Source organism: Pleurodeles waltl, chromosome 9, assembly GCF_031143425.1.
Source record: "Pleurodeles waltl isolate 20211129_DDA chromosome 9, aPleWal1.hap1.20221129, whole genome shotgun sequence".
Taxonomy (NCBI): domain Eukaryota; kingdom Metazoa; phylum Chordata; class Amphibia; order Caudata; family Salamandridae; genus Pleurodeles; species Pleurodeles waltl.
The window spans coordinates 889,002,712-890,156,144 of NC_090448.1; the positions used below are offsets into that span (position 1 = coordinate 889,002,712).

Sequence of the window (1,153,433 nt, forward strand, 5' to 3'; positions counted from 1 at the left end):
TTTTTAAACAACAGAGAAACCACTAACTAATTATGAATAAGTACAAAACTACAAAGACAAAAGCTCCAACTGACTACATGACAGTTATGCCAACTGTGAAACTGAACATATGAAAATATAAAACGGGCAGTTTTCGCTCAAGGTATTTCCCAATAATATTTTTGAGTGTGGTAGCTCCTGAAACAGCCACCCACACAAAACCCAGGCATTGAAGGACAATCGGGGCAGTACATACGAGTCTCCCTCCGAATACCTTTTTGAGTACAGACTCTACATTTCTTAGCGGGAATGTCTTTTTTGGGCGTGGGAGGGATGTGCTCAGCAAAGTGGGATCTTTCAATCTAGCCACATCCTCCACCACTGCTTCTCTAGGAACTATTGCCTGTTCCACCACAATAAGGCTCTATATCAAATCAAATCAAATCAAATCATTAACATTTATAAAGCGCGCTACTCACCCGTGCGGGTCTCAAGGCGCTAGGGGGGAAAGGGGGGGGTTATCGCTGCTCGAACAGCCAAGTCTTTAGGAGTCTCCGGAAAGCGGAGTGGTCCTGGGTGGTCCTGAGGCTGGTGGGGAGGGAGTTCCAGGTCTTGGCCGCCAGGAAGGAGAAAGATCTCCCACCCGCCGTGGAGCGGCGGGTGCGAGGGACGGCAGCAAGTGCGAGGCCAGCGGAGCGGAGGGGGCGGGTGGGGACGTAGAAGCTGAGGCGTCTGTTGAGGTATTCCGGTCCCTTGTTGTGGAGGGCTTTGTGTGCGTGGGTGAGAAGACGGAAGGTGATCCTTTTGCTGACTGGGAGCCAATGCAGGTGTCTCAGGTGTGCGGAGATGTGGCTGTTGCGGGGTACGTCGAGGATGAGGCGGGCCGAGGCGTTTTGGATGCGTTGCAGGCGGTTTTGGAGTTTGGCTGTGGTCCCGGCGTAGAGGGTGTTGCCGTAGTCCAGGCGGCTCGTGACGAGGGCGTGGGTCACGGTTTTTCTGGTGTCGGCGGGGATCCAGCGGAAGATCTTACGGAGCATGCGGAGAGTGAGGAAGCAGACGGAGGACACGGCGTTGACTTGCTACACTGACTCCTGAAATTTCACAAATCTCATCTTTGACTCTGGAGAACTCTCTTTGAATACAATGAAAGCAATAATAGTTTCTAAGTGGAACAGGTGAATCGCTCACTTTTTAAACCAAACGTAAAACTTAAGAACAGCAGTATAAGGTTCCAATCTCTGATCAACTCTATCTACACCTCCCATGTGCTTATTATAATCTGAAATGCACACAGGTGTGCACACTTCGGCAACCTGACCCCAAAAAGTCACAGGGGATGTATTCTCACCATGGATGGTAGTAAGCATGTAGACATCCCTCCTGTCTTTAAATTTCAGAGCTAGCAGCTCTTCATTCCGCAAGGCACTGCACTGTCCCTTCTCAAGATTTTTACAGACAAGCTCCCTTGGATAGCCTTTCCGGTTAGAATGGACTGTGCCACAAGCAACAGTGTCCACTTTAAACAATTCCTTGAACAACTGCACTCCAGTGTAGATGTTATCTAGGTACAAATGGTACTCTTTGTTAAACAGTTGTCTACCAAGTTCCCACACAATTTTCTCACTAACTCCAAAAGTGGGCAGACAACCAGGGGGGTCAATACTGGAACCCCTACCAGTGTAGCCCCGGAAATTATACACAAATCCTGTACTACATTCAGACAGCATATACATTTTAGTTCCATACCGTGCCCTCTTGCTAGGAATGTACTGCCTAAAAACCAAACAACCCTTGAACAGGACCAAAGACTCATCCACAGATATATCTTTGCCTGGAACATAGACCTCTGAAAACCGATATACAAAATGATCAAGGACAGGCCTAATCTTAGTCAGAATCAGGGTGATCTAGTGACAAGGCTAAAGCATTGTCAGCAAAATGCAGCATCCTAGGAAGAAGTAAATACCGATTACGACTCATGGTTGCAGGAAATATAGCTGCTGCCATCAAGGGACTAGTAGACCAATAAGAAGCCAGTGATGGCTTCCTTATTAACCCCATCAAAAAAGTCAAACCCAAGAAAATTTTCATTTGTTCCAAATTTGTGGGAATCCACTGGGTGGCTCTAGAGTGTGGCCTAAGTCTGGCAGCGTTGTCCCTCAAATACTGCTCCGCATACAAATTAGTCTGCTCAACAATCTCTTCCAATAATACATAGTCTATAAACAACTGAAAGAAATTGACAGGTAGAAAGTTTTCCGTATTGACTACACCCTGGGAGAACCAGTAAAGGCAGGCAACTCTAGCTGCTCCATGTTTGGGGCAACCCAGAGTTCAGGTCTTCCAATGGGAAACCTTTCAGCCCCAGGCTGCTGCACTATTGGCACATGAGTGTCCTCCTCTAAAACAGGCCCTTCGTCTACACTGAGAGGGGCATCATCATCAGAAGATTCCTCTCAGACAGAAAATTCACTGCCAGAATCTGTTACTTCCTCCTCTGCCTCAGATGCAGAGTCAGTCTCATAATCATGATCAGACGATGGCTCAAAAAGCATACCAACAACCTGCTGAGAGGTCATCCTGCGCTAACCATGATCCTTCCTACGAAAAGTAACTGGACAAATGCACCACCAATCACCAGCACTGTGTAAGATAAGTAATAAACAAAGTAAGGCTTTATCACAAAGAGTTACGTACTCAAAAACTATACCACTTACTTGCCTGAAAAAGCTAGACTCACCAGCAGCTACTCTGCACAGACACAACAATCAGCAATGATATCCCACTAAAAGGAAAAAAGAAAAGCAAATTAGAGATAAGACAACACAAATATCATTGTGGACAAACCTAAGGACAATTTCAACCGTAATACTGCATTTAGTATACCACCTACAAACATGTCATTCATGCATGGCAACAATACTCCTTTGGAGTAAATTATTTTTACTTACCTAAAACATGCAACTACGCAAACCGCAGGTCAGCCACTGCAAAAAACGCAAAGAGCCACAGCAAAGTAAGTGAAAGCTTTGAACTACAACAAAAAGGAGAAATACACTGTTATAATCACAAATGCAAATACTTCACCAGTTGGCAAACACCCCACCACCAAGCATTTAGAAATTTTCCTTGGTGCCTAAGTGGATTCTGCCCCCCTTGGGGGCAGATGGGCCTTCAAATAATAGACCACTCTGCTCCCAAGTGGGGCAGAAATGGCCAACATTTCTGTGCTCCCTTGGGGGGGGGGGCAACCCTTGCCCAAGGGGCGGCCACCCTACACACAAAAACCCAAACTAAAACAATCCCTGGTGTCTTTGTGGCTCCTCCCCCCGTGGGGGCAGATGGGCCTAAAATGAATAGGCTGATCTGCCCCCAAGGGGGGCACAAATGGCCATTAGTAATGTGCCCCCATGGGGAGCGACCCTTGCCAAAGAGGCTGCCCCCACAAACAAAAGACACACTCATACACGATCCCTGGTGCCTAAGTGGCTTCTGCCCCCCCGGAGCCAGATGGGCCTACAAAAAATCGGCCGATCTGCCCACAGGGGGAGCAGAAACAGCAAACAGTTCTGTGCTACCTTTGGTGAGTAACCGTTGCCCAAGGGGGGCACCCACACACAAAACTAAAACAATCCCTGGTATCTTTGTGGCTTCTGCCCTCCTTGGGGGCAGATGGCTCAAAAATAATAGGCCGAACTGCCCCAAAGTGGGGCAGAAATGGCCATCAGTAATGTGCCCCAATGGGGAGCGACTCTTGCCCAAGGGGCCAGCCCCCCAAACAAAAAACACACACACACTATCCCTGGTGCCTAAGTGGTTACTGCCCCCCTTGGGGGCAGATGGGCTTAAAAAAATAGGACAATCTGCCTCCAATGGGGGATGAAATGACCAACAGTTCTATGCCCCCCTTGAGGGGGCGACCCTTGCCCAAGGGGCCGCCCCCTCACAGAAGAAAAACAAAGAAATAAATCCCTGGTGTTCCAGTGGCTTCTGCCCCCCTTGCTAACAGATCAGCCAATAAATGGCCATAAATAATATACCCCCCTAAGGGGAGCGACCCTTGCCTAAGGGGCCGCTCCCACGTAATGAAATAAACAAAAAAAGAAAATCCTTAGTGTCTAGTGGGCAATCGGGCAGCAGAAATGCTAAAAGAGACATCAAAGGAAAGGAAAACCTCTTCCTTTCCCTCGATACCTCTTTTATAGCAAGCCCCCACCCCCCCGGCTGGAGAAGAAACTCACCCCCTTCTCTGATGTCACGCTGGAAGGAAATGGCATCCAGCGCGACCAGCATCAACTGATGATTTTAGCGTGCAATTGTGCGCTGACGTCATTAGATTGAGGGGGGTCAGGGGTGGAAGGGGAAGTGCTTCCCCTTCCATCCCTGCCCTGAGGGGGGTGGAGGGGAGGCCCACAGGGAGCACTAGGTTACGTCCTCGGCACAGGAGCACTGTGCAGCGGGACGTAACCATTACGTCCCCAGCACAGAAGCAGTTAAGGCATTTGGTAGGTCAGACAAAAGTATTGCAAACAACAGTGGGGCCAAGACGCAACCTTGTTGCATCCCATTCTTTATATGGAACTTCTTTGATAGCCATCCATCAACATCTAGGATCACTTGGGCCCAGTTTTGGAAATAATAGGTCAGAATCGACCCCGAGCCGCTTCAACATTTCCCATAACAGGCTCCGGTCCACCAAATCAAAAGCGGCTCGAAAGTTGACAAAACAGCAAAATAGGTGCCCTCGTACCTCTATTGACTTTTTTGCCAACGCCCAAAGACTAAAACAATGGTCTATTGTTGAGTGACCTTCTTTGAAACCACCTTGTTCTATTGGAATCAAATTATTTAACTCTACTCAGTCTTTAATTTGGCTTAACAGTAGCTTTGCGAAAAAAAGTTTCACCCACATCCAGCAGGCGGATTGGGCGATAATTTTTTGGTTGTGTAGGATCATCGTTCATGTAGATTGGCCTTATTATTGCACCTTTCCTGTTCTCGGGGAAGCATCCGGAATCCAGGATTTTGGTAAAAGTAACATAGAAAAGTCTAGCTCACCAATCAACATGATTTTTTATTATGTTTGCTGGAAGGTTATTTGGTCCAGCTGCTTTAGTTACCTTAAGAGCCACTATTATTTCTTTTATCTTTTGCAGGGAGACCGATGACCTTCGGGGTCCACCTACATCAATTTTATTTGCTTGGTATATTCCCATATCCTTCCCTCCGTACAGAATGCCCAGATGCTTAGTCCAATCATCTTCTACCACTAAACACTGCATATTCCTAGTGACTTTTCCCTCCCTCACCAACTGCCAGAACCCCTTGATATTATGGGTTCCTATCACCTCTAACATGACTTTCCAGTTTCTATTTATATACTCCCATTTCCTCTTCCTCACTGTGTTTTTATAAGCTTGCTTTGCCGAATTAAGCTTCAGCTCTGTACCTTTACTATGCCATTTCTTAAATTCCCTTTCTAACTTCGCACCTTCTGCTCCTGAGTCCTACACTCTTTATTATACCAGGAATTTTTATGATTCCTTCTGGCTTGTCCCTGGTCTTTATTCTCCTGTGTTAGTCTTAATTTTACTTTCAGGCAATCTACTACTAGTTCAACTGCCCTTTCATATTCCATAAATATATCATTGAGGTACCCCAGGATGCAGGCACTCAATATTAAGTCATACAGGAGTTTACAGGGCACAGGGTGCAAAGGCAAAGGTGGTGGGCATGACCACGGTAACAGCAAATTATTATGTCTTTCTCCAGTAGTGTAGGGTATCAATAATTTCCAGGTTAACTACCGGTAGTTCAAATAATGTAGAGTCATGTAAATTAATGTCAAAATAATATGGAAAATGAGGTATAAGCCACTTACTCCTGGCTGCGATGAGTGCCAGAAAATCCTCTTCTTCTCCTTCTCCTCTTCTCCTGGGGGTTCCTTACTTGGCATGTGGGCGTAATCCTTTGTGGGCTGAGTTGTCACTGAAAAAGTTAATACCTACAGCTCTTCCCAAGCCTCTATACTTTCTGTGGCCCAGAGGTAATCCAGAAGAAGGACTGCCTTGATAGTACCTCTCTTCTCCTTTTTTTTTTCTTTTCCTTCTTTTCCTTCCTAACCGGCAGCAGCACAACACAGCCCGTCCAATCCAGCCGTCATGGGCCCCCAAGTGTTCAAGGCACCCTGACTCCTGGTGTAAAAGACTGTCCCCCGCAACCCCTACCACCCGTGACAAGGCTCCGTGCGAGTCACAGGTGTCAGGCAGCTGACTCTCCTCCGGTCAGTCGGCTCGGCTCTTCCAGCTCTCCCCGTTCAGGTCCCGGGACCAGGGAGAGCCACAGTAAACCAGGGAGGATATGGTCTGGTGCGGTCCAACAGGGCCGAGGGCCAGAGCACCCCAAAGAAGATGAAAAAGCAAAGGCATATGTCCATCCATCCGCCCGGCCGGCCTCTGCGGCTGGCTGCAGGATGGCTGCTGCGTCGATAGCTGCTGATAGCAAGGGCGGACTCCACAATCCTTCTGCTTGAGCTCCAGCCAAACCATTCACTTAGGCTTCAGTTTGGATGGAGGGATCCATGAAATGAGCGACACTGCCAGAATGGATCATGAGCTTCTTGGGAGAGGTCACAGTTTTGTGCAAAATGACAACCAACTTAAAATGTATAGTGCATATTCTACACTACAGCTGCATAAATGACCCTGAGGTAAAGTCTGCAGTGACCTTGCATGTCTATAATTTTGGCATGTGATTGTTCCTCAAGCATTTTCATACTGATAAGATGAATCCTCATGTGCTAAAAATAACGAGGCTACGAATACTGCAATTACCACAAAGCAAGGGTACTTCTGGTAAATGTAATTGTTCCTCGAGTGTCTTTTTACTGAAATCTGTGATTAATCCTTGTTCTACTGCTGCTGTGGATGGCAGGGGAGGGGGAAGCCTCAATGCCCCCCATGGTCCCTGCCGACTCCCCTCATCCAGTGGGAGCTGCTATTGCTTCCACACGCAGGAACAGCAAAATAATGCAGTTCCCGGCATGCAGGAGCAATCCTTTCATCTGTTTTCCTGCCTTCTGTCAAAGGTTTTCCTGCTCCCACCACTGGGTGCGGACTTACAGTTTTCTCTTGATTCGCGGGAGCTGTGATGCCTCCCGTCAAGTGACAGCAAACTACTATGTCCTGAGCGTGGGCATCTGGGAACATAGAGAGCCAGTCCTGGGGGATGGCAGTCCCCATTGCTATTAATGGCTGCAGGAGGGGGCCAAGCAGCCCCATCCTTCATTTTGCATAGGACCAGTCCTAGGGAGGTGGTAGTCCAAGGGCCGAAAAGGGCCGTTACAACTTTTATATTGCCATGCTCAGGAGAGTTGGTGGTCCCTGGGGCCCAATATGACCCAGGAGGGGGGTGGTAGGCAGCCCCTCTCTCTCTTTTTACTTATACTGTGCCGTGGAGGTGGTGGTCCCCAGGGTCATTTTTGAAAAAGAAGGGGGGTGCGCACAGCCCCCTTCTTATTTACTTGGTAAGCCCCGGGATGGTTTAAAGGCCTACAGAGGGGGTGCTGCATGGCCCCCTCCTCCCTTTTTAAAATTTAAAGAAGCGGGGGAGGTTGGTGGCCCCCAGGATCCAAACTGGCCCTGGGGAGGGGGGCCACATGCACCCCTTCCCCATTTCTTATAATTATATATGCCCCCAGAACATGGCCCACCCAGGGCTGATGAGAAACAAGCGTGGGATACCACGCTTAGTTTTTTAAAACATTTTTTCCCAAGATCTGTGGATTCTCTGTGGTTGTGCTGGAAATGTTTTTTATAAGTGCTTTTTGCCCTGGTGGGCTTCCTGGGGAACCCCAGCAACAGCCTAGGGGGTTAGGATATTCCTACCCTGCCCCCTATTTTTAAGTTTATTTTGGGGACTCGGCTGAGACAGAGTCCCAAAATGGCTGCCAACACTTCCTGGTTGAAGTTTTGGCAGCCAATCAGATATCAGCACAGGTACTGTTGGATCCCCTGAGGATCCGCATCCCTAGATTTCTGTATTTCTTTCCCTTTAGTAGCTCCAAAACTACTGATCAGATTTACACCAAATTGCAAAAAAGCTCACTTTCTCGACCAAAATCTAGCTTTCTGGCAAATTTGGTGTAATTCAGTCCAGTGATTCAGGCTGCAGTTGTGTGTTAAAATCCCTATGGAAATGGCATAGGGTAAAAGAGTTTTAGGACCCCCACTTTTCCATGGTCCCCGCTTGAGGAATCACCCAAAACTTTCAAGACAACAACTGAATTGGGTGACGTAATAGTTTTGAAAATTTTGCGGCAATTCGTCAAATGGCACCAAAGTTATTGACATAAAAAAAAGCTTTTCCCTATGGATACTAGGTCCTAGGTATGACTACCTGCTGGTGATGCATTTTTTGCTCCAGATTCGTAAAGAAATGTTGTTGTTCCGGCGTCATTGTAAACGCTGTTTCCCAGTTCTCTCTGTTAAGCAGGTGCATTTGGCAGTTTGCTGAGATGCTCCCGTGGTGAAATAGGTTTTTATTGCTGTTGGGGTGGATGAAGCACTTTAAAGGGGAGGGTGGGAGTTAGTTGATACTGGCAGAAGGCAGGAAGTTAAAGGTTCACAGTTATAGGACGTTGAAGTTAGTTTGGGAGGTAGAGAGTAAGTACAGTAACAGACTATCTGGCTAGAATAATAGTCGCAGCCCAAGCTGACTGCAAGGGGCAGGGAGGCGCGCACAAGACGGGGGGGTTGGGGGATAGAATTACATTAAACACAAAACATTTTTTTTTTTAAAACACTTACCCTTCGCTCCTGTGCCGTGCCACTCCTCTGCATCCTCCCGTCTCACTGGTGCGGCAAGGACAGGCTCTGCGCCACAACGTCAGGATTGGCTTCGAGCGCCCTCGCTGGGCGCTCCCAGGCAGACTGGGAGCCTGTGCAGGTTCTCTTCAGCCCAGCAACTGTGCCATTGCTCCACTTCATATGCCCCCTTGGACAATGCACCTGTGATACAAATAGACTGGACTCTACCATGGACCTTCCTCCACCATCACCCCAGCCACTTAAACATATCCCTACACTTATTAGCACCTAAATAAACACCCTTGAAACAAATACCAATCTGGAGTCAGTCTGATGATTCACAAATGTATTAGTACAACATAAGCAAAGCATTGCAAGGTATATGTTCAGTTACTCATACCAATGTATGACAGTTGTTGGGCAGCAGTACACATAGCAGAAGCCAGAAAGGGGTACACAAATCTGCAAAAAGGAAACCCAAAGGAAACAGTCAGTGTCCATAGACAGAGGGTAAGAGGCTGCCATGTACAATGTCCTAAAGTAGACTGAAATGTGCAGAGGAGTTACAGGCCCATATTTATACTTTTTTAGCGCTGCATTTGCGCCACTTTTTGACGCAAAAATGGCGCAAATGTACAAAATACAATTGTATTTTGTAAGTTTGTTCAGTTTTTTCGTTAAAAAGCGGCGCAAATGCGGCGCTAAAAAAGTATAAATATGGGCCACAGTCTCTTACCTGTGTGTCACTGGAAGTACTGCAGGATAATGTTTGTTCTGTTGTCAACATCTTCTTCCTCTGCCTCCTCTTCTTCACTGTCCACAGGCTCCACCGCTGCCACAAGGCCATCACCGGGCTCATCCTCCAGCAGAAAAGGCACCTGGCGTCTCAATGCCAGGTTGTGCAACATACACCATGCCACAAAGATCTGGCACACCTTCTTGGGTGAGTAGTACAGGGATCCTCTTCTCAGATGGAGGCACCAGAATCTGGCTTTCAGGAGGCCGAATGTACTCTCAATAATCTTCCTAGTTTGCCCATGTGCCTCATTGTAATGTTCCTCTGCCCTTGTCCTGGCATTCCTCAGCCATGACACGTTGGGGTAACTAGAGTCACCTGTAATTATCAAGGGACAATTGTGAGACACACACTAACCCTTAGGGACAACCCCATACCCAGACACCTACTCATACTGTGTGGGGACCTTGGCCAAACCCGGTGCCTCTGGAGTTGGCCCATCACATAAGGGATGCTGCTATTTCACAAGATATAGGTGTTATGCACAGAGCCGGAATATTTGCTATTCACATGGGATATGTACTGGTCCGCCAAACACACCATCTGCACATTCATGGAATGATAGCTTTTTCTATTTCTGTACACCTGTTCATTTCTGTGTGGGAGTACAAATGCCACATGTGTACCATCAATGGCACCAATGATGTTGGGATATGTCCCAGGGCATAGAAGTCAGCTTTGCCTGTGGGCAAATCCTCCACCTGGGGGAACACAATGTAGCTGCGCATATGTTTCAGCAGGGCAGACAACACTCTGGACAACACGTTAGAGAACATTGGCTGAGACAGCCCTGATGCCATGGCCACTGTAGTTTGGAAGGAGCCACTTGCCAGGAAATGGAACACCGACAGGACCTGCATTAGAGGGGGATACCTGTGGGCTGGCGGATAGCTGACATCAGGTATGGCTCCAATTGGGCACACAGTTCTTGGATTGTGGCACAATCAAATCTGTACGTAATTATGATGTGTCTGTCCTCCATTGTCGACAGGTCCACCAGGGGTCTGTACACCAGAGGATGCCGCCATCCCATCATCTGCCTCAGCTGTAGTACCCTATGGAGGAGAACGGTGAGCAGAAGTTCCTTTACCACTGCTGCCCTCAGTGAGGAGGCGATTGACCTCCGAGATCCCTCACTGTTGGGCAGTCAACCATTCTGAATGCCATCCAGGGTGTCAAGAGGCATTTGCAACAAACAAATGCATACCTGGAGGGCATTCATTCTGGTTTGGCAGCCCAACGGAGAGTATTTCAGGCTCTGGCCTCAGCACTGATGGCAGCCATTGTCCCTGTGTCCAGCCTCCCCCCTCCAACTACCTCTACCCAGTCCCAATCCTCTCAACCCCAGCCTATCCCAAGCACACCTTCAGACCAGCATGCGCACACATCAACACACAAAAGTGGATCAGGCAAACATAAACACCACACATCACACAGGCACTCACACAAGCACCATACCCATGCACACATACCAAGATCCACTGCCTCCACTGTGTCCCCCTCCTCCTCTTCCTCCACCTCCCTCCCAGTATCGTCTTCACTCACACATGCATGCACTACATCATCAGCCACTGCCTCCATCACCAGCATGCCCAACACAACACACCCCTCACGTGCAATTACCACCCCCACAACCATTCACACATCCCCTGTGTACTCTCCTAGTGTGTCTGTGAGCCCTCCTCCTAAAGTACACAAACGTAGGCACACACCCACTCAACAGCCATCCACCTCACAACAGCCTCCAGCCCATGCACCTTAACCCAAACTCAGCAGACGTACACCTCCTACAACCACTACCTCTTCCTCCACTCCCACCCCCCTCCATCTTCCCGTCCCAGTGTGTCAAAAAAACGATTCCTAGCTAACGTTGACCTCTTCCCTACGCCTCCCCTCCCCCGTCCTTCCCCTAGGGCCAGGATTTCTAAATCCCAGCCCAGCACCTCAGCCACCAAATCCACGTCCGCTGTGGTCTCTGCAATTCTGGGAGGATCGAAGGGGGCACCTGTCAGGGCTGCCAGCGTGCCACCTACAGATGCTAAGGACCACCCGATTCTGCCACCTGCAAGGTGAAGAAGGGGCCGGCATGCAGCAGGGAAAAGCCGCACCACCCACCCAGCAAGGCCTCATCCAAACCCAAAGAAGACAGTGCCAAGGTCCCAGCAGCGACTACCAAGGTAGGGAAGGGACACAATGGGCAAGTCACCTCAGGGCACGAAGACTCCTGGTGAGGGGCTGGTGACCACCATTTCCCCAGACCGGCCAGCTACCTGTACCACGGTCAGCACCGCCACAACGACCGCCACATGTCCGCCAACTGCACCGCCACCCGGCCCACCATCTGCACAACCCCCTGCACCGCCGCTGCCAAGACAGTCACCAGCATCCTCTGCAGTGATCAGCTGTCTGAGGCTGTCGGAGACGGTCTGGTGTCTCCCTTCACTACTACAGACACCTGCACCACGGGCAGCACCAGTAGCATCTCCGCCGCAGCCACCGCCACAGCTACCGCCATCTGCACTGCCACATGCCCAGCCGGTGCCACAACATCGGACATCAGCAGCATCCCCAGTGGGCAGCCGTCCGAGGCTGCAGGTGACGTCCTGGACCCTGCACACACCACATGAGGCAGCACCACCTCACTGGCACTACCAGCAGTTTGCAGCCTAAGTCGCTGCAGGATGGAGTGTGGCTCTGCCTCCATGGAGTATCATGCTACCTGTTCCCTGCACATCTCGTGGCTGAGACACCTTGGTGAGGAAATGGAAACTGCCACACCCCAGGTTCAGCATTGTTGGGCACAAAGCCCCCTACAGAACCATTGGAGATTTGCATCCACTCACCCAATCCTTGTCAGGATGGAGCACTCTGAGGCACAAAGCCCCCTCCAGAACCAGTGTAGATATGCATCCACTCCCCCAATCCTTGGCAGGATGAAGCACTCTGGGCACCAAGCCCCCTCCAGAACCAGTGGATAAGCCATCGACTAGAGAGACTGTGGCTTTGCACTCCCCAGGAGCAAGCAGTGGGCAAACCACCCACTAGAGAGACTTGAGAGACTGTGGCTTTGCACTCCCCAGGACAAGCAGTGGGAAACCACCCACTAGAGAGACTTGAGAGACTGTGGCTTTGCACTCCCCAGGACTTCACTGGGGCATGGAGCCCCCTCGAGGAGCAGTGGCGTAGTACCATTTTCCGGCTGAGGTGCCCCCCCTCCCCTTCCCCCTGAGGTGCCTGAGTTTTTCAACCTGATGCCCCTGCAGTGTTCTCTCCGTTTTGAGGCAGGTGTCATGTGTGGACTTTGCCCATGATTTTTGGGACCACTGGTCCACAGACATTTACAAAGGACAGTGTACGGCCTTCTGTACATCATGTAAATATTTGTATATACTGATTTATTTTTATTCGTTTGCTATATCTGATGGTTCAAAAATCTCACTGGTTGAACTAATTTCCTTTTGTCCTTGCGTCTTCAAGGGGGTGATGGGGTGTATATGTCATGTTGTTGTATGTGTGTATGGTGTTGTAGGTGAGGGTGAGGGTGAGGGTGGGGGTGTTGCGTGCCGCGCGCGCGCGTGTGTGTGTGTGTGTGTAACTCTCTTTTACCTCCCCTGTGTGCTAGGTGCAATACTAACCGTTGTCATCGCCGCCGCCTTCTTTCTAGTTCCTGGTGTATTAGTAGATACACCAACATGGGGAGGACCTGCAATTTGGGCTCCATGGCGTCCTGGTTCTTCGTGGAGTGTCGGAAGGTGAGTGGTTCCCCTTCAGTGTACTGTTTCCGCCATGCTTTTGATGTCGTTGGTACCGCCCCGGAAAAGGTGGCGGATTGGCCTCTCATAACAGGGTGGGCGGTACATTGTCTTCCGCCTGTCTGTTGGTGGTGACCGCCGAGGTGTTTGTTGCTACCGCCCTGGCGGTCGGATGGTTAAAGTGGCTGTCTATGTTGGCGGTTTCGGACATGGTCGTAATCCCATTTTGTTTTGCTGACGGCCTGTTGGCGGTGTTATTGCCGCTTTAACACCAACCGCCAGGGTTGTAATGAGAGCCTGAGTATGCAGCTTTACTGGCAACTGGAGTTCCCATTAGAAATGCTGCTTGTCAGTCTTTAAATTGTCATTGCAGTGGTCAAAGTTCACTTCTCAGATAGGCTGTTGCTAAGGCACAGACCAGGGAGCTCTATATATAAAAGATGATAGATGTCCTTCTAAGTTTCACTGAGTCAGATACACAGTTACAGAGTATTATCCTCACTTATATATGCTGTGTCTAAGTCATACGGCAACTCATATAGCTAATAACAAAAGGCTAGAGCCACTGACACATCCAGTCACTGAGTGAGCTTCTTATACATGCATGCACACACCCAGACACCACTTATGTTCCCAATAGTATTGGAGCCAGTTGCACTCACATTTACATATCACTGTGGGCAGCATATCTACTAAAACATCTGGTGGCACACCCATAAAGGAACTCATAAATGCACTCAGATATATAGCCAGATTTACCTAAATATATGATGGAACACTGATAGATGCACCGCTACACTCTCTTAGATATGTGGAGAAATATTGACTGATCCTACACACCTATCTAAACAAATACTACTTAAGACATGAGTCAGGCCAACTAAAGCAGAATGTAATTGTGCACTTTTAGTGTGAGGTAGACTTCCCATTATAAAGGCTTCTTGACAATCGTCAAAGTATCATTTTACTAAACAAAACAGAGCACTCAGCTACTATGTAGGTAGATGATACAGCAGGAAGATTACTGTTTTAAAAATTATACATATCCTTCCACGTCTCACTGACTTACAGATACACTTGCAGAGTCCTGTGCACAGTTAAAAATGCAGTGTGGAGGCTATTGAAGTAATTATATAGCTATTAACAAAAGGACAGATAAACTGACACACCCACTGAAACACACCAGAGACACACTCTAACACCCACTCTCACACCCAGAAATACCACCTCACATAAACTCTCAGAGACATACCCACAAAAGCAGCATCATACCCAGACAGACACTGTTTCACCCACTCTCACATATATAACGACCATCTCTTACTAACTTTCACACCTAGGCAGACACTCTCTGTTAGAAACTTGGTCTTTGGTTGGCAGTCAGGTTACCCCCTGTCCAAGCAAGGACCCTCACTCTAGTCAGGGTAAAAGAGAATCACCCTCAGCTAACCACTGCTTACCCCCTTGGTAGCTTGGCACGAGCAGTAGGCTTAACTTCAGAGTGCTAGGTGTAAAGCATTTGTACCAACACACACAGTAACTCAGTAAAAACACTACAAAATGACACAACACAGGTTTAGAAAAATAGGAATATTTATCTAAATAAAACAAGACCAAAATGACAAAAATCCAACATACATAAATCCAGTTATCAATTAAAATGTAAAGAGAGTCTTCATGTACTTTTAAACACAACGCTAGCGCTGCTAGTGTGAAAAATTTACCTGGTGTGCATCAAAAATAACCCCGAGCGAGTGTGTGTAAAAAAGGGCTAGCGATGCATCGATTTCACTCACGAGCGAGACCTTGCGCTGTTTCTCCTTCAGTCGAGTCGATGTGCGTCGTTTCTTCTCTCTGCAGGAGAGCGATGCATCAATCAGGTTAGCACTCTTGGGTCCGGGCAGGCCTTGCATTGTTTTTACACACCCAGCGGTGTTTGAATCAGAAATACAGCTGCATTATGGTCCGAAAACCACGCAGTGCTGGTTTCGATCTCACCAGCCTCCGTCAGCGATGCTGCGTGTCGTTTCCCCAGCTCCGGGCATTGATCTTCTGGTCGCGTTGCAGGCGAGTGTCGATTTTCAGCCACGAAGCCGTCGGCACATCGACTTTTCAGCCACAGATCGGAGTCACGTTGAACGTTTCCCCGCACATCGGTCGATGCGTGGATTTCTCACTCTTGGGCTGCCAGCTTCTCTTATCAGGGCCCCAGGAACTGGATGGGCACCACTTGGAAGAGGAGGAGTCTCTCCAGAGGCTCCAGGTGCTGGCAGAGAGAAGTCTTTGCCATCCCTGAGACTTCAAACAACAGGAGGAAGCTCTAAATCAAGCCCTTCACAAGAAGGAAGGCAACACAAAGTCCAGTCCACTAGCACAGGCAGAAACAGCAACTGCAGGATAGCTCCACAAAGCGCAGTCACAGGCAGGACAGCTCCTCTTCCTCAGCTCTTCAGCTGGTTTCCAGGCAGAGGTTTCTCTTGGTTTCCAGAAGTGTTCTAAAGTCTGTGGTTTTGGGTGCCCTTCTTATACCCATTTTGCGATCTGAAGTAGGCTTACTTCAAAGAAAAGTCTCTCTTGTTTGTGAAATCCTGCCTTGCCCAGGCCAGGCCCCAGACACACACCAGGGGGTTGGAGACTGCATTGTGTGAGGGCAGGCACAGCCCTTTCAGGTGTGAGTGACTACTCCTCCCCTACCTCCTAGCACAGATGGCTCATCAGGAAAAGCAGACTACACCCCAGCTCCCTTTTGCGTCACTTTCTAGTGAGAGGTGCAACCAGCTGAACTGTCAAACCGACCCAGACAGGGAATCCACAAACAGGCAGAATAACAGAAATGGTTTAAGCAAGAAAATGCCCACTTTCTAAAAGTGGCATTTTCAAGCACACAATCTTAAAATCAACTTTACTAAAAGATGTATTTTTAAATTGTGAGCTCAGAGACCCCTAACTCCACATGTCTATCCGCTCCTAAAGGGAATCTACGCTTTAATCATATTTAAAGGTAGCCCCCATGTTAACCTATGAGAGGCACAGGCCTTGCAACAGTAAAAAACAAATTTAGCAATATTTCAGTGTCAGGACATATAAAACGCAGTACTATGGCCCTTATTACAGCCCTGGTGTTCGGTGTTAAAGCGGCGGTCACCGCCAACAGACAGGCAGAAGCCAGTGTACAGCCCACCCCATTTACAACCCGCCAATCCGCCAGCTTTTCCGGGGCGGTACCAACGCCATCAAAAGCACGGCGGAAACAATGTTTGGAAGGGAAATCACTCACCTCTCGACACTCAACGAAGAACCAGGATGCCATGGAGCCCGAGTTACAGGTCCTCCCCATGCTGGTGTACCTCCTCATACACCAGGAATATCAAAGGCGGCAGTGACGACCACGGTGAGTACTGCACCTAGCACACAGGGGAGGGGGGAGGAAAAAGAGAGTGACACACACATGCAACACGCAACACCCCCACCCCCACCCTCACCCACAACACCATACAGACAAACACATGCAGCAACATAACATATACCCCTCGTAACCCTTTGGAAGAACACAAGGACAAAAGGAATTGAGTTAAAAAGTGATATTTTAGAAATAGTCAGATATACGTAACGATTCAAAAAACAGTATTTACAAAAATATACAATATGTACATAAGGTCGTACATTGCCTTTTGCAAATGTCCGTGGGCCACTGGGCCAAAAATCATGGGCCAAGCCCACACTTGGCTCCTGCCTCAATACGGATAGAACACTGCAGGGACCTCAAGGGGATGGGAAAGGGGGGCACCTCAGCCGGAAGATGGAATAACGCCACTGCTCCTTGAGGGGGCTCCATGCCCACTGCTTGGTCCTGGGGAGTGCAAAGCCACAGTCTCTCTAGTGGGTGGTTTGCCCACTGCTTGGTCCTTGGGAGTGCAAGGCCACAGTCTCTCAAGTGGGTGGTTTTCCCACTGCTTGGTCCTGGGGAGTGCAAGGCCACAGTCTCTCAAGTGGGTGGTTTGCCCACTGCTTGGTCCTGGGGAGTGGAGTGCAAGGCCACAGTCTCTCAAGTGGATACCTGTCTCCATAGGTTCTGGAGGGGGCTTGGTGCCCAGTGTGCTTCATCCTGCCAAGGATAGGGTGATTGGATGCCTTTCTCCACAGGTTCTGGAGGGGGCATTGTGCCCAGTCTGCTTCATCCTGCCAAGGATTGGGTGAGTGGATGCCTTTCTCCACAGGTTCTGGAGGGGCATTGTACCCAGTCTGCTTCATCCTGCCAAGGATTGGGTGAGTGGATGCCTTTCTCCACAGGTTCTGGAGGGGGCGTTGTGCCCAGTGATGCAGTACATGGGGTGTGGCAGTTCACATTCCCTCACCTGGGTGTCTGAGGCACCGGATTTGCAGGGAACAGGTAGCAGGAAAGTCTATGGAGGCAGGGCCAGACTCCATCCTGCGGCAACTAATGCTGCAAACTGGTGGTTGTTGCGGTGCTGGTGGGGGTGCTGCCAGTGGTGGTGGGAGGCTCCAGGCCATCTCCTGCAGCCCCAGACGGACGCATACTGGGGCTGCTGCTGCTGTTAGTGGTCCTACTGTCAGCGGTGCAGGTGGTGGTGCTTGCTGCAGGGATGCTGGCGGTGCTGGCTGTGGTGCAGGTGCCGGTGCTGCTAGTGGTGGAGGGAGGCACCAGCCCATCTCCTGCAGCCTCGGACGGCTGGCCACTCGGGATGCTGCTGCTGACAGTAGTGATGGCAGCGGCGGTGCTTGCGGCGGTGCTTGCGGCGGTGCTTGCGGCGGGTATGCTGGTGGTGCTGGCCGCAGTGCAGGTGGCGGAGCTGTTGGTTCTGATGGTGGCCACCAGGCCCCCACCTGCAGGCTCCAATGCCTGAGGTGCCTTGCTTTGGCTTTTCTGCCCCTTCTTCACCTTGGCAGCTGCTCTTGGGACCTCGGCTCTGGAAGCTGCAGTTTTGGAGGAGGCCTTACTGGGTGGGTTGTGCTCCTTGCCCTTGGTGCATGCTATTCCCTTCTTCACCTTGGCAGGTGGCTGTATGGTATGGTCCTTTGCAGGGGTCGGTGGCACACTGGCTGGCCTGACGGGTGCCCCCTTGAAGCCCCTGGGAGTTGCAGGTACCACAGCGGACGCCGACTTGGTAGCTGAGGTGCTGGCCTGGGTTCTGGACACCCTTGCCTGAGGGGAAGGACGGGAGGAAGGGTAGGGACTAGGTCAATGTTTGCCAGGAAAAGTTTTTTAGACACACTGTGGGAGGAAGATGGAGAGGGCTTGGGAGTGGAGGAAGAGGGAGTGGTTGTAGGAGGTGTTTTTCTGCTGAGTTTGGGTGAAGGTGCATGGGCTGGATACTGCTATGAGGTGGATGGCTGTTGGGTGGGTGGGTGCTTTTGTTTGTGTACTTTGGGAGGACGGGGTCACAGACACACTGGGAGAGGACACAGGGGACGTGTGCATGGTTGTGGGGGTGGTGACTGCCAGTGAGAGGTGTGTTGTGATGGGCGTGCTGGTGATGGAGGTTCTGGATGAGGATGTAGTGCATGCAGGTTTGAGTGGAGATGCTACTTGGAAGGAGGAGGACGAAGTAGAGGAGGGGGACACAGTGGAGGCAGTGGATGTTGGTGTGTCTGCATGGGTATGGTGCTAGTGTGAGTGCCTGTGAGATGAAGTGTGGTGCTTATGTTTGCCTGAGCCACCTTTGTGTGCTGAATTGGGTGAATGCTGGTCCGAAGGTGTGCCTGGGATAGGCTGGGGTTGAGGGGATTGCGTCTGGGTAGAGGAAGTTGGAGGGGGAGGCTAGACACAGGGACAAGGGCTGCCATCAGTGCTGAGGCCAGAGCCTGAAATGCTCTCTGTTGGGCCGCCACGCCAGAGTGTATGCCCTCCAGGTATGCATTTGTTTGTTGCAAATGCCCTGCTACACCCTGGATGGCATTCAGTATGGTTCACTGCCGAATAGTGACAGATCTCAGGAGCTCAATAGTCTCCTCACTGAGGGCAGCAGGGCTGACTGGGATAGGGCCTGAGGTGCCTGGGGCGTAGGAGATGCCCACCCTTCTGGGTGAGCAGGCATAGGAAACATGCTGAGGGGCTGCTGGGAGGGCAGTGCTGCTAGGGGGGGTGGTGGCTGTATCTGTCATTGGGGTGGGCACAGAGGTGTCTGCTATCACCAGGGAGCTTCCATCGGAGGAGGAGTCACTGTCTGTGGTGTCCCCTCCTGTCCCTGTGGTGGTGCTCTCCTCGCCCTCACCCTACTGGTGCCCTCCCCCTGAGTGGATTCAGCCTCATGGGCCATGTGGGATGCAGCTCCCTCCATGGCCGGTGCCTCTGCTCCTCCGCCAGATGATGCTAATGCACACAAGGACAGGGTGACAAAACAAAAAAGGGGGGAGGCAGAGGATACACTTGCTCAATGTTAGCAACACCACTACCATTGGTGTACACAACACACAGGGAGCAGACCTATGCACTGGGCCATGCCCAACCATTTACTAAGACAGTCACCAGCCCATAGGGTTCAATGCCTAACGCGATTAGCTGCACGCCTGAAAGCCACGGGACCTTGCCCAGGAGTAGATGGCCACCAACACTATTGGGGTAGGAGTGATACTGAGCCTGCCCAACAAGGGACCTACCCTGTCATGTTCGCCCTGGCCTAGGGGCACCTACAGCCCACATCCCCCACCCAGGTACCTCCTAACGCACGCAAAGTCATGTTTCAGATTCTGTACTCACCCCCTCGTGGCTGCTGTGATGCCTTCAGGCGCCCATCCAACCCCAGATAGGCCACCGCCAGGATGTGGAACATCAGGGGGGTCATGGTGCGACGGTAACCCCTTCCTCGTTGGGAGGCCAGCACAAGCTTGGCCTCCGCCGTCTTCTTTGCCCAACGGCGTAGGTCCTCCCACCTCTTGCGGCAGTGGGTGCTCCGCCTGTCAAAGAGCCACAGGGTCCGCACCTCCTTGGCGATGGCATGCCAAATACCTTTTTTCTAGTGGGCGCTGACCTGCAGGGAAAAGACAGCAGAAAAGGGAATTATTCACCCGTTCGGACCGTCATACTCATCGCCCACCAGATCCCACACATCCCCTGACGCACATACATTGACCACCTTACATGTTGCACTCTGGCCAAGACCCCTCTGCCCCCCCACATGTGGCTTACAGTCACAGCAGTCCATACATTCATGGCCCACACATCATGTTCACAGTGTGCTCACCTGTTTGTCTGGAGGACCGTAGAGTAACGTGTACTGGGGTAGGACCCCATCCACCAGTTTCTCCAACTCCTCTGCAGTGAAGGCAGGGGCCCTTTCCCTAGACACATGAGCCATTGTCGCTTCCAGACAGCGGTTACAGCAGCACTTGGAGTATAGGTCCTCTCTTGTTGAAGGCCAGGTAGCAATTGAGTGATTAGGTAGAAAATGGCGGTGACATCCGTGCGTACAGTCACTGCCGGCGTACATCGCCATTGGCTCCTGGAACCCATAGGGCCCAATGATAACCAATGCAAATTTGCGTGGTGGGTATTGACCGCCTACCGCAACGGTACACAATGCCAGCGCAATTACCTTATTTCCACTTGTCCCTCCTCACAGGTCAGGCATCCGTCATTTCAGGGGGGCACAGGGCATGGCACCTAACTGCGTCCCAGCAGACATTGGCAGATCAACAGACTCTCGAGTTCACATACTGTTTCTGTAAAGTCAACAAGTCATCATTAGTGCAATATAAGTGTGAATATGACCCTCTGCTCACTGTTCTCTTCCATAGGCTTCAACCGCTGAGGCAGATTATGAGATGGCGGCATCCTCTGGTGTACAGACCCCTGGCGGACCTAGCAACAATGGAGGGCAGACACATTATCATTAGCTACAGACTTGATCGTGCCACAATCCAAGAACTGTGTGCCCAATTGGAGCCAGACCTGATGTCTGCTATCCGCCAACCCACAGGTATCCCCCCTCTAGTACAGGTCCTGTCAGTGCTCTATTTCCTGGCAAGTGGTTCCTTCCAAACAACAGTGGCCATGGCATCAGGGATGTCTCAGCCAATGTCCTCTTACGTGTTGAGCAGAGTGTTGTCTGCCCTGCTGGACCACATGCGCAGCTACATCGTGTTACCCGCGTGGAGGATTTGGCCATAGTGAAAGCTGACTTTTATGCCCTGGGACATATCCCCAGTATCATTGGTGCCATTGATGGTACACATGTGGCATTTGTCCCCCTCGGGAGAAATGAACAAGTTTACAGGAATAGAAAAAGCTATCACTCAATGAATGTGCAGATGGTGTGTTTGGCGGACCAGTACATCTCCCATGTGAATGCAAAATTTCCTGGCTCTGTGCATGACACCTATTTCTTGAGGAATAACAGCATCCCATATGTGATGGGCCAACTCCAGAGGCACGGGTGTGGCTAATAGGTGAGCCAAAGGTCCCCACACAGTATGAGGAGGTGCCTGGGTATGGGGTTGTCCCTAAGGGTTAGTGTGTGTCTAACAGTTGTCCCTCAATGTTTTCAGGTTACTCTGGTTACCCCAACCTCTCATGGCTTCTAACCCCAGTGAGGAATGCCAGGACAAGGGCAGAGGAACGTTACAATGAGGCACATGGGCGTACAAGAAGGATTATAGAAAGAACCTTCGGCCTCCTGAAGGCCAGTTTCCGGTGCCTCCATCTGACAGGTGGATCCCTGTACTACTCACCCAAGAAGGTGTGCCAGATCATCGTAGAATGTTGCACAACCTGGACTTGAGACGCCAGGTGCCTTTTCTGCAGGAGGATGAGCCTGGAGATGGTCTTGTGGCAGCGGTGGAGCTTCTGGACAGTGAGGAAGAGGAGGCAGAGGAAGAAGATGTTGACATCAGAACCAATATTATTCTGCAGTACTTCCAGTGACACACAGGTAAGACACTGTAACTTCACTTAACATTTCAGTTATCTGTTGGGCATTGTACAAGGCAGTCTGTTTCCCTATGTCTATGGCCACTGACTGTACCCTTTGCCATCTCCATTTTCAGATCTCTGTGCCCCACTCTGGCTCCTGCTATGTGTACTGCTGCCCACCAGAGGCCACCCTAAAGTATATTTCATTGTACTTTTGATTTGCAATGCTTTGATAATGTTGTACAAATACATATTTTAATTATTTGACAGACTCCAGATTAGTATTTGTTCCAAGGGTGTTTATTTAGGTGCTCATCAGCAGAGGGGGTGGTGCAATTGGCTGGGCTGATGGTGGACGGAAGTTCAGGTAGAGTCCAGTCTCTTGGTATCACAGGTGCATTGTCCATTGGGGCATAGGAAGGGGAGTAATGGCAGGGTGACAGTGTGGGACAGAAGGGTGACAATCAGGAGAGTCTTATTTCCTCACAGGGGTCTTGACAATGTTCTCTGTCTTCTGCCTGGTTTGCAGGGACCGATTGCGGGGTGGTTCTCCTTCTTCAGGGGGTGGGGTGCTGGTGGCCTTTTTGTCCTGTGGCGGGGCCTCCTGTCCACTAGCACCGGCGGAGGTGGAAGGCTGTTCCTCAGTTTGGCTAGTGTCAGGCGCCCGTTGTTGTGCCACTGCCTCCCTCATGGTCTTGCCCATGTCTGTCAGCACCCCTGCAATGGTGACCAGGATGGTGTATATTTTTGTTAGATCCTCCATGATCCCCAGGTACTGTCCTTCCTGCAGCTGCTGGGTCTCCTGCAGCTTGGCCAGTATCTGGCCCATCGTCTCTTGGGAATGGTGGTATGCTCCCATGATGTTGGAAAGTGCCTCGTGGAGAGTGGGTTCCCTGGGCCTGTCCTCCCCCTGTTGCACAGCAGTGCTCCCAGCTTCCCTGTTGTCCTGTGCCTCTGTCCCCTGAACCGTGTACCCACTGACCCCAGGTCCATGGTCGTCCTGGGTTTGTGGGGTTGCCTGGGGTCCCTGTAGTGGTGGACACACTGCTGATTGACGTGTCCTGGGGACAGTGGCATGGGCGCGCTGGGTGGGTGCTGTGCTGGTGTTTCCTGAGGGGTGAGGCTCTGTGGTGGATTGGGACTGTGCCTGGGTACCCGACTGTCCAGAGGTCCCGGATGGGCCAGGTCGGTCATCGAGATCCAGGCGTGCAGAGCTGCTGTTGTCACTGTGGGCCTCTTCTGTGGGGGGACTGGATGTAGCTGGCACCTCCTCGCCAGGAACGTTGACTATGGGCCCTGTGGGGATGCAAATGCAGTGTTATTGTATCTGCATGTGCCATCTTGCGCATGGGTGTGTTTCCCTCTTTGATTGTGATTTCCCTGTCAGCTTGGCCTTGTGTGAGTGGTGATTTACTGGGCATGCTGTGGTGTTGGGTGTCCATGCAGGTCTGTGATGGGGGTCCATGCATTGGGGTTGCATGCAGGGCTTGGTATTGGGATGGGTGGGTTGTGATGGTGGGGTATATGTGAGGTGCGGGGGTGAGGGTAGGGGTAGGAGTTTGTGATGGCATACAGGTGGGGGAGGGAGAAAGTAGTAAGGATTTGACTTACCAGAGTCCAGCCCTCCTGCTACTCCTTTGAGGCCCTCAGGATGCATGATTGCCAAGACTTGCTCCTCCCATGTTGTTCGTTGTGGGGGAGGAGGTGGGGGTCCACCGCCAGTCCTCTGTACGGCTACCTGGTGTCTTGCAACCACGGAACTCACCTTCCCCGTAGGTCGTTCCACCTCTTCCTGATGTCATCCTTTGTTCTGGGGTTCTGTCCCATGGCGTTTACCCTGTCCAATACTCTCCGCCATAGCTCCATCTTCCTAGCTATGGACGTTTGCTGCACCTGTGATCCGAAAAGCTGTGACTGTACCCAGATGATTTCCTCCACCATGACCCTTAGCTCCTCCTCTGAGAACCTGGGGTGTCTTTGGGGTGCCATGGATGTGGTGTGCGTGACATGTGTGAGATTGTGTGGGGTGATGTGTTGGGTGATGTGTTGTGGTGTATACTGTGATGTGCCTGGATGGTGTATGAGTGATGGTGTTCTGTACCTCTGATTGAGTGGGTGCTCCTGGCTTGTGTCTGTCTGTGTGCTATCGTTTTTTTCACTGTAAGGGTTTGTAGGTAATGTGGGTGGGTGTTTTATAGTGGTGTGGGTGTGTGGGCGTGGTGTGTGTATATGTGTCAGGTGTGTGTAGTTTGAATTGTCCAATGTGGTGGTGTATTGTAAATGTGTGTGTATTTTCAGCGCGGCGATGTAAACTGCCAATGGTTTACCGCGTTTGAAAGACCGCTGCAGTGATTCGTGGGTTGTGATACTGTGGGTGTATTCCTGTTGGCGTAACGGTGTGGGTTTTGCTATCGCCAGTTTATCACTGACCTTTGGTGTGGTGGACTTGTGTGGGTGTCTGTATAGTGGCTGATATCTCGGTGCGGGTCATAATACCCGTAGCGGAATACCATCACTGTATGTTGGCGCCCGTCAGCACGGCGGTAGGTGGCATTTACTGCCAATGTAATGAGGGCCAATATGTCCTAGCTTAACCATACACTGCACCCTGCCCTCTGGGCTACCTAGGGCCTACCTTAGGGGTGCCTTACATTTAAGAAAGGGGAAGATTTAGGCCTGGCAAGTGGGTACACTTTGCCAAGTAGAATTTACAGTTAAAACTGCACACACAGACACTGCAGTGGCAGGTCTGAGACATGATTACGTAGCTACTTAGGTGGGTGGCACAACCAGTGCTGCAGACCCACTAGTAGCATTTGGTTTCAGGCCCTGGGTACCTCTAGTGCACTTTACGAGGGACTTACTAATAAATCAAATATGCCAATCAAGGAGAAACCAATTACATACACATTTTGTATAGGAGAACTTACACTTTAGCACTGGTTAGCAGAGGTAGAGTGCCCAGAGTAACAAGAACAGCAAAAACAGAGTCCAGCACACATCAACAACCTGGGAAACAGAGGGAAAAAGTTAAGGGATACCACGCCAAGGATGAAAAGTCTAACACTCTCACAACCACTTTCACACTGACACAAACACTCAAACACCGATTGTTACACCTAAAGAAAGACTGTCACACCCAGTCTCAGACTCAGATGCTCTTACATCCAGTTTCACATCCATACAGAGTCAAACACAAACTGTCACACCCAGACACACACTTTCACACTCACTCTCACATCCAGACAGACACTCCTACACCCATTCGCACACCTAGACACTCTCACGCTCAGTTTCATACCAAAACAAGAGGCTTGTACAGCCACTCCCACAGCCATAAAGTCTTCAGCCACTCTCACAGCCAGATAGACACTCTCACACCTATTCTCATACCAATGCCCACACCGAGACACTGCCACACCCAGACAAACACTGTCACACCCAGGCACAGACTCATGCAGACATTGAAACACCCAAGCACAGATTTATGCATAAACTGACACCCAGTCACACACTAATGTACACACTGAAACACCCAAGCATACACTGACACACCCATGGTCACACTGATGTATGCACCGGCACATCCAGTCACACGCCGAAGCATACACTGGCACATTTAGGCACACACTGATATATACACTGACATATCCAATCACGCCTGATACATACACTGAGACAACCAGGCTCACACTGATGCATACACTGTCACACCCAGGCACACACTGATGTATACACTGATATAGGCACACACTGATGCATGCACTACCACACCCAGAGACACACTGATTCACACACTGACACACCCAGGCACACACTGATGCACACACTGACACACCCAGACACACCCTAATGCATGCACTGACACAATCAGGCACAGAATGAGACATGCATTGACACAGTTATGCATACACTGACACACCAGGGGCACATTGATGCATACACTTACACACCTAGGCACACATTAATACATACATTGACACACTCAGGCAACACTGGCGCACCCAGTGACACACCCAGGGAGACACTGATGCATATACGGACACACCCATGGACATGCGTATGCATACACTGACATACCCAGGTACGCTCAGGCACATGCACTAACACACAGAGGTACACAGTGCTGCATCCACTAACTCATTCACACAGTCACTCATATACACACTAACATAACCTGGTACACATGAACCCATACCCTAACACAACTACATACAGACTTTTTTTACATACCAAACACCATACACACAAAAATAAAAAAGAATAATAAAGAGTCAAGCACAGCACTTTCTTTGATTCAATGGTAGTTCTAAGAAGAACCGATCTTTTTTTGTGAAAAACTTTTTTTTCAAAACAATTTGAAAACATTTGAGAACCCTAAATGCAAAACATTTGCATTTTGAAAGCACAATGGTGCTGTAGATTGCTTACTTAACCCCTTCGCTGCCAGGCCTTTTCCCCCTCAGGTGCCAGGCCTTTTTTTGGCTATTTGGAGCAGTTTGCGCTTAGGCCCTCATAACGTTTTCTCCAAATAAGCTACCCACGCCAAATTTGCATCCTTTTTTCCAACATTCTAGGGATTCTAGAGGTACCCAGAGTTTATAGGTTCACCTGAAGGAGCCCAAGAAATTAGCCAAAATACAGCAAAGATTTCGTTTTTTCCAAAGAAATGGGAAAAGGGGCTGCAGAAGAAGGCTTGTGGTTTTTCCCTGAAAGTGACATCAACAAACTGATTTGTCGTGTTAAAATCACCAGCTTTCCAGCTTTCAGGAACAGCAGACTTAAATCAGAAAACCACAATTTTCAACACAATTTTGGCATTTTACTGGGACATACCCCATTTTTACTATTTTTTGTGCTTTTAGCCTCCTTCCAGTTAGTGACAAAAATGGGTGTGAAACCAATGCTGGATCCCAGAAAGCTAAACATTTCTGAAAAGTAGATATAATTCTGAATTCAGCAAGGGGTCATTTGTGTAGATCTTACAAGGTTTTCCTACAGAAAATAACAGCTGAAAAATATTGAAATTGAGGTGAAAAAAACAAACATTTTTCTTCACATTTTACTCTCTAACTTTTTACTGCAATGTCATATTTTTTAAAGCAATATACCATTAAGTCTGTTGGACTATTCTTGTTGTGGGGATATAGAGGGCTTGTAGGTTCATCAAGAACCCTAGGTACCCAGAGCCAATAAATGAGCTGCACCTTGCAATGAGTTTTCATTCTGTACCGGGTATACAGCAATTCATTTGGTGAAATATAAAGGGCCGTATTTGTACGGCCCTAGCGCCACAGTAGCGTCACTTTTTGTGACGCTCCTGTGGCACTAAGCACAGCGCCGTATTTACAAGGTGGCATTAAGCCACTATTTGTGGCTTAACGCCACCCTGAAATCCTTTCCCACGCAGCACTGTGCATGAAAGGGGCGTGCCATGGGTGTTGCTGTGGGCGTGTCACAGCAACACCCATAGCATTTTGGTTCTGCCTCAGATTTATGAAATCATTTAAACCTGAGGCAGCATCAAAATCTAACACCACCCCCAGGGGTGGCATTAGCAGGGCGCAACGAGGAGGAATACTTTTATTCCTCCTCATTTTTTGCTTTTTCTATGTGTGCTTCATTCTGCCACATGCATAGAAAAATCAAAATGCCAGAAATTACTGTTTATGTGGGGGAAGGTGTCCCTTCCTGCACATATACAATCATTTGAAAGTGACGCTTTGGCACTTCTGTGTGTGCTGCATTGTGCAGCACACACAAAAGTGCCAAAGCGCCATTAGTGGTTGTTTATGTGCAGGAAGGGACATCTTCCTGCACATAAACAATCACACCCCTCAACACAGACATCCTTGCACAAAAGTGCAAGGATGCCTGCGTTGGGGCTGACAGCTAAATCTAGCGCCAGTGCACGGGGACACACAGGGATGCACCGTATTCAGTTAAATATTGCGCATCCCTGCATTTCTAAAGTGACGTAGCGTGGCGCTGTCAATTTTGGCGCAGCACCGCGTTTTGCCACTTTTCAATAAATCTAGCCCAAAGAGTGAAAAATAGATATTTGTATTTCCAAAATGGGCACAAGATAAGGTGTTGAGAAGCAGTGGTTATTTGAACATCTCTAAATTCTGGGGTCCCCATACTAGCATGTGAAATATAGGGCATTTCTCAAATAGACTTCTTTTTTACACACTGGCTTACATTTGGAAGGAAAAAATGTAGAGAAACACAAGGGGCAATAACCCTTGTTCTGCTACTATTCTGTGTTCCCCCAAGCCTCCTGATAAAAATAGTACCTCACTTGCGTGGGTAGGCCTAATGCCCCCGAGAGGAAACGCAACATGGTCACATCACATTTTCCCAAAGAAAACTGATGTGTTTTTTGGAAAGTGCCTAGCTGTGGATTTTGGCCTCTAGCTCAGCCGGTACCTAGGAAACCTACCAAACCTGTGCATTTTTTAAAACTAGACACCTAGGGGAATCCAAGATGGGGTTACTTGTGGGGCTCTCACCAGGTTCTGTTGCCCAGAATCCTTTGCAAACCTCAACATTTGGCCAAAAAAACACTTTTTCCCTTACATTTCGGTGACAGAAAGTTCTGGAATCCGAGAGGAGCCACAAATTTCCTTCTACCCAGCATTCCCCCAAACCTCCCAATAAAAATGGTATCTCACTTGTGTGGGTAGGCTTAGTGCCCGCAAAAGGAAATCCCCCAAAACACTATGTGGTCACATCAAAATTTTCAAATAATAAACTACCTGTTTTTTTGTGGGGGACCTGCGCTTTTGGTCCTGGGCTCAGCAGCCATATAGGGAAACCTACTGAACCCAAACATTTCTGAAAACTAGACACCCGAGGGAATCCAGGGAGGTGTGACTTGCGTGGATCCCCTAATGTTTTCTTACCCAGAACCCTCAGCAAACCTCAAATTTAGCTAATAAATCAAATTTTTCCCACATTTCTGTGTGGGATCACCGCACCGGGACAAATTTCCTACCACCCCACGCCCCCCTCAGTCTTCCGGTAAAAATGATACCTCACTTGTGTAGGTGGGCCAAGTGTCTGTGACAGGGAAGGGCCAAAAACATGTCGCAAATGAGGGGTAACCAAAGCGGGTCCAAAAGGGCAGTTAGAAAAACAACATTTTTAGGCTGACAAGTGGGGCAGAATTTTTATCGGTATAGATGAAACAATGCTGGGTGATAGGAATTTTGTGGATTCCTGCAGATTCCGGAAGGTTCCAACACAAAAATGAGGGAAAAATGTGTGATTTCCGGCAAAGTTGGAGGTTTGAAGGGCATTGTGGATAAGAAAATGGTGTGGGTGCATTTGAAGCACACCACCCTGGAATCACCCAGATGTTTCGTTTTCAGATGTGTCTAGGTCTTGTGGGTTTTTCTACATGGCAGCGTCCCAAAGTCCAAAAAGTGCAGCTCTCACCATTCCAAGTGGGACGATTTTGAGAGTTAGCCAAGCTCTCATGGCCCAAATGTAAAACCAAAACCAAAAAGAATCAAACGTCCTTTTGTATGCTGTGGAATAAGGTGTTTTAGTGTGCCCTTCAATTGGGGTGGGGGCAAAAGCAGGCCCATACTGGTTGGTAGCCACCACCCCACTATGTTTAGTTTTTTTAAATTCCCTGGCATCTAGTAGACTTTCTGCCACCCTCGGGGTGTGGATCAGGGGTAATTGCCCCATCAGTCCACAGGTGGGCAGAACAACTTTGCCCCAATTATTTGGGGTGGGGGTATGGCCATGCCCCTACCCGCTTATTTAAAAAAAAAAAAAAAGCTTCCATGGTTTCTGGTGTGCTTTGGCCTCCAAAAAAAGGCAACATTATTGTGCCCCCAGGGGAACAACCCTTCCCTGAGGCAAGGGCCTGCCCCCTCCAAACAAAACACACACATACACACACACCAATCCCTGGTGCCTAAGTGGTTTCTGCCCCCCCTCCCCAGGCAGATTGGCCTAATCGAAATAGGCAGATCTGCCCCCAAGGGGAGCAGAAAAGGTCCAAAAAATAAATCCCCCCCCCCCCAGGGGAGCGATCCTTCTCTAAGGGGTCACTACCCTTGCGTAAAATTGATGCAAAAAAATAAAAAACACTGGTGTCTAGTGGTTTCTGCCCTCCTTGGGGGCAGATTGGCCTAATAAAAAATAGGCGATCTGCCCCCAAGTGGGGCAGAAATGGCCTAAAGACTATTTGCCCCCCCAGGGGAGCGACCCTTGCCTAAGGGGTCGCTCCCCACATATAAAAATATAAAATAAACAAAACAAAATCCCTGGTGTCTAGGGTTTTCTGCCCCCCTCCCCCGGGGGCGGATTGGCCTAATTACAATAGGTTGATCTGTCCCCAAGGGGGGCAGAAATGGCCTACAACAAATTTGCCTCCCAAGGGAGCGACCCTTGCCTAAGGTGTCGCTCCCCTCACATGAAACCGACAAAAAAAAATCCCTGGTGTCTAGTGGTTTCCGCCCCCCTTGGGGGCAGATTGGCCTAATAAAAATAGGGGGCCAGAAATGGCCTAAATACAATTTCCCCCCTGGAGAGCGGCCCTTGCCCAGGGGGCCACCCCCTCTTATGCATAAATATATATTTTTAAAATCCCTGGTACCTAGTGGGCATTTCTGCCTCTGCCTGCACCCTCCTCCTGAGCGGAAGAGAAATGCTTAGCATTTCTCTTCGGCATCGTGCTCGAAGCATGCTTCCAGCACAATGGGAGGTGACCTTTGATGAGGTCAGCACGCGATTGCGTGCTGATGTAATCAGACGTCACTGGGGGTGGAATTGGGGGGTGGAAGAGGAAGCGACTCCTCTTCCATCCCTGATGGGGGGGTGTGGGTGGGAGGCCCACGGGGCAGACTAGCGCTCCCCCCATGGGCCAGGTGCACAATGAGCTGGGCTCGTCCTCGGCACACGGCAACCGTGGCCGAGCCCAGCTTGTCCCAGGGACCCAAGGGGTGAAAACCATAAACTTGCAAAAAAACATAGCAACTGACCTTCTTTTCCTAGGAAAAAAATCATTAACATCTTCAAATTTTGTGAAAAGCTTGTAGGAGATGGCTCAGGATATAACTAGTACATGTGGCATCCATAGTGATGGTTGCAGAAGGGGCACGGCCAGAAGAAGATGAGCCAGCTTCAGTAGTTAAATCTCTTTCTCGCTTCCTTATCATTCAGCGAGACTTGCGTTCAAGTAATATGCACACATGCTTTTGCAAGCTAGAAGTCTAGTGGCTATACTTTTTTGATGTCCCATCAGACAATTCCTTGCCATTCAACTTGCATTTACTGAATCGGGCCGTAACTTTTTCTCTGCTGAAGATATGGTAAATAATTGCCATACCTCGCTCTCCTTTCGTGCACCTGGAGGGGTGTGTTCTTCCTCCTCTTCATCTTCACCATGCAAACCTTAGGCAGTTGGTGGTGCAGCAGTGCCTTCAGTCATCATAAACAGTTTTTAGAAGAAGATTTCCAAAAATCACCTTCATCTTCCAACAGCACGAGTAATACTAACTGTTTTAGGTAGTGATCCTTTTCAAAACTAGGTGTGGGCCAAAAACAACCAATCAAATAAGATCTGAGGTTCCCTTCGTTATAAGGTAAATATTATATACTTACTGTTAGAAATGGGGTCTTCAGTTGGCAGTCAGGTTACCCCCTGTCCAAGCAAGGACCCTCACTCCAGTCAGGGTAAAAGAGAATCACCCTCAACTAACCCCTGCTTATCCCCTTGGTAGCTTGGCATGAGCAGTAGACTTAACTTCAGAGTGCTAGGTGTAAAGTATTTGTACCAACACACACAGGGCCATATTTATACTTTTTGACGCAAAACTGCGCTAACGCAGTTTTGCGTCAAATAAATTAGCGCCGGCTAACGCCATTCTGAAGCGCCATGCGGGCGCCGTATTTATTGAATGACGTTAGCCGGCGTTAGCCGCCGGCGCTGTCTGGTGTGTGTTAAAAAAAATGACGTACACCAGGCAGCGCCGGCGTAGGGGAAAATGGAGCTTGGCCGCCAAAAAATGGGGCAAGTCAGGCTGAGGCAAAATTTGCACCGCAACCCGATTTGCGCCATTTTTTTTTTACTCCCAACCCCCATTGACATGACTCCTGTCTTAGCAAAGACAGGAGTCATGCCCCCTTGCCCAATGGCCATGCCCAGGGGACTTCTGTCCCCTGGGCATGGTCATTGGGCATAGTGGCATGTAGGGGGGCACAAATCAGGCCCCCCTATGCCACAAAAAAAAAAAAAAAACGACTTACCTGAACTTACCTTAATGTCCCTGGGATGGGTCCCTCCAGCCTTGGGTGTCCTCCTGGGGTGGACAAGGGTGGCAGAGGGGGTCCCGGGGGGCATGGGAGGGCACCTCTGGGCTCCTTCAGAGCCCACAGGTCCCTTAACGCCTGCCTTTTGCAGGCGCTAAAAAACGGCGCAAAAGCGGGCGTACGTCATTTTTTTGGACCCGCCCACTCCCGGGCGTGAATTTTGCCCGGGAGTGTAAATACGGCGCACATGCCGCGGAGTCACTTTTTTAGACGGGAACGCCTACTTTGCATATAATTAACGCAAAGTAGGTGTCCACGCTAAAAAAGGACGCAAACTCCATGGACTTTGGCGCAAGACGCGTCTAACGCCAAAGTATAAATATGGAGTTACTTTTGCGTCGGAATTGCATCAAAAAAAACAACGCAATTCCGGCGCAAACGGAGTATAAATATGCCCCACAGTAACTTAATGAAAACACTACAAAATGACACAACACAGGTTTAGAAAAATAGATAATATTTATCTAAATAAAACTGGACCAAAACGACAAAAATCCAAAATACACAAGTCAAGTTATTAATTAAGAAGCAAAAAGAGTCCTCATGTAATTTTAAACACACACTAACACTGTTAGGGTGAAAATGTACCTTGGGTGCGTCAAAAATAACCCTGTTCGGGCAAGTGTGGGTCAAAAAGGGCTTGCGATGTGTCTATTCCACTAACTAACGGGACCTTGTGTTGTTTCTCCTTTCGTTAGGTCAGGTGCCTCATTTTTTCTCTCCGCAGGAGAGCGATGCATTGATCCAGTCAACACTCTTGGGTCCCGGCAGGCCTTGCGTTGTTTTTACACGCCCAGCGGTACTTGCGTCGGAAATCCAGCCGCACGATGATCCGAAAACCACGCAGCGCGGGTTGTGATCTCACTAGCCTCCATCAGCGATGCTGTGCGTCGTTTCTCCAGCTCAGTGTGTCGATTCTTCAGTCGCATTGCAGGCGAGCGTCGATTTTGACCCGCGAAGCCAGTGGCATGTCGATTTTTCAGTTGCAGATCGGAGTAGCGTCAATCTTTTCCCTGCACGGCGTTCTGTGCGTGGATTTCTTCCTCTTAGGCTGCTAGCTTCTCCTTTCAGGGTCCCAGGAACTGGATGGGCACCACTTGACAGAGTAGGAGTCTCTCCAGAGACTCCAGGTGCTGGCAGAGAGAAGTCTTTGCTGCCCCTGAGACTTCAAACAACAGGAGGCAAGCTCTAAATCAAGCCCTTGGAGAGTTCTTCACAAGATGGAAGGCACACAAAGTCCAGTCTTTGCCCTCTTACTCTGGCAGAAGCAGCAACTGCAGGATAGCTCCACAAAGCAAAGGTAGGGCAGCCCTTCATCCTCCGCTTTTCAGCTCTTCTTCAGGCAGAGGTTCCTCTCGGTTTCCAGAACTGTTCTAAAGTCTGTGGTTTTGGGTGTCCTTTTTATAGCCAATTTCTCCTTTGAAGTAGGCCTACTTCAAAGCAAAGTCTCTCTTGAATGTGAAATCCTGCCTTGCCCAGGCCAGGCCCCAGACACTCACCAGGGGGTTCGGGACTGCACTGTGTGAGGGCAGGCACAGCCCTTTCAGGTGTAAGTGACCACTCCTCCCCTCCCTCCTAGCACAGATGGCTCTTCAGGAAATGCAGACTATACCCCAGCTCCCTTTGTGTCACTGTCTAGTTTGAGGTGCAACCAGCCCAACTGTCAAACTGACCCAGACAGGGAACCTACAAACAGGCAGAGTCACACAAATGGTATAACCAGGAAAATCCTCACTTTCAAAAAGTGGCATTTTCAAACACACAATCTTAAAATCTACTTTACTAAAAGATGTATTTTTAAATTGTGAGCTCAGAGACCCTAAACTCCACATGTCCATCCGTTCCCCAAGGGAATCTACACTTTAATCAGATTTAAAGGTAGCCCCTGTGTTAACATGGTGAGAGGGACAGGTCTTGCAACAGTGAAAAACAAATTTAGCAATATTTCACTGTCAGGACATATAAAACTGATTACTATATGTCCTACCTTAACCATACACTGCACCCTACCCTTGGGGCTACCTACGGCCTACCTTAGGAGATCCTTACATGTAAGAAAAGGGAAGGTTTAGGCGTGGCAAGTGGGTACACTTGCCAAGTCGAATTTAAAGTTAAAACTGCACACACAGACACTGCAGTGGCAGGTCTGAGACATGATTACATAGCTACTTATGTGGGTGGCACAACCAGTGCTGCAAGCCCACTAGTGGCATTTGATTTACAGGCCCTAGGCAACTCTAGTGCACTGTACTAGGGACTTTCTAATAAATCAAATATGCCAATCATGGATAAGCCAATTACATACACATTTTGTATCGGAGCACTTGCACTTTAGCACTGGTTAGCAGTGGTAAAGTGCTCAGAGTAACAAAAACAGCAAAATCAGAGTTCAGCATACATCAACAACCTGGGAAACAGAGGCAAAATGTTAAGGGAGACCACACCAAGCATGAAAAGTCTAACACGTGTGTCCCCTAGCTGAAAGTAGGGAGCAACTACCCAACCTCATGGGAGTTCTCATCACTAAGGCAGAAGAACCTGGACAGACCATCAGCATTGGCGTGTCCTGTACCAGGACGGTGCTCCACAGTAAAGTCCATCCCCTGTAGGGAAATGGACCACCTCAACAGTTTTGGATTCTCACCCCTCATCTGCATCAACCATCTGAGGGGCCTGTGGTCCGTCTGAACTCAGAAGTGAGTCCCAAACAAGTAGGGTCTTAGCTTCTTTAGTGCCCAGACCACAGCAAATGCTTCATGTTCCATGGCACTCCACCTACGTTCCCTGGGAAATAACCTCCTGCTAATGAAGGCTACGGGTTGATCAAGGCCCTCTTCATTAAGCTGTCAGAGTACTGCTCCAGTATCATGCTCTGAGGCGTCTGTTTGCACAACAAACTCCTTGGAGTAGTCAGGTGCCTTCAGCACAGGTGCTGTGCACATGGCAGCCTTCAGGGCATCAAAAGCGGTCTGGCAAGCCTCTGTGCAGATCAACTTCCTGGGTTGCTTCTTCGAAGTCAACTCAGTCAAGGGGGTAACAATGGTACCATACCTCCTGACAAATCTCCTGTAGTATCCTGTGAGACCTAAAAAGGCTCTCACTTCAGTCTGGGTCTTGGGAGGCTCCCAAGCCAGAATTGTGTCAATATTAGGCTGTAGGGGTGCCACCTGGCCACTCCCCACCTGGTGTCCTAAATACACCACAGAACCCTGCCCTATTTGGCACTTGCTTGACTTACTAGTGAGGCCTGCCTCCTGCAGGGCCTCTAACACTCACCAGAGGTGTTGCAGGTGTTTCTCCCATGTGGAACTAAACACAGCAATGTCATCCAGATAGGCGGCACTGAACTCATCTAGCCCAGCAAACACCTGGTTGACCAACCTCTGAAAGGTGGCAGTGGCATGGGCATTCTTCATCCCAAATGGCATGACTTTAAATTGAAAGTGTCCATCTGGGGTAGAGAATGCTGACCTCTCCTTTGCCCCCTCAGTTAAGGCAATCTGCCAGTACCCAGATGTGAAGTCAAATGTACTGAAGTACTTGGCAGTTCCTAACCAGTCAATGAGCTCATCAGCTCGGGCATGGGATGTGCGTCAGTCTTGCTGACCACATTGAGTCCCCAGTAATCCAAACAGAACCGGAGTTATGGATTGGCACCAGGTGCAGCAGCCTTTGGGATTAGACCATTACCACTGGGCTGGCCCAAGGACTGCTGGAGTGCTCAATAACGCCTAGGGTAAGCATTTTGGATACCTCATCCTTAATGCATGCCCTGACCCTGTCAGTCACCCTGTAAAGTTTTTGTTTAATAGGTGTACTGTTCCCAGTGTCCACATCATGTGTGCACAAGTGTGTGACTCCTGGGATCAGGGAAAACAGTGAGGCAAACTGTCCCAACAGGTAGCAACAGTCACCCTGCTGCTCCTCAGTCAGGCAGGGGGAGAGGATCACTCCCTCCACTGACCCATCTTTTTCTCCTGCAGACAAGAGGTCAGGAAGAGGCTCACTCTCCTCCTCCACCCCATCATCTGTCACAAGGAGCATGGACAGTTCAGTCCGCTCAAAGTGAGGTTTGAGATGGCTGACATGCAGGACACTGAGAGGGTTCCTTGGAGATTGCAAGTCCACCAGGTAGGTGACTTCACTCTTACGCTCCACCACCTCAAGTGGCCCAGTCCCCTTATCCTGGACACCCTAGGGTCTACCCACACTTTCTGACCAGATTGAAACTCGACCAGAGTGGCATTCCGGTCGTACCACCATTTCATATCTTCCTTTCTTGCTTCTAGATTCTCCTGTTCGAGACTCCTGAAGCATGCAGTCTGGTTTCTCAATGCCAGCATGTAGCTAAATACATCCTGGGCGGGTTTACTAGGAACTTTCTCCAAAGCCACCTTCACTAGAGTCAAAGGTCCCCTCACAGGGTGGCCATAAATCAGCTCAAAGGAACTAAACCCAAGTCCCTTTTGAGGCACCTCCCTGTAGGCGAACAGAAGGCATGGCAAGAAGACGTCCCACTTCCGCCTCAAGGGCTCTGACAGGCCCTGAATCATGCCTTTCAAGGTGCGGTTGAATCTCTCAACCAGCACATTACTATGGGGGTGGTTCGGTATGGTGAACTTATAGGTTACCCCACACACTTTCCACAGAGATTTCCTATACGTGGATATGAAGTTGGTACCCCTATCAGATATCACTTCCTTGGGGAACCCTATGCGGGTAAAACCCCCCATCAGTGCACGACCCACCACAGGGGAAGTGACTGACCTCAGAGGAATGGCTTCTGGGTACCGGGTGGCATGGTCCACCAAGACCAGGATGAACCTGTTGCCCATGGCTGTCTTGGGGTCCAGAGTCCCCACAATGTCAATACCTACCCTCTCAAAGGGAGTACTAACCACAGGTAAAGGTTGGAGGGGAGCCTTACATTTCCCCCCACTCTTGCCATTTGCCTGGCAAGTCTGACAAGACCTGCAATGTGCATCTGAGTGCCTGTGCATTAGGGGTCAGTAAAAGTGTGTGACAAGCCCCTCAAAAGGTCTTGTCCTCCCCCAAATGTCCAGCTAAAGGCACATCATGAGCCAACCCCTGTAGGAAGGCCCTGAAGCACTGGGGTACCACCAGCACACAGGCTGATCCAGGCTCAGGAACCTTAGGTTCGTTATACAGGAGGTCATCCTCCCAAAAATCAGGTGTGATACTAGATCCTTGCCAGCCTCCTGGTCTGCAGCCTGCTGCCGCAAGCCCTCTAGAGTAGGGCATGTCTTCTGTGCTGCACAAAATGCGTCCCTGGTGAACCCCCACTTCCTGCTGCCACTGCAACAGCTCAGGGACCTCCCCCAGTTCAGCCACCTGTTCCCCTGTAGGCTCCGGGGCGTCACCCTCAGGTTCCACCTCCTCCTGCACTGTGGGTACTTTCTGGGTACGGTTTCCCGTGCCCCCTGCCCTTACTCTTCTTGGCAGTCCCCTGGGCCACTGTTTCAGGCTCAAGGGGCTCTTGAATACCCTGACAGGCTGCCATTGACTGGGTGGGTATGCATACCCACCCAGGCAGACCCAACATCTCCAAGACCTGTGTTCCATCTCCTTCCAAGGGGAATCCTCCAGGCCATTGCCTAGCAAACAATCAACAGGCATGGTTGGACTCACAGCTACCTTCAAGGAACCTGAGACCCCCCTCATTCAAAGGGAACCTGCGCCACTCTGCACAGGTGCTCTGAGTTGTCCACTGCAACTACTTGGTGAAGTACCCGGGAAACAATCTGCTCTTCAGACACCAAGTGACTCCTCACTGTAGTCACACTAGTTCCTGTGTCTCTCAGAGCCTCCTCCCTCTGTCCATTGATGGTCACCCACTGCCTGTACTTCTTAGTGTTCTCAGGCATGAGGGTTCTCTGGACCATCTCACTGTCCCCTAGTGAGACAAGGGTCATCTCAGCTGGCTCCCACCCACCTGGAACCAACTCCTCCCCAAGTGCTATACTGGCCAGACCCTGGGACGGCGCACCGGTGGGTGCCGGTGTACTTTTGGGGCATTTGGGGTCCCCCCTCACATGACCCACCTGGTCACATGCATAGCATTTACGTGGGGGACCACCTGCCACTGGCTTCCCTTTGGAGAACCATGGCTTCTTCTCACTGGGCGGTTGGGAATCCTTACCTTGGGAATCAGTTTGGGGCCCTTTAGAGAACGCCCCCTGTTTACCCTTACCCCCCCTTTCTTCTGAGAGGGACCCTGCCCACCCTTGGTGTGGTCTCCACCATACCTCTTCTGGACCCTGGTGCTCTCCCAGTGGTCCGCTTCCTGCGCAAGCTTCCTGGGGTCAGTCAGCTTGCTGTCAATCAGGTGCTGGCACAGCTCTGGAAAACATAAACTGTGCAAGTGCCCCCAAGCAATCAGATTGTAAAGCCCCTCATAAGTAGTTATCTTACTACCCTTCACCTAACCATCCAGTGACCTGCAATAAGAATCAACCCATTCCAACCATGTTTGGGATTCCTTCTTCTTGTAGGATCTAAACTTATCCTTGTACTGCTCAGGGGTGAGACCATACCTTGTGAGTAGGGCATCCTTCATGCTAGAGTAGGTGAGATTCTGAGCATCCCCTAGGGATGTCAGTGTATCCCTCCCATCTACCTCAAAGTGCTTCCACAGACCCACCCCCCAAAGAGCTTCAGGGACCAGATTCATATGGAGAGCAGACTCATACCCCTTAAACCACAAGTATATGTCATCCTCCCTTTTATAATCCTTCACAAGATCTTTAGGAACGTGCACCCTCCTTTCAGGCTGCACTGTGATGTGGCTGCCAACATCCCTACTAGACTGGCTCCTCTGATCCAGCTCCCTCAAGCTGAGCTCATAAGCCAACAACAACTTTTTCTCTTCAATGGCCATCCTCATTTTCTCCAACTCCCTCTGGTGCTCCCTCTCTGCCTGCCTGTCCTGCAATTCTTCAGGGGTCAGACCCTTAGATGAGACACTGCTACCTGCCCTGGAGACCCTCTCCCTGTACATAACAGGTCCACCCACAATACTATTGTGTATGGAATGCCCTTCCTCCTCCTCATCCTCTGTGTGCCCTTCAGTGCTCTTGGCTGTCACCCAGGCCCTCAGCGCCTTTTGCAGCTCCTCCTTCTTGGAAGAGCTCTTAATGGGACAGTCAAAACTTTTACACAACTGCTTTAACTGAGCCTTGGTATAGCTATCCAATTTCACTAGGTCAAAAGCAGCTCCAACTAATACAACTCCAGATTTATACATGATGAAAAGTCAACAAAAGTGCAAAGTTCCAAAAAGTAGAAAACAAATTCCCAAATGAAGTTCAGAAGTCAATCAAAGATTACCACAAAAATGGATGTAGGGAAAAATCCAAGCAAATGAGAAAAATCAAAGGTCACAAGACAAGCAGTATGTGGTCAGGTAGTGGTCTGCACTCAAAACAGTAGTGTACACTTAATCACTGTATGTCAAGTACAAATACAAGTCCAATCCCAACCGCTGATCACCAATTTTAGAAATTAGGTCTTTGGTTGGCAGTCAGGTTACCCCTTGTCCAAGCAAGGACCCTCACTGTAGATAGGGTAAAAGAGAATCACCTTCAGCTAGCCCCTGCTTACCCCCTTGGTAGCTTGGCACGAGCTGTAGGATTAATTTCAGAGTGCTAGGTGTAAAGTATTTGTACCAACACACACAGTAACTTAATGAAAACACTACAAAATGACACAACACAGGTTTAGACAAAAAGAGAATATCTAAATAAAACAAGACCAAAATGACAAAAATCCAGAATACACAAGTCAAGTTATTAATTAAAAAGCAAAAAGAGTCTTCATGTAGTTTTAAACACACACTAACACTGTTAGCGTGAAAATGTAGCTTGGGTGTGTCAAAAATAACCCTGCGCAGATGAGTGTGCGTCAAAAAGGGCTTTCAATGCGTCGATTTCACTCACGAGCGGGACCTTGCGTCGTTTCTCCTTTTGTCGGGTCGGGTGTGTTGTTTCTTTTCTCTGCAGGAGAGTGATGCGTCGATCTGGTCAACACTCTCGGGTCCGGGCAGGCCTTGCGTTGTTTTTACACACCCAGCGGTACTTACGTCGGAAATCCAGCTCCACGATGATCCGAAAACCACGCAAGATAGCTCCACAAAGCACAGTCACAGGCAGGGCAGCTCTTCTTCTTCAGCTCTTATCCAGGCAGAGGTTCCTCTTGTTTCCAGAAGTGTTTATAAAGTCTGTGGTTTTGGGTGCCCTTCTTATATCCAATTTCTCCTTTGAAGTAAGCCTACTTCAAAGCAAAGTCTCTCTTGAATGTGAATTCCTACGTTGCCCAGGCCGGGCCCCAGACACTTCCCAGGGGGATGGAGACTGCATTGCGTGAGGGCATGAACAGCCCTTTCAGGTGTAAGTGACCACTCCTCCCCTCCCTCCTAGCACATCAGGAAATGCAGACTACACCCCAGCTCCCTTTGTGTCACTGTCTAGTGTGAGGTGCAACCAGCCCAACTGCCAAACTGACCCAGACAGGGAATCCACAAACAGGCAGAGTCACAGCAATGGTATAAGCAAGAAAATGCTCACTTTCTAAAAGTGGCATTTTCAAACACACAATCTTAAAATCAACTTTACTAAAAGATGAATTTTTAAATTGTGAGCTCAGAGACCCCAAACTCCACACGTCCATTCACTCCCAAAGAGAATCTACACTTTAATCAGATTTAAAGATAGCCCCTATGTTAACCTATGAGAGGGACAGGCCTTGCAACAGTGAAAAACGAATTTAGCAATATTTCACTGTCAGGACATATAAAACACATTACTATATGTCCTACCTTAACCATACACTGCACCCTGCCCTTGGGGCTACCTAGGGCCTACCTTAGGGGTGACTTACATGTAAGAAAAGGGACGGTTTAGGCCTGGCAAGTGGGTACACTTGACAAGTCGAATTTACAGTTAAAAACTGCACACACAGACACTGCAGTGGCAGGTCTGAGACATGATTACAGAGCTACTTATGTGGGTGGCACAACCAGTGCTGCAGGCCCACTAGTAGCATTTGATTTACAGGCCCTGGGCACCTCTAGTGCACTGTTCTAGGGACTTACTAATAAATCAAATATGCCAATCATGGATAAGCCAATTACATACACATTTTGTATCGGAGCACTTGCACTTTAGCACCGGATAGCAGTGGTGAAGTGCCCAGAGTAACAAAAACAGCAAAATCAGAGTCCAGCATGCATCAACCACTTGGGAAACAGAGGCAAAAAGTTAAGAGAGACCACGCTTTTCAAGGATGAAAAGTCAAACACTAACATATAGGTGCACCCTGGTTCCAATGTAATAGGCAGATGCTCGTATACTAAAACTAACCTTCTAAAAAAAATTGTGGGGTCTGCAGATCCGTCACTTGATCAGACCAGAAACCATAGACTAGGACTCTCCATGGTTTTTTGGCTCTGCAGAGGATCCGGGAGCCAGAAAATGTAAAAAAAAAAAAAAAAAATACACTATATATTGTTATATTTATTTAAATTATGAATACTTTCTTTTTGTTTTATCAAACTTTTCTTCTCTTTTTAAATTCTAATCCTTATTTTCTTTGTCATCATTACTTTCTCCTACTTTGTATTTCTTTTCCCTTTTTTAACCATAATTTAAAACTATTGAGCTTTCCACAATTATGAAATACCAATACTGTAGAAATGTGCCCACAAAACTGTCCATAAACCAGGTCCTGTTGATTGCATCCAGCTACATTTAAAAAACCCTAGAAATTCACTGAAAAAAACAAAGGTTACAGGGATGTTATAATTAGGAAATATAGTCCCTCATTTCAACCCTGGCTGACGGTGTTAAGTTGGAGGTAGCACCGCCAACAGGCTGGCGGTAATTACTGCCATATTATGACATTGGCGGTTTAGCACATGCCAAACTGCCAATGTACCACACCATCAGTCACGGCGGTAATGACCGCCAGGCTGGAGACAACGGTCTCCAGCCCGGCGGCCGTCACTAGTCCGTCTGCGGGGGCCACCTCCCCTGCCCCCCAAACTCCATGGGCCCCCCAGTCATACCTCCCACCCCCCCACTTACGCACTCACACAACACTCACACACCAACACGCGCACACACATGCACACACATACACGATACATCCCCCCAACACACACCACACCCCCGCATACATAAACGCACTCACACAACCTCTAAACACTCACAGTCACACCCCCATTCACGCACACACTACACAACAGCCCGCCAACCCCCCCGTCAGACGATCACCTTACCTGCCTCGGTGGACGTCCGGGAGGGAATAGGTTCCATGGGGCCTGCTCTGCCACCAGCACCCCATCACCAGAACACCGCCACGCCGAATACTGAATCGTAATTGAGTGGGCGGTGTTCTGATGACGTGGCGGTTGCGGAGGAGCAACCTCCACTGCACCGCCGACCGCCAGTATGGCTCCTGGCGGCTCTCTGACCAAAATATGGCAGAGCGTCGCAAGCAGTCCTAATATGGTTGGTGGAAGACCGCCAACACTGGCGGTCTTCGGTCTGGCGGAACCTCGGCGATCTTCCCTGAAGACCGCCGAGGTCATAATGAAGGCCATAGTTTGAAAAAATTTACAAATTCACTGAAAAAACACAATGGTTACCGGACATTATAGTTAGGTTCACATTTCACGTGTACAAAACTAGTGAAATTCAGCAGTTATAGTTACCTCTGCTAACTATAACTTGCACCCACCTAAAGCACTGCTTATGACCTCACATATTACATCACTCATGACATGGTCAATGATATCACTGATAACATCATCCAGAGAAAAAGCTGAGACATACAGTCATACCTCCATACAATTGTACATCCACACACACACACCTACTCACATACTCGTTCATATATCTATAAGACTACTGACACACACGCACTCACTCTCTCACTCACTCACAGAGCCACTAACATGACTCACTCACTCATACATTACTAAGTCAGCAAGTCATACACTTACACAGCTACCCATTCACACACTCATATAGCCACTCAGACATGAAGTCATACATCTGTACAACCACTCACAAAAAACAAATAACATTCCCACACAGCCACAAATATACCCACTTAGTTACTCATACAAGCATTCACACACCCACACACTCAGCTATCTAGTCACAGACATGGTTACTCACTCTCCGATACAGACACGTACACACAAAGTAACTCAGCTGTAAAACAACCATGATACCAAATCACTCACCCATACAATCACTGACACACCCAGTCACTCACCCATGCAGGCACTAACACACCAACTCACTCACTGATATAGGTACTCACACATCCACTTACTCTCCCATACATTCACTGATACAGCCTGGCACCTAAGTGTAGTCACTCAAGCACCCAGTCACACATGCAGTCACTTACTCGCTCGCTCACTCACTCACCGATACAATCACTAACACACCCACTCACTTATCCATACAAGCACTCACACACCTACTCACTCACCCATGCAGCAACTCATACACCCACTCAACAATACAGATGCTGACACACCCAGTGACTAACCGATACAGCTACTCCCACATCTACTCACTTTCCCATAAAGCCACTGACATCAACACACTTATGCATAAATTCACTGATACATACCTCAGTCACCCATGCACTCACTGACTCACCCACTCACTCACATCACAAACACATTCTGTCACTCACCCATATGAGGACATACACACCCACTCACTGGTACACCACTCACGCTCCCAGTCACACATCCAGACAAACACTTACACTCCCTGGATGTCTCCTCCAGTGATGTCATTAGTGATGTAATTTGAGATATCATCAGTGATGTCACTGACATGTCATGAGTGATGTAATATGTGAGGTCATAAGCAGTGCATTATGGTGGACGCAAGTTATAGTTAGCTGAGGTAACTATAACTGCTGAATTTCACTGGTTGTCTAGGTGTGAAATGTCCCTGTAACCTTTGTTTTTTCAGTGAATTTGTAATTTTTTAATTCTATTTCCTAACTATAACATCCCTGTAACCTTTGGGTTTTTTTCAGTGATATATATATATATTGTTTGCAGTTTAATGTCCCTGTAACCTTTGTTTTTTCAGTGAATTTGTAATTTTTTAATTCTATTTCCTAACTATAACATCCCTGTAACCTTTGGTTTTTTTTCAGTGATATATATATATATTGTTTGCAGTTTTATATAGCGTGAACTCGACCCTAAGGTATTCATAAGCACCAGTTACATTACACAAGGACACATTCATGTTTAAGCATGTTATATTCGTGTTTATAGATAGCTAATAAATAAAATATTAACCCCAAAACACGTGATGTTTGGTGTTCCATATCCACCAGTGTATGGCTTTGCAACTGGAGCGACCGTCCGCTTACACAGAGATATGGTAACAGATGCACAGATGTTTGTCTTCCAAAGAAATTGGTAACACATCAAATCTACACAGAAATCGCGGTGTCCTTTTTTGGGGTGACCTGCAGCCTCCCCTGCCCCCTCTTGCTGAACGCACACTGTGTATAGATGTTGAGCATTAGATGGTAGCTGCCAGCTGTGCACCGTGAAGGGTAATATATGCAGCATTTGAGGGGGGGTCTCTCTGCTGATGCTGCTGCTGACGCTGCTGCCATCGCCATTCTGCTTGCCTCATCCTGTGCATGGAGGAGACAGTGCCCAGCTCTGGTGCAGCCCATTCTGCTGCTAATCAGATCTTTCTGTCGTCGCTCATTTCCTCTCCCTCGCCGGCCGCCCGGGTGAGAGGCAGCTGGCGGACGTCAGAGGGTCTCGTGCTGCTGCTGCAGGGACCGTCCTTGAGCCCGGCGCCCGCGCCTCCCCGGGTGCACCCCTGGCTGCAGCTGATGCCAGAGCCCGGGCCGGGGCTGCTGCTCCCGCCGCCCCCGCGGGGCCTCCTCCCAGACAGAGCCGCGCCGCAGGCGAGGGCCGGACACCCGGAGCCATCACGGATTCAAGTGGGAGACGGTTCTACCTGGACGCAATGTCCACCAAGGCGGAGCAGTGTGAGTGCGGGGAGAGGGTGAAGGAACAGTGGCAGGTGGCTAAGGCAGGGGCGGGCACAGGGAGAGGGAAGCGGAGAGATGCAGGGGCGGGGAGGTGATGGGAAAGGGCGCTAGTGGATGGTGGCGGGTGAAAGGGTGCAAGGAGTCAGAGGCGGCCGTGGGGAGCAAGGAGAAGGCGGAAGAGTGAGTGCGTGTGTAGTGAATGTAGCGCCTAGCGGTAATAGTAGAAGAGCATGGAGGACTGCGAGAGACTGGGGAGGGAATGGGCAGGTGATCTGGGGCCAGATGGGGCACAACGCGAGAATGCCATGGGGCATTGGAGAGTAAACATGATCTGACAAGGAACGGGGAGCTGGGAGTGGGGAGTAGATGAGGCAGGGATGTGCATGTAATGATGCAGGCGAGGGAGATGGGGGTGAGGCCTTGGGTGGGGGTCGAAGGGCATTGGAAAGGAGAGAGGCACAAAATTGAACAGGGGATTGTGACAGAGAATGTAGAAGAGGGTAATATGAGGGGATAGGAGGTGATAGAAGGGGCAGCTTGGGCTAAGTGTAGCACACAGGGTGTGAGGAGAGCTTGAGGGATAGAGGATGGGGCAGAGGATGGGGGTGCAGGAGATACGGGAAGAGTGTAGGTTGGAGGGAATGGAAGGGGCTAGAAACTGGCGTAGTTCAGTTGTTTGCAGGGGTAACTAAAGGAATAAAGAATTGGTTTGTGGGGAGAAGACGGGGCAGTGAGAGGAGAAAGTGATAGTTTAGGGGGCAGAGGAGGTGCGAGAGAAAAGCGCTGGACCGAGTTAAAAAAGGAGCGATAGAGCGGGAATGGCATAGAAGGGAGGAGGCAGTTGAAGGCGAGGGGGCTGGTCAAAGGGTTACAGCAGTGAAGAGGCGGGGACAACGACTGAGAGTCACAAGGGCCTTGCTATGTGAACGAGAGGTTAGGATGCCTGTAATGCGAGCCCTGTACCTCAGTGTAAGAATGCCGATTACAGGGGCCATTTTATGTTTACCGCACGCCTCAATGCCGAGGGAGGCCCACACCGCGCGGTAAAACTGGCGAACACCGTGGAATTCTGCATGATCCAACCCCACGATCCAGAGCAAGGGCTGATCTATGGACCCGCCCACTTTAATGGAAGGAAAAACACAGAAGGGGCTGCTGGGAATAGAATGTCAGTTTATGCCTGGACGTGGATCCTGCTGACTAATAAATGGTGGGTTCTAAGATGAAGTCCCTCTGGGGGAATCAGTGCACAGGGCTCTGCTGGATGGAGTTCCTTTGGAACCTATGGGCTCAGTTGGGAAGCTACTTGGGGTAGGTAGCTCGGGGATGCACTTGGGGGCTTTTTGGAAAGGGCCTGGGGAACATGGCGCCTGAGTTCACTTAAGGATTCATTAGCGTACTTGGGCTAGGTGGACGGGTCGCCTGAGCACCCCTGGGCTCGTTAAAAGGGGCCCCTGAGGATACCTGTTCTCGATAGAGGGGCCATTGAGGACACCTGTGCTTGGTTGATTTCACTGCAGCTGGAACCTGGGCATGATGGGCGGCCTCCTGAGCGCACCTGGGATAGGTAAAAGAGACTCCCGGAGCGCACGCGGAGTCTGTGGGGTGTTACCGGAACTCCTTTGAAGGGATTCCACTGCGCGCAAGGGCTCGGTAGAAGGGTCTTCTGATCAAACCTGGACTCGTTAGTAAGGACTCCCCAGCACACCTGGGTCGGTGGGGGAGCTATTGAGGACACCGGGGCAATTGAATGAGACTCCTAGCCGCACCTGGAGTATGTAGAAAGGACTCCTGCGCAAACCTGTTCTCGGTGGACGGGACTCCTGAGTGCACTTGAGCTTGGTGGACGGACTCCCGAGCACCCAAGGGCTCGGTAGAAAGGATTCCAGAGCATACCTGGGATCAGTGGCGGGACTATTGAGAACACCTGGGCTCAGTGAATGAGACTGCTGTTTGCACCCGGCTTGATGGACGGACTCTTGAGCACACCTGAGCTCGTTGAATGGGGCTCCTATTAGTACCCAAGGTCTCGGTAGAAGATATACCTGGGCTTGGTGGTTGGTCTTCAGAGATCACCCGTGCTAGATGGGCAGGTTTCCTGAACGCACCTGGTGTGGTCGAAGGGGCTTGTAAGCACACCCAGGCTTGGTGGTCAGAGTTTCTTCCTGGGCCCACATCGGGATAGGTAAAAGGGACTCGGAAGAGCGCGAGAGGTCTGTGGAGGGTCTCCTGAGCGCCCTGGGTTCGGTAGAAGGGACTTCTGGGCCCACGTGGACTCGGTGGGCACCTCGTAACTGCGAATCTTTAGGCCTTCAGAAATCCTCACGCTTGCAGTACCGGGGGTGCAGATGCACCATTTTGAAGTTAAGATAGAGACAGAGTGGTGAACCGACCCTCTTTGTTCATCTGACCATGTCAACCATGGAGCTGGGATCAGTTCCCGAATTCCGTGAACGTTTTGACAGCACTCTCTCATTAACTCATTCACTGACGTACTCATGCATGCATTCAGGCACTGAATCACTGTTGTACTCACTCACTCGTTGGCCCATATTTTGGGCGCAGAACGATGGTCCCTTGAACCCCAGAGAAGGAATCATGTATTTTATACTTGTTGCTAAGACTATATCCTTCAGCCTGCACTATCTGGTTCAGAATAAAGGCTCCGAAACCCTCAGCAAAGCCCCCTTCTCTAACTCAGCTGTCCATGGTGCTGACTGCGACTTTCGGAGGTCAGGACAGGCGGAGTTTCCGAGGGCCATACAGTATCGGTGGTACTGAATGAGAACTGCAGGGACGCCCATCACTCCCTCAGCCCTTCCTGCCCCTCTAAACTGCTCAGTCGTTCCCTAAGGCCAAAAGCCCCTCCTGTCCCTTATTCTCTGTGGACTGGATGAAAGAGGTGGATGCAGTGGTTATTTTGTAAATAAAAACGTGCTGGTGCCCAAAGCCCTCATCTTAACACGCGGCTGCTGCAATTAAATATGGGAACACGGAATACTGAGGCGGCGTAATCTTGAAGCTATCTCATGCCTCGTCAATCCATTTAAAGCCACTTCCTGCCCCTTCAGGTCACTCCAGCAGCTTTCTACTTTCTCCCTTTGTGACGCTTTATCGTTTTTTCCTTCCTCCGTCTTTCCCATATGCGTCTTTTGCTCGCAGCAAATGCTCGAGGCAAAAGAATAAGCGTGGTCCTCAAAAATAAGTGCCGGTGCTCAGCACCGGAAACAACGAGCACAAATTAAGCACTGGGTGGATGATTCTTTACAACCTGCCAGAACCCCTTCCTGATCATTGCTCTTAATAAGCGTGGGATGCAACTCGGCAGGCCATGGCATCAGCTTCAGAAATTTCTAAGCAGACTTTAGGTCACAGTTTTTAGTCAGAGTGGGGACTACTGAGCAGGTCTTGCTTCCCCAGTGAATGAAATGTCTGCAACCAGCTAGACAATAACCTTAAACACCTAGTTTTCCCGGACTTGCCGTTCAACGGCCCCGATTGGCTGGGTGTGCGTTAGATGAACCTCGCGTCACCCACAGTTAAACATTTAGTGAGGCTCACGTGACCTTCCTGTGGTTGTATCTAGAGTGAGAGCTGGTAAGTGGGCCCTTTCAAGTCACTACTGAAGCTTGGCATGAGTGAGCCTCCCAGCTGCACCACTGCACCCTTCACCACACCAAACAGAAGGCTTACGCAGCGTCACCGAAGACACATAAATACACAAACATTAGCTAAATGGATTAATCCGCTTGGAACCCTAATACACAAATTTTGTACTAGACCAAAAACACAGTGAACATTCGTTAGTTTAATTTCACTTTAAAGAAGTAGCAAAAAATAAGTAACAACTGGTATTTGCACAAGGGCAAGCAATCACGGCACGGAATCGTTTACGTTACTTTTGCTCTAATTACATCTTCAAATATGAATGATGCTAGAAGGTTAGCGCAAATTAAGTTACATTGTTTCTTGCAGCAACTTGCAGATCTCATGTCGCATCGTGGCTCTGCCGTATCAGTCTGCACTCGGAAGTTCACTGACTGAGCACTGTCAGTTTAGGCCTAACGACATCTGCCGTTTATAGCGCCAGCAAGTCGCAAGATACCAAAGACTAGAGGAGCAACGGCGCTCCTCACCAAGCCTTAGGGTCGCTGTCCATGGTCCTGAGCTGGCCGTTCTTTTCCACTCTCCCACACTCTTCCATGTGAGAGTTCAATGCTTGACATAGAAAGCGTACTTAGGGCCATATTTATACTTTTTGACGCTAAACTGCGCTAACGCAGTTTAGCGTCAAAAAATTTAGCGCCGTCTAACGCCATTCTGAAGCGCCATGCGGGCGCCGTATTTATGGAATGGCGTTAGCCGGCGCAAGCAGACCGGCGCTGCCTGGTGTGCGTGGAAAAAAACCACGTAGACCAGGCAGCGCCGGCGTTGGGAAAAAATGACGTTAGGGCGTCTTAAAATGGGGCAAGTCAGGTTGAGGCAAAAAAATCGTCTTAACCCGACTTGCGCCATTTTTTAACGACGCCCATCCCCCATCAACATGACTCCTATCATTGTAAAGATAGGAGTCATGCCCCCTTGCCCAATGGCCATGCCCAGGGGACTTCTGTCCCCTGGACATGGTCATTGGGCATAGTGGCATGTAGGGTGCACAAATCAGGCCCCCCTATGCCACAAAAAAAAAAAAAAAAAAATACTTACCTGAACTTACCTTAATGTCCATGGGATGGGTCCCTCCGTCCTTGGGTGTCCTCCTGGGGTGGGCAAGGGTGGCAGGGGGGGTCCCTGGGGGCAGGGGAGGGCACTCTGGGCTCATTTTGAGCCCACTTGTCCCTTAACGCCATGCCTGACCCAGGCGTTAAAAAGCGGCGCAAATGCGCCGTTTTTGGCCACGCCCACTCCCGGGCGTCATTTTTGCCCGGGAGTATAAATACCACGTAAAGGCCTGGGAGTCATTTTTTAAGACGGGAACGCCTCCCTTGCATATCATTAACGCAAGGAAGGGGTTCACGCTAAAAAATGACGCACACTCCGGGCACTTTGGCGCCCGAAGCGTCTAACGCCATAGTATAAATATGGCGTTAGTTGGCGTTAGTTTAGCGTCGAATTTGCGTCGAAAAAAACGACGCAAATTCGGCGCAACCAGAGTATAAATACGGCCCTTAATGTTGGGAGCTGGGACACAGGCCTCGAGGACAGTGCTTTACACGAGAGAAGCAGGCCAAAGGCCGGTCTAGTTGTGCGTTGTACAGTCGCCGGGGAAATAAAGTGAGTTTTGGGTGAACATGGACATCAGTTACTCTATAAAATGAAAGTGATAATTTCGTTGGTCACCAAAGAGCATCTTGTCACTTTACCACTCGCTTGCAGGTCTCTACATTCTGGGTGGTAAATTCTCGCATGTGAGATATGCGTTATAGTCCTGGCCTATAATCGTGACTAAGTTGGGTGAGCCTGGGCACAGCTTTTTTACTGATGAGGATAACATTTCCAATATATACCTCGCTCTTTGCTTTTGACAGGGTTCAGTTTGGAGCCCAGTTCCACAGGACGCCTTGTCATCTACTGCCTTGAGGCACAGGTAAGGTAGCTCACTAGGTTAACATATAAACTGAAGAAATTTGCGTCCAATTTGGAGATTACAGTTTCGAATCCTTGAATGAACAAATTCGCCTGTCACCCGAAGACACTGACACTTGGTATTATTAAGATGGCTCATAACAATGCCTTTTTTATTGCTCTTCAGAGCTGCAAGCAAGTGCCAATTTCATAATAAGCTACTGCTTAATGGTCTGGTTCTGAAGAAAACCAGGGCTCTGTGGACACTGTGTACAGTGCAAGGTGCTGGCCCCATCCTCCCTTCATGCGGTGGGTACACAGTGACATGGCCTTCCTCAGACCAGGACTTTCGATATGGCAACACGTGGGGGATTGAGACATACTTGACTAGTGCAATAAATACTAGATAGCTAAAATAAGAGGAAAAGGGCCTCGTTTGGAGATAAACAGCAACAGGGAGATGTCCCTTGTGCCCACCTCTAGTTCCTCTGCCTGATTTAGAGATCAGGGGAGAATGGTCTTCCTGGTGGAGGAGCATCTGCTGGCTTTACTGTCAGTCCCCACAAATCTCGGAGAAGACCCCCACTAGGCGGGGGGCATTGATTATGTCATTATTGAATATGAATCTTCACTTTTGGGGAGTGGCCCTCTTCAAGCATTACAGAAGTGCTGAAACGTCCACTACGTCACATGGAATGATGACCTGCCACCACTGTTTTCCTCAAATGAAGCAACTCCCACCAGGGAAGCCTTTGGATGGCAAAAAGCCAGGAGCCCAGTGGTACAATCTATGTGATGGTGACTCTACTGCCCTTGCCATTCAGCAGAAGGCCTGTAAACTTAACATGGACACCACAAAGTCAATCGAGTTCACACCTCGTCCAATTGATAGCACTGCTGCAAATATTAAGCTAACTATACTTTGGAAAGTGTAGGTACATAATCATGAAAAGTCTATTAAGGTTCATCATGTTATAGTTAGTTATTTCCTAGCTATGGCCTGTTTGTACTGCCACATCGTTTTTAAAGTTATGTTCCCTGCAAAGCACATAATGGTCATTGCTAGTAGAGGCCATGGATAACACCCTTACCTTGTACAATGTTCTTACAGTACAGGTCTGCAGGCCATACCTTGTTTGTTCTGTGCATTTGGCAATGCTGCAGGCTATGCCCTAGGTTTACTGAGCACAGGCCATGGCCCAAGGATGCTGAACAGTCTCCAAAGACGTGCAAACAGATTTGGAGGGTGCAGCTTGACAATGTAGTGTTTGTTCACTTCAGAGGTCTGACTGCCCCTGGCTTCTCACCCTATCCAGGAATCTGTGTTTGTTAAGCCTCCCTTCACTGGATATGTGATTTAAACTCTTACCTAATCTTTTATGTAACACAATCCCTTTCTGCTTATTTATTTTTTCAAACATATTTTTTTTCAACCCTAAACATTTTCAAGAGTGTTATTTTTTCAAAATACATTTAATTGTCAGGCACCTGTCTCTTGCGCCTACTTGATTCAGCAAGAAACCGTTTTGTTGCTGAAAGCAGAAGATGAAAGTTCCTGATGTGCTGGGAGTAGTCTCCTTACATGTCAGGGAGTTTTTCACATTTCCCTTGCTGGGATCACTGTAACGCATGTGGTGGTCACAGGAAGAAGAAAATCAGTGATAGTAGCTCCTCCCTAAATGTGTCAGTTCTTTGACTGATTGAATGGAGGGTCTAGGGTTTGTGTTCGAGAAGCTGGCTGAGGATCTAGCTGCAGAAACCCTCCAGTCCCTCACTTATCATTTGGTTTGGGGAACTATAAGGTATGAGGACGGACATCTGACATCTTTTGGCTGATGCCCTATATCCACCAACCTCCAAATTGCATCCTGAGTGAGTGAATACATTTATAGTGTACTTTGATTGTTCAGTACAACCTAGAAATTAAAGGTTTCTTATTTTGAAAAATGCACATTTCGACCTTCTTACTTCACCTTTTCAACAGATTAATTTATTTTCGAAGGAACCTTTATGTGTAGACTTAGGTAACAGATTTCACAATGCATTTTCTCACATTCACGTCTGAAGCCCTAGGGACATTCAGGTTTACGATGTCCGATTAGGGTGTAAAGCTTGCAAGGACTCAAACAACTCTTCCCCACGTTTGTTGGAATTTTATTATGCTCATTAGAGAAAAATCCTGGGAGCAAATGCCTTAAAGTCATCGAAAACACCATCTATACACCCAGGTAATATTTTAATGTCAAGTAAGTAGAATGCATATCCTCTACTAATCAGCTAATATGTGCCTGTTAAGTGAGGTCATAAGAAAAGAGTTTCTGCAGTTCATTTTATAATTCTCTGCGCATTCACGTACAAAGCTTTCTGTTCCTTTTGGGCCGCAATATTCTCAATTGCTTTAAGTACCTGATGTTGTCAGATAAGTGCCTGGTACCCTATTTGTGCATTTTTTTTGTTATTTCTTTTTATTGAAAAATGAGGAACAAAAAAGAACAAAGTGTTGTTCAAAAAGTGTTTCCAGAAACAACATTTATAATAATATCCATCCCAGTTGCTTCTCTACAGTCATCTATAGCCAGTATTTTCTATAAATATTAATACGTTCCTGCTTACTTATTTTTTTTTTAACTATTTCGTATATTTACCAAATCACTCTCTGTTCTCTTTCTTTTCTTCTTGTAATAGAGGTTGTTCAATAAATGTCCCCAGAATTTCGATGATGGTTGCCTTATGATTTTGTATTTTGTAGGTGATTTTCTTGTATGCTGTTAAGACAGTACTTTTCTCCATTCCTCTTTCCTCTTTTGGCGCTACGGTCGTTGTTCAATGCATGAACAGTTCTCATTCTTCTCCAAATTATCAACTTCTGTCCTCCAAAGGTTTTTAGAAAGTCATATTCTTCTCAGCGGAGGTTTCAGCTTTCCAATTTCTGGTAGCATGATTGTTTGCTGTCTCCAACTGTTTTTCTCTGAGCCTGCAAGAATCTGTTGATGATCAACTTGCATTGACAGACTGGGCAGCCGGCCACCTTACCCTTCACAGGGGCTGAGAGCTAGCTCCGGGAACCCTCCTCACAGGTGCAGACATCAAATAGGTCTATCAAATCTGCCTATTGGCCTGGTTTCTGCAAAACATTGTTACCAACTCTGTACTTGCTTTAACTTTTTGGCCATCAAGTATTGTTTGGCTATTTTTGAGAAACCACTGTTCTGGAAGTTTGTCTTGTGCCTTCCCATGCCACTAATGCTGCTGTCATACAAGCAATAGTCAGATCATTAATTCATAACAGGGGTCTTCTGATCTTCCATATATGTATTTCAATGCCAGAGTTAACTGGCATATTCAACCACCCTTTTCTGTCTTGTTATCATCATATTACCCTTCTTACAACTGGGTAACTTATGGTGTACCAAAATGATCTAGGAACAGGTGGAGATGCATATAGTTTGATGCAAAGGTGAGAGCTTTCCAAGACTGTTCCTCCGTCAGCTCACTCCAGAAAGTAACTGTCACAGAACACAAGGCACACCGAAGGCTAAACGTTTTCTATTTGAATACACATCATCCAATAAGCATTAGGCCTTAGTAAAGTACTTATACCCACCAGAAAACAGACTTACAAACACTACAAGATATGACACAGCTCTCTACCAACTTTTTTATCTGCACATGAAAAATTGAAGTTCTTTTTCAAAACCAGTCAATAGCATTTTGTCCACTACACATTCCAGATGGTTTTATCACTGTGAAAAATGTGTCTGATTGATTTCTTGTCAACCACGTTTATTGTCTTGGGCTTTATCACTTACCAAAATATTCCCAATGAGGCCAAAGTTGTGTGAAATAAAGGTATTGCCTGTGTCTGCCCCTGCTTGAGTTGAAAGTCCACGCTTCATACCAGAAAGACTTCAGTCTCTGGCATTGATGGCCACTCCCATGAATGGCTCTGTGCTCCAGAAGTTATAAATGTGCTCTCTGACGTCAATGACCGCACACTCCAACAATTCCTGCCATCTCCCACCAAATGCGTAATTTTGGCCCAGCTCCTAGATTGCTGTTGATGTTACAATTGTTCCTAGTCAACTTTCCGGTATTCAAGGAGTTCTTCGTGTCACCCATTGTTCACAATTATAGTTCTGCGCTGCATGCGTTCACAGTATCTTTCACCGACTTGCCTAGTGAGTGTGTCTACCAAAGGTTCTTGACCACTTCTAGAACGTACGGTATCCTGTGATATGTCAGTGTATTCTACGCTGCCAGTTAAGAAGTTTCACTCCAGCAGAAACTAGCATCTCCCACTTCTCAAGCCAGCAGCCCCATGCTGTGTTAGGTCTCAATATATTACGACTCTTCCACACGATAGGCTCATGATCCTGCCTTCAGAGAACTCAGCATCTTCACCAACCAGGTCAGTGCCTTGTGGGTCGACAAGTCACCAAAATCCCCACTGCTGAAGCCAATGGTCACCTGCTATGAAAGAGTCCTGACATCTCCCACACCTCATTCAGACTGATCTACGTCCTGGAATGTGCTGTCATTGATAGCCTTCTTCTCTGACAACTCCTAGCATGCTTAAGCAATCATTTTCAAATTTATGTCGTGTGTCTGTTCTTTTGTTTTTTCAACTTCTGCATTGTTGCCTTCCCTATAAGTGGCTTCTAAACTGCCATGGGGCCAGTAACAGAAATTAACTGCCACACTAGAATTATGAGGCATACAGGAACATTGCAAATCTGTCTACTTCCACACAGATTTCAGCTGCAGTGGAAAAATCTAGGAGAAATTAGGAATTGCTGAGAGAAACAGATGAGGGGTTAAAAATGTTCTGGTAATTCCTTATTTCGATGGAGACTCCCAGGGTCCCACTTGTAGCCACCTCGTAACTTGAGTCATCTGAGGTTACCCCTACCGCCAGTGGTGGTAACTCTGTTGGGGGAACTGAGGATACAAGGAAGATTAGTGGACCACTCGTATTGAGGGCCTCAGTTAGTGCTCTTATACACTTTGGTGATACATGGACTTCTACAATCTATGTAATTGTAATGAAAAGGAAATGATATAAATGCAATCAACAAAAAATGGAGGAATCAACAGCCATTTTGTACATTTTGTATTCTACCTAATGTATAGACGTGTATGTAAAAACACTTTCAGGTTAGAGATGTTTCTAACAAAAGTATGAAGATGCAAGGCGTTTTCTTATCCTTTTGGTTTATAGGCTCTCTTAACTATTAAAATGGAGCACGATGCAGCGATCCTTTTATACCAGGAGCCGGTCAATGCAGCATGAAAGGCTAGGGATCCACTGGCCACCAACTTGAATAAGAGGGTACTTGTTGAGTAAGGCGCAGCGCCCAGTAACAAGTACCCTGCGCATATTCTGATTCGAGAGTGTCCTCGTTACCCCCAATCTGAACTACCACGAGACGAGTGACCTGTTTTCATCAAGTGGGAAAAAGAATCAACGTGAAACTAAAATAAAAAACTAAAATAAAAAAACAGACACTCGAAGAACCCAGTTCTTGTGACGGATCTCTTAAAAGGATTCCATCACTCAAGGAGCAGCGTGATACGCTCTTTGATTAAAAAACCAGCGCGAAGACCAATGGTGTATTAATGGAAGAGAAGCTGTGAATTGTATTCATAGTCAGCTCTCAAAGTGTTTCTGGGCTTTAAAAATAGCAGACTTTGCATGTATCTGTTTTAGTAGCAGAGCAAATGGTGGAGGGGAAACATTTGCCAGCAACCCCCCCCCCCTCGCCCCCCACACACAAAAAACGTGCAGTTGTTAAAATGTCGGGAGCAATCCCCGATCTCCCCCTTGCACTCTTCACCACTTGTCTAGCCTGATCGGGCCTTCATTAACTCTTTATCCTTCTGACGTCGATGAAATGAGCACCACTGAGGTGATGAGCTGTTGCTTACATGTCTATGGCATGGCTAAAGCCTGGCTGTGTTAATAATATTTTATTAAATTCGTTATTATTTTTCTTAAAAATTAAGAAATGTCAGTTGTTCGTAGCAGTGCGCATTCATGTTCCTTTTTCCAAAACACTAAGATTTTAGTTTTTTTATGTATAGATTCAAATACAGAGTTTCTTCTATGTGCTTTAGCCTCTAAAGGTGATCAGGAAAAATTTGCCTCCTGTTCAATTTGAATCCTGGAAAACTATTGTCTAGTATCTCACACCTTCCAGACTGGACTTTTGCAACTCTTTGTATCTAAACTTGCCTTTCTGTCTGCTCCAGAAACTCTGTATGGTTCAGAATTTAGCTGCTAGCCCCATCCTTGGTTTAAATCTCTTCATTGGCTCATGAAATAGCATTGCTTTTATTTAAGGCAGTTCATTATATAGCTTCTTCCTACATTCAGAAGCTATTCCCTAAATAGCACCCGATCACCTTCCTCGGTTATCTTCAGATAATCTGATTAGTATTCCTAAATCTGGGAGAGCCAGGTTAGCCGGCATCCTTTGCCTCTATCACAGTTCAAGCTTAGAGTATTCAGCCAACTTTTTCCTTAGTTTCCGGAAGGAATTGAAAACATTCCTCCTTAAGTCACTCCACCTTTTCTGGTTCTTCTTCAGCCACTGACAGCAAATCCGATTTTTGGATACTTGTGCATTTTAAATCCATCTCTCTATAAAAATAGTTACTATTTTCACCACTATTAATTAAGAGATATTTGACTCCTTGGAGAGGACCCTCATGGAAAGGCCTTGTTGTGGGGGAACAGATGCGAAACCCTTTCATAATTTGTGACATCAGCTAATTGTTGTCAATGTCAAAATGCCACGTACAACAGAGTGCCTGCCTGAACTCATCCCCCGCCACTCTTCTTAAATCTTTGTTGCCCGATCTAATGTGGCAGACCCATTTAAAATTCCGTTTATTGAAAGAATGCCCATTTATTGTGACATAAGGAACTTAGAGCCAGATGTATGACCATTTAATTTTCGAGTCACTATTAGAGAGTTGCAAAATGAAATGTACAAATGTCTCTCAGACACATTTAGGGGGTCATTTTAACCCTGGCGGTCGGAGACCGCCAGGGCTAAAGTGGCGTCCGTACCGCCAACAGGCTGGCGGTACGGAGACCCATATTATGACCGCGGTCGCACCGCCGGGTCCGGCGGTTTCCCACCGTTTTAGCCCCGGCGGTGATAATCCGCCAGGGCAGCGCTGCAAGCAGCGCTGCCCTGGGGATTATGACTCCCCTACCGCCAGCCTGTTTCTGGTGGTTTGCACCGCCAGGAAGAGGCTGGCGGTAAGGGGAGTCCTGGGGCCCCTGGGGGCCCCTGCACTGCCCATGCCACTGGCATGAGCAGTGCAGGGGCCCCCTAACAGGGCCCCGTGCAGCTTTTCACTGTCTGCATAGCAGACAGTGAAAAGCGCGACGGGTGCTACTGCACCCGTCGCACGGCCGCAACACCGCCGGCTCCATTAGCAGCCGGCTCCTATGTTGCGGCCGCATCCCCGCTGGGCCGGCGGGCGTAAACTAGGTTTGCGCCCGCCGGCCCACCAGGTATGTTGTAATGGGGACCGCGGGAGTGCGGCCGCATTGTAATGACCCCCATAGTGTTTCGGAATGGGGTCGCAAAGATCTGCCTCAACAGTATTCATGAGATAAGTCACACTTTGCGACACCATTAGGAATGGCAGCACTCACAGGGATGGTGGCCTGCTAGGGACAGCAGAGCACCATGTCTGTGACTGCTTTTTAAATAAAGCATTTTTTAAAAATGCAGCCCGTTTTCGTTAAAAGAAAATGGGATGCATTTCAAACAAAAAAATGAAAAGTTTTTTTTTTGCTCAGAAAAAATATTTTCACTTCCATTCACAAAGATGAAGGGTTCCCTTGGGTATCCCTTTCCATTTGCGAATGGGTTAACACCAATTGGAAATTGTTGTTAACTGTGATTGTTTTGCAACCGCATTCACAGTCACAAAACAATCATACATACCACTGCGACTCACAGTTAGGAAGGGACGCCCTTGGACTGCTCCTTTCTAATTGCGACTCGCAAACCCTCTTTGTGATTCGGAGACTAGAGTACCAAATCGCAAATTTGGCTTTGTACATTTGGAAAAGCTTTTTTTCTTGTGGCAAATGGCCCTATTCAGCTATTTGGGATGTTTGCAACAAGAATAAAGCATGGTACATCTGGCCGTAAGACTCTGTACAAATACACACTTTCTTGCATATTACAAATATGCAATAATCCCAACAGGAAGTCGAGGTTGGCTATGCGCTTCCTTATTCTCAGATGTAGGAGAATACAAATGGATGGATTACAAACTATAATAACCCCACAGTTTTATAAACACAGCACCCATGTCTGTAGATGAGCCGATTCAGGGGAGACCCGCATGGAAGACCTCTTAAAATGATTCGTTGTTTGCTAATTTTGTAGCGGATTAGGAAGCAGGGCTCACTTCACAGTATTAAAAAGAGGAAATGCCAGACCAGATGCAATTATCTCATGAAAATGCCCCTTTGCAAAAAACACTTTACTATATTGAAATCGCTTAGTGATTTTGCAACATCGCTGAACTTTTTTTCAACAGCAAATGTATTTTTCACTGCTGGATTTTTTTTTTAGAATAATGTTTGAGCTAAAATGTTAAAGATCTTCAACTACAAAATAGATGTAAGCATTATTGCATAAAATGGCTACAACGTATTTGGCAGTGCACATGCCACTAACCCAAATACTACACATTAGATTTAGTAAGACCTCCAGCCACACCTTGTGAACATTATTCCTCAAACACACTTTTAACATAAAGGGTGTGATTTTGAGTTTTGTGGACCAGGTACTAAATGTAACGGACCCTGTCCACCAAACTTAATGGTCTTCCCGCTCTATTCTGAGTAGGGCGAACTGTCAGTTTTCCAACTGTGGTGCCTCCGCTTTTAAAAAACTTACTTCGATGGCCTGATGGAGTAGGGGTTGCCAGAGATCATCAGATCACCCACTCTATTTAGAGCAGACGGTCCGATGGTTTTTTATTTTGTCATCGCCATGCGAGAAAACCTGGAGGTCACTGACAGAAAAAACATAATGATTCCCACACCCTGGGTGTGGGAGCTTTTGTGTTTTTTGAGGAGCAAGCTTGCACTTCTGAAGTTTGTTTCTGAAAGGCAAAAACATTTGGTGAATGGCAGCCTAACAGACAAGTTTAGTGGTGCACACAAAACTTGTAGTGCCTTCAAAGGAAGCACCATGATGCTAGGGGCCAGATGTAGCAAAGGTTTTTACCCATTCTATGTGTATGGGAAAAAGTGTTCGTACATATGGCCCTAGATCCTGTGAAGGCACAAAGATCATGGCTGGGCCGGTGGTGATCTCTTAAGTTTGGAGGATGATAAGTCATCATGGCGGTGGACATAATGCCCTCCCCCACCCTGACGGACGGCATGCCACCCACCAAACAATAGACCAGGCCCTATGTCATATGTACTGAAAACAGCAAAGGAACCACATTTATACTACTGATGGTATATCTAATAAAAGGTAATTAGAATTGCATCTGCAATGGAATCCTGGACTCCATGGATTAAAGTTACATGATCTCTGACAGTATATTTACATACCATAATACAACACAACTTTCTATTTGTGAGATGACTACGGAGAGAGCAAGATGTGTGTTGAGATGAAAAGAAAGCAATAACTAGCAGAAAAATGTAGGTCATGTTGCCAATCGACATATCTCCTACAGTGTTGCATCCTATCGAGAAGTCACTTCTCTGGAATAAAGATTGAAGGCAGCCAAGTGACTGGTAGCCCAAATGGACCGTGATTTAAATTGAAAGCTACATGAGGAGTGATTCCAGAATTCAAAAATGTCCAAAGTGACTGAAATGAAGGTTGGAGCATATGAGAAGAGTAGTCAAATTTCTAAGGGAAGAAATTTGGCACAAAGGCAAACTTTTTCCAGTGAAAAAGTAATGATAGAACTAATGGTGGTCTGTGATTTTTAATTTTTTTTGTTATATCATAGCTTACCAATTGGTCAAAAATAGCATTGATATAATTTGAAAAACTAAATAGATAGCATGCAAAGAAGATTATGGCCCACAAACTATCACAGAGGGAAAACAACTTGTAGATACGCATCTTGTAGGGGACCTGTAGATCTCAGTTTGCATGTGACTTCGGATGTAAGTTACACATCCATTGTGTGAGAGCGTTAATCAAGAAAGACTGCCCACCTTCTTGATAAAATATTTTATGTACAAATAGACCATCACCCAGGGTACTTCACAGCAGAATGTAGAACATACTCCTGACAGTTTCAAAGAACATCACAGATGGTTGGAAGCAGACTCATAATGTTATGTGTAATATCTGCACATCACTCATAACAAGCATTTTATGGTACGAGGAAGAACCTCACCTGACCTTCTGAGCAATAGCATTCAGTTCTGCATGTAGCTTTCTCGCATTCTTACAAAAGCAATGACTTCTGACGCCATGTCTAGAGTTGTCAGTCACACAGTGACAGTAGGCACTATACAGAAGCTGGAAGAGCACCAGGCAAGCCAGATATAGCCCTTCTCTTGGGCCACGGATTGCTTGTGAGGTGAATTAAGACCCAGATTTTCAAAACCCACAATTATTAGACATTTAGAAGCACATAGCAATCAAGGTAGCTCCATATTTGCTCCTTGCATTTGATTTTGGGAGAAGGCACAGAACATTCATCTTGGCATAATTATCCAGGAGCTCTTGCTGATCTTCTGGACAACAGAGTCACCACAGATCAAGCACAGCAGGGCAATTAGCGGGCTCGAATAGTCCAATGAATCCACGTGATGTTGGAAAATGGGATGCAATGCTTGGGAGAGCAGGGGTCAGCCTTTGGTGCTTTTGGTGACATGGTTTGGGATTCTTCTTCCATTCAGAAGTCAGAGTGCCTTTTAGTCCAGGCATGACACACAGTAACAAAGAGATCTCTGAACTTTATATAGGGGAAAAATGGACCAAATACTGATACATTTCAAACAGAACCTTTTAGGAGTAGGACCTAAGGAATAGGGTCCTAATAGAATGTAAGGAAGAGTTGCCTTTTTAAACATCAGACATCTATGTTGCATTGTCTAAGAAAATTCAGACCTTGTATATGAGTGCTATATTCCTTTGTCTTGGAGGCACCTTTCCCATAAAAGGGATTCAGGGGAAAGATCTGGAGTACAAGCTATGGACCCCATGCTAATCCTGCTTCCACAAAACCTGGACTGTTCCCTGAACTGCCAAGTAAGTGCCATCCACTCTTCAAGGTGAAATAATTCTGAAGAGTAATCCGACTGGTGTTAAAAGTTCCTTTGTCTAATCTTTCTAAGAACATCAACATTGATGCAAACTCCCAGACAAGATCCAGACCTATGCTTAAATATAGTAAAAGGATTGGACACTTTTTTATATTAAATCTCAAAAGTGTACATTGGAGAGGATGGATTGAGGAGGGAAGGATGGCTCTGATTCATTTTTTTCCAAAATAAATTGTCTAAACCAATATCTCAGTATCTTCGGTATCGCTGACAGCCACCAAACTCATTCTATGAATAAATGAATTTAAGATAGCCTTATAGCTCACTGCTGAGGGCTATACCAGTTTTAAAAGGCAGTGAATCTGAGTTATAGCCACAGGTGAGGCTCTACAACAAGGCAGAGGGCTTTTAACAACCGGTATAGACCGAGGGAGAAAGGCCATCAAGCTATTACAGCATTCCACCCACTAAGGGTAGAATGTTCTAAATTCAAAAAGGGAGAATCAGAAAGACCCCTGAGCCACTTCATTGTCTTCAATGGATCTTCCAACATTTGCCTGTGGTTTGGGTTTATATTCCGGTTTCAGGACCTTTAACAAATGTAGACCCCTTGGCAGTGGGCTATAGTGCGCACTTAGTATCAAAAACAAAGTTTCTATGTACTCAGCAGCAAACTAGGGCACCTATGAGAGATAGGGCACACTTTCCATGCTTGGGCCACTGCACATCTTAAAGCAGGTGCGCCAGGTGTAAACATGGAAAATGTGCCTGTTAGACCTGACAGCCTTAGGGTGGTCACCGTCAACTTTTTGCTTGCCTCCCTCCACCTTTTGACACTGTTTTTGCTGGTTCTAGGACTCTGCACACTTTACCACTGCTAACCAGTGCTAAAGTGCAAATGCTCTCTCCCTTAATACATAGTGACTCTGGCTCATACCCAATTGGCTTATTTAATTTACTTATAAGTCCCTAGAAAAAGTGCACTACATGTGCCCAAGGTCTGTAGATTAAATGCTACTAGTGGGCCTGCAACACTGATTGTGCCACCCACATAAGTAGCCCCTTAACCATGTCTCAGGCCTACTATTGCAAGGCCTATGTGTACATTTTCACTGCCAATTCGACTTGGAATTTAAAAGTACTTGCCAAGCCTTAAAACTCCCATTTTTCTACATATAAGTCACCCATAAGGTAGGCCCTAGGTATCCCATAGGGCAAGGTGTTATGTAGATAAAAGGCAGGACATATACCTGTGTAGTTTATATGTCTTGGTAGTGCAAAACTCCTGAATTCGTTTTTCACTGCTGTGAGGCCTGCTCCTTTCATAGGCTAACATTAGAGGTAACCTTATATACTGTTTGAGTGGTAGATTCTGATCTGAAAGGAGTAACATGGTCATATTTAGTTTGGCCAGAATGGTAGTACAAAATCCTGCTGACTGGTGAAGTTGGATTTAATATTACTGTTTTAGAAATGCCACTTTTAGAAAGTGAGCATTTCTCTGCACTTAAATCCTTCTGTGCCTTACAATTCACATCTGGCTAGCTTAGTTGACAGCTCCCGTGTGCATTTCACTCAGACAACCCCAAACACAGGATCCTCAGTTCCACCTGCACACATCTGCATAATGAATGGGTCTTTCTGGGCTAGGAGGGTGGGCACTTACATGTCAAAGGACAATGGCCTGCCCTCACACAATGGACTGCCAAACCCCCTACTGGGCCCCGGGCAGACAGGATGGAACTGAAAGGGGACCTTATTCACTTCTAAGCCACTCTTTGAAGTCTCCCCCACTTCAAATGCACATTTGGGTATTTAACCCGGGTCTCTGACCCTACCAACTCAGACACTTCTTGACAAGATACCTACTGGGAAAAGAACTCTGAAACAGAATCTGCAACCTGCTAAGAGAAGCTGTCTGGCTGCCCAAAGGACCTACCTGACTGCTTTTCTGCAAAGGACTGTTGCCTTGCTGATGCCCTGCTGCCTTGCTGCCCTCTGGCTCTGCTGAGAAGTGCTCTCCAAGGGTTTGGATTTAGCTTGCCTCCTGTTGTCTGAAGTCTCAGGGTCAAAAATACTTAATCTCTGCAAAGAACTCCTTGTGTGGCGAAAATCGACGCACAGCCTGCCCTGTAGTTAGAAAATCACTGCATCAAGAACCAGAATGACACAGCACGGCTCCCCGATTGGAGACCGACGTAGCGCCAGCATTGCGACTGGAATTTCGATGCACGGCCCACTGGATTGACGCATTGCCGAGCCGGAGCAACTCAGCCCCACTTCCTGCGAGAGGAACCGACACAGTGCCTGCCGTGCGACAGAAATTTCCAACACATTCCCCACCGGATCGACGCAGCTCCTGTGACTTCATCCTGCACTCCCAGGATTTCTCCGCATCGTCCCCTGGGAGTCCATATACACCGCAACCCGAAGAGGATCCAAGTCTGCGTGCCGGAAATCGACGCAAAGCCCTTGCTGCATGGAAAAGCATTGATGCATTGTCTGAGTGCACCCGGAGAAACCGATGCACACCTCCCCGTTTTACACGTATCCCCTCCTCTGCGGATTCATGCAGATAATTTAGACACAAACCAGGTACTTTGCGCTCGCAAGAGACCATTGTTGTTTTTAAGAACTATAAGATTCTATAATTACAAAAGTGATATTTCAACTTGTATTAATCAAAACTTGATCGTTTTGACCTTAATCTACTCAGATAAAGATTCTATATTTTTCTAAACCTGTGTGGTGTATTTTTGTGGTGTTATACTGTGGTATTGCATGATATATTGCACAAATACTTTACACATTGCCTTCTAAGTTAATCCTGACTGCTCAGTGCCAAGCTACCGTAGGGTGGGCACAGGATAATTTGGATTGTGTGTGACTTACCCTGACTAGAATGAAGGTCCTTGCTTGGGCAGGGGGTAACCTGACTGCCAACCAAAGACCCCATTTCCAACAGTACCCTATTAGAACATGCTGCCAACAAGGCAGCCGAGAGCTCGTGCTAGCCCCAGGGCAGTGCATTCAAGAGAAATATGGAGCAGCTGTTCAAAAGCTGCTCCGTGTTTCTATGTGCAGGCAGCAACCCACCTGCACTTTTCAGAGAGATTAGAGACCCCCTTGCAGGCCGGTGCAGTTAGTCACTTCACCCACATGCAGGGGGATGTCTAGAGGGGTAGATAGGTCCCCTTTCCAGCCCTTTAGAGGGCTGCCTTTAGAAGGTGCACTGAACGTGTACCACCTTTTTGTGGTGCACCTTCATTGTGCCTTCTAAAGGCAAGTTTGCTTCTGCGCCCATGTCGATAAAAAGATATGGGTGCTGAGGCATAGAGATTCCCTCATTAGCATGGGGCCATGCCTCTAATAATAGCTCTGGTGCTATATGTACACCAGTGCCATCTGTATCACAGAAGGGGGGTGCACACACCTTTGTGGCCCCTTCTGTAATACCAAAGTACCCTGGGATGCACAAACAACCATCTAGCCCCTGGGGCACAAGTGTAATATGGGCCCTGGCTGGCATAATCTACTTCACACTCTCAGACCAATGTGCTGATTACAAGTACAAAAGGTTTCATCATTTTATCTTTCTGTCTCAACGGCCTCCGTACATTAGATGTCTCAAATCTAAGTAGAATCTAAAAATAGGGTATCGAAAAGGCAAAAGGTTTAGGGACTGATAATAAAATGGGTGGAATTCCGGAAGGTCAGACGAGATTGTGATGGGATGATTGAACAAGGGTGTAAACAAGTGTCATGAACATGGAGTATGTGATGAGGTGGGCGGGACTCTAGGGCCAGCATTGATTGTGGTCGCCTTGGAGGTGATGTGTGGAGGAATGTGACGTGACATGCAGTCACGAGCGGTTTATAAAGGAAACATACTTGAAATCTTTCTTACACTACTTAGATCATCAGTACACACTTTGTTCTCTTTATCGCCAGAGACAGTTTTGCCCCAAAATGCTTTCTTTTCCCACCAGTCTTTGTGGGTTATTTGTTATGCACACGATGTAGCTGAGGCACTCTGGGTTTTAAACGCAGGGACATGCCAGATAATGCAGACACTAATTTAAAACAGTCAGGGAAGTGATTGGGTCCTTGTACTCTCATGCTCAAGGCACAACCTTGCCACACATACATGCATCAGACACACACTGTTAATGATTGGTGGGCTTAAAGCCAACTGCATCACACAAACACACACACTGATTTGCGGGTATAAAGGAACAAAAGTATGTATATCCTTTGAAAATCTGAACTGTGACCATGAGTGTGGTGGGAATTAAGTGGAGAGAGCGTGGAGGAAGACATGAGTAGAACAGTAGTTGTGTTTTATTTTGGCTGCTGCCGAAGCAGCATCATTGTTTAGATGCTTCATACGACAGCATGAGAAGAAATAGATATTTAGTTGTAAGGGCAATCCCAAATATAATTGCAAAAAGAGAAAGGCTTTAACTGCAAGAAGATCTGTAGACTTGTAAAAACATTTGTAGATTAGTGAAAATATTGTACAACAAAAATGATAGAAGTGAAGCTAAATTCCTGTTCACTTTGTAATCTGCTTGTAGGGATATGGGAAGCATAGACTTGCAAATGCTGAAACCTTTGTGGCTACTTTGTTACTCTTTCAGATTTCTCATTTGGATAGAATATGCCCATGTAGGACACACGCTGAAAAATAATTTTCTTCGATCTGTGTTTTCTTCTCAGTTGCGTCCAAGATTCGGTACTTGCAAGAGTATCACAACCGGGTCCTTCACAACATTTATCCAGTGCCATCTGGAACAGACATAGCCAACACCTTGAAGTACTTTTCCCAGACATTATTAAGGTGAGCTTCAGAACTCTCTCGAATACTCAGAAAGTCTGTGCACTGCTCTATAAGTATTTGCATTCTATGCTAGGTTTACGTTTCATTAGTGCTCTGCCAGACAGACAGTCATGGAATTCAAAACATACAAATCAGCTAAGAAAAAAACTTTCTGCTCCCCAGTGACTAATACTTTAAAATTACAAGACTTCCGTTTTTTTCTGTGTGGTTAGTCTGGTAAGAACAGTCAATAACTGCAAGCCCTATTCCAAGTGGTTCATCTGGGTCTGTTTTTGTTTGCATTCTGGTACTTTTCTTATTTCTTTATGTTATGAAAACAGACTGAAAGTATCGAAAGTGAAACTCAGATCTGGAAGGACTGATCATGCCTGACACTGAACATATTGCGACCCCTGGTTAAAATGTACAGCTTCAAACACAGATTTTGTCTTCAGTCACATACTCTTTCCCTTCTGTGGTGCATTAAGCCCCCTGTGGTTCAACTAGTGTCTTAGATCTCATTACAGTTATCTGTTTTGAAGGCCCTACAAGCAAATTGATAACATTTAAGTCCCAGATTGAGGCATAGTGGCCAGGTACATTTACGTCTGGGTACGAGGTACCTGGGACAAAAGAAAAAAATGTTCTTGGTCCTTAAGTTTGTTACAATCTTTTTTTGCCCAACGGAGGGAGACAAGCCCCAGAGGACAATTTAGAAGTGAAAGTGTTTAAAGGTAATATACAAAATCTAAATTTAATAAAAAGAGATTTCCTAAGGGGAGGGTAAATGTCATCTAGATTCACTTCAAATCTTGGAGAAGGCTTGTGGGATAAAAAAAAAATGGTCTGAAAGAGAACCAATAATATTTGATTAAAATGCATGTGGTATTTGGTGTAATTGAAGACGTTGTGGTATATAAGGTCTGGAGACCCATCTTAGAGAACTGTGTCTTTATGTGTGAGAGCCACTTGGTCTTAATGTTTAATTCTAAACTTTTTACTTAGTAGTACCAATCTGTATGGGTCCAATTCCTGATGGAACCAAAGCCTCACCAAATATAAAAAAGGCTTTAGAGCAGCAAGATGATCAACACATTTGAGCACAGTATAATAAGTTATTGGTACAACGGACAGCTAAATGGGAGATTTAGTAATGATTTGAGGAAACAAAGTTCTTTGGTCACCATGATACTTATATTGGAGTTGCCCCATAACTCAGCTCCATACAGCGTGACTGACTGTGCTTTAGGACTATGGGGGTTATTCTAACTTTGGAGGAGTGTTAATCCGTCCCAAAAGTGACGGTAAAGTGACGGATATACCACCAGCCGTATTACGAGTTCCATAGGATATAATGGACTCGTAATACGGCTGGTGGTAAATCCGTCACTTTTCCGTCACTTTTGGGACGGATTAACACCTCCTCCAAAGTTAGAATAACCCCCTATGTACCTTTAGGCAGTTGTGACTGCTTTAACTTGTGAGGAGCTATTCATTTTAAAATAGCAGCAGCTCTGTGGTGTATTATAACTCTGCTTTTGGGTATCTGAGGGGACCATGAGAGTGAATTACTAACCGTTAGACCAAGGTAGTCAAAGGTCTTGACTAAATCATCAGGAGCATTTTCCAACTGGGATTTGCTCAAGCTGTTTTTATGAGGTCTGTATATCATGTATGTAGTCTTTTGGATGGTAATTTTCAGCCCTCTTTCACTAAAAACTACAATGATCTTGGACTATAAGTAAAAGGTTTCGAAGGCCAGAAGGAGTTCTTGACAAAAGCAAGGTATCATCTATAAACAATAAGTGCAGGTACATTTTTACCACACATATTGGGGGCATCAGAGCTACCACAATTAAGTTAATCAGTAACCCTGTTGATGTATAATGAAAATAAGGTTGGGGCCAAGACAAAACCCTGGCCAACACCCCTACAGGCTGGTATGGGATCAATCAATTCTCTAGAGTTAGGCCCATCTAACTTGGACGTAAATTGATTAGTGAAGCCTGATCATGGTTTCTAAAATGCGGTAAGGGACTCCCATTGCTCTGACAACTTTCCAGAGGGTGCTTCAGGGGACAATGGCAAAGGCTGCTCTGAAATCCACAAAAGTGGTCTTTTTGCAGAGTTATATATTCCCACATAATGTGAGAAAATAAGATCTGGCCTATGGTGCTGATGTTCTGGCGAAAACCGGCTTGCAATGGGGAAACAATTTTAACATCATCCACCCAATCCTACAATTTATTGAGTAGCTGGGAACAGAAGATTTTTTGTAAATTGAAGGCTGATTGGTCCATAATTCCTACCACCATTTCAAGCGGCTTTTTTCGTAAATTTGAATAATATGGGCCCCAGCCCAAGTAGCTGGCAATTTAGCACCCTTTAAGATCCCATTGGATACGTGATTTACATAGGGAGCGCAAGTGTCACATTCTGATTTGTAGAGTTCACCAGGAACCTCATTGGGATCTGGGGCCTTTCCAGGATGAAGAGACGCTATGGCCGTGCTAGTGCATTGAGAAAGCTAAGCAAACAACTTCAGGAATTACTTGATGCATAGTAGTTAAATTGGTGTCTACTTGGTATATATACTCTAGGATATTTTCAGTGTATATCTGTGTGAAATGCTTCATCCAACTAGACGGTGGAATGAAATGGTCATTATAGATACTAGCACCAAGAGATCCATGAGCTATTATTCGCCAGAATGCTGTATCATTTCTATTTTGGGCAGCCACCAAAAGGTCCGGTCAGTTAGCATCATCCCAAGTTATTTCTTTTTACCCTAATGTTTGCTTATATAATTGCCTAAGTTCTCTCAGAGCAAGAAAGTTGACAGACTTAATAACCTGTAGTAGGTTGGTTTTGACCTGGCAGCATTCGTTATCAAACCAAGGAATAGTTTTGGGTCTTTTATTGAGGATTTGCCTAGTAGGTCTAGTAAAAAGATATTTTTGGCAAGAAAAAAGAATGTTATGACTGTTTGTCACCAACAACTCCTTGTTAGAGAGATCTTTGAAATGGGTCAAAATAGACAAAAATACTGTATAGATTTTAGTCAGTAGTGTGTGGTGACCGGCTTTACATGTCCTCTGTTACAAATGGGGTCTCTAGTTGGCAGAGGTATACACCCTTGTCCAAGTAGGGACCACCATTCTAGTCCGGGTAAGTCACACACAATCCAAATTAGCCTGTGCTCACCCTCTAGTATCTTGGCACTGAGCAGTCAGGCTTAACTTAGAAGGCAACATGTAAAGTATTTGCACAATAAATTATACAGTAACACAGTGAAAACACCAAAAAAATACACCATACAGGTTTAGAAAAATAGATATTTATCTGAATAAAATAAGGTAAAAATGACAAAGATCCAATAAGGAAAAGTTGAAATATCACTTTTAAAAGGTTTAAAAGAGTCTTAATCCTTAGAAATAAACAGTTGTCTCTTTGTTACACACAGTACCTGATATGCGCCAAAAATAATGAAGCACGGAAACTGCAGAGGAGGAGATGCGTGGAAAAATACGGTGTGCATCAAATTTTCCATAGCGGCAAAGACGATGCGTTGTTTCTTTCCACTCTGCAAGGGGTTTGCATCGTTTTTGGGGCGCAGTCTTGGTGCCTCAATGCAGTGTAGGAATATTTTGACTCCCAGGGACCATGCGGGAAAATCCTTGATGCACTGGAAGAAGGCATGGGCGTTGTGTCAATCCGGTAGGCGATGAGTTGAATTTTCCATCGCAAGGTAGGCGCTGCATTGAATTTCCAGTCGGGACTCCATCGTTCAGGTTGGCTGTGACGTGATTTCTCGGTTGCAATGCAGGCTTCGCGTTGATTTCGGCAGGTGGGGCGACGATTTTCGATGCACAAGTTTTCTGAAGAGATTAAGGGCCTGATTCTAACTTTGGAGGACGGTGTTAAACCGTCCCAAAAGTGGCGGATATACCACCTACCGTATTACGAGTTCCATAGGATATAATGGACTCGTAATACGGTAGGTGGTATATCCGCCACTTTTGGGACGGTTTAACACCGTCCTCCAAAGTTAGAATCAGGCCCTAAGTCTTTTTGGCCCTGCGAGTTCAGAAAATAGGAGGCAAGCTCAACTCAAACCCTTGGAGAGCACTTTTGGGGAAGGCAGAGGCTTTCTCAGCAAAGTCAGCGGCCAGCAGGGCAGCAGGGCAACAGCAGTCTAGTCCTGCCTACCAGGGTCCTAGAGGTGAAAGGGGGATTGATCAGTCTATTGTGTGAGGGCAGGCCATTGGCCTTTGAAATGTTAGTGACAGGCCCTCCTCCTTTCCAGCCCAGGAAGACCCATTCAGTGTGCAGATGAATGCAGATGTGACTGAGTGTCCTGTGTTTGTGGTTGTCTGGGTGAAATGCACAAGGGAGCTATCAACCAGCACAGACCAGACATTGATTGGAGGCAGGCTGTAAGGCACAGATGGTTTTCAGTGCAGAGAAATGCTCCCTTTCTAAAAGTGGCATTTCTAAAATAGTAATATTAAATCCAACCTCACAAATAAGCAGGATTTTCTATTACCATTCTCGCCATACTAAACATGGCCGGTTAACCCTTTCAGATCAGAACCTACCACTCAAAAAGTATATGAGGGCAGCCCTAATGCTAGTCTATGAAAGGAGCATGCCTCACAGTAGTGGAAAACGAATTTAGGAGTTTTCCACTACCAGAACATAAAAAACACACATGTACATGTCCTGACTTTTACCTACATAGCATCCTCCCCTATGGGTTACCTAGGGCCTACACTAGGGGTGACTTATATGTAGAAAAAGGGGAGTTTAAGGCTTGGCAAGTACTTGTAAATGTCAAGTCGAAGTGGCAGCGAAACTGCACACACAGGCCTTGCAATGGTAGCCTGAGACATGGTTATGGGGCTACTTATGTGGCTGGCACAATCAGTACTGCAGGCCTCCTAGTAGTATGTAATGTACAGGCCCTGGGCACATGTCCTGCACAAAAACAATCCTTCCAACAACACAAACACCCTTGGCACATGGTGCAAGTGTGTCTGCATTGGTGTTAGACACCAAATTGTGTGCCAACAGAAAGGACAGGACTGTGGCGCATCTTGTAAAAATGGTGCATTCCTGCCCTTTAAAACTTGCGTGGGGGAGCATGGCAAAAATTCTTGCAGTGCTGCCCCACACCAATTTTTTGTAAATATGTCCTCATGTTTTGAAGAATATTATATTTGAACTGAAGAGAAGACCCTGATAGAGGAACAGAGCTAACATCCATGTTCATTTAGTCCTCTGCATTCTGGTGAGTAAGTTGTAATTGAATGTGATATAATGGGTTAGAATGAAGCATTATACACTAGGCAAAAAGGATATCAGAACGAATAAGTGATAAACAAACCCTCCGAGACCTAATCCAGTAGATGATATCATGAGCCTTTTCCCTATCTTCTGGGACGTTAACCTTAAGAACAGTATAATCCTTCCTTCTCTGGCAGGAAATATTTTTGTGATGATGCAGTAATGATCAGTCTCAATGCTATAGGGGATAATATACAAAAGGGCTTTCTACCTATAGCCTGGCTCACTTCAGGGGAGGTGGGGCAGTTAAAGAATGAGTATTCACTTGCCAGAGTAGCTTTTGGATCCCAACCTCCTTCTGTGCGAACGGCGACAGGTCATATGGCAATGCAGCGGGATTAGGGAATTTTCTAGTAAAGGGCACAAAAGGAGAATCTGTCACAGTAGATTGATCCACTAGAATTTTAGAAGCGCAGATGCCCCCACCAGTTGGGGGCACCCTTAGATAAGTGGTTCTGCACCTTCTAGGAAAGTTGGAGACTGCAGAGTTTAGCTGCCCTATCTTATTTTGTGAGTGTATTCATGGCCTGTATGATTTTTCTAACAAAAGACAAGTCTTTGACAATGGGTTCTTCATCAGCTGGAGGATCTAGGGAGGTTTGTGGGTTCTCTGTCTGTGTATCCACATGGTTTTCTGTCATGGGGAACCTATTAGTGCAAGGGAGGGGACGTTTACATGAATCACAAGTATTAGACTACTGTAGAAGAACAATTGATAGAGTTCCCCCAGGGGATTTACCATCAGGGAGCTGGGTTAAAGGAGGAAATGGAGCAGGTGAAGCACATTTATCGTATTGTGTAAAGAAATGTGTGATCTTGGATACAACCGTGCCACCCTTCTGGTACTTGCCCTCATTAATAAGTGATTCTACTTCTTCTATAAGAGTGTCTATTTCGTTAGCAGTGCAATTTTCTGCGGCATGTCTTAATGGATTTTTAATCTTACTAGAGCCAGAAGGGACCTCCTCTGCCTTTCTCTTCCCCACAGACACTAAATAAAATGGACTTCAGAACGATTATCAAGTATAAGCACAACACAACATACTTATCAAACTGATACACACATTTAAACAAAAAAAAAAAGATATTTAGAAGCAAAGGTCGATCTGGCCGAGTTGCAGGTGAAACAATGTCCTTCAACTTCTCTAGGAAAATCCTCCTGGTGAAAAAGCAAAAACTCCTGAGGAACATAAAAGGAGAGAAAACAGAGAAAAGAGAAACCCAAGAGAGGTGGCCCAGCCCAGCCTCTTCGGAGGATGACTGTCACAAGACGGGCCTACCCTTGGCCTGGGCACTGCCTGGGCGCAGCTCGCGCACGTCCTGCGCAGTGGGTGTTAAAGATTAATTTTATAGCACAAAGAGTTATGGGGCTGGGAGTCCCCTTGTGGCGTCAGTGCAATAGTCATTTTACTGCTTGAGGAAGGGTGATGCTATGAATCAAATGTGACGTGTTTTATGGACACTGGACTGTCTGCTGGTACAGCTGAGTAATAAAGAGGCTTTTCATTTCTCTCCTTTTAAATAAAGCCTATTTCTAAGTGTTTTCAGTGTCACAAATGTTTAGCAGCATTGTTCAATTTGCTCATATTGGAAAATCAGGAGTAGAATTAAAGCCTCAATTTAGACTTTTGTAGAGGGAGGTGGCTGTCTTCCATCGCAAAGCCTCACCCACCAACCATCGAGCTACAAGTTAGAAGCTGGTGGGAGATGTAGGGATAACGCCAGTCAGATGACGGTATTCCAGCTCCCACCCCTCCAGCAGCCAGATAAAAATTATTACATTTGATCAAATGGAGGTGTTATTTGCTACTTAATTTTTACATGGCCTGACAGTGGGGCAGGATTATGGTGTGGCCAGCTCCTGCAGGCATGTCAGTAGCACTGCATTTCCCAGCTACAAGGTGTCAGGCAATCCCATGGGATTTTTCCAACCCTGCTGTACATGCATGAATGGCGGTGTGAGGGAAACCTATGTATTTCCTTCTGCTCACAGCTCTCCGCCAAGTGATGTTTCTACCAGTTGGCCCTACAGGTGTAACGAGTCGACTAAGGGCATGACCATAGCAGTGCATACCACCAACCCACTATTTTCACACCATTGCTCTGGCAACCATGTAATCAAAGTAAATTAGCACCTGTGCATTGACAAAGGGAATGGTGGAGTAGTGGTAGGGTTTAGGCTTGGGTGGAGAAAGTGCCTTAGCCCATGTATGTAAAATGCTTCTGTGACATACACAACAAGACTACATTTCCTTGACTGGTATGAATGTTTCCTGGTAGTGGCGTCACTGAAATATCCTCTCCATCCCACTTATATTATATAAATGGTAAAAATATTGCATCAGCTACAAGGGCGCATATGTACTACATTCTATGATAAGTAGATGTGGTGTACATGTATGCAGAGGCATCTGCGTAAGGTGATGGTCTAGGGAATACGGTGGGGAGTAGGAAAGGTAGGGGGCAGAAAAGACCTGCAGGGGGAAGCATTGATTTCTCTCCGTATCAGAAGAAAAAGGGGGACAAGGCTTGTCAGCTACTGCAGAGAAAGCATCGTGACATTTAACCAGGCAGAACTAGACTCGTTAGAGAAAGTTTACACATTTCGCCTGTTTTTTTTTCTTACTTGTAAATGGGGGGGCTTAGTAATGGGGAACAACGTACTACATGGAAGTGCTTCGGTGGGCCTCTTAGCCTGTTGTGTACCTAAGACCAAGAGCTTTCTGATTCTAATGCATCTCATCACCCGAAGTGGACAAGCTCATACAATCGAAATGGAGCTACTCCTCCACATGCAGTGACCTTGCCGGACTTGATGCAGTCCTCAGAGGACACAAGAATCTACCCACGTCTTATTGAATATTTCACTTGAATATTGAAGATTATAATGTTTTTACACAATACACACGCATAGATGTAGCAGTTGAATTCCAGACTAAAGTCTGCTGGCATGGGTACTGAGAAACAAACAAAATTGTAATATAATGTGAATCTGGCACAAAGAGGGGGAATGTGCATTTTAGGGCAGCAGCTGTGTTAATAAATTATACTTAAGAAGCAAGAAGCCCCTCTGTTACTGGGCTTGGTTCTTATTGTCATGTGTACAGTTGGACTAGCAAGGAAGTGCAAAGAAACATGTTTTGTAGTAACTGTGGACATTATGGACGTCGTTCAAAGTTTAACATGAAACAAATGTATTTGTGTGTGTTGTTATAATCCAGCGCCAGCATGAAGTGATGAATAACCATTTACTGATTAGTTAGTCTTATTTTGGGCAACAAAGTAATGTATGAAACGGAACCTTTAGCTCAGCTTTGTTATTGGAGGTACAACGTTTTTGATATTAAAATGAGCTGAATAAGCAAATAATGCTAGAGAGGTTTACAAATCATTTAGTAAAACCGATAGCTGGTTAATATTTAGACTTTCCAATTATTCCCACTAAACGTTTTTTTGTTTAAAATTATCTTTCCTTTAGTTTGTAGCCATTTTGTTCAGTAATAATGTAAGTAGCACAGTGATGTATGGTTAACCTCTTATGTATAGTTAAATTAAAAACGAGTATTGCTTGCTCAGCCCTTAACTTACAAAATTCGGAGGTACTGTAATGGTTTACCAAAATAGTGTTTCTATTCGAAAAATTAAAAAAAAAAAAAGAATTGTTTCTTCCCCAAACATGGACAAAAACTAAAATAAAGCACATACACAGCCATTACCATTAGCTCACAAACATATGCTAAACGTCATTTCCTATATATTATTTTTTAGCTTTTCCAAACGTAGTTTAGTTAACATTTTAGAAATATATATTATTTCTAAATCCATGTGCCTGTTTGAACTTCATTACCTCCCAATGATACTGACGGAACGTCATGAGACAGTATCATAAACTACATACAGACATTATTTTGATGCAATAAACATGTGATTTTTAAGAGTGTCTTAACAAACACACATGTTTATTCCTGGCTAAAACATGTTTCTGCAAGTGCCACACCTATATTTTACAGGTTTCTATTAAAGGAATTAAAGCGAGATTGTGCTAAAAGAGAAAATGGATATTCTTCCGCCAATATAAGTGAAAAAAATCTCCGATTTGAAAGTGCCTTCCACTTCCTACCGCGAGTGCCTCTTTACACCGGTTGACCTGACTGTAAAACATGGGTTTGGCACTGAAACATGTGTTTTTATATTTTTGCTCCTTATTAACCAGATAACACATGGGATGCAATGAGAATTTTCATAAAGACACAATTTTAATTTCCTATTTCGAAGCATGGTTGAGAATGGCTGCTGGATTGGTAGACACTGCATTGGTAGACATTGCATCTTATGTGGGATGTATCTGGTCTCTTATTATTTGTTTTATAGTGTCATTTCAATGTAATGTGCTGTTTTTTGTGTCTTTGTTGTCTCTTTTTTTTCTTTGTCCCTCCAACAGCATTTTGTCCCGCTCAGGGAAGAAGGAGAATCAAGATGCCTCCAATTTGACAGTGCCCATGACCATGTGTCTCTTTCCTGTGCCATTCCCACTCACCCCATCTTTAAGACCGCAGGTCAGTTCCATCAACCCCACTGTTACTCGCTCCCTCCTTTACAGCGTCCTGCGAGATGCTCCGTCAGATCGAGGTCAGCAAAGCCGCGACGCTCAGTTATCAGAGTACCCATCCCTGGATTATCAGGGCCTCTACGTCACACTGGTGACTCTGCTGGATCTAGTCCCCTTGCTACAGCACGGTCAGCACGGTAAGCAAACCCGTTCTTTGGCAAATTTCTTAAATACATTTCTCATGGCTTTTGGATTTTAAAAATGTATCTTATTGGTGTGGGCTCTGTAGAGAATAGTCAAACGTATTTGAAGTAACATGGAAAAGTTTATATTGTTGTTATATGGATTACAAAGCTAAATAAAACAGATAAAGCATAGAGAAAGTGGTGGAAATATAAAATACCAAATGAACGACAAAACTGGTCAGCAAGCCCAACTAGACAAATGTTAAAATGTGAGCTTCACCATTGAACAATCTTACTGACATCAAGATCTCCATAAGTAAAACACTTTGCATTAGCCAAAATTCTGACAAACCTCTCTGTAGCAAAACCTGCACATTGCAATCACACCCCCAATGCTTACAGATACCTCTGAACCCAAGTTAGAACACAGGAATCAGCCACTTCCTGTTTTCAGTAATTGTTTTTGTTATTTTTATAATAATGCTATTCTACAATGTCATGTTAATTTAATTTACTAAAACAAAATGAAGGATACTACGACAATGTTTCATTACACCACGCACTACCTACCTCAGAAGCCAGTTCTAAAATTAGTCTGTTTTCAGAATGGTTGCTGAAGCCCATCCTTCAACTATGGTCGCCATTATTAGAGATGTAATTAAAAGCTCTATGTGCCCACTTATGTCTTTACATCTCAATCTAGGTTTTATTGTGCTGGTACTGAAGCAACCTCCTATTTATCCACTTTGTCACCCCAATTATTAATCGATAACTGTTGGAAAATGGGTTATTGGTAAGGGCAGGTAGGTACCTACACCTAGCAACAAGCCACTAACCTCCACCTAGGTACAGTTAGGTCTCAGTAAATTAATCCCAGCTCAACCCTTGGTAGCTTGGCAACGAGCGTCAAGGCTTAACTTAGGAGACAGTGTGTAAAGCATTCAAATATCACAAAACAGTAATTAAATAAAACACAGGAAACAGTTTAAAAATCCAAAACCAATTTATAAAAATAGTTTATATTTTTATCTTTAAAATGACACAAAAACGATTAAAATCGGTTCAGGGGAACCGGAGATATGAATTTTTAAAGTATTATTATTTTTCTAGCGCTTAGAAACAATAAGCGCCAACCGGGTCATCTGGTTGCACCAGGACCGGGACAAAGTCAAAGTTTCAGGCCGACCGCGATGGAGCCCTGCTCGGCTACAAGTCGCGGGAGGCCTCGGTTGAAAAGTTACCTTCTGACTTAGTCTTTCTTTTGAAGTTTTTTCTTCACCGGGACGAACCTGCCAGTTGAATCCGACCTCCTGGAGCCCTTGTCCGGATACGCGATGTGGGTTTCCTCGGTGGTGATTTCTACCTTCGGACTGAGGGCCAGATGTAGGAAGGTTCCCTTTTGCGAGGTGCAAATTGCAAGTCCCTGCGACTTGCAATTTGCACCTCGCAAAAGCGAATGCAGAAAGGTGTCTCAGACACCTTCTGCGACTCGCTATGGGGTCGCAAAGACCCACCTCATAAATATTTATGAGGTGGGTCGCAGTTTGCGACCCCATAGCGAGTCTAGGCACTCACGGGGATGGTGGCCTGCTGGAGACAGCAGACCTCCATGTCCGTGACTGCTTTGCAATAAAGCAGTTTTTTTTTTTCTCTTTGCAGCCCGTTTTCCTTAAAGGAAAACGAGCTGCAAATAGAAAAAATACCGAAACCTTTTAGTTTCGGTTTTTTTCAGAGTAGGCAGTGGTCCATAGGACCACTGCCTGCTCTGAAAAAATATTCTTGTGAGCATTCACAAAGGGGAAGGGGTCCCATGGGGACCCCTTCCCATTTGCGAATGAGTTACCATCCACTTCAAGTGGATGGTAACTGCGAGTTGATTTGCGACCGTTTTCGCGGTCACAAATCAACTTACATTGCGGTGCGACTCGCAAATAGGTAGGGAACACCCCTTCCTATTTGCGAGTCTGAAACACATTTTGCGAGTCGGTACCGACTCGCAATATGTGTTTCTGCATCGCGTGAGGGCATTAGCGCCTCGCAAACGGCTTTTTTTGCCCTTTGCGAGGCGCTAATGCCTTCCTACATCTGGCCCTTAGTCGTTTTTTTTAGATTAAAATCCTTCGACCGGGGTAAACCTGGATCTTGATCCGACGTCCGTGGAGCCCTTCTCGGATACGATGGCTGGGAGGTCCCGGTCAACTTTTTACGTTCGGACTTAGTCTCTTTTTCGGATGTTTTTCTTTACCGGGACGAACCACGAAGTCAGGCCGGGTCACGGTTGAGGCAAGCCGGCTAGAATTTCCGCGGCGGGTCGGTCCCTCTCTGGAGCTTTTTTAAAAAAATTCTCAAATCTTTTCCAAACTTCTGGGGCTTCACCCAGATGTTCTTTTAAGGTTCTTTTGGGGTCCACAGCTCACCCCAAGGGTCCAGAAGTTCTGTGATGGTCCTTGGGGGGTGCGGACTTCAACTCCCAGAATGCACCTGGCGCAAACTCCTTTTTGGCCACTGGGCAGTGGTCAACTGGTCTCTTTTTTAGGAGTTGGTGCAGGGGACTCTGGATAGCAATTTTTCACCTGTAGCAAACAGGGAGTCCCTCCTTGAACCAGTTGAAGCCAGGCAAAGTCCTTCTTGTGGTGAAGCCCAAGTGTGCAGCTGGTGCAGTCCTTCTGAGTGCAGGGTCCAGGTGCAGGCCAGGGGTCCAGCAGGGCAGTCCTTCTTCTCCTTAAGTTCCTTCTTCTTGAAAGTTGGCGGGGATCTGAGGTGTGGGGGCAGGTCTGCCAGTTTTATTCTTGCTCCTGGGTGAAAAGCAGGGGGGCCCTGGTTCTCCAATCAGGTACAGGGTCGTCCCCCTGTGATGACCACTTCCTGGGAAGTGTGGCAAAAATCCATCCCAAAAGGCAACAGTCTCTAAAAATCCAACATGGCTGAATCTGATTTTTGGAGGTTACATCTGGCTGAGCCCACCCACTGGTGTGGCTAAAAATCATAAACACACCTCTCTCCTGCCCTCTCCTAATCTAATCAAGGGGGCACCTAGCTGTCTGGGGTTGCAGGATGTGGGGGTGTGCTGGGTGCTCCAGATGTCCTTCTCTGCCTTTGAAGACCAGTTTGGCAGCCCTCCCCCTTCCTGCCTCACCATCTGCTGAGGGGAGATTCTCTCCCCCAAGCACATTCCTTTGTGTGAAGCCAGGCCACTTCACACCTCATCAAAGTAGCCTGGCAGAAGCTGCTGCAGGCTGGCCAATCAGAGCACAGCAGCAAAAACAATGCAGAGCTGAAATTGGCAACTTTTTAGGTAAAGTCTAAACTTTTTACCTGAACAAGTTATATTAAATCCCACAACTGGAAGTTGTGGGATTTATTACAACAATTAATGTGATACCAAATTCTTGGTATGTAACATTTAAGGAGACTTTAAAATTTAAAATAAAGTCTGCCCATTCTAGCCTATGAAGGCCATTTACTTCAATGAGGGAAAAACGAATTTGGCTGTTTTTACCTCACCAGGGCTTATAAATCTATTTTTATAAAGTCCCTGCTTATAGTTACATGGCACCCAGCCCTAGGGGCACATAGGGCACACCTTAGGGGTGACATATGTAAAAATAAGGTAGTTTAAGACTTTGGAAGTACCTTTAATTCCAAAGTCGAATTTGCATATAACTTTAATTTAAAAGCAGCCAGCAAGGCAGGCTTGCTTTTAAAATGACACTGGGCACCTCAGCAGTGCACCTAGGTGTGCACCACCTATGCTGTGGTCCCTAAACCTACATGCCCTACCATATACTAGGGACTTATAGGTAGGTTAACTTAGCCAATTATAATTAGCCTAATTTGCATATCCATTTTACACAGAGCACAGGCCCTGGGACTGGTTAGCAGTACCCAGGGCACAGCCAAGAGTCAGTAACCACCAGTACCTATCCAAAAAGAGTGGGGGTGATCAGGCAAAAAAAGAGGACTTTCCTACACTGCCTCCCCCCAGATGAAAGGTGATGGGTACTAACCTACACCCTGGTAGTCCTCATCAGCTAAGTGGAAAAACCTGGAAAGGCCATCTGCATTGGCATGGGCAGTCCCAGGTCTGTGCTCCACTGTGAAGTCCATCCCCTGTAGGGAAATGGACCACCTTAACAGTTTTGGGTTTTCCCCCCTCATCTGCATCAACCATCTGAGAGGTCTGTGGTCAGTTTGTACACGGAAGTGAGTGCCAAACAAGTAAGGCCTCAACTTCTTCAGGGACCAGACCACAGCAAAGGCCTCCCTCTCAATGGCACTCCATTTTTTCTCTCTGGGGAGTAGTCGCCTGCTGATGAAGGCAACTGGGTGATCATGGCCCTCTTCATTAACTTGTGCTAACACTGCCCCAATCCCTTCCTCTGAAGCATCTGTTTGTACTACAAACTCCTTGCTATAGTCAGGGGCCAGTAACACTGGTGCTGAACACATAGCCTGTTTTAGGGTGTCAAAAGCTTTGTGACACTCTGGGGTCCAAATGACCTTCTTGGGCTGTTTCTTGGAGGTAAGCTCAGTCAGAGGGGCCACTATGGTCCCAAAATTCTTAACAAACCTCCTGTAGTACCCAGTCAGGCCAAGAAAGGCCCTGACCTGAGTCTGGGTTTTTGGAGCCTCCCAATCCAGGATAGTCTGGATCTTGGGCTGGAGAGGTTGTACATGGCCTCCACCAACAAGGTGGCCCAGGTACACAACAGAGCTTTGCCCTATCTGGCACTTGCTTGCCTTGATAGTCAGGCCTGCTTGAAGCAGGGCCTGAAGCACTTCCTTCAGGTGGACCAGGTGGTCCTTCCAGGTGGAACTAAATATAGCTATATCATCCAGATAAGCTGCACTGAAAGATTCCAACCCAGATAGGACTCTGTTCACCAACCGTTGGAAGGTGGCAGGAGCATTTTTCATGCCAAAGGGCATTACCTTGAACTGAAAGTGGCCCTCTGGTGTGGAAAATGCTGACCTCTCCTTAGCTCTTGGACTTAAGGCAATCTGCCAATATCCTGAGGTCAGATCAAATGTGCTCAGGAATTTGGCAGCCCCCAGCCTGTCAATGAGCTCATCAGCTCTAGGTATGGGGTGAGCATCAGTCCTAGTGACTGCGTTTAGACCTCTGTATTCCACACAGAATCTCAATTCTTTCTTCCCACCTTGGGGATTAGCTTTGGGCACCAGTACCACTGGACTGGACCAAGGACTATCAGAGGGCTCAATTACCTTGAGGTCCAACATCTTAGCCACTTCAGCTTTGATGTTGGCCTTGACCTGGTCAGACAGCCTGTACAGCTTGTTCTTGACAGGCAAGCTGTCACCAGTGTCAACATCATGGACACACCAATTGGTGAGTCCTGGGGTCAGGGAGAACAGACTAGCAAACTGTCCCAAAACTTGCTTACAGTCTTTTTGTTGCTGGTCTGTCAATTTGGGAGAGAGTACCACTCCCTCCACTGAACCATCTTTTGCCTTTGAGGACAGGAGGTCTGGCAGAGGCTCACCCTCCTCCTCCTTCCCTTCATCAGTGACCATTAGCATGGTCATGTCTGCCCTGTCCTGGTGGGGTTTCATCCTGTTAACATGCAGGATCCTGTGAGGATTCCTGGGGGTGCCAAGGTCCACCAAGTATGTGACCTCACCTTTTTTCTCCAGAATTGGATAGGGCCCAGTCCACTTGGCCTGTAGTGCCCTAGGAGCCATGGGCTCCAAAACCCACACCAGCTGTCCTGGGTGATACTCAGGCAGGGTAGCCTTTTGATCATGCCAGAGCTTCATGAGCTCCTGGCTGGCCTCCAGGTTTCTGCTTGCCTTCTTCATATACTCAGCCATGCGTGACCGCAGGCCCAGTACATAATCTAGCACATTCTCCTTGGATTCTTTGAGAGGCTTTTCCCAAGACTCTCTCACCAAGCACAATGGGCCTCTTACAGGGTGCCCAAACAGTAACTCAAAGGGGCTGAATCCAACCCCCTTCTGTGGCACCTCTCTGTAGGCAAACAGCAGGCATGGGAGGAGGACATCCCATCTCCTCCTGAGTTTGTCAGACAAACCCATGATCATGCCCTTCAGGGTCTTATTAAATCTTTCCACAAGACCATTGGTCTGTGGGTGGTAGGGGGTAGTGAACTTATAAGTAACACCACACTCATCCCACATGGCTTTCAGATAGGCTGACATAAAGTTTGTGCCCATATCTGAGACCACCTCCTTTGGGAATCCCACTCTGGTGAACACACCAAGTAGGGCCCTAGCCACTGTGGGAGCAGTGACTGTCCGGAGGGGTATTGCCTCAGGGTACCTGGTGGCATGGTCCACTACCACCACAATGTACCTGTTACCTGAAGCAGTTGGTGGGTCTAGGGGACCAACAATGTCAATCCCCACCCGCTCAAAGGGAGTCCCAACCACTGGCAGTGGTATCAGGGGAGCCTTTGGTTTGCCTCCTGTCTTGCCACTGGCTTGACAGGTGACACAGGAGCTGCAAAACTCCCTGACTTTTTCTGACATTTGGGGCCAATAAAAATGGTTGACCAGCCTGTTCCAGGTCTTGGTCTGTCCCAAATGGCCAGCTAAGGGGATATCATGGCTTAAGGTAAGGAGGAATTCTCTATACTTCTGGGGGACCACTACTCTCCTAGTAGCCCCTGGTTTGAGGACCCTTGCCTCAGTGTAGAGAACTCCATCCTCCCAGTAAACCTTGTGGGACCCACTGGTATCCCCTTGTTCTTGCCTGGCAGCAGTCTGCCTCGGGCTCTCAAGAGTGGGACACTCTCTTTGTCCCTGGCACAAATCTTCTCTGGTGGGCCCACCTGCCCCTTGCAGTTCTGCCAAGTCAGGCATAGTTTGCAGGGAAAGTGTCCCTCCCTCAGAGTTCAGATCCTCCCCCTCAGGGTTGGATTCTTCCTGACCCTCTGTACTTGTTGGGGCTGGCAATCCAGACCCAGTGCCCTTTCTCTTTTTCTTGGAGGCTTGGCCCATTGTTCCAGGGTCCAAGTGTCCAGCATTTCCCTGTTGTGCTGCCTGTGACCTGGTCACAGCACACACCCATTCAGGGAGGTCCAGCATCTGTGCATGGACCCTTCTCTCCACTTCTGACCATTCAGATGCTTCAAGATCATTTCCCAGCAGACACTCTACTGGGAGGGCAGGAGCTACAGCTACCTTTTTAGGGCCAGTCACACCTCCCCATTCCAGACTCACCATAGCCATGGGATGGAGTTTGGTTCTGGTATCTGCATAAGTCACCTGGTGGAAGACACCAGGTAAGACCTGCTCTGGAGAAACCAGCTTTTCTGTGACCATTGTCACACTGGCTCCTGTATCTCTCAGAGCTTCCACTTCAGTCCCATTGACTTTAGGCCTCTGCCTATACCTCTCCATGATGGGAGGTAAGGTGGCCATAGTTGCAATGTCCACCCCACCCACGGATACTAAGGTGACTTCAGTGTACCCTGATTCCACCCCTGGGCCAACTTCCACCCCCAACCCTACACTAGCAATCCCCTGGGATTGCCCACCAGTGGGGGGCTTCTTGGAGCAGATAGCATCTCCTCTTTTATGTCCAGGTTGATGACAATCAAAACACTTGCCGGCCTTAGCAAGCTCCTGAAACCTTCCTGCTTTAGCAGGATCAAAATTCTTTCCCTGATACCCTTTCCCTTTAAAAGTGAATTGGCTCGGGGCTCCCCCTCCCTGAGAAGTTTTTGGGGACTCTTGTGAGGACTCTTTGGGCTTTTTATCATCTTTCCCCTGGTTCTTCCCCTGAGAAGAACCATGTCCTCCCTTTTTCTGATCACCCCCTGGGGGTTTCTGGTTAACCCTAGTTCTTAACCAGTCATCTGCTGCCTCCCCCAGCTCTCTGGGGTTGGTCAACCTAGAGTCTACTAGATACTGGCGGAGCCTCTCTTGGACACAATTAGTTAGAAGGTGCTCCCTCATAATCAAATTGGACAGCCCCTCAAAGGTACTTACCCTGTTGCCCTGTATCCAGCCCTCCAGTGCCTTTACTGAAATGTCCACAAAGTCCACCCAGGACTGGGTGCTTGTCTTTTGGGTGTCCCTAAACTTGAGCCTATACTGCTCTGGGGTCAGACCAAACTTTTTAGTCAAGCAACTCTTCATACTGGGGTATGAGTCTGCATCCTCCCCACTCATGGTTAGGAGCCTATCCCTCCCAGAGTTGGGGACTAACTCCCAAAGAAGTGAACCCCAGTACTGAGGCTTGACTTTCCTCATCTGGAGGGCCCTCTCAAAGGCCCCCAGCCACTTATCTATGTCATCCCCCTCTACATAGGCAGGAACCACCCCTTTGGGTAATCTGGGGGCAAAACCCCCACCCAGGGACACCTCAGCCTCTTTATCGCTGCCACCATCTCTTTTCTCTTTGCTTGCCCACTTTTTCTTTTCTAGGGCCAGCTTCTCTGCTTCCAAAGCTATGTATGCTAGCTAGGCCTCCAGCTCTCTTTCTCTGATGGATGGGTTCTCTCCTCCTGAAGGGACCCCCTTCCTACCACTAGCTTTGGTCCTGCCCCTAGTGACTGTATCTACTGAGGACCGTTCTTCCTCTTCCTCACTTAGGCTCGGATGCCTTCCCTCCCCTGAGTGGTTAGAGTTAGCATCTTCCCCTTTTTCTTCCTCCTCTGGAGCTTCCTCTGTCTCTACCTCTTGGGCCTCAGCCCATGCTGTCAGGGATTTAATCAGGATTTGCTTCCTGAGATCAGTGGTTGCAGGCAACCCTCTCTCAATACACAACCCCCTAAGCTGGACTACTGTCAGTGTGGGTAGGCTAGCCAGATCAAGCTCCATGGTTCCCTAGTTTTGTGTCAACAAAAACTTTTTGCAAAAATTGGAAACAAGAATTTAGAAAAATTACAAAAATTCAATAATTGAAATTAATCCAAATTAATAATTAATAAAAAAATTAAAAATTAAAAAAAATAATTTTTGCACTAACACAATTTAAAGGATTTTTAATTAGTTTTACTTAAACTGTAACATGATACTGAACACAAGTACAGGATCCCACCGCTGCCACCAAAAATGTTGGAAAATGGGTTATTGGTAAGGGCAGGTAGGTACCTACACCTAGCAACAAGCCACTAACCTCCACCTAGGTACAGTTAGGTCTCAGTAAATTAATCCCAGCTCAACCCTTGGTAGCTTGGCAACGAGCGTCAAGGCTTAACTTAGGAGACAGTGTGTAAAGCATTCAAATATCACAAAACAGTAATTAAATAAAACACAGGAAACAGTTTAAAAATCCAAAACCAATTTATAAAAATAGTTTATATTTTTATCTTTAAAATGACACAAAAACGATTAAAATCGGTTCAGGGGAACCGGAGATATGAATTTTTAAAGTATTATTATTTTTCTAGCGCTTAGAAACAATAAGCGCCAATCGGGTCATCTGGTTGCACCAGGACCGGGACAAAGTCAAAGTTTCAGGCCGACCGCGATGGAGCCCTGCTCGGCTACAAGTCGCGGGAGGCCTCGGTTGAAAAGTTACCTTCTGACTTAGTCTTTCTTTTGAAGTTTTTTCTTCACCGGGACGAACCTGCCAGTTGAATCCGACCTCCTGGAGCCCTTGTCCGGATACGCGATGTGGGTTTCCTCGGTGGTGATTTCTACCTTCGGACTTAGTCATTTTTTTTAGATGAAAATCCTTCGACCGGGGTAAACCTGGATCTTGATCCGACGTCCGTGGAGCCCTTCTCGGATACGATGGCTGGGAGGTCCCGGTCAACTTTTTACGTTCGGACTTAGTCTCTTTTTCGGATGTTTTTCTTTACCGGGACGAACCACGAAGTCAGGCCGGGTCACGGTTGAGGCAAGCCGGCTAGAATTTCCGCGGCGGGTCGGTCCCTCTCTGGAGCTTTTTAAAAAAAATTCTCAAATCTTTTCCAAACTTCTGGGGCTTCACCCAGATGTTCTTTTAAGGTTCTTTTGGGGTCCACAGCTCACCCCAAGGGTCCAGAAGTTCTGTGATGGTCCTTGGGGGGGTGCGGACTTCAACTCCCAGAATGCACCTGGCGCAAACTCCTTTTTGGCCACTGGGCAGTGGTCAACTGGTCTCTTTTTGAGGAGTTGGTGCAGGGGACTCTGGATAGCAATTTTTCACCTGTAGCAAACAGGGAGTCCCTCCTTGAACCAGTTGAAGCCAGGCAAAGTCCTTCTTGTGGTGAAGCCCAAGTGTGCAGCTGGTGCAGTCCTTCTGAGTGCAGGGTCCAGGTGCAGGCCAGGGGTCCAGCAGGGCAGTCCTTCTTCTCCTTAAGTTCCTTCTTCTTGAAAGTTGGCGGGGATCTGAGGTGTGGGGGCAGGTCTGCCAGTTTTATTCTTGCTCCTGGGTGAAAAGCAGGGGGGCCCTGGTTCTCCAATCAGGTACAGGGTCGTCCCCCTGTGATGACCACTTCCTGGGAAGTGTGGCAAAAATCCATCCCAAAAGGCAACAGTCTCTAAAAATCCAACATGGCTGAATCTGATTTTTGGAGGTTACATCTGGCTGAGCCCACCCACTGGTGTGGCTAAAAATCATAAACACACCCCTCTCCTGCCCTCTCCTAATCTAATCAAGGGGGCACCTAGTTTGTCTGGGGTTGCAGGATGTGGGGGTGTGCTGGGTGCTCCAGATGTCCTTCTCTGCCTTTGAAGACCAGTTTGGCAGCCCTCCCCCTTCCTGCCTCACCATCTGCTGAGGGGAGATTCTCTCCCCCAAGCACATTCCTTTGTGTGAAGCCAGGCCACTTCACACCTCATCAAAGTAGCCTGGCAGAAGCTGCTGCAGGCTGGCCAATCAGAGCACAGCAGCAAAAACAATGCAGAGCTGAAATTGGCAACTTTTTAGGTAAAGTCTAAACTTTTTACCTGAACAAGTTATATTAAATCCAACAACTGGAAGTTGTGGGATTTATTACAACAATTAATTTGATACCAAATTCTTGGTATGTAACATTTAAGGAGACTTTAAAATTTAAAATAAAGTCTGCCCATTCTAGCCTATGAAGGCCATTTACTTCAATGAGGGAAAAACGAATTTGGCTGTTTTTAACTCACCAGGGCTTATAAATCTATTTTTATAAAGTCCCTGCTTATAGTTACATGGCACCCAGCCCTAGGGGCACATAGGGCACACCTTAGGGGTGACATATGTAAAAATAAGGTAGTTTAAGACTTTGGAAGTACCTTTAATTCCAAAGTCGAATTTGCATATAACTTTAATTTAAAAGCAGCCAGCAAGGCAGGCTTGCTTTTAAAATGACACTGGGCACCTCAGCAGTGCACCTAGGTGTGCACCACCTATGCTGTGGTCCCTAAACCTACATGCCCTACCATATACTAGGGACTTATAGGTAGGTTAACTTAGCCAATTATAATTAGCCTAATTTGCATATCCATTTTACACAGAGCACAGGCCCTGGGACTGGTTAGCAGTACCCAGGGCACAGCCAAGAGTCAGTAACCACCAGTACCTATCCAAAAAGAGTGGGGGTGATCAGGCAAAAAAGGAGGACTTTCCTACAATAACCAAATGTTATGCCACAACAAAAACAATTGATATGACAATCACAAAAACAGACAGGGATACACTCCTTTACCAAGCTGAGGCAACACAATGCCTTGACTAAGTGGTAAAACTTGATGTCATGTATTGGCAATTGTCTGATGACCATAGTCACGAGTAGTCTATGTCTGCTATTATCAGTAAATATTTTGTCACATTTCATTAAATGCACCACCCATTCTGAACAGAGAGATTGCAAATGACTGACTGAAAGAATTTTTAGCGCTCACCCTACCAAACATGCTTATTTGGATCAATCCATAGAATTGAGTAAAACTTTGCTCCTGTAAAGAGCACAGAAGAAAATCGGGGATCATCAGTCCCTTGAAATGTGTGATATCTCGCTACTGCCCCTCCTGAGGATGACCATTAGTACTCAGCTAAACACATAATCCTTTGCTGACCACGCTCAGGTGTATCTTGCTGTCGACAAAAGAGCTACCTAAATATAATAGTGTGATAAACTGCAATGGACATATTATCAACTGCTTGAAGGACAACTAACATTAATTAAATGCTTGCAAAGCATAGGTCATCTTGATGGCCTGTAAAAACTTTGACAGAACTAGCAAAATGTGACCAGAATGGCCCCACAGAAATGTGAGGTTTTAAGTCTAGGAATTGTGATAGATGGAAACAGTTTCTTTAAATCATGCAAGGACCCTGTCCATCAAAGACATTGAGTACGAAATTGTATTCCCTGGATCACAGTCATAAGTAGGCATATCCTAGTATTCACAGCTGTCAACAGTAGGTTTGATTACTCTATCTAGCTCTGTGTGACCCTATAATGAAGGGTTTAATTTAGTGTCACTAAATGTACAAATGAAAATCTAAAAAGCAAGCTCATGGCTACTAGGTGATAACTTAATTTGCTCCCTGTGAAGAAGTGGGTCACATTCGAGTAATTCTCTCTCTCCACCCGAGATGCATTTTTAACTTGACAAGACATAGTCAATACTCCAGCATTCAAAGTGACTACTAATGGACAACTCATCTTCTCTAGTATTACTCCTGCACACTGAGAAAAACTACCAACAACCTTCCACCTGAGGAGCCAGCCTCATGGCTTTGGGAAAGTCTTGAAACTAGTTATTTTGGAAAACCTTGCTACTGTTTTAATTTCCAGCAATGCTAAGGAGGTTGGTCCCAAAAGGCTCATTATCATGCAATGTGCTTTACACACGTGAACATTCTTTCACTGACTTGGTCTTCAAACACATTTTTACACATAGTATGTAGATCAGCTACCTTCTCTGCTTGCTTGTGTCTAAGAGGTCAGTGGTGTGCTGTGAGCAGTACTCTTTGCTCTCTTCCTGTCTCCTGAATGCTCTGGAACGTGGATGAGGTACTTTTTAAATTAAATCTTATCTGCTTTCATCCACACACCCTAGCTGGGGCGACAATGTAAGTGGTGGGGTGAGAGTAAAGCCTGGACGTAGGCTACCGTGCTCTAGGAGCATGGTTGACTAGCCATGTTACAAAGCATTCTTACGTACCATAGGACATTCAGGTAGTCCGTAATCGTGACTAAGTCCGAAACACTAATAGCTCTAAAAAAACACTGACAACCCTCCCACCAGTCACCCCTGGACGGAAAATGAACTATGCAGCTGCATGGAAAGGAGTAGGAGCGACTTTATGTTGCTTATCCCTTCTCCAGAGTGGAAGCTTTTCAAGCATCAGGGTCTCAACCATGGAGCAAAATGTGAATTAACCTTTTTTTCCGCTAAGTCCAATTTGCCTTTAAAAGCACAGTGTCTTCCAGGAACCTTAGCCTAGTCCCTTATGTGTATTTTTTCATTTTACATCACAAGTTATTCGTCTCCCAATGTTCAATCACTTTAGAACCAATAGGAAGAATACGGAAAAATAGATTTTGTTTCCGCTTGAATATGTGCATAGTTTCCATTCCAATTGCTTGGTTACTTTAGAGACACAACATCCCCGTGGATTATGTCCAGATGAGGACTGAAGGCCTTACATATCCTTGTTGATACGTACATGTGAATGTGCATACCAACAGCAACCTCTAGAATGACAGGACTCAAACATTACCTTATTGCCCTCGAATAACACTTCACTACCATTCAGGTCTGCCTCCGCACAAAGCTCTACTCCTCAGTCACAATTTAACCATGCACAAAACCCAACAAACACAGCCAACAATAGCAAACACACCGACACAAGCAGTTTCATTGCACACAGAAGCTGCCTATACTGTATATCAATGTTCTTTGATTGTCTGCCATAAAATCGCCCTCTATCCACTCCTACGCCTTCAAACACATGACTAGACTCACTGCTGTCATTGTCACTCGGTTCAACACTTCTCATCCCACCGCCTGCAATCTTTCCACATCCCATAAATTCGCCTCTGCCACCTCCCACGTTGTCTCAACATTAGAATGACACCATTCTTGTTCCTATCCTAAATATCGCCTTCACAAATATCCCTCTGTTGGAGCTAGTAACGAAAAATACATAGCCAATTGGATGATACTTTTGTAAAATATATTTAGGACATAATATTATTATCAGAAAATATTTCTGACAGTGATACTCTGACAGACAACCAACCAATAATAGCAAATACATAAATACCCATTGGAATCAGGCTTTGTTAGAAAAAGAGATTACAAAAATCCTTCTCCACCTTTACAAATAATATGAACAATCTCTGTAGCCACATGACCAAGGTCTTCCGTGCACAGAATTATGTGTAATATGCCAACTGCACACAAGACCATTTCCATGGTCAGACAGGGACAGAAAATAGGTCTGAGCACCAAAATAAAAATTGCGCCCACTACTGAATTAGATAGCAAAAAAAGTGGCATGTGTTTGCAAATTGGGCAGATTTGAACCTTTAATCACAAGTGAGTTATGGATGACTGCATGGAATTGAGCATGTTACAGGCAATGTTTGTTTTTAATATCGGGAAATAGTGATGTGCACTTACATTTATGTATCTATCTCTTTGTAATACACCTGTAATGTCATCTACCCATCTATCTATCTATCTATCTATCTATCTGTCTATCTATCTATCTATCTATCTTTAATTTTTTCCTTCACATCTCTTTCACTCACTTTTTACATCTCTCCTTCTCTCTTTCGTTTTCTCTTTTCTTCTATTTTTGTTAATTCTCTCTCTCATGTCCTCCATCATTCCCCCACCAAGAGCGGAAAACATTGCACATTATTTTATTTTTATACTTGATTTAAATATTATGCTGTTCGCCCAGGGTAGCCCAAAATGAAACATGTGTAATCTAAAATGAAAAATGAAGATTAAATTTACGTTAGCACAACACAACACTGTTAACTCTGATTTAAACATCTTTTTTCACAGATTTGGGACAGTCCATATTTTATACTACAACGTGTTTGTTGCCCTTTCTCAGCGACGATATCCTCAGCACTTTACCCTACACCATGATCTCAACCCTCGCCACATTCCCACCGTTTCTGCACAAGGATATTATTGAATATCTCAGCACGTCTTTCCTACCTATGGCCATACGTAAGTCATTTCAGTTACAAACTTACATTTTTCTACCCTTAGGGTAATTTGTTTTTGGATGCATTGAACGGAAATATCTATGTTTATCCTTAGATTCTGCTTTTTGGTTGGGAAGATGCTTGGATTTTATTTGAAGGGACAAGCACACGTTGGGATGCACTTTTAAGGCATTTCATTTTTTTAAGCGTGGGAGATGGGGAAAGGTTAAGACAAATCCCTTGATTCAGGAAAGAGTGCAACAAACAACCATTTAGCTGAAGTGGTCCAATATACAAGTAAATGAATCCCGAAAAGCCAGGACAGGTAAAGGGGAAGGACAGTTTTTGAGCTCGCATGGTTGATGTTTGTAATGAACAGACAAAAGTCCCTTATCCAGCTTGATCATGGCAGTTTTGATTGAAAGGGGTGCAGTTACGAAACTTCAATGCCATTGCTTTATAGGTGATGCATGGATTGTGTGCAAGTTTTGGCTGTATTGAATGTCATAGCTGAAATTAATATGTGGAAATAGACCAACCAAAGGCATCTTCAAGGATATAAGACATTGCACAGAAAAGGTCCATCAGAGCTAAAAGTTAAGGGCCTCTATTCTTTCTCAAGTGATCCCGCAGGCCTCAGCTGACTAGTGTTTTGATTACCTTTCAAAATCTGGGAACTTCCTTCATGGTTTGCATTAAAGGTCAGGATGTAGTCCAGAGCCTCTCGGGAATGGCTGCTCTTACCATCTCCTGGGTGTTGGTGGTAGGATATTTCTTTCACTCTCTCGCCATTTAAATCCAGAGACAAGCTGACCTCGGCCTGAGCAGTGTCTGCTGCACATCAGGCCCATGTGGATAAGTTCCATGGACCTCTCGACCCGCTCTCAGTAACCTAGAGGTGACAGCATGGTAACAAATGTATTTTAGCTGTTCATTTTGCCAAAATAATAGCATGAGACCTATTGCCCGCTAAAGTGAACAGAAGTTAATTCCCGTAGACAAATGTAATTAACAAAGCCCAAGTTGGTGATGAGGCAAATGTGTCAGTCTATGATGAGCAATCTCTCAAATTGTACAGGGTTCATCTAGAAATCTATAGCAAATAGTGCTCAAAATGGTTGATGGGAAGAAGTGGGGGTGTGGGCTGTTACTTGAACTTTTAAAGCCTGTCATTTTTAACTTGGATTTTCGAGGTAGAAAGGCACATCCGTTCTTCATTGTCCTCTACTTCACATATGACTTGCCAGTTGAGTGCAATCCCCTCACCCCCGGATTCTTATTCTGAATGTGTTAATCTCATTAAAACAGTTGCAGGGGGATTTGATGTTCTAGTAACAGCTCTCTCCAATGATACAAATCCTAAGCCTTCTCCAGTAAAGGCTGAGCTTGCTGTAGTGTCAAATAATTTCACTTGGAAATATCTCATGCATGTGCTCACCAACAGCATACCTGAATTTAAATTCTTCAATTGTCCAATCGATGGAGCATAAAGTTGTTGTACCAAACATTGGCGTGGAGAAACATAATACCCCTAAAATTCATGTTTCCAGGATCTACTGTCCCTGCCGACTATATTCCTGATTTCATTCCAGACTATGGGCCCAATACACAAAAGGTAAATTTAGACTTGCAGTCTAAGTTTAGACCAAATGTCTAAGTTTACAACTTTTCGGTATTCACAAAGGTAAGTTCTTTATGCCAGCACTGGGGGTGGAATCTCCGCACTGGGAGCGGAGATCTGCTCAAGTGCAGAGATTCCACTCCAGATGCGGAGGGTGCACTCCGGGTGCGGAGATTACACGCTGTGTGCGGAGTGGAATCTCCTCACTTGGGGCAGAGGTTCTGCCCCAAATGCTGAGATTCCGCCCCGAGTGCAGATGTAAAGATATTACTTGTAACTTACCTTTCAATACCGAAAAGTGGTGAACTTGAACTTTTGGTCTAAGCTTAGACCAAAAGTCTAAGTTTACCTTTGTGAATCGAGCCCTAGGTTTCTGAAGGTCAGTTCAACACCTTAAGTTATCAAAATGTCTTGAAGATCTTGCCACTGTTTCAAAACACTAAACACTTATCTTCGTCAGACCCCAGGAATGTAAGGCTCATCCATAGGTTCACTACCTATGTTGAAGTAAACCGTAAAACCTCGTTATCAGCGAAAATTGAATAAAAGATTTGGAGAAGGAAATCTGAGCTAGCTGATTAGGGTATAATTTTCAGGAAACAGTCTCCTGTAAAATAGTCACATGTATTGCATGAACTTTCACAAGGGGATAAACTGTCTGAACGTGATCCAAAGAACACTCAATAGATAATTGGTGTTAAGAATTAATCTAAATACAAAAATCTGTTTATTAATATCAGAAAGACCCTGAAATGTGATTGACAGGTCAGGCTATCAAGTCCTGTTGATCAGCACGCCATGACTTTTCCCTCAGCTTACACATAACCACAATGCAATAAGATCTCAAACAGATAACCCCAAGCTGCTGTGCTTCTAGAAGAATGCTGGAATTGACTATCACATTGAATTTAGCTGCAGCAATTTAACAACATTTCTTTATACTCATATATAACTTACTTGCATGTAACCTCAAAGCTGAAACCATATAGGTTCTCAAACTACCTGGATATGAAGTTTTGGATAAAAAAATCACACTGCGGCATCGAAGCGTAAGACTTCTGACATTACTAGACAACGCCACCAAGTTAAGCTCAGTTAGGATAACAGCCTAAACTGATAATATTTTAGGAGTCTTCATTGGGTGTTAAAAGGGTAATCAATTACTAATTCTGAACGTTTATTATCCCCCAATGCTCTCAAGGAAGACATCCTTATTTTGGCATTGGTAGGTGACCTGGAAAATATCTTAAAGTAACATGGATCAGTCCCTGTAATTATCACAGGAGGTTTTAACAACAACCTCTTTTTTCCATGTGGAAAAGAGACTACATCTGAAGATTACCTGTAAACTGCTTTTAATGTAAAATCCCCTCAGGTACCTGTCTGAATTAAAAACTGACAAGCACCATGGAGTCTTATTCCTAAATTACTGTATGAGCTAGGATTCCACTTTCTAAACAACGTATTTTGTGTCACCCAACCCGCCCAACTGACGTTTATCACCTCAACGCAAAAGAATAATAGACTTCACATTTATTCACATGTACAATTTTGCATTATGTAGAAATTTTAGGATTATACCAAGGCCAGAAAGTGGCCATAACCAACAAATCTCATTACCTTGCAAATATGGTGTTTGCTCTACTGCTAAATATCTTAACATATCCATGAGTGGGAAAAAACAAAAAACACTGAAGTGGGACATGTCTGTGAACTTGAAAATCTCCTCGTTTAGGGATGCTTTTGTCTCTTCATAACTAAATAAAGGCATGATGAGTGCTCATCCACCATTTAGTTGGAACCAGATCTGGGAACAATTCCTAAATTCAGTAGTTACCTGTATATCATCCAATTAATTCTCTGGAACCAGACTAAATCTACAAACCAGAGTTACACTGTTAAACACTGAAAAAACAGAACTCGTTGTGCTGGCTGAAATCTTCCAAATATAACATTAGTGTACATGACAAATCATTCAGGGAGGACAAAAATGTCAAATACGGATAATGCGTCACGAAGAAGCATGGTCCTAACTGTGTTTTACTATAAAATCAAAGGACACAAAATCATTTTGGCAGTTAGATGGCATGGAAGGGGATCTCTCAGCGCTGCCTCTGACTTTCATATACCATTTAAAACTTGGTTCTCCCACATCACCTGCGTATATGCAAGCAACACAGGGACGGGTTTACAGTTTGATGAACAAGGGCGCTAGAGGTAACAAGGGGGTATAATTGCTCACTGATCAAAAAGTGGCTCAATGGAATTCCAATGAATATATTTGAATCGGACCCTGGGCTCCAGAGACAATTACTATTAACTTGATTCACCAAAGTACTCCAGACACGCCAAATTCCATCAGCCTGGGAAGGATCAATTATGCATCCACTTTAAAAAAAGCTATTGTTGCACTGCATTATTGTGTGCTGAAGGGAATATATTTTAAACATGTCTGTTAAAATATATGTTTGACTGGGCCCTTAATAGTATATTACTATAGTTTATATCACATTAAACAACACTGTGGCATTGAATTTTTTGGTCATTCACACCTTAACAAAAAGCTGCCATTATACTTATTATTCTTCAGCTTTTGACAAAGTTAATCAGTCCAAACTCAGGGAAAAATTAAGAACTTGGGAATTTACCATTCCTGGTTGCATTACATGACAACAACTGACTACAAGTCAACCTTTCAGAGAAACCCCTCTCTTCAGATAAAAACCTTCAATTGGCTTAAGCAAGGTTGAACCCTGGTGCTCCTACGTTTTCTGTTTTATATTTCTGGTCTGCCTTTATACCTCAACGATCTGAAGGGGCTACCTCCCAAGTTAGTTAGAAAATACATCTCATATGTAGCATATGAAGATGATATTATAATTTTCTTATAATTTTAGTTACAAAAACTGAAAGAACTTAATAATATCAATGATTCAAAGGTCAGTCTGGCAGAAACTAAAATTAAGTAATTTGGTAACCATAAAAGTCACTTCAGAGGAGGAAACGTTAACAATAATATAGAACAAGTCAGCAAATATGTCGAAGCAAATACGGCCCTGACCAAAACTTATATGAACGGGACCAGATTCCTATGAAGTCTTCAGCCATGTACACCTCATAGTACATTATGCCTCAAGCTTGGACTTCCGTCCTTATCTACTTTCTGTGCAGGTGCCTTGATTAATTTTGTCTGTGACTGGGTCTTGGAAAATAAAACTCAATTAAAAAGATATCTAATTAATTAATCAATTTTAGAAATGCCTCAAAGAAAGTCAGTCTTATGCAGGTTGACAATCTCATAAAAATGAATAATCTACCTCCTCTTGCTGATATGCTATCCATCTCCTATCTCATACTCAATGTCCTATTAAAGAAGTACTGGAGAACCAACAGTAAATTAGAGGGTCGTTTGCTCATACAGTCCTATAAGCATGTGGGATACACAATGGACTCTTAGTACAGGGTAAAACAGGGCTACCTTGTCTTCCTTTCTGGAACCTGCTGGAAAAATAGTTCCTATGTTTTCGTCTCTTTTACATTCATTTTTTTCAATTTGCTTGCATATGGAATGCTCAGTGCTCTTGCACCTATAAACTCTATGGGTATAGGGATGACTTAAGTGAACATCTGATATGTATATGACCTGCTCTTTTAGATTTAATAAGAAAATACCTCAAAGAAGCTTTTATAAAAGCCAACATCAGGACAATTAAACAGGATTTTACTTTTTTTTTTTATCAGAAGATTGCTGTTTATTGGCAAACTGATGAAAGTTTTAGAATTTGCATACTCCTGGTGACCCTAATATTGAAACTTAATTGGCAGTATATGCTTCGAATTACCTATTTTATATTTATGCATACAGTAAAAAAGGTAGTTACTTACAGTGCACATGCACATGCGCACACACACACACACACACACACAGACACCCATACACGCAACACTGGCACCAGGGTTGAGAGTTCCTTTTTTGTTTCTTCCACTTCCATGGAGGTGCTTTCTCTCTGCAATCCCAGACCACTGTTAACTTACTTGATTAAATGTGATTCCAGGGATCTTTCAGCCCAATTCACTGAACAACAAAAATCTATAAAAATACACAGCTTCTTTTTTCAGACTCTACACACGAATAGGTGACAGAAAACTGACAATAACTCAACACATGCTATGGGGTCTTTTTTTTTCTCAGCGCAGCTTGTGATAAACAGAAGGGAAAACAAGCATAAACTATGGACCGTCTTTGGTTTTGTCTCTGACTCACACCATCTGCTTGATTTGCCCTGAGTTACGAATTAAGAATATCCCCTTGAGATACCATTGGATAGATGGCATTTATCGTTAAATGCAAGCAAAGTCTACTAAACAAACAGCCCTTTTATTTGTTTTCATTCTAATATGTGTTCAGTACCTTGATATGGATAAAAACATTTATAAAAACCCACAAATAAATCAAATGTTTTATCAGAATTGGATTGTCTTTTCTGGGTCTTGGACATTTGGAATTTACTGAAGGGATTTAGGGCCAGATGTAGGTAGGTATGAAATTGCGACTTGCAATTTGCGAGACATAGCGACTCGCAAATTGCAACTCGCCATACGAGATGCAGAAAGGTGTCTCAGACACCTTCTGCGACTCGCTATGGGGTCGCAAAGACCCACCTCATGAATATTAATGAGGTGGGTCGCAGTTTGCTCACAGGGATGGTGTCCTGCTGGAGACAGTAGACCTCCATGTGGACCCCTTCCCTTTTGCGAATGAGTTACCATCTACTTCAAGTGGATGGTAACTGCGAGTTGGTTTGCGACCGCATTCGCGGTCCCAAAGCAACTCTGCATGGCGATGCGGTCGCAATTAGGAAGGGAACACCCCTTCCTATTTGCGAGTCACAGCCTCAAATTGCGAGTCGGTACCGACTCGCAATTTGAGGTTGTGAATCGCGTTAGGACTTTTGCGCCTCGCAAACGGCGTTTTTCGCAGTTTGCGAGGCGCAAAAGGCTTGCCACATCTGGCCCATAGACATTTCAATTCCCCCACTCCCCCAGGCCCCCCAATAAGCTAGCAGGGCTCGGTGGCAGTGAGCATGCTAGTATTTCGCCACAAACTTATAGTAAACATGGTGTGACACATTATTTGAGGTAATAGTAACTGAAAGGCTGGAGGCCAATATTCATTTTGAGTATATGCTCAATTATGGGCATTTGTATAGCACAACGTGTGTAATTAGTAAGGCCTCCTAGTGCTATGGCTGCCCAGAGAAGCGTTTCCACATATTACTGAACACTTCCTTTCAGGAGCCTGAGTCGTCCAATCATATGTTTTGAGTACTAGCTTCTCATCCAGCCATAAGACGCTGTAGTATAGTTTGTGTGGTATAAAGTTGAGCGTTACACCATTATACAAAAGGATCACCTGCAGTGGATGGCTGCATATCAAGGCCTTATTAACTGAATGGGATGTGTATAGTTGTTGTCTCGGAGAGGTGTTGTCCCGGAACTTTGCTGTTTACTAACACAGCTATTACATCAGTAACATACCTATTGGCCACTGGTTAGAGAACAGTCTTAACTTGACTCGTTCGGTTGTATGTCTGATCCGTTTTGGGCCTGTGTATGTGGTGCTCTGTCTAAAGTGTTCCACTGTGGTTGTTTGTGGCATTTGACAGTGGCAAATGCTGAAAGTAATGATGTGGTAGCCACCTGCACAGCACATCATTACGAGCTTGGATGCATGTGAAAATTATGTGATAAGTGGTCTCTAGCAAAAAATAAGTGAGAGGTTTAATACATTGTATTGTGTATAGTGCAGTTCTGAGATTTGTTGTCACTTCCCATATGGAAGATCTGAGCGTTGTTGGAAGTCTGTGAGATATGTAAACCTCATGTGTAATGTTTCTTAATACATCAATATTGAGTGAATTTGCATCCATTGCATCAAGCGCAAAGCATAAAAGTCCCTTCATCCGTTAAATAATCTGAGCATGCAGCAACAAATAAGCTAAAGCTGTTTGTCCTGATTTTCTAGCTTGATGTAAGAGGCCAGGCCTTTCTCAAATTCAGTACACAGAAGCTTCTCTTCCACGGCAGTGCAGAGAGAGATCTCCATGGTTTGCATTAAGGCATTCCCCAGGCAATTGAAAGAACGTGTTGTAGACCCGACATACGTCCATTTACATACATGCCCTGGGCTATCTGCTTAAGAAGGGCTACCATGGTATGACAATCTACAGCGTGTGTAAAACACAAAGATGCTGGGTGGAATGCATTCAAATAGTGTCAGCCACCGGCCATTGGCTTAAGTAGCTTGGCATTTCATCATTGTATCGTTCACGATTCTACTCCAGAGAAATCTACAATTTGTGCTCTGCAGAGGGACATTTGTAAGGGGATCAGGAGGAATCCTTAGGGCCCCATTGGGCCTGAGCTTCCGAGTGACATACAATCACAGATTGCTCCTGCCAGCTGGGGGTGGGGTCATGGTCCCCTGCAAGAGGAGGCTGGGTGTCTTTGGGCAAGTCAAAGAGAAACAGTTGTAGCTGTCGCTAATCTGTACCTTCCTTGCCAAATGAATAGAATCCTAACCATACAGAGCATTTCACAATGTTCTATGCAGCTATGAGTACAGTAATCAAAGAATTGCACCTCGGAGCAAAGAAAATATGCACAAATCAGACCAGTGTAGATCTAAGAACGTGTGTCTTTGCTTCAGTAGGCTCCAGCAGAAGAGAAGGAGTAACTGCACACGTCAACCTGTCTGCCTCATCCATGCTCATGATCGCAATGCAGTACACATCAAATCCTGGTATGTATGTCACTCTAGTTAACCAATTTCTCACTTATTTTTCTTTAAATCGACTTTTACTGACTTTACAATACCTTTTCCTGCTAGCCTCTAGCCTATCATAATCTGTGGCTGTCCATTCAAAGTTATTCGGCAAGCTCCACTCTCTCCTACTCTACTGTATTTTCTGTTTTCTACTTTATACGTTGCTACTAACTTCAATTTTCCTTTACTCTCAGGAACTACTCTATGAAATCCCATTATGTTTTCCTTCATTTTGCTCTGATCTATTCTGTTCTCTTCTTTTTTCAACTATAAGTTTATTCCCTTCCAAATGTGCTGCCCTGTTTAATGGATGTAACTATACTCTTCTCACTTCCACTTATCTCTCCTCTACCAACCACGTTATACTCTTCTCTACTCTATATATCAAACTCCAGTATAAAGTGCCTATCCAAATGTACCTAATTCTACTCTGACCTATATCCAATTATTCTACTCCTTTACCAATTACTGTACTCTACTTCATTCTTTGCTACACCATCCCACATCTTTCCCTGTTATGCTATTATTTCCCGCTACACTTCATGCTGTTATGCTGTGCTTTACCGCAAACTACTCTACTTTATTCTCTTACACTCTAACCTCCGCACCTGTAACCTATTCAAATTATTTCTACTTTGTTCAACTGTATTCTAACCTGCTTTATTATATCCTACCATTCTTTTGAACTCTAAATATAAATTGCTTCATACTGCATAGTGTTACATTTGCCAAAAATATAAGTGCAAGGCCCTAACTATCTCTTAAATGGCTGTCATGCCAAAGCTGATGTCATCCAAAATAAATGCACTAATGCAAGTAAATTGTTGTGTCTTGCACTTACATTCCTCCGTGTTATTCTTATGGATCCCAATAGCAATGAGTAACAAGCCATCGTTCCTCAGCAAGGTATAGGCTACAAATGCATTCAGGGCATACTTTGCTATTTGTTCGCAAGAGCTGCATTTAAAGTTAATGCAGTGATGGATGTCAAGTTATCACATATCAGGCATAAGCAACTTCTCCATTCCTATTTTTTCTTCACATTCTGGCAATTGCAAACAAGACAGAATTTCTGGTATTGGCCAAAAACCACGAACAGTTATAGTACAATCCTGGCTTAATGACAAGAACCTTGAGTATTTCAACCCCCAACTTTCTCTGAATGCCAGGTAACTTGGATTCACCCTGGAAATGAACATCACCCTCAAGGAACACATTATCAAAAAAAAAAGTCAGTCTGGTACCATGTACTCTTTACTAAAGAAAGTCATACCATTTCTTTTAGAAAGCGACTTCAGAACTGCCATCAAACCCTTGTAGTCTCGCATTACGATTGAAATAATGCTCTACTCCATGACCTCCCAAACTCAATACTGGCACTCCATCAGGGCATACTACACTCTGCAGCGTGTCATATGCACCATCTTCAAAAAGAGCTACAGCATTTACAAAGTCCTCACAAACAGCACCTGTTTATCTTGCACACAAGCTCACTATCTCTGGTGGACCTTGGCACGCTGCAGCTAGGACACCATCAGGACAGCATCCCTGTACCAAACAGGACCACTCCAATGCTGCTACAATATAGGAAAGCATTGAAGACTCACCTCTTCAATGAACACTGCATCACAACGCATTAATCACCGTCAACCAGGCTTCCTCTCCTCTTACTCGTTGAATTTAAGCTTGTCTTTGACCATGCACAGTGACCACTGCCTTTTGGCTAAGATCACTCTATAGAAATATAATATGCATACATATATACAGGCATACAATTGCTGGCCACTGGGCTGATTTAAGGCATGGAGGACAGTAGGGTATTTTGATGGGATGGTGAAGGACATTGTCCTCACCATCCCAAGAGGACCTCCGCCTACCAAATCTAGAGATATGCATCAGCCCAACTGACAAATGTTAACATTGACAGGAACTGCAGTCATATTGCATTCCTGTTAATGTTGTGAATGTTTGATGAGCAGCCTCATCAAACAGGACAGGCTCCCATTAAACATCTACACAGGTTTTCATTTTTTTTTAAAAAAAGCTCCTATGCTGGTTTCCCACCTACTGTCTGAGCCTGAGACAATTGGAGAACCTCTATCTTACTATCTGCTTGTACTATACTACTCTGCACTAAGTTTTCTGTCCGCCGCATACTCGATTATATACCACTTTACATTATCACACTGCATCCATACCTTACTGTCCTCCATCTTATCCTTTTCTTTGGAGCTATGGACTGATGTGTCCTAAGCCACTTCGTTTTACTTCTTTTTGTCCTTCTGTCCTTGATTCTGTTACCTTTATTCAGTATTATAATTCTCTACCAAGTTGTGTGCTATCCTATCATTCATTATCATTACTAACTTATTCATTCTTTACAAATAATCCTATTTCTGAGAAGTAGTCTTCAGGTAGACTATAATTACTCACACTAAATCCACAGTAACATACATATTGAAATGCAAAATGAAATAATGAAAGTTTCTCACTTTCCTTTTCATAATTACCTTGGATAACTTGTGGAAGGCAATCATTTACAACCTGCCATTTCATTCAACAGTTAAAGACCAACACCGTTAAGACAATGTTGTACCCTTAAATAGTCCTAAGGTTCGACAGAGTAGGAGAGTGGCTCAGTAGGATTAACATCAAGCAATGGACATTCCATTCTACTTATTTTAACCATGCAATGCCTTTCTACCTTGTTCTGTTTGGTATCCAGAAATTGTGCATGACACAGTGCCATATTCTTGAGTATGGTTTCCATTGAACTCTGTTAACATGAATCAAGGTTTCCAATGTATTTTATTCACTCTGGTGGCATCACAGTAGCCTTGCTTGCTAATTTATGCAGTAGAAAATGCTTGTCTACTCAGTCTTTCCCAGTTATTCTCATTTCATAAGCCTTGCCTGGGCCTCCAGAAATCAGAGGGAAGTGTTGAAGTGGTGCTTTCGCCTGGCTACCGATAGCTTCAACACAACCAGTGGAATAGCAGCCCTCTCCTCTCGCTATACACCTCCTCCACCCCTTTACCCTCTCCCCCTCTTCTTATCTCAACCACTACCCCTGCTCCTCTCCTGCCCTTTTCCCTTCCCTCCCCATCCTCCCTTCTCAACTTTTAGACTACACACTCCAATCGAATATATTCTCAAAAGACAAGACTCTTATTTGAATGCATCTCATCATGTTCTTATTCTTATTCCTCTTAGTTTATCACTGTCAGTTGCTTGAATGCCTTATGAAATACAAGCAAGAAGTTTGGAAGGTAAGTCAACATGGCAAGTTGTTTTCAATTGTGCATTTAAAATGACAAACTCCATGCCAAAATTATGCATTAGCTCTGCAGTGTACACCTCATCCTCAATATTTTGCAAACTGAGACCAGCCTCTGAAACAGCAGAAAGATGACTGGCTAGGAATGGTCATGATCCTTTTACCTACCTAAAACTTTCATACAATTGAGTGATTTTCAGGTAAGGGTTGATTGGTTGGGATCTCATGTTTTTTACCTAGGTCATTCTGTTCATGGGAACCCAGAACACTGCACGTTCTGCATCTGTGTGTTTCCCCTATTAAAACACACCACCATGGTTGTGCAGTGTAATTGTGTCATATTCATCTGCTACTCAAAGGCATGTCGGGAGCAGGCATTATTTGGATATAGGTTCCCTAGGTCCCAGAAGACCGTTCACATGGTCATAAAACCTAGAATAATCATTTGTTGGTCTAGGAGCTAGTAGACAGACTCCAGGACAGAAGTAAAATAGAGCTGCTTTTTAATGTTCATAGACATCAGAGCCACCCTGTTATGTATCTTCTGAGGTCTTGGTCAGACTGATGAAAATGGCGTTGCCGCATCCCAGTCTAGACAAAAATTAAGGATCTGACTTGTTCCACCCAGTCACCAACCTGAAGTATTGCGATCATTTTCCTTAGCATTGACATCAAGGGTTGATCTTTAACCACCACCATTATATAGTTTTTCTTAAAGCAATATTAAAACCTGAAACTATAAAACAAATAGACTGATATTGGAGTGGGACAGTTTTAGGAAAGGCACCATGCCTGGATAAAAAGGGTGTCAGTAGTGTGAGGAATATTCTTGCTATTAAATTTAGTTACTCTACGTTTTTACATGCATTAATGATTAGGGCAAAGATTATGACAACAGCTTGATACAAGGCTATAAATAAAGGTAAACATAGATTTTAATAAAGCCTTTGCATTTACATTTATCAGGCATTAGGATCCCTGAAGGTATAATTTCATTGGTGATAAAGTGCAAGTGAAAGAAGTGGAGCACATGTAGGGAAGGAACATCCCCATGAGTGGCAAAAAGAAATCAAACATAAATGGAAAACACAGAGCACATAGCATTATTTATATAAAGAACATTCAGGTGTAATCATTGCCAGAAGTTGCTACAGATGTTGGACAGCAGAAGGAACCATATAGAAAGAAAACGAGGTAGAACTATTATTAAACTTCATTAGTGAGGAAGAAAATGCATTAAGCAAGTACAAGCATATAGGGTGCCACATATGATAAGATAAAAGGCACATCAACAAATACCACTGACTCAAAGGCCAAAACAAAGGAAATGCCATATTAGGTGAGGAGTAAGACGTGAAAAACCACAACATGGCAACTGTAAAGCCAAAAAGATACTCCTGAATTAGTGGCAAGTGCAATACAAATGAATCTTCATTGCCGAGCAGGGAGGCACCCAACGTAACTCCAGAGGATCACCTGAATTCCTTATTTACTAACAGTGTAAGCTCTTGATGACTACATCTAAGCAGTACATAAGAAGCAAGATTAGAGGAGAAATCGGAAGACTATCCAATAGATTATATATAGAATTATTTATGGGTAACAGTGAATTGCAAGGATTTTTTTCCATGAGGGGGTTCTCAGTGACAACAAATAGAAATCATGAAAGAAGCTCCATTTGTCTGCGATGTCACTCAGAATCCTGAGGAGGAAAATATCCCTGTTATTTACTTTTTACCCATCTATAATTTTATGTTTTGTCTGGTCTCCAAACTCATCTGCCCCTGCTTTCAAGTGGTATGCAGGGGCAGGGGAGTAATGGGGGAGCCATTCATTATCCAAATGTGAACAAACATACCTTACCTGTGATCCTAAACCAAACCTCACTACCTTCCCTGCATTTCATTTCCCTCCTGCAGCTATGCTTTCTGCTTTCAGTCAAAGCAGGCAAGCAGTGCTTCTCTGAGAGGCTCTCAGAGAGCCCTGTCGGCCTGACCTGGCCTTTATGACACAGCAACAAGGGTTAACAAGTTTTGTTATCAACTGTTGCTATGTAATAACAGTGAGTTACCAGATTTAGAATCTGGGGCACAGGATAGAGGCTTTCTATGGAAGCCATGCAAAACAAGAGGGTACAATACACACATAGAAAGCTGCACATGAAGGATGAAACACAACAACTAATGCAACCACTGATCAAGGGACCAGAGGTACAAACAGGTTGCTCCATAATCCCAAAAGTTGAATAAAGCAAAGGCCCCTGTGTCTTTTAGCAGACAACGCTTGCCAGAGTTATTGAATATAAATGCTTATCTACTGTTGTACATGCAAAGGGTACTTCAATTTCATGAAAGTTGCCAAAGGAAGGAATAATCCTAAAGCCTATATTATGACATTCTGTATCCCATCTGATGTGTTATTTCTGAATGGGATACAGTTTTGGGGCATCAGAGGTAGGCTGTGTCCCTGGTTCAGATTATTCTGGGTCCGGAGACACTGCATCCAGCTTCACCATGTATGGATTTAAACCCTGTGAAACCGCAGCAAGGGCAGCAGCCGGGGATCCTGTCGGGAGCACAACCCATCACCCATCCTTCAACACTGTAGCGAGAGCATAGAATGCTCCACCATGACTTTCCTAACCCTGCTGGAAAACATTAGGTTGAAATTGACATTGGAGTTGTCTCTGGCATTGGAGAACACCCATTCCAGAGACAACACTCATATTAGCCAGATTTTGGTGCATGAGTACCAACACAAAGCTGAGCTCCTAATCCCATGGTATCACTATGCTACAATTTGTGTAACTAATTAGACTGTTCATATAACACTATCTAGCTATAATTAGACTAAATAAATCTATCAAGAAGCAGTGGAACAATTCCCATTGGTTTGTAGTAGGTACAAGATAGTTTTTCTGATCACGTCTTTAAGACCAAAACTAAGACAAGGCAAATGCTTAAATTGTGCTTGTATCTATGTAAATGGGCCATTAAATTAAGGCCTTTGCTGCCAGCAATGAAGCCAGGGACTTCTGTCTGTCCCATGCTGCTAAACCATGTAACACTCCTCATATACTATAATTGATTTCATATCTATAACAAGTATTTCAAAATAAGTTTAAGTGTTGATTATCCTTTTGATCATTGTTCCTGTTCCACATTCAAATAATGCAGTTTCTCACTGATATTAGCTCCTGTTTTGACCAATTTCAGGGTTATGGGATGTATTTAGATGAAAATGAAGGAATGACCTGAAATACTTTCAATATAATCCAGAGACTTACTGCTCTTCATTGCTAGGAAATTTTCTTAAATAGTTTACCTCCATTATTTTTTAATGTTCCTTAATAGGTACTTTGGGCCTGATTTCGAATTTTGCAGAAGAGTTACTCCATGACAAACATGTTGGATATCTTGTTTCACTTTTAACAAGTGTATTATATCTCATGGCACTTATAATAAAATGCAGATGTCATATCCGTCACATTGTGATGGAGTATCACATCCGCCAAACTCTGAAGTAGGCCCTTTGTCTCAATTTGCCTCCTCCCATTGCCTCCTTAGCTGCAGTGTGCAATTTTGACTGTCCTTCATCAATGGGTGCCCCTTGCTCCACACCATTCATGTCTGTAATAATGGAAACATCATTGACAAGTCGTTCACTCAAGTGTGTTTCAATCAGCTTAAACTACTCAACATGTTTTTCCCTTCATGAAGTCTACAACTCACTCTTGAATGGTCATAGTCCTGGTCAGTTCATGACTAGACTACAGCAATAGTGTACAACTAGGCTCCTCAGTCAAAATACTGCAGAAACTGCAGCTTATTCAAAAATGCTTCAGCCAGAGTTATCACAGACCAGAGGCAATAGAATCACATCTCACCCATGCTTCATAGACTGCACTGGCCCATGGTGAAGGAAATGATTGGCTTTAAACCTATTTTCTCAGCATCTACCTCCTTTTTGGCCTTTAAAATCAATTGCTTCATTCTCATGCCTGCGCTTAGGTCATCCTGTCTTAATGTTAACAATTTCAATTAACCAAAAGGTAAGTTTAGAGTCAATGCCTTTTCAGTCATCATTGCCAGTTTTGGATCATGCTAGCCTAACTCTCTGCTTTCAGGCATCCCTGCCATTATTAAATTCAGGAAACACATGCTCAGGAAATTAGAATGTCTAGGTTGCGCAAGATAATGTCATGAAGCTTAGGTATCCTATCCTAGGTAGCAAGGGCCCCAGCTCCCACTTACCTTGACTTGTCCTCTGACCAGCCTAAGGCCCCTCCTGACGCTCTCTCCTCGCGATCTTCCTCTTGCTCCCTCAACATCTTTCAATCTCTCTCCTACCTCTTCTTCAGGCTTTTCCCCTTTCTCCCCGTTGTGCTTTTGCCTCCTCTTTCTGCCTTTCTTACCATTTGTTTGCCTCTCTGTTTGCCTTTTTGACTTTCTGCTTTTTGCTCCTCACCTCCCTCTCTGCCTTTTGTGCCTCCTTTTTCCATTTGCCTTGTCCCCTTATGTGCTTTTGCCTCATTTTGTGCCTTTTTTATTGCAGTTTTTTTTTGCTTTTGCCTCATCTTTTCTGCCTTTAATGTATTTTTGTGCCATACTGCCTCTCTTGCTTTTGTGTTCTTTTCCTGACCTTCCCTCCTGCCTCCCCCTCCCACACTCTCCCATTTCCCTCCTCCTCCTGATTCCTAGCTGTTTCTCCTGCATCTTCATTGTGCTTCTTCTATTTCTTGCTTGTCCCTAGCCCAGTCCCCCATGCTACTGCCCCTTCCAAGACCTATTTAATGGTGGGCGTTGCATGACTGCACAGTGGGCATGCCAATGGGAAGCCTGTCTGTTCCCATCTACACCAGAGCCATGCCCAGTGCCACAGACCCTAGTCCACTTGACCACCACCGCTACACTCACTCCGACCTGTTGGCTCTCAACATCAGACACCTATATGACAACTGCCTCTGTGCCATGCCCCTCTCCATGGGTGGACCTTTCTCCTGTGCACACTGCCACTTATTCTATAACAACACTCCTACTCCTCCTGCCACACTTGACTCTCCCTTCACCACATGCATGTTCCTCAACCCCAGATCCCTTCCCAAGCATTCCACAGAAGTATAGGACCTCCTAGACACCCACTCACCTGAAGTGCTGTTTCTCACAGAAACGTAGCTCTCCACAACCTCCACCCCTGACATTGCCGCAGTTGTCCCTCCAGAATATAAGATCCCCACCAGGACAGGCTACATAAGCCCTGAGGAGGTCTCACAATACTTCACAAGGAGACCTTCACCTTCACCACATCCACTGAAGCAGACACCACCTTCATGGAGCACCTCCACTTCCACCTACAAGTCAGCCACACAGAGACTATCACCCTCGCTTACCGTGCACCACCTTCAGCAAGCTTCTCATTGGACTCAACCAAATTGTCAAAGGCCCTACACACCATGCAGAACACACTCTCAACCCCATCTTCACTGCCAGTGACAAAGACACTTTCAGCCACCTCACCCCGCCTACCTGGATTGACCACTCAATCATACACTTCCACATCAATGCACGCCACTCCAGAACAACCAAGTTCACCATCAACCTCAGACACAAGAGGAGAAGGATAGTGGAAAAAGACTGGACCTTCACCCTGAGATTGAACAGCCCAGCCCTCACTGGCAACCTACAGACCAACATAACTCCCTTCAATAACAGGATCTCTGACTGCACTGATGCACAATCTCACCCTAGGGCGGTCAGACAAGCATTACGCACAGAATGGAACCCCCTCATGAAAGAAAATACCAACAAAATCGTGAAGCCATCCACTCTGGAGCACCCACAGATCCTTGCCCACACCATATCTACAACCTATAAAGAACCCCGATCAGCAACTTCCTCATCTCCATCATGAATACATCTATCCACAGCGACATCTTCCCCGACAGCTGAGAACACTCTGAGGTCAAAGCCCTCTTGAAGAAACTTTCAGCTGACCTCGAAGAACTCAGCAACTACAGACTAATCTTTCTCTTGTCTTTACCATCCAAACTCATGAAGAAAGCAATCAAAATGCAGCTCGTCACCCACCTTGAACAGAACCACCTCCTAGACATTACTCAGTTGGGATTCTGTAGCAACTACACATGTAAACCACCCTCTTAGCAGCTACCAATGACATCAGGACCACCATGAACAGGCGGGAAGCCACTGCCCTCATCCACCTACACCTCTCAGCAGCATTCAACATCGTATCTCATGCCTGCATGACTTTGGAATTCAAGGCCCTTCTCTCAGACTGATTTCCTCCTTCCTCTCCAACAGAACCCAACGGGTCAGACTAACCCCCTCCATCTTGGAACCCAAGCAGCTCATCTGTAGAGTCCCCTAGAAATCTTCCCTCAGCTTGACCCCTTTCAATATTTACATGACATCCCTTGCATGTATCACCAGAGCCCACAAGATCAACATAATCTCCTACACTGATGACACACAGCTTATCCTCTACCTCACTGAGAAAAACAACACCACTAAGACTAATTTCACAATCTGTAAGATCAACGTTGCCAACTGGAACTATCTGAAATGCAACACAGACAAGACAGAAATCCTGACATTCAGAAATAAGAGTTCCCCATGGGACTCCTTTTGGTGGCTGGCAGAACTAGGACCCACAAACCACACAAGAAACCTCAGAATCATCCTAGACAACAAACTCAAAATGACCAAGCAAATAAATGCCATGTCCTCATCCTGTTGCCTGTGTCATTACTTAGAATGCTCCACAAGGTCCTCAAGTGGCTCCCCATGCACACAAGACGAACTGTCACCCAAGCCCTGTAACCAGCAGATTTGACTACAGCAACACACTCTATGTCTGCATCTCCAACTAACTCATTCAATAGTTCCAAACAACCCAGAACACCACCGCCCAACTCATCCTGGACATCCCCTGCAGAAGTTTGTAAACACAAATCATCATGTTAAAAAAATAAACAGTAAGTTGTCACAAACATATAGCCCAATATTTGTCCTCTGTATTTGAAGCACAGACACATATAAATATAAAGATAAATATCGAATTTAAAGGCTTCTTACTTAACATTGGTTTATGGGTAAGATGCACACTATGTATAATTTAGCCCAAAAATACTTATGCATAGAAAAATCGTAGTACCTTATTTTTGCCCATTGTTTGCATCAGCTTTCATTTTTCAGGATTTTATGCAAATTCAGGCAGTGCTACTTGAGTTGATCTGGTTTTGCTTGGAATCCTAGAGGGTTTATACTTTACCCACCCAGTTATGTCAACTTTCAATACATTACCAGGACTTTGAAGCTACACAGTGCAAAGCAGCTTTAAATAACTTTTGCTCAGGAAAGTTGATCAACACTGTTGTCTGTGCCAGCTTGCATCTTGCGGTGCTGGCACAAAACAATAGTAAATCTGGGACTACGTATAGAAAAACAGCAACATTCTACAAATGAATCAGACTGGTTATCTATCAAATATGCAAACATAGTCTAAATAACCATTTCCCTTTATCCTGAAAAAACTAATATTCTCCCTGCTATTTTTCTCTATACACAATGTGTTGGCATTCACTTTTCAAAGGCTGTAAAGCCTACTTTAGTTGTAAGAAACCTTTTCCTTGGGGCTATTTGAAAACCCCAAATCCAAGATATATAGGGAATCGAAAACAAATGTAGGAAGATCACAAGAAGCACTGAATTCTGTAATAATCTCTTCAAAGGTATGCAATCCTAAAGTCATAGCAAGTAGCTTACATTATTTTTTTTGAAGGACTGATAAATGTGTATGAGGAAAACAATTCTTACCAAAAATCAATGCCACCATATCTGCAAGTTACTGTTTGAATTTCATTTTAAACTATCCCAAATGAAAACTTACTTATACGTCCTTTGTCTTGGTCTAAAGAAAGTTCATAACATATCTACATGCCATTTTTGGATGCTAAAACTATTTCCATAGCAAAAGAACAATTGCAGTAAACATACGAAAACTGCTAACTAAAGGCTGAAGAAATAAAGCTTTTTCTCTCCTGCAAAATCCAATTTGTAGTTTCAGGAGAAGGCACTAGCAACACATTTTACAATGATGTAACAGAAAATATGTAGGAAATGCTTGAGATGTAGTCCTTACAAAGGTCAATCCTTGAGCACAATAGTAAAGTCATCAAAGAGGTAAGGAAGAATTATCATTTTTAATGCATTCATTATTTTATAAATCAATAACATAATTTTCCAACTCTTCTACTTCAGTCTTTGAGTGTGCAATCATTTGTTTCGCATTCATGGTGATACATCTAATAGGATTGTTGGCCATCTTGCTATTCAAATATTTTGTAAAATGTGACTTCCCATTTAGTTCCCACTTTTGGGATTTGTCAGCGGAGGGCTCCTTTGAAATTTGGATAAGACTAAGCTTTCCACGGGTGACTGTACAAATGGAAATGCTACTATTAAGTTCTATGAAACTGAAAAGACCATTCGTGTTTTCATCAGGTTGTGAAAGGACTGTTTGTCAAAATGATGTCTCCATAAGGCAATAATACCATAATTCCATTTGCAAGCCATAATGGTGGTAATTGGCGATGTCAATCATAAGGGTCTTTTAAGGCAGTTGGTGTTTCCTGTGATAAATCTTAACATTACACCAAAGTTCCTTTAGCGAAAATGTATTTGTAAGGTATTGACTTTCGGTATCACTTTTTTATGTATAAAATCAACAGTAGTAGGCTTTTGTGAAAAAGAACAGTCCTTTTTCGGTATCACCCTGAGGAATGCTGTGCACCCCTAATCCCACGCCAGCCTTTACGTTTTCTGCCACCATCACTAAAATTGAGTTTTGTGAAAAGTGCAATGAATGTTCTCTAACTTTAGAGAAATTAATATTCTCTGACTTTATACAAAATGTAAAACCTTTTAAGACTTAACAACATTATTTAAGCCATTCACATGTCAAGATGCTTTTGTAGACTGTTACACTTTATTTTCCATCATATACAGTAACTTCTAAGAAGAAAAATGTAAAAAAATAAACATAGCCAATAAAGTTACAAATCATTATCCATTGGTATAACTTATTTAAAATAAAAAGGGCAAGTAAATGAACAGAGAGGAAGTGAATGGGAAAACACAATTATAGGTACAAAATTAGAGTGCATGTTTTACTACAATCACAATTGGTAGAGAATAGTAAAAGTTGTAGTTTGAAGCCATAAGATATTAAACACCACATAACAAGAGAAATGTGACATGCGAGTCAAAAGAATGGAGCCCAGCCTTAATAACAAAACCAGAAAACAGTTGGGTAAAGAGTACATCTTTGTATATGTAATTAAGGATATCAAAGAAAGAGTACTGGATGTGATTAATAATTGATTTGTGACTCTTTTTATCCTAGGACCTCCTCTATGTCATAGCCTATGGACCTTCTCAAGTAAAACCTCCTGCTGTTCAGATGCTCTTTCATTACTGGCCCAATTTAAAACCTCCAGGTGCAATAAGTGAATACAGAGGACTGCAGTACACAGGTAAGGCCATGGTAGAAATATATAAGTTTCCTGTACAAATGTACAGTCCCTAATATAGCCATCAATACAAAACTTTAATAATTTCAATACGATTCCGTTTTTGTAAGCATTTTTGATTTATTGATTGAAAACATAAAGAGGAACACAAAACGAATCAGTCCAAAATGTTAAGTGCTAAGAAGAACTTACAATATGGAGAGACGGACTTGAGCAAAAAATAGACATGAAAAATGTCTTCGTATTAGCAAATGCAAATAAAAATAGGTAAATAAAAACTTTAAACAAGAAAGGGAAGGTTGTAAATAATATTTGAATCGTGTTAGGTAGAATAGAAACATTTAAGAACCTTTTGGGCTAGGAAAAGCGAATCATCATGCCCTTGCACAGTGATCCACCATACCATGAGCAATAGGACAGCGTTCCCATACATTGAACTCACACAGTTATAGGAGAGGGGCACCTGAGGCAAGGCATTTAGTAGGGCTGGTAGTGGGGTAAAGGAGGGTAGAGGCTCAGCACAGCCTGCCTTGCAGGGCCTTGGCTGAAGCCCGTGAGGCTGTCCCTCAGTGCCTCCACCTCCTCACTCTTACAGCAGGTGGCGAGCAAAAGTGCCCCCATGCACCAAACCACCATTGGAAGAACAGTAGCACTGTGCTGCTTTGGGCTGCTGAATGTAGTGGTCGCTGTCATCTGCAAGAAGGGTCAGGCTGCGGGCCATGTGGCCAAAGGTAAAAATTTCCACAAATACTTAGGCACACAAGACGTTTCCAGCCTAGAGACATAAAATATATTAGTTGATCAGCCCAGCGTGGTTAAAAAGGGAAGGTGTGTTTTGCCCAGGCAGTGAGGATTTAGGATTTCCTCACAACATGCCTGCAAAAACATTACAAAGCGCAGTTTACCTTATTTTTCATCTTTAAAATCTTTCACTTCACTTCTTTTTGGTGCTTTTCAGTGTTTCTTTTAAATGTCATGTTTTTAAGTTATTGTTTTTACTTGTGTCTGTAAAACACAGCCTAAAAACGCACATCTTGACTGAAGCATTTGGACTTGAATGACTTACCGTTTGTGTTGATTCTTCCCCCTTGTCAAATCTGTCTATCCTGTGCCCTTTAACTTCCATTGGTGGTGTTAGCATTTTACAAAACATTTAATTAAAATAAGCATTAAAAAAGTGGCAACACATTTATGCTTCAATTTGATTTAAATGGAGAGAGCTTCACATGTTCTGGGGATGATATTTAGGGCCTGATTTAGAACTTGGCGGACGGAATACTCCATCACAAACATGACGGAAATCCCATCCGCATTATTACGATCTCCATGGACATGATGGGATCGTAATAAGGCGGGCGGGATATCCGTCACATTTGTTACTGAGTATTCCCCTTCGCCAAGTTTAGTTTATTTTCGTTTCGCAGATTTATAGAGCGCTTGGCTACCCGGAGGCATCCCAGCGCTAAAAGGAAGACGGTAGAACCAGAAACGTAACTATGCTGAGAAAAAAAGGGTCTTCAGTTTTCGACGGAAGGAAAGTTAGAAGTTGTCCTGTCAGAGTGCTGGGGGAAGGAAGTTCCATATTTTAGCTGCTCTAAACACAAAGGATCTACCTCCCCATCTAGCTTTCCTAACAGAACAAATACTAATTAATGCAGCAGATGAAGATCTAAGAGATCTCCGAGGAGTGTAAGGTGTAATAATTCGTCAAAGAAAGGCTGGACCCTTGACATGAGGAGCTCAGTGCATGATACACATAGCTTTAAAATTGATCCTTTGCTGGATAGGATGCCAGTGGAGGAAGGCTAAGGCTGGTTTGGCAGATAACTGTCTAGGGATGTTCATAAGAAGGAGGGCTGCTGCGTTTTGAACTACCTGCAATCTCTTTAATACTAGGTAGGCGAGCTCAAGAACAGAACATTTTCATAGTCCAAACAGGATAATATCAGGGCCTGAGTGATGAGTCTTCTAGCAAGAAAAGGTAGAAATTTGAAATTTTCCTAAGGATTCTTAGAAAATTAAAGCAAGTGGCCGCAAGTTTTTTTGCATGATGTTCCATTGTAAGGTGAGAGTCTAACCAGACACCTAAACTTTTTATAGTTTCCTTTGGTGGGAGGGGGGGAGATAATTCAATCCTTCTGGGATAGAGATAGGGGATTTGAGTAGGGAGAAATTCCTGACCAACATCACCTCAGTTTTTTCATCATTTAGTTTAAGCTTACTGTCTGTCATCCAACTGGCAACCTCTGAAAGGCAGGAAGATAGAGAGGCCTGATCAGAGTTTGCATTGGTGGAGAAGGGATAAACTAACTGGGTGTTGTCAGCATATGATATTACAGAGAGGCCATGGGGTTCTACATTTTTAGCCAGAGGAGACATGTAGATGTTAAAAAGAGTGGGGCTCAGGGAAGAACCCTGAGGAACTCCACAGTTTAGAGGAAAAATATTGGAAAAGAAAGACCTATCCAAGACTTGGAAGGACCTAGCTTCCAAAAAAGAGGAGAGCCAATTAAAAGTAGTCCTCTCAAATCCTGCTTGGGTAATTCTTTGAAGAAGAATTTTGTGATCCACTGTATCAAACGCAGCGCCCAAATCTAATAGAATGATTGCTGCATAGCCACCTGCATCTAGATGTTGTCGAGTGTCTTCTGTCACTGCCAAAAGGGCAGTTTCCGTGCTATGTTGAGGTCTAAAGCACATCTGGGTGGAATGAAGAAGCTTATGCTCTTCCAAGAAGCCTGTTACTTGTTTTTGACATATTTTTCCACTATTTTGGATGTTATAGGAAGGAGAGCAATAGGTCGGTAATTGCTAAGTAGAGAAGCATCCAGCATAGGTTTTTTCAATAAAGGTTTAATGATAGCGTGTTTCCAAATTTGTGGTAGCTTACCAGCTGTGAGAGAGTCATTAAGAATATTAGTTAGAACAGGCACTATGATATCCACTCTTTGGGCTAGAGTGGATGGAGGAGCATGATCTAAAGGGGATCCTGATTTTATTTTTGACAAATAATCCCCAAGTAATTCTCCAGTCTTTGGTTGAAAGACTGAGAGAGTGGGTCTGGGAGAGTGATATTTGAGCGGGGTGTTAATATAGGCTCTAGAGATGGATTATTAGGAAAGGTAGCCTGAATGTCAAGGATTTTCTTTCGGAAAAAACACGCAAGATTATTACTATGTTCTTTAGATGCTTCTATTAAATTGGTAGAAACAGGTTCATTAATTAATTCCTTGAATCTAGAGAAGATCTCCTTAGGGGAGTTGGAGGATTGTTCTATTCTGGAGGCATTATAAGCTACCTGAACAGATTTAATTTCCATATGGTAAAACGTAATTGCTTTCCTATATTCAAGTTTGGAGGCATTATCGTAGGTTTTCCTCCATTTCCTCTGCAGGTTTTTACACTCCTTTTTTTGGTGCCACAGCTGAGGGGAGAACCAGGGTGATTTACTCTGCACAGTGTCATCTTAGTTGGTAGTATAATATCTAAGGAGTTGGAGATCCAATTATTAAATTTTTCTGCTGAACAGGATCCCATAAAGGAAGAAAAGGTGCAGGTATGTTTTAATGTGTCTAACCAGTCCCTGCAATTCAGTTTTGACCACTGACGTCAAGTCAGCTTCCTAGGTGGTTGGGAAGTTGAAGTAGATGATGTAAGCGAGAGCAGGAGTGGAATTAAAAAATGGACAGACCAGACCAGGGGGAGAGAAGGCTGTGCAGCTAGAATTCTGAGATTACTAAATACTAGGTCAATAGTATGACCTTTAATATGGGTGGGGCCAGTAATCAACTGTACGCGATCTAAGGCTGCCAGATCCATGAGAAGTGTTTTACCAGCTGTAATATTGACCTCGTCAGTGTGAATATTAAAGTCACCCAAGATGGTAAAGTTAGGGTGTCTGCAGGCGAAGTCCTCAGCCAATTCTGGTAGGGCCTGTAAGAATTTCCCATATGGGCCAGTGGGACGATATAGCAATATTCCAGAGAAAGTGAACGTAGCGTTGATTGCTAAGGTAAAAAACAAATTTGCACTATCAGGTAGAGCACTGGTTGGGTGGGACAGTTGATCGAATTTTTATAGATGATTGCAACACCTCCGCCCTTAGAATGGGGCCTATCTAAGTGATGTATTAAGTAATCTTGGGGTAGAGCCATGGCTACATCTGGGGAATATTCCTCAGATAGCCATGCTTCGGTTAAAAATAAAACTTCGGGCCCAGTCACTCAGCAATGAGTGAATGTGTAGTTTATGAGCAGGTAAAGACCAGTAATCGACTAAGATGAATTTACCAACATACTGTGAATTCTTCCCATGATTAGGAGGAAATTGGAGCTGAGGGGACCAATGACAAAAATCACATCTTCTAATAAGAGAGTCAGGGTTAACAAAGTGCTGACAGGGATTCATAGAATGATTCCTAATAGCTAAGAGGTGGATTAGTCGGATAAATCAGCATCCCTGATTCTAAAAGAGTAAGCTTTCTGGCCCCTGGACCTGTTGGGGTGCAGACGGGCACAGACAGGCTTGCCTTTGGTGCGCCTTTGGTGAGCCAGCGGCGCGCCCGCTGCTCGTCCGTCTCATTAGGCCTTTTATAATGGGCCTGGGAGGAGGAGAAACAACTAGAGCGCCTCCCAAAATGGCGCCTCAAAAAGGCCCCAAATAAGAGGGAAAAATGGTGATCCTGATAAGCAGCAAGATAAGGTGAAACAATGTATATTGCGTTAAATGACTTCAGAGCGTGGCCATGAAGAGCAAATCAGTGAGTAATTATAACGCCCTGTTAAAAAATTTAAAATGAATAAACCTATCAGATGCCACTGAACACAGGCATCATGATAGGTATGATAAAAATTCGAAGCATTTAATCTATTTTAGTAGAATGAGAGCTGTAATATTACAAGCATCGGAAATGTCAAATAAAAGTACCCGTGTTTGTCAGCAATAGATGGCCAGTATTACAGTTCACCTGGCCCACTGCGTGTCCGGCTCAATAGGCCTTTTATAATGGGCCAGGGAGTTCTAAATCAGGATCAGTGTTTCAAGAGGAATGTCACTGCCTGCTCTTACCCTCTCTGTCCTTTGTAGTATTCTGATTGTAACAGTTTTCAAGAACCACACGTTAATCAAAGCTCTTGTTATTAACGTCTAAGACCCTATTTAGAAAGTTGACCAGAATTTATTGTGGGACACCAGGAGTCCAGAATCTGTAATTCCGGCCAGGGCCAATGCACCAAATTCCGGCTATTCTGAATTGTATACTGAGAATGCAAAATAACTGCATCCCACTTGGAAATATTTGGTCCCTTACCATGCATTTTTCCCCATTTTGGGAGAAAACCACGTACCTTTCCCACCTGCTTTGAACCAGATGACAGTGTCAGTGGGAGGGCTGCAGTGGCTTGGATGCTGGGGTGGGGCTCTGGCTGTTCAGGACAGGCTTCTGTGAAGTTCCTGCAGTAGCAAAGTTACATCCGGTGTTTCTGGTCCCGGAATTATCCGATTTGGAGTTTCCAGAACTAATAATTCTGGGCCCTAAGACACTTGTATTTGTTGATGCTGTAATTCCGCACAGAGGTATTGCTCAGGGTGAAATTGCACACTTGAAATGATGGCCTAAGGAGGCATTCAAGACATTTAATATCAGCAAATACAGTACTGTGTTTTTTTTAACTAGACGTAAACAAATTGGGCAACTTGTTACTAAAAACAGCAAAGAAATCAGAGTAAGGCTATGAAAATAACCTATTTAAAGTAAAAAAATTAGGAACTAAGTGGTCATGGATAGTCCTCTGATTACTGTAAGAAGTGCTTCCAGCAGTGGGATTTCTTCCATCATTCTACAGCTGTCATGGAGGAAATTCCACTAGTGTATTCTCCTTTAAATTTAGCAGTAAAAGGATTTTCTAAGCCCACCCAACTTTAAATCAGAGCCTTATATTAGTGTGTCTTTATTCACAGACATTGTACAGCACCACAGCCATAATACTAGGAATCACTTTATCCATATTGCTCACACCTTTTATAACTTTGTAAATATGCAGTATGTTTTGGGCTTATTGACACAAAATAGGGATCTCACCAACACCATCAGCACCAACTGTCTCTTGGGGTAGAGAAAAATATTGTGCCAGGTATCTCCCCAATGTTGTACCACGTATCAGTTTCACTGTGTCTCTGAGGGTGCTGTGTGACTAGAGAACCTATTTTCATATGTGGCATCTCCACTGTGGGAGAATATTTAGTACCTTTTCTTCTATTGATGCAGGAGGCAATGATGGCAACTATTCATGTAACAGGACATCACTTATCACATGTATCCCTGGGATAAAGGCCAACAAAATTCAACCCAGATGCCCAGACAAAACTCAGGCAGAGGATGTAAGGGAGTGGGCAATGGACAGAATGAAAGTGAATGGTACACAGGGGCAGAGTAGGACATTGTCTGGACAGAGAGTGCTCAACATGACACACAATTTGCATATGTCCGAAAAAGGATTATGTTCTCTAGGGGAAGGTGAAGAGAAGACACACAGTATTTAGGGTGCTAAATGGAGCTAGGTAGGGGGTGAGGAATATCTGAGCACCATGGCTGAAGAGGGTACAGTAGAAGACTGGTGATGAATGAGTGGGAAGGGACTTGGGACCAGATGTAGCAAGGTATTAGCGCCTCGCAAACGGCGAAAAACACCATTTGCGAGGCGCTAATACCTGCTCGCGATGCAGAAACACATTTTGCGAGTCGGAACCGACTCGCAAAATGTGTTTCAGACTCGCAAATAGGAAGGGGTGTTCCCTTCCTATTTGCGACTCGCACCGGTCGCAAATCAACTCGCAGTTACCATCCACTTGAAGTGGATGTTAACTCATTTGCAAACGGGAAGGGGTCCCCATGGGACCCCTTCCCCTTTGTGAATGATCACAAAATTATTTTTTCAGACCAGGCAGTGGTCCTATGGACCACTGCCCGCTCTGAAAAAAACCGAAACAAAAGTTTTCAGTATTTTTTTCTAAGTGCAGCTCGTTTTCCTTTAAGGAAAACGGGCTGCAGATAGAAAAAAAAAACTGCTTTATTTAAAAGCAGTCACGGACATGGTGGTCTGCTGTCTCCAGCAGGCCACCATCCCCGTGAGTGCCCAGACTCGCTATGGGGTCGCAAACTGCGACCCACCTCATTAATATTAATGAGGTGGGTCTTTGCGACCCCATAGCGAGTCGCAGAAGGTGTCTGGGACACCTTTCTGCATAGCAAATTGCGAGTTGCAATTTGCGAGTGTGAAGGACTCGCAAATTGCAACTCGCAATTTGCTTTCTACTTACATCTGCCCCTTAATCACTAAATTCTCCCTGAAAAGTATAGATTAATGTGATGTTCTGGTTACAAAACAAAACTGAAAAAAACATAGAAGTTCACCCGCTATGTTTACTTGTGCAATCTCTGAGTTTCACAACACCAATGCAAACCTTGTGTACCAAATGCAGTGTCTATGACTTTGATGATATAGATGCTATTACAAATGGCATTAATTACCTTACAGGTAAGATTACATATCACATTAGCATTAACATCATATATGGTATTAATTATTCGTTTTAGGTTGCATTCTTCTTAATGATGTTGTGCTTTCGGGTGTTAGTTATTGGTATTAGTATTGTAAAATTGTAAACATTGCATATAGAATGTAAAAAAAGGGACTGGAAAAGGATGTATCATGTTTTAACTTGATGTTGGGCTTAATGTCTGTATTTTGCTTTTAACAAAAGTTCTAACTGTACTAGTCACACATTCATATTTGCTCAAGCATAGGATTAGACTGGGCCCTGAAGTAGGGAGGAGTGGTGCTGGGGTTATGTCTTATTGTGGGCAGTGTCGGTAAGGGGATCTACCATACATGGTCACACAGTCACCCTTCCACTTACCTATTTGGTGCTGGTACGAAGGAGACAAGCATTTGGAAGTTGAGTTGCATTTGTCGACCCAAGTGGGAAGAGTATGCCCAGACACGGGTCCCGTGCTCACTGCGCCACTGGATTCAAGCTAGCCTAGCTGATGAAGGGTGATACCCTGAAACCGGTCCTAGGGTGCTTGTTTCTGATCCAAGGAGGACCTGGCTTGGCAGTTCGGGTTGGACTGTTCACATGAGGAACAGGGTCAAGACTAATTTGCCTATGGCTGGGTCCAAGCTGGGGTGGCCTGGTGAGCAAAAAAATGATGGATTAAACCCAGGTCTTTGTGACTGGGGGTGAATGTTTGCATTGTTCAGCATTCCGTCCGCAAGCTGTTCTTTTTGCATCCAAATCATAGGCCTCTCCCCATAATAAATATTGTTCTCCGACGCTTTATGGTGACCCTCATTTTTAATCACACCCAAAGCATCAATATCAACTATGTAGACCACACAGGCAAGTAATGTAGTAAAAGATGGTCCTTAAATGAAGTAAGGAAATAGGGCCTCATGTCCCTAGTGGGTACTAGAAGCCGTATTTGGATTGACGTGAGCCACTCATTCTCATGGTCCACACTGCCACTGTACGTGCTGTACCACTGATCCCCTATCCTCCGACACAGTGACTTGTTAATCAGAAAGGGGGCACATGAGCAGATAGAGGCAGTGGCTGAGTTACAGTGAGTCAGTTGCTGGGTCAATTAACTCGCCCATTACCACTGTATACAAACCAAACACAGGAGCAGGCACAAGATGCTCGTATCTTCTAATGCACCCATTTTGACACTAGCTCTGAGGTCTATATGCAATGCTTAATTTGAGATGAGTGTTGCAGGTGAGGCCAACCTACACTTATTTTCCCCTCATCCAGCAAGACAGAGAAGAGCACAAAAGAGGGAAAGAAGAAAGAAGAGAAAAACGTCTGAAAATAGTGACAAAGGGAGAAAGCAGAGGTTTTTTATTGCCTCAAGAGGCTATAACCCCTAGTGGGTTGGGCTGTGTCTCACATATGTATTGTACCTCCTGCCTCTTGTTACAGATGAGGACTAAAATAAAAAAGTACTCTGCTGTTGTGTGTTGTGTATTACTTTCAGACAGTGAGAGAAAGGCAGCCTGTGTGTGAGGACAGAGACTTCCTGACAGGATGGCTGGGGGCGGGTTATACACTGCGCTCAGAGGGCGCTGCCCAAGGCACACAGAAAGGAACCTGATACCAGGCCTGCCCTTTCAAATGCTGCTGCTGGCCTCTGCCGTTGTGGATCCTGATGCCCAAGAGGTGCTCCCCACATCCTTGACCCTTGACTGGCATCAGAAGGACTGTTCCTGAAGTAAATGGGGATGTTACAGAAGTTTGGGCTTCTCGCGACTGATATATGATCTCTTTGCACTAAGAATTGACCACCAGTGATGACCACCAACACAGAGATCCAGCGAGACCTGCTCTTCACACCAACAAACATCTGCAACAACTTGCAATGCCAGACCTGCCCCTTGCCCCAACAGTGACTGCCCACGATGATGCACCAACGCAAGGCTCCAGCGATGAATGGCTTTTTGCACTACTGCAACAATCGCCTGCAACACTCGCCCTGCTCCTTGCCCTGACAGCCTTATGCTCACCCCCAGTGCAAATTGAACTCTTTGTGACACACTTGAGTAGACAACTCTTCAACTGGACTAACCTAGTCTAGATCCAACACGCATTTTATCGCAGTCAGCATGATCTTGCGACTTTCCCCTTTTCTACCACAACCATATAACTGTAAGTGACACCATGTGCTTCTTGCCCCTATTTTAACAAAAACATTAAAAGAACTCATAACTCAGGTTCTACTGACTGGATTTTTATTGTTTCACTGCCATTTAGTTTATTAAAAGTGACTACATACATGTTGCCTCTAAGTTAACCCTGTCTGCTTTTGTGCCAAGCTACCAGAGAGTTAGGCACAGGCTAATTTAGTGACTTTTGTGGTTCACTCTGATAAGAATTGTGTTTGTTATTTGAGTGGCGCTTAAACCCCTCTCAACTAATAACCCAATTTCTTTCACACTGTCTACATGACCCTGTAAGGGTCTGATTAGGATGAACCTCAGTTCTCATTTTGGGACCATACTCGAGTTTATGGCCAAAGCAAGTCTGCAAATCAAGCATAAATCATGAGTGTTTGCTCTTGCAGTTCGCAGCAGGTAAACCTAACACAAGTTGCAGGGCCAAATATATCGCATGCATGGTTTGCACACATTGGAATGGCAAGTCATTTCGCATCCCAAGGTTTCTTACTCAGAATCAGGTGCATATTACACACCAGGTAATTGGCGATCCTCTGCAAATTAACGGGTTCGCAATTCGCAACCACGTTTTCTGCGTCCATCTTCATCGAGCCCGTAATGTGAATTTTGCTCTTGCAGTCGATGCTGATCCGGTTTTGAAAATGGGACTCGGGTTGCCCCTTTCCTTCCGGGAAGCCAGCTCTACTCGGCCCTATTACGCTGTCGACAGTATCGTAAAACAACCATTGCTTTTATTAATGGGGAGCCTGGTGGAAGTGTGTTTCCTTGTCTCTGACCTTGATGGAAGCTCGTTGCTATGGCAACCAGGCTTTATTTACAGTGCAATGCTCACCAGTGAGGTAAAGCAGGGTATTCAGCCTATCAGCAAACACTGCAGCATTACCAAGAAAAAATCCTGCTGGTTTACAAGTGTTCAATAATAGCCACACGGTGCTCCTATTTCAGTTCAATAGCCAGACACCTCGGAGTGATGTGTGACTGCTGCCAAGCTCGGGGTAGCTAAGCAAAGCCTGATATAGATATATCCTGCTGTTATCTTTTGTTTCCCGTGAACAAGAACTCACACGAACCGACAAACGTTTAAAATAAAAATGTGTGATTTACAGCTCTTTAATTTACTTAAAATAATGCAATATCGTCAAAGAATCTCCCAGAATAAAGAACCCAGCAGTACAACTCGAGGAAAGATGGTCTCCCTCATTTTAGAACAAGGGTCAGCGTTGAATTCCCTATTGAAAGAACTTCTGCACGATTCAGTTTTAAGAGTGTTTTAAAAGGGTCAAACAGGAAAAATATAGATTAAAGGGTCATGTCTAGGTCCCCAGTAGGGGTGGGCACAACTCCCGTAATTCCGTGTAGTGCAATTACGCGGAATTAACCATAAATTCCACGAGTTTATGCAGATTTACATGAAAAGAGTAACTGTGCATTTAGCACTATTTTCTTAGCGCAAAAATGTTACAGCTAGTATGAATTTTCTGATAAGAAATAGTGTTAATTGGAACAGAAGATGAATAGTAAGCACAAACAGCTGCTCGTGCTTGCTAAATGTGCACTTTGTTTTGGCGTTGACCCCAACATACTGCTGGCATTAGCACTATTTTGTTAGCACAGAATCCACCCTTGCATCCAAAAATGATAGAAAAAAGCATTTTATGCTAAGAAAATAGCATTAGATGCAACAGAGCATAAACAGCAGCACGGGAAGCTCCTTTTATTTTCTAAATATGCTCTCACAGTAGGATCCCCTCAAATCATTTTTAAGTACGTCCATGGGCGTAATTGCATTATTATCATTAAATTACTCCAATTACTCCGGCATAATTTAAATTCTGCCGAGGGCCAGACCCAAGTGGACCGTGGGTTGTGTGCCACAATGTGCTGTTTATGGCAGCAGGTTCCTACATGGGTGTATTCAGGATATTTTATGCAGAAATATTATTTGGCAGATATACTGTGTCCTAAAGATCATATACAATAATATTGTTTAATTGGTGTAGAGTTTCTATTATGAACTCCAATCCAACAATATTTTTGAAACTGATTGTCAGGATGAACTATTTTTCTCACAAGAAATTCTGACAATGACATTTTCATAGAATACCCCCTTATATTGTACCCTTGAACTCCTGATTGCACCTCAAAGGGGGCTGCCCTCAGCACGCAGAAAGGAACCTGATACCAGGCCTGCCCGTTCAAATGCTTCTGCTGAACTCTGCCATTGCAGAACTTGATGCTCAAGAGGTGCCCCCCCACATCCTTGACCCTTGATTGGCATTAGTAAGAACTCCTCCTGAAGTAAATGGGGATGTTACAGAAGTTTGGGCTTCTCGCGACTGCAGTGTGATCTCTTTGCACAAAAAATTGACCACCAGTGATGACCGCCAACACAAAGCTCCAGGAGGACCTGCTCTTCACACCAACAAACATCTGCAACAACCGGCAAAAGTAATGAAAGTAGTTATATGACTGAACTTCACAATTCTCATAAACATGTATTCCTCATGTGCAGGTGGTGCATATTAATCAAGAAGGCTTTGTCCAGCTCAGTGATGTTTACATGGCAAGTGCGCTGGAAGCTAAGAATGTGAAGTATGGAGCCCTGACATCTTGTGAAATCACACTGATGGACTCCACTACCTCAGAGCACATTTACTTGTATAGGTCTTGTATGATGAGAATTATATAAATTTAATTTCACAGATCATGATAACTACAAGGGTCGACAGGTTTGGCAAAGTGAACTAATGCCAAATTGTTAATGAATTAAACTAAACTCTTCCAAAGATCTCCTAAAATGAGCTAGCACATTTTGAAAACCTACACCACACTGCAAAGATGTATAATATCTCAAAATATTCCCCAAAATAATGACAAGAATGTCACTAGTGACTAAATTATATTGTGCCACATTCTTCTCACATAAATTACCTTTCTGATATCCAAGTTACAGTCTTTGAAGAAAATGTATGAGTTGTCTTCCTGCTATGGCCGGACTCTGTGAACTTTCAGTTTTCATCTGGTACCTGTGCCTTTTCATACACAGAAAAAAATCATGGGTAAAAGAGTTAATATTAAATTACTAAAATTCACCCCTAAGAGCCAGCTACTGGGCTCGCAACAATCTGGCTCCAGACCTGGTCGTAGCATTGACACCTCTATGCTCAAAATATAGATGACTTACTGAGAATCTTTTATGCAGGCAACCATTTTTCATGCTATTAATCCTTTATCTGTCGGCTACCATTGACTACCATTAATCAAAATAACTGTCTCCCTATTATGCAGAAGAGAATGGACACTGGTACTAAAAATTTGCAGGTTAACCTCTGGCCTCAAAACTCTAAAATGTCTCACTCTTGAAATTTGATTTACCAATATAACTGCAGATATCACCTATAAGGACGTACACCACAATTACCCTCACCTCAAATCAAACTGTTTTTATTTTGTGAAAAACAGATCTTTATAAAGCTTAAATTCTCTCTACCTCAACACAACGTTTCAAAAACATTTCCACCACCAAATTCTATTTTTCAGATAATGCTCTCAACATATGGAATGTAATCCCTAACACAGGCTCCCAAATTTCCGGGTTTAAAATATAAGCCTGAATACAATTGACTTAATCAGTCCTAAACTTGCATAGTTTTGTTTGATTTTACCTAATTCCTTACTTATTTGTTTCATGGTCCTAAATTTTGACTTAAGTACAGTTGACCTACGTTTTGTCTAACTTGTCTCCAAACCTGCTGCATAACACTGCAATTTACATGGTTTAAATAGTGTGTCTCCAGCAAGTGGCCTACGTATAGAAACTGTCCTGACCAACTGGTAGGCACTATTTATATTTAGCTTCAGATACAGTATTTGTGAAAGGCAGGAGTTCAGAGAGAAAATATTTTTTAGACTCTCTCTGAGTACCATGGCAAACCCTGAGTACACATGAATCTTGACACTGATTTGGCATTACAGGATGTGCACAAAGAGACACAGAGTGCCTCATTACGAGGCTGGCGGTCTTCAGACCGTGAGCCCTGCAGTAGCAGTCAGGACCGCTGCTGGTGTGGCGGTCTGACTGCCACATAAAGGCCCTGGCGGTCGGACTGCCAGGGTTCCGTAAGCACCACCAGGATCGCCAGGATCCCTGATCCCGACAGGCTGGCGGAGTTCGTAATCCGCCAGGACAGCGCAGCCCTGCGGATTATGACCTCCTTTTCTGCCAGCCTTTTCATGCTGGTTTCAATGCCATGAAAAGGCTGTCGGGGAACAGGTGTACGGGGCCACAGGGGGACCCCTGCATTGCCCATGCACTTGGCATGGACCGTGCAGCGGTCCCCCTGCCCAGCACCGTTGCAGTGTTCACTGTCTGCCTAGCAGACTGTGAACATTGCGTAATTGCTGGTGCACCCTGCGGGCTACAGAATTTCCTCCAGCTCTATTACGAGCCAAAGACAATGCTGTAGCCTGTTTCCCACTAGGCTGGCAGGTGGAAACCTCGGTTTCCACCCATCACCATAGCGGAAACTCCTAATAGGTCCTGTGGGGTGGTCGCCACAAAGGCGGTGGCCACCCTGTTGGGAGTTTTGTGGCCAGACTTTCCCATCCGCCAAACTCAAAATGAGGCCCAGAGTCTTTTCCTCACAGAAATTTCACCAGGTAAAGCAATACTCTGGGGTCTGTAGCTCGCAATAGGGGGGAAAATAAGCTGCAGTGCTGCACTATTCGCTGTTCTGACCTGCAGAACTCAAATGATGTGGTAAAACCACACATGGTAAAGAATGAACCCCGCTGCATTGGTACTTACTACATCCCTTTATGAGGGCACGTGGAATACCCCCTGTTTAATGAGATTTCGATGTAGGAGTAAATACAAAGCATGTTCTGGTAATTTAAATGTTCCGTTTTTCTCTGATGTACATGGTTCGTGCCTTTGCACAATTAGAAAGCTGCAGATAATAACTTCGATAAAATATCTATCCATTAATTTAGGTGGTTAAAATAGAACATCGTCTTCATGTTACTTGGTTGAATAAAATGACAGTGAAAAAGTTCACGACATAATGATTAATGGCTGACTTCATGTGTCCCGTTCACAGATTGTGAATTCACATACCGCACCATTTCTTAATGTCCGTATGTCCGACCACATCTTTGTGAATTCTGTAGCAATAGCAATTTTTCTGATTTCTGGAGAAAATATCAACATGGGAGGAACACCACCGGTGCAATTAACTTCACCATACCGATAGTGTGTGGGGTGGGGGGAATGACTGTTAATTCTCAACCGACCAACCGACTTTATCTTTTTCTCAAGAAATCAGAGGGGTTTCTATTCTCACAAAGTTCGATATCATCCTTCCGTCTTTTTTATTTTATTTTAGCATAGCGATTTATAGAGAACAAGCATGCTTTTTACCCCACCTCTCTGCCTCTCCTCTCTCTCGGACACTGTTGATAGGTCCTCTCAGTAGGAGGTTTTGTTAATATCCTTCGACGTATCTGCCTGACCCCTAACTCTAAAATAACTCTGGGGCTTGGGTCGTCTTCCTGGGTGAAGCTACACTTCTTTCTATGTGGGACCTTAACCATGCCGCCATTCGCCGTTCTCCTACGTCTACATTCTGATACCCTGAAGAGGATGCTGCGTCATAATGTGCGTGCTGAGGCTGTGTGGACTTCCGTCATCACAGGCCCTGAAGAGGAGAGGGGCCGGAGGCAACAGGCCAGGAGAAGGTCAGAAGAAAGAGCGGTGAGGTGAATAGTGGCAGAGAAAGGGTGAGAGAGATAAGTGCCAGGGAACATGTCGGGAACAGTAATGGGATATATAATATATTATTACGGATGGAATAACCACATTTTAAGGAGAGAGTGATGGGCCTGGTAGGAGAAACGGGGGTGGAACCGAGGAAATGGGGTCAATTTGCCAACCTAACATTTTAGGCGTTAATTGACCTCGGAAGATTTGGCGCATCACTACTTGTCAAAACAGCCTCATTTTTGTCTCAGACTGCCAAGGCAAACTATCGCGGTCTTTCCCTCTACTGCCACAAACATAAAGAGACTAACATATGTTTTTCTGACAGGATGTTGCTAAAACGCATGCTTTCTGACAACCGCATTTATGTGTACAATTTGTATTGCGTTTAGCAGCCAGTCAACTGTATATTTTCTGATACTTTGTTCAGAGACCCAAAGTTGTTGTTGCTGCACTCACAAATGGCTCAGAAGCATTTAGCTTTGTGTTGATGCAGCAGCTATTCCAAGACGTGGAAGAAAGCAGAATTAAACGTGTTCGTATGCTTTTCCTGGATATGATTATTCGGACTGATGCATACTCTTGTTTTTCAGCCTGGAATCCCATTCACTGTCAACACATTGAATGCCACAATGCTATCAACAAACCAGCTGTGAAGGTACACCTTTTCTTTACTCTAGACTTCAATAAAACCTTAATGTTTATAGCCATGAAACTCCTAAACAGTGGAATATGTGGATATGCACGCTATAGTGTTAAGACAGAATTCGTTTAGATTAAACCCTTAATGTATGTTAAAAGCAGTCGGCAGCGAAGCATGTACATTATCACACCCTGGTTTTCCAGATGGGTTCTCGACTGATCGAAAATGTGATTCCGATTTTCTGGAGGACAGTCTTTAGCACTTTTTCTGTAAACACATTCATTGTTTTTACTACAGGGATGTGGCACAATATAATGTAGTCACAAGACAGGAGCATTCTTGTCATCCTCTTTTGGAATATTTCGAGAGATATTACATATTTGCAGTGTGGTGCAGGTTTTCAAAATGTTTTGACGCATTTTAGGAGATGTTAGGAAGAGTTTAGTGTAAATCATTAACAATTTGGCTTTAGTTCACTTCGCCAAATCTGTTGACTCTTGTGGTTATCATGATGTGTGAAATTAATTTAGTAAGATATTTTCAAGTTCAAGCGGAATTTGCACTGAACATCACAGCCGGGCTTCTCCAAGAAGTTAATCATAGTAAATGTTGCACTAAACTAAAATATATTATGAACTGTTAGAAATGGGGTTTTTGGTTGGCACTCAGGTTACCCTCTGTCCAAGCATGAACCCTCACTCTAGTCAGGGTAAGTCACACACAATCCAAATTATTCTGTGCCCACCCTCTGGTATCTTGGCACTGAGCAGTCAGGCTTAACTTAGAAGGCAATGTGTAAAGTATTTGTGCAATAAATCATACAATAACACAATATAGCACCACAAAAATACACCACACAGTGTTTAGAAAAATATATAATATTTATCTGGATAATTGCAGGTCAAAACGAATAAAGATGCATTGTGAATTTGTAGAGATATCACTGAAAAGTGATATTAAGTGTCTTAAGTCTTTAAAAAGCAAACAAAGGCAGTCATTCTGACCGCGGCGGTCGCCGCCCGCCAAGCGGTTCCCGCCGAAAGACCGCTCTGCGGTCAAAAGACCGCGGCGGCCATTCCGGCTTTCCCGCTGGGCCGGCGGGCGACCGCCAGAAGACCGCCGGCCGGCCCAGCGGGAAAAGCCCCTTCAACAATGAAGCCGGCTCGGAATGGAGCCGGCGGAGTTGCAGGGGTGCGACGGGTGCAGTGGCACCCGTCGCGATTTTCACTGTCTGCAAAGCAGACAGTGAAAATCTTTGTGGGGCCCTGTTAGGGGGCCCCTGCACTGCCCATGCCAGTGGCATGGGCAGTGCAGGGGCCCCCAGGGGCCACACAGCACCCGTTCCCACCATCCTGGTTCTGGCGGTGGACACCGCCAGAAACAGGCTGGCGGGAAGGCGGTCGGAATCCCCATGGCGGTGCTGCAAGCAGCGCCGCCATGGCGGATTCCCTGGGCCAGCGGGAAACCGGCGGGAAACCGCCGGCTCCCCTTTTCTGACTGCGGCTTTACCGCCGCGGTCAGAATCGCCCAGGAAGCACCGCCAGCCTGTTGGCGGTGCTTCCGCCGCCCTCCGCCATGGCGGTCATGGACCGCCAGGGTCAGAATGACCCCCAAAGTCTCTTTCAAGCACAAAGTACCTGGTTTAAAGTGGAAACTTTCCGCCAAGGGCCGCAGAAGAAGAGATACGTGGAAAAAATGGTGTGTGTGTCGATTTCTCCCCTGCACACACGTACTTGCGTAGTTATTTTTCACGCGGGTGAGTCGTGCGTCGTTTTCCGGCACGCGGACAGTCTCTTTCTGTGGTTCGCGGGATTACCAGATGTCCCGGGGTCTGTGCGTGGATTCTTCGGCATGTTTTCCGGCTGCGCCTCGTTCCGGGAGGCTGTGCGTGGAATTTTCGTTCTCACGGCAGGCGTCGTGTCGATTTCCCCTCTGAAAGTCGGGCGGCGTTGTCCTTGCGAGGCCGTGCGTCGAAGTTCCGGTCAACCCGAAGGCGTCGTTCAGCATCGGTGTGTGGCGATTTTCTCGCCACAGAGCAAGCTGTGCGTCAACATTTTCGGAGCACGAAGAGGACAGGAGGCAAGCTCTATCCAAGCCCTTGGAGAGCACTTTTACAGCCAGACAAGAGTTCAGCAAGGCAGCAGGCCAACAGCAAGGCAACAGTCCTTTGTAGAAAGCAGACAGGTGAGTCCTTTGAGCAGCCAGGCAGTTCTTCTTGGCAGGTGTAGTTTCTGGTTCAGGTTTCTTCTCCAGCAAGTGTCTGAGGTGGTAGGGCAGAGGCCCTGTTTTATACCCAGATGTGCCTTTGAAGTGGGGGAGACTTCAAAGAGTGCCTTAGAAGTGCACCAGGTCCTCTTTCAGTTCAATCCTGTCTGCCAGGGTCCCAGTAGGGGGTGTGGCAGTCCTTTGTGTCAGAGCAGGCCCTCCACCCTCCAAGCCCAGGAAGACCCATTCAAAATGCAGATGTAGGCAAGTGAGGATGCGTATCCTGTGTTTGGGGGGTGTCTGAGTGAATGCACAAGGAGCTGTCATCTAAACCTAGCCAGACGTGGATTGTAAGGCACAGAAAGAATTAAGTGCAGAGAAATGCTCACTTTTTAAAAGTGGCATTTCTAAAATAGTAATATTAAATCCAACTTCACCAGTCAGCAGGATTTTGTATAACCATTCTGGCCATACTAAATATGACCTTCCTACTCCATTCAGAAGAGCAGCTGCCACCTCAACAATGTGTGAGGGCAGCCCCAATGTTAGCCTATAAAGGGAGCAGGCCTCACAGTAGTGTAAAAACAAATTTAGTAGTTTTACACTACCAGGACATGTAAACTACACAGGTACATGTCCTGCCTTTTACCCACACAGCACCCTGCTCTAGGGGTTACCTAGGGCACACATTAGAGGTGACTTATGTGTAGAAAAAGGGGAGTTTGAGGCTTGGAAAGTACTTTTAAATGCGAAGGCGAAGTGGAAGTGAAACTGCACACACAGGCCTTGCAATGGCAGGCCTGGGACAAGGTAAAGGGGCTACTTGAGTGGGTGGCACAACCAGTGCTGCAGGCCCACTAGTAGAATTTAATCTACAGGCCCTAGGCACATACAGTGCACATTACTAGGGACTTATAAGTATACTAAATAGTCCAATTGGGTATGATCCAAAGTTACCATGTTTAAAGGGAGAGAGCATATGCACTTTAGCACTGGTTAGCAGTGGTAAAGTGCGCAGAGTCTAAGAGCCAGCAAAAACAGAGTCCAAAAAGTGGAGGGAGGCAGGCAAAAAGTTAGGGGTGACCACCCTAAAGCATGTCAGGTCTAACATGAACTGTACAGGTTTAATGCGGAAGATTGCTTGACCAGACAAAACACATCCAGATGGAAAACAAAGAACATATTAGGCACAGCCTGGCATTTATTTAATGTGCCACATTGAAGGAAGACTGTAGGAGCATGGCAGTGTGTGCACCCAATGCACAATGATTAAGACACAGAGCAACTGTCTGAATGCTGGGACTGAGCGTAAGGGAACACTCTTTCTCTAGCATAGGTGGCAAGCTGTAGCTGAGGGCAGATTCTTCCAGACTGAGAATGTCGTATGGCAAGATGTATATTAGAGTGGGGAAAAAAGCTAGAGGAATTTCTTGAAGTGTTGGAAAATTGAACAGTAGATAGGCTAGTCTGGTTTCTAGATCCACTACAGGGAAATAACACCAGACTGAGGGGCAGGCAGGCTGGAGTCTGAGTAGGAGCTGTCGGTTCTCTGCCATTTAGAGAACTGCTGAAAACTGCATCAAGCAGAGAGCTAGGAGCCTACTTATAGAGATGAGATTTGGGAGTATTCGAGGAAGAGAGAGGTTAAACAGGGATGGCTCAGTGTCAAGGAACGATGAGCAGTTAATATTAAGGATGGAAAAAGCTACAGGTAAGGGATTCAAAATTGACAGCTTCATTGTACCCTAAATCCAAGAAGTTTGGATGAAAATACATTGTAAGGACGTTCTAGAATGTGAACAAGAAAACTTCTAGAAGCTGGAATGAGGAGCACACTAACAATTGGATCCTATCTGTAAAATGGTCCTATTGGCTGAATGGAAGCAGAAAGCTTATGATAAAATTATCTGGTAGCTAGATTCCTGGCAATATGAAAGCTTGAGCAAGATGGTGAATATGGAGGCTGTACCGTAGACCAAAGGCAAACGCTCCTCTCAGACACAGTAGAAGGCTGATAGTATGTTTTGCAGAACATGTGTGGCAAATATAATGTGGCTAGTGAATCCATAAACTGGTTAGGAAGTGGTTAGGGTAGGAATTTACTTTTGTAGACCTGCTGGAAGCTATGTTCAAAAACATTCTGGTAGGTAAATCAAAAAAAAACTTGAATCATTTTTGGAGAGTAATCTGGAATTTGTATCTAGGGCCAGCTTGGAGATCCATCCAGGAATTGTTGGAATCTTCATCTTGGATTGTGATGAAAGCAGGGGTGGGTGAAAAATTCTGCTCCACAGGTAGAGTTCATAGAGTTTTGCCTTCTCCGCACTCTGCTTGGAGTGCGGAGTTCCAGAAAAATTCTGCCCACAGCTGCATGGCAGAGTTTTTTCTCTTGCGCAGCTCGTCAACGTTAATTTGGCTAGCACAAGAGAGAATTTGCGTCCCCTAGCTCAGAAGCTATAACGCTTCTCAGCTAGATTTATCAGCATGGGCGGCCACAGCTGATCATGACCATTCATGTTGAGAAAGCTGCTGCTCAAGCACAAAATATACTCAAGGTCATAAAGAAGCAGTGCCCTTTGGTGCACCAATTGGTGCAGTAGACACTGATTTTACAGTGTGAAAAAAGTTTCCAGTGCTAAAAATCAGCACGAGTAGTGCGACGTGCCTGACTCTGTGGAATTTTGCAGAGTTTTTCTGTAACTCTGCAGAAGTCCGTGGAGTGATACTCCATAAGTTTCGCCCAGGACTAGATGAAAGCTAGATCCAGAGGGCAAGTCGGAGGTAGTGGCAGGTTATAGTTGAACGTAATGGCCAAACTGGGAAGAGAGGTAAGCTACAAAATGAAAATGAGTTACAATCTGAAGCAAGCAACTACCTTTAACAGCATAATTAGCTAAAATATTGTGTCATAATAGTTTTTTGGGATCTGCACAACATGTGCATTAAATCCCAGAATAACATATTTAATATTTTTGTTAAGATTTTTGTTACTTTTGTGTAAGTCAGCACATGGTGCCACTGTCTGATGTGTTTAGTCTACTTCTCTTTTTTTTTTTTAAAGAGTGTCAGGAATAAAAGATTACACATTCATTGTAATTGTGATTCAGACAGTAATTGGAGTTACCAGAGGGATCTGGGTTGCATGGTGTGCATAAACTCTGTAGGCCTTTAATGTTTCACCCAGAGACCCATCCTGTTAATGCTGGTGTAGCCTCTAGGCGACAACCAAGGTAAAACAAATGATTGGGGGAAGTGGGAACAAAATTATACATTCTCCTGGTAATTCCCAAATTCTTATGGGACCATTAGGATCCCTCTCATAATCCCCATTAACTCCACCTCCCACTGTTAGTTGACTTCTGCTGTCAGTAGCTCCAAGAGCAGAGTTAAATGGGGATGTAACGGAGACATTTTAAAAAGACCTAAGTGTTTTTTGTGATGAAAAGACCACAATTTGCAAAATCATATACTTTGGGACCATGAAACCAGAAATCACAATATTTAAAAGACACACAAAGGGGCTGATTATGAGTTTGTCGGACGATTCACATCATCTGCCGAATTTCAGATGGGGAGGTTGCCCCCATACAGGCTACTTCCCCGCTGGCCCCATTAAGAGTTTCCCGCTAGGTCAGCGGGTGGAAACCTGAGTTTTCACCCACTGGCCTAGCGGGAAACAGTCTACAGCATTACCTTTGGCTCGTAATTGAGCCAGCAGCAATGCTGTAGAGCGCAGGGTGCAACAGCACCCTTGCAATGTTTACTGTCTGCAAAGCAGACAGTGAACATTGCGATGGTGCTGGCCAGGGAGGCCCCTGTACTGCCAATGCCAAGTGCATGGGCAGTGCACGGGCCCCCCTGGGGCCACCTGCACCAATTCTCCACCAGCATTTTCATGGCAGTAGTACCACCATGAAACTGCTGGCGGAGAAGGGGGTTGTAATCCCCAGGGCAGGGCTGCGGATTAGGACTGCCATCACCTCCAGACGCAAGAGACTCGTAATGAGGCCCAAAATCTTTTTGACACACACTGTGCAGTTGCTACTTATTGTGATAAGGAAAGGGAAGGTGGCATGAACGTCCCCTCCTTTTGAATCGTAAATCGTGGTTGCACACCATTGATTGAATACCAGACACCCGAAAGTGGGTGGTATCCATTTGCAAAGGAGAGGCTTCCCCCCAACAACAGTTTCCAACTTATTAATATGGGCTGTCGGCACTGAGGGAGGCAGACAGCTTTGCGGGGTACCGCTGCATGCTACCCCTGTATCATTTGCATAATGCCTAATTGATTTTTTGATTGCACTTCCCTTACCCGTAACAGGTCTCCAAAAAGTAGCCATTCTGCGCATGTAGAATGCAGATCTGATGTTCATTGCTGGTCTCCAGCTCTGCATTTATAGTCCATGTGGTGGGCTGCATCATTAATATTGATGGGGGAGGATGCTACACATCCCTTGTAGTGGTCATTTTGCACTTTGAAGGAGCTTAACATCTACTGCAGCACAAAAAGAACATTGCTGTGCATAAAATGTGACTCCTTTGCAGCGTTTCACTAAGCTTCTAGGACATAAAACAAGTGCAGTGAGTTTGTTTCTCCTCTCTAATGTTAGGCAAGGCAAACTAAAGAAGCCCTGTATACCAGCATACAACTGCCTGAGGTTCCCAATTTATTTTAATTGAAATGAGATAGCATTTCCTGAGTGTACAATGACTTCATAATAATATTGTACATCAGAATATATTGTGGCAAATCAGTTAAACTGCATGTAGGAAGTTGGCTCTGTATATACTATTTCAAAGTAAGGAATAGTGTGCACAGAGTCCAAGGGTTCCCCTTAGAGGTAAGATAGTGGCAAAAGTAGATAATTCTAATGCTCTATTTTGTGGTAGTGTGGTCGAGCAGAAGGCTTATCAGAGGGTAGTATTAAGCATTTGTTGTACACACACAGGCAATAAATGAGGAACACACACTCAAAGACTTACTCCAGGCCAATAGGTTTTTAAAGTGAAAAATATATTTTCTTAGTTTATTTTAAGAACCACAGGTTCAAGATTTACAGTTAATACTTTAAATGTAAGGTACTTCACTTAGATACTTTAGGAACTTTGAATGAAAGCAATATCACATACAGTCTTTGTAAAAATGGCAATAAGCTATTTTCAAAGTGGACACAGTGCAAACATCAACAGTTCCTGGGGGAGGTAAGTAAAGGTTAGATTAGGAGGTAAGTAAAACACTTACAAGTCTCAGTCCTGGGGCATAGGCAGCCCACCATTGGGGGTTTAAGGCAACCCCAAAGTTACCACACCAGTAGGTCAAGGCAGGTCAGGTGCAGAGGTCAAAGAGGTGCCCAAAACACATAGGCGCCTATGGAGAACAGGGGTGCTCCGGTTCCAGTCTGTCAGCAGGTAAGTACCTGCGTCCTCGGGGAGCAGACCAGGGGGATTTTGTAGAGCACCGGGGGGGACACGAGAAGGCACACAAAGTACACCCTCAGCGGCCCTGGAGCGGCCGGGTGCAGTGAACAAAGCAGGCGTCGGGTTTTGTATAGGTTTCATTGGAGGGACCTGGGGGTCACTCTAGCGGTGCAGGCAGGTACAGGGGGGTTTCTCGGGACAGCCACCACCTGGGCAAGGCAGAGGGTCACCTGGGGGGTCACTCCTGCATCGAAGTTCGGTTCCTTCAGGTCGTGGGGGCAGCGGGTGCAGTGTTGGTTCCAGGCGTCGGGTCCCTTGTTACAGGCAGTCGCGGTCAGGGGGAGCCTCTGGATTCTCTTTGCAGGCGTCGCTGTGGGGGCTCAGGGGGGTCATCTCTGGTTACTCACAGGCTTGCAGTCGCCAGGGAGTCCTCCCTGAAGTGTTGGTTTTCTGCGGGTCGAGCCGGGGCGTCGGGTGAAGAGTGTAGAGTCTCACGCTTCCGGCGGGAAACGTGAAGTCCTTGGAAGTTGCTTCTTTGTTGCAAAGAAGTTGCAGGTTTTGAATAGGGCCGCTGTTCATGGGAGTTTCTTGGTCCTGTAGTCCAGGGCAGTCCTCTGAGGCTTCAGAGGTCACTGGTCCCTGTCGGATGCGTCGCTGGAGCAGGTTTTTGAAGTTGGAGACAGGCCGGTAGGGTTGGGGCCAAAGCAGTTGTCGTCTTCCTCCTTCTCTGCAGGCTTGTAGGTCAGCAGTCCTTCTTGTTTCTTCAGGTTGCAGGAATCTGATTTCCTGGGATCTGGGGAGCCCCTAAATACTGATTTTAGGGGTGTGTTTAGGTCTGGGAGGGCAGTAGCCAATGGCTACTGTCCTTGAGGGTGGCTGCCCTCTTTGTGCCTCCTCCCTGTGGGAGGGGGGCACATCCCTAATCCTATTGGGGGAATCCTCCAAACTCAAGATGGAGGATTTCTCAAGGCAGGGGTCTCTTCAGCTCAGGACACCTTAGGGGCTGCCCTGACTGGTGGGTGACTCCTCCTTGTTTTTCTCATTATCTCCTCCAGCCTTGCGCCAAAAGTGGGGGCAGTGGCCAGAGGGGCGGGCATATCCACTAGCTGGGATGCCCTAGGGTGCTGTAACAAAAGGGGTGAGCCTTTGAGGCTCACCTCCAGGTGTTACAGTTCCTGTAGGGGGAGGTGAGAAGCACCTCCACCCAGTACAGGCTTTGTTCCTGGCCACAGGGTGACAAAGGCACTCTCCCCATGTGGCCAGCAACATGTCTGGTGTGTGGCAGGCTGGCAGGAACTGGTCAGCCTACATTAGAAGTCAGGCACGTATTCAGGGGGCATCTTCTAAGATGCCCTCTGGGTGTATTTTACAATAAATTGTACACTGGCATCAGTGTGCATTTATTGTGCTGAGAAGTTTCATACCAAACTTCCCAGTTTTCAGTGTAGCCATTATGGAACTGTGGAGTTCGTGTTTGACAAACTCCCAGACCATATATTCTTATGGCTACCCTGCACTTACAATGTCTAAGGTTTTGCTTAGACACTGTAGGGGCATAGTGCTCATGCACATATGCCCTCACCTGTAGTATAGTGCACCCTGCCTTAGGGCTGTAAGGCCTGCTAGAGGGGTGACTTACCTATGCCACAGGCAGTGTGAGGTTGGCATGGCACTCTGAGGGGAGTGCCATGTCGACTTAGTCATTTTCTCCCCACCAGCACACTCAAGCTGTGAGGCAGTGTGCATGGGCTGAGTGAGGGGTCTCTAGGGTGGCATAAGACATGCTGCAGCCCTTAGAGACCTTCCCTGGCATCAGGGCCCTTGGTACCAGGGGTACCAGTTACAAGGGACTTACCTGAGTGCCAGGGTTGTGCCAATTGTGGAGACAAAGGTACAGTTTAGGGAAAGAACACTGGTGCTGGGGCCTGGTTAGCAGGGTCCCAGCACACTTTCAAATCATAACTTAGCATCAGCAAAGGTAAAAAGTTAGGGGGTAACCATGCCAAGGAGGCATTTCCTTACACTGCAGCATCCATTGCACTCAATGTTATAAATACATTTTGAGGTAGATACCCAATGGTAGCACTGTATGCTCAGGTAACCACCTGATTTTTTTAGAGAAATAGAAATCCCTTTTTTCTTAACCACTACTGACCCAATTCGCAAAGCTATTTGTGCAAATAACGTAATCATAAACACACATCTATGTGAGTTTTTGAATGCAAATTGATTTCTGATTCACAGAATCAGGAATACAGGGATTTTCATAGCAAATGGAGTTCCCTCAGATAGAAAATCTACTTCTATAATGGTATGTCTGCATGCACAAGTCTTGTTTAATCTATGTTTTTTGTGCTTTTCTGAGGGGTGGACACAAACAAGCTGACAAGCAGCTACTAAGTTGCATATGCGGGTTTTCACCAAACATTTGCAGGTTCCTCCCCACTCTGAAAAAACTCCTAAATTTATTCTGTCAAGGGCTAGAGTTGAAAGCACTTTTAGGATAGAAATGGAGACGAAACATTCAAAATTGATCATATATAGGGGTGGGAGTTTAACATAGGAAGAATACCTCCTCTGACGTTGTCGCATAGTTTCTCATTATGCTAATGAGGCTACTGGATTCGGGCGGCAGAATCGCATGGATTGTGGGGTACTAAGTACAATTCCACACCATGTGACACCTGTCGGCCTAATCCGTGGTTTCTGGCTAACTAGCAGCGCCTCATCTCCACCCAAGGGCTGTTAGGCCATTCGCAAATAAGTGTGCAGTAAGGGACGGTTGCATATTTACTGTAATTATCACCCGTTGCAGGTTCGCCATGTTAAACGGTAAAATATGTGTTCAGAGATAAGGACACCCACTGGGGATGGATCATTTTAAGGCTCAAGCTTGAACAACCTACAACTTTAGATAGGAACAACCTACAACTTTAGAGAGGTACTGCCTATTTAGCTGAGGAGGAAATACTCAATACCACAGACATCTCTGTATATAGTCTCGAGGTGTCTTTAGCCTTTAGAGAGACAGAGATACTTAGGAGGATTTGAAAATTAGTGTCTGACCAAACGTTGGCAGCGCCATGTTGTGTAGGTTCTCATTATGCTAACGAGACTTCTGGATTCAGGTGGCAGCATTGCATAGATTGTGGGGTACTAAGTGCAATTCCACACCATGCTATACCTGTCGGCCTAATCTGGGGTTTCTGGCTAACTAGCAGCGCCTCATTTCCACCCAATAGCAGGGATGATTGTGGCAACCGGGCGCATGACAAGGAAAACTCCCCAGGAGGATTGTGGTCAATCAGATCTCGTCCCTTTCTCTCAGTTACATTAGTCTCACACAGGCAAAGATAACAGAGGTAGAATATAGTTCAATAAGGTTTAATGAAGTAACTGTATCTTAGCAAAAATAGCATGTATTGCAATAACTAGGATGGTAAATCACAACAAAAGAAAGAGGGTGACAAGGAGAGTGAACCACTAAAACAGTCCCACCATACTGTCACTGGGTGTGATATATAGTTCTCCTACATGCTATGTTTCATTCACAGCATAATAAGTTTAATACGCCCTTCAGGTTTCCCCATGGGAAAGCATCATCCCTCATACCTGAGTAAGGAAGCCTGTAGTCTAGAAAGACACCGTCCCATGTAGGTCAAGGGTTCGGCAGTCTAGGCAAGAAATTGTAGCGGGCAATCAGTATGCAGTCGTGGTCATCTGGCTGGAATCTCCCTCTAACGTGTATGGGACAAAGGAGTGTTTTTTTAATAAAACAGTTGACATTCCCCACGTATGAGTGTGTTTCTGTGAATGTTGGAGACACAGCGTACCAGATTGGCGGCAACCCTGTCTGACTGTAGCCTTGAAGAAAGCACAAAGTGAAATTAATGTCCTACTGAAAACGTATTGCTTTCCTAGGCGAAAGAACAATTAGAGAGAAATAAAACAACACCGGAAATGAGGCTATTGCTATAAAAATAAAGCAATACCGAATAAAATGTAACTGGGCTAAAGTGCACAATGGCAGGCCTAGTTTGCTAAATTAACGTGTCTAAAATATGGCTAAAATAGCTATACAACAAGGTGAACATGCAAAAGTTAACAAGTGCATATACAATCTTGTGTCACATGTCTGCATGGTGTAACATACTCCTGATACATTTCCATGTGCAGAAATAGTTGTGCATAAAAGTAATTTTTGGAATGGATGACTGATTACCGAGTCCCACAAGTAAAGCAAGAATTCTTTCTCTTTACCGAGAGGTTGTGTGAATTAGGTCTTACTTCAGTTTAGTAACAAAGCTCTCAATACAAACCAATTTTTGTCCTGTTACAAACTCTGGCCATGTACTTTAAGAGTAGTTGTAGGGTCACATAACCTAGCCTCTTGACAGTACTTATAGAATTCTTTAGAATTATCATCATGTTACACTGACAATATTTGTAATCCTTAGAGTTTCAGCTGATTTTGAACACTTAAACTACCTCATATTGCATCACACTGCCATCTGCAAACAACATTTCCATCACTTTCCCATCACTGTGGTTCCTACAAAACTGCTGCAACTCTGCACTTCAAGTTAAGCAGACCACTGAACACATCAAACACAGCTATCTTAAACCTAGTGACTTTGATGTGGCAATGGTGTGAACAGTGCAGGAGTTCCTCAGCCCAGCACCCTTGAAATGCACATTGTCTGCTGTGCAGTGGGGGCGGTGGCAGAGAAAATCACAGAAGTTTGGACGCCTGGTGGGTGGGAGGTGTGGGAAACACAGCATATAGTGCTCCAATGCAATTACATAAAATAGGCCTGGGGAGAGCTCTGAGCCCGGGGATTGGTAAAGTCATGAAAACATGGGAGACCGTGTGTGTGGGCCCCTGCGCCAAGAAGATTTTCATCCCTGGGAACCCAGTCCCCAGGGCACTGACATGAGCAAACTGTTCCAGATGCTCCCATTTCTCTGGGATAGAGAAATTGTAGCACCACCCCACTCCTAGGAAGGTCAGACCTCAGGATCACCCTATTGTGCCTCTTCTCACTTCCCATGCCCAGTACACATGTCATGGAGGAGTGGGGTGCATGCTAATAAGATCACCTGTCCACGGGATGTAGGTAAAAAAAGTGAGATGCTAACTCACGAGAACAGATCAGTGTCAGAGAGGCAGGAAGCTGTCAGGACTGCACCAGAAGTGGGTTCCTGTTGGGGGCCCCAGATGAGCACAATCACTCGGTGCTCCATTAAAGGGATAATGACACCTGCCATTCAACAAAAAAAGGAAAATATGCAGATTGTGGCCTCTTTGCTAAAATATGGTGCAGCGCCATTTGACATTTGATCAGTTTCGAAACTGTAGGTATTTTCTTTTTTTTTTTTGCACAAAGGCTCTGGAAAGTAGGGGCCCCTGCTGATTGGTCTTAAAGCTGCAGTGGCAGCATAATAAAAGAAGAAGACAGACTTGTGTACACTTTTAAGTTTAATTAGCAATGCTTTATTGACAGTGACAGAACTAAAAAGGACGTTCTACAGTTTAATTAAGACCATGAAAAAAGCTTCCTTGTCAGGCCCAGAGTTAACAGTAAAACATTCCATATTTTAATGAAGAGCACTGGAATGTTTTAGAATGCTTTATTGACAATTACAAGGCTAACACTGATTCATGACAGGCCTTGATGAATATCATTGTAAGATGTGCTACCCATAGTGATTTTTAATAGTGTTGCATTAGCTTTGTTATGCTTATTGCTGCTTTTATTAAGATGGTGATATCTCGACGCAGGCCTGCCTTTTGATAACAACAGACTCCTTATATTGGGGCTGATTATGAATAAGGCGGGATTCCCCACTGTGTTCATGCTGGCGGTCTAAACATAAACCGCCAGCCCCTTTGAGACCCCGCTGGCCGTATAATCAACATTCCGCTGGGCCGGCGGGTGGAAACAGTGTTTCCGCCAGCCGGCCCAGCGGAATGCTGGGCCAGGACATTGCAGACGGCTCCACATGGACCCGTCATCAATGCTGCAGTGCGGCGGGTGCAGCAGCACCTGTTGCGCAATTCACTGCCCGTAAATCGGGCATTGACTTGCGCGACGGGGCTGTGCACGGGGGCCCCTGCACTGCCCATGCCAAGTGCAAGGGCAGTGCAGGAGACCGCGGGGGGCCCCGGAGCACCCCTTCCACCAGCCTTTTTCCTTGCGGGTGAAACCACCAGGAAATGGCTGGCGGAATACAGGTTCTTTACTCGGAGGGCAGCGCTGCTTGCAGTGCTGCCCTGTCGGATGAAGAATTCTGCCATCGTCAGGCTGCCTGGCGGCGGTAGCCTGGCAGTGGTGGAAGGCCACCTGTGGCGGTCCTCCATGTGTTAATGATGTGGCGGTCGAGACCGCCATGCCGGTGGAGGTCTCGACCGCTGTGTTCATAATGACCCCCATTGTGTCTAGTAGAGGTTGGGGACATTGTAGTTATAGGTTCAATGCTCACCAGGGATGTGAACTATTGGGAATGTGTCACCAAAGGATTTTCTATCTACCTGCTTGTATATATTTTTCGATTAATGCATTGCATTCAGTAGTGTATGAGTAATAAAGCACAATTCTCTGTTATAAGAAAAAACACTGACTGGGCAATGCTTTATTAGATATTGTTTGCTGCCTATTAGTGAAATGGATGACTAGCCCACACCACCTCCCCTGAGTAGACCTTTGGCTGCTCTAGTTCACTGCCCTGACAGAGTCAAGTGCTACATAGGGTACTTTGTTCACAATAAATTGAAGGTTGCAGACTTATTTTACTTGTAAAGGACTCACATACTTGACAACTAATAACCTGTGTTCTTATGCTCTGAAACACACTCCTCACCCACACATAATCAATGAAACGTCCTTGATGTTATACAGCTATTAGACACATTAACCTACTCAGTCTTTATTGAATCATCTTCTTTCAACCATGCTATTGTAAAATTGTGCTCATTATCCCTTCTGCCCCCACCAATTGCCTCCTGCCCACATTAAAAAGGATAAATTTGCCTGGCACCCTCTCAGCTTTCCTCTACTACATTCACAATGTTCTTTCTCCCCAGCTTCACTGCAAATCTTTTGACCTATTTAATAAGATCCTGAAACAAGAGTTTGACTCTCAATACCCCCTACTAGCTTTCTTCCCATTTGTCCCTTGCCCACAGCCTTGCATCCTACCTAACAGTCACTCCATGAAGAAAAAGATGAGAGCATCTCTCCACAAATCGTGACATAACCCAGAATTATGGGGCGGACCCGCAGAATGTGATGAGGCCCTGAGTCCTCAATATCTTACATATATTAATTGCTCCTGGGTTTAATGGACCCCCCCCTCCCTCCCCCCGGAGGACTTGGGGTCCCCAAGTAGGGCTGGTGGCCCCTGGGCATCAGGGGCTGTAGGGGCCTGTCCCTCACCTCTGTAAATGTTATAAAAGTCAGTCACTCAATCCCATGACCTACAACCAGGAATTAGACACCATATCTCATGCCCTGAAAAATACAAAACCATGATCTATCAAACCTTTATCAACCCATCTCAACCCCACCCTCAGCGACTAGCATGCGCTATGAACAGCATGTTTTTGCCAACATACACAACACTTCCCATGTTAATGGCCAGTTTACCACCAGAACTTGGCCTTATAATCAACTCAGGAACTCCATCTTGTGCTTCATCTAATCCTTTTAGTTTATGCAACAACACAATTTGATCTCTTTCTGAGGTTCTCCATTCTCTCTCTTCTATGTTGGTTTTTGTCATGTGCCTAAACTTACAGTTGGTTCACAATCAGTGTGATTCCCCCCCACCCCTGAGGGCACTCCTTGAAAGGGGGATCTCCTAGGTATTCCCCCTGCAGGCAGGTGCAGTCACTCTCTGCACCAGTCTGTATGGGCATCTCTGCACTTCTTTTAGATGAAGGCTGGGTTGCCACCTGCACAGTGAAAGGCAGATGTGTGGCTTCAAAGAACCATTCTGTCTTTCACTACTGTTCCTGTGAGTATCACATATAATGTGTTACAGTGGCGTTTCTCACAATGTGCCTGGCTCACAGACTTAAATTTGTGCTGTGGCACAAATTGGGACAGTGAGCTTTATCCATAATACAGCCCCTGATATAGACCCCTTTTAGGAGCCTATTATCATCTGAACGGTCATTATTTGTCTGTCTCCCTTGCATTATGATATTATGTTTAGGTAGCTAACTCTAGGCTTTGTGTTCATGCTGTAGTTATGCTTAGCTGCACTCCTCTTTCCAGTAAAATGACACAGATACATCCCAATCTTGCAAATATAGGGTATTAAATTGGACCCCAGATTGGTAGTAAACAGTAGTTATCATTGTTTTAAAGACCCAACCCCAGTAATCCCTTCTGAAGTCTTCTTGTAGAAATGTCTAAATTAAGTGGACATGTACTGGAAGGGAGTTAGACCTGGCATCCTTAATGTGGTGTTACCCCAAACATTTGCCTTTACCTCCAGTTTTGTTGCTGTAACATTTTGTTGGCATTAAGAATCTGAGCACTTCAACACTGCCAACCAGTGCTAAAGTGGATCTGCTTCTCTCCTAAACATGGTAACATTGGTGTATCCATGATTGGCATATTTAATTAACATGTAAGTCCATTGTAAAGTGGTATACCATTTCCCTAGGGCCTGAAAATTAAAAACTGCAAGAGGGCCTGCAGCACTGATTGTGCCACCCACTAAAGTAGCCCCGTAAACATGTCTCAGGCCTGTCACTGCAGAGCATGTGGGTGCAGTATCACTGCCACCTTGACTTGGCATTCAAAACCTCTTGCAAAGCCTTAAACCTCCCCTTTTTACATATTTCACCCCATGGTAAGTCCTAGGTAGCACAAAGTGCAGGGTTTCATGCAAGGACATGGCAGGACATGTATGTTTAAGCTCTAAATGTCCTGGTAAAGAAAAATTCCCAAATTCTTTTTTCATTATTGTGCGGCCTGCTTTTCTCAAAGGCCAGAATAGGAAATTCCCTAGAATACTTTTAAACTGTAATTCCTGATCAGAGAGGAGTAGTTGTAATATGTTTAGTATCATTGGAATGGTAATGATAAATCCTCTCTACTGGTAAAGTCAGATTTATTATTACCATTTTAGAAATGCCACTTTTAGAAAGTGGGCATTTCTCTACACTCACTGCCTTGTGTGCCAAAAGCCTGACTCCAATACTCGTCTGGCCTGGGCTGTGTGACAGCTACACTTGTGCATTCCCTTCAGATACCCACCATACAGGTTACTCGGCTGCATCTGCATTCATCTGTATACTGATGGGTCTTTCTGGGAAAGCGCTCCCACGTGCATTTCAAAGGGTAGTGACCAGAGCCCACAAAAGAGGATGACTACCTCCCACTGATAGTCTGGAGCCGGGGCTGGGCTGAAAGGGGGACTTGAGCACTTCAGAGAAACCTTTTGAAGTCACCCCCCACACCAAAGGAACGTTTTTGTATTTTGTAGTCGGGTCTCTGACACCCTGGACCTGAAAGAATCTATGTTGGATTAAAGGCTGCTCTTCTAAAGGACTGCTATCTTGTTAGGCTTGACTATTCTTAGGGGCTGCTCCTCTGCCAGGATGGAGCTGCCCTGCTGTCCTCTGCCCAATTGCAGAAATCAAGAACTATCCTCCAGAGCAACTCCAAGGGCTTGCTGGCTTGTTCCCTGTTCTCCCTGACGTCTCAGGGACATCAAAGGCCTTGTGAGCGGCGCTCCATCCTAGCCTGTGCCGCTCTGCTGAAGTGGAACATTGTTAAAGGGCTATTCTAATGAGCATGGTGCCTCATTGTAATCCATGCTGGTCTGCCACAGTGGTGTTTGCTGTGCAAGGATGTCACCTACCAGCAAGAGTGGTGTTTCTGCATAATACTGCATCGCTTGGCTGGAGTGGTGTCGACCATCAAGGAGGAGCCAGATGTGGAACTTCACCTCAGGACTTCCCTGGGTAAGCACAGTATTCCCCCATCGGCCCTACTGAAGCAACGCTGTCTCTTGTGGGGCTGTTCTGACCTGTGTGAAGCTTCCCCGTAACCTCAGCCCCAATCCACCAGTGAGAGCCAATCTTGTGGGACCCGCCTCTCCCCCTGAGAGGAGCGCTTTCCTCACCTTTACCTCAGAGCTGAATCGTCGCAATATTCGCGAGGCAGCAGCTCCTCTTGTTCACCCTAACACCTGTCATTACTAGGATTCGTAGTGGCCCATGAGACACCCTGAACAGTTGTGACATTTAGGCCCTCCTGTAATCGCAGAGGGGTGATGCAGAGCAGACAGGCACGCTATGCGCCTGTGAAGAGACAATACTGTATTCTCAGTAATCAGAGCACTATTGATTCTTACAGCACTACTTTTACATTTAATAATTTAAAAAATACCTCATAACATACTGATTGGGTTGTTGTTGTTGCTACCAGAGGTTGAGCATAGGTTAATTTAGGTTGTGTATTTGACTTACCCTAACTAGGATTGTGATCCATACTTGAACAAAGTGCATACCTCTGCCAACTAGAGCCCCAGTTTCTAAGAAAGGGCCACTTTATAAAAGGTCACATACATAGTGCATAGCTTTAGATGGCAATTAGCTGTCTAGGAAGATTTAAATCTTGTAAAGGGAAAACTGAAAAGGACACTGACAGTAAGACCCTTTGCTTTGTTTTTCAGATGTGTTTAGATGCCTCTTTGTCAGTTGCACTGGGTGATAAACCACCTCCACTCTACCTATGCGAAGAATGCAGCCAGAGGATAACTGGGTGAGTATGTGATTGATGCTCCAGATATATTCACCAGATGAACTAAGGGCCTGATTATGGGGCTTGCGGTCTGAAGACCGCCAGGCTTGCTGTGGCTGTCTGACTGCCACAGCTGTGGTGGTTTGACCACCACATTACGAGGTTGGCGGGCAGACATGCCAATCTACCGCCGTCCCCACCAGGATCTTAGATCCTGAGGGGCTGACGAAGATGCAGGTTGTAATCATCCTGGGCGGTACTGAACTTAAAACCGCCCTGCTGATTACAATCTTGTTCTCCGCCAGCCTTTTCATGGCGGTTGAACCGCTATGAAAAGGCTGGTGGAGAACAAGTGCAGGGGGTCATAGGGAGGCCCTTGCACAGCCCGCGCTGATGGCATGTTCAGTGCAGGGGTCCCTGTGCCCAGCACCCTTGAAATGCGCACTGTGTGTTGTACATACAGTGCACATTTCGAGGGTGCTGGTGCCCCCTGCGTGCAACAGCATTGCTGCAAGCTCTCTTAGGAGCCGGTGGCAATGCTGCTGCACCTTTCTCACTGGGCTGACTGGCAGAAACCAAGGTTTCCGCCAGTCAGCCCAGTGGGAAAGTCGTAATGGGGCCGGCGGGGAGGTCGCCAGTATGGTGGCAACCACCTCATGGGAGTTTGGCAGACGGGTGTTTCCATCTGCCAAACTCCTAATCTGTACCATAGTCTGATTTCAGGAGCAGTAGCAACACTCTTAAGTAAGGCCCTTGCGAAGAGCTATGATACATCCTGTGCATTGATAAGAGCTCTGAATGTTACACCTGTAAACAATGTGACTGGTGTTTGAACAAAATATTGAGTTTGAAATATCGGAACTCGAAAACACAGTGAAGAAATATTGTGATAAAGAAATATTGTAGTATACAATATCTTTGTCAAACATATATATTTTTTGCTAAGTAACATCATTTTTAAAAAAGATTGTTGCTTTTGATATCATTATCAGTAAAATAGTGGTAAAAATATGTGCTTTAATTATTTTATTGAGTTTTAAGAATTATCTTAATTTTAATAACCATTGTTAGTTTAATTGCTATTAAGTTTTAAAAAGTTTTTTTAAATTTTAAGTGTTTTTAAAAATGTTTTATTGTTATTCGTGATTGATAGTGTCAAAGTGGGTTTCTGGGTTTAACGGGGCTGGGTGGGAAGGTAATACATTATCAATGTTTAAGTTATTGTTAATTTATTTTTCATTTGTTTTCATTTTTTGAATTGATTATTAATTATGCAAATTTTTAGTGTTCTAGTATGGTTTACATTTATTATTCAAATTTTAATTTTAGTTTAGTTTTATTATTAGTTATATTTTAGTAGCGGGTTGTTTGTTTTTGTAGAATATAGGGTGGGAAGACAATTAAGTTATACGGACTAAAGTTTTTTAATAGTTACTTTTTAATTGTTAATTATATAATTCATTGTAAACTGTGTAAATACTTTATTACCTATTATTTTAAGTTATACATTAGTAGCATAATGTTGGGTTTGTAAGTGTGTAGGGTGGGTTTATTTTTAAGTTTTAAAGAATATGAAATGAATAATAATTCATTTGTAATGGTTAACTATTTAATTGATTGTTAATTATGTAAATTATTGAGTGCTGGGTTATTTAAGTTATATTTTAGTTGTGGGTTGCTGGGTTTGTAGGAGAATATGGTGAGTAGTTGAATTAAATTAAATGTTTTTTAATTTAATGTTATCTATTATAAAATAAATTTTTATTTGATTATTATACATGCATGTTAATCAGTTTCTTAGTTATTGGTTAATTATTGTAATGTTTTATTTATTTCAATATGTTTTTGCTTTTATATGTTTATTGAATATTTATTTTTTATACTATTATTTGTTATGTGAGTAGGTTACTTAGAAATACTTTTTATTTTATTTTATATATGTATTTAATCTATTAATTGGAAATTAATTATGTATAATGCTTTATGCTTTTAAAAAAATGTATATAAATTGATTAAATGAAAAGTGCTTGTGAGAATTTGTTTCTCAGATGATATATGTTTATAAAAAATATAGGCCCTCATTATGAGTCTGACGGGATCGCCGCACTCCAGGCAGCCCGACCTTCATATTGTGACCAATGTTCCCTGTAAGGCGCGCGCACGCACCTTTCCTTCCCCGATCGCGCAGGCCCCTTTGGCAAGCGCGCACGTTGTGCTGTTATCAAATGTTCCACCATTTCTACACTTTGTGGTAGTTTATATGCGTTATCACTTTCTAAGCCTAAATAAGCCTTTTAGAGCGATCTACGTGCTCCCCTAAGGCAGATAATGCTCATATTTTAATCTGGATTGAAGTCCATGAAAACAGCGTTTAAATGCCGCAAGGAGCATTTTAAACATAATTTGGCCTACATTAGCATACAAGCGGGCAAGTGATATTTGTCTTGAAAATCAATGGTTCATGAGCTAGGAAATGCTTCAGAACAGTAGAAAATGTGCTGTTATCAAATGTTCCACCATTCCTATACTTTGTGGTAGTTTATATGCGTTATCACTTTCTAAGCTTAAATAAGCCTTTTTGAGCAATATATGTGCTCCCCTAAGGCAGATAATGCTTATATTTGAATCTGGATTAAAGTCAATGAAAACAGCTTTTAAATACCGCAGGGAGTGTTTTAAACATCTTTTGGCGTGCTTTAGCATACAAGCGGGCAAGTGATATTTGTCTTGAAAATCAATGGTTCATGAGCTAGGAAATGCTTCAGAACAGTAGAAAATGTGCTGTTATCAAATGTTCCACCATTCCTATACTTTGTGGCAGTTTATATGCATTATCACTTTCTAAGCTTAAATAAGCCTTTTTGAGCGATATAAGTGCTCCCCTAAGGCAGATAATGCTTATATTTGAATCTGGATTAAAGTCAATGAAAACAGCTTTTAAATACCGCGGGGAGTGTTTTAAACATCATTTGGCGTGCTTTAGCATACAAGCGGGCACGTGATATTTGTCTTGAAAATCAATGGTTCATGAGCTAGGAAATGCTTCAGAACAGTAGAAAATGTGCTGTTATCAAATGTTCCACCATTCCTATACTTGGTGGTAGTTTATATGCGTTATCACTTTCTAAGCTTAAATAAGCCTTTTTGAGCGATGTACGTGCTCCCCTAAGGCAGATAATGCTTATATTTGAATCTGGATTAAAGTCAATAAAACAGCTTTTAAATACCGCGGGGAGTGTTTTAAACATCATTTGGCGTGCTTTAGCATACAATCGGGCAAGTGATATTTGTCTTGAAAATCAATGGTTCATGAGCTAGGAAATGCTTCAGAACAGTAGAAAATGTGCTGTTATCAAATGTTCCACCATTCCTATACTTTGTGGTAGTTTATATGCGTTATCACTTTCTAAGCTTAAATAAGCCTTTTTGAGCGATATATGTGCTCCCCTAAGGCAGATAATGCTTATATTTGAATCTGGATTAAAGTCAATGAAAACAGCTTTTAAATACCGCGGGGAGTGTTTTAAACATCAGTTGGCGTGCTTTAGCATACAAGCGGGCAAGTGATATTTGTCTTGAAAATCAATGGTTCATGAGCTAGGAAATGCTTCAGAACAGAAGAAAATATGCTGTTATCAAATGTTCCACCATTCCTATACTTTGTGGTAGTTTATATGCGTTATCACTTTCTAAGCCTAAGTAAGCCTTTTAGAGCGATATACGTGTTCCTGTAAGGCAGATAATGCTCATATTTGAATCTGGATTGAAGTCAATGAAAACAGCGTTTAAATGCCACGGGGAGTGTTTTAAACATCATTTGGCGTACTTTAGCATACAAGCGAGCAAGTGATATTTGTCTTGGAAATTAATGGTTAATGAGCTAGGAAATGCTTCAGAACAGTAGAAAATGTGCTGTTATCAAATGTTCCACCATTCCTATACTTTGTGGTAGTTTATATGCGTTATCACTTTCTAAGCTTAAATAAGAATTTTTGAGCGATATACGTGCTCCCCTAAGGCAGATAATGCTTATATTTGAATCTGGATTAAAGTCAATGAAAACAGCTTTTAAATACCGCAGGGAGTGTTTTAAACATCATTTGGCGTGCTTTAGCATACAAGCGGGCAACTGATATTTGTCTTGAAAATCAATGGTTCATGAGCTAGGAAATGCTTCAGAACAGTAGAAAATGTTCTGTTATCAAATGTTCCACCATTCCTATACTTTGTGGTAGTTTATATGCGTTATCACTTTCTAAGCCTAAATAAGCCTTTTAGAGCAATATACGTGCTCCCCTAACAGGTCATGTCCTTGGGGTGTGCAACCAGGTCACAAAACTGCCTTGATGCCCTATCGCATGGAGCAATTATATCCCTTTTTTGCTTTAGTGGTATGGAGACGCTAATGCCAAAGATCTTGGCTAGTTATGCGCTGCGCGCGCCTGAATGGTCAATTTCTTGGCGCACGTATCCTTGGCTGCAGCGCACAGAGACCGCACACTGCCGCACACAGTGGAAAAAAATTAGAGGGAACATTGATTGTGACCCTGGCGTTCTGACAGCCAGGGCACCGCCGTCACTGCTGGGAACATGGATCCTGATGGGCTGACGGTGGTCGGATTTGTGGTCAGCCATGGCGGTGCTGAACTCAACACCACCGTGCTGATCACAACTCCTGTTTCTGCTAGCCTTTCCATGGCTGGACCCTGCCATGGAAAGGCTGGCAGAATCCCAGTTCTGGAGGCCACAGGGGCCTTAGCACTGTCCATGCCCCTAGCATGGGCAGTGCAGGGAACCCTCTGCCCAGCACCCTTAGAAAGCACACTGTCTGCTACGGCAGACAGTGTGTATTCCGAGGGCCTCTGTGTGATGACATTGGCCTTGGCTCCATTAGGAGCTGAGGCCAATGCCGCTTCATAGTTTCCCTGGGCTGACTGGCATAAACCTCAGTTTTCTGAGGTTTCGGCCGGTCAGCCCAGTGGAAACCTTGTAATTGGCCCGAGGGGCGGGGGGCACCATCTCTGCAGTGGTCTCCTCTCCACGGAGCTGGCGGGCCGATGGTCGGTCCGCCAACCTCGTAATGAGGCCCAAAATTGTGATTTATTATTGAGTTATTTTTTGTTGTTAGTGAAGTTGATAATATTATATGTAATTTTCTTTTTATTTGTTTATTTTAAAACATATCTTACCTTTTTTAAATAAAAAATATATTTTTCTGTATTCTCATAATGTCTTGTACTCAGTGTTCAAAATATTTTAATAATTTAATATGATTTGTTTTTGTACTTTCCGTACTGTTCCTTAGGATGGAGTAGAAATAGTAAACCTAACCCCTCCGAAGTTTGATGCTTTCCCTGCTGTTGCTTAGGCTGGAGTGGGAATAGCAAATCTAACCCTTCCGAAGTCTATCTGTTTCCTTATTGTTAGTTAGCCTTAAGTAAATTTAACCCCTTCAATGGCCAACACTTTCCCTACTGCTGCACTAACTGGAGAAGGAACAGTAAATCTAACCCCTCCAAACTCCAACTCTTTCTCTGCTATTTTGGTGACTGGAGTAGGAATTCAGGGGTATGGAATTCAATAAAATATTTACTCGTCTTTGGGACAGGTTGTTTTATAAATCTGTTTGTCTTGTAAAATAAATCCAATTGTCCCTTTGGTGCCATGTAGTGTGGTGACGAAAAGTGGCAGCAATCTCATTACATAAGAGCTCTGATAATAGCTTCTCTGATTATGCCAGGGCTCAAAATATAGTAGGGTTTGATTACTAGCAATTCACTTCTTTTGCCACTTTCTGCAGGTCTACATACTGGGGCTGGAGGTAGTGGTAAACAATAGTTCAAGGGTTGGAATGCCCTTTTGAGTCTGTGCAAACTTACTAACTGGCATGTTTTAGGGGTTTTCACCAGTTATTCTATAATCTTTTACTGAGAAAGACTGGAACTTTACTCCTGACAAGGTCAGAAGTAAATCTTCTTCTGGGGTTGGGTAAAAAAAGGGGTTGGAGGGAAAGTAACATTTTAAACATTCAACAGATTTTTGCATGAGCAATTCTACACATGCATATTTGCTCATACTAAAATGCAGTTCACAAATATTTTCTAAGAGTGCCATTTCCTGGCCTAATTCTGTAAATGTTTGTGAATTCTCGAAAGCTGTAAATCTGCACATATGCATGAACATATAACAGAGGTGCACTTTTGTGACTTTCTTTAAGAAATGGGTCCCTAATTAGGTCAGGTGTTAACCAAGACCTTTTGTTTTAATTAAATTCTGTCTCACTAGCTATCTGTTGGATGGTTTCGCTGTGAGTGACAGCAATGTGCTCTTTCACAAGGAGCATATCAGCACACAACTTAGTTTTGCTCAGTTCCAGGAACTATTGTGGCAATGTGTTATTTTTTAGACCAAAAAATGTTTTTGCTTTTTACCAATGTTAGTTATAATGATGAGGGCTCAATAGGTCCCACAACAATAAAGTTTTGAAAACCATGTCAAAACAAGACACGCATTGACAAAACCAAAAGACAGACAACCAATGACAGATCTATTTGCTTTGCCAATGCTTGTCAAGCTTGTTAAAACTAGTTACACTGATTTTCCATTATGATTATTCTTTGGAAGTATTGAGATGCATCAACTCATTTTACTAGAAATGGTATCTAAAATTTCACAGGAGTTTGCCTAGGAAAATATTTTTTTTCCTAGTTGAAATTGTTTCAGAACATTTTATTTTGATAGCAAAGAACGATCAATATTGCTTTCAAGCTTCTGCAAATATTTGCAATTGAATGAATGAATTAATCTTTATTGCCTGATTAATTAATCATTTCAACATGTTTAAAATAATAAAATAAAAGAAATAAAATAGGCAGTAAGAGATACCCTTCCAGTGCCAAGAGAGATGCCTGGTCATGCCACCTTCTATGGAATGCTGTAAAGCACTATAGCACCCAGAAAATTGCCCCAACCTTGGGTCCCCAGATGTTAACCACAGGCTGTTTACACAAGTAAATACCCATAATACAACCTTCTGCGAACATCAGCCAATTGTTCGCATGTTGACCCAGACCCGTTTCCAGTATCCAAGGCCATTAGGTGACAGGGGAAGATGACTTGGGCGGCATGAGCCATCTCGTCAGAGCCGTTTCTTTGAGGCTCCCCCGCCCTCCACAGGTACCCTTGCTAGTTTGGCTCCTTGCCTGATGTAAGGCTGAACACAGCTTATGGAAGAATTTTCCAAAACTGGCCTGTTCCATGGGGACTGCTGTGGTAAAGATAAGGCTTAGGGCTTCGTAGCATGTTCTCACCCCATGTTTCAAGAACAGAGTTTTTAACAGGAGGTGCCCTTCAGGCGCCAAACAGGGGCAACAATATACAAGATGTTTTATTGATTCAGTGTGGTATTTACACATCATGCATTCGTGCATGTGCCCTTGTGCAGTTTTCCACTTCCGGCGATATTCCCAGGCAGGTAAGGTTAAAAGGCGCATCTGAAGCATGTAATGGAACGCTCGTTCTCCTAGTGGGGCTTTTAGATAAGGCTGGCCTTTGAAGGTTGCATACGATTCCTGCAGGCCGTCAGCTCCACGTATGTCCCTGACTGTTAAGATATCTTTGGCTCTAGAAGCCTGCACACCGAGCACTTTCAGTTTTTTCTTCAGAACCGCTTTCGTGATGGCAGGGTCTGTAGAGTAGGAAGGGGCCAGGTTGAACTGTTCCTCCACCTTTGCTTGATAGATGGCCCAGATGCTTGTTTTATTTTTGAAAATTACTTTCAAAGCCCCCCTGAGGCTACAATCCTCTGCCCTGCTGACACTTTGATAAACCTTTATCATATCTATTTTGCATAACAGATCCATACATATTACATCATGTTCCAACAGTATCCCTGCATGCCTTGTCGATCTGGGGATCTTAAGGATCCTTTTGTAGGCTCTCATTTGGGCATTCTCTAGAGTCACTGTCAATTTGCCCGGAAAAGCCAGATGGCCATAAGTAATTGAAGGTAATAGTTTTGCTCATATCATCCACCCTAGGGATTCGAATGTGGGTGCCTTAATCTGCTGATGGAGTTTTGCTAATGCGTGTGAGATTTTTACTTCTTTAGAGGACAGTGCCGCTGCCTGATGTGTTATTCTCCCCGTATTTGATAACCAGACCCCCAAGTAGTGATATTTATCTTCCAGCTCTACACTTAGAGGACTGAGTTTCCATCTTCTATACACATTTTTTGACTGACGGCTAAAATCCAGAACTTTCGTTTTTTCTGCATTTGCTTTTAAAGCATTTCTTTCATTGTAGTCATGCAGTATATCAAGGGCCCTTATGAGCCCAATCCGGGTTTGTGCAAGTAAAACCATGTCGTCCGCATATTGTATTATGGGGAGAGCCAATTGCCCCAACCTCGGAGGAAACGTATTACCTCTGAGCAACTCAGCATCCAGGTCAGCTGTATATAAATTAAAGAGAGTGGGCTCTATGACACAGCCCTGTTTTAGGCCTTTGTTGGTAAAAATCTTCCTAGTCACGTGTGATTTTGTGATTTTTATTCTCACCCAGGTGTCCGTGTATAGGGCCCTTATTGAAGCTAGCAATTTCCTTGGAATCCCCCAGGACGCTAGTTTCTTCCACAGGGTGTGCCGCACCACCCCGATGAAAGCCGGACTATAATCAATAAAGCATGCAAAAAGCGGTGGAGACATTGGTTTTAGTGCTTCTTGTCCAAGCTATGAAAGTGCCAGGACATTATCTAACGTAGAGGAACTAGGTCTAAAACCTGTTTGATAAGGTTGAATTATGCCATTTGCTGAGATCCATTCTTCCAGCTCTTGTAGTAAAACCCTTGCATAAGCTTTACCATCTACATCCAATACGGCTATCAGCCTCTAGTTTTCAGGGCAAGTAATGCCCCCATTTTTAAAGATGGGTTGAAGTATTGATCCCTTCCATGCCACCGGGACCACTGAAAAACGTAAGCAGTCGTTGAATAAAGCAGTCAGGGGTGCGTCCCAGTAGGCTTGGTCATCTCAGAAGATGCTCCCAGGCAGGCCATTAGGTCAAGGGGCCCCATCTTGCCTCATTTTGCCAAGGATAGTTTGCACAGTTTTAATGGTGATGGGGCCAATTTTGTCGTCTAATACATCCAATTCATTAAGGCCAGCGCTGTGAGCTTGATCCCCTACATATCATATTTGCAATTAAGGAATTCCAAACCCCCACAGGAACAGGAAAGTAACCCCTCCAATAGTCCAACACTTGCCCCACTGTTGCACACACTGGAGATGAGATAATATATTTAATATTCTTAGACTCCAATAGTTTTCATATTATTGGTCAAATAGATTTTATAGTGTTTCTTTATATGTAATATTATATTTTATTTCTTTTATTTTTATTTTTAAATGTATTTGAATGCTTACAGTAGTTTTAGAAATTTTGATATTCGAGGTTTTAAATTTTTAACATTTATTTAATGACCAAAGTAATTAATCTAGTTTATTATTGAATTGTTTATATTTTTCATAGTTTTGTGTATGTATTTTGTGCATGTATATATATATATATATATATATATATATATATAGATACACACATATATGTATATATCTATATGTGCATGTGTGTTAATTAATTCTGTACACTATGGGCCTCATTACGAGGCCGGTGGTCTTGAGATTTACTTGTAATGATTCACATTGCCATACAACACTCCTTTAAAGCCAGACCTTTTGTCATTGCCAATGCTTGTTACTGTTGATTTCCTTGATATTAAAGTAAGGATTGCCTTCAGCAAGCTAAAATCCATGAAGTCTTCCATGCTTTGTGAAACACTTGTCCAGCGTGTGTTCACAAATTCAAAATTACCCCAATTTGCCAACATGCTCCCCTTTTTAGCTTTCTAATTCACTAATGGGGACAACTTTTATTTTGGCGCACAGGCCTATTTTTCCCCAGTCCGAACTTGTCCATCTATGTATTGTGGCATAATCTAATCTTTTGTATGTTTTGTGTTCATGTATCTCGTTTTGAAATCCAAAACGCTTTCCAAATTGAGAAAGGAGAGTAATAATTGATAACTGTGGGGTAAATAACTCTTGAACATAGGGATCTTAAGTTTGCCAGAGAAAGGGTGGAAAATTGTATTTTGCGATATGAAATGTGATGGTAGTTCCATATTTTGGCTGACTGAACCGCCAACACTAGTCCTGTGGCCTTAGATTGTTTTTAGTATGAGTGTCAGTCATAATTTGAATGTTGGGTGTTACTGAATCTGTTCTTCAAATTTGCCGAGACCTTCCAATGTAAACACATCTGCCAACCAGTTGTGGCCAACCTTCCAAAGTCAAAATTCTGTGACCTAGCAATTAGCAGGGGCTGCTTTGACCAATTATGCAAGTCTACCATGTCATAGTGGCATAGCAGACGTCAGTGTTTCTTTTACTTTCGGAAGCCAGACTTCCCAAAGCAGTGTTTTGTCTTTGGAAATCTTTGGAGTATCTGATGCACTAGAAGTTTCCTTGTTGGGTTTTCTCCCAGCATGTGGAGGGAACACCTGCATCTGTAGAGCCCTGCATTGCCACAGTGTGCATGCACGACTCAGACACCAGGTCTGTGTTCAGATGGCTGAGAGGAAGATAGTGCTGTGTCAACTGGGCAGTTAGGAAAACCACCATCCTTTTACCTCTAGAACAGGCAGGAAGGCCAGGACATCCAACAATTTTTGGCAGATGTCCTGTTGACGCCAGTCTTCAATGACCCATTTATTCTTTTCAAAGTCACCTAAAATAAATATTGAATTGTTGCCTGATTTGGTTACTCTGTGATTGCATCCTACGGGTTCTAGCAAAGACAATTTGCAAAGTGCAAAGTGTTTGAGAGTGATTGGTGAGTTCTCTGATGTAATGCTATCATATACAGTGGCTGTTTTCTGAATTTTGTTTTTGGTAGCTATCAGAAGGACTTCAGCATTTGACTGTTGAGGTTTTGTCATTTATTGTCTAGGTATGCTTTAATGGCTGTGAATTCGTCGTTGAGAGCGGAGCAATTCAAAGAATGTTCCTTGACATCTTGAACAAAAAAACTCAACTCAATCATTGGTATTACTTCCTAACTCCTCAACAGCAACTGAGAAAAGTTGTTCTTTGATATTTATAATTGTCCTCCCTTCAATGTTCTCTAGTGAGAATCCAGGTTTCACCTTCTAGGTTGAGTAACTGTAAGCGTGACACAAGCTGGATTTTTGCTACTCCTTAAGCGATTTTGACTAGAAACTGAACATTACCGTCCAGATGGTGGTTAGATGCATTACGCATGTGAAGGTTTGGTATGTTCAAAAGTGTTGTGATCCACATATGCATTAGAGATTATGAGAAATGGCCCAGAGAAAACAAGTTGCTGCTGGTGTTAATTATAATTGTCAAATACTAGCACTAACCTTTTTTGTCTGAAAATATTTAATGGGAAATCAGGAAAGAAACAAATCCAGTATTTTAAACCTAGCCCTCATTGGCCTACGATTCATTACCAGATTGTGAGTTCAGCCCCATTCAACCTAAGCTCTTCAGATCCAGAACCTCATCGAACTAGTTCACTTGGAAATGTCAGGATTTTTACACTAAAATCTCATAGAAAATTAGGAAGATCTAATCATTTCAGAAAAAATGTATACAGCAGGAAGACAGAAAAGGGCATTTTTTAAAGTGAATAATATTAAATGGACTTGCAAAAATGTGTGTGTTTTTAAACACACACTCTGACATTTTCCCTTAACCTTAGACATAACTAATCATATATTACAAATATACTATTTCTCATTCACTGCAGCGTAGCACAGAATTATCAGAACTATTTTCATGCCGCCATTTCTTAAACACAGTCAGCATTTACGATGACTGAAAAGTCAGCTCTCCACCCAAAAGCTATGGTTCTACAAATATCCTTCCATCCGGATATAATCAACAGGGGTGAACTTGCCTCCAAATCACTGCTACAAAAAATGCTACAAGGTTAATCACTTTAAAAGCAACTGACATCGGTGGCGTGATTAGGTGTGCTGAGAAGATGGCGGCTTTATTGAGAGCTCCTCAGAGCCTCCGGCATTCTTGTCAGTCTGGATGTCTCGTGGCCAATAACAAAAACTTCTACATGCGGTGGAACCTGAGCTGAGCAGTGAAATGTGAGTGCAAGCCCTTTTTTTTTCTCTAATTCGTCTATTAAGGGTGAATATTCCTGCAACTCGCGTTCCCCAAGATGCCGGTGACCCATCTCCTCGACGGCCTACATCATGCCCCATTTTTGAGAAATATGAAAGGAGCACCAGTCTTTTAGTATGCTCAAGAACCTGTAGGCGAATCGATAGTAAGACCGCAATAATAATATCTCTAAATTGTGCCCTGCTCTGCCTTCCTGCTGCAGCCCTTACTCTATATATACACATAATCATACCTGTGATTTATCAGACCATGCTCACATATCTGGACAGTGATTGCACGCTGTAACATCCTTACTTCTCATCTCTTTAGCTCACTCTAACTTTTGGAATCGTATTCACAGGGCATGCACCCCTTTCTTTCAATGCCTGCCATTTGTCAACCGGACCACTACCTCACAGAATAATTTTCTTTTCTGGCCAAAAGGCTTCCACATTCATGAAAATGATGGTGAATAACTGGGCCTAGATCAGTGGCTTTTCTACACGCAGCTGCTCATTTTCAAGCCATGTCTTCTGCCTCCTTACATGTTGGTGCCACTATTCTTTTGAAATTATTTACACCCAGCTCATCGTCCGCTTTGCGTTCTCAATGCCTATCCTGAATTGTTCAAATGAAAGTCAATTAAAGAGTAGTACAACACATGGAATTCTGTGGCATGATGATAGAAACCACACAACGATAGTGCAACTCTGCTGCATTTCCGATACTTGGTGGTTATTAGGTTGGTGTGGCGTTTTATATACCACATACTGCACGCACCTCATTTGAATGCAAGGAAGGTTGATTTCTGTACTTTCACTTGAACTTTGATAGCTATAACTGTATAAGGGGCTGCCCTCCAAGGCCTAATTACATGAGACTCTTCTTGTTAGGTGAGATCTCAACCACTGTGCCTTCCTATACCCGCTGAGCTATATTACGACTCCTCTTCTGTCAGAATTATCGTAATATTGCAAATACCAATAATCTTTCTAAGCTTCCTCAATGCACCAGCTTCTAACAGCAAAATTCTCCAAGGTTGTGCTGTTGCCAAATATCAGCCTCATCTGTGCAGTGAATTCCTGTAATATCTATGCAAAACCAGTTGCAATTTTGTGCTCTCTTTCATGATAATGTCTCCCTTTGAGAAGTTACTTCTACAATCAGGTACTGGTTTTTGGCACACTCAAGATTCTATGACAAGATAGACTTCAATTCACAGAATCACAGCGTCCAATCAGTAGACTGGAAAAGACGTCGGACAACAGAGATGGAAACAGAGAAAGGGAGGCAAAGGCAAACCTAAAGCTTTCTAAGCATTCACCCCTGATTCAGGAATCTCCGGTGAAAGGTAGTCCTGAATCTGCCTCTGCCTTAGAGACCATACTCCATAAACTCAATTCTGTGCATGATATAGAGCAGAGCACCAAAACAAATACTGACCTGCTCCAAGTTGAAGTGGCTAGTATGTGCAAAGACCTCAAAGACTTAACCATTCAAATTTCTAATGCTGAGACAAGAATACATATGATAGAGGACTTTACAAATGGGCAAGCTAAACAACTACAAATCTTTGAATGATCCATCTTGTCACTAAAACGAGAAGTAAAGGAACAAGACTGGAATCGAAGGAGCAACCTCTGTATTTTTGGTTTGCCTGAAGACATTGAGAACTATGCCAACTCAGCAGCTGATTTCCTAATCTTCTGGAAATTTTCAAAATGTCCTTCACCAAACATTTTGAGATCGAAAGAACCCACAGGGTTCCAACTTTTTTACCTAAAAACATGACTAGTCCAAGACCTATGATCCTCAAACCTTAACACCATCAAAACACTGAACAAATATTTGCACATATGCAGAACTTATGTACAATTAAATGTCAGGAACATAAGAGCTCCATCTTGCAGGATTATGCTAGAGATACCGTGATTCATCATAAAGACTTTTTAAGCCTGAGGAAATGTCTTATAGACATGGAGATCCCATTCTCATTTTCTTGCCCTTCAAAATTCTGAATTACATTCAAAGGCCAGACAAACATCTTCTCTGACCTGTCTGACTTGGCAACCTTCCTAGACAACAAACCGTAACCACATATAGACTCTACCTCTCTGTCTGGTACGTCAACAAATCTTCACTCAGCTGGCTCACCCTGTCTGTGAACCTATGTCATAGTTGACAGTTTACAAATATCCTTTTTCTGTGATAATTACCTCCCCTTTATTCGAGGATAATTGTTTCAGATTCCAGATCCTGACATCTGACCTCCACTAGCCTTCATTGGCCCACACTTCACAGAGCTTGCTACATGTATATATGTTGTCATCCTTGTGTGCTCTGCTAGGGTTGTTTAAGCACACAGTCATATATACAAGGTCTCTTAGGATCATTTATAATCAGCCTTCACTAGCCTTTACTGGCCTTCACTTCACAGAGTTTGCTATATGTTTATATGTTGTCCTGCTTGAGTGCCCTGCTAGGTTTGTTTAAACGCACATGATCATATATACAAGGTTTCTTAGGATTGTTTATAATCAGCAACTTCCTCCTATATGCAAGATAAAACCTCATTTTCTATTCAATTATTGTCTGCCCTATGAGTAATACAGTTCTTATTTGTACTCACAGGTACCTCCAATTTAAGACCACCCATCCTGCTTCGCTCACAAACACTTTGAGCTGCTATCAATGGCTTTGGCACTGCTCATATTTTTCCCTTCTATAATTGTGTTTCTACTCACCCACAACACTAGATCACATCTATATGTCAGGCCTACTATTTACACCATAGCTCTCGTAGGTAGTTGCACCATTAGTTCTACTGAAATTAACTCATTGACATCACTGGTTAATTACATGGCATGTAAAACAGAAGGCTCTATCTAGCTGAAGGATCCATGCACACTTGTGTGTTTCAACACTAGATTATTGGTCCATATATTGCCTACTTGTGTATATCAGATATTCATGTATTTCCTTTTCTGGTTCATTCCACAACACTAGATCGCCTATATAGGTCAAGCCTATTATATACACTATAGGCTTCGTAGGTAGATCTGCGATTAGGTCTACTGGAATTAACTCATTAACATCACTGGTTAATTGCTTGGTATCTAAAACAGAAGCCTCTATCTAGCCAAAGGATCAATGGACATTTGTCGGTTCACACACTGGACTACTTGTGTATATCAGATATTCATGAATTTCCTTTTTTAGGTTCCATGCTTATGCAAGGACTCTGTGTTGAATTTGGTTCTCCAACAGTTTTTTGAGGGTTCTGCCCCTTAACTTTATCTGCAATTTTCATATTCAGCTTACCTGTGTGGGGCTGATCTATTATAGTGTGTTTTGGTTCTGACATAGCTCTTTATAGGCGTGTATAGATTTCAAAGTTCCTGTTACTAGTGTCACTTAGCTCATTAAGTTATTGGGTTTCTTTTTATCGTTCCCTGCTAGATCCCGAATTAGGATTTTTCCTCCTCATCCTTAGTATTCCACACATGTACCTTTTATCTGGCCAGCTATCTTTGCCAAGCTTACTTGCTACATCTGTGATCGACTATGTCTTTCCCCATGTTCTGTCTGCTACAGACATCCCCTGGTGGGAAGAAGTCATATTCTGTATCTGTACTCCTCTGAAGCCTATTGGAGTCCCCCAGGTTTTCAGTTGTTTACCCCCAACTCTCCTATTTTCTCTCTCGATTGAGTTATCTGGTACCCAGTGAGAAACTTAAATTCCTTCAAGGCCTCTTCCATGCCCCCTACACCTGAGAAAATCACCAAATGTCTTTACTACATGTAGTTTTCTTGAACACTAAGGGGCTGAATCACCCTGTTAAAAGAACCAAAATCTCAGATTACCATGAGGATTTAGCTGGAGATATGACAGTACTCCAAGAAACTAAGATCAGCTTCAAAGAAGTTCTTCTATTGAGGAAAGGTTGGGTCTCTGATGTAACTTGTTCTCATGCTTCTGGGAAGAAGAACGGGGTTCTCACCCTAATCTCCAAACAAATCTAAGATAACTGTTTTAGCTTCAGAATGTGGTTTCTTATCAGATTGAATAACTGATCTTATGATCTTTATATTGTGAAAATTGATGCCTCAAATAAATATGACCCATCATTCTGGAGTTCAGTCATAAAAAAATTAACAGACATTCATCAAGATTCTAAAATGATAGTGGGTGAGGATATCAATCTTCCAATGGACCCCATCTTATATCGGCAATCTACTTACAAATTTCAAACCCCCATGGCATATAAATAAATGCTCAATCTTTGTTTGTCACACCATCTTCACCCCAAAGATAATGATTTTGCTTTTTTCTTCTCACCTCACTCTAGTTTTTCACACATTGACTAATTATTTGTTATAGACATCTCACTTCCGAAAGCAACTGTAGATGCTAAGATCCACCATATTCTCGTTTCTAATAATGAGCGATTTCAATGTCCATCCATATTCTCCCTGAAAACAGCGAGAACAAAATTTGGCGCTTAAGCACATTATTACTAAACAATGACCTGGACATTGCAGACCTTAAGCTTGAAATAGATCACTTTTTTAGACAAAATGAACACTGTCAATTCTCTGGTAACTCTGTGGGACGCATTCAAATATGCCATCAAAGGGCATAATATTAAATGTATGTTGATAAAAAATGGTGAAATTATAAAAAACACTGCACTCTTCAGGTGCTGAAATCAAAAGTAAAAAGAAGAGTTTAGACATTCTAACAATAAAGCCCTACCTAACGTATCAAAAAAATAAAATTATTTATATAACTCTTTTGTGAGTAAAAGGGCAAATCTTAGGGGGTTATTCCAACTTTGGAGGAGGTGTTAATCCGTCCCAAAAGTGACGGATTTACCACCAGCCGTATTACGAGTCCATTATATCCTATGGAACTCGTAATACGGCTGGTGGTATATCCGTCACTTTACCGTCACTTTTGGGACGGATTAACACCTCCTCCAAAGTTGGAATAACCCCCTTAGTGTCTTCATACACAAAAATCAAGGCAGCTCCTTTTTTGCAACAAAGCTGGGAAACAACTTGCCATCAGTCTTAAATCTATCAACTTCAGTAACCAAAACTCACATATATAAGCCCAAGATGGATCCCAGAAATTCAAAACTAAGGAGATACTTGAGATTTTTAAAAACTTCTATGAAAAACTTTACACTTCACAATCAGTAGGTGCCAAATCAGAGTGCCTAGAGTTTCTTAACTGTCTTTCCTTGGCCTCGATTTCGGATGCACAGAGGATATGTTTGTGTTACGAACTGCGCTGGACTTATAGAATAGTTAGCCAGGACTGGGTCATCTGCAGAAACCAGAGGAGTCGCCCAAGCAAGCGCTGGACCAGACAAGGCGCTGATCAGATAGCCCACCTTAGCCTTATCCGAAGAAAACTGGAGTGGACGAAAGGCAAAGAAAACCATCAGGGCGTCCAAATATTCCTTCATCTTTAAAGGATCTCCGGAATCTCGAGGAGTAGTAGCAGATACGGGTGGTATGTCCATTGATCGGGAAGACAAGACCTGTTGTAGCGCAGTGTTCTCTGCCCGTAACTGTTGTAACTCTTGGGCTTGTTGTTGGACAGTCTGTAACATGGCTTGAGCATTTTCTGACGCCTCTCCCTGTGGATCTTCCATGGCGCTCTCGCAACGCAGAATCTTTTGGCGTTGCAATCTGTTACGAACTGCGCTGGACTTCTCACCTCTGGATTTCGGATTCGCGAATAGACCAAGTCTTCTACAGGTCCTGGATACTCCCAGATAAGGGCGACCCCTTCTAGTAGCCACGGTGCCGCTTGACAGGCTACGCCAAAGCAGACCGTACCCTCCAGAAGGAGTCCCAGAGGGAAAAAACCCCAACACTGGGGAAAAAACCTCTAACAGGAACTCCTGAAGGAAAACAAAAAAAAACAGGACTTGACAACAGGAAACAAAAATAGGCAATATCCAGGGTAAAAGGCAGGAAAAAAGGAACAGGCAAAAATATCCCAAGGCAAAAGCAGGAACAAAGAACAGGCAAAAATCTCCCAAGGCAAAAAGGCAGGAACAAAGAACAGGAACGAACAGCACAACCAGAAGGAAGTGTTTGCAACGCAAGGAGGAACAAGACTGACTGACTTATATACTGAGAAAAGGGAAGTGACATCACAGGAAAAGGAAATACCACCATCTTGGATTGGGAAAAGCCCATAGACCAGTATAGGAAAAAGAAAGTAGTATAAAAGAAAAACAGAGCATGCTGGGACAAAAACACGAAGAAGACAAGATGGACACAACATGGATAGAGACAGGCAAAAGGACCAACAAAAACCCACCAACAAAAACAAACGAAGAAAAAAGGGCTACAAGTAAGTGTAGCGCGACCGGGAGCGAAATATATGCTTCCCAGAAAGCATAGTCAAAAAACGCGGGGAACGGCGCTCCGAATATGGGTAGCGCGTTCCACCCGCGAGGACAGAAAGAGACGCCGCGTCAGAGCGCGGCGTTACAGTTTGAGCCAACCAAAAGAAATGGAATTAATTAGTAAGGCAATAAAATCAATCAGGTCCAGGAAAGTACCTGGTCCTGATGGCTTTCTTATTATCTTTTACAAAGTTTTTCCATCCTCGATCATCAAGCATCTATAAAAAACAATCACTTTGCCCTCCAGGGTAAGGTCTCTGGCATGGCTTCTGAGGCCATAATAGTGGCTATTCCTAAAGAAGGAAAAGATCACTCACACCCTAAAAACTTCCGCCCCATTTCACTTTTAAATATGGAAGCAAAACCTTTTGCCAAAATGTTAGCCATAAGACTAGAAAATCACATACCCAAACTTATTCACAACTCCAAAACAGGCCTTGTCAAAGGTTGCCTTGCCAGAGATGATATCCGTACATTCTGTCATATAATAGAAAAATTATGTCTCTCCTCGATCCCGACAGTGGCAATTGCACTTGATGCCGAAAAGGCATTCAATAAAGTATCTGGCCTTTTCTTCATGCTGTTCTTGAGACTCATAACCTCAGCAACTCATTCATTAAAGTGATGGCATTATATGCAATGTCCAAAGCAAATATTAGGATTAATGGCACCACCTCCTCAAACGTTGATCTACACCAAGGTACAAGAGAGGGCTGCCCCCTCTCCCCTTTGCTCTTCTCACTGGCCGTTGACCCCTTGCTTAAATTAATCAAAGGTGCATTAAGGCCTTCAATTTGGATCTAAAATGTATAAAGTTGTGGCTTATGCAGATGATATCCTTATCTTCAAAGAAGACACCGAGATTGCAATCCCAAGTATTTCCAATATCATCCATATGTTTTTAAGAGTCTCTGGATATACCCTAAATAAAGATAAAACAGAGGTCTTTACTCTGAATAACCTGTGCTTTCCCTCACACCTGGGTGACTTAGGACTTAAATGGCAGCCCAAACATCTTAAATATCTTGGTATTTGGTTCTGCAGTGATCAAACTGAAACTGTACAGTACGATGAGTCACAGACTATCTCCAAAGTTAAATACTTGTTGGCAGCATAAGTACATCTCTTCGGAGGGCAGGCTTCAACTCTCAAGATGAAGATTACCCCAATAATATATTTTCTTCTATGCTACCACTTAATCTTTCCTTCTCCTTTCAGGAAATCGAAAAAATAACCTCAAAATTCTGCTGGAGTGATAAAAGAGCAGGGATCTCATACAAATTGCTTAGAAGGAGTTTTCCTCATGGTGGGTGTAATTTTCCAGTTTGGAACCTTTATCAAACTGCCTTCTTAGCAGCCCAAGGTGCTGTTTGGCTACTCCCAGTAACACCTAATACTCCCAGATGGTTGGACATAGAACCTCCTTTAGTCCCTGCTCTTTTATTACAATGTTTAAATTCTTGCCACCCCGTGCCCAGCGAATATTTACAGATAATGCGAATGCTCTTAAACTACTCGACAAAACTTGCCAGTGCCTATCCATAACTCCAGATGGGCTTCATTTTGGCTTAATCCTATAATTAAGACAGAAGTTACAACACAGTTTACAGCCGAGTGGGCCGCCAAAGGTGTTAGATTAATCAAAGATCTATATGATAATAGTGACGATCCTCACCTTTTTTCGTTGTTAGCCAGTACATATGCCCTTTCAAATCTAAACTTTTACAGTTTTCTTAAAATAAAAGTGAAACTGTCAAAGCTTACAGTTACCAAACACCTGTCCTTACCGTCCCGACTTGTGTCATGGCAATATTCAGGCATATTGCCTCAAAGATTTGCAAATTGTTATCTGACCCAGGATTGACACAACCTTTTGTTTAGCTCACTGAATGGACTAAATACTTCAATGCAGAGATATTTAACCACATCTCTGTTGAAAATTGGCAAAAAATTGCCAAATCATAACTAGGTAACAAAATTGCCCCTTCCCTCATACAGTTCAATTTTATGTTTACAATACATCTGCTACATTGGATGCCATCTAGACTGCATAAAATATGCCTACGAGATAATGATATATATTGGAACTGTAACCTAAAGTCTGGCTCTCAAGAACACATGTTCTTTGGGTGCAACCTTTTAGAACCATATTGGCATTCGATACAGAATTAATTATCAAGTATATTTGATTTGATATATTAAGTATCACGTTAAACTTTCCAGTAGCAGCTCTTGGTCCCTGGGCCTCGGTAACTGCAGCGAACCTTAACACCAGTGATATTGCTTTAGACCATTGCAGTTAAAGTCATCCTGTCCAAATGAAAGTAATTTATTCTCCTATCTCATCACACCTGGTGGCCTTGGATTTCATATCTCAGAGGAGCTTGCACTGTACAGTCTAAAATACAGTCTGCGCCCCACATATCCAGTGCAATATGGCACTCTCTAGACATATATGTACGTATATAGGGAAGAATTCCACAAAGGGGACAATGTCTCCTATGCCAGACTCTGGATCATGAACAAACTCAATATCAGACTCCGGATACCTCACTCATTTACGTCTGTCTGATGTTATGGCCTTGTACTAAATGCAATAAAACTCTTTGAACAAAAAAAAAACTCTGACATCAAAATTAGCCAAACAGTGTGACTTTGTATTGCTTTTCTTCCCTTTTGGACACTGTGCATCCAAAACATGATCAACTAACCCCACACTACTGTCATGTAACTGCCAGCGAAGCCGATCCATAATGTTTATGGTCGTCAACTTGGGGTTCTTATCAGTTTGGGAGTGACAATGATGATGAACCATTAGGGAAGCCATCCTCGCAAACAAGTTGTAGCAGATATTCCTAGACTGAAAATGTTTTTTTTACATGGCGGGACTAAAAGGGATATTGCCAGAGTGTGCTAGTAATCGTACCATGTGGAGAGACAGATAACGGGTGTGGATTGCTAAATGAAAATGGATAAATTAGTTTATGTGGGTCCCGCCCATGCCCATCGGTGCCAGAAGGAGCCTGGACTGGGCCACCCCTTTAACATCTATCACCAAGCAGGCCTTGTTGGTACTCTACATTACATTATATTGTATTGCTGTATTCTTCCGCTTGGTTCTATTGCACTTAAGTCAAAATGGGCAAAAGAAAGGTGAGCACTATGACTTCCTCTAAAGATACTAACCTCACAGCTTCCATAGTATCATACCTTACCATGGCCATTTCTGCACTAAACACTGAAATTGAATTGGTCGAAGAAAAACTGGGTTATCAAGGAAAAAAACCTGTTTCCCCGCCCCCTCCCATGTCCAAGACAAGTAACACCGTAACTATGGGAGGGGAGGATGGCGGGGCCCCCCTGGAGGCTAGTAAGGCAAAGAAAGGGTGCAAGATATCAAGCATACAAAAGGGGTGTATCCTGCAGGATGAACTAAACATCTCTTCAGGTAGGGAAGATGACCTGTCCATTAAAGATAAAGACGCCATGGTGTGTGTGTGTAAGATACTGCTTCTCCCCCTATAAAACGGAAGAAGTCCACCCCCTAGAATTCGAGCATGTCCAAGCCAAAAGCCTCCAAATCTAACGGGTCTAAGTGGGGCAATTCCTTGGCCTGTAAGCCATCTATAGCTGGGAAAAACAGAGGGTGGAACCTGTGGGTCCCCAAGATCCTGAGGCTAATTGTGGGGACAAAGCCTACATGTTATCCAGAAAGCCCTTAAACCTCTAGTAAACTTGCTGCAGAGTATAGGCTCCACACTAAAATACTTACTAGAATCCACAAAGTGTAGCCTTATCCTTACCCCGAACACGGAGCCGGACACAGTGGTCTGTCCCTCAGGCCCAGCACCAGAATATTGTGCTGCGGTACGTCATAAGGGCCAACCTTCTAGATTAGGAGGACCGAATAAGCTGATAAGCACTCCTATGGAGCAGGCCGCCAATTGCAGTAGAATTCCAGCTAAATCCCTATCTCCACCTCTAGGGAAAAATTGGAAGAGGACAGGCCCCTGGGAGTACAAGGCTGATGGAGTTTAAAGTACACAATTCGCCTACGGGAAAAAAACTACAAATTCTCCAACTTCCACCTCAATGTACCCCTTATGTAATCGTGTTGAAAAATGTCCCACCCCTGTCACTCAATACTAACGAGCAGGATGACCAAATCAAAAATAAAGTAGTCCATAGGCTAAACAAAACACTGGGGGGGACAGTGAGTGCCTTTGGATTGGTATTATTGGAGTAAGGAGGGTACTTTGGCTGGGTAACAGTAGGAAAAGCCCGCCAGGTGATTGTGTGGTAGTAAATTTTAAAAATCCACAGCAGGTAGAATGCATATTCAAGCAGTGTGAAAACCACGCAGGAAAGTAATGTCAACATCCAGGCTGTACCGTTAGGCTATTTTTATCAGTCACCTAAGGGTGTCGACAGCAACCCTGGTAATGCCTCTAAATTTTCTGTCCCCACTCACAACCGATATAGTTCTCTGCGTCATTATCTAGATGAAGTTGATTGACTTAGAGAGAGTGACAGGCCTTTGACTTTGACCCATTCGCTCACTCTGACACAAATAATGAATGCAGACATAGCCAATCATAACTGTAGTCACCCTCAAAATAGTCCTCATAGTGGGGGCATGAGTGAACACAAATTTAGAAAGGAAAACCCTCTCAACCAGAATTTGGAAGTTGAGAGTTTTGATATACAGGGGCAAACTTCCATATTGCAGCATGCGGGGGCTGAAAGATCTTCCACACAGCACTGGCAGACACTTTTTTGGAACGTAGCAGGTATTGGGGAGAAATACCACAGTAATGATTGGCTCGCCTTGTTAGAAAACAAGCAGGTGGTTTACCCCCAAGAAACATGAGCCAATAGCGCGATTTATATCAATGGGTTTCAGTCAGTCACAAACTTGGCTACACAAAAACCTGTTGGCCGCAGCAGTTGGGGGGCTGATGACGCTGATCAACATCACCTCAGGCGCTAAGGTAACTAAATGTAGAACTGACTCCCCTTACTATCAACTAGTGTTGCTGTCCATGAAGGGCAGCCCGTTAATGCTCCTGGTCAATTCTTAGCATATTAATTTTGTGAGATCTAACGTTGATATTATACACGTCCTAGAGAAGGCCATTGAGGAAATGGTTTGTTGTTTGGATAAGGATTTCATAATTATACGGGGTTGGGATTTCAATGACTCCCTTTGTTCCATGAGAGGATCTGTGGATTAAATGATGAAGATAATTGCAACAATTTCCACTTTACCCACAACCCCTGTGGGGACAAGCTAAATAATCTTATGAGAGCTCATGATTTAGTGTTGGCATGTGGCATCTCACTGACCTTTACTCTCCCCAATATTACTTTCATTGGGAGGAGGGGGCAGGTCTCTAATTGATCATGTAATGATATCAAGGTCTGGCGGGACAAACTGGGTGTTTTTAAGGTTGTGCCAAGTGGCCTCAGCGATCATTATCCGTTGGTCCTATTGTTCCAGTATGGTTCCAAAAAAACAGTCTGCAGAAAATGGGAGGCCCTGTGGAATACCATAGGAATGAAGGTGTGCTATGTAAATGGCAACAAATGGCCAAAAACACTCTCTTAAGTAGGGTTGTGGGCAAATATTTGGACACCTTTGAAACCTACCTAAACACTGAGCTACCCACCGTCCCAGGTCCTGGGAGCTTTCGCAGACATCTGCATGGCACTTGGGGCACATTTAACTCTACCTACACAATCTCCCAAAATCAAACTTGTAAAGTGGTTTAATAAATCAACAACTGACGCCCATTTGAATCTCATATGGGTGTTAAAATCCACTCCGAGAAACAAATCATCAGAGGTCATAAATGCAGGGTTCAATACAAGAAGGCAGCTTCAGCTGGGCAGAAAGTCATAAGAGAAGAAGCATGGGAGAAATTGATCATTGCCTCAGCTATTAATGACGGGGCGCAATTCTGGAAAGTTGTCAATCCCCCTTTTTTTTAGCTCTGATACCAACAAAGGTGTTGAGGTACACATCCCAGAGCAGAGATGGGCCAGTCAGTTTACAGAGCTGCATGAAGGTCGATTGGATGACTATGAAATGGCTGTCGTAAATGCCCCTGCCATGCTTGACATTGAGGAACTGGATATTCACCTGAATGATGTCATACTAGCTATTAAGGGCTCAGTGCCAGATAAGGCCCCAGGGCCAGATGGGGTCCCAGTTGATCTCTTTAAGTATAACATTTATCTTTGGGCTCCAATTTTGGTAAACGTTTTCAGAGCTGCGTCAACCTCTGTCCTTCCTCCTTCATTGAACAGTGCTATTATTCTCCCGATTTTTAAGGAGGGAGACCATAGTGATCCTGCTTGTTATCGTCCAATTTCTCTGATGGACGCCACTGCAAAGATTTTTGGGAGAATTCTCCTGGATCATTTGGAAGCCTGGGCTCTTGACAATAACATAATTTCCAAGTCTCAGTTTGGTTTCAGGAAGGCGGTGGGGACAGTCGACCAATGTTTGAACCTCCACCTGATCCGAGAAAAGTATGTGGGGACGAAGCAAGGGTGTCTTTATTTTGCATTTATGGATCTAACGGCAGCTTTTGATAACATGGACAGAAGCAAATTATGGGCGATGCTAACTTATAAAGGTGATAATCCAAAAATAGTGCCCCTGTTGGCCAAACTTCACAATGATGTGGAATCTAAGGTCAGATTTGGGCAAGAGGGGCAATGCACCAGACCCTTTAAGGTTAGGAAAGGGGTAAGGCAGGGTTGTGTTCTTGCACCCTTCCTCTTCACATTCTATATAAATGGTCTAGAGAAGCTCTGATTGATGAAAAGGCAGATCCCCCTAAGATTGCCGACAGACCAGAATCGGTAATGTATGCCGATGATAGTGTCCTGATGGCACGAACTGGAAAGGGGCCTTCAAAAACATTTAAACAGAATTGTGGAATTCATGATGGCCTTGGGATTGTCCACAAAAAAAACAAAATCATATACTATGATCTGTGGCCTCCCAAGAACAAGAGCCCCCCCCCCAGTTTTATATTGAAGGCATCCAACTGAGCAGGTTAATACCTTCACATATTTGGGGATTCCCTTTGATAACGGGTCTACCTGGAAGCACCTTAGAGAAATTAGGGTCACACAATACAACCAAGCAGTGCCAGCTTTATGCAAATTCATTATCAAAGTAGGCTGCACACCACTAAAGCCCATCACCTCCATCTATAAGGCAAGGCCTACTTCGATTGTCAGATATGCATCATCACTGCAAATAAGAGAAAGCAAATTTCTGAGAAGTTTACTCTCAGTCTCACAGAGCGTCCCCGCTACAATTCCACATGCAGAATTAGGTCTCCCTTTTCTGGAGGACTTGATTAAGTTAGCCCCTTTAGCCCTCTGGATGTCTGTTTGGACTAGACCAGAAGCAGCTCTTACTCAGACACTGCTTATGGACTGCATGAGGCTGTATGGAGTACAGAGATGTCCCTGGGTTATGTACATTACAGAGTTCATGAGCAGCCTTAACAGATCAGCCTTAATCTTTAGCCCTGGGGCCATAGTCAAGCAGGACATCCCAGTAGTAAAAATTGAATTTCAAGAGAAATTGGCTACTGATAGAGAGAGGCACGATTTGGGGAAAGGCATAGTGATAGCTTATCTTCCCTAATGTACCACATACAAAATTGAACCCTATCTTTTAACTGTCCCACGGCACCATAGATTTTTTCTGACAAGGTTTCTTCTGGGCCTGGAACATTTTTTAGTTGCTTATCCCCCTAAGGTGTACCGCAATAGGGACCTAATACCCTGTCCATGTGATATGCGCACAGAACAATCACAAATGCATATGTTTTTATTCTGTAAGCAATACAAAGAGCAGAGGAAGGCCTTTTTAATGCCACTTCTTAAATCACTAAATATCATGAGGTGTAAAGTAACTATTTTTCATCTGCAGTTACTCCAGTCTGATTTGATATGTGTGGTTATTTATTGTTTTATTACTGCAGGGATAAAAGAAAGGAAATATCTTGAATCAATCTGTTAAGCACTTTGCTATAAATTTGCACAGTTCGAAAAATAATATTTTAGATGATCAAATGACTATCCGATCAGGTATGCAAATTTTAAGAGGTTCTAATTATTTTACTGATCATCTTATGTACATACATCCCATTTGCTATTATTTTGAGGCACAGTTCGGCAAATAATATTTTAGATGAGGTGTTTTCTGATTAGACTGTTCTTTGATATTCGTTGTATGGGCATTTATGCAGGACCCGCTGCATTGTGTAACCATAGCCATGAAGTATGGGCTTTCTCTCTACTACATTGTCCCTCAGTGACTAATCATTCGATCCAGGAATCAGGTCATCACCAATGTGGTTTGTAAAACACCTACTTGCTTTTTATTTGTTGACAGAAACTCAGTGAAATATGTTTACAAGAATGTTTGTGATCCCTCCCCTCCTTTTTGTCTTTTCCACTTCCACTTGTTACTCCTATTACCTAGAGAAGTTTGAATTGAGCTGCATTTTGCAATAAGGTCAAAATCCGTTCACATCCAGCAACCATAGACTGTATTCTGTGAGATCTGATTGCTTACCATGCTCAACCTTTAAAACGATGCCCTAATCAGCCTTGATGATGTGACATTTATAAAAGACAAAAAGCCTTCATGATAATTATATGATCAGATATCCAGCCCAAAAGCCAGGTTTTCAAGCCCATTGTTATTTTCATGAAATTATTTTCAGCTTGTAAATTATGAGGCAACAAATTCCGCAATTTGGGAGAAATTAATGGGAAAGCACAATCACCTAATCGCACGCTTTGTATATAAAGGACTGCTAATAACCGCGTTTCTGGGGAGCATGGTAGTCATCCTGATTAACAACAAACCAGCCTAAATTGAATAAATAGCAATCTTGTTTTGAAAGATGCCTTATGACAGCTCCTGAGCTGTAGAATGTAAGCATTGCTAATTCAGAAGGCAGTGAAGATTTTTGAGGTGAACAGAAGTGTGGCCTAGGGATGGGTGACTGTTTGGGCAACTTTAGACTTAGTAATACCTGAGCTGCAACATTCTGAACTTGTTGGATAATCTGGATAACGCTCTTGGGAATCCAAATGAGTCAATATGCAGTAAAATAATAGCGTAGAGCACATATGTCGTGAACCCTCAGCAGGAGAGGCAGTACTTTTCAAAGCATCCGCAAAGAGTAAAAGTGTGAGGATGCTTTGGTATTAATTTGCCTAATGAAAATTAAGGAAGCATCCATGATGACACCTGTGTTTTTACCACTTCTTTAGGAGTCATTAACTGAGCCCAATTTACTTGGTCCCTAATCAGGGGACCAATACAAGTATGCTTCTCTGAATAGTAGCAGTTCTGCTTGTGTGGCTGATCATTGTAAATCAACCTTTGATCTTACTTCTGATCAATAAGTATTCAGCCTTTGAGATTAACTACAAAGATTGCACCTATCTACAAGTCAAGAGTTAGGTTAGGGGTAAACTAACCCCCAGTACTTGGCCAAGGACTGGGTGACAAAGAAGTTTCCATCATCTTTGATCATGGCAGGGCTATAACCAAACACCCTCTGCACTTGGGAAGTTCTAGGAAAAAAGGGGAATCACAAATGGCAGTTCAAAGGGATTTGGTACCTTTTACCCACCTGGTAGTCGACCACTTGGGTACTAGTAGGTGAGATAACACTACACTGCAGTATTTGTTAGCTGCCTCAGTGTCAATTAATGATTTCCACCTTTGGGCAATAACTCTTTCCAGCAGTTAGGTAATGTAAAGGGGTCGTTAAACGAATTCCGTTGCATTTAGGCAAGGTGAATGGGTCTTTTTGGTAAAGGAGTGTGGGACCTATTATTCCTGGTTTTATATGATTTTTTAGAAGGACAATTTCATGGTATACCATTACTGAGAAACCATTTCACCTACACTGTTTAATGAACATTGTCTGAATGGAAGGCACTTGCCATTTCATACAAATTGACTTTTACATGCTTTTTTAAGGTGTAAATTCAATGGCTGCTGGTCTCACTTTCAGAAACATTTTTGTCGTAGGTATTTATTTCAGTGCTTTACTTCAAGGGACATTATTTCAATTTTTATTTTTTTATATTCTTAAATAATTACTGATGCTTTTAATTCACTCACCCCTAAACACATCCATCCCTCACCCCCGCACCATCAATTCCTGCCTCCTAAAAACACTCACCGCACCTAAACCGCGCCCATTACTGAACCCTAAAAGCCCTTTCTAACCTGAAACTCCACCCATCCAGTAAACCTAAAACTCATCACTACACCCAAACTGCACCCATCCTTGTACCCTAAGATCTTTCTAACCCTACACTCCACCCATCTTGGCACCATAAATCCACCATCTACCCCTGAACTCCACCAATACTTGAAGCCTAAAACCCCCTTTCCATGCCTAAGCACAACAAATTTTGACCCTTCAATCTCCCACCACACCCAAACTCCATCGCCTCTATGCTCTACCCATCAATGAACCCTAAAACCCCACAATGCCTCGACACTTAATCCATCCCTGAACCCTTAAAACATCTCACACCCCAAAACTCCACTCATTCATGAATCCTTAAATCCCCTCCTCTCCCTCAAACTCCACCCATTCATGCTACTTAAAAACACTCACACCCATCCATAGCCCTTAAAACCCCTTTCTATTCCAGAACTCCACCAATTCCTGACCCATAAAAACACTCATCATCCCTAAACATTACCCATCCCTGAATCCAAAAACCCATCACTGGTTTTAAACCCAGCCCAAGTTTAATGTAATTTTATACATTTCTTTAAAAATACCTTTCTTTTAAAATGTTGCATTTAATTTTCGATTCATTTGTATATCCTAAACATTTGTCTTCCCATGATTTGGTTTCTTTTAATGTGGTTTCTCAGTTTTCGTTTTTCCATTAATTCACATACATCAATTATTCCTCCCTGGCTGCCCTTTGTGGCTATAGATCTTTTCCATTCTGACAGTGCTGGGATGTATGTGGATCCACCACCTTTTCTGCCAAGTCAGGTAGTGTAAGGGTAAACATTTCTTTTCTTTTTCTATCTCTCCTCAGACTGCAAGACAGGTCAGTGAGATATCCATGTGAGTTGAGCCTGCAAGTCACAGACCCTCCCAAGTATCTATTTTGCACCATTGCCTGTCCCACTGAGCCTATGCATAAAGATAAGCAAACCTAAACATTCTAATTCCAATACATGCCCGTTGTCAGCTAAACCTTTAAGCAAACGATTTCAAAACTATCACTATTCTACAGACAGAAGATGGTTTTTACAATGCAAATGGTTCGGTTTTCTAAAATTATATATTAGCTACATGGTAAGTATTGTTCTCTTATGTGTACTGAAGATGACCAAAGAGTATGGTTCAGTATTTCTTTTATTATTTTGCACAAATATTTCCGTTTGAAAAAGCACTTTTTAAGCTAACTAATCCAAAATAAATATGTGATATAAAAAGACATAACTGTTAAAATGGTACATTCTGTTTTGTCTCTGAATCTGTTTTTCCTCACAAATTGGGATGTTTTCGGACATTTAGAATTATATCCTTGAAGTTTCACTAAGACTCCCACTGGGACTTATCACACTGGCCCTGATTACAAGTGCCCTAGAGGAAGGTGCTATTTATCGCAATTTATAAAATGTGATGTTCCATGGTCTGGAATTTATTATGTGTGGTAAATTGCACACATTCCAAGTTTTTTGGGGGAAAATTTGCAATTTGGTTCCCAAACTCTGCATGTCACAGTACATACCATAGTCCTTTCCATTGTTAAATTCCGGTAGGTTAGACCTGTCGTAAATTTAACAAAGGGTGCAGACTTTACTGCACCTGGTTTACCTAGAATAAAAATTGTGGTAAAATCCACAACAGGGCTTAGCAAAGGGTTGGCCCTAAGGTCCTATGGATTCATCAAGCGTATTGTGGAAAATCTTTTTATGCTATTCCTGGAGCATCACAGCAATTCGAACCTCACTGCCCCTTGCATTAGATCAAAGGTTTTGTTTCATTATGCTCAACTTGTTTACTGCACTTTTACCTAAGAGGGAATAACATCTCTCCATGCAAACGTATTGCTTAATGATTCTTGGTGTGTATTAGTGAGAATAAAAAATAAGCCTAATATTTGTTAGTGAAAATATACAGTTAAAACATAAAATGTGCATTGAAAAACCCAATAATGTGTACCCTTGCTTATTTTTAGGGATCACAGTGAATGGCTGATAGACGTTCTTCTGCCTCAAGGTAAGTTTAAAGCCAAAATAGGTGGCTATAAGTCAAGTGAAAATTAAAATTCAATATCCATGACATTTATGTTATGATGGGTACCAGTTTCCTTAAAGATGCTAGGACACGGTGGACACTGTCTTAATTTTCATAAAAATAAGCATGGGAAATTGTACTTCATTTAATGTCAATTTAACACAAAACTATTCCATAGGAATTATTTCCCACCCACAATAAAGTGTACCTTAGAAGGTTTTGCTGATAACTGTAAAAAGGCATTCGCTTCTACAGAACTGTGTTGCCCATGAACTCAAAAGAAGCCATCATGAATGTCTTGTGGAACTTTGGGGCCGATTGTAGTGGTTATTTTACAAAAACCTTGCACTGGTGCAAGAAACGCAGGCAAATGCATATGCAACATTTTTGCTGCATGTATATATAGTACGGAATGGAGAAAACATGGCACAGAGGGATTTTTCTCAACATTAATGTGTTTCTTCAAATCATAGAAAGTGGACTTCTTATGGGCACTTTTCAAATGTGAAAGGAGAACTATGTTTATTATAAAACTAGTTTGTTCTAATGCTTTATTGCCTGGGCACACAAACATTGCAAGATCATATTGTTTTGGTTTTGTTTTAACAAAGGATAGGTCATGAACTAAGATTTTTTGTTCAAATTAACTTGACATATTTAAAACACTTAAGACTATATATGGCTACTAAATATAGTTAACAAATTTGGTTTCATCCATATATTAGTGCATAACTCTATCTGTATTATCAACTACAGCAAATTAAATTGCACAACTTTGTATTACACAAGCAGTGCAAGCGATGCACAATTATTTATGATGCATTAGTTCCATATTTCTGGAAGTTACTTCTGTCCTCAGATGTTTGTATCACCCTCAGCACTGTAGGTACAATTCCAGAGAACCTGGAGTTTCTTAATGCAGCTGTAAAGTTAGCCTGGTCACCTGTTGAAGAAATTCACTAAAATGTCTCCAGCAACAAATCAAATTGGCCAGTAGAGTATCTGAGAAGCTTATTGTTACCCCAAGCTGTATAGGACAAACTTTAGGCTACAACTGGCATCTTCAAAAATGTGCCCTAAAACTCTTTCTGAAATATAACAGAAGCGGTCTGTCCAAAGCCCAAGATGATCCTTACAGCTCTTAGTTTTTCTAGGGTAACTATGGCTGTAAAGAATCTTAAAAGATGCTTGAAGATTATGGAGAATAGGTTAGTTTGAATCCTCCACAAATCTGAGATCTTCCTATCTAAAATAAAATGCACTTTGTCCCTCATGAGTATCTGAGTTGTGCTACACGTGCATATAAGCCTCCTTTGAGCCTAGAAGCCAGAAAAGGCAAAATCCAGCATACTCCTAGAAGTGCCTGATTCTTGATAAAGTAACAAGGTAGCGATGTAAGTTGAATTTGAATACAATGGTCCTGACTATGAGTGGGTCAAGGTTTATTGACTTTTGCACACACCCCTGTGTATGAGGAGGTTGAAACTCTGAGTTGGGAGAAATTTACTGAGCCTTGTGGTATAAAGACTTCATCCTTCATACAATTTTGACATGTCAAACTTACTGGAAGTTAAACGGGAAAACGTGTATGGTATCTAAAGTGACATTTAGATTATTGTATGGTAAGCACCAAAATCCATCTGTTATTCCCACAAAACCCGGAATATGTGAACACGTAATACATTCTGAATCACGAGGAGTATGATTTTATGGAGTGTGATAAATTGTACCTTCCCTTTTACTCACTTATATTCAGGGTCAGTGAATCTTAGTGGACATCATTGATGTAGTTGGTAGCTATGCTGAAATTTTTTTATACATCCAGTCCTCTTGGACCTCTTTTGGAATCTTATGATCTCAAAGTATCTTTCCATAAACATTCCAAAAGCATTAAAAACAAGAAGGTCATCATAGAAAACTGGAATATTGAACTATGGGAGCAGTCTCCATGCAACCTGTGGCAGACCACCCACCAATCAGACTGATCCATTCCTATTAATTTAAACAGGTTTGTGTGAGGAATCCATGATACATGGGCATAGGGACCAAGTCCTGCCCCAGAGAAAATTACATGTGGTACCTGTACAGTGACACCAGAATAACATTGCAGTTAGTAAAGAAACAAACTAAACATACAAAATCAAGTTAATAAATATGAATCAAATGTAGTGAATAGACTGACACATAAAAGGAAAAAACCTGAAAAGTTGATTAGGGAAAAATCTGAAGTACAAATCAAAGTATGTCAAAGGGGTGTAGTTTTCAGGTACCTAGGTGACCTTTGAGGCCTTATAGCAAGGAAGGATACAGGTTGTTGAGTTCAAGAGCTATGGAGGACCACAACGTAGGTACCCTTTGAGGCTGACCATCAATGGAGAAATATAGTGCAAGAATATGCAGATCATACCACTCAGACGGTGCCTTCTCACTCACGAACTTTTTCTGTAGTAACTGTGCACTCAGTGGTTAAAAGCTGCAAAAAAGGGAAGACAAGAAAACAAAGCTGTGAAGGTTGCGTCATTTTTTGGTGAACTTGACATCTTGCTACAGTCATACAAAGATGACAATTTTTTTAATCTAAGATTTTAAAAGAAGTTGTGTAACTTCTTCCCTGGTACTCCCAGAGTCTCTAAACTGCCTGGCCTGGAAAGACCTCTTTCACAACAGGCCACATGTCCACATTGTAAAATGGCTTCTCTCAACTCTACAGCAACATTTCCAGTTGCAGCTGGGTTTCTTTAATATAGATGCTGCTTTCTCTGTCTCCAGGGACTTCTATGCTCTCCCGCTTTAGGAGATAAATTCCTACTCCAACTATGCTTTCCTCATGAGTTCTTGAACCTTTGTCCATGTGGGTCAGCAAAAGACTGTCTGAGCAGCTTTCCAGGTCCAGAGGTTTCGGGGAAAGCAGGAGACACTCTCTGAAGTCCATCACAAAGCAGATGGAGTTTCATGTACGAGTAGCAGGCAGTCATAATTTCTTCTGATTTAGTTAGTTCTTTTCCTTTCAGTGCAAAAGCCGAACTCATCTAGAAATAGTGTTAACCCCCAAGTGTTCTTTGTTTCCCTCCTAGGATTCACTACAGTGTGACCCAGTTCCTGCCTCACAAAGGTGGCTTACAGTTAAAACAATTCAATAGTGCTATGACAAATAAAGCCATCCCTTAGTCATCCTCAAGCTTCTCTAGAGCGCAATCTAATGTCCTTCCAAGTGTAGCCTACTCCTGCCTCCAGGGGATTAAACAAAAAACTTCCCTCTGTTGGACACCTATCTTCCACCTCACATTGAGACTTGATTTACAGAAACTTTGGAACATTCATTATTCATAATGAGAGCAAATGTCATTACTTGTATTTGCACGGAGAGGCCTGAGTGTTTGTGCTGCCTGGAAGCCCGATGTGATATGCACTTTTGAAGTTTCAGAATGGCAAAACCAAAGCTTGATGAGGAAGTCTGACTAGCGGCAATTATATCTGAGCCACAGAATGCTATGCACAAGGAAAGAGATTAGGGCATTTGCTCACATAACCCTAGTTTTAGACATTTGACAACTTTTAAAAACGTATATTATCAGTGTCAGTAACCACAATCCAATGTTTTCTTTGCTGTTTCCATTATGTTGTTATACTTATTTAGCTTAAATGCCTTTTAACTGGAAAAAGGTCTTAATTTTCATTTTTGACATAAGCCTCAGAGTTATATTTTGTTATACATACAAGCAAAGGAGATTATCTCGTGCAGGCCTATAGCTAAGATTTGACCTTTACAAACCTTGCAGATGTTTTGCATATAATAAAGTTGACTTATGGTTGTCTAAAATATACAAATGTGATAATCTAGTAATTTTCCTTTTTAGACAAGTGTACATGCAGATGCTCTTGGGTCAGAATTCTAGTTGTCCATAGTCCAACAATAAAACAAATCAGGGGAAAATGACAAAAATAATTTTCTATAGCTATCCTCCTAAAGCTATTACTTCAGGTCCCAATTTACTTCCATTCAGTATTAGAGGTTTTAAGGGTTTATTTGCTCATTGGTCTGCTGGGGGAATTTTCTTCTAGAAGTGGGTGTTGCTCCTATGGGTTTTCTCGCATTATGAAAATACATATTAACAGTGTGCAAGTCCTTTTTGATTATTTCTCTCATTCATTTCTTGAATCAGTGTACCAATTTAAAACAGTTTTGCTGACAACGGAAATTCTGTTCACTTTTCAAAGCAAGTCTCATTACGCAGTGAGGAACAATTCCTGTCTGTAAAAGAAATAAATGTGTCATTATTTAAACATATTTATATGAGCATAATCATGCATATGAGGAAACTAGAGGAGTGCGAAATTCACATAATTTTCATTTGCATAATAACGTGAAATTTCGGGATAATTAAGCAAATTTAAGTGAACACACACGTGGTCCTTTTTGCTACACTAGTGTGAAGTGCATCCTTGGGTCAATTTTGGACATAAGGGTGCCTTATGATCTAAAAAGAAGCACAAAAAAACACCATCCAGCGAACAAGAGCATCGTGGGTTCACAATGTTTGCGTAATTCTGGCGCTCCCATAATTTTAACTGAATTACCCCCAATTAGACCATGTGGCATAATAGTGTACCTGCGGAATTTCACATAAAAAGAATAATGCAGAATGACAGAAATTATGCAAATTACGCTGGCCAACTTAAATTTTGCCTGAGCTAGATGTAAAGAAAATTTGCAGCTATGAAAAAAAATCTTCTACATACTTAAGCCCACCTTCAAAGCTGGGTAACAGGGGTTTTCAGATGCACAAAATGTTAACACTTATGAAAAATAAGGCTGATTTTTTTTTAAGCCTGCTGGTTTACCTTCAATAACACTAGTACACACTACTGAACATCACCCTAGATAGGAAGGGTTTTCAAAGGCAAATACACTCCTCATACATTGTAAACTGTGCAGGAAATTATTCCTAGTAATCAGCAGAGTTTACTTAATGTGGATTCCCCTGGCAAATAGCAGGTTTCTTGAAGGGTGTACAGGAGGGGTACTTCTTTTGTTTACAGTCACAAAACTGTGTGGACAGTAACAGTAAAGTGCCAAATCATCCAGCGCTCACCTCTGCTTGGCATCTTGGTGGTCAAGAGGGCAGCAGATAACCCCTTGCATATGACTGACCATAGGAGATGCGTTCAGAAACAATCTATTTGTATAATACACCGGACAGTTATTTTCAGGATAGTTACACTTTTGTTTCAATAACTACATTACATTAAAATGACCAAATATCTTTAATAAATTTCTGCTTTAGGGAGAGGTGCATCTTAGAGAACGGGAGTAGAACCCTTTTGTCAATCTCTAACTTAGAAGTAGGCTGTCTACAAAAATGCTCATGCTTGAATTAGTACATGCTTTTCTAACTGAATTTCCAGTTGTCCATTGAAGGATTTACTGGGAGGGGAAGGAACAATGTCCATGCCATTCTGCCCAAAAGTGGAAGACAAATAATAATCACAGACTGGTATCCACTTGCACCTCAAATGTAAGTGCAATAGGACCACATTACACCGTTTGCATTGATTTTGCATCACTGCAAGGCAGGACACATCAAATTTGCACTATTTTGTTCTTTTTGCAATGGGAACTAGATCAAACTCATATTACTTCATTGTTTACGTATTTCTGATTTATGATGGACTTACACCTGTAAATGGGAGTAACTGATGCCAAGTTAAAAAAACTGGTGTAAGTCATGAAATAAGGGTGCATAAGTTAAGTTACGTGTGTGCAGGTTAGGGCCTGATTTAGAGTTTGGAGGAAGGGTACTCAGTCAGAAACGTGACGGATATTCTGTCCATCCTATTACAAGTACCACAGGATATAATACACTCGTAATAAGGCAGAGATATCCATCCTGTTTATGATGAAGTAGCCTGTCAGCCAAACTCTGAATCACGCACATAGGCACTCTTCATTTTTTTAAGAGTCACAGATAGGCATCTCCACAGCTGTGCTCAGAGAAATCCCTTGACCTGCGGCAATCACTCTTTGAGCAGTAACAATTTTAGCTATTTTCCAACATTTGTAATTGCATTTCTCACACCTATCTGCACACTTTAGTTACAACTGGAAAACCCTGATATCACTGCTGCAGTAAGTGAAGGACAGAGCACTAACCAAACGGGGTGAGACAGATGAATAAAGGACATAATATGGAAAATATTTTGCCTGAGAGAAGAAATAATTTCTAAAGTTAATTTGAAAATGTGTCAAATTAAATAACTCTGAAATTGTGTATTTTACTAAATAGGTGAAATATACAAACATAAGGCCAGGAAAACCGTTTCAAGTGACACCGTTAGTCAGTGTACTACAATTACGTCTGTTCCTTAGGACAGATCTATTGTATACCTGTTGGGAAAGAGAAGGCTTATATTTAACCGCAACAAAAGTGATATAAGAACAGATGTAAATGAAATGTATAGGAGTTGTAAGTTATACCTATTTGAATTAATCTGGACTTTTGTTATTTGGAAAGCACAGAGAAACCATTGTTCTGTATATGTAAACATTCTTGGATTTTAGGCCCTTAATTTTGGACATCGGGCCAAATTGTATGTTATTGCAACTATCCAACCTAATTTCAGCCTTTAATTGTTGCTACAGTTGCAGGTTTTGTGTAAAAAATATTTTTACTCTTCAAAATTTACCCCATGCGGGTGCACCCATCACACTTTTATGCCTCTAAGTAAAACAATAAGATTGCCTCACTGAGGTTGAGATATTTTACATTATGCTGTTGTGAATAACAGCTAATTACTACAGCGTTTTATTGAAAAACAAAAATCACCAAGAAATTCAGAATCCATGCAGAAAAGATTAAAGAGCTAGTCAGAATTATATTGAGTAAATTTACAGAGGAAAAATGTGCGGGCACCTAGCTGATTATTATAGATAATAATATTGCGCTTATGGACTTCCTTAAGTTCACTAGCTGTCCTTGCAGGTGGGTAGTAGTGGAATGTTTGATGTTTTTATGTGCCTTCCCCTTACAGCTGAAATTTCTGCTATCTGTCAGAAGAAGGTAAGGGCAAGCCAATCCATGTGCTCGTGGTGGGAACATGCCTGTGGACATGACTTGGTGTGCAGTCCTGTATTTGTGTACATCTTCCACTCATCTCTCAGAAGCTCATTGTTGGTTGTGGTGGCTTTCTAGTACTCATCGCTGCAAAGGAGGAACATGTGATTATAGCTTGCAAGATTTACCATGGATAAGCATGTTAGTCCATATACTCATACAGATGTCTTCAACACCACCTTCTGCAGTTGTCTGTCACATAACATATTGTCACTTGTTGAATCACATTCATCATTTACCATGGACACTAGTGATGGATGTGAAACCTCCTTTGAAATATACGGGGGGCGCCTGCTCAGATGACAGTACATTTATTGGCCTAAACACTTGCAAATTATAGATTTATGAAGTGTGATACCTTTTATTGGGCCTACAAGAAATAAAATCCATTAAAGAGCATTTAAATGTAATGTTGGTGTTTGTGGTCCAATTGAAGATACCATAACTTCTAACAAATAGAATTTGGTTTTGAACCAACATGGATACAAACAATGCAACTCATTGTATCTTATGTCAATAAAAAAATGAAAGACTTTACTTTTTCAACTGCGTGGAGGGCAGTGTTAAGACTACTGTATGGAAGGTAATCATATCATATCAATATGAAATCATTTTCAATATATTTACATGTTTGTGGCCTCAAGTTTGGTGAACATTTCATTTTTTTAGCGGTTTAAGATTCAACACAGTCTTTTGTGAGCTCTCGGATTCCGAGTGTATATGATTAAACAACATATGATCATATTTTTGGTTTTACAAAGCAGTTAGATATATTCCAGCTGTTGTCAAATTGCGCATTTCTTTGAACTAAAATGACCTACTGGTCCTATTCTGTAAGCCGATTAAAGCTAACAAATCTTATGGGTTTTCCATATTTCTTAATTTTTCTGAGATCAGCACAATAGATATTGGAGAACTCGATATGGACATTTTCCTCTTCATTTTCTTTTCATATAAGAACAATGCAGTCTGAAAGGTAGTGGCAGAAGGGATGTGATTCAAGGAATAACCTCTTGCTTCAAATAGGATAAGTGGCTCCCAGGTGATACCGGTGGGATTCCCAAATGGCAGATCAGTACCTGCAGACACCCACAGTGCTTGCTGATATGATTTCCCACCATGTCACTTTTCACCCAGGCTTAAGCTTCTCCCAACTTCCCTCTCAGAACAACTGCCCTGCCATAAAACGGGCAATAGTGCCCCTCCTCTGTCCCCACACACCAGAGACCCAGGGAAGGGGCCAGTCTGCCTGCCTTCGACCCTCTGTTCTGTCCTTTTAGCATGCTTCCATCCTGACCCAATGGCAAACAGGCAACTATTGGTACTGATCAGGTGCACAAATCCAGATGAACCAATCCTGGCAAATGTCAGGCCACTCCTCACATTTATCATTTTTAAGTATACAGTGTGTGTTGTTGAGAAGTAGATAGATTCTAGATCTGCTTTCTGGTAACACCAATCAACCAGTCAGCACAAACCTTACCCGAGACCCAAACCCTAAGGTGTTACGATGAGCTTTCATTGAACAACTCGGGCCTGACTTGCCATCTCCGGAGGACAGGCACAGGGGGGCAATTTTTTTTATCCATCAACCACAATATCCAATAACAGCCGTGAAATACTGCAATGACAACTAAAGGGAACCTAAAATGTTCACAAAGACCCTCCTCTCAGTCATTTACATTGTTTTGAAGGCAGGAATAATTACAACTGATTTCCTTACATTTAGAAGCGTAGTGGAAACATTGCGAATATTCTTGTCATTCTGACAAGCTTAGAAATCAAAGCTAGTGACAGAATTGCCATGGCTCTCGTAAAAATTAAAATTTAACTCACTGTAACAGTGATGAAGGAACCTTCCACAAACAAAACAATACTGAATCTTTGAAGCCTTTGAATTTCGATACACACCCGCTTGCTTTGACGTACCTAGAAGGCAATGCAAAGGGATATTGAATTGATTAATCAGTAGAGTAAACGGCAACAGTTAAACTCATCAATTCCTTAAAAGGAAATAAATAATTGAAAACTATTTCCAAAGAACATTAAGAACACAATAAAATGTGGAGGGCGAGAGAAATGAATGTGAGAGGGAAAAAGGGATTGGATCCTTAGAGTAACTCCCGAGTGATAATTCGAAAAGCAAGTGAAACACATAATCCAGAGACAGGACATGGGAAGGGAAGGGGAGGGACGGGAAAATAGATTTAAGCAAACTTTGTAGGAGAACCAAAGGAAATGGACGATTTTCATTATAATTTACATCTACACCTTAAATAATTGTCTAGAAGCCATTGTATTAATTGATTTCTACTAAATGGTAAATGCCACTCATCTTGGACATTTTGATTAACCTATTTAGGTAAAATTGCTTTCCAGAACCAGTATTCTATGAATTTGTTTTGTTCCAACATAACAAACAACTACCATTTTGATATTTGGGAAAAAGTCAGCTGTTGGAGTTTCTGCTGCTAAACTGAAAACAAGGTTTTGAACACCACTGCCTTTAGCAAGGGCTACTGTGCTCTTGAAAATAGGTCTGTTTTAAGTGGCTTAAACACTTTGGCCCATATTTATGTGCTTTTGGAGCGGGTCAGCTTGCTGAGCTGCCCTGCGTCAAAATGAAATGTCTGAAATGTGCTGTATCTGTGCAATATGGCGCATTCCTGTCCTTTCCCGTTTTGGCTGCCCAATGCCAACGCAGGAACCCTTGCACCATGGTGCAAGGGTGTCTGCTTTATAGGCAGGATTGTTTTTGTGTGGGAAGGGGCCCTTTCTGCACAAAAACAATCCTCGGAGTATTTTTTCTTTCAATGAATGCTGTAGAAGGCAGCACATATAGAAAGAAGAAAAAACAAGAAGAAATAAATATATTTTTCCTTGTTGCCCCTCCTTTGGAGAGGCGTAAGGTTTTGGCACATCCCGAGGTTTACAAGCTCCAGTAAATATGGGGATGTGTAAAAATCCATGGGTGTTGTGTGGGAACACCTACCGCTTTGCTCATGAAACTCCTGCCAAACGCAGATTAATGCAACACAGTGATTTGTGATACCTTGCCTTACTCCATATCAATGAGGCCATTCAAAGCCATGCAAAGTGGCTTTGGGTGGCCTCATATATATGGTTGAAAGGTTTTTCACTAAAAGTGATGCAAGGGCATTGCAAGCCTCTCATAAATATGCTCCGGTTTGTTTATTGCAAGCTGTTGACTCCAGAATAGATAATTAAGTTGCTCAATAGTTCGACACTTGTCATGGGACAAGAGCAGCTTTAATTGCACTATCGTATCAAAAGGTCAAGAAAAGCGAACAATAAAATCTGTCATAGACTTGCATTCAGAGGAATCACGTTGTCAAGTGCAGCAGGAGCAATCGACTGGAACATCACCCATAACTATAACTTACATAGTCAGTTACAAGTAAACATGAGTCATATCAAAGGTTTTAGTGTATAACAATCTATTTAATAACGGATTGTGTTAAATAACAGAGAGTATGTATATTTAAGTATATATTCAGGATCTGGACATTCTAGTAACTTCCAACATCCTCGTCAACTCTGCCTTTGTCAAAACACAGACTCGTTTACCATATTTCATTGCTCAAACGTTTTCACTGAAAATATGCTAACCTCTCTGCGATCACTGACAGAAGTAATTTACTACTCTGCTCTGATGAAGTAAGAGGCGGCTTGAATTAGCCAGTTTACTTTTGCAGGGGAACCTGAAATTGAAATTCACTGCATCTTCTCAAACCAATGTTACATTTTAGTCACAGCCCTGTGGTTTTCCTGTGGCTAGTGGGCCAAATAGACTCGCAATCATATTCTGAGAAAACAACATCCTTTAGCACCGGAAGCTACGTTGAGAAAGGTGCTAAAGTGTGTGCGCCCCAACACACACACACACTTACACAATTTTTTGTGCTTAGTGTTAAAGTCTCAGCAATAATAGGGAGAGACTCAGACTTCCCTGGACTACATTTTTGAGTTACGCAGCAAAGTCTAGTGTTACTTGTAACAGTCGGTCTTCCAGTGGCGGTTCATGGGGTGCAGAAGGGGCATGGCGGCGCGCACGGTGGGGGAGGGGGGGAGATAAAAATTAAATTAAATAAGAAAATAAATAAAAAACTCCATCATCTTCTTGGTGCAGGCCCAGGCTCCGAGCCTGCCATGTGGCCAATACTGACGTTGCTCAGAGCAGCGTCAGGATTGGCTGGGAGCACCCAGCCAGGGCTCTCCCAGGCAGACTGTGAGCCTGTGCAGGCTCTCTCCAGTTGCTGGCCCAAGACAGCTGGCCAAACATACATGTGCAGTGAGGGGGAGTGCTGTGCACTCCCCTTCAGTGCACTTCACCCCCATGGCCCGCCCCTTTCAAAGAAAGGTTCTGCTCCTCTGCCCATAAGGATGAGCTCCCCCTGGGGTTTTCGAGTAAGACTTAAAATCGCAGCTCAGATCTCCCTTATTTCTAAAAACATCTCATTGAAGATTGCGGCCCTTTCCACAAAGCTCTTTCTTGGAATAGATGTGTTTCACTTCTGTCTTAAGGATAGAATTGAACCTTAGTAGCCGGTTTTCATTCATAAAGCCTTTTCTGTGAGTGGCCCTGTCTTACTCCAGCATTAAACATTTCAAGAAGTGAAAGTGCGTATTCACAGAAAAATATATATTTTTGTTTTTCATACCTTTCCCTGTCCTCACACTGAGACTTTCTGCAAAGTCGGGTAGCAGCAACCTGGCGTCAGCCTTGACTCATCACCACATTTTCTGTCTCTCTTTAAGACATATTCCTCTTCTTGTCCCTTTTCCATTCATTTTCTACCCCTAGTTCTTACAAGTTAAAACAGATCTGATTTGGAATGGTTTTGATAATCCAAAGCTGCAAGGCCGAAAATGTTTGATAAAATAGGTGACTACAAATTAAAGACCAGCCCTGGGGCTCTGTTCTCTTTCATTAAAGGCAGAGAGAAGAAATATAGTCAGTCTACCCACTCATGGTCCATTGGGCCTTGCGCTGTGGCCTCTAACTTGGGAAGCTGCGTTTTGGACATCCTCCCCTTCATGTGCAGGCAGAGGCGGAGGCCGTTTGATCTCAACAGGGCTACCAGGAACCGTATGGACACTGGCTGTGGCACAGTAGGTGCCTCCATCTGCTCCCTGCATCCAGGGCTTCTGTTGCAACTGTGTAGAAAGAAGGCTTTGGGGAGGCCTTCCATGTTCGAGGACATCATCTTGTGAGGAGTTCGTCTGAAGCAATCTTCAGATAAATACTTATATAGAGCCAAAACCTGAAAAGTCATTTTAAGTGCTCTTGGTGACACGCTGTGGCTGTTTGTGGAACTGCACCAGATTTTACACTTTTCACCCTCAACTACAACATTCCCTTTTCCCAGGGTGCATTTCCCCTCCGAGTAATCACACAGAATATTTGTTTTTCTGTGGATTAAGAATCGCTCTATTGAATCTATTTAAGGCGTTTATCCAGTTCTTACATATATATATATATATTATATATTGTTTGTTTATACTCCATTTAGAATACGCCTTTCATCGATATCCATTTGAAAACATGCCTGCTCACTCATCCCCTCACACGCTGTCTCATAGTTATTCATCTGTTTACTCGTTCACTCATTCTGCTTTGTGAAACATAATGCAGTGTTTCATTTGAAAAAGTGTAAATTACTTGTCAGTGACAGGAAAGAGCAGGTTCTCTCAGTGGGAGAAGGGATGTGATCGATGTAAATCTATCAGGCAACTCTATTGTGTGTGGGATAAGGGGGGGTAAATTTGTAATTTGTAACATTGGCATCCATCATAAGTGTATGAGAGGCAATGTAATTCAATGTGTATGTGAACAGAGGGGCGGGCACTACAGATCAATAGGTAAATGTACGCACTGGTGGATATTGTTGGCATTGATCTATGGAAGAATAAGGGAGACAATGTAAGTGTATGAGAGGATGAGATTCACGGAAGATGAGAGGAGGGGCAGCAAAACACGGGGGCAAAAACATCTCGTTAAATAATGAGTTGTAAGAAAGAATGACATTCAAGAAACGAAAAAAGTAGGTCAATTAGGCAACCTTTGTGACACAAGCTAAGCTATGCTCTAGATGTTTCAAGACAATGTGGTGTGTTTAATAATGTAAACACCCAAACCTGTCTAAGATAGCAAGAATATAACAGAATGGTGTAGAGTTCAGAGAGTTTCTTTTTAATTGCAAATACTATATGCTTGCTTCCAGAATTGCAGCTCGCATGTGAGGAGAGCAGTTGTAACATGCTTCTCAGCCGAATGCTGTGATCGCCATGGAAACAGGCCGGTACGGTACTGTAAAAGATGCCACTCCTACCACCACAGCAACGAGGTGGGAGCAGCAGCCACATCAACCACAGAGACTCACCTTTACCAGACATCTCCTCCCCCTATAAATACGCGGGAGTGCGGCGCCGAGGAACTTGTCTGTGCAGTGGAAGCTGTCATCAGGTAATGTGATCAACAGTAAAAAGGGTAAGAATACAAATTATAGCTCTTCATTCATTCCGAGTGGGAAGATAAATGCAGTGCTACAGGTAACTAAAAGGCTAAGGGCCGTATTTTTAGGCCCCTTGCGCCACAGGAGCATCACTTTTTGTGACGCTCCTGTGGCGCTAAGCACTGCGCCGTATTTACAAGATGGCGCTAAGCCACTTTTTGTGGCTTAACGCCACCTTGTAAATACGGCCCCTTCTCACGCAGCACTGTACGTGGAAGGGGCGTGCAATGGGTGTTGCTGTGGGCGTGCCACAGCAAAATCCATTGCATTTTGATGCTGCCTCAGATTTATGAAATTTCGTAAATCTGAGGCAGAGCCAAAATCTAACGCCACCACCAGGGGTGGCGTTAGCAGGGCGAAGCGAGGAGGAATACTTTTATTCCTCCTCGTTTTCTGCTTTTTTCTGCAGCACGCATAGAAAGAGCAAAATGCCAGAAATGATTGTTTATGTGCAGGAAGGTGTCCCTTCTTGCACATAAACAATCATTTGAAAATTATGCTTTGGCACTTCTTTTAGTGAGAACCCACCTCAGATAGTATTCACAATCCTCGTCAGGGTGTAGCACAAAAGCCACAAAATAAACTGTGTAACCTTCTGGTATATAGCCACATGGTAGCCAGGGTTTAATTTGGAGGACATGTTTAAAGTATTTATGTAGTACTCTAACAATAATAAAGTGAAAAAACAAAACAAGTAAACAATCCACTACGATTTAGAAAAATAGAGTACATTTTAATAAATAAAATACCACAAAACAACAAAAAAACAATCAGTAGAATAGGAGATATGCATTTATAAAGTTTGAATGAAAAATGGTGCCAAACAGCACATGGTTATGTAGGTTTCGTTTGCTTACCTCATAAAGCCTTATACAGTACTGAACTCAATGGCTTGGCCGGCTTATTCGGATGGTACCAACCAGTCAGAAAATTGAGATAATCTGCATTGCTTTACGTGAAGGTTCCCAGGATAAATAACGTTTCCTGGGGTGAGTGCAGCTTTGTTTACATCACCTGTCAGCTGTGGAATAAACTGCCATTTAATCGTAGAAATGAATCCAATCTTGTTACATTTTGGAAACAGCTGAAATCATGACTTTTTCTTTGCTCCTTTAAGATGTGCTGCCTAGTGGTTTCTTCCATTTGTGTATCAGTTTTCAGCACCGAGGGGTGATCGCATGCTTTATAAAACCTGCTTATTCAATCAATCATTCATTAGACTAAGTCAAAGTCAAAATCAAAAGTTAGGTTGCATGTAAGATGCAGGATCCAGGTTTGTCACAGTGGAAAGCTTGCTTTCAGACTAAGAAACTTTTATGGCAAAAAAGTGGTAATCGACGAGTCCTTTGCAGGACAAACTGATCTGAAGCAGGACCTGAGGAGGGCAGTTTGCTGGAGAGTTAGGTCCCAATGTGGTGTCGACAAACATGGGAAAGCTGTGAGTGGGCGAAGTGTGAAGTCTGTGCCCAGGATGTCCTTGACGTTGATGTGATGGTGCTCAGCATGTGTCCAGATGAAACCCTTTATGTTCGGACTTTGGAAGTTAAACCTCCTTCAACGGGGCAAACCAGCAAGCTGAGGCTGACTGCTGATTTAACATTGATGGCTATGGCTTTGATAGCAGTCCCGCTCTGAATCAATTCTCCTGGCAGAAAGCTGGCAAAACGTTTTTAAGTACCAGTTTTAGCAGTGTGGACAGGAGGAGTACACTAACCCCAGCCAAGGGTCGAGGAGCTGAGGGACACCAGCTAGTGGTTGAGACACACTCCAACAGATACCAGCAGAAGGATCCAGGCAGGTTCAGTTGGAATGTGCTAGCTAGGCAGAGGCAGAGAGAGAGAGTCCTCTAGAAGCTAGTTGTGTTCCTGTGTTCATGGGTACTTGCAAAATGTTTCCCGGGGGCCACAACATAAGGTATGACCTGTGTGTGCCCGAGGGCTACATTGATATCAGCATGGTGGCAGAGGGGCTTTTTGTTATGCTATAACTGAGTCTCAAGCCCTCTACTGCACCTTGGGGTAAGCCTTTTTTGCTTGCTATTACTACCTTGGGAGAGTCAAGTGTAAAAAGGAAGAAACTTAATCATTGAATTGTCCAAAGTGTGCCCCTTCCTCCTTGGAGCACTATAGTATGCATAAGAAATATGTAGAATAATGTTTATGGAATTGTAGTTGTGCACAACACAGATACCCTGCCGCCTAGTGTTATATATTATTTTATTAAATTAAATTGCACAATGTGAAACCCTAAAATCTGGGATAGTTCATGCCTTCCCCACTTAACCAAATTGTGTGATCCTAGGCAATTATCTAATTTCACTTTGTCTCCTTTTTCTTCAATTTGGCATACAAGACCACCTTGAAATACACGTGGCCAAGATATACACTGTATAAAACGTTCTCTTGTGTTTGACTTTTTAAACTATAATGTTGTCCATCAATAATAACAACCCAGACCACCCAGAGGGGTCCTCGTTATAAATGACTAGCTGACTACAAACACCACGAACCCAACACCCCAAGCAACACCCACCTCCTCCACACCTGGACCCCCATCAACAAAGAAGACATCACCAACACCATGGCCTCCATCTACTCCGGATCACAATCGGACCCCTGCCCACACCATATCTTCAATAAAGCAAATATCATCATCGCTCCCCACCTCTGCAACACCATCAACAGCTCCTTCAAATCAGCCACCTTCCGAGAAAGCTGGAAGCACGCAGAAGTCAACGCCCTGCTGAAAAAAACCAAGGCTGACCCAGACGACCCTAATAACTACCGACTGATCTCCCTCCTCCCATTCCCAGCCAAAGACATCGAAAAAATCGTGAACAGCCAATTATCCCGATTCCTGGAAGACAGCAAGGCACTCAACACCTCCCAATCCGGATTCCGCAAACACCACAGCACTGAGACCGCACTCATTGCTGCCACAGACGACATCAGGACCTTGCTCGACGAAGGAGAAACAGCAGCACTCATCCTCCTGGACTTCTCCGCAGCCTTCGACACGGTATGTCATCACACTCTCCGCACACGCCTCCATAACGCTAGAATCCGCGATAAAGCACTCGACTGGATCTCATCATTTCTTTCAGGCAGAAGCCAGAGAGTCCGCCTTCCACCGTTCCTATCAGAAGCCTCCAGAATCCTCTGTGGCATCCCCCAAGGCTCGTCACTCAGTCCTACGCTCTTCAACATGTACATGGCCCCACTCGCCAACATCGCATGAACACACGACATCAACATAATTTCCTACGCAGACGACACTCAGCTAATCCTCTCCCTCACGAAAGACCCTACAGCTGCAAAAAACAACCTCCACAACGGACTTCAAGCCATCGCCAGCTGAAAGGAGTCAAGCCGCCTCAAATTAAACACAGACAAGACAGAGATCCTCATATTCGGAGCCAACCCCTCAGCATGGAAGGACTCCTGGTGGCCCACCTCACTAGGATCCGCACCATCTCCCACCACCCATGCACGTAACCTGGGATTCATCTTGGATTCCACACTCAGCATGACTCAGCAGGTCAACGCCATCTCCTCTTCTTGCTACACCACCCAACGCATGCTCCGCAAAATCTTCAAGTGGATTCCCGTCAAAACCAGGAAAACTGTCACCCACGCCCTGGTCAGCAGCGGACTGGACTACGGAAACGCCCTATATGCAGGAACAACAACCAAACTCCAAACAAAGCTGCAAAGAATCCAGAATGCATCCGCCCGACTCATTCTTGAAGTCCCACGCCGCAACCACATCACCCCCCACCTCAGACACTTACACTGGCTACAAATACCAAAGAGGATCACCTTCAAACTCCTCATCCACACACACAAGGCCCTCCACAACACAGGCCCAGCCTACCTCAACGACAGACTCACCTTCCACACCCCCACCCGCAACCTCCGCTCCGCCAGCGTCGCCCTCGCCTCCGTTCCCTGCATCCGCCGCACCACCGCCGGAGGAAGATCCTTCTCCCACCTGGCCGCCAAGACCTGGAACTCCCTACCACTCTATCTTCGCCAGACCCAAGACCTCTTAACTTTCAGGAAACGCCTACAGACATGGCTCTACGACCAGTAGCTTCCCCCCCCCCCCCAGCGCCTTGAGACCCTAACGGGTGATTAGTGCGCTTTATAAATCTTATGATTGATTGACTTGACTCTTAGTTGAGTATTGGTATTTATGCCAGATTAGGAGGAGGCATGACCATTTCTATGTTAATTTTGAAAACTGTCACTTTAAAAAAATATATTTCTCAAAGCACTTTTATAATCTGATGTAGTAAAGTGAAAAGCATGTTTATGAAATAAACTTTTTAAAAAAAATTTCAAGAAACTTTATTTTAAACATTTGTTGAAAAGTGTTTTAAAATGAATGTGTTCCTAAAGTTAAATGGTGCAGGACACCTTATTTGCTTCTTTTCTTTTATTTCAGTTGGTGTAAATAAATGCTTGCCGGTTCAATGAACATCTCTATGAATGTTAGTGCTCTCAGCAGCCATGTGGGGTAATTCAGCTGGGGCTGTATCTGAAGGCCGGGAGGGACGCATGTGGCCCCCTGGCCTTATGTTGAGTATCCCAGCTGTAGTACAAACGGGGCAGCCAACTCACTCTTGTAATCGCTTTAGGGGTCCTGGGTTCAAGGCTAGCAGGTCCACTCTTTCATCAGGTTCTTCAGACAGCAGGGCAGTCCTTCTTCTGACTCTCCCCAGGACTAGGAGTGTCCTTTCATCAGGGTCCTGGAAATGCTGCATTTATGCCTAGTGCCAGCCTGTGGGTGCGGTAAACTCCTGTCTACTCCCTAACCAATGAGTTAGAACTTCCATACGGTGACCCTACCCACTTTTGAAGCACTTTGTGTGTTTTTAATGTAAACTATTCCACAATGCCCCTCTCTACCTACGTTCAATATGGCAAAACCATTCTTCTCCTAGTCAGAGCTCCCTGGCCCACCCAGAAGTGTGGCTACGTTAATGGGCAAACATTGCCTTGTGGTCACTCCAAACCAATTCTGAAGCAGCTCCCCCCCATCCCACTGGGTGTAGAGCCAAGCTGACTACAAACACAAAAGGGAGGAAGGCCTAGGTGTGAGCTACATCAACCAGTGACAGGGTAGACATCCTTTGTAGCTTAGGAAGGGACTGGGCAGAGCCCCCAGGCCATCCTGTTCAAGGAAGAAAAGCACCTCTCAACATCTAACCTTTTGTCCAGTGTTTGGACGCAATCCACATTTTACCAGAGGGGAGAATTCAGCAGTCAGGTAACACTGGGAATGGACAGAAAGCTCCTATTTTTCTTAAGAAGGAAAATGACACATATCTAAAAGTGTAATTTCCAAAATAGGAGTAGAAATGTGACTATAAACAGACTTGATCATTAAGTTGGATTTTAGGTTACTATTAAAATTAATCATTGAATCATTCTTCTAGCTGATTTCAAACTGAAGTGAAACACAATGGTGGGCACTTGTCAACGGGGGTGGTGGGGTGGGGGGGATGAAAAAAAAAAAAATAGTACCTCTATGTTGGGAGAGAACTTTCAATCTCTCCTTCCGTCCTCTTTGGACTCCCGGAAGCACAAGGCTTTCATTCTCCTCTCCAGTCATGACACTGCAGTCAACAGCATGGCAGCAGCATTGTGATTGGTCTGAGCGCCCTGCTTCGGCGCTCAGACAGGGAGTAGGGCCCTATGCACTTTCTCCTCCCGGCTGTTCAATACAGTCAGGTGGAGAAATGCATAGTGTGCATGACATGTTTGGCCGGCCGAACATGGCTGACAAAAGCGTCATGCGCACTTATGTGCACTCACCACTTTGCCTACAGCCCTCTTCCTCCTCCAGCCCCACCCCGCCCTAACCTGGCTCCCTGAGGAAATATAAAATGATAATAACATTATGTTATTATCATTTAATTTTTCCATTTTGCCCACTGCATAAAGCAGTGAGGCTATGCTCTTCCGCTTTAGCAGAGGAGCCACAGCTGAAGAAACACTATGAATTCTTATAATGTAACCCAGTATTTTCCTATGGAAGGACCAGCCCTACTACTGTGAAAAACATCTTTGGAGGTTTTGTTCACTGCAAGGGCATGTAAAACATTAAGGCGGTCATTCTGACGCGGCGGTCGGCGCCCGCCAAGCAGTTCCCGCCGAAAGACCGCACCGCGGTCAAAAGACCGCGCCGATCATTCCAGCTTTCCCGCTGGGCCGGCGGGCGACTGCCAGAAGACCGCCGGCCGGGCCAGCGGGACAGCCCCTTCAACAATGAAGCCGGCTCGGAATGGAGCCGGCGGAGTTGAAGGTGTGCGACGGGTGCAGTGGCACCCGTCGCGATTTTCACTGTCTGCTAGGCAGACAGTGAAAATCTCTGTGGGGCCCTGTTAGGGGGCCCCATGGCACCCGTTCCCGCCATCCTGGTTCCGGCGGTGGGCACCGCCAAAAACAGGCTGGCGGTAAGGGGGTCGGAATCCCCATGGCGGTGCTGCAAGCAGCGCCGCCATGGCGGGTTCCCTGGGCCAGCGGGAAACCGGCGGGAAACCGCAGGCTCCCCTTTTCCGACCGCGGCTTTACCGCCGCGGTCAGAATCGCCCAGGAAGCACCGCCAGCCTGTTGGCGGTGCTTCCGCCGCACTCCGCCATGGCGGTCATGGACCGCCAAGGTCAGAATGACCCCCTAAAAGTGCATGTCCTATTTTTCAATAATGAGCTCCCTGCCCAATGGGCATTTAGGGCTTAACTTAGGGGTGACTTATAAGTATTAAAAAGTGAGGATTAGGCTTGGAAAAAAGTTGGTTTGCCAGATCAAAATGGCAGTTTAAAACTGCATTCCCAGGCTGCATTGGCAGTTTTACTGTGCTACTTTAGTGAGTGGCACAATATGAGTTACAGCACAGTAGTTGCATTTAATTTACCAGCCTTGTGTAAATGTAGTACCATATACTAGGGATTTGTAAGTAAATATTAGGTATATTCCAATCGTACCATGTTTAAAATGGAGAGCATCAGCACCTTATTACTGGTTAGTTGAAGTAAAGTGAGCAGAGTCCTGTGGCCAACATAAATGGGTTCAGCAAAAGGAGGCAAAACTTCTGGGTGAATGCTATGAAAAAGATGGTAATTTCCAATAGTACCAGTAGAAATCCTTTAACGTATGATTAATTAAAATCTTCACAATAAAAAGAAGACAATACAATATTAAAAAAAGAATTCACAGAAGGACAGTTGTGTTAAAAAAGATAAAAGTTCACATTATTCACACGCTGCTCTATTGTGCCCGTTACTGGCACCACCACTCTTAAGTGCACTAACCTGTAAGTCAAATAAACATAAAGCTGGTTTGTTCCTGTAATAGAGTGCAAGAAGGCACTGAATATAGTGGTCATATGTAACCAACCAATCCATAATAATAGTCAGTGGCTCCAAAGAGCATAATTTTCGAACTTTGTAGTACGGTCACCCAATGCAAACCCTTAATTAAACATATGACCCACTGTACAAGATATAAGTGTCCTCAAAAGTGCAAGTATATTATCAAACAACGTTTCTGTGACCACCTAATGCAGATACTTGATTAATTCCCTGACCCTTATTGCAAGAAGAAAAAAGATAAAGTGCAAGGTTTATTCTAAAATAATAACAATAGCATTTAAGCCAAGGGGCAGACAAATGTGAATACATTTCAGCCGTATTTGAGGACCATACAAAACTGCAGTGTGTCTAGATGAAAGTCATTTGAGGCAGCATCTTCGGACTGGTACAAAAATGTGTATGACTGCCTAATGCAAATACTAAAGCCTTATACAGTACTAAACTCAACAGATTGGCTGGCTAATTCGGATAGTACCAACCAGCCAGAAAAGTAAGATAATCTGCATCGCTTTACGTGAAGGTCCCCTGGATAAATAAAGTAAACTGGGGTAGGTGCAGCTTTGTTCACACCACCTGTCAGCTGTTGAATAAACTGCCATTTCATCGTAGAAATCAAACCAATCTTGTTACATTTCAGAAACAGCTGAAATCATGGCTTTTTCTTTCCCCCTTTTAAGATGCGCTGTCTGGCGGTTTCTTTCATTTGTGTATCAGTTTTCAGCACCAAGACACCCTCGGGTGATTGCACGCGTTTTAAAACCTGTTCATTCAATCATTCATTCATTAGACTAAGTCAAAGTCAAAAGTTAGGTCGCATGTTGGATACAGGAACCAGGTTTGTCCCAGGTGAAAGCTTGCTTTCAGACTAAGGAACTTTTATGGAGAATAGTGGTCATTCACGAGTCCTCTGCAGGATAAGCTGGATCCAAGGCAGGACTTGAGGACTGAGCTCAGTCTTTCATTGGGAAAAGCAAAAATGTGTCCCAGTTTATAGCAAATCCCAAGTGAACCCCGACTACATGGATAATATCCTGTACCCTATCCAGTGTGAAGGCCACATTCAATAGATACAATAAGATAGTATCAGCAGACAGTGAAATGCACTCATCTTTACCACCAGCTCCCAGCCAGCCCCACACCTGTGCACTCACTCGCACCCATTCCACTAAGACTACCATTGCCTGGGCGAATAAGATCAATAAACATGGACACCCTTGTCATGTGCCATTGGCATTCTAAATTGTTGTGAAGTGTGGCCATTTATCCGCACTCTGGATTAGGTTGATCATATAATAGTTTGACCCACCTGATACATCTGGGGTCAAACACCATATTAGCCAGTACCCCAAAGAGGTAAGCCCATTCTACCAAGCTGAAGGCGTTATTTCCGTCCAGTGCAGCATCACCTTTCCGACTGGTGAAGTCCCCACTGCCTCCAAATTGTTATGAAGTTGTCTCAGGTTCAACCTGGTCGAACGACCCAGCATAAATCCATTCTGATCCAGGTGTACCAGCTCTGTCACTACCACCTTTAATTTGGTTGCTAAGAGTTTGGCTAGAATCTTGATATCTGTATTTAAAAGTGATATAGGTCGGTATGAATTGCATCTATCTGGGGGATTTACTTCCTTTGGAAAAAGTACTACCATTGCTGAATGTTTGTCATCTGGTTGCTCTCCCTCCTGAAACATTTTCACAAAGGCAGCATGAAGAGTGGCAGTGGACCACCTCCACAATTTTCTAAACATTTCAACTGGGAACCCATCCGGTTCTGGACTTTCACGGATTGCATTTGACCCATGGCAGAGGATACTTCTCCAATGTAATGTCCTCCTACAGGTTGCTTGCGTGGTCCTCACTCAACTGCCTCATGGGGCAGTCATTTACAAAGAACAGAACTTTTTGTTCAGGGCTCGGAAATGGGAGATATAAAAGATGTCTAGATGCCTAGCAAATTCCTCTGCTATTTCACCACTTCCTCTCACTGTGGTGCCGTAGTCTACCATTAATTCTCTAATGTATGAGCTATCCCTTTCCCTACTACTAATACAGGCAAGCAGTTTTCCTTTTTTGTCCCCTCTTTTCGTATATCCATTTCTGCTTTGCTAGATAGAACGGTTTGGCCTCACTTTTAGCAATTGGCTGGTATTCAGCTCTCTTTAGATCCATGACCATCTTGCCAGGGCTGGTTAGAGTCTCCACGTATTCCCTCTCCAACTGAGTCAATTTCCCTTTCAAGGTAGCCATTCTAGTGTGCCTCTCCCTTCTGTCCCCTATCTCCCCTGCAATGATGACTCCCCTAATCGTGACCTCGTATGCCTCCCACAATGTAGCTGTGCTCTTCACTAAGTCCTTATTTTCTGCAAAATAATGTGTGGATGCTTTACCTAGGCATTTAACTTCCTGCTCATTAGACAGGCACCAATTTTCCATTTTCCACATCCCTTCTGGTTTCGACACTTTAATGTTCAGCATCACTTGCAAAGGGGAGTGGTCTCTAAAACCCCTAGCCAGGTATGTAGCTTTGCAATACCTGGGGAATGAGTCACCTGTGGTAAAAATATATTTGAGTCTTGAATACTTATTGCGTACCCCAGAGAAGAATGAGTACCTTCTCTCATCTCCAAATGTTGTACAATCCCAGTACCTGCACAAAGCCTTCTAATTTCCCTTTGGTTGCCTCCACCCCTGACACTGGCTTCCCACCCCTCATCCTATCCCTATTCGTATCAAATACCAGATTAAAGTTTCCACCCAGCACCACCAATGCCAGGGGATGGGAGGGGGGTTAGGTGGAGTTTCCAGTAGAATAGTTACCACTTTCTTTAGTGTATCAGATTGAAGTCTGGGTGGACATAGACATTGACCAACAACACTACTTCTCCCTCATGTTCTCCTGTGGTCGCACACACACAGCCAAAGGACAGATGCCTGAGTAGGGGGGGAGGAATGGCATTGGGACGGGGGGGGACGGATTGCCACTCTTGTTCCCCTTAGTGGTGGGGGAACTCTTAGGGGGATGAACAGGAGTGGAATGAGAGCTGGAGGGACTGGGCTGGGGGAAGGAGACTTTCCTGTTACGGGCAGGACAGGGGGAGGGGTAGGGAAGAGGTCAAGGTGGGAAAGGAAAAGCTTCTTAGGACCAGTGGGGTGGGATGTGGGAGGAGGAATGGGAGTGGAGGTAGAGAAAGTGGTAGGAGGAGGAGGTCTGCCAGACTTTAGTGCAGGTGCATGGACAGTGTGCGTGTGTGAGGTGGATGGCTGTTGGGTGTCTGAGTGGGAGCGTTTATGTGTCTTTGTGGGGGGGGCAGACAGGGTAGGGGAGGACAAACAGGACGTGTGGATGTATGTTGTAATGGTGTCTGCAAGTGAGGTGGGTGTGCTGCATGAGGTGGTGATGGTGGTGGTGATTGCGCATGTGGTGTGTGGGGTGCATGTCTGCGGGTCTGCTGTTGTGGTGACTGTCGTCATGGCTCTATAGATTGCAGGATCTGCGACTGTTGATTCAGTGCATGCAGGTGTGAGTGTTGATGTGACTGTGAGGGAGGAGGAGGAGGATGGGGAGACAGGGGACGCAGTGGCTGTTGTTTGTGCATCTGTGTTTTGGCTGTGTGTGTGCTTGTGGAGTGAAGTGTGGTGCCTGTGTTTGTCTTTTCGAGTCCTGTCTGTTGTTTTGGGTGCATGCTTGGCAGAATGTGTGCGTGGGATGGGTTGGGGGAGAGAAGACAGGGACTGGGAAGAGGTATTTGGAGGGGGACCGAAGAAACAGGGATACTGGCTGCCGTCAGAGAGGAGGCCAGAGCCTGAAATGATCTCTTTATGGCCGTTAAGCCACTGTGAATACCCTACAGAAAGGTATTGAATTGCTGCATCTTGCATGCCAGCCCCTGGATGGCATTCACTATGGTTGACTGCCCTACAGAGATGGATCTCAGGAGGTCAATCGTCTCCTCTCTGAGGGCAGCAAGGCTGACAGGGGCAGGGTCTGAGGTGCCTGGGGCGAAAGAGACACCCATCCTCCTGGGTGAGTGGGCAACTGGGTGGGGGGCTACTGGAGGGTGGTGCTGGTATGGGGTGATGGAAGATCTTGTAGCTGGGGTGGTCCCAGAGGCGTCCATCACCACCAGGGAGCTTCGATCGGAGGAGGAATCAGAGTCTGTAGTATCAGCTCCATTCTCCCCCGTGGTGCCCCCCTTGCCCTCCAACCCACTGGTCCCCTTGGCGTCGGTGGACTCTGCCTCCTGGGTCCCGTGGGCTGCAGCTCCCTCACTCACCGGTGCCCCTGCTCCTTTGCCAGATGGTGCTAATGCACACATGGACAGGATGACAAAAGGAGAGAAGGTGGGGGAGAAAGAAAGGGAGCACAGGGTCAATCACATCAACAACAGCACAGGTGGCATACACGTCACAATCACTCCCTGGGACTTACATTGTGCAGTATGGACCACAGTGACAAACCATTGCCTAGGTACTACAGCAACAAGGAACCCGAACACTACCATCTGCAAACCTACTGGGACCAACTAAGCCCTGTCCGCCATGGCATGCTAGCTACCTTTCAATACCAAAAAATTCATACCACTCTATATAGCTAAGCAGGACCATGTAGGAATGGCTAAACAATGGATGTTGTGCTGTCCTCAAGGGGCCATCCAACTCAGGATTGGCCACCGCCAGTATGAGGGCCATTAGGGGGGTCAGGCTCCGACGGGCACCCCTCCCTCGTTGGGAGGCCGTCCCCATCTGGGCCTCTGCGGTCTTCCGGGCCCAGCATCTCAGGTCCTCCAACCGTTTCCTGCAGTGGATGCTCCACCGGCTATGGACCTCCAGGGTCCACACATCCTTGGTGATGGCACACCACAACCCCTTCTTCTGATGTGTGCTGACCTGCAGAGGAAACACAAACAGAAGGACACCATGAACCATACAATCCAGCCTGTCACACAAATGGCTCACATACTGCATTTGCCCCTCATCAAGCACACACTTGACCCGTACCTCTGCATTCACATTGCCTGCAGCCATACCTCACCAAATGACACACTGCTAGCACACACATTCATCAACATGCAGCCATGTCGCAAGCAACGTATCCATGAGGTACCCACCTGTTGGTCTGGACGCCCATACAACTGCCCATACAGGGGAAGGACCCTATCCATGAGCTGTTCCAACTCCTCTGACGTGAAGGCTGGGGCCCTTTCCGATGTGGCACGAGCATGCCAGGTTCCAGACACAGGCCACAGCAGCACATACAGCGGAGATGTATTACTGTGGAAAGTCAGGAATCAAGTGAAGTTGTAGAAAGAAAATGGCGGTTACGTCCGCGGCGGTGAACACCATCACTGTGGACATTGATCATTATTGGTTCCTGTACTCCATAGAGCCCCATGTTAACCAATGAGGAATAGCACGGCGGTGCAGACAGCCTACCGCCATGACATCTAATGCTGGTGGAGTGCGGTCACTTTCACCTGTCCCTGCACACAGGACAGGGAGTTGGCATTTCCTAATGCTGGTACTCATATTTTGAATTTATATGTGCGTCATTAGAATTGACTGTAGACACTTAGACAAATCTGATGTCCTACATACATACCTACATGCTCTGTGTACTATGATGTTGTGTGTCCATAGGTCCTGTTGTCACACCCTTATTACTTTTGGTTCACTTAGATACCAACCACTGCAGAGGAATAGGAGGAGGAGGCAAGCACCCGTGTACAAACCCCTTTGTGGACTTGGCTACACTAAAGGACCGGCACATCATACTCACCTATCGTCTGGACAGGGCCACAATCACAGAGATGTGTGCACCATAGGAGCATGATCTGATACCTGCTATCCATAGCACCAAGGCAAGACCCATATTGCCTTAGTCCCTCCCAAGGCAAATGAACAGGTGTACAGGAATAGAAAGAGTTTCTACTCTCTCAATGTCCAGATGGTGCGCCATCACTTGCCAAATCCCTCCCTCTCCCCTCTGACGACACCAACACAGCAGCATGCAGTCTCTACGTATGGATCACCGAATATGCTGACACTCTAGCCCCTATCCGGCAGACAATGGCCAAACGTGTACCTAAGAAGGCCAGTTGGTTCACCACCGAACTCCAAGAATCAAAGCGTACCAACAGACGTTTAGAGAAAAAATGGAGGAACAGCCAATTCACCTAAGACCTTGCCTCATTCAGAGTCCCAACTGCCGCCCACCGATGAAAAATCTGGAACGCAAGGAAGGACGCACTCCAGAAGTGCATCAACTCCTCTGCACACAACTCGAAGGAATTCTTCTCAGTCATCAACGAGTTCACAGATCCCCCCTCCAAAGCTACCAGCATCCCTCCGTCGCAGGACCTCCGTGACAAACTTGCCTCCATTTTCCACCACAAGGTCCAGGACATTTATGACAGCTTCCTGTCACCTGGCCTCGGAACCTGCGACCGCCCCCCCCAAGAGCCCAACCAGACCACCCATGACTGGTCCACGCTCACCACAGAGGAAACAGTCAACATCATGAACCGCACCCACTCCGGAGCCCCCTCAGGCCCCTGCCCGCACAACATATATATCAGAGCCAGCACATCCATCGCCCCGAGCTTCGTAACACAATCAACTGCTCCATCAGCATAGGCACCTTACCTGAGGACTGGAAACATGGCGAAATACGCCCTCTCCTGAAGTAACCTTCGACCGACCCATCAGAACTAAAGAATTTCCAGCCCATCCCACTGCTACCCTACCGCGCCAAAGTACTAGAGAAAGCAATCAACGCACAACTAGGGAATTTCATTGAGGCCAACAACTCCACGGACAGCTCTCAGTCCAGCTTCCGCAGCAATCACAGCATGGAGACAGCACTCCTGGCAGCCACCAATGACATCCGATTATTCCTAGACCGCGGCCACACTGCAGCACTCATACTCCTCGACCTCTCATCAGCTTTCAACAATGTCTCCCACAGCACTCTGCTCACCGGACTCCCAGACATAGGAATCCGTGGGAGAGCCCTGAAATGGATCCACTCCTTCCTCTCCAGGAGGATGCAGAGGGTCAGACTCCTGCCCTACACCTCCAGACCCACAGGAGTCAACTCCGGAGTCCCCCAAGGATCCTCACGGAGGCCCTCACTGTTCAACGTATACATAGGCCCTCTTGCTACCATCGTCAAAAGCCATGGTGTGAACATCGAGTCATATGCCGATGACACACAACTCATCATTTCCCTCACCGAAGACCTGGACACGGGCAAAAGGACTTTCATGCAGCAATGGAAGCCGTAGCCACCTGGATGAGAGAAAGCTGCCTCAAGCTCAACTCCGATAAGACAGAGCTCTTCATCTTCGGAAAAGCCACCTCAGCTTGGGACGACTCCTAGTGGCCCACATCCCCCAGCACCCCCTCCTGCACCGAACAAGCACGCCCACAACTTAGGAATCATCCTCGACTCCTTTCTATCCATGACCCGCGAGGTAAACTCTGTCACCTACTCCTGCTGGCACACACTCTGCAAACTCCGGAAGATCATCAGATGGATCCCAGCAGACTGTCGCAGGACCCACGCCTTAGTCACGGGCAGGCTTGACTACGGCAATGCCCTCTATGCCAGCACCTCAACTAGGAACATCAAAAAACTTAAACTCATCCAGAACGCCACCGCCAGACTTATTCTGGACATCCCTCACCGATAACACATCTCTCAACACCTGAGGACCCTCCACTTGCTACCGGTCGAGGAGCGAATCACCTTCAAGCTTCTCACCCACACATACAAGGGCATACACAACGCAGGACCATCCTACCTGAACCACCACGTCTCCATCCACACCCCGCCAGATCCCTCTGCTCTGCCCAGATGGCCCTGCCACGTTCCTCGCATCTGCAAAACCACTGCCGGAGGACGATCTTTCACCTACACTGCAGCGAAGAGCTGTAACAACCTCCCTCTGCACCCCAGACAAAGCCCGTCGCTCACCATCTTCAGGAAGAACCTCAAGACGTGGCTCTTCGGATGAGGCCCCTCCCCCCCAGCACCTTGAGACCCTCAGGGGTGAGTAGCTGTGCTTTACAAATACTGACTGATAGATTGCTGACCAGTACATCTTCCACGCCACTGCCAAGTATTGTGGATCTGTGCATGATGCCTCTGTCTTGAGGAATAGCAGCGTCCAACAGGTGATGGCACGACTACAGAGGCACAGAGTGTGGCTTATAGGTGAGCTTGAGTCCCCACCCAATGTATGTCAGTGTATGCCTCCTAGAGTCATGCCCCATGCCATTGTGCATGGCTGATGTGTGTCCCTCACTTCTTCCAGGTGACTCCGGCTACCCAAATCTGTCCTGGCTGTTTACCCCTGTTAGGAATCTGCAGCTAATGTGGAGGGCTGGTGGAAGGGGCACGCTGGTGTGTTGGGTGCTCACTCATGATGTTCGCCATGTCACTCAGCACCCCTCCAATGGAGGCCATGGTAGTATTCATGGCCTGCAATTGTTGCATGACCTCCTGGTGGTGCTCCCCCTGCAGCAGCTGGTTCTCCTGCATGATGTTGATCACCTGACCCAACCTGTCCTGGGATTGTTGGTATGCCCCAGGACATTTGTGAGTGCCTCCTGGGCAGTCGGTTCCCGACGGCTGGCCATCCCTTGGTGCATAGCTGTCCTCTGACTGTCCCTGGCCCCCTGTGCCTGTGTCCCCTGAATGGTGTGCCCACTCCCACTTACACCAGGACCTTTATTGTCTTGCCTGTGTGGTGTGGACTCTGGTCCCTGTACAGGTGAGCACACTATTGATTGACGTGTCCTGGGGACAGAGGTTTGGGGGCGTTGGCTGGCTGCTGTAGTGTTTGAGTCTGATAGGGGTCCTGTGGTGGACTGGCTGTGGGATGTGGTAGCCAACTGACCTGTGGTCCCAGATGGGCCAGCGAGTTAATCCATTTAAGTCCTTTCAGAGTTGCTGTTATCACTGAGGGCATCTTCTGGTGAGGGACTGGGTTGCCGTGGTATCTCCTCGCTGCTGACATTGGCTGGTGCACATGTGGGGATGTAAGTGATTTGTTAGGGTTATTGTCTGTTAAATATTCCATATTTCTACATTTCCCAATGATATTGGTGTTGTCCTCCCACCTTTTGTAGTGTATGGTGATTGATTGTAGGATTGGTAGCTCTACCTGCTGTCCATGCAGTGCTGGTGGGTGTGCATGCAGAGCTGGGAGGGATGTTCTTGCAGTAGGTATGGCATGCAGGGGTAGACATTTAGGTGTGGTAATTGGGGTGGTGCACTATGTGGGATGGAGTGGGGTGAAGAGCGTCAGGATGAGGGGGTGACATGGCATGCAGGTATGGGTGGTGGTGAGTTGGTAATGGTGACTCACCAGTGTCAAGTCCTCCAGGTACTCCAGTGAGGCCCCCAGAATGCAGTATTGCCAAGACTTTCTCCTCCCATTCTGTCAACTGTGGGGGAGGAGGTGGAGGTCCACCGCCAGTCCTCCTGATGGTGAGCTGGTGCCTTGCTGAAATGGAACACACCTTCCCCCGTAGACCGTTCCACCTCTTCCTTATGTCGTCCCTTGTGGGTGGGTTTGTTCCCATGGCATCACCCTATCCTTTGCCATAGCTCCATCTTCCTGGTAATGGAGATCTGCTGTACCTGTACTCCAAACAACTGTAACTCTACCATGACTATTTCCTCCACCATCACCTGCAACTCTTCATCACAGAAACGGGGGTGCCTTTTTGGGGACATGTGTGTTGTGTGATATGGTGGGGTGTGTGGTGTGTGGTGCATGATGGATGAATGGGTAGTTGTAGTGTGTGTGCAGTTATCGCTGGGATTAGCGTGGCAAGGTCAAATGTTTGTGGGTGGGTGTTTTATAGTGCTGTTGGTGAGTGTGTGGGGTTTGTGTATTTGTGTCAGGTGTGGGTTTTTTGGACTGGCCAATGTTGTCTTGTTTTGTTTTTAGGTGGCCATTTCTGCCGCGGCGATGTGCACCGCCAATGGTTTACGGCCGTTGAATGTCTGCTGTGGTGTTTTGTGAGTCATTATTTGGAGGTTGTTGTTTTGGTGGCATAACGGTATGGGTGCTAGTTCCGACAGTTTATTGCGCTCGTTGGGTATGGCGGATTTGTGGTTGTGGCTGGTTTCTGTTGGTTTTGTGTGTGTATGTCATAATCTGGCAGACGGATGTTATCCTCCGCGGAGGTATGTTGGTGGTTGGCTTTCACCACAGCGGTATTCGGAATTTACCGCCAATGTCATATATCTCTTATGTATGATTTTAAATTTGCTTTTAGATTTTTTGTTTAGACCATTTTTAGACATTGGATTTTGCACCCTTGTTTCGTCAATAGGGTAGGGTGTTGTGAGTCCATTTTAGTTTACCTGGGTACAGTAATTTAGTCTAACTTCGGCTTGCACACCTCCACTCTTTTACCTAGATCAACATGTTCTGTCTTTGTATTCAGTTTTATTCATTTTAGCATTGTTTGCAGTTTTTCCATTTTAGGAGAATTTTTTTTATTTTATAATCGACCGCCATTCCATGAAAGCGTTATTATCAGTAATGTACGTATTGGATTGTCATCATGTCCCTTTGCTTCACTTTAGACAAGAACAGAATGTGAACATGCCAGGCATTTTTGTTATGATATTGCTGGTCCAAGTTTGTGCACACAATCTAATGCTTAGGTAGGTACCCATGTCAGGATGTCTGAACCGACAATAACATGCGTCTTATAAAAACTTTCAGTGAGACCAAGGGCATTAGTTCAGATTCCACCCAGGATATTCCATCCATACTGCAAGTCACATTGCAGCAGACCTGTGTCTCTACACCGCCTGATTTGGAGACTGAAGGCCAACCTTGTTCTAAGGTAAAGGGAATTGGGGTGCTTCTCATGGACATGTCTTGGGCAGATTAGGTTTATCATGCCTTGCTCTCTTTAGGGTAGCCAGTACGCTTTAGGGAGGAATTTGTGTATTCATGTTTTTTGCAAAATGTTGGGATTGTTCATATTCACATTGCTAATCTTCACAGTACTGGTTTTGTCTTATGTCATTACCCTGAACATTGCAGCTCATGTATTTTATTGTAGATTTAAGTCTTTTAAATAAATGTATTGAAAACTATCCTGCATCTCTTTTTTTACCTGTGTACGTGTAGGAGACCTATTGCTAACAAGGGAAAAGGGTACAACTTGTTCAACCATGATTTTTCCCTGAGAAAATTTCAGACTCTATGTGATAGGCTGCCAGCAATCACCTTTACTATCTGTGTGCTGCTAGAAAGTCAGAAGGGTTGGGTCGACAGCTGTTAACTGTTATGGGAGTGACTAAGGCCCTCATTATGACATTGGCGGTAAAAACCTCCTACAGCTGTGGTGACGACCACCAAAAGACCGTTGCCGCGGCTACCAACCGTCCGCCGTATTATGACCATAGCCAGATTTCTTCCAAAATAATGGCGGAAATCCAGCTGTGGCCATGCCGGTGGATGGCGGTAAGGTGGTGCTGCTGCCAGCAGCAGCGCCATGCCACTAGACTGCCGGCAGTCTTATTATGACCTAAAATACGGCCTGGCGGTATTCTGCTGGTGGATGCTGCTTTTGACAGCAGCGCCCGTTCGGTCACCTGCGGAGGACACCCTGAACACAGGTAAGTGGGTGCTCCGACAGGGGAGGGGGGATAGGGGGTGTTGTGTGTGTGGGGGTGTGTGTGCATGTTTGTGCGTGCGTGTATGCGGGTGTGTGTTCCGTGTTGAATGTGCATGCATGTACGGATGAGTGAGTGCGTGTATGTTGTGTTCTGTGAATGCGTGTCTGAGTGTATGTATGAAAGTGTGTGCGAATGTGTGTGTGTGAGTGGATGTATGCATGGGTGCATGCATGTTGGAATGAGTGTGTGTATGCATGTGTGTGTGTGTGTGTGTGAAGGGGCGTGAATGTAGGGGGGGTTTGGAGAGGAAGGGGGTTAGGGGGCTAGTGGAGAGGGGGGTGGAGTTGGGGAAGACCTCTATCAGAGACAGGGAAGGGATTCCCTGTCACTGATAGTGCCTACCGCCATGGTTTTCGTGGCGGTAAGGAAGCCAGGGAAACCATGGCGGTACAGTGATGGCTGCCGGGCTGGAGATCAATATCTCCAGCCCGGTGGCTGTTACCTCCGTGGCGGTCAGTGTGGTTCATTGGTGGTTTGGCTTCAGCCAAACCGCCAATGTCATAATATGGTGGAAAGTACCGCCAGCATGTTGGCAGTACTTTCCACCATATTACTGCCAACCGCCAGGGTCATAACGAGGGCCTAAGTCATCTACAATCAGAGGTGCTGCTGCCCCTAATCCAGCAGTTTCATTGCGATACAAGAGTCCTTATGACATGCTCTGCCGTCTGATTCAGCATAGCAGCAGTGACCCCTCTCTCACCACCTCCGCACCCCCATGTGACCCCAAACCTGCTCCATATCATGCATCTGAACATGTGTGCAACAGCCTCAGCCGAGGGGGGGTGGGTGGTGGAGGGGTTCACACTCTCCCGCAAGTTATGGTGCACACTTTCTCACCAGCCCCGCAGGCACAATCTTTCTGAAGGGAGGGGAAATCAGCCAAAATCAATGCCAGGCGATTTCTGAGCCACTTTCCGGTTACTTCTGCAAGGGAGAATCAAGAATGCCTTGTAGGCCTCATTCACCCCACCAGGGCCTGCCCAAGCATAGCATCTGCCCCATGGGAGTGGTGGAGGGAGAAGTCCAATACAAGTTGCTTGAGTAACCCCAAAGTCTCATAATCTTGGGGGGGGTATTGTGGAAGAGGGGGGCTGTACTTCATGGACCGCAGGCTGCTTGTCCACCAGGCTCGCCCCGGCATTATTCCCCCGTTTGAGATTTTCCCCCTGCTGCTAAATCTCTCAATCAGATCAGCTCCAATTTTGTCGGTGCAGTTCCTGATGGCCGACTCTCACCTTTACATATGGCACATTACAAGAACATGTGCTGCTGCTGTTGCACATTGGCTCCAAATCTCTCACCGCTACGGGCACACTCCCTATTGTCTGAGGGCACTGCAGCGCGGTATCAGGGTGCCTCAATTTGGCTTCCCCTCTTCTCACCTTAGTTTTCTGGGGCCCATCTTCTCTGCGGCCATCAAGGCTACACCGGGTGCTTCCATCAATCCGGGGGGTGGGGGAGCCTTGGATCAGGCCATCACTTTACCTCTGCACACGCACCACTGTCGATGATCATGGGCAGCCCCCAGAACCCAGAAGCTCTTCAGCACTCTCAGGCTGCTCAGCCCCTGGGCAGGTGCCATTTTGTGTGAGATTTCACCCTTTTGTTTGCTCCACGGTGAGACTCTGGTACTTTGTCAGTTTTGGAGAAGCTCCTGGTCCTTTGCTGTTTCCGACGCACACCCTATTGTCCTAGAGCTCTGCAGCGTGATAAATGGCGGTCCCCGACTCAGCTTCCAACACCTTTGCCTTAATTATCTGGCTGGCCCCACAGTCATCAAGGCCCCACTATATTCCCTGCTGGGCACTTTTCTACTTTCCTCAGTCCTCGGGGGCTTGGATTAGGACACAACTTTGTTGCCACACCCTCACATTGGCTGATGTTCATGGGCAGTTCCCAGCAGCTTTTCATCGCTCTCTTTCTCCGCTGTGTCATCTGAGGGGGACACTCGGACCCCAAATCTCTTCCTCAAAGGCTCCCGAGTGTGCTACCCCCTCGGCCAGTTGCGCAAGCAATTTACCTGGGCTGCTGATGGGCACATGAGCTCCGGGGAATCACGTCGTACTGCATGGACGGTCAGGTCACGCCCTTTAGTATAATTGTTAGGGCTGTCCTGCCCTATGGTGCCTTCATATATTGCTGGTGGACTGCTGCCTCAGACCATTGAAGCAAGTCTGGGGTCCCCAAAGTATGCATTACTTCCTGCTAGTCAAGTGTTTCAGGCAGTTGCCTTCCTTTTGTTTTTAAAATGTATTTTATTTGGTGTTGAGGGTGGTCTGCATGCATTTGACCATGGGATTGATTCTTTTTTTTAAATGTCCTCCAATACACATTTCATTGTACCTTCTTTTGCAGAGGCATCCTGATGGTACTATTTTACAATAGCAATTGTGCACTCTGTGTCCTGGCTCAGCAACTCAATCTCCAGGTGCAATAGGGTAGGCCATGTGTGTTTCAGCAGATCATAAATCTTCTGGCATGTAGCTGAAACATGCTGCTCAAGGATATTCAGTTGTATTCCGTGAAAGGTGAGATGCCCATAGTTTAAAGCGGGCAGAAGATGAGTCCGGATTGCTATTCAAATCTGTGCAAGTTGATATGGAGGCTTGCCGGTGCAAATGTGGTTTTTGCTGCCTTTTCCTCTAGTGCCCTGGACTGTAAAAACAGTTTACTTGTGTCGGACAGCCATACGTCCAAATAATTATATTTGTTTGTTGTTACTATATTGAGCAGCTCCAGGTTCCATCGCTGTTGTTATTTTTTGTGTGCTGCCCAAAGATCAGAACCTTAGTTTTTATAGAGTTACTTGTTAGGCGGTTTTTGGTGTTGTATGAATACAATGTATTTAATGCCCTCTGTATCTCAATGAGGGTGTGATACAAGATGGCAGGGTCATTGGCATATTGGATAATGAGTAGTTTTGTGACCTTTTTTTTGGTGGAAACAAGTTTAGTTTTGTGCCAGCCCTAAACCAGCAGTTAAATGCTAAACAGCTATTAAGCAACCCTGTTTTAATCCTTTATGTTTATTTTTGCAGAAGACTGGGTTTGGGACAGTTTGATTTGGACCCAAGTATCCATGTCTAAAGCAACTATTGCATTTCATAGATTTTTTGGTATCACCCACTTTGCGAGCTTTGGCCATAGAATATTGGGATCAGAGCCATAAAATGTTGCTCTATAGTCTAAAAGGCATGTATCTAATAACTTTGATCTTTTTTTCACGAATCTGTTCGCCAAAAAGAACAGGGCAATTATGTTGTCCATGGTTGATGCCTTTGGGGGAAAATGTCTGATAACAGTACTGGGTAATACTGTTGTATGTTACCCAATCCTCCAGTTCACAAAATGGGACTTTTGCAAGGCTTTCCACTCCATGTCCAATAGGGCTATTAGCCTGTAGCGGTCCTGTTTTGAACAGTCACCTTTTCTGAGAATTGGATGCAGAAGGCAACCTCTCCATGATGCAGGAATTTTAGAAGACAGAATGTATACTTGGACAAATCATTAATTTGTGGTGCCCAGAAATGTGTCTCTTCGCTAAAGATGCTCCCAGGTAGGCCATTTGGCCCGGGCAAGCAATTTGTGCATATTGATTGGAGTATTGTTTTTGTTCACCTCCACTGTTAGGTGGTTTGGCTCTTCTACACGGTCTCATGGTTTATTTGCACTTTCCAGGGTGCGAAAGATAGTTCAGGCCAACATACAAAGATGTAGAATAATTTGTCCAATGATACACGGAAACAGCATTTACTTTACTGGTGGGTTTGTTACTGAGGCCAATGACATATTCCCTTGATATGGTGGGTGCTAATAAAGAGACTACATTCTTCCATTCCTTCTCTAGTTTTTTTTGTTTTAGAGCCCAAACAAGTGTTTTATGTTTTACCCTTTCCCTTTTTTCACTCCCTTTCAGTGAGAGCTCATTTCCAACTGTAATGAAGCCAGCCCTTGGTGGGGGTTGTGGATAGTGCTTAATATTCTTTTATGTAACCTGGAACTAAGAGAATAAAGTACCATCCTCCGTAAGGGATGGCAAGTTCTTCATCACTCAAGTATTTGGGTGGATTGAGTGCATGCTGCTGAGATCTACATGCAACTTTGCAAGCCAACATTTTGAATTAAAATGGGACAACTCAGTTTTTCATCTTTCTGAAAAGGGAGAGCCATCTCGTTGATGTTTTTAGTAGCTGTTGTGCACAGTGCATTATACCTGCCGGTTCGTGCCATTAAATGGATTAAGAAAACCTCATTATTTAAGTGAACTAATCAGTTTCTTGTTTCCTCTTTTCTTATTCTGCCTCACGTGTGTCCTTTCATGGCAGTTTGCTGAAAGAAGCGGAGTTTCATGCCGAGCAGAGAGAGTACGAGATGAACCGCAGAAGACAGATGGGCCTCTCCTCCTCTCACCACTCGCTGGACAACACAGATTTCGACAACAAGGATGATGACAAGCACGACCAGCGGCTTCTCAGCCAGTTTGGGATCTGGTTCTTGGTGAGACATTGTCTGCACTGCACTGTTTTCCTTTCCAAAACAATGTGTTTCTATAGGTGACAAGATGAAAATGGAAAATTTGAAGTTTTTCCAGCTCTCCTGAGCCTCTGAAAGGCTGTCAAGAATGGGACGAGCCAGTCACATGTCAGGAAAAAAGCTCACTGGCTCTGCCTAGCTTGTGTTTCAGAAGCACTGTCCTAGTAGGGGATCCTACCAGTTCCCTATTAGCCATTCTGCTTCTTCTTTATCAAAATAAACTTCACCACATCTCATGGATTAAATTTTACCAAAATGCCTTGGGTAGTGGGAGTAAGATAAGGCATCATTTGATTCCCTGATGACATCACTGTGTTAAGACCTTTTCCCACTCTTAGTCCCACAACAACCTTCTGTTTGCTACTGAGGAGTTAGGGGAAGCAAAATAAAAAGAAACTAGTAAGTAAAGAAGGTTAAGACCAAAAGTAGTTAGGGCAGTGTGTTAGAAATTGTGTCTCTAGTTGGGAGAGGTGTACACCCTGTCCAAGTATGGAACGCAATCCTAGTCAGGGTAAGTCAAAACACATCCTTAGTTATCCTGTGCTCACCCTCTGCTAGGTTGGCAATGAGCCATCAGGCTTAACATAAGAGGTAATGTGTAAAGTATGTGTGCGCTACATAAACAATAACACAGTGAAACCATCACCAAAAGACTCCACACAGGTCTAGGACACTAAATTATTATATTCTGAACAAACCAAGATAAAAATGACAAAAATCCATAAGTAGGAGTCGAGATATGAATTTTAGAAGAAAGAGTTTTAGGTCTTAGAAGCAAGTAGCACTCTAGGGTCTACTTAAGGTTGCGCTGGACTGGGACAAAGTCAAGAGTTCAGGCCACCTGCGATGGAGTGTAGGCAGGCTCTAGGACCCACGCAGGGCCCACTGAGCAAAGTACCTTAATCCTGGTTGCAGTCACAATATGCGTCGATTTTCCTCACGCAGTTCTGGTAATGCATTGATTCCAAAGGCGAAGCACCAGTGCTGTGATACGTAGGTTCTGAAGCCGATGCACCTGGTTTCTTCACGCAGTGAAGGGATGTACTAATCTTCCTTTAGCAGTGGCGGTGATGCAGCAGATCCGTTGTGGGGACTAAATGATGGTGAATCGCTGGTTCTGAATGCAATGCGCTGATTCTGCACTGGCAACAGCGGCGATGCCTTGGTTCTACATCTTGCAATAGGAGATATGTTGATTCTCCCTGGAGCAAGTATCTGGGTCCACTTCTACTGAACCCGGCACAGGAGCTGTGGCAGATACTTTAATATCCTTGAGTCTCAAGCAACAGGAGGCAAGCCAACAAGCCCTTGGAAATCAATTTGGGGTGCATGGCAGAGTCTAGCTGTCACTCAGGAAGGTAAGAGAGCGGCAGACACCAGGTCAGCACAGCAGAAAAGCAGTTCTTCAAGGTCAGCAGTCCAGCAGAGCAACAGTCCGTTCTTCTGACAGAGTCCAGTTATAGATCCAGAAGTGTCTGATTTTTTGGGGTCCGAGACCCTATACTTCTACCCGTTTGTGCCTTTGAAGTTGGGGAAACTTCAAAGAAGGGTCTTTGAAGTGGACAGAGATCTTTTCTTCCCAGCCCTGACTCCAGACTATTAGTAGGGGGTAATCAGCTGATGGAGCATTTTTTATGTGGTTAAAAGATCTTTTTCCCTGCATAAGGATTAACCATGAAGTTAGGTAATAAATCAATCATCAAACATTTACAGTGTAACCAATTTGGCCACACAATGAGAACTCAAAATCAGAAATATAGTGAAAGAATTTTATTACAAATGAACATTTAGGTTGATATAAACAAATTAAAAAAAATATACTGAAGAGCTACAGAATAACCATAGGATTGCCAAATCACCTGAAGAAATTTAGACAAGTTAGCATAAGGCAAACCAAAAGCTCAGTAGCAAAGATAGAGAATATCAAAAGCAAAATGTGGTGCTTAGAAAATAATCCTCGATTTTCCCTCTTACATATGATTGCAAGTCAAAATCATCTATCTAAGTTAATCTGGAAAGGGTAGTGGAAATCTCAAATTCGAAAGGCTATGGCAAAAAGGGAAATTTTAAGAGGCATAGGGACAAAAACTAGAATTGGAAAGTGAAGGTGAAGGTGTCAGCATTTTAGAAGCTTGGGCAAGAGTATTCTTGTAGAATTAGGTTCAAGCCTAAGCCACACTCAGCACAGCATAGGGACAAAGGGAAAGTCAGAGGTCTTTACCTCCCAAAGTCCAAGAAAAGTCTGAATACAATTATTCAGTGTAACTCCTAGTTAATACTGCAAATTAGATCAGGTAATACCCTCAATCATGCCATCACATGCTCCATTGTATTCTCCTGTCTAATGGTGTAACTTGCAACCTCAGCTTTTTTCTCTGAGCAGTCCTGAGAACGCTGCTGTCCTTGGTTCTCTGGACATCGTTTGCAACATACATGAATAACGGTCAGTCATCTTCGCACTTAGGGGATCATTTTGACCTCGGCGGTCTTTTTTAAAGACAGCTGAGGGACCGCCGTGCGGAAGACCGCCAGTACAGGCGGTTTGCCGCTCGGCCTATTATGACCGTTGTCAGCTCTCCGTCCTTTTTCTGACGGAGAGCTGCCAACAGCCATACAGGCGGGAGGCGGGGAAGTGGAGGTTGCTCCACCTCCACCGCCACGCCAACAGAACACCGCCCAGTGAATCACGTCCTGTGATTCGCCGTGGCGGTGTTCTGTTGGTGGTGTGGTCTCGGCAGAGCTGCCCCCATGGCTCCCGTCCCCTCCCGGAGGATCGACGGAACAGGTAAGTCGATCGTCCGTTAGGGGAGGGGGGGGGTGTTGGGTGCGTGCATGGGTGTGTGCGCCTGAGTGTGTAGAGGGGGTGTGTGAGTGCGTGTATGCTTGTGGGGGTGATGCATGTTTGGGAATGAGTGTGTGTATTTCTGTGGGTATGTCTGTATGGATGTGTGCGTGTATGTATGAATGTGGGTCTGCATGTCTGAGTGTGTGTGTGGATGTAGGCATGTATGTCGGTGTGTGTGTTGGTGGTGCCTGCATGCGTGTCGGGTGTGTGTGAGGTATGTGATGTTGGGGGTCGGGGTGGGGAGGGGGGCCCTGCCACCTCTGGGGGGTGGCAGGGGTGGTGGGGGGTGTAGGGGAGGGAGTCGGGATGGGGGTGGGGGGTGAGGGAGACCCCTATCAGTGCCAAGGAAGGAATTCCCTGGCACTGATAGTGCTTACCGCCATGGATTTCATGGCGGTTCAAACCGCTGGAAATCCACGGCGGTAAGCCGGATCCAAATACCGCCGGCGGTATTGTGACGGCCGCCGGGCTGGAGACCCAGGTCTCCAGCCCGGCGGGCGGAACGGAGAACCGGTGGATGACCATGGCGGTAACCGCCATGGTCATAATCCCACAAGGTAAAACCGCCAGCCTGTTGGCGGTCTTACCGCCGGTTCTCCGCCTTCCGCCAGGGTCGTAATGACCCCCTTAGTGTCTTTGTATTCTTTCCTCAAGGGTTTCCTCCTAGACTCTCTATTAGTAAACAATAGCACATCTATTTTCAAACTAACATTTAATGTGCCACACCTTCAATGAAATGACACGTTAGCAAAAAATTGAATCGTTTCTCATGTTAAAAGAAATTCAGGCCTAGTTTAGTCAAGCTAGAACATTATTCACTAATGCACATTTAATTTCATGTTATACTGTGCACACAGTTTCTACATCAATTCAATTTCACTTCATGTTACAGTTAATATAAAGGCCTAAATTGTAAATATATGAGTTGAAACGTAGCCATGAACCACATTTTCAACATTAACTTCAAAACATTAGTGTACACTGTAGTAAATGAAGATGCAGAGGTAAACAGTACTATAGGTGAAACAGGATAAGATTTATTCACAAGGTAGGAGTCTCAGGTTACAGGTAGAAGATGATGTTATGAAGGTAGCAGAAAGGAGCCACTGGGAGCAGCATCCTTGCTGCTTAGCCCACGCATTCCCACTGACACTCACTCAAACCATGCACACCACAGCATTCTGCTACTTCACAGTCACACTGGCTGAGTTGCAGGGGACATATAACTAGGGAGAAAATGCATGGCGTAGAAATGAGGATACCACACACCTCCCTTCTTTACAGAAACAATATAAAATAACAGTGCAGATAAGCAGGAATACTAAACCTCATAGAAAGAAGACAGATGATGGAAGAACATATTCAATCACACAATACATAAAATACATGTACCAGAGAAGGAAATAATGATAACACAAGATTAGAAAAAATAATCACATAGCCTAACAGTGCTAAATGGGAATTCTAAGGACAGGGGAACAAACCATATGGGAGAACCACCCACACTCTCTCCCTTCAGCAGAAAATAAAATATTGAGGTGCAAAATTAGTGCCACCCCAAACTAGAGATGTAGACTCTATATTTTTGCACAAAGGTGCAATACATGTGCCCCAAACAGATGTAATACACCAGCCCCATCAACCAACCAAACAGGTAGATGCAATAAAGTGCACAAACATATGCCCCTGCGTGTGCAAGACACATTCCTCAAAGAAAAGGTTTGACTGCAAAAAAAATGCCCCCAACTCCAGCAATAGTAAGTAGTAGAAATGTAAGTATATTGTTTGGGTTGCAACTAACAGGCCCATCACAAAGCAACATCTGGGTGCAAATACTATCCCTCACATGCTCAACAGAAAATATGGTATTGGCGCAATGTATATGCCCCAGCAACAGTAACAGTAAGCAACATCTGGGTCCATTTACTATGCCCCAACACATGTAACAATTAGTACGGTTTGGGTGCAACACAAGTGCCCCATCAACAGTAACAGTAAGTAATTTCCAGTGTAACCCAGTACAAGTAAAAGCAAGTATGATTTGGGCACAATGCAAATGCCCATCACCAGCAATATGAATGTAAGTACGGCTTGGGTTGCAGGATCACTGCCTCATCACTAGAAACTGTAAGATCAAGTAAAAGTAAGAAACGTATGGGCAAAAAACATAATCCCCACTAAAAGTAACATTAGCATCAGCTGCAGCACTCACACAGTTTAACGCTTAACGCACAAGCAGCACACAGGGGTTTACTCCTTAGAGTACAGAGTTGTCAAGTAAAAATGGTAAACTCAGACCACAGCTAAATACAATTATCAGACATAACATCAGTAAATGCAGTACACAGTAAATGCAGACCAGGATAGATCATACCAAAGGACAGAAAATTAACCACAGTATAAACTAATAGGTAGAAAAAAAAAGAACCATATCCAGCAATAATAAAAGTTCCTGATGCGCAAACTCTCACCTGAAATTGTTTAAGTGTTAATTGTTTAAGACACCTCACAGAATCACAGAACAACAGGAATAATAAAGATCCCTATTTACTATAGAGGTGATAGTCCTTTGTTGATGTTGAGAATGCTGGAGACAATAGTCCTACTTCACTTTCAGTGGTATGTTGTGGAGGTACTGAAGTCCTTTATTACTGTTGATAAGGGTAGTACAGGAAGAGATGAAGTAAATAAAGAAGTAGGAGTCTGAACAGTGAGGATAGGTTCGAGTAAAACAGGTCAACTGCACGCTTGCCAAAGGTTCAGTGATCACCAAAATTAATAAAATTAAAGTCTTTAAGAAAATGGCTGGAAACACTGCTGGGAGGTTGATCAGCAGCGCTGCACCTGGCTTCTGGGATGAACTGTGTTCGAATAAAATTCAGCAGGCCAATTCTTTGTTGTTTGCCAACCCTTAAGTGTAAATACAGCATTCAGTAAAAACAGGTCCAATCAGGCAAGCAGGCACGCACTTCTAACTTATTTAGACTGCAGGCAGTCAGAAGTGCTGTCCATCTCCTGCTTTGATAAAGATGTCAGAAGGCTCGCGATAAAATTGATGAAAAGAAACCTAAACGCCCCAAACTATGGGCTGTCAGCTGTTAAAGACACCTGTGGGGCCCTTAGGGCGTTTCAATTCCTTCAGGTTGCACTTGTATAAGTTCAGTTTTAGTATTAGGTCTCTTGTATAGTTTGAGGTAATCATCAGTTTTAATCTTCTCTCCTCTCATGTTCCTGCAGTTGCGGTGTAGTCTTCACACTAGGTCTTTTTACAGCTCGTTGACACTGTGGTAATTAAAGATGCAGAGGTAAACAGTAGTATAGGTGAAACAGGATAAGATTTATTCACAAGGTAGGAGTCTCAGGTTACAGGTAGAAGATGTTATGAAGGTAGCATAAAGGCTCCACTGAGAGCAGCATCCTTGCTGCTTAGCCCACACATTTCAACTGACACTCACTCAAACCATGCACACATCAACATTCTGTTACTGCACAGTCACACTGGCTGAGCTGCAGGGGACATATAACTAGGGAGAAAATGCATGGCATAGAAATGAGGATACCAAACATACATTACATAAATTGTTATTGTTTCTAGTACAAATACATCTGCATAACATGAGGATGGTTATGAAGTTTCATTCAATGATTATATTTCATTTAATAAGGTTAAGCACTCTGAATACATTTTTTCCTAATACTACCGAGAATACACTTCATTATTGAATTCGAGCGCACCACTTTACATTAGTAAAATATTAAAACACACATTTTATGCCATATCATGGGTACGTGTATAAATCATGATTGTAATGTCAGGGGTTGCAACAAATCTATGCTGCTACACAGCCCTTTGTGTGGAAATAGGCACTGCTTATTCAGGTGTAAGTGTCAGCCCTATACTCTCTTTCTGCCTAGGAAGAGCCATCAGAATGCAGATAAGTGCCCAGACACACCTATCCTTTCTGTGTTTGTGGCTGTCTGGAGTAGCTGTTACCCACTCAGACGTGTATTAGAGACATGCTGCATGCACAGAGCTGTAAAGGCTGAAAATGTCCACTTTCTAAAAGTGCCATTTCTAAAATAGTAGTGTCATATCAAACTTTACCGGTAAAGAGGATTTATCATTACCATTCCAATGGTATGAAACTTGATAGAGCAACTCCTCAATCAGGTGTTTCAGCCTAAAAGTCTAATAAGAAATTCCCAATGTTGACCTATGAGAGGGGGTAGGCCTCACAATAGTGAAAAACGAATTTTGGGGAGTTTTCACTACCAGGACATGCAAAACTTAAAAGTACATTTCCTACCTTTTACTTACACAGCACCCTGCCCTGTGGTCTACCCAGGGACTAACTTAGGGGTGACTTATGTGTAATGAAAGGGGAGTTTAAAACTTAGCAAAAGGTGGCACAAAACTGCACAGAGGTTCTGCAATGGCAAGCCTGAGCCATGGTTAAGGGCCTGTTGGAATGGGTGGCACAATGAGTGCTGAATGCCCATTAGCAGCATTCAATGCAGTGCACTTTACTAGGGACTTATAAGTAAATTAAATATGTTAATTAGGGTTAGGCCTATATTACCATGATTTAGGGGAGTGAGCACAAGCACTTTACCATTGGTTAGCAGTTGTAAAGTGCACAGAGTCATAAAACCAGCAAAAACAAGGTCAGAAAAGGGAGGCAGGCAGGAGAAAGTTTTGGGGGAAGACCACCCTGAGGCTGTCAGGACTAGAACAGTGTCAATGATACCAACGGGAAAGTCAGGAGCAGCATCTACCACTCCTGACAACCCCCCAAATTGTTGCCCATGCACAAAGTACCTCACCACCTTGTCCAAAGGTGGTGAGGGTTCCTAGTGGGTTTGTTGATGGATAAGGGGGAATTGTGTTTAGGCTATCACACAGAAGTCCAGGACTGGAAACAGTGTCTTTAATGGCCTGAAAGGAGGTCATCACCCTATTTGAGTTGTGTTGTGTCCTTACCAACCTCATGCTTTGCCTCTAATTTGAGTATAGGGTGACCACCTCACACCCAGTCATTACAGATACTGTCTCCACCCCTGAACTTTTCTCTATAAAGTGTTTATTTTGACGTGTGGAAGTCTAAATCGTTCAAAGGGTGCAAACAAGACTACATCACTCAAAATGTGTGATTTAGACTAGCACACAGAAGTCCAGAACTGAAAAAAAGTGTATTTAATGACCTGGAGGGAGGTCAGAACACTTTCTAAATTACTTAATTGGCGAAAAAGAGGGTTCACAGTGACAGTCACAAGACTAAGAACCTACCAGACATCCCCTAACATAAAATATTTTCATGTCACCTTTAAGGTCTGTATTTCCTAATAACACAGTGAGTTTCATCATTTCAATTTTTTAACGGACTAAGGGCCGGATGTAGTTAGGTTCCGATTTGCGACTCGCAATTTGCATCAAAATCATTAAGTTGCACATATGATGATTTTAGGAACTTGAAATTTATGTAGAAAAGTAATAAGAAAACACAACAAAGTCTATTAAAAATAGGAAACATGATTGTGTATTGGCAAGTTAAGCAACACTGTTTATATTAGCTGTTATAATTACCTAACTCAGTGGTACACTGTTTGGCAACCTCATAAGGATGGAAATCTGTTCCGCAGCGAGAGTTTAATTTGTGATCTTCTGGTTGCCTAAAAAAGTCCTCACTAGGATCCGTAACCCCTGTAATGGTGTAATGGGTTCATATGTTGGCCCTTTTATCATTGTTCTGATTGTGACAAAATGAGCACGATTGGGGTATTTGTAAATGACACCTTTTATTAGTGTCATAAAATATTTAGGTTAGATTTGTGTTTTTACATGTATATTTATTCACGCAATTATTCACCTGAACGTCCAATGTTGTGCATTTAAAAGTTCTCATATTTTCTGTGTCTAACCTGAAGACAGGATCCAGCATATTTTAAGGTTTTCTTTACTGTCTCTTTCTCAAATGAACTCAATTTGTTCACTTTTATGTGAAGCCGTGTTTGCCTTTTCAGAGGTCTTAAGCAAGGATATTACTTTCATATCTCTGTTCGGATCTTTGTTGGCTTCTGAACTGAAGCAGAGTGATTTGTCAGACAGAGTCAAATGTGGTTCAGTTCCATTGCTCTCTAACCTCCACACCCATTCAGGACAATTAAGGACACAAAATGAAGCTGACCAATCGTGTTAGCTATCTAAGATCAAGTCAGTGATTACAGCAAAGGCTCAGTGCTTTTTCACTTTTCCTTAGTTGATTGATTACAGTGGAAACTCCCGGCAGGGTACCCTCACACAGAGAGAGGAGATAAGTGTCCCTGCGTTAGTTTCACCAGGTGTGGGCCCCTGCTCCACCCCTCCAGGAGCTGCCCCTAGGTGGGTGACCACTCTGCCTGCACTAGAAGTAGGCTTGCTTGTCGCTGATGCCAATCCAGGTTTGTCTTTTGTGGATTGTAACATGTTACAAGCACTGACTCTTTAGGAAAGACTGTACAAACCTGCTAGTGACTCCTATTTAAATGCGTGTGTTATGTATACTGACTATAAACAGGACATAAGAGCCCTGAGACACAAGGAGACAGGGTTGTCCGCCACAGATCACACCACTTAGACATGTGGAAGAGGCTATATGAATTCATTTTTCTTGTGCCCTGGAAAAGCAAAATAGGGCAAGATGTACAAAGGTTTTTTGATGTTGTAAACAGACCGATTCATAGAATTGAGCTGTTTGCGACCGCAAAAAAGCTTTTTTTAATAAACAAACACCACATTGCGATTTGCCAACTTGTTACTGAATCACAATTTGCGTTTTTGACCCAGTTCTGATTCAGTATTTGGAAAGGGCGTGTTTAGGGCATCTCTCCCAAATACCCAGTCGCATTGCTATGTATTAATGTATTGCGACCAAATTGCAGTTGCAAAAGAGTAATACTTTACCACCAATTCAAAAATATGCAGGGGAGAATGTTAAACAGAATATTTTTAAGAGCAGACAGTGGTCCTTTCGGACCACTGTCTGCTCTTAAAAATTGAAATGTTATTGTTTCATTTTATTTTTTGAAACACAGACTGGTTCCCTTTAAGAATAATGAGCTGCATTTAAGAAAAATATCTTATTAAAAAGCAATCACAGACATGGTGGTTTGCTGACCTGAGCAGGCCACCATCCCTGTGATGGTGGCGATTCTTAGTGGGTCACAAATTGCGACATACCTCATTAGTATTCATGAGCTAGGTCTATTTGCGACTCACTAGAAATTGCTATTTTAAAACTTTAAAAAATCATACATTAGGCATATTGATTTCCTAATTGCAGTTCGGATATAATCACAATTAGGAAATCACTATTTCTAATGTATGAAACTTTGTAATCTGGCCCATAGTCACTAGAGAATATATAATCCGACAAGTAGCAGATTCTGCTCACATTCAGGTAGACAGGATCCTTACTCCAGAGTGTTCAATGCTGTTTGTGTGCTTGAGAAGTGATTGGCTTTCATGCCTGAGGCAGCATGCACAGTGATTGGACAGTATGATTGTTGATGTCACAGAGGAATGTATGTTATGTAACCTTGTGAAGAAAATCCAAGCGATTCTAATCGAGAAGGCCGAGAGTATCAGAAGACCTAATGTGGGGGCCCAGACAGAAGTTGTAGATGGCGTATTTCTTTCATTGGAGTCTGTGACAGGCATCGCGTTGGCAGACACCTCTCAGTGGGAAAGACATCTGAAGAGTAAAACATTTTAAGAAGGGTCTCAGGCTTTAACCTTCTCTGGCCTTGTGCCCAGATTGGCTCCCATCCAGCATCATGACGCAGGGAAACTGTTTCCTCCCTAAGAACCATAAATTGTGATTCATCCGAGGCTTGCATAAAGTAAGTGATTTTCGTTGTTTCTAATACGCATTGCAGGTAGCAGGAATTTTGGTCAGAGGGTGCTATTTTATAGACCACAAAAAGGTATTTCTGGCTTATTTTGGATTGTATCTTTGCTTTTAAATCATTTTCCAAGTCTCCCATCCTCCTTCCCCAGCATCAGTGCAAGAACAAGCAAGTCTGGTCTTTTCAAGGCATACTGAACCCCAAGATTTGTTTTGAATTTGGGTGAAACGGTTCTCATTACAGCATAGTTTTCCAAATAGGACTGAAAAGCTATCGGTTTTTAAATCACATATGGAAAGGACTTAATTACATCTTCAGTATCAGGCACCGTAAGCAGTGTCCTTATTTCTCCACAACAGCAATATCATGGTAGCTCTCTTGACACTACTTTCTCTTAACTGCCACGAAGTGGGTGAATAGTCACATTCTGCACTATGCTAAAACAAGTAACATTACACTCAACCAGAAAGTGGGTGGAGAGGGCATAGAGGAGAGTGTAAGCTGACGAGTGTGTCTCTGATTATTCAGGCTCTAACACGATCATTAAAATAAATTACTTGAGAAGCATCTGCCCTCCGGATTTTATTTACAATTGGAACACTAAAAGGAAAAGAAACAGCAGGACATGGGTCACAAGTCGAGGGTACACGCAGGTAGATGGCGTCTACCCACTCTTTTCACAAGGTGGACAACATCTACCCTGCCATGATTTGGGGCCCCCACAGAAATATGCTAAACTTGTCCTGGTGTAATTTTAAGACACCAGACCACATTCAGCAGCTCCTGCACGTTGTCTGCTTTCCTTTGGAGTAGCAGCATGCAAGCGAGGGGAGGTCTTATCAGATTACAGCAAGGTCCATAACAATGCCAAAGTTAAGGGGCCATCACGCCTCCTTTTGATGGAGCATCCTGGCTGGGAGCTTTTCAGAGCCTGACACCTAAATGCAATGGAGGGAAACAAGGGTGCACATCTTTTCACTTTATAGGTACTTAGGAAAGGCAGGCTTTTGACTTTGTTCAGACCCCTGTGCATAAGCGAAATGCAGAAGGTCATATGTGTTAGTTCGTCCCAGGATTTACACAAACCGCAATTTTAATATCACTATTTTGTTTTATCTCCTTCATAGCACTGTAGTGCTATTCATCCCAATGTAGGGTGTCACAGAGCTTTATATCACATGTACATATTATACATTGACAATAATCATGTGTGAAAATCAATATGTATGATGTGTTACATAAGACAGTGATGGTTACAATGTGTAGGAGCCACATTTTCCTCATAGTTTAATGTGCTATATTAGAAGGAATACTATTTATGAACTGCAAGTAACAAAAGGCTCTCTATGTTAAAAGAAGTAACCCACTAAAAAATTTACATAAAATAAACTTCTGTCCTCTGTGTGTTACATAATGTGCTTTGCAAGATATTAACTCCCTATGCCACTTTGATTCAAAACTGGGAATAGACAAAACACAGATCTTTCAAGCAAATATGTTACCCTCCAGAGTTATCTTACCATTATTATTATTATTATTCCCTAAGATTTATTTGGTAGACAAAGATCTCTGCAGCAGGTGATTTAATCCCAAAAGATATTTTAAAATGCAGACTTTGCAACCAATTAAGCAGAATAGATTTACTGCCATGTTTTTCCTTGTTGCCAATTTCTTAGTGACAGGGTTTGAATAACTAAATGATTGAGAGACCTAGATTTTCCATCAGGATTGCATCACATTTTTTGGGCACAACACTATGCAAAATCTTATTTGTTAAGTATTGTAATTCACTGAAAAGTACTCATGAAAGACCTGCTAAACATATTTGTGAGGGCTAAAGATCTGATGTCTCTTCTTGTGATGTAATTTCCTGTAAGGTACTAGGTTGTGATGCCATTTCCTCTGTTGCCACGTGCAGTGTCAGGCACAGTGCTGTCACGTGGCATGACGTAATTTGCGTAATGCCTAACTTGGTTAGTTCCCCACCTTCTTTTTTAGGACTTGTGCCCTGAGAAACAGGTAAACAACCCATTGAAAACCACAGTAAACGAGGAAAAATCGAGGGAAAGGGCATACTGATAGTTAAATATTAGACCTTTATGAGTCTTAAACTCGAAATAAAGCAAAGCCCAAATCACATGAATTAACAGCATCTCAAGAGAAGGATGTACAGATATATTGTCCTCTGCTTTGTCCACTGTTCAGGTGAGCCTTTGTACACCTAGTGAGAACACACCGACGGAGAGCCTCGCCAGGCTGGTCAGCATGGTGTTCCAGTGGTTCCACTCCACGGCCTACATGATGGACGATGAGGTTGGAAGCCTAGTGGAGAAGCTGAAGCCCCAGTTTGTCACCAAGTGGCTAAAGACAGTGTGTGACATCCGCTTTGATGTCATGGTTATGTGCCTGCTCCCCAAGCCAATGGAATTTGCCAGGGTAAGCAAGACCACCTAAGGCTATTTTTCCTTAGTCTAATTGACATTCACACATTGTGTACATCACACCAATGGATACCCTAGAGAAGCAAAGGTAGCCTACTTTGGTTTCAATAGAATATGCACCTATTTATAAACTAATAATGCCTGGGGTTTTCCAAAGGGTAATTTGAGCAGGTGGGAACATTCAGGTCCACTACAGATTGTTCATACGCAGTGATATTCGGTGCATCAGACAAATTCCCTGCAGCGCGCAATCAATGGATGTACCCCAGAATCAAGGTGCAAGGTGGAGTTGTGTCCCATGCCACTGCTTCGTTGGGAAAATTCCACATTGCATTAGATATTTCTAAAATATTTATATGTGTAAAAGGAACGTTGTTGTACGTCATCCTTTATATCTTTACACTTAAAACATGTTTACCATGTTGTAATAAAGAGCCGAAAACAGAGTGCGAGTGGTCTTTGTAGCAGGGAAAGGTTTGAGCAATATGTTTTATGAAAAAAATTTCACCGACAGCCTTGTAAGCCTGCCTTGAGATCAAACCTCTAGTCTGAGATTTCAATCATTGAAGATAACGCATGAGTGTTTCACTCTGAAATCGCATACTCAGCTTCTGCTCGTATACTCTTATGTATAGAGTTCTATCTGCCAAAGTTGCCAGCGTCAAATGGTTGTGGTCCCTTGCAAATGCCAGAGCAGTTTGAGAAAGGTTAGAAAAACATATTTCAATTTAGAAACACTTCTTTGCTTTTGGGCTACTACTTTCCGCACTAGGTGAAGCTCCTGCACGGTTTCAAACAGAATTTTGCATAGTCGAAGGGATCAGTCCAAACTAACGACTCTTCAGAAGTGGTCGCAAACCATTGCTTTTCCGACTTGCAAAATCGATTTAATGTAAAGAAAAAAGTGATTTTGCGGCTGCAGACCCTATTATTTTGCCGTAAGCATGGCTTGTGATCGCCATTTTCCACTTTCACCTGATTTAAGACTGCTTGGGTCATTCCCACGTACCCTTTAATTGCACCCATGCTCAATAAAATAGTAATTTCAAGTAACTGACCGGTGATCTTTTGATTTTTTCTTTTTTCTAATAACACAAAAAACGTAGGTCGGAGGCTACTGGGATAAATCTTGCAGCAAGGTGACACAACTCAAGGAAGGTCTGAATCGCATTTTGTGCCTGATTCCGTACAACGTCATAAACCAGCCGGTCTGGGAGTGCATCATGCCGGAGTGGCTGGAAGCTATCCGGATAGAAGTGCCGGATAACCACCTAAAAGAGTTCAGGGAAGTTTTAAGGTAAGCCTAAATGATCTGGCACCGCAGTGCTAAAAGGTGCAGTTATCCTCATTTGTTCTTTCATTACTTGCTAGGCCAAATATGATATTTGCAAATCACAGATAGGCGACGAGAGAGAAGGAAGTGAAAATTCAGGTAGAAAAAGAGAGAGTTGATGAAAGAGATTAAGATGACGAGAGAGAAAGGGGCAGAAAAAGAGAGGGTAGTGTGGTAGAAGGAAGCAGAGGGGAAGTGGAGATTTAGAGAGGGATTAGTTAGTGGAAAAAGGGAGAGAGGGTTTATAGGGCAAGTGAGGACAAGCCAGGGGCAACTGGAGAGACAGACTTCTATGGTACCTTTGGTAGGGGTTAGATGTGTTCCTGTGATGTGTTGACTTTGAGTTCCCAGCTCAGGGAACTGACCTCACCCTCCTGCCACCACCTGGGAGTCAGTAATCACCCTAGAGTTAGTTGCACCCTTCTATATCTTGCAACCTTCGAGTCGATTCAGTGGTATTTTGAGGTGTAATCAGAAAGTTGATTTAGCCAATAACATTTAATTGATAACTGCAAATCTGGCCAAATCCTTCCCGGTTTTTGATAATGAGGAGTTCGGCTCATCATTTGTTATATTACTTAGTCAAACAGCTTCAATACAGTTACTCCTCATTTCCTTCACAGTTGAATAATCTGGGTACCCGACAACCCTGTTTAATTTGTCACACACTACACAGTATGTTGTAGGTGGCTGGCCTGGCTTATAGTGGGTACTAATGGTACTTACACCTTGTGCCAGGCCCAGTTATCCCTCATTAGTAGAGTAGTAGTGTTGTAGCAGCATAGGCTGATAGAGGTAGCTATAGCAGAGCAGCCAAGGCTGAACTAGGAGACATGCAAAGCTCATGCAATACCACTTATATCATATAGGTACTATATCATAAGAAAGACAATACTTAGTGTTACCAAACAATAAAGGTACTTTATTTTAGTGACAATGTGCCAAAAATATCTCAGAGGATACACTCCCTCAGGAGGTAAGTAAAATACACAAAATATACACTATAGACCAAATCAGGTAAGTAAAACAGTCAGAAAGTAGTGCAAACAATGTAGAATACAATAAGATGCAATAGGCCTAGGGGCACCACAAACCATATACTAAGAAAATGGAATGTGAGCCACAAATGGACCCCTAGGCTACTGTAGTGTGTAGAGGGTTGCTGGGAGTGTAAGAAAACACTAAGGGTGTCCAAGATACCCCACCCAAAGTCCCTGGAAAGTAGGAGTAAAGTACTACTCTTTCCCCAGAAACACACTAAAGTCGTGATAAAGGATTTTGCAAGGACCACAACAGACTGCAAAGCACTAAAGATGGATTCCTGGACCTGAAGACCTGCAAAGGAAGGGGACCAAGTCCAAGAGTCGCTAAAGTGTCCGGGGGGGAAGGAACCCACTAAACCCCGGATGAAGGTGCAAAATGGCTGCCTCCGGATGGAAGAAGCTGAAGAATCTGCAACAACGAAAGGTGCTAGGAACTTCTCCTTTGTGCAGAAGATGTCCCATGGCGTGCTGGAGGATGCAGAGTTGTTTCCTTGGCAAAATACCAAAAACAACCCTTGTTAGCTGCAAGAGTCACCGTTAGAGAAAAAGGGTGCTGCCCGGGCCCAGGAAGGACCAGGATGTCGCCAGTTGGGAGAGGAGACAGAGGGAGCCCTCAGCAATGTAGAGAGCCCATGCACAAGCAGGAAGCACCGCAGCAGTCCTTGTACACAGGTTCAAGAAGTCTGAACACAGCGGTCATCTCAACACTGCAAAAGGAGGTCTCACAACACCGGAGATCAACTCAGGGAGCTGAGCATCGCAGGACAGAGTGCTGGGGACCTAGGCTCAGCTGTGCATGCAGGATTTAGTGGAAATGTGCACAGAAGCCCTTGTAGTTGCAGTTCACGTGGTGCACAGGATTACTGTCTGGAGAGGGGAGGCAAGAACTTACCGCCTCCAAATTTAGACAGTTGGACCACTGGACAGTCTGGGTCACTTGTGTCCACCACCTGTGTTCCAGGGGCCACGCTCGTCAGGATGAGAGGGGTCCCAGAGTACTGGTGAAGCTGAAGTTTGGTGCCTGCTGAAGCAGGGGGAAGATTCCATCGATCCACGGGAGAGTTCTTCGTGGCTTCCAGTGCAGGGTAAAGGCAGGCAGCCCCCAGAGCATGCACCACCAGGAAACAGTCAAGAAAGCCAGTATGATTAGGCGCTACAATGTCTTCTGGCTACATTGTTGCAGTTTTTTTAGGTGTACTGGAGCAGTCAGCGGTTGATCCTTGGCAGAAGTCGAAGAGAGAGGTGCAGAGGAACTCTGGTGAATTCTTGTAAGTCATTATCTGAGGAAAAGCCCACTGCAGAGACCCTAAATAGCCCTCAGAGGAGGATTGGCCACCTAGTCAGGTAAGCACCGTAAGAGGGCCCCACCATGATTTTCAGTGTCTGCCATGCAGACACTGAAAATCGCGACGGGTGCAACTGCACCCGTCGCACCCCTTCCACTCCGCCGGCTCCATTCGGAGCCGGCATCCTTGTGGAAGGGTGTTTCCCGCTGGGCTGGCGGGCGGCCTTCTGGCGGTCGCCCGCCAGCCCAGCGGGAAACCCAGAATACCCTTGGCGGTCTTGTGACCGCGCAGCGGTATTCTGGCGGCTCCCGCCGGCCCTGCGGATACCGCGGCCGGCGGGAGTCAGAATGACCCCCTTAGTCTTTTGAACCAAAGCACATTTCTGATAAAGTTGAGTAGATTTTGTTTGGGAGACAAAATTAGGCATTCAGGGGTGTTGGGTATTACTTAATTATTTAGATGTATTGATAGTTTTTTCTAGTGCACTCCTTCAGGACAAAACCCTTTGGTCTATTACTATGGTGCGTTGATTTGTGTTTTCAACTTTAAGGGCCCAGTAACACTGTGCTAAAACAAGCTGGTGCAAACTCTTAGTTTGCCTTTGCATATATCACTTGATATTCAAGAATCACTCACATTTGTTTAAACTGTTTAAAAAGGAAACCTAATCTTAATTCTTTGGTAAGTTATTGTATCGTCTCAAAGCTAATACCTTTATTTGGTGATATCGGATTTCCTACGGAGCAAGAGAGGGGGCAGGGATTCCTTCCTTCTGCAAGTGCAGAGTGAAGTACCTGTTGGGGGTCCTCTAAAATGTAATCATACATAATAAAAGTAAGTACTCATGCATCTGCTCCTTGATGGGTGACCAAAATGATAGTAAAGAGAGAATATTATCATTTAATTTAAAGCTCGGAAGTTAATAAAATAGAAACAAATCCATAAGAAACAATAGCAACCAAAATCCTATGTGAGTCAATGGAGTGCAGTTGACTGGAACCAGGGCATCCTCTATGCCATCCTGCGATGAAGCAAGGTTAGATACACGCTGTTTGTTCAAATCAACAAAAGTTTTATATAGGCTGTTAGATACCAATTAGGGCCTACTAACAACAGATCAAAGTCAGAGGGCATATAGCCTTGTGCATAGTTGGTTTTACAAAGAATGTTTCCTTATTGGACCTCCAGTGATATCAATTTCAAAGTTGCGGCTTTCAGGGAAAGTTCTGTAACTTCTTTCTTGGTGCTCCTGAAGTAAAAAAAAAAATCGGGGAAGGCTTCTTAGACATTTCACCCCAGGTGTAAGTTGTACACACTTCTAGTTAGGTACACCAATGCATGTCCTGTTGTCACTGGTTTTCTACTTTTCTTCCAGGCAGACACATCTGCCTCTGTCTTCTGGATCTTTCATATTATTTCAAAGGAGGACAGAATTTCCACAGCATCAGTGACCCCTTATTAGAACGTGGATATATGGATATACTTCTAATTTGTCAGCAGGAGATTAACTTCCCTTGTCCGTGGGACAGTTTCCGGGTCTAGATATACAGAGCAAATCGTCTTCCATCAAATAGCAGATTATCATAGGTTTTTATTCTAAATATAGATGACGTCAACATCTCTACAGTGTTACTTTTTGAATTTGACTTTAGGGTAAGTCGTGCCACCCTTGAATCCATTAGGCCTTACTCACAAAAAACTCTCACATGCTCGTTTTATTGCAAACGTTTTCAAGTTTTATTAAAGAACACACACAGCTGTGAACTGTGTAGGCCTCCGACTCCCCAGATGTCCGAACATCACTTAGCCAACATCCAAAAACAAAATAATTTAGGCAAAATATGGCGCATATATGGATTTCCGACGGGTGCCATAAAGGGAGCGTGAGGTTCACATATGTTTCCAGCTGATTCACATTTCTGTAGTAACAGCTGCAGGTGACATCACTCTTGCTCATTCTTACTTAGCTCACTCCGGCACAGTGTACCATCATTAGGACAACATTTGAAGTATTCGGGTGGTACATACGGATCAAAGAAAAGAAAGACATATCCCTTGACGTACATGACCAGGTCCCTGAATCAATAATCCAAAAACATTTTTCTTGACTGGCCTCCCTGGCAAAGTCCACTCCCCAGAAATATCAAATACCTTTAAGCATTAATCGAGCCCGACCTTAAGTGAGCGCTCAGGTTGACTGGTGCAGAACAGTATAATTTTAAATCTGTAAATTTACATAATGTTTTTTCACGTTCCTGTTAAACTATCCGCATTAAGGGCCAGATGTAGCAACCCTTTTGCGAGTCGCAAACGGCGAAAATCGCCGTTTGCGACTCGCAAACGTGGGTTTGCAATGCACAAATGCATATTGCGAGTCGTTACCGACTCGCAATATGCATGTGCGACTCGCAAATAGGAAGGGGTGTTCCCTTCCTATTTGCGACTCGCAATGGTATGCAATACCATTTGCGACTGCATATGCGGTCGCAAATGGCATCGCAGTTACCATCCACTTCAAGTGGATGGTAACACAATCGCAAATTGGAAGGGATCCCCATGGGACCCCTTCCAGTTTGTGATTGCACCCAAAAATAGTTTTTCAGGGCAGGGAGTGGTCCAAGGGACCACTCCCTGCCCTGAAAAAACCGAAACAAAAGGTTTCGGATTTTTTTAAAATGCAGCTCGTTTTCCCTTAGGGAAAACGGGCTACATTTAAAAAAAAAAAAAACTGCTTTATTGAGCAGCAGGTCGCTAACATGGAGGCCTGCTGACGTCAGCAGGCCTCCATGTTAGCGAGTGCCCATAGTCGCTATGGGGCCGCAATTTGCGACCCACCTCATTAATATTAATGAGGTGGGTCTTTGCGACCCCATAAGGACTTGCAGAAGGTGTCTGAGACACCTTTCTGCATCCCAAATTGCGACTTGCAATTTGCGAGTCGCAGAGACTCGCAAATTGCAAATCGCAATTTGGTTTTTTCGTACATCTGGCCCTAAGAATCTACTAAATATACGAAATAAGTTGCTGTCTAAAAACACTGATAAACATTTTCATCTATATTCTACTCGGGTACAGCTATTCTTCGTCTGTCAGATTCATCAATTAACTCCCGTTTTTATTGTCAATAGTGGTGGGATTCAAAATACCAAGGCATATATCTGCAAACTGAAATGAACGATATGATCCAAAAAGTACTGTAGTGCATAATATGTTGTAATTGCACAGTGCAATATTGAGTTCTGCTTGTTACTACGCAAGAAAAACTTGCACTGTGCAAACAGTGAGGTTTGTGACTGCTCAGTGTTGAAGAGGTGGGGATCACCATCCACACTAAGGTCAAGTAATTTCATCGAACGTATAGCATGATGAGGAGTGGCTTGACATGGATAAGGACAGGAATAGATAATGTCCACATACATATTTTTCTGAGTATATGTGGAATAGTGATGAAATATATATTGGAATTGTCAAAGCCCCTTTCAAAGGGCCACGGGTCATGCATGGGTTACTGGGCCCAACAACAGGGGTTGAGGTATTTTACTCCTGATGCCCCAGAGCCCGTCCTGCAACCCATCCTGAGCAAGAGAGCCAAGTGCTCCTTCTGCACATGACTCTCAGTGGTAGCTATGGTCAGGCAGTCTGAGACTCCCTTGAGGAGAAGTGTAGATGCAGGTCAGGGAACACAACTCAAAACTCAAAGAGCATGAAGCAATATCAATACATTATTATTCAGCCAAATGCTTATTTTTATTTTAAAAAGAAGTATTTTATTTCTAACTCTATATATTCAAAGGCGTACTACAACAGCGCTCCCCAATGGGGCAGTGAGGTCGGCCCTCGTGTTCCCTATCTTTTCCCAGCAATGTGGCACTGTAGTCTTGGCATCTTTCTCAGTCAGCGGGACGGATTGGGGCTGGTCCTTCATGCTTCTTTCGACCCACGGGTCATAGCTTTCAGTTATCTGGGCGGCGGTCCAAATGTCACAAATTGGTTGGTATCAGGAGCCCCCTCCTGGCATACAAGGTTGCCGCAGTACCTGAACACAAGGCACTGGTCTTCTCTGCACCCCCTCCTGGCAAATGGGGTCACTGCAATGAGGTAGTATGGTTTCACTCTCCCTGCATGACATACAGCTCACAGCTATTTTCAAGGTGGCCCTCTCCAGGCATACGAGTGTTGCTTACCTGATTCTGCAAACGGACATTGATCTATTCTGTGCAGCAACAGTTTCCTCTGACCTTGCACTGGGAGTCCTCTCGACAAGGATCCCTCCAATGCTCTCCTCTTCCGCATTGAGTACACTGGTCTTGGCAAGAAGGAAGGCACAGGTGTTTTGGCCTCCCGAGCAGGTGATCTTGGTTTCCCTGGGTGATTACCATCAGGGAGACTAACAGGCCTCAGCCCGCAGTCAGGGTCACAGGCAGAAGTCTATCAGAGCTTTGCCTCCTCACACAGCCCATCTGGCTACTTGGCAGATGACAAATTGTTGGAGTCTCTGCCTCCCCTTCGGATAGTCCATTTTCAGACACCAAATGTAATTTAGGGTCTGGCTCTTTTAATTTATATGTTGAGGTTCCGCTTCTTTTGAGGTGTACATTCTTCCTCTCCCTCCCCGCTTCCTCCTGAAAGGCTAGCTGTCACCACAGGAGAGACTCCAAAGCTATGTGCATCAAAAAGAGCATCCCGGGCTCCCAGCCCTACTCTTTATGATTCTCTGATCGGCCCCATCTCCTTCCTGAGATGTGTCCAGGCCCTTTCGTTGGGATCTCTCTCTGAGTCAAAGACCTCCCTTTGAAGAGTACAGGGAGAGTATCTCTCTTCCTTCTCCAGTGTTTCCCATACAGCTCACAGGAATGCAGCAATGCACAAATCTGTCTGGGGGATTCCTCTACTCATGTCTCCAACATGCAGACCTGGGTCTCGTATAACAACCGAAGTGCCCTCTATATAATATACCATTGCAGGCACACTCATTGTACATATACAGCACACACTGTCCAGTACTGTTACCACCAAGTATTATACCACACTATGAGCACCTACATTCAGCAGACATATTCAATATGCATGCACTGGTCAGTACTGTAGCCTTTCTGTATTGTACATGGTGTGCTACATGCAAACACATCTACTGCTAGCATACACAGTCACCAAGCGCACACTGCACAGCACTTCATATATTGTACTTCTCGCAAGCACACATACACCCAGCACATGCTTTCACTGCACATTTTTAGGCAAAGAGAGAAAAGAAGCTGAGGAGAAATCTCCATAAGGTGATCAGCAGACAGGCACTAGAAGGGTCCTCCTAAAGAGGACAAAGAGAGAGTAAGCAGACCTCTGGAACGTGCCACAACATGTGAGTTTTTTTCGAGTGTTAGAGGGAAGAAATAAGACATGACTTAAGTCAGTCTGGCTCAGAAGAGAGGTCTTTTCCAATGTCTCTCTAAAATGCCATTTAGAATCATCCTAAAATGCTGCATAGGAGTTGTGCAGCCTGTTGGCTACTCAAGGGCACACTAGTCATTGGTTGAGGGGTGATGTGGCATCTCAGGCCTGGGTATAGACTCCCATCTCCTAGAATTCTCCACCGCCATTTTTAAACCTCTGTATAACGAGAAGAGGAGAAACATACGATGATCTTCTGGAGTGAAAGGACTCTCTCTGTGGATTGTATCTTTGACTTTTGTTGGACTCTAGAGATAGGTACACTAGCTCTGAACCTCAATCAAAAGGCCACAAGAAGCTGTATTTGTTTGGGACCTTGACAGAAATGGGTGTCTTTGGACTTTAGTTGGCTGGTCTTGTCTGTGCATGCCCTAGCAGTAGCTACTACAGGCTGATGCTGCACATATGTTCCTGCAAATGGTGGAAGATTGTGTGTGCTTGTGGAGTGCAGGCAGAGTGGTCTGCTTTGGGATGCTACTGCAGGAATATCCTAAGTCATGAATCTACCAATGCCTGGCTAGGAGGAACGGTTCAAAGATATTTTACTGTTGTCACAAAAGAAGAAGTGCAAAGGTGCTGTAAAACATCTGTACCTTCAAGAAAGTAACATTAAAAATCAATGGTCCAGTAATCTCACCAGGAAAACTCCTGGTGGATGGAGTGCACCACCAGGAAAGAAGTGCATCACATCCCATTTAAATTGGCAAATTGACAGAGATATCCACAAAAGAATCAGCCACTGAGGTGTGACATTATTTAAGTTTGCTGAGAGTGCTTTCTGACTGATGGCACCTGCAGTAGCTGAGATATCACATGACGGATTTTCTAATTCCCTTTGGGACCTCATGCTTTACACCTTGCTCCTGTAATCAGAGCCATTGTGCAGGAGCCTGAAGAGAGAAGGGAGGCAGAGGTTGGAACAACATCTCCCCTATTGGCACAGGGAACAGCTTGCAGGGCAGGAGGGAATCCAACTTAGAAGGTGTAAGTCCTGGAGTCCCATGATTTCAGTGTGTGGGTGCCCCACTTGGACAGGGTCATTTGTTGATGAAAAATGAAACATGGAGGGGAGGCAACGCAGAAAAAACAAGGCAGAAAAAATGTACAGGGCTTAACGGCTGCCCCAATTGACCAGCTGCAGTATAGAGAAGTGGCCCATAACACCTGACATGCTGAACAAAAATGTGCATACTGTTTCACTGTGATGCATCAGAAGAACAGGGGCACTACCAACAAAATCCTATTGTATTTGAGGGCTGCCAGGAGTGAGGCAGGCCCCAACAAGAGACTGCAGAGCTGTGTTGCAAATTTGTACCCTAGCTCTCCCAGGGTTGGCGATTGATGATGCTTGGGAGAAGTTTTAATGTTTTTCAAAATCTCCTTGGGCTGCCCTTTCTGTGTGTTTTACCAGTCATGTACCTATTATATTTCTTTGCCCTCTCTTGTTCTAAGTGAATACAGGGCCTGATTTTGACTTTGGCAGACAGATTACCATCACCACAACTGAGTACTTTACTCTCGTCATGGTGAGGGTACTTTGGCTCAGCATATATCTCTTGCATCTACAGGAATTGCCATCATGGCGGTTCCAGTGAATGCTTTGAAAGTTTGAGGTGTAGCTCCATCAATGTGATGGAACCATCTGTCAACATTTTCTTTTATTTTCAGACACGAAATCCCAAAGCAGGATTTTGTTGTTGGAAATATAAAAAGAAATTAGACCCTGGCTATGGGAATCTTCTCTCATGCCACGGGGGTAATTTTGCATTTTACACTGCACCTACCAATAGGTTTTACCAGGCAGTGAAGGACGCTTAAAAACTGGCCATGTGTTTGCCTACTCTAAATAGGGTGGGCGGACACATGGCCAAACCTCAGGCAGCTCCTACTTCGCCAGGCCACCTGAGGTATAAAGGAGCCAGAGTAGTTTCCACTGTCTACATACTGAAGTGCCACCCGACTCTAAATGAGGTGAATAGTACTTCGCTTTGGTGACCAGGGTACTCCATTGCCGTTGTAACCTCTCCACTGAAGTCTAAATCAGGCTCTTAGTTCAATTGTAAAATTGTGTCTTTCACTAAAATCGTTTACTGTTTTGTAAAGAGATGGCTTATTTAAGTCAAATATCTTGCAATGGTTCTTCATATTGAAAGGTCTATGTTCTTACTGATAACTTATGAATACACCCAGTAGCTCTAGCTTTTTTGTAACTACGTATACAATGTCTGTTAAATGCATATATTGGCTTCTTGTAGTTTTAGGATTTAGGATCCGCTGCTGCTCAAGCCATCAAAGATGTCTCAGACCTATGGGGTCTATTCCACATTTATGAGGGTATTTGACTTCTGTGACCTTTCCTCAGTGTGCACCTCTTGAATGTTGCAAAACCCTTCAGAGGATATTTCCATTGTTTTCCCCTTTAAATATTGTACATGTAATTTTGTGCACAGTTTTAGGCTTGTATGTATTAAAGTACTTTTTAAAGATAAAGAACTGACTGAACATGCATTTTTGAGTGTTAATTATTGTGTTGCAGAGTTCTGAATTTCTAGTCCACAGCACCTCCCTGATCAAAACGTGGGCTGCTCTTCAGTGCTATCCCGAGTGTTAAGTGCTAGAATGGAACCCAGTTTAAGGGTCATGTATGAACCACTCAAGATATACCTTAAGCAAAACACCTTGGTTGTCATAATTGGTGCCCAGGAATTTCTAATTGCTCCTGGTCCACCCTTCCTGGATTTGACACAGAGTCCCTAACATATACTTGAAACAATATTCATCCAGCTCCTTTATATTGATGTAATGAATGATTCCCTTGCTAAGGGTAGTGCACTTGTCTTGTAGCTAAGTTCATACTATATACGTCCTCTTACATATATAAATTCATAGCTATATAAGGAAGGCAGACCAAAAAGTGGTAGAATCAATACAAATAGCTGTATGATACTTAACTAATCAATAAAAGTCACTCCAGAGTCAGTGTACCTAAACCATTCATCATCAGTAAAAGCCTTCATGTGGTTATTTCTTGTACCCAACATCACCCCATGATGTCTCTTTACCTTTGTGTCCTCCGTGTCTCACTCTTAAATCACTGTCTGCTATTATCCTCTTGCAGAATTGTTTTATCCTTGTTCAGACCCATGCTATAGGAACACCTCTGTGCTATTGGCCAGAGAGGATATGGAAGACAATAAGTCACCTTTGAGGAGAGATTACTGTTGAATTGATAAATACAAGCCATTCAGTTGCTTCTCTCAGCCCTTAATTCTGAGTTTATCAGAATCCAGGTGCTTTGTATTGCATCAGATAAATAACAATACCCTGGTGCAGTAAACAGCACCAGTTATAAGTTTCTGGAGAATAAGAGGTGGATTATACTGCCTACCTCACCACAATCCAAAGGTCATGGTAAGTATGGTACACTATTCACCTGTTAATTTTGGAATGTTTGACCTGCTGACAGTATGGCAGCTAGAGTCAGAGTGGGGCATTGTTGGAAGTGGTCCTTGCTGCAGAGTCATCCCCAGACCTTTTGCCTTTCACCTCCCCCTTCTTTTTGCTGAATTTGTTTTTGTTGGCCACAGAAATCTGCGCTTTACCACTGCTAACCAGCGCTAAAGTGCTTGTGCTCTTTCCTTAAAACATTATAATATTGACACATACCCAACTGGCGTATTTAATTTGCTTATAAATTCCTAGTAAAGTACACTACATGTGCCCAGGGCTTGTAAATTAAATGTTACTAGTGGGCCTGCAGTACTGTGCTACCCACTTAATTAGCCCTTTAAACATGTCTCAGGCCTGTTATTTCAGAACCTCTGTCTACAGTGTAAACTGCCATGTCGACCTGACAATATAAACTTTTGCCAGGTCCAAACCTTCCCTTTTAGTACATATGTCATCCCTAGGGTAGGCCCTGGACAGCCCAGAGGGAAGGGTGCAATGTCTTTAAAATGTAGGACCTGTATGTTTTAGTTTTACATATCTTGCTGGTGAAAAACTCTTAAATTAATTTTTCACCACTGCAGGGCCAATCACTCCCATAGGTTAACATTGGAGTTGCCTTATTACATTCTATAAGTGTAACTTCTAAATGGGATGAGATAACCCCTTTATGTTTGATGTCACTGGATTTGCAATTTAAAATCCTAATTCATGGTGAAGTCGGATTTTAACTTGCAGTTTTCAAAATACCACTTTTAGAAAGTTAGCATTTTCTTGCTTTAGCCATTTGGTACCTGCATCCTGTTTCTGATCACATGACTAGGTGCAGTTGGCAGTTGGGCTTTGTGTATTCCTCCTAAATAGCCACATGCAATGGAATCTTAGGTGTGACCTAATGGGCCATCCTGGGCAGGATGGGAGAGATTAGCTGGATACAGCCTCACTTACACCTGAATAGACTGTTCATCCACAAAGGCTTAACAACCTGATTTCTCACTCCAGCCAGCTTGGAGCCAGGGCAGGTGAGACAGGGATTCCCTGGTACTTCAAGGCTACTGTCTAGAAGTTTATTTCACCTTCCAGTGAAAGGCAACCAGGGTATAAATACTGGACCTCAGATACAACCACTTTAGTACACTTCTGGACCTGTGGACCTGTGGATACTCTGCCAGGAAGAAGGACTGCTGTGCTGCTGAAAGGACTGCTACTCTTCTGGTCTGCTACTCTGAAGGAGCTGCTGCCTTGCTGTGCTAACCTGCTGCCCTCTTGTCGGAAGAGGAAGAACTGGACCTGGACCCCATCTTGAAACCAAGACCCCAGAGGGACTCAAAGGACTAATCTGCTGGCCTCCTGATCTGAGCCTCAGGGATATAACAGGCTCTCCACAGTTCCTAAACCTACCTTAAATGAGGAGCTTCTGACCCCCAGAGGAGGAGTCTGTCAGCTCCTGGGGCCTTGGAAGTGGTCTTTTTGCTCTTTAAGTCAGTGTTTGGGCTCCTCACGAATCGAACCGGCCTGTCTCCAGAACCTCGTCACTCACCCAGAAATACAGCGTGAGCAGCCACAAGTTCACCTCTTCACACAGCAAGTATCACCACCCGCGACCGCAAGGCTCCAGGTTGTCTGTCCATGATGCCTGGCCTGCTCCTCGCACCCCAATGACCATTGCCAGCAATGCATTCCTTGTTCATAGCAAACTTCTTCTTGATGAACGGAAGTCCTGGCACAATTCTTGAGACGATAAAACTTCAGCGGGACTAATCTGAGACTGTATCCCACCCACGCTTCATCACAGTCAGCTTGAACTTTTGACTTTGACCAGGTCCCTTATGACCAGATGGCCGCAGTTAGAACTTTATGCTTTGAGGTGCGACATTGCAGTTTATTCTTTAACAATTCTTATCTCCGGTTCTGGTGATTGGATTTTTGTTGTTTTAGTAATGTTTTATTACATTTTACTCTATTCTCCCAACCTGGTGTGCTATCTTTTTGTGTGTTTTCAATGTTTCACTATTTGAAGTGTTGCAAAAATACTTTGTTCTCTGCCTCGAAGTTAAGCCTGACTGCTCTATGCTTAGTTATCAGAGAGTGAGCATAGGTTAATTTAGGGTTTGCTTGAGCCTTACCCTGACTAAGATTGTGGTTGCTGCTTGACCAGGGCTCACACCCCAATCGACCAACAACCCAATTTCTAACAGGTGTGAATTGCCAGAAACGAAGTCTGGGTTCCATAACATACCATGTACACTAGGTATGTAGCAAAGTGCCCTCTGCATCCCTGAACCTACACCTGATGTTAAATGGACTGAGCCAGGTTGATTTTTAATTTTATAGTATGTGTAGCCTTCTGATTAAAGCCTTGTGGGCCAATTAAGAGCTAGACAGTAATCTGTCCAACTCCTAGCTTCCCCATCTCTGTTAGTGGAGCTACAGGTCTGACATTGGTCACAAACTGTGTGCTGCTCAGGCACCAGATAACCACTGGAAATATGGCACCTGAAGCCATGATGCATTATGCCAGTCTATCAGTGCCATGTCCATATAGGTTTTTGCTTCCTTGGACCATGATGACTGCACTGGGCAGAAAATACTTTTCCCCCACCAGTGAGGGAAAAGTTCTATTGGATTGATTTTAAATTTTCCAGTAACGACTGCCTGTTTTTAGGTGTTGTCTTTGGAAAATAAAAAAAACATTTAATCTAGTACACCATTTTGCCAAGGTGGGGCAGCCGGCCAGTGCTTATTTTGTTGAAACAATAAGTGTCAGGGCTCTCTTGAGGAGGCCACTGCAGCTTGCGCCACCCACTACCCCTGCTAGCACTGCCAAATGACAATACCAATACAGCTACTAACCATTACACTCCTATAGTTGTGACAATTCTGACCATTTCAGGCACTCACAGCTATACCAATGGCTTGGGGTGGCATACATTAGTCATTTCTAATGTATATTTAATTAATTGTATGCTTATCTCTAAATTAGACAAACCGCGCCACTTGTCGGACTGTCACAAAGTATTCAGCCAAAGTGCTTTGGAAAGATGGTTTATGCAAGCAGTAAACCCAGAATTTGGCAGTGTGGATGCTGGTGGGCCACCTGATCCAGCTGCATCATAGTACTGAAACACAGTAATGTGGTCAGGAGCCATATCACAAAAGTGATGCAGTTTGGGTAAAGAGAGCAAGATTTGTTTTCAGGAATTTTATGTGTATATAAAATAGCAATCTGTGCAGAATATGTCTACTATTATTGACATTTTATTGAGCTCTTTTGACTTCTGCAACAGTTGACATATTGTAGAGTGTTTGCTTGACAGTGTTTAGTAAACCATTTGTTTCTTTTCTTTATAGCAAAATGTTTGATATTGAGTTGTGTCCGCTTCCGTTCACCATGGAAGAGATGTTTGGGTTTATTAGCTGTCGCTTCACTGGCTATCCCTCCTCCGTGCAAGAGCAGGCTTTGCTCTGGCTTCATGTAAGTATACGCAGGGGTTCGTGAGAACCTGTTTACTATTACTGCTACTTTAATAATAATATTTGTATGTGTGTAGTATTTATATATCACACACCTAACCAAAGGCAGCGGGTTGCTAATATACAAATACTAAATAATAATCTACAAGTTTAGAAATGCGTGTGTGTCACTTTCAAGGATGCCTAAATGCCAAGAGTTTCTTTTAGCGACGCTAAATGTCACGAATTAGCATTTAACTTTTTTTCTTCTGAAGAATACACAATTATAAAGCTTAGTACAGTCACAACATCCCCACAGGCAGATGTGCTACAGGCAGACACCAACTACTTAATGTTAACCTTCATTACTCCGAGGCCAGGTCTTCCGTGTCACAGTCCCTACTCCATGAGTTGACTTCTGTCCTCACAGATTTTTTTACATAGCCAGCCAAAGCTACACCTAATATGGTGCCCAGATTCCCAGAATGCCACAAAAGTGGATCTCACCCAGGTGTCTTCCTGTAAATCACCAAGCAAAGCAATATATACACAGAATTCAAATAAAATGATACAGGGAACCAGGGAGGGAGTGGATTCAGGGCTGGGACGATGAAGACCTAGACTTGGAATAATATTACCAGTAAGAAACTGGACCATTACTTCTTTGTCTGTCTTCCTCATACAGTTCTTACTCCAATAATAAATACCCATGCAGAAAAAAATGTTTTTGATTCTTCAGGAGAAAGTAGGAAGCCTCCCAAAATATGATGCTAAACCCCTTGTTTACTATGGCAAAAATAAAGAATACTATAGCATTCATACGACAAGCACTTCAGACAAAATGTGTGATCCAAATCTTGTAGCGGATGGGCCTCCAACCTGCAGCCAATAATGACACATAGCAGTGTGGGTGATGGGCTACGTCACTACACAGGAGAAATCTTAAAGTGAGGCACACTTAAAAGCAGTTCATGGGGTTGCTGTACCTCTTGTGCATTTACCATGGACCTCAGCAGGCAACTCCCAATCTGCCAGTTCGTAAAATCAACAAAATGGCAAACTTAACCCAAAGAAACAATAGATATGGAATCCTGACACTGGAAAGCTAGAATTACTACCCACTGCTTCCATATTGTTAAGTCTGCAACACCCAGTAAACATCTGTCCCTCAGAAAATCCAAAATCCTACTATGTTGCCAGGAATGAGGAGCGAGACCCTTAGTTCCACACCAGAATTCACATTATTTCCAGTGTCCACATAAGCCTTTAGGGTTAAAGGATTTCTGAATTGCTACATGTCACTTTAAACCTCCGTAGACCAAAACCATGCAAAATGAGCCTTACCCTTTCAAATACTAGAACTCCCGGCAGAGACATCTCTGAGATGTTAGAAACACAAGGGGTCAGATGAAGAGGTAAATTCCAATAGTAACTCAGATTGATACTTGGAAAACATCGGAAGGGTGGAAAGCAGTAAAGAAGAACAGTTGACCAAGGGATCAAGAATGCATCCATCACCCATGCTTTCTGAGTTTATAAACTAAAGGACGGAAGCAGATAATTCTCCTCTGTGACGAAGAGATCAAGCCATAGGGTGCCCAATCTGCGTGTAATCTGTTTAAATAGATGCAGACAGAGGCAGAGGGACACCGAGAAGGGGACCAGTCAACTTAGGAGGTCTGCGGGCCCTTTCTCCTTCGCCACATGATAAACTGCTGAGAAAGAGAGGAGATTCCTCTCCGCCTAAGGGCATATCTTCTATGTAAGAAGAGCCAGACTCAGTGAACTCATCCCCCGTAGTTTATATTTGACCTTAAGGACTGATTATTGGTCTGTACACACATCACCTGAGAATCAATTAGATAAAAAAAGGAAAAAGCCATGTGAACAGCTTCTGCCTCTCTCCCATGGGAGGCCTGGGCTAACTCTGAAAAGTCCATCTCCCTGGAGCTGAGATAACGCTGACAATTCACCCAACCTCTCTTGCTGGCATCGGTTGTTCGGTTTATGTAGGGAGGAAAGCTCAAAATATGATTGTTGTCCAGGTTTGATGTGATCGGCTACTATTAGAGCAACGCTTTGCCTTCAGGTGTTAATAAAATAGACACCTCATAATCCTCTGGCGTTGAATAAAACAAAATGGAGCCGATGACAGACTAAAGGATACAAATGGAGATGGCGCCACAAGATAATGGCTAAAATGGACTACATCTCAGCCTGACTTCTGGATGAAGCCCTCACTGAAGCGTTTGTCCTTGATAGTAGAGATGAAAGGTGAGATATCAATTTCTGTTTCCTCTCTTCTGTCATGACCAGAAGAGACTACTCTGAGGAATTGCAGTCTCTGATTTGATGTTAAGTGTGACATTTTGAAATTCAGCATTAATCCGTGTTGTTGAAGGATCTTGCAGACCTACTGAATGTCCCTCCAACATGGAAAAAGAGGAAGAAGCTATTAGTCACTTGTAAGGGTATCCTGAATAAAAGAGGAGTCCAGAATACCCACCGGAGGTGCTAGGAGCTTTGTGAATACTCTGGAAGCAGACAAGAGTCCAAAGGGTAGAATCCGAAAGTGGTAATGGGTGTGTGAGAAATTAGATTGTTGGTTGAGGTGGTGAAATTTTACTCAAGCAACCGCTATAATCCCTGTGAGGGTGAACCACAAAAAGTCACTAAATAAATCTGTGCTTAACAGTGTAAAGTATTTATCCAGCACTTAAAAACTTAAAAAACAATAAAGTCAAAACACAACACAAGAAAAATCCATCATGAATTCGGAAACCGAGAGTACATTTAATTAACTATTTGACACTAAAATGACAAAACTCCAATCAGTACAACTAGATTTATGAAATTTTAAATATTGGAGTAGAAAATAGCACCTAAAAGATCAAAGCACTATCTGTAAACAACTAGCCGTGCAAGACAGGGACAAAGTCAAAAGTTATGGGCGACCATGATGGAGCGCAGTCCATCTACACAAAGAAGATTAGGCCGAGTCTCTGCTTACCATCGAACTCAGAAGAAATTGTGACGCAAACTGTTTGAGTAGATAAAGTTCAGCAGTGCACAGCAGCCAGCAGTGTCCGAGGGCGAGGCAGTTTCATTGTCAGGGAGTCAATAGACGAAACTGCAGTTAAGATTTCTACATTTGCAATTAGTCTCTTTTTTAAAAGTTGAAAATCTCCAGAGGGAGAAAGCTGGGGGCTGTAGCCAACGAGGGCTTTACAAAGCCAAATACCCCTTCTGTGAGGAACCTTTGCACATGATTTGCTGTTGCAGAGAAGAACGTAGCAGGAGCTACTGCGAAGTTAGGCCGACTGGTGATGCTCTTTGGGTGGGTTGATGAGTAGGTAGGTCCCAATCTCTTCTCACTTCTCAGGGCACTTTTTGGCTGAAAATTATCCCAAGTTATCTACTTGAGGTATCTGGGCACCTTTAGCACTACTACCAAGGGACCATGACTAGAGGGGCCTCACTTGGAGGGTCAGGACTCACTCAGGCTGGGTTTAGGTGCAGGTTCAAGATGATTGAAGCTTTCTCAATCCCTGAGGCTCCGATTAGGAGGCCAGCCAACTAGTCCTTTGATCACTGTGGAAGTTCTGGGCTCAACTAGAAAATCAGGCCTCAATCAGCAGAGCAGTTCTCTTAGGGCACAAGGCAGGCTTCAGCCAGCACAACACCTATTACCAACTTGCATAATTGGGTTTGTGATTCACTTTTAGGAAGGGGCATGCCAAGGGTGTCCCTTCCTAATAGCAAGTCGCAGGGGGATTGAATTATTGTTTTGCGACCAGGAATGCAGGAGCAAAGCAATTGCAGGAACCACAAATTTCAAATTGGTGGCAACCCATTCGCAAATGGGAAGGGGTCCCACGGACCACTGCCTGCTCTGAAAAAATGAAAAGGAAACTTTTCTTTTTTTTGCTGTAATGTATCCTGTTTTCCTTTAAGGAAAAAGGGCTGCATTAAAAAAAACTGCTTTATTTAAAAAGTAGTCACAGACATGATGGTCCACTGACCCCAGCAGGCCACCATCCTTGTGAATGCTGGCCATTCCTAAATGGATTGCAAATTGTGACCTCCCTCATGAATATTAATGAGGCAGGTCACTTGCAACCCATTTGTGAATCGCAAAGTGTCTGAGACACTGTTGTACAGCTTCACTAAAAATCACAATTTGAGAGACATAAAACTTGAGTGTTGTACATCTGGCCCTGGAACTTACATCTGGTGCCGGCTTTAAAGTGAAAGAAACTTTTGGAGTTTTCAACCCACAGAAGTGTCTGGAATTTCTTGCCTCGTTGCCGTGGTCCCAGGATGTCTAGAGGCTAGTGTTATGTTCCTTGCGTGTGTGCTGAGGCATGGTCTTTGAGGTCTAATTGGTACCTTGCACAGCCCTCCTACCCATCCTGCTAGGATGGTGCATCCTGCCAACATCAAGTCCCTCTATTGTGTGGCTGTTTTGGAGGAACACACAAAGGCAAACTGCCAACTATGCCTAGTCATTTCACCCAGGAAACAGGCAGCAGGCAACAAATGGTTAGGAGAAGAAAATGCCTACTTTTCTAAAAGTGAAATTTTCAGAATTATGATTTAAGATGCAGATTTACCATTAAAAGGGATTTTAAATTACAAACTCTTTAGACACCAAATAAGATATTCCTACCTGTTCCCAAACAAACGTTATCACTTGTTAAATGTGGTTAGGTAACCCAATGTTATCCAATGGGAGAGGGAGGCCTCACAGTAGTGAAAATGAAATTTGAGAGGTATTCACTACCAATAAAATGTAATCATATGTCTAACTTTTTTAATACAATGCATCCTGCCCTATAAGCTGTTTAGGGCCTACCCTAGAGGTGACCTATATATATATATCACAAAAGGGGGTTTTAGGCCTGGCAAAAGGTCTACTTCGCCAAGCTGAATTGGCAGTGTAGAACTGCCCTCAGGCTGCAATGGCAGCCCTGAGATATGTTTAGAAGCGCTACTTAAGTGGGTGGCACAATCAGTGCTGCCTGCCAACAATACCATTTAATTTACCAGCCCTGGGTATATGGTATACTACTTTACTAGAGGCTTATATGTAAATCAATATGCCAATGGGGTGTAAGCTAATTTTACCATGTTGTTGGGAGTGAGCACAAGCACTTTAGCACTGGTTAGCAGTGATAAAGTGCACAGAGTCCTAAGGACAACAAAAACGGATTTAGCAAAATAGGAGGGAAGAAGGCAAAACATTGTTAGAAAGACCACCCTAAGGCAAACTGGTCTCACAGGTTCCATCCAATGCAAAGCAGAGATTCTTTTGGAAACTTTGGTGCAACGCGGCCTGCAGATAAGCATCAAACATGGTGATATAACATAAAACATCCCCTTGGTTGAACAGTAGCATGGCATGATTGCCTGTAGAGGCAGCATCTTGAACGCCTGATGTGGTATGAATCGGTTTACAAACTTTAAGACCAAATCTGTGAGAAAGACCTCTGAAGCATTCTGCACCAGGAAAAATATTAATTACTATCCTTGATATTCCTCTTCATGAGGAACTCGAATAATGGACGCTTTATCCAGAAGGATCAGGTTCCTTGAAGAATGCCTTAATGACAAATAGATCAGTGGTGTATATGTGCCTGGCAACAATAGTGAAAAGGAGGATTTAGAAATGGTACTAGCAACCCTGTTGAGATGATCTCTAGAGCACATGCATCCATTACTGAATGCTGCCAAAACTCATTGAACAAGAGTAGTCTTTTTCCAACTGGAAACACATTGACATAGTCAGGCTTTTGAAGATGAGGGGAAGTTTGTGGATGTTGATGGAGACTGAAACCAGGATTTATTGTTTATAGGGGCTCCCTGGCCATTAACCCTCCCATGAAAGGGGTGACCAATTCCTCTGATTGTTCTCATAGCCAAGCCACGACCTCTGGAAAAAAGATTGTGCAGGTTGTTCTTTATAAACCTTTTAACTAAGTCCTCTAGCTCTTGACCCATTACCTTTAAGCCAGTAAAGGTAAGCTTCACCAGGACAGCCTTTTGAGAGGCATCATTCTTCCACGAGTGCATCCATATGTGCCTATGAACCTCAAGTGCTGCACCAGAAGTGGCCGCTGAGGCACTCAAGTTATGAAAAGAGATGTCTCAAAGAAAATGGGCCTGCTTTTTCCATCATTGCCAGGATTGTGGAGCAGTCTCCCGCCTCCGCCATCTGGCTTGCTATGGTTTTGAAATCTTTAATTAGAGAATAGACTGTGTAAGTAGTATGAACATTGGCTTGGACAGCAAATTTGATGATGAGTAAGTCCTCTTGATAGCATCCTTGATTTTCTTGTCTACTGCACCCACTGGAAAGGCACCTTTTGAGATGAGTTATTAACCATTATGGTGGCTGGACAGTCCTTTGCAAAGTACTCCAAAGGATAGTATTTGGTCAGAAATCTTTGGAAGGACTGTTTCTCTAAGTCCTTCCATTTGTGAAGAAGGACTCTGCATACAGTACTGTGAAGTGGGAGGGCACTGTGCACTGGTATTGAGAAAATAAATTCTCATTTGATATGGGCACAGGAGAACAAACACCTAAATTACCCCTCAGGTGCTGTCAAATCTCAGCTAAATCCATTGCTTGGATAAAGCAACCTCTGACATCATCATTCTCAGAATCAGCATCATTATCACCAGCCTGTAATCTCAGCATCTTCGGTGATATAGGTGCTTCTCTGGCCTTGAATGCTGCATTGTGGCACACAAGAAGATAACCCTGCACTCTTCTGAGGCAAGGTGCAAGTCGAACTGCCTTCTCCCTCCATTGCACAGCACTTTGGAAGCTGACAGTGATTTCTGTTTGACCCTGGTTACCAAGGGTACAAACTCCCACGTCTTACAAGAAGAATCCAGGGCGCCATCTTTGGACCAGGCAGAAAGAGGAAGAAGACAGTAAAGCTGAGTCCTCAATAATTAATGCTTGGTCAATACTAATCATTTCCCTAAATATGATTTATAAAATTCACAATACCAGAAAATTGGAAATACCCCAACTCTGAATGACTACCACGTGAGTCTTGAGAACGAAGATATCAGTCCACACTTCCCAGCAGCTGGTCAGACTGCTACCTCAGATATGAAGCAGCTGTAGCTAGCCTCCCACATAAGAGGAAAAGAAAGGTGTTAAAAAGTGTATAATGTAAAAAAAAGAAAAAAGGTAGAAATAAATACTCCTCAGCTGGGACAGCAAATATCGACTGCTTCACAGAAGAAAAAAACAGGATGTGACTGATTTAGTTCCTCTTTTGTGGTGTAATTTCCCCTGGCCTAGGTAATAAATATCTGTGAACAATAAAGTCAACTCATGCAATATGAATTGTGAAGAGGAAGATGAATGAGGAGGTAATGATAAATTCATAATTTCCACATGTATATCTGTGCAGCAAAGATGTGTCATGTAAATAGATACCAATGCAGGTACATTATGAGGGATGAAGGACTTTGGTGTATTCATCCCGCAATGTAATTGTGTGTCAGGGTGAGAATCTTGTTGATATGTTTCATAGAGTAATGATCACCTCACCAATCAGGTGATTCTCAGCAGGGGAAATTGGAGGCTCGAATTGGATCCTCCACATATATTCCACTCCAGAACCTGCTACCGCTGCAACATCATAAGCTGTACCATTTCCAACCAGACCACCAATCACAGTTACAAGGTGAGCACCAGCCACAGCTGTCCGACACCTCAACGTAAAAGAAAGCGAGATAAGGTCTACCCAGCAGCAGAAGTTAGAACAGAGGTGCCAAGGATGATCCATCTTTCAGTCTAAGAACTATCTGAAGGCCTTAATCCGGACTATCAACAGCCAGCAGGTTGAGGACAAAACTGCAACAGGGAATACCTGTAGTGCTTAAAAGCTTTGTCATGGGAATGCCATGGTCATGCTACCTGGGCACTCATAACAGACCCTCAGTGGCACGGAACACTTCACTGGATGGACAACAGAAAAACCTTCTCTGTCCCTTCAACATCCTCCCAATTCTCCAAGTTTCTCATTACTAGCCAAGGCGACAGTCCACCAATTCTGCTTCACGGGAACAGGCACCACCCACCCCCAAAAAGGAGTAGAGCACATGGGGGCTGATGGGGTTAGGGTGGTTGGGCGGGTAGTGCATCTATAGGTTAGGACAGGTGAGGTTAGTGTGTTTAGAGGAGAGCTGACAAGGCATGGTGGAACATTTTCTTAAATCTCTTCTTTTCACTCATTTTATTGTGTGCTGTATGTTATGTGTGAGCACATTTTAATACCTTCATGACTGCGCACCCATAGGGTGCCTTCACAGTCACCGTAGTTACGAGAGGTAGTGCTGAGTTCCGAAAAGATTATGCCCAGTAGTACTATACCTCTGTGTGTTGTATAGCTGTTATTCGGCACGAAAATTTGTTTTTTTCCATCTTTCTTACTTTTTTGCAACAAGCTAAGTCTCATCATAATTCAGGTCTAGCACCCCTTATAGTAAATTGATGGTCCGTTTTTTTAAATGTTTACATTTCACTAATATTTGTTTTCACGTTTCCCTGATTACATTTGTTCAATTCAAAGTAACCTTTTGTATGTCAGATTGTTGCTGTACTATTACTTTTCTGTCTTTTAAATTTGCCACAGGTATTGTCAGAACTAGACATCGTGGTACCTCTCGAGCTTCTTGTCAGCATGTTTTCCGACGGGGTCAATTCAGTCAAAGAACTGGCGAATCAGAGGAAGTCTCGCGTTACTGAACTGGCGGGAAATCTCCCAGCTCGAAGAGTAAGTGTTAATGATACTCACATTAGTCACTAGCATTATTCTTGGCATCTGCTATAACCGTTTTTAAAAACTCACCACTTGGCTATAATCATGTGTTTTTACAGACAATTGGGCATGAACCCTGTGGTCAGTATGAAGAGATCATTAATGCCTTGTTAATTATTGAAGGAAGCACCTAAACCCATCAAAACACTGACCACTTTAAACCTCTTGTTATTCTTATGACTACGAAGCCCCTCTCAGCCGAGTTGGGAAAACAACCGAAGTGAGATCTGTATGTGTATGTATTTTTGTAGTTATGTAGAGGGCTTGTGTCAGTGTGGCCGCTTAACATCGGTTGCCCGTCCATACGCAGTCCTACTTAAGTCGGTCTGGAGAAGAACAGAAATTATTCCATTAATAGTATGCTTCCCGTTATTTACAGACTATTGTGGTGAAGCCTGGATACATTTGCGCCTCAAAGTACTTTACAAAGTGTCTGAATGCCAGACACCACTGACCCATAGTTTTTGGAGATCCTCAGGTTATTTTGACTTTGGTTGGTGGGCCGTCAAAACGCTGGGGTGTCAGAACGCCCCCCCACCCCACCACAACAACAGTACTGCAGCAGCTCACCTTTCCGTTGCCTGCCACCCTGATGGGGAACGTTTGATGAAAGTGCCTCTGCCAACATATAATGATCTCTTTTCAGCAAACTTGTAATGGCAGTTGTGCTGCTGTCCTGCTGACCATTTTCTTCCTGCAGAAGAATAATGTTTTTTTAGGCTGTGGGAGTTTTCTAGAAGTGCTTGGGTGTCATGTCTTTAGACTACCATGGTTTACAATGGCAACCCTAAGCGTGATAAAAATAGGCCTGAAGGGCCACTCTGAGTATGGTGGGCGCTCTGAAACATTATTGCTAGCCATCCTGTCACCTTTTGTTGCTGTCAAATAATTGTTTCTCATTAGCAGCTGGGACTAATTCATTAGAAACTCAGCCATTCGCCCCTACTAAATGAGGCAGGAACCAGAGGTGTGAGGAACAAGTCAGCCCTCTAACTGCTGTACCATAAAATTACATTGATAATTCCTTGGTACCTGCCAAAGCAAGAATATATCAAATAAGCATCGCAGAAAGAACAAAAACATTCTATTTTAAATTTTTAATTGCCAATGAATTGTAGCTCTTGTTCAAGAGTTCTGGTCGTCTAAGAATGAAATTCTGATGTTAGGGCCTCCAAGCCTGGGTTCGGGATGGAATAGCATAGAAGACTAAACTCTGGGATTCCGACCATTCCTCTTTCCCTCATTTTGAGAGACCGCAGTGTTAGTTTGGAAGTAGACAGATAGTAATACTTTAATAATCAAGAAGGGTTGCATGATGAAATATCACCAGAAAAACTATCGACAACAGAAATATAGCAAAAAAAATAAACAACACACAATATTATTTTAAAAAACAACACTATAATTGATAAAAAATATCGTTTATACAAAAAATAAAACATAACTAATAATATCAAAAATTTATAATAATTAAATAATTAGCAATTTCAAAGTTCTTAATTACACAACAAAAAATAATGACCTTATTTTTAAATGATCTATAACATATTTAAAAATACATAACTGATTATCCAATTAACAAATTAAAACGTATAAAACATTTTATAATCATTTAAAAAATGAATATTTAAAAAACTAACCACCATGCTACCCTACAAACACAGTCCATCAAAAAACACTCACTAAAAATAAAAACATTAAAATATGTTACAGAATGTCCCACGATATTTTTGATATCACAATATTTTGTACATGACATTTGAATCAATTGCACACAACACACACACTATTTTGGTGGAAAAGCCCAAGGAGTGAGGGTTTATTGCACTAATACTGCTTTATGTGTCTCCTAATTTTGAAGTGCTACCTTTTGCTGTCTGCTTCTCTGATTGCTTGAAGATAAAAATGTAGCTGCTGCAACCTTGCTGGCTTTATCTCGTAAAACTCTTGGAGAGTTGTTGTTTTCTGTACAGTTCCAACTACTTCCTCTATATTTACCCGAGACACTAATTTCGCAAGACAAGCTAACATATTGAGCCACCTTAGTCCACCAGTCTTTACTGATACTATATTAAGGTTCTTTAAGAAACTTATGAGGAAACGTGTGCAGCATTTAGATTTTTACCTGGTCTGCATGGCTTCACCGGGTGGGGCGGGGTTATCCCTAAAACGGTGATGTTTTTTAGGAAATGCATCTGCACTTGCCTTAGCTGTCCCATCTTCTCTCTGTGAGAGCACCCAACCGGGCCCCTGTCTGTAGGCCGGCCTTAGCGCTACATAAATACTCCTCTTTCCCCACATCCTGATCATGCTTATGAACAGCATTACGAGTCAAAAACACCCCACGCCGGCGAAATCAGAAATCAGAAAGACATAGCACGAGTAACAAAGCATTTCATTGGAGTAGGACAGAATTATGCAAAACAGGCTGGTAAATCTTACAGCCAGTTCTCCATTCATAATTGTCAATAATGAATGTGTAAATTCTGCAACGCCTGTGGATTGTTGCAGTTGTGCCACTTAGAATAGGAGTACTTGCTTTTCGCCGGGATACAACTGAGCTGTGCACCCGAAGAGTGTGACTTCTGAGAATATTCCAAACGTTGCCTTTCCCTCGCTCTCTGCACTTCTCAACAAATGAACCAGATTTAAGTGGTTGACACAGTAAACTGCACAAATACACCTCTTTTTTCAATGCTGCTGATGGCTTGACATGGAAAAATGTTTTCTAAGTGAAATGAAAGCTGAAAGAAACTCATCATCGAAGCGGAATACGTGTAATCTTAAATTTAATGGTAAATCCTTTTGTGTGCATTGGCATATGGCTTCCATCTGAATATTTTTGACTACTTTATGCTTGGATCCATTTGTCTTTAAATGCACTTCTTTTCGTATTTTCAAAGGTGCATAGGGATACCCCTATCACAAAATGCTATTTACTACCCGGGAAGTGGACGTGAAAAGAACAAAAGAGGAGGGCCTAAGGGCCAGTAGTATACATTCTGCAGGGGACTATACATTAATACTACGAAACTGTTTTGAATCCCAATAGAGGTGTATCTTCATGTCATCTTCCTTAGTTTGATAAAAAGAAGAATACTGGGGTCACTAATAGGAATATTTTTATTTAAATATATTCTGAAACAACAAAAGATGCTGTACCAAGTGCTAAAGCACGTTATCTAGATATATTTTTGGTGAAAAAATAAAGGTTCAGTGGGAGACAACCACATAAGAGAGAACATTTCAGGAGTACAACAGAGTGCTGCATGAAAATGATCTAAAATCTCTGAAATTCTATACTACAGTTTCACTTCATATATGCAATCACAAATGCACACCAGAAAGGTATTCCAAATATGCAGGACGAAAGTTAAAGATTTCATAGCTTAGCCCAAAAAGGATTCTGAATGCCTCATGGAAACTCTAACACACACTTCGCTATATTGGCTCTATTGCACTACTGTGATACTATGGGCCACATGTACGTAGCATTTTGCACATCGCAAATGGCGAATCAGGCCGTTTACGATGTGCCGAATGCACTTTGGGATGTACAGACCCATTTTTGCAATTCGGTAAACTATTTACCGAATCGCAGAAAGGGTTTGCGAGTCACAATTAGGAAGGGGTGTTCCCTTCCTAATTGCGAGTCGCAATCCCATGTATGATTGTTTGGTGACCGCGAATGCAGTCACAAAACAATCGCAGTTAGCACCATTTTCAAACTGGTGCTAACCCATTCACAAAGGGTTCTGTTCTGTTGCTCTGACTCGCAATTTGCGACTCACAAATCCTATATTTCATACATGTGGCCCCATAATAGTTTGTGTGTTAAAAGGGAGGTTATAAAATGGGCAAGTATGTATTATAAGTCAATGTGACAGTGTAAAACCCAGCTTCACAAAGTGCTAAGCTTGGAACATTTAAAAAAAAACAAGAAAGGCCTTATTAAATTTCAAAATCAGGTCCACAGTAACTCTTCTTCTCCCTGGAAGGGCCATGTACCTTTTCGTCTTCGATGCTGGAATTTCCATTGCGGGACTTCCGGCTGTACAGATGGGAATGTATGTAACTTATAAGTAGGCAGCTATTGTGGTACCCTGCTGTCAATCATGACTGACAACCCCAAGTGACAGTGACGAAAACAATTCCCTGCAGCCAGATGTTCCTCTGGCCTTTCTTCTGCATGAGATAGGATTGGATAGAATGCAATAGTGCAAAACTACCTCCTTAATTTTATGTACATGTGTTTTTTTGACTTAATACTCAACCTTGCAGTTGTAAATGTCATCAGAACTCAATGACATGTTACACATTGATTTGTTGTAATACATGTGCTTTGAAGCAAGACAATGAATATTTGGTTTAGTACTACATAATCTCTTCTGTATATGGTAGTAATATATACTGCTTTGCAGGGGAGGGCTTGTGAATAGTTTAAATCAAATCCACTACGTAATAAGGATGCCGGTTTGATGATGCTGGAAGGGAAAAATCTGTTATTTAGCTTGTAGAAAAAGACAGACTGTCACAAGAGGAGGCGAATATGATGAAGAATTAAAACGGGGGGATCAAATATGAACGTGAATTTGTTACCTGGTGTGTACGTTGAGTGTGGTTGTGAAAGGGAAAAGTTGCTCATAACCAGATGGAACTCATTCATACTGTAGAGGGTGTCACAGTCCTTCCCCCCACTGGTTCACCTTCTCCCCATCCTACACTCAACCTTTCCATAACCGACAAAAAAGAGGGATCTGAGAATCCCCGTATTTCTCCCCGCCCTCCTCCAGCGCCTTATGTTCGAGATGATTTCACCTCCCTGATTTGGACATAGACTTGTGTAGGAGATACGGGCATCAGGATTGCAGCATGGAGGTGGAGATGGGGAGTTCCCGGATTAGGGCGGCACCCATGGGGTTGCAGCTTTTTAGCAGCACTCCCTCAGAGTCCTCACCTTTGAAATCCCATATATCCAGAACGCCAAACCTAGAAGCAAGGGATTACCGATTATTTCATCCATCCAAGGAAGAGATGACAGTTTTAGTCTCTCCACTGTGTCTAGAAAGGCTTTTGTCCTCAATTTTAAAGTTGTTAGAAACATTGTTTGGGGGCTCAGATTCTGTTCTGTTTAATTAGTTACAAAAGCGACCCAAATGTCCTTTTGAATCTGGGTTAGTATCTAAAAATAGCACAGATTCACATGAAACTCATTAAAAATTCTTGTACACCAAGGCAGTTCCTTCAACTGAATGAATCACCAAACCAACTCTTTCATCTGGACAGTTTTTATTCTGTCAAAGTTATCACAAAAATATATTATGCCACCAGTACTAAAATGCACAGAAGACATTTATTATAAATCTCCTTGAGAATCAAACAGATTGTTTTAAAAAAACACTGACACAGTGCATAAAAGTGCTCCCCAATTGAATAGAAACTACAAAAAAACAGTAAATTAGGAAAATCACTGTTGTTTAACATTCATTTGTGTGTTAATATATAATCATACAGACAGCCTCCATATAGTTATTTACAAATATATCCATAGGGCAGTTTATCTATGGAATGAAAGGAACGCAAAGTCTGTCTTGTTGATTGTCAACGACTTTTCGACCCTTGCAAGGAATAATAGGGATTCAGTAGGACACACAGTGACCTGGGGAATGGTTGCAGTAAAACGGTAATGCACTGATGCAATAGGAAATTATGCTGCATCTCAGTCTAAATTATATTTAAGGATACTCTATAGGAAGTAAGTTGAATGAAGGGGTAGTTATGGATGCTTCCAAAAGGCCTCTTGTTGCTACTATGCAGCCTAATTGTTCTTGTGGCACTTCTCAAAATCAGAAATGTCTATGGCTTCAAATTCACTCATTCTCCCAATCAGAGAAACATAGACACAGTTACAGAAATCTTAAAGGAGCTTGTAAGCAGCCAATCAGAAAAGGCCCCAAGCCCAGATGTTGCAGGGGAACTAGATGGGGCTTGAAGCCAAGTACGCGATATACCCAGAAAGGGTCTGTCTGTCAAATATTTTTTTCATCGCAGGCTGGTAAACCACTTTCTAAGAAGTCTATGGCAAATGCACCAGGTACGGAGAGTCCCGTGGATTCTATAAGATTTATCTTTAATTCCCCCTCCCCTAGAAAGAATCTGATTGGGGATGGAGAGGGAGTTGTTCAGGACATGTTTCCCATATTTAAATTAGGGTCCATATCGGTAGCAAGTGCAGGTGAGTTGGTTGTTTCACAGGTTGAGGAGGGAAACGGAAAGGAAAATCTGAGAAGGAAGAAGGAAAAATACCCTCTGGAGACTTTCCAAAAAGGGTCACAGGAAGCTTTGCTTCAGAGAGGGTACGATTGTAACACAGACCGAAGATGGTAGAACTTGTCCCTCACAAGCACCCCGTCTAATGTTACATTCTGCTCCCAGGTCTGCTTAAGGAAGGATGGAGGATGGGGATGACAGAGCCTTTAGGAGAAAACAGGGCATCGTCCTTGAACCCAATGGCTTCCTCTTTCACAGAGATGAGATTGAAAAGGAGCTTTCCACCTCCTGATGGGCCTGATCCCCTATGGCGCTTTGTGGATTCTCTCAGGGTAGATTTCATTCCCCCTGTTCAATACAGATTTAATTTTAAATAGGCACTCATTGCTCAAATGTTTATCTGAGATTGTAAATTTAAAACCTATTAATGGCAGTGACGTTGACCTGATCTCTCTAATACCCTCTGAAGCCGGTTTTAAAGCAAGGGTTACTTTATACTGCAAACTCATAGCAAATACGGTTTTAAGATACTCTGAATGCTTGCAAAGGAGATGGATTGATCTAATTCCAGTATTTGAAGAGGACAGGTTGCATGCACCAAGCAATAGCCTTTTACTGGGCACCTCCTAGGCTCTTGTCGGGAGGTGGGAACATGACCGTAGGGGCCTGAAAATCCATCTGGATAAGTGGGGTAGACAGGTATCCATTAGTGTACTGCCCACATCCCCCGCCCGGGGAATGCTAAAAGAGGACCCTTCTAAATGGAATTGGTTGCCTGGTGAATTATCCAGTGTTACGCATAGTAGTTTCTCTCAACAGCCTTCCTATTAGCAATGCATTAAGAATCATATCATGGAATGTTGCTGTCAAAAAGAGTAGCCGGGAGACGTTGCATTATTTGTGCTCTTTGGAGGTGGATATTGTTTCTCTCCAGGAGACAGGGTGTACTGAGGATTTGGTTTGGGAGGATTTTATCATCTTAGATTGCAAAGCATCCCTGTCAAGGAGGGGTCCTGCAAAGGGTGGGGTGGCATGTCTTTTGTAACATTAAATGCCATGGACCCTAGTGATCTTTTCTGGCAGTATCTTTGTTTAAAGGTAGAGGTAATCGGAAAATCCTACTGTTATTGTTGCTCAATGCTTATATTTCACTGGAGGCTCTTTACAGTGCTGTTTTAGGGAAGTCTTCTTTTTTATTAGGAAAGAGACAGATAAGGAACGTCCCCCACATATAATTATTGTGGGGGATTTGAATTGTAAAGTTTTTAATTTTGTGTTGGATCAGTTGCAGGACCCTGAAAAAGATGATACCCTGCAGATACCCACCCCCAGTTATTTTTCCTCCTAAAATAAAAACCAACAACAGAGGGAAAACTCTGGTGACTCTGTTGGAAGAGGGAGAGTGTTTGATAGCGAACAGGAGGCGCCCTTCTGAATCCTCCGCTTCATATAGCCATAAAGCACCGGAGGGGAGGGAGGATCAATTTTGGATTATGTAGTGATGGGTTGTACCTCCTTTTCTTTGCAAAGTGATTTAAAAGTTCTCAAATCCTCCCTCAGTGACCATAATCCCCTTATTCTTTTGGCAAATTTTAGTAAGTCGTCTGTTGGTTCTTGGAGGTTTGATGGAGATGCCGTGAAGTTTAGCAGGAAAACCGGAAGGACGTTCTGGGACTTCAAGGCAATTTCAGGCTTGAGAGTCCTCCTAGAGGCTACCCTTGAAGACTCCCAGATTGGGTAGAGATAGGATTAGAGCGTTTAACTATTATTATGCAGTTGCTAACTAAAGCTCGTAAGCTAATGTCTTCAGTTGTGAGACCAAAGGGGATTCCCAGAGCCCTCCTGTGTCTGAATCAGGAAGTAAATTCCCTAGTGAGAGAGAAATATTGGGTTCCCATTCCAGAGAGGCAAGCTAAAGTGCAGCTTTTAGAAAGGAGGAGGAGTCAGATGAGGCTGCACCTAAAAATAGAAGAGGAGGATAGATTTTCGATAAAACTTAAAGAAGTGCTTTTCAAAGGTCAGACGAGGTCTTTTTTGTCAATCGTCGCGGAGGGGTGCGGTACAAAGGCTAGATCCTTCCCTGTTGCTGTTGATTAATCCAGATGGGTCACTTTTATTCAGGGACTGTACGTGGCACATAAGGGAGTCATCAATATTTGTAGAATATTGAAGGATACTTCATTGTTGGGCCCTCCAACTCAGAAAGAGATTGAACTAATAAACCCACTTTTTGAGGATTAATATATCCAAAAGCAAAGTCATGTGTGTCCATGGGAGGAGAAAACTTGGATATGGAAACTATGCATGGTTCCAAGGGGGTCATACATTAGAATTTGTAAAGCAATATACCTTCCTGGGGAAGATTGTTTGTAGTAATCTAAGTGTCAAAGCCCATATGAAAAATAACATTTAAAGCAATATCCCAGGTTAAGGGTTTGGGCTCCCTTTATAGGGCCACAGGGAGGAGAAATTTCACACTTCTATTGCAGGTCTTTCGAGCTTTGAAACCTGCTTCTCTTCTGTATGGCACTGAACTGCTCAAAATTTCTAACTGGGGGTTTCCAAATAGAATTAAGGTAGAGCCCTCAGAAGCTTGTCCTCTGTTAACTCAGGACATTCAGTGACAGTTCTAAGATTAGAATTTGGGCTGAGATGTGCATATGTTTAGGGCCTTGAGGGATGGTGCGCTGGATTGCGTGCCTATTAAGGGGTGATTACGACACATCAAGGTATTGGTTAAGGAAAGAGGTTTTAGAGGGCTTAAAAGAGAAATCAACACTTTATAGAAACTTTATTGTTGCTGCAATTACATTCCTCCTTGATTTCTTCCTTTTCCAGTCAGCAATTAAACATTTGTTTAAAACAAGCAACTTGAGCTTTGAGCTTTAACTCAGATAGGGAGGCTTGCTCCCTAATGAAGGGAATCCATGATTGATTCCTGTACAATTAATACAGTACAAATTTACATTTCCTGGAATCTACTTCTTAGGGAACATCGTTTTTGGCTCCTTCAAAGGCACGGTATGCTCCCTTTGAACACCCTCTTAGCTTAATGGTATGGTTCCTCAGCAATGTGTAATCTGTATAATAATGGTCTCCAGGATCTCAAACATGTTCCATTTGTCTGGCAGGCACTCTTGCAGTACCAGAGGATCTGGTTAAGGCCGATTTGAAACAGTTGTCCATTTATTCCGGCTCTGTTTTACTAAAGTCACTTTTTGCTCCCACAAATGACATTTTTTGTTACAAAATTTGAAACTTTTTTAAGGGTTTTTAAAAACTTTATTAGCGAGATATTAGTGGTATATTTGTAATGGATTTAAGAAATTCTTAATCGAAATACTGCAAAAAGTTTTTCCTCTTAAGCACAGACCAAAATTGTAATATAGGGAGTAAAATGGTGTTTGTTTTCAATAGCTTGAATTGATAATGAATAGATGATTAGTCAATTTTTTATTTTTTAATCATACTAAGTCACTTTAGATGACTAATTGTGGTATTTTGTTATTGTGTTTGTAACTTTTTAAGAGTATAGGTCTTACTTTTACATGTATTGACTCATTTGGTATTTATGGTATATGTTGAGGTTATGTATTCCCTAATTTGTTCTAAGAACCTAATTGAAATATTATCTCTATGTATACTGAATATTCCACTTGACTGTGTGGTTGCTTCTTGATGGAATGGTATATCTTTAGCGTATTTTCAACTGTCCAAACTTGAAGGAAATCTATTTTAAAGATCGATCAGAAATAACTATTGTTTTTATGTACTTTGATGTCGCTACGTGGGGTGCGTGGTTTTAGTTTGCTTAAAATTGTACTATATATTTGTATGTATTTGGATTTATATGTGGACCTCTATGGAGTTCTATAACATAATAAGAATAAACTTGAAACTTGACTCAAAATGTTGATAATGATAAATCCAACAACTTGCCACTGTTGAATTTATCATGATAAATACAGAAAATAATCTACATGACTTTCTTTTTTGTAAGTCAAAATCCAGCCTGCTGGTAGCCTCTCCTAATTGGTCAGCCTTAACAGAATTAGACAGGCTACTTTGATGAGGTGATAAGTGACCTGTACTGAGAAGAAGTTATCGGATAGGGGAGGTCTGCAGCTGCAGAGGCCAGGCCAGGAAGGGGGCTGGGTAAATCAAACTGAGCGTCAAAAGAAGCTGGGCAAAAAGGAATACCAGCCAGGCCTGCCCTCTCACTCTGTACCTCACAGATAGATAGCAGGCTCAGGAAAGGAATTTGCAGATGTTCTGGAGGTGGGGTTTTAATGGAAATGAGCCACACCAGTAGGTTGGTTTAACCAGGTATTGCTCCTCTGATCAGAAATTGTCCATCATGCATCTTAGATTAAAGTGCATTGATTTATGAGACAAGAAAATGCCACAGTTTGGAGGAAGCTGTCATGTTTTTGTGTGGCACCATGCATCTCATTGGACGGGGTACCCCCTGCTTGTCCCCAGGATGATTGAATAAATGTAGTTGAGCTGCATTGCAACTCAGATCTGCTGCCTGAAACCACCAAGAAAAGAAGGACTGTCCTGATGGAACCCTGGTCTGCAACCCCAAGTAGATCACTCTGAAGTATTGCTCCTATTGCACACTGGAACAACAGCCCCAAATACTTTGCCTTGCTTCAAAAAGGACTCAGGACTGGACTTCCTTAAAGCAACGGGTTAACAGAGCTTGCCTGCACCAACTGTCGTAAAAGTTCCCAGCCTGGTGTGTGTTCAGTGGCCTTTTAAGGATCTGGCCAGATGCATTGTGGGAATTGTAGTCCTAAACTTCCAAGGACTATGTCAGAGCTTCTTGACCATTGGATTGATGTTTTGGACACTTTGCACCCTCAAGAGGAACTTCAGGAGGAAGTTCCAGAAGCTTGGAGACGTTTGGAGCAACCTTTGGAAAAAGTTCAATAAGTGGACCGACCCGGTGTTGTGAGTCAAGCTGTCTACCTTCAATTGCGACCCGGCCAGGATTTCAGGTTTGTTCCACTGAGAGCTCTGGAGCTCTAGACTTCCAGGATTTGACTGGAGCCTCGCGGAAAAGCAGTTGGACAACGTTGCATCGAAATCGGCTTGCTGAAGAGGACCACGCAACATTGAGAGAAGTACAATGGTAAACTTATGACCAGGCCTCCCGTTTAGTGTATCTGAGCAGGGATCCATTGCGGTCTGCCTCTAACTTTGACTTTATCCTGGTCAAGCACAAACAGATGGCACTATTGATTTCTAAGCACTAGAAATCAATTTTCTTTCATGTTATCTTTAAAAATTCCTAACTCCGGTTCCCTATATTGGATTTTTGTAATTTGGTGACATTTTAAAGATATCATTTTTATAAATTGGTGTGGGATTTTTATTTTGTGTTGTGTTTTACTTATTTACTGTATTGGTGTATTTAAATGCTTTACATACCTGTCTTCTAAGTTAAGCCTGCCTGCTCGTTGCCAAGCTACCAGGGGTTGAGCCAGGGCCTGATGGTTTGAGACCTTGACTGGACCTAACATTGTCATTGTCATGGGGGTCTTTGCTAGTGGTAGGTGTGCACTTACCTCTACTCATAGAGCCTCCAACAATGCTCATAACCAATGTTTGGCATAACTTACAAAATGAATGGCAGAGCACCTGATGCTTAGTTCTGTGTACATTCTATATTAAAAACTTTGAATACAGAAAAGGATAACTTTCTAATTTATCTTTCCAATCAGTAAAGTGATAATAATTAATAAAAAAAATGTTGTTCATGAGTGTTAGACTTGGCATCCTTGGTGTGGTCTCCCCTAACTTCTTGCCTCTGTTTCCCAGGTTGTTGATGTGGGCTGGACTCTGTTTTTGCTGTTTCTGTTACTCTGGAAAAGTTATCACTGCTATCCAGTGCCAAAGTGCAAGGGCTCCTATGTAAAATGTATGTGTAATTGGATTTCCATGATTGGCATATTTGATTTACTGGTAAGTCCTAGTACAGTGCACTAGAGGTGCCCAGGGCATGTAAATCAAATGCTACTAGTGGGCCTCCAGCACTGGTTGTGCCACCCACATTAGTAGCCCCAGTAAACATGGCTCAGATCTGCCACTGCAGTGTCTGTGTGTGCCGTTTTAAACTACCAGTTCGACTTGGCAAGTGTACCCACCTACCAGGCCTAAACCTTCCCTTTTCTTACACGTAAGACGCCCCTAAGGTAGGCCCTAGGTAGCCCCATGAGCAGGCTGCAGCGTATGGTTAAGGTAGGACATATACTAATGTGTTTTATATGTCCTGACAGTGAAATACTGCCAAATTCGGTTTTCAGTGTCGCAAGGCCTATCTCTATCATAGGTTAACATGGGGTCTGCCTGTAAAAATGATGAAAGTGTAGATTCCCTTTGGGAGCAGATGGACATGTGGAGTTTGGGGTCTCTGAACTCACAATTTAAAAATACATCTTTTAGTAAAGTTGGTTTTGAGATTGTGTGTTTGCAAATGCCACTTTTAGAAAGTAAGCATTTTGTTGCTTAAACTATTCTGTGACTCTGCCTGTTTGTGGATTCCCAGTCTGGGTCAGTTTGACAGTTGGGCTGTTTGCACCTCTCTCTAGACAGTGACACAAAGGGAGCTGGAGTGTAGCCTGCATGTCCTGATGAACCATCTGTGCTAGGAGGAAGGGGAGGAGTGGTCACTTACACCTGAAAGGGATTTGCCTGCCCACACACATTTTGTACTGTCTTCACTGAGTTACTGTGTGTCTGTACACCTAGACTCTGAAGTTAAGCCTGCCTGTTTGTGCCAAGCTACCAAGGGTGTAAACAGGGGTTAACTGAGGGTTATCCTGACTAGAGTGAGGGTCCTTGCTTGGACAGGGGGGTAACCTGACTGCCAACCAAAAAACCCATTTCTAACAGTGAGTCTATGGTTTAGTGGTAATTGTTATTCTGAACATTTAATACTAGTTTACGAAGCTGTCTATTAATGTGTGCCTTGAAACCCAGAGATATTGAGGGTGCACTGAGAGTGCACTAGGCATGTCTGTAAATATGATTCCATTTGATCATTGTAAGATATCTGTCTCTTTCTTTGACACAGGGGAGCATTGCTTCAGACCCTGGACGCAGAGCCCAGCATAGTATGCTGAGCCCTTTTCCAAGCCCATTCCAGAGCCCATTCCGGAGCCCCATGCGGAGTCCTTTCCGGAGTCCCTTGAAGAACTACAGCCATGGTGCTGGCAGGACAATTGACTTTGACTGCGATGAAGAAGAGATGAACCTAAACTGCTTCATCCTCATGTTTGATCTCATTCTAAAGCAGGTATGCATGGGACTGATATTTGTGCCATATTAATGTCCACTCTAGTGTTTACACAGCACTAGAGATGGTAGAACATCAGCATAATCATTCCATTTTTAATTGTTCCATTAGGAAGTGCCCAAGGTGTACTAAGTACAGAAGCTGAGATGAACATATTTCGGAGTAAGTGTGGTTCCAGGTCATGGCACAAGAGTTGTTGGGGAAACTAAGAAGTAAGGGAGTGTAAAAACATGGATCACCTTGTAAGTGGACAGACCAAAGGACATTTAGTGCCACCTTGCTGCAGCACAGTTCAGGGTCTGGAGGCCGTATTTAGGAGGCACAATCTTCAGACTAACTCATTCAACATTGAATAAAAGCCTTAAGCCTGATTTTCTTCATTTACCAAACAGTAGACCAAAACCTAAATACGATGAACTGCGCGCGGCGCGAGCCGAGAGCTCGACTCAAGCCGGGCGTTCGGCTCAGGCCGCGCACCGCGTTGCTGGGACGCGGCACGCCCCCAGCCTCTCCTGCGCATTTCGAGGCCCCAGACTTGCATGGGGCCTCGTTCTACCTTCTGCTTTCCACTATACTAGGGGTCTATGACCCCTCTTACCTGTTTTTTCGTTCTTTCCCTTTTTTCATCTTTTCTTCTTTTCTGCAGTCTTTTGTTGTGCCTTTCTTTATGTCTTTTCCCCCTTCCCAGATTCCTGTTCTTTCCCAGCATTCCTTGTTTCCTATTCTCTATGGTTCCTGTTCTATTCTGTTCTATGTGTTGTTTCCCTGTCTAAGATGGTGTCCTTTTACTTCCTGTGGGTCACTTCCTGTTTTTTAGTATATAAGGGCTGTGTTTTCTTCTTTCTTTGCGCTGCAACACTTTCTGCTCAGTTAGTGTCTTCGCTCCTGATTTCCTCACCTTTTGGCTCTGGATTTCAGCATTCTGTGTTTCCTGACTTTTGCTCCTTTTGGATTCCTGTTTGTTTGTTCTTGTTTTTTCCAGGAATCTTCCTGTTTGGAGGTTTTTCCCCTTTTGCTAAGGGTTTTTTTAGCTCTGGCGCTATTTTCTGAAGGGCACGGTCTGTTCTTGGCGTCTCCATTGCCTACAGCACCGTGGCTACCAGAAAGAGTCGCCCCTTTTTGGGCCAAAGTCGAACATTGAAGATCCACGCCACCAGATCTGCAAATTCCAGGCGCCAGCAGCACGTGAGTCGTGACAGATTGCAGCGCCTAACCATTCCGACGTCCTCAAACACCATGGATGACACAGTGGCGGCTGCTGCAGATCCGGAACAATCTCTTTTGACCACGATTCAGCAACAAGCTCAGGAATTGCAACAACTACGCAATGAAAATGCTACGTTACGACAGGCTTTGGCTCTCCGCACCAGTGATGTTCCAACTATCTCCGCTTCTACCCCTTGTTTCTCTGGTGAACCAACCAGGCTTTGCGAGTTCCTGGATGCATTAACAGTGTACTTCGCCTTCCGACCTACCCAATCCTCCCACGACAGGACCAAGGTGGGTTATCTTATCAGTGCCTTAACCGGTCCAGCCTTGGCCTGGGCAACCCCGATGGTGTCCTCCAACGACCCTGTATTGTCGGACTATTCCACCTTTGTGAGTCGCTTCAAACAGATGTTTAGCCGTCCTGGATTGGAAGCCTCTGCTGAAGAAGCCCTATGTGACATCCAACAAGGCTCTCAAGACGTCCTGCAATATATAACCCGTTTTCGTCAGCTGGCGGCAGAGACCACTTGGGTGGAACGTACTCTGGTAACTTTATTTCGTAGAGGACTCAAAGAAGAAATAAAGGATGAACTAGTACATTCTACCAGAGCGGAAGATCTTCGTGGCCTGATGGATCAAGCACTGTCCATCGAATATCGTCTTCAGGAACGGAGATCGGAAAAGAAAAGGAGTAGAGGGTTTTCCCAGCCAAGTAGCTCACGAGCTTGCCTGCAGCGTTCTGAGGAACCTCGCACTCCTGCTAGAGACATCGAAGGGGAACCCATGCAGGTGGATGCTACCCGAGGTCCGCTCTCTGCTAGTGAACGAGAAGACAGACGCAAGAGAGGGTTGTGCCTGTACTGTGGTTCTGCTGGTCACATGCTTCGTACCTGTCCTGTACGTCCGCCCAGGCCTTCGGGAAACGCCACTTCCCGTCCTCTGTAAGAAGGGATGGGACGGGATTTACAGCTATACCTTCCATCAGCTCCTTTAATGACAATACAACCGCCTTGTTCATTTTTCCTGTCCTGTTACAACTTCCTGACGGTCGTCAAGAAAAGACTATGGCATTACTAGACTGTGGTGCTAGTGGTATATACATGGACAAGACATGGGCTGCTGCTCACCAAGTTCCTACACAAGCAAAAGAAGTACCCGAACAGGTACACACCGTGGATGGATCCTTGATATCTTCGGGTCCTGTAGTCACTACTACCCTGATGTTAAGTCTACAGGTGGGAAATCATCAAGAACACATTTCCTTCGATCTTATCACGTCCCCCAACCATACCATCATTCTTGGAATTCCGTGGTTCATCAGACATAACCCGTATATAAATTGGGTAACCCGGACAGTTTCTTTGTCTTCGCAATTTTGTCATGAGAACTGTTTTACTTCCGACAAGTATTGGTCTCCGAAAAGATCCTTAGATACTGAAGGTGCCACTGGTATGTCCATTAATACGGTCCAAGGGGTCCCAGACCACTATTTGGCGTTTCAGGATGTTTTCCAAAAACCGTTGAAACCTGTGCTACCTCCACATCGAGAATATGATTGTGCTATTCCATTGGAACCCGGCACAATTGTTCCTTTTGGGAGGATGTACTCTCTCACGGAACCCGAAAGGGAAGTTCTAAAAGAGTATCTGGACGAAAATATACAGAGTGGTCTTATTGTTCCATCGTTGTCTCCGGCTGGGGCCCCTCTCTTTTTTGTGCCCAAGAAGACAAAGGATCTTCGTCCTTGCCTGGATTTTCGAGGTCTGAATAAAATAACAATTAAAGATCGTTATCCTTTGCCTCTCATCAGGGACATACTAGAAGCTATCAGAGGGGCTCAACGTTTTACTAAATTAGATTTACGAGGAGCTTACCACCTTTTACGCATAAAAGAAGGCGACGAATGGAAGACAGCTTTCAGGACTCCATTTGGCCATTTTGAATATAGGGTTATGCCGTTTGGTCTCACTAACGCCCCCGCAATCTTCCAGAGATTTATGGACTCAGTGTTTTCAGACCTTCTGAATCAGACAGTCGTGATCTACCTAGATGATATTCTTATTTATTCTAGAAATCCTGAACTCCATTCTTCCCATGTGAAACAAGTTCTTCAAAGACTTCGTGCTCATCAACTATTTTGCAAACCAGAAAAATGTGAGTTCGACATGACAGAAGTCAAATATCTGGGCTATCATTTAAGTCCCACCGGCATAACTATGGATCAAGAAAAGGTACAAGCTATCCTAGAGTGGCCTTCTCCTTCTTCCATAAAAGAAACACAATGTTTCCTAGGGTTATCAAACTTCTATCGACAATTCATTCTAGACTTTGCCAGACTGACTAGCCACATAACTCACACCTTAAAAAAGGAAAATTTAAAGAAAGGGTTTGTCTGGACTGAAGCGGCTGAAGCAGCCTTTCAAGAATTAAAGAGAGCCTTCACCCAAGCCCCCATCTTGAGACATCCAGATACCACCAAACAATTTATAGTCGTAACTGATGCTTCTGAGAGAGCCATCGGAGCTGTCTTACTCCAACGACAAGAGGATGATGGTCTTGAACATCCTGTTTTCTACTTGTCTCATATCCTTTCCACAGCTGAACAACACTATTCTGTACTGGAAAGGGAATTATTGGCTCTGAAAACAGCCTGCCTTGAGTGGAGACAGTTTCTGATGGGTTCCAAGGAACCATTTGAGGTGAGGACAGACCACCGTAACCTACAATGTTTACGAAATTTTGTATGCCAGAATAGTCGTCAGGCCCGCTGGGCCTTTTTCTTCAGTCAGTACGATTTTTTCATCACATATATTCCTGGATCTCAAAACATTCTGGCTGATGCTCTGTCTCGCCGATATCCAGAGTGTACTCCTTCCTCATCTCAGTATCTTCTGGAACCCAGTAAGATCGTTGGAGTGGCTCAGTCTTTCCTGGAAGAAGTACAACTGGAATACGCCAACCTATCGGACCACGACATAGAAGAACTAAGACCATTATTACATAAGAAACAAGGATATTTTTATTATCAAAACCTGATATTCCTCCCTACTAACAAGGTGCAAGAAAAGGCATTACAAATGTGCCATGATTCACCTGTAGCTGGTCATAGAGGCATCAAGGCCACACAAGAACTTCTTTCACGATTTTTCTGGTGGCCTACCTGGAAGCTGGATGTGGAAAGATACGTTCAAGCCTGGCCCATATGTGCCCAAATCAAGATACCCCATACCAGACCGGCAGGATTACTACAGCCTTTGCCTGTTCCACCGGCCCCATGGCATACCATCTCTACGGATTTTATGTGTTCACTCCCACCATCAGCAGGAAACCGGGTCATCATGGTCACTGTGGATTCTTTCACGAAGATGGCTCATTTCACTGCCCTGAAAAGGCTACCTACTTCTCAAGAACTAAGTCAAATATTCATTGATCATATCTTCCGTCTCCATGGACTTCCACATACCATAATATCTGATAGAGGCCCTCAGTACATTTCCCGATTTTGGAGGCATTTTTGTAAAACACTAAATATTAATAGAGCCCTGTCTTCAGGGTTCCATCCTCAGACCAACGGCCAGACCGAGCGTCTGAACCAAGGACCAGAGCAATATCTTCGATGCTTTTGCAATTCTACCCAAAGTAACTGGAACACTTACCTCTCTATAGCTGAATTTTCCTACAATAACTCAGTCCATAGTGCCTCCAAGGTCACTCCCTTTTTCTGTTCTTATGGTTTTCATCCTACCTCTTTTCCTACTTCTCCACAATCCAACTCTCCTTTACCCGCTATTACCTATTTCTCCAAACGCCTTCTCCAAATCCATAGACTAATTCGATCTAATTTGTTACATACCAAGAGATATATGAAGAAGGCTGCAGACAAGAGACGTGCAACCAATCCAGACTATCATCCGCAAGATAAAGTCTGGCTCTCCTCCAAATTCTTACCCTCACGTCTTTCTCAAAATAAATTCACACCTCGTTACTATGGGCCTTTCCGTATTCTTCAGTTGGTCAATCCTGTCACTGTCCGTCTTCACTTACCTCATACATGGAAGATTCATCCGGTCTTTCATGTTTCTCAGCTTAAACCTTATGTGCCTGACCCTTACTCACGTCAGTTTCCTTGTCCACCTCCTGTACTCGTGGATGATGTTCCTGAATATGAAATACAGGAAATTTGTGACTCTCGTCTTTTTCACAAACGCCTTCAGTATCTGATTCATTGGAAGGGTTATCCTCTCAGTGAATGCTCTTGGGAAGATGCATCTTCCGTTCACGCACCTCTCCTGATTCAACGCTTTCACTGTTTATTTCCTCTCAAACCTGGACCTTCGGGAGGGGGACCTACTGTCGCGCCGCGCGGTGCGGCGCGAGCCGAGAGCTCGACTCAAGCCGGGCGTTCGGCTCGGGCCGCGCACCGCGTTGCTAGCACGCGGCGCGCCCCCAGCCTCCTGCGCATTTCGAGGCCCCAGACTTGCATGGGGCCTCGTTCTACCTTCTGCTTTCCACTATACTAGGGGTCTATGACCCCTCTTACCTGTTTTTTCGTTTCTTTCCCTTTTTTCTTCTTTTCTTCTTTTCTGCAGTCTTTTGTTGTGCCTTTCTTTATGTCTTTTCCCCCTTCCCAGATTCCTGTTCTTTCCCAGCATTCCTTGTTTCCTATTCTCTATGGTTCCTGTTCTATTCTGTTCTATGTGTTGTTTCCCTGTCTAAGATGGTGTCCTTTTACTTCCTGTGGGTCACTTCCTGTTTTTTAGTATATAAGGGCTGTGTTTTCTTCTTTCTTTGCGCTGCAACACTTTCTGCTCAGTTAGTGTCTTTGCTCCTGATTTCCTCACCTTTTGGCTCTGGATTTCAGCATTCTGTGTTTCCTGACTTTTGCTCCTTTTGGATTCCTGTTTGTTTGTTCTTGTTTTTTCCAGGAATCTTCCTGTTTGGAGGTTTTTCCCCTTTTTCTAAGGGTTTTTTTCCCTCTGGCGCTATTTTCTGAAGGGCACGGTCTGTTCTTGGCGTCTCCATTGCCTACAGCACCGTGGCTACCAGAAAGAGTCGCCCCTTTTTGGGCCAAAGTCGAACATTGAAGATCCACGCCACCAGATCTGCAAATTCCAGGCGCCAGGAGCACGTGAGTCGTGACATGAACAGCAGCGCAACAAAAAATGCAATTTCAAAGCAAGTGGATGAGAGGCTTGCTACTGCAGCATAACAAAAGCAAAATTTCTAATTTATGACCTAATCATGTTGATTAGGGGCAGGATCCTGAAGTGGCCTTGGGAATTATGCAGTATGGATTGATCTTCTCTTTGCCATTTACATGGATATATTTGAGCAAGAATTGAGGGTGGTGGAAGCAACAGTGATGGCACTGCCCCTTGCTGAAAAGTGCATCATGATAGACAGTGCCATCTCCTGTTGCATCAGGAGCTTTTCCAGGCCGTCAAATGTTGAACAAATGGACACAGGACCTGTCACCATCTTGTGATTCAGTGTTAGTATCAATGTGGGCAGGTGATTCAGACTTCAGATGTTTGAGCAGGTGAAGGCAACTTGTTCAGCTCAGTTATGCTGTGTTGACTGGCTCACCTGTCTCATATGCACCACCTTCCACTGGAAGGTGTCCCTGATCTCATTGAGGGGAGACTGGCATTGTGCTGGTTTTCCATATGTTGCCATAAAAGTTGGACATGCACTGACTCTACTCCTGCAGAATCAGAATTATGTATGTATGCGGCTGTGCCATAATGCTGCAACATTGTTTGGCATATTGTGCTTGAATTAGCAGAAAATGGTCAATAAAAGTCAATAGTTTTAAAAGTGGACCCCCATGAATTTGTTGCTCAGGGCCACAAAAAGCTCTAAAATGACACTGCATGACTGCAGTGGAGGGTTCAGTCTCGGCTGCATTGCTAGGTGCTGTAGATGCACCTTGTGTTGCATTGGTCCAAGAGGTCTTTCATCTCTAAAGTCTTCACTGAGTGGATCACAGGAGGAAATGTCCATGAGTGAATGGCGCTTGTTAATATATTATCATTAACTTATCCTGTGATAAATAAATGATATTCAGGGGAACTAATCTTCCTTGACATGGACAACCCTGAAAGTGATGACAGCGTGCATGTGTGTGGGTCTGGAGGATGTGTTTAACTTCAGGATTAGTAAAGTGATCTGCCCTGACACTGTTGTTCCATTGTTTTGCGTCCTTTCTCAGATACCATCACTATCAGTTCAACAGAAGGCCACCACTAATTTGTTCACCAAGGCAATCATGCTTATTGCATTCACACTGTCATACCTACATGTTTGTATATATTCCTACTGAAATACTCTTTCTCAAGAATGATTTTACACCTTGTACCAAACTGTATGTAAAGCAGTCCTCTAAAATGTGTGCAATGTACATTTTCCTGGGCGTCCTCTATGGACCATTTCCACACTGTCAATTCCCAAGTAACGTGTCCCCTGGCTGGCAGTGAGCATGGCTTACTGGAATGTTAATTTGTCCTTCATTGCTCTTTGCATACATTTCCTCCTTGTATGGAATTGTAGTTGATGTAGAAACTGTTTTCCAATTTGAAGGCATGTTACTATTCAGATATAGGAAAATGGTGCAGTGCAGTGTCTGTCATATGCAGTCTTACACAAGACACCCACACACACCCAACCCATGTAAGGCAGTAGATATTGTGGTCACCCCTCTCCATCCCTTCATATTCACTATTGCACTTAGTCAGATAAATGACAGCCATTCACATGCATTAACCAGTTATTCTAAAGGTATAATACTGAATCCATTTATGTAAACAACTGGGGCCTCTAAACTCCCCTCCTCCGTGGATACCTTTGACTCCCAACATATCTTGGGTTGCGAGCACAATCAAATTCCTCAGCTTCGGAGGGAGATATACTATTATATGTCAAAGATAAGAGGTCATACAAATCTTACAGAGTGGAATTAATGGTGCACATGTGACATTCATTTTCTCCAGTATTGGAACTTTCATAGATTCACATGCTTGAATCATTCCCCGTCGTCGAGATGGGAGTCCAGGTACAATTTTCATAAGTAATGTTAAAACATATAAAGAGAAAAAGGCCCTAGGCCTCTTCAATTTCATAGTCTATCAGAGTCATTTTGTGAAAAGGACCAATCCTGATCCTCCACCAATCAGGCGACAGCACCCTTCAGAACCTCCTGAGAGAAGCTCTAGCACCTCAGATTTTCTACCGCACGTCGTGCTAGGGAGTCTCCTCAGAGCTCTGCTCTGTTTTCACACCTTTATTACAGCTCTTTTTCTCTCAGAGAAACTCATTTATTTGGATTTGTCAGATATTTTTCAACTATGTCTGACAAAGAAAAAAAAAGTCTCTTTAGAGACTGCAAGACTTGTGGGAAGAAAAGACTTCATTCTGAAGATCCTCATCAAGACTGCATTTACTGCCTGTACCCAGATCATTCAGCCAAAGACTGTAAGATTTGCCGTACTTTTTCTTCTAAGACCTTAAAGGATGGAGAAGGCAGATTATTAATATGGCTGCAGAAACTGAAGCATAGGAAGGATCCAGTTTCTGATTCTGAGAGTTAGGAATCATCAACATCCAAGAGATCAACTAAAAGGGCAAGATCACGCTCTAGATCACCCTCACAAATCTCAAGGAAAGCCCTCAAAAAGACTGCTTCAGGGTCTTATAAGGGTCGCAGCCCATCTTCTTCCCCAACTAAACTCTCAAGTAAAGAGGGGAAAAGACATGCTTCCAGTTCTGAGAGGTACAGGAAATCCTCATCTGTTCCACCATCTGTGCCTTTCAAAAAGCCATCCTCTGTGACTGGAAAAAAGGCCTCGTCGACGGATTCCCCGTCGACGGCACCGTCGGTGGGCGCATTGCCGACGACAACAGCTACTTCAGGTTTTCCATCGTCAACGGCTCAGTCGGCGACATCGTCGACGAGAACAAGTACACCACCGTCGACGAGAACTGCAACGACGACATCAGCGTCGACGACCGTCTACACCTCGTCATCGTCGACGGCGCTGATGTCAGTGTCAGCCCTACCGTCGTCGATTTCTGCTATTAAAATAACGGTGCATCCAGCGTCGACGGCACCGTCCACGACAAAGTCAATCTACACGTCGTTGACGACACCGTCGACGAGGGAAAAACATCAAAAAAGAACAGAAAAGTTAACTCCAACCCACACTTCACCTAGTAAGGTATCCTCCCTGGTACCAGTACATCTTTTGGAGGGAGATGAAGATTCAGATGAAGATGGGCCTTTTGGAACAGCCCACAGCCCCTCTGAATTGAATGTAAAATACCAGGAAGAGGAGGAATATGAGGAAGCTTATGATCCCCAGGCTTGCTCGGAGCATCAGCAGTATCAGCAGGGAACGTATATTCCTTCTGACCTGCTTACTGGCCTTACAGCGATGTTAGTGGATTACAACAGAAGGTTTCCTCCACAAGGAGAACAGCCTCCTCCATCGCCCATTTCTGGTCTTTCTACTCCACATCAAAGACCAACGTCTTTGCATCTCACAGATGTGGCCACCCCGGACATGACAATTCCCCAAGACACTGACATTTCAGAAGGAGATCAGGAGGAAGGAGAGCTCATAGATACTCACTCAGAGTGGGACGAGTATATTATTCCTGCTCCATCTTCTCCTTCGCATTCGAAGGTGGAGTCCCCACCTGAAGACATTGGAGGTTTTCACAATCTCCTAGAGAGGGCAGCCAAGCGTTTTGCTTTACCGCTACCTACGAAGCAAACAGATTGTTTCCTTTATGATTTTAAAGAGCCCTTCCAGAAGTCTGTGCGCTCTATCCCGATGGTGAACTACCTGTGGGAAGAAGGCCTTAAAGTCATGACTAATCCGGCAACAGTCACAGCAGTTTTACCACGTCTGGATAAGAAATACAAAGCTCCTGATGATGCACCAACATGCTTGACAGGACATCCTCCTCCAGATTCAGTAGTAGCTCAGGCGGCTCAAAGAAGATCAAAAAATCCTTCTGCTCCGATTTCTGCGCCCCCAGATAAGGAGGGTAGAAGGCTAGATAACAGAGGGAAAAGATTTTCATCTATGGCCAGCCTAGTGCTTAGAGCTGCCAACTCCTTGGCTATTTTGTCTCGATACGACAGACAGCTTTGGGCGGATATTGCACCGTTTATTAATCAACTGCCAGAAGACGTAAAATCAGAGGCAAATAAGACTGTACAAGAGGGTCAACGCACGTCTGCAGAGCTTATAGACTGTGCAATGGATATAGCGACCACTGCTTTCAGACAGCTTGCAGGTGCTGGTGTATTAAGAAGACAGGGCTGGCTCAAAGCCACCTCATTTCGCCCAGAAGTCCAGAATAAGATCCTAGACTTACCCTTTGATGGCCAAGCGCTATTTGGGAAACATGTGGACGAAGCCCTACAGTCAATTAAAACGGACACAGACACGGCAAGGTCATTAGGGACCCTGCAATATCAAAGATAGTCCTTTCGTCCTAGGGGGCGTGGCCAGTGTAAATGGAAAAGATTCTGTGCCTGGTGTCATCAGCGTCAAATCGACCCTCTACTTTCACCACCAGAAGAGATATTGCCGTATCTCTTACAGTTAGCTCGATCTGGCCTAGCACACTCGTCCATTAAAGTTCATGTAGCAGCCATAGCTGCATACAGACGTTCAGATGAGACACCCTCGCTCTTCTCTTCTCGGCTGATTAAGAGATTTCTGAAGGGGCTGTTCAGGGTTTACCCTCCTTTCAGACCGCCACCGCCTTCGTGGAATTTGAATATTGTTTTGGCACAACTGATGAAGCATCCATTTGAACCGATCCACCGTGCTTCCCTCAAATACTTGTCGTGGAAGGTCGCCTTATTGATAGCTCTTACATCAGCTAGGTGGGTCAGTGAGGTGCAAGCGCTGTCCATCCAAGATCCATTCCTGCAGCTTAAACAAGATAGACTACTAATGCGCACTAACCCTCATTTTATTCCAAAGGTTCCGTCAGACTTTCACATGAACGAACCTTTGGTCTTCAAGTCTTTTTTCCCTCATCCATCTACTCCAGGGGAGAGGGCATTACACTCTTTAGACGTGAAAAGATGCGTTAAATTTTATTTGGACAGGACTAAAGCTTTTCGGCACTCTAATCAGCTATTTGTGGCATACAGTGCTCCTAGGAAGGGGTACCCGCTATCAAAGCAGATTATTTCTAGATGGATCGCCTCTGCTATTCGCTTCTGCCATCAGGCAGCGGGCAAACCTTTGCAGTCATCTGTGCATGCTCACTCGATGAGAAAAGTCTCATCGTCAGCGGCACTGTTTGCCGGAGTGCCACTACAAGACATATGTAGGGCAGCAACATGGAAGAGCTGAAATACCTTCACTAAGCACTATTGCTTGGAGTCCCTCTCGCACGGAGAGGTAGCAGTGGGCCAGGTGGTTCTCAGGAATCTCTTCAGGTGAAGGTGAGCCATTTCTCCTCCATCCCTCCATCCTAGAAAAGGTATGCACATTAAAAAAATAAAATAAAAAAATAAAAAGAAATGCATCTAAAGATAAGAGAACGCTATCATAATCCCATAAGTAAGTGGGTTTTCAGACATTGATCATGTTACAGTAGTGTCTTATGATGTTTTATTACTTGTTTGTTATTCAAATTTCATCATGTATCTTCACAGGTATATCTCTATATATATTAGAGATAAGGAGATACTTATATTTATATACATATATATATATATATATATATATATATAGAGAGAGAGAGACATATGTCAGTACACTCATATACTTCATCAATTTATGCATGATGATAAGAAGGGTTTGTGGTTTAAGATAATTTGTTTATTAAAGATGTTGTCATTTTCCAATGTGCATAGTTATTGCTTTCTACTCTGATTCAAGCATGTGAATCTATGAAAGTTCCAATACTGGAGTAAGAAAATAAGTTACTTACCTGTAACTATAGTTCTCCAGTATTGGAATCTTTCATAGATTCACATGCGACCCACCCGCCTCCCCGGAGAAGCTCACTTCACCTCTTTCTTTCTATTTATACATATATTCAACATAATATAAGCACTTGTGCTTCGAAAATCTGAGGTGCTAGAGCTTCTCTCAGGAGGTTCTGAAGGGTGCTGTCGCCTGATTGGTGGAGGATCAGGTTTGGTCCTTTTCACAAAATGACTCTGATAGACTATGAAATTGAAGAGGCCTAGGGCCTTTTTCTCTTCAATATGTTTTAACATTACTTATGAAAATTGTACCGGGACTCCCATCTCGACGACTGGGAATGATTCAAGCATGTGAATATATGAAAGATACCAATACTGGAGAACTATAGTTACAGGTAAGTAACTTATTTTCTTCTGAGTCTGGCTTTACTTCCTTGTGCCTCTTCTACATGTTTCTGTTACTGAAACGATCCACCCTGCAATGACACTGAGAGTATCCATATTACAATGTAACTGAGATTATCCACCCTACAATGGCTGGATAGTTATTCCAAGCACTTGATCTCTCACACACACTCTTTGATACATAACATCCTCATGATACAGAGTAACTACTCTTATTTGTCACTTTTTCGTGAGCCACACATTCAGTGGAATATTGTCACTTCTTCCATTGTGTTAAACTCATAAGGAATTCAACAGTTCCATCATATCACCACATAGTCTCTTTCCTTCCAGGCTGTCCATATATATTTTTTGCACGATTGTTCACAGGACATCTGAAGCAGATCTTTCATCATCTTGATAACATTGTCTGTGATGTCTTTCTGTGAAACAGAAGATATACAGCTTATTTGGTGCCATGCCAGTGATCTACTGCTTTCTACTAGAGAGAATGACTCTGCAATGCAATTTTCAGTATGCCATATTTGTACTGTACCTGCCAATTAGGTTACTGGCCAATTTAAAAATGCATCAGCAGTTCCACCTGCAAACAGTCATCTGCTAATGTACAATTCTTGCTCTTTCTCTCGTCATTCTAATTTGCAGATGGAGTTACAGGATGACGGGATCACAATGGGTCTGGAGAACAACCTTTCCAAAGACATCATTTCCATTATAAACAATGTGTTCCAGGCACCCTGGGGTGGCTCTCACACATGCCAGAAAGACGAGAAAGCAGTGGAATGCAACCTATGCCAGTCTAGCATACTCTGCTATCAGCTGGCGTGTGAGCTGTTGGAGCGACTGGCACCAAAAATAGAAATCAGATTAGTGGTAGGTATTTAAAAAACTGTTATTGGGGCCTTTGAGAAGATTTTGGAAGGAGGTTTACAGAGATGGTTATTGATATAGACCAGGGGTCTCCAGCATTTTCTGTTGTCAGAATTACTTCTGATCAGTGAAAATCATTGTGAGCCACTGAAGGCTAAACAACTTACGCATTGTTACCAGGCACCCCCACACCCAGCTTCATTTACATTAATCCTAATGTCCATAGAGACAGATACTATGGTTTGAGCCAAATACTATGACTAAGGGGATTGTAAAAGGACTACCATGTGTGTCAGTGAGAGTGCGTTCTTTTGGGATCTTTGAACATACGTGTGTATGACTGGGACATATTTGTACGGGTGACTGAGAGCCTGTGTCATATGTACTTACAGCACGGAATATACCTATCGCCATATATGGAACCAGTACATGTATAAAACAAACATACAATTATTTTAAACTGGGAGAAATTTAAAGTGCAGAAAAATATTCTGCAAAAAAGTTCATAATGTGGACCATTTTTCTGCATTTTTCATTACTCTCATTTTAACAAAAATTTTGTATTTTTGAGTTATACTTATGGCACAGTGTCTACTGACCACTGGTAGTAAGGGGCTTACTGCTTCTTAATGCAATACTTAAAAATGGGAGAAAATTGAAATGCAGAGTTAACTTGATCATTAAGATCACTTTCCATTTTAATTTTCTGACATTTAAAAACATTCAGAAACATCATTTTGTTCACAGCTCCTATACTGAGTTGACAAATACTTTTATTTAGGAGTTCATTACCTCAGTGGTTCAGTTGTTAACCACTGTGACCCAGTCCCAGCCTGGGTCATAAATCTGACTGAACACTGCTCATTACCAGGCCCTGCTTTCTGATGATAATAATGTAAAATGAACACAGCGTTCCATTAATTTGAAAATGAAGATTTGACCTTGTGCTTATTTAAAATTGAACTCAAGGATGTGAGATAATCTGAAGGTGTCTGTGAGCTACTGGTAGCTCCTATTCAACTAGTCTGAGCCACCTTATATAGATTCTTAGACATGAAGACGTTTTTCAATTGGGTAGCGTGTGATTCAGGAGAAAAATACAATTATGGAACCTGCTTTGGAGGAACATTCTCCAAGAACATATTTCCTCTACTTTTTCTCAAATTAATCATATTCCTACCATGTGAAAAACATCTTGATGAATGCCCTTCATGCTGCAAACATTTCCTGCAGTCCCTTCTTTCAGGATCATCTAGATCCCATGTTTCTGCATTGTAGGTTTCTCACTGAAGTCGTAAACACAGAATATTCCTACGCACACTTAAGGACCTAAGAACACTTCTTTCTTAATATAACCGAATCAATCTCTGGTTGGATGGAGGGACCTCAATGTTAACAGCCTAGATACCTCCTTGAATAGGTAAACAGACTAGCATTTATGATTTTCATTTCCTTGTGTAAAAAACTTCCTTTGGTATCACAATAAAACCACATTGTGGCACCATGCGATAAAACATGTTCTGTTCCGTTATGTTATGCTACGTGTATTTGTAGAGCACTATCACCCGGCCTTCTCATTTATTTCTGTGTATGGGTGGGATGTGTGCAAGTAAGAGTCCAGCATATCGGAGGTTTCTAGGTGATTGGCGGAAGGAGATGCTGCTCCTCAGGTAGATGAGGCCTATGTTGTGTAATGTCTTGAATTTGCGAGTGAGGACTTTAGTGGAGCTCCCTGTTGTGATGTGTGCTTTTTATGAGAGGGTGAGGATGAGTCAGACTACTGAGTTTTGGATGGTTTGTAGTCTTCTGTAGAGCTCCTTGGTGATTCTGATGTAGATGTTTTCCCCTGGTCCACCTCGTTGTTGATGTGAACATGAATGACGTTTTTTCCGGTGGTACTTGAGAGCCATTTGAAAATCTTCCTCAACATCTTCAGGGTGTGGAAGCTGGATATGGTGATGGCATTGACTTGTGTAGTCATTACCAGTTTCTTCTCAGTGATGATCCCGATGTTCTTGGTGTGTGTGCTTGGGTGGGTGTGGGTCCAAAGTCGGCCTTCCATGAGGTGGAGTCCCATGCTGATGTGTTCTTGCCAAAGACCACTAAGTCTATGTTGTTTGTGTTGCACTTCATCCAGTTGGTGACTTCTGTCATGCAGGTGCTGAACTTGTTCCTTATATTGCCTGAGAGGGAGAGAATGAGGAGTGTGTCTGTGACATAGGAGAGGATGTTGATGATGTGTGTACGGATGACATTGGACAGAGAGTTCATGCATATGTTGAAGATGCTTGGGCTGAGGGATGAACCTTGAGGCTCTCCACACATGAGTTTGTGGGCTTTGCTAAAGTTTGGTGGCAGCCTGGCAGCTTCAGTTTTGTCTGTCCAAAAGGAACTTAGGCAGAGAAAAGTGGCTCTTTTGATGTTGATCTAGTGGAGGGGACTGATGAAAATGGTGTCCAGATGTCTAGTAGGATGAGTGCTGCAGTGTCTCGTTTGTCTATGATCATGCAAACGTTGTATGAGAGGTGATGAGTGCTGCATTAGTAGTGAGTTTGGGCCTGAAGCCAGACTGTGCCGTCAAGAAGTTGGTAGTTGGTGAGGTGATCGGTGAGGTGCATGAACAGAGCATGTTTATAACCAAATTTTCCTTCATTTTGTCTTTAAGATTGGTAGAATTTTGAATTTCATTCAACGTTTTAACATCTTTGATGTCTTTGCAGCCTTGACCTTCTCCCAGGCCCATATTGCTGTTGGTCCCATGATTTGCAGAGTTATCTTAAGAGAGGTTCCTTACTCCAGCTGCAGTAAAGTCAGCAACTCCACAACTCCTTAAAAAATACAAACCATATGAACATTGCCTATTTGAGACAAGACCCTACATCAGACCTGGTTATAGTCTCAGCAGTCAGGAAAAGACAAGCTTCTGCACGAGAGACATCAGTATGACCAGAAAAAGAAAAGACTGAATGCTTTGGGAAGAAATGTTTATGGGATTGCAGTTGTGGCTTGTAAACCAACCACAATGTGGTGGATGAAATGCTTGAATTAAGCTCAGCCACTGACAATCACTCTGACACAATTTTTGCCCAATATGCCATTCTATTCAAAGGCCCTGCCTTACGCAAATCAGTAGCGAAATCTGCTCCTCATGGAAACATCTGATTGAAACTGCAAGGCAAGGTCCCCTCCAGAAGGGAGCATAAGCACCCCACAACAGTTTCGGGGCCTTTTCAGCAGGTTGTAGCTTGCGTCCTATGGCACAGTGAGCATAGTGCCTAAATCTAGACACACTTGTTTTACTGAAGCCATTAAGAATAACAAGCTCATAGATGTAATGCTTGAATTAATCCCAGTCACTGGCAGTCGCTCAGGCCACATTCCAGTTCATCATTTTGACCCACCACCATGCAACTCTAGACAAAGAGACATCATATGCAAATTAGGACTGAACTTGCTCTTTATGGGACAGCCTGTCCCAATCTGCCAAGTGAAACTCCTATAGAAGGAACCACAAGCAAACCCTGACTGTTTTAGCACTAAGTGGGGCTTGTCAGTAGGGTGTAGCTAGAGTCCTGTGGCACACTGAGCATGGGACCCATGTCTGGACATACCTTTCATACCAAGGACATCAACTGCAACAAGATCAAGGTAGTGGATGCAATGCTTGAATCCATTTTTGCTGCTGGCAATTGCTTGGGCCACATTATTGTGCCCACCATGCAGCTTTAGATAAAGGCTCACTTTATGCAAATTAGTACAGGCCCTGCTCCTCATAGGAACACTCTGTCCCATTGTACCATTTGAGGCCCACCAGAAGGGACCGCAAGCAAACCCAGACCGGTTTTGCCTTACCTGGGGCTCATCAGTAGGGTATAGCTTGAGTACTATAGCATAGGACTCACATGAATTGGAACTTCCTTGAGAAATATACTTATTTATTTACTATTAACTTTGTTGCTGTTTGCTGAATCTGCACACATTTTGACTCAAGTTGGGCAAATCTAGCTCATATTCTTCATTTCAAGTTCCGTGCAGATTGGTAAAGGCAGCAAAAAGTTATTTAGGGGATTCGATAGTAGCATTTCCTATAGAAATCCAACATGGATATTTGCTGACTGATATGACAAATTTAACTGAATGCAATTACCCCAATGTTGACATTAAGAGGAAACATTTATTCAAACTAGACCCTGTAGGAGGCTGGCCTGGCTTATAGTGTGTACCTTGTGGTACTTACACCTTGTGCCAGGTCCAGTTATCTCTTATTAGTAGAATAAAGGTGTTTCTAGCAGCTTAGGCTGCGCAAAGCATCTTAGGCTGAACTAGGAGACATGCAAAGCTCCTACTATACCACTTATATCATATAGCACCATATCATAAGAAAACACACTACTCAGAGTTACTAAAAATAAAGGTATTTTGTTTTAGTGACAATATGCCAAAGGTCTTACAGAGGATACCCTCACTTAGGAGGTAAGTAATATACACAAATTATATGTACACAAACCCAAAACAGGTAAGTAACAGTAAGAAAAGGAGTGCAAACAATGTAGAATCACAATAGGATGCAATAGGTAGACATAGGCCTAGGGGCAACACAAACCATATACTCCAAAAGTGGAATGCGAATGGACCCCAGGCCTATGGAAAGTGGCAGAGGGTTGCTGGGACTGTAAAAAACAGAAAGGGTGTCCAAAATACCCCACCCCAAGACCCTGAAAAGCAGGAGTAAAGTTACCCTACGACCCCAGAAAGACAGTATAGTTGAGATAGGGGATTCTGCAAGAACTACAAGCACCAGCAAAACACTGAAGACGGATTTCTGGACCTGAGGACCTGTAAAGGAAGGGGACCAAGTCCAAGAGTCACGAAAGTGTCCAGGGGGGGCAGGAGCCCACTAAACCCCAGATAAAGGTGCAAAAGGGCTGCCTCCGTGTGGAAGAAGCCAAAGATTCTGTAACAACGAAAAGGGCTAGGAACTTTTCATTGGATGGAAGATGTCCCACGGCGTGCTGGAGGTTGCAGAAGTGTTTCCAGGCAGAAATACTGTAAACAAGCCTTGCTAGCTGCAAGAATTGTAGTTGAGGTTTTTGGGTGCTGTTGGGGACCAGAAAGGACCAGGATGTCGCCCCTTGGAGGAGGAGACAGAGGGGGCGCTCAGCAACTCAGAGAGCCCCCGCAGGAGCAGGCTGCACCCGCAGAAGTACCAGAACAGGCACTTAGAAGATCTGAGGACAGCGGTTGACTCAGAGTCACAAAGGAGGGTTCCACGACTTTGGAGTCCAACTCAGCAAGTTGGGCAATGCAGGACAGAGTGCTGGGGACCCAGGCTAGGCTGTACACAAAGGAATCCTTGGAAAAGTGCACAGAAGCCGGAGCAGCTGCAAATCACGCAGTACACAGGTTTGCTGCCTGGCGTGGGGAGGCAAGGACTTACCTCCACCAACTTTGGACAGAAGGGCCACTGGACTCTGGGAGACACTTAGACCCAGCTCCTGTGTTCCAGGGACCACGCTCGCCAGGATGAGAGGGGACCCAGAGGACCGGTGATGCAGAGGTTTGGTGCCTGTGTTGGCAGGGGGAAGATTCCGTCGACCCACAGGAGATTTCTTCTTGGCTTCCAGTGCAGGGTGAAGGCGGACAGCCCTCAAAGCATGCACCACCAGGAAACAGTCGAGAAAGCCGGCAGGATGAGGCGCTACAATGTTGCTGGTAATTATCTTGCTACTTTGTTGCGGTTTTGCAGGTGTCTTGGAGTAGTCAGCGGTTGATCCTTGGCAGAAGTCGAAGAGGGAAGTGCAGAGGAACTCTGGTGAGCTCTTGCATTCGTTATCTGAGGAATAGCCCAGAGGAGAGACCCTAAATAGCCAGAAAAGGAGGTTTGGCTATTAAGAAAGGAGGCTTGGCTGCTGAAAGAGGTAAGCACCTATCAGGAGGGGTCTCTGACATCACCTGCTGGCACTGGACACTCAGAGCAGTCCATTCACCTCTGAATCCACGATGGCAGAGGTCTGGGACTCTCTGGAGGAGCTCTGGGCACCTCCCCTGAGAGGTACTGGTCAGGGGAGTGGTCACTCCCCTTTCCTTTGTCCAGTTTCGTGCCAGAGCAGGACTGGGGATCCCTGAACCGGTGTAAACTGGTTTATGCAGAGATGGGCAACTTCTGTGCCCATCAAAGCATTTCCAGAGGCTGGGGGAGGCTACTCCTCCCCAGCCCTTCACACCTATTTCCAAAGGGAGAGGGTGTAACACCCTCTATCAGAGGAAATGCTTTGTTCTGCCTTCCTGGGACTGGGCTGCCTAGACCCCAGGGGGGCAGAAACCTGTCTGAGGGGTTGGCAGCAGCAGCAGCTGCAGTGGAAACCCAGGAAAGGCAGTTTGGCAGTACCCGGGTTCTGTGCTAGAGACCTGGGGATGCATGGAATTGTCCCCCCAATACCAGAATGGTGTTGGGGGGACAATTCCATGATCCTAGACATGTTACATGGCAATGTTCGGAGTTACCATTGTGTTGCTACACATAGGTAGTGACCTATGTGTAGTGCACGTGTGTAATGGTGTCCCTGCACCCACAAAGTCCGGGGAATTTGCCCTGAACAATGTGGGGGCACTTTGGCTAGTGCCAGGATGCCCACACACTAAGTAACTTTGCCCATAACCTTCACCAAGTGAGGGTTAGACATATAGGTGACTTATAAGTTACTTATGTGCAGTGAAAAATGGCTGTGAAATAACGTGGACGTTATTTCACTCAGGCTGCAGTGGCAGTCCTGTGTAAGAATTGTCTGAGCTCCCTATGGGTGGCAAAAGAAATGCTGCAACCCATAGGGATCTCCTAGAACCCCAATACCCTGGGTACCTAGGTACCATATACAAGGGAATTATAAGGGTGTTCCAGTGTGGCAATGAGAATTGGTGAAGATAGTCACTAGCCTGCAGTGACAATTGTGAAAAGCAGAGAGAGCATAAACACTGAGGTTCTGGTTAGCAGAGCCTCATTGATACAGTTAGGCACCACACAGGGAACTCATACAGTGCATACAATATGAGCACAGGATCCCAGTGACACATGGGCAAAAACAAACATACATACAGTGAAAATGGGGGTAACATGCCAGGCAAGATGGTGCTTTCCTACAGACCCCTTTGTAGTTTGGTGTAAACTTGTTGAGGAGTTTTTGAGATATGTGTTACAAAAATGTGTTGGGGGGGGGCTTCAAATAGATAATGTACTGTTTATTTTCACATTTGGAATTGAGAATCATTTGTGTACCACATTCAATTTAAAAAACAAATCTGGTTCGCCTAAGCCACAAATAGTTCCTGAACTGCAAACTGTTGTTTAGATTTGCTTGTTCTCAAATGAAAATTTTGCTCCATGCACCTTTAGATGTTGCCAGCAATTTCCAAAGTTTTTTTAAACACGCATTTGGAATAATATCTTGCCGAAAAGCATGGGCAAGGACCCTCCTAATAGGGTTGTAATATCCTTAATTGGAAAGGAAAATGCTTAAATTGTCAGGCTTGTTTCTCAAACTAATTAGAGCTCTGCTGCCAGCTCACATTGTATAGTCCCCATTTAAACGGAATAATTATATAGAAATATATCGAGGACTGTACACGATGAAGGTTGTTTCCTTCTGTAAGTTTAATTCTTCCTTCAGCTGATTGTAGAACACTCCGGGTGTCCGCAACTGCAGAATTTCCAGGCTCTGCGAGTGGCATCTAGCAACTTGAGTAGGTGATATGCGTGGAGCCTCACTCTCTCCGTGGAACGCCTCTGGTGAGCTCTCAGCACAGATGTGACTTAGAAGGCCAGGGCATTGCCAGTTTCCATTGCTGGCAATACATTTCCTGTAAGTGAGGACAATCATCTGTTGAAAATGACAGCAATATGGTTCTCACAGCTATTTATATAGTGAGTACTTCAATAGCAAGCCTGTCTTCATTGAGCACTTATGTAAAAGTAGCAGGAGCACATGTAATTGCTTCTTTCAACACTTTGCAATGCATTTCTTAAATTGATTATGATCATTTACATCACAAATACCCTTAATAAGACACATTTACATACAATACATAGGCGTTTAGCAGTGGAGACCATATCAGCCTTTTCCAGGTCCAGTAGATCACATTTAATTACTGTAAGTGATTGTGCTCATGCTTATCATTTATATAACAAAACACTCCAACAGCAAGTCTTTAATCAGTTGAATATGTGCTTGCAGAAAGGTGCAGCACACGTCATTGCCTGTTTCACAAAAAATAGAACCTCTAGAAAATTCAGGGGCATATTTACATGGGGCTCTCTGCCTGACGTTGGGTGTTGTAGTCTTGCCAGTGGACACTGGTAGTGGGCTAGACTCCTGTCTTTACTAAGACAGGAGTCATGTTTGACGTCGGAAAATGTCGCTAGGCTGGTTGGTGGCATATTTATTGCTGCTAACCAGCCTAGCATAATTTCTGACCCACTAACGCCTTTTACCCTCTCACCCCACCCCCGCGGCTAGTGTCTTTTCTTTAGATGCTACCCTGTCTTTTGCACCACCGTTCACCATTCCATAAATATGGCACCTGGCTGGCGCTATGGAATGGTGCTAGCAAGCGCTATGGATTTTGCTGAAAAAATACGTTAGCACAGTTTTGTGGCAAAATTCATAAATATAGGCCCTAATGATTGTACAACTAATTCAATGCATTCACATTTTGAATAGACTGTGTGCTTTGCTGTTCTTGAGCATTAAAAATCAGAGAGCAGGTTTAAGTTTGTAAATTGTGTTGGGTATTCTTAATCATCTAACGGATATATTCACATATGAGCATTCCTTTGACGGAGTTATGTTTTTTAGTGTCTCCAAAATAGCTGGGCAGAATGCATCAGCCAAGAAAATGGTACCAAAGCATAGTGCAGTGAGCCTCTTCAGTCTTGTGTACATTTTTTTGTTTGTTAGAGAGAACATTTCTAATTTTTTGGGGGGAAGTTCCATACAAATTACACTTTTTAATCCCTTTATAACAAAAGGGGGGAGGGGGGGGGGTGCAAAACCTGGTGTGTAAAGTTTGGTGCAGACTGGCCAAGGAGAAATAAAGTTACAAATAGGATCCAAAAATATATTTTCTTTGGAAACCACATTTCAAGTAGGGTATGAGTGTTCCTCCTTTTGCTGATGCTGTTGCATTATGCCACGTCGAGTAATTGAGGTTTTGTTTGGGTAAAAATCATATCACAGGAGTAGAGGAACAGTGCAAATGAAGAGAACTGCTTTTTCACACCACCTGCGATTCTGTGCTTTTCCTAGAGTGACACGCAATCAGGCATGATGCATTTTGACATAAAAAGTAGTGCTGGTCCAGCATTTTTATGTAATCTCAGCTGATGAAATTATACAAATTATACAAATTTCACCAAGGCCTATTCCTGACATTATCTGAATTTCCTTCTCATTGCTAACATACAACAAGAGGAATGGGCTTTTTATGATCTTAATGAAAAATCCCATAATTGAGAACTAGCGTTACAAGTAAACTGCTTTCCTTTTTGCTGCATGGGATTTTCATAGATATCTAAAAGCACTGAATAGAGTATGAAGGCCCACTTCAGCAAAGACTTATAGGAAAAGCCCCAGAAAACTAACACCAAGCTATTAGGAATTAACCACTAACATCATTCAAGTAGGCCTGACCCTCTTGGCTTACCGGTCCAATTGAAAAGGTCCTTCTTCTGCCCACCTCCGTAACCCCAAAATGTCACACCTCTTCCCTTACTAGCAATTCTGTTTTATCCACTGTTCTCCATTCCATTTATGAGTTATATATACATTAACTGTGCTGCTTGTTTGACTAATTGTAGACTGCGTGCCACCTGAACTTTCTCTGAGAAAAGCCTTTCTGTCTGTCCCAGGATATCAAGAATGAAGCACTGATTAATAACAGAAACCAGTTTACCTTTCGGGGTGGGGGGAGGGTTAAATTATTTGGATCAAGTTGGAGCTGAATCCAAGATCACATCACCATTGTAGCCATTTTCTTCCATATCTTAACGTTCCGATTCCTTACCACAATGGTGACAATTTGACTTGCTTTTCATTTGCTGTTTCTATGGTACTCCAATATTGGTATTGTGATAGTTTGTTTTGCAACCTTGGCTATGAACTACTGGGTCTACAATAAGAACTATGGGCCACATATACAAACCGTTTTGCATGGCGCAAACTGCTAAATTCGCAGTTTGCGCCACGCAAAACGTCCATCGCAATGCACATTCCCATTTTGCGAGTCGGTTCCGACTCGCAAAATGGGAATGCGACTCGCAAATAGGAAGGGGTGTTCCCTTCCTATTTGTGACTCGCACCGCGATGCAGAATTGCTTTTCGCGTTCGCAAAGCAATTCGCAGTTAGCACCCACGTGAAGTGGGTGCTAACTCATTCGCAAAAGGGAAGTGGTCCCCGTGGAACCCCTTCCCCTTTGTGAATGTCGCAAAAAAAATTTTTCAGAGCAGGCAGTGGTCCAATGGACCACTGCCTACTCTGAAAAAACGAAACCAAATGGTTTCATTTTTATTTTGTATTGCAACTCGTTTTCCTTTAAGGAAAACGGGCTGCAACACAAAAAAAAAAAACTGCTTTATTGAAAAAGCAGTCACAGACATGGAGGTCTGCTGTCTCCAGCAGGCCACAAACCCTGTGAGTGCATGGAAACGCAAGGGGGTCGCAGATTGCGACCCACCTCCTTAATATTAATGAGGTGGGTCTTTGCGATTCGCAGAAGGTGTCTGAGACACCATTCTGCATATGCTTTTGCAAAAGCATATCTTGCTACATCTGGCCCTATGTGTTCTACTTCGAAAAAAAGCAACATACACTGCCCATAAAAACATACTCTCTGCTTTTCTTTCAGCCAGGCACTGCTCTCAAAGGTGCCTATGCCGTTACAGTAAATGCACGTTTACATCACATCCACTGTGAAGGACTATTTACATTATGCACCAACGACATCAGAAAATACCATGTAAAAGTGCAATATCAAAACTCAAACAGACATGCATTACTTCTTCCCAACAACCAAATGCAAAGTTTGCAAGTTTGCATTTCAGCACCACTGACGTCTTGTATACGTGATAGAGGTTACAAGACATCTAAACCTAAAAATCATACAGTAAATACAAGCCTGAAACTAACAAGGCATAGCCTTTATTCCTTCCCACTGCTGTCTCGTTCTCTCACCTTATGCTAATGCCAGTTTTGTGCATCATTCGATCTTCCAGGAAGTGCATCCATTGGAATGCATGAGGGACTATTCCACATCTGAAACGTACACGGAAACTTCACACTGTTCTGTCACATTTGTTGTTGTATCTTCTATAAGCATTCTGTACAGGCAACAATCATTTTGCTTTTTCTTAGTATTGGCAAAGCCAATAGAGCAGGATTTAATGTGATAAACAGAATTTGCGAATGCAATACATGTAAGCACCTGTGTTTACATGTGTTGGCACATTAAGGTGATATCTATTGGCTTTGCCAATGCTTGTTGACTTTCCCTACTTATTCCTACTCTTCCCATAACAACACACTCCACCCACACTTGCTAGTATGACCTTTTAATCATCTGTGAGATATGTTCCTTTCTTATTTTCAGTCCACTAAACCATCATTCTCATTGTTTCCTTTTGTATTAATGTCCCTCGCTTTGGATTTGTAACCCTGTGTTTGCTAATCTTCTACAGTTGATCGATACATCGCAACAGCCACGCATGACTGTCAGCCTGGATTTGACCTGAAAGAGCAATCTGGAAACAGAAAGCCCTAAAACAGTGGTTCCCAACCTGTATTCCGGGGACCCCTGTGGGTCTGCGAGGCCTCGTCAGGGGTCCGCGAATGCTTAGAAAATTAAATAATATTAACAGATCATGTCCCCATCTTTCAGTAATGACTCAGTGGAGGGGTCCCCAGATTCCAATAATAAATCCGTGGGGGTCCCTGGGTTCCAGTGAGGATAAAGTGAGGGTCCACAGAAGCCAAAAGGCTCTAAAACATGATGTTTAATTAGATCATTTCGTGCAGCATGAGATGATAGTGTGTTACAGAAGTGACCTAAGATGCACTGATTTGGAAGTTGATCATATTTCCATGGCTGTTCTTCCTGAATTTATTTAATGAGAATTGCAGTTCTGAGGAAAATATTGCAACACTGAAAACCCAAAACAATTCTCCTGGTTTTGGAAACTCTCAAATTGCTCATTTTGAATCCCTGCATAGAAATTCGAAAGTTCAAAATGCATATTTCAACTCTTTTTTAACCCACATGCATGTATTGAATATTTATTTTAATCTTACCCCTTCAGGAGCCCACTGATAGCCTTGAGGAAGGGCTTCTATTTACCAGACCTGAGTTTACCATAGGAGCCGAAGGTGAAGAGGAGGAGAATTCAACAGCAAAACATGGAGAAAACCCAGGGAACCACTCTGCTGTGCCAGAAAACACTGGTATGTGCTGTTTCTGAAAACAAGAAACAGGGAAGACCTGGACAAACTTATTTTCTCCTTATAGGTTGTAACAACGACTAAGCGTTTGTAACAATAGAATGCATTTATAGCAATAGAATGTTATAAATGTGCTGCATCTCAAATACTTTGTAGGTTTAAATACTATTTAAATAAGTACTAGAAAAATAAGTTTAATTCAATTCCAATTTTAAGGGCTGAATTAGAGTGTGGACAATGGTTTTTACTCCATAAGGGGGAATGGAGTAAAATAATTTGTCGTCTCAAGAGAGCATCTGTCCTCCTCATTTAGAGTTGTCCGTTGGGCCTGCAGATATCTCTAGTCATTGGTAGAAACAACAGCTTTTGGCAACGTGTTAATAGGTAGGCGGACAGTACTGTCAAATTGATGGATGTTGGCTAATCCTTTATCATGTTTTTGTTTTTTCAAAAACTATTTCCCAATGTTGGAGGAGTTTGTTTCTGAAAAACTAAAAACTAATGTCCCTTACATCATGGGAGTTTTCTCCGATATTGTGCAGGTCGTTTAAATGTTCTCACTGTACCAGTGGGCGGCTGGTAATTTGAGCAAGTGATGGTCGGATGGGCCATTCACTCACATACATACTGAAACACCCATCTACATACACACTAACTCACTCACACGCATACATGGTCACTCAAATACACCCACCATTCATAAGCACATATACACGCATGCACCCATTCACAGCATGCACTAATGAACATACATTCATACATACTTGCATGGATGAATGCCCCAAACGAGCTGCAGTGGTGACCTCAGTGGTGGAAGGGAAGCCTCTTAAGATCCAGGAGGGGTGGGACTACTGCCTCATCTCATTGGCTGACCATAGGTGAGCCAATGAGAGGCTGACCCTGTGTCAGCCAATGGGAGGAGACAGAAGTCCCTTGCCCATCACAGAGCGGGATGGGGTCAGGGAGAGTGCCGACCCAACCCAACTCTGTGATGAGGCGTCTCTGATGGACACAGCCCAGGGTACTTCAGGCATAAAACTGAAGCACCCTGTTCCAAGTCTGTCACAATGGAGAGCCTTGAAGTGCTTTTCCAGTCTATAAAGGTCACGGCCATAGGGCTGTGAAATCTCAGTCTAGCAAAGTTTAGCTCAGGCAGCAAGGTGCCTGCACAATTAGGCCCATATTTCAGAAAAAGTGGTGGGTTATCTATGATGTGCCACTTTTCTTGCACTCCTCAATCGGCACATAACGACACCATGGTTGTGCTGTATTTATAATATAGTGCACCATGGTGGTTGTTAGCACAATAGCATCAAAATCTTTGATGCTATTGTGGCGCTTTGCCACACTAGTGTCAAAAATGTTGACACTAGTGCAGCCAAGTGCAGGGAGGCCCATAGGTTACTAAGGGTGCGTCATTTTAACACCTGCTCTGAGCAGGCAGGAAAAATAGCACAAAAAATGGCACAGTGAAATCTTTTAACTTTCACTGCGCTATTTTTGCAGGCCTCCAAGTGCCAGAACGCCCCCCTTGCATACATTATACATGGTGCAGGCATAATGTGGCGCAAGTGGTTACAAAGTGGCACAATGCATGCATTGCGCCACTTTGTAAATATGACACAGCAGAAAAGTCACTTTAGTGCTGCCCTAGCATAAAAACACAACTCAATGGCTGTGCTAAGGTGGCGCTACGGCTCCTAAATATGTTTTTTTGAGCATATATAGTGCCTGGCTGCCTGACCTGAACATGAAGAGTGTCTTATAAGCTGACTTCTGCTTAGCCTGACAGACACTCTTCGTGTTTCTAAAAAGGTGGTAAGGTGGGGTCCCTCCACCCTCAAGGATAGGTCACTCCTGCACTGTACCTTATTTCCAGGTTTTACCCAGCAGTAATGGACTGTGAAAATTGTCTTTTCGACTGGCCACTCTAAATTGGGCTAGTGGTCCAATTGCCAAAGCACTGACGACCAGACGGAGTACTTTGTTGTGCAGATACCGAAGATCCGTCCACCTGTAAATCAGGTGGGTGGACCAAGGGTTTGGCAGAGACAGTCTGGCAGATAGTCTAAAATCATTTTCATGCCAACAATCATTTAAAATCTGTTTCTTTCTGGCCGAGATGCAGGTCTTCAAGCCACACAATAATGAGCCTTGTCAAGGACAGCAGCGCAGACTTGTATAGGGGAAATATATCTGCAAGCTTCATGAAGACACTCATGGCAGATGCAGCATGTGTGTTCACAAACAAAACATCATATATTATAAACAGGTAGATAGAGAGGTATATAGACAGATGGACAGGTCGATAGATAGGCAAATAAGTAGCTAGACAGACAGAGAGGAGAATAGGTAGGTAGACAGTTGGCAGATAGACAACAGACAGGTGGTTAAACAGACAGGCAGATAGATAGGTATATATATATATTGACAGGAAGATTAGATAGATAGATAAAGCACTGCTTCGCTTAATGATATGAATCAAGAGTCTTTTTACGCACAACATACAAGAGCACTAAAAGCAAATTAGAAAGACATTTGAGTAGGACACCCAGACTAAATTAGTTTATAAGTATGACTGTAGTCCTCAAAGTATATACTAGCATAACAGAGCAGTGCGGTTATGAATGCAGTTCACTGTGTGAATGCTACGAAGAGGATAAGTTCATAAAGACGGTTTCAAATGGACACAATGTGGTATGCTATGAAATAGCAGCAGTCAGATAAAACTGCCTGCTCTTATGTAGAGACAGACTTTTCTGTGGGTCTCTCCATTCTACACCCTCACTTTATAGGCAAATGAGTGCTGGTACATTTTGTAAACCATGTCCCACTTCCCGTTTTTTCACACTGTTAAAAACCTAGACATGAAAGAAAATTAGAAACGGCTCTTAGGGTGCCCATTTGATTTCTTCTATGTCGAATCTCCTGACCTGCCCTATCATAGGACACCGGAGCCTGGCAGTGTTGAGAAAAGAGAAGTCCTTCTGGCCAAATTGCTGCAGCAGCCATTCATTTAGTCAGGTCTAACCAGGTTATTCAATGTAGCCAGCAACTTGGAAATAGGACTGAGGAACAAGAGCAAGGTGGCTGGATGTTATATTTATGTCAGTAGACTGTGTAATACACCCCGCACATTCATAAACAAGCCTATATCCAAGAAAGTATAATCATACTTGAGTGCAGAGAAATGGATAGTGTTATATTAATTAGATTGGGAAGATTCACGCCACGTTAGCAGTTTTACATATACCTAGAGGAATTGTTATTCCATGCTGGAGGATGCCTGCGGCCTGTTCTAAGAGGGTGATGCACGCTTTCCCAATAAGTAGGGCTAATAACCTTCTAAAAAACTGAAACAAAACTATTTCTCTTAGCTGTGTTTACGTATAGAGATCGTTCTCTGGCTAATTAATGAATCATTCACCAATGCAGAATGACCATATAAAGAACGGGCTTTATGTGTCATAAAGCTGTGTTTTTGTTCATTATGTTATTTTGTTTTCTGAGGTCTTTTTTATTGTCAAGTTGGCAATAGAAGATAAAAGTAGAGAACATGACATTGGAAACTTAGGAACACATGAAAGATACAACAAGTCACAATGACTTGCCATCATGGACTGTTTCCCACTTAGGTTTTTAGTGTGCAAGGGATGACTTTGCCTTCAGGGCTACTGTCTGTGACTATAAGTAAACACCTTAGTTATTGATGTTTAGCTATTTGAACAAGACACGTGACACAAAACATTGTGTAAATTTACTTACCATTGAAAAAGCCTACGTGTGCAGGCAAACCTGATAAATAATACCTCCATCTACGGACCTCCACATTGTGTATCTTCCTAATTTATGATATTTTGTTGCCCAGTTACACAGCTACGTTGACATCTGTACCTGAGATATTGACTTTCATTCTCATTATCGTTTTGGCAGCAGTAAAGAATGACACTGAAAGAAAGTTTTGTTACCAGCAGCTACCGGTCACATTGAAGCTGATCTATACAATTTTACAGGTAGACTTTTGTTTCCAGTTATGTTTTTATCTGTATCAACACATGTGTAGATTGCATGATAACGCATTAACATGTACTACTACCCTTGTAGGAAATGGCTAGGTTTGAGGAGCCAGATATTCTCTTCAATATGCTGAACTGCCTGAAGATTCTTTGCCTTCATGGAGAGTGCCTCTATATGGCCAAGAAGGACCACCCTCAATTTCTCGCCTATATCCAAGACCATTTGCTGATTGCCAGGTACAGATCTCAGTCTTCTATTGAAGTCACACATTGATAATAGTGGAGCAAGTAATTGTAAAATGACCAGGCATCCAGTACAAGACAACTACACATGTCCTCAATACAGGCAACACTAGAAACATTGGTTCTACATTGGTCCCAGTTATCATATAAAAACACCTGATTGGGCTCTGTTCATGGGAACCTGAGAAGGCATTAGGGTGTCCCTTTTTATGTTAAAGACTTAAGCCAAAGTGGCACAGTGCGGTGCTGTGCCAAAACAGCAGCACTGCGCTGCACCACTTTTGAAATGCAGGGATGTGCTGTATTTACAGCCCTGCGGTTCCACCTGTGCTATAAAAAGCTGCCTGTGCCAGCACACGCTTCCTTGCACCATAGTGCAAGGATGTCTTCTTTAAGGGGATAGATTGTTTATGTGCAGTAAGGTGTACCTCCCTGAACATAAACAATCTATTATGGTGATTAGCACTTCTATATGTGATGCATAGAAGTACCAAGGCATCAGTTTGGAATGATTGTTTATGTGCAGGAAGGATCATACACAGTAAAAGCAAAAAACGAGGAGGAATAAAATCATTCCATTTTTGGCGCTGCCTCAGGTTTACAACAGTTCGTAAATCTGAGGCAGTTTCAAAAGCAATGGGTATTGAGGTGTAACACCCACTGCAACACCCATTGCACGTCCCTCTGACACAGAAAACTGTGTCAGAGGATGCCATATTTACAGGAAGGCATAACGCCACAAAAAGTGGCATTACACCTCCTTGTAAATATGGAGCAATGGTTGGCTCTGTGGGCGTGTGTAGCCTTATATTTCTTTTGATAATTTATGTTTAAGGTGACAGGTATAGGGTAACCATCAATTACCCTTAGAGGTTGACACAGATCTTTGGAATCAGATAGGAGTGAGATGGTTAACAACAATGAAATCAACTCAATAAACATCACCTTTCATATTGAAGTCAGTAACATATACACACACCATGACCCCTGTGGCCATGAAGCACCCCAATTCAGTAAAGTTCAAACATTCAGTGCCCTTTAGATTAACCCCTTCGCTGCCAGGCCTTTCCCCCTCAGATGCCAGGCTTTTTTTGACTATTTGGGGCAGTTCGCGCTTAGGCCCTCATAACTTTTTGTCTGCATAAGCTACCCACGCCAAATTTGCGTCCTTTTTTTCCAACGTCCTAGTGATTTCCGATGTACCCATAGAGTGTGTGTTCCCCTGAAGGGGACCAAGAAATTAGCCAAAATACAGCAAAAATGTTTTGTTTTGTTAAACAATTGGGGAAAAAGGGCTGCAAAAGAAGGCTGATGGTTTTTTCCCTTAAAAAGACATCAACAAAGGGTTTGTGGCTCTAGAATCACCAACTTCCCAGCTTTCAGGAACAGGCAGACTTGAATCAGAAAACCCAATTTTTTAACACAATTTTGGCATTTTACTGGGACACACTCCATTTCTACTATTTTTGGTGCTTTCAGCCTCCTTCCACTTACTGATAGAAATGGGTGTGAATCCAATGCTGGATCCCAGAAACATAAACATTTCTGAAAAGTAGACAAAATTCTAAATTCAGCAAGAGATCATTTGTGTAGATCCTACAAGGTTTTCCTTAACAAGGTTTTAACAAGGTTAACAAGGTTTTCCTTAACAGCTGAAATAAAAAATATTAAAATTGAGGTGAAAAAAACAGCAATTTTTCTCAATGTTTTACTCTGTAACTTTTTCCTACGATGCCAGATTTTTTAAAACAATATACCGTTATGTCTGCTGGACTCTTCTGGTTGCGAGGATATATAGGGCTTGTAGTTTCATCAAGAACCCTAGGTACCCAGAGCCAATAAATGAGCTGCACCTTGCAATGGGTTTTCATTCTATACCGGGTATACAGCAATTCATTTGGTGAAATATAAAGACTGAAAAATAGGTATCAAGGAAACCTTTGTATTTCCAAAATGGGCACAATAGAAGGTGTTGAGAAGCAGTGGTCATTTGCACATCTCTGAATTCCGGGGTGCCCATACGAGCATGTGAATTACAGGGCATTTCTCAAATAGACGTCTTTTTTACACACTGTCTTACATTTGGAAGGAAAATATGTAGGGAAAGACAAGGGGCAATGACACTTGTTTTTCTATTCTGTGTTCCCACAAGTCTCACAATAAAAATGGTACCTCGCTTGCATGGGGAGGCCTAATGCTCACAACATGAAACGCAGCATGGACACATCACATTTTTACATTGAAATCTGATGTGTTTTTTGCAAAGTGCCTAGCTGTAGATTTTGGCCTCTAGCTCAGCCGGGAGCTAGGTAAACCTACCAAAACTGCACACTTTTGAAAACTAGACACGTAGGGGAATATAAGATGGGGTGACTTGTGGGGCTCTCACCAGGTTATGTTACCCAGAATTCTCTGCAAACCTCAAAATTTGGCCAAAAAAGCACTTTTTCCTCTCATTTAATTCACAGAAAGTTCTGGAATCTGAGAGGAGCTACACATTTCCTTCCACCCAGCATTCCCCTAAGTCTCCCGATAAAAATGTACCTTACTTGTATGGGTAGGCCTAGCGCCCGCGACAGGAAATGTCCCAAAACGCAACGTGGGCACCTCACATTTTCCCAAAGAAAACAGAGCTGTTTTTTCCAAAGTGCCTAGCTGTGGATTTTGGCCCCTAGGTCAGCTGGCACCTAGGGAAACCTTCCAAACCTGCACATTTTTGATAACTAGACACCTAGGGGAATCCAATATGGGGTGACTTGTGGGGCTATCACCAGGTTATGTTACCCAGAATCCTTTGCAAACATCAAAATTTGGCCAAAAAAACCACTTTTTCCTCTCATTTCGGTGACAAAAAGTTCTGGAATCTGAGAGGAGACACAAAAGTCTCCCGCTAAAAATGGTACCTCACTTGTGTGGGTAGGCCTAGCGCCCGCGACAGGAAATGCCCCAAAACACAACGTGGACACATCACATTTTCACAAAGAAAACAGAGCTGTTTTTTGCAAAGTGCCTAGCTGTGGATTTTGGCCTCTAGCTCAGCTGGCACCTAGGGAAACCTACCAAACCTGCACATTTTTGAAAACTAGACACCTAGGGGAATCCAAGATGGAGTGACTTGGGGGGCGCTCACCAGGTTCTGTTACCCAGAATCCTTTGAAACCTCAAAATTTGGCCCAAAAAATACTTTTTCCTCTCATTTTGGCGACAGAAAGTTCTGGAATCTGAGAGGACCCACAACATTCCTTCCACCCAGTATTCCCCCAAGTCTCCCGATAAAAATGGTACCTTACTTGTGTGGGTAGGCCTAGCGCCGGCGACAGGAAATGCTCCAAAACACGACGTGGACACATCACATTTTCCCAAAGAAAACAGAGCTGTTTTTTGCAAAGTGCCTAGCTGTGGATTTTGGCCTCCAGCTCAGCCGGCACCTAGGGAAACCTACCAAACCTGTGCATTTTTTAAAACTAGACACCTAGGGGAATCCAAGATGGGGTGACTTGTGGGGCTCTCACTAGGTTATGTTACCCAGAATCCTTTGCAAACATCAAAATTAGGCCAAAAAAACACCTTTTCCACACATTTCGGTGACAGAAAGTTCTGGAATCTGAGAGGAGCCACAAATTTCCTTCCGCCCAGCATTCCCCCAAGTCTCCCGATAAAAATGGTACCTCACATGTGTGGGTAGGCCTAGTGCCCGCAAAAGGAAATGTCCCAAAACTGGGACACATCAAAATTATCAAATGCAAAACTACCTGTTTTTGCAGGGGGCATCTGTGTTTTTGGTACTGGGCTCAGCAGCCATCTAGGGAAACTTACCAAACCCAGTCATTTCTGAAAACTAGACACCCAAGGGAGTCCAGGGAGGTGTGACTTGCGTGGATCACCCAATGTATTCTTACCCAGAATCCTCAGCAAACGTCAAATTTAGCTAAAAAATCAAAGTTTTGCCATATTTCTGTGTGGGATCACCGCAACAGGACACATTTCCTACCACCCAACGACCCTCTCAGTCTCCCAGTAAAAATGATACCTCACTTGTGTAGGTGGGCCAAGTGCCTGTGACAGGGAAGAGCCAAAAACATGTAGAAATTGAGGGACAACCAAAGCGGGTCCAAAAGGGCAATTTGAAAAAAACTTTTTTAGGCTGACAAGTGCAACAGAATTTGTACCGGTATAAATGAGACATTGCTGGGTGGTAGGAATTTTGTGGGTTCATGCAGATTCTGAAAGGTTCCATAACAAAAATATTGGAAAAATGTGTGATTTCCAGCAAAGTTGAAGGTTTGCAGGGAATTGTGGGTAAGAAAATAGTGCGGGTGCATGTGAAGCACACCACCCTGGAATCACCCAGATGTTTAGTTTTCAGATGTGTTTAGGTCTTGTGGATTTTTCTACATGGCAGCGTCCCAAAGTCCAAAAGGTGCAGCCCTCATCATTCCAAGTGGGACGATATTGAGAGTAAGCCAAGCTCTCATGGCCCAAATGTTAAACCAAAACCCAAAATAATCAAATGTCCTCTTGCTTGCCATGGGATAAGGGGGGTCATTACAACATTGGCGGGCGGCAACTGCCGCCTGCCAAGTTGTAACCGCCGTGCGGCCGCCAATGCAGCCGCACTCCTGCGGTGCCCATTATTACATCCCCACTGGGCAGGCGGGCGGAAACAGAGTTTCCGCCCGCCTGCCCAGTGGGGATGTCGGCCGCAACATGGGAACCGGCTCCAAATGGAGCGGCGGTGTTGCGGCCGTGCGACGGGTGCAGTTGCACCCGTCGCGCTTTTCACTGTCTGCAGAGTAGACAGTGAAAAGCCGCATGGGGCCCTGTCAGGGGGCCTCTGCACTGCCCATGCACTGCCATGCCAGGGGCCCCGCGACTCCCCGTACCGCCAGCCTTTTCCTGGCGGTTCAAACTGCCAGGAAAAGGCTGGCGGTAGGGGGACTTGTAATCCCCTGCCCTGGCGGATTACTACTGCCGGAACCATTGTGGCAGGAAACCGCCGGCCCCGGCGGTGCGGCCCCGGCGGTGCGACCGCAGCGGGAGCACCGCCAGCCTGTTGGCGGTGTGTTAGAAATGGGGTTTTTGGTTGGCAGTCAGGTTACCCTCTGTCCAAGCAAAAGCCCTCACTCTAGTCAGGGTAAGTCACACACTATCCAAGATTATCCTGTGCCCACCCTCTGGTAGCTTGGCACGAGCAGTCAGGCTTAACTTAGAAGGCAATGTGTAAAGTATTTGTGCAATAAATCATACAATACCACCATATAGCACCACAAAAATACACCACACAGTGTTTAGAAAAATATATAATATTTATCAAGATAATTGTAGGTCAAAAAGAATAAAGATGCAATGGAAATTTGTAGAACTATCACAGGAAAGTGATATAAAGGGTCTTAAGTCTTTAGAATGTAATAAAGTGTCTTTCAAGCACAAAGTACCTGGTTTCTGGTGGAAAATCTCCTCAGAGGGCCACAGGTGAAGAGATGCGTGGAAAAAGGAGGGGTGTGCGTCGATTTCCTCTCAGCACACACCGACTTGCGTCGTTCTTTTCCACGCGGGGAAGTCGGGTGTCGTTTTCCGGCGCGCAGACAGTCTCTTTTTGTGGATCGCGGGGATTACCAGATGTCCCGGGTCTGTGCGTGGATTCTCCTGCTTGTTTTCCGGCTGCGCGTCGTTCTGCGGGGCTGCGCGTCGAAGTTTCGATCTCACGGTAGGCGTCGCGTCGATTTCTCCTTGGAAGTCGGGCGGCGTTGTCCTTGCGAGGCCGTGCGTCGAAAGTTTGGTCTCACGGCAGGCGTCGCGTCGATTTCTCCTTGGAAGTCGGGCGGCGTTGTCCTTGCGAGGCCGTGCGTCAAAGTTTCGCACTCACGGTAGGCGTCGCGTCGATTTCTCCTGGAAAGTCGGGCGGCTTTGTCCTTGCGAGGTTGTGCGTCGAAGTCTCGATCGTCCCGAGGGCGTCGCGTCGATCAGCGTCGGTGTGCCGCGTTTTTCTCGCCGCGAAACAAGCTGTGCGTCGAAATTTTCGGCGCACGGAGCGTCCAAGTGAAAGGAAGAAGTCTTTTTGGTCCTGAGACTTCAGGGAACAGGAGGCAAGCTCTATCCAAGCCCTTGGAGAGCACTTTCACAGCCAGACAAGAGTTCAGCAAGGCAGCAGGGCAACAGCAAGACAGCAGTCCTTTGTAGAAAGCAGACAGGTGAGTCCTTTGAGCAGCCAGGCAGTTCTTCTTGGCAGGATGTAGTTTCTGGTTCAGGTTTCTTCTCCAGCAAGTGTCTGATGAGGTAGGGCAGAGGCCCTGTTTTATACCCAAATGTGCCTTTGAAGTGGGGGAGACTTCAAAGAGGGGCTAAGAAGTGCACCAGGTCCCCTTTCAGTTCAATCCTGTCTGCCAGGGTCCCAGTAGGGGGTGTGGCAGTCCTTTGTGTGAGGGTAGGCCCTCCACCCTCCCAGCCCAGGAAGACCCATTCAAAATGCAGATGTATGCAAGTGAGGCTGAGTACCCTGTGTTTGGGGTGTGTCTGAGTGAATGCACAGGGAGCTGTCAACTAAACCTAGCCAGACGTGGATTGTAAGGCACAGAAGGATTTAAGTGCAAAGAAATGCTCACTTTCTAAAAGTGGCATTTCTAGGATAGTAATATTAAATCCGACTTCACCAGTCAGTAGGATTTTGTATTACCATTCTGGCCATACTAAATATGACCTCCCTGCTCCTTTCAGATCAGCAGCTGCCACTTCAACAGTGTATGAGGGCAGCCCTAATGTTAGCCTATGAAGGGAGCAGGTCTCACAGCAGTGCAAAAACGAATTGAGGGTTTTTTACACTACCAGGACATATAACTACACAGGTACATGTCCTGCCTTTTACCTACACAGCACCCTGCTCTAGGGGATACCCAGGGCACACATTAAGGGTGACTTATATGTAGAAAAAGGGGAGCTCTATGCTTGGCAGGTACTTTTAAATGCCAAGTCGAGGTGGCAGTGAAACTGCCCACACAGGCCTAGCAATGGTAGGCCTGAGACAAGGAAAAGGGGCTACTGAAGTGGGTGGCACAATCCGTGCTGCAGGTCCACTAGTAGCATTTAATCTATAGGCCCTAGGCACCTGGAGTGCACATTACTGGGGACTTATAAGTAGATTAAATAGTTCAATCAGGTATGATCCAAAGTTACCATGTTTACAGAGAGAGAGCATATGCACTTTAGCACTGGTTAGCAGTGGTAAAGTGCGCAGAGTCTAAAAACCAGCAAAAACAGTATCCACAAAGTGGAGGGAGGCAGGCAAAAAGTTAGGGGTGACTACCCTAAGGCTGTCAGGTCTAACATGTGTCCCCCCCAGCTGAAAGTGGGGAGAGCTACCCGACCTCTTGGGAGCTCTCATCGCTAAGGCGGAAGTACCTGGAGAGACCATCAGCATTGGCGTGGTCAACCCCTGGGCGATGTTCCACCGTAAAGTCCATCCCCTGTAGGGAAATGGACCACCTCAAGAGTTTTGGATTCTCACCCCTCATCTGCATGAGCCATCTGAGGGGCCTGTGGTCTGTCTGAACTAGGAAGTGAGTCCCAAACAGGTAGGGTCTCAGCTTCTTCAGTGCCCAGACCACAGCAAAAGCTTCTCTTTCAATAGCACTCCACCTCTGTTCCCGTGGTAATAGTCTTCTGCTAATAAAGACTACCGGTTGATCTCTGCCCTCCTCATTTAGCTGTGCTAGAACTGCCCCTATGCCATGCTCTGAAGCGTCTGTCTGCACGATAAATTCCTGGGAGTAGTCAGGGGCCTTGAGCACGGGGGCCGTGCACATGGCTTCCTTCAGGGCGTCAAAGGCTTTCTGACAAGCCTCTGTCCAATTCACCAACCTAGGTTGCTTCTTGGACGTGAGTTCTGTCAAGGGGGACACAATGGTACCATAGCCCTTGACAAACCTGCGGTAGTATCCGGTGAGGCCTAAAAAGGCTCTCACCTCAGTCTGGGTTCGAGGTGGTTGCCAGGCCTTGATAGTTTCGATCTTGGCCTGGAGTGGCTGCACCTTGCCACCTCCTACTAGGTGTCCCAAGTACACCACGGAACCCTGCCCAATCTGGCACTTACTAGCCTTGATGGTCAGGCCTGCCTGTTGCAGGGCCTGAAGCACCTCCTTGAGGTGGAGCAGGTGTTCCTCCCAGCTGGAACTGTAGACAGCTATGTCATCCAGGTAGGCTGCACAGAAGGCATCCTTGCCAGCCAGGACCCCGTTAACCAACCGTTGGAAGGTAGCGGGGGCATTTTTCAATCCAAACGGCATCACCCGGAACTGGTAATGGCCGTCAGGGGTGGAAAAGGCGGATCTTTCCTTAGCCCCCTCAGTCAGGGCGATCTGCCAGTACCCTGAAGTAAGATCAAACGTACTCAGGAACTTGGCAGCGCCTAGCCTGTCCACGAGCTCATCAGCTCGGGGGATGGGGTGAGCATCAGTCCGTGTGACTGAGTTGAGACCCCGGTAGTCCACGCAGAACCGGAGTTCTGGCTTCGCGCCTGGGGCAGTAGCCTTAGGGACCAACACCACTGGGCTGGCCCAGGGACTACTGGACTTCTCAATAACCCCTAGCGTCAACATCTTGGAGACCTCCTCCTTGATGCTGGCCTTCACCTTATCTGACAACCTGTAAATTTTGTTCTTCACAGGGAGACTGTCACCGGTGTCAATATCATGAACACAGAGGTGGGTCAGTCCAGGAGTAAGGGAGAAGAGGGGGGAGAACTGCTCCAACAGCTCATAGCAGTCTCCTTTCTGGTTTAGAGTCAGGGAGTCAGACAGAATGACCCCGCTTACGGACCCATCACCTTCTTGGGCAGAGAGGAGGTCAGGGAGAGGTTCACTCTCCTCTTCCATTCCTTCATCTGTGACCAGAAGCATGTTGATCTCCGACCTCTCAAAATGAGCTTTTAGTCGGTTCACGTGGAGCACCCTTAGGGGGTTCCTAGGGGTTTGGAGGTCCACTAGGTAAGTGGCCTCCCCTTTCCGCTCCTTTATTTCAAATGGGCCAGACCAGCGGTCCTGGAGAGCTCTGGGCTCTACTGGCTCCATTACCCACACTTTGTCTCCAGGTTGAAACTCTACCAGAGTGGCCTTCTGGTCATACCATTGTTTCATCACCTCTTGACTGGCCTCCAGGTTACTTTGGGCCTCTTTCCAGAAGCGGGTCATCTGATTGCGGAGGGCCAACATGTAGCTGACCTCGTCCTGAGGGGGTGTCTTTGGAGCGTTCTCCAATCCCTCCTTGACAATGCTTAAGGGTCCCCTGACGGGGTACCCATAGAGAAGCTCAAAGGGACTGAACCCTACCCCCCTCTGGGGGACCTCTCTGTAAGCAAAGAGAAGGCATGGTAAGAGGACGTCCCATTTACGCCTCATGGCCTCAGGGAGGCCACCAATCATGCCTTTCAGGGTCTTGTTGAATCTCTCCACAAGCCCATTAGACTGGGGGTGATAGGGTGTGGTGAACTTGTAGGTTACACCACACGCATCCCACAGATGCTTCATGTACGCGGACATGAAGTTAGTGCCTCTGTCAGACACTATCTCCTTGGGGAATCCCACACGGGTAAATATCCCCATCAGGGTTCTGGCTACCACCGATGCAGTTACGGTCCTCAGAGGGATTGCCTCTGGGTACCGGGTGGCATGGTCCACCAAAACCAGGATAAACCTGTTGCCTAAGGCAGTTTTGGGGTCCAAGGGTCCAACAATGTCGACGCCCACCCTTTCAAAGGGGGTGCCAACGACAGGAAGTGGAATCAGGGGGGTTTTAACCCTCTTTCCTGCTTTACCACTAGCCTGGCAGGTAGGACAAGCCCTGCAGAATTTGTCTGAGTGTGTCCTCATTTTGGGCCAGTGAAAGTGGGTGACAAGCCTGTTGAAGGTCTTGTCTTGTCCCAAATGTCCTGCCAGGGGAATGTCGTGAGCCAGACCCAGTAGGAAGGCTCGGTAACATTGGGGGACCACCAGCACACGTGCTGCCCCAAAGACCGGAACCCTAGGCTCACTGTAGAGGAGATCATTCTCCCAATATAGGTGGTGATTGCCAGAGGCGTCACCTGCTGCCTGGTTTAAGGCTTGTTTCCTCAACCCTTCTAGAGTGGGACACTCTTTCTGCGCCTTGCAGAATTCCTCCCTGGTGGGTCCACCCTCAACTTGCCAGCCAGCAAGCTCAGGTAAGTCACCTAGGGTGGCAATGTCTTCCCCAGTTGGCTCGGGATTCTCCTCCTCAGGAGCCCCGTCAGCCACTGTGGGAACTTCTGGGGCCGGTTTCCCGCGCCCCTCGTCCCTCCTCTTGGCAGCTCTCTGGGCCATCGTTCCAGGCTCCAGATGCCCTTGACTTCCCTCTCGGTCAGCCATGGACCGGGTGGTCATGCAGACCCACTCAGGTAACCCTAACATCTCCAGGTGAGATCTGAGCTCTACTTCTTTCCAAGCAGTATGCTCTAGATCATTGCCTAACAGACAATCTACAGGCATGGCAGGACTCACAGCTACTTTCAGAGTACCAGAGACCCCCCCCCCACTCAAAGGGAACCCGAGCCACCGGTAGGTGACTCTCGCGATTGTCAGCGACTATGACCTGGTGGAATGTATTAGGGATTATCTGCTCTGTGGACACCAGCTGACTCTTGATAGTAGTCATACTGGCTCCTGTGTCACGCAGAGCCTCCACCTTCTGCCCATCAATGAGGACCCACTGCCGGTACTTGGAAGTATTTTTAGGCATGTGGACCTTGGACATCATTTCTCCTTCTCCCAGGGACACTAGGGAAATCTCTACCTGTCCCCCACAGCTATCTGGGTCCATCTCCCCCCGAGCGCTACACTAGTCAACCCAGGGACCTGTCCAGTAGTGGACGGTGCCCTCTTGGGGCACTGGGGATCGCCTTTGTAGTGACCATATTGGTAACACTCCATGCATTTGGGGCTAGATTTTCCTGACCTGTCAAATGTCCCTGGCTTTTTCCCAAATTTGGAAAAGGAAGGGTTGCCACCCCCTCCCGGGGAATTCTTTTGGGGGCCTTTAGAGAGTTCCTTATCTGTAAGTTTATCTCCCCCCTCTTTCTTCTGTTGGGAACCCTGACCACCTTTGTGGGAGTCCCCCCCAGGTACCTTCTTGGACACTCTGGTGCTAACCCAGAGGTCCGCCTCCTCAGCAAGCTTCCTGGGATCAGTCAGCTTACTATCCACTAGGTGCTGGCGCAAATCGGTATAAGTAACATTAAGCATATGCTCTCTCAGGATCAAGTCATATAAACCTTTATAATCTGCTACTTTGTTGCCCCGCACCCATCCATTCAGTGCCTTACTAGAGAAATCAAAGAAATCTACCCATGTTTGTGTGGTTTGTTTGGTGCTGTCCCTGAACCTCTGACGGTATCCCTCAGGGGTCAGCCCAAACTTGGCAAGTAAAGTGGCTTTCTGGAGTGGGTATGTGTTTTGATCCGGTGGATCCAATGTGAGAAGTGTGTCCCTCCCCAATGGCGGCACATAACCCCACATAGCTACCCCCCATTGCCCTTCAGGAACCTCATGAGCCCTTAGTGCAACTTCATAAGCAGCTAACCATTTATCTATGTCATCTCCCACCACAAAACTGGGCACCACATTTTTGGGTATACGAACCTTCTTTTCTCCAGCAGGTCCTGTCTGTATGCTTCCACCATTATTGCTGGATTCAGACTGTCTTGCCTTGATCTCCAGCTCCTTGAGACTCAGTTCATGAGCCAACAATAGTTTCTTTTCAGCCAACGCTCTTTCAGCTTCCACTTGTTTGGCTGCTCTTTCAGCTTCTGCTTGTTTGGCTGCCCTTTCAGCTTCAATCTGTTTGGCTGCTCTTTCAGCCTCAGCTTGTTTGGCTGCCCTTTCAGCTTCAATCTGTTTGGCTGCTCTTTCAGCCTCAGCTTGTTTGGCTTCTCTTTCTGCCCTCCTCTCCTCCTGTTGTGCCTCAATTTTCAGTTTTGCCATTTGCAATTGGAACTCCCTTTCCTCTCTCCTTTCCTCTGCGGTCAGGCTTTGCATGGAGACACTGCTCCCTGGTCTGGAAGGGTGCACAATTGCAGTGGTAACACCATCCATAGATAGTGAAAATCCTTCTGAGGGGCCATTTTCTGGCTCCTCTTCCTCATCATCCTCTAAATGGGCTTCTGCCCAGGCCCTCAGTGCCACTTGAAAGTCCTCCTTTCTGGAGGCCCCTTGGGTGGGTACCCTTAATGCCCTGCAGAATCCTCTTAGTTGTTTGACCGTGTATGTATCCAACTGGACTAGGTCAAAGTCCCCTGTCTGAGACCCAGTCAGAGACATGTTGAGTGAGGATTTAGTTTTTGAAAATTGTCAGGAAAAAAACGGATTTTCAAAAAGAGATAAAAACCTAAGTTGACCTTCAACTGTGGGTAGGTAGTGAAATACTTAGCTACTGTATGTCACTGCACAAATACAAGTCCTATCCTCACCGCTGATCACCAATGTTAGAAATGGGGTTTTTGGTTGGCAGTCAGGTTACCCTCTGTCCAAGCAAAAGCCCTCACTCTAGTCAGGGTAAGTCACACACTATCCAAGATTATCCTGTGCCCACCCTCTGGTAGCTTGGCACGAGCAGTCAGGCTTAACTTAGAAGGCAATGTGTAAAGTATTTGTGCAATAAATCATACAATACCACCATATAGCACCACAAAAATACACCACACAGTGTTTAGAAAAATATATAATATTTATCAAGATAATTGTAGGTCAAAAAGAATAAAGATGCAATGGAAATTTGTAGAACTATCACAGGAAAGTGATATAAAGGGTCTTACGTCTTTAGAATGTAATAAAGTGTCTTTCAAGCACAAAGTACCTGGTTTCTGGTGGAAAATCTCCTCAGAGGGCCACAGGTGAAGAGATGCGTGGAAAAAGGGGGGGTGTGCGTCGATTTCCTCTCAGCACACACCGACTTGCGTCGTTCTTTTCCACGCGGGGAAGTCGGGCGTCGTTTTCCGGCGCGCAGACAGTCTCTTTTTGTGGATCGCGGGGATTACCAGATGTCCCGGGTCTGTGCGTGGATTCTCCTGCTTGTTTTCCGGCTGCGCGTCGTTCTGCGGGGCTGCGCGTCGAAGTTTCGATCTCACGGTAGGCGTCGCGTCGATTTCTCCTTGGAAGTCAGGCGGCGTTGTCCTTGCGAGGCCGTGCGTCGAAAGTTTGGTCTCACGGCAGGCGTCGCGTCGATTTCTCCTTGGAAGTCGGGCGGCGTTGTCCTTGCGAGGCCGTGCGTCAAAGTTTCGCACTCACGGTAGGCGTCGCGTCGATTTCTCCTGGAAAGTCGGGCGGCTTTGTCCTTGCGAGGTTGTGCGTCGAAGTCTCGATCGTCCCGAGGGCGTCGCGTCGATCAGCGTCGGTGTGCGGCGTTTTTCTCGCCGCGAAAGAAGCTGTGCGTCGAAATTTTCGGCGCACGGAGCGTCCAAGTGAAAGGAAGAAGTCTTTTTGGTCCTGAGACTTCAGGGAACAGGAGGCAAGCTCTATCCAAGCCCTTGGAGAGCACTTTCACAGCCAGACAAGAGTTCAGCAAGGCAGCAGGGCAACAGCAAGACAGCAGTGCTTTGTAGAAAGCAGACAGGTGAGTCCTTTGAGCAGCCAGGCAGTTCTTCTTGGCAGGATGTAGTTTCTGGTTCAGGTTTCTTCTCCAGCAAGTGTCTGATGAGGTAGGGCAGAGGCCCTGTTTTATACCCAAATGTGCCTTTGAAGTGGGGGAGACTTCAAAGAGGGGCTAAGAAGTGCACCAGGTCCCCTTTCAGTTCAATCCTGTCTGCCAGGGTCCCAGTAGGGGGTGTGGCAGTCCTTTGTGTGAGGGTAGGCCCTCCACCCTCCCAGCCCAGGAAGACCCATTCAAAATGCAGATGTATGCAAGTGAGGCTGAGTACCCTGTGTTTGGGGTGTGTCTGAGTGAATGCACAGGGAGCTGTCAACTAAACCTAGCCAGACGTGGATTGTAAGGCACAGAAGGATTTAAGTGCAAAGAAATGCTCACTTTCTAAAAGTGGCATTTCTAGGATAGTAATATTAAATCCGACTTCACCAGTCAGTAGGATTTTGTATTACCATTCTGGCCATACTAAATATGACCTCCCTGCTCCTTTCAGATCAGCAGCTGCCACTTCAACAGTGTATGAGGGCAGCCCTAATGTTAGCCTATGAAGGGAGCAGGTCTCACAGCAGTGCAAAAACGAATTGAGGGTTTTTTACACTACCAGGACATATAACTACACAGGTACATGTCCTGCCTTTTACCTACACAGCACCCTGCTCTAGGGGATACCCAGGGCACACATTAAGGGTGACTTATATGTAGAAAAAGGGGAGCTCTATGCTTGGCAGGTACTTTTAAATGCCAAGTCGAGGTGGCAGTGAAACTGCCCACACAGGCCTAGCAATGGTAGGCCTGAGACAAGGAAAAGGGGCTACTGAAGTGGGTGGCACAATCCGTGCTGCAGGTCCACTAGTAGCATTTAATCTATAGGCCCTAGGCACCTGGAGTGCACATTACTGGGGACTTATAAGTAGATTAAATAGTTCAATCAGGTATGATCCAAAGTTACCATGTTTACAGAGAGAGAGCATATGCACTTTAGCACTGGTTAGCAGTGGTAAAGTGCGCAGAGTCTAAAAACCAGCAAAAACAGTATCCACAAAGTGGAGGGAGGCAGGCAAAAAGTTAGGGGTGACTACCCTAAGGCTGTCAGGTCTAACACGGTGCTTCCGTCATTTCAGCCCTGGCGGTCCTGTACCGCCAGGGTTGTAATGACCCCCAAGATGTTTTCGTGTGCGGGGGAGACTGAAAGACTATTACCCCCTTCAGTTGGGGTGGGGGCATAACCAGGCTCATACTGGTTGGTAGCCACCACCCCACTATTTTTTTTTTTTATTCCCTGGCATCTAGTAGACTTTCTGCCCTCCCCCGGGTGTGGATCGGAGGTAATTGCCCCATCTGCCCAAACTTTGGCCCCATTTATTTGGGGTAGGGGTATGGCCATATCCCCACCCTCTTATTTTGAAAAAAAAATCTTCCCTGTTCTCTGGTGGGCTTTCTGCCCCCCTTGGGGGTAGATGGGCCTTCTAAAAATAAGCCGATCTGCCCCTAAGGGGGGCAGATATGGCCAACAGTAATGTGCCCCCATGGGGAGCAACCCTTGTCCCCCCAAACAAAACACACACATACATCCACACCAATCCCTGGTGCCTAAGTGGTTCTCCCCCCCCCCCCCCCGGGGCAGATCAGCCTAATAGAAAGGCCGTTCTGCCCCCAAGGGGGGCAGAAATGGCCTAAAATAAATTTGTCCCCCAAGGGAACGACCTCACCTAAGGGGTCGCTCCCCTTGCATGAAATTGATGCAAAAAAAATTAAAATCCCTGGTGCCTAGTGGTTTCTGCCCCCATTGGCCTAACAGAAATAGGCCAATCTGCTCCCAAGGGGGGCGGAAATGGCCTAAATACAATTTGCCCCCTAGGGGAGCGACCCTTGCCTAAGCGGCATAAAAACATAAAGTAAATAAAAATATAAATATATATCCCTGGTGTCTAAAGGTTTCTGCCCCCCCAGGGGCAGATCAACCTAATTATAATAGGCTGATCTGCCCCCGGGGAGGCACGAAAGGCCTAAAAATATTTTACCCCCCTGGGGAGAGGCCCTTGTCCAAGTGGCCCCTCCACATATGTGCAAGTATTAAAAAAAAATCCCTGGTGTTTAGTGGTTTCTGCATCCCTTGGGGGAGATTGGCCTAATAGAAATAAGCTGATCTGCCCCAAGGGGGGGGCAGAAATGGCCTAAATACAATTTGCCCCCAGTGAAGCGATGCCTGCTTAAGGGATCACTCCCCATACATAAAAACATAAAGTAAATAAAAAATATATATATCCCTGGTGTCTAGAGGTTTCTGCCCCCCCCGGAGGCAGATCGGCCTAATTGTAATAGGCCGATCTGCCCCCAGGGGGGCAGAAATGGCCTACAAATATTTTGCCCCCCTGAGGAGTGGCCTTTACCCAAGGTACCGCTCCCCTTATGCGTAAGTATAAAAAAAAAATCACTGGTGTCTAGTGGTTTCTGTCCCCCCTGGGGGCAGATCAGCCTTATTATATTAGGCCAATCTGCCCCCAGGGGGGGCAGAAATGGCCTAAGAATAATTTGGCCCCCCGGGGAGCGACCCTTGCCTAAGGGGTCACTCCCCACATATTAAAAAATTAAATAAACAAAAAAATATATATTCCTTGTGTCTAGGGGGTGGCCTAAAAATAATTTGGCCCCCGGGGGGCGACCCTTGCCTAAGGGGTCGCTCCCCACATATAAAAAAAAATAAACAACAAAAAAATGTCCCTAGTGTCTAGGGGTTTTCTGCCCACCCTAGTGGCAGATCGGCCTAATTATATTAGGCGATCTGCCTCCAGAGGTGGGCAGAAATGGCCTAAAAATAATATGGTCCCCTAGGGAGCGACCCTTGTCTAAGGGGCCTCTCCCCTTATTGAAATATATAAAAAGAAATCCCTGGTGTCTAGTGGGCATGTGATCGGGCAGCAGAAATGCTGAGAGAGACATGAAAGGAAAGGAAACGTCTTTCCTTTCCTTTCATGCCTCTCCCGTCCCACCTCCCGATCGGAAGAGAAATGCTTCTGCATTACTCTCCTGGGATTGCGCTGGAAGCATGCTTCCTGTGCGATCGAAGGGCGATCTCTGATGAGGTCAGCGCGTGCTTTGCTCGCTGCCATCATCAGACGTCACTGGGGGGGTGGGGTTCAGGCATGGAAGGGGAAGCGATTCCCCTGTCATCTTTGCCCTGGGGGGGTAGGTGGGAGACCCATAGGGGGGAGTACTAACACTCCCCCTGTGGGCTGGGTGCAGGACGAGCTGGTCTTGTCCCAGGCACACAGGAACCATGTGCCAGGACGAGACCAGCTCGCCCCAGGCACCCTGGAAGTGTTACCTATGCTAAGGTCACGTAAACCAAATGTAAGACCAAATGATAAAAGTCCATGAATAATACAGGCTGACCAAACTTTTGGAAGAATCTCAGTCTAGACAGAATATTTATCATTAAGCATTCAAGAACCACCATACAGAATAACAACAATAGCAAATAAATGATTGATACATAATACATTTAGTTATTGCAGATTAATTGTTAAAATTCCAAAAATTAATTTGGAAAACCTCTGACTATGGCACTAACCAAGAATAGAGGTTGGTTTTCCAAGGAAAGAACATAAAAAATCAACAAGAAAGACAAATGCACAATTTGGTTATACCTCTCCTAAATGGATCAGCAGGCAGCAATGTCTTCATCAGTGGAGCACCTTCTAGTCATCTTCATTGGTCAGTGACAATATACAAAACAGTTCAGCAATGTTTGACCTTAATGCATCTGAACTGTCAGTGGCACAAAGCTAAAGCACAGCACATTATTACACTAGCAATAATAAATGCACATCTGAACCCAGCAAAGATCAGCGAGGAACTGCCCCTTACCTCACCTAATTCTGTTATATTAAACTCCTAGAAAGCGACTAGCTAAAACTCTATTGGTCAGTCTATATGGTGGTTGAGTCAAAAGCCAATTGAACTCACTCCATGTTCTCTGTTGTAGCCTAGTCATTTTCTGTGTTCACCATTACTCAATTCTTTCTCCATGCAGTCACCAGTTTCCGCAGCAAAATACAAATGTTGCAAATTAGACACAACCCTATTCATAAACTCAGTACACTTTTGTTCCCCCGAGTACATGTTATCTTCTGTATACCAGACAAATGTTGAAACATAAGAACGTAACCTTCCTACTGCCAGCAAAGAACATGTCAAAGGATGCTTAGAAAAACATTTCAGCTGCATTTCTAACATGGGGCCTTTTTAAAATGAATGCTAAATTATACAGAGGTAAACATTTTATAATTTTCAAACCATGAATTCTTTAGTAAATTTCATTATGCACCCACTAAATATATTTTTTTAGACAGTTATTTTATTATTATTATGTCAAACTAGATTTATGGCTGCCACCAGAGTGCTCGCGCACATTTTTCTAAAACACTCTTTTCAGCATTACACATTTTAAACATGTTATTTCATTTCATTTTAGTAGGGCACTTTTATTGATGATGTTTACGCTCCAGCAACCTCTCCTCTGATGACTATATGTGTAGTCACAAAATATACTTATTAATATTTATATTAATGTCAGTTCAAAGTTTAGTCCGTCTACATTATGTTTCTCGGTTTTCCCCAGTTTTCAGTTTGTCTCGAATCATGAAAATATCTGCTTCTCATTTTCTCTAGTTTCCTCTGTTAATTTTTCATCTTTTGTCTTTTAATCAGTATGTACAATTTGTAAACTCTGGTCGTACAGATAACACATACAACCACAATTAATATTGATTTCAATTTGTTTTTCCCACAATACCCTTTCCACGATTACCCATCCATTTCTTCACTTTTGTAACACTTTTGCCAACATTTTCCCAAACCGCTAGCTCTTCCAGATCTTTTAAATCTGAATTTTAATCCGTCAGGTTCTTAATAAAATTTCTAATTCCTTTACTATTGTCTGGAATATAAGTACAACAATGTTTCAATTTCAGCATCCAGCAGACTCCTCCCTTCTTTGCTAAAAGGATGTCTAAAGTAAGTCTATTCTGAAGAACCATTGATCTGACTGCAGCCATTTCAGTATCCATTAAAATTACAGCTCCAGAGCAATCAGTTACCAATTTATCCACAATAGTAGATAACTTTCTAATTTTCAGAGCATTCAGAGCAACTCCTACAGAAGGAATAATTGCTCCAAATATATCTGCAGTTATTTCAGAATAAGTTTCTCTTTTCGATCTTTGTTTCTGCAATTCATTCGAGTTATGTGTGTCATCTATATTGTCAAACTGTTAAATGTTCGGGAATACAACTCCGAAATGACAAGTCCCCTACCATCCCCTTGGGAGACGATAATAAGCATTCCTTCCACGGATGTAATATACCCCGGTAATAACAGGTTCCTGTCCATTTAACATAAAGTTCCATGTAGTCTTAAAAATAAATACATGTCTGGACCCACTTGTTTCCAAAAAAATAGTATCAGCTCTGGATTGAGGTCTATAAATACACATTTTCCATACATATTTAAAGTTTAGAACTAGCTTCCTTTGGGTTTTAGTTTCACTAAATGCATCATCATTTTTAAATGTCCTTTTCACTAACCCTTTCTCTGTTTTCTCCTTCAATGCCTTTCTCCTGTCATCAGTTTGATCTAGAGAATATTTTTCTACTGGTGAAAGCAAGTGTTATTTCTGTGAGCGTAAGCTGTGCCAAATGTTAGTGTAGACTCAAAGAAACCTTAAACTATATCTATATTCTTCTCTTTAGCTATGTTACTCAAATGCTGGTTAATCGGAACAAAAGAAAATGTAACATCTAGGTTAGAATAAAAATATTGTATGTACTCTTGGTTATAAATAATTGTTAGTAAAATCCTACAACTAATTCCATATGTTAATGACAAGATATGGGAAGCAACTCCTTCTTCTACTGATAAAGGAATCTGCGTACAAACATAACATTCTCTCACATTCATTGTCTTAACATTTTCATGCAGTGATAGAAAACATTGGAAGAAAGATCTCATTGTGAGTTGTCTAAGTGTAAATATTTCTCATCCCTGTTAAACCTTTAGAACTTTGAAAGTGTAATAGTCTCTAAAGAACTAATGTAACTATTTTCAGGTGTATGATGAACATTCATACTCACTATCAACACCAAACATACTAGAATACATACAGCTCCCAAAGCAATACACAGACACTTGCAACACCTATTCTTTTTAACTCGATTATGATTGCTATCTATGACCTACAAAGAAGCAGAAAGTGGAAGATAAAGAAAATATTTGACTATGCAGCCAAAAAAAAAATCAACAACAAAAATAATTTTCAATCTTATTTTGCAGTTATTTACAGTTTTCAGACTTTTCCCCAGAACTTTTGTCAAAAATCGGTTTAGCAACTTTTCAAAAATCAGTTTTCAAAGTCTCTTTCAGTACAGTAGAACATAGTCTATTGGACAGTGATTATCAATTGTAGCATGTAATGTCTCTCTTGTTCAGCTGGCAATGTAGATTCAAATTTCAGTTTGAAAGTAATTTCAGGTTCCAAAATATTGATCTGGACATTTACGATCAAAACAAAAGGACAAAAATTCATGTTGCCACTCATCGGTAATCAAACATGCCCATTCAGGACCTGAGTATCTTTGACTTGCAACTCTTTTTCTCTTTGATCTACGATTTGCTCTTATTTCTTCTTCACTCAGATCTTCATCTGTATCTGCTCTTGTTGTTGTGTCTAGCTCTTCATTTATGGGTCGACAATATATCTCAAACCCTCTCACTTGTCTGCAATTTAGGCCACTTGTCTTCTTTCACAGTTTTCTTTGACAGTGTCATTTGCAAAACTGGACTTACAACTCTTTTTGATTCGGCAGGATTTTGACCTTGACTTGATGTACCTGCACCATGAGATAATTCAGGAGGAGTCAAATCTACTTTACTTTGATTCAACTGAACACCCTCCTCAGCTGCTTCAGGAAACGTGATCTGTTTCAACTGATCTTCCCAATCGTCTGCTTCTGGGAGAGTTCTCCCCTGACTTAACTCTCCTGCTACAATTGCTGATGATTGAGCAACTTCAGGTACCTCTAGTTCATCTCTAAGAGGCATGTTAATCTTGTCTCTTAGAGGAGTACCTGGATCTTCACCAGTTTGCACTGTCTCTATTTCTGTTTCCCGTCTCTCTTCTTGCTCCTTGAGACTGTGTAATAGTTATTGGTACTCTCAAAAACTCTTCTTCACCTTCCAGTGGCTAGGGCACTTTTCGAGTGTGGCTGGGGTGAATCCAGTTTGGAATTCCAGCGCACTTCACAGCAGTTGTCATAACCAGTACAACCTGGAACGGGCCCTTCCACCTAGGTTCCATCACGTACATCTTACCCACCACCCAATCACCAGATCCCAGACTATGACACTGGTCTTGGGATGGCTGCACGCTTGTAACTTCCACCTGGTGAGAGAAAGAGTTAACCACATCAGCCATACTCTTGCAGTAATCCAGCACCATATCATCTGTTATATTTACAAGAGCATTTGCAGGAACAGCTGGCAATCTCATTACTCTGCCCATGAGGATCTCATGAGGAAATAGTCCAGTCTTTCTATTGGGTGTGTTTCTAATGCTTATCAAAACCAAAGGCAATGCATCTGGCCATTTCAGATTCGTAGATGCACACATTTTTGCAAGTCGTGCCTTCAGAGTACCATTCATTTGCTCTAATAATCCAGATGGTTCAGGTCAATAGCTACATTGCAAAGTCTGTTCAATGTTTAAGACTGAACATAGTAATTTTATCACTTTGTTATTGAAGTGACTTCCTTTATCTGATTCTAAAGAGGCCGGGAACCCAAAGCGAGGTATCAACTCCCTAAGTAAAAGCTTTGCTACTGTGAGACTATCATTTCTCCGTGTAGGGTAGGCTTCAATCCAGTGACTAACAATACAGACAATCACCAACATGTATCTCAGACCACCACACACAGGCATCTCAATCAAATCCATCTGCGTTCTGTTAAATGGACCTCCTGCTTTTCCAGTGTGACTCAAATTTACAACTGTTCTTTTTCCCACATTCATTTGTTGACATGTAACCAATCTGTGACAAACTGCTTCAGCAACCGGTCTAAACTTTGGATTGATCCAGGATTGCTTAAATGTTCAAATCATTGCATCTCTGCCAATGTGTGCTTGACCATGGTATAGTCAGTTGACAGTTTTGCAAAACCACCTGCCCTTGATTTGTGACCCATTAGCCATCCGCATTCCTTTGAACACATTTTAATTGTATCCAGGTCTTTCTTTCATCTTCAGTAGCCTTTTCCTGCACATTTCTAATTTCATCCCATGTCGCAATTGCTGTTAACATGTAATTTGCATTTACTGTATCATATTTTAGTTCTTCCATTTCCCTATTAAAAGATATGCAGTTCAATGCGCAAAGTTTTGCGACTTGATCCGCATAAGCATTTCCCATTGAAACAAAATCATTTGATTTCTGGTGTGCACTGCATTTAACCACAGCAATCATCTCAGGTATTTGTAGGGCTTGTAACAAATCTTTAATTCTATCACCATTTCTAATTGGTGAGCCAGAAGAGGTCATGAAACCTCTCTTTGACCATAGCTGACCAAAATCACGGACTACTCCAAATCCATACTGGCTTTCGATAAAAATTGTAACTTTAAGCTGTGCACAAATACAGCATGCTCTAGTAAGAGCCACCAATTTAGCCACTTCTGCAGAAAATACACTTTGAAGCCATGAAGCTTCGAGTATACCAGAAATTGTGCACACAGCATATCCAGATTTCAATGTTTGCACATTATCTCTTTTACAGGAACCATCAACGAAAACAATTTGATCGCTTTCATCTAGCAGAGTATCTTGAATATCAGGTCTGGGTTTGGTGCACAATTCAGTAACCTACAGACAGTCATGTCCAACTTCTTTCAATTTTTCATTTTCAACATTTCCTACTGGGAGCAAGGTTGTTGGGTTAAGCACTGCACACCTTTTTCCAAATAACATTTGAAGAACCTAAAATTAGCAATTCATACTTTGTCAGCCTGGCATTTGTTAGGGATTGAGTTTTTGTTTAGTGAGCAAAACTTCCACTGAGTGAGGACCAAAACAGTTAAAGAATGTCCCATCACAATACTTCCACATTGAGCTAATGACTGGATCCAAAGTAGCAGAAAAATATACTACTTGGCGATTTACACCTCCATTTACCTGGGTCAGGACAGAAAGAACACAAAAATCTCGTTCATGACAAAACAGCATGTTAGACTTGGCATCCTTGGCGTGGTCTCCCCTAACATTTTGCCTCTGTTTCCCTGGTTGCTGATGTGTGCTGGACTCTGTTTTTGATGCTCTGGGCACGTTACCACTGCTATCCAGTGCTTAAGTGCAAGTGCTCCTATGTAAAATGTATGTATAATTGGCTTTCCATAATTGGCATATTTGATTTACTAGTAAGTCCCTAGCACAGTGCACTAGAGGTGCCCAGGGCCTATAAATCAAATGCTACTAGTGGGCCTTTAGCACTAGTTGTGCCACCCACATGAGTAGCCCTGTAAACATGGCTCAGACCTGCCACTGCAGTGTCTGTGTGTGCAGTTTTAAACTGCAATTCGACTTGGCAAGTGCACCTACTTGCAAGGCCTAAACCTTCCCTTTTCATACATGTAAGGCATCTCTAAGGTAGGCCCTAGGTAGCCCCAAGGACAGGGTGCAGTGTTGTCACGGTCTGCATGTCTCTTACTACTGTAGGCTGCAGTACTTGGAAGGACGCACGGTTTCTTACTGGTTCTAGACTGGCCAAGATAAGGGCGACCCCTTCTAGTAGCCACGGTGCTGCTGAGTAGAAAATGTGCCAAGGCAGACCGTACTCCGGAAGGAGTCCCAAAGGAAAAACCCAAGTAATGGGAAAAAACACTCTATCATGGGAACTCCTAAACAAAAGAGTAAAAAACAATGAAAAAAGACAAAAATAGAAGTCAAATCCACAGGGAAAAATAACCAGGAGCGAGAAGAAAACTGGAAACAGGAGCGAGGAGCACCACCAAGATGGAAGTGTTTGCAATGGAAGGATGGAATTGCAGTGCTTATATACCATGAAACAGGAAGTGACAAAACAGGAAGAACGTATGACACCATCTTGGATGGGGGAAAAGCCACATAGAAATGAATGAGAAAAAAAACAAGTAGAAAAGGAAAAAGGCATGCTGGGAAGACAACCACCACAGAAGAAGACAAAATGGACAACCAAGAAGAAATAAGACTTGAAGAAAGAAGAAAAAGAAGAAAAAAAGGAAAAGGACCCATGTATAGTAAGTGGAAAGGGAAAGTCAGGGAGGCTGCCAGGGGAATTGGAAAGATTCCTATACTGGAGAACTATAGTGACAGGTGAGTAACTTATTTTCTTTCCTAACAATAACTTAGCTTTAACCTTTGTTTTTTACATTACAATTTAAATGTTTTTATTTTTCAATAAAAATATGTTTCAAATAACAGTGTTGATTGTCACTTAATTGAGTATTCTTAAATGCGGTGTCGTAAACTATAGCAAAGGACAGTGTTGTACAGTGTAGTGTTATAGAGTCTAGTGTGGTGGAGTGGAATACAGGGAAGTAGAGTGGAGTGGTGCTGCATATAGTGGAGTAAGGTGATGCATAGTGGATTGATGTGTTGTGTAGTGAAATGGAGTACTGTAGAGTGTAGTGGCATGTTGTACAGTGAGGTGTCACGTACTGTACAGTTGAGTGTTGTGCAGTGGAGTATCATTGACTGCAGTGTTGTGTCATTGAGTGGCATAGAGTTGAATAGAGTGTTGTAGAACGGCATAGAGTAGAGTAGAGTGTACAGTGCAGTGTAGGGGAGTACAGTGTAGTACGGTGCTGTACAGAGCCATAAAGTTTAGTCGAGTGTTGTAGAGGGCTGTTTCATCCAATTAAGTAGAGTGTTGAGAAGTCGAGTGGTCTACATTGGAATGATGTACACTAGGCTAAACCTTCACTCAGTGTAATCGAGCAGAGTGGTGTAGCATGGAGTGGACTAAAGTGTCATATTAGGGGAACACACTTCCCCTCAAGCTCAGGCAGACCGCATCACTGAAGCAGTTCAGAAAGGACCTCAAGACCTGGCTCTTTGACTGAGCAGCATGCCTTCATTCAGCGCCTTGAGACCCTTTGGGTGATTAGCTGCGCTTTACAAGTCCTGATTGATTGATTGATTGGAATAGTGGAGTGGTGTCTCAAACAGTACAGTGCAGTGAAGTGTAGTACACTGTAGTGGCATAGCATAGAGTGTAGCAAAGTATTATGGAGTGGAGTATCATTCAGTGGAGCACTATGCTGTGTTGTAGAGTGTGTGAAATTGTTGTAGAGTGGAGTACAGTGTAGTGGCATAGCAAGGAGTACAGTGTTGTACAGTGGAGTGAGGATGAGTGGACTAGAGTGTGGTACAGTTGAGTGGCATATAGTGTTGTACAATGTAGTAGCAAAAGGTGTCATTGAGTGGAGCAGCATACAGTGGAGTGGCATTATAGTGGAATAGTGTAAAATGGAGTGGCGTCCAATGGAGTATCATACAATGGAGTGGCCTGCGCTAGAGTGGTGTACAGTTGAGTGTTGTGCAGTGGAGTATCATTGACTGTGGTGCTGCATATAGTGGAGTAAGGTGATGCATAGTGGATTGATGTGTTGTGTAGTGAAATGGAGTACTGTAGAGTGTAGTGGCATGTTGTACAGAGAGGTGTCACGTTGTACTGTACAGTTGAGTGTTGTGCAGTGGAGTATCATTGACTGTAGTGTTGTGTCATTGAGTGGCATAGAGTTGAATAGAGTGTTGTAGAATGGCATAGAGTAGAGTAGAGTGTACAGTGCAGTGTAGGGGAGTACAGTGTAGTACGGTGCTGTACAGAGCCATAAAGTTTAGTTGAGTGTTGTAGAGGGCTGTTTTATCCAATTAAGTAGAGTGTTGAGAAGTTGAGTGGTCTACATTGGAATGATGTACACTAGGCTAAACCTTCACTCAGTGTAATCAAGCAGAGTGGTGTAGCATGGAGTGGACTAAAGTGTCATATTAGGGGAACACAATTCCCCTCAAGCTCATGCAGACCGCATCGCTGTATTATGGAGTGGAGTATCATACAGTGGAGCACTATGCTGGATTGTAGAGTGTGTGAAGTTGTTGTAGAGTGGAGTATAGTGTAGTGGCATAGCAAGGAGTACAGTGGCGTCCAATGGAGTAGAATACAATGGAGTGGCCTGCGCTAGAGTGGTGTACAGTGTAGTATCTTATGGTGGAGTTGGTTACAGTGGAGTGTCATTGGCTACCTTGGCACACAGAAGAGTTGAATAGAGTGAAATAGTATACAGTGGAGGAGGGTACAACAACAAGCATCTTGGGGAGTTCAATAGAGTGGAATTGTGTATATTGGAGTCCCATAGAACAGCATGGCACACAGTAGACTAGCATAGATTGGAGTGTCATACAGTGCACTGCAGTAGAGAGGAGTAGTGTGCAGACGACTTGTGTACACAGTAGTGGCATATGCTGGAATGGCATACAGTATCGTGAAATAGCATAGAGTGGAGCTGCTTGGAGTGGAGTTGCATACAGTGAAATAGCATAGAGAAGATTGGTGTAGAGTGGAGTAGTGTATAGTTGAGTATTGTAGACTGGAATGGCGTACAGTTGATTAGTATACAGTGGATTGTTATAGAGTGGAATGACGTAAAGTGTAGGGGCTTTCAGTGGAGTAGCATAGAGTGGAGTGGAGTGGCATAGAGTGGAGAGAGAGGTAGAATATAGAGGTATAGAGTGGAATAGTGTACACTGGGGTGGCGTACAGGGGAATGGATTGGCATACAGAGAATAGCATACAGTAGACTAGCACACTCTGAAATACCATGCAATGAAGTGGCATACAGAGGAGTGATGTACACTAGAGTGACGTAGATTGGAATGGCGTACAGTAGAGTGTCATAGAGGACTGTAGCATACAGTGAAGTTTAGTGTGGTACATTGGAGTAGCATACAGTGGAGTGGGGTACAGTAGAGTAGAGTTGTTTGGAGTGGATTGGTGTACAGTCTAGTGGTGTAAATTGGAATGGCGTACAGATGAGTGTAGTAGAGTGTAGTGGTGTACAGTGAAGTTGTGGAAAGTGAAGTGGAGTAGAAAGGAGTGTGGTGGAGTTTAATAGCCTAGAGTGGAGTAGCACAGAGTGCAGTTGCATAGAGTGAAGTGAAGTAGAGTGTAGGGACATACAGTACAGTGGAATAGCAAAGATTTGAGTGGGATACAGTGGAGTGGCATACACAAAGTGACATAGGTTGGAATAGCGTACAGTGGAGTGGAGTACAGTGGAGTACCATACAATGGAATATTTTACAGTGGAATGCCATCCTGAGGAGTGGGGTAGAGGGGAGTGGGATAGAGTCAAATAGCATATAGTTGAGTGGCATTGAATGTAGTTGTGTACACTGAAATAGTGTATATTTGAGTTGCTTAGAGTAGAATGGAGTGGCATAGAGTGTAGAGGTGTAGAGTGGAGTGACGTATAGTGGAGTGTGATAATTTAAATAGACATAGGGGGTCATTCTGACCCCGGCGGGCGGCGGGAGCCGCCCGCCTGGAGGGAACCGCCAGAAGACCGTACCGCGGTCAAAAGACCGCGGCGGTCATTCTGGGTTTCCCACTGGGCTGGCGGGCGACCGCCAAAAGGCCGCCCGCCAGCACAGTGGGAAACAGCCCTCCATGAGGATGCCGGCTCCGAATGGAGCCGGCGGAGTGGAGGATGTGCGACGGGTGCAGTGGCACCCGTCGCGTATTTCAGTGTCTGCAATGCAGACACTGAAATACAAAGTGGGGCCCTCTTACGGGGGCCCCTGCAGTGCCCATGCCATTGGCATGGGCACTGCAGGGGCCCCCAGGGGCCCCACGACACCCCTCACCGCCATCCTGTTCCTGGCGGGCGGAACCACCAGGAACAGGATGGCGGTGAGGGGGTCGGAATCCCCCATGGCGGCGCAGCAAGCTGCGCCGCCATGGGGGATTCCCAGGGCAGCGGAAAACCGGCGGGAGACCGCCGGTTTTCCTGTTCTGACCGCGGCCGAACCGCCGCGGTCAGAATGCCCAAGGGAGCACCGCCAGCCTGTTGGCGGTGCTCCCGCGGTCCCCGGCCCTGGCGGTATTTACCGCCAGGGTCGGAATGACCCCCATAGTGTGAAAGGGTGTGAACGGATTAGATGCAATGTGTCAGGAATATATATAATTGCGTGTAAATGGTCATTTCTGGTGGTATGTGTGAATAGTGTAAGTAATGTTAAAGTTGTAATTTTTAAAATACTTAGGGCCTGATTTAGATGCTGGAGGAGGTGTTGCTCCATCACAATAGTGATGGCTATCCCGCCACCAATGTCTAAATCCCATTGGATATAATGGAATTTAAATATTGGCGGACTGGATACCCGTCACTGTTTTGACAGAGTAACTCCTCTGCCGATATCTAAATCAGGCCCTTAGTTATATACTGCTCTGTGGTATACCACAGTAGGTTTGCGGCATCCCCAGTTTATGTTGGATATTATACTTGTTGTAGGAAGAAGTCTAAGAAAGGTAAATGAATATATATATCTCTGATAAAATCTGCATTGGCTGAGCTGAAAACCTATGTGTGAAGAACAAACAATTTTGAAGATTCAACATAATGGCTCCTGTGTATTAACTGACTAAAATAAGGATCTTCCATTTTGACGGATTGATTTGCGTAATTTTGACAACTATGAGATTTTATCATTAATGCTTCATGTGACATTATGTAGCAGTCCACAGTTTGTTGATACATTTAGAAAAAACTAAGGTGGTGCATTATCCATCACAATATTTCCAAGTAACATATATAAACACTGTTTTTATACATAGACAACGCATTTTTACTGGCTAGTATCATATATACAAAAAGCAACATATAGAGAGCAGTTTCTATTAACCCAATCTGCTAATTTATTTAATTATTAAATCACATATGCAAATATAGGTCAAGTTTCGGCTCTTTATTCAGAATTAGGAACCCTCCTTAGGACTTCATAAATGATGATGTTCAGAACACAGTGTATTCTTTGTTATAAATATCTCATTATTGGTATATTTTATACATCCTACTCATTGCCTATAGATTGTTTTTAAAGACAACGTATGACCTTGGGGCTTTTCTTCATGTCATACAAAATGCAGTTGATTGGCTCATACTCAGCTTGGACTTGTATCAATTTCATGTATCTGCATATTGTATATGTGATTTAGCCAAGCACCACAAATGCTTTATACATAAAGAAACTAAAACAGACTTATGCATGTATTTTTCTTCAATAGGCCAGGCTCAACCTTGAACACAACATCAATTTAAGGACTTCAATGTTAGGAAAAAATAAATAAATATGTGAGCATATGCTTTGTTGCTCATCGCTAGTTTTGTCCAGTAACTCCCATGCCACATACTTCCTCTGGCTTGTCAGTTGATTCCCTCATCTGAGAGAGATTTCTTGCCTTTGAATTCTCCCCAGGTGTCAGACTGGATAAGGCATTACTGAAGGTAAGTAACTTGTCCTTCAGTTCTCCCTGCATGTTTAACAGCATATGCCTCCTTTCAGCAATGCAATGTTATTATTAACAGGGAAATTTCACACACTGTCTGACATCCAGTTAAGTGTGCATTCCGTTTGTGTGGTGTCCCCTAAGCCTATTTAATCTTATTGGTTTGCAGTTTGTGGAAAGTTCTGAAGTCGGACTTCTCACAGCTGTCGTCACTGGGTGTGCCACTCCTGCTTCATGCCCTCTCCTTGCCATACGGTGCGGATATCTTCTGGACCATCATTAACACCAACTTCAACAGCAAAGATTGGAAAATGAGATTTGAAGCAGGTAATGTTATTGATGAGGAATATTTCTTAGATGTCGCAAAAAGTGAACAAACTATTTCTAAGCTACTGAATCCTTAAGTAAATGTATTCAGGCCTATGTAGCAATGTATATTATTTTTATTATCACTATTATTAATATTATTATTAGTATTAGCATTAGTAGTAGTAGAAGGAAGAGGAGTGACAGTAGTAGAAGTAGTAGTAGTAATAATAATATTAATAACTGTTAGTATGCAGCAGTTTTATTAGTATTTAGGCTACAATTGCAATTCAAGTTTTTATCATGTCCTACTTCTGAAGTGTTGCTTGGTTTGAATAGTCCTCACTCGTATTGAGGTGAACTTTCTGGTGCACCCTAGAAAACATTAAGACCCTTGTATTACATTACATTTATTCCAGTCCCCGAGATTAGTATATAAAATGTAACTGATGACTCATGCATGTCTGCAGCTCCCCTTTACACTGCACCTGACTGGTGCTCTAATATCTAGTTTATTTCAGGCTACCCTCTGTAATTGAATAATGGGATTCTGGCTATTACCTGTTCATTAGTAGTAAATGAGTACCTGACTCCTTCCATTTCAGATAATTTTCTGTATCCAAATGGTGGCTTAGTCCCCATCTCAATCTTCCAATTCAGGATCTTGCCTCTTCTTTTCTAGTGACCGAGTGCTTTTCCTACAGTTTGTTGGATGGGATACTCTGACAAAATGCGATAGCTATCCCGCCTGCCGTAATACAAGTGCCATCAGATTGTAAAGCCCTTGTAATACAGTGAAGGGACATCCACCACGTTTGTGACAGAGATATGCTGTCGACTAAACTCCAGAAAAGACACTTGAACTCCTGGCACCATTCCATTTCTAGTCATTCACGGTCCCTGATTGTTAGATGAATACTTCTTTCTATTTCCTATTGTTCTCTGCACCTGAATTGCAGCTTAGTCGCTCCCTATCCTTTTCCATTTCAGATTAGACTCTGTGACTGATTGGTGATTAAATACGGTGCTTTTGATTTCAAGTTATTCTCTGTACCTGGTGCTGTGCTGTTGGTGGATGAGTCTTTAACTCTAACCATTTCATGTTACCCTCTGTCCAGCGCTGCTATCTGGGCAGCTCTTTAACCCATATAGCTCTTCTATTGGCTGATAATTCACCATTGGTAGATAAATCATTGCCAGCGAAAGAAGTGCTGGTGTAGGCATTTACATGATGTTTTCATTTATAAATTAAAACGGATGTTACAGATAATATCCAATGTTGTGTTTTGCTAAATGACTAGAGCAATGTCTTGTGGTGATTGGCTTGTTGCCCAGGAGCATCAGATATTGTCACCAACAGTGCCTCTGATGCCTTCTAAGACCTGTCTTCAATGGGTTCCCCCCCACACATGCAGAGAGGTTACTGCAGTCCTACTCCCAGGCCTCTCCTACGTTGAGAATCTCTTTACTTCATCCCTTGTGTTGCCTTGTGTTTTTTTTGCTGGTATCATGCCTTCATTTCATTTTACTACCTTGTTTTTTCTGGCCACTACAAACTGTAGTCTGAATTATCAACATATATTGGCAATGCCCATAAATAGGCTTCCGCTGCAAAGTTTATACTTGAGCCTTTAAAAATAAACATTGGTACGTTGTGACTCCATTCCACAGAGGATATGTGCTCCGGCCCTTGGTTTTTAGTTAACAAACTCATGTATTTTGGGAGATGTAGTTGTAGTTTACTTCACTTGATCCAATGGAAGCACCGCACCTGAAGAAAATAAGTTATAAATAAAAAGCTAAGGACTGGAGCAATGGTTCTTTGTTGGCAAGAGGTCTGCTAGTACCTCAAAACAGCGACTTATTGAAAAGAAAAACACGTCTTCTTACTCAATCTTATTTCATCAACCATAACTAATATTGAAGGTTCCCTTAATTTGATGATATCTTCATGGGTTGTATAACCTACTATGACATCACATGATTCACTATATTGTCTCCTAGAGAACAGCAAACATACAAGGTGCCACTAAGCTGTGATGCCCTAATAACAAGCCTCAGCTGTACATTGGCTGCCGTTAGAAGACTGAAGTTCCCATGAAGAGCAGGGTCAAGACTAATTTGCATATGGCTGAGTACAAACTGGAGACGTGTGGTTAGCAATAAAAGATTGATTTAGGCCCAGATTTGTGACTAGGGATGAATTTTTGACATTGTTCAGCATTCCGTCCAAAATCTGTCATTTTTGCATTTGTCAGCCTAAGCTGGAAGGGTATGCCCAGACGTGGGTCCTGTGCTCGCAATGCCACTGGATTCAAGATAGCCTGGCTGGTGTGGGGTGATATCCCGAAACCTGTTCCAGGATGCTTGTTTCTGGTCCATGGTGGGACTGGGCTGGTAGTTCAGGCTGGACTGTTCCCATGGGGAGCAGGTCCAAGGCTGATTTGCATGTGGCTGGTTCCAACCTGGAATTATGTGGCAAGCAAAAGAAAACAATGGATTCAAGCTCAGATATGTTACTGGGGGTGAACGTTTGACATTGTTCAGCATTCTGTCCATCATCTCTTCTTTTCTTTAAAAGTCTCCAAATAATCCTTTCACACAGACTTTCCACCTCCTATTACTAGATCAACCCTGGTGTACATTAAACCCTCAATGTTCCACAGCTAGAGGGTTGTATACAATTAAATTAATCTGCTTGTCTGCAAATATCTGCCCTTTTTCCTCGAGAGTGTGATGCCTATGCAGATGTGTCTTTATGCAGGGATCGCAATTTACAAGGACACTTGGAATCGGGACCTTAGTGTGTGGCAGCGAGATTTGCTCCTGTATCCATTAAGAACCCTTCTTGAGAAAAGGGACAGACTGACAGGCAGCGTAGATGATTCCAGGCAATCTCGTGCCTCAGATGACTGGTACTGGCTTTTTGGAGGCAGTCCCCTGATTGGTGCTGTCCCATATGAATTGTGGTGCTATTTTGCACCATCATACATTTCGTAAAGGTGTGCAACTTCGCCCATTTTTGTGGGATCTAACACTGTTTTGCAGTAGAAAACGGCTTTTCTCAAATCGTCTGAAACGGAGAAACACGAACTCTCAATTTTGATGGTGCAAAATAGCGTCCATCCAAACAAACAAAATATATAAAATAATCTAAATAGCTCTGTGCCATTTTTTGCCACAAGTTCCACATTGCAAAAGTGCGCCAACGTTCAGCTTTACTATGCTGTAGTAAATAGAAAAGTGAAAATCAATGTATTTTGTCTAAATTTATCAAATGCAAACATTATTTTTTTTCCTGCCTCAAAATTAACACCCACTGCTGCAAAAACAAATTATGCAAAATAGCACACCGATGTAGTAGATAATATGGTACTAAATACCACCGATATGCCAATACTTCCAGTTCTGGAGATTGTCTCTCAGTCCTTTCCACCTGAGTTGTCACCTGATTAGTTCCTATAGTCATATCCTGTTGGGGCTCATAGGACCAAATAACCCTGTGTGTATGCGACATCATAACTTGTTTTATTCTCTTGAATTATAGTGGAGAAAGTAGCTGTCCTGTGCCGTTTCCTTGACATCCACTCTGTCACCAAGAATCATTTGCTGAAGTATTCGCTGGCTCATGCCTTCTGTTGTTTTTTGACTGCGGTGGAAGACGTAAATCCGGCGGTGGCCACAAGAGCTGGACTTTTGCTGGACACCATCAAAAGGCCGGCTTTGCAGGTGAGTGCATAGAATACTGGTGCAAGTGAAGGGTTTTGAGGTGTGGGATTGTTGTGGCAAAAAGCAGAAACATGTCTAAGGTTGGGCCTCATATAAAGGAAATCGATTGTGTCTGGGATTGCTAGTTACATAAAGACACAGGTCCGGTCCAAGGATTGCTCAGCATTGCTGTGTGTTTTTAAATGTACTGAAGTCACTGTGCAGTTCTGCTCCCAGTGCCTCTCGGGATTTTTTTTCATATATTATTTTCAGTTTTCACTTATTTCAAACTTCTTTAATTACTGGCGGCTGTAAGCATTAAGTAAAGAAATGTAAGCAAAATAGAAAGCCCGTGTTAAAAGCTGTGTGTGTAGTTGCTGGTATTACCAAGGTAATAAATAGAATGTGATTGCATGCGTCTCAAATAGGGAGGCTCCCTAGCCAGGCAAGCAGGGAGGTGGTGTATTTCCTTGCCTCAAGATATCGGGGTGGGTCCGCCCATGTGTTAAATCTTCCTGGAGACAGTGAAAGGGCTTTAGATGACTGTTTTATATGTTAGAGTGCTTTATATGACGTTTAAAAGGAATGATAGTAATCATTTTACAATAACAAATAAAATATATCACAACCCCCCTTTTGTATTTAGGGCCTGATTTATGAAAGGTTAGTGCCGCCTTTTCGTCATTTTTCGACGCAAAAGCGGTGCAAACTTTCAACATATAATTGATTTTGTAAGTTTGCACCGCTTTCCGTCATTTTTCGACGCAAAACTTTCAACATATAATTGATTTTGTAAATTTGCACCGCTTTCCGTCATTTTTCGACGCAAAACCGGCGCAAACTTACAAAATATAATTGATTTTGTAAGTTTGCACCGCTTTTGCGTCAAAAAATGACGGAAAGGCGGCACTAGCCTTTCTTTCATAAATCAGGCCCTTAGTTACTGTGCATTGATATCATCCACTGTTCTCAATTTGCAATTCAAGCTAAAGGCCAGTAGATGGTACTACAAGCCCGTGGAAATTTGTCTCCGCAGCGAGAGGTGTAATCAAACGTTGGGCTTGCAGCCTCCTCTCTTCCGCTATGGGTCTGTTATATAATTCATATTTGTTTTCGCCCACTATAGCATGCAGCATTGGGCAATTAGTCAGGCTGCTTAAGCTAATGGTTAACCTCATTTTGAGTGACTGCATGCAGTGTCAGCTTTAGGGTGATGCAACCTTGTGGCCGCACTGAGCGCTGACCTGGAGGCGGGCACTGACGTCAGGAGGGCGCTGTGTTTAGCAATATATTAAAATTTAATAGCAGCTACAGCAGAGTTCCTTGTGCCTCCAGCTTTCACACAGCAGTAAAATTTCAAGTGAACTCTTGAGATGAATGTCCTTGCTAGAGAGCGATCAGAGTCTTGTCTAGGGGCAGTTTTGACTCGACATAAAGTAGTGCAGAGGGTATGTATGCCTGCTCCAAATAACAGATCTGTATTCTTTTATGTGGATAGTTGAGTGGATTAGTAAAGCCAGCCTTTACTGGCGCTTTAAAACAAAAATTCTTGTTTCTTATGGAGCTTTTTCCTTTTCTGACTGCTGCTATTTCACAGCATATCAGATCAGATTGTGTCCATTTGAACCTGCTTTACATTGTTATCCTCTTTTTTACCTTTTGCTTTCTCTCCCTCTTTCCTAATATCTTTTCTGCCTTATTTTTCTTTCTTTTTTCTTTCTCATTCTTTCTTCTCTTTCCTTTTCACTTTCTTTGTCTTTCCTGTTCCTTTTTTTCTTTCCTTCTCTCTTTCCATCTCTTTCATTTGTTCTTTCTCTTTCCTGCTCTCTTTTTATTTCTATTTCCTTCCATTTTACTTTCACTTTCCTCCTTTCTTACTTTCACTTAACTTCTTTCTTTCCTTTTCTTTCCTTTTCTCTTCACATCTTCTTTCTCTCCTGTTCCCTCTTCCTTTCTTTTACTTACACTTTTCATCCTTCTTTCTATCCTTTTTTCTTGTCTTCTTTCCTTCTTTCTGAAAGGCAAGCTTGCCTTCGCCTCGTCCCTTTTTCTTGTCTTCTTTCTCAAAGGCAAGAGGCTAACAGCCAATGCCAGACTGATTGACCTTTTTGGGTCTGTGTTAGTCACGACTTTCTAATTTTACTAAAATTATATGTATAACATAGTTACTCATAGGTATTTCAGCCAGACATCGTCTATTAGTCTGTGGTTGGTGTCATTCACATTTTTCTTGCACGCACTCCAGCATGCATTAAAGGGCAATGTATCAGCCCACTTCAGCCATTGGCTAACTTCACAATGAGTTATGGCATGCTGCCCTTTCGCAAGAAACATATCCACACACAAAGTAGTTCCCTTCAATGCCAGGGAGTACTAAGTTAATGCCTGCTTTATTTTAGCCCAACACTTTTTTGCCTATAGCAAATGATTTTTTTTAGACTGATGAAGGCCCAATATATTCCCCAGCAAAGCTTTCCAAACACTATGACAAACCAAAACAAGAATTGCCAGAAGTCTGGTGGCCAACACCACTCCTATTGGTTTTGCAAGTGCTTGTTTTTAGAATGGGATTCTGCTAATGTTTTTCATAAATCACCAGAGATGGGTTTATTATGCATCTTAGAATATTTGCTTCATATCTTTTACTTTTCTATTTTTGCACACTGTTATTCTGTGCCATCATGTTAATCTCACCGAAGTTAGAAGGCAGTACTTTCATTTCTCCTTCAGTGCATCACTTTGTTTGGCCCCTAAAGAACTAATTTTTGATTTTCAAATTAACTGTTTTTGATTTTCCATTCAATTTTCAAAGTTTTCATTGCATTCAGTAAGGTTAGATTAATATCTTCCTTTTTTGTTGTGCTCTATATCATGCAAGTCTCAGATTTGTGGGCCTAGTAAAGTTTACTAGGCAGTGGCAGAACAGTGTGTATCTCTAGATGGTGTAGCGAAATGTTGTTTGTCTCTCTGAACAGCTGAATCATTATTTGTTGTTTCTCTGTTTTTGTGCTTTGATTAAGACATGTGATTTTATGCTTGAGAGTTTGGTTTAGATAACTATTTAAATGTAACTTTCCGGTTTGGTTAGGATTTACTCTAGACCATTTTAGGATACATTCTTAGCTGGCATAAATTTGATTTGTGTGTTGTATGTATTTCAGATAGTTTATTTTGTGTATATGTGAGTGAGACTTGCAAAGTTTTATGGGCTACTTGTATGTATTTAATTTTACTCCAGTATTGGAACTTTCATAGATTCACATGCTTGAATCATTCCCCGTCGTCGAGATGGGATTCCCGGTACAATTTTCACAAGTAATGTTAAAACATATTGAAGAGAAAAAGGCCCTAGGCCTCTTCAATTTCATAGTATATCAGAGTCATTTTGTGAAAAGGACCAAACCTGATCCTCCACCAATCAGACGACAGCACCCTTCAGAACCTCCTGAGAGAAGCTCTAGCACCTCAAATTTTCTACCGCACGTCGTGCTAGGGAATCTCCTCAGAGCTCTGCTCTGTCTTCACACCTCTATTCAGCAATTTTTCTCTCAGAGAAACTCATTTATTTGGATTTGTCAGCTATTTTTCAACTATGTCTGACAAGGAAAAGAAGAGTCTCTTCAGAGACTGCAAGACTTGTGGGAAGAAAAGACTTCACTCTGAAGACCCTCATCAAGACTGCATTTACTCCCTGTACCCAGATCATTCAGCCAAAGACTAAGATTTGCCGTACTTTTTCTCCTAAGACCTTAAAAGATAGAGAGGGCAGATTATTAATATGGCTGCAGAAACTAAAACATAGGAAAGATCCAGTTTCTGGTTCTGACAGTGAGGAGTCCTCAACATCTAAGAGATCAGCTAAAAGGGCAAGATCACGCTCTAGATCTCCCTCACAAATCTCAAGGAAAGCCCTCAAAAAGACTGCTTCAGGGTCTTATAATGGTCGCAGCCCATATTCTTCCCCAACTAGACTCTCAAGTAAATAGGGGAAAAGACATTCTTCCAGTTCTGAGAGGCACAGGAAATCTTCATCTGTTCCACCATCTGTGCCTTTCAAAAAGCCACCCTCTGTGACTGGAAAAAAGACCTCGTCAACGGATTCCCCGTCGACGGCACCGTCGATGAGTGGATTGCCGACGACAACAGCTACTTCGGGATTTCCATCGTCAACGGCTCCGCCGGCCACATCGTCGACGAGAACAAGTACACCACCGTCGACGAGAGCTGCAACGACGACATCAGCGTCGACGACTGTCTACACCACGTCATCGTCGACGGCGCTGATGTCAGTGTCAGCCCTACCGTCGTCGACGACTTCGTCGACGGTAGACTCGTCGGCGACGCTTTCTGCTATTAAAATAACTGTGCGTCCAGCGTCGACGGCACCGTCCATGACAAAGTCGATTTACACGTCATCGATGACACCGTAGACGAGGGAAAAACATAAAAAAAGAGGAGAAAAGTTAACTCCAACCCACACATCACCTAGTAAGGTATCCTCCCTGGTGCCAGTACATCTTTTGGAGGGAGATGAAGATTCAGATGAAGACGGGCCTTTTGAACAGCCCACAGTCCTTCTGAATTGAATGTAAATTACCAGGAAGAGGAGGACTATGAGGGAGGTTATGATCCCCAGGCTTACTCGGAGCATCACCAATATCAACAGGGAGCGTATATTCCTTCCGACCTGCTTACTGGCCTTAGAGCGATGTTAGTGGATTACAACAGAAGGTTTCCTCCTCAAGGAGAACAGCCTCCTCCATCGCCTATTTCTGGTGTTTCTACTCCACATCAAAGACCAACGTCTTTGCATCTCACAGATGTGGCCACTCCGGACTTTACAATTCCCCAAGACACCGACATCTCAGAAGGGGATCAGGAAGAAGGAGAGCTCATAGACACTCACTCAGAGTGGGACGAGTACATTATCCCTGCTCCATCTTCTCCTTCTCATTCGAAGGTGGAATCCCCACCTGAAGACATTGGAGGTTTTCACAATCTCCTAGAGAGGGCAGCCAAGCGTTTTGCTTTACCGCTACCTACGAAGCAAACAGACTGTTTCCTATATGATTTTAAAGAGCCCTTTCAAAAGTCTGTGCGCTCTATCCCAATGACGAACTACCTGTGGGAAGAGGGCCTTAAAGTCATGAATAATCCGGCAACAGTCACGGCAATTTTGCCACGTCTGGATAAAAAATACAAGGCTCCTGATGATGCACCAACATGCTTAACAGGAAATCCTCCTCCGGATTCAGTAGTAGCTCAGGCAGCTCAGAGAAGATCAAAAAATCCTTCTGCCCTGATTTCCGCACCGCCAGACAATGAGGGTAGGCGGCTAGACGACATAGGAAAAAGATTTTCGTCTATGGCCAGCCTAGTGCTTAGAGCTGCCAACTCCTTGGCTATTTTGTCTCGATACGACAGACAGCTTTGGGCGGATATTGCACCTTTTATTAACCAACTGCCAGAAGACGCAAAATCGGAGGCAAATAAAACTGTACAAGAAGGTCAACGCACGTCTGCAGAGCTTATAGATTGCGCAATGGATATAGCGACCACTGCTTTTAGACAGCTTGCAGGTGCAGCCGTATTAAGAAGACAGGGCTGGCTTAAAGCCACCTCATTTCGGCTAGAAGTCCAGAATAAAATCCTAGACTTACCCTTTGATGGCCTAGCGCTATTTGGGAAACATGTGGATGAAGCCCTACAGTCAATCAAGACGGACACGGACACGGCAAGGTCATTAGAGACCCTGCAATATCGAAGATCGTCCTTTCGTCCTAGGGGGCGTGGCCAACCCTCTTATAGAGTGGGATATCAACAACAGAGATATTCTTCCTATCCATCATCATCACAACAGTATTGTCCATACTACTCCCAAAGGCAACCAACTCAACCAGCCTATAGTAGACCGGCAGGCTGTGGACGTTCAACCCGCCCGGCCAAAGATTCAGCTCGTAGAACCTGATGTTTTCGAGGCGCCGGCTACGCTCAGTCCTCCTCCTATCACCCTGGGCGGGAGAATTTCCTTATTCCTCAGTCAGTGGCAAACCATTACGTCAGACAAGTGGGTCCTACAATTAGTGGAACGGGGCCATACTTTAGAATTTATCCAGATACCTCCCTCCAACCCTCCCCGCAGGACTCCTTCAAGATATCCTCAGCAACTCAAAGAAGAGGTCGACAAGCTGCTTCTCAAGGGAGCTTTAGAGAAGGTGCCTCAGGCTCAACGAGGAACAGGATTTTATTCCAGGTTCTTCATCATTCGAAAAAAGTGGAAGGATAGGAGGCCGATCCTCGATTTAAGGCAACTAAATGTATACCTAAAAAAGCAATCGTTTCGAATTATCAGCCTGCGAGACGTCCTTCTACGTCTCAATCAAAGAGATTTTATGTCATCATTAGACCTCAAGGACGCATACTTCCACATACCCATACACCCAGCCCACAGAAAGTATTTGAGATTCACCGTAGCCGGGAGCCATTATCAATACCGCGTCCTTCCCTTTGGACTCAAATCAGCCCCAAGAATATTTACCAAATGCCTAGCACCAGTCGCAGCCTTTCTCAGGAGAAGAAAGCACCAGGTTTTTCCATACTTAGATGACTGGTTAATAAAGGCAAAGACGTACACAGGAGCACACAAGTCAACAAGAAAGTGCGTTTCCTTACTGACCAATCTCTGATTCACAATCAACTGGGAGAAGTCCAACCCTCTACCAGTACGCAATATTACTTTTCTGGGAGCAAAACTGAACACAGAATCCGGCATGGCATGTCCCACGTTAGAGAGACAACAAAGATTACTGACCCTAGTGAGTTCCATACAGAGAAAACAAAAGGTTACTGTTCGTCTCTTCAAATCACTGTTGGGCATGATGTCTTCATGCACACCTCTTATCCCTCTGTGTCGGCTAAAAATGCTCCACTTGCAGGAGCAGCTAAATCGTCAATGGCTCCAAGTATCAGGCACTTTCAAAGACCAGGTACAAATAACTCCGATAATGATCAAAACTCTCAAATGGTGGTCTCAAAAGCATCATCTGTCAATCGGCCTCTCGTTTCTTCAACAGCCAGCCCCGTGGACTATAACAACGGATGCCTCACTGGAAGGCTGGGGCGCAGTGTTACAGGACCTGAAAATAAGTGGCAAATGGCCAATCCATCTGGCATCAATGCATATCAATTGGCTAGAACTCAGGGCAGTGCACCTGGCCTTACAAGCGTTTCTCCCAACAATCTCAGGATCGCGAGTGGTGATAAGAACGGACAACACCACTACGATGCACTATCTCAACAAACAAGGAGGTACAAGATCTCTCACCCTCTCCAGGGAAGCCCAAGCAATCTGGAACTGGGCCTCGCAGCAAGGCATCACACTATCAGCGGTACACTTGCCGGGAATAAACAACAAGACAGCAGATGCACTCAGCAGGCAGAAATCGGACTGCCACGAGTGGGAGCTAGATCAGACAATTTTGAACCAGATTTTTTCCCAGTGGGGAACACCAACAGTGGATCTGTTTGCGAAGAAGGACAATGCCAAATGCCGGTTCTTCGCAAGTTGGCATCACTAAAAGGGATCTTGGGGGAATGCGTTTTCGATAGTCTGGTCAGACATCTTTGCTTACGCCTTTCCTCCCATTCCGTTGATCCCAAGGGTCCTCACGAAGATAAAAACAGAACCGTGCACTCTCATACTAATAGCCCCGTACTGGCCCGCCAACATTGGTTCACAGAGCTCCTCATTCTGTCAGTCAAACCTCATATTCCATTGGAGCCGTTACCTCATTTACTAACAATGAACAACGGCCAGGTTCGGCGCCCCGATCCGCAGTCAATGCGGTTATCAGCATGGCTCCTCACGACAGAGAGTTTGCGCATTTGAACATCCCGCAGGACTACAGGGATATTTTGTCAAAGGCCAGAGCGGATAGCACTAACAAGACGTATCAGTGTAAATGGAAAAGATTCTGTGCCTGGTGTCATCAACGACAGATCGACCCTCTACTCTCACCACCAGAAGAAATATTGCTGTATCTCTTACAGTTAGCTCAATCTGGCCTAGCACATTCGACCATTAAAGTTCATGTAGCAGCTATAGCTGCATACAGACGTTCAGATGACACACCCTCGCTCTTCTCTTCTCGGCTGATTAAGAGATTTTTAAAGGGGCTTTTCAGGGTTTACCCTCCTTTCAGACCACCACCTCCTTCGTGGAATCTAAATATTGTTTTGGCACAACTGATGAAGCATCCATTTGAACCGATCCACCGTGCTTCCCTCAAACACTTGTCGTGGAAGGTTGCCTTATTGATAGCTCTTACATCAGCTAGGCGGGTCAGTGAGGTGCAAGCGCTGTCCATCCAAGAGCCATTCCTGCAGCTTTAACACAATAGACTATTAATGCGCACTAACCCGCATTTTATTCCAAAGGTTCCGTCAGACTTTCACATGAACAAACCTTTAGTCTTCAAGTCTTTTTTCCCTCATCCATCTTCTCCGGTGGAGAGGGCATTACACTCTTTAGACGTTAAAAGATGCGTTCAATTTTATTTGGACAGGACTAAGGGCCTCATTCCGACCCTGGCGGTCATGGACCGCCAGGGCCGGGGACGGAGGAAGCACCGCCAACAGGCTGGCGGTGCTTCTGGGGCAATTCTGACCGCAGCGGTAAAGCCGCGGTCAGAAAAGGGGAACCAGTGGTTTCCCGCCGGTTTTCCCCTGCCCCAGGGAATCCTCCACGGCGGCGCTGCAAGCAGTGCCGCCATGGGGATTCCGACCCCCTTCTCGCCAGCCTGTTCCTGGCGGTTTACACCGCCAGGAAGAGGCTGGCGGGAATGCGTGTCGTGGGGCCCCTGGGGGCCCCTGCAGTGCCCATGCCACTGGCCACTGGCATGGGCACTGCAGGGGCCCCCTAACAGGGCCCCATTCTGATTTTCAGTGCCTGCAAAGCAGACACTGAAAATTGCGATGGGTGCCACTGCACCCGTCGCACACCAGCAACTCCGCCGGCTCCATTCGGAGCCGGCTTCATCGTTGCTGGGGCTTTCCTGCTGGGCAGGCGGGCGGCCTTTTGGCGGTCGCCCGCCCGGCGGGAAAGTCAGAATGACCGCCGCGGTCATTTGACCGCGGTGCGGTCTTTTGGCGGTCTCCGCCCGGCGGGCGGCACCCGCCGGGGTCGGAATGACCCCCTAAATCTTTTCGGCGCTCTAATCAATTATTTGTAGCGTACAGTGCCCCTAGGAAGGGGTGCCCACTATCCAAGCAGAGTATTTCTAGATGGATCGCCTCTGCCATTCGATTTTGCCATCAGGCAGCGGGCAAACCTTTGCAGTCATCTGTCCATGCTCACTCGACGAGAAAAGTATCATCGTCAGCGGCACTGTTTGCCGGAGTGCCACTACAAGACATATGTAGGGCAGCAACATGGAAGAGCTGTCATACCTTCACTAAGCACTATTGCTTGGAGTCCCTCTCTCACGGAGAGGTAGCAGTGGGCCAGGCGGTTCTCAGGAATCTCTTCAGGTGAAGGTGAGCCATTTCTCCTCCATCCCTCCATCCTAGAACAGGTATGCACATTGTTTAATTAAAAAAAAAAAAAAAATGTATATAAGGATAAGAGAACGCTATCACAATCACATAAGTAAGCAGGTTTACAGACATTAATCATATTTCAGTAGTGTCTTATGATAATTTCTATTACTGTTTTCTTCTTCGAATTTCATCATGTATCTTCACAGGTATATCTGTATATATTAGAGATAAGTAGATAGATATCTTTATATGTGTATATATATATATATATATATATATATATATATGGGATGTCCTACTGCCATGCCTCCCTTTTGCCTACAGGGAGGTACCCGAAAAGGGAGAGGGCTATATCTCCTTTGAACTCATTTTGGACACCCTGCTAGGGGTCCACTTGCACCTGTCAAAGAGGGGTGGGAGCAACCCTTGAAGCCCCCTAAGACATTATGAATTATGTGCTTGGCCTAAGATCAATAATGGCTGAGTACATGATAAAGGCCTCTAAAAACCTTCAGGCAAGCCATGAGCTACAAAAGCAATGGCATGATCAGAAGGCTGTCCTGACGGAGTACCATCCAGGACAGAAGGTATGGGTATTGGAGCCTGTGGCACCAAGAGCATTCCAGGACAAATGGAGTGGACCACATCTCATAGTGGAGAAGAAGGGTGAGGTCACTTATCTGGTGGACCTAGGCACTCCCAGAAGTCCTCTAAGAGTACTTCATGTGAACCACCTCAAATCCAACCGTGATAGGGCAGACTTTACCCTACTTATGGCCACTGACGAGGGGCAGGAAGAAGAGAGTGACCCTCTCCCTGACCTCTTCTCCAACACCGCAACTGATGGCTCAGTGGAGGGAGTTATCCTTGCAGACTGTCTTACAGCAGAGCAAAAGGGGGACTGCAGGAACCTCCTAAGCCAATTCTCTGAACTCTTTTCACTTACACTTGGCCAGACCACTTGATGTGAGCATACCATTGATACTGGAGACAGTTTACCTGTCAAAAGTAAGATTTATAGGCAGCCTGACCATGTCAGAGACTGTATTAAGTCTGAGGTCCAGAAGATGTTGGACCTAGGAGTGACTGAGCACTGAGATAGCCCATGGGCCAGCCAAGTGGTGCTAGTGCCAAAGCCTCATTCTCAGAATGGGAAAAAGGAAATTAGGTTTTGTGTGGGTTATGCAGGGCTCAACACAGTCACCAAGACTGATGCTCACCCTATACCCAGGGCTGATGAGCTGATAGATACACTGGCATCTCCCAAGTATCTGAGCACTTTTTATTTGACTGCAGGGCATTGGAAGCTCAAGCTATCAGAAGATTCTAAACCTTAAACTGCATTCTCAACTATTGGAAGGCATTACCAATTTACAGGTATGCCCTTTTTCCTAAAGAATGCACCTGCCACTTTCCAAAGGCTGGTGAATAGTGTCCTCCTAAGGTCTGGAAGCTTTCAGTGCAGCATATCTAGATGATATTGCTGTATTTAGCTCCACCTGGGATGACCACCTGGTCCAGCTGTGGAACGTTTTGGAGGTCCTGCAAAAGGCAGGCCTCACTACCAAGGCTTCAAAATGCCAGATAGGGCAGGGAAACATGGTTTATCTGAGACACCCAGTTGGTGGGGAACAGATTGAACCATTACAAGGGAAGATACAGACTATTTTAGACTGGTCTCCCCCTACTATTCAGACCCAGGTCAGAGCCTTTCTTGGTCTCACTGGGTATTACAGGAGGTTCATTAAGAACTATGGCTCCACTGTAGCCCCTCTTAATGACCTTATTTCAAAGAAAATGCCCAAGAATGTATTATGGACAGCCAGCTGTGAAAAAGCTTTTGAAGAGCTTAAGCAGGCTATGTGTACTGTACCTGTCCTGAAAAGCCCAAACTTTTCTAAGAAGTTCATTGTCTAGACAGATGCTTCTGAGGTAGGGGTAGGGCAGTGGTATCACAACTTAATTCAGAGGGTCAGGATCAATCTGTTGCTTTTATTAATAGAAGGCTGATCTCTAGAGAAAAGCGTTGGTCCGTCATAGAGATGGAGGCCTTTGCTGTGGTCTGGGCCCTGAAGAAGCTAAGACACAACTTGTTTGGGACTCACTTCATAGTTCAGACAGACCACAAACCTCTCTTATGGTTAAAACAGATGAAAGGAGAAAAACCTCTCTTATGGTCAAGGAGAAAAACCCTAAATTGTTGAGGTGGTCCACTTCCCTACAGGGTTTGGACTTTACAGTGGAACATAGACCTGCGAGTAACCACTCCAATGCAGATGGACTCTCCAGATATTTCCACTTAGACAATGAAGACTCTTCTGGGCAAGGTTAGCCTTATTGTCCCTCGTTTGGGGGGGGGTGAAAGAAAGTACCCTCTTTTTGGCATGTTACCCCCAATTTCTGCCTGATGTCAGCGTGTTTTTGACTGTGTCACTGGGATCCTGCTAGTCAGGACACCAGTGCTTATGGTTTATGGCCTTCTTGTCATTGTGTTCCACTGTTTTCTAAATTGTCACTGGAGTCCTGCTAATCAGTACTCCAGTGCTCATGCTGTCTTGTTTCTAAATTTGTCACTACATACTAGTGACTCTGTATTTCATTCAAAATCTGCAGACTGGACCCCCCTTATAAGTCCTTAGTATATGGTACATTGGGGTTCCAGGGAAACCTTATGGGCTGCAGCATTTCATTTGCCACCCATAATGAGACCATACAAAGACTTCTTCAGGACTGCCATTGCAGCCTGTGTAAAATAGCGCATGCACAATTTCACAGCCATTTTCACTACACCAGGTCACTTATAAGTCACCTATATATCAGGTCTTCCAACCCTAAAGACTGGGTGCAAAGTAGCTGTGTGTGAGGGCACCCTTGCACTAGCAGAGGTGCCCCCACGTCATCCAGGCCCAATTTCCCAGACTTTGTGAGTGCGAGGACTCCATTTTAAGTGTGCACTGTACATAGGTCAATACCTATGCACAGCTTCTCAATGGTAACCCCAAATATGGCCAAGTAAGGTGTCCAGCAACTGGGAATTGTATCCGAATACTGATTCCAGTATTGGTTGCACAATCCCATGTACTCTGGGGACTCCATAGGGGACCCCCAGTACTGCCATACCAGCCTTCTGAGGTTTCCACTGCAGCCCCAGCTGCTGCTACCTCACAGACAGGCTTCTGTCCTCCTGGGGCTTGAGCAGCTCAATCCCAGGAAGGCAGAACAATGCATTTTCTTTAGGAAAGGGGTGTTACACCCTCTTCATTGGGAAATAGGTGTTACAGGTATGGAAGGGGTATCCTCCCAGAGCCTCTGGAAATGCTTTGAAGGGCACAGATGGCGCCCTCCTTGCATAATCCAGTCTACACCGGTTCAAGGTCCCTGCTCTGGCGTGAAACTGGACAAAGTAAAGGGGAGTGACCAGTCCCCTGTCCATCACCACCCCAGGAGTGGTGCCCAGAGCTCCTCCAAAGTGTCCCTGGGTTCTGCCATCTTGTTCTCAGGATGGTCAGGGATCTCTGGGAGCATCTGAGCCGCCAGTGCCAGCAGTTGACGTCAGAGACCCCTCCTGATAGCTGCTTACCTGGTTAGGTGACCAATCCCCCCTCTCAGGGCTATTTAGGGTCTCTCCTCTAGGTGTTTCCTCAGATTTGGATTGCAACACTCCATCAAGAATCGTCTGCATCCTTTACTTCATTTTCTACCGATGGATCAACGTCTAACTGCTCCAGGAAGTCTACAAAACTGCAACAAAGAAGCTAAGACAACTTCTGCAACATTGTTTCTTCTGCTCCTGACAGCAACAGTTTCCAAGTCTTGCATCCTCCGAGGACTGCCTGTCTTCAACTTGCACCAGAAGAACCAAAGGAATCCACACTGGAGTGACGGAGTCATTCCCCTGCTTCAGCAAGCACCTCTCTGCAGCGACGACCAGTGGCTTGGGTCCCCTCTCCAGATGACAGGCATGGATCCAGTGACACGGGTGGTGGACTAAAGTGACTCGGACAGTCCCAACGTCCAGCTGTCCAAATTTGGTGGAGGTAAGAGCTTGCCTTCCCATGGAAGACAGTACCCCCGTGCACTGCATGACTTGCAGTTGCCTAGGTTTTGTGCGACCTTCCAAGAAGTTCTTCATGCACAGCACTTCATCCTGCAATGCACAGCTTCCTGAATGATTCTCCGGCGGCGGCAGAATCTTTGTGTCATGCTAAGTGTGCCTCCATTTGCAACTCCTTTGGCCCTGTGATATTTCCTGTGCGTGCTGCCTGGTCTTATGAGGGCTCTCTGAGTTGCTGAGAGCCCCCTCTGTCTCCTCCTTCTGGATAGAGGCCGCCAGGTCCCTCCTGGACCCCGGCAGTGCCATTTTCCGCTAACCGTGAGCTTTGGGTTTACCAAGGCTTGTTGGCGGAATCAAGTGATGCAAACCAGACGGCATTCATCCATCTTGCGTGGGACATCTTCTGCCCTAAACAGGAATCCTCATCTGTCTTCTTTGGTGCAATACTGACTCTCACCAGTGGTTCTTCTTTTGCACCCTCATCCGGGTTAGCAGGGGCTCCGGTTCTCTATGGACTCTTTAGTACTTCTTGGACTTGGTCCCCTTCTTCCACAAGACTTCAGGTCCAGGAATCCATTGTTGGTGTCTTGCAGTCTCTTCTGGTGCCTGCACTATGTTCTATCACAACTTCTAGTGTGTTTTAGGAAACTTGCTGTGTTTTACTCCTGCTTTCCTGGGCTCTGGGGTGGGGTATTTTACTTACCTTTGGTGTTTTCTTACTCTCCCAGCACCCCTTTACACACTACACTTGCCTATTTGGGAAACCGACTGTCGCATTTCACTATTTTAGTATATGGTTTGTGTTTCCCCTAGGCCATTGCAACTTATTGTGATTTTCACTGTTTGCACTATTTTCTGACTATTTACTTACCTGTTTTTGGTTACTAGTGTATATATTGTGTAATTTATTTACCTCCTAAGGGAGTATAGTCTCCAAAGTATTTTTGGCATTGTGCGACTAAAAGTGTACCTTTATTTTTGTAACACTGAGTATTGTCTTTCATGTGTGTAAGTACTGTGTGACTACAGCGGTATTGCAAGAGCTTTGCATGTCTCCTAGTTCAGCCTTGGCTGCTCTGCCTACAGCTACCTCTAGACAACCTGGCTTCTAGGCACTGACTACATTTCACGAATAAGGGATAACTGGACATGGTATAAGGTGTAAGTTCCTTTGGTACCAATTACAAATCAGGCCAGCCTATATTTCACGAATAAGGGATAACTGGACCTGGTATAAGGTGTAAGTCCCTTTGGTACCCATTACAAATCAGGCCAGCCTGCTACATTTAGCTGTTCACCAATTACATTTGTGCATTAACAACAATGTGTAGGCTTACATGTAAAGAGGGAGTGGAGCCGTGGAGCCTAATTTATAAGTGTAAAATTATTGCATGTAACTTTTCTCAGCAAGCAGAGATTTCCACCACTGTGGTGTAGATTTTCCTGTGGTGAAGTACAGGCAAACATTTTAAAATTTATTAAAGTTTTAAGAAATTCTAAAACGATTTTTGAGGTAAATATCAATGTAATTTTGTTTAAAAAATGTATTTTAAATGTAGGACAATATAAAACATTGCTACAGCATTAATAACTTGAATTTTAAATTCAATATTCTTTTTTTCTAAAATGTAATTAAATACATTTTTGTCTGAAGATATAAAAATACATAAAATGTATCTATTTATTATGTAGGAAAAATAAATGATGTGAACAGAAGTTATTTAAATTTAATTTAGCTATAGATCCTATGGGCTTTTATTTTAGGTCCTTGTCTTCATTATTTTCTATCAGTAGCAGTGCCAGTGATTGACCAAGTGTCGTGCTTGGCTTAGTCCAGCTCTGGGAGTACATTTACAACTGTTTTGGGCCCTTTTGTGTTATAGTAAATATAGAAGTGCAGTTTCTCAAAACTAATGGGCTTACTATTTTCTGGATTGGTGCATGTCCCTGGCTAAACCCTTCCTTCACCCTCCCTAAAACTCTCTTTGCTCTCCCTTAAGTCCTCCAATTTATTTGTAAGTGTTCTGTATATTCCTGCCCCTCCCCCTGTCCTTTCCAAATTTGATACCAATACGCATATTGCAGACATATCTGCAGCGTGAGATAGTTCTCAGCACATAAAAATAGGAAAGGTGGAAGCATAGACCTCTGCATGTAGCTGTGTGAATAGTTTTTGGAGGTAAGTTATTAATACTACTGTAGTAGTATTAGAGATACTACAAAATGCAATTTGTGAATCGGTCCTTATTTTTTTTCTGCAAGAACAAATCCTTCACTGGGTTAAGGCTGAACACTGTATCTGACAAACTCACCTCAAACTTGGATACGCCTTGCATAAGGTTCCACTGAAGCAGTTGGTTTTGGTGAGAAAAGCCCTGAGCATGGACATTTAAAATGTGCACCTTTTACAGTCCTTTGGTCACCCATATATTTTCTTAGGACTTAGCCTCTTTGTTGGAGCTCTAAAATCTCCTGCAGGAGTTGCTTGCAAGTCGTAGCCAGGCATTGTGCACTGAAGCTTGATACCTTTTTTTTTGGACAGGGAAAACACTGAGCACACCGAGTCTGATTTTCTTGCTCACCGAGGATGTACGTTGATCTCATTGCCCTGGTGGTTAGACCTGGTATTTCAGAGCTTGAAACATTTCTAAATTCCAACTTTTTCATGGAGCAGTAGCTCTGGGTCACTTCTGTGGCTCCCATGATCTCAGCGACAACACTTAGAGAACAAGTATCACTCGAACAGAGCACAGTCCAGTCAGAGTCTACTTGCCACTGGCCAACTGGTCACTTCCTGGAAATGCCTCATGCAACTTGTTGTGTCCCTGTAGCCACACAGGAGGTCAGCCAACTGACACTTAGAGCCCACTTCTCTGTCCTGGGCACAAGTGGTATCAGGGCCAGCCCTTCCAGCCTCCTCACAAGTCACAGACACCGGTTATCTTTCTCTTCTGTCCTTTTATAGGTCCAGAGGGGTTCTGAATAGCTGATGGAAGGGTGACACTTTTGTGCAGTGCACTAGCCAGTGGGTGAGGATGAATCTTGGGCATTTGCTAACCAATGGGTAAAAAGATCTTAAGGATAAACCTTTCCCTTTTTCAACACTCCAGTTTGCCTTATTGAAACCTATCCCACAGTGCACAATTTTCATGGAGAATCAAGATTGTGGAAGCTTTTTTCTCCTGACAGGAGTTTGTGGGCCACCCACAGGTGTTGACATTGTAATGAACAGTTCTCTCCTACTCATCCACCCAAAACTGGTTCTGGCACTAGCTTCCCTTCCCTGCGATCAAAAGGCCCCTGTTCCCTGGTTTGGAGTCTCTAGTTGACAGAGTATACCTCTGAAAACTCATACCCTGTCCAAGTAAGGACAACAATCCCTGTCAGGTTAAGTCACACCAAACCTAAATTATCCTGTGCTCACCTTCCAGTAGCTTGGCACAGAGCAGGCAGGCTTAGCTTAGAAGACAATGGTGGTCTTTACAACCCTGGTGGACGGTGTAAAGTGGCGGTAAGACCGCCAACAGGCCGGCGGTAAAAAAATTGGAATTACGACTGTGGCGGAAACCGCCACCAAAGACAGCCACTTTAACACACCGACTGCCACGGCGATACAGACAAACAGCTTGGCGGTCACCACCAACAGACAGGCGGAAGACAATGTACCACCCACAGTATCACAACCTACCAATCCGCCACCTTTTCTGGGGCGGATTCCCTGCAGACAAAAACACGGCGGAAACAGGACTTCGAAGGGAAAACGCTCACCTCTACATACCCCACGAGGAATCTGGACGCCATGGAACCCGAGCTGCACATCCTGCCGGCCCTCATCTTCTTGCTCCTCTACCAGGAGCACGAACGCCGGCGGCGAAGACAACGGTGAGTACTGCACCTACGACACAGGGGAGGAGGGAGGGAAAAACAGGGACACACACACGCAACACCCCCATACCCACCCTCACCCACTACAACACACACACTAATACATATTTATACATTATAGTTACACCACCTAAGCCCCCCAGAAGAATGCAAAGACAAAAGGAAATTAGTGTAACCATTGTAATATATTAAAATCAAGTAAGCAAAAATATATATATATACACCATAAACAAAATATACACCAAGCTTAGTAGTCCAGGTAGTGCTCCAATGAAGTCCGTGGAACACTGGGCTCACACGGTATGGGCGAGGCCCACACAAGATCCCTCACCATGACGGAGAGAACACTGCAGGGGCATCAGAGAGCAAGAAAACAGGCATCTCAGGGGGAGGGAAAGGGGGTACACCTCAGCCGGTTGAGTGCATGACGCCAAATCCACGAGGGGGCCACATGCCCACTGTTCCATCCTGGGGAGTGCAAAGCCACAGTCTCTCAAGTCTCTACAGTGGGTGGGTTGCCCACTGTTCAATCCTGGGGAGTGCAAAGCCATAGTCTCTCGTCTATACAGTGGGTGGGTTGCCCACTGTGCCATCCTGGGCAGTGCAAAGCCACAGTCTCTCAAGTTGATGACAGTCTCCACTGGTTCTGGAGGGGGCATGGTGCCCAGAGTGCTTCATCCTGCTAAGGACAGAGGTAGTGGATGCCTTATTCCACTAGTTCTGGAGGGGGCATGGTGCCCAGAGTGTTTCATCCTGCTAAGGACAGAGGTAGTGGATGACAGTCTCCACTGGTTCTGGAGGGGGCATGGTGCCCAGAGTGCTTCATCCTGCTAAGGACAGAGGTAGTGGATGACAGTCTCCACTGGTTCTGGAGGGGGCATGGTGCCTAGAGTGCTTCATCCTGCTAAGGACAGAGGTAGTGGATGCCTCTCTCCACTGGTTCTGGAGGGGGCATGGTGCCCAGAGTGCTTCATCCTGCTAAGGACAGAGGTAGTGGATGCCTCTCTCCACTGGTTCTGGAGGGGGCATGGTGCCAAGAGTGCTTCATCCTGCTAAGGACAGAGGTAGTGGATGGGAATATCCACTGGTTCTGGAGGGGGCTCTGTGCCCAGAGTGCTTCATCCTGCTCGTGACGGACTCAGTAGCGTCAGTGCCCTTGGCGCTCATGGGGCAGCGGTGCTAGTAGTGGCGGTGCCCTGTTCAGCGGTGCTTGTAGCGGTGGTGCCCTGTTCAGCGGTGCTTGTAGCGGCGGCACCCTGTTCAGCGGTGCTTGTAGCGGCAGCACCCTGTTCAGCGGTGCATGAAGCGGCGGTGCCCTGTTCAGCCGTGCTTGTAGCGGCGGTGCCCTGTTCAGTGGTGCTTGTAGCGGCGGTGTCCTGTTCAGCGGTGCTTGTTGCGGCGGTGCCCTGTTCAGTGGTGCTTGTAGAGGAGGTGCCCTGTTCAGCTGTGCATGAGGCGGCGGTGCCCTGTTCAGCGGTGCTTGAGGTGGCGGCCTCCTTTGCAGTGACTCAGCTGCTGGCAGTCCTCTCTGTCCCAGAGGGGCTTGTGCTGGCAGTCCTCTCTGTCCCAGCGGAGCTTGTGCTGGCGGTCCTCTCTGTCCCAGCGGGGCTTGTGCTGGCGGTCCTCTCTAGCCCAGCGGGCTTGTGCTGGCGGTGGCTTACGGGGCAGCAGGGCAGGTGCTGGCTGTGGCCTCATGGGCAGCGGGATGATGACGGTGGCCTCCTGGACAGCGGGGATGATGGCGGTGGCCTCCTGGGCAGCAGGGATGATGGCGGTGGCCTCCTGGGCAGCGGGGATGATGGTGGTGGCCTACTGGGCAGCGGGGATGATGGCGGTCTCCTCCGCCGTGCTGCTCTTCCCAGACTTTCTGGGTTTCTTGTGGCCCTTCCTCTCCTTGGAAGGTGTCGCAGCTGACTCCACACTCCCACCGGGACCACTGGGAGCCACTTTGGTGGCTGGAGCCTCCCCCTCTCCCGCCAGGCACTGGCCAACTTTAGATGCTTGACAGGTGGGGGACTGTCCGTGCTGTGGCTCGATGCCACACTGGCTGCCCTGGTGGCCGGTGCACTCCAGATTCCGGTGACTACAAGCACCACTGGTCCCGGAGATGTTGTGGCTGAGGTGCTAGGTTGGGACCTGGAGAGTCGGGCCCCAGGACACGGACGGGGTGGACGAGGTGTAGGAAAGAGGTCAAGGTTGGACAGGAAAAGTTTTTGGGAGACACTGGGACGGGTAGCTGGAGGGGGTTTGGGAGTGGAGGAAGAGGTTGTGGTTGTAGGAGGTGTTCATTTGGTGACTTTTGGTGAAGGTGCATGCGCTGGAGGCTGTCATGAGGTGGATGGCTGTTGGGTGGGTGTGTGCCTGCGTTTGTGTATCTTGGGAGGTGGCGTCACGGACACACTGGGAGAGGACACGGGACGTGTGAATGGTAGTGGGGGTGGTGACTGCACATGAACGGGGTGTGGTGGTGGGTGTGCTGGTGATGGCAGTAGTGGCTATAGATGTAGTGCATGCAGGAGTGAGTGTAGATGAGACTGGGAGGGAGGAGGGAGACGAGGAGGAGGGGGACACTGGAGGCAGTGGATGTTGGTGTGTCTGAATGTGTCTGATGCTTGCGTGAGTACCTGTGGGATGTGTGGTGCTTATGTTTGCTTGAGCTTCCCTTGTGTGTTGACGTGTGTGCATGCTGGTTTGAAGGTGTGCTTGGGATAGGCTGGGGTACAGGGGATTGGGTCTGGGTGAAGGAAGTTGGAGGGGGGAGGCTAGGGACAATGGCTGCCATCAGTGCTGAGGCCAGAGTCTGAAAAGCTTGCTGAAGGGCCGCCTGACCAGAATGAGTGCCCTCCAGGAATGCATTTGTTTGTTGCAACTGCCTTTCGACACCCTGGATGGCTTTCAAAATGGTAGACTGCCCAACAGTGATGGACCTGAGGAGGTCAATGGCCTCCTCACTGAGGGCAGCAGGGGTGACTGGGGCAGGGGCTGAGGTGCCTGGGGCGAAGGTGATCGGGCATGGGGGAAAGGCTGAGGGGCTGCTGGGAGGGCGGTGCTGGTAGGGGGGGTGGCGGCTGTACCTGTAGATGTGGGGGCACAGATGTTGCCGCCACCACAAGGGAGCTCCCATCAGAGGACGAGTCCGTGTCGCTGGTCTCAGCTCCTGTCCCTGCCGTGGAGCTCCCCTCACCCTCCGTCCCACTAGTGAATTCAGACTTGGTAGTGTCGCCCTCCAGGGCCATGTGGGATGCAGCTCCCTCGTGCTCCGGTGCCACTGCTCCTCCGCCTGATGATGCTAATGCACACAAGAACAGGGAGACCACAAAAAGGGGGGGGCGACAGAAGAAAGACATGTTCAGTGCATGCATTACCGCTACCGTTGGCGGACACGCGGGCACGCCAAATATCTTTTTCTGGTGGGCGCTGAACTACATGAATTGTACATGGGGAAAAGAAAAGTTATTACCAACTGCACTGTCACAGTCATTGGTCCCCATCCTTACCCTTACCATGTGGCACATGCACTCACCGTCGTTTCATGCACGCCGCAATCTCCCCCGCTTCTTACATCCACCCCACTCCACACAGGCATAGCCCATACAGCATGCTCCCAGTGTACTTACCTGTTTGTCGGGAGGACCGTAGAGTAGCGTGTACTGGGGGAGGACCATGTCCACGAGTTTCTCCAACTCCTCTGATGTGAAGGCAGGGGCCCTTTCCCCAGACACTCGAGCCATTGTCTCTTCCAGACCGAGCTCACAGCAGCACTTGCAGTGTAGGTCCTCTCCTGTCGAAGATCAGGTATTGAGTGATTGAACAGATAGAAAATGTCGGTTACGTCCGTGGGGGTGCGTACCATCACTGCCGGCGTACATCGTCTTTGGCTCCTGGGACCCATAGGGTCCAATGTTAACCAATGCAGCATTGCGCCGCGGTCTTCGACCGCCTACCGCGACGGTGTACAATGCCATCGCAGTTACCTCACATCCCATTGTCCCACTTTAGAGGTCAGGCAGCCGCCATTTCAGGGGCCCACATGGCTTAATTTTTAAGTGCGTCACACATACCTAGGCCTAGACTCAACACACATACAGACCACTTTTCGGATTAGGATTTGTGTTCTGTGTAAGCTGTGGGTACGTACCTCTGAGTTGTTTGACTCTTTGCTCGCTGTTGGACATGTGAGGAGATAGCGGCATTCTCCGGTGTACAGACCACTGGTGGACCTGTCGACAATGGAGGAAAGACATGTGATCATTCCATACAGGCTTGACCGTGCCACAATTCAGGAACTGTGTACCCAGCTGGAGCCAGACCTGATGTCAGCTATCCGCCATCCCACAGGAATCCCCCCTCAAGTGCAGGTGCTGTCAGTGCTCCATTTCCTTGCAAGTGGGTCATTTCAAACAACAGTGGCCATATCATCAGGGATGTCCCAGCTCATGTTTTCAAACGTGTTGTTCAGAGTGTTGTCTGCCCTGCTGAAACACATGCGGAGCTACATCGTTTTCCCTCAGGTGGAGGACTTGCCTACAGTGAAAGGTGATTTATATCCCCTGGGACATATCCCCAACATCATGGGTGCCAATGATGGGACCGATGTGGCTTTGGTCCCCCCCACAGGAGTGAACAGGTGTACAAGAACCGGAAGAGTTATCATTCCATGAATGTGCAGATGGTGTGTTTGGCAGACCAGTACATCTCCCATGTGAATGCCAAGTTCCCTGACTAAGTGCATGACGCCTATATCCTGAGGAATAGCAGCATCCCCTATGTGTGTGGCTATTAGGTGAGCACCTGGAAGCAAGATAGTGGGAATGGTTGTCTGGGTCTGGGGTTATCCCTACAGGTTAGTGTGTGTCTAACAGTTGTCCCTCGCCATTTGCAGGTGACTCTGGTTACCCCAACCTGTCATGGCTACTGACCCCAGTGAGGAATCCCAGGACAAGGGCAGAGGAACGCTACAATGAGGGCCATGGGTGAACACGGCGGATAATCGAGCGGACTTTTGGCCTCCTGAAGGCCAGGTTCAGGTGCTTCCATATGACAGGTGGATCCCTATTCTACTCACCAAAGAAGGTGTGCCAGATTATCGTGGCCTGCTGTATGCTTCACAACTTGGCTTTGCGACGACAGGTGCCTTTTCTGCAGGAGGCTGGTCCAGATGGCGGAGTTGTTGCAGCTGTGGAGCCTGTGGACAGTGAAGATGAGGAAGCAGAAGAAGAGGACATGGACAACAGGGACTCGGTGATCCTGCAATATTTCCAGTGAGACACAGGTAAGAATACAAACCTACCTACTACATGTACTTTAACACTACTAGCTCTCTACTGTCTGTAGTTTTCACCCAGTGTATGGTCACTGAGTTGTCACTTTCCCTTATGATTTCACAGGTGTGGGTCCCACTGTGTGACATCTGCTTTGATTCCTCATGGACTAGAGCTGTGTGACATAGGTATGTTGACATTACAATTGAAAGAGCATTTTGCCACACTAATTGCTAATACACTATTCCGAAATCACAGACTGACTCCGGATTGTTTTGTGCTTCAAGGGTGTTTATTTAAGTGCAAAATATTGGGGGGGGGTTGCAAAATGGTGAGGGGTGATGGTGGAGGAATGTCCATGGCAGAGTCCAGTCTATTAGTCTCACGGGTGCATTGCCCAAATGGGCATAGGAAGTGGAGCTGGGGCAGTTTAAGGATGGACAGGGTAACAAAGTGGGACAGAAGGATGACATTCAGGGTGGTCTCATTTCTTGGCGGCGGTCTTGACATAGTTCTCTGTCTTTGTCCTGGATCTCAGGGACCGTTTGCGGGGTGGTTCTCCCTCTGCAGGGGGTGGGGTGCTGGTGTGGTGGTCCTGTGGCGGTGCCTCCTGTCCACTAGCGCCGGCGGAGGTGGTGAGCAGTTTATCATCCATGCTAGTGTCATGGGCCCCTTGTTGTGCCACAGTGTCCCTCTTGGTGTTGAGTACTTCCCTCAGCACCCCTACGATGGTGCCCAGGGTGGAATTGATGGATCTGAGTTCCTCCCTGAAGCCCAAATACTGCTCCTCCTGCAGGCGCTGGGTCTCCTGAAACTTGACCAGTACCGTTGCCATCGTCTCCTGGGAGTGGTGGTAGGCTCCCATGATGGAGGAGAGGGCCTCGTGGAGAGTGGGTTCCCTTGGCCTGTCCTCCCCGTGTCGCACAGCAGCCCTCCCAGTTCCCCTGTGTTCCTGGGCCTCTGTCCCCTGGACTGTGTGCCCACTGCCACTGCCCCCAGGTCCCTGTTGTTTTTGGGGTGGTGGGTTAGCCTGGGTTCTCTGTAGTGGTGGACACACTGCTGATTGACGTGTCCTGGGGACAGAGGTATGGGCCCGCTGGGTGGGTGCTGTGCTGATGTTTCCAAAGGGGGGAAGCTCTGTGGTGGCCTGTGACTGTATCAGGGGAACCGACTGTCCCAAGGTCCCCGATGGGCCGGGCTGGTCATCTAGATCCAGTTGGACAGAGCTGCTGTCATCAGTGTGTGCCTCTTCTGTTGGTGGTGTGGGCATGTGTGGACCCTCCTGTCCGATGACGTTGGGTAGGTGTCCTGCAGGGGTATACAAGGATGTTTATTACATCTGTGTGTGTCATGGTGTGCAATGGGTGGGTGACCGTGTACCCCAGTGCTTGCATTCCTGTGTGGGACCTTGTGTGATGATGGTTTAGGGGGGTGTATGGGCTCGTGCAGTGGGCATGCTTTGGTGGTGGGTGTCCATGCTTTGGTGTTGCATGCAGGGCTTGGTGTTGGGATGTGTGGTTTGTGATAGTGGGACATCTGTGAGGAGTTGGAGTGATGGGGGTGAGGGTGAGGGTGGGAGTATGTGATGGCATGCAGGTAGGGTGGGGGATGTAATAGTTAAGATTTGATTTACCAGAGTCTAGTCCACCATCTACTCCTGCGAGGCCCTCAGGATGCAGAATCGCCAAGACCTGCTCCTCCCATGTTGTTAGTTGTGGAGGAGGAGGTGGGGGTCTGCCGCCAGTCTGCTGAACTGCAAGGTGGTGTCTTGAGACCACGGAACGCACCTTCCCCCTTAGGTCGTTCCACCTCTTCCTGATGTCATACCGATTTCTTGGGTGCTGTCCCACTGCGTTGACCCTGTCCACTATTCTTCGCCATAGATCCATCTTCCTTGCAATGGAGGTGTGCTGCACCTGTGATCCGAATAGCTGTGGCTCTTCCCAGACTATTTCCTCCACCATGACCCTGAGCTCCTCCTCCGAGAACCTGGGGTGTCTTTGCCATGCCATGGGGTGGTGTGGGTGATGTGTGGGGTGGTGTGTGTGGTGATATGTGTGCTGATATGTAGTGGGGTGTTGTGTGAGGTGCGTGGAAGTTATGTGGGTGATGGTGTTGTGGGCCTGTGGATGCTAGTATTGTTGATGGTGGTTTCTCTCTCTGTGCTTCTTTCTCAATTGTTGTCGTAGGGGTTTGTGGGTGATGTGGGTGTGTGTTTTATATTGTATTGGGTGTGAGGGAGTGGTGTGTGTATTTCGATTTGTCCAATGTGGCTGTGTTTTGTATGTGTGTGTTTATATTGAGCGCGGCAGTGTGTAGCGCCAATGGAATACCATGGTTGAAAGACCGCCGCGTGGATTCGTGTGTCGTGATTGTGTGGGCGTATTTCTGTTGGCGTGATGATGGAGGTTCTGTTTTCGCCAGTTTATCACTGACCTTTGGTGTGGCGGACTTGTGTGGGTGTCTGAATTTTGGCGGATTCCGTGCTGTGGGTTATAATAGCTGTGGTGGATTTCATGGCGGTAAGCGGCTTTTACCGCCATTGTTGTAATGAGGGCCTATGTGTAAAGTATTTGTGCAATAAGTCAAGCAGTAACACAGTGAAAGCACCTCAAAAAGTACTCCATACCAGTTTAAAGAAATAGATAATATTTATCTGAATAAAATAAGACCAAAATGACAAAAATCCAATATGCACAAGTCAAGATATCACTTTTAAAAGGTTTAGATGAGTCTCAATCTTTAAGAATATTGAATGTATCCTTTTAACCCATAGTACCTGCGATGCATCAAAAATAACAACGCAGAGGGGTACAGAGGAGGAGATACACCAAAAAATAAAGCAATACATTGATTTTTTTCTTCACGGCAAAGAAGATGCATCTTTTCTTTCCATGCTGTTAGATGATGTTTCGGGTTCTGAGAGTGCAGCTTTGGTTCCACACTGCAATATGGGGATATTTTGATGCCCAGAGACAATGCATAGAAAATCCAGAACGTGTTGTGAAGAGGCAACAGGTGCAGTGTCGATCTGGCAGGCGATGAAGTGATACTTCAGCCGCAAGAGAGTCACTGTGTCGATCCGGCATGTTACATCGAATTTTGCAGGTGTTACATTTTCTGACGTGCTTGATTTTCTTCTCTTTGGTGAAGTCTTTGATAGCCCTGAGACTTCAGAACAGGAGGCAAGCTCAATCCAAGCCCTTGGAGAGCACTGGTGGAGGAAGACAGAGTCCTTCCAGCGGAGTCAGGGGTCAGTAGGCAGAAGGGCAAGAAGCAGGCCAGCAGTTCTTCCAGCAAAGTAGTCCAAATGAGTCTTTTGGGCAGCCAACCCAGTTGTAGGTCTAGAAGTGTCTGAGTTGGTGAGACAGATACAGATACAGTATATTTACCAAAAAGTGCTTTTGAAGGGGAGAAAACGTCAAAGAGTGGTTTTGAAGTGCACAAGTTCCCCTGGGGGATCTCATTTCTTTGTGTAAGGGCAGGCCACTGGCCTTTGAAGTCAAAGTGAGAGCCCCTCCACCCTTCCTGCCCAGGAAGACCCATTAGTATGCAGATGAATGCAGATGTAACTGAGTTTCTTGTGTTTATGGCTCTCTGTATGGAATGCACAAGGGAAGCTGTCAACCAGCACAGACCAGATGTAGATTGGAGATAGGTTATAAGACACAGAGGGCAGTAAGTGTAGATACATGCCTACTTTCTAATAGTGGCATTTCTGAAATAGTAATATAGAATCCAACTTCACCAGTAAGTAGGATTTCGCACTATCATTCCAACCATACCAAGCATGACAATTCTATTCCTCTCAGATCAGAAATTACCACTTAAAAGCATATAAGGGAACTTCTAATGCTGGCCTATGAAGCGAGCAGGCTTCACAGTAGTGAAAAACAACTGTGGGGGGTTTTCACTACCAGGACATGTAAAACTTATAAGAAGATGTCCTGCCTTTTACTTACATAGCACCCTGCCCTATAGGTTACCTAGGGCCTGCCCTGGGGGTGACTTTTATGTTAGAAAAGGGGAGTTTAAGGCTTGGCAAGTAGTTTTAAATGCCATGTCAGAATGGCAGTGAAACTGCACACAGAGGCCTGGCAATGGCAGACCTGAGGCATGGTTAAGGGGCTATTTATGTGGGTGGCACAATCAGTGCTGGAGGCCCACTAGTAACATTCAATTTACTGGCCCTGGGCAGATCTAGTGCACTTTCCTAGGGACTTATAGGTACATTAAATATGCCAATTGGGTATGAAACAATGTTACCATGTTTAGGGGAGAGAACACAAGCACTTTAGCAATGGTCAGCAGTGGTAAAGTGCACAGAGTCCTAAAACCAACAAAAATAAAATCAGAAAAATAGAGGGAGGCAGGCACAAATTTGGGGGAAGGCCACCCTAAGGCTGCCAGTTCTAACACCTGAGTATTACTTATCACGTAACTGTGAGTAGGCAGGACTCATCCTGGTCCCTTTCAAGTTAATGTAGGTGGTGGACCCTTCCAAGTGACCCTTCCTGAGATAAGCTGCCAAGTGTTTCAAGCTTTTATCTCCACCTTGAGAGCAGTTTAACACCTAATCAGCGTTGAAGTACAGGCAAGGAGGGCGGACATTGCAAACTAATGCTGATTGGCCCACTGGAGCTCTGGGCAAGAAAAGTATATCTTTCTGAAAGCACCTTTTCTGAATATTTATGAAAACTCCAACTGAGGAATTTAACTGAATTTTCAATAAATATAAAAAAGAATGGTTAAATAAACTCTGTATCTTTTTGTAAGCCAGAGTTACAAAAGTAGCATTTTAATTGTAGTTTAGAAATAGCTTTCCACGGCTAATCAGTGTAGGAACTTGCAACCCCTAAATTCTTAGATGGTTCACTCTAACTTACTAGGTAGCCTATCTTGTATGCTGCAAGATCTACAAAGGGGTGACTTACTTAATATTTAAAAGTAGGTTTTGCTTTTATCAAATATGTTTACTTTACTCGAAATTTAAATCTGCCAATCACCAGTTAGCCAATTCTATCATATTATAGGGGTCTGAGGACATAAACTGGGGACTTGGGAAGCAGTGTCCCAGTTCGCAGAGACCAAATACCATCAAAATTGGTTAAAAAATTTGAGTGGACACTCAAAAATAGGCAATATCTATTTGTAACTATTTTAGGTCATTTTATGTAAATCTGAATTTTTTTGCAGCTTTGGCTTCATAATATGGTTCTGTTTTCACCTGGTTTCTTTGGTTATATCTTTTTCTGTGTCTTTTTGATCTAGTTTGGGCTTGTGTGCTACATTTATTTTTACTGGTGTTTTATTTGTATTTTCTGGATTAATTTGGATATGTGTTGTGTCTTTACACATTTGGAATATGCATGTGAGTATTGATGTGTTTCTGTTTTTTGTATGGAGCTAATGTGTTTCAAATATATTTTTGAATATTTATTTGTAATTATCTTTTGGCTTAGATTGTGTTAGTATGTATTGTAGCTGGATTGTTTGGATATGTTTTTTGCACTTGCTGCTTTGGGTGCCTACGTGTTTTTTGTTTGACTGTGTTTGTGCATTTCTGTGCATATATTAACTGGTTTGATATTAATTTATGTTTCTTCTTTTTGCCCCTGATTTGAATATATTTTACGTGGTTTGAATGGTAGTATGTGATTCTGGTTGGAACTGTATTTAAGGAACCCTGCTCCAGAGAAAGTTTCTCTGGGAACCAGTTTCCTCAATTTTTTCCACTTAGTTTCAAAAATCTCATGTTGAAAGTGAATGTTTGCTAACTTTAGTGAAAAATGACTTTTTAAAAGTGTACTTGATGTTGTCTTAGACAAAATTGGTTTAGAACTAGCTTTGCCTCCTAGGTCACACCAGATGTTCAATACATATTCCTGGTTCAGAGTTAATGACTCTGCTGCCAGAGTACAAGACTTGGCCTCTGGGCCTAGGAAGGCAGGAATGTTGTCAACAACTGACCTCATAGCAGGGTTTAGCTGTCCAGGATGGGACAGGAACCGTTGACAGAGCAAAATACAGCCTTCAGTCTTCCTCTTTTGACTTTGAGACTCCAAATAAATCAGGCCGGGTAGTCTCCTATTCAATTCCAGAGCCATTCATGACATTCTGACTCTATTCCCATCAGGAAGAAAAATAGTTTTGACTGATATGGAGAGGGCACCTCATCTAAATAGAGGAGGAGTTTAGGGAGAGCCAAATCCTCATTTGATGCATGAAGGGGATAGACATTTTTGATTCAGAGCTTCTGTGAATGTAGACAGGATGGAGGAAAGGGGTAGAAAATTCTCTAATTACCAGCTAGCATACATGATATGGCTAACACCTCGCCCCACTACCTCCTCAGGATATTCCTTGACCTGGTAAGACAACAACTGAAGAATGAATACCCTTTTGGAAGAAAATAAGTCTGCGACTTCTAGGTCCTACTGCCACCCAGGGACTGCAGTGGTTCTCCGAGGATCCTGTGATTGGCCTCCTGACTGTGACAGAGACGAAAAAGCAGTGGGACTCCTGACTTTTAGAGGGTCCATCGAATTGCAAAGAATTGGGCCCTGGAGGTGCCTTGGGTGGGAAGGGGCCTGGTGTTAAGGAGTGGACGCTCTGAAGGTCTGTTAAATTTACTTCTTCAATATACAAGGAAAGGGCAACTCCTCCCAATAGCCAAGGTTCCACCCTGCACTTAATAGTACATGTGAAAGGTGTCAAGTGTCTCCTTGAGATGCTACCTCTTAGGTGGGATAAGCAACAAGGGGCAAAGACCTGTCTTGGAAAACTTGTTCCTCTTTAATGAAGATGAAGATTATTCAGGAGTAGATAAGCAAGACACCATACTGTCTTTGGCATCAGGGAAGAGGAAAGAATCAAGCAAATCAAGCAGTCAATCAATCAGGATTTGTATAGTGCTAATCATCTTTGAGGGTATCCAAGATCTGGGTCCAGCTGTTCAGAGTTTCAGTCAAAGAGCCAGGTCTTGAGCCGCCTTCTGAATTCCTGGAGGCGGGGTGCTGTTCTGAGGTGGATGTGCCAGTATTTTGTGGCGAGATAGGAGAATGAGCAGACTCCACTATTGCAGCGGAAGGTGTGGAGGGTGTGGGTGAAGGAGAGGGAGGTGAAGCGCAGGGTACCGGAGGGGAGGTGGAAGCTGAGGCAGTGGTTGTGGTATGAGGCCTTTGGTTAGGAAGGGCTTTGTAGGTGTCAGTCAGCATCTTGAATTTGCATCATTTGTGTACGTGGAGCCAGTGGAGTTTCCACAAGTGGGGAAAGTGATGTGGGTCCTTCTGGGGAGGTTCAGGATGAGTCTGGCTGCTGAGGTCTGTATAATTTGTAGTCTCTTTGTGAGTTTTGATGTGATTCCGGCGTCCAAAGCTTGTTTGATGGTGCAGTGAATCTGTTGGAAACTGGGAGCCACTTGAATATCTTGCGTAGCATGCGGAGGGTGAGAAAGCAAGCAGACGAGACTGCATTGATGGGGCTTGTCATGGTGAGTTTGTTGTCCAGGATAATGCAGAGGTTACAGGCTTGGACCTTGGGGGTGGGGTCCCAGGGTGACGGGCCACCAGGAGTCCTTCCAGGGTGAGCTGATGCTTCCAAAGAACATGACTTCAGTTTTGTCTGCATTGAGTCTGAGGCAATTGTCTTGTATCCAGCTGGCAATACTGGTCATGCAGAGGTGGAGGTCGACAAGTGTTTGGCAGAGGTCTTAGGAGCGGAAGATGCTGTTTTCCAAAGCATAGGGATTGGAGAATTCCTTGACAGTACTAAATAGTTCTTTGCTGTGGTTGGAGCTGGCTTGGATTCGGTTGGCTAAGACCTTCCTTTTGCTGTCTTCAGGAGTCTGTGGTACCGGCTGAGTGAGTTCATGTAGTTGGTTTGATCGGTGGGCTCCTTGGTGGTGCTCCATCTCCTTTCCAGTTGTTTGCAGTTGCATTTCGAGGTGCTTAGTTCCTGGGTGTACCAGCTGGCTTGTTTAGAGTGTCTGCTGGATTTGTGGGTTTTGCTGGGGGCAACTCTGTCATAGCTTTCAGAGATCAAAGAGGTGACGTTTTTGACGTCTTGTTGGAAATCCGAGGAGGTATCGGAGGGAGAGGAGTTGAGGATGTCAGTCCATTGACTTTCAAATATTTTATTCCAACTGTGGTGAGAGATGCTGGTTGGTGTGGTGGCTAGGTAGGGGGCCGGTGTGTAGGTGAAATGGACAATGGTGTGGTCTGTCCAGGTGAGCTTAGTGGTGTGGCTGTATTTGATTCCATTGCTGGCTGTCAAGACAGGGTCTGGCATGTGTCCTACGATGTGCTTAGGGTCGGTGACTATCTGAGTTAGGTCGATGTTGTTCATACTTTCCACTAGGTTGGTGGAGTTGGCATTGCTTGTGTCATCAACGTGGAAATAGAGGTTTCCGAGACAGATGTATTGTTCGGTGTTGATGGCTTGGGGGGCAATGAAATCAGGGATGGCAACACAGAAACTAGAGCCGGATCCTGGTGGTCTGTAAGTGAGAGTACCTTTTATGGTGTTTTTGTCGTCTAATTTGCGCTTGAAATGCAGGTGTTCCATGATAGGTGAGAGGTCGTCCTTCGTAGTAGAGCAGTGGATGGATTCTTTGTGGATGATGGTGATTCCACCGTGTGTTTGTTTATGTGCTTGCGGCGAATGATCTTGTGGCCGGTGGGTTGGCTGTGGCCATGTTGGTGCAGAGGCAGTGTTGAGCCAGGTTTCTGTTAGGAAGACGATGTTGGGAGGCAGGATGGCGATGGTGTTCCATATCTCAGTTGCATGCTTGCAGAGGTATAGGATGTTGAGCATGTGGCAGTGGAGTTGGCAGGGGGAGGTGGAAGCTGGAGGGGTGGCGGCAGTAGGTTGCGCTGCTGTGTTTGTGATGCAGGAGATGCAGCAGTGGCAGCAAGTGAAAGGTCCTGTTGTGGAGCGAGGGAAGGTGTGGCATCAGTTCTTATTTTGGTTTCTGGAGTCCAGGGCGGTGAATTCAGCTCTGGAGTAGTGGTCGATGGAGGGAGAGCCAGGGTTCCTAGCGGGCACAGATAGGCTTGCCTTTGGTGCGCCTTCATGCGCCAGCTGCCCAGCTGCACAGCAGCCTCCATAAGCAGTCCTGGGGGGATGAGGCCAGCAGGGAGGCAGGAGGGCGGATAGAGGGATGTAGGGAAAAACTGGCAGAAAAATCTGATGTGAAACGGGGGCAAGCAAGAGCCAAGCTAAGACTTCCAGTAGGTAAATAGAACAAAAATCAGGAACAAAAATAGTATTAAGTAGACAACGAAGATGATAAAAATAAGAGAACAAATACATTGTGAGGCATCTATCAATTGTTAATGCCTCACTCATATATGGCATTGCAGGAAAATACTCAATTTCATCTTTTATTGGGAAGCTCAGGCAGAAATCTCTGGACCAACTACCATCTTGAAAAGAAATTCATAAGCGTAAACCACACTCCTCTCTGCTAACACATGGAGTCAAGTAAGAATGCAAAGAAGAAACACAAGTTTGACATGTTTCATCTGGTGCAGATCTTTGCAGTCTCACTCCTGTCTTTTCCATCTGGTACTCCCTGTGTGCCTCAGGACACACATCATCACAATCATACAATTGCTGGTGTGGTGTAGACCAGAAGACACCCAGCCACGTGATAAGAACAGCACTCTGCAACACACTACCTAACTGCGCAATGAATGTATTGTCTTCCTTTGGAGGCTAACCACCTCTGGTCTGCTCTGGGTGTGGATGCAACACCTGGTGCCTAGAAGCCAGCCCTGGGATGTTAGGGACACTCATAGTGACTAAAACAAATTTTCCCAGCACCTCATGAGTACTGGGACAAGGAGCTGATGCTTTCCCAGGGAAGGTGTTCCATAGGTAGGCAAGAACAACAGGTTTGTCCCTCTCTGAGCTGATTGAGCTTTTTGTTACACTGAAAACAGGTTCAGTGGGACCTCAGGATAAAGATATGCAACCTTATGGAGTACTGCCTGGCTGCATCTTTCAGGCTCGCCCCACTGGTGGCTTGAGAACCAAAAAGTGATTAGGTAAGAAGGCAAATCCCCGGCTGGGAAGGCGGCAAATCTGTCCCAGCGGTGAAGAGCTATGGTGGGTATGAAATGTAGCTGTGTCCCACTCTGAGCTTTTGGCACCAAAACCAATGGCTTCAGCTGTAGCTTGATGGCATAGCGGACTTCTAGGGCTTGCACCTTTGTGAGACTCTGAACTCTGAAAAAGTGCCTAAGCCTCAAGGTTAAAAGGTTGAGTGGTATATCCGCCATCCAGTAAATCATGATACAACCTGAAATTGCACCAAGGTCCAGTGAACCTTAAACTGATATTTTTCAACACTTTTTCACTTGAAAACTACAAAAGCATATTTTTGATTTCCCCTATCTGATTTTGATGTTTCCTTAAAGTGGTTTGGGAATATTTGTGTGTTATTTTCTTTGAAGTTGTTGATACTATCGGAACATATCACACGCTTCTCTGGTAAATTGCCTGCTGCCAATGCCACAGCTAACAGAGGGTGAGCTGAGCTTCTCTAAGAACTATGTTTTAGCCTAACCAGACTAGTTGGTAAACTTCCACCTCTCACATATTAATTAATCAATTTCTGACAATCATCATACTTCATGGCTAAATTGGTGGATCTCCCCCGTTTGATAGCTTCATATTGTATTTGCTTTCCTTCTTCTCTGCAGGGCCTGTGCCTGTGCCTTGACTTTCAGTTCGATACAGTTGTCAAAGACAGACCCACCATCTTGAGCAAGCTGCTGTTGCTTCATTTCCTGAAGCAAGACATTCCAGCCCTGAGTTGGGAGTTCTTTGTCAATCGGTTTGAGACACTGTCCCTCGAGGCACAGCTTCACCTGGACTGCAACAAGGAGTTCCCTTTCCCTACAAGTAAGGAGTTCCCTTTCCCTTCAAGTAAGCAGGACAATCATACAAGTCTCATGTACATAAAAGACAACACTGAGTCATTTAACATTTGGTACACAGCAGTAGAGGGGTATCTCTAATTCCATCTATCCCTGTCGTAATATGTTGTCAAACAGATTTTGAATGCCCAGTCATTTTTAGTGTTTGTTGGGGTATGCTAGTTGGACAAGCAGGGGACGGTATGACTTTGCCTAAATGAAAACCATATGAAAACCATATGTATGTAGTCTTGAATGCCACAGTCTTTTATTTTTAATTCTGTAAATGCAAACTGAACTGTAAACATTGTGTTAATCCTCCTGTAGCTTTAACTTTAAGAGAAAGAATGGCACAGGAGAGTAATCTGTAGGACTGGCTATTTTACTTACATATTAATCTATAGAGGCTTTGCCTCTTGTCAATGACTTGTATGCAATAGAATGAAAGCCCACCCACCTAGCTCCACAGTTGGACATCTATCCAACCTTGAAATAATATGGAGGATGGCCCTGACACATGCTTCCCAAATTCTGATTTTCTTCAGTTTACACCATATGAACATATGTACAAACAAGCTTCTAGTCCTCCAATGTGGGCAGCATAGGACAGAGTAAGTCCAATCACTCTTCTCCTTGCCTCTCTCAGATTGGCGGTGGGTCCTCATTGAATTACTGAGAGCACACCGCTCTTTACAGGTTTTGGCCTTGTAGTTTATGGGAATTATAAAACGACGACTTCAGCACATGTGAAAGAACAGCCTGTTAGTATTTAGCTTAGATATGACAGTTTGGCAGATTCACATCAAGCAAATATTGTGCTTAAAATCTCAAGCTGAATTTAAAGAGAGCATACAAGGAAATTCAAGTTAGGTTGTCTCTGGCCCCTCTTGAAAGAATGAGTAAATGCTCCTTTACTCATGACCCTGCATCAATGGAGTGGCATAGCTTTGTGGCTAGTTGTGCCATTGAACAATCACCCAGTGTACCTGTCTTTTAGCCCTAGGACCTGTGGTTCAGTAGCTAATTAAAGTATTCCCACCTATGTTGACCACAAGGTCACTGTCAGTCACAGAACTGTAGCTTGAGGAGGGACTGGGAGAGGAGAACGTTGGGTTGCCATTCCCTACATAAGTCTGTTTCCAGTGGAGGCACCATCTACACTATTAGTTCCTTGCTTCTATACTCCTGCACCATATGTTATCAGTGCCTTGGCTGTACATCCAAACCTGGCTAGACAGCAGTAGTCCTTAATGGACACACATAGGGATTTAGGAATGTGTTGATTTCACACATATTAAGTTTATGCATGCATGCTTGCAAGTTGAGTTTAAGTGATTGTGGCAAAAGAAGATTAATTGATTTTTCCCACACATTGGATGAAGTGGATGAGCTTCAACGTGAGTTCACAACTTTCTGACTCCAAAACCAATGCATTTAGAGCTGATCATTTTCCTGCCAAAGTATCCTTTCTGAAAATCTTGTTGAATGTTTTAGCCACCCTGTAGTAGCTTCCACATTTACAGTATTAAAACCCAGAGGGCAAAGTGATTCATAAAAGAATATCTTGCATGGTTGAAAGATTTGTTTTTTTTCTCCAGTTTTGTGACTTCTAATTAACCCACTTCCATTTTACTTGTAAAGCGATCACTGCTGTCCGGACTAACGTCGCCAACCTGAGTGATGCAGCCATGTGGAAGATCAAAAGGGCTCGCTTTGCGCGGAACCGTCAGAAGAGTGTGCGCTCCCTCAGGGATAGTGTAAAGGGGCCTCTGGAGGCAAAGAGAGCCCTTTCCCTCCCAGAAACCCTCAACACCAAAATCCGTTGAGTATACCTTTCTTTTTAACTTGAAATATGTAACCATTTTTAGAAATATATGTACTGTGTAGCACAAATAATGTGCATTTTTTATGTCAAACTCTCCACTAATACCATCTGCACAAACCTTCTGTTACAAAATGGACCCTATCAAGGACTGTTTGGCACCTGTAAGCCTGAGTTTTAGGTAAATGTGTTTTTTCCAGATTAACCATCTGAACTTTTTTTAACAAAAACAAACCTAAGCCCATCACTTTCTAGGAGTGATACATACCAGAAATATCAGCACCTCTCACCGGGTCTACAAGTAACACTGTGCCTTTATTGGCAAGCCATTGACCTTGTCATCTTATAAGAATCACACACATCATCAATCATAAGCTATTACAATATCATAACATATTTGAAAGGTTATTAGTCTCCTCAAAATATACAATCATATATGTCAGTATGCAATCCCTTAATGGACTTGCCTTTTAGCCATCCTGACTCCTAAATGGTAAGTACATCTGCCCTTTTGTATTGATGTCTTCACCTGTAAACTAGTGTCCAACATCAGAAGTCAAGTCAAAAGTCAATCCATCTCGTAAGGGTCATTAATATTAGACATATCCCCTTACGAGGGGCTTTTAGCAGTTATCTTTTCACCCTTCTTTTAGGAGTAAAGATCACCCACTCTTAAGGATCAACAGCAGCACCCAACCCATTGCCCTAATCATCAGCCCACCCTTCTATTAAATTAAATTTTCTGGTGCATCAGCCACCCAGTCTATTGAGGTTTATGTATTCCAGCCTTACCATTACATAAAGCTCATGTACATTATCAGCCTTTCTGTCCCTTAAGATTAATGTAAGTTGGCCTGCTTATATATAAAAGGCATTTTGCATCATTAATGTTGTCATTTAGTGAGTACAGGATCACATCTCCTAACAGTTTTATTATATATATATATATATGTATATATATATGTATATATATATATATATATATATATATATATATGTGTGTGTGTGTGTGTACTGTAAAATCACCTAATTGCCACGGTTCTAAACCTTTTTTTTCTCTCTACAGGCACACCATGCCATGCTTATTACAATCTCACACCCCAAAGGGCATCCTAATTGACATAATTATAGGCATGCCTATATGCACCATCACCTTATACTGGACACTATTTAAGTACCTAGATGCAGGGCCCTCACCTTTACCCACACACTTACGAATCTACATAATTTCCTACGTGCAGGCCGAACTAACCTTTCCCCACTATGCAATGGGCTAGGGGCCTTTCAGAGCAGGCTACCATAACTGTCCTATGCTTCCATGGCCCAATCTACTGACAACCTCCCACAGTGCAAGTCTACATTCAGCATGTTTACTGGGACTAATTTTAGCTCCAGACTTAGCCCCACCTAAGTGTAATTGAACCAGTAATCTCTTTTCTGAATGACCATGGCCATCTGTCTCTACCCTTCAGATGACAACAACCATTTCCTTGGGTTTTTATACATAGTGAATTGCTTTGGGTATTCATTAATCAGGGGCCAAGGAGACACAACCTCTCTCATAGGAGACCTGCTACCACAACTATAGTACACAAACTCTGAGTGTGAATGGCACTGGAAATAGTGGATTACACTACTTTTTTTCTCCTCTTAATGGGAAAGTGACCTAAACTCTGATTTGAATGACAGAAAGTACTGATTAAATAAAAGACAACAACCTTTGGCATTGGTCTCCTCACCTTCTGGCATAATCACAAATGACCACATGAATGCACCACACTGTATCAGAGGGACACAAAAAGTATTTTTTCCTAGTGCAAGAGTAGTAGAATGGCAACATTTGCCACAACCTGTGACTAGACAACTTCAATTTAGTTACATGTAGAACGGCTGAAGGTATTTACAAATATTCACTAGGCTTTTCATGTTTACATTAGTACATTCATTGGAAATCAAATGAAAACAAGATGGCATAGAGAAATTAGAATGTTTGTCTTTGCCAAAACTGAAGAAGAGAGAATGCTTTAATTTTCTGAATTCTTTGGCTCATAGATGGATATTGTGGTCATTCTCAACAAACTGATGTGCAAATAATCTGAGAGGATACCATTCTACATTTCAGGGAATAAAACAGAATGTAAACTGCTGGTTACTGTGGATAGTCCAGGGCATTAAAGCACTATTTGCTGCTATTTATTTAGCTAAATAGTTCTAAAGTTAGTATGCCATTGCGTTACTATGTTAATTTCGCAATTACTACTTATTTAATTGTATTCTCTCTCTTCACAGCTGTAAGGCTGACAAGAAATGAGCAGTCTGCACCAGCTTTAGGAGAAACATCAGATCAAACACCAGGTGGGACTACTTGGTGCTAATATTAGGGGGAACCATGGGCTATCATACATTTTTACAAAGTGGAAATCTATTATTTCAAATGAAAAGTAAATTGTGGCAGATTTGTAGATATGTTAGATGCAGTATGATATTTATTCCCACAATTATCATGAATGTATTCATTTTCAGCTATTATTATGTAACATTGACTACCGTTGTTACTTATTCGTGTATAATACAGATATGCCTGATTATTATTCCTTTCATCATGGATTAATTTGATGAGTTAAAGAGAAGAAGGAAAGCTTAACAGGAAAATTGTTATCCTATGAGTCATACAAGGACATGGCCAGGCTTGCCATCATATACCAAAACAAACGCATGACCACCCTCTCTGCTATATCACAAGTAGAAGCACCAAACCCTATTAGGGCTATGTTGCGGCTGCTACTGCTACATCACATTGGCACTAGGGCATTCATAAGGTGAGGGATTCACATAGTGTGTTGTTCATGAAAATAGCAAGCTTTTGTTTGAGCTGTTGAGTTTAGTTACTGTATAGCTACTCATTGAAAAAAGTGAATATTAATATAAAAAGATAAGCTGGTGTTTAATGACAATATGATTATGATTTTGAAATATACTTCAAATTTCAATTGTGGTTTTACTTAATAAGCAGTTTGGGAAATACAGTGCAGATGTTGTTTTCTCAGTGCAAAAGGGCACTAACGGGTTCGCATTTCATGCCCCCGGTGGAGTCATTCAATCTTCTAATTTGAAAGACCGTTTCGTAAAAGCTCATTAATACTGTGTAAAGTATTGGCCCAGTCTGTACGACTGGTGTTACTTGTTTTTTATCTGTACCTGTTAAGGCCTCTATATTATGAGTCTGTTGTATCTATCTGTCTCTGCTCTCTATGACTTGATATGAAATCCATGTAGAAAGTGGGAGTTTGAAGTCAGATTGGTGAACCACATCACCCCTGAAATTGGTCAGGCTTCCTTGGTACTCTATAAAAGTATTGTGATGATGATGAAGGTGAGATATGTTGCTTTCTGTTATCCAGAAAGAAAGTGCCCAATAATATTTTATGGGTGTTCTTGAATGACCTATGGCTTTATAGCTAATTTATGTGAACCCCATAAAGTAAAAATAAGCAATTTGGCCTAATCATTTCAATGTTTTCTTGGGGAAAGACTCCCTCCTCTCTGTACTCCTTGGAGGTCATTCTTTTTTCTTACTTTGGTTGCTCACTTGGTGCAATTTCAGAACATTAGTTTCAGCCTCACCTCTTTGAAGGTACACCAAGTGTCAGACAAGAGATGCTGTTAGGCATGCAGAAGAACACACCCAAGCACAAACACACAATATGTACAGAACTTAGGTTGTCAAGGAGTTATAGTTTAGTGGCTAAGAACCTGCAGTGTCAATCAGTAGAAATCATAGCAGGACAGCAAAGAAATCTATCAATCCTTCAGGTCACTACCATCTCTTCAAGTTGTAATGAAGAGTTAAAGATGTTGCAAGTTTTAAAACCATATGAGGCAATCTTTGTACATTGTTGAAAGTGGAATGAGAAGGAATATTAAAAATCACATAACAATCTAGTAAAATTTCTAAAAGTACTAGGGAACAACAGTTAACTGTAAAATACCTCAAAGCCCAATTTGTCCCACTCAGCTGAAACCTACATTACTCAAAGCCGGGCAAGATACATCTACAAACCCAAGAGCCCACTTAGCTGAACATGGGTGTTAAAAGAATTTCTAATACTCCATAAATTCATGTACTCCAGGTTGACTATTCACAAGAATGCAGCCTTGGTGAGTCAGTCAAACTATGCTCACATCATCTGTAGCAGCATTACCTAATTAGTCCACCATTGTGTGTATATTAGTAGAATCAGGGTCATCCAATTTTGCAGAGGCTGTATCCAAATGAAGTGGAAAGGGATACTGCAGATTCAGTCTGTCATACCTCTTATTAGTATTATTATACATTTACCCTAACGTTACCGAAAAAATGACAGTATCACCTAACATCTTTTAATGTTCTCATTTTGTAAATGGATTTCATGTCCTTTTAATTAAAATCCATGAAATAATTTGTTCAGTGCCAGGAAGAGTTCTGGTGCTGAACAAACATGGGCGACTAACATGGTCATTTGTTTTCATGAGTTTTTAGAGCAGCAGTATTGAATGCCTCTGCAATGAGTATCGTACTTTGGGCGAATTTTGATGATATGGCTTGAAAAAGCAATGTCATTCTGAAAATGCTGTTGTTTGAAATGCATAATTATCCTTTATGAAGCATTGAATTTAATTAAATACAAGAACATTATAAGGTCTCACATGATGTTGTGTATTCAATATTCTCTAAGTAGTTTCATAAGGATCATAAGGAGATTTGTGTGGACTTTAATGTTGTAGAGGCAACACCTACCTGATTCCTAATATATTAATAAATACACTGCTGGGATGTGCTGTAATCAATTAGAGGTCTCAATAAATGCTGAGCTAGTTTTCTCTGTTTTCTCCCTCACTGGTTCACAATAAGCTACTAAAGCTCTGCATCCCCATTAGTGGTATCGGTGGAAAAACCTGGACAAGATTAAAGCAGCTTGCTAAGTAAAACCTCCAAAGTCTATGTAAACACGCAAGCAATCAAGTCACGATACAGGCTTGAACTTTGCAAAGCATGCATGTTTGACACTGACATATGGTCAGTCAATGACAATGGGAAGGGGAATCAGACATATAAAACATTCCTTTTTGGATACAGATGTAACCATCTGCCTTAAGTATTCATTTTTGTGTGGGCTGATCATTTAGCAAAGACCCTTTGCAACTGCCTTGTCTATTTACTCCTCTGACTTTCATCTCTACTACTGGTGTATTACTGACCGGGAAACCTGTTCAGAAGTTTGTTCAAAGTGGTACACATTCTTTCTAATGCATTGTGCTTCATGATTGGCAGACACAGTCATTTCCCATGTCTTCTTCCAGACCTGCGCATCTAGCCATATTTTTTTCCTGAATGATGTGAGATGTGTCATATCGGTTCAGGTCCTCCGCCTTTTGCTGCTACTATTGCCATACTATGTCTTCTCATACTGCAGACCAACAGTAAGGCCATGACATGGCTGGGGTGACTGTTGCCTCCTTGAGTCTTCACTCTAAAGACTTGGATTATTGATCAGTAAAAAAACATCTTAAAAGTTATTGGACATATAATATGCATGTACTCCTCATTAGTAAAGAAAATAACAGTTTTGTCTAATTTTAAGTAATTGGCATGCTCAGCAATGCAGTGGGCTTGGATCATAGGTCTCTAGCCTGCCTGCCTTCGTCCTTCACTCTGTTTCAGTTGGAAGATTGTTATACAATGATTAATCAACAGGCAGATGGCATTGTGGCAAGTAAAATGTGTTACCCTTTGGTGGTCTTTCAACCTATTCCATGTTCTCTCTTTGAAGTCATTCCCAGCTTTACAATTCTTATTGAATGTTGGCTGATGCTGAAATCTTCAATCTATAAAGTTTCTTAGATCGTTCAACATTGTAGGAAGGAGTGTCAATACAAAAGTTACATAACAATGTGAAATATGTGCCAAAAGCAATAGTTAACAATAAACCTGAAGGATCTCAAAAGCCTTTTTAACCCACTGTGCTAAATGAATACTTAGCACAACCCTGTGTATTATATTAGATACATGAGCCTAAGGCCACCAAAGCTGGGCAAGAGACTCCATAAACACTTGGAACCAAATAGGCAGGACAGGATAGCCACAGTGTGTCACAGGACAGAGGTTCTTAACCTTTTGATGTCTGTGGCTCCCTATGTCATCATTACTGGAAACCTAGGGACCCCCCCACGGATATCTTGATGGAATCCCTGATGTCCCACTGAGTCTTTACCAGAATCTTGGAACCCCCCCAATGTATGCACTTTCACTGATTTGAACTGCAAAAAATACCCAACTGATATAGGCATTCATCAAACATATACACAAATGACAAAACATTATATTTAATTTACAAACAAATATAAAATCAAAGTTTTGATAAGAAGGTTGGAAATTTTCTAATTTCATTTGAAGCCACTCATTGTTTATGCTATATTCTGTTTGATTCACATGCACTGCTCCCACCATTCAAACCGAGGATATTAATTACCTTTCTATCTTCCAATTTCAAATTCCTTCATATTTACAGAACGTGTTAAAATGTTGAATTGTACATTTTGCTTCTTCATTTATATAAACTTTATTAATCTGTTAATATTTAATTTTCTAAGCAGCCATGGGCCCCCTGAGTAGGTTTAGTGGACCCATAGGGGGCCGTGACCACAGGTTAAAAACTATAGTCATAGGAGGCTATGTATTGAGCAACATCAAAAACTGTAGGTACATTATTACTTTCCTAAATATTATTATACTAATACTTACGTGGAATCTCAAATGCTGAAATTGGGGCAATATAAACCCCAAGGCAGACTCAGTACTGATTGGCACTAAATGTTAGCTCAGTGCTTTAGTATCCCCAAGGATAACTAATTCTGTCTCTATAAATGATTCATGTCATATGATCCCTAAATGTGACAGGTTCTCAAGAACAGATTCAGTGCTGTTAGAGTTCCATGACTGCCTCAGTGTTACCAAATTACTAGGCTGACATAGGGTGGCAGATTTTTTAAGTCTATTGATACTATCAGATTCCTATGCCTGGGTCAGTGTTGGTGAAATCATAAGCTGACTTCAAGCTGTGCCTATTATAAGACAGATCTACATAGTAAATACATTTTAAGGCATGGACAAAGTGGGCTAGTACTCAGGGCCATCACTGCCCAAGGGGGCCACTGGGATAGTTACATTTCTTTTTAACTTACTGTGTATTTCTGTATTTCAGTGTTTAACGCATCACTCAATATTGTTAGGCAACATAGGGCTTGAATTAGCAAAAAATAATATTAAAATTCAATGTTATTACGAATAGTGGCCCCCAAAATATTTCTTGCCCGGGGCCCCCAAACTCTTCAAAATATCATTGCCACTTGTTGCAATATGGTGATCCATACACAGCATGAGAGTAGTCGAAAGAGTTTACTTAGCACAGAATAAATTGGAAATTTGAAATGAGCTGGATTTAAAACATCCAGAAAGACAGTTTTTTAGTAGTAGAAACACTAAGCCTAATTTCAAGGTCAAGGGGCCAGATGTGCTGCTTACTGGTTGCACAATTACTGGTTGCAATTTGAGACCAGTATTTTTGCAACTAATAAATATTTTTCTGAAGGGTCACAATTTGTAATCTGACCTACCTCTTTAAGATTCATGAGGTAAGTAGCAACTTGTTTGTCTGTGATTGCCTTTTAATAAAGTAAACATTTTTAATGCAATCTATTTCCCATGAAGGAAATGGGACTGTGTTTAAAAGGAAAAGATGACTTATTTTTAAAATTTGTTTGAGGGGTGGCAACAGACCTTTTTTAAACTATTCGCAAAGGGAAAGGTGGTCTCAAAGGGAACCCTTCCGTTTTGCTAATGGGTTAGTTCCCCGCCTTGGGTGGCTGGTACCGGTTCAATACTTTATGACTGCTATTACAGCTATAAATCATTGATACAAATGAGCAGAAAACACTGTTTGGAAGGGACTCCTACAATATGCTCCTACCAAATAGGGATTCCTTATCCTTTTCTTAATCCATTTTAGGAGTTAGAAAAAACAGTTACTGTGTCCTAAAATGGGTTCAATACCTTCCAAAAAGTATTTTTGCAGTCGTAAACTACAAAAATGCTTTGTACCTCTGGCCAAAGAGGTATGCAGGGAAGGTCAAACTAAGGCTGACATTGGTTTGAATCAAGGACAACGTGGACTCAGCACTCTCCTTAATTAGGACATCCGGATGGAATTAACTTTGTTGCCAATAATATTTTTTATAGAAGCTTGGCCAATAATCCCCATGCTGCAGTGACATTAACTCTGTTAGACAATATGACATAATTATTACATGGCATAGGAATGTTAGTTGTTTGATGGTTAAGCACTATTTAAACTTCAACAGCCAAAATATATCTTCTGTCCATCAAAACATTTTTGTCCCCTCATTAAAACAGACAAATAACAAAAAATTTTGTAATCATAGGTCAGCAATCCCCAGAAGATGATAACATGATAAAAGACCTTCTGCCGGAGGATGCTGGGATTGATCACCAGACTGTTCACCAACTAATCATGGTCTTGATGAAGTTTATGGCAAAGGACCAGAGCAGCGCAGAGGCCGACATTAGCAGCGCAAAAGCTTTCAACACAGTCAAACGCCATTTGTATGTGCTACTTGGTTACGATCAGCAGGAAGGATGCTTCATGATTGCACCCCAAAAAATGCGTGTCTCAACATGCTTCAATGCATTTATTGCTGGAGTAGCTCAAGTAAGCACAAATCAACGCATATATTAACATTTGCCATTGCCTCTGTAATTTAAAAGTACTATTTGAAGCTGTTGAAATATATCTTTTATTAATGTTATTAAATTTTTCAAATTTTTTAATATTTTGAATCAAATAACACATTTTTGTTGTAGATTAATTAATTTTGGGTCTGATTTAGAGCTTGATGGACAGATGCCCTGTACTCCTTATTAGAAGTGCATTATACCCTAATGCAGTGGTTCTTAACCTGTGGTGCTAGGACCCCTGGAGGTCTGCAGGGCCTACTCAGGGGGACCGTGACTGATTTACAAAATCAAATAATATAAAAAATTATACATTAAATGTAATATTGTATATACAAAAAAAAAAGCAAAATTGAAAATGTGAAAACGTTTTCTGTATTTAATTGTGATATTTTAGAAATTATGTGGTGTATACTTGTTGTTAGACTTGGCATCCTTGGTGTGGTCTCCCCTAACGTTTTGCCTCTGTTTCCCAGGTTGTTGATGTGTGCTGGACTCTGTTATTGCTGTTTTTTATACTCGGGGTTCTTTACCACTGCTATCCAGTGCTAAAGGGCAAGTGCTCCTATGTAAAATGTATGTGTAATTGGCTTTCCATGATTGGCATATTTCATTTACTAGTAAGTCCCTAGTACAGTGCACTAGAGGTGCTCAGGGCATGTAAATCAAATGCTACTTGTGGGCCTGCAGCACCGGTTGTGCAACCCACATAAGTAGCCCTGTAAACATGGCTCAGACCTGCCACTGCAGTGTCCGTGTGTGCAGTTTTAAACCGCCAATTCAACTTGGCAAGTGTACCCACTTGCCAGGCTGAAAACCTTCCCTTTTCTTACATGTAAGGCACCCCTAAGGTAGACCCTAGGTAGCCCCATAGGCAGGGTGCAGTGTATGTTTAAGGTAGGACATATACTAATGTGTGTTATATGTCCTGGCAGTGAAATACTGCCATATTCGGTTTTCACTGTGCAAGGCCTATCTCTCTCATAGGTTAACATGGGGTCTGCCTTTAAATAATATTAAAGCTCAGACTCCCTTTGGGAGTAGATAGAAATAGGAAGTTTAGGGTCTCTGAGCTCGCAATTTAAAAATACATCTTTTAGTAAAGTTTGTTTTTAGATTGTGTATTTGAAAATGCTAGTTTTAGAAAGTAGGCATTTTCATGCTTAAACCATTCTGTGACTCTGCTTGTTTGTGGATTCCCTGTCTGGGTCAGTTTGACAGCTGGGCTGTTTGCACCTCTCCTCTAGACAGTGACCCAAAGGGAGTTGGGGTGTAGCCTGCATATCCTGATGGGCCACCTGGGCTGAGGGGAGAGCAGGAGTGGTCACTTTCACCTGTAAGGGCTGTGCATTCCCTCACACAATGCAGCCTCCAACTTCCTGGTGTGTATTGGGTGCCTGGCCTGGACAAGGTAGGATCCTGAAAACAACAGAGGCTTCTCTTTGAAGTAGGCCTACTTCAAATGTAGAAAGGGGTATAAGAAGACACCCGAAAACTCCTGAAAATTTGATAAACTTCTGGCTTCAAGAGGAACCTCTGCCAAGGAGAAGAGCTGAAGAGCTGAGGAGAAGTGCTACCCCTGCCTGTGAATGTGCTTTGTTGGGCTATCCCGCAGTTGCTGCTTCTGCCTGTGAGAGGGGACAAAGACTGGACTTTGAGGTGCATTCCTGCTTGAGAAGATTCTCTAAGGGCTTGAACTGAGCTTGCCTCCTGTTGTTGAAGTCTCAGGGCCATCAAAGACTTCCCATGCCAGTCTCTGCTGAGACTCCTGTCCTGCCAAGTGGTGCCCTATCCAGTCCGTGGGCCCTTGAGATGTGAAGCTGGTGCTAAGAACTGAAAATCCATGAAAAAACTGCTGTGCAGGGAAACTTTTGACGCACCACCCACCTCGCGGCTGCTAAACGATGGTCCGCCGGCCTCACGGCTAAAATCAACGCTCCACCTGCATCGCAACTGGAAGATCAACGCAACACAGCTGGAGAAATGATGCACAACACCCGCTGTTAAGGACGCAAGCCCCACTACAGCGCGGTTTCTTGACACTGTGCGACTGGATTTCAATGCAACATTACTGGGCACGGAAAATCAATGCAAAGCCTGCCTGGACCTGAGGTGCCCATCTGGATCAACGCATCGATCTCTAGTGGGAGATAAGAAATGATACACGCTGACCTGGCCGAAGGAGGAATGGCGCACGTTCTCGCTTGCAGGTGAGAAATCGATGCATCACTGGCCTTTTTCGACGCACACTCACCTGTTTTCTAAGGACTAAGACTCTTATTCTTTTAAAAAACATATCTTGACTTGTGTATGTTGAATTTTTGTTGTTTTGGTCTTGTTTGGTTTAGATATTTATTACCTATTTTTGTAAACCTGTCTTGTGACATTCTGTAGCATTTTCACTGAGTTACTGTGTGTGTTGGTACAAACACTTCACACATTGCTTCTGAGGTTAAGCCTGCCTGCTCGTGCCAAGCTATGAAGGGGGTGATCAATGTTTAACTGAGGGTGATTCTCGTTTACCCTGACTAGAGTGAAGGTCCTTGCTTGGATGGGGGTAACCTGACTGCCAACCAAAGACCCCATTTCTAACACTTGTTTTTGTATTTTTGTGCATTGTTTTGAAGTTCAAATCATAAGATTTGCTTAAATCAATGGTCCTCCGGTTCCATTAATGGCTCAGTGGTGATCCACTAAGTAACCTGCCTACCAAACTCTAAATCAATCCCTTTGTCTTCATCATCGTTTGCACGATTTGCTCACTTCTAGAGTGGAGCAACACAATAAGGTATTCCTAAAATAAAAGTGCTCAGTTCTTGTAAAGAGACAAAGATAAAATTTTCTCTCCTGAAGTCTGAGTATTGTTAAGCTATGGATCAACCATTGCTTTTTACACTGTTGGATACACGTACCAAGTCCTGGAAAGATTTCCACTGTGAAGTCTATTGCTGACATATGGTGTTGTAAAATAACAGGCCGAAGGGTGTAAGTATCGCACTGGAAACTGCCTGCTGAAAAAAGGCCTGTCCTGGACAAAAACCTTCCATAATGAGGGACATTGTAGAGCATCTCAACTGCCTTGCCAAGTGAGCCTGAATGCTCTTGCCAATTAGCAGGTATTCCGTTCTACGTCTCCATGACTGCTGATTAACTCGTGGGGGTCATGCACAGCCATTAACTATAGGAAAACAAATCAATATGGCCAATACTTTTACTGACGAAAAAAGGTATTCATGCTAATTGATGCAACACCTTTGGTACATTTTACGGCACTGAAACATATCACCATTTGCTAATGGGATGCAGTGCAATGCAATGATAATTTCTAATAAATCACAGCTCCCTACTTTGCCGTTTGCCAACTTGACTGTCAAAAAACCCTTTGTGTACTTGTTCCCAGATCTCCTTCATAATTTACTTTATAACTGACTCTCTATTTTTTATTTTCCCTTGCTGCTACCTCCTCTGTAACTTTCTGAGCACAAGCTTTTCAATGTTTTCCTTTTGTGTGTTGTAGCAGACTTTCATCCAGTTCATGGCTATACCATATCCCCCTACCTTTCTGGAGAAAATATACCCTGAAATAAATATGGGGATGTCTGAAGCATAGAAGAGATAGCAGCTCTTTGTGACCCTTAGCTCAACCACTGATGGGGATACTCATTAGTAAAACCTGGGTAGGGATCTTCCTAAGATATATATGGGTTGCTAAGAATGGCAAACACTGTAGAGTCATAAAACACATAAAAGGTGATAGGAAAATGCTTGCAAGTTATCTTGCCACTGGTAATTGCTCAGGTAGCGTTCCAACCCATAATTCTTTTGCCCACCATGCCACCTCAGTTTGGACCCAGCATATGCAAATCAGTCTTGGTCCTGCTCCAATAGGAACAGTCCAGTCAGGTCCTCAGACTGGAACACAAGCAACCTAAGACCAATTTCACCCTGATTGGGTCTTTGCAATCAGGTGTGGGTTGGTTCCAGTGACACTGTGAGCATGGGACACATGTATTTAGCATACCCTTGCATCTTAAGGTGATTTCTCAAGCACATGAAAAGTGTTGGGAGGAGTTCTTGCAATTTTTCTAACCACTGACAATTACTGGAGGTAGCATTTCAACCCATTGTTCTTTTGCCCACCAGGCCACATCGGCTTTGACCCAGCCATATTCAAATCAGCCTTGACCCTTCACTAGTAGGGATAGTCCAGCCCGAAGTGCCAGGCCAGGTGTTCCCAAATACGATTCCACCCTCATTCAGTTAAGTTTAGCCTGGCTCCAGTGGCACAGTGAACATGTGGGAAAGCTCTTTCCCCTCAGTGTGGTACATCAAATACACAAAATATGATGGGAGGAATGGTTGCAATTTGCAAGATGTGGGAGAGGCTCCAAAACATCTTGTAGCCTAGCACCACAAATAATTTCCTTCTGCTAGTATGAATAATTTTTACACCAAGGACACATACAGTTTGACTGGCAGGCTTCTAGTATTAGTGAACCTGAAACACAGTTTCTGTGACATTCTAAGCAAATACATATTAAATATGCTTGCTGGTGTCCATAAACTTAATCGCTACAATGAAATACACAATAGCATTGTCTTAGCCACCACATTGTTTGAGTTGTTCTGTGATCCAACTGAGCAGCAAATGATTTTGCTAGATAGTTAAGCACTCTGACAAATTAGATTAATTTAAAATTCTGTTATATCTTGAATATGGGAGACTTGTATTTTGTGCATTGTAGTGCATAATTATTAGACCTGCCAGCCTTAGGGTGGTCTTCCCCCAAACATTTTGCCTTCATCCTCCATTTCTGCTGGCCTTAGGTCTCTGTACACTTTACCACTGCTAACCAGTGCTAAAGTGCATGTGGTTACTCCTTAAAACATGGTAACATTGTTTTATCCCCAAATGGCATATTTAATGTACTTTCAAGTCCCTAGTAAAGTGGTATTAAAAGTACCCAAGGCTTGTAAATTAAATGCTACAAGTGTGCTGCAGCACTTATTGTGCCACTTACTTAAGTAGTTCTTTAAACATGTCTAAGGCCTACCATTGCAGCGTGTGTGTGCAGTTTTAAACTGCCATTTTGACCTAGCAAATTAAACCTTTTACCAGGCTCAAACCTTCCTTTTTAATGCATGTAAGCCACCCCTACTCTAGACCCTGTACATTCCAGAGGGAAGGGTGCATTGTATTTAAAATGTTGGACCTGTACTTATGTGTTTTACACATCCTGGTAGTAAAAAACTCTAACATTTGTTTTCACTACTTCAATGCCCACCTCTCCCATAAAATAGCATTGGAAGTTATCTTTTTACATTTTATAAGTATAATTTCCAAATGGGAATTGGTAACCAGTTCATGTTTGGTGTCTTTGGATTTGTGATGAAAAATCCTCTGTTATTGTGCGGTCAGATTTTAAATTACAGTTTTGAAAATTTGACTTTTAGAAATTTGGCCTTTTCATGTTTTAGCCATTTGGTGCCTACGGCCTATCTCTGGGTCATGGTGCTGGGTGTAGTTGACAGTTGGGCTTTCTGTATGCCTCCTAGACAGCCACACTCAACAGAGAGCTTAGGTTTGCTAGGATGGCCATCGGTGGCAGAATGGGAGGGAGGAGCTGGCCACAGCCCTAGGTGCACTTGAATGGGCTGTGTTCTACCTCCACACAAAGAGTTTCATACCCCCTGTAGTTAGTCAGGGACAGGAAGGCAAGACACATGTGGACTTCAACGGGAAACCTCTAGAAGCTTCCCCTACTTCAAAGGCAGAACTGGGTATAAGTATTGGACCTCAGACCCCAACTCTTCAGTACAATACTGAACCAGTGCAAGACTCTGCAAGGAAAAAAGACTGCTGTGCTGCTGAAAGAACTGCAACTCTGCTGCACTGCTTCCCTGAAGGACTGTTGCCTACAGTGCTGACCTGCTGCCTACTGCCCTCTTGCCTGTGACAGAAGAACTGGGCCTGCAACCTGAACCTAGGGTCACCAGAGTTAATCCAAGGGCTATTCTCTTGTAATCAGCACCTGGACTCTACAACTGTGAGTTCTACCCTGCCAGGTGGTGCCACCCCAGTCTTGAACCCTTGAAAGTGGGCCTCAAGGTACCCTGCCAGCCCATCTGAAGATCCAGCAAAACCGATGCATCTCCCCTGTTGTGTACCGTATCCCTGTGCAGAACTGACTCATCAACTCTGTTGCAAAGATTCTCCCAGTGTAAGGACTCTGCATTGACCTTGCAACCTGCATTGCAACCGCCACTGTGCGAAGCTTCAAAGATTCAGGCTTTCTCATCGTAAATCTCTTGTTGACGGCAGTTTTATAACAATGTATGTTCTTGCATTCCACCCGAATAGGTCTCCCGAACCGACACATTCCCTTGTACGCCGCACTTCGCAATGCTCCACAATCTGGATTTAAGATACTTTAAGGTACTCTATTCAGCAGGCCTAAATAGGTCCCCATAGCACTTATGCTCCATTGTGGCCGACCTAATCTAGTGACTTTGTCCTGGTATGATGTGACCAGATAAGCACAGTTGGCTCTTCGTTCATTTTGGTGCTGTTTCCACTACAATCTTTAAACTTGCATATCTGTGGTTCTACTGATTGCATCTTGGTCGTTTTGGTCTACTTTGTTTTTCTAAATTGGTGTGGGATTCTTTTTGTGGCGTGTTTTCATTTTATTATTGTTTGAAGTGTGGCTCAATGCCTCTAAGTCAAGTGTGACTGCTCTGTGTCAAGCTACCAGAGGGTTGAGCACCAGTTAATTTGGGGTTTGCTTGTGACTTCAGCCTGGCATGAATTGTGGTTGCTACTTGAGTGGGGTTTTAACCGCCTCAACCAGTAGCCTAATTTCTTACAGTAATCAATATGACTGATCAGTCTGTCCCAAATCCTCATTTCGGTTAATGATTGACAATATGCATGGAACAGGAAAATCTTTGCATGTCTGTCACTGCTTTGTAATGTTGTGAGTTTTCACAATAAGTGTAACCACCCTGTTTTTGCAACAATTATCCCTTTTTTTAGTAGAGGGATCCATTAGGAAGGGCCAACCACAGTAGAATTTAAGAGCTTTGAATATTGTTTGTGAGTTTTCACAATGTTTGATCATAGGTGTGATACGCATTAAAAAGAGGTTTTAATGTTTTGATTAGCATTAAATAAATAGTCAACATCTGTATTTGATATATCATGTTTATGTGAGCTGATTTTCATTTGTACAAACTGTCCTCCTGTTATTGCAAACCTCAACACGTACGTGTCTGGAGCCCTTACAAAGTTTTAGAAATGAACTTATCCAAGTTACTTCGACCCAGTTTATATTTCATAATGGGGCTTTTTCACAAACATTCAAAGATAGACTGTAGGGACCCCATGAGGTGAACCTCAATAATCATAGTGTTGAAAACCTATAGACATTCTTGGACTCTGGCTTCTACAGCATTTCGGATGAATTCGGGAATGGGGGTATGCTACACAGATATATTTTATTCTAATGTAAGACATCACATGTTGCATTTTCAGCCAGTGGGATCTGTGTTCAGTGTGCAGAGGAAATAGTCGATTCAGAAAACCATGTAAGAGTACAGAATTAGTAATGAGAGTAATATTTACGTACTCTAACATGCTGTTGTAAATCAGCTCCCGAAACATCCAAACCCAGAACAGTAAACCTGCATAGTCATTTTTAGTTGTACTCTTTTACACACTGCAACATGAACTTGTGTATAGATCCCAAAGTATTTTTCACGGAAATCGAGGTTTGTTTTTTTCACTGTTCCTTTTGCACAATTTGGTAAACCTTACGCCTTCTGCAGAGGAGAGGAAGAACCTACAAGTCACACCTAAACGTAACTGCTAAAAAGGAAAACATTTACTGCAGGTACTGTTGAATTTTGCCTGGAAAGAATTTGTATTCGCCATGCTGAAATATAATTGTATTTATACTGTATAGCGCTTACTACCGGCTTGCTACTCTCGAACCCACGGTCAGTGGGTAAATATGTAAAATGTTAGTAATCTGTGCTTCCTTTTCCTAGTAAATAAGTTGTTCAGTTTGTGATCTTGAGTTCTCATTAATTTACTTTAGTGGTCTGAATAGGGGTAGATCAATTGAAGTTGATTACTAAAGGAAATATGTGAGATGTTATTGAGAGTGGTGGACATGTGTGCTTGTTAGTGGGGTGGGCCACAAAAGCATGTTTAAGAATTCATAGTAGACAGAAAGTTTTGGGTGATGGGAGGATACAGAAGGCCTGATTTAGAGTTTGACGGAGGGGTTTACTCCTTCATAAACTTGACCGATATCTCAACTGCTGTATTACAATTGCTTTATAGCCTATGGAACTTGTATTATGGCAGACAGGATATCTGTAATATTTGTGACAGAATAGCCCCTCTGCCAAACCCTAAATCAGGCCCAGAGAGTGGAGAGAAGGAATATGTGTGTAATTGCTATTAGACCTTACAGCCTTAGGGTTGTCTTTCCCTAGCTTTTTTGCCTGCCTCCATCATTTTTGCTGGTTTTAGGACTCTACCACTGCTGACCAGCGCTAAAGTGATTGTGCTCTCTCCCCTAAACATGATAACATTGGCTCTTACCCCAACTGGCATATTTAATTTACCTGTAAGTCCCTTGTAAAGTGCAATACGTGTGCCTGGGGCCTGTATATTAAATGCTACTAGTGGGCCAGCAGCTTTGATTGTGCCACCCACCTAAGTTGCCCTTTACCCATGTCTCAGTTCTGCCATTGCAAGGCCTGTGTGTGCAGTTTTACTGTCACTTCAACCTGGCATTTAAAACTGCTAAGCCTTAATTCCTCCTTTTTGTACATATAAGTCACCCCTAGAGTAGGCCATAGGTAACCCACAGGGCAAGGTGCTATGTAAGTAAAAGGCACAACATGTACTTAAACGTTTTAGATGTCCTGGTAGTGAAAAACTCCCAAAGTCGTTTTTCACTGCTGTGAAGCCTGCACCTTTCATAGGCCAGCATTAGAAATTCCCATATATGCTTTTAAGTGGCACATTCTAATCTGAGAGGAATAGACTTGTCATGTTTGTTATGGTTGGAATGGAAGTGAGAAATCCTATTTACTGGTGAAATTGGATTCTACAATACTATTTTAGTAATGCCACTTCTAGAAAGTAGGCATTTCTCTGCAATTATTGTTCTCTGTGCCTTACAGCCTGTCTCCAAACCACATATGGTCTGTGCTGGTTGACAGCTTCCCTTGTCATGCCACCCAGATAGCCATAAAGACAGGACACTAATCTGCATCTGCATTCATCTGCATGCTTATGGGTCTTCCTGGCAGGTTAGGTGGAGGGGGTCTCTTTTATACTTCAAAGGCCAGTGGCCTGCCCTAGCACAAAGGACTGATAACCACCCAAAAGTGATGCATCACCTTATAGCATGGAAAGAAACAATGCATCGCCTTTGCCATGCCAGAAAAATTGACATATCGCTTTGCATTTCAACACTTCTCCTCCCCTGCGGCCCTCAACGTTGTTATTTTTTATGCATCCCAGGTATTGTGTGTTAAAAGGATATAACCACTGATTCTTAAGTATTGAGACTCATCTAAACCTTTAAAAAGTGATATCTTGGCTTGTGCATATTGGATGTTTGTCAATTTGGTGTTATTTTATTCAGATAATATTATCTATTTTTGTAAACTGCTGTGGAGTACTTTTTGCGGTGTTTTCACTGTTACTGTTTGTGTTTTGCACTTCTAAGTTAAGCCTGCCTGTTCTGTGCCAAGCTACCAGAGTGTGAGCACAGGATAATTTAGGTTGTGTTGTGACTTACCTTGACTAGGATTGTGGTCTCTACTTGGGCAGGGTGCATACCTCTGCCAGCTAGAGACCCAATTTCTTACAATTCCTATACAAGGCTTGAATATGTACACATATAGAATCAGAATCAGAATCAAGAAACTATGGGCCTGATTTAGAACTGGGAGGGTGGGTTACTCTGTCACAGCATTGACAGATATCTCATCTGCTGAAATCTGAATCCCATAGGATAGAATGGTCAACTGTTGTGATGGAGTAACCCATCCGCCCAGTTCTAAATTGGGCCCTTTATTTAGTTGCAAAACAACCATAAAAGTGACAAATGCATTAAAAAGAAGAATTGGCATGCATATCCATCTTCTCTTTTACATTTTCATGAATATGTCATGCAGGTGCAAAAGTGTGATAAGGAAGAAAGACAATTGTGCATATACATCTTTGAAGCTCCATCCTTTGGCAAACAACATGCAAATAAAATACACAATAGACATCAGATTGAAAATATGCAGAAATATTAAAAATATAGAAAGTACAAACATGTAGAAGCAAATTTATTTCAAGTGCATTGTGTCCCCAGATCGCACTGCTGCATGAAGGAAAGAGCTTACATAAAAACAATTCTCATCATTGCAGGCTTTGATACAATACCGAAAGGTTCTAGATTTCATAAGAGGGACTAAAAACATTTTGGTAAATCTTTTCTAAAAACCACAAAAAAGGTAGAATGTAACATCAACTGGCTGAAAACATAATTACTTGGGCAAAAATCAAGGTTAATCTGACAACTAAATAGGAAGCAGAGAAAGGTTTTATTTGTGTCTGCTCTGAAAATAGAACAGTAACAACTGTTCTCTGCTCCCCCTGATATTCAACAGATAACTGGTAGGAGCATTCTCAGGGCTTAGGTGTAAATGGGCCGTGTCAGTTGACTTTGATTTTTCTACACTTAACCTATTTGCTTGTGCCTGATCTTTTAATAAAGCTTGCACTTGCTTGCTACCACTGAGAATGTGAGCTACACAATAAAAAAAAGAGTTGAGTTCCATTCAAATGAGTTTTTCACATAAGCAAACCAAGGAATGGAGAGAACTCTGTCACAAGAAAATAAATTGTTAATTATGTCCCTTGTGAGTGAGGGCTTTTCTGTTTTTCAGCTAAGTAACTATAATAAAGGAGGTCGAGATTAAATACGATCACTCAGATAGGTTAAGCCCAGCTCCTTATGGCAGATAAGATGAGAAGTAGATTAGGGCACAGACAGCAGAAATCAGTTCCTCAGATCTCAGCCCCATAAGTTGCTATCAGGACATACATATACTGATGTTCAAGCAAGACTTCCAGACTGCACACTTCATAGCTCAACATACCACTACTGACAGGCACCTTTGCTGTGCACACTACAACTCTCCAGATAATGATTATGAAGAACGAACAAGACACCCAGGCATAGCACACCAGCACAAGAAAAACAGTCAGGGTGAATACACGTATTCCGCTCAACATATTGCTACTGATGGACAGACATATGTGAGGTAAAACCTCGGCTGGGATTACTCATTCCTGCTCTCAAAAGTTAATAAACTGACAAAGAAACCTGGCTGACATTTCATCTCTGAAATCAGATTCAAGGTCATCCATACTAAAAACAGTACAGTGTCTAACGGGCCAGTTATGGACCGTAAGGGAAAGAATGAGAAATCCAGGCTAACATCACACATTACAGCACTTTATATATAGAACATTTGTACCACACCAAAATTCAAGTGAAATGAACACTTTCGAGCACCCACTGCAAAAGCCACTGTTGGACTTGGCCCTTTTTGCAAGGTCATCCCAAACGTTTTGCCTCCTTCCTCTTATTTTTTCTGACCAGTTCTTGCTGGCTGTAGGACTCAGGGCATTTTACCAATGCTAACCAGTGCTAAAGTGCATATGGTCTCTGTCTAAATTGTATTGGTGATTGGTTTATCCATGATTGGCATATTTAATTTACTGCTAAGTCCCTACGAAGGTGCACAGAGGGGGCTGGGCCTGTAAGTCAAATGCTACTAGTGGTCCTGCAACACCAGTTGTGCCACCCACATGAGTAGCCCTGTAAACATGCCTCAGACCTCCCACTGTAGTGTGTGTGGGCAGTTTTGCTTTACCAGTTTGACCTGGCAAGTGTACCCACTTGCCAGGCCTAAACCTTCCCTTTTACTACATGGATGTCACCCCTAAGGTAGACCCTAGGTAGCCCCATAGACAGGGTGCAGTGTATATAAAAGATAGAACATGTACAGGTGTTTTTTACATGTCTTGATAGTGAAATACTGCCAAATTTGTTTTTCACTATTGTAAGGCCTTTCTCTCCCGTAGGATAACATGGGGACTACCTTTAAATATCTTTTCAGTGTAGTTTCCCCTTGGGAACAGATTGAGATGTAGAGTTTGGGGTCTCTGAACTCACAATTTAAAAATACATCTTTTGTTAAAGTTGGTTTTTAGATTGTCAGTTTGAAATTACCACTTTCAGAAAGTGGAAATTTTCTTGCTTAACCATTCAGTGCCTCTGCCTGCTTGTGGAATCCACGTCTTGCTCAGACTGACAGTTGGGCTGTTTGTGAATTCCCTGTCGACAGTGACACAAAGGGAGCTGAGGAGTGGCTTGCATATCCTGATGAGCCTCCTAGGCCAGAGTGAAAGGGCTGTGCCTGTCCTCACCCAATGCAGTCTGCAACCCTCTGGTTTGTTGTTGAGCCCAGAGGCTTTCCTTTGAAGTTTGCCTACTTCAAAGGCAGAAATGGGTATAAGTAGTGGACCCAAAACCCCAGACTTTCAGATTACTTCTGGATCAGGAGGAACCTCTGCCAAGGAGAAGAGCTGAAGAGCTGGAGGAGGATTACTGCCTCTTTGCCTGTGAGTGTGCTTTGCTGGGTTGCCATGCAGTTGCTGCTTCGACCTTAGAGAGAACAAAGACTGAACTTTGCTGTGTTTTCCTTCTTGTGAAGTGTCTCCAAGGGCTTGGACTGAGCTTGTGCCCTGTTTTGAAGTCTCTGGGCCATCAAAGTCTCCCTCTGCCAGCACCTGGACTCTCTTGCTGAGACTCCTAGCCTGCCAAGTGGTGCCCTATACAGTCCTTGGGCCCTTGAAAGGAGAAGCTTGTGGAACTAAGGCTGAAATCCACTCACCAGAGCCAAGTGGGAGAAAAATCAATGCAGCACCTGCATCGTGGCTGGAAAATCGACACAACACCCTCTTGTGGCTGCTGAAATCTACGTATCACCCGTGCAGCGCAGTTCTTCACCATCGTGCGTCAGGATTTTGCATGCATCATTGCTGGGCTTCAAAACCACAGGAAACCTGCACAGATCGGAGGCTACCCATCCCAAAATTGACGCATTGCTTTTCTGCAGCAGAGAGAAACAATGCATTGCCTACCTGGCTGGAGAAGAATCAATGCATATCCTCACTTGCAAGTCACAAATCAATGCATCACTTACTTTTCCGACACGCGCTCACCCGTGCAGCTTTATTTTGACGCATGCAAGGTACTTTGTGTTAAAACTAAGCATCCATTGATTTCTATGGATTAGGACTCTTTTTTAATTTAAAATTCATATCTTTGCTTGTTTATGTTGGATTTTTGTCATTTTGGTCTTGTTTTATTTAGATAAAGATTGGCCTCAGCCAGGCCATCTTGGACATCCTCTTCTGCGACCATATTTCCTGTCACCTGAGAGACCTTCACTGGCTCCAGATCAAACAAAAGAATCACCTTTAAGATCCTCATGCATGCATACAAGGTCCTCCTCAATATTAGACCCGCATACCTCAACCACCCACTTACCTTCCACACGCCCATCAGACACCTCCACTCCGCCCAACTGGCCCTCACCACAACCCCAAGCATACGCAGGAACTCAGCTGGAGGAACATTCTGTCACGGATGTCACTGCCCGATTTAGGGGCAGTGATATGCGCGACGTGTGCTACTGCACCTGCCGCACTGCTACTTTGCCGCCGGCTCCATGTGTAGCCAGTGTCAATGTACAGGCCCTGCATTCAGCTGGGCCAGCTGGCGGAATCACTGTTTCCACCCGCCGGTCCAGCTGAATATTCATAATGTGGCCAGCGGGGTCTTCAATGTGCTGGCAGTCTTTTGTAGACCGCCAACTCTGAACTCAGCAGGTTTTCCTGCCGAGTTCATAATGAGGGCCTTAAGCCCTCAGACATGTGGAGTCTGAGTGAAAGTTTGGTGGTTGGTTATGGTGCTGGAGTCATCTCCTATTATTTTTAGGTCTTGCAGTCAGATAGCTTAGCTGTCTTTTGCAAACAGTCCTATTGTATCCCCTATAATTTTAGTTGTTATATATAGCATAACCATCCTATGCATATGGTTTGATTTCTTTTTTGTTTTTCTCAGATTCTTCCTCTTGGTTCAGTGGCTTTCCTCCTTCTTCTTGTCTTTGCACACGCAAGACACATTTCAGTCTCAATGTGTTTTTATTGGATGATTTGTATCCTTACACTGCTGATGTCACAACCTTGCGTTGCAGTACACGAGAGACAATTTTCTCTCTCTTTCTGCTCTTCCCTACTTTGTACCCCACTTTCATTATTAAGTTTTAGTCCTCCCATATCCCACTTATCTCAAGAACCTCTTGTTCTCACACCATCTCCCAATCTTGCATCACTGGACCATTATTAAATGAGTTTAAAACTATTTTGAGATGGCTGCTGCACATCCGTATACTCGAGTAGCAGTCATCTTGATGTCGTTTTTGCTAAAACAAAAGAAAAATCATTCTAACATATGTTCATATTCACATACAGTGGATATCTGATGGGAGAAATAACCATTGGTAAAGCCAATAGGAGTTACAGAAGAAACCTTTTGGCTTGACAATTCTTTTTGTAATGGACTGGGACCCTCGTATGTGATTTTGCTCATTACACTTCTTACGTTTGAATTGCTGCTTTGTATTTTGGTGTTTTGTTTTGAAGTTACTGTAAGAAAAAGTTTTAGTGGTAAATTTGTTCACAATTTGTAATTGGAAAACGGTCTTTTTTTAACAAAAATTTTTCTGCTACAATACATTTGCCTTTTTCTCAATTTAAGAGAATATAGGGTGTTGTTTTTATATTTTGATTAAAAGGGGCCATAATATAGAAAGTTCCGCAGGGGCACTCTTTGCTTTTGCTCCTGGATTGTGAAGCCCTGGGGCACTTTAAGAGCTTTGACTATTGTTTGGGAGTTTTCACAGTGTTTGGTTATATGTCTGCTAGGCTTTGTTAAGAGGTTTTAATGCTTTGATGAGGATTAAATAAATTACAGAAAACATTTTAACTCATATTGGTTGATTGTTGAGTATTACAGAAAGTGCCACAGACTCTTGCATGGCCCCGTCTGTAATATGATCATGCCAACGCTGAATGTGGGCCATCGAGATCTCAAGGATGCGTTCCCTCATTTGCAGGTGGTGTGTCCCAATGTTAATGAGGGCATTCTTTGCTCCCAGGCTATGTCACAAATGCAAGAGTGTGGTGTTCCATGTCCCTCTGGAAACTCTCCCCTTGCATTGCATACAATATTCTTGACAGTTACATTGGTTATATTACCTGCCTTCCCCTTAAAACTGCCTTGTTGATGAATGACTCTGGGGGTGATTCTAACCCCGGCGGTCTTAGACCGCCGGGGCCAGGGTCGGCGGGAGCACCGCCGACAGACCGGCGGTGCCCCGCAGGGCATTCTGACCGCGGCGCTTTGGCCGCGGTCAGTGCAGGAAAACCGGCGGTCTCCCGCCGGTTTTCCGCTGCCCGTTGGAATCCTCCAAGGCGGCGCAGCTTGCTGCGCCGCCGAGGGGATTCCGACCCCCCCTACCGCCATCCAGTTCCCGGCGGTCCGCCCGCCGGGAACCGGATGGCGGTAGGGGGGGTCGCGGGGCCCCTGGGGGCCCCTGCAGTGCCCATGCCACTGGCATGGGCACTGCAGGGGCCTCCGTAAGAGGGCCCCTAAATGTATTTCACTGTCTGCTGCGCAGACAGTGAAATACGCGACGGGTGCAACTGCACCCGTCGCACAGCTTCCACTCCGCCGGCTCGATTCCGAGCCGGCTTCATCGTGGAAGCCTCTTTCCCGCTGGGCTGGCGGGCGGCCTGAAGGCGGCCGCCCGCCAGCCCAGCGGGAATGTCAGAATTACCGCCGCGGTCTTTCGACCGCGGAACGGTAACCTGACGGCGGGACTTTGGCGGGCGGCCTCCGCCGCCCGCCAAGGTCAGGATGAGGGCCTCTGTGTCTTAATTGGACATCGGTCAAGAAATGTAATTACCTTGACCACATTTATTTATAAACTTAATAACTTAAAGAGCATAATTGTGTAAATTCAAATGCACTCCATGCAACATTGGATTTACAATACCAAAAGTTGCGTGTTATTTGCCCCACATTATTTGGATCTAATCTCCTGGTGACTTTTTACAATAAACAATATATATCAGTATACACATAGGCCCTCATTACAACCCTGGCGGTCAGTGTTAGAGTGGCAGTAATACCGCCAACAGGCTGGCGGTAAAAAACTGGAATCACGACCACGGCGGATACCGCCATCATACACATCCACTTTAACACTCCGACCGCCACTGCAGTAGCAACAAACACTGTGACGGTCACTGCCAGCAGACAGGCGGAAGACAATGTACCGCCCACCCTATCACAACCTGCCAGTCCACCAGCTTTTCCAGGGCGGTACCATCGCCATCAAAAGCATGGCGGAAACAGTGTTCTGAAGAGAAGCCACGAACCTTTCGACATTCAACGAAGAACCAGGACGCCATGGAGCCCGAACTACAGGCCCTGGCAATGCTGGTGTATCTGCTAATCCACCAGGAACACCAAAGACGGCGGCAGCGGCGACGACCACAGTGAGTACTGCACCTAGCACACAGGGGAGGGGGGAGGAAAATAGAGTGACACACACGCGCAACACCCCCACCCTCACCCACAACACCATACACACAAACACATGCAGCAACAGTAGATTTGCACCCCGTAATCCCTTGGAAGAACGCAAGGACAAAAGGAATTTGGTCAAATCTTTCCTATATTGGAAATAGGCAGATAACGTAAACAATTGGAAAAACCAGTATATACAAATATTACCAATATGTACAGAAGGTCGTACACTGTCCTTTGCAAATAATGGGGGAAGCCCACACTTGACTCCTGCCTCAAAACGGAGGGAACACTGCAAGGGCATCAGGTCGAAAACACACAGGCACCTCAGGGAGAAGGGGGTGGGGGCACCTCAGCCGGAAGATGGTACAACGCCACTGCTCCTGGAGGGAACTCCATGCCCACAGCGATGTCCTGGGGAGTGCAAAGCCACAGTCTTTCAAGTGGGTGGTTTGCCCACTGCTTGGTCCTGGGAAGTGCAAAGCCACAGTCTCTCAAGTGGGTGGTTTGCTCACTGCTTGGTCCTGGGGAGTGCAAGGCCACAGTCTCTCTAGTGGGTGGTTTGCCCACTGCTTGGTCCTGGGGATTGCAAGGCCACAGTCTCTCTAGTGGGTGGTTTGCCCACTGCTTGGTCCTGGGGAATGCAAAGCCACAGTCTCTCAAGTCGGTGGTTTGCCCACTGCTTGGTCCTCGGGAGTGCAAAGCCACAGTCTCTCAAGTGGATGTCTTCTCCACTGGTTCAGGAGGGGGCGTTGTGCGCAGTGTGCCTCATCCTGCCAAGGAAAGTAAAAGTGGATGCATATCTCCACTTGTTTTGGAGGGGGCTTTGTTCCCAGCGTTCTTCACCCTGCCAAGGAAAGTGATAGTCGATGCATATCTCCAATGGTTCTGGAGGGGGCTTTGTGCCCAGTGTGCTTCATCCTGCAAAGGAGGGGGTGAGTGGATGACTTTCTCCACTGGTCTGGAGGGGGCCTTGTGCCCAGTGATGCTGCATCTGGGGTTTGCCAGTTCCCATTCCCTCACTTGGGTGTCTGAGGCACGAGATGTGCAGGGAATAGGTAGCATGATTCTTCATGGAGGCAGAGCCACACTCCATCCTGCGGCGACTAAGGCTGCAAACTGCTGGTAGTGCTGGTGCTGGTGCTTCAAGTGGTGGCGGTAGGGTCCAGGCTGCCTCCTGCATCCCGGACGGCCGCCCACTGGGAATGCTGCTGATGACAGATGTGGTGGCACTGGCTGGGCATGTGGCGGTGTAGGTGGCGGTGCTTGTGGCGGTGTCTGCGGCGGAGATGCTGCTGGCCGTGGTGCAGGTACTGGCAGTGGTGGAGGGAGACACCAGGTGGCAGAGCAGATGGCGGTGCAGGTGGCGGTGCAGGTGGCAGTGCCTGTGGCTGTGCTTTCCGCGGTGCAGGTTGCGGGGCTGACGGTACTGATGGTGGGTACCAGTCCCTCTCCTGGAGGATCCGAGGCCTGAAGGGCCTTGCCTTGTGTTTTCTTCCCCTTCCCCACCTTGGCAGATGCTTCGAGGACCTTGCCACTGGTAAAAGCAGTTTTGGAGGCTGCCTTGCTGGGTGGGTCATGCATCTTGGCAGGTCTGCATGCTGGCCCCTTCTTCACCTTGGCAGGTGGCGGAATGGGTTGGTCCTTTGCAGGGGTCGGTGGCACACTGGTTGCCCTGAAGGGTGCCCCCTTTGATCCCCTGGGACTTGCTGGTACCACAGCGTCTGCCGACTTGGTGCTGAGGTGCTGGCCTGGGATCTTGACACCCTGGCCCGAGGGGAAGGACGGGGGGAGGGAGGTGTAGGGAAGAGGAAAAGTTTTTTAGACACACTGGGATGGGAGGATGGAGAGGGTGTGGGAGTGGAGGAAGAGGGAGTGGTTGTAGGAGGTCTACATCTGCTGAGTTTGTTGAAGGTGCATGGGATGGATGCTGTTGTGAGGTGGATGGCTGTTGGGTGGGTGGGTGCTTGCGTTTGTGTACTTTGGGAGGGGGTCACAGACACACTCGGAGAAGACATAGGGGACGTGTGCATTGTTGTAGGGGTGGTGACTGCACGTGAGGGCTGTGTTGTGATGGGCATGCTGGTGATGGAGGTAGTGGATGAAGATGAAGTGCATGCAGGTGTGAGTGGAGACAGTACTGGGAGGGGAGTGGACGACGAGGAGTGAGTGCCTGTGAGATGAAGTGTGGTGCTCGTGTTTGCCTGAGCCACTTCTTTGTGTTGATTTGTATGATTGCTGGTCTGCAGGTGTGCTTGGGATAGGCTGGGGTTCAGGGGATTTATACTGGGTAGAGGAAGTTGGAGGGGGGAGGCTGGATACAGGGACAATGGCTGTCATAAGTGCTGAGGCCAGAGCCGGAAATGCTCTCTGTTGGGCCGCCTTACCAGAGTGAATTCCCTCCAGGTATGCATTTGTTTGTTGCAATTACCTCTCAACACCCTGGATGGCATTCTCAACACCATGGAGGGCACTGACTGCACAACAGTGAGGGATCTCAGGAGGTCGATAGCCTCCTCACTGAGGCAAGCAGGGCTGACTGGGGCAGGGCCTGAGGTGCCTTGGGTGAAGAAGATGCCCACCCTCCTGGGTGAGTGGGCACGGGAAACATGCTGAGGGGCTGCTGGGAGGGCCGTGCTGGTAGGGAGGGTGGCGGCTGTACCTGTTGTTGGGGTGGGCACAGAGGTGTCCGCCACCACCAGAGAGCTTCTATCGGAGGAGGAGTCGCTGTCACTGGTCTCCCCTCCTGTCCCCGTCGTGGAACTCCCCTCGCCCTCCGTCCCACTGGTGCCTTCAGCCTCAGTGGATTCGGCCTCCAGGCCCATATGGGATGCAGCTCCCTCCGTCGCCAGTGCCTCTGCTCCTCCGCCAGATGATGCTAATGCACACAAGGACAGGGTAACAAAACAAAAAGGGGGGAGGGACAGAGGATACACATGGTCAATGCCAGCAACAACACTACCGTTGGCGTACACAACACACAGCTGTACATAGCTGCCCTATGCACTAGGCCATGCCCAAACTCGCACTAAAGAAGTCACCAGCCCATGGGAAACAATGCCTAACGCCAGCATCTGCACACCTGACACCCACAGGACCTTGCCCAGTAGTAGATGCCCACTAACACCATTGGGTTTGGAGTGCTTCAGAGCCTGCACACAAGGGACCTACCCTGCCATGATTGCCCTGGCCTAGGGACACCCACAGCCCACATCCCCCACCCAGCTAGCTCCTAAAGCATGCAAAGTCAGGATTCAGAATGTGTACTCACCGCCTTGTGGCTGCTGTGATGCCCTCAAGCGCCCATCCAACTCCGGATAGGCCACCGCCAGGATGCGGAACATCAGGGGGGTCATGGTGCGATGGGCACCCCTTCCACGTTGGGAGGCCAGCCCCAGCTGGGCCTCTGCCGTTTCCTTGCTCCAGCGGCGCAGGTCCTCCCATCTCTTGCGGCAGTGGGTGATCCGCCTGTGATAGACCCCCAGGGTCCGCACCTCCTTGGCGATGGCATGCCAAAGACCCTTTTTCTGGTGGGCTCTGGCCTAGACAGAAAAGACAGCAGAAAAGGAAATTACTCACCAGTCCGGACTGGCATACTCATTGCCCCCCAGTTCCCACCCATGTCCTGACGCACATACACTGACCGCCTCTTGTGCAGCACTCAGGCCAGGAAGCCTCAGCACCCCCCAACATGTGGCTTACATCCACACCATTCCAAACATGCATTGCCCACACATCATGCTCACAGTATACTCACCTGTTTGTCTGGAGGACCGTAGAGTAATGTGTACTGGGGTAGGACCCCATCCACCAGTTTCTACAACTCCTCCGCAGTGAAGGCAGGGGCTTTTTCCCCAGACACTCTAGCCATTGTCGCTTCCAGACTCAGGTCACAGCAGCACTTGCAGTGTAGGTCCTCTCCTGTTGACAGTAAGGTAGCAAGTGAGTGAGTAGTTAGAAAATGGCAGTGACGCCCGTGGCGATGTGTACCGTCACTGCCGTTGGCTCCTGGAACCCATAGGGCCCAATGATAACCAATGCGAAGTTGAACGGCGGTCATCGACCGCCTACCGCGACGGTGCACAAAGCCAGCGCACTTACTTCATTTCAACTTGTCCCTCCTCACAGGTTCACAGGTCAGGCAGCCACCATTTCAGGGGGGCACATGGCACGGCACCTAACTGCCTCACAGCAGACATTGGCTCATCAACTGACTCTCGACTTCACATACTGCTTCTGTGACCTAATTTCAGCAACAGTTGTGCAGTCTATGTGGAAATATGACCTTCTGCTCACCGGTCTCCTCCATAGGCTACAACCGCTGAGGCAGATGATGAGATTACGGCATCCTCCCGTGTACAGACCCCTGGTGGACCTGTCGACAATGGAGGACAGACACATTATCATCACATACAGACTTGATTGTGCCACAATCCAAGTACTGTGCGCCCAATTGGAACCAGACCTGACATCGGCTAACTGCGAGCCCACAGGAATACCCCCTCTAGTGCAAGTTCTGCCAGTGCTGAATTTCCTGGCAAGTGGTTCCTTTCAAACTACAATGGCCACGGCATCAGGGATGTCCCAGCTAATGTTCTCCATGGTGTTGTCCAGAGTGTTGTCTGCCCTGCTGAAGCACATGCGCAGCTTCATCGTGTTCCCCCAGGTGGATGATTTGGCCACAGTGAAAGATTACTTTTATGCCCTGGGACATATCCCCAACATCATTGGTGCCATTGATGGTACACATGCGGCATTTGCCCCCCCTCCCCAGAGAAATTAACAGGTTTACAGGAATAGAAAAAGCTATCACTCGATGAATGTGCAGATGGTGTGTTTGGCGGACCAGTACATCTCCCATGTGAATGCCAAATATCCTGGCTCTGTGCATGATGCCTATATCTTGAGGAATAGCAGCATCCCTTATGTGATGGGTCAACTCCAGAGGCACCGGGTGTGGCTAATAGGTGAGCTCAAGGTCCCTACCCAGTATAAGTAGGTATCTGGGTATGGGGTTGTCCCTAAGGGTTAGTGTGTGCCTAACAGTTGTCCCTCGATATTTACAGGTGATTCTGGTTACCCCAACTTCTAATGGCTACTGACTCCAGTGAGGAATCCCAGGACAAGGACAGAGGAACGTTACAATGAGGCACATGGGCGTACAAGGAGGATTATTGAAAGGACCTTCGGCCTCCTGAAGGCCAGGTTGCGGTGCCTCCATCTGACAGGTGGATCCCTGTACTACTCACCGAAGAAGGTGTGCCAGATCATCGTGGCATGCTATATGTTGCACAACCTGGCCTTAAGACGTCAGGTGCCTTTTCTGCACAAGGATGAGCCTGGAGATGGTCTTGTGGCAGCGGTGGAGCCTGTGGACATTGAGGAAGAGGAGGCAGATGAAGAAGATGTGGACAACAGAACAAACATTATACAGCAGTACTTCCAGTGACACACAGGTAAGAGACTGTAGCTCAACTTTACTTTTCAGTAATGTTTTGGACATTGTACATGGCAGCCTCTTACCCTCTGTCTATGGACACTGACTGTACCCTTTGGATTATCTATTTTCAGATCTGTGTGCCCCATTCTGGCTCCTGCTATAGGTACTGCTGCCCACCAAAGGCCATCCTGTAGTATATTTCACTGAACATATACGTTGCAATGCTTTGATAATGTACTAATAAATTTTTCGAATCATTACACTGACTCCAGTATGGTATTTGTTTCAAGGGTGTTTATTTTTGTGCCAATAAGTATTGGGATATGTGCAAGGGGCTGGGGTGATGGTGGAGGAATGTCCAGTTAGAGTCCAGTCTCTTGGTATCACAAGTGCATTGTCCAATGGGGCATAGGAAGGGGAATAATGGCAGTTCAAGGTGGACAGGGTGACAGAGTGGGACAGATTGGTGACAATCAGGAGAGTCTTATCTCCTGGTGGGGGTCTTGGTAATGTTCTCTGTCTTCTGCCTTGATCGCAGGGACCGTTTGCGGGGTGGTTCTCCTTCTGCAGGGGGTAGGGTGCTGGTGGCCTGTTGGTCCTGTGGTGGTGCCTCCTGTCCACTAGCGCCTGCGGAGGTGGAAGACTGTTCCTCAGTGTGGCTAGTGTCAGGTGCCCTTTGTTGTGCCACTGCCTCCCTCCTGGTCTTGCCCATGTCAGTCAGCACTCCTGCAATGGTGACCAGGATGGTGTAACTTTTTGTTAGGTCCTCCCTGATCCCCAGGTACTGTCCCTCCTGCAGCCGCTGGGTCTCCTGTAACTTGGCCAGTACCTGGCCCATGGTCTCCTGGGAATGGTGGTATGCTCCCATGATGTTTGAAAGTGCCTGGTCGGTTCCCTTGGCCTGTCCTCCCCCTGTCGCACAGCAGTCCTCCCAGCTTCCCTGTTGTCCTGTGCACTGTCCCCTGAACCGTATGCCCACTGCCACTGACCCCAGGTCCCTGATCGTCCTGTGTTTGCGGGGTTGCCTAGGGTCCCTGTAGTGGTGGACACACTGCTGATTGACGTGTCCTGGGGACAGAGGTATGGGCCCGCTGGGTTGGGGCTGTGCTGGTGTTTCCTGAGGAGGAAGCTCTGTGGTGGGTTGGGACTGTGGCAGGGAACCGACTGTCCAGAGGTCCCTGATGGGCCAGGTTGGTCATCCAGATCCAGGCGTGCAGAGCTGCTGTCATCATTGTGTATGTATACATGTGAGTATATTTATAAAGCGCATTCCGGCTCACAAAGAGCATTGAAGCACTAACAAAGGTAAAAACGTCACTACACTCATTAGGAGACCCCAACTCGCAGAAAGAAAAAAAAGCAAGGATTAGTTAGGGAAGAGCCAAGTTTTAATCATTTTTCTACACCGTAGATAACATGTTTCAGCCCTGATGTTTAGAGGGAGGGAATTCCAGCGCTTGGTTGCAGCCACAGTAAAGGCTTTATCACCCCACTTCACTCTATTAGTACGGGGGACATGAAGGTAGTGAGCTGACAATGATCTAAGATGCCTCTTAGGTTTATACCAACCTAATTTAGCGAACAGATATTTTGAACCCTGGCCATGCACAGCTTTGAAAGACAAGCAAAGAGATTTAAAAACAATCCGTTGGGCCACCGGAAGCCAGTGCAGTTGTCTGAGACTACTTCTGACAGAGGTCCAACGTGAGAGATTAAGAACTGCTCTGGCGGCTAAGTTCTGAATCAGTTGCAGCCTATTAAGAAGGCCTTTATCTAGGTTGAGAAGCAAGGCATTGCAATAATCCTCTTTAGACATTACCAAGGCTAAAGTGGCGGCAACTCTCCATTTATGCTGAAGAAAAGAAAAAACTTTCCCTAACATTTTAATCAACCATAAACCAGTTTTAAGCATGTGGTTTACCTGATATTTGAAGGACAGTTGATTATCAAACATAATACCCAGATTTTTGCTGACATTGGAAGGGGTAGGAAGGGGACCACAGTCTGATGGCCACCAGCGTGGATTCCGATATTTAACACCAGATCCAAAACAGAGAATTACAGTCTTGGAAGCATTCAATTTCAACCAGTTGGACCCCATCCAGTTGCTAACCTCCTTCATACAAAGGTTAAAGCGATCCGCCACCTCCTCCCAGTTTTTATTAACCGGAATAATAAGCTGTGTGTCATCTGCATATGAAGTGGGGATAAAGCCAAAAGATCGAACCAAGTTGGCTAGCCGGGCAACATAGATATTAAACAAGGTAGGGCTCAATAAGGAACCCTGTGGAGTTCCACAAGGAAGTAGGTAAGGTGTGGAATCAAAATCACCACATCTTACTGTGGTCCATCTATTAGTTAAAAAGGATTCTAACGAATTGTGGACCTCATTGTGGACCTCTTCGGGGGGGCTGGATGTAGCTGGCACCTCCTGTCCAGTGACGTTGGGTAGGGGTCGTGTTGGGATGCAAATGCATTGTTAATGTATCTGCATGTGCCATCTTGTGCATGGGTGTGTTTCCCTCTATGATTGTGCTTTCCCTGTCGGCTTGGCCTTGTGTGAGTGGTGATTTTGTGGGCTTGGTGATTCTCTCTATTGGGCATGCTGGGGTGATGGGTGCCCATGCAGGTCTGTGATGGGTGTCCATGCTTTGTTGTTGCATGCAGGGATTGGTATTGGAATGGGTGGGTTGTGATAGTGGGGTTTTTGTTAGATGTTTGAGTGATGGGGGTGAGGGTAGGAGTAGGAGTGTGTGATGGCATGCAGGTAGGGTGGGGGGGGATGAAGTAGTTAAGATTTGACTTACCAGAATCCAGTCCTCCTGCTACTCCTGCGAGGCCCTCAGGATGCATGATCTCCAAGACTTGCTCCTTCCATGTTGTTAGTTGTGGGGTAGGAGGTGGGCGTCCACCGCCAGTCCTCTGTACAGCAATCTGGTGTCTTGAAACCACGGAACGCACCTTCCCAAGTAGGTCGTTCCACCTCTTCCTGATGTCATCCCTGGTCCTTGGGTGCTGTCCCACGGCGTTGACCCTGTCTACGATTCTCTGCCATAGCTCCATCTTCCTTGCAATGGACGTCTGCTGCACTTGTGATCTGAATAGCTGTGGCTCTACCCAGGTGATTTCCTCCATCATGACCCCTAGCTCTTCCTCAGAAAACCTGGGGTGTCTTTGGGGTGCCATGGATGTGGTGTAAGTGATATGGGTGAGGATGTGGGGGGTGATGTGGTGTGGTGTATGCTGTGATGTGCGTGAATGGTGTATGGGTGATGGTGTTCTGTGCCTCTGATTGTGTGGGTGCTTCTGGCTTGTCTCTCTCAGTTGGCTATCTTTTTTTTCATTGTAAGGGGTTGTGGGTAATGTGGGTGTGTGTTTTATGGTGGTGTGAGTGTGTGGTGTGTGTATGTGTGCCAGGTGTGTGTATTTTGAATTGTCCAATGTGGTGTAGTTATGTTTGAGTGTGAGTATTTTGAGCGCGGCAGTTTGTACCGCCAATGTTTTACCGCGGTTGAAAGACCGCCACGTTGATTCGTGGGACGTGATACTGTGGGCGTATTCCTATTGGCGTAATGATGTGGGTTTTGCTATTGCCAGTTTATCACTGACCTTTGGTCTGGCGGACTTGTGTGGGTGTCTGTATTGTGGTGGTATTCTATGTGTGGGTCATAATACCCATGGCGGATTACCACCACGCTCATCGTATGTTGGCGCCGTCAGCACGGCGGTAGGTGGCATTTACTGCCAGGGTTGTAAGGAGGGCCATAAACTCCTAAAATCCCTTCAGTGTTTACCAGAATATTCCACTATTGTGAGTGTTTTTTATAAAATCATCTTAATCATCCACATACATTTAGAATGTTTCTAAACTACATCTGTATTACATTTTGTAACATTTCTGCCAGTGTTGTAACAGTCTTGAGTTTTCCACAAAAATAGTCCACTGCTGTACCCTGCTCTTCATGACCCTCAATGTGTAGCATCGAAATGGGTTGTAACTACTAATTATCTTACAATTCAAGGCTTCTATCTCGACTTTTCAGGTCGCCTTGATGTAGTTTCTGTGTCCCACAACTCCCTAGTGCATCAAGGTCAACACATTTCAAACTTGTGATTCCAGGGTCTCCTCAGGACCACAAATGGATTGTACAGAATAGATGAGATAGAGAACAAAGAAAATGAAAATTACATTTTCATTAAAGGCTACATTGTTACGAAACCATGCAGCTGAATCAACTCCATGCCCCTCTGATCACTACAGTAACCTATTCGATGCCAAAAATAAATGTGGTCAGGGTAATGAAGTTTCTTGACTGATGCCAAATTAAGTTACAGAGTCATTCATCAACTAGGTATTTATGATATTTGTTTAAATATATGTAGTCTAACCTGGTTGAGATTATTGGCCCAAACCCTCCTGTTAATATACAAAATTCTACTTAAGACTGGCATGGACTAATCATTTGCATTAAGAGGATGCATCTAGATGGCAGTAATTCAAGATGTCTAATTGTTGACCTCTGTGTTTATGTCTTTCAGGTAATGGACTACAACATCAACCTAGGAAAGCATCTGCTGCCTCTTGTCGTTCAGGTGTTAAAGTATTGCACCTGTCCTCAGCTACGACATCACTTTCAACAGCCGCCTCGATGTTCCCTCTGGTCATTGAAACCTCACATTCGGCAGATGTGGCTAAAGGCCCTACTCGTTATACTTTATAAGGTAGGTTGGCATGCCAGTGTGCTGTATCATTCTGGTATCATTTCAAAGAGATGACATGATTGACATGTTGGCTATTATCCTGAAATATTAACATGCTGAGGCAATTATCCTGAAATATTAACATGCTGAATATGGCTATTGTCCCTAATGACCCCCCTATGGCGACTGAAATCTCGCATTTGGCAGATGTGGCTAATGGCCTTACTTGTTACCCTTCATAAGACAGCTAGGTTTGACAGTGTTTCAATTTGTATATGCAAAGTTATCTTTCGAAGAGTGACTGAGTTCCTCAGGACAAAAAGTCAGAGAACAGTTCAAATAAAGTTGTTAGTTATTGGTTAGAGCACTGTCTAGTTCAGCTGATGGTGACTTTACGAGGGCATGGCCAGATATATTTGGCTAGTGACACTTTTCCTCTTTGAGAAACCCAGTAGAATGAAGAACATTTTGGATGAGATAGATTTTCAAAGCTCATTTTGAAGAGAGCTACAATACTTAACATATTCAGCTCAGAATGAATTTTCCACTCACTATATTGTTATGCATATTATTAGTAACCTACCTTTACATATTTGTTAGACATCAGAACCTTATGCTTGTTTACACATTAAGCAGAGAGTAGAATATATGTTGCACTATAACACAAACCTATATCATATACATAGTAATTGGGTCACAATAAACCAGTAGCAAGTAAAGTGATCATTTGTCAAGTTCCATTTATTATTCAAAGAGGTTATGCATCTGTCTGTTTGGAGTGTTTTGTGTTATTATACATTTTGCCTATATCTTCATCTATTAAGTATGAAGTTGAAAGATTCCCTTGGATTGGAAGCAATATAAAAACTAAAAATAAAAGAAACTGAAGATGAATGTGATGATGCTGGTGGTAAAGTTACCATATTTCATTAGATGTTTAAGGGCTGGCACACCGTGGTTGTTATAAGTTATTTAGCCTTTGTGAATGAATGTTTTTCTTTTTATTGAGCAGTACCCCTATATGGATCCTGAACTCGGCAAGATTATGCTGCACCTGATCTACATCACGGTTAACACCTTGAATGCCCAGTATCATAGTTGCAAACCCCATGCCTCTGCTGGTCCACTCTACAGTGACAATAGCAACATCAGTCGATATAGTGAGAAGGAAAAAGGTATGTACTGATCAATCTTGAATCCACACACTAAAGTTGATAAAGTCCTCATATAGAATTTTAAAGACTAGAAATAAAAGTAAAATGATGGCTTTATGCTATGAACACAGTATGCATTTATGTTTTGCAGCTTACATACATGTATTGGAGGAAACCTTAAGCATCTGAGGAATGTATTTTTCTACACACAGGACTATCTGTAGGAAAGCCACTGTTGATTTGAAGATAATTAGGTCATAACTTGAAAAGCATTTTGTATGCAATAGTTAAATCATTCAGTTCTGAGCAATGCCTGTCCAGTTTTACACTGACTTTTTATTACCTACACTTTTAGTTGAGAGGTCGTGATACATTAACACCCAGATCAGCCACAAGTCTCTTGTGACAGTGGGGTATTTTTAATCCTGTTCCTTAATAACTCATGTGCTCTGTCTGAAATGAAATCTTGCAGAGCCAAATGGTGTTACTTGGTCCGTGGGAAAGGCTCAGATTGACACTCTGTATCTGCACAGTTTGTCTTTGCATAGGGAATCAGCTGGGGCAAACATGTGGGATAAGTGTATGCTGTCACGGACAGAGTACGGCATGGCCATTCATCTGCACACACACATCTGTTCTGATAACCCTATGGTAACCTTATTTGCTCTGTATTAATTGGCACAGAAAATATCCAGAACCATATACAGTAAAGTCACAGCATGTTATGGTGGATGTTAAATATACTGCAATCCAACTTATAAATACTGTTAACTTTCAAGTTTCAAAATTTGAGACACTTTATGCGAAAAAGACATTATTAGTCTCAGTTTATAATCATGAGACACAAGGGCAGATACTGAAGGACACTTAAATGGCGATATGCTAGGATAGTGGATAATTCAGTTTCCTTATTCACCTGCTAGAATTAATATACCTGTTCTTCATCCCATCCATGAGTTCACATGAAAGAATTGCCTCCAGTTACAATCATAGAGTGAACTACTCATCCGTATGGTGAAAGACCCAGAGCATCTCAGTGTGAGATGTCCAGTTACCCAAAAGGTAAGAATGGTTCTATCAGGTGACTTCACTGATGCCACACTTCCTGGGTTGAGGCAAATTAATTACTACTGAGTCTAGAGTTCTTATGTGTGTGATGGGTGGGGTGCTTTCTCCAGTGAGCCAGTTAAACACAATACTCTTGAATACCAAGTGTACCATTTAATATTTGATGTAGTGGGAGCCCTCCTATACACTGGTAGGTCTCCTACTCTGCCAAATCAGTGATTCCCCTGCCTCATATAGAGGTGGGAAAGCACACGTTTATACCAGTATATACTGATGACTTGTCAGTCTGTTTTCCACTTATCCACCTGATCATATTGAAGTCAACATGACCAACTTGGGTGAGGCACTGGTCACAAGATTTCCCTGGCCAGAACCACCATGTGAACCATGACAGTCCCAGGCAGGGAATTTAGCCAATGACCCAGATTTGCAAGGATAGTACTCCCTGAAAGTAAGGGTCCCGTTGTATGATGTCAATTGCAGATAAAACAATATTTTCTGATGGATACAACTACCTGTGGATTCCTCACCTAAAGAATTTTCCCCACGCGCCAGCATTCAACAGAAAGTTTCTTCTAGCTCTGCACGTCGACGATAAATTCACAATTGCCCGACTCCCACATGATGCCGTATGACATAATGCAGGCAATAAGAGGTCCTTGTCGACGTGCAGACGTCATTTCCCTTTTTTCTGTGCCTTCGAGTAATATTTTTTTCTTTGAGGCTACCAGGGAGCTACTGTTTCACTTCGTGTGTAACAATGTCTCAGCTAAGGAAGTCGGGTTTTAAACCCTGTAGGGAGTGCGGAGGTTGAATGTCCGTCACAGACCCACACAAGAATTGTTTGTGGTGTCTGAGCTCTGACCATGAGGTCGATGCATGCGGTTCATGTCAGTGCATGAATCCGAAGGCTCTCAAGGAACAGGAGGCCAAGTTGTTCCTGCCAAGGTCTAAGAAGAAGGAGAACCATCATCGTTGTGAGTCTTCTTCCAAGTCATCGAAATCTCACAGGCGACATCGAGACTCCCGACGCCGGCATGATTCACGGCGCCGGTCAAGTAAGGACCGTTCCCGTTCGAGGTCGCCGTCGGCTCTGTGACACCTCCGCCTCGGACGACTCCTACTTCTCCGATGTCTCCGCTGTCGGTCTTCGAAGTCGATCCTCACCAGGAGCCAGCGCAGACGGAGTTGCCCGAGCCAATGCCGGCTTCGCCTCATGCACCGGCTTCGCAAAGTTATCCAGCGTTCCCGGCGCCAGGCAAAAACCCTGCCGCATTTCTTAATGCAATGTTCAACATCTTTGCCACCATGACTCCAGGAGGTGGTCATTCGGGACCTTCGGGTCCATTGGCCTATGACATGGGTGTTCGACTTCATACAGACCGACGCCCTTCATTCCTTTCCTTCCTTCCGGAAGTGCTGGTTTGGCGCTGGTACCAATGGCGTCGCCTAGAAGACCTGTGATGCCATCGATATCTACTGCCCCGGCACCGATGAGTTCGGCGCAGCTTTCATCTACTCTAAAGAAGCCTACGGCGCCGATGGAACCGGTGTCGGATAAATCCGAAGGTCGACGCCGTCCGAGTTCTTCGCCGTTGACAGATGCCTTATCGACCCCGAGGATTGAATCCAGGCTCCGCTCCAGGAGGGTGGCTCTGAGGCTGCTAGAGGAGAAAGAGTATGAGAAGCAGCTCTTGGAAGAGGGTGAGATTGTGGAGCCACTTGGAGACCTGCAAGGCCTGGACACAGCTAGTGGTTTGGACACTTCCCCAGAGTGGGACTTGGCATCTCCGGGGGAGTACACTGAGGAGGCTGCCTCTTTCCATTCGGTGGTCAGGAAAGCGGCGGATTTTCTTGAACTTCCTCTTCCAGCTGCGGCTGTTAAGACAAACATTCTCACTGAGGTTTCGCATCCTTCTTCAGCTGTGGCAGAGCCGCTTCTTCCATTTAATGAGGCGCTTATTGAACCGATAATGGAGGTGTGGAAGAAGCCTGTGACTTCGACAGCAGTAAATAGGTCTGTGGCGAGGAGGTATCGGGTGGCTTCTGGAGATCCAGCGTTCTTGTCCAGACACCCGACTCCCGGGGAGTTTGGTAGTGCAGGCTTCATGCTCCTCACGCTCTGCTCTGGGATCTTTTCCAGGGGTTCCCGCGGACAGGGAGTCCAAGAGAATGGACCAATCGGCTAAGAAGGCGTTCTCTTCGTGTAGCATGGCCCTCAAGTCAACGAATGCTACCTGTATCCTGGAAAGGTACATTTATGCTCTCATGGACGAGGCCAAGACACACTCTGCATTGCCTCAGGAGGTGCTTAACCTTATGGCGGGCGCTCAGGCTGCGGCAACCCAGGTTATCCAGTCTGGGCTTAACACAGCAGACTCTGTGGCCAGGGCTATGGGCACGTCCATAGCGACAAGACGACATGCCTGGCTACTGTCTTCAGGATTCTCTCCCGATGTGCAGACAACCCTACTCGACCTGCCCTTTGATGGGAATAAACTATCTGGGGCAAAAGCTGACTCTGCCTTGGAGCGGTTCAAGGAGAGTAGGGCCACAGCAAGATCCTTAGGCCTGCAAGCATCCACCTCCACTTCCTTGAGATCGTTTAGGAGGTTTAGGGGGTTTGGGCGTGGCTCTTCCTTTTGAGAGAGATTCCAGGCAGTAGGACAGCAACCTTTGACAGCTCACCCTTATAGATCATTCAGGGGCAGGGGTAGAGTTCGTACTAGAGGGGCCACCCAGCAGCACTCTGCCTCTTCCTCTTCCTCTGGAGGGGTGCAGCAGGGAAAGCAGCCTTAGACCTCCATCACTCCCTTTCCATGCATCGCCTGTAGGGGGAGACTGTCTCAATTTCTTCACATGTGGGAGTCAATACCATCGGACTCCTGGGTCACCGATATTGTGGGGAAAGGTCATACTCTTCCCTTTCGGGAGTTTCCACCTCCCATCCCTCCCCACCCATCTTCTTTTACTATAACAGGAAGTGCTAATCCTTTTGTCGAAAGGTGCAGTAGAGTTAGTTACAGAGCAGGAGAGGGGTCAGGACTGTTATTCAAGATATTTCCTGATCCCCAAAAAGGATGGTTGGTTGAGGCCAATCCTGGACCTGAGGATTTTGAATTGGTTCCACAAGCAGGAGAAGTTCAAAATGCTGACCCTAGCACAGGTTCTTTTGGCGTTGAACGAAGGAGATTGGATGGTGTCTGTCGACTTGCAGGATGCTTACTTTCATATCCCGATCCTCAAGTCGCACAGGAAGTATCTCCGGTTTGTGGTGGGGTCGCAACACTATCAGTTTGTGGTCCTTCCGTTTGGTCTTACTTCGGCAGCTCGAGTCTTCACGAAGGTGATGGCGGTGGTTGCAGCAGAGCTCAGAAGAAGGGGGATAGCAGTATTCCCTTATCTGGACGATTGGTTGATCAAAGCCAAGGCTCCAGAGCTCCTGCGGCGTCACCTGCAGTCAACAACTCAGTTGTTGTTCAATCTGGGCTTTTCGGTGAACGTGCCCAAATCTCACCTGGAGCCCTCTCAGCACCTCCTGTTCATAGGGGAAGTACTGGACACAACATTGAATTGGGCCCTTCCTCCGCCGCAGCGGATTCAGGACATTCAGGCGTTGATTCCAATGTTCCAGAATGGAGCGGTTGTTCAAGTCTGCAAGGTCCTTCGTCTGCTCGGTCTGTTCGCTTCTTGCAATCTGCTGGCCACTCATGCAAGCTGGCACATAAGGGCTCTTCCGTGGTGCATCCGCAGGCAGTGGTTTCAACACAAAGGAGATGTTGAGGAATCGATAAAGATCTCCAGAGATGCTGCAGCGGATCTTCAATGGTGGGCTGCGGACGGCACCCTTTCCCAAGGAAAGCCGTTCTCGCTTCCACCTCTGGTGGTCACAGTGACAAAGGATGCCTCCACTCTAGGGTGGGGTGCTCATCTGGGGGACCTGGAGGTCAAAGGTCAAAGGTCAAAGGTCATTGGTCTCCAGTGGAACCGAGGTTTCACATCAAACTGTTGGAATTGCGGGCGATCTGTCTGGCTCTCGAGGCCTTCCTCCCTTCCCTTCGCGGTCGGTTCAAGTCCTAAAGAACAACACTACCGTGATGTGGTATATAAACAAGCAGGGAGGAGTGGGATCGTATCTTCTCTGCAGAGAAGCTCTACGGCTCTGGTCCCAGGTTCAGGACCATCGGATTTGCTTGGTAGCAAACCATTTGGCCGGAGTTCTGAACGTGCGTGCGGATGGTCTCAACCGATCACGAGTGGCATCTTCATCCAGACCTGGTCCTTTACATCTTCCAGGTGTGGGGGTATCCACAGATAGATCTGTTTGCCACTCTGGAGAACACGCACCGCCCGTCATTCTGCAGCCTCCAGTATCCGGTGCAAGGAGCTTTGGGGGCCGCGTTTCAGATGTCCTGGAAGGGTCATTTGCTTTACGCATTTCCCCCTATACCCTTGATTCCTCGGGTCCTGAGGAAAATCTGCCAAGTCCGGGCCAAAGTCCTCTTAATAGCTCCTGATTGGCCAAGAAGGGTGTGGTATTCGGACCACCTCCAACTCTCTCTGTGCCCTCTGCTCCATCTCCCTTACAGTGCAGACCTCCTCTCGCAGTCGCAGGGGCAGGTTCTACACCCCCACCTCCAGAGCCTGCACCTACATGCCTGGAGATTGAACGGGGCAATCTGAGTACTTTTTCTCTCCCACCTGAGGTGGTGGAAGTTATATTATAGGCCAGGCGACATTCCACCAAATCTAGCTATGCAAGCAGGTGGGTTACATTTGTGATTTGGTGTGGAGAGAATCAAATTGATCCCTTGCATGCCCACTTATCTGACATACTGTCGTTTGCGTTATCCTTGGCACAGAGAGGTTGTGCAGTTGCTACTGTTAAGGGTTATTTATCCACGCTGTCGGCCTTTCTGTGCCTTCCAGACCAACCCTCCTTGTTTAAGTCCCCAATTGTTTTGAGGTTCATTAAAGGTCTCACTAATCACTTTCAGCCCACTCCAGTCGTTATGCCACAGTAGGATCTGAACTTAGTGTTGACCATTCTTATGGGTTCACCGTTTGAACCGATGCATTCTTGTCCCTTGAGGCTTTTGGTTTTAAAAACTGTTTTTCTAGTTGCCATTACATCTGCTAGACGAGTGAGTGAGCTCCAGCCTCTTAGTGTGGAACCCCCCATATACTTCCTTTTACAAGGACAAAGTGGTGTTAAGGACCAAGGCGCCTTTCATTTAGCGCAGTCCATCACTCTTTCTTCCTTCTATCCTCCACCTCATCCATCAAAGGAGGAAGAGAGGCTTCACTGACTTGACCCAAGAAGAGCGTTGAGCTTCTTTGTCGACAGGACGAGGTAGTTCAGACAGGACGATCAGCTCTTCGTCGGTTACGTGGGGAAGAGGAGAGGCAAAGCTGTCCACAAGAGAACGCTTTCCAGGTGGGTCATTCTTTGCATCAAATTGTGTTATTCTTTAGCAAAGAAGGAACCTCCTGTGGGGCTATGAGCCCATTCCACCAGGGCTAAGGCGGCTTCATCGGCCTTAGCTAGAGGTGTTCCTGTGGTTGATATCTGCAAGGCGGCAACTTGGGCATCCCTCCACACTTTTGCCAAGCATTATTGTTTGGACTCTGAAGTTAGGAGGGATGGCCACTTTGCACGCTCAGTGCTGCAGGATTTCTTGGTTTGACCATTCAGGCACCCACCACCGAGTGCGGTACTGCTTTGGGACTCTATTCTTTAGGTGAGGAATCCACAGGTAGTTGTATCCATCAGAAGAACAAGTTAGCTACCTGTGGATTCTTCATGGTCCCACCCGCCTCCCTGTTGCCTGGCTGGTCTTACCAAGATTTCCTTGGGTGAGTACCTGTAGGTTGTTCATATGTATATACTGATGCAATGATTTATATATGTGTATATATTTGTTTATGTATATATATATATTTAAAAAAAATAAAAAAGGACATGTGTATATATGTATATATTTATGCATTTATTTTGTATTGTAGGATTGTATGCAGTGGATTGTTTATTTCTATTGGTTAAGTTTCATATTAGTGGAAATAAATGTTGGTATATAAGTTTGATTGATGTGTTCATATCACATCTGTAGTGTCAATGTTCTCCTGTTTGCCTCAAAAGCATGTAAAAAATGGTGATAACTGACATCTGCACATCGACGAGGACCTCTTATTGCCTGGATGACGTCATACGGCATCGCGTGGGAGTCGGGCAATTGTGACGTCATCGTCGACGTGCAGAGCTAGATGAAAATTTCCGTTGAATGCTGGCGCATGGGGAAAATTCTTTAGGTGAGGAATCCACAGGTTGCTAATGTATCCACCAGAAAAGGCATTACCAAAGGTAAGTAACTTGTTCATTTAAGGTGTAAATACTGTTGGACAAAGTGTTCATACCATTATTTACAGCAGCTAGAGTTTTTCTTGATCTATTTGTCTGAACAAGGCGGCAGCTTCTTTTTGTGAAAGTTTCCAAATTTCATTACATAGTGCATATAAATATGTTCAATATATATTGCATATAAGAAGCTCTTTTTGCATGGTTTTCTTGGACACAACAAGGAATCTTGTAAGTCTGTGTTTTCTGATAGGAGACTAAGGTGTACTTTAATGGCTGCTAGTGTGGAATATTTAAACCATTGTTGACATAATTTGCCCACGCTATATGTGGTGATGATATCAGAGTGTTGTTATTATATGTAACAAGGGTGGTCTACTCACTCTAAAAACCCCTGTGGAGTGTGCATGACAACCATATGTGCCCACTGGCCACAATAACCAGCTATTCGGACCTGAAAGTGGAAAATTAAATGTTCCATTTTAGATCCACCCGTCGAGCCGTTCTGCGGTGACATTTAAAATATTTTGCCATTCGTCAAATTTAGCTGGTGACAGAATACTGGGTACATTTAGGGCCAGATGTAGGTATATTCCAATTTGCGACTTGCAAATTGCGAGTCAGAGCGACTCGCAATTTGCGAGTCGCAAATTGGAATGTAGGATGGTGTCCCTGACACCATCTGCGACTCGCAAGGGGGTCGCAAAGGCCCACCTCATTAATATTAATGAGGTGGGTCGCAATTTGCGACCCCCTTGAGACTTGCTGCACTCGCAGGTATGGTGGCCTGCTGGAGAAAGCAGACCACCATGTCTGTGACTGCTTTTAAATAAAGCATTTTTTTTTTTGTAATGCAGCCCGTTTGTCTTAAAGGAAAACGAGATGCATTACAAAACTAAAAAATGAAATGTTTTTGTTTCATTTTTTCAGAGCAGGTTGTGGTCCATAGGACCACTGCCTGCTGTGAAAAAATGTTTGCAGTTCCATTCACAAAGGGGAAGGGGTCCATAGGGACCCCTTCCCTTTTGCGAATGGGTTACCACCCATTTCAAATGGGTGCAAACTGTGATTGCTTTGCGACCGCATTCGCAATCACAAAAGCAATCTGGCATTGCACTGCGACTCGCAATTAGGAAGGGGACTCCCCTTCCTAATTGCGACTCGCAAATCCGTTTTGCGATTCAGGAACCAGGTTACCGAATCGCAAAAGGGGTTTTGTGCATTGCAAACTGCAGTTTGCACGTGGGAAACAGCGAAATTCGCTGTTTGTGACGTGCAAACTGTTTGCTACATCTGGCCCATAGTTCCTTAATCTTTGCTAAGCCTAAATAACTTGTTTGTTGTGCAGTTTCATTTAAAAATATAATTTGCAACCGATACGACATGCTCTAAATAAAGCTTCCCTTCCCTCTATTTACCAATTTCTAGTTCTCCACACACTCTTTAAGTCAATAGACTTCAACCAATGTTCATAGCCTTCAATAGCCAACATGGAAACAAAGGAATGAGAATAGATTAACTTAGCGTCTGTTAACAGGACATTCTTGAATTCTATAGGAGGCATTTTAAATAATAAGACTCTTTTTAACATCATGGCCAGTTAAATATGAAAACTTTTCTACATATGTTTTAGAACTCCTCACTGGCAGAATTGGACAATGTTCCCATTGTGTGTAATTGTAAACAGTCCTCAGGTGCAGGCTTTATGTATAAAGTGGTGGCTGAAAGGAGGGTAACAGAACATTTCCCCATAATTTTCTGTTTGGTAAACATCTTCACTTTCAAACACAGTATAGTATTTGAGTTCAGAAAGCAAAGAATCAATTGTTTTCACATCCCAATCATTAGAAACCACTCCAGGTGTTACTATATAATTTGTTGAAACATTAAATATATATGGAAGTCTCAACACTGTTGTTTACATTTTGAAGAGGCACATCATGACTGGCAGTGAGAGGGGTTCGGGAACTGCTTAAGAGTCCTTGTGGTCTACTATGTAGGACTGGCCACATGGTGTAACTTGACATTGTCAGTTGACACAAATGGGTTTCTTTGGAACCAGGCAGCAGTGGTAGAATGCCAGTCTGGTACCATGTATTCACATGACTGGAACATGTACTCTTTATGCAGAGCCAAATTAATTTTTCACAGCAATCTTTTCATGCACTAGATGCCCAACTTTTGGAATCCAGTTAGTGGATGATGTTGGTGAATCCCTCATTTCCAAGGTGGGGGGACATGCAGATGAGTTTTCATCACATAACTGTTGTAATTCCTGCAAGACAGTGACACGCTCATTTATGTCAAAAGGTGTGTCTGACGCCACTGCGCCAGGGCCATCATGATCTGGGGCATATGTAGTTATGTCGAACAGAACCTCATATGGGATGCGCTCTCCCAAGGACCTTCTTGTTTATCAGATTATTTAGTGCTCCCTGGATTCCATATAGGTAGTTAAGCCAACTACGACCTGTTCATAGTACTCTTGCTTTTAAGGATTGCTTTAAGTTTCATTTTGTCTGCTCCACCACCACGTTTCTCTCAGGATGATAGAAAGATGAGAAATGGAGTTGGGCACCCATCATTGCCAGTGTGTCCCTGAATGCCCTGGAGGCAAAGGCAGGGCCCTGGTCTGAATGCAATACTACAACTGCATTGGTCTCGATGAAGACTTGCAAATCTTTAGTAACAGTTTGAGCATCAGCTAATCATTGTGGCCATACCCATGGAAATCTGGAGCAAGAATCAACACCGTCTAAGAAGTATTTGTATGCACTATCAGGTGTTGAGGGACCACTATGGTCGAGGTACACACATTGCAGTGGTTTGTTGGAAATTAGGAGGCATATCTGCTGTGGACGTTTCTCGTGGACCCACTTATTTGGTGGCAGATGTCACAACAAAGGGCTGTTCTGTTTGTATAGACCAGGCCACCATAGCGTTTTTACAATAATGAAATTGTAGCTGCCACACCTGCATGGGCAGAAGCAACTCCTGATCTTTGCATTGGTAGGGGGTCACACAATCACTCACTCCTGGTATTGTTATGAATGCAACATTTTGGGCAATTAGATGGTAGGAATATTTGGCGGGATATGCCTTTGGTAAGGGCTTGCTGTCAGCCGAAGTTTTCACAGTAGCCAGTTTCTCATCATCCAGCCTCATCCTACAATGAGTAATTACAGCAACAGAAGCGGTAGCTACTGCTGACTTGGATGTTTCATCAGCCAAAGTGTTTCCTGCAATGTGTATTCCTACACGTTGATGGCCCATTGTATGTACTACATGAGTATTTGGTAGCATCTCCTTTAGAACAGCTACTTTCCCCTACAAAAGTCTGTGTTTGATGGTATTCCCTTTTGAATCTCTGGACCCATTCTGGCACCAGCAATGCAGGTATTCATTAAACGACTAGACACAATAATACGAATGACAGACAATCAGTGTTAGAAGGTTGGGATCCATGTGTTCCAGTGCCAATAATAGAGCCTTAAGCTCTGCTAATTGTGCAGTGCAATCCCATAAGGTCTGTGTGTATGTCTTTTGGGGGTGGAACTTGCCATCCCTCACGTACTTGCTCACAGCCACACAAGAGTATTGCTGCTTGGTGCCCACCACTGGTTGTGCTGAGCCATCAGTGTAAATAATCATTTGTTATTGATCAAGAGGCAAAATGTTTGTAGATGTTGAGTATTCAAGTTCATATTGAGGGAATTCGTGTATCTTAAGTTTTAAATCAAAAACATAATCAACATCAGTGGCAGTCAGAGAGGTGGCCCCATGAATCCAGCGTGGATGTAATGGTTTCGCGTTTGAAATGCTGGTTTTTGTCACAACCTCTAAGGCTGGTATTGGGGTCATGACATCAATACATTCCCTCTTAGCTGGTGGTGTCTCTTTTATGACAACCATCTGAACAGCAGTCAAAATTCTCTCAGTGGGAGCAAAGCGTTGTCCAGTCATGGAATATAAATGTGATTTATATGCTTCTGGAAGTGTATCACCTCCATTGAATGTTACATAGGCGAACCCAATGGCACCAACAATTACTCTGATGGCCAAGTTTGCTTTGCTATCACGTGTATGTAAGTGTTTTGCTTCAAGCATATCCTGCTGTAATGCTCTGAGAATGAGTGTGTGTTCAACCGTCTTATATTTACTCGAAAAGACTGGATGTATCAAGTCATAAAGTGGTTTTATGGGCTGTGCATACACCAGAATGTAAGTTCTGCCAACATTTTAAAAATGACCAATAATGATTGTAGCTTTTTGATAGTATTTGGTGGTTGTGCATACTTCTCTAGAAAGTAGGGCGCTTGTCTCTTTCCTTCATCTGATAACTCGTATCCCAAAAACAGGACACTAAGGGGGTTATTCTAACTTTGGAGGAGTGTTAATCCGTCCCAAAAGTGACGGTAAAGTGACGGATATACCACCAGCCGTATTACGAGTTCCATAGGATATAATGGACTCGTAATACGGCTGGTGGTAAATCCGTCACTTTTCCGTCACTTTTGGGACGGATTAACACCTCCTCCAAAGTTAGAATAACCCCCTAAGAAAGGAAATTTTTGTTTCTTTGAAATTAAATTTGTAGCCTATTTCAGGGAAACCCGCCACAATGCGGTCCGCCAGGCATGTGACCTGGTGATCATCTGTCAGGTAGATGTCATCTACAAAGGACAATGCCTCAGGGTCAATGTTGTCTAATACAGATGTTGCACATGCTGATAAGAATCCAGGACTGGTCTTATGCTCTTTTGGGAGTCAACTAAATTTTCTTTGCAAGGCTAGCACGCTGAAGGCAGTCAGATTCCTGCTTTCAAGTGCTATATTTTGGCAGAAAAAATCTATGGAAATATCCAAGGTTGTTTTGTATTTTCAGTGCATTAGATTGTTGATAAGTGCTGTGCGATCTGTATAGCAAATGTGCATGTGATGTGTGACTGTGTAAGTGTCTCTTGTCTAAGACTATTCTGTATGGATGGTCCGACTTACCTACGGGGAACAAAGGATTGTTCATTGGTAAAATGCAGGGTTCTATTACACCCTAGTACTCAAGCTGTGTGAGTATTTCTCTCACTGGTGCTTTAGACCCATGATTAATGGGGTATTGTGGCTGTGGAAGTGGTGTCGATCTTACCTTTATTGTGTGGTAGAGGGAGTCTTTGAGCCATCCAACTTGGTTGCAATACAGCACCAGGGCTTGTGCCAGTGCTCAATCCACTGCTTAAGCTTGTCTTAATTCTTCATGAACAAGGAAAGAGAAAGATGGCTTAGTGACATCTTCCCCTAGTAGGAGTTTATGGACAAATTCTGGTAGCCAATCTATTTCTGCCAATAGAATGTCATAACATAGCGTTAGTTTTCCCCAGAATATAAACTTAAATGTGCGCTCTTTGTCTCTCTCAATTTGTATTTTCACTTTGGAAACCCCATCTGGGGGGAGACTTGCATGTCTGCAGTTTTGACTTCTAAAATGTCATTAGTTGCTATCACTTCCAGAAGCTCCGGAAGATTCCGGCAAACTATTCTGAGCTCTGCTGCACAGCCTAGCAGAGTCAATGCCCAAGTCCTGTTCTTCAGTAAAGCTCTCATTATGTGTGGTATTTCTAGCCAAAATTGCTGCCACTTTTATTTATTTTTTTAAATTGTGTTTTCTATTGGGAAGTTTATCTTCCTTTTTTATGAAAGGTTCAGATTAACGTTGTGAATCTTTTCCTGGTTTCCTGGTTGTTGTTTGGAACACCCACCTTTCTCACTGCGTTTATCTGTTGAGTCCTCAAAGGAACGAGATTGGCCTGTGTCAATATATTGGTATTTATCAGGAGTTTTTGAACTATCCTTATGTCTCAAATTAGCGTTTCTCAAAGGTCTCAGAACGCGTAGATTCCCCTCTTTGATTTACATTATCTTTATTTTATTTTTGTTTATCCCAGAGGACCCTAAACTGTTTGCTAGGTAGAATTCTTAATGTATTTACCTTGTAATTATGGTTACCTGGTCTGGCTCGCAGACTATCCTGATCTATACTGCTATAGGTTTTGGAGATAACCTTTGGTAGTTCACATTCTTGATCCTGTAAAGGAACATCCCAGAGCCACTGGCATACTGCCAATGCTACCGCTTCCCCCTTAAGGTTACTTAATATTATTGAGGATACTGCGGCAAAGTTTTCCAATAATAGCATCCCCAAATCTAGGGACGGGGCAGCCCCATATTCAAATTTGAATTTGTTTTAACACTTCTGGAAGATTCACAAGTGCTGTGTGCTAAAGTGTAGAGTGCAGCATACACTGCACCCTTAGTGATGCAATTTTCCACTGAGGGAACCATCCAAATGGCAAGCACATTGTGAAAATTCTATGTTTACCTTGGGGTCCGTATGGGAAAACTGCATTCATTTTTTGTGCTAACCAAAATGGAATCTCTTCACTTTTTGTGGGTACTTTATCCATAATTGAATGCACAGTAGAAGGATTGATGCCTGCTGTGGTCACATGTGGTTGCACAGGAGCAGCCCTTGCTGGGGCGGTGTTTAAAGTCTGCATTACAAATTGTATTGTCTATATATTTCTACTAAATTAGTGTATAGGCGGCGTACGTCTTCTACCACTATTGTACCTATATTAGAGTGTGGTGTATAGCTAGCCGGTTCTGGCCATGTAGGTCAGCAATTACTTAAAGGACCTAATGTAACATTCTGTGGATTGTATGGTAGGGCACCACCGAGGCAGTTTTAATATTCTTGATAAGATAGTGGTATTTCTAAATATACTTAAGGTCTATATTGTGCGGCTGCATTTGCTGTAGTGAAGTGATGAAATGTATGTGTGTTTCCATCTGCTACTGAAAAGGTAATCCAAGAGTAAAAAAAATTCTGATCTGTATGTGTCATGAGCCTCAATGACAAATGCAACTTCTCCTCCCTCTTCTGTGAGGCACTTATTTCTTAAGTGTATTGTGTGGGGGAGACATATATTAGCTGTAATTACGACCCTGTTTTGGTCCGCTATTTTTTAAAGTGGAATTGAATTGTTCAGAGATGGAAACCCCAATTGGGGAGTTCCTTCAAGTTTGAATCTTGAAAATCTACAGCATCAAATAGATATTACCTATCTAGCTGAGGAGGATATTCCCTAATACCATGGTCTCCGTATTGGGTAATTAGGGTGCCTTTTGCATGTAATGAGACAGAGATAAATGGGAGATGCATAAAGTCAGCGTCTAACCTACGTTGGTAGTGTTATGTTGTAGGACTCCCGTTGGCATAACAAGTCTGCTGGATTTTGTGCGGCAGCACCACCAAACGTGTGTCACAGGCTACTCGTCGTTTATGTCTTTGGCCCACTGGAACTGCAGAGAGGTCTTGATTTTTGCAGGTTCTGCCTTGAACCAAGTAGGGGCGGCCCTTTCTGGTAGCCATGGTGCTGCTGACGGAGGAACGCCAAAAGCAGTCCGTGCCCTCCAGAAGAGGTCCCAGAGAAAAAAAAACAAAGGGAAAAACCTCTAAGCAGGAACTCCCTGGAACAAAAAGAAGCATAAAGGGTAAGTCTTTCCAAAAGGAAAAATAATACTGAGAAAAGCTGGAACAGGCAAGGAAAAAATATAACTGGTGAATAAAGTAGCAGGAGCGAAGATCACCACCAAAGGAAGTGTTGCAGCGCAAGGAGAACAAGAATCATTCACCTTGTATACCCAAGAACAGGAAATGACCACAGGAAGTCTAACGTCATCATATTGGATTGGGAACAAAACATAGGAACATATAGAGAAAAAACACCATGTTGAAAAAGGTTCATATGGCATGCAGGGAGAAAGAAGGTATTCTGGGAAGAAGAAAGAACATGGCAGCTGGAGAAGTGCATAAATACAGGAGGAAAGGAAGAAAAAGAAAAGAAGGAAGGATAAAAAGGATAGGCTCATGAGGTAAGTGAGGGGTGTGGGGGGAGGTATCCAGGAAAATACTGATGGCATGCCCAATTTGGGGCCTCAAGAAAAATAGAGTATAGCAGGGGCGCGGCACGCCCGGCCACCATGGATCGCGGTCATGCCCGAGCAGAATGCTCGGCTCACGCCGCGGTCCGCCGCGGCGCAACAGCTTGGGGGTCTGAGTCTGACCCACACCTTTGGACAGCTGTTGGCCTAACCTTTCCGGATCGCTAGCAGCACTTTACCAGTACCAGAGGTAGAGGTGATTTGTGGCAGCGTATCGCATGACACTCAGACTCCTCAGGGGACTCGTGGTAGAACAGATTATACCCCTTTCTCTCAGTTAAACAAGTCTAATACATGCAAAGACTAAACAGAAGCAGGATCTTAGGGCCAGATGTAGCACGCCGTTTGCATGGCGCAAACTGCGAAAAACGCAGTTTGCGCCATGCAAACGGCCGAACGCGATGCACATTTTGGGAATGCGACTCGCAAATAGGAAGGGGTGTTCCCTTCCTATTTGCGACTCGCATCGCAATTCAGAGTTGCTTTGTGACGGCGAATGCGGTCGCAAACCAACTCGCAGTTACCACCAGTGTCACACTGGTGGTAACACATTCGCATGGGACCCCTTCCCCTTTGTGAATGTCGAAAAAAATGTCTAAAAAAATCCGAAAAAAACGAAACCAAATGGTTTCGGTTTATTTTTCATTTTGCAACTCGTTTTCCTTTTCCTACAGCAGGCCACCATCCCTGTGAGTGCAGGGTCTCGCTATGGGGTCGCAAAATGCGACCCACCTCATGAATATTGATGAGGTGGGTCTTTGCGACCCCATAGTCTCACTGACTCGCAATTTGCGAGTCGCAATTCATGGATTTCCTACATCTGGCCCTTAGTTCAATAGGTTTAATTGAAGCAGCTGTATTCTATGTAAAAAGGCATGAATTGCAATTATGAGGAGGATGAAAAACAACACTATTAGAGCAGTGACCAGGAAAGTGGAACACAGGAAGAGTCCCACCATATTATCACAATGGTGTGTCTAACATCCCTACCTACATTACTACGTTTCTACATGAAAGCAAAAAGCTGTGGTATCCCTAATCTGCCCTTCTGGTCTCAGTACGGAAGCCCAATTCCCATACCTGTGTTCAGAGGTAAAGAAGAGATCTGTTAGTCTGCTGGGAGTCCTCCCACGTAGACAAAGAGGAAGTGCGAATTTTCAGAAGAAACTGCGACAACGTGCAGCACGAGATGGCAGGCTGGCTGGAATGTGCCATCTAAGCTGGTGGAGGCAGCATGTTTTTTTATGATCAAAACATTTTGTTGTTCTGAGAACTGCCCTGATGTGACAACACATATTTTCTGTGTAAGGTAGACATTGTACTCTCTGGACCGGCAATACCCAGTAAACATTTGTGTACAGGCTTGAAGCGAGCACAGGATGAAATGTTGTGCAAAGAAACAAATAATAAATTCTGCATGGAAGGGCAACTGATAAAAATAATAAAACTAAAATAAAGCCTAGCTAAAATAATAAGAGAAATAACATGACAAGTGACTAAGTGAAAGGGCACAGCCCTCAGACCTAAGCTAAAATGAATGAGCCTACTTAAACGCTAAAATAACCTCACAGCAGTATTTTATTTCCAAGAAATAACTCCTGATATGAGAGTGTTTCCTGAAAATAAACATCCTTGGTAAGCATATGCAAAGACATAATGCTCACTCAGCAATGTTCAGTGCCTTAAATGATGGAGCTGCCTGCCCAACGGAGATATGCAAATTTGGCAAGTGGTCTTCATGTGAGGAACAGAAATCCCATCCTTTGCCAACATGCAGGCTGGTGTAAGTGTCTGAAGCTACAAGGCAAATTGAGGAAAGTAAGATATTTCACATGCATGTTACTACGTATGTTAGTTTTGGTGAACTGTTTGTGACTTTTTGTTCCAAGGGAGCAATAGTTGTGGGTGTATTATTGGTTTGTTGGTAGTCCCGTGAAGTACTTTAAAATAATTCAACCTGTGTACCAGGAATTCGTTGAATCAGTACATTGTATAAGTGGCAGGCTCTTTTCCAATGGGCTGATTTGACATGTGAGCCTAATCAAATTAAGACTTTACCACTAAAATGAGAATTTTCAGAAGTTATATATCAGTTAGATATTAAGAAGGAATTACATCTTGTTTAGAGCCTTCATCTGAATGACACCCCTGTATACTTTGGCCGCAGCTTGGTACAGTGAAAAAGAACTGTCCCACCCCATGCTTTTTCTTCTACAGTGGGGGAAACCAAATCAGAATCTAAGGCACTGCACCTTTCTTTAGATTTTATCTAATTTTGCAAGGCAACAATGATAGGGACACAGTGCCAACCTTGGATACATACACCCAACATTAAAACCTCTGTCCTACCAGTGGTGTGCTCATGTATCAAACCTATATTTCATTCCAGAGAAAATGAAAGAGGGCGCTAAGATCTTACAATTGAATGCACTAGATGGCTTGGAGGTGAGCACCACAGGTGTTTCAGAAAAAGGAGATGGTAAGCATTCTGAAGAGCATCCAAACAGACAGAACCCCTAGCCCTAATGGCCTGCCAAGGAGTATCTTTAAGGGTGATTGGGCATTTTGGGCACCCCACATGCATAGATGATTCAACTAATGCATCCTATTATCGATCATTCCAGAATCATGGTAAGGCTCTATCCTTTATCCTATACACAAAAAAGGAGACAGCACCGCACCTGAGAACTATAGGCTAATTGTCTTATTAGACATAGATGGCAAGGTCTTCGCGAAGGTTTTATTGCATGAGCTGGAGGCCTGGATCAACGAGAACAATTTTATCCCACATTACCAGACAGATTTTAGGCCAAATTCCTCGACCATGGATAATGTGATCACCCTTTCGTACCTGGGGAACAAGACCGCTGAAGCGAGCATACCCCTCTCTGTTCCTGTTTTATTGACTATTAGGCCATGCTTGATGGAACTGATCATCACATTCTTTGGTCTAAACTTGCAAAGTGGGGTATACCAAAGCAACTTTTGGTGGCAATCATAGCACTGTATACCGACACATGGGTTCGGATTAGGATTAAAAACAATCACACAACTGGAAAAATCTATACAAACATAGGGCCAGATGTAGCAACCAGTTTGCGACTCGCAAACGGCAAAAATTGCCGTTTGCGAGTCGCAAACCGGAGTTTGCTATGCAGAAATGCATTTTGCGAATCGGGAACGACTCGCAAAATGCATTTCCGACTCGCAAATAGGAAGGGGTGTTCCCTTCCTATTTGCGACTCGCAGTGGTATGCAATTCCATTTGCGACCGCATACGCGGTCGCAAATGGAGTCGCAGTTACCATCCACTTGAAGTGGATGGTAACCCACTCGCAAATTGGAAGGGGTCCCCATGGGACCCCTTCCCCTTTGTGAATGGACCCTAAAATATTTTTTCAGGGCAGGTAGTGGTCCAAGGGACCACTACCTGCCCTGAAAAAATTCCAAAACAAAAGGTTTCGGATTTTCTTTTAAGTGCAGCTCGTTTTCCTTTAAGGAAAACGGGCTACACTTGAAAAAAAAAAAACTGCTTTATTAACAAGCAGTCACGGACATGGAGGTCTGCTGACTACAGCAGGCCTCCATGTCAGTGAGTGCCCATAGTCGCTATGGGGCCGCAATTTGCGACCCACCTCATTAATTTTAATGAGGTGGGTCTTTGCGACCCCATAGCGACTCGCAGACGGTGTCTGAGACACCGTTCTGCAAAGTACCTACATCTGGCCCAAGGTTCTTAAGCAGGGCTGTGTTATCGCCCCCACTTTGATTAATTTATACACTGCCAACCTAGGGGCAGAGCCTTTGAAGAGGAACATTTTCCCATTGAAATTAGGTCAATTCAAACTACCCCTTATTCAGTATGCAGATGACCTGGTATTATTGGATCATACACTCATTGGCCTGGAGAGAGCTTTGGTTTTACTCCACTTATACAACACAAGGAACGCTTTACAGGCAAATGCCACAAAATGTAAAGTCCTGGTGTTTGGCCAAAGAGCGAAAAAAGGAAGTTAGACCCCTAAGAGTAAGCACAATCTGCACATATAGATATCTTGGCGTTTGGCTGTCAGACTCCGGCAAATTCAACGTATAAACCGAAGCTATAGCAGAGAAGACCGCAAAAACAATGTACACACTGTGTAAACTACACCATAATTTACATAGTCATTCAGTGGAGGGGATCCTAAGAGTGTTACAGGCAAATTTATTTCCCACCATAAAATATGGCCACCTTGCCTTCCATGACATGCTCACCGAGCCACCAGAATGCTGCCACACATCTGCATAGAGGAAATTTTTTAGCATCCCTGAAGCCACTCAAGGCACTTTGAATTGCCTAGAATTTGGGCTTGTAAAAATGGACATCGATTGTAAAAAAGATATAATTACATACCATCACTAGTTGTCTAGGGTGGACCTGGAATCGACGAGAGGTGCTTTGTGCACAATATTTCAAGACAAAAAGAGCAGCTGGCTAAGATACCTTGATTGTGCTGGAGAATCTGCCCTAGAGGAAATAAATAACCCTTACATAACAATAGAGTCCCTAAAGAGGACATTAAAAGAGCAATGCAAGCACAAATCCAGGGAAGAGGACATTTGTGAAATTAGGAGTATTCCGGGAGCAATGGGCCTAGATATAGCACATGAAGCCGTCCCATCTCAGCCATACGTAAAAGCAGCCTTGGGGAGACAAGGTTTAAGGGATATTTTGATGACATCGCCATTAACCTTGCCCCTAAATCAATATAGGTCTCACTGGAAGAACAAATCCAGATGTAGTCAGAAGTGCTGACTATGTGAATTTTCCTCTGAATTGGCAATGTCCAACATTGCTTGCTCAGAGGCAGGTTTACATAACAGTATAAGATCATGCATACCAACCATGACATACATCTATACATCTGATGTTCCAACAGACTTGGACCGGATTAGCAAGTTTATGGCTGCTGCAGATGTATTTTATAAGAAGTCTGCCCACCTCCAGCAACAGTGACCTGCCAGGACCAATGTACGAACACAACAACCCCCCGTGAAAGATCCTATAATTTGTTCCATGATAGACTTTGCTCTGGTACCAGGCTCCTTAGTGAATGGTCCTATGGATCTAGAGAGATGGCACATGGATCCCTATGGCACATGGCCCCCCACATTTCCCAGCTCTTGTTGGGTTCGAACAAACAAGCCCCACAATGCTCAGCATGAACTTGCACATTGCAGTTTAGTGAATGGCCCTTCAAGTTTAGAGATCTTGCACTCTGACTCAATGAACAAGCCCTATATTATTTGGCATGAATTTGTATACTGCACTTCTGTGAATGGCCCTACAAGTCTAGAGAATTTGCTTTTTGTATACTGTAACGTAAGCTAGGTTACATTAGCCCTTGATGCTGATCTGCCCTACAGCCACTAAAAGTTTCAATTGTTGACAAAAGTATTTTAATTCCACCTTGGGCTTCCCCCTTTAGTGATGCTGTAGCCTATGACCTGGAGCAAAGACTCCAGGTCTGAGTGGATTTTATCCTTGATGGTGCATTGTTGTTACCTTCTTGTTTTAAGGTCAAATGTTTTATTTGTATTTTATCTCGAATATGTTTTGAATTAATTGCAAAGATTTTAAGTAAACATACTACCTCCATTTTATACCAATCTTTTAAGCTGCAAATTCTGAGTGCTTGAAGATGTCTTAGCATACATCTTTAAAGGGAGCAGCCATGACCTCCAGCACAATAGGATGCGTTTATCCAAATGGCATGTTGGGTTCGGTTGGATTGTAACCTACCTACTTCCAGGGTCAGAAGCCATTTAATACATATTGTTGTGTGTTCTTCATGGCATTCTCTTTGTTACACTGAAATGGGAAATGAAGGAAGATTGAACAAGAATGTGGAGGGAAAATTCCTTATGAAGCCGCTGAAATAATTTACCAGACATTGGCCCTCATTATGTCCCTGGCAGATGGCGGTATTTTGGAGAAAGGTACTGCCAACAGACTGGCTGCATCTTTCCCCAAAATATGACATTCTCCACAGGCAGCCCTCACTGTCCCACCCCTCCCCCTCCTGACCCCCCACGACATACACGCACATTCACGCACCAACATCCACACGCATACACACACTCATACCAACATTCACCCTCTCATGCATACATTCATTCACACACACATCAACACACACTGACATACATTCTAGCACACACGCATTCACACCACACAACAAACATGCACTCTCACACCCATGCATGCACACACGCATTCCACGTGCCACACACCCGCTTGCACGCACACAATCACATACACACACACGTCCACGCACACACACAACACCCAACCACACACTCCCCTGTCACAGCACCCGACTTACCTGCTTGCAGGGGGTCCTCCGGCAGGAGAGGGAACACGACACTGCTGCCAGCAGCAGCGTCTGCCAGCAGAACACCGCCAGGCCATATCATGGATCATGATACGGTCTGCGGTGGTCTACTGGCATGGCACTGCTGCCGTCTGCCGCCATGACCGTAGCCAGAATTCTGCCAGCCTTCTGGCGGAATTCTGGCTAAGGTCATAATATAGCAGACGGTAGGTAACGGCAGTGACGGTGTTTTGGCGGCCGCCGCCGCGGCGGTAGGCAATCATTACCGCCAATGTCTTAATGAGGGCCATTATTTTATGTCCTGTGGCTGGTTTGTACATTTTCTTCACCTGCATGTTACCTGACATTTTCCATGTATAATGCTCTGCTGATGTGTTGGCTAGTTGTGTGCTATATAAATACCAAATACATAAATATATACATGTATATCTTATATTCTTTAGCAGCATGTTATTTAGCATTTTCAGTACTGAGTCGAATGGTCAGAATGAATTTTGTAATGTTGGTAAAAATGTAGATAGTATTATCTCAGCTTTAAGGTATACTTGTACCTTATTTCAGCAGAGGAAGACAGCGTGTTTGATGAGTCTGACATACATGATACTCCCACTGGCGCTGGCAACAAGGAGTCCCAAACGTTCTTTGCAAGACTGAAAAGAATAGGAGGCAGCAAAATGGTGAAATACCAGCAGGTGGACATGAATGCACAGAGAAGTATGAATGCTTAAAGTCTTAAAAATGTATGTCTCCTATTTTACTTTATTAATAATATCAAAAGTTGACATTGACAAAAGGTGCTAAATATGGATTCTATTCAGAGATTCTTATTTCATGTGCTAGGCGCCAGATTTATTTTCAAGATACTTAAATTTAATACATATTCCAATACAGATTAATCTTAAAGTGTTGAAGGTTCTTGCATTTCTCTGGTATTTTAACTACGGGCCACCGCACATTGTGCCATGGATATTTAGCTTTGTCATCACCATATTGAATTAATGCCCAATCCTGAAAAAAGATCATCTCCACCCAAATCCTCTTCGCTGAGTTTGTCAAAGATAGATTAAATACATATCTTGTGAGTGAGCCACATTTATGATGCAAAATTAGGCATATGTGAATCATTATGTCAGAACTATACCAGAACCTTCATCTTTGCCATATAAATACATCACCTTTTGGATGCAAGAAATGTCTGATGGCTCATCCTGCAGACGTATAGATGCTGATACTTGTGTGCTAGGATAGTAACAGAACGATTGAATAGAAGAGAAGAGAAAGTGGATTGTCTTGTGAAATTCTGATAAGGTGATGCAGAAGCCATCGCCATATTGATGTGCTTAACATTTTATCAATGTTATATTTTACATCTTGCATTTAATTAATCTCAATTCCTCCAAAGATTTCTTTTTTTAAATTTTAGAAATGCATCATTGTCATTCAATTTCAATTTCATGGACTTTAATCCAATACTTTTTAATGTTTGTTACACTAAACGCTATCCGACCTTACTTAGGGTTTGTGGAGCAGGACATCCACAAAAAGGAGTGGATGTCCTTTCTACATAAAGTGCCATTGTTGGCAGATCTTTCTTAATAAGGGGAACGGGACATCTACCACTCAGAAGCCCTGCATCCTCCAAACTTTCAATCATTTCTTAAATTCTTGTTGTTTTCACTCCCCTTAATATTTTCTTAAATGGTTTTAACTCCACACAGGCCTTATTAGGCTCATTCGCAACTGCATTTCACAAAAATTGTATTTACTATCACAAATTTAAACGCCATGACTGTTTGTTGCCAAATTTTCTCCTTATGGAAGTCTTAACACTTATTCACTATAATAGTTTTTGTGGAATCTTGAGATGATAGCTTAATAATGAATTGCAATCATAAGTTGAATTGCCATGACATAGTTAATTTGTTAAAACATTACTTTCACGATTCTTTTCATATTTTGGTTTAACAAGATATTTTAGAAAGTTTTGCAGCATTTTCAGTGTGAAAGCAGTCATTATAATTTACAGTGATCTAGTGATCCATCATAGTTTTACAACACAGCATCCAGTGTCTCCATCTGTACTGGCTGTTCTTCGGTTGATAAAACTCTTTCTCTCGTAGGGGATTTCCATGTATAGTCATAAGCACTGAATAGTTCCGCGCGCCTGCGGGGACCCCGGAGCACTGTTGTGTAGTATATTCTTAAGTGCAATCATCAGCTCCTTGACAAAAAGGTCTGTGAAAAACACTTAAGAATAACAATGTGCAGCCTATGTGAACAGCTACACAGGCCAAATTGTTAGAAGAAAAAAAAAAACAGTTGTAGTGTAAATTTCACGTTTAAACCTCTATTTATTCTATAAATACATAAATAAATACATTCTCATATTTTATTTACACCTCTCATGAGAATAAAACAATGTAGGGCAGTGTAGCCCATAGGCTGCCATTATACAGAATGAAAATAGAGCTGTGCCTTTAAGAAAGTAAAGTCTTCCTGTTTCCCATCATGCACAGCAAAAGGCAGTTGCCTCAGTTCTTTTTTCCGGCTCCTTTCTGACAGGACCCTGAAGCATTGAGCTCTACCTCACAAAATCCTTTTGTGACAGAAATTCATTTAAAATCTTTTGAATTTCATTTTCACTCGACGTTTTTAACATTGAGTGATAATTTTCTGTTTTTTTCTGTTAGATTCTGACAGAATTTTGAGGTTTTTCTACTTCAGAAATGCCTTCACTGTTTGACAAATGTCCTTCTTGTGGCAGAAAAAAGGCCAAAACAGATCCACATCGGGTCTGCATAATTTGCCTTCCATCCAGCCACAAACCGGAGTCGTGTGACATCTGCAAAACCTTCTCCAGAAGGACCCTTCGTGACAGGGAGAAGATCCGACTCCAGGCGAAAGAGGACAGGAGGAAAAGTGGTCATTCTACCACAGAGCGAGGAGAAGGTCAGTCTTCTACCAGGGCTCACACTGGTTCCTCTATAACTCCGACCAGACCGGCTCAAAAACGGCACAGGTCTCCGACGACGTCGAGGGCGTCGACGTCGAGGCAAGGAACGGCGCCAACATGCTCGCCGTCGAGGAGTGGTTCGCCGGCGAGAAAGAGACATCGCTCGCCGTCGACGACGATTTCGCCGTCGAGACGGCGTGGACTTTCGCCGTCGAGATCTGGGTCACCGTCGACACGGCGAGGACGTTCCACGTCGAGGAGATCTGAATCCGGTTCGCCGTCGAAACGGCGAGATCGATCAACGTCGAGGGGTGCTCGACGTCGTAGACGTTCACCGTCATCACGGCGACGTCGAGGGTCGTCGTCGAGAGATTCTCAACGGCGAGAAGAATCGACGGCGAAGGACACTCGCCGTCACCGTACTTCGACGTCGAGGAGTGTATCGACGTCGAGACAATCAAAAAGACCTAGGAGGGTTTATACAACCTCAGAATCCTCGGCTTCAATCATCCTCCTTCCAGCGTCTCCACAACTCTCTCCTCGACAATCACCATTGCCACAGACGCCGGTAACACCTACGGCGCCTCTTCCGGCTCCGCCTGTAGAGTCTGTTTTGAGGACTCCAACGCGGTCTGTAAGACGTTCGGGACATTCCTCTAGACGCTCTTCTTCCTCTCGACACCGTCATGACCCACAGAGATCTCAGCATTCACATCACAGGCGTTCTTCTTCGTCTACACGGGACTACTCTCCAACCCTATCGGACTCACCGTCCCCGAGAGTGTCCCCCATAGATGATGTGAATACGTTCCAGGAGGTCTTAGTACGAGGGGCAACCAAGCTGAACATCCCGCTGGCGGTACCTGCCCCATCGACGTCAGTGATCTTCGAGACCTTGCATCACAGGACATCTTCCAGACCTTTGCTTCCACTGGTTCCAGGTCTCCTTGAACCAGCAATGGATATTTTCCTTGCACCGGCCGCAACAAAGTCTGCTCCTTCCAGACTTATTAAAAAATATCGTCCACCAGAACAAGATCCTCTATTCTTGAGGTCGGACCCAGTTCCTGATTCGGTGGTCATAGTAGCGGCAAAGAAACTGCATTCAACCTCACCATCTTCTTCTTCACCTCCAGATAAAGAGAGCAGAAAGATAGATGCTGCAGGACGAAAAGTATGCTCTACTGCAGCCGTCACGATGAAGGCAGCCAGCGCTACTGCGTTATTAGGGCGGTACGATCGTGCCCTCTGGGACTCTTTAATACAGTTTGCGGAACATCTTCCTAAGGATAAAAGGGAAGATTTCCTGGAGGTCGTGGGTGAGGGATCCATGGTGTCTAACCAAATTATAAGTGCTGCAGCTGACTCTTCGGTGCTATCCGCACACAATTATGCACACGGGATAGCGCTCAGAAGGCATGCATGGTTGAGACTTACATCACTCAAACCTGAAGCGCAGCAGAGAATACAAAACCTGCCTTTCTCGGGCTCCACCTTGTTCGGTTCTCATGCCGATGACGAGATGGCTAGAATGAAAGCTGAACTAGATACCTTGAAAGCGGTAGGGATGGAAAGACCGAAAGAACAAAGAAAGGTTTTCCGGCCATATCAACGACGACTTTTCACCCACCGGTATCAGTCGCCACACTGGATGTCTTCGCGCCCCCAGCAACAGCAACAACAGCAGTATCAAAGGGGTTTCTCTACTCAGCGAAGGTCGACAAGGGGTCGTTCAACACCTCAAACTCAGGCAACTCGACAGGCTCCCACGTCTAAGCCCTGAATCTTTGCTTCCCCCTCCTCCGTTATCCACTCCGGTAGGGGGAAGTATCTCAAATCATCTGGACGAGTGGCTACGCATCACAACAGACGCCTGGGTATTGAATATTGTGAGACATGGTTACGCTCTCAGATTCACCAGTCCTCCACCATCTGTTCCACCCAAAACAGCCAACCGCCATCTCGAAGCTCTACAGTTAGAGGTCAATATCCTATTGCAAAAAAGAGCCATAGAACCCGTTCCCATCAGCCAGCAAGGGAAGGGGATTTATTCGAGATATTTCCTTGTACCGAAAAAAGACAAACAAGAGTTTCGTCCCATCTTAGATCTGAGGACAGCAAACAAATGGATTCGCAAAGAAAAATTCAGGATGTTAGCCTTACACCAAATTTATCCACATCTACGTCAGGGCGACTGGCTATGTGCGATAGATCTTTGCGACGCTTACTTTCACATCCCAGTAACCAAGAAACATCGAAAATTCCTAAGGTTCACTGTCGGAAAACGCCATTACCAATTTGCAGTTCTACCTTTCGGCCTAAAATCAGCGCCAAGAACTTTTTCCAAATGCATGGCGGTAGTAGCCGCCCACTTGAGGAAACAGCGAATATTCGTCTACCCCTATCTAGACGATTGGCTCATAAAGGCCTCCAGTTGTCTCGAGACACAGCAACATTTCGAATGGACTCTACAACTGCTGCAAAAACTTGGTCTTCAAGTCAATCTCCTGAAATCTACGGCAACACCTGTTCAGAGGTTGCATTACTTAGGGGCCATTGTAGATACCAGGCTAGGAAAGGTGTTTCCTTCGGAGGAACGACGGTTATCGATTCTCCAGAAGTGCAAACAACTGCAGGAAAGACCTCAAGCCACTGCAAGAATAATAGCTTCTCTACTGGGCTCGATGGCGTCTTGTATCCATCTGGTTCCCAATGCTCGCCTCCATATGAGACCATTGCAGGAAAACCTGGAGGATCAGTGGTGTCAACTGAGGGACGATTGGGAGAACAAAGTCCTTCTTTCTCCTCACACCCTACAATCCCTCAAGTGGTGGTGTTTACCCAGCAATCTCTTGGTGGGGATTCCGTTCCAACAACGGCCCCCATCTCAAACCATCGTAACAGATGCGTCACTGATCGGATGGGGGGCGCACATGGAACATCTTCGAGTCCAAGGCGAGTGGTCACAGAGAGAGAGTCTCTATCACATCAACCTGCTGGAACTTCGCGCAGTCCACCTTGCGCTCAAAGCCTTCCTTCCCTCTCTGAGAACGGAAACTCTCCTTCTCCAGACAGACAACGTGGCCACTATGTACTACGTGAACAAACAAGGAGGCACCAGGTCCAGAATTTTATCCAGAGAGGCTCAGACAATCTGGCATTGGCTTCTAGCCAGGAACCTGTCACTAGTGGCAACTCACCTGCCCGGCATCCAGAATGTTCAAGCGGATGCCCTCAGTCGGGTAATGGACGAGAACCACGAATGGGTACTACACGACGACGTCGTTCATTCCATTTTCGCACTCTGGGGTACCCCCTCTACAGACCTATTCGCAACCCCAGAAAACAAAAAATGCCAAAACTTCGCCTCCAGATATTACCATCCAGGGACACTGGGGAATGCCCTGTGGATAAGCTGGTCAGGAGCATTTCTTTACGCCTTTCCACCGCTTCCCCTGATTCCGGCGGTCCTCCAGAAGCTGTCCAATGTTCAGACCAAAATGATCCTAATTGCTCCGGAGTGGCCACGCCAGTGGTGGTTCCCAGACCTTCTTCACCGGTCACTCAAACCACACATCAGGCTACCATATCGTCCGGACCTTCTCACGAAGTTCAGAGGGCAGATATCTCATCCCAACCCCTCATCGTTGAGTTTGGCAGCATGGCTCCTGAGCTAGTGCAATATGGACACTTGAACCTACCTCAGGATTGTATGGAAATTCTGAAGGAAGCAAAGCGCCCTTCCACACGATCAGCCTATGCAAGCAAGTGGAAGAGATTCTGCATTTGGTGTTTACACAACAACATTGACCCGGTTTCCTGTGGAGAACAATCTATCCTGCCATACTTGTTAAGTTTGGCAAAATCGGGCTTACAACTGTCGTCAATAAAAGTTCACTTGGCGGCTGTCACAGCATACAGAAAGAGTCCTTCACAAACTTCCTTTTTTCGGATTCCGATTATTAAGGATTTCCTAGAAGGTTTAAAGAAGGTTTTTCCCCCCATTAGAAAGCCTTCTCCTCCATGGGAACTGAACGTTGTCTTATCACGTCTGATGCTGCCGCCATTCGAGCCAATACATAAGGCATCGCTGCAACATCTCACATGGAAAGCTGCTTTTCTGGTGGCAATCACTTCAGCGCGTAGGGTCAGCGAAATCCAGGCCCTTTGCGCTCAGGAACCCTACACGGTTTTTCATTCTGCAAAAGTGGTAATGAGAACTCATCCAAAATTTTTACCTAAGGTAGTCTCCGACTTCCATGTGAACCAAACAATTTCATTACCGACTTTCTTTCAGAATCCAGCTGCTCCTGCTGAGAGAACTCTGCACTCTCTGGATGTAAAGAGAGTATTGAAATTTTACTTGGACAGGACAAAAAGCTTACGAAAATCACAACAGCTTTTTATTAACTATGGCCCAATCAGAACAGGTTTGGGTACATCTAAACAATCTTTATCCAGGTGGATTGTTTCATGTATAATGTTATGTTATCAGTTAGCAAACAAATCCCTTGGTGGTAGGCCAAAAGCCCACTCTACCAGAGGGAAAGCAGCTACTGTAGCCTTGATGAGAAATGTCCCTTTGGCAGAAATATGCAAGGCTGCCACTTGGAGGTCGGTCCATACCTTTACTAAGCATTACTGCCTTGATACAGACGCTAGGGCAGATGCTCAGGTTGGGCAGGCTTTGCTCAAGAATTTGTTTGCATGATTCATGTTTTTCTCAGTATTCTTATATCTACTCCACCGCGGTTATGGGGATGGGCTTGCTACTCTATTCAGTGCTTATGACTATACATGGAAATCCCCTACGAGAGAAGAAATGGTTTCTTACCTGTAACTCCAGTTCTCTCGTAGGGGTATTTCCATGATAGTCATAAGCAACCCTCCCTCCTCCCCGGTGGAGTTGACATAGAACATGAATATTATGGAGGTTGGTACTCCAACAAATGTTTTGTTTTTTCTTCATGTCAGGTTAATAGCCTCCAAAAAAGAACTGAGGCAACTGCCTTTTGCTGTGCATGATGGGAAACAGGAAGACTTTACTTTCTTAAAGGCACAGCTCTATTTTCATTCTGTATAATGGCAGCCTATGGGCTACACTGCCCTACATTGTTTTATTCTCATGAGAGGTGTAAATAAAATATGAGAATGTATTTATTTATGTATTTATAGAATAAATAGAGGTTTAAACGTGAAATTTACACTACAACTGTTTTTTTTTTTCTTCTAACAATTTGGCCTGTGTAGCTGTTCACATAGGCTGCACATTGTTATTCTTAAGTGTTTTTCACAGACCTTTTTGTCAAGGAGCTGATGATTGCACTTAAGAATATACTACACAACAGTGCTCCGGGGTCCCCGCAGGCGCGCGGAACTATTCAGTGCTTATGACTATCATGGAAATACCCCTACGAGAGAACTGGAGTTACAGGTAAGAAACCATTTCTTACTGCTGTTTTTGTTTTTACTGCTGAATTGTGACTCATCTGCTATTACTCTCATTCTTTTATTCAAGAAGATTCACTTCTAAACATTTTCTTTTTTGCATCTGTGAATCTCAGTGCTGTCCAGTCTCAGACAGGGGCCGCTCCTCCGCAATGGTGGAGGGGTGTTGCTCTCCTGGCTAAGAGCCAGCTGCAGAAAAATAAAACAATATTTCTTTATTGTTTCATTTTTCTGTTGCTGGCTCAGCCAGCATGTGAAAGAAGGGGCAGGGCTGGGCCTCTGGAGGTGGGAGGAGTGATGAGGATAGAGGGCATTAAGTGCGCATGTGTGTTTGGCTGGCTGACTTAGGCTGGCCAAACACACATGCTCCCTTAGGTTTCTCCAGTCCTGCTGTGTTTAACAGCCAGGCTGGAGAAACTGCACAGGTCCCAGGGTTGTGTCTGAGCGTCAGTCCAAGTCGCTCAGACCTATCCTGGTGCTGCTTTCTGCTAGCTTTAGCATAAAAGCAGCACCAGGCTTGCTGGGGAGCCTCTTCTGGTGTCCCAGTGAATGCTGGGGCAACAGAACAGGAAAGGAGCAACGAGCGAGGTGGCAAGAGATGGTGGCGGCAGCCGAAACGGTAAGTCTTTTTCAAAAATGTAATTTTATTACTCCGCCCCCACCGTTGTCCAAACCCCCTGCCCCTCCCCTTGATATTTGCTGCAGCCGCTGCTGCTCAGAAGCACTGTCGTCCATGAGTAAGTTCGCATCAGACAGTATGGGAATAAAAATAAAAATTAGTTGGTTATGTATGCCTTCGTAAAAAAGTGCTGATATAAGTCTTTCTTTTTGAAGTAGGTGAAATTGAATTGGCTGAAAACAGAGAAAGTGGAACTCTGCAAGACAGTATTCTACGGTGTGTTCGGGAAGAAAGTATTCAGAAGAAGAGGCTGCGGTCACTCAAACAAAAATCACTTGACATTGGGAATTCTGACTCTCTTTTATTCAGCTTAGATGAACATCGTAGAAAATCGTGTATTGATCGCTGTGACCTTGTTCATCCTAATCCAGCTTCTTATTCCACCCATAGACTAAATGATTATGACCAATCGAGACAGAACTCTACCAACAAGATTGAACACACAGAAATACAGGCAAACCCTCCGCCCGGGGAGAGTTTTCAGGAGACAAGGAGGCCAATAATACCAGAAGTTAGGTTAAGCTGCATGGAGACATTTGAAGTCAAAATTGACTCTCCAGTGAAAACTTCAACTCATCAGGAAGATATGGACCTGATCGACTTATCCTCTGATTCAACATCAGGACCCGAAAAGCAGTCAGTTGTTTCAACATCAGACAGTGACTCCTTGGTTTTTGAACCACTTCCTCCGCTCAGAATAGTTGAAAGTGATGATGAGGACTTTGATGTCATAAGCCAATTGAATGATGGAATATCTGTCAAAATGATCTTATCATCTCCTGCAAGTCCCATAAGTGCCTCCGCTCTCAGCTTGAGCTTGACACCCCTTGTACATGTAAGCATCGAAGATTGCTCCAAAGAATTCACGTCCAAGGATATAAGCCATAATCTTGCAACAGGAAAAGAAGTAATTCCTTTACATGCTTCGGAAAAACAACCAGACTTTGAAGAATTGGCCAAACCAGAAGATATTCAAGACCTTCCCATTGGAAGTCCATTAACACTGAAGCAAAAAAGAGATCAGTTACGAAAGTCAACTGCTCTTCATGACACATCCATTGATGATGATGATTGTGAATTAGAGGAAAGCAAGACTCCAGATGAAGAAGGTTCAGATGCTGATGCAAAAGCTGCTCCACCCGAAGTGCCTGAAGAGCCTGAAAACCAAACAGACAGTGAAAAGCCTGATGCCGGCACAGAGTCGGATGCAGAGCAAACTGCTGAGCAGAAAGAAGAAACAGAGGAATCAGAATTTAAGATTCAGATTGTTCCCAGACAGCGTAAGCAGAGGAAGATTGCTGTAAGTGCCATCCAAAGAGAGTACTTGGACATAACGTTCAATATCTTAGACAAACTAGGAGAACAAAAAGAAGTAGGTAAGTGTTAAAGAAGGGCCAATTTCATTTTGTGTTTACTGTATGGAAATGTGTTTAATGGATGCAAACATTGAGATAATTTAAGAGCTATTCTGTGTTTGTAGATAAATGGAAAGCATGCTGTCATGGGCTGTGGGACTGGCATATCAAGTTTTAAATATTGTGCTACCAAAACAAAGTAGCAAAAATATTGATAAAAATTTGAGCAAGGTTAAGAACAAATTAGCTAGATACAGATTTACTATATTTAACTCCATCTTTCTGTACCTTGACAATATATTCAAAGTATAAATATGTGAAGGTAAGTATAATACATCTATACTTACCTAATTATACTTAAGGTGCCAGTATTTTGGTGGTGTATATTTGTGCTATGATAGTTTGGGACACAATATTTAAAACTTGATAATCTGACATACAACCCTTGGACAGGGCCCAATGGACTTCAAGTTAGATATTAATAAAAGAAAAATAGTGAACGTTTGTCATCACATTCTCTGGTCATGGTTGAGGTAAAATAGCATACAAACACAAAGGTGTATGGGGCACACTGAAAATTTGGAACAATTATTTTTGTTCCGTGTTGGCTACTGTAGGCTATGAAACCAGATCAAGTACTGGATAAAGAAGCCTCACCCATGTAATATGGCATGCATCACCATCAGCTTCCTACCCCAGCCTGGTCAGCTGATAGTACCAGGGTGGCTCAACCTCCATTTTGTAAAGGAGTACTTCAAACAAGTATGATAGCTGGATAGAGCGGGGATCAAAATATTAAAAATACCTCAGGATAAATCTGAGGAAATTCTCTTTATTGAGGGGTACCCCATGTATGCATCACATTTTAAAAACAAAAAGGGGATTATGGGTACAATGGCCAATACTTACAATTTATTACCAACATGTTTCTACCCCTAACTGATGCCTATGGTAGGTCCAGGGCTTCATCAGGTTGATTAAGATTTAGGATCCCCAAACAATTGTTGAGCACATTTCTGTTAGAAATTGGGTCTCTAGTTGGCAGAGGTATACATCCTTGTCCAAGTAGGGTAAGTCATTACACAACCTAAATTATCCTGTGCTCACCCTCTGGTAGCTTGGCACAGAGCAGAGGCAGGCTTAACTTAGAAGGCAATGTGTATAGTATTTGCACAATAACTCATGCATTAACGCAGTGAAAACACCACAAAAAGTATTCCACACCAGTTTAGAAAAATAGATTATATTTATCTCAGCAAATAAGACCAAAACGACAAAAGTCCAATATGCAGAAATCATGTTATCACTTTTTAAAGGTTTGAAGGAGTTTCAATCCTTAAGAATCAGTGGCTGTATCCTTTTAACACACACTACCTGGAATGCTTCAAAACTAACAATGCACGGTGGCGCGGAGAAGGGGATGTGTTGAAAATTAAGATGCTGTCAGGTTTTCCTGCGTGACACAGAAAATGCATTGTTTCTTTCCACGCTGCAAGGTGGTCCATCGATTTCCAATAGCGCATCCTTGGTTCCTCACTGTGATGCAGGAATATTTTGATGCCCAGGACAATGCATTGAAAATCCTTGATGCGCTGGTAAGAAGGCGCAGGTGCTCATTCGATCCGGTAGGCGATGCAGCAATTTTTTAGCTGCAAGGCAGGCACTGAGTCCATTTCTGCAGATGCTGTGTCAATTTTCGGATGCACTGGGATTTTCTTCTGTTGAAGTCATTGTGGCCCTCAATCCAAGCCCTTGGAGAGCACTTGTGGGAAAGGCAGAGTCCTTCCAGCCTAGTCAGGGACCAGCAGGCAGCAGGGCAACAAGCAGGGCTGCAGTCCTTCAAGCAAAGCAGTCCAGATGAGTCCTTTGGGCAGCCAGGCAGTCCCTCTGACAGAGTCCAGTTGTAGATCCAGAAGTGTCTGATTTGGTGAGGTCAGAGACCCAGTATATATCCAGCCAAAAGTGCCTTTGAAGCGCACAGCCCTACAAACCCTTTAAACCCAGCCCTCTCTGCCAGTAGCCTTGTGGGGGTTATCAGTCCTTTGTTTAGGGCAGGCCACTGGCCTTTGAAGTGTAAGTGAGAGCTCTTCCTGCCCAGGAAGATCCATCAGTATGCAGATGAATGCAGATGCAGATGACTGTCCTGTCTTTATGGCTGTCTGGTTGGAATGCACAAAGGGAGCTGTCAACCAGAACAGACCAGATGTGGATCGGAGACAGGTTGCAAGGTACAGAGAACAGTTAGTGCAGAGAAATGCCTACTTACTAAAAGTGGCATTTCTGAAATAGTAATGTAAAATCCGACTTCACCAGAAAGTAGGATTTCTCGCTACCATTCCAACCATACCAAACATGACAAGGCTATTCCTCTTAGATCAGGCAAAACAGGGAAAAGGGGAATTTAAGGCTTGGCAAGTACTTTTAAATGTCCAGTGGAAGTGGCAGTGAAACTGCACACACGGGCCTAGCAATTGCAGACCTGAAACATGGTTAAGGGGTTATCTATGTGGGTGGCAAAATCAGTGCTGCACGTCAAATAGTAGCATTTAATTTACAGGGCATGGGCACATGTAGTAGGGACCTACCAGTAAAATAAATATGCCAATTGGGGATGAGTCAATGTTACCATGTTTTAGAAAGAGCCACATGGACTTTAGAACTGGTTAGCAGTGGTAAAGTGCCCAGAGTCCTAAAGCCAACAAAAACGAGGTCACAAAAAGACGAGGAGGAAGGCAAAAGGTTTGGGGTGACCCCTCAGAGAGGGTCAATGTCCAACAATCTCCATGGAAGCGAAAGAAGGATTGCTTTTTCACACCATGCAAAGGTGGTAGTCTGGGGTGGAGAATCATATCACATAATCATTATGACAGAGCTCTTTCTCTGTGAGATAAAACATAGTCAGCACACATGTTCCTCAATGGCGACACAGCAAACAAAAAGCTACACATGTAAAAAAAAAAGTGATTCTGTGTAAATAAAGCAAAGTCATGCATGCATTTATGCGTCCTGACTCACCCAACTGTGGTCTGGTGCTTACAACATGGTCAGAACCACAGAATCATTTATTTCACAGAATATAGAGTGGAGGACCATACAGCCTCTAAATCCTCTACATTATATGTAAAAGCTTGCATAACTTCTGACTCATTTTTGGACAATATACAGTGCTTCCATATCCAGTTCAACTCAGCTTTTGACAACAAAAGCCTTCTCAATGTGATGCCCTTTCAAAAATATAGTAGGTGTTTATGATGACCACAATTTGACTTAGGTTTGTTTATTGGCTTATAAAAGATTCAATATATCCCCTAAACTGAAAGAATATATGATAAAGTTATCCCTGCATTTTCTGTGTCCATTAAAAAAAGGTGCATTTTAAGAACCACAAGTAGATTTGCAACATGAACTACACCTGTTTTAATATTCACCTTTAATCACTATCCTAAACAATAACCTTTTTTAATGGATTAACAGAGATAGATGAACATAAAATAAAAAAGAAATATTATGATGGTAGCAGTTTAAAAATATACATTTGGCCTTTAATATGTTTACAATTGTACTTGATTTTGTTTTGCAGAAATTTTAGGAGAGTTAATATGTTTCATATATTGAAAAAGCTGTTAAGAAATAAGTTAAACGTTTCTCTGTTTTTAAGGGTCATGCGTTTGGGACAAAGAAGTGCATCTTAAGACCACAAATAGGTTTTTGTGGATGATGCTAAGTCTGTGGTCTCTGCAGACTATGGGCCAGGTGTAATTACTCTATGAAGGATACGTGTAACTATGAGTCTGCAAAATGGCACAAAATGGCACTTCTTTAGAAGCTACACCACTACTATTGGCACTGGATTTCTTTGTAATAGCACTACCAATTAACCCCTTAGCTGCTGGGCCTCCCCCCCCCCCAAGTGCTGAGCCCTTTTTTGACTATTTGGGGTAGTTCGCACTTAGGCCTTCATAAGTTTTGTCCACATAAGCTATCCACACAAAATTTGTGTCCTTTTTTCCAACATCCTAGAGATTTTAAAGGCACCCAGAGTTAGTGGGTTCCCCTGGAGGAGGCCAAGAGATTAGCCAAAATACAGCTAACATTTCGTTTTTTCCAGAAAAAATTGAAAAAAGGTCCGCTGAAGAAAGCATGTGGTTTCTTCCCTGCAAATGGCATCAACAAAGTGTTTATGGTGCTAAAATAACTACCTTCCCAGCTTTCAGGAACATGCAGACTTGAATCAAAAAAGCACATTTTTCAACACAGTTGTGGCATTTTACTGGGACATACCCCATTTTTACTATTTTCTGTGCTTTCAGCCTCCTTCCAGTTGGTGGCAGAAATGGGTGTGAAACCAATGCTAGATCCTGGACAACTAAACATTTCTGAAAAGTAGACAAAATTCTGAATTCAGCAAGGGGTCATTTGTGTAGATCCTTCAAAGAAAGTACAGCTAAAATAAAACTATATTGAAATTGAGGAGAAAAAAAAGAGCCATTTCCGGCACGTTTTCTTCTTTAACTTTTACCAATATACCGTTACATCTGCTGGACTCTTCTGGTTGCAGGAATATATAGGACTTGTAGGTTTATCAAGAACCCTAGGTATCAAGAGCCAATAAATGAGCTGCACCTTCAATGGGTTTTCATTGTATACCGGGAATACAGCAATTAATTTGGTGAAATATAAAGACTGAAAAATAGGTATCAAGGAAGCCATTGTAGTTCCAAAATAGGCACAAGATAAGGTGTTGAAAAGCAGTGGTTATTTGCACATTTCTGAATTCCAGGGTCCCCATACTAGAATGTGAATTACAAGGCATTTCTCAAATGGACTTCTTTTTTTACACATTGCCTTACATTTGGAAGGAAAACATGTAGAGAAAGACAAGGGACAATAACACTTGTTATGCTAGCCTGTGTTCCCCCAAGTCTCCTGATAAAAATGGTACCTAACTTGTGTGGGTAGGCCTACTGCCCGCCACAGGACACATCACATTTTTACATTGAAATCTGACGTGTTTTTTAGAAAGTGCCTAGCTGTGGTCTTTGGCGTCTAGCTCAGCCGGCACCTAGGTAAACCTACCAAACCTGTACATTTTTTAAAAATAGACACCTAGGGGAATCCAGGATGGGGTGACTTGTGGGGCTCTCACTAGGTTCTGTTACCCAGAATCCTTTACAAACCTCAAAAGATGGCAGATAAAACACTTTTCCCTCACATTTCGGTGCTGCAAAGTTCTGGAATCTGAGAGGAGCCTCAAACTTCCTTCTACCCAGCACTACCCCAAGTCTCCCGATAAAAATGTTACCGCACCTGTGTGGGTAAGCCTAGTGCCCGCGACAGGAAATGCCCCAAAACAAAACGTGGACACATCACATTTTTCCAATGAAAACGGACGTGTTTTTTGCAAAGTGCCTAGCTGTGGATTGTGGCGTCTAGCTCAGCTGGCACGTAGGGAAACCTAGCAAACCTATATATTTTTAAAAACTAGACACCAAGGGGAATTCAGAATGCGGTGACTTGTGGGGCTCTCACCAGGTTCTGTTACCCATAATCCTTTGCGAACCTCAAAAGTTAGCAAAACAAATACTTTTTCCTCAGATTTCGGTGCTGCAAAGTTCTGCAATCTGAGAGGAGCCACAAACTTCCTTCCACCCAGCATTCCCCCAAGTTTCCTGATGAAAATGGCACCTTACTTGTGTGGGTAGGCCTAGTGCCAGTGACAGGAAATGCTCCAAAATACAACTTGGACACATCACATTTTCCTAAAGAAGACTAACCTGTTTTTTTCAAAGTGCCTAGCTGTGGTCTTTGGCCTCTAACTCAACCGGCACCTAGGGAAACCTAGCAAACCTATACATTTTTGAAAACTAGACATCTGGGGGAATTCAGAATGGGATGATTTGTGGGGCTTTCACAAGGTTCTGTTACCAAGAATCCTGTGCAAACCTACATATTTGGCAAAAAAGATACTTTTTCCTCCGATTTCAGTGCTGCAAAGTTCTGGAATCTGAGAGGAGCCACAAACTTCCTTCCACCCAGCATTCCCCCAAATCTCGTGATAAAAATGGTACCTCACTTGTGTGGGTAGGCCTAGTGTCCACGACAGGAAATGCCCCAAAACACAATGTGAACACATCACATTTTCCCCCAAAAAAGTAACCTGTTTTTTGCAAAGTGCCTAGCTGTGGATTTCGGTCTCTAGTTCAGCCAGTACCCACGAAAATCTACCAAACCTGTGCATTTTTTTAAACTAGACACCTAGGGGAACAAATTGTCATTTTACAGCTCAGCAAGGTTGTCATTGTGTCAAACCTATGCTTAAAGACTTTGCTGTATAAATGGCAAAAGACTATGGCCCTGATTCTAAGCTTGGCGGGCGGCGGTAGCCGCCAGCCAAGCGGGAACCGCCAGAAGACCGTACCGCGGTCAAAAGACCGCGGCGGTCATTCTGGGTTTCCCACTGGGCTGGCGGGCGACCGCCGAAAGTCCGCCCGCCAGCCCAGCGGGAAACACCCTTCCCACGAGGACTCCGGCTCAGAATGGAGCCGGCGGAGTGGGAAGGTGCGACGGGTGCAGTTGCACCCGTCGCGAATTTCAGTGTCTGCAAAGCAGACACTGAAATTCTTTGTGGGGCCCTCTTACAAGGGCCCCTGCAGTGCCCATGCCATTGGCATGGGCATTGCAGGGGCCCCCAGGGGCCCCATGGCACCCCATACCGCCATCCTGTTCCTGGCGGGCGAACCGCCAGGAACAGGATGGCGGTATGGGGTGTCAGAATCCCCATGGCGGCGCAGCAAGCTGCGCCGCATGGCGGATTCCCATGGGCAGCGGAAAGTCGGCGGTACACCGCCGGCTTTCCGCTTCTGGCCGCGGCTGTACCGCCGCGGTCAGAATGCCCGGCGGAGCACCGCCAGCCTGTTGGCGGTGCTACCGCCAACCTCCGCCCTGGCGGTATTTACCGCCAGGGTCAGAATGACCCCCTTTGTCACTATCTAACTCGGCGTGGATAGCACTGTGCTGAACCAATGCTGAAAAACTTTGCTAGATAAACAGGCATTTGAGGTGAGCAAATCTAGAGTGTCGCTGGTGTTGCAGAGTGCTCCTTACTAGAGCTGCTCTCCACCTAAACTTGGGAACTACCCAGAGCTCTTTATTCTTTTTTGCATATATATATATATATATATATATATATATATATATATATATATATATATATATATATATTTTTTCTTTTTTTTCTTTTTCTTTTTTATAGTCCATCTCTGAATTAAAAGAATCAGAATTTACTTCATAAAAATCATCAGAACCACGATTGAATATCAAATTGCAGAATAACACTAATTAATTTACCTTTTTTTTGTACATAATTAACACACGAGAATAGAATTGTAAGCAAATAATTATGGAGACATAAGGTTGGGGTTTATTTAATCATGAATCAAATGAAATGGCTGATTATTGTAGAATTATTATTTATACATTTGATTCTTTCTCTAACTCATGATAATCAAATCTTTTTTAGTTCAAAAATATATTTTTTGTACCATAAATAATTTCATTTCATGGGATTACAAATTTTGATTTGATGAAATTTAGTATAAAATCAGTGAAATGTTGTATTATGTAATTGAACTATCATAGGCCTTTTACCCCCATAAAGCTGCACCAGGCTTCAAGGGGGTGACAATGACATCCAGAGATTTTCCTAGGGCTCAGATGCCAACTGATTTCCAGCCAAGTTGCAATCCTGCCTCGCCCACACTCTCCGAAAACGATTGACTATCACACATGACTTTTCTTAATTCCCGAGGTTCAAGCAACTGGAACAAAAACTACCCAATAGCTGGGAAAAATGAAACTCATAAAACAGGGCAAATCAATTGTGGGGCCGAATATACTCCCATTAGCAACACTAGTGAGTCTACTCTAACCCCCGCTCTCGCCCAGTCAGACTATCTTAAAAGCTCTGAAATCCATATCGGGGGAACAGATAAGGAGCGCTGGGTGATTGAGATTAATTTAGCTACAGACCCACTAGATCACAGCAAATCCTCAAACCCACCTCTACTCCAGGTATCTGATTGGCTTAGACCACCCCCTGTCCTAGATGGGGCTGGAAGCACCCTAGACACGACCAAGAAGGGCATATTGCTTCCACACGGTACACTAGCCCCGAGAGAGAATCCCGTGGCTGAAGCTCCCCATAACAAACCAGATGGCTTAGATACCATCCTCAGTTGGAACATTGCCGGGTTGGAGAGTAAAATGAACAACCCTGAATGGGGAAAATTCATAGACAAACATAAAGTATGTCTCTTCCAAGAAACATGGGCGCTGGAGCCTAAATATAGATTCGGTTACAAAAGCTACTGGGTTCCAGCAAATAAGGTGAATTCAGGGAGACCCTCAGGTGGCCTGCTAATATGGCTCAGCTGTTCTCTCAAATGCCAAATTGAACCGATTGACTTGGGCTGCCCTGATCTAATGGGTCTATCAATACCATCCCTTATAGAGAAACCACTTTTAATAATTAACATCTATAATAGGAGCCTGGGCAATAAATATGAGTCCAACGCACTGACTATTTTAGACAATTTTCTCACCGATAAATCTCCCTCTCATTTTATTCTCATTGCCAGAGATTTTAACACCACTTTTGAACCCTACTCACTGGCCCAGGAACTATATAAAGATGAAGATGCTCATTGGGGCATCCCCCAGCTGGTGTCAAGCAAAAGACCTAAAATCAACAGACTATCATACCAGCTCATGGACATTACATTGGCACACGGTCTCCGGGCTTGCAATGGCCGTTCCCGTTCGGATCTTAACCTTCACCCCACATTTAAACGTGGGTTGCAGAAGAGCCAGATTGATTACATCTTGCTCGACATCCGCCTTTGGGGTCACATGGTCGATATGAACATCACAGAACATGAGGAAAGCGACCATGAACCATTGACTTTATCACTCAGGAACCTACTACCCCTACTTGAGGCCTCCTGCTTCAAGTCCTATAGTCAGCAGCTCGCACTGACCAACAACAGGCGAAATGTTAGATGGAAATCCCTGAACACTGACATAACCACTTTGGCAAAAGTGTACTGGCAGCTGGCGGATCATATGGAATATATACTTCAACCCACGAAAGATAGTGGTGGGCTTATAGCAGCCCATACACTGTTTTTTAACTCTTTAAAAACTCTACTTACTAAAGAGTCGGCAACAGAGCCTAAACAGAATTCTAACGCAAGATGGTTCAACACTGCATGCAGAGAAGCACAGCATAAGTTGCTGAGAGCCCTAAGAGGTGGCCAGATGGATTATATAAGGGAAGCTAGAAAAGACTACAAAAAGGAACAAGGTAGAGCCCGTAGGGAATGGGATGAATCAAGATGGGTCCTCCTCCTGGAATCCGCTAAAACAAACGACACCACGAAATTTTGGAAATTGGTAGCTGATGCCAGCAATGAACCACACCGTTCGCCTGGTGCCTCAATACTCCCTGCAGAATGGTCCGACCATTTTTCCCAATTATACCTGGGGACCACTGATGCTGCTTCCCGGGATCTGATCCATATCATGACCCCCGAGACCCCCAAAATTGAATTCACTTTGGCAGATACCAAGGCTGCGATTGCCTCAATGAAATGGGGAAAGGCCCCCGGCCTTGATAAAATACCAGGACACCTTTACAAGACAAATCCAGATGTTTGGGCCCCATACCTAAACCTCATCTCAAATGAGATAGCTGCTGGAGCACCTGTTCCGAGCTCCTGGTTGGGAGCAGAGATAGTCCCCATTTTTAAGAAAGGCGACCCCTCTAACCCTGCCAACTATCGCCCAATCTCCTTACTCGACAACTTCCAAAAAATCTTTGCAAAGCAAATTTTGTCCTGTCTAGAAGACTGGATTTTAGAAACAAACGCCATCTCTGATCTACAAGCAGGGTTCAGACCAGCAGTCAGTACTATAGATCAGGTACTAAGATTTTTAACAATAAAATGGAAAACTGTAGAAATAGGAAGGGGTAACCTTTACGTAGTTTTTATTGATCTCAGAGCCGCGTTCGACCTGGTCCCCAGAAACCAGTTATGGCTGACGCTAGCCAATATGGGTGTCCCGCATGGCCTTCTGAAACTTATTATCCGCCTACATGAAAATACCTACGCCCAAATCAGGAACGGCAAGAAGGGTGATCTCACAGAACCAGTGGCTATTGAGAGGGGAGTTAGACAGGGGTGCGTCCTGGCCCCAACTCTCTTCCTATTATACATAAACAACTGCATCAAGTACTTAGCAAACTGCACAAATGATTCTCCCAAGCAGGCTGGAACCAAAGTCCCCTGCCTACTCTACGCAGATGACACTATTCTTTTGTCTAAATCACCCATGGGAATTCAAAACTTGGTAAATCAGTTTGGTGTTTACTGCAGAAATTATGGATTAGACATAAACCATAAGAAAACCAAACTTATGATATACAGCGCCCCGAACAAGAAGCTCAGCGCAAACATAAAGATGGATTTAACTCCCCTGGAGAGAGTAATGGAATATGACTACTTGGGCATTAGACTATCCGACAAGGGCAGCTGGGAGCCAGCCATAAGGAAAGGGGCACTAACAATTAGCCAAAGATGTGGAGTAATAGGACGCAAAGCTAGCACTGCCACAAGCCCCCCTCTGATCCTTATCTCTGAAATATATAAAGCACAAATCCGTGCTGCGGCCCTATATGGAGCAGAACTTTGGGGATTACATAGACAGATGGATACTCTCCAAACCAAAGAAAACAACTTCCTCAGACACATATCTAGACTGGGGAGGGGCACGCCAATGCTCCCCCTCAGACTGGACCTGGGCTTAAATAGTATCAAAGATATAGCCTATCTAAGACCACTCCTGTATTGGGTCAGACTATGGAAAACAGACGAACTTGAACCCTACAGGGCAGCAGTTAAAGAACTATTACCACCTCATCACGGATGGGAAAAGGTACGGTGGCTCAGGGAGATGAAAGTGGCATGGACCAAACTGAGACTATCCCAATACTGGGAGAACCCCGAGATGATTCCTGGCAGTGCTAAACGCCTGATCAAAGAACATTATTGGGCAAAAATCAACGAGGAATCTCTCGGTTCACATGTGTCAGGTCGGCTGACAGCTGAATTCCTGCTGGTCAAACACGTTCCCTTCCCTGAAAGCTCCCTGGATCTACCCATACCAGCCCGTGCTCGCTCGCTACTACTCCAGCTCAGGTACGGGACATTGGCGGTTAATAGCTACACGGCTGGTTGGTCGACTAACAGTTCCCCATCGGACAAATGCATAAATTGTCATTTATGCAAGGAAACAGCTGAACACATCCTATTTTTCTGCCCTCTGTACAAAGGTCCCCGAGGGAAGTGGATTATTCCCTTGTGCAGAACACTCCAACCACTATCCCGCAACAGTCTATTCAGAATATGTAAATACGACACTTCCATACTGATAATCAGCGCTGTTTCTAAATATCTGGCAGCAGCATGGAAAATTCGTAATAGGACTATTCTAGATTTTAACTCACTGTTTGAAGAGCTGTCTTGAAAACAGTAAATCAGCATCCTGTCATATCAGCCTTGGGCTCTAATTGTAAACCGCGACTTATTGAGCACAAAAAAACCGTATCTCTGAATAAGTGCTATATTGAGTTATTTTAACTAAAGTGTTTTATAAATTTAAAATTATACTTAATTTTATAATTGTCAAGATGCAATTTATTGGATTAATTAACTCAAAAAACTAATTAACCTAGAGCATCAGCCACCACTGACTGACTTCTTAAATTTTTTAACCAGTTTTACTGTCTGGAGTTTCAATGCCTGATTTTATATAGAGATGTGCCACACCACAGCTTTTACGTTATCATTATTCTACTGTTCAGGGTTATGTACAGGGTAAGATCCAGAGACTATTCCGAGCACCTCTTTCACCCCTCCTATTTATGTAATCTTTCTCAGGCAGCTACTGGACCCCTACTTTTTTTTACTATTGTTCCTTTTATTGTGTACTGGTTTATGGTTTTTATCTTACTGTACGTATGTATATATTTTTAAATCTTTTAAATGGCCCAAATTTGGACCGAATAAACCATTGATTGATTGAACTATCATGACCAGAATGCATTGGATTGGTATGTAAAATAGATAGTATAAATTGATCTGTTAGAGAAAGGACTGCAGAACTAAGAAGAAGACTGCATAGTCGAAACGCGTTGTTCTCTTTTTTCTGCACCGAAGAAACCACTTAAACTTATTTTGTGACTGAGCAGAGTGCGTGGCAATAATTTCCTTGTTTTTATATATATATATATATATATATATATATATATATATATATATATATAGATCTATATATGTGTATATAGATCTATATATTTTTTTAACAGCTGTATGGTTTCCTCGGGGGCCATAGTGGCTCAAGGGCAAGCCCCTGTCAATTTCATAGTTTTTTCTCATTGTTTTTTTTTTTAACACCCCTGGGGGCGTGATTGGGTGAACCTACCTTTTCGAAAACAGTTTGCCCCCGGGCAGCCCGTTTTCCGAGGGGGCCAACCCCCCAAGTGAAATCCCTGGTGTCTAATGGGGGTTTCCTGGCCCTCGATCGCAGTGAATGTCGGGATGGCCGGTTGGGCCTGTTTTCCCCACCAGAGCAGAAAGCGGTCGGAAGGCCGCTTCCTGCTCCGGTGGGGAAAACAGATAGTGACGTCAGCACACCTTGCGGCGTTGACGTCACAAAGGGGTGGGGGGAGACACGGAAAATCTTCTGTGTCACCCGGGTTTAAAAAAAAAAAAAAAAGAAAATCTTCTAATGCAACGCATCAGAGGATTTTTAACACCTCCCTGGTGTCGCCGACTGGTCGTGCCCCGCAACAGGGAGGTACTGCGGGCGTCTGCCAGTGGCCGACGCCTGCATTAAAGCGGTTAGGACAGTACATATGCCACATTATCATGATGGGAAAGCTTAACTTCCTACCTGAAGTAAAATGTTTGCAAACATCTCTTAGAAAGCCAGAAATGTATCACAGCGCACTTGAATCTCTTCTTTCTATATCTTCAAAAATATATGGAATGAATAAATGCCACAAGCAAAATTGTTTATTGTAATTGAATAAACTTCAGGCTGCAAGTCTGTCAGACTTTTGGCAGAATATTATTTTTGTGACCAGGAACACCTTTTATAAATGAATGTAGGTTGCTCTGAAATGTTTCTGCAACAGATCAGTACTTCACCTAAAACAATAATGAGGGCCTTTGTGTACTAAAGATTTTAGCATTGGCAAGCCCTCTTATTCAGTACACCAGAGGGTTTGTGAACTCTAAAAGCCTTTCTTACAAGTACAAAGTCTATTGAACGATTGCGAAAATGTTTTTAGGAATCGTTTAGTGGGATTGGGAAACCATTGCGAATTAGTATTTTGAGGGATTGGGTTAAGTGTGTGTGGGTTTGTTGTAGTGTATATTGTTTTGCGACCAGAATCTGGACGCAACACATTCATATTTTACCACCACCTCAAAAGTTGGTAACCCATTTGCAAATACTCCTTACCCTTTATGAGTATTTAAAACACCTTTCTTTTTAGAAGTAGGCAGTGGCACATGAGACCACTGCTTATGAGTAAAACATGATTGTAAAACATTTAATTTTTTTTAAAACACATACCATTTCCCATTCAAGAAAACGGGCTTTGTTTAAAAAAAAAAAAAAAGTTAACTTTTTAGAAAACAGTCACAGACATGATGGTCTGCTGACCCCAGCTGACCACATTGCTTGCTTGTGATTGTAGCCAATCATAGTGGGTCGCTGTTAGAAATTGGTTTTCTGGTTGGCAGAGGTATGCACTCTGTGAAAGCAGGAACAACAATCCTAGTCAGGGTAAGTCAGAAAAACACCACAAATTAACTCGTGCTCACCCTCTGGTAGCTTGGCACAGGGCAGCCAGGGTTAACTTAAGAGAAAATGCGTAAAGTATTTGTGCAAGACTTCATACAGTAACAAAACATCACCAAATCGACAAAATCCAATAAGTAGAAGTTGAGGGATGAATTTTAAAGAATAAACGTAGGTGTTCTGCTTAGAAGCATAAAGCTCCAACCAGGGATATCAGGTCACCATGGACTGTGCTAAATCTGAAAAGTCAGACCAACTCTGGTGGAGTGCGGGGCGGATACAGGTACCAGCCTTGGCCAGCTGAAACAGTAGCTTGGTTCTGAGTTGCGTGATGTCAAGAACGAGGGACCAAGAGCAAAGGAGGCGATGCATTGGCATCGATCCCGACGATGTAGGCTATGCATTGGCTTTGAGCCACGGAAAGTCACAGAAGCTAATGCATCGCTTAGTGAGCAATGCAGTGCTCCTGGTCCTTGCAGCAGCAGCAATGCGTTGATGTCGATGACGATGTGACAGTTCCGATTCATGCAATTTTGTTGATTCACAGGTCCTGACAGTTGCAGCACTTAATACCCACTTCCAAGGGCTCAGGGCCATGTTGGCACTTCTTGGCAGGGCAAGCAAGCAATGACAAGGTGCTGTGGCAGAATGACGGGAAGTCTTGGATGTCCATGAGACTTAGAACAGAAGTCAAGCCAACATGGCCTTGGAGTCACTCTGGGTCCAAGTGAGATGGGTCCAGTTCTTCCTCTGCAGGACAGAGGGCAGCAGGTAGCAGTGTAGCACAACAGAAAAGCAGTTCTTCCACAGTAGCAGCCCAGAGTGGCCTTCCTTGGAGAAGCACAGCAGTCCTTCCTTCTAGCAGAGTTCTTCACAGGGCCAGTAGTTTACTGAGTTGGTAGGGTCAGAGGTCCTGTACTTATACCCAATTGTGCCTTTGAAGTGGGGGTGACTTCAAGGAGTGGCCTTTGAAGTGCACAGAGGTCCTGTCATCCTGCCCTGGCTTTAGATTCCCTACAAGGGGGTGTGCAGCCCTTTGTGTGGGACAGGACACTCCCCATTCAGGTGTAAGCTCCTCCCTCCCATCCTTCCCAGGATGGCCCATCAGGATGTTCATGGACCATGACCTTTTGTGTGTGACTGTCTAGAGGGAATTCACAATGTTCGGCTGTCACTCAGCCTGGGGTGTATTGGAGACAGGATGCAGGCACCCAGGGCAAATTACTAAAAGTGGAATTTTCAAAATTATAATAATAAACCTGACCTTACCATGAAAGAGTATTTCTTATTACAGTTCCATATGTACTAAACATGTCATATCCAATCCTCATTCAGGAATTACAGCTTACTAAATGTAACAAGGAAACCGCAATGTTAACCTAAGAAAGGGGTGGGCCTCACAGTACTGAAAAACAAGTTTGGGAGTTTTTCACTACCAGGACATGTAAAACTTTGAGGAATATGACCTGCCTTTTAATTATGTAGCACCCTGTCCCCTGGGCTACTTAGGTCCTACCTTAAGGATTAAGTCTATGTAATAATAGGGGAGTTCATGGCTTGGCAAGAAGTTTAAATCCCATATCGACATAGCAGTGTAAACTGTACATATAGGCTCTGCATTGGCGGGCCTGAGAAGTGTTTAGAGCGACTTGAGTGTGTAGCACAAGCAATGCTGTAGTCTCACTAGTAGCACTAAATTTACAGGCCCTGGGTACTGGTAGTGGCCTTTACTCTTGACTTATAAGTAAATTAAGTATGCCAATTGTAGATGCACCAGACAAACCATGTTTAGGGATGTGACCAAATGCACTTTAGCAATGGTCAGCAGTGGTAAAGTGCTCAGAGTCCTAAGGCCAACAAAAACAAAGCTGCAAAATATGAGGCAAGTAGGTAATCATTTGGGGGAAGACTCCCCTAAGTCTGACAGGTCTATCAGTCTCTATTTGAGAACTACCTCATTAATAGTTATGAGATTAATCATGACCAACTACAATTCTGTATTTTGTGAACCGACCTGGTAAGGCATAGCTCAGTTTGCAAACTACTAGTGCATTTAGTAAAAGTCAGCGTGCAAATTACAATCCATTTTACTGAATGCGTTTTTAGCACAAGTCTCAGTATCTCAGGCGCAGTCAGTCATGTAACTCTTCTGAAACTATACTGATATTTTAGAAGCATCAGTCTGGGGGTAATCTCGTTGTTCCCTGCAGATCAGCCTGTCTCTTCTTGTGGAACCTTCTGGTTGCTGTGTGGAGGTTGAGAAGGAATAACATCCTGAAAGATTAAAATTTAACTACTTGTGAAATACGTGGCTAAACAGTACCCCTGTTATGTTATGCTGTTTATCTACATTAAAAAGGATTACTTTTAGTGGTGCATACAGGAAAAGTGAAATAGGTCCTGGGGTGAACAACAGCATGTAAAATACTAGAGGTGTAAACATAAAGAGAGCTAAATATCTTTGTTGGTTTGCTGCAACCTATATATATTCTTACTTACAGACCCAGTCGAGAAGAGCCTTGCAATCTTGGAAATGCCTAGGGAATCTTCATCTGCTCCAACTTTAGAAGCGGGTATACCTGAAACGAGCAGCCACTCATCTCTTACCAGTAAGATACCCCTGAAATTGTCAATATCAAGTGTATTATAAGAGTTTTGTTTTGGTTTCAGAGCAATGTTGTCTTAAGCACATCCGTTTTTAGGACACTCACAGCATACATTTGTTCCTTGCTCTATTACAATATGAAAGGGTGTTGAATGTACGAATTATAAAATGGTTTTGGTAAAAAACAAAAAGTGCTATATTCCAGTAACGTGATCTAACTTTTCTCACGGAGCACAATTCTGGACATGCATTTCTTGGTTTGTCATATCATTACATGCAGAGTGGAGGTCATTATCGACAATAGCTCATATTTGTTCCACTTTTATCACAGATTTAACCTCACTTTTATATTTTCATGACACTGTGAATAAAGTCCTGCATGTTTATCTCTGTTTTTCTGGAGGCCGGCCCAGAAAAACAGGCCGGCCTTTTTGATGCTAAACTGTGCTAGTGCAGTTTAGCGTAAAAAACTATACCGCCGGCTAGCACTATCCCAAGACGCCGGCCGGGCATCATATTTATGGGATGATGGTAGCCGGTGGTAAGGCCCGGCTAGCGTTATAAAAAATTACGCTAGAGCTGGGTGGGGGAAGCGTAGGGGGACCAGAGGGTTAAGCTTCAAAGGATGACGCTAGTATGGCCAGAGGCATAAATAATGCCTCTAATCAGACTAGCATCATTTTCTGACATTAATACCCAATGGACATGACTCCTGTCTTAGCTAAGACAGGACTCATGCCCACCGCCCCAACGGCCATGCCTAGGGGACTTATGTCCCCTGGGCATGGCCATTGGGCACAGTGCCATGTAGGGGGGCCAAGTTAGGCCCCCATGGCACTTAAAAAAATATATACTCACCTCTACTTACCTCTACTTACCTGGGATGGGGTCCCCCAATCTTTAGGTGTCTTTTTAGTATGGGTGGGTGTGTCCCTGGGGCCAGGGAAAGGCACCTGTGGGCTCTTTCCATGGTCTCTGACCATGGAAATAGCCACAGGTCCCCTAACGCCTGCCCATACCCAGGCATTAAATAATGGCATTAAGCAAGCTTAGCGCCGTTATTTAAGGCCCCCATCCCCCTGTGCATGATTTTAGTGTGGGGAGATAAATATGGTGCAAGGGCCATAGCGTTGTTTTTTTGCACAGGTTTGCCTACCTTACATCTCCTTGAAGCAAGGTAAGTTTCCACGTCCAGAAATGGTTGACTCCATAACTTTGGCGCTAGATTTGTCTATCGCCAAAATATAGATATGGAGTTAGGTTTGCGATGAATTAGTGGAAAAAAAATTACCCAAGCCAAGAAAAAATATTCCCCTATGTATCTAATGCTAAGAGACCTAAAACGAAACCTGTGTCCATGAAGACGTGATGGCTGAAAGTGATCTATCTGCCAATTTATAGACCCAGGGATGTGGAATTCCTATCGCCCAACGCCCGGGACATCTTGTTTGGGGTCAAGGGCAACAAGTTTTTATGTTTACTTTGTCCTTGGGACAAGTAGGCCCAACCCCCTGCAGCACAAACCCTTTGGCTGCCCGATTACAGAGAGTGGAACTCTCTGCAGTTGAGGTAATGTGTTTCCAAAAGATAATGCTGTTCGAACTTGTATTTATGGTTCATTATTTGAAAGCCTTCATTATTAGGGTGAGTGCTGTAAATAAATGTTTTAAGGTCACACTTCACTACTGACGTTGGTTCCAGTACCCAAAAAAAAAAACGTGTATGTACATGTTTGAAAAGTTTAGGCTATGAGGCTAAGTATAATGCTCCCAGAATGCTCTCTGATTATATGCAAATGAAGTGTCATTTAGTAAAATGTGTTGATGCATGCTAGTATTTCCCAAAAATATTTCTAATGGAAAATCAGTGTAACCATTTTCAACACGATTATGGGAAGCATGAAAATAAACAAACACTGACAAAGCCAACTGATCTGACATATTTTTATACGTTTTTTAGTTTCATCAATGCGTGTCTTGTTTTGACATGGCTTTTGTAACACTTTATTGTTGTGGGAGCTACCAGGCCCTCAACATTGTAACAAACACTGGCAACCCCCCCCCCCCCCCCAAAAAAAGTTTTTGAACTCTCTAAAAGCACACCAGCGGCATAACAAAGGCCCCGCAGCCGCCCTCCAGGGGGCCCCTTCAGCACAGCACCTGCCCTGAGTGAGTCTGGAGAGGGGGCTCCTCCATGTTCTTTACAAAGGGGCACCCTCCAGTTTAGTTACGTCACTGATTGCCACTGTAGTACCTGACACTGAACAAAACTACTTTGTGTGACAATATGCTCCTTGTGGAAGAGCAGAATGCGATCACTCACAGTAAAGCCGGCCAAAAGAGAGAGAAATAGAAGTTTAATAAAAACAAAATGTCTTTGTTAACACCAGACCTAATTAGGGACCATGACCCACATGTAGGTAGCTTTTTGCATGTCGCAAACAGCGACTTTCGCTGTTTGCGACATGCAAAAAGCACACTGCGATGCACAAACCCAGTTTTGCGATTCGGTAACCTGGTTACCGAATCGCAAAACAGGTTTGCGACTCGCAATTAGTAAGGGGTATTCCCTTCCTAATTGCGACTCGCAGTGCAATGTAGGATTGTTTTGTGACCGCGAACGCGGGCGCAAACCAATCGCAGTTTGCACCCATTTCAAATGGGTGCTAACACTTTCGCAAAAGGGAAGGGATCTCCATGGGACCCCTTCCCCATTGTGAATGTCACTGTAAACATTTTTTCAGAGCAGGCAGTGGTCCTGAGGACCACTGCCTGCTCTGAAAAAATGAAACAAAAACGTTTCATTTTTCATTTTTGTTATGCATCTCGTTTTCCTTTAAGGAAAACGGGCTGCATTACAAAAAAAAAACTGCTTTATTGAAAAGCAGTCACAGACATGGTGGTCTGCTGTCTCCAGCAGGCCACCATCCCTGTGGAGGGCCGCCATTCGCGAGGGGGTCGCAAATTGCGACCCACCTCATGATTATTCATGAGGTGGGCATTTGCGAAGCCCTTGCGAATCACAGATGGTGTCAGGGACACCATCCTACATTCGGATTTGTGACTCGCAATTTGCAGGTCGCAAATCTGAACCTACCTACATGTGGCCCCAAATTCTTAAAGAAAGTCACAAAAGTGCACCCATGGTATATGTCGTACCCTATAAAATATTTGTGGACTGTATTTTAGCATGGGTAAATACGATGTGTAGATTTGCTCATGTAAAAATCTGTTGAGCATTTGCAAGTTAATTTTCCCTCCAGCCACTTTCTTCCCAACCCTGGAAGAAGTTCTAATTCTGCCATTGTCAGGAGTAAATGTCCAACCTTTCTTATTATGGGAAAATATTAGAGAGAAGCTGGTAAAAATCTTTAAAACATGCAGGTTAGTAGGTTTGCAGACTCAAAGGCATTCCAGCCCTAGAACTATTGCTTACTGCTTCCTCCAGCCTCAGTATGCAGATCTGCAGAAAGGTGGCAAAATAAGGAAATTGCTACAGTAGGGATTGAAACTGCAAGTATTCAAGCCCTACTATGGTAGTAGCCCTGGCATAATCAGAGAGGCTATTATCAGAGCACTTACATAATGAGATTGCTGCCATAATTTGTCGCCACACTACATGGCACCAAAGGGACAAGTAGATCTTTTTACAGGACAAGTAGATTTGAGAAGCAACCTGTCCACTGGACAAGTAGATATTTTAATAAATTCCACACCCCTGTAGACCCCTAGTTAGTCATTGTCTTGTGACTTGTTATACATCCTTGGACATAGGTGTCCAGACCACCAATGGTTACGAATGTCTTCTATATAGTATTGGTAGCAGAGAGTCAATGAATTTGGAATCTGATCCCATATTCGTTGACATGTGGCACTGCAGAGCATTTTTTATGAGCATTGAATAGACCAGCGTCTAGTGTGGTAAATGCTTACTGATGATCTACCTACAGAAATGGAATGATAACAAAATATTGTTTTTGTATTGTCAATCATAAATGCTTTATTAATGTATAATTTCCGAGTGTGACTCTGAAACTTCAGAGAAGTATAACAGTATAAACAGTTCAGGAGGCCCGACCCTATGCTTATAAAATGGTAAATGATTTGAGTTGTAATGGTCAAAGTCTGAAGTTGATGCACATATGCTTTTTGTTTCTTCACTTTTGTTAAATGTTGGAAATTGTTTCTTTTGTTTAGACTTGTTAATTTTGAAGACAATATTTGTATTCCTTTCCGGGGTTATTGGTTCTGAAATAAAGAACCACAAACATCTCAAACTGTAGATTTTTGTCACAATTATACCTAACACCAACACCCTTCCAAATAGTATGCCAATGGAGGCCTCTCTGTCTCCACCACTCAGTTTGTCCTGGGGCAGTACTAGTTATCCCAGAGACAGAGATGTTTCTGCCACCCCATCTTCACTGCCAGGTTCTTTCCCCTAGTGTTGTGGTGTTAGTCCTGGGAAGGGCTGTAATGGAAAGTGTGGCAAAACTTATTGGAAAGGTGAGTTTTGAGGTCTCATCCTTCTAGGAGTCACTCCTGGGACAAGTTCGAGAGGAAAAGTATGTGCGTACTGACAATCCAATTACTCTTTCGGGGTACAATTCCAGTGCCTATATTTGTGGTGGAAATTAAATTTTGAAACCTCAGCTTTTGTCCCAATTTACAGACTGCATTTTGTAGTACATAAAGAAGTACTACAGTAGTAGTACTAAAAAATTGCTATTCACAAACCTACAAGTGGAAATCTCCACCTCTGTCTCTCTTATCTTTTCTGTGTGGCCATGTCCGTTCCAATGTTGGAAATCTCTGTACTCATAACTATACCATTTTTTTAGTAAATGTGGGAGGGACCTAGAGGAGTGGTGGGAAAATATGGATTGATTACTCCAAAGATTGGTGGGGTTTAGGTAAGAATAAGGTGGGATTTGGGAGGGGTATGCTACTACAAAACACACCCTTACAAAAGAGTAAGACCATTACAATTTGAAATTCGAAAAAACACACTTCTAGAGTTACTGCAGCCCTAATGGTGTCAAAACAGGCTTTAATGTACTCCTGCCTAGCCAGAGTGTACGTCATGCACCACACATGGCCAACCAATAGTACTGCAACACACTCCTAAAGAAAACAAGGGAGGCAGGGATTTAAACAGCCCATATGAATTAATGGTAAATGAATTAAATTCATTCTACATTTAAAATATATACATTGTAATACTTTACTTTAAGAAACAAACGTTTTAACTTATTTTTTTAAAACATAAAACATATTTAAATTAATTAAATACCTAATGTTTAACCAAGTGTACTAAAAATAAATAAAAATGTTAATAAGCATGTTTTAAAAAAAAAATGTTTAGAATGTAATATTTACATATGAAGTTATTGGTAACTCTGGTAGTGTGTTCTTTCAAAAACCCTTGTCTCTTGCACTTATTTTTGTTTACATATTAAGCACTGGTACCACCTAAATGCAAGCTGCAGATGCAACAGGTAGGTATTCAATCCTCAAGTACTCCCATGCGATACACCCAAATGTAAGATGTTAAGGAAGCAGAGAATTAGTAAGGTCTCAAAAACTCCTGTCAGGTTCACACCAAATGTGAAATGCCAAGGTGGCTTAGAATAGCCCAAGAATCGACCACAAAAATCATGTTTATTCCATGTGCAATGTCAAGCCTATGAATTTCTCAGGCCATGGAGTACTGCCGACAAGTGTACGGAATAGTGAGTTACCCCAGACAGGTTAATTCATCCGTGAGCTACCAGTTTACTCATTTTCAGAATCATATGCCTCCTATTATTTTGTATTTCCTCAAATAGTTATATGAGCAACTCCTCCCTCTTCTCCAACATGGTCTCAGGAGCAGCCCATTTTGCAGTAACAGCGTCTTCCAGCTGTCATAATCAAAGCAACAATTGCACCACCAACAAAAACCTAATTAGATATCTAGCTATTACCACATTTACTGACTATCTAAACCCTTCCCTGCAAGGACAATTCCAAGTCCTGCCATTTCAAAATATCAACTTAATTTATATCTGTTCACCCAGTAGTTCTATATTAGGCAGAGACATATTCCCCACACTCTGTTGTTTTCCATCCTGTGACTTTGGTTTCTTTTTGTGACACAAAAAGATTCTATTGCCTTGGCCTGTTACACAGAGTCTAAATATTTTGCCCAGAAAACACAGATCCTTCTTAGAATGTCTGTATTAACTTGCTCTGGCTATTCAGATCAAAGAGCTTCATAGGAATATTGTCCACTTATAAGAGTGCTCTAATTTCCCTGGTACATCCTAATGTCAACCAATGGCTAAATTCAACTGAGTCTTACATGGAGTCCTATTCGACTTGACTAGTTGCCTTCATCACATGTAGCAGTTTGATGTTTATGAGGGCTTATTACCCACAATCTTCAAATATGTGTAAAAGTCCATTGCCTGTGAAAGATATCTGTTTGATTAATTATATACTCTTCTCTGGGTTTGGGATCAGAGTACATATTATCTATAGCTAGGCTATCCTGTTTTCAATGTTTATCTTGTGTGGATCATAGTGGTGTTTCTCAGTGTTTTTCAACCCTCCTTAAATTAGTACTTATTCAGCTGCCTACCCCACAAATAGCCACATACTGTGTTTTTTCTGGTGTTTGCAGAACTTGCTGTTTTTTGCAGTGATGGTATGAAGTCATGCAGAGTATGTAGTGTCTTCCCTTTGGCTGTGTAACTAATGAACTTAGGTTAGACTGTTTTAAGTTTAGAAAGTCTGTGCATTGTTCTCTGACTCACTCACTTTTCATTACCCTCTCTCTTATCCAGTTATCTCTCACATCCAATGATGTCACACATTCTCTGTGGCAAGACTATCAATGGATTAAAGAACTAAGAGTGCTATAGTCAAATGTTTAAATAAACACATTCTTGGACACACCTTCGGGTCTTTCACCTACTCTCTTCTGAATAGTATGGTATTCTAGGTGTGGTCAGCCCTTCCAATAGCACAGTAGCTTGTGAAACATTTACAATTTTCAATTGCATCAGGTTAATTTGTAGTGTGCATTTGAAAACTATTATAACAAATTATACTATAAGCATGATCACAGCTGCTTTTAAGTCCTATTTGCCAGACTACATTGAGGTAGTGGTGCTGTTGTATGGATATTCATAGATGCCATTGAAAATATCTCATTTTAAGTCAGTCCTGATAGTTTACCAGGCATCACTTTGCATTCTGAGATTTGACATTTTGGTATTAACATTGTAACTATGGGCTCAACAACCCCAGCAGTAAAGTGCAGTTTGGTTAAAACTTAAGATTAGAGGAAGGTGTCACACATAACAATGTCACAGCTTGAAGCTATGAATTTTGTTGGTATAATCTTGTGCCATGTTTTCATAACTATCCTGTGTGCCCAGTGAGAGCAGTTTTCCACTGGTACCAGTCGCTACACATTGCATTCATTGTTTAATGCCTGAGGTGTTTCACAGTTGATCTGCTATCAATAATACTGACTTGTTAGAAAAGGAGGCTGATGTTTATCAATTCTGTGTCTGTGGGTAGTAAATATTGGCCAAGATTCTTACGTCAGTCATTTCACCAATGAATGAAACAAACTGCCCAAAGATCAAATATGATTTTAATATTTCTAGATTCTCTACAGTGTATAAAATAATTATGTCAGACCTCAAACATACTTCTGACTCCTGTTTGTTTAATCCATTCACACAAAACTGGAGGAAATAAAAAGAAGAAATATTATTTTGGAGGCACCCCTAAGCAACAAACATTAAGCCAAATAATCTTAGACCAATCTTTCTTGCCTCTAACTTGTATAACAAAGTTACATTTTTTTGGCCCCTTTAGGAAGAAATAAAAATGACTTATTTTCACTCATATTGCTTTCCTTGAATTGCATTATAGTTTGTGGTTGTTCAGGTGATTATCAGTGTTTATATGTTTACACTGATAAGGGCTGTTCCCTTTGAGCTGATTTTTCACAGTTATTATAGGTTTAAAGCTAAACCAGGATAGCCTAGAGAAAATACTTTATACTTAAAATATATTTTAAACATTTTATTTGTTTTTGTTCGGTGCATGTCTCACATTTTATTAGTCTATTTATGTGTTGCTTCTACATCAATGTTTTTGTTTTTCAATTTCCTTTGAGGTTATTTATCCTGCTCCTTCTCCTTGCAGCTTCCCTAAACATTTATTCTTCCATTTATTCACTATGTGTAGGCCCCACTGCTCCTGTTAGCTTTACAAGTCCATTATTTCTATTAACGCTACTGCATCCCATTGAGTCTTCATTTGTCAAAGGATTTACAATGTGGCTTTCAATTATCCTCCCCTAATTGATTAGTTCATCTGTTCATCCATGTCTTATGAGTTATCTTCATGTGCACTTACACATTTCTACTTAACTTCCATCATGAAGAGATGTGCTTGCCACTTTAGATGACCTTAATTTCTTGTTGGGTACATTACGTTTTTGTGTTGTTTTCAATCATCCGGTTCATGCAGATAAATGGTGCACCCATTCACCATGTTGATGTATGAGTTATCTCTGTTGGAAGTATTTTTCTCTTTACCCCTGAACATAGAGATGATTTTAGGAAGGCTTCACCCATGACACTTTAACATGGTTTCTTACCTATTTTCTTGCAAAGGTTATGTTATTTGGTAGCACAGTCTGCCTTCCCTCAATAAACTGTATGCTGTAATGTGCAGCACCATTTCTAGTTGGGCTTGGTCCTGCTTCCATCACAGACCACTAAGGTACTTTGCAATGTCTTCTCTGCGTGCGCAGTCTCTGCGGTATAAGGTTCCCCTTTGATGGGTTCATCTAAATCTGTTCATTGGGCGATGTCGGTTTATTGACTTTTATTGTAATACTGCCAGGTCACAAACCCTTCTCTGCTACTGTAAATATTATGTTTTCACTCCAATAGCAGTGATTTGTGTGTGTTCACATCCTATCCTTTGAGCCACTGGCTTGGTCTCACTATCCATTTACTTTCTTCAGTCGTGGACACTGGTTAACCACCATATCTCTATATGAACGAAGAAGTACCACTTCTTTGCTGGATTAATTGCTCCTGTGTCGCTTGTTTCCAGGTCTATTGAACTCTGGGATTAGATGAATTATGTTATTAGCTGCAATAGCAGCAATACATGGAACAACTCCTGGTGACCATCAGACCTAGGACCCGCACCCACTCCCTGTGACCATGCCAGAAACCTTGGAATCATCATTGACAACAAGCTCACCATGAAATCACAGATCAACGCTGTCTCCTTAGCTTGCTTCCTCACTTTGTACATGCTATGTAAGATTTTCAAGGGGTACCGTCTGGACTACATCAACACTCTACGTAGGAATCGCTATGCACCTCCTAAAGAGACTTCAGACCATTTAGTATGCCCCAGCCAGACTCATTCTCGGCCTTCCCCGACGAGCCTGCATACCAACCCACCTCAGGCAACTCCAATGGCTCCCTGTACAGAAGAGATGCCAATTCAAGTTGCTGACCCACACACTCAAGGCCCTACACAACCAAGGACCTGCGTACATTGACCAACACCTTAACTTTCACCAGCCATCGAGAAGACTACTCTCTGCCTCCCTTTCACTTGCCCATATTCCTCGCATCTATTGAAGCAGAAGTGGCGGACGCTCCTCTCACATCGCAGCATAAACCTAGAACAGTCTCCACACGCACCTTCGGACCATCACCTCACTTCTGGAATTCCAAATGGCCCTCAAGACCTGGCTGTTTGAATAAGCCTCAGGGACCTGCAAGTGCCTGGATAAACTAATGGGTGATTAGCCCTGCTTTATAAATCCTGATTGATTGGTTGATTGATAAGCTACTTCAGGATGCAGTTAAACTATCTGGGTTCATTATTTGAATGCCTAGAGCTAGTAGCTGACTGTGATATGCTTTGTTTCTGATGGATACAACTACCTGTGGATTCCTCACCTAATGAATACTCCCATGGCGCCAGCATTCAACGGAAATCTTCTTCCTAGTCTCTACACGTCGACGAGGACGTCACTCTAGCCCACGCGACGCCGTCTGACGTCATACAGACAATAAGAGGTCCTCGACGACGTGCCGACGTCAGTTCCCTTTTTTCCGTGCATTCGAAACGGTTATCTTCGAGGGAGCTACTGTTACTTTAGTGGTTACAGTGTGTTTTCTGCTGCGTAGTTCTTCTCTGCGGTAACAATGTCTCAGAGAAAGTCGGGTTTCAAGCCCTGTCGAGAGTGTGGGGGCAAGATGTCCGTTACAGATCCTCACTCCGACTGTCTCTGGTGCTTGAGCTCCGATCACGACGTTGTGACTTGCGATTCATGTCAGCACATGAATCCGAAGGCCCTCAAGGAACGTGAGGCTAAATTATTCCTGGCGAAGTCGAAGAGAAAGGAAAAACATCAAGGTCAGTCCCACGGTCACGCCGCATCCATTGACGCCGTTGCCCTCTCCGGCGTCACCGACTTCGCCTGGACAAGCGTCTGTGGTTGAGGTGATGCAGCCTCTTGTGATGTCTCCGGCGTCGCGGACGTCGAGGCCGGCGTCGGGGTCGCCTTCGATCCAGGCACCCCAGGCACCCCAGTTTCCGGCTTTTCCAGCCCCTGGAGCCGATAGTACCGCATTTCTGAATGCGATGTATACCATCTTTCAGCAGATGGCTCCAGGAGGTGCTCCGGCTGGTCCTTCGGGGCCTTTGGCCTTTTCATTGGGTGATCCTGTGCCTCTTCGGCCGGCACCCTTTATGCCCTTTCTCCCTTTTGGGAATGTGGGCTCGGCGCCGGTGTCGGCGCCGGTGGCCGCTCCGGCGGCTTCAGAGGGATTGGCTCCGGATGTTTCCATCCCGTCGACGTCGGGATTTCGTCCTATGACTCCGGTGGGTCCACGGCTCCAAGATCCCTTTGTCCTGTTCCTTCATCGGCGCCGAAGCTGTCTGTGGCGCCGGATGCGGCGTCGGATGCTTCTGGAGATCGGCGCCGATCTTCGACTTCGGCAGAGGCCATGTCGACTCCGCGCATTGAGCAGAGACTACATTCAAGGAGGCGTGCTCTCCGTCTGTTGGAAGAGCAGGAGTACCAGCGAGTCCTGGAGGAAGGAGAGGTTGAGGACTCGGGTGATGGACTGCATGGTCTGGATACGGCCAGTGGGCTGGATACTTCCCCTGAGTGGGACCTTTCATCTCCAGGGGAGTATACGGAGGAGGCTGCTTCCTTTCACGCGGTGGTGAGGAAGGCGGCTAATTTTCTGGGCCTGCCTTTGCCGGTGGCAGAGGCGAAGCAGAATTTATTAACGGAGGTGCTGCATCCGGCCTCTGCTGCAGCGGAGCCTCTCTTGCCGTTTAATGAGGCTTTGCTTGATCCGGTGTTGGAGGTGTGGAAGAAGCCTGTATCTTCCTCTGCAGTTCATAGGGCTGTGGCCAGGAGATATCGGACTGCACCATCTGATCCTGGCTTTCTTTCAAGACACCCTACGCCGGAGAGCTTGGTGGTACAAGCCTCCTGTTCTTCAAAATCAGCGCCTGGATCCTTCCCGACGGTGCCAGGAGACAGGGACTCCAAAAAACTGGATGCGCAATCCAAGAAAATATTTTCTTCTTGCAGTTTGGCGTTGAAGGCCACCAACGCAACTTGCATTCTGGGGAGATATGTCCATGCTCTTATGGATGATATTTCATCTTCTTTTACGGAGCTCCCCCAGGGACTCTTGGATTTTGTCTCAGACGCCCAGGCTGCCGCAACCCAGATTATCCAGTCTGGACTGGACACGACCGACTCGGTGGCTAGGGCGATGGGCACGGCTGTGGTGGCAAGGAGACAGGCCTGGCTCCGTAATTCAGGGTTTTCTGCGGATGTACAGTCGACCCTATTAGACCTCCCGTTTGATGGGGACAAACTGTTTGGAGCAAAGGCAGATTCGGCCTTGGAGCGATTTAAAGAGAGCAGGGCCACAGCCAAATCGTTAGGGCTGCAAGCTCCTTCTTCCTCTGCCTCTTCCGATTTTTCAGGAGGTTTCGTGGATTTGGGCGTGGCTCTTCCTCCTCTTCCTTTCGGGGGAGGTTCCAGCAAGCCGCCTCCTCTCACCCCTATAGATCATTTAGAGGGAGAGGTAGGGCCCGCACCAGAGGAGCCTCTCAACAGCACTCTGCCTCTTCCTCGTCCTCTGGAGGGGTGCAGCAGGGAAAGCAGCCTTAGGCTTCCACCATTTCCCACTCACTCCTCTCCTGTAGGGGGAAGATTACGGCATTTTCTCCACAAGTGGGAGACTATTACAACGGACACTTGGGTTATCAGTATTGTGGAGAAAGGCTACACCCTTCCCTTTCGGGAGTTTCCGCCCCCTCTCCCGCCCCGCCCATCTTATTGTTCAGAAGAACACCTCCTGTTGCTAGAACAGGAGGTTCAAGTCCTCCTTTCAAAGGGCGCAGTGGAGTTGGTTCCAGAGCAGGAAAGGGGTCAAGGTTGTTACTCAAGGTACTTCCTGATTCCCAAGAAAGATGGTCGGTTGAGACCGATCCTGGATCTGAGGATCTTGAATTGGTTCCTCAATCAGGAAAAGTTCAAGATGCTGACCCTAGCACAGGTGCTTTTGGCGTTGAACAAAGAAGATTGGATGGTGTCTGTCGACTTGCAGGATGCTTATTTTCATATCCCGATACTCAAGTCGCACAGGAAGTATCTCCGGTTTGTGGTAGGGTCGCAGCACTATCAGTTTGCGGTCCTCCCGTTTGGTCTTACTTCAGCACCTCGAGTCTTCACGAAGGTGATGTCAGTGGTTGCGGCAGAGCTCAGAAGGAAGGGGATAGCAGTATTCCCTTACTTGGACGACTGGTTGATCAAAGCCAAGTCCCCGGAGCTTGTGTCGTATCATCTGCAGTCAACAACCCAGTTGTTGTTCGACCTGGGCTTTTCGGTGAACGTGCCCAAATCTCACCTGGAGCCCTCTCGGCGCCTCCTGTTCATAGGGGCAGTACTGGATACAACATTGAATCGAGCCTTTCCTCCGCCTCAGCGGGTTCAAGATATACAGGAATTGGTTCCAATGTTTCGAAATGGAGCGGTAGTTCCAGTCCTCAAGGTCCTTCGTCTGCTCGGTCTGTTTGCCTCCTGCATACTGTTGGTCACGCATGCTCGCTGGCACATGAGGGCTCTTCAGTGGTGCCTCCGAAGGCAGTGGTCTCAACACAAGGGAGATCTAGAAGGTGCGGTCAAGATCTCCAGAGATGCTGCTGTGGACTTGAAGTGGTGGATTGCGAGCAACAATCTTTCACAAGGAAAGCCGTTCGCGCACTCGCCACCAGTGGCCACGGTCATAACGGATGCTTCCACTCTAGGGTGGGGAGCTCATCTGGGGGATCTGGAGATCAAAGGACTTTGGTCTCCAGAGGAACAGATGTTTCATATCAATCTGTTAGAGTTACGGGCTGTACGTCTGGCTCTCAAGGCCTTCCTCCCTTCCCTTCGTGGTCAGTCGGTACAGACGGACAATACTACCACGATGTGGTACATAAACAAACAGGGAGGAGTAGGGTCGTACCTTCTCTGCAGAGAAGCTCTTCGACTATGGTCCTGGGCAAAGGACCATCAGATTTGCTTGGTAGCAAATCATCTGGCCGGGGTCTTGAATGTACGTGCGGACAGTCTCAGTCGCCAATTCTCGGCCGACCACGAGTGGCGTCTCCATCCAGATCAAGTCTGTTTAATCTTCCAGATGTGGGGGTTTCCTCGGATAGATCTGTTTGCCACTCGGGAGAACGCGCATTGTCCGTTATTCTGCAGCCTCCAGTATCCGGTGCAGGGAGCATTGGGGGACGCGTTTCTGATAACCTGGTGCGACCAGTTGCTTTACGCGTTTCCCCCCATACCCTTGATTCCTCGAGTGTTGAGGAAGATTCGCCAAGACGGGGCTCAAGTCATCTTAATAGCTCCGGATTGGCCAAGGAGGGTGTGGTACTCCGACCTTCTCCAACTCTCGCTGTGCCCTCCGCTCCGTCTCCCTTTCAGGGCAGACCTCCTCTCGCAGTCGCAGGGGCAGGTTTTACACCCCAACCTCCAGAGTCTACACCTACATGCCTGGAGATTGAACGGGGCAACCTGAGTTCCTTCTCTCTCCTGCCTGATGTAGTGGATGTTATATTAGCGGCCAGGCGACACTCCACTAAATCTATCTACGCTAATAGGTGGTCTAAATTTGTTATATGGTGTGGAGAGAGACAGATTGATCCCTTACATGCTCATCTATCGGACGTTTTGTCTTTTGCTCTGTCTCTAGCGCAGAAAGGTTGTGCAGTGGCTATCATTAAAGGTTATTTGTCTGCCCTGTCAGCCTTCATTTGTCTTCCAGATCAACCATCGTTATTTAAATCCCCTATTGTTCTCAGATTCTTGAAAGGTCTTCTAAATAAATATCCTCCAAAACCATTTGTGATGCCTCAATGGGATTTGTCCTTGGTCCTCACTTTCCTTATGGGGTCCCCTTTTGAGCCTATGCATTCTTGCCCATTAAGGTATTTGGTTATTAAAACAGTCTTCCTGGTGGCTATAACATCTGCAAGGAGAGTGAGTGAGTTGCAAGCCTTATCGGTAAAACCCCCTTATACAACTTTTTATGGGGATAAGGTGGTGTTGAGGACCAAGGCTGCTTTCCTCCCGAAGGTTGTTTCACCCTTCCATTTGGCCCAGACAATTACTTTGTCCACGTTCTATCCTCCGCCTCATCCTTCAAAGGAGGAAGAGAGACTACATCGATTGGACCCAACGAGGGCGTTGAGCTTCTTCATTGATAGAACAAGGGATTTCAGGCTGGAGGATCAGCTGTTCATCGGATACGTGGGCAAGAGGAGAGGAAAGGCAGTCCACAAGAGAACACTCTCCAGGTGGGTTGTTCTTTGCATTAAAATCTGTTACTCTTTGGCAAAGAAGGATCCTCCTGATGGCATTAGAGCTCATTCCACCAGAGCTAAGTCGGCCACTACGGCCTTGGCCAGAGGTGTTCCTGTGGTCGACATCTGCAAGGCCGCAACTTGGTCGTCCCTTCACACTTTTGCGAAACATTACTGTTTGGACTCTGAGGTCAGAAGGGACTGCCATTTTGCACGGTCAGTGCTGCAGGATTCCTTGGTTTGACCATACAGGCACCCTCCACCGGGAGTGGTACTGCTTTGGGACTCTATTCATTAGGTGAGGAATCCACAGGTAGTTGTATCCATCAGAAGAACGAGTTACTTACCTTCGGTAACGACTTTTCTGGTGGATACATTAGCTACCTGTGGATTCCTCACGGTCCCACCCGCCTCCCCATTGCCTTTCTGGTCTTACCAAGTAATCCTTGAGTGCGCTCCTCTTGGTATTCAAGGTTGCAATAGATGTTGTATATATGGATACTTGTGTATATTTATATGTATATATATATATCTTTGTGTATATACATGATTTGCATATATTTGTTGGTTTAAAAAAAAAAAAAAAAAAAAGAGAGTTATATTAAATTTACAGCCATTTTATTGCAATGTTGTGTATTTTACAATGTTATGGGATGTTGCCTTGCTCTTTCATTGCATTGGGTTGTTGTTCTCATGCACGTAAAAAAAAAAATGTTGGTACTGACGTCGGCACGTCGTCGAGGACCTCTTATTGTCTGTATGACGTCAGACGGCGTCGTGTGGGCTAGAGTGACGTCCTCGTCGACGTGCAGAGACTAGGAAGAAGATTTCCGTTGAATGCTGGCGCCATGGGAGTATTCATTAGGTGAGGAATCCACAGGTAGCTAATGTATCCACCAGAAAAGTCGTTACCGAAGGTAAGTAACTCGTTCTTTCGGGGTTCAACTGTTCTAAAAAGTGCTCCAAAAACAATAAGGGGCAGGAGGTCCCAAGAGCCCTATGTCAAAAGTCATGTAACTCACTGCCCCTCTTTTGAATGCATAGAAGCAAACTGGCTTTTGATTTCCAGTGGGAAAATGTGGCTGAGAGAAAGACACACATACACAGACACCCCACACAGACACACACCACACACTCTCTTAGTGCCAGTGGATCGAACAATCATATTAATTGAAGCTCCTTTCTATATGATGTAAACAAGCAGATGTCCTGTTAAGATCATTTTGTTTGAGAACAATCAATTTCTTATATTGACTTCCTTCCGTCTAGTGGAGAAGGCCACAGAAACTGATTAGTACATTACGGTGCTTGGTTTGGATTCAATTAGAAAGCAATTAAATTTAGGTTGGAAGATCCTCTTTGTTTTGCGATATCCTAGATCGAGCTGACCTTGAGGTGCTGTTGGATTAGGAACTGTTTGTACTAAATGGCCTCCTCATCAGAATGCAGGTCATCTAAATAAAAAGACATGCAGCGAAACTTTAATTACAGTAATGGACTCTAGATGGAGAGTCGAAGATAAATTACTTGAGCATGTCAGAGGCATGAAATAAATTGCTGTTGTCCAAGTTACAGAGCGGCTAATCCGATAAAGCATCTACCTAAAATCCTCCTAAAGTGCTTCTGCCTAGCCCACACTTTCCTTTTGAATTTGCTGATAGCCTACTTTTGAACCTGTAAACATCACATATTGAATTGAAGCACATTTTAGGTCTGGTCTAGAAACAGCTTTAGTTGTTTTAGCAGCCTTTTGTGATAAAAAAGAATCTAATTAAAAATACACTCCTAAATGATTTTTTAGTCAGACCTCTTCATCCATGTGTCTGTTCAAATGCCAGTAAAATGTTGCTTCCTCCCACCACAGCATATAGCATGGGACAGCGTGTGAGCCCACTTCAGGTACTGGTTCTCCTGTTCGCAAGTGCACATCCAACTAAAAAAAGTGCACTTAAGTGCCAAGTCTGATATCCAGTACTTTACTTTGTAATACTTACACTTTCTACTATTTTTTTATTTTTTTTAAATTTTCTTAGCCATTCTTTTGTTTTTGAACAAAATTTTCAGGTTACTGTAATTCAAAGCCAATAGTATATTCACTTTGAGCTGATAAGCATTATATTTTACTGTGCATTACGGTGAAACTAAAAAACGTTTCTATAGCTTTTTTAAGTGCACTTGCCTCCTATGAATCACCCATACAATTATATTAAACTCTGTACAAAGCTTCATTTTTATTGCAGGCATATGGACACATTTACGTCAGAACTTTTTTTTATTCTTTCGTTTTGGTACATTTGCTCGCAATAAAAAAATGAAACATTTCTTACTCATAACCAGCTTGCCAAGACCAGACCGGTTGGCTTTGTCAAGAATACAGCATAGGCATAGTATAGAAGTTAAGTGGCAGTACATTCCTCTGGCCATAGTGAAATACTATGCATTGGGAATTATTTAGTTCTGAAAGGTCTTGACGCATTAGCCAAACCACTGGCTAAACCATATACAGCAATGAATTGGACTGGGTGTCCAACCTAGGCTGATGACTGCTGATTCTTTGCAAACAAAAAACGTAACTAAGTAAATGAGTTCCAGTTACGTTCATTGGATTTAAATATATTTTACTTTAATATATTAGACTTCTGGCATGGCTCCATTGTTCCTGGAGCTACGTAGGACACCATTCGTTTTGACAAAGGCACTGTAACATAAACAGTGTTTCAGCGATCTGGCACTCCATGTCCTAAGGAGTCAGTTTGTTATGCATTCCTTGTGTTGTGAAACACCATTTAATTTTGTACTGAGACTCATGACTAATCATTCACTACACAAAATACCCATTCACGGGAAGACTCAAAAACTCCAGGCTCGTTAATATTTACGAGACTGATTTCCTTCTGCGAATGGCTGCAAGTGCAGGGTTGGAGGCCTGACTGCGTCCGGGTGCGGGGCCGGCTTTAGGGTGGTGCGACCGGTACATTGACTTTGGTGCGGCGCTGTGTTTAAAAATAATTTATGGGTTTAGAAGCCCTGAACTTGCTCATGCTTCCATCAGTTTTCAGCTATCAATAATGTTACCGCTGGTGGGAGATCCGAATTTTGTCCAGTAGCAGTTTTTACTCCTCATAAAGTAGCCGACGAGGGTAATGTGCCTGCTGCAAAGAACGTGTACAATGCAGATCACAAAACAGTGAGCAAACTATGGCCCATATTTATGCTTTTTTAGCGCCTCATTTGCGCCGCTTTTTAACACAAAAGCGGCGCAAACTTACAAAATACAATTGTATTTTGTGCGTTTGCGCCGCTTTTGCGTCAAAAAAATGACGCAAATGCGGCGCTAGAAAAGTATAAATATGGGCCTATGAGTAGTGCGTCAAAAAAGAAATATATGTCAGACACGGGCTATGGAGAGGTGAGAGGCACTGTTGGAGGGCGGTAGTGAGGGAATTAGAGGAGAAGGAGGTCATGGGGGTGCCTAAAAAGACTGCCTCACCAGGAGCCACCAGCGCTAAAGATGGCCTTGCGTCGGGGCCCCACTTCACGTAATTCGCATGGGGTGCCCTCACATTTAATTGCGCCACTGGTTACACCTAGGGCAGAGAGCTGCTGGACTCACAGGCACAACTGATGTGTGAGTTGATGTGTGAGCTTACTGCCCCAACCTCACGAAACAACACTACAGGGGTCCTCTTTGTTCTCGAAGAAAAAGTCAAGGATTGCACTGCCCCTTTGTTTCTCCATTTGTTACTTTGTGCGCAGCTTCCATTCTGCGTATGGCACTCACTATTTTATACTTAAAAGATCTTTACAATTATCTAAAAATAATCCTAATGACAAGTGTACCAAAAGCAGTATCAGTGTGCAATCTGTTTTAATCCTGATGTTTGAGATTCTCCATCATGAAAACCTAATGGGAATATATATGAGGCAAAACAGCCATCCACAAAGTGCTTGATGGCCAGCTCATCCAACTAACGGTAAAGAATGAAGAGCTCTTGAAAATCAATGGCAGAAGGGGCAGGCACAACCCATTCCCGTTCTTCACTTCTTGTTGAACTATTTTGTAGAAGTGATTACTTGAGTCAGATTTTAAAATATGGCACGGTAGTCCCACTGCGTTAATGGTTGGAGACTTTCATCTTTAAAATACGATGTTCTGCCCCATACTGCAGCGCTTTAAAATATTAATCGTTTTTAAATTAGAGTTTTAATTTCTCTCATTTTCCCAAAACGTTCCTAAATCTAGGCAACTAAAGAAGGTCTGTAAATGTATCAATGACATAGCCATTGTCACTGGCCACAGTGAAAGAAAATAAATGGGTCTCCGGAATGCTATTTCAACTCAGAAATACAGCAGTAATCGGCGTTCAGGGGACGCCCTAGGCCTCTGGGCCCCGGTGCCACTGCACATGCTATGCGAATGGAAGCTAGGCTCCTAGCTAGTATGGAAGTAACCGCGTCAGATTATAAACACTACACTATTAATATAAAGCAGGACATAGAAACAAACATGTTAGACTCTAAAACCTGCACTACATGTGTCATGTGGCTGGAGCAGCCAGACAGAACCATAGGCTGTTAGCACTGCTTTATTTTATCATACGATTAATATTTGGTTTGCACATGCAGACACCACGTGGTAAATTAATTCCCTTTTTTGTGTGAAATGTGGATTTGCATGTGAGAGAGGCCCTTCTCATGGTATCAGGCTGCCTTAAAGGTTTCGTTGACAATGTGCGGCGCGTTGAGGTATTTAAACAAACACAATATTTAAAACAAGCATTTGCAATGCAACGGGTCTCGTGTTTGCTCGTGTTAGAGCTACTAGCGTTGTAAACTCCTAACCGGCCTTTTCACTCGTAATGAAACCTATCAGCAAAAGTGCAATTATATACGTAACCGGGAAAAGTGCAATTAACTGTGTAACAGGGTCGATATTATGCGAAGCGCTCTACTTCTGCCAAGCGAGATCGCGCTGCGAAAATAGAGAAAAAGTAGTCCACGAACCGGACGGAAAACAGCGAGCCTCGTATGTTTTCTGTACTTGGTCGATGCGCTCAAGGAGGGCTAACCACCGGAAAAGGCATGACGTATGCGTGCCGTCCACTAATGATATCAAGCAGATTCCAACAGGCTAGCCCACGAACCAATGAAAGACACTGATGTGAGGGGAACGGGGCTCTGAGCCCTTTTCAATTCCTAAAGCGTCTCGCTAGCGAAACGCATGCGCAAGCGCATGTAACGCAGGCTCAACCCTAAAAATGACAGCAACCCCCATGTTTGCTTTCAGCAATACTCTCTCACCTGTCTATAAAATAAAATGTTGTCATGTATGTGCTTTAAAATAAGCTGCCCACAAACACATTACCACCATAAAGTTTGGTCCTACACAAAAATCAGAGCTTGCACCCTCATATTCACGATAACCAACAACCGTTGTCTCTCCACCTTTACAAAAGCAACAACAACTAGATTCTCTCCCTTTGCTGCTTCCTCACCACCCAGTGGGCTTAAATTCTAGGTCTCCCCTTCATCATTTTTCTGTGAGATCTCCCTCATCTATTCTGAGATGCAAATCTGAAGAACGACCTTGAAGTACACCATGAGATAAGAAGACGCAATCACAAACATAAGTTGCATTACTGGTACTTCCTGCCTATCGCAGGCATGCAACCCCAGGTGTGCCCCCGGAGAGAGTTAAAGTATGTACTACTCACTAAGCAATACTCCCTAACCCAATCAATTCATGTACCTACCTGCCAAGTCGCCAGCCCATTGTATTTGATTGATGCTGTACAGCGTTTTTCGTTGAGATGCTCTATTCCTGTCCAAAAAACACTACCCCTTGATTTACAAGTCGTTATTTTTCTCTCTTATGTAAAAGTATTAGTGCAATCGTGTTTCTGATTACATTACTTTTGCTGTGAGGTTTAGGGGGATGGCCAATTCAAGAAGCAATATTTTACAGGCCTGCCTTCACAGCGTTACTACCTTAGTTTAGGAAACAAACTGTTGCAACATTCCTTCCGCCCTCAACATACGGTTTTGAGACCCTATACACGGGGCACGTGATCTAGGTTGTACACCATTTTGACTGCTCTTTTCTAGACCTTGCCTGTTTCATCTCAATTCACAAATGAAATACAGGCAGAGCAAAGGGGCAACAACTTCCTTCTTCACCCGATATAGTCTCTCTCTGATGTACTCATCTCCCAAACTGCAGGCCTTCAGATATGGACCCGTGTGCTTTTTAAACACGAACACACTTGCTCACTCTGTAAAATGCAATCGTATTTCTTTATGCTTATTCCTTTAACTGTGTGTCCAATATACATCATCTTACAAAACCCAACAGACGCCCATTAAGTACACCAAAATTACCCCAGAAGTCTGATTTCTCAGTTTCCTCTCAAGGTTCAGGTTGGTATTAATAACAGTTGCCAGGGCCGGGCATTAGAACTGCTACCTATTTACAATTGTCCAAACAGAGTTGACAGCTCAATGGCAGCATAAATCTATGAGGCTGCAAGCCCAGAGGAAACATCAACAGAATCGTGTTCGCCTGCTTTCAAATCACAGATTAACCCTCCTCTTCCCCAAGCATTAACATTGAAAGGAGAGCCGGGTAAGGAGGTGCCTCCATGGAAGGCTCACGAAGATTCTGGACAAACCAGCAGAAACAATAAGGCACAGGCAGGGGAGAATAATGAAGCTAATCAATAAAAACACTACAAAATGCCCCTCATCCTGCGGCAGTGTGAGCTTTCTTCAACGTTTTAGCGGCAGACTTTCGAGCTCAGAAGTGGTCCTACCCCCGAACTCATGCGCTTCTAGGGTGGAAAGCTTACCCACCCCCCGTAAAATAAGGACAGGCCCGTTCAGCTGTGCGTGAGGCACAGGAAGAATAATGAACTGCTGAGCCCGGTTATTGTGCGCCCCTGAAATCTCTCGACCCCTCCCCCAGTGTGGTGTTCAAGCTGCTCCGGAAGAGGCACTGATCCCAGACCAAGAATGATGGGCAGCCAAGGACATACGGACAAGGTTTAGGAGAAAAGACATGAGAAAGAAACGGAAGCCATTCCCCTCCCCCACCATGCTGCTGTCTGGAGCAGCTCTCTGTACACAAGGCCAGAAACCGCTTCTCTTCACAATTCAAACCAACCCTACATTAACCCCTTAGCTGCTGGGCCTTTTCCCCCCCAGTGCTGAGCCCTTTTTGGACTATTTGGGATAGTTCGCCCTTAGGGCTTCATAACTTTTTGTCCACATAAGCTAACCACGCCAAATTTGCGTCCTTTTTTTCCAACATCCTAGGGATTCTAATGGTACCCAGAGTTTGTGGTTTCCCCTGGAGGAGACCAAGAAAATAGCCAAAATACAGTGAAAATTTCGTTTTTTCCCAAAAAATGGGAAAAAAGGGCTGCCGAAGAAGGCTTGTGTTTTTTTCCCTGAAAATGCCATCAACAAAGGGTTTCTGGTGCTGAAATCACTATCTTCCCACCTTTCAGGAACGGGCAGACTTGAATCAGAAAACCACATTTTCCAACACAAATTTGGTATTTTACTGGGACATACCCCATTTTTACTATTTTTGGTGCTTTCAACCTCCTTCCAGATAGTGACAGGAAAGGGTGTGAAACCAATGCTGGATCCCGGACAGCTAAACATTTCTGAAAACTAGACAAAATTCTGAATTCAGCAAGGGGTCATTTGTGTAGATCCTACAAGGTTTTCCTACAGAAAATAACAGCTGAAATAAAAAAATATTGAAATTGAGCTGAAAACAACAGCCATTTTTCTTTATGTTTTACTCTGTAACTTTTTCCTGCGATGTCAGATTTCTGAAAGCAATATATCGTTTTGTCTGCTGGACTCTTCTGGTTGCGGGGATATAAAGGGCTTGTAGGTTCATCAAGAACCTTAGGTACCCAGAGCCAATAAATGACCTGCACCCTGCAGTTGGTTTTCATTCTATACTGGGTATACAGTAATTCATTTGCTGAAATATGAAGAGTGAAAAAGAGGTATCAAGAAAACCTTTGCATTTCCAAAATGGGATCAAGATAAGGTTTTGAGGAGCAGTGGTTATTTGCACATCTCTGAATTCCGAGGTGCCCATACTAGCATGTGAATTGCAGGGCATTTCTCAAATAGACGTCTTTTTTACACACTCTCTTATATTTGGAAGGAAAAAATGTAGAGAAAGATAAGGAGCAATAACACTTGTTTTGCTATTCTATGTTCCCCCAAGTCTCCCGATAAAAATGATACCTCACTTGTGTGGGTAGGCCTAGCGCCCTCGATAGGAAATGCCCCAAAACACAACGTGGACACATCCCATTTTTTGACAAAATACAGAGCTGTTTTTTGCAAAGTGCCTACCTGTAGATTTTGGCCTCTAGCTCAGCCGGCACATAGGGAAACCTACCAAACCTGTGCATTTCTGAAAACTAGAGACCTAGGGGAATCCAAGATGGGGTGACTCGTGGGGCTCTGACCAGGTTCTGTTACCCAGAATCCTTTGCCAACCTCAAAAAGTGGCTAAAAAAACAAGTTTTCCCTCACATTTCGGTGACAGAAAGTTCTGAAATCTGAGAGGAGCCACAAATTTCCTTCCACCCAGCGTTCCCCCAAGTCTCCCGATAAAAGTGATACCTCACTTGTGTGGGTAGGCCTAGCGCCCGCGACAGAAAATGCCCCAAAACACAACGTGGACACATCCCATTTTTTGACAAAATACAGAGCTGTTTTTTGCAAAGTGCCTACCTATAGATTTTGACCTCTAACTCAGCCGGCACATAGGGAAACCTACCAAACCTGTGCATTTTTGAAAACTAGAGACCTAGGGGAATCCAAGATGGGGTGACTCGTGGGGCTCTGACCAGGTTCTGTTACCCAGAATCCTTTGCAAACCTCAAAAAGTGGCTAAAAAAACAAGTTTTCCTCACATTTTGGTGACAGAAAGTCCTGGAATCTCAGAGGAGCCACAAATTTCCTTCCACCCAGCGTTCCCCCAAGTCTCCCGATAAAAATGATACCTCACTTGTGTGGGTAGGCCTAGCGCCCACGACAGGAAATGCCCCAAAACACAACGTGGACACATCCCATTTTTTGACAAAATACAGAGCTGTTTTTTGCAAAGTGCCTACCTGTAGATTTTGACCTCTAGCTCAGCTGGCACATAGGGAAACCTACCAAACCTGTGCATTTTTGAAAACTAGTGTCCTAGGGGAATCCAAGATGGGGTGACTCGTGGGGCTCTGACCAGGTTCTGTTACCCAGAATCCTTTGCAAACCTCAAAAAGTGGCTAAAAAAACAAGTTTTCCTCACATTTCGGTGACAGAAAGTTCTGGAATCTGAAAAGAGCCACAAATTTCCTTCCACCCAGCGTTCCCCCAAGTCTCCCGATAAAAATGATACCTCACTTGTGTGGGTAGGCCTAGCGGCCGCCACAGAAAATGCCCCAAAACACAACGTGGACACATCCCATTTTTTGACAAAATACAGAGCTGTTTTTTGCAAAGTGCCTACCTGTAGATTTTGGCCTCTAGCTCAGCCTGCACATAGGGAAACCTACCAAACCTGTGCATTTTTGAAAACTAGAGACCTAGGGGAATCCAAGATGGGGTGACTCGTGGGGCTCTGACCAGGTCCTGTTACCCAGAATCCTTTGCAAACCTCAAAAAGTGGCTAAAAAAACAAGTTTTCCTCACATTTCGGTGACAGAAAGTTCTGAAATCTGAGAGGAGCCACAAATTTCCTTCCACCCAAAGTTCCCCCAAGTCTCCCGATAAAAGTGATACCTCACTTGTGTGGGTAGGCCTAGCGCCCGCAACAGAAAATGCCCCAAAACACAACGTGGACACATCCCATTGTTTGACAAAATACAGAGCTGTTTTTTGCAAAGTGCCTACCTGTAGATTTTGACCTCTAGCTCAGCCGGCACATAGGGAAACCTAACAAACCTGTGCATTTTTAAAAACTAGAGACCTAGGGGAATCCAAGATGGGGTGACTCGTGGGGCTCTGACCAGGTTCTGTTACCCAGAATCCTTTGCAAACCTCAAAAAGTGGCTAAAAAAACAAGTTTTCCTCACATTTTGGTGACAGAAAGTTCTGGAATCTCAGAGGAGCCACAAAGTTCCTTCCGCCCAGCGTTCCCCCAAGTCTCCCGATAAAAATGATACCTCACTTGTGTGGGTAGGCCTAGCACCTGCGACAGGAAATGCCCCAAAACACAACGTGGACACATCCCATTTTTTGACAAAATACAGAGCTGTTTTTTGCAAAGTGCCTACCTGTAGATTTTGACCTCTAGCTCAGCCGGCACATAGGGAAACCTACCAAACCTGTGCATTTTTGAAAACTAGAGACCTAGGGGAATCCAAGATGGGGTGACTCGTGGGGCTCTGACCAGGTTCTGTTACCCAGAATCCTTTGCAAACCTCAAAAAGTGGCTAAAAAAACAAGTTTTCCTCACATTTTGGTGACAGAAAGTTCTGGAATCTCAGAGGAGCCACAAATTTCCTTCCAGCCAGCGTTCCCCCAAGTCTCCCGATAAAAATGATACCTCACTTGTGTGGGTAGGCCTAGCGCCCGCGACAGGAAATGCCCCAAAACACAACGTGGACACATCCCATTTTTTGACAAAATACAGAGCTGTTTTTTGCAAAGTGCCTACCTGTAGATTTTGACCTCTAGCTCAGCTGGCACATAGGGAAACCTACCAAACCTGTGCATTTTTTAAAACTAGAGACCTAGGGGAATCCAAGATGAGGTGACTCATGGGGCTCTGACCAGGTTCTGTTACCCAGAATCCTTTGCATACCTCAAAAAGTGGCTAAAAAAACAAGTTTTCCTCACATTTCGGTGACAGAAAGTTCTGGAATCTGAAAGGAGCCACAAATAGCCTTCCACCCAGCGTTCCCCCAAGTCTCCCGATAAAAATGATACCTCACTTGTGTGGGTAGGCCTAGCGCCCGCCACAGGAAATGCCCCAAAACACAACGTGGACACATCCCATTTTTTGACAAAATACAGAGCTGTTTTTTGCAAAGTGCCTACCTGTAGATTTTGGCCTCTAGCTCAGCCGGCACATAGGGAAACCTACCAAACCTGTGCATTTTTTAAAACTAGAGACCTAGGGGAATCCAAGATGGGGTGACTCGTGGGGCTCTGACCAGGGTCTGTTACCCAGAATCCTTTGCAAACCTCAAAAAGTGGCTAAAAAAACAAGTTTTCCTCACATTTCGGTGACAGAAAGTTCTGAAATCTGAGAGGAGCCACAAATTTCCTTCCACCCAGCGTTCCCCCAAGTCTCCCGATAAAAGTGATACCTCACTTGTGTGGGTAGGCCTAGCGCCCGCGACAGAAAATGCCCCAAAACACAACGTGGAAACATCCCATTTTTTGACAAAATACAGAGCTGTTTTTTGCAAAGTGCCTACCTGTAGATTTTGGCCTCTAGCTCAGCCTGCACATAGTGAAACCTAATAAACCTGTGCATTTTTGAAAACTAGAGACCTAGGGAATCCAAGATGGGGTGACTCGTGGGGCTCTCACCAGGTTCTGTTACCCAGAATCCTTTGCAAACCTCAAAAAGTGGCTAAAAAAAACAAGTTTTCCTCACATTTCGGTGACAGAAAGTTCCGGAATCTGAGAGGAGCCACAAATGTCCTTCCACCCAGCGTTCCCCCAAGTCTCCCGATAAAAATGATACCTCACTTGTGTGGGTAGGCCTAGCGCCTGCGACAGGACATGCCCCAAAACACAACGTGGACACATCCCATTTTTTGACAAAATACAGAGCTGTTTTTTGCAAAGTGCCTACCTGTAGATTTTGACCTCTAGCTCAGCCGGCACATAGGGAAACCTACCAAACCTGTGCATTTTTGAAAACTAGAGACCTAGGGGAATCCAAGATGGGTGACTCGTGGGGCTCTGACCAGGTTCTGTTACCCAGAATCCTTTGCAAACCTCAAAAAGTGGCTAAAAAAACAAGTTTTCCTCACATTTTGGTGACAGAAAGTTCTGGAATCTCAGAGGAGCCACAAATTTCCTTCCACCCAGCGTTCCCCCAAGTCTCCCGATAAAAATGATACCTCACTTGTGTGGGTAGGCCTAGCGCCCGCGACAGGAAATGCCCCAAAACACAACGTGGACACATCCTATTTTTTGACAAAATACAGAGCTGTTTTTTGCAAAGTGCCTACCTGTAGATTTTGACCTCTAGCTCAGCTGGCACATAGGGAAACCTACCAAACCTGTGCATTTTTGAAAACTAGAGACCTAGGGGAATCCAAGATGAGGTGACTCGTGGGGCTCTGACCAGGTTCTGTTACCCAGAATCCTTTGCAAACCTCAAAAAGTGGCTAAAAAAACAAGTTTTCCTCACATTTCGGTGACAGAAAGTTCTGGAATCTGAAAGGAGCCACAAATTTCCTTCCACCCAGCGTTCCCCCAAGTCTCCCGATAAAAATGATACCTCACTTGTGTGGGTAGGCCTAGCGCCCGCGACAGGAAATGCCCCAAAACACAACGTGGACACATCCCATTTTTTGACAAAATACAGAGCTGTTTTTTGCAAAGTGCCTACCTGTAGATTTTGGCCTCTAGCTCAGCCGGCACATAGGGAAACCTACCAAACCTGTGCATTTCTGAAAACTAGAGACCTAGGGGAATCCAAGATGGGGTGACTCGTGGGGCTCTGACCAGGTTCTGTTACCCAGAATCCTTTGCCAACCTCAAAAAGTGGCTAAAAAAAACAAGTTTTCCCTCACATTTCGGTGACAGAAAGTTCTGAAATCTGAGAGGAGCCACAAATTTCCTTCCACCCAGCGTTCCCCCAAGTCTCCCGATAAAAGTGATACCTCACTTGTGTGGGTAGGCCTAGCGCCCGCGACAGAAAATGCCCCAAAACACAACGTGGACACATCCCATTTTTTGACAAAATACAGAGCTGTTTTTTGCAAAGTGCCTACCTGTAGATTTTGGCCTCTAGCTCAGCCGGCACATAGGGAAACCTACCAAACCTGTGCATTTTTTAAAACTAGAGACCTAGGGGAATCCAAGATGGGGTGACTCGTGGGGCTCTGACCAGGGTCTGTTACCCAGAATCCTTTGCAAACCTCAAAAAGTGGCTAAAAAAACAAGTTTTCCTCACATTTCGGTGACAGAAAGTTCTGAAATCTGAGAGGAGCCACAAATTTCCTTCCACCCAGCGTTCCCCCAAGTCTCCCGATAAAAGTGATACCTCACTTGTGTGGGTAGGCCTAGCGCCCGCGACAGAAAATGCCCCAAAACACAACGTGGAAACATCCCATTTTTTGACAAAATACAGAGCTGTTTTTTGCAAAGTGCCTACCTGTAGATTTTGGCCTCTAGCTCAGCCTGCACATAGTGAAACCTAATAAACCTGTGCATTTTTGAAAACTAGAGACCTAGGGAATCCAAGATGGGGTGACTCGTGGGGCTCTCACCAGGTTCTGTTACCCAGAATCCTTTGCAAACCTCAAAAAGTGGCTAAAAAAAACAAGTTTTCCTCACATTTCGGTGACAGAAAGTTCCGGAATCTGAGAGGAGCCACAAATGTCCTTCCACCCAGCGTTCCCCCAAGTCTCCCGATAAAAATGATACCTCACTTGTGTGGGTAGGCCTAGCGCCTGCGACAGGACATGCCCCAAAACACAACGTGGACACATCCCATTTTTTGACAAAATACAGAGCTGTTTTTTGCAAAGTGCCTACCTGTAGATTTTGACCTCTAGCTCAGCCGGCACATAGGGAAACCTACCAAACCTGTGCATTTTTGAAAACTAGAGACCTAGGGGAATCCAAGATGGGGTGACTCGTGGGGCTCTGACCAGGTTCTGTTACCCAGAATCCTTTGCAAACCTCAAAAAGTGGCTAAAAAAACAAGTTTTCCTCACATTTTGGTGACAGAAAGTTCTGGAATCTCAGAGGAGCCACAAATTTCCTTCCACCCAGCGTTCCCCCAAGTCTCCCGATAAAAATGATACCTCACTTGTGTGGGTAGGCCTAGCGCCCGCGACAGGAAATGCCCCAAAACACAACGTGGACACATCCTATTTTTTGACAAAATACAGAGCTGTTTTTTGCAAAGTGCCTACCTGTAGATTTTGACCTCTAGCTCAGCTGGCACATAGGGAAACCTACCAAACCTGTGCATTTTTGAAAACTAGAGACCTAGGGGAATCCAAGATGAGGTGACTCGTGGGGCTCTGACCAGGTTCTGTTACCCAGAATCCTTTGCAAACCTCAAAAAGTGGCTAAAAAAACAAGTTTTCCTCACATTTCGGTGACAGAAAGTTCTGGAATCTGAAAGGAGCCACAAATTTCCTTCCACCCAGCGTTCCCCCAAGTCTCCCGATAAAAATGATACCTCACTTGTGTGGGTAGGCCTAGCGCCCGCGACAGGAAATGCCCCAAAACACAACGTGGACACATCCCATTTTTTGACAAAATACAGAGCTGTTTTTTGCAAAGTGCCTACCTGTAGATTTTGACCTCTAGCTCAGCCGGCACATAGGGAAACCTACCAAACCTGTGCATTTTTGAAAACTAGAGACCTAGGGGAATCCAAGATGGGGTGACTCGTGGGGCTCTGACCAGGTTCTGTTACCCAGAATCCTTTGCAAACCTCAAAAAGTGGCTAAAAAAACAAGTTTTCCTCACATTTCGGTGACAGAAAGTTCTGGAATCTGAAAGGAGCCACAAATTTCCTTCCACCCAGCGTTCCCCCTAGTCTCCCGATAAAAATGATACCTCACTTGTGTGGGTAGGCCTAGCGCCCGCCACAGGAAATGCCCCAAAACACAACGTGGAAACATCCCATTTTTGGACAAAATACAGAGCTGTTTTTTGCAAAGTGCCTAACTGTAGATTTTGACCTCTAGCTCAGCTGGCACATAGGGAAACCTACCAAACCTGTGCATTTTTAAAAACTAGAGACCTAGGGGAATCCAAGATGGGGTGACTCGTGGGGCTCTGATCAGGTTCTGTTACCCAGAATCCTTTGCAAACCTCAAAAAGTGGCTAAAAAAACAAGTTTTCCTCACATTTCGGTGACAGAAAGTTCCGGAATCTGAGAGGAACCACAAATTTCCTTCCGCCCAACGTTCCCCCCAAGTCTCCCGATAAAAATGATACCTCACTTGTGTGGGTAGGCCTAGCGGCCGCCACAGGTAGTGCCCCAAAACACAACGTGGACACATCCCATTTTTTGACAAAATACAGAGCTGTTTTTTGCAAAGTGCCTACCTGTAGATTTTGGCCTCTAGCTTAGCCGGCACATAGGGAAACCTAAGAAACCTGTGCATTTTTGAAAACTAGAGACCTAGGGGAATCCAAGATGGGGTGACTCGTGGGGCTCTCACCAGGTTCTGTTACCCAGAATCCTTTGCAAACCTCAAAAAATGGCTAAAAAAAACAAGTTTTCCTCACATTTCGGTGACAGAAAGTTCCGGAATCTGAGAGGAGCCACAAATTTCCTTCCGCCCAACGTTCCCCCAAGTCTCCCGATAAAAATTATACCTCACTTGTGTGGGTAGGCCTAGCGCCCGCGACAGGAAATGCCCCAAAACACAACGTGGACACATCCCATTTTTTGACAAAATACAGAGCTGTTTTTTGCAAAGTGCCTACCTGTAGATTTTGACCTCTAGCTCAGCCGGCACATAGGGAAACCTACCAAACCTGTGCATTTTTGAAAACTAGAGACCTAGGGGAATCTAAGATGGGGTGACTCGTGGGGCTCTGACCAGGTTCTGTTACCCAGAATCCTTTGCAAACCTCAAAAAGTGGCTAAAAAAACAAGTTTTCCTCACATTTTGGTGACAGAAAGTTCTGGAATCTCAGAGGAGCCACAAATTTCCTTCCACCCAGCATTCCCCCAAGTCTCCCGATAAAAATGATACCTCACTTGTGTGGGTAGGCCTAGCGCCCGCGACAGGAAATGCCCCAAAACACAACGTGGACACATCCCATTTTTTGACAAAATACAGAGCTGTTTTTTGCAAAGTGCCTACCTGTAGATTTTGACCTCTAGCTCAGCTGGCACATAGGGAAACCTACCAAACCAGTGCATTTTTGAAAACTAGAGTCCTAGGTGAATCCAAGATGGGGTGACTTGTGGGGCTCTGACCAGGTTCTGTTACCCAGAATCCTTTGCAAACCTCAAAAAGTGGCTAAAAAAACAAGTTTTCCTCACATTTCGGTGACAGAAAGTTCCGGAATCTGAGAGGAACCACAAATTTCCTTCCGCCCAACGTTCCCCCAAGTCTCCCGATAAAAATGATACCTCACTTGTGTGGGTAGGCCTAGCGGCCGCCACAGGTAATGCCCCAAAACACAACGTGGACACATCCCATTTTTTGACAAAATACAGAGCTGTTTTTTGCAAAGTGCCTACCTGTAGATTTTGGCCTCTAGCTCAGCCGGCACATAGGGAAACCTACCAAACCTGTGCATTTTTGAAAACTAGAGACCTGAGGGAATCCAAGATGGGGTGACTCGTGGGGCTCTCACCAGGTTCTGTTACCCAGAATCCTTTGCAAACCTCAAAAAGTGGCTAAAAAAACAAGTTTTCCTCACATTTCGGTGACAGAAAGTTCCGGAATCTGAGAGGAGCCACAAATTTCCTTCCGCCCAACGTTCCCCCAAGTCTCCCGATAAAAATGATACCTCACTTGTGTGGGTAGGCCTAGCGCCCGCGACAGGAAATGCCCCAAAACACAACGTGGACACATCCCATTTTTTGACAAAATACAGAGCTGTTTTTTGCAAAGTGCCTTCCTGTAGATTTTGACCTCTAGCTCAGCCGGCACATAGGGAAACCTACCAAACCTGTGCATTTTTGAAAACTAGAGACCTAGGGGAATCCAAGATGGGGTGACTCGTGGGGCTCTCACCAGGTTCTGTTACCCAGAATCCTTTGCAAACCTCAAAAAGTGGCTAAAAAAACAAGTTTTCCTCACATTTTGGTGACAGAAAGTCCTGGAATCTCAGAGGAGCCACAAATTTCCTTCCACCCAGCGTTCCCCCAAGTCTCCCGATAAAAATGATACCTCACTTGTGTGGGTAGGCCTAGCGCCCGCGACAGGAAATGCCCCAAAACACAACGTGGACACATCCCATTTTTTGACAAAATACAGAGCTGTTTTTTGCAAAGTGCCTACCTGTAGATTTTGACCTCTAGCTCAGCTGGCACATAGGGAAACCTACCAAACCTGTGCATTTTTGAAAACTAGTGACCTAGGGGAATCCAAGATGGGGTGACTCGTGGGGCTCTGACCAGGTTCTGTTACCCAGAATCCTTTGCAAACCTCAAAAAGTGGCTAAAAAAACAAGTTTTCCTCACATTTCGGTGACAGAAAGTTCTGGAATCTGAAAAGAGCCACAAATTTCCTTCCACCCAGCGTTCCCCCAAGTCTCCCGATAAAAATGATACCTCACTTGTGTGGGTAGGCCTAGCGGCCGCCACAGAAAATGCCCCAAAACACAACGTGGACACATCCCATTTTTTGACAAAATACAGAGCTGTTTTTTGCAAAGTGCCTACCTGTAGATTTTGGCCTCTAGCTCAGCCGGCACATAGGGAAACCTACCAAACCTGTGCATTTTTTAAAACTAGAGACCTAGGGGAATCCAAGATGGGGTGACTCGTGGGGCTCTGACCAGGTCCTGTTACCCCAGAATCCTTTGCAAACCTCAAAAAGTGGCTAAAAAAACAAGTTTTCCTCACATTTCGGTGACAGAAAGTTCTGAAATCTGAGAGGAGCCACAAATTTCCTTCCACCCAGAGTTCCCCCCAAGTCTCCCGATAAAAGTGATACCTCACTTGTGTGGGGTAGGCCTAGCGCCCGCAACAGAAAATGCCCCAAAACACAACGTGGACACATCCCATTGTTGGACAAAATACAGAGCTGTTTTTTGCAAAGTGGCTACCTGTAGATTTTGACCTCTAGCTCAGCCGGCACATAGGGAAACCTAACAAACCTGTGCATTTTTAAAAACTAGAGACCTAGGGGAATCCAAGATGGGGTGACTCGTGGGCTCTGACCAGGTTCTGTTACCCAGAATCCTTTGCAAACCTCAAAAAGTGGCTAAAAAAACAAGTTTTCCTCACATTTTGGTGACAGAAAGTTCTGGAATCTCAGAGGAGCCACAAAGTTCCTTCCGCCCAGCGTTCCCCCAAGTCTCCCGATAAAAATGATACCTCACTTGTGTGGGTAGGCCTAGCACCTGCGACAGGAAATGCCCCAAAACACAACGTGGACACATCCCATTTTTTGACAAAATACAGAGCTGTTTTTTGCAAAGTGCCTACCTGTAGATTTTGACCTCTAGCTCAGCCGGCACATAGGGAAACCTACCAAACCTGTGCATTTTTGAAAACTAGAGACCTAGGGGAATCCAAGATGGGGTGACTCGTGGGGCTCTGACCAGGTTCTGTTACCCAGAATCCTTTGCAAACCTCAAAAAGTGGCTAAAAAAACAAGTTTTCCTCACATTTTGGTGACAGAAAGTTCTGGAATCTCAGAGGAGCCACAAATTTCCTTCCAGCCAGCGTTCCCCCAAGTCTCCCGATAAAAATGATACCTCACTTGTGTGGGTAGGCCTAGCGCCCGCGACAGGAAATGCCCCAAAACACAACGTGGACACATCCCATTTTTTGACAAAATACAGAGCTGTTTTTTGCAAAGTGCCTACCTGTAGATTTTGACCTCTAGCTCAGCTGGCACATAGGGAAACCTACCCAAACCTGTGCATTTTTTAAAACTAGAGACCTAGGGGAATCCAAGATGAGGTGACTCATGGGGCTCTGACCAGGTTCTGTTACCCAGAATCCTTTGCATACCTCAAAAAGTGGCTAAAAAAAACAAGTTTTCCTCACATTTCGGTGACAGAAAGTTCTGGAATCTGAAAGGAGCCACAAATAGCCTTCCACCCAGCGTTCCCCCAAGTCTCCCGATAAAAATGATACCTCACTTGTGTGGGTAGGCCTAGCGCCCCGCCACAGGAAATGCCCCAAAACACAACGTGGACACATCCCATTTTTTGACAAAATACAGAGCTGTTTTTTTGCAAAGTGCCTACCTGTAGATTTTGGCCTCTAGCTCAGCCGGCACATAGGGAAAACCTACCAAACCTGTGCATTTTTTAAAACTAGAGACCTAGGGGAATCCAAGATGGGGGTGACTCGTGGGGCTCTGACCAGGGTCTGTTACCCAGAATCCTTTGCAAACCTCAAAAAGTGGCTAAAAAAAACAAGTTTTCCTCACATTTCGGTGACAGAAAGTTCTGAAATCTGAGAGGAGCCACACAAATTTCCTTCCACCCAGCGTTCCCCCAAGTCTCCCGATAAAAGTGATACCTCACTTGTGTGGGTAGGCCTAGCGCCCGCGACAGAAAATGCCCCAAAACACAACGTGGACACATCCCATTTTTTGACAAAATACAGAGCTGTTTTTTGCAAAGTGCCTACCTGTAGATTTTGGCCTCTAGCTCAGCCTGCACATAGGGAAACCTAATAAAACCTGTGCATTTTTGAAACTAGAGACCTAGGAATCCAAGATGGGGTGACTCGTGGGGCTCTCACCAGGTTCTGTTACCCAGAATCCTTTGCAAACCTCAAAAAGTGGCTAAAAAAACAAGTTTTCCTCACATTTCGGTGACAGAAAGTTCCGGAATCTGAGAGGAGCCACAAATGTCCTTCCACCCAGCGTTCCCCCAAGTCTCCCGATAAAAATGATACCTCACTTGTGTGGGTAGGCCTAGCCACAGGAAATGCCCCAAAACACAACGTGGACACATCCCATTTTTTGACAAAATACAGAGCTGTTTTTTGCAAAGTGCCTACCTGTAGATTTTGGCCTCTAGCTCAGCCGGCACATAGGGAAACCTACCAAACCTGTGCATTTTTTAAAACTAGAGACCTAGGGGAATCCAAGATGGGGTGACTCGTGGGGCTCTGACCAGGGTCTGTTACCCAGAATCCTTTGCAAACCTCAAAAAGTGGCTAAAAAAACAAGTTTTCCTCACATTTCGGTGACAGAAAGTTCTGAAATCTGAGAGGAGCCACAAATTTCCTTCCACCCAGCGTTCCCCCAAGTCTCCCGATAAAAGTGATACCTCACTTGTGTGGGTAGGCCTAGCGCCCGCGACAGAAAATGCCCCAAAACACAACGTGGACACATCCCATTTTTTGACAAAATACAGAGCTGTTTTTTGCAAAGTGCCTACCTGTAGATTTTGGCCTCTAGCTCAGCCTGCACATAGGGAAACCTAATAAACCTGTGCATTTTTGAAAACTAGAGACCTAGGGAATCCAAGATGGGGTGACTCGTGGGGCTCTCACCAGGTTCTGTTACCCAGAATCCTTTGCAAACCTCAAAAAGTGGCTAAAAAAACAAGTTTTCCTCACATTTCGGTGACAGAAAGTTCCGGAATCTGAGAGGAGCCACAAATGTCCTTCCACCCAGCGTTCCCCCAAGTCTCCCGATAAAAATGATACCTCACTTGTGTGGGTAGGCCTAGCGCCCGCCACAGGAAATGCCCCAAAACACAACGTGGACACATCCCATTTTTTGACAAAATACAGAGCTGTTTTTTGCAAAGTGCCTACCTGTAGATTTTGGCCTCTAGCTCAGCCGGCACATAGGGAAACCTACCAAACCTGTGCATTTTTTAAAACTAGAGACCTAGGGGAATCCAAGATGGGGTGACTCGTGGGGCTCTGACCAGGGTCTGTTACCCAGAATCCTTTGCAAACCTCAAAAAGTGGCTAAAAAAACAAGTTTTCCTCACATTTCGGTGACAGAAAGTTCTGAAATCTGAGAGGAGCCACAAATTTCCTTCCACCCAGCGTTCCCCCAAGTCTCCCGATAAAAGTGATACCTCACTTGTGTGGGTAGGCCTAGCGCCCGCGACAGAAAATGCCCCAAAACACAACGTGGACACATCCCATTTTTTGACAAAATACAGAGCTGTTTTTTGCAAAGTGCCTACCTGTAGATTTTGGCCTCTAGCTCAGCCTGCACATAGGGAAACCTAATAAACCTGTGCATTTTTGAAAACTAGAGACCTAGGGAATCCAAGATGGGGTGACTCGTGGGGCTCTCACCAGGTTCTGTTACCCAGAATCCTTTGCAAACCTCAAAAAGTGGCTAAAAAAACAAGTTTTCCTCACATTTCGGTGACAGAAAGTTCCGGAATCTGAGAGGAGCCACAAATGTCCTTCCACCCAGCGTTCCCCCAAGTCTCCCGATAAAAATGATACCTCACTTGTGTGGGTAGGCCTAGCGCCCGCGACAGGAAATGCCCCAAAACACAACGTGGACACATCCCATTTTTTGACAAAATACAGAGCTGTTTTTTGCAAAGTGCCTACCTGTAGATTTTGACCTCTAGCTCAGCCGGCACATAGGGAAACCTACCAAACCTGTGCATTTTTGAAAACTAGAGACCTAGGGGAATCCAAGATGGGGTGACTCGTGGGGCTCTGACCAGGTTCTGTTACCCAGAATCCTTTGCAAACCTCAAAAAGTGGCTAAAAAAACAAGTTTTCCTCACATTTTGGTGACAGAAAGTTCTGGAATCTCAGAGGAGCCACAAATTTCCTTCCACCCAGCGTTCCCCCAAGTCTCCCGATAAAAATGATACCTCACTTGTGTGGGTAGGCCTAGCGCCCGCGACAGGAAATGCCCCAAAACACAACGTGGACACATCCCATTTTTTGACAAAATACAGAGCTGTTTTTTGCAAAGTGCCTACCTGTAGATTTTGACCTCTAGCTCAGCTGGCACATAGGGAAACCTACCAAACCTGTGCATTTTTGAAAACTAGAGACCTAGGGGAATCCAAGATGGGGTGACTCGTGGGGCTCTGATCAGGTTCTGTTACCCAGAATCCTTTGCAAACCTCAAAAAGTGGCTAAAAAAACAAGTTTTCCTCACATTTCGGTGACAGAAAGTTCCGGAATCTGAGAGGAACCACAAATTTCCTTCCGCCCAACGTTCCCCCAAGTCTCCCGATAAAAATGATACCTCACTTGTGTGAGTAGGCCTAGCGGCCGCCACAGGTAATGCCCCAAAACACAACGTGGACACATCCCATTTTTTGACAAAATACAGAGCTGTTTTTTGCAAAGTGCCTACCTGTAGATTTTGGCCTCTAGCTCAGCCGGCACATAGGGAAACCTAAGAAACCTGTGCATTTTTGAAAACTAGAGACCTAGGGGAATCCAAGATGGGGTGACTCGTGGGGCTCTCACCAGGTTCTGTTACCCAGAATCCTTTGCAAACCTCAAAAAATGGCTAAAAAAACAAGTTTTCCTCACATTTCGGTGACAGAAAGTTCCGGAATCTGAGAGGAGCCACAAATTTCCTTCCGCCCAACGTTCCCCCAAGTCTCCCGATAAAAATTATACCTCACTTGTGTGGGTAGGCCTAGCGCCCGCGACAGGAAATGCCCCAAAACACAACGTGGACACATCCCATTTTTTGACAAAATACAGAGCTGTTTTTTGCAAAGTGCCTACCTGTAGATTTTGGCCTCTAGCTCAGCCTGCACATAGGGAAACCTAATAAACCTGTGCATTTTTGAAAACTAGAGACCTAGGGAATCCAAGATGGGGTGACTCGTGGGGCTCTCACCAGGTTCTGTTACCCAGAATCCTTTGCAAACCTCAAAAAGTGGCTAAAAAAACAAGTTTTCCTCACATTTCGGTGACAGAAAGTTCCGGAATCTGAGAGGAGCCACAAATGTCCTTCCACCCAGCGTTCCCCCAAGTCTCCCGATAAAAATGATACCTCACTTGTGTGGGTAGGCCTAGCGCCCGCCACAGGAAATGCCCCAAAACACAACGTGGACACATCCCATTTTTTGACAAAATACAGAGCTGTTTTTTGCAAAGTGCCTACCTGTAGATTTTGGCCTCTAGCTCAGCCGGCACATAGGGAAACCTACCAAACCTGTGCATTTTTTAAAACTAGAGACCTAGGGGAATCCAAGATGGGGTGACTCGTGGGGCTCTGACCAGGGTCTGTTACCCAGAATCCTTTGCAAACCTCAAAAAGTGGCTAAAAAAACAAGTTTTCCTCACATTTCGGTGACAGAAAGTTCTGAAATCTGAGAGGAGCCACAAATTTCCTTCCACCCAGCGTTCCCCCAAGTCTCCCGATAAAAGTGATACCTCACTTGTGTGGGTAGGCCTAGCGCCCGCGACAGAAAATGCCCCAAAACACAACGTGGACACATCCCATTTTTTGACAAAATACAGAGCTGTTTTTTGCAAAGTGCCTACCTGTAGATTTTGGCCTCTAGCTCAGCCTGCACATAGGGAAACCTAATAAACCTGTGCATTTTTGAAAACTAGAGACCTAGGGAATCCAAGATGGGGTGACTCGTGGGGCTCTCACCAGGTTCTGTTACCCAGAATCCTTTGCAAACCTCAAAAAGTGGCTAAAAAAACAAGTTTTCCTCACATTTCGGTGACAGAAAGTTCCGGAATCTGAGAGGAGCCACAAATGTCCTTCCACCCAGCGTTCCCCCAAGTCTCCCGATAAAAATGATACCTCACTTGTGTGGGTAGGCCTAGCGCCTGCGACAGGAAATGCCCCAAAACACAACGTGGACACATCCCATTTTTTGACAAAATACAGAGCTGTTTTTTGCAAAGTGCCTACCTGTAGATTTTGACCTCTAGCTCAGCCGGCACATAGGGAAACCTACCAAACCTGTGCATTTTTGAAAACTAGAGACCTAGGGGAATCCAAGATGGGGTGACTCGTGGGGCTCTGACCAGGTTCTGTTACCCAGAATCCTTTGCAAACCTCAAAAAGTGGCTAAAAAAACAAGTTTTCCTCACATTTTGGTGACAGAAAGTTCTGGAATCTCAGAGGAGCCACAAATTTCCTTCCACCCAGCGTTCCCCCAAGTCTCCCGATAAAAATGATACCTCACTTGTGTGGGTAGGCCTAGCGCCCGCGACAGGAAATGCCCCAAAACACAACGTGGACACATCCCATTTTTTGACAAAATACAGAGCTGTTTTTTGCAAAGTGCCTACCTGTAGATTTTGACCTCTAGCTCAGCTGGCACATAGGGAAACCTACCAAACCTGTGCATTTTTGAAAACTAGAGACCTAGGGGAATCCAAGATGGGGTGACTCGTGGGGCTCTGATCAGGTTCTGTTACCCAGAATCCTTTGCAAACCTCAAAAAGTGGCTAAAAAAACAAGTTTTCCTCACATTTCGGTGACAGAAAGTTCCGGAATCTGAGAGGAACCACAAATTTCCTTCCGCCCAACGTTCCCCCAAGTCTCCCGATAAAAATGATACCTCACTTGTGTGGGTAGGCCTAGCGGCCGCCACAGGTAATGCCCCAAAACACAACGTGGACACATCCCATTTTTTGACAAAATACAGAGCTGTTTTTTGCAAAGTGCCTACCTGTAGATTTTGATCTCTAGCTCAGCTGGCACATAGGGAAACCTACCAAACCTGTGCATTTTTGAAAACTAGAGACCTAGGGGAATCCAAGATGGGGTGACTCGTGGGGCTCTGATCAGGTTCTGTTACCCAGAATCCTTTGCAAACCTCAAAAAGTGGCTAAAAAAACAAGTTTTCCTCACATTTCGGTGACAGAAAGTTCCGGAATCTGAGAGGAACCACAAATTTCCTTCCGCCCAACGTTCCCCCAAGTCTCCCGATAAAAATGATACCTCACTTGTGTGGGTAGGCCTAGCGGCCGCCACAGGTAATGCCCCAAAACACAACGTGGACACATCCCATTTTTTGACAAAATACAGAGCTGTTTTTTGCAAAGTGCCTACCTGTAGATTTTGACCTCTAGCTCAGCTGGCACATAGGGAAACCTACCAAACCTGTGCATTTTTGAAAACTAGAGACCTAGGGGAATCCAAGATGGGGTGACTCGTGGGGCTCTGATCAGGTTCTGTTACCCAGAATCCTTTGCAAACCTCAAAAAGTGGCTAAAAAAACAAGTTTTCCTCACATTTCGGTGACAGAAAGTTCCGGAATCTGAGAGGAACCACAAATTTCCTTCCGCCCAACGTTCCCCCAAGTCTCCCGATAAAAATGATACCTCACTTGTGTGGGTAGGCCTAGCGGCCGCCACAGGTAATGCCCCAAAACACAACGTGGACACATCCCATTTTTTGACAAAATACAGAGCTGTTTTTTGCAAAGTGCCTACCTGTAGATTTTGGCCTCTAGCTCAGCCGGCACATAGGGAAACCTAAGAAACCTGTGCATTTTTGAAAACTAGAGACCTAGGGGAATCCAAGATGGGGTGACTCGTGGGGCTCTCACCAGGTTCTGTTACCCAGAATCCTTTGCAAACCTCAAAAAATGGCTAAAAAAACAAGTTTTCCTCACATTTCGGTGACAGAAAGTTCCGGAATCTGAGAGGAGCCACAAATTTCCTTCCGCCCAACGTTCCCCCAAGTCTCCCGATAAAAATTATACCTCACTTGTGTGGGTAGGCCTAGCGCCCGCGACAGGAAATGCCCCAAAACACAACGTGGACACATCCCATTTTTTGACAAAATACAGAGCTGTTTTTTGCAAAGTGCCTACCTGTAGATTTTGACCTCTAGCTCAGCCGGCACATAGGGAAACCTACCAAACCTGTGCATTTTTGAAAACTAGAGACCTAGGGGAATCTAAGATGGGGTGACTCGTGGGGCTCTGACCAGGTTCTGTTACCCAGAATCCTTTGCAAACCTCAAAAAGTGGCTAAAAAAACAAGTTTTCCTCACATTTTGGTGACAGAAAGTTCTGGAATCTCAGAGGAGCCACAAATTTCCTTCCACCCAGCATTCCCCCAAGTCTCCCGATAAAAATGATACCTCACTTGTGTGGGTAGGCCTAGCGCCCGCGACAGGAAATGCCCCAAAACACAACGTGGACACATCCCATTTTTTGACAAAATACAGAGCTGTTTTTTGCAAAGTGCCTACCTGTAGATTTTGACCTCTAGCTCAGCTGGCACATAGGGAAACCTACCAAACCAGTGCATTTTTGAAAACTAGAGTCCTAGGTGAATCCAAGATGGGGTGACTTGTGGGGCTCTGACCAGGTTCTGTTACCCAGAATCCTTTGCAAACCTCAAAAAGTGGTTAAAAAAACAAGTTTTCCTCACATTTCGGTGACAGAAAGTTCTGGAATCTGAGAGGAGCCACAAATGTCCTTCCACCCAGCGTTCCCCCAAGTCTCCCGATAAAAATGATACCTCACTTGTGTGGTTAGGCCTGGTGCCCGCGACAGGAATAGATCACACAACGGTCAATGTTGGTCCTTACGTGAGGCAGCTGTTGACCCTGGGGTGATCCATTCCTGACACAGGCACTAGGTGTAGGCACTCAAGTGGGGTAGTGTTTTTATCAGGACAGGTGAGGAGTCACTGGGTGGTAGGAATGTTGTGGATCCCAGCATATTCCTGTAGTTTGTGTGACGGAAATGCAAGAAAAATTTAGTTTTTTTCCAACATTTCAGCTTTGCATGGTATTCTGGGTAAGAAAACTTTGGGGAATCCACACAAGTCACACCTCTGTGGACTCCCCCGAATGTCTAGTTTCCAGAAATGTTTGGGTTTAGTGTGTTTCTCTATATGGCCGCCGAATCCAGGACCAAAAACACAGGTGCCTGCCTTACAAAACCAGTTTGTTTTGCCATAGATAATTTTGATGTCTCCACAATATGATTTCGGTGGTGGAATTTGGGGCTGAACTAAATTGGGGAGCTCCCAAGAGAGCACTCTCTCTCTCTCTCTCTGCTTGCCGCCGCATTCACCTGCTCTCTGGGTTGGCCTAACCCACTATTACCCAGTTGCACGAACAGCTTGCAAAGGGACAGCAGTACTGTCCTCATCACCTCCCTCATAATGTACTGGAAGAGGAGTTATCGAATGGGACTCCTCTGACTGAAAAATCACTCCCAGAGTCTGCGCCATTGTCCTATCCCTCAGATGCTGTCTCAGTATCTGATGTCTCAGTCTCTGATCCTATGTCAGAGCGGTCCTCTATAACCCGAGTGCAGGCAGCAGTCATCCATCAAGATGCCATCTCTGCTATTGGCTAAACTGTTGCTCTCAAACACTAGCCTACTTAGACAGTCACAAAATCGATGGTGTGTGTGAGATACGTGCAACAGTAGAGGCCACCTTACCTGCGCTTCTTCCCTCAATCAGCACGTACTTTCAAGACACTCAAAAAACACCTTGTCACATACCATTCGTCACAGTCTTTAGCACCTCCTGCGCCCAGTCCAACAATCATTATTGGTGCTCCCACTCCCTCCTCCTCGGATTCCCTCATTACCACCCAGCAAAAGTGCCCTTCTTCTCACCATAGCCACCCTCCACCCAGCACATACATTTCATTGGTATTATAGCGCAGGTAATGGCTGACTTTACTAATGTACTCAGCTATTTACATAAAATACAGATTTGCTCTTTGCAGTAGGCATATAAACCTTCTGCACTTCTTTATGGCACTAAAACTGCCACTAGACAAGTCGGACCCTTTTCCCCCCAGGGAAACCACACACATATTGACAAAAGTGATATATATATGACAGCCAACCACCTGAAACTCAACTCAAGCAAAACCGAAATAATCCTCTTTGGCCCACACAAAAACACCTGGGACCCCTCATGGTGGCCCACCACGCTAGGCCCTGCACCCACCCCCGCCAACCACCCACGCAACCTCAGCATCATCCTAGACTCCTCCCTCTCGATGACCCAACAAATCAACGCTCTCACCTCCTCATGCTTCAATACACTCCGTATACTGAAAAACATTCAAATGGATCCCCACAGAGACCAGAAAAACTGTCACTCACGCACTCATCAGCAGCAGGCTTGATTACGGAAACGCCCTCTACGCCGGCACCACTCTAAAACTCAAGCGCAAACTACGCGCATCCAGAACTCAGCAGCACGACTCATCCTCGACCTCCCCCGACACAAACACATCTCTCCACACCTCAAATCCCTCCACTGGCTCCCCACTGACAAAAGGATCACCTTCAAGATCCTCATCCTCGCACACAAATCACTCCACAACACAGGCCCTGCCTACCTCAACGAGAGTCACCTTCCACACCCCCACACGAAACGTCCGCTCAGCTGACCTCTCTCTCGCCTCTGTCCCCCGCATCAAACACACCACCACCGGGGGCAGATCCTTCTCCTACCTTGCACCCAAAACCTGGAACGCCCTCACAACCCACCTTCACAAGACCCAAAACCTACTTCTTTTCAGGAAGGGCCTCAAAACCTGGCTTTTCGAACAGTGAACCTCCCAGCCCCTTTCCCTCCCCCCGACCCCCCCTCCAGTGCCTTGAGACCCTCACGGGTGAGTAGCGCGCTTTATAAATCTTTGATTGATATATATAGATCTACCTCTATATATAAATATATATATATCTACATAGATATATATATATAGATCTATATATACATCTATTTTTTTTAGTTGTTGTATGGTTTCCTTGGGGGCCAAAATGTCCCCCAGGGAAACCCTACAACATCTAAAAAAAAAATGTTGCCCCCACAGGGGGTCACCCTGCCCACGGGCGACCCCCTGTCATTTTTTTGGGGGGGAAAAAAAAAAACATTCCGGGGGGGGGGGCTTGGATTGGGGGGGCGCAATCACGCCCCCCCCCCCAGGGGGCACCTACCTTTTTTTTAAATAAAAAATATGCCCGGGGGGGCGGCCCATTTTCCGAGGGGGCCGCCCCCCCAAAGTGAAATCCCTGGCGTCTAGTGGTGTTTCCTGGCCCCCGATCGCAGGCCAGGAAACAGTTTCAGAAGGCCTCGTAAGAAAGGGGAGAGTCTCCCCTTTCTTACGAGGCCTTTTGAAAGTGGTTCCTGGACCACCGATCGCAGCACAGCTGCGATCGGGGGGCCAGGAAACCTGAAAGTGTTTCCTGGCCCCCGATCGCAGCACAGCTGCGACCGGGGGCCAGGAAACACTTTCAGGAAGGCCTCGTAAGAAAGGGGAGAGTCTCCCCTTTCTTACGAGGCCTTCCTGAAAGTGTTTCCTGGCCCCCGATCGCAGCTGTGCTGCGATCTGGGGCCAAGAAACACTTTCAGGAAGGCCTCGTAAGAAAGGGGAGACTTTCCCCTTTCTCACGAGGCCTTCCCGAACGTGGGAAAGGCCGTTTTCCCCATCAAAGCAAGAAGTGGCAGCAAGGCTGCTTCCTGCTTTGATGGGGAAAACACCTTTGAAACGTCAGAAGGGGCGGCTGGGGGGTGGGGGGGAGACACAGAAGCTTCCGTGTCTTCCGGGGGAAGGTTAAAAAAAATAAAAAAATCCATACCCTTCCTGGTGTCGGCCACTGGTCGTGACCCGCACCAGGGAGGGTGTGTGGACGTCGGCCAGTGGCCGACGCCCGCCTCAAAAAGGTTAAACACACAACAAAAACATTCACGACCGAGCTTGTGGTAGTGGGGAGGGCCAACCTCTAGACCAAGTTTTGCCGAATGGGCATTTAAGAAGGAGCATATAGCACCGTACTTTCAAAAACACGGGATAGATTTTTATGCAAGAGTTATACGCGTTCATTTTAAATCATAGGCAAGCGTGACATTTGACTTTGTTTTCAGAGTCGATATTATGTAAAGCGCTTGACTTCTGCCAAGCGAGATCGCTCTGGGAAAATAGAGGATAAGTAGTCCACGAGCCGGACGGAAAACAGCGAGCCTCGCATGTTTTCTGTACTTGGTCGATGCGCTCTAGGAGGGCTATCCACTGGAAAAGGCATGACGTATGCATGCCTTCCACTAATGAAATAAAGCAGATACTAACAGGCAATTCCACAAGCCAATGAAAGACACTGATGTGACGTGGACAGGGCTCCAAGCCCTTTTTAATTCCTAAAGCGTCTCGCTTAGCGAAACGCATGCGCAAGCGCATGTGACGCAGGCTCGACCCTAAAAAACGTGTTTACTTTTGAGCAATACAAAATTGCTATTAATGCAAAGTTGCTTAATGCAATAACATATTTTACCATAGGCACTGGAAGATACTGAGATGGCGATATTAGATCATGCAGGGTGTAATGTTTCCTTTGAATGTTACCATTCTTGCTGAATTCATGGCTTATCAAGAGAGCATGAAAATGTGAGGCTACCTCATAAGTGCTAGTGTTGCTTTGCTGTGTTTATGACGTCTAATCTATGCATGTGCTGGTCACACTTGAAATGGTAAATGGATTGAATCATATTCTGTTAGTCTTCCAAAAAGAGAGGAGGAGAGTTCAAAGTTAGATTTTATTATGGTGACAAAATATAGGACGTAGCAAACTTTCTGCATGGCGTAAACAGCGAATTTCGCTGTTTGCGACATGCAAAAAGCACATTGCGAGGCCCATTTCCATTTTGCGAGTCGGTAACCTGGTTACCGACTCGCAAAATGGGAATGCGAGTCACAAATAGGAAGGGGTTTTCCCCTTCCTATTTGCGACTCGCATTGCGATGCAGAATTGCTTTGTGACCGCAAACGCTTTTGCAAAGCAATTCGCAGTTACCACCAGTGTCACACTGGTGGTAACCCATTTGCAAAAGGGAACGGGGTCCCCATGGGACCCCTTCCTCTTTGTGAATGACCCTGAAAACATTGTTTCAGAGCAGGCACTGACATGGACCACTGCCTGCTCTGAAAAAATGAAACTGACACGTTTAATTTTTTTGTGTGCCAAGCCCTCTGATGAAGTTTGCAGATGTGGTGAAACTATAAAGATCAAATGTATATCTTGTGTGCTGCATTTTAATTATTATTCGTATTCCTCAATTTAATAATATTTCTAGAGAACAGCATTCTTAAAACAGGCTTACTGGGATAAGGGAGACACTCAAAGCTAATGTAAGAGGAAACATATTGCATTTGGATCTGAGTATAGTGAGAAAGTATGACTCTAATTTGTCAGGCACTGCTCTCTGATGGTCTATGTTCTCTTAACACATCTACAGGAATTACACTTTCTCTGAACAAACATTTTGAACTTTATCAAGAGAGGTCATGTGTCTTGATGAGGGCATTCCTCACCTTCTGTCACCCAAATTATCATTGCACCAGAAACAATTGTTTTCTCTCAATATCAATGAGCTGTCTTCATAAATAGTTTGACAAATTATTGTCTCTTTCTTTTTTAAAATCTTCTTTATTATTATTAGTTTTTTAATTTCAAGAAGAAGAAATCAATATGACAAATTGCAAGGGAAGGAGCTACAGTAATGCGCTCAGGTAGTAGGCACATGTCTGATGAACATTTCACAGCGAGGTCCAATGCAAAACATGTAATGACAACGGACATTTGGACATAAACAGCATAGGTTCACTAAGCAACCCTGTTGAAAAAAAATATAAAATGCTTTATGTCAGCCAAGGTACAGTAGCATATTGTGGAATGCTTTCAAACCATAGAAACTAGAAACAAAAACACAAGGTATAGTACTGGAGTATGTGTATGGAGCACTTTGGATTCCCACACAATGAAGTGCCCACATTTGGCAATAGTGAGGAACTCAACTAAATTGTATACTGAAATGCATGCACAATAGTTATGAAGAGATAAGGAGAGATGTCATGGAGTTAGGAGAATTTAGTATTGTCACTGATCTTGTCTTCAACCACAAGAGGGATAGGGTCAAATTGTCTGGCTCCGGGGTCTTTTTAAGGGTGCTGTCTTCTCTATGAAGAGCAGTGCTCTCTGCTTCTGTCCTTTGGAGACCTTTGCAAAGCCAATCTTTTACCCTGGAGGAGTGGCAAATTTCCAATTCTATGTAATTGATCTCTTTGTCAGTAGGAAACTAAGACCAGGAATTTGCATACTACTATATTGCACTTAGTATGTTTAAACAGACCAAGGAGGCAAAATTCAATGTTGATACACTTCGCTGTGACCTGAAACGGACAGACAAGTGATGGGGCATTCAGAGCTAGTGTTCAGGAAGAACCTATGTAGTGCTTTAGGTGTTACCCATGCCTTATGACAGATGTTAAATTGAATATACTTGAATCTTGCATTGTGGGTTATTTTGTGGGTGTATTTTTCAGAGCCCTTGCCCGTTCATTGTTGTTAAAGGTTTTGTTTAGGTTAGTCTCTCCATCCTCTCTGAGTTTGACCAGGGAGGATATGTGCTCCCTTAGCTATTCTGTGTTATCAGTCGCCTGTCAGAGCCAATGGTGTGTAAGGTCTGTACTAATATATGGATGGGAGGTTCAGTGTTTGTAAAAGCCCAATGAGTATGAAGTACTATGATAATTTCCTATGCACTAGGAAATTGCTCAATCATATAGACAGGCTGGGACAGAAAACAGGCCCGGGCACGAAAATAAAAGTAACCCCATTAGTGAAGCACAGAGCTAAAAAAGTAACTGATGTCTTCGAATTGGGGCAGTTTTGGACTTGTAAAGATACACAGTATATGTGTTTTGCAAAGTATGGTAGACTGCATGCATTTTTGCTTGCTGTAGGCAATGTTTTTGGTAACGTCATGGAAATCAACAGTAGAAACTGGCCCATCAGACGATAAATCAGGCCACAAAAAGCCAATAAATGGCCCACACCCTGACCTGTCACACCAGCCCTTCGTGCACTACCTGGTTGCTCTGTAGTTCAGTCTGGCCCTGTGTATTGCTACCTAATAGAGTGAAAGGAAAATCGAATACCTTCTTGACATAAATCACCTATTTGAGATTAGCCCGACATTTCCCCAAACTTCAAACATATTTCTAAGTAGGTGGCATCAGTATTCTGGAATACTCTGCAAGGTAGTAGCAGGGCTTAGAAGGTAATGTGACTTGTAATTTTCAGGCATCTTCTGTAAGCGCGTATGGCCACCAGCTTCTAGGCTTCCTTGCTTAGAGTCTTAATTTGGCCAAAGGGCCTCTCTCTGCCAACCATGTTTATATATCAGAACCCCCTAAAATAGTGTCTAGAGAATGGAAAAAAATCTGTAAGAGGCATAGAGATAAGTTTATGAAATAGTACAGCAGATGGGGGACCATAACTATCTTCAGTAAAATTCTGCCAGGTACAGAAATTGTCAGTTGCCTTAAAAAACTGTCCAAGATCTAAGTGAAGCAAAAGCTTTACATAATTTTCCATCCAGAAGGTTTTGGTGTATGTGATATGTTTGGAAGCCAAAGATAATGGAATGTTGTAGATTTGCAATTGATTGACCCTCCAACCAAAATATATATTGTGAGGATGCAGAGAAAAAATGTAAGATTTGGACAAGATTACACCCAAGCCAGACACCACTTTAAATCCCTGTGATGTACCTGCTATTAAGAATGTCCTTTAAATATAGCAACAAGTCCTCCATGTACAGTGAAGGTGCATGTGTTGAACAGAGCAACAGAATGCACAATTCATGCCCAACAGTATAAGTTTTGAGCTAATGGTTCATTACAAGGGTGAACAGAAAGAAGCCAAAGTATACCACTTGCGGGTGCCTCTGACTATTTCAATTTCCTTGGATAATAACCTACCTATTTTGATTCTCACTGTAGGTTTGGCGTACAGTACCTTAATCCAGCATAGCATACTACACCCCAACCCAAACCCTGACGAGAGCTGAAAGCATGTAAGCCCACACAAGAGTGTCAAACTCCTTCTCACGCAGCAGAACCCAGCAACCTTAATCGTGACGAGTATTTGTAGTGCATTCCATCATGCAGTAGAAATTATGGATATTGAGTGACATGATCCTACATGAGATGAAGCTACATTGGTCCTCAGGGATCAGATGAGGGAGACTTGGAAGTAATTTTGCCACAGCGATCTTGCTGAAAATGTTAGTCAGTGTTTAAAATGGATAGAGGTCTTTACGATGCAACAACAAAGGAATCCTGTCCAGGTTTACGAAGGGAGACATCCAAGGCTTTTTTCATTGTGGTGAAAGTGTCCCAGTGACCGCCACCATATTATACTTTTTCCAGATTGGGAACCAGTTGGGTAATGTATATATATTATATAGCATTATGAAAATTCTATCAATACAGTGTTTTTACTGAGGACTAACTAGCTTATTACCTCATGGATCCATAGGTTTGCTAGGGACCAGTGCTTTGGTATTGTTGATCGCTGCAGTTTGAGGAAGTGAGGGATGTGTCTGGTCCAAATGGATATCTAGAACAAATTTGTAATTGCACCCCCAGGATCTGTGGCAGATGCAACCATTTTGTGAGTATTAAGGCTAGCTTAGAGACAAAAAGTGGCAGGAGCAAAGATGTTACACAGTAGCACTGCTACTCCTTCCAATTTTCATTCAACCAGTACATAGCGTACCTCTTCATCCACGTCCATTGAAAACAACCTAAACAAAAAAAAAACGGGCTCAGCTAGTTGATGACACTCCTGATCTATGCATAAAACAAAGTGTAATAGTATTGCCCTCCCCATACCTTCTGTCTTTTGACACTTTCCAGATGTGTTAGGAAGAATTCCTGGGGAAATGCAGTGTGCTCCTACATTTAGGAATTGTATGCATTCTGTGATGTTTATTCATTATAGACACCCCCACGACATTCCAGGTCATGAGTGATATTATATTAGGTGGAGCCAGGGTGATTCCACTGGAAATGTGGAACAAGGATTCCCTGGCTGGGATGCTCCCATAGTAAATGGGCAATTAAACCTGCCTGGGTGAGAATCATGACTCTTATAGAAAACCCAGGTGTGTACCGAGAGCTCATTTAGAAAAGAAAAGATGAGCACCTAACTCCAAAATCTAACCTCTTAAATATGAAAACGATAAAAGTGTTTTGTAACCTATGCTTGGTCATAGTGTAAGACCACGGATGTGTGAAGAAGTGGCACGTTCACAGCTTGGCAGGTGGTTGTCTGCACAGTGGTCGGCTTAGTGTATAGCTGGGGAAGTTATATGTATTAGTGGGGTAAGTGCCGACTACTCAACCACGTAACTAAAACTTGATCTGTGTGCGGACTACATGCTTAGCTGAGCATTGCATGCAGGAGAGCTGGCGAGGCAGGCCAACAAGACTCTGAGAGCCAGTTGGCATAAGATGTTGAAATTAGACAATAAGTCAGCCACCGATACCAACCAAGGGGCTATCAAATGTAATAACTGAACCAATGAGTAAAACACCCAACCTTACCAGACCACAGCAATTACAGCCATATAATAGGCACATCATGAATAGACATATATAAGTGGTCAAGCAAAGCATCCCATGGTGTACCTGCTCGACTCAGCAGCTTATTGAATATCTCACTGGTGCAAATATAGGGTCTTGGTCCCTCGACACAGGGTAACAAAGGAAGGAGGTCCCCTGTGGCCTAACAGATAGAAAATGTATGGGGGCACCCTCAAGCCCACAGGTATAAGCAGTGGGCAGACACAGCATGGGTTTTTGTGGAGCCTCAGACAATGCCAGGCTAAGAGGTCTTCCCTAGTGTGGCTCAGCATGTAGGGCCTTGCGCTCTACTCAGCGATTCACAGTCAGAAATGAGAGGGCCTCCAAACAGCAGGCAGGCTTACAGCATACAGATCCCAGGCCACATTGTAGACAAATGTCCCCCAAAGTACATGTGCTCAGGTGATGTCATCCACTGGAAGGCACCACAGGGCTCCACAGTGGGCCGAGTACACAGTGGCAAGACCGCTCAGCTGTACCATGTGGTTCTAGGTCCACAGGGAGGTGGACGAGGGTTAGGTTTTACATCCATAATGTTGCTCCCAGCTAAAACGTTGAGGAGAGTGACAATGCACTCACCCCACAACCACAGATGTGGAAGTACATTTGTGTCCACCGTAATGAGACAGACTGTTCTAAGAATAGTCTTCCTTTCTGCTGTGCCACTTGCACACTCACATCCTGATAGTACTGAAACCTAGTAGGGGTTTGTGATGGTCAGTTCCATACAGCACTAGATTAGGAAATGAGCAAGGGATGTTATTTGTTCTGGACAAACTTTGGTGACACATATCAATTCAAATGTTTACATGGCTAAAGCCCTGCAGACAGTGTTGTAGCCGCTTTCATTATGGAGCATGCCTGTTTGGTCAATGGGGTTTCAGCACACAATAACAAAATTATATTACTTCTTAGAATGCAGCAATACAAAATACACACGTGGAATATCAGACAGCACTGCAATCTGTTTTTTGCAGTTTTATAGCACCGGTGTGCTGCCTTGTGTCCTCTTCCAAGCAGTGAAGCACATATGAATGTTGTGTGTTGTTACTGTATTCATATTCAAGGATGTACTGCCAATTGTACCGAGGAGCATTACAAAAATATCAAGATGGAAACATTTTGCATAGACACACATTTCCAGTGTGTGGGAACATTCCAATGTATCAGAATACAGATGTTTTAAAGGTCAAAGCGAACCTTATTGTTTGCCTTGCATGGTTTCATCAGAGGCAGCAGAATATGTGTTCACAGCCGAAATGAATAGGAGTTTCTTTCTTTCTGATATAATCTGGTCATGACATAAAAATATATTGCTACAAACAATTAATCTAAAACAACTGACATTCTCTCTCAGTGACAATTATCTTTTTATATGTGAAAGAAAGCAGACATTAGGGAAAGTTCATAGAAATATAACAAATGTTTACTGCAAAAATGACAAGCCAGCTTCAAAACTATTGAGTGAAATTTGCCATTTTAGTGGAGCAGCACACCACTGTCTGATCAGTTGGAGCATGTAATTCTAAATTCTATACATTTTAGCATTACCTTTATATAATTTTTCTCAATGCCCTACCCCATAGTGGGGAAACAAAATGGAGAAAAATGTGTTTGTACCAGACACTTCAAAGGGCCACCTCCGTTGTCAGAGGTTCTGCAAAGTATGTGATGGCCAGATCCACATATCTGGCATCACAGACTCCATCCCAATCTGGGGGCAGCCAGCTATAAGCTTTTCTTGCCACAGATGAAATGCTCATATTCCTTTCAGTAACAACATTTATTAATAACCATGTTGATAGGGAAACAGTGTCAGGTGTGGCGTTGTGATGTATAGTCTCCAATAAAGGGTCACAATTGCATTGGCCCACATATATGTTCCAGTTAGGAGTCTCACAGTGTTTACAAAACTGCCTATGATTTGAATAAGCAAGATGTGTAATGTCAGACAAACAGTGCCTGGTGGGGTTGTTACAGTATTCTAGCCCCTACCACGATTCAAGAGAGGTGTATGCTCATTCATGCAGGAGGTGCCAATAGTAGGAGAGATCAAGTCAAGTTTCATTTTTGCATTTCCATTCAAAGAAACATCCTCCCAGATGTCAGTGGACAAGTACAAATCCATCTGAAAGAATGATTTACTGGTAAGGGACATTTTTTAAGCAACACAAGTAGGGTTTTTCTCATACACTGTTATAGTGGTTCCATTCAGAGACAGGTGCAATGCAGTTTGCTTTTTCACCAATGCCCCTATTTTCCAGCCATGAGCTATCCCACTAGAAGCCAGAGTCTGATGGCTATGACAAAGAGAGTAGCGAGCGAGGATCATAAATAGGTACAGCATGCAGGAGACGTCATTCACCCAGACATAGGTGGTAAAGATGAGAGGTTGTGGGCATATCATAGTGAAGTGGCAGAGGCTCAAGGCAGCTAACCTTGGGTATCCAGATCAGCTGCAGAAAAGAAGGTGGAAGTGGGAGCTGTTCTGGCAGGCAGCCATAACCTAGGGCCTGGAGCAGGTCTAGTCATGGACCTTGCAAGAAATTGGAGTATTAGTTGAGGGTGTGAGAAAAAAACAGTCATGCTTAACCTAGAAGGCATGTATGAAGTGCGTGTGCAGTACTCAAACAGTAATTGAGTAAAAACACAGCACAAGAAACATCCCAAACCAATTTAGCAAAATAGATAATATTTAAATAATTAAAATGAGACCAAACCAACAAAAAAATCCAATAAGTAGAATGATAGATATGAGTTTTTAAAGCATGAAATTGGTAACGCAGTACTGAAGTGGCAGTCTCATGAATTTTGGTAGTGCACTCAACAGTAATTTCTGCACTAAGACACCTTCTTTAAATAATACTATTAATCAACAACTTGATTACCATCTACTTTTAGATCTAGAAATATATATTTAATTCACATGAAATAGCAAGGGGTCCACAACCTGTATCCTATGCAATTCAGTCCTGAAGATGTTCTCAGTTAGTAAACAAGAGACCAAAATGTCGACACATCTACTTGTCAAAACTAAAGCATAATTTCCCCCTCTTCCACGCTCAGCATGCTTTATTCAGTATACTTTTTAACATGAGTAGAACATTTTATACATGAAGAGCTTCCACTTTATGCTGAAGTTTTGGCTTTTGACAAGTGCATGATGTTTGCTAGAAATTGTACCCCTTTTGCCTTTTGTCTGTGGTATGGATTCATCAGAGCTACTTATTAAATAATTAATCCACATGTATTCTTGATTGCTTTAGTTTGTTTCTTTGAAATTCTCATATGTGAAATTAAGTTACCAAATCTGATTTAAATAATCCAGATGTGTATTGAATGATCCCCTTTGGCTTTTCGCCTCTTTTAATACCATTACCCAAAATCTCAAGGATTTATTGGTTTGCCCAGGTAATCTTATAATTATACCATATCTTATAAGTGTTACTTTTAAAATAGTACTATAAAATCCAACTTGACCATTAAGCTAGATTTTTAAATACATCTTAAAATTAGCCCTTGAACCATTTTTCTAGCTACTCCCAAAGTGAAGTTAAGAATTTTTATATTGTTGTAATGTAACCTGGTCTCATTATAGGGAAGAGCCAGTTTTGCCTATGTGAAAAAGTATTTTGGGGATTTTCGCTGTCAGGGCATGTAAAGCATGATATATATGTTAGAAATGGGTCTTTGGTTGGCAGTCAGGTTACCTACTGTCCAAGCAAAGACCCTCACTCTAGTCAGGGTAAAAGAGAATCACCCTCAGCTAACCCATGCTTACCTCCTTGGTAGCTTGGCACAAGCAGTAGGCTTAACTTCAGAGTGCTAGATGCAAAGTATTTGTACCAACACACACAGCAACTTAATGAAACCACTACAAAATGACACAACACAGGTTTAGAAAAATATAAAATATTTATCTAAACAAAACAATACCAAAACAAATAGAATCCACAATATCCAGGTCAAGTTATCAATTAAAAAGCAAAAAGAGTATTCATGTAGTTTTAAACACACACTAACACTGTTAGCATGAAAATGGACCTTGGGTGCGTCAAAAATAACCCTGCACGGGCGAGTGGGTGCCAAAAAGGGCTTGTGATGCGTCTAATTTACTTGCGAGCGAGACCTTGCGTAGTTTCTCCTTTCGTCGGGTCGGGGCGCATCATTTCTTCTCTCCTTGGGTCCGGGTGGCCTTTCGTTGTTTTTACACTCCCAGCGGTGTTTGCTTTGGAAATGCAGCAGCACGATGATCTGAAAACCATGCAGCGCGAGGTGCGATCTCACTAGCCTCTGCGCATTGTTTCCCCAGCTCTGATTTTCAGCCGCAAAGCCAGCGGCGCGTCGATTTTATAGCCACAGATCGGAGTCGTATCGATCTTTTCCCCGCATGGCGTTCTGTGTGTGGATTTCTTCCTCTTGGGCTTCCAGCTTCTCCAGGTGCTGGCAGAGAGAATTCTTTGCTGTCCCTGAGACTTCAAACAAAAGGATGCAAGCTCTAAATCAAGCCCTTGGCGATCGTCACAAGATGGAAGGCATACAAAGTCCAGTCTTTGCCCTCCTACTCTGGCAGAAGCAGCAACTGCAGGATAGCTCCACAAAGCACAGTCGCGGGCAGGGCAGCTCTTCTTCCTCAGCTCTTCTCCAGGCAGAGGTTCCTCTTGGTTTCCAGAAGTGATCTAAGGTCTGTGGTTTTGGGAGCCCTTCTTATACCCACTTTGCCCTTTGAAGTAGGCTTACTTCAAAGCAAAGTCTCTCTTGTTTGTGAAATCCTGTCTTGCCCAGGCCAGGCCCCAGACACACACCAGGGGATCGAAGACTGCATTGTGTGAGGGCAGACACAGCCCTTTCAGGTGTGAGTGACCACTCCTCCCCTCCCTCCTAGCACAGAGGGCTCATCAGGAAATGAAGGCTACACCCCAGCTCCCTTTGTGTCACTGTCTAGTGTAAGGTGCAACCAGCCCAACTGTCAAACTGACCCAGACAGGGAATCCACAAAAAGGCAGAGTCGCAGAGATGGTTTAAGCAAGAAAATGCTCACTTTCTAAAAGGGACATTTTCAAACACAGAATCTTAAAATCAACTTTACTAATCAATCAATCAGTCAGGGATTTGTAAAGCGCACTACTCACTTGTGAGGGTCTCAAAGATGTATTTTTAAATTGTGAGCTGAGACCCCAAAGTCCACATGCTCATCCGATCCCAAAGGGAATCTACACATTAATCATATTTAAAGGTAGCCCCCATGTTAACCTGTGAGAGGGACAGGCCTTGCAACAGTGTAAAACGAATTTAGCAGTATTTCACTGTCAGGACACATAAAACACATTACTATATGTCATACCTTAACCATACACTGCACCCTGCCCTTGGGGCTACCTAGGGCCTACCTTAGGGGTGTCTCACATGTAAGAAAATGGAAGGTTTGGGCCTGGCAAGTGGGTAAACTTGCCAAGTCAAATGTACAGTTACAAACTGCACACACAGACACTGCAGTGGCAGGTCTGAGGCATGATTACAGAGCTACTTATGTGGGTGGCACAACCAGTGCTGCAGGCCCGCTAGTAGCATTTGTTTTACAGGCCCTGGCACCTCTAGTGCACTTTACTAGGGACTTACTAGTAAATCAAATATGCCAATCATGGATGAACCAATTACATACACATTTTGTATAGGAGCACTTGCACTTTAGCACTGGTTAGCAGTAGTAAAGTGCCCAGAGTAACAAAAACAGCAAAAACAGAGTCCAGCACACATCAACAACCTGGGAAACAGAGGCGGAAATTTAAGGGAGACCATGCCTAGGATAAAAAGTCTAACAGTTATAAAATAGGAATACAGTATTTCAGGAGTTGGGTCATTATGCTGATATCTGTGAATTTAGTGATAAACCATACTCAGCAGTAGCAGAGTTGTAATTCAACTGTGAACTAGGGCAGTATGGATTAGAATCAGAAGATATAAGTTGTACTTTTCTACTAATTCATGGTTAACAATTCTTGTCCTGTAAGCTGCAGTGGTAAGTAAGAAAACAAAATAGCTATTTGGTTGACTCATTAGCATCATATCAGGTTGGCCAGGTGGCCAATTATGAATAAATTACTAATATATTTGATTGAATTAACCACAATAATGTCTGTCACTTTTCAAAATGTATTGTGATTTATTTCATAATGTGGTACGATTGAGTGATGGGTATTTTTTATATTTTTATTATGATTGTTGTCTTTTAATAGGTGATGAAAGGTTGCTACAATCACATGAGCAAGCCTGTAGTGCAGTCGAAATGCGTTATTTTTCCTGTTTGCTAAGTTAATAAATGACCAGACATCATTGGTGTGGCTCGTTTTTCTTAATAGCGACATCTGTTTTGAAACAGAGAAATAGATATGGAGGTGATGCCCGAGGTACGAGCCTCCGGAGACTGGGTGTCTTGCAGCGTCCGTTTTGTTGTGTGTATATTGATATATATATATATGTGTGTGTTAAAATCCCTACTGGGTATAGTTAAGTCAGTATTTCCATAGAAAATGTTTTCTGTTTGTTTTACTTATAACTTTGGCATCCTTTGATGAATCTTCATGTAACCTTCCAAAAAAGTACTCTGTTTTGCCTAGGTTCATTTTAATATTTTCTTCATCTTCTTGTCATTAACTTCATTTTCCATATTTCCATGTTGCGATAGGCAGTGCCCTATCATCACCCGATTCTCCTTCACCACTAAAGAGTTTGGAATTTAAGGACTCCCTCCTGACGGGGAAAGAGGGTTGCCATTGATTCTAACATCACTTAGTAATTCATGGATTATCGAAAAAGACACACATCTTTTCATGGTGTAGATTGTGTAAATATTTATTCATGGTGTTTTATATAATACTCATGTGTCACCTTGTGGATACAGCAGCATGCAAGGCTACAATTAGACTTCTTCATAGGGCATAATTACTCTTGCATGTCTGCATGACTACCTAACATACTACAAGGCTTATGATATATAAAATTATAGATTGGTAACAGTGATTTGCAGGGATGTTGTTCACTGAGGTGTTCTGAGCAACATCAAATAGACAACAAGAGTGAAGCTTGAGTTGTCTAAGATGTCACTCAGGATGTCCCATATTTAAGGGGTGGCACTTGGACCTGGTACGTCTCTAGAACATTTCCCTCAGTCTAGCATTTTTGCAGCTGGCTCTGGGCAAATCCCAATGAGTCATTAAACCATCCCCCATTGAAAGAGGGAACTTTCAACTGAAGTAAGACCTTGTTTAATGAAACTGCTTGTAGTGAGACCAAGTTATTCATATAATTAACTGTTGCCCCACTTGTGAGTATAAACATAGTTATGTTTATCAAGCAATAGTGATCAATGAGAGTGGTTGTTGTTTTGTACAATTTCTTTGAAATATTTTTACACAATCAATATCTTTTTAATTGAAGCCCAGTACAGACAAGTGAAAAGAGGTTCTTTGAATGCTCTGACAATGAGCCAGCTGGGGAAGCGACAGCTGGAACACCAGTCTAGTGCACCACACAACATTAGCACATGGGCAAATGGTAAGTAGTCCTTAACATTTGAGACTATATTATTTTCCTTACTGTGTTCTTTAAGGCCAGATCTTGTTTCCGGTCATTGACCATTAAAACCAGGACTTGGTATCTCAATGTGTCAGTTTTCCTGGTATTTAAGGAATGACTAGTATTACAAAATATGGGGCATATCAACTCTGAGAAGCTGAGCAGGTACAGATAGGTAATCTCCCCTAATCAAAGGAATCTATCCTCATTTATATGCTCTGAGTTCTTTAGCTGATTGTTTTGGGCACTAGTTGACATGACAAAATGTAGTTCAAGAGAATAAGGTGCAAAGGCAGTCTATGAAATTAACATAGCTAAGGATGAGCTGTATTTATATTACTATGATTTAATTAGCCTCTGGATTTTGAATTACATATTTTCATTTATCCCTGCTCTGTTGACCTGCAAACTTCAAAACTCACTTAGGGTATTTTATGATTGACTGAATGTTTACCAACCATCTTTCCACTATGGGAATGTTCAGAAATGTTCTCCCTATGAACTATTAGTTTGAAAAATCTGATTTAATCCAATTATGGTGTGATGTAATTAGGTGAAATGGCTGAAAGCAACAGAAATGTCATTTATACAGTGCACATTGACATATACATGGCTTCCTCAAATTAATCACACAGTTACCATGAAGTTGAGACTTAATTGTTTTACATCTAGATGTAGATATTCTCTATGAACCTAATGAAGAAAGGCTTTAGCACCTGAAAATAGAACTTTTGTGCTGGAAGAAAAGCGATAAGCAATTTGAATTCCTCATCATGGACCTTTTGAAGCACAAAGTGAGGCAATGAAGGACGAAAATCAGCTAGATGTTGCACAACTTTAGGTTAATGGTCAGGAAGTGGAAAGAGATCATGAGTGGGGGGTGAGTGGCCATACACAATATAGTGAAGACACATAAAACTGTATGTTCGTGGCTAGCCCCAAACATTTTTCAAGTATTTTCTCTCTCTTGAATCTTAGCCTTTACAAGCAGGTAGTAAGTATCTTCCAGGAAGGAATAGCAAAGAAAACATACTGAAGTAAGTTTCATTGTCTGTAAGGAAACATTGGTAGAGTTATTCTATTATGTTCATGATCCAAGGATTTGGAAGAGGAAAGCTGTTTACTCCTTTGGTGTCTGTGGCCTGAGTCTGCACTTGACAGAATGATTTGCCTGTTGGAGGCTGGACTACTAAAATATGGTTTGCTTGAAAAAGGTCCTAGGAATCCAGAGAGTGTTGCAGTGCTATGAAAAATCCCCAATTATCTGCGTGGGAGCTCAGGAAGCCATAGGTACGAAATTGGGTTATTGGTTGAGAGGTGTGGAAGCCCCACTTTAGCATCAACCACGATCCTTGTCATGGTGAACAACACTAAGTAATTAAATTAAACTGTTAACCCTCTGCTAGTTTAGCACAAAAGCAGTGAGGGTTAACTTAAGGGCAATGTGTAACGTATTCATGCAACACACAATCATTAATAAAGTGAAAACACAACAAAGAAAAACCTTAGAACAATTCAGATAATTTGAGTAAATTCAAATACATCAAATGACACCAAATCAAACAAAATCCTATCTGTAGAACCAGAGATTTTGTATCTCAAATATTTTAGAGAAAATAGGACCAAGAAGCTGAAAACACCACTCATGGTTATCTGGTCCCACTAGACCAGGCAAAACTCAGAAGTTCAGGCCAACCGCAATGGAAAGTGGGCTGGATAGAGGGACCAGGTTAGTCACAGTGAAGATTTATCTTCTCAAGTCCAGCGTGAAAAATTCTGTTTATGTTGCAGGAGGTCGCAAGGGGTAGGTTTTTGGTGTGAATAGCAGGTCGAGGGTAGCATGAAGAGTCCATCGTCATTGGAGCTTCGTGTTGGAAGTCATTGTGTCTCGCATTGGCGGTCATCAAATACAGATGTTGTTGGAACAAAGAGCAGGCCTTTCTGAAACTTCACATTTGTGGCCCTCACGGGTGGCAGAGCCTCGGCATGAATAGGCCCATCTGTGGCAGCAAAGAGCCCATCTTCAAGATTTGTATCTATTCTTCAGGAGGAGTACACTCTGATGCGCATCCAGCATCCAGAACCTGAGGAGCACCTCATTGGGGTCAGAACTCACTCCATGCAGGGGCCAGCAGCATGGCTCAGGCGGGTGCAGTTGCTGCTGGTCAGCTGGGCAGGTGCAAGGAGGCCTCTGGAAGCTTGCTTTGTCCCTGTAGTTCACACTGGAGGCTAGCCCTTGCAATCACTCTGGTGGTCCTGGGTTCAAGAGAGCAGACCCAGTCTTCTTTCCTCAGACAGAAGTTCAACGACGCAGTCCTTCTAACAGCAGGACAGTCCTCCGTCTCAATCCTCCACAGGTCCAGGAGTGATCAGTTGAGTGGTTCTGAAAGTCCTCTTTTTGTACTAAATGCCAGTGTTTGTGTTGGGACATTCTCTGTCCTACCCCCAAAACTTGTTCTGGTCACTTCCTTTCTTTGCCCCAGTCTAAACCTTGAAACTGTCTAGGGTGACAAAAGGAAGGGGGCTCCGGTGTCAAACATCTTTGTGTGTTCTGTAGTCAAAGCCCTTTGAATTGTAAGGGTGTCTGGGTAAAATCCCTCCCTAGCCATCCTGTCCATACACAAACACCTTTTGTATAACTGCCTGAAGCAATACACAAACCCCAGCAGCTGAGCCACTCACATTGGCCGAAAGACACAGTTGGTTGGGACAAGAAAATGGCAACTTTCTAAGAGTGGCATTTTCAGAATTGTAACTTTAAATCCTACTTCACCGTTAAAGAAGATTTTAAATTACCTTTAATTTTAGTGTAAACAGCAACCCTCTGTCTTCTCCCAATCTGAAGTTCGCACTTAATAAATTTAATACGGAAGCTCAGTGTTAGTCAATATGAGAGACAGGTGTTAACAACAGTAAAAAATAAATGAATGGGGTTTTTAACTGCCAAGACATGTAAAACTTAAGTACACATGGCCGACCTTTCAGATACAATGCACCCTGCCCCATGATTCTTTAGGGACTAACTTAGGGGTCACTTATACGTATTACAAAGGAATGTTTAGGCCTAGCAAAAGATTTTGGCTGTTTAAAACTGCACAACACAGGCAGCAGTGGCAGGTGTGAGACATGTTCTACAGTGCTACATTAACAGGTGGCACAATGAATGCTGCTTCCCACTAGTTGCATTGAATTTACAGGCCCTTGGTACAGGTTGTACCATTTACTAGGGACAGACAAGTAAATTGAATGTACCAAGTAGGTGTTGTCCAATTTTACCATGTTTGAAGGAGAGAGCGAAAGGCCTTTAGCTCTGGTTAGCAGGGGCCAAGGGCACAGAGTCGCAATGCCAACAGACATGAGCTCAGCAATAGAAGGAGCACTGAGTCAATTGAGACCTGTGTTGATGGTTAACTGAAGATTTGGGTTTACATGAAACTACATTTATGTTTCTAACCAGGAACGTCCATCTTCAAACTGAAATTTACCAATATTTAAGCCACCAAGCCTGAATCAAATGATAGACACTAGAAGTGCACTCTGAGATTTTAAAGTCAAGCAGACCATGTGGATCCATTGCTGTGTACTGCTTGTGACTTCAACCTGCTGGAGTGTGAGTTTCTTTGTCATGCGTAGAGTTTTTGAAACAATATGCCCTTATTGATCAAACTTATTTCGGTCCTCCCTGGAGCATTATAAATTGTAGACATCATGTTTGCCCTGCTGAAGATTTTAACGCACCAAAATTTTAAAGTTAGAATACATAAGTTCCGATCGGGATTACCCATGATCGTCCGACTGGCTGCTTGCACGTGCAGATTTGCTTTACTTTGTGACTATGTATGGCTTGGAGATTTTTCAACTGGATGTTTGAAATTCACAAAGAATTTATGCAAGATGTAATACATGTTGGATCACTTGGAGCTCTGCTCTTTGAAGTTTCTAAGATAATCCTGGTGGACCTGTTTTTTGTCCATATCTGTACATATGTATGACGGTACAATGCATCACTTCTAATCAAAAGACTGTGTTCAGCATTATGCAATCATAGGAGGCTGAAAGGGTGCCTAAGCCAAGTTTAACACTCTCAGATACAAATGGATAAATTTTCACTATATTCTCACTTCCAAGAGACATTAATGTTAAATTGTTTTCTTAAGTGTATTTGTTTTATTTATCATAACCTTTTATCACTTTATCTGTCTCAATTTAAACTGACTTAGCATCCCATCCTTTTGCTAAATTAAGTATGAATAATTAATGTAACATTGACAAAACAATTTATAACAGAAATTACAGACATGTGGAGTGTCTAGAGTGCCAGAAATGTTTTTGTTTCCTTCTCAAGCTTAGAGTTTTTGAAACAAAATATTATTACTGGTCAATCTTATTTCTCTCCTCCCTGCAAATATGTAAATTGTAACCATTATTGTTGCCCTGCTGAAGATGTTTGAGAACAAACAATTTTAAGTCAGAATACAGAAGTTCCGATAAGGATTAACCATGAGCTTCAGGCTGGCCTCATGCGCTTGCAGATTGGTTTTGCTTTGTGACTAGGAGCCTTATTTAGAGTTTGGCAGATGAGGTTACTCCATCACAACCATGACGGATAACTTGTCCGTTGTATTTCGATTATTTTTTATCCTAAGGAAATTGTGATGCAGTGGATGGGATTACTGTCACGTTTGTGATGGAGTAACCCCATCTGCCAAACTCAAAATCAGGCCTCATGTATGGCATGGAACTTTTACAACTGGGTGTTTGACCTTCACAGAGAACTTTTGCGAAGTGCAATACATTTTGGATCACCTGGAGCCAGGGTCTTTGAAGCTTCCAAGTTATTCCTGGTGGACCCATTTTTGGTCTATACGGTTTCATATGTATGAAGACACAATTCATCACTTCTAATCACTAGACTGTGTTCAACATTGTGCACTCATATGTGACTGAAATGATGCCTAAGTCAAGTTTACTCCCTGTAATAGAAATTGATGCATTTCCACCATATTCTCACTTCCCAGAAAAATTACTGTAAAATTGTTTTCTGAGGTGTAATTTTTTTATCATACCTTTTTATCCTCTTATCTGTTTCAATTTAAGCTGACTTAGCATTCCATCCTTTTGCTAAATTAAGTACTATTAATTTAGGTAACAGTAACACCTGTTATTTATAATATTTAGAACTGGCAGAAGCCTGGTTTGAAGCACTGCATAAAACTATGATTATTTTCATTATTTTTATTCAGGTTTTCTTTCGAAATATTATTAATTATACTAAACTGGCTCTCATTTGTTTAACTGTATTGTTGTTAGCTTGGTTTGCTAAACATAGCACTTCATACATTTTCTCAGAGGGTTGATTTGTTGCTCTTCCATGCTACGAATGATGAACCAGTGCTTTGCTGAAGAAACCGATTTACTGAGCTAGGGGAATTACTGGTGACAGAACTCACATAAAACTCACATAAAGACTGTGGTTTGAAGGATCATCTGTCATATTCCAAATGAGAATATATGAACTGTCCTCCAAAGCATAAGATCTGGATTGCCTAGACATGGACAAATTCAGACTGTTGCTAGGTATTAAGTGTATATAACAAAAGCATAGACACTGATGTTTCAGGTACCAGTAAACATTCCTGCTTAAGTAGAAATTACATCTCTTGTATTTCCTTATCTGCTTCGTCGGTCTGTTTTGTAAGTGCAGCTGTAGCCTGACCTTATCTGATCAACCGAAAAAGAGATTTAAGAGGCACTACAGAGAGATAACTTTGGCTCCGCCACATTCTCTTTAGTGCAGCATATGATTTGGGCAGACGTTATGTGCTTCCTTTGAAAAAAGTGCATATATTGCGCTTTTTGCTTTGGTGGTAAGCTTTTGCTCAATATAACAAGACTGGGATACTTAAGGCGATAAGCCAATGATCAAGTATATTTGTCTGATCAACTGATTATGAAAAGATGTGAAAAAGGCAGTATACCCAAAGTAGCCTTGATGTATTTATTGTGAAAGGCATATGTAAGGATTATGGGTAAAGCTGGCAGGGAACCATTTTGTTACATGAAATCGCACAGATTACCGTAGTGGGCAAGGGTTTCAGTATTATTTATCCCCTCTGACAAGTGGTGGGAGAAATGTTTGGGCAGTGATAATATTTGTTTGGCCCTCTTTGGGAGTTGTATATTGTTTTGCAAAGCATCAATTTGGATGTATATAATTTTGGGACTGTATTCCTGATGTTTGTTTTATGTGAACCCTTATGCACAATACAGAATGCTTGAATGGGGTGTATTGACAAGCCAGTGCTACATATTATAGGACTGATGTCTTTACTATGAAACTTTACAAAATACAAAGTTTGACTCACCTATTCATTGTGAAAACTGTATGTTAAAGCCAGTAGGCATTAAAGATGTATTATCATTGAACTGTATCAGACTCTATACACAGGTATTTTGTTACATGGAATCTCATAGATTACTTTAGGATTTTGATGTTATGTTGGTCACCTAATTCTAACAAACCATGGGGCTTGAAGGTTTGCCCTTTGATATTTCTTATTAATCTATTTTAAGGGACATTGTATTTTGTTTTGTCAACTGTGATTTTGTACTTAGTTGTTAATTTATGACTACATACCTGATGATTGCTTTGTGGGAAAGTTAAAGCTCAGTACAGTAGGACTGAGCTGATATGCTGATAAGAGAAGGATAAAGACTACAGGACGGATTGGTGCATTAGAAAAAGTTCTGGCAGATTACATAGTACCGATCTGTTTATTGTGAAAAGTTGTAACAAGTGCAGTAGAACTGATGTATTTATTGTGAAAATGATATGTTAAGGTCAATAGGCCTTTAAGGGTGTATTGTTTTTACACCAGGGTAAAGGCTATAGACCCATATTATGTTATCTGGAATACCACAGATTAATTTAGTAGCCAAGCGTTTTGGTGCTGTTTACTCCATGTGAAAAAACCTTAGGGTATATGATTTACACTGTGTTAATCCTTGCAAGACTATTTTATGAGGGCCTGACAGGTTAATTTATCTGCTAGGCTCTTGTAATGAAATGCATAAAAATACATACACACATAAATACATGAAGAAGCTTTTGATCAGTACTCTTCTGCCATTGGTCTGTTTGAGTGCCATTCACATTTTGATCTGGCCCATGACAACATATAACATGTGGGAGAATGCCCTTTGAGTGATGGCATTTTAGCTGACCATGTTGTGCACAACTTCCTGAAAAGGAGGGTATTTCAGTTCCACGTCTGGTGAGCCCGTTCCTTAGTTTTCCATTTTTTTCCATTATATGTCCAGTGTCATTTAAGTCCTGCTTTTGTTTTATTTTGTTTGTTTGTCAGAGGCTCCTGCTGCTCCCCAGACAGTGCTATTGGGCCCTTGCCACACATTTCTTCATCTTTAGTACAATTCATCCCTCATTGCCACTGCTTCTAGAGCCATGCTACCCATGTAATGTTTACTGTGTGGCAATTCTGGAATGGTATTTCGCATAGTGTATCACTATTTTACCACCACCAAGATTCTTCTAAACATGGCAACATGTTCGAACAATGATGCATTATGCACAGTACTATTGTAAGACAGCCGATGATTACATTTATACAATTTAGTTTTTAAAGCATACGCATGCCACGTTTAGGTGCCATTTTGTCTTTTTTGATTCTTTTTAACTTAACTTGTAGATGGTTGTTGAGTTCATATGGGTATTTTATTGTAGGTAGGAGAGTGTGTGACTGCATTAATGAATCAGTGGGTTGATGTAGGTATGCATGAGTGCAATGATGAGTTGAAAGTGCATGTATAATGGCTTATTTAAGATATAAGGCAGACCTATCGGCAATGCTTGTTCTATTTGTTGCTTTTATCCATGAACGTATAATGATTGTGAAATCTGCTGATGCTGAGTCCTAAAACTGAAGTGTGAGTTTTACACATGCCTCAGGCATAGCATGTGCAGCCCCTGTGCTTGATTCCACATAGTGCTCCAATTCTCTTCTGGAATGCCACATCTAGTGGGTGTGGAGCGGTTCCAGATTGCCTAACCTTTTTATATTTAGCCTCTAACCTGATTTCCACATAATTTCAATGCTATATTTCATAGTAAAGTTCACACTTGCCTTTTGACAGCTGGACTGAAAACTGTGATTACATGGGCGAACAACAAACGGGTTAGGACAGGATCTTATGACCTATAGAGGAGGCTTCAGACCCCAGTGCTATACCATTCAGAGGACCATCCAGGTTACTATCCTGTTAAAGGTTGAATTGCTCGCCCAATGTTTTGAATGGCTAACATCCCCTCTGACTTGCTTCCCATATCAAATCTTTTTCTTGGGAGTAGGGAATGTGTAGTTCACTGTATTTTACAAAGACATATGCTTCTTGATCAAAATTTCCATTTTAAAAAGTAGAACTTCTATTTTTCGTAAGTTGGACTTCCTGTACGTTGTGCTGGCAATACAAGCCATCCTGCAGAGTATACCTAAAGTTTGTTGCAGTTCCTTAAGAATTGCTTTTCCATTTTTCTCCATTTCTTCTCAAGAAGAACAGAAAGCTGCACATGAGGTGCTTGGCAGCATTTCCGAAGTCTCCATGGGGAGGACCAGCATTCCCTACATACAGATCGGTAAGTATAATTTTATTTTATCATCCAGGGAAACGTTACGCTAAGTGATGAACACGTCATGCAGTGCAGGACATTAGTCTCTGATTGCACAGTGCCCCTAACAAGGTGCAATCAGAGGTGGTGAATGTTTAGTAATGACCACCAGCACGCATAGAGGTAAGAAGTAAAATCATAGCTTTTGGTTTCCATAAGAATGATTACTGAAAATGCAATTCTAATTATTGGAAATACACACATTCTGAGCGATATAAATAAAGCTCTCCTATTGGCTTAAACTGTGGAGTGTTTTTGGTGTAATGCGACACCTTGTCCCTATGTAATAACACACAGTTTTCCCGTGATGAAGAGCAAATCTTGTGATTGCTTTGTAATCTATTTAATAATCAAAGTTAATTTTGCTACATTGTAAGCTTTCCTCTGTATCCAGATTCTCAGTAAGGTCGTTGATTATCTTCACCTTATCCGTGATGTGCTTGCACCAATTTAAGGTACCTGCTTTTTTCTATACACATCAGTTCCAAGGTTTCCTTTATGGTAAGAATGTATTTTATTCCTTACCTAACAGGTGCCACAAAGTCCAGCCTGCTATCTGCCCCAAGCATAGTCAGCATGTTTGTACCTGCTCCTGAGGAGTTCTCTGATGACCAGCCTACTGTGATGACTGACAAGTAAGGATATCTCCTGTTTCAGACATGTGGCTATGCACCTATTTCAGGGTAGTAGTAGTAGTGGTAGTAGAAGTTAAATTACCTTCCAGGATGGAGGTGTGTAGTGGAAAAATTGAAAAGAAAACATGTATTGTGATAATTGAAGCATGACAATGAGACACATTCAGTGGGGAATGGAAGAGTGTGACAGAAATTTTCCAACATGCTTGCTCCCCAGTAAAATTGGCACGTTTGAGGTTGGTTCACTTCCATGTCAGGCGTATTTGACATATGACTTAGCTCTTAAAGTTATCCTTGGCCAACAAAAAACACCACACCTATCTCTCTTAGTCATCCTTCAAGTCCCAGACATGAGCCATCGCAGAATTTCCCACAGTTTTCTAACAGGAAATCATGTGAACCCCTTTCTTTTCCAGTGGCTCTTTCATTTTCACCTCTGGATTCAATGTTATATTTCAGAGAGGAACATTGATTAGTTGTGTAGAACTAGAGAGAATGAGAAGATGAGGGTGTGAAAGGAGTACACTACTTTGTATTCTCAGTTTGGCTTGCTTATTTTATTGAATGTCATTGTTTAAATGTTTAAAGTCCCCTGCTGCTAAAATACCTAAATCGTAGAATAGAGTGGGTGGGTAGTTCTATTAGTCCTGCTATATGCAACAGATGAGGCAGCATAGTAGAGAGTTACATTTTCGAGGGATGGTATTCATTAATAAACAGGGATGTCCCTGGTTTGGTTTGCTCCTACTAAGGCACAACAGTTAAACACTGATAAGAATTCCTTTTTACGGACTAAAGTGGTAGGTTTGCTACGGTAGATCAGTGCCCCGGTCTCAGCATTAGGAAGCATGTGGTGCATTCTGGACTTAATCTGAGATTGATCCTATGGGTGCAAGTATCAACACCTGGAAGATGTAATGTAGTTAAAACAATAAATAATGGAAACTTTAAATCAAGTTCATGAAATGGAGCCATTTGCTCATCTATACACAAAAAATAAAAAGATTAACAGACTCTAGAAGTAAGTTGGTTTCATTGTGTCAATATAAATCAATGCGAAACAGCAAATTAATAATTCCAATATTTTTACAGTTTGACTGAGGAATATTCAAATGTCTTCCTGGAAAGTCGGGGGTTGACCTGCAAATGGTGCCTGGTGAATTTTGACATCTGAGAATTCTGAACCACACTCCCAATAAATAATATCTTTTTCAGCCATTTTTTGTGGACGACAAGTCACTTGAGGCCAGTGTAGTGGTATTTGTTTTGAAAATGAAGGGAGGTAGGAAGCACACCGGCACAGAGCCGAATGACATTGTCTTTTGTTTTTGAAACTTCACTTCTGCCACGGTGGCCACGTTCCTGTTCATTGTGGTCACTTTTCAAAGCTGATATAATCGAATCACTACTTTCGTTAGTCCATAGTATGATAAAGATAAGAGAGGATGCATTCTGTCTAAAGAGTTTAGATTGTGAGGAGCGGGAAATTAAAATATTCCTCCATCTACATTTTTTAAATCATGCTCTCACTCCTTGTCAGGTACACATACATAATAGGAATTATTTCTGCATTACAAAAGATAGTGTTTCTAAAATGTCTGCAGTGCTGCAGACTTGATAAAATAAATCAAAATATCTCCTGTAGTGTCGAGGTATTACATTTACAGCAATAGGAAACATGAAAATACCGTTGTATGCATTGCAAAGGTAGTATTTTATTCTGTGTGTTATACTAATCCAGAGAGACAGCCAGATACTTGGATTTGTAAAAATTGACATGGTAAAGCCGAAATAAAGAGTTGTGCTTTGCACAGTGAGCCCCTGTGCTCATATACATGCTGCTAGAAAAACTGCCTGCTCTGCCATTTTGGGCCTTTTCTAACTCTGCTCGACGTTTTTGTTTTAAAGCACACTAATTTTTCCAAACTACAAGGGAAACCCATGGATAAATAGGGACCAGAGACGCATAATATTTTTGAAGGAACAAATGTCGCTATGACTGACAATCATAAGAATACTTGAAGCAACAATCAGAACCAGAAGCGATGCCCATGAAACCAGAGAAAATCACATTTATTTAACAAATACGTCAAAAAAGAATGGTGGGTAGAACCAAAAAGACGTAAGAGGCAAAAAAATCAAAAAAAGACTTGGGCAATATTGTGTGACATAAATCAAAAACAATGTTAGTCTTGGATAAATATGTAGCAGCATTTCCGCCCATATGTTAATTACTATATACACATTCTAGGATCAGTGCGCAAACGTTGACGATGTTTTGGTCATATAAAAATAACAAGATAATCATCAGGACATTACAAATAATGCCTGAGATTGTTTTACTCAATGGTAAAAAAATTAAAGAGCAATAGAGAAAGCGAAAAAAGAAAGAAAAGAGAAGTTAGTTGCCATATGAGTGAGTTCTATATCTGCATATCTACCAATTGGTTATACACTCCCAGAAGGAGTGAGGTAGTGATAAGAGTTAAGTGCCTTGGGCCTCATATGAGGGTGAAGCCCAAACAGGGTATTATGAGTATCCTAACCAATTTGGAAATTATGTGAGTGCTCACCATATGTTGACACAGTGATACCAAGTCCAATGATAGAGTGTACTTAGAAATGGGCCGAGTTTAACACCTAGAGATTACTCCTGTTAAGATCTGTATCAGCTGACCGGCACAAATCAAAAGATCAAGCATCCTCCAAGTGAAAAGATCAAGCTATGTGCTGGATTTTGGGGAATCTATCTGACAGGAAGAATACAAGCAATATGAATTTACTGATACAATGACCCGATGAAGTCTTTCTTGGGATGAAACGCTTTGGCTGGGCTACTGTATGTTTCACAGAGAATCTAATAAAAAGTGAATGTAACATTACAACATGGCTCCTTGTTGATACTTGGCTGATGAATTTGATGAACTGGATAAGAAGGAATTTTACTTATATAAGTGGATTTTCTTTTTCATTTTGGACTATCACTACCCATTGGGGAAGCATTGCACTACAACTGAGTGCTCCTCTTCAGTGCTTTGTTTCACAAAACATGATAGCATAACTACAGAAACACATGATCACATTGGTGTAATAGCGTACTTAACAGGATGTCTAAGTGGCATCATGTGAGTCCTGCCTTATGCTGGGTAAGCGATTTATTGTCACCCTGTGGGTAGCCCAGTATGCCTGACCTATATGTTTGTGATGAAGATATGTGCAGAGGATCCAGCTCCATTAATCCCTTACATTGGGGTATATTTAAACTCAGTGCCTCCCATTGAGTGAAGGCTTTTGCTAAAGGGCACTATTTCTTTTGCTTTGATATTGATATTGACACTTGGTGAAAGTACTCCACTGTTCCCTGGTTGAGTTTAAAAGTTTTTGTCCAGGAGAACAAAAGAGAACAGCTCTTTTTTGTCCATGTATTCGAAACATAAAACTGATTGATACCATGGACCTCAGCTTCATACTAAATCCAGAGCACTCTGCTATTATTTTTGCAAATTTTAAGCATTTAGTTGCACCAATGTTATGCTTTTCCTAAACTGACCTGCCCAAGTTATTAATCTACTTGTCTAAAAAAGAAAAGGAAAAACAATGGCAAAGGTGTCTGTAAGTAAGAGCCACTTTTGCTCCCTTCACATTTTACTTTATATAGAAGGCCCCTAATGAATTACCATCAAGAAGGGTCACCACCTTCTGAGCCTGAAGCCAAGAGGCTGCTCTGTTCCCCCGCAAGAACATTAGTCATGTCATTGACAAATGGTGAACCACCTTTGGTTGGATTAGGTGTGATCTTCCAACCAGGCAGTTCATATGCAGGATTGTTAACATTTGTATCACCAAATCAGTGAGCCCCAGACATACCTATACCTACTGGCCTGTAGATGGCTGGACTACTGTAGAGTTTTGTGATATCTGATAAAAAATATAACTTATCAGTTGTCTTACTTTAAATGTGATACATCATTCAGATGCTCATTCCTTATGTCTAGTGCCCCTCCTGGAAGGCAATTCTAAAATTTCCACTGCAATGCAGTGGGGATACCTGTGGATAACTAGGGGCAATGAAGTTATCAGCAAGTTAACTATTTTGTCAGATTATTAGGAGACTCCGAGTTTCTGAAACATGCTTTTCAAAATTATCTCGTCTAAACAGATACCTCAAACATTATCACATTTTTACAAATTTCTATTGAATGTTTCAGGGCTTGTACCATGTCATAGAAAAGTAAAATCATGAATCAGTCACAGTGCACAGTGCCCTTGAGATGCTTAGCAATAGGTTTAGCTTTCCAAAGGACCGAATTAAGGATATAAGAATGAGAAGGATATGTTCAGGGTGGAAAGGTGTGAATCAAAATGGATTTGAAAGTTATGACTCACTACCTGAGGTGTTTCCTGGACTCCTTTGCTGGAACGTCCATTGTTCACAGGCTGTAGACATAGACATGTAGCCACAAACTGCATTGCATAGTATTTAAAGCAGTACTGCAGTAGTACTATTCACATACTACAAAATGCTATTCATAACCCTACATGTGGAGACCTCTGGGAGGGGTTTAGGGAAATGTAAGAAGGTTTTTAGGAAGGGATATGGATGAAATTAGGGAGGGACATGCTAGTACAAACACACACCTACCAAAAAGTAACACCATTGCAATTATTAAGTTACTACAGCCCTACATGTCATGAAACAATAGTAAATGTACTTCTGCCAGTGCTGAATTAAGCTAGCACCAAAAATGACAACAAATGGCCACTCACAAGTACTGAAAAACTTGTGTGTTTAGAACGTTGTCTACTGATCTAAAAAGTCATAATTAAATACTGTACTATTTAGAAAAATAAAGTTTACTTATTTTAAATCATCATATTATATTTTAAACATTTTATCCACAAATACAAAAAAATGCAACACAATGTCTATTACCTAAACACAGCTTTTAATTACATTGATACTAATTAAGTTGGATTTATTTTGGTTTGTTAAAAAATGATATTCATTAAATAAATTAACATAGGTAATTTATGTTATGATGTAATATACATTTATTGTAAATAGGTAATGTGCTCTAATATTTTATTTTAGTACTTCTTTATAAAAAATAATGACTTTATTTTACATTTATGTTTAGCATTAGACTATTTGCAATACTTTCAACTAATAATATTTATTACATTTTCCAATAATTTTCTATATACTTTACCATAGGCAGCTTCCTACTATTTGTCAGAAGTTACTAGAAGTAGTTTTATGTTCATAAATTCAGACTCCGTTATCTCCACCCCCTGAACTCAGTGGTGGAGACATGTATGTGTACAGTTAGGTGTAAACCTGCACTCGCAAATGGTGAATAACAAAAAAGTGTAAATGTGCACCTAAGTGTAAGAGTAGATTTACTTGTGAGTGAATCTACATGTGTACATTTACGTTTGTGCATAGGGCCCATTTATGCCCTACAATCCTGTTTTGTGTGACTGCTCAACTCTTTCCCTACACAGAGTGGACTTAGCCAGATTGGGACAATCAGTAGGGATAAAAGGAGAAAAGAAACAAGCATCACAGAATGCAAAAAAGGATCTTGACCTTTTTTTAAAATAAATTAAACAACAACAACAGTCTTCTTGCCACTATGAATTTATATGTGTTTCTCAGCTTTGAAAGGCAGCTCATTCTTATGCAGCAGTAAGTTTTATTTCATGGCATCCTGGAGCAGCCCGTCCACTGCTGGCTCTTATAAAGATACTTGCTGATAGTAACTTTCCTTTTGATGACTTCCTACACATTTTTGAGAAAATGGCAACTTCTCAAGTGATCTCCAGAGGCTGGCACACCAGAATGAATGGTAGTATGCTAGGAAGCTGTCAGTCCTTTTTGTTAGCCCATGGAAATTCTTCCGACTCGTGGGTTATCATTGGCAATCAAAACGTATGTACTGTGTTTTCAATCTTACTTTCTGTGTGAAAATCCTGGTTTCTGGTTCCATTTGTTTCTTTTGTTTGCAGGTGTCCAACAGGTTGATTCTATCAAGGGAACTATCTCTAACGTTTTCCATATGTGCAGTGTAGAAAGATATGGTTGTTTCTAAAAAAGGTTGTTGGAAATAGCCTTTCTGCAGGGTCACCTCCAAACGTTTTTGCCTTCCTCCTTCACTTTTTCTGACCTCATTTTTGCTGGCTTTGGGACTCTGTGCATGTTACCACTGCTAATCAGTGCTAAAGTGTATATGCTCTCTCCTTAAAACAAGGTGACATTGGCTCATACCCAATTGGGTTATTTAATTTACTTGTAAGTTCCTAGTCAAGTGCACTACATATGCCCAGGGCCTGTTAATTAAATGCTACTAGTGGGCTGCAGCACTGGTTGTGCAACCCACATAAGTAGCCCCCTAACCATGTCTCAGGCCTGCCTCTGCAGTGCCTGTGTGTGCAGTTTCACTGCCACTTCAACTTGGCATTTAAAAGTACTTGCCAAGCCTTAAACTCCCCTTTTTCTACGTATAAGTCACCCCTCAGGAAGGCCCTAGGTAGCCCATAGGGCAGGGTGCTATGTAGGTAAAAGGCAGGACATGAACATGTGTGTTCTATATGTCCTGGCAGTGTAAAACTCCTCAGTTCGTTTTTACACTGCTGTGAGGCCTGCTCCTTTTATAGGATAGCATTGGGGCTACCCTCATATACTGTTTGAGTTGTAGATCCTGATCTGAAAGGAGTAGCCAGGTCATATTTAGTATGGCCAGAATGGTGATACAAAACCCTGCTTAATGGTGAAGTTGGATTTTATATTACTATTTTAGAAATGCTACTTTTAGAAAGTGAGCATTTCTCTACACTTGAATCCTTCTGTGCCTTCCAATCCCCATCTAGCTAGGTTTAGTTGGCAGCTCCCTTGGGCATTCTCTTAGACAACCCCAAACACAGGATGCTCAGTCACACTTGCATACATCTGCATATTGAATTGGGCTGGGAGGGTGGAGGGCCTGACACTTACATGTCGAAGGTCAGTAGCCTGCCCTCACACAAAGGACTGCCACACCCCGTACTGGGACCCTGGCAGACAGGATGGAACTGAAAGGGGACCTTGTGCACTTCCAAGCCACTCTTTGAAGTCTCCCCCACTTCAAGGGCACATTTGGGTATTTAAGCAGGGTCTCTGACCCTACCAACTTAGACTCTTCTTGACAAGACACTCTTGTCACAGACTCTTCCTGGAGAAGAGAACCAGAACCTGGAACCTGCCAAGAAGACTGCCTGGCTGCCCAAAGGACTCACCTGACTGCTTTCTGAGAAGGACTGCTGCCTTGCTGTTGCCCTGCTGCCTTGCTGCTCTCTGGCTGTGCTGTGAAGTGCTCTCCAAGGGCTTGGATAGAGCTTGCCTCCTGTTCCCTGAAGTCTCAGGACCAAAAAGACTTCATTCCTGCAGGAAGAAATCCGGGTGTGGCGAAAATCGACACACCATCTGCCAGAAACGACGCACAGCCTGCACCGTGGTGAAAAATTCACTGCATGCCGAACCGGAACGACGCAGCCCAATTTCGCAATGAGGAGATTGATGAGTGCCAGCGTAGCGACCGGAAATTTGATGCACGGCCCACTGGATCGGCGCACAGCCGAGCCGGAACGACACAGCCTGACTTCCACACGTGAATCAATGCAGCGACTGCCGTGCCGTAGAAGCTTCCATGCAACACCCACCGGATCGACGCAGCCCTGTGCCTTTGTTCTGTCAGCGCCAGAATTCAATGCATTGTCCCGGGGGGATCCGAAAACCCCACAACCCGAAGAGGATCCAAGACCTAGCGCCAGAAATCGACGCAAAGCCTTCCTCTGTGTGAAAAATAAAGTGCGCATCGCTGTGTGAGGCCCGAGAAATCAACACACCTCCCTGTTTTCCACACATCTCCTCCTCTGCAGTTCCTTGCGGAGATTTTGAATGCAACCCAGGTACTTTGTGCTTGCAAAATACATTTATTGCTTTTAAGAGACTAAAGACACTTTATATCATTTCTAGAGTGATATTTTCAACATCTACTTATTGTATCTTAATCGTTTTGACCTGCATTTATCCAGATAAATATTATATATTTTCTAAACACTATGTGGTGTATTTTTGTGGTGTTCTGCTGTTTTATTTCATGATTTACTGCACAAATACTTTACACATTGCCTTCTAAGTTAAGCCTGACTGCTCAATGCCAAGCTACCAGAGGGTGGGCAGAGGATAATGTGGATTGTGTGTGACGTACTCTGACTAGAGTGAGGGTCCTTGCTTGGACAGGGGGTAACCTGACTGCCAACCAAAGACCCCATTTCTAACAAAGGCCAAATACCTAAATCCAAGGGATACTTCTAAACAATTGTGGTCCCTACGATCATACTCGATTTTTGAGGAGCCTGTAATTTATTTCAAGTCGAGTCTGTAGCCTACAGGATCCAGATGCAGTTTGTGGGAGGAAAGTTTTAAAGGTTAAGATCCTTGCTTCATGAGTCAACTGATCCTTCTCAGCACCCTTGATTGGCTTGATAAACACCTCCTATGTGAGATAAGCAAGCCGCAATTGCTTGACAGGACTTTATATCACTTTTTTGCGGTAGTGGAATTCTAGTGGGCTGTTTGTACACTCAGCTTGCGGACTGCAGTTGATGTTCCCTGTTGCAGACAGGCAGATAATTTCCATAGTTTTCTTTTGGATTCGGGATTTCCAAGCCCTACGTTTTTTGGGTGACTGAAACTGAGCGCCATAGGTGATGACTGAATCTATATTTGCTTGAGCATTGGCCAAAATGAACAGTCGGAATTCTTGTCAATGCACTGCATAAATCACATTACTACTTTACTCACTGTTTCAGACTTGTTTGGTATTTTGTGCCTGTGGGGTTTACTGGCTACCCCCAATCAAGTGAAAGCTGATCTCTTTCAATTGCTCCCTCATCAATGATTAATTAGAATTCCAGCCTTTAACCTAAAGTTTGGTTTAGCTAATGCAGTGTACCTGAGGATGATTTTATCTGAATGATGTTTCGAAGTAATATAGAGACACAAAATTTCAGATTCACAAACATTTTTTCTAGAATAGGCCAGTCAGAAAAATATTTTACTTTGCACATTTTTTAAATTTACAGAAATAAAAAGTATAAGTTCAATATATGCATCTTAGTGTATTTACTCCTTTTAGTCCCATGTTCTATCTATTCCATGCATAAATTAAGTACGCCAATTCCTAATGGGTACAAGTAAATGGACTATCAAAGGAGTTTTCCAGAGTAGCTAAAATCATATAATGTAATTTTGATTTGTATTCAGAAAATACTGTGCTGACATTTAATTCATAAAGTTTTAAGAATGCACTTGTGACACCTGTCGGATCATATAAACGACAACTTGAATGCATCTGCAGTAAGTTGTGCTGAAGTATAGTTAAGTGCTTCACCCTTATCATTTTTAACCAAATGTATGCTGGTACAAGTGACATGTACAAGAACAAGATCATTTCACATTTATCCAATATATTGTGTGCACGACTCACAGATGAGGTTAGAAAACCTTGAGTGCAAGTCACCAGTGAAGGTGAAAAATAACATCTAGATATGCAAAAGTTGTAAATTAGTGTATGGGAATTAGCTACTCGTCTCAAATTAATAAAATGCAGGAATTCAAATTACACTGTGTCTACATCTATATTTTAACGTGGTTTAGTGAATCAGCCCTCGTGACACTCAGTGCAACAAGCTCTGGCTGGTCGACAGGGCAATAATTAATACTTCTAAAATCTGAGATGATTTCACGCTAGATGCAACTGTCTCGGAGCATTGAGCATGGTGATACCCCTGTAGGATCTACCTATAACACAGGAAACAGAAAGGTTTGCAAAGAAGAATAATCAGGAACAAATTGTGTTGTTGCAGGTGCCATGACTGTGGAGCGATACTTGAAGAATATGATGAGGAAACGCTAGGTCTTGCAATTGTGGTACTCTCAACATTCATCCACCTGAGCCCAGATTTGGCTGCTCCTTTGCTTTTGGACATCATGCAGTCTGTGGGAAGGCAGGTGTTGTATATACTATGCATCTCATATATTTCAAGCATGTCTGATGTGCTAAAGATCAATGACTGGTAGGGAAAACCACTGTAGAAATCCACTGGTTATGGCTAGAACTAATATTCCTAAATGTGCCCAGGCGGACTTTTCTCCACTGCTGGGACAGCGCACTGTAAGAAAATCCACTGTCACCTTCACCTACAGTTTTAACATTTAATCCACAAACAGGAGGGTTTTCTGTTGCTACCCATTTCTAAATAAGGCCATTGGAGGTTGAAATTGAAATTATCCATGATTCTCAAGGAATTTAACCTATAGAATAGACTGTGACCCTCAGCACAAATCACCTCTTAATTCCGATGGGGCTGGTACAGCACTTATAGCCCCATCACCATAACTAGATCCTGGGTGTTTGTGCAGATCTCCTAATTTTCACACAGAGATTTGAAGTCGTTAATACAGCTAAAATCTCTCTTTGCAAATGCTGGGGAAAATGATATTAGAGAAATAAGACCTGAAATTCCCCTTCTAATTAATTGTTTCTAAAGAGGACCCCCAGAGTGTCACTTGTAATGGCCTAATTTTTCCCCAACCCCGATTTACTGATATCCTGGATGTCTGTAATTCCAGGGGCTGGAAAATTACTGGCCATCCGTAATGAGGGCTTATGGTGTGCGAGGATTCCACAACATTTTACATTAGTAAACATTAAGTTTGTCTTGTTTCTAAAATATTGTCTTTTGTTTTTAACTTTAGATTGGCGTCAAGTACTAGTTTTTCTAATCAAGCAGAAAGGTGAGTAATGCATATTCCTAAAGATCTTGTCAGACTGTCTTTCTACTCAAAATAGTGTGTAATATTTTCATCACTTCAAACTTCCTAGTGTTTCATCCTTCTGAAGTCGACAAACTGAATATCATAAATTAAGTATTAGTAACATCTTTTATTTACAGTGCTACAAAATTGTGTTTGTAAACGCTACACAAAAACAAGCAAGCAAGACATTTATTGTGCATGAGAGAAATGTGAGCGTTCCCTATTCTGCTACTCCGAGAAACGGGTCTTCCATTTTGGTTTGAGTACAGGAAAATTGTCTGAATGTCAACATTTCATAATGCTGCTTCCTGCTTGGCCCTGAGGTTCAATACCAAAGGCAACATCGAAATGTAATGCATGAAAAGGAGAATTTATGAAAAAAATCCACATTCACAACATTTTCAGTAAATATTTTCGGAACATGTGTTGCATAAAATCTATAGGAATTTTTCTCTGCAGCATATTGTGTAAGCTAATTTTGCTTCAGCCCAAATATAGGTTCGCTAGCAGATAAAGACTGCCACTTCCTGGTGGTCTACCTGCTTCCTCCTCGCTTTTTGGTTCTATACACATAGGGGGTCATTATGAGTGTAGCGGTCTTAAGACCGCCATCCTAGCGGTGGCGGTGAGACCGCCACAATGCAGCCTGGCGGTGGTGGAGATATTAATCCTCCAGGGCAGCGCAGCAAGTAGCGCTGCTCTTGCGGATAACTACCTTGCTCTCCGCCAGCCTTTTCATGACAGTAACACCGCCATTAAAAGTCTGGCTTTGAACAGATAAAGGGGGCCACAAGGGGGCCCACTGCACTGCCCATGCACTTGGCAGGGGCTATGCAGAGGTCCCCCTGCCCAGCACTATCACAATGTTTGCTGTCTGCTTTGCAGACAGCGAACATTGCAAGGGTACTGGTTCACCCTCCTGGTACAACATTGCTGCCAGCTTGACTACACACCGAAGACAAAGCTGTAGTCTGTTTCCCACAAGGCCAGAGAGCGGAAACTCAGGTTTCCACCCACCAACCTAGCAGAAAACTCATAATGTTACTCTGGCGAGGAGGTCGCAACATAGGCGGTGGCCACCCTGTTGCAAGTTTAGTTGTCAGGCTTTCCTGTCCACCAAACTTGAAATGAGGCCCATAGTGTTTCTTATTGTACCTCTGCCTATGCAATTTTGCAGCAAACGTTTCTGGGTTGCATAGATTGCACTAGCTGGTGCAAGATTGCATGTGTGGATTGTCCAGATGGTTCAAACACTTTTTTTTCTGGTGGACACCTCTAACCACAGACTCTTTACTTTGTAAATCGTTCCTGGCACCAGACTAGATCCAGTCAATGTTGCAATAGCTCCTGCTTGCTAACACATGGGTTTATTGACCTCCATTGATACTCAATCCCGCCTCCGGAAATGATGACATGACTTTATATAAAGACGCCACACATTTGCATTGACATCTGCTCCTCTTTCTCTACACATGAACATGCATAGTGAGGGTTCCACTCCTACTCATTTTAGTTTTACTCCAAATTCAAAATGTCTTAACTGTGGCAGTGTGCAAGGATATAACCCACAAAGACAAGAGGTTTCAAGCCTTTCCATGTGTATCAGACCTGGATGTCTGTGACAGACCAACACATAGGGCCTGATGTAGGCCTTGGCGGAGCCAGTGCTTAATTTGAGCCAGCGGTTTCCAGTGCCGGGCACCGGGACTTATTTGTTTGAGGGCTGACACTTAGTTTTCTGCATCAGCATTTATTATGAGCAAAAGACACATGGAAGAAAGGCGGAGGAAAAGAAAAATGAAAAAGCGTCACAATGGAAGAAAGCAGAAAGATGCAAGAGTGAGCTGAAGGGACAGGGAGTGGCTGTAACTGGATTAGAGAGGCCCGAGATGGCTTTAGAATTATGCTGCCTCTGTATTCTGTGCTCGCACATTTAATTGCAGCAGCCATGAGTTTCAAAGGAGAGCTTTGGGTACGGACACCTTATTATTTACAAATTAAGTACTGGGCGGAGGGAATACTCTGCCACAAACATGACAGATATCCTGTTTGCCATATTACAAACCCCATTAGATATAATGGGATCGTAATACAGCAGATGGGATATCCATCATGTTTATGATGGAGTATTTCCATCCACCAAGACCTAAATCAGGACCATTGTCAGCCTATGGTGCGTTGTGACCAATTACTTCCAAAGTTATGCGACAGTGTTTGTTGATGTACCTGAAGACCATCAGAGAAAAGAGAGGTCAAGCTGTGTGTCATGGAACACAAGAAGCAAGATCATACTTGTTCGAGGTCACCATTGTCAGGAAGGTCTGGGGTGAATTAAAAAAACAAGTCCAAAGGCAAGCTAAGGGAGAACAGAAAAAGCAAACCAAAGCTCATCGATGTCCACATGCTCATGATCAGGAATGAGGTCTTGCAGTTACCTATTCCTGAAGCTACCTTTTTCCTGAAAAACTGGTGCGTAGGATGCATGCCTCCCTTTTTAATGAAAGTGGTGTTACCTTTCTAAGAGGTGCAATCTATCATGCTTCTTATGTTGTTTTTCCACCATGCCCAAATAAAGATGAGGAGATGCTACATCAGTTGCATCCATGTGTTGGGATTAGTTTCTACACTTACAGACAGGACTACCTGGTGGATAGTCAGTTGCTAGTTGAGTTCACTGGTGGGACGAAAGGAAAGTTGTCCCAATAGAATATCCTCTGCATCAAACTGTGTAGTGCCAAAAAAGATCCACCTGGGGATCTGTTCATAATCACCTTCCTGTTCTGTACAGTGGACCTCAGGGTATTAATGAAGTCCCAAGTTAGCATTTGCACACTGCCAGAAAAAGATCAATTCTGATAACTACTCTCCACACTATTGAGTGCAGAATGCCGAGATATTAAACTGATATCAGAGCAAAGGGGTTGTGCCTCTATTTTGAATTGTCATGTTGAAAGGTGTGATGGAGCCACAACGGAGGTTAAAGTTCCAACCATGGGCACACAAGACCAATAGAAAGAATTTCTGGACCCAGTCTGGCACCTAAGAAAATTCATAAGTTGAGGAATCTGCAGTTAGGTAGAGCATCCATCAGGAGTAGTATTACTGGAGCATTAGTAACTTATTCTTTTGCACTGACCAGTTTGAACTAATATAGGGACTGTTTTAGATCTTGGTGATGTTACCGCCAAGCTGTGCTGACGGCAGACGCAAGAAGACCATCAAGTTGATGGTGTTCCACCCGTCGTATTTAGATGTCACAGTTCTGCAAGCAGAGGACTGGCGATGGATTGCTGACGGAGGGAGATGGTGGTGGACCCAATGAACCTAATGCAATGACAGGGGCTATGGAATAAAGATAAGAGACACACACACTGTATCTTAGCCATACGTGTCCCCTTGCCCTTCACACTGCACAGCAGACTACATACACACCATTATCTATTACAATTTCAAAACAACACAACCTGTACATGATAAAAACACACAGTGACATACATCCATGACACAACACACACACACACCACACAACAGCCAATCTACACACACATGCACACACATACACACACACACGTACTGACTCACATACACAACAGATAGCACAAACGTACCCATACAGGTCCCCTTGCAATGTGCACACATGGACACCCTTGTCCAGTGTAATTGTACCTTCATTGTGGTGCCAGCATTACTTTGCAATGAATGATGACACCACAATGACAATTGTGTATGGGTGTGATATGCATGTTGTTCCAGTGCGTCCCCAGCCATGTGTGACACCATCCTGTCCCCCATGTATGCATGTCACAGTCATTTAAAAAAATGTGGCAATCCTACCTTCGAGTCCAGCGATGGGGTGAGGTTGTGTTTTCTCCGTGGGTCAGTGGCAGCACTGACGGCAGGTGTTGTCCAGTTGTGTCCATTCGAAGACAGCGGTGGACTGGCAAAAAAGGTGAGTTTTCAAACCCCCCACTGTCACTTTTTTCTTGGCTCTAAGGCACATCCAAATATGCACAGCGGTAAGGGTGGTTGGGGTCCGCCGGCATCCACTTTTCCCTCTCACGCCATCGACGTGGGCAGTATTTCTTGGCAGAGAAGGTGGTTCGGATGCAGGCTTTTGTCGATGGGACTGCCAAAATCTAAATATGGCGGGTGACTGTCAGGGGCGAACGGGCCTTCAGTCGAAAAGGCAACGGCAGGACTGTTACAGCCAAGATCTAACTCAGCCTCATTATGTGCATATGGTAGTACAAAATTACCCAACAGCAGTGCAATATATATAATGATGAAGTGTCAGTACAAGTTCGCACTGGCATAATCTATGTAATCTGACCATGGTCTCCAGTTGTATTGTCACTTAATTTTGTGGTAATCTAGAGTTTCACTAAAAGTTTAGGAATTTTACAAACACATTTATGCAGCAGAAGAAAAGGATTGCAAACCTTGGAAAACTCTGTTCAATTCAACTACTCACGATACAGAAACCAATTGATAAAAAATGTTGTTCTTTATCTTTAGTTTCAGTTTTCTCAAACTCTGCAAGGTTTGTAAAATATAAATATATTAATGTCAAGATCTTTCAATTTAACAAATAACTTTATAAACAGATAATTCCTGTTTCGTGTTGCCAAGAAGTTATATCTTCAAAAGTATACCAAACTGTCAATATGTATGTTTGTTTTGTTCAAATTGTGCACCACACCCAAAACAGTCAATAATCTACTTTATTCATCTTGATTTATGGAGTTAATCAATAAATATGAACACAGATAAATACAATTGATTGTGTCAACTGTTAACCAATGCTAGAAGTCACTGAGTCCTAAAGTCACTAACAGCAAACACTGATTGCAAATATAATTTATGAATATGCGATGATGGTAGTCAAATGTGCCAAAATACAGAGATGGCATGTACAAGACAGTATTGGCAGAACAACCAGGGTTTACAATATATAAAGTGCCTTGGGGACGACACAGGCATTTGCTTCCACTTTGGATGCCCCTGGGGCACTTTGGTATTACAGAAAGGGCTGCAGACTAATATAGATATTGCTGGCCCACATATAGTGCCAGCGTTATCACTAGAGGGTGTTCCCTCATTTGCATGGGGACATGGCCCCATGCAAATGAGGAAATACCTTTGTCTCTGCATCTGTGCCGTTTTATAGACGCGGGTGCAGAGGCAAAGAAGCTGTCAGATGGCACACTGAGAATGCTCCACTTCAAAGGAGGCGTACTGTCAGTGTGCCCCTTGATGGCAGCCTTTTGGATGGGGAGAGGGGGCCCTATGGACCCCCCAGACATACTCTTGCAGTTGGGTGCTGTCACTGCACACACCTTCCATGGGATCTCTAATCCCCCTTAAATGTGCAGGCGGGTTGCCCCTGCACAGTGAAACACAGCGGCTGCTTCAAATCCACTCAATTTTTCACTTCAATTTGCTGCCCCCCGGGCAGTGTGAGTTCACAACTGTCCAGGGGGCAGCGCATTCAGTGTAATAGGGCACACTTTCTCTGTTTGCACACAGTGCACCTGTTTCAAGGTGCAAACAGAGAAATTTCACCCTTTGTGTAATAAGGCAGTAGGTGGCTTCTACTTGCATCTAAGTGCAAATTTGGCCTGCTCTGGTTGTCATTACCAACAGAGATGTTTGAATGGCAATTCTGCATTCATGGTTAACTGCTTTACAAAAAAGGGTTTATGTAATTCATATTCTAACTACCTATTCATATTCTATTGTTTTTTTAAGAGTTGTAAAAGCGTTTTGATCTTTGAGACTGTATTTTAATAAAGACCATTGTGTACCAGTTCATATTTTGCTAGCAGATCCACTGTGATAAACATTTTCATATAACAAGCTTTAATTCTAATCAAATGGCTTAAAGCAAATGCCAATAGGTGGAGCAGTTCTACCTACGCCAAAAGGAATCTCACAGAATTTCATAAGCTCCCCTATTTCAAGTTGAAGTGATGCAAAACTCTCATTGCCACTGGGGTGCCTCGGTTCCTGTCCCCAGATAAAGTGATAAACAGTCTACATGTACGTGTTAATGTACCCACTTTGAACAGTTGTTCAAATATCAAAAAGACACATGTTATATACTGAAAGTTACCTTTGATTATTCATGGAACCGTGATCATGTAATGAATCAGTGAACGGTGCAGATCAGTGAGTATTGTCGACTCCGTACACTTTTGTAATTGGTACATGAGCAGACTGGTGAGAACACAATGTCCTTGTTCAGGACCTTTAGAAACCCTAAACTGACCCTTAGTCCCTTCCTGGCTGAATCCAGATTTTACAATGTAGTGTTCTAATCAGACGACGAAGATTAGGAGCATTGCCCCTTCTATCACGCATAGTCCGAAATACGTTTGTATTCTCCCAGCCAAATTCTGCACTGAATTCAATAAAGCATGTTTCAAACGATTTCCTTCTTAATGACACGCACCCTAACCAATCGGGCAAGCACAAAAGCAAGATGTGTCATTTCCAAATGACAGTTTTACTAATAGAAATGAGCTAATGGTCTTCTACCAAAGATTCCTCCTTCAGTAAGAAAATGTTGTCCCCTGCATAAAGAAGTGCATGGAGGGAAATGATGGATAAAATGTCAAGCGTGTCTTTAAAAATGAAATCGTCACTGATAACGCACCCGAACCTTGGTAAGTAAACTTACAAGCAGACACGTCTAGGCCAATGAACCTTTTGACCACGTTTGGAAACTTCCCAAAACAAGATATCCGTTTAGCATCGCAATCAATATGTCAATAACCCTTTCAATATTCACAATAACTAATCACTAAGCTAATCAATAACATTCAATATAGCTCAATACAGCGAACACACCATGACCTTTCAGCCATGAATAACCACACAAACCTAGTTATGTGTTAGGATATTTATTCCCTATTAGTTACAATCTAACATCATATTTAATAGTTTCAACATCAACAAGCACATCAAAACCACTATAACTTGGCAATCAGAGCAAAACTTTATCAAAGCATAGATCATAAACATTTAGAATAAAGCACGACGTTAACATGAATCAACTTTAGCAGAGTAACATTAGTACATTATTCAACAAAGCAAGATCTTAATCATTTGTTTATTTGCATCCGATATTAGTGAATTCCTTAACTAACTTCGAATTAGCATCAGCATGTTGCGCTTCATGCAAAACAATTTGGCAAACACAAATTTAGAAAAACATCTAACTGTGGCCTCTATCAAAAGAGCAGTTGGTACCTAGAAAGAAAAGGCAAACAGACAATTACAATTATCATCAGATAGTTACCCCTCCAACATATCAGCAATCAGCGTCAGTCTTCGTCCTCAAGACATCAGTCGATTCGCCATCAGCAAAGATAGGACAGGACAAGTCTCAGTATGGCATAGTTAAAAATAGGCTCTTCCCTCATAAGGAGGAGAAGTCAGTGTCAGGTAAGGATTCAAAAGAGGATGGTTAAGATATCAGAACAGCAAAGTCTCAAAGAATAATGGCAAAGTATAGCTTAAGGCAGAATGTCAGAATAACAGCAAAAGTGTCCCAATAATGGCTGATTTCTTCTTGGGTCATGCTGTTATATCAAAACTGTCGAACTAGCCCTTCATTTCTCATTGGATCAATTTTGGTGCATCATTATCTCTGTCCAATAATTCTCCACACACCTTACTAGAATTTTCCACAAAACACAGTTCTCATGCAATCTATTGGCTCCTGTGATTGACATCTTCAACGGGTGGAATGTCAGGTAAGAAAAGTTACACTTTATGCTCCAGTCAGTAGTTCCATTGTCTTCTCCTAGTCCAGACGGCCTTGCACCTGTTGTGAATTACACTGTTGCATTCGACAAGAATGTCTCCTTGAGCAAGTCGGGTCCCATGAGAAAGAATTTACTACGGCTACACAAACATATCTCTAGCTTCGGGAAAAGTACAGCTTCGTGTCCTTCAGGAAAGCAGCACATTGCACGTTAGAAAAACACAATTAATATGAGACCAGGCAGCTAGGCCCAGACCCTCGCTAACTAAGGCCTAATGTTTAATTTAGCAAAACCCCTACTACATAACTCTTAATGCTAATACAAAGTCATACATGGGCACATTTCAAACGAGTACATTATTTTCTATGTTAACATATTTCTAAGCAGTTTCACTACACATTATATTGCAAGCTTTTCATGTTAATATTAATTTTAAAGGTCACACTCCAACATCACCATTGTGCAACCTATACGCAAGTCTGGATTTGTTGAAAGTATGATGATATTAAAGGGCATAACAAGGACTGACATCTACCAGCACTGATCCATTTTACCTGTCTTTGCTGCAACACCATCAGTTACCATCAAAATAATTGGTCCTTTATTCACAATATCTTTTTCCGGTATTTCCAGAAGAAAATGGCTAGTTGTCACGAAGATTCATAAAGGTCATTAATAAAAGATGCTAAATCTTTTTATTTTTGGGTTTTAATCACTTCCATCGTAATGACTTATTTAGAGGCTACATATAAAGAAAGGAAGAACCTGGCTTCAGTGTCTGAATTGGGCTGTTTCAAAGTAGATACGGACAGCCTTCGCAAATGCAGTAGCTTGTTTCAAGTTATCATTCAGTTAATGTGGTGGCCTAAATTATTAATACAACATCTCAACAGACGGCACTGGGTTGGGCTTGAGAAGCTTAGGGAAGAGCTGATGTATTAAAGTTAGCTATCATTAGACATAAAGAAAACAAGACAGTAAAAACTACGGTGCAATGGCCAGTGATAGAGGTGGACGAAGAGGAACTAAATAAACCGTGAATATAAAAACACGGCTCTTATTTGTTATTGCAAATGATAGCAATAGATAGTCTGTATTTATAGTAAGTAATCTGTTGAAAAAGATGGAGCGTCAAGTTATGATGGTCATCGTTAGGTGACCTAGACAGAGCTGCTTGCATGGTCGCCAATAAAATCAGGATGTATGAAGCCATACCAAAAGAGTATTTGTATGTGGCAGATGTACAGCTCACCACAGCACAAAGATGCAACGGAATGTCAGTAGCTTGTTAAACATCATCCGAGTCAGGGCAGTTATCGAGCATTGAGCCAGTAGCATGCATTTGTCGACTTTCTTTCCTTTGATTCTGTTCACGTTCGCCCACTTTTAGCAGTAGCCAGGGCACAATTACTGTATTGTTTTTTTACATATTGACCGTCACCTTTCTGGCATTCTTATATCTTTATTTCAAAGGGTAGCGCTTCAATATTGTAGACCCCACCTTTGTCATTTAGAGCGTGACCGGTGTCCTCCATGCCTGACAGTTCGTAATTCCTGTTCAGGCCTCACCTGACACACTTGATTCCCTAAGTGAGAGTTTGTTTTTGAAGCACAAATTGGCCTTTGTGTCATGGTCGTTGTTTGATTTCTCACATGTTTGTGTCTCACATGGCAGTCCTGGGAAGGGAAATCCACTGATTGGCGTCCTGTATTAAGTAGGGTATTCAGGCTATCACTTTGACCTGCCACCATGTATTTGACTAGCAGCAAGGTGAAAAGTTTACAAGACCAGAGACAGGTGAAGCCTTGCGACCAGAAAGCATGTCCTTTAATCACCACTTATTGAGGTGGGCGAACTGCGAGTTTGGTCGTGTGAGTGCATGACCAACCTAAGGTGGTTCTTCAAATCCGTCTAACTCTAAAATCCGGTTTAAGTCTCAATTATGAATTTTAATTTAAAATTTCTTCTAACTTATGATGTTATTGTAAGTTCCATCTACGCAGCGGATGGGCTAGCGATTTATTCCGATTTAGTAAGCTTGCTGTTATCGAAATACATTTTATTATCAAACTACTGGTCAGTAGGATCACTTAACGAGTTCATATTGTGGATTCTAAATATGTTCACCCATCTGAAGCTTCAGGTAAATAATCACGTTTTGGTAGAATGATCTGCTTCTTCAGTTCACCAGTTAAGATAATTTTAGGTGTAAACATGTGATTCTCTTTTTTATTGAATTATAAAGTTACAAATGTTGATATTATAGCTGTTAGATGTTCCTAATATTCGGTAAAATAGATTGTCGTTCTTTAGAGTTTAGAGTACAATCAAAAATCCTTCTTTAGAGTTTATACAGTAAGTAAACTTGCACACACCTCGGGGAGGGGCCACTAGATTGTAGACCCCTGCTATTAGGCAGTATTTATGCACCAAGGGTAGCACAGCAGGCCTTATTGGCCTGCCTTACCGTCACTCTTACCAGTTGGGCACACATCCCTTGGATTACTGTGGGGCGGTTTAATTGTGTTCTAAATTCACAACTAGTTCATTCCTATCCACCTTTACCGACCTCTTCTGTATTTGCGGCAGCGACCTGACTTACACAATTGCTAGCACACTGGTCCCTATTAGATAGCTGGTGTGCCCTTAGTCCGAATGCAAGAGACTACTACTACTCCCCCCCACATGATTTACTTGTCCGTCTGGACCGCATACTCTGTCACCTGGCCATCCATGCACAAGCCCACATGCCGAATATTGAAGGAAAACATTATCAGATCACAAACCACTTTAGTTGCATCTCAAGTGGAGCGCACCGCGCCCACCGGTCCCCACATGGCAATTACAATTTACTCTGCTGGAAGCCGCTTCATTCTGGGACGAGACCTGTGAATCAATCTTCCACTGCCTGACAGAGAACTGGGGCATGACCACCTCTAGGACATTGGAATGGGAGGTATTGAAGGTGGTCTTGCCAGGGAATTGCATTTGTGTGGTTGGGGGTTCCAGAGCGACCCTTCATAGAGATCTGTCTCAGATAGAAATGACTCTGGGAGGCCTTGGAGGCAGGAGCGAGTACTGACCCTAACGAGTGACAAATTTTAGCAGCAGCCACAGAGTGCCATGCTCAACTAGTAGAGCAGTTGTGATGTGTAGACTTTAGAGCCTATAAAATGAAGATGCATGCAGATGGGAATAAGTTGGGTTGTCTACTAGCTTGGCTGCTGAGGAGCGCAGTACCAACGCCCCTATCACAATGCTTAGAATGGCTCCGACCACCTATTGACTAGTCAATTGGGCATACATGCAGTATTTACTGCTCACTGCTGTGCTCTTTACGCCCCCCCCCCCATGGATTGAAAGGCTTGCATCCGTAATTTCCTTGACAGGATCACATTCCCAAATATTGACCCCCCCCTAAGTCCAAGACAAATTAAGGCCCTCATTACAACCCTTGCGGATGGTGGTAAAGCAGCGGTAATACCGCCAACAGGCCTGCGGAAAAAAAAATAGAATCACGACCATGGCGGAAACCGTCAACATAGACAGCCACTTTAACACTCCGTCCGCCACGGCGGTAGAAACAAACACCGCAGCGGTAACCGCCAACAGACAGGCGGAGGACAAAGTACTGCCCACTGTATTACAACAGGCCTATCCGCCACCTTTTCTGGGACGGAACCAACGCTATCAAAAGCACAGCGGAAACAGTACACAGAAGGGAAACCACTCACCTCTCGACACCCAACGAGGATCCAGGGCGCCATGGAGCCCGAGTTACACGTACTGCCCATGCTGGTCTTCCTCCTGCTCTATCAGGAGCAGGACAGACCTCGACGACGACCATAGTGAGTACTGCACCTACAACACAGGGGAGGGGGGAGGGAAAAGAGAGTGACACACACACGCAACATGCAATACCCCCACCCCCACACTCACCCACAAAACCGTACACACAAATACATGCAGCAACATTACATATACACCCCCCACCCCCTGGAAGAACGCAAGGACAAAATTAAATGATTGTAACAATTGTAATCATGAAAAATCAGATAGTGAAAGTTCAAAAATCAGTATATACAAATGTGTACACCAACTACACAAGTCCAGATAGTGTACCAATAATTGTCCGTAGACCAGTGGTCCCAAAATGCATGGGCGAAGCCCACACAAGATACCTGACTCGAAACGGAGAGAACACTGCAGGGGCATCAGATCGAAAATAAACGGGCACCTCAGGGGGAAGGGGAGGGGGGCACCTCAGCGGGATTAACCCACTACGCCACTGCTCCTCGAGGGGGCTCCATGCCCATTGCTGTATCCTGGGGAGTGCAAAGCCACAGTCTCTCAAGTCTTTCCAGTGGGTGGTTTGCCCACTGCTTTATCCTGGGGAGTGCAAAGTCACAGTCTCTCAAGTCTTTCCAGTAGGTGGTTTGCCCACTGCTTTATCCTGGGGAGTGCAAAGCCACAGTCTCTCAAATGGATAGCAGTCTCCACTGGTTCTGGAGGGGGTTTTGTGCCCAGAGTGCTTCATCCTGTCAAGGACTGAGGTAGTGGATGCGATTCTCTGCTAGTTCTGGAGGGGGCCTTGTGCCCAGAGTGCTTCATCCTGCCAAGGACTGAGGTAGTGGATGTGATTCTCCACTGGTTTTGGAGGGGGCCTTGTGCCCAGAGTGCTCCACATGCAGTGTGGCCGGTCCCATTCCCTCACCTGGGTGTGTGTGCCACGAGATTGCCTAGGAACAGGTAGCATGATACGCCATGGAGGCAGAGATATACCCCATCCTGCTGCGGCTTCGCTTTCCACCTGCAGGTGCAAACAGTGGTGAAAGTCATGCCTCGTGGAAGCTGGGCAGGGTGCAGGAAGTCTCCTCCAGCCTCGGACGGCTGCCCACTGGTGATGGTAGCCATGTCAGCTGTGGTGCCACTGTCCGAGCACGTCGCGGGGCTGGTGGCGGTGCTTGCGGCGGTGTCTATGGCGGCAGTGCTGGCGGTGGTGCATGTGTCAGCACCTGTTGAGGGACACAGCAGGACGTCTCCTGCAGCCTCGGATGGCTGCCCACTGGGGAAGATGCTGGGGACTGTTGCTGAGGCTGCAAACGTGCAGGTGGCGGTGCGGGTGGATGTGCAGGTGGCAGTGCAGGTGGCGGTGCTGGTGCAGGTGGCGGTGCTGGTGGTGGGGCAGGTTGCGGTGTTCGCCACCGTACAGGTTGGTGTAGTCGTTGACAGAAGGGGTGACACTAGTCTCTCAGTCGGTGCCACCGTGCCCTGTCCTGACCTGCTCTTCTTATTTTGTCCCTTCCCCACCTTTGATGGTGCAGCAGATGTCTTGCCACTGTCCCCTTTTGTTTTCGCAGAGCCCTTGGTGGCTGGTAGGTGCGGCTTCTCCCTCTGGGATGTGGGCACCTTCTTCACCTTGGTAGGTGGCGGAATGTCCTTGGCCTCGCAAGGTGGCACACCGGCAGCCCTGATGGGTGGCGCACTCGATGACCCCGCAGTTGCTGGAACCACTGTGCCTGGGGATTTGGTGGCTGAGGTACTGGGCTGGGACCTGGATAGCCTGGCCCTAGGGAAAGAACGGGGGGGAGGTCTAGGTAAGAGGTCAATGTTAGCCAGGAAAAGCTTCTTAGACACACTGGGATGGGAAGATGGAGGGGTTTGGGAGTGGAGGAAGAGGTAGTGGTTGCAAGAGGTGTACGTTTGCTTAATTTGGGTGAAGGTGCATGGGCCTGAGGCTGTTGTGAGGTGGATGGCTGTTGGGTGGGTGTGTGCCTGCGTTTGTGTACTTTGAGAGGAGGTCTCACAGACACACTGGGAGAGGACACTGGGGATGTGTGCATGGTAGTTGGGGTGGTGATTGCATGTGAATGATGTGTGGTGATGGGCGTGCTGGTGATGGAGGTAGTGGCTGAGGATGTAGTGCATGCAGTTGTGAGTGGAGACGAGACAGGGAGCGAGGAGGAGGACGTGGAGGAGGGGGACACAGTGGAGGCAGTGGATGTTGCTGTGTCTGCATGGGGATGGTGCTTGTGTGAGTGCTTGTGTGATGTGTGGTGCTTATGTTTGCCATTTCCACTCTTGTGTGTTGATGAGTGTGCATGCTGGTCTGAAGGTGTGCTTGGGATAGGCTGAGGTACAGGGGATTGGGTCTGGGTGGAGGAAGTGGGAGGGGGGAGGCTGGACACAGGGACAATGGCTGCCATCAGTGCTGAGCCCAGAGCCTGAAATGCTCTCTGTTGGGCCGCCATGCCAGAATGAATGCATTTGTTTGTTGCAAGTGCCTCTCAACACCCTGGATGGCATTCAAAATGGTAGATTGCCCAACAGTGAGGGATTTCAGGAGGTCAATATCCTCCTCACTGAGGGCAGCAGGGCTGACTGGGGCAGGTCCTGAGGTGCAGGGGGCGAAGGAGATGCCCACCCTCCTGGGTGAGTGGGCAAGGGACACACGCTCGCTGAGGGGCTGCTGGGAGGGCTGTGCTGGTAGGGGGGTGGCGGCTGTACCTGTTGATGCGGTGGGCACAGAGGTACCTGCCACCACAAGGGAGCTTCCATCAGAGGAGGAGTCGCTGTCACTGGTGTATGCTCCTGTCCCCGTCATGGAGCTCCCCTCTCCCTCCATCCCACTGGTGGCTTCAGACTCCGTTGCTTCACCCTCCAGGGCCAACTGGGTTGCAGCTCCCTCCTGCTCCGGTGCCACTGCTCCTCCTCCAGATGACGCTATTGCACGCAAGAACAGGGAGACAAAACAAAAAGGGGGGGGAGACAGAAGAAACACGTTCAGTGCATGTAACACCACCACTGTTCGCGGACACAACACACAGGGAGCAGCCATCTGCACTAATGCACTAACAGTTCCTAGCAAATTCACATGTTCATGGGGGACGAGGCCTAAACCCAATTGCTGCACACCTGGAAGTCACAGGAGCCTGACTAGGTGTAGATGGCTATTACCAGTAGTGGGGTTGGGGTGCCACAGAGCCTGCCTAACAAGGGACCTAGCCTACCAAGTTTGCCCTGGCCTAGGGGAACCCACAGCCCACTTCCCCCACCCAGACACCTCATAAAGTGTGCAGAGTCAGCTGAATTAGAGTCTAATCACCCCCTTGTGGCTGCTGTGATGCCCTCAAGCGCCCATCCAACTCCAGATAGGCCACCGCCAGGATCGGGTACATCAGGGGGGTCATGAGGCGACGGGCACCCCTTCCACGTTGGGAGGCCATCCACAGCTGGGCCTCCACCATCTTCTTGCTCCAGCGGCGCAGGTCCTCCCATCTTTTACGGCAATGGGTGCTCCATTGATGGTAGACCCCCAGGGTCCAGACGTCCTTGGCGATGGCAAGCCAAATACCCTTCTTCTGGGGGGGCGCTGACCTAGAGGAAAAGTGAAGTAAAAATGAATATTTCTAGCCCGTACATTTCATCTCAGGCATTGCCAAACACCTCCCACCCTGGCCCAGCCATACATACACACACAATCCTGACATGTTGGCCTGTCCCCTTCCCCACCTTCTTCCATCCACTACACTCAGGTGCCATCCACCATGCTCACAGTGTACTCACCTTTTGTCTGGAGGACCGTACAGTTGCGTGTACTGGGAGAGGACCTCATCCACCAGTTTCTCCAACTCCTCCAAAGTGAAGGCAGGGGCCCTTTCCCCAGACACTGTAGCCATCGTCGCTTCCAGACACAGGTCACAGCAGCACTTGCAGTGTAGGTCCTCTCCTGTTGAAGGTCAGGTATCAAGTGAGTGAACAGTAAGAAAATGGCAGCCACGTCCATGGCGGTGCATACCGTCACCGCCGGCGTACATCGTCATTGGCTCCTGAGACCCATAAGGCCCAATGTTTACCAATGCTGAATTGCGCCGCAGTCTTCACCCGCTCACCGCGACGGTGTACAACGCCAGTGCAGTTACCTCATTTCCCCTTGTCCCACCTTACAGGTCAGGTAGCCGCCATTTCAGGGGGCCACATGGGATGGAAGTAAACTGCGTGACACCTATCTAGGCCTGGAATACAGACAGATACCGGCACATTGCGATTTTCCATCGTTTTAGCAAATGATACCTAATTGTTGGATGACCCTCTGCTCGCTGTTCTCCTCCATAGGGCACGTCTGCTGGGGCAGGTGATGAGATGGCGGTATCCTCCGGTGTACAGACCCCTGGTGGACATGTCGACAATGGAAGAGAGACACATCATTATCTCATACAGACTTGATCGTGCAACAATCCTGGAACTGTGTGCCTAGTTGGAGCCAGACCTGATTTCAGCTATCCGCCATCCCACAAGAATCCTCCCTCTAGTGCAGGTTCTGTCTGTACTCCATTTCCTGACCAGTGGGTCTTTTCAAACAACAGTGGCCATGGCATCATGGACGTCCCAGCCAATGTCCTCTAATGTGTTGTCCAGAGTGTTATCTGCCCTGCTGAAACACATGCTCAGCTACATCATTTTCCCTCAGGTGGAGGAGTTGCCCACAGTGAAAGGTGACTTCTATGCCCTGGGACATATCCCCAACATCATTGGTGCCATTGATGGTACACATGTGGCATTTGTCCCCCACCGCAGGAATGAACAGGTGTACAGAAACCGGAAAAGCTACCATTCCATGAATGTGCATATGGTGTGTTTGGCAGACCAGTACATCTCCCATGTGAATGCCAAGTATCCTGGCTCTGTACATGATGCTTACATTTTGAGGAATAGCAGCATCCCTTATGTGATGGGGCAACTCCTGAGGCACTGTGTGTGGCTAATAGGTGAGGCCAAGGTCCCAACACAGTTGACATAGGTGTCTGGGTATGGGGTTGTCCCTAAGGGTTAGTGTCTGTCTAACAGTTGTCCCTCGACATTTGCAGGTGACTCTGGTTACTCCAACCTGTCTTGGCTACTGACCTCAGTGAGGAATCCCAGGACAAGGGCAGAGGAATGCTACAATGAGTCACATGGGCGAACTAGGAGGATTATAGAATGCACCTTCGGCCTCCTGAAGGCCAGATTCCGGTGCCTCCATCTTACAGGTGGCTCCCTATACTACTCACCAAAGAAGGTGTGCCAGATAATCGTGGCCTGCTGTATGCTGCACAACCTGGCTTTGCAACGCCATGTGCCTTTTCTGCAGGAGGATGAGCCAGATGGTGGTCTTGTGGCAGCTGTGGAGACTGTGGACAGTGAAGAAGAGGAGGCAGAAGAAGAAGATGTCGACAACCGAAACAACATCATCATGCAATACTTCCAGTGAGACACAGGTAAGAAGATGTAACTGCTTCCCACATCTCATACTATTGTTGGAGATAGCATAAGTCTGTCATTTTCACTCAGTGTATGGACCCTGGCTTGTTACTTTGCCTTTCCATTTCACAGATCTGGGTCCCACTGTGTGCCCTCTGCTATGCTTACTGCTGGCCTACAGCTGTGTTACATTGGTATGTGAACAAGTTCATTGACATTGCTATATTCCAGAGGTTTTGCAATTACACATTAGTGAAAGCACAGACAGACTCCAGATTGTTTTGTGATTCAAGTGTGTTTATTTCTGTGCAAATAAGTGGAGGGGTGTGTGAAATGGGCTGGGGTGATGGTGGATGAATGTCCATGGCAGAGTCCAGTCTATTTGTTTCACAGGTGCATTGTCCAATGGGCATAGGAATTGGAGCAATGGCAGTTTAAGGTGGACAGGGTGACAAAGTGGGACAGAAGGGTGACATTCAGGGGGGTCTTATTTCCTGGCGGGGGTCTTGGCAATGTTCTCTGTCTTGTTCCTGGATCTCAGGGACCGTTTGCGGGGTGGTTCTCCTTCTGCAGGGGATGGGTTGCTGGGGCCTGTTGTTCCTGTGGTGGTGCCTCCTGTCCACTAGCGCCGGCGGAGGTGGAGGGCTGTTCATCGTCCAGGCTAGTGTCAGGGGCCTGTTGATGTGCCACTGTGTCCCTCCTGGTGTTGACTAGGTCTGCCAGCACCCCTGCAATGGTGACCAGAGTGGTTTTGATGGACTTCAAGTCCTCCCTGATCCCCAGATAGTGTTCCTCCTGCAGCCGCTGGGTCTCCTGAAACTTGGCCAGTACCGTGCCCATGGTCTCCTAGGAATGGTGGTAAGCTCCCATGATGTTGGGGAGTGCCTTGTGGAGTGTGGGTTCCCTGGGCCTGTCCTCCCCCTGTCGCACAGCAGTCCTCCCAGCTTCCCTGTTATCCTGTGCCTCTGTCCCCTGAACCGTGTGCCCACTGCCACTGCCCCAGGTCCCTGATCGTCCTGTGTTAGTGGGGTTGCCTGGGTTCCCTGTAGTGGTGGACACACTGCTGATTGACGTGTCCTGGGGACAGAGGGATGGACCCGCAAGGTGGGTGCTGTGGTGGTGTTAACTGAAAGGGGGAGGTTCAGTGGTGGTTTGTGACTGTGTCAGGGGAATGATCTGTCCCGAGGTCCCTGATGGGCCGGGCTGGTCCTCTTGATCCAGGCATGCAGAGCTGCTGTCATCACTGTGGGTCTCTTCTGTGGGGGGACTGGATATGTCTGGCACCTCCTGTCTGGTGACGTTGGGTATGGGTCCTGTTGGGCTGTAAATGCATAGTTACTGTATCTGTGTGTGCCATCATGTGCAATGGGTGAGTTACCCTCTACTCCTGTGCTTGCATTATTGCTGTGGCCCTTGTGTGATTGATGATTTTGGGGCATGAGTGAGTCTCTCTACTGGACATGCTTTGGTGATGGGTGTCCATGCATTGGTGTTACATGCAGGGCTTGATTTTGGGATGTGTGGGTTGCGTTAGTGGGGTATCTGTGGGTTGTTGGGGTGATGGGTGTGAGGGTGAGGGTGGGAGTATGTGCTGGCATGCAGGTGGGGTGGGGGGATAAAGTAGTAAAGATTTGTCTTACCAGAGTCCAGTCCTCCTGCTACTCCTGCGAGGCCCTCAGGATGCATTATTGCCAAGACTTGCTCCTCCCATGTTGTTAGTTGTGGGGGAGGAGGGAGGGGTCCACCGCCAGTCCTCTGTACAGCAATCTGGTGTCTGGATACCACGGAACATATCTTCCCACGTAGGTCGTTCCACCTCTTCCTGATGTCATCCCCTGTTTTTGGATGCTGTCCCACTGTGTTGACCCTGTCGACAATTTTCCGCCATAGCTCCATCTTCCTTGCAATGGACGTCTGCTGCACCTGTGATCCGAATAGCTGTGGCTCTACCCGGACGATTTCCTCCACCATGACCCTGAGCTCCTCCTCAGAGCACCTGGGGTGTCTTTGAGGTGCCATGATGTGGTGTGGGTGATGTGTGAGGTGCTGTCTGTTGTGATTTGTGAGGGGATGTGTTGGTGTGTGTTGTTTGAGGTGCGTGGATGTTGTTTAAGTGATGGTGTTGTGTCTGTGGATGCTGGTGTTGTGTTAGGTAGTCTCTCTCTTTGGCCTTCTTTCAGAATTTTGGTTGTAAGGGTTTGTGAGTGATTTTGAATTGTCCAATGTGGTTGTGTTTTGTAAATGTGTGTGTATTTTGAGCGCGGCGGTGTGTACTGCCAATGGAATACCACGGGTGAAAGACCGTCGCGTGGATTCGTGGGTTGCGATAGTGTGGGCGTATTCCTGTTGGCGTGACAGTGTAGGTTTTAGGATCGCCAGTTTATCACTGACCTTTGGTGTGGCGGACTTGTGTGGGTGTCTGTATTGTGGCGGATTCCGAGCTGTGAGTCGTAATACCTGTAGCGAAATTCCACTGCCGCAACGGTATGTTGGCGGTCTTCTGCACGGCGGAAAGCGGGATTTACCGTCAGGGTTGTAATGAGGGCCTAAATGAGTCTATCACGATACAAGAAATCAGGGGCACCATTCGGCGTGCTGGCACGAGCAAAGCTCTGGGATTAGACGGGCTACCAGTTGAGCTGTATAAAGCTTATAAAGACCTTCTAGCTAATTGTATCAGGATGCCCTAAAAGAAGGCCGCCTAGCAACAACACTTCGCAAGTCCTTGCTGGTGTCCCTCCTAAAACCTGATAGGGATCCACTGAAGGTGACATCATATCGCCTGCTGTCTATGCTTGGGATGGATTACAAACTCCTAAGCAAGATCATAGCGGTACGACTCCTTGATTATCTTCCCCACCTGGTTCACCAAGGCCAGAACGGCTTCATTCCTGGCAGATCAACCGCTCTAAACATTCAGAGGCTCCATAGAGTAGTAGAGCTGGCCCCCACTCAATGGCCTTATGCAACATGCAAAATGTTAGACTTGGAGAAGGTGTTTGATACTGTAGACTAGGAGTTTATGAGATATATCCATGGGCATCACAGGCAGACTTCAAAGACTCATTCAGCTTCCCTACACAGACCACTCTGCGTGGGTGCAGATAGGGCACTGCACTTCTAGTCCAATAATGGTGAGAGAAGAACACACAGGGTTGCCCTCTATCTCCACTCCTCTTTACCTTAACAATGAAGTCACTGGCGCAGAGGCTTCGACATCTGGGTCATGCGTGCTGTATACCGCTGGGATAAGAATCTAATATTGTATCCTTATAAGCAGATGGCGTACTGATCTTCATTTGCAACTTCGGAAGGGTATAGCAGAGATTAGAGATGTCTTAATGGAATATGGGCCACTTAGGGCCTGGGAGGGAATTGGGTTAAATGTTATGTGTTCCCAATTAGTCCAGATTACCCACCGCAGCACCTGTTGGTGGATTAGCATTGTCTGTAATTTTTGGGCATTCACATTTATCATATCACGCAAGACCTTATAGAAGGCAATCTCACTAGGGCTATTGCCCCCCTTAGACCTCAGATTGCATTCTGGAATACGCTCACACTCACTGTCCAAGATAGAGTTTCATTGTTGAAAATAGTGATGCTCCCACATTTACTATATTTCTTCCACAATCTCCCTGCACATGCACCCCACAGTACTTTTCATGGCTTACCCACCATACTAGGGAGCTTCCTCTGAAACAAAAGCATTTGCCGAGCAGCACTGATAAACTTCAGCTCCAGTCAAGAAGGGCCTCAGGGCCTCTGACTTTGAACACTATTATCTCGCATGGAGGTACATTTGACCTGCTTGCTGGCGAGCAGGATGGCTACAGAAAGAACACGAACTGGCCACTGCTGACTTCACGCAATGCATGGTGCAAGAGTCCTTGCTGTACCATGGTACCTTGAGAGTCTAACAATTTGCTATGTGTGGCACATGACAGCTTTCATAGAAGCTTTCCAAGAAGATTTGCATCTGACTCCAAGTGACCCCTGTGCCAGGCACCAGGGACTGGCACGGCGCACCTGCTCTAGGACTGCCATGTGGCCTCAACACTATGGAAGGCAGTCATGGATGCACTGGCAGACATCACAGGGCGCGGGGGTCTTTGCACCATGGAGAGTGAAGTCTTAGGCCTGTTCAAACATATAAATGCAGGAAACACAACAAACCGATTTATAGACCTGGCACTGTTTAAAGTTTGCTAGTCCATTGCTATGCAATGGAAAGCTAACACACTATCAGGACTGAAACATTGGTGCACATCAACACTTAAATAGGTTAGGGCTGAGTCTGTGGCGTTCCAAAGAGAGGATACTCAAGGGTTGTGTAGGGACCACATTGCTACAGACTGGGACACACCGCTTCATGAGTTACAAGAGCTTAAGGAGGATCTCCCTGGCTTAAGGGGAATATATTTTTCCTACTAGTTGTCACTAATCTTTATGCATCTGGCAATTTTATTGTTTCCGCCTCCCGGATCATATACCTGTATATATGATATAACTATAGGGCTTGGTGCTGACACCCAGTGAATGTACAGTTAACCCAAAGGGACAGGAGGGTGCACATCTGGGGGAAAGTCTCCTGAAGGAAAGACAAAAGTATTGCTTTTCTTATTTCAGTAATTCCATCTGGAATTGTAACTGTCTTGACCTGAAAGCTCTGTTTGTTTGTTTGCCAGTTTATGCTTTGTACCTATTACTTCTTTTGAATCCGATATACTGTCATAAATACGCAGTTACCAGTGAGGGATTCTTGCACCTCGCCATGCATTACAGATCAGTTTGATTGTAACTTGCTTCTATGCTGCTACGATGGAAATCAATAATAACTGGTTCAAAAAAAAGTAAGCACGCACACATTAAATTGTGGCATTTGGAAATATTAGGACACAGTTTGGGAGATAACCAATCAACATGTCATCAAAGAAAGATACAATTAAGGTGGTATGTCATAGACTTCAGAAAGTAAAGAGAAGGTGGAAGATAGGTGATTTATGGGAAAGCAAAGCAATACATATTGTCACCTGCAGCATTGTTTAGGAATGATAAGCTTCAAATATGTCACTTTATTCTGAAACTGTTTGAGTATAAATTCATTAGAGATCATATGTACACATCTACTAGTACGGGTGTCTAATGTGGGGCCTGGAGTGATAGCTTAATATGTCATCATAAATATATATCATAAACTCTATAGAGCGTTTGACAGACAAGGACTACTAGCCATTGCCACTGGGTATTGGAGACTAAGGTATCTCATGTGGATCAGTTCAGTGATATGTGAATAATCCCTGTTATCTTGATATCTACATTCTTATGTCTTGACACTGCCAGGTCAGTAGAGGATGAAGACATTGTACCATATTTACGAGAAATGTTACAACACACATTGGACTTTGTAGTGGTAAGATTTACTATTCCCACCTCAGTCTGTGCAACAGTAGGATTGGTTGGACTTCAAAGGGGTTACATTTACTATTCCCACTACGGTGTGTGCAACAGTAAGGGGAAAGTTGGACTTCAGAGGGATAAGATTTAATATTTCACTTCAGTGTGATTATTAAAGAATTAAATAATTATCAATTCAAAAATGTTAATTATGTATTATTAAATAGCTTCCCACACTATACCCCCACAAACATAGCTGCCCACACTTACAATATATCTAAAATAAATGAGTATAGCACAAGTAACATAATTATTATTCAATTACATAATTAATAATAAATTAATAATTGTTGATGAATTTTTACTTGAACTTACTTATGACTTAAATAACTTCTCAACCTATGCCCCTACAAACCTAGCAGCCCACACCTAATATATAACTTTAAATATATAATTATTGCACAATTTGCATAATTAATGTTCAATAAAATAATTAATGATACATTAATATTTGATTGTTAATTATTACTTAATTAACTTCCCACTCTATTCCTCTACAAACCCAGTAGCCCACACCTAATATATAACTAATAAAAATATAATTATTACACAATTTACATAATGAATATTCAATTGCATAGGTAATAATACATTAATAGTTCATTGTTAATTAATTAGCACTTAAATAACTTCCCTCCCTATACCCCTAGAAACCCAGTAGTCCGCAACTAATATATATTTAAAAAAATCTAGATATCAAACAATTTACTTAATTATCAATACATTAATGATAAATTAATAATTAATTTTCCCACACTACACCACTACAAACCCAACAGCCCACACCTAATATATAACGTAATAAATATTATTGCACAATTTACATAATTATTAATGAATTAAATAATTAACAATACATTAATAATTAATTGTTAACAATCATACCTAATTAACTTCCCACCCTGTACCCCTACAAACATATAAAGCAGCTGCAAAACCAGTAATTAGTAATTAAATACAAATTATGAATAACTTAAAATTACAGACTATATTTAAAAATATTATTGCCATATATAGAAACAGTAATAACACATGAATTTAATATATAAATTATACACAAAAAGATAATTAAAAACAATATTTGTTTACAACAAAAATATTGAAAACAATATTAACAACAAAGATATATACATGAAAGCAATATTACTTCTCTAAAATATAAATATTCTGTAGAACAATATTTCAGCATCACAATATTTTTGTGTCACTATATTTTGTCCATTATTTCACCAACTCAATATTTAAAACTTGATATTTTGTCCTAATACTGGTCAAATGTAAGGTCACTGTTTATAGTTAGTTCACCCCACATAGTAGCTCAGTTGGGAGAAATAGCTGGGTAATAGCTCACAATGGTATTGATGGCATCTTCAACACTGCAAGTAAGGTGGGAGTCCCACTCTTTTGGGAGTCTAGTAGCAGTCATTTCCTATTGTGAAATTAAAATCTTTAAGGCATGCTTCTCTTATCTATTTGCTATGCATGAATAGTAAAGTATTTTTAGTGTGGTTGATTTGAAGTGTGGATTGCCAGATTTTTCTAGAGGTAGGCATGGTAGGTCTGAAAAATATATCACTTTTTAAAGGGCTGATACTATTCATTTGTATTTGACCCAGGTTTCAAGGTAAGACACAATATGAGAATTTTGTAGTTCAATGGTGCAGGGCCCAAATGACACATCAGGGAATGTGTTAGCTGAAAATACTTGCAGAAATAGCTTGTGTCTAGAATATATTCAGTACATGCAATCTGAAAAGACTTAAAATTCTCATGTCTGCCAGCTAATCCAAGATCATTATCGTTTTGATGGCCAACATTCATGTAAACTGAAGCATTTCTAATCAATATAAAAGTTTCTGCCTTAGAGATGCTGAAAAGTGAACAAGTGTCTCAACTTTTTGCTATTTATAGATTGATCTCCAGATAGCTATCATTGTGGTAAATACAAGGTGGCTGTTGTTGTTCAGTGAAGATACAATTTCTTGTCAAAATAAACCCATGTTGATTGTCTGATTATTAGTGGATAATTTTATAGAGCAGCAGCTACCCAAACTAGATCTCTTGGTGCCTTTGCATGATACTCTTATTCCATGAACAATCAGGAGAATTAAGTGGAAGACAGTTATGTTGTGAGATGTTTTCTAAATGCCAAGTACAAGGTAGTTAGTTATCTATGAAACATGTTCTTGAGGTCTGTGGGTCTCAGATCAAAAGAGCACAGTGTCAAAGACTGTAGGTTTTGAGAATACATCTTTTCTCTGCTGGTAGACAGTGCAAGCTGTTTCAATATTGTGAAAATAGCTCATATTTCTAGACCCTCAAGAATAGCCTGCTGGGGTGTTCTTTTTGAGCTGAAGTCTGAAAAGCTGTTTTGAAGCAGATCAAACAAAATTGAACTGCAATAATCTGGTCTTGATAACATTGATTTTTGTATTATGGTCTTCCTCACATTTTTCTGAATTAGCTGAGTGGCCTTCCTAAGGACTTTTAAAGCAAAAAGAAGGATGAAAATGTTTTAGAAGCATTTATCCTAAAAAAAAATAGGTTAGTATAGAAAGTGATGCCTAGATTCATTGTGGAAAGTGAGGGAGAAGGTGGAGGACCAAAAGATTGTACACTACCAATTAGAATTCCAGATGGAAGAGTCACCAATAAACAACACTTCAGTCTTGAAAGAGTTTAAAGTCAGATACTTTTTTATGATCTATTTTGCTTTTTTTGATATACCCTATAAAGCTGGACCTTTACCCAGCTTTCCTCAGAACACTGCTAGACTTTTGACAGGATACCAGGCAGACTAAACCTGCTGAACTTGGTGTCTGTGCACTAACTGATAATGGGTTAACCCTGTATTCCTCAGAACCTATCTCTGCTGGCATTCCCTTGCAAGGATGACAACCAAATATACTGCTGGATGTGTGTAACTTAATTTAGTCGCATCCCAGGTTAGATTAACTTCTAGGCACTGGAACTGCTCCCACTCATTGGGAATCAGCTGGGGCTGGCAAAAAGCTAAAGAGAGCTTTCCTATGAAGAATCCCAGCGAACCAGTGGCAACTGAACTGGACTAGATTTTGCACTTCACCTCTGTCTGCCAACCTGAGAGCCTATAAGGCCCTCATTACACATCTGGCTTTCCAAGGACCCCCAGACTCATAGTGGCGATTGGATCGTCGCATTTAAGGCGGTCTGACCACCACATTGTGACCCTGGTGGTCAGACTGCCTGGGGACTGCCATCGCAGCCAGGAACATGGTTCCCGATGGCTGCCCGGGGGCCAGACTCGTGGTCAGCCATGGCGGCGCTGAACTCAGCGACACCATGCTGATCACTACTACTGTTTTTGCCAGCCTTTTCATGAGGGGGACCTTGCCATGGAAAGGCTGGTGGAAACACTGTGCTCGGGGCCACAGGGGTCCCCCTGCCTAGCACCCTTGGAATGCGAACTGTCTACTTTGCAGACAGTGTACATTCCAAAGGTGCTGTTGTGCTATGGTATTGGGAGCCAAGACCAATACCATAGCACTGTTCCCGCTGGTCAGCCCAGCATGAACGTCGTAATACAATGTTCCCACCGGTCAGCCCGGGGGGAATATTGTAATATGACGGGGGGAATGCCAGCGGCATGCCGGCAATGTCCCCCCTGCGGCTTTAGTGGTCCCGCAGAGGGACTACCAAAGTCGTAATGACCCCCTAAGTGCCTTCTCCTAAAGTAATGGGGGCCTTAGAAGTATATTCCGGAGGTTGTTTGGCACTTGGGGAAAGTTTGGAAACATTTGAAGTTGTTTCCTCAAGAGCTCTAGAGACAGAAAAAGTGTCCCACCAGCAGTTCCATGTCTTCAGACTGTACTTCAGCTTTGTCCTTTGCAAAAATCTCTGTGCCTCCAAAAAAGAACTACGTTCCATTCCGAGTTACATTTTTAGAAAAGAACATATTCAGTGAGGAACATGAAATGCTCCAGAGGGCCAGTTGGACCAACCTTGGATCCCGGTCTTTAGTTCCATGGATGTGGCTAAGGTTTCAGCAGTTTCCCATGAGGAGAGGATTTTACTCCTCAAAAAGTCGCAAAGTCTCATTCTGCTTTGAGACGTAGAAGAAATGTCAGCATATTTCTTCAATGACGTAACAAGGGGCCAGATGCAGCAAACTCTAAGTTTGCGACTCGCAAATTGCGAGTCTGAGCCACTTGCAATTTGCTGGTCGCAAACCCAGATGCAAGATGGTGTCCCTGACACCATCTGCGTATCGCAAGGGGGTCGCAAAGATCCACCTCATTAATATTAATGAGGTGGGTCACAATTTGCAACCCCCTTCTGATTCGCAGCACTCACAGGGATGGTGGCTACTGGAGAGAGCAGACCGCCATGTCTGTGACTGCTTTTAAATAAAGCAATTTTTTTTTTTTTTGTATTGCAGCCCTTTTCCCTTAAAGGAAAACGAGTTGCAACACAAACAAAAAATGAAACGTTTGTGTTTCATTTTTTCAGAGCTGCTCTGAAAAAATGTTTTCAGGGCCATTCACAAAGGGGAAGGGGTCCCACAGGGACCCCTTCCCTTTTGCGAATGAGTTAGCACCCATTTAAAATGGGTGCTAACTGCAAATTGCTTTGCGACCGCGTTCGCGGTCACAAAGCAATTCTACATCGCGATGCGAATCGCAAATAGGAAGGGGAACACCCCTTCCTATTTGCGAGTCGCATTCCCATTTTGCGAGTCGGTAACCAGGTTACCAACTCGCAAAATGAGAATGAGCATCGCAATGTGCTTTTTGCATGGCACAAACAGCGAATTTCTCTGTTTGCGCCATGCAAAAAGCATCATACAACTGGCCCAAAGCCCCTTCCTGAGGTGGGACTTTAAACGTTTTCTAACTTTTTTCCTCCCAGACTTTTACCGGGACAAACCGGCTTTGCGTATGCAACCAATGCTCACTCGCAGTTGGTTTGAAATTGCATCTGGTCCTGGTCTACCGCAACCATTGATTTACATTGAGTGTTTTATTTGTCTTGGTGCTTTTTCACTTTAAGTTCTTAAAAAAATTATATCTGAGGTTTCCCTAATTGAATTATTGTCATTTTGGTATTATTTTACTCCTAAACTTTTTCTCTTTATTTTAAAATTAGTTGTTTAGTTTTATTGTGTTTTGGGTGATTTTTTTCTACTGTTTATGTACTTTTTAAGGATGTATGATGGAACAACACATGCGCCCACCAAGCATGCCTGAACAACGCAGCTGGAACAATGATCACGTTGTCTCTATGAATGCCTTTACCACGCATGCCTTTACAAAGATTTTTTGTTGTAAAGGCATGCCTAGTAAAGGCATGTATGGAACAGCATGTGTGGTTTCCGCCTGCCATCCCCACCTGCCCTATAAACACAACTACCCCAACCCCCTCACCCGCACTAAAAATACAACTACCCTAGACCTCCACCGCCCTAAAAATAAAACTACCAGCCCCTAAATGCACCCGACACACCCACCTGCCCTAAAACTGACCATCACCCCAAAAACAATACTTCCCTGCCCCAAAAGCAAAATTAGTCTGACCCCTGCCCTTAAAATAAAACTACCCCGCCCCTAAAAACAAAATTACCCTGACCCCCTACCCCCTAAAAACCCGCCTGACCCACCCTAAATACAAAATTACCCTGACTTCCCACCCCCTCAAACCAAAATTACCCTGACCCCTCACCACGCCCTAAAAACAAAACTACCCGACCTCCCACCCCTGCGTCTTAAAAATAAAAACACCCTGACCCCTAAAAACTACCCTCAACCCTCCCTAGCCCTACTTCCCTGACTGTGTCCTACCCGACCCCCCAACCCCACCCCTAAAAACAAAATTACCCCATCCCCCACCCGCCCCTAAAACCCCGAACCCCCTCCTGCCCTTAATTCAAAATTACCCTGACCCCCATAAAACCTGCCCCGCACCCTAAATACAAAATTACCCCGACCCCCTCACCCTGCCCCTAAAAACAAAAATACCCTAAAAACTACCCCCCCAGCCGCACTTACCTGACCACGTCCTCTCCCCATGATGACACCCTTTTTGTCTGCCTTAACCATGCATGTGCATTGTTCAGCACACGCATGGTTAAGGCAGAGAAAAAGGGTCGTTGTTAACACAAGCGTGATTCCTCTTGCCGTATCAATGCTGTTGTGGTTCCGGCGTCGTTGTTCCTGTCATTTCCCACTTCCTAAATACTTTACACATTGCCTTTAATTTACACCTAACTGCTTTGTGACACGTTACCAAGGATTAAGCACATATTTATTTCATTTAATTTGTATGACAGATTTATTTTATTTAATGTGTATGACATCTGCCAGGCATTAGCCTTATCCTTGGCTAGATTCACTTTCCCATTCTGATTTCTTGATCTCTAACTAACCACATGGCCAAACCTAGAAAAGCACAGAGAACACCATGAATGTCTAAGATTCATACATTTATGGATTTGTGATCTCTTACGTTCTTGTGATCTGTCCATATAGTAATATGATTCTGAGCTTCTTCTATGTAATATCTCCAATGTAAGAGAGATTTCTTTATCGTCAAGAGTTCTTGGTCATGAGTGGTGTAGTTGATTTCTACTGATGTTAAAGCTTGAGAGTAACTTCACCGCTGGTTGAATTTCAGCAGTTTCAGGAAGTTTCTGTGACAGAACCACCCCAATGTGATAGGAGGGGGCATCTGTTTCTACGATGAATGACACATTACTCTCTGGTTGTCTGAGAATAGGTGCATTAGTAAATGCTTTAAGGGTTTCAAGGTGATGTCTTCTTCCTAGCCCTAAAGAAACTGAGCCATCTTTTAGGTGAGCTGTGAAAAAGGATTTACAATGTCGAAAAAATATTTTATAAAATGCCTGTAGAAGTTAAAAACTCACAAAAATGTCTGAACTTCTTTGAGAGTTTGCAGTGTGGACAATCCCATACTTCCTTAACCTTTTCCAAATCTATTTTTATTCCTGTCTGTGAGATAGAGAAACCTAGGAATACAACTTTAGGCACTTCAAACAAACACTTTCAAGTTTTGCAAGGAGTAAATCTTTTTAACCCTTCCTTGATATGCATACAATGTTCTTGTAGTTTTTGTGAAAAACTCCGGCTACCATTGAAATATATACCAATATAAATTTGGTCAAAAGAGCTTAGAAAATATGTTCTACATAATTCTGAAAAGCTGCATGTCAACATTTCAACTCTCTTTAAAGGCATGTAATTCCATTACATCTCCTAGGGTCTTCTTTCATCATGACTGGGTATGTAACAACCTACAGTTGAAAGGGTACTTTTAAAATCTTCAAAAGCCTCAATGTGTCCCTCTGTGGTATTAAAAATTGGATTTAAAAGGGGGTGTTTAAAAATGACATTATCTTTGCTTGTGATCCCCCACAAGGGTGCATAGCCCAAAGGGCATCACCAAATGCTCAAAGTGCCAGTATGTCACGTTGACTGCAGCCTTCTATTATTCTCTTGATCATTTCACTACTAAATCGTTGACTCTTCAAAGATCAATGTTAGAAAAGATCTTGGCTACCTTGATCTGATAGTACGGAGATCAAGTGGTTAGAGGTACGTATTTCTGATTGTGATGGCATTTAGGGCCTGATTTAGATGATGTAGGTAAATCCTTCGGTATGGTGGGGCACTTTAACTCCACCATAACAAGGGTCCTCACCTCCAAATTTATAGATGTCCACCAGCCCAGTGGAACCCACTTAACGGGAACTGCATCATCGTGGTTTCTGTCAATGAATGAAAAGTTTAATAGTACCCTCATATTGAGTATGTTTGTCAAACTTTTAACTTGTTTTTGAATTTGTAAAAAAAAATCTGAAAGTAGTTTTGAAAATGCAAAAACTAATGACCACCACACCATGAGATTTGTCTCCCATGGTGTGAAGTATCATCTGACAGTTTACTCTGCGCCTTATCACCTGACGGTAAGGGGCAGTGAAAACTGGTCATTTGTCCACCTGCTATAAATCAGGTAGGTGATCAAATTGCGAAACCTTTGAAGGCACTTACTCCATCTGGCCACCCTAGGAATATGTCAGAGACGGAGATGGAGTAATCTCCATTGCTGACATACGTAAGATCCACCTGTCTGTAAATCAGATGGCTGCATTTAACATTTGGCAGAGAGGGCACTCTATCACCGTTGCGACAGAACAACATCTCTGCCAATCTCTAAATCAAACCTTAAGTTTTCTGTAGTCTATACACAGTCTGAACTCTCCCCCATGTTTGGGGATGAAGAAAACGTGCTCTCACAGGTGAAATGGAATATTGAGTGAAGCTCTGTGGTAGGTTTTCCAATAAATATTTTTCAAGGATATTATATTTCTAAATTTTGACCGGATATATGTGTCCGTGAGAATTATTTGCTTGTGAGAATAAATCAATAGGGGGACCGTACAAATGATGTGGGGGACATTTGATCCACTCCTTCTTTTACTAAAAACATCTTGAAAATCTTTATGTGCCTCTGGTGTCTCAAGTCGTTCCTTCTGCTTTTGTGCTGTACATCAAATTAAGATAAGTGTACACTCTAATCCTTCTGAGGAAGACTGATCTTATGGCAATCCTGAGAGGAAAGGTTAATGCTATGATTTTGCCAATCAATGAAAGAGTTGTGCTTTTGTAGGCAAGTTGTTTCATGAACAATGTGAAAAGCTGGTATTTCAATGAGGTCCTCTTGAATGGCCTCAAAATGCCCATTAAAGGAAACCATTTCTAGGTAGGCTTTTTTTCAGAACATGCCCAGGAGATGAGTGGTTTTCCTCTAGTCCTTCAGTGCCTTCTGGAATATCTTTTTACTCCTTTTCTATACCATGTCTTTCATTGAATCTCTGATCCATAATGAACCCTGAATCTCTGATCCATAATGAACCCTGAAGCACCACAGTCAATGAGGGCCAAGGTGGAAAGTGGACCTTGGTTGGTCAGAATCTGTACCAAGAGCTGGAAATTTCCTTTGTCAAAATCTTTACTGATGGGGTGGAATGGTTGGAATTGTTGCAGAACACTTGGGAAGGTCTGGAGGGGATGGTTTGAGTTCTATGGTATGACTGTATTTAAGTCCATGGCACTTGTATAGCGTTTTTAGGCTGCATTGCTAGATGTGGCAGACTTGTCTGTGGGTATTTGTTCTGCTTCTGTTGTGCTAAAATTGTCAAATGTTTCTTTTGATGGCAGTGAGGCTGGAGTTTTGGAAGTTATTTTTTATATTGTTGTCTTACCTATTCTTTTGCTTGTTTGTGTGATAGTGTTGGAAAATGGGTTATTGGTAAGGGCAGGTAGGTACCTACACCTAGCAACAAGCCACCAACCTCCACTTAGGTACAGTTAGGTCTCAGTAAATTAATCCCAGCTCAACCCTTGGTAGCTTGGCAACGAGCGTCAAGGCTTAATTTAGGAGACAGTGTGTAAAGCATTCAAATATCACAAAACAGTAATTAAATAAAACACAGGAAACAGTTTAAAAATCCAAAACCAATTTATAAAAATAGTTTATATTTTTATCTTTAAAATGACACAAAAACAAATAAAATCGGATAAAGGGAACCGGAGATATGAATTTTTAAAGAATTATTATTTTTCTAGCGCTTAGAAACAAAAAGCGCCAATCGGGTCATCTGGTTGCACCACGACCGGGGCAAAGTCAAAGTTTCAGGCCGACCGCGATGGAGCCCTGCAAGTCGCGGGAGGCCTCGGTTAAAAAGTTACCTTCTGACTTAGTCTTTATTTTGAAGATTTTCTTCAGCGGGACGAACCTGCCAGTCGAATCCGACCTCCTGGAGCCCTTGTCCGGATACGCAATGCTGGATTCCCCGGTGGAGATTTTTACCTTCGGACGTAGTCGTTTTTTCGAGGTGAAAATCCTTCGACCGGGGTAAACCTGGATCTTGATCCGACGTCCGTGGAGCCCTTCTCGGATACGATGGCTGGGAGGTCCTGGTCAACTTTTTACCTTCGGACTTAGTCTCTTTTTCGGAGATTTTTCTTTACCGGGACGAACCACCAAGTCAGGCCGGGTCGCGGTTGAGGCAAGCCGGCTAGAATTTCTGCGGCGGGTCGGTCCCTCTCTGGAGCTTTTTTTACAAAAATTCTCATATCTTCTCCAAACTTCTGGGGCTTCACCCAGATGTTCTTTTAAGGTTCTTTTGGGGGCCACAGCTCACCCCAAGGGTCCAGAAGTTCTGAGATGGTCCTTGGGGGGTGCGGACTTCAACTACCAGAATGCACCTGGCGCAAACTCCTTTTTGGCCACTGGACAGTGGTCAGCTGGTCACTTTTCAGGAGTTGGTGCAGGGGGACTCTGGATAGCAATTTTTCACCTGTAGCAAACAGGGAGTCCCTCCTTGAACCAGTTGAAGCCAGGCAAAGTCCTTCTTGTGGTGAAGCCCAAGTGTGCAGCTGGTGCAGTCCTTCTGAGTGCAGGTTCCAGGTGCAGGCCAGGGGTCCAGCAGGGCAGTCCTTCTTCTCCTTTAGTTCTTTTCTTCTTGAAATCTGGCGGGGATCTGAGGTGTGGGGGCAGGTCTGCCAGTTTTATCCTTGCTCCTGGGTGAAAAGCAGGGAGGTCCTGGTTCTCCAATCAGGTACAGGGTCGTCCCCCTGTGATGACTACTTCCTGGGAAGTGTGGCAAAAATCCATCCCAAAAGGCAACATTCTCTAAAAATCCAACATGGCTGAATCTGATTTTTGGAGGTTACATCTGGCTGAGCCCACCCACTGGTGTGGCTAAAAATCATAAACACACCCCTCTCCTGCCCTCTCCTAATCTAATCAAGGGGGCACCTAGTTGTCTGGGGTTGCAGGATGTGGGGGTGTTGCTGGTTGCTCCAAATGTCCTTCTCTGCCTTTGAAGACCAGTTTGGCAGCCCTCCCCCTTCCTGCCTCACCATCTGCTGAGGGGAGATTCTCTCCCACAAGCACATTCCTTTGTGTGAAGCCAGGCCACTTCACACCTCATCAAGGCAGCTTGACTAAGCTGCTGCAGGCTGGCCAATCAGAGCACAGCAGCAAAAACAATGCAGGGCTGAAATTGGCAACTTTTTAGGTAAAGTCTAAAACTCTTTACCTGAACAAGTTATATTAAATCCAACAACTGGAAGTTGTGGGATTTATTACAACAATTAATTTGATACCAAATTCTTGGTATGCAACATTTAAGGAGACTTTAAAATTTAAAATAAAGTCTCCCCATTCTAGCCTATGAAGGCCATTTACTTCAATGAGGGAAAAACGAATTTGGCTGTTTTTACCTCACCAGGGTTTATAAATCTATTTTTATAAAGTCCCTGCTTATAGTTACATGGCACCCAGCCCTAAGGGGCACATAGGGCACACCTTAGGGGTGACTTATATGTAAAAATAAGGTAGTTTAAGACTTTGGAAGTACTTTTAATTCCAAAGTCGAATTTGCATATAACTTTAATTTAAAAGCAGCCAGCAAGGCAGGCCTGCCTTTAAAATGACACTGGGCACCTCAGCAGTGCACCTAGGTGTGCACCACCTATGCTGTGGTCCCTAAACCTACATGCCCTACCATATACTAGGGACTTATAGGTAGGTTAACTTAGCCAATTATAATTAGCCTAATTTGCATATCCATTTTACACAGAGCACAGGCCCTGGGACTGGTTAGCAGTACCCAGGGCACCATCAGAGTCAGGAAAACACCAGCATAAAGTGGAAAATGGGGGCAAAAAGTAAGGGGGCCTCTGCAATCAGCCCTGTTTTCTCACAGATAGTGTCTATAGCTTTGTAAATGGTAATGATATGAGCACGAAGGCGAGCCACAGCTGTTTTCATGGTGTCTTCTGCAGTAAGTATCTTTAAGATTTTTAGGAAGATTTTCCTGTAATCTTGTGTCAAAGTCTGCAGATGATGGGTTGTTTTTTGTTGCTCTAGGAAATCTTTCTGAAGGATAGGTCAAAGGTAATAAGAAAATTATAGAATAAAATGATCAGAGGTATCTTTATTTTGGTGGTATACAGGTTGCAAATGAGGATAAAATCAAACGTGCAATCTTTGGTGTATGTATGACTGTTAATATGGAAGACATTGCGCTGGCTTGCCGAGGTGTCTGTAGTATTGAAGCAAAGAAGTATTTGGGGTTTTAGCCAAAGGATTGTATTTTATCAAGTCAAGTGATTGGATCTTGGGCAAAGGTCGGGGGGCTCTCGACTGCCTTAGAACCATGGTATTGCTTCTACCAAAATATGACAGAGTACATCTAACTTATATTTAATGGTGCCTTGTTCATAGAAGAAATTGAGGCTTTTGGGCTGGAATTTGTGAGGCTCAGAGACATCGGGAATGATGATGACAATCGCCTCTGTCGTACAGTTGCTAAAGACCAACTAAACAGTAATGAGGAGGTAGATCTTCTAAAATACCAAAGTTTCTGGGAGCCAGCCAAATTTAAGTGAGCCTGATAATTTTTAGATTGTGAACGTTATGGACGTTGTTTACAGCTGTGACTTTGTTGGTAACTTTTCTAACATGGATGATGATAAAGAAGGGCCTGAGCCTGGCAGTGCGGGTCTTAGGTTGATGGTATGGAAGAGACCTTATAGTGTAAATTATTCATTTCTCTGTTGATTTTGTTGCTTTTAAGGAAGCAAACAAAAGACTTCAATTACTTTAATTGGAGATAGTTTTACACTGTAATCTTCATGTCCAGGTATCTCACTACATACTATTTGAAAAGAACTAAAGTGTCAGCAATCAATGTGCGAGAAGCCCCTTAAGCATTCATTGTTACAACCTCTAAGTGCAGCTTCAAATCTGAGATTATGTTATACGAATTATGCTTGTGATGGCAGTATCCAATTTATTATTAACTACATATGTTTGATTCAAGATTGTTGCTCATTCAGCTATGTCAAGACCCGGTGAAGGAAGTGCGAGTCCCACCAGTAATGAGCGATTTATATCCAACCTGCTTTATAAAATGTGAAAATATTAATTACTCCATAATTTCACCATTTTACGATCAAAGGACAATTACTAGAATGTTGATGAAATTTGCAGGAATCGAGGCCTTTTTGAATCTGTATTACTGCCCATAGGTATTTAAGTGAAGCTCTATTTAAATAACACCATATGTAAAATAATTTGAATGTATTTTTGTATTATTTGCGCAGCACTTGTTTATAGCGTGCCATTTTCCACATTCTCTAGGATCCGGTTGAGTTGTATATATTGTGTTCTTTTAACAACAATCACGACATGTTATTTTTTTCTAATTAAGCATGATGATTCCTGGTAATGCTGCAGGTGTGGCAAAACAATTTCTCCGCTGCATTTTCCATCAGCTGGCTCCCAATGGAATCCTTACCCAGCTGTTTCAGAGCAATATCAAAGGTAATGTACTGTCCGCAAATGAGTTTCTTGCAAGCATCACCGAACACCATATGGAATAAAAGCTGACAGTGGTGCTTTCCTTTCCAGATGGAAGTTTTTTACGAACATTAGCCACCTCACTCATGGATTTCAGTGAGCTGAGTTCCATCGCTGCCCTGAGTCAACTGTTAGAGGTAGGATTGAGCTAAAGAGTTGAGAAAAAGTTTTGAAAACTAGCAGGCTCTGAGGCCGGCTTTATGAGTGACTTGAATTTAAGGGTAGCTAATACCACACTCACTGTTACTGGTACCAGGGGTATTAGTAACACTAGGTCCGATTTTTTTATGGGATCGTACACAAAAGTGCCTCCATGTAGGCGTCAGCTTCGTTATAATACATGAGATGCAATAAATAAAAAATATTTCTGTGTATGTAATAAATGTCAACGCGAACCTTGCTTCATTGGTAAGAGCATTCATGTGCAATATGACGCTATTGGAAATGAAGTAAGTTCAATCATTTTCTGCACGGGGACAATTCAAGATGCTTTTTTTTTTTACCGACGGGAGTGCATCACTTTCAGAAGTTATTAAGATTATTTAACAAACATTGATCAACCAAGACATAGTCAAATATCCCTTTGGCAACGTTAGCCTAACCATCGTTCGTGTATCAGAAAGATTCTTTAAAAAAAAAAGTACTAAGTAGGTCTTGTTTTTTTCCTAGCTTTCTAGCTTAACCTAACGCAGTACATTCTGGTTTAATTTTTTGTGTCCAAACCTGAAGACTAGGGTGACCACTGTATGGTCACTGTATCCAGCCGGAACTCATCTACAAATCTTTGATTTCAGATGTGTTATTCTAATTATTTCGATGGAAACAAAACAAGACAATACCCAAAATGTATTAGACGTTTACACAAGGCCCAGAACTGCAAAACATGTCCCTAATGATCTGGAAGGAGGTGATCTTACTGAAGGAGTTGCTTTCTAAAGCACCACAACCGAGTTAATTCTGGTTAGAATATGCCACCTGTGATAGGAATGGTGTTTTAGATTTGGGTCATGATGAGCAGTTTAGACATGGATGCTTACCTCTTGCTGACAATTGATGACAGGCATATCATTATCACAGTCCCCCACTGACATTGAGATAGGATGCTAAGTAAGTTTTAATGCGTTGATATTTGCTTCTTTAAGTTCAGTATAGTTTATAGGGAGGGCACAGTGCTACCCTGTGTGGTTGATCCATGAGTGTCAAACAGTCAGCAGAAATGGCTTAGTGAGCTGAATGGTCATCGATCACAAGTCCAATTTCCAACAGGGCAGACTTAGCTTTCCATCTTTTGAAGGTAAATCAAGTATCTTAAACTGGCTAATAGTAACACCGGTTACTTACGCATTTAGAAATGCCAAAGGTGTGGGATTGTGCATAGTATAAAAAGTTATAATTATTAAACATATTGCTTGAAAATTGTGAATTATCTTGCTCTTTTCTTAGGGTCTGAATAACAAAAAGAACTTACCAGCAGGTGGAGCCATGCTGCGGTGCTTGGAAAACATTGCTACTTTTATGGAAGCTCTGCCCATGGACACACCTAGCAATCTCTGGACTACCATCTGTAATCAATTCCAAACATTCTTTACAAAGCTGCCAAGTGTTTTGCCTCTAAAGGTATGTGTATATGAGACATGATTCAGTTAAATGCAAGGGGTAGTGGAAGTGACATCTTCATTCTCTATGGCAGCACATGAAGTGGCATCATATTACTCTAGACCCTGATGTTTTCCAGGAGGGCATGTCACATGACCCTAGCATCACACTCACACTCTTACACCCATTCATATTTGTTCTCAATCACACGCATTCACTTTTAATCCCACTCATACTCTCACTCACTGACACTAGGCCAAGGTTTTGATAACGCTTGCACCATGTTTGTGTCAACCCAGCATCTTTCATTGCTCTTCATTTTTCCAGCTTTGTATGTGTATGGCATTGTATAGCACACATGCAAAGTAGGTAAAGCCTTAAAGTGTTTTTCTTACATCAGAAGGGACCTGTTCCAGTACAAACACCTTCGTTTAGAGAATGATCTTAAGTTGGTGAATTTCTATTGCAGGTAGCATCCAACACTTGAAACACAAGCAGGTTTCTATCTATACCATGCTTTTGTAACTGGGAAAGGTTAGGAAACGTTGGCATATTTCCTGGGTTATGTGGGAAGGGTTTCTCCAGCTTAAAAATATATCTTTCAGTCGGGAAAGAAAAGTTACACAGTCTATGGCACTTTAAGACCTCAATAAACTATTTTGAATTTTGCATCAAGTGGACATTTTGTGCTACGAAGTACATGTCGAAATTTGCAGCTGTAGATTTCCCAGAGTACTCCTAGCATTCTTTGTGACTTTCTAACAAGTTAGAATTTTGCACACTATTGAGAAGTGCTCCTCAGGGATCAGATTTCTGACTTTGCTATTTGGGGCTATGTGAATCAGATCCAAATAAATGCAACTTTTGTGTACTGGTAAATTATGTTCTGGAAACAATTACCATTCTGTTAATATTGGTTCAATAGCTCCTCAGTTTCACTCCAAGAATTATGAAAACCATAGAAAAACATCTTACGTGAGATCACTCTAATTTATAGCATGCAATCCAAAAACCTAATGGTGTTGCAGCCTCCATTGTCCACACCACATGAAATGAAAATAAAAACTTACATTGACTTGTTGCGGTGATGCCTATAGTTACATCAACAGTTTAGATTACGTGCCACTGAAACTAGAGGAAATAGGGCCAGAACATTAGATGGGATGATGCACTATGTGGTAGCATTTCTGGTCTGCATCTTTGTGAATCTACCTCTGCAATGCACTCCAAGCTTATTTTGAGACTGTGTTTGCAGGTGGGGTCCACTGGCACTCATCTGTGTGACTGATACTTTTATTCATGAGACTTTGACCCAGAGCAAGAGAGCGAAAAGCACCAGATGGAGGAAAAAGGAGGAAGAGAAAGATGAAAAAGAGTAACAGAAAGCATCAATAGAAGAAGTACCTTCCAGAGTGAAATAAAGGAGTTAGGGGAGTATGGGTTTGGAAGGAAGAGTTATGAGGTGGACTTAGAACTACACAGTCTTGGTATTTAGCAATCCTGCCATTCATAAGTGCCAGCGTTTGGCTTCTGAGAAAAACAAAACTTTGGGCCCAGTACTTATTTTATAAATTAACCACTAAGTACGTGGACACCTTTCACACTCTAGAGCAAATAGGGTTGAAGAGAGCTATGCACTCCTCCATATTTACAAATCTGTTCATTGTTTGCTCCTCAGCAAAAATTAAGTTATACAAAAAGTGATGGGTGAAATGTTTAAATGTATCTATGCCACTGGTAATTACTTGGCCATATCCCAGTCCATCTTTATTTTGTGCACCATGCTACCTCAGCTGGGACCCAATCATGTGCAAATCAGTTTTGACTGTACTCCAGTAGGAAAAGTCCAGCCTGAACTACCAGTACAGGTCCTTCCTGAAGCAGAACACAAGCATCACAAGACTGATTTTGCCCTGGTAGGAGCTATCCATTGAATTATAGCATGGTTCTAGTGGTGCAAAGTGCACAGGACCCACATGTTGCACTGAGGACATCACACCGAAGTACTAAGGGCTCTGCAAGTATATAAAAGTCTGCACAAAAATTAATCAGCCTGGCTATTCGTACATCAGTAACTTGTAGGAAATGGTTGTATAATCTTGTGAAAAGGTCTGCACAATATTTCCGCATTCAGATTAGACTTTGTAACGTGTCAGCCCTGGCACTGCGCCTTTGAGAACTGGGCAAATGTCGCCAAGAACATGTTTTTTTGTCAGCTAGAAATCTGATGTATGCAAATCTAAGAGACACCCATGTCATCTCCCATTTTATGGTACGAAATCTGAATAGAATTATGAATCGCTTTTCAGCTCAGGAAATGCAGATATTTAAATTACATATCTGCTTGTAGATAAAAGATGCGAACCATTTCAGAAATTGATCTCTCTTTTCGTTCATTGGTAACAAGTGATAGCATTGGGTAAGGGGATTAATTTTTGGAAATATCGTAATCTGATTACAATTAATATGCATAACATGTCGTGCACTTTATTTCCCTTGCAAATAAGGCAGCAGCTTCTTTTCCTTTATGTTAGAATGAAGTCGCAGTCAGATTCACAAAAATAGTTTAAAATGTATTCTCATTGCTTTTCGCTATGTTTTAACTACATTTCAGTTTTTCTTCTCATTTTCTAAGAATTTCAGGCTTACTCCTGGTAACCTGCAGCTGTTGCTATTTCCCAGGAGCACTTATAGGTGTAAACATTCTGCATATTGTGCATGCGGAAATGTCTTGCTAAAGTGAATTTGCATCTCCATTTCTCCCATGGGGAAATATTTGGGAGTGTTCCTTGTATTCCCACACTGAAAACTGATTTACTCCCTGTTAGACCTGACAGCCTTAGAGTGGTCACCCCTAACTTTTTGCCTGCCTCCCTCTACTTTTTGACACTGTTTTTGCTGGTTTTAGGATTGCACACTTTACCACTGCTAACCAGTGCTAAAGTGCATATGCTCTCTCCCTGAAAACATGGTGAAATTGGCTCATACCCAATTGGCTTATTTAATTTACTTGTAAGTCCCCAGTAAAGTCCACTACATGTGCCCAGGTCCTGTATATTAAATGGTACTAGTGGGCCTGCAGCACTGATTGTGCCACCCACATAAGTAGCCCCATAACCATGCCTCATGCCTGCCACTGCAAGGCCTCACTGCCAATTCGACTTGGCATTTAAAAGTACTTGCCAAGCCTTAAACTCCCCTTTTTTTCTAAATATAAGTCACCCCTAAGGTAGGCTCTAGGTAACCCGAAGGGCAGGGGGCTATCTAGGTAAAAAGCAGGACATGTACCTGTGTAGTTTATATGTCCTGGTAGTGTAAAACTCCTAAATATGTTTTACATTCCTGCTGACTGGTGAAGTTGGATCTAATATTACTATTTTAGAAATGCCACTTTTAAAAAGTGAGCATTTCTCTGCACTTAAATCCTTCTGTGCCTTTCAGTCCACTTCTGGCTGGGTTAGTTGACAGCTCCCTTGTGCATTTCACTCAGACAACCCCAAACACAGGATGCTCAATCACACTAGCCCATATCTGCATACTGAATGGGTCTTCCTGGGCTGCGAGGGTGGAGGTCCTGACACTTACATGTCAAAGGACAGTGGTCTGCCCTCACACAATGGACTGCCAACCCCCCTACTGGGACCCTGGCAGACAGGATGGAACTGAAAGGGGACCTTGTGCACTTCTAAGCCACTCTTTGAAGTCTCCCCCACTTCAAAGGCAAATTTGGGTATATAAACTGGGTCCCTGACCCTACCAACTCAGACACTTCTTGACAAGATACTTCCTAGGAAAGAGCTCTGAACCAGGACCTGCAACCTGCCAAGAGAAGCTGCCTGGCTCCCCAAAGCACTCACCTGGGCTGCTTTGCTGTAAAGGACTGCTGCCTTGCTGTTGCCCTGCTGCCTTGCTGGCCTCTGGCTCTGCTGAGAAGTGCTCTCCAAGGGCTTGGATTGAGCTTGACTCCTGTTGCTGAAATCTCGGGACCAAAACGACCTCACATTCTGCAAAGAAATCCTTATGTGCTGAAAATTCGATGCACAGGGTGCTGGAAACGACGCTCAGCCTGCACCGTGATGAGAAAATCGGTGCACAGCTGAACCGGAACGACGCAGCCCAACTTCCGGAGTGAAGATCGATGCAGTGCTTCCGTTGCAACTGGAAATTTGCTGCACAGCCCACTGGATCGACGTACAGCCAAGCTGGAACAACGCAGCACGACTTCTCGGATGGAGAATCGACACAGCTCCTGCTGTGCAACAGAAAATTCGATGTAACATGCTACTGGAACGACGCAAGCCTGTGACTTTGCCCCACATGCCCAGGATTTCCATGCATAGAACCGGGATCGAATGATGTTAGTCCCGTGTTGCGGGAAAAGAAACAATGCATCCTCTGTGTGTGTGAAAATCCGACTCACACCCTATCTTTTTCCACACATCTCCTCCTCTGTGATCCTCGTGCATGTAATTTTTGACACACACCAGGTACTTTGAAAAATCAAGCATTAATTGTCCGTTTCTTATTCAAAGACTATTTTGCAACTCTTGAAAGTGACATTTCAACTTGTATTTATCAAATCTTTCTCATTTTGACCTTAATCTACTCAGACTCCTTCAGGGTCACCGGGAGCAGCATTGTCCTTCATGGCATTATGGGAAGAAGGATGAGGAGTCTGATGTTGCTTAGGTCAGAGAGTCAAGTACTAAAAAATACTCTTCATAATTCAAAACAGTGTATTTCTGAGAACAATGCTATCAGTGAACCAAGAGTAAAGCCATTTGTCTTTTGCCCCTATACGTGGCCTACAGTGTTACTGTAAAAGGGGTAATCCTTTGCTTTTTTTCATCATACTACCCAAACTGATGTATTTCAAGGTGTTCTCATATCTTGATGAAAGGAAAGAAGGCAGTGTGAAAAAGTAATAACCTAGGATCTCACAATGTGGTTAAATGGAAGCCGGATTGATGAAAGTTTTCCTTGTTCTTATTGAACATTTCAGCCACTACATGGTTATCTCTTTCTCTCTCCTGTTTTAGATCAAAGCTTAGTGCTTTATGATTAACTGTTCAATGTGCTAAATCAGTGCACTGTGTTAAATACATTTGGGGTATGCACAGGATGTGGGACTATAGCCACAGCTGTCAACTTTGGAACTGGGAAACCAGGTTTGAGTCTCTGCAACTGCTCAACATCCTGTGTTTCTGGGCATATCACTTAATCTCACTGTGCCACAAAAATTAATGTGTCCCTATGTAATGTAACTGCTGCTCATGTAAAGCTCTTCAATAGCTTCAGGTCAAGTTTGTGCTAAATAAAACTGCCAAAAACCAAACCAACAAGAATAGCGGCTGTAGTATTTGGAGAGAGTGATGTTTTAATACACAAGCTAAAATGAAAAGTTTTAATGCAGAAGTGAAGTTATTAAGCCATGAAGCCGTGTCTCCAATCTCAATCCATCCATTCAATGATTGGACAAGGTTCTGTAATGAAAAATGTATTGTAATACACATCATAGCTTGGATTTGTTTCAAAACGTTCTTTGGTGGAAGTCCAAGCTTGCCCACTCAATGCACTCACTTACAACATGCAGTATGAGGGCCAGTCTGACGAAATTTGCCAGGGCTGCTTTTAGTTCCCTTTCTAGAAGATCCAAAATGATGTTGTGCTGAGAACTACACATTTCAAAACGTTTGACCGTGTGTTGGAAATGCAAAAAACCCTGTGCTTGCTGCCATTACAGCAAAGGGTCTGCTTAAAGACCCTTTGCCTACTACAAAAAGTCTAGCTACAATTGTATGAGTGCTCTAGTCTACCTGGGATCATTTTACTTTACTAGTCTTTGGAGATTGAGGTCTCTTCGTCTGTTACAGGTCCCTTTGTTAGATGTCGCCATGTCAGAGGTCACTCCATGAGGTATTTGGGTCTAAGCACTTGAGTTACCTTTTTCTTTAAATATGGACTATTCAAAATTATTTAGCTTTCAGAAACATGTAGGGAACCTTTATATGCTGCTGATGCTCTTTTTCATCTGGTTTGTAACTCTCATCTAGTTTCATATTTTATGTTCTGCCTTAGGGGTGAATATTTGAAGTATGAAAATAATACATAAGACTAAAGTGATGACATCATTTAGTTATAGAGGAGATAAAAATGTTGAGATGAATAATGTAGTTCTCATGGTCCTGATGTAAGGAGGCGATGTTGGGAAATAATTCCAAGTTTTTTTCATGAACGCACACTATACTTTTCGTTCTGCTAACCTGATGTTGATCCACCGCTCGTGATCTTGGAGGTCAGCAATTGGCATTGTTATAACTTTTAGTTTTCAAGGGAGCCTCTTAGCACAACATTTGAAGGTGAGTGCTTGGAGGGTTATACCCAGTGGGTTTGTGATTGTGCACACTATTGAGGGTGTATGCTCTCAGGGGTTCTACCCAGTAGATTTGAGATTGTTCACACAATTAAGCGTGTATTCTTGGAGGCACTAATGCTAGTTGGTGTGAGATTGTTCATACCATTGAGGATGTATGATTGGAGGTGCTAATTCCAGTAAATGTGAGATTGTACACATCATTGTTGGAGGGGCTAATTCCAGTGAGTTTGAGATTGTGCACACCCTCGAGTGTGTATGCTGGAGGAGCACCTGCAGTGAGTTTGAGATTGTATACACTACTGAGTATGTATGATTAGAGGGTCTGATTCCATTGTCTATGGAATTGTGCACACCCCTGAGGGTGTATGGTTGGAGAGGCAACTGCAGTGAGTTTTACATTGTGCCTAACATTGAGGGTGCATGCTTGGAGGGTCTAATTCCAGTGGGTTTGAGATTGTTTCGCCCATTGACGGTGTGTGCTTGGTCGTGCTAATGTCAGTGGACTTGAGATAGTGCATACAATTAAGGGTGTATGCTTGGAAAGGCTAATTCCCGTGCGTTTGATGTTGTGCACACCATTGAGGGTGGATGGACTAATGCAGTGTGTTTGAGATTGTGTAAACCATTGATGGTTAAAGCTTAGATTGCTAATGCAGTGAGCTTGAGATTGTGCACACCAATGAAGATGTGTGCTTGAAGTGACTAATATCAGTTGGTATGGGGCTTGTGAAAGAGATCACCACCATAGTGAATAGAGATAATCATTGCAGACATTTGCTCACTTTTCTGCTTTTATTTAGGCAAATAATATTTGATGGTGTGTGTGCATTCATACAGGTTGTGGGTGTAGGAAAGGTTGTAGCATGCTAGGTCTTTCTGAATTCAGACTTGCTAAGTTTAATGGCAGTACACTCAGAGAATATTGATGAGTTAATGTACCTGGTAGCTTGGTGTAATGATGTTGTCTATGAAAACTGTCACTTTATGAACCTCTAATAGTAGCTTTCAGTTTTCTTCTATGTGCTACTCTTCATAAGACTCCCTAGTGCTGAGTTTCATATTTCTCTGCTGTGATGCACTCTTTGGTTGTGACTCTTCTCCTCCTCAAAATCACTCTTCTTGGGTACCCAATGAATGTTATTCATCAGCCTGCTCTGCTGTGCCCCATAGGTAAGAATCACTAGTACATTACTGTTTAGGATTCATTGTTTTTCTGCATTGATGGGGGCTCCAGGCCAGCCTCGCCCTGTTTGTCACATTGATGACGACCCCTGGGACAGACTGGGAACCTTCCATTGGTACCTGGCCTCGTCCATTCTTCTCAGGAAATGACTATCTGCCTCTACTGCAAATTTGAACTATATGCTATGTTAAGGTGTAAAACAAGCACTGTACAAGTTACACGTCCCACCCTTCCCATTGCATCCTGATCTCTTGACTATGATATCAACTGGACTAAATACACCATGCTATTCTGCATTATACATCCAATATTTCAATATTCTTCAGCTACAACAGAATTGTGCTTTTAAAGCATTCAGCTTCTTCCTGAAGCTATGCTCATACTCTATCAATTGTGGTTCTATCTCATATGCTGTGATCCATCTTTCAGTTGTGGTTCTACTTCATATGCTGTGGTGCATCTTTAAGGCACTGACTGTTACGGTTCAATCTCATCCACTGAGCTACATTGCTACATAACTAGGGAGCCCAGTTCAGTTTCCTCGTTGTATGTCTCCGTCGTATGTCACTAACTGCATAATGTAAAAGTTGCTTTTTAAAGACCTCTGCTGCATTGTCTGAGAGCCACCTGGTGTTGCTGTTCCTCTGCTGATAGTGTGCCTTGTCTATAAGGCTGGGCCACTTGCTCTTTGGTGTAAATATTGACTAAATGTATACTTTGGGTTTTATTGTGATGCACGTGTAAGATGCCATTGGAAAATTTCACTGTGTAATCCTGTTGATGCATCAGAAACTTTATGCATTCTCACATCATAGATTTTTTGTTTAAGCCTTCTCATGCAGAAATTCAGTTGTCAAACTACATTTATCTTTGCATGCGCTTCTTTTAATATTGATCTGCCTTCATTAATTATATATTTTCACAGTGCTCTTTGGACTCCAGCTTAAGACTAATGATTTGTCTTCTGAAGATTCCAACCACAAGTGCCACCAGGGTGAGTAGAAAACCGTTTGTCATTAAAACATTTGGAAACACACATTAAAGGTTTTGTGAAAAGGTCTGAGTTACCATCCCTCAGTCCTCCAATAATTACCTTAATGATGTAAATATACTCTTCATTACGCCTGGGGTCACACATTAAGCTACAGTTACACATATAGCATGGTGTTAATACCTGTTTTCTGTGTTAATTGGAAACGTTCTCTCCACTCTCTACTACATAGCTTGGAGTGACACAGTGCCTGGTATATATTGGAATACCGCCCACAAGTTCAGACACCATTCCTTGTATTTCTCAATCCGTCCAAAGCCCCAACAACCATGTTTCTTTTCCATGACTTGCTCTGACCTGTGATGGTACATCGAAGCACTGTTTGTCGCACAAAAAACTAATTAGCCATGAGATTGGCAGCTGTGCTCTACAAATGCATGGTTTAATTATCTTTTGAGCAGAACAGTTAACTGAAATAACATTCCTCCCAGTTAATTGGTGAAACAAAGTTTGGTATCAAAAATGTTTTTTTTTTATGGGGAGTCACTTTCGTCAAAATATTTTTGCAAAAGAACAAAATGGTCCACACCAAGTTTCTACTGTTATTTCTAAATTAGTTTTTCCTACCTCTGTCCTTCAAAATCATCCACATTTTGACCTTGAGCAAATATATTATTTTGGAAACACATCTTTTGCTTGCCTGGTGACTTATAGCTGATTTACATTTAATTCTGCACAGTTGTTGAGAGTTCAATCGTCAGAGGTGCTGCTAGGCTTGCACATACCTATATGGATCTGTTCATAGAGCTCTGCTGAGTTCCTGGGAGCTGCGGATTAATACATTCTACTCTGTCGCTTCAGAAGTGCTGTGTGAGTTGAATTTGCAGTGAGCCCGCTGCTGCTCTTGCCATTACTACTGGCTGTTTTTTTGGTTTAGGTGTTCCAGAACTGATGATGTATAATGGGTGAAGTCCTTAATGCATGGAAGGGTGGTATATCAAGTAGGAGTCATCGGTTGAAATGTTACCCTAACACCACAATACTGAATTTCCAGCTTCCAATTTTAGGGTCGAAATATGGTTGATGCAAAGAACTTGATTGTTGGAGCCATGTCTGACCAAGAAAGATATAGGTTAGGATTGCTTTCAATGGCTATTGTAGGCAAGTATCTGTCTTACATGCTATGATTTATGATGCCATTACCAGACTGCAATTTGCAGGTAAATTATAAAGCTAAATAGCTTATAGTGGCACCAGAAAATAACTTGCTTATTTTTTTATGGGTCTGTCCATTTTCATTAAATAAAATTGTAGCCACATTCTCATGAACCAAATAATTTTATATCTAACCCAATTGTATTGTACTACAGTATATATAACCATACTCTAAAAAACATAAAATACAAAAAACAACAACCATCAATCGAAATTCAGCTTTGTGCAAAGATCTGTCATAGTTATCTATTTACTGCTCCTTGCAATATTCTTCAATTATGAAGCCAGTTACAGTACTGCCAGAGGCATATTCAAAGTAACAAAAAATTCTGTGCATGCTCTAATTGTCTGGTTAGAACTGGCATTAAACCAAGAGACTCAGATAACCTATTTGGATTTCTAATAGACAAAGTTGTAAAATGTGTGACATTTGATTCCGACTCCTAGTCATACATTCACAATTCTTAATTATTTCATCTTTATCAGAATCCCTGCTCCTTTTTGGAAAGACTGGTAAACCGATTTGCATCCATAGCAAAAGTTTTCAGAGCATGGGATCAGGAACTTTCTTGACAGGTTGCAGGTTCAGGTTCAGAAGTGTCTGAGTTGGTGGGGACAGGGACCCTGTTTATATACCCAAAAATGCCTTTGAAGTGGGAGAGACTTCAAAGAGTGGTTTTGAAGTGCACAAGTCCCCCTTTCAGTACAGGTCTGTCTGCCAGGGCCCAGTAGGGGGTTTGGCAGTCCATTGTGTGAGGGCAGGCCACTAGCCTTTGTAATCTAAGTGTCAGGCCCTCCACACTTCCAGCCCAAGAAGACTTATTCAATATGCAGATGAGTGCAGGTGTGACTGAGTGTCCTGTCTTTGTGGTTGTCTGGGTGAAATGCACAGGGGAGCTGTCAACTAACCCAGCCCGGAGGTTGATTGGACGCAGGCTGTAAGGCACAGTTGGATTTTAAATGTAGAGGAAATGCTCACTTTCTAAAAGTGACATTTCTGAAATAGTAATATAAAATCCAGCCTCACCAATAAGCAGGATTTTCTATTACCATTGTAGCCATTCTAAATATGGCCTGGTTACCCCTTTCTGATCAGAATCTACCCACTCAAACAGTGTATGGGGATAGTCTTAATGCTATCATGTGAAAGGAGCAGGCCTAACAGTGGAAAACAAATGTAGGGGTTTTCCACCACCAGGACGTATAAAGCATACATTTACATGCCCTGCCTTTTACCTACATAGCACCCTGTCCTATGGGTTACCCAGGGCTTACATTATGGGTGACTTATATATGGAAAAAGGGGATTCTAGGGCTTGGCAAGTACTTTTAACTGCACACACAGGCCTTGCAATGGCAGGCCTTGAGACATGATAAAGGGGCTACTTATATGAGTGGCACAACCAGTGCTGCAGGCCAACTAGTAGCATTCAATTTACAGGCCTTGGGCACATGTAGAGCATTTTACTAGGGACTTACAAGTAAATTAAATATGCCAATTGGGAATGAACCAATGTTACCATGTTTAAGGGAGAGAGCATATGCACTTTTTCACTGGTAAGCAGTGATAAAGTGCACAGAGTCCTAAAACCAGCAAAACAGTGTCAGAAAAGTGGAGGGATTCAGGCAAAAAGTTGGGGGGTGACCACCCTAAGGCTATCAGGCCTAACAACACTCCTCTATCAGTAGTTACTACAATACTGGACAGATCCTAGAAAAACTAAAATGTACTGCACCTTTGCTGTGATGGTAAGTAATTGTAATCCCAACTCTACACAACAGTACAAGGAGATGACAAAAAGCTTTTTTTTACCAATTTCCCCTCACGTTTATCAGAATTATAATTTGAATGAATGTAAAGTAATCACCGGATGACCATAAATAGCAATGGAAAGATTTTATCATTGAAGGGTTTTCACTATGCAGTGATTGAAAGTCACCAACATAGTATGTTATGTGTTATCAAAACTCTGAGTGGTGCTAATGCATTACTTGACATAACATCCCTGTGTGACTTCAACAAAAGAGAGCTTGAAAAAGTTACAACTCAGTATTTATATTTCTGAAATGTTTCGAATTTCTTCCCACCCATGAACTAGGTACCAGGCAAATAAGGGATTGCTTTTTTGGTTCACTTATATTCAGTGTGCTAGTACTACCATACTGAAATAAGAGATCCAACTGTTATAACCCTATTTTGGTCCTATTAAAGATGAGTAAATAAACATGTGTAATAGTACTGTCAAAGGTGCTGACTCATCTCTGGGAGGAGAGCTACTAATATAGCTCAAAGTGTAGGGAAGATCATGTAAAAACAATTTAAAAAACAGCAGTGACTGCATACATCCCTGCTTGAGAACATTCGTAATAAGGATGGGTCCTGACAAATTTCCAGGACGGCTCAGATAAACTAGTGACCGCATAAAATTGTGAAATTGCTTAATTACAAATAGTAATCCCGGGGAATTCCATATAGTTACACCACCAATGGTCCACATCCACTGGGGTAATAGTTCCTGGAATTCTATGTAGCATTTCCCTTGCTTGCTTTTGTGGACCTCCGGGCTAAATACCATAAATCAAACGCATGATGTATAGTACTAGAGTGGGCATGGAACCTCTGTCTTCAAAGATATTAACTTGTTTTGCATTATCTAGTTATTCAAATGATAGAGCATATGGTTTGCAAAAAACATGGCCTCCTACATCCAAAGGGAAATCAAGCAAATTGTTGCAGGATCAGATCTATTTCTGTTTTTGAAAATTGATTTAAAATGTAATCCCTTCCAAGATCATGGGAGCTGACCAGGTCTAATAACTTTTAAATAGGGCTAACAAAACATAGTCCACCAAGCTAGTTTTATTTTGGCTGTCTGAATACTTCAAGACAAGGGGGTTCTACTAATTTCTGAAGTTACTTAAATGTTCGGATAGTTTACTCAAACTTGTAATTTATTTTGAATTTTACCTCTGCTCCATATGAATCTTCAGAGGAATTGTACAAAGTAAACACGATCATTAAGATCTAGTACTGTCTGAAGAAAAGCACTTCTTCTAGCCATGAGTAACTAAAACCATCATTTGTCCATTAGATCTAATTACTTTATCCACTGTTTGTCATTCCTGCCTGATTTCTTCTTGCTATGTAGTCTAAGGAACTTTTTAAAACCAAATCAGTTTTTTTAAAGTCTGCCAAATTATTCTCATTTCATAAGTGCTGGTATGTGCAGAGTTTTTCCACAATAAGAGTCTTGTACAGCATTCACTATCCAACCAAGATGGAATTAATTTTCTTGATTTTAATAGCTACTGAAATTATATTATTATGTGAACTGCTTGCATAATGATCTTGAGGCTCGCCATACAAACCCAAATCTGAATTTGGCCTGTGACACTATACATAACAATTTACGTGGTAAATCAACGCAATAACAAATCTTTTCCTAATTATATTTATATTAGCAGGCAAGCGGAGATTTTTAAAGGGTCTGAATGTAAAAGTTTCACACTGATTCCTATAGGAAAATGTTCAGTTTGTTCATAATTTAAGATTCTAAGTTTAAAAAAAAAACTTTTTATTGAACAACAAAACAGCCATCGTACAATAGTGCAAACGACAATAAACTGCCCATTGATTAGCTGCCACCCAGAGACCAGTCTCTGTAAATATCAAGTTGCAAGGGTACACACATTGATCAAGCGACCACCCCAGTCTGACAGTCCGGTGCTGTCGAGGTCCAAACCGCCTCCCACCTGCACACAACCCACCCAGAGTCATCCTGTGGATCTATAGACTCCCCACCCGCCCCAGATTTTCTCCCACTTCTTGGGGCAGCCCCCGCTCTCATATATTACTTTTTGAGCACTGCAGCACCAGTCCTGGTCCGTCTCCGAGTCATGTATATTGGGCAGAGATGCAATACCCCATGTTCATGCAATGTTGCGTTTGGCTATTATCGCTGCAATGGCCAGCCACAGTGCGTGCTGTTACGACCATTGTTCCTTCCCTGTGACATTCAGCAAGAGCAGCCTAGGGTCCAGTGGGACCTCCCTCCCCAACACCCGAGCCGCCACCCCAGTGAGCCCCCTCCCAATAGGTCTTTATCACAGGGCAGGTCCATAGAATATGATAGAAGGTGACCTCCAACCCACACAGCCGCAGGCACGGTGTGGTCTGTGCCCTGCCCATCTTGTGCAATACCACCCTAGAGCAATATGCCCTATGTAAAATCCTTATCTGGATCAATTGGATTCGCGCCTTGATCGCCATCACTCTGGGACACTGTCTTCCCTCCCCCCAGACCTCATCATTCAGTGCACCCATGTCCTCCTCCCATTTGGTGCGCATGGTGGCCATTGTGTCCGGGAAATTGTTTAATAATTTCTTATACAGTAACGAGAACCAGGGGCTCCATCTGAAGGCGGTCCTCTAGGGGGGGCCGCCTCTGGCAGCTGTTCCCCCACCAGGATTTAGCGACCCAGCGCATGCCGCAGTTGCAGATATCTAAACTGCTCAGTTCCAGCCATGACGTATTCCCGCTTCAGGTCTTTGAACATCACCATTGCCTGACCTCTCCAGACGTCTTCCAGATGTTCAATCCCCAGAAGAGACAACCCGCGGAACCCTCCAAGGGTCTTTAAGTCCCCCAACAGATCGCTACACCACAGGGGAGTCCTGGCCGACAAAGTAGTTCCCCACCCAAGGAAGCGGGAGGCATCGCACCACGCCCTCACCACGGATGCAGTGTGCACCGGCATATAACGCCCGCTCATATCCCCCTCTACCCATCGTCTGCCTGTCCACCCGGAATGCTGGGTCCTCCTGGTCAGCAAAGGCCCAGTCATTGACCGTCACCAACTGCGTCACCCAGTAATAACGAAGAGGATCCGGAATCGCCAGTCCACCCTCATACACCCCAAGTTCCAATTTCTGCAGTGCCACCCGAGAGCAGCCACCCTCCCAGAGTAGCGATCTGATGTCCCGATCGAGACGGTGGAACACCTCAGCCGGAATCTTGGAGGGGGTATTCTGAAAGACGTATAACAGACGCGGCAGTGTCATGATCTTGTAAATGACCGCTCTACCCATAAGAGAAAGGGGCAGAACTCTCCATCGTGCCACGTCCCCTCGAAATCTGTCAAGCAGGGGCTGCAGATTCTCGCTGAGGAAGCGCTCCTGATCCCTTGTCACATATATCCCCAGGTATTTGAAGTTTCCTGTGGAGATCAACACATCACACCCTGGGGGGGGGGCAGGTGGGTCTCTAGCCAGAGGGAACACCAACGACTTGGCCCAATTGATCTGATAGCCAGAGTGATCCCCGAATATGCGAAAGATCTGCTGGATCCTGCAGACCGACCATCGGGGATGGGTGACATACAGCAGAATATCATCTGCTTATAGGGCAATACGCTCCTCCCATGTTGCTCCCGAGTCAATGCCCCTAATCAGGGGGTCCTGCCTAATCCATTCCGCCAAGGGCTGAAGCGCTAACGCAGATAAGATTGGAGAGAGCGGACAACCCTGTCTTCTGCCCCTATGTAGGGCGAAGGGTCGTGACAATGTTGCATTGACCCGCGCTCAGGCCACCGGTTCACTGTATAACAGCCTGATCCAGGCCAGGAATCATGGGCCTACACGAAACCTTTTAAGGACCACAAAAATACAAGGCCATTCCACACTGTTGAATGTCATTTTTGCATTGAGGGACAGACGCGCCGCCTGCCCCTCCGTCCAATGGTCCATCATGTGTAAGACCCCGTAAAGTCTCCGCAAATTCAAGCGCATCGATCTGAATGGTATGAAGCCCGATTGGTCCGGATGAATGAGCTTAGTAATAATCGTGTGCAATCTAGTAGCCAGGACCTTTGCCAGGACCTTGATCTCTGTATTTAGAAGGGAGATGGGCCTGTAGGAGGCACATTTCTCAGGGGGTTTACCCTTCTTCAGGATCACTACGATAGTTGTGGTCCGCGAATCTAGCGGTAGCGCCCCTGCCTTCCTTGCCTCCAGAAACATGGCCAACATATGGCGTGTTATCTTGCTTCCCACGCATTAATCAACTCCACCGGGAGTCTGTTCGGACCTGCCGCTTTACCCGACTGCAGCCCCCCCAGAGCCGCGGTAACCTCCTCCACTGTCAGCTCAGCATCCAACACTTCCCTTTCCTCAGCTGAGAGCCCTTGAAGCTGTATGCCCTGTAGGAGGTCCACGCAATCCTCCTCCGTCATCCGAGTCACCGCGGTATACACCTCCTCGTAGTATGCTGCGAATGCCTCCACTATGGACTCATTCGTCTCCCAGAGGCTGCCGCCCCTAGACTCTACCGCCCCAACCCATGAGCGTTCCTTGTCCCTCTTGTCCAACAAAGCCAACAGTTTATTGGCTTTGTCACCCACACATAGAGGCGACGCTGGGCCGCCAACGCATATGACCACGCATGTTGTTCGGCCAAGGCACGCAGCTCATAGTGCTTGAGTCGTTGCTGGTGCCGAAGGTCGCCCTCCCCATCCCCGTCTGCCTCACAGCAGGCCTCGAGAGCCGTGATCTCCCGCTTGAGGTCAATTGCTTGTAAATTGCACTCCTTTTTTTCCCGCCAATCAAGTCTTGCGCGTGGCCCCTGAGTTCAGTTTTAAGGGCCTCCCAGAGGATATTCATTGAGTCCACAGACCCTAAGTTCTCCTCAAAATATTGAGTGGCCATAAGATTCTAAATTCGTGGCACAGAGCAAAATGGTTACTGCTCACAGCGACAAATTCAATCAGAGCCTTGAGTAAACCATGAATGTGAGTTCCACATGCAGGAGAATCCACAATCAAGCAACAATTATCAAGATTCAGAAGAATATTTGCAATTACAGCTCCTCTTGAGTTTGACTTTACTAAGGTAATAGGATGCAGAATTTGTATCTAATCTACAAATCCTCTCCAACATCCACTTGCCGTTCCCAACTTTCAATCTCCAAATATCATAAACTTTGCTTTAGAGAAAGTTGTTTGCACATCCTGAATAGACCTTCAGAAAGGTCAGCCAATTGATGAAATCCCACTTAAGAGCAAAATGGCTTCAAATATATTTTCACTAGAATGATCTCCAATTGATTCCCTGGGCATTTGGGTTTTAGATTAGCTCCTATTATACTAGTACTTTAAAAAGTGGTCAGTGGGCATTCAGAGAAATCCAATTAGATTTTATTCAAATTTAAACTTCCCCAGAAGGGATGGCCTCAAGATGATTTAACTACATTTATTCATGCAATTGTAAGGACATTCAGGTAAGTGGGTTCAGTCTTCCATGTCATTTGTAGGAGCAATACAGAGGTATCAACCAGCATATCAATTCATGTGGTGTGTTGTTACAGCACACAGAACAGTGGCTATTGCATGAGACTATTTTAACAAAGTGCAGATAGAAAATAAACCTGATGCCTAGGACCCAAATATAACTCTGGCAGGTTTAAAAGGCATTTCTTCTTTAATGTTTTAACAAGTAGACAGATGATACCTACTCCCATCCGGGGGAGTACTAGCATCTTGGTCTTTGCTTACCTCCTTCATCCAGGGGCAGAGCATATTGCTGTAGCCAAATTAAACCTTTATCTATATAAACTAAGAAGTTGCTAGCAGTGTAGAATATGCTTTATCTTAGAGTTAATCCCTATAGTGCTGTGTAGAATTCCAGGAACTATTTGACCCTGTGTATATTGACCATTGGTGGTGTAAATTACCAAGACTAGGGAATGCTCCAGGATTACTGTTTCTAATTAAGTAACTCCACAATTTGATGCTTTCACTAGTTTATCTGAGCCATCGTGAAAAATAGAAGGAAACCAGGCCCCACTAGGAACATCAGGTTCTCTTTTACCAGTCTTCCCTGGCTACTACCAAGTGCTGGGTTACCTTCACAGTGAAACATACAGCATTCAAACACATATCTGCCCTTCCAGGCTCGCAAACTGCTTCCATTACTTACCAATGTAAAATCAATCACAGTCATACACTTCTTCCTCCAATGTGCAGTGACAAGCCCAGAAGGTTATAAGTAAGAATGAATGCTCAGTTTCCCTAATTATGCATAGAAATTTTACTTGATCAGTGCACACACCAACAATGTTGGACCTACAAATGAGACATTCATTGCAGCTTAGATACACCCCAAATTCCCACGTATGAAAGTGGGTTATTCAGATGTTTCACACAATCCAGTGACAATGAGTGTGAACAAGGTACCATGACTTTAACAGCTTTTCTGAAGTCTACCTCTGGAAGGTAAGTCTTGAGGAACAGTTTTAGCAAGGCGTGTTCCTAAAACCCAGTTATGGTGGATGAATACAAGCAAGCTTGGCTCATTAATTAGGTTTGCGCCATCAACCCATTCTTAGATGTGGATGTGTTTAATTGTTTTGGTGTTAAGAATTAACTCTATCTTGAGGCACCTTACTTTCTGATAGATACTCAGCATTGAGCCTTGGATGATGGTAAGGCAGTCTTTCAGTCAGTTGATGTCACTGATTAAGAAGGTGATTGTGTAAAGTTGTCTGCCTTGAAGAAAAGGGTTTATTTTGATGCATCAAAGGGTAGGATTTTGATCACTACAATGTGTAGGTTGAATATAACAAGAGGAAGGTTAATTTCTTTGAGGGCTTGAAATGTCTCTGGTACCCCTGAGATCTGCAAGAGTTCATCTAGTTGAACTTGAGGGGTAGGAGATTAAATATTCCTGGAGGTAAGCGATAGTCATCCTAGCATAGACGTGTTGAAGTCCATTAGTGAAGACATATTGTTTTATAATGTGTGATGGCTGACGAGATCAAAGCTTGATGATTTAGGAAGACCAAGACACAGTGGTACTTGCTGTCAGTAAAAAGTAGTAGAGTGCCAGTGAAGTTTGGGTTGGTTGTTGTCCTCATATTTCATAATAGTCTGAAGCAAGATTGCTTTGTGCAGGAGGAAGAGGGTATTGATTTGTTTTTGCTGACTGAAAATGATCTTTCGATTATTTTTCTGACAAAGGTAAAATATGTCATAAATGGTAGTTTGCAAAACCATCCGGCTTAGGTTACCTTTTTTCACAATTGGGAAAATCTATCCTAATTTGACTGCATCTTAAAAGTTGCCTTGTGCACAAGAAACTTTGATTATGTTAATAAGTGCTGAGTGCTTTCCATAAACATTGTATAACTGTGTCTGCTCTCCATAAACAGAGTTAATAGCTATGGATGAGGAGATGTCTTCTTACATGAAGGAATTTGAGTGTATGGTGGATGTTCCCAAGTTCATTAATTTATTAGACACATTTCTATGTGCTGTGTGGCAGAATTGGATTTGCAGTACATGCTTGCTTGGCATTATCAATATAGGGCCTAAGTCTGCCACGTTTTTCATTTAAAAATTAGTCAATTTAGAATGTGTCATAGTAAGATCTGGTGTAGTGTTTATGGGAACCTTTGGTAAACTTTACTCCTTCTGTTTGAGGCTTTATTGATTGAGAATGTGCAGCATAGAGTGTAGTTTTGGAGTTCTGGCAGTTCGATCTGGATTGTTCCTACTGGAGCAAGATCAAGACTGATTTTCATATGGCTGGCTCCAAACTGAGGTGGCGTGGTCTACAAAATAATGATGGACTGTTACGTGGCCTGAGTTATTACAAGTGACTGAGTTTAATCGAAGCACTTCACCTATCACTTTTTTGTATACTTCAATGTGAAGACCTAAGCATGGCGGGTATGCCCAGACATGGCTTCCATATTCAATGTGCAACTGGAACCAAACTACATAAAACTGAAGGGGCCCAACCATGTCAAAACTGGTCTAGGAGGCTTGTGGTCCAATTCTGGGAGGACTTGGCCTGGCATTTTGGGCTGCACTATAACTATTTGAGCAGGGTCAAGACTTATTTTCATATTACTCTGTTGAAACAGAGGTGGTTAGGTGGGCAAAAAAACGATGGACTGCGTTGCAGCCGTGCATAATTCCTAGTGGCTGAAATTATTTCAAGCAATCCACCCATCACTTTTTTGTATGTTTCTGTGCATGCCGCCTACAGTTTTCAACTTAATTATTCAATTTTGAAACAGAGCACTTTGGTTTTACATTGCATTGTGTCAAGTGGTGACGAGTTGTAGTGAATAGTTGAAATCATCAAAATAATAGATGACTGAGGGCTGCCAGGGTAAAAAGACTTTGATTAAATGATTGATAGAACTCTACTTGAAGGACTGATGTTGTTTGGTGACTTTAAGTTTTCCATGGTGGATTGATGGCTAATGTTGGACATGAAAGTGCTTGCAAAGTCATGGGTAAGTTCAGTGATGTTAAGGACTGCCAATTAAGGGTCTGCATGGCATTTCGGTCAAGTTTGTGAGTGCCCATAATGGTTGAAGAGGGTTTATCTTTGATAGTAGATTGTCTGAATAGGATAATATAACAGAGAAAGACATTGTTAAAGTAAAAAACAGAAGCAATGGTGTTTGAATTATTTCAATGCCTGGTCAAAATTGTATTCATCCTTGAGTAATCAGTGTATTTTAGTAATTTTATGTTACTTCTGTAATGCAAAATGACTGAAACGTATGTGTTTGTGCCTGCTTACATAATTTAGAGTAATTTGGGGTAAAATGCCTAATACAAACGCACAAGAACAGAGCACGAGCTGCTGCTGTTTCTGTTCTGTTGGTTTAGTGCTATTTTCTTAGCACAAAATGCTTTATTGGGTCCATTTTAGATGTAAAGGTGCATTTTGTGCTAAGAAAATAGTGCTAAATGCAGGGTCATGCTAATCACATAATTTTGCATAATCTCATGTAATTGTGCTGTTATTTCACTTCATTGTTCTTCTGCAAAGTGTGCAAGATACTCCCAACCCTAAATATTCTCCCTGTTGAATGTTTTATTAGTTCTCAAGATTACTGTATTTTTGGTGTATGGTGGCTCTCTACATGTTTGATAGGCAGAACTGGCAGGTGAGGAGCGTCATGGCATTGAGGGTTGAGAGTCCTTGGACTGTGCAAAGCCAGAAGAATGTATTGATGCAGGAAAGACCTTCTTCAGTTTTAGGTGTTTAATTGTATAATATAACACGTAGGAAAGCTGGTGTCACAAATGCATGGTGAGGTGGATTTCACTCAGGTTTCTGTGATGAGAAATGACTATATTTAATTTATTGTGATGGTGTCCTGATGTGTGCAGAATGAATTCGCAAAACATGTGCACTAATGAACATGATATTTATGGAACATTTTATGCATTGGTTGTGGTTTCTGAAGGGTGAGGCATATATGGTGTTGTTGGTGTTGGATGTGTGAGAAGGTTGTGAATGCGTTTGCCTGTGGGATTGTGCTGAGTGATTTCAATAACAAGCTTGTTGGATGCTCAACCAACGTCAGAGAAGTGGGGGATCTGGCCTCTGGACCTTTACAGGACCTAACAGTAACAAACAGAAAGTTACCTCCTTTTGCCCTTTGCGTGGCATGTCACATCAACAGCGAATTACCTAAGGTTACACATAACAATGAGCTTGTTGAGGGTGCATTGCCCTGCCATAACTCAGCATCTTGCCATGTACATATTACATCATTAAAGACATATTACTCCCCGGTGTTATACAAAAGCCATGCTCCAATGTAGATATACATTACCTACATTAGGCCTGTAGCTTAGTAACATATCACAGTCATTTTGTAAAAAAGGATCAAACTCCAGAATCCATACATCAGGTTACACCACCCTCTAGAACCCTCTTGTGAGGAGTTGCATTCCTTCAGATTTTCCACCGCATATCGTGCTAGGGAGACTCCTCTGAGCTCTGCTCAGTTTTTTTCTCAGAAATCCTGTTCTGAGTTTTTTTTGGACAACTACTCTTTCACATCAACCTTTTATTGTAGTAGTTGCTTCAAGCGGACCCGTGTGTCAGAGGCACTAAAAAAGGTGTGCTTTAGACCTTGTGCTACCTGTATGAAGAAGAGGCTTCATATTGATGACCCACATAACACCAATGAATGTCCAAAAAATGCACTCACGAAATCATCTGAGGGCTCCTCTAAATCTCACCGCCAAGTTGGTAAAAATGAAAACAGATTCCTTGTCAAAACCTAATAAGGAATCTCATTCTCAGCCCCTAACACCACCTCTGCAGGTCAAGCACAAGTTCAAGAAACCGTTGTCTGCGCTATTGACGACGAGGTCGTCGCCTACATCACCGACGACAACGGCTACTGTCATCACCATTTCAGTACTGACGGCAGCGTCTGTAGAATCATCATCGATGGTATTGACATCTTCGTCAACGGTACGCCCCATAACATCGCTGCTGCACTCTCCATCAACGACGCGCACTTCTCGACAACCATTCCATCGTCGACGCTGATGCTGACGGACACCCTGTCGACGCTACTGATGACGGACACCTTGTTGATGATGCCACTGTCGACGCTGCTACTGTCAACGAAGATACTGTCAACTACAAGCCCTTTGGCGATGCACCCATCGATGACGCTCCCGTCGATGACCCATCTGCCTATGACGTATTAACGACGCAACTGCCGCCGACTTTGCATCTATCATTGACGATCATGAATGTACCTGCAAAGAAACAGAGATCATCATCACTGCCTCTTTTGTCATCTCCTATGCAGACACCCCTAAAGGGACATAAAAGACATACATTAACGCCATCTATCACGTCTGCTAGTAAAGTTTCACATCTACTACCGTCCCACTTGTTGGATGACGATGATTCGGATGAAGATGGTTTATATGGCATAGCCAGAAGCCCTTCCCAGTTGTCAGGAGTATTTGGACAACGACTCCTATTACAACCAACAATATTATTCCCAACCAACTCAGCCACAACAGGAGCCGGTATGTCTCCCCTCTGCATTAGTGTCTGATCTGCAGGCTATATTAGCGGATTACAGAGATCGCTTCCCTGCAGTACCCTCATCAATACAACGGCATCAGCCTACTTTGACACCTACAATGCCACAACAACCTCAGGTCAGTCCTCTGCCTCATCCAAGAACTTCCCCTCAAACAATACCTTCTCAGGTCGCAACTTCTTCAGATGACGAAGGGGAAGAGGGTGAGATCCGCACCCATCAGGACGAATGGGACAAATATATTATCCCTACACCTGCGTCTCCCGTTCAGCCCACAGTGTTATCCCCCCCCCCTGCCGGGAGGATATAGGAGGTTTTCATAACTTGTTAGAAAGGGTGGCCTCACATTTTGATGCCATCAGCGCAGCAGGATTGTTTCCTATATGTTCTTAAAGAGCCCTACAGAAAGACAATCAGAGCTCTCCCTATCATACATCACGTCTGGAGCCAAGGGCTAAAGATTATGTGCAATCCTGCAACAGTCCCGGCAGTTCTGCCTAAGCTAGACAAAACGTACAAGGCCACAGATAATGCTCCGGCATGCCTTACAGGCCATCCTAAGGTGGACCCTGTAATTTCACACTCAGTGCAACGCTGCTCCAGAAACCCTTTTACCCCTTTAACTTCACCATGAGATAAGGAAGAAAGGCGACTCGATAATATTGGCAAACGTTTTTCTTCAATGTCTGCCATTGTAGTGTGAGAGGCAAACTCGTTGGCCATACTGGGACGGTATGATAGGCAGCTATGGCTGGATAGCTCACAATATTTGGAGGAGCTGCCAGAAGCCACGAAGAGTGAAATGAAGAAAGTATTACTTGAAGGACAACGGTCTTCTTCTGAGATCATTGACTGTGCTCTTGATATCGCAGCCATGGGGTTTAGACAATTTGTTGGAGCACCACTGTTAAGATGGCAAGTATGGCTTAAAGCCACTAATTTCTGGCCTGAAATACAAACTAAGATTTTGATTATGATGGGGAAGCATTATTTGGGAAACACATCGATGATACCCTCCAGGCTACAAAATAGGACACAGATACTTCCAGATCACTTAACACTCTCCAGTTAAGGAAAACTCCTTTTCGGCGAGTAAGGGGGAGAAGCCAGTTTTCATTTTGTGGAGGATTTCAGCAATATAGGTACCAGACACACCCAGCCATTAGCCACTCCACCAGACCTCAGTATCAGCAGCAGCAGCCACCTTCACCTGCTTCCGGGCAGGCCCCCACAAAGAGGAAATTCTGGCAGACAGAGCAGGGATTCCTCCAGTAGACAATAACAATGTTCAACTGCCAGCCACCTTTCGCTGCTCCCCTGTAAAATGTCATGGAACTCTCAAGAATCGCATCCCTTGTTGGTGTCAGATAACCAAAGATCAATGGGTATTATATATAATTTAATTGGCCACCTTCTGGAGTTTTTTCAGATGTCTCTACACACGCCACTCTCTCGGATGCAACAGAAACACCTACGTTACTCAACTTGGAAGTGGAAATTATGTGAACAAAGGAGGCAATAGAGTGTGCCCTTGTCCCAAAGGGGGAAAGGTTTTTACTCCTGCTTCTTCCTGATTTGAAAAAAGTCTTGTTTATGGAGGCCAATACTGGATCTAAGGGAGCTAAACAAATACCTAAAAAAGCAAACCTTCCGCATGGTCACATTGCAGGACATCTTGCAATTACTCAACAGAGATGATTACATGGCTTCCCTGGACCTGCAGGACGCCTACTTTCATACACCCATTCACCCAAATCCCAGACGATTTCTGAGATTTGCGTTAGCCGGCAACCACTTTCAATTCAAAGTACTCCCCTTTGGCCTCAAGTCCGCACAACAGATTTTTACCAAATATTTAGTTACAGTGGCAGCTTACCTGAGAGGCAATCAACACCAAGTCTTCCCATAGTTGGAAGATTGGCTGGTGAAGGTGCCCGATATTCAGGCAACATGACAAACCGTTGCAGGAACCTTGCATCTTTCCAACCAGTTGGGCCTTAATCTCAATTGAGATAAATCAATGCTTCAGCCATCAAAAAGGATAGCATTTGTGGGACTTAAATTAGACACACAGCAGGCCAAGACATACCCAACATTGGACAGGCAAGAAAAATTGATCGCATTAGCAAAGCGCATGCAGAGAAAAGTCTCTTTCAGTTCAATGATACAAATCATTAATAGGAATGATGTAATCTTGTATCAATCTTATCCCACACTGTCGACTTCATATGCGCCCCCTATAAGAGGAGTTTCACAAACAGTGGATTCAAGCACAGGGATCATTCAACAAAATCATACAGGTAACTCCTTAGATGGTAACATCCCTCAATTGGTGGATAATCCGTACAAATGTCTCAGAAGGGTGGCAGTTCTTGCAGCAAACTCCCCCATTAACAATAACAACAGATGCGTCAATGGACGGATGGGGCACATATCTGCAGGATCTTCAAGTGAGTGGCAAATGGCCCATCTCTTACTGAGCTCTCCATATCAACCTTCTAGAACTGAAAGCAGTGTTCTTAGCGTTGCAAACCTTTTCCCCAAGGATTGGCGGAACATCAGTGCTTGTAAGGACGGACAATACCACGACAATGCACTATATTACCAAGCAGGGGGGAACTCGCTCCCAGCTTCTATCACAGGAGGCGCAAGCCATATGGAATTGGTGCATTCATCATTTGGTACACACAAAAGCAGAACATGTCCTAAGCCATCAGAATGCCATCGCAGATTCTCTGAGCAGGCTAACAACATCTACCCATGAATGGGAATTGGATCAGCACATGCTGAACAAAATGATCTGGCAGTGTGGCAAGCCGAAATTGGATCTTTCATGACCTCCCAGAATGCCAAATGGCAGTTTTATGCAAGCTGGTATCACCAGAAGAGGTCGTGGGGGGATGCATTTTCAATTGCTTGGGTAACTTCTACTAATGTCCCTGTGTCCACCCATAAATATAGAGCCAATTCCATTGCTGCTTACCATGAACCATGGCCAAGTGAGACATCCGAATCCCCAAATCTCTGAAATTGTCTGCATGGCTCTTGAGTTCATTGAGTTCAACCATTTAAACATCCCTAATGACTGCAAAGAAATACTAGCCAGGGCCCGGCTGGATAGCATGAACAAGACATACCGCCTTAGAGTTAAAAGATTCTGTTTGTGGTGCAAGTCTGCTAAGGTATATCTTCTGTTCTCCGCTCCGGAAAAAATCTTACCTTATCTGTTGAATCTAGCGTGCTCAGGATTGCAACATGCATCCATTAAGGTTCATCTGGCAGCCATCTCTCGCTTTAGAAGGAGATCCGGTAAGCCATCTCTTTGGTCTCACAGGCTTATGAAGCAATTCTTAAAAGGTCTTTTTAGACCCTATCCACCAGTCAGAGCCCCTCCTCCAGTATGGCAACTGAACACAGTTCTTAGTCAGCTTAAGTAAGTGCCGTTTGAACCCATTCACAGGGCGGACATCAAATACCTTACATGGAAGGTGACACTCCTTCTCGTGCTTACATCTGTGCGGAGGGTTAGTGAAATACAAGTGTTCACAATAAAGAAACCCTTTCTGCAATTTAGACAAGACAGCGTCATCTTACGCACCAACCCTACACTTATACCCAAGGTCCCCTCTGACTTTCATCTCAACGATCCTGTGGTAATGAAAACTTTATTCCCTAATCCACAACGGCGGCAGAAAGGTCTCTTCACTTGCTAGATCTGAAGAGATGTCTCAACTTTTATCTAGAAAAAGTGAAATCAAACCAACTTTTCATAGCATACAGGAACCCTAGAAAAGGTTTACCAGTGACCAAACAGACTATGGGGGTCATTCCGACCCTGGCGGTCCATGACCGCCAGGGCCGGGGACCACGGAAGCACCGCCAACAGGCTGGCGGTGCTTCCATGGCCATTCTGACCGCGGCGGTAAAGCCGCGGTCAGAAAAGGGGAACCTGCGGTTTCCCGACGGTTTTCCCCTGGCCCAGGGAATCCACCATGACGGCGCTGCTTGCAGCACCGCCATGGGGATTCCGACCCCCTTCCCGCCAGCCTGTTTCTGGCGGTTTACACCGCCAGAACCAGGATGGCGGGAACGGGTGTCGTGGGGCCCCTGGGGTCCCCTGCACTGCCCATGCCACTGGCATGGGCAGAGCAGGGGCCCCCTAACAGGGCCCCATGAAGATTTTCACTGTCTGCTTTGCAGACAGTGAAAATCGCGACGGGTGCTACTGCACCCGTCGCACCCCTGCAACACCGCCGGCTCCATTTGGAGCCGGCTTCTATGTTGCAGGGGCTTTCCCGCTGGGCCGGCGGGCGGCCTTTTGGCGGTCGCCCGCCGGCCCAGCGGGAAAGCCAGAATGGCATCCACGGTCTCCTGACCGCGGAGCGGCCATTGGGCGGTGACCGCATGGCAGGCGGTGACCGCCACCTGCCCGCGGTCAGAATGACCGCCTGTGTCTCGCTACATTACAAGTGCAATCTTTCATTGTCATACCAAAGCTTGCTTACCCTTAGACTCTAAAGTACATGCACGATCAACAAGGGCCATTTCCACGTCCTGTGCGTTATTTTCAGGAGTGTCATTACCAGACATCTGTCAAGCTGCAATGCGGAAAAAAGCCCACACTTTCACGGGACACTGCTGCTTGGACACTGAAACCATCAGGGAGGCAGCCGTTGGTCAAGCAGTACTCAGGCATCTTTTCCAATGAAGGTGAGCCATTCTGGTATTACCCACCATCCGCTTCTTACTGTCTATATGCACATTTTCTATAATTTTGCAGTTCTTTTATTATCATATTCATAGCTAGTCATTACTATTTTAATACCCATATTCTTTTGTCATGATAGAATGTTATTATTCCTAACTACAGAAAATGTGCTAGTTCCTGCTTGCTATTCTGATTCAAGCATGTGAATCTATGAAAGTTCCAAAACTGGAGTAAGAAATAAGTTAATTATCTGTAACAGTAGTTCTTCACTATTGGAAACTTTCATAGATTCACATGCGAACCGCCCGCCTCCCCTGGGGAGCTAACCTTCATTCTCCCAGTCTGATCTATATTACAGCACTAATGCTTGGAAAACCTGAGGGAGGACAGCTCCTCACAAAAGGGTTCTAGAGGGTGGTGTAACCTGATTGGTGGATTCTGGAGTTTGGTCCTTTTTTACAAAATGACTGTGGTATGTTACTAAGCTAAAGGCCTAATGCATCTAATGTATATCTTCATTGGAGCATGGCTTTTGTATAACACCAGGGACTCCCATCTCGATGATGAGGAAGGATTCAAGCATGTGAATCTATGAAAGTTTCCAATACTGGAGAACTACAGTTACAGGTAAATAACATATTTTTTCTATGACTATGATAACATAAATGTTGTGATCTGAAATGACATTATTGAAGACAATTCTGTGCATGGCGGTGGCAGAATTTATAGTTAATTAATTTACTATAACTGGTGAAATTCAGTTTTTTTTTTGTTATAAATGTTACTTTTTTAAACTGGCATTTTCTCCTAACTATAACGTGACTTTAACCTCTGTTTTTCCAGTGAATATCTGAGGGTTTTTAATGTGAAGTAAGATACTACTAACACACCAAACATACCAGCACCTTAACCTTTTTTCAGTAAAAAAAAAAAATGAATAATATATATATATATATATATATATATATATATATATATATATATATTTGTGTGAAAATAACCTATAGCTATATCTATGTACCCATGTGAAAAGCATTTTTTGTTTTCGTAATAACTTTGGCTCCGTTTGATGACCTTTCCACAAAAAGTCTCATCCAACTCATCTCCTTCCTGGGGAGTTTTGGGGTGATCTCTCAACTGGGGGCTGAGAAAAAGAGGGGTGGTGGACATGATTTCCCTATTGATTTTTCCATAGGAAAATTTAACAGAGATACCGCAAAAACTGTGAATGGAATTACACTAAATATAGCAGAAAGGTAGAGCTTGGTCCAGAAACTGTGCTTTTTGTAATTTGGTGTAAATGCTTTCAGTAGTGTTCGCGCAATTAAGGTTCAAAAACATTGTATTTCTCACACCTATGAGAATCCCTCGGGTTTACAGATCTCCTTGGCTGCCACCAAATCAACACAGATCTGGCGGCAGCCAGCTTAGGAATTGGGACTCAGTCCTACAAAAATGTTAAATATAGATGTAAGGGGCCCTGCTCCCACCCACCCCGCCGGGCCCAAAAAATGTTTACAAAATTTTGTAGTGAATTTGTGGTGATCTGCAGCATTTAAAAAAAAAATATCTTGAAAAAAGAACCCCTCAGGGTAGGCCCAGGCTCCGAAGAAGGCACATAATATACATTTTGGGGAGTGCAATGTTTGATCTAGGAGGCCCTGGTGAACGCATACCCCAGGACAGACATTATAGTAAGAGGAGTGGGACATGCAGCCCACCCTCCCCTAGCCTGAAAAGGCCTGAGAAACCCACCCCATGGCTGAGGAGCTGACTGGGGGTAGAGGGGGTTCTGGGCCCCACGCAAAGCTCACATCTAAATTAAACCATTTGGGTGTCTCTGGTGGGTGCCAGGACCCCTACAAAATATTTAAAATAGAAAAAATATAATGAGCAGCTGGAGCTGCTCATTGTTTTCTACTGTTCCATGAAGCAAAACCTCAAGATGCCCTGTGAATGTAATTTACAGTTATTTTAGCTTTGTTGGTACCCTTATAAGGGGCAGGGGCACAACCAAACATAGTTTTAATGTTGGGGTGACTGCAAGGAGTGTAGCAGCTCCCCAGAAACATCAAAAAGTGTTCTTGGTCTTACCTTATTTTTTATAAGCATTCCTAGCTGGAGCCCCAAACTCTTCAGCTGGAGTGCAGAACCCCCCTACGTTTATTTTTATGATTGCATTTTGTGGGCTTAATGTGAGAAGAACAATTCAGAGACATGTTGGTTTTATTTAAAAAAAATATGTCTGAAGCTCCCTTTTAACATTTTTCAGCCCACAAAATGCAATGATAAAAACTAAATTAAAAGGAAGACTAACTGGCATTTTTTTTAAATCAAAACTTTAGGAAATATTTTTACAATAATCACTGTTATTAAAGATTGCATTGCGTGAATTATTGAAATATATATTAGAATAGCAATGTTTGTAATTTTTGGGGAAAAATGATAGGTCTGTTTTACATATATTGATATGTTTACCTCCTGAGAAAGCCAATAGCTTCACTTTTTAAGTTTTGATGTTGTGACTCTTTGACACAGTAAATAGGTCTGCATGAGCGTGGCCAGGATCTGTGAGACCAACCGCATGTTGTGCATGCCAGAAGGTTGTGAGTGGTGTGGGGATGACTGCTTGCAAGATGACAGCCCTGAAGTCAACCCCACCCTGCGCATGGCAGTTTGCCTGCAAGCGGTTGGACGCAGGGCCTGGCCTCACCTCACATGTCCTTTACGTCCTAGCCATGGACTGCTAAATACTGCACCTATTACATCACTTATAACATGTTCTATGACATTGTTGATAATATCACTGCAACATTTACTATGACTCACTGATGACAGCTCTGTCCATTGTGGGATGCTAGTTACAGTTACTTTAGCCAGCCCCTGTGGACATCCACAAGGCCCACACGGCCAAAAGCAGTGTACTGTGGGGGCATGGCTGCCAGTGGGAGGAGATGGATATGGCCAAGCCCTGTGGCTAACCATACACACCTTTGCATTGATAATTACCTCATGTATTACATCACTCATGACATGTTCTATGACATGATTGATTGATAATCTCAGTGCAAATTTTACAATGACATCATTGATACATGGCAGGGGTGTGAGTTATAGTTACTTTAGGGCATGAGTTATAGTTACTTGAGTATAACTGGTCAATTGCAGTGGTTTTTAAAGTTTTAAATGTTATATTGTAACTGAAACAATGTACTTTAACCTTTGTTTTTTCAGTGAATATATATATATATATATATATATATATATATATATATATATATACATATATATATATATATATATGTATACATACATATATGTTGAACCAAACACAGTGATATAAATAACTGTGAAATGTGTGAAATATTTCATTATAGTGTGTGACAACACAGATTTCATCATCATAACAGCCCTAAACCACTCTGCTGAACTTTAAAATTGTCAAATCTAAGAGGGTTATATATCTTAGAGGACCAAAGTAAACATCAAGGCTGCATACACTATGGGGGTCATTCCAAGCTTGGCGGGCGGCGGGAGCCGCCCGCCAAGCAGGAACCGCCAGAAGACCGTACTGCGGTCAAAAGACCGCGGCGGTCATTCTGGGTTTCCCACTGGGTTGGCGGGCGACCGCCAAAAGGCCGCCCGCCAGCCCAGCGGGAAACACCCTTCCACGAGGATGCCGGCTCCGAATGGAGCCGGCGGAGTGGAAGGGGTGCAACGGGTGCAGTAGCACCCGTCGCGAATTTCAGTGTCTGCTAAGCAGACACTGAAATTCTAAGTGGGGCCCTCTTACGGGGGCCCCTGCAGTGGCCATGCCATTGGCATGGGCACTGCAGGGGCCCCCAGGGGCCCCACGGCACCCCATACCGCCATCCTGTTCCTGGCGGCCGAAACCGCCAGGAACAGGATGGCGGTATGGGGGTCGGAATCCCCATGGCGGCGCAGCAAGCTGCGCTGCCATGGAGGATTCCCCTGGGCAGCGGAAAGCCGGCAGTACACTTTCCGTCGCCGTCGCCGCCGCGGTCAGAATGCCCAAAGGAGCACCGCCAGCCTGTTGGCGGTGCTCCCGCGGACCACGGCCCTGGCGGTTTTTACCGCCAGGGTCAGAATCAGGCCCTATGTGCCAAAATGTGCAAATTATGTGGAATATTCTCTATTAATATTATTTTATTCATTTGAATTAGAAACAACTGTTTGGGTGAAATTTGCAATTTTTGTAAACTATGGGGGTCATTACGACCCCGGCGGGCAGCGATAGTGTGGCGGTAAGTACCCCCAACAGGTACCTAACGCCATATTATGACATTGGCAGGTTGGCTGAAGCCAACCTGCCAATTAACCACTCCGGGCGCCACAGTGGTAACAGCCGCCGGGCTGGAGATATCCATCTCCAGCAGGGTGTCTGCCATTGTTCCGTCTGCGGGATTATGACCCCGCCTACCGCCATGGTTTTCATTGCATTCGGAACACCGCCAAAACCATGGCGGTCGGCCTTATCAGTGAAAGGGAATTTGTTCCCTGTCACTGATAGGGGTCTCCCCCTTCCCCTCCAGTTACCCCCCACCTCTCTAAACCCCCCACCACACATACATTCACACCTCCCTTCACACACACATCCAAACATGCACGCAGACATGCATTCACATTTCACAACATACACTCACACTTCTATACATGCACACACAAATTCAACACGCAACACACACCCGCATTCACGCACACACATACATTCACACACCCCCACACATACAAAACCCCTCCCACCCCCTTCCCCTGTTGGAGACCAAACTTACCTGGATCCAGGGGGTACTCCGGCAGGAGACAGGATGGGGCGTTGCTACCACCAGCAGCGCCCGCCAGCAGAACATGGCCAGGCTGTATTATTGGTTATAATACGGCTGGCGGCGGTCTACTGGCGTGTGGCGCTGCTGGTGGTAGCAGCGCTACCTTACCGCCATCTGCCGGCATGGCCACAGCTGGATTTCTGCCATTCTTGTGGCGGAAATCCAGCTGTTGTCATAATATGAAGGCTGGCTGGTAGCTGAGGCAACGGTCTTTTGGCGGCCATCGCCGCAGAGGTAGGTGGTTTTTACCTCCAAGGGTAAAATGAGTGCCTATGTGTCAAATTGTGTGGCAAATGCAATAAATCCATAACTTTGTGTTAAGCACTGCAGCCACAGACCACAGTTCCCCATTGTATAATTAACAATGTCTTCAAGAAACATAAAATAAGACTGAAAATGGTAATTCCATTCAGTGTACATTGTTAGCTGCATTTTGAACAAAACTACTTTTTCAAGTGAACTGCCCCAAAATAAACATGTAATATAAAATGTTCATACTGTGCACCATACATAAGATGGCTCAGTATTGCCATCTCCGGGTTCTGGTGCTGTTTGCAAACCACTCAGCGTTCAGCCACATAGCTTATGATATTTCCAGTCCCCCTTGATATTGGACCATATTGCACAGTTAGCGGTTATGAAAAGATACTAGCTACAAGAAAGTGAGTACCTGGTAGTCTCGGTGCCTGCCTAAATGGGAAAGATGTACCCCTCCGTAATAATGCACAGTAGATCCCTATCTGAAAGCAACATTTAGTTTCTTGTAATTCAGGTCAAACATTTTCAGTTTTCGGGTAGCACTACCTCGTATGCAATTCCCCAGGCATCATTTTAAGTGAAAATAGACTGCATGACCATCTGGATTGGCACAAAAGGCATGCTAAATAGCTCTAGAATGTTCATAAAAATTCAATTGAAAATACTTCATTAGATAGAAAACGTGAAAAGCTATGACACTAAGGTTAAACTGAAAAGGTTCCTTTTCAAACAAATAAAGTAAAGAAGACCACCCCAAGTGGGTCATATCCCCTTGTGTGATAAACCAGTCTAACACCTTGTGGCAAATTAATTCATTAATGCCTGATCTCAGTAAAGTATAGCAGCATCCTTAGTGTTTCTCGTCACCACACCGTTGAACAAACAAATATCCATAAATTATTAGATACATTAATATCATAAAATTAATCCAAGAGGAACACTGACTTATCATATCACAATAATATTCATTGTGCTCATTCTCTGTATAGGTGCACAGATACTTGTTCACGTTCGAACCAGATGGCTCCCCAATACATACTCCAATTTCTACTTGGAGCTCCAATATATGCTTAGATCTAAGATACTTCTATGCTAATATTATCTTACCAATTCTAATATTTCTGAGGACACAATCTATTGTGTAATATCTAAGTGACTTACTATCAGTTTCATGAAACATCCCAAAGTACCTGGCTACAGAATAATTTCCGTCCTTATTTCATATCACTCTTAAATGCTCAAGTATGTGTTTTCAAGCTGAAAAAAATCAGACTTTTAAAATATTTATTTGACCAAGGGTAAATAGTGGGGTACATACAAAACTCAGTTTTACATGCCTGACATTTATTGAACTTCCTCATCATTTTGTAATTGGGCTTACATGTGGAGCACAGGAAAATCTTCCACACAAGGTTTACATTTAGTGCATGTACTTAAGTCTTTTGTAGGTTGGAGTCAACCTGGTGTATCTGTTTTTGAGTAGTGGCTCAATGTCATTTTATCCCTGAGTGACTTTAACTTGTGAAAGCTAATTTTAGGTATGGAGACAATTTTGACCCTAATAACTGAATTCAATTTTAATTGTCTCCATTTCCTACATAGCTGCTGCTGCGTCTGATTGTGCTCTCTATTCTATGTTGTCATAAAGTGAATAATGTTAGACTACTCCTTTAATTAAGACCAAAAAAGAGCTGACCAAAAAAGAGCTAATTTCTATTGAAAGAGAGCCACCTTACTCTTGGCCTGACTGAGTATTCTTTCATCATGGTCCTTGAGTTTTGAATCTTTTTACCATTGTATCCTTCCTTTTAGTGAAGGCCACTGAAATACTGAAATTTCTTTTTGGATTTAATAGCTCTCCATAAGGGGTACTATTCTTGAGTGACAAGTAAAACTTGCCAGCTAAACTGATTTTATAGTTGTTTCTATTTCATGCATGGATGAATTCTCCATCTTTCGGTTCAGAACTATTCTAAATTAAGACCAAACCACTGATGTGTCTTAGCCAGATGGTTATGTCTTGTGACATTGTTTGGTTATTGAAACCAGATCACCTTCTCCTCCCAAAAGTCCATTATAAGATTAGCATAGCTTGGGGCACAACATGTGCCCATCGTAGTTACTTGGAGCTTTTGGTACATGCATGTTTCAAACATAAATATATTTCCCAACAAATACCATTTTATCATTTTGAGCAGTATATCTATATGGTATTAGCGATGTAAGAGTCTGGATCTCCAAAAATGCTTAAAAGCATTTATTACATCTTTTTGTTTTTTATTGTATTATAATGATTGTACATCCAATGTGCTAAAAATCTTTATTCTGTATCATAACTTTTCACAAGGAAATTGTTAGTGTCTCTAGTGTAGGAGGGCAGTGTAAGAGGGGAGTGAGTGAGCATAAGGTTTAAGCAAATAATCGATGTATGTAATTGTATGCTTGAAGAGGCTATTTTGGGCTAAACTGATTGGTCTACCTGGCAGCATCTCAATATTTTAGGTATTTTTGGTAACAAGTATATGGTAAGAATGTTTGGATATTCATTCTTTAAGAATTAATATTGCTGTCTTTCTAGTATGCCTCTATCATGCCCACTGGCGTCTGACTGGTTTAACAAATGTGCATTGATTATTTGGTGTGATCATGGGGATGTTATGTTATGCAGATTTGTGGAGAACACTATAAAGCGGGAGGGGATTCTGGTGCCCAGCAGGTGTGAGTCTAGCACTCCTAGGGCCTAGTGGGCCTATATGGAAAGCCAGGTCTGCAACTTCTTACAGAATTCTAGAAGGGAGGGAAAGGCTATCATGTGTAGCAGCAGGTTGTTCCATGCTTTAGGAACAATACAGGAGAAGGCTCAACTGTTGGATCTTGTTTTCTGTATGTGTGGGATTTGTGCAAGTAGGATCCCAGAGAGCAGAGGTGTCTGGAAGGTTTGTGAAAGCAGATTCAATTGTTGAGGTGTGCTGGGCCAGTGTTACGTAGTATCTTGTAAGTGTGGGTCAGGAGTTTGAATTGTGCTCATTTGTTAATGGTGTTGTCTGTAGACTTCTGGCAGGTTTCTTGTTGACCCTGTCATTGAGGGTATTCCCATAGTTCAGTTGCATGGGACCAGGATGTGTGTGATGGTTTTTCGGATGCAGATTGGGAGCCATTTAAAAATCTTCCTATGTGTCTTTAGAGTATGGAAGCATGAGGTGGTGACAGCATTGACTTGGGTGGTCATGTTGAGTTTGCTTTCAATGATGATCCTGAGGTTCCTGGTGGTGAGTGGGGGTTCTAGCTTTCTTGGCAACCAAGTGGAGTCCCACAGTTATGTGCCCTTCATAAAGATCACAATTTCAATCTTGCTGGTGTTCAGCTTTAAACAGTTGGTCTTCATCCAGTGGGTGATTTCAGTCATGCAGGCATTGGACCCGAGCCAGGTACTGGGCATCTTGTCCATGAGGAAGAGAATGAGTTGTGTGTCATTAGTGTAGGAGATGATATTGATACTATAAGATTGGATGATGCTGTCTAGAGGCATCACAAATGTATTGAAGAGTATTTGGGCTCAGGGAGGATTCTCATGGAGCTTCTCAGATGAAGTAATGGGCGTCCGATTTGAACGGTGCCAGGCTGACTCTCTAGGTCCTTTCAGTCAGGAAGGAGCAAATTCATTGGAGTGTGTGTCCTTGATTCTGATGTCAGGCATGGGGATGGGAGACTTTGTCAAAGGCTGCAGAGAAATCCTGAAGGATGAGGGCCACCATGTCTCCCTCTATCGAGAGTCATGCAGATGTCATCTGTGGCAGAGATGCGGGACGTTTCTGTGCTGTGGTTGGGTGTGACACCAGACTGAGTGGTGTGGAGGAGTTGGTGGTTGTTGAGATATTCAGTGAGGTGCCTGTTGATGGTTTTATCTAAGAACTAAGAATTTAGGTAGGAACAGTAGAAGGGAGATCAGTCTGTAGTTGGAAAGTGTTGAAGGATCCGCAGAGGGTTTCGTCAACAATGGGAGGATAGTCTCATATTTCAAAACATCTGGAAAGGTCCCAGAATAGGTGGTGGCATTCAGAGTGGGCATGAGCATGGTACTGATGGGTTGCAGTCCTCTGGAGTAGGCATGATGGGGGCAGTTGTCTGATGGGGTCCTTGAGTACATGGACTTCATTGTGGCAGCGATTTCTTCTGTGGTGAGGACACACCATGTGGTTAGCATTGCTTCTCTGGACAAAAAGTGAGACTTTTTACGAGGTATGTAGAGTCCTGTTGCGGGCTGTAACTGCCTTATATGGTGGTGATTTTATAGGTGAAGATTTGAGAGAGATTTTGGCAGAGGTCCAGCACACTTGAGCTGGATTACTTTATTTTGACTATTGTTTCGAAAAGGAACTTTTCAGCATAACCTTCTTATTGTATTTTTTTCAGATTTTCTGTCTAATTGCACTTATGTGAATATGCTGGAAATATTTATTATATCCTTTGTGCCATTTGGAACGGAGATTTAATCTGTTTTCACAGTTTATTCTATTAAAATGGTGCTTGGGTCACTGAAAACAAGATTGTGACTAAGACTTTTGCTGTAATGCGTTTACCTTTACTTGCTGCTTCCTGAAAAATAAAGCAACCTAAATTGTAGTAATCCACACGTGCAACCTATCAGTTATGGATGAAGTGATCTAAGTGATGGCACATTGCATCTTAAAGGGATAATATATCAGTAGAGGCCTTGGACCAAACAATATACTTTGCCAACTGAAATAAAGACTCTATTACTGTGTATGAAGTTCTGAACTTAACTGTTATTTATTTTGTTGAAGGATTTCAGGTATTGATTTTCTTAAAATCATATTTCATTCCAGAGTCTGTTGGAGCCCTTCTCAAAGCTGCTCAGCTTCGTGCTTCAGAACGCCGTCTTCACTCTCGCCTATCTGGTGGAGCTGTGCGGATTATGCTACCGGGCCTTCACCAAGGTGATTATGCCTTTTGCAATCTTCTTTATTACCATCTGGAAAAAAACAATTAATTCCTGTAAGTGAGAAAGTCAAAAGTTAAAGCTTGCAATCGATTGGGAGTCTCAGGTGTGTCAGCAGTTTGTTTGTGGTTTCACTAATCAGTAATTTCGTTGATGTAGTGTTTGATCAATAGTATTGATTAGTACACTCTGGGTCCAGACGAAGGCTGATTGTTTTTCAAAGACTACTGTACAACGGGGTGACCTGAATATTGAACAGCTCACTGCAGCAGTCTGTAGCTCTTGTATATTTTTGCCTACTGGAGACAGAGGCCATTACCACACTTCTCATCTGTTTGGTTTAGGTCTGTAATGTTTGTCTACCAGTATTCTACATACCTTAACATTAAAAATCGAGTTTACAATTTACAAGCATCCTTCTTTCACTAGCCTCTATGAATGATTGTGCAAAATGACGGTGGGTGTTATCACCGGTGCTCCTGCATTGAAGTGCTTTAGGTTTGGATTGCCTTTGCCAGTGATTGATTGTCATTTTAACGTGGTAGCTGCTACCTGTGGAAGTAGTGGTTCTTCAACAGCAGTCCTGTGTCTGTCAGACCACCGCCAATACTTCTCAAATTGTAAAGGAGACTGTATCACAACAGTACATTAAGTGTTCACCACCCTGCTAGCTCTCCTATCACTTGTTGACTTTATACATGTCTCTGACCCTGTACAGTGCTCTGCTTACTTTTGGCCAGGGTTGCGCTATAAACTACTTTATACGTACATACAAACGTACAGCGGGAACCTAGCTGGGAGACAACAGAGCTTAGTGCTATAATATGAACCAGTAACCAGTAGTTAACCAGTAGTGTGCAGAGAGAATAATGCTCCCTCGTGTCTTCAGGTTCTGTCTGAATTGCAATACGTTGAGGCTTTATGTGATGTTCTATGATAGTCTCAGGTGATACAGAATTCATATCTTGCAAGTTAGGTTTAGAATGGGGGCGAAGCTTGCCTGACCTGAAGATGGCTGCCTTTTAGACAAGCCCCTTCAGTTTTGTACAAACCTTAAACATCCTGGTGCTTCAAGCAGCTATCTTGGTGCAACAGACATCTGCATGCAGCCCTGATCAGCCTGCAGTAACACCGTGGCTGAAAACGGGTCCAAATCCTTGAGGCTGGGCTGCAGGCCAGGCAGCAGGGGGAGGCCTGCCCTGGCAGCAACAGAGAGGCCTTGAAGTGGCCAAAACTGGCATTGCCCAGCAGAGTGTGGGTACAACCGCCAAGCAGTGAAGCCAATCTCTGAGACCAATGCCTCTACCCTCAAGAGTATGACCAGTGCCCGTGACATGCCTGTGCCATGCTGGTGAGTGCAGCAGGCCCTGGGGGCAGAACTAGGCTGCAGGGAATGCTGCAGCGATCCTGTGATCCAGAGGGGTGTTTGATGGCCTGTGGAGGCTGATCAGGGTGCAACTCATGGTGTGTGGCCCTTCTCTGGTGATTATAAAACAAGGGCATGAGACTTTTTCAGACATCTTTGTGGTGGAACATGCCCACCAGTCCCTGGCACCATGACAAGTGCCTGGGTCGAGACTGCACCCGATCAAAGCGAGTTACTAAACTACAGGGACCTATGGTACAGCACTCTGCAGGGTCCAGGAACTGAAGGTGCTTCGACACAAAGGCACAGAGGTGTTGCTTTTCCAGATTTCACGAAGCTGGTTCAAGGAGTGCTGAGACAATTCATCCAAATCAAGCACACGCTGCAAGACCTCCACTTGGAACACAGCATGTATACCCTGCTCACCTGTGGGTGATGGGGAAGGGGAAAGCAAACATTTTTGGTGACCCTAAACAACTGCAGCAGTTCCTAAAACAAACTTCATCTGCATGGGCTCTGCGGCATTTGCCACGATCAAAGGAGAGCTAACCCGTGGCATTGCAAGACCTGAATGAACAGGATTAGAGCCCTCCACGACATATGGGCCATCTATTAGAAATTGAACTGTGACTCAGAGGGCCTCTGGCAGGATGTTTTTGTTAACTATGCAGTGGACACTTGACTAATGACACTCCTCATGCCAGGTGATGGATGTGCCAGGGTGGCGGCCTTGATGTCTGGCCATAGATAGCATGCTGGGGGTGAACAATACGGGTGCATGCTGCTTGGCTAGGGAGGTATAGCGCTCTGGGGGAGATCCATATGGTCCTGGCATCGTATCAGCAGATCACAGGAGAACGTGAGGCGATGGTTGGAGCACCTCTTATTTCTTTCTCTAAGTGCGAATGTTCAAGCACACCCTATGCATGTTAGCGGCCTGTGCGACTTAACGCAACGGGGGATTAGTAGGGTAACATCTGTCCCCATTTATGCTCCACAATGGTTCGATCAGGGTTATGTTGTCTGGCTAAAGGGTGGGTTGGGTGGATCACTTCAATGTATCTGTTGTTGGGGTTCACAGTGTGGGAATGGGGTGGGTTTTATTTAAAACAGCAACAAACTGCACACTGGATTGAGACATGTACTGGGCAGGTGCTGCATTACATCTGGCATTGGCACCTTGAGTGGTAAGATGGTGGCTGGTGCAGTGGACACTAGGGGTCCTCCAATTTGAAGTTACTTAACTAAACTGATAAGGGGTTGAATGATTGCAGGGAAGAGCACAAACTGTTGGTATAGTTACAGCACCATTGCATAGATGTAGCTATATTGCAAGAAACGCATCCGCCCCTGACAGTTGCCTGCTTGGAGAGCGTTGTATGGGCATGCTGATTTGGGTACGGACCAGTTCTGAAATAAAACTGCAAGAGGTGTGTGTGGATTCAGGCTGCATGTATTTGGTAGTGCTGCTGCAAGGATGATTTGGTTGCTCTGCTGGTGGGGGTGTATGGCTCTAATTCCCTAATTATGATGACCCACAGTTTTATCACAGCCTGCGCTCCCAGTTCCCTCTAGATATGGGGTGGAGATTTTAATTGATTTTTGTGCCCGTAACAAGATTGGTCTAGGGGTCTGCCTAAGCAGCCCTCACCTGAGGCTCAAGCCCTTAACGAGATTGCTGAGCAGTGCGACCTGTTAGATGTTTGGTGGCAAAAGTTCTCAACAGTGGCAGGATATACACATTACTCCACGGTGCACAATATCTACATGCCCATAGATTACTAGTTTATTTCTCGAAGTTTGGTGCCGTGGGTGCGGAGGTGTCAGCATTTCCAGCACACTTATTCAGACCACTCATCAGTAATAAGAGAGCTCATTCTGGACAGCCCAAGGTCCCCAGTGTTCCGTGGTGATTCCCGTCCTGCTCTCTTCTGAATGCAATATTCTGGGAGGAACTAGTGCAGGTGATAGATTAATATTTTAACAACAACGTAGACTTGGTGGAGAAATGTGCAGCTGCCTGCAAAGCTTTAAAAGTTTATATCCGGGTGGGGAGGGTCACAATCTCGAAGCATGCTGACATGCTTAGATCGCTGCAGGCCCATTCAGAAGTTGGAGTCTGAAATAGCTGGCCTAGAGCATGTGCACGGAGAGACAGCTGAGCAGAGTGCTGGGCGACATCACCATGAGGTGGCATATAGCGAAATCAGTCGCCTAGGGAAATATGCGACTGTGTGGGGGTTATGGGGAGGGTGAATGGCCTAGTGCAACACTGGCAGTGCTCCTCAGATCTCAGCAGGCGGAGGACACAATTTTAGTAGTTAATGAAGAGTAGGATGTGCCCCTACACATTTAGGAGAAGGTGTTGGATTGTTCCTGCCGTTATTATGTGGATTTATATATGTCACTTCTCCCTCACGATGAATAGGCAACAGTGGACTACCTCTCCCATATCACAATTAAGTGGCTCATGGCAGAACATCGAGAGCACCTCATGGCCCCACTCCACCCTGCGGAGATTGTAGCAGCGTAAAAGAGATGCCAAGTGGGAGAACGCCAGGTACTGATTAGCTTGTCCCTCACCTGCTCATCCTTTATGAAGAAATGGTGAAGGGGGCATGCCGGTCACGATGCATTAGGCTCCCCTAGTCACTCTGCTGAAGCCAGGCAAATCAGTCGTTTGTTGTTCATCTTACAGACCTTTGTCACTGTTAAAAATCAACACAAACATTTTTGCGAAAGTTTTGGCTAATTGCTTGGCGCCTGTGCTCCCAAGTATTGTCGGGCCTGAGCAAGCCGAGCTCATACCAGGTCGGTCATTAATTTACAATCTCAGAGCCCTTTTTGGCACAATCTCTCAAATTGACCCAGGCGTGCTTGCTACTGCAGTGTTTTTGGACAAAGAGTTTGGTTCGGTTGAGTGGACTTTCATGTTGGCAGTGTTATAACATGTTGGGCTGGATGATGACTTCTTACAACTCATTCAACTGCTTTATATGTGGCCGACGGTCCACATCCGGGTTAATGGTGTAGTCTCAGAAGCCATAGATATCACAAGGGGCCCCAGACAGGGCTGTCCCCTATCACTACTGCCTGTATGCCCTGGTGGCTGATCTGCTGGCCTGTGCACTGCGTGAGTACCCCGAGCATCAAGGGAGTTGCTTCCCGCACTACAATCTTATCATCTCTGCCTGTGCAGACGATGCAGTCCTCTGTGTGTGGAATCCAGAGCATAATTATGGCAGGGCCATGCAGCCGCTTACGGAGGTTGCCAACTTCTGGATCAAACTGCGTCTGTCGATCAGCAGGTGCATCACCATAATAAAGATGATGGTGTTGCTGCGCTTGTTATTTCCGTTTGCGAACATCATGATTCTTCTTACCCGTGCTGCATTCTTGTGCACTTGACCTGGGCTGGGAAGCAACCATGAGTGAGTTGGGACACATTAGCTCTCCCCTATCATATGAGTAGGCTGAATGCCCCGGATATGGAAGTCTACTACAGAGCTGCGCAGTGTATGTTTGCTCATTACTCACTGCATGGCCCAGGTGATCGCTGCATGGCCCAGGTCACCTACCTCATTTTTGGTTTGAAAGAGACGCTGCCTCCCCATTTTAACTTCATAAAAAGCTGTTTGATAAGACAGCGCAACACTACAATATTCTTGACTTGTTAAGCACAATGGCATACTTGTGTAAGAGGCTTGCTAACTTACAAACTGGACCTCTCCTTTACTCACCACTGTTAAGATAGAGCTGTGTGTGTGGTTCCCATTTGGAGAGGAGTGAGAGGGGCAGCAGCTGTATTACAGGACCTGCACCTGTGACGCAAAGGTGACTTCTTCCAGGAAAGATTGTTGTGTAAAAAAGGAGCAGGTTAGCACGCAGGAGGACACATACCTTAAAAGCCAAGCTTCAGTACTATAGGGAGTGTCACACAATGCGTGAGCTGCTAGGGGACGGCTTGCGGGAACCTCCAGTGTTACCAGCCCTGACATATTTGCTGCAGACGCTGACACCCTAGCTCTGTATAGTAAAATCCAGCTCGCTTGTTCCGTTATGGGTCAAGGGACAGTTTGTTTTGCTTTCATTGCAGAGAAGAGGAGGCAGGCTTTGCTCATGTGGCGTGATTCTGCCCAGGAATGCAGCGCTGTAGGGTCACGGTGCTGGAAGAGTTGTGGGAGATAACGGGTGAATGCATTGAGCCACCCCCTCCATTGGCACTGCTGGGTTATAACAGGGACGTCCCAAAGTCCATGTGATGTTTGGTGGCTTTGGGACTATTGTTTGCAAAGCATAGAAAATTGATGCGCTGGGGAAAGGGGCTGCTCCTCACGCTGAGGGATTGCATGTGGGCATGGCATATTTCAAAACCCAGTCTGACGCCTACCATGTTCTGATGCTGGTCCGTAACCATCGGAAGGACATCTGGGAACTCTATCACTCTTAGCTCTCCCGGGTGTCGGAAGGCTGAAACTTGTAGTACAGGGCATGGTGAGGAAGTGATATTAGCGGTCCTGAAGCAGGTAGCATAGCCCCTTGAACTGGATCTGTGGCATAGCTTGGCGCAGGAGACTGGTCGGTGATGTTGGCCTGGCCCCCTCGAGGGGATTATAGCGGGAAAGTGTATTTAGTGCTCTCGGCCTGGTACGAAAGTTGTGCTGTTCCAGAGAGTATGCCTGGCCTCACTGCAGTTTGTTCCACATATGCTAAGCTGCACCCCTGTCTATGTACTCTGTAGTCGTGTAACTTGTGCTGCCTTAACTTGTGCGTATGCGCAATGTTAGAGCTTCGTATTCCATTGTATTTCGTATGGTTGTCAAAAATGAAAATAAAGTTATAATAAGAAAAAATACTTGGATTTAGAATTCCTGAAGATGTTGGTAAACATGCCTAGGAGAAAGAAACAAGGAAAAGAAGTCGAGGTGTGGTTTTATGGCACCGAGCGATAGAGGAAGATGATGGCCCTCATTTCAAGTCTATTATAATGGGTGTGGTATTTACTGTTACCCAAGAGTGGCAAACATCTGTTATTCCAGGTTTTCAGCAGGAAAATGAGGCAAAACATGCCGAATCAGTTTGCAACATACAAAATACTGCATTTGTTTCAAGCTTTTTCCCTTGATAAATTTTAGCAGGTTCGATCCTGCCAGAATTTATCAAGGGACAACTACGAGGGTAAGATAATTATCACACAATTTATAATTCTAAGTCGTACTGAAGGCCAGAGAATGTTTAAAATACTCTTTGAAAATGTGTAGCACTGGTTCTGGTGGGAAGTGGTTCACAATGAGTGCATGGGATGGATCTTACAAACTGCTTAGTGTACCTCAAATTTCAGTCACACTAGGTAGAAACGTGAGTTGGATGTTAGAGTTTGAGCTGCTTGGTTTCTTGTAGCATTTCTAGGGTTAGCCAGGGCTTATGGTATGAAACAACCCTTGAAATGAACCCCTTGTTCAGTGTGGATCTGAAGAAAGCCTTTGTGGATGGGTCTTATCAGTGGCTAGGAATGCCTCCGGTAACTAAGGAAATTGTCTCCCCCATTCCTCTGGTTATTAGTCAAAAACATCCAAAAATAGGGGTGAAGTAGGCTCCTCACATCCTTTTGTACTGGTTTCACTACATCTGCTGAACTTCACCTGTTGCACTATTGAAATGCCTCTGGCCAAGATGTGATGGGAGCATCTGACTCAGCGGGTCATTTTGAACTATGTTGAAGAATAAAATGCAAAATATAATTTTCTAAATACCAATACGTCCAACATAAAGGAAAAATGGGGAAATGTAATATGAAAACCACTACTTTGATGTGTACTATTTGTAGAGAAGCAGTGATAACTAGAGGCTGAATTTGGTATACTTTTACACCAAACTGATGATGCCTGAAATACAGAAGACAATTAAGTTGAATGTTCATGTGACTGAAACACTATAGTATCTTGCATTTTCTTGGTAGACTAAACCCAAAAGTGTGGTAGAGCAATTCACACTGGAATAATTGCCGGGTTTGCAACTGCAAAATAGTTTTTTGATGTAGCCCTATATCTCCTCATGTTAATTCTTTGAAAGTCCACCATTTTTCTATGTTTATACTAGAAATCAAGGAAGGTTGATGGTTAATCCATATAGGTGTGCAAGTTCCTAGTCATCTATTCATGAAATACTAAGAAACATTATTAATGTCTATAATTAAGCCTGACCAGAAAATTATTTCATCAACATTTGAGTTTTGCAAAGTCACAGAAATTTATTTAAACCTTCTGAAAGCAATATTTAAAGTAAAGCGAATGGTTGATGTCTGGTTCAAGCACTTTGGCATAGAACAATTGCAGGCTTCTTAAAATACAAGACCAATAGCACGATCTCACCTTTAGCAATGCTTTACTTCCTGTGTTTGTACAACATAGGTCCCTCAATGATATTGTAATTGATGCTGGAAAAAAAATATTGTATACTGGCCATCACAAGGGGTCAGCAGAACTGTGAGTGGGACCCCAAGAATCCACTCAGAAATGAGAAATCATCAGGGAAATAACATTTAACGTATGATTCCTCTGATACTTTCTAATTCCTTGCCAAATATGTGCCCAGAAATTTGGCTGCTCTTTCAGCTCCGCCAGGGTAAATATGCTGGTCATTGGCTTACTAAACTACTCATAATCTACATGGCCCAGGTAATGCCTGTTCACAGGCCCATTTGAGACTCTGAACAACTTCGAAGGAGGGCCTAGCTGTTCAATGAAAATGTGAAATAAATGTGATGTTGGACAACCCTGCTTAGTTCCCCCATCAATTAAATCATATAACTATTAACTTTGACAAGTTGCAGGACTATCTGCTGCATGCTGAGGGGGTGCTGAGTGCCGTAGTTTCCCTCATGCACATCAGAGGGGACCTCCAGTCCCACAAGCCACTGCACTGTGAGGGCGCCAATGTTCATCACTGGAAGGAGTGGGGCTTCCCTCATACCTGTGCATAAAGTGCTGCTGTGAAGCCTGAGCCAGGGAGGCCCATCTGTGCCCATTGGCGGATGCATAAGGCTGAGCTGGGCCACCCCCCTAAAAATAATTTTTTACGAGATCTTCATCGACTGTGTGAAGAGTGTTACAGAGGGAGAGGAGACCGGTCTGCGAGGTGTTATGAGGAGTGTCCCTAATGAGAAGAAGGATTCAAGCAGCAGGATGGCTGGAGGAGCTGTAATACCACTCGAAATGCAACACCTCAAGTGCCAAGAGCCATAAGAATGGGGGAAGAACCCTAGACTCAGGAAAGTGGACTTGACTTGGGGAGACAGGACTGAGTCCCAGAGCGCCTCTGCTCTAACATGGAGCCATGGCCCCAGGCAGGTACCTGGGTTTTCCCATTCTGTGTTTATGTGGGCACTCAACAAGAGGTTCCTTTTATGTCTCTGATTATCCCGTTAGCAGGGGATTAAAAAGGGGAACAAGGTTGTTTTTTGCACTGGTGCACTGGTGTTTAGAGAGCTTAGGAAATCACAAGTTTTCTGGGTACTCATGGGCCCTGATAATTATCTGGATTGGTGTCTCTAGAAATAAACAGCATCCCCCCAGAAGACTGCTTGTAGCGAGGAGAAGGAGCATAATTGTCATTGCGCTGGATGCACCCAGGCCAAGAGCGGGACCATCTTCACCTGTTCTCCTGTGGACAAAGCTGGACAGGACCACAGTTCTTGGCCATTGCTCAAATTCTCAACCTGGGGCTGATTCCCTGTGGATGGTCACCTGTATCCAACAAGATTGGTGACCATGTTTTATCTTGCTTCATTTTCTTTATATACGTGGTGTAAACGGTGTAGCGTATTACATTTCCATTTTTTTAAATTCTGATTCATGGAGAAGAGGAGTGTTTCAAGTAAAGGGGGAAGGTTTACTTTCCACCTCTTCTGTTACCTCCTATCTTACCACCATAATGGGGCTATCTCTAGCAAACTAAGATAGTCTTATTGACATGGGGGGGACTATTAAAGTGACTGTAATACTGCCAACATGCTGGCATAATTACCGCCAAATGACCATGGCGGTGATACCTCCCATAGACAGCCAATGTACGACACCAACCGCCAGGGCATTAACACCACTGACCATGGCGGTAGCCATCAACAGCCAGGCGGAAGACAAGGTACCGCCCACCGTATTATGACATAGCGAATCGCCACGATTTCCGGGGCAATACCAATGCCATCAAAAGCCTGCCCGAAACACTGCATAGAAAACAAAAGACTCACCATCAGAGACACAGAGAAGACCTCCACCACCAGGGAGCCGTAAATTCAAGTCTTCGTGATGCTCTTCTACTCCATGGTCCACCAGGAACACCAACACCGACGAAGATGACAACAGTGAGTACAGCTATCTAGCACACAAGGGAGGGAGGGAGGAAAAGGAGAGTGACACATACACACCCAACACACACCATTCACACACACACACCATACACACAACCAGCTGCAGGTTAAAACCAATGTCACAGAACCCACGTCTAATTAAAACAAGGACTACATTCAGGTTTAACTGATACTGTAATAGGATGCCAACAGCCACCATATTGTCCATGCGATAACAAAAACAGGCATCAATGTCCTGAAAGGGCCAATGACCAGTCGAAAGTACAAAAGGCCCACATGGCCACAGGACACAGTTCAAGCCCCAACTTGGTTCCCGACATTATCCAGACTCCACTGTGCAGGGGCATCATGTTGGAAATGGGCAGGCACCTCAGGGAGGATGGAGGTGGGTGTGGGGGGCACCTGAGCTGAAGTGGGTAAAATGCCCACTGGTTCTGGAGGGGCTCCTTGCCCACTTGTTTCTGGTGGGGAGTGTAAGGCCACAGTCTGTGAAGCGGGAAACATGCCCACTGGTTCTGAAGGGGGCTCCTTGCCCAATTGTCCCTGGTGGGGAGTGAATGGCCACAGTCTCTGAACTGGGGAACATGCCCACTAGTTCTGGAGGGGGCTCCTTGCCCAATTGTCGCTGGTGGGGAGTGTAAGGTGACAGTCTCTGAAGTGGGGAACCTGCCCACTGGTTCTGGAGGGGGCTCTTTGCCTAGTTGTTACTGGTGGGGAGTGTAAGGCCACAGTTTGTGAAGTAGGGAACATGCCCACTGGTTCTGGAGGGGGCTCCTTGCCCAATTGTCTCTGGTGGGGAGTGTAAGGTCACAGTCTCTGAGGTGGGAAACATGCCCACTGGTTCTGGAGGGGGCTCCTTGCCCAATTGTCTCTGGTGGGTGGCCTACATGCCCTCTGCTGGAGGTGAGGGCTGCTGTGCCTCTGCTGGAGGTGAGGCCTGCTGCGCCTCTGCTGGAGGTAAGGGCTGCTGTGCCTCTACTGGTTGTGGAAGCAGTGGATGCTGTTGTGTGTGCCACTGTCTGTTGTTTGTGTGAGTGTTTGTGGCCTGAAGTCTGCTGCCTGTGTTTGACTGTGCTACTCTTGTCTGATGTTTTGTAGGCATGCTTATCTGTATTTGTGCATGGGATGGGTTGGGGTTGGGGAGACTGGGACTGGGAAGTGGTAGTTGGAGGGGGGACAGTAGGAACAGGGTCACTGGCTGCCATCAGAGAGGAGGCCAGAGCCTGAAAAGATCTCTGTAGGGCTGCCAACCCACCGTGGATGCCCTCCAGGTATGCATTGCATTGCTGCATCTGGGATGCCAGACCCTGGATGGCATTCACTATGGTTGACTGTCATACAGAGATGGATCTCAGAAGGTCAATAGCCTCCTCACTAAGAGCAGCAGGACTCACTGGGTCAGGGCCTGAGGTGCCTGGGATGCCTGGGTTGCCTGGGGAGATGCCCACCCTCCTCGGTAAGTGGGCACGGGCAACTCTGTGGGGGGCTACTGGGAAGGTGGTGCTGGTGCGGGGGTGGCAGCTATACCTGTAGCTGGGGTGGTTCCAGAGGTGTCTGCCACCACCAGGGAACTAAAATTGGAGGAGGAATAAGAGTCAGTGTTGTTACCTCCTGTCTCCGCCGTGGTGCTCCCCTCGCCCTCCGTACCACTGGTCCCCTTGGCGTCAGTGGACTCTGACTCCTGGGTCCTGTGGGATGCAGCTCCCTCAGTCGCCTGTGCCCCTGCTCTTCCCACAGATGATGCTAATGCACACATGGACAGGATGACAGAAGAAAACAGGGGGAGGAGAGATAAAGGGAGCACTGGGTCAATTATAGCACCAACACCACAGATGGCGTACACATTGCCATCACACACAGGGATCAGGATTGAGCACTATGCATCACCCTGGCATTCCATTAGCTAGGTACCACAGCGAGTTGAGAGCCAACCACTGCCAACTGCACCCCTCCTAGGATCCACTAAGCCCTGTCTGAACTGGAATGCCACCTAGCTAGTTTACAAGATTTTGCTATACACCCATTTACCTTGAGATGGACCACGCAACAATGTCTGAGCTGGCATTAAGGGGTACCCACTAACTGAAACCCACCAACAGGATTCCATGCCAGCCAACAAACATGGTTGTCACGCTCACTGTACTCACTCCTTTGTTACTGCTGTGCTGCCCTCAAGCTCCCATCCAGACCTGGGTAGGCCACTGCCAGTATGCAGTGTATCAGGGGGGTCAAGTTCCGACAGGCACCCCGCCCTCGTTGGGAGTCTATCCCCAGCTGGGCCTCCGTGATCTTCTGGGCCTAGCGTCTCAGGTCCTCCCACATTTTCCTACAGTGGGTGCTCTGCCTGCTGTAGACCCCCCTGGGTCTGCCCTTCCTTAGCGAAGGCATGCCACAATCCCTTCTTCTGGTGGGGGCTGACCTGCAGAGGTAATACAGACAGGAGGACGCCATTAAACATACAATCCAGCTTGTCACACATATGGCCCACAAATGCCATTTCTATCTCCATTGGCACACACATCACCCGGCACCCACCATGGACACTACCACCAGACATATCCACCCCCCAAATGGCACGCTGCTAGCACACACATCTCCATGCAACCTTGTCACATGCATCGTGCCCATTGTGTACTCACCTGTTGGTCTGGAGGACCATACAGCTGTTCAGCAAGCACTTTAACTCCTCCGAAGTGAAGGCAGGGGCCCTTTCCCCTGTCACACAGGCCATGGCAGGATCCAGACACAGGTCACAGGAGCACACGCAGTGGATGTATTGTCCTGTGGAAAGTCAGGAATCAAGTGAGACTTTAGACAGAAAATGGTGGTGACATCCGTGGTGGTGTACACCGTCACCGCTGCCAGTGATCCCCATTGGCCACTGTACTCCATAGAGACCCATTTTAGCCAATGAGGAATAGCACGGCGGTGCAAGACTGCCTTCCGCCATGATGCCCAATGCTGGCGGAGATTTATCACTTCCACCTGTCCCTACATACAGGACAGGCGGTCGCCATTTTATGGTGGTGGTCAACATTCTGAAATAGAAAACTGCGTCATTGCTGTCAGTTGTACATACATTGCCATTTACATTGTTGAATTGCATACAAGCTCAGTTACACTGAGGTGGTGGTTCCATTGTTCAGTTTGTCACTCCCTTCTCACTCTTGTGTCCCTTAGGTACCTACCACTGCGGAGGAATAGGGGGAGGAGGCAAGATCCCGTGTACAGACCCCTTGTGGAAATGGCTACACAGGAGGGCAGGCACACAATGCTCACCTATAGATTGGACAGGGCCACAATCACAGAGCTGTGTGCTCAATTGGAGCCTGATCTGATATCAGCTATCTGTCATCCCACTGGGATCCCCCCTCTTGTGCAAGTACTATCAGTGCTCCATTTCTTGGCAACTGGTTCTTTCCAAGTGACAGTGGGCTTGGCAGCAGGAATGTCATAGCCAATGTTCTCAATCATGCTGGCAAGGGTTTTGTCTGCCTTGATCAAGCACATATGCAGCTACATTGCTTTCCCCCAGGTGGAAGATTTGGCCATTGTGAAGGCAGGATTCTATGCAATGGGACATATACAAAATATTATTGGTGTGACTGACGGAACACATATTGTGTTTGTCCCTCCCTCGGCCAATGAACAGGTGTTCAGGATTTGAGAGAGTTTCCACTCACTCAGTTTGCAAATGGTGTGCCTGGAAGACCAGTACATCTCCCACATCGCTGTCAAGTATCCTGGGTCAATGCATGACTCCTTCGTCCTGAGGAATAGCAGCATCCCAAATGCGATGGCACAACAACAGAGATACAGGGTGTGGCTAATAGGTGAGCCAGAGTCCCCACAGAATGGATGCCGTTGCATGCCTTCAGCAGATATCCACATACCATTGTGTAAGGCTAATGTTTGTCCCTCAATACTTGCAGGCGACTCTGGCTACCCAAACCTACCATGTCTCCCGACCCCTGGGAGGAATGCCAGGACAGGGGCTGAGAATCGATATAATGATGTACATGGGTGAACCAGGCAAATCATATAACGTACCTTCGGCCTCCTGACGGCCAGGTTCAGATGCCTCCATCTGACAGGTGGATCCCTGTGCTACACTACTGAGAAGGTATGCCAGATAGTAGTAGCATGCTGCATGTTGCACACCCTGGCCCTCAGACGACATGTGCCTTATCTGCAGGAGGAGGAGATTGGAAATGCCCCAGTGGCAGCAGTGGATCCCGAGGACAGTGTGGATGAGGAGGCAGAGGATGAGGATGTGGACAACAGAACATCAGTTATACGTCAATACTTCCAATGACACACAGGTGAAACAGTGGAACTGACCATTCCTCTGATTATTTATGTTTTCAGTGAGGCTGTAGCAGGATGGCATTCACTTCCTTTGCACCTCAATTGACTGTCACCTATGCCTTCTCATTTTACAAATGTTGGTGTTAGAACAACCGTGTACTGTCTACAGACAGCTACAGGTCATTATTTGTATGCTATCACAGTGTTCATGTCATTTGCACAAGATGTGACTGTTTCCATAATTGCACATTTTCATCACATAAAACACTATCACTCAGGTTGTGTTTAAGGGTGTTTATTGTAGAATTTATAGATGGAAAAGTGCAATGGAATAGGTTGATGGTAGAGTCAAGTCCAGGGTATTGGTCCAGTCTGTTTGTAGCACAGGTCCTCCAGTGTCCAAGGGCCCATAGGAAGGGGAGCAAAGGCAGTTCAGAGTGGACAAGGTGACAGGGTGGGACACAAGGGGGACATTCAGGAGGGTCTCATTTCCTGACGGTGGTCTTGGTCTTGGCTAGTGTCTCTGGCTTCTATCTGGGTTGCAGGGAACATTTGCGAGGTGGTTCACTTTCTGCAGGGGAGGGGTGCTGGTGGCCTGTGGGTCCTGTGGCAGGGCCTCATGGTTGGTGGACTGTTCAGTTGACTGGCTAGTGGAAGGGACCCGCTGGTGTGCTGTCCATTCCCTCATGATGTTGGCAATATCAGCCAGCACCCCTGGTATGGAGACCATGGTGGTGTTGAGGGCCTGCAAATCTTCCCTGATCTCCTTATGGTGTACATCCTGCAGCCGCTTGTTCTCCTCTATGTTGTTAAGGATCTGGCCCATCTGGTCCTAGGATTGTTGGTAAGCCCCCAGGATATTAGTGAGTGCCTCCTGGAGAGTCGGTTCCCTGGGCCTGTCCTCCCCCTGGTGCACAGCTGTCCTCCGTGTGTCCCTGTCCCCCTGTGCCTGTGCCCTCTGAACGGTGTGCCCACTGCCACTGACCCAAGGACCCTGATTGTCTTGGCTGTGAGGTGTGGACTGGGGTCCCAGTACAGGTCGGCACACTGCTGATTGACGTGTCCTGGGGACAGAGGTGTGGGGATGTTGGGTGGGTGCTGTAGTGTTGGATACTGAGGGGGAGACTCTGTGGTGGACTGGGGTGGCCGACTGACCAGTGGTCCCTGATGGGCTAGGTAGTTCATCCAGATCCAGAAGTCCAGAGTTACTGTCATCACTGGGGCATCATCTGTTGGGGGACTGGATAGTCATGGCACCTCCTCACCGCTGGGATTGGCTGGGGCACCTGTGGGGATGTAAGTGATGTATTATGCTTCATGTCCGTGCCATATTGTACATCCCTAGCTTCCCCTATATTGTTGCTTTTGCCCTGCCACCTTTGTTTGTGTATGGTGATGTATTGTGGGATTGTTAGTTCTCCATGCTGTGCATGCTTTGGTGATGGGTGTACATGCAGGGCTGGGAGGGCTGTACATGCATTGAAATGGCATGCAGGGCTTGGCATTGGGGTTAGTCATGTGTAGGTGCACTGTGTGGGATGGAGTGGAGTAAGTTGAGTCAGGGTGAGGGGGTGAGATGACATGCAGGTAAGAGGGTGATAAGTAGCAAATATTAACTCATCAGTGTCCAGTCTTCCAGCTACTCCAGTGAGTCCCTCAGGATTGCCAAGACTTGCTCCTCCCATGCTGTCAGCTGTGGGGGAGGAGGTGGTGGTCCACCGCTAGTCCTCCGGATGGCGAGCTGGTGCCTTGCTGCCAGAGAATGCACCTTCCCCCTTAGGTCGCTCCACCTCTTCCTGATGTCATCCCTTGTTCTTGGATGCTGTCCCACGGCGTTCACCCTGTCCACGATTCTCTGTCATAGCTCCATCTTCCTAGCAATGGATATTTGCTGTGCCTCGGCTCCAAACAGCTGTGGCTCTACCTTGACTATTACCTCCACCATGATCCGCAACTCCTCATCTGTGAAATGGGGGTGCCTTAGTGAGGACATGGGTATTGTGTGGTGTGCTGTGCAGAGGGTGTTGAGTAATGTGGTGGGGTGTGAGATGTGTGGTGCGTGACGGATAAATGGGTGTTTGTGGTGTGTGTGTAGTTGTCTATGTGATTTGCGTGGCTAGCTATTGCAGTCTTTTATTGTTGGCAAAGGGTTGTGTGTAATGTGGGTGTGTTCTTTACAGTGCTGTGGGTGGGTGTGTGTGGTGTGTGTGTCAGGTGTGTGATTTTCGTTTTGTCCAATGTTGTGTTGTTTTGTATTTGGGTGGCCATTCTGATCGCCATTCTGATCGCACCGGTGGGTACTGCCAATGGATTACCGCCGTAGAATGTCCGCCATGGTGATTCGTGGGTCATAATGTGGTGGGTGTAGTTTTGTTGGCATAACAGTATGAGTGTTCGTACCGACACTTTAACACTTGCCTTTGGTCAGGCGGATATGTGTTTGTGGCAGTATTCTGTTGGTTCAGAATGGGTGTGTGTCATAATATGGCAAAGGGATCTTCGCCTCCGCAACGGTATGTTGGCGGCCGTCACCGATGCGGTAAGCAGGGTTTGCCGCTAATGTCTTAATGAGGGTCTAAATCTGGTGAAAGACCATATAGAGGCAGTGCAAAATTTGATTACCAACCCATATTTGTTACCAGAGGTTCATCCCAGAAGGGTGTCAGGCCAACCAACCCTAACTTGCAGAGGTGTAATAGGGGAAAATCTAAAAACCCATGGATAGCCCTCGATGATATAAGCAATATTGTGCCCGCTCCATCCGGCCACACACCGTATGGTGCAAATAAACCCCCCCACCCCCCCTAATAGGAAGTGGGGAGCAGGCAAATAACCAAATTCATCCAAAAAGATCTTGTCTCATCGGATTTTGCCTCTCCGGGCAGAGATGGCATACCCTGTCTTCCTGGCCCCACACAGACAATAGAGAATATTGCTACGTACAGTATCAGCACCGTGATCAAAACATGTTGCAAAACCTTTTTTGCAAGTGTGGAGGCCTTGCTGATATCATTCCAGCAGGATACGTTGGGTAAGATTACATTGCTGTCAGAAAAACCCCAACCCCTGGCTGAGGCCTATAACAAAACTTTGCCATACAGCACCAAGGGGCATTGTGTTGCCCCTCTACAGAGCCACATAACCCAACATAATCTCATCATAATCCCCCCATGTCAATCGAATAGGGCAGTCACGCACTGTGCAACTTTGTTGGTCGGACAAATGATTTTTTCAGCCTAAGCACTAGAGGCCAGTCACTCTTCCTTTCTTCGGAGCCCTCACGCCCAGCAAGCTTAATCATCTGCATCAAGGGGCCAATTTACACACTTACATTTTCCGCCCAAATGTACCCCATAAGTAATCATCTTGGACGGTAAATTGGGTGGGCACAGCATGTAAAACTTTGAGGGGGATTTGCATAGTCATCAATTTTAAAGACTCAGACCTTGTGCACTTATTGTTGTTATGTTTGGACTATCTAACTAACTAGCAAGTCAAATTGAGCACCCTTCCATTAGGGTTTTTTATCGTTCTCCCTGATCGGGGACATCAGTACTACCTGGCGCATACTTAGTTCTCAAAACTCATATGCACTCTTGGCCCTGTCTCCAATTTCTATAACTAACCCCTTTGATCCCTTATCAGATCTCTCTGAAATCGATTCATAGCAAATAGTTTTACCAGCTCCTGTGGAACTATTGCCTCACCCACATCTGTTCTTGACTCTGCAAGTCTTCATCAGATGGCACCAGAGTTGGATCAGAAACCAGTTAAGTCACCCCCGGGGTTTAAGGTATCTTGGAACATTGCTGGGATACGTCAGAAACTGAGTAATGATAACTGGTTAAGCTTTCCGCACAATTTCGATATCATATGCTTCCAAGAGACTTGGGCTTTAGACTCTATTCATCTTGAAGGTTTTAAATCCTTTTATACTCCAGCCACCCTGTTAGTTTCAGGAATGGGGAAATGGTATTTAGCTGTTTTAGTACCCGCAGCCATCAGGAATTTGACTATCAAGGTTTTGACCTCTAATCCATGTTAACAGATTTTAATGCTGTCCCAGCCTCATTTGGTCAATGTATTATTAATTAATTTATATTTTAACCACTTTTCAGTACAACCAGTTTGCATTATACACGAGTTGGAGAGAACTGCAGCAGATTTAATTCATAGTGAAGTAATCGCATATTGCTCATTTGGAGAGGAGATTTTAATATTGTTACTTGTACCAATATAGGAAATCATGTTTGTGGAATCACGGATGGCCAAGGTGATAATATTAGTCATTATATACATTCAGCTAACGGGAAAGCCTTGAACCGAATAGTTTTAACTCACAATTTACACTTTTAATCAGATACGCAAGGCTTGGGCTCGACTAATTCTCTGACATTTGTTGGAAGAGGCAAAAGCAGCATTATAGACTTTATTTTACTTACAACAGATCTGGCTTCTAAACTAGTGAGCATAATCTGATTATTGTTAATTTTTTTTTTTTTTTGCATTCCAGACCCAAGAGTAGGAACAGGCACCCTTTACAACACTCTGCCAATTAGTGGGTTCATATAAAAAGGCAAAGTATAGAACCAAATACATTTTTTAAAGATCTGATCACTAACATCTACAGGATCATTCCACTCACGTTGACCCAGTCAAGATTTGAGACAGCTTTACAGCAATCTTTAAAATAATTTCACGTATGTTAATAAGGGGAAGGAACATTCAGTCACTCATGGTTTAATTCCGATTGTACCGCTGCCCTTAAAGCCCTTTAAAAGGCCACAAACATATATGCTCCTGTTTAATTTAGGTGCTATTAGGATAGCTAGAAAGGAATACAAGCGTGTCTTAGAGATTAGAAAGAATGAAGGCAGAACCAAAGCCTGACAAGACCTGGAAGCAGCAGCCTTCTGGAAGACTGTAACATGCCCCTTCTTCTCAGAACACCCAGGTTCAGGCATAAATACCATATTCCGGCAAATTATTGGGTCTCTTACTTCTCAGAAATTTTTGACCCAGGAAATTGGGCATTCGAGCAGTAGCCTTCCTTAGACTGTCCTGTGTACTTTACATCTGCTGAACTCAGGTTTAGTGATTCCATTGAAGTGACAGATGTTTCTAAAGCCATCCTGAGTCCTCTGGCTGGGATCGCGCTAGGCTCCGATGGGGTTCCTCTCAGCTTGGTTAGTCACAATACCACCTTTTGAGCTCCCCCTAATAACGAATGTACTTTGAGCTTAGGGGGTGTCCCCTTGACTCTTGGATTGAGTCAATTATAGTACCAATCTTCAAGAAAGGAGATAGGAACCTTCCAGCCTGTTACCGCCCTATTTTCTTATTAGATTCTTCTGTCAAAATTTTAGGGCGATTAATTATGGCCAAATGGGAAGATTGGGCTGAGGCAAATTTCTTTTTTTCAGAGTTCCAATATGGGTTTTGGCCAGGGCTGGGTACTGTTGAACAAGTGCTTAACTTATCTCTAATAATAGGGAAATATGTCAACGCCAGGAGGGATCCCCCTCCTGTGCCTTCGACTGGGTTGACAAGGGGAAACTATGGGAGTTGATGTATCGGGCAGGTATTGACCCCTCTTTACGAGACCTTCTCAAGCACCTATATGGGATACTTCCATGAATGTGTGCTCTACCCAAAACGGTACTCAATCTATATGGGCTTCAAGAAAGGTTAGGCAGGGCTGTATTTTGGCACCTTTTTTTATTTGGATTTTACAATAATGCTCTCAACTCAACCCTAGTCTCACACATTAAGGATGTTCCTAAAATCGGGCCTCACCCAGTTGCTGTCCCCCTATACGCTGATGATGCCATTCTTATTCCCGGTTAAATGAATTTAATGATTTCATGAGAACCCTTAATTTGAAAGTCAATCATCAGAAATCTCTTATCTTGGCACAAGAAATGCCAGATGAAAAAAACTACTCAATGGTGGATACTCGCATTGTCAAGGTATGTAATTTTAACTACCTGGGTATCTTGTTTGATGTCATTCTGAAATGGGACAGGCTATTTACCAAGGGGGTCGAAAAGATCAGTGGCGACTGCCACTGAACAGGGGTGGCGGGGCGGGACAAGGCAGAAAGGATGGGGGTTGTTTAAAAATATAAACAAATACAATTAAAAAAAGCACTTTCAAGGAGAGACGCATTTGTCTTCCCTTTTATCCTCTTCCTCTTCCCAGCTGCACAGGCTCCCAGCCAATTACGACACTGTTCACAGCAGCGTTGTGATTGGTCTGAGCGGCCTGCTTCACTGCTCAGACTGGGAACGGAAGCCTTGGCATGTTCTCTACCCAGCTGTGCTATTCAGCTGGGTAGGGAACACGCAAAGTCTGCATGTCTTTTTGGCCGATTCAACATGGTTGGCAGAACAGATATGCACACTTTGAGTGCACATAGCCCTCCTCTGGCCCCCTCCCTCTAGCCCAGCCCTGCCACACACTGCACTACAAGGAAAAATAAAATGATAATAGCATAATTACGTTATTATCATTTTATTTTTCCTTTTTGGAAAAATCAGTGGAGCGATGCTCCTCCCCCAAAGCTGAGGAGACGCCCCTGCAAAAGACGGTGGTATCCTACGAAGCGATCTGTAGCTTTGCGAAAAAGATAGGCCACAAGCCTGTAGCAGAATTGATCTTGTAATATGGGAGAAAATGTCTATCAGCTGGGACATACGGGATGGGAGTATGGAGCTGTGCTGGCCTGGGTAATATGCAGTCAGTGGAGACAAAAATGCTTGTGTAGGCTCCTGGCCATTTCTAAAGACACACCAAGTTTCATCTCACACCTTGAACTTGGTTTGGGTTATTTGGAGGACCAAGTAAGAATGGCTCCTTTATTATTGTGGCTGCAATTGTGGGCTACACCTGAGACCAGCTTTTCTAATAAGGTTTTAGAGGACTGCCTTCAACTAAGTAACATGGCTGCCATTCCCTAGCTGGCATATGTCAAGGAAGCCTTTCGGGATCTTGGGTTAAGTCATTTTTTTGATTCTCTAGGTTGCATTGGCTTCCATTCTAAGGAGGTGGTGAAGCAAATGTTCTCCGCAGGCAGACAGGGAAAATGGCCAAATATTAAAATCCTTTTATATAGTATAGTTTCTTCAATATGTGCCTGTCTGAACTACTTCAGGGACGGAACAATACTTATCTTGCATAGTGAATCTTGAGCATAGATTCTATCTAACATGTTTAAGATTAAGGCCCTTGTTTTGACCCTGGTGGTCTTTTGAACGCCAGGGTAAATGTGGCTGTCGCACCACCCTGAGGCTAGAGGTGCAGATAACCACATTATCGCCTAGATCATAGGTACATTCCTTCAACTGCTCACTATTGAAGCACTACTTTCTTATTTTTGGTTAGACTTCATCAGAAGGCATATAATCCCTGCTACCTCTCCTGTGTAGTGATATACTGTGTACGCTCAATTTTTTGCTCTTTCAAAGCTAGTACAAGAAGCCTGGAAGTGGCCAATACAGAGGAAAATAGAGATAATATCAGTTCCATCTACAAGGCAAGGGCAATGTGAAAGTGAACAGGCGGAGCAGACAAACATCATGCTCTCACAAAGGGGAACGCAATCAAAGAGTATTCAAAAACATTTTCAGGATGTGGTTAACTCTAAAAATAGATCTATTTGCAACCCCAGGGAAGGCAAAATGCCAAAATTTTGCTTCCAGACAACCATACCATCAAGCCCTAGGGAATGCCCTGTCGATAGACTGGTCAGGGATATTTGCATATGCTTTTCTGCCGATACCACTGTTACACAGGGTGATCAAGAAATGCAGGAGAAGCAAGATGACTCTAATACTAATTGCCCCTCAGTAGGCAAGGCAGACTTGGTTTACAGAGCTGATGGAAATGGCACAAGGGAACATTCTAAAACTACCAATATAACAAGACCTGTTGTCAATGGAAGAAGGAAGTGTGCTACACCTAGAACCAGAGCCTTTAAGCCTGGCAGACTGCCTCCTGAAGACTTAGAATTTGGTCATCTAAAAATACCAGAGAATATAGGGGCTGTTCTTAGAGACGCACGAAAGCAAACAGGAAGGTGCCACATTGCTAAGTGGAATCAATACTCCTTATAGTGTCTTAAAAGAGGCTTATTAATGAAAAAAACTAAGGACACAACAGTGATAAAATATTTAACACACCTACAGAGCCACAGATAACTATCTTGTCTTCAGAAAACTACTTAAGAGTTGTCCCTTTCCTTATTCAAACAGCTATGGACTCCATATGCCTATGTTGATAAATATTTTTTATCTGATTATGTGTATATTCTAGTTATATATATAGTTCTTTAGAAAATATGTATCGCTACTATGTCATAACAATAAACTACACACATACTCTTTCAACCTGTTTAACTAATGTATATTTACTCATGGTTTAAATATGTACATGTATTTACATGTGTGCATATGTGTGTTCATGTGTGTGTGTGTATATTTGTGTGTGTGTATATATATATATATATATATATATATATATATATACATGTGTGTGTGTTTGTTATTCTATACTTAACATGTTCATAGGTCATTGCAGAGCTCCTAGATAAGTTGTTATATTAGATACTTATGAATCCCTGCTCTCATTTTATGTCACACTTTGTCTACCCATCACCATATGTCATGTCTCTATCAATCTCCATTCCCACTCTGACTCATCCCAAATCCATTCTACTACTTCCATCTCCTAAATAACCCTGTCTAAGCTCCTCCCTCCTCTTCCACATCTAACTCACCCAAACCTCACTTCACTACCATGATCTCCTAAACAACCCTACTAAATTCTCCCTCATTTATCTCAACCTGCTACCATGATCTCCCTAACCCTTTCTACAACAAACTCACATATCCGCTGCTCAAATTAAATAATAATAATACTAAAACTGTACTCCTATTTCCCTATACTAATCCACCACTAATTCCTTTTGGGCTCCTGAGTAGCGTGCTACTCACCAAAAAGTGCTTTGACGCCTCATCAGGGGTAGTAAGCGCTATATAAATACTGTTACAATACAATACAAAGCACCTGCAGTTCTGATTTCTGGGCATACATTATCAGTGCATGGTGCTTTTTAGACGCCTCTGGTTTGTTACGAAAAACAAAAATGGCAGCTCATGTTGCAAAGTGAATTAAGAATCATGCATACCCACACTTAAAAAATGGACTTATTGAGGCTTCTGCCAAAGATAAAATAACAGTTAAGTTGCTCCTTTTTGTTGATTGGTTTTCAATCGACTTCAGTGCTGATTCATTGGATCCCATTTCAGCAGCTACACCTAAAGGGAGCTATTAGTCAATATGTTTTGCTAGAATGTGTACTGATCATATTTATCCTTGTGTGAACTCCTAATCATGTTTGTTGTTTCTGCCTCTTTATCAGAGTCTAAGGTCTGCATAACTACCTAATTTCTCATGTGCTTCTGTAGAGGAAAACCTTTAACCCCTTCACAAGCACACTGGGAAGATGAGTACAATCTGATATCAGTTAACGCTAGAGTTCTTTATATTAGTGTTATTAAAAGTGCTCATGGCTGCAGTTATGTGGCCATCGTGGCACACCACCTCTGTAAAGGCCTATGATGCCAAAGGCAAAAAGGTAATGCCAAGACAATAGATTTTGATGCTTACAGCACTATGGTCCTCATTACGACCTCGGCGGTCTTTTCGCAAGACCGCCATGCTGAAGACCGCAAGTGGTGGCGGTCTTCCGCGCCGCGTATTATGACCGCTGGCAGCCCTCCGTCCTTTTCCGTACGGAAAGCCGCCAGCAGCCATACTGGCAGTCGGCGGGAAAGTGGAGGCTGCTCAACCTCCACCCCCACGTCAACAGAACACCGCCCACAGAATCACGTCCCATGATTCGGTGTGGCGGTGTTCTGGTGACGGTTTGCTGGTGGCGGAGCTGGCCCCAGGGATCCCGTCCCCTCCCAGAGGGCCAATGGACAAGGTAAGTTGATCGTCTGTTAGGGCAGGGTGGTTGGGGGGTGATGTGTGTTGTGTGCGTGCATGGGGGTATGCATGTGAGTGTGTAGAGGGGGGTGTGAGTGCGTGTATGCGTGCGGGGGTGCTGTGTGTATGGGAAATGTGTGCGGGTCGGTCGGTGTGCATGTCTGTTTATATGTGTGCGGGTATGTGTTGTTGTGATGTATGTGTGCGTGTAGTGGTGCATGTATGTGCATGTTGGGGGTGTGTGCGTGTAGGGGTGTGTATATGTGTATATGAGCAAGTTGGGGTGAGGGTTGGGAGGGGGGTTGTGCCACCTTTGGGGGGTGGCAGGGGAGAGTGGGGGGAGGACTCGTGGGGGTTAGCGGGGGTGGGGGAGACCCCTATCAGTGCCAGGGAAGGAATTCCCTGGCACTGATAGTGCCTACCACCATGGATCTCATGGCAGTTCCCAATCACCCGAAATCCATGGCGATATGCAGGGTCTTGATACCGTTGGCGGACTAGTGACGGCCAGCGGGCTGGAGACCGAAATCTCCAGCCCAGCGGTCATCACTGCCATGGCAGTCGGAATGGTGCAGTGGCGGATAACCGCGGCAGTCATAATTCAAATTTTTTTTTTTTTTTCCCGCTGGCCTGTTTGTGGACTTACCGCTGCTTTACCACTGACTGCCAGGGTCGTAATGAGGGCCTATGTCTGGTACTTCTATTGGCGGATGCAATCGAAAAAGGCATAGAGAACTTATTCTACTTTTGGAACTTTCATAGATTCACATGCTTGAATCCTTCCCCATCATCGAGATGGGAGCCCCCAATGTTATACAAAAGTCATGCTCCAATGTAGATATACATTACATGCATTAGGCCTTTAGCTTAGTAACATATCACAGTCATTTTGTAAAAAAGACCCAAACTCCAGAATCCACCAATCAGATTACACCACCCTCTAGAACCCTCCTATGAGGAGCTGCCTTCCCTCAGATTGTCCAGGCATTAGTGCTGTAATATAGATACCACTGAGAGCATGAAGGTGAGCTCCCCAGGTGGGTCGCATGTGAATCTATGAAAGTTTCTAATACTGGAGAACTACAGTTACATGTAGGCAACTTATTTCTTACTCCAGTATTGGAACTTTCATAGATTCACATGCTTGAATCAGAATAGCAAGCAGTAAGTAGCACATTTTCTATAGTTAAGTATATAAAAAATATCATGATACAAGAATATGGACATTCCAACAGTCATGATTAGCCATAAATATGATCATAAAAGAACTGTAAAATTATAGAAAATGTGCATATAGACAGTAAGAAGCGGATGGTGGGTAATACCAGAATGGCTCATCTTCATTGGAACAGAGGCCTGAGTACTGCTTGACCAACGACTGCATCCCTGATGGTTTCAGTGTCCAAGCCGTAATGTCTCGTGAAAGTATGAGCTTATTTCCACGTTGCAGCTTGACAGATGTCTGGTAATGACACTCCTGAAAATAACGCACAGGACGTGGAAATGGCCCTAGTTGAATATGCATACACTTTAGTGTCTAAAGGTAAACCAGCTTTGGTATGGCAATGAATGATTGCACTTGTAATCCAGTGAAATATAGTCTGTTTGGTCACTTGGAACCCTTTTCTAGGGTTACTGTAAGCTAAGAGATATTGGGGAGCTTCAAACGCATGACTTCTTTGTTGCAGTTTGGGGTCTGACTTCAGTGTCAGTAACACTTGCAATATACCACTCATTCCACTATTAATTGAGTAAGATCTCGGTTTAAATTAATATAAGTGAGGATTTCGACACAGAGACGTATCAGCACTTTTAGACCTGCAACCACTGGAAAATCATAGCTATCTCCTCCAGAGTCTCATGGATAGTTTCACTTTAGGCTTTCTGAACATGCTGAATACATACCATAAAGAGGTTCTTGTCCACATGGCATGCCATAAAGTACTAAGACCTCTACACAAAAGGTAACAAAGACTAGGCAATCTTCTGCACCATCAAGAAATAGATTTTACCTTAAAAGGTTAGGGAAGGAGAGAACATTCATCAGCTTGAGAAGTTGAATCCAACTCACTCATCCATCGCTGACAATTGCAAATTATGTCATTCATCGGAAAGAAGTCACATCTCTGGCAGGTATCAAATAGGGCTGCTTCTATCCATGGATAGGACCTACCAAAAGTTCTCATCTTACTCAAAATGTCCAGGGCTACAACACAGTGGATCACAATAATGTCCTACACTGCTTAGATAATGTACAAGCTAACCACACTATGTCATGTTTTAACAGCTAACTCAGAGTTCTATGACATTCAAAGAATTTGACCTGTGACCTCATCTTCTGTAATGTCATGTTACTACTTGGTACCTTGATACAGTCATATATTGTGCATGTACAACTGCTCATTCTATATTTATACAGCTCCAACAAGGAAAACAACATGAGGATACGGTGGCCAAACTTTGTAAGGTGCTTTTAACTTCCATTGCTCATCTTTTGTTATCATTTGTATTTCTAGGAGAGAGATAAATACTACTTGACTCGAAGTGTGATCCTGGATTTGCTGCAGGCTCTGAAACTGAAGGCTCCGTTGCCTGATACAAACATGCTACTCTTGATACAGGTAGAGGATACACATCAAATCACACTTTTCATGATACTTTAAATGAGCCCTACATATTATCAATCTGTCCTTGCTCAACACCACAAATTTAGTGTTGCTTTAGACCCAACATGAACCTTAACTGAATTGAGGGTCTTAGGTATTCATTTGTTATGATTCTGAAGAACAAAAACCCTGATTCACAGTCATTTATGTGTGTAAGTATGATTACTCTGACCGTAGTTATGACTGTTTCCAAAATTTGTGGGTGTAGGTTTTACTTATTAACAAAACAACACTTTGTAAATTGGATCCTAATTTATTTATTTTTATTAACAAACTGAAATATATATTGTCAAATTAGGGTAGTAGAAGGCTTTTCTGTGAAAGGGCAAAGGGCATCATCACTGCAAGGACTTTAGGAGCATTTGCTCTTCTATATATGAGAGCACTTTCCCTGTATATATGTATAACCAATTGTTAGAAACTGGGTCACTGGGTGACTAGGGTGTGAGCCCTGGTCAAGCAGCAACCACAATCCTAGTCAGGATAAGGCACAAGAAAACCCCAAATTAACATGTGCTTGTTGGACTTTTTCCTTATGCAGAGTCATCCCCAATCTTTTTTCCTCCTGCCTCCTATTTTTTTCTGACCTGTTTTTGTTGGCTTTAGAACTCTGATCACTTTACCACTGCTAACCAGTGCTACAGTGCATATGCTCTGTGTAAATTGTAATGTTGATTGATTTATCCATGATTGGCATATTTGATTTACTAGTAAGTCCCTAGTAAAGTGCACTAGAGGTGCCCAGGGCCTGTAAATCAAATGTTACTAGTGGGCCTGCAGCACTGGTTGTGCCACCGACATTAGTATCTCTGTAAACATGGCTCAGACCTGCCACTGCAGTGTCTGTGTGTGCAGTTTTAAACTGCCAATTCGACTTGGCAAGTGTACCCACTTGCCAGACCTAAACCTTCCATTTTCTTACATGTAAGACACCCCTAAGGTAGGCCCTAGGTAGCCCCATGGGCAGGGTCCAGTGTCTGTTTAAGGTAGAATATATACTAATGTGTTTTATATGTCCTGACAGTGAAATACTGCCAAATTCAGTTTTCACTGTTGCAAGGCCTATCTCTCTCAGAGGTTAACACAGGAACTACCTTTAAATATGATTAAAACGTAGATTCCCCTTGGGAGCAGATAGACATGTGGAGTTTGGGGTCTCTGAGCTCACAATTTAAAAATACATCTTTTAGTAAAGTTGATTTTAAGATTGTGTGTTTGAAAATGCCACTTTTAGAAAGTGGGCATTTTCTTGCTTAAAACATTCTGTGACTCTGCCTGTTTGTGGATTCCCTGCCTGGGTCAGTTTGACAGTTGGGCTGTTTGTACCTCTCTCTAGACAGTGACACAAAGGGAGCTGGGGTGTAGCCTGCATATCCTGATGAGCCATTTGTGCTAGGAGAGAGGGGAGGAGTAGTCACTTACTCTTGAAAGGGCTGTTCCTGCCCTCACACAATGCAGTTTCCAACCCCCTGCTGTGTGTCTGGGGCCTGGCCTGGCCTGGGCAAGGCAGGATTTCACAAACAAGAACTACTTTCCTTTGAAGTAAGCCTACTTCAAAGGCCAAAATGGGTATGAGAAGGGCACCCAACACCACAGGCTTTAGTTCACTTCTGGATATCAAGAGGAACCTCTGCCTGGAGAAGAGCTGAGGAGAAGTGCTGGCCTGCCTGAGACTGTGCTTTGTGGAGCTATCCTGCAGTTTCTGCTTCTGCCTGTGCAAGAGGACAAAGACTGGACTTTGTTGGCATTCCTGCTTGTAAAGAAATCTCCAAGGGCTTGTCCTCGGCTTGCCTCCTGTTGTTGAAGTCTCAGGGCCATCAAAGACTTCTCCTGCCAGCACCTGGACTCTCTGCTGAGACTCCTGCCCTGCCGTGCCCTATCTAGTTCCTGGGGCCTTGACAGGTGAAGCTGGCAGACCAAGACTGAAAGTCCAGGCACAGACCGCCGTGCAGGGAAAATATTGACGCACCTTCCGAGACCCGGCTGAAAAACTACCCACCACCAGCCTCGCGGCAGAAATCGATGCACCACCGGCATCGTAGGTGGAAAGTTGACGCATGTAGCTGGAAAAACAATGTGCAACACCCACTGACGGAGGCTGATAACGTCGCAACCCACATTGCGTGGTTCTGCTGATACCGTGCCGCAGGATTTTCTACGCAAACCTTGCTAGGCGTGGAAAAATGGCACAACGCCTGCCTGGACCCAAGTGCTGCCCGGATCGATGCATTGCTCCCCTAAGGGGAGGAAAAATGACGCACACTGACCTGACCGGAGAAGGAGAAATGACGCACGGTCTCACTTGCAGGTGAGAAATCGACGCACTGCTTACCTTTTTTGACGCACACTCGCCGTGCGTGTTATTTTGGCGCTACACAGGTACTTTTCAACGCTAACAGTGTTTTACCTGTTTTCTCAAGGATTTGAGATGCGTTTTGCTTTTTAATTAATTACTCGACTTTGTATGTTGGATTTTTGTTGTTTAGGTCTTGTTTTGGTTACATAAATATTTCTTATTTTTCTAAACCGATGCTGTGTCCTTTTGAAGTGTTTTCATTAAGTTACTGTGTGTATTGGTACAAATACTATACACCTAGTACTCTGAAGTTAAGCCTGCCTGCTCGTGCCAAGCTACCAAGGGGGTGAGCGGGGGTTAGCTGAGGGTGATTCTCCTTTACCTTGGCTAGAGTGAGGGTCCTTGCTCGGACAGGGGATAACCTGACTGCCAACCAGAGACCCTATTTCTAACAGTGATCAACCGGTACCTAGGAACAGAGCAGTCAGGCTTAACCTAGAGGCAATGAGTAAAGTATTTGTACAACATACCAAGCAGTAAAACAGTGAACACCCCACACAAAAAGATCTGACACCACATTAGAGCAATAGAGCATAATTTAATAAATAAAACAAGACCAAAACAACAAAAATCTAATTGCCAGAACCAGAGTTATGAAATTTTAACAATTGAACTGTCAAATAATGCCTAAAAGCATAAAGCGCCACCCAGGGATATCTGATCACCTGGACCAGGTCAAACTCAAACGTTCAGGCCAACTGCGATGGAGTACGCTTTGGATACAGTCCCAGATTAGTCCTGCTGAAGTTTTACCTTCTCAAGTTGTGTGCCAAGAGTCCCGTTCACATTGGAGAGGGCCACAGGGAGCAAGAAGAGCGTCTTTGGTAATGGTTGGTGTGGCCCGAAGAGCAAGTTGGGTGTCACGGACAGGTGGGCTATTGATTTGGGGCCAGATGTACGAAAGTTGGGAATTGCGACTTGCAATTTGCGAGTCGGAGCGACTCGCAAATTGCAAGTCGCAATTCCCAATGCAGTACAGTGTCTCAGACACCGACTGCAACTCGCTATGGGGTCGCAATGACCCACCTCATGAATATTCATGAGGTGGGTCGCAAATTGCGGCCCCATAGCGAGTATGGGCACTCGCTAACATGGAGGCCTGCTGACGTCAGCAGACCTCCATGTTCGCGACCTGCTTTTAAATAAAGCAGTTTTTTTTTTTGAAGTGTAGCCCGTTTTCCTGACAGGAAAACGAGCTGCACTGCAAAAAAAACGAAACCTTTTGTTTCGGTATTTTTTCAGGGCAGGGAGTGGTCCCTTGGACCACTCCCTGCCCTGAAAAAATATTTTGGGGTCCAGTCACAAACTGGAAGGGGTCCCATGGGGACCCCTTCCAATTTGCGAGTGGGTTACCATCCACTTGAAGTGGATGGTAACTGCGATGCCATTTGCGACCGCGTACGCGGTCGCAAATGGTATTGCATCCCACAGCGACTCGCAAATAGGAAGGGAACACCCCTTCCTATTTGCGAGTCGGAAATGCATATTGCGAGTCGGTAACGACTCGCAATATGCATTTCTGCATGCCAAACCCACGTTTGCGACTCGCAAACGGGTTGCTACATCTGGCCCCAGGTTGGCAATCCTCTATGGGCTGACAGTGTTGCTGTGCGAAGAGATGGGCGATTGGTGGCTCACGCTGATTTTTGCAAAGAGCCCAAAAGCTTGATTTAGGAGCCCACTGAGCCACACCAAGGGTCCAAGTCGTGAGATGCACCACTTGGGGGTGAGGAGATATTGGGGAGCTTTTCATGTCCCTGAGACTCATGTCAGGAGGACAGCATACTAGCCCTTGGAGTCATTCAGGGATCCTGGGCTCAAGATGAAATTGCAGGTCCAGTTCTTCTTCCCCAGGCAAGAGGGCAGCAGGCTGCACAACAGCAAAGCAGGGTAGCAGTTCATTTGAAACAGCGGTCCAGCAGAGTGGCATTCCATGTAGCATCACAGTAGTCCCTTGAAGAGTATCCACAGGCCCAGAAGTGTACTGAGGTCCTTCTTTTATGCACTGTTGTGCCTTTAAAGTGGGGAGAAGCTTCTGGAGGCATGCCTTTGAAGTGTACAGATTTCATGCCTTCTCTGCCCTGGCACCAGACTAACTACAAGGGGTGTGCAGCCCTTTGTGAGGAGTCAGTTCACAGCCTATTGGGTGTAAGTAAGGCTGGGTCCAGCTTCTCCCTCCCATCCTGCTAGTGTTGACCCATCCAGTCGCACCTAAGCTCCTATTGTGTGTGGATGTCTAAGAGGAATACACAGAGCCCAACTGCCAACTACACCCAGTCATGTGACCAAAGCAGGAAGTAGGCACCAAATGCCAAAGGCAAGCAAATGCCACCTTTATAAAAGTGGCATTTTCAAAATTGTAATTTAAAATCCAACTTCCCCATAAATTAACATTTCAAATTAGGATTCGGGAGACCCCAAACATGAAACAGTGATCACGCCCAATTTGGAAATTACATGTAAAAACTGTAATAAGGCAACTACAATGTAATCCTATGGTAGAGATAGACCTTGCAGTAGGGAAAAGCGAGTTTAAGAGTCCTTCTTTCCCAGGACATGTAAAACTTAAAAGTACATGTCCAACGTTTTAAATATAGTGCACCCTGCCCTAAATGCTGGATAGAGCCTATCTTTGGGGTGACATATGTATTAAAATGGAAGGTTTGGACCTGGCAAAAGGTTTATTTTGCCAGGTCGACATGGCAGGTTACAACTGCACACACAGGCTCTGTAATGGCAGGCCCTAGACATTTTTAAAGGGCTACCTAAAGTGGGTGCCCCAATCAGTGCTGCAGGCCCACTAGTAGCATTTAAGTTACAGGCCCTGAACACATGTAGTGCACTTTACTAGGGACTTATGAGTGAATTAAATATGTGAATTGGGTATAAACCATTGTTACCAGGTTTTAGGGAAGGGGCAAAAGCACTTTAGCACTGATTACTAGTCCTAAGGCCAGCAAAAACAAAGTCAGAAAAAGCAGGCAAATGTTAGGGGGAAACCACACCAAAGATGCCAGGACTAACACCAATGATCCTGTTTTTCTACATAGCAGGCAAGACACAGACTTTGGCTTCTCCTGTACTTTCTCTGGTGCCAAGAGTGCTGTAAAAGGTAGACTGACAGAAGAGACAGTTAGATAGGAAAGTACATACAGCAAAGTGGATTCTCATAATCATTATTTGCAAGCCATTGTGGCATTCACCTTGAATTGCTTTCCTTGAAAAATCATATTGTAAGACTGTTCTTAAAGTCATCTTCATCTTCATATCCCTACTAAAATGTCCACTTTTTTTAGTGAGGCTTGAATCTGGGTCTAGCTTCACTCATGCAAACACCTTTTGAGACATTGGTTTATTATCTTAAAATGCTACTTTTTTATTAGTGGTTACCTGTGGAAGGAACATCATCTTTTTCTTTGATAATACCATGTATTGTATTCCACAAGACCAAGATAATTCGTTGTGTGCATGCTTCTTTGATTTTGAAGATATTACTCGGTTTCATTTATGCAAAAACTTTTTCTCACGGGTTTTCAGCTTACTCTTCTTCAGTTGAATACACTTTGTCTAATATTGTTGTTTCAAGAGCTTGGAAATTTTACCCGGATAAGACCCTTCTGACTCTATGAACATCTGTTTGTCATTTTCTGTGGCAGCAAAGCAGCGAAAGTCACTAACTAATACTAGGTGAAGAGTTTTTTGAATTCCCACATCTCATGAAATCTGGAGAGTTCAGACTTCTCGGTCAGTGAAGATCACAACTGTGTCCTCCCAGAGGCATGCTCCAAGCACAGACATTTGTAAGGAACTAAAATGAACTCTTCTACTTGCTTTCTGCTAGCACTACTTGCTGGCTGCATCTCATCAAAGACATATGGATTTCAGCCAGGAGGATCTGCAAACCTATTTGCTTGCCTGGGTTGTAATAGTCTGTGTTTTCTGTCCAGGTGTCTTAAGATGTTAATACTTTCTGCCAAATCAGTTGAAAAGCAGGAAAAATAAGGCACAAAATATGTGAAAAGTTCCTTTAGGTTGTTTACAACACAGAAGTATTCATCCCCTCTAGCAGTGCCTGCTATGTTATACCCTAGCATGTCAGGAAAAAAATATAAGAAGTAGAGACTTATATGCCTGCAAGATCTGACCCAATATTTTACATAATATTTGTGCATCTTTTGCATATGCAGTGACACTCGTAAGAAATACAATTTCATGCATATATCATGCAGGGATATTTCAATTTTTAGATGGCAGGTTTTCCCTCCACATCATGTGCTCCTGTGCTACCATTTCACAACCCACTTCAATACAGATCGTGCTGCTCTTTGTTATCCCATGGAACAAACCAATCTATCAATCAGGTGTTATCTGTAAAGTGTGACTTGTCACCCGAGGGGATATCCAGGCGCTTACTGCAGTTGTTTTGTCCAAAAGGCAGGTTTTCAGACCCTTTATGAAGTGAGTCAGTGAGGGTGTGGTGTGGAGGTGGAGGGGGATGGTGTTCCAGGCTTTGGCGGTGAGGTGGGAGGAGCATCCTCTGGCGCGGCAGTGACGGATGCATGGTATTTTTGCAAGGGCGATGTGTGTTGAGCCGAGGTTCAATGTTGGTTGGTGGAGGTGAAGGAGGTGGTTCAGTTAGGCCGGTCCTTGGTTATGGAGGGCTTCGAGCAGGGCACAAATGTAATCTTTTGCGGCAATCAGAGCTGTCTTGGTGCTGTGATTGGCTCTGAAGCCTTTATTGGGAGGGGTCTAGCAGGTTGTTTGTCTCTAGGTGTTCGGTGTGTTGGAGGTTAATGGCCTTCTCCAGGACTTTGGCGGGAAGTGGGAGAAGAAAGTTTGCGTGGTAGTTCTGGAGCTCGCTTTGGTCTGCAGAGGGCTTCCTGAGGAGGGATCTGATCTCTGTGTGTTTCCAGACTTCTGGAAAAGTGGCAGTGGATATCGAGGCACTGATGATGGTGGTGAGCCAAGAGGATTGAGCTCATGAGTGTAATTGTGTTCGCTCTGCTGAGTTGTCCCCATACTATGATGGGTGGTCGGTGGTGGAGGTTGATTAGATGCTGGAGAGGTCAGAGGGTTGGGGATTGAAGTTACTGTAGATTATTTTTGTCTTGTTGTGGAAGTAGTTGGCTAGAGCTTTGCAGAGGTCTTGTGAAAGAGGATAGAGTTTTCAATGGCTGACGGGCAGGCAAGCTCTCTGATGATGGTGAAATACTTGGTTTGGTTGGTGCTGGTCTCAGTCCAGCAGACCAGGGCCTCTTATTTGCATCTTAAATCTGGAGTTGGTAGTGTTTGAGGCTGTTTTGAAGATGGCTCAGTCTGCGTGGTTCTTGCTGGTGCGCCATCTTCTCTTCAGTTGTTTGCACCTGTGTTTTGATTTGCTGAGTTGCGGGGTGTACCAACTGGCCTTTTTGGTGGTTCTGTGGGTCTTGGCTGGTTTGGTTGGGGCAACCAGGTTGGTGGCACAGTTGATCTAGTCGTTAAAGTTCTGTAGTGCCTGATCCAAGTTGGTGGTGATGTTGGGCAGTGAGGTGATGACGGCGTTGGTGCATTGCTGCTGTGTGACCTTGCTCCAGCTGTGGGTGGGGATGCTGTGGCAGATGGGGGTGGTTCGGGGTGATCTGGTGAGGGAGAAGTGCATGATTTAGTGGTCTGACCAGGTGTACTCTGTGGTGTAGCTGTAGGTGATTCTGTTGCTAGACATGAAGATGCGGTCCACCGTGTGTCCTGCTTTGTGTAGGGCACGTGACCAGCTGCTTGAGGCCGATGTTGTACAGTCTTTCCAGTAGGTCAGTGGAGCTGGTGTCGGTGGGGTCATCCAGGTGGTAGTTGAGTTCTCCCAGTAAGATGTAGTGTTGGGATTCAATGGCAAGCGGGTGTAATAAATTCAGTGGTGGCATCGTTGAGGCCGGTTCTTGGTCCTGGTGGTTTGTATGCAAGGGTGCCTTTGATCATGGTGTTGATGTTGGCATTGAGCTGGAAGTTTATGTGTCCCATGATGGGTGTAGTTTCGTCATTGGTGATTATGCATGTGACTGATTCTTTGTGTATGATGGCGATGCTGCCTCCGTGTCTTTTGGTGCAGTCTAGGTGTTTCATTTTGAAGCCAGGGTGTGTTGCCGTGGCGATGTCCGGAGCCGAGACAGGGCTGAGTCAGGTCTCTGTGGTGAGGGTTACGTCAGGGTTGAGGGTGGTGATGGCATCCCAGACTTCGGCTGCATGTTTACAGAGCAATCTGGTGTTGAACAGGATCCACTAGCTAAAGGGGAGAAGGAGGGTTTAAAGGAGCTGGGTCATTCCTCCTTAAGACTTTAGTAAACGTACATAAAAACCCAGCCCGGAAAGGAAACTTCCAAAGGGAGAAAAAAAGTTTTTGGTTTGAAAAACCCTCACCCACCAGGGTTACCCCTTGGTGGCATGCTTCATCATTGGGTTTCCTTACGGTCGGCTGCAGAACGAGGCGTGCAGTGACTGACGGAATATGTGGGAGCACTGTTGGTTTCAACAATGTGAATGCTCGAAAGGGATAGGAGTGGTGGGGTCTTGGTGGGTTAAAAATACTACCCTCTGGATGATATTACTAATTTAATATGTCTCACAGGGGTAGTATGATTAAAAAGGGGTGTTGGGAGGGTGGGTATATTATGTACCTGTCCTCCTAGGTGGTCTACATGTTTCAGAGTCCACCCCTAGACTCCTCATCAGGACCAAAGTGAACTCCCTAGTGTCACTCCTTGGGCACCTGCCACTAATAGAAGCACTGTTACTACCCGCTATATGGTAAGGTAATGTATATAACTAAATTAAATAATACCCATCAGTATAGTTGTTCTGCTGGGCAAACCTGTGGAAGAGAAAGAAAATAAAGTAAATGCGTAAATGCATCTCTCAGGGGTGTGGTGCTATTGTCACCATCACCCAGCAAAATGGCACTTGTAAGTTCACTTTGATCCTGATGAGGAGTCTAGGGGTAGACTCCGGAACATGTATACCACCTAGGAGGACAGGTACATAATATACCCACTTCCCAACACATTTCCAAAAAAGAAATGTCGGAAAAAACAAGTAGATGTGGTGGGATTCAAACTTGCAATCAAGGTGTTAAACACAGATTGCTGAAGTGGATGCAGTAGTCCACTCAGCCATAAGACCTGTTTTCATTAGGTGACCATAGACCATGTCAAGACTTCTATGCTCACAGCAGTACATTTTGAGGACTGTTGAGCTTCAGAGTGTGACCTAATGCTCAGTCATTGACTGTTGAACTTCAATGTATGTATGTAATGGCTCATTAGGAAGTCTGCAGATTCAGCACATTACTGTGATTTTGTTATTGAAATAATTTAATAGATTTAAATGAGTCAAGACAGTTCTAATCACATTTACGTTAACGTCTCCTGAATGATGATTATTAGCCTTGAGTCTTTGTTGTGTACAAGCGCCGGATGTGGCCTCTCGGTGGGGAAAAAATCTAACAGATTTAGCAATGGTCCAACAGGCTCACTTGTCTTTTTTACCATCAGTTAAATATAAAATGACAGTTTAGATGTGGAGCCCATTACTTTCCCAACCTCTTTAATTACACGTTCTGTCAAAAGATGCAAATCCGAAGCAAAATAAAATGAGCCGAGAATATAACATGGGTAAGAATATGTATTTGTGGTATTTTATATAAAATAATTTCTACAACTGAGTTGAAATCGTGTGCTTTTCCAAAGAGGTTTACGGAGCTTTGAGAGACCTAGTAATATAACTAAATAAAGTAAAATAGACCAAATTGTGCTGACAGTTTAGGAAAAATGAATTCAGAAACAAGGGCCAAATGTATCAAGACATTTTGTATTCGCAAACGGTGTGAATCACAAGATTCCACAGTTTGTGAATGCAAAATCTCCTTTCACGATATATGAAAGATATCGCAGTGCAATTCTAGACAATTGCATTTTTTAGCAGTTCCCTAAAATTGCGACTCCAAACAGGGAATCAAAATTTGCGATTCCCTATTAGGGTATACCTATTTGTGATTACCTATGCACATGTATCATGCATTTCCTAAATGCGAAATGGGCATTTAGGAAATGCAATTACCACCAACTCCAAGTTTGTGGTAACCATGTGCAATTAAAAAAAAAAAAGGTTTTAAAGTGCATTTAGCGCACACATGCCCCTAGGGCATGTGTGCGCGTGTGCGCTTTACATGTGCACATTTTTTGGGGGGATGAGGTGCATCACAGGGGGACTTAGGCCCCCAGCACTCTTGGATTTGCATTACCTAAGCTGCGAATTCCTAAAAGGAATTTGCAAACTTGGAAATGCAAAAACATTCCCATCTATGGTTCTTCAGGCCCATAGGGATGAGCGGAGTCCCTTTCCCTAATAGTGATACCTTAATAAACTGATTGCGAATTTTAAGAAATCGCTATTAGGGAATCAACTACCCACAGAGGCAGTTGGTCTGACTGCACAAGTTAGTAGAGAGGGAGCCATGTTTGTTGCACCCTTCAACAAAGTTTTTGTTTTTCAAGAATAATATCTCAAGATGGAAGTTTGCTCTTGGAAACAAAGAAATCAGTGCCCTTCGCACTCACAGAAACTTCTCTCTGCGCGTGGGGACAATTAATGATTTTCCCTATATGGGAGTGCCATGCTTTGCATGGCCGTGCTCAGCAAGGCTGCATTGCCTTAAACAGTGAAAGGAGACCATCATTGTGACCCGTGGCTCTGTGGCAGACAGGTCTTCTAGTTAATGTTTTCTGCTGGGGGATCTCACTGAGATACAACTGATGTAAACCCAGTGCTCCCCCGACTAGATAGGGCAAGGGAACCACAGGTTTGGTGAAGCAGTGGTCAAACTCTAAATGAAGCACTGGATGATTTACTAATTTTTAGTTGTCAAGGATTACCAGGAAGACGTCTTAGTACTTGGCACTTTTATATAATCAACATTTGTGCTATTTTTGTTTTCTTGTGCTTTGCCACTGGAAGAGTTCTAACTAGCTCTTCCATTGATCGTACTTTATTCATCCTGTCTCTGTTTTCACATGAAGCTTTACATTCCAAAACCCTACATTGACCCCTCTCGTCATGCTTGCTATATAATTATAAGAATTGTATGTATACTTTACCGATTTACATGCTGATTATCTCTTTCTACAGGAACCACTAATTAAACCATGTACTAATATATATATTTGCAAATTCATGATGAGGCTTAACAAACTCATTTGCGTTGCAGGCTTTATAAAATGCTTATCCTATCATAGTTCTCAAGTTTTCGCCGAAAAATGAATCACATTTCAATTTCCTATTAGTTTATTTGCGCAGATGTTGGAACAAAGCTTGCAGAGTCCACAATTCTAAACAAACAGATGATCGCCTGTGGGCCTGGGGTGAGTACCTAATGGTTCTTTGTTGTTATGTTTATTCAATTACCTCTATAGATCTGAAATAGCTGTTTTATCAAACTATGACTCTCCTTCTTGCTATTCTCCTTGTTTGGTGTCCTGATTCTGTGCAGGTTGGAAAGTATTTAGTAGTGTCCAATGTGATGCTTTTGCTTGGCCTCGAACACCGCTCTTCCTTAGAACCATGGGTAATAAGCATTGCGAAAATCCATTTTTTTCACTTAAAGAACTCAGCTTCCGAAATACATTGATTATTACTGTATTTTTACCAGAGTTGAGTCTGTTTTATATTGGTCACTTTTAATGTTAGGGCCTGATTTAGAGGAGAGCTGTAGTACAGAAAGTATAGCGTCTACCACAAAACAGCAGATGCTCTACAGCTTTGGCACCAATTTAAATATTCTATGATGGTGGATGTCACATCAATGGAGACCCCTCCAGCTCCTCTATAAAGTCTACCTAGAGGAGGTTTTAAGTCCTCCAAAGATGGCACAGATTTATTCACCCAGACTACTGTGCAGATACTATACCATGAGAGATGTCAGGTAACAAGTCTCATGCTTTCTACATACCTAGCATATGCTCCCAGCAGGCTATGGAGACAAAATGGGGCATAGTCCCAAACTGCATTTTGTAGTACCACAATATTACTACTAACAAACTTCAAAATGCTATTCACTAACATACGTGTGGACGTCTATGCCTATGCCTCACTTACATTTGATGTGTAGAGAGGTCTTCTCTAACTGTGGAGATCTCTACACATGTCACCAACATTTTAGCAGTAAACTTGGGAAGCCCAATGGGGAGAGGCTGAGGAATATTTGTGAATAAGAGGGAGGGATTTAGGGTGCAGTAATGAGGTTCAATAGAGGGCTTGGGAGGGGTTTAGGGAAGGACTTGCACACACAAAAGAATTAAACCCATTGCTATTCACAAACTGCACTTCTACAGTTACTAGAGTCGGAAAAGACCCAAAACAGTCCTAAATATATTCCAGCTCAAACCTGAAGAAAGTCCAGCATCACATATGGCTAACCACTGGTGCTGCAACACCCTCCAATAGAAAATAATAGAGGCACAACACCAAACCTTAAGGAGAAAATGTCCACCACCATGAATGTGCACTCAACAATCAATATTTTCTACATATTGTGTGAAAGGTGCTAAATTCCTCACACTATTAAATTAAATTCCACAGACCCAAACAATACGACTTTTTCTTTACTTGAGGGACTCAAGGAGATGAAAACATTATTAAGAAAATTTAAATAGTAATACACTGACTGTGCTATTTACCACTAGTCATTTTTGTGGATCACACAGATGAAGACATGAATGGTAGATTGTTGCAGTTTTAGCAGATGTCTTCTACATGTTCCTTCCTTCATAACAGAAATGTATTCAATGCTAGATGAGGTTAGAGACGCAAATATGTATTACAAAAATGGACAGACATTCAAAGTGTTTGGAATACGGGAATCATTGGAAGTATCAAAGACAAACTTTATATTAGTTGAGGCATTGGTGGTGCTCTAAGAAAAACATACATATTCAAAATATGTTTTTAGTGTATTTTTACCCCTCAACTAATGTGCAAAATATTTTTGCTGCTTCCTGTGGAGATCACAGATGGTAAGATAAATTGCAGTGCAGCGATGAGGGAAGCCTATTATCAAATCAACGCTTTTATAAAAATGAAGGAACTTTTTGAGTACAAGTATCTGAAACAGTTAAAATTATAAAGTATTAATACAGCAGGCATGCTTTTGACCAATCAAACTTAGGCAAAGCTGAGTCAGAATAGCATTGATGTAAAGATATCCCCAATGTCACTAGCTAATGTGTGCACTCTGTATTATGTTTAGAATAACCCTACATTTTTTTGTTTACAGTTCTACACAAAACCCTAATTTGATTCTATGTTGCAGAAAATATTTTGAGGCCTACATATTCATTTGTTAGAACCACAGAAAGCAATGAAAACTGTTTCAGAAATGTATTTCCACTACGATTGTGCCAGTGATGCCAAAGGCATCTAAAATTATTGTAGTTTCTGGGAAGCCACTTCTCTTATCCTGACAGGACACTTCTACGCATTCCCTGTTAAAATAAATTAAGGCCCATATTTATACTTTTTTAGCGCTGCATTTGCTCTGCTTTTTGCCGCAAAAGCGGCGTAAACTTACAAAATATAATTGTATTTTGTAAGTTTGCACTGCATGTGCGTCAAAAAATGATGCAAATGCTACGCTAAAAAAGTATGACTATGGGCCTAAGTGTCTACTGCTATGAAGCTTTTACCTCCAAACATCACTTAATTTTAATTTTAATTTTAAAACGTTTTTTTTTTAATTTAAGAAACCTATTAAGTTGGTTGTTTAGGACTTGATTCATCCACATTAACATATTTCAGGGTTTACCTTTGACCTATCCTCCAAGATCTATTTAATGTTAACATTTATCAGTTAGCAATTTACCACAGAAAGTCAGCTCTTGGCTCAAAGCTGCAACAAGCGTTAGAGTGTACTGGCCTTTTTTATGGCCAGGAATTCGGATATACCCGGTAGAAAGGTGAGGCTATTTTATTTTAATAAACCCATTAAAATCACGGTGAAATGCCAGGTGCCTGATGCTGTTGCAAGTCAAACAGGAACCTAACTATGGTGTCTGCTGTTCTTGTTCTTAGGTACATAATATGTGGATCTATTACTGACACAGTAAAACAGAATAAAGTACACATCGATTTAAGGATTTTACATGGTTTACGAAAATATCACTTTAAGTGGATGATATTGAACTAGATGTTAGTAGCCCAGACGGAGCTTGTTCTATATTGGAAAAAGAAACTATTGACTTTCTAAAAATGAAAAGATGACAGGGAACCTATCCAGATAATCAGACTCTTGCAAAATGTTATTACTTATGGGTCTATGTCACCAGGAGGTACATGAGATATTCCAAGATAACTATGGCCCTTTACTGAAACGGTTGAAAGCGGTGCTAAGGAATGGAATAAAATAAATACATCGCTGTTGAAGTGTATTTTTATTTTATTCTACAAGGGACGCTATGTGAAATACGTATTCGGCTTTCATAAAGATTTGGCAACACATGAAGGTAGGATGGGCCCTCCTGGCTTTAAAGATACATTTCCAGGCCTCTCAAAATAATTCATAATTCATAATACATAAACCAGAATTGGACTACCCTAGAGTTAGAGGGGCTCTCATTCATGAGCTGATCAGTACTAGTGTCTTTCTTTGGGTGTACTAATGATTCTGTATATAGTTATGCTCTCCCTCGTTACGACAAGGAACTCATGGCCTTTTCAATCCGTGCCTAGTTGATAGAGGTCTGATATCAATAAGTGTATTTGGGTTTGATTGATCATTCTGTATACGGCAATATTGCATAATGCAGCACTCTTTAAACCATTTGAGGATTTTAGTCAACAGATGATTAAACACCTGGGGAACATCTATAAAATTACCCAGTACATATTGCACACACTGCCCTTAGCATACCACAAGTGTGGTGAGTGCAACATCTGAATAATTAGCAAAGAGGGACTGACCACCAATTCCTGCATTTGCTTTAGTGGTTCGTTAACTGTATGAAAGACTTTACTGCTACTGCACAGGATGTATCTCCACTCTATGAGAGATGTGTCTCTCACAAATGAACATATTTGAGTAACTTTTCACATAAAGTGGCCTACAGCTGCATCATGCACTGTGCATACCTTGCACCGGATTGCCTGTGGGTATCGCTTCGTGACATCCCACCACTTAGGCTCCTTCCAGTGAGCATATTACTGGTACCAGTGCCCTATATTTACTCTATTTCCTTCCACCCTGCATAACCCTCTTAGACACTGAGGTGATCATTATGAAAAGGTGACAGTTTCACCACCAACAGGCTGGCTGTGAAGACCGCCACATTATGAGTGTGGTGGGTTGGCCTCTGCCAACCCGCCACATCTCCACTCATACCGCCAGGGTGGTCGGACCAGCTGGGCCAGAGATGAGCATCTCCGATCCGGCGGTCTACAGAAGACCGCCGGTGGTATTCGGAGCCGCCTTTCCACCAGGGTTCCCGCGGCAGTAGCACTGCCATGAAAATCCTGGCAGAAACGCTACCGGTGACCGGGAATTTCTTCCCAGTCACCAGTAGATGACTTCCCCAGCCCCCCAGCAAGCACAAAATACCCTGACGCCCCCTAGTTATAGCAGCCCCTCCAGGTACAGCACCCCCATCCCCTCTTCGCATATATGCAAGCGCACACAGACACTCACACACACCACGCATATACTCACTCACCTACACGTACATACACACATTCACTCACATGCATCCATTCTTGCATTTTATCTCAGCACTCATACACGCATTCAATCACGCATGCACACACCCATCCAAACACGCATACTCAAACCCATACATACATACATGCATGCACACACCCATCAAAACACGCATACTCACACCCATTCATAAACGCATGCACACGTCCATCCAAACACGCATACACACACACAGACAAACACCCATTCACACAGGCACACACAACACCCCCCACCCTCCCACCCTCCTCCCCTGTTGGATGATCGACTTACCTGGTCCAGGGAGGAGGTCGTCTGACAGGGAACGGGAATGGGCGCTTCCACCTCCACCAGAGCCCCGCCATCAGGACACCGCCATGCCCTATTATTGCACATAATGCGGTGGGAGTTGTCCTACTGGCAGGACGGGTTCGGTGGCCAGCACGACTCCGGATCAAATTGTGGCGGGAATCCAGCAGTACCCGTAATAAGGTGGGCGGAAGACCGCCAGCACTGGTGGTCTTCTGGCGCCTGCGGCTTTGGCGGTCTTCAAGGAAGACCGCCAAATCAAAATAAGGGCCTGATTGCCTTTATTGCAAACCGTACACCATCACCTACTCCCTGAGCTCTTCCTATTTGCACTTTGCTTGCTCATCACTCTCACTATGTCCATCTCCATGCACCCTGCACTCCCTATTATACCCTGTAGCAGAGGCATGTATGTACACACACATGTATACACACACACACCACATACATATTCAGAAGCCAAGCACAATTCCCAGTTATGCTGACACCCATGAACTGCCTTTTATGTATGCAATTAAAGATTGTGAATACATATCCGATATAAAACAGTCGAAACCATTGGTATTACAAATGTTTTTCTATTGTGTTATTTGTAGCGTAATTCATATACCTTTGGACCTCCTTTGGAAAGATATTGCTCCTGACTACACCTAAAACATGCAACTTTTTGTTTATGTTATCAAATTGCCATTTTCAAAAATATTGTTACTAGGAGTGCTATTTAAAGCTCACTTCACAGGATTCTGTAATGATGAAGGTGGGCCATATAGTGTTTTCTGGGTGGGGCCATCACAAGAGGGGTTGAGCCAAGATCTGTTTACCCCAAGTCCTGCTTTTTTTCAGGGCCTAGCTCTGTCACTGCTAATTCTAGTTGTATAACACAAAGGAAGCTTAAACTGTTTTTATGGTATATTCTACATATAGTGAGGCAGGTTGTACTAGCCACACCCAAATGCCGCTGTAAAACTGAAGAAGGACCCCCATCACATTTTTGACTGGGGCTGTTTGGGAGCAGCTTTAGAGTGGTCTACCCCCAAAATGTTTGCCTCTCCTTCTCCATTTTTCTGGACATATTTTTGTTGCCTTCAGGACTTTAAGCACATTAACACTGCTAATCGGTGCTAACCTGCATATTATCACACCTTAAACACAGTAATATTTGGCTAGCCCCCAATTGCACTATTCAGTTTTCTTGTAAGTCCCTAGCAACGTGCACTACATGTGCCCAGTGCCTGTAAATGTAATGCTACAAGTGGGCCTGCAGCACTGAATGTGCCACCCACTTCAGTAGCCCTTTAAGCATGCCACAGGCCTAGCATTGCAGAGCCTCGGTGTTCACTTTAAACTGTCATGTTGTCCTTCCAAATTAAACCTTTTGCCAGGCCCAAACCCTCCTCTAGAATACATGTCACCGCTAGGGTAGGCCCTGGGCTGTCCCTATGGCAGAGTGCTATGTATTCAAACTTTATAGTTTTATATGCCATGGTAGTGAAAAACTCTTAAATTAGTTTTTCACTACAGCAAGGACTATCTCTCCTATAGAATAACATTGGAGTGTCCTTGTTACATTTTTGAATTGTAGCTTCTAAATGGGAAGAGATGACCCCCTTCATGTTTGGTGTCTCTGGAATCGCACTCTAAAATCCTAACTTATGGAAAAATTTTAATTGCAATTTTGAAAGAGTCACTTTTAAAAAGTTGTCATTTTCTTGCCTTAGCCATTTGGGACCCGCAGCCTGTCTCTAGTCGCATGACTGGGTGTAGTGGCAGTCGGGCTTTGTGGTTTCCTCCTAGACAGCCACACACAGTGGGAGCTTAGGTGTGACTTTATGGGTTATCCTTGGCATGATGGGAAGAAGGAGCGGGACACCACCACACTTACACCTGAATAGGCTGTGACCTGTTCACACACAAAGGGCTTAACTGTTTATTGTCACTCCAGCCACCTTGGAAGAAGGCAGGGGAGGAAGGGGATTCCTTCATTTCAAAGCCACTGTCTAGAAGCTTCTCCCACCTTCCCCACCCAGGGTACCAAAGCATAAATAAAGGACTTCATACACAACCACTTCAGTATGCTTCTGGACCTGTGGATACTCTGTCAACAAGAAGGACTTCTGTGTTGTTGAAGGCCAGCCACTATGCTGGACTGCTGCTTTGCTGGACTCTTGCTTTGCTGTGCTGACCTGTGCCTGCTGCTCTCTTACCTGAGAGTGAGAAGAACTGGGCCTTCATCTCTCCAACCCAGAACCCAGAGTGACTCCAACTGTAGTTGGCTGGCTCTCGAACTGAAGTCTCAGGGACTTAAAAGACTTCCAACCACCCTGCTTCAACCCATGGACTCTGCCATCTGTGAGCCTTCCCTGCCAAGTAGTACTACCCCAGGCCTGTACCCTTGGAAGTTGGCCTAAGGTGCTTTCTCCATCAGAACTAATGTTTTTTTTGGTGCAGGAGCAGAACTCATGTATCACCGCTGTTGCTTGGAACAGAATCTGCACATTACCGCTACTGTGTGGGATGGAACTGATGGAAACGACTTGTATCACCACATCATGGGACCAGTGCATCGCCTTCGGGAGCACCACTGCGTGAAGCTTTCCACAGCACAAGCTACTTGCATCCTTTGTCAACATTAACCTCGATGATGAACCTCTGCAGTGCCACTACTGCGTGGCTCTAAACCAATGCATCGTCTTGACTGCGCCACTCATCCTCAACACTGGTCTTGGCAACACAAGCCCCTTTGACAGAATGTTCAGAGTTGATGCATCAGGAACTTGCTCACAGCTTCACCACATCTTGGAACCAGCGCATCACCCCGACTGTGCAACTCTTCTTTGTTTCAGGCCCTTACAATGCTCTGCAACCAGGATGTAAGGTATTTTGTTTGAGTGGGCCTAACTGAGTTCCTGTAGCAGACCCGTTCTTCATTGCAGTCAACCTAAACTTTTGACTTTGACTTTGTCCTGGTCTGGCGTGACCAGATATCGCCAGTTGGTGTTTCTTGCTTATAAGCACCACTCCTCAAAAATTCAAAACTCAAGTTCTGTCTATTGAATTTTTGTCATTTTGGACTTGATATATTTATTAAAATACATTCTAGTTTTCTAACCTGGTGTGGGATCCTTTTTGTGAGTGTGTTTCACTGTTTTACTGTTTGAAGTGTTGCACAAATGCTTTACACTTTGCCTTCACGTAAAGTTTGTCTGCTCTGTGCCAAGCTACCAGGGGGAGAGCATAGGTGATAGGGGATTGCTGGGTGTCTTAACCTGACTAGGATTGCGAATGGCTGCTTGACCAGATCTCCCCCCCCCTAGTCAACCAACAACCCACTTGTGGTTCTGACACGCCTGTTGTGGTTTAACCACAGGTTGGTGATCCTTGGAACAATGCTGACTTATACACATCCTCAGATACAATTTTATTGATGATATCAAACTTTTGGATTTACCACTTAAAGATTTTACAATTGTGTGTAATGTTTTACAAGACAAGGCATTAAATTGTATTATAATCAAAGCAAAAGTCTGATACACATAAAATGTATGATTTATATCCGTTATGAACAATATCATATTGAATTAAGAAAAACAATGATAGAGGCTTAGAATGAAAATATGAGCCTTCACTTTATTGCTGCACTGCTTTGTATTTCTCCATTTATTTATTTAGAAGTTTTGGAAGCTCTGGGTTTCACCATTGGGTTAGTTCAGAGCGCTGACAGAGAAGATAAAATGCAACTAAATTGGAAGTTAGAGTTCAGTGAGGTATGGTGGTCACCTATGTGCGATGTTCTTCGGCTCAGCCAATGCCTGTCACTAAGGGTCCACCTTTTTCCAGTGCATGAAGTGTGTCTGTCAGGTTGAGCATAGGTCAGCCTGACAGACCTAGTTTACGTTTGGGTGAACCAGCCATGAGCTGTACATGTGCTAAATGCGAAGGTTTCTATCTGCCTGAGCCACATTTTGCTGGGCTGAACATTTTGCAGCCTGGAGGGCGTAACCTTCTCAGCATGGCAAAGTCTTCCTTGAGCCTCCCCATCACTCACCATTAGACGTTATCAAAATGTAGCAAAGGGCAAAACATATTTATAAATATGTTTGATTGCATTGACAGTTTTAGCCCTCCTTGAATGGTCTTCGACCAATGTTATAGAGACATGAGGTTGTCTTCGAATGACAAAGTTTTACCAACAAATGATCCAATATTTTTTAGAGATATCTAGTGACATCAATTGTGTATGAAAAAGGAAAATTAAACAATGTTTTTTGTTGGGATGCTCGAGTAGAAAATGTATTTAAGCTGCATACAAGAATGTTTTCTCAAGTTCACTTTTGTGTCACACAGATACTTCAAAGACGTTGCAGTAAAGGCTGATGTTTTCGAAAAAGCAATTAGGACTTTTGTCTTGTAAAAGAAAGTGGTTGGAAGAAAGTGGTGGGGGAAGAACATCCTTTCTTTTATTTATTTGTTTTGTCAGAGTCAACATATTTATTATGTTCCTGAAAGAGAACTATCAACTACAAAATAACTTTCAATGACCCCGTCGCACTCTATGACAAGGTAAGGAAGGCCCTCCTCGCATTGGCTGACCCTGACAAGGATCTGCCAATGAAAAGAGGTGGCAGGATCTTCCTTCCTTCCCTCCTTTATCCAAAACCTCCAGGAAACAAGAGGCTTCTGCTTCTCCCTCCCACCACTCGATGCCAATGCTGCAGCAGGTAAGCCCATAGTAAATGTTGAATGCATGTGCATATGAATGTATCTGTAAGTGCTCATGTGTGATCTAAATGGGTATGTGTATGTGCTTGTAAATGGTGGATGTATGTGTACACGTTTGTGAATGGGTGTGAGCGTGGATTTGGATAAGTGTATGCGTGCGTGTGTGTGCATGTGGAAGAGAATGTGTGTGTATGCCCACTCCACCACTGCTGCACATTATGGGCAACCATTGCTTCAGCCACAACCCTTATTCTGTACATAGCTACGTGCAAAGCAAGTCTAAGTAGCTCATGTTTGAAAAGTCTCCTTGGGTCATTTTCTTCTCCATTACGCATATTCTGCGCTATTTGGGCTGCCCTTTCGTTTGCCCTGGGGGAATGACGTATTTCCACTCGGGAATCCAGTGGTAGTCGATATGGTACAGCCAACATTCCTATCATAGGAATTTAGGGTACTCGACATTGTGGTGTGCAGCTGTTACAGCGACTTAGTGTGCTACTATGAGGTAACATAAGTATAGTTGAGGGGAATGGATCTCAACGTAACGCGTCTGCTTCAGCGTTTCGCTGCAGAAGTAACTTGTAATGTGTTAAAAACACACTGAGGCGTAGCCATAGTATTCCAAAGTAATTGCAGGAAGGGAAGGGCGTTGACTTTCTCACAGTCATGTATCACAGCCCTATAAACCACTGATAAATATAAAGCCAAAATCTATTGTCAGCACGTATTATTATGCAGAGCAAGAGAGCACGCTGTCATTTATATTTCAAACGCCTGATATTACACTAAATGGAATCCTCAGAGTTCAGGTAAACTGGGCAGAATGTCTCGGCCGTTTTTGACAGGACTGACAGGGAACCCCTTTCTGATGTTTGTTATCCTGTCAGAGGAATTGACAGGCATAGCATTTCCAAAGACTGGATGTGGTGCAGTTCACACAAAGCCAATTTCATTAGCATCGCTCTGAATTGTGTGGATCTGGACCTGCCGGTTAAATAAATATGAGGCTCCTGAGCAGCATTTGCATAACCTGCCCAACAGATGACAGTACAGCACGTCTGGTTTGTATAAGGTTTAAAACTTTATACACGCAGTAAATTCTTCCAACTGTTCATATCTTAACCAGAACTTTAACCGTAGACACATGTCTATGAGAGCCAATAAAATGATTTGCTCCTTATTCCTACTAATTCCATTCTCCCGGTCTTCATAGTGTTGTTAGTTTATTTTGTCTTTCAAATCTCCCTCAGGAAATAAATTTCTTCGGGACATTTGTATCACCAGACATGTTGTAAACCGGGCATATGTATCTATTTAATGCAAAAGCGTACGTTGTCTTTTGTAATGCAGGTTACATTTTGCCACCTTACTATGAGACACGTGTTGTCCACATAAAATATAGCGGAAAACTTGATGACTCCGAATCCACATTTGGGTTACTGGAACCATGTATAAACAAAATACCACCACCAACTGCACACTTCAGGCTTTATGTTGTTAACCATCCAGTTGCTTACGGTGTAGCCCTTCAATGCATATTATGTTTTCAATACCTCTTCCATTTTTTATTTCGTTCTTCATAAGATCAAACTTGTATGCAAACAGTGGCACCATGTACCTATTTTCTGGGCTATATTTAAGGCACAATCCCCACCATCTGATTTACAGAATTACTGTGGCTAGTGGAGAACCTGACAAGGCAGACATTGACAGTTAATGTAAGAACCACACAACTTATTAAGTATGTGTGATTGTCTGCATTTGGTGCCTGTTGGACTTTTTTGCTTATGCAGGGTCATCCCCAATCTTTTTGCCTCCTGCCTCCCATTTTTTCTGACCTGTTGCTGTTGGCTTTTGAACTCTGAGCCCTTTACCACTGCTAACCAGTGCTAAAGTGCATATGCTCTCTGTGCAAATTGTATGTTGATTGGTTTATCCATGATTGGCATCTTTGATTTACTAGTAAGTCCCTAGTAAAGTGCACTGGAGGTGCCAGGGCCTGTAAATCAAATGCTACTAGTGGGCCTGCAGCACTGGTTGTGTCACCCACATAAGTAGCTCTGTAATCATGTCTCAGACCTGCCATTGCAGTGTCTGTGTGTGCAGTTTTAACTTGCCTGGCCTAAACCTTTCCTTTTCTTCCATGTCAGACACCCCTAAGGTAGGCCCTAGGTAGCCCCAAGGGCAAGGTGCAGTGTATGGTTAAGATAGGACATATGGGTGGTCATTACAACCCTGGCGGTCGGTGTTAAAGCGGCGGTAAGACCGCCAACAGGCCGGCGGTAAAAAAATTGCAATTACGGTTGTTGCGGATACCGCCAACAAAGACAGCCACTTTAACACTCCGACCGCCACAGCAGTACAAACAAACAGTGCGGTGGTCACCGCCAACAGACAGGCGGGAGACAATGTACCGCCCACACTATTATGACAGGCCAATCCGCCACCTTTTCCGGGGCGGATTCACCGCGGATAAAAACACGGCGGAAACAGGAATCCCGAAGGAAAAACGCTCACCTCTACACACCCCTCGAGGAACGAGGACGCCATGGATCCGGAACTCCAAATTCTCCCTGCAATAGTCTTCCTGCTCCTCTACCAGGAGCACGAATGCCGGCGGCGAAGACCACGGTGAGTACTGCACCTACGACACAGGGGAGGGGGGAAGGAAAAAACAGGGACATACACATGCAACAACCCCACCCTCACCCACTACAACACACACACTAATGCAAATCAATACATCACAGTTACACTCCCCAAACCCCCCGGAAGAATGCAAAGATGATAGAAAATAGTAACCATTGTAATATATTAAAAGCAAGTAGGCAGAAATATATATATATACACCATGTACAAAATATATACCAAGCATAGGAGTGCAGGCAGTGCTCTAAGAAAGTCTGTGGAACACTGGGACCACACGGTATGGGCGAGGACCACACGGTATGGGCGAGGCCCACACAAGATCCCCGACCATGACGGAGAGAACACTGCAGGGGCATCAGAGAGCAACTAAACAGGCACCTCAGGGGGAGGGAAAGGGGGGGCACCTCAGCCGCTTGAATGCACGACGCCAAATCCATGAGGGGGCCACATGCCCACTGTTCCATCCTGGGGAGTGCAAAGCCACAGTCTCTCAAGTCTCTACAGTGGGTGGTTTGCCCACTGCCATATCCTGGGGAGTGCAAAGCCACAGTCTCACAAGTCTCTACAGTGGGTGGTTTGCCCACTGCCATATCCTGGGGAGTGCAAAGCCACAGTCTCACAAGTCTCTACAGTGAGTGGTTTGCCCACTGCCATATCCTGGGGAGTGCAAAGCCACAGTCTCACAAGTCTCTATAGTGGGTGGTTTGCCCACTGCCATATCCTGGGGAGTGCAAAGCCACAGTCTCACAAGTCTCTACAGTGGGTGGTTTGCCCACTGTTCAATCCTGGGGAGTGCAAAGCCACAGTCTCTCAAGTCTCTACAGTGGGTGGTTTGCCCACTGCCATATCCTGGGGAGTGCAAAGCCACAGTCTCAAGTCTCTACAGTGGGTGGTTTGCCCACTGCCATATCCTGGGGAGTGCAAAGCCACAGTCTCTCAAGTAGATAACAGTCTCCACTGGTTCTGGAGGGGGCATGGTGCCCAGAGTGCTTCATCCTGCTAAGGACAGAGGTAGTGGATGACAGTCTCCACTGGTTCTGGAGGGGGCATGGTGCCCAGAGTGCTTCATCCTGTTAAGGACAGAGGTAGTGGATGACAGTCTCCACTGGTTCTGGAGGGGGCATGGTGCCCAGAGTGCTTCATCCTGCTAAGGACAGAGGTAGTGGATGACAGTCTCCACTGGTTCTGGAGGGGGCATGGTGCCCAGAGTGCTTCATCCTGTTAAGGACAGAGGTAGTGGATGACAGTCTCCACTGGTTCCAAAGGGGGCATGGTGCCCAGAGTGCTTCATCCTGCTAAGGACAGAGGTAGTGGATGACAGTCTCCACTGGTTCTGGAGGGGGCTTTGTGCCCAGAGTGCATCATTCACCCCATGACGGACTGAGTTGCGTCAGTGCCCTTGCCGCTCATGGGCCAGCGGTGCTTGAGACAGCGGTGCCCTGTTCAGCAGTGTTTGAGATGGCGGTGCCCTGTTCAGCGGTGCTTGAGATGCCGGTGCCCTGTGCAGCAGTGCTTGATATGGCGGTGCCCTGTGCAGCGGTGCTTGAGATGGCGGTGCCCTGTTCAGCGGTGCTTGAGATGGCGGTGCCCTGTACAGCGGTGCTTGAGATGGCGGTGCCCTGTTCAGCAGTGCGTGAGATGGCGGTGCCCTATTCAGCGGTGCTTGAGGCGGCAGTCTCCATTGCAGGGACTCAGCTGCTGATGGTCCTTCATGGCCCAGCGGGGCTTTTGCTGGCGGTCCTTCATGGCCCAGCGGGGCTTGTGCTGGCGGTGGCCTCCTGGGCAGGTGGGCTGGTGCTGGCGGGCCCCTCCTGGGCAGGTGGGCTTGTGCTGGCGGTCTTGTCCTCGGCAGCTGGGCTTGTGCTGGTGGTCCTGTCCTGGGCAGCTGGGCTTGTGCTGGCGGTCCTGTCCTCAGCAGCTGAGCTTGTGCTGGCGGTCCTGTCCTGGGCAGCTGGGCTTGTGCTGGCGGTCCTGTCCTGGGTAGCTGGGCTTGTGCTGGCGGTCCTGTCCTCGGCAGCTGGGCTTGTGCTGGTGGGTCTGTCCTGGGCAGCTGGGCTTGTGCTGGCGGGCCTGTCCTGGGCAGCTGGGCTTGTGCTGGAGGTAGCCTCCTGGGCAGCGGGGATGATGGCGGTCTTCTCCGCCGTGCTGCTCTTCCCAGACTTGCCGGGTTTCTTGAGGCCCTTCCCCACCTTGGAAGGTGTGACAGCTGACTCCGCACTCCCACCGGGACCCCTGGGAGTGGCTTTGGTGGCTGGAGTCTTCCCCCTCTCCCACCGGGCACTGGCCAACTTCTGATGCTTCACAGGTGGGGGACTGTCTGTGCTGTGGCTCCGTGCCACACTGGCTGCCCTGGTGGCCGGTGCACTCCAGATTCCGGTGACTACAGGCACCACTGGTCCCGGAGATGTTGTGGCTGAGGTGCTAGTTCAGGACCTAGGAGACGGACGGGGTGGGGGAGGTGTGGGAAAGAGGTCAAGGTTGGACAGGAAAAGTTTTTTTGAAACACTGGGACGGGTACCTGGAGGGGGTTTGGGAGTGGGGGAAGAGGTGGTGGTTGTAGGAGGTGTACGTTTGCTGACTTTGGGTGAAGGTGCATGTGCTGGAGGCTGTCGTGAGGTGGATGGCTGTTGGGTGGGTGTGTGCCTGCGTTTGTGTATCTTGGGAAGGGGCGCCACAGACACACTGGGAGAGGACACAGGGGACGTGTGAATGGTTGTGGGGGTGGTGACTGCACGTGAGCGGGGTGTGCTGGTGGGTGTGCTGGAGAGGGACGTAGTGGCTGTAGAAGTAGTGCATGCAGATGTGAGTGTAGACGAGACTGGGAGGGAGGAGGGAGACGAGGAGGAGGGGGACACAGTAGAGGCAGTGGATGTTGGTATGTCTGCATGTGTGTGATGCTTGCGTGAGTGCCTGTGGGATGTGTGGTGCTTATGTTTGACTGAGCTTCCCTTGTGTGTTGAGGTGTGTGCATGCTGGTCTGTAGGTGTGCTTGGGATAGGCTGAGGTACAGGGGATTGGGTTGGGGTGGAGGAAGTTGGAGGGGGGAGGCTAGACACAGGGACAATGGCTGCCATCAGTGCTGAGGCCAAAGTCTGAAAAACTCGCTGAAGGGCTGCCTGACCAGAATGAATGCCCTCCAGGAATGCATTTGTTTGTTGCAACTGCCTTTCTACACCCTGGATGGCATTCAAAATGGTAGACTGCCCAATAGTGAGGGACTTGAGGAGGTCAATGGCCTCCTCACTGAGGGCAGCAGGGGAGACTGGGGCAGGGCCTGAGGTGCCTGGGGCAAAGGTGCTGCCCACCCTCCCGGGTGAGCGGGCACGGGCGAAGGCTGAGGGGCTGCTGGGAGGGCGGTGTTGGAAGGGGGGGTGACGGCTGTACCTGTAGATGGGGGTGGCACAGATGTTGACGCCACCAAAAGGGAGCTCCCATCAGAGGATGAGTCTGTGTCACTGGTGTCAGCTCCTGTCCCCGCCGTGGAGCTCCCCTCGCCCTCCGTCCCACTGGTGAAGTCCGATTCCATAGTGTGGCACTCCATGGCCATGTGGGATGTAGCCCCCTTGTGCTCTGGTGCCACTGATCCTCCGCCTGATGATGCTAATGCACACAAGAACAGGGAGACCACAAAAAGGGGGGGATGACAGAAGAAAGACATGTTGAGTGAATGCATTACCCCTACCGTTGGCGGACACGACAGACACAGAAGCCCCCTGCACTACGCCACGCTATTGGGCTCCACTGTTCAATTCCTGGGAAATGGCCTACAAGGCTATGGACGACATCTGCACACATAAATGAAACAGGGGCATGACTAGGTGTAGTTGTCACTCTACAGAGGTGGGGTGGGGTGCCACATGGCCTGCCTTACGGAGGGGCCTTGCCTACGGAACTCGCCCTGGCCTAGGGAAACCCACAGCCCACCTCCACTGCATGCAAAGTCAGCAGAATGAGAGTCTACTCACCCCCTTGTGGCTGCTGTGATGCCCTCAAGCGCCCATCCAACTCCGGGTAGGCCACTGCCAGGATCCTGAACATCAGGGGGGTCATGGTGCGATGGGCACCCCTCCCACGTTGGGAGGCCATCCCCAGCTGAGCCTCTGCCGTCTTCTTGCTCCAGCGGCGAATGTGCTCCCATCTTTTCCAGCAGTGGGTGCTCCGTCTGTGCTAGACCCCAGGGTCCGGACATCCTTGGCGATGGCACGCCAAATATCTTTTTTCTGGTGGGCGCTGACCTACATGAAATGTACAGGGGAAAAAAGAGAAGTTATTACCAACTGCACCGTCAAACTGATTGACCCCCATCCCTACCCTTGCCATGTGGCACATGCATTCACCGTCTTTCATGCACGGCGCACTCTCCTCCCTTCCTTCTTACATCCAGCCCTCTCCACACAGGCATAGCCCATAACAACTTTCTCCCTGTGTACTTACCTGTTTGTCTGGAGGACCATAGAGTAGCGTGTACTGGGGGAGGACCCCATCCACGAGTTTCTCCAACTCCTCTGATGTGAAGGCAGGGGCCCTTTCACTCGAGCCATTGTCTCTTCCAGACCGAGGTCACAGCAGCACTTGCAGTGTAGGTCCTCTCCTGTCGAAGATTAGGTATCGAGTGATTGAACAGATAGAAAATGGCGGTCACGTCTGCGGCGGTGCGTACCGTCACTGCCGGCGTACATCGTCATTGGCTCCTGGGACCCATAGGGTCCAATGTTAACCAATGCAGCATTGCGCCGTGGTCTTCGACCGCCTTCCGCGACGGTGTACAATGCCAGTGCAGTTACCTCATCCCATTGTCCCACTTTAGAGGTCAGGCAGCCACCATTTCAGGAGCCCACATGGCTTCATTTTCAACTGCGTCACACATACCTAGGCCTAGACTCAACACACATACAGGCCACCTTTTGTGTATGAATGGTGTTCTGTGTAAACTGTTGGTGCGTACCTCTGAGTTGTTTGACTCTGTGCTTGCTGTTGTCCTTCATAGGCACCGTCCGCTGGGACATGTGAGGAGATGGCGGCATCCTCCGGTGTACCGACCGTTGGTGGACCTGTCGACAATGGAGGAGCGACATCACATATAGGCTTGACCGTGCCACAATCCAGGAACTGTGTACCCAGTTGGAGCCAGACCTGATGTCAGCAATCCGCCATCCCACAGGAATCCCCACGGGAATTTCCCCTCAAGTGCAGGTGCTGTCAGTGCTCCATTTCCTTGCAAGTGGGTCTTTTCAAACAACAGTGGCCATAGCATCAGGGATGTCCCAGCCTATGTTTTCCAGCGAGTGTTGTCTGCCCTTCTGAAACACATGCGGAGCTACATCGTTTTTCCTCAGGTGGAGGATTTGCCTACAGTGAAAGGTGATTTCTATGCCCTGTGACACATCCCCAACATCATAGGTGCCATTGATGGGACCCATGTGGCTTTGGTCCCCCCCCCCACAGGAGTGAACAGGTGTGCAGAAACCGGAAGAGTTATCATTCGATGAATGTACAGTTGGTATGTTTGGCAGACCAGTACATCTCCCATGTGAATGCCATGTTCCCTGGCTCAGTGCATGACGCCTACATCCTGCGGAATAGCAGCATCCCTTATGTAATGGGTCAACTCCAGAGGCACAGTGTGTGGCAATTAGGTGAGCACCTGGAAGCAAGACAGTGGGAATGGTTGTCTGGGTCTGGGGATATCCCTCCAGGTTAGTGCATGTCTAACAGTTGTCCCTCGCCATTTGCAGGTTACTCTGGTTACCCCACCCTGTCATGGCTACTGACCCCAGTGAGGAATCCCAGGACAAGGGCAGAGGAACGCTATAATGAGGCCCATGGGTGAAATAGGAGGGTGATCGAGCGGACCTTCTTTCTCCTGAAGGCCATGTTCCTGTGCCTCCATATGACAGGTGGATCCCTATTCTACTCACCAAAGAAGGTGTGCCAGATCATTGTGGCCTGCTGTATGCTTCACAACTTGGCTTTGCGACAACAGGTGCCTTTTCTGCAGGAGGATGGTCCAGATGGCGGTGTTGTGGCAGCTGTGGAGCCTGTGGACAGTGAAGACGAGGAAGCAGAGGAAGAAGACATGAACAACAGGGACTCAGTGATCCAGCAATATTTCCAGTGAGACACAGTTAAGAGTACAAACCTGCCTACTACATGTACTTTAACACTACTACCTCTCTACTGTCTGACGTTTCACCCAGTGTATGGTCACTGAATTGTCACTTTCCCTTATGATTTCACAGATGTGGGTCATCATGGACTAGAGCTGTGTGACATAGGTATGTTGACATTACAATTGAAAGAGCATTTTGTCACTTAATTGCTAATACACCATTTCGACAGCACAGACAGACTCCAGATTGTTTTGTGCTTTAAGTGTGTTTATTTAAGTGCTCAATATTGGAGGGGGTAGTAAAATGGTGAGGGGTGATGGCGGAGGAATGTCCATGTCAGAGTCCAGTCTATTAGTCTCACAGGTGCATTGCCCATATGGGCATAGGAAGTGGAGTTGGGGCAGTTTAAGTATGGACAGGGTGACAAAGTGGGACAGTAGGATGACAATCAGGGTGGTCTCATTTCTTGGCAGGGGTCTTGGCATCGTGCTCTGTCTTGTTCCTGGATCTCAGGGATCGTTTGCAGGGTGGTTCTCCCTCTGCAGGGGGTGGGGTGCTGGTGTGGTGGTCCTGTGGCGGGGCGTCCTGTCCACTAGTGCCGGCGGAGGTGGTGGGCAGTTCATCGTCTATGCTAGTGTCAGGGGCCCCTTGTAGTGCCACAGTGTCCCTCCTGGTGTTGACGAGTTCCTTCAGCACCCCTACATTGGTGCCCAGGGTGGAGCTGATGGTTCTGAGTTCTTCCCTGAAGCCCATATACTGTTCCTCCTGCAGGCGCTGGGTCTCCTGAAACTTGGCCAGTACCGTTGCCATCGTCTCCTGGGAGTGGTGGTAGGCTCCCATGATGGAGGAGAGTGCCTCGTGGAGAGTGGGTTCCCTTGGCCTGTCTGCCCCTTGTCGTACAGCAGCCCTCCCAGTTCCCCTGTGTTCCTGGGCCTCTGTGCCCTGGACCGTGTGCCCACTACCACTGCCCCCAGGTCCCTGTTGTTGTTGGGGTGGTGGGTTATCCTGGGTTCCCTGTAGTGGTGGACACACAGCTGATTGACGTGTCCTGGGGAGGAGGTATGGGCCCGCTGGTTGGGGGCTGTGCTGGTGTTTCCAGAGGGGTGAAGGTCTGTGGTGGCCTGTGACTGGGTGAGGGAAACCGACTGTCCCGAGGTCCCCGATGGGCCGGGCTGGTCAACTAGATCCACTTGGACAGAGCTGCTGTCATCACTGTGGGCCTCTTCTGTTGGTGGTGTGGACATGTGTGGACCCTCCTGTCCGGTGACGTTGGGTAGGGGTCCTGCAGGGGTATGAATGGATGGTTATTACATCTGTGTGTGTCATGGTGTGCAATGGGTGGGTGAACGTGTACCCCAGTGCTTGCATTCCTGTGTGGGACCTTGTGTGGTGATGGTTTAGGGGGTTGTATGGGTATGTGCATTGGGCATGCTTTAGTGATGGGTGTCCATGTTTTGTTGCATGCAGGGCTTGGTGTTGGGATGGGTGGTTTGTGATGTTGGGACATATGTGAGGAGTTTGAGTGCTGGGGGTGAGGGTGGGGGTATGTGATGGCATGCAGGTAGGGTGGGGGATGTAATAGTTAAGATTTGTCTTACCAGAGTCCATTACTCCACCTACTCCTGCGAGGCCCTTAGGATGCAGAATCGCCAAGACCTGCTCCTCCCATGTTGTTAGTTGTGGGGGAGGAGGTGGGGGTCCGCCCCCAGTCCGCTGAACCGCCAGGTGGTGTCTTGAGACCACGGAATGCACCTTCCCCCTTGGTCGTTCCACCTCTTCCTGATGTCCTCCCGATTTCTTGGGTGCTGTCCCACTGTGATGACCCTGTCCACTATTCTTCGCCATACCTCCATCTTCCTTGCAATTGAGGTGTGCTGCACCTGTGATCCGAATAGCTGTGGCTCTACCCGGACGATTTCCTCTACCATGACCCTGAGCTCCTCCTCCGAGAACCTGGGGTGTCTTTGCCGTGCCATGGGGTGATGTAGGTGACGTGTGGGGTGGAGTGTGTGGTGATAAGTGTGCTGATATGTAGTGGTGTATTGTGTGAGGTGCGTGGAAGTTCTGTAGGTGATGGTGTTGTGTGCCTGTGGATGCTGTTGTTCTTGCTGGTGCTGTCTTTCTCTGGCCCTCTTTTGGAATTTTTGGTAGTAGGGGCTTGTGGGTGATGTGGGTGTGTGTTTCATATTGTAATGGGTGTGTGGGAGTGGTGTGTGTATGTGTATCAGGTGTGTGTATTTCGAATTGTCCAATGTAGCTGTGTTTTGTAGAAGTGTGTGTATTTTGAGCGTGGCGGTGTGTACCGCCAATGGAATACCGCGGTTGAAAGACCGCAGCGTGGATTCGTGTGTTGTGATAGTGTGGGCGTATTTCTGTTGGTGTGACGGTGGAGGTTTTTTTTCCACCAGTTTATCACTGACCTTTGGCGTGGCGGACTTGTGTGTGTGTCTGAATTTTAGCGGATTCCGAAATGTGGGTCATAATAGCTGTGGTGGAATTCAGCGGCCGCGGCGGTGTGTTGGCGGTCTTCTGCACGGCGGTAAGCGGCTTTTACCGTCAATGTTGTAATGAGGGCCATAGTAATGTGTTTTATATGTCCTGACACTGAAATATTGCTAAATTCGTTTTTCACTATTGCAAGGCCTGTCCCTCTCATAGGTTAACATGGGGGCTACCTTTAAACATGATTAAAGTGTAGATTCCCTTTGGGAGCGGATGGACATATGGAGTTTGGGGTCTCTGAGCTCACAATTTAAAAATACATCTTTTAGTAAATTTGATTTTAAGATTGTGTGTTTGAAAATGCCACTTTTAGAAGGAGAGCATTTTCTTGTTTATACCATTTCTGTGACTGCCTGTTTGTGGATTCCCTGTCTGGGTCAGTTTGACAGTTGGGCTGGTTGTACCTCACACTAGACAGTGACACAAAGGGAGCTGGGGTGTAGTCTGCATTTCCTAATGAGCCATCTGTGCTAGGAGGGAGGGAAGTATTGGCCACTTACACCTGAAAGGGCTGTGCCTCTCCTCACACAATGCACCCTCTGACCCCCTGGTAAGTGTCTGGGGCCTGGCCTGGGAAAGGCAGGATTTCACATTCAAAAGAGACTTTACTTGGAAGTAGGCCTACTTCAAAGGAGAAATTGGGTATAAGAAGGACACCCAAAACCGCAGACTTTGAAACACTTCTGGAACCAAGAGGAACCTCTGCCTGGAGAAGAGCTGAATAGCTGAGGAACAAGAGCTGCCCTGCATGTGACTGTGCTTTGTGGAGCTATCCTGCAGTTGCTGCTTCTGCCAGAGTAAGAGGGCAAAGACTGGACTTTGTGTGCCTTCCATCTTGAGAAGAAATCTCCAAGGGCTTGATCTAGAGCTTGCCTCCTGTTGTTTGAAGTCTCAGGGACAGCAAAGACTTCTCTCTGCCAGCACCTGAAGTCTCTGGAGAGACTCCTACTCTGCCTTGTGGTGCCCATCCAGTTCCTGGGACCCTGAAAGGAGAAGCTGGCAGCCTAAGGACAAGGAATCCACGCACAGAGGCCGTGCAGGGAAAAGATTGACGCGACTCCGATCTGCGGCTGAAAAAAAGACTCGCCGCTGGCTCCGCAGCTGAGAAACGATGCTCGCAGGAAATGCGACTGAAGAATCGACGCACGGAGCAGGAGAAACTACGCGCAGCATCGCTGACGGAGGCTGGGAGATCACCAACTGCGCTGCAGGGTTTTCGGATCATTGTGCTGCTGGATTTCCGACTCACACCCGCCCGTGCCGGGTAATTTTTTATGCACACCCACCCATGCTGGGTTATTTTTGAGGCGCACCAGGTACAATTTCACGCTAGCACTGCTAGTGTGTTCTTAAAAATACTTAATGACTCTTTTTGCATTTTTATTGATGACTTGTGTATGGTGGATTTTTGTCGTTTTGGTCTTGTTTTGTTTAGATAAATATTTCCTATTTTTCTAAACCCGATGTTGAGTCATTTTGTAGTGTTTTCATTAAGTTACTGTGTGTGTTGGTACAAATACTTTACACCTAGCACTCTGAAGTTAAGCCTACTGCTCTGCCAAGCTACCAAGGGGGTAAGCAGGGGTTAGCTGAGGGTGATTCTCTTTTACCCTGACTAGAGTGAGGGTCCTTGCTTGAACAGGGGGTAACCTGACTGTCAACCAAAGGCCTCATTACTAACAGTGCCGGTCTACTAACACCCAGTTCTCAATTGGGCAAGTTATAATATTCCTGTCTACTGGGTTGTGAAGAGCCAAAAAAACATGATGACTGCATTCAATGTGAATATATGGAACCCTGATGAAATCCGTTGCTGGACGAGACGAGTTGGCTGGGCTGAATGATGTTACAAAGAAAATTAAATAAAATTCAAATGTGACACTGCTACATGGCTCCTCGTTGTGTAATTGGATAATGAACTGGATCATTTCTCTTCTGTGATTCCACCTTTTTTGTTTGATTACTATCACTCACTTGGGGGAACTTTTATATATAGTCAGTGTTAGAAATGGGGTCTTTGGTTGGCAGTCAGGTTAGCCCCTGTCCAAGCAAGGACCCTCTGGAAAGTGATATAAAGGGGGTCATTCTGACCCTGGCGGTCATGGACCGCCAGGGCCAACGACCGCGGAAGCACCGCCAACAGGCTGGCGGTGCTTCCGGGGGCATTCTGACCGCAGCGGTAAAGCCGCGGTCAGAAAAGGGAAGCCGGCGGTTTCCCGCCGGCTTCCCGCTGCCCCAGGGAATCCTCCACGGGGGCGCTGCAAGCAGCGCTGCCATGGGGATTCCGACCCCCTTCCCGCCAGCCTGGTTCTGGCGGTTTTCACCGCCAGAACCTGGCTGGCGGGAACGGGTGTCGTGGGGCCCCTGGGGGCCCCTGCAGTGCCCATGCCACTGGCATGAGCAGTGCAGGGGCCCCCTAACAGGGCCCCACATAGATTTTCAGTGTCTGCGTGGCAGACACTGAAAATCGCGACGGGTGCAACTGCACCCGTCGCACCCCTTCCACTCCGCCGGCTCCATTCGGAGCCGGCATCCTCGTGGAAGGGGGTTTCCCACTGGGCGGGCGGGCGGCCTTCTGGCGGTCGCCCGCCAGCCCAGCGGGAAACTCAGAATGACCGCCGCGGTCTTTTGACCGCGCTACGGTCTTCTGGCGGTTCCCGCCAGGCCGGCGGCATCCGCTGCCGGCGGGGGTCAGAATGACCCCCAAAGTGTCTTAAGTCTTTAAAAAGCAAACAAAGACTCTTTCAAGCACAAAGTACCTGGTTGGAGTGAAAAATCTCTTGCAAAGGGCCGCAGAGGAGGAGATGCGTGGAAAATGGTGTGTGCGTCGGTTTCACCCCTTCACACACGGACTTGCGTTGTTATTTTTCACGTGAGGAGGACGTTGATTACCGGCGCGTGGACAGGTCTCCTCTTCGGGTCGCGGGGTTTTCAGACACGCCGGGGTCGTTCCAGTGGGCGATGCGTGGAAATTTCTCCCTCACGGCAGGCGCTGCGTCGATTTCCCCTCTGGAAGTCGGGCGAGGTTGTCCAGGTGGGCCGTACGTCGAAGTTCCAGTCGCACCGCAGGCACCGCGTCAATCTTTTCCTCGCCGCACAAGGAGTCCAGTTGCAAGAGAGAAGTCTTTTTGGTCCTGAGACTTCAGGGAACAGGAGGCAAGCTCTATCCAAGCCCTTGGAGAGCACTTCTGCAGCAAAGCAAGAGAGCAGAAAGACAGCAGGGGCAACAGCAAGGCAGCAGTCCTGTGTAGAAAGCAGTCAGGTGAGTCCTTTAGGCAGCCAGGGGCAGTTCTTCTTGTCAGGGTGCAAGTTCTGGTTTCTTCTCCAGGAAGTATCTGAGGTGGTAGGGCAGAGGCCCTGTTTTATGCCCAATTGTGCCTTAGAAGTGGGGGAGTCTTCAAAGAGTGGCTTAGAAGTGCACCAGGTCCCCTTTCAGTTCAATCCTGTCTGCCAGGGTCCCAGTAGGGGGTATGGCAGTCCTTTGTGTGAGGGCAGGCCCTCCACCCTCCCAGCCCAGGCAGACCCTTTCAAAATGCAGATGTATGCAAGTGAGGCTGAGTACCCTGTGTTTTTTGGGTGTGTCTGAATGAATGCACAAGGAGCTGTCAACTAAACCCCGCCAGACATGGATTGTAAAGCACAGAAAGATTTAAGTGCAGAGGAATGCTCACTTTCTAAAAGTGGCATTTCTAAAATAGTAATATTAAATCCAACTTCACCAGTCAGCAGGATTTTGTATTACCATTCTGGCCATACTAAATATGACCTTCCTACTCCTTTCAGATCAGTAGCTACCACTTCAACAATGTATGAGGGCAGCCCCAAAGTTAGCCTATGAAGGGAGCAGGCCTCACAGTAGTGTAAAAACGAATTTAGGAGTTTTACACTACCAGGACATGTAAACTACACAGGTACATCTCCTGGCTTTTACCCACACAGCACCCTGCTCTAGGGATTACCTAGGGCATACATTAGAGGTGACTTATATGTAGAGAAAGGGGAGGTTTAGGCCTGGCAAGTACTTTTAAATTCCTAGTCGAGGTGACAGTGAAACTGCACACACAGGCCTTGCAATGGCAGGCCTGAGACAAGGTAAAGGGGCTACTAAAGTGGGTGGCACAACCAGTGCTGCAGGCCCACTAGTAGCATTCAATCTAAAGGCCTTGGGCACATATAGTGCACTCTACTAGGGACTTACAAGTAAATCAAATAGTCCAATTTGGTGGGGTGATCCAAGGTTACCATGTTTAAAGGGAGAGAGCATATGCACTTTAGCACTGGTTAGCAGTGATAAAGTGCGCAGTCCTAAAACCAGCAAAAACAGTGTCCAAAAAGTGGAGGGAGGCAGGCAAAAAGTTAGGGGTGACCACCCTAAGGCTGTCAGGTCTAACAGTCAGGCCCTCCTCTTCAGTATAATGTTTTATGTTTCGGAGTCGGTGATTCTTAAGCAATGGATCCCTTAGGAGCGGAACTTATAAGAACAAATTTGAGCTGGACTCACACTAGTGCGAACACGGTTGGCCCACACTGCTTAATACACTTGTAGGTTGTTTGTCACCCATTTCCACTCTCTGCATAACGACGGTCTCTTGAGATTCCCAGTCAGCATCTATCTTGACTGGAATCTAAGCTCGCTGACAACGTTATGTAAAGCTAATTTAATTTATTTATTTGTAAACTGCTTAGCAGTTCTTCTCCAGTCCTCAAGCAGGAACTGGAATAAACTCTTCTGGCTGCTGTGAATATTTCTGTGGCTATGGGTCTATTTTGCACATTTCCATCCTTTCTCCCTACTGTCTTCGCCTCCTCTGTCTCTTCAGGCACCTGAAATGACATTCAAGTAGCATGTAGCGGTTTACAAATCGCTGGTACATAAGTAAATAAATAAACATATTTTCATTGTATATTTGGGAGTCATGCCCGAGATAATTGTATAGTCACATAGGGCCAGATGTAGAAAGCATTTTGCATGGTACAAACTGCGAAAATCGCAGTTTGCGCCATGCAAAATGCCTTTTGCGATGCACATTCACAATTTGCGAGTCGGTACCGACTCGCAAATTGTGACCGCGACTCGCAAATAGGAAGGGGTGTCCCCTTCCTATTTGCGACTCGCATCGTTATGCTAAATTGCTTTGTGTCCCCGAATGCGGTCACAAAGCAATTCGCAGTTACCACCAGTGTCACACTGTTGGTAACCCATTCGCAAAAGGGAAGGGGTCCCCATGGGACCGCTTCCCCTCTGTGAATGGGTTACCAATAAGGGTTTTTCAGAGCAGGCAGTGGTCCAATGGACCACTGCCTACTCTGAAAAACCGAAACCAAAAGGTTTCGTTATTTTTTTTATTTTGCAACTCGTTTTCCTTTAAGGAAAACAGGCTGCAAAATAAATTTAAAAACTGCTTTATTTAAAAAGCAGTCACAGACATGGAGGTCTGCTGACTTCAGCAGGCCACCATCCCTGTGAGTGCAGGAACTCGCTATGGGGTCGCAAAATGCGACCCACCTCATTCTTTGCGACCCCATAGCGACTCGCAGTCGGTGTCTGAGACACCATACTGCATCCGATTTTGCAAATCGGAAATTGCGAGCCTCACCGACTCGCAATTTCCGATTCGCAAAATCGGAAATTTCTACATCTGGCCCTTAGTCCTTCCTGAGTTTATGGTGAATTAAAATCAGATTTGCCAGCACATGCTGCCTTCCCTCCAGTGTAGTTTTGATAGCGATGCCGGCTCGGAATTTGACGGACCTGTTAGTAATTTCCCAGTGTGCCAGCCTTTGTTTCAGCACCACCATTTTCCCGAGTTGTTGAATGACCATTACAACTCTCTGAACTTGGTTTCCGCCGCAAGAGTTTTCTCTTTGTTTCCTTGGATTGGCTTAGAATTCAACAGGAAAATTATACCATAGATTATTTTCATGAAAAACTGTGCAGGAAAAAGCAGTGCAATACAAACGTATAGGTGCAGTGCTTATAGACCCCTCAATGTTTGTTTCATCATCATCATCATTATTAGCTTTATTTCGGTAAATATAAATACCATAAAAGCACATCACATTTAAAAAGGGAACAACAAACTACATAGTAGACAGTTTTAGTCATAAAAGGTTAAAAAGAAAAAGAAAGGGAAGAAAAAGGTATTTAAACATAAGCATTTCCCTGCTGTAAAATCGCACCTTATAATCTTATGTAAAAGCGCATAGTGGGTATTAAAAGATCAAAATACAGACCTGGCAAAACATATCAGATAAAAAAGACATTTCTGTTTAAAAATATGAAAATATCTGAGACAGAACAAAATAAGAACAACAGGTGGGAGATACGTCTAGACCAGTTAAAATAGTAGGTGCATACAATAATAGATTCTTCAATTACTGCTCCCCACGTTCGTTGTTAGATTTCCCTCTGCTTTTTTGAGCGTGTTCAATCTGATACGCCAGATTGAATCTAAGTATTTTGCCAGACAACAAACCACTAAAACAGATAAGTCAGATTTTAGAATTCTCAGAGCTAGCGAGCAATTTTTAAAACCCATTATCCTGCATAGAGGAATGATCCAGCGGGCTCTTTGTGGGCGGTATGCGGGGCATTGGAAGAGAATATGAGTTACTGATTCTTCTCTGGCACAGCCCATCGGACACATCTTAGAAGAACAACTAAAATTAGACCATTTATATGGGAGGGTGCGCAAAGGAAGAGAGCCCACCCTAAATCTGATGTATAATGCACGAGCGAACGGAGAAGAAACTATATCCATATATTGGGCAAATTCATAATGACATTTAAAATGTAGAAAATTTCCCGTCATGGAAGATGCCGAGACAGCAGACAGTTGTGTAAGTTGAACGTGGAGCCAGAATGCATCCTTTAATGTCTGAGTTGCATTCTTTGGAATGGATAATGGGTCCTTCCAATAAGACCCCAAGCCAAGTAGCGAGAGGGTCCGTTCTACATATGCACACCACTTAATTTTGGAGCTGGTGTTATTGGCCATCAGGTTAACTAGCCCACATCTATAGTGGACGAGAGAATCTGATGACCATAAGCGAATCCAATACAACAGGGGCCTAAGTGCGACGATCTGGCTAATGGAAGGCAGATTTAGGTCCATTCGTATTGGAAGCAGTGGGGTGCTGGAAGGAACTCTTAGCAGTGACCTTAAGAAAGAGTTTTCCACTTTTGACAAGTCATCTAAACAACAATGGCCCCACAATTCAGCTCCATAAATTGCACCCCCTCTTTCTTGTAATTTATAAATTTCCACAGCGGGCGTCATGGCAAATCTGGGGCATCTAGCTGCGAATCTTACAATGCCACTCGCTCGCTGTTGCAATCGTAGGGTGGCCTTCTGGATGTGGCACGGCCACTTGTGTGAGTCTTCTAATTTCAGGCCTAAATAATCAAAGTCGCTGACTCTTTCCAACGCAACACCCTCTAAATAAATAGGTCGTCGCATTCTGCCTTTTCTATCTCCAAACACCATACACTTGGTTTTTGATCGGTTAATTTCAAGGCCATAATCATTACAAAAGTCCATGAACCTTGAGAGCAGGGTTGAGAGGCCTGTGGCTGTTTGAGATATCAGCAGGGTGTCATCGGCAAATAGAAGGCAAGGAATCTTCTGCCCTCCTAATTTAGGGGAGTCATTGGAGCACTCCATGAGATAAGGGATGCATGCGTTTATGAAAAGGAGGAATAAGGTAGGGGCAAGCACACAACCTTGTCTTACACCTCGAACAGTAAGGAATTTTTCTGTTAATTCACCTTGTGGGCCCCATCTGATTCTTCCATGGTTACCAGTGTAGAGATCTCTGATAATGTTTAAAATAGGGCGCGGGACTCTTATTTTAGACAAGACTTCCCACAGTTTATGGCGGGGTACTAGATCAAAGGCCGATTTTAGGTCCACAAATGCTACATATAGGTGGCCTAAATCAACATCGACGACTTTCCATTTAATAGAAATAAAGCGAAATATCTGATCTGTTGTGCTAATTTTTTCTCTGAAGCCCGCTTGAAGGTGGTTTAAGATTTGGTTTTCAACTAACCACTTTTCAGCCTCCTCAACAACTGATAGCAGAAATTTTTTGGGAGGTTGTCGAGGAGGCTGATAGGTCTATAATTACCTGGAATGTTCCTCTCTCCTTTCTTGTGGATGGGCACTATAATTGCCTCTTTCCATGAGTCAGGGTAAATTCTGGTAGTCAAGATGGTGTTAGAGAGCCTATTGATATATGGGCCCCAGGTGCTCTGGTCCGCTTTAAACATATCGGAGGGGATCCCATCCAACCTAGGAGCTTTCGCTGCTTTCTGAGCTGCGATGGCCGACACAGTTTCGTTCAATGAAAAAGGAGGCAAAAAGGACGTGGGCTCGTCAAAAGTTATTAGCTCCCCCGGGGTTATGTCAAGGATATGGCTGGCCAGAGAATGGCCATACAATTCCTTAAAATAAGAGAGCCAAATATCAGGAGGGATATGGGACTCCAGAAGAGGTGCTCGGTTCTGATCGCCGCAAGAAACTAGAAGCCAGAACCGTTTGGAGTCATGGACGGTAGCTGCCTCAAGTAGATCGCTCCATAGCCCCTCTTCATACTCGAGTTTGCTTTTATTACAGGTAGAGGCATAATGGCGTCTAGCATTGATGATACCTAATCTATCCTTAGTCCTTAGCACGATGGTCAAAGTGTTTTTGGCCTCCCTGCACCTCTTGTTAAACCATTTAGTGTGTGGTTGGATACAAGAGGTAGTCAGTGGCCTAGAACGTTTAGTAAACAGCTCTTTCAAGGTAGCAAAGAGGTCCAGGTGGAGAGGCAGTACTTCTGATGGAGCCAGAATGAGATTGATATCAAATAACTGATGGGAAGAGGTTAGAGCACGCAAATTTCCTTGAAGCTTGTTTGATTGCGCAAAAAAGTTCCATCTGACTGTACGCCTGTTACTAGACAGCTCCATAACAATAGAGGAGACAGGGGAAAGCGCGACCCCTGCTAGGAGAGGTCTCTTATACGTGATCTGGAGGGGAGCGTGATCGCTAGTAAGGGGAGTGCCCACCTCTAGATCTAAAATGTGGTGCCAAACTCTTAGGTCGAAAAAAATATAATCCAATTTGTTGCTGTATGAGCCCCTGAAGAAGGTTGGTCTGGCCGGAATGTCCGCTGGGAAGCGGCCATTGCCCAAACGGAGGCCATGGGATATCATAAGATCCACTATCTGTGTGGCCCTGACACATGGTTTATATGAGTTTTGCTGGATGGAATGAGAAATCACGGGAGAAGGGATATTCCATACACTATCTTCAAGCTGCATGACCTCTATGTGGTCTGCGTTAAGTTCAAGTAGAACGTTAAAGTCACCAGCTATTATAATATGATATTTAAGACGGAGGTCTGAGATTAAAGTATTCAGTAGCTCGATAGTGGAAGAGCGGTGATTGGAGGGTTCCGGCCTACTGTAAATATTTACACAAAGGACAGGAGAGCCCGAGGCTGGGTGGATGGCAACAGCCAAAATATCATGAGAGTCCACATATATCTCCTTTGTACCTCTCCCCTCTGTAGATTTTACCCATGTGATTAGGCCCCCTGCCGCCCTGCCAGCTGAAGATGGCTTAGCAGGTTTGAAGAAAGAGCTATACCCTTGTTTGTATGTGCAATGTGTTGCCCATGTTTCCTGGAACATACAGACATTGAAGTTTCTGACAAATGCCCCCCACTCAGTGTCAACGAGTTTGCTGTTAATACCAGCCATGTTCCAGGACAAGAGTTTTGCTGCGTCCTGGGTGCTAGAGATGTTTAAGTTCGTAGTAGTATCAGCTTGAACGTAACTGGCAACAGGATTCGCCTTGGATGGGTTTGTGGATTTATTAATAGTTCCAGGTTGAGAATCCAGTGGAAGGAAAAAGCCCGGGCTAGGTGGATTAGATGGAAAGTTCATAGCTGCTGTAACTGGGAAAGAGTTGGTGAGACATAGTCAGTCAATGTCCGAGGTAGCCCCAGGATCATGTATTATTTGGGCCCTTAAAACAGGACCGGAGCAGGTCATAGAGGCCAGATCAGGTAATAGATCTCTCTGGACCTGATGGCCTATTGGTCTTGAATCTTGAACAATTGTAAAGTGGTTCGGGACCAAATTGGCTGATCTAGTGGAAGGATTCGGGCACATATGGCTGGCAGTAGGACAGCTAGCTGAAAGAATAATTGCTGAAGGCTTCCTGCTTGTGGTCCGTGCTTCCATTTCCAAAAGGCCTGCTACCAATCGGGGGCTTTTAAGGTTAAGTATTATAAAGTCACTGGGACCAAGGAAACCAGGGGAACCGTTAGATCGTTCAACAGATACAATGTCATTGTGGATGATTGAACCACAGCCCCTGACATGTCTCACCCAGTGCGAAACCTTATTTGCTAATGAAGCATTGTCTTCTCTCACATTTGGAGGCAAGGGTGGGACATTGCACATATATATATAGTTATTGTTAATTGGTTTATGGTTGTGATGTGAAGCTTTAGTAATGTCCCATTTAAAGGGAACATTATGAGGAAGGGAAGTAGTTCTTCCAAAAGAGGGCATAAACTGTTTTACGGGACACTGATCTTCTATGGGACCAGCTGCGCAAGCTAGCGGCAGAAGGGGCCCGTTTGATAAGACGCCTTTTACAGGTGGATGCTTGGTTGGCAAAAGATTTAACTTAGGCTCGCTGATGGAGGAAGAATGTTTATTTTTAAGGAGGGTGGTGATTTCAAGCAATAATGATCTCAACTCGCCAACTTCAGTCTTAAGGCTACACATCAGTGTGAACAGATCATTTTGTAGAGGAGCACTCACTGTACATGGCGAAGTTGGGGAGGCTGATTGGTGATTGGCCAGGTCAATGGATGCCAGAGGAAAAAAACGATTGGAACATGGAATTGTAGGGTGTGGTGTGTAATCTCTAGGTGCTTCTGAATCAGAATAGGGTGTAGAAAGGACAGTGGGGTCTTGACAAGCCAGCGACTGTTGAGATGGCTGGTGAGATAAGGCGACAGATTGTGAATTTACTACAATATGTGAACTGGATGTTAAGAATGGAATAAGCATTCCAGATTTTAGCCCCTTTCGTTTAGGCCTCTCCTTGTTATTTAAGATCTGTTCTACCTCTTCTATTAGATCATCTATTTCCTTGGCAACGCAGCTGGTGTGGGGTAACATAGCCTTGTTGGTTTTAGGTATTTTCGATTTGCCAGAGCCTGAAGCCGGGCTGTCTTTTGCCTTACGCTTCCCCATTGGAGAATGATACTATGTCACGATATGAAGGAGAGTTTGGGGTGCTTCCCTATACTAAGTTTCAGAGGTGCAGTTTCTGCAAGGGACAATAGTATCCCATTTCATATGCCTTAAAATTGCTTTGCAGCATTTTTGGACACTTTGGTAGTCAGTGGCTTCCCTGTGTGTTAGTGATGTATGTGTAATATTACTAAACCTATCCATGTGTTCAGAAATGCACAAAAGTCATTTTAAAGTAAGTGGACCTTGGTTTTTCAACCTCCACCACAAACGTACTGCAGCGACCTGCACATGAATACCAGGCTGTGTGGCAAGCAACAGGTGCATCGTTTCTTATTCCTACTTCTGCCCTGCTGTGCAGAGGCAGAAATTAGATCATCAAAATATATCCCCCAGTGAAGGTCCACCGCTCTCCAAAGTACAGGGTAAGCCTCCAATGAAACCCTGGCCTGAGTCAAATATTGTTTTTTTTATTTATACTGTAAATTGTTTCAATCAGCCGTTAGCCTAATTGTTTGTAGGCACAGCCTAATCTTACACTGTTTAACCCTCGTGTCAGCATTGTCCTTCCCTCATGTACATTTGAGTGCATGGTGTATTTGTAGGCCCAAAATTCCATCAAATATTTATGTCTGTGGACTTATTCTCGCGCCCACTGAGGCATACATTACCAACTTGCCCTGTACCTACGAATCGCTGTCCTTCTCGAAGTTTCTTTATGGTTTGTAATCTTTATTCCTATCTGGTCCCCGGGCTTCACTTCTCCATCCATCAATGGCAATAATGTATATTATGCCACAAAAGGAATGCAAAAACATACGCTAGTCCTCCAGCCCCTCTTATATGTTTCTTCAGTTATATTCTCGCCCCCTTTTTTAATCAACAGAAACACAATACGCTGTTTTGAATTTTGAAATAGATGTGTTTGCCTTTTCAACAGAACATTGCCATCTGATGTAAAGCAGGTTACCTGGCGTTCTGTGCCCTTCTTTCAGAGCTTGTGCTCACATGCCAGCATCACTTCTCCAGCTGATTTCTATTACTCTGATTCTTTAGTCCTTTCACCCCCTACAGACCAGCCAGCCTTTCAGTGCCTCCTCATTGTGCTATCATTAACTTATTCATGGATAGAGCCATTTCCCAGTCTTATAAGCAGACTTCTGCAATTCTACTGTTCAGGGGTAATCTGAACACAGTATCTCTTTTTACAGAACTAGCTGTATCTAGTTTCCTTTGTTGAATCCGTCATATATACAACAAACCAAAACCAAGCTACAATGCTATGTATGCTGTTGCCAGTTGCTCCCTTTAGTCTTGCACATGTGGGATATGACGTCTGGCGTGCCACCGACTGTCAGAAAGGAGTTTGTTTTCAACTTAGATAGTCATAATGGAAGGCAAAGAGAAAAAGGAATGTATAGCAACTGCTGACAATTCTGGCATTGCCCAGGTCTTCGAGTGTTCAACCCTTGCCACTACAGATGTTGCCCCTGAGCGAACATCAACTCTAGTCACTTGCAAAAAGGTACATAGGAGCAATCTGATGGATTAGTTCACGTGCCTCATTCTGCTCTGTAGAGCAGCAAAGCCGGCTCTGCTTGGCAAGCCTAGGTGAGTTGTCGTCTGTGTAACTGCCAACAGAATGAGGGTACTTCTACAGGAGCCATCTCGGATGTGAACTTTCACCTCATCTCTTGGTTGTTGCTTGGTAAATATTTACCATTATTTAACTGCCCATTTTCATTGTTGTAAGAAACTGGGTTACAGATTGACTAGGGTGTGAGCCCTGGTCAAGTAGTAACCACATCCTTCTCAGGGTGAAGTCACAAGCCAACCCTCGGGTGGCTTGGCACAGAGAAGTCAGGCTTAACTGAGAGGCAATGTGTAAACTATTTGTGCAACACTTCAAAGAGCAATACAGTGAGAAAACACCATAAAAGGATCCCACAACATGTTTAGAAAAACAGGGTAATTTTGAATAAATAAAACAAGACCAAAAAAACAAAAATTAAATCTGTGGAACCGTAGATATTCAGTTGTGAATAATTCCGTGAAAATAGCACCAAAATGCACAAAGTGCCAACTCTGGATATCTGTTTCACCGGACTGGGACAAAGTCACAAGTTCAGGCTGACCACTATGGATTGTGGGCCGGCCGCGGTGACCCAGTTAGGCCCATTAAACAGAGTACCTGTTGTCTTGTTTTGTGGAGCATTGAGAGGTCCCCCACTGAGGATGCAGCCAAGGCAATGCATCGATTCCCAGGTGCTGCGATGTGAGTTCCTGCATCTTAGTTGAGGATCCCATCGATGAGGGCTTGCAATATGAGGTCTGGTGTTAGATATGAGGTGTGCAATTGAGGCAATGCATCAATTCCGATGAGCTGTGAGGCTAAGATGCAAGTACCTGCATTGTTGTCAAGGCTCTGTTCGACAAGGGATGCAAGGGCCTGCGTTGGGAAAGCTTCTCACAGGCGGTGTTTCTGATGTGGCTGCGGGGTCGAAGTAGAGTCCTTTTCATTGGGATAACCCTTGTGGAAGATGCAATGCATTGGTTCCTCTCAGGTTTGCGCCTCAAAGCAAAGGAGATGGTTTCATTCTGCTAGGTCCACAGATGGGCTGGCAGAGCACCTTCAGACCCACTTCCAAGGGTCCAGGACTTGGATGGCACTGCTTGTCAGGGTAGGCACTCAAAGATGGCAAAGTCCAGGTGCTCGGTTCAAGGTTGTGGGACCCTCCTTTCCCTGAGGCTGTTGTCAGGAGGCCAGCCAACTAGCCCTTTGAGCCACTCTGGGGTCTTGGGTTCTACAGATGCAGGTTCAGTCCTTAGGCAAGAGGTTAGCAGACACCAGTCTAGTAAGGCAGTAGTCCAACAGGGCATCAGTTGAGCAGAGTGGCAGGCCTTTCAGCAGCACTTCTTTCTAGTATCCACAGGTCCGGAAGTGTACTGAAAACGTAGTGTCTAAGTTCCAATATTTATACCTGGTGCCCTTCCTCTGGATGGTGCGAGAAGCTTCTAGAAGTTACCCTTTGAAGTCCCCAGGCATCCTGCTTTCCCCGTCCTGGTTCCAGGTGAACTACAGGGGGTATGTAGCCCTTTGTGTGGAGGTAGGGCAGGTCACAGCCTCATCCAGTGTAAGTAGGGCTGTTCCCAGCTCTGCCCTCCCATCCTGCCAGTGATGGCCCATCCAGCACACTTAAGCTCTATTGTGTGTGGCTGTCTAGGAGGAATACACAAAGCCCACCTGTCAGCTACACCCACCATGTGACCTAGAGACAGGCTACAGGCACTAAATGGCTAAGGCTGGAAAGTGCCAACTTTCTAAAAGTTACATTTTCAAAATTGTAGTCATAAGTTAGGATTTTTCATTACAATTCCAAAGACACCAAGCATTAAGTGGTTACCTGTTCCCATTTGGAAATTGCAGTGTATTAAATGTAATAAGGTAACAACAATGGCATTCTATGGCAGAGTTAGGTCTTGCAGTAGTGAAAAAGGAGTTTAAGAGTTTTCACTATCAGGACATGTAAAACAAAGTTACATGTCCTTCTTTTCAAATAAGTTGCATTCTGTTCTGTGGGCTGTTTAGGGCTGCCATAGGGGTGACTTATATGTAGTACAAAGAAAGGTTTGGGCAAGGCAAAAGGTTTATTTTGCCAGGACGAAGTGGCAGTTTAAAACTGCACACACAGGCTGCAATGGCAGACTGGAGACATGTGTGAAAGGGCTACTTAAGTGGATGGCACAACCATTGCTGCAGGCCCGCAAGTAGCATTTAATTTACAGTCTCTGGACACACCTACTACAACTTTACTAGGGACGTATGAGCAAATTAACTAGACCAGTTGGTTTTAAGTCAATTCTACCATGTTTTAAGGAGAGAGCACAAGCACTTTTGCACTGGTTAGAACTGGTAAATTGCACAGAGCCCTAAAGCCAGCATAAACAAATTCAACAAAAGTGGAGGGTAATGGCAAAAGGTTTAGGGTTACCTTAACAGGACAGTCAGGTACAACAATTGTAGATAGTAGCGTGCAAGACTGTTCACCTCCACCTATTCTTTTCTCATTCTGATGGATCATACCATACCCTAGGAGCAGTATGAAGATTAAGGGCCTGATTTAGAGTTTGATGGATGGGGTTACTCCCTCACAAACATGTGGATATCCCGTCTGCCGTATTACTATTCCATTATATCCAAAGGCAATCGTAATACCTTGGACAGGATATCTATCATGTCTGTGATGGAGTAACCCATCCGCAAAACTCTACATCAAGCCCCTTTTCACGGATCAATTAGTGGCAGCATCAGGAGAAAACACAATCAGATGACCACAAACAGGCATTTTCTTTGTGGCCACAGGTCTTTGGGATTTGGTTTAGATTGTCTTTTATTTTCTTGGGATCAAGACAACTAATACTTTTTAGATAATTATACAGTCTCCTGAGAAGTAGAAGAGGACTATTTTGTGTTGACAACTTTGGGAGCATGGGGATTTTGCTAACATTATATTGTTTAGTGTGTGACAGATGTGTACGGGCCAAAAAATAATGAGGAAGGGGGCCAGCAAATCCGGAAGAAATAGTGGATATACAAGACCACATTTATATGTTGGCAGTCGGGCAGTTGTTCCAGCAGGGCAATGGAGTTAATATCTCTGTTGCCCTGGTTTATGTCTCGACTGCTGAACTTATTAATGATTGCCAAGCTGGTGGCCATTTGTAAAGCATTAGCAGGGCCCGTGGTCACGGAGGTAGGAAGCAATGCAATGCAATCTGCTGTTTGGTGCAGGGCTCCCTCAGCATGATATAACCCTTCACCAACCTGCATTCTTTTTTTTATTTTCAAAAAGAAAATCACAAAACTGCATTTTTTTTTTTTAAAAGGTAATGCTCCCCTCGTCGTGGGAGTCATCTCCCATTGGGGTGGGGAATTATTTGATTTTTACTGTCACTCGGTGCCAGGGTTTGCTTAGCAGTTACATGCAGTAAAAAAAATGGCTACATGTCCACTCATCGTGATTGGGTGGGTATCATGTACCCATTTCACTGACGGCTCAACATAGTCACCACCTTAGCCAAAACAAGGTCTGCCCACATTCAAATCAGGGAGACAGACCTTCATGGTGACGTTATGTATCTTCCGTCACAGTTACAACAGAATATTCATAACATTTCTTGGTTTAAAGAATTGTTAAACAAATCTGTAAAGTTTCTAAATGTAACAGAAAGGAAGTAATTTAGAACACAGGAGCATTAACACTATAAGATAGATGACATAATGTAATAAGAAAGTCATCTAATTAGTGAAGGTGGTATGTAATAGATATGAATGAAAAGTATAAGTCGTACAAGTGAAATTGGGCTTTTGCATGCATGTATAAGGATGATGGCATAGAAAATATGAGCATTAGGAGTAGCAGCCGTGAGTGCAAGGAGTGATGAGGTGAATTTTCTGTTCCAGATTAAAAAAATGGAAAATAAGAGCAGGTTCCCAATATATGAAATTACGGTTCCTGGTGTGGACATGACTTTATTAAATTGACCACGGGTTGCTCTACACCAGTGCTTTGAACTCTACGGTAATTAATGCCTTTTGAAGAAGAAAGCTCAACTTGAAATAATATACACAGATGTGGTTTTTCATGCTAGTGGTACCTCTAGATAATGGGTATGTGTCACTATTATGATGATTTTTAACAAGATGAGCATGTGATGCAAATTATACATGTGCAAAAAAAACAGAAAAGAGTTTCTAGAATGTAGGCAAGAAGAAATGAGAATCATCTTTCTCCAAAGTATTGTGACCAGATGTTCATCATAGAGAATAAATAAATGAAGAAAATGTATGTAAAATTAATCTTTTAGCATTTATTGGACGTTACAAAGCGCTCCTTATGAGGCCATCTGCTGTGTCAATATGGTAATTCAGCGCCCAGAACTACTGATACTGGGGCATCTGTTACTCTGCGTTGAGGAATTTCCAAGCACTGAAGTTGAGCTTGATCAATGGGCATTACCAGGAAAATCAATGTAGTACTATATTTGCAGTAGCATTTATTTCCCAGAGATATTTTTCATTTGTGGCACATTTTACAACAAGATATTTTAGCTGCTTTTCATTCATAATGAGTGCCTCAGAAGAGTAAAAGGTATTCTTCATGAGATGATTTGTGTGATTGTCATGCCTGATGAATCTCATCTTTAGTGAAGGAGAGATTGTTGTCATTTTAAGTGGTACACATGACTGAGGGACTGATTTAGATATTGGCAAGCAAGTTACTCTGTCACAACGGTGACGGATATCCCGTTCGCCAACATCTAGATCCTATAGGATATAGTCGGATTTAGATATCTGTGGATGGGATATTTGTCATAGGTGTGACGGAGTAACTTGTCCGCCAATATCTAAATCAGGCGTTGAGTCTTCAGATTCGCTCCTTCCTCATTAAGTCAGTCATAATTCTTTATTTAGTGAACACGCCTTAAAAGCAGACATAAAGACCGTAAAAATCATGCATAATTTAAATCAATCCTCTACTACTTAAAAACTGATTTAATAAAATTAAATAAATCCTCATAATTTTGTTGTTGCAGGCAGCATAAGTACCTACAGCAGAACACACAATCCACTAAAACATTAGATCATCATAGTTTAGTGGAGTACTGTCATGAGCCATATTGTTTCCTAATTCTTAAGGCTGCACTAATAAAATTTAAAACAATAAAAATACTTCAGTGGCTGGTAACTGTTGTTAAAAGAAAACGGCAGGGTGGTAATGTTTAATTTTAGCTGCACATAGAGAAGGTACTAAAAAGTGCTTACAGGAATATGTGCAAAGGGAGCAGAAAAGCATAACGTTACTAGTGCTTTGATGCTGCACCTGACTGCAAGGGCAGATAGGAAATTGCCCTCAAGAGGGAAGGCCGGCAGAAAATGCACAGCATTTAATCTAAAACAGGTTAGATAAAATCGGTGCTGTGTATTTGGGATAAGCATCAAATAGGGTTCATCACAATTAAAAATACAGAGAGCAAAATGAGTCACAACAGTTTGCATAGATTGTGCCATAGGGATCCGTCAATCGTTTCTATAACAAAAGTAATGTTTTTTCAAAGCTTCTTTGGATACAGACTCCAGCAATCCTGGGGAATATTAATAACTTGGAATGCCTACTTCTGTACAAGTCTGTTTCAGATACTCAAACCATTGGATTTTGAATACATAATCAAGTGTTAATGCATCGGTGATCAGCAACTTTAAAAACTGAGCTTTGGGACAAAGACACATTTTACGCAAAACCAACTAAGTACTTAAGGTAGTTCAGCCCAATTTAATTATGACAAATAATGTTTGCGGTGCTCTTAGGTACGGCCAAGAGGGTGCACACACACTTTCTTCTGTAGTACTGTGGGGTTTAGGTATCCCCAGACCTCAGCTTTATATGAAGCAACCAATAGACATTTGGAATTCTGAATGTGTGATAGTTCCCTCACCGGATTACAGGGATGTGGAATTGCTATCGCCCGAGACATCTTGTTTGGGGTCAAGGGCAACAAGTTTTTATGTTTACTTTGTCCTTGGGACAAGTAGGCCCAACCCCCTGCAGCACAAACCCTTTGGCTGCCCGATTACAGAGAGTGGAACTCTCTGCAGTTGAGGTAATGTGTTTCCAAAAGATAATGCTGTTCGAACTTGTATTTATGGTTCATTATTTGAAAGCCTTCATTATTAGGGTGAGTGCTGTAAATAAATGTTTTAAGGTCACACTTCACTACTGACGTTGGTTCCAGTACCCCAAAAAAAAACGTGTATGTACATGTTTGAAAAGTTTAGGCTATGAGGCTAAGTATAATGCTCCCAGAATGCTCTCTGATTATATGCAAATGAAGTGTCATTTAGTAAAATGTGTTGATGCATGCTAGTATTTCCCAAAAATATTTCTAATGGAAAATCAGTGTAACCATTTTCAACACGATTATGGGAAGCATGAAAATAAACAAACACTGACAAAGCCAACTGATCTGACATATTTTAATAAGTTTTTTAGTTTCATCAATGCGTGTCTTGTTTTGACATGGCTTTTGTAACACTTTATTGTTGTGGGAGCTACCAGGCCCTCAACATTGTAACAAACACTGGCAACCCCCCCCCCCCCCCCCCCAAAAAAAGTTTTTGAACTCTCTAAAAGCACACCAGCGGCATAACAAAGGCCCCGCAGCCGCCCTCCAGGGGGCCCCTTCAGCACAGCACCTGCCCTGAGTGAGTCTGGAGAGGGGGCTCCTCCATGTTCTTTACAAAGGGGCACCCTCCAGTTTAGTTACGTCACTGATTGCCACTGTAGTACCTGACACTGAACAAAACTACTTTGTGTGACAATATGCTCCTTGTGGAAGAGCAGAATGCGATCACTCACAGTAAAGCCGGCCGAAAGAGAGAGAAATAGAAGTTTAATAAAAACAAAATGTCTTTGTTAACACCAGACCTAATTAGGGACCATGACCCACATGTAGGTAGCTTTTTGCATGTCGCAAACAGCGACTTTCGCTGTTTGCGACATGCAAAAAGCACACTGCGATGCACAAACCCAGTTTTGCGATTGTTACCGAATCGCAAAACGGGTTTGCGACTCGCAATTAGTAAGGGGTGTTCCCTTCCTAATTGCGACTCGCAGTGCAATGTAGGATTGTTTTGTGACCGCGAACGCGGGCGCAAACCAATCGCAGTTTGCACCCATTTCAAATGGGTGCTAACACTTTCGCAAAAGGGAAGGGATCCCCATGGGACCCCTTCCCCATTGTGAATGTCACTGTAAACATTTTTTCAGAGCAGGCAGTGGTCCTGAGGACCACTGCCTGCTCTGAAAAAATGATACAAAAACGTTTCATTTTTCATTTTTGTTATGCATCTCGTTTTCCTTTAAGGAAAACGGGCTGCATTACAAAAAAAAAACTGCTTTATTGAAAAGCAGTCACAGACATGGTGGTCTGCTGTCTCCAGCAGGCCACCATCCCTGTGAGGGCCGCCATTCGCGAGGGGGTCGCAAATTGCGACCCACCTCATGATTATTCATGAGGTGGGCATTTGCGAAGCCCTTGCGAATCACAGATGGTGTCAGGGACACCATCCTACATTCGGATTTGTGACTCGCAATTTGCAGGTCGCAAATCTGAACCTACCTACATGTGGCCCCAAATTCTTAAAGAAAGTCACAAAAGTGCACCCATGGTATATGTCGTACCCTATAAAATATTTGTGGACTGTATTTTAGCATGGGTAAATACGATGTGTAGATTTGCTCATGTAAAAATCTATTGAGCATTTGCAAGTTCATTTTCCCTCCAGCCACTTTCTTCCCAACCCTGGAAGAAGTTCTAATTCTGCCATTGTCAGGAGTAAATGTCCAACCTTTCTTATTATGGGAAAATATTAGAGAGAAGCTGGTAAAAATCTTTAAAACATGCAGGTTAGTAGGTTTGCAGACTCAAAGGCATTCCAGCCCTAGAACTATTGCTTACTGCTTCCTCCAGCCTCAGTATGCAGATCTGCAGAAAGGTGGCAAAATAAGGAAATTGCTACAGTAGGGATTGAAACTGCAAGTATTCAAGCCCTACTATGGTAGTAGCCCTGGCATAATCAGAGAGGCTATTATCAGAGCACTTACATAATGAGATTGCTGCCATAATTTGTCGCCACTCTACATGGCACCAAAGGGACAAGTAGATCTTTTTACAGGACAAGTAGATTTGAGAAGCAACCTGTCCACTGGACAAGTAGATATTTTAATAAATTCCACACCCCTGGGATTATGACGAAGCCTGGAGGCAAACCTAAACTCCATCTCGATCGAGCTCTTAACCTGCATACATCTCAACTTAAGCAGGTATCCCCATTGCAGGCCCTCATCAAAATGAATCCCAGAGTAACTAAAGTGTTTCACAGTGTTGATATTAACTTCCACAATCTTATGTATTTTAGTACTGGACTTCGGCGGCCACAGATCATGGTGAAAGATTTTCAAATGCTAACAGTAAGATCCGGATTGTTCATGAAATGGACGAAAAGGCCCAGTAATGGTTGCAGCCCATTTGTTGTTATCGCAATGAGAAAGTACACAAACCTGATAGTTCTATATCAGAATAGAGGACACCAACATCTTGTTCTGCAAAAATTCATGGGCAGAGTATTTCACAAAAGAAATATATTTTTTGGATGCCCTGTGTATTTTACAATAACTATCCCTAAACGGAAACCCTAACACTGAACCTAACCCATGCCTTAAACCTAACCCTTGTCCTGAACCAAACTCCAAACTTAACCATTATCTAATACGTGCCTTAATACTTACACGACAATAGTATCTCTTACAACATTAGACCTCTGAAACTTTTGTCCTTTTGCCTTTATGTTTACAATTTTTATGCTTACTGTCCATATTATAGTGGTACAGAAACCAGATATAATCATAACTTTGAGGAACCTGAACAAGATTGGTTAGGTTTATCTCCAGCCCTGTCTAACCTCATGGATATGTGATTATCCATGATATAACATAGGGGATTACTGCTCTCTACCGCTGCCTCCTACCAGGTTGTGTTGCATGCTCTGCCAAAGCCTGTAACCACTTTTGTGACTTCCCATGCTTATTGCAGAGTTAAACATATGTCTTAAGCCCACATCTGCATCTTTTTTAATCATATTTTATTAAAACGTTTATTGAAAGATGAAGGTGATGAATATTGATCCAAGGAGTGATCAGTGGATATGACTTTAAGGGCTAGACCACTGCAGGGGCCATTTGACATGTTTGGAGGAGGTTTCTTTTGCATTATTTTTTCGGTTGAATTACATTAGCACCTATATTGCCTTTTTACTTTGTGAGAGATATACAAAGGCAAATTACTTAAAATTTCAACATAGGTGTTCTTTTCTCAGGGGAAAATCATATCCGAAAATGGTGTGCAATTGTTCTCCAAAAAGTTGAACTATTTTGATTTCTATTGTCAGTGGTGCATTCCAACACAAATAAGTATTCTTTATGAACGTGCAGATTTCTGTCACTAGGGAGGAACCTAGGGAGTTGAAGCATGAGAACGTGGAGCCAGTCTGTTGTGAAGAAGTCGGGAAATACCTTGAGGACAAGGAAGGAAATAGAATCGTTTTGGAAATGGAGATACGTTGATGGTGCGAGTGTTGCCATGGGTAGCACTCGGTTTTCAGAGAGGAAAAAAGCTATGAAGTTTGTTAGAGGGTTTGAGAGGTTAGGGAATGGAGAGTTTTGGAATGGGGACAGACTCGATAATATGTTGGGTATGAAAGGTGTTGGGGATTCAAACAAGAAGACAAGTGAGACGGGACATTGGTGAATTATAATTTGTTGGGATAATCTGAGTTCAGGCACACCTGTAATCAGGCTCTTGTTACTAATTAGTATATCTTTATATAATTCGTAAATTACACTGGCTTCCTTCTATCAGTATCAATGAGCTACGGATTTAGGCATGCCATACATTAGATGCATTGAATCTTCTGCAGTGTTTAACTAATGCCTACCTCCAACATTCTGCTTGAGCACAACCATTGTAATCTTCTGTAACTCTGAAATCCTACTCAAGGCATGTAGTGAAACATTTGAAGAATCTGCACTCTGTGTATGACATTACGGCCCATATTTATACTTTTTTTGCGACACATTTGCATCATTGTTTTACGCAAAAGCGGTGCAAACTTACAAAATACAATTATATTTCGTAAGTGTGCGCCACTTTTGCATAAAAAAATGACGCAAATGCGGTGCAAAAAAAGTATAAATATGGGCCTACATCTCTAAGTTTTTGACTTCATATGGGTACCACTATGCTCAACTACTCTATCTGAAAGTGATAATTCCACAAAATGGCTAGTAACAGCTGTTGGGCATGAATAAGGAAGTAACAGACACAATGTCATAATGTTCATCTAAAATCCCTGGTGCTTCTTTATGACCTCAGAGAAGGTTTCAAATGGAAAGATCCCCCAACGAGTTGGGGTAAGTATAAATTCTTCTTTTCTGGAGACTAAACCTGCATGAAGCATGAAAGTAGGAAGAGCATGATGGTGATTTGTATATATTTTTTAAATATTTACAGGGTGGAACCGCAGCCATGGAATGCATGAGGCAGTATATTAGCGACCTGCTGGATTTCATTGCGGACATGCACACGCTCACTAAACTAAAGGTACAGTAGCTATACCAAAACGAAAAGTAAACAATTGCTTGTCAAGCCCCTGAGACAGAAAAAAAAACAATTCTTGAATATTACTTGCGAATGTTGTTTAAACAGTTTGTGTGTCAAGGATGGAATTTCAGGGCATTAACTAACTCTGTGCCTGAAAACTGTTAATGTTTGAGATGAAGCCAGCACCACAAGGACTAATGCATGACATAGCGGTCATTATTGTAGATGAACATTATGTCACAACATAGTTTTTTAAGTTTTAAAATGTTATTTTTTCCCCTCAGAAACAAAGGCATTTTTTTGGCGATGTTCGTCTCTTGATACTGTCGGTAATGTCCTCAACAAATTCCGAAAGGGTGTCCAGAACAGTCAGGCTTGTGTTAAGATTCAGCGGGAGCACTCTGAGAACCTAATTTGCTAAGCAGAGGTAAAAGCATTTACTGCACAGTACAACTACAACTGTATTTAATTAGAACTACTGTGCTGTAAATTTGCTTTGGTAAAGCAACACAACTGTTTTAAGAGAAAATCACCAATGAGGGACATTGTTCTATTATTTTAACTTAAATGTTGTTAACACAAAATGGCAGAGATCTCAAGGTGCAAAATGATCATTCTGGGTGCCCAATCCCTTTGTCAGATTTCCTATACATGGGGACGAAGGTGCTGCATGAATTTATCTGTTGAAAACGTACATATGTTGACAACGCCATGAAACCCAGCTCTTTAGAAACAAATTTACTTCCAGCTTGAGGGAAACCCAGCACCATTAGCAATACTGATTGGCGACTTTTTCTTAAATCAGTTAGAGCGCTTCCTCTTATCTAGAGCGTTAGCTTTCCTGTTCTGGACTTCTTTTCTTGTTATTTTGTCACGTGTTCTTGGTGGCCTTTTGGGGGGATGGGCACCTTTCAAAACATTTCATTAAAACGTCTCTTTTTTGGATTTTGTAAACGTGATCATCTAAGTATGTGTGTGTGGGCCTGGCTCAGCAGACTCTGGGAAACCTCGACTTAGACCCCACCTACCGGTACTTGGATAATTTGAGAGAGTAGTCTTTACTTCCTAATGAGAATTAACATTTTTGGGCCTTTCCCTGTTCTGCCCTCCTCCATGTTATGTAACCTTTACCACCTGCCTACTGGTCAGTTGTCTCCATTGTCTTAATATACAGCAAATAAATTTGGCTTTTCAGAATTGGCACAGCGGAAGTGTCTCCTTCCCATTGTATAAGTGAACTTCTGAGGGGGCACTGATTTTCTTCCCTTCTATAGCCTTGCATGAAAGAGTGCAGGCAAGAGCCCTTCCCATTGATGCCCGCTTTCTTGGACCTTCCCACTAAGAATTATCAGAGCCACAGTCTGCCAAGATTCTGGACAATAGTTGCAATTTATTTTCTTTATTCACTCCTTGTCATGTATTCACTGTGAAGTTTCTGAAATGTTCTATAAGTGTCCAATTATAAGGCTGCCACTTAGGAAATGGGCACCCTATACATATAAAAAAATGTTTACATACATATTAATGTTGTTAGTGATAACATTAACGTCCGGTGTGAACACATATGATCAGTCCATCTGTCCATCTCTATCCATCTATGTATCAATCTGTTGATGTATTTAGCTATGTATACAAACAGAAGTTGGTTTTGAAGGCAATAGGAGAAAGGATGCACTGGGATGGTGCAAAATTGCTGGTGGTTTTGAGATACTATCTGAAAAAGTCAATATTTCTCAACAAAAACGGCACTCTTTTTAATAAGATGGAAATATAGATGGATTGAATTCAGTTTCAATTTTCTTTATGGTTGTTGAGGTTCTTTTTATTTAATGGGAAAGGCATTGTGTCTGCAGACCTATTGCTGCCCGATTGGCCTGCCCACTTGATTGACAGGGAGAATGGGCAAATCATCTCTTTTTATATGTGAGCAGTCTCCTCGGTACACTCTTTTAATTTATTTATTTGCAAAGTGATTTTGCTTCTCAAGCCTTATTTTGCAGTCTGAATGTCTGAATAGGCGGAATAGAAAACATATTTTTTCATAGGGTGGAAATGTGTGGTTCGCATTTTAATTTGTTTTCTCACTTGTTGCATTCAGAAAATAAACACTTCTTGGTTGAGTGAGCAAAAACAGATCCATTTTGAATTGATCTTCACATGTTTCCAAGCTATCAAAAAGTATGCCTGCAGCATTTGTAATGCTGTCATGCTCACAATAATTTAAATACCAGTCACCATTTGTGTTCATTCTAACTTTTGTATTCAAATAAGTTATGCTTTCCTGTCAGTTATGTTTCTATCTCTTTTGCTCTCTGATTGGCCCAGCCACTTGATTGACGTGAAAATGACTAATTTATGCCTCACGTTTACATAAAACAGCATTTTTGTAATGTTCGCTCAATCTTTTTTGAATGTTTTCATCACAAACTTCATTTTAGTTCATAAACCTTCAGAGAATGGTTTGGAATAATAATTTTCCAGACTTTTTGTACTGAGAATACATCTTTTTTTCTGCCATACCATTCAGAAAGAGAATATTTACAGGCTAGTTGTCAGTTTATTTGCTAAATGCGAAACACCTCAAAATTATGAAAACAAAGGTAATGGGCACAATCTTACTAAGGGTTTTAGCATTCTCAAACCCTGCCATTTAATAAACCAGAGGGTTTGTGAAGGCTAAAACATTTTTTCTAATGCACTCAGCCCCTTCAATGTTTTGAACAAGGTTTTTCAAATTGTTAAAATAAGTTAGGAAACCATACCGAATCTCTATTTGGAAGGGGCATATTTAGGGCTTCCCTTTCAAATAATGTGTTAATGTTTTAAAGCTGAAATCTGGTTGTCAAACATTAATATTTTACCAACACCTTAAAGGAGGTGGTAACTGTGCACAAACAGGAAGGGGTTTCCAAAGGACCCCTTTATCTTTGAGAATGTTGAAGAAAAATTTCTAGTCCTCCAAAAACTTTGTGAAACTTCATTTTTTCTTAACATATCCCGTTTCCTTTAAGGGAAATGAGCTGCATTTAAAAAAAATATGATTTCTTTATTTAAAAGCCTTCACAGACATGGTTGTCTTCTGGCTCCAGCAGGCCACCATTCCTGTGATGTCAACGAATTGCAGTGGGTCACAATTTCTGACCTACTTGATTATGTTATTGAGATAGAACGAATTGCAATCTACTACGATTTGTTATTTTATTAATCTACCTACTAGTACATAGGCTGGTTTACAAAATACCAGCGCATTCATTACAAGTCAGTGCGCAAACTCTGACCATTTTTACTAAATGCATTATATGTACATCTGGCCTATGGTTCGCGTCTAAGATTCAGTTGTTAGGTGTGCCCAGTAGGAATGGCCAAGTCCTTATTTACGTAATCTGTTCACCATACATGTGTTCTGTTTTGTGCCAAGCTACAGATACAATTAAAGTAATGAGGCAATAGGGAAGCTCAAGAACTCTCCTGTCAGGGATATACCTGAAAATGTAGGGATAAGAAATTAGGCTAGAATTATCAGAGCAGACATTTTCCAACTCCTACAGTAATTTGGCATCACCACTTGGTGGTGCTTAAGGTGTTTTCTTACTTCGCCTTATGCAACAAGACAGGCACATGTGGCCTTCAGCATTATCTGAAGGTTCACATTGAGCCTGGGATTTCAAGAAAATTGGATAATGCCTTCCTTATCTACCAAGCACATGGCCAAGGCTATGTCTATTAACCCCACGTCTTACATTGCTTTTTTGTAGTCCCCTTTTAACTTTTTTCCATCTAAAAACAATTGAAAGCTGTGTGTGGCAATGTGAGTATTAAACAAAATCTTTGAAAACAATAAAACTAGAATAACTGTATCTAAACAGATATATTTCAAATATAAACTAAGAAGGAATCCAAAATATAAATGCCGGCATTAGTACTTAAACAAATTCTGCCTCACACTTCCTAGTTTTTCTGTTGGGCCAATCAGACCAGCAAGCAGAGAGGGACTGATGTTTTGTTTTGAAAAAGGACCTCCATTAACACAAACAGTGAATTCTTTTGAAGGTTTCGTTTCATTTTCTTTTTGGTCATGTGGCCATCCGTCCACCAACTTGATCATTTTTCTAGAAGATGAGCAAACACCTTAAAGATAGGAAGAGAGAACTGCAATGAGTTACAGATGTAAAAAAAGAAAATAGAAACCAATGTTTTGCTTTTCAGAGCCACATGAAGACTTGCTCCCAGCCACTGCATGAGGACACTTTTGGCGGCCATCTCAAAGTTGGATTAGCACAAATTGCTTCTATGGAAATCACTAGGGGAAACCATCGGGACAATAAAGCAGTGGTTCGGTACTTACCTTGGCTCTATCATCCTCCTTCTGCCATGCAACAGGGGTAAGATTCAACTTTTATTTTTGAAAAGAAAATGCAAATATGACATTTTGAGAAATGTACAGATGTTCATTTAGAACATTCTCACTGTAACCTGAATCTTAGTCTACTGTTGAACCATCACACAGAATGTAAAGTAACCACATTGCTGCTGTGATCTGCCACTTAGTGTGATCAAATAGCGACTTCTCAACTAAATAAATATAGATATTGCACTGGTAGCATGTTTATCACTTTCTCCTTTGTGGTGTGGTAGTGCTCCCTATGATAGTGTAGAGAAAATGACCTTTGTGTCCTGGGAAGAGAATATGAAAATAAAAAACGGCATCTGCTAAAAAAAAAAAAAGCCAAGCTCTTTTCAAGACTTAAACAGTCTTAAAATATGCCTATATAAACAAGAATAGGGCAAACAGTGTTTCCAAACATAGGTGCCTACATCTGCAGATCTTATTGGTCACAATAAGGTCACAACTAGATATGAGTGACTATAGAAAGGCAGAGTGCAATCTTGCCATGGTTTTTAGACATTCGTGGTTAGCAGAGACTTAGGTCCTGATTTTGATATGGTTGGATATGTTACTGTGTCACAGTGGTGACAGATATCCCATCCACCGAAATCTAAATCCCATCGAATATAATAGGATTTAGATTTCGGTAAACAAGATATCTGTCTCCGTTGTGACAGAGTAACCCATCCACCAGTATCTAAATGAGGCCCTTACTATTGTTTGGGAGGTTGTTGGAAACGTACCACTGCAACAGTGATTGAAAAGTGTGTCCCAGATCAAATCAAATCAAATCATAAACATTTATAAAGTGCACTACTCACCCGTGCGGGTCTCAAGGCACTAGGGGGAAGGGGTTACTGCTGCTCGAAAAGCCAGGTCTTGAGTAGTCTCCGGAATGCGGAGTGGTCCTGGGTGGTCCTGAGGATGGTGGGGAGGGAGTTCCAAGTCTTGGCCGCCAGGTAGGAGAAGGACCTCCCACCCGCCGTGGAGCGGCGGATGCGAGGGACAGCGGCGAGAGCGAGGCTGGTGGAGCGAAGAAGACGGGTGGGAGTGTAGAAGCTGAGGCGGCGGTTGAGGTATTCGGGTCCCTTGTTGTGGAGGGCTTTGTGTGCGTGGGTGAGGAGTCGGAAGGTGATCCGTTTGCTGACGGGAAGCCAGTGCAGGTGTCTCAAGTGGGCGGAGATGTGGCTGTTGCGGGGTATGTTGAGGATGAGGCGGGCGGAGGCGTTTTGAATTCGTTGCAGATGTTTCTGGAGTTTAGCGGTGGTTCCGGCGTGTAGGGTGTTGCCGTAGTCCAGGCGGCTCGTGACGAGGGCGTGGGTCACGGTCTTTCTGGTGTCGGCGGGGATCCAACGGAAGATCTTTCGGAGCTTGCGGAGGGTGAGGAAGCAGGAGGATGATACGGCGTTGACTTGTTTGGTCATGGTGAGAAGTGGGTCCAGGATGAAACCGAGGTTGCGTGCGTGGTCTGTGGGGGTCAGTGCGGTGCCAAGGGCCGTGGGCCACCAGGAGTCGTCCCAGGCGGTCAGGGTGTTTCCGAGGATGAGGACTTCCGTTTTGCCAGAGGGCGATGGCTGTAGGAAACATACTGATAACAATGGATCACTTTCGTGAGGTTTAAAGGTTCTTTAATACCACTAATAAAACAAAATATTTAGACTTTAGGAATCTAAATACAAGGTTTTTTCTTTAGTATATCTACCATTCATCATTACTTAAACGGTCTCCGAAAAGGTATATAAACCTTTAGTGATAAGTGAAAGTCACCAAATCTTTGTGATTGGCTTGCTGAAAACTTTAAAGCAAATGCTGAATTATTATACAATCATTCTTATCATAATGCTGCCATAATATGTATATTGTTACAAAACCGATCCAGTTTAAGACAGTGTTTACTTAGGCAAAAAGATTTTATTTCTGAAAACATATATTTTTTTCCAATAGGCCTAAAGAATTTATTGAATGTGTCACTCACATCCGCCTCCTGTCATGGCTACTCTTGGGATCCTTGACTCACAGTGTGGTCTGCTTGAACTCACCCTCTTCCTGCATGCCAATTCCTTTGGATGTCGGCTCCCAAATTGCAGATCACCTGATCGTCATCCTAATGGGATTTCCAGAGCAATCAAAGGTCAGTAACTTTGCATGAATTTGCATGTAGATACATGTATGGTGAATCATTTCCTCTTTCTAAGAGCAATCTGCCCAAATGTTCATTAGCTATACATCTTAAAGATGTTGGCATTTTAAAGTGTATGTCCATAGGGAGTTCAGAGCCCCTTTCAAAATGGCTGATTATTAAGAGCAGTCTGAATACAGTATTTGGGCCATCAGCTGTTTAGGTCCTCAGTCGATGTAGATGTAGAGCAGCTGGTGGAATAGTATTTACCTTCTTCATTTATGCTACTTTTCATAATTGCAAACTATGAAAGTTAATTTATAAGGTCACGACTTAATTGTGGACAGAAAGATGTTCTGCTGATTGATACAAAACTCTGGTACATAGTGAGACAACCTAATCTCAGTCTGTAGTGGATCAATATTCCTATTACTAGCCCCTCGAAGTCTGTGGTGTTTGAATCCTGAGTATGTTCTGCATGTGGAGAACAATAATTCACTGGTTTGTGCTGGTAAAAGACTTCAAATATATGATCTATGCCAGCACCTAGTACTATAGGCCCCGTGTACTAACAGTTACAGCTGGCGACTGGGCAAAGTAGCAGGGCGTAGGGAATAAAACCCTGCACCGCCGCACTCTAGGTACCCAGCCTGCCCTGTGACCAATCATGACGCTGCTCAAAGCATAGCTGCGCCCTCCAATGCAGACTGGGAGCCTGGTTTTGCTCTCTCCAACCTGGCAACACAGTACTGGTTGGAGAGAACCCTTGTGCACATGTGTGTTTCACTGGCCAGCAAAACATACAGGCGCACTGAGGAGAGTGCTCTGTGCACTCCCCTCAGTGCTCGTCACCTCCATGTGAAGAACCAGAACCTTATGGGCCTGGCGGCGCAGGGTACGCCTGAAATCTCCTTGGATTCACCTGCCTCAACTAACAGAGACACGGGACACTCTGTCAGGCGTAAAAGATCGGATTTTATTAGCTGCAGCTAGTACAGTTGTCCAAGAAGTACACAAGGTATGTTCTCAGGAGACTGCCACTTTACTTTGTGGCGCACAATCTTATATACCGTATAAAAACCATTTATTAACTACATACACTCCCAGAACACATAGAAAGGAGCCAGTAAGAATAACGTAAAGATAGAACAGAGCCAATAGAAATGTCGGAAAACAAGACAGCACCAATAGAAGGAATTGGAAAACAAAGTATCAAGTGACTTAAGGTTGCCTCCCCTCCAGCTGTGTTTGTCACCCCTCCCTTGAACTAATTCATTAACCGATCCACAACGAAGTTGCATGTGGTGCGATAAGTTTGTGTGCGTTTGGAGGACAGTTGTGAAATGAGAGAATACTAGCAAAGGACAGCGAAGGCCAGACGATAAGATAAGATCGGCGGAGAATAGTGTGAGCCTACAGATAGTTGAAACAAGGATTAGAAAACCAGACAGGGATTAGTGTACTCGGTCAGACCTTAATACCAGCCTTGTAAAGATAGAGGCAGAAGGCTGTTTTGAACACCATGTTGCAGAATAAGCAGAAAAGGCAGAATGGACTTCGTTCGCTGTGCTGCCTGAGTGAAGGCAACATAAAATGGCGGCGGGCCACAAAATGGCGGGTCGATACGATCGTATTAAAAATCGAATTTCCTCAGACCCTCCTTTTGCCAGAACTCAGGCAAGATACACAAACTCATGTTAATCTGAGTCGATGTCTATGGCCATGAGGTCATCAAGCTGTTGCTGTACCATCATTTTGATATTCTCTGCTCTTTGTGACTTGGGTTTGGGAATACATGCAGTAGCACATAGGTTGCAGATGGCAGGACCGCAGTGCATACAAAGACAACAAGAGAATATAAAAGCTAAAATTACTCCAAAGAATGTCAATACCTTCCAACCCCATTTGGACAGTAATCCCAAAACCACTCTGAAAAGGACCAATCTCCTTCGTCCTGATGAATCGACTCGGAGATTATGTGTAACTTAGAGATAGCTTGGTATACTGTCGGAGCGTCATTAGGTATGAAAATACAGCAACTTGATCCGATCAATTTGCATACTCCACCACGGTCCGCAAGAACAAAGTCTAAGGCAACACGGTTCTGCAAGGTCATAAGACGATCAGCCTGTAGTTCAGCTGTAATGTTACTTAAAGCTCCTACAGTGATGTCTATGGTGGTTTCTACGACACGAACCAATTGCCTTATATTTCTGCTGTTGGCCATTGGACCCCAGAAGGGAAGAAATCCTTTGAGGAAATCTCCTCCCTCTTGTCCTGCTGTGTCTTTCGAATCTACAATCCCTCTGCCATATCTATTTTTATGATGGTTCGCATGAGCGGTGTATGTAGGGGGAAGAAGAAAGGCTATATAACAAGTACCAGAGAAATCAGCTGGCAACCATGTATAAGCCCTATCGTGGCAAACGAAGTATGTACCTTGAGATGGTACTAACGGCAGTGAATTCAGGGCTGAATAAACATATGTATGGGAACATAAACTTTCTCTTTGTCCGGTGTTTGGAGTTCTATCATTTATTTGCAGACAGAAATTTCCTTGTTGGGGTATGACCCGTATCGGAGGAGATTTTCCTTGCTTAACCTTATCATTGAGGCTGGAAATGTAATTAGTTATGTTCCAATTGGTATATGCTTTTCTTTCATCTATGGAAGCTTCACTTTTTTCCATGATTTTAGCCATAGCTACCATTCCCTTTATCAATAAACTATGACTGAAATCTGAACCAACACTATGTGAACTGACAGGTTGTTTAATTTTACTTTGATATGCATTATTGAAAATGACAAAATAAGCCCAAGCGGAACCTTCATAGGAGAATGGAAGAACTAAATATGGCATTCCTTTTTCTACCGTATGTGGTATGAGTCCACACACCCAACAGTCAGTTGTATTGATCACTAACTGATGTTGATGTAACAACTGGACGAAGGAATTGTTAAAGTATTCAGTTCTTCTGATGAGTTCATGCTGGGGAAGAGGGTGAAATAGGTGCGGAGAGATAGTAGAAGAAGATGTAGAGGTAGGAGAAGAGACAACTTTTTGCTGCAGAGTAATAATGATCCAGTTTACAGATGCCAAAAGAATACACGACAATATAATGACGCATAGAGCAATACTACAACGACTATATATTTCTTTACAATTATTCTTTACATTTTTACTTTCTCTTTTATCTAATATAGCCTCCATCTTTCTAAGTGGATGCTCACGGCAATCTTCCTCAATCACTGTAGTCACGATTATCTACCGTCCTATGACACTGTGAGGTCCTGCAGGCCTATTGCCACTTACTCAGGTCGTAACTAAGACTCCTACCGTGACCCTGCAACCGGGATAGAGTACTACATAGGAGAGAAATTTACAAGTTCTTTGGTCTTGGTCTCAAATTATAGCGTTCCTGTCCAGAGGCAGTCTGGTTTTGAAACAATGTTCCTGGATTTGTCGTGTTCAAGCGACGATGCGATGGTATTGCTTCTTGAAGGATGTCGTCGTCCTCTTTCTCAGAAAGTGTTCCAATTAGACGCGCATCACTGAATGGTACAAATTGCGGAACTTTCTCACTTTCAGAGTCACTGATGCCTCTACGGACCCACTCATCGAAAGGCAAGGGCAAAGGCACTTTCTTGCAGTGCACGGCATGCACCCAGTTTTTCTTTCCTTCGACTTTAACTGCTGTTCTTGTGGTCAAAAGAACCAGGCGTGGCTCTCTCCATCTGGGCTCCAAATTTCTCTGTCGTTGGAAATTTTTCGTGCAGACCCAGTCACCTGGTCGGATGGAATGACCTGGGTCTGTGGAAGCCTCTGGTAGAGCACTCTGAACCTGTTGATGAAGGACACGCAATTTAGTTGTAAGGTCATGCAAGTAGTCAATCAACATCGGGTATGGCAAGTCTGAGTATTTCTTAGGGCGAGGAACTCCCCATACATTAGCTGGGCGACCAAATATCACTTCGTAAGGGCTAAGCCCCAAACGAGAGTGTACTGCTGTTCTGGTGGACAGAAGAGCCAATGGTAAAGCATCAGGCCAATTAAGTCCTGTGCTAGCTTGCACCTTAGCAATTTTAAGCTTCAAGGTTCCATTGTAGCATTCTACTAAACCAGCCGACTGTGGGTGATTCGCCGCGTGGAACTTCTGTTTTATGCCAAGACCTGCACAAACTTTTTGCATGACTTGACCCACAAATTCGCTCCCATTGTCACTCCAGACAATGCGCGGCAAACCAAACCTAGGGAAGAATTCTTTCAAAAGTATTTTGGCAGTTGATAAAGCAGTATTGTCCTTCAGAGGGTAGGCTTCTACCCATCTAGAAAAAGCACATACTACCACCAGAACATATTTGAGGTTGTTGCATCGTTCCATGTGAATATAATCGATCTGCAACACCTCAAATGGATATGTCGGAGGAGCAAAATGACCTGCTGGAGTTGGGGTTCCCTTTCCCGGATTGTACATCAAGCAAACAATACAATGTTTTACTGCATTATTTGCACACTTTGGGATCCCCTCATTTTGCCACACTGGAGCCAGAAGTTTACATATTCCTTTTGCACTTAGGTGAGCTGGACCATGTGCCATAGTAACTACAGGTAGTACATAAGCATCTGGTAACAGCCAACGTTGATGTTCTGATAATTCAACCCAACATCCCATCTCATCTAACATTCCTGTACTTTCCTTCCACTTTCTCAACTCATTCTCCGTAGCCTCTCCTTGAATTGATTTCACACTCTCTACTGTATCTTCACACATTCCCTTTTCTCTTACGCAGTTTGCGGGACCTGCAACATACATTCGACTTGTGTTGTCTCTGGCTGTCTTTTTCGCTACCTCATCTGCAAATGCATTTCCTCGACCAACATCGTCCACAATCTTTTTGTGTGCACTACACTTCACGATCGCTATCTGAGTAGGCATTGTAAGTGACTCAAGAAGTTCAGTCACTAATTGACCATGTTGTATCTTAGTACCATGGGAAGTAAAGAATCCTCTTTCCTTCCATAAGCGCCCAAAGTTAAACGCTACACCAAAAGCGTATTGGCTATCAGTGTACACGTTTACTCTTTTTCCTTTGGATAACACACACGCTCTAGTTAAGGCTATCAATTCAGCTGCCTGAGCTGAATTATGTCTAATGCGTGCTGTCTCCACAATCGTATGCAAAGTAGTAATAGCGTAGGCTGAAACTGTATCTCCATTCGGGAGCTTGAAACAAGAACCATCTACCCATAGTGTTCCATCTGGATTCACTAATGGCGTGTCTTTTAGGTCAATTCTACCCTTAGTCTCTTCTTCAGTACGGAGAAAACAATCATGCTGTTCAGAGACATCTCTCTCTTCTGGAAGAGGCAACAAAGTAGCTGGATTCAGGGTATTACATCGTTTGATGTGTATGTGACTAGCCAAAAGCGTCAGCTCATATCCGGACAACCGAGCACTCGTAAGATGCTGCGTTTTTGTCCTATTTAGTAAAGTATCCACTGCATGTGGCACCATAACAATGAGAGTATTATCTAGCACTACTCCAGCAGATTGTCGAATAGAAATTGCTGCTGCCGCTGTCGCCTTAAGACAACTAGGCAATGCTTTAGCTACTGGATCTAACGTAGCTGAGAAATATGCGCATGGTCGCTGTTGATCTCCAAAACGCTGCGTTAAGACTGACAATGCACAACCCTCTCTTTCGTGGACATAGAGCGTAAAGGGCTTACTGTAATCAGGAGTACCCAATACAGGAGCAGAACACAAAGCAATACGCAAATCAGTAAAACTCTTCTGACACTCGTCAGTCCACGGAAGAGGCTGAGGCGTATCTTTTAAAGTTAGCGCCAACAGCGGTTTAGCCAATAAAGAGAAACTCGGAATCCACTGTCTACAATAAGAAGTAATGCCCAAAAAGGCACGTACCTCTCTTTGTGTGGATGGCACTGACATTTGTGCAATTGCCTGAATTCGTTCGGGGGTCAATCGTCGTCCCTCCTTTGACAAGAGATGACCCAAATAAGTCACCTCGCGACAGACATATTGTAATTTAGAAGGAGAAACCTTGTGATTCAGATCAAACAAATGACGCAACAGTGCAACGGTCACGTTTTTGCAAATCTCCTCTGAATCAGCGGCAACTAATAAGTCATCCATGTACTGAATGAGAGCGGCACCGGACGGTAAGGAAAAGGCATCAAGATGACATTTTAGAGCTTGACTGTAAATAGAGGGACTTTCACAATAACCTTGAGGTGCGCGTTTAAACCGGAAGCTTCGGCCTCCGAGAGAAAAACCAAAAATATCTCTACTCTCTTCGGCGATGGGAATACTAAAGAAAGCATTCTTTAAATCAATAACTGAAAACCAAGTCGCTGTAGAAGGTATCATCGTCAACAGAGCAGTGATATCTGGGACTACAGGAAACTGCGGTACGACAATCTTGTTTTCCTCCCGAAGATCAATTACAAAACGATAAACAGGAGGCTGAGAAGGATCAGTGCGTTTAAGAACCGGAAGAACAGGACTGTTACATGTATTTCCTCTCGTTTCCTCAACCACACCCTTCTGAATCAAATCATGGACAATTTCCAGAAGTGCTTTCTCACCTTCAGTAGAGATTCTGTATTGCGGAATACGTGGCATTTCAACATTGGGCTTAAGAGTAACAACATAAGGTGGGATCTCAAGACAACCAACGTCATTCGGACCCGTAGCCCAAAGCGTTTCGGGAAGAGAAAGCAATTCAGGTGGGAATTGATCTTTTGATAAGTACATTGGACTAGTCATTTTCTGTCCTAGAGTGAGGTATACACCAGAAGGTGAACAATATATCGTAGCATGCATTCTTTTTAATAGATCTAAACCCAACAGATTTTCACCACAACCATTCGTCAGAAGAAGCGGAGCTTCTAAATCATAAGGGCCTATTGAAACAGGCAAAGGGCAAGAAACTGGATTGCGAACAGGGGCGCCAGAAAATCCTACAGATACATTCGTTAAGCCAGACAAAGGTGCGCCAGGGAGTTTAGAATGAATGATAGAGCTTCTCATGGCACCAGTATCTAAAAGAAATGGCTCTGAAACACCCATTGTAGTGACATTAACATAAGGTCCATTCTGATCCACTGGAATTGACGTAACCCCCTTACTTTGTCCATGGCTGTCCTATTCAAAATGAAGACTTTCATTCCCTCCTTCAATATACTGATCCTCACTGTAATACTGTGTAGACCTAACATTTTGCTGATCAAAGTAATTTCCGGAATTTGGAGGAACAAAAGAACGCTGCCCTTGGATTAACACACCTCGACCTCTACCTCTATTTGCTGACTGAAGACCACCACGACCTCGTGAAGCAGATGTTGCTCCATTACGCTGCAACAATGCCGGACAATTGTTCTTAAAATGACCTTCCTCCCTACAATAAGCACATTGATTGGGACCTAGCAAAGGTCTTGGAATGAATGGTTCAGGCTTTTGATACAACCTCTGAAACTGCGGAGGCTGTTGAAACTGAGACTGAACATAACGAGGAGGATAAGCCTGTTGCAAGAGAACTTTAGTTTTTAATTCTTTCGTCTTTTTCTCTTGTTTTTCCCTTTCTTCTTTGTCTCTATTTTCATAATATTGTGCAGTAGCCAATATCTGGGCGGAAGAAGAAACTGCCCATGAACTCTCGGAGTCTTTTAGCTTGTGTGATAGTTCAGGAAGCAAGTTATATACGAACTTATCCACAAATAATCGCTGTCCCCCTTCTGTAGCCATATCTTGACCACTGTGATCAATGAATGCCTCCTCGAATCGGGTAAAGAAATCGGAAACACTTTCATCTTTCTTTTGTTTACATGCTGCTAGCTTATCCCAATTAACTCTCAAAGCAGGCATCATTGTTTTCATTAATGTAATAATCCTACCAGGGAGTTCTGAGATCAAAGCATCGGGCTTTGCACCACCTACTTGACCTCTATCTGCGGCAATAATAGCGTTCCAATCGCCGCCTAATTCTTGAGCCTGATCCTCTCTACGAATTTTAGCCCATATTGTCTGTGGAACTACATTTCCCATCAACATGTCAATATCTGCTAGATTCATAGTACATGCATCAACTGTTTGCGACAACTCTTTATAGTAACCAGCAGGATTTTTGCGTGGATCTGGGAGTGACTGTTTAAGTGCTAAAACTTCAGACCTTTTCCAGGGGACATGTATCCATATGCGCTGAAAATGCACAGGAATAGCTGGATTAGCACCTGCTGCTGCAACTTCTTCCTTTCATATTGGAGAAACCTCTCTCATGGGATAGTTTTTCAGTGCTGTCCTAACTGAAGGATCAGAATCAGGAAAAGTCTGTGAGAACAATAGGGATCTGAAAGAAATAAGTGTTCTGACAGCGTTTTCAACCTTAGGACCCACAATAAGTCCTTTGTCAAAGTCAGCCTGAACATCTAACAGATCCTGTGGGACCGAACCCAAATTCATATCCTCCCATTCTTTAGCGAGAGTATCGCACATAACTTTAAAAACATATCTCTGCGTAGGTGCATTCCATTGCAGAAAGGTGGACATAATATCAGACGTACTATATTGGGGACCCTTCTTGATCCATCTACAAGCAAGTGAGTCCAATTTTTCTCGCTCTTCGGAGTCTGGGAATTGACTACGAGACTGTCTTCGAGAAAAAGCTGGAGACACATTTAAAGCTTCAAAGAAAGGTGATAAGAGACCAGAGACAGTATCTGCAAATCGCTTACGCATAGATGGAGAATTTGACATAAGGATAGGGGACAAGGTATTAGGTGAATTAACTAAAGGAGCATTAGGAATTGCCAAAGGAGCAGAAGGCAAAGGAGTTAAAGGCAAAGCTGGCATAGGCAATACTTGAGGAGGCAAATGTGGAAAAGCTGGAGCAGGCGGAAGCACAACTGGCGGCTGAACAGGCTGTAACATCGGGGGTGCATTAGCACCTTGTACATAGGGCGGAGGCAATTTCAATAAGTGGGACATTAAGGAATCTTCCTCAAAATCTTTTCTTTTATCAAGGGAAGAGATAGGCAACGTTGGATAGCATTTATCTATTGCCATTCGATGCTGTCTGTCTGAAATTTCCATTGCATTATCTATTTCATCATCTTTGAATTGCTGAGCAGCCTGTATAATCGTCATTCCCTGTGTTTTCCTATCTCGTTTCGCTTGTTTAATTTCTCTCTGTTTGGCTTCCTTACGCCAAAGGCGAAAAGAGTCAAACATTGCCGGCCGGGCTTTTCTTTTAAATAACGTTGCTTCTAAATTATCTAGCACATCAGTTTCGAAACTACCATTTTCTGGCCATTTTAAAACACCATCTTTCTTTGTATATCGGGTCCATGTCTTATTAAAGGCAATAGGACCAACACCATGTTTAGAATAGAGCTCATATGTGGGAGTTCCAACCGAAGGAATCGGACAGGAGTCCTCAAGCTGGGAGTCCCTATTACAACCAAAGCAACAAAGTTTTCCAAACTTAGTCAGACCAGACATCTCACGATTTTTACTGGCTGTTCACAAACATCAAGGGGGTAAAACTTTGAGTTTACACAGCACAAATGCACTTACCCCTCGGCTTTGGCCACTGCAATGGCCAAATCTAAGGACCTAAGGACAAAACAAAGACCAAAATTTGTGGGCGCGACCCACCAAATACTTAACTAAGGATGTCTTCTTACACCAACAGAGGCCCGTCTATCGTCTCGCTTTACCATACATCATCAAAGAAAGGGCCAAGGCAGGGCGGCAGTCAGGGCAGCAGTCGTCAGTAGCCGTCAGGAAGGAGTAACCGCGCTGAAAAAGACCTTCGGACCACTTCGACATACAGGGGTCGCTTGACGTGGCTCGCGATTCCTCCAGAATTTTCTTGCGGGGTTCCTCACGACCTTCAGGCAGAACCGGTACCGCTGAAGCCGCCCCACGTTGGGCGCCAGTTGAAGAACCAGAACCTTATGGGCCTGGCGGCGCAGGGTACGCCTGAAATCTCCTTGGATTCACCTGCCTCAACTAACAGAGACACGGGACACTCTGTCAGGCGTAAAAGATCGGATTTTATTAGCTGCAGCTAGTACATTTGTCCAAGAAGTACACAAGGTATGTTCTCAGGAGACTGCCACTTTACTTTGTGGCGCACAATCTTATATACCGTATAAAAACCATTTATTAACTACATACACTCCCAGAACACATAGAAAGGAGCCAGTAAGAATAACGTAAAGATAGAACAGAGCCAATAGAAATGTCGGAAAACAAGACAGCACCAATAGAAGGAATTGGAAAACAAAGTATCAAGTGACTTAAGGTTGCCTCCCCTCCAGCTGTGTTTGTCACCCCTCTCTTGAACTAATTCATTAACCGATCCACAACGAAGTTGCATGTGGTGCGATAAGTTTGTGTGCGTTTGGAGGACAGTTGTGAAATGAGAGAATACTAGCAAAGGACAGCGAAGGCCAGACGATAAGATAAGATCGGCGGAGAATAGTGTGAGCCTACAGATAGTTGAAACAAGGATTAGAAAACCAGACAGGGATTAGTGTACTCGGTCAGACCTTAATACCAGCCTTGTAAAGATAGAGGCAGAAGGCTGTTTTGAACACCATGTTGCAGAATAAGCAGAAAAGGCAGAATGGACTTCGTTCGCTGTGCTGCCTGAGTGAAGGCAACATAAAATGGCGGCGGGCCACAAAATGGCGGGTCGATACGATCGTATTAAAAATCGAATTTCCTCACATGGTACCACCCCTTTAAAAATAAAACGATAATAAACCTGGTTTATTATCATTTTATATTTTAAGGTTTGCAGCCCCTGCTGCTGGTAGGGGGGCGACGCTCCTCTGCCATAGCGGAGGAGCTGCCCCAGTGTACTACATTCATCGATCTTCGCAAAGGTATGAATGATTTTTCCCAGTTGCATCTTTAAGGGAGCACCAATGTTATATAACATGCTCCTCGATTGTATAAACTGTTTTGGCCAAACTAAAATTCCACAGAACAAGTAGTTTTGCTGAAATCAGCAGGCAGGTAGGACCTTCATAAACATTTCAGTACATTCATCAAATATTTAGATGTCAAGAAGCTGATTAAGATCCCTTGATCATATGTCGCAATGCTCTATACAATTCAGCAAAACTGAAAAATGTAAAGCTTGTCTTGTTTGCTTCTTGAACGGATATTAGCTATTCACTGTCTCAACTTATTAGGGCAGGCTGCTTTGAGTTGAAAAGAAGTGCTTACCTTATATAGCGATCATGTAAGCCATTCTCCAAACCGTTGAATGAATCTGAACAAGAGTCATGGATAATGATGGCTTGGAATGACCACCAGAGTTGTAACCCCTTATTATTCATTGGTTGTTTGTATCATTAAACCACAGCCAGCCAACATAGCTTCTCATTATTTTTAGCATAAGTAAATGAGTAACAGATATTGGTTCATTGAAGTTAGCTTTAAAAGCATTTAAAAGGAGTATTGTTCAGGAGCGGCTCTCGGGGCTTTGAAGGGGCAGTGCGTGCGGGGGAAGGGAGGGAATTAATTTAATTAAAAAAATACACTTACCTTCGCGCACCATCGCTGCCGCAGCCACCATCACCACGGCACTCCTCTCATGCAGGCTGCAGGCAGAGGCTACCAGCCTTCTCTGTGGCCAATCCTGATACTGCTCAGAGCAGCGTTAGTACTGGCTGGGAGCGCCCAGCTAGGGCGCTCCCAGGCAGACTGGGAACCTGTGCCTGCTCTCTCCAGCCCCGCAGCACAGTGCCGGGCTGGAGAGAGCACAGAGCGCTTGTGTGTTTGGCCGGCACGAGATGGTCAGCCAAACATATATGCGCACTGAGTGGAGTGCTCTGTCCACTCCTCACAATGGCTGTCATTCCCAATGCTCCGCCCTTTTACTACAAAACGATAATACATTTTTTGTAGTAAAAGGTTTGCAGCTGCTGCCATAGTGGAAGAGCCGCCAATGGTATTGTTGCAAGAATAGTCTGGCATGGTAGAGGTTTGAGTGGCTAGAGACACTAATATGTGTATTAGTTGACCGTTAACAATCCTCTTGATACTCAATCCCCACAGAATGGTACCAACAATGTTATTGAATGTTCCCTAGTTCTCCTTTGGCAGTGTGAGTCGGGCTCTATAATTACTTTCAGAGTCGGGTGAGGGTGGGTTGGGCAGTGGGGTTGCCAGGCCAAAATGGAAAATGTAAGATCTGTTTTAAAGTTCAAAAATAAAATGAAGCATTCATAAAATATCACAAAAAAGATATGGCAAACAAAATTCATAACAGGTAAAATGTGACTGACTTCAATTAAGGATAATGGACCAATCTCTATCATATAAGTTAATAGACGAATATGTAAGTCAATAGGAACGTCAGAAAACTTTGTCTTTTTTTTTAGCTGGGCAGGCATAAAATGTTAATCTAAATCGTGTGTGATGATGGCCTGATGTATGTGGCTGGGCCCTATAGAGAGAGTTCTATTTGTACTTAGATGTTTTCCTGAAGTTCATATGATGTGTGGCCAACTTCAACCAAAGCACACAGGGAGAGGGCATAACATACAGCCATCAGTCTTCAAAAGAGGCAATAGATGGCGGTAAACCAAGCAGAATATTGTGAGATTTATAGCATATACTTTAGTATCCTCAAGACCATCCCCTCTTAATTACGGAGCACACTGTTTCATGTGTAGCTAAAACATGCCAAATACTTATTAGATATACTGTTGAGTAATTGGAGAGTTTCAGAAGGATCTCAGGTGTAAAGATGAATCGATATTTACTTTGGGTGCTTGAAATGATAGATCACTAAGTTTTCTCTGAGATTTACTGTTGGACTAGGCTAGGAAGTGAACAGTTTAAGTTATTTGGAATTCTGGTTGCAAATAACTTTAAACTTACTATTTGAATTAAAGATAATTAGCAAGACATACACCCAGGATGAACCCGGGCAATTGTTTAATATATTTGGCTTGACAGATAAGTGACTTTTGTTTGTATTACAAGTGGCCACCCAATTGTGGAAGGAGTTAGTGAAAAAGATCAATAGAAGCACTCTGTAACTGGAATCCTCTGTGATACCATGCTGGGGTCTCCCCAGATAAAAAAAATGAAATGAGAAGCAAGGCAGCGACGCTAGCATTGCCACTGGTGAAACAACGAATAGCTATGAGATGCATGAGTTTAGATGTGCAAATTCAGTGCTTATTAACTCACATTGTATAACAGTATGTAAGAAGACCTAACACTACAACGTAATTAAATAACAATGCATGCTCACATCAACAAATATTAACACAGTCATATTTTTTTCTTTCATGGTGTTACTTGTGTAAAGATATCTAATCTAATCAGTAAGGTTATGTATGACATTTGTGATTACCTCTGTCACATAAAGGGTGGAATCATGAGCTGTGAAAGTTCTGAATTACAGTGTTAACAATAACTCAACAACTGGTGATTTTCAGTGACTGTTAAGACTTTTCTGGCCACCATAACGTCATTGTAACAGAGGTCCTTTAAGAACATATATATATATATATATGTATATATATATATATATATAGCCGGGCACCAAGATTCCATAGCCTTCAATTTTTCCCCTTCACAAGTAGGTACAGCACTATTGCCACCCTTGAACAGAGTCTTCTCCATTACAGCAGATAGCGTCACTCAGTATCACAATTCTGTGGTGGATTGCTCCCCTCCAGGGTTCATAACACTAACACCGTTGAACAAAGACTTCATTGTTACAGCAGACAGGGCCAACCAGTATGTCAACAAGCCTGTGGAATACACTCCCGCAGGGATTGACCACGAAATGCACAAACTGACCACAATCACCCAAGTAGCCTGCAAACTCGAATGGTCCCCGGTACAAGCGGAGTTGATGGAGGCAGCCAATCCCCCAGATCTCTCATCCTCACACTGCCGCAAATCAAAAAACCTGCTGACTACCCTGGGCAGGTCTAGTCTCACAGACCAGGAGCTAGGGGCACTGTCCCAGCAGTTTCTCAACAACCTAGAAGAGCATATTAATAGAACGCTCTGCCTTACCACAACAGAAACAGCAACAATAGCAAAGAAACACTATGACAGGGATGAGGCTGGTGGCGGTCCATCAGCCAGAACAACTCCAGAGTGTTCCACAAATGCACAAGAGCTGGGAGCCATTAGAGCCTCCCAGGATATAATGGCCAGGACGCTTCTATGCCAGTCAAATAAAATGGAGTTGCAACTGGATTTGTTTCAGGCTCTGGCCACACATCTGCTTGAAATTAGAACAAAGGTAACAAATCTGGAGAATCTCCTCATTACTACAATGAAGGCAGCCCAATGTTCTTGCTTTCTGATCCTTGAAAGTTATGCGCCCTACCAAACATTCTGCGTGAACTAGTCGAAGTAGCCAAGGAGACACCAAGAATTGATAAAGCTATAACAGCCACCTTTCCTCTCCAAATGCAACCCGCCCTCACTCAAGGCCAAAACACTGTTATAGCAAGAGCAAACTAAAGCAGCTCACCGTGTTTAGTTCCTGGAGATGATGGCCCAAGTCCAGTCGTCGTTCCCAGCCCAGGCAGGGCGACAATGCCCTGCGCGTGCGAAAAACTGGAAACTTGGACCAAAGCAGCAATTACAATCACCGGTGAAACAACGATATCACGCACTTCCGCCGCCAAGTCCACCCAAGATCCACCCATAGCCCTTACGAGAAGAGCAAGAAAGAAGCAGAAAAAACAAGGAAACATAGGTGCCAAACGAGATCAGTCAAAGGCACAAAACAAATAACATCCCTGAAGTAACGGAAGTCAGTTGCACCGTGAAGTATTTCCCAATGTTTCATGCATGCACTTTACCTATAGTCCAGAAACAAGAACATGTGGTGGAACTGACGATGGTTCCACAACGTAGGGAGGGGAAAGTCACATCCTGGACACAAACATTGTTACCTGTCTCACCACGGTCATCGCCACAGCTTCAATCACAAGATCAAATATTAGCACCAATAACGCTGACCCCCTAGGGACCATGAAGTAGGAGAAGCCATCGGGCCGTCCTTGTCTTCAGCTAGTAGTAAAAGTGGCCCAATCGCCTCACCAATTATCCCAGGGGCTCCGAACCCTTCCAAGGACCTTAGAATTCAACATGCAAGGCCCTGCCCTCAAACAATATCAGTAAGGACAGATTGCACCTGCACGGAAGGGGCAAGGGAGCACTCCACTCCACCCAGCATACAGAACAACTACCAAGACCGGCAAATGGCCCCAAGGAGAGCACAACCACATCAGCTCATAGAGACAGCAGGTACCACTGGCATTGCGGACGATAGAGAGCAGGCCCTCCACTCAGTGGTAAACGCAACTTATCATGTCTCCACTGGCAGAGATCCTATTCACTGGGTCAGTTCGGAAGTACTGCCAATGGGACAGGCTACACCAGACCCAATAGAGCAGGATTCTCTGGACCTGGTGTTAATCCCTAATTATACCTCAAAAGATCATATAGCTATTCTAAAGAGAGGGAACTTATTGTGTCTATTTACTCTTTTCGATGTATTAGGCACATCACATAGGAAGACATGGAATGAGAAATATTTGATCCCCCTGCACTGAATGCAACATTTGAGATCACAAAAACAACTTGGAAAACTGTAGCACAAAGGGCCACAGTTTGGGATGCAAGGGAGTCTTTTGCAGATTGGGGCATTGAACTATATACCCCCCGCACAATAAATACCCATTTATCCTCAGGTGGAGGGCAGAATCATGGGACCAATACAACTGTGACCCCGCAGACCATGACCATAGTCTGCACACAAAATAGAAGAAAGGTTCATACGGTCACACAAATATACCTGCAAAGCAAGCAGAGGGATCGGGAAGATCCAAGGTATTGGTCCTAGCACCAAGGGGACCATAGAGCACCAACCTTCACGATCATGGAAAACACTGTCATTTCTGACATGGAATGTGGCAGGCCTTAGGAGTATTAGCAGATCTGGCAAGGCCATGTCCTGCCTAAACTCTAATGACACTTATCTGTATGCAAGAAACCTGGGACTGTGCTCCTTCTCTACTGCCAGGCTATTACGAAATCCTCCAGTCAGCCATATGTCCTAGTATTTTTGGTCGGCCTTCTGGTGGATTATCCATCTTCATCATACATGCGGTCCATTTGGTAACCACTGAGCTTACCATTAATAGTAAAATAGCCCAAGTAATAACAATTAGTGGTTTGAACATTGTCCAACAAAATGTGGATCTCATATTAATCAACTGCTGCATAAAAGCCACAAGGAAATCCAAAGTAGTAACAATCCCCGAACTCCTGAAAAACTTGGAAACAATCATCTTCAGTCACCCGGCAATGAAATTGTTATGATAGGTGATTTCAATGTACATGCGCTTGATGTAAATAAAGAGGACCTCCCCTTGGACAGAGGCCATCAACTACTCCAATATTTCTTCACAACTTTTAGCTTATTGTCAGCACGACAGGAGCAAAGGGTCAATGGGAATAGGCGCCTCCTTCCTTCGTCATTCAAGGGAGGCTCAACCATCGACTATATGTACCTTTCGGAAAAGATTAATCAGAGACTTAGCAACTTTGAAATCACTGATAGGGTGGAGAGTGACCATAATCCCCTGAAATGCACAATTGAATTACAAGTTCAAGCAGCCGAGCAGCATGTAGTTGCAGGGACCTCAACGGGCATACAGCAAGTACACCTGGTGAGATGAATCAAATGGAGACCAGAAGATTCTTCTAAAATGATCCTATGGCTAAGAACCTCGCCCCGGGAACCAAACTCGATCCTAAAATGGTGGATAAAGTCGGTGGGTGATCTACACATGCTGTGTGCAAAAGTAACTCACTCATGGGGTCATTCCGACCCTGGCGGCCGGCGGTATGTTGGTGGTAACACCGCCAGCAATTCTGACCGTGGCGGAAAAGCCACAGTCATACCACCGGCCCCTCCACTTTCCCGCCAGGCTTCTGCCTGGCGGGCATAATCCCCAGGGCAGCGGTGCAAGCACCACTGCCCTGGGGATTATGAGTCCCCGACCGCCAGCCTGTCCGTGGCGGTAAACACTGCCATTGAAAGGCTGGCGGTAAGGGGACTGGGGGTGCCCCTGGGGGCCCCTGCACTGCCCATGCACTTGGCATGGGCAGTGCAGGGGCCCCCAGGCATAGCCCCATCGCGCATTTCACTGCCCGAATTTCGGGCAGTGAAATGCGCGACAGGTGCTACTGCACCCGCTGCACATCAACATTGCCGCCGGCTCTATTACGAGCCGGCGGCAATGTTGATGTGCCATTTCCGCTGGCCCAGCAGAAATGTCGGAATAGAGAGGCATGAATACCGCCGGCAATGGCGGTATTCTGTCTCCCCTGGCCTCGGCGGTCTGGAGAAAAGACCGCCGAGGTCGGAATGACCACCTCAGTCCGAAGAAGCATGACAACACAAATGGACAAAAACATGCTTAAAATAAGGCGGGCGCTCCGCAGAGCCCTACGTAGGCACAAACAAAAGCCCACACCAGACACAGCGGCGCATGTATCAAACAGCAGAAGAGCCCTTAAGAAACTGATATGGGAGCTCAAGGGGGAAAAAGATAGGAAGGAATGGAGCATCTTATTCCAGCTCCTAAAATACCTAAATCATGCCCACTTCTGGGACTATGTAAATAAGCTAAGAAATGGCCACAAGGCAAGAGAGAACGGTGTACCAGAGTCTGTATAAAAAGTTATTACCTGTGAGACCCATGCAATCGCCAGCATCAACTTTGCAAGCAACATCCGGGACAGCATTTAGTGCCCTTTGATCCCTCAGAGCGATAATCCCTCACCCACGGTTTTGTCTACCTTTTCCACGAGTATGACAGGGAACGTCATAAAAAGGACTAGGAAGGATGGAGCACCAGGACCCAATGGTCTAACAGCTACAATGTTCAAATGCACTCCATCGGACTGGGCAGTGAAGCTGACACACCTCTTTAACAACGCATACCACCTGACCAAAGTCCCGGAGTCCTGGAGAGGTTCTATACTGTGTCCAATCTATAAAAAGGGGGACCGCTCACTAGCTGCAAACTATCAATTAATTTCCTTCCTGGATGTGGAGGCAAATATTTACACACAACTTCTGTTGGACCAATTGGAAGCCTGGGTAGAAGCGAGTCAAATTCAGCCATTCCTTCTATCTGGCTTTAGATCGGGGTCCTCAACAGTGTACAATATCGTGGCACTTGCATACTTACAGCACCAGGCAGTCAACTCCAGTCATCAGCCAATATGTTGCTGTTTTGTTGACTATAGTGCGGCCTTCGACATGGTTGACTGTGAAACCCTGTGGAAGAAGCTGTCATTTTGGGGCATTCCCACATACCTCTTAAAAGCCATCATTTCACTGTACTCCAGTACCTGGGTCCGGGTCCTCACAGGGTCAAGGTCATTATCACTGAAAATAAAAACAAACAGAGGCCTGAAGCAGGGTTGTGTTTTTGCCCCACTATTGTTTAACTTGAATACTGCAGATTTTGAGAAATATTTGAAAGCTAGTAGTTTGGTTCTACCCAAGATTGCCCCACAAGACTCAAAATCATCCAGTATGTGGATGATATCGTGATAGTGGACTGTACGAAAACCGGACTACAGCGAGCTCTAAATGCCCTTAATACTTTCAACAAGGCCAGTCAGTTGCAGGTCAACTAAGAAAAGACTAAAGTCCCTATATTTGGAAGGTTCAAGAATAAAAAACTCTGGCAATTGGGAAGTCAGATCATCTGCACAGCCAGGAAATACAACTACTTGGGGGTGTGGTTCACGTAAAACAACACGGTAGGGGCACCGAAAAATGCTATTAGACACAAGGCTGCGGTCATCACATACAAACTCGCCAAATTGAATATTCAACTCAGAAGCGCCTTGGCTGTACCAATACTGAGAGTAACAAAGGCAACGTTACTCCCTGCTCTGCAATATGGCTACCTGGCATTTCTGGGGTCCTTAGAATCCACCATAGAACAGGCCCACTGCAGAGCATACCTAAAAAATTTACAACACAAAGTATACATGTCGCACCAGGCTCAGATTGAAAATGGGCCCAAAGTCACAGCGGATAGATTGTGAAGCCGCAATCTTGAAATATTACATCACTCTCAGGAAGACCAACTCGCTTACGTTAAAACATCATCTGAGAACGATTTTCAATACTCCTGGCAATCCGTGGTACACGCAACTGAGTAAAGCACAGAAGACTTTCGAAATGGACGACTACATCCAGCTATCAGACACAGTGACCTACAGTGTTTGGATAACAACGATTAACAAAAGAGCAAAGGAACTCTCACGAGGGTCTTATTTATTGTTAATGAAATCACCTACAGCAGTGCCTGCGTTAAATGATTCTTATTTGGTCGGAGCCCCTCAACCATACCCCATAGCAGCAAGAAACGCAGGCACTTGGCATCAAATTCTTTATATGCGAACATTAGTCCTCCCAATTAAGGACTTTAATCCTTCTTGGTCCGCACATAAGCAAAAAGGCGCCTGTAGGCTCTGCTCTTACCATCAAGAAAGCTGGCTACGCCTTCTGTGGTGCTGTCCCAAATTAGCAGCTGAAAGAAGATGGTTTATAATTCCACTGGCGCTGGCTCAGGGAGCACGGTCCTGTATGGAGGTTTCCAATCTTTGCTTTTCACATTCCACGCCCTGGCCTTTGGTAAGATGTTCAAAATATGTGACAGCTCTCAGGAGGCTGCTAACTCAGGCAGCTGGAATGGATAGCAGAGCACACAAGGGTCCTAATCTTGTGTAAGCATTCCCTTGTTGCAAATGAGACAATACGTAGACAATTTTACTGGCTCCATTTCCTTTTTTATTTTTTTTAATGTTATTAGCTTTAGCTTTGTAACAAAGTCGAAGTTTTTCTTATTTTTATTTGTAATGGTTTTAATTAACTGATCAGTAAATTGACAATGAAGATGATGATATATATATATATATGTGTATATATATATATATATATATATATATATATATCTATATATATGTATATCTATATATATCTATATATATATAGATATTTTTTTTGTGTGTAGCTAATAACTGTGGCCCTGTTTGATGAATCTTCCATCAAACTTCCTAAAAAGGTAGTACTCTTTGACTAGTTTGTGCACTGAAAGTTTCAATCAATCAAGTGGAGGCCGAGAAAAAATAGGGGTCCCGAAGCTTAACATCCACATGCCCACTCATCGACTTGCTCCACTACATGCTGCTCCGTGACCTCAACTTCCAAATCGAGGACCCCAAGGGCGACAACTCCACATCCCTACTGGAGAACCTCAACAACATTGGACTCATCCAATTAGTCACCAATCCCACTACCAGAGCCGGACACACCCTCAACACCATCTTCTCCTCCAGCAACAGAATCAAATTCACCCACACCACAGAACTCTCCTGGACTGACCACGCAATCATCCTCTTCACCATCTCCAAGATCCAGCACACCATCACCAAGTACCAAAGTGCCACCTACCGTAGCTGGAGAAAAGTAACTGAGAGCCAGTGGATGCAGGCTGTCATAACCACACCAACCAACACATCAGCCAACCTCAACCAGGCCGTCCACAACTTCTCTACCTGGATCAGCAAATGCGCCGACAAAGTTGCCCCTCTGAAACTGACAAAAGCCATTAGAGCATCAATACAAGCCAGCTGGTACACCCCAGAGCTCAGAACCACCGAGCGTGGCTGTCTTCTTCTTGAGACGCGATGGTGCATCTCCAAGGACCCCTCCGACAGAGCCGCACACAAAATAGCACTCATTGACTACCACCGGCGCATCAAGGAGACCAAAAAAACAGCTATTACCGACCGCATTGATGCCGCAACCAACCACACCAAGGAACTCTTCAAGATCTTCAAGGCATTCTCCAACTCAACTGCCACAGAAAACACAGTACACTCCTCCCAACAACTCTGCAACTAACTATCCGACTACTTCCACAGCAAGATTGTCAACATCTACAACTTTAATCCCACACCCACTTCATTCAGCCATGACAACCTCATTCAACCAGCGAACCCCAGCCTAGCCATACCCCATGGTCCCCACTCGACGTCCAAACCACAGCTACTATCATGTCCTCCATCCACTCCAGGACTCCAGACAATACAGAACACGGCAGTCAGACTCATCCTGGATCTCCCCAAGTGGACCCACATCACTCTCCACCCCAGGAAACTCCTCTGGCTCCCTGTCCAGAAAAGATACCAGTTTTAAGATGCTCACACACCTCTACAAACCCCTCCACAAACTAGGACCATCCTACATCAACCACTGGCTGAACTTCCATTTTCCATCGAGACACCTGCGCTCCACTTCAGTCGCACACTTCCCCCGATTTCATCGCACCTGCAGTGGGGGCTGCACATTCTCCTACATTGCTACAAAACCCTGGACCAACCTCCCTCTCCACCTCTGAAAGGCACCCTCCCTGGTAGACTTCAGAAAGCAACTCAAGACATGGCTTTTTGAAGCAGACACAACAACCTCAGTGCCAAGATACCCCTAGGGGTGATAGTGCTGCACTTTACAAAATATTGATTGATTGATTTTCCATAGACTTCTTGAGACAAGGCTACAGCAAAAACTGCAGAATGGAATTACCCGAAATTTGGCAAGAAGCTAGATCTTGGTACAATGATTGTGCTTTTTTTTTTATTTGATGTAAATCTTTTCAGTATTTTTTTAAAATTAAGGTTTAAGAATATTCGTATATCTGGATGGTTAAGTTTGAGGAACTCTTGTGAGAGCACTTTAAAAAAATAGAGTATTGTGATTGGCCCAGGGAGCTTTTTTCCCTTGGGCCAACTCTCCTTCAGAAGTCAGACTCCAGTAGCAGTAAGCATTCTGACTGGCTGTTAAATTAAAGAAAAAAAAAAGGGGGCAGGGAAGGGATACCCTGCCCCCAGGTCCCATAGAGGGTACTCAAATGGACCCTTCCAGGGCCAAAATACAAAATAAATGTTAGGCAATTTTTGCTGCAATCCTGCGTGATAAAAAAAAAAAAAGTTAACATGCCAGTGATCCCATTTTAAACATGCTTAAAATGACTTAATCCTGATTTCCACATTTAAGTTGCCCGTAAGTCCTTAGTATATAGTGTAAAATACCGATCCAGGGACTAGAAGTTAAGTGTCTCTGGTGTACTGCAGCACCCATTTGCAGCATTTAGTGGCAGTGCAAACATGACTGCAGGCCTACCCTGTTTAGCCTGACCACTGCAGTATAAGTCATGCATCAGGACCTGTAAAAATAACCATTTTCTGGAAGGTAAAGACCTCCCTTTTAAATATTGTTAGGTCATCCCTGTGTTGACCTCGTATCCCACAAGCCAGATTGCATGGTATTTAAAAGTGGGACATGTAGAAAATTAATATTACCATGTCCTTCCAGTTACTAGGCTCAAAAAGCAGTTTTCACTGTGACTGCCCTAGCTGTCCTATGTAGAAAAGTGCAGGTTAAATAATAATGCTGTATCTTGGGAATTGGACAAGTTAGAAAAATAAATGAACCACTATTTTTCATAGTTATTAAAAATCCAATTCAATAGCAAAGTAGCATTTGTACTAAACAGAAAGTTACCTTTACTCTTCCTGGAAGTCCTGGAGGCTAACTTGCCTTAGCTCACTAGCAACACCCAGCCTGTCATTGGCCTGAATAAGTTTTGAACGAGTTGTGAAATTCCTCCAAGGAGCTACACAGTAGGTCAATTTGACTGACAGGTTGACTTGAATGTGCTGGGATGATTCCTCTGAGCTCAGAAGCATATTCACAATGAGGTCTGTGGGGTTCCTGTTAGCAAACCAATGTCAAACCGTGCCTGACAGGTCTTTCTGCAGCACATGTAAATCTTTTGTGATCTAAAAGGGATCAAACCACCCAAGAGAACAATTATTTGGTATCTCAAGTCTGGACACTGAGGTTCTATGCTTTATTTAATTAGACTTCTGTCTCCTGTTTTTTGTTGGTCCAGGGCCTATTTCAGACTGGATTTTAGTGTTAGATTTGGGTTTCCATATGACACTCCCATACACACACCTAGCCCTCAAAGCCCAGCTGAAGTGTGGCTGAAAACTTTCATCATGTTAAAAATGCCGTGGGACATGACAATTTTGGTTTATTTGCAGTAGAGTAAACAGAAATGATTGAAAAAGTGGGTAAGGTTGGCCATGGGAACTTTTACCCCATTGGTAAGGGAGTGCACAGGAACCACTTCCACCCTTTAGCTGGTGCCACCCATAAATGAGGCACCCCAAGGCACCAATGCTCAACACATTTGTGGACCTGCAAAATAACTTTCCTATTGTATATGCCCCTTTACCCCGTTGCCTCACTTCTCCTATTCACTTTCTCACCCATCCACTAACTTGTCCCATCCATTCACCTAGTTCCCTCAACATCTACTGTCACTTCATAAAAAGTGACACTGCAGAAACCAATACATTCCGTCATTTAGAACTTTGTATACTTTATTCCTCTGTCTTCCATAATCAGCACTAAACGCTTGATTAGATGTTTGTCGGATGCTGGCCTGGTTTGTAGTGGGTACCAAAGATACTCACACCATATACCAGGTCCAGTTATTCCTTATCAGTGAAATGTGGTCAGTGTCTAGAATCCAGGTTGCCCGGAGATAGCTGTAGGCAGAGCAGCCAAGGCTGAACTAGGAGACATGCAAAGCTCTTGCAATACCACTGTAGTCACACAGTACTTACACACATGAAAGACAATACTCTGTGTTACAAAAATAAAAGTACTTTATTTTAATCACACAATGCCAAAAATACCTTGTAGGCTATACTCCCTTAAGAGCTAAGTAAATCACACAATATATACACTAGTAACCAGAAACAAGTAAGTACACAGTAGGAAAACAGTGCAAATAGTGGAAATCACCATAGGTTGCAATGGGCCTAGGGGGAACACAAACCATATACTAAAATAGTGGAATGCGAAAGTCGGTTTCCCACCTAGGCAAGTGTAGTGTGTAGAGGGGCGCTGGGAGTATAAGAAAACACCCCAGGTAAGTAAAATACCCCACACCAGAGCCCAGGAAAGCAGGAGTAAAGCACAGCAAGTTTCCTAAAACACACTAGAAGTCATGATAAAAGATAATGCAAGAACCAGAAGAAACTGCAAGACACCAACAATGGATTCCTGGACCTGAAGACCTGTAGAAGAAGGGGACCAAGTTCAAAAAGCACTGAAGAGTCCAGGGAGAACAGGAGCCCCTGCTAACCCCTATGTAGGTGCAAAAGTGGAACCATCTTTGTGGAAGACAAAGTCAGCATTGCACCAAAGAAGACCGATGCGGGTTCCTGGTTGGTGCAGAACATGTCCCATGTCAGATGGATGAATGCAGTCCGATTTGTGTTGCTGGATTCCGTCAGCAAGCCTTGGTAAATGCAAAGCTCGCGGTTACTAGAAAATGGCGCTGGCCAGGACCAGGAGGGTCCTGGTGGCCTCTACCCAGGAGTGGGAGACAGAGGGGGCTCTCAGCAACTCAGAGAGCCCTCACAGGACCAGGCAGCATGCACAGGTGCCCCACAACATGGGGACAGAGGAGGTGCAAATGGAGGCCCATGCAGCACGACACAAAGGATTCCTATGCTGCCAGAGAACCACTCAGGAAGCTGTGCATCGCAGGATAGAATGCTGGGGGCCTAAGATGTGCTGTGCATGAAGAACTTCTTGGAAGGTCGCACACAATCCTTAGCAACTGCAAGTCACGAGGTGCACAGGGGTACTGTCTTGCGTGGGGAGGCAAGGTCTTACCTCCATCAAAGTTGGACAGCTGGATGTTGGGCCTGCCAGAGCCACTTTACTCTACCAACCGTGTTGCTGGATCCCACGCTTGTCATCTGGAGAGGGGACTTAAACCACCAGTCGTCGCTGCAGAGGAGTTTCCTTCAGTTCTTCTGGTGCAGGCTGAAGACAAGCGGTCCTCGGAGGATGCACAACCTGGAAACTGTTGCAGTTGCTGGCAGGAGCTGAAGATACAATGTTGCAGAAGTCATTTTAGCTTCTTTGTTGCAGTTTTGTAGAGTTACTGGAGCATTCATCGGTTGATCCATCTGTAAAATATGAAGTAAAGGATGCAGAGGATTCCTGCTGGAGTCTTGCAATTCGAATCTGCAGAAACACCCTGCGGAGAGACCCTAAATAGTCCTCAGAGGGGGATTGGTCATCTAAACAGGTAAGTACCCATTAGGAGGTGTCTCTGACATCACCTGCTGGCACTGGCCACTCAGATGCTCTCCGAGTTCCCTGACCATCCTGAAAACAAGATGGCAGAACCCAGGGACACACTGGAGGAGCTTTGGGCCCCAACCCTGGGGTGGTGATGGACAGAGGATTGGTCGCTCCCCTTTCCCTTGTCCAGTTTCGCGCAGAGTAGGGACTGGGGTTCCCTGAACCAGTGTAGACTGGAATATGCAAGGAAGGCACCATCTGTGGCCTTCAAAGCATTTCCAGAGGCTCTGAGAGGATACCCCTCCCATGTCTGTAACACCTATTTCCAAAGGGAGAGGGTGTAACACCCCTCTCCTAAAGGAAATGCATTGTTCTGTCTTCCTGGGATTGAGCTGCTCAAGCCCCAAGAGAGCATATGCCTGTCTTTGAGGTGGCAGCAGCTGGGGCTGCAGTGAAAACCTCAGAAGACTGGTAGGGCAGTAACGGGGGGCCACGGTGGAGCCCCCAAAGTGCATGGGATTGTGCAACCAATACTGGAATCAGTATTGGGGTACAGTTCTAAGTTATCAGACACCCTATATGGCCATATTCGGAGTTGCCATTGTGAAGCTACATATATGTATTGACCTATATATAGTGCAAACTTATGATGGCGTCCCTGCACTCACGAAGTCTGGGAAAATGGGCCTGGATGATGTGGGGGGTATCTCTGCTAGAGCACGGGTGCCCTCACACCCAAGTACTTTGCACCTAGCCTTCAGGGTTGGAAGACTTGACATATAGGTGACTTATAAGTGACCTGGTGCAGTGAAAATGGCTGTGAAATCGTGCATGCACGATTTCACACAGGCTTCAATGGCAGTCCTGAAGAAGTCTTTGTATGGTCTCCTTATGGGTGACAAAAGAAATGCTGCAGCCCATAAGGATTCCCTGGAACCCCAATGCCCTGGGTACTTATGTACCATATACTAGGGACTTATAAGAGGGGTCCAGTGTGCCAATGTGGAGTGAAATATGTAGTCACTAAACTGTAGTGACAAATTTAGAAAGCAAGAGAGCACGAGCACTGGAGTTCTGATGAGCGGGACAGTGACAATTTAGAAAACAGTGAAACACACTGACAAGCAGGCCATAAACCATAAGCACTGAGGTCCTGGCTAGCAGGATCCCAGTGACACAGTCAAAAACACACTTACATCAGGCAGAAATTTGGGTAACATGCCAAAAAGAGAGTACTTTCCTCCATTTATACTTTGTTTATACTGCTTAGCTGACCTCTACAAAGCACCCAGGACCTTTTTGTTTTAATCTGGCATCCTACATCTATGCTCACAGTACTTACATTAGGCATGAACAGGTCATTAGCAGAGCAATGATTTTCAACAATGAATAACATGTACATGATAACAACACCCACCTACTTCCCTCAGACCCATCTTTACTCTTTTCTTTGTATAATCAAGATGTTTCCAATGAGAGGCATGGATGACTGGTACAATCCATGTATATGCACATGAAATGCTCTAAATACCACATTCTCTTCTATATTTGTTCTTATGTTACCCAGCCTTTTGTCAGTCAGGACCAACTGATGTGCAAAAGTACATATTTTCATATATTATTGTACATTCTCCATTTTGTGCAACTCATTCAGTCATTAGTGACATCACTCTCAAGGATTGCAAACATCTGTATTATTGACCATCCCCATTATTATGGTATCCCAGGATGTCTGTGATGTATCCCGTCTGTCATTTTTTGCTGTCTTAATATAGTTGCCACCTCAAATGCTGACCATTTTTAACATCAAATAGGTATTGCTTTGCATTTGAGGCTCTGCTTGCCTTCCAATTTATAGTTATATTTCTCTTAGTTATATCTAGCACCAACTCTATAAATTTACACCATTGCTTCATTCCTTTTGGCCTGTGCAGTTGCCCTTCTAAACTTGCCAATCTTCTCTGTCACCTCTGAAAACTACTGCTAATACTTCCCCTGGCATATTTGAACAATGTAATATTCCCATACCATGTGGAAGAAATCTGCTTTTTGTTGTCGGTATCTAGGTCAGTTATCAATTGTGCCATGATACATTTTTGCTACTCTGGTTAGACCCAAGCAAGTTTGATGTAAGTATTTCAATTGGGTGAATTTGAATTATGTATTTCTTGTTACCTTCTTGAGATTTTCTAGGCTAGTATTCTGTTCCCATTCAGTGAATTCCCCTGCCAATTTGTTCCTTCCATTTTTTCTTCAGTGCTATGATTTTGTGGAGTGTGGTCACTGCTTGTCTGATTGTGTCATGTGTTAGTGTTTATGTTGTAATTCTGCTCTTGGCTAATTATTATCCTCTTGCTCCCATGTCACCTTATCTATTATCAATGCACTGTTGGCCAGAAATTGTCCTTATTCCAGTACTGGAACTTTCATAGATTCACATGCTTGAATTATTCCCTATCGTCGAAATGGGAGCCCCTGGTAACTTTAATTAAGTTCTATTAACATAGGTTTCAACCAAAAGGCCCTTAGGCCTCTCAGTTTAGCACTCTATCAGAGGCATTTTAAGAAAAGAGGACCAAACTTCGGGGCCCACCAATCAGGCGACACCACCCTCTAGAACCTCCCTGAGAGAGGCTCCAGTTCCTCAGAGTTTCTACCACACGTCGTGGTAGGGAGTCTCCTCAGAGCTCTGCTATGCTCTCCTTAACTTTTGGAATAACGACAAGGGTATACTCTTCACAAATAATTTTCACTGATTGCTGATAAGGCCTACACCATGTCTGACAAGGAAAAGAAGGGCTTGTTCAGATCCTGCAAGACCTGTGGGAAAAAGAGATTTCACTCTGAAGACTCTCATCAGAACTATATATATTCCCTTTGCCCAGACCACTGTACCAAAGACTGCAAGGTATGCCTTCTCTTCTAAAACTCTGAAGGATAGAGAGGGCAGATTATTAATATGGCTGCAAAAACATAAATCTAGAGATAACCCAGTCTCTGATTCCGACAGCGATGATTCTTCCACATCTTCCAGAAAATCATCTAAAAGAGCAAGATATCCTCATCAAGGTCTTCCCCAAAGCAGCCAAGAAAGGCCTATAAAAAGACCACCTCAGGGTCTTACACAGGCCGCAGCCCTCCTTCATCACCTCACAAATTCTCCACAAAAGGAGAATGGGGGTATGTCAGCAGTTCTGAAAGATCTAAAAAATCATCTTCTGTGCCTCTTCCAAAGTCAGCTGAACCATTTAAAAGACCTTCCTCTGCTCCTACAGTTGACAGACCACTGGCCAAAACCCCACCGTCGACCACATCCTCATCGACGACAGCAGTGGCGAGGTCTATTGCACCATCGACGAGGACAACGTAAGACCTACACGTCATCATCGTCTATGACGTTAAGCACGTTCACCTCTTTGCTGTCTTCATCGATGATGACCCCGTCAACAGTAGCTTCCACCACGAAACAATCGACAGTTAATATTTCAATGAGGACAGCATCGACAACACCGTCGCCGAAGGCGTCTATGACTCCGTCGACGAGAGAAAATTTGCGCTAAAGTCAGGAAACAACGACAATTGCTTCAGAGCATACTTCTCCTAGTAAGATATCCCCTCTAATTCCAGTACATCTCTGGTAGGGTGACGACGAATCGGATGATGATGGTCCATTTGGAACAGCGCACAGCCCCTCTGAGTCGAATGTAAAGTACCAAGACGACGATGAGGAGTACAGTGAAGCTTATGACCCACAATGCTACGCAGGTGATAAAGCATCTAAAGGCTTTGTATATGCCAAGCTCTGTAGTATCTGACCTCAGAGTGATGTTAGCCGACTACAGTAGGTGCTTCCCGGCTACAGAACCGGTGCAACCTCATTCACCATCATCGCCTGTTTCTCAAGTAGCCACCCCGCGTCAGAGATCAACCACTCTTCCACTGACGAATGTGGCCACACCGGATATGACCTTACCACATGAGACTGGCATATCGGAAGGAGAACAAGAGGAAGGTGAGCTCCTTCACAATCAGTCAGAGAGGAATGAGTATATTATCCCAGCTCCACCTTCTCATTCACCTTTAAAAGTAGATTCACTGCCAGAGGACATTGGACGATTTCACAATATTATGGAGAGGGGTGCTAAGCGTTTTGCACTTCCAATGCCATCCAAAGAAACTGATTGTTTTCTGTATGACTTTAAGGAACCATTTCAGAAGTCAGGACGCTCCATGCCACTAGTCAGTTACATATGGGAGGAGGGTTTGAAGGTTATTCAAAACCCAGTGACAGTCAGAGCAGTGTGTCCACGCCTGGATTCCAAACAGGCTAAAATCAGCTCCCAGTATATTCACAAAGTGTCCGGCTCTGATTTCAGCCTTTCTCAGGAGAAGAAAACATTAAGTATTCCCATGCTTAGACGACTGGCTGATAAAAGCAGACACCTTCTCAGCAGCAAGCACGTCAACAAGAAAGTGCATTGCCTTACTCAACAGCTTAGGCCTGACTATAAACTGGGAGAAATCCAAACCACAGCCATCATGCACAATGACTTTCCTAGGGGCAAACCTGGACACTCAATCCACCATGGCCTTCCCCGCTGTGGAAAGACAACAAAAACTGATATCTCTGGCAAAGTCAGTACAAAGAAAATAATACATGTCAGTACGCCTTTACAAATCGTTATTGGGGATGATGTCTTCATGCATACCTCTAGTTCCTTTCTGCAGACTCAAAATGTGCCCCCTTCAAGAACAGCTCAATCTGCAATGGCTCCAGGTCCCAGGAAGCTTCGAAGATCACATCAAAATCACTCCGGGCCATCACCAAGGCTCTGGTGTGGTGGTCTCAGAAACATAATCTTTCCATTGGCCTATCTTTTCTTCATCACCCAGCTCGTGGATAATCACCACAGATGCCTCTCTGGAGGGTTGGGGAGCGGTTTTACAGGACCTGCAGATCAGTGGCAAATGGCCACCAGCACTACAAACAATGCACATCAATCTGAACCATGCATGCTATTATTAATAGCCCCATACTGACCTTGCCAGTATTGGTTCATTCAGCTTTTTCTCCTGTCAGTAAAGTCTTGCATCCCACTGAGGACTTCTCCACATCTGCTAACAATGAACAATGGACAAGTCGTACATCTGAATCCTCAATCAATGCAGTTATCAGCATGGCTCCTGAGCACCTTAAGTTCGCACACCTAAACATTTTGCAGGAGTGCAGAGATATACTGTCCAAAGCCAGAGCAATTAGCACCAACAAGACTTATTAATGTAAGTGGAAGAGATTCTATTTGTGGTGCCAACAACAACAAATTTATCCTCTTTCCTCATCACTGGAACAGGTATTTCCTTATTAGCTACATTTAGCGCACTCAGGTCTTGCCCATATCGCCATAAAGGTTCACCTGGCGGCAATTGCGTCTTACAGACGGTCAGACTTTTCACCTCCGTTATGGTCCTCTACGTTGATTAAACAATTTCTAAAAGGGCGTTTTAGAGTTTTTCCACCCTTTAGACCCCCTCCCTCCTAGAATCGAAATATTGTTCTTGCACAACTCATGAAGCAGCCATTGGAACCAATACATAGAGCTTCTGCGAAATTCCTTTCCTGGAAAGTGGCTCTCCCTTTTGCTCTAACATCAACCAGGCGTGTGAGCGAGATTCAAGCACTATCCATACAGGATCCGTTTTTACAGATTAAACAAGATAGAATAATCTTGCGCATGAACCCTCGTTTAATTCCAAAAGTCCCCTCAGACTTTCATTTAAATTAGCCTTTAGTTTTCAGGACATTCTTTCCAAATTCTACAACTCCAGCCGAGAAGGCATTACACTCTTTAGGCATTAAAAGATGCATTAAATTCTATCTAGGAAAGGACCAAAGCATTTTGCCAAAACAATCAACCATGTATAGCTTTCAGTGCGCCCGGACGTGGTCAGACACTCTCTAAACAGAGCATCGCTAGATGGATTTCTTCAGCAATCTGATTTTGCCATCAGGTAGCGGGCAAGCCACTGCAAACCTCTGTCCGTGCACATTCAACATGACAGTTTCCTCTTCAGCATCACTGTTTGCAGGTGTACCGCTCCAAGACATTTGTAGGGCAGCAACTTGGAAAAGCTGCCATACTTTTACCAGACATTACTGCTTGGATTCATTATCTGCGGAGAGATAGCAGTGGGCCAGGCGGTCCTCAAAAATCTTTTCCAGTGAAGGTGAGCTATATCTTTCATCCCACCATCCTAAATTCAGGTATGCACATTGCCTATAAAAAGGGGTTTGAAATACATGATCAGTTTTCATAAAAGTCTAGCCTATAATGTTTTGAACTTTGAATTATTTATATGTTTATTTAAATATGTGTTTAATGCATGGATTGAACAGAGAGATGAGTTATACAATGTGCATCATTACTGCTTACTACTCTGATTCAAGCATATGAATCTATGAAAGTTCAAATACTGGAGTAAGAAAATTAGTTACTTACCTGTAACTTTAGTTCTCCAGTATTGGAATCTTTCATAGATTCACATGCGACTAGCCCGCCTCACCGGAGAAGCTCACCTTCACCTCTCTTTTCCCTTTTATATCCTATATGCACTAGTGCTTAGAAAATCTGAGGAACTGGAGCTTCTCTCAGGAAGGTTCTAGAGGGTGGTGTCATCTGATTGGTAGGCCCTGAAGTTTGGTCCTTTTTTCTTAAAATGACTCTGATAGAGTGCTTAACTGAGAGGCCTAAGGGCCTTTAAACCTATGTTAATACTACTTAATTAAAGTTACGGGGGCTCCCATCTTGACTTTGGGGAATGATTCAAGCATGTGAATCTATGAAAGATTCCAATACTGGAGAACTAAGGTTAGAGGTAAGTAAATAATTTTCTTCTCCAGCTCCACTCCACTGTTTTTTTAACACTATGAATTGGGACTCTGCTAACTGGCCCCAGTGCATGTCCCCTGACCCCTAAACCATTTTGAAATGGGATATATTCCTAATTGGCACATTTAACATACCTATAGCTCCCTAGTATATGGTACAAATTGCACTCATACCTGTAAATTGTCATTAGTGGACTGCGGCACTCATTAGGTGTCACTTCAGTGCCAGTGCAAACAAGACTGCAGCCCTACCATTGTAGCTAGGCTGTGCAACTTTAATAAGTACAAACTTGAACTGTCAAAATAACGGCTTGGACAAAGACCGAATCTTCCTTTTAAATATTTATTAGTCACTCCTAAGTAGGCTTACTGTCCATAAGGCAGGGTGCATGGTATTTAAATGTAGGTCATGTAAATGTTTAGCATTAAGCATGTCCCTACAGTGAAAAGGCCCCAAAAGCTATTTTCACTATGGTAAGCTTTGCTGTGCAATAGGAAAGCATAAGGATACAATATAATATTTAATAATGTTATGAAACACCCACAGATGTAATTCGTGGACTGTTTAAAATATTTCTTACAAGCCCATTTCAATGGTCCAGTCAGATTTGTAATAACAATTTTGGAAACATTTCTTTTAGCCAGGTACCTTTTTCTTGCCTAAAACCTCTGCAAGACCATTTGTATGGTCTCCAATAGTCACCTGGAAGCTGAATAGTCATCTTGATGAGGTGTGAAAACTGCTCCTGCAGCAGAACAAAGACCTTGGCTGTGGTAGAAGATTCTGTTCCCATGACAGGATGACTTTGAGGGATGTGCCTGGAGCTGTATTAACTGCAAAGAGGTACAAGGGCAGGGCACCTTCTTTACTCCCCAAGTGAGGCATGCACCATTCCAAGTGGGAGAGGAGCTGCTCCCATAACTGTTTTTAAGTGAACACATAAAAATGGTTCATTATTTACCTAGCCACCCATCTTTGAGGTGGGCCCATAGGCTGTGCATGAGGGGAGAAGGGTTTCACCATTATGGATTTGGACAGAGAGTAGTACTGTAAGATTGTTTGCAGTAGGGCACACAGGAGCAGCTGCAAAAGTGGACAGATTACTCCTGAGAAAGTTTACCTATTAGTTGAGGAGGGGCAAGGAGTCACCCCTTCCACAGGCTAGTGTCAGGCATACATGTAGCACATTCTTCAGAACACTAATGGACCTGTGTAAGACAGAGAAGAACTGGAACTGCTGTTGAGGCCAGTGAGGAGACCTGAAAGGCCTGAAAGGCTGGACCTGCCCCCAATTGTTTTCAGGAGAAATAAGTGGACTCCAAGGTTCTGTTGATTGACCAATTCTAAGTGGACCTGCCTTGAACCATGCTGCTGGCTTTTGTTGGAATGAAACCTGACACCTTCATGCAGTTCCTGAGGTCATAGGGCCCTTTGCTATGCCAAAATGTACTCCTCCTGACATCTGAAGAACCTGGGACCTAGAAACATTTCCCCCCAAAGACCTCCTGAGGATTGTGACAAACCTGCCAAGTGAATCCGACAAAGATGTGTTAATGCTGGGCCAAAACTCAAGTTGCTCCCGCTCGGACATTTCTGCAAATCCATTTTGATGGGACATCATAGAGAAGGTATCTGGCCTTGTGGAGTCCTGTTCTGTTACAATTTACAGCCTTGTCCTGCTTGAGGAATCTGAGCTCCAAAAATGTGACTAAGCCCAAATGTAGAAATCTTCACCAGACAAAGGTGCCAAATGTATTGGCTAGCAAGGGACCTTCCTTGGGTGTGAATTATGAATTCCTACCACTCTGCGCTTTGCGACCAAAAGTCAGTAGCTTCTTCGGGCCTCATCTAACAACTATCTGGCCTTGTTGAGCACATTTCAGCCACAACCTGCTGCCTTTCCCATGTTTTTACTTAAATTTCCACAGAGACTAAGTCAGAAGGTAAAACTTCGGACCAGGTTAAACCTAGATCCTGTATCCGTCTCATGCTCCATCATGATCGACCATGAGTCATGTGCAAACAGATAGCCATAATTGGTACTTAACACTTCATGCTCCTATTTTTATTCAAAACTTTAAAAATTCCCCTGGTTCCACTTAGTAGTTTTTTGTAATTTTGGTGTCATTTTGTTAATTAAATTATCCTTTATTTTTTTAATTGGAGTGGGATTTTTATTGTGTTGCGTTTCTGATTTTTTAAACTGTTTTGGTACTTCGAAATGCTGTACACATATTCTTAAATTAAACCTGTCTGTTCTGTGCTATAGCTCATGGGGGTCAACCTCAGAGTTAAATTACTGAAAGGATTACTGGACTTAACAAGATTAGTGGTAGGTAATAGTTGAGAAAGATCAGATTTTCCTATTAATCACTCAGTCTCTGTTCTTCTCCTGATTCATAAGTTTCTTGTGTGCTCCTTCAAGGAATAGACACTAGGTCAGTAATCCATAGTAATAGCTGGTTACATTAGTGTCTCTGCCAAATTCATGGCCATAATGGCAAGTGATTTTAAAATAAGCCAGTATGTCAACATATATCAGATAATGTATTCAAGATTTATCCAATTTTCAATTCACAAGGTGTATAGAGCACTTGGAAGCAGGAAGGACTTAGGGATGTGGAGGAACCACAGTGCACTTAGATAAATCTTTCAGGCAACCAAAGCGTTGCCGCTCAGTGGTTTTGGCTGTATGCTAGCATATCAACTACCGAAAGATTTTCTGACATAAAATATCAGATCCTGAATATCATTTACAAAACCGATTGTGTCCCTTGGATATCGTTTTTCTGTTATTAACTGTAGATGGGTGATACTTCAGTACACAATATTTATGTCAGATAGTATTCTGACCGCAATATTCTGGTACCATAACCATTGAAGTTGGCTTCCATGTATAATACAACATGTCTCATTGCTCAGGATCTAAAGAGCCTGCTAACCTATATACCCAAAGTGGCAAACAGCTGTGGTGATAAATAAATACTATTGGTAAGAAACCATTGACATGCATCCACATATATGAACAGGCTTATCTGATAAACTGAAGCCACATCTCATTTTTCCCAATCCAGACATCTGTGCTGCACATGTGCTCCTTATTCCACGCGTTCATCTTTGCCCAGCTGTGGACGGTATATTGTGAGCAGGCTGCAGTTGCACCCTCTGTCCAGAGTCAGAACGATTTCGGCTTCACTGCGATCCTCACAGCGCTGGAGTTCTGGAGTCGAGTGACGCCCAGCATTCTTCAGCTCATGGCACATAACAAGGTGGTGAGTTCCTCAGAATTTGCAGAACTGTCATGACTTGCTTCCTACTTAATGAACAACCTCTTCCCTCTGTGGAAAACAAAATAGAAATGAGGCGAGCTTAGCCCTCTAACCTGTAAACTTCATTTTAACAATAGATACTAAACCTTAGGAGGTAAAACGTCAGACTAAACTAATTTTCAGGCTAAAAAGTGTTTCCCCAGTCGTTCTCTATTCCTTTCTAGTATGTATTTATTGGTGTTTTTCCTCTTTCTTCAATTAAGATTCTGGAACATATTGACTTATGTCATTCGTAATATTACAATTTCAATTGCTGACAGTCTATCCCTAGTCTCGTAATCAGTGAAAAAAATAGTTGCCGTTGGCAGGGTGTGGTGACCATAACTCGAAAGGTTATTTAATTTTCTTTGCCCAGATTCGTCTTTGGCACAACAGAAACAAGTATGTAAATGTACGAGAAGCAGCATAAATGAAAATGCTATATTCATGTAATATAACCTCAGAGAATCTTTAGATGGCCACGGTAAGACAGGTGCAACTAGGATACGGTGGGACAACTACAGGCAGTACGCAGGAAGTGAGGAACAGTTTAAGTCAAGAGCTCACGTCACATCTTTCAGGTTGGCTAAATATGATCTCTGAAGGCAAATATCTTTACATGAATGGGGAGGTGATATTATCCAAATGCCCTGAATAAGGAAAGAAAAAATAACGATTTTCAGGGTTTGAGGAAGGTTACTTTCTCCACAGCCTGTTATAATGTCGTCTTTGAGTCTGTCCCAGTCTATGATGTAGAAACACTTGAATTGTTTTCAGATCTCCAGACAGTGCTGCTCCAGCTCAATCTTTTGTTTCAGCCAAGCTAAGTGTTTGCTTTTGCATGGGGCTTTCAAAATTCAAGGCACTCAGAACTGGTTACATATATAATGATCATGTTTGCTCCGTATTGTATTTATTTGTGTTGTATCTTTTGTCCTCCCCCACTGACGTTTGGATTTTGAGACCTATGTTTTCCATGCTGTGGCATGGATGAAAGGCAAGGGTGATTGTGTTCAGCTTTTTATTTTTTCAGTGGAATTTACAGATTTGATTGTCTGTGAAGTTACACTGGAATAAGATGTACCTAATTTAGCTTGCCCCCTGCGTTATGGGTACAGTCTAGGGATGTATGACATTTGTAAATTGTTTTTCCTTAAATACGCTTACGGTGTGTGATCTGAAATACATTTTGCTGGAATCTGGAACAACTGTGAGGGTGCACATCGTACAAAAAAAATTAAAGTGAGGGCCTGCAAGAGACTGGTTTGAGAAGGACATGGCTTGTTCAAGGAAAGAAAAGTCTCCCAGCAAGGCATTTTCTACTCATACAAAAGGAAAAAGGGTGTTGAACAATGGAGAATTGGCGCTCAAAGGCCCAGTCGACATATGTATAATTACTGAAATATCAACAAAGTGGTGCACTCATAAGGGAAACACCCTCAACCCTAAACCTGAAATACCAAGTAAATCAGACAAACAGTAGCAGATGAGGCACTCGCTATAGTAATGTATTTATTAAACAATCAATATCAAATCTCCGTAAGAACATTTCTTTTGATCCTGTAAAAAATACACCAGTATAGTCCAATAATTTCCATATACAGTTCATTCAGAAAAAGAGAATCGTCTTAAATCTTCTGTGTGGTTCACCAGTCTGTGATTTATTTTTTCAACTCCACATTTTGTTCTCCAGTGTATGTAGATATATGTTGTTCCAATGCATCACAGTATCCTTCTGCTACAGCCAGATGTTACATTTTCAGTATCCCTCTGATACATCGATACAGTGTTTTGTCTTGTGGAAGACCCAAGCCTCTTCCTCAGGGCTGAAATTTCATCAAACTAACTCCATATAAACATGAGAGATCATAATCATAGCCAGTATATACCATTCTCTATAGCTCAGTGGGAATGAAGACTAAAAATCAAAAGAATTTGAAAATTAAGAATTAAAAAAAACCTTTTACAATCACCTTGTGATACTCACAGAGAAAATCAGTGATTAAATCCTTATGGTCCTGATTACTAATCCCTCCAAAATGTGACTCAAAAATACCAAGTGCAAAGCCGGTTTTTATAATCCTCAAATATGCAAAGCGCAAAACCCAATACAAAATGTAAACAAAAACACCCATGCATAGATCTGTGCTAGTGTGCCTTATAAATGACCAAAGTGCCGTTAATTCAATCTGTTACCTCATAGGTCAAATTATTGCATGCTTTTTACAACTAAAATGCCAGATATAACGGTCAGCAACACAATCCGTCTTTTCTATAGTGGCTGGTCACTCTGCTCAATTACAGCAAATCGAATTTCTAATCTATACCATCCTCGTTTGTAAAGCATTGTCAAGTGTGAAAAAAGTACAATTCCAAAAAGTCGCTTATAGATTATCATAGGACAAAACAAGCAAATTGACCCATTTCACCGTATATATTTCCAAATGTCAAATGGGCTCACCTGTATATCAATGCAATCAATATCTAGTGACGAAAGTCCATGCCATGTGTGCCGGTCGTGAGTACGCTAACAAATGCCAAACCCGGAAGTGACTTTATTTTTTTTCAAACCTAAACACAAAGGAAGGACTACCATACTTAGATTGTCTTCCCGGGTAGTCTCAAAATGCGGAGCGACTAAATAATCAAACCGCTATCGAAAGCCAAACTGTTCTCAGACTGCATATAATGTGCTAAATGTTAACATCAAATGTGAGACACGGACATATAATAGCAGTGTTTAAATCAAATATCAATTATACAGTGTCTCCATGGTAAAATCCAAAGAAACAGAGGAAGGACAAGTAAGTTAACCCTTTCAGTGGCTCCCATCGTGAAACTTTAATTTCATAGTATTCCTTCATGGAGTCCACAGTGACTTCCACCAAATATTAACAAGGGACGTGAGTCCGAGGTAACTAGATCTAAATAAATCACTTTTGATGTAACCAATCCCTGTGTCTCTTAAAACCATATAATTGAAACCCTACTGCTGATGCCATTCATAGCATACCTTACTATAATTGTGCTATTATCATGAAAAAACAATTGAAGCCCTATTGTTGGACACTCCCAAGCTGCCTGCTAAAGGTCTCACTGATTATTCTGGTACCACAATATTTCATTAAGTGTACGCATGGTTATATGTTAATTTTGATGAAATATCAGGTATGTGTGTATACACAAAAATATATAATATAATAATAGTGACATCAATAACATGGTGAATATAGTCTACATCCTCGGATAATACTACATCAAAATACAAGTAATATTCATGAACTCATATTCTTGATGAGCATGCCAACCATTATGTCCATACAGTAGTCAAATAAAATTAAATTCATAATAAATTAAAGACATTCCTATATTAACACAAATTCCATACCACAAAGTCTGTCAGTGCGAGTTTGCAGTCATGAAAAACAAATAGGTTAAACGCCCAAAAAGTATTCCAGTTCAGGATCCATGTTGAGGACATCCTCTACTGCTTTGAGGTGCATAATCCATAGTGCTTCCTTCCTTCGCAAAGTAAGTTCCCTATTGACTCCTCTAGGATTTTTTGGTATATGTTCAAAACCATAAAAGTTAAATGTTTTGTAAGTACCCTGTGCCTGACAATTTTTCATGTGTGCCACTATCGGATATCTTACGTCCTCATGCATAAGTGCTCTGGCATGTTCACTGATCCTAACCTTAAGAGGATGAATAGTACTTCCCACATAAATATGATTATAATTACAAGAGATGATGTAAATAACAAAAGTTGTGTTACAGTTTATGGCTGACTTAATATTGAAAGTTCAATTCACTGTGCTAGTAAACTCCTTCTTGCCATGACAGGCCCATCTACACATCCTACATTGTCTGCGCTTAAAAAAGCCTTCCCTGTGGGTAGACAACCAATTACCCCTTGATCTTAGTATCGGAAAACTGGGGCTGAGGATGTTTTTCAAAGATCTACCTCTAAGGTATGTAACCTCTGGCCTATTAGTAATGAAATCCCTCAGAATTTCATCCTGATGCAAGATGTCCCAATGTCTATTAACAATCTTCTTCAAAACCAAAGAAGTTCTAGTATAATCTGTTATGAGTCTAACCTTATTAGTCTCTTTATTAAAGTCAGGATTGTCCTTGGATTTAAGTGTATCACTCCTGGCGATGCATCTAACTCTTCATTGTGCTTTTTCAGTATGGCCCCTTGGTATCCACATAGTTTGAAACATTGACCTAGCTCCTCGATGCATTAAAAAAAATCCTCATCCTTACTAGAATTCCTCCTGGCTCTTACCATTTCACCAAAAGGTATTGATGTAATTTGATATCTAGAAAGAGCACTCGTTGCATGTAGAGTGGAATTGCAAGCCATAGGTTTTCAAAACAACCTACTGTATATCTTGTTATCTTCAATGAATAGTTCCACATCCAAAAAATCAGTCTTCAGAACTGTAATGATGAGTACATTTAACATTCATCTCGTTGAAATTTAGATATTTGCAAAAGTCTATTAATTGGTCAGCACTACCCATCCAGATCATAAGACAGTCAACTACATACCGCCCCCAATATAGTAGGTGTGTCTGCCATTGAGTGGAATCAGGACCCCAGCCCCACCTCTCCTCAAACTAACCCATGAAAAGATTTGCATAAGAAGGATAAGGTTTATATCAATCATTTCAATCAACATCCCTGCATGTTCCCACAGGCTAGCAGATCTTTTATTAAGAACATATTGTATCACTTGCAGACCTAGATCATGTACTACACGGGTATACAATGAAACAACATCTAATGTCACCAACAGCATACTTGTCTTCCATTCCACATCACTTAAAATGCTGAGAATATGTGTTGTATTTTTAATGAAGGAGGAAAGATTGTTAAAAAATGGTTGCAAAAAGAGATCCACATATTCAGATAATTTTTCAGTTGGTCCCGAGATGCCAGAAACAATTGACCGCCCCGGTGGAAATGGTAGTTTCTTATGAATTTTTTTCCAGGGATTATAAACAGGGGAATCTCGGACGGTCCACTTTGAGATACAAATATTCATCTCTGTTAAGTAAATTCTGCTGATAACATGTCTTCAATCAACTGTTGATATTGTTAGATAATCCAAAAATTGGATTGAACGTATTATATTCATACCATTGATCATCATTTAATTGCGTACAAATCTCATTGTCATAATCCAACCTATGCATAATCACAACGTTACCAACTTTGTCTGCCTGCCTGACAATAATGCCCTCTTCCTGTTGAAGTATTATGAGTGCTTGTTGTTCTCCATAACTCAAATTGTAAGTAACTTTCCGAAACCTCTCCTAAAACATAAAAACGTCCAAGTCTCTACATACCATATCATAAAACACATCTAGATTATTATTACTAAATGACTTTGGTATCCATTGAGTTTCCTCTTAAGACCACTAATTACGCTGACATCAGAGGTAATATCAAGATCTTCCAAAACCTGTGAAAGAGTGGTGGGATCCTTCTCTCATTCTGAAATCGATAGTAACGCTGCAGTATCATGTATGTCTTTAATCGATAATGCACCCAATTCAAGGACCTGCATAGGGGGACTGACAACTTGTGTGCAGGTTGGATTCAACAAAACATATTTCTTAAGTTTCAGCCTATGAACAAATTTGAATAAATCTATCTTGGATCTACATATGTCACCATGACTAGTGGGACAAAAATTCAAACCATTCTCCAGAAGTGATTTTGTCTTCAATGAAAGATCTATACTGGATAAATTAATCACATTGATTGATGGTGGACAATTTATATCTAAACTCTCTTGTCCCAAGACCTTGTCTTCATTCCACCTCTTTTTTATTTCTCTGGAGATTTCTTCCTCTCCCTCCCTTTCTAGTCTTCCTGTATTTATTTTCTTCCTGTTTTGGTCGCGGTTGCTTTGTTGATTCTCAATAACTCTTGTAAAAAATTGCTCTTATTGTTAGGTAGATGTTGAGAAGATGTGCCTAACCCACCATCTGTGTCACTGTCACTGGAAGCTGGAGCACTCATAGAGGTTGAGTCAGAAGTAATCAAAATTGTTTACCCCATACGAGTAGAATTCACCTGAACTAGAGGATCATATTTTCACACCAGTCTTTCTTGTGCCAAAAGCATGCTAAATTTTATGTTATACAATATGAGAATTATGTGAGCCTGTGTAACAAACCATTTACACATACCTAGTATACTGTGTAGTATATTGTCAATGTTTTTAGTATTAATGTTTCAATCTGTTGTTAGTATTGTGGTCTCAGTTGGCCTTTCTCGCTGTGGAGCATTGGATACAGTACAAGTGGTCTGACAAGAGGGGCATTTTCATTTGTGATATCCCTTTGACATGTGCCTCAGTATTTTCAACTTTCCTGTAATTTGTTTTACGTCTACTAAGGCCCCCAGTTTCTTGTAGAAAAGACCATTTGAGATCATGCTTTTGCATCCATTCTGCCCATTTATTTAGTTCAAGGTTATCTTGACCTGGTTGATCTTCTGCCAGAGAGACATTTCTCTGTTTCTGAAATATCTGTACTGTTTGTGGCTTTTGCACCTCTTTATTATGTTGGGTACTTTTTGTTTTGGTGACTTTCACTATTAAGCAGGTTAGTTCAGCTTTTGGGGAGCAATTGTTTACTGGATAGAATTCAAAAGATTAAAGATCTAGGTTGTGTAGGTCGTGTGATCATTTGTAGTCACACGAAATACTATTCATTTTGCTTTGATAACAATAATCAATTAGCACTTGCAAATCAGCTAAACAACAGGCTTAACTACAGCTTGAAAACACTGTGCTACTCAACCGCCTTCATTTCGCCAATCACCTGGTGCTGAAAGAGAAGATAGGTGGATCTTACTCAGTCATTGCGTACAGAAGACCCAACTAGGACATCTATTAAGTGACTGTGGAACTAATCTATCAGCCAGGCCTCTTGCGATTTGCTGGATGCATCCCTGAACACTTTTGACAATACTCCCCAGATGCTGACAGCCTGCTGTTCCTTCTTCAATGCTTTTCCCATTCTTTAGGGCTACTATAGAATATGATTTAGTTATCTTAATTGCTCTGGAGGGAAGCATGGGGGTTTGTTCTGAGGGAATTGTTTCTCCAGAGTAGTTGAGCCTGCTGCTTGGGTCCAGGGTCCACCTTCAATATCAACCTCCAGTTCCACAAACTATGTGGCTACTCAGGAGACTGCTATCCAGTGCATTTACCTACTCACAGCAGGAGGTTTGGTACTACATGCACCCATCAGAATGAATGTATTGCTATAGAGCAGTTTGTGCAGTGAGCCGGAGACTAGGTAACCTGTACCAGAGACTGTGCACCTCAATTGCATGTTCACACATGCTAGCCACTACCCTCTGTGCAAACTGTGAATGTGCTCTTCGGTGTCCTGCTGTATCCTCAGTCATATAAGGAACTTTCCATGAGGGATAGTTAGCCACTTTTAAAATGATAATTGGCTGCCATTTTTAGTGAAGGTTAGTAGGCACTGCGCAACACACCTCTATCATAAAGCAAATGCATTTCGAGTTTATTCATAGCCAATGATGTCCATGTGCCATAGATATATTTAACTCCATGCACTGCATAGGCATACTGCTGCTTTTTTGAATGGGACTTGTATTGGAAACCCAGAACAATGGCATAGTTTGACTTCCTAGCGCAGTGCATAAAGATGGTGCACCTAATTTCTCCAATATTGGATCTTTCATAGATTCACATGCTTGAATCATCCCCGTCGTCGAGGTGGGAGTCCCACGGTAAGTTTAAATACATAAAGCAGTAAGTCAGTAAAAGTAAAACCAGTAGGCCTAGTAGGCCTCATAAGGTATTTTACAGTCTATCCACTTTGTTTTGTGAAAAGACCCAAACTTCAGTCTCAACCAATCAGGATTCAGCCCCTCCCAAACAGTCCCAACAGAGGCTGAATTCCCTCAGATTTTCTACCGCACGTCGTGTGAAGGGAGTCTCCCTGAGCTCTGCTCAGTTTTTTCCTATTTTCTGACTGAAGATTAGTTCTTTTTCTCAGGAAAACTTGCTACAGCTCTACTATGTCTGAAAAGGCAAAAAAGGGTCTGTTCAGAGATTGTGACACCTGTGGGAAGAAGAGACTGCATGTTGATGACCCCCACAAGAAGTGTATTTATTGCCTTCATCCAGACCACAAGGTGAGAGACTGCAAAATCTGTCGCACCTTTAGTCAAAAAACCCTCAAAGACCGGGAGGGTAGACTTCTCTTATGGCTACAAAAACAGAAAGCCTTGGAGCATCCTTCCTCAGATGACAGCGAGGCATCATCACAGACTTCTCGCCCTCAAAAAAGAACAGGTGAGAGAAGCAGAGGGTCGGATGAACCACCAAAGAAGGTGGTCAAGAAGACAAGACAAGTCTCTACTGCGACGAAAAAGGATGTTTTTCATTCAGAGGCATTTAAACATGGGCCAAAAAAGGTTCATTCAGAACCTACTACGCCTTTACACCAGAAAAGTACCTCAAAAAAGCCATCTCTTTCTCTGTTACCACAGAAGGAGCCACAAAAACTCTTTTCGGTGAAAAAACATCCGTCGACGACCACCCCGTCGACGACTGTGTCGACGATAACAGCGACTACGGTATCGTCGACGTTTACAACGCCAGCCTCACCCATGATTATGACGTCGTCGCCGTTGTCATCGACGACTATAATTACGGCAAAACTTTTTAAGAAAGCTTCGTCGACAACCACATCGTCGACAGGGGAGGCCTCCTGGGTTCACCATTCAACAAGGGCACTCCCATCTACGAAGCACCTCTCAATGAGGTTCAAGAAGGCACGACCGACGACGGTATCTGCACGACCGTCGTCGATGAAGTACCCGTCGACGAAGAGACCCTCGACGGAGCAATCGTTGGCAAAGGACCCGTTAGTAAAAAAGCCACCGACGACGGAGCCGTCGACGAGAGAATGGGCCACAAGAGAACCGTCGGCGAAGGAACCGTCGACGAGGGACCCGTCGACGATCATATCATCTACAGCATTATCAGTACACAAACCATCTACTTACCTGGATACTTCGCCTCACCATTCCTCGTACCATCAAGACGACTCCTCCAGATTCTTACCCCTTTCAATTATCAATATAGGGGACAAGGCGTCTGATATTCTCCCAATGCATACCTCACCAAGTAAAGTGTTGCCATACCCACCACAACATCTTTTAGAGGATGAGGACAACGACACATACTCACAGAACGAAGGAATGTTTGGGGCAGCTAGTAGCCCGTCACAACTCAATGTAAAATGCCAAGAGTTTGACGAAGAAGAGGATCAACAGTATCAGCCTAGTTATGCCTCAACATCTTATCCACAGACACAACAACCATCGCCCCTCGCTATGCCTAGCACATTAGTGACAGATCTTCAATTTATGTTGAAAGATTACTATAAAAGGTTTCCACCGTCAACTCAGTCCACGCCACCTAGACCTGAGAGCTACCAGACACCTCGACAAGTTCATGCTACTAGCCTTTCCGTAACGCCACAGCCTACTATACCGGTAATTAGCCAAACACAGGAAACTTGCCCCTCTTCGGACGACGAAAGGGAAGAGGGTGAGCTAGGAGATTCGGCGACTAGTGAATGGGATGATTACCTCGTCCCCACACCATCTCCACCGCCAGCAGGTCCAGTAGATTCTTCTCCAGAGGACATAGGAGGTTTCCATAATCTGATAGAGCGAGCGGCGAAACGTTTTGGCCTTGCAATTGTTTCTCATGAAACCGAATGTTTTCTGTACGACTTTAAAGAGCCATCAAAAAGATCTGTAAGAGCCATACCCATTGTCGATTTCCTATGGCAGGAGGGTTTGAAGGCAATGAAAAACCCAGCAACAGTGCCTTCACAGATGCCAAGACTAGAGAAAAAATATAAGGCTCCAGAGGATTCTCCGGCCTGTCAAGTCTCACAGCCGAAACCTGACTCTGTGATATCACAGGCGGCTCAGCGACGTTCCAAAAACCCCTCCACACCTATTGCGTCTCCCCCAGATAAAGAAGGAAGGAGATTAGACAATATTGGCAAGAAATTCTCCTCTGTGGCCGCAGTCACTGTTAAGGCGGCTAATTCCCTCGCCATCTTGGGAAGGTACGATCGCCAGATGTGGGCAGACATGTCTGCTTTTTTAGATTTACTGCCAGAAGACGTCAAGGTGGAAGCAAAGAAGGTCTTGCAGGAGGGAGAAAGGGTCTCCGCAGAAATAATAGACAGCGCAATAGACATTTCTCTCACTGTCTTTAGACAATTAGCTGGGGCAGCAGTCCTGCGCAGACAAGGATGGCTAAAGGCCACTTCTTTCAGGCCAGAAGTTCAGACTTGTGTTCTTGACATGCCTTTCGATGGAGAGAGTCTGTTTGGCAAACACGTGGACGACATGTTGCAGGCTATCAAAGCGGATACCGATACGGCAAAATCCCTAGGTACCCTTCAATATAAGAAACAACCTTTTCGTGGAGCAAGGGGTAGAGGTAATTACTCCTTTCGAGGTGGATACCAGCAATACAGGTCACAATATCCATCTTCCTCCACAGGATCAAGACAGCAGTACCAACAGCAGCATTATCGATTGCCTCCGGCCGCAGCTTACAAACACCCAGCTAGAGGAAGAGGAGCTGCCCGAGGAAGAGATACAGGCAGGAAACAATGACCCGCTGATCATCTCAACGCTTCCCCACCAACCAACATCGAGGGTCGGAGGTCGCATCACTTCCTATTTCCCCAACTGGAAGGCTATAACTTCGGACAGATGGGTACTCGATGTAGTGGCCAGAGGTCACACTCTGGAATTCACTTAAGCACCACCAACTCTTCCTCCATCGGGCCCACCGCCTCCGAGGTTGAACCAACTCCTCAGGGAAGTACAAATAATGCTGAGAAAAGGAGCAGTGGAACCAGTCCCTTTATTTCAAAAGAACAGAGGATTCTACTCCTGTTTCTTCCTTGTAAAGAAACCCTCAGGAGACTGGCGCCCCATTCTGGATTTGAGAGCCCTGAACAAGTTTCTGAAGAAGCAATCGTTCAGGATGGTAACTCTACAGGATGTCCTGCGTTTGTTAAATCCCGGAGATTGGATGGCATCCCTAGACCTCCAGGATGCCTATTTTCATATCCCCATATATCGCAACCATCGCAAATTCCTACGGTTCAGAGTGGGAAGTATGCACCTTCAATTCCGAGTTCTGCCATTCGGCCTCAAATCAGCCCCCAGAATCTTCACAAAAATGTTAGCCCCGGTAGCAGCACATCTCCGCCAGTCACAGATCCAGGTCTTTCCTTACCTGGACGACTGGCTTATAAAGGCACCCTCAAGATCGCAAGTGACAAATCATATTTCCCAGTGCCTTCAATTGCTACACAACCTAGGGTTCGTAGTCAATTATCAGAAATCTCAACTCTATCCCAAACAGGAATTGAATTTCTTGGTGGCAATCCTGCACACAGTCCGCAACAAAGCCTACCCATCTCACGAGCGGAAACAGAAGTTAACCTCCTTGGCAGAAAGGCTCTCCACAAGAAGGTTCGTTTCAGTCCGCATCTACAAATCATTGCTCGGAATGATATCTTCATGCATTCCACTAGTCCCAGATTGCAGGCTCCATATGCGACCCCTGCAAGAACAATTAGACATACAATGGACCCAGGTCAACGGTTCCTTCGAAGACAAGATTCGCATAACTCCTCCAATGAAGAACGTCATGAGGTGGTGGGCGAATCCAACCAATTTGTCAAACGGACTGTCTTTTCTTCTCCAAACACCAAGTTACATAGTAACAACGGATGCCTCTCTCGCAGGATGGGGGGCACATTGCCAAGACCTCCAGATCAGCGGAATCTGGAATCAGCAAGAACGTCAGCTCCACATCAATTATCTGGAACTCAAGGCAATACACTTAGCTCTGAAAGCTTTCTTACCAAGGATTCAGAGTTCAAGCGTCTTAATCAGGACAGACAATACAACCAGCATGTTTTATATAAACAAGCAAGGAGGCACAAGATCCCTGCAACTTTCACAGCTAGCCCAACAAATTTGGACATGGGCCATAAAGCACAATATTTTACTCAAGGCGGAGCATGTGCCAGGACAAACCAATATTCTAGCAGACACCCTGAGCAGGACAGTGATTCCTTATCACGAGTGGGAACTAGACCACAAAACTCTCGACAGCCTTTTTCTATTATGGGGCAAACCGAAATTAGATCTATTTGCCACTCTCGAGAACAAGAAATGCCAGTTCTACGCAAGTTGGCTTCCCCAAAAAGATTCCTGGGGGAATGCGTTTTCGATGAGATGGTCCAGAGTTTATGCCTACGCTTTTCCTCCGATCCCGCTCATTCCGAGAGTCATCAACAAACTGAAGGCGGAGGGGTGTCGCCTTCTGCTCATAGCTCCCCAATGGCCAAGACAAGTCTGGTATACGGAGCTCCTCATGCTCACCGAACGACCACATCTACGACTCAGACAGAGCCCGACTCTTTTAACGATGCACCAGGGACAAGTCAGACACCCAGATCCGTCATCTCTTCATTTGTCAGCTTGGCTCCTGAACACAATGAGTACTTGAATCTCAACATTTCCCCGGAGTGTAGAGACATCCTGGCGAAAGCTAGAGCGGACACTACTAACAAAACCTATAAACTTAAATGGAAACGTTTTTGTATCTGGTGTGCAACACAAGATCTACATCCTTTGTCCTCTACTCCGGAACAGATACTTCCATATCTCCTGCTCCTCGCAAAATCAGGGCTTGCATATTCTTCTGTTCGGGTACATCTGGCAGCAATCTCCAGATATCGCAGATCTCCAGACACAGTTTCTTTGTGTTCCACAAGAATCATCAAGCAATTTATGAAGGGCCTTTTTCGGGTTTTCCCGCCAGTTAGAAGACCTCCACCATTATGGTCATTGAATGTGGTATTGATGCAGCTTATGAAAGCTCCTTTTGAACCGATCCACAAAGCTGATCAAAAATGTATTTCATGGAAAACATTGTTACTGCTAGCTCTTACTTCAGCAAAGAGAGTCAGCGACATTCAGGCTTTTACTATCAAACAGCCTTTTCTCCAATTCACAAACTCAGGTGTCATCTTGCGTACAAATCCAAAATACATCCCTAAAGTTCCTTCAGCGTTTCACCTAAATGAACCAGTTATCTTAAAAACCTTTTTTCCAAATCCGCAAACAGTAGCGGAAAAAACATTACATTCCCTTGATATTAAAAGATGTTTAAAGTTTTATCTACAGAAAACTCAAACTATCCGCCAGTCGGATCAATTGTTTGTAGCTTTCGGAGGAACAAGAAAGGGACACGCGGTGTCCAAACAGACTATAGCAAGATGGATTGGCCTGGCAATTCAATTCTGCCATTCAAAAGCAGGAAAACCGCTCCACACCAAGGTGAGAGCCCACTCTACAAGGTCGGTAGCCACTTCTGCTGCATTATTTGCAGGAGTACCACTACATAGCATCTGTAGAGCAGCAACATGGTCCAGCCAACACACATTTACGAGACATTACTGTCTTGAGGAGACGAACAACATCGATACAGCAGTGGGGCAGGCAGTGCTGAGGCATTTATTTCGATAAGGTGAGCCTCTAACACATCCCACCACCACACTCAAGGTATGTTCATTATTGGTTCTTAGTCTACTTAATAGCTACAGTGTGTTTTATTTTACTTTTCTGCTTCAGGTTGTTCACCTCATTGTAATGTTTTTGCTTCTCGTACTCTTCAGAGTAATGAAAGGAGTACAGGTTTTTTCCACCAAACACCTGTTATTGCTCTTCTATTCGAATGTCTATTGATGTACATATATTGATATCTATGTGGTTTTTTAAAGATGAACTAATGTGATTCACATCATTTATAAACTTACGATAGAATTACCGTCAATGTAATTCACTATTTAAGAAGACATTACTGCTCGTTATTCTGATTCAAGCATGTGAATCTATGAAAGATCCAATACTGGAGAAGAAAATTAGTTACTTACCTGTAACTGCAGTTCTCCAGTATTGGTATCTTTCATAGATTCACATGCGACCCACCCTCCTCCCCTCAGAGGCTCCCCTATTATACGGATATTAATCTTCACACTCCTTCTAGAAAATCTGAGGGAATTCAGCCTCTGTTGGGACTGTTTGGGAGGGGCTGAATCCTGATTGGTTGAGACTGAAGTTTGGGTCTTTTCACAAAACAAAGTGGATAGACTGTAAAATACCTTATGAGGCCTACTAGGCCTACTGGTTTTACTTTTACTGACTTACTGCTTTATGTATTTAAACTTACCGTGGGACTCCCACCTCAACGACGGGGATGATTCAAGCATGTGAATCTATGAAAGATACCAATACTGGAGAACTGCAGTTACAGGTAAGTAACTAATTTTCTTCTCACATCATTTTGTATACCCATGTTCAACTCAGGTACACTACGAAATGCTTTAGAGAGAACTGGTTCTCAATCCTGGTTCACCCATTTTCGGAATGTCACTAATGCAAAGAACATTTGCAAATTGAGAAATTTTACGAGTACAGTCAGATGTCTTCATTTACAAATTTCGAACTGTGGGCGGTGGTGTGAGCATGGAATAGCCTTGCGTTTAAAAATGGGGATCAAGTAGAAATTGAATGTTTTCAATAAAACTTGCGGGTAGCTTCACCCCACTGGAGTTAATAAATGCAAAATCTAAATAAAACGGGACAGTATGTTTATAAAAGATATATAGGACACAATGTCAGGGGGTATTTCTTTATATGATATTCTGACATACCAGCAATTTCCCACACTGGAAAAATCTGCATATTCATTTCTGATTCTCGAGTTCCCCAGTACGAATGGAGAGGGTGCACCCCCATATTTAATCGGGATGTAGATTAAAGGATCTCTTCACGGGAACATGTTATTCTTTGTAAAGAAACAAAATAGAAAGTTCAATGTCCAAATGTACATTTCTGTCACATTTCCACCTACAGAATGCAAACCCCGGAGTAGACCTACTGGAAGATATTTGTGGATATAAATCACCGTCCCGCTGTTTGAGACAAAATATGCATTTATAAAGCCAGATGGCCTGGCTTTATACTAGTAATACATGGAAACACAGGCATTCAAAAATGGAGATTGCATGCATTAGTAAATTAAAGTCTCACCTACTGGTTTTGCCAATGCTTGTATAACTGTGTGTTTTTGACTGACAGTGTACTAAAGTACTTTCCTTATGGGTCTATTCTATTGGTGTAGTGTTGAGTGCCATTGCATATTTGTATTGTAGAACATATCTTCTTTATTTCTTCCTGTGTTATCTGTATTTAAAATGCCACATATTTCCCTTGCTAGTCTATTTCACAAGAACTGCCATCATAATTTGTTTCTTGCTCTTTAGAGTAGTATTGCATTGCATGTCGTCAGAACTTCCCTTTCACCTGCGTGGGAGAGTCTGTGTACACTTGTGGATTGCCAGTAGGACTGGGGTTGTGTGAAGTTTCGTTTTTTAAAATTAACTTTTGCAGATTCACAAAAAAGCTGGTGAAGTTTAAGGAAACAGTGAGGCTACGAAAGATGCCCTCTGTGGCAGAATGAATATTCCTGCCACTCAGTTCTACTAGTGTGCCACTTTGCAGTTGATTGCCATCTCTCTGAAGTACTAACTCCTAAACTGCATACTTACCATCCCTAGTTCCAGGCATTCCACAGCAAACTTTCAGTAGCAGGATGAAATAGCCTGCCGCTTATGACTAATAACAGCCCTGATTTAAAGCTGGAAAAAAACGTCCCTGCAGCTTAGATGAATGTCTAGCTTGGGCAGATATTTCTGCTGCAGAGAACTGAGTCGAGTAAACATGACCTTCATTTCTAGGCTTAATATCGCTGTCAAATTATGCATGTAACCCCACCTCCTACTAGAACTCAATGCAGCATTATTCACTACCACCAAATCCACACCCTAAATTCACTAAAGTGTTGCAATTGTGAATGCAAAAGTAAATGCAATTTGAAGAGTATTCCTTTCAAGAAAGCCAACTCAGTGACTTGACTGCAACCTCTGATTATAAATCTTGAGGTATCTGATTTTTGTAATACCATATAAAAAATGCCCGAATATAGTTTCCATTTTAGAGCAGAGCTGAATAGTAAATACTTTTACTCATCAAAGACACTAGAACCCTCATTATGAACTGGAGGAGTGCTATTCCCGTGATGCTATTGCTCCCTCAGGTCACAAGTGGCCCTGTGTTGCTGGCCTCAAAATGACTTAATGTCAGAAAAGCCCTTTTTCAAAAGGGGTGGGCTGCACATGGTAAAGCAGGAGGGATATCCATGCAAGGGCAGCTGGTGCAGGTTGAGTCTAGCCCTCACCCAGCCCCCTTCATCATAGTTGGAGCATTGAGTGCCCTCCTGGCACACACAGACCTGCCCATAGACACCCTCCTGATCCCAACGTCCTAACCCCCATTGGCTCCTGCTCAGATTTATCAACTTCTCAGTACAGGTGAACCAGCTTTGTTGTCAGTGTCTGCATAACCATGCAGAAAAGTGGACAGCATATCGATTTTTCATGGGTTATTTCACATTTCAATACCTCTTAAATGGCCTCACCATAATTTTTTGCCTTTTTCCAGAAGTTGCATCTGGCTGCAGAGTCCCAGCATGTAGCTGAGCACATCCTGATGGGGTTCCTAGAAGGCTGCTATCATCCCTCTCTCCCAAGGCTGAAATGTCCCCTAATAGGTTGTCCATAGAGGAGCTCACACGGGCTACACCAAACCCCCTTCTGTGGCTCCTCTCGGTGGGCAAACAGCAGGCATAGCAGGAGGATGCCACACTTCCACCTCATGGACTCAGGTAGACCCATTATCATGCCCTTCAGGGTGTTGTTGAATCTGACAACAAGCCAAATTTTTTAGGGTGGTGGGGTGTGGAGAACTTGCAGGTTACCCCCCCGCCCCCCACTCATTCTACATGGATTTCAAGTATGCTGACATGAAGTTAATGCCTCTATTAGACGCTAAATCCTTGGGGAACACCATGTGGGTAAAAATCCCCTACGGGGTTCTTGCCACCGCAGGTGCAGTCACTGACCTCAATGCGATGGCCTCTGGGTACCATGTGGCATGTTCCACCAAGACCAGGATGAACCTTTCGCCTAAAGCTGTCTCGGGTCCAATTGACCAATAAATTTGGTTTCCACCTTCTCAAAGGAAGTGTCAACAAAATACAGGGGATTCATGGGAGCCTTAAGCTTTCTGACTGCTTTCCCGCTGGCCTGGCAGGTGAGACAGGCCCTGCAGAACAAGTTGGAGGCTGTCTTCATCCTGGGGCAATTGAAGTGGGGGACAAGCTGGCAAAGCTCTTGTCCTGTCCCAGGTGTCCTGCCAAGGGTATATCATGATCCAAACCTAGTAGGAAGGCCCTGTAACATTGGGAAACCTCCTGTGTAATGGGCTTCCCCAGGCCCATAAACCTCCCAGGGTGGCAGGGACCTCCCTGATAGACTTAGGGGAAGCTTCCTCACATGCCTGTCAACTTGTACCATTTGAAATTCAGGGGCTAGTTTCCCACACCCCTTGCCCTTCCTCTCCCTGGCAGCTACCTGGGCCATTGTTCCAGGTTTCAGACTTCCTTGACTCCACTCTTGGACAGCCATGGACCTTGCGGTCACACAGATCCATTCAATGAAGCCTAATATCTCCAGGTGTGACCTGAGCTCCACTTCCTTCCAGCTCTCAAGACACCTATTTACACCTCACAGTAGTCATACTGGATCCTGTGTCTCTCAGAGCCTCCACTCTGTGCTCGTTGATGGGGACTCATATTTTGGCACTAGCTCTGTATCCACTAGTGACACAAATGTAACCTTTGCCCTATAGTCCATGTTATCTGGGACCACATCCTCCCCCAGTGCTCAGCTCACCAACCCAGGTGTCTGCCCAATGTTGGGGAGGCTGTGCCCCTTAGGACATTGGGTGCTAATATTTGTAACCAGGGCTCCAAAAATTCACTCAACCATTGACCATTTGGCGAGTCTTATTTGATCAGGTGGAGCTATATGTAATACTTACTGGTCCCTTCTGGCAATTTGACACTGAACAGGTGTTCTGTTCAGTTAAAAAGTGGAGGGGCAATAAATATGCCTTTAAATCTTGTTCTTATGACACATTTCTCTGTGTTCACAGACAGAGGTCAAAAGTCAGTTTTTCTTACACTTACTTTTCCTTCTGACTGCAGAGTTCCAGGACTTTGTAAGGTGAACTGTGTGACCTGCTGCTTAGAATATAAAATAAAAGGATATAGGGTGTCAGGTTTTTCCTAACACACAACATTTAAATGACTAAGTCAATTGTGCAAACATTACAAAATATATTTCAGTAGTTGTGAAAGCCCTTTTTTATATTTCTATATTTCTGTGTGATGAAAAAATATTTTAATAGGATGAAAACAAATCAGAATACTTTACATGATGATGTTCAAAGGATATGTTTTCTGAAACCCAATTTCACAGATTGTTAATACACTATACAGTATATCAGTAAAGCTGCAAGTGAGTGGAGAGGTTTTTGGACATTTCTTGGAAAGGTACTGTATGTAGATGACAATATGTTACCACATCATGGTTTAGTGATATATTTGTTAAAATTGAGTGTTTAAACAAACTGAGAAACACTCCTGCCCTATTGCAATGCTGTTAGTAAACTAAAAGAAGCCCTAGGTTATGTGGGCTAGACCTCATGGGTATGTGGGATAGATTCTTGTGATGCATGCAGCAACCTTTAATCTACTTAATCAAACAAAAGAGTTTTTTTGTACTACAGAAATGCTCAGCTTTCATATCTGCAGGTGCAATCGTATATGAGAATTAAGAAACATACAACTCTGTAAACTATTTGCCTGGGACCACTTAATTTGAGACCTATTTACGAGTCAATTACATGACAGTTAGGGCGAGTAGATTAATTAAGTTACTCGACCTGCAGGTCTAGTAAACTTTTTATGATTTTAAGAGCTCTGTGTAACACCCTGTACACTGGGGGAACGCACCTCCCTGTTGGACCTAGCCCTGTTTGCAGGGTCATCCCCAAACTTTTAGCCTCCTTCCTCCTATTTTTTCTGACCTGTTTTTGGTGGCTTTAGGACTCTAGGCACTTTACCACTGCTAACCAGTTCTAAAGGTGCATGTGCTCTCTGTGTAAATTGTGTTGGTGATTGGTTTATCCCTGATTGGCATATTTGATTTACTAGTAAATCTCTAGTAAAGTGCACTAGAGGTGCCCAGGGCCTGTAAATCAAATGCGACTAGTGGGCCAGCAGCACTGGTTGCGCCACCCACATGAGTATCCCTGTAAACATGTCTCAGACCTGCCACTGCAGGTTCTGTGTGTGCAGCTTTAAACTGGCAATTCGACCTGGCAAGTGTACCCACTTGCCAGGCCCAACCCTTCCCTTTCTGTACATGTAAATCACTCCTAAGGTAGGCTCTTGGTTGCCCCATGGGCAGGGTGCAGTGTATGTTAAATGTGGGACATGCACTGATGTGTTTTACATGTCCTAGCAGTGAAATACTGCCAAATTCAATTTTCACTGTTACAGAGCCTATCTCTCTCCTAGGTTAACATGAGGGCTGCCTCTTTGGGAGCAGATAGAAATGTGGAGTTTGGTGTCTCTGAACTCGCAATTTAAAAATACATCTTTTGGTTAAGTTGGTTTTTAACATTGTCAGTTGGAAAATTTCACTTTTAGAAAGTGGGCATTTTCCTTCTTAAACCATTATGCCACTCTGCCTGTTTGTGGATTCCCTGTCTGGGTCAGGCTGACAGTTGGGGTATTTGTGAATCCCCTCTAGACAGTGAGACAAAGGGAGCTAGGAAGTAGCCTGCATATCCTGATGGGCCATCTGAGCTAGACTGGAGAGAGGAGTGGTCACTTACACCTGAATGGGCTGTGTCTGCCCTCACACAATGCTGTCTCCATCCTCCTGGTGTGTGTCTGGGGCCTGGCCTGGGCAAGGCAAGGAAGGATCTTGTGAACAATAGAGACTTTTCTTTGTAGTTTGCCTACTTCAAAGGCAGAAAGAGGTATAAGTAGTGGACCCAAAACCCCAGACTTTTAGATTACTTCTGGAATCAAGAGGAAGAGCTGAGGAGAAGTGCTGCCCCTGCCTGTGACTGTGCTTTGTTGAGCTATCCTGCAGTTGCTGCTTCTGCCTGTGAAAGGGGACAAAGACTGGACTTTGTTGTGCATTCCTGCTTGAGAAGAATCTCCAAAGACTTCCTCTGTCAGCACCTGGACTCTCCGCTGAGACTCTTGCCCTGCCAAGTAGTGTCCTATCCAGTCCCTGGGTGCTTGAGAGGTGAAGTTGGCAGAACAAGAACTGAAATCCATGTGCAGAATGCTGTGCGGGGACATTTTCTATGCACCACCTGCAATGGGGCTGAAAAATAAGGTGCGACCCGCTTCGTGGCAAAAATTGACACTCCACCTGCATTGCGGCTGGGAGATCGACACATTGCGGCTAAAGAAACGATGCAGCACCTGCTTGCAGCTGCTGTTAATGATGTAAATCCTTCGTAGGGCGGTTTTCCATCACCATGCGGCTGGATTTCACACGCATCATCTCTGGGTGTCAAAAGTCAACGATAGCGTGCGCGGATCCGAGGTGCCCGTCTGGAAATCTACGCATCGCTCTCTTGCGTGAGAGGAAAATGACGCAGCGCCTACCCGAGCGGAGAAGAAAACAATGCACGGGCTCGGTTGCGAGTGAGAAATCAACACATCGCTGACTTTTTCGACGCACACTCACCCGTGCCGCTTTATTTTCGACGCAAACCAGAAACTTTGTGTAACAGCAACGTTAAAGTTGTTTTCTATGGAGTAAGACTCTTATTCTTTTGAAAATTCATAACTTGACTTCTGTATGTTGGATTTTTGTCGCTTTGGTCTTGTTTGATTTAGATAAATATTAGCTATTTTTCTAAACTGGTCTGGTGTCCATTTTGTAGTGGTTTCACTGTATTACTGTGTGTGTGTGTGTTGGTACAAATACTTTACACATTGCTTCTGGGTTAAGCCTTTATGCTCGTGCCACGCTACCAAGGAGGAGAGTGGGGGTTAACCAGGTGTGTTTCTCCTTTACCCTGACTAGAGTGAGGGTCTTTGCTTGGACAGGGGTAACCTGACTGCTAACCAAAGATCCCATTTCTAACACTCCCTGTATTTGTGATAAGAGAACCCCTTTTCCTTTTTATCAGGTTGGGACTGGTTACTGGTGTTCCCTTGGGAATTGTTTTGGGGTACTTCAGAGGCCTCTTTCGTCTGGTGGGATCCCTGCTCACCATTCTGGTGATCCCTCTCAGATACATTTTGAATACTTTTATGCTGATCCAGAGGTCTGGCTCCTTTGCAGGTTCCCTGGGGTCAATGAGCTTGCTATCATTAGGTGCTGGTGCAGCTCTGTCAAACATGTGTTCTTCTAGTATCAGATTAAACAAATGGTAAAATCATCAACGTTGCTGCCCCTCATCTACCCATTCAGTGCTTTGCTGGTGTAATCAAGAAAATCTAACCAAGACTAGTTCTGCATCTTTTGGCTATCCCTAAATCTGATCCAGTACTTCTCTGGGATGAGCCAAACTTGGTCACAAGAGTGGTTTTCATTGGAATGTTCTACCAGTGTAAGCAAGGTATCCCTCCCCACTGTAGGCATGTGCTTCCAGAGTGATGCCCTTCAAATCTCTTCTGGACCTTGTGCATCTTAAGGGCCACTTTGTAAGCAGAAAAACTGTTTATGTAATCCCTGACTGGGCACCATGCCTTTGGATATGTCAACCTACCTTCATGTCCACTTCACACACTACGGGGAAGATGCCAAAATTGTTGCTGGCCTCTGTTTGCATAGCAAGTATAACCTTCTCTCTGAGACTTCACTCATGGGCCATTCTGCTATCCTCTGTAGTCTTTTTCTTCCTCCAAGGCACTCTCAGCATCCATGGCCAGTTTCTTTTCTTCCATCTTAAGTTTGGACATTTGCAGCTGTAACTTCCTCTCTGCCTCTCTGTGTGCAGCTCCTCTGGGGACAGGCAATGCGAAGATACACTACTTCCCTCTCTGTCATAGAATTTCAACTCAGGAGATGGATCATCCTCCTCTCCTGAGTGCTACATATCAGACCTGGTATCCAGGCCCTGCTCCTTTCATCCATAATATCTTCTTAATTCCCATCCTGTACTTTTGTCATTAATGGGTGGAACTATGTCCAGGCCCTCATAGCTTTATGAAGTTCTAATGTCTTGGTGCCCTTCTTGGTTTTCAATTCTGTTTCCTTACAGAACTGATTTAGCTGAACCACAGCGTAATTTTCCTTGTTGGCCAGTTCAAATTCCATTACTGCAGGTATGGTCACAGACAGTCAAGCAGCAATGAGAGTAAATTTGGAAAAGCAAAAGAGCCAATCAAGGGTAATGTAAAAAGCTTGAATTGAAATCAAATGTTTTGTCTGGGATTCTAATGGTACACAAAATCACTGTATGGTACTGCACAAACACATGTCCAAATCTCACCGCTGAACACCAATGTTGGATACTGGGTTACTGGTTGAGGGTGTGTGAAACCCTATTCAAGCAGCAACCATAATCTTTGTCAGGGTGAAACACAGGCAAACTTCAAATTAACCTGTACCTAACCCCCAGGTAGCTCGGCACAAAGCAGGAAAGCTTAACTTACAGGAAATCTGTAAAATATTTATGCAGTACTTCAAACAGTAATAAAGTGACAACACAGCACAAGAAAAAATTAATGGCAATTTAGAAACATTGAGTAAAATGTAATAAATTATTTAAGACCAAAATAACGAAAATCCACTTAATAGAACCGGAGATATGCAGTTTTAAATATTTAAGTGAAAACAGTACATAGAAGCACAAAGCACCAGACTTTGATTATCTGGTTGCACCAGACTCGGACAAACTCATAAGTTCAGGTCAACCATGATGGAACATGAGCCGGATAAAGGGACCATGTTAGGCTCACTGAACAAAATACCTTAAATCCTTATAGCTGAGCATTGCGAAATCCTGCATTGAAGTGGTGCTGTGTGAGGTTGCAATGCGTAGCTTGAGTCGTCGTCGAGAATGCTGTTGATGAAGGCCTTGCAATGCGAAGGTCAGCGCCTGCCTTGAGGATGCATCCCACAGTGGTGGTCCCAATGAGAATGTGGGCTGCGAGGTGAAGTCCAACGTCGGAGATGCTTTGTTTTTCAGCATTTTTTATGTGGCTTTGAGGAAATGTGTTGCCCTGCATAGGTTCTGTTTAGAGGACCATAGTGGGATGGCAGATCACCTTCACACCCACTTCCAAGGGTCCAGGACTGGAGTGGCACCACTTGGAGAGTAAGACTCACAGGAAGTAGGGTCCAAGTGATGGTTTCAAGATGGTTGGAGCCTGTTCTGTTCCAGAGGCTCTGTTCAGGAGGCTAGCCAACTAGCGCTTAGAGGCACTCCTGGGTTCATAATGCAGGTTCAGTCCTTAAACTCAGGCAGTAGGGCAGCAGAGTAGCAGTCCTTTTGGCAGAGCAGCACAGCAGTCCTTCTGAGTCTTTCACAGGTCCATGGGTGTACTAAAGAGTTGGGTCTGAGGGTTCATTATTTATACCTGGTATCAGCTTTGAAGTAGGAGAAGGTTCTGGAGATTTCCACCCCAGAGGTGTTTGGAATTTCCTGCCTCAATGCCCTGGCCCAGCTTGTCTAAGGTCACAAAAGACTACTGCCATACCCTTTTCGAGTGTGCCCAGGCAGGGTCTTTGTGATGTCCAAGTGTGGTAGGAGATAGCTCCTCACCCTCGTAAACTCACAGATGGCCCATCTTACAACACCTGTTTTCCCTTTGTTTCATTGCCTGGACCAACTGCCAGTTACACTTAGCCTTGTGTCCCAGGATACATGCTGCTGACATCAAATGGTGGAGACAAGGAAATGCTTTCTAAAAGTGGCATTTTCAAAATTGTGGCTTAAAACAGACTTTAGCATTAAAGAGGGACTTAAATTACATTTAAACTGGATATACCCACCTACTCTCAATTGAAAGTTATGGCATATTAAATGTAAGAAGTTAATCCAATGTTATCCTATATGGGAGACAGGCCTTACAGTAGTGAAAAATGAATTTAGGAGTTTGCACTTCCAGGACATTTAAAACATGAAAGTATATGTCCTAATTTTTTTTAATACACTGCACCCAGCCCACTGGGCTACGTAGGGCCTAACCTAGGGGTGACTTACATATATTAAAAATGGATGTTTATGCCTGGTAAAATGTTTACTTTGCCAGGTAGAAATGGTAGTTTATAACTGTACACAAAGGCTGTAGTTGTGGGCCTACATTTTTAAAAGGGCTACTTAAGTGGGTGACACAATCCGTCCTGCAGGCCCACTTCTAGTATTAGATTTACTGGTCCTAGGTACATGAGGAACCCCTTTACTAGTGACTTACAAGTAAATTAAATGTGCCAGTTGGGTCTATGCTAAATTCACCATGTCTGAAGGAGAGAGCATACACACTTTAGCACTGGTTAGCAGTTGTAAAGAGCACAGAGTCCTAAGGCCAACAAAAACTAGATCAGCAAAAAAGTGGAGGAGTAAGGTAAAAAGATTAGTTGAAGGCCACCCTAAAGCTGACAGATCTAACACTGTGTTATAAGAGACTTCCATAAGTGCAAATGATTGTGACTCTGTTTTAGATGTAGCATCAAAGCAATCCACAGTGAGGGGGCAAGAATTGGAGACATGTGACTCCATGCACAAGACCCAAGACATCTTGAAAAGTCAGAGCTAGTGACTTAGTTGAAAAAAGTAGTCTAGCTGGACATAATTTATTAGAGGATTTTGTGGCAAAATGAGGGATCTTGCTCTAGTAAATATTTTTAAAAGATGAGAAGAAGAACTGAACCTAACAGTTTTTGTGACCATGCTAGCTGCTTCATTTTGGATGGACTACAATCGTCTCAATAGTGGCACATAGAAACTGTAATACCTACCTTCCAAGATTAGAAATGGGGTATTGGTGAAGTATTCTTATCTGCTTTGTTTCTAAGGTGGAATCCAAAGTAAAAGACTGGTAAGAGGCTCTGTGGTGTGTATAATAAATATAAAATCTAATTTATTGCAAAATCCCATTCCATAATTCCAGATGCAACATACTGGTGTTGTTTTACCTTCGTAACCCCGCAGGCCCCTGTCTTCATTAATTTAGAGTGGTATTCACTATGAAATCTCCACGTGCCAATCATATCCTTTTAGTCACAAAACATATCTTACCTCTCCGAGTCTAGCTGTGATACATCAGTCAAAATGCAGTCAATCTACACTAGTGCATTTATCCACTTGCTTATTTCGGTAGCCATGTATCTAAATTGCTATATAGAATTGTGAATGAAGCAGTCGCGGCTCACACTAAGCAGCAGGGGTGGGCAGCACATGCAGGGGGCAGAATTACATTAAGTAAAAAATAATTTTAAAAAACCACTTACCTCCTCCGCCGTGCGCCGCTCTTCTGTCCCCTGTCGACTGCAGGCACTTGCTCCCAGCCTGCCCTCCGGCCAATCCTGACGCTGCTCAAAGCAGCGTCAGGATTGGCTGGTAGCGCCCAGCCCGGGAGCCTGTGCAGGCTCTCTCCAGCCCAGCAACTGTGTTGGTGGGCTGGGGAGAGCCTGTGCGCATGTGTGTTTGGCCGGCCCTAGACGGCCGGCCAAACATACATGCGCAGTGAGGGGGAGTGCTATGCACTCCCCTCAGTGCACGTCACCCCATTGCATGGTCCCTTTTCCCAAAAAAGATCGTAAACACAGTTTATGATTGTTTTTTGGGAAAACGTTTGCAGCTTCCACTGCTGGCGGAGGGGCAACACTCCTCCGCCCTTATGGAGGAGCTGGCCCTGGAAAGAAGTAATACATAGTGATGGTTATTTTTTGCAGTGAAAATAATTGTGTTTTCAGCTCTGCATTGACTCTGTCTGTTGTTGGGGGCATGTAATAACTTTATTAACGTGGGAGAGTGTTCTTTAGAAAGGAGTTGATTTGTATTGATTTTAGCCGTTTGGTAATTGATGTGGCTGATCGACTTTACTGAACATTGCCAATGCATTCTTTTTTGCAGATGGTGGAAATGGTGTGTCTTCATGTCATCAGTTTAATGGAAGCCCTTCAGGAATGCAACTCAACTATATTTGTGAAGGTAGGCAAATCCCGTTCGTAGAGTAGTTATACGGGGTGTCCATCTGGAGTTTGCTTCATTTCACTATCAAGGCGGGGCCAGCATACCAATTGGACGGAGTAACACATTGCCACTCAAAGGTGGTGCAAAATAACAAAGATTGAGCATAAAGACCCAATATTTGCTAATCGATAAAGTGTTGTAGTGGCAAAATGCTGTTTCTTGGAGCGCTGAACATCACTGATCTCTTTGTTCATCCACAGTGTTTTTTCAAACATATTTTTATTAGTACCAGCCAAAAGGGGGTATAGTCACCTTCATGCCTTCATAGTGTTATCACACATATATGTATACGTGGTTGTCAGTTTAACATTACTTTAGGAATTGAGTGAGTTGAGAGTGATTATGCAACCGAAAACCATTTGCCATTTTATTTGTAGTAGTATCCAATATCTGGTTAACTGCAAATCATTGCCCCCATGCTATTAAATAGCCTTCAAAGATTAAAAATACACCAGTATTATATCCTTACTTATCAATATGCATCAGAGGACAGGTCAACTTTTTTCTCATTTCTGCTTGGATATATTACAGTCCCTGGCATGGTGGCCTACCTCTATGTCTGGTAGTAATTAAAGTTGCATTAAACAGCCCTCTGCCCCCACCCCCAAACTTGCCTTTATCTGCTCTGTGCTTCTGTTAATATAGTGGCAATGTCTATGTCATTTTGCAAAGGGGGAAGAAGGCAACAAGGGGACAGCTCCTCCGCTCAGATTTTTGTATTGGCATGGCATGGGGTAAGGATGTGATCCGCAAGTAGTACACTTAGCGTATCACAGGTCAGTTTTACCGGTTGATGCCTGTGCCCTCTGAAGTCCCCTGGGTGTCCTCTAACCCATTCTGTCAGAGGTGTTACAATAACATCTCCCAATTTGCTGAAATAGGGAATTTCCGCAGACCCCTGTATTCCTCTGTGTGCAAGGCTGCGCCTTCTGCCTCCCCCGGTGGAGTAACTCAGTTCTCCATGTCTGGTCTGAGGAGGGATTAGGGGATTTCCAGTGAATTGTAATTAACCGTTTGGCGAGTATAAGTGTTAGGTCGACAAATCTAGTAATCGCACCCGCTTTCCCGAGCCTGGGATACAGATCCAATATGCAATGGTCTGCTAAATCCCACTAGGAGAGCTCGGTGATTTCACAAAGTGTGTTGTGGATGCTATTCCAGTAGTGTCTCAGGGACGGAAAGGCCCAAAACATGTGGCGTAAATCTGCCTATTCTGTATGGCACGGGGACAGGTGGAGTATGCGCTTGGAAATAAGGAGTGTACCCTTTGTGGAGTCAAGTAGGCTCTATGGAAGATTGCAAACTGGATAAGTTTGAATTGTGCATTGCGGGGAATATGGGATGCATGTTCTGTAAGGAATTTCCATTCCTTATCATGCAAGCGGCATGCTAGGTCTGTCTCCCATCTTTCCCGCAGAGGGGGCAGTGATATACAAGAATGGGAGCGTTGCCCTTTGTATAACCACTTAATTAGATGCCTCCCTGACCCTACGTCATAAAGTGTCTGTACTAGGGAATGTGTCTAGGGTTATTTCCCGGAGGTGGACCATTGGTGGCATATAAAATGTAACAGATTGGCCTATGTTAGAAATTGGGTACCTGGAAGTTAAATTTGGGCTATAAACTCCCTATGGAATAGGAGGTGTCCTCTATGAAAAGATCCCTCAAGGTCGAGAATCCACTTTCATCTAAATGCCTCAACCTTGTCAAACAAAGCACCCCAGCTGGGGTGGGAAAACCACACAGGGGAATGTTGGGTATATATGGTGTTGTAGTCTTGGTCATTCAGAACACCGTGCACCAGTACCACAGCACGTTTTGAAAAACATAGGGGTAGCCACTTTGTGTGGTGCAGTCTCCCTGGCAGAAGGAGCAATTGTAGTTCTCCATTTTCTAGTTGCATCTATGTATAATTTATCTCCTGTAGGTGTATTCCCGCTAACCAGTAGGCCAGCCATTGCATTATGTCTGAAAGTCGTTCGCACCCATCACTCCTTTTGCTGTGGGCAACTGTAATTTTCGAAGACTGATACAACGGCGCCCTGTGGCTCACAATAATTCTATCAGTAAGATTTTCCGTGTTTTGAAAATCGACCTTTGTATTCAGACAGGGAGATTCACAAAAAATACAATAGCCTGGGAAGCATCACCATCTTGGATAGTGCCAAGCGTCCACCTACTGATAGGGAGAGGGGAGTCCAGAATTTGATCTGTGATCTTAATGCTGTTATCGCTTTGTTCAAATTACCTTCTAGTAGGTCGTCAGGGGGGCTGAATGTCTGCTGGGCCATGGGGATCTCCAGCACACCCAATGGGACTTTGGCAGAGGTGAATAGTCCCTCACGGAATTAAAACGCAAGTGACTTTGAATGGTTTACTATCAGGCCTGAGATAAGACCAAATTGTTCAAGGGTGTGGCTAATTAGTTCCTGCCTCTGCTCATGTCCCGTACATATAACAGCATGTCATCTGCATATATAAGGACACCGTGTGTATTCGTTCCCCATCAGGGAGCCCTCAGATTCCTCCCTCTTGTCTCAACTTTTGGGCAAAGGTTTCTATCACCAGAGCAAATAGTAATGGGGACAGCAGACAGCCCTGTTGGGTGCCCCGGGTTATCTGATAGATTGGCGCGATGTGCTCAACTGTCTTCGCTCTGGCCGTAGGACGGGAGTACAGTACCTTAACCCATTTTATGTAACCAGCCGGTATGCCGAATTTCCAAAGAATGGCAAAAAGATACTCCCAATCTAGTGACTCAAACACTTGCTGCAAATCTAGCAAAAAGCATCCCGCCCTTGAGTAGGCTGCCCGCGTTACCTCCAACATCTGATACAGACAGCGAATATTTAAGTGGGTGCTCCTGTGGGGTATAAAGCCACATTGATCAATGTCAATCAATTGAGGGAGGAACAGCAGGAGCCTCTGCACAAGGACTTTGCTGAGTAACAGTAGTTAATATCGACAGTGGTCTGTAAGAGGTAAGCTTGGTGGGTGCTCAACCTGGTTTTAATAAAGAGGTGACTAGTGCTTGGCTCGAGGTTACGTTGAGCTCCCTGCAGTCTAGTGCTGTTTTGTACATTGCAACCATCTTTGGGGTGAACTGTGACATGAATGTAGAGTAGAATTCAATTGGCAACCCATCAGTATCTGGGGACTTAATGCATGGCATCCCCCTTATGGCCAGACGTACCTCTTCTTCCGTTATGGGCCCAACCAATTGTGTACAATCAATTATGGACAGACGTGGGAGTCGGAGGTCCCTGAGGAACTCTGCACAGAGGTTAAGGGAAGAGGTGGGGTGGTGGTATAACAGGACCTGTAATAGTCTTATAATGCCTGATTCACCTCTATCTAGTAGAGCACTGCAGCCCGGATTGCAATATCACATGAAGTTAGAGGTCCGGGGAGGTTGTATAGTACGTGCTAGCAAGGCCCCCGCTTCATCTCCGTCTACATGTGTCCAGTGTGTATAGGTTTTGTAGTCATAAACCCACAGTTGCTCAATGAGTTCTGCATGTTGTTTTTTAGCTGCCAACAGTGCAGGTGTATGCTTAGGATCATCAATCGACTCATGCTCTAAGCTACCCATTCATTTCTCTATATCTGTCAAATCTTGTAGCCACTGGCTCCTAGTCCCTACTATGGTTTTAATGGCTACCCCCCTAATAATTACCTTGAATGCATCCCATTCCACTACTTTTGTCGAGGCGATACCCTCATTTATAGTGAAGAACGCCGTTATGGCAGTGTTCACAGTGCTGTGAAAGGACACATCCTCAAGATGGGTCGGTTGCATGCGCCATGTGGGGATTGGCGTAGGGACGTGGCCCCATTGGAGCGCCACCTCCAGTGGGTTGTGATCTGAAAACGTCTTAGCAAAGTATGTTGTGTCCATGAAGCATCTTGAAATTTAGGTTGTGCAAAGGATGCGGTCCAGTCGGGTGTTTAAGCTGTGCAGTTGTGAGAAAAAAAAGAGTATTCCCTCATTTCGTGTTCTCCCTACGCCTGCTAGATCCTTATGAACAGTCCAGGCTGTAAGGGCCTGTGCTTGATTGAATGAGTTTGTGTGAGGCAATGGTGGGTGTGAGCAGTCTAGTGTAATATCCAACACTGAGTTAAAATCTCCTCCTATCACCCACGGAATATGTGCCCATTCTGCCAGTGTTTCGGAAAGGCATTGCAAAAAGACATCTTAGTCTGTGTGGGTGCAATATATACTCCCCAGTACCATCTGCATTCCGCCAAATCCCCAAGTGCGAGGGCATATCTACCAAGCAGCATTTTATAAGCCCCAGCTATTAGGTCCAACATGAAACATCTGTTTGACCAAACATTCATCATAACTTCAAATAACGCAAAAGTGTAACCATTTGTACACTTGCACATGGGGGGAACCAAGCATAGTTTAAAACTGGTGGGCGCCAATTGGCCTATGATGGGATTACCGATGAGCTAGCTCCCTGGCACCCGCACCGGAGAGTCCATATCTGTTAGAGATCAATGGCCTTCTCCAATCACACCATTTGGGGCAAGTGTTCTGAGGCCACTCTTCGGCTCCCTGGGAGTTACGCAAGTCTTAAAGTTACATGCATGATACAGTGGATCTCCCAGTGAGGCACCAGTACAGTCAGGTAATAGTGTCGGTAGTCTGCGGAGTTATCGAGGGGAATAGGGCCATACTGGAGTCAGACTCGGCCTCCGAGAGGGATGTAGTGGAATGTTGCAAGGGTGTCCAGTTGATCTGAGCCTCTATGTCCTTCACTGACTGCAGTACTGCTGCCCTACCCTCGTGAGCCTTGTGGGGTGAGGGTGCCACTGTTGATGCTCCTTTCTGATGGTGTTTGTGTCATCTAGAGTACTTGTGAGCATGGGTTGGGGCTTCTCCATCTCTCTCTTGATGGCGAGCCAAAGTGTATGTTCATTCTAGCAGTCCCAGGTGGCTTCCGAGGTTTTCAGGAACAAGGAGCAGGATTTTTATCTGAGCTGGAAATAAGAGGGCATATTTCAGCCCCTCCTTGCGGCGTTTCTTCTTCACAGACTAGTAGGGTGCACGCCGCCGCTGTACTTCTAGTGTGTAGTCTGGGAATAATTAAGCTGTTGCATTGGTCACTTTAATAGGTGATGAGCTCTGTGTCATCCGCAACAAGTGGTCACAATCACGATAATTTAGGATCCAGGCCACTAGGGGCAGGGGTGGCGCCCCCAGGGGCCGACGGCACACAGGGACCCTGTGAGCTCTCTCAACAACAAATATGGGCAAAGACCTTCGGGCGCGACAGATGAATGGAGCCACTCCTCAATAAACTGAGTTGGATTAGTTCCTTCTTCACCTTCTGGCAGGCCCACTATCCTTACCTTATTTCGACGTGCTCGGCCTTCAGCACCTTCTGCGCGGTCATGTAGCCATTTGATACAACGCTGGAGGTCCACCAGGTTGTCCGAGTTCCCCAGTGGCTGAACTATTTCTTTGTGCTTGGTAAGCCCCAGAGTCCGCTGAGTGGGACGGGCCACCTTGTTGTGACGCATCGTTCTCGTGAGTTTTTCTCTCTTTACCGACTGGCCTGGCAGCACCTCCCCCTCTGATTCTCACTGTGCCTTTCGTTCAGGTGCCCTACTTCAGAGAGGCTGGCGCAGATTCTACTGTAGGATCTGGATCGATGATGCATTGCAGCAGCACCCAATCAATGTCCTAGCCATCAGTCAGAATCTCACTTCATTTAGATCAGGCCGGGGGCCCAACCAGCCACTTCGCCCACCCCTTTATGGGTATCAATTGCAGTCCTTTTGTCTTCCTTTTAGAGATACTATTGTCAACTTCCCCACAATCAGGCCCCTCCGCAGTCCCCAGTCTCATGGGGCTCCGCTCTGACTCAGCGTGTCACCAGGGGGCACCAGTTCCCTTATGGGACCCAAATTCTCAAGTCTGATCACTTCTGTGGGAGCTGCATCGCTTTTTTGAGTTATTATCCCGGGGGCACTCCGTGGCCCCAGACCGGGTGTCTTTCTCCCCTGAGCCCGCCTCCTTCAATGCCACCTCGTACTCCAGCAGGCTCAATGTGGGTCACATTGTCCTCCTACTTTTCCTTCCCAATGGCAGGGGGGAAGAGGAAGGTCCATGGATGCAGCCAGGCGGTTCCGGAATCAGCTGGGTCCTAAGGATCACCAGGCATCGCAGGCACACCTGTCCACTGCTCTCCCCCTTGGCACAGGGCCCAACCTGGTCTCAGCACCTGCACTCACTGGAGCATTGTAGGGTTGCCTCGGTCTCTGCCCAGTGGGAGAACGCTGCAGCTCCTATATGCCCCACCACCGGAGCCGGCTGTAATCCGCCGGAGGAGTCAGTTGGCTGCGAGAGGGCTGGGCATGGTCGTCTCCTAAACTGCCGCCCCAGCCCGCGTGCGCCGTGCTGCTCTTGTCTGTGGGCGACCGGAGTCTGGGCGTCAGGGCCAAGCCATGAGGGACCCCGAGGGCTCTCCCCAATCCCCACCAGTCGCTTCCCCCTGCTCCAGCTGAGCAGGGCGAGTTTCCAGGACTGGTCTGCAGGATTACTCAGGACTCCCGGGCGGGTCTCGGGAGCTCCGTAACTACGCGTCCGCCATCTTTGGCACCTGGCCACACACCCCTCACCACAGTGTTATGAGAAAATAGTCTACCTTAAGATTTATAATGTGGTGGCCATTTCTATCAATGCAGTTTCAAAATGTATTTATTGATATAACTAAAGTAACAAAAATACCGTCAAACCTATTACAGTACTTTTCACGACCAGCGTATTTACGAAACAATAAATAGAAAAGTATAAGTAACAATTTAATATGTCTGACAGATATGAACAAATCTATACAGTATTGTTCTTCATTTTCCGCTGTTTGAAACACCTCCCACCAGAAACATTTCATACTTCCCTTCAAAAAGACATTGGACAAACACCAGCTCCCCTTCCCCCCACTGCACACCCCTTAGAGAATTTTTATTGAATCCAGATAAATAATTTATTGTTTTTCTGACACATTATTTCATGCAGTGAAAATAGGTCGTTCACCCAAATTTCAACTTTAGGTTTATAAATTGTCTGCCAAAAACTTCCAAGCCACGGTCAGGGTCTAGAAAATGAAATATGCTTATCTGTGTGCGGAGACAAAAAGTGCCTCCTGATGTAACCGAGAAAGAGAAGCCAAGAACTTATTAGCTAGTCAGTCACTGACCCCAAAGCATCATTTAAAGCTTAGTGGACCGGACTGGCTCCAGAACAGCTGATGTATTGGAGGCAAGTTCTTTGCATCCCCAGCTGTAGTTAGCCCAGCAAATGAAAAGTTCCTCTGTGTCAGACCACATTTTCCTCCCTAAACTGACTCTTGCATCTGCCTGGAGCTATTTGGAGACAGGCTTGCCAACACATATGTTGTTTCAGAAACAGCCCCCGCCCCCACAATGCGAAGTCCAAATACAGAAAAAATACCTAACTAATATCTACCACATGATGGAAGTTGACTCCCAGTGCCTTTGGTGAGCATTTGCAGGCTGTTTCTGGAAGTGAAAAAAATATTGATTTGGCAGTTGTGAACTTAAAAGATGGCAGTAGAAATTATGTGAATGGGATCACTCTAAAAATCCTCATACACCGACCCGTCAGCATAGGGGTTGTCCTGATAGCTGAAAATTATGTCTACACGAAATCTAAATAAAGTAGGGCAGCTGAAAAGAGGGTGCATTGGACATCATCACCAAATGTGCATCAACAAGTCTGATTATTTCCATCCAAAGCTGACCTCAATTTAACCACCTTATAACAGCAGAATAAACCATACTAATTCAACCCATCGTTTGACAGCCAAGAACCAATGATAGTTGAAGAAAAATGACTCATGTCTGTCAGATTCCATCTCATCTCAGCTAAAACTGTTAATTAAAGGAGTGGAACCGGACACAGTTGAATGCATTTCCCCATAAACAAATCACTAGCGATCCAAACCTTGCAATATAAAACTTCCTATTACTATGTGTATTAGGGCTCAACTCGAAAGATACGCTGAATAAATATAACTATCACAGTTCAGTAATTGAGGAGAAAGATCTTTCCTATAACAAAGAAATCATTAACTTGTGCTAGGATCATCTAAGTGTGTTTCTTTGTCATGTGTATGGCTTCATAAATTGAACTATCATGCAAGGCATGCTAATTTACTAATTTACAGATTAGTTTCAGTTGTGGGAGATAGTGCAGCAATAGGACTGATACACGGGCAGGTCTGGAGAGCCACAGCCTCCCAATTTAATGTCAGATTTCCGTATGCCACAAAATAATGTATATTGTCTCCCAGTCTTGTGTGGGAAATCTCAGGGCAGGATGTATGCAGCCAATCACATACAGTATCATAGGCATGAAAAAATGCACCTTATTCGTGTCAGTGCCACATTTGTTGAAAGCTAATTTTACTCCATAATTCTACATTGATTTACCCATCTGTCACAGTATTCCTTAATTATTTGAAAACACGTCTTTAAATGTAACTTGTGATAGAGTATTTAGTGTGTGCACACTTTTTATTCCTAAATATTTAATTGAGGTCTCAAACTATTTTATAATAAATTTATCACCTTGCCCTTCCAAGGATGATTATACTCTCAGATGAACTGTAAGACATGGCTTAGATGAAAGTTTCAGAACATCAGTGTCATAGGACAGTCTTATATATACAGTACATTCGTAATCCCATGGTCAGTACCTGAAAGTGGCCCATCAAGGTTTAGGGAAGTAGCAAAAGAGTGTAGGGCAAGTCAAGTAGGATTGGAAAGAGACTTTGTCCCTGACATGCCTTTGCAAACAAAGCATATAAAATAAGAAGCCATTGATGGCAATATAAGTCCTTGCATTACTGTGCATGGTAGATGTTATGAGGCCTGCTTCAAAATGAAAATGTAAAAGCAAGGGTGAAAATTTACATTTCTACTTATTTATACAATGTTTTCAATTAATGTACATTCCCAGAAGTATGCATGGAAAGCTGTGTCGACTGCAGGTTTCCATTCTTTCTATCAGGAATCAAACACACAAAAGGGGATGGGAGGAATCCTTATGAACATTTTAAATCACTGGTAATCTCTCTGGGTTGTATTGGAGCACATTATGTCCCCCTCCAGAATGGAAATCAAGCAGTAGAGCAGGAACATTTTCAGCGTGGGGGTGCTGCCACCAATGGGATGTCAGTGAAGCCATACCGTTTGTGAAAAATTCAAGTGTTACACAAAGTGTAGCAAATGAGCCACACCCATTGTGCAGAAAAATGGTGGTCAAATAGTGTATATTTTGGTTCATATTGTCCAAAACAAATGAATAAATAATGCTGCGCTTGGGTACTGCTTTTACATATAATAGTGTCCATTGAAATGACCATTGCATTTGCATCTGTCATGCAGTTTTACTGCTAAACCTATGTTGTACACTCCCAAGGAAGTTCTGAAATCGGCTTCTGTGTATATTTATCATGTGTGCATTATGCATGGAAATATGTTGGTTTTAATAAATTAATTAAATGTTAGTTCTCATCATACCGCAAAATTACAAAAAATATGCCTCATTTGAGTGTTTCTTGTTGCTGACGTGTTTTGAAATAGTTGTTAATTTCATATATAACTATTTACATTGTGTTGTGTTGGAAAACATTTGAAGTCCTGCAGTTTTGTACTTCATACTTCCTGTACTCCAGCAAGATTGTCACTTAGTTCTCATTACAAAATTCCCTCACTTTAGAGTCAAGGAAAGGAAAAGTAAACACCATTCTTCATGCAGTAGTTTACCAGAAGATATTGCATGACACTTAAAGGCCTTCTTACGTATCATTCCATTTTGACCCTCAGCAGGGTCATTTTAGGGGTGCTGCAACACCTACCAGACCCCTACTCCCATCCTCCATTAACACCAGTAACCATAGACCAAATGTAGAATTATTAGGTCTCCTCAGTCAGGTATTGCTAGTCTCCTGTTGCGCAGCCAGCAAGGAACCCACATTGATGCAAGAAAACAAACAAAAGGTTGTGTGATGAATGCTTGCAAATAATTGAAACCACGAGCAATCACTGAATAGCATTTCAGCAAATCATTTTTCTACCGCTGTGCCATTCTAGACATCGGCTCGCTTTATGAAAATCAGTGTTGAACCTTTACTTCTTGGGCACACCTGGACCTGCCGGGTAATGAACACACGCCCCTCCACACCGTTTTCGATATTTATTGGCCTATAGTTCATGGGCTTCTATTTCCCCCAGGGATGAAATCTAGAAAAATAGATTTCAGCTACGGTCAAATGCAGTCTGCTGGGCAACTGTACATTTTGTTCTCCACTGGGAAAATATTTTTCCTTTAGTGGAAGCTATTTTCCTGCACCCTCACCAAATGGGATGATCTGTTCCTCTTCCCATCTTAGAAGGGTGGTCATGCCAGACTTTGCCTGGAGTAACTTTTTCACTATTCTCAGAATGATAATGGGCCATGTCCGAAATTGTGAAACACATGTTTGTGGCCATTTACTAACTTACTAGGCAAACATGCTTTGTAGGCCCCCCAACCCCTGTATGGGTTTTGCAGCTGCACATTTCTCTGCACTTGTGTGAGAATCCCCTCTTTTTCAAACATCTTTCTGTGTGGCTTAGACTTGTTTGTTAGGATCCCTTGATTTGAATATGGCGCTGGTATTATCAGCGTAGTATGTGTTGGCATTATAATGTTTTTTCCGATGGATATATCTACCTGTAGATTTTTCATCTTTTGAATATACCCCAAGCACCAGCATTGTACGTAAATGTTTCTTCTCAGCTCTCCCTCGTCGACGATAACATCATAATGCCATGGCTCCACACGTGACTCTGTATTATGTCATTGGACCCTCAGGGCGCCCTCGTCGGTGTGATGGTGACAGTTTTCTGTTTTCTATGTCTTCGACGCATAACATTTTTCTCTTATTCTCTCTATAGAGGTATCTGTTGGCGACATTTTATTGGGGTCGCTACCCTGTCCCAGGAAACAATGTCTCCAGCTAGGAAGTCTGGCTTTAAGCCCTGCAGAGAGTGTGAGGGTTAGATGTCTGCCTTTGGTGTCTTAGCTTGGACCACGAGGTCAACGTCTGCTCCTGAAGCCAGAAAATGAATCCCATGGCCTTGAAGGAAAGAGAGGCGAAGCTCTTCATGGCAAAGGTGAGAAAGGAAAAGAGGGGTTGTGGAAAGTCTCAACCTCATTCAGAGTCACCGTCTCGTCATTCCTCAAGGTCATCTAAGAGGAAGCATAAGAAGAAGCAGTGTCATGGTTCCTGGCGCCAATCTCCAGGAGATGGGTCAGTGACGTCAGTGTCTCCATGTTAGAGGTAGAAGGAGAGGTCCCGGACTTCACCTCCAGTAGCCTGTCCGGCATCACCTTTGAGTCCTGCGGTGCCTCCGACTTCTCCTGGGTGCTCTGATCCAGAGATTCGGTTCCTCCTTCTAATATTCCTCCGCCTCCTCAACAGGAGCCAGAGTATCCAGCTTTCCCTGCTCCTGAACTGACCCTTCCAGCTTTTTAAATTCAATGTATTGCATTTTCAATAGCGCATTGACTGCATCTGGTTCGCCCGGTGGCCCTATGAGTCAGATGTCGTATTCGCTGGGAGGTTTTCTGGTGCAGTATCAGCAGGTGCTGTTCCTACCATTTATGCAATGGCCCAGGTACCCTGGTCTCCTCTGACATCTAGAAAGGTGACTCCTTTAACAGTTGATACTCGGCAGGAGTCATTGATGCCGGTTGCACCCTCTCTGGCATCAGATGGCCCTGTGTCGGTGCTGCATCGTTCAACTGCAGTTCCAGTTGGTTCTACTGCGCAGGTGTTGGAGTCTCAGGTACCGTTAATGACATCACCAGCACTGGTGCAGACTTCTGTGGAACCGGGGCGGAAGTCGATGCACAGATCTCATTCAGAAACTCAGCAGGTTCTGGAGGAGGAGCAGTATTTTTATGAACAACAAGATCCTGATTTGGAGGAAGGGGAAATAGTGTTGCTTGATCTGGAGTTTGCTGGCCTGAATGTCGCAAGTGGCTTGGACACTACTCCAGAATGGGAGTTGATGTCACCGAAAGGCATGCTCCTCCTGAGGTCACGACATATCATGCAGTGATAAGAAAGGTGGCAGAAATGTTGGAGTTGCCTCTTCCTTCAACTGAACTTAAGCCTAATTTGGTAATTGAGGTGCTACATTCTGCTCCTCTGTATCTGAACCATTGGTACCTTTTAATAAGGCTTTATCTGAGCCTGTGTTGAATGTTTGGCAGAGGTTTTGGTCTGCCCCTGCAGTGTTTCAGCCCATAGCTGGAAGGTCCCAGACTGCTCTGAGGGATCTGTTGTTTTTAAGTGCTTATCCTTCACATGAAGGCTTGGTAATACAGGCTTCCTGTTCATCAAAGTTGACTCCAGGATCCTTTCCAACTTCCCCAGCTGACAGGGTATCTAAGAAAATGGAGCAGTCTGCAAAGAAAGTATTTTCTTCAGGGAGTATGACTCTAAATTCAACCAACGCTTCTTGTCTCGTGGGCCTCTATATTCATGCCTTGATGGAGTTTGCATGAACAGTGATACCAAAGCTGCCGGCTGATGTGCAAAGACACATTGCAGAACTGTTAAATGATAGCCAGGCAGCAGCAAGACAAGTCATTCAGTCAGGCCTGGACACAGCTGATTCTGTGGCTAGAGTGATGAGGATCTCAAGTGCTACAAGAAGGCGCGCGTGGCTGAGAGTGTCTGGATTCTCACCTGATGTGCAGGCCACTCTGATGGATCTGCACTTCGATGGCGCAAGGCCATTTGGTGCATAAGCTGAGTTTGCCTTGGAGGAATTCAAGGATTGGGAAGTCTTTGGACCTAAAATCACAACCTAGAGACTATAGATCATTTCGTAGGTTCTGGAGGTTTGGCTGGAACTACTCCTTTTATGGCAGGCAGTGGTTCCAGGAGCATCGGCCGCAACCCTCCAATCTGCTCTGTTAATCTTATTGAGGGCGTGGCAAGGCCAGAATATAGGGAGCTGCCTATCAGCCTTCCTTCTCCTCTTCATCTTCCTTGCCTATCAGCCTTCCTCCTCCACTTCATCTTCATCTTCCTCCCCGACCAATGTAACAGGAAAGCAGCCCCAATTTTGCCAACTTGTTGCGTGCTTTGCCAGTGGGAGGGAGGTTGTCCCATTTTCTAGCACAGTGGAGGTCTATAGCATCAGACCTGTGGGTTTTGAGTATAGTAGAAAATGAGTATGCCCTACCCTTATCTCCCCAACATGTTTTTTCTTCAGAAGAGCATCTTCTGCTCCTTCAACAGGAGGTTCAAATCCTACTTCATAAGGGTGCAGTAGAGTTGGTTCCAGTGCAGGAACAGGGTCAAGGATGCTACTCACAGTGCTTCCTGATTCCCAAAAAGGATGGTTGTTTCCAGGTGATCCTCAACCTCAGTATTTTGAACTGGTTACTCAAGCGGGAAAAGTTAAAGATGCTGACTCTTGCACAGGTACTTCTTTCACTGGAGAAGAAAGACTGGATGTTCTTGATCGATTTGCAGGATGTGTTTTTTCACATCCCCATTCTGCAATTGCATAGGAAGTATCTCTGTATCACAGTGGGGTCTCAACATTATCAGTTTGTGGTCTTTTTTTGGTCTTACATCCGCGCCTCAAATCTTCATGAAGGTGATGGCTGTGCTTGCAGCGCATCTCAGAAGGTGGGGAATGTCACTATTCCCTTACCCAGATGATTGGTTAATCAGAGCCAAGACTTCAGAGTTGGTGTTGCACTACTTGCAGTTTACAGCACAGTTGTTCAACCTGGGCTTTTCCATTAACATGCCCACATCTCACCTAGAGCCCTCTCAGCAAAGGGCAGTTCTGGACACTACAGTGAATCATGCCTACGCTCCTCCTCAGAGGATCCTGGACATTCAGTCTATGATTCTGATGTTTCAGAATTGACCAATAATTTCAGTTCTAAAGGTCTTGTGCCTGCTAGGTCTGATGGCTTTCTGCATTGTTGGTCACCCATGCCTGCTGGCATTAGGTGGCCCTCCAGTGGTGTCTTCGCAAGCAGCGGTTTTAACTCAATGGGAATCTCAAAAAGTCGGTCAGGATCTCCAGAGATGCTGCAGCAGATCTTCAATGGTGTGGTGTCTTTGGCAATCTGGATCAAGTGAAGCTGTTTCACCCTCTGCTATCAGTGGCCACAGTGATAATGTATGCCTCCACTCTAGGATGGGAAGCTCATCTGGAGGATCTGGAGATCAAAGAAGTTTGGTCTCCAGAAGAAAGACTGTTTCATATCTATTTGAATTGCGGCCGATATGTCTGGCTCTCAAGGTCTTCCTCCCTTCCATTTCTGGTCAAGCGGTGCAGGTCGTAACAGACAATACTACCACAATGTGGTACATAAAAAAAGGTAGGAGTAGGGATGTATCTTGTCTGCAGAGAAGCTCTACGACTCTTGTCCTGCGCTCAAGAACATCAGATTTGCATCACTTGAGAGAACATGCACTGCCCATCATACACCAGCCTCCAGTATCTGATGCAGAGAGCACTGGAGGACGTGTTTAAACTGAACTGGGGCTCCCAGCTGTTTTACACGTTTCCCCCATACCCTTGATTCTGCAAGTTCGAAGGAAGATTTACCAAGACTGGGCCCAAGTCATATTAATAGCCCTGTACTGGCCTTGAAGGGTGTAGTACACAGATTTTCTACACCTTTCACTGTGCCTTCCGCTTCATCTCCCTCACAGGGCAGACATCCTCTCACAGTCTCAGGGGCATGTTCTACACCCCAACCTCCAGAGCTTGCGCCTACATGCTTGGAGATTGAATGGGGCAACCTAAGATCTTTTTCTCTTCCCCCTGATGTGGTGGATGTTATTTTATCAGCCAGAAGGCACTCCATCAAGTCTGTTTATTCTGGCAGGTGGGCTAGGTTTGTAACGTGGTGTGAAGAATATTTGATTGACCCTCTAAAAGCCCATTTATCTGACATTTTGTGATTTGCGTTTTCCCTGGCGCAAGAAGGTTGTGCAGTTGCAACAGTTGGCTATTTGTCTGGCTTTTCGGCTTTCCTTTGTTTATCCGATCAACCTTCTCTAAGTCATCTATAGTATTAATGTTTATTAAGGGACTTATTAACAAATACCCCCTCACTCCGTTTATCATGCCTCAGTGGGAGCTTAATTTAGAACTAACTTACCTTATGTTTACTCTGTTTGAACCCTTACACAGTTGTACTTTGAGACTACTTAATTTCAAAATTATTTTTCTGGTCGCCATAATGTTGGCCAGAAGTGTTAGTGCATTGCAGACATTGAGAATTAGCCCTCCCTTCACAACTTTTTATGCAGATAAGTTGGTACTGAGAATCAGGGCTGCTTTCCTGTCAAAGGTGGTTGTTCCTTTTCACTTGGGCCACTCTATCTCCTTTTGTACTTTATATCCTTCTCCACATTCATCCAAAGAGGAGGAAAGGCATTATCATTAGGACCCTAAAAGGGCTATCAGCTTTTGTGTGGACAGAACTCGTGATCTCCGGCAGGATAATCAGCTGTTTGTTGGCTATATTGGCAAGATGAAAGGAAGAGCAGTGCATACCATGTACTTTTGTGCATATCTGCAGATTGAAACATGTTGTTGCATTTGTGGTGTGGGTTTCACAAGTTCGCCTGAAAGGCACAAAAAAAGTAGGTGGAACTGACATCAGCATGCTGATAAGGGATTGTTATGGCTCCGATGACGACATACAGAGTCACATGCAGAGCCATGGCATTTTGACATCCTCGTCGACGTGGGAGAGCTGAGAAGAAATGTTTCTGTGTTATGCTCGTGCACTGGGGATATGAAGGTGAGGAATCCAGAGGTAGATACTGTATCCACTAGAATAAGCACAACTGAAGGTATGTAACTTATTCTTAGGGCTGCGATTGGGTCTCAGCTCTGATTGATGTTTACTAAAAATGGCCACATTCCCCATTGTACGAGTCATGAAATGGCAATACATTACTATGATCTGTTCTTCAGTGTACAGAATTGGTAGGCTTTGTAAGTGTGTCACTGAAGGTGGGTTCCAGTTACTTGTTCTAGTCTAGTATTCCAAAGCACATTTGAGGTCATTTTCATGAACATGATCCTGCACCATACTCAACGGATCTGTGGTGCACAAAATGTAATAAAAACAATATATCGCTGAGTGGCATGAGGGTCTGCAATTTACCAATTATACTTCTTAAGGCTATAAACAACCATAATCAGTATTGACAGGTTCAGATGATCCACTGGCTAGTCTGTTCGAGAGAGAGCAATTACAAGACTTATTAAATCACATTTCAGCTCTGATTTGATGATGTTAGTGGATCCTCCCAAGAATTTGTTGGTGTGATTACATTAGTTTGCTTTTGGTATTGTGCTGAAACATTGTGATTAACGTTCTCTGCCGCTCCTTTCTTAATACCATGTGACAGTCACAGAATGTTTACTTTTTACCTGCAGGTTGCCAGCGGTGTCTATACCTTCGAGCATCCGATGTCTCCCTTTCTCTTAATGTATCTCACCATCACTTTTAGTCACTCTCGTTTTCCGTTTTCTCTCTCTTGCTGCATCTTCCGTTATTTATCTTTTTCATAAAGCCCCAACTACCTATCAAGCTCTTGAGAGCATCCCTTACTCTCACTTCTTGTGAAGCCTCCCTTATTCTCACTCTACTTTTCCCTTCTGTTCTTTTCCCGTTGAAAAATGTGTTCAGAAATGCTGTAAACTTGGTGCATTTAACATTATATTTTACGAATAGCATTGAAATACAGTTATTATTAAGAATGTTATGCAATGAGAAATGGCCCCCAGTTCTTTTTCAAAACTTACAGGCAAGATGCCTCTTACTTCCCCTCCTTTTCCAATGTTCTCTCTTGTAAATAGAAGTACTTGAATGTAATGGTACTCCTGTTTCATAATCTCTCGTAATGTCAGAACTGCCAGTTAGACAGTTCTTAGGTGCTCAGAAAGACGACCCCAACTTCCGATGCAGGGCTGTGACAGATTTACACAGCGTTTGCACTAATTTTAAAAGCCCGGGGTATCGGAGAGATAGTACAAATATACATATATATATATATATATATATATATATATATATATATATATATATATATACACAACTGATTGTTTTAGATTATAGATAACGAAATCACTTCACGAGTGTCATAAAGTAGCACCACAAAAGTACCCTCGACCACCAAAATAATGAATCAGAACTTCACAATCTATATTATCTTGGATTTTCACACAAAACAGGAGTAAAGTATGTTATAAAAAACCACCCATTTTGCTCTGCACCTTTTTTTTCCTCATAGACTTATGTCTTCAGTACATAGACTGGAATTTCCGCATGCCAAATTTACCAAAACCGATGGTACTGGTAACTCCGTCGGTGGGAAAACCCTGTATTTGACCCTGTTGATTCACTAGGAAATTAGGTTTTACTGGGAAATCCGTAATTCCAAGTTCAGTTCCCCCAGTAATTCTTCTTCTTTTGGTGGACTTTCACCTGAAGATCTTTGAGTGAAAGTTACGATATCCCTGGTGTGCCAGCAAATCCCACAATTCTGATGGGGCTGGTAAGTGCTGTTAACGGCCCTATCAGAATTAGGAGCCTTCTCATAATGAGGGCCCAGGGTTTGTAGCTTGATTTAGAATTGCTGCTCAGTTTCAATGTGCTTGTAAAGCTTGGCCTCTGTGAGATGTGCACCCTTCCTAAGAGGTACCACAAACATGCTAGCTTTCCTTGATGTGCGCCTGGGGATTTTTAGAAATCACAGCAAGTTATATAATAATAACTACGGCAGTGTTATTTCTGATGTTTTTTAATAATCAGGCCCAATGCTGATATTTCTTATGAAGGTAAAGGCTAAAATGTTCTTATGAAGCTAAGGGCAAACCTTGTCTGCGCATTCTCAGCATGTCTGTTTCTCTGCATTAGATGCTCCTACACCCATCAGACCTAATCATTATTTTCTCTAGAAACCTGTCTGATGGCTCTTGGATACTACTAGAAACCTTTCCAGGGTTATTGGTCTTTCCAGATACCCAAATCTAGTGTTGATGAGATGTATTCTTTAAAGGTATTCTGCATGGTTGTTAGCGCTCACGTTATCTTATATACCTAATAAGATTACCTTCCTTCAATCCAACAATTTGCTATTAACTGTTAATTTATATTTTGCTTGTTTCTCCCTGGGTGAAGTACTTCACATTATTTTATTCCATTTGATAACATTTTGACCTTTCTGATTTTCTTTTTGTTTATTTTTTATTTTAGAAGCATATGCACATTCAATTCACAATTTTGCACAATCAGTCATGAATAAGAAGCCTCAAATATATATTTTAGGACTAATGTCCACAGCTTGTTCAGCTGTTCCATCATACCATTAGTTCTACACATACCAGAGCTGAACAGGACAAATCAGTGATAGAGTGGGTTTTCCATAAATAAGGCAGGGCCATCGCCACTTAAGGTCAGACAAGATTATTGACAGTATTATCTTTGCCACTGTAAGAACTCTCACTTAATACTTGATTAGACGAGGGGCATCATCTTATAATACCTAATTCCAGTGTGCCATTCAGATATACTTCTTCAGTTATCCCTGATCTTGGAAGAGGTAGTCAAAGTATTCTAGACCTGGCTGACCATACAACGTGAGGGCAAACTTGTAGCTTTGTTTTTTTATTAGCCTCAAGGCATCTTGATTTCTAGGCTTGCATTCTTTCAATAAAGGCTGCACATGCAAGTTATAAGAGTCATCGGGAAAAGATGGCAACTTGGCAAGTATTGTGCTTCTGAAGACTGGGCCACCCTCGTTCAATAAACTCTTTGCACAGTCATATTTCAATTGACGTTTAACTTTATTCTGCTAGTGAACAGGTGTAATTGAATCTCTGTCCATTGTGGGTCGGGGTGAGATTCTGCCTTGCTTGGCAATGAAATGGAATATGTGACTGAAATTGGATATGTGAAGCAACAATGGCATAAAGGATTCCTTGGTTTGTAGGTTTTTTCGGTCAAAAATAAAAATTCACCAATGTTTTCTGATCTGGAGGACAGACCAACATTCCCCGAGTTTTCTGAGTGTGTCACCTTTAGACATGTTCTCCCTACACCTACTCTTAAGAATCATAGCCCTGAGTTACTCCACCTGTAACCTTCAGGCGTGAAGGCGTTTAATAAACACCCTTTTATCGTGGTGAGGTAATTCCATCTGTTCTTTAGCCACCCCACAGAACCCATGTACATGAATATTTTTACCGATTTAAAAAAGTCAAGATCGAACAGTTCGACATCATGACGTCAGTCCATCATAATACCTATGCTTTTACAAAAGCAAGTTATCTTATTGGTCTCTATCTCATAACCCAAGGATTGATGTGATCTTTATGAATAGTAGCTCCCACAAAATGCCAAAAAGATGGGAAGTGAATCTGTCCCCTCACTGGCGTGAATCCAATTCTAACATCACAAGATTATATTTAATCAGCAGACTTCTAGACTAATACCTCTCTTTCTTATGTTATGATCTGATTTTCACTGGAACTAAGACAATTCTTCCTATTTTTATTGTAGTGTACCAGCAATTCTTTACTTTGGGTATCATTTGGATGCATAACGTTTCAAATACCTAAGAAGACCAGGCTACTACCTGATCATTCAAAACCTACATGTTCCTCCAGTTTTGGAGAGAAGCTGTGGCCTACTGGCCCAATGGCCACAGCTGCCGGCCTTGGAATGGGGAATCCACGTTTGAGGCCTCGTGGTGGCTCAAGATCCTGTGATTCTGATCAAATCACTAAAACTTCACATGCCTATAAAATGAATCTGACATTGTGTAATATAACCTGGTGCTCATGTAAAACACTCCAGGACCCTGGGCCACGTTTGTACTGTGTAAAACTTCCAAAACAACCTCTGTCTTCTATTTTTGATCCGAAGGGCTCCAGCTCTTCAACTCTTGGTTGCTGCAGGGTGGATTTAGTGCTGGGGAAATGTTCAAAATATAGCATATTATTACCTCTGCTCAATATTCATGGCTTGAAAAGGTTGACAGTGAGAGTGAACCTCGTAGGTTACACATGCCTACCCATTCAGGATATATATGAGAGGACGGAATATACACAATTAACTGACAGGGCTGGCTTCAGCGCTGGTTGCGCCCGTTGGGACAGTCTTTTTTGGCACCCCTCATGACCCCCTTCTCCATGAATTCCCTCACTTACACCCTCAAACAGTCCCCCTTATCTCTCCATAGCCCCTCGTCAGACATAGATTTCATTTTTTATAGTGCTACTCATAGGTCACTAATACTAATGTTCTGTGCTATGCAAGGGACACATTCTTTATAGCAGGCACATTTACCCCACGCGCTACTTCATGATGAGTCAAAACTGCCACTAGACAAAATTGGATCTCTCATCATTAGGAGCATTCATCACCAGTGTTATCTTGAGATTTGTATTGTTGCCTGAAAACTGCTGGACGCACTTTTAAACCAATAGTTTTTTTAAACACAGCGCCCCCCCCCCACCAAAGTCAGTGCCAGTTGTGGCTGCACTTTTCGTGCCACCCTGAAGCCGACCTTGAATACTGACATCCACCTTCTGAAAATGGGCATTGAAACAACCTTTTTGAGGTCAGGGTAAACCGAGCATGGCTGATGGAATATGCATAATGGGACAAACATCTAATTTGTTACTGTTTATTCCAGAGGTCGCCACATATCTATATATATATATATATATATCTCTCTCTCTCTCTCTCTCTCTCTCTCTCTCTCTCTCTCTCTCTCTCTCTCTCTCCCTCCCTCTCCCTCTCCCTCTCCCTCTCCCTCCCTCTCTCTCTCTCTCTCTCTCTCTCTCCCTCTCTCCCTCTCTCCCTCTCTCTCTCTCTCTCTCTCTCTCTCTCTCTCTCCCTCTCCCTCTCCCTCTCTCCCCCTCTGTGTATTTTATACTCTCCCTCTCTCCCCCTCTGTGTATTTTATAATCCCACTGTTTTATGCCAAGGGCACACTATCATTTGGTTAGACCATGCAAATACGTAATTTAATAAATACATGACTTAAGATATGGACTTTTAATTCAATTATACGTGCTGTGGTATACTGGGAAACTGGTGTGTGTTTGAATATATAAATAACTGCTGATGTAGACAGGAAGAAAGTCTTGCTTCAGTGCTCAATTAGAATAATAAATGCAGTGCACTGTGTGCTAACAATAGTTTTCCTATCTCTTTGCAGCTTATTCCAATGTGGCTCCCGATGATTCAATCAAACCTCAAGGTAGATTTTGTTTTACCCTCTATGCCCATTTAATACTTTGTATCAATATGCATGCACTGAAATATTTTAAAACGAGGTGTAGAATAGATTCTGTTTTCATTTGCATTTTATTTTATTAAAACAAATTGAGATGATTAGCCAGTCAAGGTGAACCACATGTAGCCAATCATAGAGCATCATAATTTACCAGTCTGATTACATCATATGATATGTTTAGCTAATCTCTGATATTGTTTCTTTTTTTTTTGCGTCTTTACCGGTAACTTTAAGTTGTGCCTTAGAGTGCACACAGGAACAGATAAATTATATGATCTTTTTAATTTTTGTGCCCCTAATATTTTAATCAGACCTATACACAGTAAGTTTATCTTGTGTGGTAGTCTATAAATTCTGGGTCTGATTGAAACAGTGGTGACATTTAAAAGATTGATAAGATTAGCTTGATTTCAAAGGGTAGAGGAAAGGGAGATTGAGGGGGTCTTTGAGACTTTGTTGGGTGGCCTTCGAGCCTGCCAGGTGAGCCGGAGCCTTTGTCCTCTCCCCCTCTGGAAAATAATTGCCCTCCAAATCAGAAGATCTCTCCCAACCAGTTTGTGATTTAAGTCCTCAGCTGAGACACCAATATGGGGGTTCTACTGAAGGCATTGAACTTTGTTCAGGGGGCTCCACATTTCTTTCTCCTGCTCAGCGATGTATGTTGGCTTTTAAAAAATAAACTCCCAGAGCAGGAGCTGAAAACATGAAAATGAAAAAAGCAATGGCCCAGATGAGAGGAGTTTTCTCCTTGCGCCTTGGGGGCCAGTGTTTGCTTTCTCATCCCAGGAAGAAGCCAGGCAGGGAAATAGGGTGGTGGTTTCCTTGCCCTATAAAGGACAAAAGATCCGTCACTATCAGTACGACCTCGTGGCCCAGCAGCAGCAGACAGGCTGCCTGGTCAAGGGTTTCCACCAGAGCTAGGTGAGGCTCCGCCAATGGAGTCCCAGCATTTCCCAATTGTACTAAATAGAGTGGAATACACGTTTGGTGCTGCAGGAGCACTGCCAATTTACTTTGGTGAGCTGTTCAAAACTCTAAGTAATTACTGAGTCTCCAAGTTGGGCATTGTTTTGCACATATGCAATGGTTAAAATCAAGAAGCTTGATCATCACTAATCTCTTCATTTTGTTTTCATGGTTTTTCTTAGTACGTAGATGATCCCAAATCGCACTTCTTTCCGAAAGCTGCTTGCTCAGTGTAAAACATATCTATCTACACTGGGCTAGAAATTAACTTGATTATCCGCATTCTGTTTATGATGAGTGCGACATTTACATTGTATTTTGTTCATTTAGGTTTGCATCACTGGTTATTTCACCACCTGGTGTTTTTTATGTGCATGGGAGAGAGAGAAAACACTTGGCCCTCACAACTCTATGATTATTGACATATTTCTGTATTTCTTTCTCAGTGTTATGTCTGTATTTCTGACAAACACGTATTAACTAGAGTGTACTTATATGTTTCATATTGGTGCAAAATCGTTTCTCCCTCGGTTGGTGTCTACAAATTTTTATTTTGCACAGTTACCAAAGATAATGATGCACGTTATTCTCTTAAATTTAATGCAAATGCAAGTTTTGTTCCAAATACAATTTACTGTAGTAATGTAATCTGTGTTGGCAGCCTATATAATGTGCCTTGCTCGTGTCGAAAACGTTGCCTTCCAGAGAGTAAATATGTGAGATGTGTGTACCACACTAAGTAAACAGCAGCACAGTTTTAAAAAACGCGGAAAGTTCAAGATCATGTTTAGCAAAAAAAAAAAGAAAAAATAACATAAAAAACACTAAACTTAGGAATAACTGTCAATTCTTTACATGATTAACTAAAACAAGCAGATACAGTTGTTGTTTCAAAACATTAATCCTGGAGTACTACATCTAAAGGGTTAACTAAAAGGTTGAAATACACCAAGAATCTTCACTTTGCACCCTTAGCTGAAGGGTGTTTACAGAGGCTGGTCAGGTAGATGAAGTCCGTTATTTGGGCTCTCCATGCTTCATCTCTTGTTTTTGCTCCCTTTTGTCTATGTAGAGTTATGTTCAAGTAGTAGTCATAATTGCTACTACGTTTTTCAGGTTAGATGCACATAAAGGTTTCTTCTTGTTGGAACTTAGTTGTGGATTCAAGGGTTCCAGTCCCCTTGAAAACAGCCATAAGGTCTATCACAAATTTGAAGGTCTCACACAGTCCTCCCAGCACACAATTTAACTTCATCCTTTGAAATAGTCAGGTGGTTCTGCACCTTCAAAATACTCTTGGACCCGATGCATCTGAAGACAAGTTCCACTTGTAAGAAGAAAGCTGCCATTATCAGGATTGACTCAGATATACATGTGGACCATCATGGGAACCTCAGTACCCCAATTCTTTCACGTGGGCTCTGCAGGGCAGTGACACAGAGTTAAAGAGCTAGGCACAGCTCTTTTTCTTTGTTCCTCTGGAAATGGAAGCTAGGGAGCAATCATCCAGCACAGCAGACAACAAACTATTTGTCTTCTGCCAGGATAGATCTAAAGTGAAAGAAATCCAGGCAACAATTTACAAATGGAGAAATAGATTTCTATTGCTAAGTGATGTTTGTACACACCTAATATGTTCGGAATGTGCCCACACTCTACACTCATACATTTGTTACAATTTCTTTGTAGTATCTGGTTGGATTCATTACCTTGCAGCACAACAATTCTCTACCATGCCTTGTGACTAAGGAGTTATCTCCTGCCCTCTATCATTACCACCACTTGGCAGTTCAGCTTAGTCCACTTTACAGGCATGGATATTCCCTGGATGTGTAGACTGACAACTTCTTGAAGGGTCCTAGCTGATAGCTGAGCTATTCTCTAGCAAATGTCAGGGTAGCAAGGCACATGCCAGACACTCCCTTCTTTTGAGGGTTTTGACTGCATTTTTTAGGCACTCAGCTGGCAGATGACATAGACCGGGCTGTTTAAAGTATGAAGTCCCTTTTTTAATAAACCTTATTTACTTCAGTATTGGAACTTTCATAGATTCACATGCTTGAATCATTCCCCTTCGTCGTGATGGGAGACCCCAGTACAATTACACAAGTAGTGTTGAAATATATTAACACAAGGGCCCTAGGCCTCTTCAATTTAATAGTCTATCATAGTCATTTTAAGAAAAAGGACCAAACTTGAGCATCCAGCAATCAGACGACACCACCCTCTAGAATCCCCCTGAGAGAACCTCCAGCACCTCAGATTTTCTACCGCACGTCGTGCTAGGGAGTCTACTCAGAGCTCTGCTCTTTCTTCACACCTTTTGATTAACTTGAAGCTATTTTTTCTCTGCTAAAACTTGTTTTGATTGTTTGGGGGTTTACACATACAACATGTCTGACAAGAAGCAGAAGGATATATTCAGAAATTGCAAAACTTGTGGTAAGAAAAGACTACCTTCTAAAGACCCTCATCAGGATTGTATATACTGCCTCTATCCAGACCACTCTGCCCAGGACTGTAAGTTTTGTCATACTTTTTCCTCTAAGACTCTTAAGGATGGAGAAGGCAGATTATTGATTTGGCTGCAGAAACTTAAGTACAGAGATAATCTAGTCTCTGATTCTGATAGTGATGACTCTTTAACATCCAAAAAGTAATCAAAAAGGCTGAGGTCAGATACAAGATCTCCTTCCCAACAATCAAGAAAAGCCCACAAAAAGACTGCCTCAGGGTCTTACAAGGGCCACAGCTCCTCTACCTCACCTCATAAATCTTCCAGGAAAGGGGAGAGAGGTCATGCCAGCAGTTCTGAAAGGCATAAGAAGTCATCCTCTGTACCACCATCTGTGCCTTTCAAAAGGCCCTCATCTACGTCTGCAGCTGAGAATGTACCGTCGACGACGGACTCATCGTCGACGAGACCGTCGGTGAGTGCTTTTCCACCATTGACGACGACTTCCACTCTTCCACCGTCAACGACAGTTGTGACGACTACATCGTCGATGACGAGTGCCCCACCATCGACGACGGCAGTAACAACGGTATCTGCTTTACGATCATCGACGACCCCGTAGACGATAGACTCTTCGTTAAGGCTGTTGACGATCAAGATCTCCATGCGTTCATCGTCGACGACTCCACTGTCGACGAAGACTATACCTTCGCCGTCGACAACACCGTCGACGAGGGAAAAACAGCATAAAAAACAAGAAAGACTTACCCCAAAGTACACCTCACCTAGTAAGATGACCCCTCTCATACCAGTTCACTTGTTAGAGGGGGATGAAGAGTCAGACGATGAGGGCCCATTTGGAACAGCCCATAGCCCTTCTCAATTGAACGCCAAATATCAGGACGAAGACGAATATGATGAAACTATGACCCTCAGTGCTATAGAGGAGATCAACAATATCAGGAAGGGGCATACATTCCAACCTCATTGCTATCTGACCTCCGTTCTATGCTGGCAGATTACAGTAGGCGTTTTTCCTCCTCAAGGGGAGCAGCCTCCTCCATCGCCCGTGTCTGGGGTTACTACTCCACGTCAGAGACCGACCTCTTTGCCACTAACAAATGTAGCCACGCCGGATATGACTTTACTTCAGGACACTGACATGTCGGAAGGGGATCAGGAAGAAGGGGAGCTCCTTGACACTCATTCGAGTGGGATGAATACATCATTCCAGCTCCTCCTCCTTCCCAATCAAAGGTGGATTCCCCTCCAGACGACATCAGGGGATTTCATAATATTCTGGAGAGAGCAGCTAAGCCTTTCACTTTACCAATGCCGTCAAAGCAAACAGATTGCTTCCTATATGATTTTAAAGAGCCTTTCTAGAAATCTGTATGCTCTATTCCACTGGTCAGCTATTTATGGGAAGAAGGGTTAAAAGTAATGCACAGCCCCGATGTTGTCACAGCAGTACTGCCCCAACTAGACAAGAAATACAAGGCACCAGAGGATCCCCCAGCATGTCTAATTGGTCATCCTCATCCGGACCCGGTGGTGGCCCAGGCGGCACAGAGGAAGTCCAAGAATCCGTCTGCTCCAATTTCTGCACCTCCAGACAGAGAGGGTAGATGGCTAAACAATATTGGAAAGAGGCTCTCGTCGATGGCTAGCCTATTGATAAGAGATGCTAACTCCCTAACGGTGTTAGCCAGGTATGACAGACAGCTATGGGCAGGCATAGCCCCGCATATTGACCAGTTGCCAGAAGATGGAAGATCAGAGGCAAGGAAGACGTTGCAGGAAGGTCAGCGCGCATCAGCAGAACTCATAGACTGTGCAATGGACATAGCCACAACTGCATTTCGCCAGTTCACATGTGTGGCTGTACTTAGGAGGCAAGGCTAGCTTAAGGCTACATCATTCCGGTCTAAGGTACAGAATAAGATTTTAGACCTACCTTTCGATGGCCAAGCATTATTTGGTAAACATATTGATGAGACTTTACAATCTATCAAATCCGACACGGATACTGCACAATCGTTAGGGACTCTCCAGTTCTGGAAGCCTTCCTTTTGAGCTAGAGGACGTGGACTGTCTTCATATAGAGGAGGCTATCAGCAATATAGACACTCAACCTATCCTTCCTCCTCTCAGCAGTTCTGTCAATACTACCCACAAAGACAACCACCACAAGCAGCTTATGGTAGATCTGGCACCAGGGGACGCTCAACTCGCCCTTCTAAGGACTCAGCTCGTAGAGCCTGATATATCCAGGGCTCCGGCTACATCCAACCCTCCTCCTCTGGTTTTAGGTGGAAAGATATCCCTGTTTCTCAAGCAATGGCAAGTCATCCCATCAGACAAGTGGGTCCTCAAATTAGTGAAACAGGGCCACACTCTGGAGTTTATCCAACTACCTCCCTCCAATCCTCCTCACAGGGTCCCAGCAAGGTATCCAGAACAGCTCAAGAGGGAGATCAGCAAGATGCTGCTCAAAGGAGCTATAGAGAAAGTACTTCTGTCACAGCAAGGAAAGGGGTTTTATTCCAGGTTCTTGCTCATTCACAAGAAGTGGAAGGACTGGAGGCCGATCCTCGACCTAAGAGAACTAAACGTCTACTTAAAAAAGCAGTCGTTCCGCATGATAAGCCTACAGGATGTCCTTCTGTGACTGAACCGGGGAGATTTCATGTCTACACTAGACCTAAAAGACGCATATTTCCACATTCCCATCCACCCAACCCACGGACAGTACCTGAAATTCATGGTAGCCGGAAGCCATTTTCAATTTCGTGTCCTCCCTTTTGGCCTAAAGTCAGCTCCCAGGATATTTACCAAATGCCTAGCGCCAATTGCAGCTTTCCTCAGGAGGAGAAAACAACAGATATTCCCATACTTCGACGATTGGCTGATAAAAGCAAACACCTACACAGGAGCGTGCAGGTCAACAAGAAGGTGCGTTTCTTTACTCAACAGTTTAGGCCTCACCATCAACTAGGAGAAGTCCAAACCTCTACCATCATGCAGCATTACCTTTTTAAGGGCAAACCTGGGCACTCAATCCACCATGGCGTGTCCCACAGTAGAGAGACAACAGAAGTTACTGACTCTAGCAAAGTCAATACAGAGAAGAAACTCCGTTTTAGTTCGCCCTTTCAAATCCTTGTTGAGCATGATGTCGTCATGCATACCTCTGGTTCCTCTCTGCAGACTAAAAATGCGACAGCTACAGGAGCAACTCAACCTTCAATGGCTCCAGATTTTGGGAAGCTTCAAAGATCGGATAAGTATAACCACAGCAATGGTCAAAGCTCTGGCATGGTGGTCTCAAAAGCAGCATCTGCCTGTCGGCTTTTCCTTTCTACATCGTCCGGCTCTGTGGACTATCACTAGAGACGCCTCTCTGGAAGGCTGGGGAGCCGTTTTACAAGATCTGCAAGTAAGTGGCAAGTGGCCACTAGAGTTGAGGGCGATGCACATCAATCTACTAGAGCTCAGAGCAGTTTATTTCGCTTTGCAGGCTTTTCTTCCAAAGATAGCGGGATCAGACGTGGTAATAAGAACAGACAACACCACTACGATGCATTACCTCAACAAACAAGGAGGCACAAAATCTCTCACACTCTCTAGGGAAGCCCCAAAAATTGGGAATTGGGCCTCGCAGCAAGGCATCAGACTCACAGCGGTCCATCTGCCGGGGATAGACAACAAGATAGCGGACTCACTCAGCAGACAAAGATCGAGCTGCCACGAATGGGAGCTGGACCAGTCCACAGTGGATTACATTTTTTCCAGTGGGGAACGCCAACAATCGACCTGTTCGCCAGCAAGCGGAACGCCAAATGCCAGTACTTCGCAAGCTGGCATCACCAAAAGAGATCTTGGGGGAATGCGTTTTCCATAGCTTGGTCAGGCATCTTTGCGTACAACTTTCCTCCATTTCCATTTATCCCAAGAGTCCTCACGAAGATGAAGGCAGAGCCGTGCACCCTGACATTGATAGCTCCGTACTGGTCTCGCCAACACTGGTTTGCAGAGCTTCTTCTTCTATCAAGGAAGCCTCACATTCCACTGGAACCGTCACTGCACTTACTAACAATGAACAATGGGCAAATATCACACCCAGATCCTCACTCAATGCGATTGTCAACATGGCTCCTGAGCACAGGGAGTTGCACATCTGAATATCCCACAGGAATGTGGGAGCATTTTGTCCAGTGCTAGAGCAGATAGCACTGATAAGGCTTACTCTTGCAAATGGAAAAGATTTTGTTTCTGGTGTCACCAGTGGCAAATTGATCCACTACCCTCACCACCGGAACAATTGTTTCCTTATTTATTGAATTTAGCGCAATCAGGCCTGGCGCATTCCTCTATACGGGTGCATCTGGCGGCAATAGCATCATACAGGCGCTCAGACTTCTCTCCTTCGCTGTATTCCTCTAGATTAATCAAACGGTTTTTTAAAGGACTTTTCAGGGTCTTTCCTCCATTCAGGCCTCCTCCTTCCTCGTGGAACCTGAATATTGTTCTAGCACAGTTAATGAAGCATCCGTTTGAACTGGTCCATCAAGCGTCTCTGAAATTCCTTTCTTGGAAGGTTGCTTTACTGGTGGCTCTCACATAAGCCAGACGGGTCAGTGAGACACAGGCCCTCTCCATACAGGAGCCGTTCTTGCAGATCAAACAAGACAAAATACTGCTACGCACAAACCTGCATTTCATCCCGAAGGTCTCTTCGGATTTCCACATGAACGAGCCATTAGTTTTTAAAACCTTTTTTCCACACCCATCTACTCCTGCGGAAAGAGCATTACACTCCTTAGGCATTAAGAGATGTGTTGAATTCTACCTGGACAGAACTAAGTCCTTTCGCCGCTCCAATCAATTTTTCATAGCTTACAGTGCACCCAGACGAGGTCAACCGCTCTCCAAGCAGAGTATAGCCATGGATCTCTTCAGCCATTCGATTCTGCCATCAAGCACTGCATTCATCGGTCCGTGCTCACTCTACGCGGGCAGTCTCTTATTCAGCAGCCCTGTTTGCGGGGGTTCCCCTGCAAGACATTTGCAGAGCAGCGACATGGAAAAGATGTCATACATTTACAAGAGATTACTGCTTGGAAGCAATATCTCAGGGAGAGGTAGCAGTGGGTCAGGCAGTCTTCAGGAACCTCTTCAGGTGAAGGTGAGCCATCTCTTTCATCCCTCCATCCTAGATCAGGTATGCACATTGTTTATGTCTGTTATTTTTGGATACGGGTCCCAATGCTTTGCATGTTAAAAAAAAAAAAAAAGAAGAGAAAAGAGAGAGAAGTAAGGATTGGGTTACCAGACAATATTTAGTTTGAAGTATTGCTTTATCTATGTATTGTATACGCAGGTGTTTTGTGACATACATGACTACAATGTTCCAATGTGCATAAGTACTGCTCTCTCCTCTGATTCAAGCATGTGAATCTATGAAAGTTCCAATACTGGAGTATGAAAATTAGTTACTTACCTGTAACTATAATTCTCCAGTATTGGAATCTTTAATAGATTCACATGCAACCCACCCGCCTTCCCGGAGAAGCTCACTTTCATCTCTCTCTCTCTCTCTCTCTCTCTCTCTCTTTCTATTCCTATTCCTATCCTTAATGCACTTGTGCTTGGAAAATCCGAGGTGCTGGAGCTTCTCTCATGAGGATTCTAGAGGGTGGTGTCGCCTGATTGGTGGATGCTCAAGTTTGGTCCTTTTTCTTAAAATGACTATGATAGACTATTAAATTGAAGAGTCCTAGGGCCCTTGTGTTAATATATTTCAACACTACCTGTGTAATTGTACTGGGGGCTCCCATCTCGACGACGGGGAATGATTCAAAACATGTGAATCTATGAAAGATTCCAATACTGGAGAACTACAGTTACAGGTAAGTAACTAATTTTCTTATGAAGTTATCAAGTTAACACACATATAACCATGTACTTTCTGACCCACTGTCAATACAACATATGATATTGTACATATAGTATAAACCAATGTGTATCTCATGGAAAGAAGCAACAACCAACAGTATCTACACACAGTAGTGATGAGATAAGCAGGTGGGGTCAGTGGCAGTTCCCGTACAGTGTTCTTGGCTTCTCACAGATGTGATTTATGCAACAACTGGCCCTCAGTTATCTGCAGATTTGGATGCGTTAGGCATGAGATTCCAGTACTGCTCCTGTTGTTCGTGGCAATATACTACATCAGTGATCCAGTCCCACTGTAAAGGGAGCACTCTGCACTTGGCTAGCAGGAGTACCATTGCCATGAGGTTGTGAGAGGTAATAGGGATATCATAGACACAGTCCAACAGCACAACCAAGGGCAACTTACAGACGTGGCAATCCATGATGCTATGAGTTCTGTCAAATCCAACAGCCAACTTGGTAGCAATCCATGTGCATCCCAGGCAAGGTGTGGAAATTCTGGGGGTGATTCTAACTTCGGCAGGCGGCGGAGGCCGCCAAAAGGCCGCCCGCCAGCCCAGGGCAAATCAGCCTTCCCACGAGGACGCCGGCTCAGAATTGAGCCGGCGTAGTGGGAAGGTGCGACGGGTGCAGTGGCACCCGTCGCGTATTTCAGTGTCTGCATAGCATTGGCATGGGCACTGCAGGGGCCCCCAGGGGCCCCGCGGCACCCCCTACCGCCATCCTGTTCCTGGCGGAAGTCCCGCCAGGAACAGGATGGCGGTAGGGGGTGTCAGAATCCCCATGGCGGCGGAGCGCGCTCCGCCGCCATGGAGGATTCTGCAGGGCAGCGGGAAACCGGCGGGAGACCGCCGGTTTCCCGAATCTGACCGCGGCCGAACCGCCGCGGTCAGAATGCCCTGCGGGGCACCGCCGGTCTGTCGGCGGTGCTCCCGCCAACTCTGGCCCCGGCGGTCTCTGACCGCCGGGGTCAGAATGACCCCCTCTGTGTCTGGTCTGTGGCATCTCTTACAGCTGGTGTCTCCAGTGAGGTCCATTCTATGGCAAGACACTGGGGTATGGTAGAATATATGTAGGAATTAGATGTGAATTAGGCAAAATCAATAATTAGGCAAGAGGGCCGCAGTCTGGGAGCAGCATTATTTCCACTGTTCTCAGTGGGTGAAGGAGTAAGATTTCTTTGCCATTAAAACACAGAGTCACACAAGGGCCTCAGCCTGGATAGTTGCATTGAGACAGATAATGAGTTTCGTAGTGAATTGAGACTGAAGCAGCAGCTCCAGTGCAGCCAAAGATGCCAGGGATCCCGGGAAGGAGTCATGTAGTATCTAACATGTGGCCCTAAGTCTGTAAGATGGTAACGAGCCAAGAGGTGTGCTGTGGGGGCGTTCAGAGATTGTGATGGGATTAAGTGTCTGTCTGGGTATAGATCCCTAAATTAGGTCAATCTGAGCCATTTTAGTGATAGGCAGACTTTGTGCTCTGACATGAGAGGCAGAGCCAGGTTTTGTAGTGTATCACATCTGTGAACAAGGAAGGGAGCCCTGTTTATTTCCACAGTTGGCCCCAGGCCCATACTGTGCATTTGGTAGTGTCAATAGCTTGGCTCTGGCATTGAGAAGGGGAGCAAACTGTAGTATTAAGTGGTCAGGATGCAGCATTGCTTGTTTCAATAGTAACATGTGGTGGAAATGGTGTGCGTGGTACCAAAAGTGAGCAAATTGTTTCTGGACATAGTTGTAATATAGTTCTTAGTCAGGAGTGCAGCGCCCTCCCTGGTCAAAATTGGGAGCATGAGTACTTCTCAGGAAAGCCTGGGTTGTTTGTTCACCCAGACAAGGCTTATGAGTTTGGAGCAGAAGTGGCTGAGGGCCTGGTAAGGCAAACTGGCACATTTATGAATAAATAAACGAATTTAGGGAGATCAATTATTTCTGTGAGGGCAATTCATCCTGCTGTAGATACTGGCAGTTTGAACCTCACAGGTATCCTATCCTTGAGCCACAAGAGTGTCCTGACATAGTTATCATATAGGACATTGTTAGAAATGGGGTCTTTGATTGGCAGACAGGTTACCCCCTGTCCAAGCAAGGACCCTCACTCTAGTCAGGGTAAGTCACACACAATCCAAATTATCCTGTGCCCACCCTCTGGTAGCTTGGCACTGAGCAGTCAGGCTTAACTAAGAAGGCAATCTGTAAAGTATTTGTGCAATAAATCACGTAATAACACAGTATAACACCACACAAAATACACCACACAGTATTTAGAAAAATATATAATATTTATCTGGTTAAATGCAGGTCAAAACGATTAAGATTTGATAAGTACACTTTGAATTATCACTGTAGGAAATGATATAAAGAAGCCTTTAGTCTTTAAAAAGCAACAAATGTCTCTTGCAAACACAAAGTACCTGGTTTGCATTCAAATTCTCTGCAAGGGGCCGCAGAGGAGGAGATGCGTGGAAAACGGGGAGCTTTGCATCAATTTTCTGGTGCACACAGACAATGCGTCATTGAGTTTTCACGCAGGGAAGGCTTTACATCGATTTCCGGCGTGCTGACCTGGATCTTCTTCGGGTTGCGGGTTTTTGGACGACCTGGGGACGATGCATTGAAATCCTGGGCCTAGAGGATGAAGTCACAGGAGCTGCATTGATCCAGTGGGCGATGCTTGGAAATTTCTGCCACACAGCAGGTGCTGTGTTGATTTTTGTCGCAGGAAGTTAGGCTGCATCGTTCTGGTTCAGCTTTTCATTGAGCCCTGAGTCGAATTTCTGGTTGCAACGCTGGAGCTGCGTCTCCTCTTTGGGGAGCCAGGCTGTGTCATTTCGGTTCGGCGTGCAGTGATTTTCTCACCGCGATGCCGGCTGTGCGTCATTTCTTGCAAGCTGTGTGTTGATTTTTGCAGCACAAGGAGTTCTTTTGCAGAGATTAAGTCTTTTTGGTCCTGAGACGTCAAGGAACAGGAGGCAAGCTCTATCTAAGCCCTTGGAGAGCACTTCTCAGCAGAGCCAGAGGACAGCAAGGCAGCAGGGCAGCAGTACTTTGCAGAAAAGCAGTCAGGTGGGTGCTTTGGGCAGCCAGGAAATTCCTCTTGGCAGGTTGCAGGTTCTGGTTCAGGGATTCTTCTCCAGTGGTATCTTGTCCAGAAGTGTCTCAGTTGGTAGGGTCAGAGGCCCTGTTTAAATACCCAAATGTGCCTTCAAAGTGGAGAAGACTTCAAAGAGTTGCTTAGGAGTGCACACAGTCCACTTTCAGTTCCATCCTGTCTGCCATCTGCCAGGGTCCCAGTAGGGGGTTTGGCAGTCCATTGTGTGAGGGCAGGCCACTGTCATTTGATATGTAAGTGTCAGGCCCTCCACCCTCCCAGCCCAGGAAGACCCATTCAGTATGCAGATGTGTGCAGGTGTGACTGAGCATCCTGTGTTTGGGGTTGTCTGAGTGAAATGCACAAGGGAGCTGTCAACTAACCTAGCCAGACATGTATTGTAAGGCACAGAAGGATTTAAGTGTAAAGAAATGCTCACTTTCTAAAAGTTGTATTTCTAGAATAGCAATATTAAATCCAACTTCACCAATAAGCAGGATTTGCTATTACCATTCTGGCCATACTAAATATGACCTGGTTACTCCTTTCAGATCAGAATCTACCACTCAAACAGTATATGAGGATAGCCCTAATGCTATCCTATGAAAGGAGCAGGCCTCGCAGCAGTGTAAAACGAATTTAGGAGTTTTACACTACTAGGACATATAGAACACACATGCTCATGTCCTGCCTTTTACCTACATAGCACTCTGCCCTATGGGCTACCTAGGGCCTACCATAGGGGTGACTTATGTGTAGAAAAAAAGGGAAGTTTAAGGCTTGGCAATTACTTTTAAATGCGAAGTTGAAGTGGCAGTATGACTGCACGTACAGGCAGTGGCAGGCCTGCGACATGGTTGGGGGGCTACTTATGTGCATGGCATAACCAGTGCTGCAGCCCACTAGTAGCATTTAATTTACAGGCCCTGGGCACATGTAGTGCACTCGACTAGGGACTTATAAGTAAATTAAATAAGCCAATAGGGTATGAGCCAATGTCACCATGTTTTAAGGAGAGAGCACATGCACTTTGGCACTGATTAGCAGTGGTAAATGGCGCAGAGACCTAAAGCCAGCAAAGATGAGGTCAGAAAACGTGAAGGAGGAAGGCAAAAAGTTTGGCGGAAACCCTACAGAAAGGCCATTTCCAACAGACATTTTCCAGGTCTCTTCCAACCCATACTCCAAGGTGCTCAACTGTATGTGTTACCCACCTGAGCAGGAATTCAACTCAAAGGAGGTTGTTGTCTTGGTGGTGGGGAAGATAACTGATTTGGACCACTTGACCATAATGCCCATCAGGCCTCCACAATGTATGAATTCATGGAGTATTAGGGCAGTGTTCTAAAGGAAGTTCTGAACATATATCATGAAGTCATCAGTGTACTTCGAGATGACCATCCATCTGACAGTGTAGTTTAAGTCCTTATCAGAGTGGTGTTGGCAAAGTCTGGCAGCAAGGGGGTTGCATAGTGACTGTGAAAAATAGAGGTGATGGGGCATCTCTGTCAAGTAACTCACCTTATGAGAAGGAGTGTTGCCACTCCCTCCCACATTAATGCAGAGCTTAGCAGTAAGCTGTGCATCCAAGAGCCTACTTCATTAAATTAATTGGTGGCTTATTCCGAGAAGACCCAGGAGTATAAAAAGAATATCACTGTGGCAAGCACTTGGGGATCAAGAGAGTATAGCCTTGCAGAAAGGGTGCAGAGATTATGGGAGGTGAGCGCTGTGGTTTGAAGCCAGACTGGACGTAGGATGAGGGCCTTTAGTCACATGTGTGACCTAAAATCCAATTTCTGATCTTTCAGGCCAAATTACATTCATGATTCAAATTAAAATAATATTCATTACCGCCAACCTGAAATTCAGAGTACAAATTATTTATATTTATCCTTACGAGATGTGGTTCATGTAACACGGACTGTGCAGTTGCATAAGCTGAAAAATATTAATTTCTAATTGTGAGAATTGTGCATCTCTTTGACCTAGATGACCTGTACTTTCATTGTTTTGTTACCTTACTATGGAATAGTTATTACTAGTTTTAGGGTTCTGCTCTCTGAACAGTAGCTGAACAGTAGCAGTGACAGGTAGTCAGGCAGGTCCAAGTGGACAGAGAGATGCTCCGGGAGAACACATAACACCACTTGCCAAAAAAGACATTCAGCTGAAGGCAGTTGAACAGCCCTCAGTACACAACATAGGTCTGAACTTCAAAGGTCTAAAATAAAAATGATGAGGTGGAAATATTACACAAATAGAAATCCTTATAATCCTATTGATTCTTGTTAGAAAATGGGTGTACTATATGATAGGGTTGGGGTCTTGTTGTGAAGTACACTCACATTTGTATTTTTGGGACCAGTCAGAGTTACTTACTTAATCTTCAGCTCAATCCTTTCATAGGTATGGCACAGAAAGCAAGGCTTACTTAAGGAACAATGTGTAAGGCATTTAACAGCACCAAACAATGGAACAAAAAAGTCACCACACAAGAAAGAGATATAACAACAAAGTACAGGAATGGAGCGTATTTTTATAACTTTGGAGAGTCCTTAAAAACAAAATTACCCAGGAGGGTTCCAGAGGTGTGAATTTTTTAACCATTTAATAACATTGACATCAACCACAATAAGCATTAGTGAGTCAACACTTTGAAAACTTTAAAAAAGTTTGTAAAAGTTTGTAACACTGATTTTGGCCACTCTGAACCAGGTTGGGTGACCAAATCCAACAGGATATAGGTCTAGGAGTCTCTAAAAAAATCTTTGAACAGTTACCTGCCCACTAGAGTATTTTTAAAACTAGTTTCAAACTTTACAGGACAACCTCTATTGACTTCTATAGTGTGGTCTGATGCTGCGGGATGCAGAATTAAGAATGCTTAATTGATGCTCTATATGCTGTGTGGTCCATGTGAGGGAAGTCTGGTCGTGTCCTTGGTCCACAGGTGGGTAGGGGCGACCCGCCATGGACCTCAGGGTCCCATGAAGTTCTATATGCAGGGATCAAAGGGCTGCTGATGCAGACCTTTCTTTCTTGCAACACACCTGTCATGGTGCAAACCTTTAATGGGGGCTAGTGTCACCTGGGGTAGACAAATCCGATCACAGCCAACACCCATGGGTCAAACAGAATCGGGTAGAACATCTGGCTTTTCCCAAATTGTCTGTCAAATTGCCTGGCATCCCGTAGCTGCAAAACAGCTGTTATGGCTATGAGAAATGCGGCTTGTGCTCTTCCAGTTTTAATGTCTCCAGTGCCATTCAGGGGGGCCAGCCAACTGACCCTTGGAGTCTCTGCTATGGACCTGGGCAGTCCCACTGACGTCTCAGCCTCTCTTTGTGCACTTCCAATAGGTGCAAAGTGTTTTTCTTCTCGTCATTGGTCCTAATCCAGCAAGTCTTGGGTGCCAGGGGTGCACATTATATCCCAGTAAACTGCCCCGAATGGACAATGCGGTCACTAGCCAATCGGCTATTACGTCCCCTCCTATCTGGTGACACAGTTCTGATGATGTGTGGCATCTGGCTATCCCAGAAGGCATCTTGAATACCAGAATCAACATGACTGAAGTCTTCCTCGAGCGTGAGGACCTTGGTAATTCACTCTGGGGGGTGTGGCTACCATGGGCAGCAAGCACAGGGAAAACAGGTTCTGAGACCGATTTCCTTTTCTTGGCACTGGTCCTACCCTGTCTAGGGTAAACAAAAGACTTCCTGCGCAGCAATGCTGCCAAAGCAGCCCTTTAAGGCAACATCACCTTTGATGCCTGCCTTTTGGTCTACCACCTGTTGCAGCCCATCCAGTGGGAGGGGGTAACACCTACAGTGCAGCAACAGCCTTTGTTCTCCTCAGCCTGGGAGTGTTTTTCTGGATTCTCCAGGTGGGCAGGAACCTTTTCTCAGTCCCAGTGCTCTGTGAAGTCCCTGAGTCAGCTGCGTCAAAGAATGGCAGCTTTCCCAAAAGTGGCCAGTATTAACTTGGACATAAATGTCAACTGCACCATTGAGCTGTATTTGATGTCCCTTTGCATTTAATACCTTACTTTGCATAGTTACGTAGCCTCTGTCAGGAGTTAGACGCATTGGAGTGCCAACCATTAACCATGCTATTACCTTATAATTCTACTTAACTGTCCTCAGCAAATACAGACACTTTAGGGCTGTGCTGTATAGACATATCAAAAATAGATGTCTATCTTAACAACATACAGCTCCTTGACATATGGCCTCATAGGCCTGTCTTAGAGGAACACAGCTGTTCCTATATATATATTTAACCCCTTTGCTGCCAGGCCTTTTCCACCTCCTGTGCCAGGCCTTTTTTGCCTATTTGGAATAGTTCTCGCTTAGGCCCTCATAACTTTTTGTCCACATAAGCTACCCATGCCAAATTTGCGTCCTTTTTTTCCAACATCCTAGGGATTCTAGAGGTACCCAGACTTTGTGGGGTCCCCTGAAGGAGGCCAAGAAATTAGCCAAAATACAATGAAAATGTAGTTTTGAAAAAAAAATGGGAAAAAAGGCTGCCCAGGGGGGGCAGAAACAGCTGTAAAATTCTTTGCCCCCCTGGGGAGCGGCCCTTTCCCAAGGGGCCGCTCCCCTTATGTGTACATATAAAAAAATAAAATCCCTGGTGTCTAGTGGTTTCTGCTCCCCTTGGGGGCAGATTGGCCTAATAAAAATAGAAACAGAAACAGCCAAAAAACAAATTGCCCCCCTGGAGAGCGGCCCTTGCCCAAGGGGCCGCTCTCCTTATTGAAGTAAATAAAAAAATTCCCTGGTGTCTAGTGCCATTTCTGCTGCCCGATTGCATCGCGATCGGGCAGCAGAAATGCTCAGAGAAGCCTGAAAGGAGCGGAAAGGCCTTTCCTCTCCTTTCAGGCTTCTCTGTCCCCTCCACGTGATCGAGGTGAAATGCTTTGCATTTCACCTCCGATCGGGCGCTGGAAGCTGAGCTTCCAGCACCGCAGGGAAGGCCTCTGATGAGGTCAGTGCTCGAAAGCGCGCTGACCTCATCAGACGCCACAGGGGGGTCACGGGGGTCGGGTGGATGGGGAAGCGATTCCCCTTCCATCCCTGCTTAGGGGAGGGGTGTGCCTGGCCATCGGGGGGAGCGTTAGCGCTCCCCCCGGGGGCCCATAGCAGGACGAGGTGATCTCGTCCAAGGCACCGGGGAACCAGCGCCTTGGACAAGATCACCTCATCCTGGGCGCAGTAGGGGTTAAGGGACTAGTGCACTTTAAATGGTAAAGCAAAGTCGAGTGTGCAGTGCATACACAGCCTCTTCAGTCTGCAATGGCAACTGAAAGCTGTGTTTTCACTTTGTCACACACAGAGTGGCACAACCAGTGCTGCAGCTCTTGTGTGGACAGCCAGTCTTACCTGAGTACCATATACTAGGGACTTATAAGTAAGTTAGCACCTGTCCATTGGGGATACTCAATTAAACATTCCATTGTGAAAAAGAAAGAACACTGTCACTGAGGTCCGGACAGCAGGCCTCAGTGCACTCTCAAAGTTGAAAACCAGCCGCTAATAGTCCAAAATAGGGCAAAAAGTTAGGAGAAACCTGCAAAAAGCCTCTCTTCTTATACAACTCCCACCCACAGCTAATTCTTCATGGAGACCTCACCCACCTCCTGGTGAGTCTTCATGAGCATTAAGCAAGGAAGGATGTAGAAAACTGACTGCCACTATTGCAGGGCTTCCTCTGCCTTACATCCTTCTGACAGGGCCATTCCCACTGGGAATCTGACCAACCTCATTTCTGACAGGACCATCCTAAACAGGACTTTACTTGACTCTGTTTGCTCCACCCTTTCCCTCTTCCTTGGGATCAGAGGTACCTACCTCTGCTAACCCTATCTTTACCAGAGCAACACCTTGATTACCTACAGAGGTTATCCACAATTGGAGTAACCACACCATGACCTACAGGTCAGGGCGCCTAACTTGCTACTTGACATGAGGTCAGGCCACCATGCCAATGATGGTACAACCATAAAGGCTAACAAACAGCAGAGGCTACTGGAAGCTGTCAATACCCAGAGCCACACCTTTAGCTCTCCACTGATAGATGCATGTGCTACACAATAGGTTCAATAGGTTCTTTATGTTCAAGGTGTTCTTCTGCTTTTTCTCAGTGGGAGTTTGTCACATCTTGTAGCCAACACCTTACATCCACTCTCTGTTCTATTATCTGAGGTGTCCTAACCTCCTACTTAACAGCTGCCTCAGGACTTCTTGTGGGCAGGTAAGGCCTTAACAGTGCCAACTCTGGAGCTCTTCCTTACTGGAGTAGAATCTCTTTGGCCCACTGGAATTTGTTTTAAAAGTTGCCCACTTTTCCTACCCTTCTTTTTTATTGCCTTTCTTCTGGGGCCTAATTTATGACCTGTAGGTTCAGCACCTCCAGTTTCCTTGGGAGAGGTATTGCGCTGAGCAACTACCTGCTTTGTGTTCAGACTGACCTCTGGGAGGCCATTTCCAAGAAGACAATGAAGGGGGAGGTCTGGACTGACTACTACCCTCTGCCAACTAAGAGCACCATCTACCTTTAAAGTCACTAAAGCCATAAACCGCACAGTAACCTCACCAGGGACAGCCCTTACTTTTCTGGCCTCTCCTGGCATATACTTGTTTGGGGATACCAACATGCCATGCACAATGGTGTGACTGGCCCAAGTCTCCATCAGGGCAGTGACTTGGATCCCATTCATCTGGGTGTGGTGAAAGTGTTTACTGCCCTTTGAGATGACCAACTCACCCTCTGAGCCTTTTCCCAGTTAAAAACTACTAGGATGTCCTCATCTGAGGAGCAAAGGCTACAATTACAACCCCAGTGCTTATCTTTTTCTTGGGATAAGCTGAGTCCCCTATGTAGTGCACAACCTGCTGACAATCACAGCAGGGCCTACCATCTACAAGCTTTTTACACTATTAGAAAAATATTTATAAATTATAAAAGACTAATATTATTCAGCTTATGGTCCCCACTACTCTGCTTACTACTAGAGTTAGGTGGGATGCATTATCCTCCTTTTTAGGGTTCTGAGGAATTACTTTTTTTGTGCTTACAACCTCCCACCTTTCCCTTCTGTGGGCCTAATCCCCCCGTCCTTTGGATCTCCCCCTGATGCTTTTTCTACAGATTCTAGTTCTAACCCACTCATCAGCCTTTTTGCCCAGCTTTCTAGGGCTAGAAAGCTTTGAGTCTACCAGATGCTGGTGTGCCTTCTCTGAGGAACAATTTGTCCAAATGTGTTCTTTCACAGTTAAATTATACAAGCCCTCATAGGAACCAACATGGTTACTTTTTAGCCAGCCCTCTAGTGACTTAACAGATGAATCAACAAAGTCTAGCTATGTTTATGTAGCCCCATATGCAGTGTACCTCAACTGCAACCGGTACTCCTCAGGTGTGAGGCCAAATAGCTTGACGAGTGCCTGTCACATGTGGGTGTAGGATTCTGCTACCTCATCCACAAGTGTAAGCAATCAATCCTTCCCTACTATAGGTAACAATTCTTACAACATAACATGGCTCCCCAATGTTATGCACTCACACTTCTCATCTGTAGAGCTTTCTCATAGGATGTCAGCAATTTAGCTAATAGTCCAAAATGGGGTAACAAGTTGCTGGAAACTTGTGAAAAGCCCGCTTTCTTACAATTCTGCAATGACTTTTCTTTCTTCCTTATATTATGCATCTCCATGTAATACATCACTGTTGGAAATGGCCGTTTCTGCAGGGTCATCCCCAGATTTATTGCCTTCTTCTGTCTCGTTTTCTGACCTAGTTTTTGCTGGCTTTAGAACTTTGTCCACTTTTCACTGCTGACTAATGCTAAAGTGCATGTGCTCTGTGTCTAAAATATGGTAACACTGGCTTCTCCATGACTGGCATATTTGATTTACTAGTAAGTCAGTAGTAAAGTGCACTATGTGCACCCAGGGCCTGTTAGTCAAATGCTACTAGTGGGCCTACAGTAGCCTTTCAAACTTGTCTCAGGCGTGCCATTCCATAGCCTGTGTGTGCAGTTTAAACTACCATACACACTTACCAGGCTCAAACCTTCCTTTTTATTACATGTAAGTCACCTCTAAGGTAGGCCCTGGTTAGCCCCAACGACAATGTATAGTGTATTTAAAAAGTTTGACATGTACTTTTAAGTTTAGGATGTCCAGCTAGTGAAAAACTCTTAAATTCATTTTTCATTATTGCAAGGACTATCTCTTCCATAGGCTAACATTGGGGTTACATTGAAACATCTTTTAAGTGTAATTTCCAATTGGGAAAATATAGAAAAATGGAGTTTGGTGTCTCTGGGCTTAAAATTTAACAATACATCTTTTGCAAAGTTGTTTTTTTAAATTGCAGGTCGGAAAATCCCACTTTTAGAAAGTTGCATTTTCTTACTTTAACCATTCTTTGCCTTAGCCTGTCTCTGAATTCACGTCTGGGTTTAGGTGACAGTTACATTTGTGCATTTTCTCCAGATAGCCACAAACAGGAAGTGCTAGGTGTGACAGGAGATACATCTACATTTATCTGTATACTGATAGTCATCCTGGGCAGGGAGAGGTAGCTCACACTTATATCTGAATAGGTTGTGTCTTGCCCTCACAGAAAGGGCTGATGACCCCCTACTGGTAAGCTGGAGCTGTGGCTGGGTGGAAACGGATCCTTGTGCATTTCAGGGAATTTTTTTGAAGTTACCCCTACATCAGAGGCCTTTTTAAGTATATGTACTGAGCCTCTAACACCATATACTCAGAACACCAATGGACTGAGGGCATTCTACTAGGAAGAAGCAATGTTGTGCTGTCAGGAGGGACTGCCACTCTCTACATCTTGCAATACAAAGTTTCTCCAAGGGCCTGACTGAGCTTGCCTCCTGTTTCTGAAGTCTCAGGGCTATCAAAGACTTCTCCTGCATCTTGCTACCAGCACCTCGGCTCCTCTGCTGTGGGTCCTGCTCTGCCAAATGGTGCCAAATCCAGTGCTGAGTCCTTGGAGTTGAGTGTGGTGATACAACACAAGAACTGACGCATCGACACCGGCTCGTCAGTTGGAACCGAGGCATCCCGCTGCAGAAAAACTGCATTGCTGCTGCCTTTGCCGAAGCCGTGGACACTGCTTGCGACTGCCTAACAACTGTGACTTTCAACGTAGCCCTGACTTGGCCAATGCAGCACCAATGCATCAGAACCAATACTCATCGCTTATGAACATCGATGCACCAACGACATAGCCCGATCAGGAAAAGATGCATTGCCTGCAAGAGCGACACATCCCCTCCTTTGGATCAACGCATCGTCACTGAGCATCGACTCAACAAAGGTACTGTCGCTGGTCTTTGTGATCTCTGTACCCAGTCCATGCTCCATCACGATCGGACTGAACTTTTGGATTTTCCCTAGTACAGCGTGACCAGATAGGCTGGGTTGGAGCTATTGTATTCTAAGCACTGCATTTGATTTAATCTTTGAAAATTCATAATTTGACTAGTGGATGATGGATTTTTGTCGTTTTTATCTTATTTAGCTCAGATATATATTGCCTATTTTTCTAAACTGGTGTGGAGTCCTTTCATGGTGTTTTCACTGTGTTACTGTGTGTGTGTATAAATACTTTACACATTGCCTCTTAAGTTTAGCCTGACTGCTCTGTGCCAAGCTAGCAGAGGGTGAGCACAGGTAACCATTTAGTGTGTATTTTACTTGCCCTGACTAGGATTGTGGTCCCTACTTGTACAGAGTGCAAACCTCTGCAAACTAGAGGACCGATTTCTAACATTGGTGATCAGCGGTGAGTATAGGACTTGTACTTGTGCATTGCATACAGTGATAGGTGTACAATACTTCCATATCTCAGACCAATAGGTACCAATATGCGTTATTTTTCTCTTTGGCACGTTTTGAGTTTTTGCAGCAGGCATGTCTCAATCTGGAGATCCAGCAGCTTGTTCCGTAAGAGTGGAGTTTGAGCAGGAGACATTGGAAACCTACCCAGTGTCCCAGCTCAAAGGTTTATGCAGGGATTTCAAGTGTTCTTTTGAAGGCCTTAATAAAAAGGAGGAGTTGCAAAAGGTGTTGAGGGCCTGGCTGTCAGGCAGGGAAGCAGCAGCGCAACCAAAGAAGGATGGCAGTGTTGTGAATGGCGGGGAGGAGGATTTACATTTGGAGTTGTTGGACAGTCCAGAACTACCCTTGGGGACAGCTTAAATGGAGAGAGGGAACCCCGCTAAAGCAGCCAGCAATGTGTACACCAGAGGTGTGGCCCCAGAGGAGCTGGAGGACAGGTGGGAAGCCAGGAGGCTCAAGTTGGAGCTGGCAAAGCTCAAAATGGAGAATGGCTGGGGAAAAGCTATGGGGGGGAAAAGAGATTCGCCATTGAGGAAAAGGAAGTTCTATTGGTTAATGAGCCGAGCATGAAGGAGCTGAATCTTAAAGCCAGGAGGCCTGAGTCCAGCACAGATGGTGGCAGCATATCTTCGGTTTCCTCTGAGAAGAGAGTACACATACTCAAGAGTCTGGTAGCTGATTGCAAGATGGGGGAAGACATAGATCACTGATTTGAGGCCTATTGCTTTGTAAATGCACAGGATCCCTGAGGAGGATTGGGGGGCAGTTTGTGGAATCAGTTTCTAACTGAGGAGAGGGCCACCCTACTCACACTGCAAGGGAGTGATAAGACAAGGTATTCTGCCATGAAGGAGGCCCTTACCAGGAAATATGGCTTGACCCCAGAGATGTAGAGGTAAAAATGTAGGGAGAGTGTTAAGATTCTTCCTCAGACCTGGGTAGATTGTATTGATTATTTCTGAAAGGCACTAGATAGTTGGGTTAATGGTGGTAATGTGGCAGACTGGAAGGGGCAGTACAATTTGATTGCACAAGAGCACATATTTAGTCTTTGTTTTACAGTGCTGTGCCAGCACCTGGTTGATAGTAAGCTCTCTGACCCCAGGGAGCTTGCTAAGGAGGTGGACTGCTAGGTCAGCACCAGGGTCTACAAGAAGATACCTAGGAGTGACCCCAAGAAGGGTGGTTCCAGTTCCTGTTGAGATTAGGATTGTGATGTTCCATTATTTCGTAACTCATTAGTTTTCTGTAATTCCAATTTGGTCCCAGTGTATGATTTGTGCAACATCATAATGACAATAATTCTAAATAGATGTATAGCTATTAGCCTTTTGTCATACACACTTATCTTCCAAAAGTCATGTGTAAAACAGTCACCAACTGTGTGTTTTAAAATCTGAAATGGTGTGTTCTGCCTGTTTTACATGCAGGCCATAAACGATTTCTTGCACAAGTTGCTTTGCTGAGCTAGTGTAATCTGTTTTCTTATTAAGGAACTGCAGTTCTGCTCTGGTTAGCCACTTGTTTCTGTAAGAGTTATGTGTATTTTGCACTACATTTTATGCTCCCTGGTTGGAGTTTCCTCTCTGTTTGTCCACGTTTGAATTTACCTTATATGGTGCTTTTTCTACATCTTTTCCTCTTTTGATGAAAGGGTTGTAATGCCTTCTGTTTTGTGTAATGCTTATGCAAGTTTGGATATGAAAGTATTGTTATGTTTCTGTTTTTCGTATTGCAATGTCTTGGCTATATGTTTGCCTTTAGGTGCTGTTATGCATGCCTTTAGCCCCACCATTATCGACTTAAAGCTGTGGTCAACTTTGGTCAAGGCCATGGCCATGCTGCCTTTTGCTATGTATAGGCTGGGGATGCCTTGCTTTTTTATAATTGATGAGCATAAAGTAATCCCTTCTTTTCACATCTACTTGGTTTACTTTATTTGATTCTAAAATTAAGATAGAAGAGGAATACTAGCAAATGTGTAGCTAGAATTTAGTTAAATATCATATAAAATTTCTAGAATTATTATGACTCGTCTGTGGTGTTATTTGCTGAGTTTTTCTTCTCATGACCTATGGCATTGCCACAGCATTTTCTCCTGTACTTGGATCTTTATGCACTTGCTTCTAGCCAAATTCAGGCAATCACATGTTGAATTTCAGTTCATAAATGCTACTTTTGCACACTTATCATGGCAAAAGTACATCTTGAAATCATTAGAGAACTGTTTAAGTAGTTATAGCAGATGTGTGGCAATGTAGAAATTAATCTGGTAAATGAAGTGTCAAGGACTGGGCAATGTGAAGGTCTGTAAACTTTCCTTCTTGGTTGCCCACTCAAAGTGTGACATATCCAATTAGCAATAGTACTAAGGCACTTAGTAGTACCTCTGAAAAACGTCAAGTGTTTCCTTAAGAGAGTCCCAGTTAGGAGAGTAAGACCACAGAGGACATAAAAGCTCCTTGGAAATCGTATAGCTCTTGATTGAAGAATGTTTATGCAGAAGACTCTCCTTGTCATTAAAGAAGAGAAAAGAGGCAAGCAAGGACTTCCAGAAGAATATCCAAAGGGAAATCTGATACAAAAAAATCAGGGATGAAAACAGCAGTAAGTGGGCAATGAGGACAGCCAAAAATAGAAGATGAACGTGTTGTGACCTATCCGTCACCTATCATGCCTCCTTTATATATTATTCAAGCAGGAAATGACATCACAGGATAAGACCCAACTTCATCTTTAATTAGGAACTTCAGACAGCAATTTCTGGCCAGAGCCCCATCTTGGAGAGGACATTTCATAAGGCTTGGGCATGTCACTTTCTTCTAATACATGATGTAGATTAGGCATACAAAGAGGAAACCCAAGTTTGGCATCTTTCATCTGATACAGGTCTCTGACACCCTTCCTCGCCAACTCTCCAAACACTTTGCAGAGTACTCCTCAAGGGTCTACAATCCTGGAAACACTGGCATAGACTAAGACACAAGGATTCCCAGACACTCAGGAAGTCCAGAATTAACTGTCACACTGCATAATACCCGTACTGTATTTTTGTTAACACTCACAGCCTCAGGACTCCCAGCCTTAAATCTCTGGGTTTATCAAAGTGCTGTTGAAAAAACAAAGAAACAACATACTGTTTACAGAAAATAGCATCTACCAAGAATACTCACAAAATGTATACTTGTAGTGAATCAATAACTGAAAATGAGCTTGAAACATCAGATAACACACAGATTTCTTGAACCTTATATCATGCTTATTTGCGTACCATGGCTCATATTTATTTATACTTTTTTAGCACCGCATTTATGCCACTTTTTGACGCAAAAATGGTGCAAACTTACAAAATACAATTGTATTTTTTTAAGTTTGCAATGCTTTTGCATCAAAAAATGACGCAAATGCAGCGCTAAAAAAGTATAAATACGGGCCCATGTTTTGAGGGGCTTTAGACAGAAGATGATAGGGACCTGGAAAATATGGTTTCAATTGGGAAGAACGAAAGACAGAATTAATTGTCAAAACGTAAGGCAACTTTAAACCAAAGGCCACATGATTAATCTGATGAGTAATAATGAATGGACCAAAATATCATAGTTCAAATGTGGCTACAATGTGTAAATAGGAAGAAATGAGAAGACAACCAAACTTTACAGGGACAAAAAGAGAAATAGCTGATATTAACTTGTTAGCATGTTCCTTCATCTTTACTTTAGAATGATGTAAACTTTCAGAACCCAGTTGACTGTGTTTCTCTAACTGTCCATAACCAACTCAATAGCCACTGAAATTAAAGAATTGATTGGATGAAACCTTTGCATACACAAAGGGTTTGCCACATTCTTTGGAGTGAAGCTAGAAGGATCTTGGGGTTATTGTCACTTTCTCATTTTAGAGGTGGCCCCACTTCCTGTTTCTGTGTCCACGCGCGTGATGAGCATCTGTGTCAAAAAGGGGAAGAGTAGGTGGGAGAAATGAGATAGAGAGACAGCAACACACTTGTTTCCAGCTGGATGGTTGCTAGAAGGCCCATACCGGACTCGCTCTGAGATTTAGGATGGCACAGCAGTGCAGAGGCACACTACGACTCACTGACAGGAGGAAAAAACAGAAGACATTGAGCCCAAGATTCTGAGAGGTGACTGGCAATGCAGCTCTGAAGCCAAAAATGCTGTACTGTGTGAGAAGGAAAGGGCAGGAGAGCACCATATTCACATAGATATGGCACTCTCCTCCCCTCTCCCTAGCACCTGCACTGATTTCAGCTGCTGTACACTACGTACACACTTTAGCGCCATAGTGTAGGGTATGTGCGTGAGTCTGGCAAAGGTTTTGTACATGAAGGGTAGCCTTCCTCTAAAAAATTCTATGCCCTAGACCAGTGAAAAAGTGTTTTCTACTTTGTGTGCTGTACAGCGCAGCACACATGCAAAGTCGGAAAAGTACGGACAAAGATAAACATTTCTCAGTTTAATGACTGCTTTTCAGCGGTGTTCACTTTGGGCACTAAACCCTGTCTACTGATGTTTGAGAATAAGGTTTAGCATAAAAAACTAAGGGTGGTAGCGTGGAACGCCCATGTACTATGCATGTAACTCACCCTTGACTCAAACTAACGTAAAGCAGTGTTTTGGGCTGTTTTGCGTTACTTCTCCATACAAACCAATGCAAATACCAGTTTGTGTTGGTTTGTGAATCCCAAAAAAGGTTTATCATCGGTTTAGTGTTACAAAAGTAATGCTAACCTGACGCTAAACCTTTCAGAATCTGGGCCCGAGTATTGAGTAACAGAATACGGATTCTCTAATAGGTAAATAAGATGTCAAAAAGGTGTCCCTGCTTACCCGACGTAAAAGGAGGGATTGCTGTAACTTGCCCCCATTCAAACCAGGAAACATACTCAAGAATGAAAGATGAGACAAAGAACACTATACATCAGAACACAATAACCATCCACAACACAGCTTCCTCCCCTATTACTCACCAACTTTAAGCTTGTTTTTGATCATGGACAGTGCTCTACTGCCTTTTGGGTAGGTTTGCACTATAGAAATACTATATACATACATGCATACATACTTACATACAGATGCACACCTCTCTAGGTAGACAAGCAATTGCCAGACCAAAAGGGCAACTCAATACCTAGGTAGAAAACTAGGCTCCAGTCATCAAAACCTAATCTCAACAAAAACCAAGCGTCATTGCAAAACTATAGCAAAGTTGAAAACCAAGATCATTCTAAGACAATCAAGGGTCAGTAAAGGGAGATATAAATGAGGGAAACCTAGGGAATCAACAAAGGGAAAAAACAACAAAGGTGAGGGAATGGATATACGCATGCAAACAAAAGTGTCAAGCAAAAGAGTTGAAACAACCAATTTTGCAATTGTTGGACCTGAGTGCCCACTAACAATTTTTAGAGCTCTGCCCTCTCTGGCCTCAAAATTGTACAAAAAGAGATGGATAGAATGCTTGAATGAATCTCAGCCACTGGTAATTACTCAGAGCCGGATCCCAATCTGTCATTATTTTGCACAAAGTGCCACCTCAGTTTGGACCCAGCTATATATAAAGCAGTCTTGACCCTGCTCTAATGGAAACAGTCCAGGCTGAACTGCCAAGCCAGATTGTCCCTTAACCTGAACACAAGCAACCCAGGACCGGTTTTATCCCTGTTATGGACTCATTAGCTGGGTATAGCTTGGATTCAGTGAAAGTGTGCACAGGACTTACTTCTGGCCATATTGGTCCCACTTAGGGCAGCACACTAAAGTGCGAAATATACATGGAAAAGAGAGAATCAACAGTGTGCTGGTTTGGAATCAAATGATGCATGCAATATGCAAGATCCTTGTCAGAATAGACAGCAACGGCCCAATATACAAAAACAGGATCCTAGTGTTCATAAACATGTTATAAAATTAATTTAGGCATCAGCCTTGGTTGTAGTGTCTCATGAGAGAGCCTGGGTATCTTACCAATCCCAATATTCATTCACTGGTGTGATTTATCACTTCTTAGTGTCTCCCAGGTTAGCTGTTGGATTCGATAATTAGCCCTAAATTCCATCATCTTCAGGATAACGCCTAAAAGCCTATAACAATATTTATGGTAAGTAAGTTGCATCTTTTTTAAACCATTCTTTGGAAGAATGTGCAATTAGCAATCACCATCATCAAGCAATCAAAAGAGGTGTATCAAAAGATCCAACAAATATAACCTGATCTACAGCTCCATGTGGCCTGCTTTTGACAGTTACCAAATGGGCTGCCGTTAGGTCCAGGTCTAGTTTCTTACTTCAGACACTCTCTTAATACAGGAATACAATGATCTTAAATTTGTATGTGCCAGGCAGTTCAGCATTGCATGTCACCATTTCATCAAAACAGTTACACCAAAATATATTTTGGAACCTACTTAACAATTCATGTAAATGGGTGGGTTATAACATAATCTCTTTTAGTAGTTGTTAGAAATGGGGTTTCTGGTTGGCTAGGGTATGCACCTCAGCCAGGCAGAACCCACCCACTCTAGTCAGGGCAAGGGAGTTACACGTCCAAGTTAACCCCTGCTCACCCCTTTGGTAGCTTGGCACGAGCAGTCAGGTCTATCCCAGAGGCAGTGTGTAACGCGTTTGCACAACACACACAACACATGTGACGCAAAATGTACACCACAAAGTAAACACAACACTGAGCTATGTAAAAATAATCTGTATTGCACAAAACATAATTAGACCAACATTACACGTAAGTAATACCCTGCTACCTTAGCAGTTGTCAGAATGTTACACAAGTTACTAATACTCTGCAAGAATACGCAGTTGTCACATCAGAACACGTAAGTACTCAGGATTCTGCAACATAAGCAGTAGTCAGGAATTACTATAAGAGTTATATGCATTTGTCATGAACAATTCCTAAATACCCATAAATCATAAGCACAGATAAATGCGCACTTTCTAGAAATGGCATTTCTGTGATAGTAATAAAAAATACACCTACACCAGTAAGCAGCATTTCTCACCACTATCACAACCATACCAAACATGCCTACGCTACCCCTCATACATCAGACAATACCCCTTACACATAAGGCAGGGCATTTCCAATGCAATCCTATGAGGAGGCAGCACTCACAGCAGTGAGACACCAAGTTAGGCTGTTTGTCACTACCAGGACAGGCGATGCAACATGGCACATGTCCTTCCTTCTACAGTACATACATGGCTCCCTGCCCAAAGGGCTAGCTAGGGCGTACCTTAGGGGTGACTTACATGTAGTAAAAGGTGAGTTCTGGGCCTGGCAAGTAAATTTAGATGCCAGGTCCCTGTAGCAGGAAACTGTGCACACAGGCTCTGCGCTAGCAGGCCTTAGATAGGTTTGACAGGCTACTTCAGTGGGTGGCGCAAGCAGCGCTGCAGGCCCACTCGTAGCGTTTAATTTACAGGCCCTGGGAATAGGGATAACACTTTACAAGGGACTTTTAGGTAAATTAAATATGCCAATTAGGTATAATCCAATCATACCAATTTTGTAAAGGAGAGCACATGCACTTTAGCACTGGTTAGCAGTGAAAAAGTGCTCAGAGTCAAAATGTCAGCCAACAAAGGTCAGAAAAATAAGGAGGCAAAAAGCAAAAAGTCTGGGGAATGACCCTGTAAAAGGGCTAGGTCCAACAGTAGTAATATTAAAAATGTCTAATGGTAGATGTAACATGCATTATCTGATGCATGGATTGATTCATCTTCCACCATTGTGCCTCTGCAATTAACCAGGCCAGACACCTGGCTTATTTTACCAAGATCCTTAGCTTATTTTACCCCTGTCAAGCACAAGAGGAGGTCCCAATATTTTGAAGTGGGCTTCCAATATATATCCCTTACAGATCAATTCCTAAAGATGAAATGAAAGTCTCCTGCTGAGGGTAGATTAGAAAAAATATATGGATCTTTCTCGAAATAAGACTTTATTTATTATTAGAAGGTATCACTAAAGTTGATCCCAAATTAATTGTGAAAAGAGCTAAACAAGAGGAATCCCGACTTCTCCTTTATTTTTAAAACCTTTCTAGTGCCTTTTTATTCCCAATCTGTTGTAGAGTGAAAACACCAGCTTCCTCCACAAATGAATAAGACCACTGTCCTTTTTAATTGCTTTAACTGTCATATACATGAAATGCTGCACAGGGAGTGCAAAATGATATATTTGTAAATAATTTGGTGCTTCTGAATGTTTATCATGTGCCTGTGTCTCCCAATGCATCGACCCCTTTCATTTTAGTATGTTAACATGTATTATTGAACTCACAACAAGTGATGAACTGTGATTCCATCATATGCATGTTTCTAGCATATTCCTCTGTTCTGTAAATGTGCAATGGTGTTATGATGATCACGCTTATGCAAAATCACATTCAGTGATTGTTTAGTGTAGGAGGTACTCCAGAGATGTCATAAACACAATGGCTGTTCCCCTTCTGTTAGACCTGGCAGCCTTAGGGTGCCCTCCCCCCCCCAACCTTTTTGCCTACCCTTGCCTCACTTTGGCTGATCAGTTTTTGTTGGCCTTAGGACTCTGGGAACTTGACTACTGCTAACCAGTGCTCAAATGCATGTGCTCACTCCCCTAAAACATGGTAACATTGGTGTAGCCACAATTGACATATTTAATGTACTTATAAGTCCCTTGTAAAATGAATTATATCTTCCCAGGGCCTGTAAGTTAAATGTTACAAGTGGGCCTGCAGCACTGATTGTGCCACCCACTAAAGTAGCCCTATACACATGTCTCAGGACTTTTACTGCAGAGCCTGTATGTGCAGTTTTCACTGCCATGCCGACATGACATTTAAAACCCCCTGCCAAGCCGTAAACACCTCTTTTATTATACTTAAGACACCCGTAAGGCCTGAGATAGCCAATGGGGCAGGGTATGGTGTAAGTAAAAGGCAGGACACATACTCTTTAGCTTTACATGTCCCACTAATAAAAAATTCTCAAATTTGTTTTTCAGTACTGTGAGGCCTACCCCTCTCTTAGGATAACACTGGGGATTCCTTAATACACCTTTTAAGTGTAATTCCTAATTGAGAAGGAGTAGGACTGTCATGTTTGGTGCCTATGCAATTGTATTAATAAATCCTCCTTAATAGTAAAGTTGGATTTAGGATTGCCACTATAAAAAGGCTACTTTTAGAAAGTTGACATTTTTCTGCTCTTTAGCCCTGTGTGCCTGCTGCCTGCCTGCAATACACGTCCGGGTTGGGTGACAGCTGGTCTTTGTGTATTCCCTCTAGCCAGTCACACACAAATCGAACTGAGGTGTGACTGATGGGACATTCAGATCCTGATGGGCTATCATCTGGCCATCCTGGACGGTATAGGATGGAGGGGCTGACACCAGCACCTGAATAGGGCTGTGCCTTTCCCCACAAAAAGAGCTGCATACCCTCCTGTAGTGTGTCTGGAGCCAGGGCATGAAAGGGAGGACCTGTGTGCACTACAAAGCCCCTATTTGAATTCACCCACACTTTAAAAACACCACTGAGTATAAGAACTGGACTCCTGGCCATACCAAAGCAGTAAATTTCTGGACCTGAGGATACTGTACCAGGAAGAAGAATAACTGCTGTGCTGAAGAGACTGCCACTCTACTGGAACTCTGCTGGACGTGGCTAGACTTCTGCTTGGCTGTGCCTGCCCTCCTGCCTGCTGCCTCCTTGCCTGTGAGTGAGAAGAACTGGACCTGAATCTCTACTTTCCCAGAACTAAATGACTCCAAGGACCTGCTGGCTTGCCTTGTGTTCTACAGTCTCGAGGACATCAAAGACTCCCTGCATCTCTAACAGCACCTGGACTCTGCCACCTGTGACTCCTGCCCTGCCAAGTGGTGCCAATCCAGACCTGGGCCTTTAGAAGTGGATTCTTCTGTGTTGCAACTCTGGATGTGTACGCATCACTGCTGTTGTGCCAATCAGAACCGCTGCATCACCTCCCGACACCTATGCATTGCTGCTGCCGCCGAGGGCAAAGACTTCCAGGCACCAACTGGCACCTGTTTCTGTCGTTTGTCTATGCATCACCTTCATAAAGGGAGAGCAACGCCGAACCACTGCTCGATGATCAAGGACTGCGTGGATCAATGATCGGAGCCCCTGATTGGAACTGATGCATCACTTTCACATTATCTGCTCTGCTCCTTGCATTGGATCTTTGACGTTGGTGCAACCCTCCACACAAGGTACTGTTACAGCAAGTCAAGGTTGGACCCTGTATCCGGCCCACGCTTCATCACTGTCATTCTGAATTTTGGTTTTATCCCTGTCTAGTGTGACCAGGTAGCCCTGGTTGGCACTTTAAGCTTTTAAACACTACATGTGCACATATTCTTTAAGAATTCACATCTTGACTTCTACCTATTGGATTTTGTCATTTTGGTTGTTTTTTTCATTAAAGCAAGAACTATTTTTCTAACTTGGTTTGGATTATTTTTTGTGTGGTGTTTTCACTGCTTTACTGTTTTAAGTGTTGCACAATCACTTTACTATTGCCTCCTAAGTTACTCCTGCTATCTGTGCCAAGCTACCAGAGAAAGAGCACAGGTTAATTTAAGGTGTATATCTGACTTACCCTGACTAGGATTGTGGTTCCTGCTTGGAGAGGAGGCATACTTCTGCCAATCAGAAACCCAATTTCTAATACCTTCATAATTTTATTATTATATTTATTTTAATCGCTTGCTTTTAGGCTTAAATATTTTCATCTTAGTAGAACGTTTGAGGTACTTAAACACATGCAGGTCATGTTTTGTTTAGCTAGTTTCCATTTTAGTAAGCTGGTCTATGCTATCGTTCACAGGGTGTTGTCATCTGGTGAAAGTAGTATTCATGGCCAACCACCCTTTTTCCTGAATTGTTACACAATCAGGCATGTCAGGTATATTACATCCTCACAGGATCTACATCTCAAAGTATTAGAAGTAGACACTTAAAGTAAATATGAGGTATAGATGAAGGAAAAACTTAGCAACTTTTCACATAGGTGACGTGTTTTGCACCCGACTAGCCTGGCTGGTTAGATATAAGCTCTCATTTTAACATCTGCGGTAGAAATGCCTCCCGCTGTGGCAACGGCTGTCAAAAGACCGTCGCCGTGGCTACCAGCCATCTGCCATATTATGACCACAGCCAGGTTTCTGCCACAAGAATGGCGGAAATCCGGCTATGGCCATGCCGGTGGATGGCGGTAAGGTGGTGCTGCTACCAGCAGCAGCGCCACACCAGTAGACCGCCGCCAGCCATATTATGACCAATAATACGGCCTCGCAGTGTTCTGCTGGTGGGTGCTGCTAGCGGTAACAGCGCCCCGTACCGTCGCCTGCCGAAGGACCCCCTGGATCCAGGTAACTCGTGTCTCCAACAGGGGAGGAGGAAGGGGGGTGTTGTGTGTGTGTGGGGGTGTGTGAATGTATGTTTGTGCATGAATGGGGGTGTGTGTTGCGTGTTGAATGCGTGTGTGCATGTACAGACTTTTGAGTGCGTGTATGTTGTGAAATGTGAATGCGTGTCTGCGTGTATGTTTTGAAGTGTGTGCGGATGTGTGTGTGAATGCATGTATGCATGCGTGTAAGCATGTGGGAATGGGTGTGTGTATGCTTGTGTGTGTGTGAAGGGGGCATGAATGTAGGGGGGTGTGGGATTGGAGAGGTAGGGGGTGGAGGGGTAACTGGAGAGGAAGGGGGGAGACCCCTATCAGTGGCAGGGAAGGGATTCCCTGTCACTGATATGGCCTACCAGCATGGTTTTTGTGGCGTTATGAACACCACGAAAACCATGGCGGTAGGCAGGGTCGTAATCCCGCAGGCGGCACAATGGTGGCTGCCGGGCTGCAGATGTATATCTCCAGTCCGGCAGCTGTTATCGCCGTGGAGGTCGGAGTGGAACATTGGCGGGTTGGCTTTGGCCAACCCGCCAATTTCATAATATGGCAGTAATTACCGCCATCCTGTTGGTGGTACTTACCGCCACATTATCGTCGACTGCTGGGGTTGTATTCCCCCATAGTGTCTTAAAATCCCTATTTGATTCAGAAAAAATAAGATAAAAATCAGTGATCAATGCCCTCTACATACCCCAGGAATTTACCACTGACTGAGAGAGAAGCTTCACCCATGACTCAAATTCAGATGGCCATGGAACAAAATTTCACTGCCTTCACCAAAGCTGCTGGACTCTTTTGATGCTCTGAGTGCACTGACTGATGCCAGTATTCTGTTCTCGATCTGCCACAATTTCCTTGCCATTTTACTCGAAATATCTAGCAATCCATTCCAGACAAGCAACTAATCTTGTTGTCCCAGGTATTTTCACAACTTCTGAAACTCAAAAAATAGGCTTATTAATTGATTCTGCTAGATCTAGCATAGCGCCTAGACATAGCACAGTGTGAATGTTAGCTCTGCAAATTTCAATTATGTTGTTACAATGTTTACCTGTTGTTTAAAGTGTTAATGAAATGCTTAGCTGTGTCTACTTTTTATCTTCTGTGAGGTTACCATGCAATATTGAGTGCACTAGATTCAGGAATTTTAAAATAACTATTTCGAAATAAGTGTGTCAAAACGAATGTAATGATCCTTGAATATGTAAGTCATTAATGAAAGATTGTTAGGATTACAATTGTGTCCCTGAACCCCTTGTGGAGTTGTTAGTAACCCAGAAAGCACAAACGCCATGCTTGCAGGAATGCTCAGTTGTTTGTCTGAAGCTGCAGTGAAAATGGAAGGGCACTGAATTAAGCATTGCAACCGTGGGTTAAGAACCTAAATCCTGCAGATCTGGGCCCAATCCCCCAGGATTTGAAACAGTTGAAGGAGTTTACAAAAAGGTGTATATCCATTACCATCTGCTACAAGAAAACGGTTATATTGTGTCATTGGGTCTTTTTCAAAGTTTGGTGGATGGGATATTCCGGCAAAACATAACGGATATCCCATCTACTGAATCACAAGTGTCATAGACTATAATACACTTGTAATTTGCTGTATAAGGGCACCTGCCACATTTGTGACAGAGTATTCTGTCCCCCAAACTCTAATAAGGCCCTGGCATGAACCTAAAATAGTGAGAATGTAATCTATGGAAAAACGCCAATAACTGTTACTCAGAACTCCAATCGAAATCTGATAGTCTGGATCTAACTATGTGATTAGCTGGTATGTTTCACAAAGGTTTTGATCAGTTCAGGACTCCAAAAAAAAGTTCCTCTGTACTCACCAAATTATCTGAAAGATTTATATGCAACCATTATAAATATATGCTTTGAAGACGAACAATAGGCTGAAGAGAGCAAAATAAAAGATCTGAATCTGAAGGAAAGGAAGGTACTATGATTTCAAATGAAATGCATGGTTCAGATGTAATGTAATGTACGATACTTTGATATTGTGAACTGTTTGTATAAATGTGGCACAGATGCAGTATGGTGTCAGAATGGCATAAGGGTCATGGTCTTTCTATTTCTCAATAGCATTTGTCTGCTGGGCTCCAACTCCGCCTTCAGGCCATTCAGAACAACGTGAACCACCATAGTCTGAGGATGCTACAGGGTTCGGGGCAGACAAGCCACAATGCCGCTGTGCTCCGCAAGTGGCTGCAGTGCACCCAGTTTAAAATGGCTCAGGTGGAAATCCAGTCCTCAGAAGCGGCGTCGCAGTTCTACCCTCTGTGAGCCTCACTGGCAACACAGATCTTCATTGTGAAGGAAAAAGCTGATCTGTGAGAAACTCATCGAATTTTTCAACATGGTATCCTGCAACTCTGTATGTCTTACCTCCTGTCAACCTCCCTCCCACCCCAGGACAGTGTAATGATTTTTTTGTACCACGGTAGTCTACCATTGCGAGGACGGTGATTCGCCAAGCCTGTATTTTCTATTCACTGTTAATTGGCATTTTAGGTTTGGTTGGATTAGACAAATGCACAAAATGGAAGACATAACACATCCAACAGGGCTTAGTGTGTTAAGGAACGCAGAACTAGCATAGAAACGCCTTTGAAGAGATGCCACTCAGAACATTGTAGGCAACGATCAAGATGCAAGAAGGGTGTTTGTACACTAGCGCGGGGCAGACACACAGTACAGGACACCTTCTGCAGGAACCCTCTGTTGCTGAGCATTAACACCAGGGATGTGTGAAATTGTGAGACTTCAATTCTACAATTCTGTAAAGTTTTTTTTTTTAAATAATACTAGTAGTGGATTTTGCAGGGAAAACCCATGAAACCTTTTAGTCACTCATTCCGCTGTCTGTGGATTTATTTTTGTAGTAATATGGCCCGAAAAAACACCAACACCACTCAGGTTTTTGTTCTTAGTAGTTCTACACCGTTTTGAGTTCCGTGGCCTAGAAGAATTGATAGTAAGGCGATACTGCATATTTTTATCCGTTCGGAGTTGTTAAAACTCAAATATTGCGATTTCCCCGTACATAGTTCGACATTTTCTAGCTGGTAAAATTCATGCAGGGAAAAATGTATAAAATGTGTATACTAGTTCAGCACTGAGTTTACTTGAAATGAGGCCCTTATTTGGAGAATGCTCCTGAAAAAACTGTTATTTTCGTCATATTTTACTGGCAAACTAAGTTTCCAAAAATGTTTCATCTGCGTGGCAGAATTTTGATGCGACACACCCAGCCGTAAGGACCCCTTCCGGCTGTATTTTCAAAACACAATAATTGAGGTATTTTTTTTTTAGGAAGACATCGTCCCAAGTTGCCCTTTTATCAAAGTAACTAAGGCAATTTGGTAACAGATCTTTTATTTTTTGGAAATATTGTACATGCTTTAATGCAATAAAAAAGAGTGAGACTCCCACAGACCTTTCCTTGGTCTGAGTTTATACAGAGAGGCAGCAGTAGGTTACAGCTGCCACGGTTTAAAGTGCACTTAGAAATCATATAAAACAAATGTGCCGATATCCTCATCTTTTCATATGTCGTTCAACAGGCCTGCAATATCAGGCTTTCATTTTTTAATTGTATTTTTTGTTTATCAGCTTCATGAGACAGATCTTCTGTCAGACTGTATATTTTTGCTTGTCACATATGTATATAATCCTATGGAAATGTAATTTACATAAATGAATTTTAAAAATATAATTACTGTAAATGAGTTTATAGTAGGTGGCAGCAGAGAGCACGTATATATATTTTAGAATTCCCTGTAATTAGCTTCCTCTTCTATGCATTCTTAACCACTATATCCGATTTAATTTGCTGTAATTTACTCTTTAACATGATAAATAATATAATTACAATCCATTTATCAAAGTTAATAAAGCCATTTTTACTATTCATATTAAGTATCCTTGTTTTGTTGCAGATTTCTGTCGTTTGTTTTGTTTGCTTGTAGCAGAATACATTTTTTTCTGAATCTGTGTTGAATAGAAGGTTTTTTGTCCACATTACGTGCACTTTTGAAGGACGAAAACTCTATTTTCCAGCGCGGTGTTATTAAGGGCAGAAACAGAAGTAATTTGAAAAAATGTCCTGGGGCGATGGTAGGAGGCTGTAATAACCTGAGCCAATATCTCATTCCAGCTATGGAGATGTGTTTTTAATGCCTTTTGTTTGCTTCACTAAATATGACGTTTAGTAGCGCTGTTCTGTGTGAACAGTGCAGGTGGGATGGAAGTGATGTGGACATTTTGATGTGTGATATTTTGGAGGTTTTAAAGATATACTTTTCTGATGGTGGTACAGAAACGCGAGAATAGCAAATTTTCTGACAAATTGGTCAGTTTAGTACTCATTGAGTTTCTTCTATAAGGTCAATTGTTCTATAAAAATACTTGTTATGGTTACCATTCATTTTCATGTATTTTTTGCACCCACATCAACAGGAGCCGCTCCTTGGCCGTCTTATGTAACTAACTTGTCCCCTGCGATTGAAGCGCGATGTGGTATTCCCATTGATTAGTCTGAAGGGAGCTACGATGCCTCTTCTGTAATAGGTAAAGTGTGTCTGCTCCAGCAGTTGATGTGCAAGCCAATGTAGGGATTCCCTCGTTTCGATAGACATGTGGCACCCTGAAACGAAAAAATCATTTTCACCTGCATACAATACACATTACATGGGCAAAGCAGTTCTGAGGCAATGCACTGAATGTGCACCATATAGGAAGTTGAGTTGATTAAGTTCATCACTCCAGGACACACGCTAGACGGAAACAAAGGCAATGTTATGGACATACTGCCAACTCATCTGCAAGGGTGCCGGGGTAGAACCACTGATGCTAATACCCTGTGCGGTCCATGCCTCCCTTCCAAAAGCACAGTAGAAGCCACAGTACAGATGCTGACCGCACAGCAGGGAAGCTGTTTATTAGTATCTGCATAGGCCCTAGTTACCTGTAAAGGAGCTACTTATTGTACCTGATAAATGGCAATAACATTGGATGCATTATTTATTGGGCATGATTTTCTGGGAAATTATGTGGATGTTTGTATTTAATACACCAAAATACACATGATACACTGAAGACAGTATGCCTTTTTCCATTAAATTTGGTCAGGTTTGACTTGCTGAAATGTAACAAAAGTTGAGGTATTTATTGCATCTGATAATTATCGGATATTTTAAATACCTTCCAAGTCATAATTCCAACCCATCCTTAACCAGGGGTTTATGCACGGATTTGAATAAATCAGCTGACTCATAATCAGGCTAGAGCACCCTGGTCACTTGAGGGCACCTAGAAGGCCTGGGTGCCCCTGCCCAAATACTAATGGCACATGCTAACCCTTAAGGGGGCTTTCAGTGTATTCATACAATTGGGAACGTCTGCATAAAAACACGTAACACAGTTGTCCTGTTCCTTTGCAGCTGTTCTCCACCTAGGCCAGTAGTGTCTATACAGAAAACCCTTCTTAATTTCAACAAGGTGGACACTCCCCGTTTGTGTAAGCCACACCCCATCCAGGTGAGGTGATGCATAGTCTAGGGTTGTGAGCCACGTTCAGAATCCAACCACTGGTGTCTGTGCATGTGCTGGTGGTGGGAGACTAGGTAAGGAACGTTTTTATTGCTTGCTTAATTAAAACCATTACAATGTGTAGTACATTTCAACACATAAAATACACTACAGTTCATTTTTATCATAAATAACATATGAAACCAACCAATTTTGTACTAGATCAAGTTAAAACATATGGACCTTCGATCCCCTCTGACAAATTAAACAGGTCAAGGACATATCAAACTGTCAGACCATAGCCAACTATACCCCTGTAGCTGCATACATAGTGCTAAAAACTGACTATAAGGCATCAAAGAAAAATACGAAACAGTGATTTGGGCAGTACAAGGCATGCACAATCTTTTGCACAATGGAAAATATTGTAATAAGGTAAAGTGCAGTTGTGCCAAGGTTATTAAAATGTATATGCTTTCAATAAGGATACAATTGCTAATGCCCTTACAGCACTTTCAATGTAACCCTCAACAGAGGTAAATTGCAACTACACAAAGGTATAAGCCTAATTCTGCTCCTTGCAATTAGAGCCTCATGTACAAAGAAATGGCTCAGCGCTGCTCTGCGGCAAAGTTTGCAGTGCTGCAATGCGTCATTTCAGAAATGCAGGGATTCACTGTATTTACTACAACACAGCCCACAATCCTTGTTTTCACTAGCACTGGCGCTAAAATTAGCTTCCTATCGCCAACACAGGCACCTTGCACCATAGTGCAAGGGTGCCTGCATTGCAGGTAATGATTGTTTATGTGCAGGAAGGTACCCCTTCCTGCACATAAACAATCAATAATGGTGATTTTTTATTTCTATGTGTGCTGCATAATGCAGCACATATAGAAGTAACAAATTAGCATTAATTAATGAGTGTTAAAGTGCAGGAAGGGACACCTTCCTTCACATAAACACTCTTTAATGGTGTTTTGCTTTTTCACTGAAAAAGCAGAAACGAGGAGAAATATAAGTATTTCTCCTTGTTGCGCCACTCTAACGCCACCCCCGGGGTGGCATTAGATTTTGGTACTGCCTCAGGTTTATGTTTTCTCATAACTCTTGGGCAGCGTAAAAATGCAATAAGTGTTGCATGGAACACCCACAGCAACACCCATTGGATACAAAGTGATGCATGTTAAGGGGCCGTATTAACAAGGTGGCTTTAAGCCACAAAAAGTGGCTTAACGCTGCTTTGAAAATATGGAGAAGGGCTTTGCGCCACTAGAACTTCGGGAAAAGTGACATTCCGATGGTGTAATACCCTTGTAAATGAGGCCCTTATTCTTTTTGCTGCACTACGCTAGCCAAGTTGGAGACAATAAAGTACTCATGTGCTAACATCCCAGGCAAAGTTAACACTAGTGTGATAAAGGTTCTCATGATTGCACAGAGCAGCCCGGGCCTTCTGGGTAATAAGGCCTTTTACTAAACTACTAGAAAGTAGTTTACATGAAACGTTTGGTTAATAAATCAAAGAAATCAAGTAACAATTACTTTGCAACAAAACACATGTGCCTAAAACTCAGTGCGCATTTGTGGACTATAAAACAACTATGAAAACTACGATTCTTTATTTTACTCTTTGGTGAGCAGCAACAATTAAGTGCATTCTCCATTGCTGTGGTGTCCATTTAACGCACCATTAGACACATTCGTACAGTGAGATAGAATTTTGCTGAACGGATTGAGCCCCGTTGGTTAAGACATCAAGGGGCATATTTATACTCTGTTTGCGCTGAATGTGCGTCAAAATTTTTGACGCACATTCGCGCTAACACTGCCCCATATTTATACTTTGACGTCCGACCCCGCGGGCGTCAAAGTTCCACCATGTGCGTCATTTTTTAGAAGGGGGAACCAGCTTTGCGTTAATTATATGCAAGGTAGGCGTTCCCTTCCAAAAAATGACTTTAAGGCCTGTGCCCCATATTTATACTGTGACGTCATTTTGACGCACAGGAGGGGGCAGGCCTTAAAAAACGGCGCCCAGCCTGATGGGCGCCGTTTTTTAACACCTGGGTCAGGGCAGGCGTTAAGGGACCTGTGGGCTCAGAAGGAGCCTGGAGGTGCCCTCCCATGCCCCCAGGGACACCCCCTGCCACCTTTGCCCACCCCAGGAGGACACCAAAGGATGGAGGGACCCATCCCAGGGAAGTTAAGGTAAGTTCAGGTAAGTATATTTTTTAATTTTTTTTTTTGTGGCATAGGTGGGCCTGATTTGGGCCCCCCTACATGCCACTATGCCCAATGACCATGCCCAGGGGACATAAGTCCCCTGGGCATGGCCATTGGGCAAGGGGGCATGACTCCTGTCTTTGCTAAGACAGGAGTCATTTCAATGGGGGTTGGGCGTAAAAAAAAATGGCGCAAATCGGGTTGAGGCCAAAATTTTGCCTCAGACCTGACTTGCCCCATTTTTTGACGCCCAAGCTCCATTTTCCCCTGGTGTGAGTCATTTTTTTTGACGCACACCAGTCCGCAGCGCCGGCTAACGTCATCCAATAAATAAGGTGCCCGCATGGCGCTTTGGAATGGCGTTAGCCGGCGTTAAAATTTTTGAAGCACAACTGCGTTGGCGCAGTTGTGCGTCAAAAAGTATAAATATGGCCCCAAGCATCTTTAGCAAAACAATCTCAAATCAAAAATCTGCACTGGCATTCTAAAGAACAACAGTGTCCCACAAGCTAACCCAGACCAGATTCATACATAAATAAACTGTCAACAATGTAACCTTCGCTCTCAATACCTCCCTTGAATCAGCAATCAAGTTAACACCCATAAGCTTGTGCGACAGCTCCTCACTCATTGACTTCATTTTCACAGAGATTCTTCAGAATGTGGAAAAGTACAACCATAAACACTTAGGGGCATATTTATACTCTGTTTGCGCCGGAATTGCGTCGGTTTTTTTTACGCAAATCTGACGCAAAACTAACTCCATATTTATACTTTGCCGTTAGACCCGTCTAGCGCCAAAGATCTTGGAGTTTGCGTCATTTTTTAGCGTAGACACCTTCCTTGTGTTAATGATATGCAAGGTAGGCGTTCCCGTCTAAAAAATGACTCCGAGGCATGTGCGCCGTATTTACACTCCCGGGCAAAAATGACGCCCGGGAGTGGGTGGGTCAAAAAAAATGACGTCCAGCCGCTTTAGCGTCATTTTTTAGCGCCTGGTCAGGGCAGGGGTTAAGGGACCTGTGGGCTCGGAAGGAGCCCAGAGGTGCCCTCCCATGCCCCCAGGGACACCCCCTGCCACCCTTGCCCACCCCAGGAGGACGCCCAAGGATGGAGGGACCCATCCCAGGGAACTTAAGGTAAGTTCAGGTAAGTTTTTTTTTTTTTTTTTTGTGCCCCCCTACATGCCACTATGCTCAATGACCATGCCCAGGGGACAGAAGTCCCCTGGGCATGGCCATTGGGCAAGGGGGCATGACTCCTGTCTTTGCTAAGACAGGAGTCATGTCAATGGACGGTGGGGGTAAAAAAAAAATGGCGCAAATCGGGTTGAGGCAGATTTTTTGCCTCAGACCGACTTGCCTTATTCTTTGACGCCCAAGCTCCATTTTCCCCTACGCAGGCGCTGCCTGGTGTGGGTAATTTTTTTTTACGCACACCAGTCAGCTCCGTCGGCTAACGTCATTCCATAAATAAGGCGCCCGCATGGCGCTTTGGAATGGCGTTAGCCGGCGTTAAATTTTTTGACGCACAACTGCGTTGGTGCAGTTGTGCGCCAAAAAGTATAATTACGGCCCTTAATAAATTAATGATTTCAACCTTGTTGTCAGCGCACTCTTTTTGGAAAGCCTGCCCTTTGACTATGATTTACAAAGATAAACGGAGGGATTGCCAACTTCCCCATCATCCAAGAGGGAATAAAGATAATCAGCTCGGGCAACCTTTGACAGCTTTGGCCTGCCCAAGCGCCTCCAGCCTGTCTTCCAGCTTCCAAAGAGGACAGTAACAAATATGTTTAAAATCTGAAATAATGCCCTCAAAATACGTAATGAGTGAGGCATATACTTGCCAGTACTTCTAGATATCAGTGTGCTTGAGAGATCTAGTATCTTCACCTGGAATCATTCAAGTAAATCGTTTGAGAAGCTAAGCAGGTTTTTCTCCACCTGTGTTGAAGAGATTTGTCAATTTATATGTCTTCTTTTAAATACTTTTACTCTCAGAAAAGTAGTCCGCAAGAGTACTTAAGTTCACAGTCTGGTATTGTCGTAGGCCCATTTTAGTTAGTCGCTCGGGCACAGTGATAGCTTAGCTTAGGCTTGCGGCCTGTGCCTTTTATTCAGTATTCATGCTCTGTTTTTCTGACCAATTGTATTCATTTTATTATTGCTTCTTTTCAATGGCATTGTTTTAATTTTATTATGAACTGCTATTCTGCGAATGTTCTTTCCTCAGAATTACAAGAACAGAATTCGAGGCACACAGAATATTATTTTGTATTGCTGGCTCCAAGACTGCTCAAACAATTCAGTAGTTCCGCACATACCTGCGTCAGATTTCTGTACCTTAACATAAAACGTCCCCTATAAAAACATCTTGTAGGACAATACTCATTACAGGGGGTCCCAGCCAGAATTTCCATCCTTGCTGCCAACCGGTTTTCGGTAGACCTCAGCCTTTGTGTCTCCACTGGTCCTGATCTGGATACTGGCGGCCTGATCTTGTACCAAGGTAACAGTGGTGAGGTGTGCTTCACACGGATACTACATGGACAGATTTGGCTTACATCACCATGCTTTCGCTTAGGGGCTAGAGGTGAGGCTTTTATGTAGAGCATGTTATGACAATATGTTGGGGTTGTTCATATTTACATCTCTAATTTTCTGTACCTGAACATAAACACGTCCTCTATAAAAACATCTTGGACAACGCTCATTACAGGGGGTTCCAGCCAGAATTTCCATCCATGCTGCCTGCCGGTTTTTGGTAGACCTCAGCCTTTATGTCTCCACTTATCCTGATCTGGACACTGGCGGCCTGATCTTGTACCAAGGTAACGGTGGTAGGGTGTGCTTCACACGGACACTACATGGACAGATTTGGCTTACATCACCATGCTTTTGCTTAGGGGCTAGAGGTGAGGCTTTTATGTAGATCATGTTATGACAATGTGCTGGGGTTGTTCATGTTTACATCTCTAATTTTCACAATCCTAATTTTGTAATTCCTCATTATCCTAAACATTGCAGCTCACGTATCTTATTGTAGATTGCAGTATTTACAATACGTTTATTGAAAACTGTCCTGCATCTCTTTTCTTGCCTATTTGTGTGTAAGAGACTAGTATGTGGAAAGAAAAGGGTAAGGCTTGTTTCACTACTGTTTTCCCTGAGGAGTTTCTCAGAGTTTCATGCAAGGCTGCCACAAATCACCTCTACCGGTTGGGTTTTGGTGAGGTGCTGCTAGTGAGCCTGGAGGGTTGGACTGCCAACTGGTGTGGGAGTGACTCAGCGGACGACAACGTAGAGGTGCTGCTGCCCCAAATCAAGCAGTCTTGTTAGGGAACAAGAGTCCTTATGACATGGCGCCACAAACGATGGTGTAGACAATATGTTTACTAGTCACCTGAGTACCTCTGTCTCACACACAATGAAGCTGCCCTAAGTACCATTACACAGAGACATCCGTGATCTTAGGGGTAATCATCCTCAGCTAAATAGGAAGCACTTAACTAGGCTGTAGGTTGTTCAAGCTTGAACCATGAAAGGATCTTTTCCCCCTGTTGGTGTTCCTGAAACACCTATTCTCAAATATGGAAAATCCTGTAAACATCAGGGTTAACTGCAGACATCAGCTCACGCAGTTTCTTTTAGTCAATGGCTTACCAGAAGAGAACAGTGATGTCACATTTGTCATGGAAGCCCACAACGCATTTAAGGCAGCTATATTCTACTCCTGGGTCAACTTTCCTTAAGTAGATGTAAATACACATACATTTCATGCATACAGAATAGCACACCTACCACAACAGTACATAGCTTACCAATACTTGGAGATACCTCTTTCTTATCAAGAACTTCAAAACCTGTTCAATGGCGTCCTTCCACATGTAATACAACCTGTGAGATTAAGTCCTTTGTGCAATGATGAACCAGTGTGGTCAACACTTGACACGTATACACCACATCCCAGTGTGCAAGTTATGCAAGTAGCTGACGTAGGCACACTTTATAATGAGCTAGTAGCAAAGTATAGACGAGTAATACAGTTTGTGATGCAGACCTTAAAAGTCGCCCTAGCATATGCTGCTCCAGGTGTTCATCAATTGGCTGTCCTGTGAATTAATCCAGAAACAGTACACTCAATAATGGAAAAGCACCCACAGAACGGGAGTAGATTCTGTTCTGGATTGCACAAAAAATAAAGCAGCTGGAAGCAGTGTTTCCCCATAAGGGACACCAAGACAGACATAGAATTCTCACCATGTGCTTGCTGTTTGGCATGGTTCTCTTAATAGAGGACTGTAACACATGGGGTTCAGTTTTTGCCACAATCTACACTACCACACATGGCACCCCAACACTTGCCAATTTACTGGAAGTGTTAAAACAAATTCAAAATGAACATGGGGCTGTTCTGGCCCTATATTTGGGGATGAAACTGAATCGTAATTTTAACACAGTGTCATCAAGTAGTGTAATTTAAGTAACATTAAAGGAGAAGCAGCAGCGTCAGCTATTCGTCAATGACTCCGAGAGGTTCCTCAACAGGAGTGTGAGCTGCCAAAGTTTATTTCCGACACCTATATTAGTATAGGATGGAATAGTCTTGGGGCCAGACCAACTAAACCACAACTACAGAGTGCCACCCCTAAGGAAGACACTAAACAAGCACAAGGGTTCTAAAAAACGCTAGGATAAACAAAAACAAAATAAAGACAGATGAAGTCAGAGAGCAGAATTTCCACCACTGGAGACTTCTGAGAAAAGATAGAATCTCTGAAACAAAGAAACTTAAAAAACTCCTGATAGATACTAATATACTGATAAACGTCCCTCTCATTCCTTTCAGGTCACACCAGATAATCTGAGTGAGAGAGTGGGATGGTCTAGAATGCAAAGTGACTACACAAAGCTGATGAAGGGTTTACATTGTTCCTCAGAAGCTTATGTTAAAAAAGAGGACGATTTGTCGCTAGAATCTTATAGATCATCTGGATGTGACAACAACTAACAACTTTCTTGTCATTGAAACAGTGGACAGGCACGTCTCCCCACCGACAGACTTAAGAATTAAATATCCAGATTGAGGGAGACATAGAGCGCACTATTGCAGTAATAGTCTGGAAAAATGTAAACTGTGATATTCTATTGGCAGAAAAATTTGTCCGCAACCTCCCACACGGGGAAGATGTAATTTTGCCTCCTTTCTCAGTAAAGGAAGCCCATGTCACCAATTGGGCTCTAGCGCAGGCTCTCGTGATGTAGCACAACCACATGAGGTGGGATAAACAATTCCCTGACCATGTAATACAATTAGATCTACACCACATTCTCAACCTCAATATCCTATTAAGCACAAGTCTAAAGCTCCAGTGAATGAGATTCTCAAACAACTTGAGTACCAAAGAGTCATTGAACTCTGTGTCTCTGCAATTAATAACCTAGTATTCCCCATTGCCAAACCAGATCATTCATATAGAATAGTCTTTGATTACAGACACTTGAATGTTCACACAGGCACCTATACAATACAAAATACAAAACACACACAGCATTAATCAACAACATAGTGTGGAAAAAAATACAAAACAACTTTAGAACTTTAGATATTTCCAAAGGTTTTTTTGCCAAAATGTAGTGCCTTAAAGACGGGATCTAAGTACTTTTAGCTCATTAGGCTTGCAGTGTCGCTTTTGCAGATTACCTCATGGGTATGAGAACAGCCCTGAGTTGTTTTCAGTCCGAGTAACATAAATACTACATGAGATTCATCCCAAGGTGTTGTCTTATGTGGATGATATTTATGTCACTGATGACGACGCCAACATACATCTGTCACGATCTGAACAATGCTTCTCACCTTTGACTGAAGGATTTGAAAGAGCACCCGGTCTTCTGCTGGTTCTCGATAGTCCTAGACCCTTTCTAGTAGCCACGGTGCTGCTTCACAGGAAACTCCTAAGCAGACCGTACCCTCCAGAAGGAGTCCCAGAGGAAAAAAAAAACAAATATGGGAAAAACCTCAAAAACAGGAACTCCTGTAAAAGAAGAAAAAACAGGACTGAAAAAAGGAAAAAAGAGAAAAAATCACAATCAAAGCAACAGGATCTGGCGAAAAAACGAAGAACAGGAGCGAAGCTCACCACCAAGAGGAAGTATTTGCAACGCAAAGCAGATCAGGACTGAGTGACTTATATACTGGGAGACAGGAAGTGACAACACAGGAAAGACAAACAACACCATCTTGGATTGGGAAAAGCCCATAGAAAATAATGGGAAAAAAGTAGCAGTATAAGAGAAAAAGGCATGCTGGGGAAAAGGAACAGAAGAAGACAACATGGAACCCTGCAAGAAGACAGCATGGAAACCAGGAAGAAAGGAAAAAAAGACAAGTGGACAGAAAACAGAAGAAAAGAAGAAAAAGAAAAGAAAAGGAGTCCACCACCAACTGGCAAAAGAAATTTCACAAAAATAGGTAAGTACATCATAAAACTAGGTAAAAACGCAGAGGAAGGCGATCCAACAATCAGCGGCGCAGTCCGACCGTGGTCGAAAAAAGAGACGCCGCGGTGAAGCCCGGCTTCACAACATCTGGCCAGGGTGGATTGGATCATATTAGGATTCGCCGCCCAGGGCTATAAATTCAATTTCAAGAAAACTAAAATTGGTTTCTTAAGTGTGCTATTTCTCAAATATGAACTATCAGATGAAAGGAAGAGCCTGGACCCTCACTTTCTAGAAAAATGCACTGAACTTCAACCTCAAAATATCATTAAGAAATTGCAGTCATTGCTGGGTTTCCTTAACTTTGCCAGAACATACATACCTGATTATGCACAATGCATAAAACCACTATATGGATTAATTTGTCCAGATTTTTCAAGCAAACACTGGACAGCAGAACACACATGCATTCTCAGAGAACTCCAGGAGGACATGCTAGAAGCAAATAATTTACACACATGTAACAACAAAACAAACTTGGTCATCAGAATTATTGCTGGTGCTATAGGCTTCACCTATGTCACATTCAATGAAGGTGACGCAGTATCCATAGCATACAAATCACATTGTATTCCAATGCAAGACAACGTTTTGCACCAACAGAAACAATCCTGACTGCTGTTCAGATAGCCATCATCAAGTAGAGGCCACTTGCCCAAGTGTTGCCCATTATTGTTGCTACCCAGTTGCCAGCCCTTGAGGCAGTCACCAAGGCCTGTGTTCCAAATGCTAAAGCATTACATCCACGTTGGATACAATGGGCAACCTCCCTGACTGCCACTATTGTTGATTACATCTTTGACCCAAAACTACAGATTCAGGAATTCCTCCAATATGCACAGGAGTACCCCAAACCTACTTATATAGTACCATGTGACCAATACAAACTGTCATTAATACTGATGGTTCAGCACAACCAGCTGTAGGTACTAAACATCAATACTCATCTGCATGCGCAGTCGTAAGCAGAGTGATGAGTTAAGGTACGTTCCACCCTCAGAATACCTAGATGCAGACCATAGGGGACTGCACTGCTCAGTTGGCAGAGCTTAAGGCTCTTGTCATGGCACTGGAACATATGGATCCTGACCACTTATTGTGTGTGATTCGTATTACTGTGTCCAGTCCTATATTGACTACTTATGTCACTGACAGCTGAATGGCTTCAGAGATTCCAAAGAGAACACCATCAAACACAGAAACTTGTGGGGAAGGGTAGCTGACCTATGGGACAGACTACCAAAAGCTTATCTAGGACATACATTGGGCCATCAACATATAGGAGTACTTTAGAAAACACCTTGGCTGATGTGGCTGCCAAGTCTGCAGTTGCTATTGCTTCTGTCGCTGCAATACCTCCCTCATAGATGAGGTTGGATAATGAGATGCTGGTTGCTGTGAAATCTTCAGCTGACACCAAGCCTATACCAAAAGCATTCCCTGAAAAATATTCTTACCATCTCAGTGTCCAGAACATTGCATTTGCAATCATTCATGGGGTATGATATTGTGTGATCCCCAACCAAGACCAGGGAATAGATCTCATCAAAGCAGCGGATGAGGGTGTCACTTCTGCTCATGCAGGTGTGGCTTCCACAATATCACCATTTCAAAAATGCTTTGGATTGGCCCAGCAGACTAATATGTGTTTTGTTGAGACATATGCCAGCCAATTAAAGGGTCCACCATTAAATGCCCACCGCAGACATCCCTTCTAATTTCAAACAAAACACTACAATGTGTATACCTGGATCGTTGTAGTCCCTTACAACCTGATGGTGCATACACATACATCTTAGTCGCTGTTGATTCTTGTTTTAGATTTATGTGGGTATGGCCACAACGTTCAGCTGACGCTCAAACTGTTATTAAAGATTTGCTAGTCTTTATTGGAACATATGTGGTTGCAGCATTCCATTAGGATCAGGGTCCTGCCTTTGTCTCTAGGACATTCAGGGACACCATGAGAACAATGGGTGTTCAACTCTGTTATTCCTCCCCCGTCATCCTGAAGGAAACGATGTTGTGGAGAGGAAGAACAGAGACTTAAAGCAGTCCTTAACAGCAAGAGTTATAAGTTCAGGCCATAGTTGTCTTCATCCCCTATATGGGGTCCAGAGTGCATTACATAATCCGCACCCCGTGCACGGTCCTTTTTGGGATACCTATGTATATCCCTGTTCTTGATGGTTCTGGCGCGGTGGTGGCAGACACACAGTTTGACATAAATGAACATGTCGCTGTTTTACAGAAGCTATTGAAAATTTTTGATGAGAATTCATCTGCTTGTGCTGCCACTTTGGGAATAAGGGATTTGCCAACAATATCTACAGGCTGATTCCTAAAGTGGAGGATCTAGTACGTGAAAAGATTGCTGTGAAAAAGGAATTTGACCCATTCTACAGAGCACCAGTTCCAGTCCTGAGAATACAAGGTACCAGAACGGTTATCATACCACCGCTGTCTGGCTCCAGAGAAAACAGATTTGTTTCTATTGACAACTTCAAATTGTGGACGATCCTGCACAGTAGATCCAGTATTCTTTCGGGTAGTACCCGCTCGACTCTCACTGCCCGACAGGATATACCTTTACAAGCAGTAAACAACATTTCTGCCAGTACCAATGCTATAATTCCCTCCTCAAGCATGGGGAGGGAGTAGAATGAGCTTCTGCTGATACCTGTCAACACTTCATTGGCCAACGCTGTACTGGGTGTGGAACGCTATTATTCCAACTAAACCAGACAGATGGCATTGTGCTCTAAGAACCACCACAAATAGTTCCATCCACCAGTTCTGCACCGACTCCTGTGTTTGCACAGACTGCTTCTGGTTATTTCATTGACATGGATGACTTTTCTTCTGACTCATCTGTTTCTGCAACAGAGACTGTATCAAAGACACTTAAGCTGTATATTTGGCTGAAGAACAATTACTTAATTTATCCATAGTACTATCTGTGGATATTGTTGACATGTGTTGCTTTTCTGCTTTCGATTGGTTTCGTTATTGTCTTTTCCCTTCTGATAAATGGTCATTATCTTCCTGAATGCTCCTCTGTTGAACCAGTGGATGAGGTTTTGACACCTTACCTATCTTCCCATAAGATTCAAAGAGACTTGTCCCTTGTGAACATTTCAGCAGTTCCTATTCCAGATGGGATTGTGTTGGATAAAGTACAATTTGACATATACTTTGCTACTAAGGTCATTCAAATTCCATATGTGTTTGAAATTTCAATGAGAGATGTTATTACAGCTGGTAGTGTTTCTGACGACTGATGTATTAAAACAACTGATTATATGCTGTCTCAGCTTGAATATTACACTGTATTTGAAAGTGAAGACATGTATATGAACACAACCAATTATGGTGAAATGTTTTGTTATCACCATTACAGACATTCCTTTCTGCACGGAACCAGTAGTACAAGATTAGTTTACAATTACACACTGTGGGAACATTGTTCAATACCACCTGTGAGGAGTGCCAAAACATATACAGATAAGTTTTTGTATTTTACCGGGCATGACACCAGCAATGTTGTGTCATATTATTTCAAACTGCTGCCTTCCAAAATGAGAAAATTATGCTAAGCGACACAAAATTAACCCCTTAGCTGCTGGGCCTTTTCCCCCCCAGTGCTGAGCCCTTTTTTGGCTATTTGGGGTAGTTCGCGCTTAGGGCTTCATAACTTTTTGTCCACATAACCTAACCACGCCAAATTTGCGTCCTTTTTTTCCAACATCCTAGGGATTCTAATTTTACCCAGAGTTTGTGGTTTCCCCAGGAGGAGACCAAGAAAATAGCCAAAATACAGTGAAAATTTCTATTTTTCCAATAAAATGGGAAAAAAGGGCTGCCGAAGAAGGCTTGTGGCTTTTTCCCTGAAAATGCCATCAACAAAGGGTTTCTGGTGCTGAAATCACTATCTTCCCACCTTTCAGGAACGGGCAGTCTTGAATCAGAAAACCACATTTTCCAACACCAATTTGGCATTTTACTGGGACATACCCCATTTTTACTATTTTTGGTGCTTTCAACCTCTTTCCAGTTAGTGACAGGAATGGGTGTGAAACCAATGCTGGATCCCGGAAAGCTAAACATTTCTGAAAACTAGACAAAATTCTGAATTCAGCAAGGGGTCATTTGTGTAGATCCTACAAGGTTTTCCTACAGAAAATAACAACTGAAATAAAAAAATATTGAAATTGAGCTGAAAACAACAGCCATTTTTCTTTATGTTTTACTCTGTAACTTTTTCCTGCGATGTCAGATTTCTGAAAGCAATATACCGTTTTGTCTGCTGGACTCTTCTGGTTGCGGGGATATAAAGGGCTTGTAGGTTCATCAAGAACCCTAGGTACCCAGAGCCAATAAAAGAGCTGCACCCTGCAGTTGGTTTTCATTCTATACTGGGTATACAGCAATTCATTTGCTGAAATATGAAGAGTGAAAAAGAGGTATCAAGAAAACCTTTGCATTTCCAAAATGGGATCAAGATAAGGTTTTGAGGAGCAGTGGTTATTTGCACATCTCTGAATTCCGAGGTGCCCATACTAGCATGTGAATTGCAGGGCATTTCTCAAATAGACGTCTTTTTTACACACTCTTTTATATTTGGAAGGAAAAAATGTAGAGAAAGATAAGGGGCAATAACACTTGATTTGCTATTCTGTGTTCCCCCAAGTCTCCTGATAAAAATGATACCTCACTTGTGTGGGTAGGCCTAGCGCCCGCGACAGGAAATGCCCCAAAACACAACGTGGACACATCCCATTTTTTGACAAAATACAGAGCTGTTTTTTGCAAAGTGCCTACCTGTAGATTTTGGCCTCTAGCTCAGCCGGCACATAGGGAAACCTACCAAACCTGTGCATTTTTGAAAACTAGAGACCTAGGGGAATCCAAGATGGGGTGACTCGTGGGGCTCTGACCAGGTTCTGTTACCCAGAATCCTTTGCAAACCTCAAAAAGTGGCTAAAAAAACAAGTTTTCCTCACATTTCGGTGACAGAAAGTTCTGGAATCTGAGAGAAGCCACAAATTTCCTTCCACCCAGCGTTCCCCCAAGTCTCCCGATAAAAATGATACCTCACTTGTGTGGGTAGGCCTAGCGCCCGCCACAGGAAATGCCCCAAAACACAACGTGGACACATCCCATTTTTTTACAAAATACAGAGCTGTTTTTTGCAAAGTGCCTACCTGTAGATTTTGGCCTCTAGCTCAGCCGGCACATAGGGAAACCTACCAAACCTGTGCATTTTTGAAAACTAGAGACCTAGGGGAATCCATGATGGGGTGACTTGTGGGGCTCTGACCAGGTTCTGTTACCCAGAATCCTTTGCAAACCTCAAAAAGTGGCTAAAAAAACAAGTTTTCCTCACATTTCGGTGACAGAAAGTTCTGGAATCTGAGAGGAGCCACAAATTACCTTCCACCAAGCGTTCCCCCAAGTCTCCTGATAAAAATGATACCTCACTTGTGTGGGTAGGCCTAGCGCCCGCGACAGGAAATGCCCCAAAACACAACGTGGACACATCCCATTTTTTGACAAAATACAGAGCTGTTTTTTGCAAAGTGCCTACCTGTAGATTTTGGCCTCTAGCTCAGCCGGCACATAGGGAAACCTAACAAACCTGTGCATTTTTGAAAACTAGAGACCTAGGGAAATCCAAGATGGGGTGACTTGTGGGGCTCTGACCAGGTTCTGTTACCCAGAATCCTTTGCAAACCTCAAAAAGCAGCTAAAAAAACAAGTTTTCCTCACATTTCGGTGACAGAAAGTTCTGGAATCTGAGAGGAGCCACAAATTTCCTTCCACGCAGCGTTCCCCCAAGTCTCCCAATAAAAATTATACCTCACTTGTGTGGGTAGGCCTGGCGCCCGCGACAGGAAATGCCCCAAAACACAACGTGGACACATCACATTTTTTCATAGAAAGCAGTGCGTACCTGTGGATTTTGGCCTCTAGCTCAGCCGGCACCTGCGGAAACCTAGCAAACCAGCACATCTTTGAAAACTAGAAACCCAGGGGAATCCAAGATGAGGTGACTTGTGGGGCTCTGACCAGGTTCTGTTACCCAGAATACTTTGCAAACCTCAAAATGTGGCTAAAGTAACACGTTTTCCTCACATTACGTGACAGAAAGTTCTGGAATCTGAGAGGAGCCACAAATTTCCTTCCACCCAGCGTTCCCCCAAGTCTCCCGATAAATATGATACCTCACTTGTGTGGTTAGGCCTGGTGCCCGCTACAGGAATAGATCACACAACGGTCAATGTTGGTCCTTACGTGAGGCAGCTGTTGACCCTGGGGTGATCCATTCCTGACACAGGCACTAGGTGTAGGCACTCAAGTGGGGTAGTGTTTTTATCAGGACAGGTGAGGAGTCACTGGGTGGTAGGAATGTTGTGGATCCCAGCATATTCCTGTAGTTTGTGTGACAGAAATGCAAGAAAAATTGAGGTTTTTTCCAACATTTCAGCTTCGCAGGGTATTCTGGGTAAGAAAACTTTGGGGAATCCACACAAGTCACACCTCTGTGGACTCCCCCGAATGTCTAGTTTCCAGAAATGTTTGGGTTTAGTGTGTTTCTCTATATGGCCGCCGAATCCAGGACCAAAAACACAGGTGCCTGCCTTACAAAACCAGTTTGTTTTGCCATAGATAATTTTGATGTCTCCACAATATGATTTGGGTGGTGGAATTTGGGGCTGAACTAAATTGGGGAGCTCCCAAGAGAGCACTCTCTCTCTCTCTCTCTGCTTGCCGCTGCATTCAGCTGCTCTCTGGGTTGGCCTAACCCACTATTACCCAGTTGCACAAACAGCTTGCGAAGGGACAGCAGGACTGTCCTCATCACCTCCCTCATAATGTACTGGAAGAGGAGTTATCGAATGGGACTCCTCTGACTGAAAAATCACTCCCAGAGTCTGCGCCATTGTCCTATCCCTCAGATGCTGTCTCAGTATCTGATGTCTCAGTCTCTGATCCTATGTCAGAGCGGTCCTCTATAACCAGAGTGCAGGCAGCAGTCATCCATCAAGATGCCATCTCTGCTATTGGCTAAACTGTTGCTCTAAAACACTAGCCTACGTAGACAGTCACAAAATCGATGGTGTGTGTGAGATACGTGCAACAGTAGAGGCCACCTTACCTGCGCTTCTTCCCTCAATCAGCACATACTTTCAAGACACTCAAAAAACACCTTGTCACATACCATTCGTCACAGTCTTTAGCACCTCCTGCGCCCAGTCCAACAATCATAATTGGTGCTCCCACTCCCTCCTCCTCGGATTCCCTCATTACCACCCAGCAAAAGTGCCCTTCATCTCTCCATAGCCGCCCTCCACCCCGCACATACATTTCATTGGTATGATAGCGCAGGTAATGGCTGACTTTACTAATGTACTCAGCTATTTACATAAAATACAGATTTGCTCTTTGCAGTAGACATATAAACCTTCTGCGCTTCTTTATGGCACTAAAACTGCCACTAGACAAGTCGGACCCTTTTCCCCCCAGGGAAACCACACACATATTGACAAAAGTGATATATATATGACAGCCAACCACCTGAAACTCAACTCAAGCAAAACCGAAATAATCCTCTTTGGCCCACACAAAAACACCTGGGACCCCTCATGGTGGCCCAACACGCTAGGCCCTGCACCCACCCCCGCCAACCACCCACGCAACCTCAGCCTCATCCTAGACTCCTCCCTCTCGATGACCCAACAAATCAACGCTCTCACCTCCTCATGCTTCAACACACTCCGTATACTGAAAAACATTCAAATGGATCCCCACAGAGACCAGAAAAACTGTCACTCACGCACTCATCAGCAGCAGGCTTGATTACGGAAACGCCCTCTACGCCGGCACCACTCTAAAACTCAAGCGCAAACTACGCGCATCCAGAACTCAGCAGCACGACTCATCCTCGACCTCCCCAACATGAACACATCTCTCCACACCTCAAATCCCTCCACTGGCTCCCCACTGACACAAGGATCACCTTCAAGATCCTCATCCTCGCACACAAATCACTCCACAACACAGGCCCTGCCTACCTCAACGAGAGTCACCTTCCACACCCCCACACGAAACGTCCGCTCAGCTGACCTCTCTCTCGCCTCTGTCCCCCGCATCAAACACACCACCACCGGGGGCAGATCCTTCTCCTACCTTGCACCCAAAACCTGGAACGCCCTCACAACCCACCTTCACAAGACCCAAAACTTACTTCTTTTCAGGAAGGGCCTCAAAACCTGGCTTTTCGAACAGTGAACCTCCCAGCCCCTTTCCCTCCCCCCGTACACCCCCTCCAGTGCCTTGAGACCCTCACAGGTGAGTAGCACGCTTTATAAATCTTTGATTAATATATATAGATCTACCTCTATATATATATATATATGTATATATATATATCTATCTACATAGATATATCTATAGATATATATCAATGTACATAGATATATCTATCTACATAGATATATATATATAGATCTATATATACATCTATTTTTTTTTGTTGTTGTATGGTTTCCTTGGGGGCCAAAATGTCCCCCAGGGAAACCCTACAACATCTAAAAAAAAAAATATTGCCCCCACAGGGGGTCACCCTGCCCACGGGCGACCCCCTGTCATTTTATTTATTTATTTTTTTAAATAAAAAATATGCCCGGGGGGGCGGCCCATTTTCCGAGGGGGCGGCCCCCCCCAAAGTGAAATCCCTGGCGTCTAGTGGTGTTTCCAGGCCCCCGATCGCAGCTATGCTGCGATCGGGGGCCAGGAAACACTTTCAGAAGGCCTCGTAAGAAAGGGGAGACTCTCCCCTTTCTTACGAGGCCTTCTGAAACTGTTTCCTGGCCCCCGATCGCAGCACAGCCCACGGACGACCCCCTGTAATTTTTTATTTTTATTTTTTATTTTTTGGGAAAAAAAAAAATCCCCTGGGGGGGCGCAATCGCGCCCCCCCCACCCCCCAGGGGTCACCTACCTTTTTTTAAAATAAAAAATATGCCTGGGGGGGGGCGGCCCGTTTTCCGAGGGGGCCACCCCCCCAAAGTGAAATCCCTGCCGTCTAATGGTGTTACCTGGCCCCCGATCGCAGCTGTTCTGCGATCGGGGGCCAGGAAACACTTTCAGAAGGCCTCGTAAGAAAGGGGAGACTGCTGCGATCGGGGGCCAGGAAACAGTTTCAGAAGGCCTCGTAAGAAAGGGGAGAGTCTCCCCTTTCTTACGAGGCCTTTTGAAAGTGTTTCCTGGCCCCCCGATCGCAGCACAGCTGCGATCGGGGGGCCAGGAAACCTGAAAGTGTTTCCTGGCCCCCGATCGCAGCACAGCTGCGACCAGGGTCCAGGAAACACTTTCAGGAAGGCCTCGTAAGAAAGGGGAGACTCTCCCCTTTCTTACGAGGCCTTCCCGAACGTGGGAAAGGCCGTTTTCCCCATCAAAGTAGGAAGCGGCTGCAAGGCTGCTTCCTGCTTTGATGGGGAAAACACCTTTGAAACGTCAGCACGCCTCACGGCGCGCTGACGTCACGAAGGGACGGATGGGGGACAGGGGGGAGACACGGAAGCTTCCGTGTCTCCCAGGGGAAGGTTAAAAAAATAATAATCCTCGGTGCGATTTATTAATACCCTTCCTGGTGTCGGCCACTGGTCGTGACCCGCACCAGGGAGGGTGTGTGGGCGTCGGCCAGTGGCCGACGCCCGCATCAAAAAGGTTAATCTACACAGATTCCTTTTTTCCCATCTTGCTGTGGAAGGCTGTGCTTTTTTGAAAAACACTATTGAATTGAAAGGTGTATAGGGAACAAAAGATTGGCAGATAAAGGGTAGGTAGACTTTGTTTAGAGCATGCCTTATTCCTTTACAAATGATGTTTTTGAATGACACTGTTCAGCAAACATCCTGTTTGGGGTTAGCAAAGATACAAGAACTGACTGTGCCCAGTATCCCCTCACATGCTAAATTTCACAATTGGCAAACCTTTTTAAATTCACTGAAGAACAACTTACTGCTTGGGTTCAAAATAGTAGTTTTAATTCCTCACTTTCGAGCCCTGGCGGGTGGTTACTGGGGCCAATGGACACAAATGAGTGCCAGGCACATTTTGTTAATTCCTCTGGGGGTTTCAGAGCAAGCCGGACAGATCCTCACTTTGTCTCGACTTTACACTCTTGTACCATTACTACATTCAGTGTGGGTAAACTGTGCCAACAATGGAGGTGTTCCTCTACTTTAAGATCTGTTGTCGAGGAGTCTCTCATTATACTAATGAGACTACTGGATTTGGGCGGCAGAATCACTTGCACTGTGGGGGACTGAGTCTGAACCCACTACAGGTGAAACCTGTCGGCCTAATCCAGGTTTTGCTCCGGCTATCTAGCAGTGCCTCATCTCCACCCAAGAGCAGGGATGATTGGGCAGCCGAGCGCATGACACAATTGATTCCTCAGGGAAATTGTGGTTACTCAGATCACATCTGTTTCTCTCAATTACATTAGTCTCACGTATACAAGGACAATCAGAGGCAGTATATATTTCAATAAGGTTGTAATGAAGCAACTGCATCTTAGATAATAAAGCATGTACTGCAATAACCTGGATGATGAAGCATGACAGGATTACAATTGTGACAAGGAGAGTAAAACATAAAAATAACGCTACCATATTGTCACTAGGATCATTAAAATAATTCCTACTTAGGCTATGTTAGAGCACAGCATGTAAAGATCTAGTTCTTCCCTTCAGGTTCCCCTGGGAAGACATCATCCCTCATACCTGAGCAAGAGGCCTGTAGTCTACATAAGCAGCTGTAGCAAAGCAGTCAGCAATCAGCATACAGTTGTGGTTGTCTAGCTGGAATCTCCCTCTAACGTGTATGGGACAGAGAAGTGTTTTTATAATAAAACAGCTAATGTTCTGAGAAAATGTCCCTACGTAAGGATATGTATGTTTCTATGAACACTAGAGACAAAGCGTTACCATGTTTACCGGCAACCTATCTTACTGCAGCCTTTAGAAAAGGCACAGAGGGAAAGAAATGTCTTGTTTAAAAATGCAGTGCTGGCCTAGGTAAATAACAGCTAAATAGAGAAAAATAAAACAAGACTGCGAATGTGGCTATTTGTTAAAATAATAAACAAAGCTGAATAAAATATATCTAGGTAAAAGTGCACAGTGGCAGGCCTGGTTTGCTAAAATAACATGTATGGAGCTATAACTAAAATGGTTACACAACACCCTTCCCTTGCCGGTTCATAGGTGGTTCAAGGCCTAATTGTATATAAAAGCTTATTAAAATTCAACCTAAGGCATATATATAAGAATGTCAATGATGACAAGTTAAAAAGGCACTTGAGCATGTGTAGAAAGGACAATTTAAAAATGTCAACTGTGGTGTAAAAAGGTCGAATTAAAAGAGTCAAAGTCATTTTGGAAGTTGGCAATTGAATCCGGGATAATTGAAGACAGGAAATCTTCCACTTCGGCAGGTGGTAAAGTAGGAAATTCATTGCAAAGGAAACCCGAGGAGCATTGGTGTTCCAAAGCCTGAGCTCCAGCCAAGGCAGCAACATTCTTGTGGTGTGCCCAACAATGAGTTTAGAGCTGCATCCTCCACAAAGGGCAACTCATAAGCAACTTCCCGTAGCAAACGCACCCTCAATGTGCATGTCTGGTAATGAGCCCTCAGCGAGAACATCAACAGATCTGGGTCAATGAAAGCAAGCGCTGCGTAGAAAGACAAACTTTCAGTGCATGTTCGAACGAGCACCAGAGGCACGGAAACATGGGCTGCACACAGTGCAAAACTGGTCTGAATGGCAGAGACCAGTCACACTCCAATTGCTGCAGGAGTGTTGCTCCAAAGAACTGCATCATGTGTTCACGACACAGCTGCACTGGAGGGAGCGCTTTCATTCCTTCATGTTGCGGCGGGACAGCCATTGCACAGAAAAAGCAGCAATATCAAGATGCCACGTATTATAGCCAAAGTTATCAAAAATCCCCCGAAAATACTGGAGAATATTAAGTGGATGGCTGATTTTATTATATATAGAGGAGAAGGTGTGAACGAAACCAGAACCAACAGCTTTAAAGAAATTTGCAATTCCAGTAGTACTGGACGCATTACATATTCGTCCCATGAGCTCACCAAAGTGTCTCGCAAAGTGAGTACTTAAAAGGGACTGTATCTCTGCTGATGACCTTGCCACTTGAAGCACATAGGTCTCGCCTGCAGATGTAAGCACCACAAGTTTTTGAAACAATAAAACCTTGAGTCTGCTCAACTTGTAAAAATTCACATTAGAAGTAGCGATGTGGGGCAAAATCTCAGCTACTTCTCTCTGTCTTGTGGGAGGAAAAAGTATGTTTCCGCAGCATGTAACAATCTTAGAGACCGAAACAGCATTAAATATTCTGGCTCACATCCCACAACAGTTTTCACTATTGAGGAGGACATAGCTGCCATTTGAGAGCACCTGGAACGCAGGTCTAATCAAAGAGACTGGAACTTCCTTCAGATAACATGTCAAGTTCACTGCAGAAGCGTTACACGCCCCGTGCAAGGACAGCTGTTTACAAACCATTGAATGGCTGACAGAAGTCTCGCATTCACTACCACTAAGAAAGACCTCTTTCAAGCCACTGAGACATTTGTGTGAGAAGAGCAGCTCCCACACCTCATGTATGTAACTATCTCCTATCTTTTCATATCTGCCTACTGGAATGTGTTTTAAGCAGGACGTGAATTGAAGTGTTGAAATAGGCAGAGTAATGACCCCGTGTATTAACCACTCAGCAGATGGTATTTCAGCCACAGTAAAAGACAACTTTTCTAACTTTTCAATATTTAACATGACATAAGTTGCTTCTTTCTTAGCCATTAGTTGTTGTTGTCGCGTTAAATTAAATGTGGAAAATATGTCCTTTGCGCTAACATGTTGCCAGGGAACGCGACCTGCCTTCAATGTTTGAAGTGTCCAACCCAACTATTATGGACCTTAGTTGATTCTGTCCATGGTGTAAAGAAGACATATCACTTTGTATTATGTTTATTGCAGAAGAAACAATGTTGTTTAAGGTGTATAGGTGTATATCCGGTCGGACAGGGTATTAATCCTATTATCCACAACGGCTCATGCCTTTTGTAAGTTTTCCTGATCTATTTGCCTTAACCGGACAGCAACTTCTTGTTGGGAAAACTTCCAAATTTCATTATAGACTGCGTATAAGAAGTGCTTTCTGCATTGTGTTCTGGGGCCTAAGAGGAAATCTTGTAAGTCAGTGTTATTAGACAGGAGACTGAGGTGTTCTCTAACAGCATCTAGTGAGGAACTCTTCAACCATTGCTGGCATAGTTTCCCTACACTGTATGTTGTTACTATGCCCGCATGTTTGGATGACACATAGCAAGGGTCAGGCCTACTTGTTCTAAACCCCGTGAAGTTTATAAAAGGTTTATGACACCCATTGGTATCTATTGACCACAATAACCACCTGCCAGGACGTGACATTGAAGCATTGAACATGCCATTCTGGACCCATTCATCCTGCTGATCTTCATTTGCATTTATATACTTTTGCAATTTGTAAAATTTTGCAGGGGCAGGAATACTGGCTGCATTCAATTCCTTAATCTTTGCTAAACCTAAACAATTTACTGTTGTACAGTTTCATTTAAAAATATAATTTGAACACGTATCAGGCATGCTCTAAATAAAGCTTCCTTCCCCCTTATTTGCCAATTTCTTGTTCCCCATACACTTTTTAAGTCAATCGACTTCAGCCAATATTCATAGCCTTGTATAGCCAACCGGGAAACAAAGGAATCCGAATAAATGAATTTTGTTTCTCTCAATAATGTATGTAAATTTTTCATCAATGGCAATTTGAAATAATATGACTCTGCATTTTTAATGTTGTGCCCAGAAAAATATGCACATTTTTCAGAATATGTTTCAGAAGTCCCTTGTGGTGGAGTTGGACAATGTTCTCATTGTGTGTAATTAAAAAGAGTCTTTGAGGCACTTGCTCTGTGAACGGAATAATTCCCATAATAATTAGAGTGAAACATATCGCCATAATTCTCTCTAGATTGATAAACATCTTCACTTTCAAATACAGTAAAATACTGCAAATCAGTCATCATAGAATCAATCATTAACATTTATAAAGCGCGCTACTCACCCGTGCGGGTCTCAAGGCGCTAGGGGAAAGGGGGGGGTGTTACTGCTGCTCGAAAAGCCAGGTTTTTAGGAGTCTCCGGAATGCGGAGTGGTCCTGGGTGGTCCTGAGGCTGGTGGGGAGGGAGTTCCAGGTCTTGGCTGCCAGGAAGGAGAAAGACCTCCCACCCGCCATGGAGCGGCGGATGCAAGGGACGGCAGCGAGCGCGAGGCCAGAGGAACGAAGGAGGCGGGTGGGGACGTAGAAGCTGAGGCGTCGGTTGAGGTATTCCGGTCCCTTGTTGTGGAGGGCTTTGTGTGCGTGGGTGAGAAGTCGAAAGGTGATCCTTTTGCCGACTGGGAGCCAATGCAGGTGTCTCAGGTGTGCGGAGATGTGGCTGTTGCGGGGTACGTCGAGGATGAGGCGGGCCGAGGCATTTGAATGCGTTGCAGGCGTTTTTGGAGTTTGGCGGTGGTCCCAGCGTAGAGGGTGTTGCCGTAGTCCAGGCGGCTCGTGACGAGGGCGTGGGTCACGGTTTTTCTAGTGTCTGCGGGGATCCAGCGGAAGATCTTGTGGAGCATGCGGAGGGTGAGGAAGCAGGCGGAGGACATAGCGTTGATTTGCTTGGTCATGGTGAGAAGAGGGTCCAAGATGAAGCTGAGGTTGCGGTCGTGGTCTGCGGGGGTCGGTGCGGTGCCGAGGGCCTTGGGCCACCAGGAGTCGTCCCAAGCAGATGGGGTGTTGCCGAGGATGAGGACTTCTGTTTTGTCAGAGTTCAGCTTTAGGCGGCTGAGCCTCATCCAGTCTGCGACGTCCTTCATACCCTCTTGTAGGTTGGTCTTGGCGCTGGCGGGGTCCTTGGTGAGGGAGAGTTTAAGTTGGGTGTCGTCGGCGTAGGAGGTGATGATGATGTCGTGCTTGTGTACGATGTCGGCGAGGGGGCTCATGTAGACATTGAAGAGTGTCAGGCTGTGCGATGAGCCTTGAGGTACGCCGCAGATGATCTCGGTGGGGTCTGAGCGAAACAGTGGGAGGTAAACTCTTTGGGAACGGTTTGAGAGTAAGGAGGTGATCCAGTCCAGAGCCTGGCCTTGGATCCCGGTGGAGCGGAGGCGGGTGATTAGGGTGCGGTGACAGACGGTGTCGAAGGCAGCCGAGAGGTCGAGGAGGATGAGGGCGACTGTTTCACCGTTGTCCATCAGGGTTCTGATGTCGTCTGTGACTGAGATGAGGGCGGTTTCCGTGCTGTGGTTGGTTCGGAATCCGGTTTGTGAAGGGTCGAGCAGGTTGTTGTTTTCCAGGAAGGTGGTCAGCTGTTTGTTGACGGTCTTCTCTATTACCTTGGCTGGGAAGGGCAGGAGAGAGATGGGGCGGAAGTTTTTCAGGTCGCTCGGGTCAGCCGTAGGTTTCTTTAGTTGGGCGTTGACTTCTGCTTGTTTCCAGCATTCGGGGAAGGTAGCAGAAGAAAAAGAAGAGTGGATGACGGCCTGGAGGTGCGGGGTGATGATGTCGTCGGCTTTATTAAAGATGAAGTGAGGGCAGGGATCCGAAGGGGTGCCGGAGTGGATAGTGTTCATGATGGATTTGGTTTCTTCAGTGTTGATGTGTGTCCAGTCGTTGAGGGTGATGGCCGGGGGTGCGGGATCGGTGATGCTTGGTTGGGTCTGGTGTCCGAAGCTGTCGAGGAGGTCGCTGATCTTGCGATTGAAGAAGGTGGCGAGGGATTCGCACAAATCCTGTGAGGGCGTGACGGCATTGGCGTTGGCGTTGGGGTTGGAGAACTCCTTGACAATGCTAAAAAGTTATCTGCTGTTGTGGCTGTTTTTGTCCAGTCTGTCGGTGAAAAAGTTCCTTTTGGCAGCGCGGATCAGGTGGTGATGTTCGCGGGTAGCGTTCTTGAGGGCGGTCATGTTGTCAGCGGTGTGGTCCTTGCGCCAGGCCTTCTCGAGGGCGCAACAAGTTTTCTTTGATTCTTTGAGGGTGTCAGAGAACCAGAGAGGTTTTTTGGTGTTGGCCTGTCGATGCGTGCGTTTGAGGGGAGCAAGGTTGTCTGCGCAGTTGGAGATCCAGTTCGTGAGGCTGAGGGCTGCGTCGTTGGGGTCGGTGGTGAGGGTGGGTTGGTTGGCGGCGAGTGCGGAGAAGAGTTGCTCTTCGGGGATCTTGTTCCACTGTCGACGAGGGATGGGTTGAGTGCGGAGGTGGCGGGTCTCGCGTCGGAATGTGAAGTGGACACAGCTGTGGTCGGTCCAGTGTAGAGCGGAGGTGTGGCTGAAAAAGATGTGTTTGCTGGCGGAGAAGATAGGGTCAAGCGTGTGTCCGGCGATGTGGGTGGCGGTGTTTACCAGTTGCTTGAGGCCGAGGTTGGCGAGGTTGTCGAGCAGGGCTGTGGTGTTGGAGTCGTTGTTCTGTTCCAGATGGAAGTTGAGGTCGCCTAGGAGGATGTAATACAGCGAGGCGAGGGCATGCGGGGAGATGAAGTCGGCGATGGCGTCGCTGAAAGGGGCGCGCGGTCCGGGGGGACGGTAGACGAGGGACCCTCTGAGGGTGGTCCTGGGGTCGGTGCGAATCTGAAAATGCAGATGTTCAGCGGCGAGAGGGGTGTCTTCAGTGGAGGTGGTGACGCTGATGGAGTCTTTGAAGACGATGGCGATACCTCCTCCTACTTGGTTGGTGCGGTCTTTTCTGGAGATCTTGTAGCCTTCGGGGATGGCAGTGGCGATGTCTGGAGCTGATGAGGCGTTCATCCAGGTTTCCGTAATGAAGGCGACGTCCGGAGCTGTGGAGTCCAGGAGGTCCCAGAGTTCAAAGGCGTGTTTGTGGACAGAGCGAGCGTTGACCAGGATGCATTTGAGGTGGTTGATGGCGCGTGGGCTGGTGGTCGTGGTAGTTGCGTGGTGGAAGATGTGTTTGCAGGAGTTACAGGCGAAGGGTCCATGGGTGCGTTTGGGGTGGGCTTGGAAGGAGGTGTTGGAGCGCCCAGGGTTGAGGGCGTGGAGGGTGGTGGGGTCGTAGCGGGTCAGCGGGGTACGGGAGAGCTGGGGAGCAGGGGTCGTGGCGCTGGGCGCGGGCCAGGCGCAGGCCAGGCGCAGACGGGCGCAGACGGGCTTGCCTCTGGCGGCCGCCATAAGAGGGAGGAGGGGGGGGAGGGGTCAGCTGGGGGCGAATGGGAGCTGGGGGGCAGGGGCGTGCAGGAGGTCGCGGCGGGAAAGCGCGAGGGGGGGGACAGGTAGAGTGAGAAGAGCTGGGGGAGGGGGGTTTAAGGATGGAGGGGAGTGAGTGTTAGAGTTTTAGGAGAATAGGGAGATAGATAGGAGTAGGGTTGAGAAGATAGGGGAGGGGGGTGGTAGAGGTGGGTGAGGGTGAGAGGTAGAGTGAGAGGATAGGAAGATAGGTAACAGAGGGGGTGTCGGGACGGGGGGAGAGATAGGGAAATAGATGGAGAAATAGGTGGAGAGATAGAAAAATAGGTAGATAGGAGGAGGGGGTGAGTGAGGGAGTTAGATGGAGGGATAGGTAGAGGAGTGAGGGAGGCAGGTAACGAAAGGGTAGATAGGGGTGATAGTGAGGGGGAGGCGAGTGAGGGAGGGGGGTGAGGCAGGAGCAGGAGGGCAGAGACAGGGGCGGGAAGAGACAGAAGTCGGAGAAAAACCGAAGAACAGAAGAACAGAAGAACACAGAAGACCAGAAGAACAGAAGAGAAGAACACAGAGTAAGATACAGGAGGCGAAGAAGCAGAAGAGCAGAAGAACACAGAAGAACAGAAGAGAAGAACACAGAAGACCAGAAGAACACAGAAGAACAGAAGAGAAGAACACAGAAGAACACAAAGGAAGATGCAGGGGACGAAGAAGCAGAAGAGCAGACGAACAGAAGATCACCAAAGAAGATACAGAAGATGAAGAGCAGAAGGCAGAAGACCACAGAACAAGATGAGGAAGAAGAGAGGTGACAGGAGAGGCTGAGGAACACACAGAAGAAGAGAGAAGACGGGGAAAAAGAAGAGTACAGAAGAAGATTGCAGAGGAGGAGCGAGGAGGAAGAGACAGAGAGGAGGAAAAGAAGCAGGAGAGAGGGTGAGTAGCGCGGGGCAGGGCGAGGGGCTGGGAGGTGGGGGGTACTTACTGTGAGGTGGGTCTCAGGAACTCAGGAACCTGGAGGAGCTGGAGGAGCTGCAGCGGCAGGGGGAATCAACTGTTTTCACATCCCAGTCATCTGAAACAAGTCTGGGTATTATTATATCATTCATAGAAAGTGTAAACACAAATGGTATTTGAATGACCTCGGTGGGGCCGTATATATCAAATGTGACTTTATCCCAAACAATCCTATCAGGAATTAGTATGGAGGAAATGTTCACGAAAGACAAGTCTCTGAAGACCTTGTGAGAAGAAAAATGTGGTTTTAGGACCTCATCCGCCAGTTCAACTGTTGATCTTTCAAGAAGAAAATGACCATGCATTAATAGAAAGAATGTTATGACAAAGCCAGTCCAAAGGAGGAAAGCCAATACAGTCAAAGAAAGCCACAGATAGTTCCATGGGAAAAGAAAGTAATTTTTTTTAAGCCAGTTTATCAGCTTACGTGTTCTTGGTAGTTCAAATGTAGAAGAGGGAAAAGAGTCTGAAAAAGTGTCATTGATATCGGCAAAGTATCCAGAAGCAGTTCGTACAAAAACTGGAGCTGTATTTGTAGGAGGAGAACTGGTAGGGGTCTCCCACTGTGGTTCATAGTAAATGACGCCATCTGTCTGTGTTGAAGTTGTGTCAAATCGATCAGTAATTTATATATTGTTTGGTGTAACAGATGTTAGTGGAACTATTGCAAGATCTTTTTCCACCCTCCCCAAGCTCGGAGAGGTGTCAGCGTTGCTGCTCAAAACTTTTAGATGGACGTCTTGATCAGCAGTGAGAGGGATTCAGGTACTACTGGCTGCTCCTCTTGGTCTGCTGTGCAGGATCGGCCACACGGTGTAACATGACATTGTCAATAGATACAAAGCAGTTATCTTTAGCACAAGCCAATGGCGATAGAATGACAGTTCTGGTACCTTGTAATGCAAAGACTAGGACCGGTGCACGATAAGAAGGACCAAACTCCTTTTTCACAGCAACTTTTTCACATACTAGATCTCCGACTTTTGTAATCCAGACGGTAGGTGTTATTGGTACGTCCTTAATTCCTGCTGAGGCAGCACTGGCAGAAGCGTTGTCGTCACTGAACTGTTGTAATTCCTGCAAGACAATGACACGTTCATTTATGTCAAAAGGTGTTTCTGCCGCCTCCACGCTAGGACCATCAAGATCTGGAACATACATTTGAGTTCCAAACAGGCACTTGTATGAAGTACGACCCAGGGACCTTCTAGGCCGATTATTAAGTGCTCTCTGGACTCCATACAGGTGATTAAGCCAACTATGACCCCTACCTAATACTCTGGCTGTTAAGGACTGCTTTAAATCACGCTTTTGTCGCTCCACTGCACTATTTCCCTCAGGATGAAATGCAGATGAGTAATGGAGTTGGACCCCTAAGGAAGCCATGATGTCCCTGAATTCCACTGAGGCGAAAGCAGGGCCCTGGTCCGAGTGGAAAGCCGCAACTGCATATGTGCTGATAAAACTTGCAAAGCGTCAGCTGAGCGTTGTGGCCACACCCATAGAAATCTGAAGCAAGAGTCAACAGCGGCTAAGATGTAGTTGTATGCACTGTCCGGTGTTAGGGGACCACATTGGTCCAAGTACACACATTGTAAAGGTTTGTTGGAAATTAGGAGGGATGTCTGTGGTGGGCGTTTGTCAGTGGAACCCTTAATTTGTTGGCAGATGTCACAACAAAGGACACACTGCTTGGTCTGTTTATATAGACCTGGCCACCAATAACGTGCTTGCAATAATGATATTGTAGCCACCACACCAGCATGGGCAGATGCAACCCCCTCTGGTGCTGCTTTAATCAACTCTGATCTCATGTCTTTGTTGGGAATTACTCGAACCCCCAAACCTGGTATTTTTACTTCTGCATCAAGGAAGCCTTCCATTCGGTAGGAATATTTAGAAAGAAATGCTTTTGGATAGGGCGTGCCTTCAGCCGTAGCTTTCACGGCTGCCCATATATCATTGTCTGGTTTTGTTCCAGAACGCGTTACTGCAGCAACAGCAGTCATAGCTACTGCTGATTTGGCTGCTTCATCAGCCAGTGTATTTCCAGCAACGTGTATTCCAACGCGGTGGTGTCCAAATGTATCTACAACATGGACGTTTGGTATAGTTTCCTTCAGATCCGCTACTTTACTCCACAGACATCTGTGTTTAATGGTGTTGCTTTCAGAATCTCTGAACCCATTCTGGCGCCAGTAATGGAGGTATTCGTTGAAGGAGTGAACACAGTAATACGAATCACAGACAATCAGTGTTAGCTGTGCAGGATCTGTGTGTTCCAGTGCCATCACCAGAGCCTTTAGCTCTGCTAGTTGTGCTGTGCAATCCGCTAGGGTTTACATGAATGTATGCTAGGGACAAAATGTATTATCCTCCATATAGCCACTTATGACCAAGCAAGCAGCTGAGTATTGATGTTTTGTGCCTATTGCAGGTTGTGCTGAGCCATCGGTGTACATGACTCTTTGATATTGATCAATAGGCACTGTATTTGCCGGAACTGGGTATTCTATTTCATATCACAAAAATTCTTGAGTTTGTAACTTTGGGTCGAAAATTGAGTCAACATCAGTGGCTGTCAAAAACTGCCCATTGAATCCAACTTGGATGTAATGCTTTAGCGTTTGGAACGCTAGCTTTGGTAACAGCCTCAAGGGCTGGAATTGGAGATATGACAATAAAGCGTTTCCCCTGAGCTAGTGGTCTTTCTTTATTGACAGCCATCTGAACTGCAGTGAGAATTTTCTCAGTTGGAGCAAAGCGTTGTTCCGCTGCTGAACACAAATGTGATTTGTATGCAATCTGGACTGTCTCAACCTCATTGAAAGTTACAAAGATGAAACCAATGGCACCAGCAATTACTCTGATGACCAGATGTTTTTTGTTGTCCCTTGTATGTAAGTGTTGTGCTGCAAGAATGTCTGTTTGCAAAGCTCTGAGAATGCGTGTGTGTTCGACTGTCCAAAATTTACTAGAAATGTCAGGACGTATTAAGTCACATAAAGGTTTTATGCGTGATGCGTAATCTGGAATGTAACTTCTGCCAACATTTAGAAAACCCAGTAGGGATTGGAGTTTTCCAATTGTATTTGGAGGTTGTAATTGTGCACATTTTCCAAGAATTGTGGCGCTAGGCTCTTTCCTTCACTTGATAGCTCATATCCCAAAAACAGGACGCCAAGGAAGGCTATTTTTGTTTTCATTAAGTTGAATTTATAGCCAAATTTGGCAAATCGTACAACAATGTGGGCTACCCATCTTAGATGTTGCAGTAATTCATCATCCATGAGATAGATGTCATCTACATAGGACAATGTTTCAGGGTCAACGTCGTGCAATATTGAAGTCACACGAGCCCCGAACAGTCCTTGACTATTCTTGTACCCCTGGGTAAACAACAGAATTTTTTCTGGGAGCCTAGTGCGCTGAAACTTGTTAAGTCTCTACTCTCAGGAGCTATATTTTGGCAGCAGAAACCATTGGATATGTCCAGTGTTGTTTTGTATTTTTTGCACACTATGATATTCATGACTGCTGTGCTATGTGAGTTTTGTATAGCGTATGTGCGTGTATGACTGTTTGAATGTCTGTAGTCTAAGACTATTCTGCAAAAATGGTCCGGTTTAGCTACCGGGAGTAAGGGATTATTCATTGGTGAGACACAGGGTTCGATTACGCCCTGATACTCTAGTTGTGTGAGGATTTCCCTTAAAGGTGCTTTTGCATCATATTTTATTGGATACTAAGGTTGTGGTTGGGGTTGATTTTTAATAGGAATTACATGATAGGGGGAATCTTTATCCCACCCTACGTGTTTTTTTTCATGAATCTGTTTATTGACATTTTATCACTACATTACATCGTACTTATGAAGCAATATCATTTTAACACAGTATAGTGGGCAGCGACAACAGCGCTAAATACTGTTCGGTAAGACAATAATGCGATGGTGCAATATACTATTCAACATAAACCTGCAATTTCTCAGACGTACAGTTCGTCTACTGCGTTACCTGCAAATTATGTCCAGCAGTATTTTCTCGTTTAGTAAATCCTGCCGTTATCAACCTGTTTCGCAGCTGCAGCCTACGAAGTTAATAGTCTACTTAGCATTGATTGGTGAGCATGTCGCTTGGCAGCACTCGTTGGTGCACCATTGCTTCCATCACAAGTTTACAACTTGGATGTCGTTACTAAGGAGGCAGATACTATGAACTTTCTATAAACTAACCGTAAAACAAAAACAACAGTAACAACTGCTGGTTGCGGACGTCTATACAATTATTTCCCATACAATCACTTCCCGATCAGGCTGTGGACCAAACTGCAACAAACCGGCATGCCGGTAGAGGGGCTGAGCCAAGTGTCAAGTTCAGTAAATACTGCCTTCCCGCCTCCCAGCGCTACAGCAGATCTCGCTAATTCCCACACTCAGTCCCCCAATGCAGTGCATCACTTCTTCAATAGATACTCATTTGTACTAGTCCAAACCTCCTTCCACTGGGTCCTCGCCCACGCCCCGCAGCCGCAACATCAGCTCCTCCCAGCCGGTCGACAACAAAAACTGGCGCAGCCCCAACACCTCCTCCCGTTTCAGTGCTGTACCCTCTGCCCCCGCCCATACCTCGAGAGAGCACCTCCAGGCCTGCACCGGCGGGGGATCTGGTGACTTCCACCTACGAGTCACCAGTCGCTTTGCCACAATAAGCCCCAGGTCCGCAAAGCGCACTTCTGCTCTGTGCCGCTTACTTCTGGGGAATAACCCCAGTCTACATGCCTCCCATGTGAAAGGAATCCGCCATGATGTGCAGTCAGATAAATTGTCAATTACCACCCTCCAGTAGGAGCACAAGGTAAAACAGGACCACACCATGTGTAACAAGTCTGCGGCAACCTTGCGGCACCGGGGATTAGCCGCGTCCCTGCGGGCAAATATTTATTCACGCGGGCTGGCGTAAGATAGGCTCTGTGTACTATATAGTACTGAATTAAACGAAATCTAGAATTACGGGGTATATTAAGGTGGCCCGAAAGAGCCAACGTCCACTGCGCCTCCGCAATTGGACCACCCGCGTCCATCTCCCACGCCGCACGCAGTTCTTCACTCTCTAGGGCAGTGTGAGTTCCTAACGCATCTGCAAGCCAACCAATCAGGCGGCGACCCTGACCCATCACCTGCAGGTATTGAATCAGCAAATGAGTGGGAGGAGCCACCGAGACATCCCCCCCACCCGGACCTCAGGGCCAGTAACAAGGAGCAGTACAGTAGGAACTGACCAGGCGGCAACCCCAGCTCCTGGAGTCTAGCAAACAGGAGCAGCTGGCCCTCCTCATAAAGATCACTCAATGTGCACAACTCCATTTCATGCCACAAGCATAATTCAGAGTCCGACGTGACTCTGGGGCCCCGTGGTGTACCCGACAGCGCCAGGGCCGGCGCAAACGGGACCACCGACCCCGTGAGGCGGAGAGATCTACGGAAACATTTACAAGCTACCCTGAGAAACAGCTGTCGCGGGGTCGGTACACGCGTAAGCGGGTGAAATAAGTGCTGAATCTGCTGGAGCGACCAGGGACCCCGCTCCGACACTGTGTCTGCGAGCTGGGCATCCGCCAACCACCTGGATATCCACTGAAGCTGGGCTGCCAGGTAGTAGTGTTCCAAATTAGGGACTGCCAGTCCACCCCTGTCGGGCGGCAGGTACAACTTCTTTAGGGCAACTCTGCATCGGCCGCCATTCCAGATGAAGTCTCTCAGCCCCGTCTCCAGGGCCCTAAAGAAACCAGGGGGAACATAGTGCGGGAGGATAGAGAAAAAATACAAAAGGCGCGGCAGGACCACCATCTTCAGGAGTGCTATCCTGCCCGCCACCGACAGTGGCAATGTCCTCCAAAATGACATTTGAGACCTGAACGAGGACACCGCTCTTGCAAGGTTGCCCTCGAATATATCTTCCTCGCGATGGTAGACTCGAATGCCCAGATATCTGAACGTGCATGGTTTCCAGGGAACAGGACTCCCGGCCAGACTAAGCCCCGGGTCAAAGGGAAAGAGGCACGACTTAGACCAATTAACCTTGAGGCCAGATATCAACGCAAAGCGCTGTAGGAGTGACCCAACCTCCGGCGGGATCTGAGTGATATCTCTGAAGTACAGAAGGAGGTCATCAGCATACAACGACACTATGTGCAGGCCTTCCCCTGGAGGGATTCCCCAGTCACTCCCCTCTCTGTGCAGGGCCGCCGCCAGAGGTTCCATAGCGAGTGAAAACAACAACGGCGAAAGAGGGCAGCCCTGTCTCGTGCCCCTGCACAACTGGATCTGCTCCGATATCTCGGACCCCAGCTTCACCCAGACCTGCGGCCTGGTGTATAGCAGTTTAACTTGGCGAATAAAGGATGGTCCCATACCAAACTGCTGCAACACCCTAAACAAGTAGGGCCACTCTAGAGAGTCAAAGGCCTTCTCCAAATCCAGGACAAGGCAGCCCACTCGCGGCCAATCACGCCTCGCATACTGCATGACCCGGAACAACCTTCTGATATTGTGGGAGGTGTCTCTAGCCGGCACAAACCTGTTTTGGTTGGGATGGGTCAGACCCGGCATACTCGCCGCAAGACGCATCGCCAGAACCTTAGCTGATATTTTATAATCAGTGTTCAGCATTGCCAGGGGCCTGTACGAACCCATCTCCACTGGATCCCTCCCAGGCTTGGGAAGGGAGACCAACAACGCCTCCATCTGAGTAACCGACAGACAACCCCCCTGCTCAGCCGCCTCGTATACATGAAGCAGCCCGGGCGCCAATTGCAGTGCAAAGGCCTTGTAGAAGTCAACTGGCAAACCATCCGAGCCCGGCGTTTTGCCAGGTGCAAGCTCACGGATACTAGACCTGATCTCTTCGAGTTCGAGAGGTGCCTCAAGTGCCTCAATCTGGTCATCCTCCAAGCACAGTAGCTCCACCTCAGCGAGAAACCCGGCGCAGGGGTCATCCCCAGGAGGTGCCCCCGAGGCGTAAAGCGCCTTGTAATGCCTCGTAAACTCCGCTTGTATCTCCCAGGGTGTGTGTATCAGTCTCCCCCGCCTGCGAGTGGATTTCCACTATCGGTCCTCTCTCACAATCTCGACGGATCAGCCAAGCTAGTAGCTTACCCGCTTTGTCAGCTGAAGCATGGGTTCTCGCAGAGTGCGCAGCATAGTTCAAACATCACAGACGCTCTAGCAGCGACAGGTGTTCAGCGCGTATCGCTGGTAACATTGAATCTTCAGCCTGACTGCCAGTTACCTCCCCCTCCGGTCACAGCAAAACCTGCTCCACCCGGGTCAGGTCGAGTTCAACGGAACAACGCAAGTCACACTGAGTTCCCAGACAGTGCCCTCGGATGAAAACTTTGAATGCATCCCATTCCACCAAACCAGACGAAGCCGTGCCTTCATTGTGCTCAAACAATTCTGGGATTACAGCACTCAGTGACGCTTTGAAAGCAGCGTCTTCTAGCAGTTCCGGCCTCAGCCTTCAGGTGGGAACAGCCGGACGGGAGGACCCCCAACACAGGCGCACAAGCAGCGGGTTGTGATCCAAGTGCGTGCACCCCAAGTAGTCTGAGTTCACTATCACTGAGGCGAAGTGCAAAGTATTCTGTCTAGACGCACGTGGAGGGAGTGTGGGGCAGAGTAGAAGGAGTAGACCCTGTCCACCGCATGTCGCTGCCGCCATATATCTACCAATTGCCATTGTTGAGTCCAGCTCACCAGACCGTGCGAGGCAGCCACCACCGGTGACGTGGGCAACGGGGGGAAGGAGCGTTCCAAGTCCACATCAAGTAGACTGTTGAAGTCCCCTCCCAACAGCCATGGAAGGCCGCTCCAACCCACCAAATGCTGAGACAGGCCATAAAAAAAGGAAGTCTGGCCTGTGTTTGGGGCACATATAGAGCCTAATACAACAGTATGACCCACCAGTCTCCCACGGACAAATACAAATCTACCCTGCGGGTCCGCGATCTGCTCCTCTTCCGCAAAGGGAGTGCCGGCTCTAATCCAAATCAATGCACCCCTGGCGTACGCTGAGTGACCTGCCGCATACAATTGTCCTCTCCAGCGTTGACGCAACCGGGGGATCTCCAGCCCCACCAGGTGTGTCTCCTGTAAAAACGCCAAATGGACTGAGTGTCTTCTAAGATAGGAATAGATAGCGTATCGCCGCTTGGGGGTGTGAATGCCTCTCACATTCCAGGTAATTGCTGTATATGAAGACATACCATAGGTAACAGATCACCGCTCATCCCCCCTCGCCCCGCCCCATCGACATTCGTCCACTCCCAGCCATCAATCGGGTATTCAATAGACGCCCTCCAGCAAGAATAAAACATAGCTAATGCCATCGGAGCAGATAGACAACAGGTCACCGCCCAAACCCAACAACGAAAACAATAGCGCGTAACCACACAACCACACATTATGGCCCTCATTCTGACCTTGGCGGTCGGCGGAGAGGCGGCGGTCGGACCGCGAACAGACCGGCGGTATTAAAAATGGCATTCTGACCGCGGCGGTCACCGCCGCGACCGACCGCCACTTCCCCACTCCGACAGCCACGGCGGTCATGACCGACGGGCTGGAGTCTGCGCACTCCGGTCCGGCGGTCGACCCAAGACCGCCAACGGTATCATGACCCTGCTTACCACCGCGGTTTCTGGCGTTCGGGAGCCGCCATGCGAACCATGGCGGTAGGCACTATCGGGGCCAGGGAATTCCTTCCCTGGCACTGATAGGGGTCTCCCCCACCCCCCACTGCCCCCCCGAGTCCTCCCCCCACACCCTCCACCCCCCTGCCACCCCCCAGAGGTGGTACGAACCCCCTCCCCACCCCGACATGCACATACACGCACCCCGACATGCACACACCCCCAACATGCACATATACACACCCCCTACACACACACATACACAACGGGGACACATACCCGCACACATACATGCCGACATGCGCACCCGCCGAACTACACACATTGCCCATAGGCACAGCAGCACTCCCCGCCCGCATGCACGCACTCACACACCCCCTCTACACACTCACACGCACACCCCCATGCACGCCCACATCACACAACACCCCCCCTCCCCCTCCCCTCACGGACGGTCAACTTACCTTGTGCGTTGGTCCTCCAGGAGGCGACGGGAGCCATGGGGAGGTGACCGCCAACAGAACACCGCCAACAGAAGACCGCCACACAGATATGTGGGTCGTAATTCTGTGGGCGGTGTTCTGCTGGCGTGGCGGTGGAGGTTGACCAGTCTCCACTTTTCCGCCGACCGCCAGTGTGGCTGCTGGCGGTTTCACGGCGGAACGCTCCCAGCGGTCGGAATGCGCACAGCGGCATACCGCCGCGGTCGGCGGTCTTCACCGCGGCGGTAACTCAGCGGTCTCGCGAAAAGACCGCCAAGGTCAGAATGAGGGCCTATGTGTCTCCACTAGTAGGAGTATGGGGTAGACCAAACAAGCAGGAAAGCAGTTCAAACACAAGCCATTCTATCCGGCTATAGCAGATAACTGAGAAAATAGAGGGGAGCATAAGGGTAACATCTCACATATTTCAGCCGCAAAGGGGCAAGGCGCACATGGGAGGGCACCACGCCATCCGCCATACACACAACCACACAGAGTCTGACGCATGCGTTCGTCATTCGGATCCGCCACCAGCTCATTTCCTCAACCATACTAATGTAAGTTTAGTTAGTCAGTTGGGCAGTTCCAACAATGTACAGTTTCTCGACACAGCTCGAGCATCTTTTTAAAAGAGCTCATCTGCAGTGGCCGGCGTCACAGGAGGGCCCCCAGCAAGGCCTAATTCCGACAGGCGGTCTGGCGTAACAGGTCGGTCACTGGCCGGCTGCGAGAGTTCTGTGTCTGACCCTGACGCTAGGGGGGACGCGCTGATCGCCGCAGCAGTGTAGATCGCTTCCCTTCTCTCTTGTATTTGTTGCGCCGCGGCGGGCGGCGGTGTCTCACGGCCGGGCCGCGGGGGAAGCCGTGGCCCGTGTCAAAGGTCACGGGGGCCCGCGGCAGCCCTTTTCTCCGGCCGTGCACTGTTTTTTGGATGCGGCGAGGCCGGAGTTCCAGAATTGGGCCTCGGTCCTCGCCGCGCACAGCGCGCGGCACGAGTATTGTTGTGGGATGTCTGTGCCCCACCCCCTAGCATCACTTACCGGTTACCCGTTTTCACGGCCTTCCTTTCCTCCTGCATGGTTTTTGAGCCATGCCTTCTCCTTCCCAGCATGCCTTGCACCTCCCTTTTTCCCTGCATGCATCTGTTCCCTTTTTTACTATGGTATATTTTCCTATCTCTTGCTATAGTCCCTTCCCAATCCAAAATGGTGGTGTTACTTCTTCCTGATCATCATCTTCCTGTCTAGGGGTATATAAGGGGAATCATTTCTTCTTCTCATTGCGTTGCAACACTTCTGCTGTGGTGGTCACGCTCCGGCTGGTCTTCGCTTGGACGCCAGTTGTTCCTGTTCTGTCTTCAGTCTTCCAGTATTTCCAGGCTCCTGAGTGCTAATTCCTTGTGTCCTCCTTCTGTTCCAGGGAGTTCCTGTTGGAGATTTTTTCCCCTTGGGGTTTTTTCCTCTGGGACTCCTTCTGGAAGGCACGGACTGTGGTGGCGTATTATTGTCAGCAGCACCGTGGCTACCGGAAGGGGTAGCCCCTACCTCGGTCAGAGCAGCACTTGCAGGAACCGGCGCCGTACATCATCCCTCTCCGATACAGACGGTAAGCCCAGGGTGAATCGTGACAGATTGCAACGCCCAAAACTTCATTCGCTGACCGAAACCATGGAGCATCCTGTGATGAGTACGGAACCAACAAGTCAAACCTTGCTCCTGACTATCCAACAACAAGCCCAAGAACTCCAACAGCTACGAACCGAAAATACGGCTTTCTAGAGCCACTGATGTCCCTACTATCTCTGCAACCACACCTCGCTTCTCTGGGGATCCTAACAAATTTTGAGAATTCCTAGATGCCTTGACAGTCTGTTTCGCATTCCGTCCTTCACAGTTTATGCAAGATAAAATTAAGGTTGGATATTTGATCAGCGCTCTATCTGGCCCGGCCTTAGCCTGGGCAACCCCCTTGGTGACAGGCAATGATCCCAGCCTGTCTAACTATTCAGCCTTTATCGCTGCCTTTAAGCAGATGTTTGAGCGTCCTGGACTTGAATCTTCGGCAAAAGAAGCTCTATGCGATATTCAACAAGGAAGTCAGAATGTTCTACAATACATCACACGGTTTAGACAATTGGCAGCTGAGACTTCTTGGGTACCTTGGTGACCCTGTTTCGCAGGGGTCTTCGGGATGACATCAAAGATGAACTAGTGCACTCCGCCAGAGTGGAGAATCTCAAGGGTTTAATGGATTTGACACTTGCGATAGAATATCGTCTAAATGAGCGAAGAGTGGAGAAGAAAAAGAATCATATACCATCACACTCAATGACCTCCCGCGCCATTCCTCATCGTTTCGAGGAGACTCGTTCTGAACCTAAAGGACCTACTGATGAGGAGCCTATGCAAATTGATATGGCGCGTGGGCCATTATCAACTAGTAAGCGTGAAAACAGGCGACGTAAAGGACTTTGCCTTTACTGTGGTGCTTCTGGTCATCTACTTCATACCTGTCCCATCCGTCCAGCCAAGCCCTTGGGAAACGCCAGCTCCCGTCCTCTGTGAGAAGGGTGAGGACGGGATATTCCGAGATACCTTCCATCTGTTCCTCCAGAGAAGAAATAACTGCTCTTTTCCTCTTGCCCGTCACATTACAATTAACAGATGGCCGTGAAGAAAGAGCACTGGCCTTGTTGGATTGTGGAGCCAGTGGTATCTATCTAGACGAAACCTGGGCCATGGAAAGACAGATTCCTCAGATACCCAAGGACGTACCAGAGCAAGTCCACACGGTGGATGGTTCCCTCCTAGCCTCGGGACCTGTCAGGCATACCACTCCTACATTATGTCTGCATTTCAGGAAACATCAAGAAAACATTTCCTTCGACTTGATATCCTCACCCCATCACGTAATGATTCTGGGGATTCCGTGGCTAACCCGGCCTAATCCCTACATGAATTGGGAAACTAGAACCATTTCTCTTTCCTCCCACTTTTGCCAACAGCATTGTTATTTAGCAGGAACCTATTGGTTCCCGAAGAGTATCTTACTAACACCACCTAAAGTGGGCTGTTCCATCAATGTTCTACAAGGAGTACCCAGACATTATCTGGAATATGCCGATGTATTCCAGAAACCAGAAAGGCCAGTACTGCCACCTCATAGGGAATACGATTGCGCCATTCCTCTGGAATCTGATGCCGTGGTTCCTTTTGGGCGAATGTATTCTCTAACCGAGCCTGAGAAAAAGATCCTCAAGGAATATCTAGAGGAAAATGTACAAAGTGGTCTGATTGCCCCTTCCTCTTCACCTGCAGGAGCTCCCCTTTTTTTCGTACCAAAGAAGACGAAAGACTTACGTCCTTGTGAAGACTTTCGCGGATTGAATAAAATCACTACTAAGGACCGCTACCCTCTGCCTCTTATTAAGGATATCTTAGAAGACGTCAGAGGGGCTAAGAAATTCACCAAGTTAGATCTTAGGGGAGCATATCATCTTTTAAGGATAAAAGAAGGTGATGAATGGAAGACCGCATTCAGAACACCTTTCGGCCATTATGAATATCGGGTGATGCCCTTTGGACTAACCAATGCTCCCTCCATCTTTCAGAGATTTATGGACGCTATTTTTTCTGATCTCCTACACCAGACAGTGGTCGTCTATCTGGACGACATTCTGATATTTTCTGTCCACCCAGAACAACACACTAAACATGTACTCCAAGTATTAGAAAGGCTTAGACAACATCATCTATTCTGGAAGCCAGAAAAATGCGAATTTGACCAAACTGAAGTAAAATACTTGGGGTATTGCATCAACCAAGTAGGTGTTGCCATGGATTCAGACAAGATCCAAGCCATTCTAGATTGGCCATCCCCCTCCTCCATCAAGGAAACTCAGTGTTTTTTAGGATTGGCCAATTTCTATCGTCAGTTTATAGCCGACTTTGCCCAGCGAACCAGCTATATTACACAAACCCTTAAGAAAGAAAGTCTACGGAAGGGTTTTTGTTGGACCCAAGACGCCGAATCCACCTTTCAAGAGTTAAAAAATGCCTTCATTCAAGCTCCCATTCTACGGCATCCAGACACCACCAAACAGTTCATTGTCGTCACAGACGCCTCAGAAAGAGCAATCGGGGCTGCTCTGCTACAAAAACAAGATGATGATGAGTTAGAGCACCCCGTATTCTATCTTTCACACATACTATCCGACTCTGAACGTAACTATTCAGTTTTAGAACGAGAACTACTCGCCTTGAAGACAGCTTGCACTGTATGGAGACACTTTCTTATGGGATCGAAAGAACCTTTTGAGGCACGGACAGATCATCGGAATTTACAGTGTTTGAGAAACTTTCAATGCCAAAATAGTCGGCAGGCTCAATGGGCTTTCTTTTTTAGTCAATACGATTTTTACATCACATATATCCCTGGTTCCCAAAATATTTTGGCAGATGCCCTATCTCGCCGCTACCCTGAGTGTAGTGATTCTCCTGTGCAAAACCTATTTGAAAATAATAGGATCATTGGGTTGGTACAATCATTCCTAGACAAAGTTAAAACTGAATATTCCAACCTTGAAACAACTGAGATGAACAATTTACGACCACAGCTTCATAAAAATCAGGACTACTACTATCACAAAAAGGCTTTGTTCCTACCTACTAAAATAGTCCAAACAGAGGCCCTACGAATGTGCCACGATTCTCCAATCGCAGGTCATCGTGGTATGAAGGCTACCCAAGAGCTCCTGCTTCGCTCTTTTTGGTGGCCCACACTTAAAACAGACACTGAATACTATGTGACTTCTTGTCCCATCTGTGCACAAGTCAAAACACCTCGCAATAAACCAGTAGGATTACTCCGTCCTTTACCTGTTCCACCAGGTCCGTGGCACACTATATCCACTGATTTTATGTGCTCTTTGCCTCCCACGGTTGGGAATCGGGTAATAATGGTAACAATTGACTCCTTCACGAAAATGGCACATTTCACGGCGTTAAGGAAACTACCTACGGCTAGAGAACTAAGTCAAATCTTTATTCAGGAGATCTTTCGGCTTCATGGCCTGCCGCAAGTCATTATCTCAGACCGGGGTCCCCAATTCATCTCCCGTTTTTGGAGACAATTTTGTAAGACACTAAGAATAGAGGTGGCTTTATTATCTGGTTTCCTTCCCCAAATGAATGGACAGACAGAACGGCTGAATCAAGGCCTTGAACAATACTTACGTAGTTTTTGTAATGCTACGCAGAGTAACTGGTCTACGTACCTACCACTTGCTGAATTCTCATACAACAATTCGGTACACAGTGCCTCGAAAGTCTCTCCTTTTTATTGTTTTATGGATTCCATCCGAAAGCCTTTCCTATTCCTCTGAAAGAAACATCTACTCTCCCTGCAATTACCTCATATGTCCGGCAACTACGGGGTATCCAACGTGTCATACATTCAAATCTTTTAGCCACAAAGACATGCATGAAAATAATGGCTGAAAAGAAACGTTGTGAGGCCCCGCATTATCAGGTCAATGATAAAGTCTGGCTTTCCTCTAAATTCGTACCTCTTCTACTAACCCAAAATAAATTCAAACCCCGGTATTAATGTCCATTCCTGATCCTTCAAAAGATCAACCCTGTTTCTGTTCGTCTTCGTTTACCTCAGACTTTGAAAATACATCCTGTATTCCATGTATCTCAGCTTAAACCCTATGTCCCTGATCCTTTTCGCAGACAATTCACCTGTCCTCCTCCTCAACTGATTGACAACGTGCCTGAATACGAGGTCCAGGAAATCTGTGACTCTCGGGTCTTCCATGGTCGTCTCCAATACCTCATTCTTTGGAAGGGCTACCCTATGAGTGAATGCTCCTGGGAAGACGCACCTTCGGTTCATGCACCTCTGCTGATCTGTCGTTTTTTCCGTCTTTTCCCTCACAAACCTGGGGCCTCGGGGGGGGCCTACTGTTGTGCCGCCGCAGGCCGCGGCATCTCCCGGCTGGGCCGCGGGGAGGCCACGGCCCGTGTCAAAAGTCACGGGGGCCGCGGCGGCCCTTTTCTCCGGCTGTGCGCTATTTTTTGGATGCGGCGAGGCCGGGGGCCCAGAATTGGGCCTCGGTCCTCGCCGCGCACAGCGTGCGGCGCGAGTATTGTTGTGGGGTGTCTGCGCCCCCCCCAGCATCACTTCCCGGTTACCCGTTTTCAAGGCCTTCCTTTCCTCCTGCATGGTTTTTGAGCCATGCCTTCTCCTTCCCAGCATGCCTTGCACCTCCCTTTTTCCCTGCATGCATCTGTTCCCTTTTTTACTATGGTATATTTTCCTATCTCTTGCTATAGTCCCTTCCCAATCCAAAATGGTGTTGTTACTTCTTCCTGTTCATCACTTCCTGTCTAGGGGTATATAAGGGGAATCATTTCTTCTTCTCATTGCGTTGCAACACTTCTGCTGTGGTGGTCACGCTCCGGCTGGTCTTCGCTTGGACGCAGTTCCAGGCTCCTGAGTGCTAATTCCTTGTGTCCTCCTTCTGTTCCAGGGAGTTTTCCCCTTGGGGTTTTTTCCTCTGGGACTCCTTCTGGAGGGCATGGACTGTGGTGGCGTACTATTGTCAGCAGCACCGTGGCTACCAGAAGGGGTCTCCCCTACCTCGGTCAGAGCAGGACTTGCAGGAACCAGGGCCGCACACCATCCCTCTCCGATACAGACGGTAAGCCCAGGGTGAATCGTGACAGTATTAGTTGTTCCAGGTCTGGCGCGCACGCCGCAGAACTAGCATGAGCTTCACTTCTCCTTCGGTCCCGTCTGGCCCGACTGCGCCTGCCTCGAGGTGCCGGCCCAGTCCGTTCAGCGGTGCCACCAGAAGCCAGTCCTGATGACTCAAGCCACTCCCACGCTGCCTCAGGTATGGCAAAGAAATGCGATTTGTTCTCCGCCACAACACGCAACTTGGCGGGAAATAGCAAAGAGTAATTTAGGCCGAGGGATTGTAGCTTACGCTTCAGAAGTAGGTAGGAGGCCCAGTCCCTCTGCACCGCTAGGGTATAGTCCGGAAATAGTAAGATCTGCGCACCATCCACTCAGGGGGTCAAGGCGGCCCTCACCGTTCATAGTATAACATCTCTGTCTGCATAGTGGAGGAGGCGCTCCCCGGTGGCCTCGACCGCGCCAGAATCCGATGGGAACGCTCCACAGAGAAGAAGGGGGTGAGCCCGCCCACCGGCACCAGCCCCCGCAGCCAGCTCTCCGAGTAGGCGACCGGATCCTGACCCTCGTCACCCTCCGGCAAGCCCACCACTCGAATGTTGTTCCTCCTAGAGTGGCCTTCTGCATCCTCCACCTGGCGCTCCAACTCCGCCACCCTGGCCTGTACATCCTCCATTTCTGTTTTCAGCTGGGAGGTCGCCGGTGTCAGCTCATCTACTTTAGCCTCGATCTCGCAGATTTTGTCTGCCAACTTGCGATGATCCGAATGCAGCAGGACAAGGTCAGTCGCCACTTTGTCTATCTTGGCTTCCAACGATGTATGGGCGCGCTCCAGCGAATCTCCAATGCGTTCTATTGCGGCAAGTACTGCATCTAGTATCTGACTGTCCTGCATCGTCGAGTCTTGTGATCTCCCGGCCCCGGCACCAGAGCGCAGATGCCCCGTCCCGGCCATGCTCCAGAGCCTCTGTTAGTCCCCTAGAAGGTCCTGGGGGCTCTGCCCGGGCCCACCACCGGCCCCCAAAGAGGCCTGCACGGACCACACGTCCGTTTTGTTCTCCTCGTCCCTAGAGGGGGCGTCGCCCCACCTCCTCAGGGTGCAGCTGCCGCCGAGCGGGCACATCGCAAGGACGTCTCGGCTAAGGCATCCGGCCCCAGCCGCTCGAGCCGCTCCTCCTCACGCGGCCGCGCCGCCCCGCGGCTCAGACCACAGGCCCAACTCACGCGGCCGCGGCTCGATCCACCGCGGATCACCGCCGAGGGCCCGTTCACGCCTCCGATGAGCCTCGGAGTCGTCCAGGCTCCAGTCCGGTTGCCCGCAGAGCGACACGCTTCCCCAGTCCCCTCCGATGGTGTCCGATAAGCCAGGCCTGGCGCGGAGCTCTAGCAGCTCGCGTCCGCCATGCTCGACGGCTTGGCCACGCCCCCTCCCACCCTACATGGTTGCTATATAACACAGGTGCGTGTGCCAATGTCCATTTGATGGGGTAGGATTCTGCAAGCTTATCGGGAACAAGGGGTGAGAAAGAAGGTTTGATAACATCTTCCTCATATGGGCAAGTACGGACAAATTCAGGTGGCCAATCCGTTTTGGCCAGTAGAATATCAGATATATTTACGACGCAGTCCCAAAAGATTGAGTCGATTGTGCGCTCAATGTCTCATTCGAACTGTTACTTTGTACACCCTATCAGGCATGGAGACACGCATGTCCACGGTTTCATCTTGTAAGAAGTCGGCAGTTGCTTTCAGCTCCAGATGCTCTAGAAGATTCTGGCGAACCATTGTGACCTCTGCAGCGCTGTCTGATAGCGCTAATGCCCACTTCTTGTTCTTCAATAGAGCCCTCTTCTTGAGTGGCATCTCGAACTGCTACTACTGCCACTTTTTTCTTTTTGAATTGGAGGTTTTGTTGAGAAAGTTTCTCTTCTTTTTTAATAGAAACTTTTGTTGAGCGTTGTGATTCCTGTCTCGGATTCAAGTACTCAGTTCTTCGCTCTGACTGCCCACTTCTCTCACTTTCCGGTGAGTCCTGAAAGGAACGAGATTGGCGTGTATCGGTATATTGATATCTGTCAGGCGTTTTTATATTATCTCTATTTCTGAGAGTATATCTATTCTGTGGGGTCTCTGTATGTGGAGATTCTCCCCTTTCTTTTTTAGGTGTTTGTTGTTTTCTATCCCAGAGTTTCTACATACCCTCAGGAGCTTGCTTGGTAGAATATTTATTAGATTTACCCTGGAATTGTGGGTTTTTTAGGTCTGGCCCCCAGACTATCTCGACCAATGCTAGAGTAGGTCTCTGCGATAATCTTTGGCAGCTCATGTTCTTGATCCTGTGGAGGAACGTCCCAAAGGTGCATGTGCACCGCCAGTGTGACCGCTTCCCCTTTAAGGTTTCTTAATATAATTGAGGATACTGTGGCAATATTGCCCATTAGTTGCATCCCCAAATTCAGAGCCCCCATTCATCTTGAATTCGTTTCAACACTTCAGGTAAATTGGCAAGTGTCATGTACCATGTGCGGTAGTATAGAGCGTGGCAAATACCATGCCCTAAGTATTACAGTTATCTATGGTGGGAACCATCCCAAATGACAAGCACATAGTTAATATCCTATGCTTATCCTGAGGTCTCGTATGGCAAATATTGCTTCCAGTGCGGTTATTTTTTGAGCTAACCAAAACGGAATTTATTCTCGTTTGGCGGGTACTTTACCCATGATCGAATGTACAGTCGCAGGATTAATGCCTGGTGTTACTGCATGTGGTTGCGCCGTAGCAGCACATGCTAGGTTTGTATTTAAGATTTTCATTACAAACTGTACTAAACGCCTGTATATTGCCGTCAGCTCAGCATATAAGTGGCGGACTTCAGATGCTGTTAAGTTTGCTGCAGCAGGGTGTGGTGCATATGTGGCCAATAAAGGCAAGGTAGGACCATCATTACTTAGAGGACCTAACCTAATGTGTAGAATCGTATGGGGTATAGCACCATCAGGCCAATTATTATGTTCTTGATAGGATAGAGGTGTTTCTAGATATGCATATGCTCTGGATCGTGCAGGTATATTTCCAGGTATATATTGATGAAATGTATTTGTGTTTCGATGGACTGCTGGAAATGTGACCCAAGAATAAAAAACTTCTGTTCTATAGGCTGGATGAGCCTCACCAACTAATGTGACTGGACCCCCTTGGGCTGTTAGGCCATGTGCCAGTAAATGTTCAGTAAGGGGTGGTTGCATATTGACTACAATTGCTACCTGTTGAGGATTCGCCATGATGAATGGTTAATTTTGTTCAGAGATCACCACACCGATTATCCTTTTAGAGTTCAAGCTTGAACAACCTACAGTGTTAGTTAGGTACTCCCTACTTAGCTGAGGAGGAAAATCCTCAATACCACGGACATCTCCGTATATAGTACTGAGGTATCTTTGTATGTAGTCAGACAGAGATACTCAGGAGGACACAAAAATTTGAGCCTGACCAAACGTTGACAGCGCATTGTCGCGTAGGCTCTCATTACTCTAATGAGACTACTGGATTTGGGCAGCAGAATCACTTGCACTGTGGGGGACTGAGTCTGAACCCCCTACAGGTGACACCTGTGGCCTAATCAGGGTTTTGCTCTGGCTAACTAGCAGTGCCTCATCTCCACCCAAGAGCAGGGATGATTGGGCAGCCGAGCGCATGACACAATTGATTCCTCAGGGAAATGGTGGTCACTCAGATCACATCCGTTTCTCTCAGTTGCATTAGTTTCCCATATACAAGGACAATCAGAGGCAGTATATATTTCAATGAGGTTTTAATGAAGCAACTGCACCTTAGATAATAAAGCATGTACTGCAATAACCAGGACGATGAAGCATGACAGGATTAAAATTGTGACAAGGAGAGTAAAACATAAAAATAACGCTACTATATTGTCACTAGGATCATTAAAATAATTCCTACCTAGGCTATGTTAGAGCACAGCATGTTAAGCTCTAGCTCTGCCCTTCAGGTTCCCCTGGGAAGACATCATCCCTCATACCTAAGCAAGAGGCCTGTAGTCTACATAAGCCGCTGTAGCTGAACTCAGTAATCAGCATACAGTTGTGTTCGTCTGTCTGGAATCTGCCTCTAATGTGTATGAAACAGAGAAGTGTTTTTATGATAAAACAGCTGATGTTCTGAGAAAATGTCCCTACGTAAGGATGTATATGTTTCTATGAACACTAGAGACAAAGAGGGTCATTACAACCTCAGCGGTCTTTTTACAAGACCGCCGAGGGACCGCCGTGCTGAAGACCGCCAGTGCAGACGCTTTTCCGCTCAGCGCATTATGACTGATGGCAGCCCTCCGTCCTTTTCCGGATGGAGAGCTGCCAGCAGCCATACTGGCAGTCGGCGGGGAAGTGGAGGATGCTCCACCTCCACCGCCACGTCAACAGAACACCGCCCACTGAATCACGTTCTGTGATTCGGCGTGGCGGTGTTCTGTTGACGGGGTGCTGGCGGCAGAGCAGCCCCCATGGATCCCGTACGCTCCCGAAGGATCAACGGACCAGGTAAGTTGATCGTCCTTTAGGCGAGGGGGGTGGGGGGTGTTTTGTGTGTGCATGGGGGTGTGCGTGTGAGTATGTAGAGGGGGTGTGTGAGTGCGTGTATGCATGCGGGGGTGTTGTGTGTTTGGAAATGTGTGCGTGGCTGTCTGTATGTATGTCTATATGGATGTGTGCATGTATGTCTGAATGTGGGTGTGTGTGTATGACTGTGTGTGTGGCTGTTAGCATGTTTGTCGGTGTGTGCGGGTATGTGTGTTGGTGGTGCCTGTGTGCCTGTCGGGTGTGAATCAGTAATGTGATGTTGGGGGTGGGGAGGGGGGTCCTGCCACCTTTGAGGAGTGGCAGGGTGGTGCGGGGTGTTGGGGAAGGACCCGGGGTGGGGGTGGGGTGTGACGGAGACCCTTATCAGTGCCAGGGAAGGAATTCCCTGGCACTGATAGTGCTCACCGCCATGGATTTCATGGCGGTTCCCAAGCCCATGAAATCCATGGCGGTGAGCCGGGTCATGATACCGCCGGCGGTAGTGTGACTGCCGCCGGACTGGAGACCCAAGTCTCCAGCCCAGCGGTCGTCTCCGCCCTGGAGGTCTGATCGGAGAAGTGGCGGATGACCATGGCGGTTACCGCCATGGTCATAATTCCATATTTTTTAGCACCAGCCTGTTAGCCGTAAAACCGCCACTTCTCCATCAACCACCAGGGTCGTAATGAGGGCCAAAGCGTTACCAAGTTTACCGGCAACCTATCTTACTGAAGCCTTGAGATAAGCACAGAGTGAAAGAAATTTCTTGTTTAAGAATGCAGTGCTGGCCTAGGTAAAAAACAGCTAGATAGAGAGAAATAAAACAAGACCGCAAATGTAGCTATTTGTTAAAATAATAAACAAAGCTGAATAAAATATATCTAGGTTAAAGTGCACAGTGGACGGCTTAGTTTGCTAAAATAACGTGTATGGAGTTATAACTAAAATGGCTACCCAACACTGTAAAAGTCGCCTGTCTGAGGACATCAATCTACAAGATTTCCTGTTAGGACCCAGGAAGCCATGCCCAAAACGTTTCCTCTGTGCCACATATAATGAGATCTGAAAACTTTCCACGATGGAAGCTGCTGCACATTTAAGGCAGATTCATAAGGAAAACATGGAAAAGGCTTTAGCTGTTGTTGATAATGGCATGAACACTCTGTCCAACAGAATTTACGCCTTAAATAATATTGTGTCATTTGGAATTGATGTCATTCAGAATGATGCGTCCTTTTTACAACATGAACAAAGCCAACTGCGTTCTATTATGTAATTAAGTTGGACACTGCAGGTTCTCAAAAGTGGCCACGTGCCCTGAAAGCACATTAATATTATTCAAATTTTTTCCCCCTTTTAATTTTTCTAGATAACAATAGATAATGGCTAAAAAAGAAGCAAGTGACAGCATGCTTAACATTGAGAAATTAGAGAAGTTGCTTTTCAATGTAGTAGAAACCCCCTTGCTAGTATAGCTAATACATGGGGTAATAAATCTGCCCATTTTCACCTTTTATTTCACAAAATGCTGAATGCATTTTGCTGTAGGCAGGTTTGAGCGTCTAGGAGACAGCTACATGCACAAGGAGTGGGTATTGCCTTTTGTGTTGAAATGCTTTATTAGCACTGCAAGATGATACTGAACCAAAGAGGGACCGAGGTCCCAACATGAACAAGGAGTGACACATAATGGGTCATATAGAAAAGAAATCGAATGAAACAATGAAACGCAGTCAACCATACTTCTGATTCATAACAAATGGATAATTTACAATGAAACAATAAGAGAGAGAGAAATCGAAGTTTCGGATTTAAGAGAAAGAAAAGAAAGGAGAGGGAACTCAGAAGGGGGGGGGGAGAGGGGGTGAAGAAGGGGAGCGATAGGAAAATGGTGGTACAAAGCAGCCTAGCAACGCAGTGGCAGGAATATCAATTCTCACTGAAATGGGGCGTAGATCTGAGGCACACCGCAACGTCGATTTACATTAAAACACCAGTATAGGTCATGTTCCTTCATGTCAAAGATCAGAATATCAGGGTATCAGAATGTTGAGATATCGCAATATCAAAATAACAAAACAACTGGGACCGTTTGTACCTGGGCATTCCCCGATGTGGACAGTAGTTGGTGTCTTGTACAACAGCTGTGACTCAGGAAGGTGTGACTATGAGGGGGTCTTGCAAGGGAGGGATTAGAGGGCTAAGATCAACTCTCTAAGAGGGAAAGGAAAAGGAGAAAGGGAGAGAGGGAAGGGGGTGGGAGAAGGGACAGTAATAGCAGGAGGACAGCGGGGAATAGGGAGGTGGGAGGAGATATTAAACAGGATGAGGATGCGCCACAGGTGTCAGCAAATTCTGCAGAGAAAAGAGGACCGAGATGGGCACCATCAGTGTTGAAGGGAGGGAGGGGCAAGAGGAGGAAAGGCCGACATACAAGAGGAGGGGAGGAGAGGAGAAGGGGAGGGGGTAAGGGAGGATGAGCATATCTAGGTGAAGCTTTCGTGTAGGAGGGATGGGGGGGACTGCAAGCTAAGGGCTCAGGAGAGATAGAAATGCAATAGCCAAGGCTTTGACTTTGATCGTAGGTCTGTGTCTGCTTATATTTGGAATCTCAGGGAGAAGCTTTTAGAGACGTAAGTGAGAGACGTGAGAGACGAGGGGCAGTCCGCAGCGAGTAAGGGTGGTGTTGCGCTGCCTACGTCAGTCCTGCAGTAAGGAAGGGGGACCACACCTGGTTAAATATCTGAGCCTGGTCCTGCAGTTGTAGATGACTCTCTCATGCGTGGCTATAGGGGTCATAGCTACAATCCATTCCTCCGGGGTTGGGGAGGTCATTGATCGCCAATGGCGGAGAATACAAATTTTTGCAGTAGCTAGCGCTGTGTGTAACAGTCGTCTATGTGGTCTGGGCAGGGCCGGGAGAGAGGTCATATCATGCAATATGATAAGAGAAGGGAAAAGCGGTGATGGAAGCAGTATAGACTCAGCCAGAGTGGAGCCCACCACAGCCACAAAGGCCGGACCTTCGGACAATCAATCCAAATATGTTTCAAGTCACAGCACGCCTACACTTTGCATGCGGAAGAAGTCCCGTCCTGTGCAGCTTCGCTGGAGACCAATACCAGTCATGCAGCACCTTGACGAGACAGAACTTTAATCGGGCCTCCCTGGTGCCCCTGTCCAACGCCTCCAGGATGTCCTCCCAATCCTCCGTATCAAACGTCCGCTGCAGGCGGTCTTGCCATTTCAAGCGTAATTTGTCCAGAAGAGGCTGGGAGTATAACTGCAGGGTGATGACCTCGTAGAGGCCTGCCATGACGCCCTTGTGCTGTCCCCCCATCTTCAGGTAGGTCACCACGAGCGAAGTCTGGAGTCTCCATCGGATGGTGTCAGCACCCTGGTGCAGCCAATGTTTGAGTTGTAAGTATCTCCATTCCTGCCGCGAATGAAGATCGAATTCCTCCTGCAGTCTGGCGAAGGGTTTAAGCGCACCACCCTTTAGAACCTGAGCAAGATCAATGATACCGACCCTGCTCCATTGCGGCCAGTCGAGCACCTCACCGCCTATCTGTAGTCCATTGTTGTTCCATAAGGGGGCCTGGGTGTGTAAGAGAGGATGTATCCCGAGCAGGCAGTGGACCCTACGCCAGACCGCCCGGGTCGCCCTCAGGATCGGGTTAGCCGTGCCAGAAGACGAGAGGTCATCATGATAGAAACCTCCAAGCCCCCCATCCGTGAAAAGCAGCACCCTTTCCAGAGCTACCCACTGTGGCGGGTCCGGCACTCCGGGCAGTGTGTGGGCCAGTTGTGATAAATGTAGTGCAAGTGCATAGTGTTCCACTGAGGGGAGCCCTATTACCCCATGGGATCGGCACGCTAGCAGCTTAGCGGGTACCAGGCGTGGCCGCGTGGGGCCCCACACAAAGGCTCTGAATGTCAATGCTCTGCAAAGTAGAGAGGCACTTGTAAGGGTAAGAGCCCCAAGACATAGGTGCAACGAGGCACTGTGACCATCCTGACCGCCTGTACCTTGCCCCACATGGAGATGCCCAGATGGTTCCATTTTTCAAAATCAAGTTTCATTCATGCGACAAGGGTGTTTAGATTGGCCGCCATCATGTGCACCAAACCTTGATTGACCCCAAGTATTTGAGACATCTCAGAGTCCATCGAAATGGGAAGCCGAGGAGTGCTGCTTTTGTGCTCACACGCGAAAGAGGAAGCGCCTCGCTCTTGTCCCAGTTAATACGGTAGCCAGAGAGGGGCGCAAACCCATCAATAATCTCCAGTAAGGCCGGCAGAGATTGCTCGAGATCCGTTATAGTTAGAAGAACATCATCGGGGTATAGGTAGAGTTTGGAAATGCCATCCGACAGAGTGAGGCCTTTATTGAAGGGGAGGAGCAGATGGCTGCGGCAAGGGGTTCCATCGCCAATAGGAACAAAAGGGGCATCCCTGTCGCATTCCTCTGCGGATGGGAAAGGGGTCCGAGAGGAAGCCTCACAGTTAACTCGTGCCATGGGTTGATCATACAGCAATTGTATCATAGAGATAAATCGGTCTCCCAAACCAAACCTTGCCAGCGTCGCAAACAGATAGGGCCACTCTATGCGATCGAATGCCTTCTCGGCATCCAGAGACAAGGCCAGCGCAGTCTCCGGCAGATCCCTGGAGGCCAATAGGGTTTGGTACAAAGTGCGCAGGTGATTCCGGGAGGTTCGGCCCGGTACAAACCCCACCTGAGTATGATGGATCAGGGACAGTATGACTTAACGTAGCCGGTTTGCTAAGATACTGGCTAGGATTTTGATATCACCTTTTAGGAGAGAGATGGGTCGATAACTGCTGCAGAGCAGGGGGTCTCTCCCAGGTTTTGGTATAATTGCTACCGTGGCGTTGTTGGAGATGGCTCCTAGAGCTTTCGTCCTGCAGGCTTCGCTCAAAGCCTCATGCAATATGTCAATCGCCTCTTCCCCCACCCATTTATAAAATTCTGCGGGGAAGCCATCCTCCCCGGGAGACTTGGGGTAGGGGAGGTTGGAGATGACTCTCTATTTCCAGCCTGCTGATTTCTCCATCCAGGAGGCAGCGCCCGTCGTCTGATAGAGAGGGTAAGTCAAAATCAGCAAGAAAGCCCACAATCTGAACAGGGCTAGATGTTGTCTCCAGTGTATAAACGTGCCGGGAGAAGGACGCAAACTCATTGGCTATTGCCTGCGGGTGCGTGAGCACATCACCGGAGTGGATACGGATGGCAGGGATAGCGGGAGCATTCGTCCTCTGACCAAGCTGAGCTGCAAGTAGCCGGCCGGCTTTCTCGCCTTGTTCATAGTGCCTCCCCTGTAGATGCTGTAGGGCGTACTCGGCCTGGGAGGTGTATAACTCATTAAGAGCCATACGGGCACATTCCAGACATCGACGCCCTTGAAGAGAGAGGGGTGGTCAGTATATTGGTGTGTAAGACGATGGATGTCAAGTTCCAATGCCGCTTGTCACTCTTTCCTTTCTTTATTTGCTAACGCCGCGTCCTGCATGAGCTGCCCCCGTATTGTTGCCTTGGCTGCAGCCCACATGGTTCACCTAGATTCAGCAGTGGCCAGGTTGTCTTGGGCAAAGGTGGATGCATGGGCTCTCAGCTGTGTCTTACCCTGGGGGAAACGATACTGGTTAATGGCAAATCTCCACGGTTTGCGGCCTGGGGAGACCAGGCTCACCTGGATAGCAACGATGATTGGGGAGTGGTCTGAGACCACATTCAAGTATGCAGGCTTCGTGGGCATGGGCCACCAGGTTATGTGACATAAGGAAGTAATTGAGGCAAGATTGGGTACTGTGCACCGGTGACAAAAAGGTGTACTCTGTCAACTGGATGTGTCAGCCTCCAATGATCCACCAGGCCGTTGTCTGACAATATATCGGACTGTAGGGCTCTGTTGGCATTATTACTAACGTCCAGGGGTCCCGTTCTGTCCAATACTGCGTCCCTGGCCAGATTCCAGTCGCTCCTACTCACATAACATGTCATCCCTATCTCTGTCAAGAGGCGGTTGATTTGCAGGAAGAACAGGCGCTTTGGGCCGATTGGCGCATAAACGGATCCCACACACTGTGAGGAGTCATCTATCTTTAACTTAGCGAACACATAGCGTCCCTCTGGGTCAGTCAGGACTTAATAACTGCGAGGGGGAGTGTTTTGCACAGCAATAGTGCAACTCCACATTTCCGGGGGGCGCTACCCGTATCCGGTGAGCTAAGGCTGCAGCTGAACAGTTTAGTGCCCACCCAGTCCCTGTGCAGTTTGCTAGACTCCTCTCTGTCTAAGTGTATCTCCTGAAGTAAAGCTATATCAGCCTGTGTGGAGTTAAGGTAGGACACAACCTTTTTTTGTTTTATGAAAAAGGGTAAGACCATTTACATTCCAAGATGTAATCCGCATTGGTACCGAAGGGGTTGGGTGAGGGCCTGCCATCATAGAGCCCTAGTGGAAAAGACAGAAAAGAGGTGGGGTGGAGGTGATAGAAACTAGGAACAGGAAGAGGAGGGGGTGGAGGCACAAGGAATGGGCCAAGGGGGATAGGAAGACCTTGGTGCTGTCCTCAGAATTGGGGAAAGGGTAAGAGAAAGGGAGAAAAGAGAAGAAAAGGAAATAAGAGAAAGAAAAGGAAAGAATATGAAAGAGGGGAGAGAAGAAAGGAAAAAAGAGGGAGGAAGAGAGAGAGAGAGAGGAAGAAAAAGGGAAGAAGGAAAGAGAAAGAGGGAGAAAAAAAAATGAAACAAGAGGAACAAAGAGATCGGAACAAAATTCCCGACAATCCCGATCTACAACCTGCGGGTCTAAACCTAGGCCTATAGAGCTCAATCGCCTGGCCAGCGGGCCCCAGACCGGGGAAGGCGACGCGCACGAGGCACCCCAGTCCCACAGTCCCATTCCCTCCACCAGGGCGCAGACATCAGGGGAGGGAGGCAGCGCAAGAGCACGCAGCAGGCGCACATGAGAGCATGCAGCAGGAGCCAGAGCGGCGCCGCATCAAGGGGGGGAGGAGTGGGGGGAGAAGGGAGGTAGTGTGGGGGGGGACTGCCACAAGGTTCAGCAGGAAGGAGATCAAATCGTGATCACAACAAAGGAGACGGAACCATGAGAGCGACGCAAGTATAGGGTGCCCGTAAATAGTGAAGGGGGGTAAGGAAGAGGGAAGGAAAAGAGCGAGAAGGAGAAGAAGTGGGAGTGGCCCCCAGGTGAGAGACACATGGCAGAGCACCCAGTGCTGAGGCTTGGACAGTAAAGGGCACATCTGCGCATCCATGTATGGGCTGTCCGGGCTGCACGGGGGGCACAGTCAGGCCTGGAAGGGAGAAGTGTCTAATCGCAAATAAGGGAGAGAAGTGGGGAGGGGGATGAGGGGATGTAGGGAGAGGAGAGGCTGGGTTGGGGAAGGAGAAAGAGTGAGCCTCTGCCATGTCATTCCAAGCAGGTGTGATAGCAGACCATAATGCACATTTATCATTGAAAAGCAGACAAACTTAAGACATATTGCTAACAAACAGGATCAAAAACGTCTCTAAAGCATTACTAAGTGCACTTCAGCAGACTAAATAAGGACTAGGCAACTGAGTAAGAATGCCGTAGGATCTGTGAAAATATTGATCCTCTATAAACAAAGTGTCCGTGATACTATAAAGTCAGGTACTCAACTCTCCGCTCCATCGTCCCCGCAGTAGGTTCTTTGCAACTTCTCACGGGGCTCCGCATCCATTGATGACGGGGTTCCTTTAGGACACTGCGTTTCCTTGCCCTCATATGGGGGGTCAGAGTGAGTTTCAGAGGGGAGCGAGATTTGTCCCTGTCAGCGATCTGAGGGGCATATTTATACTCTGTTTGTGCCGGAATTGCGTTGTTTTTTTTTATGCAATTCCAACGCAAAACTAACTCCATATTTATACTTTGGCGTTAGACGCATCTAGCGCCAAAGTCCATGGAGTTTGCATCATTTTTTAGCGTGGACACCTACTTTGCGTTAATGATATGCAAGGTAGGCGTTCCCGTCTAAAAAATTTACTCCGAGGCATGTGCGCCGTATTTACACTCCCAGGCAAAATTCACGCCCGGGAGTGGGCGGGTCAAAAAAAATGACATACGGCCGCTTTTGCGCAGTTTTTTAGCGCCTGGACAAGGCAGGCGTTAAGGGACCTGTGGGCTCGGAAGGAGCCCAGAGGTGCACTCCCATGCCCCCAGGGATACCCCCTGTCACCCTTGCCCACCCCAGGAGGACACCCAAGGCTGGAGGGACCCATCCCAGGGACATTAAGGTAAGTCCCGGTAAGTATTTTAAAAAAAAAATGTTGTGGCATAGGGGGGCCTAATTTGTGCCCCCATACATGCCACTATGCCCAATGACCATGCCCAGGGGACAGAAGTCCCCTGGGCATGGCCATTGGGCAAGGGGGCATGACTCCTGTCTTTGCTAAGACAGGAGTCATTTCTATGGGGGTTGGGAGTCGAAAAAAATGGCGCAAATTGGGATGAGGCGAAAAATTAGCCCCAGCCTGACTTGCCCCATTTTTTGGTGCCCAAGCTCCATATCCCCCTACGCCGGCGCTGCCTGGTGTACGTCATTGATTAAATACGGCGCTTCAGAATGGCGTTAGCCGGCGCTAATTTTTTTTACGCAAAACTGCGTTAGCGCAGTTTTGTGTCAAAATGTATAAATATGGCCCTGAGTATGCATCACCACCGCCTGCAGCACCTGACCCCTATCGTCGTGACTCTTCGTGAGCCTCTCCAAGTCTCTCCCCCTAGGGTGGGAGTCCATAGTGGTCCGTCCGTCCGTCCCACAACCTCAGAAGCGGGAGTTGAAAGGGTGACATCCGGGAGCGGTCTCAGCATGTCTGGATGGATCGGAGTCGCCGTGTCCATGGACTGGGTCTGGTTCTGAAGCCCCTCCAGAAACACTTGCAGGTCCTCCGGGTCATAGAAGTTTCTTGACTCCCCATTTTTGGTGATCCACATTCTGGCCGGCTCAAACAAGCTGTACTTCACATCCAGCTAGCGAAGACGAGGTCGGAGGGACAAGAATGCTCTCCTGCGTTTGCTGGTCTCTTTGGAAAAGTCGTCCGTTAGTCTAACCTCCAGATCATCCGACCGGAAAGGACCATGCGCTCGGGCCGCCTGCAATAGTTGACGGGTCTGCACATGACGCAGTAGATAGGCTGTGATTGGGCGGGGCGGCTGGTGTCATCCTGCCATTTGGGACTCAGTCTATGCACCCTTTGAAATTCCAGGGGAGGGTCAAAAGTTATGCCAGTAAGCTTGGGTGGAGTCTCCCGTAGGTAAGAGTGTATGTCCGCGCCTTTGATGTTTTCTGGGAACCCAAAAAAGCAAACATTATTTCTGCGGCTCCTATCCTCCAAGTCAATCAGTTTGCTGCGGAGGTATAAAAGTTCTTGGTCTCTGTCCACCCAGGAGGCAATGTGTGTTTCCACTGATGTTACTCGCTTGTCTAGACCCGTAACTTGTGACTGAAAGCCTGCTATATCCAGGCGCATGGATTTCGTCTCTGCCGTCAGTGAAGCCATGGCACTGTCCATACCTTCCAGCTTACGGCCTACCGCCGAAATCTCCTGTATGATGCGGTCCATGGTCGCGCCCTGCGTGGTGTCCGCCATACTACTGGGTGGAGTGAGTGGGTGCTCCTCTGCAGGAGGGACTCTCTGGTGGCGCAAAGCTTCCGAGAAGAGCAGTTGGCGGGACGGCTTTCCCGGTTGTTTACTTGCTGACCCACCGCCAGGCATTGCAAGCTCCCCAGTATAGGTAGGGACCGGGAGAGCGTCGATCCACGGTGCGGCAGATGTGGGAGGGTAGGCGGGTGATGCAAAAGAGGAAGAAGGGGAGGGAGATGGGTCGTCTCCCGAGTCGCAGATCCCGGCAGAGACCAAAAAGCATCCACTGGGGCATTAGTAACCAAAAATTAGAGGGCCAAAGTTAGAGGTCGGGAGTCAAAAGTCAAAAGCGGGGTGGAAGGCGTTAGGCCCAGTCGCTTATGGCCGACCTGGAAGAGAAATGGTAGATCAGAGAGCCCACCGTTGGGCCAGCGCTAGGGAGACTCCTCCAGGACTACCTGCACGCCAGCTCGATGGTGAGGGTGATACGAGGGCCGTGCGGGAACCCCCCACCACTGCAGGCAAGAGGTCCCCTCTTGGCGGTCAATTTAGGGTCCCACCCCTGCGGTGTCCACAAGGTGTAGGGTAGAGTATCTTGCTGCTTCCAAAAGTACAGAGGCCCACTGCATGGACTCGCCGGGCTCTACCCCGCCATGTGCCTCTCCACACCCTGCAAAATACACCCTCTCCAGCCCTGTCGCGGGACCCCCCCCCCTCCACTATCGCCAGCCAGGGGGTCCGTCCTCATCAGCTCCGCTCCTCCGCGCTCCTGATACCTTTAGCGGCTATCCCCTTGCGCTGGTGGTGCGGGGACAGGTCAGGTCGCTGCTCCCCTATCCCTCGTTGAGGTCCTAATTGTTGGTTCGTCAAAAACAGGGCTCCAGAAGCTGCCCCGGGCGTCCCCCGCGCCTCAGCAAGGGGGAGAGAGGGCAAAGTAGTAGGAGGGTGGGGCGGGCGAAGGCACTCGAATGGGTGAGGGCGCGGCCACAGTCTAAGCCCTCGCTCACCCGTCGAGTCCGCCGCCCTCATCTACGCCCTCCGTCAGGGCGACCGAAGCCCTCAGGGCGCCATATGCTCCGGGACAGGCCTCCAGTGCATGCGAGGCCACGGCTCGTCACCCAATTGTAGGCCGCCAGGCCACAGTGGCTCCCGTGAGTCCCCCGGACGGAAGCGGGAGGCCCCTGCGGTTGTTCAAGGGGGGTCCCCGGGTATCAGCGGCCCCCAATGCTCATCCAGCGATCGAAGGGGGGGCACCCGGCGTACCCCCAGCGCCGCCACCCCCGGTCCAAGGCCCGCCACTCCACGGAGCTCAGCCCTCAGGCGGCCATCTCGATTCGTGGCCAGACCACACCCCCGGGTGTTGCCTTTTGATTACAAGTGTATGAACAGCGAAATAGAGGTCTTTCCCAGCAGTAGAGAATGTAAGCCTAATGTTTGTCATTCTATGATTTGTAAGCAGATGTCCTTGCACGGCCTTTGCAATGCAGAGGTTGCAAATTTGGCATACTATCTAAAAGGTTCTCCCGTCTCTTTGGTTCATTCAGTATTTCAGATACTTTCTACTGGAAGTTATGTGGTTCTGAACGATCAAAGCTGTGTGGAATGATGTCAGGAACTGCTTAGGTGATTTCAGGTACTCCAACGGTAACTCTTTGCAGCCATGTTTTATTCCCCTCCACACAAGAGATAAAAGTGGCAGACTTGTGGCCCCACATTGCTACTGTTAATGTAATCTTTGACAAGCTGAGCAGACTAAAGGTGCTATTATTTCAAAAACATGCAGCCCTGACATTGGCCAAATAGACGTGCATCCTCCAGATAACAAAGTCATCAGCTGAGATACAATCCCTATTAAATACCAACTTCCCAAAGCCTTTTGGAGAATTGGTCAGCAGAATATTCAATGCATCGAGTACTGTGGGTATTGCACACATTTTTAAAGCTTTGGCATGATTTGGCAGAATTCTGCTGCTGCTATTTTAGGTACGCAGTGACTCTTCTCTTTCAGCAAAATGGAGTGATTGAGCCCAGCTGTGTTATGAACACATGATGCATTATTTCAGAGCCTCCTTGCTTCGGGACCTCGAGCTTCATTGGTTTTTGAAATTAAGACCAGTCTTGACGTGTGTCCAGCCAGTCTTCCATTGCATCTGGTGCCTGTTTGCCGTGCTGCATGCACCTCCTGTGGACAAGGATATGTTAATGTTCTCAAAGAGGGTTTATTCACAGGTATGCTCCTTGAGAATCTGGTTGATTCATGAGGCATCCTAGGAGCCACCAATTGTGGATTTCTTGGCTCCAACGACATCTGGCACATTGGCTAGTGCTACCTATGCAGTTCAATCTGCACCAGAGGCCTCTACACACTTCTTCTCCATGCATCCTTCTGTTAATGCCTTGCTCAACTTGCTGCCTGCCGAAGTGGAGTCCTTCCTGGTGTCAATCTCCCTTGATGACATTGGTGAATTTTTGCAAGAACATGATTCTTGTTAGAACTTGGCCATTGGCTTTTTCTAAAAAGTAAAATGTGATATCAAATTGCCTTTTAATTTGGCCTCTCTGTTGGCCTGCTTGGCTTGTCGACTTGGACATTGTCTCGTATCTATGTTTTTAGCTATACTTTTTTAGTTCTTGTGCCTTTATTAGAGCACTTTTAAACTTAGGACTTGAACTTTGCACCCTTGTTCCAGCAATAGGGGAGGGTGTTGTGGGTCCATTCTAATTAGTTGCTTGGGCACAGGGATAGCTTAGTTTAGGCCTGTGGCTTGTGCCCTTTTACACAGTATTCATGCTCTGTATTTGTGTATTCACTTTTATTTGTTTTATTATTTCTTTTTTTAGTGACATTGCTTTAATTTTATTATCAACTGCTATTCTGTGAAAGTGTGTTGTCAGTGCTATGGATGACATACTTTGCATCGTGTTCTTTCCTCGGAATTACAAGAACAGAATGCGAGGCACACAGAATATTATTTTGTATTGCTTGTCCCAAGACTGGGTAAACAGTTCAGGCCTTAGATACATACCTGTGTCAGGATTTTGTGCCTGAACATAAACATGCCCCCTATAAAAACATTCTATAGGAAAAAGGGCGTTAGAGTGGGTTCCAGCAACAATTTCCATCCATGCTGCATGCCTGTTTTCGGTAGACCTCAGCCTTTGGGTATCCACTGATCCTGATCTAGAGACCGGTGGCCTGACCTTGTACAAAGGTATCGGTGGTGCTTCTCATGGACACAGTAGGGACAGATTTGGCTTATATCACCATGCTGTCAGTTAGGGGCTAGAGATGAGGCTTTTAGGTAGGAATTGTATACGCATGTTATGACAATATGTTGGGGTTGTCATATTTACATCTATAATTTTCACAATCCTGATTTTGTTATTCCTCTTTATCCTGATCATTGCAGCTCATGTTTCTTATCGTAGATTGCAGTCTTTTCAATAAATGTATTGAAAACTGTCCTGCATCTCTTTTCTTGCTTATATGTGTGTACGAGACTTGTATGTGGCGAGAAAAGGGTAAGGATTGTTTCCACCATAATTTTTCCTGAGGGTTTTTTCAGAGTTCCATGCAAGGCTGTCACAAATCACCTTTACTGGTTGGGGTTTGGTGAAGTGCTGCTAGTGAGCCAGGAGGGTTGAGCCATCACCTGCCAACTGGTGTGGGAGTGACTCAATTGCACCCAATGCAGAGGTGCTGCTGCCCCAAATCCAGCAGTCTCATTAGAGAACAAGAGTCCTTATGACAATATGTCATTGATAGTCCATAACATACTGTCTTTTATTGTTCCCCACATCTTACATTCCAATTGTTGCCCCATTGTTATGTAACTAATGACTTGTGAGATGTGCTTTCAGGCAAGAATTTAGGGGTAAAGATAAATAATGGTGGGGTAATTCCATTCTGAAAATGCACTCTCTCTAAAGTCTGAATCATCCAATTGCACCACTTACATTTGGAGTTGAAGCTGGTAAGGAGACTCAGGATGCAGGTAGGTACAGGAACAGGTACTTTATTAAGCTAAAAGTTACAAGTAATGGAACCCCACCAGGGGATAGGATATTATCAGCTCAGCCCCCAACTGTAAACAGAAACTCTAACTGACATGGATAGAACCCACACATTAATTACATCACATGTTCCCCGTGGCTCACATCAATCCACTCCAGGATACAACATTAGACACACCAGGTTAGAATACAATACAGGATACCACATCCACTTACAAAAATCAGTCATTCAAAAAAACATTCTCTTCTCCCTGTGAATCCATCATTAAGACCTACTTAGGTTTATCCTTAATTCTCAGGATGTTTTATTAGGTTTTAACATTGTATTGAATTGTAATGTTTTAAGATGTCTATAATAAATACAATTCGGTTAACCGTGCATTCAATAATTCATTTAATAGATGAATCAATGAACTTTACCATAAGGTATACAATCTGCAAACTAATATACGTGAAATAGTAAAACAGATAATACAAATCGATATTCGAGATTGCAAGTTCATGCAAAGAACACTGGTGTGCTGAAATAATAAAATTAGTTGATACCAACTTTAAAAGGTTTCACGTTTTTATGTATGAGAGAACACTGTTGAAGACTGGCAGGCCCTCTTGGTCACAGGGAGAAATTTGTAGGCTTACAAATATTAAAAATATATCACAAAGTGCTAATTGGTCCAGTTTTCAGCATGGGCATAGGAACTGGCTTACCGAAGGTCACGAGGTCACCTCCACAAAAGTGTGAACTCGCTGGCAAAACTCACCCCCGAAATCTTCGAGTCATTCCATGGACATCAATTCCCAGGAATGCAAGGGATAGCGATGTGACATCACACCTCCTTTGACCTCAGTTTTCACTCATGTACTTACACATACACACAAATTCGCACTTGCATAAACTCACATATACACACTCTCTCCAGCGAGCACACAACACACATTTAAAAGCATTTTTTATTTAGCTCAGCTGCCATGGAAGAGCATCTTCCAGAAAATTGTACTTCATTTTTATTACACTAATAGTGAATAACAAATTATTATTCACTATTAGTGTAATAAAAGCTTGGCAGGCAACAAAGTGAGTGGAGCCCCAACTGAAGTCCATAAGGACGAGCTGCCACTGTGTTCCTTTCTCTGAATTTGCCACCTCTCACGCCAGGGGTCACAGACGCAGTGCCAGGGGTAGCAAAGGGCAATCTAGCTGCGACCCCTGGCGACCCCTAAATTACGCCCATGAGGTACTAACTTAATAAGACTTCGTGATTGGGATGAATCTCACACATCTTAAAAGCTGGACGAAGTTTCTTCAATAATGAATTAGCAATCACTTTAGTGCAAGGAGTTACTATCCCTACATGTCAAATAAGATGCTGCCTTTGCACCTTGTCTAAGATACATGCACTTAGCTATTGGGAGCACAGCACAGCGAAATGAAACACAACAAGAAAAACAGAAAGAACAAAGATCTTTCAAAATAGAAAAAAGGCATGGCTGTACTCCACCCTGTTGGACCATGTGATGCAATAAGGGGCCTGGCAAGCAGTTGGGGTTGCTGTTGAGATCATGGCTCTCTCTGTGCGAGACTTTAGGATGTATGACCACCAACCAGGGAATACTGTAAGAGAAGAACAAGATGGGAAAATATGACAGAAAGATATCAAATCTCCGCACTGTAAATCAGAAATATGATTCTTTAGGCAACTTTAAGCTGTCTCCCGCCAATTCCAGTTTTACATTTATAATGTTTTGTTTTCTTCCTTCATGATGGGTTCAATGAATTTGAAATCTTGAAATGTTTTATACTTTTTAATCTCTACCAACAAAGTAGTCTCTGGTGTTGAACCCCGAGTCTTTGGGATTTCTCAAAAATAGTCTGAAGCAAGTTTCCCCACAAAACTTGCAGTGCTGCTCCCTCCATCCGTCCGTCCGGTCCGTTTCGACCCGCCCCCTCCTGTTATTCCCTCTCCTCGTTATAAGCTAGCTTTAAAGAAGATGTATCTTTAGATCTAGTTTAAAAAAAATCCTACACCTTTTCAGTGCTATCGATGTTCTTTCCGAACTATTTGCAATCAATAAAGTAATAGTTTTTTCACACGTGCCGGAATTCCAAAGGCATTCCCAAAATTAGAGCGCATGCCAGAGGGGAGAAGATTTCAATGTCACACCCTGCTACATTTTCAGCTCTTCACAGCCTCCCAGACTGTGGACGGCTACCTGCCGGATGTAATCAGCACAACCCAAGTCTATCTGCCTCCAGTCTAGGTCAGTTGTCTGTAGAACGTAAACCGACTTCTGAGAGCGAAGCTGGGTGGATTTAACTTTGAAAGGGTGAGTAATAAGGCACCCCCTGAAAACCTTAAGATCAAAATGTCGATTTCATGTGCACCAGAAGAAATACATATATTTGACCAAAAGATGTATTTATCATACAAACACGTGTAATGGGTAGAAAGCAAAGGCACGGAAACTGCACACATCAACCTGCCAAGTTCCGCGCTCTGTCGCCATAGGCGTTTTTGCTAACATTTTCATGCTAGTAATAATTTTGTTTAAATGTAAATAGAGTATCTAAAACCCTTTTATTAAAAAGATGTAATGAAAATAGTGCACCAAAGTGAACTGTACCCACAAAATGATTAAAAGAAAATGAGCTGTCAGAATAATTGATAACTTGTAGTTAGTTTACCATCGAGGCATGCGCTGCTGAGGGCCCAGGTAAGTGCAGCCGATGGTGAGGCTGGCATTTGTATTAACAGCCTTCCCATTGAAACTGACAAGCCGTGCAGAGAGGGCGGGACACTGTTCGTTTGATTGACGTAGTGTATTGCTAGAGTAGAGTAGGTCAACTTTACGCATGCATAATTTAGCAATAGGCAAACATAACTGTTATGGGTGATTAATATTTCAGATCCTTTCAGAAAGTTGAATGTCATGCCTGCAAAGGTTATGCACAGAACTAAAATGCCACCGCTAATCTGTTTTGTGGACTGTTCTTAATTACTTCAGGCCCTTCCAGGATCCAGGAAAGCGACACTTAAATAAGATGTCTTTACATTGCTAACAGCATTTCATTATTTTTGGTCATATGATTTTTTTTGTTGCAAATCAAAAAAACACTGTACGAGTAATTCTTCATACCGAGGGCCAGATTCAAGAAAAGTGACGCTACATTACATGTAACGCCGCTTTTCTTGCGGCCTCTTGCGCAACCATGTGTGCACCATTTTTAAACTACAGCACATCATGGCGCAGGGTAGAGGCCAATAGCGTCAGAATTTCTGACGTTTTTGATGTACTTTCCAGGGCTAGTGGCAACATTTTAGTAGTACATAGGGGCCCTTTGAAAACAATGGCATGCCCCATTTTAATGTCTGCTCTGAGCAGGCGTTAAAAATGCTAGATTTCTTTGAGCCATTTTTGCTGCCCCCCCTATCGGGGGAGCGCCTCCCTTGCATACATTATGTCTGGTGCAGGCTCAATGTGGTGCAAGGGATTACAAAGTGGTGCAATGCATGCAGTGCGCCACTTTGTAAATATGGCACAGGGTTTTTGGCCATCTAATGCCACATTAGCATAAAAAAAATGATGCTAATTAGAAGGTGCTAGGCCCTCTCAAACCTGGGCCCGACTGAGCAGGGATAAATAGCATATTGCACAGTGCTCACCATGGATGAGCTGGGAGTTGCATAGAGATGACTTATAGTGAATGTTTTTGACAACTCTAAATTCACAGGTAGCAGGAGGCAACCCAAGTGATCAAGCACAGAGAACCAAATTAACATCCCTTAAACCTTAAACAGCTCATGCAGTAAAATAAAACAATACCTACTTTCCTATAGCCCACATCATAACTAGGCTTGGGTGAAGTTCACGGAGTCCCACTCCACAGAATTCCACAGAGTTAAAAAAAAACTCAGTGGACTTCCACGGAAGCAGAGTTCCATGACGCGGGGAGTCCTGAATGTTCCCGATCTCGGAAGCGCTAAGCAGGGCCGGGCCTGGTCAGCCAGGCCCAACCCTACTTAGCACTTCCGAGATCAGGCACAATCAGGAGAGGGCCTTGGCAGTGACAGGCCGGTGCACAAGATGCCTAAAACAGTAACTTTCACTGTCACAGTTCACAGTCAGACTCTTGCTAGGCCTCATTTCTTATGACACTGTCTCACTGATAAGTATACAGTTTTACTCACTGTCATTCATTCCCTCTCATTTTTGTGTCACTCACTATCCCTCGCTTTTACTCATAAGCACATAAGCACACTGTCACCCATGCCCACTCACACCTACTCACTCCTATTCACTCATTCACTCTCACTCATTTACACTTACTCTTACTCCCACTCTCACAGTTTCACTGTCACTCATTCCCACTCAGTTCACTGATTTTGTCAATTTCAATTAAGTAACAGGGTCGAAACGCTGCTAAAGCTCACTGCAAATGGAACTTATTTGGGTTTATCCGTCCACTGACTTTTAATTGTCAGTATGCTGTAGTGTTGATTATCAACTTTTGTGGTCGCCCTTCAACTTCATTTTGTACTCACTGTATTTTACCAATGTATGACTTTAAAAGCAGAGAACACCCCCCTGCCCTTCTATAAAGCAATAAATATTTTATATTGGAAAACTATGTGTTTTTCTTCTTTTTCAGTATTGCATAATAAATGCTGTACATACATTTATTTGGTTTAGTTTTTCTGTTTTACCACATGGAACCGTTGTTGAACATGTGCTCTTTTTGATGGGAGCAATGTCGGCCAAGCCTGTTAACAGAGCATTGTTGTGGCTGGCAAAGTTAGCGTTAACATCAGAGGGAATATCTGTGGTGAAAGAAAATGTTTTTAGAGCTTGGGCTCAATGTCTGAATGATCTTCTCTGAACAATGATTGCTGATCGGTGTATAACTGGAGGGGAAGATAGCAGTTGTATAACCAGAGGGATTATTAAATGATTTGACTAATCCATTTCAATGGTGAAGGCAATCCACAATGGCTAAAGCAATGCACTTTAATCTCAATTAAAATAATTAGTTAGAATATGTTTCTTTTTCAAAATGACTTGGGGCCACAAGTATGAAACATTTTTGTGGTCACAAACGACCCAAAGGGCCGTTTAAGACCAGAAAAATTTGATTTCCTATGTACCAAAGCAAAATGTGACTCAGTACATTGTTTAGGAAGGGGTGTGTTTAGGGCATCCCTTCCGAATACCGAACCGCAGTGGTATTCAGGAATGTTTTGCGATCTTGAATGTGGTCACAAAACAATCACAGTTACCACCAACTTCAAGTTAGTGGTAACCCATTCCCAAATGGGAAAGGGTTCCCCAAGGGCCCCTTCCCCTTTGTGAATGGAAGCGTAAATACTTTCTTAGAGTAGGTAATGGTCCCACGGACCACTGCCTACTCTGAAGAAAATCAAAAGAAAACTTAATTTTCTGCAATGAAACATGACAGTAGTGTTCCTGAAGGTAAATAAAAGCTGGATCACTCACTCACCCTTTTTTGGGTCGAACTAGAACCTGCAGGGGCTGTACCAGTAGATATCTCCTAGCGCACTCCAATTGCACAGAGGACCACAAGAATTACATTTCCTGAAAAAAAGGGGCATCCATCTTGGCTGTTAAAAATCCTGGATAGCTTGACCACCATCTCTTTTGTTTTAAATTGATTGTGGAATTCTGAAGGTTGCTGCCAGTCAATCAAAATATCATTTGTAAGAAACATGGTCATGTAATCATATTGTTAGCCCCAGGGGTAATAACCCCATGAAAAAAAAATAGCAGAACATAATGCAGTGTGATCATATACCTAATCCCCAGAGAATGTTTTAGAGCTAGGAAGCCTACTGCAATGATATTACAAACAAGGCCCATAAAACAAAAATTCCAGCCATAAGAAATCTTAACTAGATAATGACTGGTGGTAGGGAACTATTATTTTGGGTTCCCCACTAACTTACTGTGGGGGTCCAAAGATGATGTAGAAAGAAACAGCACGTTTTCGTGAACGTTTTGGTGGTGGTCACATTGTCCTAGAACCACCACAGGCTGAGCTATGAGCAGAAATATTTTGTAAAAGTAATGCCCTGCAAAGCGTTATGGGTCAAGATTTCTTGAGTGCAGTGAATTTTGTGGTATCAGCTCTCCCGCTGTGGATGGAGAGCCGCTTTTGCTTTGAGGATTTCTGTTTTATGTAAATCATTCACCAATTTCAAGAGTTTTAAGGGGAGAGCTACAAGAAATGACTCTGATTAGGTAACTGTGAACAATGTGACCAGAGCGCCAATACCACCGATCGAGTTCAAGCTGTTGTGCCTATTCACGCCGTGAGAGCCGTGAGCGCCAGCCATTGCAGCACGAAGAGGAGAGACAAAATAAAAAGTTTGCCTACGCTGCAGTATATCAGCAATAGCACAATAATCCATGTAACAGGGACAGTCTGCAAGCCTCAAGCTGGGACAAACTTAAAGCACTTACCAATGAAATTAAGTGATTTTTTAAAGATAAGCCCACGAACGAGTGAAAGTGATGGGCATGACATGGGTGTGGTTAAAAGCCCACAATACTTATAACAGGTCAAAGCGCTTGTGCAGTCGACCTAAAAATGAATACCCCAGTTGATAGTAAGGCAAATGTGCAGATGTTGTGATCACTCAACCTTTGTCATTCTGAATGTTAGATAAGTAATGTAGATTTTGTTCCTCATAGGAAGATGATAAATAATGTACAGATAGAGGTAACATTTGTGGGCGAGTTCCCTACTACCTTTGGGGATTTTAAAGGATTCAGACTGAAGGCTGCTGATTTTTTGTAGGGCAGATGGATGAAATGTATGAGTGCTACACCACGATCCTGGCTACTTTCTCTATCATATTAAATTCTAACGGGGCCCATTGTTACCAGGCTATCTCTAATTGCTTGAGATTAGTTACCAAGCCAGGATTTGTGGATACTAGTTTGCAATGTGCAATCTGTTTGGGAATTGCAAATTGCGTGTCGCAAAACAAAATACACAACAGTGTAAAGCACACTGTTTGTGATTCTCAATGGGGTAGCAAAGACCTAACTCATAAATATTCATGAGGTAGGTCGCAATTTGGGACCCCATTTGGAATGGCTTCACTCACAGGAATGGTGGCCTGTAGAGGACAGCAGACCATCATGTCTGTGACTGCTTTTAAATAGAGTAGTTTTTTTCTGAAATCTAGCCCATTTTTCTCAAAGGAAAATGAGATACATTTCAAAGAAAAAAGGGTGAGTGAGTGATCCAGCTTGTATTTACCTTCAGGAACACCACTGTCATGTTTCATTGCAGAAACCTCTGTGTGATTTAGAGTGCACTGGTAGGATATGCACTATTTTGGAGGTGCACCTGTTAAAGTTTCTGCTTACATTCCTGGGGCTGCATTCCAATGGTCGAAAAGGGGGAAAAAAGTAATCCCAGATCTCTAAATGGATCCGAATAGAGTACTACTCACAATACCTTCTAGTGCGGTAGATGGTATCATGATCCTCCTCAGGCCCTTCTTATGTTTTATTACTTCAACCGACCAGGATCCAAAATGGGAAAAGGAGCAATCAACCTCAGATTCCTGATTCCAATTAAATTCACAAACTAAGTTAGTTACAATAAAAACAGTTAATAATTAAAATTAGTTTAAAAATAGGCAAATGCAATGTAGCAATTAGAATGCATTTAAAAATAATGGATGATCCATCCTTTTAAGTTTCTGCTTCAAGATGTTTAGCATTCCAATGCTGGGATTGTGCCTTTCAGAAATGATATTGGGGAAGCAGAACATTAATGTTTGGCAGTAAAGCAAGCAATACTTCCCAAGTTTAAAGCAGAAAGTTTTTCGGAAAATGTTTTACCTCTGAATGGAAAATGTTCACTCAGTCACAGTGGGAAATGTCCTTTTTATTACTAAAACAAAGGCCCAAATATTCCAATTTGTCACCAGAATTATTTCTATGATTCCTAGTCTGATTCTCCAAACCTCCCCATCTTTCAGGGACTGCTCCTTGGACATCAGCCACAGGTACGAATGGGAAAAGTTGGTCTCCCCACTTCCAGCGAGGGCGACAGCCAAATATCGAGTTTAAAATGGTGTTGCTGTTTCTCTCCATTATGTTGCAGCTGACTTTGTTGTTTAGACTCTCTTCTCTTCCCAAGAGAAGTTGCTCTGTAGTAGTACACAGTGATGGGAGGTCCTCAATCTCATTTATAAGTGTAATATCAACAAGGAATTCTTTCTCCTAGCTCTAAAAATAGATGTTATTTCAAGCCAGAGTTTCTAGGGGGATACGAAAGTCCTGCCCTTTAGTGATGGAATAAGGAATTCTTACACATAAATAATCAATTTCTTCTCTGTTCCAGTGGCATTTTGTCTCAAAGGTGGTGACTGTAGATTTGTATAACATTAACAGAGGTTGGTGAATTTTCAGTAGCTTTTCAGAGTGATATATCCTGAAAATCGTGAATTATGGAATCTTCCTTCCTCTAGCCCTCCATTACTCAAGTCAATCCAACTAACAAACTCACATATCCTCTTCTCAAATTAACTCATATTAATACCAATAGTGTACTCATATTTCCCTATCTTATTCCACCACTAATTCCTATTGGGTGCCGGAGTAGTGTGCTACTTGCCGAAAAGTGATTTGACGCCTCGTCAGGGGTACTAAGCGCTACAAAAACACAATTACAATTACTATCATATCCAGCATGTACTTTCGTTATGGCAGAATCCATCCTGCAAGGAACTACTTCACAGGTTTTCCAAGATGCCACAGAGAGGCTTAACTAAATGTCTCTCCCCCGCTGCCGTGCGACACCCTAGGTCTGCCTTTGTCAGCCGTTTTCAGCCTATCCATGGTTAAAGTGAAACACATCCCTCCTAGTCTCCTTTGCTCATTTCTTTAATAAAGTAGGGTGCTAGAATGCCTCTTAGATCTTGTGCTTTAATCAGTGGCTTAGTGACAGCTATCATGCAAATGAAAGCCTACGAGCTAAGAGTCCATTGTTCCTAGAAGAACTACAATAATGCGGATTGTATGCACCTCTTCCTGCCTTCCTGGGCTGCAGTGTAGGGGGAAGGAAGCTAGTTAAATTGCACCTCAGGCAACTAAAGCTTCAGTTGCAATGTCCTAAAGCATTATCTTTGAATTTTGGGTCCAAAGGGAGCAATGCACTCTTCTGCCCTCTCCACTGAGTCTTTGTATGAAGTGGACAGTCCTGAAACTGAAGTACAACAACATATGAGTGACCAATGATTCCACTCGCTCCATATATGGTAAATAACTTTCCTCAACTTCAAACATAGCCTCTTGCAATTGGCTGTCTAATTTCTGATTTACCCGTGGTTTAACTGAAACAAAGTCAAAAATGTTTAGTACTCCATGATTCCTAATCTTGAGGACACGTGTCACTTACTAAACATTACTTGCACCTTAAAAGTACACTATATATACAAATCATAATCAATGGTGCTTTAACCGATAGAAATATTTTGTTCTTTCACAGAAGAATTTAAGTTCAAGGTTCCATTGAAGATTAATTAATCCTACAAGTCTTTGGCAATAAAGTCAAATTCAAAGAATAGTTTAAAGCGTGTTTTCTGAAACAACATGACTTCTAGAATACTTCTCTGTAAATAAGGATGCCTTCTCAGCAAACTCATTCAAGAAGATACTGTTCCTCCAACAGAAATCACAATCCAAGAAGAAAGGATCCTGCATGCAGCAACATAGCAACTCGATTGCCTTGCATGGACTGCCATGAACCACAGGGGGAGTTGTACCCAGCAATACAAGATCAGGGCCACATCTCCAAACCTAATGAAAGTTTGTGGCTCTTGGGAACAGTAGTTACTGTTCGAGCTGTGTCACTTAATGCATCCTGACCGAGTGCGGAGCTTTTCACCAATTCGTACTGGTACCCAGAACACACTGACAGTCTTTCTGCCCCCAAAAAGCACACCGCGCAGGTATGTCCATAACACAACCTCCTTGCACTCTCCAAAAGCCCAGTAGTAATCAGACAGGCTGTTGCCAATTATTTATCAGAACAGGTTTACAAGACAGTAAGTTAACAGAATGTATTTAAAATATTGCGACATTTGTACTAAAACTTTATCTGGTTTGCAAACATTGAGCATATAAAATATTGCCACATTTGTACTAAAACTCTATCTGAATCGCAAACATTGAGCATGTATACTATGTTGGTGGATCATGAAACAGAAAAGCGCTTTTATATTGCTGAAAAAGGATTTATGCAGGTATACGGTTTATTTAACTAGTGGGTCACATATTTAGCTAGGCTGCGAGGAGATATGTGACATTGTACTCTGCTATTAGAATGATGGATGTGGTCAGTTATTTATAGCAGGTATAAACATTTATTTTGCATCCACTAATAACACATTTAGTGGGAAGGAGATGTCAGCTTAAAGAGTTTAATCTAAAATGGGCATTACACACAAGCCATGCAACAGAGAGGTCTGCCATCAGGGGGTGCATTGACAGTGTGCCACCTCTTTGTGGCACTCTGTGGGCATCCTGAATCTTCTTTAACTCTGTGCCCACGTCCATAATACGGTGTGAGTGTAGAGGTAAAGAGATTCCCTCATTTGCTTTGGCCACACCCTCATGCAAATGAAGGAACGCCCTCTTGAGACAGCGCAGGAGCAACTAGTGTGCCAGTGCTATCTGTATTACAGAAGGGGCAGCACAAGCGTCCACAACCCTTTCTGTGATGCCAAAGTGACCAGGGGGTGCGCAAAAATGGCACAAAAGCCTGTTGTGATCCAGGGGCACTTCTGTAATATGACTCAGATATATTATTTTTGTGTTGCAAAAAGTGGTCTCAATTTGCGACCAGTGTTTGTTTTTGTGACCAGAAACGTATTTGGCAAACCTGTGTACTTATAGCTTGCTTTCCAAAATAAGGAATTGGAGTTGAATGCAGTCTGAACTATGTATTTCATTTTATTTTGGTTGGCCGCAATTTGCAACTCACTTCGATTGGTCAGAATAACAGGGATACTGCGATCAAGTGTCATCAGCCCACCATGTCTACCATCGAGTTTAAATGAAGTAAACATTTTTTTGAAGCTCGATTCCCTTAAAGAAAACATGGCATCTTGATTTCCTTAAAGAAGAAAAACTATCAGTGAGAGTGGCAGCTGTCCCCCGGACCACTGCCTACTTCCCTTAAAGTTTTATCCCAATTCACCCTTATGTTCCCTATGGAACCTTTCCCTTTTGTGAATAGGTTACAACCCCAGTTTAGAGGTCTGTAACTTTTCAATGGTTTGTGACCGGAATTGCAGTCCATCAATTCCATTGATATTTATGTTACTGTTTCGCAATTTGGATGGCACTCCCCTTCCAAGTTACGAATCTGTAACTATTCGAAAACCCATTTTAGGAATTGGTTAAAGTTTACCAACTCCTAACGTTGGTTTCGTACATAAGAAATAAATATTTTCGTTTGCAAACAATCTGATTACATGAATTGGAGTATTTGCGACTGCAAAATAGGTCCGTACAACTGAGGAAAGAGAAAAGGAGACATGTATATGTGACGTTTAAACACTATTATATGGAGATGGAAAAGTATTTAAATCCTTACTTTATCTTGTGTAATGGAATTTTTTTGGGGTATTTACGTCACATTTATAGAATGTAGATCTTAACTTAAGGCCCTCTTTTGTCGATTCTAGAGAAAAAAAATTGTGGAAAAATAGACAAAGCTTCTGGAAACTGGAATGTCCAGACAGTCTGTGAATTGGTGCTCAGAAACTGAAAGCATGCCAGGCGGAATCAATGTGAAGAGGCAGGTGCCCAAGGCCAGACTGGGAAACCAAAGCAGCCCTGGCAAAGGTTGCCAGATCAGCCTTCATAGGGTGCATAGCGAGCAGGCTTGACCTCAACAAGGGGGCTTGGGGAATTCTCCTTCCCCAAGAAAATTTAGGGAAAAAATGCAGTAGTAGCTCGTGGGGTGTGAAAGGGGCTGGGCAGGGAGGCGCAGGAGGGAGGGAATAAACATTCAATTTAATAAAAAGAAATAAAAAAAACTTACCTCCTCTGCTGCTCCTCTGTCCCTCGACACTCGTCGCTGCAGGAACAGGCTCCCAGCCTGCCAAGTGCCAATCCTGATGCTGCTCGGAGCAGCGTTAGGATTGGCTGGGAGCGCCCAGCCAGGGCGCTCCCAGGCAGACTGGGAGCCTGTGCATGCTCTCTCCAGCCCAGCAACTGTGTTGCTGGGCTGGAGAGAGCCTACAGCGCATGTGTGTTTGGCCAGCCCGAGACGGCTGGCCAAACACACATGCGCTGTGAAGGGGGACTGCTGAGCACTCCCCCTCAGTGCACTTGACCCCCGTGGCCCTGCCCCTTTCAAAGAAAACGATAATAAACATAGTTTATTATTGTTTTCTTTAAATTGATTTGCAGTTGCCACTGCTGGCGGGGGTGCGATGCTCCTCCACCCAAACGGAGGAACCACCACTGAAAAAATGGCAAAAACAGTGCATTCTAAATAACATTTTTCATTATATATTCAATTGTATTAGTTTTTAAAGCATAGTAAATGATGACCTTACAGTGCACCAGAATACAGCAATCTTTATTGGGGTTCTTCAATGATTCCCTTATTATCACCCTCTCTATAGTGTCTATCATTTTCCACATCTCCTCTCTCACTTATATTTCATTTGTTTTATAGTACCTCTCTTACCAGTGTAGGTTGTTGAAGCACTTTGCATCGTACACACATACAGAGACAATAAATCATATGCGTGTAAATCAGTATATAGCAAATGTGACAAAGGGGACTACAAAGTGTAGGATTCACATGTCATCTATATTGGTAGGCATTTTTTAGGAATACTTGGTCTAGGGAAGCATAAACCCAGGATTCAGAGCATAACACAGTGGCTGGGATTGACCTTACTAATAACAATTTATTTCTACCCAAACAAACCATTTTTAGCAAAATTAGGATAATCAAAGACTGGAAAAATACAACTTTCCAACCTGTACCATGCAATTTACTTGCAGCTCTTTGATGGCAGTTCATAGCTCACTTTGCTAGGTTATCATTGTAACTTATGAACTGCACAGTAACAAAAGGAATTCTGTGACATAAGCAGTATTCCACTGTGCTATGCACATAAAATATTGTTCTGTGATCTGGATAGTACACGTCCTTTGCAGCAGGCATATTTACCCTCTGCCCCATCTTAGATTAATCAAAACTGCCATTAGACAAACCCCTGATCTCTCCAGGAGGTACATTAAACAACAGAGTTATCTTGGCACTTCTATTGTTGCCTGGAAACTGTTGGATAGAAAAGGAACTCTGCACTGCTTCTAAAACTGCTGCACTGCTACAAAACCGGCCTCAGCGACTCCATCACTGACATCATTAGCACACATGCTCTCGTATCCACTGACTACATACTCCTTGGCGCTTAAACTTCCACCTCAAGAACACCAACTACAACAACACCGCCACCCTGCTTGACAACCTCTCCAACCTCGGCCTCAAACAGCTCATCACAACACCGACCCACTCCGCAGGACACACTCTCGATCCCATTTTCTCTGCCAGCAACCACGTCTCCTTCAGCCACACCACCGAATTCCACTGGACAGATCACCGCTGCATCCACTTCTCCTACAAGAAACCCACAACAAACCACGACCCACAACGGATTCCCCACCGCAGTTGGAACGAGGTCACCGAAGACCAACTAATCACAACCCTCTCCTGGAACCCACCCATCAACACCACCGACACTGACACAGCTGCCCGAAACTTCAGGCAATGGATCGACACGTGCCAACACTCTCGCCCCGATCAAGAATCCCTCCAACAGACGCACCAACAGAAAGGTCTTCTGGTTTACTGCCGACCTCCATGAATCTAAGCAGACCTGCCCAAGACTCAAAAAGAAGTGGCGCCAAGATCAGACTCTGGACAACCACACAACCTTCAAAAACGCCATCCACAGACATCACCAACTCATCCGAAACACCAAGAGAACCGCCTTCAAAGACCAAATCAACAACAAAGCACACAGCCACAAGGAGCTCTTCAACATCGTGAAGGAACTCTCCAACCCCAGCTTCAACGACATCCCGCCATCTCAAGACCTCTGCGACTCCCTAGCCTCCTACTTCCACCGTAAGATTGCAGACATCCACAACAGCTTCGGCACTCAGACCCCCCCCTGGCAACCACCAACACCACAGACTCACCACCGACCAGCCTCCTGATCTCCTGGACCCCCGTCAACGACAACGACACCATCAAAAATCATGAACACCATCCACTCTGGCTCCCCATCAGACCCCTGCCCTCACCACATCCTCAACAAAGCAAGCTCCACCATTGTGCCCCAACTACGGAAGATCATCAACAGCTCCTTCGAGTCCGCCACCTTCTTGGAGATCTGGAAACACGCCGATATCAATGCCCTCCTCAAAAAACCCAAGGCGGACCCAAAAGACCTCAAGAACTTCCGGCCTATTTCCCTGCTCCCTTTCCCAGAAAAAGTCATCAAGATGGCTGTCAACAGACAACTGACCCGCTTCCTTGAGGAGAACTGTCCCTAGACCCTTCCTAATCTGGATTCCGCAGCAACCACAGTACTGAAACTGCCTTCATCGCCACCACCGGCGACATCAGAACCATACTGGACAACGGCGAAACCGCAGCCCTCATCCTCCTGGGCCTCTCAGCCGCGTACAACACCATCTGCCACAACACCGTATGCCTCAGCAATGCAGGAATCTGGGACAGAGCCCTGGACTGGATCACCTCTTTTCTCACCGGCAGAACCCAGAGAGTCCGCCTCCCCCAATTCCACTCCGAAGCCACCAAAATCATCTGCGGCATAGCCCAGGGTGAATCCCTCAGCCCATCCCTTTTCAACGTCTACATGGCCCCCTCGCTAACTCCACCCAACCTCACAACTTCAACATCATCTCAAACGCCGACGACACCCAGCTAATCCTCTCCCTCACCAAGGACTCCGCCAAGACGAGCCTCCACGAAGGAATGAAAGCCATTGCCGAATGGATGAAGAACAGCTGCCTCAATCTCAATTCTGACAAGATGGAAGTCCTCATCTTCGGCTCCACCTCCTCCGCATGGGATGACTCCTGGTGGCCTGCCACTCTCGGGTCTGCTCCAACTCCCACAGACCATGCACGCAACTTAGGATTCATCTTGGACTCCTTATTATCCATGACCCAGCAAGTCAACGCCATCTCCTGCTTCAACACCCTCTGCATGCTCCGAAAGATCTACAAATGGATCCCCACCGAAACCAGAAGAACAGTCACCCAAGCCCTCGTAAGCAGCAAACTGGACTATGGCAATGCCCTCTATGCAGGAACCACGGCCAAACTCCAGAAGAGGCTGCAACACATCCAGAACGCCTCCGCACGCCTCATCCTGGACATCCCCGCCACTGCCACATCACAAGCCATCTGAGAGACCTGCACTGGCTCCCCATCAACCAGAGAATCACCTTCAAACTCCTCACCCACGCTCACAAAACACTGCACAACACCAGACCAGAACACCTCAACAGACGGCTCTCCTTCTACACCCCGACCCGGCAACTCTTCTCCGCCGACCTCGCCCTCGCAACCGTCCCACGCATCCGCAGAACTACAACCAGCAGCAGATCATTTTCGCACCTCGCCGTGAAGACGTGGAACACTCTTCCCACCCACCTGCGGCTGACCAAAGTCCTCCTTACTTTCAGGAGACTTCTCAAAACCTGGCTGTTCAAGCAGTAGCACCATCTTCCTCCCCCCCCCCCCCCCCCCCGCCCCAGTGCCTTGAGACTCTCACAGGTGAGTAGTGCGCTTCACCAATTCCTTGCCTGATTGATTTTTCTGCATCTGGCAATTACTGCGGGCAAAAGACACATATGGGAAATACGGCGGGAAGAAAGACTAAAAAGCGTTCCAAAGGGAGGAAGCAGAAAGCTGAAAAGGTAAGCTGAATGGGGCAGGGAGTAGCTGTAAAATGGATTAAAGAGGCCCGAGATGTGTTTAAGGTTACGCTCGCTCAGTGTGATGTGCTCGCACATTGATATGCAGCAGCCTGTTATTAGGAGAGCTTCGGGCACCTGCCCATTTTTATTTACGAATTAAGCACTGAAGAGGACCAAAATGGTGGACATGTGCTCTGATTTCAGCCCCCTAGAGTCGTCATAGAATTTCGTTCGAATATGGGTCGCGTTTTAGGAACCCACAGTAATACATCACGGATGAATTCCTCCAGGCAGGCCACCCACTGTTGATAAATCACTATATTGTGTAGCTCGCTGTGTCCTGCCTCTGTTTTGCAGCTGTTTAACAGATTTGAATCCTGTCTCTTTTCTCTCTGAAATTTGATATAAACAAAGGTAATGTGTCAAACAAACAGGCAGGTCGCTGTTGGCTTCCTGCACGCGTAACTCAGCCAGAGGCTTCAGCTCACATTGCTATCAACGCCACGCTTTGTCCATTGCAATATTCTTTCATATCTATCAAATGCAAACTAAGTTTGAGCACGGAAACGTGATTAGCAGCAGAGACGGCGGATTAAGGAGCGAGAGAGATGTTCATGCAGGTGCTCAGAGCTTCCCTGCACGATCTGAAGTGTAATGGTCAGGCTTCAAAATATAATTCACTATAATTTAATTTCGTTTGGAAAAAAAAAATTAGCATACCTATATTGGGTTCTTGTTTTGTGACAGCCGCATTCATCTCAGAGTTAACAATAATGGAGGGAGTTACGAGACCGTATAGAGCTTCGGAGTGATTTAATGGCGCGAAACTGAGGAGTACATAACAGAACAACTGCGCATCAGTGGCGTTATCTCGTTTATCGAAAAATACCACTCACGTTTCAACACCCGCATACGAACCATTAATTTATTATAGGCGTAACTGTGACAATGGCGAGCAATGTTTATCTCAGACAGTAACTAATTTGTGCTGGTGCTTGGGGTGATGCGCAGGGAACTAATTTTGCCCGACCAGGACTTATTATAATCAGACTTTGACCTTGAGCAAGATAGAGAAAGGCAGAGAGGGAAATAAAAAGAATAAATATGAAAAACATTAAAAACAGTGATAAAAAGAGGAGGCAAAATTGTACAACCTGCAGAAGTGTGATGAAGTGACAGGAAGTGTAGTTTTGGTGGAAGAGGCAGGTCTTGGGAGAATTCAAAACTTTGCAGTCCTTGGTATTTTGGCAATCCGAGAATTCCACAGCCCAAATGACTACCATGAAAATATTTGGTCCTCTGAACTCATGTTTTTTGTTGGAAATAACAATTTTTGTGTAGTATTCTCCCAAGATTTTTGCCTTCTGTAGCTGAACCGTTCTTATTGGCATTATGATTCTCTGTACTTTATCCCTGCTAACTAGTGGTGCTTTCCCTTCCAAACATGGTAACATTGACATCCCATCTAATTGGCATATTTAATTTAATTACAAGTCCCTAGGTACTTAGGGCCAGATTTACAAGGGCCTAGCGCCACCTTGCGCCACATTAATGTCATTTTAGTTTACGCTAATGTGGCTCAATGAGGCAAAAATCGCAGCACCATATTTACAAAGTGCGCAATGCATGCATTGTGCCACTTTGCGACGCCTTGCACCACATTATGCCTCCGCCAGGCATAATTTATGGAAAGGGGGCGTTTCGGCGTTATGAGGCCCGCAAAAATGGCACAATGAAATCTACAAGATTTCATTGCACCATTTTTGGCGTCATTTTTAATGCCTGCTCAAAGCAGACGTGAAAAGGATACACCCATTGAAGTCAATGGGCCTCCTTGCACTTTGCTGCACTGGGGTCAAATTTGTTGATGCTAGTGCGGCAAAGCGCCACAATAGCATCAAAAATGTTGATGCTATTGGCCTACCATGCGCCATGATTCATCGTATTGTAAGTACGGTGCACCCATAGTGTCATTAGGTGGTGATGGGTCCAAGAAATTTGGCGCACCCATACTTATGCGCCAGATTCTTGTAAATCTGGGCCTTAGTGCTTGTAAATTTATGAGTGCAAGTAAGCTGCAACACTCATTGCGTGTCACACTAAAGTAATAGTGAAAAAATGAAAAAACGTGTCTCAGGCCTGCTATTACAGGCTGTAGTGCAGCCTAAACTGCCATTTAGAATTGGCAAAATAAACATTTAGGCCTAAATCTTTCTTGTTGTTACCTATAAGTCACACTGAGGGTATGCCTTAAATGCCCGTGGTTCAGGTGAATGGTATTAAAAAAGTATGACATATATCTTTAATGTTTTACATGTCCTGGCAGTGAAAAATCTCATGTCATTTTTCATTGTGTCAAGGGTGATTCTCATAAAGAAAAGCACTGGGTTCTGTAACTCCTTATGATGCTTAACTTCAGTTTGGGACTAGTTAAAAAATTAGTAAATGACGCATTGGAATAAGAATTTAAAATTCAACCTAATGTCAAGTCATATTTTAAACTACTATTTTGAGAATGCCACATTTAGAATGTTGGCATTTTCCTGCCTAAGCCAAATGTGCCTTTCTGCCAGTACCCAGGGTCACCCAATTATTAATGCTTCTCCTGTGGTGTGATGTGCATTTCTCCCGGACAGTGGGCAAAATTTCTAAGTGTGGAGAGGTGAGGGTCTTCCTCACAGGATGTTTTGAGAGGAGCTGTGCCCCCGTCAGGGGTGCACTTCAAAGGTTAGCTTGGGGGTGTAGGAAAGTACCATCTTGCCTGGCATGTTACCCCCATATTTCACTGTATATATGTTGTTTTAGTCTATGTGTCACTGGGACCCTGCCAGGCAGGGCCCCAGTGCTCATAAGTATGTGCCATGTATTTGTTCCCTGTGTGATGACTAACTGTCTCACTGAGGCTCTGCTAACCAGAACATCAGTGGTTATACTCTCTCTGCTTTCCAAATTGTCACTAACAGGCTAGTGACCAATTTCACCAATTCACATTGGCATACTGGAACACCCTTATAATTCCCTAGTATTTGGTACTGAGGTACCCAGGGTATTGGGGTTCCAGGAGATCCCTATGGGCTGCAGCATTTCTTTTGACACCCATAGGGAGATCTGACAATTCTTACACAGGCCTGCCAGTGCAGCCTGAGTGAAATACCGTCCACGTTATTTCACAGCCATTTACCACTGCACTTAAGTAACTTATAAGTCACCTATATGTCTAACCTTCACCTGGTGAAGGTTGGGTGCAAAGTTACTTAGTGTGTGGGCACCCTGGCACTAGCCAAGGTGCCCCCACATCGTTCAGGGCAAATTCCCCGGACTTTGTGAGTGCGGGGACACCATTACATGCGTGCACTATACATAGGTCACTACCTATGTATAGCGTCACAATGGTAACTCCGAACATGGCCATGTAACATGTCTAAGATCATGAAATTGTCACCCCAATGCCATTCTGGCATTGGGGAGACAATTCCATGATCCCCCGGGTCTCTAGCACAGAACCCGGGTACTGCCAAACTGCCTTTCTGGGGTCTCCACTGCAGCTGCTGCTGCTGCCAACCCCTCAGACAGGTTTCTGCCCTCCTGGGGTCCAGGCAGCCCTGGCCCAGGAAGGCAGAACAAAGGATTTCCTCTGAGAGAGGGTGTAACACCCTCTCCCTTTGGAAATAGGTGTGAAGGCTGGGGAGGAGTAGCCTCCCCCAGCCTCTGGAAATGCTTTGATGGGCACAGATGCTGCCCATCTCTGCATAAGCCAGTCTACACCGGTTTAGGGATTCCCCAGCCCTGCTCTGGCGCGAAACTGGACAAAGGAAAGGGGAGTGACCACTCCCCTGACCTGCACCTCCCAGGGGAGGTTCCCAGAGTTCCTCCAGTGTGCCCCAGACCTCTGCAGTCTTGTAAACAGAGATGTTGCTGGCACACTGGACTGCTCTGAGTGGCCAGTGCCAGCAGGTGACGTCAGAGACTCCTTCTGATAGGCTCTTACCTCTCTTAGTAGCCAATCCTCCTTCCTAGGTAGCCAAACCTCCTTTTCTGGCTATTTAGAGTCTCTGCTTTGGGGAATTCTTCAGATACTGAATGCAAGAGCTCACAAGAGTTCCTCTGCATCTCCCTCTTCACCTTCTGCCAACGGATCGACCGCTGACTGCTCACGACGCCTGCAAAACCGCAACAAAGTAGCAAAGACGACTACTAGCAACCTTGTATCGCTCATCCTGCCGGCTTTCTCAACTGTTTCCTGGTGGTGCATGCTCTGGGGGTAGCCTGCCTCCTTTCTGCACCAGGAGCTCTGAAGAAATCTCCCGTGGGTCGACGGAACTTCCCCCTGCAACCGCAGGCAACAAAAGACTGCATCACCGGTCCTCTGGGTCCCCTCTCAGCAGAACGAGCGTGGTCCCTGGAACTCAGCAACTCTGTCCAAGTGACTCCCACTGTCCAGTGACTCTTCAGTCCAAGTTTGGTGGAGGTAAGTCCTTGCCTCCCCACGCTAGACTGCATTGATGGGTACTGCGTGATTTGCAGCTGCTCCGGCTCCTGTGCACTCTCCCAGGATTTCCTTTATGCACAGCCAAGCCTGGGTCCCCGACACTCTAACCTGCAGTGCACAACCTTCTGAGTTGTCCTCCGGCATCGTGGGACTCCCTTTTGTGACTTCGCGTGGACTCCGGTTCATCCTTTTCTAAGTGCCTGTTCTAGTACTTCTGTGGGTGCTGCCTGCTTCTGTGAGGGCTCCCTGACTTGCTGGGCGCCCCCTCTGTCTCCTCATCAAGTGGCAACATCCTGGTCCCTCCTGGGCCACAGCAGTATCCAAAAACCCTAACCGCGACCCTTGCAGCTAGCAAGGCTTGTTTGCTGTCTTTCTGCATGGGAACACCTCTGCAAGCTTCTTCACGACGTGGGACATCCATCCTCCAAAGGGGAAGTTCCTAGTCCCCTTTGTTCTTGCAAAACACCAAGCTTATTCCATCCGGTGGCAGCTTCCTTGCACCCTCAGCTGGCATTTCCTGGGCTCCTGCCCACTCTCGACACTGTCGCGACTCTTGGACTTGGTCCCCTTGTCTTGCAGGTACTCAGGTCCGGAAATCCACTGTTGTTGCATTGCTGGTGTTCATTTTCCTTGCAGAATCCCCCTATCACGACTTCTGTGCTCTCTGGGGGTTGTAGGTGCACTTTACACCTACCTTACAGGGTCTTGGGGTGGGCTATTTTTCTATCCCTCACTGTTTTCTTACAGTCCCAGCGACCCTCTACAAGCTCACATAGGTTTGGGGTCCATTTGTGGTTCGCATTCCACTTTTGGAGTATATGGTTTGTGTTGCCCCTATACCTATGTGCTCCTATTGCAATCTATTGTAACTTTACACTGCTTGCATTACTTCCTTTTGCTATTACTGCATAATTTTGGGATTGTGTGCATATATCTTGTGTATATTTCTCATCCTCATACTTAGGGTACTCACTGAGATACTTTTGGCATATTGTCATAAAAATAAAGTACCTTTATTTTTAGTATATCTGTGTATTGTGTTTTCTTATGATATTGTGCATATGACACCAGTGGTATAGCAGGAGCTTTACATGTCTCCTAGTTCAGCCTAAGCTGCTTTGCCATAGCTACCTTCTATCAGCCTAAGCTGCTAGAAACACCTCTTCTACACTAATAAGGGATAACTGGACCTGGCACAAGGTGTAAGTACCTCTGGTACCCACTACAAGGGGATGTACCCAGCCTTTCCTGACTTCAGAAGAAGCCTATCTTTCACTGGCAGCTACAGCTCACACCTGGGACTGTCAGCCATTTGTTTCAGTAGCCAAGCTAGAGCTACACCCTGAGGAAAGGGAAGAACTGACCAAAACTGTTGGACTTGGCTCTCTCTGTAGGGTCACCCCCACACGTTTTGCCTTCACCCCTTCTATTTACGCTACATTTGTTTTTACAGGCCTTAGGACTCCATGCACTTTACCACTGCTAACCAATGCTAAAGTACTTGTGCTTGAAGGAGACTGGCCTGGTTTGTAGTGGGTACCTAAGGTACTTACACCTTATATCAGGTCCGTTTATCCCTTATTAGTGAAATGTAGGCAGTGTCTAGAAGCCAGGCTCTCTAGAATTAGTTTTAGGCAGATCAGCCAAGGTTGAACCAGGAGACATGCAACGCTCCTGCAATACCATTGTAGTCATAGAGTACTTACACAAAAGAAAGACAATACTCAGTGTTACAAAAAATTACTTTATTTTAGAGGCACAAGGCCAAAAATATCTTAGAGGCTATACTCACTTAGGAGGTAAGTAATACACATTTAATATACACTAGTAACCACAATCAGGTAAGTCCACAGTCACAAAATAGTGCAAATAGTGGAAATCACAATAGGCATGAATGGGCTTAGGGGCAACACAAACCATATACTAAAATAGTGGAATGCGACAGTCGGTTCCCCACCTAGGCAAAAGTAGTGCGTAGAGGGGTACTGGGAGTGTAAGAAAACACCAAAGGTAAGTAAAGTGCCCCACCCCAGAGCCCAGGAAAACAGGAGTAAAGTACAGCAAGTTTCCTCAGAACACACTAGGAGTCTTGGTAAAGGATTATGCAAAAACCAAGCAAGACCGCAAGACACCAACATTGGATTTCTGGACCTGAAGACCTGTGGAGACATGAGACCAAGGGCCATATTTATATTCTGCTTGCGCCGGACTTGGGCCATTTTTTGTACGCAAATTCGGCGCAAAACTAAGACCATATTTATACTTTGATGTTAGACCCCGCTAACGTCAAAATTTATCAGTGTGTGTCATTTTCTCTATGTATGAAACCGCCCTGCGTTAATGACATGCAAGGTAGGTGTTCTCGTCCCAAAAATGACTTAAACACTCTTGCGCAATATTTATCCAACCGGGCAAAAATGGCGCAAGGCTGGGATGCGGAGCCAGAAAATGACGTAAATCCTGATTTGTGTAAAAAACTTAACACCTGGGTCAGGCCAGGTGTTAAGGGACCTGTGGTGGGAGACCATGGAAGCAGTCCATAGGTGCCCTTCCCTGCACCCAGGGACACCCTCTACCACCCTAACCCACCCCTGTAGGACCCATCCATGGTGAGTGCAGGTAAGTGCAGGTAAGTATAATTTTTTATTTTTTTAGAGTGGCATGGGGTGCCTAACTTGGGCCCCCCTACATGCCACGTGCCCAGGGGACAGAAGCCCCCTGGGCATGGCCATTGGGCAGGGGGGCATGACTCCTGTCTTTGCTAAGACAGGAGTCATTTCCATGGTGGTTGTGTGTCAAAAAATGGCGCAGGTCAGGTTGGAGCTAATATTTTTTACTCTAACCTGACTTGCACCATTCTGTGACGCACAACCCCCATTCTTCCCTACTCCTCCGCTGCCTGGTTTGAGTAATTTATTTTGACCCAAGACGGGCCGCAGCACCAGCTAACGTCACTCCATAAATAAGGCGCCGGCTGACGCGTTGGAATGGCGTTAGCCGACGGTAAACTTTTTGACGCAAATCTGCCCTGGCACTGATTTACGTCAAAAAGTATAAATATGGGCCCAAGTCCAGAACAGATGAAGAGTCCAGGAAGAACAGGAGCCCCTGCTGACCCGGTTGAAGGTGCAAAAGTGGATTCTCCGGTTGGAAGAAAAAGTCAGAAATGCACTAAAGAAGACAGCTGCAGGTTCCTGCTTGGTGCAAGAGATGTCCTACGTCGATTTGTTGGATGCAGGCTGATTTTTGTCATTGGATTCCGCCAACAAGCCATGGCTCACGCAAATGTCGCAGTTGGTGGGAAAAGGTGCTACCTGGGCACAGGAGGGACCTGGTTGGTCTCAACTCATACTGAGGAGACAGAGGAGGCTCTCAGTACTTTAGAGAGCCCTCAGAAAATCAGGCAGAACCCACAGGCGTCCCAGGACATGGGGACAAAGGAGTTGTAAAATTCAGTAATTGCAGCACTAAACAAAGGAATCCCATGCCTCTGGAGAACAACTCAGGGAGCTGAGCATCACAGGATAGAGTGCTGGGAACCTAGGCTACGCTGTGCATGCAGGACTCCTGGAAGAAGCGCACAGAAGCCCTAGAAGCTGCAAAACAGGCAGTGCACAGGGGTACTGTCTAGCTCAGGGAGGCAAGCCCTTACCTCCTCCAAATTTGAACAGCTGGACCTTTGGACAGTCAGGATCACGTTGGGCTACCACCTGTGTTCCAGGGATCACACTCGTCGACAGGAAAGGAGTCACAGAGTACAAGTTGTCGCTGCATAGAAGTGCCTGCTGAAGCAGGGAAGTGACTCCGTCACTCCACGGGAGATTCCTTCGGACCTTCTAGTGCAGGATGAAGACAGGCAGTCCTCAGAGCGTGCACAACCTGGAAACTGTTGTAGTTGCTGGCAGGAGCTGGAGTTACAGAGTTGCAGTAGCCTTCTTGGATACGTTGTTGCAGTTGTAGAGTTCCTGGAGCAGATCTGCAGTTGATCCGACGGTAGAGGTTGCAGAGGAGTCCTGCTGGAATCTTGCAAAACCGAATCTGAGGAAACACCCACAGGAGAGATACTAAATAGCCCTCAGAGGGGGATTGGTCACCTAACCAGGTATGGACCTATCAGGCGGGGTCTCTAACGTCACCTGCTGGAACTGGCCACTCAGATGCTCCCAGAGTTCCCTGACCATCCTGAAAACAAGATGGCAGAACCCAGGGACACTCTGGAGGAGCTATGGGCACCACCCCTGGGGTGGGGATGGACAGGGGAGTGGCCACTCCCCTTTCCCTTGTCTAGTTTCATGCCAGAGCAGGAACTGGGGGTCCCTGAACTGGTGTAGACTGGATTAGGCAAGGAGGGCACCATCTGTGCCCTTTGAAGCAGTTCCAGAGGCTCTGGGAGGAAACCCCTCCCATGCCTGTAACACCTATTTCAAAAGGGAGAGGGTGTAACACCCCTCTCCTAAAGTAAATGCTTTGTTCTGCCTTCCTGGAAATGAGCTGCTCAAGCCCCAGGAGGGCAGAAGCCTGTCTGTGAGGTGGCAGTAGCTGTGGCTGCAGTGAAAACCTCAAAAGACTTGTATGGCAGTACTGGGGGTCAACGGCGGAGACACCAGGGTGCACAAAATTGGCCCCCATACCAGAATCAGATTGGGGGTACAATTTCTCGATCCTAGACACCTCACATGGTCATATTCGGAGTTACCTTTGTGAAGCTACAGATATGTGTTGATCTATATGTAATGCACACTTATAATGGTGTCCCCGCACTCACAAAGTCCGGGAAAATGGGCCAGGGCGATGTGGGGGCACCTCTGCTAGTGCAGGGGTGCCCTCACACACAGGTACTATGCACCTAGCCTTCAGGGTCTGAAGGTTAGATATATAGGTGACTTATAAATGACCTGGTGCAGTGAAAATGGCTTTGAAATAGTGCTTACACTATTTCACTGAGGATTCAATGGCAGCCTGAAGATGTGTTTGTATGAACTCCTTATGGGTGGCAAAAGAAATGCTGCAGCCCATAAGGATCTCCTGGAACCCCAATACCCTGGTGTTAGAAATGTTGTTTTTGGTTGGCAGTCAGGTTGCCCTCTGTCCAAGCAAGAACCCTCACTCTAGTAAGGGTAAGACACACACAATCCAAAATCAGCCTGTGCTCACCCTCCGGTAGCTTGGCACGAGCAGTCAGGCTTAACTTAGAAGGCAATGTGTAAAGCATTTGTGCAATAAATCATACAACACCATAGCATAACACCACAAAAATTCACCACACAGTATTTAGAAAAATATATAATATTTATCTGGGTATCTTCAGGTCAAAACGATCAAAGTTGCAATACGAATTTGTAAAGTTATCACTGAGAAGTGATAGAAAGTGTCTTAAGTCTTTAGAAAGTAAACAAAGTCTCTTTCAAACACAAAGTACCTGGTTTCTGGTGGAAAATCTCCTCAGAGGGCCACAGGAGAAGAGGTGCTTGGAAAACTGGTGTGTGCGTCGATTTCTCCTCAGCACACACGGACTTGCGTCGTTATTTTCCACGCGGGGAGTCGGGCGTCGTTTTCTGGCGCGCAGACAGTCTCTTACTGTGGTTTGCGGGGAGTACCAGATGTCCCGGGTCTGTGCGTGGATTTTCCTGCTTGTTCTCCAGCTGCGCGTCGGTCTGCGGGGCTGCGCGTCGAAATTACGATCTCACGGCAGGTATCGCGTCGATTTCTCCTCTAGACTTCGATCTCCGGGGCTGTGCGTTGAAATTACGATCTCACGGCAGGCGTCGCGTCGATTTCTCCTCTAGAGGTCGGGCGGCGTTGTCCTTGCGAGGCCGTGCGTCGGATCTTCGATCGTCCCAAGAGCGTCGCGTCGATCAGCGTCGGAGTGCGGCGTTTTTCTCGCCGCGAAACAAGCTGTGCGTCGAAATTTTCGGGGCACGGAGCGTTCAAGTAAAAGAGAGAAGTCTTTTTGGTCCTGAGACTTCAAGGAACAGGAGGCAAGCTCTATCCAAGCCCTTGGAGAGCACTTTCACAGCCAGACAAGAGTTCAGCAAGGCAGCAGGGCAACAGCAAGGCAGCAGTCCTTTGTAGAAAGCAGACAGGTGAGTCCTTTGAGCAGCCAGGCAGTTCTTCTTGGCAGGATGTAGTTTCTGGTTCAGGTTTCTTCTCCAGCAAGTGTCTGATGAGGTAGGGCAGAGGCCCGGTTTTTATACTAAGTTGTTCCTTTGAAGTGGGGGTGACTTCAAAGAGTCTCTAAGAAATGCACCAAGCCCCCTTTCAGTTCAATCCTGTCTGCCAGAGTCCCAGTAGGGGGTGTGGCAGTCCTTTGTGTGAGGGCAGGCCCTCCACCCTCCCAGCCCAGGAAGACCCATTCAAAATGCAGATGTATGCAAGTGAGGCTGAGTACCCTGTGTTTGGGGTGTGTCTGAGTGAATGCACAAGGAGCTGTCAACTAAACCTAGCCAGACGTGGATTGAAGGGCACAACAAGATTTTAGTGCAAAGAAATGCTCACTTTCTAAAAGTGGCATTTCTAGAATAGTAATATTAAATCTGACTTCACCAGTCAGCAGGATTTTATATTACCATTCTGGCCATACTAAATATGACCTTCCTGCTCCTTTCAGATCAGCAGCTGCCACTTCAACAATGTATGAGAGCAGCCCCAATGTTAGCCTATGAAGGGAGCAGGCCTCACAGTAGTGTGAAAACGAATTTAGGAGTTTTACACTACCAGGACATATAACCACACAAGTACATGTCCTGCCTTTTACCCACACAGCACCCTGCTCTAGGGGTTACCTAGGGCACACATTAGGGGTGACTTATGTATAGAAAAAGGGGAGTTCTAGGCTTGGCAAATACCTTTAAATGCCAAGTCGAAGTGGCAGTGAAACTGCACACACAGGCCTTGCAATGGCAGGCGTGAGCCAGGGTTAAGGGGCTACTGAGGTGGGTGGCACAACCAGTGCTGCAGGCCCACTAGTAGCATTTAATCTACCTGCCCTAGGCACATGTAGTGCACTCTACCAGGGACTTACAAGTAAATTAAATAGTCAATCATGGATAAACCAATCAGTAGTACAATTTACACAGAGAGCATATGCACTTTAGCACTGGTTAGCAGTGGTAAAGTGCCCAGAGGTCAAAAGCCAACAACAACAGGTCAGAAAAAATAGGAGGAAGGAGGCAAAAAGTTTGGGGATGTCCCTGTCAAAAAGCCAGGTCCAACACCTGGGTACCTATGTACCGTATACTAAGGACTTATAAGGGGGGCCCAGTATGCTGATTTGGAGTGGAATACTGGGTTACCAGTATGTAAGTACAAATTTGGAATCAGAGAGAGCATAAGCACTGGAGTTTGGGTTAGCAGGACTCCAGTGACGCAGTCAAGCATACTGACAAAACAGTAAAACATACTGACATGTAGGCCACAAACTATGAGCACTGGGGTCCTGACTAGCAGGATACCAATGAGACAGTAAAAACACACTGACAAACACTGACAAAAAGGCCAAAAATGGGTATAAACCTGCTAGAAAGAGGTTACTTTCTCACAGTGCTCACTCCCTAAATCCTGGTAAAATTGATGCCTGATTAGCATATTTAATTTACTTACAGTCCCCTAGTGAAGGGGTATACCATATAGCCATGGATTATCAATTGAATGGTACCAGTGGGCAATCAGCACTTATTGTGCTACATACTTAAAGTAGCCCTTTAAAACATGTCTCAGACCTTCCATTGCAGCCTGAATACATTTTAAACTGCCAAGTTGACTTGGTAAAACAATCCCCTTACTAAGCCTTAAACTCCTCTTTTATTGCATATACAGCACCCTGAGGTAGGCCCTATGTATCCCATGGGCAGGGTGTATTGTATATTAAAGTTTTACATGTCCTGGTGGTGAAAGACTCTGAAAAAGGTAAAGGTTTAATCTTTGGCGTCTAAGAAATTGTGTAATTTAAAATCCTCTTTACTGGCAAAGCTGCAGTTAAAGTTACAATTTTGAAATTGCAAGATTTGTAAAGTTTGCATTTTCCAGCCCTGGTTTAACCTGTAACTGCAGCCTGCTCCTGGGACACATGACTTGGCAGGTGGACTTCCTTTATTTCTCCCAGACAACCACACAATGGAGGTATTAGGTGTGCCTGGATGGGCCATCACTGATAGGATGGGGGAGGGGGTAGATCTTGACATAGCCCCACTTACAAATCTGTAGGCTGTGCCCTACCTTCTCATAAAGGACTTCCCACCATTTTATTGTGCAGACAGCCAGGCTGGAGCCTGGGTAGGAGAGACAGGAAGCTCCAAGAACTTCAAAGGTAATTCTGCAAAAAAATCTCCTACTTCAAAGGAGGCACCAGGTATAAAAAGAGGACCTTCAAACCCATTCTTCAGTTCACTTTCTGAATCTGCAGACGGTCTCTCAGAAGGACTGCTTGATACTATGGCCTACTATGTACTCCAGAAGACTGCATTTCTGCACCTAGAAGGACTGCTCTGCTGCCTGAAGCTTCTTGAACTCTCACTGGTCTGCTCTGCTGCTAGAGCCTTGTTCTAATTCTTGAACCCAAAACTACCAGAGTGACCCCAAGGGTTACTTGACAGGCCTACTGATCAGAGCACCAGGGACAGAAACCACTCCAGCCATCTTGATCCTGCAACTGGTCCCAACCCGAGTGAGCCCTGACTTTCAAGTTGTGCTTCTCCATCTCTGGACCATTGTAAGTGATTCTAAATGTGCCTAAATAACCAAAATTCAAAACTTGGGACTTACACATTTTTTGGCTGAAAATGCTCTGAGAACCAGGAAGAGAAAGGGACCAATCTGTTCATCTATCCCCCAAGGTCTATCACTGGTATGCCTGACTTCTCAGCAGCTGCTGCAGCAGAGAATCCTATTCAACGGTCCTTTGCAGAAGTGGTATCCTGCCTTGGGAGTCCTCGTTGGCTACAGCCTCCAGCCTCCAGCCTTGTTGCTCTAGAGATTTTTGACTTCTAAAAAGGAGACTAAGGGGGTCATTACAACATTGGCGGTAAAAGGCGCTTACCGCCGTGCCGAAGACCGCCAATACACCGCCGTGGCCGCGGAATTCCGCCACAGCTATTATGACCCACAGCACGGAATCCACCGAAAGTCAGACACCCACACAAGTCCGCCACACCAAAGGTCAGTGATAAACTGGTGAAAACAAAACCTCCACCTCCACGCAAACAGAAACACGCCCATGCTATTACGACCCACGAATCCACGCGGCGGTCTTTCAACCGCGGTCTTCCATTGGCGGTACACACCGCCGCGCTCAAAATACACACACATCTCCAAAACACCGCCACATTGGACAATTCCAAATACACACACCTGACACACATACAAACACCACTCCCACACACCCAACACAATATAAAACACACACCCACTTCACCCACAAACCCCTACGACCACAAATTAGAGACGAAGGCCAGAGAGACTGCACAGCCAAGACAACACCACCATACAGAGGCACACAACACCATCACCCATGCAACATCCACGCACAAAACACCACACACCACTACACATCACCACACACATCAACACTCACACTGCCCCATGCATCACACACACCACCCCATGTCACGCCAAAGACACCCCTGCTTCTCTGAGGAGGAGCTCAGGGTCATGGTGGAGGAAATCGTACGGGTACAGCCACAGCTATTTGGCTCACAGGTACAGCACACATCAATAGCCAGGAAGATGGAGCTATGGCGAAGAATCGTGGACAGGGTCAACGCAGTGGGACAGCACCCAAGAAATAGGGAGGACATCAGGAAGAGGTGGAACGACCTACGGGGGAAGGTGCGTTCAACGGTCTCCAGGCACCCCTGGCGGACCCCCACCTCCTCCTCCACGACTAACAACATGGGAGGAGCAAGTCTTGACCATCTTGCATCCTGAGGGCCTCGCAGGAGTCGGTGGAGGATGGGACACTGGTAAGTCAAATCTTAACTATCATATCCCCCACCCTACCTGCATGCTATCACACACCCCCACCCTCACACCCTCCCCTATCACTCCAACTCCTCACTAATGTACTAATAACACAAACCACACATCCCAACACCAAGCCCTGCATGACAGAACTAAGCATGGACACCCAGCACTAAAGCATGCCCACTGCACACACCTATACAACCCCCTAAACCACCATCACACAAGCTCCCACACAGGAATGCTTGCACTGGGGTACACACTCACCCACCCATTGCACACCATTACACACACACATGCAATAATCATGCTCTTATGCACCTGCAGGAACCTGAAGGACCGTCACCACACCGTAGGGTCCAGACAACACCACTCCACCCCCAGAAGAGGCCCACAGTGACGAGAGCAGCTCTGCCCTACTGGATCCTGATGACCAGCCCGGACCATCGTGGGCCTCGGGACAGTCGGTTCCCCTTGCACAGGCACAGCCCAACACCGACCTTCCACCCTCTGGTAACACCAGCACAGCACCCACCCAGCGGGCCCAAACCTCCCTACCCAGGACAGGTCAATCAGCGGTGTGTCCACCACTACAGGGAACCCAGGATAACCCACCACCCCAACAACAACAGGGACCTGGGGGCAGTGGTAGTGGGCACACGGTCCAGGGGACGGAGGCACAGGAACACAGGGGAACTGGGAGGGATGCTGTGCGACAGGGTGCGGACAGGCCAAGGGAACCCACTCTCCACGAGGCCCTATCCTCCATCATGGGAGCATACCACCACTCCCAGGAGACGATGGCGACGGTCCTGGACAAGTTGCAGGAGACCCTGCGCCTGCAGGAGGAACAGTATTTGGGGTTAAGGGAGGAGCTCAGGACCATCAGCTCCGCACTGGGCACCATCGTAGGGGTGCTGAAGGACATACAGCAGACCTTGAGGGACATGATGGCACTCCAAGGGGCCCCTGACACTAGCCAGGACGATGAACTGCCCACCACCTCTGCCGGCGCTAGTGGACAGGACGCCCTGCCACCGGACCACCACACCAGCACCCCACCCCCTGCAGACGGACAACCACCACGCAAGCGGTCCCTGAGATCCAGGAACAGGACAGAGCAAGATGGCAAGACCCCCGCCAGGAAATGAGATCACCCTGATTGTCATCCCACTGTCCCACCTTGTTACCCTGTCCATACTTAAACAGCCCCAGCTCCACTTCCTATGCCCAGATGGGCAGTGCACCTGTGAGACTAATAGACTGGACTCTGCCATGGACATTCCTCCACCATCACCCATCACTATTTTACCACCCCCCACCAATAATTAGCACTTCAATAAACACCCTTGAAACACAAAACAATCTGGAGTCAGTCTGTGATTTTGAAAATGTGTATTAGCAATGACAGTGTTATAATGCATTTCCCATTGTAAAGCTAACATACCTATGTCACACATCACAAGTACTTGAAGGATGCAAGCAGATGACACGTTGGTAACCACACCTGTGAAATAGTAATCGAAAGGTACAACTCAGTTACCAAATAGTGGTTGAAACCGACAGACAGGATAGAGGTAGACCTGTGAAAGTTAATGTAATGTCAAACATGAAAATGTTCTCACCTGAGTGTCACTGGAAATATTGCTGTATGACTGACTCCCTGTTGTCGTTGTCTTCTTCCTCATCTTCCTCCTCATCACTGTCCACAGGCTCCACAGGCTCCACAGCTGCTACAACACCGTAATCTGGAACATCCTCCTGCAGAAAAGGCACCTGGCATCGCAAAGCCAGATTATGAAGCATGGAGCAGGCGATGATGATGTCGCACACCTTCTTCGGTGAGTAGCATAGGGATCCACTTGTCATATGGAGGCACCTGAACCTGGCCTTCAGGAGGCCGAAGGTGCATTCGATCACCCTCCTAGTCCGCCCATGGGCCTCATTGTAGCGTTCCTCTGCCCTGGTCCTGAGATTCCTCACTGGGGTCAATAGCCAGGACAGGTTGGGGTAACCAGAGTCTCCTAATAGCCACACCCGGTGCCTCTGGAGTTGACCCATCATATCAGGGATGCTGCTATTCCGCAGGATGTAGGCGTCATGCACTGAGCCAGGGAACATAGCATTTACCTGGGAGATGTACTGGTCTGCCAAACAGACCATATGGACATTCATCGAATGATAACTCTTCCTGTTCCTGTACACCTGTTCACTCCTGTGGGCGGGGACCAGAGCTACATGGGTCCCATCAATGGCACCTATGACGTTGGGGATATGTCCAAGGGCATAGAAGTCACCTTTCACTTTAGGCAAATCTGCCACCTCAGGGAAAATGATGTATCTCCTTACGTGTTTCAGCAGGGCAGACAGCACTCTGGACAGGATGTTGGGAAACATAGGCTGGGACATCCCTGATGCCATGGCCACTGTTGTCTGAAAAGACCCACTAGCAAGGAAATGGAGCACTGACAGCACCTGCACGTCAGGGTGGATTCCAGTCGGATGGCGGATTGGTGACATCAGGTCTGGCTCCAACTGGGTACATAGTTCCTGGATTGTGGCATGGTCAAACCGGTAGGTGACGATGACATGTCGCTCTTCCATTGTCAACAGGTCCACCAGCGGTCGGTACACCGGAGGATTCCGCCATCTTCTCAACTGTCCAAGCTGACGGTGCCTATGAAGGACAACAGCGACAAATCAGTCATAATTCCTCTAGGTATGTACCCACAGTTACACACAAGACTACACCACTCACAAAACCCTTCCTGTATGTGTGTTGAGTGTAGGCCTAGCTATGTGTGACGCAGAGGTAAATGAAGCCATGTGGGCCCCTGAAATGGCGGCTGTCTGACCTCTAAACTGGGACAATGGGATTGTGGGGTAACTGCGCTGGCGTTGCACACCGTCGTGGTAGGCGGTCGTAGACCGCGGCGCAATGCTGCATTTGTTAACATTGGACCGTATGGGTCCCAGGAGCCAATGAACAGGTGCGCCGGCGGTGATGATGCGCATCGCTGCGGACGTCACCGCCGCGGACGTCACCGCCATTTTCTATCTGTTCAATCACTAGATACCTGACCTTCGACAGGAGAGGACCTACACTGCAAGTGCTGCTGTGACCTCGGTCTGGAAGCGACGATGGCTGCTGCGTCTGGGGAAAGGGCCCCTGCCTTCACTGCACAGGAGTTGGAGAAACTGGTAGACGGGGTCCTCCCCCAGTACACGCTACTCTACGGTCCTCCAGACCAACAGGTTAGTACACAGGGAGCACGTTGTATGGGCTAGGCCTGGGTGGAGAGGGCTGGGTGGAAGAGGGAAGGGGACAGAGTTCATAGAACATTAATGCCTGGGAATGAATGGGCCACATGGCCAGAGTAGGGAGGGGGCCACTCACAACGACGGTGCAGTTGGTAATGACAGTTCCTCTTTCCTTGTGCATGTCATGTAAGTCAGCGCCCACCAGAAGAGGGACATTTGGCGTGCCATCGCCAAGGAGGTCCGGAACCTGGGGGCCCACCAGAGACGGGGAACCCACTGCCGTAAGAGATGGGAGGACATTCACGGCTGCAGCAAGAAGACGGCGGAGGCTCAGCTGGGGATGGCCTCCCAACGTGGGAGGGGTGCCCGTCGCACCATGACCCCCCTGATGTTCCGGATCCTGGCGGTGGCCTACCCGGAGTTGGATGGGTGCTTGAGGACATCACAGCAGACACAAGGGGATGAGTACAACCTCATTCTGCGGACTTTGCGCGCAGTAGAGGGGTCTGGGTGGGGGAGGTGGGCTGTGGGTGTCCCTAGGCCAGGGCGAGTTCCGTAGGCAAGGCCCCTCCGTAATGTAGCCCATGTGGCACTCTACCCCACCTCAGCAGAGTGCCAAGTCGAGGTATAGTTGCCCCTGTGGCTTCCATGTGCGCAGATGTCCACCATTGCCATGTAGGCCATGTCCCAGAAATTGCATGTGCAGAGGACAGGAGCACGGCGTAATGCAGGGGGCTGCTGTGTCTGTCTTGTCCGCCAACGGTAGCGGTATGCCATGCACTAAAACTCTCTTTCTACTGTCTCCCCCCCTTTTTCTGCTCTCCCTGTCCTTTTATCCATCAGCATCATCAGGCGGAGGTACAGTGGCACCGGAGGACGAGGGAGCTGCATCCCACATGGCCATGGAGGGCTACACCACGGACTCAGAATGCACCAGTGGGACGGAGGGCGAGGGGAGCTTCACGTCGGCCACCGGATCACCAAGCAGCAACACGACTCGTCCGCCGATGGGGGCTCGCTTGTGGTGGCGGCACCATCTGTGCGCCCCACTTCTACAGGTACAGCCGCCACCTCCCCTACCAGCACCGCCCTCCCAGCAGCCCCTCAGCGTTCGCCCCGTGCCCGCTCACCCAGGAGGGTGGGCATCACCTTCACCCCAGGCACCTCAGGCCCTGCCCCAGTCACCCCTGCTGCCCTCAGTGAGGAGGCCATTGACCTCCTCAGGTCACTCACTGTTGGGCAGTCTACCATTGTGAATGCCATCCAGGGTGTAGAACGAGAGTTGCAACACAGTAATGCATTCCTGGAGGGCATTCATTTTGGTCAGGCTGTCCTTCAGCAAACCCTGCAATCTCTGGCCTCAGCACTGATGGCAGCCATTGTCCCTGTGTCTAGCCTCCCCACTCCAACCTCCTCCACCCAGACCCAATCTCCTGTACCCCAGCCCATCCCAAGCACACCTACAGACCAGCATGCACACAAGTCAGCACACACAGGTAGCTCAAGCAAACATAGGCACCACACAACCCACAGGCACTCACACAAGTCTCACCCACGTACAAACACAGCAACATCCACTGCCTCCACTGTGTCCCCCTCCTCCTCTTCTCCCTCCTCCCTCCCAGTCTCGTCTACACACACACCTGCATGCACCACATCTACAGGCACCATGAATCGCACAAGGACACACAGCACCCCAAGCCGCTCACCTGCACTCACCACCTCCACTGCCATTTACACATCCCCTGTGTCCACTCCCAATGTGTCTGTGACACCCCCTCCCAAAGTACACAAACGCCGCCAATCACTCACCCAACATCCATCCACCTCACGACATCCTCCAGTACCTGCACCTGCACCCAAAACACCTAAAGTGACATCTCCGACAACCACCTCCTCTTCCTCCACTCCCAGGCCCCCTCCAACTACCCATCCCAGTGTTCGTCAGAAACTGTCCCTCTGTAAAGTTGACCTTTTTACCCTCCCCTCCAATTCATCAGTCGCGTCGTAGCGCCTCAGCCAAAATGCTCCAATACCAGTGGTGCCTGTTCAAGGTTTGTGGAGTGCACCGGTCACCAGGGCAGGCAGTGTGACCCGGAGCCAAGGCACTGGCAGTCCACCCCCTGTAAAGGCTCTAAAATTGGAGAGTGGACGATGGGACCGTGTAAAGACTCCTGGTGGGAAAACAACTGACATGGGTTCCACGGGGATTGGAGAGTCCGCTGTGACTCCCCCAAAGGTGGTGAAGGGCCAGAGGAAGTCTACCCAGCCTGTTGTGAGTGTCACGGCGGAGAAGTGCGCCATCATTTCCGGCGGTCGAGACACAACCGCCAGCACCGTCGTCACTGGTCCAGAGACCACCGCCAGAGTCACAGCCCAGGAGGGCCCAAGTATCATCACTGGTCAGGAGACCACCGCTGGAGTCACAGCCCAGGAGGGCCCAAGTATCGTCACTGGTCCAGAGACCACCGCCACCGCCGGAGTCATTGCCCAGGAGGGCCCCGGCTGCCACAGCCCAGGTGGGCTATGATGGAACGTCATGCCACACACCAATGCCCAGTGTAGGGAACGTCATGCCACACACCAATGCCCAGTGTAGGGAACGTCATGCCACACACCAATGCCCAGTCCAGGGAACGTCATGCCACACACCAATGTCCGTACCAGAACCGCCATGTCAAAGCACCGCTGAACAGTCCAGAGACCGCCATGTCAAAGCACCGCTGAACAGTCCAGAACCGCCATGGCAAAGCACCGCTGAACAGTCCAGAGACCGCCATGTCAAAGCACCGCTGCACAGTCCAGAACCGCCATGGCAAAGCACCGCTGAACAGTCCAGAGACCGCCATGTCAAAGCACCGCTGAACAGTCCAGAGACAGCCATGTCAAAGCACCGCTGAACAGTCCAGAACCGCCATGGCAAAGCACCGCTGAACAGTCCAGAGACCGCCATGTCAAAGCACCGCTGAACAGTCCAGAACCGCCATGGCAAAGCACCGCTGAACAGTCCAGAGACCGCCATGGCAAAGCACAGCTGAACAGTCCAGAGACCGCCATGTCAAAGCACTGCTGAACAGTCCAGAAATGCCATGGCAAAGCACAGCTGAACAGTCCAGAGACCGCCATGTCAAAGCACCGCTGAACAGTCCAGAACCGCCATGGCACAGCACCGCTGAACAGTCCAGAGACCGCCATGTCAAAGCACCGCTGAACAGTCCAGAACCGCCATGTCAAAGCACCGCTGAACAGGGCAACGACCGCCATGGCAAAGCACCGCTGAACAGGGCAACGACCGCCATGGCAAAGCACCGCTGAACAGGGCAAGCACCAGGTAGGAATGAATAGACCACCACATCAGGCATCGTTATCCCATGTGCAGCTGGGACAGTGAAAGGACAGGTACTTTCACGGGGAGACTCATCCAGTCTGGGCACCAGTCCCCCTCCAGAACCAGTGGAGACCTGCATCTACTTGAGAGACTGTGGCTTTGCACTCCCCAGGATGGCACAGTGGGCAAGCCACCCACTGTAGAGAATTGAGAGACTTTGGCTTTGCACACCCCAGGATGGCACGGTGGGCACCCCACCCACTGTAGAGACTTGAAAGACTGTGGCTTTGCACTCCCCAGGATGGCACAGTGGGCAAGCCACCCACTGTAGAGACTTGAGAGACTGTGGCTTTGCACTCCCCAGGATGGCACGGTGGGCACCCCACCCACTGTATAGACTTGAGAGACTGTGGCTTTGCACTCCCCAGGATACATCAATGGGTATGGAGCCCCGTCGTGGATCTGGCTTTGCGTTCATCCGGCTGAGGTGCCCCCCCTTCCCTTCCCCCTGAGGTGCCTGTAGTATTTCTATCTGATGCCCCGGCAGTGTTCTCTCCGATCGTGGTCAGGTATCCTTTGTGGGCCTCGCCCATGCATTTTTGGACTGTTGGTGCACGGACATTGTTATGTACATATCTGCACTACTTCTCGTAATGTATATATTTATGACTGATTTTCATATTTATCTCTGTATATTTTTGTATGGCATGTATTATGCCACATTACAATGTTTGACCGAATTTCGCTTTGTCTTTTCATTCTTCCGGGGGGGTTGTGTGTTGTTACTGTGATTTTTGTGAATGCATTGGTGTGTATGTTGTATTATGCGAGGTTGGGGGTGGGGGTGGGGGTGTTTGGTGGGTGTCCCCCTAACTTTTGCCTCCCCCATGTCGTAGGTGCAGTACTCACCGTTGTCTTCGGCGCCTACGTAGATGTTGGTCGTAGAGGAGCAGAAACACAAGTGTTGTAGTTTAGCAGCGATTAGATTAAGCATTAGCAGAAGACATCTTGTATTTAGTAACTATTGTGAACATTTCGCAGAATCCATTTTGTATTCATGGCAGCCATTTTCTCTGCCACATGCTGCCATGTGCTCACCATGTGCTCTGTCCTACCTTTCTGTTAACTACTCTTGAAAATCTGCCTGGTGACAAGTTATATTTAGCATCTCCCACTTTGCACATGCTCAGTAAGGTCTGCAGCTGTTAGTCCTTGAAAACTGTCAGCTCCTCCTACCTGTCGACTGTGCATTTCCACATGACCTTACATGTATGCAAGTCTTGCTTCTATAATTGTACCACCTCCTTTTGCCCCTGCGTGGGTATAAAAGGACCATGCTCTCTCAGTTCAGTGTGCTACTTCAAACATTACCGAAGGGTGCTGTTTGAACTGTAGTACCACCTCATGAGGTTAATAAACTTTGTCTTTTATTTCAGTTTCTGTGCAAACTTCTTCCTACATGGTCTGAGGACTTTGTGCAGAGAAAGGTGACCCCCTTGCACTAGTAGGCCTTGCTGAGGCTTACTTCAACAAATTGGCGCCCGAACAGGGACTCATCAGCGACTCGGATGCCCAACGGATTGGTCGCGACGAAGGATTGGGATCTCGCTGCGGACGATCAATGCCTGAGGAGACCAGAGTCTTGGCAACCACGGCGTTTTTCCCTTCCTTCAGACTTGACCATCCAGGTGGCGCTGGTCCTCGACTGAGATCCTTTTTGTTCATTCGTCATGCAGTGACCATTTGGTCGATTTTAGAACTTGGCAGTTGGAACCTGGACACCCTTTGATTGGTAAGAGCCGTTTTACGGCACTTGCTGTGGGTTTTGATGCCTTTGTTTAGTAATATAGTTTAGCACTACTTACTGTGGCTCTCGTGTTTTGGGTGACTAGTCAATTTGTGTCCTTTGAATTGATATATAAATTGCAATTTATATAGGCAGGTAATGAGGAGAATTTTCTCCAATTTAATTTTGATTTGAACGGCACCTTAAGTGCTACTTTGATTATAATATTGCATATTCTGCACTATTTTTTGGCATGCCTGTTTTTAGCACACTTCGTAGGATGTGTTGCTTTTGTAATGGTACCAATTTGAGACTGTAAGAATCGCAACCGGCACCCCCAGAGGGGACGCCCAATAGAGATATGTATGTTAAATATGGTCTTTCTTCTATAATGTACAGCACATTATGGAATAAATACACTCGTGCGGATCCTGAGTTACGTTGGCCTATGCATGGGTCATTTGATTTGCGAAAGATTGAGTATGTGGAATAATGTATGTGTAAGCGAAAGTCTAGGCAAGATATGTTTGACTGTGTACGAATGTCTGAGAAAGAAGTGCGTGGACGAGTGAAGCGTGAGCAAGCCTTGCTTGAGAAAGAGCAGCGGAAGAATGTATATGTGAAAGCATTGGAAATGAGAAAGAAAGAAATAAGGGCCAGATGTAGGTAGGTAAAAAATAGCGACTCGCAATTTGCGAGTCGCTAACTGCAATGCAGGTAGAAAGTGCGAGGACAATTTGCGACTCGCACACGGAGTCGCACCGCAGATAGCAAGTCCGCTGTTTACGAGGTCGCTTTTTGCGACCGCGCAAAAAACGGACTCGCAATTTGCGAGTGGGTGTCGCAAATTGCGACTGTGCTGAAAATTGAAAGCAGGTGCTGCAGAACACTCTGGAAATCACTTCAGAACACTCAGGAAAACACTTCCTGGCACATGATGATGACATCACAGCCAGGAAGTTTACAAATACACCTGGGAGGAGGGAGGACCACACCCTTTTTTACTGCAGCACAGCTAACAAACACAGCTCCAGCAACCATGGCTGACACTCCCAGGAAAAGGAAGCTAAAGTTTGCTGAGAAGGAGTTGGAGGTGCTAACAGATTAGTGCTGTCAGCACCATGACGAGCTGTTTGGCAGGGCAGGCCTCACTGTGCCAGACACAGAAAAAAAAAGAATTTGGCAGGAAATCCAGGACAAGGTCAACTCCCTGGGGGTCAGCCACCGGAGTGTGGAAGAACTTAAGAAAAGGTGGTATGACCTGCGCTCCCGGACCAAGGAGAGGGTGGCAGAGCGGCTCCGGGAGATGAGAGGCACAGGAGGAAGACCATCGACGGTACCACCACCCACACCCCTGGAGGAAAGGATAGAGGAGACCCTTGAGCCTGAGGCTGTCAGTGGAATGGGAGATCTGGACACCTCTGAGCCAGGACCATCAACCGGTGAGTACCATGTGATATGCATGTACCCCCATCAATGCCATACCCCCACCCACCTTGTACACAGGGGCATGCACAACCAAGATAGCTCCATTTCAGAGTAGCAAAAACCAGACAGATGCATTATGGGCAATGTAGTCAAGTAGGCAGTTCATAGGCAATTGTTTATTAGGAAGTTGATAACAGATAGTAGACACTGACAGTGTGTTCCCTATGTCCCCCAGGTCTCCCACAAGACACCCCCACCAGCCCAAGCAGCCAGGGGCCAATGGTCAGCCAGCACAGAGAGGAGACAACAGAACCAGCCACCACTGCTACCTGCACCACCAACACCATGCCCTCTCTGGAAACACCTGTTGCAACAGTGGTGTGCGAACCTGCACCAGGTACAAGCCAGAGTGCCACGTCAGACAATATAGGGCCTCCACCGCTGCGCAGGCGACGTAGGATACCAACAGCAGAGCAGCAGGCAGAGTCAGGGCATGCCTCCACAACACCAACAGACGCCCAACTGCTACGGGGTCAGTGCCTGCAAAACCAACAATTAAGGAAGATTAGTGGGGTATTGCAGCGCTTTGAAAGAAATCATGCCATCAGTATGCAGCAGGTGCATTCAGAATTGCAGGTTATAGGAAACAACACGGGTGACCTTACACTGTCTATGCACAAACTGGTGGCAGGACTGCTAACGCAGAGTGACAGTGCACGACGCAGGGACCGCCAGCTGCTGCAACGCCTGGACAGGATGGCCTCCTCTATAGTTAGGCTGGCTGTTAACACAACAGGGCTGTCTAGGCGAACAGTCAGCCTCCAGGTAGACATGGGCCACTTTGCGGGTGATGTGGCACGGGGACTGGGCCGGATCAACCATGCAATAGACCTAATGGAGGCACAGCAGGTGGCCAGGGGCACAGGCGACACCCCACAGTGCAGTGAGGAGGGCTCCACTGTCAGCAGTGTCTCTGTCAGTGACACCAGGGTGGTACGTAGTGGAAGCACAAGGCAGAGCACTGCTGACCCACCTAGTACCAGCCAGGCTGGCCGAGCCCGCCGTAGGGTGTGAGCTCCACACTGTCCCTGGGGTTGGGGCACATGATGGCAATGTGTCCCATGCCAGGTGAACTATTGAAGCCCCTGAACTGTTTTTCATGTACATAGTTTGGTTATTTGCACTTATTAAATCATTTGTTCTTTCCACTTAACACATGCACTCTTTGTTATATTGGTGAGTATGGTAGAAGTTGGCACGTACCTTCCAAAGTATTGGTTTGCAATGTGTTCCTGTCTCAGTCTGCCTTGATTTGCGATGCTCCTATCCCCATGATGGCGATGTGGTTGCTCTTGCTCTTCATCCTCAGAATCAGGGTCTTCAGGGGTAAGCGGTAGCCCACGTCGGGTGGCAATGTTGTGCAGGATAGCGCATGCAACAACTATTTTGAATGCCGTTATTGGGGTATACTGGAGGGCAGCTCCACTTCGGTGGAGGCATCTGAACCTTGCTGTCAGCAGTCCGAAGGTTCGTTCTATGATGTTCCTGGTCCTCTTATGTGCACTGTTGTATCGCCTCTCACAATCATTGCTGGGTGTTAAGTACGGAGTCAGTATCCATGGACGTAGTGCATATGCACTGTCACCTGTTGGGCACAAAACGTACACTGTTAGCAAGGCATGGGTGGTTTGCACATTGACCTGTGTGCATGTCTTCAAGGTGTATTCAGCTCTACCCAGGAGGTATCCATCTCCAAACTCCCCACGTTCCAGGCGTTGGTGTATCCCACTGTGTCTAAAAATGTAGGAGTCATGGGTACTGCCTGGAAATTTGGCAACCATGTCAGTGATGATATAATGAGCGTCACATACCACCTGTATGTTGAGTGAGTGTGTACACTTCCTATTGCGGAACAGATATTCCAGGTTTGCAGGTGGGCATATTTGAATATGTGTCCCGTCTACACACCCTATGACATGGGGGAAGTTGGCAATCCGGTAAAATTCCAACTTGGTACTGTTGATTTCTGCCTCATTCCTGAGTAGGTATATGTATTGGGACATGTGTGTGAGTAAGGCGTCTAGGAATGCCCTAAAGAACCGTGATAGTGCACTTTGGGATACCCCACCTGCCACAGCAATGACCCCCTGAAAGCTACCCGAGGCCAAGAGGTGCAGTGAGCATAGCACTTGCACATGCGTAGGGATGGCGCAGCCGCGCACAGTCTGGCATTCTAGCTGTGGTTTCAGTAAATCTATTAAATCTAGTATAGCTGCGCTGCTAAGTCTATATTTGTCATAAATTTCCTCCTCAGTTTGCTGGAAGAGGGTCTGCCTTGTTCTGTAAATCTTCTCCTGTCTCTGGCTCCTTCTCCACCTCTGCTCTGCGGCGTGGGATCTCCTCCTCACTGCTATCAGGTATATCTCCGCCATCTTGAATAACCCAGATGCCTTCTGGGTCTCCTTTTATACTTTGGTTCTGGTTACCACCTGCTCTGAGTTAGTGGTAAATTGGAAGTGCAAACTGGGCTTTTTGCGACTAGTCGCAATTTGCAAGTTGCTATTGCATATGGTTTGCGACTCGCAAATTGCGACTTCCTATTTGCGGGTCGCAAAATGGGGTCGCAAATTTTGCGAGTCGGTAACGGCTCGCATTGCATTTTGCGAGTCGGAAATGGGATTTTTGCATCCCATTTCCGATTTTGCGGGGTCGCAAATAGCGATTCGGGCCATTTGCGACTCGCAAACGTTTGCTACATCTGGCCGCTAAATGACTTAAAGGAGCTAGAAGAGAAAGAACGTAAATTACAGGTAACTGGCCAATACACCGTTAGGCAACCTCTCTATCCTATCCTTAATAAACCACATGATGATTTATTGTTATTAGATCGCCCTCCACCTCCGTATGTCGTTCCTTCTGCCCCTCATGAGTTAGTTATGGCCTCCAGTTCGGAGCAACAGAAGATGCAAGACAGTCACTCTATGTTGCCTGCTGACTGTGCATCTGAGCTTAGATCTATTGCTCGTAAAACAATTCGTAGCGTTGTCTCTGCTTCTGAACTTTTAGACAACATGAAAGGGTGGACGGAAAAGGAGCACCTATATTTTACTGAGGCATTTGGCACAGAAGTTATTGAACTATTTCGGAAATATTCTGATGAGTTAGAGCCCGATGATGTTGCAGCTGATCATAAGCAAATGCGTGATGGTCTTTTTGTCTTCTCCCAGGTGGCTGATGCAATCAGGCGTTTGGTGAAATTATGTGTTGCAGCAGACCGTTTGCGAGAGGAGAAAAGGGCAGTGGACGTAGTTGCACGGACATCTCAGACCGGCGGGGTGCAAGCTTCCATCTTTGGAACACATAAGATTATGATAGTTCACGCAAAACCACTGCGGGAGGCCACGCCTTTGTTTGTTCCTCCTAAAGGATTGGGTACAAGTGATGATAAAACTTCTGTTGATGCTAAGGGTTATTTTATTTATAATTGGGTGTATACTCCTTGGAACAGGGCAGATGTAATGGCACTTAAAACAGCATTACCTGACCCATGGAAAATACAGCCGCCTTTTATGAGGAAGTTGAGGGAGCAATTAGTTCTTGTACTATGACTTTTGTTTTGCCTGAAGGTGTGGCTCTCATACAATATGTCGATGATATTTTGTTGGCTGCTGATACCCCTGAGCAATGTGAAAAGTGCACTTTGTCCTTACTTTCTTTTCTTGCTTCACACCATCATAAAGTGTCACGAAAGAAATTGCAATATTGTAGACCAAAGGTAACCTATTTAGGTCACCTTTTGTCTAAGGAGGGCCGTGCACTTACATCAGATCGTATTCAAGCAATTTTAGACACACCAGTACCCCCTACTCAGAAAGATGTTCGTGCATTCCTTGGTCTTACTTCTTTCTGTAGGCAATGGATATTAGGGTTTTCACACATTGTCAAACCTTTGCTAGCACTTTTGACTAAAGATACTCCAATGCCCCTCTCTGGGTGTTTTCGGTCAGTTGCGGCAAAGGTGTGTCAATACGTCAGAGTGAAGGGATAGTTTTGTCACATAAGCTGTTGGTGTTAGTACCCCATGCGGTTGATGCTCTTTTAAATCAAACAAAGACACAACATTTAACTAGCGTCTGTATAACAGGATATGAGTTGACATTGCTGGCTCCTCACATTACACTGAAGAGATGTGCAACACTAAATCCAGCCACTTTGTTGCCATATCCGGTGACTCAGCCTCAGTCACAAGAAACACATGATTGTATATTCCTTACAGAAGAACAGACAAAGGGTCGTATTGATTTACAAGATACGCCCCTTCCAGATGTAGACGGGGAATTGTGGGTTGATGGGTCTTGTTTGAAGTTGCCAGATGGTACGACCTCAGCTGCATATGCAATCACCACAATACACACGGTAGTGGAGACAGCTCGTATACCACAGAAGTCAGCTCAAGCAGCTGAACTAATAGCTTTGACACGAGCATGTGAGCTTAGTACTGACTTATGTGTGAACATTTATACAGACAGCCGCTATGCTTTTGGAGTGGCTCATGACTTTGGTTTGCTTTGGAAGGAGAGAGGTTTTCTCACATCCCACGGGATGCAGATAATGCACGGAGAATTAGTGCATAACCTCTTGACTGCATTGACATACCCAAAGAAACTAGTTATTGTGAAATGTAGTGCACACAAGAAAGTGACCGATAAGATAGGGCAAGGTAATGCTCTTGCAGACCGCGTAGCACGTGAGACTGCGATGCAGCGAAGCACTACTTCTATGTATGTAGTGAAGTCACAAGCTGAACGTTGGCATAATGCTAGACAAGACGTATTAGATATACAGAAATCTGCTTCTGTGAAAGAACGTGAGCAATGGTCTGAAGATGGAGAATTGGATGATGAGGGCTGTTGGCGGAATAAGCAGATGGATAAATTGAATTTGCCTATAGCTTTTGTACAACCTATGGTTCAGATGGCACATGGGCTGGCACATGTTGGAACTTCAACAATAACGAAGTTGCTTACGCAAGTTTGGGAGCATCCAGAAATTTCCAGTACAGCTAAGAGAGTAGTACAGTCTTGTTTGATATGTTTACAATACAATCCTGGAAAAGGGACACGTACTCCTGCGGGAGGGTTTGCTACACCAACTGCACCTTTTGAAGTTCTACAAATGGATTATATTCAGCTTGAACGCTGCAACAATTTAAAGTATGTCTTGGTGGTGGTATGTGCTTTCAGTAAATGGATAGAGGCGTACCCCACAAAGGATAATACTGCCATTACCACAGCGAAGGTGCTTTTGAAATAAGTTTTCCCTAGGTTTGGTGTTTGCAGACTTTTATGGAATGATAACGGACCTCATTTTGTTGGGGAAGTTATTAAGTATGTCCTGAAAGGATTAGGGATCAAACAGAAGTTCCATGCGGTTTTCCACCCACAATCAGCAGGGTTGGTGGAAAGGTATAATGCTACTTTGAAGCTGAAGTTAGCGAAGATACAGGCTTCCACATCCTTAACTTGGCCGGATGCATTACCGTTGGCATTATTGTCTATTAGGTCAGTGCCACACTCTCAAACAGGCCTGACCCCCTATGAAATAGTATTCGGAAGGCCAATGAATATTTGGGGAGTTCCTAAGCCAAATTCTGTATATGATGTACCTTGTGTCCTGATAAATGATTATTTGGCACAGTTAACCGACAATTTGGTTTCTATTCATCAACAGGTTCGAGAAGCACTTCCTGACAGATCTACAGGTGAAGGCCATGAACTCCGACCTGGTGACCAGGTGATGATTAAGGGCCTGATTCTAATGTTGGCGGGCGGCGGGAGCCGCCCGCCAAGCTACCGCCGCTGTATGACCGCACCGCGGTCAAAAGACGGCGGCGGCCATTTAGACATTTCCTCTGGGCCGGCAGGCGCTCTCCAAAAGAGCGCCCGCCGGCCCAGAGGAAATGCCCCTGCAACGAGGACGCCGGCTCAGAATTGAGCCGGCGGAGTTGCAGGGGTGCGACGGGTGCAGTTTGCACCCGTCGCGTATTTCAGTGTCTGCTTAGCCGACACTGAAATACTTTGCGGGGCCCTCTTAAGGGGCACCCCCTACCGCCATCCTGTTCCTGGCGGGCGAACCGCCAGGAACAGGATGGCGGTAGGGGGTGTCAGAATCCCCCATGGCGGCGCAGCAAGCTGCGCCGCCATGGGGGATTAAAAGGGCAGCGGTAAACCGGCGGGAGACCGCCGGTTTGCCTCTTCTGACCGCGGCCGAAGCGCCGCGGTCAGAATGCCCTGCGGGGCACCGCCGGCCTGTCGGCGGTGCTCCCGCCGACCCTGGCCCCGGCGGTCTTAGACCGCCGGGGTCAGAATGACCCCCTAAGTCCTTTGAAAGATCAAGCAGCTTGGAACCAAGGTGGCGAGGCCCAGAACAGGTGCTCCTTGCGACAAGGACAGCAGTTCGAGTGACGAACCGAAAGAATTGGGTCAATAGTACTCACTGCAAGAGAGTGCTACCTACCTTGGTGGAACCTGCTGTGCTGACCGATCATCGAGAGATTTTGACTACAGAGAATGGCCGTGCTATATCACCTGATGAATCTGCAGAGGTCTTCCCGGACCAAACGACTTCTGGAGTGTCACGATATAATTTGAGACCGAGGAAAGAATCTGAAAATGTTTTGAAAAAACTGGTTGAGCTACTGCCCTGGGTTAGTGAAACGGAGAGCCACTGTGGCAAGGGGGGGGATCAGCCATGCATTAGAGTAGTGACACCTGTCTTGGCCCGTGGTGAAGAAATCAGCGGCTGCCCAGGGATAAGAGCTCCAACGATTGTTTTTAATTCAATTCTGAAAGGGTCGATTATCACTGTTGCTAAAATGAATAACAAACTGATCATTAGTACTATGGGGTTTGTTGTTGTTTTGGTGGTTACAGCAACAATCACTTGGTTTGTTGAAAAGAAGGCTCCTGCTTCTGAGTTTTTTGTTGCCACTACTCCAGTACCAGAGGATCACTATTACTTTACACTTCCCTATCAGGAGCAGAAGCACCGTCAATAGTACTTCAATAATACTTTAATTCAGATGTTGCATCATACTCATAATGCTACAAATACTACTAACTGTTGGGTATGTGGAATGATACCTGCGCATCAAAAGAAAGGAGGAACACCTTTCATTCCTCTTCCTTTTTCACACAATGGTTCTTGTCAAGCTTGGTACACGCTTTTGTTTGCATCTGGAAAACGTACAGAGGGCGGACTTCTTTTTCGCCTTAATAAAGTATGCTACCAAGACAAAGATGGGTATCCCCAAGCCAAAGGAACTAAATGGGAATGGGAAGAGTATCAACCGGACAATGTTTCAATACCATACGTCTTCACAAATATACAAGACTCTGACAAGAAAGAACAATTTGTGATTTCTGTTACAAAAACTAAAGCAGATTTATGTATACATAGCATTGGACGAATTCCAGTAGGGATAAGCAATTGTACCTTGATTTTAATTATTGAGGGTGTAAATAATAGTAGTTTTACAGCTTCACATAATACATATTTTGTTTGTGGTAACCATGGATATTACCAACTACCTGTTGGGGGGTCAGGTGTGTTTTATGTATCTTTTCTATTACCCCCTGTGTTTTTGGCACCTGCATCATGTCACCGAGATTTTAAACTGTTCAATGACATCGTTAAAAATAGATATAAAAGGGCAATAAGTACAAATGAGGTAGACCAAACGGATACTAGCCTGCAACAATATGTTGATTTTAATTTAGAGTTATTCCCCTTTGTGGGTGCTGCGTTAAACAGTAGGAAAGTGAGACGATTGACTAGGGTTGTGGAAGCTGTTACCAATCAGGCAGCTCTGGCACTTGGGAATATTACTGAGGAGCTCCAAATTGCGAGGATTGTAGCGCTCCAAAATCGTATGGTACTAGATGTGATATTAGCTGACCGAGGTGGTGCATGTCGCATCATCGGTAGTAGTTGCTGTGTTTTTATTACCGATCACTCACCTTCAGTATATGATGCAATATCTAAATTGCATAAAATTGCTGCAGAAATCCACACAGAGACTGGTACTTGGACTTTTTCTGGATGGTTTTGGGCTCTTGTTTCCACCTGGGGCTGGAAACTACTGACTATCCTGTGTGTAATGATTGCAATATTTTTCACATGCTGTATCTGTATTCAGTGTGGTCCAATGTTCTGCTCCATGTGTATTACTGCTTGTATGCCTACCAAAAGAAATATTACAGAAATGAAACCACAACATATGTTAGATAAGGAAATAGCTGAAATGATGAGCATAAATATACAAGATGAATATTTAGATTATCCTAGAAAGACAAATGTCTTCAGCTAATGCTGAAAGGGTCGTCTGTTGTAGTTTAGCAGCGATTAGATTAAGCATTAGCAGAAGACACCTTATATTTAGTAACAATTGTGAACATTTTGCGGAATCCATTTTGTATTTATGGCAGCTATTTTCTCTGCCACATGCTGCCATGTGCTCACCATGTGCTCTGTCCTACCTTTCTGTTAACTACTCTTGAAAATCTGCCTAGTGACAAGTTATATTTAGCATCTCCCACTTCGCACATGCTCAGTAAGGTCTGCAGCTGTGAGTCCTTGAAAACTGTCAGCTCCTCCTACCTGTCGACTGTGCATTTCCACATGACCTTACATGTATGCAAGTCTTGCTTCTATAATTGTACCACCTCCTTTTAGCCCCTGCGTGGGTATAAAGGACCATGCTCTCTCAGTTCAGTGTGCTACTTCAAACATTACCGAAGGGTGCTGTTTGAACTGTAGTACCACCTCATGAGGTTAATACACTTTGGCCCTCATTCTGATTCTGGCGGGCGGCGGAGGCCGCCCGCCAGAATTCCACCCTCCAAAATACCGCGCCGCGGTCAAAAGACCGCAGCGGGTATTTCAAGTTTTCCCCTGGGCTGGCGGGCGGCCGCCAAAAGGCCGCCCGCCAGCCCAGGGGAAAACGACCTTCCCACGAGGATGCCGGCTCGTAATCGAGCCGGCGGAGTGGGAAGGTGCGACGGGTGCATTTGCACCCGTCGCGTATTTCACTGTCTGCCAAGCAGACAGTGAAATACTTGTAGGGGCCCTCTTACGGGGGCCCCTGCAGTGCCCATGCCATTGGCATGGGCACTGCAGGGGCCCCCAGGGGCCCCGCGACTCCCCCTCCCGCCATCCGGTTCCCGGCGGGAGAACCGCCAGGAACTGGATGGCGGGAGGGGGAGTCGGAATCCCCAAACCGGCGCAGCAAGCTGCGCCGGCTTGGAGGATTCCTGGGGGCAGCGGGAAACCGGCGGGAGACCGCTGGTTTCCCTTTACTGACCGCGGCTAAGCCGCCGCGGTCAGAAAGCCCCGCGGGGCACCGCCGGCCTGTCGGCGGTGCCACCGCGTCCCGCGTCGTAATGAGGGCCTTTGTCTTTTATTTCAGTTTCTGTGCCAACTTCTTCCTACATGGTCTGAGGACTTTGTGCAGAGAAAGGTGACCCCCTTGCACTAGTAGGCCTTGCTGAGGCTTACTTCAACACAAGGGCAGGGAGTATTTGGAGTTCTGGATCCATGGAGTCCTCGTTCCTTGTGGGATGTGTTCAGGTGAGCGTTTTCCCATTCAGAAGCTGTTTCTGCCGTGTTTTTATCTACGGTGAATCCGCCCCGGAAAAGGTGGCGGATTGGCGGGTTGTAATACTATGGGCGGTACATTGGGTTCCGCCTGTCTGTTGGCGGTGACCCCCGTGCTGCTTGTCTGTACCGCTGTGGCGGGCGGTGTGTTAAAGTGGCTGTCTTTTTTGGTAGTTTCCGCCAGGGTCATAATTCCATTTTTTTATCCGCCGCACTGTTTGCGGTATTACCGCTGCTTTAACACCGTCCACCAGGGTTGTAATGACCCCCTAAGTCCGAACATGGAAATCTTCACTGCAACTTTGTCTAGCGGTTCCCTGATGATGACGCCACCTTATCGGACACCACTTGTAAGTTTGCCCCGCCAAACCTCTTCCTTCTCAAAACGTATTTGTTGAAATTTTTTCTAAGTCTGAAGGTAAGCGCAGACCAAGCCCAATCCACTTCTTGTTCTGACTTTGCTCTCCATCTTGGTCGGCCATTTTGTTTTTTACTTTGATCCTAATCGCACAACTAGATGTCTGCAGGTGGCGCTTTGATCTTTTAGGTGCCTGTATCGACCTTAAGCTTTAAAATTCATAACTCCTGTTCTACTGATTGGATTTTTGCTGTTTTTGTGCCAAATAAGGTATTACAATTTACTCTTTTTTTCTAAATTGGTGTGACATTTTTCTTGTGTTGTGTTTTCACTTTATTACTGTTTGTGCACTGCATAATACTTATCACATTGCCTCTACGCTAAGCCTAACTGCATTTATGCAAAGCTACCAGAAGGTTAAGCACAGGTTAATTTTGCGTATTTTGTGGCTCCGTGACAGGAACTGTGGCTGTTGCTTGAGTAGGGTTAATACCCCACTCAACCAAAAACTGAATTCCTTACAAGAACCAGACTGGACTTGCTTGCCTTAAACCCAGAGTCCCAAAAGTGCCTCCAGGGTTCGGTGAATGACCTCCTGTGTGAACTGCAGCTATACAACAAGTTCCAGAGGCCTTTTCTGCTTCCAAGTTCCCCAGACCTAACTGGACCTGACCTGGTTGCTTCTGCTGGTTTCTGTGGGAGAGTGTCCTGACCCCCAAGTATCGTTCTCAAGGTCGTGGAGCCGTGGGTGGAGTAAGTGTGCATGTCTCCCTGCATAACTGAAGGTAGTACCAACTCCAATGGGGAGCCCCAAGAGTTGCGCATTTCCTCAGCAAAGGTGTCACTGCACACAGAGCTCAGAGGATTATAGAGCTCCAACTGGAAGCTTCACCAGATCCAGTGCAGAGTGCCATAGAGCACCATGCAGCTCCTCACTGAAGTTTTCCCTGGAACCAGCAACACACAGACGCTCAGAGCCATGCAGCCCCTGCCTGAAAGCCTCAACGGATCCAACAGGGAACAATGCAGAGCCCCACAGAGCTGCACCGCAATGTCCTTGCAACAAGTCAGAAGATAAAACTTGCAGAGACAAACCTGATCCTATATCCGGCCTACGCTCCATCACAATTGTCCTGAACTTGTGACTTTGCTCTGGTATGGTGAGAGCAGATATCTTGGGTTGGTGATATTTTTACCTAGGACCTCAAAAACTCATAAATTATGGTTCTACTGATTGGATGTTTGTTGTTTTGGTGTCATTTTGTTTAGTAAAATATACCATATTTTCCGTAATAACTGTGGGATTTTTCTTACACATTGGTACAAAGGTGTCTGCATACCTTCCTTCACAAAAACAATTCTTAGAGGCACAATGCAGCACACTTAAAAAGAGGAAGCAATGAGGATAAAGAACTGTGGCCCTCATTACAACGTTGGCGGTAAATTCCGCTTACCGCCGTGCCGATGGCCGCCAACATACAGTGACCGTGGCGGTATTCTGCTATGGGTATTATGACCCACACAGAGAAATCCGCCACTATACAAACACCCACTCAAGTCCGCCACACCAAAGGTCAGTGATAAACTGGTGATAGCAAAACCCACACCGTCACACCAACAGGAATACACCCACAGTATCACGACCCACGAATCACAGCGGCGGTCTTTCAACCGCGGTAAACAATTGGCGGTACATACCGCCACGCTCAAAATACACACACACTTACAAAACACAACCACATTGGATAATTCAAAATATACACACCTGACACACATACACACACCACACCCTCACCACTATAAAACACACACCCACATTACCCATAACCTTTTCAATAAAAAAATTAGACCAACCAGAGAGAAAAAAGCAAAGAATACACCTTCACCCAGAGGCACAGAACACCATCACACATACACCATCCACGCACATCACATAATACATCACAACACAGCACCCCACACATCACCTCACATATCACTCACACCACATCATGGCACCTCAAAGACACCCCACGTTTTCTGAGGAGGAGCTAAGGGTCATGGTGGAGGAAATCATCCGGGTAGAGCCACAGCTATTCGGATCACAGGTGCAGCAGACATCCATTGCAAGGAAGATGGAGCTATGGCAGAGAATCGTCAACAGGGTCAACGCCGTGGGACAGCATCCAAGAACCAGGGATGACATCAGGAAGAGGTGGAACGACCTACGGGGGAAGGTATGTTCCGTGGTATCAAGACACCAGATTGCTGTAAAGAGGACTGGCAGTGGACCCCTACCTCCTCCCCCACATCTAACAACATGGGAGGAGCAAGTCTTGGCAATCATGCATCCTGAGGGCCTCGCAGGAGTAGCAGGAGGACTGGACTCTGGTAAGGCAAATCTTTACTATTTTATCCCTCCACCCTACCTGCATGCCATTACAAACCCCTACCCCTACCTTCACCCCCATCACTCCAACACCTCACATATACCCCACTATCACAACCCATCCATCTCAATACCAAGCCCTGCATGCAACAACAATGCATGGACACCCATCACAGACCTGTATGGACACCCATCACCACTGCATGCACACTAGATAGACTCACCCAGCCCACCTAATCAGCAATCACACAAGGCCAAGGCGACAGTGCAAGCATATTTATACAGGGAGACACACCCATTGCACAAGATGTCACACACAGATACAATAACAATGCATTTGCATCCCAACAGGACCCCTACCCAACGTCACCGGACAGGAGGTGCAAGTTATATCCAGTCCTTACACAGAAGAGGCCCACAGTGATGACAGCAGCTCTGCACGCCTGGATCAGGATGACCAGCCTGGCCCATCTGGGACCTCTGGACAGTCGGTTCCCCTGCCACAGTCCCAAACCACCACATAACCTCCCCCCTCAGGAAACACCAGCACAGCACCCACCCAGCGGGCCCATGCCACTGTCCCCAGGACACGTCAATCAGCAGTGTGTTCAACCCCACTAACCCAGGACGATCAGGGACCCGGGGTCAGTGGCAGTGGGCACACGGTTCAGGGGACAGAGGCACAGGACAACAGGGAAGCTGGGAGGACTGCTGTGCGACAGGGGGAGGACAGGCCCAGGGAACCCACTCTCCACGAGGCACTCTCCGACATCATGGGAGCATACCACCATTCCCAGGAGACCATGGGCACGGTACTGGCCAATTTTCAGGAGACCCAGCGGCTGCAGGAGGGACACTACATGGGGATCAGGGATGACCTCACCAAAATATACACCATCCTGGTCACCATAGCAGGGGAGGGAGGCAGTGGCTCAACAAAGGGCCCCTGACACTAGCCAAACCGAGGAACAGCCTTCCACCTTCGCCGGCGCTAGTGGACAGGAGGCACCGCCACAGGACCACCACACCAGCACCCCACCGCCTGCAGACGGAGAACCACCACGCAAACGGTCCCTGAGATCCAGGAACAACACAGAGCACAATGCCAAGACCCCCGCCAAGAAATGAGACCACCCTGATTGTCAAACCACTGTCCCACTTTGTAACCTTGTCCATAGTGGAACTGCCCCAGCTCCACTTCCTACGCCCATATGGGCAAGGCACCTGTGAGACTAATAGACTGGACTCTGCCATGGACAGTCCTCCACCATCACCCCTCACCATTTTACAACCCCCCTCCAATATTGGGGACTTCAATAAACACCTTGAAGCACAAAACAATCTGGAGTCAGTCTGTGATTTCGAAAATTTGTATTAGCAATGACAGTGACAAAATGCTGTTTCAAATGTAATGTAAACATACCTATGTCACACATCTCAAGTCCATGAGGAATCTAAGCAGATGACACACGTTGGAAACCACACCTGTGAAACCGTAAGGGAAATGTACAACTCAGTGACCATATACTGGTTGAAATCGACAGACAGGATAGAGGTAGAAGTGTGAAAGTACTTGTAGTAGGCAGGAATGTTTTCTCACCTGTGTGTCACTGGAAATATTGCTGGATAACTGAGTCCCTGTTGTCAATGTCTTCTTCCTCTGCTTCCTCCTCATCACTGTCCACAGGCTCCACAGCTGCCACAACAACGCCATCTGGACCATCCTCCTGCAGAAAAGGCACCTGTCGTCGCAAAGCCAAGTTGTGAAGCATACAGCAGGCCACGATGATCTGGCACACCTTCTTTGGTGAGTAGAATAGGGAACCACATGTCATATGGAGGCACTTGAACCTGGCCTTCAGGAGGCCGAAGGTGCGTTCGATCACCCTCCTAATCTGCCCATGGACCTCATTGTAGCGTTCCTCTGCCCTGGTCCTGGGATTCCTCACTGGGGTCAGTAGTCATGACAGGTTGGGGTAACCAGAGTCCCCTAATAGCCACACCCGGTGCCTCTGGAGTTGACCCATCACATAAGGGATGCTGCTATTCCGCAGGATGTAGGCATCATGCACAGAGCCAGGGAACATAGCATTTACCTGGGAGATGTACTGGTCTGCCAAACACACCATCTGTACATTCATGGACTGATAACTCTTCTGGTTCCTGTACACCTGTTCACTCCTGTGGGGGGGACGAGAGCTACATGGGTCCCATCAATGGCACCTATGCTGTTGGGGATATGTCCAAGGGCATAGAAGTCACCTTTAACTGTAGGCAAGTCCTCCACCTGAGGGAAAACGATGTAGCTCCGCATGTGTTTCAGAAGGGCAGACAACACTCTGGACAACACGTTGGAAAACATAGGCTGGGACATCCCTGATGCCATGGCCACTGTTGTTTGCAACGACCCACTTGCCAGGAAATGGAGCACTGATAGCACCTGCACTTGATGGGGGATTCCTGTGGGATGGCGGATTGCTGACATCAGGTCAGGCTCCAACTGGGCACACAGTTCCTGGATTGTGGCACGGTCAAACCTGTAGGTGATGATCAAACTTCTTTCCTCCATTGTCGACAGGTCCACCAGCGGTCAGTACACTGGAGGATTCCGCCATCTCCTCACATGTCCCAGCTGACGGTGCCTAGGAAGGACAACAGCGACCACAGAGTCAAACAACTCAGAGGTATGTACCCACAGTCTACACAGAACACCATTCATACACAAAATGTGGCCTGTATTTGTGTTGTGAGACTAGGCCTAGGTATGTGTGACGCAGTTGGTAATTAGGCCATGTGGGCCCCTGAAATGGCGGCTGCCTGACCTCTAAACTGGGACAATGGGATGTGAGGTAACTGCACTGGCGTTGTACACCGTCGCGGTAGGCGGTCGAAGACCGCGGCGCAATGCTGCATTGGTTAACGTTGGACCCTATGGGTCCCAGGAGCCAATGACGATGTACGCCGGCGGTGATGGTACGCACCACCGTGAACGTGACCGCCGTGAACGTGACCGCCATTTTCCAGCTGTTTAATCACTTGATACCTGATCTTCGACCGGGGAGGACCTACACTGCAAGTGCTGCTGTGACCTCGGTCTGGAAGAGACAATGGCTTGTGCGTCTGGGGAAAGGGCCCCTGCCTTCACTGCAGAGGAGTTGGAGAAGCTCGTGGACGGGGTCCTCCCCCAGTACACACTACTCTACAGTCCTCCAGACCAACTGGTAAGTACACAGGGAGCACGTTGTGTGGGCTATGCCTGTGTGGAGAGGGCTGGTTGTAAGAATGAAGGGGGCACAGTTCTGCGTGCATGAAGGACTTTGAATGCATGTGCCACATGGCAAGGGTAGGGATGTGGGCCACTCACTTAGACGGTGCAGTTGTTAATGACTACTCTTCTTCCCCTGTACATGTCATATAGGTCAGCGCCCACCAGAAGAAGGATATTTGGCGTGCCATCGCCAAGGACGTCCGGACCCTGGGGGTCCACCACAGACGGAGCACCCACTGCCGGAAAAAATGGGAGTACATTCGCCGTTGGAGCAAGAAGACGGCGGAGGCTCAGCTGGGGATGGCCTCCCAACGTGGGAGGGGTGCCCATCGAAACATGACCCCCCTGATGTTCCGGATCCTGGCGGTGGCCTACCCTGAGTTGGATGGGCGCTTGAGGGCATCACAGCAGACACAAAGGGGTGAGTACAACATCATTCAGCGGACTTTTCGCACAGTCAAGGTGTCTGGGTGGGGGAGGAGGGCTGTGGGTTTCCCTAGGCCAGGGCGAGTTCCATAGGCTAGGCCCCTCCGTAATGCAGGCCATGTGGCACCCCACCCCACATCTGTAGAGTGCCAAGTACAGGTATTCATGCCCCTGTGTCATCTATGTGTGCAGATGTTGTCCATGGCCTTGTAGGCCATTTCCCAGGAATTGCATCTGTAGAGCCCAACAGCGTGACGTAGTGCAGGGGGCTGCTGTGTCTGTATTGTCCGCCAACAGTAGCGGTAAGCCATGCACTCAACCTGTCTTTCTTCTGTCGCCCCCCCCCTTTTTGTGGTCTCCCTGTTCTTGTGTGCATCAGCATCATCAGGCGGAGGTACAGTGGCACCGGAGCACGAGGAAGCTGCATCCCACATGGCCATGGAGGGCCACACCACGGACTCAGAATACACCAGTGGGACGGAGGGCGAGGGGAGCACCACGGCGGTCACAGGATCTGCAACCAGCGACACGGACTCATCCTCCGATGGGAGCTCCCTTGTGGTGGCGGCAAAATCTGTCCCCCCCACTTCTACAGGTACAGCCGCCACCCCCCCTACCAGCACCGCCCTCCCAGCAGCCCCTCAGCCTTCGCCCCGTGCCCGCTCACCCAGGAGGGTGGGCATCACCTTCGCCCCAGGCACCTCAGCCCCTGCCCCTGTCACCTCTGCTGCCCTCAGTGAGGAGGCCATTGACCTCCTCAGGTCCCTCACTGTTGGGCAGTCTACCATTTTGAATGCCATCCAGGGTGTAGAAAGGGAATTGCAACACACAAATGCATTCCTGGAGGGCATTCTTTCTGGTCAGGCTGCCCTTCATCGAACCCTGCAAACTCTGACCTCAGCACTGATGGCAGCTATTGTCCCTGTGTCTAGCCTCCCTCCTCCAACTTCCTCCACCCAGACCCAATCCCCTGTACCCCAGCCTATTCCAAGCACACCATCAGACCAGCCTGCACACACCTCACCACACAAGGGAATCTCAGGCAAACATAAGCACCACACATCTCACAGGCACTCACGCAAGCATCGCACACATACAGACACACCAACATCTACTGCCTCCACTGTGTCCCCCTCCTCCTCGTCTCCCTCCTCCCTCCCAGTCTCGTCTACTCTCACACCTGCATGCACTACCACTACAGCCACTACGTCCTGCACCAGCACACCCACCACCACAACCCGCTCACGTGCACTCACCACCCCCACTACCATTTACACGTCCCCTGTGTCCTCTCCCAGTGTGTCTGTGACGCCCCCTCCCAAGATACACAAACGCAGGCACACACCCACCCAACAGCCATCCACCTCACGACAGCCTCCAGCCCATGCACCTGCACCCAAATCCACAAGTTACACCTCGTACAATCACCACCTCTTCCTCCACTCCCAAACCCCCTCCAGCTACCCGTCCCAGTGTGTCCAAACAACTTTTCCTGTCCACCCTTAACCTATTTCCCACCACCCCCCCCTCCAACTCATAGGTCCTGTACTAGCACCTCACCCAAAAAATCTCCGGGACCAGTGGTGCCTGTTGTTACAGGTATGTGGAGTGCACCGGCCACCAGGCCAGCCAGTGCGGCACGGAGCGAGAGCACAGCCAGTCCCCCCCGTCAAGCACTAGAAGTTGGACAGTGCCCGGCGGGAGAGGGGGAAGACTCCAGCCAGCAAAGCCGCTCACAAGGGTCCCGGGGGAGTGTCGACTCAGCTGTGACTCCTCCCAAGGTGGGGAAGGGCCAGAAGAAATCTCCAAAGTCTGGGAGGAGCAGCACGGCGGAGAAGACCGCCATCATCCCCGCTGCCCAGGAGGCCACCGCCAGCCCCATCGTCACTGGCCAGGAGGCCACCGCCAGAGTCACTGCCCAGGAGGCCAGCCCCATCGTCACTGGCCAGGAGGCCACCGCCAGAGTCACTGCCCAGGAGGCAAGCCCCATCGTCACTGGCCAGGAGGCCACCGCCAGCCACAGCCCAGCTGGCCAGGAGGGCCCCGCAAGCCACAGCCCAGCTGACCCATGAAGGACCGCCAGCCACAGCCCTGCTGGGCAATGAAGGACCGCTCTGGCAAGGACCGCTGAACAGGCCTGACACTGGCAACTCAAGTACCGCTGAACAGGCCAGGGACCGCTGAACAGGGCAAAGACTGCCATGGAATGCACCGCTGAACAGGTCTGACACTGGCAACTCAAGCACCGCTGAACAGGCCAGGGACCGCTGAACAGGGCAAAGACCGCCATGGAATGCACCGCTGAACAGGTCTGACACTGGCAACTCAAGCACCGCTGAACAGGCCAGGGACCGCTGAACAGGGCAAAGACCGCCATGAAATGCACCGCTAGCCCATTTGCGGCAGGGACAGTGACGCAACTGGGACCGTCACGGGGTGTGTGCTGCACCCTGGGCACCAGTCCCCCTCCAGAACCAGTGGAGTATCACATCCACTACCTCAGTCCTTGACAGGATGAAGCACTCTGAGCACAAAGCCCCCTCCAGAACCAGTGGAGAAAGGCATCCACTCCGTCTGTCCTGCACAGGATGAAGCACTCTGGGCACAAAGCCCCCTCCAGAACCAGTGAAGTATCACATCCACTACCTCAGTCCTTGGCAGGATGAAGCACTCTGGGCACCATGCCCCCTCCAGAACCAGTGGAGACTTGCATCCACTCAGTCTGTCCTGCACAGGATGAAGCACTCTGGGCACCATGCCCCCTCCAGAACCAGTGGAGAAAGGCATCCACTACCTCAGTCCTTGGCAGGATGAAGCACTCTGGGCACCATGCCCCCTCCAGAACCAGTGGAGACTGTTATCCACTTGAGAGACTGTGGCTTTGCACTCCCCAGGATGGTACAGTGGGCAACCCACCCACTGTAGAGACTTGAGAGACTGTGGCTTTGCACTCCACAGGATGGAACAGTGGGCAAGCCACCCACTGTAGAGACTGTGGCTTTGCACTCCCCAGGATACATAAATGGGCATGGAGCCCCTTCGTGGATCTGGCGTGGTGCACTCATCCGGCTGAGGTGCCCCCCCTTACCTTCCCCCTGAGGAGCCTGTTGTATTTCAATCTGATGCCCCTGCAGTGTTCTCTCCGTTTTCGATCGGGTATCTTGTGTGGGCCTCGCCCATGCATTTTGGGCCCAGTGGTCCACGGACTATGAATGGTGCAATACCTGCACTACTAATCGTGGTGTATATTTTGTTTATTGTGTATATATATATATGTAGATATTTGCTTACTGTATTTTGATATATTACAATGGTTCAGCTCATTTCCTTTTGTCTTTGCATTCTTCCGGGGGAGTTGGGGGGTGTTACTTTAATGTATAGATATGCATTGGTGTGTGTGTTGTAGTGGGTGAGGGTTGGGGTGGGGGTTGGGATGTTGGTTGTGTGTGTCCCTGTGTTTTTGCCTCCCCTATGTCGTAGGTGCAGTACTCACCGTGGTCTTCGCCGCCGGTGTTGATGATCCTCGTATAGGAGCAGGAAGACTATCGCAGGGAGAATATGGAGTTCCGGGTCCAATGTGCCCTCCTTCCTCGTGGAGTGTGTAGAGGTGAGCGTTTTCCCTTTAAAATTCCTGTTTCCGCCGTGCTTTTATCCGCGGTGAATCCGCCCCAGAAAAGGTGGCGGATTGGTTGGTTGTGATACTGTGGGCGGTACATTGTCCTCCGCCTGTCTGTTGGCGGTGACCGCCACGCTGTTTGTCTGTACCGCCCTGGCGGTCGGAGTGTGAAAGTGGCTGTCTTTGTTGGCGGTTTCCGCCACGGTCGTAATTGCAATTGTTTTACCGCTGGCCTGTAGGCGGTCTTACCGCCGCTTTAACACCGTCCGCCAGGGTTGTAATGACCACCTAAGTGTTTAGTGAAATTTCATACAAATGATGATGTCCTTGGATTTTATGCCATTGCATAGTTGTACAAAAAACATAACTAGATCTTTGAGTATGTAGAGATACATTCCTCTCTTTCCTGCCCTCATCAAAAAAGTTAATCAATTAATTCTTCTTGATTCTGGATTTATAAGTTGATAAGGTTGACCACGTATTTCTGAAATAAGTTAAACAATATCAATCTCCTTATTCACATCACAATCTTAAAGCAAAGTAGTCAATTAATACTAATTGAAATGCATGTAGACATACTTTGTACATTATTGGATTAATGAAATGATGTTTATAAAAACAATAATGATTTAAATAAGCATTTGCAATGCAATCGGTCTCGCATTTGCTTGAGTTAGAACTATTAGTGTTTTAAACTCCCAATTAGACTTTTCTTGCCACATAAACTGAAAATGAAAAGTAAAACAGTTTCACATATGCGAGCCAACGGCTGCCATGAGCATGAAGGGGACATACAAAAGGAAACAGAAGTTCGCTCGCAGTCAAACGTATTGGCAAAAGTGCAATTATCCATGTAGCCGGCAAAAGTGCAATTATCCATGTAACAGGGTCGGAAATGGGATTTTTGCATCCCATTTCCGATTTTGCGGGGTCGCAAATAGCGATTCGGGCCATTTGCGACTCGCAAACGTTTGCTACATCTGGCCGCTAAATGACTTAAAGGAGCTAGAAGAGAAAGAACGTAAATTACAGGTAACTGGCCAATACACCGTTAGGCAACCTCTCTATCCTATCCTTAATAAACCACATGATGATTTATTGTTATTAGATCGCCCTCCACCTCCGTATGTCGTTCCTTCTGCCCCTCATGAGTTAGTTATGGCCTCCAGTTCGGAGCAACAGAAGATGCAAGACAGTCACTCTATGTTGCCTGCTGACTGTGCATCTGAGCTTAGATCTATTGCTCGTAAAACAATTCGTAGCGTTGTCTCTGCTTCTGAACTTTTAGACAACATGAAAGGGTGGACGGAAAAGGAGCACCTATATTTTACTGAGGCATTTGGCACAGAAGTTATTGAACTATTTCGGAAATATTCTGATGAGTTAGAGCCCGATGATGTTGCAGCTGATCATAAGCAAATGCGTGATGGTCTTTTTGTCTTCTCCCAGGTGGCTGATGCAATCAGGCGTTTGGTGAAATTATGTGTTGCAGCAGACCGTTTGCGAGAGGAGAAAAGGGCAGTGGACGTAGTTGCACGGACATCTCAGACCGGCGGGGTGCAAGCTTCCATCTTTGGAACACATAAGATTATGATAGTTCACGCAAAACCACTGCGGGAGGCCACGCCTTTGTTTGTTCCTCCTAAAGGATTGGGTACAAGTGATGATAAAACTTCTGTTGATGCTAAGGGTTATTTTATTTATAATTGGGTGTATACTCCTTGGAACAGGGCAGATGTAATGGCACTTAAAACAGCATTACCTGACCCATGGAAAATACAGCCGCCTTTTATGAGGAAGTTGAGGGAGCAATTAGTTCTTGTACTATGACTTTTGTTTTGCCTGAAGGTGTGGCTCTCATACAATATGTCGATGATATTTTGTTGGCTGCTGATACCCCTGAGCAATGTGAAAAGTGCACTTTGTCCTTACTTTCTTTTCTTGCTTCACACCATCATAAAGTGTCACGAAAGAAATTGCAATATTGTAGACCAAAGGTAACCTATTTAGGTCACCTTTTGTCTAAGGAGGGCCGTGCACTTACATCAGATCGTATTCAAGCAATTTTAGACACACCAGTACCCCCTACTCAGAAAGATGTTCGTGCATTCCTTGGTCTTACTTCTTTCTGTAGGCAATGGATATTAGGGTTTTCACACATTGTCAAACCTTTGCTAGCACTTTTGACTAAAGATACTCCAATGCCCCTCTCTGGGTGTTTTCGGTCAGTTGCGGCAAAGGTGTGTCAATACGTCAGAGTGAAGGGATAGTTTTGTCACATAAGCTGTTGGTGTTAGTACCCCATGCGGTTGATGCTCTTTTAAATCAAACAAAGACACAACATTTAACTAGCGTCTGTATAACAGGATATGAGTTGACATTGCTGGCTCCTCACATTACACTGAAGAGATGTGCAACACTAAATCCAGCCACTTTGTTGCCATATCCGGTGACTCAGCCTCAGTCACAAGAAACACATGATTGTATATTCCTTACAGAAGAACAGACAAAGGGTCGTATTGATTTACAAGATACGCCCCTTCCAGATGTAGACGGGGAATTGTGGGTTGATGGGTCTTGTTTGAAGTTGCCAGATGGTACGACCTCAGCTGCATATGCAATCACCACAATACACACGGTAGTGGAGACAGCTCGTATACCACAGAAGTCAGCTCAAGCAGCTGAACTAATAGCTTTGACACGAGCATGTGAGCTTAGTACTGACTTATGTGTGAACATTTATACAGACAGCCGCTATGCTTTTGGAGTGGCTCATGACTTTGGTTTGCTTTGGAAGGAGAGAGGTTTTCTCACATCCCACGGGATGCAGATAATGCACGGAGAATTAGTGCATAACCTCTTGACTGCATTGACATACCCAAAGAAACTAGTTATTGTGAAATGTAGTGCACACAAGAAAGTGACCGATAAGATAGGGCAAGGTAATGCTCTTGCAGACCGCGTAGCACGTGAGACTGCGATGCAGCGAAGCACTACTTCTATGTATGTAGTGAAGTCACAAGCTGAACGTTGGCATAATGCTAGACAAGACGTATTAGATATACAGAAATCTGCTTCTGTGAAAGAACGTGAGCAATGGTCTGAAGATGGAGAATTGGATGATGAGGGCTGTTGGCGGAATAAGCAGATGGATAAATTGAATTTGCCTATAGCTTTTGTACAACCTATGGTTCAGATGGCACATGGGCTGGCACATGTTGGAACTTCAACAATAACGAAGTTGCTTACGCAAGTTTGGGAGCATCCAGAAATTTCCAGTACAGCTAAGAGAGTAGTACAGTCTTGTTTGATATGTTTACAATACAATCCTGGAAAAGGGACACGTACTCCTGCGGGAGGGTTTGCTACACCAACTGCACCTTTTGAAGTTCTACAAATGGATTATATTCAGCTTGAACGCTGCAACAATTTAAAGTATGTCTTGGTGGTGGTATGTGCTTTCAGTAAATGGATAGAGGCGTACCCCACAAAGGATAATACTGCCATTACCACAGCGAAGGTGCTTTTGAAATAAGTTTTCCCTAGGTTTGGTGTTTGCAGACTTTTATGGAATGATAACGGACCTCATTTTGTTGGGGAAGTTATTAAGTATGTCCTGAAAGGATTAGGGATCAAACAGAAGTTCCATGCGGTTTTCCACCCACAATCAGCAGGGTTGGTGGAAAGGTATAATGCTACTTTGAAGCTGAAGTTAGCGAAGATACAGGCTTCCACATCCTTAACTTGGCCGGATGCATTACCGTTGGCATTATTGTCTATTAGGTCAGTGCCACACTCTCAAACAGGCCTGACCCCCTATGAAATAGTATTCGGAAGGCCAATGAATATTTGGGGAGTTCCTAAGCCAAATTCTGTATATGATGTACCTTGTGTCCTGATAAATGATTATTTGGCACAGTTAACCGACAATTTGGTTTCTATTCATCAACAGGTTCGAGAAGCACTTCCTGACAGATCTACAGGTGAAGGCCATGAACTCCGACCTGGTGACCAGGTGATGATTAAGGGCCTGATTCTAATGTTGGCAGGCGGCGGGAGCCGCCCGCCAAGCTACCGCCGCTGTATGACCGCACCGCGGTCAAAAGACGGCGGCGGCCATTTAGACATTTCCTCTGGGCCGGCAGGCGCTCTCCAAAAGAGCGCCCGCCGGCCCAGAGGAAATGCCCCTGCAACGAGGACGCCGGCTCAGAATTGAGCCGGCGGAGTTGCAGGGGTGCGACGGGTGCAGTTTGCACCCGTCGCGTATTTCAGTGTCTGCTTAGCCGACACTGAAATACTTTGCGGGGCCCTCTTAAGGGGCACCCCCTACCGCCATCCTGTTCCTGGCGGGCGAACCGCCAGGAACAGGATGGCGGTAGGGGGTGTCAGAATCCCCCATGGCGGCGCAGCAAGCTGCGCCGCCATGGGGGATTAAAAGGGCAGCGGTAAACCGGCGGGAGACCGCCGGTTTGCCTCTTCTGACCGCGGCCGAAGCGCCGCGGTCAGAATGCCCTGCGGGGCACCGCCGGCCTGTCGGCGGTGCTCCCGCCGACCCTGGCCCCGGCGGTCTTAGACCGCCGGGGTCAGAATGACCCCCTAAGTCCTTTGAAAGATCAAGCAGCTTGGAACCAAGGTGGCGAGGCCCAGAACAGGTGCTCCTTGCGACAAGGACAGCAGTTCGAGTGACGAACCGAAAGAATTGGGTCAATAGTACTCACTGCAAGAGAGTGCTACCTACCTTGGTGGAACCTGCTGTGCTGACCGATCATCGAGAGATTTTGACTACAGAGAATGGCCGTGCTATATCACCTGATGAATCTGCAGAGGTCTTCCCGGACCAAACGACTTCTGGAGTGTCACGATATAATTTGAGACCGAGGAAAGAATCTGAAAATGTTTTGAAAAAACTGGTTGAGCTACTGCCCTGGGTTAGTGAAACGGAGAGCCACTGTGGCAAGGGGGGGGATCAGCCATGCATTAGAGTAGTGACACCTGTCTTGGCCCGTGGTGAAGAAATCAGCGGCTGCCCAGGGATAAGAGCTCCAACGATTGTTTTTAATTCAATTCTGAAAGGGTCGATTATCACTGTTGCTAAAATGAATAACAAACTGATCATTAGTACTATGGGGTTTGTTGTTGTTTTGGTGGTTACAGCAACAATCACTTGGTTTGTTGAAAAGAAGGCTCCTGCTTCTGAGTTTTTTGTTGCCACTACTCCAGTACCAGAGGATCACTATTACTTTACACTTCCCTATCAGGAGCAGAAGCACCGTCAATAGTACTTCAATAATACTTTAATTCAGATGTTGCATCATACTCATAATGCTACAAATACTACTAACTGTTGGGTATGTGGAATGATACCTGCGCATCAAAAGAAAGGAGGAACACCTTTCATTCCTCTTCCTTTTTCACACAATGGTTCTTGTCAAGCTTGGTACACGCTTTTGTTTGCATCTGGAAAACGTACAGAGGGCGGACTTCTTTTTCGCCTTAATAAAGTATGCTACCAAGACAAAGATGGGTATCCCCAAGCCAAAGGAACTAAATGGGAATGGGAAGAGTATCAACCGGACAATGTTTCAATACCATACGTCTTCACAAATATACAAGACTCTGACAAGAAAGAACAATTTGTGATTTCTGTTACAAAAACTAAAGCAGATTTATGTATACATAGCATTGGACGAATTCCAGTAGGGATAAGCAATTGTACCTTGATTTTAATTATTGAGGGTGTAAATAATAGTAGTTTTACAGCTTCACATAATACATATTTTGTTTGTGGTAACCATGGATATTACCAACTACCTGTTGGGGGGTCAGGTGTGTTTTATGTATCTTTTCTATTACCCCCTGTGTTTTTGGCACCTGCATCATGTCACCGAGATTTTAAACTGTTCAATGACATCGTTAAAAATAGATATAAAAGGGCAATAAGTACAAATGAGGTAGACCAAACGGATACTAGCCTGCAACAATATGTTGATTTTAATTTAGAGTTATTCCCCTTTGTGGGTGCTGCGTTAAACAGTAGGAAAGTGAGACGATTGACTAGGGTTGTGGAAGCTGTTACCAATCAGGCAGCTCTGGCACTTGGGAATATTACTGAGGAGCTCCAAATTGCGAGGATTGTAGCGCTCCAAAATCGTATGGTACTAGATGTGATATTAGCTGACCGAGGTGGTGCATGTCGCATCATCGGTAGTAGTTGCTGTGTTTTTATTACCGATCACTCACCTTCAGTATATGATGCAATATCTAAATTGCATAAAATTGCTGCAGAAATCCACACAGAGACTGGTACTTGGACTTTTTCTGGATGGTTTTGGGCTCTTGTTTCCACCTGGGGCTGGAAACTACTGACTATCCTGTGTGTAATGATTGCAATATTTTTCACATGCTGTATCTGTATTCAGTGTGGTCCAATGTTCTGCTCCATGTGTATTACTGCTTGTATGCCTACCAAAAGAAATATTACAGAAATGAAACCACAACATATGTTAGATAAGGAAATAGCTGAAATGATGAGCATAAATATACAAGATGAATATTTAGATTATCCTAGAAAGACAAATGTCTTCAGCTAATGCTGAAAGGGTCGTCTGTTGTAGTTTAGCAGCGATTAGATTAAGCATTAGCAGAAGACACCTTATATTTAGTAACAATTGTGAACATTTTGCGGAATCCATTTTGTATTTATGGCAGCTATTTTCTCTGCCACATGCTGCCATGTGCTCACCATGTGCTCTGTCCTACCTTTCTGTTAACTACTCTTGAAAATCTGCCTAGTGACAAGTTATATTTAGCATCTCCCACTTCGCACATGCTCAGTAAGGTCTGCAGCTGTGAGTCCTTGAAAACTGTCAGCTCCTCCTACCTGTCGACTGTGCATTTCCACATGACCTTACATGTATGCAAGTCTTGCTTCTATAATTGTACCACCTCCTTTTAGCCCCTGCGTGGGTATAAAGGACCATGCTCTCTCAGTTCAGTGTGCTACTTCAAACATTACCGAAGGGTGCTGTTTGAACTGTAGTACCACCTCATGAGGTTAATACACTTTGGCCCTCATTCTGATTCTGGCGGGCGGCGGAGGCCGCCCGCCAGAATTCCACCCTCCAAAATACCGCGCCGCGGTCAAAAGACCGCAGCGGGTATTTCAAGTTTTCCCCTGGGCTGGCGGGCGGCCGCCAAAAGGCCGCCCGCCAGCCCAGGGGAAAACGACCTTCCCACGAGGATGCCGGCTCGTAATCGAGCCGGCGGAGTGGGAAGGTGCGACGGGTGCATTTGCACCCGTCGCGTATTTCACTGTCTGCCAAGCAGACAGTGAAATACTTGTAGGGGCCCTCTTACGGGGGCCCCTGCAGTGCCCATGCCATTGGCATGGGCACTGCAGGGGCCCCCAGGGGCCCCGCGACTCCCCCTCCCGCCATCCGGTTCCCGGCGGGAGAACCGCCAGGAACTGGATGGCGGGAGGGGGAGTCGGAATCCCCAAACCGGCGCAGCAAGCTGCGCCGGCTTGGAGGATTCCTGGGGGCAGCGGGAAACCGGCGGGAGACCGCTGGTTTCCCTTTACTGACCGCGGCTAAGCCGCCGCGGTCAGAAAGCCCCGCGGGGCACCGCCGGCCTGTCGGCGGTGCCACCGCGTCCCGCGTCGTAATGAGGGCCTTTGTCTTTTATTTCAGTTTCTGTGCCAACTTCTTCCTACATGGTCTGAGGACTTTGTGCAGAGAAAGGTGACCCCCTTGCACTAGTAGGCCTTGCTGAGGCTTACTTCAACACAAGGGCAGGGAGTATTTGGAGTTCTGGATCCATGGAGTCCTCGTTCCTTGTGGGATGTGTTCAGGTGAGCGTTTTCCCATTCAGAAGCTGTTTCTGCCGTGTTTTTATCTACGGTGAATCCGCCCCGGAAAAGGTGGCGGATTGGCGGGTTGTAATACTATGGGCGGTACATTGGGTTCCGCCTGTCTGTTGGCGGTGACCCCCGTGCTGCTTGTCTGTACCGCTGTGGCGGGCGGTGTGTTAAAGTGGCTGTCTTTTTTGGTAGTTTCCGCCAGGGTCATAATTCCATTTTTTTATCCGCCGCACTGTTTGCGGTATTACCGCTGCTTTAACACCGTCCACCAGGGTTGTAATGACCCCCTAAGTCCGAACATGGAAATCTTCACTGCAACTTTGTCTAGCGGTTCCCTGATGATGACGCCACCTTATCGGACACCACTTGTAAGTTTGCCCCGCCAAACCTCTTCCTTCTCAAAACGTATTTGTTGAAATTTTTTCTAAGTCTGAAGGTAAGCGCAGACCAAGCCCAATCCACTTCTTGTTCTGACTTTGCTCTCCATCTTGGTCGGCCATTTTGTTTTTTACTTTGATCCTAATCGCACAACTAGATGTCTGCAGGTGGCGCTTTGATCTTTTAGGTGCCTGTATCGACCTTAAGCTTTAAAATTCATAACTCCTGTTCTACTGATTGGATTTTTGCTGTTTTTGTGCCAAATAAGGTATTACAATTTACTCTTTTTTTCTAAATTGGTGTGACATTTTTCTTGTGTTGTGTTTTCACTTTATTACTGTTTGTGCACTGCATAATACTTATCACATTGCCTCTACGCTAAGCCTAACTGCATTTATGCAAAGCTACCAGAAGGTTAAGCACAGGTTAATTTTGCGTATTTTGTGGCTCCGTGACAGGAACTGTGGCTGTTGCTTGAGTAGGGTTAATACCCCACTCAACCAAAAACTGAATTCCTTACAAGAACCAGACTGGACTTGCTTGCCTTAAACCCAGAGTCCCAAAAGTGCCTCCAGGGTTCGGTGAATGACCTCCTGTGTGAACTGCAGCTATACAACAAGTTCCAGAGGCCTTTTCTGCTTCCCAGTTCCCCAGACCTAACTGGACCTGACCTGGTTGCTTCTGCTGGTTTCTGTGGGAGAGTGTCCTGACCCCCAAGTATCGTTCTCAAGGTCGTGGAGCCGTGGGTGGAGTAAGTGTGCATGTCTCCCTGCATAACTGAAGGTAGTACCAACTCCAATGGGGAGCCCCAAGAGTTGCGCATTTCCTCAGCAAAGGTGTCACTGCACACAGAGCTCAGAGGATTATAGAGCTCCAACTGGAAGCTTCACCAGATCCAGTGCAGAGTGCCATAGAGCACCATGCAGCTCCTCACTGAAGTTTTCCCTGGAACCAGCAACACACAGACGCTCAGAGCCATGCAGCCCCTGCCTGAAAGCCTCAACGGATCCAACAGGGAACAATGCAGAGCCCCACAGAGCTGCACCGCAATGTCCTTGCAACAAGTCAGAAGATAAAACTTGCAGAGACAAACCTGATCCTATATCCGGCCTACGCTCCATCACAATTGTCCTGAACTTGTGACTTTGCTCTGGTATGGTGAGAGCAGATATCTTGGGTTGGTGATATTTTTACCTAGGACCTCAAAAACTCATAAATTATGGTTCTACTGATTGGATGTTTGTTGTTTTGGTGTCATTTTGTTTAGTAAAATATACCATATTTTCCGTAATAACTGTGGGATTTTTCTTACACATTGGTACAAAGGTGTCTGCATACCTTCCTTCACAAAAACAATTCTTAGAGGCACAATGCAGCACACTTAAAAAGAGGAAGCAATGAGGATAAAGAACTGTGGCCCTCATTACAACGTTGGCGGTAAATTCCGCTTACCGCCGTGCCGATGGCCGCCAACATACAGTGACCGTGGCGGTATTCTGCTATGGGTATTATGACCCACACAGAGAAATCCGCCACTATACAAACACCCACTCAAGTCCGCCACACCAAAGGTCAGTGATAAACTGGTGATAGCAAAACCCACACCGTCACACCAACAGGAATACACCCACAGTATCACGACCCACGAATCACAGCGGCGGTCTTTCAACCGCGGTAAACAATTGGCGGTACATACCGCCACGCTCAAAATACACACACACTTACAAAACACAACCACATTGGATAATTCAAAATATACACACCTGACACACATACACACACCACACCCTCACCACTATAAAACACACACCCACATTACCCATAACCTTTTCAATAAAAAAATTAGACCAACCAGAGAGAAAAAAGCAAAGAATACACCTTCACCCAGAGGCACAGAACACCATCACACATACACCATCCACGCACATCACATAATACATCACAACACAGCACCCCACACATCACCTCACATATCACTCACACCACATCATGGCACCTCAAAGACACCCCACGTTTTCTGAGGAGGAGCTAAGGGTCATGGTGGAGGAAATCATCCGGGTAGAGCCACAGCTATTCGGATCACAGGTGCAGCAGACATCCATTGCAAGGAAGATGGAGCTATGGCAGAGAATCGTCAACAGGGTCAACGCCGTGGGACAGCATCCAAGAACCAGGGATGACATCAGGAAGAGGTGGAACGACCTACGGGGGAAGGTATGTTCCGTGGTATCAAGACACCAGATTGCTGTAAAGAGGACTGGCAGTGGACCCCTACCTCCTCCCCCACATCTAACAACATGGGAGGAGCAAGTCTTGGCAATCATGCATCCTGAGGGCCTCGCAGGAGTAGCAGGAGGACTGGACTCTGGTAAGGCAAATCTTTACTATTTTATCCCTCCACCCTACCTGCATGCCATTACAAACCCCTACCCCTACCTTCACCCCCATCACTCCAACACCTCACATATACCCCACTATCACAACCCATCCATCTCAATACCAAGCCCTGCATGCAACAACAATGCATGGACACCCATCACAGACCTGTATGGACACCCATCACCACTGCATGCACACTAGATAGACTCACCCAGCCCACCTAATCAGCAATCACACAAGGCCAAGGCGACAGTGCAAGCATATTTATACAGGGAGACACACCCATTGCACAAGATGTCACACACAGATACAATAACAATGCATTTGCATCCCAACAGGACCCCTACCCAACGTCACCGGACAGGAGGTGCAAGTTATATCCAGTCCTTACACAGAAGAGGCCCACAGTGATGACAGCAGCTCTGCACGCCTGGATCAGGATGACCAGCCTGGCCCATCTGGGACCTCTGGACAGTCGGTTCCCCTGCCACAGTCCCAAACCACCACATAACCTCCCCCCTCAGGAAACACCAGCACAGCACCCACCCAGCGGGCCCATGCCACTGTCCCCAGGACACGTCAATCAGCAGTGTGTTCAACCCCACTAACCCAGGACGATCAGGGACCCGGGGTCAGTGGCAGTGGGCACACGGTTCAGGGGACAGAGGCACAGGACAACAGGGAAGCTGGGAGGACTGCTGTGCGACAGGGGGAGGACAGGCCCAGGGAACCCACTCTCCACGAGGCACTCTCCGACATCATGGGAGCATACCACCATTCCCAGGAGACCATGGGCACGGTACTGGCCAATTTTCAGGAGACCCAGCGGCTGCAGGAGGGACACTACATGGGGATCAGGGATGACCTCACCAAAATATACACCATCCTGGTCACCATAGCAGGGGAGGGAGGCAGTGGCTCAACAAAGGGCCCCTGACACTAGCCAAACCGAGGAACAGCCTTCCACCTTCGCCGGCGCTAGTGGACAGGAGGCACCGCCACAGGACCACCACACCAGCACCCCACCGCCTGCAGACGGAGAACCACCACGCAAACGGTCCCTGAGATCCAGGAACAACACAGAGCACAATGCCAAGACCCCCGCCAAGAAATGAGACCACCCTGATTGTCAAACCACTGTCCCACTTTGTAACCTTGTCCATAGTGGAACTGCCCCAGCTCCACTTCCTACGCCCATATGGGCAAGGCACCTGTGAGACTAATAGACTGGACTCTGCCATGGACAGTCCTCCACCATCACCCCTCACCATTTTACAACCCCCCTCCAATATTGGGGACTTCAATAAACACCTTGAAGCACAAAACAATCTGGAGTCAGTCTGTGATTTCGAAAATTTGTATTAGCAATGACAGTGACAAAATGCTGTTTCAAATGTAATGTAAACATACCTATGTCACACATCTCAAGTCCATGAGGAATCTAAGCAGATGACACACGTTGGAAACCACACCTGTGAAACCGTAAGGGAAATGTACAACTCAGTGACCATATACTGGTTGAAATCGACAGACAGGATAGAGGTAGAAGTGTGAAAGTACTTGTAGTAGGCAGGAATGTTTTCTCACCTGTGTGTCACTGGAAATATTGCTGGATAACTGAGTCCCTGTTGTCAATGTCTTCTTCCTCTGCTTCCTCCTCATCACTGTCCACAGGCTCCACAGCTGCCACAACAACGCCATCTGGACCATCCTCCTGCAGAAAAGGCACCTGTCGTCGCAAAGCCAAGTTGTGAAGCATACAGCAGGCCACGATGATCTGGCACACCTTCTTTGGTGAGTAGAATAGGGAACCACATGTCATATGGAGGCACTTGAACCTGGCCTTCAGGAGGCCGAAGGTGCGTTCGATCACCCTCCTAATCTGCCCATGGACCTCATTGTAGCGTTCCTCTGCCCTGGTCCTGGGATTCCTCACTGGGGTCAGTAGTCATGACAGGTTGGGGTAACCAGAGTCCCCTAATAGCCACACCCGGTGCCTCTGGAGTTGACCCATCACATAAGGGATGCTGCTATTCCGCAGGATGTAGGCATCATGCACAGAGCCAGGGAACATAGCATTTACCTGGGAGATGTACTGGTCTGCCAAACACACCATCTGTACATTCATGGACTGATAACTCTTCTGGTTCCTGTACACCTGTTCACTCCTGTGGAGGGGACGAGAGCTACATGGGTCCCATCAATGGCACCTATGCTGTTGGGGATATGTCCAAGGGCATAGAAGTCACCTTTAACTGTAGGCAAGTCCTCCACCTGAGGGAAAACGATGTAGCTCCGCATGTGTTTCAGAAGGGCAGACAACACTCTGGACAACACGTTGGAAAACATAGGCTGGGACATCCCTGATGCCATGGCCACTGTTGTTTGCAACGACCCACTTGCCAGGAAATGGAGCACTGATAGCACCTGCACTTGATGGGGGATTCCTGTGGGATGGCGGATTGCTGACATCAGGTCAGGCTCCAACTGGGCACACAGTTCCTGGATTGTGGCACGGTCAAACCTGTAGGTGATGATCAAACTTCTTTCCTCCATTGTCGACAGGTCCACCAGCGGTCAGTACACTGGAGGATTCCGCCATCTCCTCACATGTCCCAGCTGACGGTGCCTAGGAAGGACAACAGCGACCACAGAGTCAAACAACTCAGAGGTATGTACCCACAGTCTACACAGAACACCATTCATACACAAAATGTGGCCTGTATTTGTGTTGTGAGACTAGGCCTAGGTATTTGTGACGCAGTTGGTAATTAGGCCATGTGGGCCCCTGAAATGGCGGCTGCCTGACCTCTAAACTGGGACAATGGGATGTGAGGTAACTGCACTGGCGTTGTACACCGTCGCGGTAGGCGGTCGAAGACCGCGGCGCAATGCTGCATTGGTTAACGTTGGACCCTATGGGTCCCAGGAGCCAATGACGATGTACGCCGGCGGTGATGGTACGCACCACCGTGAACGTGACCGCCGTGAACGTGACCGCCATTTTCCAGCTGTTTAATCACTTGATACCTGATCTTCGACCGGGGAGGACCTACACTGCAAGTGCTGCTGTGACCTCGGTCTGGAAGAGACAATGGCTTGTGCGTCTGGGGAAAGGGCCCCTGCCTTCACTGCAGAGGAGTTGGAGAAGCTCGTGGACGGGGTCCTCCCCCAGTACACACTACTCTACAGTCCTCCAGACCAACTGGTAAGTACACAGGGAGCACGTTGTGTGGGCTATGCCTGTGTGGAGAGGGCTGGTTGTAAGAATGAAGGGGGCACAGTTCTGCGTGCATGAAGGACTTTGAATGCATGTGCCACATGGCAAGGGTAGGGATGTGGGCCACTCACTTAGACGGTGCAGTTGTTAATGACTACTCTTCTTCCCCTGTACATGTCATATAGGTCAGCGCCCACCAGAAGAAGGATATTTGGCGTGCCATCGCCAAGGACGTCCGGACCCTGGGGGTCCACCACAGACGGAGCACCCACTGCCGGAAAAAATGGGAGTACATTCGCCGTTGGAGCAAGAAGACGGCGGAGGCTCAGCTGGGGATGGCCTCCCAACGTGGGAGGGGTGCCCATCGAAACATGACCCCCCTGATGTTCCGGATCCTGGCGGTGGCCTACCCTGAGTTGGATGGGCGCTTGAGGGCATCACAGCAGACACAAAGGGGTGAGTACAACATCATTCAGCGGACTTTTCGCACAGTCAAGGTGTCTGGGTGGGGGAGGAGGGCTGTGGGTTTCCCTAGGCCAGGGCGAGTTCCATAGGCTAGGCCCCTCCGTAATGCAGGCCATGTGGCACCCCACCCCACATCTGTAGAGTGCCAAGTACAGGTATTCATGCCCCTGTGTCATCTATGTGTGCAGATGTTGTCCATGGCCTTGTAGGCCATTTCCCAGGAATTGCATCTGTAGAGCCCAACAGCGTGACGTAGTGCAGGGGGCTGCTGTGTCTGTATTGTCCGCCAACAGTAGCGGTAAGCCATGCACTCAACCTGTCTTTCTTCTGTCGCCCCCCCCCTTTTTGTGGTCTCCCTGTTCTTGTGTGCATCAGCATCATCAGGCGGAGGTACAGTGGCACCGGAGCACGAGGAAGCTGCATCCCACATGGCCATGGAGGGCCACACCACGGACTCAGAATACACCAGTGGGACGGAGGGCGAGGGGAGCACCACGGCGGTCACAGGATCTGCAACCAGCGACACGGACTCATCCTCCGATGGGAGCTCCCTTGTGGTGGCGGCAAAATCTGTGCCCCCCACTTCTACAGGTACAGCCGCCACCCCCCCCTACCAGCACCGCCCTCCCAGCAGCCCCTCAGCCTTCGCCCCGTGCCCGCTCACCCAGGAGGGTGGGCATCACCTTCGCCCCAGGCACCTCAGCCCCTGCCCCTGTCACCTCTGCTGCCCTCAGTGAGGAGGCCATTGACCTCCTCAGGTCCCTCACTGTTGGGCAGTCTACCATTTTGAATGCCATCCAGGGTGTAGAAAGGGAATTGCAACACACAAATGCATTCCTGGAGGGCATTCTTTCTGGTCAGGCTGCCCTTCATCGAACCCTGCAAACTCTGACCTCAGCACTGATGGCAGCTATTGTCCCTGTGTCTAGCCTCCCTCCTCCAACTTCCTCCACCCAGACCCAATCCCCTGTACCCCAGCCTATTCCAAGCACACCATCAGACCAGCCTGCACACACCTCACCACACAAGGGAATCTCAGGCAAACATAAGCACCACACATCTCACAGGCACTCACGCAAGCATCGCACACATACAGACACACCAACATCTACTGCCTCCACTGTGTCCCCCTCCTCCTCGTCTCCCTCCTCCCTCCCAGTCTCGTCTACTCTCACACCTGCATGCACTACCACTACAGCCACTACGTCCTGCACCAGCACACCCACCACCACAACCCGCTCACGTGCACTCACCACCCCCACTACCATTTACACGTCCCCTGTGTCCTCTCCCAGTGTGTCTGTGACGCCCCCTCCCAAGATACACAAACGCAGGCACACACCCACCCAACAGCCATCCACCTCACGACAGCCTCCAGCCCATGCACCTGCACCCAAATCCACAAAAGTTACACCTCGTACAATCACCACCTCTTCCTCCACTCCCAAACCCCCTCCAGCTACCCGTCCCAGTGTGTCCAAACAACTTTTCCTGTCCACCCTTAACCTATTTCCCACCACCCCCCCCTCCAACTCATAGGTCCTGTACTAGCACCTCACCCAAAAAATCTCCGGGACCAGTGGTGCCTGTTGTTACAGGTATGTGGAGTGCACCGGCCACCAGGCCAGCCAGTGCGGCACGGAGCGAGAGCACAGCCAGTCCCCCCCGTCAAGCACTAGAAGTTGGACAGTGCCCGGCGGGAGAGGGGGAAGACTCCAGCCAGCAAAGGCGCTCACAAGGGTCCCGGGGGAGTGTCGACTCAGCTGTGACTCCTCCCAAGGTGGGGAAGGGCCAGAAGAAATCTCCAAAGTCTGGGAGGAGCAGCACGGCGGAGAAGACCGCCATCATCCCCGCTGCCCAGGAGGCCACCGCCAGCCCCATCGTCACTGGCCAGGAGGCCACCGCCAGAGTCACTGCCCAGGAGGCCAGCCCCATCGTCACTGGCCAGGAGGCCACCGCCAGAGTCACTGCCCAGGAGGCAAGCCCCATCGTCACTGGCCAGGAGGCCACCGCCAGCCACAGCCCAGCTGGCCAGGAGGGCCCCGCAAGCCACAGCCCAGCTGACCCATGAAGGACCGCCAGCCACAGCCCTGCTGGGCAATGAAGGACCGCTCTGGCAAGGACCGCTGAACAGGCCTGACACTGGCAACTCAAGTACCGCTGAACAGGCCAGGGACCGCTGAACAGGGCAAAGACTGCCATGGAATGCACCGCTGAACAGGTCTGACACTGGCAACTCAAGCACCGCTGAACAGGCCAGGGACCGCTGAACAGGGCAAAGACCGCCATGGAATGCACCGCTGAACAGGTCTGACACTGGCAACTCAAGCACCGCTGAACAGGCCAGGGACCGCTGAACAGGGCAAAGACCGCCATGAAATGCACCGCTAGCCCATTTGCGGCAGGGACAGTGACGCAACTGGGACCGTCACGGGGTGTGTGCTGCACCCTGGGCACCAGTCCCCCTCCAGAACCAGTGGAGTATCACATCCACTACCTCAGTCCTTGACAGGATGAAGCACTCTGAGCACAAAGCCCCCTCCAGAACCAGTGGAGAAAGGCATCCACTCCGTCTGTCCTGCACAGGATGAAGCACTCTGGGCACAAAGCCCCCTCCAGAACCAGTGAAGTATCACATCCACTACCTCAGTCCTTGGCAGGATGAAGCACTCTGGGCACCATGCCCCCTCCAGAACCAGTGGAGACTTGCATCCACTCAGTCTGTCCTGCACAGGATGAAGCACTCTGGGCACCATGCCCCCTCCAGAACCAGTGGAGAAAGGCATCCACTACCTCAGTCCTTGGCAGGATGAAGCACTCTGGGCACCATGCCCCCTCCAGAACCAGTGGAGACTGTTATCCACTTGAGAGACTGTGGCTTTGCACTCCCCAGGATGGTACAGTGGGCAACCCACCCACTGTAGAGACTTGAGAGACTGTGGCTTTGCACTCCACAGGATGGAACAGTGGGCAAGCCACCCACTGTAGAGACTGTGGCTTTGCACTCCCCAGGATACATAAATGGGCATGGAGCCCCTTCGTGGATCTGGCGTGGTGCACTCATCCGGCTGAGGTGCCCCCCCTTACCTTCCCCCTGAGGAGCCTGTTGTATTTCAATCTGATGCCCCTGCAGTGTTCTCTCCGTTTTCGATCGGGTATCTTGTGTGGGCCTCGCCCATGCATTTTGGGCCCAGTGGTCCACGGACTATGAATGGTGCAATACCTGCACTACTAATCGTGGTGTATATTTTGTTTATTGTGTATATATATATGTAGATATTTGCTTACTGTATTTTGATATATTACAATGGTTCAGCTCATTTCCTTTTGTCTTTGCATTCTTCCGGGGGAGTTGGGGGGTGTTACTTTAATGTATAGATATGCATTGGTGTGTGTGTTGTAGTGGGTGAGTGTTGGGGTGGGGGTTGGGATGTTGGTTGTGTGTGTCCCTGTGTTTTTGCCTCCCCTATGTCGTAGGTGCAGTACTCACCGTGGTCTTCGCCGCCGGTGTTGATGATCCTCGTATAGGAGCAGGAAGACTATCGCAGGGAGAATATGGAGTTCCGGGTCCAATGTGCCCTCCTTCCTCGTGGAGTGTGTAGAGGTGAGCGTTTTCCCTTTAAAATTCCTGTTTCCGCCGTGCTTTTATCCGCGGTGAATCCGCCCCAGAAAAGGTGGCGGATTGGTTGGTTGTGATACTGTGGGCGGTACATTGTCCTCCGCCTGTCTGTTGGCGGTGACCGCCACGCTGTTTGTCTGTACCGCCCTGGCGGTCGGAGTGTGAAAGTGGCTGTCTTTGTTGGCGGTTTCCGCCACGGTCGTAATTGCAATTGTTTTACCGCTGGCCTGTAGGCGGTCTTACCGCCGCTTTAACACCGTCCGCCAGGGTTGTAATGACCACCTAAGTGTTTAGTGAAATTTCATACAAATGATGATGTCCTTGGATTTTATGCCATTGCATAGTTGTACAAAAAACATAACTAGATCTTTGAGTATGTAGAGATACATTCCTCTCTTTCCTGCCCTCATCAAAAAAGTTAATCAATTAATTCTTCTTGATTCTGGATTTATAAGTTGATAAGGTTGACCACGTATTTCTGAAATAAGTTAAACAATATCAATCTCCTTATTCACATCACAATCTTAAAGCAAAGTAGTCAATTAATACTAATTGAAATGCATGTAGACATACTTTGTACATTATTGGATTAATGAAATGATGTTTATAAAAACAATAATGATTTAAATAAGCATTTGCAATGCAATCGGTCTCGCATTTGCTTGAGTTAGAACTATTAGTGTTTTAAACTCCCAATTAGACTTTTCTTGCCACATAAACTGAAAATGAAAAGTAAAACAGTTTCACATATGCGAGCCAACGGCTGCCATGAGCATGAAGGGGACATACAAAAGGAAACAGAAGTTCGCTCGCAGTCAAACGTATTGGCAAAAGTGCAATTATCCATGTAGCCGGCAAAAGTGCAATTATCCATGTAACAGGGTCGTAGTCATGCAAAACGATGGACTTCTGCCCAGCGAGATTACATTTCGGCAAATACATGTAAGGTACAGCACAGGAGACTCATATGTGTGAGAACTACAGCACTCATAAATACACTCATCACATGGATGTAGTTTGAGTTTATGTGTATCAAGGTAACATTCCAAACTGACTTGTATGGGCAGACTCTAGGATATGTATAGGGCCACATAGTATTGCTGGAATTTCATTACATGGATCATGTAATAAGGGTCCATGTATTTCCATGAGTCAATATTGGAGACATGTCCAACAGTCCAGTATGAAGTGAGGATAGCTAGCCACCCTCCATCTACATTTCAACACTCTTGCATGCTGCTTGAAACACCACAGGGAGTAGCTAGGTTGGCCACGTGTACCATTCCATGTGTACACAACATCACATTTACGAATCAGTCTTAGTAATAATATGTGTACATGTATATTTGGGCATGCACTGCCATTTCATATGCCTAGAATGCTAATACATGAGTAGCTTTGAATTGCTACATTCAGGGAAGTAAATGTTTTTAATGAGTCTTTGTCCTTTTTATATACAAAAATGAAATTGAATGAGACTTAAGCCTATTATTGATTACAACATGTACAGCTTCAGCTTTTTCTGATATATATTTCCATCTGGCTTGATAGGTACCGCCACCTCAGACGCGTTGCACAGGCATACCGTAGGATGGTCCGGATGTATGTTCAGAGGAAGGAGGTTGGGACCTAGAGCTCAAGACCTCAGGACCTCAGGGGCTGCAAGAAGCAAAGAAGGCAGGCACCAGGCAGGCAACCAATGTGGCCCATGGTAGGGGAAATGTAACAGTTCCTGGCCCATCTTTAGCACCAACCACACAGGCTCTTCATCTCAGACACCAACCCAAGGACAGCCATCTGTGTTTGCGCAACAGGCACTGAATGACCTTGTGGAGCTCAGAAAACGTCTTGCGGGCATGAAACAGCAGATGAACACGATGATGAGGATGATAAACACTTTGCAGCAGTCCATAGACATGATTGCTACCCAGATGTAGGCCTCATTTTTTGGTCCCTGCCCTTCCCTTGTTAATAGTGTGTAGTTTTATTGATTTGTATATAAACATAGTGTAGGTTAGTTATTAACATAGGTTCATTTAGTTCAGCAGAAGTAGTTTATAAGATTGTATTGCTGTTATTTTGTTAGATGGGGATGTGGGTGGGTAGCTGTATTGTTTAGGTTTAAATGTTCAGTTAGTTTGTTTATAGGTGTAGTTTATGTTGTTAGTTTGCGCAAATGTGTATTAAGGGGGTTGGAGGGTTGATGTTTAACATGTCTGTTGTGTTATATGTGTAGAGTAGTATAAGTTAAGGTTAATTAGGTTAAGGTTGTTTTTTCATTAAGTTAGTGTAGGTTAGTTAGTATAGGTTAGTTTAGGATTCTTTTTTAGTTAGGATAGGTAAGCTAAGGTAGTGTAGTTAGTTTAAGATTTGATAAGTTTTATCTAGATGTTAATAAAGTATTTCATGATTTGTGTAGGAGTTGACATATATTGTTAGGGTGTGTTAGGCACATGCTGTGGGGTTCCCAGGTAGTGTTAGTTTACATGTGTGACTAGGTGAAACTTCTACAGAGAAGATCATGTCAAGTTTGCAATGGATTCCCTTAAGGGATCCTCAAACCTGATTGTACAATGTAAGTGCCACTCTTGCTGTGAATGAACACACAGCCCAAAAGAGGTATTCCCATACTGCTGCAGTGTATGTTAGTTGTGTTTCATGTGTTATATGGATGATCATGTCAAACAATTGTCAGTCTTCAAGGAGGTTTTGGCTCACACAATGATGCCAGCCACTTACGCACTCACCCTTGTGCCATTTTTGCCAAAGCAGTATTGTTTGCTGACTGGTATCCATGAAGGTGCCACCCACCTGTGCTGTAACTTCATCCAACCTTGCCATTGATTGAATGGTAATTGTTGTACTTTATGCTTATGACCATGAGTAATTAATTACTAATTTAGATGCACATTGGTTTCACAAAAACTATTCCCCTTGGCCTGTGTAGATTTTTCCGTGGCTTAATGGAACACAATTCCATTTAGGTAGGAGGTAGTGTGTTTAGGGTCAGAACATCCACCATAGTCTACTTAGTCCAGTCATCAACAGACATACAACACATAGGCGGAAGATAGTACAATTGTTTACATGTGTAGAAATATGTAGGTTCACAGTTGCAGTTATTTCAGCAACAACACCAACATTGTTTTAGATCTAAAGGATGTCCAGACGTGTGTGGGAGAGGAGTACTCCAGTGACGATGATATCCAAATTGCCATTAGAGAAGGAAGGCCACATTGACAGTCCACAAATGGGTAAGAGCAACAGGTGGGTAATCACAAAGTAGATAGTGCCAGATGACATGTGCAATTGCATGTTACTCAACACAGGTCCAATGAGAAACTGGCCAAGGGCCACAAACAAATGTTATTGGAAAGTTTTCTGCCTGAAAGTGGGGAAATCCACTTCTTCCTCCTTTGATGTGTGGTGTGCCTCCCCTGACAGTGGTGGTGTTTGTGCATGAGACAACTGAGATTCACACACATCAGGGGCTGAAGATGTGGTTCTCCCATCCCTAGCAGCATTTGCCTGTGCCAACATGGAAGGCAGCACAGTGCTGAGAATGACCTGCTGGCATGTCAGCACAGTAACAATATCACGGTGGAAGGTACCCATTGTTGTAATATAGGAGTTATGCTTCTGCTCCAAGGATGATAGGATGTTACGTATGGCCCCCAGTTGGGAGGTAACCTCACTGGTGTCACATTGGCATGGCTGTTGTTGTTGCCTCTACTTCATGACACCAGCGATGTCAGCCAGGGACTGTTCCAATCTCTGACGTAGAGTGTAGGTGCCTCTAATTGCTTCAAAGGTGCCCTTATTGGGACTGAGGCACCTAAGGACTCGCTCTAGGGTGCCCACAATAGTCTCCATCCCTGCCCGCACCTCATCTAACATCTACTGTTGGACTCCTACCGATTGGTGTTGAAATACAACCAGTGGGTCCTCATAGTCCAGAGCTGGCCTAGGATTTGCTGATGTAGGTTGGGTTGTAGGCAGTTCCTGTGGAGACCCAATGATGCTGTCAGCCCCTCCCACTCCCAGAGAAGGTGAAACAATGTAATCCAGGATTTGCTGGAGGGTGTCATTGTCCATGGGGGGCAAGATGTCATTGGCAGCAGGCTGGTCTTCCTGGACAGGCAGCTGGTCAGGAGGAGATGTTTCTCCCTCTGCAATAAAATGGATAAATATCAATGTTGTTCAATGCTAGATGTTGACAGTAGTTATCTTGCTGGCATACAGGCCCATATGAATGGGGAATTTGTATAGGGCAGCACCGCAAGTCTTCTTGCTGCATTGCCCTATACCAATGTGAGAGGGCAGGAATGCACCATATTAAAGAAATACGTGCATTTCTTCCCTTTCCCCATGCACTGGCAAACAATTGGCTGCCCAGCACCAACTCAGGCACGTTGCACAATGGTACAAGGGTGTCTGCGTTGCATGTAGGGTTGTTTTTGTGCAGGAAGGGACACCTTCCTGCCCAAAAACAATCCACAGAGGCAATTTTCTCTTTCTATATGTGCTGCAGAATACATCACACTTGTAAAGAGGAAAAAACATGGAGAAATTAAAATATTTTTCCTCATTACGCCAGCTCTGGGGATGTGTAGGGTTTTGGTGCTGCCCCAGGTTTACGTGATTTTGTAAATCTGGGTCAGCGTCCAAATCCATGGGTGTTGCATGGGAAAACCCACCACAATGCTCATAGAATGCCTCCTTGGTGCAGAGTACGGCAATACCGTGACTTGTGCTGCTTTGTCTTATTCCATATAAGGCTATGAAAAGCCTCTAAAAGTGGCTTTGCGTGGTCTCATAAATATGGTTGACAGGCTTGCACCACAGGAGGATCAAATAAAGTTACATGTCAGCAATGCAAGCCTCTCATAAATATGCCCCACAGTATTTAAGCACATTCACCTTCATCTCAGCATTGATGTGTGGTACCTATGTGACTTGTATGTATTGAGGGGAAGTGGCAATGTATTTGCCTTTCAGATGGCAGTATCTGTGCATTGTTCTCAAGCCACTGTGTAACAGGGGTGTTTGTTTGTGTCATACCACACATTACAACACGGTTATGCAGCTTGCTGTCCTGCACTGCCAGTGCGGATATGTTGAGCTGAGGTACATCTCCAGCTTGGTGATTGGCACTTCTTTTCACAATGGCTATGCCTAATGTTTTTTCATGTATTCACAGCACTGCTGTGCACATTGCACCAACATTGTCCCAGTTCACCAGTGTACTTAGCATTCCCTGTGGCCACTACTCAGGCCACAGCTCCTGTAAAAGTGAACAGTGTTTTTGATGTATTTAGTTTGATCCTGCTGTCAGCCTTACAAAGACTACATCATACAGTCTGCCTTGTTGTGCTGTCTGGCATGCACATTGTGCATTCATGTGTGCAAGGTTCATATTGGTGATGCATCCATACTACTCTACACAGCCAGCAACCTGCTACAATGCAGGAATGTGTAAATGCATGTACTTGTCAAGGGTATGCTATCTTACTAAACAGTGGCCAGTGTGTGCGAACTCTGAGAGGATACACAGTGAAACTAGGTAGATAGCTAGCACTGACATTCATCCCATTTCATTGTTGCCAGAGTTGAGACTCACACATTGCTAGACTCACCCCCACTCATTTGAACGTGTACATGACTCCTCTAGTAATCTTCATTTAGGCTCAGTGACTCCACTTACTGTCACACACAGATGAAGGCCTGATCATACATTGACTCACATATGATGCCAAAGCCAACATGTACTTTCACCACTTCAATTGCCTAACATGGCATGGACTTCCCAGCTTCAGCAGATGTGTGACAATATTGAACACAGCAATGCATGTGTATTGCTCAGGCTAACTTGCAGTACAAATATCACTTCTCACCTCCTTGTAATGCATGTGCCCCCATTCAAACACAGTGACAGTTCAATGTGCTCAGCCGTACTTACATTAAATAGCACTACCAGGGGACAGCCTGACTCACACACCATCTATTGTTGGACAAAGCACACAGCTCACAATTTTATGCATCACTTGCTTCAACCCGAGTTATTTTATATTCCATGATTGGGGGTGTTGGCTACCATGGCATGCTACATTTGTGTGCTTACACTCTCACACATCACGGCCCCTGTGTGCAATGTAGTTTAATACTAGGGACTATGGGACATATTTACAAGCTGCACGCACAACCAGAGTAACACTTGTGTTGTTGCACCACCGGCTCAGATTGCAGAGTCATATGTATGAGGCAACAAATGGCTATTTGTGTGCCTTTGGATGGCCTCATACATATGGAGGAAGGCAAAGCATTTGGAAATGGCTGTGTTGCCCTAGTCTGCGTCTGGGACTCATTCCATGGGCATTGTGTTGGGTTTGCAAATGCAACCCCCATGGCTTTTGACTCATTCCCAGACTTTCTAAAAAGGGTAAACCTGGAGATGTATAAAAAGCGCATGCCTATCCATGGCATGCATGACAAGGAGAAATAACTTTTTTTCTCCTCCTTTTTGCAGCTTGCCATGTGTGCTGCACTCTGCTGCACAGATGGGAAGAGGTAAGTGTCTCCATGGATTGTTGTTGTGCTGGAAGGTATGCCTTTCTGCACATAGGCAATCCCTTGTGCAATGCACGCAGCCTTGCAACATGTTGCACATGTGCCTGTGTTGACGGTACTTAGCCATAGGGTCGTCTGTGCTGGGGGTAGGAACATGAATGCACCATTTTTGGAACATACATATGCCCTCATTACAACCCTGGCAGTCTGTGATAAATCGACGGTAATACCGCCAATAGGCCGGCAGTAACAAAAATTGAATTATGACCACGGCAGAAACCGCTCAGACAGACAGCCACTTTAACACACCGACCGCTACAGCGGTAGCAACAAGCACCACGGCGATAACTGCCAACAGCCAGGCGGGAGACAATGTACCGCCGACTGTATTCCGGGGTGGTACCAATGACATCAAAAGCACGGAAGAAACAGAACACAGAAGTAAAAGGACTCACCTCTGGAGACTCAGGGAACAACCACAACGCCATGCAGCCTGAGTTGCACATCTTCTCCATGCTTGTCTACCTTTTCCTGCATTACGAACATCAACACCGGCGAAGACGACCACAGTGAGTACTGCCGCCTAGCACACAAGGGAGGGGGGAGGAAAAAGAGAGTGACACACACACGCAACACCCCAACACCATACACACAACCAGGTGCAGTAACATTATATATACAGCCCGTCCCCCTTAGGAATAATACAAGAACAAAAGGAATTGAGTAAAGTGAGTGTAATAAGATACAATAGTATAAATGCATGCTCCAAAATCAAAAAGTATATATATATTTACAAATGGAGGGACACTGCTCAGTCCTCAATGTCCGTGAGCCACAACACATAGGCCAAGGCCCCACCTCACTCCTGCAACAACATGGAGAAAATACTGCAAGGGCATCAGGTCGAAAATACACAGGCACCTCAGGGGGACGGGGAATGGGGGGGGCACCTCAGCCGGAAGATGGTATAACGTCACTAGTCCTGGAGGGGGCAACATGCCCTATGCGATGTCCTGGGGAGTGCAAGGCCACAGTCTCTATAGTGGGTGGTTTGCCCACTGCCTGGTCCTGGGAAGTGCAATGCCACAGACTATCTATTGGGTGGTTTGCCTACTGCTTGGTCCTGGGGAGTGCAAGGCCACAGTCTCTCTAGTAGGTGGTTTGCCCACTGCCTGGTCCTGGGGAGTGCAAGGCCACAGTCTCTTGTGGGTGGGTTGCCCACTGCTTGGTCCTGGGGAGTGCAAAGCCACAGTCTCTCTAGAGGGTGGTTTGCCCACTGCCTGGTCCTGGGGAGTGCAAAGCCACAGTCTCTCTAGAGGGTGATTTGCCCACTGCCTGGTCCTGGGGAGTGCACGGCCACAGTCTCTCTAGTGGGTGGTTTGCCCACTGCTTGGTCCTGGGGATTGCAAGGCGACACTCTCTCTAGTGGGTGGCTTCTCCACTGGTTCTGGAGGGGGCCTTGTGCCCAGTGTGCTTCACCCTGGGAAGGATGGGGTGAGTGGATGGCTTATTCCACTGGTTCTGGAGGGGGCCTTGTGCCCAGTGTGCTTCACCCTGGCAAGGATGGGGTGAGTGGATGTCTTCTTCCACTGGTTCTGGAGGGGGTCTTGTGCCCAGTGTGCTTCATCCTGGCAAGGATGGGGTGAGTGGATGGCTTCTTCCACTGGTTCTGGAGGGGTCCTTGTGCCCAGTGTGCTTCATCCTGGCAATGATGGGGTGAGTGGATGGCTTCTTCAGATCTTGAGGAGTGTAAGGTCACAGCCTCTTGCCTGGGTGTCACACCTACAGGATTTGCAGTGTCCAGGACACACTACAGCCCATAAAGGCATGACTACATACTTCCCGCTGGCGGTGATGGCTGCTCAGTGGTGGCAGTGGCGGGGCTGGTGTCGGGGCTGGTAGTGGTGGGGGGAGGCTCCAGCCCATCCCCTGCAGCCTCGGACGGCTGCCCCCTGGGGCTGCTGATGCTCGCAGTGGTGATGGTGGTGGTGCTGGTGGCGGTGCTGGCAGTGGTGAGAGGAGGCTCCAGCCTATCTTCTGCAGCCTCGGACGGCTGCCCACTGGGGCTGCTGATGCTGGCAATGGTGCTTGTGGCAGTGCTGGCAGTGGTGGGGGAGGCTCCAGTCCATCCCCTGCAGCCTCGGACGGCTGCCCACTGGGGCTGCTGATGCTGGCAGTGGCGCTGGTGGCGGTCTGGTGGCGGTGCTGGCAGTGGTGGGGGAGGCTCCAGCCCTTCCCCTTCAGCCTCGGACGGCTGAACTGCCATGGATGGTGGTGGGGGCTCCGAATGAGCCCCAGCACCAGGCTTCCTGTCCTTCCTGCCTGCTGGTGCAAGCCCCTTGCCCTTCCCTTATGCAGCTGGTGGTGCCTCCTTGCCCTTCCCTTTCGCTGCTGGTGGTGCCTCCTTGCCCTTCCCTTTCACAGCTGGTAGTGCCTCCTTGCCCTTCCCTTTCGCAGCTTGTGGTGCCTCCTTGCCCTTCCCTTTTGCAGCTGGGGGTGCCTCCTTGCCCTTCCCTTTCGCAGCTGGGGGTGCCTCCTTGCCCTTCCTTGATGTACCTGGTGCAGGTACACTTTCAGTGCTGCTGCCTGGTTCTCTGGAGCCTCTCCCACCTGCAGTAACTGTCAACAATACTATGGCCGTGGACTGCGAGGCTGAGGTGCTAGCCTGGGTTCTGACCACCCTGGCCTGACGTAAAGGACAGGGGTAGGGGTAGGGAAGGGGTCAATGGTGGAGAGGAAAAGCTTCTTAGGGACATTGGGGCTGGAAGAGGGTGAAGGTTTGGGAGTGGAGGAAGAGGAAGTGGTTGTAGGAGGTGTCTGTCTGCTGTGTTTGGGTGCAGGTACATGGGCTGGATTCTGTTGTGAGGTGGATGGCTGTTGGGTGTCTGAGTACTTGCATTTGTGTACTTTGGGAGGGGTGGGCACAGACACAGTGGGAGAGGACACAGGGGACGTGTGCATGGATGTGGGGGTGGTGACTGCCAGTGAGGGGTGTGTAGTGATACGCATGATGGTGATGGAGGTAGTGGATGAGGATGTAGTGCATGCAGGTGTGACTTGAGACTCTACTGGGAGGGAGGTGGAGGAGGAGGGGGCCACAGGGATGCAGTGGATGTTGGTATGTCTGCATCTGGATAGTGTTTGTGTGAGTGCCTGTGGGATGATGTGTGGTGCTTGTGTTTGCCTGAGCCACTCCTGTGTGTTGTCTTGTGTGCATGCTGTTCTGCCTATGTGCTTGGTGTAGGTTAGGGTTGAAGGGAATGGGACTGGGCAGAGGAAGGTGGAGGGGGAAGGCTAGTAACAGGGACAATGGCTGCCACCAGAGAGGAGGACAGAGCCTGCATTGATCTCCATTGGACTACCATGCCAGAGTCAATCCCCTCCAGGAATGCATTTGTTTGTTGCAAATGGGCTGCCTCCCCTGGATGGCATTCAGAATGGTTGACTGTCCAACAGATATGGATCGCAGGAGGTCTATAGCCTCCTCTCTCAGGGCAGCAGGGCTAACTGGGGCAGGGCCCGAGGTGCCTGGGGCAAAGGAGATGACCACCCTCCTGGGTGAGCGGGCACCGGAAACACGCTGAGGGGCTGCTGGGAGGGCTGTGCTGGTTTGGGGGTTTGTGGCTGTACCTGTAGTTGGGGTGGGCACAGAGGTGTCCGCCACCACCAGGGACCTTCCATCGGAGGAGGTATCACTGTCCGGACTGTCCCCTCCTGCCTCCGCCATGGAGCTCTCCTCGCCCGCCGTCCCACCGGTGCCCTCACCGTTGGTGGATTCGGCCTCATGGGCCCTGTGGGATGCAGCTCCCTCGACCGGTGCCTCTGCTCCTCCGTCAGATGATGCTAATTACATAAGGACAGGGTGACAAAACAAAAAAGGGGGGAGACAAAGGATACACATGGTCAATGGCTGCTCCAACACCACCGTTGCACCGTTGGCGTACACGACACACACACACACACACGGAACAGCCCTACACACTAGGCAATGCACTACCAGTCACAATGCTGGTCACTAGGCCATGGACAGGAATACCTAATGCCAATAGCAGCATACCTGAGACCCAAAGACCCCTGCCCAGTAGTGGATGCCTACTAGCTTGGTAGGAGGTGGTGTACATCATACCCTGCCCAACATGGGACCTACCCTGCAATGTCCGGCCTGGCCTAGGGGCACCCACAGGCCCATATCCCCCATCGGGAGACCACCCCACCACGCGCAAATAGTATATTGGGAAACTGTACTCACCCCCTGGTGGCTGCTGTGATGCCCTCAAGCGCCCATCCAGCTCCGGATAGGCCACCACCAGTATACGGGCCATCAGGTGGTCAGGGTTCGACAGGCACCTCTTCCTCGTTGGGAGGCCATCCTCAGATGGGCCTCCGTCGTCTTCCTTGCCCAACGTCTCAGGTCCTCCCACCATTTGCGACAGTGGGTGCTCCACCTGCGTCCGCACGTCCTTGGTAATGGCACGCCATATACCCTTTTTCTCATGGGCGCTGACCTGCAGAAAAATACACATAGAAAAAGGTATCAGTCAGACCGTCCGGCCTGTTACACTCATGTCCCACCATAGCCCTCACATCCCCTTACGCACAGACATTGCCCACCATACATGCAGCACGCTGCCCAGGACCCTTTCACCACCCCCCCTACATGAGGCCCTCACACACAGCCCTCCATGCATTCATGCCCCATGCATTGTGCTCACAGTGTCCCCACCTGTTGGTCTGGAGGCCCATACAGCATTCGGTACTGGCATAGGACCCCATCCACCAGTCTCTCCAACTCCGCAGCGGTGAAGGCAGGGGCCCTTACCCCAGTGACACGAGCCATGGTCCGTTCCGGACACAGGTCACAGCAGCACTTGCAGTGTAGGTCCTCTCCTGTTGAAGGTCAGGTAGCAAGTGAGTGAACAGACAGAAAATGGCAGTCACGTCCGCGGCGGTGCATACCGTCACCGCCGGCGTACATCACCATTGGCCACTGTAACCCATAGAATCCAATGACAACCAATGAGGAGTTGCATGGCGGTACTCGACCGCCTCCCGCAATGGGCTCCTTCCAAGTGACAGTGGGCTTGGCAGCAGAAATGCCACAGCCAGCGTTCTCAATGGTGCTGACCAGAGTGTTGGCTGCCATAATTAAACACATGCGCAGCTACATCATTTTCCCCCAGGTGGAGGATTTGGCCACAGTGAAAGCTGACTGCTATGCAATGGGACATATCCCCAACATTATTGGGGCTATTGATGGTACACATATTGAATTTGTCCCCTCCCCGGAGAAATGAACAGGTGTTCAGAGATCGACAGAGCTTTTACTCCATGAATGTGCAGATAGTGTGTCTGGCAGACCAGTACATCTCCCATGTCAATGCAAAGTATCCTGGGTCTGTGCATGATGCCTTTATCCTGCGGAATAGCAGCATCCCAAATGTGATGGCTCAACTCCAGAGGCACAGGGTGTGGCTAATATGTGAGCCCTGGTTCCCACACAGTGGATGTTGGTGTACGGGTGTGCCTAACAGGTGTCCCTCGATATTTGAAGGTGACTCTGGTTACCCCAACCTCACATGGCTACTGACCCCAGTGAGGAATGCCAGGACAAGGGCAGAGGAATGTTACAATGATGCACATGGGTGGACAAGAAGTATTATCGAGAGGGCCTTTGGCCTCCTGAAGGCCAGGTTTTGTTGCCTCCATCTAACTGGTGGATCCCTGTACTACTCACCCAAGAAGGTCTGCCAGATAATCGTGGCTTGCTGCATGTAGCATAACGTTGCCATGAGACGCCAGGTGCCTTTTCTGCAGGAGGATGAGGCTGGAGATGGGCGTGTGGCAGCAGTTGACCCTGTGGACAGTGAAGATGAGGAGGCAGAGGATAAGGATGAGGTCAACAGAACAGCAATAATACAGCAGTACTTCCAGTGACACACAGGTAAGACACTGTAACTTCACATTACATTGACAGTTTTGTGTTGGACATTGTACATGGCAGGCAGATACTGTACCCTTTGGCATCTCTAATTTCAGATATCTGTGCCCCACTCTGGCACCTGGTGTGTTGACTGCAGCTTACTACAGGTCATTCCTATGTATACATTCATGTACAGTTGTATTGCAGTGTTTAAAGCATGTTAAACGAATACATAGTTCAATCATTTGCCAGACTCAATACTTGTATTTTTTTAAATGATGTTTATTTAAGTGCCAATAAGTAGAGAGTAAGTGCAATGGGCTGGGGTGATTGTGGAGTAAAGTCCAGGATAGAGTGCAGTCTATTTGTATCATAGGTGCATTGTCCAAGGGGGCATAGAAGTGGAGCAATGGCAGTTCAAGGTGGACAGGGTGACAGAGTGGGACACAAGGGTGACAATCAGGGGAGTCCTATTTCCTGGCGAGGGTCTTGGCAATGTTCTCTGGCTTCTGCCTGGATCACAGGGACCGTTTGCGGGGTGGTTCTCCTTCTGCAGGAGGAGGGGTGCTGGTGGCCTGTTTTTCCTGTGGCTGGGCCTCCTCTCCACTAGCGGCAGCAGAGGTGGAGGGCTGTTCATCGGTGTGGCTAGTGTCAGGGGCCCAGTGGTGTGCCACTGCCTCCCTCATGGGGTTGGCCATGTCTGTCAGCACCCCTGCAATGGTGACCAGGGTGCTGTTGATGTCCTTCAGGTCTTCCCTGATCCCCAGTTACTGTCCCTCCTGCAACTTGTACAGTATCTGGCCCATTGTCTCCTGGGAATGGTGGTACGCTCCCAGGATGTTGGTGAGTGCCTCCTGAAGAGTCGGTTCCCTGGCCCTGTCCTCCCCCTGTCGCACAGCAGTCCTCCCAGCTTCCCTGTTGTCCTGTGCCTCTGTCCCCTGACCCATGTGCCCACTGACCCCAGATCCCTGATTATCCTGTGTTTGTGGGGTGTCCTGGGGTCCCTGTAGTGGTGGACACACTGCTGACTGATGTGTCCTGGAGACAGAGATATGCTGGCTGGAGTTTCCTGAGGGGGAGGCTCTGTGGTGGTATGGGACTCTGCCTGGGTTCCTGACTGTCCGGAGATCCCTGATGGGCCAGGTTGGTCATCCAGATCCAGGCGTCCAGAGCTGCTGTCATCACTGTGGGCCTCTTCTGTGGGGAACTGGATGTTGCTGGCACCTCCTCTCCGGTGACATTGGGTGGGGACCTGTGGGGATGTAAATGCAGTGTTATTGTTTCTGCGTGTGACATCTTGTGCATGGGTGTGTTGCCCTCTATGGTTGTCATTGCCCTGTCAGCTTTGACTTGTGTGAGTAGTCATTTTGTGGGCTAGGTGATTGTCTCTAGTGTGCATGCTTTAGTGATGGGTGTCCATGCAGGTCTGTGATGGGGGTCCGTGCATTGATGTTACGTGCAGGGCTTGGTCTTGGGATGGGTGAGATGTGATGGTGGGGTGTATGTGAGGTGGTGGAGTGATGGGGGTGAGGGTAGGGGTGGGGGTATGTGATGGCATGCAGGTGGGGTGGTGAAAGTAGTAAAGAGTTGACTTACCAGAGTCCAGTCCTCCTGCTACTCCTGCCAGACCCTCAGGATGCATGATCACCAAGACTTGCTCCTCCCATGTTGTTAGTTGTGGAGAGATGGGGGTCCACCGCCAGTCCTCTGTACTGCTATCTGGTATCTTGCTACCATGGAACGCACCTTCCCCCGTAGGTCGTTTCACATCTTCCTGATGTCATCCCTTGTTCTTGGGTGCTGTCCCACGGCGTTGACCCTGTACACAATTCTCCACCATAGCTCCATCTTCCTAGCAATGGTTGTCTGCTGCACCTGTGATCCGAATAGCTGTGGATCTACCAAGATGATTTCCTCCACCATGACCATTAGCTCCTCCTCTGAGAACCTGGGGTGTCTTTGTGGTGCCATGGGTGTGGTGTGTGTGGTCTGTGTGAAGGTGTGTGGGGTGATGTGTTGAGGTGTGTGCTGTAAGGTGCGTGGATGGTCTATGGGTGATGGTGTTATGTGGCTCTGGTTCAGTGGGTGCTCTTGGTGCCTCTCCCTCTCCAAAGGGTTGTGGGTAGTGTGGGTGTGAATGTCCGCTGCGGTGATTCGTGGGTCTTAATGCTGTGGGTGTAGTTCTGTTGGCATAACGGTGTGGGTTTTGGTACTGCCAGTTTATCACTGACCTTTGGGCTGGCGGACTTGTGTGTGTGACTGTATAGTGACGGATTGGTATGTGTGTGTCATAATATGGGTAGCAGTAATCCGCCGCTCCGCGGTATGTTGGCGGCAGTCAGCATGGCGGTAAGCGGGACTTACCGCAATGTCATAATGAGGGCCATAGTGTTTCTGCTCTTTCCCTGTGGCACAGAGTAGCACAGCATGGTCACTTGCTGTGCTGCCCTGGGCCAATTAAGCCCCTCTAGACATGGCTCAGAACATGGTTCTTTGTGGTGGTACTTCACATGCCCAACACCTGTCTCTCCTCTGAGGTGATAAATTGATCCTCTGACACCCACTTTCCATTCCATTGCTTTGCAGCCCAGATTTAGCTGCATGGCCCCACAAGAAACCCACAGCCACAGGTTCCAAGGAGACATGCATTATCTAAGTCACACTGGTCAGGGTTCCTGTGTCCTGCCATGTTGTGGTGTTCCAGGCCAGATATTTAGCTTGGTATTGTGGGACTTGTAGTCTGTTACACATTGCACAAAAATTTCAAGGGCCCAACGGTGAAGCTGGACTGGTGCAGCACATCGAACATGGACTGAACACACATGACGGCTGTGGGCTGGGTTGTGCAACGTGTGTGTTTTTCTTAAGTTACATTTCTATGATGTGTGACCTTTCCCTTACACTCAGCACAGTGAAGCCCAGAAAGGTAGCATGCTGTGCTGCAGAACCTGACATATTTGGTGAAATTGTCCCTCGTTACCACTTACCCTGTGTGTTTTGTTGGTCCTCATAGGCTGCATTGTCATGTCCTTCCACTCTTGCCACCAACTTGGCTCGGATGACTGATGCCACCTGCTCCTTCATGGACGTTAGCTCCTTCTGGACCTCCAATGTGCATGGTTGCCTTCAAGATGATGGCCAGTTTCTCCATGGTCCTGCACTTGTAGTGTGCCAGCGCTTCTTCCAATCTGTCTCTGTACTCTTGATTTGCTTTACACTGTTGATTTTTTACACTATGGAATTCCATATGGCCTCTTTCTTCCCTAATGGAAATTTTGAGGTGACAAAGTGTTGATGTTCCTGCTTTGTCTCCTCTGTTATTAGGATTCCATTCTTCTCCTCACCAATATTCATTTTCCTCTTCCCCAGGGACTCTGGCTGCACATCCTGGGTGGTGTTGGCGTTGTGGCAGTTGTTACCCGAGCTGCTGCTGTCTGCTCCATTTTCCCTTTCTGTGAATAGGGAAAGCTTTCTCTTAAATGCTTCACTTTTTGAAAGATTTCTGCTGCATCACACACTTAAAAGTGATGCACAGCTGATTTGCCTTGACTTATGTGCCGCAAATCAGCTGTGCTTCACTTTTGCAGCACATGCGTCCGTTTTCCTTGCAATCTCCTTCCCATGGATGCGTCATTTTTTTTACGCAGCATGGGACGTTACGCCATGGGGCACTGTGTTGTAATAAGATGCATCTATGGGGTAGGAAACTGTTGTACAGAAGCACAAGTTATTATGACGCATTGCTATTGCAATGCCCTCTTTAGATTTTTTATTTAATAGAGGACACCCAAGGGAGGAGGGCCACCAATGGTCACTCGTAGAATGTGTATCTTTTCCCAGTAGAAGTACTTCCATTTTGTTCTGTCCCCCTCCCACTATTTTCTATTTCCTGTGTGTTTATTAGACTGGAGTTACCACTGGAAATCCAACACCCCCACTGCATGCCCTCTTCCCAGCGTTTGTTAGACTGGAATTAGAATAGTACATTTGACCCACCACATCATGTATGCACTTCCCTGAAACTTTGATTGACTGGAGCTCTAACTGTAGTTTTTGACCACCCAATAGTTGTACTTTTCCCAATGCTTGTTAGTCTAATTTTATAATAGTAAATATGACCACCAATTCTGACTGCACTTTCCTCAATGTTTGTTAGTTTGAAGTTGGATAGTAAATCTGGCCTTTACAATGTATGCACTTTTCTCAGTGTTTGACTGATTGGAGCTCCCCAGTGCTTGTTAGTCTAATGTTTTGATGGTAAATCTGCCCGTCATATATGATGACACTTTCCTCAATGTTTGTTAGTTGACGTTGGAATAGTAAGTCTGACCTGTCCAATGTATACACTTTCATTAGTGTTTGATAGACTGGAGCTAGAATAGTAAATTTGACCCCTCCCCCCATGTCTGAATTTACTGCAATGTTTGTTAGCCCTGTGTTACAATAGTATATCTGACCTCCAGGTATAGACTTTCCTCAATGTTTGTTAGGTTAGAGTTAGAATAGTAGGGCTTACCCCCTGCACTTTCCTCAATGTTTGCTAAATTGTAGTTAGCATAGAACATCCAACGCCCTCAATATATGCACTTTCCCCAATATTTGTTAGACTGGAGTTATAATGGTAAACTCAAGCAGCTCAATTTATGCCCTTTTATCCAATGTTGTTAGTCTGGATTTAGAATGTAAACATTACCATCTCGGTGTATTCACTTCCCCCCAGTATTTTTTTGACTGAAATTAGAATAATGCCTCTCACTGCATCAATTTGCCATAAAAATTGTAGGATTTTAGTTAGAATAATGCATTTGCATTTTTTATTTGCTTTTTAATAATTGTTTAGTTGGAACTATGGGCCAGATGTAGCAAACTTGTGCGAGTCGCAAATGGCCCGAATCGCAATTTGCGACCCCGCAAAAGTGGAAATGGGATGGAAAAATCCCATTTCCGAGTCGCAAAATGCGACGCGAGCCATTACCGACTGGCAAAAATAGCGACCCTATTTTGCGACCCGCAAATAGGAAGTCGCAATTTGCGAGTCGCAAACCATATGCAATAGCCACTCGCAAATTGCGACTAGTTGCAAAAAGCCAATTTTGCACTTCCAATTTACCACTAACTCAGAGCAGGTGGTAACCAGAACCAAAGTATAAAAGGAGACCCAGAAGGCACCTGGGTTACTCAAGATGGCGGAGATATATGGGATAGCAATGAGGAGGAGAGCCCACGCCGCACAGCAGAGGAGGAGGAGGAGCCAGAGACAGGAGAAGATATACAGAACCAGGCAGACACTTTTCCAACAGAGGAGAAGATATATGATAAATATAGACTCAGCAGTGCAGCAATACTAGATTTAATAGATTTACTCAATCCGCAGCTTCAACGCCAGACTGTGTGCGGGTGCGCCATCCCTACGCATGTGCAAGTGCTATGCTCACTGCACCTCTTGGCCTCGGGTAGCTATCAGGGGGTCATTGCTGTGGCAGGTGGGGTATCCCAAAGTGCACTCTCACGGTTCTTTAGAGCATTCCTAGATGCCTTACTCACACACATGTCCAGATAGATATACCTACCCAGGAATGAGGCAGAAATCAACAGCACCAAGTTGGAATTCTACAGGATTGCCAACTTCCCCCATGTCATAGTGTGTGTGGACGGGACACATGTACAAATCTGCCCTCCTGCAAATCTGGAATATCTGTTCCGCAACAGGAAGTGTACCCACTCACTGAACATCCAGGTGGTATGTGACGCACATTATGTTATCACTGATATGGTTGCCAAATTTCCAGGGAGTACACATGACTCCTACATTTTCAGACACAGTGGGATACACCAACGCCTAGAACGTGGGGAGTTTGGAGACGGATACCTCCTAGGTATAGCTGAATACACCTTGCATACATACACACAGGTCAATGTGGAAACCATCTATGCCCAGCTAACATTGTACATTTTGTGCCAAACAGGTGACAGTGCATATGCACTACGACCATGGATACTGACCCCGTACTTAACACCCAGCAATGAGACAGAGAGGCGATACAACAATGCCCATAGGAGGACCCGAAATATCATAGAGAGGACCTTTGGACTGCTGAAGTCAAAATTCCGATGCCTCCACATGAGTGGAGATGCCATCCAATATAACTCAGTAACAGCTTTCAAGAAAGTTGGCGCATGCGCTATACTCCACAACATTGCCACCAGACGTGGGCTACCTCTCACCCCAGAAGACCCAGACACGGAGGATGAAGAGCAAGAGCTACCACATCGCCATCATGGGGATAGAAGCATTGCAAATCAAGGCAGACTGAGACGGCTCCACATTGCAAACCAATACTTTGGAAGGTACGTGCTAACTGTCACCACACTCACTAATGTCACACACAAAGAGTCCAGGTGTGAAGTGGAACTAACAAGAAATTTTAATAATGTGCACAAAAAAACTATATACATTAACTACAGTTCAGGGGCTGTAAAAGTCCACCTGGCATGAGACACATTTGCCCCTTCTCCAGGACAGTGCGGAGCTCACACTTTACGCCGGCCTCGGCCAGCATGGCTGGTGCCTGGTGTGTCAGCAGTGCCCTGCCTTGCGCTACCACTGAGCAACACCCTGGTGTCACTGCATGAGACACTGCTGACGGTGGAGCCCTCCTTGCTGTCCTGCGGCATGTTAGCCGCGCCCCTAGCCACCTGCCGTGCCTCCATGATATCTACGGCGTGGCTGAGACATGAGTCCACGTGCCACATCACTGGCAAAGTGGCCCATGTCTACCTGGAGGCTGACTGTGCGCCGTGAAAGGCCAGTGGTGTTCACAGCGAGCCTGACGATGGAGGCAGACATTCTGTCCAGCCGGTGCATTAGCTGCCTGTCACGGCGCCTTGCACCCTCTCTCTCTGTTATGAGTTCTGCCACCAGTTGTCTCATTGAGAGTGCAAGGTCGCCGATGTGTGTATTGAGCTGTTGCAGCTCTGTGTGTACCAGCTGCATGCCACTGTTCTGGTTTTGCTCCATGCGCCGCATGGCCCCTGATATTCTCCTAATCTCCCGTGTCTGCAGGCGCTGACCCCGTAGAAGTGCAGCCTCGGCGGCCGACATGGATGCGTCCCCTGACTCAGCCTGCGCACTGGATGGACATTTACACGTCGCCTGCGACGCTGTGGAGGCTCTGTGTCATCTACAACGGCACTGTGGCTGGGACCAGGTGCTGGCTCACTCACCAGTATGGCAACTGGTGCATCATGAGGGGACTGTGTGTTGGTGGTGCTGGTCCCTGTGGTGGCTTGTCCTGAGTCCTCTGCAGGCTGGTGGCTGACCTGTGGCCCCTGGACGCTTTGGCTGGAGGTGCTGTCATGTGGTAGACCTGTGGGACATAGGGAACACACTATCAGTATCTACCATCTGTTATCAACTTCCTAATAAACTGTTGCCTATCAACTGCCTACTTGACTACATTGCCGATAATGCACCATTCTGGTGGTTGCTACTCTGAAATTGAGCTATTTAGGTTGTGCATGCTGCTGTGTACTAGGTGGGTGGGGGTATGGCATATATGGGTGTACATGCATGTCTCATGGCACTCACCGGTTCATGGTCCTGGCTCTGAAGTGTCCAGCTCTCCCACCCCGCACACTGCCTCTGGCTCCAAGGTGTCCTCCACTCTTTCCTCCAGGGGTGTGGGTGGTGGTACAGTGGATGGTCCCCCTCATCTCCCGGAGCCGCTCTGCCACCCTCTCCTTGGTCCGGGAGCGCAGGTCATACCACCGTTTTTTTAACTCTTCAATACTCCGGTGGCTGACACCCATGGAGTTCACCTTGTCCTGGATTTCTGTCCAGATTCTTTTCTTCTCCGCCTCTGGCACACTGAGGGCTGCCCTACCAAACAGTTGTTCATGGTGCTGACACCATTCCTCAGTCAGCACCTCCAGCTCTTTTTCTGAAAATTTCAATTTGCGCTTTCTTGGTGTCTCTACCATGGTAGCTGCTCTTCCTCCTGTTTGCAGTGTAGCATTTGAAAATGTGTGTGGTCCTCCCTCCTCCCAGGTGTATTTGTAAACTTCCTGGCTGTGATGTCATCATCAGGAGCCAGGAAGTGTTTTCCAGAGTGTTCTGCTGCACCTGCATTCAATTCCCAGCACAGTCGCAATTTGCTACACCCACTCGCAATTTGCGTGTTCGTTTTTAGCGCGGTCGCAAAAAGCGACCCCGCAAACTGCGGACTCGCAATCTGCGGTGCGACTCTTGCGAGTCGCAAATTGAAGTCACTTTTTCTTCTTGCATGCCATTTAGCGAGTCGAAAATTGCAAGTCGCAACGACTCGTAATTTCCGACTCGCTAAATTTTTCCTACCTACATCTGGCCCTATGTTACTACATATTACTTTATAATCAACAACAAATGGCAACTCATTACTTGAAATAAATGCACATTCTGAATATATAAGAAAGAACTTCTGAGTGCTCATACACTGACACACATCGTTGCCTTGATGTGTGAAACTAGGTCTACTATAAGTGGACCCATTCTAATAATAAAGAAAAAAACTCAGTGGGGCACATCAAAGACAGTGTCTACATTTAAAGATAATTTGATATCTTAACGAGATGAAATGGGAAAACCTATTGAAATCTAACTATAATATTTGATATGATTTCTCCCTTTCCTGAGAAGTGTACACAAACTAATTCAAAGAATATGACATATACAAAAGTAAAACTAATCCGAGAAAAAAATATGTCTATGCAAATAGAAGTTTTAATACAAAGAAAGAAGAAAATCCTATTATACACATACACATATATACATATACACAAAACATATCGAAAAACAATAAAAAGCCATCAGCCGACACATGTTTCGTCCTGACTGGACTTCTTCAAGGCTGAGAAAATCACAACAAGCAACAATCAATAACAACGAATATACATAAACAATTTTATACAAGAATTAAAATATATATACATCTGACATTTTGTTCTTAAATTTTTCCAAAACACATAAACAAAGAAGTTTTTTTAGTCAGTTAAATACACAAACTCTTATATACACATCATGTTTATAATATGGCACTTGATTTGAATCTAAACAAGAGACTACAAAGGAAAGGAAGAGAACCACCACCACGCAACCTTAGTGGCAAAATGTTTTTTTCTCTAAATGTCCGAAAGTATAGTGTAAAGTACTCCCCATGTCTCTAAGAGTGGGTCCATTACAGCCACAGCGATATACAACCCTGCCGCATGCAAACCCAAGTGAAAAGGAGATTCTTTTTTGTTGGCATAGATCACTTAATATCCAAAATTTCCCTTTTGTCGGCAATAAACCGCTTTCTATCCAAAACAACCCCTCCTTGAGTAATGGTGAGGAAAGAAAGTCTCACAAGTATATACCTTTACTCATTTCTATGTCCATATGTTCCTATCCCTTCTATCATCCTCTACAGAAAAGGGAGGAAAATAATAATTATATTACTCTCCTTTTGCTTGTCAAAAATGTTTCTCCAGAATGTAAATGTAGTATATTGCAATGTCTTTACTGACCTGTTTGAAACCACAGTCAGTCACCTCTTTTTTCTTCAATATCAGTCTAAAAAGGCATCGCAAACCTCATGTGTTGAGGAACCAGCTGCAATACAAATAGTGAAAATATCTCTGGTATTCTCTCTAAGAGAAACTCCATTTCTATATAGTCATCATCCACCCATCTAGCAAACTTTATACCCATGTCTCTACACTGTCCAGTAATGGAGCAAACACTCAGATAATGTTCAATTTTTCCATTACATGACACACACTTCCCACACTTGTGCTGTGCACTTACCTATACAGTCCTCCTTTTGTTCTATTAATTCATCCCAATTCCGTTTTCTGATAGATCTCGGCAAAAACGCCAAGGGCTTGTGTGCCCCGTTTAGAACTTCCGATTTGTTCGAAGCAAGTACAAGCCCCTCGCCGGCATTTTAAACGCCGCGCACAAACCGAAAAGGAGCCGATTAACATCGAAAACGGACTTCCGCCTATCCATTAAAGAGACGGCAGCCATTTTGAAATGGCTCGTATTATCTTATCATACAACAGATGCATCGGCCGTGTTATTGACCCCCTGTAAGTCTTCCAGCTTTATTAATAATGAATATAAATTACATACCCACATTTTAAACGCCTCGTTCGTACTCCGAAATAATTGCTTAAACCCAAAAACGGACATATGCCTATCCATTAGAATCACAGCGGCCATTTTGGAGTGGTTCATATTCAGTTAGAGCTACCACACAATGAGAACGGCGGCCATTTATAAATGGCGATCATCATATATCGTGTATCATTCTTACACATGCCTTTAATGCAGAATGCCATGGAAGCAATAAGATTCCGACTTGGTGAAAACATACAAATTAGATCTATTTGCCGCATTCTAAGTGCCGCGATCATACTCCGAAAAAATTAATTAACAGCAAAAACGGACTTATGCCTGTCCATTAGAACCACAGCGGCCATTTTGGAGTGGTTCGTATTCAGTAAGAGCTACCACATAATAAGAGCAGCGGCCATTTAAAAGGTGATTATCATATATCGTGTATTATTCTGACATATACCATTTCTGCAGAAAGCTATTAAAGTAATGAGATTTGGACTTTGTAAAAAACTATAAATTAGATCTATTTGCCAACAAAAAAACAGGAAAAATAAAAATGCCACCCGTCCAGTGTCATGATGACAACGGAATTCTTACCCTAAATATGTACAAAAATATATCACATAGGTAAACATGCAAAGCAAAGAGGTACCCCCAGCATGTAGAGAATAAATAAAAGAAAAGTAAGACCCCCCCCAATCTGTAACAGATTAGGGTATGAGATGTCTGTCACCAAAATTAGTAACTAATATCATTTATATACTGTTCTTCATCCATAATATGCCAAATAAATACATTCAAAGGAAATGGTACAATTCGTCATCCAAATTCATACCCATTTCAATTGTTCTTAATTTAATAATCCATTTTGCTTCATTTTTTACGCAAATCCAATGTTCTATTACCACCCCTAGCATTCGTTGGGATATGATTTATACCCATGTATTTTACTAATGGTACCTCCATTTCTGGATGTTTGTCTTTAACATGCCGTACTAGCGGTGATGCTGTGTCATGATTTCTTAGGGCTCTGATATGTTCTTGAATACGTTCCTTCAAGGGCCTTATTGTACTGCCCACATATATCTGGCCACATATACATTCCAATAAATATACCACAAATTTCGTATTGCAGTTGATAAAAGTGGAAATTCTATATTTATCACTACCATTATAGCAGAATTCAGTAGTTTTATGCATTGCCATACTGCACATATTGCAATTCCCACACTTATAGAAACCCGCAATTTTATTAGGAAGCCATGTTGTTTTGTTTTCCATCAACGGCGGTAGGAAACTATTGCAAACTTCATTTCTAATAGTTCTACCTCTTTTGTGGATCATTTTGGGTTTCTTAGGAAGAAGAGCAGCAAGTGTCTCATCTGTCTGTAGAACATTCCAGTGTTTACAAATAATGCGATATATATTGGGACTGTTCTGACTATATGTAGTACAAAAACTCATTCCTCTGTATGAAGAGCTGTCTTGCATCTTCGTCTTTTGACCCAATAGGGTAGTTCTACATGTTTGATCAATCTTTTTCCTTGATGTTTTAATGATACGTTTGGAATAGCCTCTTTGTGCAAACCTGTTTTCCAATTTGTTTAGTTCTATGTTACATACATTTGGATCGCTAAATTTCTTTTCAGTCTAGTCATTTCCCCAAAGGGAATAGCTGAAATTTGACTTTTGGGGTGCGCACTTTCCGCATGTAATACAGAATTACAGGCTGTTGGTTTACGGTAGACTTTTGTATGGATCAGATTGTCTGTGATGGATATCTCTAGATCCAAGAAACAGACTTTGTTCTTGCTAAATTCATACGTCATTTGAATATTAAAGATATTACAATTGATATATTCATAGAATTCCATTAATAGTTGTTCAGATCCAGTCCAAATCATTAAGACATCATCAATATATCTTCCCCAGAAGAAAATGTTATCGGTAAGTACAGCAGGGCCCTTCTTCCAAACATGTATTGCTTCAAAGAAACCCATATATATATTTGCATATGATGGAGAGAACCGTGAGCCCATGGCTACTCCTTGTGCTTGCTTAAACCATTGTCCCTCATGTAAAAATACATTATTTTCCAATGTAAATTCAATCATACACAGTATCATATCCGTGTGTTCCATATGAGATGCTGATCTTCCAGACAGAAAATGCTGCACTGCTTGTAAACCTTTGTCTTTGGGGATACATGTATAAAGAGAAGATACATCTAAGGTGACCAACATCATGTCTGGAGTCCAATTCACGTCCTCCAGCTTGCGAAGAACATCCTTCGTATCCTGTAGATATGAAGGAATGTTTTTCACAACCGGCTGTAAATAGCTATCGATGAACTCGGAAAGTCTTTCCGTAGGCGCTCCTATCCCCGATATTATGGGTCTGCCTGGTGGTGAAGTGGCATTTTTATGTAATTTGGGTAATATATATATACATGGTGATGTAGGATAAGGATTGAAAATATATTTGAATTCCAAATCGGAAATTAAACCCTGATTACACCATAAGGATAACAATTTCTCCAGTTCATCAACAATCATTTTAATGGGGTTACATTGCAATTTTACATATGCACTACTGTCCGCCAATTGTCTATCTATTTCTTGAACATAGTTAGCTCTATCCAAGATCACAATGTTTCCCCCCTTGTCTGCCTCTTTGATCACTATATCATGATTACTTCCCAGTTCCTTTAAAGCCAGTCTCTGTTTTTTAGTTATATTGAATGATTTGTGAAAGTTGCCACACTTGATTTGTTTTTGAAGTTTAGACAAATCTTCTTTCACCAATCTCCCAAACACTTCTATGGCGTTATTACTAGGTAACTTGGGGGTAAAACTAGATTTAGGTTTGAGGCCACTGTTTAAAGATGTATCCTGAACAATTTTAAGGTCATTTAATAAGTCTAACCTATCCATGTTATTATAGTTCATATTTTCCAAGGTAAGTAACAGCTCAATGTCTCCAATATCTTTGATGGTGTAATTACTTAATATAGTCCTCATTGTGGTATCGGGTATTGCTTCTGTATGTACTTCAGTCTTATCTGCAAAATATTTTTTAAGTTTCAGTTGTCGAAGAAATTAAAAAAAATCAATATGTACTTGCGTCATATCACAAAGATTAGACACACAGAAGCCCAATCCTTTACCTAACACCTTTAGTTGTTCTTCGGTGAGAATATGTTTGGATAGATTCACAATTGAGATGCTGCTACAATCATGTGCAGCTTCTGCTGACTCTTTATAAGATGCAGATATTAATTGTTCTTGATTTTGTTCCTTGCTGCTCTGGTCTGCATCCCTATGGCTGGCTGATTTTTGGCTTCCTCTTCTCCTTTTGCCTCTACGTGTTTTGGCCCTGCATTTTGAAAAGGCTGGTTGTAAGCATACCTCTTGTTTCCTAATCTGTACCTTTTTGCCTCCTGTAAAAAACTATTAGTGGGCATTTGGTCATCATTGGGATTTGAGTTGGTATTGTCACTAGATATACTCGTGCTATCTGATTCATCTGATGTAATTGAGAAATCTGATTCATGGGTCATAGCTCCCAATGTGCCCTTCGTATTTGTAACTTGTCCTTTGTGAATGAGATTATCAAATCTCCTGGCGAACGTATATATTCTGCCACTTTCATAATCTCTGTCATCTCTTCGTAATTTTGACAATTTTTTATTCTTGATATACATTTGATGTTTGTCAAGCATTTCTTTCAAAATCTTGTCATTTTTTGTCTTGACATCTGGCAAATTTAGAGCCTTAATTTCATTCTCCAATTCCTGTATATCTTTTAGTAGTTTTTCCCTTTTTTCCTCCGCATGTTGTTTTAAAATTGTCATCATACCCTTCGAAGTCTCAAAGAGCAATTGTTCCAACTCCAGCATATGTTGTACTGATAAATCGTCAAAAATGGGAAATATAATTACTCTCAGGCCTCGAGGAACCTTTTTTTCTGTGATATATATTTTTTAAATCGTGGCATCCCACCATCGGGATAGTTCCTGTTTTTTAAGTTTTTCTAAACGTAGGTATTTAGATTTCATACCTTCTGGACGATTGCCTATACCTTGGGAAACATTACTAGTATTTGGATTATGTGAAAACATTGCATGAAAGATCTTATCTCTCTCATCTTCAAACATCGCCATTTTTTTGGAGTGCTTATTCAGCAGCCCCTACAATATTGAACTAGTACTTGTCGAAGTGCAAATAGTCAATATGAACATATACAATCAACAACAAATGGCAACTCATTACTTGAAATAAATGCACATTCTGAATATATAAGTGTAGGAGGCTGGACTGGCTTGTAGTGAGTACCAAGGGGTACTTGCACCTTGCACCAGGCCCAGTTATCCCTTATTAGTGTATAGGGTGTCTAGCAACTTAGGCTGATAGATAATGGTAGCTTAGCAAAGCAGCTCAGGCTGAACTAGGAGACGTGTGAAGCTACTACAGTACCACTTAGTGTCATATGCACAATATCATAAGAAAACACAATACACAGTTATACTAAAAATAAAGGTACTTTATTTTTATGACAATATGCCAAAGTATCTTAGAGTGTACCCTCAGTGAGAGGATAGGAAATATACACAAGATATATATACACAATAGCAAAAATATGCAGTATAGTCTTAGAAAACAGTGCAAACAATGTATAGTTACAATAGGATGCAATGGGGAAACATAGGGATAGGGGCAACACAAACCATATACTCCAGAAGTGGAATGCGAACCACGAATGGACCCCAAACCTATGTGACCTTGTAGAGGGTCGCTGGGACTATTAGAAAATAGTGAGAGTTAGCAAAATAACCCACCCCAAGACCCTGAAAAGTGAGTGCAAAGTGCACCAAAGTTCCCCTAAGGACAAAATAGTCGTGTTAGAGGGAGAATGCAAGGAAAACACAAATCAGCAATGCAACAACGATGGATTCCTGTCTGAAGGTACCTGTGGAACAAGGGGACCAAGTCCAAAAGTCACAAGCAGCTCGGAGATGGGCAGATGCCCAAGAAATGCCAGCGGTTGGTGCAAAGAAGCTCTTACTAGGCTGAAGAACTGTGAATACTGCAGGAACGACAAGGGCTAGAGACTTCCCCTTTGGAGGATGGATCCCCCACGCCTTGGAGAGTCGTGCAGAAGTGTTTTCCCGCCGGATGGACGCCAACAAGCCTTGCTACACGCAAATCGTGCGTTTGGCGTTTTTGGACGCTGCTGGGGCCCAGGAGGGACCAGGAGGTCGCAAATTGGACCTGCAGAGAGAGGGGACGTCGAGCAAGACAAAGAGCCCTCACTGAAGCAGGTAGCACCCGGAGAAGTGCCAGAAACAGGCACTACGAGGATGCGTGAAACGGTGCTCGCCGAAGTTGCACAAAGGAGTCCCACGTCGCCGGAGACCAACTTAGAAAGTCGTGCAATGCAGGTTAGAGTGCCGTGGACCCAGGCTTGGCTGTGCACACAGGATTTCCGCCGGAAGTGCACAGGGGCCGGAGAAGCTTGCAAAGTCGCGGTTCCCAGCAATGCAGCCCAGCGAGGTGAGGCAAGGACTTACCTCCACCAAACTTGGGCTGAAGAGTCACTGGACTGTGGGGGTCACTTGGACGGTGTCGCTGGATTCGAGGGACCTCGCTCGTCGTGCTGAGAGGAGACCCAAGGGACCGGAGATGCAGCTTTTTGGTGCCTGCGGTTGCAGGGGGAAGATTCCGTCGACCCACGGGAGATTTCTTCGGATCTTCTGGTGCAGAGAGGAGGCAGACTACCCCCACAGCATGCACAAGCAGGAAAACAGTCGAGAAGGCGGCAGGATCAGCGTTACAGAGTTGCAGTAGTCGTCTTTGCTACTATGTTGCAGGTTTGCAGGCTTCCAGCGCGGTCAGCGGTCGATTCCTTATCAGAAGGTGAAGAGGGAGATGCAGAGGAACTCGGCTGAGCTCATGCATTCGTTATCTAAAGTTTCCCCAGAGACAGAGACCCTAAATAGCCAGAAAAGAGGGTTTGGCTACCTAGGAGAGAGGAAAGGCTACTAACACCTGAAGGAGCCTATCAGCAGGAGTCTCTGACGTCACCTGGTGGCACTGGCCACTCAGAGCAGTCCAGTGTGCCAGCAGCACCTCTGTTTCCAAGATGGCAGAGGTCTGGAGCACACTGGAGGAGCTCTGGACACCTCCCAGGGGAGGTGCAGGTCAGGGGAGTGGTCACTCCCCTTTCCTTTGTCCAGTTTCGCGCCAGAGCAGGGGCTAAGGGGTCCCTGAACCGGTGTAGACTGGCTTATGCAGAATTGGGCACCTCTGTGCCCAACAAAGCATTTCCAGAGGCTGGGGGAGGCTACTCCTCCCCTGCCTTCACACCATTTTCCAAAGGGAGAGGGTGTCACACCCTCTCTCAGAGGAAGTTCTTTGTTCTGCCATCCTGGGCCAGGCCTGGCTGGACCCCAGGAGGGCAGATGCCTGTCTGAGGGGTTGGCAGCAGCCGCAGCTGCAGTGAAACCCCAGGAAGGGCAGTTTGGCAGTACCAGGGTCTGTGCTACAGACCACTGGGATCATGGAATTGTACCAACAATGCCAGGATGGCATAGAGGGGGCAATTCCATGATCATAGACATGTTACATGGCCATATTCGGAGTTACCATGGTGAAGCTACATATAGGTAGTGACCTATATGTAGTGCACGCGTGTAATGGTGTCCCCGCACTCACAAAGTTCAGGGAATTGGCTCTGAACAATGTGGGGGCACCTTGGCTAGTGCCAGGGTGCCCTCACACTAAGTAACTTTGCACCTAACCTTTACCAGGTAAAGGTTAGACATATAGGTGACTTATAAGTTACTTAAGTGCAGTGTAAAATGGCTGTGAAATAACGTGGACGTTATTTCACTCAGGCTGCAGTGGCAGGCCTGTGTAAGAATTGTCAGAGCTCCCTATGGGTGGCAAAAGAAATGCTGCAGCCCATAGGGATCTCCTGGAACCCCAATACCCTGGGTACCTCAGTACCATATACTAGGGAATTATAAGGGTGTTCCAGTAAGCCAATGTAAATTGGTAAAATTGGTCACTAGCCTGTTAGTGACAATTTAAAAGTAATGAGAGAGCATAACCACTGAGGTTCTGGTTAGCAGAGCCTCAGTGAGACAGTTAGGCACCACACAGGGAACATATACATGCACGCCTATGAGCACTGGGGCCCTGTGTGACAGGGTCCCAGTGACACATACATATAGGCCACAAACCTATGAGCACTGGGGTCCTGACCAGCAGGATCCCAGTAACACATAACAACCATACTGAAAACATGGTGTTTTCACTATGAGCACTGAGGCCTGGCTATCAGGATCCCAGTGAGACAGTGAAAACAGTGACAAACACCCTGACATACACTCACAAACAGGCCAAAAGTGGGGGTAACAAGGCTAGAAAGAGGCTACCTTCTCACAATAAGAAAGAACTTCTGAGTGCTCATACACTGACACACATCGTTGCCTTGATGTGTGAAACTAGGTCTACTATAAGTGGACCCGTTCTAATAATAAAGAAAAAAACTCAGTGGGGCACATCAAAGACAGTGTCTACATTTAAAGATAATTTGATATCTTAACGAGATGAAATGGGAAAACCTATTGAAATCTAACTATAATATTTGATATGATTTCTCCCTTTCCTGAGAAGTGTACACAAACTAATTCAAAGAATATGACATATACAAAAGTAAAACTAATCCGAGAAAAAAATATGTCTATGCAAATAGAAGTTTTAATACAAAGAAAGAAGAAAATCCTATTATACACATACACATATATACATATACACAAAACATATTGAAAAACAATAAAAAGCCATCAGCCGACACGTGTTTCGTCCTGACTGGACTTCTTCAAGGCTGAGAAAATCACAACAAGCAACAATCAATAACAACGAATATACATAAACAATTTTATACAAGAATTAAAATATATATACATCTGACATTTTGTTCTTAAATTTTTCCAAAACACATAAACAAAGAAGTTTTTTTAGTCAGTTAAATACACAAACTCTTATATACACATCATGTTTATAATATGGCACTTGATTTGAATCTAAACAAGAGACTACAAAGGAAAGGATGAGAACCACCACCACGCAACCTTAGTGGCAAAATGTTTTTTTCTCTAAATGTCCGAAAGTATAGTGTAAAGTACTCCCCATGTCTCTAAGAGTGGGTCCATTACAGCCACAGCGATATACAACCCTGCCGCATGCAAACCCAAGTGAAAAGGAGATTCTTTTTTGTTGGCATAGATCACTTAATATCCAGAATTTCCCTTTTGTCGGCAATAAACCGCTTTCTATCCAAAACAACCCCTCCTTGTGTAATGGTGAGGAAAGAAAGTCTCACAAGTATATACCTTTACTCATTTCTATGTCCATATGTTCCTATCCCTTCTATCATCCTCTACAGAAAAGGGAGGAAAATAATAATTATATTACTCTCCTTTTGCTTGTCAAAAATGTTTCTCCAGAATGTAAATGTAGTATATTGCAATGTCTTTACTGACCTGTTTGAAACCACAGTCAGTCACCTCTTTTTTCTTCAATATCAGTCTAAAAAGGCATCGCAAACCTCATGTGTTGAGGAACCAGCTGCAATACAAATAGTGAAAATATCTCTGGTATTCTCTCTAAGAGAAACTCCATTTCTATATAGTCATCATCCACCCATCTAGCAAACTTTATACCCATGTCTCTACACTGTCCAGTAATGGAGCAAACACTCAGATAATGTTCAATTTTTCCATTACATGACACACACTTCCCACACTTGTGCTGTGCACTTACCTATACAGTCCTCCTTTTGTTCTATTAATTCATCCCAATTCCGTTTTCTGATAGATCTCGGCAAAAACGCCAAGGGCTTGTGTGCCCCGTTTAGAACTTCCGATTTGTTCGAAGCAAGTACAAGCCCCTCGCCGGCATTTTAAACGCCGCGCACAAACCGAAAAGGAGCCGATTAACATTGAAAACGGACTTCCGCCTATCCATTAAAGAGACGGTGGCCATTTTGAAATGGCTCGTATTATCTTATCATACAACAGATGCATCGGCCGTGTTATTGACCCCCTGTAAGTCTTCCAGCTTTATTAATAATGAATATAAATTACATACCCACATTTTAAACGCCTCGTTCGTACTCCGAAATAATTGCTTAAACCCAAAAACGGACATATGCCTATCCATTAGAATCACAGCAGCCATTTTGGAGTGGTTCATATTCAGTTAGAGCTACCACACAATGAGAACGGCGGCCATTTATAAATGGCGATCATCATATATTGTGTATCATTCTTACACATGCCTTTAATGCAGAATGCCATGGAAGCAATAAGATTCCGACTTGGTAAAAAGATACAAATTAGATCTATTTGCCGCATTCTAAGTGCCGCGATCATACTCCGAAAAAATTAATTAACAGCAAAAACGGACTTATGCCTGTCCATTAGAACCACAGCGGCCATTTTGGAGTGGTTCGTATTCAGTAAGAGCTACCACATAATAAGAGCAGCGGCCATTTAAAAGGTGATTATCATATATCGTGTATTATTCTGACATATACCATTTCTGCAGAAAGCTATTAAAGTAATGAGATTTGGACTTTGTAAAAAACTATAAATTAGATCTATTCGCCAACAAAAAAACAGGAAAAATAAAAATGCCACCCGTCCAGTGTCATGATGACAACGGAATTCTTACCCTAAATATGTACAAAAATATATCACATAGGTAAACATGCAAAGCAAAGAGGTACCCCCAGCATGTAGAGAATAAATAAAAGAAAAGTAAGACACCCCCAATCTGTAACAGATTAGGGTATGAGATGTCTGTCACCAAAATTAGTAACTAATATCATTTATATACTGTTCTTCATCCATAATATGCCAAATAAATACATTCAAAGGAAATGGTACAATTCGTCATCCAAATTCATACCCATTTCAATTGTTCTTAATTTAATAATCCATTTTGCTTCATTTTTACGCAAATCCAATGTTCTATTTCCACCCCTAGCATTCGTTGGGATATGATTTATACCCATGTATTTTACTAATGGTACCTCCATTTCTGGATGTTTGTCTTTAACATGCCGTACTAACGGTGATGCTGTGTCATGATTTCTTAGGGCTCTGATATGTTCTTGAATACGTTCCTTCAAGGGCCTTATTGTACTGCCCACATATATCTGGCCACATATACATTCCAATAAATATACCACAAATTTCGTATTGCAGTTGATAAAAGTGGAAATTCTATATTTATCACTACCATTATAGCAGAATTCAGTAGTTTTATGCATTGCCATACTGCACATATTGCAATTCCCACACTTATAGAAACCCGCAATTTTATTAGGAAGCCATGTTGTTTTGTTTTCCATCAACGGCGGTAGGAAACTATTGCAAACTTCATTTCTAATAGTTCTACCTCTTTTGTGGATCATTTTGGGTTTCTTAGGAAGAAGAGCAGCAAGTGTCTCATCTGTCTGTAGAACATTCCAGTGTTTACAAATAATGCGATATATATTGGGACTGTTCTGACTATATGTAGTACAAAAACTCATTCCTCTGTATGAAGAGCTGTCTTGCATCTTCGTCTTTTGACCCAATAGGGTAGTTCTACATGTTTGATCAATCTTTTTCCTTGATGTTTTAATGATACGTTTGGAATAGCCTCTTTGTGCAAACCTGTTTTCCAATTTGTTTAGTTCTATGTTACATACATTTGGATCGCTACAATTTCTTTTCAGTCTAGTCATTTCCCCAAAGGGAATAGCTGAAATTTGACTTTTGGGGTGCGCACTTTCCGCATGTAATACAGAATTACAGGCTGTTGGTTTACGGTAGACTTTTGTATGGATCAGATTGTCTGTGATGGATATCTCTAGATCCAAGAAACAGACTTTGTTCTTGCTAAATTCATATGTCATTTGAATATTAAAGATATTACAATTGATATATTCATAGAATTCCATTAATAGTTGTTCAGATCCAGTCCAAATCATTAAGACGTCATCAATATATCTTCCCCAGAAGAAAATGTTATCGGTAAGTACAGCAGGGCCCTTCTTCCAAACATGTATTGCTTCAAAGAAACCCATATATATATTTGCATATGATGGAGAGAACCGTGAGCCCATGGCTACTCCTTGTGCTTGCTTAAACCATTGTCCCTCATGTAAAAATACATTATTTTCCAATGTAAATTCAATCATACACAGTATCATATCCGTGTGTTCCATATGAGATGCTGATCTTCCAGACAGAAAATGCTGCACTGCTTGTAAACCTTTGTCTTTGGGGATACATGTATAAAGAGAAGATACATCTAAGGTGACCAACATCATGTCTGGAGTCCAATTCACGTCCTCCAGCTTGCGAAGAACATCCTTCGTATCCTGTAGATATGAAGGAATGTTTTTCACAACCGGCTGTAAATAGCTATCGATGAACTCGGAAAGTCTTTCCGTAGGCGCTCCTATCCCCGATATTATGGGTCTGCCTGGTGGTGAAGTGGCATTTTTATGTAATTTGGGTAATATATATATACATGGTGATGTAGGATAAGGATTGAAAATATATTTGAATTCCAAATCGGAAATTAAACCCTGATTACACCATAAGGATAACAATTTCTCCAGTTCATCAACAATCATTTTAATGGGGTTACATTGCAATTTTACATATGCACTACTGTCCGCCAATTGTCTATCTATTTCTTGAACATAGTTAGCTCTATCCAAGATCACAATGTTTCCCCCCTTGTCTGCCTCTTTGATCACTATATCATGATTACTTCCCAGTTCCTTTAAAGCCAGTCTCTGTTTTTTAGTTATATTGAATGATTTGTGAAAGTTGCCACACTTGATTTGTTTTTGAAGTTTAGACAAATCTTCTTTCACCAATCTCCCAAACACTTCTATGGCGTTATTACTAGGTAACTTGGGGGTAAAACTAGATTTAGGTTTGAGGCCACTGTTTAAAGATGTATCCTGAACAATTTTAAGGTCATTTAATAAGTCTAACCTATCCATGTTATTATAGTTCATATTTTCCAAGGTAAGTAACAGCTCAATGTCTCCAATATCTTTGATGGTGTAATTACTTAATATAGTCCTCATTGTGGTATCGGGTATTGCTTCTGTATGTACTTCAGTCTTATCTGCAAAATATTTTTTAAGTTTCAGTTGTCGAAGAAATTTTAAAAAATCAATATGTACTTGCGTAATATCACAAAGATTAGACACACAGAAGCCCAATCCTTTACCTAACACCTTTAGTTGTTCTTCGGTGAGAATATGTTTGGATAGATTCACAATTGAGATGCTGCTACAATCCTGTGCAGCTTCTGCTGACTCTTTATAAGATGCAGATATTAATTGTTCTTGATTTTGTTCCTTGCTGCTCTGGTCTGCATCCCTATGGCTGGCTGATTTTTGGCTTCCTCTTCTCCTTTTGCCTCTACGTGTTTTGGCCCTGCATTTTGAAAAGGCTGGTTGTAAGCATACCTCTTGTTTCCTAATCTGTACCTTTTTGCCTCCTGTAAAAAACTATTAGTGGGCATTTGGTCATCATTGGGATTTGAGTTGGTATTGTCACTAGATATACTCGTGCTATCTGATTCATCTGATGTAATTGAGAAATCTGATTCATGGGTCATAGCTCCCAATGTGCCCTTCGTATTTGTAACTTGTCCTTTGTGAATGAGATTATCAAATCTCCTGGCGAACGTATATATTCTGCCACTTTCATAATCTCTGTCATCTCTTCGTAATTTTGACAATTTTTTATTCTTGATATACATTTGATGTTTGTCAAGCATTTCTTTCAAAATCTTGTCATTTTTTGTCTTGACATCTGGCAAATTTAGAGCCTTAATTTCATTCTCCAATTCCTGTATATCTTTTAGTAGTTTTTCCCTTTTTTCCTCCGCATGTTGTATTAAAATTGTCATCATACCCTTCGAAGTCTCAAAGAGCAATTGTTCCAACTCCAGCATATGTTGTACTGATAAATCGTCAAAAGTGGGAAATATAATTACTCTCAGGCCTCGAGGAACCTTTTTTTCTGTGATATATTTTTTTTAAACCGTGGCATCCCACCATCGGGATAGTTCCTGTTTTTTAAGTTTTTCTAAACGTAGGTATTTAGATTTCATACCTTCTGGACGATTGCCTATACCTTGGGAAACATTACTAGTATTTGGATTATGTGAAAACATTGCATGAAAGATCTTATCTCTCTCATCTTCAAACATCGCCATTTTTTTGGAGTGCTTATTCAGCAGCCCCTACAATATTGAACTAGTACTTGTCGAAGTGCAAATAGTCAATATGAACATATACAATCAACAACAAATGGCAACTCATTACTTGAAATAAATGCACATTCTGAATATATAAGAAAGAACTTCTGAGTGCTCATACACTGACACACATCGTTGCCTTGATGTGTGAAACTAGGTCTACTATAAGTGGACCCGTTCTAATAATAAAGAAAAAAACTCAGTGGGGCACATCAAAGACAGTGTCTACATTTAAAGATAATTTGATATCTTAACGAGATGAAATGGGAAAACCTATTGAAATCTAACTATAATATTTGATATGATTTCTCCCTTTCCTGAGAAGTGTACACAAACTAATTCAAAGAATATGACATATACAAAAGTAAAACTAATCCGAGAAAAAAATATGTCTATGCAAATAGAAGTTTTAATACAAAGAAAGAAGAAAATCCTATTATACACATACACATATATACATATACACAAAACATATCGAAAAACAATAAAAAGCCATCAGCCGACACGTGTTTCGTCCTGACTGGACTTCTTCAAGGCTGAGAAAATCACAACAAGCAACAATCAATAACAACGAATATACATAAACAATTTTATACAAGAATTAAAATATATATACATCTGACATTTTGTTCTTTAATTTTTCCAAAACACATAAACAAAGAAGTTTTTTTAGTCAGTTAAATACACAAACTCTTATATACACATCATGTTTATAATATGGCACTTGATTTGAATCTAAACAAGAGACTACAAAGGAAAGGAAGAGAACCACCACCACGCAACCTTAGTGGCAAAATGTTTTTTTCTCTAAATGTCCGAAAGTATAGTGTAAAGTACTCCCCATGTCTCCAAGAGTGGGTCCATTACAGCCACAGCGATATACAACCCTGCCGCATGCAAACCCAAGTGAAAAGGAGATTCTTTTTTGTTGGCATAGATCACTTAATATCCAAAATTTCCCTTTTGTCAGCAATAAACCGCTTTCTATCCAAAACAACCCCTCCTTGTGTAATGGTGAGGAAAGAAAGTCTCACAAGTATATACCTTTACTCATTTCTATGTCCATATGTTCCTATCCCTTCTATCATCCTCTACAGAAAAGGGAGGAAAATAATAATTATATTACTCTCCTTTTGCTTGTCAAAAATGTTTCTCCAGAATGTAAATGTAGTATATTGCAATGTCTTTACTGACCTGTTTGAAACCACAGTCAGTCACCTCTTTTTTCTTCAATATCAGTCTAAAATGGCATCGCAAACCTCATGTGTTGAGGAAGCAGCTGCAATACAAATAGTGAAAATATCTCTGGTATTCTCTCTAAGAGAAACTCCATTTCTATATAGTCATCATCCACCCATCTAGCAAACTTTATACCCATGTCTCTACACTGTCCAGTAATGGAGCAAACACTCAGATAATGTTCAATTTTTCCATTACATGACACACACTTCCCACACTTGTGCTGTGCACTTACCTATACAGTCCTCCTTTTGTTCTATTAATTCATCCCAATTCCGTTTTCTGATAGATCTCGGCAAAAACGCCAAGGGCTTGTGTGCCCCGTTTAGAACTTCCGATTTGTTCGAAGCAAGTACAAGCCCCTCGCCGGCATTTTAAACGCCGCGCACAAACCGAAAAGGAGCCGATTAACATCGAAAACGGACTTCCGCCTATCCATTAAAGAGACGGCGGCCATTTTGAAATGGCTCGTATTATCTTATCATACAACAGATGCATCGGCCGTGTTATTGACCATATTACTTTATCATGGATTGTTAACCTCTTGGTTGCTATGGACATGACCTCCACACTCATAGTGCTCATAATTGGGTGCTATAACTATGGATGTGGCATCACCTCCAAGTGCCAAGTTCAGGGAATACCTCTGGTGCCAGTGTACCAGAGGGATTTACTTTTTTACTTTTCAGGTTGGTCTGCCGGGGAAGAGTTTCCCCAGCAGTCTGGGGCGTTTTTGTTTTTTTGGTAATGACAGTCAGAGTGCATGGAACACTGATGTTATTACTACAGAAAGTAAAAGTAAAACAAGTCCCTGCATTAGTGCTCATGGGCATATCTCAGCCCCCGAAGCATTGATTTAGTTAGGGGGGACATAGTTGGAATCGTTCCAATGCCATCTCTTCCTAGTGGATCTCTGCTTGGGGATTGCAGCAGAAGGGCGATCCCCAAGCAGGGATCAACCTACTAGACACCAGATTTTAGTTTTGAGGGTGGGAACACCCCCCCCACCCCTCCCCCCCAGGTAATGTGCTAATGCTCCCCCTTGCCAGTGGGGACGAAAGGAGGGGGGAAATAGAAGGTCATTACCACTATTTTGCCCCTGGGGTGGGGAAGAGATCTCACTAGAACTCAGGGCTTAATGAATAAAAAACACGTCCAACCCAAAAAGAGGGTACAACAGTCTTCTGCCCTCTTGAGGAAGATTTGGGTTATTTACCTCAACATTAAAACATAGGGGTGAGCACAGTACTCTATGCACAGGGCCATTCCACCACCCCACCATCCCAAAAATGGGCACTGCAGTCTTTCTGTTGGGGCAAAGTGAGAATTTTACCCCAGTCTTCCTCCCTCCGGGCTGGTGAAGAAAATACACTAGACACCAGGGATTGTTAGAAAAAACAATGAGATGGGGGCTGCCCACATTGGGCAGGGCCATGCCACCACTCAAAAAACACCACCCTGCAGTCTCATTGGTACCATGACACCCCCCCCCCTCTCTGTAAAAATAAATATGGCCCCAGGCTTGGGATCCCCAGGTTCTGGCAGGGGAGGCGGCAGGGCCACAATGGCCCTGGGTTTCTCCCCACATCCCCCAACAAAAAACATGCATCTAGGTGCCCCAGGTCAGCACCGGGTCACTCAAAATATAAAAAAATAAAAGAATAATAAATGAACATCAGGAGCTGCCCATTTATTATTCGCTGATTCTATGAAAAACCCTCCCCATAATGTTCTAGGCATTTTAACATGATATATTTTCATGCTTGCAGTGGCCATAGAGAAGGCAGGGGTACCACCTATCATTTTATTAATGTTGTAGAGGGTCTGCAAGGAGTGCACCAGCTCCTGAGGAAACATTTAAAAAAGAACAGAAAGTGTACTGGGTCATTGTATCCATGGCCCCTGGAGAGTTTACTTCTGGCTGGAGTACTATGCTCTTCAGTAAGAGTACAGAGCTCCCTAGTTGTTGCTTCTATTGCTACACTTTGTACTTTTAAAATGTAAAAAAAAGACTCAAACTCATGTTGATTTTTTAAAATAAATCTTTATTAAAAGTGTTCATGACAATCACTTTTTCATTAAACATTGAACTGTGTGAATTAATGCAATATACAATTCACTATAATGATTGGTCATTTTCTGTCAAAGTCAATTCATATGCATTATATATGCTGATATTCTGACCCCTTCATAAAGCCAATAGGCCCACATTTTATATTTTGCTTTTGTGACCTGTTGGCAAAGTAAGGAGCTCTTTCATACTTAAAAAGACACTCCTTCTATTCAGCCATGTCTCCTGTCGGAGTTTGGGCGCCCGAAGGCAGTGCGCAGTGTGAGGTTGGTGTTACATACAGTGATAAAATATTACTTTACATTAAAAAAACTAAGAATGTCACTGAAAAAAACACAAAGATTAAGTGGCCGTTATAGCTGGGGCGCAACATATAGTTTCCTAAGGGCACCATTATAGTTACTTGAGATGGCTGTAACTGGTGAATTTCAGTGGTTTTGTTAGTTTAAAACAGTACGTCCTAACATTTTCACCTTCTATAACCTTCCTTCAACCTTTGTTTTTTTTTAGTGACTGTATAGATATTTGCATGCAAGCTTTCAAAAACCCCAGCATTTTTATTCTGTTAGTCCTCCAACCTGTGCAACAGCCTGATGGTACACAGCCTGATGGTACAGGTCATGAGTGCAAAAATACCCCAAATATCCCACTTGATACTGCTCTTGTACAAAACACCGAGGGCTTAGGGGACAGAGTTTACTTATTTTCTGGAGAAAGACAAATGCTTGGGGGTCTGCTTTTGCAAAACATTGGCTCCAAGTCAATCATTGTGCTATCCACACGTTTTTTTCACTAATGTAGGGTAGAGACGGGATTCGCTTAAATGAAAAAATGACTACTCACCTTGATTAAGTGCAAATCTTTACATATGGCAAACGCCGTGTGCTGCTGTGCTTGAGGAGGTGGTGACTCCACCAGACAGCCCTATGGCAGTAAGCTTGCCGTGGTCTAAATGACCTCATATTATCTTGTTTTCCCGTTGTATTCTCTAGTGAATGTATTTCTACATTAAGTGGCAGGCTATGTGTGGACGAATTACACATTCCTGGTAAGGGAGGTGTTGGAGTTCACAGAATTTGCATTACTGGCATTAGGATAAAACTTGGTCTCAAAGGGCCATCTCGAACACTACTGTTCACAGTGTTGTCGAATGTATTTAATATTCTTCTTACTCAGCGGTTTCTATTATGGTCTCTTTCCTGGGGTTGAGCTGGGTCTTTGGCCCGATTGTTATTGATCGCCAGAATATCTTAACTACCTCTCAGAAACCTAACACTCGGGTGATTTCCTTGGGGAACACTTTAGCAAATTAAATGAAGCTTTATACTGAAATTACAAGGCGGCACTATTTGTGTTCTGTTAGGCTCTCCAACAACCCCGCTGTTTTACAATTCTTGACATAATGTAATCGAAATAACTCAAGCACCGCAATCTATCACTTCTGTGCCTTAGATGGTTCCACCAGTTCAACCGTCCTCCTTAAATCTTGCAGCAGAGGCCAGATTCAGAAAGTAAGTGACAACCCTACGCATTTACTACACATTCCTAATGCCACTAATGGACGGACACAGAAGTCGCAGCATTCCACGACTTTGCGCGGAAATCTTTTGTGAAATCCTATTCATGCCGAGCCATTTCTCATTATTTAATTTTAAATAGTGTACAGTTCTTAAAATGAAAGTGGCGTCATATTACAATTGTGTTTTTTATTTTTTCCTACATGCGAAAATGACCCAGTGGGAAACCACCTTCCCCTGCACCTCCACCAATTCCTAGGTTGTTCATTGTTCATGCTCATGAATGCCCTCAAGGAGATTTATTCCTGCCTCTGAGACTATTACATCTCTGTTGCATTGTGTAAATTGGATCAGAAATAGTCTTATGTACTCACAAATCCACAAGTTTATGGATGGTCGCACTCTTTCACGTGCACACCGCTACTAAAGCCCACTCCATACCCCTTGGAACATAACTTACTCAATGTAGCGGTGAATTACATGTTAGAAGATCTTTTTATGAGTGTAAAGCTGTATTCACTAAATAGGAATGGTATATTTACAGCTGTAAAAAGGGTATTTGTGCGTGTAGAAGAAATGTCTGTTGAAACAACTTTGTGAATCAAGCCTATTAAATTTAGTAGACATAGTAACTCTATCGATTGACATTTTCTTCAGAAATGCTTCGAGAATCTATCAGAACAGAATGGTATTTTTTAGTTCCAGAGTCCATTATTTTTTTTATGTTTACCACTAAAAGATTGTACAACAGTTTAAGCAGTGGTGGCCACTGCGAATCTCAAGAGGGGGGACTGGCAAAATAATAATAATAAAAAAATAACATACCTGTTCTGCTGCTGCCGGCCGCCTCGCTCCTCTTCTCACTCCTGAAGGTGTCCCAGCAGTCACTGGGACACCAGCAGAGGCTCCCCACGCAATCATGGTGCTGCTGTCACGCTATACCTAGCATGAGAGCAGCTCCAGGATTGGTCTGAGCACCTTGGTCTGCTGCTCAGACAGTGCATTGGAGTCTGTGCTGTTTCTCCAACCTGGCCGTGCAACACAGGGGTTAGAGAAACCTAAGTGCGCATGTCAGTTTGGCCGGCCTAAGATGGCCGGCCAAACTGACATGCACACTTAAGTGCACTCCAAGCCTCCTCCCCCTCCCATGACCAAGCCCTGCCCCTCCCTGCACACACTGGCTGAGTCAGCAGCTGAAAAATAAAAGGATAAAAAAATATTATTTTATTTTTCAGCTGCTGGCTCTTAGCCAGTGCGGCGATGCTCCTTCGTTACTGCGTATTAGCTGCAGCTGAGATTAAGGGTCAGATTTTGAGTTTGGTGGGCTGTGAACTCTGTCGCCCTTGCAACAGAGGCCACTGTCTATAAAACTCTCGATTCGATTTAGAGCTATGCGGATTGCCAGGTTTCTGCTGATGAAGCAAAATTTACTTCATTGACATAAACCTCTCTCTGACGGTCTGTGGGAGTGTGGGCTATTGGGGGTAAGCTAACTGTCAGCCTTATTCGAAGTGGCAGATCGAATGGCATTTTTTTTTTCACTGCACGTCACCACCAAGGGTATTATGGCAGTGAAGCAGAGTAAACGTCCATGGTGTGAGGGCCATTTGTTTTTTTTTCTTGTCCAGAAACAGACTCCTACTTTGGGAGTTTGCTTTTGGAAAGGTAAACACTTTAAAAAGTTTGGTGTATTCACCCATCTTTAATGCTGGACAAATAGCAAACTTTTAAAAGGCTTTGTAAGAACCACCTTGATGGTGATTTGTACAAGCCCAGAGAGTTCACTACTGGGCCGTTGAACTCCAAATTTGGTGGGTGGGAAAGTCAGGATGAGGGATGTAAAGTTCTCCGACACCCTGACTGCCTTTACTTCATTTTCCAAAATCTAAATCACCTTGAGCATGCCATCCTATCAAATGAGCTGATATACATATAAACTCTACTTATTAATCTATTTTTTTAAATATGCATGCACATACATAAGCATGTACTGGTTCCTTGCACACATAGATACACATATCTGTGCAAGATATCATCAGTTAATATGTAATTTTTTATTTGTTTTACATTTAGGGCCTGATTTAGAGCTTGGCGGACATAGAACTTTGTTGCTATTAGGATGTGGCTATTAGATGAGTCAGTGCACCTTATGGAAACCACTTCACCATTCTCCTGTCTCTTATATGTACCTGTATGGAGGAACAGAGTTTCCGCCCGCCGGCCCAGCGGGGATGTCGGCCGCAACATGGGAGCCGGCGGTGTTGCGGCCATGCGATGGGTGCAGCTGCACCCGTCTCACAGTGAAAAGCAGTTTGGGGCTGTGCCAGGGGGCCCCTGGACTCCCCTTCCCGCCAGCCTTACCATGGCGGTTCCTACTGCCATGGACAGGCTGGCTGGAAGGGGATGGTAATCCCCTGGGCAGCGCTGCATGCAGCGCTGCCCTGGCGGATTAAAACCGCCGGGACAACCATGGCGGTAAACCGCCGGTCCCAGTGGTGCGACTGCGTCGCTTCCGCCGCGGTCGTAATCCGCGAGTTTGTACCGCCAGCCTGTTGGCGGTACAACCTCCAAAACAGCCCTGGCGGTCTTTGACCGCCAGGGTTGTAATGAGGCCCTAAATGTATTGTTTTTAAAACAAATATATTATGATAATGCTTTTTGATACATTGGGGTACTGGGTGGTCGTTTTTTATTACATATTAATTATTGTTGAATAATATGTTAATTATTTTAGTAATTTAAATAGCTATTTATGTTTATTTGGATTTTTTTTTAAATGTTTATTATTTTTTGAATGATGTATTGCATTTTAATTTTGGTGTGTGGGATTTGTGGGTGGACTGAGTGGGTAGTGTTTTTCAATTATATGTTAATGTTATTTGATTATTGTGTATATTATTTGTATATTATTGTATGTTTTCAATTGTTATTAAATTTGTTTTTGTTTTTTTTGATTTCACCATTACATTTTAATATTGGACTGTGTGGTTCACAGTAGAAATGAATGTTTTGTGTAATTTATATTTATTCATGATTTAAAGTTAAATATGTATGATGTAAAACATTTTACTTTGTGTGTTTATGTGTGACTTTATTATATAGATTTCATCGTGTGCACTATCACCTGAGGCTAACCACATCTAGTGTCGAGTGGGACGTCTCGAAAAGACAGATCTTCAGCTTCTTGAAGAATGCACAAAGCGAGGAGGAGGCTCTTATGCGTAGCGACAGGTGGTGATGTAAGAGGAGGCTAAACCAATGGATCTGTTTTTTTCCGTATGCATTGGGTGTGTGCAAGTAGGAGTCTAGACGATCACAGCTGTGATTGTGGAGGTATACTGGGCCAGTGTTATGTAGTGCCTTGAAAGTGTGGATTCTTTTGTGAACTGGAAACCGGCCGAAATCCTTCCGATGTGGTGTAATGTGAGTGTAGCATGGTCGGTTGAGGGTGATTCTGGCTGCTGCAATATACATGGTTTGCAGCATTCTAGAGAGTTTTTGTTGAGCCAAACATAGAGGATGTTTCTGTAGTCCAGCTTGCTTTTGTACTGGGTGTGTGTGATGGTTTTCCAGGTTCTCATTGGGTGATATTTGAAAATCCTTTTCAGCTTCATCAGGGAATGGAAGCATGAGGAGGTGACAGTATTGACCGTGCTTTAATGCTGATTTTCCTGTCAATGATGATCTTAAGGTTCTTGACGATTGCCGGTCTTTGCTCTATTGGCCACCAGGTGAAGTCCCACAGTGATGTTATGTTTCCAAAGATCATGATTTTGGTCTTGTGGGTGTTCAGCTTTAGGCAGTTGGTCTTAATCCAGTGGGTGATTTCAGTCATGCAGGCATTGAACTTGATCTGGATTGGGCATTTTGTCTGTGATGGAGAGAATTAATTGTGGGCCATTGATGTAGAAGAGGACGTCGATGTCAGATGATGCTGGCTAAATTGATCATATACGTATTGAAGAGGGTCAGACTCAAGGAGGAGCCTTATGGTACTCCGCAGATGAGGTTGTGGCCATCAAGTGTAGGATGTCAGGCTGACTGGCTGGGTCCTTCCAGTCAGAAAGGAGCAGACCCATCGGAATGCCTTGGATTCTGATGTCATAAAGGTGTTGGATGAGGATGGAATATTCTAATGTGTTAATCACTGTAGGATGAAGGCCGCCGTGTCTCCTCCATCCAGAGTCATGTGGCTGTCATCTGTGATAGAGATAATGGTTGTTTCGGTGCTGTGGTTAGGTTTCAGCCAGACCGAGTGATATTGAGGAGTTGGTAGTTGTTGAGGTATCCTCCGAGATGTCTGTTGATGGTTTTCTTTAAGACCTTGGCCTGAAATGATAGCACAGAGATCGGTCTGTAGTTGGCGAGCTTTGATGGCTCAGCAGTGTGTTTCTTTATCAAAGGGAGGATAGTTGCATGTTTCCAAGCATCTGGGAAGGTCACAGAAGAAAATGAGGCCTTCAGAATGGGTGTGAGCATGCTGATGGGTTGCAGTCCTTTGTAGTAGGCAAGGTGGGATCAGGGGTCTGATAGGGCCCCTGAGGTGATGAACTGTTTCTTCTGGGGTCATAACGGGCCACGTGGTTAGCATTGGGTCTTTGGATTCGATTGAGAGGTGATGGCAAGGTCTATTGGGTCCGGTAGAAGTTACTGTAAATGGCAGTGACTTTGTTGTTGAAAAACTGAGAAAGATTGCCGCAGAGGTCCTGCGAGGTGGTGATTGATTTGGAGGCAGCTACTGATGAGGTGAAATCTTTCACAATGGGGAACATTTCTTTGCTTCTGTTAGTGCTGGCATTGATGTGATCTGACAGAGTGGCACATTTGGTTATCTGGGTAATTTAGTAGTAGTTGTTTCAGGGTGGATTTGAATATGCTCATGTCTGCATTGTCCTGGCTCATTCTCCATTGCTGTTTGCAATGGTGTTTCATAAGTCTGAGTTCGTCTGTGTACCAGCAAGCCTGAGGTCAGGTACTTCTTGTATTGCTGCATACGGGTAAATTCTTGATGGCTTTGGGAAGGCTGTTTCTGTGTTCCAGACGGTGGGTGTTGAGAGCAGTGTTTGAGTTCTTATCACTGATTCTGTTCCAATTTCTGCGGGCTGGTCTGGCAGTGGTGCATATCCATTGAACCAGGACAGGGATGCTGACCTTGACAAGAGCATAATCTGTCCAGTGGACTGGAGCAGGCTTGTTGAATTGGATTTTATTGAAGGTAGTGAAAGTAGGGTCCAGGAGGTGTATGTCAATATGGGTAGACCCCTTTAATCATTGTGTGAGGCCCAGGCTTTGAAGGTCTTCTATGAGTACTTTTGAGTTGGAGTGGGTGTTGTCTTCTAGGTAGAAAGTCATGTGTCTGAGTAAGATGTAATTGCTTGCACTGAGGGGAGTGGTGCGATTACGTTTGTGATGGTATCAGTGAAGTTGGTGCACTGTTCTGGTGGTCTGTAGATGAGATCACTATTTAGCTCTGATGTGGAGCTTGAATGAGAGATGTTCCATGTTAGAGGATGACAGGTCCATGGATGTGGGGCATCTGGTGGTGTTCTTGTCGTTGATGGCAGTTCTGCCTCTGAGCTTGTGAAGTCTGTCTTACCTGGCAATCTTGCCGATGTGAGGTGCAGATGCATGGTACACCTAGGTTTCCATGAGGAAAAGTAGGTTCAGGAATTGTCATCCAGTGGGTGCCAGAATTTTGTGTTGCGTTTGGTCTGTGAATGGGTGTTGAGGAGCATGCATGTGAGTGTGGAGTCTTGGGTGGATGGATGCAGGGCTGTGTGAGTGTGATAGAGAGTGCTGTTGGTGCGGGTGCAGTGAGTGTTGGGTGTGGGTAAGTGCATGAAAGCTTACAGGAAGTACAGGAGAATGCTCCGTCTGTGTTGTGTGGCACAGTGAACAGCAGTGTGTAGAGTGGTGGCTGGGAGCGATGAGGGTAGCAGCATGCAACAACTGCTTGAGATTAAATGCCAACAAGGCAGAAATTATTTAGCTAGGCAAACACTCTCACTTCTGGGGTGACGACTAATGGCCAACCTCCCGCTGTCTACCTCCCAAGCCCAAGCCCAAATTAGCTATTAAAATCTTGGGTACTCAATGAACGACACCTGACTTTTGAGGCCCAAACCAAATATGTGACAGACCATTTGTTTTGGGCTTCTGAGAAGCTTCAAACCCATCGCTGTCTTTTTCTACCATCACACCAGGCAAATAATTGTGCAAACTTTGATTTTGTCTCATCTCGGTTACTGCAACGTCCCATATCTGGGAGCAAACAAGGCAGTCAAAAAAGACATCAGATAGCCCAGAACACTGTCACTGATATTGTCTCTCCCAAAATTCTGTTCCGCCCTAGGCTCCTCCAGAAGTTGCATTGGCTCCCTGTGAACAAGTGTATTCACTTTAACTCACTGTGTATCACCCACAAGACCCTACACTCCCAGGGCTCCTCCATCCGGGAGAACCTCATACCTCACCATCTGTCATCTTGTCAACTGTGATTGGCCAATCTTACTTTGGCCATTGTCGACCCTGTGACAAGAGCAAGAGCTGGAGGCCGCGCCTTTTGACCGCTGGCCCTTACCTTATGGAAAAATCTGCCTCTCTCCCTTAGGAACACCAAGATCATTTGCACTTGAGGAAATTGTTGGAAATGGCCCCTCTGCAGGCTCACCTCCAAACATTTTGCCTTCCTCCTCTTCTTTTTCTGACCTCATTTTTGCTGGCTTTAGGACTCTGGTCACTTAACCACTGCTAACCAGTGCTAAAGTGCATGTGCTCTCTCCTTAAAAACATGGTAACATTGGCTCATACCCAATTAGCATATTTGATTTACTTTTAGGTCCCTAGTAAAGTGCACTACAGGTGCCCAGGGCCTATAAGTTGAATACTACTAGTGGGTCTGCAGCACTGGTGGTGCCACCCACATAAGTAGCCCCTTAACCATGTCTCAGGCCTGCCATTGCAAGGCCTGTGTGTGCAGTTTCACTGCCACTTCGACTTGGCATTTAAAAGTACTTGCTAAGCCCTAGAGCTCCCCTTTTTCTACATAGAAGTCACCCCTAAGGTAAGCCCTAGGTAACCCATCGGGCAGGATGCTATGTAGGTAAAAGGCAGGACATATACAGATGTGTTTTATATGTTCTAGTAGTGGAAAACTCCTAAATTAATTATCCACTACTGTGAGGCCTTCTCCTTTAATAGGATAGCATTAGGGCTACCCTCATATCCTGTTTGAGTAGTAGATTCTGATCAGAAAGGGGTAAGCAGGTCATATTTAGTATGGCCAGAATGGTAATAGAAAATCTTGCTTATTGGTGAGGTTGCATTTTAAATTACTATTTTAGATATGCCAATTTTAGAAAGTGAGCATTTCTCTGCATCTAAAATCCAGCCTTACAGCCTGTCTCCAGTCAATGTCTGGGCAGGGCTGGTTGACAGCTTCCTTGCGAATTTCACCCAGACAACCACAAACACAGGTTACTCAGTCACACTTGCACTCATCTGCATACTGAATGGGTCTTTTTAATTTTAAAAAATATGTTCATTTGAAAGTAATGTAAAGCTACGCAATGCCAGCGCCACATAAACTAACATTGATAAAATGGAGATATGATAAATCACAAATATTGAAATTGTGTTTCAACTTTCATGTTGTCACAAGATAGAATTTAAAGAGTATCTCCATTATGTATAGATAAGATTATTAGTAAATCCAACCAAACCTACAGCAGTACAGGCATGTTAATATTTGTAACACCCACATAACAAAGGGTAAATACAACATGGAATGTTAAAACAAAGCTCAGACTGAGGACATGACTGGGCATCACTCAAAATGCATGAGTTGAATATACAAATAATACACTTACTGCCTGTCTGCTGCTCAAACTGTCTTAGCTGAGCACTGAGGATTGGCTAGGCCTGCTTTTACTGTCTCTACAGTGCTTTCATGCAGGGATGACAAGAACGAAGCTGGAAGGACAAACTCAGAATGTCATGGGCCTAACTGCGGGCCTAGCGTTAAAGATCCACTCACTACACTGCATCACGTGGTGATGTATCTCCACATTTTGGCCAATGCTGCATTGCTCAGTTGGAACTCAGGGCCCCTACTGAGCTGAGGCTAGATTTGCAGGACCCCCTCACATATAGCCACCTACTATTTATCAGTGATGAGGAGGCCCGCTCATCGTGTCCCTCAACCATATTGGAGGTTCTCTTAAAGAAAGTAGGAGCAGTATAGAGAAAGAAGCTGTTGTGGTGAAAAGATGTTTCCCTACAATTGCTGACTTCCTTTTTCTCTATTTAATTTCCTGTTTGTTGCGATAGGAGGAGATCCCTGCTCCTACCAAGTAGAACACCACCCCACGTGCTATGTGAAGGTGTTGGCATATGTGGTGGAGCCTTCTCATGCAGGAAGAAACACCCCCGCATATGGAACAGAAATCTCTGCATCAGAGAGGGAAACATTTGTATGTAGAGAAACCCAAATAAATTTATCTCCCAAAATTTTATTGAGATTGTGCACAATATTTATGCGACAAAATTAACTTCTGAGTATGTATGTTCTAAAGCATAAGTGATATGTTGAGCCTGTAGTTAGGTGACAGTGTTTGAATGTAAAAGACAATAAAGTTGTATTTTTTAACTAGACATAGGCCCTCATTACATCGCTGGCGGTCGGTGATAAAGCGGCGGTAATACCGCAAACTGGCTGACGGTAATAAATATGAAATTATGACCAGGGCGGAAACTACTCAGATAGACAGCCACTTTAACACACCGACCGCCAGGGCGAAACCAACAGGCACCACGGTGGTAACTAGTAATATAATTTGATACACTGTTCCAAAGAAACGGGGAGAGGGAATAAAGGAGTCCTAATCATCAGGAGCAAGAGTCCTCACACACCATACTCGGTGTCATGCTTCATCATCGGACAGCTCCTCGTCAGACCGGCGCTGCAATGTCTGACGGGCACCCCCCGAAGGGGGGCTCTTTGCCGGAGATCTTTTGTTTGTTGATGATGCAGCGGAGCCAAATATGGGTCCGTGGGGAAAGAAGACACAAGAATAAAGGATAAAATTGTCTCAGGACCCTCACTAAATATTTTATTCTTTGATGTTGGGAGATGGCCAAGATGGCCAAGATGAAAAAATGACAAGGGAGTGAAAATCGAGATAATGCTCAAACACTCACACAAGACAATCGAATAGAGGAAGACGGTAATTATACGATGTTCCTCAGTATGCGGTCGACATGTTTCGCGTCTCTTATGGTCCAAAAGGATCCTATGACGCTTCTTCAGGACCTACTCAATCATTGGACTTCTTCAATTGAAACCAAGGTGAAAAAATATATATAGACTCCTGCATTCTAACGTTCACAGTCAAAACGTCATCAGTCACTTACTAGAATGAAACAGGACTGGCTTTTTCCTATCAGTCACCCATCTCCACTAGAGAAAGGGCTTCATGGGATCACGTAGGCCTGTTGCCCGATTCACAACAGATTTGTGTGTGAGTCGGTGTCTGATGCAGCACCTACCCTCAGGCTATGTTCCCACAGTGGTAACTGCCTAAACCCAGGCAGGAGACAATGTTCCGCCCACTGTATTATGAGACACCAATCCGCTACCTTTTCCGGGGCGTTACCAACGACATCAAAAGCCTGGCGGAAACAGAACACAGAAGGTAAAGGACTCACCTGTGGAGACTCAGGGAAGAACCACGCCGCCATGGAGCCCGAGTTGCATGTCTTCCCCATGCTCTTCTACCTTCTGCTCCATTACGAACATCAACGCCGGCGAAAGCGACCACAGTGAGTACTGCCGCCTAGCACACAGGGGAGGGGGAGAGGAAAAAGAGAGTGCCACACACATGCAACACACACACACCCAAAACCATGCACACAAACAGATGCAGTAACATTACATATTTACCGCTACCCGTACCCCTCAGGAATAATGCAAGGACAAAAGGAATTGTTCAAAGTGAGTGTAATAAGATAAAATAGTATAAATACGTGCATCCAAATCAAAAAGTATAAACATATTTACAAATGTAGGGACATTGCCCAGTCCTCATTGTCCGTGGGCCACAGGGCCACATCACATAGTCTAAGACCCCACCTTACTCTTGCAACAACATGGGGAAAACACTGCAGGGGCATCAGGTAAAAAATAGCAAGGCACCTCAGGGGGACAGGGAATGTAGGGGCACTTCAGCTGGAAGATGGTACAACGCCACTGGTCCTGGAGGGGCCAACATGCCCTGTGTTTGATCCTGGGGAGTGCAAGGCCACAGTCTCTCAAGTGGGTGACTTGCCCACTGGCTCTGGAGGGGGCAATATGCCCTGTGCTTGATCTTGGGGAGTGCACGGCCACAGTCTCTCAAGTGGGTGATTTGCCCCCAACTTGGTCCTGGGGAGTGCAAGGCCACAGTTTCACAAGTAGGTGATTTGTCAACTGCTTGGTCCTGGGGAGTACAAGGCTACAGTCTCTCAAGTGGGTGACTTCGTCCATTGGTTCTAGAGGGCGCATTGTGCCCAGTGAGCTTCATCCTGTGGAGGATGGGGTGAGAGGATGGCTTCTCCGCTGGTTCTGGAGGAGGCATTGTGCCCAGTGAGCTTCATCCTGTGGAGGACGGGGTGAGTGGATGGCTTCTCCACTGGTGCTGGAGGGGGCATTGTGCCCTGTGATGCAGATCTTGGGGAGTGCAAGGTCACAGTCTCTCACCTGGGTGTCAGACCCACAGGATTTGCATGAGCCAGGCCTCACAACAGCCCATTGACGCAGGACTTCACACTGTCTGACGGCGGTGACAGCTGCTCAGTGGAGGCAGTGGTGCTGCTAATGGTGGAACTGGCAGTGGTGAGGGGAGGCTCCAGCCCATCCCCTGCATCCTTGGACGGCTGCCCACTGGAGCTACTGCTGCTGGCAGTGGTGCTGGTGGCAGTGCTGCCAGTGGTGGTGGGAGGCTCCGGCCCTCCCCCAGCAGCCTCGGACGGCTGCCCACTGGGGCTGCTGCTGCCGGCGGTGGTGCTGGTGGCAGTGCAGGTGGCGGTGCTGACATTGGTGGGGGGAGGCTCCAGCCCTTCCCCTGCAGCCTTGGACAGCTGCCCACTGAGGCTGCTGCTGGCGGTGGTGCTGGTGGCAGTGCAGGTGCCAGTGCTGGCAGCGGTGGGGGGAGGCTCCAGCCCTTCCCCTGCAGCCTCAGACGGCTGCCCACCGGGGCTGCTTCTGCTCGCAGTGGTGTTGGTTGCGGTGCAGGTGGCGGTGCTTGCAGTGGTGGCGGGAGGCTCCAGACCTTCCCCTGCAGCCTCAGACGGCTGCCCACTGGGGCTGCTGCTGCTGGCATTGGTGCTGGTGGCAGTGCTGGCAGTGGTGGGGGGAGTCTCCAGCCCATCCCCTGCAGCCTCGGACGGCTGCCCAGTGGGGCTACTGCTGCTGGCAATGGTGCTGGTGGCAGTGCTGCAAGTGGTGGTGGGAGGCTCCAGCCCTCCCCCAGCAGCCTCGGACGGCTGCCCACTGGGGCTGCTGCTGCTGGCGGTGGTGTTGGTGGCAGTGCAGGTGGCGGTGCTGACAGCGGTGGGGGGAGGCTCCAGCCCTTCCCCTGCAGCCTCGGACGGCTGCCCACTGTGGCTGCTGCTGCTGGCAGTGGTGCTGGTGGCAGTGCTGGAAGTGGTGGGGGAGGCTCCAGCCCTTCCCCTGCAGCCTCGGATGGCTGCCCACTGGGGCTGCTGCTGCTGACGGTGGTGCTGGTGGCGGTGCAGGTGGTGGTGCTGGCAGTGGTAGGGGGAGGATCCAGCCCATCCCGTGCAGCCTCAGACGGCTGAACCAACATGGTTGGTGGTGGGGGCTCCGACTGAGTCCCAGCACCAGGCCTCTTGTCCTTTCTGCCTGCTGGTGCAGGCCCCTCGTCCTTCCTGCCAGCAGCTGGGGATGGCTCCTTGCTCCTTTTGGCAGTAGCTGGGGACTTCTCCTTGCCCTTCCTTTCAGCAGCTGGGCATTGCTCCTTGACCTTCCTTTTAGCAGCTGGGAGTGCCTCCTTGCCCTTCCTTGCAGTACTTGGTGCAGGTACTCTTTCAGTGTGGCTGCCTGGTGCCCGGGATCCTCTCCCACCTGGAGTAGCTGTGGAAACTACTGTGCCTGTGGACTGGGTGGCTGAGGTGCTTGCCTGGGTTTTGACCACCCTGGCCTGACATAAGGGATGGGGGGAGGGCTAGGGAAGAGGTCAATGTTGGCGAGGAAAAGTTTCTTAGAGACATTGGGGTGGGAAGAGGGAGATGGGTTGGGAGTGGAGGAAGAGGGAGAGGTTGTAGGAAGTGTCAGTCTATTATGTTTGGGTGCAGGTGCATGGGCTGGATGCTGTTGTGAGGTGGATGGCTGTTGGGTGTCTGAGTGCTTGTGTACTTTGGGAGGAGGAGGCACAGACACAGTGGGAGAGGACACATGGGACGTGTGCATGGATGTGGGTGTGGTGACTGCCAGTGAGGTGTGTGCTCTGAGAGGTGTGCTGGTGAAGGTGGTAGTGGATGAGGATGTAGTGCATGCAGGTGTGAATGGAGATGCTACTGGGAGGGAGGTGACGATGAGGAGGAGAGGGCCACAGTGGAGGCAGTGGATGTTGGTATGTCTGCTTCTCCAGGAATGCATTGGGGCTGCCAGTCCCTGGATGGCATTCTCAATGGTTGACTGCCCAACAGAGATGGATCACAGGAGGTCAATAGCCTCCTCACTCAGGGCAGCAGAGCTAACTGGGGCAGAGCCTGAGGTGCCTGGGGCCTCCTGGGTGAGTGGGCATGGGAAGCTCACTGAGGGGCTGCTGGGAGGACGGTGCTGGTACTGGGGTGGCGGATGTACCAGTAGCTGCGGTGGTCACAGAGGTGTCCCCCACTATCAGAGAGCTTTCATTGGAGGAGGTATCAGTGTCAGAACTGTCCCGTCATGCCTATGCTGTGGTGCTCCCCACGCCCTCTGTCTCACTGGTGCCCTCACCGTCAGTGGATTCGGCCTCCTGGGTCCTGTGGGATGCAGCTCCCTCCATCGCCGGTACCCCTGCTCCTCCACCAGATTATGCAAATGCACATAAGGACAGAATGACAAAACAAAAAGGGGGGGAGAGACAAAGGATACACTTGGTCAATGGCGCCACCAGCACCACCGTTGGCGTACACAACACACTCACACACAGGGAACAGCCGTACGCACTAGGCAATGCACTACCAGTCACAATGCTAGTCACCAACCCATGGATGGGGACACCTAACGCAAATTGCATCATACCTGAGACCCACAGACCCATTCCCAGTAGTGGATGAGTACTAGCTTGGTAGGTGTACTTTCACATCAGAACCCTTCCCTACATGGGATCTACCCTGCAATGCCAGGCCTAGCCTAGGGGCACCTACAGGGCCCCTACGCCCATCCGCATACCACCCCAATAGGCGTAAGTTGTAATGATGGGCACATGGGCACTGTACTCACCCCCTTGTGGCTGCTGTGATGCCCCAAAGCACCCATCTAGCTCCGGATAGGCCACCGCCAGTATGCAGGCCATCAGGGGGGTCAGGGTTCGATGGGTACCCCTTCCTTGTTGGGAGCCCATCCACAGCTGGGCCTCCACCGTCTTCCATGCCCAGCACCTCAGGTCCTCCCACCCTTTCTGACAGTGGGTGCTCCGCCTGCCGTAGACCCCCAAGGTCCGGACGTCCTTGGCGATGGCGCGCCATATGCCCTTCTTTTGATGGGCGCTGACCTGCAGGGAAATAGACACAGGGAAAGGTATTAGTCTGATGGTCCTGCCTGTTACACTCATGGCCCACCATGCCCTTCCCATCCCCATTAGCACAGACATGGCCAACCAAACATGCTGCAAGCTGCCCAGGGCCCATCCACCAACCCCCCCCACACGAGGCTCTCACACACACCACTCCATGCATTCATGCACCATGCATCGTACTCACAGTGTACTCACCTGTTGGTCTGGAGGCCCATACAGCAGTCGGTACTGGGGTAGGACCCTATCCACTAGTCCAGTGGTTCCCAAACTTTTTCGATCCCCGGCTCCTTTGACCTATTGGCCGTGTTGGCCACGGCTCCCCATTATGTTACTTTTTTTTGGCGGGTGGGGGAACGTAATCCCAGCCTGTACCTGTACCTACACTATTTACAGTTTGACTTCTTAATTCTCTCGTTCAGGTTCCTGAAAACCATTTATTTTAAATTATTTATTTTCTTTTGTCATAGGGATATTATTAATGGTACTCTGGCGCCCTCCGCTGGTCACAATAATTAATGCAGGGGGTTTTGTTTCCAAAACCACGGTGAAAAGCTACTGATTAAAAGCACCTCCGAGTGGTTTCCAGACTGTGTGCGGCGCCCCTGGCTAATTTTGACGGCGCACCAAGGAGCCGCGGCGCACAGTTTGGGAACCACTGCACTAGTCTCTCCAACTCCGCTGAAGTGAAGGCAGGGGCTCTTTCCCCAGTCACACAAGCCATGGTCGGTTCCAGACACAGGTCACAGAAGAACTTGCAGTGTAGGTCCTCCCCTGTTGAAGGTCAGGTAGCAAGTGAGTGCACAGCTAGAAAATGGCCGCCGGTGTACATCACCATTGGCCACTGTACCCCATAGGGCCCAATGATAACCAATGAGGAGTTGCACAGTAGTTCTCGACCGTCTCCCTCAACGGCGCACAACGTCAGCAGATTTACCTCATTTCCACCTGTCCCTCCAAACAGGACAGGCAGACACCATTTCGGGGGGGGGTGCAGGCCATGGATCCTAACTGTGTCACAGTAAACAAATGAACCATTTGGTCATCTCCAACAAATTACTGTTACACTCACAACATGCATTGAACTGTAGTGGTTGGAATGTAGAGATAATGACCAGCTGCTCATTGTTTTGCCCCTAGATTGCAACCGCTGGGGATGAATAGGAGATGGAGACATCTCCCGTTGTACAGAGCCCTGGTGGACTTGGCAACAATGGAGTACAGGCACATTATCCTCACCTATAGACTTGACAGGGCCACAACCACGGAGCTGTGTGCCCAATTGGAGCCTGATGTAATCTCTGCTATCCGTCACCCCACCAGGATTCCCCATCTGGTGCAAGTGCAATCAGTGCTCCATTTCCTGGCAACTGGCTCCTTCCAAGTGACAGTGGGCTTGGCAGCAGGAATTTCTCAGCCAATGTTCTCAATAGTGCTGACCAGAGTGTTGTCTGCCCTGATTAAACACATGTGCAGCTACATCGTTTTCCCCCAGGTGGAGGATTTTGCCACAGTGAAAGCTGATTTCTATGCAATGGGACATATCCCCAACAATATTGGGGCTATTGATGGAACACACATTGCATTTCCCCCCCAGTGAAATGAACAGGTGTTCAGAAATCGAAAGAGCTTTCACTCCATGAATGTGCAGATGGTGTGCCTGGCAGACCAGTACATCTCCCACATCAATGCAAAGTATCCTGGGTCTGTACATGATGCCTTTATCTTGAGGAATAGCAGCATCCCAAATGTGATGGCTCAACTCCAGAGGCACAGGGTGTGGCTAATATGTGAGCCCTGATTCCCACCCAGTATATGTTGGTGTATGGGTATAGTGTAGGGCCTAAGGATTAGTGTGTGGCTAACAGTTGTCCCTCGATATTTGCAGGTGACTCTGGTTACCCCAACCTCTCATGGCTACTGACCCCTGTGAGGAATCCCAGGACAAGGGCTGAGGAACGTTACAATGAGGCACATGGGTGAACAAGAAGGATTATAGAGAGGACATTTGGCCTCTTGAATGCCAGATTTCGTTGCCTCCATCTGACAGGTGGATCCCTGTGCTACTCACCCAAGAAGGTCTGCCAGATCATCGTGGCAGCTGTAGGTTGCACAACCTTTCCTTGCGTCGCCAAGTGCCTGAGGAGAAGGTTGGAGAAGGCCATGTGGCAGCAGTGGATACTGTGGAGAGTGAAGCTTAAGAGGCAGACAATGAGGATGAGGACAACAGAAGTGCAATTATACGTCAATACTTCCAATGAGACACAGATAAGACAGTGTTGATACACATATAATTGACGGTTTGATGTGTGACATTGTCACTGGCAGGCTGTGTATTCCTACTTCTATGGCCACTCACTGTACCCTTTGGCATCTCTATTTACAGAAATCTGTGCCCCACTATTGCTCCTGGTGTGTTGACTGCAGCCAACTACTGGTCTTTTCCATGTATACATTACTGTACAGTTGAATTGCAATGTTTTAACCTAGTGAAACAAATACATACTTAAATCATTTGACATACCCCATACAGGGTGTTTATTTAAGTGCTAAGAAGCCGAGGGGGTAGTGGAATGGGCTGTGTTGATGATGGAGGAAAGTCCAGGATAGAGTCCAGTCTATTTGTACCACAGGTGCATTGTCCAAGGGGGAATAGGAAGGGGAGCAATTGCAGTTCAAGGTGGACAGTGTGGCAGAGTGGGACACAAGGGTGACAATCAGGAGAGTCTTATTTCCTGGCGGGGTCTTGGCATTAGTCTCTGGCTTCTGCCTGGATCGCAGGGAACATTTGCGGGCTGGTTCTCCTTATGCAGGGGGAGGGGTGCTGGTGGCCTGTGGGTCCTGTGGCGGGGCCTACTGTCCACTAGTGGCAACGGAGGGGGACAGATATTCATTGGTTTGGCTAGTGGCAGTGGCCCGGTGGTGTGCTACTGCCTCCCTCATAGTGTTGGCCATATCTGCCAGCACCCCTGCATTGGAGACCAGGGTGGTGTTGATGTACTTCAAGTCCTCCCTGATCCCCAGGTACTGTCCCTCCTGCAGCTGCATGTTCTCCTGCAACTTGTCCAGTATCTGGCCCAGCATATTCTGGGAATGTTGGTATGCTCCCAGGATCACGTGAGTGCCTCCTGGAGAGTCAGTTCACTGGGCCTGTCCTCCCCTGTCACACAGCAGACCTCCCAGCTTCCCTGTTGTCCTGTGTCCCCTGAACTGTGTGCCCATTGCCACTGACCACAGGTCCTGTTTGAGGGGTGGCCTGGGGTCCCTGTAGTGGTGGGCATACTGCTGATTGACGTGTCCTGAGGACGGAGGTATGGGCCCACTGGGTGGGTGCTGTGGTGGTGTTTCCTGAGGGGGGAGGCTCTGTGGTGGTGTGTGACTGTGCCTGGGTAACTGACTGTCCGGAGATCCCTGATGGGCCAGGTTGGACATCCAGCTCCAGGCGAACAGAGCTGCTGTCATCACTGTGGGCCTCTTCTGGGGGGGGGGATGGATGTTGCTGGCACCTCTTCTCCGGTGACATTGGCTGGGGTACACATGGGGATGTGAATGCAGTGTTATTGTTTCTGTGTGTGACAGATTGTGCAAGGGTGTGTTGTCCTCTATTGTTGTTGCCCTGGCAGATTTGCCTTTGTGTGAGTTGCTATTTGGTGGGCTAGGTGATTCTCTCCAGTGTGCATGCAGTGGTGATAGGTATCAATGCATGTGTGTGAGGGGTGTCCTTGCATTGGTGTTGCATGCGTGGGTTGGTATTGGGATGAGTGGGTTGTGATGGTGGGGTATGTGGGAGGTGGTGAAGTGATGGGAGTGAAGGTGAGAGTGCAGGTTTGTGATGGCATGCAGGTGGGGGGGTGATAGTAATAGAGATTTGACTTACCAGAGTCCAATCCTCCTCCTACTCCTGCCAGGCCCTCAGGATGCATGATTGTCAAGACTTGCTTCTCCCATGTTAGTTGTGGGGGAGGAGGTGGGGGTCCACCGCCAGTCCTCTGTACAGCTAGTTGGTGTCTTGCTGTCACGGAACGCACCTTCCCCCGTAGGTCGTTCCACCTCTTCCTGATGTCATCCCTTGTTCTGGGGTGCTGCCCCACGGCGCTGACCATGTCCACAATTCTCCACCATATCTCCATCTTCCTAGCAATGGATGTCTGCTGAACCTGTGCTCCAAATAGCTGTGGCTCTACCCGGATGATTTCCTCCACCATGACCCCTAGCTCCTCCTCTGACAACCTGGGGTGTCGTTGTGGTGCCATGTGTGTAGTTTGAGTGTTGTGGATGATGGCGTGTGGGGTGATGTGTTGGGGTGTGTGATGTAAGGTGCGTGGATGGTGTATAGGTGATGGTGTAATGTGGGTCTGGTTGTGTGGGTGCTCTTGCTGTATCTCTCTCTTGTGGCAATTCTTTCTAGTCATAAAGGGATGTGGGTAGTGTTGGTGTGTGTTTTATAGTGGTGTGGGTGTGGTGTGTGTATGGGTGTCAGGTGTATGTAGTTTGAATTGTCCAATGTGGTGTAGTTTTGTTTGAGTGTGTGTATTTTGAGCACAGCGGTATGTACCACCAATAGTTTACTGCCATTGAATGTCTGCTGTGATGATTCGTGGGCCATAATGCTGTGGGCAATGTTCTGTTGGCGAAACGTGTGGGTTTGGATACCGCCAGTTTATCACTGACTTTTAGGTTGGCTGACGTGGTGTGGCTGTATAGTGACGGATTGGTATGTGTGTGTCATAATATGCTTGGTGGTTTTCCGCCGCAGTGGCGTTATGTTGGCGACAGTCGGCATGTCGGTAAGCGGAATTTACCGCCAATGTCATAATGAGGGCCAATATGTAAAATAAACAGAGTGGTCTCAGGATGTTATATATAGACAATGGGGTAGTCCACCATTCATCATTGACAAGAAATGAATGGATGAATGAATTAATTAATTCTAAATTGTAGTGCACAGTAAGTATAGGTGAGGATCATGAACTGGCAGTGTTTCTGTGCAGGGAAATTGAAATTGTACAGCCATAATAATTCAGCAACCAAACTAGAAGAGCAAAGAAATGAGTCGACTATGCCATTCCTCACCAGCTTACCCTGACTACCACCCTGTGGATGTGGTTGTGGTTGTAGACAGGGTGCAGTTTCGGGGGGGGGGGTAGGATGGTACATCTCCCTACTAAATGTATTTTCTGATAAGTAGTTGGGCACAGGTGCTTTCAGTCAGTATTGTGAGATGTCAGTCAGATTTCAGCAGGAATTTTTACATACAAACAAACAGTACAAACACACTCTCTCACTTTCTGCTTTGAAAGTCCTAAAAATAATGATTCTTTTACAAAATATTTAGTTTTCTTTCTTATTACTTCTACCAATCTGCATTCCTCTCCCTTTCTGCTGTCCCTTAGGCCCCTCTCTTGGACCATGGTTGTTGAATAAATGGTTCTACACATTATATGCCAGTCTGATTGTCAGATAATCTGAAGCTCCCCCCCCTATCTTACAGAGCAAGCTACGCCCCTGGTTGTAGATCAAGATGAAGACCTATACGTAAGCTTCTCCAAATGGTGATCTTGTACAATACACAACAGGCTACAGCATTCTTGCACACAACTTCTGGGGATTACACCAGCACCCGATGTCTGATAAAGACTTCTGATTTGCAACGTAAGCATTCCAAAAGTTTAATCAATAATGGCTTTCGTACGTGTGTCACATTGAAGCGCTGTTGAGACAGTGTGGTTACACATCTTAAAAGGGGGCTCTATTCTAAAAGTAATATATCATGCCTACATACATGCAATGGATTTCAGGGTAACATGTGTATTGTGTTGTAGTGATAATGAGTATATTTGAAATGTTAGCCCCAAAAGCTAAAATAGACCCAGTTTAAGATGTTGTTACTTCTCAATTAGGCACGTCACCAAAATCCCCAGGAACTGATGGAAGTTGTAGGTGTTGTGTGCTTCTGGGAAAGGCAGCATATACTTCAGGGAAGCAGCTCCTGACATAGTGGACAGTGTGTATATTGGTATTGTATGTTGATGGAGTGCCAGTGGTGTCTACTACGCAAAAGGTGTGGTGTGTAATGAGGTGGCTGAAGTGGTGCATGAATGTTTTTAATTGGACCTAGCACAGAAGTGAAGTGGATAAAGGCGTAAAAGTACCTGGCCATTTTTTGTCATTCTACAAATGACTGTGGCATGGTGATACACTGGTGCACTTTTCTGATGACTCATTTCATTACCTGATACAAGAATCCTTGCCTGTGATATGCCTATGTTCTTAGCGGTAATCATCTGGAAAGATCCAGTAGCTATGAAATGGAGTCCAATCAATATTTTGACATAGGCAAGTTATAACCTGGGAGTAGGCTGAAGGTGAATTAAGCTCTTGCTCTCAGAATTCAACCATGCCAAGGATCACAATAGGGCATCTTGCAATGATTGCTTTGCTTGACATCACGGAGATATTGATTATTTGCTCCTTCTCAGATAATTATTCCTCAAAATGAGAAGCAAAGAAACAAACATGTTTGGTGACACAGTGAAGGCAGACACAGTTTTTTGATGCGTGAGTTCAATTCCTTTGTGGTGGGCCCAAATTTGAGTGGTTGGTGTTGAAATATGTTTCTACTGTGGATGGCGGGTGGAGTTCAGAACAATTTGTTTTTGCATTACCAGCTGTGCTGCTGGTGTTGAGAGCATTGTTATCAAATTCAACAGGATTAGCTTGAATAAATATTAGATATTATTAATAAAGTCTGCAATAACATTGCACAGGATTTAATTAAAGGTTTACACATTTTTTTTATTGAAAAAATAAAATAAAAGCTCTTTTATTTTGTAATATATTTCTAGAGTTATTTGTTGCCAATTATTTTCTATAGGAGTGTGTTGCAGGGCAGTGCCAGTGGTTGACCATTTGTAATGCTGAACTTACTCCAAGATTAAGCCTGAGTACATTTACTACTGTTTTAGGTGTTTTTAGTTGTAGTAACATTAGAGATGAAGTTTGTTACGCTTGTGTGGGTGGATGGGTGTCATTTTCTTAAACCACTCCTTCACCCTCCTTGCCCTTCCCTAATACTCTTCCATTTTGTTGCAAGATTACCCAATTTTCGACCACTCCCCTTGTCCCTCCTACATTTTCTACTAAAGTGTATACATATAAGTGCGGAGATCTCCTCATCTGGAGCGGATATACCAGTATAGAACAGTTAGATATAGTGGAGGTGTAATTCTCTACACAGAGGTTAGTGAATAATGTTTTGAAGTACTACTAAACATACTACAAAGGGTAGTTTGTGACTAGCCCACATGTATGTATTTTACCAAATGTTTGTTAAATATGAGTTAGATTTGTGTATCTAGTGTAACCATTTTTTATCTGTTTATTTTTCAACATTTTAGGTTGGAGGTAGGTTACTAGTTTTTACTTTATGCTGCCTAAAGAACTACGTGGCTGTTTCAAAGTTCATGTTGTATAAGTTGCTCTAGATTTGAGAGCTAAAACATTTCTTGTAGGTGCTCATGTGGAATTTGACATTTAAGGAATCTGTGCCATTCGTCCACACTTTACACTTGTGTTACAAATCTGTCAAATAAGAAAATTAAATGGTAGATAGAGATTTCACGTTTCAATGAATGCCACACGCAGTTAAGAGCTGTCCCAATTGCCAAGAGGTCAAAATACCAGCTGTTCAGGTTCCAGAAAAAAATGAAATATTGAGAAAACACATCGGAATTAATTTCCTACTACTTTCCCCTACAATATGGGAACTGATTATTAGTTTAGATGCAGTGAACTTGCTATCTGGCTTTTGATACCTGGCTATTGCTTTGTTGCACATATGATCCCCCCCCCTTGAGAAATGTAGCAGAGTGGACTTTGCTTGCTCCTGGGCAGTGTCCAAATTTGGCTGCTGCCTAGTTTATAAATGGTTGATGCGTGATCTGATGCAATGTTGTTATGATGGACAAGCACAGAACAGTATTTTATATGCAATGCTCAGTGGGATACTGCTTTTGTCACAGAGATCCTTTCGTTACTGTGCAGTTAGTTTTTTGTTCTAAACATGTTATTAATTTTCAGAACACAATGAAATAACACAAACAATACAAAAATAACATATATAGTATGAATAAATGAGACCCTAATAATAACAACATATCACACATAGTAATAACAAAAACTGCAACTATTATGCATGTACAAAACTATAAAAGAGAAGTATTACCATAAAAAGCATTACAAAGTATTAAAAAGAGAATAAAAACTAAACAATCTATTATGAATGCATTTACAATCAACTACATATATAGAAAACTATAAAATCACTGATCAAATCTAATAACACTAGTTTCGTAATAATATAGCAAAATGAGATATACAAGGAAAATGTGTATGGGTCTCAACTGTAAATTCCACCATAAAGACAACAAACAGGAAAATAAAGAAAAAAATACAAAGAAGAGAAAGACAGAAAGAAAAGAAGGGAACAAAGAAGAGAAAGAATGCAGTGGGGTATGACCTATAAATAGAGATAGATACTTCCAACAAATCCAAAATAAGGCAAAATAAAAGAAAATAGTGAATTATGTTGTGGCCATTAAAGCATCTAATGTGTACCAGAGTGAATGTGAAGGGGTAGATGTCCTTGGAGAACAAGCGACACTTTTATGCATGCTTGTAAGGTAGGTAACATATGCCCACCATGTATGGAATTATACATTATCTGAAGCGTTCCATTCTAACAAGATAACTTTGACTGCTGCCATTAAATTTCTTTTTAGAAAGTTGATACTGAACTTTTGACCAATAGTTAAAAAGGTATTTACACGTAAGCAAAATATGATCGAGAGTACCTGTGGCATCCTTACAGGACCAACAGAGGTCAGAATCAAGAAGACGTAATTTTAAATTTTTAGATGGTGTCCAATTAAGAAAATGAGCAGTGTAGAAGTACGTCTGGAATAATGTAGAAATTCATTTATTACTAAGAAGTTTACAGGTAATGTTTGACCAGTTCTCATCAGGAGTTAAAGTTGACTTTTGAAAGTATATATACCAGCATTTTTGAAATGGCGAAGGAGAAGTCAACAACATGTTCTGAAAGATTTTGTATAGTTGTGAAACTACATGACCCCCCCTTTGCTCAACTGTTGAAAGAAGGGAAGACAGTTTGGAAATAATGAACCAAGTATTGAAATGTTTGCTTTAATCGTTAAGAAATTTTAGAAATCCATGTTTGATTTGGAATATTTTGTCTCTAATAAGGTAGTAGATAGGGGTAAAATATCTTCCCCCAAATCAGATACCACGTTTTTACCTTTTGTGGCCTAAACAGTTCATTAAGGAGCTGAAACATAAATGGTTAATTTTGATTTATTCCATAAGGAAATGGGTGAAGATTTAGACAATGTAGGCATTAACGTCCTATCTAAGAGTTTAAACGCTCAGATCATATCATAAAAAATATGAGAAAAATTAGGTAAAACAAAAGAATTTATAGTCAAAGCTGAGAAAAAAAATACAGGGATAGGAGGTGACGCTCACTTAGAAGGCATAGAGGAACCCTAATAGTTGAGAGATCAAGCCAATACCTTCCTTGTGCTATAAGGAAAGCTGTTTGATAGTTCTACCAGTTTGGGAAGACACACCCTCCCATTGAACGCGGAAGTCTATGTTTTTCAAGATTCATTCTATGTTTTTTATTGGTGCACAAGGGGTTAGATGTTAACGTATCTAGATTAGAAAAAAATAGAAGACATGTGAACAGGAAGTATTATAATCATAAAATTTAGAAGAACAGTAATCATCAATTTTTATAGTTTCCAATCTTCCCCACCAGGATATACATTTGGGTGACCAATTGGATAACGAGTCTCCTATCTTATCTAAAATGTTCTGTTCAATAATTGCAATTGATTCTGTCATGTTCTGTGAAAACCATAGGCCAAGATATTTATTCATTTTGGGTTTCCATGAAAGACCTGATTGTCTAATCATAGAATGACAGTGAACATTAAGGAGCGTGACCAAATCCTTACCTCTAGTTAATGAGTTGCCTGAATGTTCTGTGTAAGACTGAATCAGAGAAAGAAGATTAGGAATTGCTATATGAGGATATTCAGAAACAATTAAAAGGTCATCTGCTTATGTGGCTGTCTTAAATGTATGTGAACCAAACGTATCACCACTAATCTCAGAGGAATTATTAATCATCACTAATAATGGAACAATCGCCAAAAGAAATAGTAAAGGGGATAAGCGAAAACCTTGATGAGTGCCTTGAAATAAAGAGAAGAACAAGAGGGAAAACCATTAACCCTTATCCTCGCAGTAGGCTTCACATAAAGAGACATAACCATGGAAGAAAAGGTTTCACCCAAGTTATACTGATCCATAACAGTTTTAAGAAAGGCTAGTGAACCTTTTCAAAAGCCTTTTCAGCATCCACGGCTATAGCAACAGTGGCTGGAGAATTAACAAAGGATGCTTCTTCTATTACATGGCAAAAAAGACAAGAGTTATCACATGCCAATCTACCCTTAATAAATTCAAATTGCAAATAAGAACTAATTTAGTATACAAGGATTCCAGGTATTTTGCTAAAACCTTTGTGCAGAACTTTTCCACCATATTTAAGAGGGAGAAAGGTCTATAATTCTTAGGATAGAGATGATCCTTCCCTTCTTTTGGAATCACCGCTATGGTGTCTTCCTCCGATGATTCAGAAGCAGCTTCAGATGTAACGAAGTGATGAAGTAAAGATTCTAAAGAGGGTATAATAGTGTCAGAAATGGACTTATAAAATTCAAATGGGAAACCGCCTGTCACGGTCTGCACAATGCTTCTCACCTTTGACTGAAGGGTTTGAAAGAGCACCCGGTCTTCTGCTGGTTCTGCATAGACCAAGATAGGGGCGACCCTTTCTAGTAGCCACGATGCTGCTTCACAGAAAAATTACAAAGCAGACCATACCCTCCAGAAGGAGTCCCAGAGCTTAAAAACCCCAAAAATGGGAAAAACCTCAAAAACGGGAACTCCTGAAAAAGAGGCAAAAACAGAAATGAAAACTGGAAAAAAGAGGAAAAATTCACAATCAGAGGATTAGGAATTGGAAAATAATGACGAACAGGAGTGAAGATCACCACCAAGAGGAAGTGTTTGCAATGCAAGGCAGATCAAGTCTGAGTGACTTATATACTGGAAAACAGGAAGTGACAAAACAGGAAAAGGGAACAACACCATCTTGGATTGGGAAAAGGGCCATAGAAGAGAATGGGAAAAAAGTAGCAGATAAGAGAAAAAGGGCCTGCTGGGAAAAAGGAACAGAAGAAGACAACATGGAAACCTGCAAGAAGACAACATGGAAACCAGAAAGAAGAAAAAGACAAGAGCACAGAAAAACAGAAGAAAAAAGTAAAAGAAAAAGGAGCCCACCACCGACAGAAAATAAAAAATATTACAAAGACAGGGAAGGACGACGTGACCGGGAGCATGAAAAATGCTTCCTGGCACGCCTTGCAAGAACTGGACAAAACGCAGAAGACGGCGCTCCGATAATCAGAGTCGCAGTCCAACCGCAGTTGTACACAGAGACGCTGCAGTTAAGTGCGGCGTCACTCCGCCTGGCTCTGGAGCCATACCTCTAGGAATTAGTTGAATTGCTTGTAAAAGTTCTTCTTTCTCAATTGGTTTATTAAGAGGAATATTCTCATCCTTTGAAAGGGTTTTCAGGGGAATATGACTCAAAATATTTGTACATGCATTAACTATAGCTCAAATGTTTGGGATATAGAGAGCAGTGTAAAGATTTGTAAAGATCTCTGATATGTCTGCAGTTTTAGTTTTAACACTTCCTTGAAAATCTTTAAGCACAGTTATAAGAGAATTATTATGCTTAAATTTAAGAAATGCAGCTAAGGATTTATTCAGGTAGAAAGGTTTCTTGCATTTTTGAGCTTATACCACTAAGTGTGCTCTTTAACTAACAATAGAACTCTATTCATATTTGAGCCATTTAATGTCTGTCAACAGAGAAGAATCCTTTGAGTGTCCATAAGAAACTGTCTTATCCTTAATACACCTGTCAAGACAATAGCAGAGAAGCCTTAATATCTTTATTCTTCTTGGACATCTGACTAATACAAAGCCCCAGAACAGTGCATTTTAATGCATCCCAAAGAGTTATGGAGAAGTCACCAAACTAGTATTTACTTAACAAAATTGTGAAATCTCCTTTCGCAGCCATAATCTATCTTCTTCAGAGTCTCAAAGTTCTATATTCATTCTCCAGGCACTGTGCCCAAAACGAGTGGGTAAAAACTTAAAGGACACAGTAATGACAGCATGATGAGATACTAGAATCGGTTCTGTTGAGGAGTCAAGAATATCGTGAGTCAGCACAGAATGTAACAAGATATAATCAATCCTGGAAAAAGAATTATGAGAAGAAAAGAACATAAAATCACTGCCTTTAGGATTCTATAATCTCCATACATCTAGTAATTTATGAGTATTGCATAAATTGAGCATCACCTTGTAGGCCATTGGAGGCCTATTGTGAAAAGTGGAACATCAATCAAGAAAAATATCGATGGGAATGTAAAATCTCCCCCTTCAAAAAGTTTAGCTGATTGAGGTAAAGCATTAAATTTGGAGCTGATGGTATGCCAAAATTGTGAATCATCAATGTCTGGTGCATACATATTAACTGCATAAATTTCAGCATCGCCATGTGAGAGTCTAGCTATGGTCCACCTGCCTTCGTTGTGATGCTTGACAGATATGATCGAGAAAAAAGTGTAATGACACCATTCTTTTTAGAGCAAGCTGGAGAACAAGCTAAATTGGATATCAGACCAGCACGCAAAGAAAGGGCGTGCTTATGACTTATCTTAGTTTCTTGTAAAACATATTAAATCACCTATAAGACCAATACTGTAGTCTAATATCCTTTTACGCTTTGTTGGGTGATTCAGGCCTTTAACATTGAGAGATTAGGCACATCAACAAGTAATAATGGCTCCAAGCATTAAAATGAACATAGTCGCTCTGGACAGAGGGCCAAATAAAGGAAGCAATTAATCTAAAAAGAAAAGAACCCAAAGCATCAGAAATAGAGAAAGGAAAAGAAAAAGGAAGAAATATATAAATAACAAAAGCAAACAAGAGAAAACAAACACTCAGCCATGAGTCATCTCTAAAAAACAGGATGACAGGTTCAGAGGGATGAAATATAAGCCTAGGAGGCTGTGGGAGCATCCATGCAGCAGAGGGAACGTTAAGCGATCCACAGAGTTGAAAATCTATTGATAGGCATCAGCAAATAAACCAAAGTTTCCAAAAAGACGGAGGCAAATATATAAGGTCAACAATTGAATATAAGACATCATAAAAGCAAATATAAAGCACATCAAGTATATCAGACAAGAAAGCAAATAAAAAAGGAAGAACTCGAGTGAGGTTGCCTACACATCTATCTTGGAATAAAAACCAGGACAGTACAATGTCTATAAGTATTCAAATGACTGTGCTTTATTGCAGAGGACCAAAATAGACAACCAATAGACATCATCCGTGAGAGAAAGTAAGGAAGAGAAAAGTAGAAAAGATCCCTCTCCCTTCCCTTCTACCCCCTCGCTGCAAATAGGAAATAAAGACATGACATATATCAAATCACAAAAAGCATTGCTAAATGATAGTGTCTCTTTCAATATTGAGTTGAAAATGATTGCATTCAAGGTAAAAAACAAAGTAGCAAGAAATACTGTAAAGAATTAAAAAAACTATTTGCACAAATAGAGAAGGATATAGTAATATAAATTAATAAAAGTCAGGGTGGAGGAAAATTGAGCAGGCGTTAAAAGGAGGCATGCCATGAAGCGCCACTTTTCTTAAATCTGGGCCCCAGTTCCTTCCCAAGAAACCCCCTTGGATTTCCTCACCCGAGCAAGAATGAATTCTGCATGTTGAAGATGTAAAGATCTAAAAATTACTGGATGTGGAGTTATAGATTGCTTATGTCGAAAAGGTGGCATCCTGTAAGCATGTTCTTTTTCAAAGTCTCTATGGAAGGATATCTGGAAGGTAGCTGGGATGCATGAGTCCAAAAATTCTACCATAGAGGAAGATTTGTCCTCCACTCCTTCAGAAAGGCCAACGACCCTAGGAGTACCACATCTCCTATGGCCTTCCATGTCAGTGACCTCTCTTTTGATGGACAAGACAACTGGATCAACCCTTTGAAGTTGATTCCCTTGAACAGATGCACGGTCCTCTATATTACTAATTCTGCCCACAGCATTGTTAATCCTAATGGCCAAATCTCTCATATCCTTTCTGATGTCTGCAACCTTCACTTGTAAATGGTCCGTGTTTGTTTTTGTACTTTGAGAAACGTCATGAACATCAGTAACTTTGTATAGTATAGCCTCCAATGTTACAGAGTCTCCAGAATTGCCCTTGATAGGGGAATTAAGAAGTGGAGGATCTTGCTTTACATGTTTCAATTTCTCCTTACCGTTTTTTTCCTTATATTCTCCAAGTTCAGCATGATAATAAACAAAAGTACAATGACAAGAGCATAGAGAAGCAGTGTAGTAGAACAAAGTACTGTAATACTATTCAGATATGTGATGCAAAGAAGAGTGGGCTCTATTAATTAGTAGTCACATGATTTTCTTAATTAAATCTTTCCTTGCAGCAGTTAGATTGGAAGTAGATGAATTATCTTACATTTCAAATGCCATCTAATGCAAGATTCACTATTGCAGAGTGTATCATTGGTAGAGTAATCTACTGCTGATATTATAACTCAAAATAAAACCATTTTATGGGAAATAGGCATAGAGGGCAAAAGAAATGGCTCATGAGTTACGATGTAGCCACAGAAAAAGCTCTTGACTCAAAGCGCTGCATCATATTGATAACTAAATATTAAAAGCACATGCTTTTTAGATGTATTGTCCCTATAGAATCCACCAGCACAACGTGGGTGCAAGCCCTATGACCATTGGGAATAGTAGGTTGAGGCTAAGTCCCAAAATGCAACAGTTATAACTGAATTTGTTGCCTTCCTGTTTCTCATCATACATCTTCAAGCAACATTCATGATACATAACACGTATCTCCAATCATAGCCTGATTTGTTTTAAAATGTTAAAAGCCAAAAGGTCTGGGGGGGCCACAGGGTAGAAATATTGAGGGCACAACTCACCCGCTATTGGAGAGAATGTTACATTACTTCTGGTGATCTCTCGGACAGCGTGCTGTTTAACTCTCAGTGATCGGTCCTTGTAGCATTCCATGCTACCAGAGGAGAAAACAAAGAAGGCGTGGGGTGCGCAGTGGAACTGATAAAGGCATGACTCCCTCAAAATGAAGAAAAGTACCATGCAGCTTATGATGGCTCCCCCAGATAATGTGACTCTCTCTGCAGAATCACCAAACAAAGGACGTGTATGGGTGGAACCGCTAACGCGTCCCTTTATGATAATTTATTACACATCAGGACTCGTATTAGGCCAATGAATCTTTTGACCCAGTTGAGAGACACCTTAGGACGAGATAGCTAATCAATATGTCAATCAATACGTCAATAATGTCATCAATATTTATTACAACAATACATTTCACTTTAGTCAAAGTCATTAATCAGTTCAAAACGCTCCCATGACCTTACAGTCATGAATAACCACACCAGTTTAGTAGAATTTTATGAGTCTTATTCCCTATTGTTTACAATTCTAAAAGCAGATGCGTCAATCTCAAAACCAAGAAACATAATAGCATAGTCACGATATGGCAACTTTGGTAAGATTTAATTAAGGCGAAAATCAAAACATCAGAAATTAACACGGCGTGAACATAGATCAATTTAGCAGTGTCAAACTCGCATCAGTTCAACAAAGCATAGTTTTGGACGTTTGTCTATTTGTGTTAGTTTAGTGAACACCTGTCCTAACCACTGATTAGCATTAGCATGTTGGGCTTCATGCAAAACGATTTAGAAAAACAATTTGGAAAACATCTAACTATGGTCCCTGTCAAAAGCAAGCAGTTGGCACCTAGAAAGGAAAAGCAAACAGACAAATCACAATTGTATTGTCATAGTTACCCTCCAAAGTTTAGTTCAGTGCACAGGCTCAGTCTTCGTCTTCAGGACATCAGTCAAATCGCCATCAGTCAGGACTCAGCTTGGGGCAAAAAGGGGCACTTCCCTCATAAGGAGGTAAAGTGTAATATGGACAATCTAAGGACAAAGATGGTTCTAAACGAACCAATAAGTCACCAAACAGAGTGACAAAGTTTCTGGATAAAATCAGTAGCATTCCCTAACCCACCTAAATGGCTCCTGTGTCATGGGTTTTTATCCCTTTTTCGTTGTAAACCCCCTAAAATCCTATTGGACATTTGTCATACCCCACTATCTTTAACCTATCAGAAAACACATTAGGTCACCTATCTTTCACCCCATATTATTTTACAAGCCTCTCATTGGTTCTCCTGTTCGATGTCTTCAGAGGTGGCACGTCCGGTATGATTTAATCTTTCTGTAATTCTTTGCACATCATTTGGTCAGTAGCTCCATTGTCTTCACCGGTTTGAATGACCTTGTACATTACATTAATCTACACTGTTTCATTGTGTTTTAATATCACCCTACAAGCAATGAAGAATGCATGAGAACGGATCTAGCATGGTTACATTCGGCTTCTAGTTTTGAAGCAAACAAGAGGTCATGTCCTTTTGCGAGTCAGCACACTGCAAGATAGGAAAATACATTTAATATGAGAACCAAGCAGCTAAGCTTCGGCTCATGCTAACTTAAGGCCTACAAGGATTTCAGCACAAGTTCAATAATACAATTTTTAATAATTAGTATAAACGTATTCAATATAATAATACAAAAACATTTTAGTCATCATTATTAGTCCACGTATACATTGGTGGCCACTCCCCGTGGTCACATTTCAGGTGCACATTTAAGCAAAATTTTACTATTACAGTTTCTATGCGGCATTATCACACATTAATTCATAAACATTTCATGTTACTATAGATTATATAAGCTACGCTCTCTCAGCACCATCTTGAAAGCCACCCGGTCTGGATGAGACAATCAGTGAAAATAATAAAACCGGGGTCCGGCATCCAAAGCAGCACCTCAGCAGGCTCCACAGGCATATCCCCAGCTATCCACAATAATTTTTGAAGGGCATCATGCTTTTCTATGGCTCAGCGCCATGGACACTCAACAGACCTCAGAAGACAGATCCCATCCAGGGCGGCGCCCAAACCACACCTCCCATTATTGTGGGGTTCATAAGTTACAATCATAATCTAGCACAATGAGCTATGAACTGTCATCAAAGAGCTGCATGCAAACTACATAGTACAGGTTAGAAAGTTATGTTTTTTCCCCAGTTTTTAATTATCCTAATTTTGCTAAAAAATAGTTGTTTGGATAAAAATAATTTATTGTTAGTAAAGTCAACACTAACCACTGTGCTTCATTCTGATTCCTGAGTTTATGCTTACCCAGACCAAACACTCTCACAAAATGCCTACCTGTAGGGATGATGTGAACCCTACAACTTGTAGTTTCCATCAAAAACGAACGCAATTGAATATACAATAAAACTGTATTGTAGAATGCATCACCCTTGCTATTTTCCCTAAATGTTCTTGGGGGGAGCGCCCAAGCCCCATTGCAGTGGTCAGGCTTACTCGCTGTGCACTCAATGGGAGGTGGTCTGACAAAATTTGCCAGGACAGCTTTAGGATCCCAGTCCGGCCCTGTTCCCTTAGTATTGCCTTTAACTCATCCTGGCAGAGCCAGTCCAGAGATGAACTGTGAAGCACAGCCTAGCCATGCAGAGAGCCTGAATAAAGTTTTGGCCTATAAAATATCTGCTGCCTCCAGTTCAGCACAGATCACCAATTAACCATAAACAGGGCCCGGCCAAAAACTTGCAGTTGCAGAGATCGTTTGATTTCCCGACACCTGTTTTTCAGACTTTTTTGAAGCAAAAAGAACACATCAGTACTGCATGTTTTGCAGGCCATGGATCCTCAGAGGCACACCTGATCGGGACAGTCGTTTTTCATTCGTATTTGCGTTGTTGTGGTCATCTTTTCATCACTGAGAAACCAGAATTTACAGATAAATGTACCTTTTCATATCTCAAAGCCCACACCTATTAGATAATATGAGGAATTGCATATTTATGTCTAACTAATGTGCTGGCTCTGCTGTTTATCAGCTATTAAATTTTGTGTTTTCCAAAACACAATCCCACAGTTCTAATAACCTTCGGCAAACACCCGGATTGAAACGGATCTGCTGAAAAGGACATTTCGCTTCAGGGCCACCGTGAACTGACAATTGAAATTGATTGGTCTGCGTGAATAGTTTAGAGGCTGCATCAGGAACATGGTGATATCTGTACTGTATGAAGGACAGGCCATCCGTCCGGTCATCTGGGCATTTTGAGCACGGTTCATAATGAATGTTTCATTTATAGGAGTAAATGTGAATTACTCGATTTAGTTCTGAACTTACAGGAATAAGTCAAACCTGATCATGGAAAACCTGTGTGAATTGGACCCTGTTTCTCTTTGTTAAGTAGGAAGCGCCCAACCTATTCTTGTATTGCTTTTAAAGATGTTTGTGATTTCATCAGTTGCACAGTTTGCTTTCTGTCTTATGTTATGCCCCTTCCTGTTGTGTTATTAGGATCAAAGGCCACATGACTTATCTGGCCTTGTTGGACATGGCCCTTTTTGCAGGTTCATCCCCAGACTTTTTGCCTCCTTCCTCCTATTTTCTCTGACCTCTTGCTGTTGGCTCTAGGACTCTGAGCACTTTATCACTGCTGATCAGTAGTAAAGTGCAGGTGCTCTCCCTACTAAAGTTGCTATGATTGGCTTACACCTAATCGGCACAGTTAATTTACCTGTACGTCCCTTGTACAGTGGTATCTCTATACCCAGGCCCTGTAAATTAAATGCTTGCACTACCCACAGAACTAGCCTTTCAAACCTGTCTCAGGACTGCTCGTGCAGGGCCTCTGAGCACATTTTTCTGCCACAAGGACCTGGCATCTAACTTTACTTGCCAGGCCCAGAACCTACCTTTTACTACATGTAAGTCACCCCTAAGGTAGGACCTAGCTAACCTTATGGACAAGGGTGCTATGTATATAGAAGGCAGGACATGGGCCATGTTGCGTGGCGTGTCCTGGTAGTGACAAACAGACTATTTGGTTTCTCATTGCTGTGAGTGCTGCCTTCTCATAGGATTGCATTGGAAATGTCCTGCCTTGGGGGTATTGTCTGATTTATGAGGGGGTAGCGTAGGCATGTTTGGTATGGTAGTGAGAAATGCTGCTTAATGGTGCAGGTGGATTTTTTATTATCATTACAGAAATGCCACTTCTAAAAGTGAACATTTCTCTGTGATTATGACTCTGGTGTTTTGAAGCTTGACTCTAACCCTTGTCTCAGCAGAGTGAAAGTTGGGCTTTGTGCATTCTTTTCAGACAGCCTGTACACTGGGATGGTGGAGGTGTCACAGAGGTGCATCTGCATTTTGAATGGTCTTCCTGGGCTGAGAGAAGGGGAGGCAGTGCACACTTGCATCTGTAAAGGCTGTGCCCTGGCCTCACACAAAGGGTTCGTTTACCCCCACTGATGTTTGGAGCCTGTGCTGGAGGAGAGAGGGGGCACTCCCAGAAACAGTTGTAACTGGTTGGAACCTTCTCTCCCCCTCTTTGTTAAAACCTTTGCAAAACTGAGTATAAGTACAGGGGATTTTCCCTCACAATTTTGAGACACTCTGGACACTTAAACATGCTTGTAAATAGAAACAGAATGCTGCTGGAGGGACTCACCAGGAACCGCCTTGGACTGCTGCTGCTGTGCTGACCTGTGACCTGCTTGGTCACTTGGAGGAACTGCCACTGTCTGCATCCCTTTTGTGCTGGCTTGCTGCTGGGCCCTGCCACCCTGTGCTCCATCTTTTGTGTCACCCAGGGGCTGGGTGCTGTGGCCCCCACCCCGTGCCATGACCTGCTAGAAACGTCGGAGGATCCCCTCATTTTAATTGCATAGTGCCTGGAGAGCGCGCTGTTTTCATTGTCTTCAAGAGCCTTGAAAGTGCTTTTGTTTTATCTAAATTGCTTTGCGCTTCGGGAATCACTTGTCGGATTGCTGGGAAAACCGCTGCGACCCAGGCATTGACAAAATAAGAGCATGTCAAAAGCGCGCCATATTCTGTGTCACCGGGGCCCCACAGATTGGAGTCTGGAGCTAGCGCACTCCTAGTGGTGCCCCCAGGGTGAATTATGCTCCGAGGAGCGCACCGGGGCACCAACTGGCACCAACTTGTGACCGGAATCACAGCTGAGGCCCGGGCGGGCTGCATTGGTCTTGTGCACCAAGTCGGGTGCAGGCGAGCCAGCTGGTGTGGACAGGACAGGCGGGGAGGAGGCCTCATTGGAGGCCTCCACTCTCCATCGAGGCCCCTAGTGAGTCACGCTGTGCAGAAGGGCAGGGAGGAGGCCTCATCGGAGGCTCCCCGCCCCACCTGGCCCTCATCCTGGTTAGGAGGTCGTGGGCGGGAGGCCTCATCAGAGGCCCCTGCACTGCTTGGACCCCTTATTCTGTTTGCTGAGCTCTGCACCCCCCTGGGCGGGCTGGCTATGGCCCGAGGGGGGGGGCAGCAGAAATTATCGGTGCCTGGTTTCAGCATGGGCCCCAGGGTGGGCTCTGGTATTAAATCGGATGGGGGTGCATATTGCCTCCCCCTCCCAACCATAAAACAGCCCCCGTTTTAGCGCCAAGGAGCGCTGGGGGTACCCCATTTTTTCCTCATGGCACAGGAGGTGCCTACAGCATATAAAAACATGTACTTTGGGTAACATTCTAATCATTTGGGGTCTTTTGATGCTGATGTTTCCTGAAAACTGGGCATATACTTTTCTAATGTTCCTTTTACGGGCATGCTGGCAATGTTATGTTAACCTGTTTCCTTTTCTGATATGCCATATGCTTGCTAATGTTCCTGTTATGGACATGTATTCTGGTCTGTGTTTATGACTTGCCATATATTTCCTAATGTTGCTGGTATGGTCATTTATGATACTTTTATGGCAAGTGCTTTTCTATAGTAATGTGTTCCTGACTACTGCTTATGTTGCAGAATAATGAGTAACCTGTGTGTTATATGTGACTACTGCTGATTTCTGCAGGGTAACAGAACGGTGTAATGTTCTGACAACTGCTTGGGTAGCAGGGTATTACTGACATGTTGTGTTTGGTCTAATGATGTTGTGTACAAGACAGTTTATGTTTAAATAACTTGGTGTTGTGTTTCCTTTGTGGTGGGGATAGTGCATCACGTGTGTTGTGCAAACGCTTTACACATTGCCTCTGGAATAGGCTTGACTGCTTGTGCCAAGCTGCCAAGGGGATGAGCAGGGGTTATCTTGGGTATGTTACTCCCCCGCCCGGACTAGAGTGGGTGGGTTCTGCCTGGCTTAGGTACATACCCTAGCCAACCAGAAACCCAATTTTTAACAGGCCTCCTATGATATCATTGTGGTCAGAGGTCACATGTCAATCCTTCTTGAAATATTTTCATAGGAAGAGACTATGGGGGTTATTCTAACTTTGGAGGAGTGTTAATCCGTCCCAAAAGTGACGGAAAAGTGACGGATTTACCACCAGCCGTATTACGAGTCCATTATATCCTATGGAACTCGTAATACGGCTGGTGGTATATCCGTCACTTTACCGTCACTTTTGGGACGGATAACACTCCTCCAAAGTTAGAATAACCCCCTATATGATGTCACTTTCATGCTGCTATCCGAGGTTGGTGAAACGATTTTGAATAGCTCTGCCATTTCAGGCTGTACTTTGAGATGGCTTCCTCCGGCATAGAATGGCTGCTTAAGGGATGTTTATGCCAATCACATAGCTTGGTTGAACCTAGTTAAATTATAGGTAGTAACTGAGTGTAATGACTGAACACTTTTGTTGTTTTTTATGAACCTTGTGTAGGAAACTGACCCCTTGTTGCAGTACCCCCCACCCACCTTTTGCCTGATATTTGATGCTAACTTGTCTGAGTGTGTGTTGGGATCCTGGTAACCAGGACCCAGTAACTGAGTTTTTCCTTAAACTGTACCATTGCTTCCACATTTGGCACATCCATGGTCAGGGAGGGTCTCTAAGGGCTGCAGCATGTATTGTGCCACCCTAAGGTACCCCTCACCAAACACATGCACACTGCCATTGCATATTGTGTGTGTTGGTGGGGAGAAAAAGGTAAAGTCAACGTGGCATCCCTCTCTGGGTACCATGGCCAAGTCACCCTTCTAGCAGACCTTACAGCCCTAAGGGAGGATGCACTAGACCACAGCTGAGGACATACTGTATGAGCAATATGCCCCTACAGTGTCTAAGTCCATTCTTAGACATCGTAAGTGCAGTGTGGTCATATTGAGTACATGGGCTGGGAGTTTGTCATTACGAACTCCAAAGCTCCTTGGTGACCTCACTGAAGACTGGGAAATTTGATGTCAAACTTCTCAGCTCAATAAACTCACTCTGATGCCAGTGCTGGATTTATTGAAAAATGCATACAGAGGGCATCTTAGATATGCCCCTTGTATTTCACACGACCCTCTAGTGTAAGGCTGACTGGTATGTGCCAGCCTGCCACTAACAGATAAGTTTGTGGCCCCATGGGTGCTCTCTGGGGTCAGGAACTAAGCCTACTCTGGGAGGAGGTGTTTCACACCTCCCCCCTGCAGGAACTGCAACACTTGGCAGTAAGCCTCAAAGTCTCCTGTCTGTTGTTACACTGCCCCAGGGCACTTCAGCTAGTGGAGATGCCTGCTCCTGGATCAGGCCCCAAAGAGTGTGGGCAAAGGAAGGGTAGAGCCACCCTCAGGGACAGTAGCCATTGGCGACTGCTCTCTGACCACAGTAACACCCCTAAATCTAGTATTTAGGGGCACCCTCCAATAAGGAATCTAGAACTGCCCTGGATCTGTGAATCCTGCCCACTCTGCATCTGACGCCAATGACCCGTGTCCAAATGGCCCACCGGTCCAGAGAAGGTCCCCAGGTGATTCAGACCTCAAGTCCACCGTGGGTTGACCCCTCCTGACCAACATGACGATGTCTGCAGTTTAAAGGATCCCCCTGACCGCAACCGCCTCCAGTGAAGATTACCCGATGCCTAAAGGTACTCCTGCACCGCAGCCCCCTGGGCTTAGTGAACCCTACTGATGGTCCAGCAACGTCCAGTGGACTCTCTACTTACCTCTCCAGCAGTTGTTCTTCTTCAGGTTACTCCATGGACCAAGCCTGCAGCATCTATGTGACCCCAAAGGTTCTCTCATTAAAAAGCATTGGGTGCCCGATGCTGTGTTTGCACCCTGCACCCATCCGCCCCTGAGCCACTGAGGGTGTATGTTTGGTGTTGAACTGTGCCCCAACTCCCCCCCACTCCAGGTGTTGATCTAAACCCTCCAGGTCTGTACTCTGAAGTTGTGGGTACTTACCTGCAAGCTGTTTCTTTCTAAGTGCCCCCTATCTTCATAGGATTCCATTGGGCAGCCAACACCAATTTGGACCTCTGCACCTGGCCGGCCTCATGTCGCTGGTGGTGCACCCTTGGTGTTCTCCTAAACTTTGACCTGTGGACACCCTAACCCATGAAGACTGGGATCGTAAGTCGATTACTTACCTGCAAATTGTGCTGTTACTTTTCCTCCCCTAGGACTGCGTTGCTTTCTATGAGAAATTGCACTTTGTCCACTTTTGAAACTGAAAAGTATTACTTATCTGTAAACTGTTTTATCTGTGAATTCTAAACAAAGTGCATTTGATGCTTGAAAGTGATACATTCTTGAAACTGTGCTTACCTGCAACAAAAATCCTTTTGGTTCTAGAAATAAAGTAACAAAGTATATTTTTGGATACATAAAATATTGGCCTGGAGGTAGTCATTCAGCGTTTGCCTCATTTCTTGACTGTGTGTGTACAACAAATAGTTAGCACTACCCTCTGATAAGCCTAACTGCTCAATCAAACTACCACAAAAGAGAGCATTAGTATTATCTACTTTAGCCTCTGCAAATCTTCTTGGGATCCACTGGACTCTGTGCACCCTATACCTTACTTTTGTATAGTATATACAGAGCCAGCTTCCTACACCTTGCCCTTGTGGTACGATTCTGAACATCAAATATGTAACTTTCTATGATGTCATTGTTTTAGAAGGTCATGTGATATCACTTTTGTAAGATGAAATTGGTGGCCTGAGGTGTATGATGTGACTTCTGCTACCCCTGGCATTCTGGTAAATCAACGGATTGCATTGAATTGCGAGCAGGTCTCTGCAGGTCGGTAGTGTAATTTTCAGATATTGTGATGGCAGCAATATCACTAGATAGTTTGTGGGACAGACACTGGCTCCACCACCGCTCTTGGGCTTTCCCTATGCAATACTGTATAATACTGTACAATCATTAGCTCATCCTCGTGCTTGGTGTACTATTGCATATGCATGGACTACTCATGCAGGAACACCTCTTATTTACTAGTTCTTGGGGAGCATTTTAACAGTGCAATGTTAAATTATTATAAGATTGAGCAGTGAATAGGCCAAATGAGGAACATTTTTTTACTTACTTTGAAAAACTGTTTGCTCTGTTTGAGTAAGCAAAACTAGTATAAGAATGTAATCATGATACTGCCTCGAAGTAGGCATTATAGCCCTATGCATGACTGTTCAACCTGTTTGAACTTTTCCATCCATTCACATAAACTGAAAATTCAATTCTTCCTAATTAAGCTAAGCCATCAATAGTTTAATATGTTCACGTGCGCAGACACCCACTGAAAGATGTACGCTCTTGAATAATTAATGACCTTGCATTATAACATTATGACCACTTAAATTGTTTGAAATCCTTTTAACTTCCATAATGGAAGTCTACAGCATGTGGCCATAGCAGGAGAACAATTTTCGATACACAATTACTCACTTGAAGTACCTTTCAAGGCTTCTTTCTTTCCGCCCCCTCGAGACTTTGGCAACAACAAGGTTTTCATATTCCTTCCCTCACCACTTCCTTCTGCGTGAATATGAAAGAATTTGTGGGTTTATGCAGTGAAAGTTCTTGCACGGTCTGTGGCCAAACAACATAATTTCATTGTGTACCCTGATCACTCTAGCGCTAGAAGTTGTAAAAGAAATATGTAATCGAGTAAGAAACGTTCACATATGAAAGTCACATTGTTGTGTAAAAAACAGCGTGCTGCAGATATATCATGTTTGAAATTCCAGACACAATTGTACTGTTTTTTTGTTTCTCCTTTGAAATTAACCCTATCATTGTTTTTTGTATATCCGTACCATATACATGAAGAAAATATAATAGATCAATCCATAGCACATACTAAAAATTTGAGGACACCTGTCCCTATGCCCAACCCTAACCATAGCTTTACCCCATCGGTAACCTCAATCCTAGTACTAACCATAACTTTAGGCCTAGCTTTAACTCTCACATTAGGTCTGAAACCTAACACTAACCTTAACCAATCCATGCCTAACCTTTAGCTAATTATTGCTTGACAATATAAATGCAGAGGATATTATGACTCTCTATATAATTGTCCTGACTATATATACTAATGTAATACTTTTAATTCTAAAAATGATTTAAATTAAAAAAAATGTTTGTAAGATGTATAGTACTATTTAAAGTTTAATTTTAAATTAATGGAATATATTTTAAATATTCAATAAAGTATTGTTAGAAATGGGGTCTCTGGATGGTAGTCAGTTTGCACTCTGTCCAAGCAGGGACCCTCATTCTAGTCAGGGTAAGGGACATACACTCTTTAGATCACCCCTGCTCACCCCCTTGGTAGCTTGGCACAACAGTTAGGCTTATAGCAGAGGCAATTTGTAAAGTATTTGTACAAAACACACGCAGTAACACAGTGAAAAACACCACAAAAGGACTCCACACCAGTTTAGAAAAACAGCCAATGTTCATCTTAATTAAACAAGACCAAAACAACAAAAGTCCAACATACACAAGCAAAGATATGAATTTTTAAGATGAAAAGAGCCTTAATCCGTGGAAAGCAATGGATGCGTTGTTTTAGCACAAAGTACCTGGTATTCGTCAAAAATAAAGCTGCAGGGGCGATGGTGTGTCAGAAAAGCAAGCAATGCGTTGATTCCTTACTCACAAGTGTGGCCGTGCGTCGACTTTTTACTCACACCGGATGCCGTGCGTTGATTCTGGGTGTGCAGTCTTGGGTCTGTGGGGGGATGTTGAAGACTTTCATGTTCAGGATCCGTGCGTGTGAATTTATGACTCGCTGTGCAAAGAGTTTGTGGTGTGAACAGGCACTGCATAGTTTCTCCAGCTGCGAGGCATGCGCTGTGTCAAATTTTAAGCCACAGGATGGGCCATGCATCGATTTGTCTGACGTGCACACAGCTGTGCATGGATTTACTCCTGCAGGTTACCAGCTTCCACTTCTAAGGGCCCAGGGACTGGATTTGGCACCAATTTGCAAGTCAGGACTCCCAGCAGAAGAACCCAGGCACTGGCAGGTGAAGTCTTTGATCTCCCTGAGACTTCGGAACGGGGGGCAAGCTCAGTCTAAGCCCTTGGATAAACTTCACAAGCAGGATTTCAGAAAGCAAAGTCCAGTTCTTTCCCTCTTCAGGCAGAAGCAGCAGCAGCAGGCCAGCACAGCAAAGCAACAGACAGAGTGGCAGGTCCTCTTCAAGCATCAAGCTCTTCTTCTTGGCAAAGGTTTCTCTTGATCTAGAAGTACTCTGCAAATCTGGGGTTTTGTGTCCATTACTTACACTCATTTCTGCCGTTGAAGTAGGCAAACTTCAAAGGTAAGTCTCTTTTGTTTACAAGATCCTGCCTTGCCCAGACCTGGCCTCAGACACACTCCAAGGGGTTGGAGTCTGCATTGTGTGAGGACAGGCACATCTCTTTCAGGTGTAAGTGTCAGCTCCTCCCTCCCCACTCTAACCCAGGAGACTCATCAGGATATGCAGGACACTCCCCAGCTCCCTTTGTGTCACTGTCTAGTCGGAATTCACAAACAGCCCAACTGTCAGTCTGACCCAGACATGGATTTCACAGGCAGGCAGAGGCACAGAATGGTTAAGCAAGAAAATGCCCTCTTTCTAAAAGTGGAATTTTCAAACAGACAATCTAAAAAAACAACTCTACCAAAAGATGTATTTTTAAATTTTGAGTTCAGGGACCCCAAACTCCCATCTACATCTCCTCCCAAAGGGAAACTGCACTTGAAAGATATTTAAAGGCAGTCCCAGTCGTAGCTGGCGACTGGGCAAAGTGACGGGGCGGCAGGAATAAATACAAAAAATATATAAATATTTTAAAACTTACCTGAACCTCGCCACCGCACCATCGCTCTGCACCGCACTCCAGGCACCCAGCCTGCATGGCAGCCAATCGTGACGCTGCTCAAAGCAGCATTATGATTTGCTGGAGCGCCCTGACTGGGCACTCCAACACAGACGGGAGCCTGGGCTTTCTCTCTCCAACCCGGCAACACAGTGTCGGGTAGGAGAAAGCCCCTGTGCACATGTGTGTTTGGCCGACCAAAGACGGCCAGCCAAACAGACATGCACACTGAGGGGAGTGTTCTATGTACTCCTCTCAGTGCTCGTCACCCCCATGTCCCCGCCCCTTTAAAAATAAAATGATAGTAAATATTGTTTCTTATTGTTTTATTTTTAAAGGTTTGAAGCTCCTACTGCTGGCGGGGGTTGACGTTCCTCCGCTATAGCGGAGGCGCCGCTCCTGGGCAGTCCTATGAGAGAGATAGGCCTTGCAATAGTGAAAAACGAATTTGGCAGTATTTCACTATCAGGACATGTAGAACACATCAGTACATGTGCTACCTTTTAAATACATTGCACTCTGCCCATGGGGCTAACTTAGGCCCACCTTAGGGTGACTTACATGTAGTAAAAGGGAAGGTTTGGGCCTGGCAAGTGGGTGCACTGGCAAGGTCGAATTGGCAGTTTAAAACTGCACACACACACACTGCAGTGGCAGGTCTGAGACATGTTTTCAGGGCTTCGTGTGTAGGTGGCACAATCAGTGCTGCAGGCCCACTAGCAACATGTGATTCACAGGCCCTGGGCACCTCTAGTGCACTTTAATAGGGACTTAGTAGTAAATCAAATATGACAATCATGGATAACCAATTACCAATACAAATTAGGCAGAGAGCACTTGCACTTTAACACTGGTTAGAGGTAGTAAAGTGCACAGAGAATCAAAACCAGCTAAAGTGAATTACAGCCCAGGAACCTAAAACAGGGGATCAGAAGAAAAAAGACAGGGAAACCAAGCCAAAAGCTTCTGTGTCTAACAATTATCTGTCCCTGAAACCTAAGAAGTAGTTCCCTTCTCATAAAGCAACCGAGCCCTGCACCCTCAAAAAACACCTTGCCTGAAAACTGCTCATTCCTGAATCTCCAAATCTCTTTACAATCCCAAAAGAACACCACATCCTTGAGCCCTAAGACATCCTTACCATTGCTAAAAACTACCCATCCCTGAATCTTAAAAGCACTTACCATTCCAAAAACACCCATCCTAGAACCCTAAAAACTCCATACAACTGCTACAGCCTACCCATGCCTGAACATAAAAAACTCCATACCACCTCTACAAAACACCCATTATTATTGTGTAAAAACTCCTTAATATCTAAAAAAAACTCATTACCACTCTAAAATAACACACATCCTCGAACCCCAAAAACTCCTTACTTCTCCTAAAAGCTACCCATCCTTGAAACATTAAAACTACTTACCACACAAAAACAGATAGCCATATTGGAACCCTAAAAGATCCTTATCACCCCCCCCAAAGAATCCCAAAACACTAAAAACATCTTAACCCACCTGAAATCTACCCATCCCTAAATACTAAAAGAAACCCTTAACACCCTTAAATCCCTAGAAACTCATTAACATCCAAAAACACACTCCTGATTCCTAAAAATATTAATTATGCAAAATGCAAATCCAACATTTTGTGCTATATTTTAGTGTGAAATGTGTCCTTGTGTCACTTGCTGCCACAAGCAAGCATTTAAGCAAAAGCAATGCGAACAACAGCTGCTCATGGTTGTTCCTGTGCACTTGCAGTAAGCCTTTCAGAGAACTGCATATTTGAAGTACATTTTTACAGAAAATTGTGCATATTTACCCAAATTGGCATAACAGTGTAATTTCAGGAATTTCCTATAACTTGTATTCCTGGTCCTATTGTTTTTTATAAAAATATAGATTCAAGTTTTGTGTTTACATCAACACCTAACATTCATGTCTCTCATTTTGTCTAAAAATATCTTCAACATTTACAGATACCTCAAAATTTGACACTTGCAAGGGTGGTGTGTGTGCATTCCCATGCAACTACCTGTGTATTTGGAGGCAGTACCCTACAAACAAATAACAGGGATTTGTCTGAAAATCCTGCACCTACTTGAGGTAGGCATAACAAGAGGAGCTGTTTTAATTTCTCCTTGTTGATCCCTCTTTGCATATGTGCTGCATTTTAGAGCAAGCATTCAAAGATGTAAATGTCTGAAAGCATAGTTTTTAGTCAGGAAGGGAATCCGTCATATACAAAAAACATGCCTAACAAAAAGCATACACTGTTGTACTATGATACAAGGGCATATGTGTTGGAATTCGCCAAGAATAACTGCAGGAGAGTGTGTAGAGACTTTAATATGAAGACATCATCAAATTATATTTTGGATGTCCTATGTATGTCAGTATACCCTGGTGCCAAATGGAAATGCAGTATACAGAGGGGCAGATTTAAGGAAAGTGGTGCTGCACCCAGTGCAGCGCCACTTTCCATGCATCCCTCAGCACCCCCCTATCGCCACCATGTGGATGCCATATCTAATACATGGTGCACCATGGCGCAGGGTAGGGGGCAATAGCATCAACATTTTTGACGCTATTAATGTACTGTTCAGGGTTAGCACCAAAATGTTGACGCTAACCCTGTCAAGTACATAGGGGCCTGTTGTAAACAATTGTGTGCCCCCTTTTAACTTTAGTCCTGCTCTGTGCAGGCGTTAAAAGTGCCAAAAAATGACAAAAGGCGATCTCTTAAATTTCTTTGCGCCGTTTTTTTGGTCCCCCTAACTGGGGAGCATCCGCTTTGCATACATTATGCCTGGTGCAGGCATAATGTAGCGCAAGGGTTACAAAGTGGCGCAATGCATGCATTGTGCCACTTTAAAAAGCTGGGTGGGGAAAAGGCCACCTTAGCGCCGCCTTAGCATAAAAAAAAGACACTAAGGCGGCTCTAAAGTGGCGCGCGGCATTCTTAAATCAGGGCCATAGTCTTTATACCATACCACCTTTATTCAGTAGTTTAACACATATTGAGATACTAATTACATGTGTAGTTCTGTTCAACACGCTTTTAAAATTACATCAACAAGTGCAAGCATTAAACTTTTCATCATTTTGCCTGCGTCAAGAGGCATCCATACATTCAGATGAAATATAGGTAAGATTCTTCCTGGACATTTTGCCAACAAAAGATGTATAGTTGCAGAATAATGTCAATATAGCTTACCGTCTTTGAACCCTTAAAGTAAAGTCTTCACATAAATCAAACGTGTGCTAACTAGTCCAATAATATTCTATCAACTACTATTTTTATGTTATTCATAAAAAAGAAGCATTTTGGTTTGTGTTTTGATTTTCAAAGGTAAGAAAGACGCAAATCCACACTTCAGTAAAACTAATCAGGATGAACCTAAAAGTATAAGAATTAATCTCTCTTAAGTAAACAAGCATGTTTATTAATATCATTGTAAAACTGAAAATAGGATAAACACAGTATGCATACACAAATGAAATACTCACCACTAGTGGCTGAATTGCTAAAGCAAGCAATCTCAGCATCCCCAAAAAAAGGGGAACCACTTGAAATATAATTAATACAACAAAAGTATTATTCCTAAAAGAAAATATCAAAATCTATCTGTAGCCTTATTTTCACATAGGTGAGTGCAAGACACCAACCCATATATTTATATTAATATGAGAAAATACACACCAGCAAAAGATTTGTTAGTAGTGTGTAATAGGTTGGACTGTACCTTCTCTCTCCCCTAGTGTAGTTATGTCTGCCATTTCGCCACGGACACAGCCTTGTCCCTTATTGAAAGGGTGTAAATCCTGTCTGAAGCATACATTTGTTAGTGGAAGGAAGAACTAAAACATTATGTAATCCTACTTCAAATTGTATGTGGGTTGTACTATGCAGCACACACAGAGTTCATTTGATAATAAGCATGTTATAACCATTTTTACGGTTGAGCTAAACTTAAGGAATTGCTTTTAATGTCATAGAATCACTGTGGCTCATCTTCCAAAAACATGGGCTGTTGGATATGATTGGCTGAGCATCAATTATGCAGGATACCCTTGTTGTCAATTGGGCCTTTATAAGAAGCATTTTTGTTGAAAATTATTGCATATCAATTATTTGTTTTATATGTTGTACAAAATAATACAGTACCCAAAAGGGCAAATTCAGCTGAAATGTAGTCCTCAAACTCACATAAAATTATCTGCAAAGTAAAATTGACATTATTTATTTTTGACTGTAGAAATGTCTTAAAATGTACCTACTTGTCTTCTCATCTCAATCAAAATATAGTGCAGCAGGTTGGGCTCTCGCAACACAACAGCTGCCCAATGATGTTGCACCTGCTGCAGACTCCAGTCAATCTTTGCCATATCTTCAAGGTGAACCCTCTCCTATCATATTTTTTTCCTCTTGCAAGGGATAGCTCTGCCCCAAACATCCACCAGCAGCGAGCATCTGAATATGATAGTGCATCACTAACCAAAACAAGACACCTACCTCCATCTCCTCAAAATAAACATTATGATCGCTGCCACACATAATTTCACTGCCTTGTGGAGACCGAGTGACCTGCACTGTTTGATACATTGGTTGGCCTGCCTTGTGGGAACCGCAGTGCCCGCCTGGGGAGCTGGCACAACGCCGTTGGAGAGCCTCAGGTGGGACATAGGCTAGGTCTTATTCTTTTTGCACATCTTTGGTCTAAGTTTTATGCTCCTCTACTGTGATCCCCTGGCTTTTTGAGATGTGGAGGCTCCAGACAGGACCTAACTCAGGGGGTGTGGCATGGCAAAGCTTGGACACACATATTAAGGAAAAGCCCCAATCCTTTTCAATGAGGAACAGCACCTTTCGTCTTTATCTTTAGAAAAAATAATTCTATCTAAAATAGGTGAGAGCAGGTCTGAAATGGAAGCTCGGACAATATTGGACACTTCCTCTCCACCTTTAGGGCCTGATCCTACAGCACCCTCCTACCCAAGCTATGTTCCATTGCTTTTGCCTATAAAGAGTGTGGGGGCTAGCCTCGAGGTGTATGGAAGATGCATTTTGTATGACCATGTTGAAGCAATCTGTCTTATCTTTCTAGGTGCACTGTCCCTGTGATGTAGGCTTCCACACTTTGGCAGGCAAGTTGCATCTATATTTTGCATGCATTAATAGTTCATATGCACTTTCCACAAGCAAAGTCTTTTGGATCTCACACTGGGGCAATGGTGTGATGTCCTGATGATGCCTGGGACCATTTGTGACCGATAGTGTAGGGCAGAATTATGTTGGCAGGTGGGGTCATACACCATTAATCCTAAAGTACCCCATTGTTAATACTATATACATAGTTAATTTTAGTCATGCCCACCCACTCCACTGATAAGGGGACACCTTGGAGTGAGTGAGTAATTTGTATTCTTTATTTTTTTACCTCTGGTACCTTGATTATATCCAAAGTGCACCCTGGAATATGGTTGAGCACATCCTGTACATTAGCAGCCAGGTTGAACCAGATGATAAAGCATGCCACTACTAGAGTGAGTGAGGGTTATATTATAACAAATGTAGTGCTTGCCTCAGTTCTTTACCCAACCAAGCAGACTTCTACTCATTGGATTTTTGTCATTTCAGTCTTAAATTATTTATAAAATCATAATCCATTTTTCTAACCTAGTGTGGAGTCTTCTTGTGGTGTTGTCATTGTGTTACTGTGTGTGTGTTGCCAAATACTTTGCACATTGCTTCTTGAAATAAGCCTTACTGCTCTGAGCCAAGCTACTAGAGGGTGAGCGGAGGTTAGGTTTCAGGGCTTGATTTAAGGAAAGTGGTGCTGCACCTAGTTCAGTGCCACTTACCTTGCACCCCTTGGTGCCCCCCCTAATGCCATCATGTGTGCAGTGTATTTAATATACATCACACCATGGCCGTAGTTAGAGAACTAGCGCCAAACTTTTTGACGTAAGTTTGAAGCTTTGCAGGATTAGTGTAAAAAATGTTGGCTCTAATCCCGCAAAGCCTATTGAAGCCCATTGTAATCAATGGTGTGCTTTCTTTTAATGCCTGCTCTGAGCAGGCGTTAACAGTGCCCAAACAAATGAGGCAAAGAAAATATTTGCACCATTTTTCGCCCCCTCACATGAAATGCCCCCTTTGCATTAATTATGCCTGGCACAGTAATAATATAGCGCAAAGGGTTACAAAGTGGCACAATGCATGCATTGCGCCACTTTGTAATCCTGGTGCTGTGATTTTGGCCTAGTTAGGCCACATTAGCATAAAAAAATGACACTAATGTGGCACAAGGAGGTACTAGGGGCTCTTAAATCAGTCCCTTAGTGTTTACCTGATTTCCCCTGACTAGAGTGGTGGTCCCTACTTGGAAAGAGCGCATAAAGCTGCCAACTAGGGACCCTATTTCTAACACATGAGCTACAGTTCAAGGAAAAACAAGGTTCAACAGGGTTAAGGGGGAGGTCGTGTCATTCAGGCCCAGTGTAAGTTGCAAGTGGCGCACTGGTTGTTGGGAGGGGTGATAAGGTCACCTCAAAGGAGTGGGAGGCACAAGGGTGTGGATGGGCAGGGTTTCTCGATTAAGGATATGAGCCTAAATTCCTAATAGGCACAGATGTGTGGGTGTGAGATATCGGGGTGGCCTGATAACCCTGATGAGGGATTGAGCCAAGTGTTTCGGTGGAAAATTGTTAGGTGGAAAATTGTTTCTTGCAGGGATGTGTTAATTCAAGTGGGGAGTTTGGAAGGACTATATTATGGGGGCCTCCTGCTGTTAATTGTTGTTTTGCAGATATTGATCTGCTAAGTGGGGCTACAAGGTGGAATTGTAGGGCAGTCTCCATTAATGTCAATGGTTTAAATAACCCTTTAAAATACTGGGCAGTTTTGGACTGGCAAGCTGAGCAGAAGTCATCTTTGCTTTTACTGCAGGAGATGTATATTCGAAAATCTAGAATGCCTTCACTTAACTGGGCGCCTTTCCAATTATTATGCCACTCTTCGGCCTCAGTGTCTCATAGAGGGTTTGCTGTTAATGTCAGTAAAACATCTGAGGCCTAACTGGATCCCAGGGCAGTAGATCAGGTGGGTAGATGGGCTGTGCCGGAAATTCTTTGGTTTCTTTTAATTGATCAACTTTAGACTGTCTTTTCAGTTGAAGTTATTATGCTAGAAACAAAAAAATTGGTGACGACTTTAATTTCATTCATACTCAGAGGCTGATATTAGTAGTACCTGGACAGAGAGTTTAATTGTCCCAATATGTAAAAAAAGGGGGGTTGGCGTGCTAAATGTTACTGTCCGATATCCCTTCTGGATTCATCTGCAAAAATAATGGGTAGAATCATATTGGACCGATTGGATACCTAGGCACAGGGAAATCAAGTGCTGACTGATTCGCAGTATGGGTTCAGAACGTTTATTGGTACTATAGAGCAATTTATCAACATTAACCTCCTCATCAGCAAACATGTGCTTGCGAAGCAGGGACATAGTCATCTCTTCTTTGCTGATCTAACCAGTGCCTTTGCTCTGCTTAACCATGAAAAGTTATGGAAGACCCTGATATAAATGGGTGCCCTAGAAGACATTATTTCACCCCTGTCCCAGATATATGCTTTTCTGACAGCAATGGTACGATATGGGTTGAAAGGAGAATGCACTCCAAGCTTCAAAGTCACAGGAGGCATTTGGGAAGGTTACGTCCTTTCCCCCTTCCTATCTTCATTATACATAAATAGGGTGGCAGGACATTACAACAAGTGGATGCCGAGACCTGGAGAGTCAGTTTCTGTCCAATCCCTGTACAACCTACATGCTGACAACAAGTACTGATCTCCAGAACCGCTAATGATCTACGACAGCTAATCAATAAATTCATCATGTATATGGAGCAAAAAGATCCGAAACTTAACTTGATAAAAGCCTTTCTAATGTTCTGTGGGAAGGGGAAAGTAAGGAAAAAGACCCACTATGTGGGGGAGCGTTACCTAAAGGAAGGACATAGTTTTTCCTACCTCGGCATACTTTTTTCACATCTTGGTCCTGAGGACCTCATTTAAGTTTGGCTAAACTAAAATCTGTAAGGTCAACAGAGGCTTGGTTCAGATTGCTAAAAGGATAGGTAAGAGAAATGGTGCAGCTGTACAAGAGCAAATGCATCCCTGCCGCTACATATGGGGCAACCTTGTGGGGCATGACCGAGAACTTGATACTGCAAAGCGGGAAACTCTTTTCTATGCAGACGCTTGGCAGTTCCTCGCTCTGTATCATCGCATATCACCCATAGAGAACTACATCTATCCTATCTTGAAGATGCAATCCACCTAAGTACTATCACTAGTTGGTACAATATCTGGAGCAAGGCAGGAACTAAATTTACAAAGGATATCATCATAGCTTGTCTCACACTTGAGCATTACAAGAAGATTCCCTGACTGATATACACGAACAAGCTATTAAAAGAAGTCGATGATGACATCACCATTGAGAATCCAGTTAGTATTTTACGGTTTAGCAAAAAAAAAAAAGCTGAAAACAATTTTTATTAAGAGGAACTGAAAGAGAAAATAGAGAGAGTCAAAAATTGACTGTATCCAGATATATGACAGGCCCAATCCAACAAGGTATAAGGGTACCTAGTAAAAATTACAAACACACAGACATGATTTTGCCTTACGAGACTGCGGTTGGGTATCCTTCATTATTTAGTAGCATTCCCGAAAACGGAGACATGGTGAACAAACTTGCCTTAATGCCCGTGTGATGCGAAAGCCACCCAATCAACAATACATTTAATGCTGTTCTGTAGGGTATACTGGAAAGTGCCTGTTGTGCCCCCTCTTTTTAGACGAGACATTTCTCTTTGATTGGGATGCCTTTGACCTTTTATGTAAACTAGAGACTGATGTGACTTGTTGCGCCGTCTCTACTTACATCATGTGTTTCATTGAAAGAAGGAAATCGCTAACACGTTTAGATAACGTGCTATATAAAAGTGACTAAGCAGTAAGGACGGATTCTGGTCTCGATATGTTACATGTATATCTTTGTGAATTTCTAATCTTAATGCTCTTGCTTTGTGTCGTATAATATGATTTAGGAGCCCATGCATACATTACAATTAAAGACTCGGCTAGGATATCATACGGTACAATTTGCAAATATAGAGAAACTGCTTTATTTGTATTTATACAATATTTGCCCATTTATGACCCGTTTGCACTATTGAATATTATTTGATCCTAAACTACCTGTATAATTTGTGTAAATGTGTTGATGTAATGCAGTTGTTATTGAATCTTAAATGTATTGGTATATTTAGATCTCTTTCTAGGATTGTAAAAGATAAATACATATATATTTGACTTTGATATTAGTAGGGGAACCATCCCTCAGGATAAGCGTAAGATGCGAAGGGCAGTCTGTACAATCAAAGAACAGCATGAATTGGCAGATCCCTATCGAGGGCTTAATCCAAAAACGAGGTGCTATTCTGTTTTATCATCTTGGTATTGCTCCACTTTGAGGATACATTTTTTGTCTTACCTCCAGGGAAAGTGCAGTTCATGATCCCTCAATTATATTGAATTCCATATTGGATCACACTGTTATAAGCTTAGATTTGTGTTCCTCCAATAAGTCTCCCTTGTCTAAATGCTGGTCCTTTAATAGAGCATTACTTTGTGATGAATAATTTATTGCACAAATTAATGCATAGGCTCACTGATCTTTGAGGGAAATCCATCAGCTTCCTCTTTAGATAATATCTGGGTAGTCTTTAAAGTACTATGTGAGGGGAGATCATTGCTTTTCAAAATTATTTCAATAGGCTATCTAAAATTGAGTTTAAGGAATAGTCTATAGATCTTTAATTAGTGGATGTCAAACTTTTCTGGGTGTCCAATGCTGTACATTTTCAGGAACGAGAGCGGATGAAGCATATGCTACAGCAGTTTTTGCTGGAGAAGCAAATTATAAATGCTAGAACTTGCGAGCAACAATTATATGAGGTAGGAAAAGCAAGCAGGAAGCTGCAAGTTTGGAGGATTAGAGTCCAACAAGCTAAGGATGCTTTAGATACAATATGGGGGCCATCTACCGCTCCTTGCTGAGGGAAGCTTCATTTAATGAGATGGTATTTCATCAGCATTTTGAAACTGTATATGAAGTTGGCCAAATCTCCAATATGAGAGATATGTCTGTTTTTTAGATTGTATTCCAGTTTCAAAGCTGTCGATCTGAGCAGCTCTAAACCTCATTCGTCCTGTAGCATTATTAGAGATAGAGTCTATGGTTAGAAGTTTGTCAAGAGGGAAGGAGCCAGGAGAAGTTGGGTTTCCATCACAGTGGTATCAGGTTTTGATTTTAGATATGAAAGGCCCTGTGACTGCCTTATTCAGTACTATATTGGCAGGCAGCTCTTTCCCCCCATCTGTTCATAAAGGCCTGCTTACTTGTTTTCTTAAGAAGGCCAAAGATCCAGAGGATATGAATTAATTCGGCCCAATTACGCTGCTGAATACAGATTATAAATCTTAATGCACATTTATACTGGCTGAAGTTATGCCTTCTTTAACTGGGAAAAACTATCTTGGTTCATTACTGGGTGTCAACTTCAATATAATATGAATTATTTAACAGAAACAATTAAATATTTTAACCACACCAGGACTCCTGTACTTATTTTGTTTATTGATGCTGAGTAAGCATTTGACCTTGTGTGCTGAGATTATTTGTTTCAGGTAAGGGAGGCCATGGGATTTCCACTGCAGCTCACAAGGTCAATTGCAGCATTGTATCAGGGATCGTCTGCCATAATGTCTCTTAAATAGTAAGGTTCTAGATTATTTCCAACTCTCCAGGGGTACCAGGCAGAGCTGCCCTCTGTCTCCAATTTAGTTTTGTCCTTTTTATTGAGCCCTTGGCCTGCTGTATATGCCAGAGCAGGGGAATGAGAGCGGCAGGGGATATTGAAACTTAAATTATACATGGTTGATCTTGTGTTATATTTGGCACTGAGAGGGAGGTGCTTCAAGAGCTTCTTTGGTATTTTTTCCCAATTTTCTGAGTTTTCGGGGTATTGAGGCAAGATCTCCAAAACAGAGACCCTTATTTTGAACATTAATGTTTCTACCCTAGCCTTGGATTTGCAGAATAAATATCAGCAAGGCATAAAGGTTTCTGAAAAGTATGAACATCTTTATGATTTAAATTACCCCACCTTGCTTGGTAAGGTCCAGAATCTGAGGGAAGAGTGGGGCAAGTTGCCAATCTGAATAATTTGACAAGGTGGCACTAGTGGAAATGCATATGTTGCCATTTTTAAATGATTTTACTCTATTGAGTTATCATGGAGGGTTAGCGCTCCCAGATTTCAGAATTTATTATTTAGCATTCCATTTTCTGAATTGTACCAGGTACATTGATTTGGTCAAGTGCAAAACATTTGATAATAGTGTGAAGGAATTTATTTATACCCCAATCTTCCCCTTGAAAGGAATCCAAAAAAGGTCCGGTATCACACACTTCTCACCTTTAGAACTAGGCAGAATCAACTTTTTCACTGGCTAAAAATTCCTAGTATCCATTCTTAGCCCAGTATTCCTAGACTCCTGTTAAGTGTTTGTGCCCTGATGACTTGCTTCTACATTGGAGAGGAGTAACCTGGACAAAGTTGGGGATTGGAAAGTTAATGGAGCATTGATTCAGTGGGAAGCTGTTCAGCTTTTTTTCCAACATTCTGAGGGCAGAAAAAGCTGGTATATTATCAGATTTCGTCCAGTTTAAAGATATACCAACCTTTGCAAATTGAAACAGCCAGGAGGTAGTTATGGTTCTTGTTGGAAATAGGATTATTGGTAAGGGCAGGTAAGTACCTACACTGAACAATAGGTCACAAACCTCTACTAAGTCTAGTCAAGGTCTCAATAAATTAATCCTGGGTCAACCCTTGGTAGCTTAGCAATGAGCAGTTAAGCTTAACTTAGGAGACAGGTGTGTAAAGCATTTAATCAAAACAAAACAGTAAATAAATAAAACATATAACATAATAGAAATCTACCACCAATTTATAAAAATAGATGATCATTTTAGCTTTAAAAGGACAACAAAATGACAAAAATCCAATAAAGGGAACCAGGGATATGAATTTTTAAGGATTAAGCACCTAGAAATCAAAAGCGCAGCTCTGGACATGTGGTCACACTCGACTGGGCAAAATCAAAACTTGAGGTCGACCGGAATGGAGCCCTGCTCGGCTACACTGAGCGGAGACCTCGGTTGAAGTTTTACCTTCACACTTAGGCCCATATTTATACTTTTTTAATACCACATTAGCGTTGTTTTTTTACACAAAATCAGTGCAAACTTACAAAATACAATTGTATTTTGTAAGTTTACGCTGCTATTGCGTCAAGAAATGCCGCAAATGCGGCGCTAAAAAGTATAAATATGGGCCTTAGTTGTTTTCTTGAAGATTTTTCCTCGACAGGGACAAAGTCACAAGTTGAGGCTGACCTCGCTGGAGCCATCCTCGGATACACTGCGTGGGAGGCTTCGGTCAAACTTTTACCTTCGGACTTAGAATCTTTTCTGGAGCTTTTCTTACCCAATGCCAAATGACCTTCCTCAGCAAGCGGATTTTGATGTGATGTTGTTGGATTGTCTTTCCACAAGCTCCCAGTCAAATCCTGGAAGTCTGGGGAACCGGAGCTTTTCAGCAGGACGAACCTGCAAGTGAGGCCAGGTCGCGTTCTACTTTGACCGGCTTGACGCACGACATCGAGTCAGTCCACTTATAGAGCTTTTTTCCAATGTTGCTCCACACTTCTCCAAACTTCTGGATATTCTTCCAGAAGTACTTTTAAGGTCATTCGGGTATCCACAACTCACCCCAAGGTTTCAGAAGCTGATTTGCTCCTTGGGGATTAGGACTCCAACTCCTAGAATGCACCAGGTCCAAATCCGAAAATTACCATTGGCCACTGGTCAAATGGGCTATTTTTGCAGGACTTGATGCAGGGGACTCTGTTCATCTCCTTTCTAGCTGTAGCTTACAGGGAGAACTTTCTTGAAGTTGTAGAAGCAAGGCAAAGTCCTTTTCTTGGTGAAGCCCAAAGTGTGCAGCGGATGCAGCCCTTCTGGGTGCAGTGTCAAGGTGCAGGCCAGGGGTCCAGTAGAGCACTCCATCTCTTCTTCTTGGTTTGTTCCAGAAGGGATCTGAAGTGGGGTGCAGCTCTGCCATATTTATCTTTGTTCCTGGGGTAGAAAGTAGGGGGGTACTCCTGTCCAATCACATGCAGGCCACCACCTTCTTGAGTGACCATTTCCTGGGAGGTGTGGCAAAAATCAATCCCAGGGAGCAACATTCCTCCAAAATCAAAGATGGCAAAAATTCAATCTTAGAGTTTGGATCTGGATGAGCCCAGCCACTGGTGTGGCTACGTTTCACTTGACACACTCCTTTCCAGCCCTCTCTTAGTCTAATCAGGGGGCACCTGGTTGTGTGGGGCTGCAGGAAATGTGGGAGGTCCAGTTGCTATCCTAAATTTCCTTCCCTCCTTTGAAGTCCAGTATGGCTACTCTCCCCCCCACCCTGTTCTGCCATCTGCTGAGGCAGATCTCCTCCCATCAGTTGCTTCCTTTGTTTTAGCCCAGGCCACTTCACACCTCATCAAGGCAGCCTGGCTCAGGCTGCCAGAGGCAGACCAATCAGAGAAGGGCATTATAGGACTGAAGCTGGCAACTTTTAACAAGAGTTCTAAAACTACTTCCCTGTTCAAGTTATATTAAATTCAACAGTGGCAAGTTGGTGGATTTATTATAATGTTTAAACTGATACTAAACTTGCTATATTTAGCTCCTTCCTATGGAAAATAGGGCTTTATTATTTTCAAATAAAGTCTGTTCATCTATGGTGCCCCATTGCTACAATTGTGAAAAATACATTTTGCCATTTTTCCCTCACCAGGGGTTATAAAGCATCTTTTATAAAGTCCCTGCTTATAGCTACACTGCACCCAGCCCTGGGGAAACTTAGGGCATACCTTAGGGGTGACGTAAATATACAAATAAGGTAGCTTAATTCCAAAGTCAAATTTGGGGTTAACTTTAATTTAAAAACAACCAGCAAGGCAGGCCTATTTTAAAAATGACTCTGTCCAACACCGAAGTGCCCCTGTGGGTGTTCTATTTATGCTGGGGTCCCTAAACCTGCATGCTCTACCAAATACTAGTGACCTCTAGGTAGGTTGGTACAGAAAATTATAATTAGCCTAATTTGTTTATTCCATTTTACTCAGAGCACTGGCCCTGGGACTGGTTAGAAGTGCCCAGTGCACAGTCAGAGACAGTAACCAGCAGTATCAGTCAAAAGGTTTAGGGGAGACCAGGGCAAAAAGGAGGACTTTACTTCAGCTCTTTTTCATTCTATGCAGAGCTACACAAAGCAGAACGAATCGGTAAAATGGCTGCAATCAAGGGGGGGGGGGGGGAGGTTAACTGTCAGGCTCAGTTTTGATTTATACAACCCAAATGGTCACAAGAGACCAGGGAGAATGTTTTACGGGTACCTTCCCTTCATAATGAATACACCGTATTTATGATACGGCATACCTTGGTGTTGGATCCTGAGATGTGTCACAAATATTGATGCAAAGTTGAAGAGAATGGCGCAAAGTGCCATAACACAACTACTACCTACGCAATGCAAAGTTGATTTGTGTGTCGTAAAACAATTTTACATGCTGCAAACCAGCATTGCGTCACTCAGCAGTGCATTGCATCACGGGAATGTTTGAGAAAGCAAACAGAGTAATGCAATGTACACCACAAATACCCCCCAAATACATAGCACCATAGAAGGAGACTCAGGAAGCCAGGAGGGCAACAACCTTAACTCTGAAGACCTTCCAACATCCCAGGGATGAAGGACGAGGAAGAGGAAGACCAACTTAAATGAGGAGGAGAACCACATTAATATCACTGAAGTGACAAAAAATGATCACCTATTATTTGTCACATTCAATAGCTAAGAATGAGCACCTATTATTTGTCACATCCAATTGCAAAGAAGGATGCGATCTGGCAATCCATAGTGAACACAATAAACTGCAATGCACAAACAAAAAGGGCAGTACTTGTCCTGGTCCCAGCTGTGATCAGGGTTAGTCTTGCCTTAGTCATGCCTTATTCCCCTCCTTATGAGTGATATCAGAGATGTTGTTATTTTCTTTTCACACACAATACCAGTTTGAATCATGTTATGCCTTTGAAACCTTGTGTATCCTGGAAACTCAGTTATTAACATAAGAGTAATATTTAAAGCAGACCTAGACCAATGCTTGTTGTCAAGATAACTTCTGAACACCTTGGCCTCACCCAGGGAATCCAGAAAGCGCATTTCAACTGTTGATAACTGCCAGTTGCTTAATTGATCTTTCTACTGGAAAAAAGGGACATGTGCAATTACAATAATGACTAACAAGTTCCTCTGTTTTCCCCATGTGTTTCATTGCACCTGGTTCGGGCCTGCTATAAAAGTCTGCATTTCAGACTAAACCCTACTTAGCCTCATTTAACTTGGAAGTGACGCTTACCTGTCTCCAGCCTTCTGCAGCCTTCCCTTTGCAGCAGCAGTCCTCTCTTAGCAGCAGCATCCATACCTTCACAGCGACAGACTTCTTGCAGTGACGCACCTTCTGAAGTTCTGACCTGGTATTTATGATCTTTTCCGCAGTTACCAAAGTATCTTTAAAAGACAGGCAGCTTGCAATTCATATCCTGCATCGTGTTTTCTTGTGCTGGCCAAAAGGACACATGTCATCCAAAATAACGTGAATCAAGTTTTTCTGTTTAATCTTGATCAGTGATGATTAATCAAACTCATCTAAAGTCAGCAATAAAATTTGGATCAATCACGTGACTGAAAAGACGTTAGAAAAAAGTTGTATTTCTTGCCATTGCTGAGCCTTCCTGGATCTTCTGCTCTTAGTTGGTTTTCAATCTGTGTTTTCTCGATCAACTTCAATCGATCAGTTGGTGTTCTAAAGACTTTTAGAACAATTGAGATCTGTAATTTTATTGCCATTGCATATTTGCATATGAACCTTGAACGCTTGAGACTCTTAAACTACTGAAGAATTTGAAGTAGTTTTGTTGTGATTCACCCAGTTATTTTCTCTCATTGAAATCCTTGTACATGATAATTCCAGTTTATGATAATTCCTGGATAATTCTTGAATCACACTGGGGAGTTTCTAGTGTGAATTATTGGTATGTTGATTTGATGTTAGTTAATGCCAAATATCCGTTTAGTTTTTCCTGTTTTAAAGTGTGGTTTCATTACAGGAAAATCTGGGCCCAGTGCCTTGTATCTGAAGAGTTCTGATTGCCAGTATTCTGAATCCAGAACCAGAATCCAGATATCCTTGAGCCCAGCAGTGCCCAGAGTAGAGAAATCCGAACTTGCAGAAGTCCTGGTATTTCTCTCTCTCTCATCCCAACCCCCTACCCCTTGAATACTCCTACTGTCGCAGTGTATCATTAATTGCTACCCTGTCAGTTTTCATTGGGATTCGGGGATTATCGTTGCCCCATCGGAGCCACCTGAATTTCAGGTTAGTGGCTCGTACTAGTACTGGAGTGTAAGAAAAGGTGGCATGACAATAAACATAGGACCAAAGAAAAACTGGCCAGGAACCTAAAGGCAGCTATGCGAACCAGTGGTGGACTTGATGCCTAGAAGGAGTTGGATCCATTGCAATAACTGGTGGCATCCCTCATTCCAAAGAGTTGGTAGCCAGAGTGAAAGGTCAGGATAGTGCTGAAGTAGAGAACCAACACGACATACAGAGTGAGTGAAAACAAGTGTTTCATGCTGACTTGGGTTCATCTAGTTTTTTTAAGACACTCAGGGACACACAAGGTGCCTTGGCACGGCTTGACAAACCTCATTTAGTTTTGTGATTGCCCTTGTGTTCCCTTGCATGGAACACTTGTGACACAATATTTAATGAATATGTCCCAAAGTGTTGCCATCCTTTATGCACAAGTGTATCTATCACTCACAGGTACTCATGTAGCTGACTATTTCATGGTTTACAAGTGCTATTTTGACAATGTGTGCATATGTGTATTACCTCACAATCCACAGTTTCCAATTTGGAAGGGCTTTGTGGTTCAGGGGCCATGGATATCTCCAAATGTGTGTGATAACCTTTCGCTACCCTTGTACATGGATGTATTTAGTGTATGGTTCTTGATCACTGTAAGGTTGACATCAGCCTCCTTCACCTCGTATAGCACAAATGGACCTCACAACAATGACCAGACTTTCTATGTTGAGAGCTCACAGAGTGTGTTGTCCAGGTATTACTTGAAACTGAACGGCATGAATTGGTTGACAGTAACATGTCTCAATGGATAGTTCATCTGAGGCCTATGACATGACACAAAATATATTGATGTGAACTTCTATGGGCCATATAATAGGATTGGGATGTGTAAAGATCACCATAATGGATTTAGATAGCGTCATCCATTTGAAATCAGATTGATTTGCACACATACGTAATTCAGAGGAGTTTGTGATAAGTGGTCATACTGAAGATGATGTACCTGTATGGTGGTATTTGTAAGTTCTACAAATGTGACTTGTTGCCAGACTAAAGATTAAGATGTTTTTGGTTTGATCTTCTGAGTTTCCAAGCTTTCTCATCACTCAGATTACATGTCGTACTACTGCGTGTGTCTCACCTTTTTTAGTTCAGTTTGATTACCAGAATACAATAACCATTGATTGTGAGTCAGTTGGTATGCATAACATCATGTATGTATAACATTGTACACGTACATGTTTGTCTTTTTTTGACTTCACTGATTGATAGTGTGTTTGCATGATGCATTTGTAGTGGCACTTTGCGCTTTTTAAGTTAATTGGATGAGTACTCCCCCCCTAGTGTAGATTTTATACTATACATTGCCCTTATACCGGTGTCCATTACATGATCACCTTCAACATGGATATTTATAAAAGGATGCACACACATCTACATTACTCATTGGATGATAGGCCTTCTCATCTAGTATCTTTGTGACAATCTTTACAGTAGAGATCTGATTGGTGCGTATCTCAATCTGAGTGGGACATGATTTTTTATGAGTGTCATATGTTTGATAGGACATATATGTAATTATTTTAGAGACATTTCACCCTTTGACAAAGTTCTATTCACTACACAGTAATTTTACATTGTGAAGTTACATGATGCAAATAGAACTTGTATGGTGAAGCGTTGACAGCTGAACAATCATGGTGATGTGATGGGATTATATTTTTTAAGCTCCATACATTGAGGGCCATGTATATATGTTGGCGCATATGTATGACCATTCCAATGAGAGTTTATTGATAGTGGATCTGTTGTCACACATACATGATTCATGACTTTAAAATATTGCCAGTACAAAATATCATGGTTTGTCACCTATTTGTGTGATACATCTTCACATGTTTTTGATGACTGTGACAGTGATTAGGTCAACATTTTCAAACAAAATTGAATGATGAGAATGTAAAGATTTTTTGGTGTCTGAAAACTGATTTACTTTTACAACTCAAAAATCATGACTGAGTGACTATTGTTTTTACAAAGACAACCCATCTCACACAACCTACCATTGTGTGCTCTATATCTGTATCATGTTCATCATTCTCTTCATGTTCATGTGTGATTGTAGTCTCAGAGTCCCATAGCACATGTGTTTTAAGATAGATGTTGTGCAATATTGCACTCACTAAAATAATCTTTCAGATCATAGTAGGTGAGGTCAGTCCAGACGTCTTTAGCCTGATTTTCAAGGCAATGGAAACAGGACTTTAGGAACATTTGGTCCACAACATTTTGAGTTTTGCTGAATTGTATTTTTTCTGCCCATCCATCTTGGGATTTTGATACGGGTTCATGAACCTTGGCTGTAAACCATACACTTGGTTACCTAAAAAGTGGAAAAACCCATCATTCAATTTTTTGGTTTGTTGTTACTTTGACACAACTAACTATGTGTGATAGACATGCAAACACATTCATCCACATTTATTTAACTTTTAACTGATATGTCTTAGGTACTATTGACCATTACTTTACACATGCATGTTCAACATAAATGAGTAATTGCACATATTGTACGTGGTGTAAGAAGTCCAATACATCAACATGCTAACTTTCATGTTTAGTTAGAAGATTACTAAAATGAGTAATTCCACTAAATATCAATGCAATGTATCCAATTTAGGCTCAGATTATCTTGCATACATTTAAGCTATACCGGTAGTGACAGTGGCAACATGTTTGACACTCACAGATACATTTATCTTATGTTCACCTGTGTAGTCCTTGCTACATAACAATTGCACATCCTTATATTAGTTTACAGTGGGCATTACTAGTTGCTTAGCAAATGAAACCAATATTCAACATGTAACATGGATATTTAAGGTAGGTTTCTTTATACATCCGCTAATAATTTTTGCATGTCAAGCTGTCTTGCTGAACTTAGAATGATACATATTTATTGCACTGTAGGCCTTTTTCCATGGGACAACATGATGTTGAAATCAGTGACTTTGTACTACAGCTTTTACACAACACTTTCGGTACTAATATGTATATATGTGATTTTTCCTAGGGTTGGGAGGAATTCATGGAGTTCCTCTACAGGGAATTCCGTAGAGTGAAGAAAAAACTCTGGGAACTCCGCCTAGGTCAGCGTGAGCAGGTTGAGTTGTGCTCAGCCCCCCGTTCCAGCTAATTGGTGCGAGTTACGCGCTCTGCATTGCAACACGAGGGTGAACGGCACCACGCGGCAGCCCTCAGGTGCGGCCATCTTGCTTTTCCAATTCTGTGCAAGGTGCTGAGCCTACTTTTCAATCCCTACTTTATCTCTGCCGTCCTTACTTTATCCAAATAATCCTTCCCTATTTTACATTTATTTCCTTAGTGTGTGTATTTGTGCTGTGTAGTTTATGTTTTTGCCTCTTTTTGTATTTTCTGTTACTTTTTGCTTCTTTATTTGTTTTCCCCTATGTTCTCCTAACCTAATTTCTCCCTTTCTATTTCTTCTTTTTCTCCTATATTTCTGATATTCTGCCACCCAGTGCCATGGCAGAAAGTGGGGGACAAGGCGGCGGCAGTGCCTGTGGTGCAGTGAACTGCACACTCTACAAGCGCTGGTGCCACCAAGGGGTACAATCTCGTGCCATTTTTAGGGAGGAGGAGGTGGCAGCACTTGTTTTTTTTGTGCAGCGCCAACTCCCCTCCATGCTGGAAGCAGGTGACAGGCCTGATAGTGGGTATAGCCTGCAGGAGCATCGGCTTCTGTGGGGGAGGGTGTACCATTGTGTCTGCCAACGCACTGGGGTTCAGTACACACAGCAGAAGCTGATTCATTACTGAGCCGATATCCTTGACTGGGTCAGGGACCTGCTCGACCTGCTGGCATTCAGATTACTAAGCTTGGTGATTACTAGTGATTAATTATTACTAATTTTGTTGTGTCCTGACCTATAATGCTTTTTTCAAATAGCATGCTGCTCACACTAAATTAAGTTCATACAACGTAGCGAATATTATGTGTGATTCAATTTGAGTGAGCCAGGTGATCGGTGGTACCTAGTTCTGATTGTTTCTAGAGATGCTCGCTTAGGCTGAGTGCTTATTTAAGAAGTTATGCTGATTCATCTGTCCTCCTGTCACTAAGATAGTGGGTCTACTGTGGTAGTAGTAGTGGTAAGTAATATATATCAGTGAGTTAGCGTTCTCTGTGTCTTTCTTTTTGTGTAGCTAATGCAGTTCCAAGCAATCTACAGCTTAAGCTTTCTTATGCTCGGTTATGCTGTCACTCTCCCCTAACTTTATTATGCCCTCTGGACTGGAACTGTAAGCCTAAAACACTAGATTAGGTAGTCTACTGTGAAGATTGAAGAGTTTGAAAACCCAAGCAAGCTCTTCTATCACTGTTTGTTGAGAAGGGTTGCTATTTCTTGCTCACGCTCAAACAATGAGAGAGTGGCCAAGGTTATGGTGAACTCCCCCACTGCTGTGTTGTATTATCCCAGCAGTTTCAATGACAATGTAACAAGGCAGTAAAGTGGTATGAGGACACTTCTACTGCATTTGCCAAAATTGCCAACCAAAACGAAACTATATGTCCTTCATTGACCAATTTATTCTATTGCACTTCAAATGACTCACAGTAATCTTCCTATCTCTACCCCTCCATTACGGTTGGCTTGACTACTGCCATTTCTAACATTGTTAACCAGCAAAATGCCCAAAGTGATATTTAAGATGGGAGAGGAGATATTGCGAACTCAACTGTACTCATGTGTTGATTTTGTATTTTGTTAAGAAAAAGGAGGGAGGTGTATGTTGCATCTAAATGTGTAATGTTTTTTTCTAGCTGCACAGACCACCAGTGCTGGGGCCAGCACCAGTGCGCCGGATACAGTACCTGCTGGGGGAATCTCTGCGTTGGCAGGGGTGCGTGATGGTAAGTCACATTGCTTGGTTATTGACAATTACTAGTTTACCGCTGTATTTGGTAAGTCAGGCAGATCCCACCCATCCATCATCATCCATGACCCCCCTGCCCATGGCGCTTCACAAGTCGTAAATCATGACCCATGGACCCTGATGATGATGACCCCACCCAAGTGCAACATGGTTCAATCCGGCACTGCAGTGTTGGCTTTGCAAAGTGCGCCTGCTTCTAACATTTACCAAGCTTTTAATGGATTGCAAATAGGAACAAAAACAAGGTGTCTTTCTCTTTCCTCCCAGTGCCTAATCAGTCACCTCCCCTAGTACGACACTCCATTATTTGTTCCTAACTTTTGTCCGTATTGAAAACAAAACATTTTTGGCATGTGTCAACTGTTACGACCCTGACAAGTGGTTCATACTTCATATGACTTCCATAATGGATTTATGCCTGTTCAAATTTGACATTCATCAACTTTCAGTTTCAACTACAGTGACTGACTAAGCCTCAGGTACATCATCAGTGAACTCCCACAGTATTCTATAGCAAAACCTCTACCGTACCTACCCAGACTGTTCTCTGTACCTTACCCTGGTGTAGCAGACTGAGGGCCTGAATTAGATATGGACACAGGGAATACTCCGTCACAAACATGATGGATATCCCAATGTATTACGAATTGTAATACGCGTACCGAATATCTGTCACGTTTGTCACGGATTAACCTCTCCACCAAACTCTAGGCTAAATCAGTGTCAGTGTGACATATATTCATCATCTGCCTCTTTGTAATTAGGGTAGAATTGAAAGGCATTTGCAAAACAGCAGGGCCATTGGAATCAAAGATACTTTTTTGTCCATTACAGCCCCCCAACTACAGACTCCAGAAAGGAGCAAATTTGTAGTGTACCCGATGCACTAGCTAGCAAGCTCCTGTCATTTAGCACAACAAGAATAGAATACTTGTCCTTCATAGTGGATGATGCCTCACTCATTAAAAAGTGTTATTTTTATTTATTCCAAACAAACTGTGTGTGTGGTTTAAATGTTTTAGGAAATCCTTTACCAGAAAAATAATTCACTCTGTTTTTTAATATTATGCTGCCTCCTTTGAGCCAGTCAGTGTTTTTCGGAGGCATGTCCTATAACCATGTCCCTCCCTGTGACTGACTTTCCTGATCATCACTTCTGTTGTGGGTGGAGAGGGTGGGTTTGACATTTTATTATATATATTTCATATGTTAGTAAAGGGGAAATGTATATAATCCACTTTATGTCTGATTTTCTTTTGTGTTTACTTTAACCTTGCACTGATGCCTTTTCACGCAACCTGTCTTTTCAATCCATTTCTCTAGTAAATGCCAGTTAGAAGTGTATGCTGCCATCCACTATATTGCCTACAGAAACATAGAACACTTATCTCATCTGCAATAGAAGTTAGTTATGTACTAATTTATGTACTAAGTTGTTTACTTCACCCCATAATTCTCTCACCTGAAAAGATTAGGTGAGGGCTGGTGGCTGCTCCTTCTGTCAATCTTACAAGATTCCAACCTTACTGAAGGGTTTCCCAAGGAGCCTTCTTTATGGTAGTGCGCTAACAGGTAAGGCATCAGAGCGAAGTCCCACTCCCACCTAGATGATCTCCAACTCCAGGATTAATCAAAAGGATAACAGCCAACTGAATTAAAAGAAAAACTGAGAGTTAGTAGGTTATATACATTTGTATTATAGCTTTAGAAAGACTGAGGACAGACTACTACCACCATGACACATCAAAGAATATCTCATATCAAAAACTAGCAATAGTAAATTAACCTGAGCAATTGTGAGCATGGAATCTGAAAAAACAAAGTTATGAAATCCTCAAGTCATGCAAATTACTCAAAGTCTGCATTCTGTAGTCAGCAAGGTTAAGCGGTTTATTTACACATAAAAAAGCCTGAATGGCGATGTTGAATTTGAGGAATGATGCTCTTTCATACTTATGTGTGGTTGGGTAAGTGGGGATGGTGTGGGTGACTGCTTACGTAATAGAAGATCCCTTTGTGAGTTCGTGTTGCATTTAACCACATCCGTCCCACCAAGTGTGGGATTTATTTGGTGTAAATTAAGTCACACCTCAATAAATCACGCAACCCGGGTGTGACAAAGACAAACACAACACAACTACAGTATTCATCAGGGCGATGAGTGGCACATCATCATCATCAATCTGTTGTGGAAATGAAGAAATGAGTATCACACAGTTCTATTGAATGTATTGCAAAGAGTACTTCTGCCACAGAGACCCACTGTATAGATACCTAAATGTCCTGTCATCTAGGTTTGAAAGAACTGAAATATGGAGGAGCGAATTGAATCCACCCAGTTCTAAAAAATGTGATTGTTAAAAGAAAAATGATACTGTATTACCAAATTGGATGGTGCAGCTGCATTCTTCACGGAATGTCTGTCACTCTTGGGTGCCTGTCTCAAGACTGGTTCGGTAGGAAGCAAGAGTGTTGAACTCACTTTCACCGTTCATTTGTGCAGGAGAGGGGAAGGCCTGTGGATTGTAAAACAGAAACTGTATTTTAGAGTCAAGGAAAAGGACAGGAGGAAGGTAAGCGTCATGAGCAATGTACCAAGAAGACCCAGAGGAAGAGCAAAAAACAAGAGGACTCAGAGTTTCACTTTTACCACCAGTGAAATACACACATTCATCAGCATTTCTCACATCAGCGCACCTCTCTCAATTCCTCAGAGCTGAGTACTAGGCCTCTGACTTATGGTTTCATTTGAAGTTGATAACTCCTTTCGTCTGGCTGTTGATGAGATAGTCAAGCCCCGAGTCTTTTTATCCTCTTCCTGACTCCAAGTAACTCCATCCCAGTCCCAACCCAAGCAAGATAGATGTATAGTACACGGGTGTTGAAGAACAAGTAGAGCAACTGAATTGCCATAGGTTGTAAGGATTTGTGTTTGTTAACTAAAGTGACTGGTCTCTGAATAATCGAAAAAGGAGTAGACTGTACAGATACATTTCTGCTTAACAAGTTTGTAAAGGTGAAACACCTTCAGGAAAAATGATCACCCATCAGGCACCAAAGATTGATCAAATGTTACTATTAATTAAACACCTTCCCTCATTGTCTGCCACCACATAAATCATCAATCTTTACTCACAATCACTCACTCATTGTTACAATAGTTGTACTTTTTTTATAGTTACCTCTTCCAGTCCAAGCAGGTGTAGGTTAGGTACACAATTGTATCTTTGATGTAGGCAACACATTGGAATTTGGTACTGGCACTCTTGTAAATACATGATATTCTGGGGCAGCCCTACTAAGTGATCCCGAAAAAGGATAAATATGCCAGGGAGGCAGGCATTGTCTTCAATATCATAAAGGTATTGTTGAAGCTTCTTCAACCCATACTGGTCCAACTCCAATCCGGCCACACATGTGACAAAAAAATGGTGGGGCAGCATAAAATGAAATCTGACACAAAAACTAGTTCCTTTTTTTTGCACAGAAAGAAGAAAGAAGTTGAACGAGAATTAATCAAAAAGTTCACTGGCATACTCAGTCCGGGAAATACAGTATGTCCCCATATTCCGGTGGTTCACACAGAAGTTGGTCAGCTGCCACACTTGATTCTGACCAATCTTTCTCCTCCTCCTCCTGTGGTAATTAGGGAAAGGTACAATCAGGTGGAATGAAATGTTGGTTCATTTTGATCATGGTCAATTTACCCATGTTTTGCGATGAGAGACTTGTCCTTCTCACTGTAACAACTTCACCAGCTGCACTGAACAAATGCTCAGCAGAAGCATTGGCTAAAGGACAAGCCAGATACTTTATTGCCAGCCGGCTGAATTCTGGCCATTGGCAGATCTTCCCATACCAATGGGTTTTGATACACCTACACCTCTTTCGGTTCATCCAGATGCCCCTGGAGCATCCTCTGTAGTGTCATTGGTGCTGCCACTTGCTCTACCTCTTTTGCCTTCACCTCTGCACTTGACTGTCCTTTGAAACCAAGCCAATGCAGAGGTTGGGTCTGATTCTTCTGTTGCTGTTGTTGCTGCCATTCTCGTTGCTGCCCTTTCTGGAAGTTGAAGGCAGCTCCCCAGAACTGTGGAGTGGGATTCTAAGTTCAAGCTGTTTTTCTTCCTGGTGCCTGGCTTGCTCGACAATCCACCTCTTGTATTGTGAAACATCCCCTTCAGGAAAAGGAATGAAAGTGGGCAGAAGTTTTTTGTACTGTTGATCATGTAGTGTAGCACAGATGTACTCTTTGGACAAGATGTTGTCATTTTGTAGCCTTGCATTAAAAGCCAAGCGATGGATTAAGCTCTCAACCAAGGCATGCACTTTTAGGTATTTGTTCACCCCTCCGAGTGCAAATCTTTCCCACACCTTCTTTAGCTGGTCCTGTAGCAGATGTAACAAGAGCATAGCGTGGCCCATCATATTGTCCTCCTTGCTAACTTCTTGTGTGAAAACCTCAAAAGGGAGTAGCAGCAGTGTCAAGCATTTGACTGGGCCAGATTTGTCCACATCCATGGTCATTTCCCAATTGAATCCACTACTCTTTGAATGACATAGTCATTGATCTGTCTGTACTGCTCAAACAGACGTTGCAACAGACAACACGTATAGTTTCAATATGTTGACACCTCCTGTATCAGGGCTTTAACTGGTACTCTGTTAGCACGCGGAATAATCCGCAACTGCTTCCGGGATTTAAAAGAATTGCTGAAATGAGTGCACATTATCTGCAGGTGATCAGTATGTTGCTGACTAAGGGGGTGATTCTAACTTTGGCGGGCGGCGGAGGCCGCCCGCCAAAGTTCCCCCAACAGAATACCGCTACGCGGTCAGAAGACCGCCGCGGTTATTCTGTGTTTCCCGCTGGGCTGGCGGGCGACCGCCAGAAGCCGCCCGCCAGCCCAGCGGGAAACCCCTTCCCACGAGGAAGCCGGCTCCGAATGGAGCCGGCGGAGTGGGAAGGGTGCGACGGGTGCAGTAGCACCCGTCACGATTTTCAGTGTCTGCTATGCAGACACTGAAAATCTTTTAGGGGCCCTCTTACGGGGGCCCCTGCAGTGCCCATGCCATTGGCATGGGCACTGCAGGGGCCCCCAGGGGACCCAGGACACCCCTCACCGCCATCCTGTTCCTGGTGGTCACGACCGCCAGGAACAGGATGGCGGTGAGGGGGTCGGAATCCCCATGGCGGTGCAGCAAGCTGCGCCGCCATGGAGGATTCCTCAGGGCAGCGGAAAACCAGCGGGAGACCGCCGGTTTTCCGTTTCTGACCGCGGCCATACCGACGCGGTCAGAATGCCCTTGGGAGCACCGCCAGCCTGTTGGCGGTGCTCCCGCGGTCGTTGACCCTGGCGGTCAATGACCGCCAGGGTCAGAATGACCCCCTAAGTCTCCTTTTCTGAGAAAGTCTTGCACAATAAGGTGATGCAATGCTTCAAATACAGGATCCTAAAATAGCCACTGTCTGCCATGGCCTTAACTACGTTACTGCCATTGTCCGTGGCAGCAAATCCAAATTGGAGACCTCTGGGTCACAGCCATTCAGTCACCTTGCTGTTAAACTCGTCCAAGATGTTTCCAGCTGTATGTGATTTCTCCATGGCTAACATGGCTACTGTTACATCCTATCAAACACTCTTAAAACTTTTTTCAGGGCAAAGACCTGTAGACAGCTTTTGCTTCACCTCCTCAAAAGAGATCCAGTAAAGCACATGTGATCAGTCGCCTAACAACTGGTCCACAGGTCTGTCATCAGGTGGATAGTATGGAAAACACTTTGCTGCAAAGCTTGTCCAACCAACTTCAGCACATCATGATGCAGCGCTGGAACAGCAACTCTGGCAAAATAGGTCTGACTAGTAACCTTCCATTTTGGGCAGCTGGCTGCCATAAATTCTAAGAATCCCATTCCGTGCACAAATGAAAAAGGTAGGAGGTCCAGTACTAAGCTTCCCATTGTACAAATGTGCCATTGGGTGGTTGTAGTTGAAGGACCCCTCCTGTTTAAATATGCGCTGAGGGGGGTAATTCTGGCAAACTGCTGTGGATGGCACCTTCTTCTTAATCACGTCTCACCGTGATTGGACTTGTAACTGATGTTTCCCCGCTCTCATCACCTTCAGCACCTCAACCATGTTCAGCAATTTTTTTTAAGGTACTCTTCCCACCGGATTGTGTGATGTTTTTTCAAATTGGTAATTTAGCCTCCAGTACCATAATGTGAACCAGGGTTACCTTGATGAACACTGGTATGGCACATGGAGCATATTGCAATGTTCTCCTCGTGTTTGCTAAGCATACAAAAATGTCCCAAACTGGGGAGGAGTACTTTCTTAGTGGGCCGCAGCCAATGCCTGGAGATGAACTGGAGTTAGGTGGATTTGTCATCAATTGCCTCTCTGCAGTGCATACTTCAACTGAGGTAGGGGTTGGTACAGGTCTCAGCTGGGACCTTACAAATATGCGAGCTGGCAGTGCTACCTGTACTACACCCCTTGGAGCAGGTTGAATAGTAATGTCAGACTCCTCTGTGCCAGCTTCCACAATGACTGGATCGTCGTCATCATCCTCCTTATCATCCCCTTCCATAATTCTAAGTCTTTCAGGAACTTTTATTTTCTCTTGCCTCTACTGGTGTCTCCGGCACTCTGTCCCGGTCCAATCCATGTCCCTATTGTCATCATCAGAAGTGGTGCTTGGAGAAGATGGCAGAGTGGTACTCTTCCTTTTCCTTTCTGGAAATCTGGGAGCCAATGATTCTAAAAGAGGAGGTTCTTGCTCTACAGGAAGCTCAACCTCCTGTTCTGCTCCAACTTCAGGAAGATCTAGCTGGCTGCAGCAGAAGCCCACCTTGGTCTGCTTCCTGAAATGATTATGTACTACTTTGCAAAAGAGACAAATCCAATTCAACATCACTACTCCTTGGCATTGCCAAGATTGAAGTGGCTGCCTCGCTGACAGACATGGGCTTGGGCTTAGATAGGGGTGGTGATGTTGATGCTGGAGTGCTGATCCCAGATTCCTCCATGGAGGCTAGTGCAGCAGGCACACATCTCCTGAAAAAGCTTGTATTCAGCACACCTCTGGTGGAAAGCTGCTTCTTCTTACTGAGCACTTTCTTGGGTGCAAATTTTTGGAGCCTTCTAAAAGCTCTCAGTTGGAAGTGGCACTAAGCTGCACAAGCAGAAGAGATTCAAGGACTGACGATACTGTGCAGGCCTTGTATTTGGCAGTACTGCGGATGATGTCTCTTCTCTTGTGCACCTAAAAGCAAACAAGCAAGAAAAACATTTAGTGAAACATGGCATTGTTGCAGTTTAAATTAGTACAGACAAAGGCAATATTAGTGTGGTTGTTTACTTAGGTAATAAGAAATAAACCACATTAAAGTCAAACCACACCACCATACCATATAATTTAATTTCCAATCAGGATAACAAAGCATATAGATATAGCTCTTTGCTTTATATCTATTCTAAAGGAGACACCTGAGGAAGTCATGAAAGAGCAGGGAAGTGCATGGGTAAATTGAATAATCTTTAAATAAATGAATGTTAGTGTGTGCCTGTGACAGGCAGTGTGGTCCAGGTGGAAATGGAATAAAGAATCATTTTAAAAAATGAATGATGCTTATGTGCCTGCAGTGTACTGCAGTCGGGGTGCTCAGGAGGAAATAGAATTCTGATACCTAAAAAACTGAATGCTGTTGCACGGCTGTGTGCATATGGTGGATGGTTGGATGGATGGATCAAGGAAAAATTCAAAAAAAATTATTAATTAACTAAAAAATAAAAAATAAAAAACAATGTAAAAAAGAAATCTAAAATGAAATGAAAAAAAAAAAGAGATTACATTCATAAAAAAGTTAATTAAAAAATTGAAATAAAAAATTAAAGTAGCAAAATCAAAATAATTAATTTAAAAAGTACATTAAATTAAAATGTTGATCAATAATTACTGATGTTTATACGGGCGGATGAGAAAAATGAACCCTATTGTGAGGCAGGGAGGTTCAAAATAAGAAATGTAAAAAAGCATGTAATAATATGACCACTGTTCATCAAAATCATATTCTTAGTATACATATACTACAGTGATCCCCAAACATAGTATTAAACTGATATCAGGTCCATTCATGCAAGCCTATGGTAAAGGCACATTGGCTGGATGCAGGAAATGGCCACCAGCCACAGGGTCAAACAACAACAGTGAGCAAGGAGGCATGGGGAACAAAGAACAAATGCATGTCTATGGCAAAGGCACACTGGCTGGATGCACAGAATGGCTGCCAGCCACGTGGTGAAACAACATCAGCAAGGACGGAGGCATAGAAACAAAGAACACATGCAAGCCTGTGGTAAAAGAACCCTGGCTGGATGCACAGATTGGCTGCCAGCAGCATTGTTAAACAACAAAGAGCAAGGAGGCATGGAGAACAAAGAACACATGCAAGCCTAAAGCAAAAGAACACTGCCTGGATGCATCCAAATGGCCACCAGCCACATGGTCAAATAACAACAGAGAGCAAGGAGGCATGGAGAAGAAAAAAGGCATGCAAGCCTATGCCAAAAGCACACTGGCTGGATGCATAAAATGGCCATCAGCTACATGGTCAAACAGCAACTGGGAGCAAGGAGGCATGGGGAACAAAGAACACATGCAAGCCTACAACAACACACTGTCTGGATGCACTAAATGACCACCAGCCAAATGGTCAAACAACAACAGTGAGCATGGGGAACAAAGGACACATGCAAGCCTATGATAAAATCACACTGGCTGGATGCACAAAATGGCCACCAACCACATGGTCAAACAACAACAGCAAGCATGGGGAACAAAGAACAAATGCAAGTCTATGGCAAAGGCACACTGGCTGGATGCACATAATGGCTGCCAGCCACATGGTGAAACAACATCAGCAAGGACGGAGGCATAGAAACAAAGAACACATGCAAGCCTGTGGTAAAAGAACCCTGGCTGGATGCACAGATTGGCTGCCAGCTGCATTGTTAAACAACAAAGAGCAAAGAGGCATGGAGAACAAAGATCACATGCAAGCCTAAAGCAAAAGAACTCTGGCTGGATGCATACAAATGGCCACCAGCCACAAGGTCAAATAACAACAGAGAGCAAGGAGGCATGGAGAACAAAAAAGGCATGCAAGCCTATGTCAAAAGCACACTGGCTAGATGCATAAAATGGCCATCAGCTACATGGTCAAACAGCAACTGGGAGCAAGGAGGCTTGGGGAACAAAGAACACATGCAAGCCTACAACAACACACTGTCTGGATGCACTAAATGACCACCAGCCACATGGTCAAACAACAACAGCGAGCATGGGGAACAAAGGACACATTCAAACCTATGATAAAAGCACACTGGCTGGATGCACAAAATGGCCACCAACCACATGGTCAAACAACAACAGCAAGCAAGGAGGCATGAAGAACACATGCAAGACTATGGCAAAAGCACACTGTCTAGATGCACAAAATGGCTGCCAGGCACATGGTCAAACAATAATAGCGAGCAAGGAGACATGGGGAACAAAGAACACATGCAAGCCTGTGGCGAAAGCACACTGGCTAGATGCACAAAATGGCCTCCAGCAACATGGTCAAACAACAACAGTGAAGCAAGGAGTCATGGAGAACAGAGAACACATGCAAGCCTATGGCAAAACACACTTGTTGGATGCACAAAATGTCTGCCAGCCACGTTGTCAAATAACAATAGTGAGCAAGAAGGACTGGGGAACAAAGAACAAATTGAGGCCAATAGACACACAAAATTGCCCCTGACCACATGGCATGGAGAAAAGACAAATGATGGTCGATGACAAAACACACACACACACGCTGGCTAGAAAAAGCACGCATGGTGGTAACACTGAAAAAAATCACTTTTTCAGCATGCAAAACATGACAATTAACTAAAGCTATAACATTTTTTACAACACACATTCTCATATAAAAAAAAATTACCACAGAAACATTCATTTCATGCACTGATGACTAGTACTCGGCCTACTGGTTAGAAGGCCCATTGGAAGTCGAGCACACATAGTAAAATAAATGAATATTACAAATGTAACAAGCATGGAGAAAAGGTACTGAGCTGTGCAACAAAAAATAGTTAGGCCCATCCTTAAAATCCAGGCCACCCACCACAATGAAATTTAAAAATCAAATTAAATTACAAATGAATACAAGGGCATACCCTTTCAAACAAACAACACCTTTATACAATATTTTTTTTTTAACTTACTTGTGTGATATCACAAAAACAAAGTCCTTATATCCAAAGGTATAAATATAGGAGACAAAGCGAGTAATCCTTCCACCTCAAAATCCAAGTGAAAAGTGACCAGGAGAAAGACAAAGTACTGAAAGGAACAGGGCGTTGGAGTCTCTGGGGCACTTCCTTTCTTTTGGGAAAAAAGGCTTCCCACACTAAAAGACAAATTAAAAGGTCCTTTGGAGAAGAAAATCCACTCAAAAACCTATTTTTGAGTAGATTTAGCTGTTTCACGAGTTGAAAATTTACTTGAGATGCATTCTCATTTGTGAGCAGCACTATATTGGTGCTGTCACAGCTGGAAAGCTGCACGAGAGGGCATGAAATCTCACACCCGCTCGCTAGCAGCCTGAGAGTATTGTGGTGCTTGTGAGTGACAGCCCTTGCACACTTGAAGAGAAAAACAAACACTGCTTTGCACCAGATGGCCGATTTCAAGAACTCCTCGCTACTCAACATAACGCGAAGTGACCAAATTCTGAAAACTCCGCGAGCGGAGCAGAGTTTTCCAACAAGGCCTAAATTTGCTTTATTTGTGAATCTGTACTTATATGCCTTGATTCTTACACATGTCTTTAGCATGAGGCGGTTCAATTTGTGATTATGAGTACACTGTAATACATTACCTTGGTTACATTTTCACCTAGGTTATTACCTGGCTTCTAACGTCTTTCACAGAGTATTTATTCATTGTATCAGTATTACATTGAGGGACTGAGATGCAGGAAATGTTGCTCACTTGAGGCATTAAACTGTTCATCTTTCACACTAATAAAGTATTTCAATGTGGCTTATTATCAATGTGCATATTTTGAACTTGAACGTTGGAAAGCTTGGAAATTAGCTGCACTCTGATCTTGGTATCAACTTGGTACATATAGTACAAATTTAATCAAGATTTGATATTACACTTTCAGTGAATTACATACGTATGACTTTAATATTCTTTTTTCATTTGTGTTCCTGATACATTGATCAACCTGCAGAAATACTACCATGTGTGATACATATGCTTATGATCACAAGATTTGTTCACCAACAGTTATTGCAGTGGGAAATTTACAACTAATCCAGAATTGCCACACCTTTGCAATTATACACATGTCAAATGTTTGTAAGATTTATCCTTTGTTCTTATATTGAAAATAATCATGTACCACATTGTTAGAAATGAAGTCTTTGGTTGGCAGTCAGGTTACCCCCTGTCCAAACAAGGACCCTCACTCTAGTCAGGGTAAGTCACACACAATCCAAATGATCCTTTTCCCACCCTCTGGTATCTTGGCACTGACCAGTCAGGCTTAACTTAGAAGGCAAACAGTAAAGTATTTGTGCAATAAATCATGCAATAACACAGTATAGCATCACACAAATACACCACACAGTGTTTAGAAAAATCTATAATATTTATCTGATAAAATGCAGGTCAAAATATCACTGTAAAAATGATATAAAGTGTTTTTAATCTTTTTAAAGCAATAAATGTCTCTTTCAAGCACATAGTACCTGGTTTGCATTCAAAATCTCTGCAAAGAACCGCAGAGGAGGAGATGTGTGGAAAACAGGGAGGTATGCATTGATTACTAGCGCTGCACACGGCGATGTGTTGTTTAGTTTTCGCACAGGGACGGCTTTGAGTGGATTTCCGGCGTTCGGTCGTGGATCCTCTTCGGGTTGCGGGGTTTTCGGACACCCCAGGGATGATGCGTGGATTTCCGGCGCTGACAGGACGAAGTCATCGGGGCTGCGTTGATCTGGTAGGCGTTGCGTGGAAATTTCTACCGCACGGCAGGCGCTGCGTTGATTCCTCTCTGGAAGTTGGGCTGCGTCGTTCCGGAAATTTTCGGTTTGGCGTGAGGTAAATTTTTCAGCGCAAAGCAGGCTGTACGTCATTTTTGGCAGGCTGTGCATCGAGTTTCGCCGCATCATGAGTCCTTCTTGTAGAGATGAAGTCTTTTTGGTCCTGAGACTTCAGGGAACAGAAGGCAAGCTCTATCCACGCCCTTGGAGAGCATCTCTCAGCACAGCCAGAGAGTGGCAAGGCAGCAGGGCACCAGCAAGGCAGCAGTCCTTCACAGAAAGCAGTCAGGTGAGTCCTGTTGGCAGCCAGGCAGTTCTTCTAGGCAGGTTGCAGGTTCTGGTTCAGGTTCTCTTCTCCAGGAAGTGTCTGAGTTGGTAGGGTCAGAGGCCCTGTTTAAATACCCAAATGTTCATTTGAAGTGGGGGAGACTTCAAAGAGTGGCTTAGAAGTGCACAACGTCCCCTTTCAGTTCAATACTGTCTGCCAGGGTCCCAGTAGAGGGTGTGGCAGTCCTTTGTGTGAGGGCAGGCTACTGTCCTTTGACATGCAAGTGTCAGGCCCTCCACCCTGCCAGCCCAGGAAGACCCATTCAAAATGCAGATGTATGCAAGTGAGTCTGAGCATCCTGTGTTTGGGGTGTGTCTGAGTGAATGTACAAGGGAGCTGTCAACTAAACCCAGCCAGATGTGGATTTTAAGGCACAGAAGGATGTTCGTGCAGAGAAATGCTCACTTTCTAAAAGTGACATTTCTAAAATAGTAATATTAAATCCAACTTCACCAGTCAGCAGGACTTTGTATCACCATTCTGGCCATACTAAATATGACCTTCCTCCTTCTTTCAGATCAGCAGCTACTACTCAGATAGTGTATGAGGATAGCCCCAATGTTAGCCTATGAAAGGAGCAAGCCTTACAGCAGTGTAAAACAAATGTAGGGGTTTTACACTACCAGGACATGTAATCTACACAGGTACATGTCCTGCCTTTTGCCTACACACCACCCTGCCCTAAGGGCTACCTAGGGCATACCTTAGGCATGACATATGAGGAAAAAGGGGAGCTTTAGGCTTGGCAAGTACTTTTAAATGCCAAGTCGAATTGGCAGTGAAACTGCACACACACCGGCCTTGCAATGGCAGGCCTGAGACACGGTTAAGGAGCTACGTAAGTGGGTGGCACAATCAGTGCTGCAGGCCCACTAGTAGCATTTAATCTACAGGTCCTGGCACATATAGTGCACTTTACTAGGGACTTATAAGTAAATTAAATAGTCCAATTGGGTATGATCCAGTGTTATCATGTTTAAAGGCAGAGACCATATGCACTTTAGCACTGGTTAGCAGTGTAAAGTGGGCACAGTCTTAAAACCAGCAAAAGTAAAAAGTGGAGGGAGGCAGGCAAAAAAAAAGAGGTGACCACCCTAAGGGTGTCAGGTCTAACAGACTTGATTTGTCAATTGATTCCTTCGACATTTCAGAAATTGTGGTTCTGTCCACTCACACAGTGTGACATGACACAATACTTCTAATACTTGGGATTTTTCATTCTTCAATTGTAGAATCAGTGAGGGAATCACACAGTGGGACCCCATTGACTACATGTTAGACTAAGATGCTACCTCTATGTTAAAACAACAGAAGATCCAGACACAGAGATGTCATCCCTTACAGCTTATTGGGTGGTATATTGAATAGTTCTGCTTTCCTTTCCAATGTGTAGGCCATTCCCTTACCTGCTATTCTGGAACTGCTTATTGCGAGTTCTGTGTCAGAAGATACATGCATTCCTGGAAATTTTGCAAGGACACTGATGAACATTCTATGATGATGCACTATTGCCTAGATATTTATCGAGTCGTTGTGCTTGAGGTTTCTGTACAGGTGCAATGTGGCTGCAGGGGCCACAAATAGGACATGTGTGCATTTTATTACACCAAGCACATGAGGAAATCCAGCAATGGTGTAAAAGCTTGATGGCTAAGGCGGTAACAAAGTTGCCCCAAGGAGGGCCAAACGTAAAACATTTACCAATAACAAAGGATTTTTGAAAGGTAAGCCTATGAACGAGCAATAGTGATAGGCGTGCAGTGGGCGTGGTTAAGAGCCCACTGATAGATTACAACAGGTCAGAGGGCTTGCGCTCAACCTAAAAAGGACAAAATCAGACTGTCGCGGTTCAGGCACAAACATAAAGAACAGACAAAACTATGTTTTAATATGGTAATGTAGTTCTGAAGTCTGCTTTGTGCCCTATGAATATTGACAGAATAGTTCACAGACACTTTAACTAGTGGATTGTTCATATTGTTTAAAACCCCTTGTTGACAGATGCATGCAGGTATAACCATGTGTAATGAGCTATGCACTACTAGAGTTTAGCAGATGAGCTTAATCCAAGAATTTAAGAGATGTGCTTCATACAAATTATAAAGGTCGTGACAGTCCTCCCCATCAAAAACAGATGTACTTTTTTCACATTGGGGAATGAGAATGTGACTTATGAAAGTTATAAATCAAATGAGGTGCATAAACTGCATCACAGGGTTTCCAGGAGTCCTCTTCGAGTCTTCAAGTCTTTCCATGAAATCAAATACCATAACTTGCCTTATTTCTTTTTGCTAGCCTTGATTTTACAGACTTCATATTCATTTTGGCCTCCAGTAATTAGTGGTGCAGGGCAAGGTTGAGTTGACCCAATTTCTAATTTTAATAAGGATGCGTGAAACACTCAGTGGATTTTCATGGTTGTAGGAAGATCCAATTTGAATGCAACTGGTTTCACACATTTCAGAATGGAGTAGGGACCTATGAAACATGGATGAATTATATATAATTGTTTAAATTTCAAGTTTCTGGTGGAAAGCCAGAGTTTGTCTGTTGGTTGATAATCAGGGCCTGATTTTTTTGTTTGAACTGCACATTTCTTGTAGGTAGCCTTGGCTTTTGTCATGTTTTGTCATAGATATTGTATCAGATTTGTCATTTCTTGTAGCTTAGAGGTTAGATATGGAACCTGTGTTTCAGTTTGTGGCTTTAGCAAGGACATGAATCGTGGATGAAATCCATGATTGGCAAAAAAGGGAGACATATTTGTAGACGTGTAGTTGAGATTATTGTAGGCAAATTCGACTTCCCTAAGGAGACTTACCCAGGAACCTTCAGTGATAGATAAAGAGCAATGGAGGTACTGTTTAAGAGCCGGGTTGCTCTCTTCGTTTGGCCATCAGATTCAGGATGGAGACTGGTAGAAAGGTTGCATTTGAAACCCAGAGCTTTACACCAAGCCTTCCATACTTTTGATGTTAATTTAGGTTCCTCAGTCTAATGTGATGGTACGAGGTAAACCGTGTAGTCCCACCCTGTGGTGGAGGATTAATTGTACTAATTGTGTCACTGAGGGTATTCCTTCGCAGGCCAGGAATTAGGCCATTTTAGACAATCTGTCTACAATCACCAGGATGGTGTTTTTACTCTGATCCATTAACAAGTCTGTAATAAAGCCAATAGAGGTATCTTCCCACATGTGAGTTGGCCTAGGTAAAGGATACATGAGTCCTCGTTTTGGTGACTGATCTGATTTAGCTCGTGCACAGGTATAGTTCTGCATGTATGTAGCTACATCTTTTTTCCAACTGGGCCATGAGAAGTTTCTACTTACAAGCCCTGTGTTTTTGTGTTTTTAGGATGGTCTACTAAAGGTTAATTGTGACACCAGTTGAGAACCAGTCATTGTAGCTGTTTAGCAGGCAAATATAATAACTTAAAGTGAAAAAACAGCTCTGCTAGCATGGAGCGTCTTTGTCTTTTTGCTGCTAGGCAATTACTTATTGTAAAGGCATGTGTTTCTTTAACTTATCCAAGAACTGATCTAACATGGTAGCTGCCACTATTTGACCATTAGGAATCATTAGTGGTGGCTTGATTTGCTCCAGAATCTGTGTTTTCTCATTGTAGCAGGTTAATGAATCTGCCTTGATTTTTGCACTGCTAGATCTAAAGATAACAAAATCAAATTCTGCAAAAAGAGTGTCCATCTCAGTTGCTGCAGAGTTAGTGCTCGAGTACATCGTAGAAATTGTAGATTGCAGTGATCTGTGTACACTGTGATTAGGTGCTTAGCACCTAGTAAATAGTGGTGCCTCTCCTTCAAGGCAAGTTGAAAAGTCAGCAGTTCTTTCCCTGCCACCGTATAGTGCAGTTCAGCAGGTAAAAACGTTTTTGAGAGATATACCTCAGGATGTAGTTGATGGGGACCTTGTTCTCTTTGAGAAATATGGCTCCTATGGTTGTGTCAGAGGCTCACCTCAACTATAAATGGTTGGTTGGTATTTGGGTATATGACAACTGGGGCAGTCACAAACAATCTTTTCAGGTCTTGGAATGCATTTTAGCATCCTTTTTCAAAAAGGTGGTTGATGGAGATGCCTTGTTTGAAAAATAGTTGATAAAATGTCTGTAAAGGTTTGCAAATCCTAAGAAATGCTGAATGTCCTTGACAGACTTGGGTTCTGGCCAGTCCAGAATAGCTTGCACTTTTCATTCAGCCATCATTATTTCTTGAGGAGAAATAATTAAGCCTAGAAATTCTACTTTGTTCACATCAAAACATATTTAGGTAATTTACAAAATAACCTGTGATGGCGTAGGGTGTTTAATATTATCTTAACAGGTTCTTCATCCTCTTGCAAAGAGGTTGAATAAATTAAGATAGTGTCTAAATAGACGATCATGAACCGATCTAAAAATTGTTGTAGAACATAATTGACTAAAAATTGGAATGCCACTGGGGCATTACACAGCCCTAACATCATGACACATTACTAAAAAAGGCTGTATTGTGTATGAAAGCCTGTTTTCCATTTGTCCACTGAATGAATGCGCACTTGATGATAGGCCCCTCTCAAGTCTAACTTTGTATAAATGGTGGCTGTTTGCACCTGATCGAGGAGTACTGGGATCAAGAGCAAGGGGCATCTGTTCTTTACTGTGATATTATTTAGTGCTCTATAATCTATCTAGGCACTTAACTCACCATTGTTTTGGAGTACATAAAATAGGAGGATGCTGCTTGGGACTTGGATGGTCGAATGAATCTGTTCTTTAGACAGTTATCCAGATATTTACACAGGGGTTGGTTTCCCTGCTCAGCGAGGGCATAGATTCTACTTCATGTAATCATTGTGCCAGGTTCCTGGTTGATTTCACAGTGATACTACCAGTGAGTCGGTAATTTCTCTGCACTTTTTTCATCGAACATGTCTCAAAATGATTTGTAGATGTCAGGCAACTAAATATTTTGTTTAGCAGCTGTAGCTATGAAATGTACATTAGTCTTTGTGCCTAGTTCTTGACCTGAGGAACAGGGTGGCTCATTTTCCTTCAAAAGAAATTCTTGTCGACACCAGTCAAATGTAAATGTTATGCTTCTTTTGGCCCAATCAACGGCCGGGTTCTGTTCTGTCAACCATGGCATGCCCACAATTACACCAAACTGTGGTGCGTCTGTTACATTGAACAAAATAACCTCTTTGTGGACAACGGCTTGTGATTGGCATATCATTGTAACATGCGTGATCAAACCTGATGTAAGTCGTGTACAATCAACCGCTTGTACCCTTTCTGGCCATTCCTTGTTTATGGTGCAAATGTTAAGCTTGGAGCATAAGGCTGCATCAATGTAGTTTCAAGTACCTCTGGAGTCGACCATTACTACTACCTTCTCGTCTAGGAGATTTGTCACTATGAATTGTACATCTAGGGCAAGATAGGGGACTGAACTCTAAAGAATTTTAGCGATGGACTGGCAAGGAGAATGAATTGAAGAACTTGAGGAATTCTCATGTGTGTTCACCAAGTTGATAAGTTTCCCTGTTTCTTGAAATTCTTACCTGGGGAAGAACGTTTTGGGTGCCCAGAACAGCCCTTAACAAAATGACCCTTCTTCCCACAGTAAGGACAAAGACAGTTTCTAAGTCAAGAATCCTTTTCTTCTTGAGTGATAGGTTTATGTAACCACCCAATTTCCTTGGCCCACTTCTGTCTAGGGCAGTACTACAACTCATTTCTTTTGGGAGTGCATAGGTGCGAAACTCCAGTTTCTTTTTATCTCCTTCTCTCTTGACAAGTTGATGGTACAATTGCAATGTGTGATAAGTTCCTCACAGTTTTGTGGTTGTAGATTGATTTGGGTTATGAGATGTTTGAGTTCTTTTTGTAATCCTTGATAAAATAAGGCTGCTCTTTTTGTCTTCCGGCCAATGGCTTCTGGCCACAAGGTGATTAATCTGATTTAGGTAGTGTACTAGGTACTTATTTCTCTGGCGGAGTTCTAGCTGGATCTGCTGACCCTGTAATAGATCGCCGATCAAAAACCAGCTCAAACTTAGTTTTAAATCATCTCCAATTATAAAGCAGGGAATTATTTGAGTTAACTAGGGGCACTACCCACATAGCGGTAAATTACAAAGGCTATATGGGACTGAACATCTGTAAAAGAGTTTGGCTTGACCATGAAGTGCAATTGGAATTGTGTTATGAAGGTCTGAAATTTTTTTGGTTCCCCTATAAATCCCTCGTTGAGGGAACTGTTACAAACATCGTGGGCCTAGGAGTAGCTGTGAGTGACAAAGTTGGCGGAATCAATAGTGTAGGTATCAGACTTTGTAAATGAGCCACACTACTAGGCAGGGCGGCCATCTCTTGTCTGGTTGCTGAAAGTTCCTTCTTCATGTTACCCACATGGCACACAGATCTTCTAATGTGGTCATCATGATGATACTGCTCAGGAGGAACAAAAATCGTGGGCAGATTATTCTGTCAGGGATGACCAGTTCCTCTGGAGCAGTACCCTCAAAAGGCCCACTTTCCAGCAGCTCTGACTCTAATTCTAGATAATAGAGGTTCTTAGTGGCCAGATGAGGGGAAGGGAATTAGGGAGGGTATTGTGGGGAGGGAGATCTGGAACAGAACATTGCGATCCTTTAATGTTGTTTTTATTCACCACACATAACGAGCATGTTTTAATATTTAGAAAGACTATTATCTGTAGGAAAGAATAGAGTGTTTATGATTTTGATATCTATGTGTGGGGGAGTCAGCCAAACATTCCAAGTTTTTTGCAACTCTCTTCCCTAAGTTCTCCGATTGCTTCCAAGTATTAAATCTTTTACTTTTCGAAGACAGAAATTCACTTGGTAAATTACTGCTCACTTATAAGTCTGGCTCAAAAACACTTTTTTTCCTCTGTAACTTTAGGTTACATTCCAGGGATAAACCAATATGGTAATTCTCAATTGAACAAAGTCTTCTGGACTCATACATCACAGTTGCAGGATGAACTCACAAGTAGCACATATAGGGGGTCATTCTGACCCTGGCGGTCGGTGATAAAGCGGCGGCCAACCCGCCAACAGGCTGGCGGTCCAAAAAATGGAATTCTGACCCTGGTGGGAACCGCCAACAGAGCCCACCACTTTAACACTCCGACCGCCATGGCGGGACACACAAACAGTGCGGCGGTCACCGCCAACAGGCAGGCGGCTGACAATGTACCGCCCACCCTATCACAACTCACCAACCCGCCACCTTTTCCGGGGCGGGAGCACCGCCGATAAAAACACGGCGGAAACAGACTACGAACGGGAAAACGCTCACCTCTATACACTCCACGAGGACGGAGGACAGCATGGAGCCCGAATTGAACATCCTACCTGCTCTCGTCTACCTGCTCATCTACCACGAGTACGAACTCCGGCGCAGACGACAGCGGTGAGTACCGCACCTACGACACAGGGGAGGGGGGAGGAGGAAGGGTTACGGGCACACACATACGCATTACACCCAGCCCCCAACTATCTACACACCAATGCAGAGCACCAAGTCAAAGTGACCCCACCCAAACCCCCCGGAATAACGAAAAGATATAATTAAAGTGTGAAACTAAATTTATGTAAAAAATAGGTTCATTGAAGTCATGGTAAAATAGGAAAATGAAACAAAAAAATCCAAGTGTAAACATTGCGTAACCGATAAATAGAGGCAATAAGTCCAGCACAGTCACTGAAATTGCAAATGTCCGTGGGCCAAAGTGTATCAACACATGGGCAAAGCCCACACAGGAGACCTGAGTCCGTTGGAGAGAACACTGCAGGGGCATCAGATGATAAAACTACAGGCACCTCAGGGGGAAGGGAAGGGGGGGCACCACAGCCACATGAGTCCACGACGCCAGATCCAAGAAGGGGCCATCATGCCCACTGTCCAATCCTGGGGAGTGCAAAGCCTCAGTCTCTCAAGTCTCTACAGTGGGTGGCTTGCCCACTGTCATATCCTGGGGAGTGCAAAGCCACAGTCTCTCAAGTCTCACAAGTGGGTGGCTTGCCCACTGTCATATCCTGGGGAGTGCAAAGCCACAGTCTCTCAAGTCTCTACAGTGGGTGGCTTGCCCACTGACATATCCTGGGGAGTGCAAAGCCACAGTCCATCAAGTGGATAACAGTCTCCACAGGCAATGGAGGAGGCAGGGTGGCCCGAGTGCAGCGTGAACATTAGCACGACACAGAACCGGCACTGTCATTGGGCCAGCGGTGCTTGAGATGGCGGGGCCCAGCGGAGCGGTGCTTGAGACGGCGGGGCCCAGCGGAGTGGTGCTTAACAGGAAGGGGCCCAGCGGAGCGGTGCTTGAGATGAAGGGCCCAGCGGAGCGGTGCTTGAGACGGCGGGGCCCAGCGGAGCGGTGCTTGAGATGAAGGGCCCAGCGGAGCGGTGCTTGAGACGGCGGGGCCCAGCGGAGCGGTGCTTGACAGGAAGGGCCCAGCGGAGCGGTGCTTGAGACGGCGGGGCCCAGCAGAGCGGTGCTTGAGATGAAGGGCCCCTGTTCAGCGGTGCTCCTCCCGGCGGTGCCCTGTTCAGCGGTGCGTTTCTGCACGGCGGGGCCCTGTTCAGCGGTGCCTTTCTGCACGGCGGGGCCCTGTTCAGCGGTGCCTGTCTGCACGGCGGGGCCCTGTTCAGCGGTGCCTGTCTGCACGGCGGGGCCCTGTTCAGCGGTGCCTTTCTGCACGGCGGGGCCCTGTTCAGCGGTGCTTGTTCTGTAAGTCAAGGGAGTCAGACCTGGCCACGACTCCCTGCTCAGTCGCCCTCCGACCGTGCAGTTGCTGGACCCTTCGGTGACGGTGTGCTGGGCCCTTGGGTGTCCTCCCTCACACCCGGGATGGGGCTTGTGGGGCCCTCCTGGTCCGCGCTCCTGCTGGCTGACTTCTCCGCCCCGCTGCCCTTGCCCTCCTTCGATGTGGCTCTCTGGCCCTTGCCTCCCCTGGATGTTGTGGCAGGTGAAGTGGCAGAACTTTGGTCCTTGGGGGCAGCCGTGTCAGTCGTCCCGCGGCGGCCCCTTACTTTACCGGTCCTCTTTCCAGGGGGGGGGCTGGCTGTCCCCTTGCTGCTGACCGATGTATCACTGCTGGCAAAGGGGGGACTCCAAAAGCCATGCACTACGGTGACCCTTGAAGCCGGGCTGGTGGTGGCTGAGGCGCTCTTGGGACTCTTAGCAGATGGAGGGGGGGGGGTCAGGTGAGGGAAAGAGGTCAAGAGTGGAGAGGTAAAGTTTTTTAGGACGTGGGTAAAGGGTAGGTGTAGTGGTTATGGGAGTGGAGGAAGAGGAGGTGGTTGTAGGAGAGTCAGGTGTGCTGTCCTTGGGTGAAGGTGCATGGGCTGGAGGCTGTCGTGAGGTGGTTGGCTGTTGGGTGGGTGGCTGCCTGCGTTTGTGTGTCTTGGAAGAGGGGGTGACAGACACAGTGGGAGAGGACACAGGGGACGTGTAAATGGCAGTGGGGGTGGTGACTGCACGTGTGCGGACTGTACTGGAGGGTGTGCTGGTGATGGAAGTACTGGCTGTTGGTGGTGTGCATGCAGGTGTGAGTAGAGACGTCACAGGGAGGGGGGAGGGAGGAGGGAGACGAGGAGGTGGGGGACACAGAGGTGGTAGTGGCTGTTGGCATGTCTGCATCTGGGTGTTGCTTGGGTGAATGTTTGCGTGATCTGTGGTGCTTATGTCTGGATGAGCTGCCCTTGGGTGTTGAGGTGTGTGCAGGCTGGTCTGATGGTGTGGGTGGGATAGGCAGAGGAACAGGAGACAGAGACAGGCTGGAGGCAGTTAGAAGAGGGAGGCTGGAAACAGGGACAATGGCTGCCGTCAGTGCTGAGGCCAGAGCATTGAACGATCGTTGATGGGCAGCCTGACCCGAATGAATGCCCTCCAGGTATGCATTGCTACGATGCACCTCCCTCTCTACCCCCTGGATGGCATTCAAAAGGGTAGACTGCCCAACAATGATGGTCTGTAGGAGGTCAATGACCTCCTCACTGAGGGCAGCAGGGGTAACAGGGGCAGGGCCTGAGGTGCCTGGGGCGAAGGAGACGCCCGCCTTCTTGGGCGAGCGGGCACGGAGTGAAGGCTGAGGGGCTGCTGGGAGGGCGGAGCTGGTGCGCGGGGTGGCGGATGTACCTGTAGAGGCGGGGGCACGGATGTTGCCGCCACCGCTAGGGAGCTCCCATCCGAGGACGTGTCGGTGTCGCTGGTGTCACCACGGCTCCCCGTTGTGAAGCTCCCCTTGCCCTCCGTATCACTGGTGGCCTCGGTGTCTGTGCCATGGCCCACCGGGGCCTTGTGAGTTGCAGCTCCCTCGTGCTCCGGTGCCAATTCTCCTCCGCCTGATGATGCTAATGCACACATGCACAAGAAGATAAAGAAAAAGGGTGGGGGGAGACATAAAAACAGGTTGAGTGCATGCATTGTCAACACCGTTGGCGGAGAGGGCAGACACAGGAGCCTCATGCACTAAGCCGCGCAATCGGGGTACACTACTCAGTACTTGTGACTAGGCCAACAGGTCTAGGAACAACAAACGCGCACATGGGTGATGCAGGACCATGGATAGCTGTACTTGTCACCCTACAGAGGTGGGGGGCGGGGGCACAGGGACATGGCTAAAGGAGAGGACTACACTACAGAAAGCGCCCTGGCCTAATGTCACCCACAGCCCTCTTCCCCCACCCAGGCACCTCCACTGCGCGTAAAGATAGCTGAATGTGCTGGTACTCACCCCCTTGTGTCTGCTGTGATGTCCTCACGCGCCCATCCAAATCAGGGTAGGCCACCGCCAGGATCCGGGACATCAGGGGGGTCAGGGTACGACTGGCACCCCTCCTAGGTTGGGAGGCCATCCCCAGCAGTGACTCGGCGGTCTTCCTGGTCCCGCGGCGGATGTCCTCCCACCTCTTGCGGCAGTGGGTGCCCCGTCTGTTGTGGACCCCCAGGTTCCGGACTTCCTTGGCAATGGCACGCCAAATGTCGACTTTCTGATGGGCGCTGACCTATTTGACATGTACAGGGTGGAAATTGGAATATCATAAATTTTCCGCATGATAGATGCGATTGGCCACCCCTCCCCAACCTTGCCATGTGGCACATGCTCTCATCTGTCGTGCCTTGCACTCGTCATTGTCTCCCCACCCCACCATCTAACATCCACCATACACAACCCAGGCATCGCCCATTCAACGTGGACACAGTGTACTTACCTGTTGGTCTGGAGGACCGTAGAGTCGCGCATACTGGGGCAGGACCCCATCCCCAAGTTTCTCCAACTCTTCTGTAGTGAAGGCAGGGGCCCTTTCCCCAGTCGCAGCAGCCATTGTATCTCCCAGACCGAGGTCACAGCAGCACTTGCAGTATAGGTCCTCTCCTGTGGATGATCAGGTTTCGAGTGATTAACCAGATAGAAAATGGCGGTCACGCACGCGGCGGTGCGTACCGCGGCGGTGCGTACCGCCGCGGTGCGTTCCGCGACCGCCGGCGCAGCTAGTCATTGGCTCGTGAAACCCATAGGGTTCGATGTTAACCAATGCGGCTTTGCGCCGCAGTCTTCGACCGCCTACCGCCACGGTGTGTCACGCCAGCGCATTGACCTCACATCCCACTGTCACACTTCTCAGGTCAGGCAGCCGCCATTTCAAGGGCCCACATGGCCTGATTTCTACTGTGTCACACAGGCCTAGGCCTTGCATTGCCACTCATACAAGCCATTCAATGCATTGAGAATCGTGTACTGTGCAAGCTGTAGTTACGTACCTGTGGGTTGCTTGACTCTGTGCTCCATGTTGTCCTTCCTAGGCACCGTCCGCTGGGACTTGCGAGGAGAAGGATGAATCCTCCTGTGTACCGAACGCTGGTGGACCTGTCGACAATGGAGTAACGTCATATAATACTTCGATACCGACTTGACCGAGCCACTATACATGAACTGTGTGCCCAGCTGGAGCCAGCACTGATGTCCCCCATCCGCCAACCCACAGGAATTCCCCCTCTGGTGCAGGTTCTGTCAGTCCTCCATTTTTTGGCAAGTGGGTCTTTTCAGACAACAGTGGCCATGTCATCAGGGATGTCTCAGCCTATGTTTTCTAAGATTTTGTCCAGAGTGTTGTCTGCCCTGACGAAATACATGCGGAGCTACATTATTTTCCCTGAGGAGGGTGATTTGGCCACTGTGAAGGGTAACTTCTATGCCCTTGGACATATCCCCAACATCATTGGTGCCATTGATGGGACCCATGTGGCCTTAGTACCCCCAAAAGACGATTAGCAGGTGTACAGAAACAGGAAAAGTTACCATTCGATGAATGTCCTGGTGGTCTGTTTGGCTGACCAGTACATCTCCCATGTAAATGCCAAGTTCCCTGGGTCAGTGCATGACGCATATGTTATGCGAAATAGCAGCATCCCTTATGTGATGGAACAGCTACAGAGACACCGTGTGTGGCTAATAGGTGACTCTGGTTACCCCAACCTGCCGTGGCTACTGACCCCAGTGAGGAATCCCCGGACCAGGGCAGAGGAACGGTACAATGAGGCCCATGGGCGAGCTAGGAGGATCATAGAAAGGACCTTCGGGGTCCTGAAGGCCAGGTTTAGGTGCCTGCATATGACAGGGGGATCCCTCATGTACTCACCAAAGAAGGTGTGCCAGATCATCGTGGCCTGCTGTATGCTTCACAATCTTGCATTGCGACGCCAGGTGCCTTTTCTGCAGGAGGATGGTCCAGATGGTGGTGTTGTAGCAGCTGTGGAGCCTGTGGAGAGTGAAGAGGAGGAAGACGACGGGGACGACACGGACAACAGGGACACAGTCATACAACAGTATTTTCAGTAGCACCCAGGTAAGAATCCCCCACGCCATTTTACATTTACTTCTGGCCTCCTGCATCTCTACTTTCTGTGTTTCCCCCCAGTTCCTTTCAACTGAATTGTGACTTTCCCTTGCCTTTTCAGAGCTGTATGACCCACTGCGTGACTTCTGGTTTGTTCGCCCATGGAGTAAAGCACATTAACATTGGTATGTTGTCATCACAATGTAACTGAACAATTTTGAACCGTTAAGTGTAATACATTTGTTAAGAATACAAGCAGACTCCTGAGTGTTTTAAGTGCAATTAGTGATTTATTTAAAGTGCTACATATAGGTCCATGATAGTAAAACGGTGATGGGTGGGGGTGGAGTGATGTCCATGGCAGAGTCCAGTTCTCGGTCGCACAGGTGCATTGTCCATATGCCTGTGGAAGGATGGAGCAGGGGCAGTTCAAGGTTGGACAGGGTGACGATGTGGGACAGTGGAATGACATCCGGGGGGATCTTAGGCTGGCGGGGGTCTTGGCATCCTACTCTGTCTTCCTTTGAGATCTCAGGTTCCTCTTGCGGGGTGGTTGATCTTCAGCAGGAGGTGGGGTTCTGGTGGCCCGTCGTTGTGTGGGGGCCTCCTGTCCACTAGTGCCGGCGGAGGTGGTAGGCTGTTCCTGGTCCGGGCTGGTGACAGGGGCCCTTTGGGGTGCCACATGGTCCCACAATGTGGTGACTATTAGGTTCAGGGCCAGGATGAAGTTCCTGAGCTCCTCTCTGTACCCCATGTACCGTTCCTCCTGCTGTGCCTGGATCTCCTGGAACCTGGCCAGTACCGTCGCCATCGTCTCCTGGGAGCGGTGGTATGCTCCCATGATGGTGGTGAGGGCCTCTTGGAGAGTCGGTTCCCTGGGCCTGTCCTCCCCCCCCTGTCGCACTGCAGCCCTCCCAGTTGCCCTGTTTCCCCGGGCCTCTGTCCCCTGGACAGTGTGCCCACTACCACTGCCCCCAGGTCCCTGTTGTTGTTGGGGTGTTGGGTCAGCCTGGGTGCCCTGTAGTGGCGGACACACCGCTGATTGACCTGTCCTGGAGACAGAGGCATGGGCCCGCTGGGTGGGAGCTGTGCTGATATTCCCAGAGGGGGTTAGGTCTGCTGTGGCCTGTGTCTGTGTGTGGGGAACCGACTGTCCAGAGGTCCCCGATGGTCCGGGCTGCTCGTCAGGTTCTAGGTCGACAGAGCTGCTGTCCTCACTGGGGGCCTGTTCTGGGGGTGGGATGGACATATCTGGACCCTCCTGGCCGGTGTGTTGGCGTTCGGGCCCTGCAGGGGTGAAAGAGTATGGTTATTGCTTCTGTGTGTTCCATGGCGTGCATTTTGAGTGCCCTTGTCCCCCAGTGCTGGCATTCCCTTGTGGCAGGAGTTGTGAGGGTGGTTTGTGGGGGGGATGGGTATGTGCAGTGGTCATGCATAGGTGATGGGTGTCCATAGTTTGTGTTGGCATTCAGGGTTTGGTTTTGGGTTGGGTGGGTTGTTCTGGTGAGACATTGGCAGGGAGGATGTGTGCTGGGGGGTTGGGGGTGAGGGTGGGGGTGTGGGTTGGCATGCTGGTGGTTGGGGGGGGGAGTAGTTGAGACTAGACTTACCAGAGTCCATTCCTCCACCTACTCCAGCGAGGCCCGCAGGATGCAGGATGTTTAAGACCTCTTGCTCCCATGCTGTGAATTCGGGAGGAGTGGGTGGTGGTCCGCCGCCAGTCTTCTGCACAGCGATGTTGTGTCTTGATACCATCGACCGTACCTTCCCCCGTAGGTCGTTCCAGTGCTTTCTGATGTCTTCCCGGTTTCTGGGATGCTGTCCCACAGCGTTGACCCTGTCGACGATCCTCTGCCATAGCTCCGCCTTCCTGGCTATTGTGGTGTGTTGCACCTGTGTGCCGAAGAGCTGGGGCTCTACCCTTATAATTTCCTCCACCATGACCCTGAGTTCTTGGTCCGAAAACCTGGGGTGTCTTTGGGGTGCCATGGGGTGGTGGTGGATTATGTGTGGGGTGGTGTTTGTGGTGATGTGAGTGGTGGTGTGTGGTGATGTGTGCGTAGATGTGGTGTGGTTGATGATGTTGGGTTCCTGTGTGTGTTGGGGTTTTCGATTGCTGTGCTCTCTCTCTCGCTCTCTCTATCGCCTTCTCTCCGATTTCCAACTAGTGGGGGTTTGTGGGTGATGTGGGTGTGTGTTTTATAGTTGCTTGGATGTGTGGGGGTGGTGTTTGTATGTGTATCAGGTGTGTGTATTTCAAATTGTCCAATGTGGCTGTGTTTTGGAGCTGGGTGTGTATTTTGACCGTGGCGGTGTGTACCGCCAATGGAATACCGCGGTTGAATGACCGCTGCGTGGATTCGTGGGTCGTAATGGCATGGGCGTGTTTGTGTTGGCGTGGCGGTGGAGGTTTGGTCAGCTCCAGTTTATCGCTGCCCGCGGATGAGGCGGCCTTCCGTGGATGTTGGGTTTTTGGCGGCTTGGCAGTTGTGGGTCAGAATGACCGTGGCGGTTTACCGCGGCCGCGGCGGTAGAATGGCGGTCTTCTGACCGGCGGTAAGAGCCTTTTACCGCCGAGGTCAGAATGACCCCCATAATGTTCAGGCTTGCACTTGGTGCTCGTTAAATCATTAGCTCTGGTTATACTTGTAAACTTTATTCAAATATCTTATTCAAATATACTCTGCTTTGCGTTTGGTACCTTTTTGTTTATGGCCTCAGACTCATGCACGCCTGATCAGCATAAACAGTGTTTCTTCATGAGAAATTCAGAGTCTTTCAAGCGTTACTGTTCACGCTTGTGACTTGCGCGTACCAGTTCCTTTTATATACAAGTTGTATCGTTAGGTGGGTGAGGAGCAATGCAAGAAAACTGGTGCATCAGTGCTGATGCACCAGTTTCCTGTATATATACCCCTACATTTTAAAACATGAATGTAGTTCTGAAATGTGCTTGGTGCCCTATGAATAATATATGTGAATACATAGAAAAGTTCACAGTCACTTTATCTAGTGGATTGTTCATATTGTTAAAAGCCCCTTGTTCATAGATGCATGGAGGTGTAATTATGTGTAATAAGCTATGCACCAGTAGAGTTTAGCAGATGTGCTTAATACAAGAGTTTAATACATATGCTTGATACAAGTTATGTAGATTTTGACCATCGGTCCTTGAAGTTGCTGGAGACTTGGTGCTATTCCATGGTGGACTTCGGTCTGTACAACTGCATGAACTCCTCCTACCTGAGGTCAATTAGGGATGTGCGCTGATGGAAAACACATTTCTTCCTCCTCCTACATTGCTCATATTATCTCCTGCATGTCGCAGCCAGATTCACTGCAGCAGGTACACCACACAGTTGCCAAAAAAACACTCATTTGGGCTCTTGCACTGTTTTTTAAATTTGGCTTACTTCTTGCGTCACCCTTGTATCACACCACATGACCCAAGGCCGACACAAGCCTTTAATAAATATGCCCCTTAATAAACAGAAAATGATAAATAGGCACCTTACAAAAACAATCAAACAAAGGCAATTCAGACAAAAATTCAACAAACTAGCAATACTTGACACTAAAAACACACTCCCAATACACAACCTCTCTAAACTCCACGGATAATCACAATCACCAGCAACACTATGAAAACACCTCCACACACTCCTGAAACACTCCAGAAACAGGAGCCTCAAAAGAAAAATGTGCACACTGCCTTTGCATATTTTCTGTCTGTTGTTATAACGTATTGCAACGTATTTGGTGAGTTATTTTACACAAATCCATGCAATACATAGATGCGTGACAATGTGCAGGGCAAAATAATGCATCATAATGACGGGTTAAGTCATGCAACACAATAATGATCACCTTAATTTTTTTCTTTTAATATAGATGTGAAAATAATGTTTATATTAGACATATCTTTTTACCACCAGGTCCTGGAAAAAGAACAGTTATATTTAATACATTTGTGGGACCCTTGGTGGTAGACGGATAAATGCTTCCAAACAATGTTCACAGTGCTATGAAGAGAGCCAATAATGGAGCTCTCGATCTTTATTTAATCTGTGATTGACAGAGCACAATTTTTTTTAGAAACAAGTTTTATTGAGTTTTAATACACATAGGTGTCATACACAGGTCTAATTGTATAACAGTTTCCAGTACGGAGTAATGGAGAGTCAAGTGCACAGTGTATTTTAGATCCGGCACAGTAAGCAATAAGATATTACCCCAAAAGAATTTTGTCAGTAAGTTCAAGTCCAAGTGTACCTACCATTTGCCCCTTATCTGTTCATGTTAAGAAGGACAACACTGCTGCGTGTACCAGTCCACCCCCATCTCTACTGCGATAGTGTAGGGGGCTCAGGTCTCTTCCAACAGCCAGCAATGTCTCACTTGGCCACCCTGGTGGCTGTTACCAAAAATGCTTGATCCGCTCTTGACCCCCCAGCGCCTCCTAGACCCTTAGCAGCAACATCAAGGTGAAAAGTCTACCTCCCTGTCCAGTACTTCTGAAAGCTCCCCCACAGCAACTCTGAATCGCAGGGCAAGACCACACCATATGATAAAAGTCAGCTGGGACATGGGAGCACCGGGAGCAAGTGGGACTCAAAATCAGTCCCACCCAACCGGGAGTGAGGTATGCGCAATAAAGATAATAGGTTTGTATTAGGCAAAGCCTAGAGGAGATCATGATGGCTCGAGGGGCCATCAGCGCATCACACCAGTCGTCATCATCTAAAGACCCAGCCAGCTCTCCCATCAGGTTCTTAGATGGTGCAACGTGCCAGGAGCATTAATGATCAGGGTACAATAGATCTGAGAGACCCCACCCTTTCCCAGTGTGCCCAGAAGGAGTTTAGCTTCTAGGGAGCTGAACTTGGGGAGCGGGGTGTCCCGTGGTATGTGGGTTTGTAGTGCGTGCCATAGTTGTAAATACTTGTATAATTGTGAGAAGGAAAGTGTGAATGTTTATTGAAGCTCCTGAAAGGAACACGTTAGTCATTGTCCACATATCATCCAATTGTGTGATACCAATGGCCTCCCAGCCTGCAAAGCCTTCTAGTGCTGCCACATTGTGCAGTGAAGCTCCACATAACAGGGGAGTCTGGAGTGCACCTTTGGAGCCCCATTTAGTGTGGTGGAGTGCCACTCTCCGAGCAAAGACTACACTTGTGTCACCCCCGGAGTAGCGTTTGGAACCGGGGTTTCCTATAGGATAGCCATGAGCAGGGGGAATCCCAGGATGGCCAGCTCCACCTGGTAGGTGGGAACCCACCAACCCGTTGAGCCAATCATTGGTTGCTAGGAGTTGTGAGGCAAGGTACTAATGATGCAGGTTGGCCATACCCAGGCCCCCATCATATGGCTCCCGCTGACAGTAAGTAGGAGCCAGGTTTGGCCTTGAGTTGTGCCAGAGAAAACACATTTCCATCTTGTCTAAATCATCAACAAGGTAACAGCAACAGATAATTCTGGAGGACACAGAGGAACCTCAGCAGCACCATCTTCTTGTGGAGGGCAATCCTGCCCATCACGTTCAGTGGTAAAAAGTGCAATTTCTTGATCTTGACTTGGTCTAGATTCAGGGACCAAGTGAGTTCCGGATGAAGTGCAATCCATATACCCAAATACCGAAAACTCAGTCATTGCACAGGTATGTCCATCTGCCAGTCCACACAGTTATGCATCTGTGTAAGAGGCAACAGAAGTATTTTGGGTTAAGCCACAGTCCAGATGCCTCTTCAAAAAGCTGGAGAATCTGGAGGCTTTTAGGGCAACTTGTTTCTGGGTCTGCAAGAAATAGGAGGACTTTGTCCACTTATAATACACTGCGGTCTTTGTGTCCCAAATCCCATATCCATCCCTTGACTGGTGGGATGCAGCAAAAGAGTCTTGCCATGGGCTCAATCATTAGTGCAAAAAGGAGGGGTGACAGAGGGCGGAATTGTTGTGTCCGACATCATATGAGAAACATGTCAAAGACCACACTCTCTACTCATGCAGTAGGATTGGAGTAAAGTGTACGAACAAAAAAACGGAACTGGGACCCGAATCCAGTTCTCTACAGTACCCGCTCCTTGTACCCCCATTCAACTGCATCAAAAGCCTTCTCAATATCAATGAGGAGTAAAGCAAGTTGGAACGTAAGTAGATGACGACGGGTAAGCACCACATGGAGAGGCCAAAGGCAGTGTCTCATGCTCCTGGTTGACATAAAGCTGCACTGGTCCGGATGGATGAATGCTTGGAGCATTCGCTTGAGTTGAGTGGCCAAGACTGTTACAAAGTCTTGACATCTCCATTGATGAGAGAGATCAGCTGATATGTTGTGCAAAAGGCCAAGGGAGCCTGTATCTTTGGAATGACAACAATGGTTGCCATATCAATCTGGGGGGGTGGGAGAACCAGCCTCTGGTGCCTCCTTGTAGACAGCGAGCAATTGGGGATGAGAAACTTTCTGAATGTGCTGTAATATTCTGTGGGGAACCCATCAGGGCCAGGAGTCTTGCCCGATGCCACGCCAAAATGGCTTCTCTAACCTCCTCCAATATGAGTTGCTCCAACATCAGTGTTCAGATTGTGACAAGAGAGGGGGCCACTTCCTCCAAAAGATGGTGATTGGACTACATCTCTGGTCAAGGGACCGCCGTGTAAAAGCAACTGTAGAAGATGGCAAAGGTTTGAGCTATATCGCAAGCAGTGTGCTGGAGGCAACCTTTCGCATTGAGTATTTCTGGTGTAACCCTCCTCACTTAGGGTCGGATGGTAAGCCAGTACAACAGTTTGCCGTATTGTCTCCTGAACCATATACTCTGACAGTTGAAGCATACCAAAGTTGTTTCGCTGCCTCAGTTGATGGGAGGAGAATATCAGTGAGCAGCAGCTCAAGCTGCCAAAGAGTAGCGTCTTGGGAATCAGTGGGGATGTTCACCTCTTATCGGAAGGCACAAGCCTCTAGCTGAGTTACGAGCTGGCTTTAGGCTCTTTCTTTTTCTCTAATCTCACCCAAGGCATAGCCCTTAATAGTGGCTTTACTGGCAGCCCATGAGGTGCCCACGGAGCATACGAATTTGTCATTGGTTTGGAAGTACGCCCTCAGTTTGGTTTCAAGTGCCTGCGTATAGGCCTCACCCTGGAGATACCAAGCATTGAGCCTCCACATGCGGCGTGGAGCATCTGTAACCACTCCTAGACCAGGGAGGATCAGGGCTTGATAAGAAATCCCAATCAGAAGAATCCAAATTTGGGACACAGCGAGACAGTCTGTGGGTGGCATTAGAATCAAGTCAGTGTTTGAGTGTGTGTGGTAGACTGCTGAGTTATGGTCATGTTGCTGCTGCCTAGAGTGCCACACCCTCCAGATGTCACAAAAACCCAGAGTGGACATCCAACTCGAAAGGTGACGGGTGCCGGTAAATTCAAGGTCTGGGCGGGGACAGCATTGAAGTCTCATCCAATCACTGTAAGGCCACCAAGCAGAGCCAATACCGCAGTCTCCAGCTTGTTAACAAAGGCATCTAGTGCCACTGGAGGGTCTTACACACATACAAGGTGTACAGCATGCCTTGCCATAGTTCCGGTTAAGGCAAGATAACAAACTTGAGGGTCACTCATAATCTGAGTTACAAACATGGGGAAGGAGCAAAGGAGCAGTATTGCCACACAGTAGGAGCTTCTAGCATACCCAGAGTGGTATATTCTGTCATAACATTGACGCAGCAGGAATGGACAGTAAGGGCCGATAAGATGGAGGGAAGGAACAATGGGCATACCGCAAGAATGCTGATCGTTTTATGCGATTCATCAGCCCATTGACATTCCAAGACATAACGTGAAGAGCAATGGTGTCTTTATGACAAAGTGTTACAAAATCATATCAGTGGTAGGGTTCGTGTCGTCAGCAGGAATCGTCCGCAAGGAGGTGCTTGGTGTTGGTGTATTGAAGCAATATGCCTAATATTAGGGCTGGAGTGATGTGACTCATCTGGAAATCTGACTGTGACTGCAAACAATAAACAATGCAAAATTATAAACAAAGCAATGTAACAGCCCTCCCCCAATATTCTCTCAACCTCATACTTCAACCCCAGAAGCATCTGTCACCCATAAACTGTTACCCAAGCCAAAAACCAACTTGCAAACAGGCGTGGAGTGGTGGACCTTGCCTCATTACCGGATCAATGACAACTAACAGGAAGGCACTGTAATAGTCATCAGAACAGATCAGTGTCCCTTGTCACAGGGTTCTCAGTTAGAGCTGCGAGTTAAAGTGTAATTCTCTGAGATAGATCTGATTCGACCATCGGTGCAAGTGTGAGGTGCTGGTGAGATCCTCAGGAGCCTCCCCCTCTTAACCTGATAGGGCTCTTAGGTCCTTGCCAAGTGGAGATGAGTTTAAGGTATGCAGTGGCATCCCCAACACAGGATAATGCGGGGACAGCAAGTCGACTCTCCAGCGCTGTGGCTCCTGTAGGAGCAAGTACAGAGTCTCTACGGCTTTGGGGCTGGACCAGTGCATGCCATAGCAGACATTGGCCCTCATTATGACCCTGGCGGTGTTGCACCACCAGGGCCAACGGGGGCGGGAGCACCGCCGACAGGCCGGCGGTGCTCCCTTGGGCATTCTGACCGCGGCGCTTTGGCCGCGGTCAGAAATGGAAAACCGGCGGTCTCCCGCCGGTTTTCCGTTGCCCATTTGAATCCCCCATGGCGGCGCAGCTCGCTGCGCCGCCATGGGGGATTCTGACACCCCCTACTGCCATCCTGTTCCTGGCGGTTCGCCCGCCAGGAACAGGATGGCGGTAGGGGGTGTCGCCATGCCAATGGCATGGGCACTGCAGGGGCCCCCGTAAGAGGGCCCCGCTAGTATTTCACTGTCTGCATAGCAGACAGTGAAATACGCGACGGGTGCAGTAGCACCCGTCGCACCTTCCCACTCCGCCGGCTCGATTACGAGCCGGCTTCATGGTGGGAAGGTCGTTTTCCCCTGGGCTGGCGGGCGGCCTTTCGGCGGCCGCCCGCCAGCCCAGGGGAAAAGTCAAAATACCCGCCGCGGTCTTGCGACCGCGGTACGGTATTTTGACGGCGGGACTTTGGCGGGCGGCCTCCGCCGCCCGCCAAGGTCCGAATGAGGGCCATTGTGTCTGTGGAGGGGTGATTGACACAATCATTGAAGCTGTTTCTCTTAGGTAAGTCATTCCCAGGCTGACTCTGGTGTATCTAAGAAGTACGTTTCTCAAGTATGAATAACTTTGATCCATGCAGAGAACAACACCATATACAAGAGGTTAAGCACCTTGAGTTTTTGTTTTGCCACTGCGTAGGAGCGACGCTGTGCCTGCACCTCCCTGGTGTAATCCAGGAAAATAATTATCTTGGATTTCAAGTACCTCGGGTCTGGGAGGTATTATGCTTCTCCTAGGATGGAGTCTCTGTCCCTAAAATTAAGGATGCGTGCGATCAAGGGTGTTTGCGGGGCTCCTGAGGCTGGTTTGAGCATCAGGGCCAGCTTGTTAGGTAGCATCCGGGATTTTATTGAATGTTTAATGAACTTGTGGCGTGTGTCAGTTCCATGCATTCAGGGGGATCAATGAACCGGTTATTGCGTAGTGAGGGATTCTCTGGATCCTCTGCATCACTATGCAGTTCCACTGTGCGTGGGAGTAAACAGAAGACCTTCGACTTCAGATCAGATACCTCATCTTCCAATGCAGAAAAATGGCTGTAGTCCTTTGTGATCTTGCCTATGGCATTTTTGCAAATCTTGGTACAGAAGGGCCACATCAACATGGACTTTGCTGATTTTGGTTTCAACAGTGGCCTGAGTTGTATGTATGGCCTGTAGGATAGTGGCTCGGTCCTCTTCTCTGACAGTTGTTTTGTCTGCTGAAGTCCCTCCCAGGGCCCTGGGGCCTATGGTGAATTGGTCAATTCAGACTTCAGATGGGGACGGGCAGGTGGACTTATCTTTCCCAGTGGTAGTGGCAAGAAAAAGAGAGGTCACATAGGTGCGATGATGAGGGGCTGAACCCACTTGTTGTCAGGGTACAAAAGCACATGCAGCCATAGAAGAGGCCAACAGGGAGGGCCCGAACCCCCCACAGACCCTCAGGAAGGACAGCGGCAGCCGACTGCTGGATCCAGGGAGGTTCCACCACAGTCCAACCAGCCTTTGATAGTCATATTCCAAGGTGCAGACTGCCCCAGCACAGCTCCATAGATGCCGCATAGTCTCCGTTAGGGATGGGGAGAGAGAGAGGGAGCTGAGGGCGTCACAGAGAGGGGCACCAAGTTGACTTTACAGGGTGAAGATCCACATCTCTGCCCCCATCGCCTACCCTATGGGAACTGTTCGAGGACCCCCTTACCTTCAGAAAGTCTGGTGAACTTCCATTGTTGGGGCCATAGCGTTCTTAGGTGCGTGTCCTTTACCCTGGCTTGCTCTGTGAGGGCCCAGCATTGCTGCACAGCAAGGGCCGTCCGACTCCCAAAAAATCTAAGAACAGCAGGTCGCACGGTGGGGTCGGATCGCCTTCTCTGATGGCCCCGTAGGGAGATTGCGGTGCCCTCTCGCCACGGAGATGCCAACGCAATAAGGTCTTTAGGGGCAAGAATCCACTGGGCAAGTTCCAGCAGGACCAAGAGTAGAGCATCCAGACACAACAGGGCTGTTGTATTTTTAGCCCCCACCGCCCCCAGTGCTATCCACCATCTTCCCAGCTGGGCTGTTTCTCGTAGCTGGAATTGGTCGGGTGCAGGCCTTGCATGGTCGATGTGCTCCCCAGCGTCCTCCTGAGCATCAGGTACAGCAAGCGGGTGCCAGCACGTAGGGTGGGTACATCAGTGGGAGGTCTCACTGGGATCAGCGGCAACAGTGGCAGGCTCTCTATATCAGAGCCACCATGTTAGGAGGGTGTGAAGGCCCCTCTCAGGCTTTCACCAGTTGCAGGCTGGAGTCAAACACCAGTGTCACAGCTCTGGTAACATGCATTCAGGGGGCACTCTGGCCCACACACACACAACACCCCCACCCCCCTCCCTTGTCAGAGCACCTAACTTACCTGATTTCAGGGGGTCCTCTGGCAGGAGATGGGATGGGGCGCTGCTGCCAGCAGCAGCGTCCGCCAGCAGAACACTGCCAGGCAGTATCATGTGTCATGATACAGTCTAGGGCGGTCTACTAGCGTGGCACTGCTGCTGGTAGCAGCGCCACCTTCCTGCCATCTGCCACCATGACCGCAGCCGGAATTCCGCCAGAAGGATGGCGGAATTCCGGCTATGGTCATAATATGGCGGACGCTGGTAGCTGCTGCGACTGTCTTTTGGGGGCCGTCGCCGTGGCAGTAGGCGGTTTTTATCGCCACTTTCATAATGAGGGCCTAAGTCAGCTGACCCAGGGATACTGCAGGCACCAAATAGCTAAAGACAGGAAAACGTGAACTTTCTAAAAGTGGCATCTTCAAAATCGTAATTTTAAAATCTGACTTTACCATTAAAGAGGATATTCCATTACAATTTCATAGGTACCAAACATGAAATGCTTACCAGGTCCCAATCAAATGTTTGCACTGCTCAGTCAGAGTCTTTGTGATGTGCAAGTTTGCTCCTCCCCTTCATTTAAAGTGACCCATCATGCCAACACCTTTCTTCCAATTGCCTCACTGTCTTTGTACACAAAGACCAACACCAACCTACACCTTGTCACATGACCCAGAATCAGGCTGCAGGCACCAAATGGTTTCTAAAAGGGATTTTCTTAGCAAAAAAAACATCAGTTAATGTACTATACTTTTATGATGCCCCAAAGTGGCATCCCAATTGAATTGAATAGTTTATACACAATAATGAAAGACTGCCAAAAATCAAGATGCGGGGGTGTATGTTATCAAAATTTGTATTTCTGAAAAAGAACAAATAATAATCACAGGGGTTCTAAGTATCAATCGCAATGTACACAGAAAATGTTTGGCTTAGTACAATTAGAAACTCATACATCATATGCTGATGTACATTCTACCCACTTTTTGACTTAAAGCAAGAGACTATCTTAACAAAAGAACTGGGCTCTACAGCAAATAAAAGTGGCCAGACAGAGCACCGAAAGGTGTGCCATATGCAAAAGAGGAATTAGAAATGAACGAGATATAAACATTCACTAAATTAGGTCGACCACAAATACATTACATAAGGTGTAAAATATGGCTTACTGTGGGGTCACTATCCAATTGAAGCTGAGAATAGATTTAGACTATAACAGCACTCTCTGTGAAATAAGTCAGAGGTAGCAACAATGAAATCTCATAAAAAGATGGTCTCAGTAAAAATATACATTTCTAAACTGTTACTCACTAGAGTAAATCCATATTCAAAGCAAATACTTTTTGTGATGCAGGGAATCAATGTACTCTTGAGTCCTACGAAGAAGAAAAATCATTTTTGTCTGGTTCCAAATTCTTAACTAAGGAGTCATCAAGAACTGCACATTATGGTTTGCACTCCTTATGAAGATAAGGGTCATAAATCATTCACTCTTTATAGGACATATACACTTGGAAGTTAGCGTACAACATTAAACCTTTAAAATGGTCATGTAGCTGAGGTAGTTGTTGCATACAAAAATTAGCCTCTACTCATAATATTCTACTAAAGCATCAACTTCAAACGAGATCAGCAGCCTGTCACCGTATTCCCCTATCTTTGGGGGTATGGACAAAAGAAACAGAGGCTACATAGTTTTAACAAGCGGCATCAACAAATCTAACATAGATAACCTGAGTCTTAAGTGCTTAAAGACATAAGACTGTAACTTATTTGGAGAAAAAAGATGCTGTTTTTACTGTCAAATCTGAGGAAATAAAATAAAATCATAATGAAGATATAAGCAATACGAGCCACCACTTACATGTTTTCGTGAGAGACTCGAAGTTGACGTCTTTCTTCCTACCGCTCTAAACAAACATTCTGGGGGTAATTACAACATTGGCGGTAAAAGGCGCTTACCGCCGTGCAGAAGACCGCCAATACACCGCGGCGGCGGCGGCATTCCGCCACAGCTATTATGACACACATCTTGGAATCCGCCCAAAATCAGACACCCACACAACACCGCCACACCAAAGGTCAGTGATAAACTGGCAGAAACAAATCCTCCACCTCCACGCCAACAGAAACACGCCCATGCTATTACGACCCACGAATCCACGTGGCGGTCTTTCAACCGCGGTATTCCATTGGCGGTACACACCGGCGCGCTCAAAATACACACACATCTCCAAAACACCGCCACATTGGACAATTCAAAATACACACACCTGATACACATACACACACCACACCCACACACCCACACACCCAATAAAATATAAAACACACACCCACATCACCCACAAACCCCTACGACCAAAAATCAGAGACGAAGGCGACAGAGAGAGAGAGCACAGAATAGACAACCCCACCACACAGAGGCACACAACACCATCACCCACACAACATCCACGCACAAAACACCACACACCACTACACTCACCACAACCATCACCACATACACCACCCCACACATCACCCACACCACCCCATAGCACGCCAAAGACACCCCCGCTTCTCCGAGGAGGAGCTCAGGGTCATGGTGGAGGAAATCGTACGGGTAGAGCCACAGCTATTTGGCTCACAGGTACAGCACACATCCATAGCCAGGAAGATGGAGTTATGGCGCAGAATAGTGGACAGGGTGAATGCCGTGGGACAGCACCCAAGAAATCGGGAGGACATCAGGAAGAGGTGGAACGACCTACGGGGGAAGGTGCGTTCAACGGTCTTCAGGCACAACATCGCGGTACAGCGGACTGGCGGCGGACCCCCACCTCCTCCCCCACAACTAACAACATGGGAGGAGCAAGTCTTGACCATCTTGCATCCTGAGGGCCTCGCAGGAGTCGGTGGAGGATGGGACACTGGTAAGTCAAATCTTAACTATCATATCCCCCACCCTAAGTGCATGCTATCACACACCCCCTCCCTTACCCCCTCCCCTATCACTACAACTCCTCACTAATGTACCCATGACACCAACCACTCATCCCAACACCAAGCCCTGCATGACACAACTAAGCATTGCCACCCAGCACTAAAGCATGCCCACTGCACATACCCAGTACACCCCCACAACCATCACCACACAAACCCACACACAGGAATGCTTGCACTGGGGTACACAAACACCCACCCATTGCACACCATTACACACACACATGCAATAATCATGCTCTTATGTCCATGCAGGAACACGAAGGACCGTCACCACACCAGAGGGTCCAGACAACACCACTCCACCCCCAGAAGAGGCCCACAGTGACGAGAGCAGCTCTGCCCTACTCGATCCTGATGACCAGCCCGGACCATCTTGGGCCTCGGGACAGTCGGTTCCCCTTGCACAGGCACAGCCCAACACCGACCTTCCACCCTCTGGTAACACCAGCACAGCACCCACCCAGCGGGCCCAAACCTCCCTACCCAGGACAGGTCAATCAGCGGTGTGTCCACCACTACAGGGAACCCAGGATAACCCACCACCCCAACAACAACAGGGACCTGGGGGCAGTGGTAGTGGGCACACGGTCCAGGGGACGGAGGCACAGGAACACAGGGGAACTGGGAGGGCTGCTGTGCGACAGGGGGCGGACAGGCCAAGGGAACCCACTCTCCACGAGGCCCTCTCCTCCATCATGGGAGCCTACCACCACTCCCAGGAGACGATGGCCACGGTCCTGGACAAGTTGCAGGAGACCCTGCGCCTGCAGGACGAACTGTATTTGGGATTCAGGGAGGAGCTCAGGACCATCAGCTCCGCCCTGGGCACCATCGTAGGGGTGCTGAAGGACATACAGCAGACCTTGAGGGACACCGTGGCACTCCAAGGGGCCCCTGACACTAGCATGGACGATGAACTGCCCACCACCTCCGCCGGCGCTAGTGGACAGGACGCCCCGCCACAGGACCAACACACCAGCACCCCACCCCCTCCAGATGGACAACCACCACGCAAGCGGTCCCTGAGATCCAGGAACAGGACAGAGCAAGATGGCAAGACCCCCGCCAGGAAATGAGACCACCCTGATTGTCACCCCACTGTCCCATTTTGTTACCCTGTCCATACTTAAACTGCCCCAGCTCCACTTCCAATGCCCAGATGGGCAGTGCACCTGTGAGACTAATAGACTGGACTCTGCCATGGACATTCCTCCGCCATCACCCATCACCATTTTACAACCCCCTCCCATTTCTGAGCACTTCAATAAACACCCTTGAAACACAAAACAATTTGGAGTCAGTCTGTGATTTAGTAAAAATGTATTATCAATGACAGTGAAATAATGGGTGTACCATTGTAAAGCTAACATACCTATGTCACACATCACAAGCCCTTGAAGGATGCAAGCAGTTGACACGTAGGTAACCAGACCTGTGAAACCGTAATGGGAGGGTACAACTCAGTTACCAAATAGTGATTGAAATCGAAAAACAGGATAGAGGTAGACGTGTGAAAGTTAATGTAATGCTAAAAATGAAAATGTTCTCACCTGTGTCTCACTGGAAATATTGCTGTATGACTGACTCCCTGTTGTCGTTGTCTTCTTCATCAGCTTCATCCTCATCACTGTCCACAGTCTCCACAGGCTCCACAGCTGCTAAAACACCGTCATCGGGATCATCCTCCTGCAGAAAAGGCACCTGGCGTCGCAAAGCCAAATTATGGAGCATGGAGCAGGCGATGATGATGTCGCACACCTTCTTCGGTGAGTAGAAAAGGGATCCACCTGTCATATGGAGGCACCTGAACCTGGCCTTCAGGAGGCCGAAGGTGCGTTTGATCACCCTCCTAGTCACCCATGGGCCTCATTGTAGCGTTCATCTGCCCTGGTCCTGGGATTCCTCACTGGGGTCAATAGCCAGGACAGGTTGGGTTAACCAGAGTAATAGCCATACACAGTGCCTCTGGAGTTGACCCATCATATCAGGGATGCTGCTATTCCGCAGGATGTAGGTGTCATGCACTGAGCCAGGGAACATAGCATTAACCTGGGAGATGTACTGGTCTGCCAAACAGACCATCTGGACATTCATGGAATGATAACTCTTCCTGTTCCTGTACACCTGTTCACTCCTGTGGGGGGGGACCAGAGCTACATGGGTCCCATCAATAGCACCTATGACGTTGGGGATATGTCCAAGGGCATAGAAGTCACCTTTAACTGTAGGCAAATCCTCCACCTCAGGGAAAATGATGTATCTCCTTACGTGTTTCAGCAGGGCAGACAACACTCTGGACAACACATTGGAAAACATAGGCTGGGACATCCCTGATGCCATGGCCACAGTTGTCTGAAAAGACCCACTTGCAAGGAAATGGAGCACTGACAGCACCTGCACGTCAGGGGGGATTCCAGTCGGATGGCGGATTGGTGACATCAGGTCTGGCTCCAACTGGGTACATAGTTCCTGGATTGTGGCACGGTCAAACCGGTAGGTTACGATGACATGTCGCTCTTCCATTGTCAACAGGTCCACCAGCAGTAGGTACACCGGAGGATTCCGCCATCTTCTCATATGTCCCAGCAGACGGTGCCTACGAAGGACAACAGCGAAGAACCAGTCATTGTTCCTCCAGGTATGTACCCACAGTCACACACAAGACTACACCACTCACAAAACCCTTCCTGGATGTGTGTTGAGTGTAGGCCTAGCTATGTGTGACGCAGTAGTAAATGAAGCCATGTGGGCCCCTGAAATGGTGGATGCCTGACCTCTAAAGTGGGACAATGGGATTGTGGGGTAACTGCGCTGGCGTTGCACACCGTCGCGGTAGGCGGTCGTAGACCGCGGCGCAATGCTGCATTGGTTAACATTGGACCCTATGGGTCCCAGGAGCCAATGAACAGGTGCGCCGGCGGTGATGATGCGCACCGCCGCGGACGTCACCGCCGCGGACATCACCGCTATTTTCTATCTCTTCAATCACTAGATACCTGACCTTCGACAGGAGAGGACCTACACTGCAAGTGCTGCTGTGACCTCGGTCTGGAAGCGACGATGGCTGCTGCGTCTGGGGAAAGGGCCCCTACGTTCACTGCACAGGAGTTGGAGAAACTGGTAGACGGGGTCCTCCCCCAGTACACGCTACTCTACGGTCCTCCAGATCAACAGGTTAGTACACAGGGAGCACGTTGTATGGGCTAGGCCTGGGTGGAGAGGGCTGGTTGGAAGAGGGAAGGGGGCAGAGTTCATAGAACATTAATGCATGTGAATGAATGGGCCACATGGCCAGAGTAGGGAGGGGGCCACTCACAACGACGGTGCAGTTGGTAATGACAGTTCCTCTTTCCTTGTGCATGTCATGTAGGTCAGCGCCCACCAGAAGAGGGACATTTGGCGTGCCATCGCCAAGGAGGTCCGGACCCTGGGGGCCCACCAGAGACGGGTCACCCACTGCCGGAAGAGATGGGAGGACATTCGCCGCTGCAGCAAGAAGACGGCGGAGGCTCAGCTGGGGATGGCCTCCCAACGTGGGAAGGGTGCCCGTCGCACCATGACCCCCCTGATGTTCCGGATCCTGGCGGTGGCCTACCCGGAGTTGGATGGGCGCTTGAGGGCATCACAGCAGACACAAGGGGGTGAGTACAACCTCATTCTGCGGACTTTGCGTGCAGTGGAGGTGTCTGGGTGGGGGAGGAGGGCTGTCGGTGTACCTAGGCCAGGGCGAGTTCCGTAGGCAAGGCCCCTCCGTAATGTAGGCCATGTGGCACTCTACCCCACCTCAGCAGAGTGCCAAGTCGAGGTATAGTTGCCCCTGTGGCATCCATGTGCGCAGATGTCCACCATTGCCATATAGGCCAGATCCCAGAAATTGCATGTGCAGAGGGCAGGAGCACGGTGTAATGCAGGGAGCAGCTGCGTTTGTCTTGTCCGCCAACAGTAGCGGTATGCCATGCACTAAAACCCTCTTTCTTCTGTCTCCCCCCCCTTTTTCTGCTCTCCCTGTCCTTTTGTACATCAGCATCAACAGGCGGAGGTACAGTGGCACCGGAGCACGAGGGAGCTGCATCCCACATGGCCATGGAGGGCCACACCACGGACTCTGAATGCACCAGTGGGACGGAGGGGGGGGGGCTTCACGTCGGCAACCGGATCACCAAGCAGCGACACGGACTCGTTCGACGATGTGGGCTCCCTTGTCGTGGCGGCACCATCTGTGCCCCCCACCTCTACAGGTACAGCCGCCACCTCCCCTACCAGCACCGCCCTCCCAGCAGCCCCTCAGCGTTCGCCCCATGCCCGCTCACCCAGGAGGGTGGGAATCACCTTCGCCCCAGGCACCTCAGGCCCTGCCCCAGTCACCCCTGCTGCCCTCAGTGAGGAGGCGATTTACCTCCTCAGGTCACTCACTGTTGGGCAGTCTACCATTGTGAATGCCATCCAGGGTGTAGAACGAGAGTTGCAACACGGTAATTCATTCCTGGAGGGCATTCATTCTGGTCAGGCTGTCCTTCAGCGAACACTGCAATCTTTGGCCTCAGCACTGATGACAGCCACTGTCCCTGTGTCTAGCCTCCCCCCTCCAACTTCCTTCACCCAGACCCAATCTCCTGTACCCCAGCCCATACCAAGCACACCTACAGACCAGCATGCACACAAGTCAACACACCCAAGTAGCTCAAGCAAACATAGGCACCACACACACCACAGGCACTCACGCAAGCCTCAGCCACATACAGACACAACAACATCCACTGCCTCCACTGTGTCCCCCTCCTCCTCTTATCCCTCCTCCCTCCCAGTCTTGTCTACACACACACCTGCATGCACCACATCTACAGGCACCATGAATCACACCAGGACACCCAGCACCACAAGCCGCTCACCTGCACTCACCACCTCCACTGCCATTTACACGTCCCCTGTGTCCTCTCCCAGTGTGTCTGTGACGCCCCCTCCCAAAGTACCCAAACGCCGGCAATCACTCACCCAACATCCATCCACCTCACAACAGCCTCCAGTACCTGCACCTGCACCCAAAACAGCTAAAATGACACCTCCTACAACCACCTCCTCTTCCTCCACTCCCAGACCCCCTCCATCTACCCATCCTAGTGTTCGTCAGAAACTGTCCCTCTGTAAAGTTGACCTTTTTGCCCCCCCCTCCAATTCATCAGTCCTGTCGTAGCGCCTCAGCCAAAAAGCCTCCAATACCAGTGGTGCCTGTTCAAGGTTTTTGGAGTGCACCGTCCACCAGGGCAGGCAGTAGGACCCGGAGCCAAGGCACTGGCAGCCCACCCCCTGTAAAGGCTCTAAAATTGGAGAGTGGACGACGAGACCGTGTTAAGACTCCTGGTGGGAAAACAACTGACATGGGTTCCAAGGGGATTGGAGAGTCAGCTGTGACTCCACCAAAGGTGGGCAAGGGCCAGAGGAAGTCTCCCCAGCCTGTTGTGTGTGTCACGGCAGAGAAGTGCGCTATCATTTCCGGCGGTCGAGACACAACCGCCAGCACCGTCGTTACTGGTCCAGAGACCACCGCCAGAGTCACAGCCCAGGAGGGCCCAAGTATCGTCACTGGTCAGGAGACCACCGCCAGAGTCACAGCCCAGGAGGGCCCAATTATCGTCACTGGTCAGGAGACAACCGCCAGAGTCACAGCCCAGGAGGGCCCAAGTATCGTCACTGGTCAGGAGACCACCGCCAGAGTCACAGCCCAGGAGGGCCCAAGTATCGTCACTGGTCAGGAGACCACCGCCTGAGTCACAGCCCAGGAGGGCACAATTATCGTCACTGGTCAGGAGACCACCGCCAGAGTCACAGCCCAGGAGGGCCCAAGTATCGTCACTGGTCAGGAGACCACCGCCGGAGTCAGTGCCCTGGAGGGCCCCGGCTGCCACAGCCCCGCTGGGCAATGATGAAACGTCATGGCACACACCAATGTCCAGTGTAGAGAACATCATGCCACACACCAATGTCTTATCAGAACCGCCATGTCAAAGCACCGCTGAACAGGGCAAAGACCGCCATGGCAAAGCACCGCTGAACAGGGCAAAGACCGCCATGGCAAAGCACCGCTGAACAGGGCAAAGACCGCCATGTCAAAGCACCGCTGAACAGGGCAAAGACCGCCATGGCAAAGCACCGCTGAACAGGGCAAAGACCGCCATGGCAAAGCACCTCTGAACAGTCCTGAACCGCCATGGCAAAGCACCGCTGAACAGGGCAAAGTCCACCATGTCAAAGCACTCAGAACAGGGCAAAGACAGCCATGGCAAAGCACCGCTGAACAGGGCAAAGACCGCCATGGCAAAGCACCGCTGAACAGGGCAAAGACCGCCATGGCAAAGCGCCTCTGAACAGGGCAAAGACCGCCATGGCAAAGCACCGCTGAACAGGGCAAAGACCGCCATGGCAAAGCACCGCTGAACAGTCCTGAACCGCCATGGCAAAGCACCGCTGAACAGGGCAATGCACCGGGTAGGAATGAATGAACCGCCACATCAGGCATCCTTATCCCATGTGCAGCTGGGACAGTGACAGGACACGACCTTCCACGGGGAGACTCATCCAGTCTGGGCACCAGTCCCCCCCAAGACCAGTAGAGACCTGCATCAACTTGAGAGACTGTGGCTTTGCACTCCCCAGGATGGCACAGTGGGCAAACCACCCACTGTAGAGACTTGAGAGACTGTGGCTTTGCACTCCCCAGGATGGCACAGTGGGCAACCCACCCACTGTATAGATTAGAGAGACTGTGGCTTAGCACTCCCCAGGATGGCATAAATGGGCATGGAGCCCCGTCGTGGATCTGGCTTTGCAGTCATCCGGCTGAGGTGTCCCCCCTTCCCTTCCCCCTGAGGTGCCTGCAGTATTTCTATCTGATGCCCCGGCAGTGTTCTCTCCGATTGTGGTCAGGTATCGTTTGTGGGCCTCGCCCATGCATTTTTGGACTGTTGGTGCACGGACATTGTTATGTAAATATCTGCACTACTTCTCGTCTTGTATATAATTATGACTGATTTTCAAATATATATCTGTATATTTTTGTATGAAATGTATATTGGCACATTACATTGTTTGACCGATTTTCGCTTTGTGTATTCATTCTTCCGGGGGGATTGTGGGTTGTTACTGTGAGTTTTTGTGAATGCATTGGTGTGCATGTTTTAATATGTGGGGGTGGGGGTGTTTGGTGTGTGTCCCCCTAACTTTTGCCTCCCCCCACCCCCATGTCGTAGGTGCAGTACTCACCGTTGTCTGCGGCGCCTACGTAGCTGTTGGTCGTAGAGGAGCAGAAAGACAAGGGCAGGGAGTATTTGGAGTTCCGGCTCCATGGATTCCTCGTGGGATATGTTAAGGTGTGCATTTTCCCATAGCAAAAGCTGTTTCCGCCGTGTTTTTATCCACGGTGAATCCGCCCCGGAATAGGTGGCGGAATGGCGGGTTGTAATACTGTGGGCGGTACATTGTCTTCCGCCTGTCTGTTGGCGGTGACCGCTGCGCTGCTTGTCTGTACCGCCGTGGCGGGCGAAGTGTTAAAGTGGCTGTCTTTGTTGGCGGTTTCCGCCAGGGTCATAATTCCCTTTTTTTGTCCGCCGGCCTGTTTGCGGTGTTTCTGCTGCTTTAACACCGTCCGCCAGGGTTGTAATGACCCCCTCTATGTTGCGAAGGAGCACGAGAAAATTCTGCTTTAAAATGCCATTGGGACAGGAATGCTAACTCCCATCCACCATATTTGGGCCCTTATTTATACTTTTTGGTGCAAAACTTCATTAAAGCAGTTTTGCACCAAAAAGTTTAGCACCGGCTTGCACCATTTCTGTGCACCAGCCGGGCACCATATTTATGGAATGGTGCAAGCCGGTGCAAAGGGTAGGCTAGAGTAAAAAAAAAGAAAATGACTTTAGTCAGGTGGGGCTGGCGGTATAGAAGAAGGGGGTTTAGCACCAAAAAATGACATTAGGCAGGTTAGAGTAAAACAAATTACTCTAACCAGATTAGTGTAATTTTATGGTGCTAAACCTACCATGCCACATGACTCCTGCCTTAGAAAAGGCAGGAGTCTTGTCCACCACCCCAATGGCCAGCACAGGGGCCATTACAGGGCCCCTAATGGCACTTAAAAAAATAAAATGCAATACTTACCTGTACTTATCTGTGCTTACATGGGATGGGGGTCCCCCATCCTCCGCAGTTCCTCTGGTGTGGGTGGGGGTGCCCCTGGGGCCTGGGGCGGACACCTGCAAGCTTATTCCACGGTGTTCCACCATGGAAATAGGCCCACATGTTCCCAATGCCTGCCCTGACCCAGGAGTTAAAAAGCAGGGCAAAGCAAGCTTTGCACCATTTTTTGACACCTCCTCCCTTCCGTGCACCATTTTTGCACTGGAGTATAAATATGGCGTTAAGGCCATAGAGTCATTTTTTGCATGGGTATGCCTACCTTGCATCTCATTAAGGCAAGGTAGTTTTCCACTTCCAAAAAATGACTTTAACTCCATCAATTTAGTGCCTGACGGGTCTAGCACCAAAGTATAAATATGGAGTTAGTTTTGCACTGGATTACAGTAAAAAAAAATGACGCTATGTCAGTGCAGAGTATAAATATGCCCCTTGGTGTGTCAAATCAGAATATGTACTCAATGGAGACAAACTAAACAGAAACCAAGAGTTGAAATCTTGTTTCCTACCATGCTAGACAAACGTTCTCTGCTGTGAAGGAGCATGGGAAAGCTATTGAAACTTGATTCCTGTCTGCCATATTGGATGTGTCAAATGGGAATCTACAATCAATGGAGACACACTAGACTTAAAACTATTAATATTAGAATTCAATAAAAATGGAGTATGATGAAGAAAAAACTTACAAAACAAACTACCAGTACATGTATCAATGGTAGCCAGGGTCAACTATTATAAATGTAGTACTTGCTCTGACTAAAGTATTCATGTAGGAGCATGTGTTGATCAATAATACGCTCAAAGACAAGACTTCATGTGAAACAGAACAAAAAACATGCCAGAGGATATTAGTTGACAGGAAATATTAGTGTATAAGCACCCAATTGTACTGTAGCCAGGCAAGTCACGTATATATTTCCAGAAATAACAAAACATAGTACATAACAGTACTGTAAGTACACCTTGCTCAGTATAACATTATGCAAAAATAATCTAAGGAGGTGGATAACAGAGAATCATGAATGCTTGCTTGACAGATAGCACATGAGCAGTTGTGGTGTGTAATTAAGAAGCCAGATTATCAACCACATCAGGCAATCCTATATGACAATGTAACAGAAAAAGTATTGCATAGCATTATATGGATATCACCCAGAGAAGTTTATAGAGAACTCTTAAGGTATGCATCTCAATTTACAGACAACACAAAGACTGTTGTAATAACTAAGAGTCAAATGGACAATCATATCTAATAAGTTTACATGACAAAAAAAAAAAACGCGTAAATACATTTTGTATAGGTGGACAAGTTGACAGTGTATCTAAAATTTGCCATTCTACAGATACATTCAGGCCCTTTTTTAATGCTGTCAAGTTTCCAAATCCAACGGCTTTGCTTGATTGTTAGTATACAATCAATATTTGTAGACCTTAGTGTGCGTTTAGCAACATCTATAACCCACCTTGTAAGGTCAGACGGTTTAAATTTTACAAAGTGTTCAACCACTGGAGCATGTTCTGCTTTATATCTTATTCCCGATTGATGTTGTACAATGTGTTTTTTTTATCAGCTGAGGTGTCTTTCCAATGTGGAGAAGGCCACGTGGACATTCAATCAGTAAATTACGTTGCTCTTATTGCAGTTGGAAACGTGTTTCACTACAAATTGATGACCATTTAAATTGAAGTTTCTTACTGTCTTCGTTGTGCTACATGCTCCACAACAGGTGTAAGTTGAAACATCTGTTGGATAGAAGATCGTGTAGTTTCACTGTATGGTTTGTCTAATCTGTTTCTTAAGTTTGGATCTCTCTAAAAGGCAAATCATTATTTTTCTTGGCAAATTGGATCTCCTGCCAAAAGTTTCCAGTGTTTACAAATAATTTTCTTTATTTAACTTGTGAGAGTAGCAAAGTTAGAAGAACACACTAGTCTTGATTGTTTGGGTCATTCTCTGCACTTTAGCCCAGTTACATTTTATTCAGCATCACTTTATTTTTCTAGCATTAGCCACATTTGTGGTGTTGTTTTTTTTCTCTATCTGTTTGTTCTTTCACCTAGGAAAGCATCACGTTCTGTCAACATCAGGACAGTGCGTGCTCTACGGGCGACAGTAATGCAAAAACCCAGCCTTTATGCAAGGGCATAATTCATGCATTGTATTTATATGCAGTATGTTAAAAGTTTGCATTGCAGACTTTAACCTTGAAAAACACTATTAATGATGTTTGCAATAACTGTTCATTTGCAATGTATTGCTGCAGGCTTACTGAGTGTGTTAGGGTGTGGTCCCTTTCTAGGTCCTTCTAGAAGCTTTCCCTGCAGCATGACTGGGTGTGGTTTGTGGGCTGGGCCAGACTCTATATGAGGGAGCCAGGACAGCTCCACGTGCTCACTATTCAGAGGTCCAGGTGCAGAGCAGCAGCCACTTCCTGAGCTCCTGTTCCGGAGGCCTACCTTGATGTTCCAGGCCTGCCCCGCATTTTATTGGTGATCCTTGAGCAGGGTGGTAAGGCGGAGGTCAGGCTGGGCCCGCGACCCCGTTCTCAAAGACTCTTGAGTTTTGGGCCTACTCATGTAACTTTCTGAGTACGGGAGTCATTGCTCTCATGTGAAACTTGATGTTCAGATTGGCGGCAGCTTGCGCGATCATTTCATGGCATTTGCATGTTCTTGTTCGAATTGGGAGTGTGTGCGATTCATTTCCTGCATGTGAAACTTGAGGTTCAGATCGGCGGCAGCTTGCACGATCATTTCATGGCCTTTGCATATTCTTGTTTGAATCGGCAGTGTGCGCGATTCATTTCCAGCATGTAAAACTTGATGTTCCGATCGGCAACAGTGTGCGCGATCATTTCATGGCAATTAAAACTTTGATATGTAGTGTTTGTTGAAGTGCACACATTTATCCTGGGTTTCTGGATTTTCTGTGAAGACGCTAAATTCAAAATGTGACATTCTTTGTGCAAGTTAAGTTCCTAGTACAATTCCTATTGTTTTCCTGGGAATATTCCAGATTGCCTTTGTCCTCATGTTTAAAATGCAATGTTTGTTCTGAAACATTATTCTAGAAGGTTCTTGTATTCCTAGACAGTATGTGACATTTCATGAAAAGCCCATATAAAACATTGTATTAACCATTCTTGATTTTTTTCTAGGTACCCAGAGTTCTTGAGGTCTAGTGATAGCCATTTCTTAGGTTATCCATGGTTACAGTTTGAGAACGCTTAGAACCATAGTCTAGTGAAAGTCACTGTGATTATATCTTGATATTGTGTTGTTTAACCTTTTGCTTCCTACAGGTCTCCTTCCCAGCTGTTCCCTACCTAATCCCCTTTTCCCCCACTTGGACTTTCTCAGGCTCTGAGATATTTCTATCAGAGTTTTGGAGCTATCTAGTGGTGGACATGAACAGGCCCGAGGATCTGGTCTCCCTGACACGTTCTTAGCACTGCGTTCATTTCACTTTGTGCTTTCTTCAAGGGTGTAGTCAGATAGAGTTGCCGTCAAAAGTGGTACGCTGTGTCTCCGACATTCATAGAAACATACATATCCTTACGCGAGGACCTTTTCTTAGAACATCAGTTGTTTGATTATAAAAACATTTCTCTGTCCCATATACGTTAGACGGAGATTCCAGCCAGATGACCACGACTACATGCTGACTGAAGAACGTCTTTGCTACAGCTGCTTGCTTAGACTGCTGAATCCCTGGCCTACATGGGAACAGTGTCTTTTTAGACAAGAGGCTTCCTTGCTCACGTATGGGGTATGATGTCTTCCCAGGGGGGAACCTGAATGGTGGATTAGGTCTTATCACGCTGTGCTCTAACATAGCTTAGGTAGGAAACAAATTTATTATTCCTAGTGACAGTATGGTGGAACTGTTTTTGTGTTTCACTCTCCTTATCACAATTTTGCTTCCAGTGTGTTTTATAATCCTAGTTGCTGCAGTACATGCCATTTTATCTAAGATGCAGTTACTTCAATAAATCTTATTGAACTATACTTTGCTTCTGTTTGTCTTTGCCTGTGTAAGACTAATGTGACTGAGAGAAAGGGATGAGATCTGATTGACCATGATTCCCCTGAGGTGTCCTCTCTGTCATGCTCCCGGTTGCCACAATCATCCCAGTTTTCGGGTGGAGACTAGGCACTGCTCGTTGGCCGGAAAGCCCGGATTAGGCCGACAGGTGTCAGATGGTGTGGGATTGTACTCAGCACCCTACAATTTAGATGATTATGCCACCCAAATCCAGTAGTCTCATTAGGATAATGAGAACCTATGTGACATGGCGCCGCCAAGGTCCGGTCAGGCACTAATTTTCGGATCCTCCTAAGTAGCTCTGTCTCACTATGTGCTAAAGGAACTTTAATTAAATAGTGGGAGACGTCCGTGGTACTGAGGATTTCCTCCTCAGCTAAGTAGATAGTACTTAACTAATGCTGTAGGATGTTCAAGCTTGAACCTTAAAAGGATCAATCCCATTTGGTGTCTTTATCTCTGAACAAATACCTTTACCATTACCATGGCGAATCCACAACGGGTAGCAATTGCAGTAAACATGCGACCACCCCTCACAGCACATTTATTGGCAAATGGCCTCATAGGCCAGAGTGGTCCAGTCACATTTGTTGTTGAGGCTCATCTGGCCTACAGAACAGAGACATTTTATTCTTGGGTCACTTTTCTAGCAGTTGATGGTAACACAAACACATTTCATTACTACACACCTGCTAACATACCTGCACAATACTGAGCTTATGCATATTTAGAGATACCTCTATCATATCAAGACCATAATAATTGGCTTGATGGTGCCCTACCACATACAATATTACATATTAGGTTAGGTCCTCTGCGCAAAACTGGTCCAACCTGGCTTTTATTGGCTGTAGGAAGCTAGCCTGGTGTGTAGTGGGTACCTAAGGTACTTACACCTTATAACAGGTCCAGGTATCCCCTATTAGTGAAGTGTAGGCAGTGTCTGGAAGCCAGGCTCTCTAGAGGTAGCTGTGGATTAGCAGCAAAGGTTTATCTATGAGACATGCAAAGTTCATGCAATACCACTGTAGTCAAACAGCACTTATACACATGAAAGAAACCACACAGTATAACAAAAATAAAGGTACTTTATGATGGTAACACAGCACCAAAAATACTATAGAGGCAATACTCTCTTAGGAGGTAAGTAACACACAAGATATATACACTAGTAGTCAGAAATATGCATTAGAATAGTTAGAAAACAGTGAAAAACAGTGTAAAACACAATAAAAAAATGGAATGCGAGAGTTGGACCCCCACCTAGGTAAGTGGAGTGTGTATAAGGGCATTGAGGGTACCAGAAAAGCACAAAGATAAGTACCACAACACCCCCCAGCGACCAGGAAGGTAGGAGTAAATCACTAGAATTTCCTCAAAACACCCACTAAGAAGAAAAGAAGAGAACTGTAAAACCCAGAGATGACTGCAAGAAACCAACAGTGGATTCCTGAAGAGGAAGACCTGTGAAAAGAGGGGACTAAGTCTATATGACACAGCAGAGTTCAGTGGGGGCAGGTGCCCCTTCTCACCAGGATGAGGATAGCAGAAGTTGGTTGACGATGAGGAAGGAAAGTCAGCACTGCAGCCCTGGAGTCGAAGTCGAGTTCCTGGTGGATGCAGGTGATGTCCCATGCTGGAAGGAAGATTACAGTAGGGTTTGCGTGTCCGGATTCCACTAACAAGTCTTGTAACAGGCAAAACTTGTGGTTGGTGGAAAGTGGTGCTGCTGGGGACCAGCAAGGCCCAGGAGGACTCAAACCAGGAGGGGGAGTCAGAGGGGTCCCTCAGCATCACAGAAAACCCACACAAGCACAGGCAGCACTCATAGTAGTGCCAGAGGACGGGGACACAGAAGTTGCAAATGGAGCCCATGCAGGACTGCGAAAAGGGATCCCACGCCACAGGAGAGCCAATCAGGGAGCTGTGCATTGCAGGAAGGAGTGCTGGAGCTACACAATGCCTGAGGACCCCTTGGAGGAAGTGCCAACAAGCCATGGAAGCTGCAAAAGAGGCACTGCACAGGGGTACTGTCCTGTGTGGGAAGGCAAGGGCTTACCTCCAACCAAGTAGTACAGCTGGTAGAGAGGACCAAAAGCACCATGTCTGACCACCATCTGTGATGCAGGATCCACATGGCTCAGCAGGAGAGGGGATGAACGCAGCCAGTCATCGTTGTTGTTGGTGCCTGCAGATGCAGCGGAGTGATTCCTTCACTCCAAGGGATATTTCTTCTTCTTTCCTGTACAGAATGAAGATGGGCTGCCTCAGAGAATACCCAATCGGGGAAATGTTGCAAAAGCTGGACGGAGCCATGGAAACAATGTTGCAGGCGAAGTCTTCTTCTTTGTTGCAGATTGTCAGGTCTTGGAGAGTCCAGACGCAATTTCTTTAATCAGAAGTCGAAGTGGAGGTTGCAGAGGAATTCTGCTACAATCTTGCAAGCTGAATCTGAGGAACCACCCAAAAGAGAGACCGTAAATGGCCCTGAAAGAGAGATTGGTCACCTAGCTGGGTGACCACCTATCGGGGAGCTCTGACATCATCTGCCTGACCTGGCCACGCAGAGGCTCCCAGAGTTCCCTTCCAACATTGGATTCAAGATGTCAAAACCCAAGGACCCTCTGGAGGAGCACTGGGCACCACCCCTTGGGTGGTGATGGACAGGGGAGTGGTCACTCCCCTTTCCTTTGTCCAGTTTCACACCAGAGCAGGGAACTAGTCTAAACTGGTTTATACATGGAGGGCACCAAACCTACCCTTCGTAGCATACCAGTGGCTTGGGGAGGCTACCCCTCCCAAGTTCAGTAGACCTATTTCCAAAGGGAAAGGGTGTAACACCCCTTTCCCAGAGGAAATCTTTTGTTCTGCCTTTCTGGGCTTGAGCTGTTCATGCAACAGGAGGGCAGAAACCTATCTGTGAGGTGGCAGCAGCTGGGGCTGCCTAGAAAACCTCTGAAGGCTGTAGGAGCAGTGCCGGGGTCCTCTAAGGAGCCCACAGAGTGCATGGAATCATACAACCAATACTTGCAAAAGTGTTGAGGTATGATTCCAACATGTTTGATACCAACATGTTTGATACCAAACATGCCCAGGTTCGGAGTTACCATTATGTAGCTGGACCTATGTCCAGTACATGCGTAAAATGGCATCACCGCACTCACAAAGTCCTGGAAAATTGATCTGGAGTTTGTGGGGGTACCTCTGCAAGTGCAGGAGTTCCCTCACACACAGGTACCTGCACCCTGCCCTCTGGGTTGAGAGGGCCTACCATGGGGTTGACTTATAGCGACCTGGTGCAGTGACCTACAGTGATGCACCCGGTTCACACAGACTGCAATGGCAGGTGTGCAGAACCCTTTCCATGGACTCCTTATGGGTGGCAGAATAACTGCTGCAGCCCATAGGGATCCCCTGGAACTCCAATATCCTGGGTACCTAGGTACCATATACTAGGGGCTTACATGGGGGGCACCAGTATGCCAATTGTCGGGGTACAAAAAGTTACCATAAACCAAATTTAGAGGAGAGAGCACAGTCACTGGGGACTTGGTTAGCAGGATCCCAGTGAACACAGTCAAACACACTGACAAACAGGCCAAAAAAGTGGTTGTAACCAAGCTAGAAAGAGGCTACTTTCCTACATTGGACACATACACACCGCACCCTGATGCAGCAACCTTGGCGGTAGCTGAGGTTTGCTGCTTATTTACAGAGCTCACAGCAATATACAGACTGTTAGTACAGTTTGAAATGCAAACATTAAATACTAACCCAGCATGTGCTTCCCCAGCGCAACCACATGCTATTACGCCAGGCATTAGTCTTTCGACTGTACATTCGATCATGGGTAAAGTACCAGCCAAGTGGGAGGAAATTCCATTTTGGTTAGCTCAAAAAATTAATGCGCTGGAATACGGTTTTCCCCATACGGATCCTCAGTATAAACATAGAATACTTACTATGTGCTTGCCATTTGAGATGGTTCCCACAGTAGATAACTGCAATACTTGGGGCATGGTATTTGCCACGCTCTATACTCCTGCACCCGGTATACCAACACGCCAATCTTCCGGAGGTGTTAAAACAAATTCAAGATGAATACGGGCTTCCCCGGCCATTGATCTGGGGATGCAATTGATGGACAATTTTGCCACAGTATCCTCACTAATATTGAGTAATCTCAAAGGGGAGACAGTTGCACTAACAGTGCGTATGCACCTCCAGGATATTCCTGCACAGGATCAAGAACGTGAGCTGCCAAAGTTTATCGTCAAGACTTACTCTAGTATTGTTGAGATAATCTGGGGGCCAGACCCATTAAACCACAATTACAAGGTGGATCTAATAAAGATTCTACCAAGCAAGCACCTGAATGTTCTAAAAAGCGCTGGGATAAAAAAAATAACAAACATCTAAAAAAGAAAGTTGAGAATCTCCGTATTCGGAGACCCCTCAGAATAGATATCATCTTAGAAATAGAGATAATATAAAAATGCCTGACAGATATCAATATACTGATACATGCCAATCTCGTTCCTTTCAGGACTCACTGGAAAAATGCAGTGAGAGAGGTGGGTGGGCAGAGCTGCTCCCAACCCCAACCTCAACCCAAATATCTAATAAAGCATGAAGCCAAAGCACCCGTTTGGGAAATCTTCACACAGTTAGAGTACCAGGTCGTAATTGAACCCTGTGTCTTACCAATGAACAATTTATTGTTCCCCGTAGCTAAACAAGACCATTCATACAGAATAGTCTTAGACTACATGCATTTAAACAGTCATACACGCACATTTGCCATACAAAATGCATACTGCACAGCACTTATGAACAATATAGTGTGCAAAAAATATAAAACAACATTGTATATTTCCTACGGATTTTCTGCCTAAATATAGCACCCGAAAGTAGGGACTCAACAAGTTACAGCGGTTTAGGCTCGCAGAAAAACATTTGCCGACTCCCATAAGGGTATTAGAACAGTCCAGCACTGTTTTCAGCTTGTGTCACATCTATTTTACATGATATTGACCCTGAGGTGTTGTCCTATGTAGATGAAATTTACCTCATGGATGACGACGTCATGCAACATGTAAGATGGGTAGCCTGCATTGTTGTCGGAGTTGCTGAATTAGGCTACAAATTCAATTTCAGGACAACAAAAATAGCATTCCTTAGTGTCCTGTTTTTGGGATACAAATTATTTGATGAAGGCAAGAGCCTAGTGCCCCAATTTTTAGACAAAAGCACACATCTACAATCCACAACCACCATCAAAAAGCTTCAGTCTTTGATGGGCTTTTTAAACTTTGGCAGAACATATATTGCAGATTATGCACAACGCATTAAACCATTATGTGACTTGATACATCCTGAATTTTCCAGTAAAAACTGGACAGTCAAACACAAACGCATTCTTGGAGCATTACAACAAGACGTGCTTGCAGCTAAACACTTGCACACAAGGAGCAACAAAAAACACTTGGCCATCAGAGTGATCGCTGGTGCCATTGGCTTAATCTATGTAATGTTCAATTAGGGGGAGACCGTCCCGATTGCATACAAATCACATTGATACTCTACAGCAGAACAAAGCTTTGCTCCCACTGAGAAAATTCTCACTGCTGTTCAGATGGCTGTCATCAAAGAGAGATCTCTGGCCCAGGGGAAACGTATCATTGTTGTATCTTCGATCCTGGGCCTCAAAGCTGTTACTAAAGCTAGCGTACCCAACGCTAAAGCACTATAGATTTGCTAGCGAGCCCGGTCCTTAATAAGTAAACTTATAAGGGGGCACGTATAGGTTGATTAATTTTTTAATTCGCATGGAGTATCCTAGTTACGGAATAACCAATGTTCATCAATAATCAATACATAAATCAATAACCATTGAGCAAAACATTAATCAACAGTTAATAACATCACACCATGACCTTCAGTCATGAATCACCACAACTCAATGTACGTCTTGTCAATTTTATTTTCCTATTAGTTACAATACTAAGTCATGGGATGAATTCACACTTTATTCACAGTAAATCTGTATTAATTCATTAGAAGGCGGCGAAAACATAATCTAATCAAAACTTGCATCAGAGTATATTCTAATGCTTCAGCATAAGCCAACATATGGATCAAAGGTGAATACGTCAACATAACTAGCAGAGTTCAGAAAATCAGTCCGTCAATCAATTGTCTCTATTTTTGTCAATTTCATAAGGTAGGAACCTCACCTAACCCAGAATAGCATTTGCATGTGGGACTTCATGCGAAAACAGTTTTAGAACATACATTTGGAAAACATCTAGCTAAGAGAAAACTTGTAAAAACAGCGCAGTTGGTACCTAGAAAGAAAAGGCACAAAAGTTAATTCAGTCAGAATGTCATAGCTACATATCCACGATATGGAATCAGCAACAAAGTCAGTCTTCATCTTAAGGTCATCAATCAATCAGCATCTCATCAGGTTCTCAAAAGCATGAGCCGAATGACAGAGTTTTGAATCCCTTCGATTTCGTAGTCTCTCTCTCTGGACATCCGCCTAACATCTGAACTCTCCCCTTCTGTCATGTCATTATGTAAAAGTCACCCAGACTATCCCCCAATTCCAAACTGGTCAACTAATCACCAGTTATGACTCTGTCCAATTACACATTTACTCCAAATCTTATAATTTTAATATTGTACAGTTCTCAGATTGTTGAGTGGTTCACTTTGCAATGTCCTCATAATCCGGCTCGTCAGGTATCAAAAATGTTGCATCTTCTTCTCTAGTCAGTGTCTCCATTGTTCGAGTCCTGGGAAAGTACATTCTGAACGCTTTACACAGTAGTTGATACATTCAGGTTTCCATCTTCTCCTGTCTGTCGGTTCATGCATAGGTTTCAGTTTAACAATTTTTATTAAACAATGAGCGGTTCATGGTCAGTCCAGCACATTAGCTTTTCTACATTGCGCGTTAATATTCAACTTCTGCTGAAGGCCTGGCAAAACTAGGCCACAACTTCGGCTAAGTTAGCTCTACAATATAATGCAAAACATACGTTATATATCTCAATATGACATACTACTACATTGTTTTTATGCATTTTCAACATTTCACATGTTTTAGTCACTTTTTAATATAATTCGTGAGTGGTAGCAGCCACTCTTCGAGGGCACATTTTCAAATTTACACATTATTTTTCTACGTTAATTACTTAAACTACTTAAACATTCATTTATAACTTTTAATTAATATATCTGCGTTATCAGTCCCTCCTCTGATGACTAAATATGTCATCACACTACTTTTACCCTCAACGGTTTTCACAACTCCGTCTCTTCAGCATTTTGCCTTCTCCTCGAATCTTCCCTATAAATTCTTTCCCTGTTTCGTTCATCCCTTCTCGGATCATTTTTAGACCTTTTCAATTTAATCTTTTGACACAATTTACACCCCATAATCCTAATATTCAAACAATTACAATTAATATTCCCTGTATGATCTTTAATAATACCCCATTCCAAATGTTACTAAGCCAATTTCCCACTGCAACAAATCCCTTTTCGACCTTTTCCCAAACACCTGGTTCCTTCAAGTCCTTCAAATCCTTACTTTAGTTAGCCCGGTTAGTACGTACGTCTCTTATCTCCTTACTTATGTTAGGTATATAAGAACAACACTGCCTAGAGTTAATAATTTTACAGACTCCGCCGTCCTTTGCTAGAAGGATGTCTAAAGCAAGACGATTTTGAAGAGTCATAGCTCTATCCGCAGCCAATTCAGTATCTGTCAGGAGTATTGCCCCTGTAAAAATTGTCAGCATGTTATCCACAATAGTATCTTGATCGAGTTCAGGATTACTCCCAATGAAGGAACCACCGCACGAAATATATCTCCCACAACTGCAGAAGAGGATTCCCTCCTGTCGCTTATGATGTAATTCAGTCAATTTCGGGAACCTTTTAAAGTCATCTATCTGATAAATCTTTGGGAAAACTATCCCCAAATAACATGTCACATACAATCCTCTTGGAAGACGGTAATAAGCAATAAGTCCACAATTATAATAGATAACAGGAATCGCTGGGTCCTAACCACTCAGCATAAAGGTCAATTTACTCTGAAACATAAACACATGCCTACATACACTCGTTCCCACAAATAAAGTGTCAGTGCGCAATTTTTGGCCTATATATACAAAGCTTCCCTACATGTAATGCATCTAAAGCTAATTTCCCTTGGGTTTTAATTGCAGTGTAAGCATAATCATTTTTATAAGTCCTTTTCTCTAGGTCTTTTTCTAGTTTTTCTTTTAATGCCTTTCTCCTGTCATCAGTATGCCCTATAAAGCTCTTCTCTAAAGGTGTAAGCATGCATGTGAGGTTATTTCTATGCATGTAAGCAGGTCCAAATGTTATTGTAGGCTCAAAGAATCCTCTAACCAATACTATATCATGATCCTGCTGCTGGGAGAACCCCTGATGAGCTAGGATCTCCTGATGTATTCGTTGAGATTGATTCCTCCACACCCTCCTGTAATTCTTCACTTTCGTCTCTTACGGGGGTATGTGATTGTAGGCGCAAAGAATCCGCTAACCAACACTATGGCCCTCATTCTGACCCTGGCGGTCGGCGGAGAGACGGCGGTCGGACCGCGAACAGACCGGCGGTATTAAAAATGGCATTCTGACCGCGGCGGTCCCCGCTGCGACCGACCGCTATTTCTCCACTCCGACCGCCACGGCGGTCATGACCGCGGGGCTGGAGTTTGCGCACTCCGGCCCGGCGGTCGTCCCAAGACCACCAAGGGTATTATGACCCTGCCTACCGCCGCGGTTTCTTGCGGGCGGGAACCGCCGTGCGAACCATGGCGGTAAGCACTATCGGGGCCAGGGAATTCCTTCCCTGGCACTGATAGGGGTCTCCCCCACCCCCCACTACCCACCCGAGTCCTCCCCCCACACCCTCCACCCCCCTGCCACCCCCCAGAGGTGGTACGAACCCCCTCCCCACCCCCACCCCGACATGCACATACATGTACCCCGACATGCACACACCCCCAACATGCACATATACACACCCCCTACACACACATACACAACGGGGACACATACCCGCACACATACATGCCGACATGCGCACCTGCCGAACAGCACACATTACCCATAGACACAGCAGCACCCCCCGCCCGCATACACGCACTCACACACCCCCTCTACACACTCACACGCACACCCCCATGCACGCCCACATCACACAACACCCCCCCACCCCCTCCCCTCACGGACGATCAACTTACCTTGTGCGTTGGTCCTCCGGGAGGCGACGGGAGCCATAGGGACGTGACCGCCAACAGAAGACCGCCAACAGAAGACCGCCACACAGAAATGTGGGTCGTAATTCTGTGGGCGGTGTTCTGCTGGCGTGGCGGTGGAGGTTGACCAGTCTCCACTTTCCCGCCGACCGCCAGTGTGGCTGCTGGCGGTTTTCCGGCGGAACGCTCCCAGCGGTCAGAATGCGCACAGAGGCACACCGCCGCAGTCGGCGGTCTTCACCGCGGCGGTAACTCAGCGGTCTTGCGAAAAGACCGCCAAGGTCAGAATGAGGGCCTATATCATGATCCTGCTGCTGGGAGAACCCCTGCTGAGCTAGGCTCTCCTGATGTATTCGTTGAGATTGATTCCTCCACACCCTCCTGTAATTCTTCACTTTCGTCTCTTACGGGGGTATGTGATTGTAGGCGCAAAGAATCCGCTAACCAACACTATGGCCCTCATTCTGACCCTGGCGGTCGGCGGAGAGACGGCGGTCGGACCGCGAACAGACCGGCGGTATTAAAAATGGCATTCTGACCGCGGCGGTCCCCGCTGCGACCGACCGCTATTTCTCCACTCCGACCGCCACGGCGGTCATGACCGCGGGGCTGGAGTTTGCGCACTCCGGCCCGGCGGTCGTCCCAAGACCACCAAGGGTATTATGACCCTGCCTACCGCCGCGGTTTCTTGCGGGCGGGAACCGCCGTGCGAACCATGGCGGTAAGCACTATCGGGGCCAGGGAATTCCTTCCCTGGCACTGATAGGGGTCTCCCCCACCCCCCACTACCCACCCGAGTCCTCCCCCCACACCCTCCACCCCCCTGCCACCCCCCAGAGGTGGTACGAACCCCCTCCCCACCCCCACCCCGACATGCACATACATGTACCCCGACATGCACACACCCCCAACATGCACATATACACACCCCCTACACACACATACACAACGGGGACACATACCCGCACACATACATGCCGACATGCGCACCTGCCGAACAGCACACATTACCCATAGACACAGCAGCACCCCCCGCCCGCATACACGCACTCACACACCCCCTCTACACACTCACACGCACACCCCCATGCACGCCCACATCACACAACACCCCCCCACCCCCTCCCCTCACGGACGATCAACTTACCTTGTGCGTTGGTCCTCCGGGAGGCGACGGGAGCCATAGGGACGTGACCGCCAACAGAAGACCGCCAACAGAAGACCGCCACACAGAAATGTGGGTCGTAATTCTGTGGGCGGTGTTCTGCTGGCGTGGCGGTGGAGGTTGACCAGTCTCCACTTTCCCGCCGACCGCCAGTGTGGCTGCTGGCGGTTTTCCGGCGGAACGCTCCCAGCGGTCAGAATGCGCACAGAGGCACACCGCCGCAGTCGGCGGTCTTCACCGCGGCGGTAACTCAGCGGTCTTGCGAAAAGACCGCCAAGGTCAGAATGAGGGCCTATATCATGATCCTGCTGCTGGGAGAACCCCTGCTGAGCTAGGCTCTCCTGCTGTATTCGTTGAGATTGATTCCTCCACACCCTCCTGTATTTCTTCACTTTCGTGTCTTACGGGGGTAATAGAACCATCTTCCACAAGCTCTTGTTCAATTTCAGGCTCTCTTGGTTCTTTTTCTGGTTCAGGTGCGGCAACCTGTTTCACTGTTGTTGGTGCTTTCAACAATGCTTCTTCATGATCCAGTGTACATGCCACTTTCTTCGTATGACTCTTGTGAATTCAGGTCGGGAGTCCTGCACACTTCACAGCTGTCGTAGTTATTAGGACCACCTGGTAATGCCCTCTCCAGCGTGGCTCTAAACACATCTTGTGAACATGTTTTCGGACAATGACCCAGTTGCCGGCTCTCATCAGATTGTGCCCTGAATCGTGGATGGGTGGCAGAGTAGTGGCCTCCACCTGCTGAGAGAAAGAGCGAACCACATCAGCCAGACCCTGTCTAACACCATATCAGCTGTAATATTCGCAAGTGCATTGGCTGAAACTGCTGATAATCTCATTGCTCTGCCCATGAGGATCTTGTGGGGTGACAGCCCTGTCTTCCTGTCAGGTGTATTTCTCATCGACATCAACACCAAAGGCAATGCATCTGACCATTTTAGATTCGTAGCTGCACACATCTTCTTGATTTCAAGGTACCATTCATCTGTTCAACTAGTCCTAATGCTTCAGGGGGATAGCTACAATGCATCTTCTCCTTAATGTTGAGTGCTGCACACAAGAGTTTAATCACCTTGTTGTTGAAGTGAGTTCCCCTATCTGATTCTAAAGAGATCGGAAACCCGAAACATGGAATCAACTCCCTAAGCAACAACGTTGCTACTGTGAGACTGTCATTCCTTCTTGTGGGTATGCTTCAATCCAGTGACAAAAAATGCACACAATCACCAAAACGTACTTCAACCCTCCACACGCAGGCATCTCAATGAAATCAAATTGCATTCTGCTGAATGGACCTCCTGCTCTTCCTATGTGGCTCAAATTCACCACTGTCCCTTTTCCCATGTTTAATCTTTGACACATTATACAGTGATGACATACTGCCTCTGCTGCCTGCCTAAACTTGGGATTGAACCATTCAATTTTGAACAAATGAACCATGGCATCCCTCCCAATGTGTGCCTGACCATGGTAGTACCTGGCCATTTGTGACAGTAAACTATTTGGCAGGACCATCTGACCTTCCTCGGAAACCCATATCTCATCAGGCCTTTGAACACATTTTAATTTGGACCAAAGTTGTTTCTCTTCTTTGTCAACATTACTTTGTAGTGTTTTCAACTCTTCTAACGTATCGATCACTTTTAATGCAAAGCTTGTACATGTATTATCTTCTTCTGACATCAGTTCCCACTTGTCTTTGAATGATATACAGTTCAATGCGCAAAACCTTGCGACTTGATCTGCATATCCATTTCCCAGTGACACATAGGGGGTGATTCTAACCCTGGCGGTTGGTGATAAAGCGGCGGCCAACCCGCCAACAGGCCGGCGGTCCAAAAAATGGAATTCTGACCCTGGCGGGAACCGCCAACACAGCCCGCCAACTTAACACTCCGACCGCCACGGCGGGACCGACAAACAGCGCGGCGGTCACCGCCAACAGCCAGGCGGCAGACAATGTTCCGCCCACACTATCATGACCGGCCAATCCGCCACCTTTTCCGGGGCGGGAGCACCGCCGATAAAAACACGGCGGAAACAGACTACGAACGGGAAAACGCACACCTCTACGCACTCCACGAGGAAGGAGGACAGCATGGAACTCGAATTAAACATCCTACCTGCTCTCATCTACCTGCTCATCTACCACGAGTACGAACGCCGGCACAGACGACAACGGTGAGTACTGCACCTACGACACAGGGGAGGGGGGAGGACGAAAGGTCACGTGCACACACATACGCGATACACCCACCCCCCCAAACCATGTACACACTAATGCAGAGCAACAAGTCACAGTGAAACCACCCAAACCCCTGTAAAGAAAACAAGGACCTAATTAAATAGTGACCCGAAATTTATGGGAAATAAAAACCACTGATAAGTCACGGTCAAATAGCAATAACAACTCAAATCTCCAAAATCAATATCCAGTGCATACGAAATACCGAGGCAAAAAGTCCTGCACAACTAACGAGATTCAAAGTGTCCGTGGGCCAAAGTGTAGCAACACAAGGGCAAAGCCCACACAGGAGACCTGAGTCCTTTGGAGAGAACACTGCAGGGGCATCTGATGAAAAAACTACAGGCACCTCAGGGGGAAGGGAAGGGGGGGGGGCACCACAGCCACATGATTGCACGACGCCAGATCCACGAAGGGGCCACCATGCCCACTCGGCCATCCTGAGGAGTGCAAAGCCACAGTCTCTCAAGTCTCTACAGTGGGTGGGATGCCCACTCGGCCATCCTGGGGAGAGCAAAGCCACAGTCTCTCAAGTCTCTACAGTGGGTGGCTTGCCCACTGTTCCATCCTGGGAAGTGCAAAGCCACAGTCCATCAGGTGGATTACAGTCTCCACTGGTCAAGGAGGAGGCATGGTGGGCACAGTAAACCGTTAACAGTGCATGACAGGAAGGGCCCAGCGGAGCGGTGCTTGAGACGGCGGGGCCCAGCGGAGCGGTGCTTGAGATGGCGGGGCCCAGCGGAGCGGTGCTTGAGATGGCGGGGCCCAGCGGAGCGGTGCTTGAGATGAAGGGCCCAGCGGAGCGGTGCTTGAGACGGCGGTGCCCAGCGGAGCGGTGCTTGAGATGGAGGGGCCCAGCGGAGCGGTGCTTAAGATGGCGGGCCCAGCGGAGCGGTGCTTGAGATGAAGGGCCCAGCGGAGCGGTGCTTGAGACGGCGGTGCCCAGCGGAGCGGTGCTTGAGATGGCGGGGCCCAGCGGAGCGGTGCTTGAGATGGCGGGGCCCAGCGGAGCGGTGCTTGACAGGAAGGGCCCAGCGGAGCGGTGCTTGAGATGGCGGGGCCCAGCGGAGCGGTGCTTGAGACGGCGGTGCCCAGCGGAGCGGTGCTTGAGATGGCGGGGCCCAGCGGAGCGGTGCTTGAGATGGCGGGGCCCAGCGGAGCGGTGCTTGACAGGAAGGGCCCAGCGGAGCGGTGCTTGAGATGGCGGGGCCCAGCGGAGCGGTGCTTGAGATGGCGGTGCCCAGCGGAGCGGTGCTTGAGATGAAGGGCCCAGCGGAGCGGTGCTTGAGATGGCGGGGCCCAGCGGAGCGGTGCTTGAGATGAAGGGCCCAGCGGAGCGGTGCTTGAGACGGCGGTGCCCAGCGGAGCGGTGCTTGAGATGGCGGGGCCCAGCGGAGCGGTGCTTGAGATGGCGGGGCCCAGCGGAGCGGTGCTTGAGACGGCGGTGCCCAGCGGAGCGGTGCTTGAGATGGCGGGGCCCAGCGGAGCGGTGCTTGAGATGGCGGGGCCCAGCGGAGCGGTGCTTGACAGGAAGGGCCCATCGGAGCGGTGCTTGAGATGGCGGGGCCCAGCGGAGCGGTGCTTGAGATGGCGGTGCCCAGCGGAGCGGTGCTTGAGATGAAGGGCCCAGCGGAGCGGTGCTTGAGATGGCGGGGCCCAGCGGAGCGGTGCTTGAGATGAAGGGCCCAGCGGAGCGGTGCTTGAGACGGCGATGCCCAGCGGAGCGGTGCTTGAGATGGCGGGGCCCAGCGGAGCGGTGCTTGAGATGGCGGGGCCCAGCGGAGCGGTGCTTGAGACGGCGGTGCCCAGCGGAGCGGTGCTTGAGATGGCGGGGCCCAGCGGAGCGGTGCTTGAGATGGCGGGGCCCAGCGGAGCGGTGCTTGACAGGAAGGGCCCAGCGGAGCGGTGCTTGAGATGGCGGTGCCCAGCGGAGCGGTGCTTGAGATGGCGGTGCCTAGCGGAGCGGTGCTTGAGATGAAGGGCCCAGCAGAGCGGTGCTTGAGATGGCGGGGCCCAGCGGAGCGGTGCTTGAGATGAAGGGCCCAGCGGAGCGGTGCTTGAGACGGCGGTGCCCAGCGGAGCGGTGCTTGAGATGGCGGGGCCCAGCGGAGCGGTGCTTGAGATGGCGGGGCCCAGCGGAGCGGTGCTTGAGATGAAGGGCCCAGCGGAGCGGTGCTTGAGACGGCGGTGCCCAGCGGAGCGGTGCTTGAGCTGGCGGGGCCCAGCGGAGCGGTGCTTGAGATGGCGGGGCCCAGCGGAGCGGTGCTTGAGATGGCGGGGCCCAGCGGAGCGGTGCTTGAGATGGCGGGGCCCAGCGGAGCGGTGCTTGAGATGAAGGGCCCAGCGGAGCGGTGCTTGAGACGGCGGTGCCCAGCGGAGCGGTGCTTGAGATGGCGGGGCCCAGCGGAGCGGTGCTTGAGACGGCGGTGCCCAGCGGAGCGGTGCTTGAGATGGCGGGGCCCAGCGGAGTGGTGCTTGAGATGTAGGGCCCAGCGGAGCGGTGCTTGAGACGTTGGTGCCCAGCGGAGCGGTGCTTGAGATGGCGGGGCCCAGCGGAGCGGTGCTTGAGATGGCGGGGCCCAGCGGAGCGGTGCTTGAGATGAAGGGCCCAGCGGAGCGGTGCTTGAGACGGCGGTGCCCAGCGGAGCGGTGCTTGAGATGGCGGGGCCCAGCGGAGCGGTGCTTGAGATGGCAGGGCCCAGCGGAGCGGTGCTTGACAGGAAGGGCCCAGCGGAGCGGTGCTTGAGACGGCGGTGCCCAGCGGAGTGGTGCTTGAGATGGCGGGGCCCAGCGGAGCGGTGCTTGAGATGGCGGGGCCCAGCGGAGCGGTGCTTGAGATGGCGGGGCCCAGCGGAGCTGTGCTTGAGATGAAGGGCCCAGCGGAGCGGTGCTTGAGATGGCGGGGCCCTGTTCAGCGGTGCTCTTCTGCACGGCGGGGCCCTGTTCAGCGGTGCTCTTCTGCACGGCGGAGCCCTGTTCAGCAGTGCTCTTCTGCACGGCGGGACCCTCTTCAGCGGTGCTCTTCTGCACGGCGGGGCCCTCTTCAGCGGTGCTCTTCTGCACGGCGGGCCCTGTTCAGCGGTGCTCTTCTGCACGGCGGGGCCCTCTTCAGCGGTGCTCTTCTGCACGGCGGGGCCCTCTTCAGCGGTGCTCTTCTGCACGGCGGGGCCCTGTTCAGCGGTGCTCATCTGCACGGCGGGGCCCTGTTCAGCGGTGCTCTTCTGCACGGCAGGGCCCTGTTCAGCGGTGCTCTTCTGCACGGCGGGGCCCTGTTCAGCGGTGCTCTTCTGCACGGCGGGCCCTGTTCAGCGGTGCTCTTCTGCACGGCGGGGCCCTGTTCAGCGGTGCTCTTCTGCACGGCGGGGCCCTCTTCAGCGGTGCTCTTCTGCACGGCTGGGCCCTCTTCAGCGGTGCTCGTCCAGTAGGTCAAGGGAGCCAGACCTGGCCTGGACTCCCTGCTCACTCGCCCTCCGACCGTGCTGTTGCTGGACCCTTCGGTGACGGAGTCCTGGGCCCTTTGGTGTCCTTCCTAACACCCGGGATGGGGCTTGTGGGCCCCTCCTGCTCCGCGCTCCTGCTGGCTGACTTTTCCGCCCTGCTGCCCTTTCGCTCCTTAGATGGGGCTCTCGGGCCCTTGCCTCCCCTAGCTGTTGTGGCTGGTGATGTGGGAGAACTTGGCTCCTTGGGGGCAGCCCTGTCAGTCCTCTCACGGCGGCCCTTTACCTTCCTGGTCTTCTTGCCTGGTGGGGGGCTGGCTGTCCCCTTGCTGCTGATTGAGGTGTCACTGCTGGCAAAGGGTGGGCTCCAGAACCCATGCACCACAGTGACATTCGAAGCTGGGCTGGTGGTGGCTGAGGTGCTCTTGGGACTCTTTGCAGATGGAGGGGGTGGGTAAGTGGAGGGAAAGAGGTCAAGATTAGCAAGGAAAACTTTCTTAGGACCAAGGTAAAAGGTAGGAGAAGTGGAGATGGAAGTGGAGGAAGAGGATGTGGTTGTAGGAGAGTCAGGTGTGCTGTCTTTGGGTGCAGGTGCATGTGCTGGAGGCTGTCGTGAGGTGGATGGCTGTTGGGTGGGTGGCTGCCTGTGTTTGTGTGTCTTGGAAGAGGGGGTGACAGACACAGTGGGAGAGGACACAGGGGACGTGTAAATGGTAGTGGGGGTGGTGACTGCACGTGTGCGGACTGGACTGGAGGGTGTGCTGGTGATGGAAGCACTGGCTGATGGTGGTGTGCATGCAGGTGTGAGTGTAGACGTGACAGGGAGGGAGGAGGGAGACGAGGAGGTGGGGGACACAGAGGTGGTAGTGACTGTTGGAATGTCTGCATCTGGGTGTTGCTTGCGTGAATGCTTGTGGCTTCTGTGGTGCCTGTGTCTGGATGAGCTGCCCTTGGGTGTTGAGGTGTGTGCAGGCTGGTCTGATGGTGTGGATGGGATAGGCTGAGAAACAGGAGACAGAGAAAGGTTGGAGGCAGTCAGAAGAGGGAGGCTGGAAACAGGGACAATGGCTGCCGTCAGTGCTGAGGCCAGAGCATTGAACGATCGTTGATGGGCAGCCTGACCCGAATGAATGCCCTCCAGGTAGGCATTGCTCCGATGCACCTCCCTTTCTACCCCCTGGATGGCATTCAAAAGGGTAGTCTGCCCAACAATGAGTGTCCTGAGGAGATCAATGACCTCCTCACTGAGGGCAGCAGGGGTAACAGGGGCAGGGGCTGAGGTGCCTGGGGCGAAGGAGACGCCCGCCTTCCTGGGCGAGCGGGCACGGAGCGTAGGCTGAGGGGCTGCTGGGAGGGCGGGGCTGATGCGCTTGGTGGCGGCTGTACCTGGAGAGGCGGGGGGCCCGGATGTTGCCGCCACCGCTAGGGAGCTCCCATCCGAGGACGTGTCGCTGTCGCTGGTGTCACCACCGGTCCCCGTTGTGGTGCTCCCCTCGCCCTCCGGATCACTGGTGCCCTCGGTGTCTGTTCCTGGTCCCTCCGGGGCCTTGTGACTTGCAGCTCCCTCGTGCTCCAATGCCAATTCTCCTCCGCCTGATGATGCTAATGCACAGATGCACAAGAAGACGAAGAAGAAGGGTGGGGGGAGAAAAACGAAGACCAGGTTGAGTGCATGCAATGTCAACACCGTTGGCGGAGAGGACAGACACAGGAGCCTCATGCACTAAGTCGCGCATTTGGGGTACACTACTCAGTACTTCGGACTAGGACTACAGGTCTAGAGACGCCAAAGGCGCACATGTGTGATGCTGGACCATCGATAGCTGTACTTGTCACCCTACAGAGGTGGGGTCCGGGAGCACAGGGCCATGCCTAAAGGAGGGGACTACACAACAGAAAGCGCCCTGGCCTAATGTCACCCCCAACCCTCCTCCCCCACCCAGACGCCTCCACTGCGCAGAGAGATAGCAGAATGTGCTGATACTCACCCCCTTGTGTCTGCTGTGATGTCCTGAAGCGCCCATCCAAATCAGGGTAGGCCACCGCCAGGATCCGGGACATCAGGGGGGTCAGGGTACGACTGGCACCCCTCCTAGGTTGGGAGGCCATCCCCAGCAGTGACTCAGCGGTCTTCCTGGTCCCGCGGCGGATGTCCTCCCACCTCTTGCGGCAGTGGGTGCCCCGTCTGACGTGGACCCCCATGGCCCTGACTTCCTTGGCGATGGCACGCCATATGTCCACTTTCTGATGGGCGCTGACCTATTTGACATGTACAGGGTGGGAAGGAGAAATCATCATATTCCTGCATGTTAGATGCGATTGGCCCCCCCTCCCCAACCTTGCCATATGGCACATGCTCTCATCTGTCGGGCGTTGCACTCCTCATTCGCCCCCCACCCCACCAACTTAGCATCCACCCCACTCCACACAGGCATAGCCCATTCAATGTGCACCCAGTGTACTTACCTGTTGGTCTGGAGGACCGTAGAGTAACGCATACTGGGGGAGGACCCCGTCCACGAGCTTCTCCAACTCTTCGGAACTGAAGGCGGGGGCCCTTTCCCCAGTCGCAGCAGCCATTGTCACTTCCAGACCGAGGTCACAGCAGCACTTGCAGTATAGGTCCTCTCCTGTGGAAGATCAGGTCTCGAGTGATTAAGCAGAGAGAAAATGGCGGTCACGCCCGCGGCGGTGCGTACCGCGGCGGTGCGTACCTCGGCGGTGCGTACCGCGACCGCCGGCGTACCTCATTATTGGCTCCTGAAACCCATAGGCTTCAATGTTAGCCAATGCGGCTTCGTATAGTGGTCTTCGACCGCCTACCGCCACGGTGTGCCGCGCCAGCGCATTGACCTCACATCCCATTGTCCCACTTCACAGGTCAGGCAGCCGCCATTTCAAGGGCCCACATGGCATTATTTGTACTGCGTCACACAGGCCTAGGCCTTGCATTGCCACACATACACGCCTTTCAATACATAGATAATCGTGTGCTATGCATGCAGTGGTGAACGTACCTGTGACTTGCTTGACTCTGTGCTCCATGTTGTCCTTCCTAGGCACCGTCCGCTGGGACTTGCGAGGAGAAGGATGAATCCTCGCGTGTACCGCCCGCTGGTGGACCTGTCGACAATGGAAGAACGCCACATCATACTACGATACCGACTTGACCGAGCCACTATACATGAACTGTGTGCCCAGCTGGAGCCAGCCCTGATGTCCCCCATCCGCCAACCCACAGGAATTCCCCCTCTAGTGCAGGTTCTGTCAATACTCCATTTTCTGGCAAGTGGCTCATTCCAGACAACAGTGGCCATGTCATCTGGAATGTCTCAGCCTATGTTTTCAAAGATCTTGTCTAGAGTGTTGTCTGCCCTGACGAAACACATGCGGCGCTACATTGTATTCCCTGAGGAGGTAGATTTGGCCACTGTGAAGGGTGATTTTTATGCCCTTGGACATATTCCCAACATAATTGGTGCCATTGATGGGACCCATGTGGCTTTAGTACCCCCAAAAGACGATGAGCAGGTGTACAGAAACAGGAAAAGTTACCATTCGATGAACGTTCAGGTGGTCTGTTTGGCTGACCAGTACATCTCCCATGTGAATGCCATGTTCCCTGGGTCAGTGCATGACGCGTATGTGATGCGAAATAGCAGCATCCCTTATGTGATGGAACAGCTACAGAGACAACGTGTGTGGCTAATTGGTGACTCTGGTTACCCCAACCTGCCTTGGCTATTGACCCCAGTGAGGAATCCCCGGACCAGGGCAGAGGAACGGTACAATGAGGCCCATGGGCGAACTAGGAGGGTCATTGAAAGAAACTTTGGCCTCCTGAAGGCCAGGTTTAGGTGCCTACATATGACAGGGGGATCCCTGATGTACTCACCAAAGAAGGTGTGCCAGATCATCGTGGCCTGCTGTTTGCTTCACAATCTGGCATTGCGACGTCAGGTGCCCTTCCTGCAGGAGGATGGTCCAGATGGTGGTGTTGAAGCAGCTGTGGAGCCTGCGGAGAGTGAAGAGGAGGAAGACAAAGAGGACGACCCAGACAACAGGGACAGAGTTATCCAACAGTTTTTTCAGTAGCACACAGGTAGGAATCACCCACGCCATTTACCATTTACTGAATGCCCCCTGCATCTTTACTTTGTGTATTTCCCCCCAGTTCTTTTAAACTGAAGTTTACTTTTCCCTTCCCTTTTCAGTGCTGTATGACCCACTGCGTGACTTCTGCTTGGTTAGCCCATGGACCAATGCGTATTGACATCGGTATGTTGTCCACACATAAATAACAGAACATTATTGATAAGTAATGTGTTATACATTTGTAAATAATACAGGCTGACTCCAGAATGATTTATGTGCAATGAGTGATTTATTTTTAGTGCTATATTTTGGTACATGATATTAAAACGGTGAAGGGTGAGGGTGGAGTTATGTCCATGGCAGAGTCCAGTTCTCGGTCGCACAGGTGCATTGTTCATATGGCTGTGGAAGGATGGAGCAGGGGCAGTTCAAGGTTGGACAGGGTGACACTGTGGGACAGTGGAATGACATCCGGGGGGATATTAGACTGGCGGGGGTCTTGGCATCCTACTCTGTCTTCCTTTGAGATCTCAGGTTCCTCTTGCGGGGTGGTTGTTCTTCAGCAGGAGGTGGGGTTCTGGTGGCCCGTCGTTCTGTGGGGGCCTCCTGACCACTAGCGCCGGCGGAGGTGGTAGGCTGTTCCTAGCTAGTGACAGGGGCCCTTTGCGGTGCCACATGGTCCCGCAATGTGGTTTCTATCCGGTTGAGGGCCTGGACTATGGTCCCCATTGCGGTAGCGATGTCCCGGAGTTCATTGCTGAACCCCATGTACCGTTCCTCCTGCTGTGCCTGGATCTCGGTGAACCTGGCCAGTACCGTTGCCATCGTCTCCTGGGAGTGATGGTATGCTTCCATGATGGTGGTGAGGGCCTCTTGGAGAGTCGGTTCCCTGGGCCTGTCCTCCCCCCCCTGTCGCACAGCAGCCCTCCCAGTTGCCCTGTTTCCCCGGGCCTCTGTCCCCTGGACGGTGTGCCCACTACCACTGCCCCCAGGTCCCTGTTGTTGTTGGGGTGTTGGGTCAGCCTGGGTGCCCTGTAGTGGCGGACACACCGCTGATTGATGCGTCCGCGGGACAGAGGCATGGGCCCGCTGGGTGGGAGCTGTGCTGGTGTTCCCAGAGGGGTTTGGGTCTGCTGTGGCCTGTGTCTGTGTGTGGGGAACCAACTGTCCAGAGGTCCCCGATGGTCTGGGCTAGTCGTCAGGTTCTAGGTCGACAGAGCTGCTGTCCTCGCTGGGGGCCTGTTCTGGGGGTGGGATGGACATCTCTGGACCCTCCGTGGCGGTGTGTTGGCGTTCGGGCCCTGCAGGGGTGAAGGAGTATGGTTATTGTTTCTGTGTGTGCCATGGCGTGCATTTTGGGTGCCCTTGTCCCCCAGTGCTGGCATTCCCTTGTGGGAGGTGTTGTGAGGGTTTGGGGGGGGTGTATGGGTATGTGCAATGGTCATGCTTTGGTGGTGGCTGTCTATGGTTTGTGTTGGCATTCAGGGGTTGGTGTTGTTTAGGGTGGGTTGTGATGGTGAGACATTGGCAGGGAGGTTATGTGCTGGGGGGTGATATTGGGGGGGGGGTTGGCATGCTGGTGGTTGGGGGGGTGAAGTAGTTGAGATTCGACTTACCAGAGTCCATTCCTCCGTGTACTCCAGCGAGGCCATCAGGATGCAGGATGTTTACCACCTCTTGCTCCCATGCTGTGAATTGGGGTGGGGTGGGTGGGGGTCCGCCGCCAGTCTTCTGCACAGCGATGTTGTGCCTGGAGATCATCGAGCGCACCTTCCCCGGTAGGTCGTTCCATCGCTTTCTGATATCTTCCCGATTTCTGGGATGCTGTCCCACAGCGTTGACCCTGTCTACGATCCTTTGCCATAGCTCAGCCTTCCTTGCTATGGTGGTGTGCTGCACCTGTGTGCCGAAGAGCTGGGGCTCAACCCTCATGATTTCCTCCACCATGACCCGGAGTTCTTGGTCCGAAAACCTTGGGTGTCTTTGGGGTGCCATGGGGTGGTGTGGATGAGGTGTGGGGTGGTGTTTGTGGTGATGTGCGTGGTGATATGTGGTGATGTGTGCGTAGATGTGGTGTGGGTGATGAAGTTGTGTTCCTGTGTGTGTTGGGGTTTTCTAATGCTGTGCTCGCTATCTCTATCTCTCTCGCTCTCGCCTTCGCTCCGATTTCCAACTAGTGGGGGTTTGTGGGTGATGTGGGTGTGTGTTTTATAGTTGATTGGATGTGTGGGAGCGTTGTTTGTATGTGTCTCAGGTGTGCGTATTTCAAAATGTCCAATGTGGCAGTGTTTTGGTGCTGTGTGTGTATTTTGACCGCGGCGGTGTGTACCGCCAATGGAATACCGCGGTTGAAAGACCGCCGCGTGGATTCGTGGGTCAGAATGGCATGGGCGTGTTTGTGTTGGCGTGACGGTGGAGGTTTGGTCATCTCCAGTTTTCCGCGGCCCGCTGATGTGGCGGCCTTCCTTGGATGTCGGATTTTTGGCGGTTTCACAGTTGGTGGTCAGAATGACCGTGGCGGTGTACCGCGGCCGCGGCGGTAGAATGGCGGTCTTCTGACCGGCGGTAAGGGCCTTTTACCGCCGAGGTCAGAATGACCCCCATAGTCCTGTGTTTTCTAATGTGCACTGCATTTCACCACAACAATTTCTTCAGGTAGCTGTAGTGCATACAGCAGATCCTTTATTCTGTCGCCATTTCTTACTGGTGTACCAGTAGAGGTCAGGAACGCTCTTTGCGACCACAACTGACCAAAATTATAGGCAATTTTAAATCCATATTGGCTATCTGTATAGATAGTGACTTTCAATCTAGCAGATACATGGCATGCTCTAGTAAGAGCTACCAATTCTGCTACTTTTGCAGAATATACACCTCAAAGCCAAGAAGCTTCTAAAGTACCTGTAATTGTGCACACAGCATATACTGCTCTCAATGTTCCTGTACCATCTCTGAGACATGAACCATCAACAAAAACAATTTGGTCATTTTCTTCCAATCATGTATCTCTGATACCAGGTCTGGCTTTTGTGCACAACTTAGTTACCTCAAGACAATCATGCTCAATGTCTTCTTCCTTTTCAATTTCAACAATATCACTTGGAAGTAATGTTGCCGGGTTCAGCACTGTACATCTTTTCAATGTTACATTTGGAGCACCTAGAATGCCCGTCTCATACCTTGTCAGTCTGGCACCAGTCAAATACTGTGTTTTTGTCCTTGTCAGTAAAATCTCAACTGAGTGAGGTACCATTACCGTCAGAGGGTATCCCATCACTACTCCTTCACATTGTGAAAGGCTTTGACCAACTGCGGCAACTGCATGCAAACAACCCGGTAAGGCTGCTGCAACTGGGTCCAAGGTAGCTGAAAAATAAGCTACTTGTCGATAAGCACCTCCATGGACCTGTGTCAAGACAGACAAAGAACATGCATCACGTTCATTACAAAACAATGTGAATAGCTTTGTGTAATCAGGCATTCCCAATGCTGGAGCTCTGCACAAACTCTCTCTCAACTAAGTAAACGCTTTCATCTGATCCTTGTCTAGTGAAATGGGATCTGTAACATCTTTATGTGTTAACTGCTGCAATGGTTTGGCAATCTCAGCAAAATTTGGAATCCACTGACAACAATAACCTACCATTCCCAAAAACATTCTGACATCTCTCTGTGAAGTCGGGGGACTTCTCTGCAATATCTTTGTAATCCTTTCTCTGGAAATTCTCCTTGACCCTTTCTCAATTTGGTGTCCCAAGTATTTCACTGACTTCTGACAATACTGCAGTTTCAAAGGTGACACTTTATGTCTGAATTTTCCTAAATGATTCAACAGGGCAATCGAGTTGTACTTACACTCATCCCTCGTTTTGAATGCAATCAGTAAGTCATCAATGTACTGCACCAAAGTCGATTGGTACGGTAGTTCCAATGACTCCAGATTCTTTTTCAAAATCTGATTGAACAGAGATGGTGACTCCGTGTACCCTTGAGAAAGCCTGCACCAGCTGTAGATTCTGTCGATGAATTTGAAACTAAAAAGTAACTGACTATCCTCATGAAGAGGCACAGAAAAGAAAGCTTGTGAAAAATCAACCACTGTGAACCATTCTGCATTGCATGGAATCTGAAACAATAGTACCGCTGGGTTTGGCACCACAGGACAACACTTGACCACCATGTCATTCACTTTTCGCAAGTCTTGCACAATTCGTACTTTCCCACAAGGTTTCTTCAAGCCCATTATTGGTGAATTACATGGACTGCTCAACACTTCTTTCAAAACCTATTGTTTTAGAAAATCTCAAATTATCTGCAATACTTTCATCAGAACATCTTGTGCCATGTTATACGGTGGAAGCTGTGGGAACACTACATTCGGCTTCAAAGTGATCTTAATCGGCTCCACTCCCTTGATCAAACCTACTTCTTTACCTGACAGGTCCCACACATTTTCCTGCACTGTTCCCTGCAAGTCTGCATGTAATACTTTCACAGTAAACATCGGGAAGAACTCAATCAATGGGTACTCTTCATTAGTGGTTTAATTTTCAGTTTCAGGAGTTTGTTCTTCTTCATCATCACTATTCATCTGGACCTCTATTCCAGCAGTTGAACAATTTATCAAACATCTGGTCTTGCACAATAAGTCCCTTCCCAGTAGGGATACTGGACTTGAATCACAGACTACAAACTTGTGCAGTCCCTGAAAGTTACCAATCTCAACCTGTACTGGATCTGTGATCGGATTTATCAACTGTCTATTCGCCACCCCTACAACCTGAACTGTTCTGCCTGGAAGAGATAAGTTTGGAACTTCTGTACTTCTCACTGTATAGCGCGTAGCTCCTGTGTCCACTAGAAATGAGACCCTATGACCCATCACCTTTCCTCTCACAAAAGGACCTCTCTGATCTACCTCTAAGGACGCTGCAAGCATGCATGGCTCCTCATCTAAACTATTACACATCCATTCGTCGTTTATTTCATTTTCGCTATATAATGGGAATTGGTGCACTGTGTCTGTTTCTGTCTTGTCTCTGACCTGTGACCTGCTGAGTGAGTATCATCTGTTGCTGTTCCATCGGGGCTTGAGGTATCTGCATTTGCTGTCTGGGTACCATAGGAACCTGCTGCTGCATTGGTTGCAACTGTGTCATTTGTGTACAAGACATTTGCACCTGCTGTATGGGTTGAAAATTCTGCACTTGATTAATGTTATTCTGGAAATTTGGATTAAGTCCTCTCATTCTTGGAACTTTTACAGTTTGCAATGTATTGACATCTCCACTCTGCTGAACAACACCATCCTGCACCATCATTGGACATTCCCGCTTCCAGTGTCCCACGTTTCTGCATTGACACAGTAACATCTTCTTCATCCCTTGCACATAATTTTGAACCACTACTGTATTCAAATCTGGACCACGATTCATATTAGCTACACGACCCCTACTTCTCATCTGAGGATGGAACATGACAGTTCCCTGTTGCTGCGGTATGTGCTGCACAAAAGCTCACTGCACTCCTGTTTGAGCTGCCTTAATTTGCATCACCATCGCTTTCTCCTTCATCTTTTTCTGCTTCAACTCAATCTCATCACTACAGTATTTTGCATACTGCAACACCTCATTAATCGGCTTTGCTTGCCAGCAAATCAAGTGACTCTTAATCATCTGAACTATCTCAGGTCTCAGTCCCTCCACAAACCTGAACACAAAGTGTAACATGTCTTTCGGCTCGATCACTTCCTTACCACTGTACTCCTTGAACGCTTTCAACAATCTTTCATAGTACGCATGTATAGACTCCTTCACCTCCTGCACTGTCCTGTCAATTCTCTGCCAATCAATATTTTTAGGCAAAATTCTCATCTTCAGTAATTCAATCACCTTATAATAATTCTTCATTACTTCAGGAGCACCTGTAACTATCCCTTTCTGGCTCACTTGTTGGCCAATCTACAGGTCTTTTGCATTCAACCCATAAATCAGCTGGAACCACTATCTCCAACAGAGTATTTAAGTATTCCCACAAACCTTTTGAAAGCTTCACAAATCTATCTGTCTGCTGATACCATTCAAACAGTTTCTCCCTTAGCTTTGGATAATCATTTGTGAATGACAAGATATCCCTTCTGTGCCAGGGAACGTGAACAAACTGCCCTCCTGGAATCTCTCTCATTGGTAACATTTTCACTGGATCCTTTTTTTTTAACAATTTCAGACCCCTCCTGTGAATCTAGTTTCCGTTTATCCTTCTTCTTTGCCCATCTGCCTTCCCATTTTTCCAATGCTCCCCAAATCTGAGCACTCTGCAATAATTCTTTAAGACGCGCTTTCATTCCGGCTGACCTCATGTGTTCAAAATCTTTTGCCTCAAAATCTAACCTGTAACTTTGTTTCAAATGTTTCGTCTTTCCAATTTCAACATCATGCTTATCTGCTAAATCTGCTAGCCTCTGATGTATCCTGCCCACTTCTCTCGTGATTCTTGGGCATAAGTATCTCAGCTCTTCTTCTGTATAAGATTCCAACCTATTCACTCCCATTGTCCCTTCAACTAGTTCCATTATTTTTGTAGCCAGCCTCACGCAATCAATCTGCTCTTCACTCTTGGAAATATTCTGTGGAGTGTTCAAACTGTCTAACCACTCATTCAGCTGCTGTGCAGTCAATCCTTGTAACGTAATGTTACTCGCATTTGGTGATGGCACCTGCTGCGCCACTGCACATGGGGGCTGTGGTGTCAAGAGCTTCAAGCTCTGACTTGCACTTGGACCATTTGCTGTATTCGGAAGCGCGACTAGTGGACTGAGATCCATCAGTGGCCTGGATCCATAAAAAGTCTGACCCATGGAAGAAATTACCTGCACATGTTCTCTCACCCCCATCCTCACAAGGCTCTGTGACATTTCACCCTGTTCTGCAGTGATTGATTTCTGTTGCACAAACAATGGTACTGTTGGACCAACAGTAATTGGCAGTGATATTGCATCTGGGGCTGCTCTAGTACCCATATTCTGTGCAAGGGCTACTCCCATACTCTGATTCATCACCGGGGTCACATCTGACTGTGTTCCTGTCATTGGTGTAAACCTCGGCAAACCCTGTTGCTGTGCTTGGGGCTCCAGTATCGGTGTTGGCTCAGTCTAGACTAACAATGGTCTTGGAACCACTTGTTTCGTAGGTACCTCTAAGTTCGAAGTTATCTCAAGAATCAGTACTTCAGGATAAATTCTCTTATTCTGTGGCGGATGCATCTGGGTTTGGAACACCGAAGCTGATAATGCATTAGGAGTACTCTGTACTACCCCTTGTACCTGTCCATTATCTGTCTGCACTGGTCCCGCTGTCCCCGACACTTGTGCTGGGGCAGCTGGATCAAAACTTGTACTCAGACCCCAGTCATGCACCACATATGGTGGAGGTCGGTCTCTCAAAACCTGGGTAATAAGATCCTCAACATCTGAATCTTCCTCTTCTGTGGAGGTCTTTTTCTTCTTTTTACTCCCTGATGAACTCTTATCACTTTTGCTAGCTTCCTCTTTCCCTTCCAACTCATGTTCCTCTGTGATAGCAGGAAACAACTTAACATCCTGCAATGTTGCTGTTTTCCACCTCTTCTGTTCCCAATCCCATCTTGCCTCTGCTAGAGACTTCTCTACCTTCCCTATTCTTCTCTGGAATTTGATTTCTTGCTGCTGTCTTGCTATGAGCTCCCAAACCGCTAATGCCTCAAACTGTGCTGGTCTCAGAAGAGGCTTTGTCTCATACAATGTCATCCACAACTGATCCAAAATTCTCAAATTAAACGTTCCATGTTCTGGAAATGCTAAAGCTCCCTGTTTCTCTGTCGATTTGCACAATTGCTTTAACCAAAGACACGGCGCAACACCTCGCTCTTCCATTACAATATAAGCCAGTGAATTTTCCGGTGGGGTAGGCTCCCCCACTGTTGCCTTAATGTATGTATCACCCTTCGTGGCGCTCCTAAACGCCTTTAAAAACTTCATCTTTTCCATCTTTGTATATTCAAATCAATTAAGGAAATTACTTTTGCTCCCAAGATTCCCTTCACCCTGTTTTCTCAACCAATAGTCTCTTACGGACGGCTGCCAATCCGCTTGCAACTCTTCTTACTAACCAACCTATCTTAGCGCGACTCACTCTGACATCACACTCACACACTGCGCCTGACAAAGTCTTGCTACTCGTCCTCCTAATCTTCAATTCACACAAAACTAATGCAAATTATTGCGAGCACTAACCACAAACCAATAACCAAAACAAATCAGCTGGTTTACTACAGGAAGGTACATAGTTGCTTCAGAGACCTTACGGATTTTCACTGATGGCCCTTTCGCTCATGCAGCTATTTCTCTTTCTCAGTCTCCCACATTTGCAAGCAAAATTCGACCTGCAAATTTCACTCCCAACTGATCAATGGGTCTGTCTTGGTGCACATAGGACTCGCAAATCTCAGTCGAAATTTCTCTTACTCTCTTAACTTATACACCGACTTGTTGACCACACCCGATCAACCTACTAAACCAAACAGATTACAACATACAACCAAGTGTCTCCTACACTTGTAAATATACTCTGGAGTCTTAGACCACGCAGGGTCTGTACATCACCAACAACCACGTGGAAATTTTTTTTAGCACAAAGCGCCACAGACATATGAAGTTCGACAACTTCCCAACTCTTATACTGCGGAGTACGCACACTCCTACTAAACTTCAACGCAGACTCCCTACCTCCCTCACATACATCACAATTCACTTGCGATTTGCATAAGCCTTCGCAAGCACAACCTACCACTTTCACACTATTACTAAGACACCAAGAACATACCTAACTCTACTTGCAGGATCCAGGATCTGGGAAAGTCATTTCTGGGCTTAAGGGGACATCATTCTTGCTACAATTGCCATTACAAAAAAAAATCCAAATCTCAATAATAATAAACATCTAACCCTAATTCAAACAACCACCATAACCATTAGTCACCACATAACTAGTTCTCCAAGGAAGCTAACCATCAAGCTGCTACCAAAAAATGCAGGCACGCCTGGTCCTTAATAAGTAAATTTATAAGGGGATGCGTATAGGTTGATGTTTCTTTTGATTCGCATGGAGTATCCTAGTTACGGAATAACCAATGTTCATCAATAATCAATACATAGATCAATAACCATTGAGCAAAACATTAATCAGCAGTTAATAACATCACACCATGACCTTCAGTCATGAATGACTACAACTCAATGTACGTTTTATCAATTTTATTTCCCTATTAGTTACTACACTAAGTCATGGGATTAATTCACACTTTATTCACAGAAAATCTGTATTTATTCATTAGAAAAACATAATCTAATCAAATCAGAGTATATTCTTATGCTTCAGCATAAGCCAACATATGGATCAAATGTGAATACGTCAACATAAGTAGCAGAGTTCAGCAAATCAGTCCGTCAATCAATTGTCTCTGTTTTTGTCAATGTCATAAAGTAGGAACCTCACCTAACCCAGATTAGCATTTGCATGTGGGACTTCATGCAAAAACAGTTTTAGAACATAAATTTGGAAAACATCTAGCTAAGAGAAAACTTGTAAAAACAGCGCAGTTGGTACCTAAAAAGAAAAGGCACAAAAGTTACTTCAGTCACATTGTCCAAGCTACCTATCAACAATATGGATTCAGCAACAAAGTCAGTCTTCATCTTCAGGTCATCAATCGATCAGCATCTCATCAGGCTCTCAAGAGCAAGAGCCCAATGACAGAATCTCAAATCTCTTTGATCTCAGAGTGTCTCTCTCTCTCTATGGACATCCGCCTAACATCTGAACTCTCCCCTTCTGTCATGTCATTATATAAAAGTCACCCAGACCATCCCCCAATCCCTAATTGGTCACCTAATCACCAGTTATGACTCTGTTCAATTACACATTTACTCCAAATCTTATAATTTTATTATTGTACAGTTCTCAGATTGTTGATTGGTTCACTTTGCAATGTCCTCATCATCCAGCTCGTTAGGTATCGAAAATGTTGCATCTTCTTTTCCAGTCAATGTCTCCATTGTTTGAGTCCTGGGAAAGTACATCTGAACGCTTTACACAGTAGTTGATGCATTCGGGTTTCCCTCGCCTCCTGTCTGTCGGTTCATGCAGAGGTTTCAGTTAAACAATTTTTATTAAACAATAAGTGGTTCATAGTCAGTCCAGCACATTAGCTTTTTCTACATTGCGCGTTAATATTCGACTTTTGCACAAGGCCTGGCAAAACTAGGCCACAACTTCGGCTAAGTTAGCTCTACAATATAATGCAAAACATACGTTATATATCTCAATATGACATACTACTACATTGTTTTTTAGCATTTTCAACATTTCACACATTTTAGTTGCTCTTTAATATAATTCATGAGTGGTGGTAGCCACTCTTCGAGGGCACATTTTCAAACGTACACATTATTTTTCTACATTAATTACACAAACTACTTAAACGTTCATTAATATATTTTAATTAATATATCTACGTTATCAGATTCAATGGGCAATGTATCTGACGGCCACTGATGTTGACTACATTTTTTACTCAAATTTCAAACTCAACAATTTTTGCAATACGAATTTGAATACCCAGTTCCAGCAAACACATTACCTATTGAACAATATCAAACAATTATGTACACTGATGGTTCAGCCCAACCAGCTATTGGTACAAAACATCAATACTCCACCGATTATGCAGTCGTGAGTGGCTACGTGAAGGATGGTGAGTTCCATACGTATTCGCAGACCTTAGGACTGCACTGTACAATTGGCAGAGCTTAAAGCTCTGGCGATGGCACTGGAAAATTCAAATCTTGAACAGCTGATTCGTATTATTGTGTCTAGTCCTTCAATAAATGTCTGCATTACTGATGCCAGAATGGGTTCAGAGATTCAAAAGCAAACACCGTCAAACACAGACTTTTGTGGGGGGAAGTGGCGGATCTGAAGAAAACACTACCTAATATCCATGTTGTACATACACTAGGACACCAACGTGTTGGAATACATGTTGCTGGCAACACCTTGGCTGATGAAGCAGCCAAATCAGCAGTAGCTACGGCTTCTGTTGCTGCAGTAACTCGTTCTAGAATGAAATTGGATGATGAAACAATGGCTGCTGTTAAAGCTTCAGTTGATGTCACGCCCATGCCACAGGCATATCCTGCCAAATATACCTACTGTATCTCATGCCTAAATACAGCCCTAGTAGTGATACCAGGGGTGGGTAATCGTGTGATTCCCAACAAAGGTCAAAGACCAGAATTGATCAAATCAGCGCATGAGGGAGTTGCTTCTGCCCTTGCTGGTGTGGTGGCTACAATATCATTGTTACAAGAATGTTACTGGTGGCTAGGTCTATACAAACAGACCAAGCAGTATGTCCTTTGTTGTGACAGCTGTCAGTAAATAAAGGGGTATAGCGTCAAACTTCCATCGCAGACACCACTCTTTCTTTCAAGCAAACTGTTACAATGTATGTACTTGGACCATTGTGGTACCCTGACAGCTGACAGTGCATACAAATACATTTTAGTCACTGTTGACTCGTGCTCCAGGTTTCTGTGTGTTTGGCCACAACGTTCGGCTGACACTTGAACTGTTATTGAAGATTTGCAAGTCTTTATCGGTACATATGCTTCTGCAGCTTTTCACTTGGACCAGGGCCCTGCTTTCGCAACAAGGGCTTTAAGGGAGGCAAGGGGTTTGTTAGGGGTCCTACTGCATTATTCGTCTCCATTTAATCCTGAGGGAAATAGTGTGGTGGAGCGAAGCAACTGGGATTTAAAGGAATCCTTAACAGCCAGAGCATTAGGCACGGGTCGTAGTTGGCTTGCTCACCTGTAGGGAGTCCAAAGAGCACTCAATAATCTGCCCAGAATATCCTTGGGGGGTCTGTACCTGAAACAAATGCCTATTCGGAACATAAATGTACATTCCAGATCTTGATGGTCTTGGTGCGGAGGGGGCAGATACACCTATTCACATAAATGAATGTGTCACTGTTTTGCAGGACTTACAACAGTTCCGTGATGACAACGCATCTGCCAGTGCCACCTCCTTGGGAATAAGGGATGTACCAATAACATCTACCAGCTGGATTCCAAAAGTTGGGGATCTGGTGCATGAAAAAAGGGCTATGAAAAAGGAGTTTGATCCTTCCTATCATGCACTGGTTCCAGTCCTGGGAATACATAGTACCAGAACTGTCATTTTACCATTGCTGCCTGGTTCTAAAGAAAATGCTTTGTCTCCATTGACAATGTCAAGCTACACCATATGGTCGATCCTGTACAGCAGACCTAGAGGACTCCTGGGTAGTACCTGAATCCCTCTCACTACAGACCAGGATGTTCCTATACAGGTTTTAAGCAGCAATGCTAATACCTCTCCGAGCTTGGGGAGGGTGGAGAATGATCTTTCTTTAGTTCCACTAACTTCGTCTGCGACAAGTAACGTCAACAACATTGAGCGATTCTACTCAACTTCTACACAAATTGATTGTATAGTCTACTATGAACCACCGAGTGAGACTTCTGCTAGCTCTCCTCTTCCAAACATGGTTCCAATTTTTGCACAAACTACTTCTGGATATTTTTCTGACATCAATGGCACTTTCACCAACTCTACTGCAATAGAACTGTCAGGAGCACGTAAGATGATAATATGGCTCAAATGTAACTATTTTATTCTTCCTTGCAACTGTCTATGGCTTTTATTAACTGTACTTGCCTTCCTCCCTTGGATTGGGTTTGTCATTGTTTTCTTTTTACTGATACATGGTCATTACCTTCCTGAATGCTCTACAGTTGAACTGGTGGATGGTGTCCTAAAACCACATTTTTCCTCTTACAAAGTCCGCAGGGACTTGTCCCTAGTGAACATTTCTGCTATTCCGGTTTAGTGTTATGTGCAGCCCAGGTTTCAATGCCTTTGGTGCCTTTTCGAATGTGCACCTAAAGTTTGTCTTTCTAAGTGGTGCTTACTTTCATTGGATGCTGATCTGCAGATGTTCTTGCTGAGGGCTCATTACCAAATATGCGTGTTGAGGGTGCGTTTGCTACGGGAAACTGTTTATGAGTTGTCCTTCGTGGATAATGCAGCTCTTAACTCAACATTGGGCACAACACGGAATGCTTCTGCTTCTGCTGGAGCTCAGACTTTGGAACAGGAGTACACTATGGTTCTCCTTGGAAAGGATTTGGATGTTTTACCCCGTGCCGAAGTGGAACATTTCCTGTCTTTAATTGTCCTGGATATAATTGACGATTTTAAAAATGACATTGACTTTTGAATTGCATTTTATTGGTGCCACCATTGATGTTTGAAATTGCCCCTTTTACCCTATGCTCATGTGTTTTAACTTGTCATTATTGATCTTCATGTTTATACGTTTTTATGAAAAATGTTTTAGTAGCTTTGGTATTTTATTTTAGGCTTTTAAACCTCCTTTGAACCTGAAAGGGGAGGCTGATGCATAGCTATTTGAGCTACGTTTTAGACATGTTATTTTAGCAAACTAGGCCTGCAGTTGTGCACTTTAGGCCAGTTACATTTTATTCAGCATTGCTTTATTTTTCTAGCATTAGCCACATTTGCGGTGTTGTTTTCCTTTTTCTGTCTGTTTGCTCTATCGCCTAGGAAAGCATCACGTTCTTAACACTACATTCATTTCACTTTCTGCTTTCTTCAAAGCTGTAGTCAGATAGGGTTGCCGATAAAAGTGGTACAATGTGTCTACGACATTCACAGAAATATACATATCCTTATGTGGGGGCGTTTTCTTAGAACATCAGTTGTTTTATTATAAAATCAATTCTCTGTCCCATACATGTTAGAGGGAGATTCCAGCCAGATGACCACAATTGTATGCTGACCTCTGAACGTCTTCGCTACAGCTGCTTGCTTAGACTGCCGAATACCTGGCCTACATGGGAAAAGTGTCTTTTTAGACAACAGGCTTCCTTGCTCAGTTATGAGGACTGATGTCTTCCCAGGGGTAAACCTGAAGGGTGGATTAGAGCTTATCACGCTGTGCTCTAACATAGCCTAGGTAGGAAACAAACCTAGAGACAGTATGGTGGGACTGTTTTTGTGTTTCACTCTCCTTGTAACAATTTTGCTTCTAGTGTGTTCAATCAAACTAGTTATTGCAATACATTCCATTTTATCTTAGATGCATTTGCTTCAATAAACCTTATTGAACTACACTCTGCTTCTATTTGTCTTTGCCTGTGTGGGACTAATGTGACTGAGACTAAGGGATGAGATCTTACCGACTATGATTCCCCTGAGGAGACCTCTCTGTCATGCGCCCGGTTGCCACAATCATCCCCGCTTTTGGGTGGAGATGAGGCTCTGCTAGTTGGCCGGAAAACCTGCATTAAGCTTACTGGTGTCACATAGTATGGGATTGTACTCAGTACCCCACAATTCAAGTGATTCTGCCACCCAAATCCAGTAGTCTCATTAGGATAATGAGAGCCTATGCGACAGAGTGACTATGCGACAGCAGTTTTTCTTTGAGTTTATGTCTGTCTTTAAAATAGCCCTCTTTTTCTAAAAATTCTGTCTTAAGCAGAGAAACTGGCTGAATGGAAGGTTATCTTTGAGTGCTTGAGGTGGTCTCTGCACCGGCACCCAGAGTGTACTCTCTGCACCTGGAGTGGAATCTCCACACTCAGGCGGAGATTCCACCCTGAGTGCGAATGTAAAGATACTACTCTTAACTTACCTTTGTAAATACTGAAAATTCATAAACTCTGGGCATATTTATGAAAAGTGGCTCTACACTGTGTGCAGTGCCACTTTTCTTGCACCCTTTACCGCCACCATGTGTGTGCCATACACCATGGCTCAGGGTAGGGGGCAATAGTGTCATTATTCATGACGTTATTGATGTACTCTCCAGGAGTAGCGCCCGAATTTTGGAGCCACTCCTGCAGACTACATAGGGACCCATTATAAATAATGGATTTTAAACACCTGTTCTGAGCAGGCATTAAAAGTGCTGTAAAAAATGACACAAGGAAATCAGTTAGATTTAATTGTGCCTGGCATAATGTAGTGCAAAGGATTACAAAGTGGCGTGAGGATTTTGGCCGCGTTGGGCCACATTAGAGTCAAAACAAATGATCTTATGCTGCGTAAAGCGCCACTTGGGGATTATAAATATGCCCCTAAGACTTTTGGTCTAAACATAGACCAAAAGTCTAAGTTTACCTTTGTGAATTGGGCCCCATGTATTTTGATTCGAAATTTGCCTCATAAATATTAGCTATGTCTGAGGGAAAAACCGCTCCCATTGCTACTCCCTTAATTTGTTTGTTGAAGTGAGGCAAACATGTTTTGTTATTAGCTAGTTCAGTACATTCAAGAATGAAAGAGGTTGAAACCCAATGTGGGTGCTCTCTACTGTCAAGTAATTGATGAAGTAAACTGAGAGCCTCTTGTTGGGGAATATTGGTGTGCAAAATTTTAATATCCATAGTTACCTAGATCTCTTGTAGTGGATTGAATGGATAATTTTCAGGGGAGTTAATTACGCAGTGGTGGACCTGAGGTAGGTCGGGTGATTGATTGCAAAGGGCTGAATTAAGAGGTCTGCAGATAGTGCTAATGGCTTCAGTATTGATTTACATCGTGAAACAATTGGATGGCCTGGTGGCTTGAGGGGAACTTTGTGGATCTTAGGCAGAATATAAATTGCGAGAACTGTTGGATCTGAGTTATTTAAAAATGCAGATTCCTTTGCACTTAGCCAACCTTCATTCAAACCTCTTTGAGTTAATCGAAAATGAGTTTCTTAATCTCATTGGTGTGGTTTTTAGACAGTTTTCTATAATGATCTGTGATTTGCAGCTGTTTGTAGACTTCTTTGTTATATGACATTTTATCCATAAGGACAATACCTCACCCTTTATCAGCTGGTTTGATAACTATGGGCCATATGTACGAAAATCAGGTTTTGCAATTTCCAAATAGAAAATCCATTGAAATCGCTATTTCAGAGTCTCAAAATGGTATGTATGTAGCTGTCAATTTTATAAATACCAGCTCCTACGGATTAACATTCATAAAAAATGAAATCACAAAATAGGAAATCGCAAAATAGGAAACTGAGCTTTCTAGATGCAGAATGATATTGTCAGGTAAGGAATTTTACAAATATATGGTGTGGCCACAACCCAGAGGGCTAGACTAGAAGTAAGGAATGCTTCTGCATCACGACTGCCACTGAATAACACCATTCCTGGAGAAGGCTTGGCTACAGAAGATGGGAACAAGGGCTTGGAGGAGGAAGAGGAAGCTCAAAGTTACTGAGAAGGAACTGGAGCTCCTGACAGAGGAATGTGTGGCCCAAATAGACCAACTGTTTAGGAAGGCCTCCTTCTCCATGTCAGAGAGCCAAAAGAGAAGGATGTAGACCAGCATCCCGGAGAAGGTTATCTCACCAGGAGCCACCAAGAGGACCATTCCTGAGATCCAAAAATAGGTGGTATGACCTGAGATCTCGTACAAAGGAGAAGGTAGCCAGTAGGATTGCTGAGGGATGTGGAACAAGTGGAGGACCCTCAAAATACCATCCTCCGACTCCCATGTAGACACTCATAGACGGGACCCTGGAAAAAGAGAGAGTGGTGGGAGTAGCAGACATTGACACATCCAATCCAGCAGGCACCACCCAGGGTAAGTCATCTTCCCTCAGCTTACTCAACAAAACAGGATGTTATCAAATCCATATATTATACATCACAGCATGAATAACTCCATTGAAATGCTAGCCCCACCTGGCAATGCATCATGGGAGTTGTAGTACACATTATTGGCTTGCTGAACTGTTTGCTGATGACTACACTAAACATATCTAAAAAACATAAATATGTTGCAAACACATGAAGCAGAGTCACAACAATAATGTAGACAAAATTTAATCATTTATTTACAATAACTATTTACAAGTGTTTACACAGATCACAGCCCGGACCTGTCAGAAACCGTTGCAGCCTATGGGCTTACTGACACTGATGTGGTCATTGAGGAAACAACACCCTGATCCCCTCAGCCATCACCTCAACTCCAACTGGCAGTAGAGCAATCATCTCACTGTCAGAGTTTGTGGACAGTGATGAGGGTCAATCACAGAGCAGGGACCCCACAACATCAGAGGCCAAGACACACAGACAGTGCAGAAGGCAAAGATCAGCAGGCAGTACCAAGAAAGTGTCAGACAACATGTCAGAGAGTCCTACTGTGTATGGTGGTTTGGAGAGGTCTGTCATCTCCGTACAGTGCCTGCAGACAAAACAAATATGGACTATCAGTAGGCAGCTGCAACTCTAAGCCCCTGCAGAATTTTGAGCAAGGGCAGGACCGGTGGCTAGTGGAAATGGAGAGGGAGCACTGTGTGCAGGGACAGACGCACAGGCAGTATCAGTCAAGGCTTTAAGTGAAATGGCACACCTTTTTTTGTTTCTCATTACTTATTTTGTTGTTTATTTGCTAACAATGTTACATCAACAAGGATACAATTGTTCCTGGAGTGAAACAATGTTTTGCTACCTGAATGAAAGATAGCCTCCCAGTTATGCACCACGCATTACTATCATGCATGACATTTCATTATTGGATATTCTCTTTTTTTTTACCTCATTAATAGTTGTTGGTGATCTCTGTGCGTTGTCCCTCTGCTGCACATGTGCCCTTTTGCTTCACCTGTAGTGGTGGTAAGTCATCGTCACAGTCAGAATATGGCTCTATGAGGATGTCTTGCAGACCCTTCTTCATTGCAATATTGTGCAGTATGGCACATGAGGCGATTATCTTGCAGCATGTTTCTTTTCTGTACAGTAGTGCCCCACCAGCACAGCAAAAGCGGGACATCAGGATCCCAAAGGTTCTCCACTATTGAACGCATTGTCCTGTGTGTCCTGTTATACTGCTTCTCACTTCTTGCCCTTGGAGTCAGATATGGAGTGAGCAACCAGGGATGTAAGGCATATGCACAGTCACCTTAAAAGCATGAGAAGGAAAACCATTATGTCACATTACACAGACCGTCCTGGCCACTGCATTAATTGGGTCTCTGATTCTGTTACCTACCAGGAAATTGTTAGAAATCTTGTTTCTGGTTGTCAGATTATGCACCCTGTACAAGCAAGTACCCTTTTAAAGGTTCCTGTATTGCAATTAAAAATCTCCCTATTGCACATGCAACAGTAAAAATCTCATATCAGACAGCAAGTTTAGGGCTTGTTCCCGATTAGTAATTCCATAGGTAATGAAAATGGGTTTTAACAACGTTTTCCGTTCACCTAAAAACCATTCAAAATCCAATAAAATATGTGCCCCATAACCTTTCACTTCCAACCCACAAATGCACATGCCCTGCTCATCTCTCATTACTGCTTTTGTCTTCTTATCTTCTTATCTGCATAACATTGGTTTAGCCTGACTCGAAGTTTTAACACTGCATTCCTAAGATTAGGGTTAGGTAGGGCCTCAATATATGGGAACTGGTCATCATTATTCCAACCTTTAACCAGAAACTGAATGGATGATGAACCCCTCAAGTAAAGCAAATCCTCCTCTCTGGCACTTTTGATTACAGTGCTATGTAACGCCTGCTTAGAGATCTGTGGCTCTTTTCTCCACTGATCTGCCATTAGCAACACTTGAACACAGAGCTTATCCAAAATATGTTGTACTTGAGAGGCCCAGTTAAGTTCACTGTTCTCTATCTCTGCTTTGCAGAGATGCAATATTTTGGGGGTTTCCACTCTTCTGAGCCTATGCCAGGATTTCAGTGTTGCTTGTGCCCTCAAGAAACTCCAGGCTATAAGCTGACCTTCTTATGGATTGGATGATGGATGAGGGTGGCAATGCAAGAAGCCTTTTCACACATTTACCCTCTTCAGGATTCCAATCCAGTTTGCCACGTAGGGCTTGCACTTCCACCCCATATTGGAACTGAGGGCGAACCATTGCATTAAAGGTAGACAAAATGGGGCATAGAGAGGGCCCTCCCTACTTCTGGCTAAACTGTTTTAGACCCCATACCGAAGATAATACAGTTGATTTTAGTGATTTAACGTGATCTCTCCAACTTAACTTAAGTTGGCATCAAACTACATACCCATACATTTATATTTGGCAACCACTTCAACTTTATTCCCAATCAAACACAATTTAAAACTTCTCTTTCCTTTTCCCAACACCATTATCTTTTTTTATCCAGATTAATCATAAATCTTTGCTTAAGCAATAGTCATGGAAGGAGTCCAGTTTCTTTTGTAGTCCCACTTTCATCATGTCCACTATCACCAGATCATCGGAGTATAGCAGGCATGGGACATGGGTCCCATTCATTTTGGGGCAAGGACTGCTTACTTTCTTTATAATGTTTGGTAAATCGGACTGCAATAAAGAGAATAATAAGGGAGCCAAGACACAGCCCTTTCATAGGCTGTTTTTTTCTGAATTCTCTGCAATAGGGTCCCTCTGGTATCTAAAATCACTCTGCCCAGTTCTGGCTGTGTAGCTCCTGCATGAGAGCGAGTAGCGCCTTGTTGATGCCATGCCACCTCAGCATATCACACAGCAGCTTACGGTCGACCAAGTCAAAGGCAGCCCGTAAATCAACAAAACAGCACAATAATTGTCCCCTCAACTCAATAAACTTCTTACCCATTGCCCATAAACTACGACAGTGGTTAAATGTTGAGTGGCCTTCTTTAAACCTGTTTTGCTCAACCAGGATTAAATAATTTTGCTCCACTCAAGTTTTTATTAAACCTTACAATACTTTAACAAATACTTTCTTCCCTACATCTAGCAGACTAAGTAGACGATAATTCTTGGGCTGTGTGGCATAATCCTTTTAATATATTGGCCTAATTAATGCATCTTTTTAACTCTCAGCCTCAGCCTTAAACTTCGGGCCCTCATCTTCGTTGTCACTACCATACAAGTTACTCAAGTGGTTGACCCAGTCATCCTCTCCTACTAGACACCTCATTTTCCCCTGCTCCCTCCCATCTTGCACCAGCTGCCAGAACTTCCTGATATTATTTGTGCTTATCACTTTAAGCATAGTTTGCCACTTTTTATTTATAAACTCTATTTTTCTTTCTCTAAGCTTATTCAATTTTTGCATTGTGAAGCTTGCTGTGTGTTTCTGCATCATATTTTTTCCTTAGCTTCCTCTCCCATTTTTGTACTCTTAGTTTTAACCTCCTTCAACTCCCGTTAAACCAGTCCTTTCTCTTGCCCCCTGCTTCGTACTCTTTTAACTTATTAGGGACTTTTGAATTGAGTCTTCTCCTCAAACAATTTACAACTTGCTGTACCACATGATCGTTTTCTTTTAAGGCATTACTCTGGTCATCTGGAACAAGGAGTAACATATAATCTATCATCAGTTAATTAAACCTCCTTAAGCTCTCCTCTGTTATGCGTTTTGGTATACGTTTAGGGCATTATACTTGCAGGGGGATGATCATATCTATTTGTTTGCATGGTCCTACTTCAACCAATACCTGTAAAGGCCCATGATCCGTTCCATCAATGTGCAGCACTTCGAATCCTTTCACTGCGTAGAAGTGCCAAGCATTAATGAAGACATAATCAACTGGGCAGATCGCATTGCCTACCTGGAAGGTCTGACTTTTACGCAGAACAGCCCTATACATCCTAGAAACTTCGTTTGGGCTTCGTCTAGTGCTGAGCGACGTGATCTTGGGAAAATAGACAGAGATACTTGTGTGACTCCTAGCAAATCCTCGTAGTACATCTTATCACTAGAGGATGGATCTAATCTATGATTGAAATTCCCTAGGATCATTATCATATGAGTTGCCTTTGTCATACTGATTGGTTTTAGGTCTTCTTCTAACAGGTCCAATTGCCCCACATAATCTGCCGCATTCCATGGTTGGATATATACTTTAATTACAATTATATATCTTTTTACCTGAGGGGCATTATAGACCTCTATCAAGCCAGCTAATACCCATCGACATTTAACCTTCAAAACTATTACTTTTTGGCTGTTCTTGTTGAAACTAATGTAAGCAGACCGCCTTAGGGCCAGCCTGGGCCCAAGCACCTAACATGTTTGGAAAACATTAAGAAACCGTCTAATGGTTTGGGTGCTTTGCACAGACAAGACTCTTGTAGACACATAATTTCATACCTTCCCAACATTTCTTTGAAAGTGTTACAGGTTAACAACTTCCTATAATCTCCTATATTCAGGAAAAGACTGCTAGGCTGTGCGAAGTCTGAAAACCCGAGTCCCGGTCGATCATCAGCCCCTTCTACCAGCTTAAAACTGCATCAAAAAGACACTCAAATTGATTACTCATCTTTAGCTTTTTATTCCCACATTCTATGTTCACTCGTAGGGCACCTTCACTTAAGCCGGTAAATGTTTTTCTTTGTTGGACCCCTTGTGAGCAGCTCCTTGCTTGATCTATGCTTCGACCTGCATGGCAGGTCAGGGCCCTAAATACCAGCCCATTTCCATTCCTAGTTCCCCCACTGTACCAGTCTTAAACCCTCTTTTTCTAATTCTTCCTCCACCCTCATCACCATCTGTTTCACACATTCTGAATTAAAAAAGCCCTTTGTCACCTCTTTTCCCTCTCGGTTTACAGTCAACCCTTTTTGCCTTATATCGCCTTATCTGCAATCTCACATAATAACGGACATTTGGCCAATACTTGCAAAAGATGTGAGCATTCAGTGGCTTGAGTTCACTCAGACATTTCCTACCTATCCCACGTCCATGAGGTTCAAAGTATACCCATAAACATTCCCCTACTTTGCGCCTCTTGCTTTTAGATTCCCTGACTGGCATTAGAGGTTCGCTCTTCCCAGCTTGTCTTGAGTGGCCTCACCCCGGGAGCTTACATACGGCATCACACCTGGTGTGGTGGCAGTA

General features: G+C 45.0%; 1 protein-coding gene across 1 annotated transcript; it reads left to right on the plus strand.

Moving 5' to 3' along the window:
• Positions 1 to 45,250: 45,250 nt before the first annotated feature.
• UNC79 (unc-79 homolog, NALCN channel complex subunit) lies at positions 45,251 to 815,267 on the plus strand. Its single transcript, XM_069208227.1, has 52 exons — positions 45,251 to 45,600; positions 67,163 to 67,283; positions 77,050 to 77,354; positions 92,262 to 92,432; positions 100,744 to 100,833; positions 104,071 to 104,126; positions 113,558 to 113,687; positions 129,770 to 129,834; positions 148,138 to 148,226; positions 179,098 to 179,138; positions 186,186 to 186,214; positions 192,514 to 192,755; positions 216,217 to 216,388; positions 229,359 to 229,589; positions 230,701 to 230,891; positions 245,503 to 245,626; positions 254,262 to 254,402; positions 267,799 to 268,020; positions 281,237 to 281,464; positions 293,806 to 293,947; positions 297,878 to 297,957; positions 298,049 to 298,197; positions 327,606 to 327,763; positions 331,290 to 331,471; positions 364,894 to 365,095; positions 366,751 to 366,930; positions 369,221 to 369,286; positions 375,410 to 375,696; positions 402,444 to 402,626; positions 403,618 to 403,780; positions 426,119 to 426,271; positions 434,793 to 436,013; positions 452,420 to 452,527; positions 510,095 to 510,211; positions 518,802 to 518,882; positions 519,448 to 519,550; positions 529,460 to 529,600; positions 530,352 to 530,390; positions 566,155 to 566,267; positions 566,355 to 566,440; positions 567,747 to 567,920; positions 576,384 to 576,452; positions 605,197 to 605,307; positions 631,858 to 631,962; positions 643,672 to 643,749; positions 687,771 to 687,860; positions 692,067 to 692,242; positions 694,192 to 694,378; positions 729,615 to 729,812; positions 756,048 to 756,125; positions 777,479 to 777,520; positions 813,438 to 815,267. Exons 1-52 carry the CDS (start codon positions 45,579 to 45,581, stop codon positions 813,636 to 813,638), a joined length of 8,133 nt encoding a protein of 2,710 aa, XP_069064328.1. The 5' UTR covers positions 45,251 to 45,578; the 3' UTR covers positions 813,639 to 815,267.
• Positions 815,268 to 1,153,433: the final 338,166 nt, after the last annotated feature.

Coding starts and splice junctions, on each gene's coding strand:
- UNC79 (XM_069208227.1), top strand. CDS start 45,579: ATGTCCACCAAGGCGGAGCAGT. Junction 365,096..366,750: donor GGAGTTCCCTTTCCCTACAA/GTAAGGAGTTCC, acceptor TTACTTGTAAAG/CGATCACTGCTGTCCGGACT. Junction 452,528..510,094: donor CAGCCACTCATCTCTTACCA/GTAAGATACCCC, acceptor TTTTAATTGAAG/CCCAGTACAGACAAGTGAAA.